Source organism: Achroia grisella, unplaced genomic scaffold (genome assembly GCF_030625045.1).
Source record: "Achroia grisella isolate CSIRO2021 unplaced genomic scaffold, CSIRO_AGI_Agris_v1 utg402, whole genome shotgun sequence".
Taxonomy (NCBI): domain Eukaryota; kingdom Metazoa; phylum Arthropoda; class Insecta; order Lepidoptera; family Pyralidae; genus Achroia; species Achroia grisella.
This window is the reverse complement of record NW_026712841.1, coordinates 2,741,312-3,894,744: the sequence shown is the minus strand read 5'-3', so window position 1 is coordinate 3,894,744 and position 1,153,433 is coordinate 2,741,312. Positions and strand designations below refer to the sequence as shown.

The following is a 1,153,433-nucleotide window of genomic DNA, read 5'->3' as shown; positions in this document are numbered from 1 at the left end:
TAATGATAGAAAACTTTCACGATCAGTACCATTTCTAGGAGTACGTTTCTGTAGTTGAATTTTACTGCTAAACATTGAATAAAATAATATGATACAAAATATCTAAATTAATTTAAAACTTCAGGACCTAAATAAATTAGGTGATGAAATATTATTCAAAGAGTATGTTTTAACAGATTTTATGTAATAGAATTATTTTTTGTACAAGTCAAATAACACAAATACACATTCCGAAGAAGCCATTTTGAATTGAATGAATGAATTCAACTATTATGAATGAATGGTAGGATGAACGTAAGTTACTGAACGTAAATGAATTTATCCCATTTCAGTGGATGATAATTCCTTATACGAATTCTCAAGTGTAACGGATTAAAATTGGTAGGTTAGGGATTTTCTATGAACTGCTTTAGAACTTCAGATGCTAGCTAAGCTATATAGCTCGCAATTCCAACTGTTAAATGATCTGTATATAAACGGTAAATATAAAAAAGTAAGTTGTAATATTTTATGTTTGTAAACCTGTCACAAATTTAGCATATAAGTATTTTATTGTATTATATACGACCCTGTGTGCCCATAAAGCTATCATGCTTTTTAGTACACAGTCACATAATTTTAATTGTAAGTCATTGTTGTTTTTAATAATAAGTAATTATAAATGTATTGCGTATTATTTCAAAAATATTACAAAACAAAATGTATTTGGTGGAGCGTCAGCTTGTTTGCTATTCCAATTACTTAAATAGAATGTAATTACAAACTCATATAACTAATTTAATTTGTATTGTAAACACTGGCACTACAATAAAATTACATTTTTGCATTATAGTATAGTAGCGCCACCATAATTAAAGTCTGCTTGATGTCGACTGTCAGCCGACAGTTTCATTCAATCATATTACACACATGAATTATAATTTATAATATTTATATCCGCATTCGAGCAGTCAGTCTCAGTCAGTCATTATATCAAATAAAACATTTGTAATCTGTGAAATAAAGATAATATAATTACAGTATAATTAAAGTAAACCAAATATTAAAATGTGCTAATCTTGAATATTGAGGAATATTATAGAATGAAAATTTTGTAGTTGTAATTCATAAAATATTATACTTAGAACTAAAATGAGTGCCACTCCACACATTGCCGGTATAGACAAAACTTATTTATTGTTATAAATTTGTGTGAAGAAAAGGTTATAAATTAATAAAATTTTGTTACAGGTTTGACCAACAAAAACATTTTCTTAGTTGAATTCAAAGAACCTTATGGAGAAAAAACGCTCAGGGATGAAACAACTCCAAACATACGTAGTATTATATACAGTCCTAAAGGCACATATCTTGCGTACAGAAGTGATAGAAAGTATGAATTTTTTAAAATTTTATATTTGGTATTATTGATATTAAATTATATTTTCTTTGCTATTATTAATGTGTGTCAGCGCTGTTGTGGCAGATTACAGTCGTCAAAGTCGTGACCACATAGACAATTTTATTATTTTGTTTTATTTTTTTTGTGGATGATAATGGAATGGTGCACCCACCTGCGCTAACGGTTTACGTTGGCGCTATGAGCTAACTGACCTGACCTCATGCTCATCCTATCATCCTCCACTGGTGCCCCACCTGCGCTAACGGTTTACGTTGGCGGGGCACCAGTGGAGGATGAGGTCAGGTCAGTTAGCTCATCGTGACAAATTCACCAGGAATTTAACACGATGGTTTCCAGGGGGAACCGCGTGGAGGTCGACCTGACATGGTACATTGCTAGCAATGGGGTTATCAATCCACATTACTAACAATCCCCTTCCCCTCTAACATGTATGAGTCTTAATGTATATATAATGTGGATGATGGATATTGCTAATATAGGTCCATATTTTAAATACCTGTCACCTGGAATAAGAATATAATATTATTTTATTTTTATGTAGGGTGAAAGGATTTAACATTACTTATTTAAACAAAAATATTTTTAAATTACAATTGTAACACTGTTGTTTTTATACAAAAATATGTTTATTTAAAAAATATGATTGAATTTAAACCATTGTAGATAAACAATAAACAGTTATATTATTATTCTATATAATTTTAGGGTTGAAATAATAAAATGTGCAGACTGGTCAACCACAGCAACCATAGATGGCAATGTGAAAGATATGTTTTTTTCACCATTAGATACTTATTTCATGGTTTGGGAGATGTTTGTTCTGACAAAGGAAACCCCTCAGGTATATTATTATGTATTATAGTGGTAGTTATTAGTATATTTCCGTAACCAGCCATTACATACATTTACAATACAATTTTAATAATGCAGACTTAATTACACACTTGGATTATTACTTGTCGCCAATTTGTACTGTATTTAAATATTAAAATAAATAAAATGCTAATTTGCGCTTCACATTTAATTAGGCCATTCCCACCATTTTTACAATACAGACTCTGTCAACTGCACAGAACATTATAAACAACAACATTAATTATGCCAAAGACTATATATACTACATATAGATAAATACTTTATTCTCTATTGCAAACACAAAGATAAGAATGTAGAAAAAAAACACTACAAGAAGCAACTATCTTTGTGTACTGCAATAGTAGGAATCAAATTGGCTCAATACATTTCCTTATAGAATTGAACAGATATTGTATTAACATTTGTTAATGCAGGATTTCACTTTGATGGCAGCACATTATTTGCTATTAGCAATTATCAACTTTATAAAAGATAAGTTATGTGAATTTATTTAATTTTTATAAATAGGCACTGAAAATTATTTTATATATATATATATATACTTATAGATACAAGATGTGTAGGTCAAGGAACACTGGGATAGTTAGTTATGAATGGAGCCTGTTTGGGCTCCATTCATAAATAACTATCAATTTCAATAAAACTAAATGTAATAATAATATACTAATAAATGACTTTTTAACAGGGTAAACCAAATCTCCATGTCTATAAATCTGCTACAGGTGAATGTATAGGATCATTTATGCAGAAAAATCAAGCCGGATGGTAAGTGCATTTAACATCCAAGGATATAAAATTACTCCTAGAATCTAGTATTATTTTAGGACTTATTAAATACTTGAATTAGAGAAATTAAAAAAAAGTGCATTTCCAATTAAATTACTTACCATTACCATTTATATTTCATTCATTATATATTATACTATTATATTTCTATTGTACTTCACAATATAATTAATAATATTTTGAGAAACTTGCAACATTAGAATATGTTGTTATAGAATGTGACCATAGTAGTAATTAATATAATAAAGTTTGTGCATTGACACTATGAATGAATGTAATAGAATAATTACATTATTTTCTGCTGTATGATAATGCTGTATAAAAGTAATAGCATGACAAAGGCTGTGGGTGGATTAACACTAAAAAACTATTTTCTATTATTTAAAATAATACTACTGGTTTTAAATATGTTCAAAACTATGGAAAATTGTGGAATTATTTTGTAAAATAATTTTTGAAGTAATAATTACAATACCAATATATTTTGTTTTAGTAATTTAATGGAATATCAGGAATGGCGTATTATATATGTGACAATGTATTTATTATTTTTAGTAATTTCTTTTGTTTTTATTCTATTATATTATTATGTTTACAAGTCATATTTAAAATAATTATATTATATATATATTTATTATAGTATATTATATATATATATATATATATATATATATATATATTATATATTATATATATATATTATATAATATAAAAGAATAATCTTGTATCAATCAATCACATATGTTTAATTTTGAAGTATTATTTTAGGGAACCACAATGGTCATCAGATGAGAAACTGTTTTGTGTTCAGATGACATCAAGGATACTCTTCTATGAGGATGGTGTATTCGATCGCTATGTGCAGCACCTACAGGCTGATAAGCTCAAATCTTTTAGTCTGTCGCCAAGTCCGGGGCCATCATATTATTTAGCTGTTTTCACATTAGGTAAAAAATATATGTCAAACTTTCAAAGTAACATGGTATGTAGGAGGAACTACAATAGATGGAATAAAACTATTAGAATGTACTAATAGACCGCTTTTAAAAATAAATATAATTTCATTTCTGTGAATTATTTTTCGCTATTTATGTATTAATACAAATTATATTATATGATATTTATTATTCTTGTAACAAAAGTCACATAAGTTTTATGTACAGTTATCGCCAAACTGCTTGATAGTTTGTGGGCGTTAAACAACTTCTACTTCCGTGGTCTAGATGTATAGCGCATCGCATTTGCTTCCTATAGTCGCGGGTTCATTTCCTCGTACGATACAAGCATTTGTATTCATGATTATGTGTATGATTCTTTGAATTGTTATCTATGTTTATTGTGTAGTATTTCCAAAATAATGTATCTAAGTATCATCGACTACCAATAACACATGCTTTGCTATGGTAGCATATTGCTGTGTGAATAGTGCATTAGTGAATTGTTATTATGATTTCATGTCCAGGAAAGCAAGGTCAGCCATCAGCATGGCGTGTATTAAAATACCCGCAGTTGGATATAACACAATCAGTCGTCAGCCGCTCTACCTTTCAGGCTGACAAAGCTACATTCTACTGGAATAGACGAGGCACCAACATATTTGCGATGACACAAACTGACGTAAATATTGTTATTTTACTCCCTAGATATTACACCTCTGTCTCACTTACTTTAGCGTCAAATATAGTTAGCATTTTATAATATGTTTCAATTAAGGGATAGATATGTTAGTGAAATTATAGTGTACAAAGCATGTCATCTTAGTCCTCCGAAATGGAAATGTATGAGTGGTCACGGGCGTCACATGATAACTTGATGTCCATAGTGCAGTTCATGAATATACACAACGGTTACCATTTACAATCAGGTGGGCCGTCAGCTTATTTTCAATTGTGTCGTCGGCACGAGTCGTCCGACTCTTATTGGAAATATACGGGGCATCTAAGCCAGTGTGTTACAATTATATAAGTACTTTTTATTTTTTTATTTATTTCTATTAGACTGTTCCAACAGAAAAGAACGCAACCTGCCCTTAAAACCTTTCCAATTGTGTATTCTCTGTCAACTGGGCTATGAGTTATAGCGTTACTGCTTGTAATAAATATTAAGCCAATATAAGTTACAATTCTACTTAAGATCAAATAAGATGCTTATAATTTGTTTACAGGTAGACAAAACTGGCGGGTCTTATTATGGGAAACAATCATTATCATACGGCGACGTGAAAGGAAACGCTGGGAATATGGCATTTAGTAAGTTTTAGGTACAATCTGCTTATAATTAAGCCACCCATTATATTTATTGTCAGTACACTTTTTAATTATTTAGTGAATGATAATGTTGTTCATTCGACTGCTCTATCCACATTCGCTGGCGATGCACCATTAAGATTATTTGAATGAAGTTAGGTCCGTTAGACCATTGTAACAAACCACAATGTTTTCAAGAATGTTTTTAATCTGGAGGTCGACCTGATTTTATGTTATTAAAAGAGACAAGAGAAATTATATTAATTTAAATAATTTTGCATTGAATTGCTTTAAGATGGCTAAACCGTTTTATATTGTAATTTCGAATGATTACTTGCTACCTTCCGATTCTCTTTAATTTTGATTCGTGAGGAACTAAAGAATAAATTATTTTCCTACAGGTAAAGAAGGCCCTATCCACGCATTATCTTGGAACCCCGGCAATTCGAACGAGTGGGTAGCTGTGTATGGCCATGCTCCAGCCAAAGCGACGCTGTTCAACGCAAAGTGTGATCCACTTTACGAGTTCGGGACTGGGTCTTGGAATGCTGTTTACATACCACCAGAAGGAAATTATATCCTTTTCATATTGAACATATTCAGCCATTAGTCTATAATTAGTCACACATGGCCTACTACCATACTAGTCAATGGTGTAGGTATATTTTTATATAAAACGGAAGTAGAATTAGTACAAAGTTGTCTGCATGGGTACCTCATTTTTTTATCGTGTAGAAATATGGAGCTATGATATATGTTTGCTGTAACTGGATACAAAATTGTTTATGTATTATTGCTCATGACTGTCTTTAAAAGATACGAATATCTTTTAAATATCTGTGGTAAAGTTGCATAAATGAGATATTTACCATGACAATGTTCGAGCTTTCGATATTATTCTACGTTTTATTATTTCGTAGTAGACGCCAGTCTTTCATGCCAGGAATAAATATTAGGATATACTTATATATTAATAGTATTTCGTTTTTACAGTATTGCTCAATTAACATTTCATATTTAATTAAATGTTCGTTGAGCACACTAATTTCAATATACTAATTTAATTAATGTTATAATGATTAATATTACATCATTTATATACAATTGCATCCTTAACTTGAACACACATGTTCTATTGGGCGGTTTTGGTAACATAGCCAGTGGACACATTGAGGTGTGGACCATGCAAGGCTACAAGAAGGTGGGCACGTGCTCCGCCCCGGATACCACCAGCCTGCAATGGGACCCGCGCGGAGAAACCTTCCTCACCGCCACCACATACCCCAGGCTTACGGTCGGCAACGGGTATGTATTCACTAAGGTATAATTTAGATCATTGGAGCTTTCCTAACAGTACGTGAGGAAATAAAACGTTCCTGTAAGGCAGAGGGGTCAAATATATATTAGAAATAGAAATAATCTATTCAAATAAACTTAATATAAGCACTTTTGAATAGTCAAGTTTTTTATTCTACCGCTATTAAATTTAGAATCTGTAGGTGGGCCAAATTCAAATAATAAATGCACTGAATTATTATTATTATTAATTTATGTAGTTCTTGATACAGTTTGTAGACCGAATGAGGCCCGCAGGCTTCGTGACATCACATTTTAAAACATAATATAAAACATGAAATTATTCTAATGTAATTTATGGATTATCTCTAGGCTATACAGGTAAATCAATTTAAAGATGTTTTTGCGTTTGCAATAATATATGGTCAGTAGATAAATTAATGCTCAAATATATATAACCAATATATATTTGCGCATTATTTATATATATTTGCATTTATTTATATATAATTTTAAATTGATTGTGAAGTTACCACGTAAATGTTGGTAAACTATAATGCGCTGTTTACTAACTTCTTAGTTTGCCTTATGGTTGACTGGTAGACAGAGACTAGGTGTTAAGTTTACAATATGTACATTTATATATTATATTTGTGCATTAAAGTTTCAATAAATATATTTCTTCAGTAGAACACTGCTAACAACAAATGAAAATAATGAACTTGTTAGAAAATATTAAAATCCAAAATGGCGTGACATGTTAACCGTACTTATAAGCGACTGACTGCGATTCATATCTTAGCTGATTTGTACAATTTCACGGTATCCCTAATACCAGTTAACTAATAGTTAGTTAAAACCATAAATTTGTTTCTATGTACTTTTTAATCCATCATCTAATTTTAGATACAAAATCTGGCACTACACCGGAGCCCTTCTGCATAAACATGTTTGCCAAGAGAAAGAAAATTTACTGGGCATCTACTGGCGGCCGGGACAGTATCCCAAGAGTGAGTTATCAAGAGCTGCCCCCAAAGGCATCGAGGACTCTACGCCGAAGCCTGTCGGTGCATATCGTCCGCCAGGCGCAAGAAATAAGCCCTCTAATTTCACGTTACACGAACATGAGAAACCGCATCGTCCTGGAGAAAATGCTAGTGGTATGTTGAAACTAATATTGCATGAATAGGTGTAATACTTAAATGTATAAGATTAAAAGATATTGGTGTCAACTGATCTGTATGCAAATAGCTGTTACCAGCAATTTAATTTGCTTTTTTGAAAATGATAGTCTCTGTTCATCATAAAGATAGAGTATAACTTCACGTAAGACTTTAAGATTCATTTTCCTTCATGTAGTCGTGAAAAGGTAATATACACAAAATGCGACACAATTTATAGTTATAACATTAGTACAGATATAATCTAAACTAAAAAATAATACTGAAAACTGAGTTACTTCAATTATTTTATTACAGCAACGCCGTCTAAGCAAGCTATCAAACAGAGAGAAAAGCGAGAAGCGCGAAAAGCTAAGAAAGCTGAAGAGCGAGCAACAGGCGACCCCCCGCCACCGCAGTCCCCCGTAGCGCCAAGGCCTGCCTTTGTCTCCACAGGGGACCCAGAAAAGGATAAGAAAATAAAGAATTTAAACAAAGTAAGTGTTAAGAACCATAGCTGTTGCTCTTTATAATATTAATAATAATATCTCAGGACAATTTACACAGCGCCATCTAGTCCCAAGTTAAGTTATAGCTCGTGTTATGGGTACTAGATGACTAATACAAATACATAGGTATATATGTTTTTTTGTAAATACATAAGTATGTTGGATGGATACATTGGATGTTGATGTAAAATATGTATTACACATAGATAGACATCCAAACTGATGCAAACGATCATGCTCATGAATACAAATGTTTGTACTTTGTGAGGAATCGAATCCGCGACCATCGGTAGTGCTAAACCGCTAGACCACCGAGGCTTTTATATTTAATTTTTTTTATCTAATATATATTGCAAACAAGCCGATTGTCTACCTGGTAGACAGTGGCAAAAGTCGCTTAACTTGTGCGATGTGACATCCATACTCTTCATATAATAATAATAATCTCAGGACAATTCACACAGCGCCATCTAGTCCCAAGTTAAACTATCCAAAGCTTGTGATACGGGTACTAGATAACTGATACAAGTACATAGATAATTTTTTTATCGTAATATTTATTTATTATTTATATTATACATAGAAAACACCCAGACCGATACAAACAATCATACTCATGAATACAAATGTTTGTGCCGTGCGATGAATCGAACCCGCCATCATCGGACGTAAAGCGGTGTGCTAGACCGCTAGACCACCGAGGCCGTCAATATATAACCTGATTATTAAATAGTCATGTCACTGTATTACTAATTTAACTTCCATACGTCTACAAACTGATTCCCAGTATACAAACCACCTAAGGTTTATTTCGAACATAGTGGGGTACTCTGTCTTACCCTAAAGCAAGCTGTGTATCAATTGGAGGGAGAGAATTTACAAGATATATGGGCGTAATATCCTTATAGCAACCTTAATACATATAACCATAAATATACCTTTAGCAACGCATAAGAAGCACAGAATGACGTGATATCCGTGCCGTACGTAGGCGACGGTTGCCATCAGGTCCATCGCTTGTACGCTATTCCGTTTACATAAAAAACAAAAAAAATTAAGCTGTATGGTGGCACTAATAGTAAAACAAAGACACCCAACCTTAGTAAGTAGGTCTTTGTAATTATACAAAGTAAAAGACACAGAACACGGTAAAAATAATATAATTAAATTATTGCAGAAACTGAGTGATATAGACAAGTTAAAACAACAGAGGGCAGCTGGGAAGCAGTTGGAATTGAACCAATTGGCCAAGATAGAAAGTGAACAAGTGTTGCAACAAGAACTAGATCTACTAAGATTATGATCTCGCACGCTTCAACACATTGTTACAAACCCACACATCATACATGTGATTAAGCATAATAATATTTTTTTTTATATTTCTACAGCTGTAACTTTTATTTATAAGTACCTCCATTTGTTGGTAAGAAATGTGTTTGCATTTAATTAGTTTTTTTTATTATTATTATTATTGCTTCAATAAATAATTGTTTTTTAATGCTGTGACGTTATTTGTGTGTAAAGATTGTTATAGAATATTTACTTTAATAAAGTGTGGGCTAGCTCGTTATCAAAGCTGTTGTACTGAGTCTAGATATCGGCAAACAATTTTAGCATGAATTTAATACATCTCTTGCGCAGTAAGTTTTATAAAAATCTACAACGCAAGCTTGGTTGTCTATGGCTCTTCTTGTTTGCCGCGAATTATATAATGAAATATATTTTTATACATGATCCCTAAAAATCCTAATTCATCATTTATTTTAGATGTAAAAAAGTAAAATCGCTATATTTAAACATATATATAAAGAATGTTTATATTTATTGCAATCTAGTGTGCCTGAAATACATATTAATAATGTTACGCCGTTACTAATAATAATAATTTGAAACGGATTGAAATCCACTGTTATGCTTTTTATACGCACCACTTCAGAATTGCAATTGCTACTGTACATGAAAATGTATAATATTTGTCACATGTGAGTGACTATTTTTCTTATACTGTCCAAGTTTATTATCAATGGTTTTAGTCAGTTTATTTGACAGTTATATTTACATTCTTGTAAGGAAATTACTATAATTCACTGATAATTAAACCGAAGAATATTCGGGCCAGTTAAAGGCCCGTTTAAGAATAAACGTAGTGTACGAGTCATACAATTAAAAAAAATCAATTTTTGTTTCGGCCATAATTTTTATGGACAGTATCCAATATTGAAATATATGAACTAAGTTTAATTTAATAGAATAAAGCTTAGTTTAATAAACTTGTCTTTTAATAGTTTTAATTTTCTAATGACAGTCCTGTTTTACTTGAAATAATATTATTTTAAATTAATTATTGAGTTGTAGACTACCGCGACAATAATTTCTTTGAAATTGAAACTTAAAATGTATGTAAATTTGTCTGTCTTGTTAATATGTCTGACTGAAAATGTTTATAAGTATATCATAAATATGTATAAATGTTATTACAAAACATTATTTGACTGAACAAATTTTCTTCAATTTTCACATACAGGCATTTTTACAGTGATTGTTAAATAATATCTGAAGTATAATATGTGTTAAATAAAGTATTAGGACAATTGTATTTTGTTTTATTTTATTGATAACTACGTTTTGTATCATATCTACTCAAATTATAAAGATCGAACATTAGGAGCGTTATTACTTTTTTGAGAAAAGTTAGGGACGGATGTCACTAAGGAATGAAATTCAAATATAATTAGAAAGAAAATGCATGAATTTGCTTATTTTGTTATGCTTCAATAGTTTGAGCATAATATAATGTATGAGTCTGGAAAGTATTATTGTTAAAAAACATTAAGTATTTATTAAAAATTGTGAATAGTACTCACAATCAGTACCGGATTAGTCTAGTAGCAAGAGTAGCAAATGCTACGGGTCACGTGCCCTCACGTCTATCTGAACATTCGTCAGAACATTTTTTTTTTAGTTTACAATAGATTTGTAATCCGAAAACATTCGAAATTTGTTTTTTTTAGGTCGTAGTGATTAGAGCAGACCAGTCCCTACAACTCCTAGTATACTCAATAAGTTGATTTTGTCTTGACAGTTACTGAACAGCTTGCACTTTATTTATAAAATGGCACCTATTTTGTTTGTGTAGCGGCGTGTACTGACCGAAATTGAAAATGAACACAACGTAGAATTATATAAATATAGTTACATAATTGAAAAGCTATAGCAAACAATATAGCCGGTAATGTACGACATTTTACCACTACCCCACAGCATAGTGATCTCATCATTATGTAATGACTGGAGCCACGTCCCTGGTTATATATAAGTATATACATATAATACACATGTCTATGATCTAACCGCAGGCAAATTTGAAAATTGAACAAATTGCATAACCTATAATATCAGTGTTCATACACTTTAATATTATTTTATCTTGTAGGTAGGTAAATAATAATTTAACAGGATGCTAGCTGCCATAGCCGATCGCCTTCCGTATAGTAGATACACTTAAACAAGTGCCCTCCATCTATGGAGGTTTATTTGCATCCGATAAGATATCGATAGGTATATTAAATTGATTGTGGTGTTCAGTTACAAGTAAGACAGTCGGTAATGTGGAGCTTGGTGTATTGACACGGCGATAGCGAGCCGATTTGTTTACGATCGGTTATTATTACACAGCGTACATACTCAAGTAAATTCTATATTCCGTGATTGACCTGCGTCGGTGCAACGTGTGTTCAATATGGAAGAATGCGATGATGCAGACGAGACTACTCCGTTATGCGCCGGGACTATAAGGACTAGTGGTTTGAACAGTGACAGTTCCGATGACTGTAATAGTGTTAGGAAAGAGTCCTTGGATATAGTGTTTGATAGTAGAATGATGAAGACATCGACTAAGGCGGGTGATCTGGCCGCCACGTGGGGAGGGAGGCGGTCGCTGGCGGATTCAGGCGGATTACGACGAGCGCAATCGTGGTCTGGTGGAGCCCCAGACGATGTTAGTTCTGAGATTAGAATTTTAAGGGAAAGGTAAGACTACTGAATTGGTATTGTACCTATTTCATACTTTGTGACGACTTCACATGTACCACAACTCGGTACTTTGTGATAGATCATTACATGGCAGTTTGTGGAGAAAATCTAATGAAGTCTGTCTATGAATGAAGTAATTTTACATTTATCAAGCAGTAAGTACTAAAAATCAAGGTAAAATGCAGTTAATAAGAAATGTAATGAGTACATAAGTACAATGCATTAAAACAATGGTTACAGTAAATAAATGTCATGTCAATATTTATACTATACAAATAGACACGCATACGTGATATTATAATTATATATTGGTGTACTTACTTAATATCATACATCGGATAGTAGGTACATAGTATATTAATAGGTACATTACTAACTTATTCTTTTGGAACAGATTCAGACAAAAAAAAATTAAATGTATCTATATATATCTACTTAATAGTAATTCAATAACAATATTAATTGTTATTTACTTTATATATCATTTGGCTGCCGGTGTGTTTATTACAATGTTTGGTATATTTCAAGTTATAATTTATCTATCTAGTGCAGATAAAGCGATAACAGGTAAATGTTTTGGTTAAAGTACCTATACCATATTTACTAACTGCAGGAAAGACATGTAAATACATGTAGGTTGTAATTGTGTGTGTAGGTTGTGCCTGTGTTCATAATTCACGTGCCACTCATTTTGCGGATTATTAAGAACACATAACTATTTATTAGTATCTTAGCTTACTACGAAATTTCACCAAGATTTTTCAAGGAGCTAAAGGATTATTTGGGCTATTGTATTGACTCATTGAACAGAAAATGTTAAGTATATTATGGATTATTATATATACATTAATTTAATAATCAATCGTTACCACTACCGTCCACCATGGGATGGACCGTCAAATAGTTTTCTATTCCATTTATAAAAAAAATATAATTATGGAACATGCGTTACAGTTATAAAAACTAGTGCATAGCTGCATAGCTGAATTCTGTTAAAATAGGACGTACCTATTTAAAGAGATGTATAGTTTATATAACATATAACTCACAATAATAATAATCCTATTGCTAACAATTTATCATGTTAATTCCTGGTGAATTCGTCACGATGGGCTAATGGCCTAACTTCATGATCATCCTATCATCCTTCACCGGGGTCTCACCAAAGTATACCGCAAGTGCAAGTGCAGGCGGGTGCACCATTCCGTTAAGATCCATAAAAAAATACTTTTTTTATTTTTATTTATAGACTAGTCCGTACACAGTCGCGACTACGACCAGCTGCGGTGCGTCTACTGTCAGGAAAGCAGCGGCTCACTCTCGTATCCCTTGCCCTAGTGGATTTTATGAGTTTCTGCTCTATGAGCATCATGGCGCCATTCTTCCCTCGTGAAGCCTCTATGAAAGGTCTCTCGGATATTATGTGCGGTGTAGTGTTCAGTTTCTACGCCGTAGTAATGTTCATCACATCTCCATTTTTTGGAAAATTTGTAAGTATTCAACAATGTTCAAAATTATCGTTATATATGTATATATCATATAGTAAAATAATAACATATCTGTATATTGTGTTGTAAGTAGTTGTCAGTTAGTATTTCTTTATATGGCCCATACTCGGCATAAACTGTCGCGATTTCTGGTCGCTTCTTTTTGGTGGGTGTATTTTTTTAGTTGAGTAATATATTTAGGTGGGCTCCTAACTAAATTTAGCCCAGGGCCCCGCAAATTCCCGGTCCGCCCCTGAGTGTAGCCATACTTGAGTAAGACCTTACTAATTTATCGTAGGAACTAGCAAAAGTTTGCTAGTTGCTACACTAGCAAACTTTACTAGTAACTAATACCTATAGTAGTAAGTATTTATCTCATTTCTATCGGTTTACATCTACATACTATATATAATGTATTATTATTTCGAATGTATCAACATATCCAGATCATATCTTACATTTAAAATTAGAAATTACTGTTTAAATAAAAACAAGGAAATTCTTTCCATTTTTCAGTTACCAAAAGTGGGAGCTAAGTTTTTGTTCACTACAGGCATGTTTGTAGCGGGGACCTGCAATGTAATTTTTGGGTAAGAAACTTATTTTATTTTAATTCGAATTATCCCTCGTCTGTTTTTAAGTACCTTAGTCCATAGTGAATACATATCGATTACTGATTTTTTACATCTACACCAATCTTTCTTAATTAGTTTTTTTTTATGGAACAAAATCTAAATAAGAAGTATAGGTACTTTGGCACAATACTTTCACTTTTTATCAACGGATAAGTAACCTAACCTGCCTGTAATTACATCTTGATCACTCACACGTCGACATATTAAGAGGCTTCTGTAAAACAGATTATGTCGACATTATATATATACATTTTAAACAAAACAAAACGTTTTGAAGTATAGGAATGATTATATAAAATTTGGTTGTAAAGTAAAAAACAGACTAAAAAAAAAATTATATTATAAAAAAATTAACTAAAAAAAGTTATACAGAATAAAAAAAAGTTTAGATACATAGGTGTATTTTAAAATGGATGTTTTTTATGATTACATAACGTCTATCAGATAAGCATATCTTTTTTATACCACGTAGGTGGTAAATATGCATACGGCGCATCTGATGGTTAACGGTTACCGTAGCCTATGGACGCCTGAAACACCGGTGTCACGTGCGCGTTGTCGATCCTTAAGAAACCTTAATATACCCTTCTTGAAAATTTATAAAGATAATCACCGAAATATATTTAAATAAAACATAGTTAAAAAAAAATCTATGTTTCTGTACAAAACAGAATCATTAGTCCTTTAAAAATAAATTTCTACAATTAACACAAAAAATACCTTTTTTAGTAACTCATAAAATAGTATGAGTTTTTAAATAAATTAGGTACATAGAACATTAATGAAAATACATGTCTTTGTATTATGGTGTGCACGCTCTTTAATACGAGTATGTGTAATATAATAAACACCATGCCTATGGACATGGGCTGCTTTGTGGTTGATAGTCTTATGCAATGTCAGGTTCACTAGTTACACATATTGATTTCACTATATTTTCGAACTCCTGACCTGAGAGTATAATTGTATATAAGTCTCTAGTGATATTTGTGAGTGCCCATAATTCGGTATATCAGATTGATTTGGTTTGTTAATGGTGTTTTCAGCACGGGAGATGCAGTCAGGAATATAAATTAACAGAATATACTTGGTTTCGGCTAAATTTTAAGTCATAATGTTCGAAGTTATGTTACTTGTTGCAGTTATCTCTCGACATTGTAGTCAACTATTAATCTACGAAGTTCTTATTTCTTATATAATTATATAATAACCTTGAACAATTCACACAGTGCCATCTAGTCCTAAGATAATCAGAGTTTGTTATGGGTAGGAAACCAATCTTTTTTGTAGATGCCTACGTACACTTACATAGACAACACCCAGGTCAACACAAACAATCATGAATACAAAATGATTGTATCGTACGTGGACTGGACCCTTGACCATTGGAAATAAGGCGGTATGCTAAACCGCTAGAGAGTTGCAGCAGTTGCAGTCAGTTAATTAAAATTAATTATAATGTAAAAATCATATCGGTTTCAGAACCCTAGCTTTAGTCCAAGATAAGACGACATTCCTAACACTATGTTTCGTGGTACGAGGCATGGAGGCGCTGGGTGCAAGCGCGTACTCTACGGCGAGTTACGTGTTCGTAGTAAACGAGTTTCCTGACAGCATCGGCTCCGTCCTCGGCATACTGGAGACATTCGTGGGTCTCGGCATGTCTGTGGGGCCAGCTATTGGCGGACTATTGTACTCGGTATGGACATTAACTACTTACATATAACAGTGCCAGACGAATTTAAAATAAAAACAACTCTCACAAAATGACAAATCTTATAGAGTAGCGTTTCCCAACGTGGGGCCCACGCACGCAGCCACAGGGCATCTCGAAAATGGACTCGACATGAGTTTGAAACCCTTTCGCTCCGGGCCATTAAATACAATGCTAGATTTCGGTGTCAAAAACGAATAAAGCAAATTCTTAAGTTATTATTCTAAAATTCTTGTCACTATATTAAAAAAATCATTATATTGTTAATTATATTAATAAAATATATAATTATAAACATGAGGCCCATCTCAAAACCATGCCAAATGTGTCACTTTGCCCAGGGGAGACCTAAAGCGGGCATCGACATAAGTGCAAACTGATTACAAAACAGTAAATCAAAATCATACAGCCAAGACGACGTTTTGGGTGTGCGAAATAATGCATCTGTGGCGCATTACGTATGCGCATAATGCGCGGTAAAAGAAAACAACTATAACTAGGATTTCTTCATCACATCAGTGGGTTAAAGTATTTTAAATACCTATATTAGATATTGTAATGTACTTAAGTATTCTTTGTTTGCTTAATAATTAACAGTTATGTTTTCTTCACTGTCTGTGTAAAAAAAGACCTATCCTTATTATCTAGGCTCATTATGTTAACACTACTTATTAATATAATACTACTAAATACTTTTCGGAACTCGTTGTCTATCAACTATGTATATATATGTATATATACTTGTAATTATAACTGTAATGATTTTTTGTACCAAAATAAATTAAAAAATATATATAATCTTTTTTCGTTTGATATATTTCATATATTATCATTAAATTGTATTAATGTTCCAGGTAGATCGGGGGCTTCAGTCTACCGTTTTACAGCCTTGGCATCGTAATGGTGTTTACTGTTCCCATCAACTACTTTTTGCTGACTGACTGCGAAGGTCTTTACACCTATAAAATTTTACTGCTTTTAACCAGTTATTCAGTGACTAGAACCTAAAATTATATCAAAAGAAGCATGACATCTTACATTTTACATGACGTGATGTCGGTAGTGCTGTTCATGTATATAGGGCACTGTTGCCGTTTACGTTTAGTGGCGAAAAATACAGAACTCAGCCTTATTTTGCCCAATTCACACAACGCCATCTTCTTCCAAGCCAAACAGAGCGTTTGTGTTATGGGTACTAAACAACTGATACAAATACTTTTTTTTCTGTATTTATTTATTATATTATACATAGAATATTATATTATACATAGAGTATTTCTATCCTGCAAGGAACGAGGATTCGAACCCGCGAGCAACGGAAGTAAGGCGGTGACTTAAACCACCGAGGGCTGGTCTAGCGGTGTAGCAATCAATATATTTTTAACAACATTTCTATCTGAGAATGTTATACATTATAGCAATCTTAACTTTCCTTATAGTCATAAAAATCACATATTTGTCCACAGAGGTCATATATGGGTCTAAAACTGCATCTATACTGCGCCTTTTCAAGATTCCTTCAATCATAATTACCGGCCTGGTCATTGTGGTCATGTCCAATACATGGGCATTCCTCGATCCCACTTTGGAACCACATTTAAGACAGTTCAATCTGTCTACGAAACAAATTGGATTGATATTCCTGCTGTTCTCCAGTTTGTACGGCATATTTAGTCCCATATGGGGATGGGTAGCAGATAGGTGAGCTAGTTTTACTTTTATTTTACATTATTATAGTATAAAATAATAAGGAATTATAATAGTAAAAATCACGGGAATTACTCTTAATTAATCACGGTTTTATTTTTTTTGAGTTCCCGATATTTAGGCAGTGTATCAATCGCCATGATCACAGTTAAACTGAAGATATGTACCTACATATATACGTCTAAATAAAATTGGAGTGTCTGTTTGTAATATTAAAATAATCGTTTTTTACTACAAGCGTATGAATATATATACGGTATATATACCAAAATAACATTTTTTATAAATTTTGTCTGTCTGTCTGTTTGTTCCGGCTAATCTCTGAAATGGCTGGACCCATTTTGACTGGACTTTTTTGGCAGGTAGCTGATGTTATAAGGAGTAACTAAAGCTACTTTTATTTTAAAATAAAGTTAAATTCCACGCGGACGAAGTCACGGGAACAGCTAGTGGTAAATAAAATCTTTTATGGGCTGACAAAATCAGCTACCTTCACACTTCTTCGTTTGTTGTTACTATCGATACTCGCTCGATATTCATCTTCCGTGATTTCTACTAATTATACGCATAAATAATGAGCGCATCAAATTTAAAACAGTAATGAGTTTTTGTCAATATATTTTTCCTAATATGATCCTAATTATACGCATAAATACTAACCGCGTTTTAAAATAGTACCTACTTACATTTTTTCTAAAATAACCCGAGATGAATGAATGAGAGTATAAATGAGTAAGGAAGTTGTTTTGTATATTTTTTACAACTAAATCCCTAAATCGTTTATTATAAATGTTAACATAGAAGGCATCCAGGAGACACTATGTACTTTCAACCCACTCATGAGGAAAGGGCAATATGAAACTTTTTATCGCGTTGTCCAATTTATTTCACGGTTTGCGAAAATATTGATTATTATTAATAAATCACATAATAAATATTAAAATTCGTATTTAATTAGTATTTAATATTATGTGTTTATTAAATATATTTCAGAGTACACAGTCATTGGTGTATGATGGTGTGGGGACTGTTCCTGTCAACTATTGGATTACTTCTACTCGGTCCGTGTCCCTTCATCCCAGGCCTTCCACAGTAAGACATTATTAATAATAAATAAAGATTATTTTATAATAATACTAACACAGGACAATTCACACAGCGCCAGCTAATCCCACTCTAGGCAGAGTTTGTGTTATAGGTAACTAGAAATACTTAAATACATTTTTGTAAATACATACATATTATACAGAGAAAACACCTAGGCCAATATTCCTATTGATATATAAATATTTATGGGGTTTAAAGAAAAGAATCGAACCTGCGACCATTGGAGTTAAGATGTAATGTCGCTTATATGATTATGTTTAAGTGATACAGCTAGCCGTCAAAATAAAACAGCCGTTGACTAAAATCTTTAATATTAATTGCATTTTAATTTTATTATAAATTGCATTGGTAATTTTGTTTCAGAGTGCTCTGGTTGGATTTGATCGCATTGTCTATTCTGGGCATTTCAGTAGCACTAACTCTATTACCGACATTTCAAGGAGTATTGACCAGTTCAATGTATGTTATCCATAAATATTCATTAAGTATTCTATAAAATAATTTACTTTAAAACATCTGGAAGCGTAATTTAATAATAATAACTCTATATTGCACGCAGAAAACAAATAAGGAAACAGTATATTTAAAAATAAGCAATCTTTTAGAACAGCCCAGTTTTTTTTTATACTACAGATAAAACCAGAAGTATCGACATTCAAATTTTGAAACAAGTTTCTTTTTTATATTCCATTACACGCTATCTGCCTCATTGTGTAGCTAGAAATATGGCCACACAGCTATACCTTTGAAAATAAGCAATCTTTTAGAAACAGCCATCTGTTGTTTTGTATACCTACTACAAATGAAAGCAGAAGATTCGATTCGATGAGAAGAGAAGATAAATTTTGTAACATTTTTTTTTAATGTTCAATCTCACGCGATATTCCTTATTGTATAGCTAGGAATATGGTCACACAGCTATATGGTCGTCACCCCGATTTTCATTAAAACGTTTGTGTCCATAATATACGTACGCCTTGGTCATGAATATCGGTTGACTTGAAGGTGTTTCACTAGTTTTTCAATAGGAAAATAGAAGACTAGCTATTGCTCTGGATTTCATCTTCTATTTTTGACTTAATTGATGACCTTTGTTCCTCCCTCGTTTTATTATCTCTATATTTATTTTCAGTAAGATCTCTTAACCGTTTCGCCATGATAAAGTAGTAAAAATGTGGGCACACTTTCAAGTTTGTAACATTAGTTGTAGTGTAGTTAAGTCATTCTTTCATATGAGGTGGTGCTTTAGTTGTATGTTATATAAGTACTCCACGACTACTTATCTCATAATAAATTAAAACCAAACATAACAGTTAATGTAATACATAATACACTTGTTAAATAATTCTAATAACTACTTATCATCGGTCTAACCTGTAAGGAAATGCAGTTCGTTAATTAAATGTATTATTGTATTTTGTTAACTTTTACTATGAAAAAATATTTATTTAATTATTGTTATATAAAGCTACGAAGGTGGTTGTCCTGAGGCATTGGCAACGTACAGTGCCGTAGCTGGTGTCTGGTCCTGTTGCTATTCGCTGGGCGAAGTGCTAGGTCCAGCACTTGGGGGTATACTCTCGCAGTATTACGGCTTCCCGCTGTCTTCTACTCTATGTGCTGCGGCTTGTTTCACCATGGTTTGTAAAATAAATTTAATAATATATAGTTAATTTGTCACGTTTTCTATAGCAAATAAGTTGACACGCCATTATATCTTATATATAAAATTCTCGTGTCACAGTTTTCGATCCCATACTCCTCCGAAACGGCTTGACCGATTCTCATGAAATTTTGTGAGCGCGTTGAGTAGGTCTGAGAATCAGCAAACATCTATTTTTCAACCCCCTACATGTTAGGGGTAGTCCACCCCTAATTTTTTTTTTATTTTAAGGCTAAACAACGTTTGCCGTGACAGCTAGTATATATATATATATATATATATATATATATACTAATAATAATATCTCAGGACAGTCACATCTAAATTGGTCCCAAACTAAGCAAAGCTTATGTTTTTGGTACATTTTCTGTAAATATATCCATAATATATACAGAAAACACTCAGACCGTATAAACAAATATATTTATAAATACAAATGTTTGTACAGTGCGAGGAATCAAACCCGCGACCATCAAAATTAAGACGGTGTACTAAACCGCTTACCGCTTTTATCTAAATTTGCTACGAACTTTAGAAATATTCCATCAGGTCCAGCGCTTTTGAATCTTTAAAGAATTTTTTTTAATTGGTGCACACACCACGTTCGCCAGTTGCCTTATTTAGTTGCGTTATTAAATTTTGACTGGTAACCCTTAGAAAATTATCTAAATATTGGGTGTTATTCCCGTAGTCCAAACTATAAACAGAAAAAAAAGAAATCTGCAAATAGTTCACATATTTCATGTCCAGTAGAAATTTTCACTGAGACATTGGACATGATAACTGGATACATGCTACATCCTCACCCATATTAATTTATTGTTATATCTTTTCCAAGGCGGTAGTCACGCTCACATTCTTTTCGCTGCGCGAGTCATCAAAGTGGGTGCAAGCCACGGAATCTATATGTGTTTCGATACCATACACGGACACCACGTGGAACAGCAACAACTTCTGTCACACACAGAGCGCGCCCAACACCAGGCTAGCGGAAAATTCACCGCTGCTTACACCCTGCTCGTGTGAAACCAAGAATGATACGTCATGTAATTCTTATTCTTTTCTTAAATATAAATGAACATTATAAATAATCCTAGACAGGGGGAAGGGGGTTGTTGGTAATGGGAACTAGTAACCTCTATTGTTACCAATGTACCATGTTAGGTCTACCTCCAGGTTCCCTGTGTTTCTTATCGAACTCCCTTCGAATGGAAGATTTTTATGAAATTGTTGATGTGTAACTGTTAGATCTAAAAACAGGTCTTTTGGCTATTTATTATACACCTAAATCATAAGGGAGGTGGTCCAGAGAAATAATTTGCCATGTATATTATAATAATGTACATATACATAATAATAACCCCTCTGGACAATTCACACAACGCCATCTAGTTCCAAGCTAAGCAGAGAAATACTGAATGACATTTTTTTTTAAATACATACCTAATATGTGACACCTAGAAACCACCCGACCAATACAATCAGATATATTATACTTCTAAATAAAAAAAATGTTTATAGTTAACATTTATTAGCTAATTAATTTAAGATCTACTTACATTTACCTACCTATGACATTAGCTGATATGATTACTATTTTTGTTTCCAGACATAACGTGCGGCATTTCCCCGCCCCGTCACATTTGCCTGTTACGCAATAAAAGCAACAAGAGTGGTTCGGCGAGTGTTACCGATGCGCTCGCATATTTCCTCAAATTTCAATACTTGACCAACATTTATATTAAAGTGCTGAGATCTCGCAAGAAGTCTCACCGGGACGCCACTCGCAACGATGAACTTTACCAAAATTACCTCGCAGAAGCAGATATGAAGGAAACGACTAACCAAAGAAACATCTCAAATTTAAACAATAACATTCTAAAATGTAGAAATAAAGATGAGAATACATATTGTACCTATTTAGAGAAAGCCATATTTGGTAGTGCAGTTGTAATGGAGAATATCGATCACTTGATGATTAAAAGGCACAACAAGGGCTTAATACCGAAACTGCTGGCGTGCGAGCATGAAAGGAAACCATCCAATGAGATCATAAAACACAATATTGAGAAAGTACAATTTTACGAACAAAATCAAGCATGCGCGTCGACAGATGATATATTTGTAAGGGAATTAATATTTATAATTTTTAACACTTTTAATCCGAATATTTTGTTTCGTAGTTGCTAATATTTTATATATTTGGATGGCAAGTAAGCTAATGGTTCAATTGATGCTAAGTGGTAGCTATCGCCTATTGTACACATAATCAGCACTACATACCTCACGGTTTCATATGAAGTCCGTGTCCATATGCAGTGCTATTCCGGAGGACTAATATATCACGCCTCTTATCCTGTAATTTCACTGCCTTATCTCATCCTTCAAATAAAACAGCTAACGAAGCAAGCTGCATAGTGACTGAAATGGTTGAGACTAAGGTGACCTTCTATAAAGTTCGTTCTTCTCGTGATGAGTCAGTGTTCCGATTGAGTGGTAGAATAAAAAATATGACTTTGGATTAAGTGCTTATATGAAGTTTATTTGAATAAAGATTATTTCTATTTCCATTAAAGTGACAAGTAATTCTAAAAAGGGCAACAAAAATCTTCGTTATTAGTGTATACTTAATAACGAATTATTTTGTTTTTGTTTTCGTTAGTTCAGATTAAAATTATTAAAATTATTAATAATAGGCAGGAATTTATGTATGATTATTTTATAATGTATCTTTCAGGATGGTTGTGAATGCAGAGACGGCGCAACATACGTTCGAGGCACGGTCACAATGTCTTCTACAGGCGCCTGTGAAGTATGATTTCAATAATATATAGTAATCTAATAATATTCCTCAACTTTTTAATGTTAGTTACACATTTTTAATATACTCAATTTGCCAATAAAAATACTTAATCAGAAAATTTACATTTACTTTTTGAAGTCCTCATGAATAAAGTTCCTAACGTTTATTCCTATACAGCGGCCGCCCCTGGGAATTTGAGAATAGCAAAAATATTTCACGAATCGCGCATTGTACTAGGATCGCAGAAGCGGGGAGAGTAACCGTATCATTTTATCACCCCATCCCCGTTCCTTTCGTTGTACAATGGAATGGGGCTGACCCCCGCCAACGCGCAACGTACAGCTCTCTTATTAATCCTGCTACCCTAGTCAAATCGACCTCTGCTGACGATTTTGCGACGTTGTTATGATAGGAATTTTGCAAACTTCATTCACTGACCACTGTCCACTTTGCAATTTGTTCTTTCTAATTTTTTTTCCATTTTCCATTATATCGACAAGCTCGCCGTTTTCTTTGGCCAATCATGGATACTTCGATACTAGGAGAATATGATAGTGAAGATGTCGATGTTTCACGATTTGCCATTTTTAAATAGACGTAGCCAGTTATCTTTTGTGTCTTTATATGAGTTACCTCTGTACAAAGATATTTGTTTTACGATATTGGAGGTGAATTTAAAATTTAATCAAAATATTAAACATCGCTATATAATCTTAAGTTAAAAATACTTATACTGAAGTATAACATAAATATCAGAAAATTGAAAATAAATGACATCTACTTACATTGATTACGTGCCACTTTAGTCTTTTCTTATACAATAGAAATATTTTCTTAAACAATAGAAATATTATAAAGAAGGCGACAATCTTGTGAGTTTACCTATACATATGAGGGGATAGTCTACGAAAGCATTGCAAATAAATACCTAAATATGAAAAAATATTTTCTATATAAGTTTTAAAATAATTATACCCACACAATTTTTTTTACCAGAAAATAACAAATTAGAAAATACTCTACAAGTATCTGCAGAAGTAACAATTAATAGATTTAATGGGTTCGTTTATTTAAAGGATTTTCTGGCGCCACGACATTTTAATGTTATTTTGGATATGCCCGACATTGCCTCTGGTTCCAATGTTCCTGACCTACCAGTTGCTTTATTGTGATTTGGATTTCCTGTGAATTCTAATTCGAATGTATGCATTATTTTCTTTACAAAGGGGATGTGGCAATGAAGAAAGATACCAATATATTTTCCATTGAGTACAAACATTTTTTTTTTTTTTTATATCATAATTTGAGCGCGTTTGACCGCAATCTCACCTGATGTTAAGTGATGATGTGGTCTAAGCTGTTACACGCAAGCTCAAATAATACCTATTCACTCTTGACTTAAAAGACCCAATGTTGTAAGAGGCAGGAAAAATAGACGCTGGTAGAGAGTTCCACTCCTTAGCTGCTCGCATAAGGAAAGATGATGCAAAACGGTTAGTTCGAGCAGCTGGGATGTCAATAGTGTAGGGGTGGAGCCGCTCTCTACGTCTTGTTGTACGTTGATGGAACGGTGCTGGAGGAATGAGGTTGTGCAGTTCTTGAGCACATTCGCCAAAATGGAGCCTATAGAACACCGATAGACAAGCTACTTTACGTCGGTGATTAAGACTTTGAAGCCTCTTAGCTACAAGTGATACGTCCCCGATAAGTCTCCTTGCTCGTCTGTCGATTGAGTCTAGAGCGTCAAGTTGGTACTGAGCGGATCCATCCCATAAGTGGGAACAATACTCCATGCAAGATCGGACCTGTGCTTGGTATAGCCTTAAAAGCTGTCTAAGCGTGAAGTATCTCCTAACCCTTGAGAGGACGCCCAGTTTTTTTGATGCCGTTTTAGCTCTAGATTCAATATATGCCCCGAAATTTAGGTTGGATGATATTGTTAAACATATACTATAGTAATAATATAACAATACATTTTTGTAATTGATAATAATATAATAGTGCATCCGGTCGCGCTCACGGTCGTTGTTGGAGAATCAGGGGAGAACTATACGAAGGGTGAAGTCAGATTACTTAGTGGAATCGTAAAAGTGGCAAATTCACCACGAATTTAATGATTGCTAGGAGAAACCACGTGGAGGTCAACCTGATAAAGTATATTGCATTTCGCCATAACTCTAATAATTGTAATTACTAACAATTTCTTCCCCCCTATAATAGTTAATTTTCTCCATAATAAAGTATTTAACATAATATGCTTAATAATTAAAATTATTCAGCGGCAAAAAATACTTTGCTAAAAGTTTAGAGATAAGTCCATAAATTTGCTCAAGACTGAAGTTTATATAGTTTCTTGATTAACTAGGCGATCAAAAAACTTTAACAGTACATTTGCAAAAAATACTTTGCTAAAAGTTTAGAGATAAGTCCATAAATTTGCTCAAGACTGAAGTTTATATAGTTTCTTGATTAACTAGGCGATCAAAAAACTTTAACAGTACATTTGCAAATAAAATGGCAGCAATATTGAATAGATACAGCGTTCTGAATACCAGGATTGCATAAATACCAACTGGTGAAATGATACATTATTTTACTCTTACAATATTATTACATTTAAAGTTTACTTCCAAAAAAAAGTCTTCCTGAAACTCTACTTTTACAACAAACATATGTGGAATTAACGTGAATCAAAATATTATCTATGTACTTATCAAGCAATATTTTTATTATCTGTTGTATAATATAATAGCAACGTTGTACACAATTCTGATTACATATGCACTTAATAGTACGAGGGATCAAATTAGGGAGGGTGCGCACCCTCTATGATAGAAAAAGACAAAATTGCCTCCTTTTCTAACCAGCGAATTTTATCTTGGAATCCATGATAGCCTAGTGAACTCTACTGTTATGCAGAGTAAGAATAATCATTTGAATACGGTTTTTATGATGATATTTTAAATTGTTTAAATTTATGTTTAGTTAATTGTACAAAAAAGTACAATTAACTAAACATAAATACTTTAATACTTTAACGTTAATTCGAATTAGTTAGAATAATAACTAATTCAAATCAAGTTTAATAACCCTCATTTATCCTATATCTGTTAGGTAAAAAATATTTTAGTTACTTTCTTTTAAAGGCAATTTCCAAATACAGCTTAGACTATAAGTAGATTAGTATTAGTAGATTATAAGTCACTGGCACAGCTAGACTTTTAATATATTTCTAATATTATTATATAAATCGATTTTAATTATCTACCATCGGGTTTACCCTATGAGTATGAGCACTTCATGCTTTTATGAAGTTACAGAATATATATTCTATCAAAAAAATACTGTAAGTACCAGTTGGTTACAATCACTTTGTATACCTAACACTTTATAACGAGAAAGAATAGCATCTTTATTATTATTTTTTTAATTTGATTGTACATAAATTTGATCGGCACGTGGTTCGCCATGAAAATCATCTCAACTCACAATTAACCATTAATTGTGAGTAACTAAACTAACCACCACATTACCCACAATAGACTAACCTGACTACATGCCTATCCTTATTTCTGATATTATTATCCATTTAAAGGTCCTATACCTATTATATGTATAATATATTATATATTTTCAACCTCACATGATATTATCAGGAAATATGATACTGCGACACATGGCTTCCTTGAATGTTTTGTTAGTTGAAAACTCAAAGCATTCAGTGGCAAACATGAAACTGGTTATAATTCTGAGTGCAATTATTATTGTTCTTGTTAAATATAACGAAACAAAGCAAGCAAGTAAAACAAAATGTGAAACCATTCTTGTAAATGGTAAAAATCATAAAAGAGTTGTAATGAGTAATGGAATTAACCGCCCCTATCAACTATCGGTTTCTAAGCGGAACCATACGATTTATTTCAGTTACAATACTGGATTTGATAATACAAGTACGTTCGAAATTGGTTATATTAAAAAGGAACACAGAGTAGCTATACCAATTTCAGGTGTTAAAAACGGATTTGCAACCGCTATAGATGAAAAAAACAACATCGTATACTTTGGAGGTAGTGATGGAATTTATATGGATGATATATCTAAGTCAGGTAATATAACTCATTTAATTAATAATCATAATATTTGGGATTTATTTTACAAAGATGATTTATATTTCATTACCTACCCTTCCCGAAAGTTGTATAAATATTTGGGCGAAAATAAGTCCGAAATACAAAAGAGTATTTACGAGAAAATATACCAGTTCGCAATAGATGGAGACGAAGACACGTTTATAACCAATAAGACGGGACTGTATATAATAAAAAATGGTACAAACGATCGTATTTTATATGAAGGGGCCAAAGTGTTTCGTACTATCGAGATCAACAACAAAGGAGTAGCACATTTCTGTGGCCAGAACGAAATTTTCGTAGCAAACAAACATAAACATACATTACACAAAATTGCTGATGTAAAAGATATATTTGGTTTAGGGTTTGATCACGAGGATAACATTATTTATTCTAATCCTCATGAAATTGTAAAATTACTCCCAGAAAATTGCAAATAAGTAAATTAAAATATTTTATTCGTCATTATTCTCATATTTTTTCCCACACAACATTAAAAGAATTTTCGGAATTAAAGAAAAGATATAGTAAATAGGTAAATATGTAGTAGTATATTCCTAGAAAATATATTTTATTAGTTTTTTTTTTATAATACCTATTTGTTGAGAAAACAAGTGAACAGAACAGTTCTAAATATTTATTGTTCAATAGGTAATAGATAAATAGATACTAAGTTTTTCATAATCTTTACATAGTTTCTCTCTGTTTACCTGTAATTATAATTAGATAAGACAATACATAATGTTAAATGAGAAGCAATAATCAATTTAGCTCTAATATAGTTAAGTGAATGAAATTTTTGCTTATATATGTATAGTGTGTATAGTAAATCATAACATAACAAAGTTACAAACTACATCAATTTACGTATTAGGTACGTTACTCGAGAGAAGCCATATCTATTAAGTTCTGAAAGATATCAATGAAAACAATGTTAACTCAGTAAAACTTATATTATTTCATAAATTATATTATCTTTATTTAGTACCCTAATAACTAAGTAATTAAATAATATAATTATTGTACAATAAACAAAATCTTTGGCACTTTAATAAATATGTAACACAAATACATTTATTTGTGTTCTTTTATTAATAAATAATTGTACCACGCTACGTTGGATTAAAAAAATATTCAAACAAAAATCAGCATGATAAGTATTACTTTCAAAAGATACATACATGATAGTGTCTACTAATAAGTATACTATATTTTACAGTGTACAGAATTTGTGACATCTGTTCACTGAATACTGGAACTGAAAATATATAGATAATCGTGATCGATCGTGATTTTTTTTATTACCAATGGTAAACCATTTTTATTATTTCATATCGAATCTCTAACATATTTCATAAAAAGCTGATAGGTATAAAATTGAAGAGCCTCCTGTAGACAAATGGTAACAATGATTATTGAATACAAATTGTAACAATCATGTAATCTATCGGACAAAGAGTCTTAAAATACCTATGTTACTTTCTGTAGTACGTAAATAGCTATATAAATTATAAATGTATAACAACATAATTATGTATTTTCATTCATTCAAACGTGAATGTAATTCTTGACATTGTATTTTAAATACAATAACGTACGAGTACAGACAACATTATCTTCTAAACCAAATTATAGGGACGGACATCAAAGTAGTAAATAATAATAGCTGTGATGTTTTATACCTCTTTTACAAACTCACAAAAAAATGGTTATATATCGAGTTAGTCATGAAATGACATCAAATTTAAAAACTAGTTTCGCATTTCGCAATAAGTGAGATCATCACTAAAGAGAATTAGTGGCTGTTGTGTAGTGCCAATATTCCTCAGCTGAGGTCTATGATGAACAGAAGATATAGGGAAATATCATCAACGTTAGAGAGAGAACAATGCTGTAGACTGGTTTGACCGCACTGTTCCCACAAACCATTCGCCTGGAAGCAACGGAGAGCTTCTTATTTTGTAGCAAAGTGTGCACCGAATCCAATTCCCATCGAGCCATGATGCCGGGGTCTCGGGAGAAAAGTACAGAGTATAATTGCGCAGTTCTGCCATTTTTAGGTTCTTGACAAAAGTTAAGAACTAAGTGATCGTTGACCGCCTTGAGAACTTGCACGGTGCCACTGAACTGCTGATAGCGGGGATTGTTAGCCATTGTTCCTGGAAAAGAAATTGCAAGATAATCAGTAATATTAACTGGTTTGTAATCGTCTTAACCTTAACATTATTTTTATATACATATATATTATTGTTTGCTCTAATTGAATTCTTTTGTTACTTAGCTTATCTATTTATTACAAAGTGCTTATGATAATAATATAATTTTTATTTTTCCTTTTATAATATTTTGAAAAGTACGGTTTGCAGCGAAATTAATTCTTGTTATCAAGTTTAAATAGGTTATTAGTACTTATTGTTAAATAATTTTTTCTAACTGGCAAAATATTTTCCAGTATTCTTTATTTTACAAATCTGTATTTTCCATATAGTAGTTTTTTTGTTAAATTTTAAATTGAATCAACAAAAAATCACTATTTTAATACAGACACGCAACATATATAGTTGAATTCATTTTCTATTAAACAACTTAGTAGGTACATCGAAAATTAAATAAAAAATTTTACCATTTTGCCCATCGAACACCTGCCAGTATCCCGCAGACTCATTCCGGAAGTAAAGCGAGTACTCCGTGGTCTGCCCGGCTTCGTCCCACAGCAGTCGCAGATGACGGAATTGCTGCCTGAACTTTGCGTTGATATGCTGCACGTGGAACAGCTGATTTTCTGTTGACGGCTGAAAAGTATATGTTTTGCTTATTAATATTGGTATAATAATAGTAATAAAACACGACGAAATAATATTTCATTGTCAATAGTTAATATTTTTTATGAATACTGAAATAAAAAATATAATAACTAAATAAGTTACACACGTAAACGACGTTATTTTAGTTATTTTCACAAAATTTTGGTTATATTCCTTTAGTCTGAAGGCACTGCTAGTTTAAAGTAGGCTCAGTTCATTGTAATTTCGTTCCCTGTTGGAATGGTATGCGGGACGTATCGCTGGGAGTCGACATGTCATGATGAAAATAACATTTGATGTAACACATTTCGTTAGGTATATTGGTATCCAACATACTAGGGACCAGCCTACGGAAATCTTTCGGATTAATTTGGCTTGTTATCACCTTTTCATACGTAGGTAACACTTTCTACTGCTACCCATTATTGACTCACAAAAATTCACTCTTTGCGGGCCACCATATTCTCCAGAAATAAGATGTAAAACCCCTACAAATATTTTGACATTTTATAATTATCATTATATTCTACTCCCAACGTACTATGCTCGCCCTTACATGGATCATTGAAAAAAACATAAAGAAAAAAATAAAATATTTATTGGCTACACAAAGCATATAGACCACATATGTATATGTGAGTACATCGGATATGCTAAATGCGATAATATTGAAAATAAAACATTGAAATAAATCATAAAGTTATGAGATCAGTACACTATCGCCTGCTAAATATAGGCCAACCCAATGATATCAAAAGGATGATGTTAAGGTTTTTATACGTGCATTATATGTGCTCTCATTTTTAATTACTTGTAAGAAAATAGGTAAACAAAACCGAGTACACACTGATACTTACGTATCCGTATCTCAAGGCGTATAATTAACTGTAGCATTGGAATGGGGATGGATAAACGTTATTGAACTAGAAACCGTGCTCATAACAGTTGTATAGTTCTATTTAGATTAAGATCAAATCATTTGTCCGATGACCACCGATATAGACGAATTACGTCAACTAGACATTGTAGTTGGTTGCATCTAGAATCCTCTTAAAACCATCAAGATTAAACAGGTCAGACAATTTGACCTCTAAAATGTTCACTCACTAGATGAGTCAATGCAGGGTACACGAGGTGAGATGGCAACACGGGGTCAAGAAAGACAATTAATGAATACCTCGACACAGGATTGGTAGGATGGTATTTAATGGGGGCGTTCGTAATTTGTCACCTGAAATGTGATCTAATCTCTTTTAGACAGTGAAAAGACATTTTCTGATTGACTGATCTGATCAATGAATGACTGTTTTATTTACAGTAATTGAAAATACCAGAATACTAGTCTTCCTTTGTAATGATATATGTGGTTACCGAAGAAGACTTAGTAAAAACATCAAACATCTAGACTGAGGTACCCACTTACCTCAGTCTCATCTATATCATAGTCGACGACGGTCACCACTTACCATTAGGTGGGTCGTCAACCTGTTTACCATTCCATTTAAATACAAAAGTAATTTTTAGTCGAATGACTTCATATAAAATTAGTTATTAATCAAATGACTAACAATTACATAGATATAAAAATCTGAATATAATATCTGAAAAGTTAAAATGAGAACAGTTATCATTCCATAGATAATGCTCAATATGTTATCATTTTAATTACTACAAACGGCAATTAATTATTATAATGTAAAACAATGTATTACAGTTATTGAATTTTATGCTGTTATTTAGGAAAATTATCAGTAGTTTTGTAATAGATTTCATCCAATCGATCACATTATTTATCATTATGTAATTATAAGTTCGTTTTTATTTCAATGTATCATATTGTTGTTATACCTAATTTAGTATATGTATCAACCTCAACGTAGTCCTTTTTATGAATATTGAACATATTTTATTCATTTTATTACATTTAAATATATTCCCACAACAATAGATATGAAAAAATAGTTATGTCAGTCCTTTTTACATTAAATACTTATGTTTTTGCTTTCTTTTGAATACTTGTATTAGTAAATCTATAACACTATTTCTTATTATAGTTCCTTCAATATACAAATTACCCTAAATACGATTATATTTTATTATGTTCTTTTTACTTGTAATTAATTAAACAAACTCATCTAAAATACACAGACAAAACTGCTAACTAATTAAAAGACTGACTGACTGTTAACTGACTTCTTCCTCGCCCTAATGTATTATCCTACGGTGATCGGCCGCTGGCGTATTCTGGTAGCGCAGGCGGATGCACCATTTCATGATCATCCATTAAAAAAACTACTCCAAGTCTGCAATCCTAAACAACGAGGAAGTAAGGGAAGGATGCTGGTTCAATCACACCGGATAATAAAATTGGAACATAGCGAATTAGCTGTCGAGGGACTTCCCCGCCTGTATTAGCGTTTATTTGTGTCCGAATTTAATATGTATAAATATCTATAAATATTAATGACATACGCACAAAACATGTCATGTATGATAAAACAATGACATAGTATACAGTTAATATGCGTACGATTAGTTTTTACCTACCACTGAAACCGAGACTTCTAAATTCTAAAGTATGCATTCTGAATATATACCGAACAGCTTCGTCTATAAAAAATATTTAATGTTGTTTGGCGTTAATTAAGAATTCGATTGGATCAAAAGAAAAGTCTGTAGTTACGAAAGTTTCTATACCTATGTATAGTTGAAAACGTCTAACCTTCGGCTAGAATATAGTTTATGATTCAGTAAATATTTGTTCCATAAATTTCTAAAATTAGAATATTCAATAACATTATCTAAATCAGTTCTAATAAGCGAGTTTGTTATTATACAACTTACCAACTTTGTATAGAAAAATATCTTTTTCCTGATATCAATCTTACTAATATATATCATCCTTACTAATATCATAAATGCGTAAGTAACTCTGTCTGTCTGACTGTCACGCTTTCACGCCAAAACTATTGCACCGATTTAAATAAAATTTGGTATACAGATAGTCTAGACCCTGAGACTTTACAGTAACATAGCTTATGTATAAGAATAACACATAAGTTATAATTTAAAATATTATGTAAATTGGGCGATATATGTATATGTAAGTGTGATGTAGAAGAAGTCGCGCGGGTCAGCTAGTTATAATTAAAACGATTACGCCGATATTTCCATAATTATCATATTAATTTACATGTGTTACAGTATATTACTAATTTACATATGTTGATCACATGTAAATTAATAATAAATTACAGTAATTACATCAAATAAAATAATCTATTTAGTTCTGCAGAGGACCACACAGATAATAATATAATGTTAGACCAAAAATATAATATAGTATTATATTTTTGGGGTAATATTTTAATATAATTATAATTTTGTTTTATAAAAAGTCTGACATCAACTGCGATGCAATCAGATATAAACCTATAAACCCCAACGGGCTATAAGTGTATTCATCAGAATCTGTTCAGAATAAGAGAAGGTATTGCGTAACACTGTTACGCAGACATAATAATATACTCGATTTGACCTTATTGAAGTTGATTGAAAAATAAAACATCTAATTTTATTAACTGCAAAGACAAGACGTAAAAATATAAAATTAACATGTCAATGTTAAAGAAACATTCTCAAGTTCGTATGTACATATTAGTGTAAGTATTAATACCTGTCGTTATATACTCGTACATAGACGTTCTAGTGAGTTAATATTTTTGAACCTATTTCTGTTTTATTTATGGTATTAGAAAAATATTACTTGTAATATATTCCAGAATACATAATAGGTACATGACAATTTACGAAAAATCTAAGAGTTATTTTTTATTACATTATATGCTTTCTATAATATAGCAGTGTATGTAGTTAAGTATAATAGTTTTAAAATATAAATATGTTGAAAATTAGCCGTAAGTTTATATTGTTTTAATGGAATAATAAATAAATGATGTATTATTAACTAAGTCATTTATTAATACGAATTATACAATGGTAAATAAAGTGTTTATTTTATTATATACGGGATTAAAAAGAATAGTGTGTAATCGCGGAATGGCTCTACATTTCCGCGAGGTTACTATTCGTTTTAATCCCGATAAATACAATTTCATATAAGTAAAGAATTGGTCACGTGTTCAGAATGTTTTAAATATTTTTCTTCTTTATTATGGTGATGTAATAAATACACAAATTACTGCCTTCAATCACTTTGTTAACAGTTAACTCTCATCCAATCTCTCTTATTATAGAGCAATACCTAACAATACAATACATACAAGAAATCACACATAACGTGGTGTAATTCATGTCTAATTAGAGTAACTACTATTTTAGGTACATCAAATTGTATTTCTCAATAATCTTAATGTATCTATGTCTTCATGCAAAACTAAAATATATTCGTGCTAACTGAGCATTATATCTAAGCATATAAATTGTAATATCTGTTTTTGAAAATATGTAATATACTAATAATAACTCTATACCTATTGCGCACAGATAAATAAGAACAAAGGAAGTATAGTAGAAGTATCGTAACTCCAGTACTGCGTCCTGTTTTTAAACTGAATAGCACTGATTTTTTTCCAATTCCAAATCCTATTTTTTATATGAGTTTTGAAAACCTATGATAAAAAATCTATACTGATATTATAAACGAGAAAGTGTTCCTGTATATGTGTTACCTTTTCACAACTATACTACGGATGGATGTAGGCTATTTTTATCTAACTAACAATACTAAGTCGTGGGTAAGTGCTAGTTAATATCGTAATAAACCGAAATATAAATTTACGTACAATGAATAAATACGTGTCTTCAAGATGGTCTACGTATTCTGGTATCTACTAGAGCACGCGTAAATACAATCAAATACATAATTTGCTTCAATTGGAAGAACTCACACAATACAATATACCTACTTCACTTTTATTAGTCGGATTTCTGAGTTGTAACTGGTAATTATTGTGACTAGCATATGTCTTATAATTTCGGCAATCTTAGATGACCGTAAAAGTAAATGATAAAATTAATTGCAGTTGTCCATATATTCGTAAGGTGATGGAGTAAGAATTTTGTTGCCCCTATTTTTCATCCACAGGATGTTGTAAGAGGCAACAAGGGAGAGAAAACAAGTAGGTATATACATCGATACGGGAGAAGAAAACCTTGATATAAAATCTATATTAACCACTCTCGCCAGTGTGACAGAAGAAGTTTATATTTATTATTAATATTAATATTATTCGACCAAAAATCAAACTCTTTATTTATCCTGTACATATAGATGAAAAAAAAAATAGAACGGTATTAATATTAGATGAACATTAAAATAATTTCCAATTAAAATGACCTAATAAATCTTAATCGTAAAACATACCCCGAAAGTGGATGTAGGAATTTGGTCGGACTCCCATATGGTTACAATTGGACAGCTGTTATAATTGTGGACCCCTTCTTTACTTAGATGTAAGTATAGTTCCACAGCTTTCCATTTGCCTGTCACATTCTTAATATCAATGTCGGGCAAATCATTTTCAGTTAAACATTTAATTGTTTCGTTATGATCAGTCGAATTGGAGCCCTGAGTATCGTCTGGATCCGCATATACACACGTTACTATGCTGATAAGAACAATCCAAATTCTCAATTCCATATTTAATTTCATTTTAATTCACATTTTATTAGTCACTTGATAGATGTAAAACAAATATGAGAAAAGTAGTGCGCGAATAAAGTGTTCGCTGCCGACTGACAGTCGCCAGCGGCGGCGCGTGCGCCTGACTCAGTCGACTTGACGTTATCACTTGACCCCGACTTATGGACGAGCAGAACTTCCATACTATGGTCGTCACAGAATCCGATGCTTTAAGCTACTGATCATATTTCTTAAAAATAATTATATGTATGGTGAATATATAAATTGGAGACATTTTTATAAAAAAAATATCAATGAATACATACCCTCGAGATAGGAGTAATATAGACAGTTGGTTTGGGAGTTCTTGTAGCAGAAAAACCTTGGAAATCTAAAATATTATTTAAATTTTTTTCAATTGCAACTTGATTATTAGATAAAATCAGTTTTGAAAGTAATTAAAATTGTATATTAATTATACAATTTTTATAGGGGTAAAAGTTTTCCGCATATAGAATTATTAGATTGATGTAGGTTATCTACTTACTATGTCTATTTTATTTTTAATCATTTTCCGAACAAATAATGTTCAGAGTATAGGAATATATTGTGTTCTTTTTAGTATATAAAAAAAATGTCGGGAATATGCGATATTTCAAGAACTTGTCGAGATTTCCCGTTCCTGTACAACATTGTAAACAGTAAATGGATTTGTCTAATAATTATTCTTATGTTTCCAGGGCGTCAGTCATACAATGTTTGATTGTAGTCATAAAATGGTTGTTGTAGTGAACTATAAATTTGTGTAACATAATAAGTTATGGTGCTTTATTTTTTATTTTCATATATTTTGATTGCTGACTGTATTCTTGCCTTTGTTTGCTGACCAATAATTACATGTACATACTTGTAAAATTGTTTATGATAGGCAACGTTTTCTCATATCCTTTGATCCAATGACACCATATGTATCATAATATCAGTCGTTCCTACGTCACAATAGATGTAAGTTGGGCCGATTTTTACATTCTTATATATTTTGTTAAATAAAAGACTACTGAAGTACCATTATGATGTAAGTAATTCTTCAGTACGCTCTATCTCTATTTAGAGACCTTGCGGGTTGTAGGCCCCTTTTTTGGTGAAAATCGAATTTTTCAATTACGTCTAATTCTAAATCATTATTTTTTGCCTTGCCTTACCATATGGACATAATTTCATCGAGTTTAATTAGTTATTTTAGAAAATTCTGACAAATTCACCAGGAAATTTCCACGACCACATCATGATAATTTCCTGGTGAATTTATACCCAAAGGTAGAATGAAAGAGATTGATAAGAACTCTATAGTACTATTTTTTGTACTGTAATTGGTGCAATAAAAAGTATAAATAAAATAAATAGTTTCTCAGGGGAACAACATGGATGTCAACCTGGTACATTGCTAGAAATGAGATCCTAATGATCTACATTACTAACAATCCCCTTCCGCCCTCAGATGACAGCGAAAGAAACATAAGCTGGAAGAGTTACTTAATTGTCATATTGGAAAAAACATATGTCTTCGTTCATCATTTAAAATTTAATAATATTAATTACATTATTAATTATACTTTCTACGTTATTTTTATAGGGCCGAAAGATACTTTTTCGAATCTGTTTAAAAAGATCTTGCATTTCATAACCCCCGGAATAGTTTGCAATATATGACACTTGAACAAAAAGAGTTACAACTGTAGTACCTATGTAGAAGTCCTTTCTTATTTTTTATATCAACTGTTACGTGTAGCAAATCTGTATGTAGATAATTACTACATAATGTATTCTTTTCAGTTAATCGCTCCTATCTTTAGAGCCATTATTATCATTATTATTCTCTGCATGCAGGAAGATAGAGAAAGTTAGGTAGGTCTCAGTTATGTAGTACTATAACTGAGACGTTATAGTACTATGTAGTGGACTTAATCAATGGAATATTTAGTAAAGATAGTAAAGCTGTACTATGCTATTAATAATAGGTGGATACTTTGTGCAGTCATTTGAATTCAAAGTGCAGTGACACTGTCTGGACAATTGATAGGTCATTTGCTGGCCATTCAATTCGTTATGAATGAATTGAGACCATTTCACACACGCAACACTCAAATTGTGTCAGAAAAATAAACACAATGAAAAACTTATTTCTTTTCAATGTATCTGTAATACACCTACAGTTATTTCAGAACGGAACTTACCTACTTACTTACTTATTATAAAACGAAAATGGGGTGAGGGGGTTTATTAAAACAATTATGAAAATATAAATTACAGGTTCTACACAACAGAATAAAAATTACAAAAACTTTGTTGACGTAGTGTTTCTTTTATAATTTAGTAATATCTATTTTAAGTTTAAGTTTAACAAAATATCAATAAAGTATTCAAAAATATCCAGTACTCACCCGATCCATCGGTTCTGAAATGTGAATAACAATGCAAGTCCTGGTACTATCCACTCTTGCATCACCAGCCAAGTGTTGTATGTACTCTACTCCATACCACATACCCATCAAACCAGTGTCAAGAATGCCAGTCTGTGGCGACCTGTTCACGCAATAGTCCCTGATACCCTTCATAAACGGTTCCTCATAAGAGCTGTAACCTCCATTGTACTCCTCGCCATATCTTTGCCCATAATCCATTCCGTACCTTGGGGTAGTATACAAGGGTTTATTGTAATATCCACCTGAGTTTGAATATGCATTGTAACTATTCGTAGTATATGTAGGGCTATAATTTGGATATCTTGTAGCCTCCGGAAAGTTGGCAATATCACTATTATAGTTTGATTTATACGACGGATACTGGTTGTACAAATTCGATATAGTAGTATAGCTTGGATATCTGCTCGTAGTTTCACCGTAACGTTGGTAATTCGCACAATTAACTACTGCATACAAATTGACAAACAATGCAACTATTCGATACATTTCTTTAAAATTTTCACCGTGCTAGGAGCGTCGCGTGACAGTTAGGTGGTGAATAGTAGTGTGTGACTGTGCGGGGAACACTATGAGAGTGGGAAGTAAACTAATTAAGCTTAATATTCCTGGCGACTCATACAGACAAATGAGCGTTGTTCACATCTCTTGTGTAATTTAAACCTCGTGTTGTTTAATGAAGAGTAATTTGTACATAAACGTGTATTAGTATTTAGAATATCAACAATTATGAGCTGTCAATTGAGAAATAGGAGTATAATTGGTACATATATTTAGTGTGTTCTATGTAATGATAATGGGAAACAAGCTGACCGCCTTTCTGATGTAAGAGATAACTGTCGTCTGTATACATGAACATTATATAACATTCGTGATATCACTTATGCGTTTTTATTTCCTAGGATTAAGATGTCATGGCTATTATCCTGTACTTTGACTGCTTTTTCTCATCTTTCAACCGAAACAGCTTACAAAGCAAGTTTATTGTCGTCTGAAATATGTGAGAGTTTACCCTTTATCAAGTCAAGCCCGGTATACAGGTTACGTACCTTTTTTAACTTTTTATTATACAATTTTTAGTCTAAAACGCAACATTAACAGTAGAATATTCTATGGCTATAAATAAACGCGCAGTTTTACTGCGCGTTTATTTACTTACTCGATTACATTGATACGTAGGTACATATATTTAAAAATATATAGGTATGACATCTAGTGTGTAGGTACTATAGAAAGCATTGACCTGACAACTATCTAATCATTAAATAAACATCATAAAGAACACAGATTTCAATATTTAATATACTAATGTACATACTTGAATGTATTAGGTATAAGTTTATATATAATAGTAACAATTCCAAAGAAGAGGGTTTTTAATTAAAATTCTGGTTTCCAATTCAACATATTTATGTATGTCATGAGGCAATTCTATAATGACTTCGATGATAAGCCTGTTTAATTAGAAATCTTTTCCCGTAATGGTCAAAATAGAAGTGGATTTTCATTGTAAAACAAAACCTTATAATTATTATTGTTTTAATTGAAAGAGCTTCCGAGTATTACGGTTGGGATTTTTTCCAAATAATTATTTAGGTAACAAAAATAGCTGTCTGTGATGAAGGTAATTGGAATGGAATGTAAAATCAAAAGGAAAATTTTGTTAGGATGAGAATCGGCGTCACGCCTACGCGCTTAAGACGGAAATTAAAGGGAAAATATTGTTGAGCTTTAGTTATATTTTACTTCAAATTCATTCTACGCAGCTTTCACGATGTAAGCATCAATACAGTCTTGAAAACATTCCCCATATTTATTTTGTTATAGAATTTGCTTTGTGACTCACAACTCCAGAGCAACAAATACCTGCTTACTTAATTAATTAAACATTGTTATAATATATCCGTTCACTTACTTTTATACTACACTTGATACTTCATCTGGTAGAAAGTGCGTTTTATATTATACTTGTAGCATTGAAATTACGGGAAATACAATGAAGAGATGTAGTGAAGGCATGTGCCTTCAGCATTTTGTGATTTTTCCAATAACAACAAAAGTAGTCTTCCCCGTTAAAATTTCTGTATTTTTCTATCGCCTCCCGCAAGAACGTAGTTTAATAGCATTACTATTAATCACCGGAGTGCCTTTAGACATATCATAACTTCATAACTTCAATATTATAAGCACCATAATTTTTCATTAATCACTATTACGGCATAAGTTGAACTCAATACATAATTACAATGAAGTATAGTATCCTAATGTTAAATGGTTTAACACGTGTAATTGGAATAATTCGCTTAAAGTAGTGTTCCTGTCTATCTCACTTCAGACGTGACCCCGCCTCCTGTCCACGAGGTTCGAGGGCGGAGGTCACTGGTACATCCTTCACAAACAATACTGTTAATACTCATCTACTACATGTAATCAAACGAGGTTGTTAAATTGTTATTAAAAAGCTTGCGACAAAGGTTTATACTTTTTTTAAATGCAATATGCAGACTGACCTGATAGAAAGCAGCCTCACCTATATACATAAACAGCACTGCGGACATCATCATGTGTCATTCATGACAACCACACATGCGTTGCCATTCCAGAAACTAAGATGGTACCTATTCCTCTTATATGTCACTCCTTAATCTACACGCCACAAAAGAAACACACTCAATAACATGGGAAACTGCTGGGCGGCTGAAATATTGTATGAGGACCCACATAAACGAATTTTACAGTCTGGTGAAGTACCTCAGGTTTTTCTGTAACTGTTAACATACAAACTGATAGTTTAGGTGTTATTAGTCACTGTTACTGTCATTTTACGACTATGTATGATAATTTAATATGTCACCCATTTGGAATGACAGTAGAGTATACTGGCATTCCAAAAGCGGGTCACCAGTAGAGGGTGATACAACAAGAATGAAGTTAAGCCAATTAGCCCATCGTGGTCAATTCAACAGGAATCAACACGATGATTTTCGGTGGGAACTGAATGGAGAACGACATAATGTAGTATTTTACTAGCAATATCCCCTACTTAGAATTAATTCCCACCAAGAAGGTAAGGTAGAAGGTACCTATTCTATGATCGTTTCGTACACCACTTTCAGTATTATATAAATCGTCTTGATAATTAAAATTCGTACTTCCTTACTTGCATCATAAATTTAGAAATGGGTTTCTAATTTCTAGTTCTATAACGAATCGATGAATTTAATCGAAATAATAACTATCATTTATATTTAAGTGTTTTTCGAAAAGGACATATGCTACTTTTATTCCTGGCTATATATGACGAGAATAAGGCTGTAAGATAAATTTAACTACAAAACATTACGAAATAACATATTTTTATAGAATTTCTATAAATTAATATTTCTGTATCTGTAACTGGTGCAAAGAAGTGTAAAAATAAATCAATTCAGATGCCGCCATTAGAACGAATCGTAATAGAATAATGTTGAAATAAGTAACTATTTATGTTGATTTAATAGCTTGCAAAAATAGCTGTACAGCTATCTGTTACCGTACATCGACTGCTGACCTCTTTAGTTATACTGTGCGGGTTTCCCCCGTTAATGTGGAAAAGCTTATTCCAATTACATTCCGACCGGTAGATTTAATTTTCTAAAGTTCGTAAATAATCAATTTAATACAGATTAGATGATGTCCGTACCTTCCTGGGCTTAGAATTAGTTTGAGTGGAAAGTATTAGTCTATTTTTAATTTTTCCGATATATTTTTTATCGTTTATATCGGAAATGATTAATTACGATCACTTCACTTCAGTTTTTCGGTCCAGGCAGGCAATTTTTAGATAGAATGCCTACATCCACCCACTATCCATCTTCATGTCAAATTTGACTAAGATCCATCCAACTATTTAGTCTTGTAAAAGTATCAAACAAACAAACAGATAGACAAACAGTAACTTATAACAATGATATGAGGTAAGTAAGGTTTAAGTGACGAATAAAAAAATATAAAAGTGTATAAAGAACTTTATTATCTACTTATAACAAAATAGATTTTTATATACTTCAACTTTGTGAATATTTTTATAATTTAACTCAAACATATTTTATACTTAATTTAAATATTGTATTTCTATGATAAAATTATATTAATATTAACACAGCTATAGAGAATATAATATAAAATAAAGAACTCATTTGAACACAAGCAGCACATATTGCTGAATATCTGTACATGTTCGGTAATTCGAATCTGAAGAATTGCCGTTGTAAATCGTACCATTCCCATCTCTCCATTTTATACGGTGACCGGCGAAGTATCAATGAGAATATACCACCACCACCTTTATCTGAGCAATGGTTTATTATCATCATATGCGGATTTACTTTTAGCACTCGTATCACTTCAGGATGTCTCGGAGTTTCCTCTGGAAACCAAACGTCTGTAAATAATACATACATACAGTCAGTTTGTCAGAACATTAATCATACAGACATTTTGATATGATATATTTAATACGGAGACAGTATAGTGATAACAGTAGACATTTTTCTGCAAAAGAAAAATGTCTACTGTTAAAAGAATCTGATAAGAGAGTCTTTTATAAGATGAGTCTTATAGTGGACTCTCTTATCAGACTCATACCTAATAGAAAAATATTGATGTCATTTTAGCGATGAGTAATGAATGACTTTCGTGTCATTTCAGGTGATTTTTATGTACAAATAATATAAAGCAAAGATTGATTGTCGTCTTATTTATGTATCTTATGTATAGAATACATTGCACACCTGTTTTTTTTATACCACGTAGGTGGCAAACAAGCATACGGCCCATCTGATGGTAAACGGTTACCGGCCTATGGACGCCTGAAACACTACAGGTGTACGAAACCAGCCACTAACGTAATATTAAAACATACCCTTTAAATCTTTCAAACAATATTATCTGTACTCTTTGAATGATACAGAGGTAGACCATAAAAATTCGTCTGCCTGGGTACCTCAGTCCAAATATTAGATGTCATGCAACAGTTTAAACTTTACATTTTATAACAAAAAAATAAAATATAGATACTGACTGCCTCTTAAATGCAATATCAATAATAATATTCTCCACATTGATTGTATGGAAAAACCAGAATATTTTATCATATTGCAAACAAAAATGTGATGAATAATTGAATAATGCGTGCGATGAATAATTGTGATTTTATTTAAGAGAAACTTAGGTGATAAACATGTGGTTGTTTTGCTCTAATCGAGACTATAATTTAATAATGAAACTTATTACTGTAACTTGAAATACTATAATCTAAAGGCTGGCACGGGTAGCGCGGACCACACCTGACAATTTGAGACATGTTAAAATATTTATAATAAGAATAATATGTAATTTCACATAGATACGCGTACTATAAATTTACGAATAATTCAAGACATTTTTTATATAATCCTAATGGCAAACAAGCTAAAGACCCACTTGATATTAAACTTTTTTTGTGGATGATTATGGAAGAATTCACTCTCCTGCGCTGACGGTTTACGCTGATGGAGCACCAGTGAAGGATGACAAGATGACCGTGAGGTCAGGTAAGTTGGCCCATGGTGACAAATTCATCAGGAATTTATCACGACATTTTCCAGGGACAACCGCGTAGAGGTTTCCCTAACTTAGTACTGTTAGCAATGGAGTAATTAGTGCATTCCCCTTGATATTAAGCGGTTACCGTCGTTTCTACACACGACCTCGTCGCGTTATCATATGACACCAGTGGCGAAACACTGATATGTTGACATCACAAATGACATCATCACAATCATGTCTCTTATTCTGTAATTTCACTGATTGATCTGCATACTATAACCGAAAGCATATAAAGCATAATGCTAGACGACTGGCACTATCGACGCAGGCGACTTTTTACTGTCTACGTCTAATAAAAATGCAATATTACAGGGTGAGTCCCAAAAAACTCTGACTGGTCATCATCATCCCCTTAGTAGGGGGAGTGAAAGTCTGGGGCCTCGGGGCGAACCTCTTTGCATCAACCCCCGTGACAATAACCGGCGGGTTAAGTAAGTCGCTAAATAAGTCGGCTTGTAAGCCTCTTAGGGCGGGAATTGACTTTTAAAAATATATAATTAAAACTCAACCTAACTTAAGAATTAGTGCCATATCTGGGCACTAATTTATTGTTCTATATATATTATTTATTTTTGAACTTTACCCCCAATAAAATTTTGGTACCTAGTAAAAACATACACACCTACACCTCTGGATTGTAATAATGTTTCTAAAGGTTGTTTCTGCTCAACAACCCAAAGCCCAGGTGATTCAGGTGAGTACACGTATACCTGAAATTAAAATACAGTATAATGAAATACCTTTATCTCTAAACCTATAATAAGTATACTTGTCCAGACTAATCTATAAACGCATAGACTGCTGAATCTTGAAATTTTCAATAGGTATAGAATATCCGGATATTTCCACGGCTCTAATAGATAAGAACTTAGCCACTGTTTATTTTATTTAGAAAAACGGTACCACACACCATAAAACAAAATACATATTGATAATTTAAATAGAATAAATCTTATTAAAGAAGCGAGGCAAGTCCTAAGAACTAAAAAGTATAAATGTAAAATATATTATAAAATATTAACACAAGAGACGTAGATTGTAATAACACTAATATACATACAGTTAAGATTACTAAATATACAATGGCATTATACCTGTTCCATAGTTTGTCCATCTTCATCCCAAATGATCCGTAAACGACGCTCGTTATAGATATCCCTTTTGACATTTCTCTTGAGACGAACATCCAACCAAGATCCGGCCATTCGGGTTTCCGACCACGGATTATTTTTATGCGATCGCCAGTTTTCGTTTGAATAATTTCTTTTCATTATCTGAATTTGAGAAATATTTTTTAACCTATTAAAATGAGAACAGTGTATGTACGAGTACATGAACATTACAAAACTTTTTGTTATGACTGTGATACTGCCCATGCGTCTGAACCCTTACATATGTACTCTACGCATGAGAACTATATAGAAATATAAATAACCTTTATTCAAATAAACTCATTACAAGCACTTTTGAATAGTCATATTTTGATTCTACCACTCATTCGGAATGCAGATTCATCACAAAAAGAATGAACAAGAAACTTGTGAGTTACTCTTTTTAATAGATGTTTTTTATATATTATAAATAATTACAGTATAACAAGTAAGAGGCATGCGATAATCAACATAGTAATCGCTACGCACTCATTATTACTGTAATCAGATAATATTGTCAGTGCTATAGATTTAAAGTTTTTCTATAAAAACATTATTATCGTTAACGAATTCTTCAATTTTATAGTAAGCTTTTTTGCAAAGGAACTGTTTTATTTGACATTTAAATCTTTTTTCTGGCAAATTTATAACAGATTCTGGTATTTTATTGTAAAACCTTACGCAATTGCCATAAAATGATAGCCAAACGACATTTAGGTAAAATTAGTTTGTTATGCTTCCTGTAACTTTACTGCCAATTACTCTTCATAATGTAACTCAATCCAATTCCAAAAAACTTGCTCTGTAAGCAAACCACGCTTTTTAGCGGCAGAATTTGATAAGAAATATCCACATATGTAGAGAAGTTTGTCTTAAATCGTTCGTAAAATACATATATCTAGGTATAAACAAGATGTAGACTAGCTTAATTAACTAACATTACGTCGCACAACTCATAGAGGTTACTTGTAACCCTAACGCTGGCTTAGAAAGTTAGTACTTTTCTCAGAAGTTAAGTATGACTATTCAAAGAGGTAACGCTGCCAGTATCTTGAGTATACTTCCTCGATATGCCGCGTTAGATAACAATGATTGCTTTTTTTGTATAAATGAAATGTTATTGTTTGTGACTAACATGTAATGTAATATGAAAATAACAAAATGAATACATACCGACCAGTCGAGCCAATCATCTTGACCTTCAACACTAGCATCCGATATGTACAGTGTGACGCAGCCTACTTCATTAGGCTTGTTAGTCATATCTGGGGTATGTTGTGCATAACCTACTCCGTACCATATTCCATACGCGTCTTCTATGTTCAACTGATGTGCCCAACGGATGCTAGAGCCGCAGAAACCTTGGGCTGTTGAAGCGAATGCAATTATAATTAGAGACTGTGCCGGAGTGAGCATGGCGCGCTCTAGACAGAGAATGCTTATTAGTGGTACAAGGCGTCCATCTTCGCTGTAGTACACTCAATTAGCGAATTAGTACAGGTAGTTAATGCATGTCGCAATAGCTGCAGTTCATGTGATGATATGATAGTACGTGGACAATGTTTGAAGACGCAACCAGAAGTTTTACTTGTATTTTTCTAAATTCTGATATATACCGAATACCTATTCTCAGTATTATCGTTATAGGTATTCCTAGCGAGCGTGTATTCTTACGATTATTGAAAAAAAGAAACTAAACTCTACTACTACTAATCATAACGACCTCGGCGATTTATGGATTAGAGAAGTAAATAATAAGATAGATTAATATACTACAAGACTATATTATTATTCATGGGATCAATCTCCACAAAACTCATTTCTTAATTTTTACAAGTATTTGTTTGCATTGTCTGGGTATTTTTTATAATTCAATCCATATTTATATAACGTACAGAATATTTATAAATAAAATACCCAAAAGGTACATACAACACTGCTATTACCAATCTCTGCATGCATCACACAATAATTAATTAATAACGTGAATTTATGTTATATTACTGTTTAAAAATATGATCTAAATATTAAAAATAATTCTACAAACACATTTTAACTATTATAGGGTTTTGTCACTTGCATGAAAATGAAGAAAAAAGATTATTAATATACCTAATCGGAACCTACTACTAATAATTTAAGGGTAAAATTACATATTTTACCCTTAAATTATTAGTACTTTCGCGTTTGATACAGATTAATAATCTGTATCAAACGCGAAAGTTTAAAAATAAGTAAAAAAGAGAAAGCCTGCGACTTCGTCTGCGTTTCCATCGTATTTCGTAAAATAAGTAGCCTATATCCTTCACGGTTCAGTGGTTTTGATGTGTTTTCCTAACATTTCCCTTCACTGCTCTGCTCCTATAGATCGTAGCGTGATGAAATGTATACTATAACCTGCCCAGGAGTATGAAGAATAATTCTACCATGTTTCGTTAAAATCCGTTGAGTAGTTTTTGTTTCTATAACGAACATACAGACAAAAATTTTAATGATTGAATTTTTGGCATCAGTATCGATAACTAATCACCCGCTGATAGTTATTTTGGAAATATATTTCATGTACAGAATTGACCTCTCTACAGAGTTATTATAAGTAAGTAAAGACGAAGAAGATAGAAGAAGATAAGTTTACCTAATTGATATTTTGCATTTTCGTAAAGCATGGGTATATACTTATTGTAACGATGGGTTAGCAATGCAGCGGTTTACCCTTGAAGGTCGTGAGTTGATCCTTGTACAATGCAAACATTCTTGAGTATATCTCATTGCATTGGCCTGAGTTTTTTTCCATGATATGGACCTACAGATTGCACAAAAATATCTAAGCATGTATGCATTGTAGTACCAATAGTAAGTTAGGTAGAAGCAACTATGCAGACATAGTTTAAGTCTAGATGATAAAATAAAACTCGAATATCTGCATATTTAGGACTTTTCAGCCTGTTATGCACGTCTTTTTGTTATCACTATACATATATCCCTACCGTCCAGTTCGCCTAACAACTTTCAGTTGAGAAGAGTAGGCAAGAAATACAACTAGTACTTTTTAATAATTTTACTGGTACTTTTTAACTTTTTTTAATTATTTCGTGTAATATTATAATTACAGTAGAAACCTTTTTATTTATTACTTATTTATAACAAAGTAATATTGAAATAATGAATTTACGTATATATGGTACATATATTTCATATTATTTTAAATTCTTATTCTTAATTTGAATCTAAAAAGAAACAGTCTATGTAGATTAAGGGATTAATTGGTCGTGATTCGATTTCTTATAAAAATACAGCATTTTAAGGTCTCAATGTTAAATTTTAAGATAACTATCTCGTTATCGGAGATTTTACATTGTACAAAATGAAGTCACCGACACTGTCTGTTCCCTTATATCTTTTAAATTACGCAACGGATTTTAATGCAATTTTCAGCTATAGATAGAGTGTTTCAAGAGGAAAGTTTATATATAGGTATAATACATGCGTATTATATATAGAATAAACTGCAAAATTCAAATATTTGTAATGTATACGTGCTAAGCCGGGGCAGGTCACTAGTTACATAGGAAATAAAATTAAAAATTATTCATCCACAGTTTACTAATCATTGAAAATTCGTACAAAAATATTAGGCACACAATATATTAATATTATATAACACACACATAACATTATGTACATGTACCTACAATACATAGTAATACTTATGATATTTCAATACTATCATACAGACATTAACTTTAAAAGAAAGATCTCCAGTACGAAAATAAAATAAATATAAAAAGGAAACTGGAAATTTTAATATTTGTTGCTGAGTTTTCACAGACTCTCTTCAAAGCCGACGTCGACAAGTGTTTCATAGTGAACACGTTATGGATACTGGCCAGGTCCTCCTGCGTGAGCTGGTTCTCGTTCCTCGACAGCACCACACTATACAGCTGGGAGTGAGGTAGCCTCATACAGAAATTCAGTACTAAGTGATTATTCGCCACTTTTAATACTTGGATAACACCGCCGAAGAAGCGATACTGTTTCTCGACCGCTGAAAATTATATAAAATTAAATGTTACTAATATTATAAACACGAATGTTTGTAAGTGTAGCGAATTGGGCTGAATATTTGTTACTCTTTCACGCAAACAAAAACTACTAAACTTTAGAGTAGGTAATATACATGACTATAATAATGACGCATGGACATAATTTAAAGAGATATTATGAAAATTGGACAAAAACTTATTAAAAATGTCAAGTAAGTGTGATGCAGACAGGGTTGCGCGAATAAGCTATAAATTTTAGTTTTATATGAATCTAGAGGTCACACAGATATTATTGTTATCCGCCAAAGGTACAATTGCTTTTTGTACTGCGTGCATTAGAGTTATTAATATATACCTAAAGAGATTTTGTATACAGTTCAGTTTGTTATTATCGGTCAGAATTTATCGTAGAGGTCCAGTTTGGCTATATTTTTGTATGTAACTGTTGATAGCAGACTGGTGGCCATGAACGACGGAAAAAAAGTCTCCTTCATTTAGATTGTTTAAATTGCGCAAATAGAGTTTAATGCAGTTTACAGCAATATCTAAAGTGATTTAAGAAGACGATTTGAATTTCAAAGATCCCAGATGATGAACCCGTGCGATGCCTAGACGGGTCGCTAGTTCTTTATATGTATATTATTATCAATATAAATATGTATATATTCTATTGAATTATGTTGCTTTTTGGTTGTTATAACGTACATATATTTTATGATATTATACACACACATTACACATACATAAAAATGATAAATTGAGTCAATAATTTTATTTCTAAAAGGATTAAGCAGAAGACACGTGCTGAACCCATTGCATTTCAAAATTATGGAATTGATAGATATTATGCTACGCAATATGTTCAAAACAAAATATACACTATATTTTGTTGGGAATAAATGGTGACATGTATGATGCATATCTTATGTAGACTTACTTCCACTTGGCACGTCAGTAGGCCAGAATCCTTTGTGAGATGTATTAACCTTGATGTGATAGTCGTCTTGCCAAAGTCCCTCATGCCATTCAAGGACAAAATGCCTAATGCGGTACTGCTCCTGTAGTCCATACTGATGATTCACGTACGGCATATTCGTCAATGTTGGGTACGGTGTCGGCGGTGTAGGCTAGAATATAAATAAATATAATAAAATAAATCAATGTTTGAGTATGTAGAATGGGTACATTTTGTAATGCACGAAGTGCACTTGTAATGCTGCAACAGTGGAAAATAACAGGGTTATGAATTATGTATAAATGCTTTCATATATTTTAGTTAATTGTAAAACAAATTAAACATGATATTACATAATAAATAAATTATATAATTCCAAATATATTTTATTGTTTACACTTGTGTAAATTGAAAACTTTACAGAAATCTAGCGAATGTCAAAATCAATTTACCACTAACAAATCACTCACTAAATTTCTATTCAGCAGCCCTCCATTTACATAATCTTCAAATTTCCGTATTTGAATAGTGGGACAGTACGGATTGTACTCGGTTTTCGTAACGTTCTCCTTATGAAATATGTATTCTCTTATATACCACATTCCCAACAAGCCTTCTTCGTCGAAGTCGTGAACCGCATTTAAGTTAGGACAAAAATTTACATTGTACGCACATGTCAATGAAATATAAAACCCAAAAATTAAGGTCAATGAACTCATGATTTTATTTAATAAGTTCACTTGATCATTTGTATCTACTCAGTGGAGTAAAGACTAATGCATAATTGGGTTCACTATGCCTCCCCTACCACTAGTTTTAACACAATTAACCTTAATTAACACAGTGACTCTATATCCTGTATGGGTCTGTAAAGATATGTCTATTCTATTGTCTATGAGTCACATTAATTCAGATCTTCAAATATTGCCGTTGAGAAAATTTTGTACAACATTTGGATAACCAAAATTCATTCTGTTCATTCGGAAAGACCATCCATCTTGAGACAACCCTTAACTAATTAAGGTTTCTATTTAACAATAAGACATGAGCAGGTATGCTGGTATCAAGGAGAGTCTATCTGAGATCTATTATTATCAGATCAAAGGTGAATTATGTAGAGAATTAAAAATTATAAAACAGAACCAATAGTAGAACTGCATAAGGACTTATGGACTAATAAGGACTTATGGAACAATATCAATTTTTTTTCAGTTTGGTACTCAAACACATTAAAATGATATTTGCTTATTGTTTTTGTTTGTTCGTATCTGTAGAGATAGTTATATAGTGTAATATAATCTGATTATGATATCTTATATAACTCTAATTTACGGATAGACTAAAATATCATTTATTTTAGTCGTATTAACTAAGCAAATCTATTTATAGCCCGAATTAATTCAAAAAATATTTAGTACAGTTATAAGAAACTAATTGTAAACGGAATTATATATAAATTACATTATATTATATTACGACTTTTAGTGTAGGCACAGATAAGAGAATTATAGATAATGACGGAGGCATTGTATTGCATATCACATAGACATGCATATTTTGTATTTTTTACAATTATAATATTAAACTACCTATAAGTATTAATTACATATTCATAACATAAAAGTTTTCAGTATCAAAATATTTATTACTGATTAATTTACTAAAATAATTTATCGGTCTTCTCATATTTTATTTTTGACTGTCATAACTTAACGGTTTTTTAAATAAACGGATTAAATATATTTATAAATGTACATAATGATAACAAACCTGTATATAAAGTTCCTTAATATCAATATAGAAGCACTCCTGTGTATGCTCTATTTTATATTCTCCTTTTGAATGTGGAATTTTTTCTACACCGTACCATACACCGGATATCTGATCTAAATTAATATCACCGTAATACGGCGATAGGTCGTCACAATATTTGTGATTTTCATAATAATAGCTATTCTGATTATAATTATAACACTGTACAAAGCCCACGCAAAGCGAAATCGTTAGTAGATCGTAGTAACTCATTATGGATTAACCGACCGAGATAACCCGGATATAATCGGATAAACGTTTCGGATAAACTCAACCGGCAGTACCAGGCGACTATACTTTGGAGGAGGTATCGTGCAGATTAACCGGCGGATACAATGGAGGCGCACTCTGTGGGACACGTGGGCGAGCTCCCAAATAATCCACAGTCAACTGACGATGTCTCACGGATGCCACAGTGCTGGTAATTTACTCGTTATGCGGGAATGCTTCCGTGACAAATATTACCGACGCGACGCAACTGTGTGGGGGGCTACGTGCAATTGCACTCTAATACAGACTACCGATACTATAATGTAACTTAGGTACTGATAAAGAAAACCATTTATCTAAATCTTACTTTAAACAAATTTTCTTTCAATATTTTCTTGTTGCAGTGCACAGAAATGTCTTTGGAATTTTCCAGTGGCTTCTCAAGTTTTCCTCTTCTGACAAACGCTTTCCTTAGCATACTTAGATGCCAGGATAACAGAAATAACAGGACGTAGGGTGCAAAAAATCAATACAAAGCAATGACGTCACTAGGGGTTACATATCGACCGATAGCGCTAGACACACGCTGTGTTAGTTAAACTTATTGATTTTTCCGATAGGACTGTATAGTGCATTGTACTTTTACATATGTTTCTATTCTCTGTTTTGTGTTATTATACGATGGGATTGCCATTTTAAGACTCAATGCAATAAATCCAATTATGGTAATCTGTTATAAGCAATAGTAATTTTATTTTAAATAATTTAACGCGTATTCTTTCTAATATGCAATGTGGATTTATTTTCCCAATAAATAAAGGACAGAAAGTCTTAGAAACAAAAAAAAAAACAAATTACAAGATCGATTTAAAATACTTTAAATAACGTCCTTGTTATGCAAGTTATACACGTTTATTTCTAACACATATTTCTGTTTTTAAATATGCCTAGGTATATAATCATATATGACGTTATATAGTATATTATATATAACTGTAGACTAAACCGGACAGTAGGGACGAAAATATTAATACAATAAACTTGACGTTTATTTAACTTGTATAAAACTGTTACTATACGTATCTCTCTAATTAATTAATTACACATTAGCATGTACGAAATTGAAAACGTATAGTAACTTCCTTCACACACATAAAAAAAACAGAATTAACTACTAATCTTTACTGTGTCATATCGTAGATATACTTAATATCTACTAATAATATAATTAGAATTACCGAGGATAATTCACACAGCCTTATTTTTTTTATTTCATATTAAGCTGTACTTTTACTATGGGTACCTACTAGACAATTGTTAGAAATACACACATATGTACAGTTCTTATAAATATATAGAGATATATAATATACAGAAATACCTACATATCTATTGATAAATAATAATACACATGAAAAAATAATAATTTCATGATTCGGAAAGCGTATGCCTTTGTCCCTTTGTCGTAGCATTTTGCATTGCTACAAAAGTCATAGCGCGGCAGCGCGTTACGCAACCATAGCCTACGTACAATATTATAAAAGTTACTAAACTCTTCCAATATATTGAAACTAATAGAACTATGATAAAGTGTAAACGTTCTACTCTGTAGTTCCACATTATTTATTGAATACCTACCGTAGAATAGAGATTAATATATGGCAATTATATGTAGTAATATAAGTTGATAATAGATGTACAGATGTGTATGTATTTTACCTACATAGGTCTATTGAACTTATTATAAAGTTCAGATAATTTGTATTCATTGTATATATTTTATTTATGCAAAAATAATATTATTCATACATATGCATTCTTCCATAACTAAACTATTGTCTATCTATTCTATTTTAAATTGTAAGATATTCTTCAGTAATATAATGTACATCTAAAAAAACAAAAGATAATTTTAGAAAAAGCTCGGTGAAGATTATAGACCGAAATATTAAATTTAATTTGCACAATATAGAACATTTTTCAGTATTTTTGATAATGCAGACATTGCCAGTCATAAACAATGAACGCTTTTAATACAATTATTGGTTCGACCTGAACTAAAACGCATTTACTAGCAAGAGAAAGTACTAGGTATGTTTATCAAGGTTTCAATTTTATTGGGTTAGTATTTTATGTACTTAAATACTGGGATATCATATAACAACTGTTATATGAAATAGTAAAGTCTAGATTTGGTCGTGCCTTACATATCTCTAATAATGTATGAGAGCTTGGTGTTTACGTATCGTAAAATCACAGAAACGTAAATCTAAGAAACATTTCTACAAATAATTATAATTATAGACCGAGGTAGACTTGATGGTCCACCTCTCGAGCGTACCTGTTTCAACACCTGATTTTGTAAGATCTGTTTCGGTTGAAGATTTGAAGATTGAGGGTACAGAAGCGATGCACAATATGTACCATAGAATATATATATACTCTATGGTAATATATTTAAAATGTTATTTATATGTTAATACTGAAATGAAATTCGAAGTATAAGTCAAATAGTATAAAAAATATTATTTATAGTAGAATGTAAAATGCTTCAAGAGAGAACATATAATGATTATATATTCTCTCTACAAGCAACATATTATTCTATATATAATATTGGATTATTATAGTGTAAATCATCATAAAAAATTAAATTTAAACTTCATGAGCAAATATTCGTTTAAATTCTCTTTTAATTTACTAGTGGCAACTAGACAGACATGTAATGTGACTTTCTTTAGAAAATTCCGATGGCGACTGCCCCGCAGGCTTTGTGGTTTTCTGTACCAGGATTACAGACAATAGACGAAGTTAACATTACTTTTAAGACTGTGTAGATAAAATACCAACACACTATTACCATTTGCATTTACTCATACCTATGCTACAGCTGAAGAAGTTGCTCGTTTGAATGTGCTGATTACATTACCTGGCGAATTTGAGATATACATATTTTTGCATATGATAGCTCCAATTCTTAAGGAACTTTCAAGACTATTTAACAATAAGCTCCCATCCAAAGGAGTCCAGAAAAAGATCAGAGTAAAAACGAACAATATTCAGAAACAAATTAAAAGCGGGCGGACGACATGTATGTTATTAGGCAAGTACTGTATTATTACAAGGTACTAATAATTATTAGAACATGTAATTTCTTTGCTAACATATATACATTGTTGTTGTTGTTACCTTAATAAGTAAGTTTAACAAGAGATATGTATATTTACAAACATGAAGTCGCGTCGTAACAGTTCTGTGTCTTATCAATCTATTAATAAAAATGAAGAAATTGAGACTTAATTATTTGTAATACTCCACAAACCCACTTTAACTTTATTTAGTACTGTATTTTGTTTACCTGTTAAAAGGAAAATGACAAAACCTTTAAATATTTGAATTAAGGTTGGTAGACGATTAAAGATATGTTTTAAGTATTAGAGGCAGTCGTAAAAAAAACATTGCATCTATATATGTCAGATATAGTCAGATGTAGTAAAAATTTATTTCATTTATTCTAAAAACATGAAAATTCGTTTGCCACTAGTTTGTTTGTTTATCAGCATTTTTTTAAACCACATACCTAGTTAAAAGCCTGCGCTTATTTTTAATAAGTAACAAAACAACAATAAAATTCTTCAAAACATAAGTTTTCAAAACTTGTCATTTGTATTCAAAACTGAATTATATAATTCTTGCATCAAAAAACACAACTGGTCCACGTCCACGCCTGTCTAAAATAATAATGTAACAAAGTATGCTACTACGAATCTCTCAGTTAGTCGCTACGAAACCTTACCCCGGCTACGAACCGTTAAATTTCCATGGTGACGTAACGCCCAGACTACGAAGATACCAGGACTCCATATTGTAACAAGAGTCGTTGCGTTTAACACGCTGCCGTGGTAACCATAGTCGGTGCCACGTGAATACTAGTTGCAACCAACAGGGAGGCATGACACACAGTAGGTGTGAATAGTTTTCCGTAACTATCGGTTACGAACTTGTGTGAAGGGTGTGTAGTAGCGCAGTGACGTCACTCGCGAAATAGTAGGGAGGGTTATTATTGTATGTGGGATAACACGATCCATGAGAATTTATTACCTTTAAACGGAAAGTGAATACGTCGCGACATTTGAATATGTAAATATGTTTATATTCCATTTGTCTGCTCAAAGCAAAATAATTTCATATAATCTACGCGCGAATAATTTACGAAGAAGGAAAATTTTAATAAACAAATATACCTTTTCGAGAACCATTATGACTACAAAATTAGGATTATTCTAAAAATATCATGAAACGGTTATTAAATATCAAGAATACGATGCAAAAATATAAGCTAGACTATAATGCGCAAAATTTGCTCATTTTGCTACTAGTAAGCTCTTATTTTTTTTTTTGTTTATATCTTAAGTTATGAAATAAAATAATAAATTAGATCGTTTTGACATTTTAGTTATGATTGATAGTTTACATGTTCAGTTAATCTAACTAAATTATTAATACAAGTAAGTAATTGAAGAAATCTATAATTTATTAAAAAATTTCTCATAAAGCAATGACTTTACTGTAAACTAAGAACGTACGTAGCCTCCAAATATTCGTAGCATCGAGGTCTACGGAGTTAAGTGTGTAGCACCAAATGGAAAAAGCAACCTCCACTCGACTTAGTATTCCTAGTAAAAGTTAAGGCAAGCAATTCCATGGACGCCATTTTGTTGGAAACTTGTAAAGAAACGGTTTCTATAAATAATATTTTCTATCGACTTATAAAAGAAATTGTGTAAATATATTTACGTTAACCTACATCTTGATGATTTTGAATTTTTTTTGCAACAAATAGGTTGCTTCAATTGCTAATCAGTGATAATAGTAATGTCTTTTATGAAACTTAGATTATGGTGAATTTTACACCTATTCCAAATATCATATTTTTTTTTAATTTTTCAAAAAACAGCGCTTAACTGGGGAGAAACTGAATATGTATTTTAATTATTTAAGAATAAGATAGCAAAAGTAATGTTTGTATAAAAATTTATTATAAACTAGCAATTCATAGCAAAAAAACTAAAACTTTAGAAAATCTTTATTTAGAAAGTTCTTAACAATTTTAATGGCTATTTTAATTTCACGCCTAAACTCAAGCAAAATATTCTAAATTCAAATAGTGTATGTACATATTATATGACAATATTGTTCACATATCTATTTCATTTGTATTGGTCAATAAACCCACACTAAGACAGTGATCACATACTCAGTATTATACACTGTAAGTCTCGCTCACTCTCACTCCACTGAGGGTGACGCCCTCAGTAATATTTTACTGTTGAGCTGCGCAAGGGGTGGTTTAGACTCCATTTTTTTTATAATGTCCTGGTAGCAAGGGTCACATGCAAACGCTGACGTGTCACAAATGAACTCTAGGCACAGCTACAGTAGAACTACCACGAGTGTGCTTGGAAAGCGTATATTTATTCACACAAATGTGAATTCTATTTATTATAGCCTTAAAAGTGATCTTTATATGTAGGCTTATTCGACGTTACCCTAGAGTGTCATTGTATGCTTAACAAAGCAAAACTTCTTAATGTAAGTAGGTGCTTAAAAACAAATATCAGAATGGATCTGTTAAAGAATATATTATATAGAAAAAGACTCAGACTAATACGTGTATGTGTGAATCTTCACACAACCGCGAAAATAGAAAATGAGGAAGTGTGCTGAACCGCTGCACAGTTGTGTTACATATAGTCATTTTCGTAGAGTCGTAGGGTCGTTTCAATAAACTTTCCATAGGATCATCTTTATCATGAAAATAGAATATACAAGTCTCAGAAAACAGTAAAAGTCTTATGTATTCAAATGAATCATAGTTTACTCTTAGTTTACACTTGACTTTAATCTCCAATTATAGAGTTCTAGGTAACTTGTTCTAATAAAAAACTATTTTAATATAGAATTATAGAACAGACAATCTATTATTCTACATTTAAATTTTTTTGTGCGTATCACGATAACTCATTATCATGTAAAGACAACGCAATGAAGTTTACATTACTAGACGCATGAGAGCTCATTGGCCCCTAACAATTTTATAAATATTAAAGATCAATTTTCATAATTAAACAAAAGTCTATTTCGGTATAAACACGAAAATTAAGCCAATATTTTATCATTTCTCGCACTAATCCAAGTAGAATCCAGGCAAGCACATCTGTGACATTGACGTAATAACAATTTATTACAATAAGCAAGAGGATAAAAATGTCCTAATAAATTATTCATTATTCTTCTTAGCGTTACAACCAATAATGTATAAAAGTTTCATCTACATATACCTACTAATAAAATTTTGATACTAGGTACCCATAATTAGTCATTACAAAAATATTGTACCTACTGCACACAATTATTTTCTTTAACTTTATCACAGCAGTAAGTTAAAGTAAGAGTTATTCTATATTAAATGTTTGTCTTGACATCTAAAAAATATACTTTTTAATTACTTGAAGCGAAATATTGCACAACAATGATTATAAAACCAAGTACGTAAATCTTTATGAATAACTAACATAGGTATAACTTTCTAATACTACTTCGAAAATCTCTACATATCTGATATACCACAATATTAAAAAATAACTTTTTCAAACCGCTATAATCGTGGTATAAAAACACTTGATACTATTAAAATAGTAAAAAAAATTGGATGGAGGATACCTTTGACATTTAACGTGACCTTTAAACTCAAGGATTCATCTGGTGTCCGCATCAGAGGTCGATTTTACCAGGGTAGCAGGATAGTATAGGATGCAATGTAGAATAATTGTTACTGATACTTACCAAGTACCTACATACCAATAACAACTATATAAAGATAACCAAACATATAGATAATAAAAAGACGAACTAGACTTGCAAAAGTATTTTACTGTCCTTAAAACAATTTATAATTAGATTTATAAATATGCACAAGCACACACACCTCGCCGGAATTCAATAAATTGAAAATATAAACGAGAATCATAGTTGCAGTAACTTTAAAAAAAAAGTTGAAGAAGCTTTATGACTACGTAAATAAATATCTCCCCCTATTAAAATATTAAAATCAAGTCTATATATTAAAATAGATTTCGAGTATAGACACAAACACACGCAAAGTTTATTCTAATATTAAACACAGACTGACTTTTCTATTTATTCTTATATGGAGGGTTAGCGCCGACGACTATTTGAAAAAATATTCGTCGTGACAGGTACTATACTCCAGGTGGACGGTGGATATTTTATGTTATCAAGTCCATCTAAAAAGGGTCGTTAGTTTGTTTCCATAAGAGTGGTGATAGCTTATCAATTTATCCTGAAGTAGGTAGTAGTAGGATTACACTCCGCCCCGGGGCGGGAATACAGTTTTGGGGCCGGCACTGACTCGACATCACGTTGCAGAGTCACCAGGTTTCCATAAACTACGAAATAGTTAAAATTTCATACAGAGTAGCTTCTACTAGATTCAAAATAATACAAAAATAATCACAATTAAAAGCATTCTATTTATGTGTCTATACACTTACTGAAATTAGAAGGTTACACATTAATTACCAGTCCGTTCTTAGATAAAATTAATATACTAAATATCAATTCATTAATTAAAATGTTTGAAGAAATAAACTTAAAAGATCTACAATACCGACCTATTTCGGTCGGTATTGTAGATCTAAATATAGAATTGAAGCTTCTTAGCTCAATAATTCGAAATACAATTTGAACTAGACATACCTACATACTTTATATTCAAACGACTTATCTACCCTTTGATTTGTTACGCGATTTAATTATACTTTAGTAAAATAATTTAAAAAGCTCTAGTGTTTTTTCTATTCCTAGAATTTTAATTAAATGTTAAAGAAACTAATTAAGACAAAGTAAGCCACCTAATTTAAAATATACACACGATTACACATTATACCCGTAAGTGTATATATGGTTGTATCAATATTTTTTACCACACAAAGTCCTGTGTATAATGACTGCAAGTAGTAAATTAATAAATTATGGTTTAAAGCACGAAGTATAATTATACACATAACAAGGATTTTGAACACGATCAGACATCCAAAAAGGAAATTTTATCTGTGTAACACGCATGTATTTATCTGTTTTGTTACTCGATGTCTGTACCAATCCTGAACTGATTTTGAAGACTCTTACCATTATAGTACTTTGTAAGAACTTCAAATAGCTATTTAATAAAATTTGTGGTATAGAACCTTTTTATCAAAATATTTACAAAATTTAAAAGAAAGTAACAAACGACTCCAATAGTTAAAATGTATTTTTAGAACGCTTTACGTTTTATGAATAAGGTGTACTTAAGGTATTTGCCAGTGTTTTCCCATACTATTTTTTCAATATGATACAAGCGTATTGAAATGACATTGATATGTATTTTAACGTACAAATCTGTGAAATCTTATCTCAGCTTCTTATAACTTAAGTAATCACAAAGACTTGGTAAGGCGCTCCGCCCTAAACCGCCCTATATTGCTTTGTAGGGCGGCAACAATTTTCCACGGGCGTCGCTGCTACTAGGACATCAGTTCTAGAAAGAGCTTCAATATTATTATTATGTGGAAAAGCTTTTATCCCATATTAGAAAGAGATAACCAAATATACGACAAATACGCATGCGCGCCGACATTATCGTGGATGTAAGCGTACTGCTACTATAGACACCTATAATAATATAGAGTCCTGGCGCGTTTGACGTCATAACTTGATGAAATAGATAGAGAGACAATAATACAGATAAATATAATCATTGCAGCTTTATATAAAGGTTATTACAATCGTATATCATATTTTAGAGATCTAATAAATGTGCTTAAATTAAGATAAAATTGTCACTGTGTCAATTAGACATCTAAGATTATAATTAAATACGTTTCGTGACATGTTTCTGTCTTTCTATTAGCAACAAGAATATAATATATTTTTGAAATCAGCATACAGTAATAGAAAATAGGGACTGAGGTAGGTTTACTAAATTTTATGTTTAACGTGTCACTTGATTCCACGGATATCGGTCGCTATCAGCAGATTAAATATTAATACATATAATATTTATTCTATGAAATCAGTATATCCATATATCAAATGCAATTATTATTATCCGTTTGCTGATGAAATGAGAATAAAGTTTCTTTTATGTAAGAAAGTCTACATGTACCTATTTAATATTGTAAAAGTTTGTTGGTATGAGAAAGAGATGCAAAATATAACAGATGGTTTAAAAACAATCTTAAATTAAATGCACATTTAAAAGTTGATTACTTACATATTTTTTCAAAATGTATATTTTTTAATTTTTTTTAAAGAAACACCAATACCAGTTTTTTATTATTAATACAAATAATTTTATTATTAAGGCGAGTATTTAATTAAATCTAAAATATATTGTTCTAAGTTTAGACAGCTTTTCATTCTACAAGTGACGGTTGTACAAGTTGGTCCGAGCTGTTATTTAACTTAAAATATAGAGATCGGATTTTTGTAAATACCTTAAACAAACTTCGATATAGTCTGTTTGTCTTATTGATAGTTTCTAGTCAGTCGACAAACATTTAAGTATTATTCTTCTCTTTATGAATACTACTATTATAATTCGGATATTGGTAGGTACTACCGTTCAAAAGGTTATGGACAAACATATGTACTCTAAGAGACCTCCAAAAGGTAGACAGTAGAACCTTAACCGTATGGAAATGACGTCGTGTGCTGACGCAAACTATTGGTAGGTACCATATTTCACTTTACGTAACACGCTGGGAGTAACCCCAGCGACATTTCACGACTTGTTATTAGGGAGTGGGTATCGAGCCTTGGGCGGCGGCGTCGCGTTGTACGGCGTCGTAGGTCGTGACGCGACGCGCGAGTGACGTCACTCGCTAGGGTGGAGGGTGCACAGCCGATAGGGCAAGGGTAGATGCCCCCCAGTGAAAGTCGGCTGTACGGCGTCAGTCAGTATCGCCTGGCGCGCCAGCCGGTACGCGCGCTTCACTTCTCGTCCACCATTCGATAGTTAACCTCAAACCCTATACACCAACCACTATCCTCGCTGAATTTACGACAACCTCGGCTTCTAAACTTGACGAGACTCTCAGGCTCTAAACTGAGATAGTCGTAAAGTTGTTAAAAGTTTCCGTCGTGTAGTACCTTACGTGCGGTTATATTTTGAATGTTCCGAAACAAATGTGTCGATTCAACTCAATATATTAACATATTGATAAGTTATAGTGGATAAAACTAGTGGACCGGAAGAAATGGCAGCCGCTCACGATTAGGTATAAATTATTAAATGAATTCAAATTTGCTACATAATTTTCCTTGGTGACAGACATTTGAAAATGATAATGCAGAAAGTATGTACAAATATGAGTCAATATACGAGCTGTATAAATAGATATAACCCAGTTACAGCGACCATGAAATTGTAGCTGTTGTTATATTTTGTTAAATTAATAACGAATCATAAACATATATTGGGAAAAGTTGATACGATCCGCATGGTAAAGTTTACAAATAGAGTATATTCTGATATTAGGGAATGACCTACAAGTTAGGTTATGGGGCCTACGACTCTTGTTAAACTTTTTATTTACAATCTAATTTCAGCGGCGATACACGAACACAGCTAAAAATAACTGGGGTTCGCGCGCTCGCGTCTCGCCCGCAGCCGGTGCGCCTTTTCACTCAATACACTATTTCTGTCCGTAGGAAAGCTATAAGATATCTACATGAAAACTAAGATTTGTGGACGATTTCTGTGTGGACAATGAGAAAAGTGCGTAAAAAGAAGCCCATTGTCGCAACGCGACACTGACTCTCATGTCGTTCTAAATAGTGTTTTAAATTTGTGCTTCCTACATTACAGCGCAACATTCGGAAAAGTGAGTATTCGTATGTTTTTGTTACCTTAATTCAGTACATATTACTTCTATAGGTATCACAGTGTATACAGAATAACAATAAATATATTGTGTGTTTGAACATTTTGTTTTCTTCAGCTTTATATTTTAGTTAAATAAAATTTCCCTCAGACATCTCTGAATATTATTTGATACCAACAAGAGCTGTGCGGTACTTAACAAAAGTTGTAATTTCCAGGGCAGATTAAAATAAGTTATCTAATTACAGTAATTAGATAAACATAACATGAACGTGAACATGTAAAAAGCCAGTATATATTGTCGTTTACTCTACGTAAACGACTAACGATCATAATAAAGTAAAGCGGTGTGCGAAACCGCTAGACCACCGACAATAGTCAGACAGCGTTTCGTACAACAAAATAATATTTCTAAAAGCAACCAACATGCCAAAAATAATATATAAAATTTATTTAATAATACAGTAAAAAGATAAAATTATAATACAGAAAAATTTCTTTCTGTCCCATCTAAGATAATATTTCTGCATTACGGGTAGCGCTAGCGATTTTGAAGAAAAAGATTTCAGATACTTTATAATAAAATTAGAGTCTATTTAACATTCACCACAGTCCTTTTCTCACTAAAATCCACTGTATTGTGCCATATACATAGATGAAGTTCAGCCGTAAAGATTTACGTGATGCTGAATATCTTCTATTGGGTACAGACCTTACCTACTTTTTATTGAATACCTACTACAATTTTTTAATTAAATCGTATGCGGTTAATTCAGTTGGTTACTTTACATTCAATACTGAAACTGTAAAATCTTTGTTTACTTTCTGGCTGTTTACTTGTTTCACGTAAAAACTAGTAGCTTTAATCAAAATTTATAGCATATTTGTACTCTTAAATTAAGCTGCATATGGGTCAATAATTAGGCTATTTTTTGTGTCAAGTTAGAATTGAGTTATAATTTCTTCCAAATCCAGAAAAAAACAATTGATGTTCTTTTGGTCGATATTTTTTTATGTGAATTTTCATGAGTTATTGTGTGTCTATATTTCAATTTTTCGGTAAATTTCGGTAAATGGATGTCATTGATAATTTTGCCAAATTGAAGAAAAATATATTTCAGTAATAAGAAGTATTCCTGCCCTATATCCCTGTGACACGCTGCCGACTGATTTCTAAGAAAATTCTAGTGGGCATTAGAGATACCGGATTTGGCGGGAAACCGCGAGCGTTCCTGCGACTCTAATAATATAATGTAGATTTTTTTTTAAATCAGGTCACAAAAAAGTGAAAATGAGGTTTGATATGATTACCGTAATAAATATGACAGAATGTTTTTGAATCGCGAGTCACCGGTCATTCACATGACACGCTTGTACACTTGTATGTGAACGACTTGGCAGCATTACACGCAAGTGTATAAACTTACAAAACTTTTACATTTTAAGTAGGAATAGTTAATATATAGCATAAAACAAAGAGAACCTTGTATACGTTTTAATACTACTTTTTTATAATAACACAAAACTTTCCTAGTTTATAATAAAATATAACAAATAAAATAATTCTGTTAATCTATGCATTTTAAGATCTTTTTTAATTTATTTAAAGTCGATAACTGTTAATTTAAAACAAACATTCGATAATACGAAATGTATCTATAAGATTTATATTGGATTCAGTACATTGCCTTGTTAAATTAAAATACTTAAATTACGCTACGATGCGAGTGTTTCGTTTAGCAACTTGTGGATAGTTGACAATACCACACCTAGGAGTATAGCTGTAAGGACATTTATGGTATCACTTATGCCTCTAGCTAATCTCATTACCGATTGATATATAAATATTATGACAACTTTATTATGTTTGGCCGCTCCATCGCGAAACGTGATACTTTTAAGTTATTGTAATGTAATTAAATAGTTGTAAAGTGAAAACTAAGCATAAGCTAGATATACATAAAAAAAAAACTTGAAACTATTGTCGCCAAGAAATAAAATCGTAATTTAAAAATAAATTGGAAATTTCTGTAGTTTACCACGTGAGCGAAAGTTGGTATACCTTTATACAAACTCTCATTTCAAATATATTTTCAATTTTTTAGTTTACGTCTTGGAGAAATTAGATTCCTGTCATAAATAGTAGGTACTGTCTATCCGTATACCCTTTACGAAAATTGCCGTATTGGTTCACTACAAGATGTAATTAATAAACTGCGTATATACCTTAAAAAAGAATCGCGTTTGAACCTAGTATTGGTATAAGGTGGTGTAGCGCTTCAGCGCACCACCTTACTTCCCATAATCCCGGGTTCGATACCTACCACGCACGACACAAACATTTATACATATTCATAAGTATGATTGTTTGTATTGGTCTGATTAGAAAATCTTACGTATGTATTTTAGAAAAATAATACATTAATATTTCTTGCAATGGTTTAGTAACCATTGTACATGCTCTGCTTACTACTGCTGGAGCGCTGTGTGAATTATCCTGGGTAATATATTACTATTTCTGAGGACATAAAAGTTATGCTAAGCGAATAAATATTTGGCATACACGTGAGTAGAGTATGTGACTGACACGTGAGTACGGAAGATACGGTAGTAGTGAGGTGGTATTTGGCAAACATGCAGTATTTGGAATGGAGGGCAGGCGCGCTCACGCGGCCGAACCTGTTGTACTGTTTCGTAACGCAGATAATCCATTGAATAACTAAATTTAAAAAAGTACTAAGTAACTATGCAGAGGCAAACGCCGTATGAATTAATAGACAATCAGATGACTAACTAAATAAAAGCTAAAATACGGTGATAAATAATGTCAATACGTTACTTCAAAAGACAACATTATAACACTTTATAAAAAAAACAAAAAATGTTAAATTAATATAACATTAATCACTGTATAAAAGTTACATTCATTTATTAATTAAAAAGATTGGAGGGGAAGGAATAATTTGTAATATATTTGCCATCATAATCTGAACGAAAGTGTGAAAGAGGGCTCCCCTCTTATTCGAACAAATTCTATAATACTTTAAATAAGTTCCTGTGATTTACATTAAAGAATTTATTTCATTTCAGTCCACAATTTAAATCTAGTTTTTTTCGTGTTTATAAAAAAGGTTTGGTAGTTGTAGTTAATTAATTAAATCAAACTACATATAACAATAATGATAATTTATTATAGCATACAAAATCATAAAATCTATTAAGGATATATAAAACTATTATATAACATTTAATATGGTAATATAAAATCATTTGAGCTTAGCAACAGAACAATACTTCACTTAATTTATTAACTTCATATATTTTTTTAAATCTAAATTACCTACATGACTACATGGCTATCTAATAATATTGTAGCCATACAAAGGCACTAAATATTACTAATGTTTAATATATTGTGCTTCTGTTGACTATATTGGAAAATTACCAATAATGGTGAAACATCAATATGAAATTTAAATCATAATTTTTACTTCTTTATAAACCTGTTGGTGCTAATTTCTGTTATACAATCTAAAAACTACTTATAACATTTGATGCTTTTAAATATTTTTCTAAACTAATAAATATATTAGATAAACTTAGTTTGGGATGAACACAAAATAAAATCGATTAATAAAAATCCCTGTAAATGAAATAATTACTACATTAGATTCAGATATCACATAATAATCAATGATAGAAATAAATTTAACCTCCTTTCAAAACTGAATAAAAAATTTAAAATTTGCTAATTTAAAACAGATAGAAAAGTAAATTTCCAGATGTATTCACATTCAAATAAAAAAAACATAATGCAAATTTAAATATTTAAGGGTTACTATAGGTTTAAAAACATTACAAATATACAACATACTTCCAACAATGTATATCATATAAAATCATTTCAAATACATAACAAGTTTCTAAAAATGTATATAATATAAAAATTCAAAATATATTTTATAAAATGTATTATACTTTACTTAGGTACTAGGTAAGGAGTACTTATTAATTAAGAATTATCAGCAGCACCAATCCTAGTCTTTACAAAGATAAAACTATTATCTCAAAATGAATGATTCACTTAATTAGTATGGGATCTAAATAAGCTGTTACCTTTGGCCATATTTCATCAGAAGTGCGCCCTTCAAACTCTTTGAGAATATTTTTATCTTTATAATATGCTATCACAGGCCTCGTTGCACTTTCATATATTTCCAGTCTCTTTCTAACAGCTTCTGGCTTATCATCAGGTCTTTGAACTAAGTCTTCACCAGTCACATCATCTTTTCCATCAACTTTTGGTGTATTGAAACCAATATTATAAACTCTACCAGAAGGCAAGTGCACCCAGCGATTCTTCACCCGATCAATTATCACTTCAAAGGGCACAACTAAATTTAGCACTACATCTACTGGTTGTACTTTCCACAGTGCATCTGCTTGGGCCACTGTCCTTGGGAAACCATCTAGCAACCAAGCTTTATCCTTAACCATATTTAATTCCGTAATCATAAACTTTATCATAACATCATCTGGCACCAGTTTCCCTTCGTTCAAGTATTTCTTTACTTCTTTGCCTAAATCAGTTTGTTTTTCTATATGGTCCCTCAGCTTATCTCCACTCGATACATGTGCGACATTGTACTTCTTCACTATACGTGACGATATTGTGCCTTTTCCCGATGCTGGAGCTCCAAGTATTAATAATTTCAATAATTTCTTAGTTACAGTCATGATGAACAATATGGACAATCCGATTGAACTTTGATCGCTACTCACATACGTCTAAAGTTTGTGTTTATAAATATACCCACTTCACTTCGGTCGTGCTTGCCTATTTTATCGATGAGTGGAGGTCATTCGAGATTATTTTATTATCAACATAATTGATAAAATGTATTGTTAAATAAAACAATATCCTATCAAATAGCGTAAGATAAGTTACCTTAATTTGTGGACACACGCGTAGTTTATAGAAACTACTACTGGCATGCTATAAATATATGTTTACAGTTCTAATTATAGTATAATAAAATACATAAACATTAAGAAGAAAACAATATTAATAGCAAATTGTGCATTTAAATATCAAAACAAAAATACAAATAACAGTTCCAAGTTCACCATGTGACACCGGGTCGAAATGTCAATGTCAAAATGTCACTGTATGTATGTAACTATCTGTCACTGTTGTCCAACAAAACTTAAATGAACGATCCACAAAAGGGTATTACATTATCAATATTTGATTTATATCTATTTAAATAAAATGTAGATATTATCTAATACTGAGATTTACACTGCCAGCTCAGCTGAGTTCATGAATCTGACTACATAATATAGGCTAACTGCTGTAGATCTAAAAGTATCTCGCGGTTATATTGATCGCGCACTGCTTTCATACAAACTATACGTCTGAGTTTATTACATAAAGGACTTCTCTAATGTTATACTACATAATAACGATATAGGTTGTTAGGATCCCCGTGGATGCACCAGTTGTTAGCCACTATGGTTTCCAAAGAGGACCGCGTGGAGGTCTACCTGATACTTTGATAGCATTAGCTACACAAGTATCCATTTTTAAGATACACTCCCTACACTATCTACTATAAATTAAATAAAATCGTTATTCTATGTCACAACAATGCATTGTAATACATATTAAGGTAAACTAACAAATATTGCATGTTTACGTTTGTTAGGATCAAAACTTGCAACGGTTATCCTCAACCGCTGGATATTTTGCTAAACAATTCATACACCTAGGAACACAGCGAAAAATCGTCTACAGAAATAAATCGTAATAAATAATTTTATTTTTGCATTATTTTATATTTCCATAACACGATATTTTGAATCTACATGAAGCAAATACTCAGAGATTTTTTTTTCTGAAAGCAATATGTAGGTAAATAAACGAAATTACTGTTATAACGTCATCATGTGACTATCTAGTTAACCTCATGTTTTGCCATTCCGGAGGACTAAAAAGTGTTCTCCACATACCCTGTAATTTATTCGTAGTCATATCTATCTGCCCCTCCAACCGAAATATAGCTTACAAAGTAAGCTGCTTGGCGGCTGAAATTAGTGAATGCAGATAACTTAGTACAGAGTCTAAGTAAAAATCGTAGATGTAACAATTTAATTAACTTCGTTTAAAATATTTCAGGATGGCGCTGGTAATGCTACCATGTGATCTGCCCTGGTGGACTTCAGTTCAAAGACATCTGAAACATTTACTTTTGGCATCATCGCCATCCAAACTCACTGCAAACATGCTAAAAATACACGATATGTGCAAGTAAGTACACTATATAAGTACAATGATATAGCGACTAGCGGTGCCCGCGGTTTCATACGCGTTAAATTTAAATATATAAATTTCAACATAAAATATAGCCTGTGTTATTCTGATGCATAAGCTATATTACTGTAAAATATCCACAAAATCCGTTCAGCAGTTTTTGCGTGAAAGAGTAACATACATTCATACTCACAAACTTTCGTTTACAATATTAAGATTAAGATTATTTCCATTCCAATTACGATGCACAGTAACAGTGTCCCATTGCCTCCAATGTACCATATTTTTGTTTATTGCGTAATAGTGGTTGGACTCACCTGCGGTAACGGTATACGATAGTTCATCGTGGCGAATTCACAAGGAATTATCAATGACGGTTCCCGGGGTTCGCGACGAGGTAGATCTGACATGGTACATTGCTAGCAATAAAGTCAATAGTCCCCATTACTAACACACCCCCCCCCTCCCTCCCCCAATGTATATTAGTGGTGTAACGATTATTTAAAATAATGCCGCCAAGGAATCCCTAGAATAGAATAGTGAGAAGCTGGCCTCATGAAGAATCTAACATTTAGAAGATAATTTACTATTAAAATATGTGAATACTACAATTTGAAGCTTATTACATAAAGCGAGGGCCCTATCCGGTTATGTTGCCTTGATCGTTTCGTGCCTTGTGTTTTGTCAGTGCTGGTGTATCAGTAGCGCAGGAGGGACTAAAATTAAATATCGAAACTATACCAACCCATACAATGTTCTCAATTGCTAGAGAAGAGGGAGTAAAATGAAATCCTTTAATAATCAGAAAATAGCTCGGATAGAAATAGCTGGATAGATATTCCTACCTAATTACTACTTAATAGATATAATCATCAACCAAGCTGTCTAATGTTTCATCGCTGTAATATTAAAACTAAATATGAAATTTGCGTTACATCCAACAGCATAGGAATAGATCCAGACGACGATGTAAGAGACCCTGATCTCATGAAAGGCTTGGAGAAATTCTTAGAGGAAGAGCTGACTGAGAGTGAACGGAGCCACTTTCTGGACAATACGATAAGGATCATGGTCAACCGGGCGTTGCATTTGAAGAGGTGGCGGCCACCGAAGGGACTCGTTTTTAGTTTACAACAACAAAGTAATTATCATTCATTTTTTACTTACCAATTGGAGTGACAAACAAGCTGACAGCTCACCTGCTGTTAAGTGTTAACCGTCGATTATACCTATATATGACAAATCGTTATCATGTTTTACCTTTCTGGAGGAAGATGTATATCTCCAACTTTCTAATAAATTAGCATATTCAGTGCAAATAAAATAATTAATCAAATCAAAATAATTTCATAAGACGTTATTTGTGCCTTCCGTTTAACTCGCTTTTCAATCTAAATACATACGTATTGAGCTAACAATGTCAATATTTGTGATGCGTTGTCTTAAGCCACTTGGCGGTTGTACCTAATAGAAATAACAGAAGTGACGCAGACGACTATCTACTTACATCGTCTACCTTGTTTATCTCTAATAACTTTCAGAACAAAATGTAATTTAAATGAATAATTTCTATCGTTGAGGTTGTCCCGATTGCTATTAGAGTTTCTTTTAAAATATATCTATACTTTTATACACCTGTACATATAAGTATATTATGAGTTATCAGTGATTTCACATTGTGTTGCGTGCTTTGTGTATGTTACCTAAATTCATTTTATTGAATTTCCTCACGCAAAACTAAATACCTAGTACACAAATGAAGCGAAAGACGACAATAATGCCAATTTTAACTTACTCTAAAATGTCGGTTGCTTCATGAGAAGTTCGCGACTTCTCTTGAAGCAACCGACATTTTAGAATATTGTTTTCGACAATACATTAAATTACATTAATTGTGTCGTTCTAAACTGATTGTCACGATTATTTTTGCATAAAATAGTTAAACTTTTAGAGACAAAAAAATGCTTAACGGCAGATAAAATATCTCTAGTTCCATGTAGGTATACTGGTATGAGCGTCTTTAAAGAAGAATATAAATATAGTTATTTGTATTGTTACAGGTGATGTTACAGAACTGGACCACAATTTCGTATCGTCCCTAATTGCTCATGCTTTTTTTTCTACTTTTCCAAAGAGAACGCTCAAAACACATCCGACGCTACAAGACTTCAATTTTACGCATTTTTTTAAGAATTTACACAGGTAACTTTTTTATTTGTGTATTATATATATATTTAATTATGTTGCATGTTATAACAAAAAGAACCAGCAAAATGACTGCTCAGATGTATCGTGTCATGGGCGACACAGTAAACAATGTATTTTATACTCTAATCTCCGCTTTTCATAAAGTAGGAAATCTGCTTATTTGCTGTATCGAGTGTTATCCATTAAAAATTATAAGAAATATCTCATATAATCCGATATCTACCTACATACAAATACCAAAATACCTACTAATTAAATGCAACTAATTTTATTAATATGACAAATAATAAAATATTTGCACAAATTACAGAAAATCGCAAAGAAATAAATTAAAAAGTTTGCTACATTATTTTGAATGGCTAGACAAAAACAGCAGCGAAGGAACGATAAAGTTAAGCCGACAGGTAATTCAATGTCCTTTTCATTTTACAAATGCAAAGTTGTGAGGCAAATTGGCATTTCAAGATAATTGTATATTACATAGGTGATGACGTCGAAACAATGGCTTACGATAGAAGACTGGCTAGAATGTACGCTACCGTTATGCAAACTGTTGGTGAGGCACGAGGGGCGACCGGAGCGATGTGAAAATGATGAAGCCATTAGAGTCTGTTTTGCATCCAGTAGAGTAGGTGGAGATATCCTCATTGACGGAGACTCACAGGTAAACCATTCATATAAATTAATTTCCCTAAACAATATAGATAATGTTAATCCTAATAATGTTTGGAATGGTGGCAGTTGAATAAAGAACATTCTTCTTTTCGGAATCAGTTGCTAACAACCAAACCGAATATTACAATATTTCCTCTGTACACAAAGGTACACAAAGTTTTATTGAATTTAAAAAATGTATTACTTCGACTTTCGTTCAATGTGGAAATAAGTAATTTGTGAAATGCTGCTCATTATACCCGACTTTACCAGCTTTCACTAAAGAGATTCAAAATTTGATAAATATAATAGAATAATAATTATTAACAACGTTCTGCCAAAATCGAACTTTGAAATATTTTTGAGTGGGAGAAGCAATAAACGCTATTATATTATACCATAGGATAATTTGATTCCTTTCTACATTTTATTATTTGTGTAAATTTGACGTAAATATATGTATATTACATATTTATGTTTTCAGGAATCGTTGTCAATGTTCATGATGCCAGAATTATTGCCAGCAATGTTATCCGTTGAAGCTCTAGAAGATAATGAAGTGTTGAAAGTAGAAGGTGTTAGATTGTTCAGCAGAATTTGTGACAAAAAACATAAGACTAATATAGAATTACTAAGTGAACCCAAAACGGTAAGAAGACTTATCATCAAGAAATCTTTTTATTATAAATAAATTTATTTAAGTTTAACTACTGTGAAATTAATTCTAAGAATTGTTATTTTTTAATAGGCTTACAAAAGCCCGAGTAACAAACATATATTAATACTAATAACAAACGTACATGCTTTAATAATTTACCGTACAACCGTAGTTGGATTATAGATAAGGTGCAAATCATGATATAATAAAAGTTTGATTTTTCTGTCCACGAGTAGTCTTTTGTGTCTTAATAGCAAATTAAAGGATCGACGTAACAGACCGACTGTTGGAGGCGTCTCCACGTTGTATGCTAGATTGAAAAAAATACTGTGTGGTGAGGCGTTACCATATGCAAATGACTCTCTGCCTACTTTATGCATATTATCTGCACCTATATAAATAAAATATGAGTGATTCCGAGGTTTCATATCGGCTGTGCGTCTCCGGCCTAAATTTTTTTACTACTACCTACATATTTTTTCATTGAAGGTAAACGTGTGTTTAATGGATGCAGAAGATTACAGCAGCCTTCCCCTTGGTCAATGGGAAGAGGATAATGTATTACGAGAGCTTAATAAATGTCTACTGGCGTTCCAACAGACTCCTATGAAAAGTCGGGACAACCCACGCCACGAACGTCGACTGTCACCTATAGGTATAAGTATATCTATTGTCATAATGCAATGTAATTTTACTCCTGACTATTTAATCGATGTTAAATAGCAAAATTTTTGGTATCTATGTTGTCTAAAGTCTAGAAGTTTGAACGAAGATCCTTCAAATGATTTTACAAATATGAAATATTAAAATAAAAACTACAGAACTACAAATTAACTATATATCTGCTATGTAAGTACAGCGAATATAAAATTTATTTATTCAATATAAATTTAATATGAACTCACTTAAAAAATTTACTTGTTTAACAATTTCTTACTAAACCTAGATTGGAAGGACCCTAGATTGTATCCTTGTAACACAAACATGAAAGAACTAATATTTACAGCGCATGAATATAGTTAATTTGTATTATACAGGAGAGTCCTTCAGCCACACTCCGCCAGAAGTGGAAGCCACAGTGGTTATAAAACAAGCATCATCATGCAGCACCATCAACAGCTACAGCAGTAGAAGTCCGTCCCCGCAGAACTACTGCGCAGCCACTCTCAATTTGAACGATCCAAGTAAATAAAGCTCTTTTCAATCATACAATTGAATATAATGGGGTCTAATTATCTAACGATGTTATAAACTATTCTCAATTGTTTGATTTCATTTAGAGGATAAATGCTCGTATGTAATATACATATATGGATAGTATACATATACCTATCCGTTTTTTCCATGAACCGTGTGAGTGTTGCAATTATTAAATAGTAGTAGTACATAATTGCAAAATTATAGATATGTGAATTGTAAATCCGTTACAATTGACAAAACCTAAATATACATACATCTAGATCCAATGGGTCCTCCGTTTCTGTAAATCTATACATCATAAAAATCCAGAAGCTGTAATGTATAACCTCGTATTAAACATAAAAAAATAATGAGAGAGCAAACACTATGCAAACACGAATTGCATTTTAAATTGAAATAGTCGTCCTCAGTGGATTTTTCATTACGTTGCATGTTTTGTATTTGTAAGTATCTGCATATTAGCCTTTATCACTCTGGAAGTGTACCTATAAACAAATAAAAAAATCTGAAATCAGTTAAAAGGCTCTGGAATTTACTTTCTTTCAATATGAATGTCGATATAGGTGTCGAGCTAACAAAAAGGAAATGCTGGTTGTCACCTGACGGCAGCACTTTAAATAACCGACGAGGAAGATTCATAGTTCTCGGATCGTCCGGCGAATGTCTCCCAGTCACAAGGTCTCCTGGCAACCCAAACTTAGAAACCCAGGAGGACAGTCTCTACTCTAGTTGTAACTCGAGCGATGATGAATACCACAGCGCCAATGATAGCTTCGATTACGGTAAGTTGATACTTGATATATAATATAAACTGATCACCATAATTCTATTTATATATAACAATAAATAGTTAATAACTAACACCAACTTTTTAAATTATGTATACGTACTTCTTATATCTCTATCTAATATCTAACTATTATGTGTAGGTAAAACATATCATACGCCAATAAATATTCAATAAAAGTAAAAAATATCCATCTCACGAAATGAATTCATTATGATATTAATTAATGACTGGTATATCACAGGTATCAGCCACAAGATTATTATTTTGTTTTCTTAAATAACTAACCTATGTATATTTAGTGTTCTTTATTACTACCTATGTGATCCGCTTGTGTATCTCTGGAATTTCACACCTATCTAACAGTGATAGTGTTTTTCAATAGGGTCCGGAGTTTACTTTCTTCGTAAAACATCAGCTATCCTTCTCTCCTTCTTTTATTAGTGTATATATATATAATATTTCTTAGTGCGTTTAGAATTATTTATAATAACTACGAAAATATTCCACAGCAGGTAGCGAAGATGAAGGGAGAGGGGAAAGCGCACGTCCTAATTCATTCCAATATTCTAAAGAGTTGTCAACTGAGGAGAGACGGATAAGCTTCGCAGACAGACTGCGAGAAGCGCTACGAAGGGAAGCCGAGAATTCGTGCACCACGAGTTCCACTGGCGATTGGTCTACTGACAGCTCGAGCTATGCGGTCGGAATAAGTATATCAGGGGCTGAAGTAAACGATAATGATATTAGGTAAATTAACACAAACAAATCCCATTCATCTGTACGTCCATAATACATCCATGTCATGACCATCCTTTTCCACTAGACATTGTACGAAATTGTCTGCATTGCTATAATTGTCCCATCTATTTCTGCCATCAAAAGCTTGTGCTTCACCGAGTGTTTAAATTATTTCAATTAAAAGCTATGAAAAGCTAAATTTTAAACTCGGGAGTTATTTTTTGTCGACATTGAATTGTACTGTACTGCTATGTGTTATCTGTGTACTGCTATGTTACCTACAGAAAAAAGCACATGACGCACAGGCTTCATTGGTGCAATTCAGCATACATATATGTATGATTAATTAGGACCTGTATACAAAATACCTACATCTTGTTCATTACAAGATCACAAATAAAAGTACGCCCGTGTAATTACAAAAAAAATGTGCACAATACTAATTAATTGATAACATGCATTGTATTGCTTAAATGCCATATTGACTGTACATTAATCTACAACACATACTTGCTTTTTATATAATTTCAGAGTTAAAAGAGGCGGATCGGTAGGTTTCGTATTAACAGAAAAAGAAACAACAAGTATCAGTGAACCGTCGCCCAGGCATCGGATGTTGGGCAGAAAAGAAACTGGAAACAGCTCTAAATACAGCTTCAGTACAGAATACACGTAAGTATGTTAAATTATTTTTTAATTCGCCGCGCTATTCACTTAGTAAAGTAATTTTATTGCGCATTGTCAAAGACATTTAAAAAAAATAAATAGCATTCTGATTGAAGTTTGACTACGTTTACCTTTTCCTCTCTCGACGTTTCGACAAAATTGCACTAGCCATTGTCAGGATCTGTGATAGGTACCTTTATACAGCATAAAATTAATCGTGTTAAACCTGTTTAAGTATATTAAGAAAGTGTACTAAACGCAAAACTTAAAAAATAAAGAAAACCTCTTCAAAAATAAGTAACATTACAGTTTAATGGAAGCTATTTTTTTTTATTTACGGGATAAATACTTTCAGGTCTGAATTAGAAGAAGTATATGAGCAGTTCAATCAGTGGCTCAACGATCCTATTGTGGACGCTGAATCCGGGGAACATAAAACGCGGGAGCTAGACTCTCGGGACTTGGCTGTGATAAGGTAAGGTGTCACGAGCAACCTAGTATTACGCATTTGCATAAATTGAAATAACTATATGATGCCTACCATGATATACACCTAATAATAAGAAACTACTAATTTGCATTACAAAACTAGATTTATGCAATTTAATGAAACTCAGTTATTTAGTTATTAGTCGGTTTACGCTTACCATCAGGTGGACCCTCAGCTTGTTTTCCATACCAAAAACATAAAAAAAAAATTTACACACTGCGACTTGCATAGACCTATTGTCGGGCGTCTAAGAACGTCGCAGTGCTACAGATTCACCTATTATTAGCCATCACAACTTAACAACAAAATTGGAAATTAAACTGAGAAGAACGCCGGATTTTTCCTCCATTCTTGTCACTGTTGGTCATATTTGTGAGATTCGGTCTCCCCACGCCAGAATTATCATTTATTACAAAAATATATAAAAAAATACTTTTTAACATTATGTAGATTCGCGGGTTCGCTTCTAAAGCGTACGCTGAGCGAGTCGATGGCTTGCGGCGGAAGCGGCGTGGGTGACGGTGGTGCTGAGGCGGCCGAGTTGTACGGACGGGATTCGAGGGACCGCGCCGGGCCGCGCCGCCTTGCTCTCGCCGCTAGATCTCTCTCTCTGGAACTGGCTCGACACAGGCACCGCCTTGCTGCACAGTTGGTGAGCTACTCCTATAATCTATGTAGGCAATAAACAACAACAAAATATTAACATTGTTCAAGATCACATACGTAACAAGATAATATCCGTCTATAACAGAACCAGAATATAGATTTAGCAATGACGAATTCTGTGATGTGGATTAATTAATATAGTTGTATATGAGATATTGGATAAGAATCTCACATATAAAAGGATCAAAGCATATACACAAATATATATAAAGGCTGTAAAATCTGTTACTATTTTAGAGCAATTCCATTCTAGCTTCTCTCTATTCTCCCTAGCTTCACCATAGCCGGGGTATAGATAAAACGGCAAATAATGATTACCTACAATTTGACCGTGCACGAGTCGATCCAGAAAGCAACCTAACAGTCTCCCCAGACCCTACCGCTGTTCCAATATTGTCACCGATTTTAGAGCAGTGTGTAGACGATGTAGATACCTTCTGCAACATTATCCAAACGACTATGTATAAGCAGATACTACTTAAAATATATAGCTTTATATAACTTCTCTTTCATTTCATTTCACTGGTGTGTTGTGCTCTACTTAATCATGATTTTCTGGCAAATAAATAACTAATTGGCTCGACGAAACTAGTACGTTCTTAGTAGTAATAATAATTATTAGAAGTATACACTAAATACTAATGCAACTAAGTTCATAATTCACTAAAATATAACAATAACTAATTATGATGGAGAAATCCTAAACATTAGTAAACAAGCAAGGGGATGCCTATAGATACCTATATAGGTACAGAAAGATCATTTACTCAATTTTTTATATTACTTTGTAAGGATGTATGTTAATACCTATTTGTACGAAATTGCAATAACTTATTATATAGGTATTTTTAGCTAAATTTCGGGAGTAAAGGAACTCTATCCGAGACTATAATAAATCGTTAGTAACAATTATCAAGTAGATACTTACTAATACTACTAACTTACTAATATAATGCTGGTGGATAATTAAGACCAAGATAAACTAAAAATACTATTGTATTAGAACAGCTTGTAAATTTACTACCTACTTTATACTTAAGATTACTATTTGTATATGAATAAAATAATTTATTTGTCATCTTTTCTTAATTATTTTCAGCTGCTTAACAATTTTTAATTATTCTTGAGTAAACTATTATAGGTAATAAGTAATAGATATATCAGTGCGGAAACAGATGACTGACGTAAATGTTACTATGAGTACCTAAAGTAACCAGCCTGCAATTCACAATGCTATATGTTTTGACAGAAACGTAAAGTAAAAGACTCTATACCGGAGGAGATTGTAGAAAAAACAAGAACAGACAACAAACGTGACAGCGCCGAGAGGAGCCTCAGCTCATACAGTACTTCGACTGACACGGGTTCCACGGAAGTACTTAATGTTAGGAAGAAAAAGTTGAACTGGGTCATAAACATGATTGTACAAACTATAGAAGAAACAATAGAATGTGAACCAGTCACTGTAAAACTAAAAAAGCCTAAGGTCAGACGAACGCCTGTCTGTCGCTAATATCAAGTTCAAATTGCACATTCATATTGAAAATACTAACATACGTAACATTATAATATACCTACAAATAATGTTACGAAATCTTTGCTTTCTGTCGAAACATATACTCGTGATTTTTGCATGATCTGTAACTGAAATACTTAATTTATTGTTACCTTCTTTTGTTATTGGCACTTTGTATTTCTTTACACACTTAAATTTATTATTTTATATAACATCTCACATATTTCTTGTAATCAATTGTAGCTGCTGATAACGGTGAACTGATTGTGCTCTTCACAATATAGGTTTCATCCTGGCTTCGGATCAAATACATAAATATTCAATACTAGCTGATTTCGTCAATTTCGTCTGTGTCACATTTTCCTCGTCTTTCAACATTTTGTATTGCAATTCTTCATTTTTGCATAGCTTGGCTGTTATAATTCGATCAAAACGGTTTTCAGCACGTAATTTTTATATCTTATGAATTACAAAAGTTGATAATGTAGACTCGAAGTGTTAGCTTATTCATGAATTATCTCCTTGATCTATTTGTGAAGCTCCTTAAAGTTTGGGCAAAACGCCCATTATATTTATATATTATTAATTATATATATTTATTAATTAAATACACGCTATGTATAATAAATAATGTAAAACAATTGTATGTTATAAATAGGTAGGTACTATGCAAACATCGAGTCTTATGGCAAAGATCACACATCTCTAATTTGTAATAGAGTTTGATAATAAGATAATGTTGTGAAGCGAATAAATATTTTCTTTTTATTGATATAATATCTAATAAATACTTTTGTTTGTTTTGATTGAAAAAAATATACTCAATTAGAATATGGATTATTTTCTAATCATAGGTTTCATTCCTGTATTGAATTCTCAATCATTTTAAATGTTAAAAATATTTCTTTTAATTGTACACAGCTAAATCAGCTAGCACACAAGATAGTGACGGGTGGTTCGTGCCGAGCTGTCGCTACCGGCAACTGGGGATGCGGCAAGAGACAACGAGGCCACCCCCAACTCAAGCTTCTGCTGCAGTGGCTCGGTGCCAGCGTTGCCGGTGTTCCTGCACTTTTATACTATACATTTGGCAATGAGAAGCTGTTCAAGGTGCAGTATATACGTTCCTTCCTTCATTAAAATGTGGTTAAACTACTAAGGAAATAATATAATATCTTTTGCTATTTTTATTTGTCTAAAGTAAAGTCAAATAAAAATAGCAAAAGCTCAGTTTTATTCGGGATAGACAGTGAACTAGACTTAACGTGGTATTCAAATTAAGTTTCTCTTACAGCTTGATACCCTCGTTAGGGTCATAGTGGACCGAAAGTGGACTGTCGGCCAGCTAGCACGGGCGGTGTTAAAATTTGCGCGGCAAATTCTACACGAGCCACATGTGATACCTGATAATCACTCGCTCTTCGACGAACTGATCGGGATCGAGAAAATACCAGACGACACATAGCGGCGATACTTCAAACTTTATGCTGAAAGGCATAGGGTTTAGTTTATATTTAAAACCAACTGATATCATATTGGCTGCGATTTTTTATGTAGATCAAGTGTAAGTCTTTGCGAGAATGCACTTTAAATTGAGATTTAAACTATGATCTTTTGGGTTTTAAATTAAAGTCATAGTGATAGATCTATGTACTGTACGCCGATGACGACGCACCTTTGTGCAAATATTCTTCACATATTTAACTTGCTTCTGTTACTCGAAAACAAATGCATTTAAAACATGTCGAATAAAATTTCTACCATTAGATATATTTTATATCACTTAATAGAAAAGACAAGTGTCTTCAATTTACACAATAGGTACTTCTTATATAGTGCAATTTGAGATACAGTTTATGGCGTAGTTATGATGAAGCAATATTAGTAGTGGAAGTTCGATTTAAATAGTACCTATATTAACTTAAAATATTTTTATACAAAACTATCTATCTATTATAGTACAAGTATAAAATTATATAACATTTTTCAATTGGTTATTAAAGAATATTATATTAAATGTGATTTATAATAACGGTTTTATAATGTATATGTTTGTACGGCCGTAGTACTTACACGACCGGCACATTTTAATTTACAATATTTTTTGCATACTGAAAATCAACTTTTTATATAATTATGATTTGATATCAATATCGACACCTGCAACAGAATAATACATGGCAAGTGTCTTTACGTTTTTTTTTGTTCACATCATCTCGTTGCAACGGTTTAAACTTCATTTGACAAAGTCTTCCACAGCAAGAATCTCTATGTGTCCAAAGTTTGTTAATTTTATGTGTAATGAAGATAATACTCAAGCTGGATGATGGGAAATAAATTATTATGCTACTGATGTTTCCATTTATTTTCATTATACTCTGCAGGGCGTATATCTAATCGACAGTCATATGAAACACACACTATACAACGAGAAAATATATTATGAAAAATTATGAAGATATTAAATTAACAAATATGACTTATATGGCTTACCTTATCTTTGAAAATGAAACTCGGAACATAGCTCCGCCCGCTGTACGATTTTAATTTGCGAACAAGACCCACGGTTAGCGTACATGTTTCTGCACCGTAAATCTTTACAAGAAAAATGTACTTATTAAATCTTCTGTATTCAAACATTAAGGGATTTGTGCCGTAAAAACTGCACGGCGTGTGTATAATCGACGGTCATATGGAATGCACACTGCATTCAACGAAAACATTTACTGTTGAAAAATGACAGAGGTATTAGATTAACAAAAGGTTCTCATTATCTTTGAAAAATCTCAATAAATATAGTTTTTACAAAACCTGTTATCTTCGCTGCAACGCGCACCATTTCTACACCATATTGTTATTATAGTGTACTGGTAAATAGAGTACCTTACGCAGCATATGACACAGTACAAATATCGGATTAATTCTTTCCGCAAAATAGTTACATGCTCTAGATAGCATTTAGTGAATTACATGCTGCAACATTACAAGTTGTTCCAAAGATTAGAAATTAAACAACAGAAACAATAGAGTTCATAGAATATTTTATTACAATGCCTATAGTTAACTATAGTCAGTCATGACGACAGTCTCCCATACAACGGACAGTTCACTTAACAGGGGAAAATCTCAGTAGTTTTACTACATATTACTATGGTACGTTTTAGATAAAACACAGAACAGTACTGTACCGTTGAGTTTAAATATATATTACTTAACAGAACGGTCAATAGCATATTGACAAAGCTTCATTTTAATTTTAATTATGAGTGTGCCATCGTAATTCAGCTTTATATATTATATATACAATAATTTGCGGTATGTGATCGCAGTATAACAATATGATTACTCTGATACATAGGTAGGTCATGTTTCAGGTTTTACTAAGAATATTACCACCATCCTAAAGCTAGTCACTGTGTTCTGTTTGGAATTATTAGCACATATTGAATTAAATTATTAAACCACTAAAACATCCCATAGAAGAACTATTTGATTTTTTTTTTATTTTTAATATGTATGTCTGTTTATGAGTATCGTTCACAATTAAAAACTGCCAAATGTTTAACTAGAACGAAACGAAGAAAGCATTCTTATTCAAACTGTACAAATTAATATTACAGGATTACAATTTTGATTTTATGCGAGTAACGAAATGACATAAATAGGTTTCTTTATTATACATTGATACTTGTGCGGTTTTAATGATAGTACATTTTTTTCACATACAAGTTAGAAATTTACTTGCCTTACGATCTTGTTTACTCATTTAAATGATTTAATTCTTAAAACTGAAGTATAGAGTAAATGGAAAATATTAACAAATCACCCTGATTAAGTAGGTATATGGTGAGGATAAACCAATTTTCCAATTATTCTACACAGTTCCTGAACATATTGTAGTATAACATTAATCAACACACTAAAAGAAAAGTCCTCGCATTCGACGGCCCATGCCCTGTCTGTCATAGAGGACATTGAATCTATTGACTAGTTGATTGATAGCGTTGCAGCCTTTCGTGATGGTACCCAGGTAAGTCATGAGCGCCACGTCATTGCATTGCTGAAAACAAACAGATTTTTAATCACTTAAACACTTCTAAATGCTAATTTTATTAGTTACACTTCATTGCTGACAATAGAGCTCCTCTATGAACTGCACATGATATGTTCACGCAGCTCGAAGTGAACAAGTCATAACAAGTGGTCTATAGAAGCAGTCTTAATGGACAATATACTCGTGAAAAGGTGACGCTTGTAGAGATTAGTCTGCTTTGATAACTAAAATCTATTTTGCTACTCAATAACTATTTATGTATTTATATCAACTTTGCTATTCGGCAGTTAGTATCCACACAAAATTCTTAAAACTGTAATCCTGAACAACATTTATTTAAAAGAGGAACACGCAAGTTCCTTCATGTACTGTGTCTGCGTTCTGAATGAGTGATAGAATTAAAAAAAAATTAACTTCAATGCACACTATACAAAAACTAGTACAGTTCATTTGGAGGACTTAACACCATTCGGTACTAAATATGATTATTCAAAAGTGCTTATATCAAGTTTATTTGAATTAAGATTATTTCTATTTCTATAGTGGTACTTACATTATAGAAATGTGTTCGGAATTGGTGTGAGGTGAGTAAAGGGAGACGATGTGCGAGGGCGCGCGCCTCGCGCAGCAGCGCCGGCCGCGGCGGCAGCGTGCCCGCCCGCACGGCCCGCACTGTCGCCAGCACGGCGCGCACGCGGGACACCAACATCTTGATGGCCGACCTTTGCGCCGTCAAATGCTCCGCCACTATATCGATATAGTATATCATGATATAAATGCGTTATGATGGTTATAACACACGAAACGTAATAGAGCAGAGTGTGTGGAATCGCCGTTGATTTTAAATGAACTCAACCACAAAACTGTAATGCAAACTGTTGATTTCCCATCGTTTCAACGCACTACCCGGCTGGCGCCGCACGGCGCGGCGGTCAGTTCAAACTTGAATAAAAAAAATAGTAAATAGTGCGGTTACGGAATATAACTTCACTAGTTGCGTTTATAACGCACGCCTGTTTTGTGAGCTGCTTTATATCGAAAACCATACAAATATATCCACTTTATAATATATAAGATTGTATAAGGCAGTTTGCATTTCTTGTAAAGTAACACTATGTTTTGCATACTTTTGTTTCGAAGCTACATTCAGTCTATTATATTATATACCTGTTATTAACCCTACTATGTTTACTTACTTGTTTTTTTACTTTTTAGTACTAATCATATGGAAAGTTAAAAATAGTCATACCTAAACTATTCAGTGCAGCTTCTCCAGAAGAAACTCTGGCTACATGATCTACACCAATTCTCTCCGCTTCTTCAGCAGCGAGTGTGTATGTTAATGGTGCCAGCAGCATTGTAGCGCGTCCATTTACTACATCTATTACAGATTCATACAGCACTACTGGTAATTGCTGCAAATAAGATTAAATAGTTTTATTGTAGAAATTAATCATTTTTATCTTCATTTTTTCTTCTTCTTTCTTTCTTTCTTCTTCTTTCTTCTAAATATTCTCTTCTAGACTATACAAGTCTATCTGAACAGAATACAGAATAAATCAACCTATAGTAACCCTGTATTTTTACATCATTACATCTTTAATTTCTTTATACATAGTTTATTATACAGGAGTAGTCTAAATTTGACACAATTATTGTTAAAATTCATCCAATCTCTTGGAGTATCATCTAAGCCTCCTTCCTTTAATTTTAACTAGGTATATCATCATATTATAAAATAAGCAGTTGTCCATTTACTTACATCTCCATTTCTTCCTGCAGGATTTAGCATAAGCATAACTGGACATTCATTTATATCACATATCTGTCTATGAACAGCAATGTCACGTTCTGTTGGTGTTTCACCTGTAGTATACCACCCTAGGAAGTCCATATCTGAGAATACTTGCTTGACTGAAATATATTTTAAATTACATTGTAATGAAGTCATACCATACCTAATATGTGTTATTTTCTTATTAAAATAATACATCTTCCTATTTCTAATCATATAAATGCCAGGAAGAATATAGACAGTTTCAAAAGAGTTAGTGATTGCACTAATAAAAGCTTAGGCAACAATAACAAACTGATTTTACCTAAATGTTGTTTGGCTAAAGTTAGTAATTCGTTTTATGGCAATTGCATAAGGTTTTAATAAAACACCAGAGTCTGTTATAAATCTGCCAGAAAAAAGATTTAAATGTCAAATACAACACTTCCTTTGCAAAAAAGCTTACTATAAAGTTGAAGAATTCTTAACGATAATAATGTTTTTATAGAAAAACTTTAAATCCATAGCACTGACAATAGTGTAGCGATTTCTATGTTGATTGTCGCATGCATCAATACTTGTTATACTGTAAGTATTTATATAAAAAAACATCTATTAAAAAGAGCAAGACACAAGTTTCTTGCTCATTCTTCTTGTGATGAATCTGCATTCCGGTGAGTGGTAGAATCAAAATATGACTATTCAAATAGTCATATTTTGATTCTACCAGTGTGTGAGTGCTTGTAATGAGTTTATTTGAATAAAGATTATTTCTATTTCTATTTCTAATCCCATTATGTAACACTATACCCATGAACATTTGTTATCTGCTCCATTAGTGTACTCTATCATTTTTAACTGTACTTGGTGAACTATCAAATCAAATCAAAAATTCATATAGGATATTTTAGCTGCTTATGAAAGTCAAGTTTTTGTAGTAACATTTTTTTCCTACTGTTTTATGGACAAGACTATAAATACAAGATTGTTGACTGCATAAATACAGATGACTATGTAGAAAGTCCCCATAACTCGGCTTCTTTTCTATAGTTCCTATTTCGAAACCCCAGAAATTTGCCTTGTTAGTTGTCTCAATTGGTAATTTAGTAGGGACATTACAGGATATGAAGGCAGGACACCTTTGTCAATAGGAATGTCTAAGACATCCACCATAACCCTAAGAGAATGATAATGTGAGGTTCATGGTGCTGATTATCCATATGGATGAGTATTGTCACTTCCATGAAGCTGGCCATCAGCTTGTTTGCTATTCAAAATATAAACAAGAACTAAATATACTTACATTGCTCTTCTTTCAAATTATAATAATCTCTATCTATGATGATGTCTCCTTCAATAACACTGAACACCAATTCAAAAGAGTTCATAACTTCTATATTGCGACCTTTTTGTTTACCAATAAGTGCCCCAATTACTGAAAAAAAGATTATTAAACATAAGAATGGTTTTTAAGAATCAATGGCAATTATTGTATTCTAATTGATTACTGTGATAATTTAGTATACAGTGTTAAACAGAAAATTTGCCTTTATAGATAATTATTACAAATATTTTTTTTATATAAACAGTTGAACATCAATTTCTAAATAATAAAGTATAGGTGTATATTGTGTATATGATACATGTCTTATATAGTGTAATATATCTACTACTACTCCATTGCCTACTGCCAAACTGTATATTAGAGCAATAACCTCAAATATTCCCAATACCTGGGACCTTGATCATTAATAATAATAATAATATAATCCCTAAACGATTCACACGGCACCATCTAGTCCCAAGTTAAGTAGAGCTTGTGTTATGGGTACTTAGACAACTGATATAAATACAGATACTTTTTTTTTGTAAATACACACATAATAATATACATTAAAAATAAATACATGTAACTTAGATTTGTCATTTATATCCATGTATACATCCATTTACTTAGAAATAGCTGAGGCTACTATGATAAAATGGGCTATAATAAAAAAGCTCAAACAAACTAAGTTTTATCTAAGTAGACTGAGTTATGTCGGGGGTTTCAAACTTGCTTATAAGAATGTGGCATTTCTACCTTCCTATTTCAACTGCATTGAATTTTATTGTCATCATAACAATAAAATCTAATTATAATCTTATAGAGTTTATAGTTACTCTACCTGTTTGTGGAGAGCCTTCCTGTGCTCGTAAACGAGTCCAATGTTCAGAAACGTTCATGATCACCAGCGGGTGAAGGGATACTGTTACTGAACCTGAAGTGGCCGTGGTAACCACTACACTTTTATTACCTCCCGGAGTCGGGGGTGCCGGCGATGTAGGATTAGCAGTCTCCACTGCAGGTCCTGAGGAAGCACTCTCAACCTCCACCTCCATTTCGAAATCGATTCGGTCAGCACTTGTCATAATGAAAATAATTTGGAAAGCAACTGTTTTTAGTAAGTAATGAAAGAGTAGTACACAATCTCAACAATTATAAACACAGTAAAATAAATAATTATGATAAATCACTTGTATTTATTTTGTTTGCCTACAAAGCACAGAGTAAGACAGTTACCGAATGAGGAAGAAGATTTTTTTAATAAGTACTCTGTACTAATGGACCTTGTACTATTGTAACTGTCACTAACACAATCTGTCGAATCTATGGTAACTGTACGTTCCATAGATAAGAGAAACGAAGAGCATCCTATTTGTATAATCAATCTGTGATTTACTATTATTTTGGCGTAATTTTGTCCTCATAATCGTTTATCAATTATGAGTATTTTTTCCTGAAATAAGTGTTATTTCACAGATATATCTTAAAATAGAGATTTTCATAATAACTACAGTATCCAAAAAATATCATACAAGAAATTACTATAGCATAAAGTACGTATGGCAGAACGTTATTTATATTATAACCAAGTAACCAATTTCGAAGTTACAAAATTGATCAAAATTCCCAGGTCAGCAGTTCAACTATTTACATAATCGGTACTCCTTAGACTAATATCATGGCATCAACAGCAGTTAAAGCAATGGGCGTAGCCAAAGATGTGTCCCCATTGTACTATAGAATATTATCAAAATTTCCACAAAACTTTACATTCTGCTTCGCGTACGGCTCCGCTGTGAAACCACAAATCACTAACCAGAAGAAACAGAACATGATCGACCTTATATATTGCGTTGAAAACTCTTATAGATGGCATGGAGCCAACATTGAACAAAACCCTTCACATTATTCTGCACTACGTTTTCTAGGCAAAGGATTTGTTGCAAGATACCAAGACAATTGGGGCGCTAAAGTTTATTTCAATACTCTTGTAGACCTTAAAGAAGAAAATATTACAATAAAATATGGTATAGTTTCGCAAAAGAGTTTGATTGCAGACTTGCTGGATTGGAATGACCTATACCTTGCTGGGCGTCTCCATAAGCCAGTAGAAATCATAAAGCAAACAAACAGTTCACAATTACAGAATGCTCTGCAGTCTAATTTGAGATCTGCTGTGCACACAGCTCTTCTCATTTTACCAGAATCATTTTCAGAGTATGACTTTTATTTTGCCATTTCTAATTTAAGCTATGCTGGAGACTTTCGAATGACTTTTGGAGAGAATAAAAACAAAGTTAGGAATATTGTCCAACCTCAATTATTGAGTTTTCGTGAATTGTACCGTCCAATCTTGAAGCAATTCCATGCATATGTTGATTTTTCTGATGGAGATGCTCAATGTCACCAAGACTCACATCCAGAGACCAAATTCCACCACCTTATGCAATTACCAATGGTTCCTCAACAAAGAATAGACAAATTTTGGAATCATGGTGGTCCTCACCAGGACATGGAAGATGTGCTCCGTGCTGTTGCATATGATATTGACTGTGCTGTTATATTGAGACAAATACTAAAAGATATAGTCTGGCAATCTAGTGTGAGACAATCCTTAAAGGGAATCTTAACAGCAGGAATCTTAAAATCCATTCGCTACAGTGCAAAAAAAATAGCAAAAATGTTTTAGTTGTATAAATTTTTATCAGTTTTATGTATATAATTTTAGTATTATAGAAAATTATCCTATGTAAGATAGATATAAATATATTTAGATTGAAAATAAAGTTAGCATTATATTAACTGACTAATTTTTATTAAAAACATCCTTTTTTTCTAGGTTACACTATGCTTTCTGATGAATCCAGTAGTGATTCAGAAACTGGTAGATTCAAATGTCGATCAAGTAATCAAGATCAACAAAAGAAAAGCACAAATCAGAATGAAGATAGCAGTAAACACTCTGGGAGGAATCATCATTCTCTAAATGAAAGACATAGAAGAGACCTTGATAAAAAAAGAAATCAAAGGGACAATTTTGACAGGCATGTACGTGAAAGGCATAGGTATTCTAGGTATTCTCCTGCAAGTAGGAGAAGAAGTTCAAGAGATAGAAGCCAAGATAGGAGATCTCGTGAAAGACATAGAGATAGATACCGAGATTCCCGAGGAACATCAAAACCTAGAGACCATAGAAGTAGCAGTAAAGATAAACATAGAAACAGTGGATCTCAATTTAAAAAATCTCCCGACCAGTTAAGAGATTTTAAGGATGAAATTCGACGTAATATTAGAACAAGAGATGAAAGAAAAGTCATACCCTCAGATCAATTGGAGAAGAGAAAAAGAGAAGAACCTAGGTCGAGTTTAAATTTGTCTCCAGATCAGAAAGGAAAAAAATCAGAAGTGTATAGACCTCCTGTGCAATCAAGTAAAAATAAAACTAGCAGTCCAATTATTGTAGAACATAGCGAAGACTCTAGTGAAGAAGTTCAACCTGGATCATACTACAGTATGATACCTGCTATTGTTAAAGAGAAATCAGAAGAGTCAAGTGAAATTGATTCATCAGATGATGAGAAACTTAGAGCAAAACTTTTAAACTTAGAAAATGAGCTTCAGAAAACAAGAAAGAAAAAACATAAAAAGAAACACAAAAGAAAAGTTTCTAAATGTAGCAAAGATAGAGAACAAGAGTCAACTACATCCGTCGAAGTGAGCAGTACTACTGATATTCAAAACAAAATTGAAGTTGAAGAGCCCAACAATAATCCTGAAATTGCAGAAGTTACTTCGACACAGAAAAGTAATCAGAAAGAAAGCTGTGAAGAAGGAGAAATATCAAGTGATGAAGAACCAGATGACAATTTTAAAATTGATCCTAATGACTTAAGACATAAACTAAAAAGATCTGTTACTAAATGTGCAATTAGTGGAGAGAAGTCTGCTTCTGATGTTTGTGGACCTGCATTACCACCACATTTAAAAAAACAGTTTGCATCCTCATCTGATATGGAAGGACCAGCTCTACCGCCGCACCTTAATAAGAGGTCTAGAAACATAGGTAATATATTATATATGTATTTTATATATATTATTAATGAGCTACTTCTTTATAATTATCCATTGTATATTCTCACCACTCAATGTTTAGGTAAAAGTTATCCTATGAATTAATGTTATCTCGCTTTATATGAAATGTCATTGAATTCAAATACAGCATTGAAACTGAGATAGTAAGTTTAATTTCTATATAATAACAAAAACATATTATATAGAAATTAAAAACTATACAAAGTATATAAAATTTTCACACTTGTAAAATTACTACTTGTGCTACTAATTCTATGGTTTTTTTACAGGACCATCTATCCCAGATGATATGCGTAAAGTGCTAGAATCTGAATGTGAAATAATTAAAGGGGATACTTCCGATGAAGAAGAAGGTATTGGTCCATTGCCTATAGGTGCTGAAGAAAAATGGACAGATGCTCATAAACGACTTGAAGAACGAGCATTGGACATGAAAATAAAGCATTTGGATGGGCATTCTTTACAAAGTAATAAAGTGAAATCAAGAGAGCAATGGATGTTGGAACTGCCTGAAGCTAAAGCAAAATATCTGGGTTTAGAGGCACGTAGTTTCAGGAGCAAAGAAGGTCCGGATATGTCAGATAGGTAGGATTAAAATTTGTCACCACTATATTCCTATGGCGCCACTTCTTATGGTCATCTGCAAATAATATCAGTTTGATATTTATCATATTTTTTTACACAAGATTTCCCTTTCATATACAGGATTCCTCTTGTTATGGTGTATTTATTTATTTAAAATAACCTTTGTTCAAAAGAGCAAGACACAAATTTCTTGTTCAAGCTTCCTTTGATAAGTCTACATACCGAATGAGTGGTAGAATAAAAAATGTTTGACTATTCAAAAGTGCTTGTATCAAGTTTTTTTTTAAGTTTATTTCTATTTCTTTTTTTACTAATTGTAATATCAATAGATCCACTTGGACTGACACTCCTGAAGAAAAAGCCCGTAAAGAATCTGGAATAGTGAAAGAAGAGGATGCAGACATTTTGCTACAAAAGGAAGCAAAGGTTCGACAAATAGCTAATAGAGATGAGGAACAAGAAACAGCTGTCAGGTAAATATCCATTGTAACTTTTTGAAGTTTGTTGAATTTAAAATATCAGACTACATAACTAGAATTCACTAAGGTCTTACATTCTGATACTTAGTTATATGTGAGAACCCATGAGTTACCATGGAAATTATTGGAAAATTAAATCAATTCTAGTTATGTAGTCCGATTTTTTAAGTCTAATCACATTACAGACTCTTACATCTATTAGACTTAACAACTTTTTCATATCTACCGTTACCATACAAGAGTTGGTTTATATATCATTATATGTAAATATTCATATTGAAGAAAAAAATAACCATAACATGTTTGTTACATAGCAACTTTTCATTTCAGAAAACATAAAAAGAAACACAAGAGAGAAGAAAGTTTGCTAGATATGCATCAAAAGAAATTGAAAAAGAAAAAAAAGGTATGTTTATTTAATATTTCTTGTCACTGTATCATTCACAAAGCAAATAGAATATAATACATTATATTATTATTATATATTAATTTAATTTTAGATCGTAGTCAAACAATTAGTACTCTACAAATACGCCTACAATTTACAATATTATTTCTAGTATGGATATTGTTAATAATGTTTCTTTTATGTAACTGTAACTTATTTACTAAAATCAGGCTACTAATGGCCAATATAATATATAAATATATAATAATATTAAAATACCTTATATAACATAAGTATACCTATATACCATACATAATATATAACATAACATACATATGAAATAATAATAATAAAATATAAATTATGTCTGTGGTCACTGCAATATGTACAACAATAATTAAGCTACAGTACAGTGATTAAGCTGTCATGCCCGTAGTACAGAATCCAACATACTATACTAGCAATCGCTTGATGGCTGAAATAGGTTAGAATTATCCCATGCAGAAAAACTTGTACAAATTCCACCACAATTGAATACAAAGTGTATTCAATTGTGGTGTATACACTTTGTATTCAATTGTGGTGAATGTAAATTTTTTGTGATGTTATGTCTGAAGGAGCCAGAACAAAAACTTTAATTAGTCTATGGTATTAGATTGACCTACACACACACATGCATAGTACATATTTCTCAAATTATAAATTACAGAAAGACGAAAGAGAGGATGGTAAAAAGGAGCGTCGACCTTTTAGCCGCGACGTTGATCTGCAAGTAAATCGCTTCGACGAAGCTCAGAAAAAATCCATTATAAAGAAAGCACAGAATTTAAACACTCGGTTTTCTCGGGGAGAGGCGAAGTATCTATGATAATGCAATGCTGTAAATAACTTAAGCCATGAATTTTTGTCTTATATATTGTATTTGGAAATATATTTCTTGTGAGAATTAAATATTACTATTTACTATTCAGAAATTAAGTGATATATTTAAATTCTAATAAAAGAAAATACTTCGCATATCGCAGTTTCACATGGCATTACGGAGTTTTTTTTTTATCATTAAAAATCTAAAATTATAACTTTCTTTTTATATATTTAGAGAAATTGTGTCCTCTGTAAACAGAACAACTATATGTTATATATAACTACCTAATGGAGATTTATCCATACTTATATGAATTAAAAAAATATATACCTAGAATACTATAGTAGTTAATTGTGATTACGTATATAGCGTTCAGTCCAGTGGGTTACTTATTACTTTTGTATTATAAATTGCAATAGATACTACTTGGACACAAATCGAGTAAGTAGGTAATTACTATATCTTTTATACATTAAAGGCAACATATGAAGCCTTGGCAAAATATGAAGTTTTACATCACCTATGTAATAATGTAAAAGTTGTTAATGTTTTAGTTTGTGTAAATACATTTTAGTTCACATAATATTTTATGATTTTATTTTCAATTAATGAAGTTTAATAAAAAAAATCTGCTATGCCTTTACACATATAAATTTATTAATCATACATTTATTCGCCTGGTTAACATGTCAATGATAAACGAAAAAATTGATATAAGATAATATACATCTTAACATTGTCTGTCTTCATCTCGGTAATTACATTACCGTCTTAACATTAATAATGTCCGTAGCATTGGTTTTTTCGGCGGACGCGCAAATCTTTACCACGCCACTTTCACAGCAAATAGGTTCTTCGGCTGTTATGTCTGCATATATCCAAGGTTTGTCGCATACTTTATAGAACGCCGACAGCTGTCAAAGTTGAAGACGAGTTAATGAATGGCAACACCAGGATTATTAAAAAAAATAGTATCACGAACATTACATGATGACGTCATGTCCGTGATTCTATTTGTATACATATATATATGATAGTCGCCACTTTCTGTTAGGTGGCCAGTCAGATTTCTTCCTATTTTAGTTATGTTCATGACAACATTGTTAATTTCATAATTAAAAATTAATGGCCCGACGCTACATCTATTGTGATCAAACATGTATAGTATAATACTGGCTGCAAAAATAGATTTCGTATACTTTCTCTTGATAATATTCTCGTATTTTCTCATAAGACAAACTGCTAATCGTGACAAAACAAACACCAACCCTATTAAACCCCTACGAATATCAAAAGATTTATCGAAATCCGTCGTTTGGCAGAGATATCGTGTAAAAAATATATCACAGTTACATAAACGTTTTGTTTTAATAAAGAATTTAGCTTTAATATTTAAAATACACAGTAAATCTCACAACCAGCTTCTAGGTTGTGAGATTTACTGTGTATTTTAAAATCTTAGTACTAATACAATACAGGATGAATATACCTTTAATTCGTTCACATCTTTCAGCTTATTGCATAGAATCTCAGGTCCCTTAGCCTTGGTGGCAATAGCAAGAGCATTACACATACGCTTACATGTGAGCTGCCCTTCCTCAGCACAATTCACTGCCAGTCCAGATGATTGCGACAGCAATGGTTCACTGCCTACTTCTGGCTCACTATTTGGAAATCCTCCACACGAGCAGTTCCCTTTAAAAAACTCTGCGAGTTGTAGTGCTGGTCTGGAAAAATAGAACAGTAATTTAAGAACATTCCGAATCTACTTTTATCATTTATCTCCTCAATGCAACAAGTACCTACATTCTACTATGCATAACCAATTGCAATTTTTAGTTGTTTAATCATCAGAAATTGCAGGCTATGCATACGATACGATAATATTAAACCAACCTAACCAGGAGCGATGATTGCACGAAATCACTGCACCTTTTAATTATTTTAATTAACTCTTATTACAAAGGTTCTAAGTTAATATTAATAAAATCAACGTAAGATATTTTTTGACACTAGAATAGAATACAAGCTGACTATCTCCATGATGGAAAATGCTAATATTATATTGTCTATTTCTATTATATTAGTAATATAATAGATACGTACTACAAATCACACTGCGACACCCGTAATTATACGACGCGTACTCTTGCGTATTAAGGACTAAGGTGTAATGCCTTTGTACCCCGTTATTTCACTGCCTTATCGCACTCCTTATACCAGAGCATAGGACCTATCCTAGATAGCAGCTTGCTTGGCGTCTTGTGACTTAACTAAGTCACAGGAGTGTCACATGGGCATGTGACAATTTTATACAATCTCTCCCTCTTGTGAACTGTAATAAGAAAAGTGCAAATAATATTGTTTTAAGTCTTTCTAAATTTAAATTAATGTATAGTATAGGGACCATGTTGTACGTTAATAATAACATTGATTTCAAACAAGATCACTGTTAGGAATAGGTATTCATGTTATATACATGTCATACTAACACCATATACCTTAATTCCCATTTAAGATAAAACATGTTCAGACTTACTTCGTATTAATTTCTTCTGCTAAAACTGTCACACCAAACAGTAAAATGACACAAAGATCACAAAATAAAGTCCTGGAGGTAGACATGTCGGTAAAATTTTTACGTCGCTATTGCTGTTTGTACTTTATAAACTCTACCTTTATACATATTTGCGGAAATCCGAGACTTCAGTGGTTCCACTCGCATAAGAGGACCAAACGATCTGCATTTTGTGGGACAAATGAAAACAGTTAATGTTTTTTTTAATGAATGGCACCTAATGGAATACTGCGGATGCCTTCGCTAATGGTTCACGTTGGCGAGGCACCAGTGGAAATATGATAAGATGAGCGTGAGGTCAGTTAGAGCATCGTGGCCAATTCCCCAGAAATTTATCATGGCGGTTTCCAAGGGGACTGCGTGGAGGTCAACTTGATATGGTCCATTGCTAGCAATGAAGTTAATTTTCATAACGGGGCTTAATGTTTGTGATTGTCATTGTTTTGGTTTTCTTTATATTAATTTGAAGTCCATGTTTAATTTTTAGTTCCATTCATAGAATTACAATTTACGAGCTTTACTAACTGTAAACCTGAAAGTGTGTATCTTATTGCTTGAAATATTATATCATATTTTTTATCTTTCAGTATACTAATTTTAGTGTCTCAGAAAAAACACACATTTTGGATACATTATTTGTGACGTAAGTGTATATGGGGATACCAATGTTATCATTATAGTTATGGTATATTACAATAAGCAATTTCCGCCTCGAATGTAATTGTTTAAGCGAAAGTGATCATCTGACACTAACTGCCACAAGCAGAGTCATTGCAAGACAAGTCATCTGATTACAGGTTTTTGCATAGTATTACTTTCGTATGGTACCACATCTTTGAGTTCAGTAATACTACCTGTGTATAAATAAGTTGTAATTTTTTTATATATATATCTATTGAGAAGAACTCTCTGAAGCAATGTAATTGACAAAAATGTAGTAGTAGCCGAAATAAGTGTAGAAAGTACCTGGATTTTGTAAAAAGAATTAAGTAATGTATCTTATACATTAGACATCTGGAAAATTATTTCAATGTTAATGTCATGGAAAGCATAGCAAAGGAAAAGGTGGTCTAGCAGTGACTAGACTTATACTTAGCACACCACAATATTTCCATTGAAAATCACAGGTATTGGTCTTCAAATAATGTACACATTTGTATATATGAATATAATTATATTGGTCTGGCTATTCACTATCTATAAGGAAAAATGAATTTTAATAAAAAAAAAGTAAGTTTTTAAGAAAGAAAACAAATATTACTGTTCAATTTTATTGATATTAATAAAATAGCATTTACCAGTCTTTTAAAAAGTAAAAGTTAGTCAATGTAAGTTTACACCTAGCCTAAATAGCCTAAGAGTAACAGGAACTGAGGTGGTTTCTGTCACTAATATATCACAAAATGTGACAAAATATGGAACAATAGTGAATTAGTACTATTACAAAGTCATTTATCACTTCATTCATTCATCAATGTTGTAAACACTAATAGAAAAGTTCTATAAAATAGAGAAATCAATTCTAATGATATTGTTACTCCACACATATTGTTCATTTTCTATCTTTGAGGTGCTGGCTTGGGTTTAGGCATTTTAGCCAAAAGCTGCTGTATTTCTTTCTTCTCATCATAACTCTTCCACATTTCATACAAGTTAATAATGGATCGAACAATCTCTTGTATCTGGAACAAAGTTATTGAAAATTAGTTTGAGTACAGTATATTTTTAGTAAATTTATTAAGTATTATTATTATTTAGAAAAAAAAAACATGACAGAGAAAAATACTAATAATAATTGCAATAAGATCAAAAAATTTTATTTAATGAATTAAAATTAAAAAATTACAAAACAGCATAAGTCCTTACCTTGTCCATGTCAACATTAAGTTCTGCAAACCATGGTTTGAGATTTTCCTTTCCCAACATCACACAGGCTATATGCAATGCTGCTATTGCAATCTGCAAATATTTTGAAACAAACATAAATAAAACTTGGAATTTAATATGGTTCAAAAATTTTGTCTGTTTTATTTTTACCTGATATGGTGGATACAGCAAGCTTACATCAGTTCTTAATGAATCATTAACAATTCTCCAAGCATAAGTAAGTAGCTGGTCATCTTGACCTATATCTTGTACAAACAGTAATAATGGCCGGTATGGTTGGTAAACTATTAAACAGCAGTCTAAATTTTCCAGTAAGTAAAATTCACATTCTAATATATGGGTAGTTCTGTATGGAAATTCTTGCTGTCCATAAGCATAGCTGAATTTATTCTTAATGACAGTTTGACAAGTTGTTATCAATCTTGAGTTTGATATTACACCAAACTCTTCAACTTTTGATGCGAGGAACACACAGGTGGGTGCTAATAACAATGGGTCTATACACATAAGAGAATTCCTGGCATAAAATCTCTTGAAGTAAACTGTAGCTGTGGCAATCACTTGCTGGCGTAGTTTCAGCTGCTCACCGAGAACTTGTATAATACTTGCAAAGAAATTAAATATTTTTTGATATTCTTCCTCTGACAGTATATTGAGATCATGTTGACGATCTCTAATGAGATCTTGTTTGTCTAACATCCATTGCTGATGATGAGAACTTTGCCAAAAATTGCCAGCCATTGTTATCTGTCAAAAAACACAGATTAAAGAATCTCAAACAATTACCGACTTTTATATAAATTTTAGTACAATAATTATGCAGGACTCATTGAAGCAACTATAATAATAATATTTTATGCTACACTTCTAAACAAACTATATAAATGTAGATTCTGATATCCTCCAGAGAAAATTAATAAGGAAGCACGGTCACTATAGTACGAAGAAAATTCTAAAACGAGAACGTACTAATTATCTTTTCTCTGAACAAAAATTTAAACTGCATTTATTTTAAATTAACCAGAAAAACAATTAAAATGCTCTTAAAATCGTCAACTGACACGATGTGTCAATGTCAAACATCTAATAAAAGAAATGTATTTTTTTTTTTATTTAATATTTTACGGCTCTGGATCAAGTCCTTTTTAGCCCAACATAAAATACAAAAACATAAAAAAAAATTATAATTTCTTCCCAGTGTTGGAAATAAATTCTAACGTATATGTTGCCACAAAAATAAATGGAAATGAACAGTAGAAAACAAAAACAGAAAATTAACAGAAATAAATCCAAATGATAATTTTCATCCAAAATATATAAAAAATGTTGTTGTTTGAAAAGTAATCTCTCATTATAATGAATAATGTAATAATGTTTTATTCATGATATTGCCCATATTTACATACAAACATTTGAATAAAGTTGCAACAACCAAACCAATTTATAGTAGGTAGGTACATATGTAATTAATTGCTTAGGTGACTAATAGAAACATAGTCATGGATTAATATTATTTAATAATAGAAGAACCGAAACTAGAACATTATTAGTTAAGATGTTTCATGTCTTCATAATGAAAGTAGATACTGTCGGTATTGTAGGGTACAATAATAGTACCTACGCATTACGTTATACCTATAGATACAATGTACCATAATGCATAATGCATATTAGGATGCAATTAAAGTTAGACCAAATACTCGGCATGTCTTTGGTCTTTAATTACTGTATTCATTTCCCTTGTAAGACATGAATAAAGCGCAGGCAATAGGATTGTATATAAATAACCAAATAAAATGAAAAATCGACGCAGACCCAACCGCCCCTTTAGTATAAATTTAGTATGATTCCCGTAATTTTGTAAGCGGACAGCAATCAAAAATATAAAGTGTCTTGTTACTATCTTTACCTATATTGCGTATAACCACTTTATAATTTATCAATTAATGTGTTTTTATATTATTTATTTTGGTCAATAATTATATTATGTTTATTAGTTATTGTGTTATTTACTCGTATCCTACCACTGTTAATTTGCTAACGTGAGAAGTTCTGAGGTAACTTCTCTCACACACTCATACATTTATTTTTCCATAGTATGTTCTTATAATTCTAATTTATGTATCGTTGTAAAATTTCATGTTGTTAATATTATATTAATGAATAATAATCATGAAGTATACAAATACAAAATATTAGTAATTAATTCGTTTATTCATATTTCCAAAAATATTAAGTATGTCCACTTATGGCAAGATATCGTTGATTGTGTAGTCTTGGAGGATGTCGTTGATTACGTCGAAGAGGACTACGCTCAAGAAGTCTCCTAAACTGTCAATGTGTTTCTGTACAATATCCTGTGAGATGCTCTGCACCAGATTGCTGATAAATCTGTTGATGAGCTTGGAGCCAGTCATGCCATCGATGTGCACCTAAAACATAACACGCGATATGTTGAAGTCATTTCCAAAATAATATAAGTAAAACATTTACTTACAAGCCAATATTTGGGAGCAACAAGGGTTAATCTTTAATTACATAAATATATATACTGTGTATATAATATACACAGTATTGTTAAAATGTTACAGTAACAAACACTGTAGACAGCATGTGAATATAAAAATACGACCACTTCCTTTTTGAAGTTATTTTAATATTTTGATATAGCCTAGAGGTATCACTGTAAAGTCACTGTCACATTAATATATAGTATTGATATGATCCTATTAAAATATATTTAATTATATTTGTATCATAAGAGTATTACGCATTTTTAATAAAATCAAATCAAGTGCCAAGTATTATACGTACAAGAGTATCATGGACATCGATCTTGATCTCCAATTCTCTTAAAGTCAGGTAGCCACCAACAAGATTTGTTCCCATGCGTAGATCGACTCCAACTTCAATGCGGTGGATGAACAGTCTGCAAATAACATTTCAAATTAATACAATAATAATATCAAAAGATCGTTCAAGTTTAGACACAAAACAACAAACGGTACCACGGACGTAGCATCAAGGACGTAACGTCTGTAATGCTTTCCAACAAGTGGATCGTCAAATTAATTGCCATTCAAGTGACATAAACAAATATATTTTATCATCATGTCTTCAACAATTAGGATAGGCAGATATTATACCGGTTTTATTTTAATAGTGTATATTACAAACATTAACATTTGATCTTAAATTACCTGAAATTGCCAGCAGCTCTGTGTCTTACGAGCAAGATTCGGGTCTCGACGTCGTAACGGCCTATAGAAAAAAAAAATCAATTATAATATAACTAAATAAGATAATTTTAGTGTAGTGCGAGCAACTAACAATTTTACTGCGTTATTTTAAATACACATTATAATACATAATAAATATTATCCTAATAAGATCCCATACTTTAGAAAACATCTATAATAAATCAATTGTTTGCCAACGTCGTAGTATAAAAAATAATGAGATAAACTTACAAGCCACGCTGAACCAAGGGAGTGTAACGTGGACGCCCACGGTAAGACGGATGGGGTTGAAGCTGACGGTGTCAATGACGTACCAACGCAGACCCTCAGAACGCAGGTCACGGATATTAGCTGTTACACGGAGGCTGTAAAAATATATAAACTAAATATAGTTACAGTAGCCTTAAGTAGTGTAAGTACCTACAATTCATATACATAAATACGAAACAGAAGAATTGAAATACGATACGGAAGAAGGTCAATAGTTATGCAGTAGTTTAATTAGATAATACATCTGTATAGCAATACCATTAAATGACAAAGTACCTATATCCCGCGAGCAGATTGTGTGAATCCAAAGTAGATGCACCTATATGGTCTATGAGACTGTTAAATTTTATTTGTATAGCCGTTCAAGAGTATTTCTAGTAACAAATAATTCAAACTATTACATGTGGGTATATCGTCAATACAGTAAGTTAACTAATCTGTAATTTGTAGTCTATATACTCTCTCTCTCTCTGGTATTAACTACGAACAATGTAAATCCTAAAATAATTATAAAGTGTTTAAATATAATAATATGTAAAGTTAAAACGTATTTAATATAAATCAATCAAACAATTGAAAAACTAACAATTGACTTAAACAGAATAATTTAGAACCTTCTATTAAACCGAATCACCAAATACGGTTCAGTATTGATGAACATATCACATAAGTAAATATAAAATAATAATAAGTATATGGACATACTTGTATCAAAATATCAGAACCTACTTCATCTTACTATGATGGAATAATTAATACCTTTATGTAGATACTAATTGAAGGAGTCGATATGCTAAGTACTCTTAAATAGTTCGCCTATTTAAGTGTACTTAGCATATCAGTCCACCTTTATAAAGTTCCCGATCCCAAACAAGTGATTACAAACATTAACTAACTTATAATAATATTAAAGTTATATTAATTCTTACCCAGTCACGGAGAATTGGAAAGGTCCGATGTGTTCAATTTCTAGGGGGTCCAAAGGAGGAATGTAATCATTTCCATTGATAACAATATCCCTGAAGACTTCCAAGATGTTGATGATCAAATCTTCTAGTATTCTGTTTGATGCCTTGTTTTCTACATCGAACAGCTGACCGGCCAAACCTTCATATTCCGCTACTGATGATTCCAAATGCAGTTGGAATTTGCTCGGGCCCAATTGGCCTTGTGCACTTTCTGTGTAATAAAAAATGTTTTCTTTATACTCGTGTGTAAATAGGTACCTGTATAAAATATGAACAAACATTGTATTTCGAGTCTAAATACATTCGCGTAGGTTCATCAATTTTTTTTTTAATAAACAAGATTTATTCTTTCTGTTAATTATGTTTTTTTTTAATTATTGTACTGGTATTGTTTGTAGTAAAATATAATTTCTATAAACAAAAGGGTTAGCGATTTCCCGTTTTTATTGTAACCAGTGTTTGGGCTCCTTAGCTGTTAATCACCGTCGTTAGTTATAAGGTACGTAACTCTTTTAAAGATTATCTAACTTTTAATAAAAAAAAAATCAAATTAGCACTTACCAACAGCAACGTTCGGAATTGCAGCGCCTGCATAGGCGCTGGCAATCAGCAGTACCAAAGCAATACTCTTCATTTCGTCTGAAAACAAATGGATATTATAGTTATTTTATTTACAATCTTAAAATTTTATTTCATTATTTCTGTACAACTAGTATTTCTAGGTATTGATGACCTGAATAACATTCGAAAAAATCACAAAAAATTAAAGTATATTATATAAACTTTGAATATTGTATACACGACTATTTATCTATTCATCGTGTTCACTAAGTTAGTGAAGAAAGTTATTAAAGTTCACGAATACTATCGCTGAAATTTGTATTATTAACTAACGTTTATGTATTTATTGACAAGTTATGCAATTTAAATATTTATTACAATGAAATACAGTATAATAATCGGCAATATAAAACTAGTGCAACCACTAACCTTGTCTTTCAATACTATAATTGTTCTATGTTAATTGTTCTTTTATATAACAATAATTATCATCAATCACTGTTATCTGCATTTATCCGAATTAATTTTATCATATTTGTCTGATTATTTATTAAAAATATGTGTTGTGCAGCTAAATAATGTTATTTAGATATATCAAACTAATCAAACTACGTATATGATAATGAGGTAAATAGGGTGAGAGTGGGAGAATCGACGCCATATAAAAAAATACCAGTTTATACTATAAAAATGTTTCACTTTGTTATAAGCTATTTAGTACTATGATGTATAATAATTTATTATATTAATGATTGCTAATAAACCAAATTGTTCTTGTCATCGCCATGCGCATAAGGATGCCATTACCGATGACTGTCTCAAAGGTCATCGCTGATCACGTGATGTAACCCAGTGGTCTCTATTGCTAGCAATGTGCCATGCCTGGTTGACATCCACACGTTTTACGTGGAAACTGTCGTGATAAATTTGCTACGATAGGTAAACTGACCTGACCTCATGACTTCATCCTCCACTGGTGTCACGCCAGGATAAACCGTTAGCGCAGGCGGGAGCATCATTCCGTTAAAAACCCCAGTGTTATCGATACTGTTCTTATCATATACAATCAACTTGTTCTTTCCTGAGTTTGTAAGTAAATATGTAATAATAACTCACGTTACCCACTAGCTCCCTTTACCCTACTCTCTCCTAATAATTAGTTAGACTTTATAATAAACAAATCAAAGCTAGCTATCTTTAGTTTGCTATCTGACGATTACACCCTATGAATTTTCGTCACAGTTGACGTCTATTTCTATCATTGTGCATATTAAAAACATACCTATTGTATTCACAATATCAGAAGCATTTCATCTTAAACGTAAACATACACCGTTTTTTAAATCTTCAGTGGCGGTATTAAGTATCTAAGTATTTTCTGGCTGCAAATAAAGGCAGTCTTTATATATTATTTAGGTATTTAATGAACTTACCTACTATGTTTTCATTCTTCAAGATAGTTGTAAACTTCACCGGACTTCATCCGGAAGTTTTCTTCAGGGTGATTACTGCGAGTCCGGTCAGCATTACGTCTCGTACCGTATCCGTTCCGTAGAGTTTATACAATATTAGTGCAAAATGAAATACTAATATATAATATAATATTTTCATTCTAGACACATATCTTTGCTTTTTTACGTATGTCCGTTATAGTTATATAATTAATCTTCAGCCTAATTTAATTATAAACTGTTTAACTATTTTTAATAACATACTCGTTGGTTTGTACAATGTTCACCCATTTAGTCGTGAAAAAGTAACAAAGAGACAGACATTCGAATTTATAATATTAGTAGGTATAGTCGAGTAGTTAGATAGCATGGATTGAAGTGATGACCCTCTATCCAAGAAAGTAAGTATAATAGTAACACTATCAGTCCGCTTTGTTTCAGATCTTTGTGCTTTTAATTAGGTACTAATTATTGAAGGATATAAAAACTTTTATACAGATGTACCTACACAACGTTTATTAATCAATATACATTTATCAATACAGTTTAGAAACATAAACATTTTTTAATTTTCAGTTTAGTATCATTCTTTTCAAATGCAAATACGAGAAAACTGTATATAATTATAATAATAATAATATTATCCTAGGAGAATTCAGAGCACCATCTAGTCTCAAGCTAAGCAGAGATTATGTTATGGTTACTAGACAACTAATATAAATACATTAATACATTTTTTTATAAACACATGCATAATATACACAGAATAACCAAAACAATCATACTCCTGAATAGAAAATGTTTGAGCTGTGCGAGGAATTGAACCCGCGGCCATCGGATGTAAGACACTATCCTAAACCGTTAGAGCACCGAGGTCGTCAAGTAGGTATCATATTTCGTGCGTTTACTGAATTAACTATATAACTATTGTACAATGTAAGATGAACGCACTAAATGTGATACTTACTTATATGTATTTCACTAGAATAAGTACCTACAATTCAAAATGATTAAAGAATCAATACGGAAAGGTGCAAAACAACAATGCATTCCAATGTTGATTGATGAGAATTCGTTTTAAGCTTATAAGTGTTGACCAGCTGTTCCTGCATTAACTGAATGAATGTTATCAGAGTAGATATAAATAGAAACAATAGGTGTTATTATCGACATAAACAACAAGCAGATAATTAATTTGTTGTAAATTTACTTGTCCATTAAAAATTATGCTGATAATTGATTAATAAAAATATTTTTATTTATATAACTCTTTGCACTTTTAAAAAAATACAAAACATAAATATATTTACATAATATATACATACATTATATGTATGTATAATTTATATAAATAAAAATATAATAATAATAAGAATATAAAAAAATGATGTCAGTAGTAAACTAGGTAGGTACGCTGCATTCTGCTTCACTGCAACGCATCTGGACATCACATATTAGGCTCTCATAACGTGACAACTATAAGAGCTGCCCAATAAACGCAAAACTATTCCGCTGTTGCAATGTCGTACCCCACTAGCACCAACTAGAGGGTGCAGATTGGCTATTTAATTTATACTTTCAACTGCTTTCATACTTACTATTATACCGCATTTGTAACCCTCTTCACAAATAAAGAGGTGTTATAAGTCGTGACGTATCTGTGTGTTGTCTCTGGCATCATAGCTCCCATATGAATGGACCAATTATAAATGTGATCTTGGTCGAGATGTTTCTTAGCACGTTCTTAGCTACTATTTATAATTATCTGTTCAGGCTATGAGAGCTTTGTGGTTTACTAAGCTGAATCACGTCAAGTTCAAATCTAGCCGACACCAAAATGCTAAACTGTTATGTGTCTAATTATATTTCTAACTCATTATCTGATGAAGCAAACTGATATCAAACCAAAAATTAATGCGTAAGACGGCAGTGTGCTCTCAATCACGATGGATTTAAAACATACTGAGCAAAACGAATTTATACAATAAATTTATTTTTATATTTATTGAATATTTATAGTTCATTTTCTACATTCATTTATCTTCTCGGGTGTAACTTTATACACATTTTCGTGGTGTGATATCATAAAAGAACAGTCATAGATTACAACTTAGGTCGTTACAAAGCTGAATCGTTAACTATATACTTATCTGACTACATATTGTTTAGATACTATAAAAAATACGCTGATGCTGGGCCATAAGGACTAGGAGCAGAGGAGAGAAGTAACTTAACAGCAGCCAGGGTACAGCCACCGGTGTAGGAGTGAGATTTTGTAAGTAATTAAATTTAATACATTTCTATCGCAAAAATGTAATTTGCAAACACATATAGTGTTTTTTTTAATGTTATTGGAATGGCAAGTAAACTGACGGACCACCTAATAGCACGCGGTCACCTTCGCATATACACACGAATATAACGCTATAAGCTATAATCTTCATCATATTCATGTGTTGCCATTTGAGAAAACTGGGCTGTCATGCATCTTATTCTATGGCAGTGAAACTTCACTGCCTAATTTGCACCCTGCCCTAAAAACATAGCTTATATAACAAGCTCCTTGGCAGCTGAAATACACCAGACTTAGGGGAAGGGAATTTTTAGTAATGTGGACTAATGATCCCATTGCTAGCAATGTATTGTGACAGGTCGGCTTCCACGCAGTTCTCCTTGGAAACTTCCGAATGAATGGTATAATCAAAACTATGACTATTTAAAAGTGCTTGTATTGAGTTTATTTGCATAAAAGCTATTTCTATTTCTGCCGTGATCATCCTGGTGAATTTGACCTGACCTCTAGCTTATCCTATCATCCTCCACTTGTGCCCGGGTAGCATAAACCGTTAGTGCAGGCGGGACCATTATTCCATTAACAGATACCTGATATTGAGGTATGGGTACCCCAATATCAGGTGACTATTTACAATCTGCCTCTGATCACACATCTGATGGCAGATGCGTATTTTGGCAGTTGTATGTATAATCTGAGTACATGACGGTTTCTAATAATGTCAAGGCGCAGCACGAAGGAGTTAACAGAAAGACGTTTTAATTGAGACTCTTTAATAAAGGAACATGCAATACAGTACCCACATAATATTCATAATACAATACAACCCACATCCCCCTTATCAAAATAAAATGAAGTACCTATGTATGTATGAATGTATAAAAAATTACACAATCTATATTTATATATATACAACTTTTACCTTTTACTTTACTTATATCTTATATTAATATCAAACAATTGTTTCAACATAATAAAATTAAGACATTAAGTTAGCATAATAGAATAGTTCATAAACAACACATCTACTATCGTAAACTCCCAAATTATATTTTTAGCAATCTCGAAAAAATGTTTTTTTTTTATTTAGTTTTATTTATTTATTATTATATACATTTGTTAATGACATTGTTATAGTATTCAAAGCATATAATGACACATACAGATAGGTACTTACAGTATTTTATTATTTAGCGATAAACCAATGTGATAAAAATATAATCAATACGTATTTAGATTGCAAATAGTTATAATGACTTATGATTAGATTTGTATTACTTTGCCAATAATTTTACACAGCTGATTAGCTGTGCCCGTGACTTTGTCCGCTTAACAGTTGTTTACACCTACCAATTTAAAAAAAAAATCTTGGTCCTTTATTGTTATCCGTCCATCATTATACTTATCTTCTAATATTACAAAGCCCTCTTTATAATATTATAATACTAGGTATAATAGATGTGTAGGAACGATGAATTTCGTTATGAGAAAAGTAAATACCAGAATCACTATATATATATTTAAGAAAATTTAACATTGTTTGATATAATACATCATTCCAGAGCAACAGTTCAGTAAGCATCACGGACATAATTTCATCCTGAGGCTTTTAGGCGAGAGAACGATATCTAGAGCCGAATTACAATCAACTTTAATTTAAAAAAGTTTATATCTATAAAACATATCTAGCAATATACTTTACAACCTCTCAGATGTAGGTATTGCATAAACGATACCATAAACTAATGTCGTGTCGTGTTGGGACGGCGACAATTGTTCGTTCATTTATATTTTTGACCAACTCTCTGGTGAAAGAAAATCCATTGACTAGATTTTGCTAAAAAAATTCCTTTTAAAAATTTTATTTGTAGGGAAATGTGTAATTTAAAAAAAATTATAATTTACACATTTCCCTAGAGACATATTTTATACAATTCCTCTGAGTAATTTACCACTACGTTTTAAAGATTCAATTAGCAGCTACTTGTGTGGGTAGGTAGGTATATCAGATCTTATTTACTAATCTCATCACAATCGGATGGCAAACGTTAATTATATACCTATTCAATATCAATAATCTATCATTAATTAGATTTATTTTATTTATATTTTTATCTAATTAATTTATCAATGTTGTTATTATTTTTCTGATAAATTGATAATATACTGATAGCCGCAGCTTATGGCTCCAGTGTGTGGTAGGACAATTAAAAAGTATTATGCCGAACATCATTATAATTCATAATCTATAGGTACGTAGTAGTAGGTGCAGAATATTCTGAATACTAACAGTCTAATTGAACAATATATATGCATTCTAATATTTTCTATCTACCAGTTATTATTACGTAGTAGACAGATAGTTGAATTTACAATGGATAGCTTAGATCATGAAACTGAATTCATCTTCGTCTTTCGTAATTCGGGACTAATACCTGCCGTCTCAGGTATAATATATAATAAATTATAAACTTGGTCGGTGTGACCAGTAACAGTAACAGTAAATTTAAATACCTACGGAATTATCTCGAGGACGTGAAAAGAAAAAAAAGTAATTATAATAATGTTATTATTGACACAGGACTTTACACAACGTCATCTAGCCCCAAGTTAAGCAGAGCTTGTATTATGGATATTAAACACCTTATGAACATTAAATACCTACACAATGTAGGTAGGTAAAAACTCAAGTAAGGAGCTTAGATGCTTTGGAATCACTATATGTATATTTTGTTGCCGTCGAAATTAGAACTAAAACACTATTTCATGAACTGCGAGTTAGGGTTGGACACCAATAATTCCTAAGAAATAATGGAAATGGTGCACTATTACTAATATAAGTATGTTGTGGTGGCTGTAACGAGTAATTATTTATTACACGCAACTCCATCTTGCTCGTTCTTCTTGGGATGAGTCTGCTTTTAGAATGAGCGGTAGAATAAAAAATTAAATAGGTATTCAAAAGTTTATTTAAATAAAGATTATTTCTATTTAATTGCTTAATATTTCATAATTATTGTATGACAGATTATTTTAGTCTGATTTTTTCTATGGATGATGCACCCGCCTGCGCTAACGATCAACGCTGGCGGGGTACCAGTGGAGGACTTCGTGCTCATCTTGAGCAAGAGATCACGCCAGTAAGCTCATTGATATAATTATTACTGATAAATTTAAATACATTGCATGGCAACATGCACGTTTGGATGGGATTGTTAGCAATATGGGACTTGTCTTCGCGAGGAGATCGATATATACACCTACATATATAGGTAGTATATCAGCCTGATATACTACCTATACATATGTGATAATAATATGACGATGATAAATATCATCTTGATTTGTCCCAAATTAAAAATAATACAATTGCTGCTTATAATAAACTCGCCGTAATTTATAACCTAGGTACCTATGTGTTGTTCTAATGTAAAAGCTACATTATTGTAAAATTTCATTAAAATCCATTGAGTAGTTTTTGCGTGAAAGAGTAACATAACAAACGTCCACCCATTCATCTATTCATCCACAATCCTCATTTATAATATTAGTAATTTATTTCAAATCGTTCTTCTCGCGGTTAATTCCTGCCTGACCTGGCTTCGTAGCCATTAGTACCCCACTAGCGTTTACCGTATTAATGACAAGTGTAGATAGATACTATTTACATTATCACCCATTAAAAAAAACATACACATTCTGTGATTGATTCGCAACAATCAATCGTAATATCTAATATTAGATAATATAATATTCAAGATTGTCTAATTGTTTTGGAACGAACGTTATTATTCTGAGACATCATTATTGTATCTAATAAATAAGTATTATTAAAACATCGATGGCGGATTGTCCACCTCGCGATTTATAACTAGCCACAGTGAGCTTCCTCTACCAGATTATTCTGTTTGACTATAGGTACGTCACAAGAAACAAAATAATTTTAGTATGAATCTGTGCAGACTTAAATCTGCATATTTGTTAATCAACTATTGTTTGCATAGTGCAACTGTGTAGGTATTGTGCATATATGCAAGTTTGCTTCAATAAAACATTATTTGTGAAACTGTGCAAACTTTTCTTTTTAAATGGATTAAAGGTTTGTTCATATATTCAGACGATAGAAACAAATGGCGCTTGGATCTCTGTCTACCACGTTAGAGACCTACCGTAAACATTATATATGTGCCATAGACCGTACCATATTCTGGTTAGAATACAAACCATGACCCTAACTTCGCTTTTGTTATCACATTTCGCCTAAAATTTTTGTTTTATAACTGTTAATCTCAAATATAATAATACATAAGTATAATTTACATACCTACATACATTTTAAAATTACTTACGTTCCTTCGAACGGATTTTAAAACGATCTATTCCATACTTCGCCTTCTCATAGGGTTGAGGGTTGTCACTTTCGATTACCTGACGGCAACTAAATAATTAAAAACAAATTAATTTGAAAACATTTTAATAGTAATTATAACTGTCCCGTCAATAATTATTATTTTAACAATTACTTAAAAAATGTTATTTACATCTACATATCTATAACTACATATTTTTTGATAATTATTTAACCCAACTGATATTGCATGTTGCATATAAACAAGTATGTAAATTAATAAACCACGTATAAAAATATATTTTTCCTTTAAGATCTAATGACCAGATGCTTCTATAAAACTTTGTCTATTTGAATGACCTATTTATTGTTTAAGGTAAAATAAAGTAAAAGTGTAAAAAATTAAGTAAAGGCTGTAAAAAAATATTTATAGACAATAAGCATCACAGGAACAGTCCCTTAAATTCCTTGTTTTAAGTGCCAATCATTTTATAGCAAAAAATTATATAAGTACACATAGAAAGCTTACATCTCAAATTATTTTTCAATTTGGTTTGGCGAAAATTTTCAAAAATGTGATGAATTAAAGCATAAAGTATGCGAATATCGATCGTAGTACGTTAAATAAATTAAATTTTAATCTATGCTGATGATCCGTCACTGTCATTGTCACATAGTCTTTCTAATCTGTGCTGTCGCTTCCTTTTCCCCAGCTATTTTAATTTTTCATGGCACCGGTGCTTGCAGCGAAGTCTTAAAATAGAATAATTAATGCCAGGTGCTCAATATATTTAGATAGATAGTAGTGACGGTGATAAAAACCAATATTGAACGACAGTTATAACATATCTATTTTTCTTATCATTTCTCTTTGGAATGGGCAATCGAAATAAATTCTCCGAAATGTTTCAAGAACTCAAAAAGATGTTTACCTGGTCCTATGCAGTAGGTCTAGTCATGAATCCAGCTCAGCTACCGATTACTGCAGTCCTCATTATCATTGCCGAACTTGTCATCAACGTACTGGTAGTTGAAAGAGTACCATATACTGAAATTGACTGGAATGCGTATATGCAGGAATGCGAAGGATTTCTGAATGGTACCTTCGATTACAGCAAGCTTCGTGGTGACACTGGACCGTTAGTATATCCAGCTGGCTTCGTTTACATTTACTCCGCCCTTTACTTCCTCACAAATTATGGTGACAATGTTAGACTTGCTCAATATGTGTTCATTGGAATCTACCTGTTACAATTGATACTAGTGTTAAGAATTTATATAAAAACAAAAAAAGTACCACCATATGTTCTTATAATTACTATTTTAACATCATACAGAATTCACTCTATATATGTACTGCGGTTGTTTAATGACCCTATAGCAGTGCTTCTGTTGTACACTTCACTTAATTTCTTTATAGATGAAAGGTGGTCTCTTGGTAGCATTTTCTATAGTTTAGGAGTGTCTGTAAAAATGAATATCCTCTTGTATGCACCAGCTTTGTTTTTCTTTTATTTAATTAATTTAGGTCTAGCAGGCACTTTGAAGCAACTGTTTATTTGTGGGATCATACAGTTTGTGCTAGGGTTACCTTTTCTAATAGGCAATCCTGTAACATATCTAAAAGGCAGTTTTGATGTGGGGCGTGTGTTCAATCACACATGGACAGTCAACTACAGGTTCTTAGATATAGACACATTTGAGAATAAATGTTTTCATCTATCTTTACTGGCTCTACATGTTGTATTGCTTATTATATTTCTGCCCATGTGTACTCAATATTTTAAGAGTTATTGTAGACTGAAGTATGTGCAAAAGCAAGTTCAACCACAGATTGATGCCAAAAATATAGAAAACAAGAGAAGAACAAAATTAAATAAAATTAAAAAGAAAGTTGATGTGAAAGCTGAGGAAAAAATTACCAAAGAGCAAGAAAATTTTCTAAGTTCATTTGAAGCAATGCTACAGAAATCATCACAGAAGAATGAGAAAAAAGTTGCAAAAAGACCTATTAGCCATGAAGAAAAAGAGAATACACATTACAATATAAATTTTGATATATTAAGTCAGCTGTTTATTCTTCCAATGTTTGTAGTAAACTTCATAGGAATTGTTTGTGCAAGGAGTCTACATTATCAATTTTACTCTTGGTATTTTCACAGTTTACCATACTTGTTGTGGTCTTGCAATTTTCGTGTTATTATTAGATTTTTAATTTTAGCTGTTATTGAACTTTGTTGGAATACTTATCCAAGCACAAGCCTAACAAGTGCATTGTTGCATGTGTGTCATTTCACTATTCTTTATGGTGTGTACAAAAAAATATCATCAGAATTAAATGCAGCTTCTAAAGTCCAGTAGTAAAGAATAGTATAAGAATAAAGTTTTCAATCTTATAAGTATTTGAAATAGCTTAAGTAAAATTTTAAAAAGTTGTTATATTTTCTATTTGTTAAATTGTTATAGACATATATTTTTGTAATTAAAAGTATTCTAATATTACTTATTTTTATTTCTGGCTGTCTTTTTCTGGTCATTCTAACTAGGGTGGGAGAGGATGGAAGGAGTAATATGAGTAATGTGTAATATTGACACAGATGCTTGCTAACATGTTTATTAGTCAGGTTGACCTCCATTTAAAATTATTCCAGATTAGTTCATCAGTTAGGTAGTATATATTAATTCGTACCATCAGCTAATTTCTAAATTTGTCACAATGCACTGGCCTAATTTCATCTTCATCAACTCTTCTATTTTTAGTACTAACATAGTCCATTTTATCATATATAATAGATGTTAACAACTTTATAAATTTTATATATTCAACGAGTATAGGTCTGAAATGGTAATAAACATAGAAGGAAACACTTTGGCATTTAAAATATCAGTATGCTTTAGTACAGAATGTCTGAACTGGGGTTAATTCACAAGGTAATACAGTAATTTTACAAGCTACCTATCAAATATAAATACCACAACCAATAGATTGTTATTATATTATCACGACAGTAAACCTGTAAGTTGTTATTAAAGACATTGTAATTTGCCCACAAATAAAAAAACCATACCTTATCACATCAATATTTGTTTTGGTTATGCAGCTACTGCAATCAATGTTCGTGACTACATGTTCTTGTGATAATTGCACTGACAAATCAGCAAGTGCTATAATGATCTCGACAAAAACTTCTCAAGAGATATTCTGCTAAGGTGGCTGCAGTAACAACAATGTCACATGGCCTCATTTATACCTACTACTTATTTAAGTATAAACTTATTACAGACCATGATATTTTGGGTGAGTTGCAAGAAAACAACAATATAAGCATTTTGAGAGTTGTTTATTATGAACCATATCAATACAACTAATCAAAAGAAATCTAATTATAATCTTATTTTTAGAAATTGAGGCGCATAAATACTTCCTCTGATATCACAAAACCCACAATGCTCGGACGCTACGCCTCTTTATCCAAGCTCTCAAACGTTACTGTAGTTACGTTATACCCCAGTTTATTCTAATCTTATATAATTTTAACTATATAACAAAGCTATATAAACAGTTAAAAATATTCTTGAATATTTCAAATCACGCTGCCTTTATCTCCTGTCAACCAAAGATTTACATAAATAAACAAGGAAAGTAATCAAATGCACTATTAAATTAGGCCCTTATTACTTTCAAAATATCAATACAAAATTTTTATAAATTAGCATTTAAACAAATTTTAAATATGCTGTACAGTAGCAATGCCGGGATTAGTTTTTGAAATAATATAATATATATATGGGCTTCAATGTTAATAGTTCAACTATTACTATGCGCTTTTGCAAGTGGAGTTGTTAAGATAGAATTAAAATTACTGCATATTTGAATATTATCTATTCAGTCAAACATACCCCAGCCATGTTTAGTCAATAATTTATAGTCATATTTGTTTTTTTTACAAAACATACCTTTCTATAATTGTACTATAAGTACTTCAAATTAATTACAAAAACAAGATGTTAAATATTTTTTTGCATGAATATGACTCACGATACTATAAAATCAACAAGATTTAAGAGCAGTCTTACTTGAATGGGTTTAAAACCAAATAATATACAATGGCAGCGAGTATTTAAACAAAGCCGAAGTTCTTGGTTTTTATAGCAAGCAGTAATTTGTGCTTGAGCACATGCCGTGACGAGTACAATGGTATGTAGAGTCTCGAAATGCATGTGTTAGCGGTGGGTAGGTGAGCATCATCTGCGGGGCGAATTGTCACCGACGGCATCGGCTGGAAACCTTCTTCGGATGCAGGTAGCGCAGGAGATCCAGTCCAAAAGTACACCTAAAATTATTATTTTTGTTTAACCATTGTCCCTATAATTAAATTATTACAATCCTAGCGATTATCAAAATAGCACAATTTTCTGGTGTCATCCAGATTTAACCTACTACTACTACTTGTTGGATTGTAAACTACTGGTCACCGGCGCTAATATATATAATAACATAATAGGGCTATAATTTGAAAATATGGTGAGTTATATTACTTTGACCTCAGGTTATAATATTGATGAGGTTTATATGTATACACATGTAAGGTAAAAAATATATCTCGTAGAGAAAATTGTGCTATAAAGTTTAAATTAAAGTAAAATATTAGGACAACTTACTAAGTCTTGTCTTTCGAGATGAGTCATCTTATCTACTATGGCCCAGAGCCAGCGCTTAAACCGCGCGAGGCGTTCCGGGGGCTCGCCACTTTCATCGTTGAAGCTCGTGTAGGAAACTAGCGCCGCCACGTTTATGTCACCCACTCCATTTAAAAGAAGCCGAAGATCCTCTGCAGTCAAGCCTTCCAATGCCGACTCCGGTAATACGTCGAGAACACCTACACGCATTGCCTATAACAGAAAAAGTTCTTTCAATTTTATTTACTACAATGCATAACACTGTCATAGAAACAAAAAAAAAAAGAAAGTTATTTATTATGTTCTTATAAAGAATTAATTAACATACCTACTAAAATTTAACAAATATTGTTCCTTCAAAAATGTATGTAGTAGAGAATGTCTAGATTTAAGTATAGAATTTTGTATCATATTTTCATTTAGTGAATAAAGATATTTTCTGACTACTGTACCTCGAGGGCTTTCTCTTGCGAGATCAGCATCCGATGTTGCGCATACTTGCGGACATAGTCATACACATTAAGCGCTGTCACTTCAAGTTCTCGTCCTCCAGGCACCAATTCCACGCAACCACCCCCTTCCTCTTCGCACATTTCCAAGCTGAAAAGAAATTAGAATTGACTTCATAACTATTTTAATTACAAGAATATATGTACATTGCTAATACTCGTAATTTAACTGTATTTATGAAAGACCGATTTATCGTAATTTTGTACCAAAATGGCTTCTTTAAAAGTATAAGATTGTGGTGAAATATTTTATACAACACACTAATAAAAATAAACTGTTATACATTGTGAGGAGATATGGTAGAAAAATATTTGATATCACTTGAAATTATTTTATACAGAGAAAAGATCTGATGTGATTCAATTGATGAAAAGTATTAAAGAAACTAAACAAATACTTACCTAAAGTTGAGATCAAGAGCTGCAAAGAGTGAATGGGAGTCGCCAGTCTCAGCGTCCACCACGAGCTGTCGGAGACTTTCGTAGACGACGGGATCAAAAAATGCCAAGTCATGGAATCGCACCGGTCGGCCTAGGACGTATTTGAGTACGTGTCGGTTCAAGAACATCGGACACAACTCATTCTGAAGTAAGCATAGTCCAATAATCCTAGAAAAAATGACGAGTAGTTTAAAATAAAATGGGAGTCAAAATTATTTTTAAAACTTTCGTGTTTAATATACGTTATTTATATTATTAAACGGATCTTAACATGAATAATTTTATGGCAATTAGTAAGATAGTTTCGTGACCAAATACTTATAACATTCGAAAGACTGTAAGCAATAAGCACGCACCTGCCGACGTTCCTGAAGGCGTTGATCCGCTCGGGCGTGGCGCGGCCCTGCCGAGGGGAGTAGTACCCGCGCTTGCCGGGCGAGTAGAACAGCGGCGCTGCGTCGTCGGCGGCCGCCGCCGGAGCCGAGGGTCCCGCCCCCGAAGCGCCCCCGCCCGAGCCGCCGGCGCCGCTGCCGCTGCCGCCGCTGCCGCCGCCCGCGCCTCCACGCTCCGACAGCGAAAATACGTCCAAATCTGTGTTAAATTTAAATAAGTATTGAAATTGTTTTGTTTTGGAATATCTTATATATAAAATTCTTGCCACAATGATACTTACCATACTCCTCCAAAATAGCTAGACCGATTTTTATGAAATTTTACATGCATATTCAATAGGTCCGAGAATAATTAATTATAATTTTCATACCCCTAAGTCATAAGTGGTGACCCCTAATTTTTTTTTTATTATGAAACAATGTTTTCCGGGCAGCTAGTAGACTATAAATAAAAGGAATGTTCACATTGGTGTGCATTCATTAAATTGATATAAGAAAATTATAAAGTAATTCATCAAGAGTTTCTTGTACATAAGTATAGTATTAAAAACCCAAAATATAATCACAACTCACCGAGTATTGCCTCTGAAGGATGCATGACAATGAGATCCATTGCTTCACGAACTTTTTGCCTTAGCGCGTCTTCACTGGCGAGCAGCACCAACAACTGCGCCGGCGTCAATTCCAGCAGCATGCCAGTTATTTTGCCCGCGAACGTTGGATGAAGGGAATGAACCTATAATAATAATTATAATAACTATTATCTATCACACTACTTGTGCATTTTACTATACATATTATGATTGTTATATAATGATGAAAATTATATAATAACAATATACTAAAAAAAAACTACGTATTAAATTATTTAAGGTTAGCATCCAAAAAAATGGTTGTTGGAAAAATGAATTATTGCAAACAAAAAAAAAAGAAAGAAATAGATTGATGCATAGCCCCTTCGAGCCATATAATTGTTACAGAATAGATAATAAGTAGTAATCTCTTTACCTTAGGATATAATCGTTCACCGAGTTGAGCTTGATGAAGTGTGAGATGTTCGTTGTGTCCTCCTGGGCGGTCTCCGCTGTAGCCGGCGCCCTCAGTACCAGGGGCGGCCTGTATACGAAAAAGAGGCTAAAATTTGTGTAAATTTCACTTATAAACCTTAACACAAATTAATCTGCTTTTCTTTTGAGATAACAGATACCAATATTATTATTCATCCTCGTGATACAGTCTATATTTATAATAAATTTAATTAAGATTGGTTCAGTCATTAAACCATGAAATATTTATTCTATAAACTGCAATTAAAACGATTTTATCTTTTCAGTAAGAAGAAATCTATACATTTACATGTAATTATACAGTCAGTGTTTCAGAGATTCGCGTGAATAAATATTATTATTTTATATTTTCGTATATTAGGTAAAAAATATTCATATTTGTATGTATACAATGAACGTATGTCTACCAGCTGCATTTTAATGAGCAACCCAATAAATACTCTATTCCTTTCAAAAATGTAGCTGTCTGGAATACATTATCTTATTAAATCGCTGTCTTTTCACGTTATATTCTTTCACACGCGATTAGGACCACGCGCGGTAAAATTAGCGCGCACAAACTAAAATTACGTTTTACTAACTCAGATGTCACCCATTTTACAATGATTATTAATTTTTACAATCACGATGATGAACGCGGGAATGCGCGAGCTGCCGGCTGCTTTTTCTCGTTCTCTTTGTCTACATTTATAATACATACTTTCCTGCGTGAGTCTTATTTAAAAAAGGCACAAAATCATTTACGATTGAAGAACGTGGGAATTCGCATACTGTCGCGCATTGTTTCATTGTTCGTTCAGTTTGCGTACATTTACATACACATTATTTTCTCGGTCGAATCCCGCGTCGTACAACAGAAACAGTTAATGATGAACATTTGACGGGTGGTTGTGCTAGATATTTGGCACGTATGGTGGTGCGGTGTGGTGCGGTGTGGTGCGGTGTGGTGCGGTGTGGTGTGGTACCTGTGGTGAGTAGGGCCTGGCGTCGACGCTGAGCAGCCGGCGCGGCTCGCGCGCGGCGGGCGGGCGGGGCGCGGGGCGGCCGGGCGCTCGCCGGGCCGCCTCCTTGGACCGCGCGCGTCCCCCGGCACCGCTCCTGTACGACGACACCACTATGTCAACACTGTACGCTAACCGACCATGATGACATATCTGCCTTATATCGTCGGCGCTGATTATTTATTGTATTAATCGTTGTAACATTAACCATACCGTGTGCCATTATTGCTGCTAGCCGCGCCGGCATTGGCTCCCGATGCAGCCGAGCCGGAAGTACCGTTCGTGCTGCTACTGTTGCTACCGCTGCCCGTCGCAGGCTCTAGAGGTGGCAGCTTTTCATTGGCGAGTAAAGCCTGTAAATAATATATTTCGTAAAAAAAATCACACTTGACACACAGTAACAAAAAAGGTTTTTTAAAGTAAGTATATATAAGATGACATATGTGAACATAAACCACTGAATGGATTTAATGCAACTTTACAGTAATATAACTTACATCAGAATAACACTTAGCAATAATTGTAAAAGATAAGTAAATTAGGCTAATTGTCAAGTATGTGTGATATAGATGAAGTTGCGGCAGCTAGTATGCTCATAATGAGAATGGTACTGTAAAATTAAAAAAACGAATATTGGAGAATAAAGCGTCATAGAATATGAACCTCGGCTACGCTGGTGTAGAAGGAGCGCGCGACGCCGCTGCCCTCCCCGGGCTCGTCGCGGAAGGTGACCTTGACGCGGTTGACGGCCAGCGGCGGGTGGCCGCTGTGCGCGCGCCGGTTTTGTCCCGCGAATGCGCTGTTCAGCTCCGCGAACGTTTGCTGCAGCAACTTGGCGCGGTCGCGTTCCATCTGTCCAACAATTTCATATTAATAACACTATTAAATCATTGCAGTGTTGCATTGAGACACAAACAGCTAATTATACTATATTTCATATGGTTACTAGATACATAATAGAAATATTTTTTTTAATGCACTGACTGAGAGAAAATGCCTCAATATTTCTCTTTAATTATATCATTAATTTAATAACTATTGGCCGTGGTATTGCAGGCGTTGTGTAATTAGGTGGAAATTTCAATTTCAAAGCAGATAATTAGGTAAATTATAAAACTTTGTTCGATGTTTCAAGTTTTCTACACATAACAATAATAGGTGACAGTAGATCAACTAATATGACAATATAAAAAAAGAAATAATCAAGCACCCTCTTCTTTCTCCACATTACCTTGTGCAAAGTTAAGTCTCGCTGCTGCGCATTCCTCAACTTCTCCATATCTCGGCGGAACTTGACCTCTTTCACTGGAAAGCCACCCAGCTCGGCAACGACGGAGCCCGGCTCGAGGCCGACGTCTTCCGTGAACACGCGACCGAATAGATCCAGGGACAGTCGCCAGCGGCCCAGGAGTAAGTCGTGTGAAACTGACGCACCCAATGACGGACACACGGGACTGTGTGCATATTTTATTTAGTATTCATATTACTGGAGTAAATATTAATTACTTTACTGATACTGATATATTTAGAAATTAAAATTAGATACAAAAGTAAAATAAATTCAATCATATTATTATTTTATTCAGTCTATTATTAGAGTAATATTATAATATATATGTACACAACTTCGAGAAACAGCTTCGGAAGGTACAGTCAATGAAATAGAAAATTAAATAAATCAACTCACGGTTGCACTGATACATTTAACGGCGGCAGAAGCGGCGGGGGAGGTAGGCCAGTAGTCTCAACAGTAACATGTGCCGAAATCTCTTGAGATTCCAATGGATCAGCCGCGCTCAATAATTCACCCTGTTGACCAATTTTAAATCAACTCACTTCGTAAATATACCATTAATTAAAAAGATATGATAAATTCCGCTCTTTCTATAACATATTATGATAAATTCAAAAGAAAATCATCATAAGATAAAATTTTGACAAATAAAACATCCCTCCATTTATTTGTTAATTGTTTCCCATCGAAATATAATTGAACCAATGAAGTGGGGTACTAATTATTATAATAAAAAGTCCCCCAAATAAGTGGAGTGACTTACAGCACGTACAATAACGGTCTTGCCGGGACTGCGCGAGGTAGAAGCACGGGACTCCGCCGTAGTACTGTTACTGGGACCTGCAAGAACTTACACATAATTATCATATTTCAACACAGTTTCTAAAAACAGTTTTCAAGTTTTAGCGAAAAATCTTTAAACATAGCCTGTGAATTTTAATAATAAATAAGCAAAATATGTTTATACTTCAAAAATTACTTATGGTGGATATGAAGTCATGCCTAGATTATTTACTAAACATATCAGAAGTATAACAAAACAGATTCTAAATTGTATGATACATAGATTACACAAATGTAGATTCAATAGCGGTAGGATTGAATTACTAATTGAGGTCTTTTCCGTTCGTTACATTAAACAAATATAAAAAATATATAAATACATTAAGTATGTTTAGCCTTACCTGGTGAAGGCGTAGCTAACACCTGTTGGTGAGGTGCTTCAATAATGGAACAGGCTGTATCAACTAGCGTGTGGAACTCTGAGGGCTGTGTGTTCAAATCCTGTAGAGAACTAGTGCCGGCTGACACTGAATGTGGGTGCCTATAAATAAATAAGCACAATATATAAGATAATAACCTCTCAATATCATTGATAGTTAAACTCTGAATATATCCGTTTGTACCTGTGGTGCTTCTTCCGTGATATCTGCCTCGCATCGTTTGAATCTGAATCAGATAAGTATTCTCCGTCTGTGTCTACGTCCATTTTCGTTGTCGTATCCTTTGTGCATGAAAGATCCTAAAATAAAAGATAAATTACACAATGTTCATTGCACTTATGCATACATAAGTAACACAGTATTTTATTTGAATGCAAAGGGCAATACAAACCCTCGGATGAACTTATGGTGCAGCTAAGAATCTGTCTGACAGATACGATTTTAGTCTGAGGGCACTGCCATGTTTCGTACATCGGCCCTGACCGTTTCTATTCCTATTGGAATGAGACAGGGAACTAATCGGGAAAAACTATTGGATGTGAGCGGAAGAGATGATTGAGTGTGCAAATGTCACGATCTCAGTACCTGTGGCTCGTCCCTGGCGATCGAGTGCGTGTGTGCGGGCGGCGCGGACGCGGCCCTCGCGGGCGGAGACCAGCCTCGCTCCGTGCTGCGCGTCGACAGGCCCAGCCGCCGTGGGACCACTGAGCAAACGATACCAATTATAACACCCTATAATGTAACTTGGAATCTAATATCCACATGTAACCTTTTATCTGGGCGTTTGTGTGTTATAACATGGTGATTATACTACGTAAAGTCTGACATTCTGGAATAATATACCTTTCAATCAGTGATATATGATTATATTTTCTAACTACTCTGACTACCTCATCTGGGATAACAGTTTTTTTTTATTCTTACATTTATTTAGGGACTGTGACGGTATTTATTGACATGTTTATTTAGAAACAAACAGCATACACAATATGAAAAATATTGTGTATGCTGTTGGTATCTAACTAAATATGAACATTATGTTTCTACCATAAGACAGTATAATGATACAATCTCTAACATAGCATAACAAAGCATATTAGCTATGCTGAATAATTTTAAGATCCAACAATTTCATTAGATAGAATTATATCTTGAATTTTACCTTAAGTATTAGCAATAATAATTTATGAAATGTTGTGATGTCTGTAGATTTATTCACATATATGTATAAGATAGTCATCTAAGTGACTTATGTCATTTGAATATGTGAAAAAATGTGGACGGTAGTTTTTCATGTGTATACCTTCGAGCGGGTTGTTGACGCCTGGCGGCGCATCGCCGGTAGCAGGCACAGTTACGGGCTGCCGCGGCATCCCGAACAGTTCCTCGCGCCGAGCATTCGGCTGCAACAACTGAGGTTGGTCCGCCAACGGCAGCGCTTCTTGCATCGTCACTGAATAATTCAATGTCATAATGATTACAAATTATAAATATAAGATTTAGTTTAAAAAAAGATTCTCCCTTTTAAACAAATTTACAATTGAAATAAACAATTGAGTGCTGGAAACTATTTTATATATAATATACTAGCTACCCCGGCTTCGCACGGGTGTACATGTATTATACATATAATCCTTCCTCTTGAATCACTCGAACTATTTAAAAAAAACCTCTTCAAAATCCTTTGCGTAGTTTTAAAGATTAAGTATACATAGGGACGGACAGACACCGAAAGCGACTTTGTTTTATATATGGTTATGTGCCTACACTTGTAATATTTCTGTTAACGCTCACACTGTGCACTCTTCCATTTCTTTACATTTCTATGTACCTTAGATTTAAGTTCAGTGTAAAGTCAGTCCACGTTACGACTCCGCGTTGATTGTGCGCGTTATTAATAAGTCATGTAGCATGCTATCTAATAAACTTACTAATACCGCTCAATCATTAAACCTGTATACTCACTACCTAGACACTACAAAAAAACAAATTAAGTAGAGACACCTCATCACATCATACATAATGCTACAGTGGTGAGGTGATACCATGGCGCAAGTCCTTTTTTATAAATAATTGCAATAATAACAGTGCATTCTTCGCGTTACATTCGTCACTGATCTCCCTCCACTACAGGGATATCATTTATAAATTAGTGACTTCCTTGTGGAACTGAATACTTAATACTATATCTTTCTACAACATAAAAAATATATAATACTAACTGTTGAACGGATCTGGTGGTGGGCATCCTAAACACAGTGTAGAGTCAGATCTTTGGAAGAATGCATGTGCTCGACCGCGGGCGCTGTCTGTTTCGTTGTCCGATTCTACAGCGGCTCCTCCGCCTACTACCATTTCTTCATCGCCCTCTTCATTTTCGTTCTCATCCTAATACAAATATTAATAATGTCAATTTCTAAAAAATATAAATTTATATGAATAATAAGCAATAATATTTAAAGATATTTACAGCATATTAAAGTGTATACAAAGCAAAACATAAAATAATTTAGTAAAGATCAGTGATCGAATAAAAACTAAATTTGACATGTAGACATTTATAAAACTGTATACAAATGAATGTTTACGGTAAGAAAATGCAACACCCAACTAGAGTCCATATAATGTGAATGTACATAATTGAAAAATATTAATGAACCCATGTTTAATATATTTTTTCCTATATTAATGTAATAAATAAGGTTTTTAATTTTATTTACATATTAGAGATATCTGCACTGTACATACATAGATTACTATGACGTACCTATTATATGTGCAATAATAAATAACAAAACTGAAAACCAATCACAAAAAGAACAAAATAAGACGTCTCCTACAGAAGATAACCATCGGCGTGTATAGTTACCGAAGGCCAGAGGTGGTGGTGATGGTGGTGCGGCTGCGGCTGCGCTGCTCGCATGTAGTAGACGAGCGCGTCGAGCACGTAGGCCACGTGCTTGAGCGCGGCCACGTCCAGCACGGGCAGCTGCTCCGCGTGCTCGGCGCTGTGCGCGCGCAGCAGCGACAGGCAGTACGCCAGGAACTCGCGCCGCGCGCTGCCGGCCTCCACGCCTAAACGATAAAATAATAAACAAAACCCTGGACAATCAACACAGAGATATCTAGTCATATTAGATGACTATAGCAATAGAGTAATATAAAGTAATCTTTATTGAAATAATTTTTATTTTAATATATACATAAATCTTTATTGCTTATAATATGTATAATATATAAGCTCTTTTGAATAGTCATATTTTCCATCACTCATTTGGAACGCAGAGTCGTCACAAGATGAATGAACAAGAAACTTGCGTATTGCTCTTTTGATAAACGTTGTTTTAAATGAATATTAACAAGGGTGAGGAATGCAAAAATAAACAGAGTATCCCTACAACTTAATTCTTTAAATTATATACAAATAGTTACAGAGTACTAAATAGTTATAATTAACAATCTTTTACTTTTATCATTACTTAATAAATAGGTAGGTGTGCTATGCACACACACATACAGTAATAATACAAGAGATTAAATTACATCGCGTTGCATACCGCACCTACTACACGTCCCTCCCCAGTCAGATATACGATGTAGTCCCGTATTGTCGTATTACAATCGTGATAAAATATCCTGTGTTATTATTTTGTAAAGCTCATGACACCACACCCGAACACGCAATATATGAATAGGGGGACCTTATATTCATAGTACATTAAGTGATATCATAGATCTGCGCAAAATAGTTCAATGGATGATCCCAACTACTATGAATATGTGACACTTACCCTGCTCGCGATCCCTTGACCTAGGTCCTTCTGAAAATCCAATTATACGAGTTGCTGGAGAAGTGAATGAAGTAGTACGCCTCACAGCTGGCACACTGGTGCGGTTACTTTCCGTGCCTGTGTTAACTGCATTGTTTGATGTCAGAGAAGCACCAAATCTGTATAAATATAAAACAAAGTAATAAATAGTATGTAGAAAACATATAATATGCATGAAACTTAAGCTTGACACACACATAGTGAATACTTTGGAGAAAATATTGTGAACATTTATATACAAAATAATGCATTTATGTTTTTACAGCATATATAAATCTTAAATTTAGAAAATAAAGTGTCTGATAATTTAACAATATTAATAAAAGAGATTTTTTTAATTATATATATATATATATATATATTTTTTTTTTTTTCAAATTACCTTAGTTGTGCTTCTGTTGCATCCATAACAGTAACCAGCCAGTCCCAGGTAGCTTTTAGTTGCCTCTCGAGATAGCACTGAAGACGAAGTGCCTCTCGGTAGGAGAGTCTCTCAGCACGCGGTAGCGGCACCGTCAAGCGCTCATACTCCCATATGAGATCGGCTATTTGACGAATCACAATACCTAAACGAAACGACAATTGATAATTATTATATTACTGTTACAAGTACATAATTGAAATACGTATTATTAGATAATAGAATTGTACAAATAGAATAGACGTCCTCCAAATCCAATAGAATCCAATAGAATTGGACGTTTCTACCTGGAATAAATTTATTCTATCTGGCGTTTGGTCTTCCTCCACACCATCAGAAATGAATTATAAAACGATGGTTAATATAGCAGTGACACGTTAATTATATCTCTCTCTTCGGGCTGAACCGAATGTTCAAAAATGTTAGTAGGCATTCTTGTGTACCTGTTTCCCTACTATGACAGTTACTCACGCAATTCTCTATATAACGACTACAAAGTCGGTGTTAGGGAAAAATGTGGAAGCGTGAGGTTAAGAGCGTTACGAGTCGATGACATTCCAGACGCACAACACTACTCGAGCACACATAACGACGAGTTTACTTCAACCGTTCCTTTTAAAGAGTTCAAGTGTAAAGGTAGCATATATCTTGGACTCACCAAAAGCTCTAGCAAGGCATGAGGCGGTGGTGGAGGTGGAGTGCGGGTCGTGAGCGCCGGCGGCGGCGGCGGCGGCCGAGCGGCGCAGCGTGGCGGGGTCGATGAACACCAGCGACGACCCGCCCGACAGACGCACGCCGCTCGCGCTGCTGCTGGCCGCGCGGTTCGGCTCGCGGTTGCTGCAATGTACACCCATATATAGCTTAGACGGAGCATTGTAAAGAAATGGGGGCAAGGAATATTCCGCTTAGATGGTAGTGTAAAGAAATAGGTACAAGGTATAGTAAGTATAGACAAATTAAATGTTCTTCTAGATGGAGGATTGTAAAGGAATAGAGCAAAAACAATAGTTGCTGATAACACCGACGTGCAAGCTCCAAACGAATCTACCATTTTGAATAAACTTATAATGACGCCGTTTTTAATATTTATTAAGATCTACTTTTTGTTTAAGGCAGTATGGCAGATGTAGAAATATCAAATTCAATTGAAACTAATAAATTTTAGACGCGACTGACTTCTGCCACTAGTCTCGTGTTGGTCAATTGTATGAAAATGTTACACAGTTCCAGGTTTTGACACTTCTCCGTCTTCTCATTTCTGGGACAGGCCCTTAAATAGTGGCAGTAGGTTTTTTGTAAGTTCTTATAAGTGGTAAATTAGTAGTAAAATTTCCTAACAGTTGATGTATTCTTAACAGTTAATCTCAACTATTAGGAAATTGCGTATGTGGTAAATGTTTTCGCACGGAAAGCCAGCGCGCACAATCCTGAGGGATTGCATTTAAAAACTTATTTTCTACATTCCTTCATGCGTATTTCCGTGTATGATTCATGTTATTTCACTTTACTTTAATTTTTTTTATTTCATAGAAAGAAAGAACGACAACACGTTTGATAAATTATCAAAACTCTTATGAAACGAAGACACGTTTGATAAATTATCAAAACTCTATAATTATGTTCTCGTTCCATAGTCAGATGTCCGCCATTTTGCAATGATAATTAATTATTAAAAATGGCGCTAAAGCTTGCACGATTGGAGAACGCTGAATTCCGCGAGCTGGCGCGCGGTCTATCTCGTTCTCTTTGTATGTATTTCGATGCACATTCTCTCACGCGTGAAGGAGTGCACGGTAAAGACAGTTAATAGTGTAGTTAGTACCGTATGGCCCACTGCATGGAGTGCGGCGCGAGGTTGGGCCTGGCCGGGGGCGCGGCGCGTCTCTCGAGCGGCTCGCCGTCGTGCAGCGGCGGCTCGGGCTCTCCGTCCTGCTCGTCCGTCTCGCCGGCCTCGGAGTCCTCGTCCTCGGGCTGCGTCGAGTCGCCGCTCTCGTCCTCGGGATACAACAGCAGCGACGCTATGCCTGTCGCGTTGCATCGGATAATTCAAGTAATGATGCGTCCAGTCTTACACGCCTATGCTTTGTTATAACCTCTGCGTATTAAATGCGTAGCTACCTCTATATCATGCGTAAGCTATAAAGTATAGATCCTGTCCTGCCAAATGTTAAAGTATATGTATCAGTGATATACGTAACTTGAATAAAAAACAAATCCACCTGAAGAATATTATATATAATATTATCAACCATCTTCTATATAAATGAACAGAACTACAGACATCATGTGACGTCTGCCCTCCCAGAGAACTAAATTGTAATGCCTTCATACCTTTTAATTTCATTGTAATATGTTCATAGCCTTTAACCAACATACTGAAAATCGGCTAAAATAAATAAGACAAGAGGTAACTATGCAGACGACTTTGCATGAAATATACTTCGGTACCACTTTAAAAAAAAACATAATACACTAGTCACGCAGCCGCAATACTTAGTTAGCATTGGACGTTTTACAATTGGGTTACACTATGTGCAAAAAACATTCAAAAATCATCAGACCTGACTGACATTCAAACTCATTGGATTAATGACTTCTATATTTCAATTTCACAATCTATAAATTAGAATATTAAAGAAGTATTATTTGATAGACGAACTATCAGATTTTTACCCATTCAAATATGTAAAAGACTGAAATTTATTACACCTACCAGCATCAGAACCTTGAGTAGCGCCAGTTTGTACGCTACGCTGTGCAGACTCAGCATTATCTTGGTCATCTGAATCACTTTCTGTCTCAACTTCAGCCAATAAATCGAGTTCACTTTCACTCTCACCGCCTTCTGCACGTTCTGTGCCATTTTCTACTACCACATGCTGTTCTTGAGCTCTATAAAAGAAAGTTATAATCACATTTATTAACAATAATATAACACAATCAAAATGTTCCCTTTTGGTCACAAACTTTCTATTCAATTATTCAAATACACATTGATATCTATTAATATTTCTTTTTCCTTAATCTTTTTGTTCTAAAGGTACTGCAACTTTGCGATAACAATAATAAGCTTCTTTCTATTTAAAACTTTTACCTATCATTTATAACATCTTCATGATGCTGAGCGTCAGAGGGTGGTACAGGCGCTGGAACATTTGGCTCATCAGTCTCAGAAGCATCGTCATCTCCACCTAGCGCTTCGCCAGCGACGTCATCAGCGTATTCAGTTGCTACAGGGGTAGACGACCTATCAGGAACTAATGTTGAACTGCCCATTGACGTACCGCCTGCGGCAGTACCACGTCCACCGGTTGTGTTTGATTCTCTGAAATATATAACCTGTTTAGCAATCATAATTAAAAAAATAATATAATTCTTAGATATTTTTTATAACTGTACCATATGTATCCCTAGCATTGCTACAAGGGATCTTTGTATAATGAGATTAATGGGTACATACCTTCTCGTATGACTATGACGTGAATGTCCAGTAGAAAGCGGTTCAACTCCAAACAAGTCTTCGCTACCGTTGACGAGTTCCACATAAGTAGTGGCCAGTGGGAAAGGAGCAGTGGGACGAACCACACCAAGCCGTACCGGCGCCAACAGAGCATCGGCGGCCTCCACCAGCTCCTCGACTGCGAGGGTCACAAGAGCAGCAAACACGCGCCGACAGCGGACCAACGATGAGGTTATAGTCAAGGGGCTATGGTGACAAAATAATACTATTGTAACATAACGTTATACAATATGTAAATTAAAAATAATATGAAAGTCACATTTATGTATAACAGTATGCATAAGTAATTTTAGGGTTTATACACAATATGTTATTTACTAATAATATAAACACATCATGAAACCATATCATAGTGCAAAAATATATTTAATAATGGTATATACTAACTTCTGTAGTACAATCAATTAACAAATAAGTTCAAAGATACATTGATAGAAGTAATAAATAATAATAATAATAAAATTTAACAATAATAACAAAACCATTACTGGTTTAAATGCTATTCACCTGTCCTGTAAATACAACACCCTAAACAGTATTTTATTTTCTTATTATTCTTTACACATTCAAAAATGAACCCTCGTAATTTAAATTTATAATACCTTATGTCATGTGAACAGAATACTCACCCTTTTTTCTTAGCAGCGCCCGGCGCCATTTCCACGCTGAATATTACAAATATTCGGACGACAGATCGCACGAACCGACGCGCCACTTCGCGCGCACGTTCCGCACGTCCCGGTATCGAGTCGTTCTGCTGCTCATGATTCAGCGTGTTCAGTAATGTATCTAACGTCTGTTACAAATTAAAACATACACTTTAAAATAAATTCAATGTGGTTTTAATTATGTATTCTTGTATTAATTTCAAAATATATATACACGCTTCTTTACACATGGACGGCGCAGTTATTACGGCTAAATATTAGTTCCAGGATTATGGCAAGGGAACAAGACACATTACTCCATATATTTCACAAGAATTACACGGCATAATTCAGTAAAAATAATCGTGCCGAATTAACGAGAATCCTATGTATAGAGGTGGGTTTGTTAGTAAAGTGCTGTATGTATGGATATATAGTCAGGTCTCTCATGAATCTTATCAGGTGGTCTTTCATGCAATTCCCTAAAATCCATTGTATTTAATTCGTAACCAATTTATCACGATGATCGAATCGACTTGAACTAATGCTCAACATATTGATAGTCCGCTCGCGTATACTGTCAGTACCTACAATGAGATTTAAGATTCCACTAATTTAAATTAAAAACTATGCAGGTATACGAACCTCATTGGTGCATTTGACGATAAGTGCGTGCGTAAACTTGTCGAGCAGCGTGGTGCCGGACTGGTGCGGAGGCGGAGTCCCCGCCCGCGTATCCGCGTCGGTGCCCCCGCCGCTCGCGCCGCACATCACTGCCGCCTCCACCGCGGGCCAGTCGCCTGCACATACACATATCAATATATTCTAGTATTAGACTATACTGCTTTCGTTACTTTACTTTTTACGGTATACAATTACAACGCAGTAATATTTTCAAAATACTAATAATAATGAGTATATTTATGATTAAACAATGAGTTTGGCTGTGAAATTGTAGGGTACGACAAGATGTGACAGGCATGGGTGTCACGCAATAACATGATGTACATAGTGTTGTTCATATATATAGACGAAGTTTACTGCTTACTTCAAATGGGCGTCAGTTAATTTGTGATTCCAATTTTACACAAAAAAATGGAAGTACCTTTTCTATAATTGGCGCATTTCAAGCACACTAACACTAGCCAAGTTCTGTCATATTTCTGAAATATGGCTTCCTAAAAAACTGTTTCTAACAAATTAAATTATTTGAACAAAGGTAATTAATTTTAGTAATCAAAAAGTATATAGCGCGCTCATATATAAGGTGCTAAGCCAAGATGTAATAGTACCTACTAGTGTAAGAGGTGCCATATGCTAAGATACAACAGTACCTAGTAGGTGTAGGAGCGCACGTCGCGCGAACCGCGGGGGCTCGAGGTCGTGGTCGGGCGCGTCCACCTCCGCGTCGGAGCCTGGCTGCTTGCGCTGCCCGCGCGCACGGCTACCGCCCGCGCGGAACTGACGCTGCTCCACAGCCTGCCGCCCCACAGTCTGTACCAGGAACAGCAGGATCGACTCCCCCCTGCACGCACACGTACATTTTGTACATATTAAATCAAATTATTTAAAACTATAACTCTACACTCTCTGTCCTACATGAATGAATAATGTTGCTTTAATTTCATTTCATTTGTTTTTTATTCATGCACACAAAATCTTTTAGATAGATTTAGTAACTAATTTGAGACACAGTTAAATCACATACGAGATTAACACATTATACGTTTTAGCTAAATTCACGCGTTATAGCGAGTTTATAGTTGACCTAATGCTCCTATACCATGTGCGCTGTAGCATGGTGCGTGAAAGTTACGTTTTGTTTCATTCTTGAAAGTTACAGCGATTTACAAATTATGACTTCGTATTTCTGTTGTACCACATTCGTAATATGTTAAATCATTAATGACTGTAGTAACTTCAATTTAACCTTGCCAGAATGTTCTTGTAGACTAGAACATTCTGGCTAGGTTAAATACAGGTAATTGTCACCCGCAACAGACTAAGCGCACATAGTATAAGTAGGCTAATATTTTTAATGCCACGCCGGTTTTAACTAAAACTTCAATATGATGTGTATATTTGCAATTGCAAATCTACTTCTGATCTATTAAATATGATGAGTTCATTGTCTGATTGACTGATGAATGGATGGGATAAAACATATCATTAAATAAAAAAAAAATACCTTGAATTGAAATGCGTCGCAAGTTCAGTATCTCTGGCGAGTCTAGCGAGTAGGTCGAACCGTGCTGCACCGTTACCGCCAACCAGTGCCTTACAACGACACTTTTCCCAACAATCGCAATATGCGGTGGGCGAAGTTTGCTTCTGTTTGCAATCATGTCCTTTGTGACATACCTATAACAGTATGTTTTGTTAGATATATATAAAGTATAGTTTAATTTAATAATTTTATAAATTGTTATATATATATATATATAGTTTTACCTTCGCGCATTCAGTGCAGCAACATAGTGATCCAGTAAGCCCGCAAGTCTTACATTCAAAGATATCCTATAATATTATATTAAAATTAGTACTTTATAATAACAAAAAATACTATTCTTATGAGGACATTTCATTACAATATATTGTTACTGTTTAGTGGAAATCCAACACAAAATTTTAAAAACAGCTTTAAAAGTAAGCTTTAAAAACAGTCCTGTGCCTTATGTCTTGGGCAATATCAATTTTATCTAAGTACAAAGTTATTTGCCACTAAATCTATTTTGAAATAAAATAAATATAAGATTTTTACAGCAAACCTAAAATAGACAGAAGCATTACATCGTCATCTTTCTTCAGATCGATAATTTAAGAACAATATGGCATGTGGCAATGTCTTATTTTACAGAATGTATTCATATTTTTAGACAATATACAATATTTACCTGGTTAATGTGCTCTTGTCCTGTCCATGTAAAGCTGCAGGTGTCATTACAGCACAACACAAGCAACGGCGAGTGGTCTGGGTGCGCATTGGGCGGGAAGATGGCCGCAGATCGTTGGCTTTCGTCGACGTCAGGGCAGCCGCGCACCGCATCAAGAAGAACCAATGCGGCGCGGTATGCACGCTCCGACACCGCTGCCATTAAAGGCGTTTGCCCCATACCATCCCTGATAAAAACATATTGTTAATTGTTGTTAAATAACAATTGAATAAATACATAAATATTAGTATCACATCTAATATCTGACAACCGACTAATTACCATTCTACCAAAATACAGCTTATAAAGTAAACAGCTCAGCGGCTGAAATAAATACCCTATGACTTTTTAGTCTTTCTCTGGTAATCTTGGGTGTTTATTATTGTGTATTAAAAATACATTATATAATCTTGATGGGTTATCTTTAAATAAAATATACTCTACTGTAAGTACCCAAATAAAAATCTAATCCTTCAAGATTATTTGTTTTTTTAGATGTTTTATTTTTTATTGTTTAGTCGCAAACGTGTATTACTTACTTAGAAGTGAGGAGTTGTATCATGTAGGGCTGCAGCACGGCACTCTCGCAGAGCGCGCGCAGTGCTGCGAGCGCGTTGCCTCGCCGCTCCGCAGGGTCGGCGCTCACTGCACCGCTACCATTGTTGCCACCACTCGTTTTGCTATTAATATAAAAATACTATTTACCACCATATATAGAAATATATATACTAATATATTTAAATTTAATTTTAATCAATTTTAGTGGCTGTGTGGTGAATTTGTAAACCGAGTGTGTTTACAAATTCGAGTTGTCTCATTGACTCGCAGATAATGTCGCTAGATGTCAATAATGATAACGGTACTAATTTAAATCTAACATAATTATATTTCTACTATCAATATTGACTAGAATTTGAATTAAATTAATAATTTGGTATATATATATCAATTTAAAAAAATTATACAAATTATTTTAATTAATTTTGGTAAAATTATTTACTATGATTAAAATACATAACATTTACCCATTATTGGTGAGTCCCATCAAACTATCTTCGTCCCCGGACGCCTCGAAGGACTCGGGCGGCCACGCCAACGCGGGCACAGTCTCCTCTGAGCTGGCGCCGGTGCCGCCCGTACTGCCTGCTAAATTCGGCATTGAAGGATTTTCCACTAAACATGAGAAATATGTACTCATATCAATTAATTCAAGGAACTGAACACAGTGAAGCCGGGCCCCAATATTGACAACACAGCGGTTTTACATACATAAAATAGTTCCAAATCAGCGTGTTATAATAAACTTACGGTAGTTACTAGTAGTTGCTACGATTTAATATATTTTACACACAAATACCTTAACGTTATTTGTGTTCGTTACCAAGTCACAAAACCTAAAAATATTAGTAGTGCTGATGGCATGGTAGTTATTTTTCATGAATTTCCATAACTGAGGCCCAGGTACTGGTAATTTATTTATTATACATACCTATATCAGGTTCTTTGTTGGAAGTCGGTGCACACATGTGTACACATGCATGTAAAATATTCCTATTTCCATCACAACGCTCCTGGAGTATTGATAAAATCTGTTGTTCTGTAAAAAATAAATTGAAATAACAATAAATAAAATAAAATATTTTTTAAAAGTGAAACAATATGAAATTATGACCGAAAGAGTGACCACAAAAAATGGCTAAATTGTAAATCACGATTGCACGCGCTGGCTTTTTCGTCCTGATCTGATGTGAAAGAAAGTATCGTGTACAGATGGCTAATAAATTTGCAAATTCCATCAAATGGAATTTCATAACTTTTTCATTTGACGACATAGTTCTCAAAGACCTTGGTAGAGTAAGAGTCTTGGTATTTATTATGGGTAAATAATGTACGACAATATTTGTTGACAACGACGACAAAAGGTTAATACAAAGCAACAGAATATTCAAAATAAAACTTACTGCTGGTATCGGATTCCAACTGGTGCAGAAGTTGACGCACGCCTTCAAGGTCGCAGCGCAGTACTCGAGGCATCATAAGCTGAGGTTCCGGAACTAATATAATGAGGGCCACCTAGTGATGATATTAAACATAATAATAATAAAAAAATATTTATTTGAAATAGCTGTAGAAGGCATATGCAATTGAGCAGATCATTATCGATTCATTGTATAAAATAATTATATAATTGCTTCTTCCCGTCGATTATTGAAATTTGGTGCATATTTTGAAAAAAAAGGTACAGCAAAATGTAAAGTAACTGCTTTAGTTTATGTAAATCTTCATTAGAAGCATAATGTATACTCAAAGAATGTCGAGATTAACGATAATTAAATATAACTCAGGTTTAAATTGAAAACATACTTCAGCAAGCAAACAGATTTATATGTATACAAAACTGAGAGCATTACAGATTTATATGTATACAAAACTGAGAGGTAAATGCTCTCAGTTTTGTATACATATAAATCTGTTTGCTTGCTGAAGTATGTTTTCAATTTAGGTAGAGTTGTCTATTAAATCTTGTCATGGTCATGTATTTAAAGATATTTTTGGGAGCAATGGTTTTCTTCTCCAGTGGATATATTTTATAAAAGAGACAATTATATTGTGGGTTGGTAGTTACAGACATATAAGAGTAACTGTGGTAACGGTGTGATGTCATGGTCATGAATTTAAAGATATATTTGAGAGTGATGGTTTTTATCTTCTATGGATATCTTCAAAAGGAGATATTTCTCTTGTGCCAGTGTAGTTAGCTATACTAGATGTCTTTGTAATATTATAATGTACTAGCTGTACCATTGATTCATCCGTGTGGAATTTATTTTTATAAAATAAAATCATTTTTCTAAAATAAAAGTAGCCTAAGTCAACTCCTTATTACATCAGCTACCTGCCTACCTACCTAATAAAAGTATCGTCAAAATCGGTCCAGCCATTTCAGAGATTAGCCGGAACAAACAGGCAGACAGACAGACAAAAATTGTAAAAAATGTTATTTCGGTGTAAGCGCCGTCATATGCATGTAGTAAAAAACGGTTACTGCAATATTGCAAAGAGACACTGCAATTTTATTTATATGTATAGATTAGGTACCTGCGACTTGAGCGCGTTGTGGTGTGAGTGCGCGGCGTGCGCGGAGTGCGAGTGCGGGTGGAGCGGCAGCGCGTGTGCGGCGAGCGCGCGCGCGGGCGGCAGGTTGAGCGGCGGCGGCTCGCGGACCATGCCCACGCAGTCGCGCGACACCGGGTACAGCGCGCCGTTGCCGTCCAGCATCACCACCACGGGCTCGCTACCCTGTATTTTTAAATTTCAATTCAATATACTCCTTCATTTTTGAGCACTACAGATCTATGTAGGCCGCAGTGCTACAGGTCGACGCACCTGACTATTGCCCGAACCCCCTGAATACTCCTCCATTAACATGTCCATTACGAGTTGACTAGACACTTAATCAGTTTCATATTAACATGCTATGTATGCATGAACAGCTACGAGTGACAACCTAATACTTGTCGATATGAAATCTAACTGTTTTATATCCACAGGTACACATTAAATGACGGGTCTCCGCACATTTATGTCAGTTGTCTAGTACCTATAAAACTGCTTAGCTTGGGACTAGATGGCCCTGTTTGAATTGTTCCGAGACATTTTTATTAATATCTCAGAACAAAAGAAGAACGACGCTCTGAAGGGATAACACTGAAGCTTTGAGGATTGGCCTAATCTAATATTCAATAATTTCATAAGTGTCAGTATAAACTGACACTTGTTTTGCAGAAAAAATGGCTCTAATACTATTTCATATTATATAAATATATTGGATATACTGGATACCTAAATATACAAGAAATATTGTATTGCTATATGTTAAAAATTAACCTCAGCAGCAGTGGCCAACTGTATCGCCTGTCCATTTGAGTATCCCAGCATGGCATTGTTATCAGTCGGGAATGTGCTGTCTGTTAAAGCTCTAGTAGTTCCCACAGCATACACGGCGTAAGCGAGTGCACCTCCCGGACGCCTAACCACGGCGTGCACGCCGCGACTATCCACCTACAATGAAAGACGCAGGTTACTTTTCTTATCAATCATAGACACGCGCGCGTAAATTTCCCATTAAATTATAAAACTGTAATATATTTCATCCTCTATGACATTCCATATATAAGAACTATAATTACAGCTGTAATATAAATAAATAAAGAATAAATGGCTTGAAGACCATAATTTAAAATTTTACAAATTCGTAATAATACTTAGACTTACAGCAATTGTGATGACTTGCACATCAGGCGGCAGTGAAATTTTCCTTGGTGAGCGTTGCAAGCAATCCGGTCCTCGAGTACCTGCTGCGCCGCCCGCTCCCCACTTGACAGCAATTAAGTCGTCTTTTCGCACAAGACGACAATCCTGCAATAACGTAGTCCAATCGTCCGGCGTTGATGGAACTATTTCTTTACCATCTTTCCCGATGGTAGGGAACCGAACAGCTGCGTATGCGCCGTCAACTTTCAACACACGACCTAGTGGCACACTTTTAACATCCTCCAGGAAAACTACTTCTTTAAGAGGCCACTCCTCTTCATCACGTTTGGAGCCATCGTTCGATGATCCTTCCTCGCCACGAACAGTCACACGTTTTGCACGTTCTGTTAAATTAAAAACGATATTTATTATCCTCATATGAATAGAAAAACTTATTGGAATAGAACATTCACAAAAAATATAATAAATATCCATGTTAGAATATTAATATACTACTAAGCTTACTATAAAATTGAAGAATTCATTAACGATAATAATGTTTTTATAGAAAAACTTAAAATCCATAGCACTGACAATATTATCCAATTACACTAATAATGAGTGTGTAGCGATTTCTATGTTTATTATCGCATGCCTCTTACTTGTTATACTGTAATTATTTATATTAAAAAAACATCTACTCAAAAGAACAACACACAAGTTTCTTGCTCATTCTTCTTGTGATGAATCTGCATTCCGAATGAGTGGTAGAATCAAAATTTGACTATTCAAAAGTGCTTGTAATGAGTTTATTTGAATAAAGATTTCTATTTCAAACTACACCAATATGTAGCAAGAAAATAATAGTTAAAGAATAATGTCCTCATTATTGATAACCCTGCTTGGTTATCAATAATGAGGACATTATTTTTTCAATCTTTATTTTAGTCCAATCTAGTCCAAATTAATTTTGCATAAAAATATATTGGAATTTATGTAAATTTTAATTATATATTTACAAGTTAAAGTATACAGGTGTAGTAATAATCAAAGGATAACTCACTATGCGAGGTGCTAGTATCGCTACACGTGGACGAGGCCGGGCTGGGCGGTGGGGGCATATCTAGTCTATCTGCCATGTCTTTGTTGCTGTCTTTTCCAGCATCTTTGCCACTGCTGCTAGATGAAGATGCCTTCACTGATGACACAGTTAACGGCGACTGGTTCTAGGGAAAACAAATTTTATACTTAATAAAAATCTTGTTGGTCCCTTGTGTTCATGCTATCATAATTAACTGGCACTCTATAATTGGTTCTATATTAGCAGTCCAACTTTTCTACTCTTGTCTGTAGGAATAAAATTGGCAGAATGTTAGTAACAAATTTTGCATGTTAATTTTTACCACATCTGAGTAGTTTACCTATAATCTAGATAATAATGAAGTTCTTTATAATTTTTAATAATTTAGATAGGATACCTATCTGTGATCCTATCTATATTTTAAAAATAAAATACAAAGAAAAGATATATGTGGATATCTCAATTATATGTATATTGCACCTGAATAATTTTGCCTATGATAGATAGTCTAAAAGGTCTAATAATAAGTATTATTATGTAATATTATGCAATTATAAGTTAAACATTATTAGTTGGTGGGAAGGAAGGAAGATGTATAATAGCTTTTCAAAATTATTAATTATAATACTTGTAATATAATAAAAGCCACCTGACAAAGAACATCCTTGGCATCAAATATATTTTAATAACTGTTTTATTAAAAAAAAATTTGATGCCAAGGATGTTCTTTGTCAGGTGGCTGGCAATATACATATGCCAAATTAACTACTTTTCTTTCTAACAATCTCACCTGTAGATCTCTTTTATCCTTGTCAGAAACAGACCGATCGGGCTGCGGTGGTGGCACAAGTTTAAAACGGCACGTGTCCGACAAGTTCCATGCTGCATTCTGCAACACGCCTACTTTTGGTACGCCGGTAGACATGTTGAAACCTATGCCAACCAAAATAAAAGTGAATAAAGGACAATGCCACAAATTAACATTTAAAACCGTAGTTTGCTTTGTAGCTTAATCTTTTTAGCTTAATAAGGCTTATGACATTTTGTTGAAGTTGAAAAGCGAAACAAGGCAGTACAATTACAGGATATCCTATAATTGCAACGCATGAATGCTATCACGGACGTGGCATGATAACGAGATAGCCATAATATGTCGTAGCTCATCGGATTGAGATTTTATGTTCAAATGTATATCAATTTTAAACTTAAAATCTCAATCCATCAGCAGATTATCCCCATGGATCGATCCCCTGTCCCATTCAAACGGGGATTAAAATTACGGCGGCTTGAGGTATCGTCTTTTTTGTAATAAGAAAAAACAATATTTATTATTGGAAGATCTTACCAATGGCGCCCGGTTGGTACATGGGTGCATTTTTCATAGTAACACTCTGCCCAGCCTGCAGATCCTGTGGCGTTGCAGATGAGTGACCGCGCTGTTGCTTGCGAGAGCGGGCCCGGTGTTTGTCCCAAAGGCGGGCGCGTTGACCCAATGGTAGAACGCCCCTAATTAAATTATTTATTATATTTATTGCATCAATATTTTCAATACTAATATCACTTATTGCCATTTGGTGTGTGTTATTATAAATATATTTGTGTCTATATAAATATCTCAATATAAAAAAAATGTCTAAAAATGTTAATATTGCTGTTTTTGTGTCTAGTTCTCAGCTTACTTCTTCTAAGAGATTACTATTATGATGTTTAATGTAGCAGAGTGCAGTGATAGGAGATATAATAGCAAAAGTAAAAAGAAAATTCTATTTCAATTTACATAAAGGGATGTTTCAAACTGTCAGGGAATCTCATTGTAGGTCTTCTAAAGCATGCTATGGATTATAATACAGTTTTCATTATCACTTTGAAAATGAATTCCGAAGGTTTATATGTACAATACACGCAAATGTTGTATACACTGTACACTCGTACAAACCTTGAATATGATTAAAAAATACCTAAGTATGTACAGGTTTAAAAAAATATATATTCATTTATGACAACTCAACATGTCAACTGAATATACAAATCATGTATGTCTTTTGTATATATTATAAAATAATATTGTATGTTAGTCGATCTGGCCCGTTGTGTTTATATAATAATTAAGATTAAATGAAAACTCACCACCAATACAGCGCTCCGGAGTCCAGTCTAGCAACAGTATACAATGAGCATACATGAAGCGATATAGGCTTTTCAGATCCAAATTCCGTGAAAGTTTGTAGTGGATGTTCAAGTCGAGACGCTCCAGGAGCATGAGCTAAAACCATTAATTCAAAAGAGTGTAGATTGCTATAAGTGCAAATATGACGTTGAGAACAATGTGCAGAATGTAAAACTGGCAGATCTCTAAAGAGATTTTTATTATTGATAACTAAATTAATTTAATTAAATTTTCGCGTTTACAATATCAATAACATTGGCTGTTACTGCGACTTCGTTCGCGTGTACATAATACTGATAATTACCTATTTCCTGTTCCTATTACACTGTCCCAAAAGTCCTTACGTCTAGGGTCTGAATCCAAGAAAAATTATAATGGTGAAATACCAAAAGGATGACTTATGATGAATTAGAAACCCAACTCACCTATGGACTCGTCGAGGAAAGTAGCCGCTCTGCCTGCGTCTGTGAGGACTGAGACTCTTATTCCGGCTGCGCTGATGTTTATGATACGCTCACCAGGCAGTAGCCCGAGCCAGCTGGCGCGCGGGTGAAATGCGCTAATTGTACCACCCTAAAAGATAAATTAAAATTAAATTTATATTAGTTAAACCGACAATACCCCATATGTATGTGTAATATAGTTCTATCCTAGCATAAACACTTTTAGTCTCAGAAACAGTTTGTGTTAATTATAATATACTCCAGAGTTTATTGTCAACAATACTTGTCGTAATGAATCCACAAATAGATTGGAGTTAAAATATCATATGTAATTTATATTTTAAAGACATCCAGAATGTAAGACATTTTTATACCAATCAGTGGGGACTGTTACTGTACCAGTGACACTGATACAGAAACAACTTACAAGCTATTCAGTAATATTTAGTGATAGTTTAAATTGAGCATGCATACTGACCATATTAAGATCTTACTATGCAAATAGATACATACATCATTGCGCTGATAAGGATGAGCGTCGGCCCAACGCCATTGGTGCAGTTGACCGTGTGTGGACACAGCAACAAGCTCACTGTAAGTAGCCGCAATATGTGTGAAGCGTATGTTGCTTTCCCAGTACTCGAGTTCCTCAGAAACCCAAAGCGGCGATGCAGCCATTGCTGAATCCTTTTTCTTATTTTCGCCTAAAATAAAGGTATTTATGTAATATACATATATGACCATGATTAATAAATAACATATTGACAAATCTCCATTTCATTAGTCTTTTTATAAAATCACCTCCATCTTTATCCCAGGAAGTATCACGCAGTGCCGATTCAAGCCACCTGCGAGGCCCGAAATACTGCCGTTCACGCCACCTGCTAAATTCCGAGGGTCGCTCCTGGGTTGAGCTGCTACTCTCGCGGTTAGCACCCCCGCGGCCACCGCTACTACCGCCACCGCCTCCACTGCGACTGTACATACATGACACACATGTTTGTTACTGTTTTATAAATACAATAGTATAAAAAGACCATTCACTTCCGTATTTACAAATATAACATACAATACAAATACAATATGGACTTTTATAGGAAGATTTCTTTTTATACGAAAGGTCTTTTTATACCTAATATAAAAATCAAAATAAAAAAAAACTAAACTTTTCTAAATAAAAATAAAAACACCCAATCACAACAAAAACGGAAACTGCGTAAGCTTCAGCGTGCTAGAGATTGGGTTGAGGGCTATATTTACTACGGATAGGATAGTCGGCAAAGGAGCATAGCTTGACAGGTATACCTTCTGATAGCCGCGTACCCGAAGATGTCCTCGGAGAACATGTCCGCGTCGATGATAACGGATTGGTCCTGCTGTGCCGCGTGGAACCCACCGTCCAGCAGCGAGATGAGATCCTCAGGTACGTAGCCGTCTCCCCCCTCGCCGCCCTCAGGCTCCTCGCCTTCCTCGTCATCCCGTGACAGCAAGTTGTTTACCGCCAAGTTTACGTCCAGATTTGTGCGCTATATTACGTATCAAATTACTCATTTAAAAATTTGACATATATAATTTAACATTGTATATAAATACACTAATATAAAAATATGTAAATGTGTAAATTATACTGAAATACGAGTATGCTGCACTTCATCCACGCGAACCAGTTACCTCATGTTATTGAAATGAAATTTCAAGACAATCCTTTCTCAGTTCATGTAGGTACCTGTACAGGGAACTTGAGTATTTAAAAATTCTAATTTCTAAAAACCTTTCAAATTCATAATTTTAGTATGGATTATAATAGTAAAATAGCAGTAATACAATAGTCATTTCATTTGAAAAGTTTATGACAAAGATAATTTATCTTTAATCTAAGGAGCTAAGTTATTAGGTAGCTAGTCAAATTCACCCTTTTCAATAAAGCATTTATTCTCGAAAGTCTCTTTTTAAACACTAGTAACAACATATATTCTGGACCACTATTGATGCCGAAAGACAATACTATTATTTACTTTTGTAAAATACAGGTTGTAATCAAACTTGTGTACTAAAACTTCAGTAGAAATAAAATCCATGAACTCAAAATCAATGTTATCTACATATAACTATAGACATATTTTACCTGTAGTTCTCTGATAATGAGGCTCCTGCTTTTCCCCTGCAAGACCACTTGAGCTTGTGTGACAAGATCCTCCGGAACAAATGGTGCTGGCACAGATACCACACGCCCAGAACTCGATGCTCCAATTATAACACCAGTCGCACGGCTAGTAGATCCTGTCACAATAAAAAAAATTACATATCTTTCGACTATACTAGGAAGGTAGGGGAAACATATTATATTAATACAAAAAACTTGACATTTATAAGGGGCTGATATGTCCTAATAGAAGATACTTTTTATTTGAGCTGTTTCCCAAATAATCTGTCATCATCAATATAAATTTCAACTTCAGCAGTTTAGGAGTAAAAATATTATAAACAGATTTAAGTTAAATCTCATGCCTGATATAGCCATCCTCATTGACTGCTTCGGTGGTCTAGCGGTTTAGCGCAGTACCATACTTCCGATGGTCGCGAGTTCAATTCTGTATTGATGGGTATAATTGTTTGTTAGTCTGTCTGTTTTCAAGGTATATTATGAATCAGGGATGTTATGGATATGAAATTTCGGATACGGATAGGTTTCGGATATAGGAGTGATTATTATACCGGATACAGTTACGGATGCGGATATGAAATTATTTCGGATTATCCGTTAGTTTCGGATAATTTCAGTTACGGATATTAATTTTTTAAGAAATTTTACTTTTATAAAATACATATAGCTAATAAAATGGTCACATAACGTGTCCCAATTAGACCCGCCCCTATCCGATATTATCCGTAACTTTTATTTTGGATTCGGTTACGGTTACGAATATTTTTTTATATCGGATATCCGATAGTTTCGATTGCGGAGCTCCCTAATATCCCTGTTATGAATGTAAGTATTTACAAAATAATATGTGTCAAGTATTTCTTTCAATCGCCTAGTAATCCTTAACACAAGCTGTTTGGCACTGAAAATTACAGCTTGTACTCATATTTCCAGTCTTTATTAATTATGGATATTTAATGTTTTGAATCTGTCCTCTTAATTAAACTTAAAATTGTTATTCATATTTATTATATGCAAGTTACTCATTTAACCATGCAAATCAACCGTTTTTTCTACATTGTTCTTATATTATTATAGTTACCTGTATACAGAATATGTGCTTTTTAATAACAGAATTTATGTTTTTTATCAATTATAATCTATAAATTTCTCTGTAGCTCTAAGCTCCTATTTCTAAAGTAGGTAAAAACATTACTATGTAGTTTTAGATGGTACTGGGTATTTTTTTAATGTAGAAATATTTAAGTTAATATTTCTTTACAATAATAAGTTGTATATAAATAAATAAATATTTTATTTCTTTACAAGTATGTTACAAGTTTTCTTGTACATAAAAAAATAATAAAAATTGGATTCTCGTTACGAGAAGTCTCAAGAATTCTTTGCAAGTTTTAACTTTAAATTTCAAGTCCCAAACTAGAAATTTGTAAATAGTTATACTTGCTTAAGTAGTGTATAATGCTTTTAATATTCTTATCTCGGAAATTTCTGAAGCAACAAATCTAAAAATTATTAGTAATTATAGATGATAAGGGCATATATTAACATTTCAGGAAACAGTATAATAGTTTTTGATATATTATCAAGACTTTCCTTCATTGTCATCAGTCATGCTATAGAAATTTGCATATGGAATGCTAAAAAAGTACCTTGAGAACTAGGTGCAGCACGAATTGAATTCCTCATGATGCGGGCCCTCGTCCGGGGTTGTTGTCTAGATCCACAACCTCCTCCGCTGCCCCCCTGCTTTCCACCTCCCGTTCCACCGCCGCCACTTCCACCTCCGCCATTTCCTCCATTCTTACTCGCGTCAGCTTTACTCAAATCCAATCGGTCAGGAATAATAGAAAATGCAGCTCGACATATTGTGCCATCGTCTAGCAGACAAGCTATATGCGCTGGACCTGCAGCTACAGCACGCACTCCTCTCAAAGAACTGAGTGCTGAAGATCCGGGTCCAGTACCATATCTATTCCACCGTTCCGCTACCTCCTTGAGCCTGCCAAAGAACAACAATTATTAAATTTTTGAAAAATATATATATTTACACAGGGAACCTTAAGATAACTATCATTGTATGCAATAAAAACATAAGAGGCATAATTATTTGAAGGAATTGTGACAAGCATTTTTATAACTACCAGAATAGAAGAGGTTATCCTCTTGTGTTAAAGTTATGCAAAAAATATGTATGACAACATTATTCTCCTATAAAAGTTCTAAAAAAGTCTGAAACAACATATTTCTATCTGTTAATTCACTATCACCTTTTTTATCAAGTTTCTTCTAAAATAATTCATTATTTGCAAGGATGTTTTTATAAACATGATTTCAATAGGTGAATGTGTTATCTATTGTATTTTGTTTTGAATAAAATTGTCCTTTACATAATTTGGTTTAAACAAACACTTAAAACTAAGATATCTCCTAGATATCTTAGTTTTAATAAAAGAAAATCCTTTAATATTAAGCCTGTGCGAGGCTGGGGGGACTTGATTTTAATATGCTTCAGCAGTATATATACTAATATGAGGAACATTAGAAAAAATGGTATCATATATTTCTTAATAAAAGATACCTTGGTTGAGATTGAAAGTAAAAATTATTAACTACCCTCATACAATATGATAAAGTACCCATCCTTTATTTTGAAACCTATGCCATATCCCATTTAATTTGAGCACTTTCATACACTGGATAGTCATTTGTATTACACAGAATTTTTCTCTACAAGTAATATCTGTTGATTGATGGACTGTTGAGACTGATGTATGAGACAGCCTTTGTTACTTCAATCATGTTTTTGAAAATCCCACCACACTAAAAACTGTCTAGTCATTTCACATAGCATATAATTTTCTTTATGAATAATTAGTTTAAAACTTATTCTGATTGTGAAATCAATGTTCAAATAATACATATTTAAAATAAACTGGAATTAAAATATTCACAAAATTGGTATGCTAAATAATTAAAAAAATCTTCTATTTAGAATTTTTCTTTGAAGGCACAGTTAAGCTGTTTCATACAATGTCTAACTTGATTCCCATAGAAATAATTACAAACACTGGTTAAGGATGTTACTATTACAAGTTTTAATTACTATTACTGATATTATTAAGAAATTCAATATGTACTTAAGTATTACTATAAATTATTTGGCACACAAATTGCCTATTTTAAATATACAGTGATCACAGTTTTGGTTTTTGCTATGTAGGGAATGAAAACAATATTTGTATTAGATTGTATACAACTTAAAACATCTTTTTTAAAGAAAAGCATTTTAGTTTAATTAAATATAAGTTTCAAAAGGAAAATAAACATTACACAACATGGTAAGATATTATCATATATTTTTATGTTGATTAACATTCTTTTACTACATATCAAAGCTATAACATACTCATACACATGAAGTACATAGCTGAATATCAGTGTTTGCACTCAGGGCAAAATCACATTAAGCTATGGCCTTTTCACACTGCTTATTAGCACAGAAGTCAGTAATATGCATACATTATATGGCACATGTGGTATATATTTGTTTAGTTATTATTGTTTACTGTTTTTATTGTATGTTTTTTGTATTGCATGTGCTAAAGATTATAATTGCCTTATTTATTTTGTGAATTTATGTGAGATAAAGTCAAATCGATTTCTAATCATTATAATAACATTCTTGTTTTTGATTTCTTTTTAAAAAGTTGTTATAGTATTCGATAACGTAAATTGTGAACTTGTGCTAATATTATTGTTAGTTTTGAGTTTTTGTCAGCAGTTGGCCGGCGGTTTGTGCATTGCAACATTGTCGGTGTAACGGTTACGTTTTATTTATTTTTTAGATATATATATACATATTGTAGGATATATATATTTTTTTTTTATTTATTAATATAATTATTATTTTTATTTAGTTTATTCTGAAATGTCTGATAATGATTCATTTTATACAGCCCATAGTTCTAATAATTCATTTGAATCTCTTGATGAGTCACTATCCGAGCGTTCTCTCTCCGCGCATCTCAGTAATGAATTAGTGAACTCGCGGCGTAATTTGAATATTTGCCATATTAATGCTCAGAGTTTACCACAACACCATGGAGAAATCATGAATACCTTCATTTCTAATACTGTGGATATAATCCTGGTGTCTGAAAGCTGGCTAAAACCCAGCATACCTTCAACCTATATAAGTTTACCTGGCTATATTCTGTTACGAAACGATCGGACTGATAGACGGGGAGGTGGTGTAGCTATGTACCTACGAAGTGATTTCGCTTATAGAACTTTGTTTAGTTCATCCCTCTCCGGTAGTGCTGAATATTTATTCGTGGCGGTTGATGTTAGGGGAACAAAGGTCATTCTCGGTGTCGTTTATTGTCCTCCTTCCGTTGATACTTTCAAGACGTTGAATCTGTTTTTGAGGTAGTTATGGCGGAGCACACACATCACATTATTATGGGTGATTTTAATACTGACTTGCTCCGTAACACACACAGATCGCTTAAGCTGCGCAATATAGTAAAGTCAGCAGGGCTTTCGGTATTACCCCTTGGTCCTACTCATACTAATATAGATTCTCCTGACACTTGGCTCGATCACGTTTTTGTAACATCACCAGAATCTGTACTGAAACATGGCCAATTTTCTGCACCAGAATTCTCAAGACATGACCTTATTTATGTTTCGTACAATATTAAAAGTTTAAAGCCAAAACCAGCCGTAGTGCGCCTCCGCAATTTCTCAAGAATTAATACGACGAAATTAGGCCAGGATATGAATATTGTTGATTGGTCATGTGTACTATCTGCCTCTTGTATAAATGACATGGTGTCCGCGTTTAATCTGTCTGTACTTGAAATCATGGATAAACATGCACCGGCCCACCTTGTCAGGGTTAAAAGACGCCCAGCTCCCTGGATAACAGAGGCAGTACGCATGGCCATGAGAAAGCGTGATCGTGCTTTTAGGGTCTTCAAAAGGGATCGTTGTGAGGAGAACTGGAAGAATTTTAAATTAACACGTAACCGCTGCAACTATATGGTAAGAGCTGCTAAACGCCGTTTCATCCATTCTAATATACAAAATTCCTCATCGGCTGATATCTGGAAGTTTCTCAAATCGCTTGGGCTGTGCAATCAGCCTAATGATTTTACCTCACAATTTTCATTAAATGACCTGAACAGGCACTTTTCCACAGTTCCCACTTTGAGTGATTCTCAGAAATCCACTACTTTAGCTGAGATAACTTCATGGCCCAGACTATCTGTAGAATTTTTATTTTCACCAGTTACTGACGATGAAGTCTACAAGATAATATCTTCTATAAAGTCTAATTGTATTGGCTCGGACGATGTGAGTAGGATTATGGTTACTCTCTCACTTAAACATTTAGTTCCTATCATTACTCACATCATTAATTTTTCGTTACTTTCTTCCGAGTTTCCTGCAGCATGGCTAAATGCTTTCGTTCTTCCACTACCTAAAGTATCATCCCCACAACATCTTAAAGACTTTAGACCTATCTCAATCCTGCCTTTCCTCTCCAAAATACTAGAAGCTGTGGTCCATAGTCAGCTATCTGACTTTGTTTTTAAAAACAATTTAGTAAGCCCTTTCCAGTCTGGATTTCGCCCTGGACACAGCACCACTACGGCTTTACTGAAAATTACTGAGGATGTGAGGAAAGGCATGGAACATTCTAAATTAACAGTTCTCATTTTAATCGACTTCTCCAATGCTTTCAATACCGTTGACCATGATGTCTTACTCGCTATTCTTTCACATCTTGGGCTTTCATCGTCGGTTGTTAAATGGTTTAGCTCCTATCTTCGTGGACGTCAGCAGGCAGTTCGTGCCAATCAGGCATTGTCGGATTGGTGCGATCTTGTTGCTGGTGTACCTCAAGGCGGTATTTTATCTCCATTACTTTTCTCTATCTTTATAGATTTTATTACTAAATGTCTCAAATGCTCTTACCATTTGTACGCGGATGGTCTCCAGATCTACTCCCAGGCTGTTGCATCTGAGCTCAATGATATCATCGGCCAATTGAATATTGATCTTGATCATATACTCAATTGGTCCAAAAAATTTGGCCTATCTGTTAATCCCTCCAAATGTCAGGCAATAGTCTTTGGAAGCAGTCAACAACTAAGTAAAATTAACTTCGACACTTTACCCCCTGTTTTATTCAATAAGCAACCAATCGCGTTCAGTTCTCAAGTGAAAAATTTGGGTTTATTGATGGACAATACGCTAAACTGGAACAACTATGTTGGTGACATTAGCCGTAAAATCACTATTACTCTGCGTAGCTTATATAGATTGAAAAACTTTCTCCCTATTAGTACTAAAATTATCCTTGTTCAATCTTTAGTTCTCCCCACTCTTGATTATGCTGATGTCTGTTGTTCTGACATGAACGTAGACCTTCTAAACAAATTGGATCGTCTTCTCAACAACTCTATTCGCTTCATTTTTAATTTGCGCAAATTCGATCATATCTCTTCTTTTCGTTCACAGCTTAAATGGCTACCTATCCGTTATCGTAGAAATATTCGTATGCTATGTACACTCTATTCTATTTTACATGATCCTAATTCTCCTGATTACATTAAAAATAAATTTCATTTCCATGGGGACAACACCATTCGCTCTATTCGCACGACCAGAAAATGTCTGCTTCATATCACGGCTCATTTGTCCGGTTTCGTCCACTATTCTTTCGCCGTTCAGGCTATCAAACTTTGGAACAACTTACCCCTTGATATCAGAACCGCCACGAGTAGATTTTCTTTAAAACGTAAATTGTGAGAATATTATTCCAATATGTAACCTTTCTATTATATATATAATGGAATGTATATTATCTTATATATTGCTCTTTAGTGTGTACATTTTCTAAGTTATAATTGATCTTTTTTTTTTTCTTTCTTTCGTATCTATTTCCTATCTTTTGTTATGTTCACTCCCTGTTTTCACTTTTTCATTGTCAGACTATGTTATATGATATATATATGGTATATTTGATTTATATATTTTATTTTATATTTATTTATAGATTGATATATGTTATATGTATATATATATATATATGTATTTGTGTATGTATGTGCATGTGTTTACATGTATTTGCTTTTAGTATATGTATAATTTTTTTTTTTTGACCTATTGTTTTTATTAATTATATTTGCACCGCCTACAGTTTTTCTCTGCACAGCCTATGGTTGACTGCTAGAAAATGCCTTAAGGCGTTAAGTCCGCCATATATACTTTTACCTTGGTATTTTGTGCATTAAAGTTATATAAATAAATAAAGATCCAAACAATATATTTATCTATCTACTGTAAAAATATACTCTATAAAGTATGAAACAAATATGTTTGTTGTTGTCAATTATAGCTCATTTATCTAATTATGTTTGTAGTTTAGAAGTTATGAGGGTACATATAAACATACAACAGACCACAGATATGTTAAATCATAACTCCTTTTAACTTTAATACTTAATAAATAATAACAAAACTGGTAAATAACAACAAACATAACTATTTTCAATTCAATAAAAAAATATATATTGCTGAAGATTACACTCAAAAAAAAGTATTTAATGGTAGTCTAAAAGAATTCCATCTGCAGTAAATATATATGTAATAAAATGTACAACAATATAAAATCCAGGTAGTAAAATACCTACTCTATACAAATATGTGATGCTTAGGTTATAAATGATTACAATAATTTTTTACTTTGTCATTTATAAGAATTCGCGTCACTGACAATGTTGACAATATCCTAAATAAAAAATAGGATTTAGTTGTATGTACCTATCGGCTAAGCGATCTATAGATTTGGGATATAATAAAATTAACATAATTAAAAGAGGAAAACGCAAATAGATCGAAAGATATAAGGAGAAAACGTAATGGAAACAAAGGCGTGCAAATTATTTCTAACAATTTGAATTAATAATTGATACATGTTAGGTCTCTGATTATTACTATTGGCTGGATAACGTTAACTATTCATTACAGTATAAAATTACTCTAGAAACGTGGCCATATGCGATATATTGGCAATCAAAGCTGTCCATTAATTTTTAGCAACAAGTTAGGCTTACAACAATCATAAAATATTGTGAAATATTGATTCCTACTAAGAAAAATGGAGATCAAATAGAATTGAACATGTTACCTATCTATCAATTGATCCTCTGTTCCAGGCAAGGGTTGAACCACAAAATGCATTGAAGACATTTCCAAGGAATCGTCTTGAATTTGCAATAATACAATTAGAGACAAGAACACTTCAACATTTGTTCAAATGAATATCATGAACAAAAGAACAACCATCTAAAGTCCTCTTGTAACCACCATATTTCTCATGGTTTTCGTGATCGTTTCTCGTTCTCAAATACATGTGAGTCGGTATACGACGAAAAAAGAAGGAAAATATCAACATGGCTTCTAATAATTATTATGTTGGTACAACTGAAATTTTCTTTTAATAACATAAAAGCGTGCAATGGCACACTGATCATTATGTTATATTATAATTAATAATAATTTATTTCGTTTATTAATATATATTAATATATTCATTAATTAATAACATTTCATCTAAATTGCGATTTATAATCAATTTTAGTATATTACGTAGGTAATTATTGTTGTATGAGTATTAGGTGTGTACATTTATATATCCTAAAATTTTTGATAATTTTTAGGATTTTTAATTATTTATGGTTTGGCAGAAATTTACTGTAGGCCGTGTCTCCGGAGGTTTCCCGGGTCACAGACCTAAGCGAGCAGGAAAACCTTCACTTTGGCTGTGGCCCTTGTCGGTGGATTGTTAAAGTGAATAGCTTCTGTGGTTCTAGTTAGGTAAGTTAAAATATAAATTTTAGGAAAAACAATAAAATATGATTTATGCAGTTTATTAATATATCATAAATGTCTATTAAATGAATTATGTATATACTTTCGGCATCTGTCATATTGGTAGTATTGAGAATTTAGTGTTTACAAATTAAAATAAAAATTTGAATTAAATTAGAAGAAATATTCCATGACAAGTAACCATAATAATACTAAATACTAGAATGTGTTGCATGCACGAAATATTATGACCTAAATTTTTCCCCAATAAAACCCATTCAACGTGTTCAACAAATTATAAATAATAAACATCCAAACATCTACTTTAACAATAAAAAAATTACAATGTATTAACGAAAAATAGACACAAAATCGATATTACATATAATTTTTATTCGGCTTATTCGATGGTTTCTCAAAGTTGCAGTATTTTGTGCAAGTAACTTGGTAACATTACGGTGCACTATTCAAAGCCGAGGCAGAATTTATTAATATATGTTATCTGTGTTAATATTCAGTGGGCAGAAAGGCTTTCAGTTAAAGCCTGCCAGAAAAAAAGAATAAAAAAAATGTTTTTTTTAAAATGGCGACCAAGTTAAAGAAACGACTTTTTAAAATTGAAAATAAATTAATGAAATTAGAAAAATTAGAGTTGAAAGATTTATTTTGTTCTATTTGTCATTCTATCCTTATAGAACCTGTAACTTTACCGTGTTACCACGATTTTTGCAAACACTGCTTTAATGGTAGTATAGAAAATAATGCACTATGTTGTCCTCTATGTCGCTTGCGAATTGGATCTTGGCTGCGAGCATCAACAAAAAGAAAAAGTTTAGTTAATGTTGAACTCTGGAATTTCATTAAATCAAAGTTTTCAAGAGAAATCGACATTAAGACGAAAGGAGAAGATTTATGTTTCCCAGAAGGTACGTAAACAATTCTATTTGTAGAATAACATATGATTTTTGTTGACGAAAGTAAATAAACTTGGAATTATCAAAATTAATGCATTAACGCAAATATTTGTTGGGATATTAAAAGAATTGGATCCTATTGTGGCAAGTTAGTATCAATGCAAAAGAGTTGACCTTACAGATATTGGCATTTGCTGTCTCAGCATAGGGTTTGTAATGAAATATATATATAGTTATATCCGGAGGTGCTCTGCTTATTATTTTATAAGCAGAGGAAGTTATGGAAAATTGGTGTTATTGTAAGCATGTGCCAATGTAATTGAACACTTTATGGTACAGTAAAATTGTGTTCAGAACAATTGTAATATACTGAAATAGTCTTATTCAATTAGACAAAGATGAAATGAAATTTAATTTTGTTTTAACTGAATCTAGTCCTGAATTTTTTTTGATTGAAATAAATCTGCAGTTTTTACTAGGTAGTAGAGTGGTTATTACATTATAATTCTGAGCCACACCTGATTACAATTTGCTTATCCAAATGTCTTTAATTAATGTTTATATATATTAATTATTTTGAAGAAAAACCTATGATGCGATTAAGTGCTCCTGGTGAAATAAGATTGGAATATGAGGCTGAACTAAAGAGGTTAAGGACTGAACGTTTACGACTTGAGCAAAAACAAATTCAAGAGACTGAATTTTTAATTCGGTATGTCTATTATTTTATCAATATCTTTTATTGAATTTTAATAACTTTTTTTGCTGGATATTTAAATATATTAATTCAGTAAAAATATCATTATTAAAATTAAAAACTGTGACATATATTTTTAACATTTCATTACTTTTAAGTATATTTACTAACTTTAAAATTATATAAGAAAGCAGAAAATATTGTGATGTGTAGTAATGTGTCTTATAAGAATGGAAGGAATGTGTCTTACAGTCTTTGTTGTTGTTGTAGTCTTTGTTTAACTGTTGACTTAATTTTAGTCTGTGCTGAATTACTTCTTTAAAAATTATATTCTTTAGTATATTACAGTCTTTAACAAATAGAATAGACTAGGAATAATCTTTATTCAAATAAAATAAATATAAGTTCTTCAGAATAGTAATATTTAACAAAAAGGTAATTAAAATTTCTTATTACTAGATTCCTAAATAATCAAGTTTTGTTTTATCAAATCATATAATTAAAAAATAATAACAAGCAAGTAATGTACTAAAGATTAACAATGTTTACTGTTTCTAACTTTAGTATACACAAGGATTCTATAGACATTGCAACTGAAAACAATACTTAAGTTTATAATTTTATTTTTGTAGAAAAATCCAAGAAGAAGAAGCTGAAGCACATAAAAAATATTTGAAGGGTTTAAAGCAAGATGAGACATTAGCACAAGAAATACAAAATGATAGTCTTAAAAGTTCAGCTCTTGAAGACATGTCCAGAAAGAAAAGTCTGAGGGGTGCCATTAACTATACTAAATATAAGACAACAAAAATTGATGGTTATTTGACAAAGTTGCAAGCACCTGTTACTGTCAAAAAGTAAGTAACATATATTTATAGACCAGAACAGATCACAGGACATCTTCTAGCCTGAAGTTATATATGTATTATGGGTACAAGCTCTATATAACTTCAGGTTCAATTGTTAGATAATACTTCAATACATTTTTTTTGTAACTATACATGTATTAATTTTTGTTGTAATAATTTTATTTTTAAGATTCATTACAATTAGGTTGTAGTAGTAGTAGCAGTAGGTAGGTTGATATAATGGGGTTGACATGATTGGAAACAAAAACCCCAAAATAAATGTAGATAATAAAAAACTAAAATTGTTAAGACCTAAAGCAAAAACCTTATACTCCTTATTACAAAAATAGTTTGGATGAGGAGTATGAAATTTCACACACTTTATAGTTTGTCTAGAGAAGGAGTGCAGAATGTTTTTGTATATAATAATGTATATAAATGACTGTTTATAGAAGTCTCAACTGGAAAACTCTGTAATGTAAAACTTAGTCAGAAAATCTGAAATACTCAGAATTTTGAATATTATATATAAGAAGATTGAAGACCATGTTGATCTACAATCTTCTTACATGTATGATATTAGTCATTAGAACTGGAATTGCCACTATCGATAAATAAAAAACATTAATATTTTTTTGCAGTAGTCCATTGTTAACAGATGACAATACAAGCACAGATAGTTCTACCCCTAAAGTATCTTCAGTCAAGCTGAGTGATAAGGGATCTCCTGAAATATTAGCAAGTTATGGTAAATTATTGAAAAGTAGCATAGACAAGAAAGTTAAAGATAACACTGGGGTATGGAATAAAGAGAATGGTGACACTGTCAAAGATAAGGTACACATAAATGATAGAATACTTATTGTGCAGTACAAATGAAAAATATCTATGCTAATTGAATGGCAAATAAGTTGATGGTGTGCTTGTTATTGAAAAAGGTATCTATCGCCAAATAATTATCCACATGATCAAACAGCACCATGGGCATATTCTCTTACCATTGTAGTTTCTTTGTTGCCATTTCTGGAAACTAGTTTCTTTTGTTCTCAGTAGTAGAGAATAGGGCCTATATAAATTATGTGGTATATACAATTATATCTTGTGTGTATACTTTTATTATTAAAAGTATTAGTAAAATGATATTGAACTAAAATTGTGGTCCTAATTGGCATTTTTTTAAATATTATTGTCTTAGGTTTTTCAGTACAGATTACAGTTTATTATATATTTTACAGGAAGTAGAAATAGAAACTAATTGCTTTAAAGATGATGGAAAAGATGATAAATATCCAAAATCGAAAAAAGTGGTTCAATCATTATTAGTATCACTACCATTGCCACATTCTGGAGTACTTCGACACAAAACCAATAAATCTCAAATTACAAGATTGGGGAGAGGCAGTGTTGACTCTATGCATCAAGAATTATGCTATTTCAAACCTATTGAAGGAACTGACCCTACTAGGTAAGATACATTGTCTATGTAGCATTTGAAAAGGGCCATGAATATAACAGCCATACAAAAACTAGTGTACATTTTCAGACTATACCTAATTATTAATATATACAATATAATTATCAAATTTCATTCATAATTTATTGCATTGGAACATGGATTTCATAGTAATTATTTTTCAAATTAATATATTCATTGAAATGATTATACATATCATTTGAATGATATTATATCTATGACTATTGTGACGTGAATGTAATAATTCTAAAAGGTTTGGCAATTCGTCTACCCTTCTTCATTCTCAATTCCATGCATCTTAAATGTATCCTGAGTGCCAATTTGGCTTGTGGCTTGATGCTAGAACTGTATAAGTATTGCATTTAACAATTTTTTTGTTGTATTATTTGATAGTTAATGTAGGACTACTCTATATCAAATGTAGGACTAATTTATAGTAATATATAGTATATATATAAAGTTTATTTAAAGAAATTGACACCTATATAAAATATATTTTTTTATTTCTGATTTTGTGATTTATATTGTTTAACAGTTGAATATTTATTGATTCTTTATTGCATTATGAAGAATATGTAACATTGGCAAGATTAATGCAATATGACATTATCAACCAGTTAACAACTAACTGGGAAAAATAACACTTGCATTTAACTACCCAAAGTATTAAATAGTATGTATTTATTTTTAGTATTAATTCTAGTAAGGAGTTACCACTTCGTGTGCCAGGAGTGCATGCAAAACATAAACAAATCACTGTAAAACAAGAAGTAGCACCAAGCAGGGTGCAGTATATTGAAGGTCTCTGTCATCTGCGGAATTTATCCTTGTCAAAAAACTTACCCTCAGCATTTGTCATAGCACTTGATATACTTAGGGCAAAAGTAAGTATACAATTACCCTGTTATTTCTTTGCTGTTTGCAGGAAATTATGCATAGTTAATCTATAATTAAATTAAATTATATGTGATTTGAATTTTCTCTGATGATTTAAATTTAATTAATTATGTTACATATGCTCTATTCACATGTACTTAACAAGCGTGTTTATCGTAAATAGCGATCATAACATATGGGAAATAATATTTTCTTAGTTCTCCACAAGTATAGTGTACAATTGATATTTCTTAGCAAAAGGTGATTTGAAGAACTTTTGAAATAATATAGTTTTTGTGGAATGAATAAAGTAACGAACTTAATCTAATCGCCGTTGTATTATGTCACATATTTTTCGCACGGTAAACTCAATGATCTGATACATGATACAAGTAACATATTAATACACTCATGCATGTATGTGAAAATATAAAATGTATGTAAGTTTATATATTAGTTGATTAGTAACCGCAGTACATGTTCTGCTTAGATTTGAACTAGATGCCACTATGTATATTGTTCTGGATTAGATTATTATTGCTTCTTTATAACTTATTAAAATATTTTTACAGGATACTGCAAAGTGTGAAACAAACGTTAGATCATGTGATAAGAAGACTATTCCTTCAACAGGGCCTCCCTTTGTGTATACACTCCCAGCAACAAGAAATGCTTCTAATAGAAATAAACAAATATGCCAAATAGATGAAATTGCTAAGGGTAACACTTATATGAGTACTACTATACGACGTACTCGGTCAATGGGATGTATATCAAAAGATGACAATGAAACAACTCCAAAAAAGGCGAAGTTAAAAGACAGAAAGGTGTCATCTGAGAAGAAGTCTTGTTTAAGAAGTAACTCCAAAAAGTCGACTTTTAAAAAAGATTTAGACATTTCTGATTCTGTAAATAATAATAAGGTTAATTTAGCTGTAAAAAATCTATCTAGTCCATTAAAAAATTGTGATCTTAAAAATATTTTACATGAGCAATTAAGGATCGAAAAGTTAATTGAACAAGAGAAGAGTGATTTTGAATTAGCGCGTAAAATTGAAGCAGAGTGGAACGGACGAAGGCCTCGACGCTCGGCTGTCAAGAGGCAAGTTACCCTAAATTATACTCTCAGGCCTGCAAAAAAATTAAAACTATAATATACAAAAGTATGTATGATGATTATGAAATTCCAGTATTAATTCCATTATTCATATGCCGCTCGATATTTTCTTTTGACTACTCAATTCAGTTTACAATTATATAAGACGTAAATACATTGTATGGTCAGCTTTTATTTTATGTTAAACCATATCGTAAATTTTATTTGGCAATTTTCTGATTTTAAAGCATGATAATACTAGTTTACACATTTGAAATTTACTACAAGCGCCCACTAGTACAAATGTACCAAATATGTCTTTTCCTGTCTAAGGCTGCAATTGTTAGTCGTAGGCATTTGTCGGCCTACATACAAAAAATAAAGATATAAAGTTTAAGTTTTTGGTGACTTTTGTGGTAACTTGGTGCATGTAAACCTAGTGTCCTGAATATTATTTGGAATTATTATCTTCATACTTTTTTTTAATATTTTAATCCATAAAATGTAATAATTACATAAATAAAATTCATTAAATTTTATTGTTGGAGATGGGTCTGTTTTTGGATGTTATTCAATATTAAAATTTTGTAATTCTATCATAGATCTGACTAATAAAGTTTAAATGTTACACTAAAAAGAGTAGCTAACAATGCACAGCAGTCAATCTGAAATAAATACATTGTTTCCATAGCAATGTGGACTCTGTTTTTACATACAAAATTGGTCTTTTTTTTTTTTAAATAAATCATGTATGAATCTGTGAACACCAATTAAAACGAAACATGTTATGCCCAATTTACACTCAGCCCGAGTTGGCAGGGCAGTGAGCAGCGTGAGAGTGTAAATACGATACTTCCCATGTCAATGGCGCTGCCCGGTGCTCCCTCGATTGTCGGTTTTTCGTGCGCGAGTCAAAGGACTGGCAGCGTGTGTTTACATTCAGCCCTCTCGCTCAATTGTCGCCCGGCAATATTTCCGGCAGCGCGAGTGGCAGGGGAAGCGGCTGAATGTAAACGTAGCATTTGATATTTCTAACAGTGAAGACCAACAAGATTAATATTATTCATGAATCTCGAAAATATGATTAGATATTTTACTTAAAGGGCTTACCCGTGTTAGCGTTATGGTGTTAGACAAAACTTTGTTGACTCGGATCTGATTCTAATTTCTGAACCAAATGAATCTCGTGATATATTAGCCACTTATTGGTCTGTTTACATAATAAAATGGTTCTGGTGCGACCAACAAACAACCAAAGCCTGGAGTCCTAAGTTTCAGTGGAATCGAATTGGAACGTAATCGTAATCATAAATCGTAGACGATATAATATATTCGATGACGCCCTTTAATGGCAGTATCGAAGGTATTTGTTCGCAGAAGCAGATTTTGGGTTTACTATAAGTAAACGTTGAAGCTGTAACTGTAATAGAAATTCGGCTGAAGATAGTGAAAAGCTGTGCCCATCTGAGTTTACAATAATTTCAAGGAGCACATGATTTCTTTTTAACTAAGTAATTATATAATCAACTAAAAGTTGAAAATTAATACTGATATATTTACATAGTACATATAGTACTGTTTGTATTAGGTATATCTAGAAATGATAAATTCGAGAACGTGTTCATATTAGAATCTAAATGATACGACTGATTCTGAACTGAAAGATGGATATTGTAACAACATGTATACGCAATATGTAATCTTGATTGGAAATATGTATAATGTAGAACATATTTAGAAACTGAAATTAATGTTGTATAAAAGTTTATTTTATTGTCATTGGTATGACGATCCAGAGAGCCTACTTTAAAATTCCGAATTCGAAGTCGTAATTCTAGTAATACTCGACTGAAATTTAAATTGTTTTGTGTAGCTGATATTTGTAAGTCGTATTCACGTTTCACAACAGTCAAATAAATGTAAAACCACAGGCCGAATGAAAATTCTTACTAAAAGATGTAACTTTTGGTCGAGAATTTAGAGTTGTGATTTCGTAATGACCCCTTTATAATTAGGCGTAGAAAATTGTGCTTACGCTTGCTCTTTAAACAAGCAATTTCATTCGCTCTTTATTTTTGTGTGCGAGACTTAATCTTAACACATAACTAAACCTAACTAGCTTTGTTAATTGAAGTGTAATCTTTGAAAAAGAAACGAAATAGATTGGTCTCTTGTTTGCAGCTACTGGAAAGAATAATTTTAATATTAAATGTTGTTATAATCATTAACGAAATTTGACTGACATAATTATGTAACGGGCGTGGCGGGACTTTGCAATAGATACTTGGCAGTCGTCGAATTATGTTATATTTCTAGTATTAAAGTTACAACTTTATTATTTGGGTATCACTCATTACCTTCCAAAACTTCAGTTTTCTGTAAGAAGTACAACGTTTTCATTTTCTGTTCATTTTATGCCACGGTCCTTATTAGGCTATATTTCGCTTTTAAATATTGGATTACATGTTGTTTCATCTAAATATTAAAATTAATCTTTGCAACTTTATAATAAAAATCATAAAGAAATATATCCAATAATGTATCTTACTATAATCCACTATATATAATTATGAATCAAGTCTTTATAGAAATGACGTCTTCATAGATCTCAATACAATGTGATTAATTAGTGATATAAGATTTTCAAATGTATCTCTTCAACTGGATTAAAGATGTACCACACTTATAGGTAGTGCTCTTAAATACAGTCTATTTTTACTCGTTAAAAACCGTGCAAGTATGTAATTTGTATATTCGTCAATTAATAAATGAATGTTATACTTGACTTTTAATTTATAAGTATTTTTTTAAGTTGCAAGGTATAAAGAATTAGTATGCCATAGAAACATCAGAAGAAAATACATCACTAATTCGCCTTTCATTTACCTCTGATCTAAATCTGATTTCTAGTCAGGGGAAATTATCCGTAGATGCTATTAATGTTACGCTTCCTGAATAACGTTTTTAGTAGTCCTATCCTACTCCTAAGATTGTCAGGTAATAAAGATATCACATATGATAGCCCTGGTCTAGCGCCTTAGCACATCGGTTGGTGAGTGTCGGAAAGTATATCGCATGTTCTCTTCCAAAATCATAGCCCAAGAGCCCACGACTGCCAGACATACGTCATTTTAGTAAACGTGAAAGTTCTTGTATGTGTGTCCCCAACACAGGTAAGAACGATCCCCAAACATGAAACCTGGATCGTGGTTCCTTTGGCAGGTACCAGGTAACAAAGGTGTAAAAAAAATCATATAAAATTCGTTATTTTAAGAAACTCCATATTTTCATATATTGTTCATAGCATTATTATAACTTGCGCTGCTCATTGCCAGACACTTAGTGTGGTTCCAACCCCCCGCCGGACCCCCCTAAACTATACTATTTTATAAATAAACTTACGTCATTTTAATAAAGCTGAAATTTATATATATTATTGAGAGTTCTCTCAAACTGAGTTTCCTAAATTGCCAGACAGTTTTCTTGGTTCCTTCTCCTACCAGACTCATTGAAACCGTATATTGGGTAACAATGGTGTATACAATTTCATATCAAATTCGTTATTTTAAGATGCTCCATTTTTTCACATATTGCTCGTAACAGTATTATAACTTGCTCTGCTCGTTGCCAGACCCTTAGTGTGGTTCCAACCCCCCGCCGGACCCCCCTAAACTATATTATTTTATAAATAAACTTACGTCATTTTAATAAAGCTGAAATTTATATATATTATTGAGAGTCCTCTCAAACTGAGTTTCCTAAATTGCCAGACAGTTTTCTTGGTTCCTTATCCTACCAGACTAATTTAAACCGTATATTGGGTAACAACGGTGTATACAATTTCATATCAAATTCGTTATTTTAAGATGCTCCATTTTTTCACATATTGCTCGTAACAGTATTATAACTTGCTCTGCTCGTTGCCAGACCCTTAGTGTAGTTCCAACCCCCCGCCGGACCCCCCTAAACTATACTATTTTATAAATAAACTTACGTCATTTTAATAAAGCTGAAATTTATATATATTATTGAGAGTTCTCTCAAACTGAGTTTCCTAAATTGCCAGACAGTTTTCTTGGTTCCTTCTCCTACCAGACTCATTGAAACCGTATATTGGGTAACAACGGTGTATACAATTTCATATCAAATTCGTTATTTTAAGATGCTCCATTTTTTCACATATTGCTCGGAACAGTATTATAACTTGCTCTGCTCGTTGCCAGACCCTTAGTGCGGTTCCAACCCCCCGCCGAACCCCCCTAAACTATACTATTTTATAAATAAACTTACGTCATATTAATAAAGCTGAAATTTATATATATTATTGAGAGTCCTCTCAAACTGAGTTTCCTAAATTGCCAGACAGTTTTCTTGGTTCCTTATCCTACCAGACTCATTGAAACCGTATATTGGGTAACAATGGTGTATACAATTTCATATCAAATTCGTTATTTTAAGATGCTCCAATTCTTCACATATTGCTCGTAACAGTATTATAACTTGCTCTGCTCGTTGCCAGACCCTTAGTGTGGTTCCAACCCCCCGCCGGATCCCCCTAAACTATACTATTTTATAAATAAACTTACGTCATTTTAATAAAGCTGAACTTTATATATACCCAATTTATGTTACCCAATATACGGTTTCAATGAGTCTGGTAGGATAAGGAACCAAGAAAACTGTCTGGCAATTTAGGAAACTCAGTTTAATAGTTCTCTCAATAATATATATAAAGTTCAGCTTTATTAAAATGACGTAAGTTTATTTATAAAATAGTATAGTTTAGGGGGATCCGGCGGGGGGTTGGAACCACACTAAGGGTCTGGCAACGAGCAGAGCAAGTTATAATACTGTTACGAGCAATATGTGAAGAATTGGAGCATCTTAAAATAACGAATTTGATATGAAATTGTATACACCGTTGTTACCCAATATACGGTTTCAATGAGTCTGGTAGGATAAGGAACCAAGAAAACTGTCTGGCAATTTAGGAAACTCAGTTTGAGAGGACTCTCAATAATATATATAAATTTCAGCTTTATTAATATGACGTAAGTTTATTTATAAAATAGTATAGTTTAGGGGGATCCGGCGGGGGGTTGGAACCACACTAAGGGTCTGGCAACGAGCAGAACAAGTTATAATACTGTTACGAGCAATATGTGAAGAATTGGAGCATCTTAAAATAACGAATTTGATATGAAATTGTAAACACCGTTGTTACCCAATATACGGTTTCAATGAGTCTGGTAGGATAAGGAACCAAGAAAACTGTCTGGCAATTTAGGAAACTCAGTTTGAGAGGACTCACAATAATATATATAAATTTCAGCTTTATTAATATGACGTAAGTTTATTTATAAAATAGTATAGTTTAGGGGGGTCCGGCGGGGGGTTGGAACCACACTAAGGGTCTGGCAACGAGCAGAGCAAGTTATAATACTGTTACGAGCAATATGTGAAAAAATGGAGCATCTTAAAATAACGAATTTGATATGAAATTGTATACACCATTGTTACCCAATATACGGTTTCAATGAGTCTGGTAGGATAAGGAACCAAGAAAACTGTCTGGCAATTTAGGAAACTCAGTTTAATAGTTCTCTCAATAATATATATAAAGTTCAGCTTTATTAAAATGACGTAAGTTTATTTCTAAAATAGTATAGTTTAGGGGGGTTCGGCGGGGGGTTGGAACCACACTAAGGGTCTGGCAACGAGCAGAGCAAGTTATAATACTGTTACGAGCAATATGTGAAAAAATGGAGCATCTTAAAATAACGAATTTGATATGAAATTGTATACACCGTTGTTACTCAATATACGGTTTCAATGAGTCTGGTAGGAGAAGGAACCAAGAAAACTGTCTGGCAATTTAGGAAACTCAGTTTGAGAGAACTCTCAATAATATATATAAATTTCAGCTTTATTAAAATGACGTAAGTTTATTTATAAAATAGTATAGTTTAGGGGGGTCCGGCGGGGGGTTGGAACCACACTAAGTGTCTGGCAATGAGCAGCGCAAGTTATAGTAATGCTATGAACAATATATGAAAATATGGAGTTTCTTAAAATAACGAATTTTATATGATTTTTTTTACACCTTTGTTACCTGGTACCTGCCAAAGGAACCACGATCCAGGTTTCATGTTTGGGGATCGTTCTTACCTGTGTTGGGGACACACATACAAGAACTTTCACGTTTACTAAAATGACGTATGTCTGGCCGTCGTGGGCTCTTGCTCTATCACGTATTGATACCGATGAGACTATACTGCTATGTCAACTGAAACTTGACTTATTCCACGAATAATCACAAGAGCTGTCTGTAATTTTGGTGCGTGATATAAGAAAGATTTGTTAAGTTAGAACATGAAATAGGTCATATAATATCATCCTTGGATAATTCACACAACTCCATGTAAGCAAGTCCAAGCTAAGCAGAGTTGGTGTTATGGGTATTAGACAACTATAGTACATATATATTTAAATACATATTATACTTAACAACCACTACAAACAATCATATTCATAAATATAAATGTTTGTACCGTACGACGAATCAAACCCGTGTACTAAACCGCTTTACTACCGAGACCGTCCAATATATGCAGCGTCATATAACACGAAGAATTAATAAATTAATGGGAAAATTTTATCAATTTGCAAGTCTTTAGGCGCAATATTGCAAAGTTTAACACTATCCTTTTAGGTCTTATATATATTAAATGAATAGCTGAAAATCGACTAATGTTTCCTTAAACATTCTAGGGGTAAATAATTATTAAAGGAATAAATATCGAACTAAGGTATATTTGATTTTTTTTATAATAAATAAAAACTATTGATTGCAAAAGGAAACAATTTTGGAAACTTGAAAATCCATTTATTGGCAATCGGATATTGCTATAGGACTGACCCACGTTACGCCGTTGATAAAACTATAATTTTCTTATCTTGGTTGGGGTTTCTTTTATTTGTTGCAGAATGGATTTGTTGTTACATATTACTATTTTTCCACAGTATAGTCAGCGTCAAATAGATAGTGGCTCCTTGCCACTATCTATTTGACGCTGACTATAATTAATTATTTAATTGAATTTAAAAATTTTGAAATTAATTGAATTTGACTCATGCTGAGTCAAATTCAATTAAATTGAACACTGCCTGGCTGGGCTTGCACAATATCAATTTCAAATGAACACACTATAGTTTTCTTTTAATTGATATATTTTGGTGACAGTATGAGAAATCATTTCTTTTTTTTTTGTAATTTCTTACTGATAATCTTAAAAGAAAAATATGTATTTACTAATTTTCTTAGGTAAACTTTACTACATCAAAATACATGGATCTGTAAGTGTACTTTTTCAAATGAGAGATAGAAGAGAGAGAGATAGAAGTTTTTATTCAAATCAGTTCAGAGTTATGAATTAATGAACATTAATAAAACAGCCCCATTTGAAACTCCTCTTCCTTTTTTGGAGACGGTTAAAAATAAACTACTATAAAAATTTCCCAATAATAGATAACAAAATTTCACTTTAGTTTCAATATTCTTATTTTATCTTTAAGTTTGTGATGTTACATTAAATCTTCTTTCTCTTGTGAGGTTAACCTGAAATGAAACAAGAATGAGATTTTTATAAAGGGAACATAACCAAATTATTATAAAATTTTCAAAAAGGCATATATTATTTAACCACCTTTAAATGGAAGGCAGCTAATCTTCAGATACTGCCTAATCCAACTATTTCAAGTTCATTTTCACCAACAGTATTCAATATGTAAAATGATGCTTCAGAATACCTGTAAGAATAGTTGGGAGAGATTAAACAGAAGTATAAGACTTATAATAGTAATAACAAAGTTTTATTTTAGATACATAATTTGTAGAATGGTAAGTAAAAAACAAGAGAACAAATTACTTTTTTATCTATGTATATATACATTTGTCATTATTGATGTTTTAATATTCATATATAGATGTAATAATTATATATTTAAAGCAAATTAATGATTAAACATAAATTAATTATTATTACCACTTTACATATTCACACTGCCACATAACAGCACTCTTGATTGTCATCCATGAAATTGCTACTGACTGTACAAAAAGAACAAAAGATACATATTTCATTCATTATACACTAACACAATGTACATCATACAGGCCATACCGCTGACCAACACACTCACCCCAGAATGCAGCTAGCATCAGGTATCATCCACTTGCACAGGCAGCCAGGCACCAGGCAGGTTACACTTTACCTCATTTAGGTTGTCTGAATGTAGCAGTCACATCTTGCATGACACTCATACAGGGCGACACACTTTTATATTTTCTTGAATTAAACATTGAGTAAGAATTCACAATCAAAGATATATGCATTCACAACCTTTTGCAACATGGAAAGAAAAACTACAGCAAAATGTAGTCCATATTCTTGTATGACATAATTACTACTTATACTTAATTTTAGTAATTATCTATATTGAAAAATTAAAACATCCATCTCAGAAGACATTCTTATTTATTTCTCTAAGAACCTTCATACCACATCACAAATATACACACAATACTAGTCATCTTACAATAATTAAAACAATGTGGGTTTACACTTTCAAATACATTACTCACTATGATCAACTTTATGCATAGTATAGTACTAATGACAAACTTACAACAATTATAAATTCATATACACTCATTACCCTAGTTTCCATACAAACATCCCAATTATGACTGGTTGAAGTAACAGCTCACCTCATGTCTGTGGTTTATTATTCCATCCACTGCTGGAGCCAGAGCCCCCTCCACCTCCACCAGCACCACTACCGTTACCATTCCAATTGCCTTGACCGCTTGGCCAATTTCCTTGGTTCCAGTTTCCATTTTTACCGCCATTCCAACCTTGACCACTGCTTCCGCCTTGATTCCATGATGGAGGTGGGCCATTCTGATTCCAATTTTGGCTGCTATTCCAGTTTTTTCCAGAATTATTCCCTTGTGGTGGACCGCCTTGCCAATTATTGGGTCCAGAATTACCTGGACCACCAAGAAAACCACCCCAACCAGCTTGGTTTAGTGCTGCAGCAACAAGACTTATAGGCAAATTAAAATTATTTGGTGGCCCTCCATTTGGATTTATTCCCAGATTTTGCATATTAAGTGTATCAATATTATTACTGTTTCCACTACTGCTATTTGGTCCCCCAGAAGAAGTCGACCTATTTCCATCCCAATTGTTGGACCCATAAGAATCATCTTTCCAATTTTGGTTAGACTTACTTTTTATCTTTGGTGCAGCACTGGATACCGATACAGATGCTCCCTTGATGACGTGATCCTCTCCGCATAAACTCTGTGCAACCTCGGGATCCAGGAAAGTGACAAACCCAAAAGCTCTGAATGGACGTGGAACAAATACATCAGTGACTTCACCAAATTTTGAAAAATATTCACGGAGGTCATCTGCTGTCATATCTTCAGTACATCTTCCTACAAAAACTTTACATGGCATTTGAGGTACAACACCTTCTTTAGAGTTTGGAATTCGGACATCCACCCAACGACCATCTATATTGTGTCTTTGTGCAAGAGCTCTCATCTGTGAAGTATATGTGGCAAAGCGGATAAAGCCAAAGCCTTTAAATGAACCATTTTTATCTTTCTTTAATTGAACCATAACAACTTCACCAAACTGTTCAAAATATTGTTTGATGGACTCCTCTGTGGACTTCCAGGGTAAACCTAGACATATCAAATCTGAACAAGTAAGCTTCTTTTCTAATCGCTTTGTCTTTGCTGCTGAATTTTCGGGGGATACATCCTCCATTTTACGTTTATTTTCTTTAGGAAAAACGCAAATATATAGATGTTTTCCCCAACCGACTTCACTAGGTGGGTGAAGCTTTCCATCACTTAAGCGAATACCTCGAACAGATTTACTATCAGGGTGCCGATATTTTAAACCACATGCTCCAGGGAACTGGGCTACAAGCGTTGACAAAAGTAATGTGCCGTCCATTTCACAGGGTATTTCCACGGCATTCGTATCATCTTCATCTTCACTTACTCTGATGTAATCAAATAAATCTTCATTATAATTTTCAGATTTACAACACATGATGCATATACTAATGATTATCAAAATGGAATACAACAAAGGTAATTTTGAATAATAAATTATAGCTTGTCAAATGTATTCTCGTCTTGGACAAACTAGAACAAAGAATATACTACTCAAGAGAACTAGAATTTGACAATTAGTAAAAATCATGAAACAAGATGGCTACTGCCACAGAGTACTTTTTGACACAGCTGCTGAGCAATGGGCCAATGTGAGTTAGTATTTTTTCTTAAGTATAATAATGGAAAGATGTACTCGCCTACGCAACGGTATACACTAGCAGGGTACCAGTGGAGTGTGGTAGAATGAAAATGAAGTCAGGACAGTGAGCCGATCTTGGCAAATGGCGATTTACCACGATGGTTTCCAGGGAGAACCGCGTGGAGGTCAACTGGTACATTGCTACCAGTATGTTAATTAGTCCACATTACCAACAATTCCCATCTCCCCTATAGAGTTAGTATACTCCCTTGCATTTGATCAAATTTAAATTTGCGTGTGTTCACCATTATTATATAGTTTGTATGTTAGAAAAATAGGTTGATTTATATTTAAGATTCTAATATTATATATTTTACTAGTATTCAATAGTAGGATTAATATTATTAGTTAATTTAATTTTCCAATATGTTTGATAATGTAATAACTTCTTAAATTAGAGAGGTGTGCTAACTACGATGGTTGTTGACTTATGTTATATTCTAATGGCGCCCTCTAGCGAGATACACTATCAGTAGTCATCCATTGCGCCCTCCTAGAAGAGTACCGATGACTGTCTGTCCAAATTGTTTTCATTCCTATTGTTTTCCACTTTAAAGGCTTGGTTGGTCTGGTCGCGGTTTTGATTCTCGCACGGTGCAAATATTAATGAGTATGATATATTTATAATATATTTTTAAATATTTCTATTATATGTCTACCCATAACACAAGGTCCTTTTCGCGTGGGTCCAAATGGCACTGTGGTAATTGTTCTGTGTTATTAACAATATATTACCTGCTTGTCTGTCACTGCCGGTGTTCAAAAGCACCTTCTAATTTGTGTTCTGGCTACTCACTAGTATAACGGATGAGCCAGCCATCACTGCGCCTTGACCATATTTTAGGGAGTCCTATGACCCGGCCCAACACCCAGCCACATGTCTGGGCATTTAATGAGCACGTTTACTGAAGACACTCGACCACATTGTGCCTACAGATGTGCCTACACTTGTAAAATTTCGGTAAGCACTTGAGACTCTTCCATTAGTTTATATCTCTACAAACATAGATTTAAGTTAAGTGTAAAACAGTCCGCATTACGACTCCGCGTTGAGTATTTGTGTTTCTTATAAGTATTGTCGCACATTACCAATACCAATAAATACTAACTACAATAAATAGTACAATTATTTACCGGTATACTCACTATAGCACACATATAACGCTACAGTGATGAGTATTACCAATTTACATAGCTACTTAAATATAAGAAATACATTAGAACGTTGTAATAAATCTATTTTTTTTACTAGATATTGTTGTCATTTATGAATACGTCTGCCCTATAATGAAATGAAATGATTTTAATGATATGAAATGATTTATTTTGCGAGAAATGTGGTGTGCACAGATGTTATAAAGTACATATGGTTCCATACAATCCGTCTTATATGAAGACATGCAAAATTTTATATTAGTTATGCTTCTGTAAATAATTACACAATTCTGTCTTTCAGATAGCATATTACATTATTATATTATACAATTTTAAGAAATTATTATATCTATATTATTATTTAGTCATTATATGTCAATATTATTACTGTTATGTCATTACTATTATATTAATATTATCCAATTCTTAACTCATTTTACCATCAAAATTTAAAAATTCTTTTACTGTATAAAAACATCTCTCAATTAACCAATTGCGTAATCTATTTTGAAAAATTTCAAAAGTCATTTCTCTAATAGTTTGAGGTATTTTGTTGTAAATTTTTATACACATTATTCTACAATTTTGATGAAATAGCGCACTATTTACTGCAGGTATTCTCAATTTTGTAGGATCTCTTTGAGTAATTTTATTACATTCTTCAATTTTTTTAAATAATTCAGGATGTTTCTTTACAAACAGTCCGATTTCCAAAATATATAAAGAAGAAACTGTTAAGATCTTCAATTTCTTAAAATACTGTCTACATGAGTCAATGGGACCCAGACCGCAAATTGCGCGAATGCATTTTTTTTGAACGATTAGAACTTTGTTGATGTAAGTTGAGTTACCCCATAGTAATATCGCATACCTTAAAACAGAACCAACATAGCCATGATATGCTGTAATAGCTGCTTTCTCACTTGCTGTATTCCGTAAGCGTCTGAGAGCATACACGAATTTATTAAGTTTAGAGCATGTGTTATTAACATGTTCTTTCCAGTTACAGTTATGATCTAAAGTAATACCTAAAAATTTGACCGCATTTTCTTTAGCGATTAGCTCGTCACGATATTTTATTGTAAGTAATTTATTTGTCATTTTATAATTAGCAAATTGCACATAATTAGTCTTTTGTATATTAATTCGTAGCTGATTACAATCAAGCCAGTCTCCAATGTCAAGAAGCGCTTTATTAATCCTGTCATTGTAATTGATTGAAGTCTTATTGTGTGGTATTATCACAGAAACATCATCTGCAAATAGGATACAATGTTCCGTTGTTGCTTCAGGTAGGTCATTAATACTTATTAGAAAAAGAAGGGGTCCTAATACACTGCCCTGAGGGACTCCTGTTCTGTTGCATAAATAGTGAGACCTAAAATTTGAAGAAAGCAATTTATTGTTTATACAGTTAATTTCTACACACTGATACCGGTCACATAGATAACTTTCAATCCATTTCAAGGCCTGTCCCCTGATACCATATGTTTCACATTTTGATTTTAATATGTCATGATTTATTACATCAAAAGCCTTGCTCATATCCAAAAATATTACTGTAACAGGTATCTTTTTATCTATGTTGTCGGTAATTGTGCTGATTAAGGTGAAGGCTGCTAAAGTTGTCGACTTATTTTTTTGAAAACCATTTTGTTCCTTTTTAATAACTTGAAACCTATCCAGAAAGCTAGATATACGTTTATACATTGCTTTTTCAAATACCTTGGATAGATTAGAATTTAATGCTATAGGGCGGTAATTACCCAATTCCAATTTACTATCCTTTTTATGTATTGGCTTAATAATTGCAGTTTTTAGTCTGCTTGGAAATTTGCCTTGGATAAATGAATTATTTACAATATGCGATAATATTGGAGCAATAATATCAGCACAACCTTTTAAAATAGTGGCTGATATATTATCAAAACCGACAGAGTTTGTATTTTTTAGCGAAAGAATATGTTTCAGGATTTCATTGTCAGTGCACGGTTCTAGAAATATTGTTTTATCTATTTTATTTGTAATTATTTGTTTATTTACGATATTGGAATAATATTTGGGATTGTCATTTGATATAGAAATAAAAAAGTCATTAAATATGTCAGCTATCTTTTTTGGATCCCTTAATGTTTCTCCATGATAGTTTATGGCGTCAATTTGCTGATATGTTTTTACACTATCATTTTTATCTTTGATGATATCCCAGGTTGCTCTACACTTATTTTTAGCTTTAAGTATATAATTGTTATGTTCTTGCTTTTTCGAAATATTAATACATTTTTTTAATAATTTGTCGTATTGAATAAAATTTAATTTATTTTTGACACATTTTTTTGTATATGCAATGTATCTTAGTCTTCTTTTTTTATTGCAAGACACTCGTATTCCTTTAGTAAACCACTTTGGAGAAGATGTGTTTGCATTAATCTTTACTTTTATTAATGGAAAACATAGATTATAGAACAAAACAAAGGTATCGTGAAAACTATCAAATGACTTGTTAGTATCATTGTCACATAGAACATCAGACCACGAAAGATTCGATAAACATTCACGAAATTTTAATAAATTGTCTTTACAGTAGTCTCTCTTTTCCACGTACCAATAGTGATTTCGCCTATTTTTTTTACTGGGGAAAGTTAACGTTTGTCCTGTATTGTGGTCAGATAACTGAAGTTGGTGTATATTACCTATTCCATCCTTTATATTACTAAAAATGTTGTCAATGCAAGTATTTTTCCTCGTCGGCTTAGTTATGTGAATATTAAAATTATTACTAAGGAGTATGTCATTCAATGTCAATGTCAAATTATTATTTTTTAAAATATCAATATTTATGTCACCAGCAATTATTATACGTTTATGTTTCTTTGTCAATGTGTGTATGAGTAAATCGAGTTTAGTTAGAAAATTGAGTGAGTTCGAGTTCGGAGTCCTATATATACAAACAATAATGCAGTCCAATAAAGGAACGCTAATACCACAACATTCAAAATTTTTTTCCTCGGAGATTTCTTTGCAGAATTTAATTATTTTACCTTGTAATGGGTTTCGTAATAAAATGCACACACCACCACGCTTTTCAGTTTCTCTAGAGAAATAACATGCAACATTGAAATCTTTTATTTTTATATTGTAGTCGTCACCTGTTCTGACGAATGTTTCTGAAAGACAAATTATGTCTATATGCATCCTATTCTGTCTGAATTCATTCAAGCTCAATTCCAAATAACTACATTTATTAATTAAGCCACATATATTTTGATGTAACAGGTTTATCATATAGGTATTATAATTATTCTTGTTATCGAAAAAAACTAGTAGTTGAGTGAAGCGTTTTATTTCCATTACGTTCTTTCATCGCGTCATGGGTAGATGATTGTTTTGGTAAAATAGAAAAATAATAAGGAATGGTTCCCCTTATTGGTAATCCAGCAGTTAAAGTCTGTGACGGGGGTACTGGTTTTTGAGAGGTGTTTCTATTTTTAATCTGTTCAAAATAGTAGGGTATGGTGCCTTTTTTAAGTATTTTCCTTTGTACAATTACCGGACGATGGTTTTTTTTACGAGTTAAGAATTGTTTATCGTAGTCATTACAGTCTATAGCGAAGTTTATTTTATAACATATCCTTGTCATGTTTGTATAGTGATCTGATAAGTCCAAAAAAGAACAATTTTTGAAAGATTGACTTGTGTGTTTTATCATATAATTCAATCTATTTTCGTTAAGATACATATTACTATTAATACTTAATAATAAAATGTTAATGTACTTAAATTTAGTTAATATAGTTGTTAAGTATAGTTTTAGTTTAGTGGGGTCATTATCATTTTCACCCAATGACAGTATAAGATAATTGTTTGAAGAATCGCAGATATCATTACAACATTCGATGATTTTTTTTGAAGGGGCATATGGTTGTGTCACTGATGTTATATTGTATTTTTTATATTGAGTATTCTGTCTTGAATAACATAATTGTGATGCCAGATTAACACACTGTTGTGCTCCAAATATATATATTTTATTATTGATTTGTTTTTTAACGCCATCTTTTGGAGGAATGTTTAGCTTTTCATCAGTTTGGTGTCGTTCCATCGATGCAGGGCGTTGTATATTGTTTTTAGTCGGTTCTTGGGTATTATCATATTGAGAAAATAGTTTTTTTTTTGAAGAGTTCAATTTTATGTTTATAACATTCAAACGTTTCCTTGTTTTCGGTGTAATATAAGATTTAGGATTGTTCAATGGCGATCCAATACATATCTTTTTAAGATTCAGAATAGTGTTTTGTTGTTCTTCACTAAGTTTTTTTAATTGACGATTTTCTAAATTTAAGTTTTCGATTTCATTGTGGGCACATTCGAGTATATAATAGACATTCTTACACAAAAATGGTTTAATATAAGATTTGAATTGCCTCTCTGTCAGATTTAGAGCACATTCTGACAGTTTACTATAAAATCTTAGGAAATTACCAGAGAATGAATTACTGACTTTATGTATACAGTATTTAGGTAAATTAGTCTATTTTTATTGCGTAAGTTTTTACATGTACAGTCTTTTAACAATATATTTTCATAAATGTACTGCGAAAAAACGGTGAAGATATTTGATTCTTTAAAGCATTGTTGTAATGATTCTCTTGAACCCTCCTGAACCTTCCTTTCCCCCTATGTAGTATGTATTTTATTATTGAACGATTTAATTTATAACATACTAGCTGTACCCGCGACTTCGCGTAAAATAGTGACCTTGACCATATAATGAAAAAAATATTTAATGACCTAACCCAATAAAATCCAAATGAAAAAGTTTCATCGTTTTAGCTTCATAAATGATGACACTGCCATACAATCTTCCATAACTCTTTCAACCCCTTATAACTGTCTTTATACGACACGTCAATAGCTGCCTTTATACGATACGTCAACAGCTAACTATATACACGTCAATAGTTGTCTTTATACGACACGTCAATAACTGTCTTTATACGACGCGTCAATAGCTGCCTTAATGCGACACGTCAATAGCTACCTATATACACGTCAATAGCTCCCTTTATACCACACGTCAATAGCTGTCTTTATACCACACGCCAATAGCTGTCTTTATACGACACGTCAATAACTGCCTTTATACGACACGTCAACAGCTACCTATATATGACACGTCAATAGCTGTCTTTATACGACACCTCAATAGCTGTCTTTATACGACACGTCAATAGCTGCCTTTCTATGACACGTCAACAGCTACCTATATACGACACGTCAATGGCTGCCTTTATACGATACGTCAATAGCTGTCTTTACACGACACGTCAATAGCTGTCTATATACGACACGTCAATAGCTGTCTTTATACGACACGTCAATAGCTACATTTATACGACACTTCAATAGTTGCCTACAAAAAAAAGGTTGTATAACAACCTTTTTTTTTTACGTCAGGAAAATCCATCATGGAGAACCATCCGCTTAGGGACGAATGGATACTGCCGGACTCCTACCTGCTAAAAACCTGACGACTGTTCCTCCTCGACATAATCGCCGTGGCCATGGGATTCGCAAGCATTCACCAAGACCACCGGCATGGTTCCTATCGAAGGGACCTTTCCATCTAGGCGTGCAGGGAACTGTGTCTGCACGCCACCTCCAGACCCTAATGCCTCCCCGGTGAGCTTCGGATTGCCCTACCAATCCTCCACCCTCAAATATGGAGTCGATGCCCACCTGATTTTACTCAGGTGTCCATCGACTCCCCCCCCCCACCTGTAGCCTGCGCCGGGGCGCGGGCCTTAGGCGGGCGACGCTGCTTCGTGACGCCCACTCTATGATCGGACTTGCGACCCGCCGCGGCACAGTACCGACAGTTCGGTGATGGCGCGGCGCACCGTGCGGCCTTGTGGCCGGACTCGCTGCAGCGGAAACATATTCCGCTGCATGCGGAATGATGCTATCTTGCTCGGCGGTGCATCGCAGGCCCACATGCCCTCTGAGCAAGCAGCGATAGCACCGCTGCGGCCTCGGGTCCTAGGACTGCACCCGCGCCACCATCCACCCTATCCTCAGTCGGCCGGCCTCGACCAACTTCTTCGCGGCGGCCACTGGACACCGCACCTAGATAGAGCCCGTACTCTGCGCGTTGCGCCTAATCTCGCCGGTTTTCACTGCGGATTCCCGGCACTCCCCTTCGCGCATTACAGCGACGACGACATCGGCTATCGACACCGAGTCGTCCAGGTCAACGATACGCAGCTCAGCCGACTTGACTGGTCTCGTGACCCGGAGGTCCTCGTATAGGACCTCCTCAATTTTGGCAGCTAATGCGTCCGCTGTCTCGCCTGTATTGGTGCCGGGAATCTCTATCCTCGGTCCGTCCGACTCTGACCCTCAGGTCGGTGATACCGAGCGGCGCCAAAGATATTTTGGCCTTCACCTCGGTGAGCACCGCCCTGTAGGTGACTCCCATCTCCTCGGCTCCCGGCGTCATGGTCAAGACCACTGTCGATGACTGAGGGGGGCGTACTTTCACCTTTCTCCTCCGTTTGGACCTCTGGGGTTCCTCCGTTTGGCCGCCGCGTGGCCCCTTCGCTGGCTGCGTCTTGGCGGGAGCTGCCTGGCCTACGCCAGCGCCTTTCCGCTTCCCGCGTCTCACGACCGTCGACCAGCCCTCCATGTTCGCTGCCGAAGTTGACGGTTGCCTTTATACAACCTTGCAGCTACCATTTCAACCTCCTTACAACCCTTTTTCCGCATTCAAAAGTATCCTATGTGCTTCCTCAGGATCTAGACTAATTGTGTACCAAATTTCACCCAAATCTGTTCAGTAGTTGTGACCTGTAAGTGAGACAGATAGACAGACAGAGTTACTTTCACAGTTAGAATATTAGTAAGGTATTTAATAAACGAACTCAAATAGCCAATGAAAAAAGTTTCATCATTCTAACTTCAATATTGACGAATTTACATAAAAACTTTCATCCCCTATTTTATTTAACCCATTTAAGGGTAACATTTCAATTATAATTCAATTATATTTAATCAACAGCCTCAAAAATAAGTTTCATGCTTCTAGCTTCAAAAATAATGAATTTACATAAAAACTTTCATCCCCTGTTTTATTTTACCCTCTTGGATAACATTTTTACAAACTTTGATGGTCTATTTATTTATATTTAAACAACAGCCTCAAAAATCAGTTTCTAGCTTCAAAAAAGACGAATTTACATTAAATCTTTCATCCCCTAATTTATTTTACCCGCCTAAGGGTAAAATTATTACAAACTTAGAACGTCATATTTATTTATATTTAATCAACAGGCCCAAAAATAAGTTTCAAGCTGCTATCTTCAACAACGACGAATTTACATAAAAAAAATTATCCCCTAATTTATTTAACCCCCTTAAGGGTAAAATTTTTAAAAACTTTGTATATCATGTCTATTTATATTTAATTAGTAGCCTCACAAATAAGTTTCAAGCTTCTAGTTTCAAAAATGACGATTCTTCCATACAATCTTTCATCCCCAATTTCAACCCCTTACAACTTTTTTCGCATTAAAAAGTAACCTATGTCCTTTCTCAGGGTCTAGACTATATGTGTACCAAATTTTATTTAAATCGGTTCAGTCGTTTTGGCTTAAAAGCGAGACAGACAGACAGACAGAGTGACTTTCGCATTTATAATATTAGTAAGGATTTTGAATTAATATAGGTAATAGGTTTATTTAATCAAATTCTAATTTTAATCCGGACACAAAGAGTTGATAACCTTGACTTTTGCCTTAGACTTTTTTAACTTTTGGTAAATAATTTTAAGTGTGGATAAGGAATAGGTATCTATACCTACTTGTAATTTATAATAATAATTGTATGTTGTTCTTTTTACATTTACTAAACATTTTATTTCTGTATTTTATTGTAATATTACTAATTACACTATTACAAAATGTGACTGACTGCTGTCTGTAAAACTATATGATAAAAACTTTACTGGGAAATGCTGTCAACAAAATACAATCTAACAATACAATCTAACATAAAAACAAAAGTTTTTACAGATTTTGTAGGTGTAATATTATTAAACTTTTGTTTAAAATATCCATTGTAATTAGTGTTTTCAATCATTTGAGAGTTAGAATTCTTTAATTTTTGTAATATTTTTTTTTGTCAGCGTTCTATTACGAATGTATATTGGTATACGACATTACTTGATTATACATAATACGAAACCCACTAAAGTACTTACCTAAGTGGGTTCATATTTTTAACTTTTTATTTATTCTTTTAAGTTTGGTCAAGGGGATACAAAAATGTCAAAAGGTGAACTTTACTAAACCGGTTGGTGCTTCAAACAACTTTTATGCAATGATGGTAGCACAACCAGTCAGACATATATTAAAAATATTATACAACACAGGTGAATTGGCGGTCACAAAAGATACTTTGGTTTATAACTTAAACTTTATAATTTATGTTACGAATCAAAGAATTTCTACCAAATTATAGCGACTTCATATTGACTAATAAAATATAGCGGACTCATTGTACGCTTTTCTTGATGCACTCTGCCTTGTGTGGGTGTAATAGGGGTGAATAAACGACTCTCTTCTACTCTTCCAGTTAGCAAAAGAGCAAATAAATCTCAATAGAGGAAATATGGCCAACGTAGTGACCCCACAAAGATTACCTACATGCCCTCCACCAGACTAAGACTCCACGACGAAACAAATGATGATTTTAATTGATAGTCTCGAAAAGTATATTTTTATCATAAGTCGGTCGCGAGTCAGACTCACATACAACGCCGAAAGTTTGAATAAGTAATGTACCTACTTATCAGAAGCAAATACTATATTTAATGTTATTAGAGTTTCCTTTGTTTCTTTCTTTTCAATAAAAGAAAATAATATATTAAAAAATAGCATTAGAAACTAGGTTCGTTTCTCAAATACAATGTGACAGACAAATACGCACCATATGGATTCCGTTTTTAGCTAAGAACGTGCTTGAAGTTGACGTTTCGTACCTATATTATAATTGCTGGATAACCTAAGTAAGTATTATAGAAAGCTTCAATAAAATAATTTATACATATTTTACTTGCATGCCTATATTAATATTAAAGTTTGTGTGATTGTTTGCTCGGAATAATATCCCGTTCTACTAATCCGATTTTAAAAATTCTTTTACTATAGCTCAAATTCAAATTCAAATTCAAATTCAAAAATCATTTATTCATGTAGGACATTTTAGCCGCTTATGAACGTCAAATTTTTACATTATAATTTTATTTTTTTCCCTACCGTCCAGTTCGGTATATAGATCCAATTGAGAAGAACTGGCAAGAAACTCAATTGAATTACTTTTTTTTTTTAAAGCCAATTTATTTACAATGTATATTTATATAGGTGTCTATGTCTAACATTAAATGAAAATTCAGTGCATGAACAACTATTGCCATGCACACTCGTCATTCAAGTAATCGTTTAGTGAGTAATAGGCTTTGCTCAGTAAATATGATTTAACGGATGTTTTGAATTTATTTAAGGGTAATTCCAACATATCCTTTGGTATCTTATTGTAAATTTTTATACCTATTCCCATAAAAGACCTATTAACTTTTTCTAAACGATACTTGGGGACAGCAAGTTTGTCTTTAAATCTTGTATTAATATTATGAATATTGCTGTTTTTTGGAAATAAGTCAAGATTTTTATGAACATATAGGATATTTGAATATATAAATTGAGAAGCAACGGTGAGAATATTTGCCTCTTTGAATTTCTCTCTTAATGAGTCACGACTCTTCATACAGTAGATCGCTCGAACGGCACGTTTTTGTAATATGAATATATTTTTAATATCTGCCGCTTTTCCCCATAGTAATATTCCATAAGAAAGTAAACTATGAAAATAACTAAAACAGACTAATCTAGCAGTATCAGTATCGGTGTACTGTCTAACCTTACGCACGGCAAAAGCTGCTGAACTTAATTTCGCTGCAAGGCTTTGAATTTGTGCACCCCATTGTGTTTTATTATCTAGTGTGATTCCTAGAAAGACAGTAGATTCTATAAATTCGAGAGATTCGTCATTTAATTTAATATTGCAATTAGTATTAAAACTTTTAGACAGAGAGAAATTAACACATTTTGTTTTTTTAGCGTTTAACATAAGATTGTTAGTTGTAAACCAGTGCAGGAGACGCCGCAAAGCACTATTTACATCGTCATAATTATTAGTCATTCTATTAACTTTAAAAATCAATGAAGTATCGTCTGCAAATAATACTATGCCGCATCTATCCTGCATGGTATATGGGAGATCATTAATGTAAACTAGGAATAAAAATGGACCGAGAATAGATCCTTGAGGTACACCCATTTGCACAAGTGACCCGTCAGACGTAGCGTTGCTAACCTTCACTTTCTGTATTCTATCAGATAGATAAGATTTTATTAAATTTAAAGCATTGTCTTTGACGCCATAAAAAGCAAGTTTTTTTAGCAATGTATTATGATCAACGCAATCAAAAGCCTTAGAAAGGTCACAAAAAACACCTATCGCATCCATTTTAGTTTCCCATGCAGCAAATACGTGTCTAAGCAACTCTGCACCTGCGTCTGTAGTTGAACGACCTTTGGAAAAACCGAATTGACTATTGTGGATTAAATTATTTAAATTGAAATAACTGACAAGCTGCATAAGGATTATTTTTTCAAAAATTTTACTGAGTGCTGGGAGTATAGATATAGGTCTATAATTTATTGGGTCACTCCTATCTCCAGATTTAAAAAGCGGTATGATTTTACTAATTTTCATTATGTTAGGAAATTTACCTTCATCTATACATTTATTGAAAATAAAAGCAAGAGAGGGCGCAATAATTTCCATTATACTATCCAGTATTTTAACAGATATACCCCATAGATCCTCTGTTTTTTTATTATTAAGCTGTTTGAATATTTTCATTATTTCTACTGATGATGTATGTCTAAAGTTAAATACAGCTGATGACTTGCTAACATTGTCTGTTAGTAAAGTTTCAGCAGCAGACGGGGAAGATTTTAGAGCCTGTGTCGTAATTAATGGAATATTAGTGAAATAAGATTCGAATGTATCCGCGACCTCTGTGTCGGAATTTACCAATTTGTTATTAATATTTAAAGCTATTTTGCTATTTTGAAAATTAACTTTTCCAGTTTCGCTATTTATTACTTTCCAAGTGGCTTTTATTTTATCTTTAGATTTAGTTATTATTTTACCTAAATAGAGAGACTTAGCTGTATGACAAACCTTTTTAAATATTTTCGAATAAGATTTTACATGTTCATGAAATAAGGGATCGGATATATAGCTTCGTTTTTCGTAAAGTTCGTAAAGATTAGCCCTAGACTTATAAATACCAAACGTGGCCCAGTCACAAAACTTTGATTTAACACTAGTTGAAAAGGTTTTTGTTTTAAATTCACTGCTAGCTTCATGTTCAATTAAATTAAAAATATGTTCACATACAATGTCCGGGTCATATTGAGGTACTATGACACTAGATATTTTATGTTCAATTTTATTTTTAAAACGTGCCAAATTCTTTTGTGTTATTTGTCTGCATGTAATTGTTTGAGTCCCTTTGGATCCCTTAGTTTCAATTATAACTTTTTGTCCATAATGATCAGATCCAAGACAGTCGAAATTCATTTTCACCTTTACTTCACAATTACAAAAAACATTATCTATACAAGTGGCAGAATTGCCTGCGACCCTAGTGGGTTCTAAAAAAAGATTGTGCAAATTAAATGATTTAAATAAGTTAATCAATCTTAAGCTTATTGAGCATTCCGATAATAAATCAACATTAAAATCGCCACATACAAATAATGTTTTATTCCTCCGTGCGACTCGTCTCAATGCTTCCTCCATAGCCAGTTCAAAAGAATCAAAACAAGCCGATGGCGGACGATAAACGCAAATTATTATACAAGTAACTAATTCTACGCAAGATAGTTCAATTGTTTGCTCAATAGAAATATTTACAATGTCTTGACGGTTTTTATATTCTACATCATTTTTTTAAATAATAATTGACCCGCCATGAATGGCATTGTTCCTAGCAAAAAAACTAGCTATATTATAATGTTCAAAAGGACAAATTATTTCATATTGTTTAAGCCAATGTTCTGTCAGACATAACACCCGTACATTGTTAGATTCTAAGAAAAGACTTAATTCTAATTCTTTGCTGGAGAAGCCACGAATATTTTGATGAATAATGACCATATCCTGTGGCTTAACCAATGTCGTAGATGTTAGTTTAAATTAACACATGTCACATTATTAGTATAATTACTAATATTACTAATTAAATCCGTTATACTACTTATAATGGGATCATAAATGTTATACGCTAGTAAACTAGCAATAGTCTTTTTTTGTTTTTTAGGAAGATAAAAATTACCTCCCGTCATATAATAATTTGTAACAAATTTGTTACTTTCAAAATAAAATATATCATTACAATGATATGTCATCGAATAAATTAAATTATTTATACTATAAATGAACTTATTCTGTTCATTAGTCAGGGATTGAGAGTAGGGAAATGCGCATAATAATATTTTACCTATACCAAGCTCCACTATATTATATAATGATTTTATTAAATTAACTATATCAGATTTACGTATATGCAAACAATTCCCTAACGCTATTACTAGGGTCGTGTGAATATCATATTTTTCATTTACTATATTTCTTATAATCTTATATATACCTGCTAGAAAGGTATACGGAAAAATTATAATGAAAAACGTGATATAATAATTTTGAGTGGAAGTTACGTTAAAAAAATGTATATGTTGGATTTGATCTTTAAATGTTAACTCCTTATAACCACAGATAACATAATATTACATATTATGACGTTTTTTAGGTCAATTTTTAACAAAATTGTCCTTCAATTAATTTGATTTCAACAAATACTTTAGGAGAATACTTAAGTTTTAAAAAAGGAGAATCTTACTTACTGATTGACATATCAACATAGTATACAAATTCTTATAAAAATAAATAACTAAATCAAAATGGAATGCTGAGCCTGCGCGAAGCCAGGGCGGGTGCTAGTTTATTATACATTCAATAAACTAGTTAGTCAAGGTCACCTTTTTCCTTGTATAGTAAATATGTAATTGCTGCATTTGGAACGTAAAAGGTCAAAGACCAGTTTTGCAACATTTCGCCGTCGGAACAAAGGCTTGCAGGCGAGTCCCCTTCACTGTGACGCGACGATGTGGTTGTCGGCGGGAAGCCAGACTATAGTCGCATACTGTATAAACCACTCCGATGCAGTAATAGGAAATGCGCCCAAGTCAATAATGCACCGTTTATAGATAGCTAAAATTTTTGTTTACCGTAAAGGCACATGGCACAGAAATAAAAAAGTTGATAGAATACATGTAAAAAAAAAAAACGGTGTGAGTAACGTAGCGTGTGTGCATACCCATACGCAAAAAGACAGCATCTTAGTGTATTGTTTACAGTATACAAGCAGCAAAGCCCTTATTTTCAGGCGCTGCCCAGAGAAATACGCGAGGACGTATGTAACAAGACAATCGCATCTAACCAGCCCTATTACATTATTATTAATAGTAATAATAAAAACCAGGGATAATAACAGAAATAGTAAAGGTATAATATAAAATACCTACATAGAAAATTATTAACGATTGATATAATAAAATAAACAAGAAAGATAAAAGAAAAGATAATAAACTTATTTATATGTATCCGTAACTATTAAATAAATAGAGAGTTGTAGGAGTACCTACATATTTACTTTATTGTAGGTATATATAATTTCCACAAATATGGTGTCCATATCATTCACGAGTAGGATCCTAATTGTAGGCAACGTGCCTACAATTAGGATCGTACGATTACAAATAAGCTAGGTCTCCAATATAGTTTTATACTAATAGGTTATAAGGTTACATATTATTAGAGTAGGTGACGACGATGCTTTGAATGCCTCGCCCCACAATAAGGTTGTAGCCAACTTAATAATTTAAAAACCACATTTATTAGTACATAATCTGCTATATGTTGGTTCCCTAACTTGTGAATTTTTAAGTTACACGTTGACATTACCTTCCTTTAAAATATTATTATTATTATACTTACCTCCGTATCTGCATGTACATATGCATTAGGCATATTTACTTTTTTACTTATTATTCAGAATGCGTTCGGAGAACGTGGAATTTCGCCGCAGGCTCACCGTCTGCAGGCCACTGACACTTTGACTGCTTTTAAAGTGTTTTCATTTAAGAATTACGAACTACGATATTTTTTGTAGATGACGATAGAACTATCATCTCATTTGCAATAATTTACCATCAGCGTGTGCTATATACGCTGATGGCGCACCAGTGCAGGATGAAATTAAACCCATATGGGAGAATGAGGTAATTGGTATAAAATGTTAAATTATGTGCTATTTTAAATAATTACGTCTTGTTATAAATTACATTAGTGATTACTATGAACCCATTATAAAATACTAAACTTCATTGATACATACCCCTATCAGTTTGTAAGGAAATAAACAAATCAATGTTTTATCTACTACGGAATCTATGTTTCAATAGAAATATCTGTACCTACATGTATACAGTCAAATCGATCAATATTTATCACTAATATCGGTGTTTATCACTAACAAATCTGTTAGAGGACACGAAAAAGCACAGATTACAGATTGCATTTGTCTTCACTATCTCTGTTAATATTTTTTAGCAGTTATATAAATTACTAGTGGCCCACTCCGGCTTCTCATGGGTATTTAACAATATTTTAAAAAATATAAATTTCAACACGCACATACTATCGAAGGTATATTGAAGTTGTTACCCCTATAAAACTATAATGTACACGATATAGGGATTTATTTTGGTATTTTTTGTAATACTTTGAGATGCATTATCTGTTCCGGACCACCGCCTAATTATTGTAAATAGTTTATAGTTTGTATAAAAATAGGTTCAAGTATATTGATAAATGGAATGTTGTTACCCAGTAACAGATTAAGCATGGTCACTTTAATAGGAACAAATTTGTAGAATACGAAATTTAATTACTTTTTATAATAGTTTGGTCATTGTTTGTATGTTTAATTAACAAGAAACATAACACTATAGGATAAGATGGAAAAATAAACAATTCTCATTACTGTAGTTGTTGGAAACTATTTTTATACCTTTTTTATTATCTATGTTTTTTTATAGTATTATATTTTTTCTATATGTCGTGAAGCCATTAAATATAAGAAGAAGATTTTAGTTACATTTTATCTGTCAAATAGTCGTGTACAATTTTTAGTTTATTAAAGCCTAATAATGGGTAAATCTAGTTTTAATTAATAATTCAATACTATATTCATATCACTATATGACATAAGTCAATTTAATACAAAAATATTCTACATACTACAACGGTGCCGTTTTACTTTTTGCTCGTCATCTTGATCTCCATCCTTCACATTTGGTCTTCGAGCCGACCTTCACATTTTGGTCTTCAAGCCGACCTTCACAGTTTGGTCCTCTATCGCCGAAGTATTTACGAGGACAATCATGCAAACGGGATTGAAGACACAAAAATATACGCAAGCGAAGGATACTAGCGAAGTATGTTCGGAGTCTGATATGCTCGTCGCGGGTGGGTTCGGTCGGTCACCAGAAATTGACCACGTTTTAGCCGAACCCACGTTGATGCTCGCGGCAAGCCACCCTGAACTTATTACGCCTATTCAGAGTCCTACGTTAAGCACCGAACGCAAGAAATATGGCTCCAGTTCTAAAGTGCATTTGTCGGGGTCGCTACAGTCATCGTCCACAGTTAGGGCACGTAGGTTGACTGTAGAGGCACAGTTAGCTCGACGATGCATGGAACGGGAACGTGAGCAGTTTGAATGTGAGCAAGAGTTCGCCATGCAGCTGGCCCAGAAAAGGTTTGAACATGAACGTAAGCTCATTCAACAGGCTAAACAAGTAGAAGAACTGGAGATGGAAGCAAACCTAGCGGCTCAGGAATCAGAGCGCCGCTCCACTCGTTTGGTTAGTCCATCACATTCTCGTACTGCGTCGTGGGTAAACGACGCACATAATACTTTTACCTGTCCAAATATAGACATCAGTGAGCCCGTAATGAATCCTAAACAAAAAGATAACGCTCATTTTTTACCAGGTTCAATTCCGGAGCCTAACTATGTCGATCAGAATTATGTGAGTAATTCATCTCATCATATTTCGGAACCTATCAACCGTAATATTCCGACTATATTTTCTTCTGATAATGCTAAAAAACATGAATATTTGCAATATGTTGACAATGAGCAACCTTTGACATGTCAAATTACATCAAAATCGACTAATAATTATTTATTTCGGTCAACGTCAAATAATGTTCGTTTCTCTAGACAACCTACATTGAACGATAACAAAGAGTTTTCAAATACATTGCCTAAGAACTTAGAAAATAAAATGGATGTTTCAAAGACGGTGTCACACAGAATGTCACATTTTCGTTTATTCATGTGCATGAAGACCTATGAAACATCTCTACAAATCGTCGAAAATTCTTCAACTGATTGCAGAATAAAAAAGTTTACGAGGCTTTATATTAGACAGAAGCATACCAAAATTGAGACAGTTCGATAGTGAAAGCCTGAAGTTAGCCGTGTTCCATTACCAGTTCGTGAGAGATTTCGCTGATGCAATGCACTATGACTGGAAATTTGTACCACCCGATTTACTGCTTGACATATGGCCTATGCCCTCATAGATACGTAGAAATACATTGTTTTTCCCGGGCAACGATGGACTTGTGCGAGTAGCTGATGTGGCCTCCAAAGGGGGCACGCTGAGGAAACCCGTGCTGGACAAAAAGGCCCTACTCCATGAGGACATAATTGTGTAGCAAAATGCTACACGGGTGGAACTATGTTGGAAACTATTTTTATACCTTTTTTATTATCTATGTTTTTTTATAATATTATATTTTTTCTATATGACATAAGTCAATTTAATACAAAAATATTCTACATACTACAACGGTGCCGTTTTACTTTTTGCTCGTCATCTTGATCTCCATCCTTCACAGTAGATTTACTTCTCCGAAATTACAGTAAAAATAAATAGGTCGGGCAATAAATTAGATACAGAATAGTAAATAGCATAGGAAATAGGTCCCAAAATCGGGACATAAATCCCTTTGGACGGGAAATAAGACATAGATAGGACATAAGTAAACCATGGAAGGTCCATGGAAGATGGAATTATTTTATATATTTATGTGCCGGGATAATAGTAAACATTGTAATGTGCGTTGCGCGGCAGCCTCCGAACGACTAACGCGCGACCTTTTTTTTTATATCGGACTACTCTAATGCTGTTGGCCGTAGCTGGCCTTTACAGCTTTACCGGATGTTAGGGGCGAGAGCAGATGGCACTCCAAACCCGCGGAAGGACTTATGTAGAGGCTGAAGGCCAACTCCTGCCTGACGGATACGACTTTAGTCTGAGGGCACCACTAGGGGTTCGAACCTCGGCTCAAGCCGTCGTAATTTCGATCCCCGTTTGAATTGGACGGGGGATCGATCGGAGGGGCGCCCGGGGGCGTCGGTGTGGAGCGCCCGGGCGCGCGCAGGCGCCCGGTTGGATGCGCGATATTGTGTGTTTGAGGTCGTCGTCTTCGCCGGCGAGGACGATGTCGTGTGTGTGTGTGTAAAAGTGTGGTCGGGGTGGAACGGGTGGACCCGTGGGGAGGTTACCTGCCGTTATGGGGTCGTCGGGGTCAATGAAAACGTGCCTCGGGCGACGTTGTCGCGTATGTCGGATATTACTCCTCGGTGCGTAGTCGACCGCACTGACTATAAGCGGGTTAGGGTGGGATTGGGCAGAGTCGAAGTAGCGTCGAGACGCTTCCTTCATAAACTGCTTGATGGAGGGCAGATTAAGATCGCGGTGGAGATCTACGCTGCGAACGAACCACGGCGCACCGGTGGCTCGACGCAGAAACCTATTCTGTATGATCTATAGTCGGTTGATTAAATAGTAGGGTATGTGGGCGAACACGGGACTAGCGTAAGTCATGATGGGACGGATGCAAGCCTTATATAATGTCAGCTTGTTGCGAAGCGACATTTTACTGTGCTTGTTAATAAAAGGATAGAGTCGCCCTAGTATAAAGGCGGCTCGGTCGCGGACACGCTTGATGTGAGGACGAAACGTTAGTTTCCTATCTAGGGTGACGCCGAGATATTTCGTTTTCGAAACCCACGGGATGTTTTGGCCGAATAGTTCGATCGGGTGAGTCGAATTCCCTGCTAAAGTACACTGCTGCACTTTTTTCAGGATTGACTTCTATGCGCCACCGACGGAACCATTCGCTCAGTATCGTTACGGCTTTCTGAAGCCGTCTGGCTATTGTCACACGGGACTTGGCGGATGTAAAGAGAGCCGTGTCATCGGCAAACAGCGATATTTCAACTTTTAAGTCGGAGAATTTAGGGATGTCGTTGGTGTACAACGAGTAGAGCATCGGAGAGAGTACGGCGCCCTGAGGAACGCCGGCTCGTATGGGGTGCGGGTCGGAAAACGCTCCGTTTATACGGTAGCGATAAGAGCGATTCGACAGGAAATCTCGTACAATGAGTACTAGCCTGTCGAGGACACCTAACTGATGAAGCTTGTAAATCAAGCCGTTGTGCCTGACTTTATCGAAAGCCTTAGCCACATCGAAAAATAGAACGCCTGTACCGCCTTTGGGGGACTTGGTGGCGAAGTACAGGGTGTTTTTGTGAATGTGCTCCGTGATGCGGTGCACTTGATGGACACATGAGCGTTTGGCTCAGAAGCCAAACTGCTCATTGATGAGCAGGCCTTTGGAGTATATAAATTCCTTTAGGCGGGCGAGGAGGAGTCGCTCGTACAGCTTGCCTATAGCCTTGAGGAGGCTAATAGGACGATTACTGGAAGGGTCGGATTTATTTTTGCCGGGCTTGGGGATGCCAATGACCACGGCTTCTTTCCAGATATCTGGAAATATGGCGTTGGACAGCGCCGCGTTAAAGATAGCGACGAGTAATACTAAAAGTTGGGAGGGCAGACTTTTGACTAGCCTATTGGATATGCCTTCTGAGCCGGGTGATTTTTTGACAGGTAGCTGTTTAACTAGCGTTTTGACCTCACCAAGCGTGACTAGTGAGAGCGATTCGGTGGGCGGGGTGGACGCGATGCGTTCGACTTCGGTGTCTATCTTCTCGAGATGACCTGCCTCGACTGGGAGCGTGCTGGTGGAGCATTGGGCTTCTAAGTTGGACGCTAGACACTCAGCCTTATCTTCGTCGAAGAAGGCTATAGTATTGTCGGGTCGGACTAGCGGGGGCATGTCGTTTGTCTGTTGGTCGGTTATGAGAGATTTCGGTATGCGCCAGTACGCGGTGTGGCATGGCGTTATCTCTTCTAGGAGCTTACCCCACCGACCGTCCCGGATCTGCGCGATGCGCTCCTTAACGCTACGCTGTAAGGCTCGCAGGCGCACCCGGTTCGGTTCGGAGGGGTAGCGATCGTACGCTCTAGTGGCTGCGTTCTTATCGCTTATTAACCTCCTTACGTCATCAGGGAGCTGCCAGCGACGGTCGTCCGTCGCCGGTACCTCCCTGGAGCAGTCCTTGTCTGCCGACTGCAGGTGGTTAGTAAGCGAATCAATCGCAATAAGAGTGTCCTCGGTGGACTATGACGTCGGGAATACGGTTAAGTATCGGTGTGTCGGTCGATTCGAGAGATTTCTCGAGTCGTTGCCAGTCTGTTATTGTTTTGGTTGGTAGTAGCGTGTCGGGCGGAGGGCCCAAAAGAAGGGTTACCGGTCGATGGTCCGAGTTAAGCTCGGCATGGACTTCTGGGGAGCTCACCCGTAGGGTTACGTTACTCAGCAGTGCCATGTCCAGTATGTCGGGTCGGTGGTTCACGTTATGACGCGCGACCTCGCCTTTCCGCGCTATATATATACATATACGAGGGGGAAGGGAAGCGAGGTCATATAAAAGACGCGATCCGCGAAATCGCGAATTATTCACAAACCGCACGCCGCGCAGCGCACACATCATGATAAAAATTTAAATTAAGATTAATGCTACCACTTAATGTACAAATTGTAATCATAACATGTAAGATTGTTAAACTGTAATAAAGATTGCACAGAGGGGGTGAGGAGAATAGTTAGCCGAGGGTCCGTTGGCCAGCGGCCTAGAAAACATATATAAGTAGCGTCCGACGGAGCTACGATCATAGCGCAATCAACCTCCGGATAGCGATACTAATCTCAGAAGAGCAACAAGAAGAAAAAATTCTCCTCGCCCTGCATCCTAAAAATCAAGAATTTACCATCGTTTTATTCATAACCCGTCCACAATCGCCGTCTTCATACATCGTGTCACCATCGCATCGTCGCGTCGCCGTTCATCGTTTCACCGAACGTCCTTCTCAGGACGACTCATCGTGGTGCCTGTATAAGGCACTTGGTCCTTCACCCCGCAACGCGCCCGCGGTGTTGATTGAGGCCCTTCAGGTAGGAAGTGCTTTGCAAAGGGCACTCTCTCACCTCGAGGAGGATAGATTGACGTCCGGGCATACCAGCGACTCGGTGCCTGCCGACGCGCCTTCCGACTCCCGGGGGCAGCGGCCAGCACATTATCAAAGTTTTCATATGGATCCCCAAAATTTATGAAAATATATTCTATTGTCTATGTTTTTCACAGATAATGTGTGAGGGTTTTTGGGTAAAACAGCATCTAAGTTGAATATAATTTTTATTTGATATAAAATCAATCATCAAAAAAAGAAATCTGATAGGAATATTAGAAGACAGGAAACAAAGCAATATCGTTGACACATAACTTTCCATCGAGTGTACAGTGCCAGTCATGACACTCCTCTTCACGGTGCATGTCATGGTTAAGTTAACCCCAAACTTCTTCTCAATGTCTCCAGTCGCGGTCCAACTAAAGCCTTTGTTAACATATCTGCTTCCATTTCATCAGTAGGTAGATACTTGACTACAATTGTACCGTCTTCTATACAGTCTCTGATAAAATGTAGCTTTAAATCAATGTGCTTTGACTTTGTAGTCACCATAGCATTTTGGCTAAGTTTGAGGGCGGCTTGATTGTCGTTCAAAATTGTTATGTTATTATATGTAGTTTGTGCCGAGATCTTTATATGAACCCTTTAGATGCATAGCTTCCTTCGCAGCTTCGGTCAGGGCTGTATATTCCGCCTCTGCTGTAGACAAAGCGACACTCCTCTGCTTCTTAGACATCCAGCTTATGGCTGTCCCAGCATACTTGAAACAGTAACCTGAAAAAGATTTTCTATCAATCACATGCGCCCCAATCTGCGTCCGCCATACCATATAAATCTTCTCCAGTTTTTCTAAAAGTTAGGCCGACGTTTTTTGTCTTTTTCAAATAACGCATTACTCTTTTAGCGCTCTTGAAATGCTCCTCTCCATAACAATAATTGAATTAGGATAAGTAGCTAATGGCAAACATGATATCGGGACGAGTAGCTACCGCCAAGTACATAAGAGAACCTATTAAATTTTTATATGGGATATTTTTCTTTTCATATTCTTCTCCCTTTTGTAGTATAAAGCCTGGATCTATGGGTGTCGATACAGGCTTACAATCTTCCATTTTGTATGTTCTGAGAACATCTTCAATAAATCTTTCTTGGTTTAATTTTATTGTATTATTTTCATAAGTTATATCTATACCAATCAGTCGTTTCGGTTGACCTAAATCTTTGAGTTCGAATTTTAAATTTAAAAGGTCTTTAACTTCTTTTAGAATAACGGGACTTGAGTAAGCGATTAATAAATCATCGACATAGGGGGGAAGGGGATTGTTAGTAATGTGGACTCATGACTCCATTACTAGCAATGTACCATGTCAGGTTGTCCTCCACGTGGTTCCCCCTGGAAACCATCGTGATAAATTTCTGGTAAATATGTTACGATGGGCTAACTGACTTGACCTCATGTTCATCTGATCATCCTCCACTGGTGTTGATATGGATGATAATGGTATGGTGCACCCGCCTGTGCAACACAGGCGGGTGCACCATATCATTATCATCCATAAAAAAAAATCGACATAAATAGCAATGTTTATTTTTCTCCTCTTTTCTCCTGCATGCATAGACAGGGATCGGCATTTGATGATTTAAACCCTACATTTTTCAATTCCATGTCGAGTTTTTTATGCCATTGCTTCCCCGCTTGCTTAAGTCCATATAGAGCTTTAATAAGACGACAAACTTTCCCTTTTGGTATGTTTTTTATGTCCATTAACATATTCATTGTTTTATTGTATAAAGTCAGATCATCTTTTTCACTCTCATCAACCAGTATTTCTGGAAAGTACTCTTCTAAATAGTCAGGATATTTCATTATAATATATTCTTCTAGTTCACCATTTAGGTACGCTGTGGTTACGTCCATTTGGTTTAACTTTAAACCTTGTTCCATAGCTATTCCGATAACCGATCTGATTGAACTTAATTTTGCGACGGGTACATATGTTTCGTTGTAATTAACGCCTAGTCGTTGAGTGAAGCCCCGTGCTACAGGTCTAGTTTTTCTAGTAATTTTATTATATGGCCCAATTTTATTTCTTAAAATCATTTTGTAATCTACTTCATTCATGTTCTCTTTCTTTTCCTCTATTTTCCAGGTTTCATTCTTAACATGTGCTCTAATTTCAGCTTTTATCGCATCATGCCAGTATTCATCAGTTTCACTTCCATCAGTCAAATAACAAAATTCAGAGAATAGTATACTTTCATTCGTTTCATTTAATGTGTAATCCTTGGTCCTCTCCGGGGGCCGGCGGTCTCTTTGTGGCATCCCATTCACAGGTCTTTCTACAGTTCCTGTTGTTTCATCGTGACTACATCTTCTGTTAAATCGGTGTGATCCGGATTATTTGAACTTTGTAAATAATTTTTATTCTCTGTAAATTCAATTTCTATTTGTTGTGTACTTAAATTATTATTTTTCTTATATATGTTGTCTCTTATTTGACATTCTGTTATAGGAGTTTGTGAAATTTGTTCGTCATCGTTCAAAAGGTTATTATAATTTTCAACATTTTCTTCATAATACAATTTATTTATTATTTTTACATCTCTGCTAGTTACAACATCATTATCTTTAGGTATATATACTCTATAGGCTTTGCTGGTCAAGGAGTACCCTACGAACACACCCTCTTTGGTATTTTGAGTCAATTTTCCTCGTCTATTCTTTTTTAAGACGAAGATCTTCGTGCCAAAGATGTCAAGATGAGTGCCAGAAGGTGTCTTACCCAACCATTTCCTAAATGGTATATTACTTTTTAATGATTTAGAGGGGCTACGATTAATCAGGTAATTTTGCAGTAGATATAGCCTCTGCCCAAAGTTTCATAGGTACTTTTGATTCAAACATTAGGCACCTAGCTTTGTCCAATAACGATCTATTTTTTCTCTCGCTAATTCCATTTTGTTGTGGGGTATAAACAGTTGTTAGCCTCCTTTGGATACCATGCGATTTAAGGAAATCGTCAAACTCTTTGTTGCGATATTCAGTACCGTTGTCTGACTGTAAATATTTTTTTTTCCTTTTATTATGAAATGTTTCAACTTCATTTTTATATTGTTTGAAAATTTGTAATACGTCACTTTTCCTTTTTATAAAATAGACGTGACAGTATCGAGTATTGTCGTCTATGAAAGTGACATAATATTTCGAGCCTGCCAATGTTTCGTGTTCGAATGGTCCACAAACATCGCTATGAATTATTTCTAGTGGTTTCGTTGTATATAATTCGTCATATCGATTGAATGGTTGTCTCGTCAATTTTCCTTTTATGCAGGTCTCACATGTTTCTAACTTTTGGTCAGATAAATTCAAACCATACATTAGGTGATTTTTAGCCATTGTATTTAAATCTTTTTCGTTTATATGGCCGAGTTTGCGATGCCATTCCATGACCTCTGTGCTTATTTTTGGTGTGTAATGCGCAACTCATTTCTTCTTTGCACTGTAATTGCCACCTCGCCGCTTTTCTCAATGACGTAGGCTTTGTCTTTTTCAAAAACGACTTTATTTCCTCTGTCAGTTATCTTACTTACTGACAATAGATTTATTGATACATCATACATCCGGAACATATTTCAAATTATAACCTTGATTATTTGAATTTACGGTTACTATTCCTTTACCTTGAATTCCACTGCTGTGCTTACTTGACGCTAATCTTAATGTGCCGTTGTCTGGGGTCAATTTAGTAAAAAATGATTTATTATTGCAAATATGAGATGAACAGCCGCTGTCCAGGCACCATGTATTTTCACTAGTGTCTTGTTCTACGGTACTAAGGCAAACATTGAAATTTTTGTGTTGTTTGTCGTTGTCTCTCTCTTTGCCACCTTTCTTCTTTCCCCAACATGCTTCGGTGGTGTGGCCCTTTTTCTTGCAATTCTTGCAGTACTTTTGTTTCTTATTTTTAAGATGATATGCTTCAGAGCTTTGGCCTTGTTCATTACCGCCCCTGGCCTGATATTCTTCCAATATTTTTACCTTCAGGTCTTCGGGGTTTGGTAATGAATCCCGTGACTCTATGGCTATTCTGAAGTTATCAAATGTTGCTGGTATAGCACATACAGTATAGACTATACAGTAACATAATGCTGAGTAACTCTGGAGGTATTTTGATCTCCATGTCAGCGAGTTTATCCACGATGTCCATGAAGTTATTTATGTAATCGCGAATATCTTCTCCAACATTCATACGCTTTAGAACCAGTTGTTTCAGCAAGGTCGCTTTTATTGCTGGTCCGGCGCTCTGATATATTGATTTTAATTTGTCCCAAACAGCTTTGGATGTCATGCAGACTTTGATTTGTTTTAATTCCGACGGTGATAATAAAAGTAGAATTTCAGCTCTTGCCTTTAAGTCCTCTCTATTAAATTCATTCGTTACCGCTGCATCAGTACTGGGTGACAATGTTTTTGCGCCACTTACGGTATCCCAGTAATCATTTTTGATCAATACGGCCTGCGCTTGTAGGCTCCAAGTATCGTAATTTTCTTTGTTTAATTCCGTAATAAAGGTTCTGTATTGCGGAAACTCGACGCAGATGCCATTTTATTGTAAACCACGCTCTGCTACCAATTTGTGAGGGTTTTTGGGTAAAACAGCGTCTAAGTTGAATAAAATTTTTATTTGTTATATATCTACAAAAGCAATTTGATAGGAAGATTAGAAGACAGGAAACAAAGCAATATCGTTGACACATAACTTTCCATCGAGTGTACCGTGCCAGTACTGACATAATGTAGGATTCTTGTGCTAAAAGAATTGTTCTAATTAGTTCCGCAGTTTTGGAGCTTATTCATTACCAATAAACAAACAATCAAATGTTGCTTCTTTATAATATTAGTATAGATATAGATAATAACTACGTACGTAAATAACTATACCTATATATACATATATGCAGCGGTAGCTACGGTGGCAGTGACATTGATAAATTTATAAGTACCAACTGAAACTAACATAATACGTAACTATTGTAATCCATGACATTCCGTGATAACAGTAAGTCTTATCAAATTCGTAAAACCTAGTGTTTTTATTGAAACAATGATCCCTTCTGCGCGTGTAGACTACGGGGCACTAGTCCATTGTTTTCTTGAAAAAAAAAAAGGTTTAATTCGATCACATTGGTAGGCCGTATAATAAAACTAATAAACTATAATTGAATTTTAATTATGCAGTCTTGGGTTAACTTATTATTTCAATTCACAAACTTAAATCATGAATGCGCCGCGGCCGTGAGCCATACGAGGCCCGCGGGCCGCCTGCGGCCTGTTAAACATATTTGCGCGCCCCGCCAAACATTTCTAAAATAGAATTTATTTTTTCACTTTTAAAATTATATTTTTATTTTACCATATATGATTGCTTTATGCTTCAACATATCTGATGACAAGGAATTAGACCGACTCCCTGCCAGTACCGGCCCACGTAGTAGCAACGGACCTCCCTCACTTTTAAAATTATATAAAAAGAAAAAAGTTTTTAAAATATATCTTTATATGATATTAGTTATGATCTAATCAGTGATTGAAGAATACATTACATTATTAAAACTATCATTAACAATTTGTAAGTAGGAACTTGCAAATTGTTAATGATAGTTGTATTCTTCAATTTATGTATTTTTTTGCAGAATAGGAGTTCTGCAACAGGCGCAACTTTATAGCTGCGGCTGTTGCGTTATCGAAATGTCATCAAAACCACTTATTTATAAGCGTGCTCTATGCTATTGATGTTGGTCGATGCTTATAAATATAAATACAAAATATAAAATATACATGATTATAAATGCAATCTGTATATTCGTAACGTTTTCACGACTAAACAGTTGAACGGATCTTAATGAAACTTGACATGAAGATAGATTATATCACGAGAAAAGGCAGGCTATCTTATGCAAACATTAGTAATCATAATGATATGAGGTTTTAGTAGGCAGGTATAACGACTAACTATATTTGGCTAAATATTTTATATGATACCATTTTTAATGAAATAGTGCACAGCTCATGGAATTCTATATTCCGTAAGGTGGCTGCTTTTTTAAGCGATTTGTAGAGGAAGATGATGACAGAAAAAAAGATGATGACATACTGCTTCGACCTAAATAGTAGGATGAAGGAAATGCAATTTAACGAAGACTCAATTGTAGAGATAACCGTCTGTCATAATCTGTACAGAGATGCATTACACAAGTACAATACGTCATTGCACCTACTGTATCGTAGTATGAGTAGATATTAAGTACATAGTAGGTACCAAATACTGCACTGCCAGACAGGTACTTAGCTGTCAGACTACCTATTTATTTTCTCATTATTTAATTACGTGGAGCAGGTCACGGAAGCGATCGTGTGGAATGCGGCAGACAAACTGGATTTTCGCCATCTATTTTAAGTATTTTTAAGTGAATGTAGGAACTGACCAGTATTTACCTACTGTTTAAATCTAAATTTAAGTCTATTATTATTATCGGTGTCACTTGTCTGACAGTAAAATAGCCTATACCTAAAAACAAAATTAAATATATTTAAACATGTAATTGATAACGAAAGACATTTAAACATATTATTTCTTGCATTAGGGTTCCGATACAGATATCCACATTTATATTGTAGGAATACATATATATATATATATCAGAAAAGCAGCCACATACCTATGTATTTCAGCTACTCAATATTTGAATACATTTTCTTATGTAGGTACTCGGAATGTGCAAATCTTTCATGTAAACTAAATGAACATTCAATAGTAGTACATAAGTTTCTTTAATAAATTTTTATACCTACAGAAATAACGCAATTAGATATATTTACATCTAAATACTTACATATCTACGTAATTTCAATAAGTGTATCAATTGAATACCTTAAATCTAACATCTATAAGAACACCTTCTATCACCAATTCTAAAACATGGATATACCTAGTTAGCAAAAATAATTGAACATAAATTTTATTTAATTATAAGATAATATATATGAAGATAAAACATAAGTAGGTATACGTAATAAAATATTTGTACGGTACTCATGGTGTGAGATTGCAACTCGCCATTTACCGATTTTATTTGATTTAATTCTCATCTATTTTATAATGATTCTGATAAGTATAATAAAATATCAATTATTGAGACAATGTAAGTAGTATTATATTTGATTTAGTATTCTAGATGTCTACTTGATAAGATACAATACAAGAGTACTATATAATATAACTGCCTACGCACGTAGGTAGGTACGTAATCAACATTTACTATCTTAATTAGCTACATGTACTTATTTCCACTATATCTTATCAAATAACAAACTAAAATGGTTGTTTTTAAATCGGATGTTGGTGCCTAAATCCACATCCGTTACAATCACATCATAAGTTTAAACCGAAGTATCTATATATAATAATAAATATTATTCTCACTCTTGCGTAATTGAAACATAGGCTACCTATCCCATGCGCGCTGTAGCATAGTGCGGATAATAGTTTCATTCATATTTCGTTTTACTCATAAAAGTTGCCGCAATTTACAAATTATGACTTAGTATTGTAGCTATACCACATTCGTAATACATATATAAAATCATTAATAACTGTATTAACTTAAATGTAAAATTAGTACCTAACTGTCACCCACACCATGTTACAGCGCACACAGTATAATAACATGAAGATGACATATTAGGGAAAAAAGGGAAAGTCACGGAAAAGGTGGAAATAATAGTAGACAATATTGTGGCCAGCAAATAATAAAAGAAAATACTCTTTTACTCTTCTACTCTCTTCTACAAATTATTAACATTGGTTGAAAGTTACATTAAAACAGAGTAACGCAGGCCGTATGTTAAATTATTATATGAAAACAAACTTAGAAAGTTCTTATTAAGGAAGTAGAGGCCACTAATGTTTTTAAAATAAATAAACTGGAAATTTATATAAAATAAATACAAATGTTTGTACAGTGCGAGGAATCGAACCCGCTACTATCGGAAGAAAGGCGGTGTGCTAAATCGCTAAACCACTCAGGACTTCAAACTCAAAGGTGTTCTGAACCAAAAACCATAATAAAAGGAATCTTCATGTGCGATTATACAGAGCTATAGAAATTAAAAAACACTAGTTTTATTGATTCGTTAGTAGTAGTCCTCAGTGCTAATAGTTTAGTTTTTAATAGGTTAGCACTTACCACAGATAAGAAGTGACTAATACTATAGTCAATTTTACTAGAACAATCTGACAAAATATTTATACTTCATTTACAAATTTTGTATCGTGCAATAATAAAATCGGCAACCATCTGAACTTCATTCGGTATCGGTAAAGTTCAGACGGTATGTGCTATACTGAGAGATCACTCAGGTGCAGGCGTTCATATAATTTAAGTCACATAATGTCTAACGAGTGAGAAAATAATAAATATTACAACGATGGAGCAAGAGAAATGCACAGAAGAAGCAAAGCGTGTATCGCATACGATATTGCGCAGACCAACCAGACAACATCAGCACACACCTCTCTCTGTTTCACAACTCGACCCACTTGGTGGCTGAGCGTCGGCGTCGGCGTTTGCTTCGTTTAAGTAGCGACTCTGCATTAGAGATGTGAAAAAATAATATTAGACTATTATTAATTAAAAATAGAGTTATTCTATCAATCGATATTCTTTACACAGACACTTTTTGACATGATTATGGCACAAAGAATACGGTATAAAGAAAGACTAATTGTTGACCTATAAAAAAATTATATTCACAAGCTAAAAAATCCTATAACCTATAAAATATATTTATAAGAAAGTTGTGGATTCTAACGATTATTCGTTAACATAAACAATGGATTAATTATTACTCTATTTTTTATATATCAGTAAACATCCCTACTCCAAGCCGGTACCTATGTGCGCGGGCGCTAGGCGGGCCGTTTCATGCAACTGTCGCAAGAACTGCCCTATCACGAGTTTGAGAACAACGACGCTGGATTGTACATAAGTGCATAGCACATAGGCCAGAATTAAATAAAAGCGTGAAGAATGTACCACGATAGTTCGAATAGATAGTCTAAAATAGTTTAAACTAAACCAACTTCATGCTTCACTCGAACTTTGTTTCCCACAAAATAATCCCACAAAGTTTCTGAATCTTCGCTCAAGTTTAGTTGAAGATAACTTTCCTTTTTTATTTAGACAGACGAAATGTAAACTAAATTCTTTTACAGCAATTATACATAGGTAACAAATAAATAGACACGACACCGTCCTCGCCGGCGAAGACGACGACCTCAAACACACAATATCGCGCATTCAACCGGGCGCCTGCGCGCGGCCGGGCGCTCTACGCCAGCGCCTCCGGGCGCCCCTCCGATCGATCCTCCGTCCAATTCAAACGGGGATCGAAATTACGACGGCCTAAGCCGAGGTTCGAACACCTAGTGGTGCCCTCAGACTAAAGTCGTATCCGTCAGGCAGGAGTTGGCCTTCCGCCGCTCCATAAGTCCTTCCGCGGGTTTGGAGTGCCATCTGCTCTCACCTCCTAACGTCCGGTAAACCTGTAAAGGCCAGCTGCGGCCAACAGCATTAGAGTAGTCCGAAAAAAAAAACAAAGATATTACAAAACAAATATAATGCAACTAGCATTATATTTGTTTTGTAATATCTTTGTTTTTTAGACTAGATTTTAATACTGATATCTTCTAGTATAAATAAAAGGCTCGATTGGAAACATTTAAACAGGAATTTATGTACATAATCAATCTTCATTATGAAACTTCTTATATGAATGTCATCATCTTACAATTCTACCCAAGTCTTGATTTACTAATTTAAATTAAAAACTTGACTCAACTATATACTAAAATACTATAATGTTTACTAGATTTTTGAAAATAAAATACGGGACGGGATATATTAATCGCTGATAATATATCTTTCTATAAGTATCTACTTATTATAATTCGTTAAATGTATTTTTGTGTAAATAAATAATATTTATAATATCACTTTAGATTATTAGTACCTACCTAGGCATTAGCGGAAATTACGTTACCTCTCACATAAAAACTGGAAACTACTCGTATATTGAGCAATCTGCAACAACAATCCCTCAATATGTCTATCAGACAGAGTCCTTGCAACATAACTTTCAAAATTATTACTGGTATGTTAGGAAATCGCATTGACAGTATACAATACAGTTAGGTGGGTACAAGTAGTTACATACAATATTTGAATCGGTCTATAATTATGTCTATTGTTAATTTCTAGTTTGTGACTTTCGTAAAATATAATAATATTCCTATAGAGTTATAGAGATACATTTCTCAGCATTCACCATACGGAAGACGGGTCCATAACATGACGGACCAAGATCCAAGCAGATCCCGACACTTATGATAGTATATTTGTAGATATAGGTTTTAGGTACACCTTTTCGATACACATCAATGCTTACTATTTACTCGCATTTAAGCACCAAATAAATAAATATTTTGTTTATAAATATTACATCAAAATACTTCAGTTAGTGATTTTTTTACAATGCTCTGTAAATGCAATTTCAAAAGTACAACAAATGCAGTATGGTTGTACTTTTGAAAACCTATTCTACTTTAATTTTTTTGCCAGTCATGATCTAATTTTTGTTTTAGGCCATGCAATATGCTTCGTGCATATAGTGACATTTTGCATTTTTCATAATAAGTATATATTTATATCCTTATCATTTTTACATCAATCTTATATCGACAAATGGAGCGGATTGCTTTTGCTAACAATTGCTTTGATCGCAGGATTTATTGATAAGAAAGATTAAAATAATTTTATGTAGGTACTTAAATTCTGCATGATCAAAGACAAATCTTTCCACCATTGATAGTACCTAACAGGAAAAATTCGTCGTGTAATTTATTTTGTCCATAAAGTGATTATTCATTAGATATAATACTTATAAAATATGTCATAAATCTGTTTCTGCATAAGTACATAGATATATTTTCCTTATCCAGATTATAGGCAGCCTCAGTGTTATTGCAGTCGGTTCGATTCCCGCATGATACAAACATTTGTATTCAAAATTATGTTTTGTTCGTATTCATGAATAATATACGCAAAATGTGTAATGTGTATATATGTGGCAGAAGTTGCGTTAGGTATTGATCAAACATGATGAATTAACCACAAATTTTTCAAAAAGACTAAAACGTATATGTATACATATATCCAATACTAGATGTTACCCGGTCCTATGTGCTTATACGTGTACGTACTTTTTTCATAATAAAATATTGTCTATGCCCGTCCACGTAATTACGTATAAAATTCATCGAGTTTCGATCAGCTGTTTAGTCGTAAGAAGGTAACAAACAGACAAAGACGGCCTCGGTGGTCTAGCGGTTGAGTACACCGCTTTACTTCCGATGGTCCCGGGTTCGATTCCTCGTACAATGCAAACATTTGTATTCATGAATTATTGTGTGTATCGGTCGGGGTGTTTTCTATGTATATTACGTATGTATTTACGAAAAAAAATCTAAGTATTTACATATATCAATTGTCTACTATACATAACTAGCTCTGCTTACCGTGGGACTAGACGGCGTTGTGTTAATTGTCGAGTGTTATTTCTTGTCGGTTATTTATTGTTTAGAGATTTCTTAACAATTTATTATAGTAGATAATTTAGACACTTAGTAAAAAATGAAGAGCAATTTTCCTATACGTACACGAGTACGTGGTATGGTATGACCTTGTTACATTTTTTTGGTTTTTAGATATAATTTGGGTAAGGTATGAAAAAAAGACAAAAAAAATTGTGTAAAACTTACAATATAATTAATTTCATATAAGATACTATATTTATAAACAATATTGTGCATTTTGTCGCACTTAGATGTGATTATACACAAATTACAATTATAAATCAGTAACGACTAACTTTTTATGTGGCAACGAACATAAATGTAAATTTATATATTTTATTATAATATTTATTTAGAACAAAAAAAAATATCAAATACTATGTATACAACTATAACATAATCAATGATTTGTATATATTTATATATAAGTATAAACAAGCGGATAACATAAATATAGATTCAAATATCAAAATCACGATAGAAATATTCCAAAAAATCTAAGCTAATAATTTTGTTTGACTAGCGATTAGCTTATAAATAATCTATAAAAATAATATTTATTGCACATACTTATGATTTCACAGAAATAATACATTTGAATAAATGTACATATTGATCATCTTTAAAAAATAAATATTTTGTTTTATGTAATAATGATTACAATTTTATACATCGGCTCATGATAACTTTATTAGTTATCATATTTAACGAGGCACTTACCAATCATGTTTCCTTGTTTTGTGACTACTTCGATAGACAAATTTTAAAATGTTTACATATTTAATAAAAATATTTAAAATATCTTTTATATTTACCCATATTCATCTATCAAAAAATAATAACAATATAACAAAACATTCTTATTTGCTTTTTTTTCAAGTATATAAAATAAATGTTAAATTTTACTTAAACGTACGTATATAATTATGTGACAGTTGGATACAAATTGAGTATCTAGGATTTTAGCAAGTATCTATAGTTAACGAAAATATTGCAGAAATTAACAATAATTATTATTAATTATATAACTAGAAGTTAACTCTAAATATCTATGTATTATACATATGTATTCCTATTGTTATATACAGTTTGTATAAAAATATTACGGAATCTCCATTGTGCATAATTTCACATTATGTGTATATCAAATACAATGTCTTAAATTTCTATTTCAATTAAAAATATACTTTGTAAAATGAGATTTTTAGTATCTAGAAGTTTCAATAATAAAATAGAGAATGTTGTACGCTTTTGCATATCATTTATTAGAAGATAAATAAATTAAAAAGGCAATGCACAACTTTAAAAATAGATTAGTGAATATATTTCTTAAAATGGAATGTTGCACAGACACATGTAGGAGGAATATAATAGTTGAATTAGAATTTAAAATTAATAGGAATGTATAGAAGAGATAACAAATATTTCGGAATGCAACACAGGTTTGTCAAAATAATAGAGGTTTAGATAGAATAATTTTACAATATCATCAATTTCATAAAATCAATCAAAACTATATACCTGTTCAAAAAAAAATACATTGCGCACATTTGGAGGCCTAATATTTATATATTTATGTACATTATGCATTGGCAGGTGACAGTTGCCGGTACATATAGAGTCTATTTCTGCGTCCTTCCGTACCATAAAAGCGTAAGGGGAAGTTTATTGTATTTTTTACATTGCACTGAATAAAAATATTTTTCTTATTTCTTTACTTTTTTTTTTAACAAATCATATAACTATATGCGTTCTTTTAGTTGCCATTAATAATCTCTACTAATTAGATGCCTAATTGTAGGCATTAAAACTACTACATTAGTATTGAATTTGTTTATACACGTACCGACCTACAAGCGTAGGTATAATTACTGAAATATTTAATAACAAATTCAAATCATGGGTAGTTAATTATAGTATTGAACATACCACACAGAATGTGAACTCAACATTGTTAACAAGTAGCACATACCGGGTATAAAACAAAAATTAGTAGAATTATATAATTCAACATAAAATTATACATCAGGCTTATCATTAAGACTTGTCAAGCTATTGTATTGAGAGGGACTCTAAAGATATATACATAGCGTATATATCTTTAGAGTCCCTCTCAATACAATAGCTTGACAAATAATAAGAATTATTTAAAAGTAATAACTAAAACATGTATTCATGTTATGTAAAATAAAATAATGATTTTGTATTAAAATTCATGAAATGGGTTATTCTTTTAACAAGATATTACTCAATGCACAATTTTATTCTGCATGCCAGTTGGGTGCGATATAAAACTTGATTTATATTTATTCGACAGTAACAGATTTGGCGAGATTACGCGGACAATCAACATTGCAGCCACGCAAAACTGCGATATGGTAGGCAAGTAGTTGCATAGGTATTACTGTGAGAATTCCCTGTAAACAATCTACTGTTTTCGGTACTTGGAGAACGCGAGACGCAAGAGCCATAGTGTCCGTGTCGCCCTCTTCGCACACCACGATCGGGCGGCCTTGGCGGGCTGTTACCTGTTGCAATGCATTCATGCATTTTGTGTAAACGGGGTCGCGCATCATTATCATTATAACTGGCATAGAGTCGTCAATAAGGGCGAGTGGTCCGTGTTTCAATTCTCCAGCCATAATACCCTCACTATGCATATATGTCAATTCCTTTACTTTCAGTGCACCCTCTAGGCATGTTGCGAAATTATATCCACGACCCATAATAAGTAGCGACCTCTGACGGAATAAATCTTCAGCAAGGGCCTGGACCTGGGCGTCAAGAGCTAATACTTGACGGATTTTGCTTTCTAACTCATGAAGTCCGGCAATGATATCGGCACGTCGTTTTTGGAAAGATATGCGGTCCTCACTGATAACCAACGCAAACATAACAAGGGATACAAACTGTGATGTGTAGGCCTTTGTTGATGCAACACCAATTTCAGGTCCAGCATTAATATGAACACCACAATGGGATTCACGACAAATTGAACTACCTACAGTATTGGTAATACCAACAATAAGAGCACCATGACGTTTACAGTACCGCAGAGCCATCAGTGTGTCAGCCGTTTCTCCTGATTGTGAGATAAAAAAACATACATCATCACGGAACACCGGTGTATTCCTATCCAAGAAATCGGAAGCCAATTCCACCATTACTGGAAGCTCAGTTAACTCTTCCAAAAGTTGACGAGTTGCAACTGCACTGTGGTAGCTTGTGCCACATGCAATGAGCATCAATCTTCTACATCTCTTGATCTCAGGTATGTAATCTTTAATACCACCAAGGTTGACAGTACCATTTGCAAAATTGAGGCGTCCTCTCATGGTATTTACTATAGATTCAGGTTGTTCAAAAATTTCCTTTTGCATGAAGTATTTATAATTACCTTTCATGATTTGTTGTAATTCTAGTTTCAGAGTGAATATTTCACGTTCATGAGGATCACTGCTGCTGCCAGAGAGGCGATGGATACTCAAAACACCATCCTTAACATGGGCAACATCATCATCTTCAAAATACAATACTCTGTTAGTATGTTCAATTACAGCAGAAGCATCAGAGGCAAAGAAATATTCAACATCTCTTTCTTCTTCAGGTTGGAAATGGGCATGGCTGTTCACCCTGGGTACGGGGGGTACAACTCCACGTGTGGCCTTGTTATTAGTGTACATAATAGGGATATGATCACTGGATAAACGACGCCGTGTTTTAATACCCACTAGCAAAGGACTACCACGACGTGTTGCAACACATTCATTTGGAAAGTGACGAGATTTGAAACATAAAGCAAAAGCACCTTCCAGTTGCTGAATTACCTGCTCAACTAATTCTTGAAAACTGTAATCCTTGTGCTGGTTGTAGATGTGGTGGATCAACTTTGCAATAGCTTCAGTGTCTGTTTGGGATTCAAAAGTATATCCTTTATTTTCCAAAAATGTTTTAACTTCCTTAAAGTTTGTAATGATGCCATTATGTATCACTACAAAAGAATTGTCTTCTCCAGAACGCTGCGGATGCGAGTTCGTAGAACTTGGCTCTCCGTGAGTAGCCCAACGCGTGTGGGCGATACCGCAATGGGAGTCCACACATTCCTCAAGAGATAGCTCGACGCTGCGCTCCTGGAGCAGTTCTTCTAGGGCAGCTACTTTACCGCTACGTTTCAATACAGCTATATCTTTCTGATCAGGAGCATCGATGGCGACGCCCGCAGAATCGTAGCCGCGGTATTCCAACCGTTTCAAACCATTGACGAGCAGTTCTAAAATTTCGCGCCGGGTCTTAGGCGACAAGTGATTAATATAAGCAAAAATTCCGCACATTTTTACTACGGTTGAATGTAATAAATACCGGAGCGAACTTAAACACTACTCGCGACCGACTGCGACACTTAGCAGAATGTATTATCGATATTGAAGGTCTACACGTATTTCTCCTACCACTAAATTACTTTCACTTACGGCAATGCACACGTCATCGTGTTCGATATCAACAACGCGTAGTTGTTGTGTGGTAAAATATGTTTTAAACTTTTACGAATACTATCTAAAATACGGACTTATGGAAAATTAAGACAGATATAATACAGAGTACAATAGAGTACAGAAATGAGTAAAATACAACCTGCTTCGGTGTAACCATTCTAAAAATATCGATCTTGCTAAGATTGCTTAAAAAAATAAGCGATCACTAAAATATAGATAGTCGTACGGAAATAAAATAAAAATACAATACTATTTTTTATGTTCTTAATTATTCAAGTATCTAGATAAATTCCTAGGTTATTTGCATTATTTGAGACTAGTATATTAAAAAGTTAGTTTTAGACACAATTTGTGAAATAAATATTTATAAATAAAATTGCCTAAAATTTCAAAACCAATAAAATAGTAAAAGTAATAAATTAAATTTTACAATGATTAGTAGAAGTCTATAATTCTGAATATTTAATTTAGGGGTTGTAAGTTTATTTTTGATTAATCACAAGAATAAATATCATTGAAAAAAATGTTATCCAATAACAAAGGTACGCAGTTTTATATTAAAAGTAATAATACAGTATGGTTTTAAATTGGGTTTGTAAATTATTCTTTTCAAAATCAGAATCTTTATGAAGTTAGCGAGTACAAGAATATGTATAAATATACGGAACTGTTAATCCTTACTTAATATTACAAATGCGAAAGTAAATCTGTCTGTCTGTCTCGCTTTTACGCCAAAACTACTGAACCTATTTAAATGAAATTTAGTACACTTGTAGTCTAGATCCTGAGAAACGACATAGGCTACTTTTGAATGCGATTAAAGGGGTGTAAGGGGTTGATTTTTTAAAGCTAGTGGGTTGTAACTTATTTTTAGGTTATTGAATGAGTGCAAATAAAGAAAACGGATTGTAAGGGATTGAAAGTGGAGATGAAAGGTTGTATAAAAGTATCTTCATTTTTAAAGCTAGAAGCTTGAAACTTATTTTTTAGGCTGAGTACTAATATAAATAAATATGACATTCAAAATTTGTAAAAATGTCAACCTTAAGGGGGTAAATAAAATAGGCGATGAATATTGGGATTTTATTTATGCAGAGGGCAAATAAGGAAATACCATTTTATTTGCATTCGTATTTTTTATTAATATGTTTTTTCTTTTTTTTTATATACAATAACATATGTCGATAATACAAAGAAGTTGCATATCCAACAATGAAAGCTGGGTTTGATGTAATAAAATTTGACAAAAAATATTCAATATATTTTTTGTCAAATTTTATTACAGATTATTAGACTTGTCACATGACAGTCTCAAGAGCTCTGTTTTTAGTTGAATAATATGCTAATTATGATAAAAAGGCACGAAATGAAACTATACAATATGGTTACATTGCTAGCCACCGTTTATATGATCAGACTGAGTACTCTGTACTGTCAGATTTGACAATAAGTGTAATACAACCACAGAACACCAATATCCTAACGGAAATACAACCCCAAACTAAACTAGATCCGATTTTAGAACAATTGGAGTACCAGTTGGTTTAATAACTAGTACGTACGGGACGTACTAGTTATTAAACCAACTGGTACTCGTTACTACGTATAGTATATTATCTATGCTAGTTACCACGGTATCGTTACGTTATTTACAATATTGACAGCGCGCCATTTATTGCCTTTTAGTTCAAAATATTTATTCGTTTTATTATTTTCAAATGCAGCTATAAGGGTCTATATACAGCAGCAGTAGTATATATTAGACCTATAAATAAATTGTGTTAATATTAATAATTAAGTATTAATGATGACTAGGTAAATACAATAACCAGATGCCTCCAGTAAAAAGGTCACTACAGTTCTAAGTCAACTACAGTAACAAAAAGTAACCATTATTGCAATATTTATGTGAATACTGCAGTATTCTATTTTCGAACTATTCTATATTAGCCGCAGCTGATCTTTACCGACTTCGCCGAACGATATGGTTCCGAGCGTGGAAGGCACCCCAAACACGCAGTACGACTATGACTTATGGAGCGACTGAAGGCAGCAAGCAACTTTTGCCTGACGGATATGATTTTAGCCAAGTATAATGCCGCCTTATTATCGATGGTCACGAGTTCGATTCTCTCCAGTATGAAAACACTCAGATGGGAAAAATGTATTAAAATAAAGCATCATTACATAAAATATGCTTATATTGGAACTTGATGGCTTTGTGTAAATTGTCCAGGGTTATTATTATTATTAATTTTATTAAATACTTACATAAGCATCTCTCCCAGATACCCATAGTCATCTCTCCCTTACATAACTAGGTGACCCGCGTACGTCTGGGTCAGATTTTCCCCGTTTATGCAATATTTTTCACAGCAGATATCTATTGATTGTAGCGATGTTATATGGCGAATAGATTTCAGTGTCTAGTAAGTAACGGAGGTTACTCTGAACGTCCAAACTCACAACTTTACTACAGATATGGCAGAGAAGCTTAAAACATTCATTTAAAATAAAAAAGTATAATTCCTGCGAATAAAACCGATTCATCGCTTTCTTAAATATCAATACAGTTTATTGATCTTAGGGTTTTTCGTATCTCTTTGTTTACTATTATTTTATTTTTTCTCAAACTATAGACATCGCGGATAGGTTTATTCGCTATAAACTTAGTACTTTAACTTAATTTATATAGATATTAAAATATATTCTAGTTCAAGTATGTAATTTTCAAATCGAGATCGCAACTTATTAGGTAAACATTTTTATGTTTTAGCTTGTGTTCTATTTAGAAGTAGTACAATTTGATTCACTGCAACTGAAATGTAGATTTTGCAGTTAATAACGAGCTAGGTCGCTCTATTAAAACTTACGGTTTAAAATCTTGACATCACTACTCAGACCCGGATTTGACATGTTAGCCGTATTGTTGTTAGATAGCGAATAAAAAACTTTTGTTTAAAAGTAAAATCAATTGAATTATCCCAACAAGTTTACCGATTGAACCAAGCACCCTGATGTCAGCCCAAGAGAGAGGTGGGCGAGTCTGAGTGAATCTTGTGTTTTAATGAACAAATAAATAATTAAAAAAAAAAGTTAAATTACGAATTATTTGACACATTAGGCACAGGATTTGAACCGGCTACCCAACTGCGATTTCTAAATCTACATATTAGCTATTACAATATAAAGTTCTACTAAGACATACAATGGCTGTCGGGTTAGTACCGCTATTATGCTATGTTGAATTTGTAATCATAGCGATAGTACCCGCACGACCTACTCTCCACCGGGTGATCGCGGCGGGTGGCGGCGTTAAGCCGACTCGGCGAGCGACATACCGAATCCCGTCACACAATGCCCACAGCCGGCTGCTAGAATGCAGCTGGCCTCCGGCTGGTCGGTAAATAAACGACGCTGGTGTGGTTCATTCGAGCAGAATGCCCGGGTAAGGAGCGCAACACGGACCAGCGGACGACCCGGTATGTATATATGTAGCGATAGTAGCTCGCTTACACGAGTAAGTGGGTCCAAATAAATTACAAATACCAGTAGCTTCTTTATTGGTTTTATCAGGATAAGGATTTTACAAAATTATTGAAAAATTACAGTTATATTTAGCTTAAAATGAGTCTTGAGTTCAGTTTTCTGTACTTCATAATTTAAAGTGTTACTGTCATGGTTACATTTAAGTTAAAAATCAAAACTTACACTTTAGTATATATATATATTTAATAAAACTGATCAACTAAATTCCAACTGTAATTAATGTACACCGCAACAGAAATATGCTATCTACGTCATATAAAGTTCAAATTTCTATCAAAACGTTTTAAACGCTTTCGACATACTGCTAAATTCAACTACAAGGCGTTAGTTTTCAACCAACTACCCTCATTTTCTACACTCTGATGTTTTCCTTATATTAATAACTTTGACCACATAAAAATACTGAACTTTTTATTGAAAAAGATATCTTTAACACTATTATTTTTATAGTTTAAAACCGGTGAACATCAGTAGTTAGAAAATATCAATATATCAGTCACGGTCAAGTTATAGGGAAAACAATATTAAGAAATTCTAAAGTCCTAATATTCGAACTTGTGTTACAAATATTACGAAATACATTACTGCACTTAGTATGAAACCAAGTTATAAAATATAAACAATTGGAAAAGACATACATTACGTTTATAATATCTAAATCAAATTTGTACAGAGCAACATTGAGTAAGTCGTGTGCATTAGAAATGTTGACATGATCAACAAATTTCTTTTTATTTTTCCTCCTAAACTCCTTGCGATGGAAAAATAAAACATAACGTGCTTTTAAATACGGAAACTCAAACTTGTCAAGTAACTTATTACTAAAATAATCACAAATACATAAACTTAACACGTAAGCGTAACTGAAACGAACTAACATTAAAAATAATGTGTAATGATAAATGCATAATATAACGTCGAGGATGAGCGTGATGTTACCAGTGAAGAAGCTCCGATTGTGGGGGGCTAGGGGGGGCGGTCCGCGGCTACGACTCAACAGCGACAATGGGTACAAGTTTGTAAAGTTTAATGCAGAGCAACCATCGTCTGCCAGTTGTCTTCTTAGCTGTGCCACTGTTACCTGTATTTCATTTATACAGGCGAAGCAACAGAGACTTATGCATGGGGGGATACGTTGTGGGAGATGGGAAAAAGGTGACGTGGGTAACTGGGACAGTGGTAGAGAAAACGGCGCAACTAAGCAAATGATGGTTGCCGACTGCAAAACTTTGTTTAATGTGCCCCATAGTTATTTCTTCTTTTGGGCCTTCTCAGCGGCCTTGGTAATTTTTCCCGTAGTAACCTCTTTGAATGTTACGCTCTGTAACAAAAAACACATTCGTAGCTATTTAATCGAATAGAATTACAACAGGTAAACTGATATTTGGTCCTATAAATGTTAGTTCATGTTTGGTAATGTTACGTTGCAGACTATAGTTTTAGGCAGGCATCCAAAATTCGAATTGGCATTTGTAAATAACGTAATGTAATAAATAAGGTCAGAAACTTTTGCTAAAATTCTTGTCTATTTGAAATAAAATGTAATCGTTCTTGTCAAGATATGTAATGTGTTACCTTAATGACACCGACGGCGACAGTCTGGCGCATGTCACGCACGGCGAAGCGGCCGAGCGGCGGAAACTCTTGGAACGACTCCACGCAGAGGGCTTTCGTCGGTACCAGCATCACAATCGCTGCGTCACCAGACTTTATCGACTTCGGGTCCACTTCCGTTGTTTTACCTGACAATATATAATTTAATATAATGAACTGTGATTTAAAACGAAAATTTAATATTAATATTACTGTTTAAATAATAGTTAATGAAAAAATATTGTTATAGGTACTGAATGTTTTTAAAACAAATAAGAAGTCAATCATTTGCTATTTTAAAATATTAAGTTATTATTACTTATTTTCGACTGACCCAAAATTATTTGTTCTATGTAGATCATGAAAATAACCGGCACAGCCATTTGTAATATAGGTAACCATACAAATAAAATTATGTGACACAGTAATATATCAATGATATACGGATCCAATTTTAAAACCTTGATAATTCAATTCTCTGTAATTTCAATTAATACCAGAAATAACAATCATCATGTGTATTTAATTTATTATCTACAAGCTTGTCAGTAATCACAGAGGATTAGCTTACTATGCGGTCTGGATATCTTAGTCTAATTAGATTTTTTTACCCACCACTGTATTAATTCAAATAAGATGATAATCACATATCAGTAGTAGAAGTGTTTACTTATTTATAAAACTCTCAAAATCTCTACATTTTTTCATTTTATGGCATGAAATGTTGTTCCCGCTAACGAAACCAGTAATATTCTAGGAGAGTAATAAAAGACGATTATATGCTAATAAAGTAAGGTCCAATAAGCACACTGAAGACAGTTCTACAATTTGATGGTGGTTTTCATGGATATCGCGTGGAAAGTCAACCTGACATGGTACATTAAGCAATAGACTCGCATAACCCCATTACTAACGTCATTTTGTACTCAATATATACCTACAATTAGTCATGATGATAATATAAAAAAACTAATCTAAATTGCATTTACCTACGCCTTTCATAGTAAAACATACATACTCTTATTGCATTGTTTACACATTTTAAAGACATTTAATAGAGTACTGTGCGGTGCGGAAAAAATCTAGAAACGATTCACCTCAGCTTTCATGTTATATAAGTAGATTAGAAGACACCCTATTTAAATTTCGGGTATTAATTAGGGTTCTGTGATCATCCTTTTTGCTTGAGTAATCCGACCCTCTTCTCATGGGAAATCACAAACGAGTATGTATTGACAGTAATGCTACTTAACATTTAAAAAGTTTGGCATTTTCACAAGGTGCGAGCTTCTCGGTACCAATAGGCCTTAGTCACAGAAAGGGAGAGGATTGTCTGCCTCTCTGTGACCCAGACCATGACTTCTCAAGGAATGTGCTGAGATAATTCAGGTAAAACCGAAGTGAACTTAAAATATCACTCTGAAATATTCGTCTTTTAATATAGTCTAGTTTAATTAAAAGTGACCGTGGCTGTCGTTTCCGCTGTTTTATATCTAATGTTCATCGACCGATGCGCTATGCATCCGGAGACAAAATAGCTCCCGCTTTCTGTTCGCTTAGATCTTTTAAACTACGCAACGAATTTTAATGCTGTTTTCAGCGATAGATAGAGTAATTATAGAGGAAGGTTTACATGTACATGTACGACGGCCGTGGAAGCCTGGACGGGCGGCTAGTTAATATTATAAAACACATATGCGTGTTTGTGTGTACATACCGGTACGACGATCGCACTTCTCCTTGATCTCGGCAAACTTGCATGCAATGTGAGCGGTGTGACAGTCCAGGACGGGCGTGTATCCGTTACTAATCTGCCCCGGGTGGTTCAGTACAATCACCTGCACACATTGTTCAAATATTATATTAATTTATATTACAGATTAATTAACTACATGTATATAGTGCATCATGACAGGTTAAAAAACATTAAATCTATGTCGTGACAGGTTAAAAATTAATAACCGATTACGAATCACTAAATGTTACGCATGCTGAAATTCAGCAGTGCTTAACGAATTCAAATCGGATGATAGATATTTGTTACTCTTTCATACAAAGAGTACTGGATGGATTTTGATGAAATTTTACAGTAATATAGCATCAGTTTAGCATGCACGCAGTACGCGTGTTAGCTACTATAAAATAAATACAATATTTCATATTTGAGATAACCTCAACCACAACAGGACAATTAGACAAATCTATTAAAATTACTAATATTAAATACAAATAGGCACCCCTTATTTATACTTCATTAAGGTAAATACAACGTACCTGTAACTACATACTTGTACTAAGATACAAAAAAGAATCTTATCATCTATCTACCTGCCAAACAGGCAGATTATTTGATAATGAATGGACAGGTTTGGCTCTTAATTTTACATTTTACATAATACCGTACTAGACACGTCCCTATATTTGAAGGTCTCGGTGGTGTAGTGGTTTAGCACACAGCTTTACTTCTGATGGTCGCGGATACGATTCCTCGCAGGGTGCAAACATTTGTATTCACGAATAAGGTTGTTTGTATCGGACAGGGTGTTTTCTATGTATGTTAAGTATGTATTTAAAAAATATATATTTTAAAAAGTATTTATATGCGTTGTCTAGTACCCACAACACAAGCTCTGCTTACCGTGGAACTAGACGGTACTGTGTTAATTGTCCAGGGTTATTTATTTATATACACAAAAGACTTTTCGAATTCGAAAAATTCATTGTACAGAGAAAACTGCCTAGTCAATAAAAATAGCTTGTTCGTACAAGAAGCTGACCATCAATATATTTATAGTGTGTAGTCACGTACACTATTTTTACGAGTACATTTTAAAGGCTTTGTAACCACGAATATCCATTAATAACATTCAGTGATAGATTATTGTTATTAAATCCAGTAAGTTACCATACAAGATTATTTTCCTCGTTGAGAAACAGTTCTCTAATCTGATTGTCCACGAGAAATATTCTGACAATTTTTGTAGAAATATGACATCCCTATACACAACGGTTTAAAGTTAGTAAAACGCTTTATTTCCGATAGTCAAAGATTCAAATCTCAATATATTTTTCAATGTTGGTGGATAAAGCATTATGAAAAAAATGTATGGGCAATATTTTTTATATAGGACTGGGTGATTTCTATACATGCCGGACAGTACCCATAATATCTAGAAACTAAACTGTTTGGGTTGGGGAACAAGGTAGGTATATGGCGCTATAGCTGGGGAACTAGATGTCCTGAGTTATTATTATATATTGGTGTCATGTAGTAATATGCCATACCATAATGATAATCGGGGGGTCACTATCTTAGTTACAATTGCAGGATAGGATTGAGAAATGATAACCTATCAGCTATTATCCAATCAAATATCAACAGAAACTACGAAATTATAAGTATACTTAAACGATTTCAATTAATATCAATATTATTATTATCTACATTTCGCTGCGTATATTTGAATTAAACGAGACAAGTAGCGAGTCTACTGCTGTCACTGAGATTAATTAAGTTTGTTATTAGTGGTTTCCATCACCAGAGAGACAGAAATATATTAATATATAAATTTTTCGGCCAACAGATGTTTCATAAGTATGGATTTTATATATTTTTTGACATCTTCGTTTCTCGTTAAGTTATTATATTTAAATATACATAATGCACATTAAATTTAATTAATAAATTATTATTTATTTTTTAAGAAATGAAATGAACGATATCATTCAATAGATAACAAAACGGTTTCTTAAATTTCTAAAATGTAAATTTAGATCATAAATTACAGTAGACAGGAAATTAAGAATACCTACCACATATGTATATTAATACAATGATGAAATCATTGTTAAAACACTAATATAATTTTAATGTTCATCTATTTAAAAGCAATAAAAGATAGAATTGCACAATAAAACAAATTATCAAGGTTATGTAGATACCATTTAATTGATATGAATCTACAAAGTAGGTATTTTTAATTAAATTTACCGGATTTACTAATTAATAATAATTAATAAGCAACGATTTAAATATCTAATATATAGTACCACCAACTGGTGTATGATGGTGATGTAGAATTAAGACTCACTGTGATGAGATTAATATCTTTAATAATAATTTTCAATTAACAAGTCAAATACTGATATATATATTATGATTACAGGTGGTTCTATATGCAGATGTAAAGATGCAAATAGAAAACTTAAAAAAATTAATTTAATTTTTCCAGCATCACACATTTATACTATTATACACTACCATTACTATTAAATAAAAAACTTAACAGTTAGATGCGTTATAAATTATCGACCACGTGGTAATAGTAACAACTGATACCCTGGGTATAGTCCATTCCAAAGAGTCTATCGAGTCTAACGAGTATGGTCATTTTGGTTCGTTATGATTGTTCTCATCAGCGAGTGAACAATCAAAAAAATTTCGGACTACTCTAATACTGTTGGCCGCAGCTGACCTTTACAGCTTCATCGGAAGATAGGAGGCAAGTGCAGATGGCAGTCCAAGTTCTCAGAAGGACTTATGGAGCGGCTGAAGGCCAACTCCTGCCTGACGGATACGACTTTAGTCTGAGGACACTGCTAGTTACTGAAGTTTTCATTAACCCAGCTAAATTTAATACGAGTGTCTCAATTATAAGCATGTTTAATATAATGTTTACCTGAGCGGTGAAGTCTGAGGCACCTTTGGGCGGAGCGTTCTTAGAGTCACCGGCCACATACCCGCGTCGCAACTCCTTGACGGATACGTTCTGCAAACCCAATGATATCATTTGTATTTTATTTTTATTTTATAAAAATAATATATTAACTAAACTGACTTCAATTCTGCCGCGAAATACTTTTATATTAATAATCACGTAAGGTTTTAATAAAACTCAAGTCGACTATGTATCTCTGTCTCGCGTATTTCTGCCATCGAGCAGGTTGCTTTTAAGCTATGGTTCGATTATAGAGTGAGAGGCAATTATAGATTACGGAGGCATGACATCTTAGTTCTCTGGAATAGCAACATATAAGGGATACAATAGGCTTTAGATGAAGATGTAGTGTCTGTGGTGCTGTACCACTTACCATAGGAAGGTAATAGTCATTTCTATTTCAAATTAATGAAATATAATTAAAACGGAAGCCAAACTGTTACGCGGCTAGCAAATCTGTAATCAGCAAAAGCATAAGTTAGATGCTGGTTTATATCATGTGTACCTTGACGTTGAAGCCGACATTGTCGCCGGGCATTGCTTCTTGCAGTGCCTCGTGGTGCATCTCTACAGACTTCACCTCAGTGGTGATGGCCGCCGGAGCGAACACCACCACCATACCTGCACGGACAAAGCATTTATGAGTATTACAAATTATTAAAGCTCTTTCACGTCTACAACGTTGTGTTCAATTGTAACGTTACAAATAATTGTGCAGTTCTCGCTGTATGCGACGTAACATGGTGACTTGTGCAAATCTTTACTGTAGTAAGTAATGCTACTTTATATCTAAGAGTAAGTATAAAGTAGAACGGTTGTAGTATCTTATATATCACCTTCCGGACATTAACATACGCAATATCTAGTATTAGAAAAAATATCCCTAATAAAATTTCGTGTAAACAAATTTGTAAAAAGATGTCTACCCTTGAGACGCGACGCGGCGACGCCGGGACAGGCCGTTATTGGCTCATTTATATGAATAATAATAAAATTATAGACTTTTTCGTACAGACGAAATCACGTGACAAATTCATAATTGTTAGTGATAAGAAATTAAAACAACTTTGCTCATGTCTTTTGTTATACTGCGACGTTGGCAAACAAGCATACTGCCCATGCGATAGTAAACTGTTTCTGTAACCTATGAAACACCAGGGCTTTCGAGAAAACATAGGCAGGTGGTCCACTCCAATCCGGAATACGCAGGAGGAAGCTCCTCTGAAACCGCACTGTTCGAGACCACTTAGGTTCCAGAGTGTGAAGATGAATTCCCTGTCGAGAGCGAGCGTGCGACAGTAAAATGTAGCTATTGTTGTTCCACGCAAACACTTACCAGGCTTCAGTATGCCGGTCTCGACGCGGCCCACAGGCACGGTGCCGATGCCGCCGATCTTGTACACGTCCTGCAGCGGGAGCCGTAATGGTTTCTCCGTGGGACGCGACGGGGGCTGGATTGCATCCAGCGCCTATTGTACATGACACATGTACATATACATATATCTTTTCCATTATTCAATTCTTTATTCAAATAACCTCAAATTGAAGCACTTTTTTATTCTACCACTCATTTGTAGATCGATCCAACACAACAAAAAATTAGCACAAAACTGCTGGTTCTTGGACAAATGTTGCATTCTACATCGTTAAGTTAACATATCAGTTTGTTATTTACATTTTATATACAAAAGAGATTTGAGAATTTAAATTACAGAAATAAGTGTAGATAACATGAATTTAAGCTTATGATACCAGCTCGAAACTAAGTGACATTACATGAATTTTAATAATTTTCCCCAACAAACATTTAAAATCAATTGATACTAATTTGGTCACGTCTCCATGCTGTTTATTCTCGAATGTATCGAGAATTATATTTTTATTTCGATGTATTATTATCCCGATTCAGTATCCCAACTGAATCGGGATAGATAATAAAATGTTAATAGCGTACATTTTAATGTTTTGTAATAATGTATCAATATCTAGAGTACGTTACTACTCGGATGTATACTCGGATCAAGAGTTGTACCAACCTCCACAAAGAATTATGTATTGGATTACGAAAATTTGGGTCGCAATGTTGCTCAGTTGTTAACTTACGTAATATTATCTTATCTGTGCTTTTATTTAAATTAGTGGTAGACATCATAATTTTCTTATATAAGTACCTCAATGAGCGTTTTCCCTTCGACCTTGCCCTCCTTCCGGTCAATGGTCCAGCCCTTGAACCAGGGCATTTTGTCGGAGGGCTCCAGCATGTTGTCACCGTGCCAGCCTGAGATTGGCACGAATGCCACCGTTGCCGGATTGTAGCCTGTATTTTCCGTCGATTTTAATGGAATATACGATATCATAATCAAACTACCTAGTTGTTAAATATACTCACAGGTACACAATAAGTATAGCATAGCATTAATTTTAAACACGAACGAGAACAGCACTGACAGCAGTAATTAGAAATTTATTGTATTTTGTCAGTACATTTCAATTTTAAAATAATATTTTGTTCCATGCTTACCAATTTTCTTGATGTAGGAAGACACCTCTTTCTTAATCTCTTCATATCGCGCCTCATGGTATGGCGGTTCAGTGGAGTCCATTTTGTTCACGCCAACAATTAGCTGTTTTACGCCGAGCGTGAACGCCAGCAGTGCGTGTTCACGCGTTTGCCCATTCTTGCTGATACCGGCTTCAAACTCACCAGTACCAGCAGCTACGATCAGCACTGCACAGTCGGCCTGATAACAACCATTCATCCAATTTCTTAGCGGTTCATATTTTTAATTTTAAGTAGCAAAGGTTGTAGACTTTGTAGCCTCATTGCTTCAATAAGGTATATATTATTATGACTTTGTGTAGAGTTTACTATACCTACATATACACAAAGCTCTCGCTGTGAGCAACTCAATAATATGTACATATTATTGAGTTGCTCAGAGCTTGAAGTTTGAAGGCATAACCTACGTACATTGCGTGTAGGGTGCTGATGGGACTGTATCCTAAACCCCTAATTGGTGAAATTGAAATTGGCGTTTAGTCAATTGAAAATTGATACGTGCAAATTGATCCTGGATGATCGTATACTTTAGCGAACGTAAATATCCCCAACAGCAAATTAGGATAAATTCCGAAAATCAATGAAAATTAAATGTAGGATATTTGTAACAATATAGATAATATTACCAAACAATACTAGTCCAGTATATAGAATGTAATAATGTAAAATGTTATTTAAACCACAAAATTTGACAGAACAAAAGCTTGGCTATTTAATATATATTGGCTACCTCAATTATAAGTAATTTTCTTGTTCAACTAACATACTCAATTAAAGTACTTATTAAAGTAAAATGGAAACCAGATACCTTAACTAAATTGAGTTCTTGTTCAAGATCTATGACCCCGAAACTCTATTACTACGTATTACTACTACCACTTGCAATATTTTTCGGTTTTCGGTAGAGCTAGACCTCCGATATATTGAATACGATACTATCACTATAATACAGTAACTGAAGTTTTGGAAATTTGTAATCTTTTTATGGATCATATTTTACTGGCGGTTTGTGCACGTTTCTGATATTTTGTTACCATACACATTTAAGCACTGTCTATTACGTATAACAATCCCCTGTACTGATATGTACTCAAAGTATTATGTACAATATATCCTACTAATGTTGTTATTATTAGCCGACTTTGTAATTTATAAAAATATATTTAAACGCAGGCAGCCATAACGTCGCATTTATACTTAAATTGTGTATGAATTGAATGCTCTTTATAAGTATATTCGGTGACAACACATACCTGGGATGTGCCGGTGATCATGTTCTTGATGAAGTCCCTATGTCCCGGCGCATCGATGATGGTCACGTAATACTTGGCCGTCTCAAACTTCCATAGTGCGATGTCGATGGTAATGCCACGTTCACGCTCTGCTTTCAGTTTGTCCAATACCTACATGTGAGAATCAATTTAAAAGACACATCAAAAGTAGATACAGGTTAAATCCATCCATCTTTAAATGTTTAAGTCCATACTTAAATTAGAAATAGAAGTAGGTACCCACTTACTAAGGATCACGAATTATACATTAAATATATTTTTTATCAAAATAAAATATTACCGTTATTGTCACAGTAGATATTGTTTGTGTTGGGAATAAAATTAATTATCTATGTGTTATCTATGGTTTATAAAATTATTACATTGATATGTAGCAGAGTAGCCTCATATATCTTCTTATTTTATTAAATTAAAAACGGTAATCTTCATAAAAAATACTACCTACAACAGGATAACAAAATTTACATCTATGGCTGAAGACAATGTTAAAATGACATACCCAAGCGTACTTAAAGGATCCTTTACCCATTTCTTGGGCCTCTTTCTCGAATTTTTCGATAGTTCTCTTATCGATGCCACCGCATTTATAGATGAGATGGCCAGTGGTAGTGGACTTGCCAGAGTCCACATGGCCGATCACCACGATATTGATATGAGTCTTCTCCTTACCCATGCTGACCTTTGAGGTATCAAGAACACGATTTTATCCGTGCAATCCTAAACAATAGAATATCGAATTAATGAGATAATTTATTTATTTATTAAATTTAGAAGAGGTGTTAAAATTAAAGAATTGGAATTGTGGTTGGTTATTCAGTTTTATATAATCTATATGTACATATTTAACATTATATTATATAAAAAAAAAAATATTGTAATTCCTACATATCTATATTTTTGCGTAAAACCTTAACACAAAGATTTCGCCACGTCACTATTTAACAAATTTATAATATGTAAAGATAAATAAATATAATACGACGTTTGTTTTTCATAGTGCGTATACATAAAAGACAGAATTCCATGTATACATAATTCACTTTTAAACTAATTCATTGTAGGTCCCTTACTTTACCGTTGAATCTTTTGTAGTCAAGGGTCGCAGACAAACAAGCGGCAAATAGAGGTACAGGCGTTCATAATATTGATTATAGGTGTTTAAAATAGGTATCATAAATGATAAAAATGAAGCCTGTGATTGTTTTATAAAACAGTCGCGGTCGCGTACTGTTTACCGCTGTCACAAAGGTTGAGAAAAGTTGATAGTAGTTTTTCGTAGCACTGATTTCATAACGTAAGTAGCTGTTTCTATCCACTAATCAGATATTATCAGAAAGTAGGTATGTAGGTATTTTTTACTGAACTAAATCCGTAAATAACTAAACCTATCTAAAATTTAGGATAACAGATCATGTTGATCATTCAAATGTCGTCCCAGTAGGTTTAATATCGTCAGTTCATCATCAGTTTTTGAAGATTATAAAGTACACTCATGAAGTTACTCTCCTACAACACAATGGTACTAGACCTATTGTTAGATAGATCGGGCCTATCTATATGTATGTATGTCACTCGTAAACTATACATAAGTAATGGCTACAATTTTCATGATGTCACTGTAGGATCTAGTTTAGAAACGTTACTTTATAACCTAGGTTTACACCGCGTGTATGTAATTACAACAAATTGTTAAAATTGTAATGTTTAATTGCAACTTTATTTTATTTGCGGGCATTTTTATTTTATTTCAAACCAATGGCGATACACATTGTAGTTACAATAATGTATGTGCAAAATTATACGTATAACTTACCATATGGTATACATTATATTGACTTGCACGAAAAGAAAGAACTAAATGAAATAAGAAATGAATGTGGGAGCAAAACATTTTGTAATAAAGTTACTCGATTAAAAATTGTTATCTACAGTAATAAGACACCAGGAAATTGTAATAAACCGATTAGAATGGAACTAAATGTTACGGGAACCTTACTACGTTACACCAACGTAAACTGCATTTAAATCGGTTAAGTCGTTTCTAAGATTAGCAACTATATACTATATATGCAGGCAGGGAAATACACAAAAAATGTAAAAACTATTTTAATAAACTCGGTAAAGCTGGAACACGCACTTTTGTTAGTTTTTATTTATGTTTACATTATTTTCTTGTGCTAATATATTAAGATATATGGAGGCTCATATTTACCTATCTGTTATTATTATATCTATACAAATAAATAAATTGAAGTGTATGTTTGTAATTTAAAATTAACAGCTTTTCTCAAAATGTATATCAAAATAAATAAGGTACCTACCTACATAAGTAAGTACTTATTTACTTAAAATAATTTAAATATATTTTTGTGTGTCTGTCTAGCAGTGAGTTCTTGCTAATTTCTAATATGGGTGGACCAATTATAACGGGTCTATCACTCGCATATAGCTAATGCATTGAGGACTTTGACTTAGAAATTTTATTTCTATTTATTTAAAAAAAGTTAGGTACATTCCACGCGGACGAAATCGCAGGTAAGAGGTAGTACCGAATATTCTTTAGTACTAAGTACGTGGGTACTATAGATTATATGTTTATTGGATAACCACGAAAAAACGAATACGTTATAAAACAACTACGATTTATACTTACTTTTTTAAAATAAATATGGCTATCAGTATAACTGTAATTTTCACTCAAATCCATTGCGGAATCAAACCTATCTATTGATCAAAATATACAAATTAGCTCCTAATAGACTGGAAATAAATAATTTTAATTTAAATTATAATTCCAAACCTATTTATATAGTCTTCTGTACGATTGAGATTACGAAATACCTGTAGATAATTTCTACTTGGTTGTTAGAACAAAAATAATATTGCAACAGTCGACGTCGTAAAGCAATTAAATGCAATATTCCGGGAAAATCATAGAAGCTCTAAATGCCGAGTGTGCGCACAGGACGTCCGGGACATCAATACAGGCGCCCAGCCTTCCAAATATAGACAATTCTTACGCTCGCCTGGCTATATTAAATTATTCACGAAAAATAATATCTACGTATATTATAACAATACTTTATGTACGTAAGTACGGCTGTTTATACTTTTACCCACTACATTTTACATAACTACTAGGAGCGTAGATATGGTACTCGATGTAGACATTATACAATTAAAATTACCAATGAATGAACATTAAACTATGCAACGGTAATTATTACTTGCAAGCTGTTTTACATATTCCGTAGGTAGGTATACGATCTATTCAAGTTCTATTGAATTCGATATGTATCTATAGATATTAATAAGAACCATAATTATAGGCACTCGATACAGACTAATATATAACCACAAAGAGTTTTGCATTTAATTCATAATTAGAAATAGTTGGAAGCCATAGATCAAAAACAGAATCAGTAGCAATTAACGACTATTTTAATCAAAATTAGAATAATCATATGGCGCAATATTGCGACGTGGCTATTGTATGTAGTCTATGTATTATACCGGCGCCACATGGGTCTCATACATCCCGTTCGCGTCCATCTTGTGCACGTTTCTGCATTTTTTTCATTGAATTACTTAGAAAATCTTACATGCCTCTACGCAAAATAAAAATATCTGTGTAATTATAGTTATAATGGATAGTAGTACCTATATAGTGACAAATTCCAAATTGGAAGACAATAATTTTCTCAACTAGTAATTGAAAATGGTCATAAAGATAATGTTTTTCTATATATGGAAATTGACAGATAGTATTTTCAGTAAAATAAATAGCACTTAATTTTGATTTAATGAAAATAAGAACATCACATGTAGGTATTATTATGAATTTTATACACAATAATTGAAATTTAGGCAAATAAAATTATAATTATGATGATTCATAAAACAGATCATATTATTTTGTATTTAATAAAAAAATATCTTATTTCGTAAAACAGTAGGCAGGTCTACCGGCAGAACAACAGCAATGTGATCGAATATATAAAATTGTATAATTTTATTTTGCATCATTATTTACCATTAATGTGACATAGGTGTTTTGATTTATAAGTACCTTAAATACAGTATATAAATCAGAATAAAAGCAATAATAGTAATAAAACAAGAATCCTTACTTACCCCTGGCAGCCGCAGTCAAGAATTTTCCGAGCGATTTTCTTGCGAGCATGCGCCCTAGAAACTTCACCCGGGAAACACAATCAATAAAATCGAATACCTTCTTATTCGTCGATATTAAAGTAAAATTATATATTAAATAAGTTTCTCATTATAAAAAAAAACATTTAGAATTTTTATAATTAATTTGTTGGGCCAAACTGTAAAATATTACTATTACACAGTAAAAATGGCGCAGAAAACCGGATGCCGATATTTTCTTTTTTTGGATGAAGTTCCTAACATAGACGTAGTTTTGTGTTGTATTTCTTTAGATTGTCATATATATTTTGCTCGTATAAATTGCAGTAGTATCAGTCATCAGTCTCTTGTCTATGTTATCGATAGGTAACTATATATAGGTATAATAAAGGTATGGTTGTATGTTAAAGGATTAAAAAATAAAAACGTGCGAGCAGGACTTCATCCCTAAAGTTCTGAATAAATAAGTATAAAGATATTATATAAGTATAAAGGTACTAGTAATTTACCTCAGTATGAGGTAATTTTTACCATAATGCTGTATTGTTACCATATAATAAACATGTTTCCACGATTCGGTTTCGCCTAGTGGGAGGCCCAGCGTAGGTATAACTGTTATATATTGTACAACTATGTAATATATTAAATAAATAATTTCGTTATTTGATTACTTTTATTTTTCATGTTATTTCGAGTATTTTGTAATTTTGAGCCTCTTTCGGTGAAGGTAATAAAAATATGTTTTATTGTTTACCCGAGTTTTTTACATTTTACACAAGTACCTTTTTCCATTATAGTTGAAATATTGGGTTCTATTTAAGGTTATTCGAACCTGATGGCATTAACAATTTCTGTATATGTAATAACGCATGGGTTGATGACGATGGGAGGGATAAAAGGAAAAATATTATAAAACCTCGCCTAGACCTTGATGATTAAACGGTTTAGCATATAGAATTTTTCATGAATAGGTCTTGTATTGGCTCGGTTGCGTTTTATATAGGCAGAAATTAGCTATATCCCACGGCGTTGCTATTTGCTGACAATGATTTTCTATTCTAATCTCCGAAAGTTCTTTCAGTCATAATAATCTTTTTTTTTAAATACAACAAAAAAGTTCTCTCTTTATATTATTAAGGTAGTACAAGTCCAATACTGGCGTTAAGGTTCTGTGAGGAATTTATATTCCGAAATAAAACGGGAGTACGATTGTTCCGCTCCTCAAATTCGCTACTGAGGAGTCCGACCTACAGGTAGAGGCGTGTCTAACTTCGCCTCCTTTATATCCATCACTAGGGCCGGGGTACTAGACTTGAGGGAGGCAGCATCCTAGAAGGAACCAGGTAGTATGTGTGTGCACCCTCTCGCATCCTAGAATGAGTAGGGCGAAGAAGTGATCTTAACAGAGATTAAGTCTACATTACAACACATACAGGGCGGACGAATGCCGCTGGAGGCGCGGTAAAATAATAATGCAACCTCTCAGATAGTTTTAAAAACTGTATTTACGAAACAGTGTTGGTAGAGTGTCTCCCTTCAGCCGCTTCATAATTATTCCTTCCGCGGGTTTGAAGTGCCATCTGCACTCGCTCTATTGTTCCATGAATCTATAAAAAAGGCTAGCTGCGGCCAACTGTGTTTGAATAGTTCAAAAACGTAACAGAAAAGAAGTAGTCCGACCTTGACCAAAATAGAAAGTTCAACTTTATACTTGCGAAAATGGGAGCCGATAGGTGATACAAAACAAACTGATGTTATTTGTATTGTATGGTGTTATGTATAGGTAGGTAAAAATTTACTTTTCCACTTTTAGTCAACTCTGCCAATTCAACATAATCAGTTCAGTAACTTTTTGGAAATATTCTATATTACTAAAAAAACAAATAGATGTTATACCTGGACTATAAATTTAAGAAGTTTCACGAACCTTTGGATAAAATAACATGTGCCAAAAGCTTGGCAATGCCGTTCAAAGCATTCGTAATATCCAGAACGTCTATTTAAATATTTTGAAAGGGACAATAATTGCTTACTTATTAATAGAACCCACATTAAAATAAAACACGTTATTGCACCGTAATTATTTATTATATTTATATCACCTCATTTACATTAATCATGTAGTTTATTAATAATTTAATAATCTGTTGCAAATTAACTAAACATAATTATAATAGTATGCATATTTTTTACTTAGTCATTTAAACGGCTACCTATTATTTACTTAAAGTACGTAATATAAATCTTGCGACATCTTTAATACACCAATCAGTTTTATACTTGTCTTGGACAAAATGCTATAGTTCACAGAGAAACGATTATACTAGAATCCCTAATATTTTCATTGTGAAATGTACGACATAATTATTTTATATAAGCCAAAAGGATATGATTTATTTTCTTAATTACTCTATGATTATAATAAACCTTGTAGCTGAAAAGAAATGTATACTGCCGAAGTTGTTCTAGTTGCCCTATTAATTAATTTATGCGCTCAGTTTCACAATCGAAAATAGTGAATTAATTATGGATTATGGTACAAGTGCTGTTTTGACTTGTCACTTTCACTGGTAGGTATACAGTATAGAACCAGATAACATTAAAATTGTATATGGGATTGATATTATTCAAGGAACCAAAGTCGCTATCTAGATACTGATATAATTTCCGTTGATATAAATCAATTGAAATGAGTAACAAAATATATTTTCTTGATAATATATACTACGCTATTCACTATATACATTTATTAAAAAATACAGTAATAGGTCATATTATTTTTTTGCAGTTATACTGTTAAATGTTGAATCACTACACTTATAGGATGTAATCCTAAATAAGACCCTCACAGCATTTTCTACTATAAATTTGTTTTCTACATATTGTTCTATTCGTGTATCTATCAGTACAACAATTACAACAAATCTACCATATTCCCAAACAGCTACATTAAATAAAATATTAAAATCTTAATTAATTAACTTTTTAAAAGAACTATATTAAAAATCCTGGTACATAAAAGTGCAGCTTTAAAACTATAGTGTTAACTAGACAGACGTGTGCATAAAATTTATACAAATGGAAAAAATATTCTTATAACAAATAATAATACAAGACCTACAGATATCGGCACATAATTTGAATTTTGTAACCAAGTGACTTGTGCAGTTACCATTTCATGTACAAAATCATCTGCCGAGTTTTCAACAAAATTTTGTTGAAAACTACCTATTAATTACTATTAAAATACATTTGTATTTCTCATTAACATTTTTATATTAAAATTTATGATTACAGAATATAAATTCAATATATAACAGAAATGCTCTAACAGTGTAACATAATTATGTCAACATGGATCACAGTCGATGATTTGTATTTGACAATACGCAATACTTACGGCTTATACTTTATTTCCCTCCTGGCCATGGGAGGTAGCTTCCCCAACCTTTTGAATTTGGATCTTGACCTGAAAAAAAAAGTTGTTACAGCAGTCCTGAGATTTTATATTAATTACACGTTTTCCTTTTCTAATTCGCTTCATGACATGATTTCATTTCATTTGGCACATTTGATTTCATTTTGGTATTCTCATTTATTTTATTTTTAAATAACTGGATAGACAACCAAGCAATTAAGAACACCACAGACTTCAAAATTCAAAACACTACAAGCGATACATTGAAATAAATAATTTCATTCAAACACGACTATAACAAAGCTAAAATGGTGACTTTAACGGATTCTTATAATAAAAAAAATATTTTCCTTTATGTTTTGATCTCTTGAAAACTTGAAGAAACTATAAACGAACAAACTGAATTATATAATAGACACTGAACAGGTATTAGAAACACACAAGGCAAGTATTTCAGTTGAAGTAATACTGTTATATCAGCAAATTCTAGAACTAACATAGCGACATCTATACAATATGCATATTCAATAATAGAAATTATTAATAAATTAATAAATAATAAATATAAATTAAAACGCATATTAATATAAAAAAATGTGCAAACTTTTTTATCTAATTGGAATGGCAGACTAGCTGAAGGCCCATCTGTTGGTAAGGGTTAGTTAGATGTCACTTATTAGGATACCCTTACCATACATAATCCGAGAGTTTAAAAATGTATAAACAATACAATTCCCGAGTCTCAATTTACCTTTAGCAATAGATTGTATCTTCTGAGTCTCATCAGGTGTGAGCGTTAGAATTTTCTGCAGAACGGGCACTAGGCGGCTGCGTTCGTCACCAGGCGCCAACGTCAGGAACTATATATAAACAAAATATAATTTCGTAACTTATCAATAGTCACCTCACAGAAGTACAGATCGGAGTATGACAATAATTATCTTTTACAAAATACGTTTTGGCTTAAACAGGTAATAAAACACTTTCTAACATCAGGCGACAGTAAAATAATTTTTAAAGTGTATGGAATAGGACATTTGTGGTCATCGCGGCGGGTACGTTAACGCGCCTGATGGTCTCACGGGGAGACCAGTTCCACGAGGGTTGTTAATGGGACGTGCCCTAATGGGACATTACAAACAACACTCCCTGCGTCTTTTAATAGGTACATGTTAAAAATATTGCTTATTATTTATTGACGAATCTAATACTTATTATCAACAATTGAGACTATAACGTTAGTCAGTCCTTCATTAAAAGTCAATGATCTAAGTTCGATCGAAGGTCAAATTACCGACATATCGTATTTGCAACGATAACATGGATCGGACGTTAAATTACATATTTTATACATAAAAAAAATATAAATTCTATTATGATTAAACTATAAGATATTAACTGATATACAATTTTTATTTTGTATACATATACATTAAAAAAAAAGTACCTATACAATGTTCCAATAATAATCACTACCAATATTGACCAACTATCGTCTTAATGCAATGGTATTAAATACAAAAATCATTCAATTTCATTGAAAGTATAACGTAATATACGACACAAAAGAATCCTTCGAATTGATAATTGTATACTCAAAACAGTTGTTTGAAATATACATTTAAGTATACATACCAATCGTTAGTTTAGAGTCAAACATGTGGTTTTACTTACACCTAAACTCAAAACATTACAGTTTTTTATTTATGTAATATATTTTTACATAATTATCTTGTGCCGTCGACTAACACCTTTGTTTTTGTTTCTTTTAAACTTGTTTCCTTATTGTTTACTACCGAGTATAATGCAAATTCTTATGATAAAAGTAATAATCACAATATTAGCAGTTCGTGGTATCGATAACTCATTTGATAAAAAAAATTGATATAATAAAACACACAAATTATACATTAATAATATGTGACCTTAACATAGTTTACATTACTATTGCAGGACTCACTTCTATTATTCCATTTTTGGTTATCTAGAACTAGAGTAGCATATTTTATGTGACGAATAGATACTTATGAATGTTCTTACAAACGTTAACAACATTAACAAAACTTACTATGTCAACGATGATAACCAAGCAGATGCAGCCATACCTAATTTATTATCCATTAATGTGAACTAATGGTTCATATCTCATTGTATATAGATCATTGTGCTATGAAAATTCGTTTATTTATTTATTCAGTAATAATTTACATTGTGTTTGTAATTATACATTTTTTGCTGCTAATAAATTCATCTACACTATCAAAAGACTATTCTAACAGAAAACAATGTCTTTTAAAAGTTTCCAATTATGTATTATCTTCAAAGAGTTAAAACTGACTGCTTGGACACTGTCACTGTGCTTCACAATAAATTCTTTAATTTCTGTTTAATGCGGCACTATGTAAACTGATGAACTCACATTATGGACTATGTAAACTGATTTCATCCTTATACCTTCGGTCATATTACATATTTATTTTTGAAAATTTAAGTCACGGTTTAAAATTACGAAATTTGTTAGTTTTCCGACCCTTGTTATACAATATCGACACACTTTGTCGACGCCTTCACTTATACCCTTCGATTAATCCCCTATCCAATACAAACAGGGATTGAAATTACGACGGCCAGAGTCGAGGTACGAACACCTACCGGTGCCCTCAGATTTAAGTCGTATCCGTCAAGCGGGAGTTAGCCTTCAACCGCTCCATAAGTCCTTCCGCGGGTTTGTAGTGTCATCTGCACTCCCTCCCTATCCGGTGAAGCTGTAAAGGCCAGCTTTAGAGTACAGGCGACAGCATTAGAGTAGTCCTAAAAAAGCTTATGTCTATGTAATGTCCTTTCACTTACCTTGAGGGTGACGTTCTTCATATATTCAGTGTTGTGTTGGTGCGGTGACGAACGCACGCGCCGCAGTTCGCTCTTAAGCAGATCACTCAGCTGCGACAGCCGGGCGCATTCACGCTCCGATTCCGACAGCAACATGGTCACGTGCTTTACCCTGCCAAATAACAAACAGGCCTAATTAAAAACTTAAGACTTTTAAAGGTTTCACACTTATGTATATAGCCATGTAATACCCATCCGTTGGGTGAAAAGGGGGTTTATAGTAATGCGGTCAGATGATCTTATTGCAAGCAATGTACCATATGCGGACAGATGATCTTATTGCAAGCAATGTACCATGTCAAGTTGACCTCCACGCGGGCCCTCCTGGAAATAATCGTGAGAAATTCTTGGTGAATTTGTATTCATCGTTTCAGCCCCTACTGGTGCCCCGCCAGCGTAAACAGTTAGCGCAGGCGGGTGTACCATTCCATTATCATCAATAAAAAAATACCCATCGTTTTTTTCTGCTTGCGTTCTCGTGATAATGGTATCATGCTATCGTGATACCATCTACTCCCACATCAAATTTCATTAGCATTCCGTTCGTAAGAACTGAATAGGTAACAAACAGACAGATGCACTTTCCCATTACATTTATTAGTATAAATTAATTTCTGGTAAATTCACCACAAACTTTACTTTGTAATAAAACGATATACTAATGTTAAAATAATATCTACACAAAGTTCTATTGATTCCTCTAGTGCTTATTTTTGTCAATAAATAGCTTGTTTATAAAATGAAATATATATATACATATGAATTTTTCATCATTATCAAACTACTACGTTATTACGTATTATTTCTACCTTTATAAAAGTACATCGAACTTTAGTTGAATTTAAACCTTTGCTGTTGAGCTTGGAGCCGACGTCTCAAGTCGACAATTTCTTGATCAGACGTGAGTGCCAGCGAGGCAGAGTCGAGGGCTTCATCGTCTGGTACGCCTTCCTCTAACAACCTCTCCAGCGGCACCGGTGACCGTCCACTGCCGGCGCCAAGGTACGCCTTCGACGGCGGAGGGGACGGCGCTGACTCTGAACCCTAAGGGGATAACCAACAATTGAAATTGTGGCATGTAACAAATTTATTTTTATGGGTGATATTCTGTTACATAGTTGGGAGACAGCTAGGGAGATAGACACACTTGTTATTTTAGTTTAAGATAAATTGTTTTGATTTTTTTTAAGACATGTGAGGGGCATGTATAGTGATATTATGGACGAAAGACTTTGGTCATAATAATACGAGTATATTCCTGGATATTATATCGTAATGCGTTGTAACATTCAGGGGTATAATTGCTATTTTTATATTACATCTTCGAATTGCAATCATTATACCATCTGTAGAGGGTTTGTAACAGTGCTATTTATATAAATCAGGGGCTTTTTAAACAAGTTTCCTAAAAATTCTTTAATTACGAAAATATTTTCATGTATTAAAATAGAATATTGATTATAATTACGGTTTGAAATCCTAACTCAAATGTTTTAATTTGAAACTACGTTATACATTATAAAGAAACTATTGTTTTTCATTTCAATTTTCTTTAAAAAAAATATACAAGCAGTACATACATCAATGAATATTACCTTGGTATATACATTAATTACCGTGTACAACAATTTCCGTTATAAAAACAAAAGTTATTTTTAAGTTATACAAAACGAAAACTGTATATGTTATATTTACTTATACCTCTAACTTTAATATACTAATCTGAGTCTCTATAAATATGTTATAATATTACTTAAGTTTAAGTCAAGCAAAAATATCTGAATAGTAATGAAAGAAATTTGGTAGATATATAGTGCAATAAGCCTAAATTGAAACTACTGCATGTATGTTTGTTATATTACTATATATGTTTTCTTTATAGTGTTGCATATATATAGTATATTGCACGCAATAGGTCCACACGTTATAGGTTACTTTAAAATTTAGAATTTTAAAAAGTACAAATACAAACCTCGCCTTCTTCCCTTGGTATCATGGAGACATTAATATCCATTTCCCCGTCACTGGTCTCTTCTTTTGGTATAACTGGCAGTAAGTATTGATCTTGATTCTCTTTAGATGTACCCACTTGGCTAGTCTTAGTGCTCTCTTCGGCGATGAGCAATTGTTTTCTCAGCGCTTCCGTATCTCTTTCAAATTTAGCTTCCAGTTCGTTAATTTGAGTTTTGTAGCATTGGGTGAGTGTAGACGTCTGAAAAACAACTTCATTATATGTCACAACTAAGTTGAAGGATGAATGTTGACCCCAAATAAACGGGATAAGAAAGAATCAGATAATGATGAAGTTACAGCTGATTTGTCGCATTACTTAAAGGCGAGCAATAAAACAAGTTTAGTTTAGTATAATAATAACATACCGATCTTTGTATGTATATCGATATATATCAATTTATTTATGTAATTATGAAGTAATCATTTATATACAAAAATTGAGTATTTATTTAATAAAAAATATGCTAGACATAAATACGATTACAATAATAATACAATTTTAATAAAATTTTAAAAGGAACTGAAATGACGTGTGAATGAAATGAATGAAATACGCACGTATTTTATTATTTTTTAAATAGCATTTTACTTTTTTTATTTTTTTGTAACCAATCTTTTGGCACAAAAAATAGTAAAATGCATTCACAGATGATTTCGCGCGCGCTCCTGACTTCGCGTAAAGGCAAATTATGTACGAGGCCCGAGTACCAACCCTCCTTATTATATTCAATTGTTCCTCGAAAAATGTCCTATCTATATTACATTTGTCGATGAAAATATTTCAAGGTTGGCAACTATGGCCGTGTAAAGTAACGGCTAGTGCTAGAGTACCTGCAGCTTGTGGTGGTCGCGTTCGGCGTCGAGCTGGTGTCCGAGACGCGTAAGGTCCGCGTGCAGGCGCGCGGAACGCTGATTCGTACGCGCGGCCTCCGCCGCCGCCTCCGACGCGCGCCGAGAAGACGCTTCTGCCGCCGCGCGCTCCGTCGCGCATTGCTCTCTGCCGACAACGTACCCACGTGTTACACTTCCTACCGTCGTCAAAGTGTATCTTGCCAAAGTTATATTATAATACGTTACGACAGCCTCAGTGGTCTAGCGGTTTAGCACACCGCCTAGCATCCGATGGTCGATTCGATTTCTCGCACGATACAAACATTTTTATTCATATATGTTTGTATCGGTCTGGATATTTTCTGAATAAAACAAACTGTATCTATGTACTCATATTAGTTGTCCAATAGCTTGTATTATGACACAAACTCTGCTAAACTTGACGCTGTGTGAATTGTCCTGAGATATTACATATTATATTAATAGTCGTATTTTTAATTAGACGAAGTCAACTGACGTTTACTGTGTTGTCAGTATTTGATGAAATAAAAATAGTGTTGTGACAAAGTGAATAATTGAAAAAACTCCTGAATTCATGGAATTGCCTCGATTGTTTAGTCTAGTGAATAGTTAGTGTTACGAACTGCCGATATCGGGTACGGGGTTCGAATTTTAGCCGTGCTTTATACATACCTATACTGAATACAGAGTATTTGAAACATGAAGAAAAAAATTGCGAGGAAACTTTTAAGACTGCCCAATTTACAATACATCACGTAGTTAAAACTACAGATGTATAAAATATAACAATATATAACATAATATAGTTAGGTAATAAAAATAGAAAACTTGGCTTATTACAAAATTTGTTTTTATTCATCGTCAGATAAAAAAATCATTGTTGCTTTCAGTGACATTAATTATAAATCTGTCGGAAAAATTGATAATAATTTATCTTTGAAACAGTGTTTCGGTCCACGTTTCTCCAGAGACTTAAATTGTTCATTTTCTTTGTATTCTTTTAATACATTGTAGACAGGTCACACCAATTCCCAAAATGTCAGCTGTTTTCGAAATGCATTCTTTTATTTCGGGAGCTTCAGCAGCAGCTTTCTCCTCAAATACGTGTTTGTATCATAAGTTTTTCGGTAACGCTTAAGCGTTACCACTACGGATTGCTTTAAAGCAATCCGTAAAAATCTTCTTTCTTGGAGACAAGCTTTGGCTTGACATGCTTGGTTGAGGATCAGGACATTTCCATCCATCCATGAGGAGGATACATTGGTACGAAACAATATAGCAAATATACAATATACCCAACTATTACCACAAACACAACAGAAGGAAAAACTTATCAAAAACAATAACAAAACAGTGTGAGCGTAAAAAAAAAACATTCGTGCTCTCAGACCAGAGGTTAGAAACCGAATTACGAACAAAATGGCGACCGAAGCTCGCGACGTTGATCGGTGTTGGCACTAGTGGCTACTAGTGCCAACAGCGCGCTTTGTAATAAGCCGTCAAATAACTGATTGTAGTTACATAACACTAGTAACTTACATCAGAGCACTTTCATACAATTTTATTGTAAAATAGAAATAATATTATTTTGTAGTTTGAAATGATTAACTATTCACACTCATTGTTCATTCATCTGAACGAGAACTGAACGCATCACTATTACTTTAAATATGGCAACATTATTTTACAACGTGACATTAGCTAGTGTCAGTTAGCTTCGTCTAATTAAAAATACGACTATAGTGTACCTATGATATATTATTAGTATGTATATGTATATATTTAAGTATTTTTATAACAATATACCGTACCGGTTATCAATTTTAAACGTTATGGTGAACTCAACAGTTGATGTGCCCATATTTCGATGGGTAGGTATATTATATTTTAATGAGACGTGGCAGAGGGTACGTGGCAACGCGACGTTCAAGTCTATAGTCATATTTATGTACAAAATAGACTATTCGTTGAAAAACTAAATCAGCCTAAGTCACATTATTAGGTTTCGACGAACCATTGGATTGGCATTTCCATTAAGCGCGGACAACACAGTGTCGCGAGTTTTATAAAATAAGGATATGATAATTAATTGCTTACAAGGCAGTTGTCAATTTGGCAGTTACGGTTTCTAGCTGAGTCTTTAGAGCTGCAGTCTCCTCTTTTAACTGTTCCTCTTGACTGTGGTCTACAGTTTGATTTTGGCGCAGCACAGACTTGGCTCTCACCTATACAACATCAAAGTAATATATTAATAATGACAATAGTAGTTTGCTACCTGTTGCTCTATTTGGATATTTATCACCTAACAAGAACTATCAGGGAAAATGTACTAATAAGTTATTTTTTGTGTTTACCCCTATGTAAATATAAAAAAAAATTCAGTTACCATATCATCTTAGATCTTTCTATAAGTACTACAGTATTATAACGGTTAGTTGGGTTATTTTGGTACAATTCGATAATAAAATTTTCTATTACTATACAGTTAGTGGCGTAACAATAGAAACAAACTGGGCAAAATACCGGCTTCAGGTCGAAGGATCTCCTCCTTGAAGAACATAACAAGGAAAAAATATTAAATTTATTTAAAAACAATAATGTACAAATATAAAATAAAATATATAGATATTGATAATTTCGAAAAAATTTAATGGAAATGTCAGTATGTGAAAAATACACATACTATAATATATATACATAATTACCTTGTAACTAGTGTACTCTGTTTTCAAATCTGCCAATTCAATATTTGTAATTTTATATTTTTCCTGTATTTCTCCACACTTGAACTCTAGCATCTTGACTTTGTTATTCAAGTCCGCTTTATCTTCACTCAAATTCATAATAATCTTTTCCTTTTCACTGATCAATGATGTCATTTCTAAATCGGATTCTTCATTCTTTCTTTTTTCATCTTCAAGATCTAGTTCTAGTTTTGAAATTATGCCATTTTTCACTTGAATTATATTATCTTTTTCTCTCCCTTCATCAATCGCATGTTGTAGCTCCTCTCTTATAAGTCTATTTTGTGTTTCTTCTGTTTTTATCTGTTCTTCCAATAACTTTATTTGAGTCTTCATTGAGGTGATAGTTCCTTCCTGTGTGTCTATTGTGGACTCCATCTAAAATTGTAATATTTATCACTTTGTGATTTATGTATACTAATTGTATAATGTTGTGGTTTTTAGTAGGTAGTTGTGGATTAATTCCCTAACTTAAAGACATTAAAGGATTACGATACAATTTCACCACAACATCAATTTGTCATTATCCTAATTATTTGCTTTCAAATAAGAATTGTCATAAATAATACCCTGTTTTATTAATCATCTGTAATTTCAATTGTATTGTATGTTGGGTTATATTTTACGCATTTAACTCAGTATACCTAGATTTATATTCATAGTTAAAATTATCATTCAAAGTACATAGTAGTTTACTATGACGAGGACTAACCTGAACCATTTTTTTTTTCTTTTCATCCATTTTAGCTGTAAGTTCTTTCATAGATCTCTCATAGTCCTCCATCTCAAGACTTAATACATTCTTCTTTTTTGCATCGCGTCGAGCCTTCTCCAAGTTATCCTTAGTGACTTTATGAGACTCAATCTCAACTAACAATAGCTTACACTTATTATCTAATTCAACTGGAAAACAAAAGCTAGGCTTACAATTCTAGATTTAAATGTATCATCATAATATATAGTTTCGTGAGTAATAACTGACTAATTCAATTAAAACATTCAGACCAGGAATATACATGTCACCCTAACCTTATTTTAAAAAATACCTTTCAATTTCTCCAATTCAGCATTCGTTTCTTGTGATTCAACTGTTAAAGTCTTCACTTTACATTGAAGGTTTAATATGTCATCTTCTACTTTTTTACAGCTATTGTCAACTACATCAATGCCCATTGCAGATATAGATTTAGTATCTTTGGAATTAGTCTCATGAAGCAATTTTTCTATTCTTACTTTATCCTGTTCAGTCTGTTGTAACTGTGCTGTTGTTTCATTCAATTTCTTTTTAAGTTTTAATGCAAATATCCTTAATTTTGTGTATCTGTAAATATTACAAACAGTAAAAATAACAAACAGTTTGTTATTGTTAACCTAATGTATATGTTAACCATAAGTAATATTTTATACTTGTCTTCAAATGTTTCATCTAAATCTTTCATTCGTGAATGGTCCTCAGCTCTCGATATTGTGGATGTAGACATATCATCGTGGGGCAAATCTGCTACAAATAAAAAAAATATACATGTTAATATTTTTTAAATAAATCATGCAAGTAAAAAATGGAACAAATCTAATACTCAAAAATAATATATTTCACGGGTTCGGTGGTCTAGCAGTTTAACATATTACTTTACTTCTGATAGTCGCGGATTTGATTTCTTGCATAGTACAAACAGCAGCCTTCATTAGTATGATCGTTTGAATTGATCTATGTGTTTTCTATTTGTTTCATGTATGTATTTAAAAAAAAGTATCTAAGGAATTCTACTGGTTGTCTCATACCCATAACACAAGCTCTGTTTAGCTTAAGACTAGATGACACTGTGACCAGGGATATTACTATTATATACCATATACATCCTTAACATACCAGAAGATGACTGCTGTTGTTTAAATTTATCTATATCTTCTTTTAATGACGTTATAAGTGCTTCTTTTTCCAATAATAACTTCTTAGCATTATCTCTCTCATTACAGACTTGCTCTATCATTGCTATATTTGTGTCAGTATTTAACTCAGCATTCTTTAAGGCTTCCTGCAGATTTCCAATACTTGTGCTCAAATCATCCTTTTCTTGTTTCACATTATCTCTATCTTTTTCTAATGTTTCTATTAGTCTTTCCATCTCAGCAATAGCTTTTTGAAGTTTTGATATAGTCTCTCCACGTTCTTTCAGCACTTGATTAATTTCTTTCATTTCATTTAATAATTCTGTATTTTCAGTTTTATAACCTGACAATTTAGATTTAGCATCAACATATTCAGTAAGTAAATTATCAAAGTCTTTGACTTTTACTCTTGATTCCTTAAGTTCTGATAAAAGTGACGTATTTTCCTGTTTATAAGCAGCTAACTTTGTTTCTAATTTTACAATATCCGCTTGTAAAGAAACATTCAAATCTGTTAAGTTATCACCATCTTCTTTAGGTTGTTCTAAGGACAGCTTCAGAGTTTCCACTTCTTCTTTTAAAAGCCCATTCAAATCTTGTAACTCTTCATGTTCTTTTTTAAGTATATCATATTGCTCTTGCAATAAATTCATTTTACATTTTAAGTTATTAACTTCACTCTCTTTTTCAATTTTACTGTTATTTGCAATCATAAGTTTCTCCTGTGACAATGTCTCAACTTCAGATTTCATTTTCAAAATATCTGAATTCATTGAATCTAACTGACTAGTCAGGGCTTTATTTTTATTTTCTAATTCTAAGACATTGTCCCTAGCACAAAGTTTTTCTTTAACTAATATTGCCTTTTCACTTTCTAAAGCTTTTAGCTGTAAAATCATGCTTTCTACTGTACTATCATCTTTAATTTGAATTTGTTTTGAGGAAATTAAGTTTTGATTTTCAGATTTTAGATTATCCACTAAAATATGAAGTTCAACATTTTCTTTAGAAGTATCTTCAAAGCGTTTTCTCACATCACGTAAAAGATGTTTTAAACTTTCAATTTCATTTACATGAGTTGGTAATTGAGTGTCATGTAAATCCCGATACTTTGACTTAATTTTTACTAAATCCTCATTTAATATTAATTTACTTTTCGAGCACTCATCAAGATTTTCTTTTGTAGCAGATAATTCAGATTTGAGGTTTTCAACTAAGAGTTGAAGTTCACTATTTGTTTGTATCATACATTGAACTTTTTGAGTACTTTCATTCAACTGATCTTTCAAGTCTTTCTTATCATTTGAATATTGTGTTATTTCAAATTCATTCAATTTCTTATAATCAAGTTTCAATTTCTCTAATTCTTCTTCTAGACTATTTTTAATCTTTAAAGTATCATTTAAATGTTGCTGTAATTCAGTTATTTTATTTTGTAGTTCAGTATTATCTGGTTTTTTAGACATTAGCTCTTCTGAGAGTCTTTTTTCCACCAACTGGAGTTTCTCTTTCAGTGACGCATTTTCATTATTTAATTCATTTATTTGCTCATCTAAAATTTTTGATGCCTTCATTATATCATTTTGCCATTTCGGAATACTCTCTGAATATTCTTTTACTGTTTTTGATAAAATAAATCGGGAATTTTTGAGTTGACTAATACATGCTGCACATTTTAGTATTTTATCCTTATAACTTCTCAGTTTAATATTTGCTTTCTCTTTTTTATTTCTTTCAGACTCATATAACTGTGTAAGTTCTTTAAATTTATTTTCATAGTCCATTTTTTTATTTTCTGAGCCATCATTCTTTAATTCAAGTTTATTCTTCAATTCCAAGATTTCATTATTTAGTACTTGTATTTCTTTTTTATAGGAATCATCTGAAATAAATGAAACATGAATTTTTGTATTATATTGAAATTTATATAAATAAAAGAAATTTGTGGCCTTATGTTCATATTCATAATTAATAATATAATATAATATAATAGATATAATAACAGAAACTACATAGATCATAACTGAAATAATTAAATGGGTACTATAAAATTTTATTTATAAAAGATGATATACCTGTTTGGACTTTTCCTTCTAATATTTTCAGTTGTTCTCTTTGCTGTAAACCAATATGATTAAACTCAGTAGCCTGTGATTCTAAATCAGTAAGCTGGTTAATAAATTGCTCATTTTCATCCAACAGTCGTTTATTTTGCCTTTTAAGAGAAACAATTTCATTATCTAGATCAGACAATTTTTGTGTGGTATCTGCTACATGCTTGTTCCTTACAATCAGATCTGCTTTATACTGATTTATTTCTTCTTCAAATTTCGAACATTTTTCGTTGAGTGATTTTATTTGACAATGAGCTGAATCTACTTCAGTTATATAATTAAGCTTCTGTTCAGTGAGAGAATCTACAAGTTCTTGTAATGTTTGTAAATTTTCCAAATTAGATTTTTTCTCTGACTGACACTTATTAAGCTCTGTTTTATAATTTTCTATTTCTTCTTGTAAATCTGTAATTATAAATATAATTATTTGTTTTTTTTAATGTAAATATTATAAAGAATAGACATTTTTTGAAAAATACAATGTTTCCATTTAATATTAAAATATATAGACTAAATAAAGGGAAAAAGAATCCATAACAAAAATCTAATATCTTACAGGTAACATTCCCAATGTTTGATGACACATTACATATCTGTAGTCATGCTCAGTTAGTGATGAGCCAAGCACACTAAACAACCAGTTTATAATATTAATGCAAATGTTAAAAACAAGTTTGTTTCTATTGGCAAATTATATTTTATTAACTGCTAGCTGACCCGTGCAAGTTCGTCTGCATCACATTTATTTGACATTTATCATATTTCATATAATGTACATAATATCTTTTTAAATTATAACCTGTTATTCTTATTTATATACTATATTACTGTAAAGTTTCAAAATCAATTCAGCACTTTTTGCGTGAAAGAGTCCATACTCACAAGATTTTACATTTATAATATTACTAAGATACTGATGGCATTGAAAAAGACACCAAATACTTTCAGCTGTTATTCTGAAAATATAATTATATACTGATGTTTAATACTAATAAATGTTGCTTTCCCTAAAACTGATTGGTGCATAGTAATTAAATGCAGAGTAGAAATAGTTTTTAGACAAGACAACTGCGACTTAATAAAATATGCATTTTATTATCATTTAAATTTTAATGTTTAATTTATAGAATAACATTTTGTAAATTAACCTTGTTTTTGCTTTAATAACTCATAAGAAATACATACCTGTTTCCATACACATAAATTTTATAATTGAATAACATAGTCTATTCTTTGTAAATATTAATAGATAAATTAAATGAATAATAATTAATATATTTTACCAGATTTTGCCTGCTTGGCTTTTTGAGCTATTGCAAGGAATCCTTTACATTTTTGAATTAGCTCATCTTTATTTAAATCTTCAAAAGGACTCTTCTTCGACATAGTAACTTTGTTCTAAAATGTAGATTAGTATATAAATAAAACATTACGGTAGTAAAACAATATAAGTAGTATACAAAGAATATTGATTAATGATAGGATATTGTACCGTAGTTTCCGAATGTTTATCCATTACAACAAGACATTAGAATTGAGGAATGACTTCATTTTATAACACTATATATATATATATTTATAGCGCCGTATCACGTATGATACCATAGAATACAAACATTAATCATATAAAAACTGACAGAAACAATAATTATAATGAATTAACTTCATAAAAAAATGTGTTCTAAAAGTAAGAAATGAATAGTTCTGAAAGTTAATATTATAAAATATATACGACGATGACACAATTGACACAGGCCAAAATTATTGTCTACGATGTGACAGTTTTGACAACTAATCAAACCACAGAATACAAAACATCACAAAAATTCAGAAAGATGAATAAGTAAAAGAAATTATTATAAAACATATTTTAAACAAAATATCAAATTTCCATCAACAAACAATAACAAATAACCGAAATAGCTAGATTGAATATACATAACTTGATTTTATAATCTTACCCTATTTGAGCGAAGCATAAAGTACTCGTACATAATAACATACAGTGTATTTGATCTGTGCAAGCTTCAAAACTGGCCTGGCTGTATTAAAAAATAAAAAAAATGTAATGGCGGCTTTAGTCATTACTTCCGTCTTTTTGTGTCTCTGAATAGTTTTTCATGATTAATTTCATACTTTTGTGTTTTGTAAGTGTTAAATGTAGTTGAAATGTGATATAGATTTCATACTTCATTATTGCTTAAAAACATACTGATCCCCAAGTGAACAGGTAAATCAGCAATGCCTTCATTCATTCTGTAATTTTTGTTGCAAATCTTTACGGGGCGCGTCCATGAGTAATTTTCAAGATTGTGGTAGGTTTCGCTACTTTTAAAATAAGTCCTAATTTTTGCCTTTATTTTTATGATTTATTATTATGTACAGTAATTCTTACAATAATTATTAGTTTCCGATAGATCACTCGACCAGTCTCCATATTTATAACTTCGTAGCTTAGTATAATTTTGGCATATTGTTATAGGTGTTGAATTTAGAGTTTAAAATGATATATTATTAGTTGACTCAGAGTACCATAATGAAAACTATATAATCATAACGGGACGAGAGTGAAGAGACAAAATGTCGAGTGATGAAGACAAACCACCTGCGCCGCCGGTGCGCTTAACCAGCAACCGGGCGACTGATCGAGGAGATTCAGTAGCCTCTGTGGATATGAGACCTCTACCAAAAGGTACCAGTAAAAATATTGTAATATGACTCCTATTTACAATTAATTTTGAATTTATTTGGATTATAATGGAATGATATAGTATTGTATATATTATTATTATATTACAGAGCCAGATGATGGGGGTGATAGAAAAAAGAAAACATTGAAAGCTAAAATAAAAGGCTCTAAGAGCACTGCACATAATGACAACAAGCCAAATATTAGTTATCCAACCAACTTTGAGCATACAGTCCATGTTGGATTTGATGCTGTCACTGGAGAATTCACAGTAAGTGCCTTTTGCATTGAAATAAATAACTATAGTATAAAATAAAAAATAGTTTTGACATGAACATAACCTCTTTTGATAACAAAACTGCATTCATGGAAAAACCCATGACACACCTGTCAACCTAGTGCCCAAAATTATTCCTATTTTATATTTGTTAATGAAACCATTATGATAATAATTAGCCTATACTTTCTTTATTCTTCCTAACTCCATTTAAATTCCTTTTAAATATAACTGTATCAACATTTCATTAATATTATGAAGTATTAGTTTGATTTAATAATATTTGTTTCAAAACTGACTACTGACATGGGTGATGGTTGGGTGACAGTGTAAATGTGACAATTCTTTATGAACACCAAATCTTTTAAAAGTCTCTTAACCTTTCCGCATCAGTTACTGACCTGTCACATCACCTCATCACTAACTCTGTCCCTAACCTTCAATTAACATATTTCTCCTCTCTTGTATCTTTTTATCACTTATTTAATTTATATAAGTGTAAAAAAGGAGATACTGTTTATACAATGGTTTGTTAGGTGTTTTTATGGATTACACTACAAATGCAGTATTTACATATTATTCCTTTTCCTCACCTGTGACTTTTCTACATTGAAATTGGTGTAACATACCATACTAATTTCTAGCAAAATGTAAGTTTCACACACAACATACTTTATACTTTGTGTCGAATGATTCATCTAATAAATCTTTGTATAACTTTGTTTATACTATATAAAGTCTTATCTTAAATGACTATGTAGGTATATTGTATTCTAAAGTTAGACTATACCTACAAAATATGGGAAAATAAAAATAGCTTTTTGCTTTATTGCTTGGCTTCAATTAAGAAATGGTATACTTTATATTTTTCTTTTATTATGTTTACTTCTTTATTTTTAGTAATGGGGATTACATATTTATGTATAATAATTTATTTGATGATAACTGATGGTTTAAATTTTATTTTTACTGTAAAATATATGTTGATTATATTTAGAATACCTAAAAGAGCAAAAGCATGTCCAAAATTAGATATTATTAAAGATATTACTACCAGTTCTCCATAATTTATGTTGATGTAATTGGTACCAATACCTTGTCAAACATTGCCTTGTAAAGCGCCATGACAATACTTAGTTTTAGCAGTATATTGTACTAAATGTAATATAAAAGTAATATGGTGTTATGGTAATGAATATATTGTGAAGTCATGTAATTGAGTTCCATGTACTACCGCTTTTGTTTCAAGCTGCCTATGACAGTAAGTAATAGCTTGTATTATTACAACATTATGCTCCTTCATTTTATAGACAATGTGAAAGACTAGGAGACATGAATGTGATCATGAGCATTGTTTAATTTTATGGCTTATTATTACCTCAGAAATATATTGTTGCAATGTCCCAAATAATACTGCATTTTTGTGTGGCATGCTCTCTTGTATATAATATAATATTTAGCTATGAAGCTAATTTAAAATTTTAATTTGTGTACCTTTATTAATAGTTTGAATAGTACTTTTTTTTTTTTGTTAATATTTTGTCATAATATTATATTTAAAATACAGTATATGTAATATATTATTTACAATACTCATATATAGCACAATAGAATATTGTTAGTGAAATTATAGTACATATATTAATTATATATTTGTATAATTATTTCAATATTCAGATATACTTTGAAAATATAAACATTAAAAATTAATTTAAATATTGTTATTTTTATTTATTTTTGTTACACAATGAACACAGTTTATGATGTTGAATATTTTTAACAAGGTTTAGCATGACTTAAAACTTTTATTACTATGATATAATTATTTGGTTAGTATTTGTTTTTCAAAATTATATATGTGGAAAGATAACTTATATAATTGGTAATGTGGTATAATTTAAATTATATACTATACAATAAAAACTTGATCATAATGATATATACTTTGTCCACCACAGGGCATGCCTGAAGCATGGGCGCGACTGTTGATGGCATCAAATATCAGCAAACAAGAACAAAAGAGCAATCCACAAGCTGTTCTAGATGTATTGAAGTGGTATGATGCATCTGCGACGCAACCGCCGCCTTCCAAATACATGACCTCAGCACAGATGCATACAACTCATTCAGGTATAATTGTCGATACAAATTAATATTATAAGGATTTTCTTGGTTTTATGTTAGCTTCGTTTGTTCTTTCAACATTTCTCAAAGAAATATAAATATGTTATATTGTAATGTAATTTCTATAAGCAATTATTCATAGTAATTATTGTATATTTTATGTTTCATTGGTTGCTGTAATAGTGATCACAAATAAGAAAAATATTTTTATCACACTGCGCATTGGCTTGAGATATATGACACGGTTGAGGGAGTTATGTGATGTGAAGGCGGGTTATATCCCACCTATTTTAAAATTATCATCAACTAAATAATTCTTAACATAGGATCTTTATAATTGCTGTTGGTAAATTGTCCAATAATTTATTTCTAATTTAATTGTTTTAAATTTGATAAGTTTTCTTATAATTCAACATTTAGTTCCACAAATTTAATAAGAGAATAATAACCCTGACTATATTGTATGAACTGCGACAATCAGAGAGTAATGCAGTGTTTTGATGCTATTGTGAATATTATCGATGTTGTCATTAAAATTCACTATTTTGTGCTTTGGGGACAGGTTCCTCTGTATCGCGAGTGTCTTCAAGTAGTCCATCATCATCTACACCCACCGACACGGAGCATCCTGAGCCGCCTCCACCGCCTCCTTCGAGACCGGATCGCACCAAAAGTATTGTATGTATATGCTATTCTATCCTTTTGAGCAAATGATTTATTTATCTATATATTATTAATAATAAATGTCCAAACTTAAAACTGTTTATGCAATGTCTTGCAATATATGTGATAGCAATCTGAACAATTAATAAACATCTAAAAATGTTCATAATATTATAATTATTTTTGATAATTGACCGATAATGTGAGATTTCCATATTATTGGGCTTTTTAAATAAATGAGTACTATAATACATCTCAACATGATGCATGGAACTGAGACATTGTAAGTATATAAAACACAATTTGTAGTATAAATTTTTAATGATTACATAGACCATTAAACTTGCATAATTTCTAGACGAATGGTAAGATGAATGGAGAATAGATATATGCAAGTTTTGTGTGTGACAATATAATCTAATATAATAAAGAAATTAAATGAAATTACTGAATAATATTTATTGTCATAATCTAATTAACAAATGTATAAAATTTATATAAACCAAATCTATGTTTATTTACTATTATTTAAGTAAATTTAGTGCAGCGGCTTCACTGGATATTTTTAATTACCCAGGTTAGAGATCTCCCTAATCTGTGTGGACAGTAATCCCTAGATGTATTATATTGATCTTTTGGATTAAACAGTATGGTAAAAGGTCTTTGGTAAAAACTTTACTATTCTGTTGTTAGTATACAAAACCTATAGAAGAGGAGGAGCCCCCACCCCGGCCTGTGCAAGCGTCCGCTTCGCCTCCACATGTGCCACATCCGACGCTCACAACACACTCGGTTCGTAAATATTAATTCCCTTTATACTTGTAAATATAATCTCCTAAAAACGTAATTTGAATGTTACCATGCCATAATGTAGGTTTAACTCAGTTTTAATTTATTTTAATATACAAATAATGCGCGCGCGTCATGGCCGCCGTACGGTCTGTTCTGTCATAGGTAGGGTGGAGGGGGGAAGGGCGGGAACAAAAACTAACGGACTCTAATGTAATAATATGTGCTTACGATGGTACAGGGTATATTTTAAACACACAGTTTTGTTTTTCAAAATTAACATATTAGACTACATTAGAATTAGATCAAAAATCATTTACTTATGTACAACATTTTAGCTGCTTATGTATGAGCTCAAGTTTTTTGTACTAATATTGTTTCTCTACTGTCTAGTCAGTACACAGATTCAATTGAGAAACTCGCCTGAATTTATTTTTATAAAGGGCAGTTTATTTACATTGTATATGTATACAATGTAAATAAACTGAAGAATTTATGTGTAACATTAAATGAAAATCCTGTGCTTGTATCTAAGCAGGAGTGTGTTTTAAATTTATTTTAATTAAATTTCTTATTCTTGTTTATGTTATTCTATGTGAACTCACATAGAATTAACGTAAACTACGACTTAAATAAAAGGCGAAGTAAGTATACCAAGGTATCCTGTTTGAAATTACTTATTAAATTAGTTTTAGTGCAGGCGACACTCATCTTCTGGGTATTGTTATTTATTGTTATGCATATTAGATATGCAGCAGAGCAGAAGTGGGCAGTGTTCCACTGCCGCTGGACCGCAACAAGAACCCCGCTTCGCTGGCGCCGTCGACGCCGCCCGCACCTCTCGCGCCGCTCGCGCCCGTCGCACCACCAGCCAATGGCGCGCAGACCACCACCGAGACGGGGTATCTGTCCAAACTTTCTGTACACATTTTCTTTGAGTTATATGAATTTAGATCAATAAATTCCTATTTTGTTACAGAAGAGCAACGGGGCAACAACAAAGGAAAAAGAAAATGTCAGATGAAGAAATTTTAGAAAAACTAAGGACCATAGTCAGTGTTGGTGATCCAAATAGGAAATATACCAAAATGGAAAAGATTGGACAAGGGTAAGAGTAATTATAACTCTACTACTGATATACACTTCCATCTTCCACACATGAAGTTCTTTGTGAAAACGATTTTTCGGAGAAATATAATCTAACCTTTTATTACAGTGCATCAGGTACAGTGTACACGGCAATCGAGACATCTACCGGTATGGAGGTGGCGATCAAACAGATGAATCTTAGTCAGCAACCAAAGAAGGAGTTGATCATCAATGAAATCCTTGTCATGCGGGAGAATAAACACAACAATGTGGTTAACTATCTTGATAGCTATCTTGTAAATGAGGTATGTCTATTTATATATATTAATATAAAAACTTTGGAACAAAGTCGAAAAGGGGTCTAAATACATAATACAGATTTTTATGATCGTAAAATACTTAAGCGAGCTGTATAAGCTTTATAATGTCAGTTGCAGTTCGATGGTTAGTTTGAAGAGCAAAATCTTTTCAAATAACAGCATAGTTAGAAAAAATTTACATAATACAAAATATACATAATTTTCTTACTTGATAATTGATTTTGTGACTGTTTAACTCATTCTAAAAAGACATAAAAAATGAATAAGTTTCTTGTAAAATACAGAGAAAATTATTTTATATTTATGTATAAAATTTATTAGGAAATTTTATTTTCGGTATTTTTTTTCCATTCATTTGTTTTTACCTTTCTGTTACTGGTAGCTTGTGTTTCTTTTTATAAACTTTGTATTTTTTATTGTCAGTTTTGACTTCTTCACTGTGAGCCTTTTTGGTAAATATACACATTTTTTACTGTTATTTTGATTTTTAATAAAATAGTCATTGTGATCCCACTCTAGTAACACCTTTCCATGGCGAAACGGCTTAGCAGATCTTAATGAAATATGTGTTGTTAGATTGTATCCCGAAGATGGACAGATAGCAGACGCGGTTTACTAATGAAAATGTTTCTGTTCAAATATGTAATTTGTTTGTCAGGAATTATGGGTGGTGATGGAATACCTAGCGGGTGGTTCCCTAACAGACGTGGTAACGGAGACGTGTATGGACGAGGGGCAGATTGCGGCCGTGTGCCGCGAGGTGCTTCAAGCGCTGCATTTTCTGCACACCAACCATGTTATACATCGAGACATCAAGTCAGATAACATCTTGCTTGGACTTGATGGACAAGTTAAACTCAGTATGTAGATTTTTATGATTAAACATTTCAGTAAGACATTATAAGGAAAAGAAATTAATTATCGCCTTTAAATGCAATAGTAAAATTATAATTAATGTTTAGATATTTCCATTTCTTATAAAACTGTATTAGTAGTTCATTAACGTAATTGGTACTGCAACCAAGCTGATAGTAAGTGGCAATTATTACCTATGTTGCCAAATTATTAGCCTTCAGAAATAAAATAATCTGTAAACACAGATATGAATAAATATAGAAAAGAAAGAAAAAAAGAAAAAAGATCTCTTGAAAGGATCTTAAAAAATCAACATTTATAACAATTTCATACATAATATTAATATAATATTGTGTTATACTTATATTAACTATGTGCAGAGCGTTTGTTGTTCCTGCACATATATTTTCAACTGCTTAATATTGTACATTTCTATATACAACAATGCTTAACAATTTTTACAGTATAGCAGTTCGCCATTTTTTAAACTTGTATGATATTTCGGTTTGAAGGGTGAGATTTGGCAGTGAAAATATAGAGCATGTTATCTGGCAAAACATGCGGGCTATCACGGGCGTTACACCACGTGAGCCAATATCTGTGGTGCTATTGTATTATAGGCAACTGATGTATATCAATTTGATTACAGCTGATTTTGGGTTCTGCGCTCAAATATCTCCTGAGCAAAATAAAAGAACAACAATGGTCGGAACGCCTTATTGGATGGCGCCGGAGGTTGTTACAAGAAAGCAATATGGTCCAAAAGTAAGCATGATACATTTATGTTTTTTAAATATAGTACAAACCAATTTTTATTTATCTAATGTTTATGCGTTAAGCAACACTAGAATAGTATTACATTGTAAAGAGATAATATGAAGTGGTGTTCAGCTCAATTGGGCCGCTCGAACCGGGAAATACCACACCTCGGCAGAAAACCGGCGTTAGGCGTTATCGCGTTTCGCATGGTGAGCTGTAGGTTCCGGATGCCCCTCCCCTCCCCCTATCCCTTTCCTACTTCCTCCTACCCACCCCTTTCTTACATACCATGGCAGCGGAATATAAGAGATTTTTACCCCAGAGTGGTACCAGTAACCGTGTTACTGGAGAATCCACCCCTGAGATATCACACTCAGGCTGCCCTGCGTATTCTGGGGTGGGCAATACTCCGCTCAATTTGGCCAACAGGAAACCGAGCATATCTCCATCGGCATTTCCCTTGCTCAGAGTCAGTTTTTGCAACATCAGGGGAATTCATTCCAATCTCAACGCCGTCCACCATCACCTAGAGACGGCGAGGCCGGTTTTGCTCTTCCTTACGGAGACGCAAATATCCTGTCCCGACGAAATTTCGTACCTGACCTACCCTGGATATTAATTGGAACACCATTTTATTCCACGGGCCGGTGTGTGCGCTTATGTCAGAGGATATTTGCTGTCGCCGTCTTGGTACACTTGAAGGTACTGACCTGTCCATTTTATGGTTGCGTGTAGATTGCGATGACCACCCCCGCATCTATGCATGCTTATACAGGTCCCATAGCGGTAACACCGAAACTGACCGACTCATTGAACACGTCCAAATGGCTACAGATTTTTTGCTCCAACAGATTCCCTCCGCTGAGGTCGTGATTCTATGTGACTTTAACGCCCATCACGCTGAATGGCTCGGTTCACGTACCACCGACTATGCGGAGAGATCTGTTCATGGCTTTGCATTGGCATATGGTTTGACGCAACTGGTATCCTCGCCTACGCGAATTCCTGATGTTGTTGACCATATACCTTCACTGTGGGACTGTTCTGCTGACTTCTCATCCGGACGGATATCAGATCTCTGTGGAAGCCCCACTGATCTTTGTTTGATACGGAGCGAAGTGCCTCTCACGCGTCCTTCTTTGCCGCGATCGCGACCGCGATCTACTGGTCGACGTCGTGTTTGGCATTTTAAGTCGGCAGATTGGAATGAGATGCGAAGTTTTTTTGCATCTTACCCGTGGGGGCGAGTTTGCTTCGCATTGGACGATCCTGATGTAATAGCTGAATCTGTCACCGATACTACATCGGTGACAGATTCAGCTATTACATCAGGATCGTCCAATTTGGAATAAACATCTCCATTCCCTGAAGTACTAACTTCAGGGAATGGAGATGTTTATTCCAAATTCCCAGGAACCTGTCGGTGGTAGATCTCAGTCCTGGTATGGCGGATCCTGTAGATCGGCGTCTCGCCATAAGCAGGAATGCTTCCGTGCCTGGGTTGCAGCTGTGAAGTCGAGTGATCCAGATACCAGTGCCCATAAAAGGAAGTATAACTCCGCTTCCAGGTCCTTCAAAAGAGTTATTGTCACAGCAAAGTCGGAGCACATCAGCAGAATTAGTAAGAGACTAAACAGTCTTCCATCTGGATCCTGGGCTTTTTGGTCTCTTGCCAAAGCTGCTCAGGGATATTTCTGTCAGCCATCTTTTCCACCACTGCGCAGAGAGGATAACTCGTTGGCCCAACATGCTAAAGAGAAGGCCGATCTCCTTGGTCTCTTTTTGCATCCAACTCGACACTGGACGATAGGGAGCACCGCCGGTCATCTCGCGGTGTGAGACTTTTATGCCAGAGGTAAAATTTACTCAAAAGCTGGTACGTAAGTCTCTTTTCTCCCTTGATATCCACAAGTCGAGTGGGCCTGACGATATTCCTGCTATTGTGCTCAGGACGTGTGCACCTGAGTTGGCTCCGGTACTAACGCGTCTTTTCCGGTACTGCTACTCTACAGGTGTAGTCCCGAAACTTTGGAAGACGGCTTTGGTTCATCCGATCCCTAAGAAGGGAGATCGCTCAGATTGTTGATGTTAGTCTGGATATTGCGAAGGCCTTTGATCGGGTTTGGCACAAAGCTCTTCTTTCAAAGCTACCATCCTTCGGGTTGCCTGCGAAGTTATGCAAATGGATCGCCAGCTTTCTCGCTGATCGGAGCATCAAGATCATTGTCGATGGTGCTTGCTCCGACCCACACTCTGTGTGAATGCTGGTGTTCCACAAGGCTGTGTGCTGTCTTCGACTCTGTTCCTTCTGCATAACAATGACATGTTACAAATCAACATCATTCATTGCTATGCGGATGACAGTACCGGAGATATCTTGTACAGCGGCCATGCTAATATGTCGCAGGCAAAAGTTATAGAGTACCGGAACAAACTTGTGTCCGAAATCGAAACTTCACTGCAAATCAAGTTTCGGTTTGGGCTCAGGAAAATTGTGTTCAATTCAACCCCAAGAAGACACTAGTTTGCGCGTTTACCGCTAAAAAGAATCCATTTATCGTATCTCCTCAGTTTCAAGACACTCTCCTTGATGTGAAGCCAAATCTCGAGGTCCTTGGCGTTGATATATCCATCTGCACATGGAATACTGTTCTCACCTCTGGGCGGGAGCACCACAATACCAGCTACTTCTATTTGACCGCATTCAGAACCGAGCAGCCAGAATCATTGGTAATCAACGTCTATGTGACAGACTCGGCCCATTGGCTTTGCGGCGTGATATTGCATCTCTGTGTATTTTCTACCGCATATATCACGGGGAGTGTTCTGAGGAATTGTTCGGATTAATACCAGCTGCTGAGTTTCACTACCGTACCACCCGCCAGAAACTGAAATACCATCCTGATCATCTGGATGAATGGCGGTCTTCCACAGTGCGGTTTTCTAGAAACTTTTTGCCTCGCACAACCACATTGTGGAATCACCTTCCAGCAATGGTATTTCTGAACCGATACGATATTGAAACCTTCAAGAAAAGAGCATATTCCTTTTTAAAAGGCCGACAACGTACTTGCAATTCCCCTGGTGTTGCGGGTGCTCATGGGCGGCGGCGGCACTTACCATCAGGTGAGCCACATGCTCGTTTGTTCCGTGTTATAAAAAATAAAATGAAGAATTGTATCGAAAATATACCGTATTAAAAGTCCAACTATTACCAATTTTAAATATAATATTTGAATTATGATTTATCTAATTAAGAATCTAAGTGTTCTAAGTTTTTTATTTTTAGTGAACATAGAATCATAATTGTAAGCATTTGTGATTTTATAAATTCCAGGTTGACGTATGGTCGTTGGGTATAATGGCGATAGAGATGATAGAAGGTGAACCACCATATTTAAACGAAAATCCTCTCCGTGCTCTATACTTAATAGCCACTAATGGCAAACCAGACATCAAAGACAAAGAGAAACTAAGTCCGGTTTTCCAGGATTTTCTTGACCAGTGCCTCGAGGTAGACGTCGACCGACGCGCCACTGCGCTCGACTTACTCAAGGTATGTGATCTTCGTGGCTCTTTATGCTACTAAATCACTAGCAATATATGAATGTAACAGGATGTAAGATGTCTACATGCCATATAAAGCTAATAAGCAACTATGCAATGTATTACCTTCACGCCAACTAACAAGAATATGTTATAGTTCATATGATAGGGATGTATTATTGTAAATTAATTTCTTTTGCTTCAGCACCCATTCCTGAAATTAGCGCGACCACTGGCGTCTCTGACGCCGCTGATAATGGCGGCGAAAGAAGCAGCCAAGGGACATTAGCATCGGCCGCCGGCGCCCCCCGCCGCGCCGCGCCGCTAGCGCCCCCGCGCCCCCCGCGCACCCGCGCCCTCTAGTGCCTACAACACATGTGTACTTCGTGTGCGTACATACACTCCATTATATTAGACATACTGATGCTCCGGTACGGTACATACTGAAACTATCATCGTGTCGTCGATTAGCAACGTGTATATCTATCGATGGAGCCATCGTGTCTCATAAATTGTAATGAGCATAAATCGATTACAGAGCAATATTTTATCCGTATAAAATGGCTGCCGATGAATATAATAGAATTATAATATTTTTACAAGAAAGAGATTAGAAATGCAGTCCAGTAATATAAAAACTGTAGTGTCGTTTAGTAGTGTTATTTATTCTAATTAGCGACGTAATCTCTTATTGACGTATTTCATTCGACTGTTTATTCTATAAGGAACAAGGAGTCGAATAGAGTTATAGATAATACTAGAGACTAGATACGAATTTGTAAACGATTCAGCTGCGAACGAAGACTGGCAGTTAATGTTTAGGTAACCTTGTAAAGTATAAATAGTAGAATATGTTAGGTCCATTATTTTAGTACCGACTCAGCTTGTTCACTGTGATGGTAGGATGTTAGCTGATGTTAGGTAGGAACACATATAAATAAGAGTCGAGTGGTTCGCGCGTATCGCGCTCTACCGAGTTCCTTCGAGGTTGGCGTGATATCGATTATTATGTATTACTATGACTGGCAAATTGATTTTTTTATTTGCATTCATTAAATTATTGCATATTTGACTATTACTGAATTGAGCATTCAAGTTTTACAATATTTTTATGTTACTGATTTAAATAATATGAGAACTGATTTTATAATTATTATAATTAATGAGTGAATATTTTAAATAAATGTTAAATTAACATGACTCTAGAAACTGTTAGCTTGGTTTGCTTACATGCTTACAATAGTTACTAGTTAGGTTTATATGTAATTGTTAATTTATTGAAATTGCTTATTGCTTCTAATCAATATATTGTAATTTGAGATTATTATTATTGATGTGGTTTACTTTATTTTCAAAATCTAGTTATCTTTTATGATATGAGATATATTTCGTGATGTCCTTTACCGTCAAAGTTTTACTGTAAACACCACTACATAGCTAGCTTGTTTGGTGAAACTGTATGAGTGATGGTATCATTTGTTGTTAGTCATGGAAGTGGAGCATTTACATAGTATTAAGTTTATAAAGTTTATGGGAGTGATGATGCATAGAAAAATAATTTTCCTTTATGGCACAAACAATAGCATTTAAGTTTCATTGAGTTTTTTATTTTCGTTAGCTAAAGACATGGAATATAAATAAGATATATTTTTACCATCACCAATAACCATGACAATTTTTCAAACAAAATTAGTATTTGTGGGCAGATAAAGATGAATAAAATGTTGACTGTCTCATGAAAATTTGTATTGCCAAGCAGCTTGCTTGTGTGCCCTTATATTCCAGTTTCAAAGCATAGGCTGGATATGTGGAGAACCAGGTCAGTCTATTTGTTAATTGGTGATATGAAAAATATACTATATTTTTTTTTACTCCTATAATTTGGCAAACAATATCGTTTTATAAATAAGTTTGCTCTGCCGCACTCTTGAGATCAATAGCAACATATTTAGAAATTATATTGTTTGCTGCTCTTAAAAATATTGCGGACTTCTCAATATAACCGAGTGATATAAATTGAGATTTATATCATTTTATATTATATATAGGTTCAATCTTCAACTCGTGCAAATTTGAATGAAGTTTCACAATAAAAAGCTGCGGTGCTTCTTTTCAAATTAACTTTAATTGTATAATACATAAATGCGTAATAACAACGCGTAAAAACCGATTAAATATTGAATAAGTATTAAACTATTTTGTATCCATCAGTAGTATTTAATAAAAATTATTAAGTAATATAATATTTAGCTAGATGATTGAACCTCTTTGAACAACACTTTATTTATGACAATAGTAGCCCACTAAGTATTTAACAATATCGATTTATTCATATTATACATACAAAAGTATTTTAAATTTGTGGACCTCAGACCACATGCTTTTATTATTTAGGTTGTGCCAACAGATGCTGTTAATTGTCTTTTTAATTTGCATTAGTGTGATTGTGGTGTGAATGTGACGCGTGCTACGAGACGAAGAAGTGCAAGCTCCTGCTGAACTGTATATTGTACAGACACAAATTAGAGAAATGTAGATTACTTGTTGACAATATGAAACGACCAATTAACGCTATGTAGACAGACTCCATTCAGATATTCCAGGTTGGTGCAATAGAATTATATTATTTACTGTGTTATGTTATATATATTGTATTATAGGGTGTTTAGAAATGAACTGCAAATATTCAAAGTCCATGTTACAACGGTATCTGTAACTGAACTTATTTTTCGATAGATTCGATTTTGAAGAATTAATTTTTGGATTCATAAAAATACAATTTATTATTTTTGACATTTTAGACAAAGCACCACGCGTCCATTTTTGTTTATTATAATATAATTAGCCGTTTTCCGGCAATTGCTAACTACCAACATGAAATAGTTATATAAGTTGATCAGTTGAACGTAATGTAATTAGAGAAAAACCGTATCATTTTTCTGACGAAGGAATAAATTGTCTGTTAAATATTTTTTGTGCATGAGTGAACAACATTGGATTGTTTGCAGTACATTTTTTTTACACAACTTACAAAATGATATATTGGTTAGCAAAAAACGAACAAAAGTTATAAATTATGTGTGAGATGACAGACAATGTCTGAAAAATGGTACGTTGATTGTGTTCTGTTGAAAAAGCGGCCTAAAATGTAATTTTCTTTTACTGTAAATTGTCAATATATATAATTTTATTATGGCCTATCAAATGCACAGAGCAACAGGCACCGACCCTAAAAAAATACTTGTGCAATATTGTAGAAATGTAAAAACTATAGCCAAATCTTTAAGAGAGCTTGAAAAAAAGTTTTTCAGTATCGAAACTAAATATTGTAAGAAGTGTATTAAACTATGTGATCATGAAAATGAATTTGAGTATGCATTAGAATATGTTAAGAGGAGAATAATTGTAATTATGATCATAGTCCTAAGTTGAAAATGTATTAATAACAAGTAATAGGATATTATACAAGAAATATAAAGCGGTTAGAACATTTTTCATGAATTTTGTCAGTTGTAAAACACCAGTGCCATGTACGAGCAACTTGTGCATATAAATTACAACCATACTATAATAAAAGACTCACCACGAAACCTTAGTTTTATTTGACCTTTGGTTATACAGCTAATGTTAATACGTTTAATGGACATGAATAGGTGACAAACTGCTACATAGTAATAGTATCACAGTAACAACATACAATAAACATTCTTTTTCTGGGGCAATCGGGTAGTGACAAACAAAATGCAAATAAATCCTTTATTTTCTGTAAGATACATGGACGTAACATAGCATTATGAAGTTCTGTATGAAAAAATAAACTCGTACGTTTCCTATTTTATCTGTAACTAACTGCAGCCGCAACTTCGTACGCGTGGAATATAACTTTATTTTTCTAAAATAAAAGTAGCCTAAGCTACTACTTATTATAACAACTACCTGCCAATAAAGCTCTGGTAAAACAAACTGTTATTTCAATATTACAAACAGACACTCCAATTTTATTTATATGTATGGATTGAAATAGCTAAACAAACAGACGACCCATCTGATGGCAAGTGATAAACATACATATATTATATCAACCAGGACATCATTAACCATTATTAGATGCCTTTTTGAAGGACAGAGATGTCAATCGTATTCACTATAATTTGACTGCCTTATCTCTTCAAACCAAACATACTGTACAGAGCAAGCGACGACTGCTTAGACTACTTTGTACAAAGTCTAGTACTAGTTTTCTTTCAGAGACATTTTCATAGGGCCAGCTACGAGTATTTATGCCTGAGATACATAATACCAAAAATTTCTTTCCCTTATTTGTTCTATTACTAAATATGTAGTCATATTTTTTTTATGATAATATTTACAGTAGAAGGAATATACATAAATAAAATTGCTGACATTACAGAAAATAATCTATTTATTTTGATAATATTCTTACAAGAATAAAATTGCTTAACACAGCAGCATTGTTTTGTACATATTTAGTTTATAGTTAAACAATTCAAATAATATTAAACAACAAATAAATAAAAACGACTTAGTTCGGTAACTAAAAATTAATGTAAGTCCTTATTAGATGCCCTGTTGATGGAACAAATATCAATTCTGTACGAATAATGTAACCATGTATAGAAATCTACAATGTAAAAAAAATTCTGTCAAAGAATAATTCATATGTTAGTTACAGAGTCACATAGTACCAGTTTTTTTTTCTGTAAAAACCAAATGGATTTTACTCACAAATGCGAGCTTTCTTGGATTACTAAACGCGCCGAAGCATATAAACTAAGAAAAGATTAGGGAAGTAATGATAAGTACGTTTTATAATGAATTTACTATTCATTGTACTGTAATGTTCTTGAGAACAGAAAAGAATCTGGTAATACGTATGGTCCATAAGGCCTTTTACGTAGAGGCGGAGTTTGGCGTTATATACCAACAGAAAATCGCGCTATTTTCTGATTTTACGGGAAACTAGCTAATCGAAATTTCGATCTCTCTTCACTGTACTGTAGAATGTTGATTGTCTTGGATATTATTTTATTAATCCATCGAGCGATATTTAGTATCTCTGTCTTATTAGCTCGCCGCCAAGCCAAGCAGTCGAATAAAATATTATAAATATTGGTAATTTGTTATTGTCTGTACGTACTTATATCATTTAGGCATTATACATATATACCTATACTACGCTAAATATACTGCTCATTATGTTAGATGCGCGTTCCGAACTCCAGATCTTCGTAAAAGTCTTAATACGTTTACACAACACAACACGATAGTTTATCGATAAGCTAAGTCAGTTTCAGCATTAAAAGCTTACTTGTACGGTTTTAATTAATCAAATCATAATAAAGTGCCCAGGTATTTTGCAAAATCCATATCAATAGCTAATCTGTCCGGTAGTTAGGCACAATAACATAAATATTAGTCATTCCTTTCTTCAGCTGGTATGAAGTCCATGGATGCGGAATTAATGCAAAATCGTTTCTTGGTGGGCGCTGGCCCATCATCGAACACATGTCCCAGGTGAGCAGAGCACTTGGAGCATCGCACCTCAGTTCGCACCACACCTGGTCGTGTTAATACCAGTAATAGATTTGCTCCGACTATTATTTCAGCACACATAGTCAATCACCAATACCATTTATTTACATAGATATCACAAGAAACCAATGATGAGAGTATAAGCGTCCCGTATGATATTCATAATTTTGCGTGACGTCACAATGTCGTCCAAGTGTCGAGGTGGTCGTTGTCCAGCCGGCAGCCATCCAAGGAACCAGACGGGAAGGGAAAAGACGAGTAGGCAGAGGAAAAAGGACAATGCGTATTATTGTCATGCACATTCCAGAACATTACAGTGGTAATGAGAAAACATGAACATAGTGATCATTAGAGTTAGTGAGTCAAATCAAAATCCAGAACATATAAAATGTGTCCATTGAAATCATCGGTGTATTGTTTGTGATCATTGAACCGATATACGAGTTGAGAATACAATATTTTATGTAAAATAACGCAAGTAAGTACATAAATTATTATTAGCGGTGCATAACGTAATGAACAGTGATTTGTCACACATTTTTATAACAACGTTGTCATATGAAATAAAGCGTAAGAATAGATACATATAGTTTACCAATTGATGCCGACTTACGTTTGATGTTGAGTCAGGATTGTATCGGAGGATGATCAAGGGTACGGGAAAGATAGACAGAAAAAAAAGATAAATATGCATTAGCACCAATATCCTCTTTCCCGGCACCATATACATTATATACATAAGCAATATATGTTTGCATGTAAAATAAACGTAAAACAAACACAAAGCTACCAAAATTACATTAACGTCTAGTAATCTCAATTATCAAATAATAAAGAAACTTAAATAATTATAATCTGTAAATTAAATATTTAAAAAAATCTATTAAAATGATTGGGCAATATTTTCATTAATATATTGGGATATTGGCTTAGATTTGGAAATATAAATATTAAGTTAATTAGTATTATTCATTACATAATTTAAGTTACACCGTTTATCAATCAATTTAAACGTAACATGCCAATCATGCATCATAGTTATTTTTAATTAGACTGGTTAATTATATTTATCTTTTAATGCCTACTATAAATAAATCATTTATATAATAGTGCACTTAACGAAGCGTGATAATATCTATCAATATATAATATTAATTATATATATGTTCGCGATCTCAAACATTTTTTGGCTAATATTAATGTGTTTTTCATCCATCAACTGTAATTTCTAAGGAGAGTTTAGGTGTGAAATAGCTTATGGTTCTGTGTAAACTGAGTGAATCTAAATAAACCCATAAATAGTCCAAAGAAACGTCTAATAGGTTAGGTAATAATACATGGGTCGTATAAATGATGTTATCTACAGCGATAACATTGACACTCGCAGTAAGATCGCTCGTATTTACATTAGACAATTTCACGTGCTATCTACTCTTATTTTTCCAGTGTTTCGCACATAATTTTTTCTAATTAACCGGAGCATTTCTAGGATATTTAAGCATCAAGAAATTCGCATTAGATTACATTATTGCAATAGTTTAACTGTGTATACTAACTATAATGTTAAATATACTCTACAAATAAATAATACCAGTTTTGAAACTAGTTATTTAGACTGCCTGCATACGATGTAGGTAGGCACTTAAACATTTCATATTTTAAGTAACTATGTAAATACACATTATATAATTACAAAATAAGCCTTTATGGATTAAAAAATATAGATTAACATATACAGGAACAGCGGAATAAATAAATAATTATTCTGACAAAGAGATAATCAAAATAATATAATGATCATGAGATATCGTTGCTATGCGTTTTATTATTTCAGTCTTAACTAACTCTTAATAACATAAAAGAAAGTTTATTTTCATGTATATCCGCTATACTAGGCAACAAATTGTTATGAAGATAATAATGAGAGAACTGCGTAGGTCAGACAAATGATTCGGACTGAGTCGGACGGATAGTTAAGTATAGTGATGTGATCGATCACTATAAATACAAAAAAATGTAATTAAGATTATTAATTTTAATAAGAATTTCTCTGTTTTTAAGACAATGTTCTATAACAGAAATAAATATCTTATCTTGCTGACATATATATCTGAATAAAATTTCGTTTAGATAGCCAGATGTCTAGGTATAGTCACATGATGTTATTATCTAAGTTGACAACCAAATATTATACAAAATTTCGTCAACTCATAATAAATAGGTAGGTTTATAAATATGTGTATAATATCCGTACAGATCAACAATAAATTTAAATTATTATAACTTCTACATTTAAGCTAAATAAAGACCAAGCATGGAGTACGATGCAGTCTTGACAACACTATATAAGAACTGAGTTCAAAATATGTATGATCGCGCTAATAGCTATGTGCTAATAAGGAAAGGTCATCACGTGAATTGCCATTGTATCCACGCTTATATGAAAGTAAAGGTCACATGAAATATGGATGAATGAGCTACACTGACCTAGCAATTCTACACATACATAAATAATAGGCAGGAAGAGAGGTGTCAGGGATTTATTTTATAACCGAACTGTGATCGAGATTTCGTAAGTTCGTTATAACTGTAAACCTATTAAAATAAAACTAACTTTTCTAACATTACTCAAGAAAAACAATTTTGTAGCATCGATAATAAAAATGCAACGTGTACATTTTTTATTTAACAACAATTAAGACGATAAGTTATTCAAAAATAAGCTAAAACAATAAGGAGTCTACAAAATATACTGTAATAAATTTTCGTAAACGCACCTTGTAGAGAACTAAAGAAAAATCTAAAATTATTGCAAATGATGCAAAAATGCCATCTATTTTTTGCTATATGACAAGTTTCTGTATCCAGCGAGTGCATACCTAAATAACTTAACACATTAAGTAAACGTGTTTAAAATATCGATTCTTAACTTTCGGCGTGTGAATCCTACGCGCACAATACCAGTTTTTTTAAATTCACATCAACAATCTTGATCTTATAACATATCGACAACAAAACTAAACGGCTACCAAGAGAAACTGTGTACCTACAAGTCAATGATATATCTGTTTATTTAGTTAGTCACAAATATTGCATTGTAGTGTATGGTCTATTATTCAATGACATTGAATTTATGTTTCGCATGGATTCATCCGATAGACGCCTATAAAGGCTAAAGATCTACTACTATACAATATTAGCATGTATATAGTTTTCAAATAGCCTCATAAATTAATTTCGAATTCTGTTAAAAAAATAAATAACATAATACTTATTATATTATTTAGCATTAATAATAATTTTATAATAAACAAATACAATGCTCAAAAATATACAGCAATAAATATTTCTTGATGTCATTCAAGACCTTAGATTATGACCTGATATACAAGATGTAAAAAGCAGCTTGTTCTACTAAAATAGTAATTATTTAGTAGCGCTATATATCTGATAACTTACTTACTACATGTAAAATATTCGACGTCACACTCTTCCCTACGTGACGTTAAGAATTTTGTCTAATGTGACCACCAACAACAAGTACGAAGGAGGAAGAAAAAAATAAAAACGTGACTTACTTTATGGAAAGATGATTAATATAATTAATGTTTAATTAATGTTACTAATAATATATTAATTAAACATTCAATAAAAAGGTTTAACATTGTTTAGCGATATTTTTGTACATCGCGAAAAATGTGACAGTACACATTGTAGAACCTACAAAAAGCTCGTTATTTTTATTGTTTTTGCTGTATTATAAGATACTATTATTCTATATCATTTAAAAAATTGCTATATATTTTTGAACAACATTTATACTAGCCTAAAAACTATTATCAGCCAGCAGCCATGCTTGCAAAGACATTGCATACAGTTATATAAGTAATAGGTTCTAATAATACAATTATATATTTTATTTACAGTATATAGAACTATTTAGTCAACAATTACATACCTGCACTTGTGTCTTGATGCAGAGTAACCTTGTCCTTAGCTAAAACATCATTGAATGCGGGCCAACCACAACCAGAGTCGAATTTTGTATTGGAAGTGAATAGCTCTTGTCTGCATACTATACAAACATACACACCCTCATCATAGAATTTGTTGTAGCAACCTTAAACAAGTAGACACATAATATAGACTACTTTGAAATGTTTAATAATATATTTCATATATTTTACTATAGCAAATGTCATTATTATATTATTCTTTGATATCTAAATTAAAAAGATACCATGATAACAGATCTGATAAATGTGTTATAAAAAGTTAATAGTTGTATGTTAAAGATCATACATTTGAGGTATTCTATGACGAGTCATTGTCACACAGGACAATGTATATGATGAACTTAGAATGTATTAATCTCTTATACATTGTATTGCCCCAATAATAAATTAAAATAAAATCTGGTATAATAACAATATTCTCACTAAGTAATGTCTGGAGGCCAGACAACCTTAAAACTATAAATATTGAAATTAAAGAATATTGATTCAAATACAGTAGAAACCGGCCATAAATGGCTTTATTTACAACAGTAATAATCAATTGACAAAAAAATATATTCTCATTTTCTTTTTTATTTGGTGTATATCTATAAGAATATTAATTGTTAACTTGCTAATTTTAGAGTACAATATTTGTTAACAATTAACCAAAAAAGCAAAAATCCTTTAGCATAGCATAGCATATAGTACAAAAATATAAAAGCACTTTGTAGATATTTATATATGTAAGCACCATGTAGATAGATATGATTGCAGTGCTATAAAGAATTTGGAATATTTTACTGCTGATATTATTAAACTTTTACTGACTTATTAGTAAATAATAATAGTTTGAATTATTAAAATTAGAACTACTATGTTTTAAGAATATGCTTAATTTTTCTGTGACTGCAAAAAAATTCACCCAGTATAACATTATATAAAAATGCAGTATTTATTACTTACATTTAATACACATGTACATAATTATGTTATAGGGTTCATATTTTAACATCCTTAAATGTTGTTAGGTCCAGTTTCTACTATATAACTAACTTAATCATTCTATTACAAGGCAGTATGTTTCTACATATTATATAAACAGGATATTCACCAATTTTATAATAGTTAGGATCAAGATTATTGCAGAATTATAAATAAGGTTCATATTAAATTCTGTACTATGCCCTACATGGGCATAGAAACAAGTTATTTCTAAATTATCACCAACACAGATGTATGTTCAGGACAACTCCTACTGGGTATACATTAATTGCTCTCTTTCTCATGGCATATAGTTCAGTTTGAAGGTTTTACAAATTGTATAATTGTAACAAAGTTAATAAAAAAGTGTGTCATCATAATCATATTATCAAAAGAGAAATATATAAACAATTGTTAAATGTTAATACTAATTTTGAACATCAGTTTCTTATCATATGATCTATATTTTACCACATTCAAACTATAATTTTTATTTCAAAACACTCAATTTTTGATTTATATTTAATTTAGAATATAAAAATGACACACATTTTTATTTTTTAATTAACTCAAAGTTAGTAGACATCCTTAACAGCTTTAATATGGTAGTGACAACTTTTTAGACTAGATAAAACAAAAAAAAAGCAGTTTTCAATCACTTGTATTTAATCATATCAATTATGTAAAACGTTCAAATTTATCTACAGTGTTTATGTTATATATTTTAAAATAACTATCAATGTCATTACAGTCTATTAATAGATAAGTTTCAGCATACCTGTAAAAGGCCTCTCAGTGCCGGCCTCCTGTGTCACATGATACTGTAAGGGCGTTAAACGTTTCTTCAACGCTTCCTTATCTTCCATGGCTCGCCAAATTAGTGCTAGTGTAAACAAAAATATTGTGATGAAATGTGTCTATAGGCTGTTGGCATCTATCCAACATGAAACGCAAACGACGTGTTTCCGTGTTTATATACTGATACACAGACGCACACATGGAGTGTGAAGAAACGAAAAGAGCATAGATTATTGATAGGTAGGTGTATATATAGTGGAAAAGAGTTTAGAACTATCGTACTGTTGACAGCGGTACCTGTTGTAAATGGATGTTGCAGCTGCAACCGGATATTTCTGTTTGGTAGCACTGGCTTCCTAAATGCTAATATAGATCTGACTAGAAAACGCATAACTTACATTGTCTATTTAAAAAAAAATACAATTAAAAATGGTTAAAATTAATTTAATAAATTATGCACAAAATTGGACCGAAAAGTCACGATATGTCAGAAATTGGCAAGCTGGGTTAACAGATTAAGGTAACAGATTGTGCTAGTTTGAACAAAATTATGCTAAAATGTAGAGGGGTTTTTTAAATGCTTAAATGTGGAGTATACATTCAAATAAGATGCTATTTATCTGTAATACTAATACTAATTGAATGCTGGGATTATTTGATGATATTAACTGGAACACTACCTATTCAGTGGGTGGACTAAGGCTAAAGTGGGTCCTAAGGAACATTGTAATTCCGGACCCGGAATTATCAATCAACGATATAATTTAAAAAAATATGTATAATTAAATAAATTTATTCGAAAATCAGAAAATTTAGTGAAAAGTCATAAAAAGTGTTTAAATCAATTATTAATAGGAAGCAAAAATTGACTTATCAATAGAATTAAATAATTGTAAAGAAAAAATATATAACAAAGATTTAGAAATAGATGAATAATCACAAAAAATTAAACTATTAGAGAACTCGTTGTCCAATTTATCTTTGAAATACGAATCAGCTAAGAATGAAATACATGAATATTCTGATCAGTTGGATAATTTAATAAAATTAGGTAACTACAACATGGAGCGGTTTGTTTCTCTTACGGATAGATGTCACTGTAATTCACCAGAGTCTGATAACTATATCCAACCGTCCCACCATAATCAGTTGAACATTGATATCTCATCCGTCACGGAACCAGACGTTTCATGTTTACCCACACGAAACAGTACAAAAGTAAATAAATGCAGCACTGTACATGAAACCATCAGGAGAACAATTATTTATTCAGATGAATTTGGCAAGGATTTAGGTAGTTTATTATCGAACTGCCTCTCGCAACAAGTAATAAATAATTGTTTTCCGGGATCAGGTATATATAAGATTATAAAAAATATAGTAAATGAAAAATATGATGTTCACACGATCCTAGTAATAGCGTTAGGGAATTGTTTGCATATGCGTAAATCTGATATAGTTAATTTAATAAAATCATTATATAATATAGTGGAGCTTGGTATAGGTAAAATATTATTATGCGTATTTCCCTACTCTCAATCCCTGACTAATGAACAGAATAAGTTCATTTATAGTATAAATAATTTAATTTATTCGATGACATATCATTGTAATGATATATTTTATTTTGAAAGTAACAAATTTGTTACAAATTGTTATATGACGGGAGGTAATTTTTATCTTCCTAAAAAACAAAAAAAGACTATTGCTAGTTTACTAGCGTATAACATTTATGATCCCATTATAAGTAGTATAACGGATTTAATTAGTAATATTAGTAATTATACTAATAATGTGACATGTGTTAATTTAAACTAACATCTACGACATTGGTTAAGCCACAGGATATGGTCATTATTCATCAAAATATTCGTGGCTTCTCCAGCAAAGAATTAGAATCAAGTCTTTTCTTAGAATCTAATAATGTACGGGTGTTATGTCTGACAGAACATTGGCTTAAACAGTATGAAATAATTTGTCCTTTTGAACATTATAATATAGCTAGTTTTTTTGCTAGGAACAATGCCATTCATGGCGGTTCAATTATTATTTTAAAAAATGATGTAGAATATAAAAACCGTCAAGACATTGTAAATATTTCTATTGAGCAAACAATTGAACTATCTTGCCTAGAATTAGTTACTTGTATAATAATTTGCGTTTATCGTCCGCCATCGGCTTGTTTTGATTCTTTTGAACTGGCTATGGAGGAAGCATTGAGACGAGTCGCACGGAGGAATAAAACATTATTTGTATGTGGCGATTTTAATGTTGATTTATTATCGGAATGCTCAATAAGCTTAAGATTGATTAACTTATTTAAATCATTTAATTTGCACAATCTTTTTTTAGAACCCACTAGGGTCGCAGGAAATTCTGCCACTTGTATAGATAATGTTTTTTGTAATTGTGAAGTAAAGGTGAAAATGAATTTCGACTGTCTTGGATCTGATCATTATGGCCAAAAAGTTATAATTGAAACTAAGGGATCCAAAGGGACTCAAACAATTCCATGCAGAGAAATAACACAAAAGAATTTGGCACGTTTTAAAAATAAAATTGAACATAAAATATCTTGTGCCGTATTACCTCAATATGACCCGGATATTGTATGTGAACATATTTTTAATTTAATTGAACATGAAGCTAGCAGTGAATTTAAAACAAAAACATTTTTAACTAGTGTAAAATCAAAGTTTTGTGACTGGGCCACGTTTGGTATTTATAAGTCTAGGGCTAATCTTTACGAACTTTACAAAAAACGAAGCTATATATCCGATCCCTTATTTCATGAACATGTAAAATCTTATTCGAAAATATTTAAAAAGGTTTGTCATACAGCTAAGTCTCTCTATTTAGGTAAAATAATAACTAAATCTAAAGATAAAATAAAAGCCACTTGGAAAGTAATAAATAGCGAAACTGGATAAGTTAATTTTCAAAATAGCAAAATAGCTTTAAATATTAATAACAAATTGGTAAATTCCGACACAGAGGTCGCGGATACATTCAAATCTTATTTTACTAATATTCCATTAATTACGACACAGGCTCTAAAATCTTCCCCGTCTGCTGCTGAAACTTTACTAACAGACAATGTTAGCAAGTCATCAGCTGTATTTAACTTTAGACATACATCATCAGTAGAAATAATGAAAATATTCAAACAGCTTAATAATAAAAAAACAGAGGATCTATGGGGTATATCTGTTAAAATACTGGATAGTACAATGGAAATTATTGCGCCCTCTCTTGCTTTTATTTTCAATAAATGTATAGATGAAGGTAAATTTCCTAACATAATGAAAATTAGTAAAATCATACCGCTTTTTAAATCTGGAGATAGGAGTGACCCAATAAATTATAGACCTATATCTATACTCCCAGCACTCAGTAAAATTTTTGAAAAAATAATCCTTATGCAACTTGTCAGTTATTTCAATTTAAATAATTTAATCCACAATAATCAATTCGGTTTTTCCAAAGATCGTTCAACTACAGACGCAGGTGCAGAGTTGCTTAGACACGTATTTGCTGCATGGGAAACTAAAATGGATGCGACAGGTGTTTTTTGTGACCTTTCTAAGGCTTTTGATTGCGTTGATCATAATACATTGCTAAAAAACTTGCTTTTTATGGTGTCAAAGACAATGCTTTAAATTTAATAAAATGTTATCTATCTGATAGAATACAGAAAGTGAAGGTTAGCAACGCTACGTCTGACGGGTCACTTGTGCAAATGAGTGTACCTCAAGGATCTATTCTCGGTCCATTTTTATTCCTAGTTTACATTAATGATCTCCCATATGCCAAGCAGGATAGATGCGGCATAGTATTATTTGCAGACGATACTTCATTGATTTTTAAAGTTAATATAATGACTAATAATTATGACTATGTAAATAGTGCTTTGCGGCGTCTCCTGCACTGGTTTACAACTAACAATCTTATGTTAAACGCTAAAAAAACAAAATGTGTTAATTTCTCTCTGTCTAAAAGTTTTAATACTAATTGCAACATTAAATTAAATGACGAATCTCTCGAATTTATAGAATCTACTGTCTTTCTAGGAATCACACTAGATAATAAAACACAATGGAGTGCACAAATTCAAAGCCTTGCAGCGAAACTAAGTTCAGCAGCTTTTGCCGTGCGTAAGGTTAGACAGTACGCTGATACTGATACTGCTAGATTAGTCTATTTTAGTTATTTTCATAGTTTACTCTCTTATGGAATATTACTATGGGGAAAAGCGGCAGATATTAAAAATATATTCATATTACAAAAACGTGCCGTTCGAGCGATCTACTGTATGAAGAGCCGTGACTCATTAAGAGAGAAATTCAAAGAGGCAAATATTCTCACTGTTGCTTCTCAATTTATATATTCAAATATCCTATATGTTCATAAAAATCTTGACTTATTTCCAAAAAACAGCAATATTCATAATATTAATACTAGATTTAAAGACAAACTTGCTGTCCCCAAGTATCGTTTAGAAAAAGTTAATAGGTCTTTTATGGGAATAGGTATAAAAATTTACAATAAGATACCTGATAAAGGATATGTTGGAATTACCCTTAAATAAATTCAAAACATCTGTTAAATCATATTTACTGAGCAAAGCCTATTACTCACTAAACGATTACTTGAATGACGAGTGTGCATGGCAATAGTTGTTCATGTACTGAATTTTCATTTAATGTTAGACATAGACACCTATATAAAAATACATTGTAAATAAACTGGCTTTAAAAAAAAAAGTAATTCAATTGAGTTTCTTGCCAGTTCTTCTCAATTGGATCTATATACCGAACTGGACGGTAGGGAAAAAAAAATTATAATGTAAAAATTTGACGTTCATAAGCGGCTAAAATGTCCTACATGAATAAATGATTTTTGAATTTTGAATTTTGAATTTTGAATATAATTATAATATATAAATATATAATATATTATGTAATATAATTTATTGGGCAGAGCATTTGCCAGTGGATAATGTAAAATAAACTTGTGTTTAACTGCAATTGTTTTATTATTTTTATAATACTAAATATACAAATTATGGAGAAGGTAAAAAACGCGGGATACATTTACGAGGACATTTAACAGAGAGAGAGAGAGTGTGACGTTTGACATATTTTAGACAAGACGGTACTGACATTGACAGATACATGAGATTGAGTAATAGAGCGTGATTACATTATATATTTAACATAATTATATAATAAAAAGTATATTAAAATTGGAAAATAACTTATAATGACAATTAGGACTACAAATTTTCTTATTATGGTAATTAATATAACCAGTAGAAGATGCAGATTCACAATATACTAGATATGTTTTCGTCGATAGTTTATAAACCTATTTATAAGAAAAAGTCCACGGTAAGATAACTCTTAGTTTGAGAAAATATTGTTGTTCACCAGTTTCTGTTGGAAAGAGTAGCAAACATCTGTACAAACAAACTTTTGTGTTTATAATATTAAGCAGTGTTAAAACGAGGTTTGCAATCGATGTCTAGACTGGCTGGTATGGCAGATGAAGTATGTTTAAATATTTGAAAAGAGAGTGCGTTTTGTCATCTTGTCTGTCGTCGCGTCGTATTGATGTATCCGTATAACTCATCTATATTATTGTATATTGTATTAAATGTGTTTTTATATTAATTTATCTTGATTAGAAATATATTTTGTTTATCTTATTCTACGTTGTTTACTTGGACACCACTATAGTTACTCTGTTAAAGTGAGAAGTTCAGAGGTAACTTCCCTCACAAGCAGAATACAAGATGAATTTAGTTTACTTATTTTCTTTTGTGATTGTTCATTAAAACAGGCTTAATCCGGCTACAATCGCTAATTTCTACTAGATCTGGTAACCCTGGTTACAGATCACAAAACCTACCACAGAGATACTGATACAGAAATAGTGGTACCATAATGCTTATAACTCTATGCTATCGATGTGAAAAAAATTTCGAATAATGTATAAACTGTAAAACCTATTAGAATAATAATTTCTTTGCATATTATTCCAACCTACCTTAGGTTGGAATTATTGATGCAACGAACACACAAAATATCAAAAAGTAGCTCTTAGGTGATTTATCGATGTATAAGTAGATATTTATTTCCGTTATTATAAAATTAAATACGACAATATAGATAAAGTGCTTTTAATAAAAAAATTTAAACACTACAAATAAACAATAATAATTAAACAAATTAGACAGTAACAAACTATAAAATAAGGTAACAGTCGGTTTCATCAGTTGTTACTACAATGGACTTCGTTTTGTTTTCGAGTCGACATAGATTTAACATTTGAGTTCGATTGAATTCTCTGTAAATTAATGGTTGGTGAAAAAGAATTGTGCTTAATAATAATAATAAGGAAGTAAATATCAAATAACGAATAATTAAATACAATATTGTATATTCTTTTTGTCGCTGTATCATAAAACTTTTAGTGCGGTATAGGAATTTGCACTGAAATTTATATCTTTGGTTGACTATGGAATATATTATGTAGTAGTAGTAGTTAGTATGTTGGTCAAAATTTTATTCAAGTTGCTTTTTTTATTTAATTGAATGTGCAAAGTAGGCATATGCCGACCCCAAATAAATGGGATAAGGAAGAAGCAGATGATAATGAATTGGCAAACTAGCTAACGACCCTCTTAATAGTAGGTTGGCATACATATTCATGTGTGAATACACATCGTGCACTACAGCATCAAGTTAGCACGTGACGCCCTTGATATTATTACGAGGCCTCTTCTGTAATTTCACTTTCTGATCTTACCCTACAACCGAAGTGCGAAATATAGATTAAACGCAAACTGTCGCTGCAGGTAGGTGAGATAAAGGCATCCACGCAGACGACTTTTTACTAAGTTTACCTCATTTTATTTGAAGCGATCGAGGTGGAAATGATTTATTAGTTGGAATGCTACACTTGCAACTCTAAGTAGGTACATTATTTGTAGAGGCAAATTGATACCATTCTCGTTTATAACGTTACGCAAAGAAATATAAACTGACTGCGAGAGATTCTCGACTCTTTTGCATTTGCATGAGTACATATTCAGTGTCATCTTGCTCAGAGTCCACACAAGAAGAGTGCGTGTCATCTGGTCTAGTTTGGTTCTCTTGGCGAAGTAACGGCCGCATCTATTGTAGATAAGTAGAAATAAAATATATTAATAATTTTACCTGGAGATTTGATTTTTAAAATGCGGTAACACCATATTATAATGCGGACATACGTAAAACAAAAAAATAGTAATAATAATAATAATCTCAGGACAATTCACACAGCGCTATTTAGACCCAAGTTAAGCTAGCTAAAGCTTGTATTATGGGTACTAGATAACTGATACATATAGGGGAGGGTGGGGCAAGACGTGGTAGCGAGGTAAGACGGGGTACCCCCCTTACAGAGAAAACCAAATGAACCTCAGTCAAAACAATAATACCAGTAATAAGCTATTACTTGACCCCCTCGGTCGCCTAAGAACCACCGCAGTGAGACGTCGCGTTTAGATGTTTGAGCGAAAAAACTAGTTTTGACCAGTTTACTTATTATTTTCAATTGTTATTAACTACATGAAAAATATATTAAATTGATCAGTGGTTGCTGTTATTGCCATTTTTTTGGAAGAGTAAAAAACCATAATGTAAAGTGAGAATATTTCAACCGCTTAAATTTATTATTCCTATTTTTTATTATTTTTTTATAAAATGAATACCCGAAGGGGCACGATGGTATATGGGATACCCCATCTTGCCCCGTCCGAGTCTAATTTTGTATTTTTGAAGAATGGTACGGACCAACGTGCGGAAAACCAGTAGGGTGAGACAGTTAGGACTGGGGTATCCATCGTTCCTAAAAGTAAATATAAAATTATCGCCAGAACAGGGAGTAAGCAAGTTGGATCTTTATCTTCAGCTAAAAGAGGAGCTACTATCTATCACTGTAGTGTTTAATTTCAGTGCATTTGGGTACTACATGCTACCAATGATTCTATTTCCTCATAAAACGATGAAACCAGAACTGATGATAAATTCTCCCCAAGGTACGTGGGGTGTTTGCAGTGAGGCAGGCTGGATCACAACAGAGCTATCCATGCAGTTCATCCCCGTAGTAGTTTAGTCTATTATTTATAATCGTATTAAACTTGAGACTGTTTTGTTATATTTTAAAACCATTTGTTTTTAGTTTCTAACTGTATTTACCGTAGCAGTTATTGTTATTTTACGTACACCGTCGTGCCCTATAGGGTACCCCGTCTTACCCCAGGTATGGGGTAAGATGGGGCAAAGTGACCTTTTCGCTTTAACTATTGATTGTGAGATAAATAATAAGCTAATTTGAGTCTATTGTTATTTAAACAATAAACCGATTACCAAAGTTTGTAAAACTAAAGAAAATATGGTTGTCCCTATTTAAATGTGAGTTTTATTCAGTGTCAAACCTTAACTATCCCGTCTTGCCCCACCCTCCCCTACATAGAATTTTTTTTTAATTACATATATATTATGCATCGCAAACACCCAGACCGACACAAACAATCATACTCATGAATACAAATGTTTGTGCCGTGCGAGGAATCGAACCCGCGACCATCGGTCGTAAAGCGGTGTACAAGACCGCTAGACCACCGAAATTGTCATCAGTAGTAAATAAGTACATATTATTGAAATAGAACCAATTCTCCAGTACAACTTGGCTATATAATATATTTGTGGAAGCATTAAGACTACCTATGAAGATCATAGCCATGCCGGTGGTTTAGATATGGCTACCTACTTCATTCGATTATGTTAACATTTGGAATAAAAGATCTTACAAACTCGATACCGTTGACCGTTCTTTGTGAAGTTAATCCTTTACACCATATATCAGTTGAGAGGTCTTCAGCTTGTGGTGTCATCCATCGTCGTAGACCTCCACGTCGATATCGCCATCTCCGCTCTAAACCCTATAAGTAGCAAGGAATTGCACTTAAGTAATGAAACTAAATTTCATTTTAATACTGAGTACAAGTATAGTTCAAGTAATAAATTTATTAAGTGCAATTCCTAGCTTATGGAGAACATAACATTGCCTGCCTTCAGGCTAATAAACAGGTGACCATTTAAATTACTGTACACTTATAACTTATAAAATACCTGTAAATCTTGTGTACTAAAACATTTTTTGGTGTTCATATTCTGTGACTTAGATCCAGTATTTTTCTGTAATTTGTGCCACTGAGACGCTATATGCTTCAGGGTATCCCAGACTATCAGACAGGGAGCCACGATGAATATTATCATGTTCAATATGAACTCTACCCATCTGTCAAAATCATCATAATTATAACAGTTAGGTACGTACAGTATGTTCATTAGATTCGACTATTTTTGGTTGATTACCGGATAAATTATATAGGACGTCCAACTCACTTGTTTATAAGTCTTACAGTACGTAACTTCGTATCTGGATGGACAGGCCAGCCCTGCTCATCATAAACAACGGGTCGGTCACGCAAGGAGTTTTCGTAATAATGTTCGAGCTTCCGTGGCATTAATAGCAGGCGATCCAAGCCCCAGGCGCCCACTGATCGAAACACCAGGCCTACAGATGCCTTCAGAAAACCTACAAAAGTTATTTAATAATATTTTACGATTCGAAGTAAAGAAAATCATTTATGCTAATATGCTTACATGCGTTGTCACACGAAACACTAAAAAAAATCATTGATGTGAGTATTTTGTTTCTTATCTAGCAAAATGATGGAATGAGATGTTTATAATTGAAATAATAGGCACGAAGATTTTACGCTGAACCACGGCACAGACAGGAAGACTATAGAAGTAATAGCATTGAAGAGTATTTGATTGAGGAGTATTGAGTAAGCCATCACAGGGACTTTTTTAATGTTAGAGATAGTACGTTAATTATAATATATTAATTTAATGAGATTGATTGCCAGTAGTAGCATCAGCATAGCATCTAGATGAGCCGCCAAATAGTTTACTTATAAAAAGTTGTGTATTTAAGTACTCCTACAGGCAACGCATGAGTGGGTGACGTGCGAGACGTGCAAGAGACGATGCCGACGACCAATTACAATCAAATGGGCCGCTAGATAGCTTAGCTTGTTTCCAATTACAAAAAAAATAAGTATATTTACAAACCAAGAAACCATAGTGCTATAAGTACACCGACTGTAATAACACATAGGTTCAAGTAAACGACATCGGGATAGCAGACAGAGCGGACTTGACGAGATTTAATGCTGGCTAAAATTCCCGCTGCTACACGTTTAGAGTCCGACATCTCTCTACACAGCAATCTGGGATCTTCGCCTAATAAATTTAATGATAACAATTTTTATTGTGTTCGATATTCATCAGACAAGAAGACTATTGAAATTGATGATTAATATAGTCAAACCTAATTAAGATGGGATAATGCTGGACGAAAGTCGATATTAATTTCTTATTGCCACAAAACATCGCCATCGACTTATTATATTACCTACTAACATCACACAAATGGAAGGTATTGTTTTCAATTCACGTGGGCAGAATTAAAATTGCCATTTCCGTAAAAAAAGTCAGTATATATGTAGGTATATACATTATAATAATTTATTATTTAGTCACTATGTTGAATAATATTTTCATAAGCATAATATGTTAATTCTGAAACGTTATGCTGTTGTTTGGTTTTTGTTACAATATCGTATATTCATATACCTATATAATGTGCATAATAATACAGTATCTATATATAGATAGTGTAAATTATGTTTAAAATAATAAGTAATATACTCACTCATACAAACGCAATCACAGTACCAAACGCAAAAACAACGGTCACCTTTCTTTATAGTGACATCTCTTATAGCTACTGTTTCCTCATCATCGTTCATTAAGGCCACTGTAATTATTTAATATATAACGAATGTGGTACAGAATAATTTACAAATTTAAGTACGAAACGAAACATTAATGAAACTGTCACCTGCACCATGCTACAGCGCACATGGTATAGGTACCTAGGTGTAGTTATAGTATCTAATATTTTCTTAAGATAATGTTGTTACTTTGCAGATGCAGCTTTATGCACGTCGCTACAAAATTATGAAATATATTTACATCGCTGATACAGGCTTTTAAAACTCACCTTTCATTATTCTACCACCGCCAATTTTGCCTATGATCCATAATTGCCTATATTGTTATAGATTTTTTATTTAGTTGTTCACGGTACATATACAAATACTGCAAATTCTGAGACATAATCATGTCATTAGGTGGGGTCTATGTGCGTATAATTATAACTTACTAGCATGCATATTAATTTGTTTTTTTATCATAGAATTTTATTAAGTTGCGTTCAGGCATGGTATATCGTATATTGTAAGTTTAATTTTTAATAAAATAAAAAGTAAGAAACCTGAGCAATGAGTGACATCCACAGGAATATCAATGGGTAGTTCAAGACGAAACTGTTTGGTGTACATCGGAGCAAGCACCACATAATATTCATTATAGCCATCTCTATCTCTATCAACGTCTTTTAATAAGTTCTCCAAATCTGGATCGCAGTTCCGTGTCTTGACTCTGAATTAACACAAATACTTAAGGTTTTAACTTGACAAGTAACTGCCAAACATTTACATATTTTATTTTTATATATACATATAAATAAAATTTGAGTGTCTGTTTATAATATTGAAATAACCGTTTTTTCCTACACGCATATGTATATAGATACACATACACCAAAATTTTTTTTTTTAATTTTTGAGTCTATCTTTTTATTCCGGCTAATCTCTGAAATGGCTGGACCGATTTTGACGGGACTCTATTTAGCAGGTAGCTGATGTAATAAGGAGTAACTTAGGCTATTTTTATTTTAGAAAAATATAGTTAAATTCCACGCGATTCGGACGAAGTCGCGGGAACAGCTAGTAGTACATATAATTGTAGGTTCGGGTACATCGGTCGTTTAGATGATGAATCATCTAACTATACATACCTGAAACGTGCTGCTGCTAAACCTGTATTAGTCGCTTGAATCGTTAGTATAGTTCGTGTGAGTCTGCTGCTATCAGCTACCACAGTTGTAATGCGACCAGAACAACTGAATGCAATTAAACCATTATAAATAAAATACGTTTTAATTCTATTATATTCTTGATTTCTTCATATAAATTCTAATCTATTCTTGTGTAAATTACTAATTTATACTCTTACTTTTTCTTGCAGCAAAAAGGAAAATATTCTCAATTAGTTTAGCGAACACTTATTGTATTTCTTTAATAAAATATAAGTATGTGATACGCGACGTCCTATTCATCATACTGTCTTAGCATCATATTACATATACTGGTTAGAATACATTGAAAATGAAATAGAATACACTGTTTGTTACATTTTAGATAACAACCAGTAGATTCTATAGCGATAGAATTGCATGAAATAGGTAGATACCCACACAGATGACTTTGTATAAAATCTCTGCTAAACTTGCTGCAGTGGTGAAGCAGAATAATATCAGTGGTGAATCATAATATTCTGCGCTTACATATTTGTGTTTTGTTTGCAGATGGATACCCTTTAGGTTATCCATCTGTAAAAACACGTGTGGCAAAAATTAGGTCCCTAGTTTAATAATAACTCCCTCTAAAACCACTTCCAGCAAATCAAAATTGCAAATTAATTTATGATCCTGTTTGCAAGCTTTCTCCATAATGTTAACTAATAAAAATAATTTAGACAAATATTGCAACTTTGTTTTAAAATCAGCTTCTTATTTTATAACAAAATTAATTCTATGTAGAAATAGTTACTTACCCCACGAGAATTAATTGATTTTCGTCAGCTTTTGCTTCTAAATCTATTTGTGCTTGATGTGGTTTTCGATATGGTAGAGTAAGATAAAGTTCAGATGTTTTGTCTAAAATGTTCACACTGTCTTTTGTAACATTCAATAACTGTCTCGATACATGTACTAATACTCTCCGCTTTCGCTATAGATAAGTACAATAAAATATAAAATGTTATTAAAATAGTCTTGCTAGCCCAAGTGATGTACATACTTTAAAACCGATTTTTAATTATTTTTATGCCACCATTTAGTAAATTAATCATTAACTACAATGTCCCATTGAAGTTTTAGATTAATTTTCTATCCGCGACGATTTTGTCTCCCCTAATATAAGTAGGAATTGCCATATAACAAATAGTATACTGAGATGCCTATCGTGTACCTCAGTATGTGATCCCAAATTTAGGAACTTATTACGTACGATTTTGGCGACAAATTTTAATACAGATTATTAAGACAGTCCTTACTTACAACTTAAATACTTACAAGCTACAACTTAGTTGCTAGAAACTTCGATTCTGAATACCTAATATATAATTATATTAAATATGTAAATAATTATTAAGATAACTTCGACGTAGATATAAGTATAAGTGAGGATATCTTCGGGGTAGCTTTTAATGAATCGATTTAACTTTCGATTTATTTTATAGGATGTGCCCACTGTGCTCAATTATACCAAGAAAGGAGTAACTACTAAGTAGTTGATGGCAAACTCCACAGATTGTGCAATCTAGTTACCGGTTTTATAAATTAACTACCGGTTTATATTGCAGAAGGAGTGTGGTCAATAGGTTCAGAGGTGTTGAACAGATTGCTCTTTTTAAAAGACTATCAAATGTAAATAACACACCTTTTTATTTTGGGTATTAGATATTGCAAAATCAGACATATTTTCATAAGGGTTGATTGAAAAATGTTCATCCTCATCACTACTCAAAACATCTTCCATAGGTATAATTATATATTCTCTATCATTATCTATAAAACAGAAATATAGTTTATAAACAATATACGTAAAGTAAAAGTAATCAAACTATATCACATTATCAATTAAACTTGATGTACATATAAACTTACCAGATAATGGTACAAAAAGGCGTAAAGACGAAGTAGAAGGCAAGCTAAAGTCTTCTCTTGGTATCCACTTGGCCAGGCGATACTGTACGTGCATATGCTTATTTGTCCACTGAGATGATAGCGAACCGATACTGCAAGTTAATTCTATAACTTTAAAAAAAAGGATAAGACTTAAGATATCCACTGTCTACTGCAAATTTGCAACATGCAAGAGAAGAGGAACTCCTGGATAATCAAATACCTAAATCTTCTTTGAAGTAGGTATTTTATTATTGTAATAAGTAGGTACAACGCATTTAACTTTATATGTTACAATGTTCATATATTATTATGTAATCTGAAATGCCATAGAATAAATATTACTACAATATTTATTTTATGGTAATAGAAAGGTGTACTATTATGATGAACTATCTCATTATCTGCTTTCGATACCGCCATCAGATAGTAGGTACATCTTCCATCTCATTAATTGATTAATGTGTCATCAATCATTTCATTCATCTAACGGTGTTGGTGGTATAGCGGTTTAACACATCACGTTACCTACGATTGTCCCGTGTTCGATTCATAGTACAAGTTCTCTCTGCCTATCACATAATTAAAAAAATAAAATATCTGTGCGAGTTTGACGAAATGTTATGAATAGTGTATTTACCTCACGGGTTCTCCCTTTGTTATATCATTCCAAACAGTTTTACCTTCAGGTGTACTCCGTTTCTCAAGTAGTTGTACGTGAATTGTATTCCATAAGTCTGGATTATCAATTTCGAATAATGCAAACTCTTTTTCGTTAGCTTTCAAATTATTATAATTTGCACATTTTTCTATTATTGTAACCCTATCTGATTGCGTACTACCTTCAATTTCATGAAATTTCAAATTATTTGATGCTGGTCTTGTCATTTTAAGATTACTATCTAAATATATTTTATTTGTTACATATTCCTGCGACATTGGTAGATCACTACTGTATAATTCAGAAAGATAATTTTCACCAACTGCGTTCCTCTTATTTTCAAAATACCTGTTAGTATACGGTACAGAACTATTGTTAAATTTATAATCTTTTTCAGATATTATACTTTTATATGAATCAATATCTGAGCCCCATGAACTATCATCTTCACTGTGTTCAACTAAAATATTATGTTCTTGACGTTTATCTCGTTTCAAAGTGGCACTTTTATCACCCACTTCATGAGCATTTACTAAAAAATTTAAATTGAACAATAAATATGCATATGTCAAAATTTAGTATATAATATGTAAGAACTAAACAGTCGTCATAATTATGGGCAAACAATTCTTTTAAGCAAGCATAGAATTAGATAAAAATGTACGTGATTTATAATATACTTTTTCTTAGAATCTGACTATATATTACATCTATATAGTATATATGTAATATATACTGACCGCTTTTGGATGAAATTTTGGGTGTACTTGAATAGGTTCCTAGTTCCAGTAGGAGTGGACAGTTTAGATATATTAATACGATACGATTATAACTAAATATTATATATTTATATAGATAGACGTTCTCTGTGGTTTGCAAGTTTAGCACACCGCCTTACTTCCGATGGTTACGAGTTCGATGCTCGCTCAGTACAAACATTTGTACCTTTCTATTCATGAGTATCATTGTTACTATTGGTTTCGGTGTTTTCTATGTATATTAAATATGTACGTATTTAGAAAAAATGTAGATATGAAAGTATTTTTATCAGTAGTCTAGTACACAAAAGTTCTGCTTAGCTTGGGCCTATTGTAGATGGTGTTGTGTGAATTATACAAGATTAGTATTATTAATATTATACATATCTATAAAACTATATATAAAAACAGATAATATAGATGCAGTAGGTATAACTTGTTCAAAAACATTGAACAATCTGTTTTCGGTTAAGTAATAACTATACATACATATGAAAAAGTGGCAACTCTTTTAAAAATTTATAAAATTCGATCCAAGAGTCATACCAACAAGTACGACATAGTAAAGCGGTATGTGTACGTTCCGTAACAGTTGTATAAACCGGTTTCATTGTAATGGAAGGACCAAGTCGCGCGGGGAGAGAACGCGAGCTATCGCCGGAGTCCGAGGCCGGCAACCGCCGACCAGTGCTGTGGCGATTCCAGTCCGGTTACAAGTTACAACAGCACGCATGGAAGCATTTATAAAAGGTGTGCGATCCCAACCCTGCCTATGGAACCCACTGCATCCTGATTACCGGGAGATGCAAGTCCGAGACAACGCATGGCAGAATGTCGTAAATATCAGCAAGAACAATTCTATACCGAATAGTATGTATTTTTTCATTTATACTTATCTAAACAGGTAGAATAAGAGTTCTACACTCTGCAGGTAAAAGAGTATTGTCTATCACTCTTGTATGGGCTTGATTTTTATTATTTTAGATATAACTACAATTTGGAATGGCAAGTGACGCCTCTATCTGATAGAAAATGCTAACCGTCGTATAGACATGAACACTACTCATAATATTAATGTCAGTGAGTAAGAACAGTTTATATAAGTACATGCATTTTGTGTGTAATTTGAAATAAATATATTACTATTAAATACATAAGTATAATACACTAAAATACCTAATTAGGTAAATATATTGGCAATTAAAAAACAACCAGGGGACTTTCTTGCCAGTTCTTCTCAATTGAATCTGTATACTGAACTGGATGATAGGAAAAAATATTACACACATGAATAAATGATTTTTGATTAGATTTGAAATGTATTGAATTGAAAATATAATTAGTACAGTACGAACACAAGAAGTATTAACTACTACAGAAAGAATCATCAATATTGGTTCCACTTTTTTTCTTTTCTTTAATTTCATGTTTTTATTGAATAACTAATGTGAATAAGCAGGTACGGTAGTCGGTATCTGCTTATTCTTCAATATTTGATTTTGCCGATTTATCGCTTGTTGATACGTAATATTGGATACACATACCTATGTGTTTATATCATGTAGGTATATATACTTGTACCAACCAACTAAAGAATTAAACATCTAAATTGAAAAAATTTAAGTCAAATTCGAATCTCTTTCTTACTCGTATCTGCACCTCCAAAGGTTGGCTGGTAAATAATGCTAATAAAATTAAGTCCTCTTTTTACCTAATTTAAAAAACTAAGACATGAGTAGGTCGTTTTGTTAATCATCTTATCATTAACACTAAATAAAAATATTTAATAATGTTAAATTATTAATCTGACATTAAATGCATCCCTTTCAGTAAAGGCAGCAAGAAATGAATGGAAAAAACTTCGTGATAACCATCGAGAGGCTCTAAAACGAGCTAAATTAGGACAAAACAAATTATTACCAGCTCAAATAACAACTTGGAAGTACGCTAAAGCCATGCAATTCTTAGAACCTCATATGAAATATCGAATTACAGAGAACATTGAAATGGATCCTCCCGATGGAACGCCCTCCAAGTACGTTGAACAAGATGTGTCCACGACAGAAAACGCCGAATTAGAAACCAGAGATAGTCCAAAAAATAAAAGACGTTACATTGATTGTTACACAGACAAATCAAGTCAGCACAATAATACAGACGCATTGGGCTCATTTTTTAATTGCATGCTAAAAAGTACACGAGTAATGCCACTATGGATGCAAACGCAAGTGAAAAAGAAGATATTCGCTGTAATAATAGAAGCAGAAGAACATCTGTCTAGTGATCAAATTGATACTAAAGCCGAAAATAATTATTTTACGATAAATAAAATCAAATCAGAAGTTTTTTCAGAGGATAGTTATGATTAATTCCGAATCAGTATAAATATTGTAATTATAATAAGTATACAACAAAATCTTTATAATTTCAGTAGTTTTCTTGTACATTATTTGAAATAGTACAATCACCATTGTAATTTATAAACATCATTTGTATGAAATTTTAAAATAATTACGGCCTTAAGCAGTGAAGGGATTATATATTTTTTGTTCTGTATATAAACATATATTATACTTAATACATATCTCACTCATATGGTGTTACAACAAATCACAATGTTTTGTTTAGAAATGTCTACTATAGATAAATAGAATAGTGTATAAGGAAGATACCTATATACCTACATCTTATTATAAAAAAATACCTGCTTATTTTTATAAAAAAATGGACATTTACCATCCTTATGTATTTTTTGTAGAATATCTATTGCAGATGCAGTAGAATAAAATTGCCAATCTTCAAGCTCAACAGAATTTGAACGAATGCGTAATTGGCAATCTAATCCCATACTTTCAGATTGTTTATCAGTTATTAAGGAATTATTATTACGTCGTACACGGTGGCGAATCTGTAATGTATTTTGTCTTGATAAACTGAGTGATGTAGAGGTATGGTACGCTGACTTACTTCCGGATTGTCACGAGTTCGTTCTAGTGCATTACAAAGAGGTTTGTTGTTTAGTGTCTGTTTGTATTGATCTAGTATAATAGTATTTTCTATTAAGTATATTCCTTTACAAACTATAGAATTGTATCAGTTGTCTGGTACAACGGAACTAGATGACTTTGTGTGGTTTGATAAGACTCCGTTATTTATTATGAAAAAAAAATATATAACCGAAAATAAATGTTTGTATGGATGATGAAAGCCGTTAACCCTATAAACATAATTCAAGTATCCGTATCAGTAGATCATTTACATAGATAATATCATACAGACGCCAGAGGAATGCTAGCGTGACTACTAGTCATTGATATAATTATAGGTAACTACGGCCCAGATCTGAAATTTTACATCTACTTAACCTTATGGAGGTTCTAAATATGTACAAATTTAATAATATGACTTACTTTATTTTTTGCGTTTTCTTTATCAGAATTAATTATAATACCACTAACAGTCTGAAAGTAAAAGAAATTTCTAGTAATTGAAAATGATCAAGCATTTATTCATGTGTAAAGCCGTTATCCAATTAAATCAATGATGTGATTTGTTTAACTGCGATACTAAACTGCATATCAGGCCAGAAGATATAGTTATATATTAAATGTCGGTAGATTTAATATATCATAAGAGTCTGTAACAATCCTACATCACATGAATAAAGATATTTTGATTTTGAAATTTCAATTGTAGTTAAGGAATAAAAACAAATTACTTATTTTTAAACTTTTAGATTTATATATATTCTATAGAATTAGATGTTCTTTTATCAATTTCATCTAAAAATTCCATTGCTTAATTCCGCTATCAGTAGACTGGAGAGAGGTAAATACCTTATTCTAATATTTTTTTATCAGATAAAGTATTTTTCCAAATGTTAAAAATAGGCTTACTAGCCGAAGTGTGTTATCATATGAAGGTGTAGGTACAGGTCTAAAATTGGTTTCAATTTTCTTTATACCGCTTAATTCCAATTATTGGTGGAAAGAAATAAGTACAGTGAATAATACAACGCAACAGAATTGATAAGAAATATGACAAAATGATAAACATACATCAAGTCGTCTTATTTTGTATGCTTGGAGTGGTTTTTCACGACGCAGCCGCAACACGTATGGATTGAGGAGTCGTACTCGTTTCTTATTGGATCCATCGAAAACGTGTTCAATAGGAATGTACTCGTCATCAATGCCGAAATTTTGCTAAAAACGTATTTTTTATTAGATAAAATATTAAATTGTTTTTTCTCTTTATATCTAAACTATGTCTTATCTGTGTGTAAACTAACATTAAATTAAGCATTCAATTTTTTATTTGTAATAGTTAAATGAGAAAAATACTTTTCTCGAAAGCACCGCATAGAATGGGGTATACTTATTATAATTAAGAAAAATAAAATAGAGATCTCTGCAATAAAGAACAACCCTCGCGCTGAAGTGGTGTAGGTCTCTACATACTAAACCACGCAAACTTAAAAGAACAATCTGGTTAATAATTCTATATATATTTCTATTCTATTATTCGACTCCGTATGAGATTAAATATAAAAAAATATTAGTAAAGTATATTCACGAATCTGTTATAAATATTTTAATAATTACATATAATAACAAATTTTTTGTTTGGGGAATAGTATCGACTGACGACTATTGTTTGGAAGAGTAGTTCGAAGTCAGCCGTAGCTGAAATGTTATAACGGCTACTCAAAACAAACATGACATTGATAGTTACAGAAGGATCACTAGATAATTTGACAGTAAGTGCTAATTTCTTCTCACAATCACTCAAGACATTGTATTTGAACAATTGCTCTAGTTGAAATCGCTTGACTCCATCGCCAGTGTCACCTTGACTCTCCTACAAATTGAGTTTTATATCATTAGTAAGTACCTGTACTATATCCACAGATATGAAAGTTCAATTAGTTACATGAAATTGAATAAAAATAAAATATATCCTTAGGCCTATAGAGCCTGAGCTAACAGCGGCGATAGTTACTGCCTCGTTAAATTAGAATAGCGTTATAACTATTTTTTTATACATAAATGAAACTGACGACCCACTCGATGGTAAGAGCTATATGAACCTACATGAACAGCACTGTTGAAATTATGTTATGATATGACGCCCGTGATACCCACTGATGCATTACCATACCGGAGAACCAAGATATCATGCCTCTTATACTGTATTCTAACTACCTTATCTTGCCCTACATCTGCGATACATCAAAGCAAGATGCTTGTCCGCTGAAATAGGTAAGACTGAGATACACATGCAAACTTTTAACAAAATATACCTCGGACTGGTTGGATTTTCTTGATTTTTTTGGTAATTTTCAAGACATACCAAAAATAGCCTGCAGCAGCATACTACTTGTAAGTAGTAGTTGTAAATTATAGTTTTTTATGTATAAAAAAACTATAATTTACAACTACCTTATTATGGGTAGGTATGTAAAATAATTAGATAAGTACAGTTTACACAAAATAGCTTTAATTTGGACAACATTAGTAAAAATGTAACGAAAATATAGTAAATAAGTAGATATAACATTCCGATCACAAAATAATGACGGAAAACGCGACGTAATTAATAAACGTAATAATTGAGAATCTACTTCTGTTAAAATCGGTCGAAAAGCAAGCACAACATATAATAAGATAAAAAATGTTCAGAAATATTTGTTTGTCACATACATCAAGTCGGCAGTTGATAAACACAGCCCTCACTTCTATGTGAGAATTTCCGTTTGCAATAGAACTTCTATAGTCCTTTTCATCTATTATACCAATAATCTCATTCATTGACAAGACAAAAATTACAAACGTCGACTCTAAAACCACGAAAAATCTATTATTTAACTAACTTAGGTTAGTAGATGCAATAGCATAAGGTACCGATTAAAAAACGAGAAAGCACCAAATTTCTAAGAGCCAGCAAACTCAGAAAAAAATCAGTAATCTGTAGTTATGATATACAGACATGCGCAGACACATCTACATATAGATTGTAGTATGTATCGGATTGCCTTTATATACCAAATTCTTATAACTACAACAATAATTTGGAAGGAAAAACAGTAAAATGTATAAAGATAAAAATATTCCGAAAAAAATTTTTTTGGCCGTAAACTTTGATGATGTACAGCTACTTACTGGAAAGAGATAGCAAATTTAGTAAGTTTCTAATCATTTAAAAGAAGAGTAATACTTAAGTACAATAAATTGTTCACTTTATAGCTATAATCTCTGCACTTTCTCAACAGTGAGAGAATATTGGTTTTCAGTTAAATATTCACACTACCTACTGACAACTTTGACAATGAAGACTGCTTTTCTATCTGCCAATTGTCTATACTGTAGTAATAGACAATTGGCTCAAAGACCAATGAAATTGGCAGGAAAGTTTTCTAAACCTATTTAACCTCCTAGTAACTACCAAATCGATATATAGAAAGATGTAGATAATTAGGCGTTGCGTTTGTATATGAGAAGGTTGACAATTACTATAACAATTATATCAAACAAAAAAAAAAAGAAACGCTCTTATAATGTGCATTTTCTTGTCATTGTGGATACATTTAAGAATTTTTTTTTTTTTTATATTCTTGCTTCAATAAATGTATCATAATCACAGATAATATAATATTACATACAGATACCCCATCCCATACAAGAAAATGGTTCCTTCCTAACTCGGGCTATTCTTCGGGCTATTTTATTTCGCCGCCGTAGGCGCTAGATGTCGCTATATCTGAAGCAGTTCGGATTACTAGTGGGTGATTAGTAATAAAGCATGAAAATAGATGGCAGAGAATTCGGTCTACATGACATCTGTTTTGCAAAGATACGTACATAATAGATATATAACTGTATCGAACTCCTGATTGGGTACAATCGAAAATTCAATGTAGGTATAATATTGTTCGCTGACAGTCTCCAGACACGGCTAATGTACCTATGTATCTATGTACTATGTTACAGTTACTTTTTTACATGCCTACTTTTTTTCTCCCGACGAAGGTATGTCGTAACGCGTCTGCACTAAAATCGGGCTATCGGTTAAGGAGCAATAGCTCCTTAACGAATAGCCCGATTTTAATACGGTTTTTTTTATTTAAATTGTTATGTGATAGTGATAGATTTTAGCTATAATCAATTGATGTGCATATGGGTACCTCATATAATTTTCAGTGTATAATTATTTCTCAATATATAGTTAATTATGGTAAACTGGCAATTTGTAAAACTGAAAATAATATCTGCAAACCATCAATCTGTTATATGTATAGGTATGACATGTAGGTACTTATTTTGATGTTATACCTATTTGTAGAACCTTCGATATCTACAAACTACGCCTTTACTGCTAGTTTTTTTGGTATTTATGTAAGTTGTTATTCAGTTGAAATTAAGCTGCGAAATTACAGGATATTTGGACATAACATCTATGTTCTCCGGAATGATAACGTATGCGGGATATAGCGGGCACGACATGATGACGTAATGCTGTTTAATAATATATGTGTATGTATGTACGTCGGATAGCGTCGTGGTTGGATGGATCGTCAGCTTATTTACCATTTCAGTTAATAATAGTAGGTAGTAACTTTTGACAATATGGATGAGGGAGGGTAACGTTGATGATGATGAGATCAATAATGACTGTTGACGATAGTGACGATGGTATTTATTTATGACCACCATAAAATTCATCATTGGCAGTATTCTCAACATTATCATCATTGTTCATCATGATGATTGAGATCAAATTAATTAATTGATTAAAAAAGTAGCAAGTATTAGGTAGGTACTAAGTCCTTATATGACTTAAATACAAGGTTCTGGGATGCTGTGATATACTACAGTCTCTAGATTTAGTTTCTTATTAGTATTCCACGACCAGTTGTCTATAGACAGAGAAATATAGATTTACACAAAGTTTTTTGATGTAAATGGGAATTATTATACACATTGCATTAAAAAATATATATGATTACCATCTAATACAAAATCATTATGTAGTAAATAATTCCTGACATTTTAAATCGAATGAGGTGAAACTAACATTGCATGAACACAACACTTGAAGATCATAAAATTTTTATTTCAGGTAACAAAACACTTTTAAATAATTTATTAATCACAGAATAAACAATTGTTAATAATTTACAATAATATTTCTTTCACTGCTTGTCTGTTATACCACTAAAACTTCAAACACTTCTGTTATTTTTATATTATATTCCAAATAAATCAAATTCAAGACATAATATTTCATCAAAATCATTTCATAATTAATTCCTGGTACACAAAATATTCCTGGATTTGTTGATGAAGCAATATAATAATAATCATGTGTTTAAATCATAAACTTATTTGCAGTCGGTTACACATAATATAATTACTTGGAATTTCTTCTCATCACTAGTCCATTGCTTTCTTACTTATTTAATTATATTATTAATTGCATTGTGATTAATAATTTACAGATTTTTCTTCTGATTTTTTCTCTTATTTTTACTTGCATTATTATTTTATACAGTAAAATGTTCATATGTATATACATATATTCATTTCTTATTCTTTTGAACTCCTGTTCTTCACAGTAAAAATGTTACTTATCTTCATCTGAATGACTAGGAGATTTAGAATATCATCTCTTATTTGTTTAAACTTTGTTCAGTATTAAGTTGTTGATGTCAGGAAAATCTGAAAACAATATCATATACCTATGTTACATTTTCATGAACTTACATGAATGAATTTACATGAAAGTAACTAAACTGTAACCTTATTAGCACAATAAACATATTATTCATACATCATATTCATTCAGTTCTAATAAAATATAAAAATAATACTACTGTTTAGTACTTTATTTTGATTAATAATTTTCAGTATTTTCTCAATCAATCAATAATTATAAAATCAGTGTTAGTTTTTTGAAGTTACATTCATAACAATAATAAAAACATAATAATACCACATTAAAGCGGTCACCAAGTACCTATGTTTATTATATTTTAATATGAAAGATACACACGCTACATATGCAAGTTTTTAACAACTTATAGTTATACCTGGTATAAGATAATCCTCAAAGACACGATAGTTTACTAAATATTTGTAGTATTTCTTAGACACATTTAAATTATTGAGTTTGACAAAAAAATAAGAAGTTCAATGAACTCTGAACAGGAACAATTTAAAAGTTGAAGTACCTACTTAACTTAAATGATGAAAAAAGAGAAAAAATCCAATGCTAGTGAAAGTATGTTTTAAGCATTTGACTTAAAGTCGTTTATCCTATTCTTTTATTCCTATATTTTATATTTTTAACATTTCATTTATGTTGCCAGTACTCGTTGTCATTTCGATATAATAAAAAAATATGGACCAACCTACGATTTTAAATCGATATTTTTATTTGTGATGAAATCTAATAATATAAATTATGAATAACCTACCCTCGAATGGAGATATTAAAAAACTAATTATCATGAATAGTAGGTACTAGGATCAGTAATATATCATAGTATTATGAATGATTATCGTTTCAAAACCTTGTACAATTTAGTAAGGTTGAAAATATCCTTCTACAAAAGCAAAATTCGAGTATTTGTAAAGTTTCTTATGAGTATTTTAAAAAATTCGAGGATCCTCATATTTAGCTATCAATGTCAGTAATTTAGATACCATATAACACTTGTTTATTGAGGTTTCATAAAGGTATAGCTGACCTTATATACTCTATACCACATTCAATTCTCATTCGGATGGGAGGAGTCCCACCCTGCTTATGGGCGACCTAAACGCGAAGCACACGGCTTGGGGTTCCCGTCTGTGCTCGCCGATAGGTCGAAGACTCCTCCAGGATTCGCAGATCCACGGGTACGAGGTGTTGGGCCCAGCGCACCCAACCCACGTACCCTCAAATCCCACACATAGCCCAGACGTTCTGGACATTGCCCTAGTGCAGGCTGTGCCTTGCCCGGTCTTACTGGAGGTGCTGTACGACCTTGACACGCAGCACCTCCCAGTTCTAGCCACGCTTGACCTCTCCACCACCACCACACCGACGAGACCGTCGAGGCGGCGGATGGATTGGCGTGTTTTTCGCGCAGAATTGGAGCATCTACACCTCGACGGCGAACTATCATCGCCAGCGGGTGTCGAAGCCGCCTCCACACTCATAACGGAGCGAATTCGCACCGCAGTGGAGGCGGCAACTACCACAATAAACGTGGCTTCTCGCCGTCGAGAGGAATTGCCACACCATCTGCGCGAAAAACTCGCCCGGAAAAAGAACCTCCGTCGCCTATGGGCCCGAACCCGCTGCCCGCGGGTCAAGCGTGAGCTCAACTGCCTGGCTGCAGAGCTGTCGGAGGGAGTGCGGGATTGGCGTGGAGCCGCCTGGGAGGGTGTCATATCCCGGGCCGGCGAACACGATACCGACCTGCACAAACTCAATCGACAGCTCACCAATGCACGACCCCCGTCTGCCCGTTGCTTGACGAGACGGGCAGACGTCGTTACGCAGCCCAAGACCGGGCAGAAATCCTGGCACAGCACTTGGAGGGGCAATTCACGGCCAATCCAATCGCCGCCGACGCACCCAGCACTGTCGTCGAGCACCACGAGCGAGTCGTACGTCGCGTAGGTGAATTCCGTACCGCTCCGTCGCCGGACGTTACCGAGGTGAGCTTCGTCTCGCCCGGCGAGGTAAGGCGGCTCGTCAGCCGCCTACCGAAGCGCAAAGCGCCCGGAGCGGACGGGATCAGCACCGCAGCGCTCGCACAGCTGCCCCGTAGAGCCCTAGCGTGTCTAGCGAGGCTCTACAACGGCATACTCCGGACCGGCCACTTCCCTACCAACTGGAAGTTGGGTAGAGTCATAGTCCTCCCGAAACCCGGCAAGGACAAGCGCCTGCCGGCAAGCTACCGGTCCATCACTCTGCTCTCGCACGTAGCAAAGTCGTTCGAGCGCCTCCTGCTCCGCCGCCTGAGACCGACTCTGTCGCCTCGCGACGAGCAGTTCGGTTTCAGAGGCGGACACTCGACGACTTTGCAGCTGACGCGCGTGCTCCACCATATGGCTGTCGAGCACAACCGCGGCCACTACACGGTCGGCGTATTTCTCGATATAGAGAAGGCGTTCGACCGTGTGTGGCACGACGGTTTGGTGTCGAAGTTGCTCGACACCAACACGCCGTCAGCATACGTGCGAGTAGTGGACTCGTTCCTCTCGGGCCGGAGCTTCTATGTTTCGGTCGAGAACTGTGACTCTACCACACGCCCAATTGCCGCCGGAGTCCCGCAGGGCAGCTGCATTTCGCCAGCGCTCTACGCGACGTACACAGACGACATCCCCACCTTGAGGGATGAGCTCCGAGAGGGAGAGAGGGATGTCGTCCTCGCTCTTTTCGCCGACGACAGTGCCTTTCTTACGTCGTCTCGCCGAGCCTACGCAGCCGCTCGCAAAATGCAGCGGCTGTTGGACCTGCTCCCCGAGTGGCTGGATAAGTGGCGTACCACCGTTAACGTGGGTAAAACGGTGGCGCTGCTTACCCGCCCCGGGTGCAAATGCCCGCCGCCCCTCTTACTGAGAGGCCAGCCCATCCAGTGGGAGCGCACAGTGCGTTACCTAGGGGTGGAAATCGACCGGTCGCTGCGTATGACGCCGCAGGTGGACCGGGCTGTTACCCAAGCCAAGGCTGCGCGCGCTATGCTGCGACCGGTCTTGCAATCCAGGCTGCAGCTGCGGACGAAAGTAGGCATTTATAAGACCTACATTCGTTCGCGGCTCACATATGCCGCCCCCGCATGGTACGCACTGTGCTCGGCCTCACAGCGGCGGAGACTGCAGGTCCAACAGAACGCCGCCCTCCGTCTGTGCACAAATGCCGGACGGTACGTCCGTAATGACGTGATCGCCCGCGACCTCAAGGTCCCATCGGTGGAGCAGTTCGTCGTCCGGTTGACGCGCGCGATGTTCTCGCGTGCGGACAGCGGGCGCGAAGCGCACCTGCGCGACCTCGCCCCTCTCCACGCGCGCCCACCGGACGCCACTCGCGCGCTCCCGCGCGACTTACTCTCCACCGAGTGATCACGTCATTTACGTGACGTGGCGGCGTTAAGCCGGCTCGGCGAGCGACTTATAGAGTCCCACCCACTCGACCCCCTCAGCCGGGTGCTGGAAAGCAGCCGGCCGGCAGGCCGGCCGGTAAACGAACGACGCTGGGGTGGTATACCCCAGCAGTATGCCCGGGTAAAGAGCGTAAGCTCGGGGCCCGTACCCAGCGGTCCATATAAAGGATCAGCGGACGACCCGATAATAATAAATTCTCATTCATTAAATTATAATAAGTAGGTATTTATTTTTTTAATAGAAAAACAATGTCACTAATGTCATTAATTGCTATAATTACCAGGGTGACCGCGTGGAGGTTGATATAATAGAGTACACTTGTATCAGATCAATCTAATTAATATTTCCCTCTTCAAGTTTTGAAGTTATGAGCGAACAGATAAATATATAGTACTTGCATACCTGTCAAAATCTCTCTATTTTGCCGTCGTCGAGTAAAAATTATGCATTGCAATTCGTTCCAAATAAGAGTATAATACAAAATGATGAAATTTTACTGTTTGCAAAGACTAATTAAAAGCACCATCGAATAATGCGTTGTAATATCCTGTTATCGATTATTCGAAAAAATCGGTAATCTATGCATTTATTTTTGATATGGCAACGCTTTCTAAATAAGTATTACTGGCATAATATGGTTTTCTTGTTTAGCTGTTTTATATTTACTTAAACTTTTTTTATGTTTAATTTATCATAATAATATAGTAAGTACTTATTATTTGAAAATATAAAATAAACATTTAAAATACGGTGATACAAATGAAAACAGCGCCATCTATGAAAGTCTTTTGGAAACAATAAGCCCCAATTAGCAATGATTAAATTGTAAACAAATACAGGGCAACAACAAAATGATTCATTTTAACATCTATATATGACTTTTTAAAAATAGATTAAACCTTTTTAAAAACATAGTTTTGGGTTTTAAACGATTACAAAACAATGTTGAATTCCATTCGATACCAATGACGCCATCTAAATCCGTTTTTCGAACTAAAAATGGCTACTATGCCATTGTTCCCCACTGATCATAATAAAAGGGCTCGCATAGAATATGTGAAGAGTTACACTTATTCCAAAATAAATAGATATTGGATTTAATTTTTAATTTATTTTGCACGATTATTCAGATAATAAGTTTTCACAGTATCATAATTCAAATGAGAAAAGGAAATACTTCCGAGTCAAATAATTATTTTCACCTAATACACATTAATAAATTAAACATTTCAACAATACTATTCTAAAGGTAACAAACTTCCTTTCTCATTTCAATTCATTTGCAGTTAATGTCATAATAATTAGCCCTTAGGTACTCATTATGACTTCAATAAAATCCATAAATATCCAGATTTATTGATTTTCTAATATAACCCAGAAAATGTCACTGGTACACAACTACTTTCTTTTGATATTTATGAATTTAATAAGCAATATAGGACATAGACATAAAAAAATAAAGCTATGAGAGAGTAATCTCTTCTACCCTACCCGCACAACACATCGAAATCACCATAAGTCATAGCTTCATGTTTATAATTTACTGTCCATATAAAAAGATCTAATCAATTAGGAACACTTCTATGTTAAAAATAAATTTATTAAATAGGATTTAAAAGGTTCTTAAATGAATACGTAATTAAAATATTGATTAGATCTTTTTTAAATCTTATGTTATAAGTTTTTTACATACTTACCTAATCTGCTATAACAAGTATTTTAAAAAATTCAATTTGACATTAATAACTAACATAGTGACGTATAAACAGTGACAGAAACCAAATAACAACATACAATTCGTTACATTTTATTATTACAACATAATTCTTGATTCTAGCAAAAAGTTTGTTTGTCTTTTATATATTTTAGAAATAAAATAACATATTCACAACACAAAAATTGATAATTAAAAAAATAATAATACCCACAACAAATATGCAACTATTAATCAATATAAAAAAATTAATACACTTTTGTTCACGAGATCTAAACAAACTAGGTAACACGACTGGAGTTTATTTTTAATTTAAAGATTTATACTAGATCTTAAAATCTAATCAAAATTATATAGCGAATAAAATTAACTACACACTTATAAACTAAACCCAGTTAAGATAATAAAGTTAACCCAAAATTACTATAAACTTTTGCTCAGAGCATTCAAGACTTTATGTGTGACACATTAAATTCACAGAATCTCTACTGGGGTTTAACTAAAGCACATCATCGCATCGCTAAAGCGGGGGATTAGTCTCAGTTATAATGGATAATAAATAATTAATTATATTTAGAGCTTAAAGCCTTTCGGCTGTAGGATAATATTCGAATTGCATTCAAATGCAAACTTGTGTGGCACAAACATGATTTTTAAGCGGGAATTGGTGGGATGTGGGTAGTTTTCCTATAACATGAGTTGGAGTTACAAATACAAATATTAGAGAATTAGAATCACAATTCAAATAATCATAGATAGCAGACTCATGATTCACTAAAAATTACGGCATGTTTTATTAAATAAGGTATATGTTATGTTCCAAGTTATATTATATCTGTGAGATTTACGATTCCGGATCTGTTGAAGTGTATGTGGCCGCTTTACTTGTCTGAAAATAAATAATGAATGGTTATCATATTTTAACAAACTCAGGTAGCGATAGACATCATAAGTATCTCAATTTATAAAAATAAAAAAAGCAAACTATTAAACTTTTACTCGAAATAAAATGGTCCTGTATGATAATAGGAGACCAACATCCAACAGTTATCTGTATATAGCATTCCTTACCCGCGTTAGTAAGAATAGATAAGAATAAGAATAACTTTTATTTTGAACATAAGTAACATTTTAGACTTTATTGTAGATGTGTGGAAAGAGATTTTTTTTATATACCGTTGGGCAAATTACTTTTTAGACTCATACACAGGAACTGTATAATTCCTTCTTCCATATATGTGTGTTGGAAAGGTTCTTGCACATTTACGTATGTATACAGACATACGCATTACAAACAATTGCGCACGCTCAGTAAATTGTTATGATAGGTAATGTTTAATAATATGCATGCTTATTATTAAGTCATATTTAATAATAGGCACATAATCTGCACTTCATACAGATGTCAAAGACATCTGACGACGGCAAAATATAAAAACTATAGAAAACTTACTTCGCAACTATCATAGAACAGCATTGCAGTCTCATTATCGTGAAAATTTACGGTAACGGTTTTGAAGACGGGGTCGTTGCTTGTGTAGTCCGTACCCGACCATATGCACGAGTCACCAGACATCTGACAATAGAAAATAATTATTATATATAAGTTTCTTGTCATTTCTCTTGCTCGGCTGGCATACAGATGTATTTAGATTATACAACGAAATAATAGGGCAAGGTTCGTCAGCTTGTATTAAGACATAGGCTTCCTATAATAGTAGGCTATCCTATTCAAGTCAGCCAGCTCACTGCCCATATATCATCTTCTCACCTCTTTTTCCGTCACCCTGTTTCCTTTTTTGATCTCTTGGATACATATCTAAATTGCTAAATAAAATATATTTGTACAAAAAATAAACTACCAAAAGACTTTAATAATTAATTACAGAATATTTTTTTTTAGTATATACTTATATCAATTACCTGGAATTCTGTATCCGTGTGTATTAGCATGTCCGCGAGTATTTCACCAGTGGCTGAATCAGTGATGAGGATCTTAGGCGAATAGATATCTTGATCATACAGTACTTGTATATGTCCATGCTCACATGCGGTCTCTGTGTCGCCTTGTCGCACAACCACTTCGCCGTCACATGAGTAGTACGATGATGACTCATCTTCATCCTACCAAATAAGAAAATAACATCACTCATGTACATACATACACACAGTCTTTCTAATTCAGGTACAATATTCGTAATCCCATTATTATGTAAATAAATAAATGGATTGAATGAATAAATGAATAAATAGATAAGTAATTTTTAATTTGTCACTTTGTAACTACAAATATCTTCTGCATCCCCATCATTGCGTCAATTTCCGAATATATATTGTACTTTCTTTATCTATATTAGTGAAATGTCAGTAAAATTACATAGCAATTGCAATTGCACTTAATACATGTTCCATATAAAAAAAATCTCAAACATTTTTCAATTTCAACAAATAGGACATTACTTTTCTTACTGCCAAAGCTATCACAGACGATAACAACTTATTGCATCCATTCCAGGGGCGGATCGTAAATTTGTGGGGCCCTGGGCTGTCTACTTAGGGTCCTACCTAATTATATAACTTAACTAAAAAAATACACCGACCAAAAACAAACGACCAGAAATTCCCCGTTCCTTTCTATAGACTCGCATGGGTCAATTGATCTCAGGGTTGCCAACCTTATGATAGGTTTTTTAACATTCTAAATGTAGTTTCGGTGGAGACTGGGTGCCCTTTGTATCCTCGGGCCCTGTGCTGCAACCCAAAAAGCTCTGAGGTAGAAACGCCCCTGATCCATTCAATTGATAAAAACTGATAATACTCATTATAGTAAAACAAAATAATACTATACCTCATTATAATACCCATCATAGTCTTCATTATGATCATACTCATGTTCATAATCTTCTTCATCTTCCTCATCCTCCTGATTCTCCTCTTCAGGGTCTTGGAAATGTACTTGTTTGAATATCTCAGTAACTGAAGATCCTTTATTGGCGTCGCCGTTGGGTTTACTACCCGTAGTTACTTCAGTTGGTGTTTGCTCTGTAGTAGCCGACGCACCTGACTGCGTGTGTTCAATCACTTTCGTTAACATTGAGTTGTCAGCGCGGACACTATCTACCAAATGCTTTGGTAGTCTTAACGGTGCAACTGTGCTGAAAACATTATCCTTGTTCTCCTTTTCTTCTCTTATAGCTTGTGCAGCTTGAGCTTGCAGTTTCTAAATAAAAAATTATGATAGATATGATACATATATATCACTGAACGGAATTTGCTCGAGTCAGTTGGTATATATAAATTAGTAATTTAAATTACAAATTTATTAATTAAGACATTATTAATAAATCATTTAATGCCTTGTAAATATTTATATATGTAACCTACAGCGCCCGAGATTTCACGCGTGAAATTTATGTAATTCCAACATAAAAAAATAATAAACACAAAATAATTAATCATTGCTACCATATTACAAAATAGAAATCAACTTCATAGAGAAAAATGAACTTACTCGTACACATTGGACAATTTTGTCGTGGAAAGACGTGGCTAATTCTGAGGACTTGAACCTCACAGCGAGGGTTTCCTGTTCGCCGACAGCTGTTTCCGCGTAATTCCGACCTGCCCACGTCCACGCACGATCAGAGTTCTTCATTGGTAAAAGTTCTAAATCCATGAATAACAGCATATTCAGCACAGCTTTATGAACCTGAACATATAAAACAATATTTTACTATCAGAAACATTTACAGTTGACTGTTTGACAAAATACTTCTTTGAATGCCTCACCATGGGTACACTAGCCCTTATTTATTTGATCAATTGTATAAGAATATTTGTAGTCATTTATAACTTAATAAAAATTGTGTAGCTAAGGATGAACTAAAGGTATGTATAATAATAATAATAATAAACTCAGGACAATAAGAATGAAATGAAAATGAATGAAATGTAATGTATATACTGTGCTAACAATATTTGGTATCAACATGTATAGTGCATCACACTAACAGAATAGAGAAAGCATAATCTTATATAACTGATTATTATTTATTGTTTTGGGTGATATAATTTTAATTACGGAGTAAGTAGCCAAAGAGCTTAAAAGGAATTTACCAATGGCGACCCTTTTCATATTAATTGTATAATGAAGACAATATGTTCAACAATTGATCTAAATTTAGAATTTTCAAATACTAGGAAATATTGTTGTTGAAGTATGTCATAAAGTTAAGGAAGTGTTTTAATATACCTGTTCTCGCCGGAGCAATAATCTGTAGCTTTTCTTTTCAGGATGATATAAAATCTTCATTTCACCTACACCGCGTTCCTTCCATTCTCGGGTTTTGTCGTCATAGCGATACAGTTTGCAACGTTCACCAAATATTTTTTCCTATAACAAGAATTACATGTACATACAAATAATAAGCGAACTTAAATATGGAGACAGCAGTAAGTTAAATGCTACGTAAAACTTTCATAGGACCGTCTATGATAGATAATATCGACTACCAATAGTAGTGATAATAATCAATGTTTGTAGAAACTACGTGGTTAAATAGAATTAAAAGTAATCTGAGAATGAACAAATTAACCTCTTACATATATGAACCACATTTAAGCTAGTAGAACTGTTAAAATTACGAAACACCGTAAGCCTTTATATGGAAAGTAAAATTTTCTAATTTTTTATTTCTATTATGATTGCGTCGACAAACAATAGCAATTCAATAGCATTTGTACACTCAGAAATAATTTATTATAGGTTCTAGAGTTATTCCTATATATGTATATAACAAAATTTATTTTCAAGATGTAAATCTTGGACTAACTTAACTTTTAGTATGATTTACCTAAATATGCTGGTAACATAAATGTTATTTTTATTTTAAAAAAATATTTAAATGTCTACCTTTCCGGTTTCCCTAATTAGTGAAAGAGATAGAAGTTAAATTATATGCACTGCAAAGCAAATGTGTTGATTATAATTAGTATTAGCTATTTTATTTAAATGCAGTAATTAACACTCAATACTATTTTTAGTATGTTGTTAAATTTACCTCATCTTCTTCCCCAGTAGTAACAACAATTTTCTCAGGCAATGGTACAATTGGTTCATAATGAGGATCATATTCTTCATCACCGCCATTATTTCCACCAACCTCATCACCAGCACCACTATCGTTTTTAGATGTATCAGCACCTATTCCAGATTTAGTTCCAAACAATTGTTGTCCAGCACCTTCCCATTGAAAATTAGTTTTTTCTGAAATATTTAATAAACCACATATTAAAACATTCCCTAAATGCATATAACATCAAATACCAGTTAAAAATTATTACTTTGAAATCCAGGTGCGCTAGAAGACAGTGCAGCAAATGATAACTGATTATCAACTTTAAATGGCGTCTCTTGTTTAATATCAGCAGAGTTTGTATTGTTGGTAACATCTACTTCTTTATCTCCACAGTTTTTTGATGATCCAGTATTGACAGTCCATTGATTATTTGGATTTGGATCAGCCGCAACTCCAAATATTGATTTTCCTGTACCCAAACTTTGATTTTGGGTTACATTTGCACCAAATATAGAATTTCCGCTCAAACCAAATATACCTGCACTAGGTTTATTTTGAGTATTAGTTAATCCACTCATTCCAAATATATTACCTTTACCAAACCCAACTGGTTTGTGATCATCTGTTGCAAATATTGATTTTGCGCCTGGTTTTTCATTTTCATCCTTTTTTTCAGAAGATATAGCGAAAATTGATTGACTTATTGATGTCCCTGAATTTCCACCACCAAATATTTTACTTCCAAATAAGGGATTAGCTTGAGAAAATACAGATTTAGACTCCACATTTCCAGTTTGTGTAGCATCTAATATGGATTTGGTTTCAATGGCCACCTTTTCATCTCCCGAGGTATTTAAGTTACTCAACTTAGGAGCTGCTAATATTGAACTTTTAGATGTTGTTTGACTCTGTTGTTTTTCATCACTTTTTTGTTCTACTAATGTATCATGATGCAAAGAATTTTCATCAAAAGAATTTTCTTTGTTTGTAGAATTAAGTCCAATCGTGGAGGTGTTATTGCTTGTAAGGATTGTAGATTTGGTGTTTGTACCAATAGCGCCTAATGGCGTTCGGAACATAGAATTATCAAATGATTTGTCGACATTGGTAGGAGTTCCATACAGTGATTGAGCTGGACTTTGAAAAACGAGTATTGAAGTTCTAGTTGGTGTAGATACAGAAGTAAATGGAGAAAATACTGAAGCTACAATTCCTGTTGATGTAGATTTAAGATTATCATCATCATTGCAGCCACGACAACCAGAACAAGGCTTTTGATTTTTATATGTAAAGAAGTTTTCAGGCAACATTAATTCCTTAGCTATTTTCTTTTCCTCGACAGATGCTTGTATTTCACTAACAAAAATAACATCGTCAGAATCATCAGTTTTCTTTTGACTTGATTTATTAATATCGACTTCATTTTTATTTATCAATTTTCCTTCTCTCGCCTCATCAATGGCTGCCTTAAATTCTATAGCAATTTCATTTGTTTTAAATCTCAGACAAAATTGTTGAAGACTCAACTCTCCTTCACTAAAATCATTAGCAGCAAATAACCAAGTCTTATCATCCTTAGGTGTATATGTAATATCTGGCGATAAAACATGATTCAAACAGATCTTCAAAACTTGTTCCCGGCGCATAACAACTCTGAAAAAAAAAAGTTATAGCATTAAATTAGTATTAGTCAGGGATGTAACATTATAGTAACTTATCCGGTCTTGGGAGCACTACTAGTATTCTTCTATTACTGCAGTGTCCCCTCTTCCCTCATCTTCCCCACCACATACAAACTTTATTTACTTCCAAAATACAATATCAATCAACCGTTTATCTCTATTTGTTCTTTGTTTTGGGCATGGTTAGATACAACAAATTGGCTCTCGTATAATATATCGTGCGTGTATTATGCGTCAATCAATCACCCAGAAATATTAGAATGAATGTAGCTGTGGGTACCAAACGATAACGGAATGGGATTACGGCACACACCCCGTAATCCCATTTTGTTCAGTATTATGTTAGCCAGGACTAATTTACTTCAATATTTCTCTTTATCCCGCGTTTTAGTAATAATTAACAATATCAGAAGTGATATTGATGTATAACGTTATATAAGTATTAACCTATCCAAAAGGAATAAGTGTAAGAAGACATGTATTATCTCTGACAACAAAATATAGAAACAATATTAAATAAGAACAGCGAATCATTCGAAGACCTGGCTATGCAGAGGTTTCATATACTCGCGTTGTCATTCGCCTTTAATGGCGCCATTAAAGGTACTACAACAACTATACAATATGAACACACTTATTTATAATAATTATAGCTTACCTTACTTTGTCAGTATAATTGTGTCTCAATATTTTGACTATACCAATACCCCTTTCTTTCCATTCACCAGACATGAATCTGAATAACTTGGCCCTGTGACCATAAAGCTCTGTCTCGTTTTCCTCCCCAGTAACTACTTCAACCTAAAAAATAAACATATTACAATTTAACTTTTTTTTTATAAGAAACGCATAAATTTATGTAAAAAAAAATATTACTTTATCAGGCATTGGTATGACTGGACTGAAGTGGATATGATGCCCTTCGTCTTCCGAAGCATATTCATTGTCATCGCTATCTTCACCTTTTTGACTATTAGGTGACTTTATTGGACTTTTTCCTTTGGTTGGTGTTTTGGGTTTAAAAACAAAACCGAATGTACCTCCTTCTTTACCGGGAGGAGTATTTTCATTATTAGGAGTTGGCGTTGGCAATAGTCCTGGTTTCATTGTTGCAACATTTTTAATTTCTTCACTCTTATTTGTAGTAAAATCAACTGGTTCTTTCTCATCACTCATTTTTAGAGATCCAAAACTGGAAGTCGCTGCCTTATCTCCAAAAGATACATTCGTTCCTTCATCTTGTTGATTTGAAGGAATTCCGAAAGTAAATTTGTGGGCTCCAGTGCCATCAAAAATTGAAGTAGACTGAACTTCTGTTGAAGACCCTCCAGTTGGTTGGTCAGATATTGGTATACCAAATGTAAATTTAGAACCGGAACTACCAAGACCAAATATAGATTTTGGTTCTTGTTTAGTAATAGATTCTGGATTTTTCGGATTATTACATGCAATGCAGTTTTCATTACTAGCTTCATTTCTGATAAAACATCCTTTACACTCCCAAGTGCCTTCTTTTGGTTTAAATTTATCTCCCCAACCTGAAGAAACTGGCGTAGTTGATTCTGGAATAACAGTTTCTGCTTGTGCAGTGGCATTTGTTTGTGTAAATATACCAAACTTAAATTTTGGCGCATTATCAGAACTAAGTTTTACTCCAGTTTGTTTTGTTGTTGGATCTTTTGGGGTATTGCATGCATTACAACATTCAGAGTTAGCCTCATTACGAATTAAGCATAGTTTACATTCCCATGTTCCTGGCTTAGGCTTGAAAGTTTCTCCCCAGGTTGAGTTAATAGGTGGAATTGAATTATTTTCAGAAGTAGAGCCTTTGGGGTTAGGTTTTTCGCAACAAGCACATTTATCAAAACTTTCTAAATTATTTGTGTAACATGACTCACAATACCAAGAACCTGCTTTTGGTTTAAATTTATCCCCGAAACCAGTTTGACTTATCTGTTTTGCAGCATTTTGTTCTTCTTTTGCAGCCTTGGATCCATCTTTCATTTTTAATTGCGCTGTTTTTATGGCGTCGATGAAACTATCACAAGTTTGGGCAGTTTTAAATCGTAGACAGAATGTTTCAGCAACTAATTCACCGTCCGAAAAATCGTTCGCTCCCCATGTTACCGCCTTATCCATATTTGGCATTTTCTGGAAAATCATTTCTTTCGTGACTGCATGATTACAGCACACCTTCATAATTTGTTCTCTCCTCATTAGTAACCTAACTTTTTGTATATTATCTTTATGCACAAGCACTTTTATATTGCCAAGTCCTCGCTCTTTCCATTCTTTAGTAGAAGCATCAAATCGCAATATTTTAGCCCGATGTTCGAACATAATATTCTCCTCCTCTTCGCCAGTTTTCTGTTCTATCAAAGCAGGTAATGGTACAACAGGTTTAAATTCCACTGTAGGTTCAAATTCCTCTACACTATCAGAATTATTAAAAATTTTTGATTCTGTAGTCGACTCTATATTAGTGGTATCTGTGGGTACTTGGTTTGTAGATGGCTTAAATAAGCTATTAAAGGGTGAATTTGTTGAAGTTTTAAGAGTCAAACCACTGAAAATATTTGATTTTGTTGTTGCTGGCTCCAATAACTTAGTATCAGATTTAATATTAACCTCAACAGGCTTAAAAGTCGGCGTACTACTGAAAGTAAAGCCTCCAATAACTGTTTTTGATATCTGAGTTTGTTCTGCAGTTATTTTTACAGGAGTTGTAAATAGTGGAGTAGAGGATTCAAACTTTTCTTTATTTTCAGATTTAGGAGTGCTTACTACATTAAGTGAAGATTCCTGACGAGCCTTTTCAAACGCCTCATAAAATTGCAGTGCTATATCAGCAGTTTTAAAACGTATACAGAACTTTTCTAAGACAACAGTTTCATCTGCATAATCATTCGCAACCCAAAAGTAAGCTTTTGTTTCATTTTTCATGGGTTTTATTTCCATTTCAGGTGTAATAATATGATTGGCACAAATTTTATGAATTTGTTCTCGTCTCATTAAAACCCTTACCTTACCCGTGGTTTTATGTTTAAGCAATTTTACATCGCCAAGTCCTCTCTCCTTCCACTGTTTATCAACGAAACGAAACAGTTTAGCTCTTGAACTAAATATTGATACTTCATCTTCTTCACCAGTTGTCACTTTTACTTCAGCTGGCAATGGTATGATAGGTTTGAAATCTGGACAAGGATCATAATTCTCCACTGACGTATTACTTCTCTCAGATAAAGTCCTAGATTTGTTGAGAGTAATATTTGGTGAATTTCCTGTAAATACTCCATCCACAACATTTTTGGAGTTATCTAGTGAATCATTAACATTTGTTGAGTTTGATAAGGTGTCCGTGGAGATATCTCCCGCATTAGAGACGCTTAAAGCCTGAGTTTTAAACACTGTTGATTGGTTCCAATTCGTGAAAGGGCTTGATGTTGTATTTACAGTTTTATTTCCGGATGGGAAACTAAATATTGGAGGATTTATTACTTTAGTATCATTAGTAGAAGGCATTGGTATTTGATAGTTATGAGCAGTTCCTTTGATATGTTTAGAAGGAATTGTCACGCTAAGTATTGGCGCTGGGGTTGTTGTGCAGGTAGGCAGTGGGTCTGACGAAGTAATTACAACGTTTACAGGTAATGGACGCGATATTTCTTTTGAATCTGTTGTTTGAACTGACTTAGAAGGTATCATTGAACATGTATTAGTAGAAACAACTGATGCTGCTATAGTCGCAGCCGTAGAGGCCGTTGAAATCGTTGGTAAAATAGGAATAGTTGGTACTGCAGATACCGATGAAACTACTGGAGCAGGAATATTTGATGATACTAGCTGAGATACATCTAAATACATTTGATCCGGAGTTGTATATATTCCGGGATAATTCAATGGAGCTCTATTTGGATCAAATATTGGTGGAGCTCCCGGCATTTGAGCCGCCTGTGCAAATTGTGGATACTGGCTATAGAAGTTATACAAATTTTGACCGTACAGTTGATAAGGATTTGGTGGTACAGCAAACGGAGGCACAAGACGTTGATTAAATGAAGGAATGACATGTGGCGGTGTAAAGGGTAGCTGTGCAGCAAAAGTGGTATTGTCACTAGTTCTATAGTCATCATCTAAATTGTACAAATCACTTTCGTCTATTGCCTGTTCTGATGAAGCTTTTTTAAGTTTATTGACTTCTTTCTTTAATTCCGCTATTTGTTTCTTCAAGTCTCCTACATCCTTACATTCATTCCTACATTCATCAATTTGATCTGTAACATGGTCTACTGAAATCTTTAGGAGTTTAAATTGATCTGTAGTATTCTGAATATTAGTATGAATAGTACTAATAATTTGATTACTTAAGTTCCTGTTTTCTTCAAACCAAGTTTTACTCTGTTCCATAAAATCACTAATAGTATTATCTCTTTTTTGCAAATTCTTTATTTCACTCTCAATTCTTTCTAAAAATTGTCGATCAGCCCTTGTGTTATCTGTGTGTAAAATATGCGAGTCCATAGCAGTACGGTATTTAGTGACGTTTGAACTGAATTGTTTTGGTGTGGAGCTTATATTGCGGTAAATGTGAGAACCTGGTTGTCTTGAATTACATTCACTTCCAATAAATGATACATAATCATCTGAAGAATATTTATCAGTTGCATCATTAATAGCTGTAATTGAAAGGTCTGGATCTATTTTATTTAAATGTGTTTCTATATCTTCAATCATGATTTGTGTATCAGAATATAATGAATTGTCCTTATGTATACCTGAATTTTTGAGACTATCTAGTGCTTTGTAAGAAAAATTTCTAGCCCTAGTAAGCAATGACGCGCATTTGGTTTTTGTATCAATTGAATTTACATCTTTAGATGAATTGTTCTCTTCAATAGCAATTTTTTTGTATGTAAGTCCAAGATAATAATATGCTTGTGGAGATTTCAAATTAGATAAAATTTCAATAACTTTATCATAATCACAGTCATTGAGGTAATTTATAGCCACAAACAATTTACTTTCTTCTATTAATAACATCAAATCCTTTGTTCCGATTTCTTTATGCGTGTAATCAAACAAACGTTTTTCAGGCATTTTCATTACTATCTTGCTCTTTAATCTTTCTAGTAAAGGTATAGCAGAAGAATAGTAAAGACCAGCTCTTATTTCTAAACTATTCTTTTCATTAACAACTGTTGTTAGCTTAGCTTTTTCACTAAATATTCGGCCTAAAGTACATAGTAGTTCAGGATCTAACCCATGGCTATCAACACACCTTACTACTTCTATACCTCGACTGAGAGTTGCTCGTATATCTGTTAATTCTGTACCCAACTCATTTTGATTAAACTTATAAGCGCAGTCCCACCATTTCATTTGAGGTAGAGTACATAATAAGTCAGTAATAATAGCTGGTAAAACAGTTGGTTTATCAGGAATAGCATAAATTCCTTGATTATGCTTTTGCTGTTTTGCTGTTAACGCAGCACAATAAAGGAATGCCTGAATATCAAATTTATTTAATGTTTCAGGACCACAGTCTGATGTTGTTGGTGTTAGCATATCGAAGAGAGTGCACTTAAAGTGTGAATAGTTTTTGTAGTTCAACAATATCCAGACAAAATGATGGAGTGAGTTAGGGTATTCTCTTTGAGCGTTAATGTCATGTGTTTCTACTTCTATTTTTCTGGGCAACCTAAGAACTGGTGCACTAAAAGAATTAGAAATGATGTGCGAAGATTTTATCTTGGTCAAATGTTCTCTACTAATAAATATCTTTTCATATAATTTGTCTTTCCAATGAGTATCAGAACAACATTGGGAAATGCGGTCTAGCAAGAGCTGACTTTGATCTTGTATGTTTGAAAGTAGGTAGTGGCCAGATTGAGAACATCTGTATGCACCTTCTGTAGACCAGCGGCGAGCAGCTTGTTGTTGTTTCTCTGTAGCATGCATTAACCAATTCACTTTAAGGTCCTGAGGATCTGTATGCCATGCTATTAACATTAGGGGAGCTGCGAATTTTACAGTGTCACGCCAGCATAGCTGATCCTTTTTAGCTTTTTTTAACAGAAATGTAGCGACAATGAATGATAATTGACCTCTATGATGTTGTAATAAACATGTGTGAAATTCAGCATGCCCTGGGGTTGCACCAGCTCTAGCCACAGTCTCTATAGCTTGATCATAGGCATGAAGAAGTTCATTTGTTTCTACTAAACTTTTTGAGGATCCACTAGGTGTTTCTGTAATACTCAATACACAAATCCGTTCTCGAATAGTCAATAAAATTAGCTGGAAAACCCAATCATTCTGGCTGTCAGAATAATGTTTAAGAAGATCAATTAGGGTCTCATACCAAATATAATTATTTGAGAAAGTTTTCACACCAAACTCTAAATTACAGGCATGGTCAATTGCCTTTTTGATATCATTTGTTTGCATATAATGTTTAAGTAGACGAATATGAAGCAGTGCATCTTTTGGTCTTGCTGCCAATTCAGCTGTTAGCAAATTAACAATTGCTTCTGGGTCAGAATTAGACACTGTTACCAATCTTTCACGGATTTTAAATGTCACAGGATGTCTTGGGAATGTTGCCTCTGCTTTCTCACACCAGAATTTTGCACGTCCCAGATCAATGCTGACATCATCATCTGCAAGTAGCTCGCAAACTGAAACAAAGACATAATAAACATATTATTATACATATAACCTTATTAATGATACCAGCAGTCAGTGGCACATGAATTATATGTAGTTGTACCCTAACCAAACCAAAAAAATAAGTTTAGCCTCGCCCACCCTTATCTTATTATGTTACTATGCTATATATATATATATATAAGTATAAGACTCTAAATGACAACCAACAGCAACTATTTTTAACATTCACATAGTACTAAAGAGAAAGTGAAATTATAGGATGGTGGTGGGATCTGTAGTGTTTTTAATGTGTCTAACACATGGTGTGTTAGACACATTAACTTACCATTATGTGGCCAGTCAGGTTATTTACTATTCCATTGACATTGAAAAGAAGTAGTTTCATTTTGAACACACATACCTTTTGCGGGCATTGTTAAATGTCAATAATTGTACATACAGAACAATTTTTACAACCTAATACATGAGTTGCAGTGAAAATACCAGGTTGTTACATATTAGCCAATAAATATAATATTAATATGTATTGTCTATTACATAAAATGGATAACATAGATATCTTTAAATTCTTTATTAGCTGGGTAATGCTAATCACATGAGAGCACTTGAAAGACATGGGAGTCCTTGAAGCGGTTGCCGTAGCCAGAATGGCTAAGACAGTATCAAGGATAATTGAGACTATTTTTATTTTAGACTACTTTTATTTTAGAAAAATTAAGTTAAATTCCATTCGGATGAAGATGCGGGTACAGCTTGTTGTCAATATGATTGTAAACTTGCGGCAGGGGCAAGCCTACCACTGTTTCTCTTATTAAGTTTTAGTCTTTTTATTATAGGATAATAATGAGTCTTAATAATAAGACAATGGAACACTATAGTCAGTTTGTATATTTATCTTTACATACTAGGAAGCCTATATGCATCCGTTCATTGACACTGTATAAAGCAAGAGTGATAATCTTACAGCAGTTATAAAGAAAAATATGTCAACCATAATATAAATATATATAGGTAGGTCTATTTCGTCATTCAATCAGTTTGGAGGTTAATTTGTGCATTTCAATACAATTAAAATCGACAGTTATGTATGTTTTCCTTCACTTGAGAATCCATCAGAAATATATATATTTCAACACACTTTTTTCTTTTGGGTAGATTTAACTCATAACACTTTCATGCATCCAATGTCATTGAAGTATGGTGATATTAAATGCAAATGTGTACAGTATTAACAAAAGTATTAGTAGGAGCAAGAGCTAGTGTTCATTTCACATAAAATTTACATCTGAACAATGGTGTTACGAAATAATATAAAAAATTAAGTAGCCAAAATGTATTATATCAATAAATATTTTGAAGATATGAATTTAAATATTATCAATTTTTGCTTTTCACAGCAGGAGGTATCGCGGTGTCACCATCTAACAACTACCATCCGTAAAATGGTAAACACGTCACTAAGGCAATAAAGAAATACTGCTAAATACTTACTGTCCAAAATAGTGCTGGTTTGTGTTGGGTCTATATCCAATGATGTTTTATACTGCTCAAGAGCTTTTTCTTTCTGTCCTAGTTTTTGTAAAGCTTGTCCAAGCAGCTTGTACGCCGCGGCATTATTATCTTTTTGAGTAAGATATTGCTCCACATATAATTTGCAACTAGCGTAATCCCCCACTTCAAAATAGAGACGACCAATTGAATATGCTCGTGTTTTAAACTGAAAACATACATTAAGGAATTAGAAATACAATAAGAAATAATCATGATAATCCCAGAAAATATGTCAGATTTTGTAAACTCACCTCTTTTACAGATAACTTCGCTATCAAATTTTCCACGTGTTTATCCACATCCTTTTTATTTCTATACATTCTTACAACTTATCTCCAAAACTATACTATGCTATAATGCCGCTAATAATAAAATTACAGGAAATAAAATAGCGTGGACAGTAAAAAGATAGACATTCGGTGATAGTCATTCTCTTTTTTTTTTAAGGGTGGCAGTTACAAAATATGTTTACCCTAAAATGTTGCTTAATAATTCCATTTTATTTGTTGTCTATTATTTGGTTTAAACGAAACAAAAGTAAATTCTTTAGTAGAAATTTAAAATAAAAGACTAAAGCATAGTAAATTTTATATTAAATAAAGAGTACTTATCTCCAAAGAAAACATACAGATTAAATGAATTTAATATTTGAAAATAGTCAACATCCGAATTAACTTGATGATGATTTAATGAAAATAATTCGATATTATTACCACTATTTTGAATAATTAGTATTAAAGGTCTTTTAATTGTAGCGCGGTGGTTAACCTCACCACTGTAGCGTTGTGATGAAGTGGCGCTACATAATATATTATTTATTTTAGTGTGTATGTAGTGAGTATAGCGGTGAAAAGATTGCACGTTTTATTGTATATTATTAAGTTTATTGGTAGTGTGCTACATGCTTTATTAATAATGCGTACAGTCGACGCGGAGTAGGGACGTAGTGAGTCTACACTTAACTTAAATCAATTTTAGTGGAGACGTAAACTAATGGAAGGATCTCAAGTGTCGATAGAAATATTACAATTGTAGGCACATATTTATCTATTTAAAAACTAGAAAGTACTACTACTACGTCCATGTGATTATTATTATTTGTTTAGTATTTGTGTTTCTATACATTCAAACGTATTTTATTATAAGAAATTCCAGTATTTAAATTGATAGAAATGTAACTATTTCTATCAATTTAAATACTGATACAAAAATTTTAATAGAGATTTGTAATATTAAATTAAAATATATAAAAATCAACAGCAACAAATAAGTCTTTAGCTAAGGATTAAAAGTTTGAAATTATTTTAGACATAGCTGATAATTTTTCAGTCCATAGGATATTTATTTACAAAATATCCAATGTTCCCTTATTTTGCAATTTTAATGGGTACTATTTGACTTTATGGCAACATTCTCACTGATTTCATAATGTTGGCCAATAGGGCTTCCTCAAAAGGATTTTTCAAAAAGGAAAACGTTGACATCTCGTTCTGAATAAACTAATTTTTGGGTCGCTTTCCAATTTGTTGCTTGCTGAGTTTACCGTTGGTCGTGTGATCCTCTGTGAGATTCCGGTTCGCCGTCGAGTCTCCAGAGTGAGCCCCGCAACTGGTGCCCACTTGCGCAAATTGTTGAGAGCGATACAGTGCGTAATCCAACTACACAGAGTGTACTTTGTTTAGCGAGAGAACGCGCTAGGATTGCAGACCGAATTTGTTGACGCAAATTCGTTGCTGCAATCCACTTGCGACTGTCTTACAGTGCGACCACCTGCCCTTTCAGGGCGGAATTCCCTACCTTTCGGTAGGTTCGTCGTGGGGTTCCAGCCCCCACACCACCCTCTTCCACCCCTCCAGTCCCCTTTCCTAGTACATCACCCTTTCGTGTCGTGATGTCGCAAAGGGGCAAAGCCCCCAGGAAACCTCCTGACAGGGGAGCTCCCCGAACTGTTGTGCGTCGGGATTTAAGGAACCCGACCAAGCTGGTCCCCGCCACTGAGCTGGGGACCTTCCACGCTCGCCCGGCATCCAAGGGCACCCCCTCTGCCCTCGCGGGAAGCGGCAATGATGCCGCCGACCGGGAACCAGGCAGAGGGGAAAGATGCGCGCAACCTGGCCCATCTAAAAGACGCGCACCGCCGTCGCCGACCTCGCCCGCTAGAGGCGACAAACGGAGGGACGTAGAGGAGTCCCCCCCCCGCGACCTTGACCTAGTGAAGGTGCCGCCGACGCCGAGAATCCGGCTTGTGGACAAGGGCTACCAACCCCTACCGTCCCAGTCGGGTACCGTGCGGCGAAAGCCTTCACCCCCTCCGCGCTCACCCTCCCCCCGCCAGATAGCGGGAGCGAGGAGGGAGGGGAAGACAGGCGATTTTACGGTGACGCATGCTCGTCGCCGTCACCAGCGTCGTCGCCCGAGACATCGCGAGCACCCTCGCCACTACCCCGTTCCTACACATTAGATAGGGGTGGATATGACGCCACTTCTTATGTGGCACTCGAGGCGGTTTCACAATCGCCCGAGCCGATGCTCCCCCCCGTCCCCTCGCCGCGACGACGAACCCCGCCGTCATTCGCGGCAGTAGCGGCGGGTCCCGCCACCGCGGCCCCCGCCACCCCAGCCCCTGCCACCTCAATTGCCCCGGCCCTCGCTCCGCCCCTCCCCTCTCAGACGAGGAACGCCGACGCAGGCGCTGAACCCGCCACAGGGCGAGGAAAATACCCCCCCATAGTGGCAGAACGCCTCCCTAACTGGACGCGCCACTTCGACCAGCTCAGGCGCGTACTGGGGGAGGCACCCAACGCAAGACCCTACGGCACGGGGGTCAGATTCCTACCTAGGACGGACGAAGAATTCCGTGCCGTCCAAAGGTATTTGGTAGAGGCCAGCGAAAAGGACCCAACAATAAGTTGGTACTTTTATAGTCTGGCCTCCGAACTGCCCACTAAGGTGGCGATAAGAGGACTCCCAGCCGACACGCCCAATGACAAGATTGCGGAGGCACTGCAGGAGAAGGGGTTCGGAGTGCGGCTAGTGCGGGGCATACCCGCGCGTCGCGGCCGCCCCGGCTGCATTTTCCACGCCCAACTCGACCCCATGGACAGGGACGAGCTCACACGCTTGTACGCGACTGATGAGCTCCTGTACATGCGGGGCGTCGTCGTTCAGGCGTGGAAGCCGGCATCGGTGCTGCCACAATGCCACAGATGCCAGGCATTCGGCCATGCATCGGCCAATTGTCACCGGCCTGTGAAATGCGTTCGCTGCGGTGGGGAGCACCCGGCGGCGAACTGCGACAGGCCGAGGGACCAAAAACCGACATGCGCCAACTGCGCCAAGGCACATACGGCCAACGACAGAAAATGCCCGGTGTATAAGAGGGAGGCACGGCAGAGGGGCATCAAACCCCGCCCCCCCGTCCCTACCGCGACGACAAAAACGCCCGTGGCGCAAACACAGCGTCGTAATAAACCCACCGCGGCGCCGCGTACCTACGTCGCCCAGGCCCCTCCTCCCGTAATAACGGTCGAGGAAACAGCCGGCGCCAACCTAATGGCGCCGGCCAACGAGCCGACGCATCGCGGCACCGACACCGGTGAAAATAAAAGACGCCGCCGCCGAAGACGCGGCAAGAAGAGGCGCGGTGATGGGCCAGTTACGGCCTCAACTCCAATCCCCTTCTTACCGGATCCCACCCCTACAAGCTATGCGTACATCGCACCGGAAGGGTGGGGCCTTCCCACGCATGCCGTCCCAACACAGGGTCCACGAGTTGCGCCACGTCGCCGCCGGGCGGCGCCACCGGCACATAGCGTGCCGAGAGTGGCATTCGAGCCGCCACAGGCGGACGCAAGACGCGCACCTCCCGCGCCCCCCACACGGACCGCACACCCAGAGGCGCGAACGATATACACCGCACCCGCCCCCTTCACACAAGCGCCCGTCGACAGAGCACTGAACATGCTTATTAGCCTGTTGACGGAGCTGCTTACTACGCTCGCGGCCGGCGCAGATACTAAGTCGGCGGCATTAAATGGATTGGCCAAAATCCAACAGTACACAAATGGCGGGTACTAGCCTGCGCATTGTGTACTGGAACCCCGGGGGAATAAAGGATAAAGTCCAGGACCTCCGTCTCCTAGCTCGCACCCAGGATGTGCACATCATACTCCTGGGTGAAACGAAGCTCACAGAAAAGGAGACGTTGAGGGTGCCTAACTACCACGTGTATAGGCGCGACGAAACGTCACCGGCGGGCATTGCGTACCGCGGTACGGCGGTACTAGTCCGTCGGGACGTAGTCCACGTGGAGTTAGAGCACCCCGAGTTCCGCGTCATGCGCTCCATAGGAGTCAGCATCAACGTAGACGGCGCGGAACTGAAGGTCCTGGCAGCTTACCGTCCCCCGGGACTGGATTTCAGCCCCTCCGATGTCCGGAACGTTCTGGATGGGAGGAGTCCCACCCTGCTTATGGGCGACCTAAACGCGAAGCACACGGCTTGGGGTTCCCGTCTGTGCTCGCCGATAGGTCGAAGACTCCTCCAGGATTCGCAGATCCACGGGTACGAGGTGTTGGGCCCAGCGCACCCAACCCACGTACCCACAAATCCCACACATAGCCCAGACGTTCTGGACATTGCCCTAGTGCAGGCTGTGCCTTGCCCGGTCTTACTGGAGGTGCTGTACGACCTTGACACGCAGCACCTCCCAGTTCTAGCCACGCTTGACCTCTCCACCACCACCACACCGACGAGACCGTCGAGGCGGCGGATGGATTGGCGTGTTTTTCGCGCAGAATTGGAGCATCTACACCTCGACGGCGAACCATCATCGCCAGCGGGTGTCGAAGCCGCCTCCACACTCATAACGGAGCGAATTCGCACCGCAGTGGAGGCGGCAACTACCACAATAAACGTGGCTTCTCGCCGTCGAGAGGAATTGCCACACCATCTGCGCGAAAAACTCGCCCGGAAAAAGAACCTCCGTCGCCTATGGGCCCGAACCCGCTGCCCGCGGGTCAAGCGTGAGCTCAACTGCCTGGCTGCAGAGCTGTCGGAGGGAGTGCGGGATTGGCGTGGAGCCGCCTGGGAGGGTGTCATATCCCGGGCCGGCGAACACGATACCGACCTGCACAAACTCAATCGACAGCTCACCAATGCACGACCCCCCGTCTGCCCGTTGCTTGACGAGACGGGCAGACGTCGTTACGCAGCCCAAGACCGGGCAGAAATCCTGGCACAGCACTTGGAGGGGCAATTCACGGCCAATCCAATCGCCGCCGACGCACCCAGCACTGTCGTCGAGCACCACGAGCGAGTCGTACGTCGCGTATGCGATTTCCGTACCGCTCCGTCGCCGGACGTAAACGAAGTGAGCTTCGTTTCGCCCGGCGAGGTAAGGCGGCTCGTCAGCCGCCTGCCGAAGCGCAAAGCGCCCGGAGCGGACGGGATCAGCACCGCAGCGCTCGCACAGCTGCCCCGTAGAGCCCTAGCGTGTCTAGCGAGGCTCTACAACGGCATACTCCGGACCGGCCACTTCCCTACCAACTGGAAGTTGGGTAGAGTCATAGTCCTCCCGAAACCCGGCAAGGACAAGCGCCTGCCGGGAAGCTACCGGCCCATCACTCTGCTCTCGCACGTAGCAAAGTCGTTCGAGCGCCTCCTGCTCCGCCGCCTGAGACCGACTCTGTCGCCTCGCGACGAGCAGTTCGGTTTCAGAGGCGGACACTCGACGACTTTGCAGCTGACGCGCGTGCTCCACCACATGGCTGTCGAGCACAACCGCGGCCACTACACGGTCGGCGTATTTCTCGACATAGAGAAGGCGTTCGACCGTGTGTGGCACGACGGTTTGGTGTCGAAGTTGCTCGACACCAACACGCCGTCAGCATACGTGCGAGTAGTGGACTCGTTCCTCTCGGGCCGGAGCTTCTATGTTTCGGTCGAGAACTGTGACTCTACCACACGCCCAATCGCCGCCGGAGTCCCGCAGGGCAGCTGCATTTCGCCAGCGCTCTACGCGACGTACACAGACGACATCCCCACCTTGAGGGATGAGCTCCGAGAGGGAGAGAGGGATGTCGTCCTCGCTCTTTTCGCCGACGACAGTGCCTTCCTTACGTCGTCTCGCCGAGCCTACGCAGCCGCTCGCAAAATGCAGCGGCTGTTGGACCTGCTCCCCGAGTGGCTGGATAAGTGGCGTACCACCGTTAACGTGGGTAAAACGGTGGCGCTGCTTACCCGCCCCGGGTGCAAATGCCCGCCGCCCCTCTTACTGAGAGGCCAGCCCATCCAGTGGGAGCGCACAGTGCGTTACCTAGGGGTGGAAATCGACCGGTCGCTGCGTATGACGCCGCAGGTGGACCGGGCTGTCACCCAAGCCAAGGCCGCGCGCGCTATGCTGCGACCGGTCTTACAATCCAGGCTGCAGCTGCGGACGAAAGTAGGCATTTATAAGACCTACATTCGTTCGCGGCTCACATATGCCGCCCCCGCATGGTACGCACTGTGCTCGGCCTCACAGCGGCGGAGACTGCAGGTCCAACAGAACGCCGCCCTCCGTCTGTGCACAAATGCCGGACGGTACGTCCGTAATGACGTGATCGCCCGCGACCTCAAGGTCCCATCGGTGGAGCAGTTCGTCGTCCGGTTGACGCGCGCGATGTTCTCGCGCGCGGACAGCGGGCGCGAAGCGCACCTGCGCGACCTCGCCCCTCTCCACGCGCGCCCACCGGACGCCACTCGCGCGCTCCCGCGCGACTTACTCTCCACCGAGTGATCACGTCATTTACGTGACGTGGCGGCGTTAAGCCGGCTCGGCGAGCGACTTATAGAGTCCCACTCACACGACTCCCTCAGCCGGCTGCTGGGAAGCAGCCGGCTTCCGGCCGGCCGGCAGGCCGGCCGGTAAACGAACGACGCTGGGGTGGTATACCCCAGCAGTATGCTCGGGTAAAGAGCGTAAGCTCGGGGCCCGTACCCAGCGGTCCATATAAAGGATCAGCGGACGACCCGATAATAATAATGAATAAACTAATCTCCTACTATTATATATTTTTGAAATAGTACGGGCTTGAACCACATTAGTTTTAACGCGGCCCCTCTGGGAGTCGACCTGAATCTACAAAAGATTATTAATAATATATCTAGTCACTAGTCTGTCCATAAAAGTGTCTTCTATAATATGTATATTTTAATTTTAAAATATCATCAAATACTGAAACAATAGCATCTACTCGGGGTCATATAGAGGAATATTATTGTGCTAGTGTACAATAATATTAACCAGTAACAATAATAGTAACCAGCTAGTGGCTAGCATATCTTTTGACTAATTCTTTGTTAATCACATAAGACGTACCTACCGGTTAACCTCAACATCTTAGCATGGTGTGACATATTGATATTTATTGTTAAGTTTTATAATATTTTTTTAATGCTTTAATATAATAACTAAACACTTATTATAAAATAAAATAAAGTCATCCCTAGCTATTTTAATTTTTCTAGTACTAAAAAAAATTATCCTCCAATCAGAATGACATCCAAAGACTTAATGATTAAAAAAAAACTTGTTAACAGATCTGTGGTCCGACTGTTCTGTGTTCTGTTATAAATTCAGCATTTCTCTTATGTCTGTATTCTCATGTTTTGTAAATAGTAAATAATAACGCTATTGAACTCCGCTTATAAATAATATCATAGTTTGATTTTTGTAATGTAAATGCCACAGTAAAACAATTAAAATGGGTGATTCCGATTTTGCATATGGATCGTCTTTATCTATTGATTCTATGAAAGTTATCGCAGAAAGTATTGGGATTGGAAGTCTCGGAGACGACGCTGCAAAAGAATTAGCTGATGACGTTACCTACCGCCTCAAATTTATTTTACAAGATGCTATGAAGTTTATGCACCATTCTAAACGGCAGAAATTGTCTATTACCGATATAGATCATACATTGAAATCCAAGAATATTGAGGTATTTTAAGAGAAACAACTTTATTTCAGTTCTAGTTATTAAATGCGTAACCTAAATTTATAACCTATCGTTACTTGTTAAAAACCAAATCAATATCCGGTGTATGTGTATCCAAACAAATATGCCTTTTGATAACTGTGAATTTAATAAGTAGTAATGGTAATAACTATTCTAACAATAATTGATTCAGTGTAAAGGTGTCTTTATATTCTTATCTACAGTGTTATAAAGGGGATTACTGTATTTTGGGACATTATAAACCATCAATATTATGGTGAACCCAATACTTGACATATATCCAATTTACTGAGAATAAATTGTGACTTTAATGCATATTATTAAAAAATTGTTCTAAATGTTGATACTAACCATAAATAATATGACTTTCACTTAAGAGCAAAATGTACCTGTAATTTATACATTTTCTTGGAATAATTTATTAACTAAAAAGTGTAAAAGAATTGCATGTTTATACTCTAACTATATCTAAATATTAATTGATCTGTTTTAGCCACAATATGGGTTCTTACAACCAGATTCACTACCATTTAGATTTGCATGTGGTGGTGGCAGAGAGTTACATTTTATTGATGAGAAGGAAATTGATCTAACAGAAATATTATCAGCTCCTCCACCAAAGGTGCCATTGGATGTATCAGTGAGAACACACTGGTTAAGTGTAGATGGAGTACAGCCCACAGTACCAGAAAATCCACCACCATTGACAAAGGAAATACAGAAACTTGAATCAGTTGATCCTATTAGTAAACTTAATAAACCCACAAATAAAGATGCTGCAGGTATTTTCACATTATTATTGTCATCATGAAATTGTTGTATTTTCAATATTGATAAAATGGTATCCTTTATTGGCGCGTTTATACTATGAATATAGAATTAAAAGATAATATACTCTAGTAACCTATGAAGAGAGGCCTTTGATCATGAATTTTCAAAACTGACCTTATATTTTTATGCAGGTAAGCCAATGTGTGGCAAGGCAGCCCGATTGAAAGCTTCAGAATCAGTTCATGTAAAACAGCTGGCTACCCATGAACTTAGTGTGGAGCAACAGTTGTACTATAAGGAGATAACAGAGGCTTGTGTAGGCAGCGACGAGGGCCGTAGAGCGGTATTTATTCTATTATATTCTGCTGAAATTTAATGTTTAGCATTCACCAAGGTAAAGTTTAGTTCCTCAATGTTACAGTTTCTTTTCTACTGCCGTACTACTCAATTTATAAGCTGTGAGAGTACTTTGTAGGAGTGAGATTCAACAGTGAAATTACAGGCTATAGAGGCGTGATATCTTGGAATGCCAAGGCATGAGAAGAACAATGCAGATGTATTGTAGCATGTTAGGTCCTCATATTTATATTGAGTAGCATTATTCTCTAAGGATATTTAACATATTTTATATACATGCTATATAATAAAAACATATTTTAAGTTTGTGTAAAATGAAACACATGTCCATAGGTCTTGCATCACACATTAATTTTGATGAAAACAGAATGGATACATGGCGGACATAAGCACTAAAAGCACAAAACATACAAACTTGAGTGAAAAACAACAGCATATAATTATATATATTATTATGTGACAGGAAGCACTACAATCCTTGGCATGTGACCCTGGACTTCATGAGATGTTGCCAAGGATGTGTACCTTTATTTCGGAAGGTGTGAAAGTGAATGTTGTGCAAAATAATCTGGCCTTGCTGATCTACCTAATGAGAATGGTGAAAGCGTTGCTCGATAATCAGTCTCTTTTCCTGGAGAAATATGTAAGTAAACTCATTATTTAGCTAAAAGAAAAATAACTGATATTACTATCACTCATCATCTTAAGCCTTATTCTACAATTTTTCTTTATTTATAATCATTTTTAATATTTCCCTTTTTATTCTGGGTTAAGCAATTGATATCCAGTTCTGGAATTAATACCCTTTAAATGTTATTAATATTATGTGAGAGTGTGTGTGTCAGAAAATTGAAGGAGGCGAGAAACACAAGTATGTTGTTTAAAATTATACACTGATATTAGATTGTGCCCATCCTTGTGATACAATTGATATGCTATAGATATATCTGTACATATGTATGCTTAGTGCAGATACCGGTGTAAATGTACACTAATGTTTTTCTGTCTTATGGAAATTGTTTCTCCTTTGAAATAAATATTATTATATATTCGATGATCTCGGTGGTCTAACTGGTTTAGCTCACCAACTTACATCCAATGGTCGGGGGTTCGATGCCTTACTCGATACAAACATTTGTATTCATGAGTATGATTCTTTGTATCGATCTGGGTGGTTAGTATGTGTTTACAAAAAAAATCGAAGTATACATAAGTTGTCTAGTATCCGTAACACAAACTTTGCTTAGTTTGGGACTAGATGGCGCTGTGTGAATAGTCCAAGGTTTTTTTGTTATTATCATTAATTAATAAATTAAGTCGATGTTGATTTAATTGATTAAATCGTCGCGCTCTGCTTTGTTTATTATGATTACTTCACAATTTTGCAAAATGGACACTAACTCGGTTTTGTAACGCGTTTGGGTAACGCATTTATTACAACTCAAAAAAAAAAAAATTTTTATACAGTTGCATGAACTGATCCCGTCAGTATCTACGTGTATTGTGTCGCGGCAACTCTGCTTGCGTCCTGAAATGGACAACCATTGGGCGCTGCGGGACTTCGCATCACGCCTCATGGCTCAAATTTGCAAAACTTTCAACACCTCTACTAATAACTTGCAGACGCGAGTGACTAGGTATGTAGCAGCCTACAGCTTGATATTTTATTTCTAACTTTATTGTAAAAGTGTTTCGGTTACTATCATTAGTCTTGTTGTTTTGACCTGACTAATTTATTTAGGTCTTCACCTAACTTAGACTTAATGAGTCAATAAATTAAAATAAAACATTCGCCTACACGCTCTTGATAATGCTAATTTAAACTTTTTTTTTAAATAGTATAGGTTATCAGTTATGTTATATGTACATGTTAGTATACGGGATTTCTACCATAATAATATTGTTTATGAGTTCCCGATATTTCTAATAATACAAAATCTAACACTTTATAATTCGGAATAGTTATAGATCCTCTTGACTCTTAGCTATTAAGCCAACCTGTATACAATAACACATTATCAATCATACTAGTGGATTCCGAGACTGGTTCAAAATTTTAAAATGGTTATAGTTGTTTAAGTGTTTATATGTTTAATATGTGCAATCCAGAACAACTTTTTTTATTATTTTTATACAACATAACTTTGTGCTTCTGTTAGCGATTAGAGTCATATTGTGTTTTCTACATAGACTCTTCGCCAAAGCCTTACAATGTCCATCACAAACAAATAATGAGAATGGAGTGGGACCGTCTATGGTGACTAGTATGAAAGAATCAGAGAAAACACCATTGGCATCACTTTATGGTGCTGTTCAAGGATTAGCAGAACTCGGCCCGGAGGTTGTTAAGGTAATTATGCTATTTTATTAGTGTTTATGTAGAATGAAATGTTTGTTCAATTATCGAAATCATTACGTAGCTACTTAATATATAGTTTAATCTTAAAATGTTTAATTAATAATATGTTTTTTATACGTAACTATAATTTGAATGTAACGACATTAAAAGTTACACTTTTTAAGTTCTACCATGAAGTAACGACTTCATGGTAGAACTTAAAAAGTGTACTAAATTTTAATTACGTACAGTCAATTAGGAAATATCACGGGATCATACGAGTTTTCTTTATTACTAGCTGCACCCGCGACTTCGTCCGCGTGGAATTTAACTTTATTTTTCTAAAATAAAAGTTACTCATTACATCTGCCACCTGCAAATAAAAGTCCCGTCAAAATCGGTCTCGCCATTTCAGAGATTAGCCAGCACAAACAGACCGGATTACAAGTATACTGTTTTAAAGGTCGTTTAGACCTTTAAAACAGTATACTTGTAAACAAGTTGAATGATTGTAAAAATAGTTAATGTGGTTAAGGTTAATCATGTAATCATCTGTGTGTAGGTGTTTATTTTGCCGCGCGTCCGGTGGCTTGGTGAGCGTGTGGAGGGCGCGCTGAGCGGTCTGGGCGGCGCCGACCGGCAGGCGGCCGGGAACCTTAAGCAGCAGCTGCTCAAGGTGCTGGCGCCTGTCATCCGCCAGCTTCGGCAGCCACCTGACGTCGTCGACGACTACAAGTAACACTTATCATTAAAAAATTCCCCAGCAGCAACTGACATGTATTATTTCCTGCTTGCGTCGGCAAGGAAGCTATAGATGTATACAATATATAAATAAATACATGTATGACGAAACAAAACATCATAGAAAGATTTTTATGGGGAAACAAATGGGGTTTTACTAGTTTTTTGAAAAATGGTATTGGATTGAGCAGATCTAATAGAAAGTGGCAAAGCGTTCCAAAGACGAATAACCTGGACAGTGAAGGATTGAGAAAAGAATTTAGTAGAATGAGGAGGGGTTACCAAACAAAGACGTCTTATTCTGCGCACCTTTCGGTCTTGCGAATCGTTATGAAGGTAATGCATGGTTTATTGTATTTGTACGTGCAGGCGTGACTACGGGTACCTGGGGCCGAGCCTGGTGCAGCTGGTGGCCAAGCAGCGGTCGTCGCCGGCGGCGGGCAGCGCGGGCGGCGCGGTGGCGGTGGTCACGTGCACGCCGCCCCTCGTGCCCTCCGCACCCTCCGCACCCTCCGCACCCTCCGCACCCTCCGCACCCTCCACACCCTCGCCCTCGCCCACTCCCTCGCAGTCACACGCCTTTCCCACCAAGACTGTTGGTTAGTCTCCTGTTGTTTTTTATCGCTTCGTTGACGGCCTCGGTGGTCTATCGGTTTAGTCACCACTTTACTTTGGAATGTGCTGGTTCGATTCCTCGCACGATACAAACATTTGTAATAATGAGTATGATTGTTTGTATCACACTGGGTGTTTTCTATGTATATTATGTATTTACAAAAAATAAATGGATTTATGTCAGATGTCAACTACCCATAACACAAGGTAAGCATACCTTGAGATTAGATGGCATTGTGTAAAGATCAGGGGCATTATTATTATTTTATTTTTAGCCAATATGCTTCTTATCATTATATTATTATACAAAAAGTGCCTACCCCTTTTTACAAATAACTATTAATATCTATATTCAATGTATAAAGATCGCTCTAGTTAAATAAACATACATTTAATGTACCTGTCTGAACTATGTACAGTTTAAAATTTAAAAGATTTTTTTCAAATAGTCGTTCCGGTGATTATCCTCCTCATACAAAGAAAATTCACACTTTATTTTTGTAATGACTTAGAATTAATTAAATAATCTAAACATTAGTATTAACCTTGCCATACATACCTTATTGTTACTAAACATTATATTATTTTATATAAAATTTAGTTTCAATCTTAGGATAAATAAAATAATACCTATATATACATATATATTTGTAAATTGTGTATACAGAAAGCGTAGCGACTCGCAACGTGGTAATTAGTGCGTCGCCCACCCCGCAGTCGCCGGCGCCTGCCACGCCGCCACCGCAAAAGTTCGTCATCGTCGCGTCGCAGCAAAAGCCTCCACAGGTTTGAGAATAACGCGCACTATTACTCTTTGTAAAAAATATATTAAAAAAAAACCAGGTTGTTTATTGATCAAATAGTTTATTACAGTCTGTCTTTCTTTAGCATGTTTAATAAACAATTTCGGCATGTCATTAACAAATATCTCAATTTAAACCTTACAGTTTAGTTTAATTAACATTCTACATTTCAATTAAGAGGTCAATTGGTGTGGCAACAATTTGAAAAACAACAACTAACTTTTAAAGTTATGCTTAGTAATTATTTAGCCGTGCGAAGCCAGGGCGGTTGAGCTAATTATTTGTATAATTGACTTTATTGTCTATGTGCGAATAATATTGAAAATGTTTTTAAAACAGCCTCAACCCGCATGTGGTACCGGTCACATCATAGTGCATTCGCAGCCAACTATAGTCCGCCAAAACGTTCAAGTAAGCAAGCACACGATATTTTTGTATACTACGAGCGTGCGGTGCATGGTGCATGTACTTGTTGGTGCAATATTATTGTCTGTGGTGCGGGTATTGGGTATAAAAATCAATAAAATAAAACATAGTAGTATATTGTAGTTATAAAGATTTACTGGATTCAAGAAAATTGTGGATAATTTACAATATGATCAATACGGTTATAATAACGGCTTATTCCGTGTGTTGACAGTAGCACACATTTTATCACTCTTTAATGATACTAAGTTGGAAGATACCAAATTACAGCGCAAAAGATGAAAAAATAAATTATACTAAGCAGATTATCCGGCAGCGTATGATTCGATTTTAATATAACTTAGTATAGTCTGCAGTGGAACATATTTGTGGTGCATAATGAATATATTCATCATGACCTTATGGTCATAAGTTAGAGCTGTGTATCTACTATGCGTGTTTGTTGTCGCAGTCTGTGGTGGTGACGAGTGGCCCAGCGGGCGCAGCGCCGCCACAGAAGGTGGTGGTGGTAGGAATGCAGCCACAAGCCGCCCCTCCTGCCGTGCCCGCTCCGCACCCGCCCGCCGTCGCCACCACACCCAGTCACGTTAGTCAGGTTTGTATTATCCCTAGAGAAAATTGCCCTATTTTACCATGCAGTAAATTGTAATGGATATCGTTATCAATTACATATGCCGTGCTGATTCTGCAATGTTGTACCACATGAATACTATAATTATGAATAATACTTTACATATCACCAATCAAGTCCTTGAAGTGAATCACACAATATGACATAGAATTTCGTCATTTTGACGAATACTTACTACTTTTCTCTTTTCATTAACTGCCTTTACTCGTACGTTCTTACTCGCCCGACTATGATGACAAAGACAACGAGATGACCACGCGCGCCTCTAGCTCGCGCATTCCCGCCTCACACAATCGTGCATTCTTTAACGCCTTTTTATATAATAAGTATATATATATAAATATTGCAAAATGGCTATCTTCTTTGGACCAAATGATTGCCCGGGCTGTAGATTGTGTCGCGTAAAGGCAGCTATTATTTCAGAGCAAGCTTACAGTTATGTATATAAATAGTGAGTGTTGTGTGTTGCACAGGCGCCGGTGTCGGTGGTAGCGAAGCCGGTGTTCACTCGCGGCGGCGGCGGCGGCACCCCGCAGCCTCCGCCTGAGCTCGATGACCTGTCACATCTCGCCTGACAGCCACGCCCCCTCAACGTCACCATTATAAAACAATACACTAGGAAAAAGCCACAGTGAATATTCAATTTTTCCTACTTACATTTATACACATGTGTGTATTATCAGTTTATATTAACTTGTAATTAAATGTTATAATTTTACAATTAAATCTCATTTAAAAATAGACGTTTGACTAAAATCACGTGTCCGTGAATTTCCGTTTTTCTTCATTAGTGCTTTAGCTTCGACTGTTATTAAGTGTACACATAGATATTGCGACAAGTGTTTCGCTTCTGAACGAGGCATGATCAGAAAATTAATTGTTCGGACTTTGGCAGGCTTGTTTGACCATTCGGAGTCCTAACTGGTGCCTCATCTGAACTTAAATACTAAATAAGTAGTAACGTAAAATTTATATATATAGAGATCCATTAAAACAATTGCAAGAAATATTAAAATATATATTTATAGTTTGTAAATAAGATTATATTTTGTTTGTTATGATAAGACACTATCTCTTTTCCTTTTACTGAGTAACGCATTTTCCTGACACACAGAGTTTTGGGGGCTATTCATAAATTACGTCACAGTTAAGGATTCCATAGTGTGACGAGGTATACGAAGAGACCAAATTAAAAAAAAATATAGCAGTAACAAAAAATTATCAAAACACAGAAATTGAACTGTTGACGAAAAACTAAGAATATTTGAACAAAAGGTAAAATAATTTTGAATTGCCCTTTTCTTTCAACTTAATAAATTTCTTCATACAAGGTTGTCGGTTATGAATATTAAATATGTTTTTTTATAATATTATTAAATATTTTAGTGCAATTATTCATAATTAATGTTGTATTATACTGATATATTCCAAATGGCTGATATAAGAGGGTGAACACGAAACTTCCATGCGTGCCTAGTTTTCAATAATTGCAGTAAATTATCAAGAATAATAAAGAAAAATTAATTATGTAAGATTATCTGTTATTGTCTATTAAAAAATTAATACATTACGTTTAATTAAAATATGGCGTTTTATTTTGATTCTTGTTTCCAACTAAAGTATATATATATACCCAATTAATAGATGCATGGAAGAGGTTCAATGTATTTTTTAAATTTATTCGATGTAAGGCTGTTTCATTATTGAAATAGTTGTTATAATTAGCGTCTATTTGTTTTTATGTTTATGGAATGGCCTAATATTTAGGTATCTTCTAAAGCAATGTGATTAGTAAAAATCTAAAGAACAGAACTAATATCGAATAAAACTAATAATACGAATGGATTACTCAGCATAAGTATTTTTTCAGTAGCGAAAAACTTGATTTTTACCACTTCCCTTCAACTTGCAGAGCTAACGATCTTCAAACAACTGAATAGCTTTTTTAAACATGTAAGTGTAAAATATCTTCGAACGATATTTTAATCCTTTTTCAAACATTAAAAGGAGGAGAGGAGAGGTCCCGTCATTGTAAATCCGGCCCTGTTTAATCCGAATGGGATAAAGAAATACTTATCAATGTATAAGTAGGCAATTTCATATGCAAAATTTGTGGTGCGGAGGTAATGTGATATCGAAATACTTAAGTTATTAATACTTTTTTATGATAAGTAAATAAATAGATAATTAATAACCCTGGACAAGTCACACAACGCCATCTAGTCCCACGGTAAGTAGAGTTTGTATTATGTGTACTAGACAATTCATATAAGTACTTAGGTATATATTTTTTGTAAATACATACATAATATACATAGAAAACATCCAGACTGATACAAACAATGATACTCATGAATGAATGTTTGCACCGCAAGACTACCGAGGCAGTCTCTTTATTTGTTGTTATTAACAACGAATAGAGTGACATTTAAATTTTAAATTTAACTTATATTGAAACTAAGGATTGTTAAGAGACGAAGTAAAATTTGTGCATAAGGATGTATGTGAAAAAGATATGAGTATTGGTATATAGACTCACTCCACATATACACTATAATGTATATGTGTACCTATATTGTTTGTGTGTGTGTTAATTTAACAGATCTTGTGTTAGGCATAAGTGTAAGTATTCGTTTCGTCATAATTTAGTTTCATCAGCCAGTCTGTGATAACTTTAGTTAATTTGATGTATTTTGTAATTGTGCATTTCTTGTATACGTACCTATATATATATATATATATATGTACGGATGAGAAAAATATTTGGCAAAATATTTATCTGTAAATAATCTATAACTGTGTTATATATTCTGCTACCTGGTCGCGTGTTTAAGTATATGTTGTGCCAAGTTTTACATGTAGAGATATTACACTTAAATTATAGGGCTCAGCAGCGTAACACCTGTCCTCAAGAATAACAATGTATGAGAGGGGAATCGATACGAAAGGCCTCTGTTTATTTTTTACATTTCACATTATAAGTAGAAAATTACTATACGAATAGGTATAAATTGTTTTTGAATTATACAAGAAAACCCTTTTCACGTAAGATCTCACTTTAACTAGTAATGACAATAATAATAACGGACAATTCTCGCGACGCTATCTAGTCCCAAGCTATGCAGAGCTTGTGTTATGGGTACTAAACGCAATATATGAAATAGGTTTTTTTACATATATACATAACTAGCTGTACCCGCGTAAATTAGTGACCTTGACAAAATAATGAAAAAAATATTTAATGACCTAACCCAATAAAAGCAATGAAAAAGTTTCATCCTTTTTGCTTCAAAAATGTCGACACTTCTATACATAACTCTTTCAACCCCTTATAACTCTTTTTCTAAATAAATATTGAATAAATAGGCTAAAAATTAAAATTCAAGCTTCTACCTTTAAAAATGACAATATTTCCATATAAACATTTAACTCTCCTTTAAATTCTTTACAAACCAATTTTCTTTATTTATATTTAATCAACAGCCTCAAAAATAAGTTTCAAGCTTCTGACTTAAAAAATGACGATCTTTCAATCCCTATTTTATTTTACCCTCATAATGGTAGAATTTTAAAAACTTTGAATATGATATTTATTCATATTTAATCACCAACCTAAAATATAAGTTTCAAGCTTCTACCTTTAAAGCTTTTACCTTTTTGATGATTCTTACGTACAACCTTGCATCTACCATTTCAACCCCCTTACAACCCTTTCAAAAGTATCCTATGTGCTTTCTCAAGATCTAGATTAATTGTGTACCAAATTTCACTTAAATCTGTTAAGTAGTTTTAGCGTGTTAGTGAGATTGACAGACAGACAGAGTTACTTTCACAGTTATAATATTAGAAAGGTATTTAATAAACTAACTCAAAATGCCAATAAAATGGTTTCATCGTTCTAATTTCAATAATGACGAATTTACATAAAAACCTTCATCCTCTATTTTATTTTAACCCCTACCTAAAGGGTAATTTTTACAAACTTTGAATGTCATATTCATTTATATTTAATCAACAGCCTAAAAAATAAGTTTCAAGCTTCTGGCTTCAAAAATGACGAATTTACATAAAAACTTTCATCCCCTATTTTATTCTACCCCCGTAAGGGTAACATTTTTATAAACTTTGATGGCCTATTAATTTATATTTAATCAACAGCCTCAAAAATCAGTTTCTATCTTCAAAAATGACGTATTTACATAAAACTTTCTTCCCCTATTTTATTTTACTCCTTTGAGGGTATTTTTTTACAAACTTTGAATGTCAACAAGGACGAATTTACATTAAATAAATTATCCCCTAATTTATTTAACCTCCTTAAGTGTAAAATTTTTAAAAACTTTGTATATCATATTTATTTATATTTCATTAGCAGCCTCAAAAATAAGTTTCAAGCTTCTAGCTTCAAAATGACGAATTTACATAAAAACTTTCATCCCCTATATTATTTTACCCCCTTAAGGGTAACATTTTTACAAACTTTGATGGTCTATATATTTATATTTAATCAACAGCCTCAAAATAAGTTTCAAGCTTCTGGCATCAAAAACGACGAATTTACATAAAAACTTTCATCGCCTATTTTATTTTACCCCTTAAGAAAGAATAAAAATGTTACCCATTTTTATAAACTTTGATGGCCTATTTATTTATATTTAGTCAACAGCATAAAACATCAGTTTCTGGCTTCAAAAATAACGAAGATACATAAAAACTTTCACCTCCTATTTTATTTAACCCCCCCAAAGTTTTTAAAAATGTTACCCTTAACATTTTTAAAAACTTTGTATGACATATTTATTTATATTTAATTAGCAGCCTCACAAATAAGTTTCAATCTTCTAGCTTCAAAAATGACGATTCTTCCATACAATCTTTCATCCCCAATTTCAACCCCTTATAACCCTATTTTCGCATTAAAAAGTAGCCTATGTCCTTTCTCAGGGTTTATCAGGGACTATCTGTGTACCAAATTTCATTTAAATCGGTTCAGTAGTTTTGGCGTGAAAGCGAGACAGACAGACAGACGGACAGAGTTACTTTCGCATTTAAAATATTAGTAAGGAATAAGGATTTACATTAAAAATACCCAGGCTGGTACAATCATACTCATGAATACAGTGTACCTTGCGAGGAATCAGAAGTAAGACTAGTGAGACCATCATTATCACTCTTTTCTGAAACACACAGACGGACAGTATGATAAAAGTTGCATGATAACGTGTGGGTTCGTTTGGTATCCCGAAAATCAATCACAATATTTCTAATTAAAAAAACTATGAAATAAAGACATCTAAATTAATATTTTTGGAATGTTAGAAAAAACTGCAAAGGTCTAGAACAAACTTTGCTTCGACAATAAATGTCTTTAACATATTTTCTTATATTTTAGAGATGCATTTAGTATTATACCAATAAAAATTATTTTAAAATAATAACTTCCTATATTTCAATGATGAATAGTATCAGATATTAAGCCGATGTTACCAAGTCTTAAAAATACATTATATATTCATATGATAATGTGTAGGTATTTGTATCTATTGTCTAGACATCTTGCTATGAAATGCTACGGATATGCCGTATTATTATTTGAAGAGTTCGATTATTGCCGGTAAGTACTGTGGCATGTGAACCAGTAAAGAAGCACCGAATCCGCATATAATGGACACAATACTTCACAATGAATGAATACCCACTCGACTGAATTGATAAGTGGGTTGTAGCGTTTGCGTGGGGAGATAGTGTCCGCCCGCCCGCCCGTCTCGTTTGCTACGCCTTACTAAAGGGGAAAGTATAGAATCAGTTTTCAATGCATTACACTTTTTGCCTATCATGATTGAATATCTCTGAGACAATTTATTATTATTAGTTATTAAAAAAATATTCGATTACGTATTTTCTAAAACAATAAAATAATATTATTATAAATTCAAGCAACTTGAAAATTATCTAATAGAATTATTTTATTTATTTAACTATTTTCCCGTTATTTGTATGGCAACAAAAGTAAGCAATAAAACACTGTAAATAAATAAAACAAGTTAAAGTAATTATATTTGTAAATATGATTATTCTTTTTTATCATAATAAGTAAATAAATTATGGTTTATTTTATACACTATATAAAATCAAGAAAGTCACCTAAATAAATACACTTTTGTCTGCAATGTTATAGAATTATATGACTTCCAAGTTCTATAGACTCGCTTAATCTTTGGTGGGTCACTCCAGTCCCGATGGCATCGGCGGCGGCGCGTTCTGTCTGCCTGACCACTGGCCACGAGTGGATCCCAAACGGCGATCGCTTAGGCGACATTCTGTTACAGACGCAGCTAGAGCGCGCTCAATCCTCGTACGCTCTCTACTGAAATATTCCGAACTTCACTTTTTCGCGCCAAATTGTTCGGGAGCTCTTCAGCCTAGAAATTAGGGTTCTTTATTTTTTTTTTTTCATACAAAGAACTTTTTATAAATGGACGAAAGCATTTTGTGATGCGCGGTTATATTGTGTTTTTATTGGTTTGTTTCTTTGTGTTTTTACCAGAATCTACAGAGGCGATTCGCTGGTTGTAAGTATTAAAAAAATATTTTATATTCATTTATGTTTTTACTAAGTTACTTTATAGTAGTTAAATTGAATTGTTTATTATTACTTTAAGAAAGTTCTAAATTAATTGTGCTCGCCTCGTTATTAAAATAAATTATTTTATTATTGTGCAAAAGATTTCATTTGTATGTTCAGTCATGTAAATATATATTCTGTATAATAGAAAAATTCGTTATTATAACATTCCTATGCTTTGGTGATCTGGCAGTACTTTCTTTATGTCGGCAAGTATCTATAGCTACATATGTATGTACTATATATGTACACATACCTATATGTAAAAAATACAGAAGGCATATATATTTGTTCCTAATGTATTTTTTAATTAAATAATTATGGTATTTATATTTAATTTATTTCGCCATATTTTTCACATAATTGATTGTCTTATGTCTATAATAATCATAACCATACAAAGACTCTCAAGTTCTAAGTATATATATATGTATATTATGCTTCAAGAGTTGTTAATATATATACATTTAAAATTTCATTCAAAATAGTCATTTTTTTGCTGATGTTTTGATTAAAGGAATATTCCGTTTATAGAATCTTTGAAATGTGTTTTTGTTCATTGAATGTTAAATAAATATTTGGTGAGGAGGTATTACTATCTATTATAAATTCTTAAACGTGTATAGAGCATACTTAATAATAATACATATTAATATTTCTTGTACTTATATTTTTTTAAATACCTACACTTTTTCCAAACTCTATCTACTGCAAATGGACAAACAACACAATTACGTGAGAATGTTTTATAGCCTGATTATTAACTTTACCCATATTCTATATTACATATTTAAATACTTCACTAGCCATGCCCGCGACTTCGTGCTTGTTCTATTCGGAATAACAATAGATTCAGCTAAATCGAACGCGGATCGAGCGTTCGTTTGACCTTTTCTAGAACAGCGCATTAAAGTGAAAGATACATGAATTGTTATCACGCTTACTATAATACAATACATCATTGACAAACGAAAGAAAATCTATTAAACTATTTCTGAAATTAACGTGCATAAACAAGAAAATATGTTAAGCTATTTCTGAAATTAACATGCATAAACGCACAAACAGATAACAATTATAAAAACGTCAAATTTGATATTTTTTTAATTAATGTAAACATTAAAAGAATTTACGGTAAAATCTAAGATTACGATTCTATAATATTATATGTTTGATGTAATGATAAAGATATATTCTTAATTAATTTTATACACAGAGGTAGTCCCTATATAATTTGTATATTCAATTTGAGTTTAAGCTAAACTTCTATCTCGAAATCTTCAAAGATTCCTGAAACGCAATGAGTTCTTTAAGATTTATTATTATTATATTTCTCTTATAGAGGACAATATTCTATAAAATAAAAGAATGATATCATATGAAATTAAAATATTTAATACAATAATCTATGCGGGAAGTTTTTCATAATATAATACAAACTTTTAATAAAGGTCGTAGTATAATTTAATGTAATTTGAAACATGTAGTAAGAATTAATGGAGTTAAAGAAAAAAATGTGTATATATGTATAACCAAAAAATATTCAAATAATTTCGCCTGGTTGCAACCGCTGCCTAAGAAAAATTTCTGGAATCCCTATTATTTCATTTCGTAATAAGTGTTTTTTTTAGTATTTTTTAAAACTGCCGCCATTTAGACAACTAACAACTGAATAAGTTGTTAGTTGTCTAAATGGCGGCAGGATGTTTTAATTTTTTGTTGCTTGTTAGCGGTATACCTGTAGCAAAGTAACCATCGCGACAAATCAAATAATCCCAAAATCTATTAATAGCTTTGTATTTATCACACAGTTGTTAGCAACCACTTTTCAGCTCCATGACGACCAATTCATTGATACCATAACATTACATTGGCCATACAGAAATGTGTCCAATATCTTAATATACGACGTCAACAAACAGTAAAAACATTCAAAATATATTATTAAAAAATTAGTTCTATTAAAAACACTAACGATAAGTCATAACCATCAGTGTTTAGAACTTTTGTCATCTTTACTGCTTTCTAACAGTATATTATTTATTCAAAATGTCTTTCATAAAATAGGAACAACTAGTAATATAGTCTGTCCCTCTCAGATTTTCGATACGGGATATCAAGCATAACACCACAATTCGCCCCTGAATGCGTCCATCGGCGTTCCCTAATTGAACATTGCACTAATGAGCGGCGTTGTTCGGTTGCAATCCGCAATTATTCGCTCCGAGATTACACCCGGAAATGTACCGGGAATTGGGTTTCTCGCTCGGTATCAGCTTCGACAATGGTAATTTCATATTACTACCGGATCATAAACTGATTATTGTTGTTGTTATATACACGTACTTATTTAATAATAATTTATATGTCTAATTACTAATTATATTTATATATAAGTATATTTTATTTGACGTAAATAAGATACCAAACTACCTACTGTGCCATGTATGGGCGCTATTTGTTGAGAATGTTTTTACAGTGTTATTTTGTATTTTTTTAATGTGCTATACAATTGCATTATTATTATACGAGTAACTATAAACATGTTAATTTTTTATTCATATGTATACAATATACAGAGTAGGTAAATTGTAGCTTCGTTGTATTTAGAATACAGCAGGTAAGTGACCCGCTTGCCAACTTTGACGTGAGAAACACACAGCTGTTACCAGTGGTTCCACATTTCACTTCCTGTACGCAATCTTTCTGCTCAGTCCTGAGTCAAGTTTGATTTCTTTTCAAATTATTTAATACTGCTCTCTCTCAAGAAGATTTTATAAAAAAGTTAGAATAGTCGTTTTTAAAAGAGATATTATTAGATACTTCTAAATTTTGCAACAAAAAAATGTCCACTTACCATCATACCTAAATTATTGCTTTTCTTCCAATGAAATTTTCTGACCCATTGCAGGTAATGATTATAGCTACGTAATAGAAACTTGAGTATACTATATAGTCTTCCCCGTTACAGTTAAAATATTATTATTATTCAACCTGCGTGTACCAATAACTGATTGTCTTCCCAAACGTCCCGGGCATGGGACTAAGAGTAAAATGTCCTCGTATAGTGATTCTTGTGAGGAGCGCTTTCAGTTTTCGCTGAGTTAGCAAGGGCCGTGTGTGGCAGACCGAAAAAATAATTTGCTTCGCTCGAGTTCCCACTGTGACTTTTCCAGGCGGCCGTCCCGTGCATCTGGCGGGACCTATTATTAGGGGACGGCTCTTAATGCTTTCTTAGGTATTTTTATATGGCTGGCGTCTTAGTTTTTACGATTGTGATTTTTATTGAATTCCCCCTTCCGCGCTATGTGGGTGCTCGTGATATGCCTGCGGGCGAAGGTGAAATACGAGGCACTTTGCCAGATTTATTTTATAGCACTGTGTTGAACACACTTCTTCAGGTTTTATACATTTCTGCAAAACAAAAGTTACATTTATATTATCCGTTTTACGGTGTTCAGTTCATACCTTTTTCGTATCATTCATATGGCGCATGTTTTATTAATTTCGATCATTATTTTAATAAATCAGTTCGTGTATACACTAATTGCTAAAAACTTAATTTTCTGCAAGTTATATTTATTCTAATCCCACACGCTGCAAAAAGGCAAAATAATTATAAAACCGGAAACTTTTGTGAAAGCTTACAAGCACGGCTTAGTATAACAACCGTGCAGGGTTTCTTCGGTGAAACTTTGCGGTGTACACTTTACAGAGAGTTCGTAACTTGCTAGGTAAGTGGATAAGATTACCTACACGTGTAATTGGTATACTTACATATATCACTTTTCAATGCTTGAAGGCAAAGTAAAATTATCGCTTATTATCGATTATAAAGTACCTGTAAGACACCTGTTTTCCTGTTTACATGATCATTGCAGCATGTACAATTGCATAATTTTCGTGGTCCTATTTATACGGCGGTTATCACATACCAAAAATCATTTTTTTTATCAGCAAAATTAAGACATAAAAAAGCTGTTTGAGATCACAGCCTAATCAATACGAAATCAATAATGTGAAAAAAGTGTTAGAGAAAGATACAACAATTTAAGCAATTTAAAAATAAACTACATGTATTAAAATAAAACATCAATAGTGGATAAAAGAACGAAATAGCTTCAGATATTGTAGATATCAATATTCAAGACGAATTTAATTTGATTTCAATTCTAAACTGCCAAAAGTTAAGACTGTAGATATAGATTTTAGTCTATAAAATATGGCTTGTCTACTTTTGCGTACTGTTTAAAACACCAACATATAAAACCGTCTCTACATTATATCAAAAAATTATAATTGTATTATTAAATTATTGATTTTTACTGATATTAGTAAATCACAAAATATCATAAAAAAATCAATACAACTATTATATAATTATTCAAATAAAGAAGAGTCTACCAATGACCACTAATGACTGCGACCTATTATAATAATTCTTCTAGATTAGAACTATAACTACATGCTGTACCTAATGAGATTAGGTACAGCTTGTACGGAAATATATACATTATAGTATAGATTTTCTACCTCGCAGCAAACCTGTCCAACCTTCATTACATAGTCTGGCAGGAACTTCTAATAAACGGACGTCAAAAGCTCTAAGAGGCTTTTCAAACTTGTAAGTAAATTTGAGTAGGCAAAAACTAAATAACTTACTTTAATAATTTAATACATGTTAGAGGTAGATTATAGCATAATACACATTTATTTCAAACTAATTACTAAAAAGACTATCCTGAAAAGACTTAAATAAATCTAAGAATCTAATAGTATTTATGTTGGCATGAATTATAATTTGTAATAATAAGCCAAACTTACCTACCTTAACTAATTATTGGAATCTCCAGTAATCCAACGTCGAAAATACTACAATAATCATAAGTATTGGTACTTAATATGTTGATACTGACAGTTAGAACTGATATTTCTTGGTACTTGGTGGAAATCAGGAAATGTGATGTGAATTTATACGTGCACATATGTATTTTACTCCGCCTGGGCAATTTCGATCATTATCTAATGTTTACTTAGGTAATTTTTATTTTATGAATACATATGTATCAACATCCAAAAAATATTACGTATATTTGATAATGCATAAATGATACGGTAGATAAGGTAAAAGAGAATCTCTGTAGAAAAAATTGGTATCTAGTCTAAACATACACATAATACATGAAAGTCTGAATGTTATAGTAGGTAAATTACTAACTAGCTTTTCTAGCGTTTTTGACTCGTTTTTTTAGATAGGTATAAGTCTATGTCCGGTCTTGTGATACAAACTACTCTCAAGTTAGATTTCATTGTTAGTTATTTAGCTGTTTAGTTTTAAAAAAATACGGAATTACGGACACGCTTTTGTATTTATAATATTAGTACGGATGGATATATTTTACGTAAGCTATGATAAACATTCCAACAATATACTTTGTTTTGTCGATTCATAAGACTGTTTGCCATTATCATTCTTTAGAATTCGTAATCCTCAACGGGCGGATAATCCTCGTTTCAGTGACAAAAGAGGGCGGCGACCAGCGCGCACGCAATAAATGCAACAAACTACGCGCACGATTCATTTGATCTGACACAAATTTATCCGCACTGTACTGCTCTTTATTTACGCGGACGCGATGTTCAGTTCGCCCTGACAAATTCATAAATTACCGACATCCTCACTGCACGAATTCGTTTTGGCTTTTATTTTCGTCATGGATTTCTTGTTCAACCGTATCGACGGCACCTTTGAAGTATGGCTCATTAGTCAAGTTTGTCCAGTAACCGACTATTATTAAATAGTTAGGCATTCTTAAAATTAAGTGAATAATGACCAACTATCTACTTGTTATTAATAGAAGGTTTAGCTAACAATGACAAAGTGGAGGTTATACAAGTGATTATGTATAGTATACTTACTTATGGGGTTACAAACGTTTTAAATATTTGTAACACTATGACTGAGTTAAGATTTATGTTCTTGAAGCGTATTTAATAAAAGAGCAATATCGAAACTAGTCTTTTAAAAATAAAACAGTTAAATAGTATAAATAGACACATACAACAATATGTATAAATAATAAAAATCTTTTATTATAAAATTGAAGAATTTGTAAATAATAATATTATTGTAGAAAAAATCTAACTTAAAATTCATAGCGCTGACAATATCATCTGGTTAATGGTAATAAAAATGCAGTGCGTAGCGGTTTCTATGTTGTTTGTCGTATGCCTAATCCTTGTTAATGTAAATCTACTTAAAACAACATTTATTCAAAAGAGCAACACATAAGTTTCTTGCTCTTCTTCTTGTGATGAGTCTGCGTTCCTAATGAATGGTAGAATAAAAAATGTGATTGTTCCAAAGTGTTTAGGTATATTAAGTTTATCTGAATAAATATTATTTCTATTTCTTTTATTTTAGAACCGTAGCGGACCGTAGGTGGACCAATATTAGGTTATTATGATAATGATGTTGACATTCAGGGGCACACGGGTAAAAAAGAAGAACGAACACTCTTTGGGATTAATATCTCAGATACAAATCTAAAAATCCTATTACGTTCTCCGCCGACCTAAGTTCCGCATTAGCACTCTACCGTCTGTAACATTATAATAGGGATAGATAAATGGCCTTTCCAATACCCCTGTTTATTTATGTAGTTATTGTATTTAACAAAGCTATGTTTGTTATCGGGATCATAGCAGACTAGTTTTGCATACCATGTTCTATACGCGACATACTTACTACCATCGTAGAATAACTACATAATATTTATTGTATGCTACTAACGATAAAGTGGCTGCCTACTACATTTTCTATGTATGTTACTTTCGTCAGAAATAGAAGTTTAATGCTCAGTCTAGTCTAGAGTTTATATTTATTGTAGAGTTTAGTTTATTTAAATCTAGAAATGGTAATTTGTATTCACACAAACTTTTAAATTTTACACATTTTCAAAATAGTCATTACAGTGCTTTTCTACTTATTTTTCATTGTCAAGACTATATTTAACGGTAGATTAAAAATGACTGTTCAAAAGTACTTCGCTACTATTTACTATTTGTAGTATCTGTATAATTATAGTTCTGTACTATCTGTATAATTTATAAATATTAGAAATCCCAATACCTATTGAATAGTAACGTAAATGATCAGAGACTGGATTGACAAGTAGTGTGTGCAGGCGGCGTGCTGTCTGGTGGACGAAGATAGATACGAGTATGTTAGTTACATATTCCATGATTCACGCGCGACTTTTAGTCCGCCGCTGCACTGCCGCTGCACCGCCGCTGCACCGCCGCCGCCCTCGTTGTCACGCCCGCCCTCCGTCGTTTCTTTACGTACTTATGATTATATAATTGAACGTTCCTGCAATAATTTACAAAAATACTTAAATAAAAATATCATTTATTAAATTAATTCAAAACGATTATTAAAAAAAGAAAGCATAGCCACTATACCTACATAGTTTTGATGTACAGTTATTCGTCGGTGACTATAATATAGAATACATTTTCATCGCTGTATTTGTAAATGTACATATTACGGTGCAGTCTTTTATGTATTTAAATAAATAACAAAATCAAATACCTATAAATTGTACAAAAAAATACGAAAGGCTTTACAATTTTAAAGCTAGTTAAATCAGAAAATATATATAGTAATTAAACTCTATTTAATTTAACGCCGTTTTAACACCGTTACAAGCACACGCCAATGTAGAGATAAGGCACGAACGCCCTCGCAGACTCCTGCCCCTCGCAGTTTACAAGAAAAAAACTTAGAGTAATAAATGCAAATCTGCAACGCTTCCATTTACATTGGATTAATTTGGACTGATTTATCGACGCGTGTGTCTTTTCAGTCAACAAGTGAACTTTGAAAATTAAAAACAAATTAAAAGCAACTTCAAAATGCATTCTCAACACATTGCTAAAAATAGTTACAGAATTCAGTATAAAATAATTCGATCAATCATTATAGAAATAGAAATAATTTTTATACAAATAAATTTAATATAAGCACATTTGAATATTCAAGTTTTTTTATTTTACCGCTCTTCAACAAGGGGAATAGCGCTCAACGGGTAATGCGTGACGCTCGCGTCATGTTATCGTGAAGTGCCGATTTTCGTATGCGGTCATACTGATCTAATTTTTGCATAAGTATTTTATGGGGTAAGTCTAAAATGCTTATTTAATCATTAAGTATATTTTTTGATAATAAAACTATTCTATTTTATGGTAATGCAATCAATTTTTAACAATTGCGCATGTTTTTTTTTCATTTCTAATTAATTACAAAACGACCGGTTGGGGGTTATACCGCTTACCTGAGCGCCATTTGTGACTAATTTTTTTTATATTTGTAGATATGCTAAGAAAACGTCAAAGGATCGCCGTTAAAGTTGTTAGACCGAAAAAGACCTTCAATCTGCTAAAACTAAGTTTGTCCAAAAGAAAGAAAAACAGGATACAAAAATCTTAAAAGAAAAATTTACATGAAAATCTTCAGATAGTGAAGATAAAGAGCACTTTTCCAACGATGACAGTGACGACAAAATGAATGTGGATGATAGAAATTACAACAAATGTATTATTTAATAGGAATTTGGAAAAAAATATGAATTCTGGTATCACTGCACCATCTGCGGACTGTGGGCTCATGCTACATGTTCAGGCTGGGATTCGCAGATAGATACATAATTGATTTATGTATCCAAGGATAAAATATTTTCATTTGTAATTTGTCTTACCTCTAATAATTATTATTATTTTATATTATATTACAATTATTGAAGTTGTTTTGACATCTAAGCCTGTACTATATTTATTCAATTGAAAGAGGCTAATTTTACGTACAAATGGGGATAATTGGGGATTGTTGATTTTACTTTTATTATATAAGATTGGTCTTATGAATATTTCTTTAATTAATATATTATACTGGTTATTAGACATTACCCCGTATCCTGAGCGGCATTACCCATAGTCAGAGGCAATGCTGCTCAAACATGTTTTTAAAAAATATCTTCCTACTACTAGTAGAATAAAGTTATATGATTTTGTTGTTAAATTGTTGGTTACTCGATACTTTACTTGTTACTTTTTTAAACTTTGATTTGCAATAAATAATTTATAATATACACCATGTTTTCCTTAAGTGAACGCCATTCACCCTTCTTCCCCTATAAGCAAGAAACTTGTGTGTTGCTCTTTTAAGTTAACCTCGATTTAATTAAATCCTAAATAATTATGTCCTGGCTTCTCCTGATTACGATTACTAATCGCTGTCATACTTCATATACAATATTAGGTAGAATAACATAATATCGATAAAACTATCTGAGTCCTTATCGTCTACTACGAGTATAAACGTGACAACGCACTTAACTGCTTCAATATCAAATTAATAACAATAAAGTTACAATTGTTGTACATTTCAACGCCACGACTTAGACAAATCACCGTTGTATTGAACAATTTGTTGAATAATCCCTACATTTGTTTCAATTATTCCAGCTTCCTTTGATAGCCGTTTACCTACATTAAAGCGAGAAAGGGATTTGTTGACGCGTGTTCAGAATGTATATTGAAATTATGTGTGTAATTATACTAATAGATATTCACGCGTTGTACTCGCTTCGTGTCCAAATAACAATCCCTGGCTCACATTTCATTTTAATTATTATTGTAGACATTTAACTTAAAATAGCTTTCGTATTATTCAGAACACAACGTGTATCTATTTTATAAATCATATTTAGGTTACCTATTGTCATCCTTTTTTTATTCTAAAATAAATGACTAAACTAAAAATGTAAATATAACTAAATAAATAACTCTAGTATCCTATTACTTATAGTTGATGTCACCACCCTCTAAAGTTCATTTGTAGTACTTATTAACCTTAAAATTATTTTTTATCCTAATATAACTTGTTCATTCTATAAAAAAAAGGGTTAGCTGGTCCTCTGAGCTATATAGTAACCGTGAACAATTATATTAAATACCATATACATAATTTACAGCCAGTTACTGAAGTAGGTAAATTCTAGCATCATCTCTAATAGATATGTAATGCTTGTGTATGTTTTAATTAATACCTGAATAAAGTCACGGTCTCATGGAACTTGATTAATAATAGTCCTTAGTTATGCATTGTATGCGCCTGTGTCGAATGGTTCATAATAGGGTATCATTGTCCCGTGTGTAATGAAGCGCGATGGCTTGCTGCGACGCGGCGGGGTCTGCCCCTTGTGCCTGATTGTTACAAATTGAGATTTCTTTCGGTAATATACGCAATTATACAGCGAACTTGCTACAGTTGCACAATGAAAGGATGTGGGCTCGGAAATGATTCGTCATTTTGTTCACGGCTCGACAATAATTGAGGCTGTATTTATTATGTCAATCGGAGCATATATTTAATATTGGTAATCCCAAAGGCAAAAGGAAGAAAGATGAATATTAGATGAAAAACTGGTAATTTACTTAACTAAATTCATTCAATAGTCATTGTTGTTCTTTTAAAAATAAACGGATTACTCATATGCTACAGTCACCCCTAAACGATACTTATATTTCTATTGCATCTAAGCCGCCACACAAAGTCACGTATTGTTGGAAGTTGCCTTTAAAGTCCCCTTGTTGTGGTGGTGTAGACTAGGTGGCGGGTACGGGGCGGAACACGCACGGCGGTGGTGCGACAATCATACTGCATTTAATCATCATTAAAGCGAAATCAGTGGCGTGCCGCTGCAGCAGCGCGCAGCGTCAGCTGGAATGCTCCCGTAACGTTTTTGCAACCTCCGAGGGCTTACTCAGGCTTTTTAAAATAAATTTTCACGGATTATTGAACAATACAATGTAACACCCTTTTATAAATCGCTTTACTACATTTTTCATTGCAGAATGTTATAAGCAGGTAGTTAGTAGTTTAGACACTTTCATTTTAAATAATATTACAATATTGTTGCTGTTCTATTCTATAAATAAAATAACCACAATTCTCTTTCTTTTATGCGTCCACAGGGTATATTTTTAAAGACAGTTGTGGTACAGCGTAAAAATATAAATTGTATTGAAATTAGAGTTGATGATGATAATAATAATATTCTTTTAAAAAAACATTATATTGTATCGTCGTGGGCTTTTTAAATTTTCTGCATGCTATGCATACATAAAACACAAAGCAAACTATGCCAAAAAGCTCGGTGATCTTTTGTGTGTCGCGACCAGTTATGACAAAGCGAATTCTCTACCCCTCGGCACGGCTCTTTGTCTACTAGATCGAGATAGATGCGTAAAATTTGATACGGGAATTATTTTATTAGATCCAACGTACACGTGCGCGGCGTGACGAATGCGATAATGCCATCGGCACCGGGTACAACAACGGAACAATTGCATTCCACATGAATTAACCATAATAGCGTCGCGGCTACGGAAGCTTTGTGCTCGAACCACCGTGACTCGATGTCCGGACTAGTCCGCAGTCAATTGCCGTTACGTAGTAGCCTATATCGCGTTGTCATTTAATTCCAGATCATTCCCAGCCTATGTAAACGTGTTATGCAATAAAGGGTATCATTAAGTATTTATAATTTAATTTGGTCAGTCAGTAGTTACAGGTACTTTAGAAATATTCAAAATTGTATACATACCATGTTATTTTATTAGTAAGCTATACTATAAAATATAGTTTAAAAAATTGGTTATTTAAAAGTTATGAACTTATATTATAATATATTCATGAATTTATATATAAACTACCTACTCGCCCCGGCTTCGCCCGGGTGTACTTGTATCGTATAAACCTTGAATCACTCTATCTATTAAAAAAAAAACGTTTCAAAATCCGTTGCTTAGTTTTAATGATTTAAGCATTCATAGGGACGGACAGACACAGAAAGTGACTTTGTTTTATACTATATAATGATAATGCCTTGTACTTGATAATGTAATAAACTATTAAAAGCAGTCATAATTGACTGTGCACATCGTTGCGTATTTGACATTGTGCGCCGTAACATCGTTCGCGTGTCTAACGTCCCCATAATGTAACGCGAATGTTGGATTTCTAAGCGAAACTAAGTCTCTTGATTAATGTGAGCTATATCCTACTGAAACACGATACCGTGACAAATAAATATTATCTTAAAAATAGTTTAAGGACATTTTTTGATCGTAATGAGCATTTTATATACCGGGCAGTATAATATCCCTATTCTTTTTTAGTCTGTTCTAGTCGGATATTTACCTAAACTGATTTTATTGGACTTATCTAACTCACTCTAATAATCCCATAATAACTACATCTTTATCAGCTCAATTCTGTTACGCTTGTGGTTACTAAAGTGCAGAATACGAACGCTATGGTATTCGTATATCACAAGTGCTATTAGCAACTTGCAGAGAATCGTGAATTATAAAAAAATCTGAGGTCACATTCATCAATTACTATACTACGAACTGGAATACAAGTAGACTATTAACCAGTAGCAGTGCAGTTTCAGAGGAGCTTCCTCCCGCGTACACTTAGATTGTGAAATTAACTACCTGCCGAGGTTTTATCGAGTGAATACAGTATGGGATTTTTCATGTGTGTCACATTAAGGTTTCTTAAGGGTCGGCAATGCGCACGTGACATCCGTGGTGTCTCAGCCGCCCATAGGCCACGGTAACCATCAGATGGGCTTTGACCTTTTATGCCAACGTCGTAATATAAAAAAAAAGTAATCATTAAGAGGGTAAAAAGTAATTTACGCCATACTTTACATGTACAGAAAGTTCTAATAGATTCATCAACACACGGTCATAATTACATTTGAAAAGGTAAAGCTCTGAAATTATCATTTTAGTTAGGTATAAGTATAAACAATATACTTACGCTGTAAAAAATCATAAAAATGTGCCATGCACTAAAGAATTATTAAAAATTCCCACGAGATATTGGGGAAGACTTGATTAACATAGATTATATTTAATTTGTTCTGCAGTCAGTACAGCACGACGTCTCCAATGGTATGAATTTGCACAAAGAGCGGTCCCCTATCAAAATTGGAAACGGTGCCATCGGTAACGCGTGTCCTTGGCAGGCACAACGAAACGTCAATGAAATTTAATATTCCGACTACGATAACCCAGTTATCGTAAATGTAAGCTATATAAAAAGCGGCAAGTACACGGCATCCCTCGGTGGAGCTGGTAGTACCGATTGCCTGCCCGCCGTTGCCGCACGTAAGCGTTCTTGTAAACTTGCTACACACGCACCTGCACTTTGATTCTGATGAATGATGACACATTAATACACTACGACGTCTATAAAATAATGCACTACATTTTCTAAAAACTATCACTGTATTTAAATTTTAATAAATGTGACAACTCTATCTAATGGTGCATTGAATTTCAATAAACACATTGCATGATTATTCACCACACCACACTATGCTTTACTTCGAATCCACCACATTTTTATAAATGAAAGCATTGTTAATATCCATAAAAAAAATAGACAGCAAAACTTGCTAAAATACTTAGTATACGTCTAAACAATAAGTCATTTGTGAAAGAATCCTAGAATATATGTATGAAAAAAACTTAAATCCCTCTTGTCATAGAAATCCTTAGACGGACATCAACATTGAGACTTGTTGTCTCAAATATAGTTGTATATATACATTAAGCTCTACATTATTTGCACATTACTCTAACATATTTAGTGAAGCGTGGCTTCTACTTTTGTGCTTATTATTTTTATTAATTACAATAAAAATACTGACGTAGATTATTTATTGTAAACGAAAGTAAATAACAGTGAAAGGATGAGACAATTAATGAATATATTCTTCTTTTAAATTAACAAGACTAGTAATATTTATCAAGAACTGTATCGAATAAAATACAGTTAGAATGTTTTTGAATGCTTCTAGTAATTTTGCAAATTTATGTTTTGTTGACGTTAAGCGGTTGTATTTTCAAATTTACTGGCTTCTGCTTGCGTTAAAAGGAATGTTTCTGCTTATAGGACTCATATTCTATTAGAGTATTCTTTTTGTATAGGTAGAAGAACGTAACAGACATATCTCATAATTTAAAAAAATAGCATACAACCATTGAAACTGTCATAACGTACACCATGAACGCATTACATAAAGTAAAATATTGGCAAAGACTATGTGTGTGTGTGAACACTTAGTTACCTACTATATATAATCGGACAAATAAGTGGGGGTTACGACTATATATTCATATTATATCAATAATCCGAACTATTCGATCGACTTGTGCCGGAATTGGTAATGTAATATATTTTTGGGTTTCAAATAAAATACAGTTTTAAAGTCATAACATATACACACGCCTTCTACAATGTACGATACTTCTTGTCCTTTTCTTTGGGAAATTCTTGGTAATAAATCATCTTCATCATATGGAGATTTTGAAAGTATTTTTATAGTTTTTGTCACTATTGGGTAAATGTGGACTACAATAACGAGAGCTAGCGATCACTTTGTAGTTTCATAGTACACTTGTACTGCGACTACTTGCCCGAGTTACAGCAGTGTAAGTTGTAACATTTAAAAGTCCATTTGGATTATATAAAGTCATAAATATTTAATCAACTATGAAACTATTTAATTCTATTAATACTAATATTATATGATATTGTAATCCGATTTGGACGACTAATTTGAACAAAGAATGGTCATTATTAATAAATATTTTCATCAAGATAGACTTGGTTTGCGTAACAAGTTTAGCTCTGTCACACCATTTCTACCTTCTTGTGGATAGTGATGATGAATATGTGATAATTTATTTTGTGTATTATGAATAGTTTTCGCACGCTAATTACATTTATTTTTATCTAGTTTTACATTTTTAAGATTTTCATTTATCATTTTTATATACAAATAATAATTAAATATCACTTGAATGCAGTTTTGAACTCCTAGAATATCATTGTACACTGCAGAATCAGAGGTTGTTTGTAAAGCTAAACTTGTTATTATTTTGTTACAGTAATAACCTTACAAAACGATAGGAAATATGTTACTAAAGAAATCGTCGAACAAGTGCTAATAAACAATATGAGTTTGTTCGTTGACTTGCGACAAATCAAGTCATCTGTAACAAATCTTTCAGATATGGTTGATAAAATATCTTCTTCTACACGCCCAAGGGAGACACTAAGAGAAGAACTCCCAAAAAAAGAACACTCCATGTCGTACGGTAGTTCAATGTATAAACCAACAACTTTAGGGTTTGGAGTTCGATTCTCTAGTCAAGAGGATATTTACAAAGACATGCCGTCGTCGAGGTTACGGAGCCATATGTCCCTACCCAACTTAGGGAAAACAGATTCGAGTTACGATAGACCTGGCACATCTAGGCAAAGTGATCGTCCTAAAATTGTGGAAGTAGACGAAAAATTTGATAACAATGGCAAGTCAACCATACATTTGTCTTCGGAAAGCCTCAGTGATTTAATAGTTGCCTCGATAAATAGACGTCCTCATTTTGATGATAAGGGAGACACCCATCCGAGGGATTTCATCGAAAGTGTACAGTATTTTATTTCAGAGCTAAAAATAGCCCCAGAGAAACAATTACCTTTTATAATATCCTGTTTGGAAGGAGTACCGCTTATGTGGGCCCGTTGCTTTAGAAGCGAATTTAAAGATGTAAATAGTTTTTATGAAACGTTCGAACAAGAATTTTGGGGTGCTGATAGACAAAAGTCAGTGTTATACGACATGAAGCTTGGAAAATACGACGAGACTTGTTCCCATATGAGTATGTCAGAGTATTTCTTACACAAAGTTTCTAATTATAGACATTTGAACCCTCCGCCGTCAGATTTAGAAATAGTATACTCATTGGCGGCTCATTTCCCGTCTGCCGTAGAGTTGGAGCTCCGATTGGCACCAAAGCCTTCCCTGCGGGAAGCGTATCGTATGCTTCGCCGGAGAGAAGGCGAGAATGCTGACTTCCTTCCCAATTACTTATACGAAATGTGTGAAGCATTTCAACGTGGCTCGAGACCAACATCTGCGCGACGTCCTGAATCGTTGCCATCGGTATCCAAAAACTAATAAAGGAGCAATACATATCTATAATAAAATTAAATTAAAATTAGTTATATAATTACCAATAGTATGGCTAGAAAATTGTTATAATCTTAAAACTAGTCGTAATTGAATAGCTACAATTACTGGCTAAAAATGGGTCTCTTGGTGGAGATTTAATAAGTCGTTGTGGAAATTTACAAATAAAAATGTAATAATAATATTTATTTTATAAACTGCCAGTCAAGTTAGACTTTGTATAAAATCTATTTCTAATCTATTGCTGCCGCCAAAAGGTTTGTATAGTAAATTGTGTTAGATTTGAGTGAAATCAGGCAGAAAAATTACCTGTTCTTCTCATCTTGACATGTTATTTTAGTCCTCAGGAGTGGTAATGCATGAGAGCGTGATGGTGTTCATATACTACTTACATATAAGAGACTGTTAATAGTTAACACCAGTTTGTTGTATTTATATAATTGAAAACAAGGAAAAGCATAACCACTTTTCCTTGTTTTCAATTACATAAATAAAAATGTTCCGTATTCAATTATAACTCAATAGTTTATCAATTAACATTAATTTTAAGATACTCTTTTATCTCTTACTAAAGTTATACGTAAAATTTTATAATATATACATTTGATAAAATACAGCAATCATCTTTCAACACTGCCATTTTAAGTAGATGGTTTTATTGTTCTTACATATAATAAGTCTAGGTTGTAGATACTAAAATAGATGGATAACAAACAACTATATTGAACAGTGTACCTAATATACATTCAATAGAACCGACATCCTAATATTACATAATAAAACTTAGAAAGTTACTACAGTTGTTTTCTTATTAGTGTCCTGTCGCTTTGGTGAGCAACCAAATATCCCCAATAATCTTTAGGTACCTACGTAACAATTACACAGTGTAAAGTCTAAGTTCATCGTGGTAAATATTGAAGACAAAATCCTGTCGTTATAACAAGTGAATACCAGTACAATTACATAACAACATAACCATTTCAAATAAATTCCTTCCATTATGAAATTGATTTAAAAATGACTACTACATCTCAATCATCTAGTTTTTAAAGATAATTTCATTTTTAACAAAATGCTATGAGATATAAAGTACTTTTGCTACGGTACGTGACGTATCTATAGTGCTACGCGGTTCTAGTGGTCTAGTGCTACGGATGCCGTGTGTCGTCTCCGGTCGTTACTACTCCTATTTTTTATAAACTAGCTGTTATACGCGACTTCGTCTACAAGGAATTTAAATTGTTTTTACAATTAAAATAAATAAAAGTAGCCTAAGTTACTTCTTATAACATTAGCAAGTGAAAGTCTCATTAAAATCAGTATAACTGTTTTAAAGAATAGCAAAAACAAACATCTTTTTATAATCTAGCTATATCCGTAATTTTGTTAATAATTTATAAAATAAATAACTCATTAAACTATGCAATAAAGTACATAACATAAAAATCCGTGAACACACGAATTATGTTTAGACTTTGTTATAACTTTTAAAGAATATGATTGAAGATCGTGGAAAGTGGCGGTTAAATAAATTATGAATGAGAGTTTGTACATAAAAAAATATTATTATTATAATGTACTGGTGTAATTCTTCTAGTTCTTCTTCTTGTTATTGGTTATTTTCATCTGTACTTTTACATTGTACTATTTTCTACAGAAATACTTTATGGTTATGTCATATACATATTTACATTTAGTAAACAGTAATCCAATATAACAAGTTTAAATGAGATTAATTCCAAAAGCATATTGACATCATCGTGTCAGTTAATTAGTGGAGGATAAACAGAAAGCCAGTCGAGTTCACTAAGCTTCAACGTAATTCATTTTAGTATTATGTACAGTTACCCACGTAGTTTCATTGAAAAATGTAAAATGTATGATGGTACGAAAGCTTCAAATCTCCATTTCAAATATTTTCGATCTTTAACTATACACGTATATAGGTACTAACCTTACTAAAAAAAGGAGTACCTAATACACTTTTTGAGTATAGTGTTTCTACGTGCATATTAAATCTTATGAATACAAACCCCATTTTTGTTAAGATATAATGAATTATACAAAATGTTTAGTGTTATAAACACTAATTCCGAACCGCGGAGATACGGTAATACTAATAAGATGGTCTAATACTGAATTATTGTTTCAGAGCCTTATACGAAAAAGAAGGTAATTGGACAGAGAGTGACTGTAGCGAGGCGCGTCGTAGCGGTGCGTTATGGGGTGGGCAGACTCGCGTGTGTCGCCGCCAGATTTCGGCGATGCCGCACGTAGCGGCTGCGGCGAGGCTGGCTCGTGCGGCCTGCCTCAATGCACACGCTGGCGACAGGTGGAACTGCTCCTCCATTGAGTTTGCACCAAAGTTCACGCCCGATTTGCTGACAGGTATTTTTTCTTATAAATACAAACAATTGCATTGAACGAGGTTAGCACCGCTACACCACTAACATTATGGTTAACACTTATAAGCCCATGGTCCTGCTACTTACAAATTTATGTCACGCAAAGAACATATATTTACCCGAAGTTTGTTGTAGTAATGGGTTCCGTTCTGTCTAGAGCGACTAGGACTTCCGACAGTAATGAAAGATAAGGGAAGGTAAGTTTGTCGTCGTTTTAAATCAAAGTGAAGGCATTATGTGGAAGCGGGCAGCGTGACGGTAGCGCGTAGCGCCCTTTCTTCAGCGTCAGCGGGCGGAGCGGACAGAGCGACGCGTTCCGCACCAACCGTTCTTTTTATTTACACGTCACATAGAATATTTATTGCTTCACGGACAATTAATTTTTAAATTACTCCATTGTTTTGTATATTTAAGTCTCAAGTTAATTAAATGCTCGTCTCCAATATGTTATATAAAGGTAGCACGTTATACTTAATATGTAATCCTGTTTTTAAGTATGACCGCATAATTATTTTAAATTATGTATTAAAATATTTATTTTTGTACAATGAAAAGTGAATAGAGTTCATATAACGAATTACAAATCCTGATTCCGAGTATAGCAAATTCAATGTTATTTATCTTTAATAATTTCAAACTCAACAATACTTATATTAGTAAATTTAATACATTTTTTCTGTAACAAACCTTTTCATAAACCTATTTTAATAAGCAGCAGCATTTTTAGCATTGTTACGTTTTTAACATTAAATCATAACAAACTTTACATATTTTGATGGTGACGATATTTTCAAGGAGTAATTATTTACTAAAATACTACGTACGTAACACCACAAATTAAATTATAAATATTACAGACAGGTTGGTTAACATGGCTTTACATATCTAAAATTACATTTACTATAATAACTTGATGCAATCTTATCATAGCATCTAACTTCCGACAATATGGAAATACAGCAAAAAGGCCATGTTCCATAATGACAACATTATCGATGCGTAAGGAAGAAAACGTTTAAATAACTAAAGTGGTCACGCGATCTTCGGAGCTGGTACGGAGAGGAAGCACGACCGACATGTCGTGAGCACTCACCACCGTGACGTGACCACCTGTGCGGCGCGCCAACTATTGATCGATTGATGATTGAAAAATTAACTACTGAAAATGCTACGGCGTAAGAAATGGCATGCAAATTATCCATTAGAAAATTTAACTACGCGATGTTTATATAGCTACCTGGGTATTTGTAATTCCTTTGATCAACTTCATCAGTGGCTATAAAGAATTCCGTGTTTTGAGAAAAAGTTTTGGCTACACCTCCATATTCATAGCTATGTATTCATAATTCTTTTGATAAAGTTCAACCGAGGCACTGCTATAAACAATTTATTGAATGTTCGCGAACCGCATTGCTGAAACTAAATGTTAATAAAATATTCGGGATTATATTGCTAGTTTATTGTTAGTTAGTACCATAATGGAAGGTTAAGCTAGGTTAAACAAAATCTAGTAGGTACTATGTCTAATGGGTCATTGTACTGCGCATTCTATCTTAACTTATATGTCTAGTTGACGGCGGTATATTAGACATATAATAATATAGTCGTTGTCATCGTTATTAGGTACCAAGCTGGTTAGGTAGTTTGGCATAGAATTTATTTTGAAATTTTCCTTCTTTGTACCGTTTCTTCCTTTAGTCATAGCTTGCGATAACCTTAGGATGAACTAAAATCCTGTGTATCTTCGTCCAATCTTGATATTGTGTCGACGCTATATTTATAAAAACTACTATTGCTACAGATACGAAATTTAGTACAATAAAGAAGTGAAACTACGAGATATGTTTTTATTATAATAAAACGTCCTAAATTTGAACGTCAATTATTTTAGGATTGCTATGATTCGAATACTCATAATTAAACATTTGTCTAAGTACTATAACAAAGCACCCCGTATGATTAATATAAAAAAATGTAATTTCTACTTTATGGATAAGTCCATACATTCATCCAATATCCATCTTATAGGTATTTCTATAAGTAAATCCTAAAGTTCAACACAAAGACGTCCTTGTTAGTGATCGGTTCACTAACGATGGTCCTTTGTAGATACAAATAATACTGAAATTCTATAATAAATGTAAGTATCTTCTCCACATTCAGACGTTCACTGTAAAAACTACTTATCTATCTAGGTACTCTAAAAGTTAGGAATAGAAACGAAGACAATGGTAAAGCTTTTTTTTATTGTAGTTTTAGTATCTATACTTAGCGTCATTGTGTGGCAATATATACTTGGCAACGAGTGGTGGGTGGCGGACGGCGTCGACTGGCAGCCGGATACGCGGCACAAAATACGGTGCATTGTTTTTGGTCACCACGTCGGCGAACGTCTACCCACTTTAGAAAATTAATTGACACGGAACGTTGTCGGCTACAAACAAAACCGTTAGGAATCTTCGAAGTGCTCCCGGCTTGATACATTTTAATTAAAAGTTTACGAAGCGGCGAATAACGTCTGCGGCTGTTGTGGTAATGAACGGAGAATAACTTTTCATTAAGACTCTGAAGTAGTCTAATTTTTACAAAGCACCACCCTTGTCTATAGACGATGTTATAAAACTTAATAGCTTCAATTACAGACTACTTCTGTAGTACCTGTTAGACAGGAAATTGTTTAATTGGTATTAAAAATGTACATACAATGCACATTTGACGAAACCTCTATAACAAGGCTCTATTTTTAACGATGTCATGACGCTTGTCCTGTAATTTCAGTGCATTATGTCATACATTATCGGAAAAACAGTGTACAAAGTGAACTGTTTGGTGTTGAAATAGGTGAGTTTTAACTAAAGTCTACCTCTGATCTTATTTAAATAAAGATATTTTTTTATGTATGTTACTAGTCATTAATCATGTAATTACTAAACAATAAATTACTTAAATATGTAATTATTGCAACAACATGTACCTATTATTAACAGGTTTTATTAAATAGATAGATACAGAGGTAGCGTTTGGTATTCGTACTATTTTTACATGAGGTATGTAGAATCATCATCATCATCTGCTTCTTCCTTATCCCATTTATTTGGGGTCGGCGTAATATGCTTTTCTCTTCCTTTCATCCCTGTTCGCAGTCATCTCTTATTTACTCCCTTTCTTGCCATATCTTTTACAGAGTACGTATATAACACCTTCCTTGAAATATATTTTCAATCCTAAGCATTACATGCTCATACTGTTCTTCCTCTCCGACACCGGCCCCACTTTCATACTTTTAATTTTAATGTTTTCATTCCTTATCTTATCCATTTTTGTTATACTACACATCCATCTTGTTAACTATCGTGTGACGCACCATTAATTAAAAATGGTAAAGTCAATAATCATGTAACCTGAAACGGAACGTCAGAGGCCAGAGCCAAAGTAATCTATGTGACATTGACAAGTGGATGACGGACGACTGAACGGAGGCAGCGGGAGTTTTGGAGCGAAAGTGTTGATATTATCATAAAAACAAATAAGAGATAGATAATTGTGAATATTGTAGGCATTGAGGTGTTTCTCTCCCTGACTAACCGGCATTACGCCTAAGTCGTCAGGATACTAGTGATTTTAAAAGTTCAGAAGCGGTACCAATCCCGCCTACAAATTCGACTGTAAGGTAATTCTGACTAGAAGTTGTGGTAAGTGAATTTACGTTAATAACACGCATACCATTAAACGCAGTTTCTCACTTGTTTTATTGAACTTTTGGATGAATTGCTTTCTACATATTAAATAGATTTAGTATGTACGATAACTTGCGAGAGTAATGACATGACATGTAGCACGATATTGAGGTATACAATATACCTAAGAAAGAAGTATTATGAATACATTAAGTATAGAACAACATGGCTATCTAATTAGTTTAAAATACAGAGTAACTATTGTTGTTATTAATGCCTATGATAGAGTATGATAGGATATCAACAGTTACATTAACTATGTTGACATACAGGTTGAACATGAGAACACATACCATGTTATACATACAAACAGTGTAATGGTATTGCTGAGTTGTTGCTAATTCACAGTAAATTAGTCAAACTTACTGTTCAGTTTTGTGTGTTTGTTCTACGTGAATTGAATTGAAGAATTGTTATTATTTCTTTACATAGGTACACATATATGTTTGATGATCCCATTTCAGATAAATGACAATCACAGGCATAGTCCAGGTATATGTCTTGATCACCATCAATATATTCTAGTTATATTCCCAAATTGAGACACTGTCATATGTATATATATTATATTGGTTGATACTTTGATATGTGTTTATTAATGAATTAATAAAGCATATTAATATAGATAGACACAGTATATTGTTGACATAAACTGATACCAGCAACATAACATGTTATATTTCATAATATTAGATATTAAAGACATTTTAGATGCTATCTCATGATTAGCTGTGAAGCTCTCAGTGAAAATAGTACTTAACTCTGATAGTACAATTATTATATTTATTTCTTGCTGTGTTTTGAATTTTATATATATAGCAATGGCTAACAATTGGTAGTAAACTCCAATGTTAAAAAACCGAATAACTGTAAACTATTATTATTAATAGTTCCTTATTTAATCATTATTTAGTATAAAATCCAATTGAGATCTATTAGGATCCTCAAGGTTATCATAATCATATGATATTGATTATTAATGTGTTGAAAAAGCACCTAGAAATGATATCCAATTCCTCAAAGGTGTCATATTATGCTGGAATTATATATTATATGTATGCTCAGATTGAATGTATTATATGTTTGAGCAATTGGTTCACTTCTTTGATGCTTCTCTTGAAATTCATTAGAATGGCCCTTAGCAGCCATTGTTGATCAATAAAGGTACTTAAAGGTCCTGTGCAGGTACCTGTAGCTATGTACATTTGTCATTTGAGACAATGTTTAGTAAGTGAGTGTTGGAATTTATAAGCACCACATTAATATGTGACATGTTAGAAAGTGATAGATTACAGGTAAGACTATTCTTACATGGTTCAGTTTTATAATTTATGAAGTTGTCTTTTAACCTAAAGAAAAGCTTTTGGTAACTCCAGAAATGAATGTTGTTGGCTCTTGATTGTATTATTGATTGTACAAGAAACCTGTTGAATTTTCTAAACAATACTTGAGCAACAAGCTTGTCTTTAAATTTACTATTAGTGTTATGAATATGAATAAAAGTTTTTGGAAATAAGTTAATATTTGTGTACATACAGAATGTTTGGATATATATATTGAGTCGCAACAGTGAGAGTATTTGCCTTTTGATGAGTTATAACTCTCCATACAGTAAATTGCACAAAATGTCATGATTTTATAATATGAATATGTACAACATACGACAATTGTTATCACAATAATGAAAATAGACTATTGTAATATATTGCAATGTATTGCTATATTGTCCAATCTTGTGTAGTGCATAAGCTAACGAACTGAAGATTTGCTGCAAGGATCTGAGCTTAAGTTATCCATTGAGTTTTATTATTTAGTGTCATTTGTAGAATGACAGTACTAAGAAACTATAAAGTGGACAGATTCATTGTTAAATCTGTATTGGAATTGAAATGTGAACCAAGGAGGAAATCATTGTTTAAATTCAAATTGTATTATATATTTGTGAAGTACAGATAATAAAAAAAAAAAAAACAAGTAGAATATATTATTGAATATTAATATAAATAAATGTATATCAGAAGATAATAACTGATTTAAAGCATTCATGAGTTAATAATGAACTCATCTTGAAGTTAGCACATGGATTGTGTCAAACAGTGTGGTCTAGAATTGTGAAATTTGGATAATAAACTTTATAATTCAGATATTATGGCAGGAAAATGGAAATAAATGAGTGCATAGCACTCTTTTGTTGTATATAGGTATGGACAGATGGGAGAGAATTAAGTGAATACATGTAAACTGTGATATGGTGAAATAGAGGAGAAAGGAAAATTGGATACTATTTTTAAATGGTTTATGTAACTTACCTTTTATGTATTTGTATACAACAGGATTATAAAATATTTTATGATTTGACTAATGAAGTTTCTGTATATTAATTAGTTATTATTAAATAGTCTCTGTGGGAGGCAATGTTAAGATATTCAAAGTACATAAGCTTTAAAATTATTATAGAGGAAAATTATGAGACACAGACAGACAAGATTGTTAGGAAAGTAAAGAGATATGGATATTCTAGAAAACTTTGCTGATGACCTTGGTAATGTGGTTATTAATAGGCTGCATAATTGTCCATGCATGGAAATTCGTTCCCATTCTATACAACCGTTATATATTTATGAGAATTCCTGATTGTTGGTGTTTTATGCTATGCCTTTATAAGCATGTGGTTTGTTTTATGTAATATAACTTTGTTACCAAAGAGGATGAGACTGAAGTTAGTCGATTTTATGAAGATAGCACTTCTATACTGTGGCAAGCTTCCAATTATCTTCTGTGAATCTACTGTACTGTAGAGGACAGTGCATGGTGATTTCGGTATAGCTATGACAGGAATATATAAGTAAAAAAAAAAAAATAGGAAAAATCCTCAATATCTTGTGAACACAAGTTAATCACTGCAAATGTAACTTAGATTGAAAGTGAGATGTTGGTATCCGTTGGGATGAACAGTGATTCACAAGCACAGTATCAGTATAATTTATAGAAGAAAAAAAAATATAAATAGTAATGATTCAAAAGAAAATTGTATCATATGTACAGGTATAAATACATATAGTAATGCCTATTTAACATTTAAATAGTATTGTGATTGATTGGATTGTAGGACGCCATATAATGAATTGAAAAATTTATAAGCCATATATATATATATAAGAAAATGGCAGAGACGACAGACAAAAGAAACGTAGGACAGCAGAAAAAAGATAAGCAGATGACATAAGAAAAAAAAAGGAAACAGCAGGAGAAGACTGGATGCAAACTTCCATAGAGAGAGACATGGATAGTCAGTATGGACGAGCTGGTTTATGAATATGGATACTGGCGTAATTTATGAGATTTTTATATAGTTTACTAATGGATAATAAACTACTTTATGAATAGCATATATGTAGAATAAAAAATAAATACTGCATGGTCTAAGTTGTAAGTTTTACATGTTATAGAGAATTATTTGTTGAGAAGATGTTTGCGAGCTGAGCCATTGTTCTTTAATTATAATGGTATTATAGTGAATACAAATTTAAGAAGCACAGGTAGTTAAAAGAAAAACAAAAACAAAAGGACAATTGATTGTTGTTAAATGTATGAGCATTAAAGTTTTGAAAAGTGTACATGGGTATACTAGATTTAAGTTGAAAGGATCCTATTGAACCTATAACTGTTTTAAGAGACCTTTATATCCAATGCAAATAAAATGAGAGACAATATAAGTTGTGGAAGTAAGGCTATATCTGTCAATTTAATCCCAGGAATATATAAGAAAAGTTACTAGAGGATATAAATGAAAGTTAAGATATAAGAAAGTTAAATATTGTTAACAATAGATTACAGTTTACAGTTATAAATTACTGTTGTAGATGGTTTTGCCAATTTTATTAATTTCTAGTTAACCTTTGTTAAATCTTGAGATATTGTATCTATTAAGATTTTAATTGGTTGAAAAAAAAAAAGAGTATAATTGAACTGTATAATGCTAAATTAACGAGCATGTAAGAATTGTTGGTACATGTTGACTCAATTGACTGGAATATGAGATTGGATGTGTTGTATTTAGACCATTGTCACTTTTGACATAACTGTTGAGTTGAAGTAAAATAAAAGTGTTAACTAAGGCTTTTAATAGTAAACTCATCAACATATAAGAATTGATGTTGTCACTTGCATAGCATACGAGAACGGATGTATTAAATAAGTGAGGGTGTTTTAATGTTGAATTGTACAAAATTACAGGTGTAGAGATATTGGAAGTTTATAATAATAACGGTGATGTTGTTTTCAAATATTTGGTTGATATTGATCAGATAAATAAGATTGAATTAAATTTAAAGCGTTGTCTTTGACGACGACGGAAGTTAAAATTTTTATAAGTAATGATCAACGCAATCAAATGCTGGGCATTTGATTCCATAGATTAGTCTGAGCACCTATATGCACTTGTATGTGTGGCTGAACGCCCTTTGGAGAAATCGGATTGACTATTGTACTAACTAAATAGTTTAAATTGAAATTAATCCTTTCAGAATTGATTTTATGTGTCTGTTGTAATTAATGGGAAATTAGAAGAGGTGCTAATTTATAGAACCCAGACACTTTAGAAATATTATGAATAAAGCGCTCGAGGTGTACAAGATAGTTACACTGCAAGATTGTAGTAAGGACGATCACAAGGTAAAATTTGATACACCTCTATGGAAAATAGTCGGTAAATATACGCGGTGAAGAGTTGCACATGAACGAATAGATCTGAAAGATTAAGGAATGCTAGTGATACAATGATGAGTTACAATCGATGACAAGCTGAATTATGAGCAAAATGGCTAATAGAACGGGCGGTTGATATGACAATGAAAAATGATTTGCAATACTTTTATGAAATTATGAGATTCATATAATAATCATATGACTATGAATACGATTTATGGATTTTAAGGTAAATGATGGTGATTTAGATTTGATGATATACTGATGAGATGATTGCGCTGAGATCGCGGCTGATGGTTCCGTATACGTTAGTTCACGGAGAAAATGGGGATCCGCGTGTGCTCAATGCGACGTACAACGAACGACTCGCTTTTTGTTGATGCTACTCAAGATTTGGTAGATAATAATAGGAGTAGGGTATGTGGTAGTAATATATTGCATGTTCGTTCAGAAATTGGTAGATACTAGATATATATCAACCAGATATATAATTCGAATTTGGTACATAATTAAATTGAATTAACTTATGATTAAATGTTATAAAGTCCTTTAAAGCGTTGCAGAAATAGTAAAATGGAACCAGGAAATCCAGTTCTTAAAGATATGTAATAGAATAAAAAGTAATAGTAAATTTTGATGGGAGTGCATATAACCCATAGTTGAGTTGCAATGTAGAGCACTTGAGGCTGAAGTAATAATAGCATAGTACCATAAAGAATATGACTAGTTGGAGGCCGTAACTCCTTGCGTGCGCAAGCGGTGAATGCCTCATTGAGAAAATGACCAGTTGTTAAATATTTGATGTGTTTCAGTTGGAGGCCGTAGTCCCTTGTGGCGGCAAGCAGTGACTGAGTCTAATGAGAATCTGACCAGTTTGAGGCCGTAGCTCCTTGTGTGGGCAAGCGGTGGCTGAGTCTAATGAGAATTTGACCAGTTTGAGGCCGTAGCTCCTTGTGCGGGCAAGCGGTGGCTGAGTCTAATAAAATCCAGATCTGTTGAGACCGTAGTCATAGTGGGCAAGCGGTGGCATTTTTTTAATGTTTTGTTTTACAGGTATTTCACTAATTAGCTAGGCAGCCGTGTTTGCAGAGATGCTGACTAGTACCTGTGAAAAATTAAGTGATACAACTTAAGGCGGAAAAATATAACAAAGACTGAATTCATGATGTTGAAATGTAATGTGTAGTTGTCAGTGGCAACTTTCATATTTTAAGTATGTAAAGTATCTCAAACTAAATTTTATATGATTTTAATTTTATTATATTACCCGATGTTAACTGTTATGATAATATCGAATGAGGCCCTTCGATAACGTTGGATGGCCGAAGTGGCTACGAATACCATCGATAAAATATAAAGTGAATAGTAGGCTTACTAAACTCACGTTCGTTTGACGAAAGTTAGTAATTCGTTTTATGGAAATTGCGCAAGGTTTTACAACAAACTCCCAGAGTCTGTACTCAATTTGCCCGAAAAAGAAATCAAATGTGTCATAAAATATTTTCTTTGTAAAAACAAAAAAGCTTATTATAAAATTGAAAAATTTATAAATGTCATCATTTATAAATCAGTGTTTTTTTTAGAAAATATCTAACTTGAAATTCATAGCGCTGTCAATGTTGTCTGATTGAACGGAGATTAAGTGCGTAGCGGTTTTTATGTTGATTGCCGCACGCCTAATCCTTGTTGTTAATTAAATATAAGTAAATCAATATTTGTTTAAAAGAGCAACACGCAAGTTTTCGTTTATTCTTCTTGTGATGAATCTGCGTTCCGAATAAGCGATAGATTCAAAAATCTTGACTACTCAAAAGTGCTTATATTAAGTTTGTTTGAATAAAGATTATTTCTATTTCACATTAATCTGGAACAGTGGGTTTTGGTTTATGTTAAACTGGTGTTGTAAAGAAAATTGAGATCAGTATCTACAATCATTTATAGTTCCCTAAATGTACAGGGTTCAAAGGGTGCAATAGATTACTTGACCAGTGAGCTGATGGTATTGTTAAGTAAATCATAACTGAAATTCAATGAATTATGTTATATTAAAATAATTCTCTGGTAAATCAAGAGTATCGTCGAAGTAAAATAGTAGTAGTAGCATTGAGGGTATTAGAACCACTTGAATAATATTGACCTGTTATTTTCTATTGGTGAGGTGAAGGCAGGCAGCGATTTTGTTCTAATTTTATGTCACGAGAATATTACTTTCTCTTTATATTTTTTTCTCTATATATGTAGGTAATTAAGTTTTACCTTCTGTAATGTGATATGTTAAATTTATCCGTTAAAATATTCATGATGAGAAATGTCAAGTTCTATTTTGGAGGTATAAAAAAAAAAAAAATGCAATGTTCATAAGATCGGAAACTTACATTGTGATGGTGATATGTTACAGTCTGACTCATAGAAGTCAATCACCGCCAAATAATTGTATGTTACTCTAAAAGGTTGTTCATGTTTTTGGGTGATTTGGATTATGTAAATTAATATATGTTATGTTATATTTTGTGCATTCTGAATGCATGCCGAAACTTAGCTCTGTTAGTATTGATTTTAGATTGTAAACCTTTGACAGTATACTAAGATAGTCAATGTTATGAAAGTAATGTGTATCTTTAGTTTATTTAGTTAAGTATTTGTTATATGATCCTGTAGACACTATATCCTTTGATAAGCATGACTACGCTCATCAGTTACCTATGTGTCTGGGCCAGACACTATTGCAGGATGGCCGACTGTTAACTATCGTGTGACGCACCATTAATTAAAAATGGTAAAGTCAATAATCATGTAACCTGAAACGGAACGTCAGAGGCCAGAGCCAAAGTAATCTATGTGACATTGACAAGTGGATGACGGACGACTGAACGGAGGCAGCGGGAGTTTTGGAGCGAAAGTGTTGATATTATCATAAAAACAAATAAGAGATAGATAATTGTGAATATTGTAGGCATTGAGGTGTTTCTCTCCCTGACTAACCGGCATTACGCCTAAGTCGTCAGGATACTAGTGATTTTAAAAATCTCAACATTCGCATTTCAGTTGCATGCAGTCGTCTTTCATCCCTTTACGGGCCAGCACTCTGATCCAACTGATCAAACTCTGATACAACATAGCAGGCCGGAAAAATATAAATAAAACCTAATAATAACGTTACATTTAACAATTATTCTGTCCCACAAGTCTGTGTTTTTCAAATTGATTTTGTTTTCTCGTAGGTTCTAGCAAAACGTAAAGACAATAATTCGTTGATTCTATACAATAAAAGAAACCACAAATTTAGTAAATGTTAGTTTTTCTCTGAAATCACCGATATATATTTTGAGTGACTTACGGTGTTGGCTTTTTAACTTACAAAAATATCTCGTTGTCCAAAAGTTTGAGAAACACTAGTACAGATAAATGGAATTATTCCGTGTCTCAATCAAAGACTGTTCAGATAGCTGAAATCATAAATCAATCTGTAAATCCTTCTTGATGAAACGACTTTTTTCTTAGAAAACTTATCTTTGGTCTGTTAAATTACTAAAGCTTTCGAAAGACCACCTTACAATGCGATCAACGGCAAGGGTCGAGCTACAGCGTAACGGACAAAAGATTTAATTATACGCATGAATCAAGCGCAAGGGTGCGGGGTGGTGAAGGCGACGTCCGGGGGAGTACGAGAGCGATAACCATGAGTGGTGCACTCACGCGCGATTCTCGCTGCCGATGTGCTGTGTGATAAGCCGGCTCGATGGTATTGTTTAGCCTGACTAAGGGCGCCCGTGCGGGCTCTATCACGATCGGACGATTAGATAGCATGAGGTCTGCTAAATTGATGAATTTCGTTTTGGATTAGGCACTCGAGAGCAAGCTTATGTGTACGCGATATCTGCGGCGGCGCTGGCGTGGTCCGTAGCGAGGGCGTGCGCGGCGGGCGCGCTGCCGGCGTGCTCGTGTGCCGCGCCGCCCCGAGCGCCGCCGCGCCCGCCCAGGCAGGCTCAGATCACGCCGGCTGAGCCTCATACCAGGTTCAAGTGGGGAGGGTGCGGTGACAATTTCCAATGGGCTCAGAGGTAATTAATAGAGATTTAAAAAAGATTATAAATCTTAATAGATTTATTGATGAAAACGCAAAGGTGTTGTGTTCTTAATGAACTTGATGTGCTGTTTTTATCTTTTTATTAACAAACTAGCTGACTCAGGCAATTTCGTCTGCATCACACTTACTTGATGATCGCGTATGCCCCTTGCCCTAATTATTCTTCATTCAATTGGTAGCAACTGGAATAAGTCCATCTGCGGTTACTACTGTGTATTACTTTAACTTTTTTATTATTTTATCATCATTATTTTTATTTTATTTATATATTCCTCACAATATCATTACCCACATAATGTGCGTTAAAGAATTTGAAATAGACCAGGCCAGATTTCATATACACCACCATTTGAAAGACGACTGAAAATGTTGATACCTACCCACAATATAACTATTTTAGATTGATGATTATATTGATGTGAGGTGATGATATTTTTTACTCTCGTCAGAAAAGTTAATGATAAATAAAAATTAAAACACTTATTATTTCAGATTTGCTAAACAATTCTTAGACGCACATGAATTAGATGTCCGAGATGGAAGAATAGAGGATTTTTTTGAAGAGGAGATAACAACTACAGATCTAGTTACAACCGTTACTATGGAACCAACAACGGTGCCGCCAGTAGTTATTTTGGTGGACGATCAACCAGCGCCCACGAACACTAGCGCACCTCCAAAGACTGGGAAGAAAGGACGGCGTGGCCGCAAGCGGCTGCCGAGGTCGCCCCGACGCGGCAGACCTACAAGGAAACGTTTCAGATCACGGTAAGATATTATCTGGAACGTATCTTTCTATCTGCATTTATATAAATATCAGTATTAATATCATTTATATAAGTGAACTTTATCTAATACTAGATGAACCGCGCAATTTCACCTGCATCACATTTAGGTACTTGACATTTATCATTATATATTTCGCCCAATTTACATAATCTTTTTAAATTATTTCCTATATGTTATTCTGCTATACAAGTTATATTACTATAATGTTTCATCAAAATCCGTTCAACAGATTTTATGGCCTACCTAATATTAGTAAGTTATTTATGTAATAAAAGAGTGACTATACGTAAAATGTTTGTTTGTCTTTTTGTTTATATATTACTGTTTGTAGTAAAAATGGGTTGAAATTGAATTCAATATTTCACAGAATATTTTGTAATTTATGAGACATAGGTCAAATAAAGTTGGGAAAATTAACCACAAAACGAGCTAATAATTGATTTTCTGAATATGTTCCATACGGCATCTACAATTTTATTAAGTAATTCATTAATGAAATAATAACTGACGTCATATATTATTTATTATCCTTTGATCACCACGTTCACGACGTCACACGTGTATATGTATATGAATCGATATGCAGATACGAGTATGAGAACAGAGGTTCACGATACCGCAACATAGAATACCGCATGGCTGCCGACGACCCACGTTTTGATCCTCAAGTGGACCTCCGCACACGTCTCGAGCGGCTACGACCATTGATAGCTTCCGCCAATCTTCTCAACTACCGATTCGGGCGAAACGTAAGTAAACCCATAATATTGTTTCATACCTTACCAGCGCATGCGGTGTCGCTGTAAGAATAACATAACCCCCTCTCTTCCCGTGGATGTCGTAAAAGGCGACTAAGGGATTCATCGACCAGTGGACGGACAGCAGCGTTCTACTGAGTAACTACCATCATACTGCGATCGCCAACCCGCATGCCAAGCGTGGCGATTATGGCAATATGCCCCCCAAATGGATTTACACCCAAGGCCCCGGCCCCCAATCCCCGGCGGCCCCGCTAGTCTTGACCATGGTAGCGGTCATGGAAACGGCGGGGCAGGGGGTGCGAAGAATCTCCGGGTAAGACCAGGCTATCACAAACGACGACCACTGGCCCTGGCAACATACAACGTTCAAACACTGCGGACCGACGAAAAGTTAACTGAATTGGAGGACGAGTTGAGCAGATTGCACTGGCATGTCGTGGGATCGGTGATCGGAACTTCCGAGGTTAAATGCTGACCGACTTCATGGAGAAGGAGAGCCTCTTTATGATGAACTCCTTCTTCAGGAAACCGGAACACCGGAAATGGACGTGGATTAGTCCCGATGGTGCCACAAAAAACGAGATAGATTTCATCTTGTCAACGAGAAAACAGATTTTCAATGATGTCTCTGTGATCAATGCCGTCAAAATTGGAAGTGATCACCGGATTGTAAGAGGCACATTGAATCTGAATCTAAAACTCGAACGATCCCGACTGATGAAATCTACGCTCCGACCTACACCTATACAGATCCAAAACCCCGAAAGCTTTCAGCTAGAATTGCAAAATCGTTTCGAATGCCTTGGTAACTGCGTTGACGTGGACGATTACAACAACAGGTTCGTAGAAACTGTCCGTGCGGCTGGGTCTAAGCACTTCAAAACCCGCCGCGCAGAAAGAACCGGAAAAATATCCATCTATACCCTCAAACTGATGGATGAAAGGCGAAATATGGTCCTGCAGTCTCCGACTGACGCTTCCCAGTATCGGCAACTTAGCAGGCAGATCTCTAAGTCCTTGACTCGTAACTTACGCCACTTTAACACAAATTGTGTAAAGGAGGCTATTGAGAGAAACAAGGGCTCAAAAGTCTTTAACAGGGATCTGGTTGCCGGACAGAGCCAGCTGACGCGACTTAAGACGGATGACGGCAGGATCGATCGTCTAAACCCGAACTTTTGAGGGAAATTGAGAAGTTCTATGGACAGTTATACACGGCAACACGGGCACCTGTTAACAACACGGCAAAAGACCCTAGAGCCAAATTAACTCTATACCGAAGATATCCCGGACGTCAGCCTGTACGAGATTGGTATGGTTCTTAAACAACTTAAAAACAACAAGGCGCCAGGCGATGATGGAGTTACAGCTGAGCATCTGAGGGCTGGAGGTAGACCTGTTTAACGAATCCTGCAGAGGCTATTCAACTCCGTCATCCTTGAGGGCAGTACGTCTCAAGCATGGCAAAGGGGTGTGGTGGTTCTGTTCTTCAAGAAGGGAGACAAATCGCTTCTGAAGAATTTCAGACCCGTAACACTGCTGAGCCATGTTTATAAGTTGTTTTCGAGAGTCATCACGAATCGTCTCGCGCGCAGGTTTGACGACTTCCAGCCTCCCGAACAAGCCGGGTTCCGAAAAGGCTTCAGTACCATAGACCACATTCATACGCTGCGGCAGGTAATTCAGAAGACCGAAGAATACAACCTGGCACTTTGCTTGGCGTTTGTGGACTATGAAAAAGCCTTTGATTCGATCGAGACGTGGGCTGTGCTACAGTCTCTCCAGCGGTGCCAAATGGACTATCGATATATCGAAGCGTTGAAATGTTTGTATGAAAACACCACTATGTCAGTTCGCCTCCACGACCAGAATTCGAAGCCTATCCAACTGCAGCGAGGTGTCAGACAAGGCGATGTCATATCGACAAAGCTGTTTACTGCTACGTTGGAAGATGTCTTCAAGCTTTTGGACTAGAGCGGGCTGGGCATCAACATTAACGGCGAGTACATCAATCACCTTCGATTTGCCGACGATATCGTGGTCATGGCTGAGACCCTGGAAGACCTTAGCAAAATGCTCGAAGACTTCAGTAGAGTCTCACAAGGAGTAGGTCTTAAAATGAACATGGACAAGACGAAAATTATGTCAAACGTCCATGTCGTACCTGCTCCCGTAAAAATCGGAGATTCTACACTCAAAATTGTCGATCACTACGTATACTTAGGGCAAACTATCCAGCTAGGTAGATCCAATTTCGAGAAAGAGGTCAATCGTCGAATCCAACTCGGATGGGCAGCGTTCGGGAAGCTCCGATATATCTTTTTGTCCAAATTTCCGCAGTGTCTCAAGACAAAGGTTTACGACCAATGTGTGTTGCCAGTGATGACTTACGGAACAGAGACGTGGTCGCTAACTATGGGCCCCATCAATAAGCTCAGAGTCACTCAGAGGGCAATGGAGAGGGCTATGCTCGGAATTACTCTGCGTGATCGAATCAGAAATGAGGAGATCCGCAGAAGAACCCGAGTGACCGACATAGCCCGAAGAATTGCGACTCTGAAGTGACAATGGGCAGGCCACATAGCTCGTAGGACAGATGGTAAAGTCCTCGAGTGGCGACCACGGACCGGAAGACGCAGCGTGGGAAGGCCTCCAGCAAGGTGGACCGACGATCTGGTCGAGATCGCTGGAAGGCATTGGAAGCGAGCAGCGCAGGACCGATCGTCGTGGAGATCTTTGGGGGAGGCCTATGTCATACCATAGAAAAGAAGACCAGGACCGTCTTTCACTTATTAGGATAATGGGGCCTCCATGACCATAGTAATAAAGCACTATTTTGTTAGAATAAACAGTCATTTTTAACTTGACTCTTTAGAGATGTATATGGAGATAGATGCCCTACCTTCAAAACAAACTAGGCGAAAATAATTTTAAAAAGTCATTGTGAGATAAAGAGTTCAGGTTCTTGCTGGACATTTAGAAAAAAAAAATAACAAAAACGAACAAATTGACCATAGACGATAAGCATTTGTTAATACTGATTTTCAGGCGAACTCTCGCCTAGAGTAGCTATCGGTTATCGTTTGGTAATGGAGTAGGGACTAGACTACATAGACTAGGAGTCCCAAACCATCGCGGGGCCCTGGGCACGTACCCGGTGTGCCCAGTGGGGAAGAGGGGCCTGAAGAAGTGCCAAAGAGCTAAAAGACCAAATCTGTGATTACCACTTTACAAGTATGTATCAATAAACACTAGAGAGCGTCGCTTAAGAATCTCGAAGCTGTAAAGTCGCCAATAAGAGTTCCGTGGCAACGTGAATAGTGTTACGAAAAAAAAGGAAGGAACGTTGTATATGCCACAGCAATCCAATCCCAAATTAATTTTCTTACATTGCCATTGTGTTAGGTGGTGTCTGGCGGTATGCGGACCAAGTGTACGTGCCACGGCGTGTCGGGTTCGTGTTCGGTGCGTACGTGCTGGCGCGCTTTGACGCCGCTCTCACGAGCGGCGGCCGCGCTCGCAACCGAAGCGTCACGCGCGGGCCCGCTACGTCCGCGTCGCCGTGCCGCCCGTCGCGCGCGTCCTCGCCTGCGCTACGTCACGCCCAGCCCCGACTACTGCGAGCCCGATCCCGCAGCTGGCTCGCTCGGAACCCACGGCAGGTAATAATAATAATTTATTGTCAGATAACATAGTCCATTTTGTCAGTAACATTTACTTAACCTACGTTACTAAAAAATGTGTGACGTCTTAACGTCCTTAACCTGACGTTATCCGTTGCTCCCGTATGGCATAGAAGTCATCATTGCGTTCTTGGGCAAACATGAGTGTAGCACCTGCCATGAAAGTGACGGCGAAAAAGTATACTCTTATTTTTTTTACAAACGAAAATGTTCCGAAATCCTCCCGTCCAGGGTTATGTTGCTCGAGTAAGTACTGGCAATGCGTAATTAGGAAATTATTTTTTAATGGACATCTGCACAACATACATATTTCTTTGTATCATTTTGTGCATTTTATTAGGATATCCGAATCTTAACTGCGTAATTAGGAAAATATTATTTTATAGAACATCTGCACAACATACATATTTATTTGTATCATTTTATGCACTTTTATTAGGATATCCGAATCTTACAAAATACGTCACTACCTACAACTAAATAAAGTAGGAAAGCTTATAAACATGTAACATTTCAAACGTGTATTGTTGTATAGGAAATGTAACGCATCGGTGGGCAGCGGGCGCGGCGGGTGCGGTCGTCTGTGCTGCGGGCGCGGGCGGCGCGCGGTGCGCTCGAGCCGCCTCGAACGATGCCACTGTCGGTACCACTGGTGCTGCCGCGTCGACTGCCAGCTGTGTCGCCTCACTACAGAGGAACACTACTGCAACTGAACACGCACCGCATGACCGTCGCTCGACTATTCATTACGTAGCTCTTTATAGCTTCTTTTGTATGTTTAGATTGAAATGAAAAGTAGCAACGTCTTAAGAAAAATATTGACTCATTTGACGGTTTTCACTAATTTCTGAATAAGTTTAAGTACGAAAAAGCAACTGCTGCATCTAATATTTATTGTCTATGGTTTTGTTACTTGTTTGGCGCCAAATAAAAGCCAAAGAATGTTTCCTGCCTATTTAAAACATACCAATATTTCATACATTTTAACATCAAATTAATTAATACCTTAATAACTACTAGTCATTCATAATTGATAAAGTATTTCGATGTAAAAATCATTTATTGTTTAAAATATTAGTAGCTAGTATACCTACGCATAGTAATACTGGTATATAAGTAGATTAGAAAGTAAGGTTGCCATTCAATTATGAACATCCGGTCAGAAAACATCACAGTACTTAGAATACTGTTATACCTATTTATTTGTAGACTTGTATTGAAACATATCGAAATATTAATATAATAATAAGTTTATAATGTATAGAGTATCTTGACAATAATGTGTTGTAATAGAAATAGGCGTCATCTTTATTTGACGCTATGCATAGCTTTGCACAAACTATTTTAGTAATAGTCGATGTTTTAGTATTTTGTATATAGCTTTAAAAAATATAGTGGAAGAATATTATTATTAATATTATAAAATAGACTGCATCTTACACTACAGTGTCCGATAATTGGAATATATGATAACTGTTTTTTCGATATTTCTAGGACAGTGTCTTTATAGTAGGTACTAATTACAACTAATGAGCTACTACATCTAGTTGATTCGCAGAAAATCAATTCCTATAATGGCAAATTTCGTTACTCCTTGGTTTCTTGCTCTGCTCAATATCAATCTATAGTTGGTTTTGTATGAGTTATTGAAGACCTATTAAATTATCATTTAGATGATTATTAAATAACAGAAACTTATACTTGCATAATATATGCATCTTACTAATACTATAAACGTAAAACTTTGTGAGTATGGATGGACGAATGTTTCTTACACTTTCACGCAAAAACTACTGAATGGATTTTAATGAAACTTTACAATAATATATAATAGCTTTATAGATCAGAATATAAATTTTACGTGGGTGAAACGAGGGTGTAAGTAATGTAGATAAATCTAAAAAAACCAATATAGAAATAATAAATAAATGCAATAGACTGTTTTAGATCGTATTTATTTATGATGTTCACAAATTTGACTATTTTTAATGTCTTAAGAATTACCCAATAATGTGAGACATTTAAAAACTTGAGCACAATTAGTTATTTTAAAATCAGCGATTTAGAGAATTAGTTCTATGGGAGATGGCAACAAAAGTTGTAATTTTGGGAATTAGGCATGGAATTTACCTTTTTAGCAGCCAAGTAGCCTGGCATCATGGTCGGTTTTAATATACTTAACATTATATGTAGTTTAACGTAAGTGTTTTCTCACAGTTATAAATTATCTTGTTTTTGTAGAAAATAACTTTCGACATACTATGGTAGATAGTTTTTCCGAAATGTAGTTTGTAAACAGGAATTGTAAATAAACTTACTGGTACTTAGAAAATATTCAAACTTTTTATTTTCCTTGTGTAATCCAACCCATCCTAAATCGTTGACAATGTGTAGATAATACGACCAGGTAATAAGAACTTTACACTTATAATAATGCAAATTGGCAACATATGAATGCTGGTCACTTTATTTAGGTAGTACTTTCCAATAATAACAACAACTTTATTTGACATATTTTTATTTACAGGATATTTTGGTATTGGATTTATGAACATCGTAGTACAAAATTCATATGTGGATAATTATATAGTGGAAATAAAAAAAACGTAGTAAACCCACACTGCAAGGCGAATAATTTTCATTAACTAATATTGAGATCGCATAAGAGCGTTCATTGCTAACATCTCGCAATCAGCGTCATCTGCCAAATGTCAAATACAATTTTCAATATTTTCGGACAATTACTAAGTGCACTTGCAGCAAACCAAAACATCAATCTTAAAACACGTTGTAATATAAATCAATCAATATCGCTTCATTTTTTATTTAGAAATTTCCAAGTACTCTTAACATCAATGTAAATTTTGGTGAGTGTGAGACTGATATATATATATATATAATATAATACGAGTCTTATAGTCTGATTGAACGCTCTTAGTTTATACGTAATTCATACAAAATTTCACAAGTATTGGTAATCATTAGCGGGGAAAAAAATATAAAATAAATCTCTAGTCGACCATAAAAAAAAATAACTTATTATCTAAAATCACATCACTTTTTCTTAACATTACTGATGCTTTGGAATAACACTGGAAAAAATAATGAACAAAGTTTAACAAACATATATTTTACATTTACTACGTTTTAATACGTAATATTTTAGTGAATTCACAGAATAATATTTTTTGTATAAGACAAAAGGCCGCATTGATTAATACGTTTACAGTTCGCCTTTTAAGAGTGCACAACGGTATGAAATTAAAATAATAGGCACACTTAACACAAAATAACAACCATCGGGGTTTGGAAACTTATTCATTGCAGTATGCAGAAGTATTATTTGCAATAAAAGTAATCTTATTATTATTGTTCACTAGACAGGTTTCCATTTTACCACAGTACCACGTTACCATGTTTTTTAAATCCACTTGAGTTTTGAGGAAAATTATTTTTATCAATTCTACTCATAAACTTTCCTATTAGTAGAAGGTAATTATTGGGAAGGAAAATTTTACGAAATCAATCGCTCTTCTTCTAAACTCTGACTTATACTAAACAACATAGCGGGGGTATGGACACATTTATTCAGTTTAAATCCACTTTAGAAATATCGTTGTTACTAAGAATCGAGCCCTGGGCCCTATTTACGGAATGCATCAAACGTTATTTAATTATTTATATTATTATAACATAAACCCCTGTATTTTTTTTCTAATGCCACTGGTGAACTATTGAAATATATATTTTTTTTCTTGAGTAGAAAGTACCATTTGTTAAGAAAAATTTTAAGAAATAAGTACTTTTTTACTCTGTAAATATAAGTAAAAAAAACTGTTATAAATCGGTTTACCCGGTTCATAATAAAATACAAATTCATACATATATACACATTAGGCAGTAATCTGTACCCATATTTCAATTTAATGAACAATATATATTATATCCAATCCAGTCATTACATTTAAAATTATTATTATATTTTACGAACACTGCTAATATGTCAAAACGTATCCTAGAAAACAATTTTACTAACAACATGAAAGCAAAATGGCAATACAGAATAGTGCGATAGCTATATATTGAGCTATTATTACATAGAACACCGTCCGATAATCGAAACTTTTAGGAATACTGTGATTTTAGTGGAGGTTATTATACGATGAAGACAGCTTGTCGAACATTATTAAACTACTAGTATTTTCTATTAACTAGTATTTTCTGTCATTTTACTATATTACCAAACGGCATTACTGCAAATTTATTATAATTTTTGGTTGAAGACATTTGTAATAGATTCAACAAAAAAAATTGGTTATGGAATAATTATCACTAACTATCAATATCAGCGCTTTATTCCATCATAACTCGGTATGTTGCTCAGTTTCCTTTTCTGTAAAGAAAAACAAATAATGATTATACTTTTCTAGTAAGTTCTATTGGAAAGGAGTATAGGCACAAATTTCACAAATTATAATAAAACTAATTTGATGACAACGGTTAACAAATTCATACATAACAAACTTTTTTATTTTAACCTGTTTAAAATAAGAAATTACTGCAACAACTTTACTTAATCAATCCCTTAGTTGGAATATCACTGGAATAAATCTAAATCTCGAGGATAATAAAGGATATATAAAATTCAGTTTTATTCTATTTTTAATGTAACATCATACATAAACATTTGATATTTCATAATATACTTACTTATATGGTTTTCGATTGGAACATTCTCTTCATGGTGAACATTTTCAATTTCCTGCAAAATAAAAAAAATATATAATTTTTTATACAAAAAGCTTTATATTATACTTAACTTAATATGTTAGGCACTCAAGATCCCATAGATATATACATAGTTCGTAAGGAGGTATATTGACAAAAAGGATAAACTTAAAAAATACCTAATTGACTAAACTAAAAATACATAGATTGTATTATAGAATATAGAACAGACATAGCCTACCTCTTAAAAAAACAAATTTGCGGGTAACAGCTAATTTTGTATAAATTAAGTTAAACATTTACGAGGCAATATCAAACAGACGACAGGTAAACACATTCAGCTAATTAATATACACAAACGTATTAATATACACACAATAACTGTGGCAATCATGGACATTAGTACATTAGGTTATCATGGGCAGTTAATACAACCAATAGAATACATTGGTCACTTACAATATTTCGCCACAACCACATAAATTAACTAGGACAGCGACATGAAGCAGTAACGCTGACCAAGGAAAACTTGGCTAACAACATCTTCGTGTTAGTAATTTACATCGGTTTCAAGTTCAACAGTAAGATAATTAGTTATAGAAATTGAATTGTAACATTATTTCTTTTATATTAAATTAGAATAAAATATTTTTTTTAATTCCTCCGGCCATGGCCTATGTAATTAGTGCTATAAGAAACAACCTGTTCGTTGTCGGCGGCCTGGTACAGTCCGCGGCGCACACGTGCCTGCAGTGCCTTGATCTCCTGGTCGTACTCGCGCCACTCCGGCACGATGCGCATTGCGGCCGACAGCTTTGCTTCTTTTGTCATTGGATTGTTGCACTGAACGGAACGCATTATACAATTACCAATATATATAGAAAGTACGTAGTTGCCAAAGCGATCACTTAACAGACTTCTACTTAATTGATTAAAACTCGACAAATTGCTTAACAAAGCTAAAATATTTCGGAAAAAGTCTATTCCTATTATTATAAATACGAAAGTAGATCTGTCTGTTTAAAACCTTGGACGTGAAAACATATTGTCTCACGAAGAGCGATATCTTGTATTTCAAAAAAAGACAGACAAAGCAGTTTTCTATAATATCAATAAACTTAAGAAAGAGTATTTTTGTGCTAAAGACTACATTCACACCTTACGGTAAATTGGACTTTTCAACTGTGTGTGACTGTGACAAATAAATTGGGTAAATTGATCGATTGTTTTCATTTATAAAAGCAAATTATAATTTTTAAGAGTTCAAATATCTTACTATACATGTATATTATGACTTTACAAATTTATTAATATTCTTTGGATCTCACCAAATCAATAGTTTTGGCACTCTTCTTTGATCTCTCGTCACACCACGTTTCGCACCATAACCACTCCTGAGGCAACGATTTTATAGCCACCTGATGTATCATGTTGTTTGGCAGGTCTTGATCTATAAACAGTAATTCAAACTTTAATCATGTTTTAATGTCAGCAATTACCAATTAGGTTTTAAAGTTTCATTTTAATTATAATTTAACTTTTCATAAGGCAGTATGTAACACATACTGCGTGGCTTTGCATTGAGCACTTGAATTTAATGGAAAGAAGTTTTCTCTATATCTATCTATATCCCCTGTTATCGCTATTTCATACATTGTAATATTTTAATTGTCCCATGCGATGTAGCTATGAGTATCAATAAACGTAGCCCAATATTTACTGATATCTAAAGATATAAAAATAATAAACACAGTGTAACCTAAGTTAGAGAGACTGTTGGGGTCTTGACTGAGGGCTTGGTACTGTCCTCGTAGGCGGTCGCCGGCGGCAATTCGTCGGAATCGTTTCAAGTCAACCACGTACAACGCACTAATGTGATAGCTGCGACCCTGCAAGTGGTTGCGCCAATAACCCTGCTTCCAGAACCTGTTGTCATATATTTTTTTATTATAATTATGAATATAGAATATATAAAATAACTTGAGCGTGGTCAAATTATCCACTTAGATTTGTCAAGTTAGAATTCAATTCGCAAATGTGAGGTATACCTAACTAGGTCAATAAAACTATTATGGTACATTAATATTACTTATACTTACTTTATTATTACTTCCTAAGAAACAAGTGTTAAAAGAACGAGAAAAATTAATATCGTTGACTACACTATCTGCAATTGTAGTCATTAGGACTAATGTAATGTCAAAATTAAAAAAAAAACGTAATCTTAAAAATAGATTATTTTCATACAATTTATTGTCAGATCGTAATAAAGTAATTACCTGAATCCTTCCATCTCCTTTCTACTGTCACAGAACGGCGTATAACCGTAAGGTGCGCCACCCAAATCCAAATTAACTAACTCCTTCAAATCCGCTCGTACAATCTGCAATCGATAAATTGATTTTATAAGAATAACATTATTTATTGGAAAAGGTAACGTTTATCTATGACTCCACAATACTTTAAACCTGTATCGTGGAAGACAAAGCAAAAGATGCATTTGAAATTAAGCCTAATTATGAAGAAGAAAAAATAAAATTTAACCTGGTCAGCGTCGACAAAGATAATTTTCTTCACATGTAGAGGGAACAACACGTCAAGGAAGAGTATTTTATAGCCCCAAATAGTGCGTTGGCGATCACGTTGCCTTTGCAGCCAGCGTGGCCATTGGTATTGCACCAACTCATATTCGAAGCCGTATTCTTGTGCCATATATGGGAGGCTGTCCTGGTGTCAAATATCATCAAGTATTAATAAATTGTCATGTACATACTAATAATAATGAGACTTGCTGTAGATTTATTTTTCTGAACAAGTAGACTAAACTTTTTCATTTATTCTTATTGTTTCACTTTTATTATTTTAACCATTAAATATGGATACTAGAAACTGAGCTAACACAACAGGAAAACAGAATTCTCAAACTTAAAATTTTTGGCATTTAGAAGCTAAAGACTAGACTATAAAAGACTTAAAAAGAAGATTTAAAATTAAAATTATATTATATTAGAACCCCTAAAAGAGTAACCGTAATCTATCAAAAGTAGAATAGTATCAAATCTATCAAAAGTATAAAAAGTAGAATCATCTATAAATACGTAATTGGTAAAACATTGCGCGTCAATAAATACAGAATTAGAGAAAATATTGCATATCAGATATGCAAAATAAAAAGGGATTTTTTTAAGGTTCTTATAAATAAACTTATCTTCTTATATATCATCTTACCTTTAGTGAAGGACTAAGATAATTCTTGAGGAACCAGAACTTAACCGGTGATTTGGTGTTTTTGAGGACTGACAACATCATAATGCGCAGGAATCGTTCATAAAGATGGCCTGATGCCACCGAAAACACGTTTATAGTTTCATCCTGCACTTCCTGCTCTTCGCCACCTCCGAATGAACTATATTAGATACAAATATACGCTATTAATACTAATTTTCGGCTGATTTCAATAACTCAGTCAACTACTACTCCACCATCCGAGAGGGGGTAGTAGTAGAAGTTAAAATACCTAATGACTACTTACACGACTAAATAAGATCCCCTTGTTATTCAAGCATACACATTCAGAAAAAATAGGTTCTTAAATCAAATGTAACAAACGTATTGTTATATTTTCATGTAACATAAAAAAATAGTTATATACCCGTACCTACAGGATTATTACATATATTATATTATTATTGAATTCAATTAAAGAAAAAAATGGCACAGTGAAAAAGTTTCCACATAATTTTTTTTACCTACATAAGAAATTATTGACAAATTACACTCTGGCCTCTGTTTAGACAATCACCTTACTTCCGATGGTCGGGGGTTCGAATCGTGCGAATTATTTTTATTGATCTGAGTTTTTCTATGTATGTATATTACTATGTATTAAAACCTATTTTACTATTTCTATCAGTCGTCTAATACTCATACCACAAACTCAGCTTAGCTTGGAACTAGATGGCGCTGTGTAAATTTTCATAAGTTATTATTATTTTTTACCTGGCGATAGAGTTCCATATGCCGCCAGAGTTGTTGTCGTCGTTCTCAACGAGTAGGTCGAGGTGTTGTCGATCTGGCTTCTTGTTAACGCGGAGTTTTATTACGTGACTGCGGAACGAACTCATCAGCACTTGAATGTCTGAGCTGCCGGCCGGCGTGTCTGTGTTCTCGTGCCTGATATACACACAAATAATAATATGAAGCAATATTACACAGATATTCTAGTTACCCAGTTGGTCAACCAGTCATCAGGACTGAACCGACTATTATTAAAATGCTTTATAGAGACAAAAGACGAAGAAAGATTTAAAAAAAAAATACAGCCTCCAACAGAGTAAAAATAAGACAGGATGTTTATTATTAATTTTATACTTAGTAATTAAAAAAAAATGGTTGTTATATACGGATTATTATCTTTAATTTTTTAGATTAACTGAGGTAGATTTTAACGATTTTAGGAAAATCACCTCCTAGGAAGGGAATGTTAATTTCTAATTTAAGTAAATGTAGATTACTTCAAGATTTTATAACAATAACATATTCTACGAAAATGGCTGAGTTAACTATTACTACAAATATGCAATGATCATACCCGACTATTTCATAAATGTCATCCGATCGGCCGGGTCGCAAGCGGAGAGTCCAAGCACCAGGGGTGGCTTTTAGCTGGAAGTATCCCAAGTTAGCCATCACGATGGTGTCGACTGTTTCAGGGCGGTCTTGAGTGCCTAGAACTAACTGTAGGCCTCTTGGCGGCGTGCCCACGCCCACGTCCCACGCGTGGCCCTCCAGTAACAAATACTCCAGCTCGAACTCGCTATGCATAAATTCATTAATTAATATACTATATTACTATTTTGTAATTTCACTAATCCACTTTCTATTCTACTAAATACGAAACGTCCAATAATACTTGCAAATGACTTTTGGGAATTGAATTCCTTTGAATTGCCATTCAATTACTTTGATATACGCTGTCTATGAGTGGAAGTTATGAATATTATTGTAAAACGAGAATTTCCAAAAGGCGAGTAAGATATGAATGTGATACTAGAGAGGCGAGCGAGTTAATGCGTAATGCGTTCATCGTTAGAGAAAAATTACCCGCAGTTATCGTCGATGATAAGCATTACAATTAAAAATAGAAAACAAAACCTTTAGGCACATACTTTTCCTTAACTTATGTATATAATTCGAAGCTCGGCTCGGCCGTCATAATGTCTTTCCCCGTTTGAATTGGACGACGAATCGATCAGAGGTCAAAATACACATAGGGGTGTACCTGTGTACGAGCGTGTCGACGTCCGCGAGGCGTATGTTGTCGAGGTCGTAGACGGACTTGACGCACTCGACGAGCCAGTTGGGCGGCGTGCGCAGCTCCAGCGACAGCAGCGGCGCGTGCGGCAGCCGCCCGAACCGCGCGCCCGCGCCGCCCGCAGCTGCGCCGCTGCTCGTGAACTGCAGCTCGGGCTCCAGCACGTAACGGTAGAAGCTATACAGTGTACGCGATTGAGTTATATCGCCTTTTTATAGCACAGGGGACAAACCAGCCTGCGCTTAACCTAATGGTAAGTGATTACCGACGCCCATGGGCACCCGAAATATCAGGGAAATTGCAAGTGGGTTGCCGGCCATTTAAGAAGGAATAAGCTTTTCTAGGTTTTATTATCGTATCGGTTCGAAAATACCATTGCTGGAAGGTGATTTCGAAATGTTATTGTGCGTCGCCTTCTAAGAGAATCCTCTGGAAAAACAACGCGTATCACAGCCGTTACATGATAACGCGATGTCTGTAGTGTTGTTAATGTATATAGACAGTATGTATATTTTTAAATGAGTCTGGCTTGTGCATGCGTATAAACCATTTACCGCTTTTGTGATTGCGTACATAACGCATCTAGCTAATATAAGAACAACTTAAAAATTTGTCAATAGAATGCTATTAATAATAACATCATCACACACAGGTTTGATTACGTGGTTATCGGCATATAATAAGTTATTTATTTTATTATTTAACTGGCTTTATGTCTTTTTATTATTTCCTTTTTTTTTATCAAATATGTAGTGTTATGTTAAGTAGTATGTATGTTTTTGTGTTGTGTAAAAGTAAATCCCAACAAACATTTTCGTCGCTTAATTGAGATTTATACGGCCCAAAATGCTATAAACATCATATTGAAGTAATTTTTACATATAATACGACTTTGAGCCCCTTATGCTTATACAACTCGTAATCGTATAAAAACGTCGTATGCACTTCTATACGACTGCTTTACACGACCATTACACAAATTTCAGTGGTATAACGGCGAGTCGTCCTAAGAACGTTTTTACGACTTTTACACTGTCATCAATTGTATTAGAGTCACATAAACTACTTTTACATGACTACATTTTACATGTAAACTAACACAGCATGAATGTTATCCGTCATAGTTTATTCACTACACTTTTTCAATCAGTTTCAAATAAAAAAAAAATCCCGTATAAAGATCGTGATAGAACTGTCAATTCACAAAATGCCGTATAACTGACACAAAACGTGGATATACTACATCTTTGCAACCACTACACGACTGTTATACCACTTAGATTATGATTATGCGACTTTATCACGTCACTAAGTAATCTAAAATGGGCCTATTTTCGGTCGTTTCGACGTAATAACGACGTAACGACGACTAGCTTGTGGTACCAAAAGTTACATTTGGCACGTTGTGGCGACTACAAAAATGTTTGTTGGGATGTTAATAAATGAAATAATATGCACCCTGGGAAGGTATGTGACATCTGAGATACAGTATAATTTTATACTAGTTCAGATGGCACATATACACTTGTATTTTTTTTTTAATTTTTTTTTATAATAATAACATCATTTGAGTACAACATCAATGATCTCAACACTTGTAAAAAATATTGTGATTTCTTGAAATATTTAATAACTAAATATGAACCGAAAAGCCGAAATTTACCGCATAAAAAGCAACTCGGAATATCAAAAAACAGGAGACCCTGATAGTGATTAAATAAGAAATACAAATGGCTAATAATAAATAATAATAGAATTTAATGTTAGAGGTTTGTGTAGACTTACCTCTTGAGCGGCATATCGGAGTTCTTATCCTGAGGATTAAGGAACAGCTTGATTCGACAGTTGATGACGCGCCGCAGCACCAGCAGCAGGGGCGCCACGTGCTGCGCCGCCACCGACGCCGGATCTAGTACAGCCACGATCTGCGCATGCCCAACAATGTTTATCTACTAGAATATGCTTAACACTTATTTAAAGGACGAGGTGTTAAACGAGACATAAATTGATATTCCTGGTGCGAATAGAGCGGACTCGATAAATTAAGCCACATATTAATAGGGAGATGTCGACCAGTGTGACATTGTTTAACAGAGTTTTAGGACACAACTTCGTGTAAAACAAATCTGAAATCTAGTAAAAGTTAAAGTAGTAACTTTACATTTTTGACATGAAACGTGTGAATATAAACCAACCAACCGACTAACACTAATTCATTACGAGTCAAATAGGATTAAATCAGTCGTAGTGATTAGAGCAGACCGGTGCCCACAAGCGCACGTTTACGAGTAACATAGGCCATTAGGACCTCGTCGTAAGCCGGTGTGGTGAGGTGAACAGTGAGAGAGAAGAGCATAGTGTACCTCGACTGCGGCCTCGTGGTGTATGAGCGGGGGCAGTTCTACGAGCGAGTGCTGCGTGCGCAGGCCGGCCGGCACGGGCGTGCGCACGCGCGGGCTGCGCGCCGCCAGCACGCTCGCCGCGCGCACGCGCTCGTCAGCAGACAGCGACACGCTCTCCTCTGTATCCCACATATAAATCGTTTATTCATACCAGTGATCGAAATTAAATTATAGAATCAATCACTGTTAGCTTCTTCCTAATCCCATTCGTTTTGAATCGGCGTAGTAAGTTTTTCTTTTCCATTTATGCTTGTTCGCAGTCATCTCGTTCTCTACTACTACTTTTCAAGCCATATCATAATTTTTACAGTCCAGAGTTCACCTTGGGGAAACAGAGAGCAAACCCGGAAATGTTGACTGACGGATTCCTGCGATAATTCAATTGCGAAAGTGGGCTACAAATATTGTAATAAAAAGTACTGGTAGGAGACAATTGACACTCGGTTGTGATATCCATCTTTTTTGGCATTCCTCTGCCCTTATATTCTCGTAATATAAAATTATGAGTTCGATCACATTAAATTAATTCTATTTCACTTTTATTATAGACCTACTTCAAACTTTACATTTAAAAGGTAATATAAATACTATATTACCTGTATCTTCATCATCTACGTCATCGTTCTTCGTAGATTTCTTCTTATCTAACACCTCGGATATCTTGTCAGCGTAAACTCTATTACTAAACCTGTATAGATTACAAATAATTGTTAGTAACGAGCTAAATTATAACTGGTATATTAAACAATGTAATTTACAATTATGGCATTAAAAGTTTCAGTGCAAATTAAGTACGATTGAAGAGTAAAAAATGTTTTAGCTAACCTCTCGAGCAGCAAGAAATCTTCAAGTGTGAATTGTTCGTCGTCGGCGAAAGGTCCAATAAGACGGGCGTTGTGTACGAGGGCGCGGCCGCCGGCGCGCAGCCGCAGCGCGCGCGCGCTCAGCACGCGCGTCGCCCGCAGCATCCACGCGTGCTGTTGCAGCGCCGCCACCAGTTCCGGCTGTCAAACGAAAAACATACCAGACACTACAAAAACTAGTTTCATTAATTATGAATGAATTATAAAAAACGAACAGTTTCTTTAAATCATATTACCGTTCCACACGTGTATATATTACTACTAGGAGACTGTTATTTATAACTATGCACTTACCAATATATCGCAGTTTTGTTTCTCATGGCAACCTTCGTCCTCTAACAGCTGTGTCACATATTTAGTGGCTTTCACAGGTTCTAATGTGATGAGAGCCGCTAACACCACCTTATTGAGAGACTGGTCGAGACTTGACGATCCATCTACATTAGGTATGAACGCGACTCGAACGCCGCCACTCTCAGTCTGTTACACAGGAATAATTTATTAAATTTTAATTTACAATATATGGTACTGTTTATATAAATAGAGAACTAAACCCTGACTGACATTGCATTACTAATTTATCACTTTACTCAACAGTGCAGATCGCATCAATACGTGTAATAATATGTTAAGAAAAAATAATAGTATAGAATTTATTTGTGTATTAAATTTAATTCTGTTCAGCCGCTAAAGAGGCCATGATTCATTTAGTAAAAAATGTTTCGCAATTACAATGGTAGTAAAATAATAAAAGATGTTAGGATCTATTTTGATGATTGCATTTTTTCTTACCATGAACGTCAAAGCATTCTTGAGAAGTTGTCGACAAAGTTTGTCATTCAAATCGCCGGCAACCCAAATAGTTTGTGTTATCTTATCAGTTTTTCCCGATTTCGTAAAATATTTCAATAATGGAAGAGCAGTAGCCAAGGCATCACGACCTAAAACAAATAAAGGAACCAAATTATTTATAAATTAGCTACAAGATTTCAAAAGAAACATTTGTGCAAAAGCACAGCAAAGTTAATTTCAGTTGCAAAATCTATGTAGAGCAAATTAACTGTGCGATAGGATGAAGCTACTGAAGTGATATAATAATTATTGAATGTATACTAGTACCGGTCAAATGCATAAGGCGATGAATTTTGTCTTCTGTAAATAATTCACTAGACGACGGCACACCTGAGAGGTCCAAATATTGGCTCGAATCTGTTCCAAGAACTCGTCGATTAAGTCTGCAATACACATATAATTTTTATTATTAATGCTATCCTCCAATGCAATACTGTAGCGGGATTCATCACTAGCATAGAGTCTTTTTATTTAATATAACTAATAAATTTTATATAAAAGACAGACATGAACAGAACATTGAATATCAAAGAATAGACGAGTATATGATTATTTAAAACCCTTGAGTGCTCTAAACTCTAAATTATATTATATCATTGAAGATGCAATCGAAGGAATATAACGAATAAAATTTTATGACATAGTAAAGGCCTGATGTCCTAAACAAACATTTTCAGGAGTCATGCGAGATTCGTAAAGGGTACCTACCTATTACAAAAATATTATGATTAATAAATGTGTATTACATCATCAATGACAGAAATAAAAGTACCTGGGCATCACATGCGGCTGCTTCATCAAGTAGTCAAGTGAGTCGTCGGAGTCAGCGAGGTCGCCGCGGAACACGGCGCGCTGTAACCGTGCGGTGTGTCGCGACAGTGACGTCACTAGAGCCTCCTCCAAAACCTCCACTGAGGAACTGGTCACGCCACCCTCCTCTGACAGTGGCACACCGTTGATCAATACCTAGCAATATAAAATTGTATGTCACACTGACTACTAGTACCTGGGTGTATTCCAGCAGAGGTAAAATTTATTTCTAAGATAAATCATAGCGTAACTTACAAAATTGACTGGAAGAGACGTGATTTAGTCCACCAATGTATTAATTTTAATATGAAAGAAAAAGTGGATACATTTTATATTCATATGTAATGGATAATAATGTATTTTTAAAGAAACAATCGACTCAACATAGTGATAGATTTAGTAAGAAATTTATTCTTTACTGAACGATATTTAACTTGAAATATATTTTCTATTACATCGATAAATTTATTTTAAAACTTAAATATATTTTATACTAATAAGAAAATGTACCTGAGGATACTTATTAGTTCCAAGTTTAGAAACAAATTCTTCTGCCAGCTGCCTGCCAAAGTTGTAGTCGTCTTCAAAAATTATTTCATCAATATTTGTACCAGAACTGACATACTTGCTAAGTTGCTTTTTCACTAACTCTATACTCAGACTTTCCTCTTGGTTATTTAGCAACTGCAATTACACAAAAAATTTTGAAATACAAATAATCTTTATTCAAATAAACTCAGTACAAGAACTTTTAAATAGTCATATTTTTTATTTTACCACTCATTCAGAACGCAGATTCATCACAAAAAGAATGAACAAGAAACTTGTGTGTGGCTCTTTGGAATAAATGCTTTTTTAAAATAAATAATGACACAATAACAAGTTACTAATTAAAATAATACTATATAAGTTACTGCGCATGTATAGAGTAACATATACATATAACTATGCATTATTATCTGTCTGACAAAAATAATCGTGTTCCTTTCTGACTGACTCTCCAGTGAAGGAAACACTGATAAGTAAATAAAATTAGTCTAAGAAAAGTCATTAGGAACGCTGATGGATTCAAAATATACCCAGCAAAATTTGGGATGTCAAATGTACTATTCCATCCAAGACAGTAGTCTTGATTATATGTTTTTTTGTTGTTTTTATGTTGTCATTTTATTTATTATAAAATAAATATGAAATTAATTGATTATTAACTAACCTGAGATAAGAAGAAGAAGGCTTCCTTATTGGAATTTTTCTCCTGCGCGATATAGTTGAAGGCAGAGCGAACAGCACTTTCAAATTGTCCGCCAGACGGCGCGAGAACTAGACCTACACGCACCGGAGTCGCATGTCTCAGTAACGTCTCGCCTAGCTTCAGCGGTGGGCCAGAAGCATAACTCGTCGGGTCTATTACGATCACCTGGTGGTAAGTAAGAAGTTACTAAACACACTGAGATTCATCCGTAATAGTGAAGGTATAAAAATACAATGTGTATGTGCAAATTTCTTATGATCTCCAGGATGTTGTAATAAGAAACCTAGGTAAATACTATATACCAAGCTTCCTAGCTAATGTGCAATATAGAAAATAGTTGATTATACGATTAAAAAGACGTTTCTAACTAGCTAGTTCTAGTCCGTCATACGGCATGTCACATAAATTATCTTATACAAACCACCTCTTTTTTAAATCTGTCTCAGAATTAACTGTTTTTTTTAATGGAAATCCATTATTTTGGAATTCAATTATATTATTGAACTTCTTAATTGTACACAAATAAAATAACATCCAATAACAACAGCAACAACTTTCCGCAGGAAACTACCCATACTAAGAAAATACTGGCATCACACAATTCAAATTGTTTTTTTTTTATGTGGGCAATACAATTTTAACTTAATTATAACTAGTTATAATGTAATACTCACATAATTATAAATATTCCTTCTTAGATTCCTAAGCATGCCAGGGTAAGTTGGTCTAAGCAGCTCCATATACGAAGCCGGCCAGCGTCGGTACCGTTCATCAGTCTCCAAATCGTTGAGCCAAGTGATAGCAGTATCACGGATATCAAGTCCATACTCTTCCCAAGTATATGACTCGCCCAGTTCCAAAGACATTAGCGTGTTTATTGTTTTCTTTGACAGTCCTGTAATCCAATAAGTACATGTACTGTGTATACACCAAGACACATATGGACACCTGAAGGTCAATTTCAAAGCTGGCAATAAAAAAGGTCTATTGTTACTAAAAAACAATTGTGGTGATGACCAGATTTATTGTATCTCGTTTCAAATATAGAACACCAGCATTGGCGAATATTTTGCGAATATAGACACAGGAAAAAAAAGTCCAATTGATATATTACAAATCAACTCATGTTTTGAATACAAACATACCCAAAGCATGTAATGTATTCATAGGGCCTATATCTTCCCGCAGCGCGGCCAAGAGTCCCATTAGATCAACATCCTCAGCGTCGTATTGCGCACCAGATACAAGCAATAGCGGCTCTGCGGCACGAAGTCCTAGTGAAGAGGCCCATATATCTTGATTATATAATACCTCGTCACGAAATGAACGCGGTACATTCACGTGTATCAAGGATTTGGTCTAAAAAGGAAATAAAATTTGCTTATATTTCATATTATTAATGATATTCATTAAAAAGCAGTGTAAATAATTAAAATTATACCCCAGAGATGTAATTTATAATAACGTTAAAAATTGCTAAAGACATGGGCATTAAAAACATTACTTTCTGTAGAAATGTTTTTCATTTCAGTGACTATATTTTTCTGGTACATGTATATAAAATAGTATATAACATATACAGCAAAGCACAGCTTTGCATCTGCTATGTGTCTCCCCTAGCAGCTTGCATTGTAAGATATTTGAAGTTTTAAAGACTAAGAGCTAAGCAATTCAGCGGTTTCAAGGCTATGATAGGGCAACGAAAATCCTGTAAAAATTATGTAATTCTAAATTAATCACTTCCGTTTTACATGTATAAACACTGCTTACCTGCATTGGAAAGTTTTGTGCAATAGAGGCTAATACTTTGAGTGCCTCATCCCCACTAGAGTCATGGGCATCGACTACAGCGGCCGCAGCCTGCATGCTCAACGCCTGCATCTGCCACACCTTGAGAGGAGCCAGTTCCTCATTGGACTCTGACAAATGCCGTCGGAATCTTTCCAATGGTGAGCGAAGCGCTGGAAACAAGTTCCTAATTGCAAACAAAGAGAATTATTAACCTTAAAAGAAATTAACATAAAATTAAAGAAGAATTTTTACACCAGTATTAACACAAGTTTTCTTATATTTATAACGTAAGTACACACAAAATAACATTAAAGTATAGGTAATATTAAATGAAGCTGATTCAATTGATTGTCATAAGGACCTAATTTTAAAAGGCTAGTATTTTCATCAGTATTTCTATAAAATGAAATGTAATACATTTCATGCAAAATGCAGGCACAAGTTATGCAAAATGGTTTAATAGAAAAAGTTAAATTTTATAATAACTTAGTTTTAAGAGAGACACTTTCTTATATTTACTTGGATATGTTTGAGTGCTAAATGTTCTTCATCTAGTTTCTCATAATACACAGTGTTAGGGTAAATAACTGCTATAATGGTATAATAATACTTACTTAAGTCTACCAAAATTAAATCCATCAATTTGGTTTTGTGGATCATTCTCGTCTTCCTCTTCAGATGGTGTGGGTGCTTCTCCACCTTCAGATTCCTTGGGTGTTGAGTCATCTTGACTCTTATACTCTGTGCTCTTTAACTGCAACTCTACTCCATAACCCGATAGCCTTACTTTAGGTTTTCCTCGATGCTAATTAAAACAAAATGTTTGCTACATAAAAAATACTATTCAATTCTAGGTGCAGCGGAAGCATAATTATAAAACACAATACTAAAACTCATTTGAAACAGATGGAATTGAAAATTAACTGCTTACCCATATCCACCATAAACTAAGTTACATTTTAATTTTATTTGAACCTTACCTTTTAATACAAAATTATTCATTTTATCCTTTTGAAAGTTATTGCGATAATAAACTCATATTGAATTTATGTCACATTCATATATGAACATGTATATATAGAATATATAAAATATGTATATATAGAAATTGAATATTAATAATAAAAGTTATATACCAACCTTCACATTCCACCTAATAACATAATTTATCGCCCCTTTATCTGCATATGTGGACAATATTTTATGTTTAGTTGCAAATTCAGTCATACCAAGTTCTCCATAAAGAATAGCTGTGAGAGTTTTATTATCACTGCCTGGATATGAATGATCTAACAGATATGTTTCTAGTTTATGTTCATTCTGAAAAAAAAAATATAAAATATGGATAGATACTCTTTATTTGTAACATACAGTAAAGAAAAGACAAAAACAATATATTGAAGGTGTCCTTTAATATATTGTTTATGTATTGTTACAAAAAGGTGACATAATATTTTTTTTTTTATTAATGAATAAATATACCAATCTAGTCCTTCTTCAAATCAGTTTTATATATTATTCATTAAAGCTATGACAGCTAGATAAAAGGTCCTGTTTGTAAGCTTACAGGTAATTACTATGGAAATAAATTTCTAGACAACAAAAACATAATAAAATTATAACTTACAACATTGTATTGATCCAGCGACTTGAGTATATCACGCAATACATCATTATCACATACTTTTTTTGATGCTAAAGAAACAAATGTATCACATGGTACATCCTTAGCTCCATTCTGTGTGGCAATTTGGTCAAACATACGCACTGTTGGTGATGTCATATGCATTGACAGTGCCAGCTTAGCCATGCGCAGCTGTGCAGGCGCAAGCAATGTACCAGCTACACCAATACATACATCATACACTTGCTTATCAGTATCTAAAAGTATTAAAATAAATTTTAAAATATAATCTATTTTTATTAAAATTGGTTAATATGTTATATATCCTTAGGATTAGAATGTGAAAATAAAATATAATATTGTTTATCCCAAACATACTATGATTGACATTTGATAAAATCTATTTGTGGTTTAGTACTTCCTATTTCAACCACATCTATTTCTGAACCTAACAAGTTACTCTAAAGAAAAATAAACAATATAAAGACTAAAATATACAATTAAAATTGGTTAATCCATGAAATGTAGATAAAATGTATTGCAGTATGTTGAAGTTATAAGAAACATAATTTCATATGTTGAACCAATATCATTCCCTACATTATATCTAGATTGCCTTAGTTTTCCCAGTCTTACTTGTCAAGTTAATGCGGCAATGATTAATAGGTTCAAGAATACAGACATATATTTTAAAAAAACTTACCCAATGTCTCTAGACTAGATTTTAAAGCATTTATGCCGTCAACAAATGACCAAAATAAGTCTGTACTCTCACTAGAAAAATATTCAGCCAACTCCAGGACAATAGGAGTGACCTCCCATTTTGCACTAACAAATGTTGTTACTGATTTGGACTTCTTCTCATCTCTATTTGTCTGAGCTGTACTCGAGGTCAGAGAAACGAAAACTATGGCCCAAATAAAAAATAATATTCTAAAGCCGGTGACTTCCATGGCATAAAATTAAACCTACAAATGTGAGCAACAATTAATTTAAATTGAACTATCTATAATAAACACATTTTCAAAACACATTTATTGTTTCGTGTTCATTATTTCCAAATTACAATTACAAATTTTAGGACTTAAAACAAAACTGATATATCTTAAAATTAAGATATATATAAATTCACAGATCAGACAACACTATATTGAGGAAAAAGTAGACAATTTGATTAATCTACGAACTGCCAGCTGGCAGGGTTGCCAACTTCCTTAAAAGAATTTGCCTCACACAAGGAAATTCAAAATTAAATATCTTGGATATAGACTCTGCAACGTACGAAATTCCCTTATACGGGGTGTAATGCATGCCAAATAACGGTAGAAATAATTTGTCAAAGTCAATATTTTGATGCTATCACTGTCAAATATATTGTCATATTTGCAGTCTGGTTCTGGTACTGAAATTACTGAATGACATTAATTTGATAATTTCAACTATCTATGTAATAGTAGTGCTTAGGTTTAAGTATTCTTCTATAAAATATTACGTTCTTATAGCCAAATGAAATGAATTAATATCGTAATATTTTAATTTGTAAGTATGATACCTGAGTAATACCTATGCGATGTATATTATTTCTTTTGGTCCATCTCATACCCACCAGCATGAAAATATATCCATTTCACTGAAGATTATTATTATTATACCAAACCGCCTACCAGTTCTTGAAATTTATAATTTATCTGTTTATTAATTATGTTCGTAATTATCCGTACAGGTATATAAACTCAATACGATGCAGTATACATCAGACGAAGCTTACGCTCGCCTCATCAGTCACAACATGACAGTACCACAAAGGATTAAGGTAACTTAATCTTAACATTTTGCTGTATATTACATAAAGCTGTATTACTCATATACAAAAATATATAATAATACACTCTTAGAAGTAGAGTTAATTTAAGTATATACTATAACAAATGCTGATATTATTATTTAATGTTGAATAATCAACAGTTGATTAGAACGGTATGTGCTAAAAAACTAAAGGTGGAAATATATACAACAAAAGTAAAGCCACTGTAATATAAATGTATGCAGTATGTAGTGTTACTTTATTTCAATATGAATTGTGGGTCAAAATATTCCACATGTGGGGTAGTTAGATTTTTTAAACACTCATTTTGTTTTTATTTAAGTGAATATTCCTAAAATTGATTCTTAGTGAATTTACCTTTACAATATAAGCTATACTGGTAAACAACATTGAATGCAATACTAAAATTGTCCATATTTTAATATATAGAAGAGAAGAATGTTATCCATATTTCACTTATTTCAAATAACAACATACTAAAAAGCAGGTGCGACTGGTACTCCCAAGTTTAAGATTTAAAATGCCTGAAAGAATATCCTATACCCAATCCTGGTATATTGTCTGTAACCTTAAGAGTACCATAATGAACTTAAATTTGATTCATTTACTACCAGGTAGGGCTTTTTTGAGGTAAAGAATTTACCTGAAAACTAAAGTATATTGTTTTTAACTACAATAATTAGCTTTTTTATTTTTCTTCAAGTTTTAAGTCATTCAACAAGAAAATATTTTTAAAGTTTCATCATTTTTATTTGAATAAGCATTTATGCTATGATCAATCACAAAGTTCTAGATGTATAGTATGTATATATAGTTATTATAATTAAAGTGTTTATAATTTGGCCTATTTGTAGCTTGATATATATATAAAAATTACATACCATTACTAACTCTTAAGTTGTGATTATCTTCAATAACTAGTCATGGATCATACATGACTAGCCGACTAATTTACCATTCTGAAGAAAATAGGGCTTAGCTACTATATACAGTATTACATAATCAAACTACAATGACGATCAGAACTGAGTGGTATGAACTTCTCTAAAATATAGTCGAAATTTCCAGGAAGTGTATGATCTTGCGAAAACTAGATTTAATCTTGTCATTCTGTATTTGTAACAGCCAATGTACCTACAGGGTATAATTCGCTTTTTAATAGTTTTGTTAGTTAGTCACTATGTCTTGAAGACATACAGGAAAAATAAAGCCTATTACATTAAGGAAATAAATATACAAATATATTTTTTTATACAAATCCATTCATTAATTTTGTTCTCAGGCTACAGGTGACATAGTTGATGATGAAGGTGCACCCAATGGACTAGTAACAGGGTGGGATTATTCGAAGGAAAAATTTGACATGAAAGTTCCAGAAAGGATTCTGGTTGTCGGGCAAGATCAGCATATTGGTAATAAGGAGACTTAATATTTAATTATTTTATTAAAGCTTACTTCAATTAAGTCATTAAAAGTTCTATGAGTTCAAACACTCCATGGTCCCAGCTAGCGAGTCTATGCTCAGATGCATTGAAAATACGCTGGGTAAAACAGTAATGTGTCATTTATATCGACATAGAATACATACATACATTGGAACAGATATTCATGTTCTGCATTCTGGTTCCGTCAATAATTTACATCACTCATTATAGCATGTCATTTTATAAACAAAGGGCTGAAGGAGTTAGATAATTGTAAAAAGTCAAGTCTTATATTTCGTGACGAAATTATAACTAAATGTTGTGTGTGTGTGACAAACTAAATGTTGTGTCAGCTGTGACAGGGAAAGGTGTGAAAATGACTGAAATTGGTAATTTATGGATGCACTCTTAATTAGTAATTATATTTACTTATGGGGTATCCTCCTATATATAATCCAGTATACATTACAACTGTTTTCTCTTCTTTAATTTGAATATCTGCCACAAATCAAAGTTGGTGCCTCTGCTAGAAGGTGGTAGAGATAAAAATTAAAAATAGGGCAGCAGTGGCCGCCGTTAAAATGTATTGGCATGGCCCTTCCTTATAAAGGTCACACATCCTTTGTTGCTAAATCACACCTATTTCAGATCAGAAAATATTTAAATAAAGTCAGTTACACCTTATTTATTTGAACATTCCAAAACTTGAAAAGGGCATACAAATAGCACAATAGCAATAATAATCTAGGACAATATATACAGCGCCATCTCAAATCCAAAGCTAAGCTGAGCTTGTGTTATGGGTACTAGGCAACTGATAGGTATACTTAAATACATTTTGAATGTATTTAAGTATATCTAACCAATTTTCCATGTGATAAGGTAGTGATATTACCTCCAGCAGTGCATATGGGAAACAAACTATTGCCAGTAAACCGACACTTACATGATGCATAACTTTACAATATATTACTCAAATTACCACAAGTAATAATCTTATGTTTATGTTTTTCTTGTAGGTACAAAAGCTCCACCTAGAGAAATTCAGTTGGACAATGCAGTGCTCCCTACTGATCCTGGCATGATACGTGTGAGCACGCCACCACGTGTTATCACTCTTGATCAACATTATTTTCCATCAGCTGACGACTTCCCACAGGGCATACCAAATTCTCCTCCCAGGAATGTAAGGCCATATAGGTCACAAGGGGATGGAGCCCGCTCTACTACACCCAGAACTGATCTTTTTAACGAATCCACTATGAGCGAGTCCCGTTTAATACTGAATAGGTAAATATTCTTTTTGACTATTATTTGACTCGTTTTCGTTTTGACTATTTTTGTGTCTACCAAAAAATTCAAACAGGACCTGTCTGTGACTTTATATGGTTGTCTGTGTAGATATGTACACAGATCTATATTTCAGTCATTCACTACTAAAGTTGTGTTAAAATTTGTAAATTCGAATATTTTTGTTACCGTTAGCTACATTTTTAAAATTTCATACTGTCTTGGTCTGACCTTTCCAAACTTACGAGCTAAGCGTGGGGGTAATGTAAAAGCTTAATGAATTAATATAATACTAAATACCTCATAAATTATCCTCACTTTAGTTTATTTGTACATTCCAAACTACTATTTTTTTTTTAACCCTTTAAACTTAGTTACCTTCATAGTCTAAAACAATGTCAGATAATTTGAAAAAAAAAGTATGTTATATCTAATTATAAGTTTTTTTAGAAATCACTAAAAGCCATTAAAAACTAATTTCAGTTATGCAACCTGGTTTTATCGCTATTATTAGTATAGTTAAAGGAAATCCTAATCTTTACAGTATACTTTAATCTTAACCTATGTTTGCTGTCCTGTAGTCGTTGTATCGACCCGCCGTTGTATCGAAATAAATGGAAACTCGTGTGAGTTACTGATTTTATTTTTTGTGTACTTTTAAGCAAGATTTATTTTCAGAGATCCTACACCACCTATGGGCAACGGTGAAGGTTTGTCTGCTGCCGAAGAACTGGTGCATTTACGAAGACAGATTGTTAAATTGAACAGACGGGTAATGTCGATAGAAGCTGAACAGTTACAACGCCAACAGAAAGAGAAGATAGCTTATGCTATTGGAATTGCTTACTTGTTGTTCAAAGTTATGGCATGGTTAAATAGATCCTAATTTTTATTAGACACAATGTCATTAAAATGTAAGATGAAATATATTAATGTATTTTTGACTTCGTGAAATGTAACTGATATGTTCACATTGTAAATGATACATGAAAACTCTGTCCCAGTTTATCAATCACTTGAAGTATAAAATATTAATGCATTATCATCGTTTAGCTTAATTTAGATTTTTTTTATACCATTATGTATATTTCTGTAATTTGTAATTGTACAGTGTATGCATTTGCATAAACGTTTTTATAACACACATATATTTACGTTTCATCTACTTTTAATGAGTTGTTAAAGTGAAGTGACCTCTCTTTTTAGTATAGATGAAAGGGTCTTTTTTTATTTAAATAAATAGAGTTCACCTATAGTTCTTGTTATTCTTTTATTGTTCCTCCGTCCATAGTTGCGCTATATTTCAAATACTACTAATGGTATCTGAATTTTGAAGCTATAAGATTTGTGATTTGCTAATCTAAGAATCTTACACAGATTTATTGTAAGGCTCTTCATGATATGAACAGTTTTACGATTTCTTCACGACCTAAATAACAAACGCACATTATGAAATAAAAGTTATTAATTAAGGTAACACTCAATATAATCCAAAATCACTAAAAGAAATAAATTAACATTCTAAAATACGAATGCCTCAGGGACATAATAGGTCTGACCACCGATTTTTGGATTAAATAAATCCTAAAACAATCGCAATTATGTCTTCGATACCACCACTGTCACTTTATTTCGATTTAAGAAAAAAGTATAACAAAGGAATAGTTACAGTTCTAAAATCAGTTACTTGAATTTTTGACCCTTTAATCTTAGTATTCGTCGAGGATGACGAGCAAACATGGAAATAAACTTTTTATTTTCTTTATATAACAAAATTATTGAAATAATATATACGTACAAGACAGTCGCTTTATAATTTAATGTGCTTAGGATTACACATTTATACGGTCAGGATTAGGTTACACGGTCGACGAAGTGTCTGTGTGTGTGTGTGTGACAAGAGATTGGATGTGAAAATCTAAATATATCTAAGTAGTATAATCTCTTGTTACACTAGGGGAAAGACTGTCACAGATGTAATTATGATAAGGAAGGGCCAAAAATAACTTTATTTATGGAGGATGGCGCTTTTAAATGAAATAGGTTACAGGACTGGACTGTATAATTTTGTGGGTTTAAGATATTTTCTTACTTATTAAGAAAATATCTTAAACCCACCATTAAAAAAAATCGTTAATTTGCATGGCTATTGCAATTATCAACGGTAATTATTTGGTATTAATACTTCTAAAACTTTTGAAAATAGTCTTACTTAAAAACTATTAAAAAGCATTTTAAGAACTACAATTTTAAATGTACAATTAAGCCCCTTTCATATAGTACCTAGCCCAAGCTTTGACTATTAAAAAACCGACCGTCTTAGAAAAAAGGTAAAAGTATTATAAAAATAATTACCATTATAATTGCTGTTGGCTCAATTAATGGCTTCAGTATTAGTCATATATCAAATCAATATGACATGATGTCCGTGGAGGTGTTCATGTAAGTAGTGGACGGTTACGGTTGTGATGGTATATGGGACGTCAGCTTGTTTTCAATTCCAACTACTTAAAAAATGCGTTAGTATCCAGAAGCATATCACTTTCACATATAGATGAAGAAATTCGCATCATGTTGATTCCGCTTTCCCTTTCCTTTTAGGTAATTAAAAAAAATAAGTTGCTCCTGAGTGTTAAAATTTAATGGAAACACTAAATAATCTGTTTTTATTTATAATTTATTAATACTAGTTAATTGATAACAGAATCACTTTGTGAAAGGGCCCGTAATATCCCGTCATACATATGTATACATATATTTTAATGTCACCTATAGGTCAGACCCACTATGTATTTTTACAAACGATGACTTATTCTATATGAATACAGAGATAATCATATTTTGTTTATTAAAAAAAATATACATGTATATATAATGTAAATGTGATTTTGTTATGTTTCGGTGGGTTTATCTTCATAAATAAAAATAACAGAAAATAACGGGCCACCAAGACGCTGAGCTAACCAAGCATTCTTCACTACCGCCAATTTCAATGAATCCACTGCTAGACGGGCGTTTAAGTTTGTATGTAATGCTCTTCCCATACCTTCCAATATTATAAGATCCACACCACGGACTTTCATTTCAGTACAGAGACCTGGAAATATATTAAAAACAACATTAGGCTTTACGTCGTGGCTTAAATCAAACTAACAAAATAAATATTCAAATAGCTAAACATATTCATTACCAAACATATTCAATTACCTACCATCAAACCAGTTACCTAAGTTTTCATAGTCAACAATGATTGGTCATTTCGATATTGTCATTGTACCTACTTATTTCCGTTTATATTTACATTTTTAATAATCACGCTATTTTCAGTGCAATTAAAAAAAATTACTCGCCTTACGATGGCACACTTTATCACATTTTTTACAATCGATATAAAATTTATGTTTCCTGACGAGAAAAAAATGGCTTAAGGCACCGACCATTATTTACATTTTAATAGGTGCTATAATAGCGAAATATAAAATAATAGGTTCGGCAATATTTAATACGTATCAAGACTCGTATGGAGAGGTACTAGACCCTAGAATAGCAAAGCACTGGTGGTTTGATGGTGGTCAATGGTGACGATCAGCCTAACATAGTACATTGTTGTCAATAGATTTTCTATACACTAAATGCTAAAAATCCTATCCCGGTTAGTACTAGATATCAGTAATAAGCGCTGCGTAATTTATTCAGAGTTATTTAAATATTTTCTAAAATATGCTATATACATCCTCAACGTTCAACTTTATTATAATATATTATGGCTTACCAACACCAATAGTTCTAAGGTCCAGGCATGGTCCTCTTTGCCCACTAGACCTAACAACTAAGTCGCCCGTGGACAATGCAGCAGCCAAAACAGGGCATAATAAGGAAGCGCGTTGTAATATCTCCTCCAACTCAATATATGTGACATCATTTAGAGCTGGCCACTCATTGGCACATAACATTACAGATGTTCCTCTAAGTAATAAAGCTCTCACAAAAGGCAAAATGCCTAATACTATATCAACACCACTATTATCCACAAATACTGCTGCACAATGGTGTACAGTTTTCTGTAAAAAAAAAGTAAAGTTGCTTTCTTTACTGAAATCGTCAAATGATGAGTGATACCATTATAAAATAAGCATATTACCTCCAATTTATCTAGCCATTTATCTAAGCCATCATATAGCCAAGGTCGTTTCTGAATTTTCTGTAGTGCTTCATAGAGTCCACAATCTAAAATATCAGTTACGGCCTGAGCTCCCCAATCAAACATGTTCCCTGTTAAAAAAAACATCTTATTTATTGATTACTTTAAAGTCGTATGATTCGGAAGCAGTTGGATTATATTGTAGAATAGGTAGCTACTTAATTACCACGATCCATAAAATCGATAATAAATTCCTAAAAAACCCCGCGTAGAGAACGCACTCATAGGAAATATTGGTATTTGTAGTCAATGTGGTAGAAGGCGTCGCTACGCTACGCTATCTATCGGAAAATGTTATCGATACTTCCATCACAGGGGAGTCAGTTACAAATATAAACTGACACAGCTTTTAGTCTCAGAATAAAACTTTCGGCGTAAGTAGGAGTAGCAACCTCGACGCTATTTAAAATTTAAAATAATGGCATTTCAATATGTAGACGTATGTAAAAAAAATATACTACTATAATATTATAAAGAGAAAGAGGGAGAGTGGATTGTTATGCATATAATGTTCGGAATCACTGCATCGATTCGGAAAATTTATTGACTCGTTTTTTTTTATGGATGTTTATAAAATTTTGCACCCGCCAGCGCTAGCGGTACACCAGTGAAGGAGGATAAGTTGACCACGAAGTCAAATCAATTAGTCGAACTTGACAGATTTTCCAGGAATTAGCCACGATGATTTCCAGGGGGGGATTTCCACATGGAAATAGCCTAGACATGGTAGGTACTTTACTAGCAATGGAGTCACTAGTCCATATTACTAACAATTCCCTTCCTCCTCTTTCTTCAGCTGTTTGAAGAGTACATTATTGCAGAATGATTGAGTGGCTATAAATTATTTTGTTATGTAGGTACATAAATAGAAAACTCACAAACTTATGAGCACCCGAACGAAACTGGGGCGGGCTATTACTTGATATAATTATAGGACAAAAATAACAAAAGTGATATGTTATAAATAATAATCGTATTATGGTATCACCTGCTAAGACACCTTTGCCAAGTTCAATCCATCTTTGTCTATTGTCAGGCAAAGCATCAATTTCGGCCAAACGTGAACTGAGTGCAGCAAGGGCTCCTTCATTTTCGTATTTCTTCTGTTGTTTCCACAAATCAAAGAATCCCTGAGAACGAAGGCATGTTTCGTTGATGTCAAGAAGTAATCGTATTGTCAGCTGTCCATGAGCACTAAAATCATACATATAATAAAATCGTAAACGAGCCGTGTCTGTGCATTATATAAAGAAAAATAACTATTTGTACATGATGTACCAACTGATGTTACAAAATGTTATATTCGAACTTATACTGAACTAACGACCGCCCCGGCTTTGCACGTGTGTAGCAGTTAATTTACACAAAACCCTAATGAATTATACACCTAAGCATTCCTCAGAAATAACTATGTTGATGTATAGAACCAAAGGAAAATCTGTTCAGTAGTTTATGAGATTATCGCGAACAAACAGTCACATGCAGCAGGGGTTTTGGTTTTATATGTATAGATGAGACTTTTACATTTATTCTAATAATAGCAGGAAATAAATTTATACCCGTATTTACATTAGGGCGAAGGTCATTTTATCATTTATTATTATGCCATCTGTTCAAATAAATTATATATTATTTTACTTTTTTTAATGTAATTGGAATGACAAACAAACTTACCTGATGATTATCGATAACCGTTGCCCATATACATGAACAAAACTATGGAATTTATATTATCACTTGCCACCAGTGACACCAATCATGCCATTACGGATAACTAAGATATCATGCCTCCTAACCTTTAATTTTACTGCCTTATACCCTTCAATAAACAACCAACTTACAAAGGTAGGAAATAGGTGAGACTAAAGTACCCATGCAATCAATTTTTACAAAGTCATCCTCAATAATCTCATACTTAACTTTAATGAAGTGTACTGAAAATAAAGACATGATAAACACCTTTTATGCTATAAAATGTGCAATACAAAGTTTATTCATCTATTTTCTTTGTACAATAAACTGTAAATTAACACTTTCATGTACTCATTTCCATCCATATCTATAGAAATAATTAAAAATATTTTCATTATATAAGGAACCCTTCTAGATAATAAATATTTCTAGACAAAGAAATTATGTACCTATCTTATCCTTATCAATGTAAACTGTATTAACACTTGTTTATTATACCTTAGGTGATATGTTGTCCTTATTTTTAGCACACTATTCTCATCCAAACTGAAGTTCTGAAATGATTACTGTACAAATTAAATTAAATCATAGATATAAGTAATATAATTAGTTAGGAAGACCTAACCATTTGTAAAATCGCTGATCAAAATTGGTAGCAGCAGTTTAAAGACAAAAAACTTATTTGGTATTTGCTAAATACTTTTTTAAGATTGATATAAACCTAAAACAGATATAATATTTAAGATTAGTTAATTCTGTACGAAACTGACTCCAAACGTAATTATAGTTATGCTTCCATCAAGAAAGGGAATGCATGTAAAGTACTACAGACATAAGAAATAAATTTTGAGATGTCCACAATTTAGATTTATAGTCCATGGTACCCATGTACCATCAGGCAGAGGTGCCAGATAGATAGCTGTATTTGTCAGACGTAACAGTCAGTTAGTGCAACGTCATTATTATAGCTGCAAGAGTGGCGTGACTTCCACTTATGATCGTCGTAACATTATAAAAATGTCACAACAGCTACACTACGTCTTTACGAGGCATCTATAGGCGCCGCGTCATGTCTGAAATTCGTGACGCCATTATGAAGCCCCATAACCACGGAGAAGGCTTTACAAGCGCCGTAAAACTTACAAAAGCCCCGTCACACTTTTATAATCTTTTTACCAGACGATATACCAGAAATAACCACATCGACTTTATAAGTGTTGTGGTGCCTTATAATAACCGTATCATCATTTTAATCGCCGTGACGCCATTATAAGAGAAGCAAACACATTATAAGAGACGCAACCCCATTATAAGAGACGCAACACCTTTATAAGAGCCGCAATATCTTTATAAGAGCTGCACCGTTTTTTGTTGGTTATTGCTTAGTCAGCTAATTTACATTACATTACATTTGTAAGGCAATCAACTATCGATCCATATTACGAAATTTTATTTTAATTAGTGTTTTATTATATGACTATACAGTTGCAATCAGAGCTAGTATGTATAAATGAGTTTAATTATTATTACCTGGAATTTAATCTTAAATAGTTCACTTTAGGCACAGGCTGGCATGCAACAAGTAATTGCATTTTCTATTTAAATACAATAGCCCATATTCTTTCAAATATTAAAGAATCCATAGGGTACATTAGCACAAAAAATACATAACACAATAGTTTATATAAATAAAAATTGTGTTGTATATTGAAGTTTTTAACAGAGTCTTCAATGAGCAAAATAGAATTACAGTGGACCCGCGGTAATCTGGCCCCCCTTGTAATCCGATATGGTCTATTATTTATTATTTTTTTCAAAATCTTCCCTAATGCATGATTACGCATCAACACTGGTGTACTTGACTCCTAGGGTATTGTTTTGATTATTATTGCTTAGTTTGAATTTGACTCCTTACATGTGATAGATAGCTGTGCAGTATAGCATATATTCATTCATTGTGTATTATGTATCAGCTCAGAAAGCATAAAACTGACAATTAAAGAAAAATGTGATATTTTAGACTGCTAAAATCGTAACAAATCGTTTAGTAGTTAACATACATAATGAAGTAAGATTTGTACTTCAGAGTACATATACACACATACATATATAACATAGAATCTTATCACTGAATCTGTAATTTGTCGGATTACAAGGTACCCTTTTGTTAAAAATTCCGGATTATGGGGGCCCTCATAAACTGACACTGCCCTGCAAAACGTTTGTCGGATAACCAGGGGTCCACTGTATATATGGTGCACATCATACATTCTCACTTTTAGAAGTATGATTAATGTTAGAGTGATGACAATATAAAAGATATCTATTTTAATTTGGTGACTATTAAAATTCAATAAATGAACATTACAGATATTTTTAGTGAGATAAAAATAGAAGATGAGTGCCCTCCTCTTCAGGTTAAAATGTCATGGCTCCATAGCACATAATCAATGCAATATGTCTAAACATAGCTTACAAAGCTTCTTTATACCAGGCTAAAATGGTAAGATAGAGGAACCCACACAGACAACTTTGTACAATGCCTATCATTTTATTTAATAAGACACTACTGAAGTGAGTTGAAATTAAAAGTGAATTGGGGTTTGTACATAAAAAATATTATATTACTGTGTACCCGAACCGAACAACAAAGCCGCAAAGGATATCAAATACATATATCATCAAAATGTTAAAATCCCAAAAAGAGCCAGACAATAGTCCAGTGCCAGCGTTGCCAGCAGTATGGTCACTCTAAGAACTATTGTATGAGGCCATACCGTTGTGTCAAATGTGGTCAATCGCACAAGACAAAAGAATGTCGGAAAACTGATCGAACTACGCCAGCGACTTGCGCACTATGCCTCGGACCACATCCAGCAAATTATAAAGGATGTGAAGCCTACAAAGAAATATCAATACGCAGGAACCATAGACATTCTAAACTGCGACCCAATTCAACTGCAAACCCTTTGCAAACAAGTAAGTCCAAAAGTGATGGGAATTCACAGACTACAAGCACAAAGCTAGACACAAATATACAGAAGACTTACAGTTACGCAGACATAGTAAAATTTAATACCAGAGATCAACTACAACCGACCCAACTAAACCTCGATAACTCATCAACAATCCAAAAACTTGAAAACATGTTCATAAAACAATCGGAAAAAATAGATTTAATGTTACAACAAATGAGCACCCTTCTGGGTCTCATAACAACCCTATTGAAAAATACTGCTTTACGTCCTTAAAACTAGCGACCTGGAACGTCAACGGGTTGTCTCCCAACAAAAGTGAAGTGGAAACACTATTTAACTTGCACCATCTGGATATATTACTCATATCTGAATCACATTTCACCAGCAATAGTTTAATTAGAATAAGAAATTACAATATTTATAATACTAACCACCCAGATGGCACTGCGCATGGGAGCACAGCTATAATCATCAGATCCTCAATAAAGCATAATGAATCAATCGTATATAGGACTGATGCAATTCAGGCGACAACTGTCACTGTTCATGATAAACAGGGTGATATCAATATCTCTTCTGTTTACTGCCCTACAAGACATAAGATGACTGAAACCCAGTTTACTACATATTTAAAGTCTCTGGGCTACCGATTTATAACTGGTGCGGACTGGAACGCTAAGCATGAACAATGGGAATCAAGACTGATTACAACTAGAGGTAGGGAGCTCAAGAAAAGCATTGATATGAATCATCTTAGCACTATGTCTACCTCTGATCCTACATATTGGCCAACTGACCAAAATAGGCTTCCAGACGTGCTGGACTTCTTATTACATTTCAAAATAGAGTCTTGCCTGGATGGATCATCGGATCATATTCCTGTGATCTTAACAGTTAGTGCTAGTGTCATCAAATTCAAGAAAAAGCCAACACTCTATAACGGATTTACGGACTGGAATCTATTTCGAGAAATTATAGAAGATCAACTGGATTTAAAAATCCCTCTCAAATCCCCAGACGATATTGAAGATGGTACCACAAAATTTACGCAATTACTACAAGAAGCCTGCTGGAACAGTATCCCGCAGCTATAAGAAAATTCTCATAGGCCTATCAACGTTTCAACTGATATACGCAAGAAAATTCTTGAAAAAAGGAGGCTTCGGCGCGTTTGGTACGCCAATAGACATCCAACGGACAAAAGTGCTTATAACAGGGCTGCGAAATATTTAAAGGATGCGATTCGAGATGAGGAAGATGCAGCTGTGGAAGCTCAAATTGAGTCTCTCACTGCAACCAGCTCAACGAATTACTCTCTCAGGAAAGCGTGCAGAGTGCATCAAACTCCAACTGGATTCAAACCTCCAATTCATTTGTCAAATAATAAATGGGCTAAAACTCCACAAGAAAAAGCAAATGCATTTGCCAACCATCTTGCGTCAGTATTTAAACCTGTTGAAGACGAAAACCTCGTCGAAGAAGGAATAGTAGTAAATGAGACTGTACATCAGGAACAGCAAACGGACCTTCTGCTTAAACTAACGACACCACGAGAAATAAGAATGTTAATTCAGAAAATGGAAGATAAAAAGGCACCAGGCTTTGACCTTATTGACAAGTACGTACTTAAAGGACTACCACGCAAAGGAGTTGTATACCTTACCACACTATTCAACAGCATTACGAGAATTGGACACTACCCGGCTCTATGGAAAGTCTCTCAAATTATTTTTTATTTTTATTTAAAGCTTTATTGTCCATATATTACAATAATAACTAATATTTTAAGTTAGGATTAATTTATTTTCTTTATATATATGGTCCCATGTGGGTAAAAGCCTCCTCCAACTTGTTCCATTTTCCTCTATTCACAGCCACGCTCATCCAGTTTTCCCCGGCCACTTCTTTAATGTCATCAGACCATCTCTTTCTCTGTCGACCTACTCGCCTTTTTCCTGTCGGTCCCTGCCACTTTGTTAGTTGGTAAGTCCACCTTTTGTCTTTGTACCTAGCTACGTGACCTGCCCATTTCCACTTCTGTCTTAGGCCATATTGAAGTGCATCTTTTATTTTTGTCTTCTCGCGAATGACTGTGTTCCTTATTTTATGTATTCTGGGTAGCTTTAGTACACTTCTCTCCATTGCGTGCTGACAGGACAGGACTTTGTTTTTTAATTTTTCCGTATATACCCATGTTTGGCTTGCATAAGTTAAGCTTGGCAGAATCCATTATTATCTTTTTCATTTTCAAGTTGTAGTTCCCTTTTAGAATTTCTTTCTGTGCCCAGTATTTCTTCCATGTTACATTTATCCTTCTGTCAATTTCATTTTCGTTACTATTGGGGTCAAAGGAAACCATTTTACCCAAATACACATAGTCATCTACATATTCTATTTCTATTCCATCTATTTTGATTGTTTGTTTGTAACTGTTAGTCATAATTTTTGTTTTTGAAGAATTCATATGAAGACCTATCCTTCTACTCTCTGCATCTAAATTATTTAGAATTTTGTTTAAGTCTGTGGCCGTTTCACTAAAAAGAGCTATATTGTCTGCGAACCTTAAATGGGTTAGCCTTTTATTCAGTATTGGTATTCCTTTGTTTTCCCAATTAATATATATAAAAATTTGCTCAAGTACCGCTATGAACAATTTAGGAGAGAGAGGATCTCCTTGTTTCACACCTTTTTCAATTGGGAATTCTTTACCCAATTTTTCTAATTTGACTCTACTTGTACTTTTGGAGTAAATGTTCTTTATAATGTTTATGTATTTTTCGCTTATGTTATTACTTCTTAATGCTTTCCATATAGATGAATGTATTAAGCTGTCAAATGCTTTGGTATAATCCACAAATGCTATGTATATTGGTTTGTTAAACTCCTTGTATTTTTCGATTATTTGTTCCATAGTATGTATATGATCAATTGTCAAGTAATTTGCCCGAAATCCTGCTTGTTCTATGGATTGATTTTTACCAATTTCTGGTGCTATTCTGCTAAGAATAATTGACGTGATGAGTTTGTAAGTTGTTGTTAATAAACTAATGGGCCTGTAATTACCAATGTCAAGTGGATTCCCTTTTTTGTAGAGTAGTATTATAGTGGATTTGCACCACTGTGTTGGTACTTGTTCCTGTTTTAAGATTAGGTTAAACAGATTGAGTATAAATTGTACTAGCCATTGTGCTCCGATTTTTAAAGCTTCATTGGAGATTCCATCTGGACCTGGACTTTTTTCAGGTTTTAGTTTCTTAAAGTGACGTAATAGTTCACTTTCTGTTATTGGATCCCAAGTTATTGTAGTTTGGTCATCATAGAACCCAAAATTACTTTTGCTCGTCATAGTTTTTGCTTGTGAAAGTCCTTTGTATATAGCCCAAGAGCCCACGACGGCCAGACATACGTCATATTAGTAAACGTGAAAGTTCTTGTATGTGTGTCCCCAACACAGGTAAGAACGATCCCCAAACATGAAAGCTAGATCGTGGTTCCTTTGGCAGGTAGCAGGTAATATATATTAAGTTTAGCTTTATTAAAATAACGTAAGTTTATTTATAAAATAGTATAGTTTAGGGGGGTCCGGCGGGGGGTTGGAACCACACTAAGGGTCTGGCAATGAGCAGAGCAAGTTATAACACTGTTACGAGCAATAGGTAAAAAAATGGAGCATCTTAAAATAACGAATTTGATATGAAATTGTATACACCGTTGGTACCCAATATACGGTATATATGAGTCTGGTAGGATGAAGAACCAAGAAAACTGTCTGGCAATTTAGGAAACTCAGTTTAATGGTTCTCTCAATAATATATATATAAAGTTCAGCTTTATTAAAATGACGTAAGTTTATTTATAAAATAGTATAGTTTAGGGGGGTCCGGCGGGGGGTTGGAACCACACTAAGGGTCTGGCAATGAGCGGAGCAAGTTATAATACTGTTACGAGCAATATGTGAAAAAATGGAGCATCTTAAAATAACGAATTTGATATGAAATTGTATACACCGTTGTTACCCAATATATGGTTTCAATGAGTCTGGTAGGATAAGGAACCAAGAAAACTGTCTGGCAATTTAGGAAACTCAGTTTAATAGTTCTCTCAATAATATATATAAAGTTCAGCTTTATTAAAATGACGTAAGTTTATTTATAAAATAGTATAGTTTAGGGGGGTCCGGCGGGGGGTTGGAACCACACTAAGTGTCTGGCAATGAGCAGCGCAAGTTATAATAATACTACGAACAATATATGAAAATATGGAGTTTCTTAAAATAACGAATTTGATATGAAATTTTTTACACCTTTGTTACCTGTTACCTGCCAAAGGAACCACGATCCAGGTTTTATGTTTGGGGATCGTTCTTACCTGTGTTGGGGACACACATATAATAACTTTCACGTTTACTAATATGACGTATGTCTGGCCGTCGTGGGCTCTTGCTCTAATAGGTTGGTATAGAATTCCGTTGCCCTTTTCATTATTTCTGACCCGTCTCTAACTTCTTTAGTGCCATCTTCTAGACATTCAATCCAGGTTTTATGAGTTGCCAATTCTTTAAAAGCTCTTTTGAAGCTCTTTTTCTTGACTATGGACTCTCAAATTATTATGATACCTAAATTGGGCAAATCTCCATATGACATCACATACTATCGACCAATTAGCCTTTTGCCAGTGGTGTCAAAGCGAGAGAAAGTACTCCTTGAACATTTGACACGAAGTCTCTCTAAAAAATTGGTAATTCCAGACCACCAATTTGGTTTCAGAATGGAACACTCAACAATAGAGCAAGTTCATAGAGTGTGTAAGGTTGTTCGAGATGTGTTTGAGCGTAAAGAGTATTGCTCCGCAGCATTTACAGATGTACAGCAAGCATTCAATAAAGTTTGGCATTAAGACTTACTCTATAAAATCAAGAAACTCCCCCCATATAATCTATATAGGCTAATAGAGTCTTATCTTAGAGAAAGGATCTTCCAAGTAAAGGAGAATGAGTACACCTCGGCATTTTACGAAGTTCTGGCTGGGGTGCCACAAGGCCCCGTACTTGGCCCACTACTATATAGCATCTTCACAGCAGATATTCCAGAAACACAGGGAACAACCGTAGCCACCTTTGCAGATGATACAGCCATCTTAGCTTGTAGTAAAAATCAAGTAGAAGCTACAGATCTGTTACAAAATGCTCTCACAAAGATTAGTCTGTGGTTAAAGCAATGGAAAATTAAATTCAGCACTTTAAAATCAGTTCATATAACTTTCACCCTTAGAAAAGGCAACTGTCCATCCGTGATGATGGATTTGACCATACTTCCCACTAGTGAAACTGTGAAATACCTGGGTATGCATCTTGATCTTCGTCTCACTTGGTCTAAGCACATCCAAGCTAAAAGAGATGAGATTAATATCAAATACCGAGAAATGTAATGGCTGCTTGGAAGAAACTCAAAGCTGTGTACTAACAATAAGCTGCTCATATACAAGACAATCCTCAAGCCAATCTGGACGTATGGGCTCCAGCTGTGGGGTTCTGCAAGTGTTACCAACATCACCAAAATACAAAGAGCTCAAAACTGCATATTGAAGCAAACCTGTAACGCACCCTGGTTTATTCGTAACTCGGAGGTTCATCACCACAATCAAATGACCACCAAAGAATCACCAAATCAAAATGGGGATCAACTCTGTCAAGGAGGAAACCTCTCAAACAATAAAAAAAAAACAAACTGGACAGACATCCAAATAAACTTGCTGTTCAACTGACATTGCCTGATTATATGGCACATCTTAAGAGACGTAAAATACCAGACTTCAACAACCTGGCATAAGCTGGAATATCTGAAGCTGGATTCTCAATGGAGGATCACCTCTCACGATATAAGATAATCAACAGATCTGCTTATAGTCTGGAAGACTGCTTGCATGATAAAAACTAAAAAAAAAAAATTCTTTGTACCCACTGTTTCGGTAACATGGTGGGTAACATAATAGGGATTTTATTAGTACGTAATCTTCCAGAAAATCTTTCAGTATTAGACGTTATAATAAAAAAATAGAAGACTGTCATCATTTCATAATTCTATTGAGATATTATAACTAGTAAACATAAAAAAAGACAACTTACAGAGGATTTATTCTAAGCTCTTTAAGAGCTTCCACATAGCATGTTTTAAATTTTAAAGCTCTTATTTCTACAGTAGGATCTTCGTTATTAGTAAGCGCAAAATTCACATATTTCTCGACGAGTTTTTCACAAGTATTTAGCCAATATTCTCTAGCTTCTTCATCAATAATCAAGTTTAAAGTATCAGGAGTATATTTATCTGGTTCATATAAAATGTGAGATAAACCAAAATGTTCCATTTTGCCAAAAAATCAAACTAGCAATAAAAATAACTTGAATAGATCGCTGTGTTACGCCATTGTAATGCTTTATCGGGGCACAAATATTCTTAACAACTTTATCTTATCAATAGTTCTATTTACACTGTTCAATTCAATAAACAGATGAAGATTCACAAGTAAAATAATTATTCTACGAAAGAAAATATAAATAGGTATAATAACGTATATATGACATGAAGTGACATTAAATTTAAAATAATGAAAACAAAAATTCAGGAATGTCATCATGGGCTGTCATTTACACAGATCATTAGCACAAATCAGTGGAACAGATATACCAACTTATCTGTGAATTGATTGGGTGTCGCCAGCGTCGTTTTAGTGTTGCTAATTAATTCCAATGTGCACAAAAGTTGGGAAAGACGACAAATTTTATTCATATCGTTTAGTTTGTATTTATGATAAATTATAACACCACATTCATAGGGAAAAAACTGCTGTGTGACATAGGGATTCTATCTATAATATATATCTATATATATATATATATATATATATATATATATATATATATATATATATATATATATATATATATATATATATATATATATAGTTATATACATCTATCTACTGCGATAGCCTTTTAACAAGGAGGTTTAAGAGTTTCAATTGTTTAGATTGAAACCTTCTAGTTAAAAGACCCATCTAGATATCAATGGCATGCGTAGTTAGGAGATGTAAGTAAAAGAAAAAAAAAAAAGATTTTGCGATTTATTGAAAACCACATTTGCAATAATTATGGTCTAACACAGTTTTTGAAGAATGTGCAACATCATCCTGGTTGATAAGCCATACTCCTTCCAATTCTCGAAATTAGCCCTTGACTTACACCTGTAACAAATATTTTGTGATTAAACATGTGAGGTAGAAATAAATTCATTGTATTCGTATATTTGTAAGAGCCGAGTGGTGACTGTGGATAGAGCGTTCTTATCAATAATTTAAATGATAACAGAGTGACTATTTTAAAATACTAAAAATTAATTTTTATTGATATCCTGCTTTTGGATTTGACGGAATTTGAGGGAATTTTACCCTTCATAAAACAGGTCTAAAATAACAAATCGGCCAGAAGGTTGCTACATCCCTCTTGTACAAGAATGTTTTATATTATTATATATGTAAAAAATGTTCAATATATCTCATATTTGTCTCTATCCCTATCATCATTTTGGGTAATTTATATAGTATAAATTGACAACACTAACCTGTTGCAGCCGAAATCCGGTTGTATATTAATTCACACAATTAAAAACTATAAATAAATCAATATAAAATAAGTAGAACAATATAAAACAAGTTAAACTCAATATATTTGTGTCATTTTTAATTGTATAGCAATAAGAAATATACATATATTTGTTTACCTTCTCAGAAGAATAGTATAGCCTTATTACATAAAAAATAAAAAAAGTGTTTATGGTCGGTCTAGTCAATTTTTTTATAGCAATTCTCTAGTTAGTCTGTGGCAGTCTGTGGTCGATTTGCTTGAATTTCTTTTTTGTAATTTTAGTACCAATTAATTTTCAGAAATGTGTTTGAAATGGATAAAGCTTACAATATTCGAAAAAGACTAATACATAAATAAAGTGATGAAAAAGTAGACGTGTTGAAAGTTTTAGTGTAGTTTGTGACCGAGATTTTATGATTGATGTAACGAACCAGTGTACGGCAAGATGGACGAATTGTCTAAGGGCATAACACAAACAGGAAATACCGCCGCTATTGAAAAAAATAATGATAATGCTGGTAAATATTTTGTTATTCAATATTTTGGTACGATAATTTTGGTAGAATACCAATGAATCAACAATGAACGAATGAACGAAACGATGAATGTTCATCTTTATTTCGCCAATAAATCAGCTTGTTGCTTTTGAATCTCATTATCAAGCATATACAATATTTTGTTCCGTATTGCCAAAGTTGTCCGGGAGTTGTCGAGGAATAAGTATTGGAACGAATATAGACAACAATTAAAGGGCGTCATGAAGATTTGCGATTATACGTAAATCCACAACAATCATAATTTTTTAAATTCCTGGACTAATCAGACAGGTTATTTCTCTTATTTGCCGACTTATAAATATTTCCAATAATATTAAATAGGTAAACTAATTAAATAAAAAAATTCATCAAAATAGCCATTTTTAGGTATTTAAACCTTGATAACGATTATTCTCCATACTCCTTCAGTTAGTGTTCAATATCAGCTAATCTTTATATTTTATTAAGTGTTAGTTTTGTAACTCTATTATATAATATATTTAGAAAACATCAAATTAATTTTTCTCATTAATTGTTTACCTAAATAGTTATTTAGTCACCCTGTTCTTATTTTTACAATGTCAGTTCATTATTCACTTGTCATAGGCAGAATTTTGAAGAGAGATGAGCATTTCTGTTGTCATATCAGATCATTCAGACTTGAAACAAAGGGTTGTGGTATAACTCTAAAAAATAGCATGTTATCTATCTATAATAAGCAAAATATATGATGCATGAAATGGGCATGAGTTTATATTAAGTTCTTAAAACAACTAAGAATAATTATTCTAGCTTTTAGGTGGTACTGTACTCTCATGCATACCAGTAATATGTCTTCAATATCAGAATAATAAAAATAAAAAGCAATAGACATCATTTAGATATATTAAATCCAAATTTATATATATCTAAATGATATCCATTTCTTTTATATTTAGGTCTCATAATGCATAATACAGTAAATATATTTTAGAAGACAATAATAAAAATATGACATAGGATATCTATGGAAATCCCACATAATAGCAGACACTATTGTTTTTATTTAATATTTGTCACAAATATGTGACTTTGTAAATGTACAATACAGGCATATTACACTTTGGATATTGCATATTTATCCTGATTTATTTTCTATGTCCATAATATAGTAGTTTAAAAGTTTTATAATTCCAAAATTAAACCGTTCATTGTATGATCCAACTTTGTATAGTTTTAAGTTAAAATGGTTGTATGAAATCAACATATTGATTTCTGTTCCTACACTATCTAAATTTTATAATTGTAGCAATTATATTGGTTCAATTTTGGAATTATAAATCTTTTTAAAATTACATTTATTTAATTAAAATTATAAAACAGGCTGTCTAAAAAATTGGAACTTATATTCATAATTTGCTGTAATATTCATAGATAATCTCTATTATACAGTTTTCAGTTCATGTAGGTGACTGTATGCATGATGTATGAATGCTTAGTTGATAACTTAACTGCTAAAATATATGCAGTATGCCAGAACATAATTTAAACAATCAACTCATTTTAACAATTTCAACAGACTACAATAAGACAATTTACATGCTTTTTTAACATTGTGCCATTGATAAATCTATTATTAAACTATTCTTCATATTGAATAACAAAAATGAACTATGTCTATAAACCAGTGCCACCAAGGCAATATTAAAGCCACTTAGTGTTTATTATAGTGTAATCTAACTAATCAAAAAGAAATATTGATGATTATTCTTCAATGATATCATCTGTCCTATTCCCATTCTTCGCAGGCATGTTTTCTTCTTATATAATAAATATATTTCTATATTTATTTAAATTACAGTTTTTTGTATTACATTGTAAATACATAAAACTCCTTTTATTCCCAACTTAAAATTTGTATCTTTACACTTTCATCTTGATCATGACAGGGAGTTGATCTATATGTATCATTAACTCCATAAGTCATGTTATAGTTTTTTTAATACAATGCTAAATAGATTGTATTAAAAAAATCTATAATATATATTTTTTCCAAGTAGGAGCAACATAAACAAGGATTACCATTTACATATTTTAGTAACCTTGTATATGTATACAATATTAGATATGTTACTTATTAATGGTATAGATTTGAAATTGCATATTTCAATATGTTTTGGATATTGTATTTAATAGTCATAAAAAATATAATTTTATCCAATAATTAAAAAAAAAACAACAATCTCATCAAATATTTGGCTTTTCCTTGGTTAACTTATGTTCAGGAGATAAATTATTAAGTATTACTATTAAGTAGTAATTTATCTCTAAAACTTAAAAGTAATGTTTATTGTATTTTTCAAGTAACAGTTATCTTTTTAATCTCTTAGAAATGTTTTTGTTATTGTGTATAATATTTACTTACAAGTTTTTACGTCTTTGTGAAATGGATTTTAATATGAAAAAAAAGTATTAATATATTGGGATAAGTATTAACATATCAGGGGTGATATTTGATATCCCATCTATATGAGACTTTCCCTATATAGTTTTCATAAATCCCTAATTCAAATATGTCTAAGTCCCATAGTTTCCCAAATATAACAAAAAATATATTACTGTGTCACACATATTGGTCAATGGTAGTGACTTACCACATTATAAAAATATTTTGGTTTTATGACTATTTTTAAAAAGTTTGTTTTTATGCCTTAAGTGATATATTGTGAATGTTAGATTGCCTTTGCACTCAGGAAATCAATGTTGGTAATATAATGCTTACTTTAGACACAAAGCATACTGGTTGTTGATGCGGTTGATGGTCACCGGCTGCATTTGCAGATGGCGTAGAGTGTGGTTCGCGGCACGTACGCCAACTATGCTAGCGTTGGTTGAGCAACTTCGGTCTTACCTCGGTGGAGGAAGTGAGTGCGCATGCTTTGGTGCCATGAAAGTGTGCTCTGCTCCATTGCTATCACTTGACCATTATTGAAATATTATTCATTTGTTACTTAAAGACCCATTAAACCATTTCAGTTTTACGACAATAGATGTATATTAACAATATGTGTTTTGTTTTATATTTTATTACATGAATGGAAATAGGTGTGAAATTTTTGAATTAGTATTGTTTCATTTAGATAGAGATTCTGAAATATTTAATTTATATACATAAACATCCTAATTCTAACTCGTTTTCCCCATATAAACAGAATGAAAAGTGTATGTCTATATATACCTACATTTTTTAACAACAAAAAAACGAACATTAACAATTGACTGTTTTGGAACATTGAAATTTCATTTCATTTAATGAGATGATGTTTTATAAAACATTATCCTCATTGAATAATATATATAAGTATATATATGTATTAGCATTGTATGATTCTGAAATTATTATAGAAGATGCTTGGTATATCGTCTTTAGGAAGATCCAGTTATCTTGTATAACAATGTATGTTTAAAATAAAATACTGTATGTTTAAATTACCTAAATTTTTATATTTATGATTGTATTTTACGTCTAACGCCCTCCCTCGGTATGTGAAATATATAGTTCATTGATTTATTTTATGAATGGTTATGACAAACAATGAAGCAAAGAAATAACATAATCTAGAGGATATGAATAAGAGATAACTAACTTATAACGATATATTTAATCATGCCTGTACATTTTGTCATGATTAAAAGCTTGCTTATAAATATTCACAATAAAAACTATTTTAGTTCGATTCCATGTTCTATTATTATCCGATTGTATTATTGTAGTATAAAAACTACATAATAATCAGATTTTGAAAGTATTCCTTTGCTATGACACCCAAATCATGCCAATAGATACTATCTTGAAATTACCAACTACATCTTCACACAACGAATTGAATCATATTTGTCATTTCCTTTATAATTGAAAATAATAATAAAAGCTTCGGACAATGACAAAGGTCTGTTTTGGCGTTCAATTCGAAATCCTGAAAAGAGAAATCTATATAATTAGTAGTGTTTCCCTTTTTTAATTATAGTTCTTTTATTTACTAGGTACTACATCGCGTGCAATTAATAATAGAATGCTAAAAATCAAACGTGATAGGTGAGAAAGAATTCAACGTTCAATAGCGTGCAGTGGTTTGTTGGATGGGTTATTTTAATTTTAACCTCCTTCAATTTGACACGTTGAAATAAAACACCATTAGCTGCATTTGTTAATGTTCCAGTGGTGTTACATGCCAAAAGTGCCGGGTGTCCCTTGTGTCGCAACCATGACTCAGTAGCCCTGAATAATTAAATATAGGAACATATCCTTTAAGGTCAAGATACTCCTTTAGCATTCATTGACATTTTCTGCTATGGAACATTTCCTTTATTAATAAAGCAGTTACGTAATCAAGATATCATGAAGTAATTATATCCTAGTTTGTTTTATATGAATACATTGATTTGCCGTTCCACATACATCTCATACGAAACTGAGAATTTAACAAGTATTGCAGAGGATTTACTTAATTGGTTTGTTATTTTAATACATTTCTTATAAACGAGTGGTTTATCAAATGTAACGACTTCAAATTTGACTAAGTAATCAATGGTTGGAAAACATCCGTTTGCTTATGCAGCTAAAGTTCTAAGGGGATCAAAGAAACGCTCCATGTATCTTTTCCTCAGATCAAGCATATCGTTTTTGCTTTGCATTATTTCATTGCGCAAATAATTAAGCATTCGTAAGAACTCGCTATATTCAGGCTATTTATTTTCCAGTTTCATAAATAAATTATTTTTTAAACCTATATTATTTTGTTTTGGACGATTCTTTAGATATATACAACTGACTGATTTACAGTTTATTAAAATATATGCAAAGATTTGAAGAAAAATAATAGAAAGTGTTTTCTATTATTTATCTTCTAATCTTTGCATATATTTTAATAAACTGTATTATTCATTTTAGAAACTTGGAAGATGTTTTTCACATATTTGTATTTCGAACGCACACCTCGAACTATTTAGCAAAGAAAAGAAATATTTAAATCTAAAAAAATGGTTAATATCAATAGTTTCTGAGATATTAGTATATAATAAATATGATAGGACTGCCGGACACAGACACGCTATAAAGTGCATGTCCTGTTTTACGATTTTTCTACAACATCCTATTAATGTAGTTTGTATTGTACATACTTTCACAACGTATTTTAGTCACTCAGTGGTAGATTAGAAAAATTCATTTTAGGCGTTTTTTTTAATAATAATTTGAATACAAAATGATTTATAATTAATCAAAATTTCTTACTATCACTATATAATTTTTCTAAACATTGCGGAGTATGTAACTAAACATCTTGTTTTTTTTTAATATAAATATATTGTAGTAGTAACTAGTAGAGTATTATAAATATTTGTTTTTTATATAATTAATATATATATTTTTATGTGCAATATCGTTCATCCCTTTCCGATAAAACTTTTTAAATTTTGTTACTCATACATATATCATATAGTATATGATACATGTATGAGTAATATACTTATATGTTACCTACGTATGTATGTAGCGCTCGCGTCGTACTAGAATATGTATCAATTTGAAAATCCATTTGTAATTGTCCAACATTTTCATAAATTTTAGTATTATTTATCAATTATCAATTTATATATATATATAAGCATAATAGAACAGTCGCAGTTTATAACAAATTAAACTATAATTATCATAACTATTTCTTCTGCGGCAGCAATACGGGCATAAGTTAATTATTCTTCTTTGAACTGTCTTCATTCCCTACAAAATATTAATTTAATATACTTTATTTCTATTAATATATCTGCAATGTTAACGTTTTAACAGGCCTAAAATTACTATAGGTATAGTATATGTCTATAGTAACATAAATATAATATCTAATCTGATCACCAGGTACATCGACTCCGGTAGTATATTTAAATGATTCGTGTATGGAATGGGAGAGGGTACGAGCGGCGAGCGAACGGCTGGGCCCGGTGGCGGCGGCGCCGAGCCCGGACACGCTGCCGCCGTCACAACCACCACCGGCGCCGACGTCCTATCTCATTACTTCAATGTTTGATGGCGAATTGTTCGACGCTGCACACAGAGCAAAATACAGGTGAGATGTGATATACAGTGGTGGACGCATAATTAGAAACACTACCAACGGTTCTTGACATTATGTAAGATACTTCACCGCAATCATTTTTATTTTGTAATAAAACAATAAATAGGACAATAATATGTTCAACGATTCATCATTTATTAGAAAAACAATATAAATCCTATTACACTAGAGCAGTTTCAATTTTACATTACGAACAAACATTTAAATCAGTTTTTAAGTACGAGCAATAGTGGTCAACTAATTAGAAACAACAACAAAAACGTATAAAAACTATTTTTTTTACGAAATAGCTACTATCCACAGCCTACCAATAGTTACAATTAATATTTAGTGGCGTATTCCTTATTTTCAATAACAGCACTGCAACGACATGGCATTGATACAATCAATTTCATATATTTTTATAGGGGGATTGAATTCCATGCATCAACAAATGCTTCATGTAGTTCGTTTTGACTGGTGTTACGTTAATTTAACACTTTATTTTTAACAATATATCAAAGATTTTTTATCTGGTTTAAATCCTGACCATTTGCTGGCCAGTCTAAAACGGATATACGCTGCGCTAAGGAAACATTTGACGCTATTAGCCGTGTGTTTAGAGTCATTCTCATGCTGAAAGATCCAGGTTACAGGCAAATGATCGTCCGAGTAGAGAATCATTGTGTACTTTAACATATTTTTATGTTGACATTGATTATTATACCTTCAATCTTCCGAACGAGTCCAAAACCATATTCGGAAAAACATCCTCAAACTTTAATATTATCGCCACCGTGCTTGGCTATACTTCTTGTGTATTTATAATTAAAAGCATTGTTTACAGGATATCTAACATAGCACTTTCCATCGGAATTTACCATATTTTTTAGCGAATAATAATCTCTTCTCTCGGTATTGCTTGGTAAGAAGCGGACCTTTCGATAGGTTCTTTCAAACAATGTAGCTTCAACTAATCTTCGGTGTATCAGTCTTGACGAGATATTTCTCGGGTCATCAGGCAAAAAAACTTCATTTTTAATCTGGTTGGAATCTTTTAATCGATCTTTTTGAGTAACACGGACGATTAGCATAGCTTCTATGGGAGAGGATTTTTTTGGCTGAGCCTCTCTAAGAACATTTTCAATAGTATCATGACAGCCATGTGTTTTATAATAATTAATTGCATTAAAAACTTTCTTAATAGAACAATTTAAATGCTCAGTTATTCTTCTGTACGCCCATTTATGATCTACATGTATATTTACAATTATTTGCCTAGTTGACGCGTCACAGCTTTTATTTTTGCCCATTTAGAATAAAATACAGTTCACATTAAATTTTGAATTGCCGCCAAAATAATAGAAAAAGGCAAGAAAGAAATGTTATTCTCCGATTCCAAACAAAGAACGATATATTGATGCTTTTTTTAAAATGTTTCTAATTAGGTGTCCAAGTAGTAAGTTTCGGCAAGTAACAGAAAATAAACTTCTACATGTGTAAGACTGATTTTGTAATTGAAAGTAAAATATGTTTTAAATTTTATCTATTTAATGAGTTTTTAATTTGAGTGGCTATATTATTGCATGATTATGAATTATTGAATGTATATATTTTTTCCGATAATTTGTACGTTTAAGTTTTACTTTCTTTATTCATAAGAAGTGTTTCTAATTATATGACCACCACTGTATATAGAAATGGTTGTATCACCAAACACATCCTATGTGGTTATATAGACCACTCATGCATAAACCTAATATCTTCTTTGGAAAGTTTACAGTCTATCTTGAGGAGATATAAAACCGTCGTTCCTTAGAATATCCTTCAATTCTTATTCCTGACGGGTCTAGGTAGCGAACTCTGTAAAAGGGCGAGCACAATAGATCTATGTAGGTCACAATACTACAGCTCCAAGCAACTGACGATAACCCAAAATACCTAAATAAAAAAAAAATCCAAATATAGACGATACACATGGTACCTAATAACTGTGTCACTATTAAACCGCTTGCGTTTAGAAAACTATTTACTGAAATTAAGATGGTATTATCGAGAAGGAGCGCACCATAATACTTCGTGTATACAGTTCTTATCAACTCTACAAACGTTATCGTTATAATTTTTGTCAATAGTTCTCAATAAAATATAGTGAGTGTCAGTTAGTAATTGCAGTGTCTAATTTAGGGTCAAAAACAGTCGCACATATAAACATAAAAATTTATACAAAAATTTATTAAATAACAGCACATAAAAATTCTGTCTTTTTAAACTTTAAGACATTAATGATAATTATATAGTTTTAAAATGTGTCTCATAGCACGCACCTTAGCTTAAGGGTACAATGCGTTTCGTGTACGTAAATGACATCATCACTGTGAAATATTATATCTAAGATAATTAATTGAAATAGTAAAGTGTCAATTGTGCGTAGTGAGTGTACTGGTAACGACACGGATCGTTATTGCCATTTATTTTGGCTCTGTACGCGACCGTTTGCGAGAGTGCTAACGAGCGTGACGGATACTTTGTTACGCGTTTAAATTGACGCCTTTTTGTCTTGCGTTGCCTTCATCTACAGCGATATACACAAGTAGTAACTATAGCACACCATTTGTGACGTCCAGCCATTCAAAAATAGTACAACTCATTAAGATTAAAGATTCTGATAAATCTCGTTTTAAGGTTAACAGAAGTATCCCTATGGCCTCGTCCTCGTCTGTTCTAACAAAAACGTGAATACACAGCTGTTTAATACAGAATCTCAGTGTTACGTTTCTTTATAATGATTATATTTGTTAATCTATATTGATTAATTCACGTCAATTTGTAAGTTAACCTGTCAGTATACAATTTTCAGAAGTAAAGATTTAGCTGATATAATACTCTTGTGCGTTGGGTGAAAATCATATTTGAAATGCGTTCACAAGACGTGACTCACTTAGTTGAGCAGTGGTGATCGCAGTCACAGCATGACACTGGGCGAAGCGTCAGTGCGTCGTTGAGTTGCGGAATGCCAAAAACAGTGCTGGATGCTAGCCGGCTTATTGCAGATTTACGAGCTCTATAAACAACGCCGCCTCCATCCTCAGTACCGCTACAATTTTCGTATTTAAAATTCTCATTATCATTCGTTTATGCCTTCTTTGAGAGTCTTCAACATTGCCAATTCATATTTTTTCATTGTATTTTTAATATTTCTGCAAAGTTCAACAACCTGTCATGTGACAAGTTTCTTTTATTAATAATATATATATATATATATAATATGGTTTAACTTCTGAACTACCTACTATCGTGTTTCTGTATGGTTACTGAGTGCCAATTTGGCAAAATACTATACTATAATATACCTTATCGTTGACTTGTTAATTTGAGTTCATTTGATGTGTTCTAATATAATTCAGTATTATATTATTTTAACGTATCAGAATTCAGCAAGGAACTGGAAAGGGAGAAGTTATACTACAATAATAGTATTCTGTTTGAAGTGGTAAGTCGACACTAAAGTATGCTGATAAGACGTAATTATATGTTTTGTTTATGCCATGTTTGATTTTTTGTTAGATATAAATTCAATCAAATTGACCGAGGTAGAGTTTGTAAAAATCGTCTGCGTGAGTAGAGCACCTCTGTCTCACCTATTTCAGTCCACAAACAGTTTGCTTGTATGCTGTGTTTTGATTGAACGATGACAGAAGTCAAGTGATATTTTATGGAATAAAAGGCAGCGGCAAATGATAACGTGATATTCGTGTATACAACGTGATATGAGTGCTGTTCGTGTATACAAGTATCGGTACCATTTATCATCAGTCCAGTTGTCAGCCTTTTAGCCATACCTATTAAATAAAAAAACTGCCTGTATCCCATACCAAAATATCAATAGTAGCGCGGGACTGCTATAAGTATAGCTTGATATGGGATAGTGGCATCTGAAATTTAGACCCATGTAACTTTACTGACATCCAGCCTTATTTACTGAATTCAGAAGTGGAGGAGGATGTCCGATCCCTATGTATATTCATCGATATATTCTAAATGAATATCTCGTTGAATTTTTATTTAGTTAGTCGCCAGTATTAAACTTCCTGGAAAAGTTCTTTGTCAAATATTACTTATTTCTGACAAGTGAGCTAATAATAATGTTGTCCAATAAAAAATCTTTCTAGAAATCGTTTTTTTATGGAATAAAACCACCAGACTCGTTAGTTCTAAACATGAACTGGACGTTGTTTACACACCTTCCACTCATAAAACGGTTACATGATGGGTGACTGTATTTCATGGAAGGATGTAAATAAAGGTGTGCGTACGTATGCAGAGGGAGCGCTTGGACATTGGGAGTACGCCGCGCGACGCTCAACGCTCTACTACGAGGGTCGCCCTTGTGGCCACGCGACGCTCCTTGCTATTTTCGGCCTCACATTCCTCACGACTGTTTTTCAATCTAACGTGAAACGCATAACGCGCGTGCCGCTCGCCTTTGTTTGTGCGGCAACCGCAATATACGAATAGGATCAACTGTTTCTCGATTTAGTCGCGTTCCTCTCGGTTAAACTAATGTTTCCATCTACGAATAAACGAAAATGTGGACGGATATTGCATATGCGATTCTTGGATGCTAGAGAACGGAGTGTACTTTTATAATGTTGTTAAGTGGTAGCGGAGTTGGTGTATAACGCAGACAGTGCGCGTGTGACTAGTCTGATTGATAGTGAATGTGTCGACGATGGGTCCTACACGGTTGCCACCTACTCCGGAGGAAGAGGAACCCCCTCAAGACCTAGTGGCTACTTTAGAAGTCAAAACACCTGAATTAGTTTCTTTAAATTGCAACACGTAAGATGTTTCTTTGTTATTATGATTACGAGAATTCACTCACTTTCCTGCATAAGATGTCTTACAAATAGTCAATGCTTTTATTTATAATACAATTTAATGTAACACATTTGCAGCGTATTATGCATTTACCTAGATGTTGAGTGTAATTACAAATTGTATTTTCAATTCCGAGCTTGAAGAAGAAGTGACGAGTATTTGCAAATAATTGTATTTTAATTACTATTAGTACTAATTTGAACTTTAATAGCATTATTTCAAAATTATTGTTAATATAAAAAACTACATACCGTCACACCACGGCATTATCAACTGTCGATGTTATCTCGATAGAGTGTTTGCTTTTAATAATAAAATTTAAAGTTATATACAAAGTTTGTCTTAATTTTGTATATAGCTTTGTTTTTAATACACATGGTTCAGTTAATTTAATTTCTCGCATGTTTTATATGTTGTTGTGGATGGATCCATGTCAAAACATTTTCAATAAAAACAAATTAATCTTCGTATGAATATATCTAGGGTGAAGTATCACATTTTCGCTGTGCCATTAGCCTATTGAATGAAGATTTTTCTCACATTCTTAATTGGTCCTGGTTCGATGTCACTGTGAACGTCTTCAAATTCAGTAATAGTAATCGGGAATACACACCAACTCTGTAAAAATAAATTTAAAACATTATCTTGAGTTCATTGCAAAATTAAAAGAATTGTAGGAAACAACCCAAGTGCATAGCCATGTTTAGATGAGGATCCTCCGTTAGGAGGAACGTTACAAAATTTGTAAAAAAAAATATTTTGGTGTATGTACCGTATTTATATTCATACGCATGTAGTAAAAAACTGTTATTTCAATATTACAAACTGACACTCCAATTTTATATATGTATAGATTAAAATTGATTACTTAAAAATGTACCTACATCGTGCTTTACATTCTTATCTATTAAAGTAACTGAAGCGAAAATTATCAAATAATTACAGTTTATAAAAAAAAACATGTAAACATCAGTGAATTTATACATAACAGTACTACTTATAGTAGTTGTTGTTGATATGATAATATATCAAACATTGTTTATACTAAAACTTGCAAAATTTTGCAAGTGCAATCGCACTAGCTCTGCATCTCCTTTAGGATCCATATTTACGATACGTATTTTATCTATGCAGAAGCACTAACATACAACTCTGATAATAGTTTATATTTGTACGAGTTCAAAAATGAGATATAATTGAAATTTTAAATTGAAAATACCCTTAAGACAAATCTTTAGCAGAGGAACTGATCTGAAATCTATTATATAATTAGTCGAGATCTGCAATAAAATAAATTAATTTCCTGTGCTGTATCTCTCGAGACTGACCCCAACCTTGCACACACACTGTGTTATCTAGATGACCTATAAGAGCAAAACTATATTACAGTTTGGGTAATTGTTACTTATCAGTTAGTACGACCTTAACTCGATGCCTCCTGGATACCATCGTATGGTGCTCACTGAAGTACTACTGACTAAGAGTAATCATATTAAAATAAATTTTCGCCAAATTTTGTTGTTACTAATTGTTTATAAGTGTAATGTAACTCATCAACTATTTCTATAGCGACACGTAAACCGGCGGTGTATGCGGTATTCTATGATGTCAGGCAAATAGTACCGGGATCGCTCCCGCCGCCCACCGCATTCATGGACACTTTAATTCATGTCTCTGGGGACAAATTGTATCCTATAAATAAAATCTTGCCATGTATATTTATCGTAGAGACGGAAACCAGAATAATCAAGTACTATATATATATATACATATATATATATATATATATATATATATATATATATGTATATGTGTGTGTGTCTACCATGATTGTATGGTTTTAACAGGTCATGGTTTTACAGTTTTATTTTGATTTAAATTATATCTGTATCTAGAAGCATGTCATGATTATGAAATTTCTGAAGAAATAAATCTGCAATAATTACGGTTGATAAAAGGCATATTATTAGTGGAAAAATAGCATTATATTTCTATTTCAATTTTCACGCAGGCAAACTAATTTGTGCGCACCGATGTAATAAACAAACCAAGGAACTTGTAATTACTTAGTGTCTGGGTTCTTTTTTTTTATGGGTATAAACCATACCGTTGTATCCACAATTACCTCATACTTAGACAAATAATTATCATATAAATTAAAATAAAGACCTGTTTGCATTATTTGTTCGGAAACCTTGATGTGCGACATTGACTTGCATTTCATTTTACTTGAGAATTAGGCATAGGTAAAAAATCGACGATATGTTGACATCATTTTCCTACATTTAAGCATATGCCGTCTGTATGTATGTCTCATATTAAAAAAAGAAGAATTTTCTCCATTTTCGCAACACAACAAATTTTTGTCAACCTTCAATTGTTTTTATTGCGCAGGGTGTTGGGTCCAACAGCCGTACTGCAAATGGCAGAGCGCGACGAGCCACAACCAACGAACACTCGTCCACTCTATTCAATGGCAATGCGCGGCGCTGTAATCTGCTTCTCTGGATTCCGAAAAAAAGATGAACTTGTTAGTATGATTTTTTTTTTATTCTCCTTATAAATCATATTACATATTTTCTTTAGTATTTCTTCTCTTTATAATGCACTATTTGCAAAAATACATTTTCTCAGCTATCAAATATTGTTTATAAAATATAAGATCTTATATTTCTTAATCGTACCTATTAGTAAATGATTGGTAAATAGCTATAAAAATATGGAATAAAACATTTACTCAATTTAGGGGTAACACTAACTTGGGTGAATGTTAGAAATGATTGTAATCAGTGTAACGTATGTATATAAGCCTATATAAATATATAGTGTATTTTTTCAAGAGAGCGCAACCTTAATACCATACATTTTTCAAACTGAAAGCATTTTAAAACTTGAAATACAAACATTGAATTTTATACAGTTTTGCCAATGGCACCCCTCATCTAAGATTTATACACGGTTTTGTGGCAAATATTTAGGGTAAAGCTAAATATTTGTCACAAAAAAATATTTGTTGCAACACAGATAGTAACATGAAGTAGGGAAATATTAATTTTGTTAAATATAAGTAAATAAATTTATAAATATTCTCAACAGACGTACCTGATAACACTAATACACTATATGGGAGGCTCGATACGCAAAGATACGTGCGTTAAAATGACGCACCTAATAGCGACGGCAGCCACCGGTCGTAAGTACCGCTACGCATCGGGCTTTGGGTTGCCCATACTGGCGAGATCATGGGTGGAAGCCTGCTGGGATCGCCGCGATGACCCCACCTTCTCCGCCACTGATGATGCTATAATTGTGAGTTTCCTACGTATTTTGCACCACATTTTATTGCATAAAATATAATTTCTTCCACCTGACTACCGATGGTAGTGGGTTCGATTCTTCGCATGATGCAAATATTTGTATTTTTGAGTATGATTGTTTCTAATGGTTTCTATACTCCTGTGAACTTGGCACACGATATTCAAAAATCAACTTTTTTTTTTAGAGTTCTGACATCCTTTTGAATAGTTCTAGAGTTCTTTATAATCATTTTAAATAGTTCCGATGTTTAAATTAAAAAAAAAACAAATTTTAAAAAATCGTGCGCTAAGTTCACGCAGCGCACGAAATCACGAAAATCACAAATTTCTTCGGAGTTCTAGCTTGCTTTACAATAGTTCTACAGTTCTCTATCAGTTATATCAATAGTTCTAGCGATTAAAACGAAAAAATCGATTTTTGAAGTTTCGCCGCGTCCAAATTATAATTCATATAAGAAAAGATCAATTTCCGACGCGAGTTCTAGCCGATCTGATAATAGTTCTGGGCAGCATTCTCCGAGTTCTAGAGAAAAGCTTCATAACTTTTTCCTGGAAAATAATTATTTTGCAAGTTATTGCAAAAAATATAAATCTACAAAAAAAAAATTACGAGTTCCAGCTGATCTGATCGGAGTTCTGGGTAGCGCTACCTGAGTTCTATCGAAAAGTCTAATAACTTTTTCCTGTGAAATAATTATTTTCCAAATTATCGCCATTTTTAACTTTTCATGACTGACTTATAGGAGAATTTTTTTTACGAGTTCTAGTCGATCTGATCGGAGTTCTGGGTAGCGCTACCTGAGTTCTATCGAAAAGTCTAGTAACTTTTTCCTGTAAAATAATTATTTTCTAAATTATCGCCATTTTTAACTTTTCAAGATATTTGGAATATTGCGATAATTTGGAAAATAATTATTTCACAGGAAAAAGTTACTAGACTTTTCGATAGAACTCAGGTAACGCTACCCAGAACTCCGATCAGATCGGCTAGAACTCGTCAAAAGAAAAATTCTCCTACAAGTCAGTCTCGAAAAGTAAAAAATGGCGATAATTTGGAAAATAATTATTTTACAGAAAAAAGTTACTAGACTTTTCGATAGAACTCAGGTAGCGCTACCCAGAACTCCGATCAGATCGACTAGAACTCGTAAAAAAAAATTCTCCTATAAGTCAGTCATGAAAAGTTAAAAATGGCGATAATTTGAAAAATAATTATTTCACAGGAAAATGTTAGTAGACTTTTCGATAGAACTCAGGTAGCGCTACCCAGAACTCCGATGAGATCAACTAGAACTCGTAAAAAAAATTCTCCCTTGAAGTCAGTCATGAAAAGTTAAAAATGGCGATAATTTGGAAAATAATTATTTCACAGGAAAATGTTAGTAGACATTTCGATAGAACTCAGGTAGCGCTACCCAGAACTCCGATCAGATCGACTAGAACTCGTAAAAAAATTCTCCTATAAGTCAGTCATGAAAAGTTAAAAATGGCGATAATTTGAAAAATAATTATTTCACAGGAAAATGTTAGTAGACTTTTCGATAGAACTCAGGTAGCGCTACCCAGAACTCCGATCAGATCGACTAGAACTCGTAAAAAAAATTCTCCCTTGAAGTCAGTCATGAAAAGTTAAAAATGGCGATAATTTGGAAAATAATTATTTCACAGGAAAATGTTAGTAGACATTTCGATAGAACTCAGGTAGCGCTACCCAGAACTCCGATCAGATCGACTAGAACTCGTAAAAAAAATTCTCCTTGAAGTCAGTCATGAAAAGTTAAAAATGGCGATAATTTGGAAAATAATTATGTCACAGGAAAAAGTTACTAGAGTTTTCGATAGAACTCAGGTAGCGCTACCCAGAACTACGATCAGATCAGCTAGAACTCGTAAAAAAAAAATTCCTATAAGTCAGCTTTAAAAAGTTAAAAATGGCGATAATTTGGAAAATAATGATTTTACAGGAAAAAGTTACTAGACTTTTCGATAGAACTCAGGTAGCGCTACCCAGAACTCCGATCAGATCGACTAGAACTCGTAAAAAAAATTCTCCCTTGAAGTCAGTCATGAAAAGTTAAAAATGGCGATAATTTGGAAAATAATTATTTCACAGGAAAATGTTAGTAGACATTTCGATAGAACTCAGGTAGCGCTACCCAGAACTCCGATCAGATCAGCTAGAACTCGTAAAAAAAAAATCTCCTATAAGTCAGCCTTAAAAAGTTAAAAATGGCGATAATTTGGAAAATAATGATTTTACAGGAAAAAGTTACTAGACTTTTCGATAGAACTCAGGTAGCGCTACCCAGAACTCCGATGAGATCGACTAGAACTCGTAAAAAAATTCTCCTATAAGTCAGTCATGAAAAGTTAAAAATGGCGATAATTTGGAAAATAATTATTTCACAGGAAAAAGTTATTAGACTTTTCGATAGAACTCAGGTAGCGCTACCCAGAACTCCGATCAGATCAGCTGGAACTCGTAATTTTTTTTTTTGTAGATTTATATTTTTTGCAATAACTTGCAAAATAATTATTTTCCAGGAAAAAGTTATGAAGCTTTTCTCTAGAACTCGGAGAATGCTGCCCAGAACTATTATCAGATCGGCTAGAACTCGCGTCGGAAATTGATCTTTTCTTATATGAATTATAATTTGGACGCGGCGAAACTTCAAAAATCGATTTTTTCGTTTTAATCGCTAGAACTATTGATATAACTGATAGAGAACTGTAGAACTATTGTAAAGCAAGCTAGAACTCCGAAGAAATTTGTGATTTTCGTGATTTCGTGCGCTGCGTGAACTTAGCGCACGATTTTTTAAAATTTGTTTTTTTTTAATTTAAACATCGGAACTATTTAAAATGATTATAAAGAACTCTAGAACTATTCAAAAGGATGTCAGAACTCTAAAAAAAAAAGTCGATTTTTTAATATCGTGTGCCAAGTTCACAGGACCGGTTTCTATGTATATCGTTTAAATATTAAAAAAAAAAATTATCTAAGTTTATCTGGCAGATGTCTAGTATCGCCTTAGCATGTGTTATTATTGTTATTATTAAATAAATAAATAAATATGCCCGTATGAGAAATTCTACATCCGTAAGATTAACTTTCCAGTAACACAAAAACCTACAAACTCTAGTATACAATGAACATTAAGTATAGTCAAATGTACAATTAAGAGTGTAAATATTATATTAAGTCATCAATAGTCATCATTGTAATATTTACACTCCAGTAAAAATATGTTAAAGGCTGAATTTCATCGATAATCATTACAGACAATGTTACTTTTACGTTTATAAAATTACTTTAGATATTTAAACATATTAATTAAATTATGTAATAATTACAGAAAGAGCACAAACTCAAATTGTTCGCGGGCGCCCGCATATGTTTTGTGGGTTTCCCCGAGGATGAGACGGAACATATGGCTGAGGTGCTCGCCAACAACGGCGGTTCCACCTGCACTATTGACGACCCTGAGTGCACGCACGTCGTGAGTATATCTCCATATATTTTATAACCACCTATACATGATTTTAATATTACTTCATTACAGTTTTAGTTGTCTTTTATTTAATGTAGAAGGTAAACCAGACTATTATTTCTACTAGATATTTCACATAGTAATACCCTCAAATATTTTACACCAATGTATACTATATTGCTATATTTGCTTCTAATTTTAAGGATGGTATAGGAAGTCAGCATGCACTTAGTTACATATGGCAACACAAATCACTTTTAGTTTAGTAATATTGTAGACACTGTATATGGTATATTGATTTAGTTATGACATACCTTCCCCCTCTTATTTCATTTGACGAATTACATTCGATAATATTCCAATGTCAGTCACTGTTTAGTTAACAATTTGCGTGCAAACATTTATTATCGTTCATTCGGCAATGTCAATAATATAGCGTTATGTTTTGATACAAGATTTCTTCCACATTTCTTTGATAATCACGTTGATTCCGTTTTTCAAATGTCGTATATTTTTTAATATTTTCGTTATGTTATGTTAATTTGTGAGAAGAGTCTTTCCACCTTTATTTTAATAATTTAAAATACACGTTTTGTTTTGTTACGGAGCGTAACAGAGCATCCCTCCATTCCATTCCACACGGCGTAAAGTCGACCCATTGATTTTTCATTGTTTTTTTATTTTCATTTATCATTTGTTATGACGTCACATTCATTCCTCGGTTCACTATTGTGTCATTTGTTTGCATAATTATCTCATTCATCATAAGTATAATAATATGTGAATATTCATTATGTATATAGTCATTTGTATGTTTACATTAGCTGTCATTGTACAAAAAAGGCATAATATACCTACATATGTTGTGTGCTTACTGTCAAATTGCACCCGTGCACTAGTCAAAGGGATAATAACTAATAGGTACCTACATAATTTTCTACTATTTTCTTCTGTGTGTATTTATATCTGCATCGACAAATAACCAAAAAGGCTGACTATGTTCCTCATAATCTCATAAATGTTACATAAAAATGGATATATTGATAGCTTGTTGTGTTTAACTGCCTATGTTACGATAATAACTATCGTCATGCATGTTTATATTGGAATGGCTTCATTACATCATTGCGTGGTGTGTTTCACACATGTTTCAGGTAATGGCCAATGGGGAGACTTACGGTCGTTCGCTTATCCTATCACCTCACCCCAGTACCCCCTCCTCGGCGAAACCATCCCGTGCCACTTCCAGTCGCTCGCAATCTACACCCAAAAGTTCTTTGTACCGTAGACTATCAGCCAGGCTCTCAGGCCGCCGCGGTAGCCCCAAACAAACGGATGATTCTAAAGAACTTTCTGGAAGTCAGAGCGAGGCTCGTGTTCAACTTGCAAGGAACAGTATTAGAATACAACAAGCAATATCCAAAGATCAAACTGATATCAGTATTCCTAGTTTTGTAGGGAAAGCATTTACAGACGACATATCGCCATGTAATGACAATAATAAAAGTATATTGAATTCAGATCCTGTAGATATTCGGAAATATGGGACCTATGACAAAGAAAACATGTTTGTATCTAGCCTACTACGTAGCCATGCAGGATTCAATTCAAAAGATAAAAGAGAAGTTTTTAGAAATAAGTCTATGAATGTTTTTAATTTAGTTGACTGTTTAACGGAGACTAGTTCTCTACATTCATCATTCACAAAAAGTTTATGTGATTTAGATTCCAAAGATGAAGCCGCTTTTTTACTACCAAGTTCGACTGGTGGTAAGGAATTGCAACACTCAAATACTACCATTTCTTCTGGCAAAAAGAGAAGTCGCAATTCTACAGATTCAAATTTTCAAATTAGCAACATAGATGCCAACGTTTCTCCCGATAAAAGTGAGGATAACAATTGGAAATCGATAAAGAGATTAAAAATCAAGGATTCATTTAAATTTAAAAACAGACCAACAATATTTAAGAGAACAAAAAAAGATTCAGTTTCAAAAATTACAGGAGACATTACAGTGGAACCTGTAAGCCCGGACAGCGTAAAACCTACCGATCCCGCGGGAGAATACGTTGCCTCCACATCATCCCCTATCAGGGAAGACGATAACACATCCATTTGCTCGATAAATACAAGCAAACAGTCCGGTTTCTTTGACATTTCATTCGCATCCATACGCAGTTCTAAAAAAGTAATGTCGGCTTCGAAACTTCGCAGAAGCGTCAAATCGTTTACGGCCTCATTTCGCAGCGAACGCAAAAAGAAATACGAGAAGAGAGCTGAACGCAACACGGTGGAAGTCGATGCATGTCACCTTCCTGCTGACTTGAGGAATGTTTCCACGCCGAAGAGAGATCTCGACGAAATGAACTTTGATATTTCTCCTGTGCAAGTAGATACCGTGGACAGTACGGAACCGAGAACACCGACAACACCAACAACAGAGTTTTCCGTAGATGAATTGGACGACTCGATATTATTTAAAACACCACAGAGCGTCTGGCTCCGCGGCGGCCCCCTCCCTGGGGCGACTGGTCCCCGCGCGCGACACGCCGCGTTCTGCCTCGCCCCCTCCCTCAGCCCCGGCCCCGCCCCCTCCCTCATCCCCGGCCCCGCCCCCGCCCCGCCGCCCCCCTCCCCCGCCGGCGCGCGCCCCCTGCCGCCGCCCGCCGCCGCGCCCCCGCCCCGCGACGCCCGCGCCATATCGCAATGCCATGGAATATCGCTGCCGGTACTAACACAATTTAATTCAATACCAAATATTAAGCTTGTCGCGCAAATCACCGGTGTTCGTCACCGTACTTCATTTAGAGATAGCGCTCGATCAGAGTCGAGTCAGTAGGAGGTATATGCATGTATCTTCGAATGACCTGCCGCTATTCTATACAATAGGTGCTTCGTAGGTCGTGCACTTCTAGGTCTGCTACTTATTATTATATATATAAATTAAACGAGGACTAGTCGAGCAGGGCCGTTTAGAATTTCGGTGGTGGCCGACGACGCGTCCAATTCATGTTATGACCTGAAACTCACGTGCAGGTGGTGGACGAGCACAACACCATCGTGTTGCCGGAGTGCGCGGAGCAAGTGCACATCGTCAAGGCGGAGTGGTTTTGGGCCTCCGTTCAAAACGAGGAGGCGCAGGACGAAAAGGACTACCTATTCAAAGATGTAAGTAATGCCTATTTCTTAATCTGCATATTAAATTTCTGGTCATAGGAACTATTTAACGAGTGATGCTCGATGCGCAGTACCTGGAGGAGGTGTCGCGACGGTCGTCCGTGGGCGGCGCGGCGGCGGGCGCGGGCGCGGGCGGCGAGGAGGTGGCGGGCGGCGCGGGCGGCGCGGCGGGCGCGGGGGGCGCGGCCGGCACGCCGTCGCAGCTGCAGCGACTCCGCAAGCGCAAGCTGCGCGGCGGCGACGCGGCGCTGCACAAGCGGCGCTCCTCCGTCGGAGACACCGTGCTGCTCAACCTCTCAGAAAACCTACTCGACATCAGCACTCCCTCGCCAGTCGGGAAACAACTACTCGAAGGTAGCCGCTGTTTTAATATGCACACTTGTTAACTTTTTGAGGGTTTTACGAACCTATCGGGACGCTGATCCTATGATTATTATTATTATTAAAATTATGAAAACTGTTTTGTAAATAAATGTACACATTGTCATGTCTCATTGTCAGTTGCAGAGTCAGAAGTACCCGACAATGTAGTGCGTAAGTTGATGTCTCCCCGCCAACAAGTATTTATGGAGTTACTACAAACGGAATCGAATTATGTAGGAATACTCCACACTATAGTCACGGTAAGTTAATATTTTATTTTTTCAAAATTTCTTAAACTTACCAAAGATATATAGTATTAGAATTGTATTGCATATAAAAATTTATTTTATTTTATTTACTTATTTTTATATCACCAAAATAGTTCAGTAACGGGGACTGTGTTATGCGAATTCGAGTTAATTCAAAATCTTAACTGGAGAGTAAACAATAGTACGAATATAAATTTAAAATAATTAATATATTAATTTATATATCAATCTTCTTTAAAAAAATAATATTAATACGCCTGATCGTGATATGCATAAAGAGCATTTCTAATCAAATAACCACATCAATTAAAAAGTGCTACAACTATAAAGTGAATTTTAAATCATGATAAGTAATCTATTGCGTTATTATCTTTGAAGATGTTCAAACAACCGTTAGAAGAAATGGTGGAGGAAGACAACAGTAATGGGAAATATCAAGCATTGCTCAACAATACAGAATTAAGAAATATATTTGGAAATTTACCGCCTATATATGAATTGCATCAGTGAGTATAATGGATTGTGGTATTGTTTTTTTTAATAGATGCATATATAATGGTGTACCTGCCTATGTATTAATTATGTACACGCTAGCGGAGCATCAGTAGAGGATGATAGTATGAGGATGAGGTCAACTCATTTCATGTATCCAGACACATTCACCAGGAATTAACTACAATGGTTTCCAGATGGAACCGCTTGTTGGTAGATCTATTAGATTTGAGGAACTACACTGGTAGCAACGTGACCTTTTTATTCACAAAAGTATAGCTTAATTCAAATGACCATGGCCCATTTAAATTCATAATTTCTAGTTTATTATTATTACAAAATAATGTTTATATATATAGGCGCATGTTGGAGGAACTAAGATACACGCAGGCACACTGGAGCGAGGAAGCAAACATCGGCCGCATCGTGCTTAAATATACAACCGATATGCTCAAAGCTTATCCGCCCTTCATTAACTTTTTTGAAAACACCAAGGAGATGCTACAACAATGCGATCGTGAGAACCCAAGGTACAATATATTCAGCTGCGAATATACTGTTTTATAGAATATTCGTCACTATCTAATTATCTAAAACTATCACACTATACACGTGGAAATAGGAAGTAACTACAAATTTAATTACAGATTTCATGCATTCCTGAAGATCTGTCAGACTAAACCAGAGTGCGGAAGGCAAAGCCTACAGGAGCTCTTAATAAGGCCAGTGCAACGGTTACCAAGTATAAGTTTATTACTGGATGGTAGGTATTTTCTATATTATTTAATAAACTTTAGAAATTATAAATACAATTTAATTACATATTTTACTGTGCCTTGCAGATATACTTAAACATACGCACAAAAATAACCCGGATCACTCAGCATTAGTGTCAGCTCTGGCAGGCCTCCGTGAAGTTATGTCGCATATCAACGAAGATAAACGAAAAACCGAAGGACAACTACAAATGTTCGACATTTATCATGATATAGAACAATGTCCGGTAAACACTTCTTACCTTATGTTATCTATATAGTACATTTAATTTTAATCAGGGTCTTTGTTAGAATGATCGGGAAAAATTAACTGACCACGATTAAAAAGAACCGGTCACTTTGCAGTAACGAACGCATGCAATATGCGGCAATACGCCTTACACGCGAGCCTTCTTTCCCGTATGAAGGCAGATTAGCACGCAATGAGCGTACGTGTAACAGTAGCTGTTGTCTCTGTCCCTAAGATTGTTTTTGTTTATTTCTTGCCCAAAATGTATTGTCACTAGTTATGTTATATGTCAAAATATCCCCATGTAGATAAAATGTTATTTATCTCTATGATTTATAGTCACATTAACATTTTGTATGTTTTCTTAAATCAACAGCCCCATCTAGTATCTTCTCATCGCTCATTTGTCGCGCGCTGTGAAGTTGTGGAATTATCTAAAGAATTATCCGGCAGAGGGGATCATCTTGTATTGTTTCTCTTCACGGACACAATGGAAGTGTGCAAAAAACGATCCAAAGTAAGTGATGTACTTTTATTCCACTTATTATATAACTAATAAATTATGTGCATGTCTATATTTAATTGTATATTTTTTTTGCAGGCATTCAATAGTAAGAGTCCTACTAATGGAACAAGTACGATGCGGTCGAGTAAACCGTACCGGCACATATCACTGATGCCATTGAGTACTGTCAAGCGCGTGGTCGATATAAGAGAAGCAGAAGGTATGGAAATGTTGTTCAATATAGTGCTTGTTTATTCTATTATATGAAACTAAAGATTTTAATATTAAAATTGATCAAAATCTTAAATATCTGTCATTTAGTTTAATCAACCATTTTTTTTATATTGTACTGATTCAAAAAATCTACACTAAAATTTTTGTTATTTCATAGTCTTTAAATAAACACATTACAATTGAACAATTCTGATTTAAAGTTCTTTAATGGTGACTCATTACTGTAATATGCATAAATATTTATATATAATTTTCAGATTGTCACAATGTGTTCGCGCTAATGTGCCGCAGTAACCAAGAATTAAAGGAGAAGTTGTATTCGTTCATGATCACTGATGAGACGGTCGATAAGTCACATTTTCTCCGTCAGCTCTGTCGACAGATGGCTAACACTGTCTGCAAAGCCGATGCGGTACGTACTTAAAATATTTAATTAAATTTAAATGCACGATAATAATATACAAATTATGTACTTATAATACTGATTACATTGTAGGTTCTTTTAATTAAGAAGTTCGTATCTATACACTAGTCACAGCGATTGGCTAAGACGTGTCGATAATGAAAGAATGAATATAGTTTTTGTCAATTGCGTAAAAGGATTTTTATGGGAATTGGAAAAGCGGAGTCGATAGCACTATTTAGAATATTGTGAGACAATAATAATAGCTTGGATCTTTGTACGTGCAATATGATATTCATGGAAAAGGTGAATTCATTGTAATATGTGTCTATGATTGTTTCCAGGACAAATTCCTAGCGTGCCTAGAGTCGCATCAACTAGATATCGACACCAGTGACCTCGCACTTAGTACGTTGTCTAAAGTTTCCAAATTCGCCGCGCGTACAAGAATTAAGGTATGTTATCACTACATTGTTTTAATATTATTGATATATTGTTTATATTAGTAATTAAATGGAATGAATTAGTAAACGTTACAATTTTATATCTCAAGAATTGAAACGGCTGTTTTGTACACTTTCAAAATAAATATAAATTAATACAAATAGATAATTCCAGATTAATTGAGCATGAATTCGTAAGATGTATGTAGTGTAGCTTGTATAATATATAACAGATTAATAACAGAAATTTATAGGTAAGTAATATAAAAATATATAAAATCATTGTGAATATTCACAAACATTCAGTATTGTCATATATGTGTAACTAAGGCATGAAAGTGTACTTCTCAAATTGTTCGTGTCATCGACGTCTTACTACTAGATATTAATAAAGGACAAATTCTGGTAACACGTTTGTGATGAGTAGATCAATATGTCTACTTAATTAATTTATCAGTTAATATCCAATCCAATTTGCCATTCTTTGAAATTTGTATTAGTTTATAATATAGACGTTACATCAAATGGGGAGCATTTGATGTAACGTCTGTATGCACTTTGAATGATTTATCTATTCTTTTAGAAGTCTTTTAGAAGCGATGTTGCTACCTATTCTTTTATATGAACAATATTAAAGAAATCTTATAATCGAGCTGGTCATTTTATATGTCGTGTATATAACAAACACAATATAATTTTTCGTTCCGCTAGATTATCGATTTAAAGAATAAGTTAAGGGGTTAGATGGGTTTCCTCGGGCAAAAAACGGCCTTTTTTCAATAATTTTTTTTACATATAAATAATGAAATATTTTAATGTATTTTTTTTTTATTTAAAAGATACATATTTAATAAACATTTTGTAAAATTGTCAAAAAAAATATCAAAATGGCGGTCATTACGACGCCATTTCCGGCAGTCCCTCGGAAAAAAGGTGCCTCCGCGTTGTCAGCAGAACTTCTTTTAGGATCATCTGAAATAAAAATAAAAAATACGTGTTTTAGTAAAGACAATAAACCAGTGGGCTAATTATGTAACACGATAAATTGTTTCTGTTGAAGTTGTGATGCAATATAAAATCATTTCAATTTAAAAAATGCGATCAAGTAAGGTTGAATGACCGCAACATAAATCATTTCTATCGATAAAACACTACTATGAAGTTGCAGCGGAATATTGTTAATCCGACCAATTTAAAAAGTCAGTACATGTTCTTTTATTTTAATTTTATTAATAGACATTTAATAAAATAAAATAAACAAAGTCTATTCTATTCTAATGAAAAAATAAGGTTAATAATTTTTTAATATAAAAGCATATTTTATACAAACTATTTATAATCATTAATAATATTAATCTAACCTACAAATTAAATTTTCTTTTCTGCTATAGATACCTAGGTAAGTACGTAGGTATCCATATAAATTTAAAATGATATGGGCACATCTTTTTAAATTTGTACATAATTGTAAAAACTTTAAACAAATAAATTTATTTACTTTAAACAAATCACAGAGCAAATCATAAACGTTATATTCCGTTCACAGAGCACCGTATTCATTGAAATAGTTTTTTAATTATATTAATATCATAATCAACCCTAATTTTATATTAAACGTTTACTCTAGTTAATACAACATTTTTTATTCTATGTGATTTGGGACGAAAATAAAATATCGAATTGGCAACACTGATGTCATGTTGTGAGTCGTGACAATTTTCCCATTTTAATAAATTTAAAACCTTTTCACGACTTTCTACGTAATATTTAATATAATAAAAATATATGTAATACTGAAAATTACCAAAACAAGATAAATAATGCTGCTAATGCTGATATTTTAAAGATTGTAACCAAAAGAAACACCTTCTAAATTGTTTCTCATAATGTAAAAACCGTTTCAATTCCACGCTGTCATTTCGGCAAAATAGCGATTACGTGACGTTGCAACGAAGTTACTAAATCGACATTCGATAGAAATAATTTTTATCGATATGTAAAGTTGCGTTTACGTTGCAATGCTAGTTGACAGCGTCAAATGGCGTCAATATAATCGCATTATTGACAGATGACGTCATTTTCACTACGTTACATACGAAAATCGTTGCGAACGAAGTTAGATAATTAGCCCACAGGTATTGGACGAAGGAAAAAAAAAATGAAAATTGGATTTTTGCCAGAAGTTTTTATAAAAAAATGCAAATTTCAATGAAAATTTCTCGACATTTTTTTCTTAAAATAGTTGTAATTAAAAAAAAATCCTTCGTTCAAGACCTTGTAAATGATATCTCGAAGACCTGTGTAAAATTTCATCAAGATCGGTTGAGTAGTTCGCGAGAAATCTTGACAACCGTCTTTGAAAACTTAGTTTTGAGAAAAACGCGTTTAAAGTTATAAGAGACATTAAAAGTGGTAATTTTTTTTTTTTAATTTACATTGAATCGTCGATTCCTGGGCCATAAAGTAGAGAAACTGCTGCAGCTGCAATGTCCAGGGCATCCTTTTGCTCCAATCTATGAAGAATCCTGGCTTCACGAGTCTTGCTGGTAGATTTCTTTTCGGCTGCGGTCACCCGGTTTTCATCCATGTTTCGGGCATATTCATGGGAATTTGGACCAAGTTTTAGGTCCATACCGTGCATAATTAATAATAACTGATATCCTTGTTTCCTCTTCTTAGGTCTATCTTTTCTACGAACACCTTCCGTTATCTGGGTTCTAGACACGTTAAACGGCATTTTTTATCGAATAAATTCACAACAAACACTTATAACCTCAAAATGAACTTCGTAGTTTAACGAGAAATCACCAAAATAGAATAGAATAGAATATTATACCTGACCTCGAGCGTCCACCTTTTCAAGGCCGTATCTCCGAAACTATTAGTCGGATCAACTTGAAAATTTAGGACAATATTCTAGAGATGTTATAGAATTTAATAAGACAAAAAAAAATCAATTTTTTGAAACCGTGAAACTCATGTAACCCCTTAAGTAAGTATTCAGATAGATTCAATGTAGCAAAGATGACTGTACCAAAAAGTTACTACGTCAATAAAAAACTTTCTCTTGAGTCAACTCTAATTGATTCGTTACAATACATCTAATATTAGGCCTATTAGTACGTTTTCGATAGATTTTATCGATCGTAACTTTAAACAGTATCGCGTAACTTTATGTGTATTCTTTGATTAAAAGTTCGTTTATGTAAATATTAGCATAAGTAATAATATTGATTGTAACTACTGCACATATTTCCAAGTAGTCAATCACTGTACGTATAAAGTAGAATAGAATCCCGTAGGAAGCTTGTGCAGTCTGTAGGAGTGAGTAGAGTGAGTATGTAGAGGAGTAGCGGCGAGCGATGATGTTGTGTTGTAGTTGGAGGCGCTGGCGGGCCTGGGCGGCTGGCTGCGCCCCGAGCCGGCCACCGGGCTGCTCGAAACATGGGTATTGCGCGCTCACTTACTCGCACAGGTCTGACGCGCCTCTGCCACGCTCCTCTCGCAAACTTCCGTCCCCGAACATACTAATTGTACATATCGTGCTGCTTCCTGTGCTCGAAATTTTCGCTTCATCATACAAACCATTCACGGTGTATTGTCAGTATGGGAACGCATATGGAACTCACATTATTTTACACCATCGAGACAGGAATCAGCGAATATGTAATTGTGAAATTGGTCATTGTCTTTTCAGGGCCTCATTACTGGCTTCATTGATACCTAACCGACGCGTCTTTGTGGCCAATTTTGTCTGGGATGGATGTCGTGTGTCCGAGTAAACTTTAAAACTCGAATCTCGTCTATTACATACAATTACGACGGGATAGAGGAGTGAATGATGAATGTAACGCTTCGCTTTTACACTTGTTAACCATTTTCGTGAGCGTGCCATACCGTTCGGTTGATGGAATCGTTTTCACCTTTGTCTTATTTTAGTCCCACACATTTATCTCACATGTACTCACTGTCCGTAACTTTCACCGTATAATCTGTTTTTTGCACTCTAACAACTCGGGATCATTGTATTACTAACGTAGCACAACGTAAACAATAAAACAAGTTAACAGTACAGTTTCTCAGTTGATTGTAAATTGTAATTTTGTTTAAAAGTAATATCAGTAATAATGGCATGGAAACAATATGGTAGAATCTTCATGTACATAATATCAATTTTGTGAAGGCATGTCGGTTGTAGACATGGTTAGTAAATAATCATTGCACTCTAGTTTTTATTATATTACGTATTAAATTAAATGCAATGGATGAAATAGTGCATTAATATTGAATGTAATAGGCGAACACTAACGGAATGTAACATGTGCAGGTGGGGCGGGCACTCTCCTTTAACAAGACCCCGTCGAAACTCAAGCGCGCCATGTCCTCGATGATCTCGCCCTTCGGTTCTCAAGCGAACCTGACGCCCGCTTCGCAACTCGCTCAGATGAAGCTCGCCAGTTGCAATAATATCAACGTAAGTATATTCTTCAAGAGTGTACAGTTGATCGTAATTGACACACGAATATATAATACATACAACGGGAATTACCGGAAAATGGGGATGAATTCGCGTGTGATTTGTAGGAAATGGGCACCAGCGGCGGTGGAGAGGGCGCGGAGGTGCTGGTGGCGCCGCTGTCGGTGCAGCCCACGCGCAAGGCTGCGGGCGCGGCGGCCGCACTGCGGCGTTTCTGACGGCGCCGCTCGCGCCGCGCTTGATGCCGCCCGCAGTAACGTCCGCAACCGAACGCCGCATTTCGGAACGGGCGACACACCATCGCAAGAAAAAGTCAAGAAAGAATATTATATGCAACAAAATTGAAGCCATTCTTCTATAAATGTGTTTGTTATGTGAAAGTAATACGTTAAATGGTGTAAAGAAACTGTCGTAGAGACAAAGGAATATTAAGTTATAGTACATCTTAGTAAGATGATGAATAAAAAACATTCTCAGTAATTTAGGGTAATTTTGAAATCAATTTTCACGCAACTCATTTTAAGAAATTGACGAATTTGAGTATTTGACAAATGTTGATAATCGTTTGCCAAATGGACATAGTTCCTGGTGTAATTGTGTGCGTGAATGAGTGTTTGTTTTAGGACATGGCTTTCCTTCACATTAATTGCACCTAATGTTTCTTTTTAACTTTTTTTTGCTTTGGCCAACACTCTTCAGCCAAAGTAACTTTCCCACGAATTTTTCTCCTCGAATATGTCGCGGTATGTGGTATTGAGTGAAACAATTAACTAATTTCACTTGACTGATACACTCGGAACTTTATTATTACGCATCCCGTCTCGGTGGGTTATGGTATACATAACCAATCATATTTAGTAACGTTCAGTGAACCAGTGTTAATTAAACGTTCTGCTTAGGGAACAGGGATGTGGCAATTAAATGTAATTTATTTGTTTATAAAATGAATATAATGGACGAGGCGATATGTATTGTATGCGTGCTAGGAGTGCCTTTGTGTGAGCCAGATTGAAATTAAACCGCAGGAATATAGTAAATTATTTGATAGTATTATTATGAATAATTAAACGGCCTATAATATCGAATATTATTTTACGTTTATATAAATAAAAGATTATACAATCGAATATAAAATGTTGTCTATATTTTATAAAAATAACACATAACTGAGGTCTAAAGTTTTAAATAGAAGATTTTGAATTGGCTAAATCATAACAATTATGATATTTCCTAATTGCAAGTTGGTATGTTCGTAAAATAGGTTTAAGTTTTATCGATTTCAATAATTATCTCTACTTACAATGTTTGCTCTGAGGTGGACATTTTTGGGATCAAAGTAGGGTTTGAAATGTAAATAGAATAGTTTTACAAAGCTTGTGTCACACAGTAATTGTTATTGATATTATGATACTCCTGATAATATGTACATATTGTGATATTTTAATTTAAACGTGAAATAGGCATCGTAGGTTAGTGTTATATTCTATACCTACCTTAATTGTTTGCTATTGATTGAAAGTGTTCCTAAATATTTACCTTGTCATAGAGAAGGCAGTTACCCGAGTATTGAATATGTATAGCATTAAACAGTCCATGGCGACTGCACTTTACATATCGTTCGGTGCTCGAGCGACACACGTCCTTAATCAATATACATAGTGTTGTCTCTTTCTCGAAAGTGCTCGAGTCTCACAATATTATTTGTATCAGCAATCATCATGTGTACGTATGTTCAAACCATGTACAAAGATTTATATTTATAAATATTTTAAATGATTGATACAATAAACATTTATTGTCAACCATTGGTGTTTTTTTATAATTTCCTTTATTATTATTTTATATAAGTGCAAGTGCCAGAAAAGTACCGCACATGCCGAGAAGTAAATACTGGTCTGGTTATTTGTAATTATTATTTTATTCCTTGTTCTATAAATGCTATGGTCATCACAAACAGATATTCCACCATCTATAGCATTCCACAAACGTATAAGAATATTGGTCGAGGAGGTCAACCTGACATGGTACATTGTGAGCAGTTTTATTAGTCCACATAACTAAAAATCCTCTTCCCAATCTATGTACCTATATTATGTATCACTTCTAGTACCCATAACACAAGATCTGCTTAGTTTGGGTCCTAGGTGAGTGAATGTACCGAGATTTTATAATATTTGAAATAAAAGTAGCCTAAGTTACTCCTGCTATCTGCTACTGAAAGTCCCGTCATAATCTGTTCAGCCGTTTCAAAGAGCAGGAACAAACCGACAGACAGACAAAATATAAATTAATTTATTGATGTATTTAATGATATGCTTTCATATGGATTTTGTGAAATATTTGTTATTTGAAATTAGAAACAGCCACTTCAATATTATTTATTTGTATAAATTTATTCCAACGTAGCGTTAAAAATATCTGCAGGTATACATAAGAGACTGTATATCTAATTGCTATTTGGCGTTGAAGCGAGGAAAAAGTAGGCGTTGTAGCAGGCACGCAGTGGTACCGCTACCACTAGAACGCAGAGCGGCGCCAGCGCCATGTATATGAATTTAGCGGGCAATTCGGAGCTCACTAGGACTGATATTTTAATTACAATCGTGACCTGAAACATGTAACAATAGATTTTAACTTTTACTTCAATTAAAACGGTTATTATTAATTTACATGTAGATGTTTGTTTTTTACTTACATACATTTACATTTCTACATTTACTTTTATTCACGCGATTACATTAAATGAATATCTACTTACAACAGTAATAAATGGGATCATTCGCCATTGAGTGCCAATACGAGAAGAACATGCGTTTTCCTCTGTAGCGATGTTCATATCGGAAATAAAATCGTGACTTTCGTACACATACAGCAGTGCCACCAACTCTAGCAGACAAACAAACGGCATCGCCAACCCTGTCATTACAGCGTCTACACTCTCCAATAAAACTATTCCGCCCTGCCATACAATAAATTTAGTGAAATTTAATAGGCTTATAACAAAGTTATTCATTATACAAAAGTTACGTTATAAGAATAGAATTACATACATTAGTGGCAAATGGTAAACTCAGTCCCATGCATATCAATATAAGACCACCAACGACGATTTGTTCTATGAAGCTAAAACAAAAGCATAGGAAATTGTCAGCAGACATTATTTAAAAGCATTATGTCATCATAACTGAAATTAATCTTATGAAATCTTATATATAAAATTCTCGTGTCACAGTTTTCGTTCCCATACTCCTCCGAAACGGCTTGACCGATTCTCATGAAATTTTGTGAGCGTATTGAGTAGGTCTGAGAATCGGCCACCATCTATTTTTCATCCCCCTAAATGTTAGGGGTAGTCTAACCCTAAGTTTTTTTTTTTATGTTAAGGCAAAACAACGTTTGCCGGGACAGCTAATATCTACATAATATTATTTATTTTAGACGACTTAAGAATATGGAAATTTCAGTTCTACTGTATATATTTTCCTTTTTAAGTCTCCTATGTATAAAGCTACAATATACTTTAAAAATTTATTATTTTTAGAAATTTAGATGAACCAAAAATGGGGCAAAATATACTAAAATTCTAACGGACTTGGCATTTTGGCAGACGTCGCCCTGCCCAGAAAAGCAAAGCCACCTGCCGGATATACATATATCATTGAAATATAAACACAAAATTTTATTAATATAAAAAGTAAACTTACATTAATTTCACTTTAATCTCGAATATGGTGTGCAATGCAGTTTTGAGCAACATGAATGCCGCAGTCATGTACGAAAGACAGAGTCCTCCAAATATAAGGGTCGATCTAAATAGAATTTAGTAATTTTTATTTGTTGTAGGTCAGTAATAAACTACATTATTTATGAGCTATTAACTTACATAAAATGCGAATAGTTACCAAATGAAGTACACTTAGAATACATGGGTATTATCCACATAGTGCCTGAAATGTATAGGAATTTTAGTTTTCTAGAAAAAATCACATATTTTCAAATTCATAATTAAAACAATTATGTTTATAACAACAATTTTTAGTATTCGTTTTTATAAACATCAGTTTTTATATTTGATTTTATAGTAGGTGAGCAGAATTTTATTTGAGAGCATTATGGCCTAGTGCTTTACTAACTAGTCGTGACGTCGTCGTGAGGCCAAACAGAAAAAAAATAGAAACTGGTTCAATAATACAATGTTATATTATCTGTGATAATACTTAGACAATTAATACATGTGTGCGTGTGTTGATATTAAAAAATACGAGTAATTTGTCACTTACTTTCATGCATGTCGTAGGTGGTTTGTGTATCAGGCTGCATGTAATCAACCAGCGCACAGCCAGCGGCTCCCCCTGATTGTATCGCGATCAATAGCAAAAGCATACCAGAGTGCCATACATTTTCATTATTAAGTTGTGGATCGATATGCCCAGATGCTATTAAAAAAGGATAATTATAGAAAAATACTGATGCATACCTAATAGTATACCTATAAATAATTGTGATGATATTATTTACCGTAGTGATTTAGGCCTTTCCCCAGGATAATTTCAGTCCCAACGCTTGCAGAATGTATATATAGTGCTATCTGTAAAGCATCCGATATGCCCTGTGGAATTTATATAATTTAATAAATATATAAAAAACGATTAATATGTATATATATTTATATGTTATAGACTACTATACCTACAGCTAACACTTCCTTAGCACTAATGCGAAAGACTTTATGTATCGTAGTTTCCATCGTAAGAAGGCTTGTGAATGCTGCAATTATTAATAACACCGCCCAACACCACGGCACCAACACAAACCATGCATATATGTTGTTCCAGATTAACTATAAATTAAATTGAATTCTATACTACACTAGATGTTAATGATTAGAAAGGTCAATTTATTTTTGGTATTTCGCATTACTCACTCTCCCGTGTGATAAGTGTTCGCTAATCATTAACATCCATATTATGATCCAAGTTAAGATTATACTCAAAACAAGTGGCATATTAAACTGTCCCAAATTATAGTCCTTCCGCAGTTGCAAAACTTCCACGCTGCAAATAGAAGCAATGTAGGAGAGAGGATTACCTACTTATCAAAAGAAATCAAAAGTCATTTATTCAAGTAGGACCTTCTAGTAACTTATGAACGTCAAATTTTGTATTAGTAGTTTTTCCCTACTATCGATGATAAGGGTAGAGGGCATTAATGACAGCTAGCAATGTATAAACGAATTACACGTGATCGAACCCACAAACCATCGTAGCTTAGCGGTTTAGCACACCGCCTTACTTGCGATGGTCGTGCATTCGATTTCTCGAACGTATAAACATTTAGTTATAAGTGTGATTGACTGTATTGGTTTGAGTTGTTCTATGTATATTATGTATTTACAAATATATATATATGTTTCTATCAGCTGTTTAGTATAACACACAGCCATAACACACAATCTGCTTAGCTTGGGACTAGATGGCTGTGTCATTGTTAGATTTATTATTATTATAACTTTACACTGTAATACGCCGCCGTCGCCGAAGTATATCGATAATGTGGCAGGGGTTCTATATCATTCACAACAAAAAAACTCATGGCAATTCGTCATAATGTAGGTAATTCGAGCATACGATTATTGTGGGTATATATTATATCAGTATACAGATTGCTTTATTTTGCATATGTCGATTTTTTTAAGATGAAGTACCTAGTATATATGTAGAGGTTCAAAATTGGAACTTACTAGAAAAAATTATATGCAGGCGTGCTATATAAAGGAGGATAAGTGCCAGAATACATCTCATTACACACTTCTATTGAACGTACATTCCGTTTACTGAAATTATAATTTCCATGTGAAAATACTTTTCTTTTTATATTGTCACAGAAATGCACACATACAAAGTAAACCTGTTGTTGGACATATTTCGCCATGCTCGATAGTAAAGTCCTACGGTGGATGGTGATGAATTAATAACTTCCGCATCATCCTTAACTACACCAGTCTTTAGAGAGAATCTTGACTGCAAATATATTATTAAATTACACATAGGAATAATTAGATAATTAAATAGGTAGTGTAATAGGTAATTAAGTCTAATAATATAAACATGCCTCTCGCAACATCACACTTTTTATATCCTTTATAATAGGATCATATGCTTTTAGGTCAAAGTCTCTGAAAAGAAAAGTTAGATAGTTTTTATTGAAACAAATATTTTTTTTTTTACATATACAACATATATTAAACTTATATTAACATAAAGTGTAGTTTTACCTGCAATGTGTGAAGGGTAACTTATTATCTGCCACGGAATGCACAACATAAATTGCCGATATTGCAGCAATAGTACAACAAATGATAGCTCGCACTATTGCATTTATACAAATAGCTATGCCAATTCCTGAAATGTTTTTATTAATGTAATGGACTTAATCAGTTGCGTGTGAACAAACGTAACATTATTATGATAAATACAAGTACCATCGAGCGGGGGGACGGGATTGTTAGTAATGTGGACTCATGACCCCATTACTAGCAATGTACCATGTCAGGTTGACCTCCACGCGGTTCCCCCTGGAAACCATTGTGATAACTTCCGGGTGAATTTGTCACGATGGGCTAACTGATCTGACCTCTTGTTTATCTTATCATCCTCCACTGGTGCCCCGCCAGCGTAAACCGTTAGCGCAGGCGGGTGCACCATTCCATTATCATCTATAATAAAAAAAAAAGTACCATCGAGCATAGGAATAATCCTGAAGGCGCGTCCCGGTCCACTGATACTCCACTGTCCGAGGTATACTTCAAAGTGGCGCAAAGGATTTGCCAACAATACCACCGATAATATTAGGAACAGCATAAAGACAACTAAAATGAATAAGGCATAATAGAGCCTAGAGTATTATCTACGCGTAGATAACATTTTCGTATATCAAGTACAATTAAATAAAATATTTAATACCAAAGATTTTTATGTCGGACATTAAAATTGGTGAAATCCCTTCATTTCTGAAGATAATAAATAGTCTTCAAAAACGCCGTAATGAATCATAAATTATAGCTAAAGTCTCGTTCACGTCAACTTCCAAACAAAAATACCGGATTAAAATGGATTCATTTTTATTAACTAAGTATAGGTACTGTATATAAGTACATAAAGCAAATAAAGTCAACTATAAACAATGTTAGAACGAGTGTGGTATATATACATATATATATGTATATGACTAGTTTCATATAACAATAATATGGAAATGCTTACAAAAACCACCAGTGAGTGCAGAAGCTGTAACACGACAGTGCATGGTAAGGAACGCGCCAAGTGCGAGGGTGCCGGTGCGCAGTTTCAGACGACCGGCTACGCGCCGGTGTGATCCACCGCCAGTAGCGTTATCCATGCCAGGAATGTTATTTGTGGACCACACCATTGACCATTGACTCTTCACAAGAATAACAAGAGATTTTAAACAATAGTAGCATTTTTTCTTTAAAATTTATATATTGCCGCTACATTTAGAACATACATCTATATATTGCCGACAAGCGTTGCCTGAACATCGAACATTGACTACCTACTAACACACCTATTGTGAATGTTTTAATATATTTATATTACTGATAAGATAATATTATATATATTTATATATAACCTAGCTATTTAACTCGACAAGGATAGTTTTACTCAATTTTTACGATTAAAAATAAATAAATAATTTTAACAGTGGGACATTAAACACAGATCGAAGAATTTTATAAAAATTAATTTCAGAGTTTATTCCGGATAAGTATCACAATGCGAAATTTGTATATTTATAATATAATGGTAATGTTATATCTAATCATATTTATCAGCTATTTATTTTTGTGCTGAAATCAAATATTACCATAAATAATAATAAAAAAATTATATAACATGTACAATTCGGAGGGTTACATAAGCAGATGATTAAAATTCGGGATGTTTTAGTTACATTTTCTGGATACAGCGTATAAGACTTGAAATAAATATTATTTCCAAACGCACCTTATAATATAATTAGCAGTAATTGATATGGAGCTGTAGAGAATAGCATTGTCGCCTCATGCGTCATCACTAAAGGAACTAAAAACGCACGTATCGAAATCCATAGATAGGATAGAAGAGCGTAACAATAAAAATATATCGTTCATAGTTCTCTTGAATATTATACTTACAATATCTCTGTTTTCAAATGTGAGAATGGTTTCCATAGAATTACGATTCGCATTTCGCTCTCGATTAGTGTTTGCCATATTGCCAATTATAAAGGTTATTTTATAATTTAGTTACGGATGTTATAATAGAAATATCAATAAATAATAAAATAAATTTAATGCCATTTTGTCACAATATTCAAACATGTCATTTTTTTGTATTCTTCTTCTCTTAGGAGAAAGGCAAAAGCGGATGCCACTACAGCCAGACATTTACTCGATTATAAAATTGATAATAAGTATTGACAATATACGAGTATTTTTTACTTGAATATCATTCAAGTCAAATTCATTAATAGATGAGGTTAAGAAAGTAGAATCCCATTAAAGATTAAGTAATAAAAACAGGTTAAATATAAAAAGCTTTTATTAAATACATACGTAAACTTACTCCTAGATAATAAATTCACTATAAAAAAGATTTTTATTACATAACATAACCTACGAATAATTCACCTCGTATTAACCGTTAGATATTTTATCTAAATTACTGATGTTTTATTCCAATACAAATTCATATCATACATTTATTTACACATGATGTTTTAGCAACACTAGTCAAAGTCCAGTCTATAGGGACAAGGAAGTATATTCCTTCTATACGCAGTGAGATTACGTGTGCAACGCGGGTATCGGAACTACGATGTGACTACACATACAAACGATCTCTAAAACTAAATCTTAAAGAATTCATAATATTTTATGTACATGTAATAATCCACTGTTACGATATAATAACACGTATCGTTAGAGTTCAGTATGAGCGATGTTCAATCGATGAATGGTGTCCGTGTGCAGGTCTAGTGCGCTCGGTGCGCGAGTCGCGCGAGCTAGGGCGGCGGCGGCGCGGGCGGCTGCGGCGCCTCCTGCGGCAGCGTGAAGTTGGTCAGCAGGTCGCGCACCGCCGGCCACAGCGTGCACTCAGAGTGCGACTGGTTGAACTCGCTGAAACTGAACCACAACAACAGACCAACCAATTAATTTCATACACGTTTTGTTTTAATTTTTCCTCCAAATTATAAAGCTATTTTAATGTTATGAAAGGTCTGCTAGAATGTCAGTATCATACATTTTATTTTTAAAAAATATCACAGAATTTTTATATATTAAAAATATTGTGCTATTTTTTTATTATCAAACATCTACTATAATTACGCATTAGCTTAGTGGTAACGCGAGTAGGCAACGCTGGGGGTCCTACACAATCACAAGTGCCTGAACATAATAAAAAAAATATAACAATAATATAATATAACATAATTAAGATTTTTTTTTAAATCAATAGTCTATAAGATTTCTTATTTGTTATTGTTTTTACACCCAAAAAATCTAAACTTAACCATGGGCCTCTGGAAAAATTTCTTACATGCCCGCGCTACTTTAATCCGACACTGATGTATCCCGGAGGAAGAATGACAGAAGCTGATTAACTAAACTTTTATCTGAGGCCACCGTTACGAGCCGATATTCGGCTTAGGCCCTCGTAATTTCGATCTCCGTTTAAATAGGAGGGGAATATCATCATGGTAATTTCTCGTTTAATGCAAATAATAGACAAGCAGTGAGTCAGTCACCGTAATGCAGCTTTATATATTGTATTAATAAACATAAATAATTCAAGTGCTTACCGTTTAAGATGCAAGCTGACAGCGATCAGATGCGGTTGAGAGTCCCGTTTGTCAGCGAGCTGTGTCACGTTCAGTTGCATGTCGTATACGAGCGGCAGTACCAACTGCGTGTCGCCTCGTGTTAAACAAATCTGTATACAAAATGCTTATTATGATACACGAGTACAATAATTATAAAATATTTTGTTTGTGTACACCTGAATAAAAAACACTATAAAATTGCAGCATATTACAATCCAGAATTCTAGATCATGTCAGTTTTTAAACAAAAAATCCACTTCAAACTCTGTGGGAGCTGGTGTGACTGCTACAGACATATACACACATATTAAATTTATAGCCCTTAATTTTGGGGCTTAATATATGAAAAAAAAATTGCACTTATATACAAATTGGTGTATGTATATAGCAAGAAAGAAAAGAAGTAACCGCATGGGTATGTATGGTACTGACAAAGAACAACATCTTGTGTTTGGCGAGCTGCACGCCAGCTATCGGACAGGTATAATCTACGGCGCGGCGGGCGGGAAGCATAGCGCCCAGAGGGTTTATTGCGCTTACAAGTATAACATAACAAGAATGAAAGTATGAGGTAACCGCGAGACGGTGCGTGGTACTGACAAAGAACAATATCTTGTGCTTGGCGAGCAGCACGGCGGGCTGTCCGGCGGGCACGATCTGCGGCGCGGCGGGCGGGATGCGCAGCGCCCACTGCAGCGCCCACAGCGCGGGCGCGGGCGGCGCCAGCTCGGCGCGCATCAGGGCCACCAGCGACGGCAGCGCCGCGCCCGGCGCGCCCCACGCCCGCGCCCACCCCTGCAGCGCCGTCGCGCGGTACGGCGCTATCGCCACGCGCTGCTCGAAGAACTTCTCGATCACCTGCCCGACACACGACCCCAATTGTACCACACATTCACTTTTCTTCATATAGACGGGTGCACCGTTCCATAATAATCTATTCAAAAAAGTCTATAAAGATGAAAGCGTAACGTTACATGGACATTAACTACTTTTACACGTTTAAAAACGTATTTTCATGTGCTATCATGAGCGCGTTTCCCGCGCTCCTGATAGCACATGATAGTACGTTTTAAAATTATATTTTTACTCCACAGATTTTATTTTCCATAAAGACGTTTAAGATTTATAAATTAATTAACACCTCTATAATTATGTCTTTGTTCCATAGTTAGATTGTTAGCTATTTTGTAATGATGATTAATTATTACAAAAAGGCGCTAAAGAATGCACGATCGTAGGATGCGGAAATTGTAGATAGCAGCGCGCGCGCGGCCTATCTCGTTCTCTTTGCCTACATTTACATGCACATTCTTTCCTGCGAGAAAGTAAATTCACACGTAAAAGAGCGTACGTGTAAAGGCATAAACAATACACGTGATATACGATATCACCGCCTATCACCGTGTATAAACCTTGGCCTTAATACTTATCATTATGTATGTATACTATACAATGTTCACCTGCAGATCATCAGTAGTCCATTGCTCTTTGAGATCGGGTAGTGGCGTGAGCTGTAAATGTAAGGACTGCATGTGCTGCGGGTTGAGAAACACGCGCGCAGACAGCGCCGCGCTGTCGCAACGGAAGGCGAGGCTCGTCGCGTCCGCTGAGACCATCGTCAGCTGTTAATAACACAAAAAGTTTTATTACATTCGGTTACTTGGAAGGACCAATTTGTAACTCCAGTTCCCAAAGAGGGATACGTCACAAAAGTGGCCAATGCGCCAAAAATCAATTGAACCAAATTCAATGGGATTCAGGCCGGAAAATTATGATTACATAATAGTTGAAAACACGCATTATTCATTATTTTGAAATTCGTTTAGAGATCTTAGATAAACATAATATGAAACTGTTAAAAGTATGTAAAGTGGACAGTAATGGTGAAAATGCTGACAACTGAGTAAGACGTTTTATTCACCACTGACATCAACTCGTCACGTGACGCTCACAAATCCACTCGATGTCATTCCGGAGCATTAAAATCATCTCTTATCCTATAATTTCACTGCCTTATCTTAGCTCTTAATCGCTCCTAGTTGTTGGTTTAACATTTAAAAACTGATGTACACTTACATAGTCCTCCTGCTGCACGAATCGCTGCAGCGTGCGCTTCATGTAGACGCAGGCGAGGAACCGCTGCAGCGGCGCGAGCGGCGGGCCGGGCGGCGCGGCGGGCGGCGGGTCGCCGGGCGTGCACAGCGCCTCCAGCTTGCTGACGGCCAGCGGCGTCGCGCTCGCGCCCGCCCACGCGCGCCCGCCGCGCCCGCCCGCCGCGCACCCCGCGCCTCCCGCGCCGCCCGCCTGGCTCGCGCCGCCTACATCAGTTAAATACCATTCATTCATTTGTACCACCAGATATATCGATATATTATAAAGTAGAGTATAACAATAGCGGTCGCTTTCGTTGGTACATTGACGTTAATTAACAAAATAGCGGTTGTCATCTATCAGTAGAGTAGCTTTTGAGGAAGATTTAGTTAGATTGATTGTTGAAAACGGTAAACATTTACCGATTTCAACAATTAATCTAACTAAATCTTCCTCAAAAGCTACGCTATTGTAGCCGTCTGTAAGCCGTCTGGGTCCTTTCTTTCATCGATTATGCTGCTTTGAACAAAGCAATGTTTTGTTATATCTTTCGTATGTCTCTGCAATATAGTAGTAGAACACGTAATAGATAGATAAGTCACTTTATGTAACGAACATAATTCACGTAGGGTTTGGTAAGTATAAGTTACAGTAGCATCGTGTCAGACTCAAAATACATAAGTTACAACCCTACTGTGTGTGTTTTTTTTATAACACGGGACAAACGAGCATTCGGCTCACGTGATGGTAAGTGATTACCGCCGCCCATGAGCACCCGCAACACCAGGGAATTGCAAGTACGTTGTCGGCCTTTTAAAAAGGAATAAGCTCTTTTCTTGAAGGTTTCAATATCGTATCGGTTCGGAAATACCATTGCTGGAAGGTGATTCCACAATGTGGTTGTGCGAGGCAAAAAGTTTCTAGAAAACCGCACTGTGGAAGACGCCATTCATCCAGATGATCAGGATGGATTTCAGTTTCTGACGGGTGGTACGGTGGTGAAACTCAGCAGCTGGTATTAATCCGAACAATTCCTCAGAACACTCCCCGTGATATATGCGGTAGAAAATGCACAGAGATGCAATATCACGCCGCAAAGCCAATGGGTCGAGTCTGTCACATAGACGTTGATTATCAATGATTCTGGCTGCTCGGTTCTGAATGCGGTCAAATGGAAGTAGCTGGTATTGTGGTGCTCCCGCCCAGAGATGAGAACAGTATTCCATGTACGGCCGGATCTGCGCCTTGTATAATTGCAAGCCGCCGTGAAATACCGTCTCACTCTACTGAGCACACCAAGCTTTTTTGAGGCTATTTTAGCCTTGTTCTCCAAATGACCGCAAAACTGAACGTCACTGGATATATCAACGCCAAGGACCTCGAGATTTGGCTTCACATCAAGGACAGTGTCTTGAAACTGAGGAGATACGATAAATGGATTCTTTTTAGCGGTAACTAATTCGGTGTTTACTCTAACCGACGATCTTGTCATCACAACTCTTTTATAAGTGGGCGACGCACACGTAGACGCGACACCCCTGTAATCGTTTATAATCAGATGAGCCGTTAGCTTGTTTGGCACCATCATAAAGTATAAAAAAATAGGTCTGGAAAAGTCCAAGATGCATTATAAAATAAATATGTTTACCTTTGTGATCGAGATGATGCCTTGGTGAAGGGTGGTGACCTGGCGAGGGGCGTGGCAGAGAGGGCGAGGCGGGCCACGTGGTGAAGGGCGAGGTGGGGGGCGGGTGCGGGGACGCCGCGGGCGCGGCCAGCGGCGACGGCGCCATCGGAGACGCGGGCGACGCAGACACCCCCGCGCCCGCGCCCCCCGCCCCGCCCACGCCCACGCCCGCGCCGCCGCTCGCACCCGGGGGCGACGTCAGGTTGAACGACCCGGCGCCCATCTGTAAACCCTAATTTACATTATGAAAATAGTTGTATAATGTACTCTATAATGTAGTTTGGCATAGTATGCAAATAAAAGTATATGTAAAACCCGTCATTGATTATAGCGCGAGCGTTACATAGTCTAGTGTGACGACACAATCTCATTCAATACCCATGAAATAAATTGCTCAACTTAAAAGAAGTTTTACTCCAACAGATAGCAAACAAGTATATAATGTCTTAGGATGAAAATAAAAAATTGATTCACATGATCAACAGTTTTTAGAGAACTTCATCATCTGCTTCTTCCTTATCCCATTCATTTGGGGTCGGCGTAATATGTTTTTCTCTTCCATTCATCTCTGTTCGCAGTCATTCCGTTATTTACTCCCTTTCTCACCATATCATCTTTCACACAGTCCATCCATCTCTTTTTCGGTCTTCCTCTACCCTTATAACCATCCACATTCATATGTAACACCGTCCTTAGGATATGATCTTCATTCCTACGCATTACATACCCATACCACGATAGACGATTACTCTTTAACCTCTTTGACATCGGTGCCACTTTCATACTTCCTCTGATGTATTCATTCTTTATCTTGTCTATCCTCGTCACACCACACATCCATCTCAACATTCGCATTTCAGTTGCATGCAGTCGTCTCTCATCCGTCGCCTTTATGGACCAGCACTCTGATCCATACAAAATAGCAGGCCGGATCATGGTCTTGTAAATTTTGGCTTTAAGTTTAAGGGGAACTCGTGAGTCGCACGTCGTCGCCGTAACCTGCCGCCACTTCATCCAACCTGAGTTAATCCTGTGCTTTATGGTTCGGTCTAATTCGCCATTGCTTTGGAGGAGTGAACCTAAATACCGGAGCAGATCGGCAATGGAGCTCCATTTAGTGATATGGCTGCAGAGCCAGAAAGACCGCCAAAGTCGCAAAACATATATTCCGTTTTGGAATTACTAATCTTTAAGCCACCACTTTCCAGCTTTTGCTGCCACATCGCCAATCTACTCTGTATCTCAGCTCCCTCCTCACCAACGAGCACAATGTCATCTGCAAATAGCATGCACCAGGGTGCCTCTTCTTGTATCTCCGACGTCAAGGCATCCATTATCAACAAAAAGAAGTACGGACTTAAAGCCGATCCCTGATGCAAGCCTACAGCTACACTGAAGTCGCTGGTATTTCCCGCGGCCGACCGAACGTATGTACGAGGTTGACTGTACATAGCACGAATCAACTCCACATACTTCACTGGCACTCCTCTATCTTTCAGGGCCCACCACAAAACCGGTCTGGGTACTTTATCGTACGCCTTTTCCAGGTCCACAAACACCATGTGCAAGTTCTTGTGAGCACGTCTGTATTTTTCACACAGCTGGCGCAGTGCAAATATGGCATCTGTGGTACTTCGGCCTGGCATAAATCCAAACTGGTTTTGGGTGATACTAGTCTCATCACGCAATCGCTTCTCTATCACTTTCTCCCATACTTTCATACTGTGAGACATGAGCTTTATTCCTCGATAATTATTACATTCCTTAGGGATCGCCACTTTCTGCAATAATTTATTAAAGAATAAAGCTAACCACTTGCATCCATCTTCTCCTAATAATTTCCAGACTTCTGCTGGTATGCCATCTGGCCCAACAGCTTTCCCATTCTTCATACTTTTCACTGCTTTCCTTACTTCATCCATACCAATCTCATTTACTACACCGATGTTTACCGAGACATCTTTTGTAGGATCATCCCACAGATTCTCTTCATTCATAAGTTTTTCAAAATATACCTTCCAACGTGTTTTTATGTCTTCGTCTTTTAACAAAAGGTTTTAGAGAACTTATGTCATAATAATTAAGAAATATCTAAAAGCCGGACCATAATGTTAGATAGAAAATATGCATTCTGGTGTGTGTTGTGGGACTAAATTAATCTAGGCATTTGTCTGATCAAATTGACTAAAAGGATGCTAAAATCGCATTTTAAAAATATAAAATATAAGAATAAATTTGACGACCTCGGTGGTGTAGCATTTTAGTAAACAGCTTTACAAGTCGCGAGTTAGGTTCCTTGTACGGTACAAACATTTGTAGTCATGTGCATGATTGTTTAGAAACAACCAAACAGGTAGACCTATCTGGTTGTTTTCTATGTATATTATTTATGTATACATAAAAAAACATGTATTTAAATCAGTCGTGTAGTACCCATAATAAAAGCTTTGCTTAGCTTGAGACTAAGTGGCGTTTTGTGGATTGTCCAGAATTATTACAATAGTTTAATATTAACAGAATTGAAATCAACGTTGACTGCGTGGTCTGTATTGATTTTCATATTAATAATAAAGACTATAATAATAATGTAAATTGAACTTTGTATATTTCACATTTTGGGATGATGTGCGTAATAAGTAATATTAGAATGAAATATAGTGTTGTGGACCTGGTGCTGCGCGGGCGAGGCGGGGTGCGGCGTGAGCGGCGCCGAGTGCGGCGTGTGCGGCTGCGGCGGCGTCATCGGCGCGGGGAACCGCAGCCCACCTGTACAACACGCATACACATACTACGTTATAAAACAACAACAATGGAACAAAACAACTTGAAGAAATAGCTATTTAGTGGATAATGCCTTCTATTAATACGGATAATGTTACCTCTAAATCGTAATTATGTTGTTTTTTTTATATTAGGTATACATGTCAATTTATATAATTGTAATTTTCTCTCTGTGGGAGGAACAATAGAGAGTTTTTTATTCATTCATTTAATTATCTTAACTTACGAATATTATAAACACGACGCTTTATGACTATAGATGGATATTTGTTACTCTTTCAGGCATAAACTACTGAACGGATTTTAATGAAAAGTAAAATTGCTTCTACATCAGAAAAAGACATAGGCCATATTTAAAAAAATAATAGGCATAATATAATGATAATTGTCAAGTAAGTGTGATGCAGACCAAGTTGCGCAGTCAGTACTAGTACATCATAAACTGAACACTACACATACCTTCAAAGGTTTAAATATATGTATTTAGGTTAGCATATTGGTTATAGGAGGGAAAGAGATAAAATATGTATACAAAAACGAAGTATAAATATCACAATAAGAAATAAAATTTAAATGATATAATTTTCAAGTACAAAAATTAGTAAGCGAATGATTGTATTGTTTAATTATTTAATTTAAATATTACCTGGTGGCATTGGTGACATCGGCGATGGAGGATTATCATCTTCGGCTAATAATCTTGTACTTAAGGTCTCCTCGACATATCTTGACAAAAATGTCTGAAATAAAACATAAATGAAATTCAGTAGTGTAAAAAGGAAAGATCTAAGATAAAATATAAAACATATTACTATTCAAATATTACGTTACCTTAAGACCTTGCGCAGGAGCGAATTCGTCAACGACAGTGTTACGATCAAACTTCGAGTAGGAGCCGTCTCGTATGGTGACCACACCGCCGCCGCGGATACCAACTTCCAGGGAATATGCGCCGGCATAGATTATTCGAATCTGAAATATAAACGCTCATATCAGTACATTACCCTAGATAAAATATATTTATTATATACAATCTCTATTGTAAAAAATCTGTTAGTTCCTAAAAAACTACTCAATGGAACAATCCCAAATACACTTTTACTTAATATAGGGAAAAGATACAACTACGCAAATTTAGGCTTTTAATTTAGTCTAGTCAATTCTATTCTATATATAAGAAAATGATCAATTACCTTCCGCCATGAGTGCGCAAGCAACGTGAAGGTGGGCGTGGGCATGAGCGTGCGCACGTGATGGAGGCCAAGCTGCGGCAGCGCCGGCAACCGACTCAGAGCCAGCAGCGGTGCGTACGTCTCGCGCAGCACCACGCCCAACGACATCAGATCCTTGTGCCTACGCAGACAACGATACCACAAGTTTCGTATTCGGCCAAGAAGAGACAGTCAACGTAATTTCAAGTTCTCAAGTTTAAAATTCGATCCAGGACAGACTTTTATATAAAAATATGTTCAGTTGCGATATAATACAAGCGCATTACTAGCAAAAGACCTTTATACTGCTACATAGTACATAATAAAAGTACATGCAGCACCCCATAGGGGAATAGATTGCATTATATATGTATTAACAAAAAAAAATAAGTATATACATCAGTTATACCCATAATATAAGCACTGCATAGCTTGGGGCTAGATAGTGTAGTATGAGCTGTGTCGAGTTATTATTACTGTACGTTCTTAATAAAATTTACTGGTCTACGGTGTAGTGGTCTAAGGGAAGATGCAGTTGGAATTGTGAAACGCCTTCACAATGTTAGGGCTCATTCACACGATACGGAGTAGTGGTTGCAGTCTGACTATTTGATGTGATTGAGGCAAAGGTGCAGTTGCTTCGAATCAATGCGGAACCGATCTCTAACGACAGTGTATCCGTCGCGTGTATCTAAGCCATAACACTGTGGAGGCGATTCACAATGGTACGGCTCATTCACACGATACGAAGATAGTAGTGGTGGCAGTCCTACCAGTTGATGTAGTGGTCGAGGTGGTGGTGCAGGAGGTGGTGCGCGTTGGCGGCGGGCTGGTGTGCGGGCGTGGCGAGCGTGTACCGCTGGGCGGCCGCGCTCCACTGCAGCACGGCGGTGGCGCGCTGCGACGGACCGAACCCCAGCACCAGCGAGCGGTACGTATACGACCGGATGCACACGCCCTGCCACAGCGTCTCGCGCTCTGTAAGTACACACACAAAATATAGTACTGGGGGTACTGGGGTTTGCCAGTAATGTTGACTATTGAACCAATTACTAGCAATGTCTAAACGCGATTCAGTTTGCCTTACACACAGTTACCCCTGGAAACCACCGTGATTAATTCCTGGTAAAACTGACCTGAGCTCATGTTTCCCTTATCATCATCAATGATCTACCAAAAGCCAATTTAGTATATATAAGTATACATGAAAGTGACCAAAATTCCCCAAGTGAAATAAAATTTCAATTTAAACAAACCGTGCAATCACTTTGTACATAACTATGTCTACTTTTGAGGCGAAATTTGGCACTATAACGCGTTCAAAAATTTTGTGTGTCAATAACAATAGCATTACTAAAGAATTTTTAGTGCAAATTTACCTAAATTGCGAAATTTGGTTTGTCTATTTCTATGTCTATTTGGATTGTCTTGTCAATTCTATTCGTCGAAAGGTGTGAATCTCAACCACTGTGCCGCGGCAATTTTGTGTGCCACGATATTCTAAAAGTCTGTTGTCCGCCAAGTTTTAGGTCTATAACTTGTAATTAATCTCTTAATTTTTATTATTGTATTACAAATAAATAATAATTACAAGGCTGAGAATCACCAGTATAATCTAAGGTATGGTACGTACCTTGTGCTGGTCGCTGCATGAAATCATGCAGTAACGTGTGCAGGTGCACGATGGCGGCCCAGTCGGCCAGGAACGCGTCGGCGGTGCGGCCAGCATCCGTGCCCAGCTCGTACTGCAGGTATACGCAGCGGCGTTCGCCTACCAAGTCACATATAATATATTGTATATACCGGATTATGATTCCGACGATCCTCATCGTGCAGATCTAATATATAATATAGAAAATAGAAACATATTATACTAGATATATATTAAATTACATAACATAAAGAGAGATCCATATTTAATAGAGTCCATATTACATTACATTAGCTCGCTAGTGTTACCTTGCTCCTTGGGGTTGGGCGTGCGCACCGGCGAGCCGTGGAAAACGATCTCTGCGGTCCAGACGCGCGCCTGGTTCTTGGTGGTGAGGCGCACGGTGGCGGCGAGCAGCCTCGCGCGCAGCGCGGCGTGCGCGGCGGGCGCGGCGCCGGCCGGCCGCGGCAGCGCCACCGCGCGCATGCCCAGCGCCGCGCCGCTCCACTCCGGCTGCACGCCGCCGTGCGTCACGCCGCGCGCCGCCAGCTACCACACACATCACACAGATATCACTACCGAAACAACGATACGGGTTGTTCCTATGCTTGTTGATGATAAATTGATGATGCTTCTGATTTTACACTGGTTTAATATTTGAAGGACCAAAAAAATGCACACGCTCTTTCACGCGCTAATAATAATACACGTACGCTCATGCGAGAATAATAGTATAAGCGCCGCTACACTTTGACTGCACGCCGCCGTGCGACACGCCGCGCGCCGCAAGCTGCCACCCACACATCACACCGATAACATTATTGTTACTAGTAGGGAATAGCCCACCCATTGGACACAGTCCCGGTCTAGCAGAATAGCTCAACACATTACTTTCAGTGGTCGCGGGATAGATTCCTCGAACGATGTGAACATTTGCATTCATAACTATGATTATATCTATTGGTATATTATATTATACATATATATTATGTACTTCTAAAAAAATTTAAGCATTTCGATCATTTGTTTAATACACATAGTACAAGTTCTGCTTAGTGTGGACTAGATACCAATTAGCAAATATAGGATTCCTCAAAATACTTTAGAATTTAGTTATTTGTATACGCTTGGTGTGTTTATACAATTTTAAAACATATATAATTGTAAAATTTTAAGTAAATTTTGCTTTTTGTTCACTATATTTACTGTTATTTCAAATCGAAATATCAGTACATACTATAAAAAAATATAATAAGAAATCTCTATTTTGTATATATATATATATACAAATTATATAATAAAGTCATGTAGGAAGGTAGCAAAATAATACAAAAACTCAAATATCATACCTCTTGAGCGAGATTGACGAAGGGAACGCGCTCGTCAGCAGCGGCGACCACGTGGGCAAGCTCGGGCAGGAAGTACGCCGGCTGACGCACGCGAACCGCGCGCGCACTCGACGAACTTCCACACAACTTGCGCTTACCCGGCTGCATGCCTACCGAAACCAACCGATACAATATGAATAGCTGAATGAGCTTCGCCCAAAACGGGAGCTGGAACGCGTGCAATACATGTTCAAGCAATGTTTGACGCAAGGCTTTAAAATACCTACCAGGTGTATCCAGGGGAGTGAAGGGTCCGTGCGTGAGAGTGAACGTATCCAGTTCAACGAGAGAATGCAACTTGAGGAACGCTCGCGCAGTACTCGGAGTGCCAGCTGCAGCCACTGCCGCTGCCGCCGTTGCAGATGACTGGAATGTTATTTTATTAATTTAATATTTTTAGAATTCAATGTCAATTAGTAATCATTCATAAATCATCTATTGTGTCCATTAGTCATAGATCACATTGTACTATTTATTAATGATTATCAGTATTGCACAAGTGTAATGTACGATTAGTGCGACTGAAACATAATTAGTACATTGTGCCTGCTTTGTTCTTGTACAACCCTAAAATCTGGACTACCACAGCATGCTTTGGTGTTAATTAATAAAACAACCAGTGATGTTGGATTGTTGAACCAAAAAAGTATTTATTTACAGAAAACTAAAAGTTACAAAACGAAATAATATCGCTGTCTACTTTCAGCACAGCAACGTCTAGTATGTAGATCATGTACGTCTATACATAAAATAGGAGTGTCTGTTTGTAATATTGAAATAATCGTTTTTTACTACATGCATATGAATATAAATACGGTATATACACCAAAATAACATTATTTACAATTTTTGTCTGTCTGTCTGTTTGTTCCAGCTAATCTCTGAAATGGCGGGACCAATTTTGACGGGAGCTTTATTAGCAGGTTTCTGATGTCATAAGGAATAAGTTAGGCTACTTTTATTTTAGAAAAATAAAGTTAATTCCACGCAGGCGAAGTCGCGGGAACAGCTATTTCTTTATAAAAATTCTATGTAAAATAACTAACTTATACTGTTCTAGATTCATCATAACAATCTCTTATTGTTTATACTAAAGAGGTAAGTGCTGTGACTAAACATTTTTCATCGGGTGGACCATATACGAAATGATGTCCATCTTTCTTTTTCTCATATTGTATAAAGAGAAGGCCGATCTCCTTGGGTCTCTTTTTGCATCCAACTCGACACTGGACGATAGGGAGCAATCACCGCCGGTCATCTCGCGGTGTGAGACTTTTATGCCATAGGTAAAATTTACCCAAAAGCTAGTATGTAAGTCTCTTTTCTCCCTTGATATCCACAAGTCGAGTGGGCCTGACGGTATTCCTGCTATTGTGCTCAGGACGTGTGCACCTGAATTGGCTCCGGTACTAACGCGTCTTTTCCGGTACTGCTACTCTACAGGTGTAGTCCCGAAACTTTGGAAGACGGTTTTGGTTCATCCGATCCCTAAGAAGGGAGATCGCTCAGATCCAGCTAACTATAGGCCCATAGCCATCACCTCACCAGCTTTCTCGCTGATCGGAGCATCAAGATCGTTGTCGATGGTGCTTGCTCCGAGCCACACTCTGTGAATGCTGGTGTTCCACAAGGCTGTGTGCTGTCTCCGACTCTGTTCCTTCTGCATATCAATGACATGTTATAAATCAACAATATTCATTGCTATGCGGATGACAGTACCGGAGATGCCTTGTACAGCGGCCATGCTAATATGTAGCAGTATATATCCAGTGACGTTCAGTTTTGCGGTCATTTGGAGGACAAGGCTAAAGCCTAAAAAATAATAGCCTCAAAAAAGCTTGGTGTGCTCAGTAGAGTGGGACGGTATTTCACGGCGGCCCATCCTTGCAATTATACAAGGCGCAGATCCGGCCGCACATGGAATACTGTTCTCACCTCTGGGCGGGAGCATCACAATACCAGCTACTTCCATTTGACCGCATTCAGAACCGAGCAGCCAGAATCATTGGTAATCAACGTCTATGTGACAGACTCGACCCATGGGCTTTGCGGCCTGATATTGCATCTCTGTGCATTTTCTACCGCATATATCACGAGGAGTGTTCTGAGGAATTGTTCGGATTAATACCAGCTGCTGAGTTTCACCACCGTACCACCCGCCAGAAACTGAAATACCATCCTGATCATCTGGATGAATGGCGGTCTTCCACAGTGCGGTTTTCTAGAAACTTTTTCTCGCACAACCACTTTATGGAATCACCTTCCAGCAATGGTATTTCCGAACCGATACGATATTGAAACCTTCAAGAAAAGAGCTTATTCCTTTTTAAAAGGCCGACAACGTACTTGCAATTCCCCTGGTGCTGCGGGTGCTCATGGGCGGCGGTAATCACTTACCATCAGGTGAGCCGCATGCTCGTTTGTCCCCTGTGTTATAAAAAAAAAAAATATTGCATACCTCGTCTTCACACTCATCGGGCGTACAGCGGCGCGCACCAGCTAGGTGGAACGAGAGTGCCACCGAGCACGCACTGCCACTGTTGGCGCTGTTGCTCGTTGTAGCAGTGCTACCCGCAGCCACTTCCTTCATCTCCACAATCTGTTATGTGAAAGAAATTTTGAACACAACAACAAAACAAGGACAAAATGGGAGTCGTGTCGTATCAAGAATTAAAGAGCATGATGGAAGATCGCGGAAAGTGGCAAGAGCTCCACCGACAAGAGCATAGCTCTTAAATTATGAATGAATGAACACAACAGAAACAGAGAAGTGGATGGACAGGACTATGAAAAAATAGACAATGCCATTTGTACAAGTAGAAACTTACGCAATAAAAATAAGTTAATTTTACCTAAATGCCGTCTATACAAAGTTAGTAATTCATTTTATGGTAATTGCGTAAGATTCTATAATAAACTGCCAGAGTCTACGCTAAATCTTACAGAGAGGTAATTCAATTTTATATTAAACAAATGTTATATAAAAAAGACTATTATAAGATACATGAATTTATAGATGATAGCAATATTTAGCAGGAATAAGTTTATTTGCGGACAACGTTATAATTTGTTTTTCATACTGCTTTCTTGATATATGATAGCGTAGCGGCTTTTGTATTGATTGCCGCATGCATTCTCCTGTAAAGTGCGAATACTGTAACTACCATATAGTAATTTTTGTAGCTGTGACGAGGTCGTGTGGAATGAGTAGTCATGCTCACTAAAATGTCCAGACATGTGGCGGCGTGGTGGGCCGGGTCATTGGGCTCCCTAAAATATGGTCGAGCGCAGTGATGGCTGGCTCATCCGTCATACTCGTGAACGAGTGCTGCTTGTAGGGTAGGGTACTGGTCTGCTCTTATCACTACGACTGATTTAATCTTATTGCATATTTATATTTGACCCAAAAAATTAGTGCTTGTTGGTAGTTTGTATTCACACGTTTCGACTTGTAAATGTAAACTTACAAGGATTATTTAAAAGAGCAACACACAAGTTTCTTGCTCGTTCTTCTTGTGATGAGACAGCTTTCCGAACGAGTGGTAGATAAAAAACAAATTGTTATGACTATTCAAAAGTGCTTAAATTAAGTTTATTTGAATAAATGATTTTCTATTCTATTCTTTTCTCAAGGATGCTCGGTTGTACAGCCTTTTGCAGGGTACAGCGTGGCGTACCAAATAAATTAAAATAGATGGTATATAGTCACTTACTTAATAGTATAATATATAAATGTTATAAGTGTGATGAAGTACATATACAAATATACATCTTTATGTACTTCCTCACACTTATACCTAACATTAATTAAGGATCATTTGTAAAAATGTGACAAAGATCATTATTTGAGAATTCATTTTTTGCTTTTAATAGCCATTAGTAGACGACAATGGGAAATACAACATATATCTTTATAAATCTACGTTATAGAAAGAGTAGCAATTATCTTTAAATACAAGTGGAGTATTTTTTTGTAACTTACAAGTATATGATCAGTGTGTCGATGCAAGGTCACATAGAGCCGGTCAGGAGACAGTTTGTTCAGTGGATGCTCAGGACCATGTAGAAACGGAAGGTGCTCACATGCACTAGCAGGGAGATGCTGCAACGTTTTTTCGCATCGCCGCGCCACCAACCAAAATCTGTTAACAGTCAATATTTTCCTAACTATATTTATAATTTCCTAAATATGTATTTGTGAATTTTGTAATTAAAACAATTTGTTTGCTTGTTATTAAAAAAATAAATATGTCTAGGTACAAAATGACATTGACTATACAATGAGAAAAATATGAACTACACCATTCCATTAATAATAAATTTATTATTCCATTAACTTATATCTCTATCCCCTGTATTTGTAAAAACTAATACACCAATAACAATTGGAGTTTTAGCATTTTCTTTCAAATTAAAAAAATACGTCAGGGTTAAACAGTTAAGTAGCACAAATAAGTAAATTTAAATATTTAATGTTTCAATTGATATGTAGGACAGCCTTATATTTGAGACGAGGCGGTGGTGAGGAGCGCGCACCTGAGCTGCGTGAGCAGCGCCTTGATCTGCGGCACGTTGGAGAGCGCGAGCGCGGCGGCCAGGTCCTGCATGCGCGGCGCGTGCGGGTAGGCGGGCACGCGCGCGCGCAGCCGGCCCGCGTGCGCGCCCGCCGACACCAGCAGCTGCTCCGCGCGCAGGCACGGCCACAGCGCCGAGCACGCCAGCACGCACGGCCACCCGCCCACGCTGCACTCCACCTGCGCGCCGCCACCAACACTTACACCATCACTTTTACGACATCAGTAGCCGACGTTACCCAATGGCAACGCGCACGTGACACCCCAGCTGTTTCAGACGTTCATAGGCTATGGGTAACCGTTTATTTTCAGATGGGAGTTATGCTTGTTTGCAACCATCGTAGCATAAAAAACGGTTAATGTATTGATGTACTCTTGTTGTGGCATGCCATAACAGTAAAAAATAGACCATAGATATTGTTAGAATAATTTCAATTAGAGCTATAAATATAAATGTAGTTATATTTTACGAGAGTATGTTCGAGACTACAAATACTTAGGAAATGGTATAATACACTGATTTTTGGTGTACCGGAAATACATGTAGTGGAATAATTGTTTATTTTGGTGGAAATGTGTTATAAAAATATCACGTGCATATACTCACCCCGAGATCGGTGAGTAGCACCTTGAGGTCGTTGAGCCTCTGACGCGAGCGCACGTGCACGGTGTGCGCGAGCAGCCGCTCCATGGAGGGCGCGTGCGGCGTGAGAGCGGTAGCAACACGTTCGCCGCCAGCCAGCGCGGGCACGTGCCACACGCACAGCGACTCGCCTTCCGCGCCGATGATCAGACGATACCCAAGTTCGCAACCCAACTCTCTACCATACATAAAATATTATTTTACTTTTACAAAACTGACAAAGTGGTTACCAGCGACTTAGCCCGCGTGACATTTTTAAAATAATGTTCCTAAGCTATTTTTCAGTGAAAATCTGTCCAGCCGTTTCAGATATTAGCAACAACAAATAGACAGACAGACAATTTTTTTAATGAAAGTACCGAATATATAATAATAATATAATTTAAATTAAAAACATACATACTTCATATTTATTTATTGGTATAGATCAATATAGTATAGATATATTCTTATTTTATTACCACTTGGTATGTCACTACTATTTTCAAGCTACTTGATAAGCGTAACACTAATGGGCTAATGAATAAATCCTCTTGTAGAGAGTAACGGTACTAGCATATTAATAGTGGAATTAGTCTCAACAATAAACATAGATTAGAGGAACAGTCACTTGGGAGTCATTATTTTATTCTTACCTCCAATAAGAAACTTGCAGTTTATGTCCAGGTATATATTTGTCGACTTGTAAATGCCGCGACAGGCGGTCTCGACATAATCTAAGTGTTTGCGTGTACAGCAATTCCAGTGAAAGAGATCGACAAAAATATCTCAAAGCTGTAAGCGCTCCACCGAGACCTGCGGCTGCGAGTCGAGCTTGAGCCACACCACGTAACCACGCCAGTTGTGAAGTGTGCACCAATGGTTTGCCCTCTGAAAACATATATAAGTTACAATTTATTTCACAATTAATTAATATTAACACTTATTAAAGGTTACAGTTACTTAATATTACTACCAAGACACAAGCCTGCGCGTTCTCCGCTAAGAAAACCCCTTTTGCTGTGGCTCCGCAATTCCAGAACACGTCCATTTCCATCTCTAAGAGTATTAGGATTCTCGGTGTCGACATCTCTAGCACAGTTGAGTTCCGTAGTCACCTCGAAGAAAAGGTCAAGCTCGGTGTGCTAAATAGAGCGAGGCGGTACTTCACTGCGGATCAGAGACTTCTCTTGTACAAGTCGCAGGTTCGGCCGCACATGGAGTACTGCTCTCATCTTTGGGCAGGAGCACCTGGATACCAGCTCGGTCCTTTTGACTCGGTTCAGAGACGTCCTATGAGAATTGTCGATGATCCCCATCTCTCAAACAGTATCAAACCACTTAGCTTGAGGCGAGACTTCGCATCGCTTTGTGTGTTCTACCGTATATACAATGGACTGTGTTCTGATGAATTATTTGACATGATGCCTGCGGCTACCTTTTACCATCGCACCGTTCGCCATCGACAGGGAATTCATCCCCACACGCTGGAACCTAAGTGGTCTCGGACAGTGCGGTTTCAGAGGAGCTTCCTCCCGCGTACACTTAGATTGTGGAATGAACCTGTACAGGTTTTCTCGAGAGACTATAGCATGGGGTTTTTCAAGAAGGGTATATTAACATTTCTTAAGGGTCGGCAACGCGTATGTGACCCTGGTGTTTCAGGCGTCCATAGGCTGCGGTAACCGTTTACCATCAGATGGGCCGTATACTTGCTTGCCACCTACGTGGTATAAAAAAAAAAAAAATTTTACCTCCAGTTTCATTATCCTGAATGAGAATCGCAATATCAAGGAGACGCCAAGGTAAGTTTGGTGCATCTCCCATTACTGTTAAAGAAACACTGAATTCTTGTCCAACTGTAAAAGTCGCACGGCCATTTTCTACCTACAAAAAAAATGTAGATGATACATTATAGTGTGTATAAGTATACTTAACCGAAATATTCATTTCAAGAAATTTCAAGTAGGTTTTAGTTCTAATATAATTTTTATAAGGTACTTAACAAAATAAATAGTTATTTTTAGTGTGATTCAGATTGTGAATATAATAGACAGATAGATAACAGAAGAATAAAACTCTGAGGAGAGTTGCTTATAAAATACTCAATTACTTTTCGAGATATATAAGTTGGGATAGTAAATAACTAAGTCACAAGATGCTTGAAGATTTTATTTTGTTACCTTCAAATTTCTAACATCACTTGGTAGAGAAGCAGTGGTGAGGCGTTGTCGTACGATATGCGCCAGCGCACGTAACGTAGACCGCCGTTCGCCCGGTGTTAACGGCGGAGGTGGCACTAGTCGCTCGCGAATCACAGCGGGCAGTCTGCTGTAGGTGCCTAAGGTAAGGACCTCCACAGCAGCTGCCATGTGGAATGTAGGCAACCTGTTGAACATTTCTACTTTAAACAACAGATCACTTTTATTATTTTGGTGTATAACCATTGAATTGTAAAAATGTTTACTAATAGGGATGTAATCAACCATGCTTGAGAAAGATTAAAGCTTTAGTGAAAAATACTAGACTTTTTTTGAATACATTACAAAGGTTTATAATATGAAAGTAATATTTTAAATCATTTGTTATAAAATTTAAATCAAAAATAATAAATTAAATTTTATAACAAAATAACTTAAAACAATCAAACTTAATAAAACACAGAATATAAACTTTTATTTAGAATGACAAATATGATGGTATTTATAGGCATCAAAAAATAAGTTAGTGTATAGGTCCTGAATAAACAATAGGTATTCTTAAGAAAAATCAAATGTTTTATCCTTCCTTCTTGTATGATAGGTTTATGTAAGAAAAAATGCACTTTAACTATTGCGATTAATTACCTGGCATGTACAAGTGTTTCTCTAGCTACACGGGCTAAGACATCTGCTGTTTCTACAAATAGCAAAGCTTGTTTGTCTAAAAAAGCCATAATATGAGCAGAGCGATCCACTTTAGTAGCACTGCTGGCCCATTTAACAAGAGCCAACAAACGTACAAACAATTGTCGTGTACGAGCACTGAATTTATATATCTCAATTTTACGCTCCATGTCCGTTTTGCGGGGTAATCTGTAAAAGAGGAATAAGTTTATTACTAAATTATTATTCAATTAAAACACTTTTACAACTGTCATAACAGATTGGATAGTTGGAAGCTTCAACTATGGACATTATGCTGAATGTAACACTTGGCATTTCAATATAATTTAATATGATATGGCAGGTGGACATTACCAGAGTCCATCAGAAGTATAATATGACATATATATCTAAATATATATAACTCAAAGGTGACTGACATAGTGATCTATCAATGCACAGCCCAAACCACTGGATGGATCAGGCTGAAATTTGGCATGCAGGTAGATGTTATGATGTAGGCATCCGCTAAGAAAGGAATTTGATAAATTCCACCCCTAAGGGGATAAAATAGGTAATGAAAGTTTGTATGAAACTACTGTAAAGCCGCAAAAACTATATCTAATAATAATACTTCTTAACGCGAGCGCAGCCGCGGGCAAAAGCTAGTAAGTATATATTACTGTTTTGTGTAGGCCATATTACAATTCAAGACTGTTGCAAATTAGTCGGGATAGTAAACTAGGTATTAACGTTCTCAAAATATTGTATTATCACAATATAAAAAAAAAACAAATAAAAGCAAATATACTTACAGTTCTGCCAGTACAGTTAGTTCATCGTAAGTTCTTTGCACAATAAAATCTATCAACAAAGCCAAAGAAATTGAACCACCACGAGCACCACCTCCTTCAGCACCCTGGGTGCAGCCTTCAATAGCAACTGGCACCATGATAGATGAGAATTATTTATGTAGACGATTTATAAAAATTGAATAAAGTACAGTATTAAACAATACTAATGCTAATGAAAAATATGGTTCACATTTTAAATGGATAACTGAAAAAATTAATTCTCATATGTTAAATTTCGTGTATTCTTGTTATACATGATTATTTCTTATGTAAAAATTAATTTAATTGGTTATTTCAAGATACATAGTAAAAAATAATACACTATTCAAGAGCACAGTCACAGTACAATCACAGATCAGACAAATAGAATACGATAAAGAATGTAATGTGACGATGACAGTATAGACGCTTGACTACTATAATCTTAAGTCTGTCTGCTAGGATATTGGTGTTCTGTGGTCTGATCTGTGCAAGTTATTTGTTATCTCGTACCTTTGCATATCAATTTGTGGATAAAATATACTACTGCTACTGCTACTGTTATTCCTCTGTAATGAACTACTTGCTACAACAATCATTTAAGTTTTTATTTATTTAAGATTTTGGGTATTCAATTTAAAGCGAAATTTAACTTAACTTTAAATTAGGTGCCTTTACTTTACAAAAAAAGATCAAAATAAAGTAACTCAAATAAAGTTTGGGAAAATTGTTATAAACGAGCAAGTAATCACTATGCACCTTATAAAGTTCGAATTGACACTTATATATTAGTTTATATGAGACAAATGTATATATGTAAATAAATGTATATATATATATGTTACAAAAATAATCATAATGTAGTTTTTCAAATGTCAGGATGACATTTTATCAAATATGTCATTGTCCCTGATTTATCTTTCCCTTTCCTATCCTTACTTCATTTTTGATACCTATCATATAGTATATATATAGTAGATTTTCAAACGAGTGTTCTTATCAATCCTTATTTTCTATCATTTTCTTCAGACGGTAGTCATATATTCTACAGTTGTATTTTATTTAAAAAACGATAATAATTTTCTAATAATCATTTCTGTGTTAAAAATTGTCTTTAATAATCAGTGTAACTGAAATAAAAATATATGCAATTTAACATATTTGTTTTACCCGTGAAAACAGTTTATTCCAGTGCAAAACTTGGAAAATCTGTGTTGAAATCTATTATTGGAGATATCGTATAGCTACTATGGGTTTGTTATCAGAGGGTAGTCCGTTGTCGTGGGAAGAAACGAAGGCTTTGGCGGAGCATGTACGACAGCACGGAATCGAGCAATTCATAAATTTATATAGCAAGTTGAGAGAACGTACCGGTGATGTACTGAAATGGGGTGATGAGGTACAAGTATAATATATGTATACAATGAAAAGACAATCAATCTATTCCTTAAAAAAAATATTAATTTAGTACTTCAATTACATGCAATTTTTGATAAGTATATTTTTGTACTAGTCTGAAGTTGTGACAATTTGTTGTGACGAAGTAATAAAAATTATAGCATTTTATTTAAACTGTATAAAATTAAAAAATAAAATTATTTTATTTATTATTTTATATGTTAGCTAATGATATGTACATAATTTCAGGTGGAATATATAATTGTTAAATTTGATGATGAAAATAAACGAGCTACTGTTAGCCTTCGAGCTGATGAACTTCTCCCCAAGTTGCAGGAAAAGGAACTTGCTGATCCACAAAGTAATTATAATTATCAAGTATTCATTTATTGTTGTAGAGTACAATAACACTATCTCAATGCCATGTTTAGATTTTATACAAACTAAATATGTGACTGTATTACTAATCTATTTGTCTTGATTCTACAAAAACTAATCGCATTTATTCTGGTTTGCACTAAAATAACATCACTATAACTTTTTTTATGAATCCTGTGTAATATCTTTAGATCAGTAATAGGTAATGAAACTACATTATTTTTTCCATGATAGACATTTAATTTAAAACACACAATGCGAAATGTTTAATTCTTTAAACATTTTGCACACAACAGTTTACAGTCACTTGTATAATTAAAAAAATATATTGCAATTTAAAAAAAAGCAGCTTAGTTTTCCTCATTATGAAGTATTACATTAATATTATGAACATAACCTAATTTATATGTACCCATTTGTCTAAGTTGTTTTAATGATAAATATATTTCTCGAGTCATAGTCTTTTAGAGATGAACATGCTTAAAAAGGCTGTGTTATGAAAATCAGTGAATTTTTGAAATTGCTATGAGTGTGCTTTTCATCAACCCATACTTGGAATTGCTGAATGAAAGCTTCATAATACAACTTTCTTAAGCAACTTAGAAGTTATGGACTGGGATGAAATTGCAAAATTGGTCACCTTGAACTGGAAACCTTGGAATAACACAATATAATAAATTTTATAATTTATATGCTATGTGCGGTCTTATACATTATTCACATGTGCCAACTCATTAAATGTTAATATATGATCTTGATGTGTGACAAGTTAAGCCATGGACTTTGGTAAGAAAATAAATTAATGTCTAGGGGAATCCCCAGATCGCCAGAGCCATGGATTAACAAAAAAATGAAACAACACACGCTGAATAAATGCCAGATGCTATTCCCCACACTTCATGAGCGTGTACGCATAGAACGTATGATGTGTGCTTATAATATAATGTGCTATATAATTTGTAGTTGAATGGTGAATTTTTTGATAACTTTTAAACACAGTTCATTACCATTACCTTTGGTGCCTCCCTAAATTCTGAAAATAATTTAATCTGATACTATCTACACACGGACTGTTGCAGTTTTAATTATAAAATAGCGCCATCGTTTGTTGATATAATAAACCTACCATACAAATATAAATAAAAAATAAAATTGTAAATAATTAATAATATTTAACTATGACTTTTAAAGAAAGTATGCTGCTTGGCTACTAAAAGAAATAGCGTGATGATTCAAAATTAAAATGCACTACTTTTTACGTGTTCCGAATACATGACTAAGATAACAGTTCGCCTCCTAAAAGGAAAAGTGTGATTACATGTATCTAAGAAACTTCTCCGGTCCCTAAGTGAAAACCACATCAAAATCGTCTAAATCAATAAAAAAAATATTATTTATAGAATAGATAGATATATATATATATACAAGCGATGCATATAACCTACCTACTACATTTATTTTGTGGATCTTCATAGTATGATGCGCTGACGGTATACTCTGTCGGACCAACGGAGATTAAAGAGATGAATTCAGTTAATGCATCGTGGAGAATTCACCAGAAATTAACTACGATAAATTTTTGAGGGACGGTGCACATTTTTTATTAGCCAGTACAAGAAAACTGTGATAGTTTCCAAGTATGTACAGCACCTAAATTGACAATTCGCTATAATAATTCTTTGTACTAGCACCTAAATTGACAATTCGCAATAATAATTCTTTTGGTTTCACTACCCTTTATAGTTTCATCATTAATATAAGGTACTAAGGTGACCTACTAATATGACATTTATATTTTTTAAAAACTGATGGTCATGTCTAAATGATAGGCTAAATGTAAATTATTGTTATTAATATCTCAGAAATTCGATTGACATTGGTAGAATATAGAGTAACTACGTATATTTACATTATTCAGTTGACTCATGGCCTTGACGGCAAACCATGACTTGCATTTAACACTATAAATATACTTTTTGATATAAATCAACCGCTGTGTTAGGTATCCGAAGCTAATGACGCATACAACATTAGAAACCTCATGTAGGCGGTGCTGAACCAAAAAGAACTTTTAACCGCCTTTTTATTCTATGCTGCGGTTTTTTTCAACAAGACAGCGGTATTGAAATACTAGTATCTATTTGAAATGAATCTAGATACAATTGACCCGAATTAAAGATTACCTAAACAATATTTTCGAATTTGCTGTAAGGACAGATCTGGACCACAAGATTTCTTAATAATATCAATTGCCAAATATAATGGAAGAAAATGGAATGATGCACCGCCCCTACTCACGATGTACGACCGCCGGCAGCGGTGAATGATGATAGCATAAGCATGCAATAGCGTAATGTAGACCTCACATGCCATAGTCATTATTGCCGTAATTCAGCCACTACTCTCCATTATTAACAACGAAGTTGGAGAAAAATTGCATATATCTTATTATTGCGTATACTTATACTTCACATCTTACTTATTTTTGTCTTGCGATAGATAGATACAATCCCATCCCGAATGCTCTAGATGAAACGGACGTCTTTCTTATTCAATACATAACACCACCACAGTTACGACATAATAGTCAACGTAGGTGCGCACGTCGTTTTATAAGTACTAGTAACCTGGAGGCAGGTAACTTGGCTTGCATTGCTGACAGTGGAACTAAAATCTTTTTCCTATTCCAAATGTTATTTTTTTTAGATTGTTATGAGACAAAAGGTGATCGTTATTAGGTATAAGTGCTCAGCACTTTCAATATTATTTTAACGATCGACAATGTTATTATTAAACGATTTAAATGAATCATGTGGCTATGTTGAACAAACGTAAGACAAAGTGTACAATGGACAAAGTGTAAGAAATTTAAGTAACTGGCAACTCTGTTACACGAATAACGGGGAATAACAGAGAGCGACGCCACCTTTTTTTATGGACGTGTCTAAAAGTATTCTTGATCTTGAAATAGAACAATTGATTTCAGGGCTGTCTTTTGTTAATATTGTATTTTTATATAGAAATAGAAATAATCTTTATTCAAATAAACTTAATATAAGTACTTTTGAATAGTCAAGTTTTTTTATTCTACCGCTTATTCGGAATGCAGATTCATCACAAGAAAAATAAGCAAGAAACTTGTGTGTTGCTCTTTTAAATAAATATTGATTTACTTATATTTAATTAACAACAAGGTTTAGGCATGCGACAATCAACATAGAAACCGCTACGCACTTAATCTCTGTTCAATCAGATAACATTGTCAGCGCTATGAATTTTAAGTTATTTTCTACAAAAACATTATTATCTTTTATAAATTCTTCAATTTTATAATAAGCTTTTTTTACAAAGAAAATATTTTATGACACATTTGATTTTTTTTCTGGCAACTTGACTACAGACTCTGGGAGTTTGTTGTAAAACCTTACGCAATTTCCATAAAACGAATTACTGACTTTCGTCAAATGGCACTTAGGTAAAACTAGTTTGTTGACATTACGTAAGCTTTTATTAGTGTAATCACCTACTTTTTTAAAACTGTTAATGTTTTTCCTGGCATACATAATATTTTCGTAGATGTATTGAGAAGAACGGTGAGGATATTTGATTCTTTAAAACATTCACATAAAGACTCCCTAGAACCCATACCGTAAATGGAGCGGATGGCCCTCTTTGGCAAAATAAATACTGTATTTATATCAGCTGCTTTGCCCCATAATAAAATACCGTATGACATAATGCTATGAAAATAGCTAAAATACACGAGTTTAGCCGTTGCCACGTCTGTTAATTGTCTAATTCTTACCGCATAAGGGGCAGAACTAAGTCTATTTGCCAATTTAGAAATATGAGCACCCCATTGCAGTTTGGAGTCTAATGTGATACCAAGAAAAACAGTATCATCAACAAAGTTAATAAGTTTATTGTTCAGTAGGTACGATTTTTGAATCAACCTTCCTTACATTGGGGAGCGTAAATTTAATACACTTTATTTTATCTCCATTTAATAGCATATATGACATTGGTATCAGGGAAACTTGTAGAACAAAAGTTGTTTGTTCGCATGTGTATGTTTTTGCAACTTAGAATATACCTAACCTTTCCGATTAACCCTGTATATATAGTTATTTCCACTCGATGTATTTCTTATTTTAGCCATATTGTCCAAATGAAAAATCAAATACCTAACAGCCTTATACATATCCACAGTTACTTTAATTTGTGTTATAGATCTAATTGATTTGTGTTCAAAGTTTTTAATATAATTTTCGCAATTATTCTTAAATACCTATGTTTGTTTCACATTTCGTGACTATTGATTATTTTATGTTTAACAATTATCATATTGTATTGTATATGACATCATTTGTATTTTTATTAACTATGAAGTTAAGCTTCACAGATAAAAAATATACTTAGCTATATAGTAATCAATACGAAAAATATACTGAAATTTCACTTTTTTTTTTTAAATAAAATTACACTTCGCTTTTTTTCTTAATTATCACATTATTTAGCCTTCAAGAGAAGATAACTGGTAGGTACTTTCTACTTCCGCTTTCGCGGAGCGTTAATATGAATGTAAATAAAATGAGATAGCGCAGAATAAAATAAAAAATATTTCACATAAAACATTGTTTTATAATATTTGACCATCTTATGAAATAGTCGAATATTTAGTTGTTTATAACATCAAATGAGGGCCCAAGCTATATCTATCGAATAATTAAAAAAACCTGAAATACTTATTTAAATAAATTCTATTCCACCAGATTAGAACAAGTAAGATAGCTTTACGGAAATCTCAACTTACATGTTGTATAAACATGCGGTTGTATGTGAAAAATTTAAATTGATACCTTTATTTCCTTCGATTGTTTCGTAACAACTGCAGAACTGTAATTTATTTAATGAAACTCTTATATTTAAGTTATAAAAAAAACATGAATTAATAAGTATCTCATGTACGTTATGTGTCTGTAATTGTAAATAAAGAATTTATCTATCTGTCTATTTAATTTACGTGTCAGACTTGCATACCGAGAATTCTTGTTTTTGTTCAGGTTTTGTTTGGTTACAATGTTATTATAATTATTAAATTGTTTAATACTTTTTTCCTTAGCGCGCTATGGTAATAGTATGGTACCTACTCTTTTTAAGATTGTAAGACTATTATGAAAATTTCTAATTTTCATATATATTCTCCCCTTGACAAAGTAGGCGAAAATGTATTTATGCATTTCTCTGTTTGGCTTTTAACTCATTTGCCTGATCAATTTATATATTTTATGGTAGAGTCATATGCCAATGATCGGCATGGGTGGGTGACATTTTTTGTATTTTAAAGTAGCTGAATCGTAATGACTTGCTTCACGATCTGAATTAGTATAAAACTGGATCGACGCCAGTTACATTTTATTGTTATTCATAGAAATTTCCCTTTCCAGTGCAGCCCTCGGGCAGTTTTACTAGCTGATACTCGCGATAACATCAGGTTTCATCCACTATTACATCCTTTAATGTATTATTTTCGCGACAAAAGTACGATCCAGAACTTGCACTACTTCCAGTGCACATATAACTAAAATAAAAAATTTTTTTAGCTTGCTTTTATACCCACTAGGTTAACATAAAAAAATTATATAAATAGGCCACGATTTCCGGGAGGTACATTCGTTTGAATACGAACCGTCGCAGGGGTAACATGAAAATGGAGCAAAACGAAATAAGAGCTGTCCTCAACTACCTCTGACAAAAATGTCTACCAAAGACATACACCCCGACTTTGTGGAAACACTGGGGGACTCTGCTCCTCCATATTTCACAGTTGCACGCTGGGCCAAGGAGTTTAAGCTGGGCAGAACATCCACGGAAGATGAACATCGCGAAGAACGCCCAACCACGTCCCTCACTGAAGAAAACGTGAAAAAAGTCGTTTAAGTAATGTTGGCAGATCCAATAGTGACCATCAGGAATGTAGTTGAGGTCACAGGGATCTCATATGGCAGTGTTCAAAAAATTCTCACTAATGCATTGCATATGAAAAAGGTCTTTGCGCGGGTGGTGCCGAGAATGTTAACCGACGAGCAAATGAAAAAACGAATCGACATTTCGAGAGTCAATCTCGAAAAGTTTCAAGCAGATTAGAATTTTTTTTGTCACGTTTGGTGACCATGGATGAGGCCTGGGTACATCATTTCGATCCTGAATCCAAACAACAATCAATAACCTGGAAGCGAGCCTCCTCACCGGCACCGGAGAAGTTCAAAGTGTCAGCGTCGGCGGGAAAGGTTATGGCGCCCGTTTTTTGAGATGCTGAAGGGTAATTTTGGTGGAATATTTAAAAAAGGGAGCCACTATTACGGGCTCTTACTACGCAGACCATATACGAAGATTGGGGGAGGCCATCAAGGAAAAAAGACGCGGCATACTGCGGGCTGGAGTGCTGTTTTACCAAGACAACGCACAAGCACACAAAGCCGCTGTTGCGATGGCTGCCATTGAAGAATCGGTATTCGAATTGCTCGAACACCCGCCCTATTCGCTAGATATAGCTCCCAGTGACTTCTATCTCTTTCGTCAGCTCAAGGAACACCTCCGAGGCAAGAAATTTGAAGACGACGGTGAAGTGATGGCCACTGTTGAGGGATTTTTGGAGAGTCAAGATTTTTATTCTAAGGGAATTATGGGTTTAGAAAGAAGATGGACTAAATGTATTGACTTGTTAGGAGACTACGTAGAGAAATAAATTTAATAAATTTTTTTAACTTTAATCACCGTGTATAATATTGATTATCATTACTTTTGGATCGCCCCTCGTATATACCCTTCGCTAAATTTAAGTTTATCTCTATTCTTAAATTTATCTGAATTGCTTCAGTAACTTAGGCGTGAAAATGTAACAAATAGACAGACCATACAAAATGTACATAGTTTACTCGCGATTTCTGTTTCTTTAGATAAGCTGGAGTTTCACATTTATAATATTAGTATGGATTTATAAATAAATTTAAATACTTTGTTCTAGATGTAAAATCCTTGTGGCGGCCTGAGTATGGTGCTTATATGGTTGAAGGAACGCCAGGAAAACCATACGGAGGACTCCTAGCCCACTTTAACATCGTGGAAGCTAATATGCAATACCGTCGAGCCGAGGCTAGCACTTTATTGAAAGATGGTGAAGTAATCATGAGCATAACTAACTTTCCGAGGTATGAGAAGTTTTATGTATCAATTGACTTTGTTTACAGCGTGGAAAACATGTTGCATAATACGTACACGAAGCTAATTCGATTTGTATAATGCTAGCTTATGGCCATCCTCATCGTTTACATATCAAATTTCGTTAGAATGCCTTCAGCCGTTTAGTCAGGAAGAGGTAACAAACAGATAGACAGACATACAAACAGTCACACAGTCAGATTTATAATTAGTATGGATTAAAATAAAATACTAACATTGTACAATAAATATTGGAATATAAACAATATTGGAATTAATATAAAATTAATTCCAATATTGTTTATATTCCAAATTTATTAAAAAAAGTATATTTATAGACTATTATACTTTTTAACAATTTACCTATAATATCAAATGTTTTCAGTTGTCTTTAATCCAAAGTTGTCCACCTTGTGTATATAAATCTATGTATCTATGTATTAATAATTATACACAAGGTGAAGGGTGGAACGTCGTAATGTATTTTTAGAGAACATCCAAATCACTTAATATGGTTTGTAATTAGTTTGAAAACATTTCTTCTATTTATGGCATAAAGATCCAAATTTACTAACGGTAGTGGCACTTCTTGCGAAGAAAGTCATTATTATTGCTAAAAATTGCATATAGATGGCGTGATTGGTATCGATGGTATTCTCCATAGATTTGCAAACGTTTTAAAAAACAAACTGTGTTTTCAAAAATGTTTAATCTATTTTTAAAAAGTTATATATACATGTTATAATGAAATAATGCGTTTAGAAAAGTAATTTTTATATATTTACTCATTTTGTTATTTTGCAGTACTTAATTACACTTTAATCAGTGCTAATACGGAGTTTAATGTTTCAAAATGCTTTCATATATGGCATTGTTTTCATTTGTATCGCCCTAATTAAATGTCTCTTTTATATTTTCCAATAATAAGCACTTAATATATTATTATTATTAATTAAACATATAAAAAAAAATAAGTATATTAAAAACAGCCAAACAAGCAAGCAATATTATTTCCAATAATACCTATGTAGGAAATGTTGCCATATTAAAAATAAATACATGTATTTATCGATATTTTCAAATAATCGATAACAGGATTTTATTACAGCGCATTATTTGATGATGTTTTTAATGAGTCTTTGCAAACAGTAAAATTTCATTATTTTGTATTATACTCTTATTTGTGGAACATATTGCAATGTATAATTTTTACTGGACGACGCAAAGCAAAATGAGGAGGAAACAAATAAATATACTAGCATATCTGTCAAAATCATATTTGACAGGTATGCAAGTATATTTACTTGTTCGCTCATAACTTCGAAAGTTAGAAGAGGGAAATATTAATTAGATTAATTTCATACAAGTGTACTCTATTATGTTGAACTCTACGCGGTCTGCCTGGTAATTATTGCAGTTAATTATATTAGTGACATTGTACGTCTTTTAAGAAATTAAATACCTACTTATTGTAATTTAATATATGAGAATTGAATGTGGTAAAGGTATAACTGACCTTATGGTCAGTTATATTTTACAAATACTCGAATTTTGCTTTTGTAGAAGGATATTTTCAACCATACAAATTTGTACAAAGTTTAGAAACAAAAATCATACACAATACTATTATATATTACTATTATGATCATTACTTTTTTAATTTCTCCATTGGAGGGTAGGTTATTTATAATTTATATTATTAGATTTCATCACAAATATAAATATCATTTAAAATCGAAGGTTGGTCCATATTTTTTTATTATATCGAAACGACAACGAGTACTGGCAACATATATGAAAGGTTAAAAATATAAAATATAGGAATAAAAGAATAGGATAATCTACAAGCAGAGTTTCAAGTAAACTGGCAAGCAGCACCGTGTGTATATTTACACGAACCATTTGGAGCCACTTTTGACCCCCTCATAACTCAAAAACTCTTTCACACAAACCTGTCAAATTTGGTTCATATATTGAGACTTGCGAGATAAATATGTGTTCCAAATTTCATAAACATATCTCAAACGGTTATTTAGATATTAATGTCCAAAAATCGTCATTTTTATCACTGATCAACTATAGATCAAAATTATAACCCACTTCCAGATGACCTAGGAAGTTCAAATTTGGCATGCAGATAGGTAATTAGGTGAATATAAAGGAAAAAATCTGAAACTGGTAAATTGTTATCATTTTACTACAATTTTTCACTTTAATTGATTCTATTTCAACTTATACTGGACGAATACTAAAATTCTATGAAAACGTCGATAGCCACCAATTGACATTGATCCCTGGCGAAATATCTCATCTTGTACTGGACGGAAAGTAATATTGTATGAAAACGTCGATCATTACCAATTTACGTTGACCCCTTCACATCAGTGTCGATAACTAGCAAACTTCAAATATTGCATTGAACGGTAAACACTAGTTGCTATAATTTAGATTCTGTCTAAAATATACTCGTACTTATAACTAGGAGTATAGTCGAATTTCGTATTTATTATGTTATTAACTGAGATTTGGTATTAATTGTATAAACTATCGTGTCTTTGAGGATTATCTCATAACAGGTATAACTATAAGCTGTTAAAATTGCATATGTATGCGTGTGTATCTTTCATATTAAAATATAATAAACATAGGTACTTGGTGACCGCTTTAATGTGGTTTTTATTATTGTTATGAATGTAAGTTCAAAAAACTAACATTGATTTTATAATTTTTGATTGATTGAGAAAATACTGAAAATTATGAATTAATATAAAGTGCTGAACAGTAGTATTATTTTTATATTTTATTAGAACTGAATGAATATGATGTATGAATATTATGTTTATTGTGCTAATAAGGTTACAGGTTAGTTAATTTCATGTAAATTCATTCAAGGTCATGAAAATGTAACATATATAATATTGTTTTCAGATTTTGCTGACAACAACTTAATACTGTACAAAGTTTAAGTTAGATGAAGATAAAGAACATTTTTACTGTAAAGAACAGGAGTTCAAAAGAGTAAGAAATATATATATATGTGTAAACATTTTACTGCATAAAATAATAATGCAAGTAAAAATAAGAGAAAAAAGCAGAAGAAAAATCTGTGAATTATTAATCACAATGCAATTAATAATATAATTAGACAAGTAAGAAAGCAATGGACTGGTGATGAGAAGAAATTCCAAGTTATTATATTATGTGTAACCGACTGCAAATAAGTTTATGATTTAAGCACATGATTATTATATTGATTCATCAACAAGTCCAGGAATATTTTGTGTACCAGGAATTTATTATGAAATGATTTTAATGCAATAATTGTATTGTGATATTGATTTATTTGGAATATAATATAAAAATAACAGAAGTGTTTGAAGTTTTAGTGGTATAACAGACAAGCAGTGAAAAATTTTTTATTGTATATTATTAACAATTGTTTATTCTGTGATTAATAAATTATTTAAAAGTTAAAGTTAAATATTTTGTTACCTGAATTAAATTTTTATGATCTTCAAGAGTTGTGTTAATGCAATGTTAGTTTCACCTCATTCGATTTAAAATGTCAGGAATAATTTACTACATAATGATTTTGTATTAGATGGTAATCATATATATTTTTTAATGCAATATGTATAATAATTCCCATTTTCATCAATAAACTTTGTGTTAATCTATATTTCTCTGTCTATAGACTTTGGTCGTGGAATACTAATAAGAAACAAAATCTAGAGACTGTAGTATATCACAGCATCCCAGAACCTTGTATTTAAGTCATATAAGGACTTAGTACCTACCTAATACTTGCTACTTTTTTAATCAATTAATTAATTTGTTCTCAATCATCATAATGATGATTATGTTGAGAATGCCGCCAATGATAAATTTTATAGTGGTCATAAATAAATACCACCGTCACCATCGTCAACAGTCATTATTGATCTCATCATCACCACCAGAATGGTGGTCTCATCATCATCACCGTTACCGTCCCTCATCCATATTGTCAAAAGTTACTACCTACTATTATTAAATGAAATGGTAAATAAGCTGACGATCCATCCAACTACGACGCTATCCGACGTACATACATACACATAAATTATTAAACAGCATTACAAATATTACGTCATCATGTCGTGCCCGCTATATCCCTCATATGTTGTCATTCTGGAGAGAATAGATGTTTTGTCCAAATACCCTGTAATTTCGCAGCTTAATTTCAACTGCATAACTTACATAAATACCAAAAAAACAATTGAAGGTTCTACAAATAGGTATAACTCAAAATAAGTACCTACATGTCATTAGCACCGATGTAGTATCCCTGAAAGAACCTATATAACAGATTGATGGTTTGCAGATATTATTTTCGATTTTACAAATTGCCAGTTTACCATAATTAACTATATATTGAGAAATAATTATACACTGAAAATTAAATGAGATACCCACATGTACATCAATTGATTAAGCTAAAATCAATCTCTATCACATAACAATTTAAATAAAAAAAACCGTATTAAAATCGGGCTATTCGTTAAAGAGCTATTGCTCCTTAACCGATAGCCCGATTTTAGTGCAGACGCGTTACGACATATCTACGTCGGGAGAAAAAAAGTAGGCATGGAAAAAAGTAACTATAACATAGTACATAGATACATAGGTACATTAGCCGTGTCTGTAGAGCGTCAGCGAACGACATTATACCTACATTGAATTTTCGATTGTACCCAATCAGGAGTTCGACACAGTTAAATATCTATTATGTATGTATCTTTGCAAAACAGATGTCATGTAGACCGAATTACCTGCCATCTATTTTCATGCTTTATTACTAATCACCCACTAGTAATCCGAACTGCCGAAGAATAGCCCGAGTTAGGAAGGAACCATTTTCTTGTATGGGATGGGGTATCTGTATGTAATATTATATTATCTGTGCTAACGGTAATAAAATTTATCCAGTATATACCACACCACATTGGCAATCCTATATATTTTGTATACATACAATGTACACAAAATGTATAGTTTTGCTTTGTTTATGACAAGTACAGAAAGTGTAATTAATGAATCTTTTTAAAACCTTGCAGACTCGGATGCCCAAATTTTACCAGCCCGCCATATCCATCAACACCTAACGATGGTGTTACAAAGTCTCTGTACTTTCCTGACGAAGGCATATTTCCTGGACACCCACGTTTCAAGACATTATCAGCAAATATACGAAACAGAAGAGGAGAAAAGGTTGCTATTAATTTGCCAAGTACGTAACTTGATTATTATACTAACAGTATTCAGTAGTTTGTTAAATTCATATAAACAGCGGTAATTCATTATGAGTCAGACTTGCACACCCAGGGTACCTGACAAATAATCTTAAATAGTATTTATTTTCTTTTTTTTTATAAGATGATAAATATTTATCTAAGTACCAGGCGATTTGTTTAAATACAACAGTATTTTTCCGATATAAGTGCTAGGTAGGCATTAATGTTATTAGTATTTCCTTCTTAAAATGAAATATCGCTAAGAGGGCTATAAACTAAGTTAATGTTGTGTCAATTTCTCAAATACTTTGCCAATTAAAAACATTTTATTATTTATATTAAAAGGTTTTACTAGATAGTCTTTTATGAAATATTATTATATATTCTGTGATATAATATATACCTGTCCTGGATTTAATCCAGGATTTACCCCCCACCCCATGTGCATTTTATAAATCTATACATATGAATAAAGTCGGAGTGTATGTTTGTAATATTGACATAACTGTTTTTTACTGCATGCATATGAATATAAATAGGTACACTAAAATATCATTTTTTACTATTTTTGTCTGTCTGTCTGTTTTTTCCAGTTAATCTCTGAAATTGCTGGACCGATTTTGACGGGACTTTTTTTGGCAGGTATCTGATGTAATAAGGTGTAACGTAGGCTACCTTTATTATAGAAAAATAAAGTTAAATTCCACGCGGACGAAGTCGCGTGTACAGCTAGTCTAACATATAAACTTTCGCGTTATTGAATAACAGATGAAAGGTAGATATTTCTTAAAACGTATCTTATCTCTGTCGCGTCCTACAAGTCGCGCACATAGCGTTTTACAATTCTGTTTTCCCTCCTATTCCTATTCTTGCCCCGCTGAGTGCCTTTTTTAAGTTTACAGTATTATCTTGTAGTCTATCGGCATTGAACTTTAAGGTGACTGTTCGCATAGATGTTATTAGAATATAAATAAAATGGCAGAGATTATTTAGTTACTATGTATATAGTAATAAAGATCATTTTCTTTTACTGGGAGTATCTGTAATGTTTGATATCTATAGCAACATGCTATTTTTCTACATTCGGTAATAAACCCACTCGTATACTACAGAACAGGTTAAACAACAAGTTGTTGTGATGGGGGAATACCCGGAAATTAAGTATTTTAAGCAAACTTACCTGTGCTTAAGTATGAATTGGATTATTCCGGTTTTATATCTTTATATATTATTATATAATACTACAATAAATATAAAGATATGTTACATCTATTCCTAGTAGTTATTTATATATATCTACTAATCTTATAAAGCTTAAGATATTTTTATTTATTAAAACGCGCTATTCTCGGAAACTACTGAATTGAAAAATTATTTTAGTGTTCGATAATCCAATTATCGAGAAAGGCTATTAAAGCCTTTACAACATCACGCTACGACTAACATGAGAGGAGCAATAATAAAAAAAAATTAATAAAAAGATGAAATATTCTTCGCGGGTCATGTAATTGCTTCTAACTGCTCATTTATTCAATATGCTTCAGCGATTTAGGTCCTATGTGATATTATAATGTAAAAACAAACAAACATCCAGAAGATTCGATTTTATAACCACATTAGATCTAAACCACGGAAACGCTAATTACATTAATGGCCAGCATCTATTTCTTACTGCTATAAACATTTTATAAAGGCAAGGTAGGTTATATTGCTATTTGTTAAAGTCTAACACTGGCTTAGTTTGTTTTACAAATTTTATGAATTTATATGTAGTATTCATATATGGTATGGCTGTCCTATAATAAACAAAAAAAAATGTCGACGCTAAAATCATAATACAATTGAGAAAATGTGTCTGTATATTACGTCATACTGACTACACAGATCCTACTAAAAATTTACGTGAAAATGTATCAGGAGGACGGCTATATGACTGATATGCTGACGGATGTATCAAGGCCATATTTAGTATAAAAAGGAATCAGACTAATTTACGGAAATAAAAATATAATGCATTTGATATGCAAAACTAATACAAATTTTGCTGGTTTTATGATTAGAATTTATTTAAATTAACTCATATGATTTGATCGATCAAAAAAGTGATATTTGTATTTTTGTAATAAAACTTTTTTTAATCTGGTTATTATCTAAATCCTTGATTATCCTGTTATCGTATTTTTATTCTTCATGTCACTGTTATTTTTTTAAAGCTTATAATTATAAAGTTTTCAGAAAGGATAGGATAGGGAAGATATGTTGAAAATATTATTTTATAACAATTAATCATTAATTGAAGATTACTATATGTAGGTACATATGTTTATTTTCAATATAATCTTTAAGCATATATTAGTTGTATAATTACACAAACAATGTTTGTATCTAGGTATAATATATATATATATATATCTCCATTTATAGCATGGGTTCCAGGGAGTCTTTGCGTGAGTGCTTTAAGGAATCAAATATTCTCACCGTTGCTTCTCAATATATTTATGAAAACATCATGTATGCCAGGAAGAATATAGACAGTTTCAAAAGAGTTAGTGATTGCACTAATAAAAGCTTACGTAACAATAACAAACTGATTTTACCTAAATGTCGTTTGGCTAAAGTTAGTAATTCGTTTTATGGCAATTGCGTAAGGTTTTACAATAAAATACCAGAGTCTGTTATAAATCTGCCAGAAAAAAGATTTAAATGTCAAATAAAACACTTCCTTTGCAAAAAAGCTTACTATAAAATTGAAGAATTCGTTAACGATAATAATGTTTTTGTAGAAAAATTTTAAATACATAGCACTGACAATATTATCTGATTACACTAATAATGAGTGTGTAGCGATTTCTATGTTGATTGTCGCATGCCTCTTACTTGTTACACTGTAATTATTTATATAAAAAAAACATCTATCAAAAAGAGCAACACACAAGTTTCTTGCTCATTCTTCTTGTGATGAATCTGCATTCCGAATGAGTGGTAGAATCAAAATATGACTATTCAAAAGTGCTTGTAATGAGTTTATTTGAATAAAGATTATTTCTATTTCTATTTCTATTTCATATAATTAGTCCTTTTCCCTCGTACTCCTATTTACCTTATCCTTCCATCTATTAATAAATTCTATCCGCCTTATACTCTCTGTTCAGTATCGGTTGACTCGTAGAGAATACAATTAAGCATTAAGTCCACCATGTATACATTTTTTTGTGCAGAAGAATAAATAAATAGAATTGAATTAAAACGGAGTTCCCATATACTCATCCTCATTTATAAGGCGTCAATTAGTCATCAGTCGATATCTTTCAGTATACCGCGATGTGAATACAAAGATCCCAGTGGACGACTCACATAAGTTGGAACCAAATGCAGCGAAACCGGACTGCGTTTATATGGATGCTATGGGTTTCGGTATGGGCTGCTGTTGTCTCCAACTCACGTTCCAGGCTTGCTGTATTGATGAGGCACGAACACTGTACGATCAACTGGCGACGTTATGTCCTATAATGGTATATAGCCTTTTTCCTGTTAATGTAATACATACTTGTATATGTATGATTTTCTTTGCATACCGTTAAAGCTTCGTTTTTTCGCCCAAATAATTGCCGAAATTGAAAGTTCTGGCGAAAAGTAAAATGGTTATGTTGTAATATGTCAAATATACACTCTTTATCTTTCAACAATTATGAAACCTGATTGTTAGTAGTGGTCATCGATTATTTGTTATAAACAAATTTAAATAAATACAGTGTCTGAACTGATAATCGTAAAACAGTGTATTTATATTTACTGTTCAATGTCGACGTCGCGATGATTTAGAGGTCATTGTGAATGAATAGAATGGTCAGAATTTAGTTTCAGCCCCTTAAGTTCGTACTTGTAAATGTGTGTAGCTGGCGCTCTCCGCAGCGTCGCCCGTCTACCGCGGTTTCTTGACCGATGTGGACTGCCGCTGGAACGTAATATCGGCGTCGGTGGACTGCCGCACGCCAGAGGAGCGGGGCCTTGAACCGCTACAGAACAATAAGTTCCGCATACACAAATCTCGTTACGACTCCATTGATTCATACCTCTCGCCAGAGCATGAAAAGTAAGTAATTACATTTTATAAGTATGTAGGCACGGAAATTTAACGAACGTACAATATTTTCGATTTAGTAATTTCATTAAACTCTCCTATATAATTATAAAAAATACTACCTAAATATTCTTGAGCATTATGTACTTATATTTATATATACATACATTTTTTTAAATATGTTATACATATTGGAAACTCAATTGGACCCGATAGGTAGCGCTATTTTTCTCGGCAGGAAGTCTGTTGGATTCGCTAGTTTAACTTAATATCGCCAGATTTGTTGTTAATTATATTGTTCCAAATACGCATGTTGCGTACATACAATATTAATACTTGTATATTGTGCAGATACAACGACATTCAAATTGTACACGACCCGGAGATCTATCGGCGGCTGCGCGAGGGGGGCATCGACCACCCGCTTGCAATGCATGTGGCACATCTCTTCATTCGCGACACAGTCTCATTGTTCTCGGAAAAAGTACACCAAGACGATAAGAACGACACTGATCACTTTGAGGTTTGATGTTTTTCGACCAACTTTCAACTTGTTTCTTAGTACTTCTTCGCCTACTAATACTACTTCTAAAATTACGTAATTGATTTTGTTACGGTTTCTAATGTAGTGACAAAATTTTGTCTGAAAGCTATGTATAATATTTTCATATAGTAATACGACCACATGAACTATACCCTCGTACGAAGCGTAGGGGCACTAGTGTATGTAGTGTAAAAATAAATATTTGTTGTACTATTTTTTTTATTTTGTGCTGTCACTTTATGTTTTAACGTTGTTTCAACAGAACATACAATCAACCAACTGGCAAACAATGCGTTTCAAGCCCCCGCCGCCTAACTCCCCGATCGGGTGGCGTGTGGAGTTCCGTCCGTGCGAAGCGCAACTCACCGACTTTGAGAATGCCGCTTACGTGTGTTTCGTCGTATTGCTGACCAGAGTTATATTGTCTTATCACCTCAACTTTGTCATGCCCATCAGTAAGGTAGTCGCATTTTAAATTTTTTTTTAATGGTAATTGTTGTGCGTCATTTGTGCGCTGTAGTCTTTAACCCGATTCTGTTCATGTAAAATAAAATCTATTCTATATATTGATAAAGTATATAGTATAATACATTCATTTAGAAAAAAAATATAATGTAAAAACTTGACGTTCATAAGCTGCTAAAATGTCCTACATTAATAAATAATTTTTTAATTTGAATTTAACAAATGTCAATAAAATCCAGATAGGCAGGCATAAACGTATGGCCAACATTTCAATTGTCACATTTATAAATTTATTAGGTTGTAAATTAATTTATGTAATTAAAATAAATCATATGCATACAATGTTTTGTATGATATAATAATTAGGTGGATGAGAACATGCAGCGTGCGCAGCGTCGAGACGCGTGCTTGACGCAGAAGTTCTGGTGGCGGCGTGACGTGCGCGCGGCCAACCTCGCCGCGCACGCAGACCAGTACGCAGAGATGACCATACACGAAATTGTCAACGGGAAAGTATGAATATTTACTCATATATACAGCAATTTACTGACAATACCATCGGGCATGTACACATAGCATATATTCTGCATTCAATCTATCCGTTTACACTTGCATAATATAAAATGTAGTTTTCAAATTAGGAATCGAGTCGGTTTAAATAATTTATTTTATAAATAATAATAAGAACCCAGGCCAATTCAGACAGCGCCATCCAGTCCCAAAATAACCAGAGCCTATATTATGACTGCTAGACAACTCATTGGAGTTCTATTTTTTTTTAATTACTTATATAATATTCATTGGCCTTGGCCGAAGTCAACAATCATACACATGAACACAAATGTTACAACCGTGCGACCATTCAAGTAAAGTTGTGTGCTAAACCGCTAGATCATCTTAGTCATCAATTTGTAGAAATTTGCCATTGGATATCACTGTAACATGACAATTGTGTTTTAGATTAAATAAAATTAGATTTAGATAAAACCATTCGTACTTTCATTACACACAGGACGGCATATTCCCTGGCCTGGTGCCCCTGATTGAGTCCTATCTTTCGGGCATGGACGTAGACGCGGATACGCACTGTTCGATTCAGCAGTACCTCAAACTCATACAGCGCCGCGCATCGGGCGAGATTTCCACTATGGCCACCTGGATGCGCCAGTTTATTACTTCGCATCCAGAGTACAAGTAAGTTTACTCTTGACGTAATTCATGAGATGTATACAGCAGTGCTTATTACATAATGATACGTTTGCGGAATCGGCTAACATAGAGATTATAAAAATAACCAGATTCACGTGTAAATATCGCAAAACATGTTGAAGTACTTGAATGTCTTATAGAATTTTATTTGTTTCAATCAATTGTAAAGTGCATTTGCTGACAAGTTATCTATTTGCCATTGTATTTTTTCATATTCTTGTCATGGCTTTCTCCTCGTTATAGTTATAGTTATTTAGCCAATTATTACTACAGACAGACTGTACCACAGTATAGGATTTGTTTTATGAAGGTTATATTTCGCGATCCTTCTGTCAGACTAATGTGTGCTTTATTCCCTTAGTCGCCTCGTCATTTTTGAGAATGAAAGTGTTTATATAATGAAATAAGAATGCATCATTGTATTCTTACTTCGTACATACGGTTGTGTATGAATGCTCCTAAATAAAAAAATTACCTTTTCACAGCAAAGACTCAGTAGTTACTGAAAAGATAAACTACGATTTACTGAAGACCGCTTATGGTATACAAACGGGCACGATCCCAGCACCGACGTTACTCGGCTCTAGCAATATATCCAAAACAAATGAAGACATTCCCAAAGCATTCAGCAAGATGATGAGCAAGGATTGCCCATAGCCGAAGTGCCCACTGTTTACAAGTGTGATTGTGCCTTCAATTTCAAGTGCACTCGATTCTATTTAAGTATTTGTTATCGTAGTTACAGTTGCCTTATATAGTTTAATTTAATATATCAATATTCGTATAAAAAATATCACCAGGGTCACTTTTCACAGAATCGATTCGGAAGCAAATCGAATTTAATGCATTTGACAGTATTTGTATGATGTACATTTCTGGTTCATTTCACTTCACAGAGATAAGGTTTATTTACAGTTTTCTTAATATTCTTGTGAGACTTGAGTTTGAATAATCCATATTCAACAATACCATCTGAATTCTCTGTCTCGATTTGATTACGATTTTGATTGCATTCTGAAGTCAGCTTGCCAGTTGTTGTTGGATTTGCACATTATGTTTATGTACACTATAACGCTATTAGTTGTAACGATTTTATGATGTATAAAATTAGCTAAAAGTAATTAGAATGTAATGTATTCTATCTAATACATGGTAAATTCACAAACAATGAATGCAACAAACATGTGCTCAAAAATATAATTTTTAGTTTGTACTTAATAACCATGTCATATGTAAAAAAATTAAGGAAATTAATTAAGATACTCAGATCCCTTTGTATATGAAAGTACTACCGTATATTATTTGCTGCTTATGAGAACTACAAGTGCTATAGCTATTATCATGTAAATATACATATATACATACAGTATTATTTTTCAACATTCACAAAATAGTTAACCGGAGATAATTTGGTTGTGATATACATACATATAAGTATAGTCCGTCGGTACATTTGTAGATAGACATTATCCCATTCCGTACTTATTTTATAATTCTATGCTAATAAAAATATTGTTCATTTCCTTCCTACGGTATATTTGATATAACGTGGGGTATAAAGTTTGTAAACGGCATACGGCAAAATATCTGTTGAGCTAAGTAGAACAAATATAATTGTATTCTGTGATAAAAACATAACTAATTGAGGCAAGTATCATTATGTACTTATTATTTAACTTTTATATTTTCAAATACTTACTACTTAGTTTGATTATGAACGTTCAATTGCAACTAGCAATTTTGGAGATATCATTAAAAATCCTTTACATACTTGACTATCCTATATAAGTGATTATTAATAGTAAACCCCTTACCTTACCTTGCTATCAGCTGAAACTAACAAATATATACACGTATTAATCAATCGTTAATTTTGTGTATAAAAAAAAATATGTTGCAGAATCCATGTAATTTTTTTCTTAGGGTAACAATGGTGATGACACATGTAGTTGCGGCATTTATTTAAATATTTTGTCTGTGATGTTAGTGTTTGTTGTCACACATGTGGATGACTGTATTTAGGTGTATGAAAATAATACAGTAAAATACTGTGGCGCCTAAACTGTACACCTATTTACTAAGCACAAACTATTAAAATAATATTGCGTGGGTATCAATTTGTGTTTACATCTCGAGTTACTTTTTCATAATTTGTTGCATTTAGGTTATATTGTTTTCTTTTTTTATTATTTTAATGCAGAAATTGTATTGTATCCAATAAAGTTATTTCAAATCGTTTACTAATGTTTCATATTTCTTAAAAAAACTTATTGTAATGAAGTGAGGCCATATTAAAATATACCGCAATTTAATAGTTCTATTAGTGATTTATTAACACATATTACATACTAAAACTTATCTACAAGTTGAAGTATATGTTGCTGTTCTTGTTGACGCCATTCCTCGCTGCCCTCATCGCCGAGGTTGCCCGCATATTCTGTCAAATACATGCATCCAATTAGAAAATGAATACATGAATGAGGGGGAGAAGTGGTTTTACTAACTTGTAAAGCCGAACAATTAACACCATATACCATCGTGTACTCTAGTGGTGGTTTATTTTTCTTATGTCATAACATACCGAAAATATTGAATACACTAATCACTAAAACACAGCTGAGGCAATATGTTATACCAACATCTCATCATGGTATGGATAAACAGATTTTCTAAAATATTACCTCTCATAACGTGACGAATAATCTTCAAAGAGCCACCCCGGAGTGACAAGACACGCTGCACTCTTTGCTTCACTGTCGTAGAGCCCGCAGTGCATACCTACAATATTAAAATATACATATTGTTATTTCTAATTATACATAAATTGAATATCAAACTCGAACTCCAAATCGTTCAATAATTTACGACCGCTCCGCCTGCTATGTACGTCATATTTTTTATCACTATCCCTATCAACCGTATTCGTCGCAAATACAATACAAAGATGTATAGCGCAACACGATTTAGGTGTACTACTACTCTATTCTGACGTCTAATTTCAAGCATGGAAGCTTTAAGAAATTATATACAAATACCAACACCTCAGATCACTTCAAGTCATACTCAATTATATGCTTTCAATTTTGGCTAGATAATTGGGTTACTAAGGTGCTACCAAATTATCCTGCTTCCTATGAAATGAAGGTTTAACTGTGAAAGTACAGAGTTTTCACGGTTAAACTGAGCAAAATTGCTTATGACATTTAATTTATTATATCAGTTAATGTATTACTATAATATTTCAGTATTTTATGATAAATTGTTACATATGTATTGAAATAGATTTGGAAAAAAAAGTCGTACAGAGTTTGAGACTGATTATTACTACTTTCTTCATTAAACCAATAACCATATAAAATATCACCTCCAAAATTATCCTGTCTATTAATTGCAATGTGAATAGACCTCCAGACAAGCGTTTCAAATATTGCGCGTCATCGTCCAAGTCTTCTGCTTCTTGCTGCAAAAAAAAAATCATACCTATTTAACAGGAGAGAGTAAGTCATTTCATATTTAGTTAAAATGTAGAATTTTTGCTAAGAAGTAAAAATTCTATAACGTCTAGGCATATCAGTGTCAGTTGATAATTGATTAGAAACTGCACCATTGTACTGCATTTGGCCATGTATCATACTAAAATTGAACACATAAAAATACTTGAATATTTTTATGATTTTGAAGTCTTTAAAAATATGTGCATCACTATACAAAACCGTTTGTATCTAAATCTAAAAAATATTACCTCCATATCTTTTTCGGTGCGATCAACTTTATCCATATATTTAAAATGTAACTCCAACAGTCTGTCGACTTTTTCAAGATCATTTTCAGTAAACTTTGCTAATAGTCTTTGCCTCTGGCTACCTTGACAGTTGCGTAACATTGAAGCTATTATAGACACCACATGCTCTACAACAATGGACAACATCTGTATTACCATAATAAAAATAAATCAAAGTCAGCAAATAGTAGAAATAACATATATTCCATCTAGAAGTTGTATTTTTTAAAAGCCGTAATAGAAATATTCCAAAATATATGTTATTTTAGGACAAGACGCAAATAACAGACTTGTATCAAACAATATGGTATTAACTACATCAATAGGATTTCATTTCAAGATTCATATTTATATTTATTACAAAAATCATAAAAATAAATTGAAGAATTTAGATGAAAATTAGCTGAAACTATAAACTAAAATTAGTGAATTAGGTAAACATTGTTTTACGATATAAATCGAAGTAAAGTAATTCATAATATCACTTTTAAAAAATACAGGTTGAAATGGTAAAACTTTAGGGTATACAAGTTTTCATAACAATAGGTCATGCCGTTTCGGAGCAGCTTTGTTACAAACACTGACACGAGAAATTTATATATTAAGATAGAATGGTATTAAGTACAAATCATATTTAGCTTGTAATTACTGCTGGCACATATGTGATAAATAAACATTATATAAACCAACCTTCGTGTTGATCAACAGTTAATAATCTTTTTCTTTTTGGTGTTTTCATGAACAAAGGAAATACTGTGCGTAGACCTAGAATGTCTACGAATTTATTGCAGTTGTCACGTCCATCAGGACCTGCTAAGGCATGATCAAGTACTTTTAAAGAGCCATTTCGTGACATTTTCTTTTCCCTGCAAAAATTACCATATAATTAATAATGTAACAAAATAATTACAAAAGATTTCCTCTACGATGGATACTAGTTACCGAAGCATTAAGTTCATTAGTTGTAAACCCTCTCCTCGGAGAAAGCGGTCGCGGTTTGCGGGCTCCATCAAAGCGCAGCACAAGGAATCGAACATATTTTCCATAGCTTCTTGTTCCTCAGCACCGCTAGGATCATGTCTTTTGTAAAACTGTATATCATAAAATAAAAACTATATTAGTATCTACAAGAAAAGAAAATTGTGCTTCGAAATTAAAATAACTATAATTGACAGTTTTAAAAAAGATTAATCACCGCTAACTGTTGCAGAAGCACATCGATACCATCCAGTTCACCAAGCAGTTTTCTATTTTCAAGTGTATGTTGGAGAAGTATAGATAAAATTTCTGTGGCATACAACTTATTCCCATCAAAAGGAACTTTTAACTGGAACAATGAAATGTCAATAATTAGCTTATCAAGTTCAAAGTTACTAAAATATTTATTTTTAAGCTTGTTTAACAACTTTGCATATATTACGTATAGATGTTGCTCCTCCATCAAGACATCGTGGTTTCAGGTTTGTTCACATCCTCAATGTTTACAGAAATATTAACCATTTACATTACGAAATGCATAGTAAAATTTTTTAGATCGATATCAATTACATTTCTTACTTGACTGACTTGCAACTTCATGTACTTTTTTAGATAAAATTCTTTATTTTTTTGTTTTATAGTCTGCGCTCACATCATACTGTATCTTCATACTAAATTACATAAAGATGTTCTCAGCCGTGAAAAGGTAACAGACACACACAGCTTCAAATTTATAATATTTATATAGATTTACATGAGCAGGAATGGATCGTGAATTTGTGGGGCCCTGGGGTAAATCTATTTAGGGGCCTACCTAATTATATAATTCAACTAAAAAAATACACCGTCCTAAAAGCAACCAGAAATTTCCTGTTTCTTTCTCTATAGAAAGAAATGGGCCGTCTATACGCGCACTTGCAGGGGTTGATTGATCTCAGGGTTGCTAACCTTAGGTTAGCAACCCTGAGATAGGTTTTTTAACATTCTACATATTTTTTATATTCTAAATATTGTTTCAGTGGGGATTGGGTACCCTGGGCTGCAGCCCAAAAAGCCCTTAGGTAGATCCGCCCCTGTACATGAGACTGCTAAAGATGTAATACATCCGTATGTATGACCAAATGCTTACATCACAATTTTTTAAATAAAATATCAACTAATTACATGTTTTGTGTACATGTGACTAGTTACTAGTTCATATATTTAAAAAATTGTTATTAACTAGTGTGGGAAAAATTCATTTAAATAAATTTGGCTGTTACATACTTTCAATCTTTTAAGAATCCACTGTAAAAATCCTTGTTTTGCTACCTCTGGACACAGCTCTGGCCTGAATTCTGTGATGTTCTCTATTATACCTATAAACAATTACATTTTTTATAACAAATTCTCATTACTTGTTCTCACCCATAAAATATAAAATTGGATTCACCAAGTGATATAAATGTTAATAAAACAATAAACAATAATACTAAAATTTTATATGTATAGGTAACATTTTATCCAATGTACTATATTACCTAATGTATTATGTACAGCATCCCTTTCATCAGGAACCTGCTCATCAAGACGAGCTAGGTTATGTAACAGAAGAGCTGGACATTCAGCTTCAGCTAATGCATTAATCAATTCTTCAGCACCTTCCTCACTCTCATGTAAAATGTCTACATCAGTTAATTCCTGTAATAAAAAGTTGTAAATATTATTGAAAGAGTTTTATGGTACCTACTAACATTTGTATAAAGTAGCCATTTTTTTCTATCACAGATTTAAATGCTTTAAAATCTGTACATAATTTAATAATAATATTACTGCCATACAAAATAGGGCACAGATAAAGATTATTATTTAAGTAATATAGCACTACTGTAAATACTCACTTGTAGAAGATTTACAACTTTAGTTGAAATGTCTGTATTATCATGTGACAGTAATTCTAACAAGGAATTAATGCATTTCAATTCCACTAATAGTGGATATTGGTCTGGAACTGTGGCCACTGCACTTAAATCCTGTTCCAAAATTAGCATGATTGTAATAAACAATTTAGTTACAAAATAATTTGATATGTAACATGGCAATTTCATGATAATTCAATAAAATTGTAGCATAACAAAATGTTCTCAATCAATAAGATTGAGAATAAATTTTTAAACTTAAATATGTGACACACATTTGTACAATACCTGACTTATTACATGATAAACTAGAGGCCCACCAGGGTTTCTGAAGCGAAGTAAAGTCTACTATTAAGACAGGGAAGCCAATTCTATAATAGATAGATTATTATTGATAGATTCAAAAATTCATTTCTACTAGAATGATTTCTATTTATTATAAAATCTAAATCTTTCAAGATAAATTAGTAAATTACAAATATGTAATGTCCAGATAGACTAGGCATATGGTTATGTGCACATAGCATTTCCATAATCCTTGTAACTGCTAAATGAGAGGTTACAATTCTAATTGAATGAGGATTTTGTATACATATTATAAAAATATGAATATCATCTTTGGATGATTGATTTTTAATGTCTACACATGATTTTTATTAAATAATAAGAACAAAAATCAATTTTGTGGTTAACAAGATTTGTTATGTATATAGCCTTGCAGACTTTATTGTAGGTAAAAATAAAGATTATTATGTATTTTCTTCGAAAACAGCTAATTGAAGTTCATGTCATAACCATTACTATATTCTTGAATTTATAAATGATACCTGTAATGCTTCATGTAAATCAATTTCACTGTCCATAAATTTCTCTGGTTGATCTGGAAATTTTATCCTCATTTCTCTATTCTTTAAAGCTTTCTTCTCAAAGTTTAATACCAGTTTCTTTACAGCAGTATCATCAAGAATTTCTCCCTAAAAAAATTCTTATAATATTAATTCTTCAGTATTTTGTTAATACATGTATAACATTATCATTAATATAATTCTTATGTCATTAAAAAAAAATTAATTATAAATAAATTTCTTAAATATTATCAAATCTTAAAATTCACAATTCCTTAGCTTCAATAATGTTTCTTTAATTCTTCTTTACAATAAAAAAAGATGTTAGAATAATACCTCAGTTGCTTCCGTTTCTACAAATCGAAGTATGTCTTCTCTTTCCTTATCAGTTAATGTTGGTTCTTTTGGTAATGTTCTAGTCAGTTGGTGTGCTATAGAATCTGATTTAGATTTGGCTAAGCGTCTTATTTTTATTGACCGTGGTTGATCATCGTCAGAATCACCACTGTCGTCTTCATTTGGTCTTTTTGGTGTCGGAGTGGGCTATTGGACATAATTCAAATTACAGTTATTAAAATTATATTTATACAAAATCATGACTACATATTTCCGTGAACTGCATATTTATACTAAGTAGAAGTATCGAATTCGGATTTCGATTATATGTTATTCCAAGATATTTTCAATCTGTGTAACAAAGTTAAGTAAAATTTATGCTGTTATTACTATAAAGTTGGGACCGCCGTTTTGAATGAGTAACATACATTCAACATATTACAAAAATATATTTAAACATACCTTAAAAGACAACAGCTCGCCAACATCCATTACTAAATCTAAATTAAAATGTAAGTAATTTAAAATAATTTGAGGAATATAAAAATAAAAAAATATAATAATAGAAAAATATTATTAATTTTACATTACTCGTATCAACGATTTACTTGAATAGAAATTATTGACTGATTATAAAGTAATTTATCAAACAAAACACATTTCAACACAACAGTTTTCCAGAATAGAATATTATCTATGCAGACAACAGAGAACACTAATATAGCACAGAGCTCATAATTCCAGAAATACAAATTTCAGAATGACACATGTGACATGTCAAGTTCAGACAACGATTAGCTGAATTATGAATTTGGCGGTAGAATTTAAAATTACTTGCAAAACGGTCAAACAAGTAGTCAATATTTCCTTAACTTTAAAAATAAGTTATACAGATTCTATTCTTTTTATAGTGAGAATCAATATTGAACACATATTAACATAAGGTATAAATTCGTTATTGTATATATTCATTAGGAGCTTATATAAAAAATTATACTACAGATCATACTTTAATTAACGGCGCGAAAAAAAGTTTCTTTTATTTATTGTTTTGTTTTTAGATTACTTGTCTACTATAGTCCAAATCTCTGGTACAATAAATATAAGTGCTGCAATGGTATTCAATATTTTCATAATTTTCTTTATTAAATAGTATCATTTCGAATGCTCGATCATATCGGCTAAAAAGTTTAAATTAAATAAATGATTATACACTATAATTAGTTACATATTACACTTATAGTATTCTCTAATTTTAAACAAAATAATGTTTTGTGATAAAATATGAATTGTTTAATTTGATAGGTTTGACGAACGGCAACAGAACAGCTAAGTTTGTACCTATTTTCCGTTATAAAATGGTTAGTAATATCATAAATTTTAGATTTATAAAATAAATCAATTAGAAACAAATCCTTAAATTAATGGTGTCTGTTACTTTATTTTGTAGGATCCTGAAATTTCAGTACAACATGCTACAATTGAGGATATTAAAAGGTTTTTAGAGATCATAAACAATAGTGACGACATTGAAACTCAAGTAAAATTATTTTCAGTTATCGCATATCATTTGGTTTCACAGGTATTAAATTAGTTTTATATTTATAAAACATAGATACTTGCATAATGTTGTGTTTTCCTTAGACCACGACAGTGACAATCAAGCATACAGCCCATCTGATGGTAAATTGTTACCGTAGCCTATGGACATCTTAAACACTCGAGCAGCAGAGAGCGAGTTGCCGACCCCCCTTTCATAAAATATCTTTACGACTTTTTTACAGACCACAGTATACTGTATAGCTGTAGTCTGTAAAAAACTCGGCATGTAGATACACTGTAGGAGACCACTAGGTACTAATCTATATTGACGGCAACCATTGTGATGTAACGGTATAACTCAGTCGCAGGTAGTAGACTCGATTTTAAAAAGATTTTGATTTGTCAAGTGTTTTGTAAAAAACTTAGATAGGTACCTATGTGGCGACGTGACTTGTGTGCGATGCATAGACATACTCGTACATTTAATTTAGATTCTTTCAATTGTTTAGTCGTGTAGGGCAATAAACTTACATATTTTGTATATATTTAAAAGCTGTTACTTTTATGTGTCTAATATATTTCCAGGGTACCCATAGAGAAGTAATTACCACAAGCAACATTATATATGACAAAATATACCACGTTCTTAGTAGGTGTCTGCCTAGAATTACGACCATCATTTTAAACTTCGTGTCAGCTTTGGTATACGACGATGCTGGTTTAACCACAAGGCAGAGTTTGGTGCAGTATGCACGAAATATGATTAGAATCAGCGGCTCTTTGTCGCTCATATGTAATCTATTTATTAGTTGTATGATGGTAAGAAGTATATGTTATTTATATATAAATAGGTATACTAGTCTTTATCTTATTGTACCCAATCGGCATACTAAACCGTACTAATATTGCTATGGACCAGTCGTCTTTCTGTCAGTCCGTATTTCTTTCCTACTTAAAAAAATGTAGTTGGCTTGATGATAGTATCTACTATTAATATTTAAATGGTATGAGGTTATGGTTTAAATGTTATGCCGGCAGTGTATGGTGTAGGTTCTCCACGCGGTCCCCTTGGTAATCGTCATGAACAATTCCTGGTGAATTCGACCAGTTGCAGCTTATACTAATCTGACGTTAGTTGTTGGTGCCATACTCTACTGGTGCTCCGGTAGTACATGCAACAGTGCAGGCGTGGCATTTGAAAAAAGAGATAAACGGATCGATTCTTTACAGCATCAAGATACTTGGAGAGCTCTATGTCGATGTCTCGCTGAAGTTTGTCGAAATTCACATGAAAATCAAATTTATTGCTCGCACCTTATTCCAACGGTAAGGTCAAATTCAAATTAAATATTTACTGTTTAAACATTATTAACAAATATATTTATTAGTTAATTTCTCTAGGGTGTACGAAGATGTTGTAATGGCGACACGGATGCTGCGTTGGTTCTACAAAGTTTGTTGCATAATCAGGACCGCAATGTCCAACTATTTATTGGGTGTAATGGATTATTAATTTTTAACAGGTTGGTGATAAAAATAATTTATAATAATAGCCAGCTAATACTAGATTAGCTATATCTGTCGCCAAACAGAAATAGAATATGCAAGTTATGGTGGTAGTGAAATATTAGGGTACGGAGTGTTTGAATCAAACTTTCTATTTTAGCAACAAACTGACTTACTGTCTTTTTCGTTTAAAGATATGCATCTTTGAAATAGTAATAGTACATTGTCTTTATCTACAAAGTATAAATGTGCAATATTAAAACATTCGCTTACATTTTTAAGCAGGCTGTTATTGTTTCATATGGCTAAATTCGTAAACTTCAATGACGATAGTTAATAAACTAAATTTCAGTACTTATTTATTTTAGATGTTTATAAAACGTAATGTACTCTTTATAATTTTAGGCAGGTATTACAAACAAGCGCCTATCTTCATCTATTGTATACAGTTACACAAAACTCGAAAGGGGTAAATATGCTTATAAACAATATTGATCTCCTAAATATTATACGCGACTTTATAAAGCTATACGGAATGGGTTCTTGCGTAAGTATCTATATTTAGGTATTATAATACATGTTTGTTTTATATTTTCATAATTGCTATTCAATGCTGATTATTCACGATACTCTCTATCTTACAGGTTGGGCAATGGTCGATTATAATTCTCCACAATGTAAACACACATACTACCGGTTAGTGTATTTAAGTCAATCATCCTCCTCCCTCCCAGCCCTTTCCTAATTCTTTCTCCTACCCGTCCCTTTTTGAAAGGCCTGATGTTGCAGATGCTAATCTATGCAATAAAAAATAATATAAACTATAATTATTTATCTTTAAACAATTAAACATTTTTAGGCTTAGAAATAAATATAGAAAAGGATGACAATAACGACGACCTAGAACTACATAATGGTAAAAAGCATAATGATAAACCCAATCAGAAATCTAATATGATAGACTCTAACGATAGTAATACAACTGGGTTACTATTCAATATTCATAGGGAATTTTTTGAATGTAAACCAAATAAAAATAACAATATAGCTTTTAAAAACAGCGATAGAAAAGACGACACTATTGGAATATACACTAAAAATAATGATAATCTAATTAGGAAACTCACTAATTCACAGAATATGAATTCTGTACATAGAAGTTACGTCAATGACATGCCATTTTCATATCTGTTAAAACAAAGTTTTTATGATTCTACCAGAGAATCTGAAGAAAAAATATATAACAATGATAACACGTTTAGTTATGAAGGAGAGTTTGGTCATACAAAAACTAACAATGTAAATATGCACAAGGAATATATAGATAAGACTAACTATAAGTCCCGAAGTAATTTATATAAATATAATAATATTGTAAATGAAGATCTGAGCATATTAGAATTCAAACCAACTATTGTATCGACACCAAAAATAAGTTTTAGAGTTAAAACAAATGCATCCCATTTACTTATGACTGAATTAAAAAGAATGAAAGATAGTCACAAACAGAATAGAAGACGTCGGAGGAATATCAAACCAAAAAATATAGAAAATGATATTAAGCACAGAACTATTAGTGGCAGGCTGTTTAGTGTTATTAATGATTCATGTACAACATTTGTAAAAACAGTAAAAAATATATTTAAATCTAAAAAGTATCCTGATGTCGTAAAGCATAAAGAGGATAAACCATCTGGTAATCATTTTTGTACTGAAAAAGAAGCATGCAGCTACAGTTTTACTAATTATATGCGCCTCAGAGATGCTATCTTAGACAATAAAACAGATAGCAATAACAATACTGTACGCAGTATCAATTCAGATAATACAAGTAACAAGTCATGTGAAACATGTAACGATACATTTGTTTTAAAAGATAAGTTGGTTAATGATCAAAATTTAAGGCATACTTTAAAAAAGCTCAAGTTAGGTATTAATTTATACGGATGCGATTTTAGGGTAAGTAAATGAAGGGTCGGTAAAACTATATATTCAATAATAAAAATATATGTATACTACGATGGTGACAAACAAGCATACGGCGTATCTGATGGTAAATGGTTACCGTTACCTACGGACCTTTATCCAATACTACATGCCATACTGTTAGAAAATTTAAACATTTCTCTTAAAGCTGTATGTTCCCGACCACGCTCTATTCAAAACGTGCTACTATGAAAATTTTCTAACAATAACCAATTAATCTACGAAACTTTATCCATAGGATTAGGCAATTAATATTGTCAACGTTCACACTAGTCAGATTTTCTTTAACCGTTATACTGCTGAGTATTTTTTCACATACTGTGCAGAAATCATTTAAACATTTTTGAAAAATAAGTCCCTCCTAATTAAGTGTACGTAATTTGAAAGCATGTGCAGCCATTGGATTGTTTTCAGAATAATGAATAAAATACATTTTTATACTGTAATAATAGATTAAAGCGCAACATAAAAATTTCGATTGAAAGTAATGTTATCCCTCATAGAGACTTTTAAACTCCTCTCATCCAAATTAGAGGAGACACAAGGTCTGTGAATAGATATAGAACGAACACCGATGAATATCTACATGGTAGTTTTACTGCGCGGTTTTTTAAGTTTTACTCTCCTCTTAACAATATCCCGGAAAACATTGTTAAATTGCCACGTTAATAATTCTTGCCCAGTTTTTTAAAATATTTATATTATCTAGTATACATAATAATATATATAATTAGGTAAATGTTTATAAATGTAGTAAACAAAAATATATAGATATTATTACACTTTCAGAAAATCTCTACTGCTCTGTGGCCACGAGAAAGATATATGACGCCTGAAGTGCTTTATAATCTTTATCGAAAATTAATATTGAAATAAATATTTACGCCACAACTTCAAGTTCAACTTCTATTGTTTAATAAATACATTTGTAATTAAAAATTTATGACATATTTACATCACTATAAATTAATTTATTATTGGTTTAAGTGGGTAAATTTAAATCTTCACAGCTTGCAATAAGCTGATTCATGCCGAACCATATCTTTTGTTATATCAGCAACTGTAGGTGTTCCTGAAAGGGAAAATATTTAACTTAGACCATAATATTTTGAACTTTGTATAAACCTGCTAAAATTTTCCTATATCTTATTATTATCATTTTAATTATTTCTATTACTGCACAAATATTTTTAATTAGTCATGTAAAATTTATTTAATTCCTTATAAACTCATATTTTTAACTATTCTTATGCCTACCTACTTTTGCCCGCGGATTACCTTTACAGTTTCACAGGTGAGTTCTGTGGGGTTAAAGAATGGATTACATTTAGTTTCCGGTCAAAATATACTACTACGAAGTAAGGATGAGGGCATCACTATCGGTTTAAACAACGTCTTATGCCATCGTACTTTGACCACATCATGAAACAGGAAACTGGGGGCGATCGAGGTGTACTAGAAGCGCCCGCATACACTGCGATACCTGGTATAGGCTGAATACGGGTGTGAAGAGCACCAGGTCCGGTGACTGGCGCTGTTTGACGGGGGCTAGATCTTGTATTCGTAGTATAGTGGGAGCAATATTATTAATAGGTTTTGGTGAGATTTTACAGAATTTAAGTGAATTGTGATGTTTCCTTTTGATTTATAACGAGCAATTTGATATCTAGGTGCATAATAGGTGCTGCGAAGCGTAGCTACAACGCGGCAACTTTAATACTGTGATATGTTTTAGAAAACACACTGTTAGATTTTTACCCGCACTAAGCTCTAATCGAAATAATTTTTATATTATCTTTAATAGGATTCGAGGTTCTGATTAACTAACCTGCTATTTGGAACGTATGTTCAAGTTCATTGCGGAATATGCTTAACATCCTTTGCACTCCTGCCTGACCACCTACTGCTAAGCCCCAAAGTGCCGGACGCCCCACGAAAACCTTAAGAGATAAGAATATTTTAATGTAAATTTAAAGTAACTGAAGAAATTAGACTTTTTTTTATTTAGAATAGCAGACTTGCTCTCAACTTCTTGATTGTTCGACTTTTTAAATTGTGCTACTCAATTAAAAATATACTATACCATTTTTGCTCCAAGTGCTAACGCTTTATAAACGTCTGTACCCGTCATAACGCCACCGTCTAAATATACTTCAACGTTGTAATTTGTAACAGCTTCAATAATCTCAGGTAAAACTTCAATCTGAAAGCAAAGTAGAGTCAATTCAATAACTCTTATGAAAGCTTAGTTCTAGGATCGAAAAATATTTGTACACAATCATTTTATTTAGAAACTGGAAATGTCACCGTTGCTGGCACTCCATCTAATTGTCTGGCGCCGTGATTTGAAACCAAAATGGCAGAGCATCCCGCGTCAATAGCTTTCACAGCATCATCACCTCGCAGAATACCTTTAGCTATTATAGGTAATTTAGTTATACTGAAAAGAAAAAAAAATAGTATTGACAACATCAATCGAAGGGTATAAAACACTAGGAATTAAAAAAAAATATGATGTATGTTTTTATCTTTTCTTATTTAATAATCCAGATTGATCCCGATCAGCATTTGTCTATAAATATTATGAATATCTTTATTAACCCATTAATGGCCAAACAAAAATTACAAGGTTTTTTTCAGATTTCGCTTTATTACAATCATAACTATAAAGTATATAAGGACATAAAATAAGAGAAAAAAAGTTGTTCTAACTTTCAGCAATTTACAGGGGTGTACTCAAATGAGTACTACACTGGACACTTAAAGGTGAAATTTTTCAAAATATAGCGCTATGCTATGTTATGCGACATTTCTTGTACTCCCATCTAACTCTTGATTTTCAAGTTATACAGCGTAATTATTTTTCAAGTTTTTTAGGGAAATATCCCACGCCATCTTCAATCGGATCAATATCGGGACTTCTATATCTTCATCTAGCGATCAATACAAAGCTTCACGAGGCTGTTTGTGGTTGCCAGTTAATATAAATATCCTTGAAAACTTAATCAAATTCAAATAGTCAAGTTGAAATGTATGCTTATTATTTTGATTTACATAGAATCTACTATTAGAAATAATGTTTTCAATGACCTCCTCATCAAATAGTTTTTCAAATATATGTACTGGATTTAGATCTCTGAGTTCATCTTTTATTGTGGTCTGACTGACAATCATATACTTCAGACCTACAGTTAGGTCTTGAAAAGTATATCGGTGAACACTTTCGCCAAGCCGGCGCAGGCGTTTTCTGCTGGTCTGTACGACGAGTTCGTTTTGCAACTAATGGTTCGGCATCACTGCTGTTATTGTCATCAGAGAGTGTTTCGTGAGTACGTTCAAAAACAGAACCAGATACATCTTGCAGTTGATTAATGCACTATAAATGATATCATCATGAGGGCCCTCTTCTTTATCAGTTATTGCACTAGAATCTGGTGGAATCATGGATAAATCAAACTGTGCTTCTAAAATGGCTTGGATGATACCTCAAGGCCTGCATAGCGATTAGCAGTTCTAAACTCACCGCAACTCATTGTAAACTATCTCAAAAAAAGTAATTTACATTGACTTGAGTACTACTTTTCTAACATGCATTTGGCCATTGTACTCAATTGAGTACAGTGACATAAATATTATACACTGTACTCAATTGAGTACAGTGACGTAAATTTTGAAATAACTTAGAGTGGCTTACCAAATATTGTAAGCGGTGGAGACGGAAGCAGATACTGGTATTACACACTAGAAGGGATCGGGCGAGTAGGTACACGACACGACACGAACACTAACACTATTATTTACAATTTGCAGAACGCATACATGACACACACTTTTTTCAGTTTTTTTTGAGAGTGACAATAAACAAGGAGGGTAGCCCTAGTAACCACTCTAGTCATAGACTTTATACTAGCGCTATTCAACCTTAACACTTATTAGTTAGTACCAATAGACAAATACTCTTGTATTCAAAGGAATAAATCATATTTATTTACTTAGAATTATAACCGAAAAATTAAAAAATATACCTAAATATAATAACGAAAACTTACCTGTAGTGACTTAAAACTCATAACTTTGACAACTCGTAATCTTAACTTTTCCGAAAGTACCTCCAGTTTACTTTATTTTACTTATTAAATGATGGACTGTCTTTAAAAAAATAATAACCTACAATTAAAATAAATAAGAAAAAAAAATATTTTTGCCTGTACTCAATTGGGTACAGCGACCGGTAATGGGTTAAGAAAACATGTAAACGTATTTATTTGGGTACTGTGTTTGGTATCCAATTTAGTCTATAAATATGAATCAGGGTTGGTAAACCACTATTAGACCGTGTTACTCTCATTTTATGAAGTTTAATTATTAATATTTCTTTTGGCGACGTACCTCTTTAACCATTTTATGTCATCCCATGTCAACGACTTGTCAAACAAATTTTTAACATACTCCGTTAAACCGCTACCACTTTCGGATTTGTTAATTTTATTTGCTAGTTCACCTTCAAAATTTGCAAGCCTGTGAAGTATTATGTAATATAAAATTTATATACCGTAACATTATTATGATGTTTTAAAATGCTGTAATAAATAATTACTGACTTTAAATGTGGTGGCAATGTAAATCGATTTCGAACATCTGCTCTTCGAATCCCAAATAGTGGTGTGTCCACAGTTAGGGCAATTGCGCTGTAACCGGCATTTTCTGCTCTTAACACCAATTTTTTGGTAACATTCCTGGAAACAAGTTATTAATGGTAATCTTTTAAGACATCAAAAATATAAAAAAGAATACAATCATATATAGTTAGCTTGAATACATTAGAATGATAAAGCGATGATGCCTCGGTAAATGGTGTGGTATAGGTATATAGTATTGGCAAGTGGCAATTTTCGCTATACCATGTCATGTGATTATATAATTTGACAGCTGTGGTTCCTTTTGTTACGTCGCCATTCCGAAAGTCTTATACCTCCGTACCCTGTAATTTCACTCACGCTATACCTCATCCTCCAAATGCAATACGGCCAGGTAACGGGATCCTTATATAAAGATGAATAGTAAGGGCATTATTACCAATGTACCATGTTAAGTCGACCTCCACGCGGTCTTCCGTGGTTAATTCTTTTTAATTTCGCTACGATGGGTTAACTAATTTGTTTTCATACTCATCCTATATACGGCTGGTGCCCCGCCAATTTACCGATAGCGCAGGCAAATGCAGTATTTCATCATGCATATAAAATAAAACGCAAAAACTAAGAGAGTTCCTTTCAGGGCGTAGGCGAAAAATGCCTCGCAGACGACTTTGCAGAAAGTCTATATCGGTAATAAATAATATAAGCATATAAAAACCAACCTATCACTATAAATGTATAGCTGAAACCATTTGATTCCATGAGGCGCAGCTTCTGCAACTTCCTCTATGGAACTTGTTGCTATAGTGCTGAGTGTATAGATTGTTTTCTCAGCTTGTGCAGCTGAAAAATTCAAAACACCGATGAATAATTTTATTATATCTAATGAGGTCTCTTTACAAAAAGATGATGAGACCATACCTTTAACATTAGCAAGTTCTCCATCAGGATGGGCCATTCGTTGCATAGCTGTGGGAGATATACCGATAGGCATTGAAACTTCATGTCCTAATACAGTGGTGCGTAGATCGGTACTATCAACTCCTATTAAACATTTTGGTCGAATACGTAACCTGTAATACAATTACAATTGTTTCTTCATTTTTATACCTACTTAGAAATCATTTATATTAAAAATAAGTTTACCTTTGAAAGCCTTTTCTGTTCTCGTTCAATGTCTGTTCCTCAGTTGCACCACTCCTATAATAATCTCTTGCTGCTTTAGGCAACAATTCAATAGCTGCATTTTCTAAATCTTTTACGGATAAATATTTTTCCATGGTTATAATACAAGTTAAAGAGAAACGTAGCTGGCAGTGTATTTAAAGATACTGTGGTTTATCAATGTATATATAATGTGGATATCGTGTATATATTATAGATACTTATAGTAACGGGTTATAGGTCAAATTATATTATCTATTATAGCAATCATAATTTAACAAAGATTCAAAACAATTGTAATAACCAAACGATAAAATATGCAAGTAAATTAATTAAACTGATTAATAGATGTTTATATGAATTACTACTCGATGGATTTATATTATTTTTTTTAATTCCGCTACAATTAACATGTGTGAGACTACGAATATTCGGTGTGGAAACCTGACCAGCGCTACGACCTTCTCCAGTGGTGATCAAATTCCGACCGTTGTTGAGTCTACACCAATATCGCGACAAGTGTTTCGCCTCTAAACGAGGCATCATCAGGCGTTAATTAGAGTTCGGGTACAGCTCGGAAGCCTATTGTTGACCAAACCGCGTTTGGTCGCCGATGAGTCAACACTAGGCTTCCGAGCTGTACCCCCGAGGGTGTAGACTAATGTAGATGTAGACTAATAACGGTCGGAATTTGATCACCACTGGAGAAGGTCGTAGCGCTGGTCAGGTTTCCACACCGAATATTCGTAGTCTCACACATGTTAATTGTAGCGGAATTAAAAAAAATAATATAAATCCACCGAGTAGTAATTCATATAAACATCTATTAATCAGTTTAATTAATTTACTTGCATATTTTATCGTTTGGATATTACAATTGTTTTGAATCTTTGTTAAATTATGATTGTTATAATAGATAATATAATTGTATAATAGATAAAATAATATAAATCCATCGAGTAGTGAAATGGACTTCCGCAAAATAACACCTAATTCGATTAAATTTATATGAATTAGTGTAAAGTCTCAGTATTTATATTTTTTTGGGATGGAGAGATTTAAGAGCTAACAATGCTAACATGGAGTGCAAGATTTTGGACGATATTGGTCCCCTACTAAAACAGTACCATTTTCAACTCGGTAAAACATTTAGAATTATTTAATAAATAGAAAATAGTTGTTCACCAAATAATAAATATTTCAGGATTTAATGAAACAGATTGCTATTACATGTGCAGAGCATTACAGGTGAACATTCATTTTCGCAACGTTTTGTACAGCCTACGACGAGCGTTTCCATTATTACATTGGTTACGAGTTTAAAACAACGCAAATAATCTATACATATACATATATAAAATTGGAGCGTGTTTGTAATATTGAAATAATCGTTTTTTACTACATGCATATGTATATCAATACGGTCCATATACTAAATTACATTTTCTACAATTTTTGTGTCTGTCTGTTTGTTCAGGCTAATCCCTGAAATGGCTGGACTGATTTTGACGGGACTTTTTTGGGAGGTAGCTGATGGAATAAGGAGTAACTTAGGCTACCTTTATTTTAGAAAAATTCTTTTATTTTAGAAAAATAAAGTTAAATTCCACGCGGACGAAGTCGCGGTTGCAGGTAGTAAATAAATAAAACACAAAACATATATTTCCAATTTATTTTTTGATTTTAATATTATAATATCTGTATGAATGCTACTCCATGAGCATTTCTGTATAATGTCAAATGCTATTCAACATTATATTTGCCATAGAAATGTTAGGTACACAAATCTTAACTGATCTAATAATTACCCAATGAGACCTCTTACACATTTTGCAAATGTTTATATTGTGATATATTTCATCATAATTATCGAGGTATTCTCAAGCGAACTTAACTATTTATTATCAAAACAAATTTTCACATGTCACTTTTACTTTGTTCTGATATTACAATTAAATGTAGAGTAGAGACTTTTTGTATACACGTGAATTTGCGAGTTTCGAATTAATATTACAATCACAATTTCATTATCTGATACTCGCGAATACTAAGCCGGTATAAATTTCATTTTTGTGTGTGGCGATTGATTTTATATTAATTAGCCTGATCATTTTTCTTCTCTATGACTTAATACAATATAATTAATCACATTTTCTTCATTCAACAAAATATTTTTAATTTATGCATTTTATAAAAGATACAAAACATTTCAATTACTAAGCTATAAGAAAAAGGGCGACCATTATTCCCTCATCTTTAACTCCATCTTTGGTAATAACTTTAACAACGACGACAGCGGTTACTCAATTCGACTTCTAATTTAGTAATTAAATCTGGTTTTTTTTTTTCACGACTTTGTCCATGAATTACATCGAATATTTGAAAGGCGAACTACAAAATTTATAATAGCCTTAGTTAAAATTAAGGTTGAATAATAAATCAATATGCAGACTATCAGGTTCAAGCAAATTGAGCAAATAAAAGTAAAATAAGGCACAAGGTCTATGCGACCAAAATTTGAAGAATTACCTTATTATATTTAATGCTACATAACAAATAAGAAGTCACAAATATTACGGTGGTTACATTTGAAAGACATTCGCGTAACAAACAATATTATAGATAAATAAATTGCATAGTTATATTCTACAGAAAGTTTTGTACCTAGAGTGGCGGTCAGTGTCGCCCCCTGCGTATATATCTTACATGTCATGTGCGCTGCCTGATAGCCTGGATGTTATTAACATTTAACCACTATATAAAAGGAAAATATTATACAACCGTTATGAAATATAAAAATAAATATTAACATATATTACAAAGCAGAACGTTGAAATAGTGGCAACATTTTCCTGTTAGACTAGTCATTAATACCTATATCTACACCTTCCGTTGAATTAAAAACTATATTTGTATCATATTATAACAATATTTCTATTAAATTATAAACTGACGACTGAATGTTGTTAATATAACCTGTTTAGGCCAGTTTGTCCTGCGGCTTAATGTGATAAGTCATTTTTATGTACATACCATTTGTTGAGACAATTCATACTGACCTAAGATTTGACCACTGCTACTTGTCAAATATACACCGTTTGATGAAATCGACACAATTTAATGCATTGTATTTATATTTAGCGTTTAACACAATAGCAACTGTTAGAGATTAAAACTAGAATAAAAAATATTTTATGTATGACAAAAATTAAAACAATTAACTAGATAAATAAATGCATACATACATTTTATAATTTATCACACATACTGACATACTCAACGTTATATATGAATAAAAGGAAAGATTAATAAGGAAAGGTTATGTGAACTGTCACAACAACAAAGGGTTAATATACCCTAAATTCTTTAAACGCCTGCGCAGATACGGTAGAAACATTGGTGTATTTTTTCTGCACTAAAATACAAACAATGTAATCGCATATTACAATACATCCATATCCGTGTAAGTACATTACAAATAATTATTTTCGCCCACGGACAAATCGACCAAAATTTAATAGTTGTCGTCACGATAAGTAAGAAAATTAATTTTAGTATTATTCTGATTCTCTTTAATTTTTATTGCAAGGTCGATATTAAGTGGACAGATCCGATTCAAGATTAGAAAACAATGACATTATAACTACGTATCACATCACTTGTAGGTTCGGCGAAGTATCCGTATAATCGTATTTATAACAAAAAAAAACGTGTTTAAATCACCTCAAATATGTCCATTGAAGTTTTTCTTTTATCTAAATAATAATGATTTTCGTTATCTTTATTATATTAAGAGTCAAAACTACATAAGATCTGCATCGTTGTCTAATTTACATCAGAGTGGAAAAAATAGGAAAGAATATTAAAATTGAATTGATACACTGTATATACACAAACTATTGGTAAGCAGCATTGCATTTTGTTCAAGACCTGTAGTTTATTATAATGTCATTGTTGATGAAGCAACAAAAGTATGTAGTCTGCATAGGACTATTTAACAACGTCCAATTGTTACAATATTCTAAACGAACAAGCTCAACATAAATTAGTATCTAAATGACCTTATCCTATACATAGTTAATTTAGCTCATCAAAGTGGCAATCGTTAGATAGCACCCACACTGCATTATCAACTAACATCTATAATACCAATTGTCCTGTGTATCGACATTATGGAATAGAATACATGCAAATTACAGTTATATAAAAGACGACGAACCTTTAGTGCCATAAACGCATTGAGTGATGTGAATAAATAATACTCTCTAACTAAATTAATAAAAACTATGCACTCATGTTGGCAGCACAGAAAACAAACACTGGCAAACTCTCTCAATTCTCTGCCGTACTATGCCAAAAATTTAATTTTAATGTATAATTATAATAATCAAATTACAGATATATATTTCTTAATACATGCAATATTAAATGAGTAGTTAATCCAAAATTGTTACTGTGAAGATCTGTGTAACATATTTTATTTAATGATAACAATGTCCACAAATTTAGAATTATGCAATTAGCCAGGTTATTTCAATAATACATACATATAATAAAAAAATGCAACAGGTAACATTGTGACGTTATTTAAGGTGATTTTCTAGACCCAAAACAATTTTGTCAACAAAATATAAAATTTTTCGGCAAAAATAATAACAAAGAGAAATAAAAAAACCGAGTAGTTCTAAATGAAAATCTTAATTTTATAATAGTTTAATTTTGCCTAAAACTCTCCATATTTCGTCAAATTCATTGCCTAACGTTTCTTTTTACATACATTTAAGTGTGAATTTATTTAAAGTTAGTTCTAATAAATACGTTAGGCTCGAGTCCGTTCTTCCAACTACTCAATTTTTGTGTGAAATATATAAAATATGTCCGGAAAATATAGCTGTATAACAACAACTGTAATAGCATGTGACAACGAGACAAAACAGTTTCACTAAGTTAATACACAGATAATTGCAATAGAAAAACAGGCCCAAGCCAACACAATTAAGTTAAGATTATATAAAATTAATATATATTTTATTCTAAAATCTCACTTTTATACAATGTAAAATAACATAATTATATGAATAGCAATTTGTGAGATCGCAGGTAAACATCGCGTTCTAAAAGTGGATTAGGTTCGCACGATTTCATAATAATATTCTGTATAAAATAAATCCTATTTTTAAATGTTGCAATGACGTGGATTATCCTTAATTAAAAAAAAATAAATACTATGGTAATTTAAAGCCGAGCTTAATTTACACGTATATAACTAAAATGTATGCATAAATTAAGTCGCGCAACACACACGCACGTCACAGTGACGCGGCGCGGACGGCGCGACGTGCGACGACCTCCACACGAACTCGCCTATTCTTAACATCACAGAACAAAACTACGGCTAAGCGTCGGCTCGGCGATTCCCACGAACGCACCTTAAACTTAATTTTTATTACGAAACTAGTTTTATGCGATATGCAGGAAACTAGTTGCGCAAAGTAATCAAATTACACGAGATTACTATCAATGACCGCGAAATCAGCATATATCAGCAGCATATAAGCTGTCGCGACACTAGTACCTCACACGTCGGAATCTCATCCAATATTTAATAAAAAAAAAACAAGATTTACATCCACAACCATCGACGATATTAAAGTCGTGAAACTGTTTCGTAATGAAAATTAGGCTTTCAATTCTAAGAACGACGCGGGCGGGAGAGGTAGTTTCCGACACTACACAGAGAGAGTGCGACAAAATAAAAAAGGGGAGTGGAGCCGCGACGACGACGGCTGCGGTGACAGACTAGAGGCACGGCGGGAGGCGGCGGCGGCTCAGGGCTCGCGCGGCGCGTGCGGCGCGGGGGGCGCGGCTTGTACGGGCGGCGAGGGGGGCGCGGGCGCGGGGGCGGGGGCGGGGGCGGGGGCGGAGACGTCGGGCGCGGGCGCGGCGGCGGGCGCCGCCAGCTGTAGGCGTCGCACGGGCGGCTCGTCCTCGTCGACGGCGTCGTCGTCGTCGCCGCTGTCGTCGCCGGCTTCACCCGACGCCGAGCCTTCCGTCGTCTCTCGAGCGTCCTCCTCGTCGTCCTCTTCCTCCGGACATAGCTGATAAGCTCTGAATATTACGTAGACATGATATCAATGGAAATATTATTTAACAACCAAAGAATTCATCTGTTAATATATCACTGCGTATGCGTAATATGAATTACAATTACGAGGTAATTCACATATTTGTAAATGAGGGTTTTGTTTTAGATACTTACTTTTCTAGAGTTTTACGAGCAGAGTTGCTACGTTCGAGAAAGTAGCCGCTAGACGTTTCGTTGGAAGTGCCGGGCGGTGACCATGTACCGTATGACCCATAACCACCGGGCCCGTACTTCTAGAAGCATGCAACAATAATATCAGCAAAACTATAATAAAATAAGTAACAATAAAATTATATTTTCTAATGACCGGAAAGATGTTTTGTAAATGTATTGGGTTATTCTCGGTTGTTATTCCACAGATTTTATTTTCCAAAAACATATTTAAAATTTATAAATTACCAATGCATCTTTAATTAGGTCTTCCCTCCATAGTCAGATGTGCGTCATTTTGCAGTGATAATTATTTATCACATAATGGGCGAATAAAGTACTATGTATTAGTCGGGAAAAATACGAGTCGACATACGGAGCATCCATAAATGACGTTACACCCCTGTACTAAAATTGAAATGTGTTATCAGAAAAACTAAGATCTCTCTCCCTGAAGAGTCCTCGCTGTCATATTTTTTACACGAAGTTAGTGACTTCTCCAATCCCTCGTTAGACAATATCATACTTTGTCTAACGTCACAGGTCACCCTCTAGGTCACGTGTGACGTAATTTATAGACGGCCCTAAAGACAGAGTGCAGGACTCACGCGGTCGAGCTCCTCTTGCAGCCAGAGCAGCAGCTGACGCCATCGTCGGCGCGCGTCGGGCTGCGAGCGCACCGCACGCACGGCGACGGGCGCGCGCGCCATCACGCTCACCACGAGCTTGACGCACGAGTACGCGCGCTTCTGGTAGTGAACGCGTGCGCGCGACGCCGTCTCCAGCAGACCCGGCCGCTCCTCCGACACGCCCTATGCATACCAAACTCAATCACCGACATATCCTACTATGTAGAACCTAGTTTGTGTTGATAGTCTTATACAACAGATATAGATAAATGTAATAGTTTGTTCATATAGATTCGTTGACCAAGGGAGAATTTGTATGTATGTATTATTGTATTATATTTATATTCCTTGTATAAAGCAGTGACTTTTCTAAAATCTTACCTATATACCAATATTATAAAGAGGTAAAGTTAGTGAAGTTGTAGCGGGCATTATCTGGATTTATGGAACCGATTTTGACTTTTCTTTTATCACTGGAAAGCCACGTTATTTATGAGTGTCATAGGCTATATACATCTCGCTATGACCAAATGGGGCGGAGTTGCAACGAAAAATGTTGCAAAAACAGGTTCATTTTATAGGTATTAGGTTAAGGTATGGAAAATCATAAAAAAGGTAAATAAATAAAATAAAAATTAAACCATTTATCTCTTAATTTTTGTTACTTTACATTCCGACCAACAAAGCGGGTACACACAACATATAGGTACCTTAATAACGTTGTGTATACGATGATGCTGCCAGCTATCCTCCATGAGCAGTAGGGCAGCCAGGGCGTCAGCGTGCCGGCGCAACTCGTGGCAATACGCGTATGCCATCTGCCACAGCAGCTCGGCCAGCGCTATACGCGACCAGCCGGCGTGCTCCCAGCACAGGAATTGAAGCAACCGTATACCCTCCTCGCAACCGCAGCAGTCTTCTGTCAGCTTTTTCATGTAAGCCCTAGATAAAAATATGTGCACTTTTAATAATTAACATACCTCAAGTAAAAAGACAAAGGAGATTTCAACCAAGATTATGAATTCTTAGATGGCAGACGAAGAAGTACTAATCAGTCGCGGAAATCGTGTGTATAAAAGTGATGTGAGAGTATATGAACGTTAGTTACCCTGTCTTGTTGTAGAATATGTCTGCGGCGACGGGCGAGAGCGGAGGCCGCGTGGGCGCGGAAGCAGAGGCGGGGGCGGAAACGGAGGCGGCGGCGGCGGCGGCGGGCGGTTCAGCTTGCGGGTTGGGCAGCGGCACGCCGCCGTCGGCCGCGCCCGCCGAGTGGCAGCGCGCGCCCACGTCGCAGCACCGCGCCAGCACAGACACCACCTACGCACACCCACTACTGTACTCATCTCACTCACTACTGTGCTCATCTCACTCACTACTGTAACCATCTCACTCACTCCTGTACCCATCTCACTCGCTCATATTGCATCACCACTACATGCTATCCGAATCTATACCTTACCACGTGTAGCAAAAACTTTTTATCTCTTTTTACGAAAATACGCGGAGGAAGCAGTATGACATTTCGCACACATATAATTTATATACAAAAAGAGTGCAGATATTTTTTTTTTACAAAAATACATTAAATCAATAAAAAACATTATACACACTACCATGTATTTGACACACAAACATTTACTCATTTGCTTATTGTTAAAATCTGTAGTCAAATTGACAATAAATTAATATTTAATATTATTTGTCTATAGCCTTACTAAACGTTAAATTTAATTATAGCCCAATTTCGACCAATAGGCGATCACTAGTATGTCACAATACGCAGTCAGCAATAAATATTCAAATGATAAGTACTACTCGTACTATTTTGCACAAATAGCGCAGTTATAGAACGTTCACAAAGTCCTGTGTCAGTACGCACTACATGCATGCATGTTACTGAAAACGTGGAAGTAATATACACTAGTACCGACATTGCACTGGGCAGACATAGAAAATTATTGTCACAATGTAATTAATGAATATTAATTAACATTTAACAATAAAACAATTGGAATAAGGTTTATTTACTTACTTGATGTATTTTAGCAGATTCTGGATACTGGTATTTTCCCAGTGAAGATGCTGCATCGTCCATGCACAGTGTTAATACTACGTCCAATATTTTTAACTGAAATAAAACAATTTCTATAAAAAATAATACCAAAACAATGTTGTTTAAACGGTGATCGAACAGAAGTGGAAGTGAGGGGAGATTATACAGTGGTACGGGCGTCACATCATAATGTGATGTCTGTTCCTAGCGCTATCATTAGGTGGACGTAAATTTATTTGGCACTACACTTACATAAAGAAACGACGTAGAACAACATACCCTGAGTAGCTGGTGCTTCTCTGCGAGGCCGAGCATGGAGTAGGTGTGGAAGAGGTTGAACAGCAGCGGCAGGTGGCGGTGGTGGTGCGCGTCGGGCGTGACCAGCGCGCGCACGCTGCACAGCACCTGGTCCGACAGCGACGTCGCCTCCTCGCGCGAGCACCACGCGCCGTACCCGCTGCTCACTGCGCACGGACATTCGACTTATACGACACGTTCTTTCACTGGCCATTTAAGCACAGGAAAGCACGCGCGGGTAATACGCAACACAAACCATAAGATAAAGAGATACCGTGTGATGAAGTGCAAGACCACGTTTTAAGTGATATATAAGTCATATATCCAATGCTTTTGTAAAAAGTTCCTGATATTCTTTGATATAATTACAAACTTCCAATATATACGCTGACGGCAAAGTTGTTAGTTTGATAAAGAAGGGGTTATAAGTAATATGGACTGGTGCCACATATTAGCCGAAGACACTTTTTTGAACAGTAAAAACCCAAAACAATAATACTATACCTTGAAACTGATACTACACTACAAAAGCCTGATAAATTATTAAATTATTTGTTGTAAGTGGTTAAATTATTTGTAAACCAAAAACAAGCACACCAGATTTAAATGGGTTTCACGAAAAATGGCGTTACTCTAGTGACATAGAAGTTGAAACAGAGTCAAAAGGTTTTTCCCAGGATGACCTGGAAGTTAGTTATTTGTAGTAAAAAAGAAAAATATTGAACAATTGACTACCTGGCGGGTCTTGAACTGAGAAGTCAGCCAAGAACACTATTATCTTCATGAAAACTAACCGTACTTCAGCAGAAGGGCATGTAAGTAGGTAATCACATAGTCTGAAATAAAAAATGAAGTGCAAACATGTAATTTAATCTGAAATAAGAAAGTTTACCAAAGCAGAAAGTTAACCACAATAAATATGTATTTAAAAAGCATCGAAAGAACGTACGAAACTTGTTTTGAAGATAATGGATTCTACTTACCTATGAGAATGTCTAAACAGATCAGTTGCAAACCACGCCCTCACAGACTGCGAACATCTAAGATGTTGGCACAAAATGTCATGCCTGAAATGAAAATGCATATAATATAATATAATTCTGCCATTGTAATATTTCGTGCTAAAAAGTTTATTTCTTATTCAAATTTTTATACACGCTATAAACAAAATTGAATAAAATGTGACAAGTATGACCTTTTAATGAATTGATAGGGTTTATGAATTACAATTATTTTAAAACAATACATAATGTATTATTTGTGTGTCATATTTACCAATCCGCCGCAGGTCCTCGTAATGCTTTTTTCGAGTGTAAACCAACTTGAAATAAAAATTTGCTTGCCAATTGCACTGCTAACATTGACATTTCTTCTTGTTCTGGACTCTGTAACATTGTGTATATCATATATACTTCTCAGTTGTACAAGTATCAAATTGGTAAGTTATCAAGATGTCACAGATATTCGTTAGTCTCTAATACTTAAATATTATATATACGGATTCTAATGATTTTTTAATCACATATGTATAATATTGCAAATTAAAATATAGCATATTTGCAAACCACTTCACATAGGAAATTAGAAAACATGTTAAAAAATTAAAACTATGTAAACATATAGAATAAGTCAGTCAGTTCATTAAATTAATATTGGAAATTGGTAGTGATAACACCAAATAGAAGGAAAGCCGTCAAAACCAAAATATAAACTAATACAATTACTAGCAAATATCAATCAATCAATTGATAGTATATATTAAAGTACTAGAATTTAAGACGAAACGGTTAAAACTTACCCAAACTGCGCTCTGTGAACCTGGCACCATTTGCAAACGCATGTAACACAGTTTTTTCATAAAATTGAAATGCTCAAGACTAAATTGGTCCTGATTATGTGAGAATGCTATATTACTTCGATGAACTGAAAGCCAGATTGGTCGAGGTATTTCACTTTCCCTAAAAAAAGCATATGTAAATATGAGTTCTAATTATATTAAATGACATTATGATAATTAAAATTATTTCACTGCAATAACATTAACACCAATGTATCCCATATATACAACTTACTTCAAATTCAAATTCTTCATGGATTGTTCAAGACTTGGTGTCTCTATTGTATCTATTCTTGTATAAAACAACATATAAGCATTCCACCACCTTTTCTGACGTTTGTATACTCTCTTGAGCATTTGATCAAATACCTGAAGAATGTTAGAAAATAGTACAGTTAAGAAATGAATTTATGTAGTTAGCTTCACATAATTAGACAATGAAAAGCAGTATTAGCAAAAACAATTGGCAAGGAACGTGTCAAACTGGCTTTATTTATACGCATACCTTATCCATAGTATAAGGCTCATCAGTGGGTCTGCCACGGCCTTAATTAAAAAAATATGAATACTACTAATATGAAATACATTTTGCCTGTTGTCTGCCCAAACATGTAAATATAAAATGGGTATTGAGCATATACTTAAACAGCAAACCAAATTCCAAGTGTATCAGGCAGTATGTATTAGTAATCAGTAGTAATAAAATTATTTCAAATTAATAGCAATATTAATAATAATATCAATTTGTTGCGACAGATGTATGGTACAAAGATGCACCATACCGTATATCTATTTTTAGATCGCAAACCTATACGCTATTACCACCTTAGACCTCAGGAGTGTTAATGCAGTCGGTACTGTTCATATCTATAGATGATGGTTAACACTTTCTATCAGATATTAGCCATAAATAGATTGTCACTTTAGATATATGTATATACAATACAGACCAAGCTAAGTTCAATTACGCCGTTATTGGCTAACTCAACATAAAAAAAGCATAGGACATATACAAGCATAAGATAACATATACTATTTCATTTTAGACTAGTTTAATAATTTCTCTTTTGCAGGATCGTATTTAAAATTTTGACAAAAAGAGATTTTTATATATGCTACTTGCGCATATCGTCAGCGAAATGGACAGTACAATAATTCGTTATATAACTTAATATAATTAAACAAACATCTATATCTCGGTTAAAATTATATTTTATATAATGGGGCTTAAATTATTCAAAAATTTAAAATAAATCTACTTTCAAGTGCAAGCATTCTAACATCTCATTGCATATCACCATGTGCAATTCACCTCGCCCATATACTCCCCGCCAAAACATTGCGCTTTCATTTCTTCATCGTCGTGCATCGCGCACTCTGACACGTCACCGTCGTCCAGTTTCACCCAGCGGCCTGTTTCGCTACCATTGTCCCTAAAAAGACGGATACAGTAAGTAAATAAAACACAAAATGCATGTATAAAAGATTGACACTAGAGAAAAGTCATTCATATCCATAAGCAACTATTAGTATTTTTATTGTTTGACACTAGCTTGTTACAATAGATACTCATATATATGTACCAATCCATACTATAGAAATAATCCTACTTAGTTATCCATAATAACGACACTCGTGTACTATAATTATAATAAAATTATTAAAATCATCTAACAGGTCTTTTATTTATAATATATAGTATAATTTTATGCTTCAAGATTAAAGGGAATTCTAAACAATTAAGTCTTTATTACAAGCTTAAATATTGAGGTGGAATTCTTTGAGTTTGTAGTATCAGTATTCAGTTGGCTAACTTTGAGTTGTATAATTTCGCTAGATAGAAATCAACAGCATTGGTTTGCAAACGACCATGACGATGTTTAAAAATGTGTTCATTTTTTTTTATACTAAGTGAATGATAAATGTACCTTTAACATAATACCGTAAACTTATTGCTATAACAATATATATATCACCGTTTCAATATATCGAGGAGCGACATTAGTGTACAAGATGTCATTGAAATGTAAAAACAATATAAGTAAGTGTAATGTTCTGTACGAGTGGTCGATCTAACCTGAGTAACACGTAGGAATAGTAGTGTCCGCCGGAGGCCTGGCCCGAGTGTACGACGATGCCGCTGAGACGGTAGTGTGTCTCGGGCGCGGCGCCCGTGCCGTCCCACAGAGACACGTCACCCTCGGCCCGCGCAAGGCCCCACGCTGCAGACATAATCGTACTTACACATCAGTCTAACTATACAACCACTTAAACTACGGCCTTAATATTATAGTACAAACATTTGTATTCATGATTATGATTGTTTGTATCTATCTGGTCTTTTCGAGATTATTCTTTAAATTATAAAAATATGCGATGTTTCTAGTGAAAAGTTAATACTAACAATCAAGGTTTGATTTTTTTATCAACAATTACATTAACATATGTAACCCTCAAACAGTTGATGGTCCATAGTGTAACAGCAATTTTGACAAATGATCCCTCATTACTGAAACTTTAAGAACCACGGGTCTATAAAAAGATATTCAGGAAAGATTAGCTGGTAGAAAATGCCATATGGCATTAAGCTTGCCTCTTGTACACTCTTTAAAGTGCAATAAAAAAAAAAAGATATAAGATACGACTGATTAATATTCAGATACAGATACAATACAGTATATCTGCATTACGAAAAGCAGTAACTAGTTTCTTTTTTTATAACTAGACAATATCCCTTATTTTATTATTGTCAGTACAATATCAAGCTCTTACCTGTATACGGCTCGACGTCCAATTCTCGTGGAAATTCAAAGTAATCATTGAACTTAATTGCACATACTTTTTCAAAATCATACTCAAATCTTTTGAGTTGTATAACTAATACTGGAGGTAATTTGTTTAAACATAGTCGTTTTACAGTCACCACCTGCAATACAAAATAATTTTAATGAAAACAAAGTACTATAAGAAATGAATTCATAATATTCATCAGACATATGTATAGTATATAACAATGAACCCCCTACATAATATAATAATTATGTAGGGTTCATAAAAATCGTGTTTAATTAATTTCGTTTCAATCATTCATTTTATATTTCATACAAAATCTCTTGACTGCATATAAACTGCTCTTAATTTATTCATGATCCTTATAATATCTACCAAATCATATTGTGACTGATACAGCAAAAGATACAAGGCACTTATACAAGCTCACATATCACATCCCATGTATAATAAATATGCATAGCATATATTTTATTATACATATATATGTTTAAGTACATACATTACGGTTCCTTCTTACATAATTAGACAAAAATTAAATAGTATACCTTTTTGTTGCACTTATCACAATGATATGCGTCGGCTCCTTCTAATAACTCTCCACGAACATATGCTTCCAAGGATTCCTGCAGTCGTGACATGTTTCTGATGTCGAGTGATACAACACTAAATGGTTCTTCCTTACAGTACCTAATAATAAAAAAAAAAAAATAGGAAGCATACATTTTATAATTGCGTTTTTAGATAGGCATCAATGTGAATAAAATTTCATTATATAATACTCCTCAAATTATTGTCTACCGTCTATTTCATGCAGAAATAATAGATTTATGTAAATTTATAATAAGCATTTTGTTTAAATTGGCTCAGTCTGAGTTATCGTATGTGCTGAAACGTTTATATCGTTTTCGATTTTGTATATATAACAATTATTAATTAATTAATAACAACATAAACAATTAGTAGTCGTTAATTAATTGTGGCAGTACTATAATCCTATGAGATTTTCGAATCCAACAGCTATACTTTACCTATGAGGACAGCCTTTACAGATTTTTTGATCTGAGTATGTGCCTCCCATTGTTTTGGCCATAAGCTGTTCTTGGCCCAATGATTTCAATGCTTCATCTAAAGACTCGACGAGCGACATAAAAAATTCTACTGCGTCCTGCTGCTCGCGCAAGTTAACTGGCTCACCCTGAAGCCTAAAATATAATTTATACTATTTTACACATTAATTATAAAGAATTTGTTATATATTTTGTTGTAACTATGAACAAATCCCGATTAAAAAAAGAACAATGTTGTACTGTTTATTACGCTTATCATAGCTCTTCTGTGAAATGGTGTTGAATAGGTGCAAGTCCAATTTTTAGTTTATTTGGACGCTGTTAAAAGTACAACGACAGCTAAGAAAATATGAAGTGTTTAACTTACTTAAAATGGGCCCATAAACCTCTGGGAACATAGTACTGCAGCTTACTATAGTGTAAATGTGCAAATATAGCTTGAACTTGTTTTAAAATGGTGATGTTGTAATCGCTATTATTCTGAAATACAAATACGAAGAATAAAATAATGCAAAACACAATAATAATGTTTATTTCAATACCGAATGTTTAACTAAGTTGTAAATAAATACCTACCTCAATGTTATTTTCTACAATATTGTGATATTGACTTTCGCCGGAAAAATCCTCATTGGGATCTGTAGCGGCTCCTGTAAGTAAATAAAAAAAAAACAAATAATTATAAAACTTAAAAAGTCAAACTAAGTACTTTAAATAGAGCAAAAAAATTAAGTTTACAAATAACTACAAGAATGCTTTGCGCTATATTGTCATGAATTAGATATTGAAATAAATCTATAATTAATTAACAAAACAGACTGATCAAAAGTATTGATATTAATTCTGTCGCATAATGTAAAGTTTTGACTTCAAACAAGTGATTTCCTCAAAATTATCTCTCGCGACTTTATATATTACGAATATACATATATTGTTCCATAAAAAACAAATTATTCTACTGGCGATTAATAAAGACTAACAACATTACGAAAACAATAATAAGTAAAAAACATTGATTGTAAAAATAATTATAAATTAATAAAATAAGATGTAGAAAATGTGCACATCAATAAGTAGATTTTTATTTTATTTTTAATTTCACAATGTTTTGTAGTAGTTGAGGTTGCTGTGTGGTTGTACATATTTTCTTATTCCTGTTTTAATTGCATTGTGATTACAGTACAGAAAAATCACTATGCATGAGACGATTTGGCATCCGAGCGACCGAACCTATTCATTGAATCCTGACACGACTCACCTCTTTATATACCAGATTGGTATATAAAGAGGTGAGTCGTGTCGTCCGTAGATGGTTTTTAGATGTAATAATGCTACAGCACATACCTTGTACAGCGAGTAAGGAGTCTCGTACGGCCCGCACGCAATACAGCTGTTGTAGCACGGAGTTCATGTAGCAGGTGGCTCCGGCATTCTTGAGCCCCACAAGCCCGGCCGGCGGACGCGGACCCACGCACGGCATGTATTCCCACTCCGATAGCGGTATGCTCTTCTCTGCAAACAACAATCTACCATTCACTTGCGTATATCATAATTATTATATAATATATTACGTAGCATTTTAACGCTATTATTCTTTTTACTTATATAGTATAGTATATTACTCGCTCAAAACGCATACAGATACAACGCCAGCGACATTGTCTTTCGTTTCGATCAAATTGTTTCAAGCGAAGTGTTAAATACACTTCGCTTGAAACAATTTGATTTGAATTTAACTTGATTGACTTTTTTCTTAAGCACAAAACTTGGTATCAGAGTAGGTAAATTTAATGGTTTTGTTGAGTATTAACATATTGCAGTATATATAGACCCAAATATAGTTAAACTTGCACAAGAGACTCGCAATGAAAATTCATATAATCAAAAATAGAATATGAATTAAATAAAAAATAAATGAACAGAGTCTACAATATTATTTTCATTTACTTAATCTATTTAATTTCCTTATATTTCATGTAATTAGAGCATGAAAATCTATTGAAATATTAAAACTATTCGGTGATGTGTGGTAAAAATCGTACGATACCATTCGGTTTCGATTTAAATTATAAATACAACCATTAGAACCGTAATGCATTCGCGAGCACGTCTCGTGCCGTATAAACAGATTGAAAATCATATGTCTAGCGAAACCGCAATTTTCGCTAAGCTGGTTCGGAATGTTCATACAAAATGTGTTCGTTAGCATTAGAGCGTGTGAGGTGTCTGACCGCTATAGAACACGTCGTCAGCATTAGAGTGTACTAGTAGTATGCTTGGGGTGACTGACCGCCGTAGAACATCTGTCCGAGCAGGGCTGCGAGCGCGGCCATGTTGGGCACGCAGCCGTGCACGAGCGCGAGCAGCAGGTCGGCGGCGGCGGCGGCGGCGCCCGCGGTGCGGCACAGCGGCGCGGCCGGCTCCGCGCGCCCCGCCGCGCCCTCCTCCGCGCCCTCCCCCGCGCCCTCCCCCGCGCCCTCGCCGCCCGGCCCGGCCTCGCCCGCGCGGCTCCACGCCCACGAGTACGGCCACAGGAACTCGGTCGTCACCTCCTGCGACCCCACACAATATTAGCATATCAATTTGGACGATACCGCCGGGATATGTTTTGCAAATGTTTAATGTTTGTGGTGGTATAGTATTCTCGTGCTGTTACGTCTTAGTATTTATTATTCTTTTTACAATTTTCAGTTAAATTGTAGGACAAGATAGATTCGTATCAAAAACATATTTATTTATCGAGATCTATTATCGACAATCTATTATAGAAATCTATGTTGTTATTCTTTTTAAATGAGTTGTACATAATGATAATAAATAATAATTAATACCTACTTCGTTTACAATTCAACACGCTAACAATTAGACATAATTGGTATTCATAATTTTTTTGCGTGAATACAGTATGTGTACTGTATTCACGCAAAAAAATTATTGTATTGCCGCCACTCATCCAATATTGTTTACTACTTCGTGGCGACACTATCTAAAAGTCCACTATTCAATTAACATATCGCATAGTACGCAAGGATGATATAACTCTTTAAAAATATACATAATATATAACCGGATATATTACCGTAGTTAATTAAATATACCTTTATCAAGCCAGAATCCTTATGGTCAGGGTGCGCTCCGTATTGGTACTTGATCTGCGCTGGCACGTGGTTGAACAATTCTTTGGTAAGATTAAGATGACCTTCAAGAAGAGTATCATCAAGAGTCTCCGGTTTAACACGGACAGCTCGTAACCATGAAACCTGCATATAACAACATGGTAATAACTACGTCAGTAAGTTGTGGCAATGGGTGAACCTTGCAAAACATGGATACGATAACCGATTAAAGGGACTTTAAAGGTAAACGCAATATAACAAAGTCTGTAGTGAGATGAAGTGATGCCTTTATGATATTTAAATTAATTGACAGGTCATTATTGCATTTTATGGGGTATGACTGAAATGACTCTTTACCGATCTAAAATACAGCTATAATCTGGTATCTAATCTACTACCAACTATAAAAAAAATTAAGGATGCTACATCCATAGGTGTACCGCCAACGAATACTCTTATATAGCCCTGACGGGTGCACCATTCCATAATTATCAATTCAAAAAAGGCTATAAAGAGAAAAACGTTATTTGTGTGAGATTGTATTATACCCAAGTAAGTGCTAAGTATCAATGTATTAATATCAGTAGTCTAGTATCCATAACACAAACTGCTTAGTTTGGGATTAGATGGCGCTGTGTGAATTGTCCTGAGACATTATTAAATACCGATGTTGGATCACGGTCCTCTTATTGTGTTTAATTTAGCTTGGGGCCACATAGCCCTGTGTGAATTTTTCTGAGACATTATTAAATATCAGTTTTGGGTTATGGGCCTCATAATGTGTTTTAACTCTGCTTAGCTTAGGACTAGAATAGCGCTGTGTCCTGAGAAATTAAATACCAATATTATAGAACAGAAAGACACAAAAGTTTGTACCTCGAAGACGAGGTCGTCTAGTGTGCGCGCGGTGGGCCCTGCGAGCGCGACGAGCCGGCACAGCAGCTGCAGGAACTGCGCGGCGTGCGCGGCGTGCCGCTGCAGCCGCGGGGCCGCCGCCAGCGCCGCCAGCGCGCCCAGCGCCGCGCGCGCCCCGCCGCCGCCGCCCCACGCGCACGCCGCCAGCAGCTGCTCCGCGCACGACACGCGCACCTGCTCGTGTGGGGGGACACCACACACCACACACCACACACCACACACACCGCTCGCATCAATCGATCTTTGAATAAACAATATTGATGTCTATGCACCCCTACACACATACACCGCTCATTTCTCAGCAAATCAGAAGATAATTGAATAAAGAACATTAGAAAATCCCCACACACATCACCCATATCGAATCTAATCAAAAGCTATTTGAATATTCTATAATAGATCTATATGAATATGTATGTCAACTTCAGACCGTCAGTTCGGAGTACTTTCGAACCGAGAAGAGCTACCAAGAAACTCAGCTTTTATTCTTTTCAAATGAGCTTGTACATGATTAGAGAAACACATTCATTTTAAATTCAGTTAGCGAGAAATTTGTGGCCATCAGATCATCATCGATTGTATTTTTGTCAGAACGAAAGAATCTAATCAGTGACCTTAACCCGAACAAGCCAGTCCAAGAAGACCCTACAAGCAGCATTCATTCACGAGTATGACGGATGAGAACTCATACCGGCTTCGTTCTTTATTACGTCTCGTATTTATACATCACTGTACTCATGTACACAAGAGAGTACTTACAAACTCACTACACATTCCTGATCTGTAAATATAAAATAAAACGAAACTTACTTGTGGATTAGGACAATCAATCATCAAATAAAGTGCGGTATCTTGCCACCAACTTTCATGGAGTAGTGTCTCCAACTGAAGTCCACCGAGGGCCATGCAAATGGTGACTACTTCCATACATTCTCGAACCACTATAAGAAAATAAGAAATGTATAAAGTGCAATAGACATTTACACTAATAAATTTGGCTACTATAAAAGAAATTAGCTTCTGCAATAGTCAAACTTAGTATATTGCTCAGTTTCTTAGAGGTCGATTACTAACACAGAAAATAATACATTAAATTATTGCGTTAAGAATTACAATCATAGAAGGTATAAGTAAAAAAGTATCCACATCAAAATATGATGGTAAACTAAAATGTTGATCAGTCACATTGCATTACCGTTTCATTTTATTGTGGTTATAAAGTTTTAATGATATTGATAGTTAATATTTCTTTTTAATTTTTCACAAATAAAATATTAAAATTTAACAAGTAATGCAGATAATATTAAATAATACAGACATTACGAAACTTGTATTTATGTAATTGGAATGGTAAAATAGCAGACGATGAGTGATAACCGTCGCTTACATACGTGAACAGCAAATATCATGTCATCATGGACACTCGTGATCCATACGTTGCCATTCCAGAAGACTACGACGTCAAGACTCCTATTCTGTAATTTCACTATCTGCCTTGTACGGAACACAGCTTAGAAGGACGAAAAAAGACGTAAAAAGTTTACCCGTGTTATTAAAAAGTATATAATTATATACTTTAATATTAATTATGACATTGCACCGCCTTATTATTTCCGATCAGAGCGACTTAACTGGTACAGAATGCCATCAGGCATGTATACGATTGTGTGTGTAAAAGAATGAATAAATAAAAAGTAATAGTAAGTATACAGCCATAACTAAACACATGTACTGACGTGTGACATCGTCGGGATGCACCATGAGGTCCGGGTGTGCGGGATGGGCGGGGTGCGCGGGGTGTGCGGGGTGCGCGACGGTGTAGGCGAGTGCGTACAGCGCCCGCACCGTGGCCGCGGTGGGGATGCGCCACCACACCAGCGACGACACAGACTCGCCCTCCTCGCCGCTCGCCACCACCTCACACAAACGTGCCACTATCATTACGCAGTCCACCGCAACATAGCATTAAAAAAAGTAGCCCTCGCAACCGTTATACCAGGTCAGTCTGTTAGTTCAGTCAGTCAGTCCGTTCTGTAGAGTATCTGATTGCACAAAGTTTGAGGCCTGTCTAATCTTTAATATGTATTTACTTAGAACGACATTTATTTACACGCACGCAACACGCGAGTTTCTGATACGTTCTTCTTGTGAGGACTCTGCATTCCGAATGAGTGGTAGAATAAAAAAATATGTCTATTCAAAAGTGCTTGTGTTGAGTGTATTTGAATAAAGATTTATTCCATTTCAGAAGCAATGTCAACTTACAATATACTGGTGAACGCAACATTTGATATGTCTACATTTCGTTGAATATATTTAAATACAACAGAAATATAAATTGACACAATTTTTGATAAAAACTTACTTGTTCGCCCAGTGTGCTTGCCAACTTCTCGGCTAGTGCTTTTACTATTAATTCACAGCTATGATTAGGAACAGTCTGTAATGCCTCTCTCAAAATACTAACATCCATCCTGAAAGAGTAAATAGTAATAATGACTTCTAAACAAAATTATGTCAAATATTAATAATAAACTACAATCAATTGTAGCAACATAATAACTAAATATTTTAAGTATATGAGATTATATGAAGTATGTAAATAGACACAGTTTATATAGTTTTACAAATTCATGTAATATGTAGATGATGTCCTGCCAAATACAGAGATACTCATGAAGATAAATACTTGCATTGTGCACTCGATTACGCCATCATCGGAGAGGCAATGTGTTATGTGTTGTTGTCGAAAGATAATAAAAATATAATTTAATGGATAATATTGATATACTTAATACAAATAAAAATATAATTACATTAAAATAGTTTACAAAGCATAAAAATAAAGAATAATAAAAAGATTTAGCCAACAATACTCGGTCTTACCTAAAGTCTTTGTCGACAGTTGTGTCTGTACCATCTGGAGCTAATATTTCAAATAAATGTCCTAATGTATACAAAGTCAGTTTAGCCAATCTCACTAAAGCCAAATAACCAACTCTGAAACCATTAAAATGTTTATAAATTTCCTTAATCAAAATTGCATTAAAAAACAAAACATTATACGTAGAGTAAATCCGTTAAACAATTATTCATGGATGCCAACTCGTCAAAATCTAGTATTTGTATGAGGATCGACGTAGAAATACTAGATTTTTTTTACTTTTGTACGGGGACATTTTCAACCTCAAAAGTTAGTACGAATTTTAACTTACGAAAATTGTTTAAAGTACTATGTCGTGCGAGTTAGTTAGTAGTAGTAGTCAGTACAAATTTAGTAAATGTAGGAGATTTTGTTAAATTTTTATTTCTTTGTTCGAAACTAAGTGTGCTGTAAGATTGGCGGCAATCCTGTCGTAAAAATTCTTAGTACCTTCTGGTATGAGGTGCTGCATCTTGGAGAAATTCATTGTCAGATAAACATTGGACCAGAAGTGGAGCCTTTTTTACACAAGCTAGCTGATAACTGCGACTACGATCCAGTTTTGTGTCGTTTGATGACATTATCATACTATATAATACCTAAAACGAAACAAATTATTAATTTGCTTAATCCTTATAAATTAAAACAGTCCACACACTATTATGCTTTGGACCTTTGTAATATAGACACATCATCATAGAAATTTTGTATAGGATATTTTATAAAAATAAAACATTAAATATTTTTTATAAATCATACCTGTATATTATATGCAACAGTCGGTGGAGACGGACCATACAGCATGTCCCTCAGTTTTGATTCGTCACGACATAGTAAAGCTTCTGTCAATTTTTCTACCTACACATTATAAAACAAAACTTATAAAAGTTAATAATTATGCATTAATATAATCAGTGGTGAAATATATACATACGGTTTGTTTATGTGCTGGACAAATTTGAGACAGTAAATGCGCGGCCTCTGTCAACGGTATGTGTCCTTTCGTTATACCAATATGTTCCAGTTCTAAAATGAATGATAAATACCATGACCCTTGTGCAAAAAGCTGAAAAAAAATACTAAAAATTAGTAAAATCTGTAAAATTTTAAAAATAGAAGTCAGTACATATGGTATAATAAAAATTTAATAATATATATAGTACGCGCCAGTTTAATTATTTTAAAAAGTATGCTATACGTAGTTTAAATAGTGTTATTTAATAGAAAATGTTATAGTAAGCCAGAATGAAATATTTTCTTTCTAAACTTTAATTAAATTAATGTATAAGAAAATAAAAACAATATAGTAAGATATTATGTAAAAAAAATCTAAACCTAAAGTAAACAGCAAAATCTATGTAATATACTCACTACACCAGGTAGTGCGTGTTCTGGAGTCGATGGCAGAGGTGGTGACGACGTACTAGAGTCACTGCTCGACTCATTTGAAGACCCACACCCTCCACTTCCACAGACTGGGCCATCATATACCTAAATTATGACATTATTTATTATTACCGCGAACAAAAACATATTGTCTTCCTCATAATAATCGGCTAATTTTTGACTGGAAAATTTAAGACCCTTTTTGCTAACAGTTTGGTAATAACCAAAGCTATTTGACAGAAATATGTTATTTTTAGTATATTGATTAATTACCTTAGCAACGATTACAGTTTTATCCCGTAGAGGTATTTGCGATAGAATTTTACGATCATGACTTGAATCTAACAACTCTCCGTTTATATATAATTCTAACTTATTTACATATAATTTTATGTTACTATCCGGTGAACATTTAAGTCTGTAATAAAAAACAATTAATATAAATTAATAGGATATTCAAATTCATTGAGACCATTGTATTAGAAATTCAAAAACAGTTTCAACTATACCTTCTTTGAATCCCTGAACGTAAGGAATGCAGTGTCTCATTTGAGTGTGAAATCAGTTCAATATCATCAATTTGTCTTTGGCCCGTTTGGAAATTAAATCTGACTATAATGGTACACTGCCGTCCCCGCCCCGACCTGTACATAGGCAGTATCTGTCTATCAGCTGAAAACCTTCTATCACATTCGTTTACGTATTCCTGTATGGCACGAATCACTCTACACATTCTTGTACAACTCTCTGTGGGATCTGAAAGAATATCACTAAATGATATTGCACATTTAAGTATGAAATATTACGTATTATTAACAAAATAGGACTTAATCATAATACTGAAAAGGTTGCGTATACTCACAATCACTAGCAACAGATTCATGTTACGCATATTTAAAAAGGAAGAAATTTCTCTGGTTCTTTCTATTTTTATAAAGTATTTATACTTAAACCCTGTAACATACCTACGTCACTATGTAATATCGACAATCATAAATAATTAAATCTATACAGATATTTTTATTCAATATTTTTTGCGATGTTAATGATAAAAAAAGATAAAAATGGAGTAGAGCACATTCACAAACGGGAGTGACTGAGTGGGGGGGAGTAGTAGTACCTGCAAGAAGGTCCATGTCCTTCTGCATGCGCTGCAGGCGCGCGCAGCAGTGCGTGAGGAAGGCCTCGTGGTGCAGCGCAGCAGACAGCGCCGGTCCCACGCACGTGCACACCTCGCGCAGCAACTCTATGCCGCGAGCCGATATATCGTCCGAGCAGTCCGTTATCACCTGCCGAGTGATTAAACATTACCTGACTTTACACGATACATTTTTTTCAGGAGCGCGGGAAACAACGCGCGCAAGGCAAAGCAATTGCACTATATTTTGTGTTCCCTCTTTTGGCCATGATAGCGGGTATGATTTTATGTCATTATACTTTATTTTAAAAATTTAAGATTTTATTTTCCAAAGATACTGTAGTCCTTGATACTGTACTAAAATCATTCAACAGTTAAGACATAAAAAGGTAATAACAGACAGACAAGCAGATATATATTAAATTATAATTGAAAAACAAGTTGTGCAATGACTCTCATTTTTCACACAACTCATTTCTCCGTTACCTTTTAGAAAGAAAGTTAAAGAACTCACCCTCCATAAATAATCTAAACCTATGAGATCAGCGTCATTAATTAAAAAACTTCTTCGTTTAATTTTAAGCTTGCCTTCTTTGGAGTTAACAGCTTTGAAGAACCTGTAATGACGAAAACGTTTAGACACTATTCCTTTTCACATAAACTTGGAATATACTGCTACAAAATTACCTTTCAAAGCACTTGATTCCCGCATGAGTTAATAAATTTGGAGCTAATGTCATGATATTGCGTCGAAAAAAATTTAGATTGATATTGGGATCTAAGTCTGGTTCATCACCCATTAACTTGCTGAACCAACGAAAGCAAGCCTCCCGGTCTCCCAGGTGCGCCGGCATCTCTGCTAGACATACCCATATTTGTTTTGCCTGTATACAGAAAAAATATAAAGAAAAGTTATCTTACTACAAGAGATTGCTCGACAATAAAATCGCATTTGTTTAGTATAAATGCGATTACATATACACATCAATATACGAAAACTAATTAAAGTAAAAAATAGTGTAGTTAAAATAAAAATTTATACATAGGTGTAAAAAATACTGCTTAAACATAAGCAGACCTACTCCTAGAGGATTTTTTCTTAACATCCAAATGATCTGGCGTGGTCTTCAATATCTACATATATATAGGTATCCCAGAAATCGACATCAAGGCGAAACCGAGTCATAATATAATACTTATAAAAAAAAATAAAAAAAATCTATATTACTTATTTTACAAATCATAGAAAATGTACAGCCTGTAATGGCCTTTTCATTCCAGTTGCTGATATGTACTTTTTTTTGTTTTGTAATACTAAATTCTTATTTAAACGCAGAGTCGCACGTCTTTAAATTTTGTGTTTTACATATTTTTGATTACTATTACTACTTAGCCTTTTCTTCGGTTCCGGCTTGTCGTTGACTCCAGGAGCATTCTGTCTATAAATATATGTTCGGAATATAAAAATTAACATAGTAATACAATTGAAAATATTAAAAAATATACTCACTTGTTCCGCACAGAGCCACAGTTGTCCGTCTTTTAACAGAAATCTAAGAAAGCTTAGTCTTTCATGAACTTGAGCTGAATGTGGATACCTGCCATCCGGTAACCAGTTTTCCCAATCTATTTCTTTCTCATCTGCAAGCAAATTAAATCGCAAATATCATCACAAAACTACAATTTACTAACACAAGTTTAGGGCTCCCTTTCTGAATTTAGGAATTGAGTACGTAACCAATGATTAAAAAAGAGCTTTCTAAAAATGTAAATATATATTTTTACTAGCTCTGCCCGCGATTTCACCAGCGTTAAATTTCAATAAAAAAATATCCTATGTGTTATTTTAATTCATAAGCCATACTTATTTTACAATACTGTAAAGTTTCATCAAAATGCGTTCATTAATTTTTGCGTGAAAGAGTAACAAACATCCATACTCACAAACTTTCGCGCTTATTACTTATTAAGATTCATTGCATTTTAAGTTCATAATGCTTAAGCTATTACATGTTAAAATAATAGGAACTCCCAATGAACACTACAAATGTTATTTTGTATATTATAAAATGCATTAGTCCTTGCGAGGTTTTAATACAGGTGGTCGTTTAATAAGAAAAATAAAAGTCAAACTTTGGCCACTACTAACGGCCAATGACTAACCGGCTAATTTGTTTCGAACACCGTCCATGTAGTGTGTAAGGGAATCGGTGACAAGTATGACGAGTGAGTGTTGCGTCTGCAGACGGTCTATGAGCTCCTGGCGGGTGACGTGAGGTCGTACGCCTGTACCGCCGCCCGCCTCGTACAGGCAACAAATGTCACGCATCACCTTCAATGCTGGCAACACCCACTTTTCGTTTGTTTTTAATTCTTCTACACACCTGCAGAAATACATGTTTACTACAATATTTACTACGACACGAGGCACTGCCTGCGTAAATTGGGGTAAATTATAGTCTATCATATGACAAATAAAATTTAAATACTTTAAATCGTGTAAACGAAGTAACAAGTAATCCTGATAAAATCTTAGAAAATTAAACTACTGAATATGAGCAGTGAATATTTGTTTCAAAGCGATTCTGTACAATAACAAATTGCAGTCTCTGGCGACTAAATTAGCTTTTAGTGTTAAAATCGCTAGAAAAACTTACTTGTCTAACCACAGAGTCTTTTGAGCATCACGATCTTGACTACAGCTATAGTCTAATATTTTGATAAGGTTAGCTACGGCAACATCCATAATCTCGGTGCAGACTTCATCTGAATGTGCTAAATTCCAAAAAAGAATCAGTACCTAAAATTATAAAATTTATATGTTACGCATACAATAGTTTACTTTACAATTTGTTGGACTGTGTAGTTGTCCTTGTGTCGATCCAGTCAACAATAGTAGTAATTAAAAGACGTGACTAAGAAATTATACAATACTAGCTTTTGCCCGCGGCTTCGCTCGCGAATTCGCTCGGCTTATTCCCTTAGGGGTGGATTTTATCAAAATCCTTTCTTAGGGGATGCCTACGTCATAGTAGTTTTATGCATGCAAAGTCTCAGCCCGATCGGTTTAATATTGACAAAGTTTCATACAAACTTTCATCCCCTATTTTATCCTCTTGAAAGCAGAATTAATCAAAATCCTTTCTTAGCGGATGCCTACGTCATAATATCTACCTGCATGCCAAATTTCCGCCCGATCCGTCCAGTGGTTTGGGTTGTGCGTTGATAGATGTCTATGTCAGTCGCCTTTGAGTTATATATATTTAGATTAGATCAAAACGCTGAACATTTCGTTAATCGAAAATTATATTTAAAAGTAAAATTATTTTAAATATATAATTAATAATTTAATATATTTATTAAAAGAACCGAATATGAAAATATTAATATTAAAAATTTGCGGCCTTCCCCGGATTCTAAAAGGTACATTATGAATTACAGAAATTATAAATTTTAGTAGTTATTGTAGACTTTTCGATGTTGATGTTCTTTATAAAAACATCACTTTGCTTTATTGTCAACAATTTCCGCAGCGTACGCGATATAAAGTTATCCCAAAGTATGATTTCATACGGATACCTAATTTTTAAAAATATCCTATCAACTACGTTCATCAGAGAAAATGTAGGATTGTAATGGAAAATAATTTTTCAAATAGGGCCAATAGTTTCGGAGGCAATTCAGTGCAAACAAGCAATGAAATCTTTCCTCTTTTATAATATTAGTACAGATGTACAAACCAATGCTGTATTCAATAACCTAAAATTGAAAGATACATATCTGTATACAAATATGTAACATTACAAAAGAAATCGCTGGACTGTGTTATCCTGGTGTTGTTCAAGCTGGTCGTCCATGACTAACTTTTCGTTTCACAGGTATTTGCCCTACCTTATTTGCCATTACACCATCTTTGTCATCTTCTGCCAATCGTCTTATGACTTCTAACAATTTGTCACTTTGTTTCTTACTAGATGTAGCCCAACTGGCCTGCAAATCACACACGTAGTTGTATTATTATGTAAAGGCTTTAACAGGGTCAAGAGATTATTATGATTAAATACCTTGAAACAATCAAAAAGATGGTCAAGTTGATCAGGAGTGAAGTCCCATGCAAGTTTAGCCAGCAAGTCATGCAGATTTTTCACAATGGCCTCATGTTTCCCATGTTGGGCTTTCCATATTGCATCCAAGTCATCCCTAGTGAGCGAGTTTTCTTTTATCATAAACCTAAGCATTTTCTCCAACCTGTCCACATACTGAGGCTGATGTAGAGAGTCTCGTAAAACAATGTCAACAACTTTATTATCACGAATCCAATTCTAAAATTAACAATAATATTCTTAGATTCATGTTTAATTCAGTACATATAATAAACAATAAATTATTCCAAGCTAATATTACACATTTGCTTACAGTCATAACTGCTGGTGTAAGCCACTCTGGTTTCGGCTGTTGAGAGATCGTACTGATAAGTTGATTTATCTCATTCAATGCGGACATTTTGCCGTTAAATGACGACATTTGTAGCAGTCGTAAAATCATTTTTAGTCGAAACATTTCAAGTGCTGGAAAACAAAGTTACATATGAATCTACTTCCTGCCAAAATTCTATCAAATATATCAATTTATAAACAACAACAATATTAACTGGAAATATTAACATATAAAAATTATTAACAATCATGCAAATGAACACACAATGTGACATCACAGTGACGGTGTATCGATGAAATGCGTATGCGGGTTGTGATCACATACAGTGTAGCAGCGTAGGGGAGGAATATGTACTGCGCCCCTAAGCAGCTACAGGGTGTGCGACCGCCCCCTTGTGCGCCGGCCGCTGTTTGCACATGTTTAGTAACAAATAAATACACATATAAATTTACACACAAAGTACAATTTTTTAAAACATTTAATATTACTCATTTTGTAGATCTCTGCATTGAAGGGTAGTTATAACACACAATAAAAATAAACACAATCAAAATTTATTCACCAACAGATATTCGACTGTAAAAAACTTACTTGTGATCATAAGTATACAAGCCATTTCAATAACTTATTTAAAACCAAACATTAAATTTACACACATAATAACTTATTAACATATCCACAGCAGTTGACAACACTAATAACGAACACAAGGGTACTAAACCATTGATATAAACATAATAGTGATGTAATAACATTACATCCAGCCTTTTTTATTTAACTTACATTTAAGAAGACTATGAGGTTGTGGTGTTTTAGCTGAAACATATTTACAGGCACGTATCAAACAAGAGACAGTGTCTGTCTTATTTTCACTGCCACGAGCTTCCCTCTTCAGCTCCTCATCAGTTAAACTTTCTAGTAGAGTTGGTATACATTCCTGTAAACCAATATGTTATTATGTATATTAATAAAATATTACTTTTAAGCCAACACATTGAAAGACTCATTATTGCTTGACATAATTGTGTATGTCTGTATGGAGATGCGATAACAATTGTAGTTAACTCTCACAGATTCAGAAACTTTAATTATATGTGAATACAGAAGGATCTTTGATGTTCTTTTTTTATTATCCGACTACACTAATGCTGTTGGCCGCAGCTGGCCGTTACATCTTCACTGGACGATAGGGAGCGAGTGCAGATGGCACTTCAAACCCGCAGACGTACTTATGGAGCGGCTGAAGACGGATACAACTTTTGAGTTGGACGGGTGATCGATCGGAGGGGAGAATTTATGTATTTGTTACTGATTGTAATGGTACACACTAGTACTGGCAGTAGATATGTGGTAACGGTGTGCGGAGTCAACAGATCGTGACATAGGCCTAGAGGTCTCAATAATTGCCACACAGAAGCCACTCTAGTCTCCCCATTTATAGACTGTTCTAATGACGATGGCTGTTCATTATGTGATGATGGTGTTGAAATCTGAAACAGAGTTAAAAAATTGTAATTTATTTTAATAAAATGATACATAATTTTAGCTATACATAAGTAAAGACATTCATTTTTAAAATGTGTTTATTATGCTGTAATGCTACCCAACAAGCTTGCGGTCTATTTGATGGTTTATTTATTACCTGCACGCCATAACTTAAACAATGCACGCGTTATAGATTTCTAAGAAAAAAAATATTATTATGTCCTTTTCAACACACTTGCTCCTAAAGTAGATCTAATTTCACCAGGTTTCTATATATAAAACGGCTCATAAAACACGTGTGCGTTATAACCGTGAAGTTATACGCCATAACTGCTATATTTACATATATAAGTATATAGGTTTAAAAAAGCAAAACGCCGGAAAAGCAACAGTGTGCATTTCAGTTTTATGGTTAAGTATATTTAAAATCAAGTGTGTGGAAAAACGTCGTATGAAATACGTGAGTATTTAACATGTTCGGTTCTGTTACGCCCTCGTCTTCGACTCGGGTTGAAATTCTATATTATATGTTATAACCATCATAACGCGCTTATATCGTAATAATATACTACTTTGGAAATCCATGTTGTAGTCGTAAAACCTCAACTGGAAATACCGAAAAATAAAAATGCAAATAGTTCCATTGCATTAGCATTGCACACATTCTGAGTTTTGATGATAGATGGTGATATCATGTCAAATTTTTCCTTGAGACTAATATTATAAATATAATGATATAATAAATAAAATAAAATTAGGGATACATACGTCACTACTTTCAGAAATCATTGCTGGTACTTCAGTGTTGTCTGTTTTGTTAACTTTTGTTTCATCTATTTCTTTTTCTGTAATCTCTGTTGATATTTTTTCTTCTGAATTAATAGATAATGTTAAATCAGGCTTTTGAAAACCCATTATGATTTCAAATCGCTCCCTTAGCCTTATGAAACCACCATTTTGTCCAAATCTGTATTAATAGAAAATACACATACACATTACATAAATATTTCATTTATATTTTACTGATAGTTTGAACTAAATATTACAGCTACTCCACATACAGGGCACATCATTCATATAATGTAACTGAATTGATAGACCGCAATTAGTTGCAGCGCACGGACATCTAAGTAGTCCAATATATACCTAACTTCACAAAACGTTGAGTTTTGAATTTTGAATGGTTGATGAAACGACAGGCCGTTAATATAAACATCGACAACAGACAGATTTTTAATGTAGAAATTATATAAAATTCTATTTTTTTTTACAACCTGACTAAATTTGATCTAAATAGGATCTAGAGTAGTAGAGGCGAACTAACTTTGTCTCTCGTATTAATTAATTAGGTTTGTTATTAGTGTAGCTATCATAGGAGTCAGTCATTAAAAAACAAAGTGAAAAATAAATTATTAACATACACATTAATTAGATGGACCAGCCATCCTTTGGGTGTCCTGTGATCCTGTGATTTAGCAAACATTTCAAGTTCTTGAGTGGACCCTTGACTAATAGACGTTGAAGAATTACTTGTTACTGATAGACCCTCACAAGTCCGGGATGCATTGAAAGTATGAAATCTAAAATTACAAGAATTTTTAATATTAATTCACTGATTTCTGTAATTGATCATGTACAGTATTAGGAATAATCGCTATACATACTTATTATTAGGATTGAAAGCCATAGATAATAAATGCAAAAATCTTGGATCATCCAATTTCATTGCACACAGTTTCACGAGTTTCTCGCAGTTGGACCTCACACATTGCTGGATGTTGTTCTTCCATGATGACACAGCATCATCAGTTAGGATCTTAGTAAATGATACTGCGAGAGCATTATTATAGAATCGTTGGCAGATTATGTGGTTTACATCTTCGCCTGAAATATGGTAAATAAATAAATAAAAAAGATTAATCATTACTCAAACATGTATACTGTGGTAGCATGCTGTGGGATAAAAGAGATATTTTAACTACATTTAGCAATCAATTTTGTTATGTAATTAATTATATCACATCAGATTGTGATGTTAATAGAAAGGCTATTCAGGTCAGTAATATACTAGAAAATCTCTTTGGGACTAGATGGTCTAGCACACCGCTTTTCTGCTTCCTATGACCGCGAGTTTTCTTTGTATATGACGTATGCTTTTACAAAAATAATGTATCTAAATATATTCACTAGTTCATCTTACGTCACACTAGTAAAAGCTACTGAAATTCTAGTAGTATTCTAGTGGACTCACAAAGTAAGGTTTCGATACGTATTTCCTATAGGATTTACTATTTTTTATCATCTTTGCATTATTCATTTTCATGAATAATAAACGAGGGAAGACAATAAAATAAAACACAAAATTAAAATATATGCACTTTACCACCCTTGGACTAGGAATTAGTCTGCCAACACAAGTGTGATTTATTTATCTACATATCATATAATATTTAACGTTGTCATTATGAAATAACAGATTAGGGTAGGTGTTCCTTTCTAGTAGACGTATCTTAGACCAAATGCAGTGTCTCACAAGTATTCCTCAATAGTTTATACTAATTAGAAGATGGTAAGTATTAACTGTCTCTCAAATACATCATTCATACCGCTTATATACTTATATAATTTTGTTTTAATATAACGCTAGTGGTACTCCTCATGTATTTCCTACCATACCTCAGACCTAAAGTATCATGCCTCCATACCTTTAAATTTCACTACCTAATCTCACACTTCAAGCAACAGGCTTATTGGTAGAAATAACAGAGACCGAGGAACCTCGACGGCGACTCAAAATATTCCTCAAAATCTGTGATTTCACATTTTATGTAAATTAAGACATAAACTCACATATTACTAATAACACTAAGTTCTACCGGTGATGAGAATTTGCCTATATTATCATTATTTAAAATTAAATGTTCATTAGCAGGAACAGGATGGATTTTTAGGTTTGATAATTAACTGGTAACTTGTAATATGTAACAGCTTACCTTTAGTTGCTAGATCCGTAGCAGCAATAAGAAGGGCTTCCAATTCTTGTTCTGGCAATACTGGTACCACCCATCGAGAATGTGATATTTTCTCCTCTAACGCTTTCAATTTAGCCTCAGGGAATACCATCTGAATACAATAGAATAAATTAAGATTAAATACTTTTAGGAATTATGGACATGGAAGAATTGACGGGTCGTTTATAAAGGCCAGTGTTATAAAAATGGTTGCTGTCAGATTAACCTTGCTCTTTTAACACTATCGATTGCAATTTAAACACTACCAAGTGTTTAAATCGCAATCGGCCTCGGCGCTCTAATGCTGAAGAACAGCATTATATTTTATGGTGACGGGTTAAATTTCTCGCACAGAACAAACATTTGTATTATTAAATATCATTAAAATATATATAACTATAATATTTATATCAGTTATCTAGTAGTACCTACAACATAAGCTCGGCTTATGTATTGAAAATATGATGGCGCTGTGTAAATTGCCCTGAAGTCATTATTATTATAATTCCCTGTGTATTCTACAGAACTCGGGAAACCTCCAGCACAGCCAAACTGCGACGGCCTCACTACGCAGAGTGCTGGAAAAAAACACCCAGACCATAGCCCTAATCCAAGAGCCGTGGATCAGGAACAACAAAATCTGTGGTCTCGGCAACATCGGAGGAAAACTGCTACTGGATACCTCCGTAAGTAAACCTAGGACCTGTATTTTCCTACCAAAACATGTTCCAACATTACTAATAAACGAATTCTGTTCAAGGGATTTAACAACAGTCAGAATAACCAGTGAAGAACAGAATCTCCCGGACGTCGTTCTCGCCTCAGCGTACCTGCCGAGCGACGGGGAGGTGCCACCTCCAGAACTCAGCCAGCTGGTCGAGTACTGCGAGAGGGAGAAGCTGGAACTGGTCGTCGCCGCTGACTCCAACGCGCACCACACGCTATGGGGAAACAGTAAGACCAACAACAGAGGTGAGGAATTAGCTCTTTTTATCTTTAGCAACAACCTCACACTGCTCAATAGAGGTTCCGAACCTACATTCATAAACGCTCGTTCACAAACCATCATAGACATAACACTGACATCGACAGGCATCTCGGAGCATGTTCGTGACTGGCACGTGTCCAACGAACTATCATGCTCTGATCATATATGGACCCGCTTTACAATCGACATGCAGTTACCAAAACCACAGCCGAGACGGATTCCTCGTAACACTGACAAATTCAAATTCCTTGAATTGGTCAAAACGTACGTAGCTAAACAATCCGGACTCTCAATAAAACTAGACAAAACGGAAATAGACAACCACGCAAAGAACATTACGTCCATATTAACCACGTGCTACGAACAGTCTTGCCCTCTCACCGTACCCAAAATCAGAGGTAGGCAACACTGGTGGTGTCTCGAACTAGAGAAACACCGCCGGAAGTTGAGGAGAACTTTCAACGTAGCTATGAATAGTAGATCACAAAGTGACTGGGACAAATACACTACTTCGAGAAAATAATATAAAAAACTAATTCGCCAAAGACGACAGGAATGTTGGAGGCGATTCTGCACAAACATAGAAAACAGCAACCAAGCAGTCAAGGTAAAAGCGTGTCTCTCCAAGGAGAAAGACCACACAATAGGCTGTCTAAAAAAAACCGGATAACAGCTACACAACAAATGACACAGAAACTTGCGAAATACTACTGTCAACTCACTTCCCAGGATTTCTTGTGGACAATAACCACTCATGGAATTCACAGGAAGACAGGACAACCAGCAGCTCGGACTGGGAGGTAGCTAGCAAAATAATAGACAAAGAAAAACTAATCAACACATTCCTGTCTTTCAAAGCAGCGGGACTAGATGGTGTCTTTCCGGCCCTCCTAAGATGGAGCGGAGACATAATAGCCGAACAACTCGTTCAGCTATTTCCAGCATGTCTGGCACACCGATACATACCTTTGAAATGGCGCGAAATGAAAATAATCTTCATCCCAAAACCAGGCAGAGGTGATTATACACAGGCCAAATCTTTTCGACCAATTAGTCTCACATCGTTTTTACTAAAAACTTTGGAGACTTTGCGACAAAGAAATCAGAGACCTTGTGTCCACAAACAAACCACTCCACCCTAACCAACATGCCTACAGCGAAGGCAAATCAACGGAGTCAGCACTCCACAGCGTAGTAACCAGAATTGGTAACTCGTTATACTCAAAGCAGCCAACACTAGGTGCCTTTATAGACATCGAAGGGGCCTTTGATAAAACAAATTTTACCAGCCGATAAGCCGGGCACTTGCCATACATGGAGTACCTTTAACTATTATAGAATGGATAAGCAACATGCTAAAGAATCGTGCAATTCAGTTTACCGTAAACACTACCACACGAGGTATCGTGAGCAAAGGATGTCCACAAGGAGGGGTCCTATCACCTCTTCTTTGGAACCTAGTTGTTAACGAACTCATTGAGGAGCTCAACGACAACGACCTCTACACGGTAGGATATGCTGACGATATTGCTATACTTATAACAGGAAACTTTGAGGGAACTTTATGCGGCCGCATGAGAGAAGCCTTCAGAACTGTAGAGAGATGGTGTAAAAACCACGAACTCTCGGTAAATCCTTCCAAAACAGAAATAATCATGTTTACTAACAAAAGAGCTCCTGGTACCTTCAGGACACCGAAACTCTTTAACATAGACCTTAATCTAAAAGAAGACGTCAAGTACCTGGGAGTTATACTGGACAGTAAACTCCTATGGCACAAACATCTTGACCACAAAATTAACAAAAGTACCATAGCATTTTATCAATGTCGAAAGACGCTAGGAAACAAGTGGGGTATTACACCAAAAATAACACTCTGGCTATACACAGCAGCGATAAGACCAATGCTCGTGTACGGGGCTTTGGTTTGGTGGACAAGGTCGAAACTCACGACCACAGTCAACAAACTAAGGTCCTTTCAAAGACTTGCATGCTCTTCAATCACGGGATGTATGAAAACTACCCCAACAACAGCAATGGAAATAGCCCTCAATATAACACCCCTCGATTTGTACATACAACAGGAGGCAGCCATAGCTGCCATAAGACTATACCATCTTGGTCTATGGGGCAAAAACCATAATAGTTCTCACACTCACATCCTGAACCAAGCAATCAAACACGAACCTTTGATTGCCGCTCCGTGTGACAGAACTCAAACATATCACTCATTTAACAGAAAATACCAGATACAAATGAATCAGGAGAAACAAGACCAATCTGCAGTAAATGAACTACGCATATACACAGATGGCTCCAAAACACATAACGGTTCAGGAGCAGGAGCACACTCCCTTGACCTCAATATGAATTTATACATATCACTCGGCCCACACAGTTCGATTTTCCAATGTGAACGCGTTGCCCTGACTGAGGCAGCAGTGCAAAAGTTAGGTGTCAACAACTTCAACTTAAAATTTATATCGGACAGTGCAGCCGTGCTAAAAGCACTACAGAACAGGAAATCAAACAACAGATTAATAATCGAATGTCACAATATCATGGATAAGGTGGCAGAGCACAACGGTGTAACCATCCAGTGGATAAAAGGGCACAGTGGATCATATGGAAATGATGCCGCGGACGAATTGGCGAGAAGAGGATCAGGCATGACGGTAGCAGGCCCCCTCCCGCTTCTGCCAATACCATTCTCACAATTTCGATCCTGGATTCGCCAAAGATCCACTGAGATACAAAACCAAAGATGGAAACAAACCACCGATTGCAAACAATCAAAATTGGCAATACAAACTAACAAACAAAACGGCAGAACAAATCCACAAATGACAAAACGCCTAATAAATCTGGACAGGCATAACATAAAAATAATGATAGGGATAATGACGGGCCACTGTCACTTAAACAAACATTTGTACACAATAGGTGCTACAGACAGTCCCCTATGCCGGGGCTGCTTTGTAGCCGAGGAAACGGCCGCTCACGTAATCCTGGAGTGCGAAGCGGTGACCACACGAAATCAAATCCTCGGAACGGTGAGGTCGCTCCGAGAAGCCTGCGAAGACACCAGGAGACTTCTGCGCTTCTGGGAGGAGCTTGGCTGGCTACGTTAGTAGCCTGGCTCTACACGCACAACGGCCCGAATGAGAGGCCAATTGCGGAAAATGGAGTCCAACCTACACCTACCTACCTCTACATCATCTCATACAAATTCATTAATTTCATTGGTGACACAGTAAGGTACAATATTAGTGTAAAGATCACCATTTCACAATCCAACAAAAAATCATTGATCATCACATAAGCTAATAATCAATCACAGCACAGTATGTGAGTGGTCTGGATATGCAGCCAACCATATATACTGTTCTAGAATATTATATAAAAATAGTCATCTATTGTTCTATGTATTTCAGTAGACTTCATAATACAATAATCATCGCCCTTTTAGAAGTTTTTGGTCCAGGGGAAATAATTGACAAAATATCACCTCGACTTGGGAACTTTAAGTGATATATTTAATATATATTTTTCAATAATATGAATTTCTCTGTTAAAAATATAGTAAAATATTCCACTCTCTAGATCTCTATATAGTTATCTACGCCTATCTACGCCACACTAAGGGAATTAGAGGAAGCCTTTGCCACAAGGCACTCTGCACTGAAAGATATAATATAATTAAAAATAATAATAATAGGAAAACTCAACATATGTAAAAAAAGTATTGATAAGTGTAGAATAAAGGCTTCTTTATCTTTAACTTACCTACACTGCACTCAGTGGCGTAGCTACCTAGGAGCTAGGCGGGACAGTGCCCCGGGACCCTTAAGCTCAGGGGGCCCTCAAACCCTTACCAGAAAACCTTGATTGAACTGAATTTTTGAACATTTCTCCCATTTTCAAAACTAATAGGATAGGTTGCAACCCAACTTTAATGATGGCAACTCAGTTGAGAACCATCAAAATTCCCCTAAATTCTTTCTGTGGGTTGGCAGTGTAGTCAATTTGATGGATAGTGACATATGCTTTTTAATAAAACTGTAATATTTTTTTATTTACCCCAGGGCCCTTGGTTACCTAACTATGCCACTGACTGCATTATACACATATACTTAGAAAAGTGGTTTTGTTTGTGGCAACAAAGGCATAATTATAATATTTCATTATTTAAATTACTTATTAGAATTAGCTTGGTTAAAAGTATTATACATGTAGACTAGTAACAACCTTTGACAATTAAACACAAAATATGATATGGTTCCCTATGTCTTTAATATAGGACTTGCTCACAATAACAAAATCACTAAAAAGGTTTTATGTGCAAGTGGGCATGCAACGACACAAATTCTGAAATCAAACCAAGTTAAATAAGTTTCAATCAGTGCATATGTTCTACATGGAGGGTGAAAGATCCAAGTACAAAATATAACAACTAGTTAGATATAGTAAGTTTAAAGAAATTGTTTGTAATGCTGATTTGACCATGTTTAGTTATTAAATATATGTCTCAAAATTGCCTGAACAGTATATGTATAAAGTGGACCAAACCACAAAATTTGTCCATTTTTAATAAACAAATTCAGTTACAAGCATCATTGTTTTTGCTATGAAGTAACACTTTATTGTAATTTGTATTTGTAATTATAATAAAGCTTTTACTTCAAATACAATAATCATACTCATCAATGAAAATGTTTGTAATATGCAAGAGTTGAACCTATAACCATTGGAGGTGTGGTAGTGTGCTAATCTGACAAATCACAGAAACCATCATGTTTTGTTTCAGGAACTCCAGAAATATGGAGACCTATGATAAATAAATATGTATTTAGAGAAAAATATGTCATTAATAAAATAAACATAGTGATAAGCAGATTTGTAAGTTATGATGGAATATTAAATTATATATTTTGGTGAATAAATCTCACCTCCCCAGGTATTTGTTCTTGTTCCTTCACTGATATTGTCATTATGTTAACATAAAGTTATTCATTGCCTGTCCTGAAATAGACATCATGATATTAATATGATATATATATACTAATTGTATGCATTAACAAACACTAATATTCATTTATTAATTAAATGTACAATAACTAAGGTACTAGAATCATAGACCTGGAGAACTATTTACATTCATAATATTTACATAGCTACTAGCAAAATACCCAAGTGTAAAATTCTTATTATAATAACTCAGAGTCATTATTATCCAAAAGAAAAACAGTAAATGCTGAAACACTGTTTTATATAAGCATTAATAAAAAAAATATTAAAAAATTCCAAGAAGAATAAAATCAATAGGCAACATATTATTTAATATTCACTCTGATAACTACCCTGTTAAGTGTATTTTCTTCGCCAATTTTGGGTGTCTCATATTCAAGCTGTTTTTCTATGATCAATAGCTTGTAATATTATAGGACTCGTTTCAGATAAGATATCAAAAATTGATGATAAATGAAACTGCCAAATTTTTATAATCGAAGTGCTACGACATTAAAAAATAATAATTGATAGAATCAGCCGGCGGTACAAAATGGCGTCATTAGCCTAAACAAGACAAAGCAAAAAAGAAAATGGTAATGATATTACAAGTTTTTATTGTGACTGTGAAGTGTGAAAATAAATATTGCGTAGTAATTTACCTTTAACGTCAACATATATTGAAATTACAGAAAAAAACGTCGAACTAAATCACAAATAGAATTCAATACACTTTTTTGACGTAAAGAACGAAAATAGATGAAAAATAACTAGTGTTGCCAAATGCCAATAATGACTGAGGAAACCCTTAGTTTAACTTCCGAATGGAAAATCTGTTAAAATCACCGGAAAACCATAAAGTTAAACATAGATTTTATGCTACATTACAATTTAAACACAGAAAACTTTCTATTAATCTGGTACCAAATATTTGGGAGTGTTAAATATCAAAATTTTGGGTAATTTAAATTTACTTCTATCAAATTATTGATAACATTTTATTTTTAGTAACGTACTTTCTATATTTGTTTATAATTTTTGATACTTAATAAGGTGTGTACACTTAACGATTATACCTGTACATATAATGTCGATTTATTTTTAATAAGTTATTATATATTTTAATATGTAATTTCACTCATTAGATCCTGTTCTTTATATATCAAGGTTTAAGGTTGTTAAATATCTTAATAGTTACAGAATATTCGCCTATGAACATATATCAATTACAGTCTGTATGTATATATACTTTAAAAGTTGCTAAAGGGTCATCTTGAAATGTCAAATCAGCTGACCGCCGATTTTAATTTTTGATGTCGATGCTATGGTAGACATGACACGGATGTTTTTCATCTATAATCCTGTTCCTTTATCTCGCTAACAAATGTGAAATTATGTTGCCACCGATTTCTGAATATTGTTGTAGCACTATCGAAAATTAATATTACATACCGATTTCTATAGGTTACTGAGAAATATGTGTGATTGTTTATTTAAAACATGTTAACACAAAGTGAATAAATTATAGTTATTATATATAAATATGGGTTTATATAAAAAAAGTTTCTTTTATAAAACAAATTATCTCCGTATTTATAGTTCATAAAATATAAATTTATTTATTATAATTAGCTGTTTAGAAGAAAATGTAGTTTAATACCGTAAAAATTATTGTAAGTACAGAAACAACAAACATATATTTTGTGCTGTTTAATTATACAATGACAATTAAATAAAAACGCCCTTAATAAAAAGTATGTTGTGGAAATTAAAAAAAATTACGTTCAAGAAATTGGTATGGTAGTTTTAAAGCAAGCATTAGAGTGCTAGAGCTGGCAACATTAATAGAAAACTTGACATTTAAGGCCGTAAAATACTTAATAAAAAAAAAACTTGACATTTGTCATTTACAATTGTCAATTAGTGGCCTTTACCTTTAGTTTCTTAGTTCCGAATCAGAGTAAAAATATTGCTACAGATTTTTCCTATATTAAGTTGTTAATTATAAAACGTACTATTAATTACTCAGTGTTGTTAACATCACATTGTTATATTTTATATAAATCATGTATTGAAATTAAACATGTTATTCACATAAATTAAGAATAAAATTACTTTGCTAAAAATCTGTTCGTAATGAACCCAAAGAGTTTAGAAGCTAGAAACTGCGACGACACGCCGTTTGAAGGAATGCATATTGATCATTTCGAACATCTTAATAATTTAAAAAATCGAAGCCCTTGTCCACGTTGTGGAAAATCCCGCATGTATTTTTGTTATACTTGTTACGTTCCAGTTTCTAAACTCGCAGATAGAATTCCCATTTGCAAAGTTCGTATGTTTTTATTATTCTTCTTAAAAGTACTGAATTAGGTTGTAAAGTATTTTATTAATATTAATATTGTTTAAATGTTTCAGTTACCGATTAAAGTTGACATCATCAAACACAAACGAGAAATTGATGGTAAAAGTACAGCTGCACATGCAGCTGTTTTAGCTCCTCAAGATGTAAATGTTTATATCTATCCAGAAGTGCCTAATTACAACCTTGATAAAACTGTATTATTATACCCAGGAGCTGATGCTAGAACTGTACAAGAATTATTTACAGGTCAAAAAAATACTGTAACCTATAAAGAACACTTACTTGCTGAATTACCTCATGGTTATAATGTAGGCACACTTAGAACCAAAATTGTAGATATTGATAATAATTTTAACATATATCATACAGATAAGTTCCCTATAGACCGTGTGGTATTAATAGACAGCACTTGGAATCAAAGTCGTGGTATTTATGCAGATGAAAGATTACAGCAAATTCCAAAAGTAGTGTTACAAAATAGAGTATCACAGTTCTGGCGACATCAGAAAGGCAGCCCACGTTGGTACCTTTCTACTGTTGAAGCCTTACATCAATTGTTATTGGAATTACATTTATGTGCATGGGGACGTAGTGTACATTACAGGTCCCAACTTTCCTTCCAGTACCCCATACATAGTTTTGATGATCATCCACAATGTAATCCTTACACTGGACAATATGATAATTTACTATATTTTTTTAAGTTTATGTATGAAAAGCTACATACATTGTACAAACATGAAGATATGTTGTCATATAAAAGACCTATGTCATAAATAAATTAGTTTCACAGTTACTGTTTTTTTCTTATATATATATTACAGTACAAAAATCCTAGTAACTTTGGAACTTGAATAATTTATATATTATATTATATTATACTGATATTTGTTGCTACAGTATGACAAAATATTGAATATTATTTAATTGATATGTTGCCAAACCTTGTAATACCACTGCTATATTATATCTTTAAAAATGGACAAAAAGGTAAATTTTATAAAATGAAAAGCAATCTCTCAACATCATTAATTTAATGTTATCTTATAATTAAATATTTTATTTTATTACATCTGTCTATAATAATTATCAACCACTATTACACAGATGGCGGGTCCAAATACTTTTCATTTTAATAATTGATATAATTTTTTAAAGTCTTCCTTTTTACATAGGTTATTTACTATTTCTCTAATATTTTACTACCATTTGTTGTTGATTAATTGTAAGTAAAAGAGCACTCTAATAAGTACATACACATATTCTTTGCATAAGGATTATTACTACTATATGAATAATTTTCTTCTATGCTACTGATGACTATCAACAACCAACAAAATTTTGTAGATAACACTACTAACCTGTTTTTATTTTCAAATGCAATAGTTCATTCTTATCGTAACTGTATATAAAAAAAAATCTGAATTACCTTACAAAAAATGCAGTTAGTTTATACATCCACATTTTTCTCTTTTTCAGGGTAGCACAATGCCTGGTCTATAGTTCATTATTACATAGCTTGCAATATTATTTACCACTAAAATAGGTGAACAGTATTCATAATATATTAATGATAATGCAAAGCATGATGTGTAAATTGTAACCATACATTATTAGAAACATATAATTACCTATAATAAAAAATATAATGAATACATTATTTAAAACTGTAATCTTGGTATGGAGCATCTTATAAAAAAAAATCACAATTTAGAAATCCCCAAAGAAGATTCTACAAAAATGGACATCTTGTTAGATGTTATATATAAGTTATTATAAATAAATGTTTCTAGAATAACATTTATTTGATTCTCATACAATGCTATAGAAGTACTAACAATAATAACATCGAACAAATCCTTATGAATATGGTTGTTATAGATTCTAAAACTAGACAAACAGTACATAACCGAAGTCTTTTTTATATTATTATATATATAATGCCTAACAAACTGACTGACCAGCTGAAGATGACTGCTAACAGTCGCTTTTATACCTGACCAGTATCATGGGTATCACCTCATTATCTAATGCTCGTGGTAACCCTTATTCATTGCAATTCTGAAGGATTATGATTTCATGTATTCCTACTAATAATTTCATTGCCATATCCCACCTTCAACCAAAACTGCATACAAAGCAACCTACTAGCTAAAGTGGGTGAGACAGATGCCCACGCAGACGATGTTATACAATCTCTATGTCGATTTAGACATGATTAGGAATTGATTTAAATGAGTAAATTCAATATATTATTAAATACCTTAAAGAATTTTTAGATACTCATTATTCCAAAACATAATTGTCTTACTATATCTCTACTATGTAGTAAGGATATAGTAAGACAATAAGAAATGAACATATTGACATAATTATTTTTAAATTATTGAAATCCAGACTACACACTTCACTTTATAAATAGTACATACTGATACGTTTACGTCACCATAATGATTTTAATCACGACATCCGTCCTATACTAATACAATAAAGTGGCACCTATTAGACCGTTGATATCATACTGTTTTTTTACACACAGAACATAAAAATTTGTCATATGTTCTGTGTATGAAAATTATATACAAATAAGACAAATTTTTAGCCAGTATTATTACACCGGTTGATTATTTAATCGTTCGATGAAAATTATACACTAATTAAAGAAGACAAACTCTATAATCAATCAATACTAAGCGATCGATTTGAATTTTAATATCAATTGAATCGCATGTAAATTTTTCATATTTTTTCTACATAATAGGCTTAGATGTACATTTTCTATGGTCGTATTATCTATAAGCAGCATATGAGGAATCTTAATGAAATTAATTAGTGAAGGAATCCACCCGAACGCATACTATGTGTATTTTATCTATTCCCTTTCATATGCATTTTATTATTTTATTTATAAAATATACTCCATAATACATAATTCTACTAGCGAAACACATTTTTTTTTGGGATTTAGTATTAATTTCATTACCGCATTTAAAGCTCTTTGAACTCCATTAATTATAATTTGGTATTACAATTGTGACTTTGAAACAATGTATTTATGTAATTTCTATGTACAATCTATTAAATTAATGTTGTTCAATAATAAAAATAATTAAACATGTGACTAAATTAACATTTTAATATAAATAGATATTAAAAGGGGACAGACTTAGCGCTAAAATAGCGCAACAGCAAGAACACCAACTATGTATACAAAATTATTTATTAATCGACTTATAAACCAAAAATATATACTTAGCATTTTTATACTAAAAATAAATTGAGAGGAATAGTTTAAGAACGGAACTTCGTGTATTTAATTCCCGCTTTATAGAAGCCCGCCACGTGTTATTAACTCTGATTGCTTTGCTTATCGACCAATAAAAATGCGCACCTAAAGATATTTAAATCTACATTTCGTATTAATATTATATTAATAAGATGTCCTTAGATGTTGTACAATTAAAATCTCAAGCCTTGATTTTTTATGAAGCCTTATATATATATATATATATAATGCTTCATAAATATATATATATATATATATATATATATATATATATTTCTATGTAACAAATTAGGATTAAACATCATTTATCTTATTTTTACTATATGTACACACCTAAAAATGGATACAAACTAAAAAAAAACACTTCTATCAAAATTATTTGCATAATAATATGTTGCTTGCAGTTCTGCTTGATTTTATAAAGTACTTGAAATATATGTGTCTACATATAACATTTACAGTCATCTCATTGTCTACATGTGTACACCTGGGTCACTGAAATCAGCCTTGCTGTATATTATCAAAATGTACAGTTTGATGTATATTTTGATGAGCGTAATATTATAATTTACGTAAATCCAAAACAAATACACTACCATCACTAGCACTAGCACCAACTTTGGTGCCACGAGAATTCCAGCATACTTCAAAAATACCACCCGTCCCTTTGTAGGAATGTACTAGTCCACCAGTCTGTGTTGACCATATGTGTACACATTTGTCAAAAGAACCGCTAGCAAGAAATTTACCATCTGGAGAAAAGGCAACACTATAAACAGGCTCTGTATGTTTTGTCAATGTGTGTATACAAACACCTCTTTCAACATCCCATAAACGCACAGTGGAATCAAAAGAAGCACTTGCCAGAATCAAGTTCATATTAGGATTTTGTGTTCCTGGTCCTGTTGGAGACCACTTAATGGTATAAATTTCCTTTGAATGAGCTTGCAAGTCATGAACACAAGTATCTTGTTTCATTGACCAAATTTTTAGTGTCATGTCATCTGAACATGAGGCAAGTAATTGCCCCTGTGGATCCCACTTGATAGCATTGACTTCATTCTGCAATAATAATAATAATCTTAGACTTACCATATCATGCCATCTAGCCCCGAAATAAGAATGTGTGAGCTTAACTAAATAAACAATACATTTGTAAGAACATATTCGGAAAACACTCAGACCAAGACAAATTGTTAATCCCCGCAATACAAATATTATTGGAACTGAACCATCTGTATATGAAACAAAACATAAAAATATAGATCACAGACATTATCGTTATTTAATGATCATTTTTTTTCATTTAAAGTCACAATTAATACCACCCACAATAAAAAGAAAAAAATAAAATATCGACCTCATAGCTATCACATCTGAGGTATATAGCTATCTATATATAGGGGCATTATATTAAATTAATAACTTCTGTTTAATTTCTTTAGGTGCTAAAGATTATGCTCATAATGATTTCTTAGACTACTTTCCACTAGGCTAAGAAATTTTTATGAGCATAATCTTTAACACCTAAAGAAATTAAACAGCACACAACACTTAAAAAAATCTTCTATACATAAAAATACCTAACAGTACTTACAACCTCTTACAATTAGTGCAATTTAACATTTTTTTGTTATTAAAATTATGTGGCAAATGCAGAGAAATAAATTATCAGTCCAACAGTGAACATATTGTTTAAGAATTTGATCAGTTTTCAAAGTTAATAATTCAATAAACTGGATAAATATTTCATTATGTGTATGATACAGATTGTGTAAATATACGCCACTTTAGCAAAATATATTATATAATGTAGGTTCATATTTTTTTGAGATTTATTTCTAGTGTGTCAATATTGCTATTCGTTTTTCATTTAACCCTGCACATATATTTTCGTTTATTCTTATTTTATATTGAAATCCACACACTATTACTATTACTAATTTCAAATTACTTACAGTATGCCCCTGGAAGCTCTTAATAGGTTTATCGGCATTGAGCTTGCACACATGTATACATTGATCAGTAGAGCAAGAAGCAAAGGATGTATTTGTCTGCCAATCAACATCCAGTGCGGGTGCCAAATGAAATGAAAATTGTTGTGTGCATTGCCCAGTTGCAGCATCCCATATAATAGTTGTTTTATCAACCTGCAATTTGTTTAATAAACCAGTAAATTATGGAATTACTTTAATTATTTATTAAATTACGATTATATTTATAAACTAATCAAATATTTATATAGTGAAAGCTTACCCCAGCACTTAAAATATAATTTCCACGTTTATTCCATTTCAAAGCAAATATAGGTCCTTTGTGTTGGCCTAATGTAGATGCTAAGGTTCCGTCTGTGGTCCAAATGCGTGCGTAGCCATCATATGATCCTGTGGCTAAGAGGTTCCCATCACACTGAAAGATATTTAATTATATATATCAAAACTATTTCTCCACAATTTAGTAATCATGCAACACATACAAAAACGATTTCTTTTCATTGACAAAGATCACATTAATTTTGATATAATTTCGGTATTTAGAAGTACACAAATTTCATCCCTGTTTGTCACTTTATGGTCAGTTGAAAATAATCTCTTCTATTAAAATGCTATAGCGAATTTATATCAAATACCAAGCAGTTGATATACATGCTTTATAAAATATAAATGCACCACGACTGTAATTGTATCTCTGAAACACTATTCAAACAGCACCGCTGTGCGTAACTATCCCGTGACGTCCTGTATAGGACGACAAGGAAGAAGAGTACAAAGTAGTACTTCTATAGGAGGTAATCTAAGTGAAACATATGGCTAATCAAGTGAGTTTTCTATATATATTGTATAAGATTACGTAACATTACGAAACCACACATGTTGTACTAAAAGTCGACCAGCATAGCCAAACAAAGACCACCACATCCATGCGCTCCAGTCCAGTTCGTTAATCACATCTTAATATCTTTCTCTTATACAGAGAGAACAGTGCACTGATTCATGTACATTGTGACATCAAAAGTTGTAAATAATTGTTTTGCTATACAGTATATTTTAATTTTTAACTACTAACACTTACATTCCAATCTAACGATGTAACATCTTTGTTACTAGGCACTTCAGTACCTCCTTTTTGTATACAATGCCGAAGCACTAATTGATTTGGAGTAGTCGCTGGATTGTCAGACATATCCCATATCCTGCAATAAGGATTAAATTAAACCAACTTTAAAACTTATCACAATGTAAATAAAAAAAATTATCATAATTAAAATTACAATCAATATACTACAATCTTTCATACATACAAATGTTGCCAAGGTATACTTATGGTATTTTTACTAAAACATTCACAATATTGGTATTGGATGAAATGAACTGTCTTTATTTGGGTTCCAAATCAAACTAAAAGGAATCATTATGGCAGGACTTTGTTCCTCCATCTCTAATATGTAATAGGTAATTTTATGACCAATCAGAGTACCCAATGTCACATAACGAAAATTTGTTTCAATAAATTATTACACACATACACTATTGCATCCCTTCTTATTTATTATTATCCCATCATCATGGAATAGATGGATGTTAAATATTAAATTATTATTACAAAATGGATTACAGGTTGTTATGTACTAAAGTGGGTACTTTGTAAAAAAGAGTCAATAGATGTCATTCTGGCCAGTGTGATGTGTGCTTCGAAAAATACGTGTTTTAGTGAGTATATAATAGTGGCGACGAGAGAAAATAGTGGAAAAGTGCAATAAAGTGATTATTATCTTACTAATTACATAAATAACAATAATGGGCATAAAATTTAACGAGTTTGATATAGCACATGGGTGTTGGTAAAATTATATAGAAAGGTTATGTTTTTGCTTCCAAGCTAGTGAAATTGAAGAAGATACAAAGAAAAAAGCGAATTTATTGGCGGTCTGTGGCCCTGAATTATATGATTTAATCATTTCTTTGACATCTCCAAGTAAAATAAGTGATGTGACTTTCTCTTTTATTGTGGGCATTTTGAATAATCATTTCCATCCGAAACCTAATGAAATTGTAGAATCGTATAAATTTCACACAAGAAATCAAGAGGAAGGTGAAATGATAAAAAATTATATTGCTCAATTACGTAAATTAAGTATAGGTTGTAATTTCACTGATTTAGATCGTACTCTGAGAGATAGATTGGTGTGTGGAATATTAGATAAAGATATTCGGAGGAAACTGCTTCAACAAAGGCAATTAACATTTGAACAAGCTTGTGACATAGTATTATCACAGGAAACTGCAAATTTTGATGCAAATATTATCACACCGTGTAGTACAAATACTCCAGTTCTCGATACAATAGTGCCAATGGATATTAACAAAGTACGGGTGAGTCAGAGAATGTCTTCTCAAAGCACAAATAAGAATAATGAGAATATGTCAACTTGTTTTCGTTGTGGGAAACCACATAGGGGTGAATGTAGGTTCCGCTGGACTAAATGCCATCATTGTGGGAAAATTGGTCATATAGAGGCAGCCTGTTTATTGAAGTCCAGCCAAGGTAAGAAGTATAATTCAGAATGTAATGTGGCTATATGAAGTGGGAATCAACTGCATTAGACAAGACAAAGTGGATCCTTTTGTGATTAGAGTATTCCTTAATAGAATGGAATTACTGATGGAAGTAGATTCAGGCTGCCCATATACAATTATAAATGAGATAACAGCCAAACAAATATGGAAGGGTAAATTACCTAAACTAGAATTAACAGATGTTGCATTAAAATCTTACACAGAAGGTAAATTAGTATTATTAGGTTAGACGAAAGTCCATGTAAAATATAATCAAATAAGTAAAATTATGAATATATTAATTACAAAAGGTAGTGGTTCAAGCCTAATTGGCAGGAATTGGTTTGCACAATTGGGTATAAGTATAGAAGGATTAAATAATGTTAAATCAATGGATTTTAATAAGGGACAGACAACACAATTGTTATATAGATACAAACAGATTTTTGAGCCTGGTTTAGGCAAATACACTGGACCAGTAGTGAATATTACACCAAAAGAGGGTTCTGAACCAAAGTTCCTTAAAAGTAGACCCATTCCATTTGCAATTAGAGAAAGAGTATTTAAAGAAATAGACAGACTGGTTCAAGAGGAGGTACTAGAACCTACTACACATTCTGAATGGGCTACTCCGATAGTCCCAGTATTAAAAGCAAATGGTCAGGTACGTTTGTGTGGAGATTATCGGTCCACAGTGAATGCAGCTACTAATACAGATACATACCCTTTACCTACACTTAATGAAGCTTTTGTGCAGCTTCAGGGGGAGTAATATTCTCAAAAATTGATTTGGAGCAAGCATACACACAGGTGGCTGTTGATAATAACACAGCCAGCTTGCTTACAGTAAATACACCTAGAGGATTATACAAAGTAAAGCGGTTGGCCTTCGGTGTTAAAGCTTGTCCTGGTATTTTTCAAAGGCTGATGACTTCATTACTGGCAGGAATAACAGGAATAGCTGTTCTGTTAGACGATATCGTTATTTCTGGTAAGGATATCAACATACACAATGCAAGACTGGAGATGGTGTTACAGAGGTTACAAAAAGCTGGTCTAAGAGTGAATAAAGAACAATGTTTGTTTGCAGTACCTAAGGTCAAGTTTTTAGGTTATTTAATAGATGAGTCAGGAATACATCCATCTAAAGAGAAAATTGATTGCATTGAGAAGACACCTGCACCAAAAAATATAAAGGAATTACAGGCATTTCTAGGACTTCTTAATTTTTATGATCAGCAATGGTTGCCTTATGAGGTAAAAACCTATTTTACCTCATAAGGCAACCATTGCTGAACCCTTATATAGATTATTAGAGAAAGGCTCCAAATGGAAATGGAACAAAGAACAACACACTGCTTTTACAAAATTGAAAACAACGTTATCCAACGAAGATACGCTGCTTCACTATGATGGCACCAAGAAATTGATTATGTCGTGTGATGCTTCTCAGTATGGACTTGGTGCTGTTCTAGAACAGGAAATGTACAATGGTATGGTGAAACCAGTTGTGTTTGCATCACGTACTATGAATAGCCATGAGCGAAACTATGCTCAGATTGATAAAGAAGCAGCTGCTATTGTTTTTGGTTTGAAGAAATTCCATCAATACATAAGTGGACGGAAAGTGATAATTAAAACAGATCATAGACCACTGTTAGGCATTTTTGGACCAGGAAAACCAATTCCTACAATTATATCACCCAGAATGCTGAGGTGGGCACTTTTATTGAACTCATATGATTACAAGATTCAATATGTAGAAGGCAGGAAGTTAGGAAATGCTGATGCATTAAGTCGGTGGCCAGCAGAAGAATCAACTATAGAAAAGGAATATTTAGGAGTTTTATTAATTGAAGAGACATCAATGGAACTAGAATTTACAGCTAAAGATGTAGCAAAACTTACGAGAAAAGATAAAGTTTTAAGTAAAATATTATATTGGATAAGAAATGGATGGCCTTCTAAGGTACATACAGACTATAAAATGTTTATGAAAATTAGAGAGGAATTATCTGTACATAGTGACTGTATACTGTGGGGAAATAGAGTGGTGGTGCCAGAGAAAATGCGCTCTTATATATTGGAAGAATTACACCGGAACCATGATGGTATAGTTATTAGTAAAGCTTTAGATAGAAGTTATTTTTGGTGGCCATGTATGGATAAACAAATTGAAGAGATGATAAAAAACTGTAATATTTGCTCAGAAAATAGGAACATGCCTGGTCCAGTTACTCATCAGTGGTTGAAACCAGATAAGGCCTGGTCAAGAGTACACGTTGATTACGCTGGACCTTTTCAGGGTAAATCTTTTTTAATACTCATAGATGCATACTCTAAGTGGCCAGAAGTTAAAATAGTAAATGATCTTAGCAGTGCTACATTGATTCGAGAATTAAGATATATTTTTGCTGAACAAGGTTTACCTAATTCTATTGTAAGTGACAATGGTCGAAGTTTCATTTCAGAAGAATTTCAGAAATATCTTAAGAGCTGTGGAATTAGACAGATATTAGTACCTCCTTATCATCCATCATCGAATGGGCAAGCTGAATGTACAGTGCAGACAGTAAAAAATAAACTTAGGAAAAGAACATCAGAACCCTGGCATGTCCGATTGCCGAACTTATTATATGGATTGCGAGCCACACCTAACAGTGTTAATGAAAAAACACCTGCGGAACTTCTGAACAACCGTTGGTTCAGAACACAGTTCGACTATTTAAATCCATTATCGTATAAAACAGATAGAAAATTAAGTGCATATGAAAACAAGGAAAAACTTAAAGTACGGTCATTTGAAATTGGTGAGTCTGTGTATGTTCGCAATTATAGCAAAGGACCTCGATGGTGACGAGGAATGGTGGAGAAGAGAGTAGGGGTATGTAGATACTTGGTACGATGGAATGGAAGGTTGTTGTTGAGACACATTAACCAGATGCATAAAGGAGGGATAACAATTAATGGAGACAGTTTAAAAAATACTTCAAGGCCTGATGCAACCCAATATAATAGTGATGATGAAAGTCATGTGGTTATACCATCTCCAGAGAAATGGGCTGACATCATTGGAGTATCAGGGCCACAAGACATTGTAATGCCAGGAAGTTCAGGTGAAATATTAAGGACAAAGAGAGCTTTATCATTATCCCCACCTACACTATCTTCCAAGAGAGTAAGATCGCGGGTAGAGTGTAGCTTGGAGGACAAAGAGTCTGAGGTTGAAACAGAGGAATCATTTGAAGTAGAATAACTCACCGACCATTTTAATAAAAAAAAAAAAATAGCCTAGTAATTAGTTATTTAAGTGTTAACAAAATGTGCATGGACAATGAAATTTAAAAGTGAATGTAAATTGTGTTGTGTAAATGTTTAACAATCTCGGGGGAAAGATATGTTATGTACTAAAGTGGGTACTTTGTAAAAAAGAGTCAATAGATGTCATTCTGGCCAGTGTGATGTGTGCTTCGAAAAATACGTGTTTTAGTGAGTATATAATACAGGTGAAATCATAAAAATCAATAAATGTGTTTACCTTGCTGTACTATCCCCAGAACCACTAGCCAACAAATCTGTACTCGGGTTCCAAGCACATATAAATACTTCTGATTCATGTCCTCTGAGCACCGTAGCCTTGCTTGCGGGTATCTCAATAGACTGATCAACATCCATGGTCTCTGGAGCACTAGGTGTTGCTGCACCTCCTGTGATTGCACCTGTTGTGCAGGGTGTGCCCTAAAATAAATTAATAATGCAGATCTATAGGAGACACTTATGTATACATAAACTAAAAATAATAACCTAGGAGAATTCACACAATGGCATCTAGTCCCAAGCTAGGGGGGGAAATGGGATTGTTAGTAATGTGGACTAATGAACCCATTTCTAGCAATGTACCATGTCAGGTTGACATCCATGCGGTTCCCCTTGGAAACCATCATGATAAATTCTTGGTGAATTTGTCACGATGGGCTAACTGACCTGACTTCATGCTCATCTTATCATCCTCCGCTAGTGCCCCGCCAGCGTAAACCGTTAGCGCAGGTGAGTGCACCAGTCTATTATCATCCACAAAAAAAAAAGTCCCAAGCTAAGCAGAACTTGTGTAATTGACAACTGATATAAATATTGAAATACAGTTTTTTTCTTTAATGCATACATAATATGTCGAAAATACCCAGTCAAATACAAAGAATAATACTCATAAATAAAAATGCAAGTGCAGGTGCAAGGAATGAAACCAACAACCATCAGAAGTAGTTCAATTTAAAAAATATGAGATAATATTAAAAATACTATACTGAATTTTTTGCATGTTATAAATTATAAAATAATTTACTTATTTCCTATCTAGTAAAAAGGTTTAATAGATGTATAGTAGCATATAACCATTATGTGTCTAGTACCTATGCCTAGCAATAGGCTAATATTAGCCTGATATAAAGAATAAGACTGAATAAAACCTTGTAAGTTTAATGTAAAACAAATAATAATATACAATATATATTAATTTTCCTATAATACATACATCGACACCATTCTGTTCCCCACCAGAGCCTGGTTCAGTTTTAGTAGCTTGCTTCTGGGCATTGTGTGCATTTTGACGAGCTGCCACAATATCTGGTGTCACAGCATCTATTAAACTGAGGCTCTCAGTGAGACGTGTTTCAGTGCCTGAAATAGAGTTAAATAAATTTATAGATACACAGTAGGAGTGAGTAATTAAGTAAGAATACATATTATAAAAATCCTTTACATAATCATTTAATATGTACAATACATTTAACACATAAAAAAAACATTTTATAGATACTTATGTTATGGTTGTCAAAAAAATTGTTTTTAACATTTTATACTATAACTAAACTGGTTACTCTAAAAAATCTCAATTGTTTACAATATAGACACAGAGCAGTCGGATCACAGTGGATAAGGTTGTAAAAATTTGGTTTAGTAGCTACTATCATACTATCATAAGTGGCACTATAATTCATGTATATTGGAAAAATACAATGTATTCAATTATATTAATATTTTGCCACTTACCATCTTCACCGATGGTAATTTCAGCTTCAGTATATTGTAAACCTTTTTGGAGTATGTTTAAAAGCGCGGCCGGCGGCACTAGGGCACCATTTATATTACTTTGAGATATATGAGACTCTATTCCAAATGTATAAGCGGAGTGGTGGAATCCTGTAAATACAAAAATACGTAATACAAAAAATAAGATATACTAAAAAAAGAAATAAAAGTTGTATAAAAATTGAACCCATCAGAGTCAGCGTCTCCCAGTTCAATGAACCATACCAGATTCCTGTAAATATCGATATACTAGAAAATTCACTTCGTCGCTGGAAAAACTCATTTTGTAGAATTTCTACAAATAATTTATTACAAAGAAAGTTCTATATATAATGCATTGAGAATTTTAATTAATTTTAAACGGCACATAAGAAAATTTGTAATAAACAAGGTATTATGTCTAAAGTAGCAATAAGTCCTATACGTTTGTCACTTTTTGACATTCGAATGTACTAATAAGTTAGAAGATACCGCATATACAAATGTCACGTCGAATTTTGGTTACAAAGCTCCATTTTGGTTACTTCCACAGAGTACTTTTGAACACTGAAAGAAAAGTTATTTCTAGGTTGAACGCGGCTTACATTACAAATAATTTCTTCTATTCTAACTCATTGACTAGTAACTCAAACTCAAAACTGTAACAATTCTATAGACTGTTGATGAGATTATTTTTTTTAATACAATAGTTATTAATTCAAGATTGACAAAATATTTTTTTTGACATTACACATACAGCTAACCCATAATTAGTCTGTGCTGCTTGCACTTGCACAGATCAGAAAAACAGAAAGACTGCTTGGTTCAAAAACATCAAATACAATTTTGATTTTCAATTTTACAAATTAACGTCGTCTAGCTATTCATTTGAGTTGTAAACTTTCCGAATATTATTACAGTACAACTCCACAGTGATAATGAAAAACATTTGAAATAAAATGCTATGAATTGTGAATAATGAAATACAAATCTGAAAAATAGCCAATGAATATTGTGATAATGTACTGAAATCACTATATGTATTCCAATTTTATATTGTCAATAAAATTTTTGTAACACATAATATTAGAACTGCATTCTGTTTGAAAGCAATATTTTGTTGAATTGGTCGGACTATCTGACATTATATTATGGATCCAAATTCATCTAGTCTGGCTACTCAACTTCATAGATTGTGTTTGAGTCTGTCATCTGACCCTGGTAAGATTACAATTTTAACATGGCCATGGCCAACCCATGTTTATTTTTCATATAAATCACAAGCGTCCCATCCTGGCTTCGCATGGATGCATTACAAATGTTTGAGTTTCTCGGCTTGTTCTATACTATAACATGCCTGTATTACAAATATAAACCTTCATCTTGAAACTATCTATCTATTGCTGAAAATGCATTAGAATATGTTGTGCATATTAAAAGATATAAATTAGTAGACAGTGGCGGCAACTTTGTTTTATATTATGTAAAGATTATTGAATAAAAGATAAGTATAAGAATGTATAATACTTTTACTATTTATTTATTTATTTATTTATTAAAACTTTAATGCACATATACACAATAAATTTGCACATGGTGGACTTAACACCTAGAGGCATTTTTTCCCACTCAACTATAAGGCAAACAGAGATTCATGTGGGCAGTGCATTATGATTAACATATAATACATAAAACTTACATAACTTAATAATATATATACATACATATAATACATATACAAATCAACAATGAAAGTTAGTTTCCTGAAGGAGGAGGGGTAGAGTAAAATTAAATATTTACATGGTATTTTTAATTTTAGAGTTAATTTGCACTCCATATGTATTGGGCATTAGTTCCCCATTACTGTCTTGACAATTTAATTTCATTGGTGGTGTCTGGAGATCAAATGTTCAGGATGTCATAGGATTTGATCAACAGAGAAGCACAGTACTTTAAATATTTTTATATTAGGGAAATGGTTTCAAGCATTTATCAGTATTTATTTTAATGATTATTTTATAAAATCCAATCCTTTTGAAAATTGTAGTAACCTATGATCTTAACTAAGGGCTCTCTTTCTGATACTCAACTTATGGCCTATAACCATAGTAAGGCCCAATTGAAAGAAATGTAACATAATTTGGCACATAATTATACTCTAGTAGCGGCAAGACACATTTTTGTCAAGTATATTGAAACTGCCTTACCAGCAACTCTATAATATTAATGCTACTGATAGTTCTATCCTGGCTGGTAAAACACTGAGAACTTTTAGGAGTCAGCTGTCAATTGTCTAATGTCTTTCACCTAATTTTGACACTAAGTTTTATATGATTGTTTTTAAAATGTTTTCATTACTCCTGTTTATTTAGACTACTAATTTTCATGAATATTATTCAAGACTACTTCAAAGACTTAATATCAAGGTTTAAAAAAGGTGTATACATAATTCCAATATCTTTCTTATGCTTGAAATTATTGAGGAATAGGAAAAGTGGATTTAACTACAAATTACTTAAATGAAATGAAACCATCAATTAAACATTAACTCACCCAAAATTATGTTGTACAAGCTATAATTTAACTTTGTCAAGTTTATATCTGTAGTAGATTTTGTGAGAAGTAGGATCTTACTTTTTTACCTACTTGTATTCATACAGTATATTTTTTTTAGATGGTGCATATGAGTTGGCAGTGTCATATCTATCTTCTACTGCAGAAAAGACTAGGACTCTGCAAGATGAGAGATTGCTCTATCAAAAAATTGTTGCACGACTCAGTCATTCAAGCAGAGATGTGGACAAATTTAATGAATGCTATGCAAAGTTAAAGAATTCCGTTAGTGATCTTATTTTGCTATTTATCTTATGGTTTTGAAAAAATATGCTACAAAACCTTATCCTATTTATTAATACTGCTAGCGATATAGCTATAAAAAACATTGGAATAGTAGTATAGCCATTTTGAGAATACTGTTAATAGTGTTGTATTGCTTTCTCTATATATTTCGCACAATGTATTATTTTCAAATTGTCTTACTACCATAGCTATTCTCCAACCCCCAAAGATCTTATGAAGTCTCATGACGATACTGATGTATATGACTTTAGTCTAAAGGCACCACTACAGGCCGGAACTTTAGCTCGGTCATCGTAATTTCGATCCCTGTTTGAATGGGACTGGGTATTGAAATGGGGCAGGGACTGGGACTGGTGAATGAGATGATAAATTCTTGAAATTATTCATATTGTTACAGTTTATATTAAAGCAGCGAGTGTCAGTATTGTCATTACTATTAGCACTATCAGAGACTGTACATCAAAGTGAATCAACTCACCAGCTGTTTCCTATACCACAGCTTGCAAATACTGTGAGTATTTAAGTTTATTTTAATTTTCCCATTTAATAAAATTCAAAATGAATATTGCCTTAGGCTTTATATTAAAGTATACTAATTTCTCCATAAATGTGGATATCTTACAATACAAATGTTTATGAATTCCTAAAAAATGCTTTTAATTATATCTATTATTATTATTAATGTAATTGGAAAGGTAAATAAGCTTAAGACCCACCTGTTGGTAAGTGGTAACCGTTACCTATGTACATGAACAAGCACCACACATATATAACACTTGTGATTCCACGCATGCATTGCTGTTCTGGTGGACTAAGATGTCATGTCTCTTATCTTGTATTTTTAATACTTAATTTCAATGTAACTAACAATGTTATTAGGTAAATCAACGGCAGAAATAAGGCGACCTGAGGTGTCCACTAATTATAAAGTCTACCTCAGTAACTACAAGATCCACTTAGTTTACGATATATCCAGGGCGAATTACTAATCTTTTTATTTTATATGTTTTCTTTAATATTGATATAGAAATCAACAATTGGTCTGTCTGGCGGACCATCTAGTTCCAGTAAAAGCACAATAGGGTCAATGAGCTGGGGTAGTAACCAACCTAAGCAGCAACTCTCCAATCAAAGTCTCCAATCCAATAATAGTAATCTGCCTCTTGCTTTGCAGTCAACTGGTAAGTTTTTGGATTTTGTTTGTAATCAATGTAAACTTTGTATTAGGAATAATAAGGGCATTATAGTAGAGGAACATATTCACTTGTTGCCAACATTATATTATATTATACAACATCTTTGATTTTATTATTTTCTAACTTCCAAATATTAAAGATAAAAATATTACAATTATAATTTAAAAAAACAAATTACATACATAATTATGTTTTAGTACTACAAATAACTGTATATTCGATTAGTTAGGCCATCGACCAATAGCCTAACTAGTCCAATATACAGTTAGTTATCATAATATTACCATTATTTGTTATCAGATCTCTCCACCGAACGGACGTGCGTCAGAGATGTGGTGCTGGCAGTCACTGGAGTAAAAGTCAGTGGTGCGGGTGGTGGGTCGCGACCTCAGCAGATGTTATACTCACGAATAGCACATCTCGGCTTCCTGCATGACCGATTGAAGGAATTTATTGATCCTGCATCAGGATTGATGCCACAAGGTACACATTAAATGAAGCTAACGTAACAAGTATTAGTACTGTCAAATGGCTGTAATAATATGTATCACGTCTTATATTTACTGGAGATTTTGTTTTACAAGTTTGTGTAAAAGTGTCATTCCCGAAAGCACGAAACATACATTTTATTAACACCATAAATTGTTGTAGCAAATGTACTCGAGCTTTGAAAGAAGCTGATATGAGTTTCTTATTTCAATTGGAAATAGTATATTTCCAATTGAAATAACGTAAAGCTCGTCTGTCTCATTGATATGGTTCGAAGGTTCAAAGGCAATTTTTAAGTACAGGTTGAGTATAAAAATGTATTTAATTTTGTGCAGGTTTAATGGGCGAAGGATTGGTTGCATCAATAAGAGATGAACTCACTGAATATTATCGGAGTGTTGCTCTTCTTCAGTCCCAGGTATCTCAACATTATATCATAATACCATGACGGATATTTATTTTATAAAAAGCTTTTCCTTACACTACAAATTTAATATTGAAAATAATACTGTACAAAATTTCCTATTCCAGTAAGTAGTAAAAAAACGTGGATGCAATAAAATATATATTTTAATTAGACTTGCGAGGGCGACGGCGGCGGCGGTACGTTACGCCGCGTCTGCGTGTGGGCTCAAGAACCCTTACATCGCCTCACCTGGCTGGCTAGTATAGCTCACACGGCCCACCACAAAAAAGGTTTGTGACTATTATTTACTGGTCTATCAATTATCATCAAGAATCATTAATTATGTACTAAAAGTATGCTCATGACATAACAGAAGAATTTTAGGTCGGTGCTGTACGTTTTTGTTCACAATTGAATATTTATAATTTAATCAATATTTTTCACTAACGATTACTCTCACCCTCTATCGCATTCACGTTATGAATATACATTTTCTATCTATAATAATAGTTTTAGTTTACCCGCATAACTTTGTCTGCTTCACACTTGCTTGACATTTATCATTATATTGTGCCCAATTAAGTTATTGCCCATGTGTTATTCTGATGCTAAGCTATATTATTGTAAAGTTTCGTTAAAATCCATTTATTACTTTTTACACGAAAGAGTAACATCCATCCATCCACACTTATAAACTTCGCACTATAATATTAGAAAGACTATTATAAGATAAATACATAAAAAAGTTCGGTCATAACTGAAAGAGATTTCGATATCCAGTTTCAGTTGAACACTAAACGAAATGTTGCTTGTTTAGGAGGGGAGTTGGCGTCGTGCGTACACAGGTTCGTGAGTCACGGCGACGATCGCGTGTCCGCACTCGCGCGCCGCTTGCTGACCGCGCTCACTTACCCGCTGCTGCTCATGCTCACGAGATGGCTGCTGCATGGTTACTATTTATTTTATTACTATTTTACGATGACCGTATAATTGACAGCCTCAATGGTCACCAGATCATTTAGCTTACCGCTTTACTATCAGATGGTTGCGGGTTCAATTCCTCACACGATGCAGACATTTATGAGTTTGATTATTGGCAATAGAATGTATTTAAGTATTTCTATCAGTTGTCTAGTACTTATGACGCTAGATCTGCTTAACTTGGCGCTGTCTGTGTTTTTTTTTTGTACAATAAACGTTCAGTTCTTAACATCAAATAATATCTATTTATGGATTAGGTTATCTTATACCATGACATGTATAAAACGGTGTAATATCGTATACATAATTTTGAATAAGTATAATAACATATACTTAATATCTTTCAACAGGGGAAATAGACGACCCTTTCAATGAGTTTTTCATTGAGAGCAGAAGTGGCGTGCCGATAGACAGAATGTGGCACGATAAATATCGCGTAAGGTAATTAAATTAAATTAAATTATACCCACCGTACATATATTCAAAATTTTTTTTTACATAGTACAGACTAAACTGAACCATTTTTGTGACTAGTTACTTGTCGGCGTATTGTTTAAACACGCAATACGAACGTTTGCATTAATGGTTATATAGGAAATCTTTACTTTATTAAATTTTATATTCTAATGTTTATTATAAATAAAGTTTTATACTTTATTAATAGATATTACTTTATGTGCGGCCTAACAAACAATTTAAATGGACCCATTTATTGAAAGGGTAATTATTTTTTTGTTAGGGAATGGATGGTGCCATCATTTATGTCTCGTGAACAAGCGGCTCAGATTCTAGCGACGGGGAAGAGCGTAGTGTTTATGCGAGAGGCGTGCGCCGACGAGCCGGGCCCCAGTGACCACGCCCATCACCTGGAGGCACTTCTCAAATCACATAGTGGTATGATATATCAGTTGCTATTTGTATATACAATGATCTTATTCCAGAAATTGCTATTAACATATCATAATCTCTATAGTTTACGATGTGTGAATTGTGAACCTCAATATTAGTCGTGACAGTATCAAAGAACATGGGAAATATTGTTTTAAAATGCTAGTTATAAACATTACAATAATAATAATAATATATCAATAACAATAATATTTGATGTTTTATTAGGTATTATATTTACGTGTCCTTTTTTAAGATAAATATAGTCCGTAAATAAACTAATATCCTTTTAGTATAAACTAATATCCTTTTCATAAGAATTTAACTACTGTTTTAAAATTAGACAAAATCTATTTAAAGAACTTCGTGAGACTCGTATGTGTTCAAGCATAATTTTTGTTTTTAACTTGGTGGGGTTATAAAAAGTCGTCTACGTGGGCACTCTCGGAATCTCAGTGGGTATTTTACCAGCCGAGCAATTTGTTTTATAAACTGTGTTTCAATTGTTAGTCTTCTGGTATGTCAACATATGAGTGTTATTACGAGCGATACATGAGAACATGAACATGATTCGTGGTGTATAGAACTGGTATTTACCACTTAGCTTCGATCCTCCGACAGCGTGATTACCGTTTCAATTACTTTAAAACGTCGTTGTAGTCACGCGAATTTCACACAATAGGCAGAAATTGTCACGTAAGGAAAACCTGTAAGTTTTTCTACAGTCACCGTTTGAGTGACGGGACGTGTGGTCAGACCTCGCGGGGAGAGACTAAAGTTGTAGTGCGACGATAATTTAATTTATTATTGAGTTAGTTACAGCGACAGAATCGATGTTAATTTTGCATTCCACGAGTTGATATACAAAAGTTATTAAATAAAAATCCGACACGGGCGTGACATTGCGCACATACATATATACATAGTGGGGGCTACGAACATGACCATGTTGATCGCGCCAATCATAGTTCGCACACGGTCGTTCATCTTCACTCCGCACAATAGCGGATTTGACTTTAGCGTATGCATGTATCATAACTTTGTCCTATGACTTTATTTGATGTCGAAGTTAAAATGCGGTTGAGAAACTGTAAGTTTGTGAGTATGCTACATGTGTGTGCGTGGTACGGTGTGGTCAGGCGGCGCGGCGTGGTGGGAGGCGGCGGGCGTGTGCGCGGGCGTGGCGGGCGCGCACGAGGCGGCGGCGCGGCGGCTGGTGGCGGCGCTCACCACGCACCACCACCTGCTCGACCACCTCGCCGCGCACCGCCGTTACCTGCTACTCGCGCAAGGCGACTTCGTGCACCATCTCATGACGCTGCTGCGGTACGACACCTCTCATCATAATTGTATCCCTGCACCTGACCATGCAGCTCCATATCGTCACAAGTTAAGCAGAGCTTGTGTTATGGATACTATATTTAGTTTGTTACGTACACACTAGACGTAGATACTCTCCTTTATTATACGTAGCAAACAGTAAAATGAAATATAGACATTATAGTTTTTATTATACGAGCTAGTATACATTTTTATAGCTATGATTTCGACCTACTTTGCAGATCCATTGGTCCTATGAGACACATTCAGTGTAATTATTTCTTTAAATGCACACTAAATGTTAAATAGTGTATTCCTAATCATGCGAAGCATGCATCATTCTACACATGCTGTACAAAGTATGTATTTACGAAAAAATTTAGTACGTACATAATTTACTTTGAAATCGCCCAGACCTATACAAACAATCATAATATGTAATGACTAAGTGTAAAACAAAGTCGCTGTCGCTGTCTGTCCGTTCCTATGTATGCTTAAATTTTTAAAACTAGGCAACGGATTTTTAAACGGTTTTTTAATAGATAGAGTGATTCTAGAGGAAGATTTATGTAAATAATACATATACATTTTACACCCAGGCGAAGCCGGGGCGAGTAACTAGTAATGAATAATTCGTTTTGTTTGTATCATGCGAAGAATCGAACCCACGACCATCGGTACATCTGATGCAGTGTGGTGCATCTCTAGACTAAAGACTCCGTCAAATATCGAATCAAATTTATTATCAATACACACTTTGTGGGCAGAATGTTATTTTTTGGAGACCCTGAAATCTTCAAGTGACTAGGTAGTCTAGTATCTATTTCAAATGTTTTTTGAAAATAAGTATTTTTTTCTAATATTAATAGACTTTTTATGTTAGGGATGAATTGAACAAGCCAGCGTCATCCCTATATGTACACAACCTCACATGCACGCTAGAAGCCGCCGTGCGGGCGACCAATGCGCAGTTTGAGCCGTCGCACGTACTGGCACGACTCCACGTCAACCTTTATCCAAACTGTAAGATTTTTTATTGTAATTTACATTTTATAATTGTCAAATACATGTATATAGTAATAAGCGCGAGTCCGCTAGTTATTCGTAAATTACGTGGGGGAGACGAAAAATTGTGACATCGTAACAAGGATGTTCAATGTTTATCAATTGAAGGTGTAGGGCCCCTCCACATCTGGGAACGGTCTTAGATTTTGTAATATTATTAATGGATGGAGGAGGGGTTGGAATTCACTGAAATTGGCGTAACGTGATCTTCTATAAATATGTATATGATGCCATCCGCCTCTTACTAATAGACTATCTCTTTCATGCAACCCCTACTTTTTAAGTACATGGGGTTAACATATTTTCTTGTTTCAATCGCGCTGCTTAGGTGATGGGCGTGACGACTGCGGATGGGACGTGTTCGCTTTGCAGTACCGTGTTGATGGCCCGTTGGGCACTCTGTTCCCGGCGACGTGCGCCGCGAGGTACCGCGCGCTGTTCACGCAACTCTGGCGAGTCAAACGCATCGAGTACAGCCTGCACGACGCCTGGCGCGAACACACTATACTACAGAAGCGTTTGAAGTACATGCCAGGTTATTATACATAAAAAATGTATATGCAATATTTGATTTTAATATATTTAGAAAACAAAATAATTAAAAGATTTCTCATTTGTTAGATGTTTCACGTTACATTGTACTGCATTGTCTTTCACTAGATACACTTTCAGTGATTTTTTAGTATATGTTGGTATCTGGTTATGTAAATGATAAAGACATCGCACTGACTCTTTCTTTGTGGCGAGTTAACCATCTCGCTTTTCTTCACCCCTCTCAAACTAAAACGTACTTAAACGACTACCACTGACTATAATGGTAATATTCCATATTAGGATTTATTTAATTTCTAAGAATAGTTTTACCACATATTGTGATATATCCACATATTGTCTTAAAATAAATAATGTTACAATTTCTTACAATTTATCTGTCTAGCTCACAAAATAATGTAAGTTTACTAATGCCCAAGCTGGTGGTTTAACGGTTTAGCACATCGCCTTATTTCTGATGACCTCGCATGGTAGAAAAATGTGTATTCATGAGTATGATTGTTTGTTTCGGTTTGGGTGTTTTCTATGCATATTATGTATACAAAAACATTTTTATATACACTTGGGACTAGATGGCTGGGATGGATTGGGATGGATGGCTGTGTTATTTGTCCTGAACTTTGGTCTATTTATTTATTATCTGAGAGAAGTAAACCCACGCCACATGTGGAGTCGGTTATGGTGTTGCAGAAGTGTGGGGCCTGATGCGGCGCGTGTCGTGCCTGCGCGCGGAGGCGCTGCGGCTGTGCGGCGCGCTGCAGGAGGCGAGCTGTGCGGGCGCGGAGCCGGCCTGGGCCGAGCTGCTGGCCGCCGCCGCCGCGCGCGACGACCTCGACCGCCTCCTGCGGCTCCACCACGCCGCGCTCGAGCGCCACTCCATACACGCCATGATACACCACACCACACAGGTACCGCTAACCACCACTAAGTCACGTTGGTGGTGTAGCGGTTCAGCACACCGCTTTACTTCCGATGGTCGCGGGTTCGATTCCTGGCACGGTGCAAACATTCACAATACTCACAAACTTTCGCATTTATAATATTATTAAGATAAGATATAAACTTGGTCATAGAAGCCACAATACAACATTTTTCTTTTGTTCTTTTCAGGAACTGCAATCATATTTAGGCAATGTATTAAATGAAACCTTAGCACTGCGCAGTTTCGAAACTACTCTGCACACAGGGATCATCGCGGAGCTTGAACGTCGAGAAGGTATTGAACAGATGAAAGCGGAACGCGTGTCAAGAGGTAATTAAAGATCCCATCAAAAACATAAATGTGAAATGATAGCCGAGTTTAATATTATGATATATGCCTTGATTGTTGACTTCTACGACAAAAGAGGTGAGATCTAAATGGGTGCCAAGTTCAATGGTCTGTCCTGAAATGTATTTATAACAATATAAAATATCATTTCTTCTTATAACTTAGGATAATATACTGTAGCCTAAGTTCTAACTTGGCCAGTTGTCATATACCAATTATTACTTTCGATTGCTAGTTACTACTAATATTAAAATAGGAACCGACAAGTAACATGTTTAGAACTTGCGAAGGCTACAGTATATTTCGTATATGAAAACTAGCCAAGTTAGACCTTAGGCTACAGTATATTATCCTAAGTTATAAGAAGAAATGATATTTTATATTGTTATAAATACATTTCAGGACAGACCATTGAACTTGGCACCCATTTAGATCTCATCTCTTTTGTCGTAGAAGTCAACAATCAAAGCATATATCATAATATTAAACTCGGCTATCATTTCACATTTATGTTTTTGATGGGATATCATTACTTTTTGTACATAAATTATACGAGGTACTTATTTATAACTAAATTAATTTTGATAAATTACTGTATTTTCGTATATTTACGGGGTATAATTGTCTTTTTTTTTGTGTTATTTTCTATATTTTCTTGTAACTTTTAAATGTTCAAGTGCAATGCCAATTCAGTATCAGGAATTTTTGGGCAAATCGGGGCGGTATAACGTCCACAGATGGTTGTACTCTACAATAGAGCTCTCGTGACTTGGATCTAAATTGTTAAGACGTACTCCATCTAAGGTTTTAACTCTGGAGAGTCCAACGTAAACCTGCCCTTTATTAAATATAGAGGAGCCTATGTTGAGAAGAGGACTGCCAAAACTAAGGCCTTGTGATTTGTGGATAGTAATAGCACAGATAATATAATATTACATACAGATACCCCATCCCATACAAGAAAATGGTTCCTTCCTAACTCGGGCTATTCTTCGGGCTATTTTATTTCGCCGCCGTAGGCGCTAGATGTCGCTATATCTGAAGCAGTTCGGATTACTAGTGGGTGATTAGTAATAAAGCATGAAAATAGATGGCAGAGAATTCGGTCTACATGACATCTGTTTTGCAAAGATACGTACATAATAGATATATAACTGTATCGAACTCCTGATTGGGTACAATCGAAAATTCAATGTAGGTATAATATTGTTCGCTGACAGTCTACAGACACGGCTAATGTACCTATGTATCTATGTACTATGTTACAGTTACTTTTTTACATGCCTACTTTTTTTTCTCCCGACGAAGATATGTCGTAACGCGTCTGCACTAAAATCGGGCTATCGGTTAAGGAGCAATAGCTCCTTAACGAATAGCCCGATTTTAATACGGTTTTTTTTATTTAAATTGTTATGTGATAGTGATAGATTTTAGCTATAATCAATTGATGTGCATATGGGTACCTCATATAATTTTCAGTGTATAATTATTTCTCATTATGTAGTTAATTATGGTAAACTGGCAATTTGTAAAACTGAAAATAATATCTGCAAACCATCAATCTGTTATATGTAGGTTCTTTCAGGGATACTACATCGGTGCTAATGACATGTAGGTACTTATTTTGATGTTATACCTATTTGTAGAACCTTCGATATCTACAAACTACGCCTTTACTGCTAGTTTTTTGGTATTTATGTAAGTTGTTATTCAGTTGAAATTAAGCTGCGAAATTACAGGATATTTGGACATAACATCTATGTTCTCCGGAATGATAACGTATGCGGGATATAGCGGGCACGACATGATGACGTAATGCTGCTTAATAATATATGTGTATGTATGTACGTCGGATAGCGTCGTGGTTGGATGGATCGTCAGCTTATTTACCATTTCAGTTCATAATAGTAGGTAGTAACTTTTGACAATATGGATGAAGGAGGGTAACGGTGATGATGATGAGATCAATAATGACTGTTGACGATAGTGACGGTGGTATTTATTTATGACCACCATAAAATTCATCATTGGCAGTATTCTCAACATTATCATCATTGTTCATCATGATGATTGAGATCAAATTAATTAATTGATTAAAAAAGTAGCAAGTATTAGGTAGGTACTAAGTCCTTATATGACTTAAATACAAGGTTCTGGGATGCTGTGATATACTACAGTCTCTAGATTTTGTTTCTTATTAGTATTCCGCAACCAAAGTCTATAGACAGAGAAATATAGATTTACACAAAGTTTTTTGATGTAAATGGGAACTATTATACACATTGCATTAAAAAATATATATGATTACCATCTAATGCAAAATCATTATGTAGTAAATAATTCCTGACATTTTAAATCGAATGAGGTGAAACTAACATTGCATGAACACAACACTTGAAGATCATAAAATTTTTATTTCAGGTAATAAAACACTTTTAAATAATTTATTAATCACAGAATAAACAATTGTTAATAATTTACAATAATATTTCTTTCACTGCTTGTCTGTTATACCACTAAAACTTCAAACACTTCTGTTATTTTTATATTATATTCCAAATAAATCAATATCAAGACATAATATTTCACCAAAATCATTTCATAGTTAATTCCTGGTACACAAAATATTCCTGGATTTGTTGATGAAGCAATATAATAATAATCATGAGCTTAAATCATAAACTTATTTGCAGTCGGTTACACATAATATAATTACTTGGAATTTCTTCTCATCACTAGTCCGTTGCTTTCTTACTTATTTAATTATATTATTAATTGCATTGTGATTAATAATTTACAGATTTTTCTTCTGCTTTTTTCTCTTATTTTTACTTGCATTATTATTTTATACAGTAAAATGTTCATATATATATATATATATATTTCTTATTCTTTTGAACTCCTGTTCTTTACAGTAAAAATGTTATTTATCTTCATCTGAATGACTAGGAGGTTTAGAATATCATCTCTTATTTGTTTAAACTTTGTTCAGTATTAAGTTGTTGATGTCAGGAAAATCTGAAAACAATATCATATACCATGTTACATTTTCATGAACATACATGAATGAATTTACATGAAAGTAACTAAACTGTAACCTTATTAGCACAATAAACATATTATTCATACATCATATTCATTCAGTTCTAATAAAATATAAAAATAATACTACTGTTTAGTACTTTATTTTGATTAATATTTTCAGTATTTCCTCAATCAATCAAAAATTATAAAATCAGTGTTAGTTTTCTTGAAGTTACATTCATAACAATAATAAAAACATAATAATACCACATTAAAGCGGTCACCAAGTACCTATGTTTATTATATTTTAATATGAAAGATACACACGCATACATATGCAAGTTTTTAACAACTTATAGTTATACCTGGAATGAGATAATCCTCAAAGACACGATAGTTTACTAAATATTTGTAGTAGTCCTTAGACACATTTAAATTATTGAGTTTGACAAAAAATAAGAAGTTCAATGAACTCTGAACAGGAACAATTCAAAAGTTGAAGTACCTACTTAACTTAAATGATGAAAAAAGAGAAAAAATCCAATGCTAGTGAAAATATGTTTTAAGCATTTGACTTAAAGTCGTTTATCCTATTCTTTTATTCCTATATTTTATATTTTTAACATTTCATTTATGTTGCCAGTACTCGTTGTCATTTCGATATAATAAAAAAATATGGACCAACCTACGATTTTAAATCGATATTTTTATTTGTGATGAAATCTAATAATATAAATTATGAATAACCTACCCTCGAATGGAGATATTAAAAAACTAATTATCATGAATAGTAGGTACTAGGATCAGTAATATATCATAGTATTATGAATGATTATCGTTTCAAAACCTTGTACAATTTAGTATGGTTGAAAATATCCTTCTACAAAAGCAAAATTCGAGTATTTGTAAAGTTTCTTATGAGTATTTTTAAAAATTCGAGGATCCTCATATTTAGCTACCAATGTCAGTAATTTAGATACCATATAACACTTGTTTATTGAGGTTTCATAAAGGTATAGCTGACCTTATATACTCTATACCACATTCAATTCTCATTCATTAAATTACAATAAGTAGGTATTTATTTTTTTTAATAGAAGAACTATGTCACTAATGTCATTAATTGCTATAATTACCAGGGTGACCGCGTGGAGGTTGATATAATAGAGTACACTTGTATCAGATCAATCTAATTAATATTTCCCTCTTCAAGTTTCGAAGTTATGAGCGAACAGATAAATATATAGTACTTGCATACCTGTCAAAATCTCTCTATTTTGCCGTCGTCGAGTAAAAATTATGCATTGCAATTCGTTCCAAATAAGAGTATAATACAAAATGATGAAATTTTACTGTTTGCAAAGACTAATTAAAAGCACCATCGAATAATGCGTTGTAATATCTTGTTATCGATTATTCGAAAAAATCGATAAATCTATGCATTTATTTTTAATATGGCAACACTTTCTAAATAAGTATTACTGGAATAATATGGTTTTCTTGTTTAGCTGTTTTATATTTACTTAAACTTTTTTTATGTTTAATTTATCATAATAATATAGTAAGTACTTATTATTTGAAAATATAAAATAAACATTTAAAATACGGTGATACAAATGAAAACAGCGCCATCTATGAAAGTATTTTGGAAACAATAAGCCCCAATTAGCAATGATTAAATTGTAAACAAATACAGGGCAACAACAAAATGAGTAAATATATGAAAATTACTTTTCAAAACGCATTATTTCATTTTAACATCTATATATGACTTTTTAAAAATAGATTAAACCTTTTTAAAAACATAGTTTTGGGTTTTAAACGATTACAAAACAATGTTGAATTCCATTCGATACCAATGACGCCATCTAAATCCGTTTTTCGAACTAAAAATGGCTACTATGCCATTGATCCCCACTGGTAATAGCATATGTTAAGCAAATACGGAATTGTTCTCTTTCAACATATACATTATTTAATATCTGAAACTTCGTATTGACACGTTATAGTTCGTAAAGACGATTATATAACAAATTGACTGTTATCTATTGAATTCTCAAGAAAACAATTTGTTACCAATGAGTTCTCATTCTCGAGTTAACTATACATTCCTACTTATAACTATACTAAAATTGTTATTAATTTTTGGTTTAAACTATTGTCTATACCATACGTATTTACTGAAATAATGTAATAATAATATAACCACAAATAATATAAGTATAATTTAAGAAAGCTATGAATTTCGTAGCATAAATCGCAACCTTATAGGTTAGATATCGAGAAACAAAACATTGAGACATATGAGGGCGGCTGCCATTCGCTCGGACAGGTTCGCGTCAACGTTTTATCGCACCGCTCCCACATGGCGCCGCCGCGGCGCCCTATACCGAAATGCCTATTATTTAATAATTATTTATAAAAATAATGATTTTACACTATCGATGTGCTCTAAATATTGAAACAATAATTAATACCAAATCTCAGTTAATAACATAATAAATACGAAATTCGACTATACTCCTAGTTATAAGTACGAGTATATTTTAGACTGAATCTAAATTATAGCAACTAGTGTTTACCGCTCAATGCAATATTTGAAGTTTGCTAGTTATCGACACTGATGTGAAGGGGTCAACGTAAATTGGTAATGATCGACGTTTTCATACAATATTACTTTCCGTCCAGTACAAGATGAGATATTTTCGCCAGGGATCAATGTTAATTGGTGGCCATCGACGTTTTCATAGAATTTTAGTATTCGTCCAGTATAAGTTGAAATAGAATCAATTAAAGTGAAAAATTGTATTAAAATGATAACAATTTACCAGTTTCAGATTTTTTCCTTTATATTCACCTAATTACCTATCTGCATGCCAAATTTGAACTTCCTAGGTCATCTGGAAATGGGTTATAATTTTGATCTATAGTTGATCAGTGACAAAAATGACGATTTTTGGACATTAATATCTAAATAACCGTTTGAGATATGTTTATGAAATTTGGAACACATATTTATCTCGCAAGTCTTAATATGTGAACCAAATTTGACAGGTTTGTGTGAAAGAGTTTTTTGAGTTATGAGGCGGTCAAAAGTGGCTCCAAATGGTTCGTGTAAATATACACACGGTGCTGCTCGCTAGTTTACTTGAAACTCGGCTTGACACGCTACCGCGTGTCTAGATAATTGTATCTGGTCATGATACCCAACGTCATCGTTGGCGATATGTATGTACGACCAGTATTATACGTTGGTTCACTGCTAACTGTAACCCTTTTTTCAGGTGAATATGCATTTACTGCGGCAGATGAGGCTCAAGATAAGGAAAAACGAAAAATTTTTCACCAATTCTTAGGCAGTAGAAAAGCTGATTTGAATGTTTGGGCTCGTAGTTATAGGTAATTTTTATTTTATTTTAGGATGTTTTCTAATGAATATACTTGACATAAGTAAAGATCCTATAATATTATGAAGCTATTTAGGATATGCCGAATTTTTTGTCGTACAGTACAATTTAAAAAGCATTTCTAATTTCGATAGATTTTCTATCATTCAACGTGAAATTTATTTATTTAAGTATATATGTCTGTTATTTAATATAATATATTTAGAACCCACATAGTTTCTCTTTCTTAGTTATTGATCGACGCCTTTTATTGACAATAATTTTAATTTAAATAATTGGTCAGAGTAACAGGTCAATCAATTGTTAAATAATAATGTATTTGCGCAGGGGTCACGTGACGACACTAATATTGAAGCTTGCATTGCACACCGAGGTGTCTCTCCAAACTCTTGCGTTTCGTCTTGACTATAGCGATTTCTATAAGCGCGGTGATGCCAAACTACATGAACCCCTCACCTATCAACATAAGCGACTCAGTGAGATCGGGCTCAATTTAGCAAAGGTAACACATTTTTTTTTAACTTGCGGAAAGTCTTCTGAAATACTATGGGAATTGTCGGAGTCTTATCGCATTAATAACCATCATACGGCGTGACTACTCCAATGCCGGAGTCACGGGGTCGTCTTAGCAATCTACCGCGACTCAGGTGGTGAGCAAACGTAACTCTTAAATCAAGTAACAATTTTTGTTAGTTATATTACAATGCATATTTAATATGAATTTAATTTAATTGTCTTCATTTAATATAGAGTATAGATTTTGCGTGCTTTTTCTCTCGATCAAAAACCCAGTACAATTTTATTTCTACTCTCGTATTGTCATTAAGACTGTTTTGTTGAATTTCTGTATTTTGTCTAACAGAATAAATTGATTAATCGTTCAAGAAAGAAGTGACAATATTGTTGTGAGGAGCCTGTTAACTGCACACCGTGCTTGGGCTTCGTTTGCATCCACGTCAAATAATCTCTATTTAAAAATTCTGCACATTACTGATCAATATCAGTTTGAAGTTTCACATTTAAGATTAAAAGAATTGATTTAATTCGAAATCACGCGTATAATTAGTTGTTTTTAAGTTACTGTAACTAACTAAGGGTTATATAGATTAATAAGTTATATAATATTATACCAACTAAATAACAGCTCTCTTTTAGTGCCATGGAATACGTCATGCAACTTCCTAACGTTAATAAATAATATTTAATTTATCAAAGTGTTTTATTTATATTTTTAAGTCTGCATTGTTATTAATGTTTAATTTCAGATTTAAAAAAGACTAAGTGTATGTAATTTCAGATTTAAAAATTTAAAAAGTAAGTTTTATTTATAATTAAATTTAACACTGTTTCCTCTGAATCACGTAAGACTTTAGGAATATCACAGAACGATACTATTTTTTATATGCATTTGTTCGAGTCAAAATAGTTTTATACTAGTACAACTAGATGGCGCTGTATTTTTGCATACATATTTCTAAAACACGCTAATAAGATATTTTTGTTGTTCCTTATGTAGATATGTAATTTTTTATTTAGGCACTTAGATCAATATATACGGTTGTAACCTCATAACTGTATTTCATTCAATAAGTACAACGCTCCTGATCTCCAGAACCTCGATTTTATACATGGTTCTTCGTAGCCGGATTGATACGGCTTGGTCAGGTTTTTGGTTTATTCGTACTCGACGGGCAGTGGACCGCTGTTCAAGGGGTACCATAGGTCATCGGCGGGAAGTGTTTCCCCCTGCCGACTATTGCAGCGAAGCCCGCCCCGCAGCCCCCGCACCACACCGAGGACATCACTGAGGAAGTACAGCGGATGTACGAGCTGGTCGTACATGACGTCATCAGGGCATCATCTTCAGTGAAACATCAGTCAAGTATACATGTGTGTGTTGGTGAAGTGCAATTGTGAGTACATTTGTTGTTATTTATTTGCCAAGCAAAATTGAACTATATTAATTAGAAATCAAAAACATAGAAAAATTTCAAGCAGTTTTGGACATAGAATAATTTGCATGTAATTTAGTAGACACTTAGAATAATTTAAGAAAAAACGACGGAACGAGGAATCTATGCCCGATTTCAGCCAGGTTGAAAATTGTCAAAACACTTGTAAAATTTTTAGGATTTTTCATGGACTTAGAATAATTTTGATAATTTTTGTATGGAATATTAACTTGTAAAATTTTAGGATTTGTCTTGAACTTAGAATATTTTCCATAACTTCTGTATGAAATATTAACTTGTAAAATTTTAGGATTTGTCTTGAACTTAGAATATTTTCGATAACTTCTGTATGGAATATTAACTTTTACTTTACGAGTTCTCTTACATGTGGTACATATATTGTTCTTAATTTTAAACAAGATATTAACTAAGAAAGTTTTATGTTTTCATTTTGATAATATCTACAACTTTTTAAAAAAAGTTTAAACAATTTAGATACAATCTTTAATTGATTATTTTGGAAGTAACCTTGATATATTATAGTTTTTTTTTATTGTTTATTTCGGTTTGAGTTTACTTAATTTAAACTGATTATTGTAACCAATTGATACTTTATAGTAAGAATAATTTGTATAAAACATGGAAGCTTTAATAAATGTTCAGTTAGATTTACAACGTTCTATTGAAAGAGCTTTAGTTAATTTTAAAAAGTCCCCTAAGGACAGAATTACAAAAGAATATATAGAAACTAGATCAGAGAATGTAGACAAAGATTGGGTGCTCTTTCGTAAAAATAATACAAAATTGATTGAGACTTCAGATTCCGATAAATTAGAAAATTCAGTGTATGTAAAAAATGATATTTATTATAATACGGAAGAAACATATATGGAATGTAAAACACTTATGAAAACTGTGAATAATAAATTAGTAACCTTAACCCGTCCAGCTTGTAATGATGATGGCAATGTCGCTGGTTCATTAGTGAAATTACCCAAAATTTCGATTCCGTTATTCTCAGGCAAATATTCTGAGTGGGTAACCTTCCGCGATTTATTCATTTCTTTAGTACATCAAAATAATGCTTTAGATAACGTGCAGAAAATGCATTACTTAAAGGGCCATCTCACTGGTGAAGCCGAACAGCTTGTAAGACATGTGCCAATTAGTGATGTAAACTATCAACAATGTTGGGACACATTAGAAAATAGATATAATAATAAAAAATATCTAGCCAATTGTATTCTAAAACGGTTTTTCGGTCAAAAACGCATTATAACAGAATCAGCATCGGCTCTGAAAGAAATGTTAGATACAACTTCTGAGTGTCTGGGTGCATTAAACAATTTGAATATTGATGTGAGTACTTGGGATTTGATCATCATTCATATCGTATCTTTTAAGCTCGATCAGGAAACTAGGAAACAGTGGGAGTTTAAGATTTCTAGTGACAACTCCATGGAATTGCCAACCTTTTCACAATTTAAAGAATTTATTGAAGGCAGATTTCGAGCATTGGAATGTATCGAACCAAAAAGAGCATTGGCACAGCATAGTAGTTTACATACACTAGGTCATCCTAAGGTTTTGTTGGCAACACAAAAATTTAGCAGTGCCAGATTAAGTTGTGAGTTTTGTTCAGAAGCTCACAAATTATGTTTTTGTAGAAAATTTAGTAAACAAGAGTCAGATCAAAGGCGTCAATTCGTTTTAAATAATAATATTTGTTTTAATTGTCTAGGGGGAAATCATTCGGTTAAGTATTGTCAAAAACCAACCAATTGTCGTATCTGTAAAAAACGACACCACACGCTTTTGCATCCAAAGGATGATTCAAATAATAGTTCACAAGGTCAGGAAGCGCAACAGAGCACATCCTCTGAAGGTGTTAATTCTTCAGAAGACAATGCTCCAATAGTGTCATGTCTATCGACAAATAAAATCATCAAAAACTAGGCAAGTTTTATTAGCCACTGCGCTAATAAAAGCTCAGTCTGAATCAGGAGATTTGCAGGTAGTTCGGGCCTTGCTTGATCAAGGCTCCCAAGCGTTATTTGTAACGGAGGCCACAGTACAACATTTACGTTTAAAAAGGAGTACAGTTAGGGGAACAGTATCGGGATTGAGTGCAGACAGGACAATAATTTCAAAGCATATGGTTACTCTTATTTTGCACTCATTAACTGATAGTAACTTTAAAATAAAGGTCAAAGCATACGTATTAAAGAACATAACTTCTTACTTACCAGAGAAGAGACTAGAAGCAATGGAATGGAGCGATCTCCAAAATATAAAATTGGCAGATCCGCAGTTCAACCGCCCCAATAAAATTGATATTTTATTAGGGGCAGATGTCTATAGTCAGATAATAAAGGAAGGTGTGAAAAGAGCACCGATGGGAACTCTTGTCGCTCAGTGCACCACTTTCGGGTGGATCCTATCTGGCATAGTTAATTCGGAAAGTTCAAGTCAGGATATTAGTTCAAATACAATTTCAGTAATGCATGCACAGGTAAATGAAAATGATTTACTGAAAAAATTCTGGGAAATAGAAGATCAAACTACGAGCACACAAAGAATATTAAGCGAAGAAGAACAAAAATGTGAAGAGTATTATACACTAACGACAACTAGAGCACAGGGTGGTCGCTATACAGTAAACTTACCTTTTCGGGATTCACATCCACTCTGCGTAGGCGGCAACTCTCGAACGATTGCTGTGAACAGACTTAAAGCGTTAGAACGAAGATTATCAAAAGACGAAAAGCTGAAAGAAAAGTATACACAGGTGATAAAGGAGTACATACAATTAGGACACATGAGACCTGTAAAAAAAGAAGAAAAAGAAAATGAATCTGTTTACTTACCACACCACGCTGTTATTAGAGAAGATAAGTTGACATCAAAGGTGCGTGTCGTCTTCGATTCGTCCTGCAAAAATGAGAATGGAGTGTCGCTTAACGATTCATTGATGGTGGGACCCACACTGCAGTCAGACTTACGGCATATAATAATACGTTGGAGAATGCACTACATAGGTTTAATAGCAGACATAATAAAAATGTACCGCCAGGTGAGAGTAACGGATGATGATGCTGCGTATCAACGTATAGTATGGAGAAATAAACCTGAAAATGAAATTATAGATTATGAATTAGTAACAGTAACATTCGGAACAGCATCTGCTCCATATTTAGCAGTAAAAACATTACATCAAGTTGCCCTAGATGAGGAAAAGAAGTACAAAATTGCAGCTAATATAGTCAGGAATTCATTCTATATGGACGATCTTATGACGGGATGTTCAACAGTGAAAGATGGAGTGGAGTTATACAAGGAAATGAATAATTTATTAAAAAGCGGAGGATTTATACTACAAAAGTGGAATAGTAATAATAAGGCATTATTAGAGCAAATAGAAGTTTATGAAGGACAAAAAGAAAGGAAGGACAGCGAGGATCAAGAGGAAGATATCAGAGAGAATAAAATAGAAAAGGACATAATGATAGATACAACAAAAATATTAGGACTTACCTGGAGCCGCAGTGATGATAAATTTAAGTACTCTGTAAAACTGCCGCCGGGAGAACAGGATACTGGATCTGTAACAAAAAGATCTATCATATCAGACATTGCTAGGTTGTTTGATCCACTAGGTTGGGTAGCACCCAGTGTGATCTTAGCTAAGATATTTATACAAAAATTGTGGCTTTCGGGTATAGATTGGGATGATGTAGTCCCGGATATATTATTACAAGAATGGGAGACTTACCGTGGTGAGTTGTCACAACTTACCAATGTGCGTATTCCAAGGTGGCTCGGTATGAAGCCTGGTGATCACGTCGAACTTCACGGTTTCTGTGATGCATCAAAGGCAGCGTATGCTGCAGTTGTATATACAAGAACAATTAGTCAGACCGGAGACATTTCTGTATCATTATTGGCAGCTAAAACGAAGGTGTCGCCAATAAAGCAAGTAAGTATTCCACGGTTGGAGCTTTGTGGCGCAGTTTTGCTAGCTCGACTCTTGGTGGAAGTAGCAGAGGCTATGAATGTCGAGAAATCCAATTTACGAGCGTGGACTGATTCCACTGTCGTACTGGCATGGTTGAACAGTCACCCTAGTCGATGGAAGACATTTGTAGGTAACCGTGTATCGGAAATTTTAACTACACTGGATTCATCTCATTGGGCTCATATATCATCGAAGAATAACCCCGCTGATTGTGCCTCGAGAGGTATTCAACCAAGTGCACTTGCAGAAAATAAGCTTTGGTTGACTGGTCCAGAGTTTTTACGGGAAAAGGAAATATTGTACAATAGATCAAAGGCTTTCGAAACAAAAATTGAAGAAACAATTAAGTCATATGTAACAATAATAGAGGATTCTCCATGGACAAGATTTTCAAACCTTAAGAAACTTTTGAGAGCAGTTTCTTATTGTAGACGTTTTTTAATAGTGAAAAGGGATAAGAAAAGTGAAAAATTTATGTATTTACAAAAGGAAGAAATAGAAGAAGCTTTAAAATGTTTAATAAGGGATAGTCAAAGTAAGTGGTTTCAAGAAGAGTATATACAATTGAAGAGCAATGGTAGTAAAAAAGTAAAGGGAAGTAAAATTAATACATTATGTCCGTACATTGATGAATATGGTATAATGAGAGTTGATGGACGACTACATAAGTCTTCATTGGATGAACATGCAAAACATCCAATAATTTTACCTCATGCATCGCATCTTACTAAACTTATAATAAAGGATTCACATGAGAGAACTCTGCATGGAGGTATCCAAATGATGATAAACTATTTAAGATCTGCCTATTGGATTGTAGGTGTTAAGAGTCTTGTAAAACAACATATCAAGAAATGTATCGCTTGTGTAAAACATAAAAACAAGGTGGCAAACCAACTAATGGGATCACTCCCATCTGAACGTTGTACTCCTACAAGACCTTTTCTTCATACTGGTATTGATTACGCAGGACCCATAAATATTAGGACATCGAAGGGTAGGGGTCATCATTCATACAAGGGGTACATTTGTTTGTTTGTCTGTATGGCAACTCGAGCGATACATCTAGAAGTCGTCAGTGACATGAGTACAAAAGGTTTTATAGCGGCCTTCAGGCGCTTCACATCCAGACGTGGACACTGTGCACAAGTATGGAGCGATAATGGCACCAATTTTGTTGGTGCTGCTCGAGAATTACAAGAGTTACTTGTTTTACAACAAAAGGTTGCAGAAAATATAGCATGTGAAGGTACTAAATGGCATTTTATACCCCCTCATGCGCCTAATTTTGGTGGATTATGGGAAGCAGCGGTGCGCTCCACTAAATTTCACTTAAAAAGAGTTATAGGAGAGTCAACGTTGACGTATGAAGAGATGAGTACACTGCTCAGTCAAATTGAGGCGTGTCTAAATTCTAGGCCAATGACTATTATAAATGGCAATGATCCTGAAGAACCTATGCCATTAACTCCAGGTCATTTTCTGGTAGGTGAACCACTAGTAGCTGTGCCAGATGTTAATTTTGAGAACTCACCTATTTCTTCATTGACTCGATGGCAGACTATACAAAAAATGTTGCAAAATTTTTGGCGGAGATGGTCCCAGGAATATTTGACTACACTGTTGCATAGATATAAATGGGCTTCTCAAGTTCCTGAACCTAAATTAGGAGACATAGTTCTTGTCAAGGAAAGCGATATGCCTCCTAGTCGATGGTTACTTGGTCGCATTATTCAAAAACATCCTGGCGATGACAACATAACCCGAGTAGTCACATTAAAGACAAAAAGTTCAATTATAAAAAGACCAACATCTAAATTGTGTGTACTACCAGTTGTTGATTAGTATGTTAAAGAATGTTTTATTTATCATTTATTTAGTGTTTAAGTTTAATAGTTCAACAATTTTATACTCTGTATTATTAAGTAGTTAATTACAAACATGTAACTTCAACCCATTTTGTCATGGTGGGCGGATATTTAATACTGTAAAGGACATTGTTTCATTATGTCCTTGGTGGGCGGTATGTTCGAGTCAAAATAGTTTTATACTAGTACAACTAGATGGCGCTGTATTTTTGCATACATATTTCTAAAACACGCTAATAAGATATTTTTGTTGTTCCTTATATAGATATGTAATTTTTTATTTAGGCACTTAGATCAATATATACGGTTGTAACCTCATAACTGTATTTCATTCAATAAGTACAACGCTCCTGATCTCCAGAACCTCGATTTTATACACATTTCTAACTAGAAAGTATCCTATGCTTATGCTGAGTATTGAATCTAGTGACAACCAGTTTTTACAAGTACAGAGGGTACTCACGCGCGGCGAAGAGAGTGCATATAAAATTGTAAAGGTATAAAAGAGTGCGCCTTCATGCGCTAGTCGTGCGTTTTTTACTATTTTAATATACGGTCCTAGATGAGGTAATCATAGGTATTGTGAACTGTCGAAGTTGATTCGATGTTCACTGTACACATGTTCCATGTAATAAAAATCCAATGTTATAGATTATAGAGCTTATTGTTCAACCATATATACATATTTATAAAAATTAATACACATTTCGGCGGGATTATGTAGCATGCATTTTCTGCGTTGGTGTATACATTTAAGTGAAGTGGAGCGTGGAGACCTCCACGCGGACTACATTGAAAACAAAGTAGTAGGTAACCTGTTCTTATTACTAACAGATCCCCCGACGATAGTTCTCGCTATCCCGTCTAAATCTTTTGGCTTGCTATGCAATATTATTTTATCTGTGGTAATACTAAGAATAATAACAATTTAATGTTATATTTCTGTGTGTACGACATGTAGTAAATATTATATTTGAATACGGCTATGAATAACTACTGGACTAGTAACAGGAAATATTCATTAATAAAGCAGTACACAATTCTTGAGGCTTCTTTCTTTATTAGGGAATATTTCTTGAGAACCTACTTTGGGGAGAAAGAAAACGGTCATCAGATCTGGCAAGTCCAGTCACTAGAAATATTGTTACGTTGGGCTAAAAAGTACTTGTATCTAGAGCCGTAAAATATATTAATAAAAATAAAGTTGAAATGTTGTTGTTGCAAAAGTACCTGCACCCAGAGCAGTAAAGCATATTAATAAAAAAAATTGTCAGTGACCGTTGACATTGTCTTATTGCAAGTTATATTTAATTTGTTTTGATCTAGGTACCTACCAAAATTAAATTTATTATTTTATATTGCAATCTGTATCTGTAAGATATATATAAATTTTCTTATTCAAATTCTTGTCTTTTTTTAAATGTATTTATCAATAAAGTGTTATTAAATTGTGCTTTGTATATGATTTTAATTTTGTAGGTTTTCATCAAAGAATTATACTGCGATAGGTCCTACTTTTCAGAACTTTATATCACAATGAGTGAGTTCGAATGTTTGGACGAGGAAGTAAAGGAGCTTCTACAAAATTACAAACATAAAAAGGCAACAGTTTATGAGCCATGTACTCAGAATAATATTAAGGAGTGTTTAATCGGATTAAGTGAGGTATTTAATTTTTTTCACGACCTTAGTTGTCCAGCGATTTAATTCGCAGTCTTCTGTCTTATATGCCTTATCCCGTGTAACACAAATACTTATATACTAGTACGTGACGACACAATTACATTAAACAGGGTTTTTGTTTACTTGCATTAGAAATTTCGCAATAATCTCAAAAACTACATTATGAATTATTAGACATCAACATCGAAATTTTCTAAAAAGGGTTAAGTGTATAATTTGTTACAGTTTTGTGTAATATCTGTGTGAAACCAGGGCTGGTTTCTGGTAACGGAAAAAAAATAATGTTCTTATTTGCCTAGTACCTATACTGCAAATTATCACAGTATATGGCACTGAATGATGTGGTGTAATTATTAGGGTTTATTTGTTTTATCAAAAATTGTTTACAGGAATTAGGACTCTACAATTTAAATTACACTTTCAACCCTTATATTGATGTGGAAAATGGCACATTGGAACCAAAAGCTCTTATAAAGCTTATTAATGTAATATGGATGTTACTACATTTCTATAAAAATGCAATGGAGAAAAATACTCAATTGAAAGAACAAATGCATATCCTTGAAAACAACAACAAACAGCTAACTGTGTGTATTTTAATATTTTATTTTTGTTTCATTCATTATATCTTATAACTATATTGTAATTTCGTACAACTCCTATTATATGGAATACTTGTTGGTTTCCTTTATTTTAGATAGTATTGAACAATTTGTTTTCTAATTTTCTCTATACAATAAAATGTTATATTAGAATAAAAGTATATCAAAAATATTGTTACCTATGCCTCTTAACTTACATTAGAACAAGCAAAAAAATGGAAAGCTAAAAGATTTGAACATAACTCCAAATATGAATGCCCAAGGGAAAATGATTTACACCTGAATGGCAATAAATGCCAATTGGTATATTGTTGTTATTAAATAATTTTCCTTATATAAATTTAGCAGCTGTATATGTGTTGTGTCTTTAGGGAAGTAATGGCAGGCTCAAAAACAAGCTAAATGTGGAGATGAATGAATCTAGAGCTTGTGTTGCAACAGCACAAAGAGTGTCTGATCGTTCAGATGAGCTGGTACAGTCACTTTTGGAGACAAAGTCAAAATTACAAAGACTTACAAAACAGAAAGAAGCCAGTGAAAAAACCTTTCGCAATGAAATAACTAAACTAAAGAAAGAGAACGAGAAGCTGATGGATAGAATAAGAAATAAATCAAGTGAGTACTTATTAATATTCTTCTTTAAAAGAAGCTATTTATCTATTCATTATAATATAATGAATAGATAAATAGCTTCTTTTAAATTTTAATTAAATAGAAATATTATTTCTTCTTGGAAAATATTAAAGGTTGTGTTTCTTAGCCATACTTCTCTTTTTTGTAGTGGGTGGATGGATAGCAATTAGTGTTCCTGCTGCAATAGTAATATATTTAGTTGCATATTAGTACAACTTATTGTATACTTGACATAAAATCAAGTATGGAGTAGTTGAACTTAATATGCAACTAAATATTTTAAGGTATATAGTTGTTTACAAGAGCACAGATATGGGACAATGCATATGTCTATATGTATAATTAGTAAAAATCAAGGGATCTCGAGTGTTTCGGTTGAAACACTGCAGTAATATTGAGAACTCAATAAATAAATATATATCATGTTAAGATCCTGTGACTTTTACTAATTATATATATAAATAATGACTGCATTAAATTTAAAACAGTATAATGCATATGTCGTTAGACTGCAGTGGTGTACACTCTAGTATCAGAATTATTTATACAACTATATACACTTTAATATCGAAATGTTTAATAGGTACTCCCACATCATGTAGTGAAGTGTGTCACTCATCTCTATTGCACCTGAAGGAGCGCGAGAGAAAGCAACAGGCAGTTATAGCACAATTACAAGCCAACAATCAAGAACTACTACAAGAAGTATTAACTTTAAAAGAAGAAATTCTCCTAGGAGGATTTGAAAGTCTTGAAATAGAAAATATAAATAAGAAATAATTAGTATATCAATTAATTGTTGATTTTTAATATTTTTAATTAATAAGTATTAACCTATTAACAATGTTTGAAAGTGATATGTTTATTTGCATATATGTATATATATATATGTTTATTTGCATATATATATATATATATATATATATACTATATTATCACTATACTACTTGTTACCTTTAGAAACTGTGAAAATATGCTAAGTAATTTTAGTGCCTTATCTTTTACGTGTGACATTATTGTATTGATTAACATCTAAGTACAAATTTAACTTTATTGATAAAAATAGTCACATTGTATTTGTTATGCTGTGGCTGTGGGTATTGTAATTTTATATCAATAGATGAATAGATAGGTGCTCTTACATATTATGAATAGATTGATAAAGTTTTGAAAAGAGGTTTTAATCTGGCTGTTTGTTATGTCATTAGCTCTGACAGCGTAATTTTAATAATATGTAAATGAATGAAAATGTAATCTGTGTACATAACAGACTACTGGAGGTACTAATAGCTGACGTAACTTACTAATCTTGATAAACAATTGAGACTGTGAAAGTGACTAACTGATCTCAATACCTAAAAAATATTGTTAATTGTTGACTGTGATGCTGCAAGCGTAGTTATAAGTATTGATTTTGAAATTCACATGCCATAAAGTTTATAAATACCATTTACATTTTTATACTGACTGGTGAATACATTCTTCCTCAACTGCTTTTGTATTTTATCTTGTTTGTATTTGATGTTGTTACTGACCTTCCATGAAATATAGAGAGCCTCGTGGCTTAGTAATTTACTACCTAGACTTACGCTCAAAAGGTTGTGACTTGTGTGTTGTGAAAAGTATTCATTTATATTTCTGACTAAATCTCGTTGAAGGATTGGATTTTTTTTGTTTGATACTCATGTTGAGTATCAAACAAACAATATCCAAGAGACGGCAATAGGCTCGCCCAGCAGGGGACAGATTTTGAATTCAAATATACCGAAGCTAATGGGGGTATATTTACTATTGGCTTCACCACGAGATCCACAGCTGACAATGGCTCTGACTTGAAAAATAAGACAACGGCACTAATTTTTGTGGGGCTGTCTGTATTAAACTACTTAACTATTTTTATTTTCAATCTTCAATTAGTCCCGACTTTGTGAACCCTCCCGAGTTTTCCTGTGTATGGAACAGAGGAAAACTCGGAAGGGTTAAAAGTATAATATTTTTTTCTATTCTATGTAGGCAAGCAATAGCCTGCACGTGATATAAGAAATAACCTTTGCCTTGAATAACTTAAAGTTTATTTCTTAAACGTCCGCTCGGTGTTTAATGCTGTTCAAAATGTAAGCTATTCATTTTTCTCGACTATGGAGAAGAAAATAGGTATCTTATATATTTGTCTAATATAATGTTTGTTAATATCCATGGTGTAGTATGCCGTGGTCGTATAATTTTTTGTAGACGAAGTTTAGAACTTTTAAACTTTGACCCTTATTTAATCATCTAGGTATACATTATTAAATATAAGTAGTTAATGGAATTTTTAGAGAAAGACAATTCGAACTTTATTTAACAAAATTAATTATAATATTATTCATTATGATACTGTGCCTGGGCAAATTCATATAGCGCCATCTAGACCCAAGCTAAGCAGAGTTTGTGTTATGGGTAACTGATAACGTATAAAGATATGTATTTTATTTATAAATAGTTACAGACCCAGAAAACATCCGGAGCAGATGTTTGTACCATGCGAGGAATCGAACCTCTTAATACCGGAAGTAAAGAGGTGTGGTAAATCACTAGACTATAGGTTAGTGGTACATATTTTACTACGTATTTCTCTTGTGTTTTGTAACTATGTGAATTGCATTATCAGTGATTAATAATAAAATGCTAAATATAACTGTAGTAAATTGAGAAAATACTGTAGAATTAAGATCGCCGCGAGTAGCTAGGTTATAACCCAAGAGCCCACGATGGCCAGAGAAATTGTATACACCGTTGTTACCCAAATATACGGTTTCAATGAGTCTGGTAGGATAAGGAACCAAGAAATCTGTTTGGCAATTTAGGAAACTCAGTTTAATAGTTCTCTCAATAATATATATAAAGTTCAGCTTTATTAAAATGACGTAAGTTTATTTATAAAATAGTATAGATTAGGGGGGGCCGGCGGGGGTTTGGAACTACACTAAGGGTCTGGCAATGAGCAGAGCAAGTTATAATACTGTTACGAGCAATATATGAAAAAATGGAGCATCTTAAAATAACGAATTTGATATGAAATTGTATACAACGTTGTTACCCAATATACGGTTTCAATTATTCTGGTAGGATAAGGAACCAAGAAAACTGTCTGGCAATTTAGGAAACTCAGTTTAATGGTTCTCTCAATAATATATATAAAGTTCAGCTTTATTAAAATGACGTAAGTTTATTTATAAAATAGTATACTTTAGGGGGGTCCGGCGGGGGGTTGGAACCACACTAAGTGTCTGGAAATGAGCAGCGCAAGTTATAATAATGCTACGAACAATATATGAAAATATTGAGTTTCTTAAAATAACGAATTTGATATGAAATTTTTTACACCTTTGTTACCTGTTACCTGCCAAAGGAACCACGATCCAGGTTTTATGTTTGGGGATCGTTCTTACCTGTGTTGGGGACACACATACAAGAACTTTCACGTTTACTAATATGACGTATGTCTGGCCGTCGTGGGCTCTTGCTCTATTAATTTCGATAAGAGCTGCATGACAACGGACATTACGCGAAATTGTGCGGGTTCTAATAGACACTAGTTACGCTCATGAATAGCTGCAAGTGAAGGCAGGGTAATAGTTTCATAAATATTTAAATTTAAGTACTTTAAAATTTTGTGGTATAGACCTAGTACAGATATCTACTTCGTGGTATATCACTGTAATAATATTTAATAGTAATATACTATTAAATTAACCCATTATGTTCAAATGCAAATTAGATTAATGATATCTATACACAAATTGAAATTTAACGACTGTTGTCCCTTTGAATTACAAAAGAGGTATATAATTTTACTTATAATTAGTACTTGACTGTGTCGAATAGTAAATACGGTCGTGTGACGTCGCCCGTTTGTTGTCGAGGCTGACTGGCATACGTCTCTAGAATTAATTACGACCGACACTCAGTTGCCGAACTGAGTGACTATAATTTTATGACGCTACGAAAACCGCAACCACAACATTTGGCGTAACAAATGTAACCAATCGACGCCTCCCTTGATTGAATCATTCAGCATTCGGCCGTTATACTGTACGCTCGCGCTTTTCCTTTCGATATAAACGTTGCTCTATCGCGAGTGTTTCTACAAGACTGATAAGATTATTACATCACAGTGATAAGAATCTACAGGGAATATTTTTCCTTGCTCAAATATTAGTGTATAAAATGCATCCACAGTAATAATAGGTTTTGTAAACACAGTGTTATAGTGAATTGTTTGTGGTCGTTTGTCGGATGTCGGATGTGCACTATGGCTACGAAGAGAACACTGAAGATAACAGTGGTCGGAGACGGTATGGTAGGCAAGACTTGCCTGCTGTACGTGTACACTAAAAATGAATTTCCTAAAGAATACGTGCCTACAGTGTAAGTAGTTTTCTAAGTCTTTGTCAGCGGCAACTAGGATAGACGGACGATGTTCGTTAGCCGCTACGTGAGGCCGAGCCACTAAATTAGCGGATAGATGTTGAAATGTTGTTATCATTACGTGGTTATAGTGACGTCACAATATAACATTCCATAAATTTATACGGACATTATTGTGCGCAATGAGTAGTATACTCACTGGTTTTCTCAGTTTACCTTTTATGAAGTCACTATAGCAATATAGGTAGGTACAATATAATTTTGTGAGTCATATATGTATAATACAAACAGTTAACTATATGATGGAATTAAATTACCTACATACAATCTTAATATATCTAAGCAATAGATTTTTATCGAAATATGAAATATCTTGTGCTGCCTCTTTTGTATCTTGTATCTAATCAAATGTCAGCTTGATATCATAATGCCTACTTACCTACATATATTCAAAAATACGGCTGTCTTGGTTAAGCGCGTGATTTCATTTCCTTTGCTTCAATTGAACTATTACGTACAAGGCTACATGAGTTTATGACTTATATAGTTGTCTTATTTATGATAGAAATCCAGACGGTGATATTCGTAAGTGATTTCTAGTCAAGTCATTGATACTACTTTTCATAAATTACAGGTATAACCTTATCGGCATATTTTTTTTATTGGATTGTTTGGGCTATTGTCAGATGTGTAGCACCTGTAGCACTGCGACCTACATAGATCTATTGTGCTCGCCCTTTTCAGAGTTCGCTACCTAGACCCGTCAGAGACAAGAATTGAAGGATATTCTTAGGAGCGATCGTTTTTATCTCCTCGGGAAAGAGTGTAAACTTTCCAAAGGAGATATTTCGTTTATGCATGAGTGGGCTCCAACCACATAGGATGTGAAGCGGCGTTTCCTCTTCAGTTTGGCAGAATCTGCAGATACTTGTCGTGCATAGGACTAGTTTAGCCATATGCTTGTTTAATTTGCAGTATCCTGTGAGGGCCCTAGTCATCATGCATATGTTGTTTTTACTCAATAGCAGTAGTCTATTGGAGTATTTGTTCGAGAAGCCCGATATTAGGTCTTTTGAATGTGTTAATCCTGGCATTTCTTGCCAGTGATTCAGTGCTTTTCGTTTGGTTATTAATTTGAGATGTCCCAGTTTTAGGCAACGAGGCACACCACAGAAGGGTTCGGGGCCCAGTTGGACGGTTTTTGCCCCTAACTTTGCCAGATGGTCGGCATTCTCATTGCCTTCAATATTTGAATGCCCGGGGACCCATCTCAGTATAATATTATTTCTGCTTCCTACTTCATTTAGTAGCAGGATACAGTTTCTAATAAGTTTAGAACGGATTTCGTACGAGTTAAGTGCTAGTAGAGCAGCTTGACTGTCCGAATAAATGTATATGTTCTGATTGATGTAGTTGAGGCTTAGGATTACTTCCAGACATCTAATTAAGGCGTAAGTCTCTGCCTGAAAAATTGAGGCGTATTTTCCTAAGCCTATATAGTTGCAGATTTTGGGTTTTACACCGCATATTCCACATCCTACATCATCTCCTATTTTGGACCCGTCTGTTAACCAGACTAGGTCATATCGGCATATACCTACGTATAGCATTTATCGACTCTTTTCCGTATTTAATTTTTGTGTAAATATTTGACAGCCTGAGAATATAAATTATTTTATGTTTAAATTAATAAGCATATGAATATAATAGTGTGATTACATTGATTTGCTTTATCGGTCTTTCGTAACCGTCATCGAAACCTTATATTATGTTATATTTTGAACCTATGGTGTTCGGAAACATGGGCATATCCTATGTTTCCGAACACCATAGGTTCAAAACAGTGTTTGTTTATTCGTATAATTATCCTTACGATACGATCACTGTATTACAGTATCATCTATAATACTACGTACCATCTAATAAATAAATATATTGTAGTATTCATTTTAAAACTCTTAACCACGATTTTTCAAATGTATATATCCTCACAATTTTGATGAAATCATTTGTTATGTTTACATGATGCCGAGCTAATAGGTATAATACGGATAAAAATAAAAATAAATTTATTATCGGAAAACAGTATATTGTTAGTACGTATACCTATGTAATATAGTACACAACTACACACTTAGGTGCTACCATCGTATAGAACAAAATAACATTATTCGGAAATATATATATTTCCAAAAGAATTTTTTTACAACTTAGAACATTATTTCTAGAACTTCTGAGAGTTCTAAGAGACTTCTGATAGAATGAAAAATTATTTTCCCCCGCAAAATTTATGATTTTTGCGAAGCTATTGTGGAAATATTATTTTTTGCAATAATACCTCTAATCTTGCGTCGTGTTTTTTAAAAAAAAAAATATCACAAACTTCATGTTTAAAACCTTCTAATTTCTTGATTTCTACTTGCAGATAGCCGTATCAAATCATACATAGGTATATGATACTTTCATAGTGTAGCAGTATTAAAAAAAACAATCTCTTCAAATAAATTTGTTACCGAGGGCAAAATATTAGTTTTCCTATTTTTGTTTTTGTTTTGTCTTTATGTTTCTGTTCAAAGATTATGATCTGAAGGAATGGAAAGTACCTATAAATATATTTTATGGTTAGTGTAGAAAAGTGGACAAAATCTACTAGGTATTATATCTTAGTCAAAATATGATATTTTTTATATCATATTTTGTATTATTTTATTTATATCATGATACAACAAATGCAATCAGTCACTTATAATATACATAAATTATAAAGAGGTTTAAGGTATGACGTATTAAATTATTTATATTTACTATTAAACAGAAGTGGACACATACAATGACTAATATTTCAATGGTGGTATGAGTAATTTGAGCGTCTATACATACCGAAATCATAAGTATAAGTATTTATGTACCTACCTAAATACTTCATTGGTGCGTAGCATCTCGGTCATGACTTGAAAACCGGACGATATCATGACCGAAACACAAATAGACCTACCTGTTTGGTTTGTTCGTAGTAATATTTATTCAGATGATAAGAGCAACTACCTATAAGGTCAAGGCTATATATTAGGTACGTACACACCCATTCTAAGTCAACGTGTGCGTGTGCGTGGAGCCCATATCTATGCTAAATACTACTTACTATCGTATAGTTATAAGATAATAGATGTAAACTAATTGAAATAACATTATGTAACCTATATTATACCTTCTACAACACCTATAACACCTTCAAACTACATTATAATTAAATTTACGACTATGGTGTTGTGGTGGCCCGTGTGATTGTATTCTCTAAATTTCTAATAAGCTTGAATTCAATGACAGCTTCTTCCTCTATCACACTTGTGAACTACTACTGTCTGTGGGTTTGCTCAGGTTATAGTTAGACACAAACACTGTTAAATTATTACAACTTATTCCCTAAAAATACCTACCTGAGGCATTTTTAGGAAGTAATATTTTTGGTATATTAAAAAACTTACAGTTTAATTCGGATAACTGAGCCCACGTTGGTCTTAACAGAACCAGTCTTTGATTCCTATTATTACAATAAAATACGGAATGATACAAAATGAATACGACGATGTTTGCAGCTAATGGCAGAATCTAATATTGGACAGGTACCCGCTGGGCATTGCGAGCAGCACTCCCTATTTATAAAGTCAAATATGTCGCTGTACTGTCATATTGTTCACTCGTGAACAGCACCATACAGCCGTCGTCACCGTTTCCTTCATGAAACTAGACACACACCTATAGCTAGTCCAACTTCCTTGCTATTCTAAGCAAATATACTCGTATATACTTAATATGTGACGCAGACAATAACTATATAGAGACTAATATATACATAGAACTTTAATACTCAACTTAATTGTTTAACATTGTTTAATGGTAGAGGATTAACCATGATGGTTTCTAGAGTGGTATGGCACGTGTCGGTCGGCCTGACAAGTTTACTTGGTTAACAATGAGCCATTTATCAACAATTCCCCTGTCTCCACTGATTGCTATTTGGTACACGTTTCTAATTAAGTACCTATATCATACGATCTTCTAATAGGATTGGTACTAAATATCAACATATAGTATATATGTGTATTTTCGAAGTAACTATCACCGACAATATATATATGTTGATATTTAGGCCCGATCCAGTAGTACCTACCTATTTATTGATGTTGTTGAGTCTCTAACACACTACTTATGTGCCAAATTTCATTAGAATCCGTCCCGTATGTTTTGCGTGAATAAGTGACAAATAATATAATCGTCCATCAAACCTCGTAAACTTTCGCATTTATAATATTAATATAGGATGTTTTTAATAGGTTCGATAATTATACTGGTAACGTGACGGTGGACGGAGAAGAAGTAGAATTATCATTATGGGACACAGCTGGACAAGAAGACTACGAAAGATTGAGGCCTCTCTCATATAACAACGTAAGTTTGAAGACGTTCCTCTTCTTGAAATATTAAACGTATTGAAAAATAATTTATTAAGGCAGTGGACTGATTGTACGAACATCGAATATATATTTTCCCTTTGTTACAGTCACAATTATGAATTCCATTTTGATACACAATAAAGAATATCAAGGAACAGCCCCTCGTCCGTTCGGGTCTAATTAAGCCAATTAAATTAATTACCTCAAGTGATAGGTTACCACATTCAGTAGATATCGTAGCTTTTAGTAGGTACTAGTGGCTTTTCATATCAAAAAAAAACTTTTAGTTGGCAGAATTATATTGGACCTAGACAGACATACAGACTTTACCCTGGCACTTGCACCATTTCTAAAGTTTATAACATAGTGTGTGTATGATTGGCTCCATATTATTATTTCAATTGATCTGAAATGTTGTTAGGTGACAAACGCATCTACGGAAGAATTATATAATATTTATAGTATACTTATTTGAATTATGATCAAAAATATACAAATAATGTAGCGCTTGTAAACAAACTACATAGGTACCTACTCAGAATAGATCAGAAGTTATGGAAAGTGTCTGTATGGAGACAGGATTGTGTGTGATTTAAGAAACGGCAATTTCTTGCATTAAAGACTAAACATTGCCCCAGCCTATATAGTGTCTTATGATACATAGTGTCAATTTAAAAGATATAGATTAACACTGTCCGTACTTACAGTTATATATTAATATATCTTTTTTCTAAAAAGTCAAACGAAAGTTCAAACCCTAACGAAATTTTATTTAATTGAAATATTATCGCATAATATATTTATATAGATACAATATATAATGACGAACTCGGTGGTCTAGCGATTTAGCACACCGCTTTACTTCAAATGGTGGGTTCGATTCCTCGCAGAATGCAAAGATTTGTGAATATAATTGTTTGTATTGGTCTGGGTATTTTTTATATATACATACATTATGTATAAAATATTTTCCTAAGTATTTCTATGAGGTGTATAGCACTCATAACACAAACTCTGCTTAACTTGATTTTTATGATAGTTAAAAAATAATCCTCGTACAAATCGCATGCTGAATCCATTCAATCGTCTTCATTAATTTATATAAATACCTATTGTTATTAAGGTGACAATAATGCATTGATCATACATTAATTATGTATTGCAGACAAGTTGCTTCCTAGTATGTTACTCGATCGACAATCGCTCCTCATACGACAACGTCGTGCATAAGTGGTATCCGGAGTTAAAGCATTTTAGTTCTGCGGTTCCCATTGTATTAGTAGGTGAGTATAGTTTGATTCTAATTGCGTACTGAAGCTTCCTATTGCGTACTAACTAAATATTTTGTTTCATACACTAGACCTATCTCGTAATAACGATAGTTAGAAAAGCTTTTAATTATGAATTATAATAGGAATAATTTAATTAGTTAATTGATTTGAATTAGTGCACAGATGGGTAGCGATAAGTCATCACAATTGTACAGCTGTTTAATTATTAATCGGTTAATTGAAAAAAAATAAGCTTATTCCTTACTTTAGACTGTGTAATATAGTGTATAAAGTTTTCTCCATTTAGTTTGATTTGAGTCAGTTAATATTGCAGTATTCACCGCTATGCAATCAAAAAGCTATACTGGTCCGTATTCATGAGACTAATTTCCGTTGTCACATGTTTCACGAAATGTCGATGCACAGTTGTGTACGTTCGTCAACAAACTAAATAAGTATTTTCCTTATGTAGTAGGTAGGTAACTACTAAATTCAATTAATATTATCGTATAATTATTAATTTACCATACCGTTTATTTATAATTCTTATTTGTCCGTTTCAGCTACAAAACTCGATTTACGGTCGAGCAATAAAGTAGTTATAACAAACCAGGAAGGAAAGAAATTAAAAAAGAAAATACGGTAAGTGGTGGAGAGGAGCTGTCTACCTCATTTATTTTATACTAGCTTTCCGGCCGCGCTTTCGCCCGCGTGGACTATAGGTTATCTATCGCGCGATTAAAGATAAATGCTCAGTAGAGGGATGTTATATAGCTTAAACCTTCATCTTGAGTGAATCTATATATTCTGTCTATTAAAAAAAACGCATCAAAATCCGCGTAATTTATCATTGTGTATTTGTATGCTTTTGTTTAAGATGAGCCACGCATTTGTGATCTATTGGTGCATGTTAAGTAGTTAGTACACATAGATAGGTATTGAGGTATAAAGGAAATGTAGGAATTAATTGTAGATATCAAAGTGTGTTGGTCCTTTTATTACCCTTTCAAGATTGAATAACTTAATGAAAGTAGACGTGAAAATAAATTGTGATACGACGAACATAAGCTATCTTCTGATATATAAAAAAAAACATATAAAATAACGGTAACCAGCTACAATGTTTTAAATGTTATAAATATTTAATTTTGTGACATTCATCATTAGCGCTGTATCGCCTGCGATAAGAGTTGATAATAATTGCCGGCGTTCGCACATGATAAATCTCGCTGCCTCACAAATTTTCACTTTTAACGAAAAATGTAGCTAAATTACATTTTTTTATTCTTCCCTTATCCTGCGCGATAACGCCGTACACTTCTGATATAATGTTAAACAATAAAATTGTTAAAACTGTTTAAAATAGATATATTACATATGTATATACCTACTTATACATCAATCGGTGGGGTGACAGGCACTTACCTGTAAACGTATATTTTATATCAATAAAATGTATGTGAAAAAAAGTGTGTAAAATGTATCCTCTATATGCCTATATATTCCTAAACCCTTAATCCCTTTGGTGAGTTATTTTATATATCGGGACGGTTCCTGGTTAAAAAATATATGATAGTCGTATACATATTAATTATATGACGGCCTGGGTGGTTTAGCGGTTAATCACACCCGCTTACTTCCAAAGGTCGTGAATTCGATTCTTCGCACAGCATAAAAAATTGTATTTGGTTATAGGCATGATTATTTGTATTTATATTGATCTGGGTGTTTCCTAAGTATATTTAGAAAAAATATTTATATCAGTTGTCCAATACTCATAACAGTCATGAACAGTCCTGGGATTATTATTAGATATTTATAGGTTACCCACTATAATATGAATTTTATTGTTTCAGTGCCGTCAAATTGATGGAGTGTTCAGCCTTAGAACGTGTTAATATGGATGAGGTGTTTGAGGAGGCCGTCCGCGCCGCCCGCCGCAAGAAACCCATCACCAAACGTACCTGTCAGTTCCTATAACGTATACAACTTGGAACTATGGAATGAACTCCGAATGGAAGGAGGTCCTCTACAAAAAATATGATGATTCCAAATGAAGATGATTATGACATCCGCATGAATCACCAATATTGTACCTATGGATACATGATTAAGCTCCACGAGGTACACGTCATACAACTACTTTACTGCCCTCACGAACAAGGTGTTGACTGCCAACAGATTATATACCTAATATGTTGTTATTTTGTATCTATTTCCAATAATACTTAAGTATCTATGTTAAAGATTATTAGATAATAATGAGCTTTTCGAAGTTATAATATATATTGAAATTTGTAAATAATTATAGAGCAAGAATTAGTAAATAGATATCTGAATAAATTGACATGTTAGAAATGGTGAAGTCCAGGAAATGGCTTATCCTTTGATTTCTTATAGTTATAAAATTATTATTTATAACATTATATAAATGTTAATTAAGATAATAGAGTTTTATTTCTAAAATTATATAACTACAAGTGTAAGAGTATACGCTAAAATAATAATAAATATACATTCGATTAATAAACAGAGGCATTGTCAACCGTCGAGATTGTGGTGAACGCAATACTAATTGAAACATGTTATTATAGTAAGTATTATTTATTTCATTAAAATAAAAAAAATCAGAAATGATTTCGATCAACATGAAAAATAACAAATGGAGTGGTGTAACTGCCTAAGATAACGCTGGCGCAGGAGTATATAAGGATGATGTCAGTTAGCTAATCCATATACTACATTTCATATCACTTAGCTAATCCATGTAGTAGGTATACATTTTGGCCACAGGGGTGGTTACGGCCTTGTGATAACTCTCGGGAGGTTCGCGAGTGTTCTATGTGCCTCCCATTTGTAGCAACACAATAATGAGAAGAGGTATGCATAGGCGGACCAGCGCCATCAGAGTTACAAAAGATTGCTCGCGCATTCGCTGTTTAAGGTCTATTGATATTAAACGTCATATTGCGATTTTGCCATTATTCCAGTAACTTAAAAATCATGGTGTTGTTGGTTTAGCGCTTCATTAGTCGATGAATAAAAAATGAATGAATTATCGAAATACTGGGAAAAGAAGTCAAAACTTTATCGTTTAAAATCAAGTACGATGTTTCAAAACATTTTCAATATATCACTATTATATTGTTTTTTTCTGTAGGTACCATTATACTATTAAAAAAAAATACCTAAATGTTAGCAATATTAACTTTAGACATTTCTTGATTGTGATAGATATTTATAATACTTATACCACTTTACTAATTATTTTATAGTATCACAGAGAAAGCGATTAGCCATTCACTATTCCCGGGCTGTTCACTATGCCCGGACTTCTCCTTCATTACATAGTATAAAAGAAAGTCGCTGTCGCTGTCTGTCCTTATGTATGTTTAAATCTTTAAAACTACGCAACGGATGTGGAAGCTGTTTTTTATATAAATAGAATAATGCAAGAAGAAGGTTTATATATGTATCTAATACATGTACACAAAATAAAAGTAGCCTAAGTTACTCCTTATTAGGTATATCAGCTACCTGTCAAAACAAGTCCCGTCAAAATCGGTCCAGCCATTTCAGAGATTAGCCGGAACAAATAGACAGATAAAAATTGTAAAAAAAAAATGGTGTCTGTACCGTATTTATATTTTTATGCCCGGTTATTTCAATGTTACAAACAGACATTCCAATTTTATTTATATGTATAGATGATGCTAGTAAGAGAGAAAACTGCATATGCAGTAAAAGTAGATAAGAGAGAGAGAGAAAATGTAAGAAATTGGTTCAAGACTAATTTCTTACATCAATATACTTACATAGTAGCGGCCAATAATTACGTGGGTACGGTATGGTGGTATGGTATGAATGTCTCATGGAAAAGAAGTTAGCAAACAGACTTTTTTAAATATACACGACGTCAGTGTACTATCATTTTAGCAGTCCGCCTTATCCCAGTAGCCGTAGGTTCGATTACACGCACTAATCGCACAATCGTATCTATTCATGGATTGGATGGTTTGTATTCATAGCTGGGCATTAACTCGTTAATCCATTGATCGTTAATTAACGAAGTTAACATTTTGATTAACGGATTAATTTTTAAGTTAACTTTTAAAAATGTTAACGGACACGTTAATTTCCGTTAATATGCAGAAGTCCGTTAATCGTTAATCCAATGCCTACTATTTACCGTATGGAACCGCGGCGCTGTGTAAAAATCAGGTTCAATAACAAAAAAGCTCCAAGCTTCTCTTTAAAGAATAAAACGAAAAATCTCAATAAAATGTGGCTGGACATAAAATCAAATGACTCAACAAATTGATATAAATCTGTTTATTAAATATAATACTGTTTTACCCTCAAGAGATTTTAACACCATAACGAGCCTTGTTTTCAGACGAGAACTGCAACATGTTAATGTTCATAAAGGAGAATATGCATCTTATGCCCCGACGATTAAATTACTCATTTGAATTATTATTATTAGTATTTTGTTTTGTTCCTAACTTTTTAACTTCCAGGACCTAAACCAGCAGGTTTTATAAATTCACTAACGCAGCGATATAAAAATGCAATTTTACACATATTAACGGATTAACGATTAAGGTTAACTTGCGTTAATTCTTCTGAAATGTAACGCTTTAACGTTTAACGAAGCTAACTTTTTTGTAGCGGATTAACGATTAACGAAGTTAACTATTTGATTAACAGTGCCCAGCTATGTATGCGTGTGCCTGGGTATGATGTTTTGTATGAAATTTGGTACAAAACATATATGGATCTAAGTATTACTCTTAGTTGTATAGACTTATTTAATGCTTGAAACAAGATCTGCTTAGCTTGGGACTAGATAGCGGAGTGTTTGGCTTATTATAGAGCCACTTATAATAACAGTCACAAAAATATGTAATCTTAAAGTAAATAGAGATATTAAGATATTTTGACGAATTAATTGCGAAGTTATACAGTATGTACCTACATGGAAACATTCTTTGTATAATAACTTCGTAGCATCCGGACTACCAGGAAATAATAACAGTTCCTTGTATCTCATTTTCTTGTTTTGGAAAATATGTACTTGTTTGCTACCAATGTTTTGTTCTGACGACAAAGAAATATTGTAAGGGTATATTTGTATAAACAAGGGAATACTAAAATCGTTGAGATTGTGGTTTGTCTATTTTTTTTTTGTGTATAACTATTAAATTTTAGTAGTAATGGTGACGTAAAATAAGTTTATACGGTGAGTACGTATCAAATTTATAATTGTTTACATTCATATATTATTTATGATCCCTTAATATCACGGTAAATCCGTTTAAATAATGTGACACTATGCTAAAAAGACTTAATATCGAGTACTTGAACGAGAAAAAAATCCGAGTAGGTCATAATTCACTTGTAATCTGAATGACTTACCGACTTAGTAATCGTAGTTATTATGTTTATTTTAAAATTACATTCACAACATATAATAACACTCACTAATTTAATAATTTAAAGCAAAGGGTTCCTTTTTGGTTTCTGCAAGTTTCTATTTACCAACTTATCGAATCTACTGTCAATTACAAGTTGCTCATTTAAGGAATCGGATAACATGAACTTTGGATTTGCTTGTATAAGTATGTCCTATAAATATTAATTGCCTTATAAAATTAAGTTATGTACCTATATATAATTTGTAAATATATAAAATTAATAAGTGTTAGTTTATGTGCGGCCTGGCAAAAATACATTTAATTTAAATTGGGTTGTCGCAACATCAATCGGTTTCAACCGAATTTAGTACAGATGTTTTCTAAAGTCCGGAACAATGATATAGGGAAGCAGGGAACAGATTGTCACCAAAATAACAATCTGTTTCGTTACCATACCATCAGATTCGTTTCACTTTCGTTTGTATATCGAATAAGTATCGCAAGATTGATTCGATGTTATTAAGTATCAAAACAAAAGTAGTACTAACTTGTATGGCAATATCTTTAGATAGAATCATTCTGCCACCGAACGCTACTAAGTGCGCTCGCGCTTTGTTTTATAATATACATGTTCTATCGTAAGCGTTCCTACAAGGCTGATAAGATTATACGTCACAGTGATAAGAATCTACAAGGAATATTTTTCCTTATTTAATAATTTATTTATATAACGCACCGACAATAATAATCGGTTTGTAAAGAGTGCAATGTTATAGTGAATTATTTGTGATATTTTGTCGGATGTGTCGTGCAGTATGGGTACGAAGAGGTCGGTGAAGATAACAGTGGTCGGAGACGGTACGGTCGGCAAGACTTGCCTGCTATACGTGTACACTAAAAATGAATTTCCCGAAGAATACGTGCCTACAGTGTAAGTAGTTTTATGGTAGTATTTTAGTAGCAACTGTGGTAGACGGTATTCGTTAATCGCTAAGTAAAGCCACTGAATAGCGGAAAGTTGTTGAAATGTTGTTGGGATTGCCATAATACTAACAATATTTTATAATGACGTTACGATATAACATTCCATGAAGTGTAACTCACTGGATTTTACTGTTTACATTTTATAAAGTCACTACATGATTTTAGTGGCTTATAGTAAAAACTAGTGTTTGTTTAATTTTTGATATTTTTACCGAGATAGACTTTGTAATAAACTAACTAGGGAGGTACCTGATCTCACCTATTGCAGCCGCCAGGCACGTTGTTTTGTAAGCTGTGTTTTAAGAAGGGTTCGAGGGTAGTGAAACCACAGAATACATGGCATGATTTTTTAGTTTCTTAGGCAAAGTATGAGAAATATCGCGAGCGTCACATTATTTTTAGTTCGCGGCGCTCTTTGTTAGGTATAAGCAGTGGTTACCACTTACCATCAGGTGGGCAGCTTGTTTGCCATTATAATTACATAACAAAGCGATCGATTCTAAAATAAAAAGTACCATTACAACGAAATTCACGCCTATGACTACTCCAAAGTTGCGACTGCAGTCTTCCTGAATGGTATCGTTGTGGTGGGCAATGTGAGTAACTCAACTCAAAACATAGAAGTAATAGCTACGTAAAGGGGTGATTATCTTTTTATTAGATTAGGTACGGCTCGAGTGGACATTCTTTTTTTCAATAGTTCATTAATGAATTAAACAGTTATAATTTCCTTGGGGACACGTATGTACAATATAATTTTATATTTTGTAGTGGTAAATAAAATATTAAGGTTGTATTTCGAAATTCGGTGGCAAGTCCAAAATCATCCTTGTATTGCAACTTTCCTATGTCCTTTATATATTGCTTCGTTTAATTTATATTTAAGAATAACCCTATTTTGGTTATTTCCTGATAAACTATTATTGAGGTTTTCCCGCACTTAAGATTATTATTATTTCTACATAATATATTTTTTCAAGAGTAATAATATGATGTACTTGGTCGATGGAAAAACGACTTGTTTAGTATAAATAGTTTATTTTGTTAATATAATATTACGAATGTACAATATAGTTTTTTTTTATTTTTTTGACAATATATATTTTTCATCTTAAAGCGGCGATCGAGTGAGTAGTGATGTGCCAGTGTCACCAACAAACTCCTCCTCACAACACTATTACTAGATTGTGATGCCCAGACAACTTCTCAGTTGTGATAGTCTTGGTCCTGGTAGTCCTTTAGTGAGTAAGTCAGCTTCCATCGTTTTTGTGTCCATATATTTTACTTGGATCACTCCCTCTTTAACACTATCACGAATAAAGTGTAGTTTTAAATCGATATGTTTCGACTTCGATGTGATTATCGGATTCTCACTCAACTTTAGTGCAGCTTGGTTGTCATTAAATATTACTACAGTTTGTTGCGAAATGCCCAAGTCTTCAAATAGTCTTTTTAAGTAGATTGCCTCTTTTGCAGCTTCAGACAATGAGACGTATTCAGCTTCGGCTGTTGAAAGTGCTACACACTTTTGTTTTCTTGATGACCAACTAATACATGAGCCAGCATATTTAAAGCAATATCCAGAAAATGATTTTCTGTCCATTTTATCTGCACCCCAGTCAGCATCTGCCAGTCCATATAAATTATTTGGGCCTTTCTTTTCAAATTTTAAACCAATAGTTTTTGTACCTTTCAAATATCTGAGAATTCTTTTTGTGCATTTAAAATGTTCTTCATCATAGCTATCATTGAATTGAGATATATAGATAAAATATAAAATATAAAAAAATAAAATATAAACCTAAGAAGTCCCCTTGTCAGGACATACCGGATACTATCATATGTCATGTTTATTGGTTAATTGTCTAAAAATATAGTAACATATTTAATAATATATAGTAATATACAAAAAAAAATACTAAGAGCGTATGTTAAATACATATTAGTAGGTATGTTATGTACATTGAATAAAAATTATTATTATTATATATATGCTGCGATATGATGTATGTGTGTCAAATTTCATTCAAATTTAAATTTAAGTTTTCGTGTTAACAAATTAATATAGAATTTTGTATTCGAACAGGTTCGATAACTATACTTGTGACGTAACGGTAGACGGTGAAGAAGTAGAATTATCATTATGGGACACAGCTGGACAAGAAGGCTACGAAAGATTGAGGCCCCTCTCATATAATAAGGTAATTTTTGTTTTAAATAATCAGAAGAGGCAAGCAATCCTCTTCTTATCATCTTGGTATATATTAAATGAAACGAAAAATGTTTTAATGAGGCAGTGGTCAGGTAAACAAATGATTAGTTTGAATGAACGAATGATTTTTATTATGATGAGTTTTATCATTATTTATTTGTTTATTATGATAAATATATTTATGTATTATATGATATGTATGTTTATTCCTATATATTTGTATTACTATTTATGTATTTTACTTTTGTTTTAGATTATACAATTTGTTATTAGAATTTTATTTAGTATCTAGCCTTTGACATTTTTTTGTTTGCACCAGTTATTAACCACTCAGAACCACATATCCCACTGTTTTAGATTGACTGGAAGAGATTTCTTCTGCGGATAAGTCCATCTTTACTCACATTGTCTCTAAATTATAATATCTTTGTATTATCTGTGCAATAAAGAATATATTAACAAAACCATGCTTTTTTTGGACGTGAAACTTTGCCATCTACAACTTTCCCACAGCTGCGATTAATGCTATCATGGATCGGGTCGGATCAAAATGTGTTAATTTCTATTTCTGACTGATGAAATCTCCGATTCATCGGTGATTTCATCACTCCGATAACAAATCAAAATTTAATCTATAAGACAGCGGTGTGCTCGCCAATTTTCACGTTCGATTTAATTATACCCAGCAAAATGTAGTCAGAGCCTAATTTCGTTAATCATTCCCTCTCGTTTAATGTCCTGCCATTATCATTTTGACCTGCTTCATATTAAATTCAATACTTTGATAAAACGTAGTTATATATTTGGTTCTGTTTATTTAATAAGCAGACGGTGAAAGTAGTGGTAACCGTTAACAATTTAAAGGCAATCTTAATCAAAATCACCAAGGATATCAAATCACCTTGTGATGCCCGTGGTACAACTGATACGTTGCCATTCCGGAGTGCTAAGATGTGTTGTGTGCTCACATGCCACCCTACCCTATACCTAATTTCATTCTCTTATATCTTTCTTCAACTGAAACATTACAACATCTTAGTAGAAATAGGTGAGACAGAATTACCCAAGAAGCCCAAGGATTGTTTTTTTTTTCCTTTTTTTACAACAGTTAAAGTCTTGCAGTCTTGCTCATTGCGAACCGAACCTATTTAATAAATTTCCATAAATAACTGATGTTATTGATATAACAATATAGCATGAACATACAATCGTGATTAATATTAAATTATAATTTTGTATAATCACGAGACTAAATTGTAAATTTAATAAGGTAAGTACTGTTGTGTATTGCAGACAAATTGTTTCCTACTATGTTACTCAATTGACAAGCCCGCTTCATACAACAACGTTGTGCATAAGTGGTATCCGGAGTTAAAGCATTTCGGTCCTTCGGTTCCCATTGTATTAGTTGGTGAGTATACTGTATACTAAGTAAAAACTTACCTACTGCGGGAAACCAGCTAGCAATAAGTATCAATATATGAGTATTGATCGAATGATGCAGCAACTTACGCTAATGATATGGGCTAATAGGGCACCAATAGAGAATAATAGAGATGAGACTTGATACCAGATTAGTTCTCATCTATTACTTCTATTATATTCTCGACTATTCATAACAATGACGTTTAGCGATCTATATAAATTGCTTTTCTTGCCTCTATTACTAACAATCCTTTCGGCAATAAGTATAATAATATATTTTTAAGGGAAGAATATAGAATGGTGCACTAGCCTGCTCTAACGCTATTGTGGTCCTCCAGGATTAATCATGATGGTTTCCAGAGTGGCAGTGGACCAGACATGGCACATTTCTAGAAATAAAGAAGGTTCTAGGAGTTATCTTCACTCGCAAGTTAGAATGTTTTGCCTAGAAGGCCAGATCTCTTTTCTGTCACAAACAGAGGAGGTTTCATTATACCTATCAACCCCTGAACACAAACATTCGACTAAAACCGAGCAGATGAAGAGTTTCAGAAATTGTATTACACAAAGGATGTATGGTGCCAACTGCATACATAGGTACTTTGTGTAATGCGATCATAGCGATATCATATTTTGTGATATGGAGACCGACTCCATATCACAAAATATGTCGTAAACACAATGAACGTTTAAAGAAATAAGAACATGTTCAAAATTAAATGCAATACTTTGTTTATTTTTAATTGTAACAGTATTTGAGGCCATACTACCTATATAGTATATGCATTTCTATGTCGTCCAAAAACTACTAGTTAGAACTCCGTGGCCGTGAATATGATTTCCATTTTTAATGTCACTAATTTAAATATTTCCTTATTGTGTAGTTATACATTCAACTTATTGTCAAATGATTAGTAATTTACCGGTACGGTAATACTTAGGTACTTAATAATTATTATTTGTCTGTTTCAGCTACAAAACTTGATTTACGGTCGAAAAATGAATCAGTTATTACACGCCAGGAAGGAAAGAAATTAAAAAAGAAAATAAGGTAAATAATAATGTCTAGTGTATTTTTTGCATATTAGTAGGTAATAATAGCTTCATTGTTAATTGGTTTTTGTTGTTCTGTGGGTATACTATTTTGCAATTCTATTCTGAGGATACAGAAATTCAAATCCCAAGTAAAAAATATTTGTAAAGACTTGTTTTCGAATATGTGACCGTCGCCTATAAATACGAATCACGGACACAAAATTTATTTGTGACGATGGATGGAGTTGGTATCTTACTGGAATATGTAGGTATTTTATATTTCAAACAGATATAGTATCTATTTGAAATATAAAATACCTATTTAAAAAAAGTGACTTAAAGTTTATAAGTGCAAAAGTAACGATAAGAAGGTAGGGGAGCGTGGGATACGGTGGATCGCGGGTCATAGTGGATAGATCATTGTAGCTTTGCATATAGTGAACGCAAACACTTGCGACTCCGTGACCTTGTCGTTCTTACATTTCTTCCGCGTCCTATCTGGTCGCTATCATAATTTCAGAGATAGGATTTGCGTCGCAGAACACTAGTCGACAAGTGAGATAAAAATATTTTTTTACACGTTTTTGTAAAACCTTATTACTATTCTGTGTGCAAAGATTTTGCAAGATTTAATTATTTGTTGTGGTCTATTAGTAGAAGTTAAATAGCCATTATCCATTGTGCCCTATAAATGGATCACTGTGGATACTTTGCCATTTAATAAAAAAACTTGATTATCTAATTACTAAGTATTTGTAAGGCTATTTTTATATATCTTCTGAGTTTTGATTAAACCAATGATCAATCTGGAGCAGAAAAGGTGAAGTTATTAACCACTGTACCCCACACTCCCCTACCTACTTATTTACACGCGAACACTCCTTGGCTCCGGCAATAAACGGTAGAGATACACCTTGGGATTTTAGCGCGTAAGAGTTAGGCAGAACCTACCCGTTCGTTACCCCTATAGCGGGCGGGTCTTCATTATGGGGAAATCAGTCCCCAAGTAAAAAGTACCATCTGTTTTTATGTCTTAACACAAAAACAGATGGTACTTATGGACGTACAGTAATGTACAGAAACACATGATTGAGTGTACGAGTTTTTTTATTTTATACTTATCGAATATATTAATAAAATTGAGCCTAAAAATATTATTTTAGTTACTCTACTATAAAAAATATGTACTTAAATAATATCTAATTATGCTAAATTAACATTAATTATCTTTAATTCTATCATTTGTCATATTCATCATCACTACCGTTGTTATCATACGTGATAATGGTAATTGCCAAATTTCGCGCTTGATATATCTGGCTTCCTTACTTCAATTTTAACAAAAAATATAGTTAAGAATAGCTAATTTACATTGTTTAATATTCCCTTATCACTAGCGATAACGCCGGACTCTTTGATGAATTAAAAATACCTAGAATTTGTTAAAACAGTTTCAAAACAGGTACTCGTATGTTATAAAAATAGTAGGTATATTGTCATATTAAACAGTGAACAGATGACGACCACTTACTTTAAAAATAAAAATGACTGTATGTTTATCCTATAATCATTCCTAAAATATTAAACCAATTTTGATAAGTCTTTTAGAGATATTTTACATACCTACTTCATGGTTGGATCCTGATAAAAAAACATAAATTAGTTTTTTATATACTGTTATAAAGTTAGGAATGCCTGCGTATAGTATTTAGGATGAAGAGAAATATATTATTCAGTAGGAACATCTGATAGAAATCCTTAAATACATATTTTATAAACAATCATTTTCAGTACATAAATGAAAATAATTAATACTTACATTAAAAGATTGTACAGTGAGAGAAATCGAATCCGCGACCATCGGAAGTAAGGCGGTGGTGGTGGTAAAGAAATTTACTCTATAAAGTAATATGAATTTTATTGCTTCAGTGCCGTCAAATTGGTGGAGTGTTCAGCCTTAGAACGTGTTAATATTAATGAGGTGTTTGAAGAGGCTGTCCGCGCCGCCCTTCGCAAGAAGCCCGTCACCAAACGTACCTGTCAGTACCTATAACGTATACAACTTGAAATGAACTCCGGGTACAAGGAGGTCCCATACAAAAAATATATGATGATGATTTCCAATGAAGATGATCATGACATCTGCATAAATCAGGGTAGAGGTACACAAGCGCAACTATTTTATAGTCTTCACGAAGAAGACGTTAACTTTCGAAAATGAAACGAAAACTCTGCCGATGGATATTATGTATTGTTACTTTATCTCTATTTCCAATAATAAATATGTTAATCATTATTGGACAATTTAATTAGCTATTCGAGATTGGTAATTTGTTATATGAAAACTAATGATATGTTACAAATGGGGAAGTTGAGGAAACGGCTTATCCTTTTATTGCATACAGTAATAAAATAATTATTTATAGCATGTATGTAAACATTATTTATGATAATAGAGTTTCACTTTTAAATATAACTTCAATGTGTGTGATGAGGATAAGAACACTCTAAAATAAATAATATGTATTATTATTTATATGATCATGGTTTAAATACCTACTATATTTTTTTAATTTTAATTCGAAGTGGCTAAGTTTAGGCATAGCTAGGCATTAGACGCAGTTACCCTACGGCGGCTAGTTAAAATGATAACTAACTTCAATAAACAAATTACAAATAATACAGTTCAAAAAGTATTATAGTATTTTAGTTTAATTAGTATTTTTATAAACCCCTTTTTGTTCTCCCGTGCCATCTTTATTTCGGGACGGAACATATTTCAAACTTCGCGCACCAATGTATGTATATATGCGATATACTTACATTGGAGCGCGAAATTTTAATTTAATAGCAATTTTTTGTATATAGAAATATTTATATTTAATTTGAACATTGCCTCACGCCTCAGCAACAGTATACGCCGAGCATTAAAAGGAAGTGGATATCTAATTGGCGCCATCTTCAATATCAGAGGTTTGGCGCATTCCTTACACTATAATTGTGTTATATTTAATTTTAAAAAATCACACTATGCTATAGACCACTTTAATAAGATGCACTCTGGCATGTTCTATTAAAAATACTGAATTCAAAATAGGGACCATATATGTACGTATTCACTATTTTTAATAAAATATGAAAATCTATTTTATTATTTAAAATTAAAACTACAGTTTTTTTTTTACTTAAATTTAAAAGCAGAATAAAAACTAACGTAGTGATTACTTACTCAGTGTAAATTTGTACATACTCTATGCAATATTATCTTATCTGTGTTTAAACTGACTCTACTAAACAAAGAGTAAAGCAAGGTAATAACAAGAGTGGATGTTCCAAACGTATTGTAGAGATGTGTTAATTCATAATAAGCACGACTCGAGTTAAAATTCAGGTAACTGAAGTTAACTCGACTTCGAGTACCTACTAAGGCACGAACCCTACGACTGAATCACGCTCCCGCTCGGTCACTTAATTCGTTTATTTACCGATTTAGAATTCTCCCAATTCTAGTTTGGAGAATTCAACTCGAGTTCAGCATAACTCGAGTTCAGCACAACTCGAATTCAGCACAACTCGAGTTTCTAACTCGAACTGACACATCTACTGAATGACTACATATTGTTAAGTGCTCTGTGATTGCAATTCTATTATAGGTTAGAAGTAGAGACGTGAAGTAATAAAAATAATTTCAGCTTATTTATGTTCACTTTAAATTACACCAACACATATTTTAAAATTCGTTTTATTAAATATTTGTAATTTAAATCACAATATTCTGAAAAATAAACAAGATGAAACGAGGTTACGATTCAATGAATAATTCTTCAATTGAGATTAGTTCCTATCGTGATCAACATTTTAAGGTAACTTGTCACAATATTGATAGTAATATATATGAAAACACTGCTTGGTTTTATAAATCTTCCTTTTCAGGGTTCTAGAAATGACCAAGAACGGTTACTACGTCTATCGTCCACTTTATACATCGGAAATTTATCTTTTTATACAACAGAAGAGCAAATATATGAACTATTTTCCAAATGTGGTGATATTAGACGAGTTATTATGGGATTGGATAAATACAAAAAAACACCTTGCGGTTTCTGCTTTGTGGAGTATTATACGAGATTAGATTCAGAGAACTGTATGAGGTATGTAAACTCAAAACTCTTCTAGTTTGTTTATAGGGTGTAAATAATTTTGGTAACTTAAGTTCTAGCCTGGTATACTTACTGCCAGCATGCAAAAATATGCCTTATGTGCAGTTGTGCAGTGTGAGGTACATGTAGTACTATTTCAACAATATGGCATCTATAATGATGCCCAATATTATTTGAAAGCACTAGGAAAATAGCAACAGCAAGGTAATAAAAACAAGTTAACATACATTGAGGTAATGCAAAGGTATGGTAGGTATCCTGTTACTGTTATGCTATAACATTGCTAAAGTTACAAAATTGATACTTACTATTTTGGAAACTCATGAACAAAACCTCATAGACTGATGTAGACTTCCCTTCTTTATATATTTGAAATAAGATACAAATAAGAATATGAATTTCAGCAAGTTCTCCATCACATCTTTTACCCTGGCAACATTATCATTAATTCATTATTTACCATCAACTGTTCCTGTGTAAACAATTTACCTGACATGGTGTATTATTAGAAAAAGGAATATTCAACCTTATTACCAATCCCCTTCCCCACAATGCAATCATATTTTAACATTTTAATATTACACTATTTGTATTTTAGGTATATAAATGGTACAAGACTAGATGACAGGATAATTCGATGTGATTGGGATGCTGGTTTTGTTGAAGGTCGTCAGTATGGGCGGGGTAAAACCGGTGGCCAGGTAAATATTTCTCTATAAAATTTTCAAATGTATTGTTTATTATTATAAAATGTCATTAGTAAAAATTATTTGGATCTTACCACATTTTATATTTATTTATGGAGTTCCCAATATTTCGGCAGTGTTGCAACCACCATGATCATGGGTAAAGATAATATCGGGAACTCAGTAAATAAATATAAAACATGGTCATGATTTTTACTAATTATATGTATAAATAATGACCCCATCAAATTTAAAACAGTATATATAAAATATAAGTTTCAAGTATATATAACATGGCATGCATCAAGTTTAAATTCAACCTGTTGATAGTCTGTGAAAATTTTAATATCAAATGTATAGTTGTGTATCTCAGCAACACTATTTACCATTTATTTTCTTAAAGAGATTTATCAGATGCTGATCAATTACGATGCTAAAAGAATTTGTAGTAGGTCAGATTTCATATACACAGAAATTGGGACCTACCTTACGCCAACCAATGTGTCAGAGATTTGTTTAGGCTGAAAACATTTATTGTATCTCTCTTTTCTAGGTTAGAGATGAATACAGAACCGATTATGATGGAGGCCGTGGAGGTTATGGAAAAATAATTGCACAGAAATTTACTCCTAATACTTTAGAACGCTGATCTTGATTATTATTTTATGTGGATTATTCGAATAATTTTCACTATACCTTGTGAAAGACTGTAATATAGATAATAAGATATTATAACATTCAATCTGAAATTCTGGATGTTGCATCTGTATTAAACCTTTTTATACCAATTTAATTTATTTTCATAATAACCTACAAAAAGAAAACTAAATGCAGTTATTTTTTTTAATATATTTATTAATATTCACATAAAGATTACATTTAAAGCAATGCCAGATTAATAGAACACCTGTATTAAAAGATAGTCTTAATCAAGATATTTTTAGTTTTAATAATTATGTGACAACAGAGAATGCTACTAAAACAATAGTACCGTGAATACACATTAATTATCTAATTATGAAGAATATTTTAAATTCAACTATTGCACCTTGCCTTTGTTTACCCCACAGGAGTCTAAGGGATGTTTCTGGTATCACTAACGATAATCATGTTATATGTGTTTATATAACAAATGCAATGTAAAACTTGTATTCAATAAAACAAAACATAACATATGTAGAAATAAGTGGATATATAAAATTCATTTATCATTGTACATGCCACAGTACTTACGTACGTACTAGTTAAAGAAACAAAGAAAATGATACCACTTGGTCATACCTAACTGATTGTAAAAATTACAGCAATGCATACTAAAATATTCTATGCATACTAAAATATTCTAGCTTTATTATTTTTTGTAATTTATATATACAATATAAATATAACAATTACTGTTTGTTAATCACACTACAACAAAAAAAATCTCGACGAAAAAAAGTTTTCATGTAGCAGTCATATAAATGGTGACCATGTTCAATTATATTATTAATTGTTATAAGAGCTTGCAATTATAATTAATTATATATATAAATAAGGAGACTGCAATCCTTATGTTTATCACCACAAACATAAGGATTTAAAAAATCACAAGAAGCATAAAAATGCGAGTTCTCGTATATTTGTAACTTTCGCATACAATGTGGACAATGGGATATCTGTAGACCTGCTAGTCGCAATTAGTAAGCTTGTTAGGTCAGAATTTATTTGACCAGGTTGATATATACCGCGCTTAAAAAATTAAAGCAAATGAAAATCATAAGGATTAATAAATATAAAAAGGAATCTAAATCGTAATACAAGTTGATTTTTTAAATGTATATATGCATTCATATACAAATAATATCTATAAAGTAAGAGTTGTGCTTTAAGCGGAATCCGTTACATTCGTACATATTATGCTGGATTCTGAATAGTTTAATCCCTTGGGGCTGTTTCCGGCATAAGATCGAACCATACGGTCTTTGCTTCTCGAAGGTCATATTGGTTAAGATGTACTAGAACCTGTAACAAATATTTTTATATTAATACAATATCAGTGTTTTGATATACCCAAAAATTTTTTATTATTATTGTTATCCGATTAATCAACTATAAAAAAACTTGGGACCTATGAGTTTTTTGAGCTCGCACTGAGCCTTTGTATTTTTACTTCTGTTTTATAAGACGACTCAGAAACAGCTAATTGATTTAATTAAAAATATCCGTTTGCTATAGCTTCATAGTTCCAGAACATGTCGCTAATAATTTTAATATACCTACACAAAAACTTTGTACTCCTTTCTACAAAAATTGCGCGGACAGAGGAGCATGTTTTGTAGTTTATATAAAGAACGTGGACAGTTTTTTTTTAATATGTATAAAAATAAATTAAATCAATAAAAAAGGCTTTACACACACTACCGTGTATTTGACACGTACACTTATATAATTTATTTTGTGTAATTGTTATTGCTGATTCAAAATTTTTTTGTATATATGGTCGAATTATAACCACTGGGCGATCACTAGTAGACATAATTAGTGACAAAGTGATCATTGCGATAACAGTTTTGTATCCTTGACGTCAACGTTGTTAGAGAACAACCGGCATATCGTAATCATTCACAATCACAATCATTCTCAATCATTTCACCGATGAGGTTTAAGCTGACATCCAAGAAACTCGTTTCAATAATAATTCACAAATAAGAAGAGGTATGTTATGATCTTTAACTTATGATGTAGTTTTTCTTGGTTTGTAATCTATACATATAAATAAAATTGGAGAGTCTGTTAAAACCATATTGAAATAACCGTTTTTTACTACATGCATATGAATAGAAATACGGTACATACAGTAAAATAACATTTTTTACAATTTTTGTCTGTCTATCTGTTTGTTCCGGCTAATCTGTGAAATGGCTGGACCGATTTTGACGGGACTTTTTTGGCAGGTAGCTGTTGTAATAAGGCGTAACCTAGGCTACTTTTATTTTATAAAAATAATGTTAATTTCCACGCGGATATAATGGCGGGAACAGATAGTATCTTAATAAAATTACAAACCTGTCCGATAACAGGACTGCCACCGAGAAAGCCTTTGTGCGTTGCAACTGTCACTTCAATTTGCCTGGAGTGCAACTCAGCGAGTGGAATCGCCCATTCAAACTGCTCATCATATTCCGGCATACAATTATCTTTGACCACCTGAAATATGACACGTCAGTTAATATCTGGCTAACCTTATTTATCTTGATGTCAAATATTTTAATGTACTTTACCACTGTTTTCCGTTTTGAGTCTTTGGATCGTCCAGGCAATAAGTACAATTTTACATACGGATCAGGCACGTTGGTTGGGTCCTTTAACGGTATGTGCCTGTGAAGAATAAAAAAGTAAAGAAATGGAATACATTTATTCAAATGAATGCAAAAGTTTGAACGTAGTTGAGTGGGATTTTGGCGTATTTCTCGAAACAACCAAACAGTTCTTCAATTGACATATCTTCATCTCGCTGAAAATATATATGTAGCAAGTAGCTAGCATTTTTTTTGGTAAAACTAAATATTAATGATATATGACCACTAGGGTGGATGATATATCACAGGATGACATTTTGAAGTATCAACTATAATATAGGTACTTTTAAGGTACTGTCTTCACTAATTTACATAATAGTGATACAAATATCTCTTAATAATAATACTCACATTATTTTATGAACTACCATATACAAAATTTGATTTTGCATGCTATAACGAAGGGAGAGTAATATTCGGCCCAATCCAGCTTCACCGGCGGACCTGAATACGAAAAAGATACATAGATTGTTAATGAAAATCATAATAACTACAGTTTTAATTTAGACAAGATTTAGCTTCAGGTTTAAATAATAATAAAAAAAAAGAACAATGTAGAACTAAAATATACACTGCATGATCTTTAAGTAAAAGTTAAGTACTGTTATTTAATTATAAAGCATTAATAAGGCACTTCTCTAGATTTTTACTGCCCAATTGTAAGTCTTATCCATGATTCAGAATTATGCCCGTTATTTTGCTTCACTGTCTCAGCTTTTGTTGATTTGTTACTCGTTACTTAATGGTTGGTACTCTCGTTCTAATCTTAATAATACGAAGTAGAAATAGAGCGTCTACAGTTCATTTATATAATTACCTTATTGCTTATACTATGATCAAGTCTAGAATTTAATTTTCGGTTGACCTGATTTGATAACTTCAAAACAAGGATTGTCATATACCTGTATCTTTTTTTTTACATTAAAAAATCGCACACGTCATGATAACCGTAGTATACGGACAGCTACTTGTTATATTGATATACATCATAATTACATAAAGTACTCACGTTGTCAATGAAGATATTCTATGTACCAATTTTGAGGGTGGCGATTGACGACCAGATGACGGCGTTTGATAGTCTTGATTTACATCTATAAACAGTGAACAAGATTTATAAATATTGGAAGAAGTAGCTATGTATACTGTTTTAAGGGATCTAGCGTGTTAAGAATATGAAAACTGCACTCGCATCTGATGAAGAGTTCTTAATCAGCTAGATCCTTTTACGTGGTCACGTATAAATACGTATAATTAGTATAGTAAATCACGAGAGCTATATAATTCAAAATAAATTAAGCATTTAGAAAGATTTCATCACAATTCACACAACATTTTATAAAATGACATATAGTATTAAAACTAAATAGCTTCATATTATCAAATGCATTTAATAATATTAAAATACCAATAACTCACTAATGTCTTTCACAATCTGCTCAACTGGAATTGAACTTTGTGATGCAGTATCAAGTGGATTATCTTCAATGTCTTGCAGATCGTTCGCATTCGCGTTTGGTACTGTAGAGAGAAATAAAAATGACAGATTGTACTTTTTATCCAATGACTAACTGCATCTGGCAGCTTTGCCTACATGATATATAACAAAAAATAATCGCTGTTAATATAGAACCATTTAGCCGCTTAAAAACCATTGAGTAAGAAACATTCATACAAATTTTTGTAAATGTACATATGTTGCAAAAAAGGAAAATAATAGCCGTGGACATTTCACACAGCGCCATCTAGTCACAAGCTAAACAGAGCTTGTTATGGGTACTATACAACTTGAGCTTGTACTTACTAAGTATAATATACATAGAAAACACCCAGACCAATACAATCTGTAATGAATAGGAATTTAACAATTTCTCTAAGTCGTTTCTCCTTAAGATAGAGATACATATATATATATATATATATATATATACTTATTTATATAATGTAGTTTAAAATATATAATGTATATTTCTAAGGAGACATTTCATGGCAGTGTTGTTTCCCCGTCATTGTGGCGACTTAAATTTATTTCTAAAAAGTAAACCTTAGTTGGATGTATGCTTATTATTACTTATTTGATTCAATGGTGATGTAGGTACAACTCCATCCGTTGCCTCTGCTAAAGACACAGGTGGTGTAGGTGTTATTGGAGACGGCTCGCTTACTGTATCCAGAGTAGCCTCGTCATCTAGATCTTCTTCTTTAACGGCTTCCTTCAAAATCTAGAAATCACAAACCACATGCTGTATAAGCTTGATGGCAGTAACATAATACAATGTTTCATACTCTGGATGTTTTAAGTGAAGTCTTCTCTGTATCAATGTATATAAGTACATTGATGCAAAGGAAGTAACTCGAAAATAAAAGCGATCTCCAAAAAGATGTATAGCCAACGAGATAAGGTTCTGTTCATGTATGCAGGCCACGATTCCCTCTTACCATCGGGTGGGCCGTCAGCTTGTTAGCCATTCCAATTAGGTAGGTACTAAAAAGAGGCAATTTCTCTTCCAAATTCCGTAATGTCATTATTTAATCTACGCCTACAGCAGTTTGATTTGTTTATTTTACAGTGAAACACAGTATTCATAACTAATTAAAGATAATAATAATAATCTCAGGATAATTCACACAGCGCCATCTAGACCCAAGTTAAGCTAGCTAAAGCTTGTGTTATGGGTCCTAGACAACTGATACAAATACATAGATATTTTTTTTTTCGTAAATACATACATATTATACATAGAAAATACCCAGACCGATACAAACAATCATACTCATGAATACAAATGTTTGTGCCGTGCGAGGAATCGAACCCGCGACCATCGGTCGTAAAGCGGTGTGCTAGACCGCTAGACCACCGAGGTCGTCATATAATACAAAACTGTCATATATTCTGACAATACTAACTCTGAGTTGCAATGACAAAATGATCTTCGATTCAGGTCCAGACTTTTGTAGCATTATTGGTTGCGTCAGCATGCTCAAGTCTTGTTGCTTCAGCAGCGAAGATATTGAATACACAAGCTGGCCGAGCTGATTTCCAGTCTTCTGATCAATGGCCTGGTATAACAATTATTGAGATAATAACGTGGCAAAAACAATATCCACAAGGATTTTTTGTTTTGATGAGGAATTTAAAAAGAAATTGGTAATAAAGAAAATGATAATAACACGTAGAACAAAACTAAAATATGATGATTAACAATAGCGGTAAAGACTAAATAGACCTATCAGTGTTCAGATGAATGTCAAGTATACTCATTAGTATATCTAAATTACGAGTAAACTATGTCTCTATTCTTATAAGATCATTTACAAGTATGAAAACGCAAGAAGCAAATTCCATACCCTTCTAGTCGCCAATTTACAATCCTAGGAATAAAGGCTAAGGATGCATGTGGAGATACATATATGGAACCTTGACACGTCTGTCACTCTATAAGAAGTCAGGCATAAAGATAGATTTATTGTTTGGTATTGCTGAATTACCAACTATTTTAATTAAACAATAACATTGACAAATCACAGCGAATGACTAACCATATATTTTTTAATTACATTCCATCTAAAAAAGTTGTAAGTTATTACATTATTAATTAATTTTTCAAATTCAATTTAGCAAATGATTTGACGTTCATGGCATTGTCCCACGATCCACGGTTGCGTATTTCGCTTGTGTATATGTAATTGATAAAGACAATTTAATACTTAGTAGTTTCCTTACCTTAATTTCTAGCAAATCGATTTCAGGGTTCTGTACTAAGAACGAATGGCCTATCTCGTAGACGGGGTCATCGGTCCTCATCTGCACAGCGGTGTTCTCCGTCTTCTTGCCAACGGTCACTGTCAGGTATGGATCAGGCTTTGATTGTGGCCGTGCATTCTAAAAATATAACATAAAATAATGTAATAGTTACTAAATTCATAAAAAAGGTAATTATATCCGTTAGAGTGGCGAGGAGCGCGATCGCGCCTCTGCGCGTTGTACCAAAATTGCAAGGAGCACGACAGCGCTCCCAAAATCAGTTGCTGTCTAGCGCTGCGCAGGGAAGATATGATTAGAATTGGACAATTTTTTGAAGATATACAGATTTTTCCGCAGGAATATAATGTGTAAATATACCCTATATAACATAAAAAATACCGATATAACGATTTTTCTTGTCTGTTGTAGGCATATATGAGTTACCTATGGCACTCAAACGATCAAGTTAAATTAGCCGTGCACCACGATTTTTTAATTCTGATATAGCAATATCAACAAATGATAATATAATAAGTAAGAAACCCAATGAGAAGGTAATTGCAAGTATATAGCTTCTAAAGACGAATTATACTAACAGGTAATTTCTTGCACGAGTCGATGTAAACAGATAATACAGCTGAGCTCAACTCTCCAGTCTTGATTACTTGAACCTCAGTTAGTGCCTACAATACAACAATAAAGACAGGTTACATAAATTTCACATCGAAAATAATATTATAGTACATATAGCACAATATATACATAAAAAGTAGTCGAATAACAAATATTTTACACTTGCTTTTTATTGTTAAAGCAAAAAAAAACTAAACTTACATGACTCAAATCTAGCAGGTCGCTGGAGAGGCGGTGCCATGAGAGGCGTAAGTGAACTTTTCCATGTTTAGCTTGTTGAAGGGTTTGCCACTGTAAATAATATTTTATTGGTACTCTATGTTATTGAATAATTTAAAAAGTATAATATATTGCATGAAATATAGGTATTGAATGTCTACAAGAATTAACCCAATTTCTTAAAGAAGATTGTCCAAAATGAAGTACAGACTTCACTGAATTAAAATTTTTACAATAACTATGACCATGGCTGTTAAAATAAGTAGAATTAATAAAAACATATATCATTTTGTGTTATAGGATTTTTTACCGTTATGCGCCTATGTAGAGCTTAAACACAGAGAAAATAATAGTTTTCTCTCACAAAAAAGTGGCAATAATTACTATTAAGAAATATAGTTTGGTTCTACTAAAATTATAGTTGTATATTAAAAAAATAATAAATAGTTTTATAAAATAAAATCATAAAGAAAATATGTTAATGGAAGTATATAAGGGATTGCGTTAATTCTGTTTCATATTTTAATTATATTCTAATAAATACCGTATCTAAGCGGCCGGAACGGACAACTTGTGAAATATCCATAGAACATCTGCAAATGAAATAATAATAATAAAGTTGATACAGTATTGTCTAGATATATTAACATAAAGTATTTACTTTGTAGCCCTTTAGTAATCGTTAGTAACAAAAAACGTACCATTAAACATCTTATTAAAGTTTAGTTACATGTAGTGCAATTAGTACTGGACACATCACGGGGTTATAAATATCATTTAGTGCCATTAGTATTCAAGCAAAGCTATGAAGTATTATTTTAATCGATTTCGTATGCAGTTCTAATATAGTAATTTGTAGTAAGATATCAATTTTAATGTGTATATATTTTGTCAAGCATTGTAATGATGTAATATATTACAGAGATATGTGCTAAATATACATATTGCATATAAACAAAAATACTTAAAATAGAATAATTTTCATTTTTATAATGAGAATTAAAAATATAGTGACGGTCCACCTGAAAATGGTACCACCATGTTATTTATGAATCAGGAATATCACAAACTCTACTGCGGATTATGGACAATACAAACTCTACTGTGATATTTCAGACAATTTTCATGTTGCAGCAAATATGAGATAATATAATATAAATATTATACAATATATTTACTAGTGAGTGTGTCATAATTTATGTGAATTTGAGAAGTATTTGCTTACAAATAAATTATATATATATTAGAGCAACCCGAGTTATCTGTGAATTGGCAAAATTAGAACTACGGCCGCCATTTTGCTACTTCTATTGAATTCCAAATCATCGTCGTCGTTTCCTTGCCTGTAACCCATTAATTATTTGGGATAGGCGCAGTGTCATCTAATAAAATTCCAAATATATTATTTTAAAATAGTTTTCCTTATGCTAAGATTATTTATTATTATATATATACATTCAGTTATACGATAAATGAATTATTTTTTATAACGAAAATATTTTAATTTAAAAAAGAATACGAAATTCTATCTTGAGTTTACGAGAATAGATAAGATATAACACGTAATAATTGTGTATTTTTAAGCTAAATTCTTTAATGTGATTGCATATATACGATATATATAAGTATTTATAATTATTATCAATAGGCATGCAAAATTACATTATGTACTGTCTTTATATAAACTAGAAGCTTAGATCGACAATAGCGTCTCTCTTCTTTTCAGTTCACAGACAAATTAAGTCGCATAATAGATGCATGTGTATTATACATAATGTTATTACAGTGATTTTGCATGTGTGCTGCAGTGACAGTCAATTCAATGTTGTGCAAATTGTATGCGCTTCTACGCTCAGACCTGTTAGTATAGAGTGAGCACATATAATACATGTACATTTGTCTCATTTACAATATCGTAGTAAGTGTAGTCCGTACACGTTGGAACTGAGTAAAAGTAGGCAATAACATTATGTACTCATTATTGTTACTGGTTGAACAGAAAAATAATAAATACAATATAGAATAGAACATAAATATATAAGTAATAGTGTCACAGAAACACCACTACGTATGCCTGGTTTATATTTGGAAAATCCTTTATATACTGTGTTAAGGGATTATATATCATAATCACCTATGAGCACAGGGTAGAAAATTCTATATAATACGGAATAGTTAATTTCCTAGTGACCCGACCGCGGATTGAAGCGAGACTCCAACACGGCTAGTACTGCGCCATATCTACTGGATGGAGAGATCGGATGATGAATAATTTACAATATGCACTTTGACTCAATTCATTCGTGACGAACTGTTCGTTGGTACGGTGTTATGGCAGCAACCGACCTGCCGAGTTTTTCGTCCCTGCCCGCGCGGTCCCAGTCGTAAAGCTTGATCACTGCACTCGTCTCCGTGCGTCGCAGTATTGACTGTCACAACCCACCACACATAATTTACACACATAATTATAAAGCTTTTACACCTACCACCACAGTTGTAAGATAATTTATACCAGGTTTTTCGGATAGGATAAGCCAACTCGAATTCTAATCATATCTTGACTTCGTGGAAGTTAAACTATACAACATACTGCAAATGTCTTTTACTTTACATTACTAATGTCTAATGTGCAAGTTTGTAAACATATTTAGATATTTGTTACTCAATTATGATTCAATAACAAATATCAGACTGCCTGATAACCGTAAAAAAATATATTACAGATTTAGTAGAACATATCTTAGTAATAACCATATACAGGATTATAGGGCGGGCGTGATACGACTGTTATTAAAATAAACTCTAACAACTCGTCACAAATTTAGCAACAGCAGTTTATTATGTAAATATCAAGAAGTGATGATTTGTTGTATGTTTCTTATAATTCAGTTTCACAAATATCACCGCTGAGTTTCTGGGTTGGTGTACCCTTTCAGACTAACCTGTATTAATTATTACTATTTTAGTAGTTGACCATATAAATAATAGCGTTATTAGCTGCATGTGGATTTACTGTTTAGAGTATATTCTCAGTATTCAGTGAGGACTCCTGGTTTGTGGTAGGTATGTTTCTTTTGGTATTGTATACACAACGCAATTAAAAATAATCGACCTGTATGAAATGTTTAGTGTTCCAATTAGTTATATTAGTATTCTGTATATACCTAGTATAATGTCAAAAATGTAACACACATAATTAAATTGTGAGCAACGTAAAATTTAAAACTCTTATTGGTTAATGAATTACAAAATCTTAATAAATAATATAAATAATACTATGCGAAAATAGATATAATAAATAAACAAACACAAATTTAAAAAATCCCATTAATAGTATAAAATGTATGAAAAGAACACGGAAATACGTCGCTAGCTTGACGTGGCACGAGTGGAGTTTACACGGACCTGCCGAGAAAATCATCGTTCTGAATGCCCATCCCCGGGTCCCAGTCCCACACCTCGCACTGCAACACTTGGCTCTTCCTTGAGCTTATTATTGCCTTGGGACAAACCACAACATCCACATATTAGTTTCGCTGCTCACTGCTCCTCGCAACAAACTATGACATAACACATCCCTCATATGACACCAACGCTTATGTATTTATAGAAAATATAGTAGTAACTTTGATCAATTGTACTATGGTCAATATAGAGCACACACCGTTTCACTTGTAGATAAGGTTCTTATTTTTACTGTTTGTTTGTTTAATTTTTATTGTTTTACTAAGAGAGAATGAGAATATTTTCACAAATAACAACAACAATAATTTTCAGTATATTTCTAGAGAAAGTACCAAAGTAAAGAACTATCGCTATCCAATTTGCCAAAATACCTGGTAAATATTAAAAATTGTTTTATTTTCTTTAGCATATGTTATTGGTATTATTGATCGAAGTTATTAACGAAGTAGTATGATTATTTCATTTATGTTGCCGATTTCAATCATATGGTTTTGTATATTTGTTTTTATTAAGTAAACCTTTACCCACAAATGAATAAACGTAATTCGTGAAAAAGCATTTTATAATAAATGTATAAGAACACTTACCCTCACCTTTATATTTATGTAGTTACTCAGTCTGATAAATGTAGTAGGTATGATGTGATATAAAGCTCTGAATATAAGCCGGATGAAATGCTAGGGTTTATTTTATCTTATACCTTAACGAGTACTTTAGAAAATATTACAGAGTGGTAAAGCTAATACGGAATTTCGAAGTAAATGATAAAATAACTCTAGCATTTATTCATCAAGAAATTAATCACTACAATAATACTTACGTTGGCATTCAAAATACACATTGTATATAATTTTTACATAATATTTTTTTAATGCAGCTAAATGGGCCGTATAATAAAAATAGTAAAAACTCTTGTGCAAACAGACTCAAAAAATGCTTTTGATTTTGAGTATGTTAAAAATTGTTATATATATTTTTAGAGGATTTTCATTTATACAAAAGCGTGTTAAATTATCAATTGAAAAATATATACAACGTGACTTGGCCAGAACAGCTTCGGCATATAAACAAGCCCGGTTAGCATGCATGAAGCGCTACCTGCCACTAACACCGTCTACCTTCCACGGGGACGACTCGCGGCGCCCTCACTAACCTGCCGAGGTGGTCGTCGTTGTTGCCCTCATCCTTGTCGAACACCTCAATTTCCAGTGCTTGACCCAGCGATTGCATAACGCGCGCCTTTAAGCCGAACGCGCAAAGGCCGACGTAAACATAAGTAGGGAAAACAAAATCATATTCACGAACACTAACTTAGTGGTCAGTCAATAAACGAAAGGTTTGGCACATTAAGCAGACTAGTTAGGAAAAGCCAAAGAAAATATTAATTAGAAACAAAATAAATAAAAACATATTAATAGACAGTTATTAGAAGAAAGCTTAATATAAATATATAGGCAATGTAAATTTATAATTAAAGAGGCAAATTATTTAATAAAAGACTAAACTGAGTCATCTGATAATGAATATTAATTATAATTAAAAACGCAGTTAATTAATAAAAGAATAACTAAAACACGTCATATATATTAGCATAGTGTAACTACTACTAAGGTAAGAAATACGCAAATTATGTATTGCAATCAAGTCCGCAAAGTCGGCTGATGGTATGATTAAAAAAATTCTAACATGCTCAATACCGATCTTAACCTATCTTCTATAGTTTGAAACAGTAATAACAGATAGATTAAATTACATTTCTGCTTGTACAACATTTTCTTGTCATCTTTTCAAACTACAGATAGAATGCACAAATAAATATACTTAAATTATCCATTACACACCTGTATGTCTTTCAACCATATGTCATCAAAGTGAAGCACAGTTTGTAGGTTCATGCACATATTTTTAAGTATGCAAAATCATTCAATAGCTACTAATATATCAAACTATTCTGTGACTATACGTGGTATCTTGCATTCCTCGTCTTAAAGAGGTTTGTAACCACGACCAGTTTAGGCTAAAATGGCACTTCTATATTTATAGAAAAGACATTAAATCGATTATTATATTACCCATCCCAACTCCGTCGAATATTCATAACCAGATTAGAATATACCCTTTAAAAGATTAAAAAATATATAAATGTTATTTACATTTAGAATTTTTTTATGAAGCAACCATTTCTCAAGAATATCTACAAAACTAATAGTATTTTCCCCCCTCAATTTCGTGCACGGCATAAATTCCCTAGAAGGCGGATAAGTAAAACGTCTACCCATAGACAATACAACCCTGTAAGTATATCCCTCAGCCGCGCACGATGCTGACGGGTTGAAAACAATGACAGAATTACATATCTATACATGCCCATTACTATAAAAAAATATATAAAAAGGAAGTTTAAAAATATATATTTGTATTCTCACCTCGCACCAAAACTCCCAGCGAGGGTTGATATTGTTGTCGATATGTTTCGTCTTCCATTGTTGTGCGCCGACAGTTATGATTGCATATGGGTCCGATTTACCTTTACCTATTATTTTAATAGAAAAATGTTTCTCTATATTAGCAACATGTTGGTGTCAATGTTATCAATTCGAAGCTAATGAAAGACTTATCTATAGATCTTAGCCTAGAATTCTAAGCAAGCATTGAAAATATATCTCACCGAGCATAGACACATCTTTCTTCATGAGATTTTGAGCTTGAACTAGATGAATACGAAGTACCCCCTAAAACACGTTTAAAGTTTTTAATTAATAATATTTTTCTAATAATATTTCAATATTGTACATATGTTGTCAATGTTAACAGACACACCTCTGGCTCGGGCATACGCAAATCTACTGTCGGTATTTCGTCACTCAATTTGATTGGTAATTTGTTAGGCAACACCATCATTCTGGCAATTTGTTCTACAATACATCGCCGCAAAATGTCACTGAAATATTAATTTTATTGGGTAAAACATTATCGCACAATTATATTTTGTTAAATAAATTTCAAATTACCTGAAACCAGGCATATCAAAAACATCAGCAGCCCCAACTAGATTGAAGTCGATAGACGGGTTGTTGAGGAAGAATATTTGTAGACCTCCCACCAAGGGCATCTTTGAAATTAGGGGCTTCATTATTACACGTAACATGCCGTGAATCTAAACCAATAAGAACAAAATATTGTAAAGTTCGAATTAATAGCTATCCAATAATTATAGTCATATGATTTAAGACGCTTATTTCTCATAAGATTTACATAAATTACAAACAATGAATACAGGTCCATAATATTTAGTCTTACCGAGTGCAATTTGTTTAACATTATTTAAAATCAAAACTGCCTTCATTCTATAAAATTATACAGTGTAATGCTATGAGCACAGATAACATAATATTACATACAGATACCCCATCCCATACAAGAAAATGGTTCCTTCCTAACTCGGGCTATTCTTCGGGCTATTTTATTTCGCCACCGTAGCCGCTAGATGTCGCTAGATCTGAGGCAGTTCGGATTACTAGTGGGTGCTTAGTAACAAAGCATGAAAATAGATGGCAGTCAATTCAGTCTACATGACATCTGTTTTGCAAAGATATGTATATAATAGATATGTAGGTAACTGTATCGTGTACCTCATTAGGGACGATTCAAGATTCAATGTAAATGTGTATGTATAATATCGTTAGCCGACACTCTGCAGATATGGCTTATGTGCCAATGTATATACCTATTATGTTATGGTTTATTTTACATTCCATGCCTATTTTTTTTTGATATGTTGTAACGCGTCTGCGCTATACGTATAGCCTGATTTTGATACGTTTATACTCGTACGTATCAAAATCGGGCTATACGATTTTTTATTTCAATCGTTATATGTATGAGACTGATTTTAGCTACAATTAATTTACTGGTATATACCTCATGTATTCTACGATGTACCCCTCTTTTACCTAATGAGAATTCCGCTATATCTTATATATAAATTTTGTATCACAGTGTTAGTTGCCATATTTCTCCCACATTTTGATGAAATTTGATATGTATACTTGCCAGGTCTGAGGTAGGGTTGTTATCTATTTTTTATACCCCTAAGTCATAGGGGTGGCCTACCCCGAAAAAATATTTTTTTGTATTATGGACAATTTTTTATTTATTTATAATGTTACATTGAAAATACATACACGCCTAAATTTTCACCCGTCTTTCACCAACCCCTATTTTTAATAGCGATATTCTTACAAATATTATAAATGCTAAAGTAACTCAGTCTGTCTGTTTGTCTCGCTTTCACGCCAAAACTACTGAACTGATTTAATTGAAATTTGGTAGACAGATAATGTAGACCCTGAGAAAGGCTACTTTTTAATGCGAAAAAGTATTGAAAGGGGAAATGAAAGGCTATATGAGGATATCGTAATTTTTAAAGTCAGATCTTGTAAGATTAAGTGAACAGGGTCGGTCTAGGTTTTTCATTATTAGAAATGTGTAACTGGGTAACACGTTATTTAGTGCGAAATTGTGTATATTACAATAAAATTTAACGAGAAAATATTATAATGATGTCACTGGGACACTCATTGCCTTACTACTATATCGTCCGTTAGTCGCGAACTTTCTGGAAACACGAGAGGCGCGCTCCTATTGGTCGGTCGGCGCGGTTACCGCGCGTAGATGAGGTAGACGAGTCTCACGGCGCCGCAGCGTAAGTACTTACTATACATACGTAGTATACATATAGGTGTTACAAATGTTTTTATTACGAGTAATGTTACTCTGTTATCTAAGCAAGTAATGTGTGCTTATTTTGAACTTGATAACATTCTGAATTACTCGTATATCTTTCAATATCTTTAGCGGTATAAACCAGGTTATGTACTACTACTAGTATTGTTAGTGAGGGATAAAGTTGATGAACAAAAATAAAACAATATTCGTATTAAAAATATATTCATCTAATATTTTTGGCATTATTTTTAAGTTTCTTCCAAATACAAGGGGTCTGACATGGGGTGTTATGTACCTACATTAAAAGATACTTTTTGAAATGTATGAAAGAAATGTATGTACCTACATTAAAAGATAATTTTTGAAATGTATGAAAGAAACGTATTGTATGAAATTTTTGAAATGTGTGAAATGTATGTACCTACATTAAAAGATAATTTTTGAAATGTATGAAAGAAATGTATTGTATGAAATTTTTGAAATGTATGAAATGTAAGGACCTACATTAAAAGGTAATTTTTGAAATGTATGAAATTTTTGGAATGTATGAAATGTATGAAAGAAATGTATGTACCTACATTAAAAGATAATTTTTGACATGTATGAAATGTATGTACCTACATACTAAAAAAAGTTCATTTTTGAAATGTATGAAAGAAATGTATGTATGTACCTACATTAGAAGATAATTTTTGACATGTATGAAATGTATGTACCTACATTAAAAGATAATTTTTGACACGTATGAAATGTATGAAAGAAATGTATGTACCTACATTAAAAGATAATTTTTGACATGTATGAAATGTATGAAAGAAATGTATGTACCTACATTAAAATATAATTTTTGAAATGTATGAAAGTAATGTATGTACTTTTAAAATCACTAGTATCCTGACGACTTAGGCGTAATGCCGGTTAGTTAGGGAGAGAAACACCTCAATGCCTACAATATTCACAATTACCTATCTCTTATTTGTTTTTATAATAATATATACACTTTCGCTCCAAAACTCCCGCTGCCTCTGTTCAATTATCCGTCATCCACTTGTCAATGTCACATAGATTACTTTGGCTCTGGCCTCTGACGTTCCGTTTCAGGTTACATGATTATTGACTTTACCATTTTTAATTAATGGTGCGTCACACGATAGTTAACAGTACCTACATTAAAAGATAATTTTTGACATGTATGAAATGTATGTACCTACATTAAAATATAATTTTTGAAATGTATGAAAGAAATGTATGTATGTACCTACATTAAAATATAATTTTTGAAATGTATGAGATGTATGAAAGAAATGTATGTACCTACATTAAAAGATAATTTTTGACATGTATGAAATGTATGAAAGAAATGTATGTACCTACATTAAAATATAATTTTTGAAATGTATGAAAGTAATGTATGTACTTTTAAAATCACTAGTATCCTGACGACTTAGGCGTAATGCCGGTTTAGGGAGAGAAACACCTCAATGCCTACAATATTCACAATTACCTATCTCTTATTTGTTTTTATAATAATATATACACTTTCGCTCCAAAACTCCCGCTGCCTCTGTTCAATTATCCGTCATCCACTTGTCAATGTCACATAGATTACTTTGGCTCTGGCCTCTGACGTTCCGTTTCAGGCTACATGATTATTGACTTTACCATTTTTAATTAATGGTGCGTCACACGATAGTTAACAGTACCTACATTAAAAGATAATTTTTGACATGTATGAAATGTATGTACCTACATAAAAAGTTCATTTTTGAAATGTATGAAAGAAATGTATGTATGTACCTACATTAGAAGATAATTTTTGACATGTATGAAATGTATGTACCTACATTAAAATATAATTTTTGAAATGTATGAGATGTATGAAAGAAATGTATGTACCTACATAAAAAGTTCATTTTTGAAATGTATGAAATGTATGAAAGAAATGTATGTACCTACATTAAAAGATAATTTTTGACATGTATGAAATGTATGAAAGAAATGTGTGTACCTACATTAAAAGATAATTTTTGACATGTATGAAATGTATGAAAGAAATGTATGTACCTACATTAAAATATAATTTTTGAAATGTATGCACCGTACAATAACAATACACGTTAAACATCATACCACAGAGTCATACGCAAGTTAAAAACAAACTGCTATGATATTAATGAGAAAGGAAAATCAACTTTATGTTATTCGAGTTAGGGTCGATTTCTCTCTTTTTTTTAAATACTATTTTAATCTTACCAGTTGCCAGTATTCGAAGACAGCTACGTTTCGTACTCGATATTTTAAATTATTATGTAATCGATTTTTCAGTACAAATGTAAATAACCAACGACACTAATAATGTACTACTATATTCCGTTCTTTGAAACGGAACACTGCTATAATACAAAATAATGAAAATTTACTGTTCACAACGACTCATTAAAAGCATCATCGAATAATGCGCTCTAATAAAATCCTGTTATCGATTATTCAAAAAAATCGATAATACATGTATTTATTTTTAATATGACAACACTTCATACATAAGTATTATTGGAAATAGTATTACTTGCTTGTTCGGCTATTTTTAATTTACTTAAAAATTTTTTATATGTTTAATTTACAATAATAATATATTAAGTGCTTATTGGAAAATATAAAAAAGACATTTAATTAGGCCGATACAAATGACGACAATGCCATCTATGAAAGCATTTTGAAAACATTGAGCCCCATATTAGCACTGATTAAAGTGTAATTAAGTACTGGAAAATAACAAAATGAGTAAATATATGAAAATTACTTTTCTAAACGCATTATTTCATTTTAACATGTATATATAACTTTTTAAAAATTGATTAAACATTTTTGAAAACACAGTTTTGTTTTTTAAAACGTTTGCAAAACTATGAAGAATTCCATCGATACCAATCACGCCATCTATATGCAACTTTTAGCAATAATAATGGCTACTTCCTCATTGAGTGCCACTGCTATGAGTAAGAATGATGTTTACAAACTTTTGTTAAGCGGCGGTTAACATAAGTGTAGTAAGTGCACTGACATAATATTACCTAATACCTTACAACACACAGCGTTGGTTTATACGGTATCTGTGGATCAATCATTACTATTGTTTGTAATACTTTACTCCCTATTACAGAATATTTTTTATTATCCTTTACTGACTATTGTTCAGTATATGTTGGAAAAAACTTTCGAGAAAAAGGTTTTCCTACATCAGATGCAAGAAAAACATAGAAAATTTTTAATGTCTAATTTTAACGAAAACTTGACAGCTTCAGTCCTTGGGAAAAACTGTGGTATCTTCAAGGCAACGCATGAATGATACCACGAACGATACACCAATGATAATGTGAAGCTGTTTATGTGAATAGAATTATTGACTACTTTCCATCAAATTTAATTGATTCTTGCAGTAAAAGATCGTATTAGAGTTAGGTAGTGAAGAATAAATTACCTGAAGATCTTTGATGCCTCCTCTTACGTGTTGAAGGACAAATGATATGTCGCAGTCGCCGGCATAGCTGAAAATGTAAAATTATTAGATGGGGTCATCAGCAAACGTTGCTTTGCTATATAAATTAAAATATCTATTCAAAAATTTTATATGTTTTTAAACGCCACATTATAAAAAAATTTAAAAATTTATGTTCAAAAAGTTAAACAACCACCAACCAAACAACTGAGGAGAATTAAAAATAGATAGTACTGCGTTCCTTGATTTAGAAGTCGGAAACTTTGATAAACATAATCCAACAATCTATTTACCTATAACAGATATTCTATATATTATATATAACAGTACACCTGTGATCATGGCAGTAATACTGCCAAATATTGGTAATTCAAAATATTGTAATCATAAATATTTAATTACAATATAAAAACCTTCCGATATTGCCAAGTTTAATTGACTTGAACATTAGCCGTATGTATTTATTGTTGTCAAATGTGTCAATGTGTCAATTAATACTTACAACAAATCAACATCCATAATGATTTCATTCCTGGAGAGATTCTTATCGTAGACTTTGACGCCGCCAACACGAGGCGCCTGTAAATATTACGTTAGTAAGCTATTATTTTTAAAACCATTTCCTACTTTATAGTGTCAATAAAACAATAACGCTAATTGTTTTTCCATATCTATATCTTCTATGTATACGTATATATATTCTATTACAGAGTAGATTGGTGATGTGACAGAAAAAGCTGGAAAGCGGTGGCTTAAAAATTAGTGATTCCAAACGGAATACATGTTTGGTGATTTTGGCAGTCTTTGCTCTGCTCTGCAGCCATATCACTAAATAGAGCTTCATTACCGATCTGCTCCGATTTCCGTTATCTAGGTTCTCTCCTCCAAAACAATGGTGAATTAGACAGGACCATAAAGCACAGAATTAACGCAGGACGGACGAAGTGGCGGTAGGTTACGGCAACGACGTGTGACTCGCGTGTGGGGAACACAGGAAGCTTAAGGGAAAAATTTACAAGACCATGATCCGGCCTACTGTCTTGTATGGATCAGAGATCATGACTGGCCCGTAAAGGCGATGGATGAAAGACGACTGCATGCAACTGAAATGCAAATGTTGAGGTGGATGTGTGGTGTGACAAGAATAGATAAGATAAAGAATGAATACATTAGAGGAAGTATGAAATTGGCGCCTGTGTCGGAGAGGTTGAAGAGTAATCGTCTATCGTGGTATGGACATGTAATGCGTAGAAATGAAGATAATATTTTAAGGAAGGTGTTACATAAGAATGTGGATATATGGGCAGAGGAAGGAAAAAGAGATGGATGGACTGTTTTTCCAAAATTAATAGATCCAAAAAATAAAGAGAATTCAGATTTGTATATTGCCATAGTATTTTTAATAACTATTCACTAGACAGTATTTGGTATTTTACGAGAAAAATTGTTTACATGAATAAATGTGTTTGTTGCTTGTAGGCGATAGAGGACACCAGGGAATTGACGTAATGTGCATATATATAATATATTACACAAAGAAACATTACTAAGGCCAGGAAGGAAAACCAAAAGGAACAATAGCAAGAAGTGACAATTTAAAATAGAATATGGTATTTGAAATATAAAGCTTATAAAATAGATCATAGACTAAAAAACTGGTATGTATTCCATATTGCTCATTCACGAAATAACACTAAACTTCTGAAAAAATTATGACGAGACTTTACCGTATTATAGGTTAACGGCTTATTATGAGAGTGCTTAGCTTTATATGAGAATATCATCTAGGGTATAATTTAAAAATATATTGTGTAGATTGGGCGAAATATATTATAAGGGTCAATTAAATCCAGAAAACTTCTTCAATCTGAGAACTACCAATGTTAGGCCCATATCCATTTTTAATAACTTTCCTTGGTAAATAAAGTTGCACATATAGTACTGTCAGCGGATGATATTTCGTTAGTGTTTAAAATTTGTTGTCAAAATAATAATTATACGATATAAATTTTCCTATCTCTGCTATATTAAATTTGTTAACATGTAAAACCCTTTTATTAAATTCCAACAAAACAAAGTGTACTAAATTTACACTTCCTAATGTAAGGCCTATAAATACACAGCTATTGCTTAATGATGTAATAGTAAATTTTGTTAATAATACAGTTGTTTTAGGTATAACAGTGGACTCGAAAATTAGCCAATATACTCAGTTCTGCTGCCTATGCAATTAGAATAATAAGGCAATTAACAAATGTGGCGACGGCTAAATTTATACATTTTAGTTATTTCCATAACATTATGTCATATGGCATACTGCTGTGGGGTAAACAAGCCGATGTAAATACTTTATTTATTCTACAAAAGAGAGCCATACGTTCTATTTATGATATGGGTTCAAGAGACTCATTACCTACGTAGATATATTTGCTAATAAACTTACAACTTAAACTTAAACATTACAGTCATTAGAAGATGAATATTACAAACATTATGGTCTCGTGTTAAAAATCGACGCCCCAAGTATGCCTTTTTACATTCTTTATCAGATTATTATTATTATTATTATCAGCTTTTACTAGGAACCCATACAATCATAAAATAGTTATCACCATCACCTCCTACGTCGTGAGATAAAAAATGAATATTTTTACAACAGGTTGACATCCTAAAGGAAGACCGAAGTATTTAAGTATTACTGTTAAAATACGGGATTAGTTATCTCAGATAGTGTATTAAATTTGTTATCAAATCTGGGATAAACCTTATGATAAACAAATCCGTTCTGTACCTAATATTATGTAAATATATATAGTAAATAAGAGAATACGACATACTATTATATAAAATGAGCAATCCTTATATTTTATGTGCTGCCTAATAAATAGATCAACCAAGTGACAAAAACCTGCATTTACAGTTAAGTTTTGAATTTTTCTTAATAAGTTTAACTTAGATGCAAAACGGCTTTCCCAAAAATGCGATTATACACAAAAGCACATTTATAAAAACTTGGTTCTATGTTCTTCTTTTAAAAATCCAAGTACTATTTTCTGAACAATCTTTATTTTTTTGTAGGTTAGTTGACTCTACTTGATAATATATGACGTAAATATCTAATAATTTTAGAACTTAGGAAGGAGTATAAGGCTCCAAAATAAAACGAACATTGGTGCCACTATAATCCAGCTTTACCTCCATATGTATACTATCAGAAACTACTAATGCTATTAATTTTAGATTTGGACTCCCCATGCCCTGTCGTTACTAAATTTTGTGTTTAGTAGGAAGAATATCGGATACGGATGCGGGACTGCGAACCCAGGCATCGATAGAATATAGTGAAGAGGATATTGTTGACTAAGAAGAGGAACATAGTAACTACTAGTGAGTAGTTGGAGTGGCAATTCGACGATAAATAAACGTATCATTCAAGAAAAATATTACGATAGGAATAAATAAGTAAAAAAATTCGATCGTTGAGTTTAAATCCAACCTAACAATATTACTAATTACCAAGTATTTGCGAAATAGTAATTAAATGCCAATTATTTCAAATCAGCAGATCTATTAGAACCTTGCTAAATAGGATCTAAAATTCGCGTATTTCAGCTATTTGACTGTATCTATAACTAGATGTTTTAAATTTAGATACCTTTAAAAATATGGTCAAATTAGTACTCACAAACTATATAGAGATGCTATGTATGTTAGTACTATTTCAGCTCTTTTGACAATAAACATTATCATCAGTACATCTGCTGTATAGAAATACAGAAATACAAATATTCTAGCTAGATAGTCAGGTAGGTATATGTATACATACCGATAGCTCTCAACCGCTTTATAAATAAAGAATTCATAAAACCAATATTAACTAAAATATAATAATATATAAAATTACAAATAAATATACACAAGAACAATCACGGTCACAGCTATGCAAACATTTTATTACTTAATCCTAGTGACGTTATAAACATTTGCATGTACTATCGCAAGATGTATAAGTAAGTAATAAGTATGTCTTAATACAAGTGACTAATATCAGGTAAATTAATAAAAAATGTATTACTTACAATGGTCCCAAGAATCATTCGTTCAAATTTAAATCCATTTAGTTTGAAATTCGACAAGCTTTCAGCCACAGCAGGTTCGATAGATTCCTTCAATAAAGTTCGTGCGAAATGATTTACATTTGGCCAAACTTGCAGAAGTATCTGGAATAATACAATACAAAGATAAAAAGTAGTTTTTTTTATTTCACATTTTTTCTATACGAATCATTATATTGAAGATGACTTACCCTGTTCAACCATTCCGCACGTTCAATATCAGGGAAGAAAACCTGGAGAAAGTAAATAAATCCTAAAATTACAAATAAATGTGAAAGTTTATACAAATGTTTGGATATTCCTTATACCACTGGTATATGGTGTTTGATTTTAGTGAAAATAATGATACCTACAGAACTTTAAAACTCTGTGCCCAATATCTCACCTCATACAATTCTCAAGTATACTGAGATATACTTTGGTATACACTTCCGGATTTAGGACACCTGCATTGGTTTCTACAATATGTAGATCACCGCATCTCGAGTAACTACACTTAGTCTTGCGAAGTGTAGTTACACGAAAATAGGTTGAATATTAGAGGCGAAGTATTCTCGTCCTTTTGTTTGGGACGAGAATATTGACAATTTTAGTAAATTGTGCTCAAAGTAATTGTCATTTTATTTTATTGCATGATCATTACTATACACGGAACAACTTCATAAGGTTTGATGTACATTTATAGTAACAACTGGATATTGCGAAGGCCGGTATCAGTATTGATCGGGAAGATAATATCATTAAAAGCTTTTCTGATGTAACCAGAAACCCAACATAAGGATTAAAGAAAACAATTAATTGTAAGACATCAGCCTCAACATACCCAAGCCGGCAAATCATCAAGTCTGGCCAAAACAACATCTTTCTCAGAGGAGAGTGCCGCGGCCTTGGCCAGGTTACGCCGGTACTCGCTTTCTCTGCGCCACTGATCACGAACCACCGATAGTATAACGGGCCCGATAAGCCACGCCACACTCCATTGCATATAACCCACTAAATAAACAGCTCCCACTATTGATACCTGAGAAATATTGATTAAAGTATAGACTAAAAATAATTTGCATCATAATACGAAAAGGAAAGAAGTATGTATTCCTACAAGGGATAGTTAGATAAAGGCTAATGTTTGGGTGGCTACTTAAACCTTCAATTAGAATGGAATAGAATATAACAATAACATTCTCTATAAAATAAAGAGATAGTTAAAAAATTAAATTAATTATTTCCCAGTGTTGACTGGATTCAAAATGGTTTACTAAGATAGAGGTTCTAAAAAGTAATCTGCCTGGCTCTGCTCAGTCTCGCCTATTTCCGCTGCCAAGCAGCACGCTCGATTATGTTTATGATGTGTTCTGGTAAAAGAGTGAGTTAAGGCAGTGAAAATACAGGATAAGATGCTGTGGACAGGAGATGATACAATGATGTCCGTAGTGCCGTTCACGTTACCACTTCCCGTCAGGTAAGTCTAAAGCTTTTTTTATAATTCCAACATCATAAAAAAATATTTGAAGTCTGTAAGTTAGAGAAGTAAATAGGGTCACACTCCTAATTTTTATTAAATGTTGAATCTAAGTATAAACTAATAATTAAGACTATTTAATCAAAGGGATGTTTCTAAGGATGACTCTAAATAATATGATTAGCATTAAGGTAGAAAGCAATGCCAAAATAATTACATAGATAGTATGAATGTGTGCATCTTCACAAAATAATTTATGTACAAATGTGACAGGTCCTGACTATTAAACAGTAGTAATATAATGAACATTAACATTTCCTGTGCCGCAGGAGGAATATTATCATTCCATATGATGTCATTGTTGTTATAGGTTTCTATAGTATGCAATGTTACCTAACCAAATACTTATGTGTTTGCTAGTGTATAGTGCCTACTTCCGATAAGGGATGACTCACTTAAAACATACCTATATAAAATTAAATTAACATTTTGAACTGTTAAAATTAAATTTTGCTTAATTTAAAAATAAGTTACTTGTTGTGTCCTGACTTCATTTCCATTGCTGGAATCTTAAATTCAAAGAATATTAAAAGAATGTCTTCCACTTTAAATTAATTATTTAAATAAATTCATTATAAATATTGTTAGCAAAGGACTTGTCTCTAAAAGAGATCTCTTCTAGTCAACACAATAGAAGAAGTGTTGAGTGGTATTTTAAAAAGTCATGTTTTTCTTGTAGAGGATAAGAATTACAATGTCAATATTTCTACTAATCACTAGAATGACTAGGCACTAGTACTGTACTGCGGTAGATAAAGATTTTGTTTAGAACTATCTATGAAGTTATGGACATATTTTATTCCAGTCTGTTTTATTATAAGTATGTGTTATGTGTAGTGATATTATTAATTTTTTAAGTCAATAATTATTTAAGTACATCAATAAAGCTTTTGATTAAATCATGAATATTTACAATAATATTCATATTATTGTAAATATATTACAATTTAATCTCAATTGTTTTAACCAAATCTTATGAAAAAAAGAAATTGTTTTCACAAGTACATTTTTCTGTGTTGTATCTGGCAAAACTGAATAGGTTTAGAATTTTTGACTGATATTTTTGCAATTGAAAGTTTTATAATGATGTTAGATTTTATTTGTGTGGAAACCCTTGGTGGTCTAGCAGTTTCCCACACCGTCTTACTTCCAATGCTTGCACAGCAGTACAAACATTTATTAATATTATTGTTTGTATTCCATGGATAGTATGTATATATTTACTAAAATAGGTGTACCTACACATTTATATCAGTTGTCTAGAAGCCATAACACAAGCTTTGCTTAGCTTGGAACTACCTGGTTGTGAATTGTTGTGAGTTTGTAGATACTGCAATAGTAGTTTATGTAAAATACAGACATACAAACAAAATCATGTTATAAAGGTTTCTTTCCAATTTTTTTGTTTTGGAAATCTAAAATAAACACAAATAATATGGAGGCCGAAGTTAATAAGTTAGTTTTAATACCGTAATTTCAAGGTCATGGTGATTCATACAAAATAACTGTTTTGTATGAGGAAACAACAGTGCAATCATACCTGCTTATAAGGATACATGAAACAGATACTGAATTGGAATTAGTGGACAATGTTAAAAAAATATTATTGTGTGTACTGATGTAACATTCCTTACAAAATAAAATATTACAAAAACAAATCTGCATTTATATATTTTTATAAATATAGTTTCCATAGATACAATACAAGATGTTATGTACACTAATAAAGAGGAAAGATTGAATTTTTGTATGTTTATGTAAAATGTAAGTGTTAAGAAATAGAAAATATTATAGTATTACCTTTTTAAAGAATCTGTATATCAAGGAGAAGATAGTGGCACTCTCGTCGCTGGTGGCTGGTGGCAGTGCCACCTTGCTTGGTGCCACCATTTTATTATTCGCCTACAAGTCACAATGCTATTTAGATTTTTTCATTACAACATGTCCAATCTTATCTTTAATTAATGACACTAAGTATTAGTGGCATATATATATATATATATATTAATAACTACATACATAGCTAGTATCATAAAGAAATTGTAAATAAATAAGTTTACTATAAATTACCATTACGAATGTTCACTTGGAAAAAAAATTGGTATACTAAAATTAATTGAATAAAAAATTGAAAATTTAAATACATCATTATAGACAACCATCCAGTAATTGAATGTATTAAGAGTAATATAAGATAAAGATAAGATCTATCTGTCTCTGTTAAAAATTCGATTATCGTGAGTCACTTGTATTAATAGATTTATATTATATGCGAAATTATAATAACACTTGCATATTAGCGAATAAATTTTAAATAAAAAAACGTACCATGATTAGTGCTCAAGTGTAGTGGATGCACCCGAGTTAATAATAACAAGAACTACATACATACGACCACATAAAACTAACCAATTCAAACGACTGATTTATGTAAAATTGTAGCGTGCACTAGCGATGAAGTCATAGCAATAAGAAGCTGGAATACCTACTGAACGAACTATATGTAAGACGAATACAAAAACAACTTGATTCAAGGTAATAAATCCAGGTATTAGGTGACAGTAGTTACTTAATTACGACAATTTTGAGTTGCGTAAAAATATTTTCATTTATCAATAAGAAGTGGATATTAATATAGTTAAATATAACAAATTAAGAGAAATATATAAAATTTTAAATTGAAAATTGAATACATCAGAAGAGTGACATTGTGACACATGTCTACTTGACATTGACAATCAGATATAATCGTAATTTACATGTGTACATATATTTATTACTAGTATTTACATAATCTAATTGTACAACTAAGAACCTATAATTAAAAAGCTTAAATAAATATAATATGATGATATATAATTATATAATATGAACTCCCAAGTCTGTGCCGTTTGAGCGCTGTTCACGATCTTATATAATATGATATAATTGACAATTATATTTTTTTTTTGTAGATTTATGGCTCAGTCACAGGACCCTTAAGCCTTTCATATATATAATAAATACTCTGTGCTTAAGCCAAATCATAAATGACAACTAGACATAGGGGGGTCCTACAAAATATTCATTTATAAAAAAAATACCATTATAGCCCAAGAGCCCACGACTGCCAGACATACGTCATTTTAGTAAACGTGAAAGTTCTTGTATGTGTGTCCCCAACACAGGTAAGAACGATCCCCAAACATGAAACCTGGATCGTGGTTCCTTTGGCAGTTACCAGGTAACAAAGGTGTAAAAAAAATCATATCAAATTCGTTATTTTAAGAAACTCCATATTTTCATATATTGTTCGTAGCATTATTATAACTTGCGCTGCTCATTGCCAGACACTTAGCGTGGTTCCAACCCCCTGCCGGACCCCCCTAAACTATACTATTTTAGAAATAAACTTACGTCATTTTAATAAAGCTGAACTTTATATATATTATTGAGAGAACTATTAAACTGAGTTTCCTAAATTGCCAGACAGTTTTCTTGGTTCCTTATCCTACCAGACTCATTGAAACCGTATATTGGGTAACAACGGTGTATACAATTTCATAACAAATTCGTTATTTTAAGATGGTCCATTTTTTCACATATTGCTCGTAACAGTATTATAACTTGCTCTGCTCGTTGCCAGACCCTTAATGTGGTTCCAACCCCCCGCCGGACCCCCCTAAACTATACTATTTTAGAAATAAACTTACGTCATTTTAATAAAGCTGAAATTTATATATATTATTGAGAGTTCTCTCAAACTAAGTTTCCTAAATTGCCAGACAGTTTTCTTGGTTCCTTATCCTACCAGACTCATTGAAACCGTATATTGGGTAACAACGGTGTATACAATTTCATATCAAATTCGTTATTTTAAGATGCTCTATTTCTTCACACATTGCTCGTAACAGTATTATAACTTGCTCTGCTCGTTGCCAGACCCTTAGTGTGGTTCCAACCCCCCGCCGGACCCCCCTAAACTATACTATTTTAGAAATAAAGTTACGTCATTTTAATAAAGCTGAACTTTATATATATTATTGAAAGAACTATTAAACTGAGTTTCCTAAATTGCCAGACAGTTTTCTTGGTTCCTTATCCTACCAGACTCATTGAAACCGTATATTGGGTAACAACGGTGTATACAATTTCATATCAAATTCGTTATTTTAAGATGGTCCATTTTTTCACATATTGCTCGTAACAGTATTGTAACTTGCTCTGCTCGTTGCCAGACCCTTAGTGTGGTTCCAACCCCCCGCCGGACCCCCCTAAACTATACTATTTTATAAACTTACGTCATTTTAATAAAGCTGAAATTTATATATATTATTGAGAGTTCTCTCAAACTGAGTCTCCTAAATTGCCAGACAGTTTTCTTGATTCCTTATCCTACCAGACTCATTGAAACCGTATATTGGGTAACAACGGTGTATACAATTTCATATCAAATTCGTTATTTTAAGATACTCCATATTTTCATATATTGTTCGTAGCATTATTATAACTTGCGCTGCTCATTGCCAGACACTTAGTGTGGTTCCAACCCCCCGCCGGACCCCCCTAAACTATATTATTTTATAAATAAACTTACGTCATTTTAATAAAGCTGAAATTTATATATATAATTGGGAGTTCTCTCAAACTGAGTTTCCTAAATTGCCAGACAGTTTTCTTGGTTCCGTTGTTACCCTATATACGGTTTCAATGAGTCTGGTAGGATAAGGAACCAAGAAAACTGTCTGGCAATTTAGGAAACTCAGTTTGAGAGAACTCCCAATTATATATATAAATTTCAGCTTTATTAAAATGACGTAAGTTTATTTCTAATTAAAAATTAGGAATTGGTGGTAGAACGGAAAAAAATTAATGCTTTAAATTTTATTTTTTAATGCCATAATAAAAAAATAGAAACAATTTTGTCGAAAAAATGAAAAAAAATTTTGGGGCGAGCCACCCGCAACACTTAGGGGTATAAACATTAGATATAAACCTATTCTCAGACCTACTGAATATGCATAAAATCGGTCAAGCCGTTTCGGAGGAGTACAAACATGAAACCTGTGACACGAGATTTTATATATTAGAAGATTTCCTCTTTATTTTGCCAAGAAACAGTCGTACAAAATATATACATATATGTATTCTTTATGATATATATATATATATATATATATATATTCTTTATAAACTAAATTTGTACAATTTTTTTTTGTGTCAGGAGTAAGTTTACTATAAAACCCATAAACCCATGTATTTTATGGTTCACTAAAAGTTCTCTTGGAATTATTTGTTATATTTACGCCCCAATGAAATAATTATTGATAAATATATGAAGATGCCACACAAATCTTTTGAATACAGATTTATAAGAAATAAACGAGTTGTTTATATTAATCTTATATTTATTTTTAAAATGATACAATAGTTTAATTCCATTGAAAATTATAGAAATGATATGTAAAATACAAAATTGTTGAATTTTAAACAATTATTTTAATTAATATACAATCATCCACAAATTACTATTGAACTAAATATGTTTCTGTAACATGAACGATTGAGAATTTCGCGAATTCATATTATATTTACTATATTTTTATTTTACTCAAATTTAATTAAATGATTTCTTTAATTGTCACTGTGCAATATTTCATTGATATACGATTACCTGTTGGACTAATCTAGAATATTAACAAACTAAGTTAAGTATTTTGAGCTGGATACAAAATACACAGCTCAAAAATTACATCAAATAAATTAAGTACTTAATTTCGGGGATATGAATCGACAGTGATGATATTATAAATATCTTTTGATTCTGCAAAAAAAAATACAATTTACCGTAAACAACTTGAAAACAATGAACGAAAGAGAAAGAATAATGCGCGGCGAGAATTTTTTTATATAAATAATTGGCTTGTATTAATAATATATATATATATATATATATATATATATATATATATATACAAATAAAGTGTAACATATATAACAAATGGAATGTCAAGGGAAGTATAAAAATTATATATATGCCACATAAATGACATAATCATTAAACTGGACATAATGTATAAATTCAATTTCATTAAAATCACTGTTAATTAATAAATTGACATTTAAATAAAATACAAATTATAAATTTATTTTCTTACAACCTAGTTATAATTAAACAGACTAGTTGTCAAAAGTCTCAAGATGTATCACTTATTCAGTGTTGAAAGGCACAAATTATCACATTAATTAGTACAATATAAATAAATCAGTAAATCATCAAGCACCCCCATTTCCTTCACTAATAGATGATAGATTTCATGTATGATGACTAATCTCTATTCAATTTTGGCTTGAAAAATGTATTGACATTTTTAGATATTGTGTTTTTAATAAATGCCTGACATTATACTAATTATATATAAAATCCAAGATAAGTAGCCTATTAGAACTATTCATTAACTTCATGCAATAAAAAACTGGGAAGACATGTAGCGCGATTAGCACCGACAGATATACACATAGTCTATTTACGCAGTGCCTGAAATATGCCTATTTCAGTGCATTGAGAATGACTTAAATACTATTAAGATATAAAAATAAATGTCTAAAAATCTTATATGGCTATACCAGCAGGCGCAGTTAGTTTGCTTACTTTACTTACTATGATGCCTCGCATATAAACAGCAATAATATTAGGCATATTACGCATTAGAGATCTAAGTAAAAGTTTAATAAATTGCACAATATAAATCACCTAGCAACACGCTTCTCAATGTTTTATTTTAACAACACATGAGACAGTGGAGACAGGTAGTCAGTCAAGTGCATTGTGATATCTATTCAGACTTATTCTAGTTACATATCATAATGTACTGTCATTCTTTCAGAGATCCACATTCAACAATTACAATTTAACCCTTTTTCTGCTTGAAACTGTCTTTTATGTATAAAATGTGAAATGGCTGAGTAAAACTATGCACTTGAGTTGAGAAATTTATGTATGTTTATGTTAAAATATATATTTTTTTAAACGACGTTGACTAGATACTACGAAGATTACTTAACTACACTTACTTAGAATAATGTTACAAATTTAATCGCGCCATTCATCAAAATGAAATGGATTATAATTTTTCCTTTAATTTATGGCATAAATTACCGTTATCAATGCAAAAATATTACCCCCTTTTGATACTTATAGGTATATTTTAAGTGTATATTAGTATATTAATTCATAAAACATTGCATGTACTCATAGAAATTAAAGCTCTCTTAATTCATCAGTAACAGTTATAAACAGATAGTTATGATAAATATTACAGTGTAGCATTAAAAGGGTTAAATACCTCAATATGATTAAAAGTCAAAAGACTTGTAGACTAGACCTTGTTCAATATGGATCTGGTATAAATAACTGATAATCTCAATTAAATTAAAGTACATTGCAAAAAACCTCGGAATATGGTAACTGTTTGGAATAGCGCTTCCAGTGGACCGTGTCGTATGCTGTTTCCATATTGATTCACATGAATTAATCGGATTATAAATGTATTAGCTTAATTATGCAGATAGTTGTTTGACGCGGTCAAGCAGAGCATCGCACGTCTTTTTAGCGTCGCCGAGCAACATGGCCGTGTTCGGATTATAGAAAATAGGATTGTCAACAGCGGCATATCCAACGCCCATGGAACGCTTCATCACCACAACCTAAAATCACAAATATTAAATAATTCACTTATATAGGAAATATATAATCTAAAATCGATACGTTAAGCAACAATGTACTTCATTCGTTTTTAAAATATTTTGTTAGCTCAGGTTCTGCATATTCGTGGATAGGATGTTACTAAAACGTTTATTCATATAGATCTCTATTACATATATGTATTGTAAACATTTTTCGTTCTCGAATTACAATTTAGTATTTTATAAGTTCCGTTTAGCCGTTCATTCGTGAAAAGATAACAAACAAACAGATAGCCAAGCACCTACTTTCGTATTTACGAGATTAGCATGAAAGTATGGATTCCATTAATATTACAATACCAAACCTAAACAGCTTAATTTTTTCCAAGAGAAAAAGGAAACAATATTATAGTACCTGATTTGCCTTCCACACTTTAAGTACAGGCATTCCGGCAATAGGTGAGTTAGGATCATCCTCAGCAGCACTGTTCACTGTATCATTAGCACCTGTAGATTATATGGACATATTAATTTACAAATTCCATACACGTATCCTCTGTAACCGTAACTAAAATAGCAAGTGGAATATACGCAATGTACTCCGTTCCAATAGAATTTACATAACAAATATACAACCATTTCATCGTCAAAATATCACCTAAACATTAACTAAATGGAAATAGTAACAGGTTTATCGAAATCTTGAGAATTTTATATATATATATATATGTATAAATATCTCACCACTTTTACTAACAGTATTTATTTATTTTTACTTTCTAGAAACTTATATAACATTCTCGAACGGGATGACGTCGTACTATTTCTACAATAAAATAGAAATATATACACAGTATGTAGTATGTAGACAATTTCAAATTTCTGTAGAAGATATATGTTGCTACGATAAATTATAAGAGTGATGTACGTACATAGTTTCATAAAATTATATTCATCTTTAAAACTTACCAATAACAAGCACAAGATCAGATTCAGGGAAGTCATCATTTATTTCTTCCATTTCGAATACATCGTCATAAGGAACGCCAGCTTCGGCAAGCAACACATTCAATTGACCTGGCATACGACCTACAAGCAGAGAACGTATATAATTAAAGCAAGTATCTAAAAAATATAAGTATCTACTTGCGTGTGAGAGAATAGAATAGAATAGAATAGAAAATCATTTATTCAAATAAACTTAATTTAAGCACTTTTGAATAGTCATAACAATTTGTTTTTTATCTACCACTCGTTCGGAAAGCTGTCTCATCACAAGAAGAACGAGCAAGAAACTTGTGTGTTGCTCTTTTAAATAATCCTTGTAAGTTTACATTTACAAGTCGAAACGTGTGAATACAAACTACCAACAAGCACTAATTTTTTGGTCAAATATAATCATGCAATAAGATTAAATCAGTCGTAGTGATAAGAGCAGACCAGTCCCTACAAGCAGCACTCGTTCACGAGTATGACGGATGAGCCAGCCATCACTGCGCTCGACCATATTTTAGGGAGCCCATTGACCCGGCCCACCACGCCGCCACATATCTGGACATTTTAGTGAGCATGACTACTCATTCCTCACGACCACGTCAAACGAAAAAACTAAAAAATGGGGAAATATGAAAACAGTGTTCATATATGTAAAATATTTAATATTTGTTTACTCCAATGAAAGACACGTGATATAATATTAATTAATTCATGGCAACGTCACTTTCAATAGAGAGCCTTCTTTTATTATAACTGTAAAAATATAATAACTACTAAAATACTCACCCGCAACAGGATGGATCGCAAACCGCACTTTCTTGCCAATTCCCTTAAGAAGATCTACTAATTCAGCTATTGGATACTGAGCTTTAGCAACACATAAACCATAACCTGGGCAAAATAGAAAATACAATTATAGCATGATAGCACACGAAACATAGAAATAAATTAGTTTTTCAAAAATGTATTATAACTTTATGAAGAAGTATAGTATCAAAAATTGCAGTCAATAAAGTTGAATCAACATACCAGGCGTAATTATGATGTTTGAGGCGCGATAGATAAGATCGGCGACAGAATCGATGTTGAGTTCTGTGTGTGTGGCACCTGCGGGCCGTGCAGAGCCACTCGAAGTTACGCCGTATCCGCCTAGAATTACGTTGGGTAGGGATCTGTTCATTGCCTGAAATACAAAACAATATCATTCAAGGGGAAGAGCATGTGAGAAAATTAAATATATTTTCATAACTAATGTAACAGTACTGTTGCAAAATTATAGAGATAGCTATAAAGGCTTCTTCTTATGGAATAAAAACTTAAATGAGTGAACAAAAATAATGTAAATGTATATTGAAAAATTGAACAAATGTATAAAATAGAACAAAATAAGAATCAGTGCAATGTTTTTTTAACTTATGAATAAATAAAATTACACTGAACTATTTAAATAAATAGTGTCATGCAAAAATTGTTCAGACATCAAATCAATAACATAAATATTATATTTTATAACAGGAGACGTAAATCATTTGAATCATTGTGAGACTACCATGCCAGTGCTTATAATTTTAATTTATTAGGCAAACTTATAATTTAGTACCTTGCACATGATATACGACAGAATAGCACCAGAGCTGCCGATTAGTGCTCCGACGATGGTCATCAAAGAGTTGTTCAACATGAACCCTTCAGCGCATAGCGCCCAACCGGAGTAGCTATTTAGTACAGTTATGACCACAGGCATGTCAGCACCTTAAACAAATATTTTACTACATAATTATACAAAATGTGTTACAAGATTACTAAGACATCCATGGCTATTTAATAATCATAAAATAAGTATTTTTCGATAATTAGTTACTCCTACGTGAACTACGTAAGAATACCCAATTTTTTTTTTCAGACAGTAAAAAGGGATCGTTGCTACTGCTTGCCAGATGCTTTATTAAACCGGTGTTACATAAAAACACAGATTTTAATACCTCCAATAGCAGCGGTAAGCGTGAGCCCTTGTATACCACTAAGGATCGCAGCCGCAGACAGCAATGGTAGTCCTGGAGCGTCGGGGAAAGCCAACAGTGCACCTCCGCAGCCCAATGCTCCGGTCAGTAAGCCTGCGTTGATGGCATGACGGCCCGGTAGCATTAGTGGCGCTGAAGATAGCGTGCCTTGCAGCTTCCCATATGCCACCAACGATCCACTGAATAAATTTTGTATTGTTATGAACTTTACTCATTATCTGAGTTCTTTCGAAACTGTTAGTATTATATTCTTCAGGTAACATCCAAAATATCGTTCTATTTCAAACAAATTCTAGTAGTATGTTTAGTATCTGTAGTTTAGTCTCCTGTTGGATGTTCCTCCTTAATCACTCCGAAGTAGTATAGTATAGTAAAAACTATAATAACTCACAACGAAGAAGAGAATAAAGAACCTTAATTTCTTTGGACCAATACTTTCTCAGCTGTTGGGTAAAATAAGAGTTTGTTCTTATTGCAAATTCTACTAGGGTATTAAAATAACAACAATTACTTACGTAAATGTGATGCCTCCAATATAAGTACCGAGGAAGAGTGAAGTTTTAAGAGTAGCGGCGGTAGGATCCAGCGCCATTGCGGGAAAATCGTGCATGTATGTTGCAATGCATGTCAGAACTGCCGCCATACCCACCAAGCTAAAACAAATATATGAACTACTAGAACATTTAAATAGAAAAATCACATCCATAAAATGTGTCAACACTCAGACAATGACTATATTATTTAAACAACACTCACCTGTGGAAACCAGCCACAAGCTGCGGTAAGTCCGTAATCTCAATCTTCTTAGCAATAACAGCACCAAGTGCACCACCAATTCCTGCCACACCCAACATCTGAGCTAATACTTCGGCACTGGGCGTTAATATACCCAAAGTTGCAGCTATACCACCAGTAACACCGATCTGTAAAGAATTTAAATTTAATTCATATTAAAAAAAATTATGAATAATTTAATATTAAGGTCATATCAATTTTGCAACCTCATATTACTAAAGAATCATCAATATTGACGTGACGAGCTAAAACCCAAGTTGCCACGTTAAAACTGCATGTACAAACATAAATTTCATTTTAGCCTTAAAAAATGAAATAATATACTCAAATTTATTGCTGACTTTAAACAAAACTACTACATCTCGACATTACAAAAATATTTAAGAAAGTTAAATTAATAAATTTACAAAGTAATAGTACAATTATTAAGTACAACAAGAACATTAATATACAGATTTAGTAGATTAATGAATGATGTAGTAGTTTCGTTTGTTTAGTCATTGCTGTCTCAATGTCTTTACAATGGTCAATAGAATGAGACTATAGCCATCAAGATTACAATGAGCGGGTCTTGGGTCGAGTCTTAAGCTACGTTCACTGAATGATGTATTATGAATGCCTTTTTTAATCATCGATTGCAAACACATTTTTACAATAAATATAGTGGAAAAAATAGTCGACTATATTATAATTGATATCAGAAATAATTATTTACCATTCCAAGGTAGTTTCCTTTACGTGCAGTTGTCTGCGAGCTGAGCCCTGCCAAAGCGCCTACACAGCACAGCGAAGAAGCTAAATACGCTATCTGATGGACTTCAGGATAACCCTAATAAAATAAAAACAAAGTTTTACATACAAATTATATTAAAAATATGAATTACTATGTAACTCAAAAATGTTTACCTACCTGCATTGCTGTAGTGATATATCCGCCTAAAAGTGCAGCTGCAGGTATGCCATATAAGTATCCATATTCTGGCGGGTCTCCAGGTCTGCAGTAAATACAATTATTACAAAAAATATTATCACTAATACATATTACTAGATTGAAAACTGTGTCAAGTATGTCAAAACGCATATACTTAAAACTTCATTCAATTATGGTCACAATTGAAAACATTAAGAAAATATAAGCATTAACCTTTTGAACATGTCAAGCATCCGCTGCGTTACCAGAAAACCGCCGAATACATTCACAAACGAGATGAGGGCTGCGGTACTTGCTAACCACTGAAAAAATAATACGCGGGAGTGGCACTTAAGTAATAGGTTTGTTAAATATAAAAAAAATTAAGTAATATATTTCAATGTGACAATTGTTCTACTATATTTTATCATAAATACATATAAAAAAATCGGAGATTCAAAATTTATTTAATAGTAGCGATCCATCCATAGGCTTCGTACAGGTGGACATTTTTTTACACCTTCAGTTATATTATTAAGTGAGGGATTCTTAATTTTTCTAGTAATATATATAGCCTATTTTACTCAGACATAATGTAGCATTGTAATGGTGAAAGATTTTTTAAAATCAGTTTCTTCATTTTTATTTTAATACTTACAACAATACAAATTTCTTATTTTTATAATTACATATTAGTTATTTAATATGAGATCTGTAATATTTTGGTTAATGAAACATACTTGTACAGGTGTCTCCGGGACATAGCCACCACCCATTAGGAGCAGTCCCCCAACGGCGGTGATACCAGACACGGCGTTGGTGACCGACATCAGTGGCGAGTGTAGTGCGGGGACCACGCCCCACACAGTATGGTAGCCTACCACACCTATAAGGATCAACAAATTTGTAGAGATTGAATAATGCGGGTTTTGAGTACAGCTGTATTAAGAATTATTTTTTTAGAATAACATATATATTCATTATATTATAGATTTTTATCTAGACACGCCTACCGCGTCAAGCCGAGTTTCAAGTAACTGGCGAGCAGCGCCGTGTGTATATTTACACGACCATTTGGAGCCACTTTTGACCCCCTCATAACTCAAAAACTCTTTCACATAAACCTGTCAAATTTGCTTCATATATTGAGACTTGCGAGATAAATATGTGTTCCAAATTTCATAAACATATCTCAAACGGTTATTTAGATATTAACGTCCAAATATCGTCATTTTTATCACTGATCAACTATAGATCAAAATTATAACCCACTTCCAGATGACCTAGGAAGTTGAAATTTGGCATGCAGATAGGTAATTAGGTGAATATAAAGGAAAAAATATACTGTAGCCTTCGCAAGTTCTAAACATTTACAACAGTTACTTGTCGGTTCCTATTTTATTGTTAGTAGTAGTTGCTAGTTAGCAATCGAAAGTAATAATTGGTATATGAGAACTGGACAAGTTAGATCTTAGGCTACATACCATTGAACTTGGCACCCATTTAGATCTCACCTCTTTTGTTGTAGAAGTCAACAATCAAGGCATATATCATAATATTAAACTCGGCTATCATTTCACATTTATGTTTTTGATGGGATTAAATTAACTAAAACCACTTTCGAGTATCTCTACATTCCCTAAGGTTGGCTGGTAGAGAATGCTAATAGCATTAAGTTCGCCTATTGTACAATTAAAAAAATTTTAAATAAATAGTATAATATACCCTCGTGATTATTATCACACAGGCATTGTCGACTGTTGGTGTCGTGGTGAATTCGACACTTGACATGCCCATATTTCGCTAGGTATATTTTTTGGTTCTATCTCTGCAATATGAGGAATAAGAATTCTATAAATTAAATTATAAATTACTTATTGAACTGATCCAACTCTACTTATTCAGAGTTTTATTCTTTAATAATTAGTATTAATAACTTGATGGTTCTAAAATTACCTGCTAAAGCCAATGTGGTCGTCATTGTGGTGAAAGCAGGATTAGGTGACGCCATACCCAACCCTATTAAGCTAGCCATACCTAGAGACAAATAATATATTATTAAAAATACTATGTTTATTTTAACAATACATTTCTGTAAATTACAACATTAGGGTAGCATATTCAATTTCCTATGACTCATTCGAATAATCTTTAATAATTAATTAAGTTAACATAAACAAATACATAAAAATACATAAATATCATGACTATTTTTTTGTGTAACTAAAAAAATCATTTGGTAGTTTTACCTGGAAAGTTTTCCGGGAGTTTTGAAAATTGGTAATCTTATAGATTTCGATGTGCTCTTTGCGAATTTCAACTTTGCCACCTCGTATCTTTGCCGCACCGCCATATTGGAAAAATGGCGTCCACAAACAGTTGTGTGACAATATCTCCTTTCCGACTCATTTTACGATCAAAATAGCTATATAATAATTTAAACTAGGGAAAATTTCCCTTAATTTATGTAATAACTTTTTTTGTTGTAAAATTAATGACGGTACTATAAGTATCAGCAATATTTTATACACTCTCCTATATCCACTATGTCTCAGTCTTCCTTCATCCACATCTTCAGGCTAATAATATGGTAACTTAATTTCTTCATCACAAATTATAATACAAGTATATATTTACCAGTGGAATATAAAAAGGTATCCTTCAGAGTTTCGTTGAAAGGATTTGGCGGTTCTACTTTAACTGCAGCGGTGGGTTTAGTTATGGTTGTTGCAGGCGCCATGCTTGGCGGGGGCGGCGGTGGCCAGAGAAGTTCGCCGGCTTTGAGTACTATAGAGCCGCGGGTCACCTCGTCCTCAAGGTTGATGTTGAAATGGTCGTTTGTGCCTAATGCAGAACAACTTAACTGAATTTATAGCTACTGATATATTTTTAATATGACATTTGTATAGCAAATATTTATATTAATATGCATTTGCATGCAAGAATTAATATGTGATGCATAAACTTATTTACCTTTTTAAGATATTTGACACAGTAAAGGAGATTTATATGGAGAAGATATGCAAAAAGTTAAAACTTTTTAAAATAATATACATATAATACATTAAAGGAATCTAAACAACTATAACACACTACTACGCATCTACTTTATATTTTTATATACTCTTTTGTTTCATAATGAAAATACAATGCAAATTGAAATTAATTGAAGTAGAATTTCAATCACAGGGTTAACATTAGTATGAATGCCGAAAAAAAAACTGTCACTTACCTAAGCTAAACAGAAATCCAGATATATTATTGGCGTATAAAGTGGAGGCATGCGCGGGCATGCGGCTGGGCAGATCAGTGAGGCCAATGTGTGTAACACCGTACACTTTCGCGACCTCTCCCTTCTGCGTTGTCTGGACGTTGCCCCCCATCTCCGCCGCCAGGTCTACTATAACACTCCCTGGAGCCATATCTTGTACTGCATCCTGACAACATAGGCACCTACATTAATGATTCTGATTATAAAACTTATTTTTTGTTTTGGTTTAATAAGCTTTAACGACGCGACAGAAGGTAAGTGTTAACCGCCTATTTAGATGATCAACACTACGTTAGCACGTTACAATTTACTCCTGCATTGCTATTTTAAAAACCTTAAATCTATACCAATTAACCTGATTTTTGTTAAAAAGTTTCATTGGCTGTTGTACACCCTACAAACAAAACACTGCATACCAAGCAAGCTGCTTAGCGACTGAACAAAGTGAGACTGAGGTTGAGTATCTTAGTAGATGCAGATGACTTTTTACAGTCTACCTCTCATATATACATATATATAATTAATGTTGAAGTTCTTGTTGCCTTAAATAATGCACTTTCTTTTAGCAGGTACATTTAACCCGCACGAAGCATTTCAAATTTTCTATATAAGATACCATACAATCCAAACTAATGGTTATTTTTTTTACTAGTTTATTACCTTTAAAATTAGTAGGTTAGGTTACATTATTATTGGTACCTCTTCCCTTCTTAGTTGAAATTCGTACAATAAAAATATAATTACATAAATTTAATCATATATCATAAAACGTAATTTCTAATTTTAATTTAATAGAATGTTTATCCATTTTTACGTGACTGTTTAAAACAATGCAGTACAAAAAAAGTTACAGTAATCACCTCTAATATGAGAACCGGTGCCGGCTTCCCCGGGATAAGCGCCGTACTGATGACAACGTCCGACGTTCTCGCTTCCTTACCGAGAAGAGCACGCTCAGCGTTTAGGAATTCTTCGCTCATCTGCTTGGCATATCCGCCTTCGCCAGCACCCTCCTCCTACGATTATGACATATAACATTGAATGTCAAATACTTAAAGAAGACGAATTTGACGGCCTCGGTCATCTAGCGGTTTAGCACACCGTCTTACTTCCGATGGTCGCGAGTTTGAATTTCTTGCACACTACAAATATTTGTATTCATGAGAATAATTGTTTGTATCGGTCTGGGTGTTTTCTATGTATAATATTTATGTATTCATGAAAAAAAAAGAAATGTATTTCTAATTTTTATATACTTGTATCAGTTATCTACAGGGGCGGATCTATGTACGGGCTTTTTGGGCTGCAGCCCAGGGCCCCGTAGAAACAAAGGGCCCCCAAACTCGACTGAAAACAATAAACAATAATCAGATTTTTAATAAACTCTAACATATTAACACATAAAATATTATGGTTTACAACCCTGGGATCAATTAACCCATGTGCGCGTCTATCGAACGGAACGGGAAATTAGCTGCCGCTTGTTTTTGGTCCGTGTATTTTTTGTTGAGTATTATATTTAGATTGTTGTTATTATAATTAGGGTGTTGCGGCTGAGCTGTAGGCTACCAACGGGCTCACAGGTGGCGGATAGTGAATGGCCATCAGATATGGTGGTCAGCTGCGAATATGTGGAATAAGCAGTCCCCGACCTTAAATAGGTCTTCCCCTAGCGTTGAAAGTGGCGACGCTAGTACTGGCAAAGGACCGAAGAAATAATTTCAGGAAGGGCTTTGGACCAGATATCAACGGGCGAACTCCTTCGGCCGGTGAACCACCGTGTGGGAGGCAAATGGGGAAACCACCTAGAGTAACGTTCTTGACAACGGGCTTCCATGATGTAATATGCCGTGGCGGTCCGAGTCCGGCAGGGGCAGAAGCAAGGCTGAACCGGTCGTCATCATACGAAATCCTTGCCAAATAAGTACTTGGAATGTAAAGGACGTGGTTGAGTCCAGGAAAACTGGACAAAGTAATAATGAATAGAATAAAGATAGACATTTTGGGACTATGTGAGGTTAGATGGGAAGGTAGTGGAGATTACTGGAAGGAGAATAATAGAATAATATATATGGGAGGAGAAAAACAAGGTACAAATGGGACCGCCATAATCTTAAATAAAAAATGGGGCAAATTGGTGGAAAATACTATACATTATAGCGACAGGCTAGCATTAACATAGCTCTTAAATTATGAATGAATGAATTATAATTAGGTAGGCCATAAGTAGTTTTAGCACAGGGCCCCACAAATTCACGATCCGACCTGGGTTATCTACAAGTTTTAGCTAACTTAACTTGGGACTACATGGCGCTGTGTGAATTGTGATATTATTACTATTAAATACTCAGATGAATATACATAAGTATAATGTAAATAACCGTGATTTAAATCGTATGCTACAGATATGAAAAAATTATAAAATACTAGTACTAATGAATCGATATGTTTACAGCTATCAACAGAATTTCCTATTACAACAAATGACCGCACATCAAGCAATAATTTAATAACGTAAATTAGTATCTATATTAGCATTCAAAAAGGAATTGAAGAACTTGCCTAATAAAAGTTCTTCCATGACCTAATGAAAGCCCAGTCTACTATGGCGTCTACTGCTATCAAAAGAAATTCCTACTATGACCACAAATCAATTAATAATTGAACAACATAAATTGGCTTTTATAATGTTTATATAATGGCCTTTGCGTCTATTATAGAAGATTTATAGCGTAATGGTCCGTGAACAGCTTTTTTCGTGGCTGTATAAACCGATACGAGAACGGCATGGCCTACCACAGGCCCGACAAGGGAAACTATTGGCAGTAGTCTATACTGAGCCGCCTAGGTGGCGCTTCCGTTGACCAATAGGGTATCCATCTGCATACAAGGACCGACGGAAATATGTTCGACATCTCTCTCCTCAAAGCTAAGAGAAACCGCGAGGACCTTTTCGTCGATAGTCTTCTCTTTGCCGATGACGCCGCCTTTGTAGCCAATTCTGCAGCTGAGCTTCAGTCTATGTTGGACAAATTTTCTCAGGCCTGCTCCCTGTACGCCATGTCTGTTAACACCAAGAAGACAGTTGTGCTAACACAAGGCATTCAAGAAGTCCCTTTAATTTCTTTGAATGGCACGCTGTGAGAGGTAGTTGACAGGTTTTGCTACTTAGGGTTGACCGTGTCAAACAATCTCTCGCTTGAAGCGGAGATTGACTCAAGTATTGGCAAAGCGGCAACTATGTATGGGAGGCAACTATGGTACAACAAATACCTGACTACCAAGACCAAGATGGTAGTCTTTTAGGCTTCCATACTAAGCATTCTCCTATATGGAGCCGAGACCTGGACAACATATGCAAAACAAGAGAGTCGATTAAACACCTTTTACATGCGTTGTCTACGCAAAATTTTGAGCATTTCATGGCGTGACAGGGTAACCAACGAGATTCTAGAAATCGCATAGCTGCCTAGCTTGACCGCACTTCTTAAACAGAAGCGTTTACGTTGGCTAGGGCACGTGCACAGAATGGAACACTCTCGTTTACCACGACGCGTTCTGCTCGGTGCAATAGCGAATTATAATGTTTCTATAAAAGAAATTGAAGAACTTTCCTAATAAAAGTTCTTCTTTCATGACCATGACAGCCCAGGTAGCTATGGCGTCTACAGCTATCAAAAGAAATTTCTACTACATAATATGACCACAAATCAATAATTTAATGACCTAAATTCATCTGTATAATGTATAATGTCATTCAAAAAGAAATTGAATAATTTGCCTAATAAAAGTTCTTCTTCCGTAAAGTAATGAAAACCCAATTACCTAACTACGGCGTCCACATTGAGTAAGAATTTAATGATTTGACATCAATATTCTATATCTATTTGTTTAATCGCTACCTGTTCCGACATAAACCTAAATAATAGGGTATCTTTATATTTCGCACGAGTGATAAAATTAAATCAAGGCACCGAAGTTTATTTTGTAATCTCAAGAGCAAAGGTAAGTAGGTATTTATATTGTTCATATTAAAGTGTCTCTCATAGACTATAATTTTACCGAGTTAAACGTAATAATATTATAGTGGACCGAAACGGTCATACTAAAACAATTATAATAAGTTAATTGTTTCAGTATGAACGTTTCGGTCTCTATTACTTTAGTTATACATTTAATTTTAGTTCATATAATTGCAACAGTCACATACAGTAAATTTTTAGGTAGATTTATATGCAACTTGTTCTATGAATAGCGTTTTAGTATTTCAAGAGAACGTTTTAAATTAATTAAATTTTAATTTATTAATCATTAAATTATTAACTATGTCTAATTTATTTTTAATAATTTACACTGCGCGTCTGCAGTGCAAAATTTTTAATATAGATGAAAATTAAATTAATTTCTATACCTATACATGTACTCAAATAATGTTCAGTCAATTCTAAATAAACAACTACGCCTTCTAACATTTTGTATAAATGTTTCAATAAGCTTACATATTTATAATTTATATACACATGTTACATGTTTTCAGATAACTATATGTTTATTCAGTTGTAAGTACACACAACTCTACAAACAAAACAACTGGCATAATAAACAAAATAAACGACTTAACTAAAAGTAAACACGTCATGGCCGCAATTTTATCAAGGAGTGGTTTTTATTGTTGTGTAGATAAAACAGTGCATTACATAACTAGAGTATGTAAAAAAATACTATGATCTAATTATAGATATATCACAAAAATATAACATAATTATCTATTAATTGGGTTTGTATATCAATTTATCAGTCGTGAAAGGAGTCAGGAGCTGCTTTCACTACTGGTAAATATCGTAGTGGTTGTTGAACCCCAAGTACCAACATTACATTGATTATAAATTATAATACATCCATCTCAAAGAAAGACCACATAGTAATAGTAAACTTTTGGCACTAACAAAAAGAATAAATGAAATACGCTCAGAATTGATGAAGACAAACATAATATAAAAATAAAGTGAATTGAGAACCTACATCATATGAAGTCATTTGATAACATACACCAATGTCATTTCAATAACAATTAGTGTATATTGTAATCGTGCAGATGATTTATTACTCAAATAGGTCGCCGTTAAACGCGAATGTTGAACATATAATTAAGTATGTACTATTGTGTGGACCCTAAATGCAAATTCACGATTAAGACCACAGTTCATATAGAAAATCATCAATAAACATATCCCTTTCATTATTTTGTAACAGCATGTTGTTACTTGCTTTCAAGTTATTTCAAGAGAAAAAAGGCAAAATACTTAAATATAGAAACAACGATAATTTAGGTTTATTAAATGTCTGGTTTTTTTTTTGACAAATAAGAAAGTAGTTGTAAATTATTTAAAAACAAATTCTTTAAAAAAGTAGAATTAGTAATTGGATATTTGGTAATTGTATTATAAGATAATAAGTTCATACTGATATCACATTTAAATTGTTTGTTTATCAAATATAAAAACATTAACTACAGATAACGTATCACTAAGAACATACAACATAGCCTCAAAACAAAATTATTTGGATAGCCGTGTGTATAGCTATCCAAATAATTTTGTTTTATCTATCCAAATATAATAAAAATGTGCCTGATGGGCACTGATCGCTGTCTGTACATGGTAGATATATGAGAAAAACTATTATTGGTAGATTTTATAATACACAGTATAATATTTTTTTAGATTTTTTGGATGTAATATGCATGCTAATCTCATAAGCAAATATTGTATTGTGAGAATATTTAATTAAAATTAAGTGTTTGATTTATTCCAACCGGTTCACAAAAAAAAACGTTAGTTAACGAGCTAATCTAAATTACCGTATTCATCGTACTTAAATATTTATTCATTAATATTAGGAGGTGCATACAGTGAAACAATAAAAAATACGCTCAATTGCGTTTGAATGTCTTTGATAAATAGTTTTGTTCTCAGTGCCATTTTAATAAAGTATTAAAATGTCAATGATGTGGCCGCACCTACTACTTTAACATGACCTGAGCAAAATAATAACTAGTTCCATTATGTAAGATTACGGTTCAGTACAATTACATAATTATAAAAAAAAATTGACCTTCATATCCATAGTAATGAACTGTGCACCGAGGCTTTCGATCTGCTCCCGCACGGCGGGACGGGTATCAAACGCGCGTACTGCGGCACCCATACAACGTGCCTGGGCTGCGGCCGCTAGTCCAGCCACGCCACCACCAACAACCAAGACCCGGCAGGGTGGTACCCGCCCTGCGGCTGTCATCTGACCTACATAAATACAGCCAAGATACTTTATGATACAGATGGTATGAAAGATAGTTTGACAAATTCAAATGTGAAGTCCATTAATAAGTACAAACCGGGGGGATTGGGGTTGTTAGTAATGTGGACTAATCAACCCATTGCTAACAATGTTCCATGTCAGGTTGACCTCCACGCGGTGCACCCTGGAAGACATCGTGATAAGTTCCTGGTCAACTTATCATGATGGGCTAACTGATTTGACCGCATGCACATATTATTATCCTCCAAGGGGCCACCAGTGGAAAACGTTAAAGATGGAAAACCATACCAATATCATCAATAAAAAAAATAGGTACAAATAATTTGTATGATTTCATAAGTAACGTTTAATTGGTTCTCATTATATTTTGATCAGATGTTCTTACATATTTATGTCGAGAAACGTTTCAGGGTTACCATAGTTGATAAAAACAAGATTACAGAACTTCGAAAAGAAAATTTTAGTGTTGGACGGACTTTGTTATAATATATCATTAGTTAAAGAGATAGTTTTTGCCTAACTGAATTAAATTATATTAAACTTGACATATCATTTCATTCATATGCTGGTGTGTAATCCAGTTTTGTGGTGCATATATATATATTCTAAGTCGCGAGACTTTATAATGAAATAATATTCGCACAAATAATTCATCCTTAAATGTAATGAAACTAGTATTCAGTGATCTTTGCTGTGTCGTGAACATGACAACAGCGATTTGCGGATACTACTTTATAACTAAAATTCTCTAACTACATATTGACCTAATAAAACTCGATAAAACATTTAAATTAAATAATATCAATCTATCGGTATCTTAGTAGGGATTAAGGGGTTATTATCATAAAATCTAGATATCGAAATATACAAGTTAATACAAAGTCCATAGTAGCGGAAGTGGTTGTACAAAGTCTAAAGAAAAATAATTAGGAATGTCTAATTACGATACAATTCGAACCTAAGCCCTCTTTGTGAGAGGTGAACCTTACCGCCATTAGGATATATAAGGTTCTCCTGCTTACAGAAGCGTAACTAATATTTAAGACAGGTATTATTATTCTTTATATTATTAAAGATTTTGTCGCACATAAAACTTCAAGCCGTCCGCAACTACTCATACTTGGGAATGTAGCAGATCTAGGTACTAACTACATATGTAGTGAGATATTGAAATAAAATATCGTAATTTAAAAAAATATTTCACGAAATAATAGTAATAACTGTGACTAAACCTGTATTGCCTATTGAGTAAACTCCGTCGATAAAAATAATCATGACTATCAGTTCTATATATAATTAGGTAAACATCAAGTAACATACACAAATAGTATAGTTGACTACATCTTCCTTTTCCAGGATATGAGGATAGATAGGAAATAATTTTTTCCAATAGTATTAAAATCATTGTTCAAAGTACCTACAAAGAAAGAAGTAAAAATCTATTTAAAACAAATTGAAGCATTACCTGAAAAAAAACGAGGGAAGTGCGCAGCTGCCTCTATAACAGCACGATACCCCGACACATTGGCCATCGAGCTGAGAACATCGAACGCTTGCGCTCTGCTGATACGCGGAATGCAATCCATTGCTAAAACAATTTCAAATACACAAATCTTACAACATGTATCTATAATTAAAATTATAGTATTAATAATTGCTGAAAACTTACCAAAAGCATTTACTTTCTTAGCTCCAAGTTTCTTTATCAAATCTTGATTTTGTGCGGGATACAACAATGAGATGAGAGTGCTTTCATCTTGCACATTTTGAATTTCAGTATCGACAAGTGGACGAACTTTTAGTATAATATCTGAAATGTAAATGAAGCATTAATGATATACAAATATATTACGATGTACAGTAAACAGCAAATAAATATAAAATTAAATAAATATTCATACTGGATTGGAATGTATCTTTGAGAGTGGAAACTTTAGCTCCAGCCTCTTCATAAGCTTTGTTGGGAAAATTTGCAAATGCTCCAGCATCTTCCTCTACATTAACATTAAAACCCTTTTTAACTAGTTTGTTAACTACCGCTGGTACAACAGCAACTCTGAAATTTAATGTAGAAATCTCAGTACACTGAAAGAAGTACCATATGCATTTACAAAAACTTAAACGTAATTCTATATAACATTTATAATAATAAATTTAAAAGCCAATATCACAAAATGCATCTTTCTATCAATTCTGGTGTTATACTGTGAATTATGTTCAGCAGTAAACAAATGGACAAACTCAATACTCTACATATAATAATGAAGTAAACTCATAATGAGGCAATAAACATCCGTTTGTCCATTTATGTGTTAAATTTTCATAATGTAAAATTAAAATAAATGTGAATAAAAATAAAATTTTCAGAGATAATGTTATTAAGTAAGGGTCAACAAAGCAAAAGTTCAAAGGAATAAAATAATAAATTAATTAGTTTACTATATAATAAAATAATTGTTATCCCATATATGTGTTTTATTTATCATATATAGTAACCAGTAGTAAATAATATTGATGACCATTCAGCATAATTTCAATAATTTTCAATTGCAATTGTAATAATTAATTAGAGATTTATCATTTGTTATATATTCTATTAATTACATTTAACAAAAAACATCAATAAACTTACATCCTGATTAAATAAACTTACCTTCGTTCACCCTGCCAAATTTCTTTTGGTATGCCAATACTCAATTTTGTATATGGTATTCCTGGTGTAATAACTGTTGATGAAGACCCAGAGTGTCTGCATTGCCATACATGTGGTTTGTATGTGCGGAGTACTCTTAAGTACCCACACATGCTGTTTTACCTATGATATGAAAGTAATCAAAATATATTAGAACATAATACATACATATTATTTTATGTTTAACAATTTACAACTTTAGTGTCCCATCAATGCTACCTACAAAATTTTAGGTCCTCCCAGAATTAAACAAATATACTCAACAAGTCATTTAGAATATAAAAATTATTTACATGACAACAACCCTAAACGCATACACAGCAATGTGGTTGTAAATATGACATGCTAGCAAAGAGAATATTGGTAACAATTACCTTCCCTCTGATAATATCTCAGGGCAAATCACGCGTTATGTAGTCTCAAGCTACTCAGGGCTTGTGTTATTGGTATTATATAACATATTAATACATAGATACATTTTTTTTTTGGAATTGCATTCATAACATACAATAAACACCCAGACCATTACAATCATCATATACATAAATACTAATTTCTGTGCCGTCCAACCTGCGAGTGTGCTAAACCGTCAAGTCAGTATATGACCTGCAACATATCATATCTTGTTTTGTATAGCAGTATAAAAAATAAGTTGTTCAACACGAGTAGAAGCAACTTTTTTGTAAAAAAATAAAAGACCACGATAGCAGGATTATTTTCTGAAGGTATAGTATAATTTAAATTAAAATCTTACCTGATAGTTAGTCGCACTATTTTATTCAGTTTCGTAAAAATTGTAAAAATAGAAAATGCACGGTATTTATTCAGTATATTAAGAAATTGAATTGATTGTCAGCGACAAATGCTACTGTTAGAATGCTTACGCTAATAAATCGGTTTTTACACTGTATTAAATCAATCTTGTACCATAATATATGACAAAATAAAATATATACGAAAAAAATAATTTTATACAACTTAAAATTAACTTGGTAATTTAATAGAGATAAAAGAAAAGCGCAGGATTGTGAATGCACAACCCAACCGGCCGGTAGTTAAATAAAGCCATAAAATAAATAGAATAGAACGAGCACATATAACAAAAAAAAAAGTTGGACAGACTATAGACCAGACAAGTACAACTTATTACCACAGACTTTTGTTAATATCGGAGTTAGAAATCGAGATAGAAAAACGCTGTAAACCTTAAAATAATATATTTTTAGTACATGTAATATTAACTAAAGTGTCTAGTTCTACAATGGTCATAAAAATGTTTACTGGGGAATTTTTATATTATAAGGGGAAACCGAATTTTATTCTCTTGATCGTCTTTATTTTACTTAATTTAAAAATAATGTTCTCTTTAATTTTTTTTAAGTTGAGATGTAATTCAACTTGAAATTGTCGTAAGAAAAGTAAAACAGTAAAGAAAAATATGTTATAATATTCTTTTAAATGTCGATATACTTTTATTTCTTAATGACAGAAAAACAGCTGCAATTCCTTCCATGTCTTCTCAAATTACAAAATTGTCTCAAAAAATATATATGCCTAATAATGCATTGGTCTTTAACGTCCTACCTTATTAGTGATATCTATTGTCTGCACTGCGAGGTGCAGATCGCCATGCATGCATGATAATATAATAAAAAAAAATAGTTTGGATTTCATACTGATTACCAGAATATATCATTAAAAAACCAATGTAGCAAGTTCTTTATTTTAAATTGGTCACACTGACTTATTCCGTACTTTTTTATTATAATTATGTCGAGTACCAACATGCGAATAATTACCAATAGTTTATTATATCCTGTAGTAGTACCAACTTATTCCAGTTTTGACTGTATTTTGTTCACCTGCTGTGTCTACTCTACTTGTTTGCCGTGTTGTATTTATATATTTATATCGCATTGTAGTCTTTAAAACTTTTTCGTATCTTTACGTAATTTTGTTTTGGTCTTAATTGAATTTATTTTGTCTTTATTGTGCTGTCACTGTACAGCACATAATCGAAAATTACATTTATTGATCAAAATTAAAAACAATATAATTGATTACGGTGAAAACTGAATAAGCGGGAATAAGACAAGTATAATAAAAAATACAGTAAAAATGGCCTGCAACCATTCTAGACAATTACTTAGATATGTAACCGAATTTACAATCAAACCAGCAAGACATTGTAAGTTTCTTTTTCACTGTTTTCTTTTCGTATTATTTTCTTTATATAATAATAATTACGAAGTTATTTTTTAAAACAGAAATTAAATAGATATTATTTATTAAAAAAACTGTGCTACATATAAAAGGGTAATGGGTCAAGTATGTAAGACAAATTATAAGCAGCTACCTGCTTTATTTTTATAAGATACCATGTGTTCTTAATAACCATTTTTTTATACTGAGAATATTATATTGAGAATGTATTTATATGATATTTATCACATATATTTTAAAGCAACTTTGGAATCAGACATCCTGCATTGTCATTATATGACATGATGTCTGGTGGATGAGTTTGGGTCAGTGATGTACTAGTATAAACCTTATGTCACAAGAGTTACAGTTGTTCAAAGAGTATTTAGCAACTTCTTTATATTGAGGTCTACTTTGTATTTTTAGTGTTATATTGAAGTTTAATATATCTAATGTCAGTTATGAAATACAACCAAATAGGTATCAAAATATAAAAATTTGGGATTGGGAAATACTACTATTCACATGTAACTGTATGTAACTTTTTTTGGGGCATAAAATATGTATAAATTCATATATGTAAAGATAAAATCATAAATCTCAAAACAGATCTTCAGATCAGTCATCCCGATATTTAAAAAAATAACTGTTGCATTTATTTAAAAGTTACAATTCAGTTGTTTCAAAAGATACTCATAAATTGTCCTTGTTATATACTAAGCAACAGTAAAGACTAAACTGCTACTGCTGAGTTTACTCATAAGTACCATACATATGAGTGATATTAGTTATTATTGGATTTTATTTAAGAAATATAATCACTTCTAATTTTTGATTTTAGATGGAACTACTAAGAGGGTTGTGGCAGTTAATCCTGTTGTAGATATGGATGGAGATGAAATGACTCGCATTATTTGGGAAAAAATAAAGGAAAAACTAATTTTCCCATATGTCAAGGTAAATAGAAATAGTAATATTTTTTATTCAAATAAGCTCTTTTGCATAGTCATATTTGTTAATCTACCACTCATTCAGAATGCAGAATCATCACAAGAAGAATTAACAAGAAAATTGCATGTTGCTCTTTCGAATAGATTTTTTTTTATATAATTAATTACACATAAATATTAATTACTTTTAATGGAAAATTTTCCAGTCTAAATAGATAATTTGTAGTATAGTTAATGTTCTACTGAATATAAGTATAGGGAAAATGGTACTAATAGATAAAACCACAGTGATTGTATAATATTGCATATAAATATGAAACATTATGGTTTAAATTAAAAATATATATTTTTTAACTAAAAGATTACATGGACGTTTCCAATAGAGTATAGCAATTTTGTAGATATATTTTAAAGAAATTGTGTTGTTATGTTTGTGTTGTTGTGTTTTAAAATCACATTCTCATTGGTTGCCTATGATGTTTATTCCACTATCATAAAAATATTTATTTTGATGACAGGAATGGCATACAAGTTGATGTCTTTATGCATTTCGAATTAAGGTGTCATGACTCTTAAGTTTTTATATTTTACACCCACAGTCACTTATAAACCATAACATACAAAGTAAGCTGCTTAGCTAGAAATAGGTGGGACAGAGGTACTCATGTAGACATCATCCTATAGGCTTGACACAACAGTAAAATTCAAACCAAGGAAATAGATGTGTATATTTCTATTTATTTTCGAAATATGAAAGTTTGTAAAATAATAATAAAATTAATCTATCTTAGTAACAGATTATTGAAGCTCCCGAAAAATAGGGCGACATGTAGACAGCTTTGCTGCTTTTCCCTATAAGTTATTCCTCATTTTAATTTTAGTATTGTTTTTCAATAGATAATGGACTGGTTGTCTATTGCAAGTATACACTGGTGGGCACTATCATTTCTTTCAGCCAATAAAAAACCTTACAGAGTTGGGTCATAGATATCTCATGACCTCCAAGAGGCTCAATAACACAAGGGAAGTGGCATAATGAAGTAAAATTCTGCTGTAATATTTACATGTTTATATTTTTTTTTACCGTTGTCATCATAATGAGTTACATTGTGTTTAATCTGTATATATTTAGATATTTGCCCCTAGAACGATAACTAAAAAATACGCACGTAATGTAATTATAAAATGTATGCTGAGTAAACTCAATTATCACTGCAGGTTATCATCACCAATTAACAGTGTCACTTGTTTATCACTACTTTATGAGGCCAATGTTAGTTGAATTAAATGTCTGTCGTATGTTATGTAGCGTATTTGTAAGTGCCTATAACTATTGAATAATAATGAATACGCTGTGTAAATCGAGAAGAGACTATAAATATGTGCGAATGGGTATCTCAGTCTCAACAAATTCTACTATTAGTCTGTTACAAATTCCAACTCTATTCGGAATACTCCATCAGCTTGTTGAATGTTTCAATCTAACAAAAACTCATATTTTTTCTAAGCTTTCTAAAAAATGTGTGGTTGTTTAGCGGTGATGCAGTGTTATAGATAAAGAGCGCTATACGGCAGTAAAGTTTGGGGTATGGCACTAGTTCTCTACAATGGCATGTGATGGAGTAGGCGTGGTTTTTATATAGAGGCGATACTTTAGGCCATCAGCTTACTTGCCATTTTCCGTCTCACATAAAAATCATCTAGGAATCTTTGTAAATACAAAGTTACAAGTGAATACTGCAATATATATCTAATTATGTTATGTTATGTATTATTTCTAGTGATCAGCTCATTCTTGCTTACTGAAATAATATACTTATACATATACACATTTACTATCTTCGCTAGGGACTTTAATCTTACATGGAGAATGATGGACGTACATAATTATGAATAACTAGCTGTACCCGCGACATTGTCCGCGTAAAATAGTCACCTTGACCATATAATGAAAAAAAAAAATGTTATGACCTAACCCAATAAAAGCCAAATGAAAAAGTTTTGTCTTTTTTGCTTCAAAAATGACGACACTTCCATACATAGCTCTTTCAACCCCTTATAACTCTTTTTCTAAATATATATTGAATAAATAGGCTAAACATTAAACTTCAAGCTTCTAGCTTTAAAAATGACAATATTTCTATATAAACATCTAACTCTCCTTTAAATTCTTTACAACCCATTTTTCTTTATATATATTTAATCAACAGCCTCAAAAATAAGTTTCAAGCTTCTGACTTAAAAAATGAAGAATTTACCTAAAATCTTTCATTCCCTATTTTATTTTACCCTCTTAGGGGTAAAATTTTAAAAACTTTGAATATTATATTTATTCATATTTAATCACCAACCTAAAATATAAGTATCATACTTTAAAAAATGATGATTTTTACGTACAACCTTGCATCTACCATTTCAACTCCCTTACAACCGTTTTTTCGCATCCAAAAGTATCCTATGTGCTTTCTCAAGATCTAGACTAATTGTGTACCAAATTTCACTTAAATCTGTTAAGTAATTTTAGCGTGTAAGTGAGACTGGCAGACAAACAGAGTTACTTTCACAGTTATAATATTAGTAAAGTATTTAATAAACTAACTCAAAAAGCCAATAAAAAGGTTTCTTCATTCTAGCTTCAAGAATGACAAATTTACATAAAAAAAAAATATGCCCTAATTTATTTAACCCCCTTAAGGATAAAATTTTTAAAAACTTTGTATGTCATATTTATTTATATTTAATTAGCAGCCTCAAAAATAAGTTTCAGTCTTCTAGCTTCAAAATTGACGATTCTCCCAAACAATCTTTCATCCCCAATTTCAAACCCTTACAACCCTTTTTTCGCATTAAAAAGTAGCCTATGTCCTTTCTTAGGGTCTAGACTATCTGTGTACCAAATTTCATTTAAATCGGTTCAGTAATTTTGGCGTGAAAGCGAGACAGACAGACAGACAGTGTTACTTTCGCATTTATAATATTAGTAAGGATTAATCTGCAAAAACGGGCATGGCCTGCGGCAAAGGCCAAAGCCACTCGTACAAAATGTCATCGTCCATTTTCTAAAAAAAATCCTGCCACATTCAGGTCCCGCTTAACCGGTTTATGTAATTATTATTCTGCTCGTTGTTCCAGTAGATGTCGGAGCTTCTTTCAATTAATTTACACTTTACTGAATCCTGTCGTATTATGTCTATTATATACAAGCACATAAACATTCGTAACGTCAATCATCATAGGTATTTCTCCTATTGCTATATCATGTACTTCATGGAATACTAAATACTTCGAACACCTATATTGCATAAATAAATTGATATTTAACTATACAATGACGAATTTTAATTATATCAACGATTTTTTATATGTTATCTGCCTTATGTTATTGTCAGAAAGAAGCTTATTATATAGTTACCGTTGAATAGTTTTGCAACTATTCCATCTGGTTTGCCTTAATGGCTTACCTCAGTCCATTATTCTTTGTCATATTTGCCTAAAATGGCAACGCCTTAAGAACTTCACCATCAATCACTTTTTTATCTATCGGTCTCTTCATAGCGAGTTTCGGGTTCCGTTATCCCATCATCATTAATTAACTTAATTAATCATCAAATTCAGCATACACGTAGTATTTGGAACGGAATAGGTTCCCTTTTTCCCCATTTGTGAATGAACCATGATGCGAACAAAACTTACTATTTACTTTACATAGTATGAAACAAAGTCGCCGTAGCTGTCTGTTCGCTTAATCTTTTAAATTATGCAACGTATATATATACATGCACGTTTCAGCAGTAGATATTGAGTGATTCAGGATGGTTTATATGTATAATAATACATGCGTGTTATACCTACTATAGAATAATATGAGAAATTCGAAGATTTATTATGGGTCGCTAGTTACAAATAAAGTAATAAATCTATTTACAAGACAAGTCACATCTTCACGTTTTGTTAGAACAATTCTAGCTACATATAAGTGCACTAGCTGCTTCATTAGTTTATTTATAAAATTTGTAAAACATGTAAAGCAGCAAAAGTGCCTATGTTATTTTGTTGCCCATCAGATATAGGCTAATTTTATGGAGCTATTTGCTGACCCGGATCTTTGACATGTACTAAGATAATGTTTATTTACAATGGATGTACATTTATTATAAATAAATACTTATTATCTTAGTTGTTACCCAAATTATTATTCGCAAAACTAATGGCATATGTCTTTTTCTTTAAATTTCAATATCTCCTTTACTTTACTATTTTTTCTCGTAAGTAATGCACCTTTTGAAGGTTCAATTAATTTACATCTCTCTCTCTCTCTCCCTGGCTATATATCCCACATGGTGGTGGGGTCAGCCTTCCCTATTTTTGTCCGCCACTTAATCCTGTCCCGGACATCGTCTTCAGAGACCTCACACTCTATCATGTCCCTAGCAACAACATCTTCCCATCCCTTCCTTGGTCTGCCTCTGCCCCTTCGACCAGGAACAGAAAGTTGCAGTGCCAGGTTTCCGACGTAATCAGGCGGCTTTCTCTTCACGTGTCCATACCATCGCAGCCTACTTTCCTGCATTTTTTCAGCAATGTCGCGAACAGCCAGACTTCCTCGTACGTACTCGTTGCGGATTTTATCGTGCCTGGTTATACCGCACATCCACCTCAGCATCTTCATTTCAGTAACTTGGATGGCATGCACGTTCTTTTGGGTTACGGGCCATATTTCACTGCCATACATAAGAACGGGTCTTATAATTGTTTTATAAATTAACCCTTTGAGTTTAACAGGCATTCTCTTGTCGCATGTAACACCAGTCACTTCTCGCCATTTAAGCCACGCTGCAGCTATTCGGTGTTGAATATTGCATTCTATATTCCCGGAGTTCATTATACTTCCCAGATACTTATATTGATCACACATGGTGATCATTTGCCCTTCAATGCAAATTGGACTGTTATCAGAGGTATCTGGCACATTCATAGCCATGTACTGGGTTTTCGCAATATTCAACACTAGTCCACCCATTTGTAACTGATGCTTCCAATACAGAAGCTACTCCTGCAACTCAATGCGACTTTCTGTACAAATCGCTACATCATCTGCGTATATGAAGGTCCAGCATGCTGATTCCTGCGCAACCTCTGTGAGTGAGTCCAGAACCAGGCAAACAAGAAGGGGCTTAGTACTGAGCCCTGAGGTACACACCTTCTGTTACTGCTATTGGTTTTGTTTGACCCACTACCGTTCGTACCATAGATCTGGAGTCTCTATACATGTCAGCAAGAATATTAATGTATAGCTCGGGCACGTTTTTCTTGCGAAGGCTCCACCAGATCGTATTTCTAGGGATACGATCAAATGCCTTCTCCATATCCAGGAACGCTACATACAATGACCTGTGTTTAACGCGATATTTCTCAGCCATTGTGCTGAGAGCAAACATCGGATCGGTGGTCGATAAGCCAGGTACAAAGCCAAAGTGATATTTAGACAGTGTGTACTCAGATCTTATACGACTGTCAATCACTCTTTTGTAAAGCTTCATAGTGTAGCCACACATAGTGTAGCCACACTTAGGCTTAGTAGCTTGATTCCGCGGTAGTTATTACATTCGAACCTACTACCCCTTCCCTTATAAATCGGAACTATTCTACTCAATCTCCATGCCTCTGGCATTTTAGAAGAGAGCATCACCTGATTAAAAAGGTCAGTCAGCAGCTCGATTCCTTGGTCGCGTAGACATTTCCACGCTTCCACTGGCATTCCATCAGGGCCTATGGCTTTCTTGTTCGACATTTTTAATAATGCTACCTTAACCTCACTCTGATGTATTGGAGGTATGAGTCCTACACTCTTGGGCATATCTGAAAGTTGTGTAGTGGCTGCATTGGTATTCAATAGGTATTCATAGTATTGATGCCAAGCCTCTATCACATCTTTATTCCTATACAACAACTTTGACCTTTGATGGTTTTACATCTAGCGGGATCCTTCGCGCTCCGACACCGTTGCTTTGCAAGTTTATAGATATATTTCTGACCATCTTTACTATCTAATTGTCTGTAAAGTTTTTGCTGAGCATTGGCTCGTTCTGTAGCAATTACCTTCTTGGTTTCTTTTTTAATTTTTTTGTAAGAGTCCAGATCCGCATGTGTTTTAGTGGACTATCAGGCGACTGTGATAAGGGATAAGAACTTTAAATCTTGTAAATATATTTTATAATGTAGGTATAATAGAAGAACTATTATGTATGTAATGGATAATGTTGTTGGTATTATAGCTAGACAGCCTTTACTTCGACTTGGGCCTGCCCCACCGTGATGCGACTAATGACCAGGTGACCATCGACGCAGCTAACGCCATCCTCAAACACAATGTGGGAATTAAGTGTGCCACTATTACACCCGATGAACAGAGGGTTGAAGGTACGTATCTTAGCGTTCTTCGTCCGCGTGGAATTTAACTTTATTTTTATAAAATAGCCTGAATTACTCCTTATTACATCAGCTACTTGCTAATAAAAGTCCCGTCAAAATCGGACCAGCCATTTCAGAGATTAGCCGGAACAAACAGACAGACAGAGAAAAATTGTAAAATGTTAGTTTGGTCTGTGTACCGTATTTATATTCATATGCATGTAGTAAAAAACGGTTATTTCAATATTACAAACAGACACTCCAATTTTATTTATATGTATAGATATAAAAAAACAAACACGTTGTTTTTGTGGTATTAACTCACCTAGATGGTTTGAAATAATAATTACTAGGGATCCCGACCCGCCTTCGCGCGGGTGTATTACAAATCTTTGAATTTCTCGTCTTTTTTGTACTATAATTTATGGTTTTATATTATATTTATATATTTATATTTATATATTACATTACATATCTAAAACTTTCTCTCTTCTTGAATCACTCTATCTATTGCTGATAACCCCATTAAAATCCGTTATGTAATTAAAAAAAAAACAAGTATATACATAGATAGCGGCGGAGACGCTATTTTATAATATGCACAGATTATCTACAAGATCAGTACTACTTTTACCGTTACCAGTATATTTATTGTAGTTTAAATTTATACTTATTATTCTTAAATTGTCAAATTAATTTCGAAAAACAAACTGTGATATGTAATCTATCTTTAATAGACTTATATACATTATAGAAAAGACCATTGCCATAACAATGAGACAACTTTTATTATTTAACTTTCGGATAACCTATAGATAATAAAAGTTATTAAACGATCAGGTCATTCGTTATAATTGTTATATAATAAACATTATAAAATTTGAGATAATCTCTGTTTCGTGTCACTTCTAAATTAATGAACACGTACACGTAGTATATACTATTATAATCTATATACTCGTACTACATAATGCATGTATTAGTGGAAGTTACTAATTATTTTAATTAACTCAATTGTTTGTTGTTCTACAGCTTATTTGAAGTGGTTGGATCGCTGTCCGCTTATTTACTTTTTTTATTTAGCTTATGAGCTCACTAGACATTAGACAATACATATATTACGATCGCACACGTTAAGCATTTTATAAAAAAAATAAAAATCTGTGTTGTCGTCACACGCGCAAGCGTCTACAAACTATATCTCTGTCTCTCGGTATTTCATCTAAAATGATAGACTAAAAAAATTAATGGATTAATTTTAATTATCAATAATTTATATTCCTAACGTTATGGGCTTGTTTGCGGAGGAATGAGGACCATGTCTTAAAGAAAGTATGGTAAAGTGGATGGATAGAAAAGGAGAAGTCGAAAGAACGTTAAATGGATTATGTAAAACATGGTATAAAAGGAGAATATGCTTAGATATGATAGCTGATAGGGATCTGTGGAAGCGGATGACATACTGCTACGACCCCAAATAATGGAATAAAGCCAAGGCAAGGATGATGAACATTTATTAAAAAAATCAGTCAGAAAGTGCATTTTATTCTCAATATCATTCATTAATGCGGCACGGCTGTAATCGTTTATTGGTTTGTTTGCTATGTTATACTATTATAGTAACTCATTACTGCAAATAACTAGTTTTTTCTTGTTTAAAACGTATAATATGTATATTTTAGAGTTCAAGTTGAAGAAGATGTGGTTGAGCCCAAATGGGACGATCCGTAACATTCTCGGCGGGACCGTGTTTCGAGAACCTATCTTGTGTAAAAGCATTCCACGTGTGGTGCCTGGCTGGACCAAGTCTATAGTTATAGGCCGTCATGCTCATGGAGATCAATACAAGGCACAGGACTTCGTAGTACCTAAACCAGGAAAGGTATGTTAGCAAAAGTAGTTGAGAAATCTAATAAAGCAATACTTAATATGATTTAATTTGGTAATTATTTAGAATACTTCAAAATTAAAAATATAAAACTTTGTAATTAAAATATATATGTATATATATATATCCATAATGCATCCAACTAGTTAAGAGTGATAACAAATATCAGTGTACATAGTTAACTATATTCACAATACAGACATGGAAAAATGATAAAAGGGTGTAGCCATTTTGGCACAATAATGTTTTCGTAATAATAATAATAAAAATTATTATATTATTTTTATCAATACTCTATTGTTGTATTTGTTGTCTCTCCAAAGTTGTCTGGAAGAGATTATGTTAGTGATAAGACCGTCTTCTGTACCTTCTTCTTTCTTTAATATATTGTTATAGTTTTGAATGTATCTGCTTTTAAAGTTGGTGCAATAAATGTTTAATACAATAAAAAAAACTATTTGAGAATAAAACAATTTTTGATTTAATTTAATTTAATCAGGTGGAACTAGTCTACACAGCGGCAGATGGAACGACACAGAAATATTTATTGTTCGACTTCAAATCGCCCGGTATCGCTCAAGGCATGTACAATACCGACGAATCTATACGCGCCTTCGCACACTCCAGTTTTCAGGTATAAATATTTTATGACTATGTAGCTATGTACACTATTATTAAAGTGCATTACGGTTATGTGAACTATTCACAAACGAGTAGTATTGTTTGCAATTTGTAAAACACTTTGTTTATTCAGGTGGCACTACAAAAGAAAATACCTCTGTATTTGTCTACAAAGAATACGATCCTCAAGCGTTACGACGGCAGATTCAAAGATATTTTCGAAGAAATTTATCAAAGGTAGAATTTTATATATATTTTTAGTTATCAACGATAACAATGCCAAATACTTAGTTCTCTGACAAAAATATTTACTTACTTGTGAAAATAAAGCGTCTTCATATTGTGAATATAAGTATAGTACCTACCTATTTGTATGTATTCTAAATTTCTAACTGCTAATAAAGTTATATCAACACAATGACTGAAGACACATCGCTCATAGTTAAAGCTGAAGGTTCTTCACTATTACTGAACAAACTTCGATAACGACGGCATTGGTGTATCGACCTTTTATTAGGTCACTAGATAACGCGGACAATTTTATGATTTACATCTTCCCATAGTAATACAAAAATAAGTAGGGTGCTTTTTAGTTTACTGTTTTACAGTGCTATTTCATACTGTTTTACTCTTCCAATAATAATATATGTATTATATATAGCTGATACATATATAATATAGCTGAAAACGCTTATAATTTAACGGCAATTACTACAATATCATACGGTGAATTACAAGCTCATTAAATAGCAGTTTATTGAATGGATTATAAGAAATCGTGAATCACTTATTCCCATTATTAACGTACTTCCCTCTCTCTATCAATTAGAAATAGTACAAAGTTGTGTTTAGGTACTCAATGACCTGCACGACGGCTTCTGGCCCCAACATAATCTGTTATCCAGCAGTGCATGGAACATAACATGTTCCACAAGAAATTATAGTTAACCAACAAGAAATTATACTTGCCAGTATAATTTCTTGTTGGTACTATTAATTTATCCCGAGATCTAATCGCAGTCACAAGGATATCTCATATAAGTTCTTTTCAGCAACTACAAAAAGCAATTTGAAGATGCGAAGATTTGGTACGAACACCGCTTGATTGATGACATGGTGGCGCAGGCGATCAAAGGATCTGGTGGATTCGTGTGGGCCTGCAAGAACTACGATGGCGATGTCCAGTCAGATGTTGTAGCTCAGGTATAAAAATATAATCGATAACATTTTTTTTATTCAACTTTAAATATATATACATAGTTGTAGCTCAGGTATAAAAATATAATCAATAACATTTTTTTATTCAACTTTATTTATATATACATATGTACTAAGTTAAGGATATGCTTATTTTATATTTTTGTAGTGCAGTGCAGGGTACATTGTATTTAGAGTTTGAGACCAATTATACCCTATGAAATAATTTTATCAGTCAATAACAACGATGTACTACTACATATTTACGTGTCAATTTCAACGCATTCACTGTGAACCTATCGCATATTGTAGGAAATTCCCTATCCGTCATAATTCTGATTATTTTTATTGCAATGTAGACAGGTAATCGTAGCGATATCTCTTAATCTATCGATTTATCACAATAATGTGTCTGAGTACTTTTATAACTTTATTATATTAAACATTTAGTTTGTCGTACATTTCTACGACAATTTTATGATACTGTTAATTGTGTACTAATATTATTTAGATATATTACAAATTACAATACAGGCTATAGACACAGTACAACTACAACAAGACAAATTATAATAAAGTATATAGAAGAATATCAGAATATGAATGTTTCATTAGTATTTGTAGTATTACATAAATTATTGTAGATACTGTTTTAAAATTGTAAATTATAAAAATACTGCAAATTATCGTGATTTGACCAGTTGTACGTTGGTAGTGTAATTAGTACTATAATTGGTGTCCCATATACCGTATCAATTACACCAACTAAGTATATGCGTACTAGATCCTAAAGTAATATCCGGTATATTACTTTAGGATTTATTACACAGTTGTATTGTTCTATGTTAAATCCTTCCAGGTACTAATCTTTTCCCTTCCAAATTCATTTTCCTATATACAATGTGTGACAATATAATAGTAAAGACAAATACAATGGTTTAAGACACAAAAATAGCATTAATTGCAAAGATGTCTTACAGGCGGCCCGTTCTAAAACTATAACCCGAAATCCACTATAATAGTAATGTAAAAAGGAATTACGCTGATCCTGTGGCCGACCGACTCGCCTTTTAAAGATACTATTATTATTTTTTTATTTTATCTGGAAATTACGACTTTATCTAAATAAATGTCTCATTTATATCATTATTTATTAGAGGATGTTCCGTATATTGCAGTCTAACTACTTTTCCAGGTTTTCCCAGTGCCGTGCATTTCTTTTGTTACTGCTTATGTACTTTAGCTATGTATTTCTATATAACAATCAGTTATGAAAAACACTTATATGAAACTTCATGTTACCAGATACACAAGTTTTATTTGTGTGTTATCAATAAGACACTGTACTGTATATAACAGATTAAATAAAGTTATAATATTATATATTCTCATATACACATATCTACCTTTATGCCAGGTTATATTCAGAAAATAAGTTCTTACCTGTTTAAATAAATATACGTCATAAAATTTTCTTGACAGGGCTACGGATCGCTGGGTATGATGACATCAGTGTTAATGTGCCCAGATGGTAAAACGGTCGAGTCAGAGGCTGCTCACGGCACCGTTACGCGTCACTACCGTATGCATCAGCAAGGCAAGCCAACGTCAACGAATCCTGTTGCATCTATCTATGCATGGACTAGAGGCCTCATCCACCGTGCCAAGCTAGACAATACGCCTGAATTGGAAAGATTCGCCATTGCTCTGGAGGAGGTATGCATTGTACTCTATACAATATTCTACCTGAATACTAAACAATTCAACATTCATTATCTAAAATGGTGTTATTTATTTATATCTAAACATGGGTGCTTTAATTTTTTAAACTGTTATATTAAAAGTAGCTAACAGATATTGTATTTCTCATCTGGCTCCTGAGGACTAAGGTTATTGTGTACTTTAACTATACGCTTATTGTGTTCGATCAGAAACAATTTTATCTTTCCGTTTGACTCACAAAACGCATCCTATAATTAGATAAGTGCATAGTAGAGAAGATACATAAACTCAATTGTTCTATTATACTATACAATTGTCAGTATACATACTTGAGAACCTAGGTTAGATTTGATACCTTTATTCTTAAGTGCTTCTTGTGTCAGATGTTGCCACTGTCCTAACGTTGAAACCGTAACACAATAACAGACACATGCACTTCATACATGATCTTACTTTATCACAGAAGAAAAAAGATCAACTTCCGAGTTTTGCCTAAATAAAAATAAAAAAAGCCTACCTACCTTGCTACTATCCTACATTATTAGTTCAGTTACATTATTTCTTCCACTTGTAAATTATATAACGAATAATTCACCGTTGGCATTTATCTTATATATAGATAGAAGACAATAATTATAATAAAAACAGTAAATACTAACAACAATAAATAACCAACTGAACGTCACAAGTGTCACATAATGCATGCATGTTATTGAAGTCTGCTACAGCAGTGTAAAGAGGGCGTAGCTCAGTATAATTGCCCAGGGAGCAAACACTAATTTTCAGCTACAATCTACAGTAGGTATGAGTGTGCAATAACTTTAAGAGAAATAGGAGAAAGTTATTTTAATAAGGTGCAAAAATAATAAAAATGTAAATAAATATTTGGTATTATGTTACCAAAGTAAATTTAAACAGAATCATTCCACGAGAGATATGTTAGGCTTTAGTGTATAATTAAAATTATTAGTAGTTACATAGTAGTGGCACATTGTAATAATGTTTTATGGGTTTCCGACCGGCACGGATGGACTTGTTATTAGTTAGCTAACTAATGTGGTGAGAAATTGGGATGGTTCTAGTTGTGGCATGCTGCTCCGTGTGAGCCTTTATCATTACTTTTACAATAGTAGTGTAATTATTATAAATATTTCGACATGAAAATACAATTAATAATTTCTTATCATATTAAATCCTGTTGTTAACAAAATCTTGATGCCTTTCAAAACAATTTTTGTTTTTGAAGATTATCATGTCAAAGATATGTAGACAGTTGTTGATAAAAATTGCATTGTATTACTAATACTTTATGGGCGTGTATTGTTATGTAACAGGCTTGCGTGGAATGCATCGACAGCGGTAAGATGACTAAGGACCTTGTAATTTGCATCCATGGACTGGAAAATACTAAGGAAGGCATGTATTTACACACCGAAGATTTCCTTTTAGCAATTGCTGACCAACTGGAGCACAAACTTTCGAAGTGAAGGATACTTACTAGTTAAAAATTAATTAATTAGCAAATAGATATTTTCTGATTTCTTTATGCATGATTAATGAAATTATAGATGTTTTATACATCACCATTCCTATAAAATATTTAGTATTAGCAAAATAATATTTTCCATAGAATAACTGGAAATGATATGATAACTGATAACTAGTGTTGTATGAAAATATAAGTAAATTAATGTATATACATTGTGAGTAACCTCACAGAACTGAGCGTACAATGAAATTAAAAAAAACTAAGGGTTAATATAATACTCAATGCGAATTATATTCCCGCGAATTATTTTCGCACGCTTTTTTAGCGTATAACTTTGTAATATTTTAGTTAATCAGTGGTGGAAAAACTGGAGAGCCACGGTAATGGTTGAGTATATAAAATTACCACTAATTGAATTATTTTTTGACTCTTATTCTTATTAACTTTTTGTTTACTAAGAAAACAAAATTAAACCATTTCTTTATACTATGATAATTTTGATAAAGTAGCTACCATGGTGATACATTAAATTCTAAATAGTTTACTGTAGTTGTATAAAATCACCTCGTAATAGTTTAAACTCAAGATCTTATTAGTAGGATATCAAATTCTATTGCATCTGACTTTATAAATTATCGTTTTGAAATCAATAACCTGTTATTCATAATAAACATTTCACTAGAAATTATTACATTAATCACGCCGGTTATATGATTATTTTATAGATAAATGTGTTTATGTCGAAACAAGGATCAAACATGAGATAATGAGTATAGTTAATGCACTAAATAACTCAGATTAGTGATAATTACAATCACCTTGAGTGCCTTAGTACTGTTTCTACGATTACCTATCTAAATTAACTTAAAAAGTCATTTGAACACATACTCTTTCACTTATAATGCAGTTGTTTTTTGCTTGTTTGTTTGGTATGATGTAGAAGATATTAATCTGAGTAAAAGAATTTTTAAAAACCACGGATTGCTTAGCACTATCAATAAGAGTATTTTATTAGCCAGGATTCTGAACCAAATATACACAAGTAGTATTAACTTTTTAATAGACTAATTCAATTTTAAGTGTTTTTGATTGAATAAAGACAATTTTATTTAATATCCATAACTTTATGTAACGTACAAGTATGGACCTGTAATATTGTGTATGGTTACATTTGTATAAAGTTTATGGTAGTGGTGAATATTAAGAATAAATTGTAATTTAATTAATCATTTCTATGTTTTTTATATATAAGAAGATCATGAGGAAAATATAAACAATGTATGCATGTAAGCAAAATAGATTCCCTATATTTTTCTAAAGTTTGTTTTATTTTATGAACTTGCTTTCCTGTTTGTCTGTTTATGACCACAAAATAGGCCAAGTCATTTTTAAAATCGGTTTGGTAATATCAATTAGAATGCAGCTTAGTTTCAAGTTCAGTTTTAAAACTAATATATAGATATAACTGCATATAATATATAATTAAATATTGATGGTACAGTCGTACATAAACATTTTTTAATAATCTTTTATTCTACCGTTCATTTAGACGTTAAGATAGACATAGATATACACACATTAATGTAGGTGATTACTGAACGTACTGTGATTTACCTACATTTATAATCTATAATATATAATTATTTTGTTAGTAGTATGAAGAGTATTACTTCATAATTATGTGTATAATATTTGCGGATTGTGCAAAATTATAGATTAAGTTACAATGTTACAATTAAATTACAATACATATTAGGAAAATACGTCCAGTTCCAAACTAACCGCTTGTCCAATATAACACAAATGTTTAATATTCATACAAAACTTGTTTTGAACGATCCCTACCTACAAAAACATTTTTTAAACAACTTGACAAAATATATCTTATCTTATCAAGTCGTATAAGCCTGTTAGGACAGTTAGATTTTTTAAATTTCCCTCCAAAATTGGCGTTTTAACAGAGCTCGTGGCCATTTTTATATTACATTGCTGGCAACATTTTATCGATACTGTCATGTTAAGCATGCTTTTTATAATTTAAAGGACGTTTATACAATTAAATTTTAAGCTGTTTTGCTTTTTTACCCCTAATTTTTCTGTTCTGTGGCGACAAATCTTAGTGTTATTATTGTTTACATATTTTTTTGCGATTTCATTAAAATTTGATTTATAATAAAATTATAATTGGAACTATAATGGTATATTTTTCGGGTGAGGTATTTCAGTGCAAATTCGTGTCACCTAAATATTCATAAAACTAAGTGTTTTAAAATATATTTGTGTATAACTTTAAATTTTACAGAATCTCAACTTTTATATATACTTTTAATATAACGGTAGTACGTGGGCTTAACAGTTTTCATAAATGTATGCATTCAAATGTTTCATATTATTTTTATATATTGTAATATCAAATCAGTTGAATCAAAATGAAGAGACTTGTGCCGGTGAGAATGTTTGTACTGAAAACCACAATAAGTATAGTAAGGGTATGTGATGTAAATAATTTATTAAGTTCGATGTATTTAATTTTAGTCACTCCTTAAAATTAATAAAAAAAAATTATATTTTATCAATTTTTTTATTGTAGATATCAATGAGTGGGGTTCTAAGATAAATAAGAAGATACAGGTGGCAATGAAGCAATATACACCTTGTGAAAGAACGAATTGCAGCTGCCACAAGGCAGTTATTGGACAAGATCTTAGGCCATACCAAGATGGAATAACAAAAGAACTTTTTGCTGTAGCTCGTTCCAAGGGAACAAAATATCAGGTATGTGTGGTCTTATTTGTGACATAAAGAATAAATTGCCATAAGTATAGTATTATTTCTCAATTATTATGTTTCTGTGGTATTTATTAATGATATAGTGTACAGAGTAATAAATAGCTCATATAATAATATATATATATTTATCTGTGTAGGTGGAAAAATAATATAAAGATATAAGAGTAATAATAGTGACTGCACTTGGCTACATTACATGATCAATAATTCAATTTGCAGATAATAGAAGGCAAATTATATAGAGAAAGAGAATGTCATTTCCCAGCTAGATGTTCTGGAGTGGAACATTATCTAAGGGCACTGGCTTCAAAATTACCCAACCTGGAGCTTGCACTGAACACTAGGGATTGGCCCCAAGTTAATCATGTTTGGGGCCATCAGAAAGCTCCAGTATTTTCTTTTAGTAAGGTAAGATATGTAGGTCTCATGTACACTGGCAGGAAACAAAAGCTGTTAAGTATATTATATGCTGCAAATGTGTTGGTGTGTTGTTGCTATGACATTCCCATTATCTGGGAAAGTAGTTATTAAAAGAAAGTAATATTTTTCAGACAAAAGATTATTATGATATCATGTACCCAGCATGGAGCTTTTGGGAAGGAGGACCAGCTATATCATTGTATCCAACAGGTATTGGTCGTTGGGATAAGCACAGGATATCAATTTCATCTGCTGCAGAAAAGTAAGGAATTAGTTTTATTATTCTAACCAAAACTTTAAATGTAATGTAACAAAACTATTATTATTATACATGGTGTCTATAATTTCACTCCGTACTTTTGCATAGCTCATAACTTTAATACTTAACATTTTAATTGTCTGTTTTAGGTTTTAATATCATAATAATATTATAAATGTGAAAGTTTGTGAGTGTTTGTTACTCTTTCATGCAAAAACTACTGAACAGATTTTGAAACATTACAGTAATAACTTATGGATCAGAATAACATACAGGGTATATTATTTATTGAAATTGAATGCGGGTGAAACCGCAGGCACAGCTAGTACATACATTGTATGTTGATTATTTTTTCTACAATATTTTATTAAAAACTACATACAGAGATAAATTTCTTTCGGTTTAAACAGGATTAAACGGATTGCCTAATTATACTGTGAAATACACTTCCTGATAAATTATGTTTATCTATTCTTTTGTTAGAAACAAAATAACTTACATCTCTATTTAAATTATTCAATATTGTTAAGTTTATATACATACTCTATTATTGAATAATAATATTGTTAAAATTCTGATATCCTTACTTTGAAGTCACATGTCACTATAGTATCACAGAAAAGATTTATTTTATTATTACTGTTACTAGATTTGCTTGTAACAGTAATAATATCTCTTATTTACAAATAGTAACTTATTAATTGAAGCCATGGTCTACCCAATAAATAACTAAATATCATTTTTGTCTATTAGGTGGCCCTGGGACAAGAAGGAGGGATATGCTTTTTTTCGAGGTTCTAGAACAAATGAAGAAAGAGATGCTTTGATACTACTCTCACGTTCATACCCTGATCTTGTAGATGCAAAATATACAAAAAATCAAGCTTGGAAGTCAGATGCGGTAATTTTTCTTTTCATATTCAGTTCTATATCATAGTATCTGTACTAGTGGGATGCATTTAGTCATATTGCACAAATTTTATTTCAGGACACACTATATGCCCCCCCAGCATCAGAAGTGTCATTTGAAGAGCATTGTAAATACAAATATTTATTCAACTATAGAGGAATTGCTGCTAGCTTTCGATTCAAACATTTGTTTTTATGCAAGTCCCTTGTGTTCCATGTTGGTGATTCATGGCTTGAATTTTTTTATCCTTCATTAAAACCTTGGGTTCATTATGTCCCGATTAGTCCTACAGCCAATGAAGAAGAGTTAAAAAAATACATTGAGTATTTTAAAGAAAATGATTTCTTGGCTAAAGAAATTGCCGAAAGAGGTTTTCAACATATATGGGACAACTTAACTGATAAAGATGTCAAATGTTATTGGAGAAAACTATTAAAGAAATATGCATTACTTTTAAAATATGCTGTGATCAAAGATAAGGATCTGATAAGAATAGACAATTAAAAATTAACTAATCCAGTGTATTAATTGTTTTTATTTATGATTCCATATTTTCAGTTTTGTGTATGTATATACAACAGAACTTTTGAACTTGATATCATCCTCTCATCCTTAACTGTAGCCTGCCAGTACTTGTAATACTAAAAATAATAAAAGTACTAAAAGTACTAGTAGCACAGAGGAGTATGCAATACATCAACAGTAACAAAAAATAGGATAGAGATAGATAGGATACAGTGGTGCCCTTAATTTTTTATAAATGAATTTAGACGTCAATCTACAACATTTCTTATATTACTATAAAAGTATATTGTATTTTTTATTATTATTGAAATGCTGTCGAATAAATAACATTACATAATAATAAAATCGTAAAAGGTTACTGTAGAAATGAGAAAGTTCTGGTTGATTGGTAGATATTTATTGATTATAATTGAAGTGTTTAAGTAAAGATGAAAGTTTTTAGTAAATTATACAAGAATAATAATGCTAACACGCTCCCTGTCCACTGAGTGATTTTCATATTTACAAGTAAAAATTCTGTCTTAAGTTTAATAAAAAAATAATTTCATAAGAAAAAACTTGTGATCGATTCATTATGGCTGAAAATGGCTATTAAATTAAAACGGCGGAATAAAGTTGTGTACAGGAAACCTGTTAATATCTAGGACATCTAATTATTTTATACACAATTAATTTATATTAAGACTTAATTATTACTACATTATGCTGGGTAGAATAGTATAACAGATATTACTGAAAATATGTGGATATATTTGAAACTAGTTAATTTAAGTCAAGTATAAAAAATTATGTTCAAGTGTTAATGACGCATTTTTTAAAATTTGTATAGCTGTATGGGACAACAGCAAATAATGAGTGCATGATTTGATGAATACCCATTTCTAAGCACATATATAAAGTAAAAAACCTTATTATGAAATGAGTTATAATGTACTGTATTGTTATGTTGCATGTTCTATTCTACCCTGTATCTTTACAAATATTAAAAAATACATTACAGTTATTAGAATCATATTTACTTAGCAAAATTATAAAAAATAATGCCTAAATGATGAAACTAGTGGGTTGTGTGAATGAGTATGAGAATAAATAACGGGATTATGCAACGCCGTTGCTAATAATTCTTGTCTAGAATACTTAGGAACATTCATGCGACTAATGTATTATATATTATTGTATAAGACTATTGAGCCGTAACCGAAATTCAAGTAATACATATACTGTTGTAATATAGTAATACATTAATACATATCGCTTGAACTGGAACTTCTGCATTAGGAAGACGCAATGAGGCGGGGAGTCTGGAGGGGAGGCAGGCTACAGAGCAGAGCTTACGCGTCGTCTTTTTTTAGTCAACTGCATATTGCGTTCAGTGTAATCGTATTGCTTATCCATTACACATTTTATCAAATCGCTGTATTTTTATTTTGCATTCCATATGAAATTAACATATACAATTGCAACATCGGATAAATTGGTTGCAAGGAGAATAGCAATTGAATTACATAATCCAGCCCTTTGCTAATTTTATCAATGATTGATTGATGCCATGAGATCTATTTCAATAATCGCATATCGCACTACAATAAGTTGTTAAAAAAACCTAATTGAATTCGCGGTTGGGGAAGATCGCAGGCGCTACTAAGGTCCAGATGTAAAGACCCACGCAGAGCCACGAAGAGGTAATCTTTACCCACATTGATGCCATATTCTCCTTCGACAGTTCCGAGCGTGGACTGTGGAAAAGTTTAATTATTTTTATAATTCTCATATCGTGTAATTAGGATTTGAAATTTTACTATAAAATAATTATTACATAGTAGAATAGATAGAGTGATTCAAGAGGAAGGTTTATATATATAATAATACATGTACACCCGTGCGAAACCGGGGCGAGTAGCTAGTCATTAAATAAAATTATCAAATTTTATCCAAGTAGACTAAAGTCGTTTGTGTTTGCTCAGTGGTACCTAATTCAGCCGCCAAAATGCTTTGTAAACTGTGTTTCGGAGAATAATACAGTTTTCTATTAACTTGTTTGTACATGACATGTAAATGGCAAAATAAAACTATATATACTCACTTGTACCAATTGGTGAGCGTCATCATAATGTAAAGGGTGGCCAACGCGAACACCACGTGGAAGAAAGTCCAAGAGTATGCGACGCCTTCGCCTTCGTTGTCGAAAACTTTCAGCTCGTCGCCCCCGCGTCCTGCTTCGCCACCGTCGGCTCCTTCTACAGAACCATACCCTGTGCTCAGTGAGCATGCCATACATGCTAATTAGCTACACTGCATCAATAATGTTTCTAATTGAATTTTATAATATATTTGGAAACTACTTGTACTGTTTATAAATATTATTAATTTAAGTGTCTAATAAAAAGCTTTACTTGTGCTGTTTTTAAAATTCGTTAAATATTTTAATAACTAAAATAGGTTTATTATTATGTTTGATCTCTTTATGAATATACAGTGAAAGCCATGTTACTTCTTGAAATGTTAAAATAATTTCAATTTAAAATGAAGTTTCTAGGAATTAATATACAGAGCATTAAGTATAAGAGAACCTAATATAAACCTTTTTCACTCCTGTGAACTTGGCACACGATATTCAAAAATCGACTTTTTTTTTTAGAGTTCTGACATCCTTTTGAATAGTTCTAGAGTTCTTTATAATCATTTTAAATAGTTCCGATGTTTAAATTAAAAAAAAACAAATTTTAAAAAATCGTGCGCTAAGTTCACGCAGCGCACGAAATCACAAAAATCACAAATTTCTTCGGAGTTCTAGCTTGCTTTACAATAGTTCTACAGTTCTCTATCAGTTATATCAATAGTTCTAGCGATTAAAACGAAAAAATCGATTTTTGAAGTTTCGCCGCGTCCAAATTATAAGTCATATAAGAAAAGATCAATTTCCGACGCGAGTTCTAGCCGATCTGATAATAGTTCTGGGCAGCATTCTCCGAGTTCTACAGAAAAGCTTCATAACTTTTTCCTGGAAAATAATTATTTTGCAAGGTATTGCAAAAAATATAAATCTACAAAAAAAAATTACGAGTTCCAGCTGATCTGATCGGAGTTCTGGGTAGCGCTACCTGAGTTCTATCGAAAAGTCTAGTAACTTTTTCCTGTGAAATAATTATTTTCCAAATTATCGCCATTTTTAACTTTTCATGACTGACTTATAGGAGAATTTTTTTACGAGTTCTAGTCGATCTCATCGGAGTTCTGGGTAGCGCTACCTGAGTTCTATCAAAAAGTCTAGTAACTTTTTCCTGTAAATTCATTATTTTCCAAATTATCGCCATTTTTAACTTTTTAAGGCTGACTTATAGGAGATTTTTTTTTACGAGTTCTAGCTGATCTGATCGGAGTTCTGGGTAGCGCTACCTGAGTTCTATCGAAAAGTCTAGTAACTTTTTCCTGTAAAGTCATTATTTTCCAAATTATCGCCATTTTTAATTTTTTAAGGCTGACTTATAGGAGATTTTTATTTTTACGAGTTCTAGCTGATCTGCTCGGAGTTCTAGGTAGCGCTACCTGAGTTCTATCGAAAAGTCTAGTAACTTTTTCCTGTGAAATAATTATTTTCCATATTATCGTCATTTTTAACTTTTCAAGGCTGACGTATAGACTTTTTTTTTACGAGTTCTAGCCGATCTGATCGGAGTTCTGAGTAGCGCTACCTGAGTTCTATCGAAAAGTCTACTAACATTTTCCTGTGAAATAATTATTTTCCAAATTATCGCCATTTTTAACTTTTCATGACTGAGTTATAGGAGAATTTTTTTTACGAGTTCTAGTCGATCTGATCGGAGTTCTGGGTAGCGCTACCTGAGTTCTATCGAAAAGTCTAGTAACTTTTTCCTGTAAAATAATTATTTTCTAAATTATCGCCATTTTTAACTTTTTATGACTGACTTATAGGAGAATTTTTTTTTACGAGTTCTAGTCGATCTGATCGGAGATCTGGGTAGCGCTACCTGAGTTCTATCGAAAAGTCTAGTAACTTTTTCCTGTAAAATAGTTAAGTTAAAAATGGCGATAATTTGGAAAATAATTACTTCACAGGAAAATGTTACTAGACTTTTCGATAGAACTCAGGTAGCGCTACTCAGAACTCCGATCAGATCAGCTGGAACTCGTAATTTTTTTTTTGTAGATTTATATTTTTTGCAATAACTTGCAAAATAATTATTTTCCAGGAAAAAGTTATGAAGCTTTTCTGTAGAACTCGGAGAATGCTGCCCAGAACTATTATCAGATCGGCTAGAACTCGCGTCGGAAATTGATCTTTTCTTATATGACTTATAATTTGGACGCGGCGAAACTTCAAAAATCGATTTTTTCGTTTTAATTGCTAGAACTATTGATATAACTGATAGAGAACTGTAGAACTATTGTAAAGCAAGCTAGAACTCCGAAGAAATTTGTGATTTTCGTGATTTCGTGCGCTGCGTGAACTTAGCGCACGATTTTTTAAAATTTGTTTTTTTTTAATTTAAACATCGGAACTATTTAAAATGATTATAAAGAACTCTAGAACTATTCAAAAGGATGTCAGAACTCTAAAAAAAAAAGTCGATTTTTGAATATCGTGTGCCAAGTTCACAGGACCCCTTTTTCTCAATATATGATCTATGATCGCCTCTGTAATGGTAAGACACACAGTTCTAAGCTTCAATCAAGATATGCTTATGGAATAAACCACACCAGACTATTAGTTGGCAAATTAGTTTAATTTACATGTCATTAATCCTGTCGAAGGCGAAGAGAATTTACTGTGTTATATATGTTACACTATATGGCTGATGAATGATGACGTTAATTACTTAAATTATATAGTTTCAGCGTATATATTTTAGGATATATTTATAATGTAATCTATGGAAAAAAGCTATTATGAATGGAATTATGCAAGTGTTATACGGTCATATTTTAAGCTCAAGTTACAAGATAAAATTTGTGGCATGAAACTAGCTTTTAACATATTGATGCAAGCATTTCAATCAAAATATGTCAAATATATGGTTGACAGAAACAAATGATAACGTGCCATTTTTATACGATAATTTCTAACAAATGTTGCTAGTTACAGCGCAGTTTCTTTTTGCGAGATAAAATTATAAACCTAATGTCACCACTACAAAATTAATCATGCAAACATTTGGGATTGATTCATGGTCGTTAGTAACTTTCAGGAACAATACATTTGATGCTACTATTTTTTCAATTAAAACTAATTTCAATTAAATTAGTTTGCAAATGCAAATGTAGCTATAACAATAGGTGTTCGGGAGGTTGTTATTACCTTCGTTAGCTATAAGCCCTCCTTGACCTTACGCCCCGTCGCAGCCACGCGTTTCGTCCGCAAGGAATGCACAATATTGCGTTAGTAAATCATTTAAGGGTTAAGCGATTAACGTTATTATAGTATCACAAAGTTTAACGTGAAAGAATAAATAGATATTAGTGCTTTCCTTGTGTTATATTGTTATTATGCTGTGATATAATAACTACATCACTACACTAACTACAATAGACACTGTTATTAATATAAAAATATTTTACTGAAATTTGACATAAATTTTGTTCTCTTTCCACCCACATGCATGAATACTTGTTATACATGAACTATGTCATGTATACATGTAGTGGATGAGGTTTGTTTTATACATGTAAATACTAACAAAAATGTTTGTGTGACAAGTAATAGTAATAAACATAATAATCACCTGTGCTGCCTTCTTTGGCGAGAATGTGCTCGGACATAGTGATCTTAGATGAGGAAGATGCGGTGCGGATGCTGGAGTAGAGAACACTGCATGCCCAGATGACCAATCCGATGATTGACTGCTTATCGAATGATGACTGCTTCGAAAAGTATAAATATATTATATATTAATTTGAAACTCATGCGATGGACTAAAAGGAAATAAGGGTTTTAGTCCTTTTTTAAAAATTCCTCAAGACTTTTAAGCCACAGCATAGAATGAAAAAAGGTTTGAGTGTAAGTGGGTTAAATCTACGAGACATTTGAAAATTCTGCCTTAGACAATTTTAAAGGTACTTTATTGACGGACTTGGGAGAAATTAGGACGATTCACTAATATGGCAGATGGGTTATTTTTGTATAGTTCAGACATTATTTTAAGATCAGTATGATCTACTGATCAGATAGAGTAAATAAGAATATGAATAATTTTATATGAAAAGCCCAATCGCTAAACGTAACATACGTTTGGCTTAGCTCAAGAATTCTACATTTCATATGTTACATAAGATTTAATTTAATAGAATTGTTAATAATGATATGAGAAAACAATGGTCTAGATATCAATATAATCATGACTCCAGTTCTCTTAAGAGGCAGGGAGATCCTTATGTGTGATGCAGATTTTTCACTGGATCCCTTTCCATTAAAATGTTAAGTATATCCTGTAGTATAGTCGCCTGCAATAACCTTTAAGCGTCGTGTACTTCGTCACAAAATATACTAATACGATACCACTTAAATTCAATCACCGCCACAAACTTTTGTTTCGACGGCACTAGTGATCTAGCGGTTTAGCGACTCGCGACCATCGGAATTAAAGCGCTGTGCTTTAATTCCGATGGTCGCGGGTTTGATTCCATGTACAAAACATTTTGTATTCATGAGTAACATTGTTGGTATCGGTTTGGGTGTTTTCTAAGTATAATGAGTATGTATTTACATCAGTTGTCTAATACCAATAACAGAAGCTCTGCTTAGCTTGGGTCTAGATAGCGTCGTGTGAATAATCCCGGGATATTATTATTATATTTATGTATATCATAAGCACTTCGATTAATTAAAATGAACTACATAAAACACATAGAATGATAGCACATGAAAATAATCGTGGCATGTACAATATGATTAATAAATAATAAATAGTATGGTAAATTATTTAAATACAATAATAAATAACATAATAAATGTGAATTATTAGATTCGAGTATAAATAAATAGTGCAATGAATTGGAATGTCACAACAGTCTGAACAAATTGAGAAAGGATGAAGAGATCTAAAATTACTTGGACCCAATGTACGTACCCAATATGTAGGTTCTTTCTCCTGGATATGCATATATAAAAATGTTCGTATATAATAAAATATGTGTAAATTATATAATAGGATAGCTTCATGTGAATTTGCCGTGTACAAATTGTTAACAAACCCAACCCACCTAGTGATTCAAATAATACCAATCTTACGCCAAATATATCTTAACTTCAAAACAAAGGGGAGTTTCATCTAGATGGCATGAACAAATTCTGAGACTTAGTTTCACATACAATATTAAAATTATATCTATTATAAAACATAAGTCCTCTAAATTAAATTATCTTTATAGAATGGTATTTTTTTTCATAAACAGAAGAAACCTAAATAGATATAATATGTGCACTTTTCAGAGATCCCCATGTAGCGTTAATGTAATTGTTCATTCTATATTTTATTACATAAATATTACTTTTGATAAATAAGTGTTATTAGTACTTCCAGTTTAAGCTATTTGAGCTGTTGCAAAAACAGTATCCAAGTAGGTATTCGTGTTTTTAATATACATATATACATTGTAATATACCTAGTCGTAAAGGGGACTGAATTTTATTTTAATTAAAATAGCCCTATTCTTTTGTGTTATTTTAAGAAAACATTTAATTAATTCATAAATAAATATCCTAAGGTATTGTATATAAGGGGTTTGTCTCCTAAGTACTCCAATACGACTAAATTGATTTGATGATATTTTGTGTGTATATTTATTCCAATGGGCTTTTGTAAACGCAACTGAACATGATAGATGGTGTTGCTTTTTCTTGCAGGACGTATATTATTTTTGGTACTATTATAATTATGTAAAATATATTAATCCATAATTCTAAATATTTTGCTGTAGTATATGTTTATACCTGATTTCCAGTGACACTATTGCAGGCTGCGGACGCATTTGTTAAAGCAGACCAAGTCAGATATATCACGTAAAGGCCAACAACAGAAGACTGCAGTAGACCTGACCGAGGCTGATGCTCTTGCACTGACGGAAGGATGGAGATCCCGCTGGCTACCACCACCAAAATCAGGTTAACCGAGATAAAGAACTTCGATAGACTGCAGTCATTAGACTGAAACAAACACATTCCTTGTATGATTTATCTATTTGAAGACCACAGTGGAGTAACATTGTCCAGGCATGATAGTCTGGTATGAAATATCCAGCCGCCATTTTAATTTCATCTTTGCCGCGGCGCCAATCGGCCTAGTGTGTTTTGAAAAAGCGTGGCTTTAATGTGTATCCACCGGACAACCAGCACAAAAACGTAAGTATTTGATATATCGTAGTAAATGAAAGTGAAATATATTCTATTTAATCTATACTTTTCACTGCGCGTAAGACTTAATCCAAAATATCATTATTTATTAACAGGGAACGCAAAGATCGTTAAATGTCACTTTGGTTGTCCATATGTTCACTGGACAACCATTTTGTCCTTGTGTCCTAAAGACACATTATCGTCATAATTACTTTAAATCAATACAAAATTACTTTTAATCATCAGTAAGGTTTACAAAATTTTCAAATAGGCATGTAACAATTAAAAGTGAATTCATAAACTTTTGAATATCACCTATTAATTATTATTATACAAATTAAATGAAAAGTTTGTGGGTGTCCAGGAGAAAATATTATTAGGAATAATTTATAAATTAAAAGTCGCGTCATTTTTTTATGGAATATAAATTGAAATCTAACCTATAGTCAGAATAGAGTGACGGTTTAGAATTTTAAATGGTTCAGAAGCCTCATTAGTTAGTTGCCAAGGGATTATCTTAACTAGAGGCACGTTGATTTCGGAATCAAATTTACTATTTTATTTCAATAAAACTGTCTGCTCTATGTGAATTCTTAAAATATATATAATTATAATTATCTACTGCAAATATATCTTATTTTTCGTAGATGTACACTTAAAATTTGATTGACCCAATTATTTCTATTAGTTGACTAGTACCAATTAGTAGCACGAGTTGTTTATCTTGGGACTAGATAGTACTGTGTGAATTTCCAGTGTTACATTTATTATTATTATTATTGATTGTTACGATTTATTAATAAATTTAATAAACTCTTCAACATTATTAAGATACTAAATCTTAATAATATTGAAGTTTCTTAAATATTTAATCAATTTGTATTCATAATATAAGATACATGACATTGGCATATTATATAAGTTTGATACATTATAATTTCTTACTTTAGTGTAGAAGACGTACAACAGCACGACGCCAGTGAGTGCAAGTGCGAAACATGCGAGCATTGCGGTGAGCAGAGCTGCGTACCAGCCGCGCGATTCGCTCTCCTCGTAGTTTGCTGCAATTATTATTAAAATGTTTATAAGATCACTTGATCATATAATCAATAAGTTGAATGAAAAAAGAATTAATGGATTTTACATAATTTTCTCCTTTAGTTCAAATTATTCTAATACTGTTGCCCGTATCTTACTTTTACACCTTCACCAACCGATATGGGAGTGCAGAGGGTACTCTAAACGTAAAGAAAGGACGTATGGAGTATCTAAAGGACAACTCCTGCTTTATGAATACAACTTTAGCCTGACAAGACAAGAATAGATAAGATTTTTTTTTATATTAAATATTACATAAAAATCATAAAAGATTGGTTAAGTCATAAAGTCAGTTAGATGTAACAACTAAATAAGTAAATTTCCTTACATATTATAAAATTAGGTTTTTAGTAAAATTAGAATAACCCTTATAATTTTGTACTTACAGACCCATCTTTCCGCCCAAGTGTGGGCAAAGTCTATAATCAAAACAAGTTGAATAACAATAAAACAGAAGCCACCAATCATTCCAAACACCATCCAAGTTGGACCAAATTGCCCCTCAGGTATAAAAAAGGCGCCAATTATGCCACCGATCACCAATAGGTACTTAATGCCCCAAAATCTATAAAGGATAAACAAAATTTTGTGTACTGTTGAAAATACAATGTAAATTTTGGGTAACTGATACCAAAGTTGTTAAGACATCACATCAGATTAAAAATAATCATGCTATACAATTGAAAAAAAGTGTTTAGTACTACTATTCAGTTTTTTAATAAATAAGGAAGAATTTTCTACTGTCATAATATAAACTATAACTGTAATACAATGATATTATTACAGTTATAGTTTTCATTAATTATAGCTGACCCAAATATTTATTTTCCACATGGACCATTACTGGATAGAACTACACATATCACCTAGGGGCATAAAACCTGCTTATCAAATATATAATAAAAATAAATAAAGAATATTTTTATATACATATTAGATTAACAAGACACTGCTTTAAAGTTTAGTACTTTTCTTTAAAGGTCACTTCTATATTTTAAATATTATTGTTGTTCTTTAATGCAATAAATATATTAGTATTATTAAGGTAATGTATAAATGAAAATTAACATACCCATTTTGTATTCCAGCTCGCGGATCTTTGGAAGATTTTACGCCAATTGTAATTAATGCCATAAGTACGAAAAATAGACATGCGGCAAAGCAAATTCTGAAACCAGAATTAACACACATTATATTATGTAATTTAATAATAATATTAGTGCGTAATAGGAAACGTCGTGTCAGCACCAACGACAACAGTGCCTTCACTGTGCTGGTGGTATATATTGATTTTGTAAGCATTAACTAGGTTCGAACTTGTTGCGGCTTCCTTGACAGGACTGCTTGTTGGCCGGTTATAAGACGTGACTAGGACAGATGGAACAATTGACAAGACAGATACGACAGGGAAAAAGACGGATAACTAGATAGAAATTTTACATTATAAAAACAAGCTCTCTTTTCATTAATGACGACATTTCTTAACGGTCGGCCGACCAGCAGACCGTTCAAATGGTCCTTCGAGCCGCCGCGCCGCCGTCGAGAGTTGTCCGTTTTTTTCCCTATCGTATCTGTCTTGTCAATTGTTCCGTCTGTCCTAGTCACGTCTTATAACCGGTCAGCAAGCAGTCCTGTCAAGGAGCCCGCAACAGAACTGTTAAAGGAATCCTATCAAAAACATAAATGTGAAATGATAGCCGAGTTTAATATTATGATATATGCCTTGATTGTTCACTTCTACAACAAAAGAGGTGAGATCTAATGGGTGCCAAGTTCAATGGTCTGTCCTGAAATGTATTTATAACAATATAAAATATCATTTCTTATAACTTAGGATAATATACTGTAGCCTAAGGCTATCGACGTTTTCATAGAATTTTAGTAATCGTCCAGTATAAGTTGAAATAGAATCAATTAAACTGAAAAATTATAATAAAATGATAACAATTTACCAGTTTCAGATTTTTCCCTTTATATTCACCTAATTACCTATCTGCATGCCAAATTTGAACTTCCTAGGTCATCTGGAAGTGGGTTATAATTTTGATCTATAGTTGATCAGTGATAAAAATTACGATATTTGGACGTTAATATCTAAATAACCGTTTGAGATATGTTTATGAAATTTGGAACAAATATTTATCTCGCAAGTCTCAATATATGAACCAAATTTGACAGGTTTATGTGAAAGAGTTTTTGAGTTATGAGGGGGTCAAAAGTGGCTCCAAATGATTCGTGTAAATATACACACGGTGCTGCTCGCCAGTACTTGAAACTCGGCTTGACACGCTACCGCGTGTCTAGATAAATATTGTTTGCTATTAATAAAGAAGTTTAATATTTCATTAAAGTATATATATTTTTATTTAAAGTGATTATTTAAGTAATATTTGTGACCATTAATTGAATGATCCATATGTTTACTTGACATATTAGTAGTTTTAAAGAAAATACCTTACCTATACACAGCAAGATATCCAACAGCATTATTACAATCCACAGTTAGATCTCCCGGTACTGGTACACTTGTAGAATTTTTACAAAATGGTACCTACAATATGTAAATTAGTAAATACATAATTATATCACTATGCATTTATATTATGAGTATTACTTTAGGTATAATGTCAAAATGACATTAGTTAATATGTTGCTCATATTAATGTTTAAGTCCACTAAAGTAGCAAAGATGGCTATGTCAATGATAGGGACTAGGGGCCTCTTGTTACCAATGTAGAATGTCAGTACAATAAATAAAACCATAACAAAGTGTGGATGGGTTTTTAGATATGTATGAAAATTGTGAGGTCAAAAAGTCTGCACTTAATATTTATTTATGACATTTATTATTATTACAGTTTACTATTTTTAGGTTGACTATAATTATTAATTAATTAATTTATTTATTTATTTTCGGAAAATCAAAGCTATTTACAAACATAGTTATAAACATAATTAAATGAGAACGGCCACTTATAGGTTTTCACGGATAGAAACGTAATATAAAATGAATTACAGTACTAACACGAGAGGCGTGTTTGTGTCATAAATACTCATAAAATCATATATCAAAAAATAACAATCCACTAAATTAAAACATATGCTGAAATTAACAAACAAACATTTTTGAATAATGGAAATGCATATAAGTAACATTAAATTCAATACTTATAACTCAAAGAATTGCCACACACAATCACAGCCCTCGCTAAAGATATTCTATCGGAAAACAAATCAATATCTAATACCCTACTTAATCTATTGAAGTTATTACTTGCTCGCCACATATAACTGTTTTGCCTATAGTTAGATGATACAGAAGGTATAGAAATAGAAGGAGTAAATCTGGTAGGTTTAGCTGGTACATTAAAATTAAATTTTGAGATAACTAATAGACATAAACGGTTCACAACTTGAAAATATAAAAGAATCTTCAGTCTGTGCCTTGTTAATATACATACTTTTTTCAGTTCATTTTCCAAGCCAGGTGCCAGGGTGACACAGGCTGCTATCATCACTAGCATCAACATAACAGCATACATAAGTCGGGTAGAAGTAGAGTTGGCACATGAAGGACATGCTGAACAGCATAAGGAGCATGCTGCACTGCCACAACAGCATGCTAGCTATAAAAAAACATATATTTGTTCCTATTACTATTTTTGAACTAAACTAAGATATAAGTGATATACACCCTAATTTATTAAAAAAAAACTTGTCAGCAGCATCCCACACTTGCCATCATTAAATTACAATTTTCAATGTATTTCAGCACTGCAGATGCTTAATATCAATTTTTTATCAACATCATCCTTATTATCAACTAGCTATACCTACGACTTCGTTGAATGCGTCAAATTTAAGTTTCTTTTTCTCAAATAAAAGAATTTTTCTAATAATAATTCTATAAGTAGTCTAAGTTACTCCTTATTACATCAGCTACCTGCCAATAAAAGTCCGTCAAAATCAGTCTAACTATTTCAGAGATTAGCCGGAACAAGAATCGAAAAAATGTTATTTTGGTGTATATACCATATTTATATTCATATGCATATAAAATGGTTATTTCCATATTACAAATAGACACTCCAATTTTATTTATATGTATAGATTAAAATGTGATTTATTTACTTATTATACAACACACACAACAGTAATATTGTTGCTGTTATGAAAGTGAGATATGGATGACTATAAAAAAATCAATATAATTTGTTTATACAACAATTTTCAGTTAACTAGACCTTATAGGTTTGGCTATGTATTTGATAGTCAGTCAGACAGAACAGTGTTTTAATCATCACACTACTCAAGTTGAGGTATGCTATAGATTATATACACTCAATTAAATTGTGTTTATAACTTTATATTAATAAAATAAAACTAAGCAGTTTAGTAAACAAAACAAGTTTACTATATGTTTTATGATTTCATGAATAAGAGGGTTAAGTCATTATGTAATTATTTAAAGTGTGTCTACTTAATTGTCTAAATACCTATCTAAGCTATTGTATGATATAATTTGATATAACAATATATTAAAAGGCAAAATATATAAACAATCCACAAGACTTGAGGCAACACTTGTGATATCATAGTTTAGTGCGTCACCAATATTTTGCCTTCTGTGAAATATATTTTTCTTCAGAAACTACAACCAATTCAGGAGAATATGATTACTCATCCTGAGTTAGGTGTCGCCATTATTAAGCTTTTACTAAAGAATATTGATCCCATATAGTTAAATCTATTGAAGAACTTAGTCTTAAGTGAAAGGGTACTAGTTTGTTTCATGAATACCATAAATATATATGTTTATTATGATAAAAATATGCAGTAATACGACACACTAACCTGAGCTGCAGAACAAAGGCCCAAAACGGCACCCATAATCGTGCAATTATTTATTTACTTCACGCTAATGATAATTAGATAACCATACAATGTAGAAGAAATTTTAGTATTTAACAAATCAAATAAGAATGAATAGAATAGAAGAATAAGACGAGAAAAATAAAATCAATACACTTATAAAACGATAATATAACAATAGATGTCAGACAGAAGACAGGACTGAACTGACTGACAGATTGACGGAGAACTGACTTATTTCAAAATTGAATGTTTTTTGCTGGTTGTATGTTGCATGAGTAGGCACAGTTTCCTTTGCCTTTCCTAAAGGATAAATAAAACAAAAATAAATATTATTTTTTAGTAGGTACGTTCTTCTAAAAAATCGTTGTTTTTCTTTTGCGGAAAGAAAAAACTGAAGATATATGTTTTTTTTCTTTAACCCAGTATGTAGTATTTCTCTTAGCACTCTTCTTTCTCATAGTTCTCAGGCTCTTCGCACTTCACACTTCTTTCCCACTGGGTACACTGGGCATGTGCCCAGGACCCCGCGATGAATTGGGGCCGCCTGGGGGGAAGGGAATCGTTAGTAATGTGGACTAATGACCCCATTACTAGCAATGCACCGTCCTCCATGCGATTCCCCCTGGAAACCATCGTGAGAAATTCTTGGTGAATTTGTAACGATGGGTTAGCTGACCCGACCTCATATCTATCTTATCATCCTTCACTGGTGCCCCGCCAGCGTAAACCGTTAGCGCATGCACCATTCAATTATCAAGTTATGGAAGGGAGGGCCCAGCAAGATGTATTTCGATACATCTTGCTCGCTTTGGGGCGGCCCGAACTGGTGTAGTACCTCCACCAAGCAGAAATCTCAGCCAAACAGTGCTGTACTGCACTACACAACAGCACTGTGTTCCTGTGTTGTGTAAGGTGACCAGAGCCCCATGGGGATTGGTTGTGCTGGTATTGGTGGACCTGCGTGTCCAACAGTGCCTCGGGATTGCATAGGCGCGACGTGATGGCATGGCGTTCAGGGAGACCCGGTGAAACGGCTAACCGCTATCCGCCCGCAGGTTGTTGGGTTTAGTGATACTTGGAGACTTCAATGCTCATCACACCGAGTGGCTTCGTTCTCGGCTCACTGACCACGCGGGGAAAACTGCTCACGAGTTTGCTCTGGCCTATGGATTCTCGCAACTGGTTCATTCTCCAACGAGAATACCTGATATTGAGACCCATACGAGCTTCTTACTTGACCTCTTGCTGACTACACGTCCGGACGGATATTCTGTGACCGTGGAAGCACCACTTGGTTCTTCAGATTACTGCTTTATCCGATCCCAGATACCATGCACAAGTCCTGCCACATCCCGACCTCCTTGTCAATGTCGCATGTGGCATTATAAGTCTGCAGATTGGGACAGATTGCGATAATTTTACGCATCGTACCCATGGAAGCAGTACTGCTTTGCATCAGAAGACGTCGATACCTGTACAGCCACCGTTACTGAAGTCATACTTGAGGGTATGGAATGTTTTATTCCAAATCTGCTTGTTGCTTCAGGGGCGAAAAAGCGTGGTTTAATTGGTCATGCAGAGAAGCCAGACAGGCTAAACAAACTGTTTATCAGGCTTGGACCACGGCTCTTTCCAACAGTAATGTTGGCGTATCCGATGCAAGGCGAAATTTAAATGCTGCATCCAGGTTTAGTAAGAGGGTAATTGCTAGAGCCAAATTCTACTTCGTCAGTAAAATTGGAGAGCGACTAGCACGATATCCTTCTGGAAGTCGCTTGCCAAAGCTGCCGAAGGTAACTTTAGTCAGTCGTCCTTACCATTACTACGGAAGCCGGATGATAACTTGGCACTTAGCGCAAAAGAGAAGGCTGATTTGTAGTGCGCTCTTTTTGCCTCAAATTCGCCTTTGGACGCCGGAGCCATAGGTGAAAGATAGCCCTGCTTTACACTTTGGTGCATTTGCCATAGACAAATTTAAGAAAATTTGTTTCCAAATTAAATAAATTTAGTAAAGGGATACATATATGTGTTATTTTATTACACTCAGGATTGTTGTCTGAATTTATCCAATAATTGCTCCGATGCAAAGCAAAAAATACAGAAGAAACATATACAATGAAAAACGCTCCGATTTTTCTAAAAATCGGGCGTAAAGCGTATCAGATATGTGTCAACTTGACTTACTGACTCGAGTAAGGGCGAGTTGTGCTCAGTTCACGTTTTGTCGAAGCTGAGGATTGCCAGGTGGACACAATATGGGTAGGTAATATCGGCCACAACTCTTATGGGATGGGGACCCGGTGGGTTCGCGGCCCGATGCTGGCCATAAAGAAGGCCACCACAGCATCGGGTGGGTGTGGGTTACGTACAGTGGGTAACCGCCCGTCAGAGTCGCGGTGGATTACCATTTCGATCCTGTAGCTCTGGCATATGACGTTGATTGAGAGATATCTTGGAATTTTTAGTAAGTAGGAGTTTCACAGTAGAATATTAACTTCATTGAATGATAAGGAGCAAGTGCAGGCGATACTCCAAATACTCAGGACTCACGGAGGGACTTATGGGCAGCTGTTGCCTGACAGATACGACTTTAGCTGACGCTACTAGGGGTTTGCACCTTGGCTCAGGCCGTTGTAATATCGATTCCCATTTGTATTGGACGGAGTGTCCATCGTAGAGGCGACCGGGGGCGCTAGTGTAGAGCACCCGGACGCGCGTAGGCACTCGAATTGATTTCGTTAGATGATATGTTTTAGTTCATCGTTTTTTCTGATGGGTTACGGTGTCGTGATTGTGTGATAGCGTGGCAGGGTCGGAACGGACGGAGCCGTATAGAGGTTAGCTGCCGTTGTGGTGTCATCAGAGTCAATTTTATCACTATTAGACCAAATTATCACTATTAGGTATACCTAATTAAATACATTCAATTGACTAATATCCCACTACATTACAGTCAGTTGACTATTTTATTTGATCAAAATAGTATATACTTGAACTAATAAATATTGGAGTGAAATCAGGAATTTTTTACATGTCCGTACTGAAAAGTTGCGCTACTGAGCTGACTGATAGTAGAGTTCACCTCGCTCCAGCCAGCAGACTATTCCAGTCAGTCCCGAGCGTTTCGAGAACGAGATTTTCGTCAATTATTTCCTTCTAAAATAGTTAAGATTGTTGCATTTACGAAGTCTAATGAAAGTCAGATGCCGTACCGAGCGTGGGTTGAGGAGCAGAATCCTTGCGAACTTTAATTTTTGTTATTTTTAATAAAAGTACACCATATCCTTATTCCTTTAAAGTTCACACCCATTCTTATTTAGGAAATTTTATTAAACAGTTTGACTGCCACGGTCTTTTGAGATTTTTCCAGACGATAATAAAAGCCACCATTCCAATATCATGAAATTAGCCATTAAAAAAAGATATTGTTATGTAGGTTGGAATTGTGGACATATTAAAACAAGTTTTAATAAAATCTAAAGTTTATATTTGTAAATATATATCAATTAATAACACGATCTGAAATAAATTATCTTTAGGTCTAGAGTTGTTCCATTATAACACTTCTCATTCCTGTTTACAGAGTTTCATGGTTTATTGTACTATTTATAATATTATGCAACATTGCTCAACTGTTGGCATTTATAGGTAATTAACAATATTAGACAGAAAGTTATCTTTATTTAGGTTACAATTTTTGCAAGACAATATTTATTGGCGTTAGATGAATAATTTGAGAAGGTATGGAAAAATAATGCTACTGTGATTCTAATAAATCGAAATATATTTTTAAGACACAAAATCCATACTAAACTTACTGAGGTATAATATATCAGGCAAAGAGTGTACTTGACGTAGCACATAGTCAAATAATAACATTTTCTCATATAGATTACATACGGTAAGTATATAAAATTTAGCTATTTAATGAAAGGTACTTCAGGTTTCACAGTCAAATTTCGTTCGCTATGAAATGTATTACATATAATGTATTATTATATATCGTAGAATATTATAGAGAGCTCAAGATTTCGATTACACTATAAGGCTGTTTAATTTTGTGATGTTAATAATAATATCTGCTTCGTTGAATTGTAATAACTGCTTTTATTACACTTCTTGAACGTTTTCAAAATTCAACATATTAACATAAACATTTCATTTTAATTATAATAGATAAAATATTTGTAATATCTATCTTCATAAAATCAATAATTTGGAACACATTCTGGACCTACACTTTAGGTACAATATAAAATAACATTTCCTAATCTAACACGATATCAGTAAAATATAACACACGCGCACATTCAACTTTAATTTTATAAATAATAATAAGTATATGAAAGATAATAAATAGAATTATTAATATCACAGTAGAATAACTGCCAGCTAGTTCCTACAATATATCTCATGTTATATATAAATATATATAATTCGGAATTAATTTTGCAAAGCCTTGGGCCAATTGAAGAAAATTGTGCACACACGAGCTGACAGTTGCGATGAAAACTGCTGTGATATTGACAACTAAATAAGGAAATGTCCAAACATAGAGTCAACACATGCCCGACAACATCTTTTGATTCATGTTGTCGGAGATAGCAAGCTTACAACTACTGGTAACCATTAACAACGCATCGACGCGCTTGGGGTATAGAGTACGCTTATGACACGTTTTATTCAAATTATATTTGAAAATTTACACTTTTAATTTCGTAGAATAACACACATATAAGATACGTACATATTTGTGATATAAATGTCCATCTCTTAAGGCTACTGTTGGTGGTGAAAATGCCGTATATGTATGTAATTATACAGAGGTTTAACGGAAAAATATAAAGTTATAACAATCCTAGATCCAGGAGAGAATGTTATTAAATTTCATAAATACCACATTCATGAAATTAAAAACATTCCTTGATTTTATGATCGATAAATTGATCACTGTACGGTATATGTAACATAATGAATTTCTACTTTGGTACTTTCCTAAAGAAAACGTGTATTTTGATACACGTTTTTCTTTAGGAAAAGGTTTTCATTATATATTTTAAAATTATAGATTTCGTGGACTATGGATTGCTATATCGTTTCAACACCATGATTTAACCGAAATAAGTGTAAGAAATTATAATATGAACAAAAACAAGCTTAATCTTAGTTTTCTTTTACTTTCCGAACATTTTAGATAGTTCATTATATTCATATATATTATTTGGAAAACATTAGGTGTAAAATAAACGAAGTAGGTACCTAATTTATAATTTATAACAATTATTCAAAAGTTTTTTCTAATTATTGGTTAAGTAGGTATTATACAATTACCTACTCTTACACATGTTACTCTCAAAATACAACATAATATGCTCAATGGCAATGTGAGAATAAGAGACCTTATTTATTATTACAGGCAGGAGACATATTTTCATAAAGTATGATTGCCCACATAAGTTAACGGTACCTATATTCAGAATTGCTAGTATTTATCTACGTAATACATAAATATTAAAATAATAACAACAAATAGGTATATAGTACGGGACTGAATTAGAACTTAACTTTAAAATAAGATATATAACATTTCTCGAGAAATTATTAGAAATTTGTCATAAATCTATATATATAAGTAACATAATATAGAGAAAGTATATGCTAGGTTTATGTAACTACTAACCGTAACTTCGAAATTATTTTTAACGTAGATATAATTAATATTGAAGTGGGTTTAGAAGTGCACAAAATAATAATAAAGGTCGATTTGAATAGGAAGGTAGGTATATTAAGCAAATAGATATTCTACGCAACATACAACCTGCTTTATAATCTATTATTCAATTCTTAAAATCTTTATATTCTGTTAATATAAAGTTACAACATATCTAGTACATATATAAAGTGAAACAGGCGGTTTGAATGTCTAGCTTTGAAAACACCTTAATATCGGAGTCTGAATTTACATATTTACATTGTTGTTCATACATTTAAAAATTATGGATAGAAATAGGCACAATTTACATACATACACAACAACTCAGAGATACCTATAAGATGGTACAAATAATAGCACGCATAACCTATATCTCTATAGAGCATTTAGTGAATTATAAGACTACATTCTGTCAATTTGGTCCATCCATCACTCAGTGACAGTGAACTTTGTCAATCAAAATATTGCCAAAATCAGGGAATCGATTGATAACACTTATTTTAAGAGGAAAAGAAAAATTAAAAGTGATGTCTGAAGTTAAAAATATTTCTAGAAAAGAAATAAAAACTTTATTTCATTATTTATTCTAAGTACAAAACGAGGCTTTTATGCCTTTAAATACTTACATTGATTAATGTGTACAGTCGATCGCAAATGGGGGTATACCAAATGACAAATTAATTATATTTTATTTGCCTATCATTATATAGACTCCATTGGCAGCCATATTTATCTGGCAAATGGTATACAGATGACTGCAATCGACTGTACATGTCTAATAGATAATAAATTACGAGCTGTGATCTTAACGTAAAATACTTTATATTAATTATCGTAACAATGGTTAATGGTTACGTATTGACGTATACCAGCAGCGACAATTGAAATATTAAGAAATAAGACTTAGAGCTCGACTAGCGCCCAATATCAGATCGCCCCAGCTCCTAGCCTCGAATTCTTAAATCAAGTAAGACACTGGAGGGGACATTGTACAGAGACGTATGTCGATTATGTTATGATTTGAGAAGTATAAATGAGAAAAAGTAATGTAATTAGTTTTGTGGAAATAATTGAAAATTATTCATGGGTTAAAATACATTTCTAGTGTTGTCAGAATTATGCTCGTTTGTACTGATATGTTTATAAATTTTGTTAAATATATTATGACTTTGGTGTTGAGTGCATACAAAATTGAGCAAAATTTTGGCTAAATGAATTAATACGTAAATAATATTTACAAATGGCTTATTAAAAATAAAATGTCTTTATATTAAAATAATAAAAAAATTTAACTATGTCCTAATATAAATTACATAAAATAAGACACCGTCTATGCAATAATAATATCTATAGAAAAATCTAATAGCTTCGAATATAAATTGAGATCGGTATTTATGAAACTAGCATGCCACTTTGCGACGCAGTAGCTTACATTTTCTATTTAGCTGATGTCTACGACGATATTTAAATGAAATTAACTATTTTGTTGAATTACGGTGATCTCGGCACATGGTTTTTAGTAACACAGTAAGTAGAGACTTAGAAAGAAGTTATAAAAACAATGTAACATTGTTCAGTATTACCGTATTTGGTATTCATTAATGTTTTTTCATTAACAAAATTTGTTGGACCGAAGTTTCGATCCCCTATAAAATAATTGAAATGGATTCTTCATTTGATGTTTTAAAGACTAAATTATATATATTACTGTAGCTAATTTGGAAAATATATTAAATCATACAGATTTCTGAAAATATTATATATATATAATGTTATATAATAATATATTTGAAAATGTCAATATGAATAAACCGTTCTATTAATCCACTCTCAAAAATAGTTTTCGTATATATATTTTTTCTATCTGAAGAAACAGCAACATGTGACTACAGATATAAACGAGTTTAATATATTACGAACAATTTATTATTCGTAGACTGTGTATATACCTAATATTTAAATACTATTATTATGACTTCAACTTAAAATAAATCTAATACTACTTTTTTAATTATTATAACTTAAGCCGCAGTTACACCTACATCCTTATAGTATGGCAGTTGTCGAAACGCTAGCTGAGTTGTTTTTGCCTATATCTAAGGTGATCATTTGGTTTAGGCAGCGCGATGTTTCGTTGCTTTGAACAAAAAAATATTTTGTTTCGTTAAAATAAAAACGCCATGATGTATATCACAACCATTATTGCAATGAACATGTATATTTGGTAATAATCGCAGGTACGTCACGTAAAAATTAAATTGTTTCAGCACGTCTTGTCGCCATTGCCAATAAAATCGAACTGAAAATATACCTACACCTCACCCTGTAATTATTTATTAAATGTTTGGCAAGAAGATTTACTAATGTTTAATGATTGTAATTTACATTTATTTGTAAATAAAACATGGAATTCAAAATTGATAATTCAGATCTAGAAGTCATACCGAACAATAAACTATAATACATACCGAAAGAGTGAGATCTATATTCAGATAATAGTTTATTTTGTTACTCAAACCGTTTGAAAATTAAAATTGTACCACGTTTTATCGCCAATGTCGACTCAATAAATTCAGGTAGCAATTAATTTATAACGCATAAGCTTTAATCATACTTTATAACTATAATGGGAATCGTGGTTTTCTTCGCATAACTTTATATCAGTTGTAACGATTTTCCTGACAAAAATGTTCACCTTTATTAAATAGCATTTAAAAAAATGCAATATTATAATTGATATACCTAGTTAATAAATTTTTGACAGTATTAACAAGTTTCTAAATATAATTTCGGCGAATAACAAAGCACACATTGATGTACAGGCGTTTAAATGTGCGTTAATTATATTATATTATACTTTGTCTAGTGTAAATACCGTAGCATATAACAATAATATCGTAATATGTAACTTCAATATTATATTTTATGGTACTGTTTTGGTTGATCGGGTGTTCTGCAATTGGCACAACTTTTAAACTTATTTGATAAATAGCTTCAGGTACCTATATACCTGTAGGTTATATAAGTGTTAGACATTTATTACCCAGCGGGTCATTCATCAAGTGATTCATATAATTCTTTAGATATAAGCAACGATTCTTGGTAACTAGTTGATCATAAATACCGCGCCATGAAAAATAACTCGCGGATCTTATTGCAAGTACAGTACCTAATTAGAAACTCGTCACTATGTTACCGTACAAAAATGTTCGATTTGAAACGATCACATCAATTAAGTAACAATATTAATAATATTTATGTACACATCCAAAGATTGCTTTCAATTTTTGAATACATTAAATAGAATATTACTCGTAACAGTATAATTAATATTTACAAACTTCATAATATAATAATAATAATACTTAAAAAATAATATTGCAGCTCGCCTCCACTCGTTTTTCCCGCATATGACTTCCTTTTGTTTCTATCACATTTTTCATGTCATCAGGGTCATCAAGACTGCCTTGTATTCGTAACAAAGTGCGTTATTATTTTTTTGATATTACAAATGCTGCTGTGTAATATCTAAATACGCAATCATTACCCTCCATATCTTCAATAAGCTGGATATTTTTATATCGCAGCATCTCTTGTCCATGTTGTTTACACGCCATGTTGTTTACACCACACTAACCCCCATAACTTATTTACTCTATCTACACGCTTAGTTACAATACTGTATTAACCTAAAAACTACAATTTTGTAATTAGACATTAAAATGATATCATAAGAGTCGATTTTTCAAAATGTTCAATTATTGTGTTAATACAGTATTGTACGAAGCGTGCGATATATGTGTTTATTTGGTCTATTAATTAATATTTAAGCCATTTTCATGAATTTGTCTTTCAATAATTTACGATATTGTATTAGTTAATTAGATATTGTTAACCGCTATAAAACAACAAATAAAGCATTTATTGGTTATAGTTTTTAAAGTTACGAGTTTATAAGTATGAGGGTTATTCTTGAGTGTTATCTCATCCTCAGTGAATGCGTTCTGCCTCAGTCTCACATTAGCAGTACATTGTAGTAAGTATTTGCGCAGTTAGTGTGGTGTGGTGACCAGTTGCCGACTGACATCCACAAGCACGTGTGAGGCGTCCATCATAAGTTAGGTTTTGCTGTCTCTTTGATCATAATTGAAATTGAAAACATGAATAATGAGACACTCTATGTATATGTTAAAGATAATTATTGACATCTTATATATTGGTACTGCAATCATTGTTAATTTATGACCGAGGTAAAACCTAATTTGTGATGAGCATAGTGTATACTGTACCTAGGATTACCAGGTGGTTGGAACGTCTTGTTAATCACCGTGTTCTAAATTTCCAAGATTATACTTAAAATGTAAACAGTGAAGCTGATGTGTGAAAATAGCATTATTTTAGTACTAATTAACAATGAAATTAGTTGCCAATGATTTGTTTTTATTATAAAACAGTAAGATATTGATTTAAAATGTAAATTTGTCCGGTTAACACTATGATTTCATTATTTTTTCATAGATATTTCCATTCCTGGCAACCCATTTGAACCAATCTGGCAACTCTGACCGCACCACTGCGCCAAGGCACGCTGCGCGAGCGACGCTGAGTATTGTCTCCTTGTTCTGGTAGGACCACCTTTGTATACGAAACAGATATGTTCATAAAAATTTAAATCTAAACATATTTTGTAGTCTTTTCGTCGAATCTGAGATAACTTACGAAACTAATTTCATAGTATCATCATTTAGTTATTCTTTCGTAATTATTATTATCTAAGAATTCAGTCAATGTACATATAATCCGTGATGAACATCATCGAATTTTCACCGACTGGAAATTGCACCAAGTCGAAATTAGTACAGTATGCTCGAGCATACTCCTTCGTTAGTAAACAGTGTGAAAACATTGTTACTTGAGACTTTATAGATATTCAATTAAAACACATTCGAAAATGTGGACGGAATTCACTGACGCCCTACAATTTAATTTTGTCTACATATTATATTGAACGAAGCGAGCGAACTACATATATTTCATTCATTCCTAATGTAATAAAGACTTAGATGGATTTGATTTTAGTGTGCAGTTACAAAAAATATAAACTATTGTATGTATAAAAATATAATTTCTCTATTTTAAATCAACATTATTGTGTTAACGAAAGTATAAAGTATTTAAAGGTCAAACCTTGTTTTTTTTAAATTGTGAGTCATGTAGGTACACCTGCACAAGACAAGATTAACTTTCGTGTCAATAGTTTAAATAAGTTTTATTAAGACTGTACAATAATGTACAAAACATGTAGAAAGATTAAAAGAATAGGGCAAATGATTGCAAAATCAAATTTGAATGTATTATGTAACTCTGGTTTCGACGAGCAGAATCATATAACAATAGTTATCACACTGCGTCCACAGGTCAGTCAATCTTAAAACTATTCTTAGGGCTAATATCCGCAGTCTGCGACTGACAGCGACACGCCAACTATACATGCATGTCGCAGTAAAGGAGAATTCACTGTTCTACAAAAATACGTGGGCAATGTCAATATGCAGTTAAAACACGAGCCACATTTAGAGGAAAAAATATGTCTCCTATAATTTATCCATATCCAATATATTAATAATTTCATTCTCTGCTTAAATAAAACCTTAATTCATATTATTTATATTATTTGTCTTATACTACTAATCACGACCCGCACACGGAATAGTTCTTCACTGCAAATTCTTTTAAAAACTCAATATCAGTGTAGGTTGAGTAAATTTCATTATACCTATGTAAATGTTCATTTGAGATACATAATAGCACGGCCGCCGGCGCTGGCGCTCGCTACACCCGCGAATATCGTGAGCGATCGTCGCGTCCGCTAGTCGCTGAAGCGCGTGCACGCTTTCTTCCACTTGCATTGAGTGCACCAGAGATCACGTTGGTCCATGCCGTAGACCTTACGACACTTCTTGTTGTCGGAGCGCGGCCGCCGCCCAGGGCTTCCTGGTGAGCCGCTGGCTGCTGACAGCCTCATGTGTTTCTGTACAATAAATAAACACATCCCTATAGTATTCTTAAACTTTACATTCGTGTATTTTTATGTGTGTAATTGACTACGTACCGGTGAATGTGAGCTAGACCAGGAATGCGTTACGGGAATGCTTATAGGTCTTGCCGTCCCATGTTGTATGGTTGATAGGAGACCTTGTCTGGAAATATACAGAGAGTTTCTTAATATAGTAATAGTTATTACGAGTAAGTAGATTACGAAAGATACGTGCTAATACAATAATACCGTCTCTATAATGTCTGATATCGGCGATATCTTATATGTTATTTCTCGTTCGGACTTTGACAATCTTAAAATAGCGCTGTAAAGGTAGGTACTACTGTCGCGAAGTCAGTCGGTAGACCAGCCAGTTATGTAACAGTCACATAATATATCGTATTTTAGTATATTAACAAGCATGAATACCGATTTTTAATATCTACATTATTTTGCATGTACCTGTACGATCCTACAATCTGTCGTTGATACTCAGGGTCTTCGTGCGGCGGACGGCACATGTCCCGGTGGGATAAGGTGGGCGGTGGTGCAGGGGTCGCCACCTCTCGCTCTGTGTAGTAGAATTCCTCTTCATGATCGTTATCACCTTCTTTCTTTGGTCTGTAAAGTGATCAGAAAATAATTTACAGTATACTGTTTACACCAAAGTGAGTTTAAATACATTTATTAATAAAATTCAGGCCAGTTAATGAGCAGTGGGTAAGGTTACATAAGAAGATTGTAGCGGGTGGCGCGGTCGGCGGGGCGGCGGGCGTATTCCAATGACCTTGCTACTCTGCACGGGTGGGACTAGCGTTGCAACCTTGTTGCGAAGCGTCGAAGCTTCCGGGTCATAAGGGCTAACCTTTCAGTATATAATTGAATTAATGGCGTATACCTAAGAATTGAAGGTCACTATAGGGTTCTTCTAGTTTTTGTTGACTATTACTTTAGGATTGTGGTCATGCATGCCATGATACTGATCTTACAGGAATTTAAATGTAAGTATATCGAAGGGCATCCCGACAATTGATTACAACGTGGGTGAAGAGACGTGAGTAACGAGTTGACTGAGCAGTAAAATCAGCATGTTAGTGCAGGAAATGTAGTTGTTTGCACCGGACTGCAACTTGCCAGCTGGCATATTGCGCAATTATTAAGTGCCTACCTCCTACGCACGTGCCGTATGTGACTACACGTGATCTGAGAACATATTATGCTAACTGCACTCCGATAATTGTCTTTCGCCAGAATTTAATGATCTCACAGATATCAATTTGCACAATGTAAAATCGTAAATGGTATTGGATTATTATTGATCTTTTATCTAGCTCGGTTCCATCGATTTAATGATGTAATACCTCTAAGGTGCGTGATGAAGATGTGATATAGAGTTGCCAATGATAGTCGAAGTTATTTAATTATGATGATGGAAAATTTCGTTCAACATACCAAACGGACTTCGATCTTAACAAAAAATACAATAAAGTAAATGAACTAAATATTTTGACTTTCTGCATTTTTGGCAATTACTAGGAAGATATTGCGTAACGAATAAAAATATATCATTGAATTGAATTGAGAATTATACATAAATGAGCTGAAAAGGTAGGAGATATATCTGTAATGCATAAATATAACTCAGTTGTTAATAATTGTCGTTATAACAGAAACACTCAAAGTAGATACTATTTAATGTATCTACTTGCAAACTATCACTTTCAATTAGTTTTAAACAAGAATTGTTAGTAATGAATTACATAGTTCAGCTACTGGAGTACAAGATATTATTGAAATAAAACACTAACCCCAGATGTGTATGTCTAATGTGAGCCTCGATTGAAGGACAGCTATTGGTGTGGTAGCCGCATCCCCGCCACGTGCACTCGTATACAACACTATTAATCTGTAACAATGACATTTTATAATTTATTAATAATAGTTTTTTAGTTCATACATATGTACAAAAATTGTTTTAATAAATAGTATCTACAGAATTATTTATTTAAATCTTCTAATTCACTGTACAGTACTGCTTATACTGTGTACCAATTTTTTTTAAGAAGTTGATTCATTTTTTCAATCCAAAAGTATCTACGTTACCTACGTAGATACTTCTTAAGGAAAATAAGGAAATCTCTCTAAGTACTTTATACTGTACGTTCATTTAGCATCAAGTTTTAATCTAGTACTTGTTAATCCAAATAAAAAAAACAGACCTTATTTTATTTTTCTAACATAAAATAATTTGAGAAATGGAGGCTGTAAATGGAGCGGATACGTGATTGTATAGATTCAACAATGTGCATTATGTAGTTTTTTCAAGCGTTAAACAATGTATTGATAATTCAAGGTTCCGAAGAGTATTGTAGCTGGGCAGTGCTGAATAAACTCGCGTAAAGATATAACAGAGACGGAAGCAACTCTAGGTCGCGGCCTTGCCGATACCGCAGCGTAGCGCACGCCATCCGTGCTCTCCTGCGCTGTGCCGCTATGCGCCGCCACCTCCACCTCCTATATCGTGGCCTATCTACCTATTTCTAGCTATATGTATGTACTATGCACAGCAATCAAGCGTTACAACATATAACAGACTGAATTCAGATCAGATTTGAGCCCGATAGACAGTTTTGGTGGCTTAAAAGTTGGGGCGTTTATCGCCCTATATATGATCCCGATTTTTAACATAACATGATATTGTTTTATTAGAATTAACTTTCACTTGTTGTATTTTTATAGATATTATTTAAAAAATATACAGAAGTTGAAGATATGCCTTATTTAATTTTAATTGTTCTTACAATTGAAGTCAGATTATATTATAAAATTTCTATGAAATATATATTATTATAATTATAATGAGTACGTAACTGTATTCAACAAAAGAATAGATAAGTAATTAACCACACCCGAGCTCAGTGCTGTACACTTGCCAAAGATTCTTTTACATCGACCTTCTGTCCAATGTCATATTGTTTTGGCAAGTATTAACACCTAACTTGCCATCGACATTTGCAGCCATTTTCTCGCAAATAGCTCTCATGATGTGACTTGTGTTTGGTTTATCCCATTTGTACGTTAAGTTTTATCAAAAATGTAGGTACGCATTTAAATCATATCTTTTGACGTCTTCGCAAAATAAAACTTCAAGGTTAATTAAAACAATTATGAATTAAGTATAACACAATTAATTAATTATAATTTAATTCAAAGTGTGATGGAAAGTTATAAGCAATCCGCAAATAGATGAAGTTTGACTGTATATAATGAACTGAGCTGTGCCAGGGTCTATAAGCGAATTAGGTTGCGCGCGCTGAATATCTGGTCCTAGTTGCAGCCTGGAAACTGAGGCTACATCAAGTGCATACAAAAATAGGTCAGGTCACGGGGAAACGGGGCTGGCTGGTGGGGGGATATGGAGGAGGAGCAAGGCTAACATCTAGGTCGCAGTACCACGGCCAAGGGTGGTCTGCGAAGGTTGCTATTCTCTATATTGCAAGTCATTACAACTTAGATATTTTATGCTAATGCAACTATCTCTCAAAGAGTTTTCTTTGCAATAATAATTAGTTGTAAAAAAGGTCTTGCAATAGGAAGGGAGTAGAAAGTTAAAGTTTAGAATGTTCTGTAAATTTTAAATCAGAGAGAATGTAAATTTGTACAAGGTTATAGTAAACTTCCAATATAAAGAAATACAGTTAAAATAATTTGCGTCTAATCGATATCTGTAGTCTTACAGTCTTTACGAAACATTAAAAAGCATTAACATTAAAGTATTGAAATAAAAATACTGGGAAATAAACTGAAATGCATTTAGTTTTGCGATATATCACCATCAAAGGAATGATATTTTATGACACAACGAATCATTTCGGCGTAATCTACATATACGTGACATAACAAATACTCTCTTTATATTACATAAAATATTCCGAAATAAATTATCGACAGTACTTTCTTTAAAAAAAACCTAATGGAACCTTGGATCTCTACTCAAATATTAAACATATTTCGTTACTAACAATTAAAAACAAAGCTTTGACTACCTGTTACTTTGTTAGTATATCGATTAATTTAATTTTAGCAAATTACATCTAATCTGTTGGTTTTCATGGGGCTAAGCAGCGTGTCCTTCAAATATCCCACCGATATGGATCGATACCGCGCAAGCCCATCATAGCCCATACCCGTTGCTCAGTGTCATTCTGGACATTTTCAGTGTTCAGCTACAAGATTTTATTTAAAAATTGTTATGAAAAATCCTTTTAAATTCTATGTTTTTTTAATTTTCAATGATATTAATTCTGTTTATCATTCCTTTATATTAAGCAGGGTATGTAAAATTATGATTGCTAATTTTATATATTATTGTGTTACTTAGGTATAGTTACTATATAAGTGATTTACAAATTAATTATTGAATTATTGATTTCATAATTTTATACGTGGCAGCTTAGATTGTCTAGCGGTTTAGAACACCGCCTTAATGCCGAAGTTTGCGGATTCTACTCCACGCATGCTACAAACATTTGTATTCATGAGTGATTGTTTGTAATGATCTGGGTGTTTTCTATGTGTAACATGTATGTATTTAAAAAAAGAGTACCTAGTAGAGTATATCTATTATCTAATACCCCGTATAATTGTCCAGGGATATTATTATTGTTATTATTATTACTTATATACACATAAATATAAAAATAATACGATAGCATAAAGAAGTATTTATATGTTTGCAGTAATAGTAATAAGCAATAAAATACTTCAACTATAACTGCGATTTAAACTTATAATCATTCTTTTTCCGTCCTTTTATGCGGAGCGGGTGGCGCTGCTCTACACGACAAGAGGGAGGCCTCCCTTCGCTGCACCACTGACCTAGTTTGAATATTCTCTATCATTTTACATACTTTTTGTATTTATGCATGGTTTAAAATATTTTATTAGCTTTGTGTATACATAATTAAATCACATTAGATAGTGAGGCCGTTTCACACAGACTCTTAATTTTCGTGAAAATATAAATATTTCAATGTACTTTGATTTTACTCTAAGGCCCTATTCTAGTAATATAAGTATGTCGTGTACCGGTTGGGTCATTGTTATTATATAATATTAAAATGAACTTGGTATAGACTGCAAGTATAAAATATTAGGTCTATTTCTATTTCTAATTTTCTATATAAGGGGGAATGGACTGTTGGTTGGTTTGGATTCATCGTTAACAATTAAGTATATTATTCGATCGATTTCCTGCCAAGCACTTGATATTACATTCACAATGATAACTGAGTTGATTTCAACATACCAAGTACATCTAGTACTTGGTATGCCAGTATTGACGGTAAAATGTCATTAATATCAGCTTTAATGTATTTTTGAATTACGAAAGAATACTTTTCCTAGTTTCTATGCTTTCAGTCAGGACTATTGCGACGATGCTATTGCGTGGAAAGTATCTACACACACACACACTCCTCTGTAAGTATAGGAAGTTGTAGTAAAGTTGAAAAACGAGGTCAAAAGAGGGGAAGCTTAAATGTTAACATTAATTTCATTTGCATTAAGAATTGTTACTACGGGCTGGATTAAATAAATGTACTCGTGAAGTAGTGTGAGTGTGTAACTGTGTATGTCTTGTGAATTATAATGTGTTATTCTAAAACAAAGATGTAGAGTAATCGTCTATCATGGTATGGACATGTAATGCGTAGGAACGAGGATAATATTTTAAGAAAGGTGTTACATATGAATGTGGATGGTTATAAGGGCAGAGGAAGGCCGAAAAAGAGATGGATGGACTGTGTGAAAGATGATATGGTAAGAAAGGAAGTAAATAACGCGATGACTGCGAGCAGGGATGAATCGAAGCGAAAAACATATTACGCCGACCCCAAATAAATGGGATAAGGAAGAAGCAGATGATGATTCTAAAACAAAGATGGTTTGTCTGTGTATAACTTTTGTGCAATCACACTGCCACTGCCATGTTGTCTTGTCAACTATGTATATTTTGGTATGAATGGCAGTGGTATTAAAGGGCAAAGAGACATAAAATTTTGTCCTTAGAAATGGCAACATACAAGAATTACGATAAGTTTCATTATGTACCCTCATTTATATAATGTATTTTCACAAAGTCAATTTTCATGAATCGGCATTTTACCAATAGCATATGGGTAAAAAACTAAAAAGCTGATTCCAGAATTTTTATATAGACTAATGACAACATTAATTGTCAAATTAAACTTTGATTACTGTGTAGCGATTTCAACAAGTAAGATGAAATCATACTTTTAGTGAACAAATTCATTTGAATTTAGAATAATCTGCTGCAAGCAGAAAATTATGCCTATAACATTGGTTGAACGTAGATTTCACAACGGGACCATCAAGCAAGAATGATTACGTTCTTGTTCTATACCTGTAAACAAGACGCTGTAATGTCGAAGTGTATTCTAGTACGATGCAGTAAGATATAAATTGGCCAGCACTAACTCTATGAATAACGAACGGCCGGCAGGCATAAAATGCCGGTTTGTTGTTGCGCCGTCTCTTTCTACTGCGAAACACGGAGATGATATTGATTTGTTTTCATTGCGTCTCTTTTTCACTTATGGCAACACATAAGTCGGTTTCATCCTCGTGACCTTCCTTATTTGTACTTCAATACGCGGTCAGATAAGTTGTTTTCGTGTCATCTCGTTCTAACATTAGGAGTAAATGAGGAAGACGCCATTAAGGAACGATGTGTTGGTGCGTGGTGCCGCCGGCTGGTATCTTAATATGTGTGTGTCAAGTTTATATGTGTGGATGGATGAAATGGATAATGGAGCTTCGTAAGCATGTATTCATAACTGTAACCGAAACTATGTTGTCAAATCTATAGAATACTATTCTTTTACGATAGTGGAGTGGACACTTAATACTATTAGCAAGTAGATACAATTAGTTGGCTTCAATGAATACAGCTATTATTTTAATCGGTTCCTATTACATAAGATGTCGATGAACAGACATGTGAAGGATCCTTTTTTTAATGCATACATTATGGTTACTATAGTTTAGAATCCTGTTTTACTAATACGTGTGATGTCGCAGTTACTTAGTTAATTGTACATAATCTAGTACCTACTGTTTGTTTTATTTCTATGAAATATAATATGAATCTAAACTTCAAGGACTTTTGTAATGTTCCATAGAGATAACCTATTCATTGAATAATGACAGACTAACAAGGAAGGATTGATTTGAAGGTATGAACTTAGAAATTGAATGTATGTAGGTATTATAGAGCGTTTATTTTTATATTTACCTTTAAAAAGTAATGTTATATAAAAATCAATGCTTCGAATCCGGAAACACGTCGTCTTAAGTTGTGATATTCAAATGCCAATGTCACCGGAATGTCAATGTTTTTATATTTATCACTACAAAATATATACAGCATTTTTTTTCAGTAATAATAGGCAGGAATATGATATGAATAATTCTATAAGTCTACGCGGATGGAGTTACAAGAAAAAGCTACAGTTATTATATCTGCGAAATAATTATCTATTACTTTCAAAGATGCTTGTTTTAAAATGGCATTCCATTCCAACGGCGTGGTTAACTAGAAAAAAAGATCCGGCGTTATCATTCACCAGTCAAAAAGAAGCATTATTGATGTTAATTTACAACTCTATTTCTCTATAATATGAAATTTTATTAAATAGCCCTACATTTAAACACAAAGTTCGGCAAACTTGTCTTCCAAATAGGCGAAATGCAATAGCTTTATATAGTAGAAAGAGATGGCATGCGCAAATTGTGCTGTGCCATACTCTGGCACCCCATAGGCAAGGGACTAAAAGCATTGCAGGTCAGTGAACTGACGATAGCTTCATCCCTACCTTTTCTCATTCTTAATTCAGACCCCCAGTTGAGCCTAGATAAAGTTTAGCATTAAATTGATATTTATAAAACACTTTCTTTGGTATTTTATCTAGGTAGAGTACCGATATGAAAATAAAATATATTCGAATTAATGTAAAAGAATATATATTAATAACATAAAATTATCTTCATAAAAAAAAGTTATTACTTAGTTATCGTAATTTATAAATAAATTAAGAACCGACTGACCGCAATTTTAGTAAATATCAATCAAGATTGTAACCGATTTTACATATTGACCGCTACATATGTATTTTTTTCGAAGAACGTTCTACAGGTGGCATCATGGATGCATTGAACTCGGGTTGAAACATGCCCTCACTGGCACCCTCGCATACGCAGGGGCGGTAGGCGCGCCCTCGTCACTTGGTGTTTTAACTTCGCTTCGTAGTAGCTACGTTGCGTCGACACTCCACACACAAAGAGCACATGAAAAACGCCTGGCCCAGTAGCAAGAAACTACGCAGCGTTCGTTTGCCTCATCTCAATGTGAGATGACCTGTAATGCGGTATTTAATTGTTTGACGAGATTGATATTATAAATAGTAGAGTAACGTAACGTTACCAAAAAGAACCGTCGTGTCATTAATTTAGATATTTTAATTTGAGTACAAACAGTTGAATGTTACAACTGAATAAATCCAATTAACATATTTGTAAAGAAAACAAATGTGTCAAAGGCCAAATGACGTTTGAATGTATGCGTAAGTACCTACTTCTGCGTGAATGTGCGTCATTATTGTTAAAAGTGGGTCGAAACGAACAACATATAGAGCGAAATAATTGTAATTTTTGGATTTCCGATTTGAATTTATTTTTTTCTTAATATTAATATACATAATTTAGTGAATTGTGGGTCAAATAAAAATATGCGCATGCATCTCAGATAAAACCAATAAAAAGACGGTTAAGTATCGATTTTGCACTAGATTTATTTATCGGATTATTTCTTTACGAAAATTCATTTGAATCTGAAAGTATATCGTATAGATATAAAATTAGGTTACGATTTAATTTGCTTATAACGTATTAAGACTAGTGATCTAATGTAGACTAGTTTTAATCAGTCAGTTACTGTCATAGAGACAGGTGTTCATTAGATAGTGGCATCGGCTGGGCTTAATCACTCAAGGTGGTGGTAAGCAGAATAATGATGATGAATCAGCGAATTGAAGGAGTCGCCAATCGACATGAAGCACCGGTTCCCTGGTCATTGAACCCAACTAGTTCTGACCTGTTACTGTTTCACTTTTCCTTTCAATATAAAATATAGTTTAATAAACCCGTATTTAAACATTAAAACTATGTAAAAATGTCAATAATAAATTATGTAAATTAATACATTACTTAAAAATAAACTCAACAATTGGATATGAAAATGGCGCGACCCATTTTTGTAATTTGTGTGGTGTTTAAATGTGATATTATAGTGCTATCTGGCAGTCACTCAAGCGGCTAAAACAAAACGTCCTCGTGTAAGTAGGCACTTACATATATATTCTCGAAAAATTTGTGTTACAGATTTGACGTCGCAATAAACACGATTTTACTTGTAAAATGGGAAGTTTATTGAACCCGCGGGACTACTCATTATCGCGTTTGATGAACTCGTGCCCGCCATTGTTCTACCCGGCGATGCTCGCTCACTCGACACATACCTATCGATATAATTTTGGTCATTACGCACCCACTTACTGTTGCATAGTTCTGACTCTTTAGAAACTCGGATAGATACCTACGTTAAAAGAATTAATGGTGTATGTAACATTTTTGTTAATTTTACATAAGTTATTTAAATAGACGCCGGGAATCAGTGTAGTGAATCGTGTGATGTCATTTCACTGTTATGCATTAATGCTTGGTATTGTATTGTGGTGATAGTTTTCTATTTTCGATAAGAATTAAGCATAGTGATCCTGAGACATAAATTTGTAAACATTTGAATTGTCAAGAACGGGCAGTGCCCCGGCCTCGGTGTCATTGCCCTGCCGATGCCGGTTAAAAAAACGCATTGCTACCATCATTCTATCCACCGACGCAGTTGCGAGGCGCACATTTTATATCAAGAAAGTAGCTGAAATTATCTTCGTAATACGTGTACTTTAAATAAATTCTTTAACATTATTATATATAGATGTACACCATTACGTGTCTATTTTAGAATAGGATTGCACCATTACAGAGATTGATTGCTAAACATCGATCTACCATTTTGTGAATTTGAAATTAGATTAACGGCTAATTAATTAAAAACTGCCACACATTGTAGTATGTCATGTGACACGCAATCAGTAATTTTAGCCGCCCTTTCTTTGTTCGTATTCATTGTCCAAGGTAGCAGAAGTAATTACCCAATGTGGTTACACATCCAAAATGGTCGTAACCGCAGCTGGTGTACCCGGCTGGCGGATACTGGTCAATGTCTCTAGAAGAGGTTTTTGACCGTACCAAGGTCGCCAGGATAAGGTGCGTGAACTTTATGGCGCCCACTTGCGAAATTAAGGCATATCGATATTAATAACCGAAAAATTGGCACGGGTTTAACGATGACCGTATTGACAAGACACAAAAAAGATAATTTATATACCTACTGCCGATATGCGCAGGGTTATTAGAACGAAGGAGTCGTATATTGTGGGGCGATGACCCCCAGAGCGAGATGGAGCGACAACAACTCTGAAGTTCGCGCAGTCCCGAACCCCTGCTAGCCGCGCAAGCAAGTCTTATGGTAACTTTTTAAATTTAGAATACAAATTATTTTAAAGAAATAAAATAAAAAGTTTAATTACAATTTCACAAAGTATGCCAAAACTGTTGTAACCGGCATGCGGTACTAAAAATTTAGGAATAAAATTTATGCATACTAGTCAAAGACACTCTAGACAATTTATTGTTTTAACAATGTACCTATTCACTATTTACACATCAAAGGTCAATGGGATGTAATAAGTTAAAACGAAAATAATAAAGAAAAGTGAGAATTTTGTAAGTATGTGCCTCTAGCCGTTTGTTATCTGCGGAACCCTGCACCTATTTAAAAATAGCATTTATTTTATACATACATTTTATATTATTAATACAAAATGTGTTATTGTACATTTTCATAACCAAGATGTCATAGAAAGCGGGGTACGAAAGTAAAATATAAGTAAATTCTGATAGAAAGTAACTTAAAGCAAATATCCTGGCCAGCGTGACAACGGCAATTTACCTTAGGCTAAACCTCTACTTACCTAAAAGCCCATGTCTATCACTAGGACCTTCATGATTGTCTATAGTGATAAATTAATAATGAAATTAAAATCACACCAAGTTTTTCTTGTTATTAACTACTAATAAACATACTAAACCTGATCGCTATTAGGTAATATACACAAAATAACTGTTACAGGTAAGTACTTTATCACATTATACTAACAGAAAGGAACTGAATAGTTGATCCCTAATGTAATCGTTACAAGTAGGTCGCTTGTGGATAGGTGTGACCTATTTCGCTGTTGCACAACACGATGTCTAGGTATCTACTCGTACTTGTGAGCTGGTAGGTATCGTTCTAATGTTCCAATTGCTCATTCAATGCATGGTTTATTAGTGGACGATACAAAATTTTTCTTCTGGATTAGTGTTGCCAGAAATTATAAGGTTACAGTTAACAGTTACAGTATCGACATGTAAAACACACCTGCTTTTATTTGGTATTGGTTAGTACAAATGTATTACATCAAGAGTTCCAAATAAAGCTTGCACACTGCCTATACCTACAGTAGTTTGTTTGTCTCAGTTTCTAGCCATCTGCTTGAAATTTTGTTTAGATGATAGAAGTCTTTATAATGAGGACTCTAATAGTTATGTCAATGTGAAAGAAGTCGAGATATTAAAACTCTCTTCACATAATTTCATATCAGTTTTTTGTCATTTTCGTGTCATTGTTTGTTCATTAAGTATCCCCATATAGTAAACGGGAAACAGTTTTTATAATCACACAATTAATAAGTAAAGGACGACTTTCGTACAATAGAGGCATTCACCCGCAGTTCATTTAGTTATTTTAAAATGCTTGTAAGTAGAGAATGCGTAATTTTAATACAGAGCACCCGATAGAATTTGATCACAAATGAGCCTGCATCAAGTGTCAAGTTAAAGCAAAAAACGGCTTAAATGATAATACTTAAAAATTAAACTAGTATGTATCTATATTTTAGCATATACGAGTATCCTTACGATATTATTTATTATTAGTATTATTTCACATATATATGTTCAATAATTAATAATACATTATAATTATCTCAGCTTGATTACTTTATATAATATAGATACGGAATCTAAATATTACGTACCAATTAAGAAGAAAACTATATTGAAGTATCTACTACTAATTATTTTCTCCCGTAAAATTATGATATCGAAAACATTGACATTGGATGAAGTCATAACAACCGTATATTTCGTAAGAAGTAATTCTAAAAATAAATATTCTTATTGATGTAAGTCTTGACTTACATATTTATATTGAGAATACTTTTATTATACGTTCAAGTTCCTCGTATACGTCGTTACGAAGGTTACGTTAGATTTATTATAATATGAACGTCGAATTTGGAACAGTTGAATGCAAGTGTGTGTTTGCTCTACATTAGCGAGTAGCGACCTAGTTTGATACTGTAATCGCAGACTGTGCACCACACGCGTCCCATTTGTGCTCATTTCATTGTCAGATCTGTTAGTGTATACTTTACTGCTATAAACGTTTTATCATGAATAAATGCGGTAATAGACGTCATACTGAGAACTAGAGCGTCCTCACCTAGCGGTTGACTACCCTGACTTACGAGTACACCTATAAGGGTACGAGTTGAAATGTCACAAATACCAAATTTAAAACTTTTTGTGTCGATTTATATTTGGGACTGACTCTCCGGTGTCTCATAATAGAATTAAAAATTAATCTGAAATGCTGTGGGAGTCACGTCAAATATTGCATTCACCATAACTTCGATAATTGATAATGCCTCTGACTACCCCATCACGTCATGACGGTATGTTTTTTTGTGGACAATATATATCATTATCTTTAGTTTTTACTTTCGTCTTTTCATAAACGAGTTCACTGTTACAATGTATTGTATACAACGCCGCGCCGGTAGGAAATAATGTCAATGAGCATGACTGTTATCGGATATTATAAAAGTGATTATGTAATGCGTTCTAAATTGAACAGTAATTGGTTGACAAAGCGGCGTGACGTATGGTGCGTGATGTGGTCGTGTGGTGGGGTCGACTACGCCGGTTGCGGCTCATGCCCCAGAATGCCGGATGCCCACTGCTATGAATATGGCGTACTTATTAGAATATATTTTACCGCCAGTTACGCTACTATTGTATTTAATTGTACCGGTGATTATTCGTCTATTGTTACGAAACGATGAACTATTGTTTTTTCTTTATTTGAGCCTATATGACCGTTAACTTACAATTTAATTCGACTTACAATAATCCACTATTTTTAATATTTCTGTAAAGTATTCGCACAGACTGCATAATGTTACAGTATTATGCATGTCAGATATTTTAAAATAATAAAATAATGTTACATTAATTTAATATTAACTAACTGCCTATATATAAACGCTAATTAATGTGTAGCGTTCATTTTACTATACGTGTTTAACATTAGATATCAAAGTAATTATTGATTATTATAAGTAACATCTATATGTTAGGGGCAAGTAAATATCCTTATTAACGGCAATTTGTAAATGATTCGAAATAAGTATTAGGAATGCCAAGAACACGATCAATAGGAAACAGCTATTAGTAATAATAAAAAAAAGTATAATATGAGTTAAAAAGGAAATATTTTAAGACAGTCTGTCTTAAAATATTTCAAAATGCGCAAAAAACTGTTTTTGGTACAGAGATTAGAATTTTTAATGAATAATATAGAAATAGAGGTCATAGCACAACACGTAATCACTCATAAAGTAAATGATCATGCGTGTGATACGTGGGACAATTAGGGTTACTCTTACACAAATAAAAATTTTTGTAACTTGTTAAAAAATGAAGAAGTATAAATGGGATGATCCATAGCACGAAAGTAGTCTACCATTCATTATTCGGTTTTTAATATTTAAATTATAATAAGATTAGCTAGTTAAAATAGGCCTTTGCCAGCTCATGGGTGTAATATATGTATAATAATAAATTGTTTATAACTGCGGTTTGACTTGTTCTACCATATCAATAAGTGTTATATATGGCAACCCTACTCGCGAATGTCGCTACCGCGTGCCAGTGATAGGTTGACTTGGCGACCAGTTGCCAGACCAGAATTGCCGGCCGGCATCTACTTATCTATATAGCTAGTACAATATCAACTAGCCGTATAAAATAATATAACTGTTAGTGTTAGCGAGCGGCAGTGATCTGCGCGCTAAGTGCCGCTGTCTTCCGCATTATATATATAGATCGTGAAGGCCGCGACTTTATATTCGGTCGTAGCAATAACTGCTTACAACATAAACCTTGAATATTTGCGTCAAAACTAGTACCTATTTATCTGTTGTGTACACTGATTGTTGACAGTACCTATTCGCCGCGGAATACAATGTTTTTATGCGAATAATTCAGTTCAAATGGACGCTCGTGCCAAATTAATTATCAAGATATTAACGGTGTACTATAACTCCAGGAAGTCAATATAATAATATGAGTCTTGTGTGAACTGCGAATATAGAAGAAATAGTAAAAAATAATCGGCTGTGTACGGTAGAAAACAACACTATGAGGTGTCTTATCAACTATGCCAATTATGAAGCAGCATTTTCTGTTGGTTAGAAATTTTAAGTGAAAGCCAGTGCAATATCACGTACACATGTAACATAATCCTATGTCCTTAGCGACGGCAACGTATGTGTGTCATGGACGGCATAGTATTTATTCTGTTGTTTATATTTATATTGCTAAATAGGTATGGAATACATATATATCAGAAATAAAGAAAATAGTTATTTATTTGGATATTTTTATAGAACACTTCGAAATTGTGTGACCTCGGTACAAATTGCCACTGATTTAAAAGAATTGAATTGATTAACGTGTTCAAGCAGGTTCTTATACTGTCATATATTTTGTATACTACTGATTGTGTAATCTTTGACGTCAAGAGTATTACCTAATATTCTGATGTAGTTGATATTATGCATTAAATGATTGGAAAATCGATAGGTAATTTGAATTACTTTCAGTTTCGTTTGCTTTTTAAATCGTTGGTTCATATGTTATCAAATGCGAGTATCGAAACTTTCGCAACATGTTCGATTTCCGTGAACATTTATGAGGTATCACAAAAAATGTGTTCTGATGACCTCAGTGTTTGTGGAAAATACAGTTAACAATTTTTTTATACAAATCAAATCATAAAATAATATACCAGTACCAGTAAATAATAGTCCAATGCTAGCGGTCTTGACAGTGATGAGTCTACATAATAAGACTTAATTTCTAGAACTATTTTAATTAATACCGTAAAAAACAAATTAGACAATAAATTTATTGTTCAAAAAAGGGCAGTTAAGGATTAAGGTTTGTTACATGCTCGTACAATTTACACAAAATATTTATTAAATTAAAACGGGTCAGAAACATTTAAAAAATATGGGCAATAAAAATGACGAAGTTTTATACAGAGTAAATTTCCATTTATTATAAGTCTATAGTAAACACGTACTTAATTAGTTGCCAAGGTCTGTTAAAGGCTAAACAAACTATTTGTGTAGCGGTCACGTTGTGCACGCGCCACCCTCCCCGATCTCGTGAGGTAATAGTTCCATACGTTAACAAAATCTGTTGCCTATCGATGTCAGACATTATCACTTATGTATATTGCATATTTTTCAGATAAAACACGTAATAGTACGTTTAATCATATGAAATAACGGAACTCTATCAGTTTTAATACATCTAGAATATTATCACAGATAGCTTGTTATATTTCCATACATTTTATGTATAGGTAACTGGTAGGATATTAATAATATAATTATTAATATCCTACCCCTTATATCCTGGACATTTCTTACAGAGGCAACTAGTTCCAAGCTAAGTAGATAACTGTTAGAAATATAATCTGTTTTGTAAATTCATACATAATACACATAACAACATTAAATAAAACCAACGCAAACAATCATACAATACTAATGAAATCGGAAGTAAAACTGAGTGCTAAGCAGGAGGTCGTAAAATTTTTGTTATTCAGATATGTTTAGTTATTAACTTACTACTTTATTATGTATTTTTATATTCGTTAAAACTGCTGGATTACATATATTCTTACAGAGATTTGTTTCACTCCGTGTTCTTTTTCAAATAAATTGACACAATATGTAAGTATACTAGTGTCAGTACCATAATTTAAATATATAGAATAGAGTTAGAAGTATATTTGACTAATAGATATTATGATTCGACTTAGTGTTCAGGCAATGTCTCTGACCATGTACCAAGTCGTCTGTAAAATGTTCTTCCTGTAAAAAATAAAGACGAGAGATGGCATTATACAATTTTTCCTGTTGCTACCACATGTGACGTCTGCAATTAAGTAAGTAATTATACATCAGTTAGAGTACAGCGGCCGTGAGTACGCGGAAGTCACCTCGCCGCCTCTGTAGATAACAATTGGCGTATTTTATCAACGGCAAGCGATAAAGTGGCCTTCGCTATCGTGTCTCTGAGTACGTTGTATTTAGAGGTTGTAAAGTCACGTGTAATCACGTTACTAGCAATAGGTTGGTGTACGGAAATATTACCAGATACAAATTGTATAGTATATTACCGCTAACGTGGAATTTAAGATTTTTAGGCTTTTAATCTATACATATATAACTCAAAAGTGACTGACATAGTGATCTATCAACGCACAGCCCAAACCACTGGACGGATCGGGCTGAAATTTGGCATGCAGGTAGATGTTATGACGTAGGCATCCGTTAAGAAAGGATTTTGATTAATTCTACCCCCAAGGGGATAAAATAGAGGATGAAAGTTTGCATGAAACTTCGTCAATTCTAAACCGATCGGACTGAGACTTTGCATGCATAAATCTACTATGACGTAATCAACCTCTAAGAATGGATTTTGATAAATTCCACCTCTAAGGGGATAAATTAACGCGAGCGAAGCCGCGGGCTAAAGCTAGTAATTAATATGTGTAGAAGTGAAAGCAGTGTTCTTTTCTTATTCGAAATGCATGTAACGTAAAAATACAAGATTTCAGAAAGACAATCAAATCTGTATGCAATGAATAAGTTATTGAAAGTACACACACAGATAGGTCACGGAACAAAAAAAGAGCACTCACACAATAAGTATACTCAGTGAAGTACGTAATTTAATACGGTATATACACATCATTATATATTATGGGCATGTGATTTAATTGTATCAGTGCCTAACTAACTCTGTATGAGTACTTTCACTGTATGAGTTTTAGTATTTTTGCTGCAAAAATCAATGATAATCATTTTCACAAAAGGATTTCGTTCCGAATTAGGTAAATAATTTTGTTTGTTTGTTTAATTATTGTAATTGTACATGGATATAATACAATTTTAAAAGTCTGCTACACTACTGATTATATATCATGATTTTTATGTAATAGTTATAATTTTAAAGTATTGAAAATAATTAAATTAGGGTATTATTTAAAAATATACTCTTGACTTATCTCTTTAGATATCCCATAACCAAATAAAGAGATGCCCACACGACTGCTTATAAATCGTGAATTAAAAAAAAAATATTACGTTGTCCCATTAAAAAAGCAAAAGAAAGGTAAAAAAATTCAATCTGTCATTTTTTAAGTTAAAAATAAAATTAGTACTTATGCCACTGTTTAAAAATTAAAATAACGTGTTTAATAGCTTCTGTTATCAAAATTAATCTCTAAGGAGACAAATATAATAATACCGGACACCAAATGACAATCATAGAATACGCGACACACGATGAAGAATGTTTGCCTCAACTAGATAGATACTCTTAAAATGCCAAATGAGGAATTGGTGCACGTTGCCTTATTCGCATTTAAATAAATATTTTTAATTCACGGAATGACGTCGAGTTGTTTATTATGTATTATCAAATAAAGGTAGCTTTCTGCTTTACTTGTATCGTTATGGCGATTTACAGCCGGTCCGAGGTTACACGTGCGCTCACCGATAAATACGTAACTCGTGCCGATTCAACGTCAATACGGTAAGTCATACTCAACCAATGTCGGTTTCCTTATCATCGATTGTTTTAAACATTCATTTAATGGCAACCCTACTCGATACTAGTATAAGTCACTCGGAATCTATTCAACAAATGATATAAGTCGTGGACGTTAAGTTGTTAGACATATTCTATATTACTAGCTGTTCATCGCGAGTTTTATCTATTTTTCCCTATTTTGGCTGGTATATTTCCAAGAGCCCATGTTAATTGGATATATACCAGATATTTTTCCAACCTTCTACGAAATCGCTGCCGTGGTTACTATTTTGGTTAGTTTGATACTTAGTGTAAGCTATTTTCATCTGTAAAGCTTGAGATATGGCATATTGCAGGATTCAAAAGCGTAACACTATAATCCTCATGCAATGCAAGAGAGGTGGATACTAGAAGAATTACAATGTATTTACCATGTAAGAGTCCAGCGATTACCCAGTGTTTAGTTTCTGTGTCCTTTGGAATTTCGTAAGTGAAATAGTTTTCGACATTTTATATATTGATAGTCAATGGAATGATATTTCGATTTTATGACCACATAATATTTATATTTGGCTTCTTGCAGTCGTTAAAATTATGTATTTTTAATGCCAGTTGAAAATCTTGCGAAGAATATTTTTTTGTTTTACTTTTATCATTAACTATTGTATCTGCAGATATGAAGTGTAGATAAGTTGTTTATTCTATACATCTGGTTCCTTCAATAAAAAATAAAGAGTTCCGTAGCTCTCGCATAACTTTCGATCCGTTCACCGCACGCCGCCGCGCCGGCCTAATTTGGTAGATTTATATTTAACATATTACAATCTGATTGTCTTAGGTGTTATTGTATGTATTCTCTCTATGGGTTCTTATATGATATAATATCTTATCTGTCTGGACTATCTGACCCTAAATTATTTATTACGTAAGTGTTTTTGATGCAACTATGAAATGTAGTGTGACAACAAGACTAGTAGTATAGGTAATGTGTATGTTTATAATCCATGGATATTTCATTATACAAATTAGACTTGATTATAAACAAGCATCATACCTTTTAAGGATTAAAATATATGGTGAAAATTGTTATAATTTATAATGTATAATTACAATTCTTGGATAAATCTAGAATCATATTTCACAAGCGTCTTTCTCTGTAAGAATCATTAGAAAAAATGTAAGAACTGGCACAGTCAGTGGTAATAAAATACGTTTATCTATCCTACATTGCTTTACCATGTGGCATTATGTTTATGACTTTACGGTAGTTTCTAATGTATATTGATGTCCTACTGTAACAGCTACTCTGACCACATAGATACGTTTCCTAGAAATTTCATATACCTACATGTTTACCTATCAGTTGTTTATTTATTACTTAACTTACTGCAAGTTAAACATTATTTCTGTTGCCGTGTATTTAAACAAGTCTAATGCAAGTGTGTAATTAGTTGATAGAGTAATAATAGGAACTCAGTTGCGTACACATTGTTGCATTTATTATACCTGAATATTTGTACAATTTTAAGGTAGCTAAATTACCTAAATAAGGTCATCAACGGAAGTGAATTTAATAATTTTGTGTTCTATCCCTTTTTATGGACAGAAGTTTGTAATAGAAAAACCACATTTAACCCAGTTATGCCAGATGTTTATATTTATTGTAATAATTAATTCAATAATTATTCATAACTATTATATTACTTGAACTATGATACGATGAACTATACATACATAATTAAAGAAGATAAAATGGTAAACAATAACGCAGCGGAAGGTCAGCAAAGTAAGACTAAAATATTTGTTACCTGCACTGTTTAGCTATGAGAGAATGGTCTATGGTCACTAATGACAGTTGCAACTTGCGAAGTTCCTCAGCAAGTTATTTTCGGAAAAGAATAATGAAGCAAGCAACTCACACCGCTGCAGCGGGATAAGTAGCCGGCTCACATCACGACAAACAGGCCGGCATTACTACTGCGCACTTTTCCGTAGAACAAAGATACCCATGGGAATTATTAGACCCAACGTACTCTACCTACTATTGTCTTAATTAATTATACAAACATGCAACACGTACGCTACTCCAATATTGAATATTAACACTGCTCTAAAATAGGTGGATATACAACGCGGGGTTTAAACATAATAATGATTGAATTGCATGCAGAAAGCTGGCAAGACCTTGCTTCGCTCTAATAGCTGTGTCCTTGCTCAAGGTTTGTGCGCTGACGTCACGCTCCTACACTCAGTAACAAGAGATTTTGCATTCTAGTTAGTGTGTACCTACTTGTTGCTAACGAACATGTATTATGTATGTATATGGACATAAATAATATGCTGTTACTCCATCCGTTGCATTTTAGTAGATATGAATTTAGTAGTAGAAGTTAATTAAATTAATAAACCGAGTTCGTTCATAGTTTTATAGATTACGCACATGCTTTGTTTGCGTGTCGGTGAATATCTAGAAACCCGATAACAGGATCTGAATTATCTTTTCAACAATGTACCTTACAGATAGTTTTAATATAGATTATAGTAGGACAACGATATACGAGTGCTTTGTTTATTATTAAACTAATTAGTTCGTGATTTTTATAATTTAAAATATAATTAACACACCTACACTGTTAGAGATTGGAATTAATTTTGCTTTTTTCCGGTCACATTCATGGCACCGGTGAACAAGTGGTTGACGTATACATGGTGTGCAGGAACAGGTTCCGTACGGATCACATGTGGCTAGGTCGCTGACCTCAGGGGACCATTGGACGAGTTCCCGATCCTATCGACCGGAGTACCCAGTTCGCATTATTAGCAATAGTTTAGTCATACCACAAAGTTGATAAAGCAACAAATATATAAGCCATGACTGACACTGACATCGCGTATTGCTATTAACTGAGCGTTTAATTAATGCACGAGAATGTAATTCAATGATTAATGACGTAACAAATGACAAATAACTCAGTTTCCTCTACACTGTTGCGATTATAGTACATATCAGATTAGGACTCGTTATCTAGCCAAGAAATGAAACCTTTATGTTTACGTCAGAAGAAATTATCGTAATATTTTTGCAGTAAGTAGCATTCAATAATAACCGATAATAGAACAGTTGGCAACTTTATGTGATAATTTAGTACGGCGACACCGCGTCTGGGGCATGCCATTGTGTTGTGTCGTGTTGCATCAATAATAGACGGCTAGTGTTAGCCAACGTTTGCGTAGGACATGACCTGTATGCAATGCAATTCCCAGGAATAGGTTTAGAGGTAATCCAATTAAAATAACTACTGTTATAAACAGAATACCGTATACTAAGTTTCTATTTTAGTTTTTGCTAAAAGAAATGCTACAGTTTTCTTTCGTTTTGTGGCCGTAATCATTCGTATGCGTTGCCATTTCTGAAGGATTTCGATCTCCAGTAATTTCACCATGGACAACTTTTTGCGTTTTGCTTTTCTTTGAAATTATACCGGCAATAGTAATATTAATTATTTGGCAAATATGTAACTGTGAATCTAAAGATTTCTAATCTATTTTTTAATATCCAATTTGGGTTAAAAGTATATTAGTATGTTTTAAGTTTTCTAATTACTGTTATGACTTTATTTGGAGGTTTGTAGGAACAATGCTCATATATCGTTAATATACTACTGAACGAATTCTTTAGTAATATCTCCTAAAGTGAATAACTGTATTGTTAGTAAAGAAATTTGTATAAAAAAACAGAAACGTAACAATGAAATTTTCAATGATTTTACAGCAGAGTGTAAATACATATTGCGTAACCAAAGTACCTATTGTAATAGTGACACGAGCGCACTAAGCTAGTTCGCCCACGAGGATCGCTTGGCCGCCAACAATTGTACAAGGTTACATGGAAGCGTGGGCCTGAAACGTATTGCATGCACGCCAATGTAACACACGATCATTGTATACATTGTAAATAAGTACGCCATACAGTTGCGAATTGCGACATCTGTGTCCTCGACTACGCATTATATGCAATTTCCGCATCCACGGAACGTAAGTTTCTAAAAGAAAATCAAAATAAACGCCTAGTTCGAAGCTTGTAAAACGTAATTGTGTGACATTGAAATTAATACTAAGAGCACAAATGTCATGACGAAAAAGTGATATAAGTAAGTACGTAATATTCCTATAACAGATACATAAGCATATTGGAGACCTTCGTTAATTATCATGTTTATCAACTATATTTAATTACGTAATTTAAATATTCACAGTAAATATTGTAAAGTTACTGTTTAAAAATTAAATCTAGGTTGCAATATAAAATTGTTAAAACATTATTTTAGTACTACAAAATATATTTTGTAACTTTAAGATTATAAATAAATGTGTTTGATCTCATATTTAATACTGCAATGACCCTGAAAGAAACAATAAATCCATTATATTTGAAATATGTTATTGTTAGAAATAAATAGTCAATTTTATATGTGCATATGTATATTTGTAAGTTCAATAACTTATATTTTCTTTGACTATATAGTACAGTGGGAATGGTCATAACAATTATCTCATTACAAGGGCAATAAAATAATGATTGTGGAGGTTTATAGATAGTACTGTTAAATTAACATCAAGGCATCAATTGTTTCTGCGCGTAGCGCGCGGTCCGCGCCGTGCGGCGTAGGCGGTTAGACGAACCACCCAACAACTCAGTCAACACGTGCGGACTTTTCCACTGCGTAGTCAATTCACTATAAATATAATTTTCTGTAAACATGAATCGTTGTAGGTACTTACATATTAGAACTTTACAACAAATTGCTTACATTGTTCTAATTGAAATGATTGTCAATCTTTATATACATACATCTCTTGTATCTATGATATTAGTAACATTATAAATGGCACGGTGTTCTACATAAAATAATTTAAAAGTGTATTAAATGGTTAACACTAATATTTTTGTGTGACCGCTTTTGTATATCTGTTATGATATTACACAAAAGGGACTGCATTTAATTCCGGTAAAACCAAAAATTTATAAACTTTGTTAAATTTGTATCAGTACCATAATTGTGATACCGGTTTACAAGCAGTAAACTTCTTACACATACATGGTAGTATTTAGTATTGAATCCCGTATGAACGAGGTCGCGGGTGAAGGTTGTTCTCGAACAAAAATATTTTATGACAATGGTATAGCAATCAGGTCAGTAAATTATTTATTAAATACGTAGATCTATTAGAACATACAATAAGCCACTAGTAGTTCACATAGTCATAAAATGTGTTTATGACAATTTTACGTTACAAAGTTGCATAACTAGCGACCACAGTGCTACGCCTTGACATTGCACGACGCACTCAACCGCGCACGTGGATCGTAAATCACACATAAATACATGCAACCTATATACAAAGTATATGCATCTAAACTCAAAAATATTAAGTTCCATAACAGGAAAAACTAATGCGCGTACTTGATATAAAAGTGTAATTTTTTATATTATGTGATCATGAGTATTCATGAGAAATAGACAAACACGGATAAAACTAAACTTTGTACTTTATCACAAAAGTGCGATAAGAACGACAAATGTATAACAGAGATGCCAGAATCGACTTCGCGGTGTAGAAGGTCACCCGCTTACAAGTCGTTTTTAACTATTTCAGTCAGGTAGGTAGGTACTTAAAAATCACAGATTGCTTTATTAAAATGCAGTTAAAGGTTATACGACATTAGTATTAAAATGCAAAACAATATTTTTATCTTGTAGCTGTGATTTTTTGTCTTATGAACAATTTATAGTTAATATAGTTGTATAAGAAGTACTTTTATACTTTCGAATTTTGTAATAATGTTTTCGTTTGTACTGTTTTGTACTAATGTATGTTTTGTTTTTCGTCTACTTTATATTAGTATAGCCGAGATCTTAATAAAGTTGTTCGTATAATATTTTTAATTTTACAAACACAGGATAATGATCATAATTACGTATCTATAATACTACACGTTTCACAAATAATATCTGTACTTATGTACACAAGTATCTGCACATGCATTGTTGAAAGATAATTAAAATGAAAACAGCATTATGTGTCACTGCTTCTTTGTCTACATTATTGATATAAACATACATGCATGCATACTAATACATATATCACTACATCGAATAAATAACCTTTTAAAAATAAATTGATTAAATTTTTTTTAGTAATAAAATTAAATATTTTTTACAAAAATAGAATTGATGCTTTAAAACGAGTTACTAAGGTTCGCAATACTACAACCATGTCTTTAAGTTACGAAACTAGGAATAGAAATACATAGTTCCCTGCAGCCGTGATTTATAGTCATTATGGTATTTAATGACGGGCAACAGGTGGTATTGGTAGGTGAAAGTAGATTCGCACTAACATGAACAACGAGGTTTCTTTAGGCAACACAGTGACAAAGGAAACGACATGTAGTATGATGCATACAGGATATGAACAAACACAACGTCACACATTGATATCCATAGTGTATCATAAGGATCACAAAGCATTTTATCAGATAATGTTTTTATCAAATTTTTTCGTTCAATAAAATATAAATACCATAATTTTATAAATTTAACCAGGTAGGTGGTATACTATAATGGTAAATGTATTGGTTGTTTGGGTAATAATAATAACTATTGTTTGTTATTCTTATTCTAAATCGTTTATAAGTACAAATAAATGAATGGGAATGTAAAAATATGCGATGTAGTAACGGGATGTAATTGTGAAGCGAATGTGTAACGGACCGAAGGCGGACTTCCGTCAACTCAACTCTTGAGCTTGTTCTCTGTCCTCTTCGATACGCAACACAACGCAATAACATCTAGCAGTAAGCGCCCGTTTACCTCCTGGCTTCGTACATGAAAGCGACCACAGAATCAAAGCATGTATGTCACGGTCTAATTGAAGCTCGCACCGGTGACTGAGCACGTTCCACACGACAAATATGTAATTTTGAAGGCGCGTGGCATGGACTAGACCGTTAGTGCTTGAGGAACGATTTTAAAACTATACGGCTGGGACCATGTTGTAAAACTTACCCTTTTCTTGCGAGGATGCAGGTCATAGTCTAAAGCGATGCCTTCGTCGCTGAAGGAAGACGAAGCTGGCGGCGGGGATGGCGTGCCAGAGCGCCACGACGATCCCGAGCTGCTGCTGGCACCTGGTGATACTGAAGAGCGACCGCCCCATGCGCCTAAACAAAAATATTTCATACAATATGGAACATTATCACGAGTATTTAAGTAAGAAAATCTAACAACGCTGTAGAAGACAATTAAGAGAACAACCGTCATTTTAAAGTTTTATCACACGGAATACCCACGTTTCGTTACTGGTATTTACGGCGTCAATGCGACAGATGCATTCCTATCGCTTTTCTTCTAATAGCAATAACGCCTCAGCAGAGATTATTTTGGATCGAAAGATCGGAGTAATTGTATGACAGGCATTTCAACCTGCAGCACCTGGAATGGAAGTCGAAGTCATTTCATCTAACCTATCTAAGTACGTATTGTGTCCAATGGCAGCGTAATGTAAAAAATGTTAAATAATTAAGTTAAAATTACTTTATGGTTAACGCTATTATTAATAACTATATTAGGCTGGCCTAACTGTATAAATGTATACTAAAATACGATAAATTACGAAACGGAATTATGGCTAGCCACTTTCACTGACAAGAACAGCTATCTGCTAGTGGCACACACGCGTACATGCATTTGAACAGCTCTGAAGATGAATCGTAAAGTTTTATGAGTAGTGTGCCGGCATGCGGTGCGAAGATTGCATAATGCAGCTTGTATATAATTTCCTTATTATTAACGGCTAAAACTTAACAAATAAATGTGAATACCTAATAAAACTAGTTTTATTGTAGACTTTATAATAACTATAAGAAGGATACATTGATATCGTTTACACTAATTTATTATTTGAATTCTGACTATTTTTGAATGAAATGCAAAAATTTCTCAAGTATGAAGCTCTATAGCCAATTAGCTATTAATAATTTAGTTCAACTGTATGTAGCGCAGTCCAACATGATGAAACCATTTGGTTGGAACTCATCAGACAACCAGCATTACACCAAATACCTGTCTAGACGAAGTCTAGACAGCTGTCTAGACGTTAGCCACGATTCATATATTTTATACTCTAAACATAAGTGATTTTCTATTAATTATTTATCCAGGCACACATAAATAAGAGGTGATAATTGTTTAAATACGAAAAAAATGAAGACAGAAAGAATTGCCAGTACAAACCTATAAATTTATTAAATTACTATACAGCTTATGTAGAGTTATTATAGTGTTTGGTTTAGAATATTTACCATTAGAGTTAATAACCATGACTTAAAAGGAAAATTGAAATCGGAAATAAGCGTTACATTTTTTTTTAATTTTTCAGTTCCGTTACTCTTCTTTGTCTCTAACTGGCCATACAGAATATTGTATAAACATTACTGCGACTGGTCGATCCAATTGTTACTTTTACATAGGAGAAAGTATATAAATTGTGCCACCCGTGTTAAGTACTATAAGATGTGTGTTATGTAATAGATAGCTTACAGTTGAAAGTAATTCAACCGGCAGTGTTGCTCTGTTGGATCAGGTGGGTGTGACGTGGCGGTCTGCGCCATGGTGAATGTTTCATATCATTTTCGTGACGTTGTAGCGGTGTCATGGTGGTCGTGTGTGACTTACTGGGACGCGGCGAGTTGGGTGAACAGCTGAGCGACATGAGCACCAGGGCTGCGTTGCATTCGTTCATCTGGTCGTCGCGCTCACCATAGCCCAAGTCGCATGAACTGCTGGGGCCTCGTTTGCGTGACCTGCCATATAAATGTACAATCAGTCAACAGGTCTTATTGTAGAAATTCTTTGTAAACTAAACACTGTTTACAAAGCAAGCTGATAGGATGCTGAAATAGATGAAACTGAGGTATCCATGCAGACAACATTTTACAGTCTACCTACCTACAGAGATAAATATGTTTTTCGATAAAACATTAAATAAATACTTAATAGCGATCTCTACATGTAAGGGCAATGCACTCAATCGTAATTTATGGCACAGTTTACAGTCATGGTTGTCATTATTTACGTATGTCCCTCTTTACAAAAAATCGATATCTCAGCGAAGGTTTTAGCTTTCCACGAAAAATCAATAACCTGGCTCAGACGTATGTATGAGTAAATATTAATATATGTTAAAGGTATGTGCATACTATGTCTGAGAATTTGATCAGGTATTAGGTTAGAAATCTACTGTATACTAGTTCATGGACCTTTGTTTCTGTTAAGTTTGTTTGATGAAATTTATAGGAGGCTCTGAATTTACAGAGAGAGGTACATAAGTGTTACGTGAGAGCAGAATAGCCATACGCAAGAGATCGACGAAGTTCGACTATTTTGTGCAGACAAGGCAATGATCCCAAACAGGCTGATTACCCCTAACAACTTGTGAAAGTAAGACATTCAACTCCGACCCGACACAACCATCCATTGAAATAAGATTATTTTGTGAGAATGATCCTCGGGAGGAATTTCGCTTAAGAAAAATACAATTAAATAGAAATATAACATTGGTAAGTACTTTGAACCCGAGAATTATATAACAGTATTTTAAGCGGTTTGAATAGCAGCTTACAATGACGTACTTACATTCAAAATTAAATAATGCGAATGAATGAAAAGTCACAATATGAACGTCATTTCAACTGTACGCATGTACGTAATTTATTATTACAGATTAGCCGATGACGTTAACGAGTTTTAGTAATATGACGACGAAGAAGGATAAAACAAATATCGTGGTTGTTTATCAGAGGATTGTTTAATAAATTAGAATACTTGACTTGAAGATCTTTGAGACAATTACCACCTAATTTAGGTAGATTTCAATTTGGGTGACGTGAAAGGCCAGGAGCCGGGAGGCTGGCGGCGCCGGTACCCTGGGCTCGATGTCCTTGCCGCAGGGTGGCGCGTCGCCCTGATGTCGAGCATTGACTTCGCGCAGGATCGCCGACCGGGCGCAAAGGTTGCCGACACCTTGTTTTTTATCAGCCTTTTTAGATCATGTAACTTTATTATTTTCTACATATTATGTTTATGGCAAGAGTGATTTGTATGATCTTATTGAATTGGATCTTGATCGATTTCGACTTGCTTTAGTATTATATAATCTATTTTCATTGAGATCTATTCAATTTGGTACACCTGTTTTACTCATATTACAGTATAAAAATAATGAAATAATTATACCTATACAAATATTGTAACGACTTATACAAGGTTGGCGTGCGGACATACTCTTCATACACAGTATATTCACCCCGTGTCGTTCCAACCTTTCAGTAAGATATACAAATTAATATAGCCATTGAATAAGAATAGTAGATTACTTGCATCATAACTGGAGTTTCCTGAGTTAAAAAGATCTCCAGTTGATCTCACTCAAATTTCTAGGGTTTTTTATGTAACTGGAATGATTGACATGTCGATGGATGAATGGAAACCAGAAGGAAAACCGTCGCCGTAGGTACATGAACAATTCCATAAAACAAGAATACCAAGTTAACAAACTTTGTCACAGTGATACAATAGTCACCAAAATAAATTCACTACGTAATACATACAAATTTCATTCATTCAATCAATACTATAACATTATATATATAGGTAAATTTGTATGCGAAGGCTACGTCTAGGACGAGGGCTGAGCCAGTGACAGTGATGAGGTCGTTATCGGCGCGAGCGACGACCGCGGCCGCGAGGTGACATTGCTTGTTCGGCTGCGATAATGGGGATGGATGCTTGCCGGTGCCGCTACACTACAGCGTCACATAAATAGCGGTCTGACGTAATTTCCTACATCGCGATGACGTAATGCGACACAAACTTCGTTAGTTACTCGTGTTGATATACACATTCAAAAAGAAGAATTTGATATTCTCATACTATGCGACTTACGTCAACTAATGAACGATACCAATGCCAATATTCTAATATTGGTGAGACAGTTCTAACGTTGTTGGATTCTGAAATGATATTCAAGAGCCGGCCGGCGTGCGACAGCTGTGCACACTCACACAGTCACCATGCTGACGAACAAACTACAGAAGGAGTAACATTGAAAACGACCTCGACGCATGTTGACGATTAAGCGGTAACCGCGCAATACAAAGTAGAATGCCCAAGTGATTGGTGCGGAATAGAATCGGTATAAAACCTATCACATAACTGTGTAGCGTTGACTCTACAGTGTATTTAAATGATTTTCAATACAATTAACTATTTTATAATAATTGGTTCCGAAGGTAACCCTCCAAATTAGTTGAAACAAAATTTAGAAACACTTTCTCTTGTGTTATTTATTAAACGTTTTTAATTAAATACGCCTAATAAATTTCTTAATATGACATTATTTTATTAGGAAATTCATTAGGTATGTTTGTCGCTTATATTGTTTTTGTATTTAACACAAGAGATTATAACCTGTTTGGAACTGGAGAAACCTTATTTATTCTAAGGAGCTTATAGCTAAAATTAGGAGCAACTTAGATAATTTTAAACTTAGGTTTTAATTGATATCAAATCCTATATATAGGTTGAGATTCGTTATTTCTTTCAACAGCCAAAACGGTCATTTTAACTGTATTATTTTGTGGGGAAAAGGATACACGATGTATAGTAAATTTTAATAGTTCTATATATAACAACAAAATTATTAGTCTTTACTCTCGTGTTTGTCGCATAAAAATTATGTCCTGATTAAGTTTTTGTTTGTGTAATGACTACATCTATAGGTATATTTGTCGTAAGATTTTTTTGCAAGCATTGTGTAGGTCGGGGACCATTATTTCAGGTTGTTAAAAAGAGGTTCGTTTAGATTTACAATATTAACGTATTGGGTCCGCCTGCGCTGCAGGTACCCGTTAACGGTGATGAGGTCATCAAAGAACTTGATTTCAACTTTGGAGTAATAAAATGTTAAAAGTTTAAAGTGTAAAAGTTTAGAATATTATGAAGTTAAGAATTCAATTTTAAGATATTTTTTCTATGTATATGGTTATCGAGTGCCTGTGTACTCCGTTAATAAAGTGAATTAACGTAAAAAAAACGTAAAAATAAGTAATAAACGAACTGCACTGTGTTGTCGTTTCGTTATGTATTCATCTGCAGTATAGGAATTAGAATTGTTACCAATTTGGTGTTTACATGGTTGACGTAAGAACATAACAATCAATACTGACAATCACAGGCATGTCCACACACTTAACACATTCGTAACAAAATAGTGCGCAACATTGAACTTGAATAACGTTGTGAAACAATGTAGGTTCTTAAATTCATCTACTATATCATCTTGCAATCACTTTGTGGTATTAACCCATGAGCATACATATAAGGTGACCGACAAGCTTACAACGAACATAATTTGTTTGTGATGACGTGACACTTGGCTAAACTACAATCAAACAGTCATTAGCGAAAATCACGAATGCCATTATTCTGTGCATTTCGGAGAATAATGTTCATTATTTTGAAAAGTGGAATAACCTGCTTGTATAAAAGGCGGATGAAAGTCAATGCCGCGATAAATAACTTTTGATGAGTAATCAACAAAACCATATACTGAAACTGAGATATCCTGTTTGAGAAAAAAATGTTTTAAACTATATTCTGAAGACATATCAGGCTTAAGAAACTTGTTTAAAATGAATTTATAATTTATTATCAAGTTTGGGTACAAAATTATTAAATGTTTGCATAATACAGAATACAATTACTGTTGTAACACTTTCTCTATACGATGGCGGCATACCTACACCTGCCAAATGAGATAACGGTCCTCCACAACACCAACGAAAGCAAAGACATAGTCACGAGAAAGTGCAGGCAGCCCCACCACAAGCTCTACACGCCTTCTCTTTGCATGTTGCGCAAACGAACGCGGAATGTAAACCAATGTAGTTTTTAATGTATCCTGGGGAAACTAGATCATAATTGAAAAGCAGCAATTTACAGGTATAATTCACTGTAGGGACTAATATTATAGAGTAGGTTCTTGATACTGGAATATAACAAAATATAAAAATAATCGTTTATAGATAATAATTTACTAGTTATATAATTACGAATAGTAACTGTCTAAGAAAAGAAATTTTAATAAGTTTTACATGTGTTATGCAGTAAGATAATCATCGTTCTTTTAAAAATTGAATGGACCTACATAGTCATACCTGAAGAGAAGCTATTAAGAACCAAAATTTCATATCTTCATCTTATACATTTTATATTTAAGTAATATAAGGTGGTTTCTATTAAGCATTTCATATTAATTTAATTTTGTGAGTTGAACAGATATTACACCTAACATTGAGTTGGCACTAGCTGACACTGACAAAGCAACACGTCTCGTCAGCGCGGCGACATATCGAGGTTTTGCGTGTTACCATTGCGACATCACAAATTCAGAATGCGGGTCGTGTTGCCGCCCTACTGTCCGATAGGATGCTGCCTACCAGGTCGCAAAGGCACGCCGATTTCTACGAGATATTAGTGTCATTGGGACTACATTGGGACTTTTACAGTTGAATTCATTATGAATTCTATTTCATTAAAATGTTTCAAGTTCATGGTTCAAGGTTCATGTTAATTTTTGCTATCAATTAATGTATACTTTTTTTTCAATCAAGTGTATACCTATACCTATACTATAAAACAACACATAATGGGAATTTGTGGTAAGAAAGAACTTGAATATAACATACTAACTAAAAATGATGCTTGTATATATAGACACAATTATAAAATTGTATTACAATCATTTGCTATTTTAGTAAAATCGTATTATCCATAGCAAATTTATAGCAAGTGCGCTTTATTGCTTATTTCATTACCGCAAATGGCGCGGTCGCGGACATCGTCATATGCGGACATGGCGTCGGTTTGTATTTCTCTAGTGTGCGTGGCGTTCCATTTTGAAACTAGGTCACCGTGTCACGTGGCGCCCGCGCCAGCCCAGTGCCAATCGAATGCGAAGCCATCTTTGAATTCAATGACTTGTTTCATAAGCGTAAGTTTATCTCCATCCTCCCCACGCATTTGATTCTTCGTGCATACCTAAGAGGTGCCCCTTTACGGTGAGAATTGGTCGTTCGTCTTTTGGCGTTTACGATTAAACTGACATTAAAAATACACAAAAAGGAAAATGTTACGTCTATGTAGCGCCCGTCAAATCAAAAGAAAACGAACGTTGGCAAACTTTCACTTTGTCAGGCCGCATTCGTGTTGCGAAATTTGTTTCAATCACGATATCTAAAACAAATATCCAGTGTACGACAGTACTACAATTTATTTTTATTAATTATAATTATTTGGTTAGTGTAAAATGTGGGCCTCTCAAACGGTATTTTAATAAAATACCGTTTGGGAGGCCAATATTTATAGTATTCAGATATAAGTACGTACCTTGTTGAAAACAATTCTTAAAACAATATTGATACTAGTTCCCTTTTTCCGTAGAAAGATTTCAATGCTTCTGTGCTGTTATAATTTAATAGTAAGAAATGCCTTTCTGTGACTGTTAATTTTAGTTTCAGCAGAAGGAACATTGCCAAAATTTTACCAGGGGCAAGGGCTGTTTTAGAGCTGCATTCATAGGGAACTCTTGTCATCTATGTGTAAAGTGAACCTACAGAACATAGCTATGCAGTATTCATTATTCGTACACTTATTACTTGTACAGAATAAATAAATACTACAGAATTTAATGATATTCCATACTAGTACACCTAATGTTAGTACAGTTGGTAATGTGTGAACAGATTGTGAATCAAGTGTATATATCATATACTACATTAGATAGTACAGTATTTCAAAGTAACGGAATGTATAATTGTAAGCAAGTCATTTACAATAATTGAGAGCAGATTTATCCCTCGTGAGTCGGTTTCGGCGCTTATTGTGAAATTTTGACGGCGTTCTGAGGTCTCGCCTCTCACTGCGATCATGATGAAAAGTGAAACTGCGGTGCCGGCGAATGTCACGTCGCACCAGCCGCTTGATGCTATTTGTTCCGGTTCCATTGCAATACATTATGTTGGCTTATTGACCGCCACATTGTATTTTTAAGAAAAAATATTTTCCCTTTTGTAATATAATATAAACGCGCCTTTAATAACCACGGGGATTCTAAAGCTTTGACATCATTTTTACAAAACGCAAGAAGTTGTATTGTGTTTGTCAAATTGCCTCAACTGTATTGGATTGTAACGGCAATGGTATTTATGTAATCTACTAGTTTTTTAGATCTCTCTCACAATGTTGCATTGTTTGTCCTGGTATGAGGCGAGGTGGGGCCCGGAGCGCGGGCGGTGGGATCCGGCCGTAGAATGTAGGCAAGTGTGACAAGGACACGCCTGTACTCTGCACTAACACTTCCATCCAGTTTATAACGTGCCCGGTGCCGCGCATTTCGCAACGAATGCCCGCGCTCACGCCCGGCCCCACTTCGCCGATGCACGCTCGTGAGCGATTACCTATCTACAAGGTAACCTATTACAATACATCGCCGCGGCCGCCTGATCTAACTTGCCTAATATAAGCTCTTGAATAGAAATCATTACATACAGTACTTATACAAGACAAATTCCTTTCACCATATTAATTAGTGTTTGCTGTATATTTTTATATTCGAAACTTATAATGAATGAATCAATATTATGTTTTAACTCCCTTATTAGACTGTGTCTAATAAGGGAGAGTGATGACTGAACCTGACCTTGTCTTTATACCTGGCGATGATGAAAATAGTTATACTTTAAATAATGAATTCCTAACACTTTTTTCTTTCCTGTAATTGCCTATTATTATATCCTGAAGACAAAATTGGAGAAAACACACAGAGACACGGTGAACTTATATTATTACGACGAAATTGCAAAATCCTGTTACAAACAAGTATGCACATGGATTAGAAATAAGGTGGCCTTCCTCATCGCTCACTCACGTCGAGGTCAGCCAGTATCTCAAGGCGAAATGCCATCGATATTTGATAATTAAACACCCTATGATTCTCAATATCCACTTATCCAGATTTCACGAGCATGATCGACAAACTAGTAATTGGTTTGTTTAGAAGACTATATGTGAAATATGTGCATATATCTGCTCTACGATAAAGTCGACTTGGACTTGAAATAGCAGCATTTTAATGAATGTCATATTTATCAATTGTCATCTAGAATAATATATTTATTTACTTACTGATAATTCAAATGTCAAAACCGAATCTACTGCTGTGACATTCATTTGATTTTCGATTATGGAATTGCAATTGAATTAATATAAATATTGTAGATATAATAAGTACTTATAGAAAATCATATAAACTTGAGTACAACTTTTAAATTAACTTGTTCTGTAATACGTACTGCCTTCCGTTCGGCTCTACGTAACGTAACGTTTCTTTAAGATAGTTTTGGGAAAAACAGACTTTTATCATCTCGTTTTTGGACGTATTTTCAATGTAACTCACCCCTGCATATGATGAGCTGGCACTTCGATAGTAGCTGAGGCACGGCGGCGGTCACCTGCCATATCTGCAAGCCTGGCAAAATCTGTGTCCACATCAGCCAGCCTTGCTGATTTCCGCGACTCCAACAGTCTTATTTCATCTAGTCTTTTCTTCAGTTCCAGACGTGCCTATTAACAAAAAAAAAATACAATTTAATATATGTATATAGAATATTGCCAGTCATTAATTTATTTTAATAATTATATGAAACTTCTATTCAAGACGTCGACACTGATTTTATTGATATTTCATGTTTAACATTATTCGACAAATTACTGTAATAAATAGTATACGTAATACAATGTTGCTTGCATGCAATAAGTGGGTGTGAACACGAGATCAATACGGCGACCTTCGTACAGTCCGTGGTTGGGTGGACATGACGTCATGACCGGCTTGATGCAACTAGAGCGAGATGAAGTAACACCAGGCACAATGATATCAGCTCCTGTGCGTCGCCATTTATAATGTATAATACTATAATGATATTCTGATTAATTGGAACACCAATAAGATTAAATTACTTTTGGTGTAGTTTTTTTGTTTTTTAAAATATGACCTAGATTGGTCACATAAATTTTGAGTATCGTAGAGTATAGTCATTTCTTTAAAATAACCTAAATTCGTGAGATTAATTTAGGTTTGATACAACTGATATCTACTTACTGTAAATCCAAATTTTAAATTTCTCTAAAATGAGATCAAATTGTTCCATGTTCTTCATTTTGATAAGTAAAGTTAATTTTTCTGATGTGAAAATTATTCGGTAACAATATAATGCTGGAAGTTGGCCAAAGGTATTTTTTGTAATAAAATACCTTAGGCCAACGAAATGATGACCGAGTTGTCTCTAGGTCAAGAATTATTTCAAAAAATGTTTTTAAATACACACAAATACAATGATTGATTAATATTTACCTGCGTAATAGTCATAGTAATCATTTACTAGTTTAAATAACTAATATGAAGTACACAAAGATAAACAAGTTCATAATATTATGTATAGTGCTAATGTCTGTCGCATTGCTTGCATAATTGCCTTCATCATCTAGCTCTCCCTCTCTCAATGATATTGACATTGCTTTTCCGCAGTGTTCATTGTTTGTTGTAAATATTATGTATTTTTCACACTTGTATCTACGTAGTACTAATTTTAACATACCGTAGAAACTTATGTATTAATAGAATTTTATTATGAACGAATTCATCTAATTGCATTATTAAATAAATAATTCAATTAGATGAAATAGAAAATATTTATTTTCTTTATATAATTGGAATTGCATGGATTGTATTGCATTGCAATAACAACCATTTCCTATATATACATACATAAGCATTACCATGGCCATCACGTTATCATGTAACGCCCGTGAATCCACTCATGCGTTGCTATTCCGGAGGACTGAAATGACATGTCTCTGTAATTTTACTGCCCTTTTTGCCATGTGACCAACAAGCTATTTAGTGGCTTAAATAAGTGAGTCTGCGGGTAGGTCCCTCAGTCTCATTTAGACATTTGTACAAAGTCTACCTCGGTGAAAGTACTTTATAAATGTTTTATAATATTATTATACGGTAGTTGCTTAGCTGAATTAATAAATCGGGGTCATTCTGATATCGGTATGTGTCATGAACAGTCGACTGGTTGACATTGATTCCGATTCGGGCTTCTTCCTGCGCACGCGCACTCGCTTGATTGACACGGCTTGAACGTGCGCGCCACAACCGCTACTGGTATTGTAAATGTTACGTACGTCATTTTGACGTGTATAACCTTGTTGTTATGACACCAAACATTTTTTCGCGCCGCACAATGGGCCTCGTGCTGCGCTGTTCTATATTAGAGTATATTCTTGAACAATAACTTTTAACCCTACTATTTTGTTCTAAGTTTCTACAAAATAACTTGTAGGAACAAATACCTCAAGTTGCAATTAGAAACTGCTATTAGTTAATGGATAACTCATTTAACCTCGATAGGCAATCGTATCCGATGACCTATTCTAAAAATCATTAACCCTAATTTTGTGTGCGAACACACTTTACTTTATAAAAAATCATTTTTAGTATAGATATTTGTATAGAATTTTTCAAGCATTGATACTAAGGTTCAGTCATTGTTGCTTCATAAAAGAATGCTTTAAGTAAATGGGGTCCTGTTACTACAACCTGTACCACTTTCTATCAGTTTATTTGCTTTTCCGCTAGTATATAATCAATTATTTATTCCTATTTCTTAGAATGTACTCGGTGTTTTCCGCCCCGTTATACCCTACCTGTAATAATGTCGTGATGATGGATGGATGTCAGTTTCTTGTGGATTAAAGTGGACAAACTTAACAAAATTAACCGGTTTTCTAATACCAAATTATAATTATGTCTTATATTTATTCAAAGTTTCGCAGTTGTGTAAAATACAAGTAGGCGTTTGTAGACAAACCAACAAGAACCGAGTAGCGCTACGTAGAGTGCTTAATAGCATCATACTTTCACTTTTAAGCGATTTCGTGCGAGTGTGGTCGTACCGTGAGACGGCAACATGGCGAGACGTAAGTACGTACCGTACACAGCACCGGAACAATGAAAGTTATTTTAATTAATCTTTAAGAACGGGCGAATCATGACCTAAATGAGAAATTTCAATATTCCATGATTATTATGTGAAAATGCTATCCTGGATTTAAAAACTTGCAGATGAAATACTTTGATGGTAAAAATATAGTTGGAAACATCAATAGAAAAATATGAACAGAACATTTTGTAAAACATTTCTGTAACTTTATTTATCATTAGTTTTTTATTTGTTTTCTACTTTTTATATATACATGAAATAGTATTTAACTATTTTAAAACACTTTGAATACTTGCCTCGATGTCTATTGAAAAAAAACACACGTGATATAACCATAAAACGAATTGGTACAAATTTTTGAGTAATTATAACAAAAGCAGTGCAGTGGTTACAATTGTTGTTATGTAAATTATTTTGTGAAAATAAAGAAAATTAGAACTATTGTTCCGTTGTTATTATTATATATAAAATATGTAAGCCGAAAATGTGGAACAACATATTCCGACATTTATTGTATCACATGGATTCGTAAATTTTACAAAGTTGTAATATTGATTAGCTGAGGTTCTACTCCCGATACATATCAAATGTCAGTTTGCACGAGTGCGTTATATAAAAAGTTTAATAACTCTTGCACAATAACTACTCGATGGCGAAAGACGCTTTTAAAATGCCAGTGAAAGTCACCCAGTGACTTTGACATGGTAACGCCGCATAATTATTATGAATTAGATGTATTATTGATATGTTCTTCTTCTTCTTCTACCATGCGAGTATTTTTAGAATTTATTTAAGATAATCATCTTATTCATCACCATCATCATCATCAAATAATTATTTATTGGCAATATGAAGTCGCCAGAAATCTTCCAACTTTACTGTTGCTGATTTTTATAATTCAAAATATTCAAAACCTAATATATAATTAACATTCGTAGCAAGTATAGAAGTAATATACAGATTTCACTCCCTTTAATTTTATGTATGCCTTGCTGTAGTTAGTTGACACATTGTTGCAATAAATAAGGTACTACACAGCATTACAAAATAATACAATATTCGTAAGTAGAGTAATACTGGTAAGCCGAAATCACATTATAATTCTCATTGAACTATATCTTAATATTGAATCTGGATAACAGAGAATTTTTAGGGCATTTTAATTCTTACACGTTTTTACTTTTTCAGTTACAAGAAGACTGCATATTGATACACCCTAAAATAATGACGACCACTAATCCTGTATAACTGGCCATTTTCGTCGCCTACTAAATCGCAGGTAGGTGGTTACGAAAGCTCGGCCCGCTCTACTGCGCATCGATGTTGTTGCTGCGCGAAACTGATTATCTATGCTCGTAACAGACGTGTTGAAATATACACTGCATTTGAAACAACGGAAAGAAAACTTCAACTTATACCTGGATTACATTATAAACGAGAAATACCTTCACGACTTATCCCCGATGGGGTAATCAGAGTCATTTTCAACTGTTGACCTCAAGGTGAACACAACTTGCCTTTCGCTTGGTATTATTTGAATTCTACATGTTAATGGGAGAGGCTATCCTTTAGGTAATTTTTGGTTTATTATATTATCAGTATTTTCATTAGTAAATGGTTAGTCAGAAATGTAAATAAATACAGTTTTTGGTGTCGCATTAAACCAGGCCTTGATGACTCTCATGACAGTCCGAATTGCAATCGCTGAATTAAAGCAACAGTAATGAAATGATTAAAAATGTAGATTGCATACTTATATAGTGATTAATGCTCTATTGATTTCAAAGAAGCGAAAGTTAATGTACTCTGATCAAGCAAGGTGGCATTGACTGCGTCAACATCGAGTCAATGGCTGAGGAGGCCGGTTGCCGGCTCCGCGATACGAGCGTGCGTCGCGCATCGCACCAGCCACCGCCGGCCGGCATGACGAGTTCCTTTTTACTACGAAAAACGTACTCGACAAATAATTGAATTACGCGCTAATTCATTGTTGGCGATAAAACATTTTCTACACTAGAGTCATGCAACATTCTTGTATTCTTTACCCGTACATTCGTTATTTAAAATATCTACGCACGACACGATTTTGCACTTGATCGGTTGTGCGGATTTGTATTTTCTTTCGATCCAAATTGTCATTTATTGTTAGGTCTCTAGTTGGGTTTTTTGGGTCGACATGTGTCAGCCTACCACATATTAGCATGCTCGAAGATGCCTATAGACAAACCATACAAAATTAGATATTTGAACAATTTATCGCATTCCTCATTGTAATCATACTACTTTGTACTTTACATATTTAGAGGCTAGCTTAATATAACAGTGAAAACCAATTAGCATGTCACTGCGTGACGTTTGGGCTCTTTAAAAGAGTCACATGACCTCTGTCTATATTGGGGTGGAATGAAGCAATAAAAAAAGTGTCTCGTTTCAATGTGGCAGACACGTTGTTGCTATGTGATTGTATGGTGTATGTATTATACAAGATACCTACGTATGAAAGGGACAACGCACCTTTAATTATGTCCCGTTTGGTAAAACAATGGACCGCTCTGAACGTTGGTGGCGTTGCCGATATATTGTGAATGACCTTTGGACGTTATCATTAGATACTATTAGTTGCTCAATAATATTTATTATGATTTCAAACTGAATCATCGTCACGGAGCTAAAGGAACTGATCCAAAAAATGCTTATCTCTATTTTAATATTGTACATTAATAAAACAATATTACTATATTTTATATAAGTATATGTATATAGAAATATGTATGGGGTTCGTATATAAAAATTGATCATTTTAATAGAGACTGATATACATGTAGCTTCATTATTAAAATAGGCCAGTAGCTATCAAACTACGAACCGTCTTTAAGAATACAATTAGGCCAGTAATAAAATGTAAACCAATTATATATACAATAGATACATTGACGTATTTAGTTTTGCATGATACGTTATCCATATTTTGTTTATCTTCTGTATATAAAAAAATATACCGTCTAAAGCTACACAAAATAATAATTTTTACTTCCAGTAACAGAAAATTAAAAGTAAAAGTGAAAAACAAAGTAAAAGCTAAAGTAATACAATCTTGAATATAACTAGTATAGTAGGTACAATAGTGGTGTACAATGAACATTTGAGAAATAGCTGGTAAAACTGAACATTGAACAGCCTGGGCGCGTGGGCTGCCAGATTCTGCACGTGTTTGCGACAAATATAACTACTAACTATATAGATCAGGGTTGGCGAACCCCACCTTTAGTCACCATTAAGATATTTGATACTAGGCGTTACTCACGACTTCATCTGCTTTGTTTTTGAAACAAAAGATTGCCTATGCTCGTCCTCGTGATACATTCTATCTTTATATTAAAATTCTATTTTACATTATAAAATAAAATTTTAGTATATAAGAATGAACGTCTTATATGTTTAGCAGACCGATAGAGAGATAAATAGATCAAAGCTCAAGCTCAAGTTTAATTTTTAATACCCTTTACTTCTTATACAGCAAGCGTTTATTTTATATCGTATGCAATTAAAATTAAATATACGATAGTGCATGACGCGAGACTTGCCAGAATCCATACTTAATGTTCGCTTCGCAGTTAGAAGAGCTAAAGATGATCTATGACGTAATAATTATATTTCAATATGCTAACCACGTTCAATTTTAATAATTTAGTACTCTGTGTTTGAATTGGATATAATTATGTACAGTTTTACTGGGCAATCAATTGGCACAGCGGCCTTGTGGAATTAGCAAATTCGAACAACAGTTTACAAGCGGATATAAGTTGGAAGCAGGGCACGCAACGCCGGCCGGCCAAGCGCCGCCGCCGCGCCGCGCCGTGCTGCAAGTCAACCTTGCCCCAAAACTCCGTGACCCACATTTCAAACGTCAAAATGCAGGCAGCGTTTTTATTACATCCATTTTCCTTGAAGTTAACAATTTCATTTGAAGCGTTTAATTTGAGTCGATAAAACACCATTACAATAGCATATTTTCTTAATCATATTGGTTTTGATTTGACCAATTTAAGTGTAAAGCTACAATTAATGTTAATTAAGGAAAAAGGGACTCACATTTGCAGACTGTCTGCAAATGTGAGTCCCTTTGACTCATAACCATTGTAGTGAGTCATTAATGTTTAATTACAGTATAAAATAATATTGCATTTACTAGAAATTCGCTGTGAAATAAATTCGGTAGGTCCGCATAGCAGCGTCATCGATTGAACAGGAATATGTAGGCGGCCTAGTTGGCGCTCGGAGGCCAGCCGACAACGACGCGGTGTGGTGCGGCGGCGGTCCGACGCGAGGTAGGTACGGGGGACGCAGTCCTAATATCTATCTAGCCGGAGCGCGGCCTGGCCTGCATTCAGCCCAGCTAACCTCACCGTGCTCTATTTCTGGATATTTGTACGATCGCTGGTTGTTCTATTTATGTCACAATTATATGACACACCTATCTCAGTTAAGTTCATATTACCGATATAATTAATATTCTGTTTATTTGTGTATGGGCGTGTAGCATGCAAAGTATTTGAAACCAGTATAGATTAGATGGATGTTTATTCTAAGTATGAATACTTCACGCCCAGATGTAAGTACCTATACCTAATGTGTGAAGAAATTAGTTAACCGTTGTTAAGTTGCTGCCTTTTGTTTTGGCAATGACTTTCATGTTGAAACATAAGTTATGCAGTCAGGCATGTATGTAGGTCACCGTCAATAAAATCGTTGTCAGTAAATTAGTATAGCGTAACGCCGGCTACAAAGTACGCACGTAAAGAATATACGAATATTTTTCCTATCGTTGATAATAGTGGGCGTTTGGAGGTTTCAATTTTATGGAGGTGACGTCACGAATTAGTAAGCGTTATTATTCTGAAAACGACGTCATAGTGTTGGCGAGAGAAGCCCACGGTCGCTCGCGTAGGTGCTACGGAGCGGTGACGTCACGGGTAAAATGCCAATCTCCCGCCCTCCCTATGCTCGGCGCGGGCGGCATGTGGGCGGCGCGTAACAAACAGTACACTTGCACGTAAATAAAACCGCGAGCCGGCGTTCGTCTTACGTAATTGAACGTGAAATCTGCACAAGGACGAGAGCTAGCAGTTTCGACACACCATCAACCGTGATGCCATTATCGCATCGTTTACGTGCGACGCTTAGAAAAGTGAGCGTTTCACCTTGAGGTGCTTGCGAGCATAGTTGCCTCTCTATTCTTAGATATCGAAATAGCAGTTAATATGTTTGAGGGGGCGCGCGCGAAGTACGCACGCGTCGTGACCCAGCCTGACCCAAAAACAGTCCGACCCGCCGCGCCCCGTGATACCAGTTGATAACGGATACGGGAACCTGTTCGTCTCACACAGACACAACGTGCGACATACGCGTGACACCGGCACCGTTACTGAGCTGACCTGCGGACGGTACAGGCCACCACTCGCTTGAAATACTAATTTCATGACATAAACTATAACAGAGGCAGCTACTTTTTTTGTTCAAGAAACCTTTAAAATTATGGAAATACTATGCCATTAACCTTTCATTCAGAATCCTTTAAAACTAAAGAGAGGCTTTATGTACATATTACATTTATACTTGAATTTAAAAGAATAATTTGATTTTTCTTATACTCCAACCGTTACATTACGCATAACTGTTATCAATTGGATTCGGTTCAATGAAATTTCGTCTGGAACGAAAATAAAAGGTTTATAGTTTAGGTGTCATAAAGAAAACACAAGGAAAATGTAAGTAGAGGTAGAGTTTCGAATGCGGGCAATGCGTCGTTGCTGGTTCAATATCAGCGATTCTAGGTCAGTGGGTCACGGGGCCGAACAGCCCGCGCCCCGCTACGCTTGCAATTAAACAACTCGCTCTTCACTTATATAAAAATCTCAACACTTTATGCATCCTATGCTATATTAAGTTATTAATTATTATAGATTTGACACACAATGACACAGGGCTGTTGTATTACGTATACTGAATTTTACGAGTAATTTTCGACTAAATGACTTTATTTAAATGTTATATTTAAAAAAAAATATATTTATTATCTCCGTCATCTCGCCATGTATTACTTAAGTTAACGATGACAAAACTGAATAATGAATGACCTTCACTTTTGCGAACTTAGTTATACGTAACTAGCATTATTTCGTAGCATCAATGTTTTCATCTTTTATTTCAATGGAAGGATGTTCAGTTTTCGTAATCGCTGTTGTAATTTGCGATAATCGCCCACGTGGTAACGGTCGCCATGTGTTACTGTTAACTCAAATGAAAATGAATAATTTAGTGTCTGTGACCTAATTCAACTGAAGATTGCGTCTCTGAAATAATTACTAATGAACATGTATTTGGTTTCTAAAAAATAAATATTATTAAACAGTTAAAGAAAGTGAATAAAGGTCGTTGTGTGTATTACATACTTTACAGAACTCGGTCCTTTCTGCCTACCTCACCGTGGGACGGTTCCCTTGAAGACAGACGGTTTCATTACATTTTGTCAGTATAAGTTAGTTAAGGACACACTTACTTTTTAATGTCTCCTCAAAACAGTAAATTATAATAATAGCGGATGAAATATGTAAGTAAAGCAGAAGAATAGATAATATGTAATAACAGCTATGAAATGTACAAAGAATCCGATGCACATATTGTTCTTGCCGGGTGTTTAGATAAAAGTAGGTATTAACTATTCCAAGGCGAGACCAATGAGGTCACCTACAAAGGTTCGACCTTGCCTTCGCTGATGGCTTGTAGGAGGACTAAACTGCATTCACCAATAAAATATATCAAATTCTTAACTAGATTCTAATTTATAAATGTATTATAAAAATGAAAGAATTACATATTATATATAATATAATATAAGTACGCATACGTATGTTATAAATAATTTAAGCATCAAACTAAGTCACAATAACCATTACCAGTTCTCTTATTTGTATCGATTTCAAAATTAATTTTACCAAAAATTATAGTAAAAGTATACACTACTATTTTGAAGCAAATATAATATAAGATTTTACTAATATCAGTTTACTTCAAGTACCTAACGTTGTAACCTAAAGTTGGGATGGGATGGGATGCAAGTTACATGCATACGGAGTGTTCAGGCTTCAATATGAAATATGGTACATATTATTCAATTTTTTTCAGTGAAGTTGGGTTAGTTTAACTACATATTAAAAAGTAACAAACAGTCAGCAACTCTACAAGGATTTATATATGTAGATGCTTTATGTGAGGTTGATAAATTAAAATTGGTGAACAGCGACAGAACTACGCTGCTTACAACGGTTTTTTGACATCATTAAATGGTCAATCATCTCGCGCTTCGCAGTTGAATTTAGGTCGAATACATTAACTGAACTATTTTTAGTGGTAGGTACGCGGCGAACTTAGCAAAACGGAACACTTGTAGTTATGTTACAGCATTGTCTACCTATATATCCTTGTGTTTATTTAAACTTCACTGATATAATTCGGGGAACCTCTTCTGCTGAATAAAACATAAAATAAAACTCATGACAGTTGAAAATATTATTTTCAACTGTCTAAATATAATTCAAGACTATCCAAGTTATCAAAATGGAGAAATTATTTTATACAACTAGAATTTAGCATATCAATTTGTTATTAATTTTACTACCTCCGGCGTTGTCACAATAGAATTATAAAATAATAGTAATGATTTTAAATCTGTGGTATTAACACCTATTAAAAATAAATATAATATTCCAAGTATACTGCAAATTCTATTGTTTCTTTTTGTTTTGCAATTCTAATACCGTTAATAGGTACAATTATAACAAACCTGAATTTTTGCAACGAGAACAAATTTAAATTTTAAATATATATTTAATTAGTAGCTGTCATATTTTACTTATTCAATTCTTTCACTTGATAATATTTTGACTGACGGTCAGCTAATGAGTGTTCAAATGTAAGAGTGGGTATGTTACTCTAATACACACCACAACCAAGATAATTGCATTTCATTGTGAGTCTAATAATGCAGCCTTGATTGCCTGCATGCGATACTTGGCTAGTCCGCGAATACTTAGACTACTTTATAACTTTTAATTAGACCAGTTTAATATTTAGCCTGCAGTCGATGTTAATAGGCTTGTTTCAACGAATTATTAAGTATTTCATGGCAAATTGTGTCGATAATCATATTTATTGAGACTTCGCATGAGCCTTATGCGGTCCTGTCTCATTTATCTTATCAACCTTGATTTAGAATTCGTATCACTAGGCGACGATTTACACTTGTCACAAAAATGTGTATCATTGTGTGTTATCGTATCTATTTGTTACTAAGAATACAATTGATTTTAGTTTGTAATTCTGGAACTTAGTGTTGGTTAAAGATCCGTTATTCTTGTCATCGCAAATATATAAACTTGTATCTACGGCCTTAGAATAGAAAAAAATAGATAAGTATAATACTTTAGTTTTATATTAACATTTTGGTCGTATTGAAGACTATAAGTATTTACTAAACATATTTTGTTTAGTAAAGCAATACAAACAATTAGACAATGTTAATATTTAGCTATGAAATATGACAAGAAATCTCAGAGGAAACAACTCAAAACGATGGTACTACGGTATTACGGTATTAGTATTCTGTGATAGTTTATACAACTAAATCGTATAGTTGTTAGGTATGTATGTATTTAGCATCGAGTACATGCGCGATCTAAAGTAGTTACATGCGTTTTCTCTTCCCATGAGTCTCTTAGCAATGGTCGACGCTTGTCGACACGTTCACAAAAAAAAAAACACGTACACCTAGAAATAATTGGAGGAGAAATTTGTAATATTGATTCTAGCATAGTTTAACGTAATAAGGTTACCACTGGTAATAATTACAAAACTAATTTGAAGTGTTATTAATTCGAATGGCAATCATGAACGACTGGAAAACAAAACTCTTTTGTAATGCATATTGCATAGTTCAATTAATCGTATACAATGGTAACTCTCGGGGTTTGATGCAGAAACGGTACTATTGCATTCATATATGTTTTGGGAGAGTGATCATTGTACTTTCCTCCGCGAATTTTCATAATAATGGAACTTAATACACAATGACATGATACTGATCGTAATCTATTTATAGATATCACATATTAATGTCTCTTTCGTTATTGAACCATATAAATAATATCATAGCTTTTCATAGGTAACGGCAAGGCATATTATACAATCTAGAATTTATTTGATGATTTTAATAGGAAGTAACTTGGATTAACGGTGAAGTAATAACACGTTTTACATAAAATACTACAATTACAAAATTTACTTATCTGACAATAACATAAGCTCAGTAACAGAAGAGTACAAATAAGTGAAATTTGATTTGTGCGTATCACGCGATCGCTCCACGCAACGCTAAGCGCCAGGCCATGAGCGTAAGTGTCTTCATATACATTCCATTGAAAAAAATACTAACTGGACTGGAAAATCTGGAAAACACATTTGTAATTTTCTTATGAGTCGTAACTGCTTTCGCCTGTAATTTAAGATTGCAATACTAAATCAGCACGTTGGTAAGTTATGTGCTTACGAGTGTATTATCCGTCAGCCGCTGTACCTACTAAGTTGCTTAATATTAATAATTGTAATAGCTATGGCATTATTATATCTGTGTCACTATTGTTTTTATCAAGTAAACAAAAATAGTAAATTATTTCATATATTCTCACTATGAATTTTTTTAGTTCACTTAAACTTCGATACACATCGTTTTTTAATTATGCAATAATCATGACTATCTTGCCTTTATTTTACGCAATGTTGTTTAAACAATATTGCACAGGTGTAACAAATATTGTATCGTGGTGTAAGTGAATCTGTAATTGTTACTGTAAATTGGACAATACAGGTGTGAGTGGCACTTTCACACTCGGTGCAGCATGTGGCATTCTCTGTCGTAGCCGCGACGAATTGAGCCATTCTGTTTACGATCTTAAACGAAAGGTGCGGATTACTGCTCTACGAGAAATTACTAGTCTATTGCGTAACACTCAATAATAATAAGAACTTTAACGAATAGCCAATCACTGAGAATAATTCCCTTCTAAAAAGAATTTCATTCAATGTTTAATTTAACACCGTGGAAATGGAAACAAATGCCAATATCGTCACGGATATTGTCGCAGTCTCGATGTTCTACTTTCCAGCTTATGAGTCGAAGAGCGGTGCCAGTGAGGTTAGGCTGTGTTAGCCATCGCAGCTAACGGTCCTCACTTCGTCGACTCGCGCACGTGAAAATAATTCTTGACGCGATTTTGTAACGAATGCCGTTAGTCGGTTCCGGGCCTGCCGGTGACCTTATTTCTCGGCAGAACTGAGCACTCTTTATTTTTATATATTATGGCCTGACATACTACTAAAGCAGTTGATTTATTCAACAGTTATTTATTCTGAGTACTATTATAAGAGATATATAAATAGAAAGCTTTTAAGTCCAAGGATTCTGTACCTTGAACATTTGTGTGTATCCATTTATTAAAATCGCAGGTACTATAAGTAGCTTGATTAACGGATATTGTTGAGTTGTTTAATACTACTGCGCTGTATTATGAGTTTTTTTTTGTGGCTTACGTAATTTCTGTGTTAGTGTTGATTGGAGTGCCAGTAAAAATGCGAGGTTGTTTTTGAACGCCGCGCCGCGCCGGCCGGCCGGCTATGAGTCAGCACCAACGCGTTTCTGATTGAGCTGATTCTGTGTAGCGTGCAAGCGGATTTGCCGGATTCATCAGAGTAAATAACACATGACGCTTAATGCTACGCATTGTATAGGGTAATACCGCGTCACACCGAGATAAAGTCGACTTCCATCCGCTGTTTGTACTTTCCAGTAGAATTACAGGTGGGTTTACCGCATGCAGCGTGGGTATGTCCTACTATGACGCCACTGAAATAATTGTTCATACATTGTCAATAATAGCAGCAACTTTTAACACTTGGTATAACATATTTTCCTTTCATTGAACGCGCAATGTTTTTGTTTGCTATCTTTGAACTTGTTTTGATGAGCGACGAATTATCTAGCCATGACGCAAACACATACCTAGGAAACACAATAATAATGGTGAAGCACATCTAGCCTAACAGATATTGTAAACAATGTGGGTTGTATAGTGTCACCAATTTAAATTAAAGAATATTGAACTATAATTTAAAAACCTACTAAATATAGAGACGTACGAAGTACATACATTAGTTAGTTTGAGGTACCCAATTAAGGGCATATTATAGATAAAAATGTTTGTATTAAGAAGAATAATAGATATCATAGTGGCAGCGAGAATACACGTCATGTTAATATCGCGTGTAACGTCACAATCTACGCAAGCGCGGGCGATGTAGCGCGCGCGTCGGACTCTGCTTTCCTCGTTCAGTTGTGTCATTGAGCAAATAATACTTTTACGTTACAAATTCTAATAAATACGCATCATTACTAGTTTCATTTTCAAAATTAAGATTAAAAATCAAGTTTTGTCGTTGAGATAACAATTTTTAATGTTATAAAGAAGTAGGCATTTATATTTATTTTAAGAAGTTATCATAAACTTAGGCAAACATATTGAAGGTCAGATTGGACGAGTTTTTTTTAAACTAGTTATCTGTCTGCAGATAAATATTGCATATAATATGTTAGAGTGAAATAAGATAAAGGCATTGTGTAAGACGACGATACCGGCTCGCCTGCGGGTGAGCGGAGACCGGTATCGGTGCGCGGGCTCCGGCCGGCCGGCAAGTATTATTATAGAAGTACTATAGACTCTTCGCTCTACTTCTTGAGGCGGATGAAAAACAAAATATTTTATTGTTTTTATTCACTAAGTAGTTTATTGAAATATTAATTATTGATATATGAAACGTTTAAACTATTTCATTCGTTCGTGTAGGTACAATAGAATATATGTAGGCATATAAACAAAGTTCAAAATTATATATGTGCATAGTACAAAAGTAACAAAAACAAGTTGCTTCTCTTAAGCAGGAAGGTAAATAGTGAATGGATTATAGCAATTCTAGTGACTAATGATCTCAGCCAATTTGAATCTGTTATTTTCCTCAGTGGCGTCTTGTGCGTAGCGATAGGGATATAACGGTACCGGATTTTTAAATTTAGCGCAGTGTGTTGCTGTTAGAACGGTAGTTGTATACTTAAGGACTTGTAGGTATCACATACATGAAGTAAACTAACAAACCGGTATTTACTCATTTTCGTCTCCTAATTTGGATAATTCTCTTTATAAAACACACGATAGTATGAAATGTAAAGGAAGTAGATAAATCAATATTTATGTATTATATTTTCAAAATTTGTTTTGAGGACAAAGAAAAGAATATATTTTATAAAATGAATACGCCAAAGATTATTATTTCTGTCGGTGAATCTACCACTTGAATGCCCATTGCCCACATTTCCTCAAGCATATTTGCATTCCCTCGTACCTACGATTACGTTTTAATTGTGCAGCAGAACAGGGGCGTAGCCTATAGCTTACCTACGACCATATATAACAGAAAAATTCGGATTTTCATTTCCCAATAATATTTTGTTTACATAAAACATATTTTATATTACTGTCTACTTCCTTAATAATATTATAAAGGTATCTTAGTAACTCTACCAATCATCATTAAATTTGTTATACACACAGAATGTATCAGTTGACACCTTGGACATGGGCTACTTTCTATCCCGATCAATTAATCATTCTGACGGGTAGCGATTTTTTTTTTATATAAAAAACGGCAATTAACTATTAGATGCTACTGACTCTGTTCTAAAAGTGTACTTGACAAGACAAATTATAATATATTAATTTAATGCAGAGAGTATGTAATTTATTCTACAGAAGCTATGAGTTTAGCGACAATAGTTTTATTACATTTACACGCACATTGCAAAATTATTTGAATTGTGATTAGGCACAATTGATTTCCATATGGTTACGTGAATAGAATAGTAATACTTAATAGTTTATATTTATAGAGACTAGGGATGTGATGAGTAATAATGATTCTGGAAAAAAATATTAGTCAATAAAAAAATCTATTTTTCAAGTCGATTTAAAATCGATTGATTACCTCAAAGAGAAGATGGTTAATGAATTTTTTTTTTCGGCGGTAAATGGTGACCTATAGGGAAAGAGAAGAGGTCTACAGGTCATCATCATCTGCTTCTTCCTTATCCCATTTATTTGGGGTCGGCGTAATATGTTTTTCGCTTCCATTCATCCCCGTTCGCAGTCATCGCGTTATTTACTTCCTTTCTTACCATATCATCTTTCACACAGTCCATCCATCTCTTTTTCGGCCTTCCTCTGCCCTTATAACCATCCACATTCATATGTAACACCTTTCTTAAAATATTATCCTCGTTCCTACGCATTACATGTCCATACCATGATAGACGATTACTCTTCAACCTCTCTGACACCGGTGCCACTGTCATACTTCCTCTAATGTATTCATTCTTTATCTTATCCATTCTTGTCACACCACACATCCACCTCAACATTCTCATTTGAGTTGCATGCAGTCGTCATTCATCTGTCGCCTTTACGGGCCAGCACTTTGATCCATACAAGAGGTCTACAGGTCATGGGGTAAAAAATTGGGTTGTTGTGCAATAAAATAATTAATTATGGAAATATCTATTTTTATTGAAACGATTTTTATAGTCCCTCCCCATGCATATCACATCCCTAGTAGAGACTATAAGTATATCAGACACCGTCACATTGATGGTATCGCCCATCACATTACCATGTATTATGACATGTTTAGTGTCATAATATAATTAAAACTGTGATTTGATTAGGCACTATATGTTTACAAAGATATGTATCGTATAGCGATTTGTTTTTATTTTAATATTTTTCTGTTTATCGTTTGGCTTAGAATATATACATACCTATCAAACGGTAATTACAACGATAAGTGTTATCTTATCTAAAAATACCAGTAACTCTATATTGTCAGATAACATACAAGTCAAATAGTGTAATTATTAAAAATACTGATTGAATGGCACCTACATAACAAAGAATAATGATGTTATTTATCAGTTTCATTGTATTGTGTTTGTTGAACAATGATGACGTAATAAAACGAAATCCCCAACTATTTACGCGGAAGTATTTTTCATATTACGGGTATGTAAACACTAGTAGATTTTTTTTTATATTCCAACGACTTCCAAGTAGGATACTTTTTATTCTGTTTTTTTAAATAATTTGTATATGATGCTTTTGTGTATATAATATATATAATTGATTTCTATATAATTTACTTCTTTATCTACGGATGCGATAGTCGAGATGATGCGAATCGGTGTTTTATATTTGATATGATGGTCTCGATTAATGCGGCGAGAGGGCGCCGGTGCACGCTGCACGTGGAGCCGGGGTCAATAGCTCGCTGCACGCGCACCGCCCGCGCCCCCGCACTCGGCCGCTTTGCTCGTGCACCACAAACCTTTGTTTAGTGCAGGGTTCATGCTATACGTTACATATGCCACCGCTGTCAATGTCCATTCTACGCTTATGTGAACTAACTGCTTACCTGTACCTTTGTAACTTACTTTTTATTTCGGTCTACCGGGTCGAATTTGACCATTTGAAATCGTTGAAGTCTTTTATAAGGGCCGACGTTTGAAAATATTTATTTGGAATATCGGAACTTATAGACATGTTAAAATTATCAATTTTAATTGTTCCATTTTATATTTAGGGAAATTGAGTCACTGAATTTGCAATTAAAATTATATTTTCCTGCAATTGTAATATCTGGTAAATAAGTATTCTTAATTGAATTAGTAATTATTTTTTAAGAGTAGTATCCTATGTACATATATGGTAATATGTAAACTAACCTCGGCTGTGGGTGCGTGCACTTGCACGCGCAGCTCGTCCGTGTCATGGTCGTGGTGCAGGACGTCGGCGCGCACCTCGCGGCCGTTGTACGTGAGGTAGACGCGCTGGCTGGGCCGCAGCTTCACCCCCGTCATGCCACGGAAGCCGGGTCCGATCAGCTCCGCGTCGCGGTACTCGCGGGCACCCTTCGCACCGTCAAACCGCACTGTGTATCTAGTATTCGGTGTCAGGTTTATGCAGTTGTTGTTCTCGGGGAACGGTGTTGGCGTCTTCACCTCCTGGATCATGCCTGAGTAGTACAGTCCGTCTTCGCCGAGCGCTGCGACGCGAGTTCCTATGATGGACCGCTTCGCCAGCCTCTTGCCGGTCGACATAATGCTCTCAGTTCTCACACCCTTTAACGACACTAATATAGGATACAACCGTGTTCGGTGGTCCGATTCACAACTCACACGTTCACAAAAAAATTTCAAATCGCCCGGCGTACGCGTTTCGCGGGATAACCGTCACAAAATTTCGGAAAACTACGAAAATTTCGACGCGATTGGGCGCGCTGCACACGGTCCGGCTCCTCAGTAGGCCGGGGTTGTTCGCGGCTCTTGCGCGGAAACATAATACGAGGGCAGGGTCCTCGAGGATCGGGACAAAGGAAAATCCTTTCGCGATTGTAAACTTCGCACGCGAGCTCGCAACGTACAACCTTTATGACTGCGATTCCGAAGAGAACTGGCGTGCGTGCGGCGCAACCGGCGACACCGGCCGGCCGGCGAGCGGGAGCGGCGACCGCCCGTCTCACTTCTTTGTTTTGATATACTCAGCTGTTTGCGCGAGTGAAATGGTAATTTGCGATGGCGCGGGTGCGAGCGAGAGGGTGTGTTCGGTCACCTTCGGGTTTCCTTCAAGAGTTCGGTGGAGTTCGCTATTTTGAGCGGGCGGTGTAGTGAGTAGCAGCAGGCCGGCAGCATAGCATAGCGGGTATGATGGAAGCCGTGGCAGAGGCGCGGTGCGCGGGGCGGTGCGGTGCGGCGGTGATGATTGCATGCAGCGGTGCCGGTGCCGGTGGCGGACGCCCACGAGCGACATTGAGGTGCGGCGATAGCCGGTCGCACGTGGAGCGCTAACGGGATTGCACAACGCAACTCTACATCGCGATGCTGTACGAAGCTGCTGCCGTACTCGCTCGCTAATTCGTGACACAGTTTCTATTCGGATTCGGGGTCGATTCAAATGTCAAGCAGATGCATCTCTACTTATGCAAGACTTGCCTGACCCCGCTACTGCAATTACGCACAAATTAAATTAAATATTTAGGACGATTCCTCTATTATCAGAGAGGAATCATAACAATGGTTCGCATTATTACAGTTATCATATCTATGAAACATCTGGCTCTATTACATTATAAGTAGTCAGTAGGATGGGTATAGTATATTATATACACATCACAGCCTCTCCATTGTCCAGTACTGTAGGGTTCTTCTATGTTACGATACGTAATAAAGAATATACCAAACAAAGATAAAGATAAATTCTATTATATGTTTAATATATATCTACGAATTCTCTTCATGCAAATAGCTACGTAACAGAAATCTGTGCCACTAGGTCTAGGATATATACGTATGTAGTCTCACTCGATTTTGCATATGGACCTGGATTTTATTAATGAGGAACATTTTTAAGTATTATGAAAAATGTTCAAATGAAAATTAGTAACAAATGGTGTTATAGGTAAATTGTTTGATACCCAAGTACTCCTAGATTGTAACATTCAAGTTATTATGGGATATTTTTCTCATATTAAAATTGTTATTAATAATACACAACATGTTTACAAACGATAATATTATAGGTACCTATTACGCTAAGAAAACAAGTTTAATACTATCGATGTTGAGTATATACATACAAAATACAATCAAAATATAACGTGACTTGAATATGAACAATTTCTTAAGAGAGGTCAGGTTTTTTAATGAAGTAATTGTTTATTTATTTATTTAACTTCATGAATAAATAGAACGTACGCTTATTAATTTATATATGTAGAGACACAGTCACAAAATACAACATATTAACCAAAATCTCATGTCAAAGAATATTTAATGGTTACTTTACATATAACTTATACTTATGTTAAAGCGACATTTTCCTTTAATCCTGGAAATATCCGTTGCGCAATTAGTTCAATATTAAAGTTTTTCTAAGAGATTATTATAATGTAGAGTTTATTTTATACGACTGAAATGTCATCCTGGGGATGAGTAGGTGAATATCGTCAATAGTGATGTGATGTGACCCTTGACACTCATGTGGGTGTACGGTAATATTGATAGATAATAGTAATAGTGTATTATCAAGGTAAAGGATGTTATACCTTACGGTTCGCACATAAAAAAACGAGTATAACGTGGCGTGCGTTTAACTATCTATATCGTAACCGATTCGATTTCCATTCCCTTTCATATAAACCTTTCTCATATACCCTACCTGAGTTCTTACGTCACTAAATGGATCTGCATACAAAATTGAAAGCTTATACGGCTCTGGAAAATTGCGATTAATTAGTGACAATCTAATTTAGGTAGAATTATATAATTTTACAGTGATAACCATACTACCAAGTATGTATCTATGTATGTTATCTGTGCTACAAAGTAATGTTACAGTACAAATATCTTATACAGAACCAAATGGCTATGCCCAAGGTAAGCAGAGCTTATGTTATAAATACTAGACAACTGATATGAATACTTCTTTTATTTTTGTAAATACGTACATTAATTACGTATGTATATATAAAAACAATACATAGAAACATCCAGCCCGATACGAAGAATCATACAAATAAATAATGTTTGCATCATGCGAGGATTCGAACCCGCCACTTTGGAAGTTTACCACCGAAACCACCGAGTTCACCATATACTATACGCTTCTACGTAATAGTTAGCAATCATATCTTTATTTCAAACTCAAGAAAACAGGTCAACCGCTACTTAACAAGTTTGTGAGAGTAAGCACCCAGCTCACTAACATCAAGAGATTATAACTGAACAGATATAAGTGTGAAATTGTGAATTAAGTGCCTCGTCGCAAACTTAACTCATTGTATTGTACTACAGATATATAAAATTATCTGCACACTTTTATTAATGCCCTAATAATCAGGGATATATATTTCAAATTACTTTTTTTTAGTGGCAATTATGCATTTCGGTCATCTAAAGGTTACCGTTTTGTGGACCCCAGAAACATTTGGGGTATGATGTAATCACAGACGACCAGTAAAAGCTATACACTTCTTGAAAATCCTTAGCTATAGTGTCTAGAAAAATCCTCGTCAGGTAGTTCAGTCCGACACAATCTGAGTGTGCGCCGGTGGTGAGTGTAAATATAGAACTTACAAAATCTACACTACAGGATTATTCATAAAGAAATGAATAATAAATATTTATAATAAAATTTTGTCGTTGTTATAAAAACTTATAAATAGTCGTGTCGGCGAACTGTATTTACTGGTTAAAAGTGAGACAGGTTCCTTGGTATGGTAAATGTATGTATGTATTGAGCTCAAAGGAGTAGAACATAGTACAAAACCATTATACAATAAAAAAAATCGCTAAAACAGATCGTCAAAATAATACAATATAAAAAAAACTTCTTTGGCAACACTCATAATCTTTTTATACATTTGATTACAATTATATGTGTATATACATTTTGTGTCATTTGTGAATAGAGAGCTAAAATTATAACCGAATTGGATGAAAGGTACATAATGATTGTAACTACAAGTTTATCTAACGCGGTACGGAGGAACGATGTTAGGTAAGTTCAGGACAACCTTCAAAGTGACAGTATTGATAAAGTGTTTGCAATCAGAAATATCTCTGACGCAATTAACAATTTCATACCTACATGGACTCACTTATCGAAAAATGAAGTTTTATTGTTTTAATGTAATGTTTTACGCCTTTGTAATGTGTAAAACATTACATTATCTATTATTATAATCGGAATAATAAATATTTATTAGACTTATTAGTAGTTATTACAGATGCAAATAATAGTTTTGTTAAGAATAATAAATATGATTGCAACAACAACTTACCACACAAAAAAATATTTTCTCAATGGTAACAGTTTTCGTAATTAAAATAAAATCCATATTACTTAATATTATGAATTCGAAACTATATCTGTCTGTTCATTACCTTTTCACGATAAAACAGCTGAACGTACTTTAATGATATTAGATATAGAACTTTGATCTCATAAAAACAGATAAATTCGCGCATAATAGTTAAAGAGGCTATAATTAATATTTACAATAAAATTATATTTAAATATACAAGAAAATTAAAATACTGAAAATATTGATAGGTAGGTAAATAGGTTATCAATATTTATTATTGCTATTCAGGTTTAGGTTTAGGTATTAAGTCCAGTTATGTCGTTATTTGCAGTTTTATGTACAGCAGAAGGACGCAGTCAGGATTCGAAAACATAATAAAAATGCGAACAAATATACTTATACTCATAAGTATTAAAAAGACAATTAGCAAAACTAATTCAGAATAACTAATCTCATTAACTTTTTTAGGTGTTTTGTTAGTGTGCTTGTAATAGCAAACTTATATTATACTAATATTGTAATGACTGATGTTAGAGTAGCATTTTGGAGGTAAATAGACTGAGATTTTAATTTTGTTTTATTTCTAGAATCATCAGTAGTTAGTTTAATTTTATTTATAAGTTGTGTCTTGGTAGGTACATGGCGTAATTACACATGGTTCTTATACATAAAAAAAGATGCGTTTAATTTTAAACATATAATTTCGACCAATTATCCAAGTAAATTAATCTACTATGAGAGGTAACTAAGGCAAACGCAGATGATGTAATAGTAAGGATATTCTTTTTTTCATATCTATTTCATACAATCATGAATTTAATAAAAACTTGTATATAAGTATGATTTCGACGTTCTAGTTAGTATAATAATACAATTAAATTTAAGAGTATTAATATGTGCATGTTCAAGTATTATGGTATATAATACAGATATTATGCAGACTGGCAGAGTAACAGCGTCGACTATTGCATCTGTGATTAATGATTACAATTGCATGCTGTAGGTACTGTACTATATCGAATGTAGCTCAAATGCATAGTTCAACTATTGTCACAGAAACTGTAATCTGTAATTGAACAGTTAAATCAATTATTTAAGCGAACGAAGTTTGTTAGAAGGTTAAAAAATATTCTTATATTTCGACCCAATTTGTACAGTATCCTGAACGTAGCTGAATTTATTACTGTTATAACCATTTCTTTACATTTTATGAACGAAAGCAAAAACTAGTATTGTAGCATAAATAAAAAAATATTTCAGTTCTTATTTAGTTAAAGGCTCTACCTCTGCCTTAAATGGAATAATAAATAAATACTTCCAACATTTTTTTTATTATCCTGATATAAACTATAACTTTACATAGATATTGAAGAATTCCATAACCGATAAGCAAGGAAAGAAATATCCTAAGTAACAAAACTAAGGTAATTAAACAATAAAAAATAAATCTACTATATCGAATTTGTAAAGTATTGGTTAAATGAACATTACAACAATGGTTACGTTTGTTAAAAATGTATTTAAACAAACGTAACCTACTTAATTGAAAGTAATATAAAAATTCTAGAGGCAAAATGTATCGCTACATTTGATGTGTGTTCAATGCATTGAAAAATGAAACGAAACTAAGTGTGTGTAAACAATCACAGGAATTATTCAATTGAAATTGCAAAGAAATTTAAACTCCACGTGAAAAAAGATTATGTATATATACAATTATATAATTTCCCTCACGTGTTAAGTGTCATTTGTAAGATGTCACAGTAATTTCATTGTCATAACATTTTAAACTTCAAACCGCAACATAACAGCGAAGCCAGCTGCTTGTCTTTAGAGAATAACTGAAGCAAAACTTTAGTCATTCATTTTAGTGCTTGCCGATACAAATAAGAGTAGGTAGTAGATAAATATTTCCTTTTTTTTATTTAAGCTTACTTTGTACAAAGTCTTCTAATCTCTGGTTTATGTAAGTTTGTATACATAAGACTGAGACGTGGTTCAATTAGGAATTCTATCTAATAACAATGTATCTAATATCTAGGTACAATAAATGTTAGGGATAATTTATGCAGCGTATCAAAAGTTACTGTTGCTGTTAATGATAAAGTAAATCAAATAATTATTATACATGAATTACAATTACTTTTTTGGCAGTAAATACTTATTTTTAAATAAACATCACATTTTCACGAAAATTTATTCATGCTTGAAAAGGTAATCAATAGTCTTTGTATTAATAAAAGTCTTAGATGTATTATTAATAATAAGATGCGTTAATACACATATCTTAAAACTAAACGCTAAACCATTTATATGAATAAATTCTATTATTGCAACCTATGAGTATTTAATAAGGTCATGGGTGGTTTATCGGAGGTGTTCATTCCTTACGTACGAGTAAATAATCTATCACGTGCCGCCTCCGACTCGCTTCAGACAATTACGGATGCTGTGATATTATCAAAGGAACTGAATTTATTCATTGTAACATTTAAAGATTCTAAATGTAGGTGTAAATGTCATAAGCGTGTTACCTGTTTTTTTAACCTACTTTTGAATGGCAAGCAAATTGACTGCTCACCATAATATTATGAAAAAAGTTCGACTATACCCGGCTCTTACCGCTGGAACCAGTCGATAATTTGTTGATTATTCCTCTTATATTTCCAGTATATGTTTTGTTATGCAAATGGTCAGTCGTAACCGTCGCCTATATACATGACAGCACCGCGGATATCATAACATCATGTAATGCCGGTGATACCACTCATGTACTGCCTTATAACTGGGATATCATGCTTCATATCCTGTAATTTCAATTGATTTGTAAAAGTTATGTTTGTAAATGAGAATAAGATTTAACATTTTCTATTATTTAACGCCGGCTGGGCTTTATCAATCATCATAAATTTTTTCATACCCACCTCCACTATTTGAGAAGCAAAAGGTTATATATATATAATATATATATATATAATATATAATTATATATATGCCACACTGCATCTCGGTCAATCAATAAATCCGGGTCACGTGAACGAATAGCAGGCAAAAACTAGGTACCAACAAAATTTAATAAAAGTACTCTTAAATATTTTGTATTTACTTTATTCATACACTAAATTAAATAGTGGAATACAAAGCAAATCAATAGAAAACCATTTTATTGTAGCTAGCAGTAAAAAGCTTTTGTATTAATTTGCTTTTTTCCTAACCTAACCTATTAACCTACCGGTAATTGGCACCCAACATTGTAAGATGGTAACAAAAAGCAATATACTTAAACACTGATTACAGCTCGATTTCAATACTATTAAGATGTACCTGTTAATACTCTTGAAATCGAACTATAAATAAATGCTTATAAAAAGGCGAACATTGTTCAGACATATGCCACATTAAAAAATATATTAATTTAGTAACACCATTTATGTATGGACATCATAAAATATATGGCGTTCTTTAAGAAAGCCTTCATTATCGATTCGTCACAGACAATGTGTACTGTGTAGGTTTCGCACAGATTAGGGGAATTGTATGAACTTTTATCCGTGGACGACAATTTTTGTGTTAGCCACACTCTTGTACATGTTTGCATTTAAGAATTTGTATTTCTTAGGATAAACTATACTCGCCTACTAGTCGCGAGTAACGGCTAGAACTTATTGAATTCATTTATTTACATATTTACTAGCTGTTACTAGCTCGCTTCGTTCACGTCGAATTTAACTTTTTATATAAAAAAAATAAGTAGAGAGAGTAGATTTCTCTTTTATCATTAGCTGTCTACGATTTAAAGTTCCGTAAACATCGGTCCAGTCGTTTTAGAGATTAACAAGAACAAACAGAGAGACAGACACTTGGTTAAGAAAAATACAATCCAAAAAAGTAAGTCCTCTTACAATAATATAAACTTATAAATTCAATCAGTCAATAATATAAATATAAATATGATTTCATACATTTACTGAATGGATGGTGTTGATAAACATGATAGCAATAGCTTTTGTTTCAACTCAAACAAGGGAATTATACCTATATGTATTATAGATGTATAGGTATTACTAGATAAAATCCTTTGTAATAATACGTATTACATTATGTAGGCGAAGTACTCAGTACGATAATACCAACAAAGTTGAAAGTATTTTCGTGTCTCACTAGGCGTCGAATTGGCTTAGATATTATTAAATTACAAAGGCAAGGATTAGTCATAATTAAATGGAAAGGTAAAGTCGACAAAATTTTAGAATCAAGTAACTTCAATAGAAAAACAATCTTGTATAATGGTCTCTAAAAAACAGAGTTTTCTTACAGATATATTATTGTAATTCAAATACACCAATATATATATTTATTTCGGGCAAAGGATAGGGGTATGGGAGGGATTGTTAGCATTATGGACTAATATACCATATTTGTCTAGTCTATAGTTTTTACTAACTATGCTGGAAACCATGCCGTGATATATTTCTGGTCAATTTGCTACGATTGGTAAACTGACCTGGCCTCAAACATCCTCCACTGGGGCCCCGCCGGCAACCAAAAGTGGGGGCAGATGTACCATTCTAAATAAAAAAAAAAACATAAATTGGATGAAAGGTACCTAATGATGATAATGCAGGGAGAGATAGGTTATGTTTATGGATTACACAATAGTCAGATTCGATTAAAAAGGATATATGATGACATTGACGTCTATCATGAATTGTATTCCAAAATGTAGAATCGGACATTATGTTACCTGATGATCAGATGTCTATATTTGTCTATGTATTTTAATAGGCGATGGTTTGGAACCATTTTTTCAGTTTCTTTGTCATTCCAGTCGTTGCCGCAATCGGCCGGGATTACATCACTACACAAAATAATCATTCTTATCATTTTTTTAATTTAAAAGACCAATTCGGATGCATTGTTAAATGACATTCTTCTATTTCTCCTGAAAATTACATACATTATGTATGTACACTTTAGACCAAAACTCAATAATTTCAATCTGCATGATTTTAAATAACAATAACTATAAAGATGCTTCTAATAATAAAATTAATAATTTTAATCATTCAATTAAATGAATATATATATCAGTTTATTCCGATATATATAGGTACATTTTACCAATCGCTCTTTATCAATAGTCTTATCTAGAAAGGATTCTTTAATACTTATTTTATAGTTCAGCAATTACAATAACTTTCCAATACACAATAATAAATTCAAAGATGAAATTAGGTTGTAAAATTGTTATTTCCGCTGCTAAGTGCATTGGAAATAAGATGTAGAGACGAAAACATTAAAAATAAGTTTGTAATAAATGACGTCCCACCTGCACTCTTTTCATGGAACCACTGACTCGTTTACATAGCTACATACATATGTATATCAAATAAGTCTGATATTTAAATTCACTTTCAAAAGTATTTTATGTCGTGTGTCATTTTCAGTAATATTTACTTCAATAATGCTCTTTGTAATCAATAATTTTATATATTGGAAGTACTTTAAAATACAATGAATTCGTTGGTATAAAACTTCGTAATATTGAACTCTCTTACATGTTTTCGCACAGTTTATAAAATTTACTGAATTAAGTATTCGATGGCACTCCAATGTTTTTCTGAAGTATTTAGCACAATTCTTTATAATTTCTGAAATTGTACACATAGGTGTAAAATCTATTAAACTTCCCATACAGGCATGTAGAACACTAGAAATATTGCAGAATATATTGTACATCTGCTATATGTATGTATCTATCTTTTGAATGTATTTACACTTTTTAGGACAAAGAACTTATAACTTATTTTGTATAAATTTCTTTCCGAAATATAACTCTCCAGGAATGGTATTTCTCAAGCGACATGATATTGAAACCTTCAAGAAGAAACTTATTCCTTCTTAATAGACCCACGAGGCACTTGCGTTTCCCCTGGTGTTGTGGGTGTTTTATGGGCGGCAGTAATCACTTACCATCAGGGGAGTTGCCGTTTGTCCGCTATGCTATAAAAAAATGCAACATTATACATTCTCATTGCTTCTACACTTCACTTTTTCATATATATAGTGACAACGATGTGTAGTAGCCAATAAAAATGATATTATTGGGTCGTATGTAAGAATACATTGAGTCACTTCTTTTCATTTTCATGATATAGTATGAGATGTCTATGAAATAAAACCCTCAGTAAAGTCAACGCTTATTACCTCGCAAGTACTACATCATACTAGGTTATATCTTTCTCTTATTAGGATATGCCCAGCACTGGAAATAGTCTATTTATGATGATGATGATTATTAATATTATTATTAAGTATATCAACAGGTGAAATTAATTACAATGATATTTAAAATCGATTAAAAGCAAAACCTTGTATCAGTGAATGTCTGATAAGAGCTAAATATATGTATGTAAGGGTAGTCATTAACATTGCGTATTTTGTAATAATATATGTACCTAAGTATAATATTTTTATAATTAACAGACAATTATTATAATAATATAAGAAATAAAGTTATAACATACATATTAGATAGAATATTATTGCATACAAAATGTCATAATTTCTAGGAAATGTATAATACTTCAATGCAAATTTTTAATGGATGAATGGTAGACCATCCTGTGCTAACGGAGCTGGCGAGGTAGGTACAAAGAAGCAGAAGTATACAATCAAGTCAGTTTTCCTAGTCATCAACTACGATGGTTACACGGTAATAGTATATTGCTAAAATAGAAACAGGCTCATTTCTATTTTAGTAATGTATTATTTATATTGGTCGTTATATACAATCCCATTTCTATAAAGCATTGCACCCTACAGGTTATTAAAAGTTTTGGATAGGTCTATTCTTTAAGAAGGCCGTCCACATGGAAACATGCCGATAACGAAGATTGGAATCTAAGTGGATTTAAAAACAATTTCCATCATTATATTAAAAATCAAGGATTTTTTCAAGTCCATAAAAATAAACATGTGTCTATATTTATTTTTCCTATATTTATAAAATATTGTAATTGAATAATTGCAAAATATATGATACGAAGAATATCAAAGCGACAACATAGGACCATTTTTAAAGAATTTGTCGTGGTGAACGCCTGATAAGTGTTGGCCTTGTGCTATCACTTCAATATCGATTTTTGGCAGGTATATGATAGGTATTTAACATGATCATTTCATATTATTATGTTAATACAAGGATATTAATGCGTCAACGAAAAAGTACTTTCGATGACACCTACGCATTTAATTTAAATGTTAGGTATTCTAGATTTGAAACACTGATTATGTGCTCTTTTTGTTTCTGAAAATGTATTGCGTAATGTATGCGTATTGTTATCAGATTTCATTTGTTTTTAGATAGTTCGCATATTAATTCTTTGGTATGTATTAGTATTATTTAGCGAGATAGATTTTGTACTAAGTGATATTCTCGATTACCTCTCACACTGTGATGGTGCCACTATGAGTAATTGAAGAGTTGCAGTCTTTGCATGCTCGGAAGGGTACCTAAGGATATTGAAACAAAAACAAACTACTTATCAGAATTCAGCAAATAAGGTATCTATTTATTATATTCGTATCATCATTAGAAGCGCTTTGATCGTCCGCTGGTGACATCATATGTATAACATGAAAGGGTCAAATAAGCGCATTTCTAAAGATTTTTCATTTTGTCTCCCAGTTTGCTTGCAAGTATCTGAAAATTGGTAATAACTTCTAAAATCACGTTATATATAAATGAAACAATTATCTCTACATATTTATTAAAAATAGAAATTATAACCGCAGAATAATTTAAAGAACAAATAATATTAACATAACAATAATGTAACATAAATATTGAAAATATAAAAAGTGTAAAATTCTAGCCCTAAATTTCTAGCCCAGTGTAAATGACGAAATATTCTCATCTAAAAGTGCCACCCGTTCTTATGCCGTTATTGCCTTCAACACTAATAAAACACAAACGAACAGTAAAAAGCTCGCTAATCAAGTTTTGGCTTTTGTACTTATTTTTTACATCGCAATAAATATGGAATCAGACTTAGGTTATTCCCCTAGTTTACGATTTAATTACGGGGAAATTACGATAAAGGATAATTATATCAGTGATAGAGTTAATTTATTTTATTTCGCCTATCTTTGAAACCTATTCTGCATGCACGATGTAATAGAGCCTAAACAATATTTCTTTACATGTGAAATATATTACTCATTGAGAATTTATAATGGTCGAATTAATATATCGATTAAATTTGATGGGATTGGAGGTATATTCCGGAGGCATTTGTAGAATCCCCAATTAATATAATGCCTACATGATATAGATATTCTAAAATACAAAGGCAACAGACTACCGTGTTGGTTTATTTGCAATATTTGGTTAGTCCGAACAAAATAATATCGAATAGATACTCTATAAAATAGTAGTAGAACAATAATAATAAAATTTTCCTAAAGCAAAGCAAATTGATTTTAAAGAATAAAATTGGTATTAAACAGGTCTTTAATTTTATATGTAAACTAGCTTTTGCCCGCGGCTTCGCTCGCGTTAATTTATCCCCTTAGTCCCAAAGTCTCAGCCCGATCGGTTTGAAATTGACAAAGTTCCATACAAACTTTCATCCCCTATTTTATCCCTTTGGGGATAGAATGAATCAAAATCCTTTCTTAGCGGATGCCTACGTCATAACATCTACCTGCATGCCAAATTTCAACCCGATCCGTCCAGTGGTTTGGGCTGTGCGTTGATAGATCACTATATAAGTCACCTTTGATTTATATATATTTAGATTAGTAAAATTAATTTAATTTCTATGTAAAATAGCCCAAATGAGAGTAAGTTCTATTTATATAGTTACCTTGCATGTAGAGTTTTAAATTTATTTTAATTTATAAACATACATACATAAACCCATTATGTTTTTGTTTTAACAATTATCTTATTGCCGCGAGTCATTTATTGTTTTCCTCTCATTCTAAATAACTGCTCTGTCATGTGAAGTATTCATTAGTATTAAATCAATAAAGGGTCCATTATTCGATTTCCATAGAAAGTAAAAATAATTGATCGTTTAAAAAAATAGAAGCCGGACATCCGGTGCCGTCACAGCTATGGGTAGTACATGGATTAAAGGTTGATTGCAGATGACGTGTGTTCTTATCGGTATACCTATAGCCAAAAAATATACTGACGTGCGACACCCTCGTGATAAGGACTATACTGTACAGTAGAAATAAAGATAAGGCCGTACCTGCCCAGGTGAGTCATGCAAAATTCATTGGGTATTAAAAACAAATATGTGTAATATCTAATACTCATCATATGATGATTCCGAAATCATCAGTAAGTAAGTATAACACCGTCATTAATTAAAACTACCGTCTAGTAGCTAACTACTACTAGAATACTAATATTCTATCATGGTATGGTCTCGTTCAAGTGATCAGCATGCATGCATGTCTTATTTTCAATATAATTACTGACTAAAAGATGGCGGAGCACGTCTTAGTTCATAAACCATGAAGCTGTAAGTACCTGTAAAGGAGCAATGTCTATATAGAAGACATTGCTCCTGGGTTGTCAACCCCATTAAACGAACCTAAGAGATGTGTCGTCTTCTTAACTGTTATTTTAAGTCTTATAAAAATGCATATAAACTTAAATAAAGTATTTACTATTACCTAATTGGAATGAAAGGCCTTACCGTCACCTATATACATTCTGAAGACAGAATATATCATATCACATCTCTGTACCTTGTTATTTTTCCTTTATCTCACTTACCAACTAAAACACATCTTAGAGAGTAAACTGCATAAACTGTACAAAGCACACTTCACAATTATATTATTAGGCTCACAGAACAAAAGATTGCTTGTTCTGTGATTAGGCTCATAGTAAAATAAATAAATAGGCGCAGTATTGATGGTTAGATATCGACGGTGCTTGGTTTCCGAATTCGTTAGTATAATGTAGAGATGATCGATATTGATTGATATTTTGTAAGACAATATCACAGTTTTGACATAGATATTTAAGTCTTTGACGGTGATAATATATTAATGTTAAAAATAAAAGACCAAATGATAGCAGTAAAAAAGTGGAACATCTCAGAATGAAACTTTTGCTTTCTAAAAACTAAACAGGCCAGAGAATAACATCGTTGTTTTCTGATATTTATCATACATTGATAGTAATTGATACTTATGGATCGATGACGACATTAATGTCAACATCCATGTTTTCTTATATCGGATCGGTCATCCCTAGTGTAACGTAACAGATAAAGTCATTTCTCAATTTCTTGTCAATACCTGTAAACATCACGTGTGACAGTTGTTTATCACGATAGAAAGTAATCAATGCACGTATTTATTTTAGCAATGAATAAGTATACCTAACTACCTACTTATGCTATGATAGTTGATGCAATAGATAATTTTTTTTTTTATACAAGCATGATTCACTAAAGTCCTGCTGCCCAGAGTTTGCGTTTCTGACAGGTCGGGATCGAATGGGCGATGTAACTTTGAACTGACGTACAATTTACGGCAAAATTTAAAATATTTTTATTTGTCTTATTAACGAGTGATACCATTAAAAATTTAATAATTATTCCAACTTACTGAAAAAGTTATTAATTTTAGACTACAAAATCATTAATTATTAACTACTTAACAAATATAAAAACAATACTGTTTAAAAGTCAAATAACATCAAACTGCTCTGCTTCAAGTTTACGTCAACTGTTTGTTTTTGTAGTGATCAACCGACTTGTTAGAAACGCAAACTCTGGAAGGCCGGACTGTAAAGACATGTTTCACAAGCCTTAAATTAGACATGAGACATTATGATGTACCATAAATAAAATTTATTTACATTAAAATTATATTATTGTCAGCTCCTATTCACTTACTGTTTCCTGTAAGATCTGTCTATGTCTATCTATTTGGTACCAATTCATGATTAAACGGCTAAAGGTACATATAATAATAAAATTTTACATGAAATGAAGAATGTATCTCAAGGCCAGAAATTTTGTTTATAAAATGGTATACAATATCTCAGGTAACAGATTCTATAACGTTAAAACTGTAAGCTAATGGCAATTATAGAAGTGCTACAATAAAATACAAGCACCTTTCAGAAATTCTATAGAAATTTCTAGTTGAGTTGTGTCCATATCGCCTGACTAGACAACGTCCTATTTCTGTCCTGAAGCAGCAACACGTGCGCTTTGTTTCCACTTCAAGGTTAATGGCTGCAAGTGTGCTTGTTTTTCCTGTCTTTATGTTAAAACGGTGCAATGGATCAACGTGACTTTTCGCTATTTTTATATCATGTAAATATTATTATGTCATAATAACTTCGACAAAATTAAAAAGAAGCTGGTAAATAAATATGCCAATGATTCAAATCCAATAGAGTTATCCTAGACATTTGTTGTAATTGTAATGGTAAACCAGCTGACAATTCATTGCTGGTAAGTGATAACAATCGTCTATATACATGAATTATGCGGAGGAGTGAGACGTCATGGCTCTTATCCTGTAATTTCATTGTCTATTCTTAAATGTAGCTTATAAATCAAGCTGCTTGATAGCTGACATAATGGAGGTCGAGTTATACACACAGACCGAGAATTTATAGGGAACTGAGGCATAACAATATAGTCCTTAGGAATTAGATAGATAGATAAATATGTTATTCATCCATTACATACACATAGCATAATTAATATATCTGTGGTTGCAGTAAGAAAGACCATTAAAGTTAATAAATGAACTGAAATACTAGAATAGATTACTTTTGTATGTTGTAAAGTGACTATAAAGTTTTATAAGTAGATGTGCTGTAGTTAGTTTTTTAAGACACATAAATATCCATACCCACCCATACCCATTGTAATATAATAATGAACTAAAACTTTCCAGAGAATCCAAAGAGGTCAACGGCAGTGAAAGTAATTCGTAGATAATATCAGTAATTTCAACTGATTGTGAACAGCCTGCGAGATACAACATGTAATCACAGTAGGTATATCTAATATACTTATACTATATAGGTACATATACTTATGAAATAAAAATAAGCAACAAAGAGTTTGATTGTTACTCTGAGATTAGGGCATATTTTACAAGATTTCTTAAATTATGTTTGTACTTTTATTTAAAAAAATATTGTATAATTGGAATCCAAACCAAGCTGACGGTCCACCTGATGGTAAGTGGAAATCACCAAATCAAATCACCAATATATACCGTAAACACTACGGACATCATGTTATCAAGCGACGCCCGTGATACCACTCTCGCGCTCACATACCGGAGTATTAAGCTTTCATGCCTCTTATGCTGTAACTTCACTGCTTTATTTCAACCCTTCAACAGTAACAAAGAAAATTGGTTGGCAGGTAAAATAGGTGAGACTGATAGAAAGCTTTAACAAAGTCTACCTCGTTATTGTTTAAAAATACTCATTTTGTACTACAACATATCAACTATAGGTAGATAGACCTTATCATTAGTACAAAAATAATAATTAAAACTGTAAGAATTGCGTGGTACGTACATGTGTATGTACACGTGTTATAGGTACATATCTTTTTTATTATATATTATATTATAACTATTATGCGATGGAAAACTTTTGTCTGTTGTCTATTTTAAATTAAGATGGATAGAACGTTATTTGCAATGTGCAATAAAAAAAGAAATAAATAATATAGTAAGTTACACAGGCATCATTACAATAAAGTAGTCTTAATGGTAAAAGCAATTTCTTGAAGGCAACCTCAGGGAAATGGATTTAAATAGCGAAAGAAGAAAACATAGATCATAATAACAAACATAAGGATATAGAAAATTTTATTAGGTTATAATAAGAAATTGAAATCTATTAAATGATTCTAAATTATGTATGTATACACCACAATTATTATAATTATAAAAACAATATTGCATTTCTATGATTATATATTTTTATATCTTATAGTAATGGTTTAAGTTAATTCTAATGAAGTTTGCTAGACGTATGTTAAACCCACGAATGAATATCATATCACAAAGGCAGTCATTGTCATTTCAGCCACCTTCACCATAAGTGGCACAAAGACAAATAAAAGTAAACATTTACTGCGATATTGTCAAATGTTAATGTATGCTAAACGTAATGTATATTGTTGATATGTCTGTATTTTATGTGAGAGCATTTACATGTTTTGTTGTTTTGATTATAATGTGGCGATCATTTCCATTCGCGGCTTGCGTCCGATTAATACATAGTGACACCGTTTAATTGTGAAATATCCTATAGGAACATACTGGCGATATTCATTACAATATATCTGTTTAGATGGAGAGGCTGGCCCCGATCGCGATGAGCCGATATCCTAAGAGTTCGATGTGGCGCTCGACCAAGAAAAATGGAGACTATTGGGGGAGACATATGGCCAACAGTGACACTACTTACTCGTATGTCAATAATAAGATAATGTTTCTCGATTGAGAGGATATTTAATTTAAAAGTACATTTCATCTATTGGCTTCATACTCGTATTTATCTTCCATTGCGATGTACAGTAATATTCTGCAATGGGTGGTTATATTAGAAAAGGCTGTGTGGTAGGCATATATTGTATATTAAAGTAGGTACTTGTACATGACCGAGTGCTTTAGCCTTTTTTAACTTAAAACTAAATGTAGCAGTAGTTGTATTTACTTTTTAGATGTATTTAATTTGTGATTGAAAATAATGAGGACAGTTTGTTTTTAGTTCGTCTGGACTCCAACTACTTTTAAAACTGACAGTAGATTCGACTTATCGTAAGTGTCTGTAATTAGACTTACATTAATAAAGAAAAAAACACTTTATCATAAGGAACAAGTCGTTATAGCCGAATACTTATTATTAAAAGAAAAATATCAATGGTGAAAAATTAACGCAATGAGAGTTATAGACAAATCTGCATTTCTGTTGTATTTTAAACTAGTACCTATAAATAAATATTCTACTGTTTACTGATAAAAGAAACAAATGTATTTGAGAAAATTATTCAGGAATCATTAAATGTGTTATCTTATGGTGGTTATTTCATTGAAAAAATAACAACCCATAGAGACCCCGCCATCTCAGAGCCCTACAACCCCACCCCAGGTGTTCGGGTTTCGGTGCATTCAACTTTTTGTGACGTATACGAACCTGTCCCGTAAACTCTTAATGGACCTTTTACACTACATTTATTTTATATTTTAATACTTCTAACGTATGTAACTTCTTGTGAACATTTCTCAATTTATTCTTGACGGAAATTAAACTCATGTTTCTTGTCATTCTCTTTAAATAACAACCCTGTAGTCTCAAAACGGGTCTTTAAAGTAATAGGTATGCTAAAGGAAATGTGCATGTCAAATTTATATGCAATAGCTTACAGAGAAAGTTAATAAAATAGGTATATAAATAATGATTATATGTCGCAATAGATTATGATTTGTTCCTGTTTCATCTAGAATCCAAGGGCGAGCCTATTAATATCTTTGGGATTCATTATAATTGTTTACCTTATTTACCATGACTGATAAACTAGCATTTCATTTAAAGGTATATGTTCATGACTATATATGATATAAGTTTATAGCAGTTGATAAATGTTATTTAGATGATCTCGCTACGGATGCATGTTTCTATGTTTGCTTCAATAATTAGCTTTAGCTTAGTATGAAAAAAGTAAATATTGCATCTTATGAGCATCAAGGTTAATATGTAACTATGACAATCGCAAACTGTTATTGCAAGTTTTTTTTACATAGTTCATTCTCAATCAATATAGCGACGGCTGTAGCTTGTCCCTTGTCAAGACAGATTCAAATATATCCACCGAAATGTGGACCGTAACTGCGAGTAAAATGGTGCATTCACTACAACATCGACAGTAGGCAGCCTCTGACTATCCCATCTGGCATAACAGTAGCGATGATATGTGTTCTTTTTTTTAATAGTAACGATCAATTTTTTAAAAATAAATCGCCTTCTTCGTATTATTAATTTATGCGACTAATAAGTTCACGCATGCACTATGGCAGAATTCCACTGCTGAATGTAAGTCTCTCCGCATTCACTGCCATAAAGAACTGTCCTGCGACAATCCACCCTCCTTCCTTAACCCCGTGCAACACATTTGAGGTCGTTGCCCCATCCAGTGGGGGATCGCGTAGTGTTTACATTAGTACCCTGTCATCCGAAAATCTTTCATCTGCTGCGAGTGTTGGTTCTTTGAACTATGAAACCTGCTTATTGCCAAATAACGATGCCGATTCTTCTGGCTACATCGGTCACTCTTTATAAACAGTTGATAACTTGCCATTCTCCTTGCTCATAAACTTTGTGAAAATTACTATGCTATCAGTTTGTTATCAAATGTAGCGTTGTAAGTAATTGTAGAGTTGGTAGCAATACAAATTTTCGCCAATCATTTTCAGAAATGTATATAATTAATAGTTGTATCCACGTGAAATAGTGACCTTGACCAAATAAAGATAAAAATATTTAGTAATCCAACTCATAAAAGACAAAGAAAAATCATCGTTCTAGTTTCAAAAATGCCATTCTCATTTCTGATTTTATGAATATACCACAATTTGAAATTATTAATTGTAATATATCCCTATAATTCTAGTGTATGGTAATTAAGTACTTAAATATGGAGAAGCACAAGTTAAGTGATACTTAGACATTAATAATCACCTACCTACTTAATGAACGTAGGCTGTGTTTACACAAATTAATTAGCATTCGTGAGTATTTTACAACGTAATTTGCTAATGGGTAAGTTTACCTAGAATCAATTGCGTCTCTACTATATACTTAATATTTCGGCTACGTTAGATTTTTAAAACTGTAATGTGCATCCATAATCATATAATAAATGCGAAACTGTCACCGTCTGTTTGTTATCGAAATCCAGCTGAACAAATATTTATTAAATTTCATATGAAGATGCATTATGTAAGGACCACATAGACTATTTTAAAAAAACCTAAATATAGTGAAATACGAGTTGAAAGTTTGTGAAGACGACGCCGTACTTGACGAGTAACTCAAGTATTTTATTAATATTAAAGTAAGTACCTACAGTGGTCTTACACCTATGTTCCAAATAATTATCATTCTTACTCCGAATTATGTATTCGTAATTAGGTATTAGTGTTTAATTAGCGCTGATAATATAATTTGCTAATTCCGGTATAAAGTAACTACTTGTCAGACTATATTCAGGCCAAATAGGCACGGAGCCAATTTAAAGGAAATACATTTTCTTAAAAAAATCTTAAATAAAGTTCTATAAAATATTAATAAGGAATCAATCGTACGTATAACACAGTCACAACAAATACAAGTCACACGTGTGAAGGGGTCGTAACTCCACTTAAATTACTTTGGGGTGAATTTGAACCAATAGAAATGCAGTATGGTCGGTCACCGAGTTTGTTGTGGCAATCAGCTGTTGCCGGTTGCTGGAATGTACACAAAAAACGTCAACAAACCATTGCCGGCTTGTTGGAGGATTTCAGGGATGCCAACCATGTGACGATCGTACAGGTACGATCTTTCTTATGATTGTATTATTTTGTATGAGATTTTGACTTTTGAAAATTTTCATATAAATTTTTCAGTGCAGTGAAAACTGTGTGATACTTATACATACAAGTGATATTTAATATTCACTGTAAAACACAACCCCAATCTTCTTCCCTCTTAATCATCCCATCGCCATCAAAATATGGCCATGTACGAAATTATTATTAATATTATAATAGTTATGATTTTGTATTTATTCCTGTTAGGCGAAAAAAATGTTGACAACCATGAGCAACTGCAGTGCAGTGCGGTTCAATCTTTGGGTTCAGGGGAAATGACGCCACGCCGATACCCTTGCAGGTAAAACTCAATAACAGACTACAATTCGGTGTAGTTAAATATACAAGAAGACAAGAAGTATTATAATACTTTTTGACTTTATAATACTTATGTTTAACCCTTAACAATGTTTTAAAAAGATTACGTTACCTACATAAGCACACAAAGTGTACACTAAAATTGAATTACATTTCGGTGATGAGAATTTTAGAAGCTGTTTCTCGGTAGGAGCGTGTCTCAGGTGCAGGTAGGGTTTCACAAGTAACAATGATGAAAATGTTATAATTCCGATAACGTATATTGTTTGTCAGATTTTTTACGCGCAACGTCAGTTTAGAGCGATAATGGACTTTGGGAGAGAATCCATAAAAAATATTAAAACAATAACAAACTACTTGAAAAACACATTAAAGTTATTCAATAACAACTATTAATCTAATAACCATACTAGTATATATAGTGAATAAGATTTTCCTATTCTTTCTGTTTTATTGGGTTTTAGACATTATAGTTTAATTTTTAAAGATTCAACTCAAACGCTGTGGTATATGATTTTAAGAGATACGATGCATAGATATATTAGTAGACTCTTATACATATAAAGGATCAGACAGACATGGTTAAATTATATAGTTTGCTTATACCAATTGCGGTACCCTAATATCCAAAGGTTTGGAATGGAATTTGATATTGGGATCCACGAACGGACAACAGTCAAGCGTTACACCAACGGAGCGTCAATACTCTACCCGTTTCTAATATTTTGTGGTGAAAATTTGTCTTACAAAAGATTTATCACGGTCATACCTAATACCAATAAAAACAAATGGACATGCCAATGTAATAAAGTCCATCTAATATTATTTTAAATGGTAATACCATAATAATTTTATATTACGCAATCTCATAATTAGTACGAATCTATCAATATATTTACTTCTACCTATATATTCACTAAAATGTATCAAACCGATCAAGCTCATAGACAATAGCACAATAAGCATTGATGATTTTAATGCATTGCATTTTATCGGAATAAAGGCATACCTAATCATGCGTGTTATTTTATCTAATAAAATTTTAACGAGCCATATCTCTACATTTTAGTTTTAAAACATAATTATGAGTACCTTTCGTATATTTGTTTGCGAGGGAAATGAAAATATTTTAGGTTATCACTGATGTATTGTAACTTCCGGTATCTTCTACAATTTCTTAAATTTTAATTATTTCTAATAAAAATACTTACTGTTATTCGAACTAAATCGAGTACGAACCCGCGGGCACAGCGACTGTATTATAAAAATCTGTTCTTTGTGTTGTGGCTTTAATAGGTTATTATCTACTTGTTGACAACTATTGTTAATTACTAATTTTGAAAACAGGAAACTTTAATGGCGTAATAACCAAAACAATAATGATGTCATAATTTGTTAGTATATCTAGTGGTAATATGAGTATGCTTTTCTACGTTTAATCGATTACAATTATTATTAACTTTTCAATAAATTTTTTAGTAATGATTATTATGCATTCTCGTCCTTTTATTATAGGTATCATTTACTATTATAAAGTCAACTAAAATATGTATATAATAATATATCAACGATGAATAACAATCTAACGGGTATATAATTATAGGTAATAGCAAGCTACTTTATTGTATTGTTGATTTTTATTTTATTGATAGTATTTGTGTGACTACAAATACTTGAACTATCTTTTTTCAGTTCCACATAGGTACCTACTTTTACTTATCAGACGCATATGTCTGTCTGAAAAGTAAGTCAACCAATTTATTATCTATAGCAAGAACTATGTGATGTTGCCCTTAACCTGTCTGCAATTTTTTTTACTATATGTAACCCACAGTGCTGACCGGTTGAATTCGTACGCAGAAAGTATGCAACGTCTTAATCTAACATATAATTTATTTGTGTACTTCATATTCGTTTAGTACTTAGTTGTTGTGTGAAAGAGTAACAAACATAATATGCCGTTATGACTATTATGGCAGATGAGGTAGTAAGAAGCATTGACATCTGTCGATGTTGTGGTGTAGGTACACAACTTTTAATATGCCTACATTTCGCTTGTTATATGTGTAAGTTAAATATGGAAGTTAGACAAAGAAGTATTTTTTGGTGTCAGCAAGATTTGAACTCGCAACTTTTTCGATGTGATTCAGGGAAGTATAGAGCAAGAGCCCACGACGGCCAGACATACGTCATATTAGTAAACGTGAAACTTCTTGTATGTGTGTCCCCAACAGAGGTAAAAACGATCCCCAAACATGAAACCTGGATCGTGGTTCCTTTGGCAGGTAACAGGTAACAAAGGTGTAAAAAATTTCATATCAAATTCGTTATTTTAAGAAACTCCATATTTTCATATATTGTTCGTAGCATTATTATAACTTGCGCTGCTCATTGCCAGACACTTAGTGTGGTTCCAACCCCCCGCCGGACCCCCCTAAACTATACTATTTTATAAATAAACTTACGGCATTTTAATAAAGCTGAACTTTATATATATTATTGAGAGAACTATTAAACTGAGTTTTCTAAATTGCCAGACAGTTTTCTTGGTTCCTTATCCTACCAGACTCATTGAAACCGTATATTGGGTAACAACGGTGTATACAATTTCATATCAAATTCGTTATTTTAAGATGCTCCATTATATAGTACTTGCAAATAGTATTGTTAGTAACATATAAATAAATACATGCGTAAGTACTTTCAAATTAGGTGAAACGAATCTGGCATACCTAAGTGAATAACAAAGAAGTACCGTTTGGCCTTAGCTTTGGACCCCAAAACATACTTGATTGGCAATTTTCCACAGCGAAACGACGCGACGGTGTGTAGAAACAAAGAACCTTGATACACATAGCGGTATGAGAAGTTCGTATCTATCAAAACCGCACTAGATAAGAACGCTCAGACAAACCGCGATTATTATTGATAACAGTAAAGTAGGCCTCCCATTTCCAACATGAGAAGTGCAATAAAATGTGTGAATACTTTATTTGTATCTATTTTTTAAATGTGTAATAAGCACCTTCTTTTTTGCGAGCGGATCACCTGTGGAAGATAGAGAAGGAAAGGTCGCGCTAGAGAGCCCATCGTGGAGAAATTTACCACGAATTAGTCAGGATGGTTCCCGGAAGGGACTTCAGTTTTTTTTATTACAAAATTCGAGCGATGTTGAGTGATGATGCGGTCTTCCTAGCAATCGGGTAATGCTTCCCATTATTAAGAATTTCTTCTCCATATTTGTACCTATTTGAAAGTATAAATTATTGTTAATGTTACTACTAACACATCAACAACACCACGAAAATCACAGATAAGACTGGAATGATTGCGAAACCTCCATCTTGTTCTGTTTCCTTTTGCAATATACCAATTACTTATACATCTGTACACAGTAATTTCACTGTCACACATTATTCTTTCAATCGGAACACCGTTTCGGGATAACTCATTGGTGGTAGAAATAAATATAGAATTCTCTCGGCATTTACAATTTACAAATCTACATAGGTACATAATAATTCTATTTATTCTGTACCAATTCTATGAAATCCTATTAATTTATAAATGTGAAAGTTTGAAGTACTGTAGTAAGAGTACTGTACAAAGTTAGAGAATTAGTAGTGACACGATTAAGACCTTAGAATAAATAATTAATCACACTATTAGGTATGTACCTAATAGTGTGATTAATCAAATTATTCCTATCACTTCTTGTATTAAATAGAATATCATTGTTACAAAAACAGATACACACCTACAAACATACAATATGTTTAGGAAATATGTACAGATACCTACTTGTAACAAAAATGGACAAACACTTTATTAATGAATACAAAAATAATTGTATCTATGTACACGTATCTAACCTACTTTTTATTTGCTATTTTATGACATATTTAAATAGGTAGGTAAGTATCTAATTATAATTTCGTTACTGGCTTGACCACCGCTCTGGTCAGTGGTAATACAATTATGGTTATACTGGTAATCATAATGGTTATACAATTAAACTTAATTACTTGATATGCGTTATAAAAATTCATGTGTAGTCATACAGCTATTATTAATATATAAATCCAACGAGAAAATAGAGACAACAGAAGAAAAACAAATATAATAAAAAAGGGCATAGAGCTATCTAAAGAAATATAACGATAGTTCTTTTCACCTGTTATATGTAAGTAGTCATATACCTACTGTTAGGTGTGTAAAATTCTGTTTGTCTATTAGTTCAACTTCGGCATGGAGGAAATTCTCAATTTTATTGTACTTTTTACGCATGTTTTGCAATATTTTCCCCCAATTCTGAGCGTGTATCTATTGGAGATTATTTCAATCGATATAATTATATTATACCTACTATAAATATCTATATAAGATCTAAACTATAAATTCATTAATAGAAATAGTTAAGTATTTTCTTACGTAATAAATATTGGTAGACATTACTACAAATCGTTAAAGTACTCGGTGACGGAAACACATCATATATATACATATCTATAGATACTTACGTTATACTTGCCGAACTCTTAGCAAGGTATATATATTCCTAAAAGTTCAGTAACATATCTCCAGTTCCTCTGGTATTGAAATATTCATGATCGGCCACATAATTCCTAATCATGAACTGAGTCGCATATTATTCGTCTACATCTAATTGTAGGCTATAAAAAATATAAGTAAAATTTATTTTAATTTTCACTCAATATAAAATATCAACATATTTATATTTATTTATATAATGTTTAAATAGACAAAAAAAATTGGAGGCGCCGGGTATCGATCCCGGTACCTCTCGCATGCTAAGCGAGCGCTCTACCATCTGAGCTACGCCCCCCGACAAAGTAGTCATTGAAATTATGGACTACTTCTGACAACATATAAGCAGATTTATGACGCACAATATTAAGACAGCTGTGTATACGGCACGCGTTGTAGAATAGTGTAAGTATTTTAGAAGTTTTTGCTGAAAAACCAATATAATACCTATAATACAAATTCACACAAAAATAAAATTAAGCGAAGATTTATGTTGTATAAAATGAAGTAGTTCATAACTACTTAATTTTATACAACATAAATCTTGTGTCTGCTGCATCATGCTATAAAGCGCGTTGTATAATGTAATATGCACTAATGCACTTTCGCATTAATTCGTATACCTACGCTTCGAGGCTTTTATTTCGTGTCTCACGAAATAAAAAGGTGTATTACCTATTAATATCTACATTAGTAAATTATCATGAAGTAACTATGTATTCAGTAGTTGTATATTAAAGGTATTACTGTACTGTACTTGTAGTATTTAGATGCGTATCTACTTAGATATCGTTCCACAGAAAAATAGATTTAATAAATAGAAGACAAATAGGTAAAATATTCGTAGATCTATATATATCTCTATATATAGGTATATATTAAATGAAGAAATCTAACATAACCAGTTTTTTTAAAACCGCTATAGCCCCATTTAGTGTGATAAGAAAGCCATAGTTGCGATAGTGGGTCCGAAATATGAATATTGTAACTACAATTAATATTTTATATACCTACCTAATAATGAATTTTGTTATCAAATTGCAGTAATATTTTTTTATTCATATCCATTTGATAAAAAATATTAATGGTTAATATTCTACAATTATTACTCTGTAATACTCATGCAATCAGTCGAAGAATAAAAGAGGAATTCTTAGTAGAATATTGGCTTGTTAATTATGCTCTAATTTGTAATCCGAATCCAGTATTGGCATTTATAGACGCCGAACTTACCATACCGTACTCTCATTTTCCTTTTTTTTCTCTTCTCGTACATGTATGTACTTATACCAAATTATCCTATAACATTTTTTAGGTTTGCTGGAAGAAATCTGTTTTTAAAGATAAGCTCGCCCTTGTATATTACTTTTACCTTATTACTGTTATACCGTTTTTTTCCTATGTGTGTGTACAATAAAGAATACGAACCATAAGCAATTCTTCAGGGAAGGATATATATACGTTACATCTACTTTAAAAAAGAAATTATACAAATGTATTTTCTCTTGAAAGCTTTACCGTCAAACCGGTTTTTGAACTATGGGTGTAACAATGACGATATTAGGTATAAATATTATTGTTGGATTACGAATCCTATAAAGTAATAAATAAAATAGAGATTGGACTGTATTTATTGAAAAGAAAATAATTAAAGGAAAGGGCAGGAAGAATATGCCACATGTATTAATTTGTGGCCAGTATTTGAGCTTGCGTGTAACAGCTTAGATCACATCATCACTTAACATCAGGTGAGATTGCGGTCAAACGCGTTTAAATTTTAATATAAAAAAAAAAAGTATGACCAAACGCCCTTTGCTTCAGTAAGCAAGCCGGTGATACAACCTGCTTAGACTAAGGGGGTTCGGAATACGAAACAATTAGAATATGTATCTGATAGGCAAACCTACAAAACCTTGCGAAATTTAGTCGGGTTCCCTGACTTTGTCACATATAAAAAAAACTTCCACACGCACGCAACAACTCTTCTACGAAATCTTGGACGACATGTCACTAAGGATATAATTACTGTATGCTTAACAAAGTGTTTGGAAATATGCACTTTCCTTCTTTATCTGCAGGCGTTTTGCCAAATTTAGATTCATTTTGTTTATCTTGGATATGATTTTTTTCAAAGATCATTTCCAGGAAAAGGTCATTTTTCTTTGTTATCTTGCAATGTATAGTAACAAATAAAGTTAGAACTGGGATATATAATAAAACTTGTTATTGTAACGATATAAAACATTTATTTTTTGTTATGTCATAATTTTTATATAATGAAAACAATAAAAATAAGACTATGGAATGTACAATAAAGTATAAAATTGTATACAATTTGTTTTCTAAAAAAACAACAATTAATATTTATAGAAAGTAAACACGAGAACATAACCAAATTATAAATTTAATTAAATAGTTTAATGTAATAACAGACATTACAATTATAGTAACCTCAACTGTTTCAATGGTACAGCCCGTATTCCTAAGACCATATATATCCATACAAATTACATCTGACACAGAAGTAATTTGTATGGATATAGAAATAATATAATATTATGTCAAAGATTTTGTATGCAGAGGCAAGCGTTCACTTCCGCATTTCATATATTTACCGGTCATTTATATATTAAAAAATGAAATATACAAAATATGGAAAATCAGTCATTAATTGAATGAAAATTCGTAACACATAACTATGACAAAATAATATAGTGAGATAATGATACGTAATACGTGGGTAGTAAACGTTAAAATTATCAGATGAAATCAGATTTCATCAAGGCAAGAACAATCTGTCAAGATTAGAAGATAACAAACCCAGTGGAACTACCGTAAGACATTATATTCAGTTTTAATAGAAATATTATATAATAAACCATTGATGTGATTTTTTAAACAAGACTTATGTTGGAACAAGCACAACATATATCATAGAGCATATTACATTCTAGTGAACTATTTTGTACAAGTATAATTAATTATGTTAGATCTAACTTTATTTATACTAAACCCTGTTTTTAATTAAAGTTAAACAGTAAACCTAAATAATAGTTATTATATACTATTGCATATCCTGTAAAATCTTCCCGCACAAGAGGAGAATCAGTGCTCAATACAGGAGTCACCATAGTACCAAGAATGATACAAAATTTGGTAAAATAAAATATTGTAATGTACCAAAATTGCAATGCTATATTTTATATACATTACTTTGGTCATTTATAGATAACTAAATATGTAAAAGTTAATAAACAAAAATTGCTCATACGAAAAAAAATTGTCAAGTCCAATGAATGTACATATGCATCTAATCTTAATTTGCAAAAAAGTGACAAAACACAATTATTGTCATCACATCACATATTTACTGAAGGCTTAATCATTTTATGAATAATGCAGTTTTATATATTCAACTATCCGCTTCGAGCAGTACTATTTGAGCGCCCTTCCCCACCGCGTCACCTTGCTTCACGGTTGCTATTTCTGCTATAACTCCATCTCTCGGAGAGCGGACTACGTATTCCATCTTCATAGCTATTACAACGAACAGGGGTTGGCCTTTTACAACCTACAAAATATAAACACACATTTTAAAGCAAAATATAATTAGGTGGTACTTATTATTCTTAATCTTAACTTAGCGTTTCAAATGTCATTTTTACAGCCTTGATTAATTTACTACGTTAATTATTTTAAATACAAATATAGAGTACAGTTATGAGTTTATGCTGTTTTGACTCTGATGAATGTAAATGGTGCTGTATAATTTCTGAATTAAAAAAAAAACACTAAACTTTGCAAGTCAAGAATATTTTTATATGGGAATAAATATTTCTTTAATTTACAGAAAGATGGCGTTACTAATACTTCTGATATCTATAACAGTTCATGTTTTTTACAAGTGACTCGACTTTGCTTCGTATAGAATACAATATTTCCTTGGGCTAAAATTATATAGTGTTAATTTAAGCCCTTTGTATTCTAACAATAATTCAGTGATAACTTCATTCTATTACAAGCTTAGCTAGTTTTTGTATGATGCATGTATAAACTAACAGCAAGACAAAGCACTAAAAACTGTTATCAATATCTATAATATACATCAATCTCATTTTATAATATGAAATCCTTTTTAATATTTTGATGGTCCCTTTTATGGGTACATTTTTAAAATAGTAGAGGTAATGAATGAATGCTTTCCATTAAACAGTGCTGTACAGTATAAGTTCTGTTGCATTTTTTAAATGGTAGAAAAAAATAGCATTAGTTTACGTTTTTTTTTATGTTTTTAATATAGCTTGCAAATTTTAATTTCTTGAGCAAAAATATTTGGCTAGAGGAATGTAATTTTGTACCTTATCTCCTTTAGCTACTAAAATCCTCTCCATAACGCCAGGAGTTGGAGAGCAGGCGCTGTTCTGTGAGCTAGACACATCCTCGTCACTTCCTGTCTGGTACTTAGGTCGCGGTATTCGGTGAACACTTTGGCCATTCTATAACATATGTAGTTAATAAAACAAATACTATATCAGTATTTACCATCTGAAGGTGAGACTAATTAAATATATAGTATTATTAGATATTGAAAATTATATTTTTTTGATGTATTCTTTATTGCACTTTTAAAAGCAGACATATCTCTAAAAGAGATCTCTACCAGTCAACCTAACAGTGAGGCATAGTTGTTAATATTGAAAATATTATTTGATTTATTGATCTATTCTATTATTAAAATTTATACTTATACTTTTTCTATAATTTCATTCATACATTTTCTCGCAGTTTTCAGGTCATATTTTAAAATACAATTTTGAAAGTGAATACTAAAACATGGTGTGGCAAAAAGTGGTGATATATTTAATTAAAACCCTCAAGATTCTGATAAATGTTAATATTGCCATTTAGTGAGTGTTTATATGATAAATTTTAAAGAAAAAGCCTTCTTTACATTTTTGAAAACAGGGAATAGTTAGCATCATGGCGATTTCACCAGGGATTAATAATTTCATTATGGTTTCCAGGACCGCACAAAGATTGGTATGATATACATTTAAATCAATAGGCTTCCCATTATCCCTAAATAAGAATTCCCTCCCACCTCAAAGTTATATTAAGATATTTTTATAATTAATATATACCTCATCATAAACATGCAGTTCATCTGCGTAAGTTAACAGACCAACATTGCTGGTCACGTCGCCTATTCGTGTGGTGAGCTGAAGTCCTAACTCTGTATTTCTTAAGAGCGCCTCAACTTGCTGCCATTGCCCATCGTTTACTTGCACTTTGTATGAATTTGGCGCACTATCGTATTCCACTGTTATTTTTATGTCTGTAATATATGAAGATTTTTGTAGATTATGCTAAAAAAAAAGTTAAAGATAAATGTCAGATGTATCATGGTCATAATAATAACCCATCTCGTCATCTAGTCCCAAGACAAACCAATTTTTCTAAATATACAATAAAATATATATTATAAAGATCTCTTATATAGAGAGCTAAATTATTTCAGTAGCGTTTAAAAAGCAATAAACAACTTCAAATGCACTTAATATAAAATAATATATTTTCCAGTTCGTAAAATTAAATTTAAAAGTATTTTACATTACAATCAATTGTGTTTGTTTAAAAATATAAATAAATACCTTTGTCATTAAATTTCAGCAGTATAGTTTTCTTTAGCTGATAATTGGGTCGCCATGACGCTGATTCTACTGAGATTCCTTTCCAGTTCTTTGTAACAGAGTCATTTCGTTGAGAATTAAGTAACTGAAAAGTATCGAACATAATATATTTATACTACATTTTATAACAATCTATTCCGTGATATCTATCAATATCATACTTAATAATCATAAGATAGCATTTAGTCTGTTTCTTTAGTTACACATTTCAACTTTTACCTACATAATTTTCCATACAACAGGTGAAATCAACTATATCAAGTACTGATTTTGTCGTTTACAATGTTATACAGAGAACAATTCGGTTTAAAAATAAGACGCAGTAGCTATATTTAAATGTAGTGGAAATAGGTGAAATGAAATTCAAGTAATTTTAATAATCGTATTTTTTTTAAATAAAAATATTTGATTTAAATTATGCTTCATAACTATTCAGGACGCCCCAGGACGTACCAAAACTAGGACATGTCTTGGGAAAACTGGTTGGTTGGCAAGTCTATCCTAGTAACACATATATATACTGTCATATAATGCTGTATACTACTATAAATATTTGTGTAAACTTACCAATCCAAGGGCAGCATGAATAGATCGTAGATTTGCTAAGTGTTCATCGGGATCTGCGAATAGTTCGGCCTCGTGTTGCGGAATAAAAGCAGTGTGCACGTCGCCGAAAACGAATGCGGACGCAGCGCTGAGTCGCAGCAAGAAGTTTACGTTCGTCTCTAAACCTGCCACCTGCATAAGTATTGTTTTAGAATTATCAAATTCCAAAAATTTGATATATAAAATATTAGTAGATCGCGTAAATTTGTCTGCGTCACATTTTTCCTGTTATGTGACGCAGACAAATTTACGCGATCGTGAATGGGCTATCAAAAACTAAAAGAATTTTCGTAATCGTATATGTAATAACGGAGATCCCAATTTAAAATCCTTGCCTATCTACAATATTAGTATAAATATCATCACGAGTACTATCCCAGATGAGATAGGGATATCAACCGTCGACGTCGTATTGAATGCAGGACTTGACATGCTTCTATTTTGCTGGATATAGTTAAATCCTATAAGACCGACGCCACCTCAGTCTTTATCATAAGTCGATTAAATATTGCAGTTTCTAATAACCAGAGTCACATGATACATTGATATAAAGGTTTTTGGTGTTTGCAGTTTCCAACTTCATTACGCTCTTAGTCGGGAGTAGTAAACTAGGCAACAATCCTTAGATGGGATTGTTGCGTAGTTTACTTAGCAGTAAATAAAATTTGTAATTATGAAGTAATATAAAAATGTACAAACCTGATATTCAGAAAGCTTAGCTCTGGTTTTAGCTAAAGCTTCGTTGCGATCCCGGCCCCATACGACCAACTTGGCAATCATTGGATCATAATGTACCGATACCTCTTGTCCTTCACGCACGCCCGTTTCTATCTAGAACATAATATTTGCTATTAGTAATAAGACAAAGGGATCACATTAAGAGTTGAAATTTTCTTTCTGTACTGTTCTGGGCCTGTAGCACATGACTTATATAGATCTATTGTGATCGCCCTTCTACAGATGTCGCTCCCTAGACCCATCAAGGACAAGAAATGAAGGATATTTAGGAGCGATAGTTTTTATCTACTACTAAGACATCAAGTTACAAGACATACGTTGCCATTCTGGAGGACTATCGGTAGGCCTTCATACCACCCTGTAATTCCACTGTCTCTCATAATCTCCTGTAATCTCCTGTTTCAAATCGAAAGACTTTAGACAGCATGCTGCCTTGACTTGATTGACATGACTTTGAACAAGCTTGATCTCGGCAAACCAAAGAGTATTAAACCACAGAAACAATATTCTTTACAGAAATAATTTTAATATTTAGAGAAAAAATGATGATACTGACCCGCACATTGTCCTCAGGAGTGGGTTGTCTGAGTCGGTGAAGCGTGCCCGCTCGCGGTAAGAATCCTGCGCCGGGCTCCTCAGCGTAGATCCTGCATTCTACAGCATGCCCGCGACGCACCATCTCTTGTTGTGACAACGGTAGTGGTTCGCCGCTAGCAACGCGGAGTTGCCACTCCACTAGATCGGTTCCTGGTAGGTAGGATAAGCAATAGAACAGAATAGAAATACCTTAATAAAAATGAATTCTAGAATTATAAAATTTCCTTTAGATAAAGTCATACTTATTTATTTTAGTCTACAGCTTCTTTCTCATTAGAAGAAGAACGAGCAAGAAACTTGTATGGTACTCTTTTATATAATTGTTGTAAGTTTGCATTTCTAAGTAGAAATGAGTGAAAACAAACTACTAACTAGTAACAGTAGTCTACTAATTCATTAGAATAAAACCAATTACAGAGTAAAAAATTCCTTACCAGTGATCATCTCAGTGATAGGATGCTCAACTTGCAAACGTGTGTTCATCTCCATAAAGTGGAACTCATGTGTTATTCTGTGCAATATAAACTCTACGGTACCAGCTCCGACGTAACCCACAGCGCGAGCAGCTCTCACTGCCGCCTCACCTATTGCCTTGCGCGTATCTTCTGAAAGGCCTGGCTAAAAATATAATAATGATAACCCTGCATAAATCACATAGCACCATCTAGTCCAAACGCAAGCCAAGCTTATGTTATGGGTGGAAAATAGATAAAATACCTATTTTTTTCTAAATACATATACCTACATTGAAAATAGTCCAAACAAATACAATCATACTCATAAATACAAAGATTACCTAACTAGACCATTGATGTTGCTAATGCTGTGGTACTACTTATGCGTTGCCATTTCAGAGGGTAAATATGCCATGTCTCCCTTAGCCTATATCACATCACTGCCATATCTCAGCTGATTATTCAAATCGAAATATATTTAACAAAATATGTTGTTTGGCGGCAGAAATAGTAAATGGTAAGAGGTTCTCAAAACACAATAGCTGAAAATCGAAATTTAAGTTTCGTGGGAATTTCTGCGAATGTAGTTCAATATCTACTGTATATATATATATATATATATATATATATATATATATATATATATATATATATATATATATATCAAATTACATGTATCGCCGACTGTAACAAGGCTTTAAGTTTGCAAGGATATCATTATTAATTTTGATACATAGAGATGATAGATGAAGATGATGTACAATAAACACAATTTATTTTATACATTATACTTACTTTTATTTTTTTATGTTTTTAATTTTGTTCATGTCCTTTATATGTCCGTGCAATAAAGTGTTATAAATAAAAAAAAAAACTTACAGCAGGTGCTTCTTCTATGATTTTTTGATGTCTTCGTTGTACAGAGCAGTCCCTTTCGAACAGGTGCACCACATTACCGTGCATGTCAGCAAATACCTGAATAATCGTAAAAAGAATGACTTTTAGTGTTGGGTGCAGAAATAGCAGAAATAAAATAGTTTTCTGTATATTATTTTTTTCATAACACAATGCTTCTATTTATTTTTCAATATTTCTGATTTTTGCCGTGAAACAAAGTTTCTCACCTGTACTTCAACATGACGTGGATCTGTAATATATTGCTCTAAAAGCATATTGTCATCTCCAAACGATTTTAATGATTCTCTTTTAGCAGACTCTAATTGCGGTAGAAATTCTTCTTCTGTCATTGCAATTCTCATACCCTGAAAATTATAATTACACAAGTTGTTATTGTTACACTGAAAAAGGCTACGCTTATCAACCTATCATTAAAAGGTAAGAAAGAAAAACATATAAATTCGTATTTATAATATTACTAAGTATAAAGTTATCACATTTAGAATATCTGGATAAAAGACATGAAAAAGTAATATAAATGCCATAATTATATACAAACATATTACATCTTTGTATAATAGTCTTATTATTATTAGGAGAGGATTAAGTAGATTAAAAAGGTTCTAGCATGACTGTTATACCAAGAGTATATATATAAAATAAGAAGCCTTAAAATAGCCACTTATTTTTTGTTTGAGAATTATTTAACTTCAAATATTTAACCAATTATTCAGGAAAGAAGATGAACATGATAGAGATATAAAAAAGTTATATACTCACTTTACCACCTCCGCCTCGTACAGCTTTGATCATAAGTGGAAATCCAACTTTCTGAGCTTCTGCTTGCAGTCTCTCAATACTTTGATCCTCACCATGATAGCCCCTTACTATTGGTACTCCTGCACTTGACATTATGGCTTTTGATGTGCTGGAAAGTATTTAATAATAAAATAATATGTATTTAATTACATAGTTATAGTATTATAGCTAACCCCACAAATATAGTAACCAATCCCAAGTTATATAAATATAAATACATGAAACTTATATTGTATGAATATAAATTTAATAAAAAATAGTTTCCCATTTTATATTGCAATGAGTTTATTTATTTAGACAGATCTTTGTTTGTAGGTATTTAATGATAACATTTCATTATTATGCAAATAATAAACAAAAATTACCATTACTTGATTGTGTAGCTCACTTAATATCTCAGGCATGCAATACATAACTACTACAAACTAACCTTTTTATACCCATGTCTCTAATAGCTGAAGGTGGAGGTCCAATAAATATGACTCCTTCATTTGTGCACTTTTCACAGAACTCTACATTTTCTGAGAGGAAACCATAGCCAGGATGTATGGCTTGACTATTGGATTTCTTAGCCACATCCAGTATTTTAGCAGCATTTAGGTAGCTCTGTGCAGATGGTGGGGGACCTATATGATATGCTTCATCAGCCTAAAAACAAAAATAAACAAATGATTAAAATCAAAAACTCATCAAATACTTATTTTAAGTAATTCACTTATAAGATGGTGTATTTTGTATTATAAAATTCTTATACTTTATCAATTTTATTAGGTATAATTTACAAAAACTCCTAATTACACATTATTAAAATATAGTTGAAAACTCAAGTCAATTTTATTTCAAAACACTATAAATATGCCCATATAACATTTGGTGTAGATTTATTCAAATCCATAAAACCTGATATTTAAAATTGCAAGCTACTAATTGATATTTAGACTGAAAGTGCATTTCAGGTTTGAAATTAGAAAGACTAATGAATTAGAATAATGAGTCTTTAACAGAATATTATTGAAGATAATGGCTGTATGGACTGAGTCCTTTTACGTTCAGGTGTAGTAAATGTGGGACAAAGAAAATAACTTAATTTAAATGAGATAATTTACCATTTCAACATGCATTGCATTTTTATCCGCATCAGAATATACAGCAACAGTCCTAATACCCAACTTTTTAGCTGTCCGCATCACTCTACATGCTATCTCACCGCGATTAGCAATGAGCACCTTACTAATTTGCTGTCTCTTAATATTTTCTTTCAAGTGAACATGATTGTATCTTACTGACAACTTGAGGTTGAGAGATAGCCTGAAATAGTACATGACAAAGTTTTTTGAATTTATAGTATATAATAAATATACATAGATTGCAATGTAAGTCCAATTACAAATAAACTTTTTCTTTATTAAATGCTAATTATTATTTTCTGTTACAAGTTCAGATTTAGACTAGTTTTTAAAATATTACATTAAAGTAACAATGAGAGAATACTTAAGTTTCTATAATACATTCACAGTTTTATAATGGTCTAATTTTTGAGGTATTGAGAATTTATTGATATGAATAGAAGAGAAAAATATATTATGCCAACCCCAAATAAATGAGATAAGGAAGAAACAGTTGATGATGAGAATTTATTTGATAATAACTTTCAGAAGATGGCTGAACACCAAAATTATTCAGTTATCATCACTTAGATTTTGAATACTTTCAGGAAATACTTACCGTACTTTATTTACATGTCTTAAATACCACATTGTGAGATATGATGCTTCCAAATTCAGACATGTAATTATGGGCGACTATTTAACGTTATTTTGTTGTTATCTAAATTGTTTGTAGATTATTCGTACGTACATACGGGCCGACCTCTCTGACTCTCAGCAACAACTGCTAGTTAATTCGGAATGATAGTGAGTGATAATGTACGTACACAAATATCTAACGCAATGATAATGAGTATGACATTACATTACCGCTTTTCATTAGCATATCATTTAATATACATAGCAGTAAATGTAGTGTTTCACGTTCTTGTTTTGTTATAATAAAATTGTTGTCTTCGAAATCTTCATATGTTTCCCCAGACATATTGTTCATTACAAATTTCTTAGAAAAATATTATTTATTAGTTAAATTCGATTATCTATGTACATATAGTAAATAATCAATGTGATATTGCGAATAAAATTTATTACGTATAAATATTCACATAATAATAATAATCAATTCATATAAACATTATAAATTACTGAACACTATGCATTAAAAAAATTGTGTTCACAAATAAAATGTAAATCTCTTTTCTACATAAGATTTACATTTTTTTGTAAAAATCAAGAATAATATGCATACAAGATTTTGTATATCTATTTATTACAGATACAAGTCTCGCAACTCCTGCATTATCTGTCAGTTTTTGAACAAATAAACAAATAATGCATTCCGCGACCATAGATATTATAGTGATCTAACAGATCGTGTTAATCGATTTATTTCTAATAATTCGAATTATCGAAAATCGATTTCATTTTTTTCTTACACACTTGAATCTAAAGTAAACATTCTCTGTGACTGATTTATTTAAGAGAAGTAGAAAGAAGAAGTGCTGATACCTATTTTAAAATATGCTTGACTATCTCTACTGTGGTATGATAAAATATAGTATAGCTGACACATTAAAACACATATAGGCATCAATAAAGCTATTACTAGCATTTATTGTTAGATTTTTTTATTTTCCGACATTTGATTTGGAAGTTACTGGGCAATCGTTTATAATTCAGAAAATATAATAAACAAATCTGCAAATACTACATACCTATTTGCTTTTACTACTAGCCACTTGAATTATAATGCATAATTTCTCTAAGTATCGTATGTATATTTAAAATTGATCATCACATTTTCTGATATTGATTCCAACTACATTCCATATTATGATTGGTAACTTTTGTATCATTACTTGACCATAAACAAGAAATATTTGTTTCTTTTGAGTTTTGACAAGTTACGGTACAGCTTTTTCCGGTACCCTGCATTTTTTAAATTTAATTGGCGTAAACTATACTATCTCAACGAAACAACAGAAATTGTAAAAAATCTACCTCACTAGACCTACATTTAAATATACGAGATATGAATTAATGTGTTTTATTAATAAAATTCTATAAAATGGTATGTTTACATTGTCTTCAAAGTTTTTTTTAAAAGAGTAGGAACTAGTCTCATCTTTTGCCAATTACTACTGGTATCAGGCAGGAAATAGCAACTATAAGTAAATTGACAATTAATTGATATTTTACAGCTATAATTTCTGTGATCAATTGACAGAAGTGCCAAGTAAGTACTTCAGTAAATATGGGCGTAAAAGGTCTATGGGCTGTCTTGACGCCATACAGTGAAAAGAAGGCCCTTCATGAAGTAAGTGCATTTATGATAGTAAAGTTTCATCTAATCATTCACCTTAATAACCTAAGTTAGAATATTATTTAAATCCCATTGAAAAAGTCATACATAAAAAGCAATGTTCTCAAGTTTAAATGAACTCTTACTACTCAGAAATGAGCCCTATGAGAATTAAACCCTTCCGAAACCGCATTCCTACTGGAAGTCATTATAAACAGTCTGTCAATCAGTTCTGTTACAATTGTTTTTGTTTTTTAAATAATTGGTTTAATGCTACTATGAATTCAAATTAAATTGCTAATAACAATACAACCAATTTCGCTGGTTGGAGGTCTTTTTATGTGAATATGTATTTAGGGACTACTATTATCAGTGAAACATCTAAATTGTCACAATGTGAATAACTTCTATATTGTTTTAACTTCAATGCAGATTTGTGGTGAAACTGTTGCTATAGACTTATCTGGATGGGTGTGTGACAGCCAAAATGTTACTGATTATCATGTTCAGCCAAAATTATATTTAAGGTTTGTATAGTTTCATATATAACTTGTAGAGAGAAGGAAGGATTAGACTTTACTGTATACCTTCTGAATGATTTTCTTGATATTTACACTTTGAACTTTATATTAACATAAGAAGTATATGTATATAAATTAATTAAAAAATATATTAATTTTAGGAATTTGTTCTTCAGAACCATTTACCTCTTACTCGCAGATATCAATCCCATATTTGTGTTGGAGGGTGATGCACCTGAGCTTAAAAGGGATGTCATGGCAGCTCGTAATGCTATGCAATTCCGTGGTGCTGCTCCTAAGAGCGACAATGTATCCAATAAACGTCCAGATGTTAGTAGAAAAAGATTTAAAAATGTTTTAAAGGAGGTATGAATGTGTTTTATTATTGTTTTTACATTTTGTAATAAGCTTTTTATTTTTCAGTTTTATTACTAATTTGGGTATATTGGTATTTAGCTAAATTATGAGAAGTGTCACTCTCTTTTTTATTTTAATATCTGTAACATTTTGAATATTTCTCCCTTATGGAATCTATAAAAGAATATTTTGCATTAAAAAAATAAAATATATAGCTTCTATAATTGAATACTACTAGTATATTTTGGGCCTATAGTTTTAATAAATATTTCCTTTCAGTGTGAAGCTTTGCTGAGCTGCATGGGGGTGCAATGTATTAAGGGACGAGGAGAGGCAGAAGCAACATGCGCACAATTAAATGCTCAAGGTGCTTGTATATTATTCATATAGTGTGTCACATTTATTCCTTATTAGATATTATATTCAAAGACATATATGCCTCTCTTATATAGAAAACACTATATTTTATTATTATTTTATATAATAACTAGTAAAAAGTATGTATTATATATTTAAAAAGACAATGTTTTAATTAATAAGTCACTATAAAAATGCAAAATGATCTGGCCGGCTACAAATTTATTACATGAATTGTATTATCACAATTTGAATAGCAATAAAATATTTAATAATCTAATCCAAAACCACCAAAGAAAAATGTTTCATTATTCTATCTTCAAAAATGACGAATTTCATATTAAAACAACAGCCTTAAAAATAAGTTTCAGGCTTCTAGCTTTAAAATCGATACAATCTTTCATCTTCCCTTTTAACACCTTACAATTCTTTTTTCATTAAAAACTAGGCTGTCTCAGGATTTAGACAATGAGTGTTTCATTTAAATCGGTACAGTTTTGGCGCGAATCAAACAGTTTCTTTCGCATTCTTTCACAATTATAATATTAGAAGGGATTGTATATTTTGTTATAACAAGAAGAAAATCTTACCAGTGTGAATTATATCTCAGTTGGTAGATGCTGTTGTGTCCCAGGATTCTGATTGTTTTGCGTATGGTGCTCGCTGTGTTTACCGCAACTTCAGCGTGTCCAGCGCGGCTGGCGGTGGTTCATTGCAGGGCTCCGTCGATTGTTACGATGCCGACAAAATGTTTCAAAGTAATGGTGAGTATTTACAAAGTGTGATATCAAAGTTAAAGTGTAAATCATGTATACATATCGGTTATTGTTACCTCTGATGTGTGAAGGGATGTTAATGAAATTGTAAGTGAGATTGTATTATGAAAATTACCCTTAAATAAATTCAAAACATCTGTTAAATCATATTTACTGAGCAAAGCCTATTACTCACTAAACGATTACTTGAATGACGAGTGTGCATGGCAATAGTTGTTCATGCACTGAATTTTCATTTAATGTTAGACATAGACACCTATATAAATATACATTGTAAATAAACTGGCTTTAAAAAAAAAAAGTAATTCAATTGAGTTTCTTGCCAGTTCTTCTCAATTGGATCTATATACCGAACTGGACGGTAGGGAAAAAAATAAAATTATAATGTAAAAATTTGACGTTCATAAGCGGCTAAAATGTCCTACATGAATAAATGATTTTTGAATTTGAATTTCTAAAAAGTGTATACGGACTTTCTAGCGGTTATTAGTCTCAGTAAAAAAAAATATGTAATTACTTTTGATTTTTGTTCCTAAGTACTTAGCATTCTGTTATGGGTATTACTGTTGCTTGGGAAGCCTTATTATATTAACAAAGATAATTCTACCGTGTAGTGACGGCATTTCTTTTTGTATGTACCCATGTTTCAATTAATAGACATATATAATTTCGTATTATTTATTATTTTTAGGATTCGGACGTAACAAGATGGTTGCTTTGGCTCTATTGTGTGGTTGCGATTATGTATTGGGTGCATGTGGATCGTCGATAAATACAGCTGTCTCCTTCTTACACACTGTTCCTGAAAGTGACATTATTCCCAGGTTACAACCAATTTGTAATAAACTGCATCATCAACGTTTTTTAACATTGCCTTCTTTTAAGGAATTGTTTGTAGGCAGAGTAAAATTTTGAAATAGTTGTACTTTAGTTGTATTGTAAGCAAGCCCTTGTCCGTAATGTAACTGGAGCAGTAGCACTCTATAACTATTCAATAAAAACTGGAATAATTAACATCTATATGTATATTTCCCAAGAGAAGGAACAAGGCAGGCAAAAGTTACATGTAAAAGAGAGGTATCAAAATAATATAAATGATAAATATAATCAATTTTTATATGCAATTACATAACCGTTTTTTCTTTATAAATTTCAATATTGTATTAATTAAAGAAAAGTTCAGGTTAATAAGAATCTACCGCCCCCTTTCACATGGACAGATTTCCTATGTAGGTATGTGTAGCTTTAACTCAACACGAATAATTTTGTGCTAAATAAGAGATTTACTTCTTTCCACGATTACAAAACGTCACAAGTATTCAATATATTAAGGTCAATAATTTAAATAAAAAGAAATACCAGCTACCAGTGGAGAGTGAATGGATGAGCGTGACATCAGGTCAGTTGGCCCATCTTGACAAAATTACTAGACACGGATCACGATGGCTTCAAGGGGGAACCGCATGAAGTACAACCTGACTTGGTACATTTCTAGCTATGGAATATTAAAATTTCCATGTCCCCACGTTATATGGACAGATTGTTGTCCTGGGTGACGGACACGACGGAGTACGAGGAGCGCGCGCGCTGGGCATCTGCGACGGGTTACTGCGATCGCTGCGGTCACGTGGGACGTACGCATTCACGCAACGGCTGCCCCGTCTGCGTCACACATAAAGGCTGCAACGACAATGGACACAAGTGATTATCATTATATATAAAACTAGTTGACACCGCTAACGTACTTTTGCCATAAAATCGCTATTAAAAAATTGGGATTTCATACTTGCAAAGAGTCTTCTAAGATTTGTAGCAAAATTAAATGATTGCAGGTCTAAAGTGTCTGAAGTCAAACGAGAACTCTCCTTAAGATCACGCGCGTTGACTTGCGGAATGCCGTTCCCCGAGCCTAAAGTAATGCAGGAGTTTTTGAACACAAGCCCGGAGAATATAGATATTGATCGTTTGAAAAATCCCACACCAAGTCTGATTAAGTTTGTGGTAATTAAATAATTTTATACTTGGTATTGTTTGTACCTGATCATCATTATCACATAGTATAAAATAAAGTCGCTGTGTGTCCCTATGTATGCTTAAATCTTTAGAACTACGTAACGGATTTTGAAGCGGTTTTTTTATAGTTAGAGTGATTCTAGGTTATATAATACATACAATATAATATAATACGGGTGTACCGTGCAAAGCCGGGTCGAGTAGCTAGATTTAAGTATATTTTGAACTGGATTGTAGGGAAAACAATGTAACAAAGTTGACTTTTATAAGCGACTAAAATATCCTGCATGACTAAATGATTTTTGATTTGATAATTTATATTTGTTGACATTTTTGTTTATTAAAAGAAATTCTCAGGAATTAAAAAAAAAAACAGATATTGTTTACTTTTGCTGTAATATCGAATTATAAGACATAAAGAAAAAAGCTTTTTCTTTATTCCTAGTAATAAAATAGCTTCACAACTATTATCTTTGTTTCAGAAATTGATGTCTACTAAATTAGATTGGTCAGAAAGGTACTGCGTTGAAAAGTTTTTGCCTTTGCTGACCAAGTGGCATTTTCAGGATTATGTCCCTTGCAGAACCATCAAACCAATAGAAATAAAGAAAAAAAGGAATCCTAGAGGCGAGTTTTGAGTGATAATACTATATAGTATAGATGGTGGGATGTACTATATTAATATAGAGAATATGATATATGAATATTATTTATTAAGATTTCTTAGGGGTCGGCATTGCGTACGTGACAACTATGATGTTTCAAGGGGCCATAGGCAATGGTAGCCATTTATCATTAGATGAGCCGTATGCTTGTTTGCCACCATTATATAGTATATAAAAAAAGTAGTAAAATATGAATAAATATATCTTTAACATAATTATAAAATATTAGGCCCTGATTTATTTTGTACGAGTAATACGGCTAAATAAATGCTGGTTAAAAATTTAAATAGTTCACAGCAAACGCCTCGAAATCTTCAACTATAGACAAAGTAGAGCGCGTTATAGAGAATAGGGTACGCTAAATGTTTGGTTATTACTGAATGGACCTTACATCGGTAGCATTAGAGCAGATCTCCCCTACATCATGAAAACATTATCAAAGAGGTTGAGCTCTGTGATAATGTTTTCATACCTACCCTTTTCATCATCGCAGCCCGGAAGGCGTCCACTGCTGGACATAGGCCTTTTAACCCAGTAAAATTTTAAATTAAACATGTCGCGTGACGTGGGTTGGCGCAATATATAAAAAATATGTACTGCAAATGTGTGATTTTTTTTTATTTTTGGGTTAAACAACAGCAGATAATGAAAAAATTAAAAGGACTTGTTTTGTGCAGATTTCTTACCGTTATCTAGTTATTAAAAAAAAAACATTTTCCGACCCTTTATTTAATATCTTCATCCCTTTCCCTTGAACTTAAATAAAAATTTCTTTCTGAATATTATTATTTGCATTTGCTTATATTTATATTTTGCGCCAAAACTGGTCACATCATGTTTAATTTAAAATTTAAGTGGACTATTTACGGTTACAAAAAAAGAAAAACATTTTTTAAAGTTATTTGATGAATCTGTTTAAATTATTATATTATTTACAGGTGTACCTAGTTACGTGGTGCTGTGGGGTGATACTGATGGCCAATATGAGGCATTGATACCAGATGACCAATTTGAAGGTAACACATTCATAATTTAATAAATTTCAGTAATAGTAAATGCTCTAATATATTAGATTCAGATGTAGTCGAAAAAATTGTCGCTAAAGACGAAAACATAGTAGGTTAATAAATATCTCTAATATGTAGGTACATAAGACTTTATCAACCAGTACAGCGATTTACTTATTACCAAGAAATAGGCTTCACCTGATTTTTTTTCAATCATAATGAAAACTAGTTAGTTACTGTTAAATCAGGATTATAGTCAAATTATTGTTGTGTTCATATTACAAATTGAGTATGACACACTGACAGACACAGACGGACGTGACGAAATTAACTCTACTGTCACCAAATTGTCTATAAAAACTTAAAAACTAAGGCACAAAATTTCCTTTGTTATAGAGGACGAAGACCCGTTATTACCATGGACATCGACAGAACGGCAAGATCTGATGCGACAATATTACTCGGAGGTGGTGGAATCCTATGAGGATTCCATTAAAAAACCACCAAAAGTTAAAAAGGCTAGAGCCAAAAAGAAAGACAAAGACGACAATGAAAAACCAAAACGCAAATACAATAAAAAGGTGAAAAAACTTATAGATACAGACATCATAAATCTTAGCGATGCAATGAAAAGTCTGAATGTTTCCACTAAGGTTCCTGAACTTAATTCTAGTAAGACTAATGTTAGCGTGAGCGTAAATAAGCTGAAAAGGAAATTAAAAACAAACACAAAGAAAGGTCAAAAAACTATTGATAGTTTTATAACCACCAAGAAACGCAAGTCTATCAAAAAGGCAATGCACTCCTTGAGACGTAGCCTTGATAATATGTCTTTAATAACCAAACCCAATGAATTTGAATGTCATGAAAATATAAACGAAAAAGAAAATAGAAACGAAACGAAGAATTTGTTAAATTTATCGAATTTGAGCACAGATAATATACAGGAGAGTGATCTCTCTGATTTAATAGATAACATTGTTACACGATCACCCATAACTAAGACTGCTACTGTGGATAATAATCTAGTAAAACTAATATTCAATACTAAATATTCAACACCCAAAAAGCCCATTAGAAAGAGTATGTTAAAAGAGATTCATAATAACTGCTCGACGCCTAAAGATAGCCCTATAAGAAGAAGCAGTATTACACGCAATCCAAATAATTTTAATATTGTTATACATTCAGATATAAACACTAGTTACTTCTTTGATAAATTTACTGACGAACGTGACGCGTTCGAAATATCAATGGAATATAAACATAAAAGTGCTATTATGTGTCTAGACTGTGATCAGACTATCGACTACAGTTTACCTGATGTATGTTTGTAAAGATTTCATAAAATAAAGCGAGTATTTATCAAACTAAGATAGTGTTTTTGTTTATTCAGTTGTTTAACATTTGAAACTTACCTAATATTTCTTCCAATAATAGATATAACAATTAAGATTGTTCAGTGGTAGCTTTATTATTCCCAATATTAATGTTACTAGGACTGCAAGAAAGTAAGCATACCGTCCGTTTTACGGTATGGCCGGTTTGCAATACAAATTTTTGACCAGAATAGTTCTGGGCGTATTAAATTGGTATGTATAGTATACAGACCAATTTAAACCGATTTTTATTAAGTACTTAAATATCTACAAAATTTCTTATTTCCCTTTTTAGCGCGGGTCGCATATTGTAAGAGTAAACATTACTAAACCTACGCATGTGGCCAGTTGGTTTGGTATAGAGTTTTATTTCAAGTTTTCATTCAGCTAGTATTGTGGGTAGTAATATAAATAAATAGAAATATTTTATTTTAAATACATTTAATAAAAACACAACAACGATAATATTAACTAAATCTGTTGTGACAGTATTTTGAAGTAGGTAGGTATCTCCATACGAACTTATCTCTTCTTTACAACCCTTTTTTTGCATCAAAAAGTAGCCTACGGCCTTTCTCAGCGTCTAGACTATCAGTGTACCTAATTTCATTTAAATCGGTTTTGGCGTGAAAGAGAGATAGACAGACAAACAGACAGACTTTCGCATTTATAATATTAGTAAGGATTCTAGCGGTCCGTCCTGACTTGTCACTGCTCTATTGTCACTAATTTCAGCAGAAGTATTTTTTCACCTGGGGTTACATTACATAATCGTTTTCATGTGGATCCCTTAAGTTCTTAAAAATATTCTATCACCTATGTTTATCAGTAATGGGAAAGAATATTTAAAGTATCTACTTTTCCTATTTATAATGTTAGAAAAGATGGATTAATGAATCCAAGGTAACACTGCTGCTAGCTACCCGTACCTACTTATATATATATATATATATATATATATACTAAAATAATAATGATATATATACCAGTATATATTTGGATGTATTAAACAGAATAGTGTAGGCAAGAAATACATGAATTTCCATATGATGTATCACACTCTTACGTGATATTTATTTTTATGCACTTACTACACGAGAGTGATGGATGATAGTTCGATAACAAGAGGCCTCGAGACCTATTTACGGAAGCCACCCCATTTCCACGCCTAGTTCATTGTGATTTATTTTAAAACTGTAATATATTTATGTTTCGTTTTCGATAGAGATACAATCTGTCTTTATAATTATCAACGATTTTAATAACTGGTCGCAGTGATCAGTTGTTTTAAAGATCAAGAATGAATGAAATCAGATTACTAATTCCATCAGAGATGCGTCATAATAGTAAAAGATTAAAGAAATTCTAAATTCATCGCAAACCATCAACATTGCCTATTTATGTAATGTATGCAATTAAAATTCGAAATAAAAAGTATTCAGTCTGTTGAAATATATTAAAGTAACAAAAAAACTGAATCTATTTTAATTTAAAACCAACTTACCTGTAAACGTTGCTTCTCGAACTTACATAATTAAACTCACAAACCGCAGTAAACTTGCACTTTGTTTAGTTAGACTCCACTTCAATACAGGTTTATTTAATGCATGCTAATGGAATGGTGCTTCCGCTTGTGTTAAAAGTATTCGTTAGCGGTATGCGATAGGATAACCGTAAAGTTAAGTCAGTTAGCCCATCGTGACGACTTCAGGAGGATTTAACAAGGAATCAGTTCGTGGAAGTCGACCCGACATGGTAAATTCTAAGTCAAAGAGTTCCTTATTATCTTTCCTCAAAATCCCCTCCGTCCAATCCTATACAGGTGAGACCAGCGAAAATTTACTAGTCAACTGAGACTGTGTAACAAGAAAATCTTCCTGATTATCACATTTAATATCCCAATTGTAGCATATTTTAATATGAATGAACATTGCACATATAGATATTAATATAGTATTGACAAATGTGTCAATTTGTCAATACTATATTAATATCTATATAAAATATTTATATGTCAATTTAAATTTTGAACTAACACTTCAAAGACAAAAAGCCGATAATAAACAAAGTCATTGCGCTGCCACGTAGTATTTGAATATCTTCAGCGAAATATGTGTATGTTAGATATTGCGTTTTTGTGAACAATGTCGACAGTTGACTGTTCTGGGAGTCATAACAGCTATGAAGATACTTTTGAAGGTATTGTAGTAAAAATATAATTATTGCTCACCATCTATTTCAAATACAGACAATACCGTTGAACCTAACCCAGCTATAAGTTCAACGAGACCAACACCTGCCTTTTTGTTTGAAAGAGCGGAATGTTTCCCACGGGAAATCGGAAAACCATGTCCTATATTACAAATTGTTGCTCCATTTAATACTGTTTTCTACAAAATTGTTGTTATTGAAAGTAAAAAGGAAAACGGCAAGCTATAAATTTTGTTAATGCCTTTTCACACAGTTTTCTTAGGTATTACCGTTAATCACTTCAAGTACTTAGATATATCTACCTAAACAGAGAAATAGTAGATACATACTGATATAATATATGTAGTATGTTTTAATATTATGTTCAGATATCGCTTTAGCCCACCGCCTTTCGATGGTTGTGGGTTTGATTCCTCGCACAAACATTTGTATTAGTAAATAGTTAGTATATTCTTTGTATTGGTCTGTTTATTATAATTATTTACAAAAATTGTAATTAATATAAGTATTTAGTTTAGTAGTCACATAACACAACTCTGATCAGGTTGCGACTGGATGGCGCTGTGTGAATTATTAATACTATTATTTTTAAAAACATTGTATATTAATATTAAGATTGGGCCACTTCCAGCAGTGGACTGCAGAGATCTGATGATGAGGAACATAGGATAGGGATACCTTTAATAAGTCTTGTTTAAGATGCTTGATGTGACTTATTGTCACGGCATGATAGACGGCATTTGAATGTAAATCTCATAAAAGAAAATTACACATGATTATAGTTAGTTTAGAACTTTTGTTCTAACAAGCCGATCCGCGCTACTTAGTCTGCATCACACATTTGCAGTTTCTGTTACATTTTTCATTGTGGCTTCGCTTCTATTAGTTGTGGCGTGGTGTTATATAGCTTATAGATATCCTCGTCAAATAGGCTGTCACACAACACGAAATATAATAATAATTTTCATACAATATTTGTAATACTGGAGATTACCCCGAATATCTAAACTCATAAATTCTAGTTATAATAGTACTTATTACTAGCCGCAGAAGAGAATAACATACTGTGCCGACCCCAAATAATGGGATAAAGGCAAGGCAATGTTAAATAGTACCTATTAGTATAGATATGTTTATTACTGATAAAAAATACTTTACAACTTGTTCTGAAAGATATTGTCATAAATTGGTCTCAGTTTATTAATTTTAAAATAATTTTGTAAATGACATTAATTTTGAAATACAAATATTGTACTTACAAAGATTTGTCGTCCAAAAATAACATTAACGAACCACTAACAAAAGGGACTGTTTTATTTAGAATTCTCATACAATTATGCAAAACAATTTTGCAGGGCGAAAGGGATTAGAAATTGTTTACTATTTAAGCAAAGTGCTACATATTCGTAACTTCTAGATGCTACGTAGTTCGTAGCATCTAGTAGCTACGAATTTGTAGCATTTAGGTACGAATACGTAGCGAGTGAGCGTTCGTACTACACTATAGTTTTAGTGAACAGTGACGCAGTTGCTTTAATTAGTCCACGAGCAATTATATGTTAACGATGTGGTTTAATTTTAATTAATGTCAAATGTTTGTGTCCGTTATTGTTGTTTCAGTTCATTTGTACTGCTTGTGGGGAACGGCATGTTGGACCGCTTTGAACGTTGCCAATTGAGTTACGCGACCCTAGTGGAGTAGCGGTTAAACATGCTACTCGTTCTCCGTTCGACGTTTGCGGGATCGATACTATCGATATATATATCGATAATAATACAAACTTTGGTACATACGAATTTAATTGTATTAAGCTTGTGCATAAAAATGAATTTAGATATATTTATTACTTGTCTAGTACCTAAATCAAATTAATCAAATCAAAAAATATTAGTTCGTAAACAACCTTTTTGGGTCTCATATATGTCATCATTTTTTATAACTATTCCTACTGTTCACTTCGGCGAGGTACTTCGGTTGAGAAAAACGGACAAATAACTCAATTGGTACATTTTTTGATGTTAAAATTATTCTTTTTTAGTCAGTTTCAATCTTTATATGTTACATAGTATTTAAGTAATGTATCCACGGCAACTATAAGTTCTGCTTATTTTGGGATTAGATGATAATGATCAAAATCTTTAATACATACCTTGTCTAGAAAATACTATACAATTATTCATATTTCTAGTGCTAATATTATTACTATATTATAGACTATACATTTAATTTCCATTGTTACTTTAATATAGTAGTTACATTTATAAATTGAAATCTATTAGACGTTAGATGAATAGCGAGACGAGAGCTCCGCAGAGACTAGTTGGTGCGTACACAATGGTTTCTCCGCGAACCCGTTCACCTGCAAGGTTCCCAGGGATAAATCAATTTCCATCATTTCAATCGCTTTCGATAAATCTCGGAAAGTTACAATAAATTTAAATCTTTTAAAACAACAATTCATTGAATACGAATAGCTCTTCTTAATGTGTTTATTGATTGTAAATAGCACTTAGGTACTGTTCAAATATTCGTTTTAAATAATAAATAGAAAACAAAAGAATAAATGGGTAAAAATGACGAGTGCAGACAAGCTTTTTACAATTCACAATTTATTTAGGGAACGGAATAGCAAACTTGTATTCATTACACTACCCTACTTTGTAAAATATTATTGTTGATACCTCAATAAAGATCATTATCATTACTATATTATCTGTTAGAGGTTAAGTATAAGTATGAAAGTAAGAATTGTTGAAAGATCGATCGAATGAAGATATTTTATTTACGTCAGCATGATCATATTGGGTTCTTTTTTAAAATCACAGAAACATTATTTTTATAAATAAAACAATGATGTTTGTATGTTCATCCTTTATGTATCCCTAAACCATTGATTCACCCAGTATCGTTGAGACATTGATGATATATAATTTAATGAAATATTACACAAATTCTTTGTTAATTTACAATTACTGTAATCATACTCTATGTTTTGTATCTTCAAATAGAGCATGCAAGGAACAAAGCAATTTCGTAGTTACAGTAAGTTCATATTCCCATGTGTGCTATTTAGTGGTCGTTATAGAAAGTAGTTTAATCTCCGCAGGTGACGTGTTGCTGGTGGTATGCGTTTGACGTCATTTGTGACGTAGAATAGACCTAGATAACTGCATTCACGCTTACGGTCCTGCCCAGATTAACACACACGCTTGAGCACAAAACCATGTCTAGATTATTTAAGTGCTCCTCGTGCCTATAGTGCGATCGAATCGTAAAATGCTATGAGAAAGTCTAAATCCTTCTTAACCTCATCACTGCGTTAGAAGGAGAAGCGTGGCGGGTTTGTTCACCCCTATATCGTGATATCTCGAGGACGGTCGGGGAGCGTCGGGAGGCTGCGCCGCAGGGCGCGCGCGCGTGCCCGGCCGCTTCGTCATTGCGACGGAGGCTGTCGTGTGTCGGCGCTAGCCCGTGCGAGCGCTCGTCCCGCACCGCACCGCACCGTGCTGTGACCGTGCGTCGCCGGAGCCGCGTCCGCCGTGAACACGCCCTCGTGCTGAGCTAAAGCGTGCTGTGTCCTTCGGTTGCCGCCAACCACCTGACGGCCGCCGGTACCGTGTTACCGCGCTGTGCATGTGCCTCTAGTCCGTAGCTCAGTGACCACGTTCCCGGGGACCGGCGATTGTGGCGCGATGTAAAGAAGCCGCGACCGTGAATCTATGTGTAAGTGGGTGCGTTGCGTATGTCACTTCCCCGCAGGCCGATTGACGTTCGCCGGTAACGATTTTCCGCAAGCTAACAGCTCTGGCGAGCAGCATTTCGAATAAAAATGAATGAATTACGAAGTAGCCCGCACTAGGGGAGCGACGTTGTATTTTCATCTCTGCGTGGAGGAGATAAGGACGCACACGTGCGCTCTTGTCTCCGATCAAAAAGAATACAATTCAACTGATTCTTTTTTTGCCAGCTCAAGCTGCACTATGCTGGCAATGAGACAGGAACTAATTAGTGCAAATCTTGAAGTTGTTATGAGGCTATCGTAGGTACAACGAACGTAACAGGTGTTGTTGAAATTGAGAGCTGTGAAATATGACATTGAAGTGTCGAGGATTGATTTAAAAATCAATATTATTTTATTCAAACACTAGTCAGTGATCTGGAAATTTATACACTATTACAGTTGGGAGTTTAGGAATTGAAGCATTTATAGCTTTTATTATACCCAGATAATTACATACCTAACTATATTTCTCTGTATCTTTTGTTTGTGGCTTCTCAATTTATAGACTGCGACTAAATCCATGCGTAACAAAATGAAGTACATAAAAGCATAACGGTTTGACATATATTTAAATTTATAAATAGCAATATAATCTTTATTTTAGTACTGTATTGTACACTTTAATTAAAGATAATTTATATATTTATTGTGTATGTAATGACCTACTTCCAAGGATTTACAGATAATGATGATAATTGAAACCCGGCTAAACTTGGGTGTATCCATTTCGTATACTATTTCATCATTTACCATACCACCATATATGTTCTATTTAACTTTATTAAATAATAATATTATTTAACTTATTCTAACTATTTAACTTTACGACTGATCTCTTGGTACAGGGTCTCTGACAAGATGTGCCTGATAGAATTCATTTGCTCCATTGTTATCCTTGTATTCTTTTATCAATTGTTATGACTGCAGATTTTCGGACATTCTTGTCATTCTTTCTCCCGGACATTATAACAAGAGCAGTACCGATATCTTCTGTCATTTTCTTATTCCTTCTTGCTTCCTTACACCTACGTACAGTTGTATTATAATATCTTCTAGTTGTATTACCAACTGTGCTACATTTACTGCAATCTAAAGAAGATTGCAGTAAATGTAGCCTGTTACTAAGTTCCCTCAGGTCTCTGCACTGGCAGTATATTTGAATATTCCAGAGATACACAGTTAAAATTTGAGTGCATGAGAAGCTCCAGTATTTCATTCATCACGGATGTAGTTTTATCGTATGATGGTCGAGAATTCGATTCCTCGAACGTTTCCAACGTTGGAAATATTTGTATTCATAGGTATGATTGTTTTTATCAGCCTGGGTGTTTTATTATTCAAATTCAAATTCTTTATTTGTGAAGTACAGGTTACAAAGACATGTTTAATAAAAAAAGTATTTATATTAGTTGTCTAGCACCTATAATATAAGCTCTACATAGTATGGGACTATATGGTACTGTATGATATGTTCTGGGCTATTGTTTATTTATTTAACTTTAATGCACAAAAACAATGTGTACATATGGCGTATTAACACCATGCGGCGTTATCTACCAGTCAACCATGAGTGGTGCAGAGAATGATTGTTGGCGGTGCACTAATATAAATGAGAAATGTAAAAAAAGATATATATAAATATAAAGCAAAATATTTTAAATATAAATTTCAATAAAAAATAATAACAATAATAAGCATAATATTGTTATTATTATCTTACGTATAATTTAGTATTGAAACCAAACTGAATTTATTCAGGTAAATATAATTATCCCTCATGACAAGTAGGTACATTCGTGCAAATTGCAGACTAGCTTCAAAGAGACAGATTGGACTGCATTATCTGCTACAAAGCAGACAGTTTATCTCCCATGCGTTGTCACATCCATGTCGCAATTGAATGAATCTGCTCAGATAGGGAAATAGACTGCCTTGTTAACAATAATTAATAAATAATTACATTTACTTAGGTGAACAATTGTTAAAAAGAGAATTATTTAATTAATATTACAAGCATGCTCGTGTAACAATGGCTCATGTGATAAATAATTACTTTACATTCGTTTGTTTGAGCGACGGGCGAAGTTCCATACTCGTTGTATTTACACTCATTACTGTGTGCTCACCTACCCGAGTTGACTTTTGTTTAACATTTCAAATATTAATAGCGATTTAGAAACCAACACTAGTCAAACAATAGATTTATAAATGAGTTTATAATACACCATGCCCACCTGATATTCAATATGTTGTTAACGTGTAACTTTTGTATAATAACTTAAAACTTTATAACGTGTAATTTCACTCTCTTATCTCACGTAAAGTGAAATTACATGTTATAAAGCAGAACATCTTAGTACTCCGAATGAGAAAAAGAAATGCATGTATTAGGCGTCATATAGAAGCTTTATAACCTGATATCGTATAATCAGTTACAATAGAACTTACATAAAGATAAATAAACATAAGGACTCACTAAATGTGAACCACCCGAATCTTGAGGGTTTTAAATATATCTACATACCTATATTTCACCACTTTTAGTACCAGTATTTATTTATTTAATTTCTACATGTACAAGTATGTTTTAAATATCATTCGAAAATTGAGTAGAAAATAAAGCTTAATTCGTCTACAAGAGATGTACGATAAAAAAGTCATTCAAGCAATCATAACTAAACAATAATAATTGAATTATATTAGTCGCAGTATATTCTATTTAAATTACATTTATAAGCAACAATAATATATACCACTGTGGTTGGCCACTAGACAATCAATGGTGGATTTAGTGATTAGTAGATTCTGCGTTTACATTTATCATAAGTTCTATTGGAATAGAGTACAGTGTTGTTAGGCGACAATCACAGCTTACTAACAGGTGGACTGTCACCTTGTATGTCATTTCAAAAACATAAAAAAAATCGTTCCATTATTGAGCAAGGTTATGCTTATAAGAGGAGAATTTGACTTTTTAATATCTCTGCAGCCAGGTGGTTTGGGTTTAAGATTAAATTTCTATGTCTTCTTGCATGGGTGTTTAGCTATTGTATTTGTTTTTCTAGTTAGCTGTTACAACTAATTGGCGATACGAGTAAATGGTATCAATATTTGATGGAGATAATGGTATTTATTTCGATAGATTTAAAAGTCTTCGTTTTTATTGACTGCTTCTAAATTACATCGTGGAGCCACGTTGTAGTTTAGAAGCAGTTACAATTTACCCTAAGCATAATACAATGAAAGCGAACATGTAACGAAAGAGAACACGACAATTTGATTTAATGAGGAAGAATACAATGCGGGGAAAACTCGGTAGCGCAGCTACCTATCCGACCAGACTATAAACACAACATTTACGTTTATTTCAGAAACCACATGATGTCCGATTCCTGATTTTTTTCCTTTCGATAGATATTATTTTCTTTATATAATATAATGCAGATTTGGAATGAATTTGGCTCATGATATGGCTACATTTCCCTTGATATATAATATTTAAATGCAAAGTGGCTCACCATCTTCTCTCAGATCGATTTGTTCCGATAACGGTATCTTCATCAGTGGAAAGTTAGTCGGAAATATAAATTGATATAATAACTTTTTGGTGACGCACAGATTTAAACTTGGAACTTTGGGGTCTAAGTTCTAGATGTAAACCATTAGGCCACTCCGTTCATATTCATTTATAAAAAAAATAAATTACAGTAAAATTAGGCTCTAAAGATAACAAATACAATACCCGTATGTATCTACGAATGTTGTTGTACCTAGTTGTTACTGCAGTAATGTTACGTTAGTAGTTACTTTGGTTAAATTGCCAGCGTACTATTTTTTTGCGGTACCTATGTGTTTTCTTTTAAAAAAGTACTCGTTATGATTTTTACATATTATCATAATTATTATAACTGTTTGTTTGTTTGTAATAAAGGCACATAACTGACTAATAAAATAAATACTCACAATGATGGATGATAACGTTCTCTATGTAATTTAGCATTTTTGATATGCCTTAGAGGGATATTAATGCCTTCCACGAATGAATGATTTTGACTTTTGATTGATTAATTACATTAACTTGGTAACTAGAGAAACAAAGTAACTGCAGTAACTAAGAGTAACCACCATCATAATGTAACTACAGTACCTAAGCTAAGCAATTAGAGTTCGTAGATAACTACAGTAAGTAACAGCAACTAGTAGCTAACTACAAGAATTTCAGAGTAACAACACCGTACTTCGATACAGGTGCCGTGCTAGTTAGGGAGTAGACGGTACATTTACGGATCATATTAATACCTGAAAACCGATAGAAAACGTAATTTTGTTATCACTATAAAAAAATTTATAAACATTTATTCGCTGGAAAAATATATGTATCCGTTGACATTCTACTTTACAAGGTACATAAAATAATTCTGCATTTGTTTCTGCAAAACATTTATTTTACATTTCAAGTGACCGTTATTATTTGGATATCGTTTAAAATAGAACTAAATTGTCATTTTCTCACTGTCGATAGGTTTGTACTATATTTTTGTCGTAAGTCGTCTAAAAGTCTATTTATTTTTAGATCAGGAGATAGTTATTAATTATGTAGTCATACAGCCTCCAGGTTACCGACTGACCAACCGAAAAAAAAAACATTTTACTGCTAGCAACGTTCATGTTTATAACGATGAATGTTTCCTTAAAAGTTTGTCGGATTAAAATTAATGTTACAGTGATAGTGAAATGAAGAGAAAAAAATATGTTTGCATGTATTGTGTATACATTAAAACTTCATAATGATATTGAAGTTATGGAATAATCTTCAAATAAGTATTATGGAAGCAGCATATATAGCTTAATGTACAATTTTTCTGCGCAATTAATTAAACACACATTTCACACAAATTCAATATTAAAGTTAATATGAAGTTAACTGTACTAGCTACTGAATTGAACCTGTACTTGCTAGTAATTTATATTAAATATTTTAAAAAGTTTAGTGGAGTAAACTGTATTGTACTTTACAAACCTGTGATGTACGAAAATGCTGCAAACAATGATTAACATTGATATTCAAATTAGTGATTCTCGTTGAATAAGTCTATAGTATAGTATCTAGTATAAAAATAATATTATTTACAAATGTACATAATAGAAGAATGCACAGAATTTAAAATATGTAGAGTAAATAAAAATATAAATTATAGAGATCAAGTATACTCCGTGAGGTAAAAAAATGTTGATTATAATGTAGCTACACTTTATAGTTTCTCAGAAATTTTTTTGTATGTGTGTTTCACTTTGACGCAATTCATTAAAATTTACTTAAGTATCGCCAATTCAAAAATAAAACGAAACTGTACCGGGACGTAAATTCCACTCATAAAATTTCTCCTCAGGGAGAAAAGTTACACGTAGCTACGAGCACCTACGTGCCTAACATGACATTTTGACAGTCGTATTCATTTTTATGAATTAATCTTAGTGGCGGTATGTACATATGTAATATTTGTACAACTTATTCTTCAAGAGTAGTGAATAAGTAGTAGGTACCTACCTGTTTGTTTTAAGACTAACTAGTTACTGTAGTTGATCCGTGTATTATTAATTTGATATCTCATGTGGATGGGAATTTCAGAATATCATTTGACAATGCATGCCTATTCAAAAGTTTTGATTGTGCGTTAATAAATCAGTCATAGAGACAAATCTGTATATAACGAAACAATTCATATATAGAAAGAATACCAATGTAATGTAGAGAAAAAGAAAGACGTTGAATATAATTCTGTCTGAATATTAGATATATAAAAATCTAACAATTAATAATATTTTTCTACTTGCAGCCCATTGTGTAATCAATAAAAAAACATAACATAACTGAAAGTAAGTGCTTCACTAATATTTAATTTGAAATAGTATAAGAGTAAACGATTGTCATTTCCTGAATGTATGTAGACGTGATGTAAGAAGAGAAATGCCTTCCACTCTGGACTACAATAATATCAGGACAGCTTGGTAGATACCAGTAGCAACGTTTTTGGGGCACGTAAGAGCCCGAAGCTTTTGAAAAAGTGCGGTAAATTGCCGAGTAATGTAGAAATGGAATGCGACGCATATCAGAGCATCTCTCGTTTCAGGGGCTCGCTTGAACAACGAAAACATTTGGGGAATGAGCGTATGTCACAAGCAGCCCAAGTACGAATAAATTTTCTGTGTAGCATACGTGACAGTCGTCGAAATGGGGGCATGTCGCAAATTTTAAATGTGTGTTCAATTTCTCACAGTTGTGTTTGTATTGCTGTATTGTGCAGTCAAGAATGTATTAATAACTTGTATCAGTTAGTAGTAAAAGAATAAAGATTTTTGAAATAATTGGCTTGATTCCTATTGTCACTTGTATACTAATTTAGTGGCCTCAAGATGATTTTCATAGGTCTTAGGCAATGTTGCCGTGAGCAAAGAAATAATACCACGATAACCACAGGCCGCCTTAAACATTTATTAGCAACGTTGAGTAGTATTACAAAACAAGACACAAAAAAGAAATAAATTATTTATTACAAAAGCCACAAAATACGTTGATAATTAAAAATGCTAATGAGAATTACCTACCTAATTTTTAATTACAGTACCTATTAAAAATTGACGTATACTTCTTAACAGTTAACTTGATTTTGTGTTGATACCACAAACTGTTATGGGATAACGCTAAAAATAAAATATACATCTTTATTTTTCTTCTTATTCTTAAAAATAACATTTACAATTTAATTTCTAATAAAATGTTATGTGAAACCACAATGTGTGAGATTGATAGGTTGTTAACACATCTTGTTATAATTCTATCAAATGTCTATTGATTTTCCCAATGCATTACATTAGCCGTAATTACTGGCAATTTGAAGTCAATGTTGGTAGATGTCAGCAATTTGATAAACGAAAAAACAAAATTTCTCAATATGGTACAAAGTCATTACAAATGTGTCAGTAATATTTCTATGACAGAAATTAAAACAGGCACTTCATAACACTTATCTATAGTAAAAATAATTCTTCATTACTTAAATGATATTTTATAGAAGTTGCAAAGGTTCATAAAAAATATCTCGACTCGGTTGTAAACAGTAAGGAGACATAAACAGTAAGCTAGCTGTAGGGAGACCGTAATAAAAGTTAGTACAAGTAACTGCGTTATATTACACAGCTATTTTTAAACTCGATAATGAAATTTTTCTTCCGCGACTTTTTCTTGAGGGAGTTTTCACTTACACATATATAAATATGGTAGCTTAGGCAAGATTAGCATAAGACCTAGTCATAATCTTTCACAAGATTTCCTCTCGCTCTCACCCGCCTCATTTACAAAAGTGCGGTAAAGATTTATACAATTTTGTTATATCAACTAAAAGGAAAGTATTCGTAGCAATGTGATGCTAATATCAGTCTTTGTTAAATGAGATGTAGAGGAATGTCAGTTCGTATTTACTGACTTCAGTATTAAATTCTTCTTTTTCCAATAAAATTTCAATGGCTTTTTTCAACATTTTAATACTTACCTAAGTATCACAGATTTCATTACAGTAGTGACACTAAATGTTGTTTTTATAGAATTTTTATATTTTTCTATAATATTGTTCCGAAAAATTGCTTTACTATTAACAGTCAAGTATATTTAAAAATATTAGAATAATAACTTATACTAGACACTTCTTGATGACGGCCTTGCTAGTATAGCGGTTTAATACACTGCCATACATTCAGACAGCCATGAGTTCGATTCTCGCATAATACAAACATTTGTATTCACGAACACGGCTGTATTCGTCTGGGTGTTTTCTCTATACAATATGTACGTAGTTCAAATAATAATATTAAAATATTTTTCTTTTTTATAAATATATATTTTTTATCACTGGTTGCTTCATTGTTCACTGACATTATTATTTAAATATTAGGTAACTTCAGTCGCAATAAGTTGAGAAAGCGAAAATTTTCATAGAGGTAATTGTGTCACACTTACTTCAGATGTCAGTCAGTCAGTATTTTAGTCCCGTAGTACCTACTAGGCGCTGTGTGTAAACGAGTATTAGGACTACAGTACTGAAATACTGATTGATATTAAACCTTATTTATTTAACTTTAACTTGATATACAGTGTGTTGTAAAACGTATACACAGTTCTAATTAGATACAATCTAATATAATTAAACGAGCGCTGTTTATATACGTACATATATGAGTGTACGAGGTTTATTTATAATATGGTTTACGAAGGTTGTGAGGATGAAACGTCTATTTATAGATAGTCACTTCAGAGAATATTCGATTTACCATGCGAGCGTTGTGACCTAGTAATGTATTAACTGATGTGTATTATTACTATTTTTCTAATTACAGCCTAATTAAAAACATTTTATTATCATCACTATTGAACTGGACGGCACGGTTAGTGATAGAGAATTATGGCATGCATAAGAGGTCAAAATTGATTGCTTCTAAATGTTATTGTGGTAAATTACATTCTTAATATAATAATAACCCTAGAAGAGCGTGATCTCCTATCACAAGTACCTATTTAATTATGATTACAAGGAGATCCCAGCCCCGGCTTAAGAAAATATATAAATAAGAATATGTGATTGTTGATATGTAAAAATTTTGTAAAACATATTGGTTAAAATTTTCGGTTTCAGAGAAAAATGGAAAAAACCTGAATTTTTGCAGAAGTAGGATCGAAGGGGATTTTTGACATTTCATTTGTAATGGTTTATTGAACGTTTATACCAATTTTGAGCTTTATGCGAATTTTGGTTAACCTAAATGTCTATTTTGACTGGACCATTAAAGGTGTAATGAGAACTTACTGTTTTTTTTAGTATGGATGAGATAGAATCTCTCGGTATACGCTTCCAAGGTACTAGGGAAAAATGACAGGATGAGCATGAACCAAATTCAGTTTTCTCAGCATCTCTATTTCATCAGGAATTAACCGCGATTCCATGGAGAACCGCGTGGAGGTCCCTTTGATATAGTACATTGCTAGTAGGCTCTCTAATCGCCATTATTAATAATATTATCCTTCCAACTTTCTCTGTTGTTAAAAATCAAAAACAATTTAATCATGTAGGACATTTTAGCCCCTTATGAATATAAATTTTTTTCACTATATTTTTGTTCTAACCATCTAGTTCAGTATACAGATTTAATTGAGAAGAATTGGCAAGAATCTCAACTGAATTTCTTTTTTTTTAAAGCCAGTTTATGTAAATTTTGTAGTTAGCCAGTTAGAATTCGGGTAAAAAACTGGCGAACTACCTTTGAAGTAGCAAAAGTTATATTTGCTATACACGAAACGTCGGCTTTCCGGCAGGTTACTTACATGTCAGTAAACGTATATCTTTATAAACCTCCCTACGTGACACCTGACAGGTGGCTCTTCCAGTAACGTATTTTAGTACAATATATTATATAATACTATAATATTTTTATATGCTCTAAAACACAGTATAATAGATGACAATATAAGCATAAGATCATGTGTTTTGTCATAACAATGGCATGTAAAATAATATTGTTTAAAAATTATACACAATTAATCCTCGAAGAAAGAAAATAATAATAATAACAATGGTAAATAAGCATCTCTCCAGTAGATACTTATAAATACGAGTCTGATATTATTATCAAAAAAATCGTTCAGATTGTAAAATTCTTTAACCATTCTCGTAATGTTTTTTAAATAATATTTTGTTATTCACTTTCAGTGTCTCTGAAATACAATCATAAATATACACATATATTCAGAGTTTTTTGTGTACAGTATATATACTGTACCTACATATTGAGTATTGCCCAGCTTACTGACTGCCTGACACGTAGTGCATGTTAGTTTAATAAGCGATATGTTGTTATGATTTATTTGAATTAAATTTTGAAGCGCTAGAGCACTCTGTATGACCACGTTGTGCAACATGAATGTACCTGTCGAATAGGGTAATACCATACCTTTTCTGAATACCAGCGCTAAGTGTTATCGCCTTTAGCACTGTGAGTCAAGGTTCTTGCGCCCATCTTCCTCCTATCTATGTCTGTCTTAATTCATTCGCTCATTCCTTTCTTCTTAAAAGGCCAGGAACTCACCTGCAATTCCCTGGGTGTTAAAGGACGGCGGTAATCACTTACATTACATCAGGGGTAGCACAAGTTTTTCTTCCCTTATATGTATATATATACATTATTTTATCATTTTACTATAAAAAATATTATTTTCATAATTCGAATAAAGAATTAAGCAATACAAGCAGTGGATATATAACGCTATTCTCAGTGGTGGCTGTATGTGTTTTATAATTAAAATTGATGAATTGATTACATATTGCGCATTCCTTAAATTAACTGAATGATATTGAAAACGGAAATTCGTATACTCTTAACGATATTTCCAGGGTATAAAACAGTATTGATTGAAAATCGATAGTAGAGTACGAATAGAACCTATTATTATGTATTCTGTGGCTGAAATTAGCTTCGAGAGTAGCTCTTCAGATTGGTTGTTGGCTCGTTTGCTGTTTCGAGTAGTAGGTATAAAATAATGTACATAATTAATATATGTTGTCATATTATGTACGACTATTAAGAGATTAAAGCTACATAGAATGTATTATGCAATGTTACGTTTGTATTACTGATTAAATATACTAATATGAAACCTTTTCTACTTTCATTATTCAGTTATATTAGATGATACACGCGATTTTGTTTACTTTTTTTAAATAAATGATTGCTTATACACTGTCCTCGTCGTACTGTTTATCTTTATATCACATTTCACTGTGACTCAGGCCTTTAGTATAGAAAAGGGAATTGATAAATACAGACAAGACTTCCGAAATTTGTTGTATTACCATGATATACTATAGATATTATTGTATTTATTGACTTAAAAGTAAAGATCAAAAAGAAAAAATATACTTTTTAAATATATTCTCTAAAGGGTCTGTAGTTAAATACAGAGAGTAATTAGTGAGTTGTCTCAGTTGGTAATAACAACATACGTAAGTATAACTGCCATTTCTGTCTACGTACCGGCGCTAGTTGCGGGTTTGTGTTTGTAAATTTTTGATTACGTCACAACTGCGCTTAAGTCGTACAAAGGAAACTCGCTTTTCGAATCATGAAACAACGTAGGCGTTCAAAATTAATTTGTTTTATTTAACTAGTAACAGTTCAAAGGTCTACTTGTATTTCGTTTATTATTACTAGTCTTTAGATATATATTTCGTTCATATGACCGGGATGTTTTGAATAACCTAGAAATAGTTTGCCTTTTTTCTAATAAATAATTATGTTATTATAAAAATCAAATTTAGAATAAATGTATTTTCTTTTATTTACAGTAAATTTAAATAGACGTGTAATAAAGAGCGTTATTGTTTCCCAACGTATAACCTATACCTGCCCATTTTATAAACAAAAGCATGGTATTATAACAGCTAGCAAGTTCATTTGCAAGAGATCCTTATAAGCCTCTCTGAGCTTACCAGATTACCAGGCTTCGTTAAGGAGTCCCTTATATCGCACGTGATTGTTTGACGATATTTTGATATATGTAATTATTAAATTATTTACAGTTTATGTTACAATAATAATACTTAATAACATGTTTATAAAAACTAATTAAAATAATTCTTTAATATATTTGTATGATATTATTGCCTTTAGTCCGAATTCGAACCTGTGTCATCAATCTGAGTATTAATGAGTGTCCAATAGATTATTCCGTGACAATCATATACATACATACGTAGATAGCCATCTACAATCTGGTACTCCGCAGCGCCGTAGGCTTCATGAATGCGTAGCAAGCACAAGCATACCAATCATTTCACCTAAAGTGCATACAGATTTTTATTATTTGAGGCTCCATAAAATATATTGCAAAGGCATTTGAATGAAGGAAAATTAATAAAAGTTATAAACATAGAAAAACAGCCAAATTGTAGAAATGCCGTTACAACAATGTTAGGTAAATATAAAATTAAGAATTTTTTTAATGTACATTATTTCGATAGTAACAATATGGAAACTGGTAATGAACTGAGAGTCCGTAAAACATTTTTTGTGAATTGTCTCTCTAAAATGGAAAATAATTTCTCTGCGAATTCTACGAGTCTGACAACTTTGTTTTTCAGTTGTAAGAATTTATTTTATAATATTTATATGAGCTTATTATCATGTCTAGGTGCAGGTCGGTGAGCAGAGGCGCGCGCGGGCGAGATGGCCGCGCCGGCCAGCTGATAGCATGCGGGCGGCGGCGCGCCTGCCCGCCCCAACCTAGCCGATCGCACCACATTCACGGGTGAGTATAAATCATATTACATTCGAACAAGTAAAGGTGTAGCATTCGAACAGTCATACAACAATTATTCTTTCTTTTTACAACAACCGTGTTACTGTTGAATGCACAAGCAACAGTTTCTCTGTTTGTTGCTTACTAATTTTCGACATGTACAATATTTTCTGACATTTACAAAATATTTATTATCTATTTAGTTTTAAGAAGCGCATTTAATCAGTAAAGCACATTTTCAAAATAAATTTAGCTTTCAATTATTTCAGTTTTCGAGTATGCTATTGAATTAATATCTCATATTATGTAGAAGTGTAGAAGGGCTTGTGAGGTAGATAATATAGAGTAGTGTATATATTGTGAATGTTAAACTCAGTCTGCCGAACGATGTATCTTTTGTGTGTGGTATGCAGTACGGTCACTCATTCAATTAAATGTGTGATCTGCACTATAGTAGAGAAAGTAGCATGCTTTTACGCAGGAATATGTTACGCTGACATCGGTTTTCGTCTATATATCGTACAAGTACTATCGTAAGCATGCGCTTTGCGCAGGTATAAAGCGGCAGTCTCTGAGGATGGTAGACCCGGTCGGTTGCAGGGGTGACACCATATCAATGAGTAAGTATTATGATCAGGTAAGCATAGATGTTATATAAATAAACTATTGACTATTTTTTGTATTGTAAACCCTTTTAATATCCCTATATAATCGAATACAATTACATACTTGACTGATGTATTATTTTATAAATATATATGTATATGGTAATTTAATTTGGATGTCACGATATATAATTATTTATAGTATATATAACATATTGACACGATTGAAAGTAATGATTAACATACTACAAAAATTAAATTAATTACAATGTATTTGACCTATAAAATATATGTTTAAATATAGTCCCACTGTAAAATCTCAACCATATAACAAATCAATCTATATGATTTCTATAATATTTCAGTAATTTTATTTTATCATGTCATGTCATATTTCATCCATACAGATTTGTATTCCTATTCAATGTTGATTTATGTCGAGTCCTACAAATATACTTTGAGTACCTAATAATAGTAAAGTATCAATGTCAGAATGTATCGAAATAATTATATCTAACTATCAATTAAAATCTGTAATATCAAAGAAGACAGAAATGAAACTTTACCTTCTGTATAGGAACACGACTGGCAATACCAGTAATAGATGTCAATCTGGTATTATTTGCAGAACTAATATAGGAAAATTGTAGTAGCAATTTAGTAATTCCTCCAATTAATTAAATTTGGTTGCAAGAATCACGAATTCGTCGATATTCGATTTTATTCATAAAACTTATAGGCGGTTCGAATTGCAGACCTTTATCAAACCTATAACTTACTTCTTACAATAAAGTCACTTTATCTTGCTAATCAATTCAAAAAAGTTTTCGTATTACTTTGAGTTGCGTACAATGAATAAAAAAATCTCATTTTTAAGTGCTTAGATGAGTTTAAAGTAGTAGCTGTAGTAAATGGAATTATTCAGGATAAAGGAATATGTAATTTTTTCGATGTACTAATTATTTTGAGCTATAAATTTGAGCTTAGCTTTGTAATAAATGTTTCAAATTGGATATTGTTGTGTAACTTATTATAAATCTTATTATATATATATATATAAAAGTCTATAACGAAAATAAATATGTAAAAGACCGTTTTTTAAAGGGTAAATATTATCAAATTCGGATTCTGTTTTCTTTGCCGGTAAAGTTTCCTTAACCTTATTAATTAAGATGGATGAAAACTTTCTTTATTTTTACATTCTCTGTCTTGGTGCATGTGCACCAGATACATTACGTACACGGGAATAACATTACACCAGTAATTAAGTAAGTACAAAAGACAACTTTACCACTTATGCAATCCCTTATTTTATCATAATTGGTTTATTATTATCAACTCACATTTTAATTAGAATATATTTATATATTAGCAGTATTTATATACTATCTAATTCTTGAGAATTTTTTATATATTTGTTTAGTGCACCACCAAAACAATATCTATTATATATAAAAAAAGTATTGATTTTAAATAATAAGAAACAAAAAACATGAACTACTATATATTTCTTTAGCAGTCACTTGTAAAGAATATCCAGTCAAGACAACTGAGCTAAAAGCTTGTAATTATGTTTAGATATTCTGAGATAATGGAGGTGCCTGTAAAAAGGTTTCTGTTTATTACTAGGGCAACTAGAAATAAAGAGATCTGCAAAGGCGATTTAGGAAGAAGTAGACAGGGATATGCAAATTTAAAACTTAAATAATATTTAATATTAAATCATATTTGTATAATTTGAAAATTTATTTTATTACATACATTATTGTTCTCATACTCGTATGTAAGATTTTATCCTACGAGAATATAAGGAATCCTAGAATACCTAACCCTACAAGTAAATCCGGGCGGCAGGTACTAGATTAGAATTGGAAACCCCCATAAAATATTTTCTTTTGTACAATTTATATAGGTGCAAATACGTAGCTATTATAGTGTTATTCAAGCCATGGAATAATGCAACAGATAAATCTGTGGCATGTATTTGATTGGAACAAAGCCCCTATAAGGGAATCCGCTTTCCAATTATATATTTTGTGTCGATGCACATTGTCAGTACTAGACAGCAGTGTCAATTCATTAGAATAATTACAATTGTGCAGGAAACTACAAACTACATTTACCACTGATATGTCATCTCTAGCATAAATATTGACATTGAAAAACTTTTTGTAACAATAAAATGATATGAGTACATACACACACATACACACACACACACGACATACACACATACAAAAACAATATATAAAATTTTATATACATCTCTTAAGAAGAATAACTGTAACTACGTAAATTGGTGTCAATTAAATATATTATTCATATTATTTGATTTTAATGACTCCTGTAAATATTGCTGACGACTTTACTTTAAATGAACTTACACAATAATTTACTAATGCAAATATTAATGTGTCATTTTTTAGTATACCAATTTATAAGATATTAATTAAATATATAAATCTTATAATGTTTATTTAGGGTAACATATGGCATACTCCATTTACCAGGTCGGTTTCGTATAAATATAATAATACTAGAGATAGGAATCATAAACTCTTGGGAAATTCTTGTCGATCTCATTTTCCGTTTGTACGCTCATATCCTTAAAATTTATTTTCTTCTCTATACATTTATACGTTCCTAATATAAAGGGTCTCCGTTATTTAGAAATGGGCCATTAACACATCCCGTTAATAATTTCTCTTTAATAGGTTTTTGTTATCCTTGCGTTATGGATCCACCGGAAAGATCTCGCGTTATATTTGTAGGATTATTGTAAAAATAATATTCCGATATGATTTGTTTAACTGGTGTCTATTAATTAGACAATGTATAGCCTTTTACATATTATGTATTTTTTATAAATGTTGAGATCTATAATGAAGACAAAATACAATTTAACGAATTTTAATTTTAGTCTATATTTATAGCGAATGTAAAATCGTATATTGGTTATATACTAATATACGATTTTATAGTCCCTATAAAATAATACATAGTAGTGGTCGAAATTCGACCATAATTAAATAAACAAAACAGTATATATGTATATGTTTGTGTGTCATATACAAGGTAGTGTGTAATATATTTTTTTATTGATTTAATGTATTTTTAATGCCTAATTTAAAGAATATTAGTATTTTGCAGTCGAGAGGGACGTTATATAAACTATAAGAATGCGAAATTTCATATTCCTCTGACGGCGCAATTTTCGTGAAAAGTTTTTGCTTCATGTATATAGTTAAATTTACTTCATAATATATAGATAAATTTAGACATTTCAGTCAGGATGTATGGTCATTCGTCTTCTCATTATACAGGAAATGACGACGTTAGTGTTTTGGTAAACATTAATACCTATTTAGTAATTTACGATATTACAAAAAAAATTACCTGTACCCAATAAAATGTCCAGCGCAATTATGCAGTATTCCAATTTTGAAAACAATTAGACAATCAATTAGGATTTTAAAGAAGAAATTTTAATAGTAGTAAATTTTATGCTAATATTGAATGTTTTGTGTGATTCATAGTATACAGAATCAATATAGATATAATATACTTACCTATATATACATAAAAACTGTGCTGTTAAGAAAATAGTGTACCGGTTAATTAAAATAATTCGTAAGTTTACTGTTACTGATTGTACATATCGACTTCGCTATTGACATAACACGACGTTAATGGCGACAATACATGATTCAACAAATCACAGTCCCTGTTAATCAATGTTAACAGTAGTACTGTGCAAACCGGGACACCCTGATTATGACGAGTCAGAAATTAATAAGGCCGTCCGGAGATTTGATTAATTCTATCACATATGTACAGTCATATCGTAATGTGTTTCTTTTTTCTAAATATGTAGTAAGAGAAAACTTGTTATTTATTATTTATAAATGAAGGGTACAATTGTTGTTGTTAAACACGGCTGTTATGTTTTCTTAGTCGACTGATATTATACTTGAAGGCAACTAATTGTCTGTCTCGATTGTCTGGAGGTTTAGTACACCGCCATACTTCTGACGGTCGTGGGTTCGATCCCTCGCACGGTACTAATATTTGTATAATTATTTGTGTCGTTCTGCGTGTTTATTAACTATATTATGTACGTATTTGTAAAAAAAATGTATATTTATTCAGTCGTCTAGTACCCATAGAACAAGTTGTGCTTAGCTTGGAACTAGGGACTAGATGATGCTCTGTGAGTTGTCCTGAGATTTTATATCTATGTCTTCATGTAATGTCAAATAATTTACAGGAGTATCTTATATGTAATAGTGGAGAGACAGACGGAATAAGGTACCAAATTAATATTAACGAGTAACCGATGTAAACTTTGTACATAGCGTCTGCGTGGGTATTTAGTTCTCACCTTTTCAGCTCCAGGAAGCTTGTTGGTGATACGCCAGTGAAACTGTGTTAACCTAAATGAAAAGGCAACGTGTGAGGTCCATGGTGCTGTTCATATAGTTAGTATACGGTGAATCCTTATACTATCCATATGAATATCACCTTCCGCATTTAGGACATTCTAGTTAGGTAATAAAAATATATAAAAATTAAACGGGCTTAAAAAACCAACATACTCATTTTGGTACAAAAAATAGTAAAATAACTGATTCATGTACATAATTTGAAAGATACTAAAAAAGTATATACGTGGTGAATACTGAATTGTTTGAAATCGGTTAAATAAAGACAACAGTTTTATATAACGTGATTAATATTTTATGTTTATATTCATCTTGTTATATGGTCATAAACATAAAATATTCATCACTTTATAAAGTTATACCTAACCAGATATCCAGATATACATAAATACTTAATTACGTCATATACTAGTTCAATCCCATTCAACTACCGATGATAGTAAGACAAAGTTTCTTATGAAAGAACAGTCGTTACATTTGATTTCTCAATTGAATCTAAAAGTTCATGGTACGTATCTTGCTTGATATTCTTAAGTTAAGTAGCAAGTCTGCTTGTATAATATGAAAATTCAATATAAAACTGAGTTTTTTACCACCGCAGTATGTTTATTTTATTTTGTAATAGAATATTAATTTTCATTTGTGAAGACATTTTTTATATTCGATCTCTTACTGAACTATACTTGTAGGTATGAAGTAATCGAAACATGAGATTAGATGATAGGGAAGAAAAGTTATGGAATATAGTTTTTCTTTAGTTAATCTCGAGGTTGGGTGATATCCCCGTCTACATTGATTCAAAAGCTAGCGTGGAATAGAACCTATGTATATGGAAATCTATGTTCAGTATGATCTATGAAGAGTACGAAAAATAATGATAAAGGTAAACATAAAATAAAACTATGATGCATTCAATTAATTACTTACTCTTACATTTTAGTCACAAATTCAATTTAACATATCTGGCTCCTAAATAAAATATCTAAAAATTAGACTCGCAATTGAAGTGTATTCAATTACAACGTGCTGTAAAACTGGGTTTTCTTTTCTTACCTTATTCGAAGATTCTCATTAATGTTCATCGTTACTTGGGTCGGGCGTGATGCTTATTAATTTTTGTAATGAAACTGCCTACAGTCTAATTAGGCATGGGCTCGAGCGGCCTGTAAAACTGCCTCCCTCTAAAGTTTGGAACGCTCCCACGACGGCCAGGGCAGCTGTGTAAGCACAACTTAAAGGGAGACCCGTAATACAAAAAGTTAGTGGCCGACTCTCGTGAGACGATAAAATTTTTGCGGAACACTATTTCAATTGAAAATGACTCGATTAGTTAAACGAACTTTGAAGTATTTATAAATATCTGCATTGTGTGCAGATTGATATCTAATGATTGTACAGTTGAGATAAATGTAGGTATTATTTTTATGTTTGTCTAATCTGATGCATATTATATGAAAAATTGCATAATGCACAAACGGTTTGAAATATTTGAATGAAATACAAATAGATATCAGACCGTCCGTAGAAACCGTAAACCTACTCGGTCAATCAAACAGATAGAAATATCGACTACTTATAGTCATATAAATATCGATGTTGTTCAGTACGATATTGAAAAGAGCACATATCTCCTACAAGGACTAAATGTGCAAGAGGGCAGTGATAATCACTTACCATCAGGTGGTGGGAGCAGCAGTTTCATTAAAGTGTCAGCAATACAAAAAAATTATTACATAAAAAAGTGAGAAGCAGGTAATATTTTTAAGGTGCCTAAGCTTGATTATCCCAGCAATCAGCATAGACAGAAAACGTGACCAAGGTAATGTTAGTAAAAGTTGTTTTACAGTAGTTTCGATTTGTAGTTAGTAGCAAAAGCATGACTACCGGTCGAAGTGAGGGAAGAATAATAATAAGGAAATTAAATTACATGATAAGTGATGAGACATCTTAGTTACTTACATTATAGTTCTTCGGAATGAGTGGTATCATGGACGTCACATGATAACGTGATGCCTGTGTGATCTTCATGTATGTAGGCGACGTTTATTATTTATTATGGGGTGGGCCGTCAGCCTGCGATATATAATAAATTTAACAGAAAGTTACGTCATGTTTATATTTTGATATACTCGCTGACTATAACACCATACCACGTAGGTACGTATAGCAATATACAAATTCGAACCTTCAGTCAAGTCCGCACTCCAAAGCTTTTGTAACTTCTCGAAGTGGGTTCTCGGTATGCATGAATGAAAATTTGTTCCTTTGGCAACCGGCAACTTTTCGTTAGGACATGCATGAATAAGTAAAGGCATTTGTTGAAGAAAATGAGAGATTTGCCGGTTGTTAAGTTAGGAGGAGCACACGGTGGCTGTATGTTTGTGTGGGGGGCGGACCCCCTGCTGTCCTTGGGTCTATATACAATTATGATAGAGTGATACATTATTTGGGATTTATATAAAAGGTATAATATATACTCGTATTCTTTATATTTATCACTTATATTTTTCCTTACTTTTTTTTCTTCTACATGCGCCGAGAAGTTGAAGTTGATAAAGTTGTTATTTTAATATCGACTTCATTTTTTGTAGCTGATAACTAATACACTAACATAATTTTAACCGATTTTCTTATTAAGCTACTCAGGATTATGTCAACGTCGATAATGAATATCCCAAGTACAACCTAGTAAATGTAGTTTCCTAAATTGGAGAACTGAACGTATGCGTGTCCTATTTATGCAGAGTACCGTACCTCCTACAGTTTGCTAGAGGTAATTTATGAATTGTAATACAAATAGGTATTTAATTAGGATTATACGGATTCTACATAAATTCCTTTTTATACTACTACCAAAGATTTTAGATGATCTGATGTGACATATAAATTATATAATAATTTAAGTCACTACAGTATATAATGTAATTTTGCACAGTACATATAAATTGTAAAAGTTATAATTCCTTTATGCAATCACTATATTTTGTTATTACACTTAATTGAGAAAATGTATACAGTGACGTTTTCGCCGAAAGATCTTGATAGTAGTAAAATTTGGAATCTTTCTTAGCTACTTCTTTTGAATAAGCATCTAAAAATAACAATTTCAAAGAATATATAAGTAGGTAACATTCAACCTGCACCGCTGGGCATATTTTCTAGTTTAAATTTAATGGGCAGCGAAACAGGCGGATATAATTAAAGCCATGTTGTTCCCGTGTTTGCACAGGACTTGAGACGGTATTGCAAGGGTAAATATTTTTAGCCCCCTTTACTCTTTGCTTAATACGTGTTAAACACCTGATTTAAGACCTGGTGTAGGTTGTCGTGTTCACTTTTATCCCAGATTTAATCTTAATGTGCAGCTTAATTAATGAGGATGGTAATTTAATTGGCTTTTGTTCTCAACGCCGCGTAAACAGTTAGGATTAGTTTTAAAAACATGTAGATCGATTAGTTTTTTTTATCTGTGACTTAATAATGTGTTATTATATTAATCGAAATGAATTAGTAATAAAATATTTTACATATAATATAAAGCTTACGCAACATGGACAAACATGCCCCTAAAGAAAATACCAGGATTGGAATGGATATAATATTTTTCAGCAAATTGTCACATTGAATATACTTTCAATATCAACTATGGATTCTCTGTGTATGTTTGAATTACTGTGTACGGCGCAGTATGTAAGATTCTAAGCTCAGCTAGATTAGAATGTTATATACTGCCTACCTATACCTGATTTTGTCATAATACAGCATAAATTGAATGTTGGTGGTAACATTATTTCTCAATAACCTCACAGTACTCGTATTAGGTACTTTTTGTTGTATTTGTTCTCTTGTTCTCTTTTGTCACTGATTTGTTCAGAAAAAGTTTGATTTTCCTGTTTATTGTGTGCTACCCGCGGCTATCGCATCCTGAATATTCATATTTACCTACACGTACCTAATTTATGAACATTTTAGCTACATTTCGGTGCCTTTATTTTTGTTATGTAAAAGAAAAACGCGAAAGAATAGAAATGGCTTCGCTAGTGACTGAATGTTCTAGAATTTGTGTCTGATGTCATGATTATAGTTTTATGTGACTAACATATGCTACAGTTATAATTATGAAATTTCATGCGGTTTCACCCGCAACTAGCTGTGCGGGTGAAACCGCCTGAAATTTATAGCCTACGTGTTATTTTGATGTAAGAGTCCTATATTACTGTGAAGTTTCATCAAAATCCGTTCAGTAGTTTTTGTGTTACAAATATTCATGCATCCATACTTAAACACTTTCGCGATTATAATATTAGTAAGATTTTTTTAACGTTACATTAGCCATTAAGACGTAATAAACACAATATACAATATGTTGATAAAGAAATATAAATAATATAGTACATATATACATATAAAATAAATTTATGTAATATATACCTAGATATTATATTAGCAATAAACCTAATTCGTTACTGAATTACGTAGTTGAAATTAATATATAGGTATACATAATATGTATAATTATATTATACAATACAAGACATTCACCAGACGCTACATTCCTAGTTGTGAAATGGCCGACACTCAACATATTCTATGACAGTTTACTGTTGTAATGCTGATATTCTCCCTAATAATATATATTTAGTGCCTATATATATATTATTTATTCAATATTATCTTTCGCAATATATTATACTTGCAAACTAAAGTCCTTTGCTGGGTTAATATTTACATACATAACATTAAACACGTTCATATTTTGTTAAAATTTGCGGACTTTAATAACCAGTGAAAGTAGGGGTCGATGGGTCCGCCTATTATTTTCATTATGGTATGTACTCTACGTTCTATGTCGGAATCTTTGTTACTTCTAAGTAGGTACTGAAAATTACTCTTAGTCCTTAATTTTTACGTGAACCGTATACATGCATATGTAAATAATTGCGGACATACATACACTAGTCATAATCAGTATTACTGTTAGGTATTAACATTTATTTAGTTATGTCTATTTGGACAACCATAATTGTAGTAATAATAAATAAATAAAGATTACTAATAATAATAAGAGTATTTCCGATATAGTAGTGGTAGCAATATTTTTTGTAAATATATATCCATTGAATCAAATTACGCCTTTATAATATCAGTAGATTACAAAGGATATAAGGTAAGGATATATTGCTTACAGGTCACTTTTTGATCGTCCCATGGGCATACAAGGGATCTCGGTACCGGCTTGGGACTTTATTTGAAAGCAAATGGATTGACTCTTTGTTGAAAACATTACTCACATTTTCATTTATTTTTCACAAATACTGCGAAGTTGTTACTGATAATATGATTTAATATATAGAATATTCAATAAACCGAAATACTACGATAAGTTCTCTTCCCATCACGTTGGATATGCTTGGTAAGCTTTGGCCGTGTTAAGTCGAAATCAAAGTCATTTACTGGATTTTCTAGAGATCACATGTGAACGCTAAGTATAATATCTAAACATATTATTACAAAACAAAATCCTCCGCCTTGTCTGTATGTTCGAAATAATGTTAAAAGCCACTTAACAATTCTATATGGTTTGAATAAAGTTTTGTATAAATTGGTTAAACTATCCATCCTGAAGCCGGGGCGCAAATTCACAACGATTATTTATTAGTGTTATATTCACTATAACTATTATTGATAATTGAATTAAATTTATTCCAGTAACAAATAATCAGTGTTTTGTTAGTAAGATTATTTAAAAACTAGGTTACCATTACATTTTTTAAATTATTACCTAATAAAGTATTTGGGATTGGTATCATACCCTGAATCATTTCGGCACCATTTCACCAGTATCAATACTTCTAACTGTATACTCTACTTAAGACTCAGATTATTTGTATTTATGATTCAGATTATAAATGAGTTCCTGTTTGAATATTTTATTACTGAATCTTTCTGATTTAATATTACCGTAATGTAATATTTATTTAAAAGTTCTATTCTATCCGCCCCTACTATCACTGAGACCTCTCCTATATTCATTTCTGATTCTTATGAAAATATTGTTCGACTTGTGCTCCAATGTATCGTAAAGTAAATAAACTTTCCTAGTATGCTATCGCGGAAACAGAAAAATACGCGCTGTTGCGCTTACGGTTAATATAATGTAATGTACTTTGGTATGTACTATACAATATTAATATTGCCCAGGAGAAAAGTTTATCTATACACACACTCATAATAGAATACTAGTAGTAAGTCCTATTTATTATTAACTTATATATTTTTGTATTTCTTTTCATTCAAACTGAATCTTGAGGTTAGTAGTATTATTAAGTTCATAATGTCAATAGAAAATAAAGTAACTGATAACACGTTAGTGTAAGGCCATTCGTATCAGACTGTATAAGGTTTAATTACAAAACATATATATCTTCATCATATACTTTTGCCAGCTATTTTCCGTCCTGAAAAAGACATTGAAAATTTTGATTATAAAGCAATAATGTAATCAAATCCAAAATCATTTATTCATGTAGGACATTTAAGGCGCTTATAAACGTCAAGTTTTTTATATTAATATTTTTTCCCCGCCGTCATAGCAGAACATTGTAAATATATATAATAGAAATATGTAGGTAATACTCTCTAACCGACTGTTACCATTTTCTATAAGATACGCCATAGCTTATTTGCCATTCTTGTCACATAAATAATGAAAAAAAATCAGGCCAAAAAGAGAGAAACCAGATATTTTGCAGAGATTTCTTATATGTGATAGGTATTTAATAAGAAAAGGCTTTTAGAAATCCGCAAGGGAAAACGATATACAGATTCTGCGTGGGTGATGTCGAAGGGTTTCCTTTTAATTACCTGACTGCCGAATGATAATGTTTTACGGGTGCTGTTAGATTTCTCCTACTTGTGGAAGTATTTAATAGGCAGAATATAAATAGACTCCATTATTACACGTTGCTGGACTATTTTTGGGAATTAATGGCTATAACAAAATTTCGATTTATTATTTGACGTCCTCGGTGGTCTAGCGGTATAGCACACCGCTCTAGTTCTGATGATCGCGGGTTCGATTCCTCGCACGGCACAAACATTTGTATTCATGAGTATGATTGTTTGTATCAGTCTGCGTGTTTTCTAAATATAATATGTATGTATTTACGAAAAAATGTATATCTACTTATTTATCAGTTAACTAGTACCTATACCACAAGCTTTAGGTACCTTAACTTGGGACTAGATGGCGCTGTGTGTATTGTTGTATATTGATTAGTGTTTGTTTTAATTCGACCAGTTTACAAACTAATAGTTTATACGAGTAAGAGTAGTGGGTTGAGCTAGTGAGTGATTAAAAACAGCCATATTAGTAATCTTATGTACAATATGCCACTGAGACTACATAATGTAATAAATAATCAAATAGTGAAATGGTAACTTGTAAATGTTCATGTAAATGAGGTTTAGGTAGAAACCAATATGGCTTATTTGCAAACACGAATGTGTATCTAACTAAAACAATATTGTCTATCATACTATGTTATGTAGGTATATAAGATTACCGTACATACATTTGATATAATTGTCTAATTTCATATTCAGATCATTAACATTTATGTTATTACATATGACTTTAGAAGTTCTCATTCATAAATGGAATTTGGTTAAAATTAATGAAGTAGTATTTACGTATATTAATCGCAATTAAATACACGTGTAACATTTGTTAAATAGATATTTCGTAGGCGAATATCAGTTAGTAACACTCAATAACATATATATTTAATTAATGTATTTGCAATATATATATATATATATATATATTATTTTTCTGTGTTAGTATATTTTATATTTCAATATTACTTATTAAATTGCACAGCCTTACTATCGCTGATCAACATTTCTATGTGCTGCTAATGCGTCTAATAATAATTACATGCGTTGCCATACCGAAGGAATAAGTTATCTTTCCTCTTATCCTGTAATTTCACCCTAGGTAGGTACCTCAGTCTGACATGTTTCAGCCTAGGTTGAAAGGTGATAAGGCAATGAAATTACAGTTATGCGACATCTTGGCGTTACTTTATAACGTGATGTCCATACTTTTCTTCATGTATATGCGAAGTTTTCTATATATATTCCACTAAATAACATAATCTATGCCTGCTAATATTTAAGTTTTATAATATATTCGACAATCGAAAATCTATGCATGAGGTTCCGCGCAAGCGCACATTTCTTGCCGTCCTAAGATGTATCTTCATGCCATTCAACATAAAAGGAAAAGGGAATTATCCAATTTGTTAGCAAATATTTTGCGATGTATTCCTTGTTTCTTTTACGAGCAAACAAAGGGTAAGAAGTAAGAGGAGCATTTATTTCAATAGAAATAGCTAATACGGTCTGTCTAAGGGACAAAGGGCGCATTCCTAGTCAGTCTGTAATATGTGTATTTTAGCCAGATTACACATACCTACATGTATAGTATCATATCTATATATGTATATTTAAGAATACAATAGTAAATTATGTACTCGTGTGAACACATCTAATTAACAAACATTCTAAAATATGTTAAAATGTCACATTATACCTCGGACCTAAATTTTGAATAACATTTCAATTATTAAATTAATTTCAGTTCATTTTTGCACTTAAAAATATTGTTCTTAAGTTGTCGTGCTACCGAGGTAATGTAAAACTGTCTTCCTGCCTGTCACGTCAGAAGCCTTCGTATACAAAGCAGTCGGCCTAGATACGTGACACCAAAGAGAACCATCCACACACGATTGTGACATCTAGATCCGTCCGCCAGAATGCACTCTATTTATAAGTTGTTCGAATTGTTTATAAGTTGTTGAATTCAAATTGTTCGAATATGACCATCTAGGTGTTTAATAGGTATGAATATACATATATGCTATATACGAAGTTGCATAATGCATATATAGTCCGAATTAATCCCAGAAAATTTCTATCTATGACATGTCATCGACATACATTTTGTTACGAATTTTGGGAATTAAATATAAACATCTATAGCCATAAGTTACCTAATTCCAAAGAACAGATAATCTAGATTTTAAACTAAGTGAAAAGAGTACACATAATATTATTATATTGCTCACAAAGAGAACTACGAATATAATGCATAGTGTATTTATAGTCCGAATTAATTCCAGAAAATTTCTACATATGACATGTCGTGGACATATATATTGTTATGATTTTTGTGAATTAAATAACAAAATAGATTTAAATGATCTAGTTCTAAACAACAGATAAACTTAGAGTTTAAAATAAGCAAAACTTGTACTCGTACTTGGACTTACGTATTGGAGGAGGATTTGCGTGCATGTATCTTAATTTTACCCCTCTACTAGCATATTAGAGAAACAAGCTACTTGGTGTAAATAAGTAATATTTTATTAATAATAATTTCTATATATGACATTATAAACCTTCACGAAAAACACCCAAACATGCATAATTGTGTATTAAAGAACACAAATATATTGTTCAGGGCCCATTGCCATTCGAAAGTGAGTCAGTTAAAATACAACACCATCAAAATCGAACAAAGAAACAATCGAATCGAAAATCTATACTTTGTTGGATAAATTTGTGACATTTTCACAAATATGAGTAATGAGTCATGTTATATGTACATGACTAATGCTGTGAAATGTTCTAAACATCCATACTAATATTGTAGATGGGAAAGTACCTATATCAGTATGTCTTTTTGTTACCTTTTTACAAAACAACAGTAGAAATGATAATTACAGTTGACGAGAAGATAGATTGTACTGTTAAAAAAAACAAGCTAATTCACGAATAACTGCTATATATAGGTATATAATTTATATACTTAATGCACAAAATGTACATTAATAAATTGTCAACACGTAGCTATATATTTCTAGTAGGTACAATATTCAGAAATACTTAAATATCCATACTACTTACATAAACCTTTCTACTTTATAGCTATGCTTAGTGGATTTTAGCGTTTAGATACCCGGAAAACTGCTGTTATTACTCCTTTGTACTAAGATTTCTTACTAAAAGGTACTTACAGAACTAATTAGTAAGTTTAACATCGTTTGGATAACTATTATATTATATAGAATATTCCATAGATAGGTATTCAGTGAAGTATGATTTTACCTGAAACTTGTAATATGAAAATTTTGTTCCACACAAATACATTTCAGTTGTAAATAAGGTAAGATGTACAAGACAACAGATAATAAACAATGTCTTTTTTAAATTGGTTAAAAACAGTATGTCGTACCTTTAGTTTTTCATTTATGATAATAATATCGACATATCTCAAATTTAAAATTGGAACACACCAAGTATGGGAATTGAAATAAATACATCTTACGACACTCCTAACTTCATCGAACCTTAAGAAGCAGCTTTGCTAATTTCGAAGTCATTTTACTAGAGACTATTGTTTAATTTTTGCATGTTTATAAGACAGAATTCCAGTTAGCTAGGGCCACCTTGTTTACATAAAAGCAAAAGGCAAGTGCTATTTGATGTCTGCGGCTAAAATACCTGGTAAATGAACGGGCCCAACGTTGGAATAAATATTTGTGCGAATTACAAGCATTCTATTTTGGTAATGGACGGGCAGCTGACAGTTTATGTTTCACTGTGGGTTCCAAGGGTTCTCTTTAGAGCGTTTCTACACTACTCGATACGATATCGGTGTCAGAAGCGGATCCGATATTGTGACAAGTAATAGGTATGAAATATGTTGGTACTTTCACATTGTCCGCTTCCATGTTGACTATCGGATTCGACACCAAAATGTTGATGGCCCCATCGAGTCTCATAGCCGGTTGGTAACATTTTGTACCAATGTCGTTAATATCAGTACAGCTATTTAATGTCTATTACTTTACAGATTGCCATAAAATATATGTAACTCTGAGCATCTAAATGTAGTAAGTTTGTAGTGTCCGAAATTATGTTTACTAGTACGAGTTCTTTGTATGAAATTTACCTTTGTTATATGGTCGGCACCGTGAATTTGATTCTGGAAGTAATAACTGATAAGATATGATATAGTGGTGATATCTTAAAAACGTTATGGGGTATGTTTTCTAAACTATATTGGATTCAATTTCACTTTTTTGTTGAAATAGGATTTCTTTACCCATTTTAAAACATTTTTCCAGGTGCCTATAGGTTTGTGTATGACAATAATTTCAACGTAGTATTCTCCACCACAATCTAAATGGGACAGATAAATTTTTTATGAGATTTATGGTAATGATATGCTGATAATAATATTTCTAGAAGTTACCGCGAAAACCAGAGATAACATGTCAAATAGAGCAGACGATGTTAATAATATGTATATAAAAACTCTATCTGTATGTTGGTCATTATTACACAACTACGGCTGGATGGAATTTTATAAAAATTGTTATTAAGACAGCATATCTAAAAAAGGGGACGAAGTCACGGGTTATAGCAAGTAGAATCTAAAGAAAAATAATATTTCAATATAAATTCCCGCACCATGAATGGTAGGAAAGGAAACACAATATATTGTAAACAGGTTTATATTAGAAAATCAAGTAGATGTACAACTACTGGTTGTGAGTCACGTGCCGGCGATAGCTCGAGATTCGTGTTCGGCCAATTTGCTTATATAGTACGGCTAGAAAATCTACTTAGGCTTGTTTGTAGATCTTACCTTCACATGATTCTACGTGAGAAAAGGGTAGAAATATGTCAGCTTTTGTTACTTTTTCTTCCTGACAAGGAAATAAGGTTTTTTATTGCATTTTACAGAATACGTAGTTACCGTAAAATATTACTTTCTACCCAATTCTGGTAAAGTAAGGAAATCTCACAGAACATGCGATATTTATAAGATAAATACTTTATTCCACTTTCTCATGTTAAAGTATTTTTGTATATATTGCATTAATAACAATTAGTAATTAGTGCAATATACCGATACCACTAATAATAAAAATATATTGTCTTCCAAAAGCATCTGTTTGGATAATTCTAAATATATAAATTGCAGTAAATATAATATCTATTCTTTAAATTTTCTAGTCATTATCGACTATCGTATTAGGTTTATATGTTAGATTTTGTTATTTTACCCATACAGACCTTTACAAGGACATTTTTTTTTCTGAAATACTAAGGTATATACTTAAGATATATTTGTTCGTAGTTTGTGAGTTCTAACTGGGAAATGTAAATAGCATGAAATATGAAATTTATAATAATTTTCCGCAGTTAGCACCAAATGGCTTAAAAAAGGATCAAATTGAAAAAAGGGAATTGGAATCAGATTGAATATAAATCAGTTTTGGCTCCGGTGAAATAAAGCTATCAACGATTTTGGTTCGTGGTTTTATCGACTTTATGCGGTAGCAGGCAAAATTAAATAACGTAATATAATATGTAGATAAGCATCCTCATTTAATTAAACGGTTAATTATTAAATTAATAGCGGGTTTTAAATACCAGAATGTAAAAAATCTGTAAAAAAAGAAATATTGTATTTTCTGTTAAGTAGTTCATAACAGTTCATCCATAATATACTTATTGGTTCAGAGTTTTGGAATCCTGTTGATATGCACTGTACAGACTTTTGTACCTTATTGCTTGTTGTCATCTCTTTTAATAGCGTGACATTACTTTCGAAGTTTGTTTCTTTAAAATTTATGGTCAAAGAAACCGTAACGAAATTATTATTTATTACTATTTTCGTCCTTCTGTGTAACACCACATCTTTATTTTAGCTGTATGTAATATAATCATTATTGAAATTATATATTAAATTGCATGGAATTAGAATTTTTCTTTAGATGTCAATGTTTTAGATTCGATAGATTTTACATTTTAGTATTAAAAATAACTTATAGTATAGTATTGAAAAAAGACGTTCAGAGGACAATGAATCTATTCAATAATATATAGAGGCACTCCACAACATTGAAATTCGACGTTCCTGTCAGTTATTGGATATTGGCCAGAATTTTCACAAATATTGAACAATTGTTTTATACTTATACTACAAATACAATTGTTTTATAAAAGAGTTCTTTAAAAATGACACAGAAACAAGAATAATTGTATTATTAAACTTATTTATATATACTATTAGATTAGTAGTTAATACATAATGTAAACGTACGTTGAATAAATTCAGATCTTCAAAAGCTACAAAATGTATGTGAATTATTTAGATTCAATTTGATATTATATTCTACTCTCTGTTCCGTTTTGATTTACCTTCTATAATACAAGTAGTAATGTGTGAGTTGTGTTTAATTCTGAAGGGTAATAAAACCATCGTTATTACAGATACGAGAGGCATAAACCCAAGAAAGTGACAATGCTTTTGCCATAGGCATCACAGTAATCTATGAGTACATTATGCTATAATATTTATTGTAGACAACGGTAAACATATTATTTGCCATTAATAATATTACAAATATAGATATATAATAGGGAAATATATAATAGAGAGTTGGGGCTACAACTACTCAATGATTTGTCATTGTTTTCTTTCCATGAGCTAGACAACAATGAAAGAGTTCTTGAAAAAGTACTAGTATTAAGAGCTAGATACTTTTTCAACAACTCAACAACTTTCATGTTATCATTAGGTAAAAATAACAAATGTACCTAATAAATATATATTGTTTTGGTTAAAAGTATTAGCTAAATAAATAGACAAACTAGTTTATCCGAACTTTTTTTACAAAAAACAAATTCGTAATTTTGACAAAAATTTTGTAGTCACAACAAATAAAAGTATCAAATAACTTTTTTTTTACAGTAACAAAAATAGATTTTTTTAGATTCATCATATTTTTGTATAAATTTATCAACTGGACGAACCTCCAAAGAATAAAAATTATACATTTTTACCGCTGTACATGCGTATTTAAGTGGTAAAATAAATTTAAAACATAGTTATTGCTATACTGCCTATTGGAGAGTTGATTAAATACACCTAGCAAACGTTCAGATAGTGTGACATGGGCGGAAGTAAGGGAAGGCGAGGCGTTGCTACTGGTCGTAATTTATATTTTAATCAACGGTCCACGGTCGCCGGGCGCTCCGGATATGACTGACGTCCGCTTCTAATGCGCGACGTTCTATTTATCCTTATAAATATTCCAGAGACGATTGGCTCCCGGAGGATCACGATACAGAACTCAACTCCTATACACATTGAGATCATTCTTCACTGGATTATATTGTTTTATTGCAGACCGCATGTACTTATGGTGTATTAAGTTACTTCCTCTAACAGCTTTTGGCGCGCTTCCAAAGCAAGGAGCACAAGATAAAATTTTGCAGTCACTAATCAACCACTTTCTACTTATTTTTATGTACAATCTTTAATATTGTCCTTAATGGCTTAAACCAAAGTTGAAAATTGCTATTTGTTTGAAAATGGTCAAGGTATCTAATATTTTTTATATCATATATAATTTTTTAGCTAATTATAACATCGGTAGTTGTTTCACACTTTTGGATAAGAGTTAAGATAAGTTGCGTTAGTTAAGGAATGGCAGGGTCGCATTTAGACAATTAAGTGGAAGATACCGTGCAATTGGCGCCGGAGTAGTGAACGGAGGCCATTCCCGGCCCACGTCTATCGCTATTAACTCATAAATTTGTCGAACCGCATTACTGAACGTTTTGGAATCCGCTTCTGGAAACGTCAGCGGTAATTCCTGATAAGTGTTCAATTTTCTTCGTGTTTAATTTGTAGATTTAGGAATGAATAAATAAATGAATTACTTATTTTGCAGGTGTACACGGTAAATAGTCGCATTTTAAATAGCATGGTGGCAGGTGATGCGCCAAAATAATCCTTAATGATATAATAATAATAATAAATTCAGTATGTATGTAGATCAGAACATTCCGAACTAGCATATTATATAACTTACTACCAGTGCCCGCGATTTCACCCGCGTTAGAATTCAATATAAAATTTAGCCTATGTGTTATTCTGATGTATAGGCTATATTATTGTAAAGTTTTATCAAACTCCGTTCCTTAGTTTTTACGTGAAATAGTAACAAATCTCCATACTTACAAACTTTCGCGTTTATACTATAATTAAGAGAATTATAATTTTTAAATTAAGAATTTATTATAGTACTAGCTGTCCGGGCAAACGTTGTTTTGCCCTAAAATAAAAATAAAATTTAGGGGTGGACTACCCCTAACATTTAGGGTGATGAAAAATAGATGTTGGCCGATTCTCAGACCTACTCAATACGCTCACAAAATTTCATGAGAATCGGTCAAGCCGTTTCGGAGGAGTATGGGAACGAAAACTGTGACACGGGAATTTTATATATAGATAAGATAAGAAATCTACCTACAAAAAGTAATTTTTATTTAATTTATATTAACACAGATAACATAATATGGTATTAGCAGTGGCACTCAATGAGGAATTAGCCATTATTATTGCTAAAAGTTGCATATAGATGGCGTGATTGGTATCGATGAAATTCTTCATAGTTTTGCAAACGTTTTAAAAAACAAAACTGTGTTTTCAAAAATGTTTAATCAATTTTTAAAAAGTTATATATACATGTTAAAATGAAATAATGCGTTTAGAAAAGTAATTTTCATATATTTACTCATTTTGTTATTTTCCAGTACTTAATTACACTTTAATCAGTGCTAATATGGGGCTCAATGTTTTCAAAATGCTTTCATAGATGGCATTGTCGTCATTTGTATCGGCCTAATTAAATGTCTTTTTTATATTTTCCAATAATAAGCACTTAATATATTATTATTGTAAATTAAACATATAAAAATTTTTTAAGTAAATTAAAAATAGCCGAACAAGCAAGTAATACTATTTCCAATAATACTTATGTATGAAGTGTTGTCATATTAAAAATAAATACATGTATTATCGATTTTTTTGAATAATCGATAACAGGATTTTATTACAACGCATTATTCGATGATGCTTTTAATGAGTCGTTGTGAACAGTAAATTTTCACGTATAATTAGTAAAAATCACGGGATCTTACCACGTTTTATATTTATTTACTGATCCCGTGATTTTTACTAATTATACGTATAAATAATGACCGCGTCAAGTTTAAAACAGTATAGTAAATTTTCATTATTTTATATTATAGCAGTGTTCCGTTTCAAAGAACGGAATATAGTAGTACATTATTAGTGTCGTTGGTTATTTACATTTGTACTGAAAAATCGATTACATAATAATTTAAAATATCGAGTACGAATCGTAGCTGTCTTCGAATACTGGCAACTGGTAAGATTAAAATAGTATTTAAAAAAAAGAGAGAAATCGACCCTAACTCGAATACCATAAAGTTGATTTTCCTTTCTCATTAATATCATAGCAGTTTGTTTGTAACTTGCGTATGACTCTGTGGTATGATGTTTAACGTGTATTGTTATTGTACGGTGCATACATTTCAAAAATTATATTTTAATGTAGGTACATACATTTCTTTCATACATTTCATACATGTCAAAAAATATCTTTTAATGTAGGTACACACATTTCTTTCATACATTTCATACATGTCAAAAATTATCTTTTAATGTAGGTACATACATTTCTTTCATACATTTCATACATTTCAAAAATGGACTTTTTATGTAGGTACATACATTTCTTTCATACATCTCATACATGTCAAAAATTATCTTCTAATGTAGGTACATACATACTATTACATACATTTCTTTCATACATTTCATACATTTCAAAAATTATATTTTAATGTAGGTACATACATTTCTTTCATACATTTCATACATGTCAAAAATTATCTTTTAATGTAGGTACATACATTTCATACATTTCAAAAATGGACATTTTATGTAGGTACATACATTTCTTTCATACATCTCATACATTTCAAAAATTATCTTTTAATGTAGGTACATACATTTCAAAATATAATACATTTAAAAAATTTCATACATTTCAAAAATTATCTTTTAGAATAGAATAGAATAGAAAATCATTTATTCAAATAAACTTAATTTAAGCACTTTTGAATAGTCATAACAATTTGTTTTTTATCTACCACTCGTTCGGAAAGCTGTCTCATCACAAGAAGAACGAGCAAGAAACTTGTGTGTTGCTCTTTTAAATAATCCTTGTAAGTTTACATTTACAAGTCGAAACGTGTGAATACAAACTACCAACAAGCACTATTTTTTTGGGTCAAATATAATCATGCAATAAGATTAAATCAGTCGTAGTGATAAGAGCAGACCAGTCCCTACAAGCAGCACTCGTTCACGAGTATGACGGATGAGCCAGCCATCACTGCGCTCGACCATATTTTAGGGAGCCCATTGACCCGGCCCACCACGCCGCCACATGTCTGGACATTTTAGTGAGCATGACTACTCATTCCACACGACCACGTCACAGCTACAAAAATTACTATATGGTAGTTACAGTATTCGCACTTTACATAAGGATGCATGCGGCAATCAATACAAAAGCCGCTACGCTATCATATATCAAGAAAGCAGTATGAAAATTAAAATTATAACGTTGTCCGCAAATAAACTTATTCTTGCTATATATTGATATCATCTATAAATTCATCTATCTATAGCCTTTCATTTCCCCTTTCAATACTTTTTCGCATTAAAAAGTAGCCTTTCTCAGGGTCTACATTATCTATCTACCAAATTTCAATTAAATCAGTTCAGTAGTTTTGGCGTGAAAGCGAGACAAACAGACAGACTGAGTTACTTTAGCATTTATAATATTTGTAAGAATATCGCTATTAAAAATAGGGGTTGGTGAAAGACGGGTGAAAATTTAGCTGGCAAGTATACATATCAAATTTCATCAAAATGTGGGAGAAATATGGCAACTAACACTGTGATACAAAATTTATATATAAGATATAGCGGAATTCTCATTAGGTAAAAGAGGGGTACATCGTAGAATACATGAGGTATATACCAGTAAATTAATTGTAGCTAAAATCAGTCTCATACATATAACGATTCAAATAAAAAATCGTATAGCCCGATTTTGATACGTACGAGTATAAACGTATCAAAATCGGGCTATACGTATAGTGCAGACGCGTTACAACATATCAAAAAAATAGGCATGGAATGTAAAATAAACCATAACATAATAGGTATATACATTGGCACATAAGCCATATCTGCAGAGTGTCGGCTAACGATATTATACCTACACATTTACATTGAATCTTGAATCGTCCCTAATGAGGTACACGATACAGTTACCTACATATCTATTATATACATATCTTTGCAAAACAGATGTCATGTAGACTGAATTGAATGCCATCTATTTTCATGCTTTGTTACTAAGCACCCACTAGTAATCCGAACTGCTTCAGATCTAGCGACATCTAGCGGCTACGGTGGCGAAATAAAATAGCCCGAAGAATAGCCCGAGTTAGGAAGGAACCATTTTCTTGTATGGGATGGGGTATCTGTATGTAATATTATGTTATCTGTGGTATTAGTATCCTTTTTCATTAAAGAAATATGTACAATCACACCTCTATAAATACTATCTTATCTGTACTATACACTCTACTGAAGAATATTATGTTTTATGTTACGCAAAAATTTTAATAAATTATGCTCAAAGCGACAAACATTGAATATGTAAATATGAATGAATGTTTCTACTACATTCACTTTGCATTACCATTGAGCCCTTCATTATGGAGTCATGGAGCTCAAATATCGTAAAAATAATTCGCTTTACGATAATTATAAGTGAGTGAACAATAATAGTGTACCTATGTCTGTAAGTATTAATCTACAATAACAGTCTAGTTAAATGATCGACAGAACTGTCCGAACCTGCAGTGATTTGAGATATAAATTAATTCGATTAAAGATATTAATGCGTTTGAACTAATCACATACCGATTTATGAATTATTATTAAAGTCATAGAGAAAATTGGAAAAGAAAGCTTGTGTTCTGTAGAGTAGGTACACGATAAAAAAATACGTTAATCAAAATACTTAACACTAAACTGTACCTAGTAACGGTCAATTGGAGCCTGACTCAGCTTAAGTTGTTGTAGCACAACTGTAACATTGCTGGTATTCTGCCAGGTGAATGGAATTGCTTCAGAAAATAATTGAATAAGCTAACTAACTGTATTATATATTTATTTTTATCAGCACTATTCACTCTATTTATAATGTATGAAAATAATTTTCATTGAACTTGAAAAGTTATTTTGATATTTTGTTTTATTTTAAGCTTTGATAAATTAATAATACTGAAAAAAATAATTACATATATATATGAACACACTTGGTCACGGCTGGCATCTAAAAGTAATCTACATCGAGCTTGTAATGTGGATGCTAAATCAGTTATTTAATAAAAAACATACAGAAATATTTGTATCGTGTAGGGATGAAAATAGCGCGCGAACATCACCAAAGGTCGTGAATTGTCCATCCATACAACAGTTGATTATAATAATGCGTGAAACACTTGTATAAAACCATGCAGACACTTAAACAATGTGAATACATTCATTGGTTGTGTAACTTGGTCATGTAAACACGGAAATGAATTCATAAAACGAAATTATATCAACATATGGTGCCGAACTGGGTATAACAATGTTCATAAAAATATTACCAAGCACACAGCTGAAACGATGTGTATAGAAAATGTGGAAAAAACAGCAATAAATTTACTTTACATGGTCCATAAAAGCGAAGGACTGGACTTGGGGAAATAAGCTGGGAAATTTTGGTCGCCACCATTGCTCCCTTCATATTTACTACAAGACGTACCAGGAATGTTTCTGTTTATAAAAATAATGAGTTCGCATAAACCACCTTAAGTTTTAGTGGCTATCTATTTTGAAGTAAATAAAGATAGAATGGAGGCATCGTGACTACCATGTTATGAGCCATTTGGATGTCGTTTAATCTTTTATCTATATAGTACGGCACACACGGCATGGTTATTATATTTAGTTTACTAGTTTTTGATCACTGAGTTCACATGACAATGTGAATAACCAATATTGTTTGTTGAATTAAACAAAATGAAATACTATATTCAAGCTTAATTTATGCTTATTGTGACAAATAACAAACACTTTCCTAATTCTTTAACTCCCACATTTAGTACAGAAATAGGAAAATTTGATGTTTTTTGTCTCAATAATATAGATTTTATTAAGTTTCATTATTTGCTCTATACAAAGACAATATAGTATATTGTTAGGATATAATCAAAATTAAATACATGCCGCAATTACAAAGCGTTTAGTAGAGGCAAGGTAAGAAATTTTAGCAGTCTTTTTATCTGCATTAAATTTTAATTTGACATTATGTCTCCAAGATCAAAACCAAACTAACTAAGAACTAAACATTTAGTAAAGTATACATGTTTATCATGATAATTTATTATTATTTCCTGTTTGCAATAGTTTGGCTAGATAAACATGTTCGTGTCAAGCGTAATCTATTTGAATTTGTAAGAAAAACGTAATAAGTATACTCGGGATGGCCACATTAGAGAGGTATAAACTAACGCGACACGTCCCTAGAGTCTAGTTCCTGAAAATTTCAGCTGACTGGCTATATCTAAAGCCCTTATCACTCGCTTTATTGGAAACGAAAGGACCTATCAATTTCATGTCCTATTTTATCGCAATTTGACCTCCTTGGTGCTCCTTGCGCTTTATAAAGATGATATTGCACCTTTACATAGTAAAATACGAAGTCACTTACGCTGTCTGTTCGCTAAGATCTTTTAAATTAGGCATCATATTTTATTGAAGTTTTTAGCAATATATAGAGTGATTCAAGAGGAAGGTTTATATATGTAATAATACACACTCGTATGAAACCGAAACGGGTAGCTATGTATGAACTTATACTATCGAAATTTATTAATTTATACTAATTAATAGTAATATAGTAATTAATTTATGGTTAATGCAATCAATTAGTATAAGTTTAATAGTATAAAAGTTATAAAATTATTGTTTTTTGGGATTAAACTACATGGGTATCTGTGATATTATATTTTGTTTTAGCTTGGTGACATCTAGAAATAGAGACGAAATATTCTCATGATTTTATTTGAAGGACTTTCCTTTGCTTTTCCGCGTGAAGAAATGTCACTTTACGCACCGTTGAATTTTATTGAAAGGGTTGATATGTTAGGGTTGAATTGTTTAAAACCTTTCATCTTCTAAAACAATGTCACAACTTGGGAAGTTAACAATGCATTTCTTCTAGTTAATTATAATTGAACAAAGAATTTTATAAAAATAGAACAGTCCATTATTTTTATAATTTTGTAAAATCTAAAATAAGGTCTTTAATAAGCATTTGCTGGTCACTAAACTATAGTGTAGAAGCTGAATTATTGTCGAATTTATCGTATTATTTTTAGGTATAGGTATAGATATTTTTTCTCTTTATCTCTGTTAATCCATTTCTTATTTATTCTCTTATCATAGTGTAATTATATAACAATGCCCATATTCATGCGTAATGAGAGTATAATTAATTATAGATATCTTTTGATAGTCGTTAAATAATATAAATATTATAAAGAAATTGCAACTAGATCATCTGTTTTCTAAATACCCGAAGCAACACTAGATAACTATAAATATAAGGGTTGTTCCCGCGGTTTCACCCACGTGAAATTTATAGCCTATGTATTATTCAGATGTATAACATAAGGTATATTATTGTAGAGTTTCATAAAAATCCGTTCAGTAGTTTTGTGTGAAAAAATAACATCCATCCATCCATACCCACAAACTTTCAACGTTTTAATATTAGTAAAATGTGTATGGTATATATTAAGTAATTTTCTATTTAAGCATGTCGATATATCTTTTTATTTTTTACATGTTTGTAGAAATCTCCTTATATTTAACCATTTTCATATCCATTTTTATGTCTATTGTTACTTTTACTTTGGTATCTTTTCATTTACTTTTATATTTGCTGTACACATAACGTGTTGGATATTTCTTATGATATGTTGAATATGTATGTTTATTTAAAGAAGAAATGAACCAAATACTTTTTTATTGTAAATAGACTAAAGCACTATAACTTTGCCAATTTGTTGATATAGTCTATAATTTTGTTCACATCAGAATTAATTGATTTTAATTTAGGCAAATGTACTTGTTTGTATAATATAGCGTAGCTTAGATGACGCTGACGACTCGTTAACGTTGCAGGCGCGCTGGAAGGCGGCGCGCTGGGCGGCGGCGGCGGCGGTGGCGCGTTCGGCGCGCTGCGAGCGGCCGGCTCGCCGCCCGCGCCCAGCCTCGGCGCCAGCCGGCACAGTCTAATCGGTTAGTCTTTATTACTTAACTAGCTGATCCCCGAAACTTCGTCTGCATCACAGTTACTTGACATTTATCATTATATTTCGCGCAATAGACATAATATATTTAGAAATTGTAGCCTATATGTTATTCTCTGTGTATAAGCTATAATACTGTAAAGATTCACCAAAATCCGTTCAATAGTTTTTGCCTGAAAGAGTAACAAACATCCATCAATACTCACAAACATTCACCTTTATAATATTAATAAGAATTTATTACTACTTATGTCACATCTATCTGCTTGTAGGGACTGGTCTGCTCTTTTCGCTACGACTGATTTAATCTTAGTCACTTAACCAGCTGATTGTGTATTTAATATTTTGATTCTAATAAATTAGTGCTAGTTGGTAGTTTGTATACATTTAAACTCAAAAATATAAACTTACAAGAATTATTTACAAGAGAAATACGCAAAGTTGCTCGTTCTTGTGATGAGGCAGCTTTTCGAATAAGCGGTAGATTAAAAAAGTGCCTAATTTTACGTTTGTTTGAATAAAGAATGTTCTATTTAGGGTGTTATCAAATTATCTGAAATTCCTTCTACGGATATATACTAATAATTAAATTGTGACGTTAATTTTATATAAATTTTAATAACGTAATTTTTATCAAACAGGATTTATTCGGTCAGTAATATAAATTAACAAACAATGCTTTTTAGTGGATTGATTCAAACTTTTTGGGCTTAAGATGTGGTAGTAAATAAGAGGATCTATAGTAGACGTTATTCAATTATTTTTTTATATGTATACAGGAAGATTAAAATAACTTGTATAAAATACCGTAAGAACGTGAAAGCAATTATCTACCTTTCACAAAGTTCATAAATGTTCTTATTTTATAAACAAAATTTAAACGTTTTCTTCTATTAAAATCTAAATATAGCTTCTTTGTATGAGGAATCTCAATATAATCTCCATTTCACGTGCCCGACATAATAATTTGCGTTTGCATGCTTTTGGCTTGGTTCCTCGTTGTTACTTCCTTATATGATAATTTAACGTGCTTCCCAGTAAATCGTACGTGACTGCGTCAAAACGTGGTGATTCCTTTGTAATTTACAGTTTTAAATTAACTTCAAGGGTCAAAGCTGGTTATGCTCATACTTAGAGACATGACCCTCAATTGTGCCAGTTTAATTTGGCGGCATAGTTTAATTAACAGAATTCCAAGTAGTATGTCCTGGGTTCTAAGAAAATTGATGAGTTGTGTAGTGAGATGAGGCGGCGGCGCGGGCGGGATTGAGGTTACTCGTAAATTTACGCTACGTGGGCTACCCTACCGCTTGATTAATTTATTCCAGGGAATTCGTGTAACTCATCTAAAAAGCGTTATTTGTGGGTCCGTTACTTTTGCCGTCTCGCCTGAATTTCTTATGTTGTCTTTTGAAATGTACGCAAATATTAGCAGGGTGGAATAATAATAAATAAGAAAATATTCTGAATTTGCAATATACTATATATTTTATACTATCCAAATAGTCATATTTGTTATATTACATACTAGCTACTCGCCCCGACTTCGCACGGGTCTGTATGTATTATATATGTATAAACCTACCTCTTGAATCACTCTATCTATTAAAAATAAATCGCTACAAAATCCGTTGTGTAATATTTATATATAAGTAAACGTCATATAGTAAAAGTAGAAAGAAAGAGATAAAATCACAGTTCTTAATTCAAGTTAGTTCGTTCAATAATTTTAAATTTCGTTTATAATGCATTCATTATTTATTATAATATACATATACATATATATACATACTGATTTATACATGAATTATTTTAAAAATTATTTGCCTTATAGAAAACTATACGTTGACGGACAATTGCGGCTATAGCCGTCAAAGCGAAGTTCACAATGTGGCATGACTGCTATAGCCGTCCAAAACGAAACGGTCGTTTTTAGACACTACGGCTATAGCAGCACAAATGTGCACTTACTGGCGTATACGTAGAAGCATAGTGTCGTGTTTTGAAAACATCTTTTTAGGTTGAAGTTCATATTTCACCTGTTATACGAGTTGCAGATTCAGTATGCACGTGGTTGTGAAGGGAGTAGTGCGATCGATTTATTATTATTTATATAACTATACTGGTATGTATTTGTTTATTATTCATTTTATACTTTAAACAGAAATAAAAAAACAAAATTTAGCATTTTAGGTTAGGTTAACGATACTATAGGTTATACTGTTTACTTTTTTTTTTTTTGGTTTTACATTTGAAATATAAATAAATAATGATAATGTAAATGATAAATATATATTATATATAAGTTTATTTAAGCAGAAAGAGTAAAACTATACTTCTAACATTCTAAAAATCACAAAAACATATAGTGTCAATTTTCGAACTTCGCTTGTTCCTACTGTCCGTCAACGTGTTAACAGCGAGTAACAGTTGGACTATTCAATTAGCGCTACGAGATTTGTAGTTTTAAACAATTTTAATCATGAATGTATTCGAAATGATGCGAATGTATTAAATTCTATAGTCTATAGACAACAAGATATTTCCTGGAAACTGTAAATTATTTTCCGTGGCACAGTTAAATGTGGATCGTAAAATTTAATATACGGTGAACTATACTATTTGCGACGAAAATCAATTTCCGTAGTTGTGCTTTGACGGTGCACAATTTATACTTCAATGTTGTTCAATGTCCGGCGGTAAATACTTTCAATACTATGTAAGTGCTCTACAATTTGACTACATTTTCATTACGGTAGAGGATATACTTATGCCGTTAAGAATGAATATTAAATAATGTACTATAAAATATAGAATTAGATGTAAAGTATTATTTTGTGTGGAGATCAACATGCCCTGGTCATCAACAGCAATGGGATCACTATTCGCTATTACAATTAACAGTCTACAGATGGTGGTTATTATTTACCATCAGAAGTCAAAATCGAATCGACATATCTCCTTTGTGTAACCAAAAGTTCTATGTCGAGGAGATAAAAACCATTGCTTCTAAAAATATCCTTGTCCATGACCAGCCTAGGTAGCGAATTCTGAAAAAAGGGCGAGCACAATGGATCTCTACAGATCGCAGTGCTACAAGTCATGACACATTGTAATCGCCCCAACCCCTCAATAAATATTAGAATGCCCATCGGCTGGGAAAATATTCCAGTTATATAAAATAGACTTAATATTATATGGTTATTGATATGAAGTAATGAGAGGTTATTTTAAAATGGCTATTTTCGTGTAGTTTTGAAATTATTTACTTGATATAATACATAAGAATATTATGAAAGAATTCAGTACTTGTACGTTGATATTACGCCCTTAGCGCTACATGCATGTTATTGCACTCAGATAGAAAATGAATAATAACATGACGTACATAATGTGGATATTATCCTTCAAGTTTATTAAATTACAGTGAAATGTTTTTATTATATTATAGGTACAGAGATTTTATTAAAAATGTTAAATCATATATTTTTATACTAAATAAGTGTTCTCGGTAGACGTAGTCTTAAAAAATAGCTGGCGGGTATAATTATGATTTTAAAACACCTAGGATCACGTTAAAATACTAATACACATTCTATGTGGTTGTACCCTACTCACGAATAGACAAAATATCTCCTTTGCAAAGCACACACTTCATCCTGACAAAAACACATATAGCCGATAGGAATATTTTTCAATGTTATTCCCTGACAGGCCTAGGCAGAGAACTCTAAAATAGGGCGAGCACAATAGATCTCTACAAGTCACAGTTCAGTGGTCTAAGCACTGAGCAATAGCCCAAATCCCTAAATAATAAAAATAACTTGAAGTATATACACAACATTTCATAAATTTTGATCCTGTCCTCTAGGTGACAAATATTCATAGAGAAATATTATACTATTATGGTAATCTAATTTAAAACTCTACATAGCGCATCAATTTGGTTGAAGACTTTTATTAATAAAAAATATGATCTGTACATAAAGATGTATTAATTTAAATTTGATTTCCAAATCTGTAAAATTAGAAAATTTAATTTCCTGTCTATTATTACGTCACATTTCTTGGCTCGCAACATTTTGAAGTAATGTGATATATTATAAACTAGTGCTACACAGATAAAAGCACACAGTGACTATGTTTTATGCAATTTACAAATTGACATAGTTTTTTCCTTGTGACTTAATTGCGTAAACGCCATTCTTGTTTTCCACTTATTGTATAAATATATTAGCTGCTGCAGTATTGTCATTAAAGTTCTATAATCGAAAATTTTTGAAAATGAAATTGGCCATTCTTAATGTAAAGTAAGCCTCTATAGCCACGTGAACACGCAAGTTTTGCAAGTTAAACAATATAATTTATTTATTTAAATTATAATTTAATTATAATTTAGTTAAATATTTATTGATTTAACTTCCAACTGACAGGATTTGTGTGCAAAAATTTATTTGTATATTACAAAACTAAGAGAAAATTATATGGCACAATGACAAATTTATAGCCAAAAGGAAGAAGAGATCCCTTCTTCTTTTTAACCTTTGAACGACTTGTACCTTTGAATTTGTGTACGATACCATATAAATGAAGTGTAGTTCAAAACCTCTGCTTTTTCAATACGTATTTTGCATCTGCAAAATACGTTAAATATTTATAAACAATATTAAACGAACAAGGGTTGGTTTATGTTACTGTCGTGAATTATACATTAAAGGCAACCCTATCAATTTCGGTGAATTATTATATTCTTGTTGTTATCGTAGGGGGCGTCGTGAACCCTATTACATATAATAGATAACATGGAATTATTCATGTAGAACATTGTTACGAGCTCTTCGAACCATTGCGAATTGCTTACCTGTTGCGAGGGATTAAGATGAATTGATTACCTGACATACACCTCACATAGAATTTAATACATAAACATTTAATTCAAACTTATGTAATGTCTAAAGCAAATGTTTCTAATTGTTCATTAACGATATGTTTGGCAAGCTTTCTACCATTTCTTAATTAATATGTAGCTTCAAAGGCTGAACAATTCGATATTTAAATGCCTCGTTGTTCGTCGGTGGTCGGAAATCTCGTTTGTATTATACTGCAAACGTTTTCTTCGTCCCAAAGCAATCATAAAGCTTTTATGTAAAATTGTGTTACTGTAACGTGATTACAGCAGTCATTTCCTGACGTCACTGTGTAATTCGACAAATCGAGATAATATCATGACCGCGGTAATGTAACGTGAGCATTTATTTTAAATGCCCCAGTACGAATCAGTAACTGCTTGCGGCTAACAATACGATAATTATTGTCAATATGGATAGTTTCGTGAAACCAATATTGTTACATCACATTTGTTGGTTTCGATAAGCGTGCACAGAAAATGTTATGTGTTTTATCGCAACTGTATGAATTAAATGAGAACTGCATTTATACTAACATAATTAATCTGATAATGTTTTCGTCTGTTTAACATACATATTTGCACAGTTATGAGTCAAAATTATAAAGTAGACTGAAGATTGGCACAGTTATAGGCTGCTTTTTGCCTTAAAACAACAGAATAATAGCAAAGTATCAGCCAATAATTTTATAATCTTTAATTTATTTCACATTTACAAAATATGAAACAGAGTTCTGATATACTATAATCCCAAGCTTACTAATTAATACTCATATATTTAATTTTGTAAACACCTACATATATACATAAAACACCAAGACTAATACAAATAAGCATACTCATGAATGTTCGCACCGTGCGAGGATACCAACCCGCGACTATTGAAAGTGAAGTGTGCTAAACAGCTAGACCACCGAGGCTGTCTTAAATATATAAGGATAAAATGATATAGTAGTAGTCATTACATTTAAAATAGGGACAAATGTTTTAAGTAACATTTAAATCCGTTTAGCCATTAAAGCGTGATATACGCTATCAGATACACAAACACCAAACACATGCTAATTCAGGCTTTTCATCCAAGTTACATGTTAATATGCACTCAATGAAATAAAGTACAAACTGTATGTTCTGTGTTTTTGTAAACTCAAAATGCAGCCATATTGCATTTCATGAAAATCGCTTGAAACATTGTAACGTCGAATACAGTATGTAACAAAAGGCACTAAGTACTTGCACTTTTATTAGGTTATATTATGTTAGTAGATGGGTGGAAATTTAAGGTTACATGAATTTATTGATGCTTAATTATAAAATAATTGAAATATTAAAATTTGTCCAAAATTAAAAATAAAAGTTTGGCCTTATCGCTTAGGGGAATAAAAAATTGTTTACGTCCTATTTTCCGATCTATTATATATACACACAAAATTTTATAAGAATCCTTCAAGCCCATTGTTTTGTTACAATATACAATAAGTAGAAATAAGAAATCGTTAAGTTTGCAATGGTTCTAAAATAATTTTATTGTAGATTTTGTAGATTTATTTATTTCCAAATAATATAACAAAATGTTCAAATATTGTAACACGATAAGAGTCGAATCTTGTTTGAGTTGAGTGGCGTGCTAGAGCTGTGCAACGTTAGCGTCGTAGTACGAATCAGCATAATGTAGGCAGATCGGCGACGCGACGTACGTGAGAAAGTCAGTATCTCAATATGCTCCCGTTTATCGGCTATGCATCGTGATTCAGATGTATGTAAAGGTCTGCGCTGAATGGTAACCGTCTACGAAGTTTTCTACAACTTTCGTGGAATGTGAAATAGACGGTGTTTTTACCAGACTATTGAGAAAGGCTCTTGTTTGGCATATATGTATGTATCTATATAGAAACACCTGAACAATATTAGCTATACTTATAATATGATCAGATGCATGTGTGGATGATTCTGATTTATGTAAGTTTGTACCTCTAGATATTTTGCATGATATGAACTTGATTGAGCTCACAGTAATAAATAACACATTCCGATTATTATTTCGTACAATAATTATCATGTTAAATTGTAACATTTGGAATATTAATCTAAAAAAGGTTTTGCAAGCAATCTTCTTGGAAACTATCCATGTCTCTTGTGAATATGCTACGACAGGGTAATTAACCTGACTTCATGTCCATTTTATCATTCCTCAATAGTGTTCAGCACCATTAAAAAATCTTGACATATTCAAATCATCCAAATAATCTGGCAACGCTTGTAATTACGCATATCATATTTATACTTAATTGCTATCCTATTTGTGTTTCGTCGTGTTATTTTGAATCCAGAAAAAGTCGGAAAAGCCCGGGATTATTCGCGGACGACACGATACGTGACAGCTTTAAAAATGAAAATAAATTACTCAAACGATTTATTAATTTTTGTTTGCCGAGCAGTAACTAAATGTTACTTTTATCATTTTTATTCAAAATTAATAACAGAACAGATAGGGATCAGATGATATGTCATATTAAGTAATATAGATCTATAAAATATACATAAGAGAATTTTATATCTACTCTTTATATGTGTGTTATATAAATACTATACTAAATATTATTACCAGAAGTAGACTGTGAAAGTCAGTTTCGGGAATATCTCACTCGGACAGATCGTATTGTAAGCTGTTTCGCCTGTAAAGTGAGAAAAGGGAGTTAAAATACAGTGTAAGATGAGGGTTGAAATCTTAGTCCTCCAGAATGAAAACGCTATACCAAAAGCATCGGATGATAACGTGGTGTGTGTAGTACTGTGCGTATATATACTGGTACAATGAGATGGAACGCCTTTTGTTTGGTATTGAAATTATATAATAAATATAGAATAAGATATAGAAACCTATACAGAAGCTAGACTACCATCGTGGGCTAGTGGCTTACTTCCCGTACTTAGATCAAAAGACCGTAACATCGAATATGGGCGCCACAATAGAAATAATGACTAGTACACCATGCTGCATGGCAGTGTACACTTTTATAATGCCATGAAATTAGTGATCAATAATCAATATGTCGGATAGATAAAAAATAAAAACAAATATTTTATCTGTAAACGACAATAACGAAAAAAAGTATATATTAATTATTTACTAGCTATCCAAAATATTAGCTGAGCCCGCGACTTCGTATACTTCGTAACTTTTTGTCTATAAACAGATTGGACCAATCGCATCCTAGATTAGTGCACACGAAAGTAGAGTAAAAAATAAAATAAAAACATTTACTTAGATTATAAAGTCCCAATAATAGTTTTTATTATATATGTATATTCAATCAATGTACTGATCAGTTTCATTTTTATTACATGTATAAATTAATTACTCTATTTTAGATGGAAGATAAAATATATTGTATAACTTGAATATAGCAACATTGATTGATCACGCTAGTGGGCCGTGTATTTCCTGCCGACCGCAAATGTGCTGTCACTCGGCATGTCAACTGTTGTCACCGCGGCCACTTGATCGTCTCCTTGTTACGATATTCGTCGCAACTAATGCACTGTTAGTTGTGACACGCGTTAGTTATATCACAGATAACATAATATTACATAGTTATATTAAATTAAATTTGTAATACTCTCATGCGGTGCTATCCCAGAAGACTAAGGTAGTGTGACTCTGTATCCAACAATGTCACTGCTATATGTCAAAGCTGAAACAAAGCATTGCAAATCAAGTTGCTTGTTGGCTGAAATAGGTTAAGTTTCAAATATATTTATACATTCAGCTACACATAGTATTCCATTTACAAACTTAGCAGTTATATAATAATATGAATGCTAATTTTGAAAATAGAATATTTCTGAATTGCAAAGAATTATTTTGGCTTTCTTATTCTTTTGAGAATAACTGGCAAGAAACTTTGTTACTGATAGACGGTATGACTATGACTGGTTTAAAGTTCTAAGAATATTTACAGTTACTAATTTTGATCCAACTGCCTGTCCTTGTATGATACCTACATATTTCTTTATAATTTGAGAAAGCGGAACATTCGACATTGAAACAAAACCAGAAATTTTTGCAAACAGGAAAATATTAGAACATATTTTAATTAGTGTGCTAATAATATAAATAGAAATAATCCTAATAATATGTCAGACATTTGTACCATATGCTTTGTTTAGTACAAACAAATTCGCTGCGATTTATCTTTGCAATCCTGTGTACCTACATTGTTCTTATCCGTCACTTCGACCGCCATTGTTTTTCCAATAAAGTTACTTAAATCAATAACTAAGTATAGCTAATAATTTAGAGAGAATAAAACATATATGTAATGAATAAATTGTAATTCTTAATCATAGAAGGGAATTGGCTCGACCGCATCCCATACTGTCACTAGCTGTCGCCCGTTGTCACCGGGGTTGTCCGCGTTCGCACTGGCCCCGGACAAATGGAATATCGATAGTACTGAAATAGATTAGACGGCTTCACACAAATACCCTTTTGTCTATAAATAAAAAGATTGTTTCGGGTCTTAAGCACTTGTTGAGGAATCAAGTCGTATGCTGGCGGATTATCTACACTCTGCACCTCAGACTGTTCGTTAATAGTTTGTTGGAATTAGATTTTGTAATTTGGATTGTATTATTTATTTGTGTTGCCTTTATTTAGTTTGGTAGTGTTATAAATATTTATATTATGTAACTTTGCTATAAAATATTAATTGATAAAAAAAACTTTTACACTCTGCGTTGTAAAGCCGTCACCCTATTTTTTGGAAAAATGGTTTTATTGTCATTTCATCGTTCAAATAAAGAACAGAATCTTTTCTAAAGCAAAGAACCAAGAACCAGACTGCCATCGCGACGAGTTTAGTTTCGAATTTGACAATAAACATTTACCTACTTAAGCCACGACGGCACAGCAGAGCCAATTTAGAAAAGTTCGTTTTTAAAATGGGGTTGACGGAAGTTGAAAGTCGGTATCGTAGTACCCGGCCAGAGTGGAACAAGAAGGAAGTTTACGATTTTAATGGATATAAAAATAATACTAACCATGGACAATTCACACTGCGCCATAGGCCTGATCTAAGCCTTTCAGAGTTTGTGTCAAATAATGCATTTCTATCAGTTGTCCTGTACCTGAAATTGATAGAAATGCATTTTTTTGTAAATTCATACATAAGATTGAACTTATACAATAATAACTCATCAAATCATACTAATGAATACAAATTGTTTGTATTTTTCGAGGAATTGGAACCTCGAAAGTTGACATCGTAGGCAGACTGCATAAAAATTAAGTAATACTCTTGGTATTTCCTATGGAAGTGTATATTGATTTACAATTTCGCTTTGGAAATATTTTTGGTCGCCGGTCGCTCGCCTCGCCAGAGCCGGTGACGCGATCGTGTAATTTGATATTTTCGCTCCATCCGCACGAATTCACCCAGGCGCCGTGTCACACCGTTTAATTGTATTTGGTCGGCTACTGGTGTTCACTACGTCCGCAAAGTGCTGTTTCTACACTTCCTAATAAATTTTTGTTAAAAAGTTATTTACCTACATTAAAATTTTTGATGAGTTCCTAATTTTATCACAGAACGTATATATCGACATGTTGCCGATGGCAATATGTGCAGCTTTAATACAGTCCTTACGTAACACTACAGCTTCATTATGTAATGTCACTCTGAATTGTAACAGATTTAAATCGATACATTTGCGATTCAAACTCAGATGTATCATTACCTGCGACTTGTTTGAAAATTGAAACTACTAAGTTATTTTTATGTAATAGAAATGGCAAACAAGCTAACAGTCCACCAATTCTAAGTGATACTGTCACGTGGCGTACTTGTATATACAGGAACAACACCATAGTCATCATGTCATCATATGACGCCTGCGATGCATTGCCATTCCAAAGATCTAAGTTGGTTTGTCCACGTCTCCTGAGATTTTACTGCCATATTTCACTTTTCAACTGATAATTTAATTAACCTGCTTAGCGTCTGAATATGCGATGTCCATATAAGCATTTTTATAAAGTATATTTCGGTAAAGTTAGGTAAATTAGTTAGTTTATAAAATAATTAAACTGTAGGCATTCATAATATTTGTATGGATCTGTTATAATTTGTTTACCTGCGTTTTAATTAATACTTAAACGTACCTATAGAGTCGCTTCGTCTGCAATTTAACAACATCGGGCGTGCTTAACATGCACTTTCTTGTCTGGCGTGTTTGTAGAGAACAGGGAGGTTAAAAACCCCGCTATACACGAGTCATGATATATCGAGTTATGATTTGTTTTTAATAAACCCGTCAATGAAAATGTAGTAGTTGATTAAAGTACTAATCTCAATGCGAGGCTTTTTTAACTCGGTTGGTTATACAAAGCAAATCCTAATAAAAAATTCGAACCTGTTGAAAGGTTATTAAATTAATGTTAATGATTTCTTTTCTGTTTTACATGTAGGTACATGTGACATGCAGATGAGCAAAAAAAACAAAAAACTAGCAATTCTACAGCAATATTTGTCACCATATAGGTGTCGTGAGCTGTAGTGAATTATATTATAATAAATAGTGATTATTGTATAATGGTTATTATAATTCTATAATGCTTATATTGATTTGATATGGTTAATTTATATTAATGTAAAAAATAATAAAAAAATACGTGTAGATATTTGTCTAAAGTATTATTTAAGTTTTGTTATTTATTTTACTCCTATCCGTAAATAAATATCCATTGACTTTTGTTTCTATAACCCATTTCCAAAATTGGAAATTTTCCATAGATTTCATAGATAAGTACATGACTCAGCGTAGCCTTTGGCGTTTTGGAATGAAAACATAAATTATGTTTATAAATCAAATGCCGGGTAGGGTTTACGAGGTGATGTGAATGTTCGGCGCGCCTTCAATAAAAAACCTCCAGCATCCTCACACGATGATATACGGGGTCCGGGTAATGGGGCCACGGATAAGAACGTAAAAGTTTCATGACATCCGGGCCCCGCAATATCCTGATCATGCATAATAGGCTGTTTTATTAACGGATGATAATGACAATGGTACACCTAGTGCAGAATGATAAGATGAACATGAGGTCAGGTCTGTTAGTCTATCATGACAAATTTACACGATGGTTTCCAGGGGCAACCGCGTGAGGATCAACCTGACATTGTAGATAGCTAGCAATAGGGTCATCAGTCCACATTTCTAACGACCCCCTTCCCCCTGCATACTAGACTGTTGACCACAGTTATCCGGACGTAGGTACAGTGTGTTATAGGTCACCTAAATTAGATACTGCCTGCATCGTCATCAATGATCAGTCTGGTGTATTAGTATTATTTACTGGTAAACGAACAATGGTAGATTTCCATAAATTAAATTAGTTAATTACATATTATTAAGATGATAAAATAATAAACACTGATAGCTCTTAGGCTGCAATATTAATTCTATTAGAGATGCTATTTTTTATACCTTCGTTGTTATTTTTCTTGACAAAAATTAACAGACATAGTCGTTAATAAAAACTTTATCTAATGACGTACTAGATAAAAAAAGGTAACATAAAATAAATGTATTTTTATTGGAGTGCATTTATATTTGAAATTAATTGACAATTACAAGTGTTAAGACAATTACAAAAGATCGACTTCTTATTTTACTAGAGTCACTCGTATAAATTCTTCAAGTGGGACTCGTAGACGAATATGACTCGAGTTATCGAGTCAACTCGGTGTAATAACGCTGTTTAAGAGACAAAGGTGTAATACATATATCTTCTAAATAGGAATTTTCCCTCTCAGAGATCGAATTAATATTTTACGTATTACGTATGAATTAAAAAAATAATCGAAAATATTATTACTCTTCCTACTACTTATAGAATTTAGCGAAAGAGACCTTACTAATGACCATTGAGACTTCTTCGTGTTGAGGCGAAATTATCAAAAGATATGACCACTATTTAAACTACTATGTATAACAGGAATATGTCTGCGGTTAAAATGAGCATCTAATGCTTCTAAAATAGCAGCAAACTCCTACATATGGCCACAATGAGAACAGACGCTAATATTCCGGCTGAATATCTACCGTTTGTTTTGACGGCACGTCCCGAAGGACGCTAGTGGAAAAATTATGTCAGTCCACATAGAAATTGGTGGGAATGTCAAAAGTTTTTCACGAAATATTCACTCGGAACAGCGAGTGGATGAAATATAGCAGTGTGTAACAGGTGTAAGTGTTATGGACTGACTAGTTCGACTTTTTATGTCCTTTCATTTATCATCGAAAGGTTGATTGGGTTCACAGAAGGTTGGGAGTCTGTTGAACTTGGGATGATAAAATTGTTTTTATTATCTTTGTTTAGCTCTGCTACTTGTTAAGATTAGTAGATATTTTGCTGACAAATAATATCTATTGTTTTAATAGACATTGGGTATTTGAATGTAATAAAATGTATAATTTTAATAATAAAATTGGGGTTATAAATTAATTATATTTTTTTTATTAGTAAGTTGTATTGATTTCAGATAGATATATATTTTACATGTAAAACATTTTTATGGTAATGTTCAAATATTTATTTCTCTACTATAATACTATTTATCGACATTAATATTATATAAGTATAGTGTGTCTACCTGTCCGTTACCTTGTCATAACAAAACAGCTGATCTGTTTTTTAAAAATAAACAATGAATGAAATAAATTAAGCAAACGAAGTCTCGAGTAATAACTAGTTGTTGTATAATTTCATATACAACGTCTAATCTAATATTTCTCTAGTTGAGAATTTGGCACTGGCTTTGCGGTAGCAAGTGGCTTACGGAGAACTTTAGTCATATGCGGACCCTTCATACAGAATTTATAAGGCCTGAAATTACTTTTATATTCGAATATATTTATGTTATGTGGGTTCATGTGAAAATATAATATCCTTATTATTTTTAGGTGTATTGTACATATTGAAGTTTGAATGTGATGTCACGTGATGGTAAGTGGTAACCGTCTCTTAATATATGTATAATATCCTAGAGATTACGTCATTGTGTGACGCACATGGTACCCCTCACTGTTGCAATTAAGGATTTTTTTAAGTTACGCCTTTATTTCCATAGACTGCATGTCCATACCCGTTTTTTTACAATTTAGGATTAAATGTCACTGCTTCGTACCCTGTAATTTCACCTTAAAACGGAAACCTATTTTATAAAGGAAAGTGCGACTGATATAAATGATACAAAATAAGCATTGATTTATGTTTTAATAAATATAATGTCTTTGGATAATTCACACAGCGCCATCTAGTCCGAAGCTAAGCAGAACTTATTGAAATGAATTTAAATATATATTTTTTAAATCATATATTATATACATAGAACACAGCTAAACCAATACAAAACAATTATACTCAGGAATACAAAAGTCTGTGCCGTTCGAGGAATCCAACCCGTTACCATATGAAGTAAAGCGAAACCGTCGATAGTGTATTAGTATTCAGAAAATCAAATTACTTTCATGATATGAATATAGTGCAAGTTGTTAACCCTCCGTTGTAGTAAGCTTAATAACCATAAAAATCTAATTTGTTCCGAATACTCTTGACTTAATTTCTGCTTATTACAAGAACTATATAATATTGCACTGTTCACTTTTTATAGTGAACATGCTTGTATAAAGCTTAGCGTACTTTAATTAACCTGGCTTTGTATAAAAACTTTCATAAGCTACTGAATAAAGTACATAGGTATATAAAGTTAACATACTGTACAAAGTTTTCATAAGTATTTTATATCGAGTCATGTATTCATTTTGTATGATATTAACATTTTAGTCTATACATAAAATATATGTATTGCGACTTGTTTTAATATTGTTTCAAATGTATTTTTGTTCACATACATATTTTTTCTTTTTATTCGACTAATTTTAAATTATATTTTACATTTATATTAAAACTTTCTATTATAGTATATTATATAATAATATATGAAACACATAACGTACCGGACTGGTAGTCGCCATTTTTATGGCTCTTTTTTTATTATCTTCTCGTATTCTCAAGTGGGTTGAAGCTGAAAATCAGTGTTTTGTTCTCAGAACAATCTTCCACTCTGAGGTTATGACCTTTTAGTGTCGGATCATACATAATGACACAAACTTATCACGTTAATCTTATGTCAAATATATTGTCCGTGTTTATAAAAATGTAATTTGTGTGTGTAATTGATAAGGATTGTATAAACGAATTATCTATGTATCTATCTATCTATAGTTCACGTCTTATCGTTGTGGATTTAAGATGGTTATAGACTAATAATCACCTATGTTACTTGTAAATAAATCTATTTATTTGAAAGTTTTTGTCGATTAGGCATTTTGATATAACAGATACACTGAACTATGTAGATAATATTATTTTACCTGTGACTAGACTAAACCATATAATTTCTGAATGTATACTTACAATATTCATTTTAGAATGTTTCTTATTATGTTAAAATGATTTATAATATCATATTACAGAAGGGGAGATACAGATTATAGTAATTTATGTAGAGAGAAACAACTACATAATGCTAACTATGATTGCAGAGGTTGAACGACAATTTCCAAACAAATTTTCTAGTAAAATTACAAACAGTTTCCATGAGCATAAAATAGCGGCCAACAAATAAATTGTAATTTAAAAAGTTGTACTAGAAACAAGTTCTCTTTTGTAATACGTATTTGTTTAGCATTGTTCGACATTGTCTAGGTATAAGTTCGTATTAAATAGGAAAAAAGAACAAAAAATATCGCAATTAGTTGCTTGTTCTATGTGATATGTATTATCATGTAATGTTTAAAAGGATAGTAAAGAAGAAAGAAATAAAGTGGAGCCCAAATCTAAATAGATTTTGAAGATTCCTTTTGTATTTCTTATCCTAGTGCATTTTGTTGTTCTATTTATATTAATATATATACTGTAGAAGTCAGTTTTTAGAAAATATACTACTACAAATACGATGTTGACAATTTATATTCTAAATCTATCACTATACAAATACAATACGGGTTTACTAAAGAAAAATTGCATGACTTGAAGAACTTAGGTACATAAAATTTATGAACAGACAGACATTCATTATTCAGGAGCCCACTGAAATAAGAATGTTTTGATATAGCTACGCACATAAACTTTCATTAAGGTAAGAAAGTCTCGGACCAGGCAAAACTTCTTACAACGGGGTTTATTCTTACATGGAGATTGGTTGGGCCTCATAAATTTAAATGCTCAGGCTGTTTCATCAGGTGAGCCTGAGTACGTTTCACTGCAATATCTTTAGATATAGCGAGCAATTGTAATAATATTCAGCGACGACAATCCGCTTTTACATAAAGACTTTCAACTATCTTTTACAAAGAGAATATTATGTTGAAATATAAAAAGTCATTAAAATGCAGACAAGGAAATACGGACTTTTATAATAATACAATACAAGAAAAGTAAAAAGCATTATTATAGATCTAATAGAATTGTTACTAACTTAATACGTATTAATATTCTAACGGAGGACATTATACATTAATTTCGATTAAAAAGTAGCTGCCTGCGTGAGCTTTACATGAATGAAGTTATGAATAGTAGCAGCCAAACCTTTTAATAAAACCTATCAAGAGAATTTGTTAATATATTTTAAAATGCAGACTTTTAACTAGTTTGTTTCCTTTAATTTTATGTTCTTTCAAACCTTGTTCCAATAGAAATGACTATAAAATTAAAATTAGATAATATGTTATGAACAGATTTGCTTACATACGTTTGGTTTTTTTATTGATATATATTTTTAAATTACGTACTAAGATAATTTATTTGACGAATTATTTGGAATATAGCCACGAGGAAGTGATGGAGGGATGGAACACACGTGACATTCCATTCGTTGATTATGAACTCGTGTATTATTACAAATGTGCCAAAAGGCGCATGTCATAAAGATAACCCTGAAGGTTATCCATACAACTGTAATATATTATATTATATATACAGTACACACCAGAGGAGCAATCAACAAAAGGACTGGAAACCTTATTCTTGTTATTGTATAGCTTTACATTTATATGTTGTAGGTTTCAATGGTAATGCATATTGTACTTGTAGTAAATATTTATGAATAGAGGTGAAAAATATAAACAGAACACTATTGATTTACTTCATTTGAATAGTATCATATTCTTTAGTAATATGAAGGTATGTTAAAAACTATGTCCATAAAATAGTAAATGTTACATGATTTTGAGTGAAATATGCATGGTATATGCATGGTTTTATAGAAAATATGTACGAGTACGAGTGGATGTGTACATTTTGAGCATAGATTTGTAATTTTACATATTTCTTGGTATGAAGTATCCATTCAAACAAGAAAAGGAAAGACTTTTGCGTCTTTAGAATTAGATGAAGTACTTTGTCTATTGTTACAGGTAATTACTTGTTACTAGATAGATCCTAGTCCTTGATACTATCCACAAAGAATTTGTGTTTCAATTATGAGACAGTTATAAACTGCGAAAGAATATTCATTAGATTTTTTAACTTTACCACATCCACTTGTTAAATAAATTGTTAAATGTGTCTGAAGAGAGCCAAGCCTCAGTGACATAAGTGTATCGCGTGCCAAGTATAACTCGTTGTGAATTTTGGTCGCCCGTAATCTTAATATTTTATTCAGATCTTTTTTTTATTCATAAATTGTTCTTACTCTTCTGAAATATCATTGTGAGAATTTCTCTTGTTAATATTAGAATTGGGCACGTTTTAATGGTGAAAGTTTTGTAGCCTTGTGACTCGTTTGGTCAATGAATGCTTGAAACTTTGTATAAACGGTTTGAAGGCTCAGACTCTAATTTTATAATTTTATTGTACCTACGCCATGCAGCGCAAAATATATTTCATCTGAGCTACCTACATTTATACATATAGAGTAGATAGACGGAGAGATTAATTAAAATAATATTCAGAATGATAATATATGTAACAGTAACTTAATAATCTTACTGTTACAGATATCGTCAGATATGGAGATGTGTGCTTACAAACCAAGCTGTTAGGCGACTGTAATAGATAAGTAACACAGATGTTCACGCAAACGGGCACAATTTTCTGAGAAACAAATCCAGATATTACTATTATGATACAGATATTACTGTGTAATTTAATAAAAATATATTCAGCAAGAGTTAATTCTATTTACACAAGTTGCTGTTTCAAAGGATCTATATGCTCTCGTGAGTTACTCTTGAATTTTGGTCTATCACAGAGTTAGTTGTTATTTGCAACTGTAGTTCCTTTGCAAGCAACTCGAACTTCCCAATTGCAATCTCATGAATTTTGTTGAAATCATCTAAATAATGTATACCTGCATATATGTATACGTCAGTTAGCTCTAGCGAATACATAATGAAATATTTAACTTGTGTATCCATTTAACTATTTAACTTGTGTGTAATATTTACTACGGATAGTGATTCTACAAAGATATTATTATAAGATTTTATATAGAACTTTTTACATTTTGTCATAATGTTAATTTTTATTTTGTCATAATAACCAAATTTGTAGATTTCTTAATATCATTGGCGAATCTCAACTAAAATGTAATTTTATTGTAACGGGCTAATAAAAAATTGAGTATAAAAATATGTATTGTGGAATATACTTAGGTAAATAATAATTAAATGGTAAATACACAAATTTACTATATAATTATCTTTATTAAAATACTACCTGCGATTCTATAAAAGACTAAAGCCAAAACAATTTAAAAAATAAATACTCTACCATGTCGACTATTTATTTCATTAGAATATAGACACTGAGTTAGTATTATTACAGATAACATAATATTACATAGTATTATGTAATTGTATTGTACATCTTTTCATTAATTAGTCTTATATAGTACACTAATCTTGAAATGATCTTGAGAGTCATATACATCAGATAGTAAATTTCAATTCATTTGTCAGCTTCTATAGTATCTTTATAAATATCGTTTGGTGGTTATAAAGTTAGTAACTTTAGCCCTTTGATATACAGTCGGTCATTTACAAGTTAGGTTCCTCCTCATATGTTAATTTGGTCATTACGAGGACTGATGATATAGCAACTTATTTGAGTTACTACTGGTACAAAAGTGTTATAATGCTATGCAGATAGATATACATTGGGATATTTGTGACATATAACAATTGCCGAGTAGTTACTAAGTACTTAAAAATAGCGTAGCAGTAGTCCAGTGCGCTATCAGCTCTGCAGGGTGGAGGGCGGTAACTGACGACGGCGCGTATCTGCTAATTGAATCTGATAACTTGCCCGCAACTTTCTCAAGTTGCGCGAATTTGATTAGCTCATCATCTTTCTGCGAGCTACGAGTTTTAATTTTTTAACTTTGGATTACCTATCGCTAGATTAATCACGATGCTGCCAGAATTATAAAAGATAAATATGTTGTTGTGAATTTAGATTATTTTTAACATGATTGAATACATACTTTATTTTTTAAATGATCATAATGGAAGGACGTTCTGGCTTGCACTAATGGTTTATTGTGAGGTACCAGTGAAAGCTGAAATGATGAGGTCAGTTATCCTATCGTGACAAAGTCATCAGGAATTCGTTGGGATGGTTTCAAGGAAGAATCTCAGGGATGCCTTTCAGCAATTGATGCAGAATAACATCCACAAGTTTCTTCCCAATGTAGTCTATCAATATTATTGACAATTCTACTAAACCTTCCCCCTTATACTTGACATTAAAGCATTACTTGTACCCGTATAATTAATGCGAAATTTTGTGCATATTCTTTTTAGACTAATTAGAATTAAACGTATAGACAAAGATTATGTAGCCAGTATTTTATCTGCTTTTTTAAATGTATGTAACCTATACGAGATAGCCTATTTTCAGTACTTGTGATGCATTTAAATATTATGACTCGTATCAATAAGCTAAACTAATTATTAATGTGATTACAGAGCTCTGCAGTGAATCACAAAATGGTTCGAATAATTACTATTTAATCAAACTGTCTGACACTTATGTCTTTATTCTTTATTCTTTTATCTGAAATAACAGAGAAGAGGATAGATATAATTAACAGAGAAGTTAAGCGGTGTGGTTTTGTCAGGTCAGGATTATTCTTCCTCACTGACTCGCAGATTTTCCGCCTTCTGTCTATAACTCTACTACGAGCATGAATTTATTTGACTATTATTCGCGATTACGTCTGCTTTTTTTTAGTTAAAAGATAGTTTATAGTCCTCGAGTTAGAGGATTTCTTTCGTCAATTATATCCTCCCGGTCGAAAAGTTATAAGATGTTAGAAAGTTGTGTTTATAGTTAATAAAAGTGATAGCTTAATAAAGGTGAATTGAGAAGTAGCACCCTCGTAAACATATGAAAAAAACAGTCATTTCCTTCCTGTTCAATTTGCTATCAAATTATATAATAGTTAAACCTAAATATAGAAGATAAAAAATAGTTAGTTGGCTGTAATGTGGTGGAATACATATCGGCTGAAGGTAGACAACTAAAGGTATAAAACATTTGAAGTAATTATGTATGAAATATTTAATGGAAAACGTCCATTAAACATTTATTTAATGATATTTATTGAGCATAGCAAGAGTAGATTTCATGCATGAGATATTTACTTAATGGTAGAATAGACATCTACATGTACATAAAGTAAATAAACAGGCCTTTTAAAAAAAAATAGAAATTTAATGGAGTTTTTTGTCAGTTCTTCTCGATTGAATCTGTATACTGAACTGGACGGTAGGAAAAAACTTAATAGAAAAATATTAATGTCCATAAGCGGCTAAAATATCCTACATGAATAAACGATTTTTGGTTTGTTTATGTAGTATATAAATTGTAAATACATATAAAGAAAGATAGAAAATTATTGAAGATGTTTTAATTTCATTAATTCAAAGGTTATTTGTTATCAGAATTTCTTACTTCTGATTGTAAGAAAATCAAAGCGCTTTCACTGGAATACTCAGCTAAGTGCTTTTCTTGTGAACAAATAATATAATAATTAATCATCCAGCCATCTATTGCACTAAGTGAGTAACGGAGAATTTAATTATTTAAGTGTAAAATACAACAAAAAAGAGTCGTGGCTTATTGGTTCATAGTGGTTCATTACCCCGACTTAGATTTAAAGATACTAAGTGTTTCTTTTTATTTATAAAAAAAAATATTAACTGTAATATTGGTGTTAATTTATATTTCTAATAGACACTCTGGTGATGGAAATATGGACAACCAACGCAATTATCGCATGTGACGGCGGTAGGCTCATTGTCGTGGATATGCCAAGTATTGTATCTACCACGATGTATACTGACGCCATTGACTATTCGATCTAGGATAAGAGGTATAAACATGTACCACTATTTAATGAAATAAAAAAATGAAGCCTATATATCTATCCAAAAAACTTTGTGAACATTTGGCAATGCCATATCCATAGATCTTTCCGGTCTACTTTCCATTTTTGTAGCAATTCTTTATCCTGGACCGTGCATAAATCTCGATGTGGCAGGCGCTCCACTGGCATCGGTGTCATTTGCCCAACATTCAATCTCAATGTCTACATTACTTACTGAACTAAGTGCTTGATTAATAAGTTCTTACATGTAGCAGCGTAAATATAACTTTAGCTTTACTCCGAATCTGAGTCGTTTAAATATTAAGTATGCATTTCTACTTACTAAAGCTTTGAAGTTTATCTGCTTTACTATTTACATAAAACATAGCAACTTGCCTGTCTTGAAATACATGTTTAAATTGGTATGCAATTTTGTTGATAACATTAACTGTCATAATATGATTATTATTGTAATACAAAGATATCGTTATATAAATGTCAATTAATTGGTCATTATATTTTAAGATACACTAATTCTTATTCTCTGAAATATTTTTTATAAATACGAAGATAAAAGGACACCATATAAAAATATCTATGAGATAACAATAGGTTATTCACAGCTTTCATGTTGAAGAGTTCCTTAATTACCTTTGTTCTTGTTAATAAGTGAGGTCGGTGAAACTCCACAATCCGATTCATATTCAGATTACTTTAAAAGCGAAATGAAATTAATTTTGCTCTTTTAAAGAGACCACTGGGTATCCGATTTTCAGTATACATATATTATTAAGCACTAGCTGTTCCGCGTGGAATTTATCTTTATTTTCCTAAAATAAAAGTAGCCTATGTTACTCCTTATTACATCAGCTACCTGCCAATAAATGTCCCGTTAAAATCGGTTCAACTATTTCAGAGATTAGCCGGAACAAACATACAGACAGACCGACAAAAATTGTAAAAAATGTTATTTTGATATATGTACCGTATTTATATTCATATGAATGCGGTAAAAAACGGTTATTTCAATATTACAAACAGACACTCCAATTTTATTTATATGTAGAGATATACATCCAGGTGGCTATAGACCTTTTTCTGTAGATATATCGTATTTGCATGTAAGCGATCTACGACTATATATATACAGAATTATTAGATTTCTCATTTTATTTTAAAATAAAATATAATCCACTTTAGACAGCTATGGCTGCCTTAAAGTTAAAAATTTATAAAAGTATTTTTGAATTGATCGATTAAAAGTAAATCATAATTTTCTTGTTATAATGTATATTTAAACTAGTTGCTTTTCCGCCTTTTAGAGAATGAATTGTAAAAAATAATAATTCATTTGTACAACTTATTCCAGGTTTAATTATAATGGATACAATTTGCGAAGATACCACGTAATATATAATCTGGAAGGCAACGACGTGGAATATTCTTCCAAAAGAATGACCTATTGCATACTAACATGTTTTTCCTTTAATTTTATAACGTGATCCAGGGCTTTCAGTATCAAACTGGAACACAGCCTAATTTACTAGGTCAACATTGTTCCATTTCCATAGAGAATAGGAATTATGTAGTCACCGTTTTAATAGCTACGATCTATTATATAATCGTAGCGAAATTCATATCTCAAGTTATAAAAAAGATTAAATAATACTTTCAAAGAACTTTTACGGCAATGGGATGAAACATAATATAATAGTTTGAGAGCTAAAGTTTCCATTACTTTAAAGATATCTAGAAAATCACAAAGTTACCATTGTCAAAGTAACTTTCCAATGTTTTATTAGTTAATAAGTAGGAAGGAGAGAGTTCACAAGATCTTGGAGTTTGCTGAAGAAAATTTTGTACATTAAAAGTAAGCAGATAACTTTTAATATACTATATTTAACGTTGAACGTTATTGCTAAATATAAAACAACCCCATATTATGACTTACATAAACAAACCAACTTTATTTGTTGAGGTTGTCATTTTAGTATAACAAGTAAAGAAGACAATTTTGGTTTTGTTTCTATTTCATGAGTATGTGAAAATTGTAAATTGTTCATAAATATTTAAGATAAGGAAGGTAAATTGTACATAACTAATTGTATATTTAAATAGGTCCATGAAGACGGGTACAGGATAGTTTCATCTATGCGATGTCTATCTGTAGCCGTCAGTTATTTTTCTGATGATAATAGTAGGTATACTTAGAATGATATATTTCCTTGGATTGTTTTTATAAATAAAAGTACATATAGCAGGTCGGAACTGGCAGTAAGAACAAAAACTCTATAAGGCAGAGGGAATATTTATGGGGTGCGGAAAACTAGTCATTACGTATACCGCATACAAATGGACATTAATAAGATTTTCTTTACTCTACCGACATGTTTGTTTTTTTATATTTAGACCATTGTTACGAGTACATAGAAAAAACTACTAGAATATTTTTATGTCATTAGTAATTAGTATTAGTAAAGTTTACCACAAGGTAAATATTTTACAAAATGTAATGTTTCACCCAACTCTTCTGCAACTATTGTTTGGCATCTAAATATTTAAATTAAACAAGTGAGTGAATTTTATTCTAAATAAATAACCTGTGTATGTATTAGATCTGGACGGGAAAATTACTTCACGCTTTTTTATTTCTGTACTAAGTTCTAAAGTCTACTCAATATTTTTTTACTACTATATACGGTTTTAATGTAATTTTATTATTAAGAAAGTAATAGATCTAACGAAAACACCATTTCCTAGAAAAATATTGGTCACGAATTTACCAGAATTTCTACTGCGAAGTACCCGAAAATATTTTGGTAGCCGATGAATTTTTTTTTTATTATTTATATTCATTGTTCATTCCAGAAACATGTGACTGGCTACTGAATTGATGCTAGCGTTTCCAATATATTCTCTGAAAAATATTTATTTTTGAATCGATATTCACAACGATTTATTTGTAAAACTATTTTACATTCCCTCTTCTTTCGATGTAGGTATTCCAATAGAGTTATTTTATTTGTTGTGCTAAAAACACAATAGTTTAAAGTTTTTAGTGACTTTAGTTATAACTTTGTTAATATTAATTTTATAGTACGAGGCAAGAAGTGTTTTGGATATCAATATTTATTGATTGAAGTAGTGCTTTAAATCACTATTACGCTGTATAGATGATAAATACTATGTTATTGATATTGATCTCTATGTGGCACTATGAATGAGAATAATTAATAGAACTGTTTGTAAATATACATCACATTATACCAGATATAAACCAGTGTCATCACACATACTTACTTAAATGTTCAGATGGGTCATTGGGGTCCTTAAAATATGGTTGAGCGCAATGATGGCTAGATCACGCGATATACTCGTGAGGCTGCTACTTGTAGAGATTGGTCTTCTCTGATTATGACTGATTAATTTTGTCACTCAAGTAACCATTTATTTCCTTATGCCAATATTATTATTTGGCGGTTTCTATTCACACTGAGATTTTGTGTGAATACATGTGACAGTTTTGTTTTTCATTCATCTTATTGAGCTTGCGTTCCCACTGAATAGTACAATAAAAAACATATGACGTTTTAAAAGTGTTCATTTTAAATTTATATGAATACAGATTATTCATATTTTTATTTCTTGAAACTGATTTGGATGAAGATGTCTATAGTTGTTTTTGATGGAACGAGAAAACACGTAATTGATAAAGAATAACATACCGAATAAAATGACACGCTCAAGTACTATAAGATTATGGATATTTCAAAACTGTTTCGTATATGTGAGTCTACGGAGATTTCTATATTGAATATCAAACGATGGATACAATTTCTATCGATATTGCACGCTGACTTCAGAAGTGAATCGAGTTGATATTTAATCGAAAGGATTATTTAAATGTTTGATGTAAACGTTTGACTTAAATATGTGATATCCTCAAATGTGAATTTGATTTTGATTTATATGTATATTAATTATTTATTAACCAAATACGCCGGTAATGAAATTAGAATATACATAACTAAATTAGGGCTAAAAATATTGTTTTGTTTTATTATGGAATTTTTATAACTTCATATTAGATATTCGATTAACTTAAATATGCTAAAAACAAAACAAAAATTTAGTAATTATGACGGTTGGTGACTGTTTTTTAAAAAACTAAGGAAGTTATATTTTTTATTCATTTAATTGTAATTGCAAATAAGAATCTCGATTGTTTCGATTTATAACTCTATTAACCTATTCGTGTTCGCGACTAATGTAGAGTGTCCGTCCACCGGCTATCCTGTATTTCGTACCTCTTATCCAAGCCGATTCTATAACTATAAGTAGGTTTAGGTTAGGGGGTGTGTACCGATAACAAGTTCGTTAATAAATATATTTTTAAAAACGATATGATAAAGCATTCAAATAATAATTAATATTTTTTGTGTAAATGTAATTTGATTTATAGAACTTTTTCTCGTAATATGCATATATTCTCACAAATATACAAAATATTTATATTATAAAGGATTGTTGAATCTGTAGGTAGCGATATAATAGTAGAGGCGGTGGCACCCTACCTATTTACGTAGGTACTCCGTATACTTCTGTGCTCATAAAACTTACCCTTTCAATACCGATATCATATCTGCCTCATGAACGACACAAATTAGCATAATAGTATGATTTATGTTACGTAGGCCTTGTATTCAACATTATCTACTTGTATCGTGAACTAGTAAAGATTATATATTTTTAGTTTAAATTTAAATTTTAGTCTACTACACGGAATAATGTACGAGTGTAAGAAAATTAAAATAATGTTAGTTTAAAATATAATTAAATTGATTAATTTCTTGATGCCCAGAGAATTTCGGAATGGAGGATTTATTAACGTTATATATGGAGTACATCTCTGCATGATTTTAGGAATCAAATTTAATTCAGCTAGCGAAATTATTTTGTAATATTATAATTAAATTACTCACTAGTTTCAGCTAACTAAATACGTAATAATAGTTGAGAGATTATTATATTCTGCCGGTAGTATGTAGGTAGGTGCTGTATGTACATTATTACACTTCGTGAACATTTCATAAATCAAATTATTGTACCTGATGGGTATACAAAGTAATTATAAATGATGAAATTATAAGCCATGTTACAATGTTACCGTAATTACCAAACCAACTCACAAGAAATGCTAATTACTAAAGCAGTGAAAAGTTCCTGAATCCAGGTGACTTAAACGTTCCGTTTCATTACTGTGCTTAAAATTATAAAATTGTTTTTGAGTTCAATAGCTCATTCTACATTATATCGAGTTATTATATCACTTTTAAAGTACTTTAAATATTGATTTTCAGTTGTAAAAAGACAGACATTCGTAATATGAAAAATGGAGTGTTAGGCTCCACTACGAAACTATTTGATTTTACAAACGCCATATATTTATTAACAATCCGTTTTCCGCTTTACTGACAAAAATAGTCTATTAAATTGGTTGAGTTATTCTAGAGATAACGAAACTTGAATAACATATCAACATATTTACAAAATTAAAATAAATATCCAAACTATTCTAGTTAGTTGTACAAATAATTTGGTTACAAGTTTTGAAACTGAGTGTAGAAACTTCAGTGTAGAAATAAAAAACTGAATTTACTTAACTAAAATACTAAATTTGTTTCATGGTATTTTTTCTGTCGGCAAATTTCGTAGAAAATCATTTGCGTTCGTACGAGGAGTTCTGTCTTATGTGTGCATATGTCTATGGCCAGCTCCAACTTACTTACTTGGTTGGCTTGAAGGCTTCGATGGTCTAGAGATTTACCACCCCGCCTTTCTTCCCATGGTCTCGGGTTTGATTCCTCGCATAGTACAAATCATTGTATTAATGAGTATGATTATTTCATTATGAATTACATTTTTTTTGTAAATACATAAATAATATACATAGGAGAGAGGTTTCCTATATATATTATTTATGTATTTACAAAAAAACTGTAATTCATTATTATTTCAGATGTCTAGTAGTACCCATAATCCAAGCTCAGCTTACCTTTAGACTAAATGGCGCTGTGTGAATTGTCCTTGATTATTATTATTTATAGTCGATCATCCGGTTTGAAGGGTGAGACATAGCAGTGAAATTATTGAGTATGGATGTAACACCTTAGCCTTACTTATGAGAACACAAATTAATTTTGTACTGTCTATGTTTCTGTTCATATCTATAGCGATGAATAGCATTTTCCGTCAGATGAACCTTGAGCTTGTTTGCAATTCTAATTACATAGAAACGTTAGCTACTTCCTAGTAACATATACTAGAAAGTAGCTAACGTTTCTATGTATGTGTAGCGAGTACTCTATACTCTACTGCATAAGACTGTAAACTTTCGCAACTTCTCCATCATGTACACTGTAGTTAGGAGATAAAAGTTTTTTCGTTCAGAAAGTCTTATTCTTTATCGTGCAGACAAAATGTCCATGAAAAATCAAGAAAACTGGCAGCGCAGCGATGCGAAAGTTCGAACTGGCTTGTGACCGATCGCGCGGAAGCGACAAGTGAAGGCAAAGCCGAACTGAAACACACCACGACGTTCAGGGGCGAAACCGCTATAATTCTATTTAGTTTTTGTGAACAGTATCTATATAGCATATTATATTAGTACCTATTGTTATTTTTACTACGCTGGGTACTAAAAATTTAAAGACATTTATGCAATAAATGATATAGAAGCTTAGTCGTAGTAGTAGGAGGTATTTTTGCAATATCATTATATATATATATATATATTACAATATTTGTGTGAATTGTTATCAGTACATTGACACTGATTATAAATAAATATGAAAAAATCACAAATAATGCATATAGAAGCATGCATGCACAATGCAAAATGCAAGTACTGTAACCGTATTTTTTACATACAAACATGATTGTAATTTTTTTTAAGGAATATAAAAGGCGGCACAGTATATTTTATGTTATTATTTCATGGAATGTCCGAATGTATCAGTGAATATCCTTATAAAAAGTTATACCGCATGGGCCAGTAAGTACTCAATCCTCCTATTTCATATTTAATCCCGAAAAACATTAATTACTTACAGTATTATCTCGGGTGTAATTAAATTCAGTTATTAATGGGGTAGCGAGTGTCAGGTGTTCCCTAATAAATGCATTAAGATATTATCAAAAATAGCTTAATACCAGAGACATTAATTAGTGGGATGCTGTGACACAAATCTTAACGATGTTGCGGCACGTCTAAGTAATTAGTGAAAACAGAACCGCCTTTAACAAATATACTAGTAACGGCCCGCGACAGCATTTTAAGCTTAATTTTTATTTAATTACTAAATGTTTGTTTTAGCTTTATTTATCAAAGTGAAATCATTAATTATAGTTCCCGCAATATTCTTTTGGAATGGTGGAAATTTCATAGTGCTATTATTGTATTAGTTTTATAAATTAGTCCATACCGGAGATAGATGAAGTACTTGTAAATGGCACAGGAATATCAATATTCAGATGGACGGGTGTGATTGCGAATAAAAATGATTAAATATTACAACAGTAACAAAGAAGTTGCTATGTGTCTGAATTTATAGACGTTGTTTTGTAGAAATTATAGTTTTTAATGACCAATAGAGTATCTAAAATTATGACATTAGAATATTGACGCATAGTTTTGGTTATTTTTTATTACTATCTAGATATGTATCAGATGAAATAAATAAGATATTTTTACGAAGACGTTTTCATGAGAAACTATTTGCTGCATACTCATAGGAATAACTTTTTTTTTTTGCAAAAAGGGACAGTGTATAATTCTTTATAGAGGTAAAGCCCCAGTATAATGTCTTTATATAGGTAGATATCTAATACAGTGGTTATCAGCTTAATCTTATTGATATTGTTATTATGAAAGTTTGTAAAGATGTTTGGAAGTTTGTTACTCAATCAAGCTTAAACGGCTAAACGGATTTCAGTCAAATTTGGTAAGCAAATGGACTAGATTCAAAATTAACAGGATACTTGTATTTTATTGAAGGACGACGAACAAAATCACGAAATACAACTATTAAAAATAACAGTCCAAAATATAAACAATTGGAGATTCAAATAATTAAATATCTAGAGTTTAATTCATGGCAATTGAATAATTCATTAGCTACCGCTATATTCGACGGTAGCCATCTTTCATTTTGACAGCTACTTAAAATTTTAACGGTTTTGGGAGAGTGATTACTGAAAGCTAGAGTCTCTGGAGCCCTATTCTTTTCTACTTTGGTATTTTTACGAAACATTTTCGTTTCAGTAGCTTGCCAGAGATATTCCATACAAAACGTGATAATTCGAAATGTTTGTAATGTTTCGTCCCAGAGGAGTCTCTTGCGCTTGTTTGATAACATATACATAAAATATACTTCTTCGTTGCCACCATTATTTGTATATATTTCACTAATAATAAAGATCAGTTCACTGATCGTGAATTGTTTATTCGTTTTGAGTGACATAACATGCTGGAAAATTATTAGTACTGTTTGTATTCAAAGTAGGATAATTAGACTACGTTTTATATCGCAGTTTATTTTGTGTATGAAGACAGATTCTTTGTCCAGATTTAGTCATTATATTATTATATTTTTTTATTTGCATAACGTAAGGGTTGTTTTTTACGTTTTGATAACCATTATGAATTCAAAAGAGATCATTTTTCGTTAATAGCAAAAAATAACTAGTTGACAACAGAAATAAAGTTACTTTACTTACACATTTTTGATGTTTGCTATGACTGAACTGTACTGAACATATTCTACTTTGTAAGGTTTAGAAGATAAATAAATTAACCACTATGCCGCAACGTTGTCAAGTGCAAATTATCATTGGAAAAAGCTTCTGGTACGTTTGAAATTCCATTAACATTTAATGATGTGTTGCGTCGCATTGCGGTGTGCTTCTCGACTTCGAATTATACGTATACCACACATTCCGTACTGTGTTCTGTAGCTAAACGCATCGCTCAGTAACTAAAATTCCTTCTATTATACGAGATTATTTTTAAGGTAAAGAGGCAGACCTCTTTGCATACAGTTTCGATTAAATACTGAAATAGATATTTGAAACAAATAGAATAGAAAATTCTTTATTCAAATAAACTTACTTTGAGGGCTTTGAATAGTCATTACTTATTTTTTTAATCTACCGCTCATTCAGAAAGCTGTCTCACTCAAGAAGAACGAGCAAGAAACTTGTGTGTTGCTCTTTTAAATAATTAAGTTGTAACCTTACATTTTCGAGTGGAAAAGTAAATTGATTATAGATAATATATAAATTTAATTAATTATGAAATATAGTTGGCATAACGATATACGCATCTTTATAGTGTTATAATTCCATAACTTATAAATTTACTACTATAGTTATCTTTCAAACACACCTTGAGAAGTAGGCTAGTGGCTGACTGAGATATGTATTTTTATTAATACCCACGCAGATAACTTTGTACAAAGTATGCCATCCAGATATTAAAAATTTATTAATTTCGTCAAGAATATGGTTAATATATTTCATTCAAATCCACGGAGCTGTTCCGCCGTATTTTTTTAATGAGTATTCGTATGTCTAAATATAGCCATCTAATTTAATTATCCATAAGGAACAAGCTATGATTACAGGTTTCATAATTTGTAATATATTTTTTTATGAAGGCGAAAATTAAAATCCATCCAAATTAAAGTTATTCATAATTATATATTGATAAATAACGTATTTCTATGTATATACAAGACGAACAGTTAAAGAATCTGAAACTTTGAAGTCTTTACGTTATGGTGCGGCGGTATGCGAGAAAAGCGATTATTGAAAAATATAGAAAGCTGAATTTCGCTTCGCCAATTCATTCGCAATCATCCGGATTTTTCTTTACTTCTCTTTCATCCCATAATTACAGTATTTGACGTTTATAAGCCCATTAAACTTTCTTTTATTATTTCTTATTACTGTTTAGAAATCAGATTCAAGTTTTTAGATTAGAATTTTGATAATAATTAATATTATTTTTCTAAATATACATGGTTAACAACTGTGCTAAACGTTAGTTAGAAATAACACAAAAACTTTTTCAAAACAATGTATTTTTTTATGTTTTTAATAAAGAAGTACATAAGTTGTTTGTATGTAGTTGTTATGTAGTGTTGTTGTGTATGTAGTTATTTGTATGTTTTTGCGTACTACGCAAAAACATACAAATAACTACATACACATGTACATATGTGTGTGTTTGAATATACATAATATGTACTCATTTCATTTTACAAATAAAGGAAGATTTTCAATTTATATTATTATAGTGTTTGATTTTTTTACATTTCCAGTAATGGAGGTGATATATATTAATAATTTAATTAAAAAGCATAGGACCGAGCATTATTTGAAATTTATTAATAAAATAATTTTTACTAGGTTTTTTTAGGTAAAAATCTTTTCTACTACATTAATTGCATGCTGTATTGAGTTTATAGATGTTGGGACAATATATGTCTATATATATTATTTTCTGATAATCTTAGAAACATCCGACTAATAATTAGCACATCGGTATTTGCATATACATAATTCTGCTCCACCCCAAGCAGTTGTCTGATCTTTTTATATTCCCCTAATCAGTATCTAAATATAAATTAAGAATAAATGTATGAACATAAAGTCAAAAAATTCAGCACGATATTGGAGAAAAGATAATCATACACATAAAGAGAAATACTTACGCCGTGAGAAAAATGTTATATTTACGGTAAAAGATTTAGGTGTGTAAATAGAAAAGACTAAATAAATGTATATAATGGGGCTAAAAGGATACGGATGTAAATAGAAAATCTTTTTACCCGGCACACCCAATTTCAAACAAGCTGTTGTTCAAACAAGCTTGTTGTTTTGCAGTTGCAAACGACAGGTTTCAATAGGGCATTTTGAAACTTAAACAGTAGAATATAAGCGCATAGAAAAGCTTTTTGCAAACAGAGTAACAGACGGATTATTGTTGAGGCGTGAGAATATCATGTAATCATAGGGCTCGTACTCGACATTATCTCGCGGTACAAAACAAGACCGTACCCTGGTTATTGAAACGCATCAAAGCACAGTTCAACACAAATTTTCGTATTTTTTCAGTTTTATTTGAAAATCTTCATCATCTTAATAATACTATATATATATTATAAACGCGAAAGTTTGCAAGTATGGTTGTTCGTTTCTCTTTCACGCAAAAACTACTGAACGGATTTTGATGAAACTTTACAGTAATATGGCTTATGCATCAGAATAACATATAGGCTACAAATTTCATACGAGTGAACTTGCAGGTTCTGCTAGTATATACATATTTGTTATATAAATGGAATGGCAAATAAGCTGATGACATACAATTATGTGACTCTCTGGATACATTTCATGCGTTGCCATTCTGGAGTAGTATGATGTCGTACCTATACTATAATTTAATTCATACCTTTTACTAAAGCGTAAGACACAACACTCTAGGTAACCTTAATTTTTTTTTAATAATTTCTTATGAAATAGCCTTCTGGAGTTATTGAGTAAAGTCCATAACTTTTGTATATAGTATGTATAAATAGACATATGATCAGAAGCAACAAGTAAGAAATAAAGAGCTATTATAGATTTATTAATTTTTTTTGTTAAATCAAAACTCAACTAAAGTGATGTATGTGAACACGTATTGCGTCATAGCTATCACTTTTCTCTATTATTCTGCCGTAATCTGACAAATAATGTCAACCGTTGAGTACATTATTACATCCTGTTATTCGCTCGATATACCTAGACTGTAATAGTGACGTCACAAGCAGACGCCATAACACCTGCACGCGTAGGAAATTTAAATTAGATACTTAAAATACGATTTTGCTATTAAATGATAGTTTAAGACAATAATATTGTTTATTATGTTCTTACTATATACATATATTTGCATTAGTTATTCAAAGAGTATTAATGACCTCATAGGTACTTATTTTGTCACAAATAAAGTATTATTTTAATAACAATTAAACAGTATACTCTATTCAACATAGTGATTAAATTTATACGAAATAAAACATTTAATTGATAATAGATATGTAAGAAATTATTATTTCGTATTTAATTGAACTACAAAGTCAATATACCGAAGAAATTCAATGAAGGAATATTGCATGTGCATCGTGAATTTTCATAGTTGAACTTATGAAGTTCACATTTCTGTTCAGTAGACTGTACGCTGTCGCGGAGAGTATTTTAGACAAAAAACAAGCACATTTTGGTCTGAAACTTTCGCATGCGGCCTGACACCGCTCTCTGTTACCAACTATATAAGTGAATAACTTCAGAACTTTGACTATGTTGAATATTATTATCTTTTAATAGTTCTATTATGCAAAGTGGAAAGAAAGCGATGGTAGTGCGCTGATAGATTAAAATGTTGAGACTCAATGAAGTCTATTGGTTATCTATATTATCCTAATAGCTACTTCCTAATTCATTTAGGAAGTAGCTATTAGGATGGAGGAGTAACTATTTAATATTTATACATCGAGAAAAATGTGCAGTTTATTATTTTTCCATCAATCTTAATGTTAGAATTTAAAAATGGCAGCACATTTTTGAATGTACAATACAGGTATCCTCGTCAATTACAAAACTGACTATGGTGATTCTTTTACGAATGAAGTAGAAAATATATCTAAGTATGTAATTTAAAATGTTATTAGACAATACAATGTTACTGTCTAATAACATTTAAAATTTTCTCGGCAGTTTACCGCAGTACAGAACTGAAGTTCGCATTTTTACGTCTTCTGTTTATTTGTTCCAAATGTGAAAACTGTATGTAATGTATTGTTTTTACTTAAAGGAAAATTCGTCCATTCCTGAAAATAAAAAAAAACTTATTTTATTCGAGCACAGTCAACATTCAAAGTATTCAAATTTAAAAAGTGTAATTTATTCCATTTTTAATTACAGACCCGTGTCATAAGGCCAAACACATAACAGAGGGCTTAAAATAATAAAGCTTTGTAATACTTATTTTTACCTTTTTACGTTTAGTAAACATTATTAATAAATTATTTCGTCTCGATATGAATAATTTTATGGTAAACAAGATATGGTCTTCCTCGTCGTTTCCGAAATGGTCAAAGAGCACATTATGTCACTATTACCCACGTTGCTATAAGAGGCAATAATAAAAAAATACACCCAATTTTTACCGGGAATATGATTTCAACCTATCTGCAGATAATAATCTGGTGGCATCCAGTCATAAATAAGTTTAAACAAAATTCAATCAATATATGTAAGGATGTATATTGTGAGTTCTGTGAGACGGTAGTTGAACAAAGTGCTAGTACCTACCGAAGTTGACATAGCTGTACTTCAGTCAGCTCGAAACATTGCACTAGCAATGTCAAACGTCGTGAGAGATAAATATCTCATTTATCATAAAATTATTCATTTTATGACCCGAATGATTACATTATTAAAGATTCGATTTGATTTTTGCTTACAACACTATAAATAATTATGGTTTTGCAATTTCTTAAACTGTTATAAAAGCATACCTATATTAGGTAGATGGCTATTTATGCAAAATAGTCGTAACATATGATAAACAGACAATATAGTTGCAAAGTCCCAGCTCTCCGCACTGCGTCGCAACATGTCATTAAAATTTACCAAAACCACTGCCTGCGAGTGAAACGATCCACGTACATTCCTATTTACATACTACAACCGGCTTATGTGACGTCACACCACAAATATCGTTTTATATGATACAGTACGGAATTGGATTTATTCAATTAATGTCACTACCTTTGTACTTCACCCGTGGGATACGAGATGAGATCTCTTGTCGCGTCGAGGTGCTTTTTATTTTATTTTTAGTTCATTAGGTAACTTCTCAACGGAGCACCGCGGAGTTTCTTTTCGAATCGTAATTTGGACCGGAACTTCCCGCGGGTGGGTGCTAAAATGAACAAAATTGTAGACTGCGGTTTATAAAAAGAATAGCGTCGTAACAATGGGCTCATTCGATTTGTGCCTTTATTCATTTTGTTCGGTTCACAAGATGGTTCGCTTTTATTGTCTTTATTGTTTCTCTTTTGTATAGTGATTGGCCCTTTGAGCAGCTATCAAAAGAAAAATCTATCCTACACTCTTGATCCATTATTATAGTATTGTATAATTTATTATTAATCTCACAACTTCTCTGTGTAATGTTGAATGATTTTTGTTAAAAATGTAACAGATTACAGAGCATACAGAGTCGATTTGGTGCACAAGGATTGAGACCAAGAAACCGCAGTCTTTTTATTTTATATAATTGGGGCCTAGAAAATAAGCTAATGGTAATAAAAAAATCACAGAATTTGAAAGTACATAGTGGTACATAGTCATATAATATAATATAATTTAATAGTATTAGTTGTCTTATCTAATAACACTCATTATAATTATTAAAAGTTTATACCACACGCGACCGATGTACTATCTGATCATTTTCATTGTTGACAAAATATTAACGCCGATGTCACACATATGTGACTTGTGATGTGTGAATTGTTAATATTTTTCAATAATGAAAAAACAATTTTAACAATACTGGGGTTTACTGTCTGTAGTTAAGCGTTCTCCGACTGAACTGTCGCTGCTTTCATTTTATAAAACCGACAAAAGCTCAGACAGAGTCGGGCTTATAGGGCTCTTTAGTTAAAATCTGAAATAATACTGGCACTATTGAACGTTTTCAATCCCCTGTATTTATAAATCTTCTCAAATACCACTCTATAAATGTCTGGCATAATGTTTGAGTAATTTATTTAAAAAATAATAATTGTAGGAATTCCGATTTACTGTTAGTTGGCAAAAGTTATTTTGTTATCATAATGGTAAAAGAGATTTCCAATTAATCTAAAGTTTAGTATACTAAGTAAGTAAGCATAACTATATTAAGTAGTTTAATATACTAGTCGTGCCGTAGTAGTTGTATTGTAGGTACTTTTTAATATATTCAGGACCTTTGACGGTCTGTCTGATGAAAAGGTATATGACTATCAGCACGAACACCATAAAAAGCGTTTGTGATACCCGCCCCTGTCTATCTTTTATATTTTGCCATTCCTGAGAACTAACGTGTCATGCCTCCGTACTCTGCATTTTTACTGCTTTATTTCGCTCTTTGATATAGAGAACTGCTTGCAAAAGTATATGCGTGTTGGTAGAAATAGGTGAGATAGAAAATTTATATAATATACCTAGGTATATATAAATTTGCGTATGTATTTTTTTTGCATTATTTGACTATAACTACGAGGGATGAAATATATAGTTGAAATAATAATAACTTTATTGTGCAAAAAAAACAAATACAAAAAGGACTTAACTAAGGTTATATATCTACATTAATTCATATATATACAATAGTTCTTAAAACTATTTAATATCAAGTCCAGTGCAGTAGTGTCTAAACCACGCCTAGCCTGTATCTCAGACACCATAATAGTTTCTCTATAGATATATAATGCAATTAAGAATCTATCTATTACGAATAATTCCACGAAATCGATGTATTTACTAATAAGTATAATAAATTATGTTTTTGCACTACTCTATTCTAAGTAACACTATATTTATTTATTTGTTAATTAAGATAAAATACAAAGAATGTGTCTGAAAATGATTTCATCTTGAGACCTCAATTTTCGAAAGTTTTTGTCATTAAACCGCCATATATGTTTATTATATTATAATTATGATAGCGATTATAAGTTACATCATTTAAATTATTGTAACCATACTCACTAAATCTACACCCCTATAAATACCATCCATTACCTTATTTAGTTTACGTATTAATCTAAAGGATTAGACAGTAAAAGTTCCAAGAAATATAATACTCGGTTTCTTGATTATTGAAGTATATATGATGTTGATTATATTTTTAATGATAATACGATTGTTTACAGAAATGATGACATGCCGGCTGGGCTCACGGCGGCTGGGTGGGTCCCGTGGCTCGCTCCAGGCGGGTACCTGCACCGCCGCTAGCGAGCTAGATCTGTCCTCGCGTTCACGACGGGCACACAAAGCTAGGTAACTCACTATTTATTCATATTAAATTATATTTTATTTTTATCCTTATCGCTTACCGTTAACTGGTCTTCCTACTGCTATTTTACTTAGATACTTTTGTTGTATACATGGGTACTAAATAACTTATATATATATTTACATAATATATTACACAGAAGACACTTAGATCAATACAACCAGTTATACTAAATACAAATGTTTGAACCTGTAACTAACGGAAGTAAGGTGGTAAGCTAAACCGCTAGAGCACTGTTCCTGAAATTGATTGCGTTCTTTGTATAAATGTCTTAAAAAATATTTAAATTAAAAAAAGAAGCTACGTGTTACTTCAGAAAGTTGTCTTATAAATAGGGCATCAATTTTAGTACCGCTAACTTAAAAGGTTTCATATATCTACATAAATTTTCTTAATCTCAATTCCATCACCTGTCAAATTATTGTAAATTCGATTTGCCGAATCATCCCGCCTATGTCGTTTAGTTTACTTTCATATTTTTACTTTCCAATATATCAAAATAAATATTTTCAGCGGTAGAATATAATATTAGATATAGCAGTTTGATGGATTGATATGATAATATAACTGAATACAATTTATCTTTGTCCGCGTCATCAAATCAATGTACGTTTTCCTATTTCTATTTCTTATTCTGATTAAATTCTAGCGACATTCACAAACAACCTTGAACTCAGTTACGTAGAAAAAATGACTTGTTTCTACATAACTGAGTTTCGGCACTTACTATATCATAGTAAGTTACTACAAATGTTGGCCTTTCAGTTATCCTAATGAGAAAAATAAGTGTGATGGTAATCTGCTTTTATTACATTGATGCTAAAATTATTCATATTTCCCAACCTTATTATAAAAGTAGCTTTTTATCTGTAATTCCTCTTCTTCTTCATCCTCGCCTCTTCCCGTTACTCGGGGTCGGCTTTTCTAATCCTGGGGCGCCATACATTTCGCTGGTAAGCATCGTCATTTGATAGGCCCAACTCCTTCATGTCCCTATGGACATTTGTCAACCAGGTAGTTGGTGGCCTGCCTCGTCCTCTTTTTGTTGTAGCCATGGAAAGGCACTTTCTCACCATGTGGTTTTCAGGTTTACGCAGAATATGTCCATACCACCTAAGTCTACATTCTTTAAGTTTTTCAGTAATAGGTACCACTCCGAAGCTGCCCCTTACATGCTCGTTTCGGACTTTATCTGTAAGCGTAACTCCACCCGCCCAACGAAGCATACGCATTTCAGTAGTGTGTAGCTTTTGCTCATGTACTTGCTTAGTAGCCCACGTTTCACTACCGTATAGTAGAACTGGTCTAACTGCTGTTTTATAAACCTTGCCTTTTGTTTTTATTGGCATTTTTGGGTCGCACAACACCCCCGTGAGTTCGCGCCATTTACTCCACCCAGACGTGGTTCTATGAGTAATGTCGGCTGTAATAGTGCCATCCTCAGCAATAACAGAACCCAGGTATTTGAACTTGCTTACTCTTGGTAGGATTTCTCCGTCCAGCTTCAGTTCAGTGTTTATTGTACCAGATTTGTCGGGGCCGAAGTTCAACACTATGTACTCCGTCTTAGTTCTACTAATGCGCAATCCACCAGACTCTAGAGCTTTTCTCCACATATCTAAACTGCCCTGTGTTTCCAGTTTGGTTTCCGATATCAAAACCACATCATCTGCATATAAGAGGTTATACGGTACTGGTTTCAGAATGTTCTCTGTGAGGTAGTTCATTACCATATTAAATAGTAAGAGGCTAAGAGCACTGCCCTGATGCACCTCCACTTCAACATTAAAACTCTTAGATACACCCGCTGGACTTCTGACACTGGTTTGTACGTTACAATACATATCTGTAATGAGCTTTATATACTGTTCAGGAATGTTCTGAGACCTTAAGGCCTGCCATATTAAAGTTCTCGGTACGCGGTCAAAAGCTTTTTCGAGATCTATGAAAGTCATCCACATGGCTTGTTTGTTTTCACGAGCTTTTTCAATTAATAGCCTTATAGCGTGTATTGGTTCAGTAGTTCCCTTCCCAGTAGTAAACCCAAATTGGTTTTCAGATAAATTTACTGAACTTCGAAGGCACTCGCTTATAACTCGCTCCCAGATCTTCAGGGTGTGTGATGTGAGTTATTAATACCACGGAAGTTCCCGCACTCTCTAACATCTCCCTTGTTTTTATAGAACGGGACCAACATACTTCTTCTCCAAGCATCAGGCATCTCCTCAGTGACCAAGATCCTGTTAAAAAGCTTCGAAAGCCAATCTTCTCCATCGGCCTTTAGAGATTTCCAAAGCTCGACGGGTATATCATCTGGACCCGTTGCTTTGTGGTTTTTCATTTTAGAGATTGCTCTTTTTACTTGCGCCGGAGTAATCTCATTAATCGGTCCTTTGGTTGCCGGAAGTTCCAGCACGTGTTCCCTAGGAAATTCCTCGTTTAATAAGTTTTGATAGTACTCATACCATCTTTCACAAATATCCTTGTCGTTCGTTAATAAAGTGCCTTCTTTATTTTTAATAAATTTTGTGGTTATGAAGTCTTTGCTATCATTATATCTACGTTTAGCTATTCTATAAACATCGTTGCCAGAAGATAATTCTAGCTGCTGATAAAAGTGGGAGTCGGCTTTCTCTCTCTCAATTGCCACTGTTCTTCTTGCAACTTTTTTGGCTCGCTTGTAATTTTCTTTGTCTTCATTGGAGCCAGTTTTCTGCCAGATTTTAAACAATCTTTTCTTATCAGCAACCCTCTCTTTAGTGTAGGTGTTCCACCATTTGGTATCTTTTGCATTATGCAGAGCTCCCTTGCTTATTCCTAATTCACGCTTAACTATAGCTAAGCAGAAGGATTCAAAGTGGTTCCATATTACCGAGGGGCTCTCATTCGTTGGAGGATTTTTGCACAGGTAGTCCGTCACTTTTATCTGTAATTCCAATACGAAATATTTATTCATATAATACTCTTATGACATTGTTTTTATAACAATACGCCATTGTTGTATTGGGGAATAATTCGGCTGAATAAACAATTGTTTGTTGCTGTTTGTAAATTAAAAAAAATAGAGTCGAATTCCGGGCAACATTTTTGATATTTTTTGAAGTTGGTTTGAAAATGTATCGAATACGTATCGTCAGCGACGCGTATTGATTTATGTGATTGAGTTATAAAGTTATCCGTATTTGCAGTGTATGTTCGAGCAATATTTTTAGGTACACGGTTCCGTTCACGGTACGAACGATGACATACTACTACTTTCGCCGAGGGCGTGGGACGCTTCGTGGAACCGATATTACTTGATATCCACCAAACTCGAATCTGTCAAGCCGCTACAAACGATAAAAGAGATATATCGACCTCATAATACTTATAACATCTATGGGTTACCGTTCCATTTTTCTAACAATTCATTGGCGTCATAGGACTATCAATTTAAAATATTTTATGAACACGTTAACACAGTAGTCTTTTGAATCAATTATGATTAAAAAAACATCTCTTTTTATAATTATGAAATTTTAATTCGTTTAATTTTATTTATTTAAATTCAGTTCTATATGCATATATATATATAGTATAAAAAATAAAAAGTAATAAATGGGATTTTAAATTATCAGAGCAGAGAATTATATAAAATCGCCATTAGATGTTAAAATATTAAAACAATACGTAGGTACATTTTTCGTTTAGCGGTGTGGTAACACGTGCAAAATCTCCATTAAGGTATGGCAAAGACGTTCAAGGGGGTTGTCTGTTGTTTTCTCAAGATGGAGAGGACCCTCACTTTGAGTGCCGCTTTAATCACGAGTGTCGACTCGATAAACCTGACTGAACACATGATTAGATGATATCAGTGATTTTGATATGAAATGCAGTTTATGAAAATTAATAATTACATAATAATATGTATTTTTAATATAAGAATTAATGCTAACAGTCTGTTACCAATTAATAGATCTAATAATTACATCCGCATCTGTACGCAGAAGACATAATTTTCCTTTGTTCCATGAAATTCGATATACTTACTGCTTTAAAAAATACACCGAGGATTCTTCCTTTTTTGCAGTGTGTGGGGCGCCAATCATCATTGATCACTTGATGATGATTGATGTTATAAAAAAACCGGTATACTTGATTGTAAGATATCACCTAGACTCAATAACAAACTCTGGTGGTGTGTGTGATAACTATTGGAACTATAGGTATCACTCATACATTGTTGACATGTGTGAGACAAAGCTTTTAAACACAATAACAAGAAACCTCACTGCTGTATCGCCTCACATTATATAGTGATATAGTTCCATTGAATGGCGCCGGTAGCAATCGATTGAAGCCTCTGACAATTGCATCTCGGAATGCAATAGTGAGAGTATTTATTTTATTTTACGGCCGATAGTATGTTTGTCATGGGTATTATTCAGTTATTCAATAACTGTTATTTATCCAAATAGGTATATTGTTTCTGTATCTTGTTTAGTTTTTATTCGAATAATTTTTAAACGATATGTTATATTTTTAGCCTTATTATATATTTTTATGTATACCAATTTTTTTACTAAATTCCTTGTTATTTCTTGTATCTATCGTTTTTTATAAATTGAAATGAATTCTGTGAACCCGTGATAAATTTGTTAAAATACAAACTAATTATTATTTTTGTAATAAATATATTGTATATTTTTTTGATAAATAATATGGTAGCAAAATTTCATTAAATCTTCAAGTGAGGGTATCAAAGTGGCACAATTGAGCCTGCGTTCACTCGAATTTGAGCTTATTACGTCGCCGTATACTTTCTTTTTGGCAATTTACATATTTATTCCCTTTTACTGCGCGTCAAAATAGCGCTAAAGAAAAAAGGAAGTATTTGGCCGTGTCTGTCAGCGCTTTAGTCTCTCCTCTGAATGCCACTAAACCTCGTGAGATATACGTTTCTCTCGGGGGATGTTAAGCCCGTATAGCACTCGGGTGTCTCGAAATATACAAACCTTGTCTGACCTGACAGTGGTCGTAAAGAGGCGAATTAATTGTTGCTTTCGGGGAGTAGAATTAGTTGAGCGTTAAGAAGGTATCTTTGCCTTAATTGGGTAATAATATTGTTCACAACGATTTGATTGTAGGTAAATAAGTTTGGGAAGAAATGAAGCGTAGTTTTTTGGGTTTCGAACCATAAAAGGTAAAATGAACCCTTGTTATGCGATTTTATTCGTGCGTCTATCAGCCACGTGTATTTCGGAAACAACTAATGATGTTCATTTGCTATTTCAAATACATAGTTTTAGATATATATCTATTGATTCCAACTTAATAACGATGAAAGTCGATATGAAGATGGTAGTTGATGTCGTGTACAAGGTCCTTCTATACCTCATCTTTTATATTCACTCGTTTGCTAAAATACTCTTAAGAGCTTCAAGTCAAGATTGCAACGTCATAATACCTATTAAAATTCAAACTATTTTGCATATTTCTCAACGATAATTTTAAAAGCTTGTAAATATTTATAACATTTCTATTAGTTTTCCTAACATTTTGGAATTTTCGTTTAAAATGAAGCATATAAAATCTTAATGTTTGTAATGTAGCTTTTCTTTTAATGCATTAAAAATAGAAAGATTTCAATTTTTACAAAAAATATTGAGCTTACATAGGACAAATATTCTTTCAAATAATACAATCATCAATTTGTTTAGTTTGAGTAAATATATAATAGTTGGGAGTGGATTGGTATTATTAGTGACTAGTGGTTCTATTTTTTATAATACGAGTATATCATATTAGTTTGTACTGTGAATAATTCTTGATAAATTCGTCACGACGGGCTAAGTTGCCACCATTGTGTAATAAAAAAAAACCGACCAAAATTCACCACCATCTTGATATCCTTCACTAGTGCCTCGTCTGCGTATACTGTTAGCGCAGACAGATGTACCAGATATCAGATGCACTACTGAACATTCCATGGATACACTGTGCGGATGCCGGGTCCATCGAGTGGCACATGGGCATGTGGCACACTGAGCAGTTGCCGGGATATATAATCCGGACATACGTCAACACTCGCTTCCACTGCTCGTGTTTTTTTCCTTATCCAGTCAAATTTGCCACAACTTACTGTAGCTCTAGATAGGCTAAGATCTTTGAAAGTGATCCATAAAATATGTAATCGTAGGGTAACATATACTCATAATATACAGCTAAATTTAGACGTAGGAAAATGTAATAAAATATAATATAAGTTTGTATACTTTTTTGTATCTTTAGGTAGCATGGTATATGCCACTAAAGTCTGTATAGTATATAGTATGAGCAAGCGATCGACCGGATCACGATGCGTTGCCGCAATACAACCGATCACATTTTTGAGCGGTTTATATCTCATTTCACGGTACGACAGTTCGAAGCAGGGTTGACAACCTAATTTTTTGCCTTGTATAAACAAATTAAAAATCTGGCGTAATATACGTTGCGACAATTAGCTAAAAGTTTATATTAGCTAAACTATAATAGCAGATATTGTTGCAGAGAAAAAAATGTGATAAGTTCCATAGGTATAGGTAGAAATCTCGAGTAATTCTTTTATGTATATATGGGAATTGTAAACAAGCAGACATTATACCGTATGTAAAGTGGTAACCTTCGATTTAGGTATATTAACATCTTTACGGAGATCACGTCATAATATGACGCCCGTGATATACAACTCAGGCATTGCCAGTCTGAAGGACCAAAATGTTATGCATCTTACCTGTAGTTCCACTGTTTTATCTCATTCTGATCCACATTGTTTGGCCGCTCACTTTAACTTGTAACTAATCCTGGTAACTTTTTATAAAATATATATCTCGATAAAAAATTCTATGATGATGAGAATGCACGTAGTATTATGTACGTATCAGTACGAGGATTCTCATATGGTTGACATCCCTGATTCGGAGGTGGCTCTTTAGCTGCGGTTCCGATGTCGTTCAGGGAAAACCAATTTTTACCGGCGGCCGCTCGTGTGCTACTAAGTCGATTCAACTTCAAACGAATTTTACGTTTCTGAAAGTTTCATATCTACATAACATTGGAGAATACTGTTTCATCTTTCGCCGTCCATTCTTTATTATTTACTTTTCAAATAACGAACAAATGAGGCAGTTGTCAATTCACCGGCTACCTATTGTATGTGTCCTTCTAATTTTTTGTAGGGCTATTTTTAAACGAATTTAAAAGGAAGGAATTTTTCAATGCGTCAGCCTATTTTTGTGAATTGTCTTAATTTAACTCTGCATATAGTTTGATAATTATATTTTTAATCGACATTATGTTGTCTCGTTTTGTTTTTAATTAAAGGTAGATATTATAGCCAAAAATACTTTGTACCTATAAGTATATTGTATAAGCTAGTAATATGTGTAAAGTCACACACTGTATGCCTCTTCTTACTAGCCCAGTGGTAGTATTAGTTATTAGATATTGGGCATGTGTCCAATATATAATTATGTATATATATATGTGTATTATGTATATGTATATAGCTTGCCATGAATATGTATATATTCTACGTTTGAGTAATGTGTGTATATGTATGTAAACATTAACCAGTACAATGGGAGAAAATGGGCACAAAACTAGCCCATCGAACTGTGCATAATATCAATTGTATTAAATAGAAACACAATGTAGGTAACATTGTTTCTGGTAGCGATTCGATTCAAGTGACTGAACAATATGCCCATGGATAATATTTTAATAACAAGGTTATGGCTGCGACTCTGTCTGTTCTATGTAATAATTTACATAGTCACAACAAGAGTCATAGAATACAATTTGAAATTAACCTGTTTAAAAAGTATATTTTACAAATATATAATATGAATGGAAAAAGTACAGCCTTATTCTTGTGACATGGTCTGAAATATTATTTTTGAATTATGAAGCATTATAAAGCCATCATATGAATCTATAACTTCTTCAACTGATAGAATCAATAAAATTTTATTGCATTGTCAATTTCAATTTTACCTTTAGCTAATACATATTCTATACGAGAGAGCGACTTGGCATTGTGCTTGACTATCCCTACTAATAGACTCTAAAGATCGTGAGTTCGAATCTAGCCGGAACGAAAAAGCTTTGTGTGTCAATTTATATTTCTTACTGAAACTACGGTGATGGAAATGTCGATAACAAATCAAATTATTCTTAGAGACGGCGATAAGATTGCCCACTGCTTCGTTGGATTTATATTTAAGTATCCAACGATATGTGGATATTTGATTTGTTGTCTTCACCCTGAGTGTCACAATTTTTTTCACAATATACAAACTTACACATACCTATATATATTTTACATTAATATTTTATATATATTTTACATTAATAGGTTATCGTGCAGTTGATAACTATCTTGCCACAGAGTAAGAATAGTGTGAGAAAGTAAGTCTGTAAGAACTGGTGCAGGTTTATTATTATTACCTACTGTTATTATTCCTATTAATTGCGGCACATCTTCATTCATTGATAGTGACTAAGTAATAGCAATAACTCATCTCTTCCTGCATACATACATTTGTCGCATGAATATCGAATATCGGCGCAGTTCAATTCAAAGTTGCTATCATATGGATTTCCACGGTAGGCTTACACTTTGCGATGGCTTATGATACCCGCAGATGTTACCATAAGTTATCTGGCCATAGCTGAATATACCTAAAAAGTTTTATTTTATGATTTCTATAAAAATATATTGATTCTAACCTTTTACGATGATATAAATTGTATATTGTCTGTGCTAAGGGTGTTGGAAATCAGCTTGCATACATTGTAACTGACAGAAAGAGCGTAAAGGAAGAGATATAATTAGGAATAATCGTTTGATTTTCTCTGTTTTCTCTATAATAACTAGACACGTTTTGGTTGGCATTAAGAACAATTTGATAACCAATGATATGAAACTATTTTCCTGTTTTCATCGTTAGTATGTTTACGCAACGCCTGAATGAATAATTTCCTATTAATTTTGTCTATATGTATTTCTTATGTAATATTAGAACCTTGTTCTGCATTATATAAGTTGTTACAGAGCTAGTACTTTAAGTGAAAATTATCACTATGTTATAATAATAATCAAATAAAAAAATATATACTGGAATCGTCAATCTGTCTCAACTAGCACTTATAATATTTGCGCATAATTTGATAGTATTTTATGTGTAATGTAGAGTCAGCTTTAGAGAGATATTATATTAGATGTCATAATTCAACAAATTTTTGACTATTTTGCATTGTAGGTTACAACGTAAGTATCCTGACCGTGAACCTATAAATGAATGTGTATCCTTTGATTATGATCGTCCCTCCCGTTATGATCTTACATAAAGCTGACTGTACCCCAAAACCAATTGTTCATGTGACCTTCTATTGTTGTTTAGATTAAAATTGCTGGGTACTAGCGGGGAAGCGCCGCTGCTGAGCGGGTGGCGTAGTACGCCGCACACGCCGCATGCCCCCGCCACCCCCGCGCCGCACCACTCACACAACCACCTCGCACCGCCCCACTGCAACGGCACAGATAGGTACCTTATAATCGAATGTTCTAGTATATCCTAACAGATCCATTAATGCCCCATAGCTGACCATCAGTCTTTCTTATTGGAAATGGTTCCTAGCAAATTGTTGCTGATCAGGTTGGTATGGTATTAAGTTGAGTTTTCGTTCTCTTTCTTATTTTAGGACCTCGTGGGAAGAATAATTATTAAGAAGATTTGGTGATATTTTTAATTCAAATTTGTGGTAAATAGGCAATACTTGTAATTGTTGGTTGGGGTATCACTGACTATGATCGTAACTTCGGGCAAATAAACTAGAACTTTCTCATTTTAAATTTTAGTTCCCTTAAGAAAAATGTTCACTGATTTTTACTATTTGCTGACACATGTTATTTGTCCCATTCTACCAAATTAAAAGCAGGTAAAGGAGAAGATTGTTCAATATGTAAAATACGTTTATTATAGGTAATAGTGTTTCGATGAATAAGAGGTTAGCGTTTATACAAAATGTTGATTCATGACACGAACTTACTGTAGGAAGGCGTCCAAAGACTATATATATTAATTTTGAGGACGTTTCTTCAAAAAAAAAATTTTATATGTTAATCTTACTCCTATCATCTTACTTATATATTCTATATTTAAGTATATATAGTATATTATATGTCATGTTTAATAAATAATATGTAAAAGCTTTGGCTAATATGAATAAGCTACCTAATTTCTTCAAAAATAAGAATATCTTATATGATTATATCTTTCAATAAGAGTGTATATAAAAGTTTAATATAATTATCCCAATTGGTATAATGGAATGTGCAACAGCCTACTATATTATTATAATAATATTTGTAAATCTAAACAACTAATTTTATTTCCATGATAAATAAAAACTTACGATGCATTTTTAAAAATGAAGCAGTTTATACCAAATAATAAGGGTTCCCATTTTTAATTACTATTCACTCTCCTGAAAAATTGCTATTTTGTTGTATATTGCTATTTACAAAGTAAATAGTGCTACTATTTACTTTGTACCCGTCGATGTAATGCTAAAGATGGTGAAGATGTGAATGTACATATAATAAAAATTAATTGGTCTTAGAATACAGAGATTCCGATACTGAACGCTACGGACAAGGTCTATGTACGAACGAACTTACGTAGAAAATACGATACATTCGTAATCTCTATGTTGTAAATATATTAACGTTTAAGTGAACTACTATTTAGTAGCCTTTTTCTCTTTATTAAAAATATTAAGCATGTTAAAGAAAAAAATGAATTATGTGCTTTTTTAACATTTTACTGATTTGCAGCAGGTTTATTATAGTTATTGTTTTGAGGATTTTAAAGTTTATCAGTTACAGGGGTTCATTATTAAATGTAATTGATTTCATTCTATATCCTCCAACCGTTTTTGCGAGAGGTCACTTGAACACACAGTCTGTTAAACAGACATGTTTTGCTTATTATGATATTATTATACGTAAAGACAAAAAACAGCTATAGATATTGATACATATAGGTACTTATTTATCTTTTATAATCTATACATATAAATAAAATTAGAGTGTCTTTTTGTAATATTGAAATAATCGTTTTTTACTACATTTATATGAATATAAAAACGGTACATACACCAAAATAATATTTTTTGCAATTTTTATTTGTCTGTCTTTTCCGGCTAATCACTGAAATGGCTGGACCGATTTTGACGGGACTTTTTTTGGTAGTTAGCTGATGTAATAAGGAGTAACTAAGACTACTTTATTTTAGAAAAATAAAGTTAAATTCCTCGCGGACAAACTCGCGAGTACAGCTAGTAATTTATATAAAGCCCGTCAATGTGATTTTAGCCTGTCAATTGTCAAGATACTGTATTGAAGGAGGGTAAATATCCGGGATAATCTTAGATAGTTTCTTGAGTCACTGTTACATGACTTGAATAACAAATAGATCATGATGTATGAATAGAAAAGGGAATAAACCTACCGTGTTAGGATACCAGTGCGATTTCCTTTGTAATATACGACTTTCAAGATGCATAGAGAATATTGTACATCCAATTCTACATAAATTAGAATTAGCGTTTTAATTACTCTGTTATCGGAATGTCCATATTCATACTTCTTTTATTAATAAGCGTCTGTGATTGGTTGTCTGTCTGTCTATTTTTTACCCTTTTACGACTAAACGATTCAGTGGTTTCTAATTAAATTTAACTTCATGCATTGTTTCAAGACCAAGGACATAGATATAGACAGACTTGTATGTACGTTGAGTCTTTATTTAGCATCATAATTGTTATCTGCTAATTCGCCTGCTTTCTTAGATATAGTGAAGCCAGTGACCACCTCCTTGATTTAACCTATATTACTATCAATTTTCATTAATATCCGTTCAATAATTTAGTCAAGAACACTGATTAGACAATAAATGTTATGATAGTATTGATAGATACCAATTGGTTATTTTCTTTGTAAGTTTTTTTATAAATATATAACGGAAAAAATAAACAGAAATGTTTATAGCTGTCATTACAAGACCAATCACAGTGATAATATTCATGAAAGTGACAACTTTGCTCAAGGAGCACAGTACAATGGAAATATTAATTGAACCTTTCATACTAAATCAATCATGTGACCGCTCGGTTTATTGTTTAGAAGTTTTAAGTTATAATAATAATAATTTTTATTCAGATTACTAAGATTCATATTAATTAGTAACGTAAGTCCATGTTAGAAATTACAAAATTATTTACGAGCCCCCGTAACAATATGGATGAAAAAATAATTATTAGTATGCCTTTTTTTATTACATAGCTATTTTAGATTATCTTTTTCTTATTCGATGTATATGAGAACTTGCCCCTTTAAAATATAGGCTATATACGTCGTCGGTATAAAATCTATTTTCAAATTAAAATTCATTAAATTAGTTCCGGTATTTAGTTTTGAAAAGTTAACAAACGAACAGAGCAACAACGAGAGAAAGCTAGACGAAATGTGTTTTTTCGAATTTATAATATTAGGAGTAGATAAGTGGCCTACTCCGGCTTTGCCCATATGTTTATGGTTTTATTTATGTTAACAAAATATGAAATAATTTGTGAAATGAGTGCAATAGTTTCGGAGCCTATTTTTTATATATTAGACTATTTAGTTTGTTTTTGTATTAGAGTAATTAGTTTTAAATATCATTTGATGATTGGCAACCAATACGCATTTCAAAATCAAATTAGATACGTCAACATACCAACCAGAGCTCAATTATCATATTAAATTAATGAACACCCGTAGTATTAATTTGAGTATACATTATCTTTACTACCGAATTAATTTTGAACAACGGGCACACGTTAATGCATTTTGTGATATAATTAAAAGGAGTTGACGGTATTGTTTAATGAAACGCAAAGTTCAAGCGGTAATGAGTTTTATGATTTGTCTACATTTATTATTATGCTTTCAGTAAATTTTCTGCAGGTTTTGCCAAGCTAAAGAGCAAAAGCTACTATACAATCTATGTGATTATAGCCCACTCATAAATGAAATATCTCCTTTGGAAAGTTTATACTCTATCCTGAGGGCATAAAAACAACTCTCCTAAACATATCCTTCAATTCTTGTCCATGTCGGGTCTAGCTCGTTCCGTACCTGCAAGTTCCGTACTTCAAAAAAGGGCGAGCACAATAGATCTATGTAGGTCGCAGTACTACAGGTTTAAGCTTTAGGTGCTTAGACAATAGCCCAAACTCTCCAATAAAAAATAAAAGGTAAGAAACAGTAGTCATGATATAAATATAATATATTATAAAGAGAGAAAATATTTAGAATTTTTCTATATATTAATTCAAGTACCTAATATAATATATATATTTTATATCTTATTGAATATCTTATTTTTATATGTGCTGTTTGTTACTCTGAATCTTTTATATAAAAGGTAGTGATGGGTAATAAGAAAAATAAAAATCATATTACAAAATTTGATGAAGGTAAAGTATTTTTGTACCTTTTTAATATGTGTTAAATAACATCTAAATTTTGTATTTCTATGTACAATGTTTCTTATTTTTGGTTCAGTATTGCTAGTATGTTAATTATTTAATTATGTCAGATTTTTATTATATAAATTGTAATAACAGTTTGAATAATATATGGTAAGTGCTTAGAAAAAGTGAATTAATATGAAAGTAATATGAATCTGTGCCTAAATGTTCTATTAAAATGTTGCTAGACAAACTTATATGATACTTTACAATAAGTACAAAATCTAGCAAGTAGTTAATATTCTAGACAAGAACTATATAAACAAACCTGCTGGAATAGATACGGACTATTTTCGGCTGACAACGTTAATGAATCTCGTATTATTGGTACCGCAAATCGTGGCTAGCCGTCTCTCTCTATTTACCGGTACTATTCAGTTTAATTGGATACACATCTCCCGATATCCTTGCGGCGTGCCCTCAGGTGGCAAACGTGATATTCAATTATTCCTTAGCCAGAATTACGTAGATTCCTACCTAAATCCTTAACCCGACTCAATCGGAGTTAACTCCAAACAATCAGCTAATGTAAACAATGGCGGCTATCTGATTTGAAGTTATGTATCGTTTATATGATATATGTTAGTGAATATTCATCGATCTATTTTACCCATTTATATAATTTAATGTAGCATCATATTAATTATAATACTGTACCAATATTTTGCAAATAAATTACTAAATTTCATTTCAAGAGACTTGTCCCGGCCAAGACATCTTCGCTGATTTAACAGTGACACTATATTTTGAGTATTACCTCTCAATGAAAATATAAAATTTTAAATAAGTATTTAATATTTTTTTAATAATCTGATATTAAACAGTAAAATAGGGAAAAAGATTCAAAAATATAATATATAACTATTAAATTTAGGTTTAGCATGAGATGATGCATGCATGTCGATAATCATTGTATGATTAGATGATATATAGATAGTTAATTATTAGGACTTTCTTAATTTTGAAGTCGTATAAAAAATGTACGTAAAATTTACATAAACATCTCACAAAAGTACGAATTAAATACACTAAAAACTACAGCCGTTAATTTTTTGTGAACTCGAGATAGCCACGACGGAGTACGTAAATTTCAAATGTAGATATTTTAAACACTCTCCTTTTATGTGAATATTATTTCACATTTCAGGTCAGGTCAGTTCAGTTTTATTTAGTAGTTCTACTGCCAGTTCATTGTGACAAATTAGAATTTGAAGATAATTTGTACGTAATACTATTATATTCAGAAAAATAAAACCTTTTTGTAATCTATAGTGAATAATTTTGTAAGCTAATCCAATGTTGATTTGATATTAATTTTATAACAATTTGGAAATTTTTTGGGTTATGTCAGGAACACAATGGTACATTATTTTTATCATTAAAGAGCGGATGAGACAGCGAATCGTATTCTATTTTCTCGAGAAATACTGGCAACATTAATTATCAGTAGAACTCATTACAAAGTGGCAGTATTTGTTTGCGGTCATTTGTACAATATAAGTTCTTTCCCAGATCTGTTACTTTAATTTCCGAGAGAGAATACTTGTATTCTCTATGTCTTTTGAATTCTACTGCAGCATTAAAATAATGAGAAGTCAATTTGATTTATTTTAAACTAATTACAACCTGCAATAACACTTGTGACGAGAATATTATTGAGTTTATCTAGAATATGCTTCATCTGTACAGTAAATTTTATAGAAAACTGTTAAAAAGTGACTGAAAATTAAGTGAAGAAAGTCTGAAAAATAAATATTAAATCATTGTTACTAATTGCCTAGTTTATATATATTTAGTGTAGTTTAGATTCCAAGGTAAGTGTATCGTACTAAGAAGTGAAAAAAAAGTAAGTGTAAAAGGGACCATTTCTCATCTGAATTAGAAATAATAATGGATGTTTTTCTGGAACATGGTCACCTTATATACGTCACCTAAGATTCTAGGTATGTTACTGGGTCGTCCAAAGAGGGAGGTATTAGTAATGGGGACTAGTGCCGTTATTTCACCTGAGTCGAACTCTATGTGGCCGCCACTGGATACCGCCGTAGTTAATTCTTGGTAAAGTCTCATGCGACCTTAGTGATATAACTCATCATATTATTCCTGGTGAATTTGTTACGACGGGCTAACTGACCTGACCTCATATTCATCTTATCATCCTCCACAATTCCATTATCATCTATAAAAAAAACTCATCATATTCCACGGGTATATCGCCAACGTAGACGGAAGCAACAGCCCATCATCGCTTGATCATATAAAAACTACTTCGACTGTATAGTGTTTGTAAGAATATGTTTTTACATGTAATATTAATAAGTGTTAATATTGTCCTTAGCGGTAGCAGAGGAGGTCTCCGGCGGCGTTCAACATACGCTAGTGGTCGACTACGCTCGGGACCGCACTGGTCGTTCGTGTTCGATCCGGCCGGCCGCTTGTGCTACTATTGGTCCATGGTTGTTTCCCTTGCCTTCTTATACAACCTTTGGGTCATCGTCTATAGGTTCGCCTTCCAGGAGATTAATGGTAAGTAACTGATTTGTGATAACACCGTACCTCGAACGTGACTTTGCTCAAATTATACTTTTACTTCTAATAGACACTGTATAAACAGCTATTTGTGTGTATAAAACTTGTTAAATACACTCTACAAATAGATAGAATAACGCGAAAATTCTCAAAAAATTATTACAAATAACTAAAACACGAATATTTGGCAACGTAATTAAAAAAATCGCTAAGGTTAGGCCAATTTACTGTGTTATTATGTATTTTAATTTTGTTCATGTTCTTGTAAGATAAAGCAGAATTTGTTTACTTATCTTTTCCGCAAACACGATAACGGGCGGTTAGTACTAATACCATCCTCTTCCTACCGAATTTTGAATAGAAATAATATATAAAGTCTAAGTATTTTACGTTTTCTAATTTAAAAATTCAGTAAATATCTAATAAAGATCAATTCCGAATATATAAATGTTCAATATTCTCGGCAATTTGATAATGTATTGACCTTTAATAGCTACGGGGAATATTGAAAACACTTGAGACGTCGAGGGTTTTTAGCCAAAGAGATACTTCAACGATCTACTTTACTTCCAACTAATTTGAATCATGGAGAGAACTTGAAGCTCCAGCGGATAAAAATGCAATTTTTAGTAGGTATTCAGATTATGTAAAGACGTTTCAATTTAAGATTATGCTAGAGATTAGTAGACGATCAGAGTTGCAGCGTCTTAGTGCACTTCGGGCATAGTTTGCCCAACTTGCTCCGTAGTGAATTAAATTACTCAACTAAATAGCTTTTCCGGGGTAAATGTGTCACGGTGAAGACAATGTAAAAGGTAACATTTAGACGTTTCCCCGGCTGAGTTCCTATTGTTTCATTACCTCGTAGTCGCGATGAGTTTCACTATCGCGTAATCTTATTCGCGATAAGTTTCAGGACTATCAAGTTTGGCGACTGTCAAGTTTCTGCTTTGTTTGGAAATCGATCGTAATGTTCAGTTAACTGAATAGGTTTGAATCAATGGAAGACATTTATTATTGTCTATGATAGTTTTTAATTATAAAATAGCGTATAATATGGAAAATGCTTTTTCAATAAATCAATATTTTGAAGAATCAACGAAAATATTTCGTTTAAGCTACTTAGCTAATTTATTTTGAGAATCTATCAATTTGTTACAATTTATGTTAAGTTAATGAATAATTTAATGTTTAAATGTCAATATTATTTTTTACCTCAAGAATTTACACATTTCAGAAAATTTGCCATCAAAAGCTTTTAAGATAAAAAAATAAAATACGTAGAAGAAAATAGCACGGATGGCATTCTCTGAGTGTCGTTGAATGAAAGTAATTTTCTTTTGTAGATCCCATTCAAGATCTCTTTTCATAGTGCTTATGAAATTTGCCATTTCGCTGAAGTTATATTATGTAAAAATTTATAAAGACATATATGTATACAGACATATATGCCGGGAACTTGTTATTACTCCATATTTTTGTATTTACAATTATTGTAAGTGAGAAAGTATATATTATATATGTATTATATGTATTATTTAATTTGAAGATCGAACTCTGATGAATTTATTTGTTTAATATAATAGTTAGCCTTATCTTTTATCTTAAAAAATAAACGGGAAATGGGTAGAAATAATACCGTAATTTCATCTGTTTTTTAGATAAAACATAGTCTGTCTGACCCTGTGATATAAACTGTTTATCAAGCCATGTTTTTTACATTCGGTCTCCCATTTAGTCTTGAAAAATAAACAGACAAGATTAACTTTCTTTAATAATAGAATGGATACTTATTACATGCTTACGTTTTTTATAATATGCTTTATTTGCTTTGTTACAGGGGAGACGCTAATAGTGTGGTTCTGTTTGGATTACTTCTCGGACTTCCTGTACTTGGCGGACATATTGTTTCACTTTCGAACGGGCTACTTAGAGGACGGCGTGCTACAAACAGACGCGGCGAAACTCAGAGCGCACTACATGAACTCTACAACGTTTTACATAGACTGCCTCTGTCTCTTGCCTTTGGACTTCCTCTACCTGTCTATTGGCTTCAACTCAATACTCCGATCGTTTCGCCTCGTTAAAATATATCGTTTCTGGGCATTCATGGACCGTACCGAGCGACACACGAACTATCCAAATTTATTTAGATCTACCAGTTTAATTCATTATTTATTAGTGATATTTCATTGGAACGGGTGCTTGTACCATATAATATATAAGAACAATGGGTTCGGTAGTAAAAACTGGGTGTATCATGACACAGAGACGGCGGACGTGGTGAAACAATACCTACAAAGTTATTATTGGTGTACGTTGGCGCTTACAACAATAGGTGAGTGTTTTATTTTTTTCTTAAACACATTTACATACGTCAATAAAATTGGGGCTATATTGGAGCTTTGGTAAATAATATCTTGGATCGTTTCCTTGATCGCCTCTTGTCGAGACTGATTTTACATAGTGTTTCTGTCGAGTCAATTTTATCACCACTACAACTGCCTCGATATTGTCCCTGATTTTACTATCGTGTCTAGACAGTTTTAATAATAATAATAAGAATGTTTTCTTATTGTGGTAAAAAGAATAAAAAGAGTACAGTGGGAAAGTGAAATTAATATCATCATTCATTTAATGAAGACTAAACCGAATAAATTATATCAGTTAGTTCTTTCACTGACAGGGATATATTGAATTTACTCGTTGGTAGTATACAATTTAAGAGTTTAAACGTATGAAATGGCCAATTTTAATGGTGTCGGATAGTAATTATTTTCTAGATTAGACCGGCAGGTATTACATTTTACAATTATGTAATTTTAGCTCAAATACATACCTACTTAGCGTTTTAAAAAATCAACTGAAAGTAATATGGTTCGAAGATTTATTATTACAACCTTGTAGAACAGGAAATATTTATAAAAATAATAATAAAGATATTATAAAACAAATATTTTATCTCTATTATTATTTATCACGATTATAGCGTAAAGGGTCTGATCGCCTATTCTACAAGGTTGTAATAATAACTCTTTGGACCACATTACCACGGACCCTCAGTGGGTTTCCTAATTTACCTTTGAAGATAGGAATATCGCTTACAGAAACTTTAGGGACCCCAACATAGAGTAGACAGTACTCCACATAACAGCGGGGCATCCAGAGTTGTAATTAAGTTAAAATTGCCTTATGTTGTGTTAATTGATCATGGCGGTAGTAGCGCCCTCTGATGGCAACATTAATCAGTGACATTATACACAGTAATCCTTCGTGACAGAGTAAGCCTTTCATCGATCCATCATATTTCAATGAAGACAGATTGAGGTCTTGTATTATTTTTTCAAATTTACAAAAAAATACATTTCGTTATAATCATATCGTCATAAATATTTTATAATAATGTTTTTACATATTTCGTACATATTGGATGTAATAACTCCAGATCTCAATTTAGATATCTAGCAGTCGTATATTTTAAATAAATATAGAAAAAGAACCATTAAATCAAATAGAGTAAATTTTTAAAAATAAATCATCTTTGGCAAATTTAAGTTCACTAAGATTAAAGTGGAATGCAATAGAGGCTTAAATCCGCTTAAGAGGTGCCGATTTACCGCTTCTACAAGTTATTTATATTTTATAGAATGACTAGCTACCAGTCCCAGGCTTCGCATGGGTGTATATATGTATGTATTATAGTATATATAAATGAATCTTCCTCGTGAATCACTTTATCTATTGCATTTACGGCTTTAAAATCCATCGTGTAGTTTAAAAGATCTAAACGAACAGACAGATGAAGCGAATATTTATATAATAAGTTTATAGTTACTATTTTTTAATGAATATTTAAAATGAAAATAAATATTATTTGTACTATTGTACAAAAATTACAAAAATTGTTTAAATTATATTAAATATGAAACTATCTTTACGTAATTCAATTGCACTTATTTGTGCAGTACATACTATATACTGTATTATACCGTGGTAACAGATGGACATGGTGGTTAATCGCACGATCATGGGTTTCTCTTTACCTGTCATACCTTTTATATATCGATTGCATAAAACATATACTACGAGACTGTTGCAGTCGTATAAAAAAATATTATTATAATATATGGCTGGAGGAATCGCGAGGTAAATAAAAGTAACTGACTTAAACACAATTTAACACAATTATTAGACGTGACTTTTGTGTATAAACATAACTATTATTCAACTCTTTTCAAACCCTTTTTGCAATAGATTTGCTTTCATGACATACATATATCTTACGAAAGGATTTCTTTTATGTTAAGGATGATTTGCCCCTTAGTTGTTTTGCCACTGTGGTGTGTAGTTCTTATGGTTCAATAGACATTACGCTTAGAGGACCATCTGATAGAAAGGACAGTTTGCTTTCAAAGCCAACTGAGCCGAAATAATCTATACATACTTATAGTAAAACTAGTTAAAAGGCGAGTCTGAGACATCTTTAGAAAATATTCTAAATATTATATTATGACAATTTTTTACGTTATATTACCAGAAAAACGTTATTTGTCATCATTGCTCTATTCAGCCAGTATCTTACTTTGCAAACTCTTCCAGTTTGAAGATATGGTAATGAAACAGGGTAATATCTTAGTATTTTCTTAAATTGTAAACATATACAATCTCGTCAAGTTGTTGTATCACATATTGGTAAGAGATAACCGTCACCTGTATATATGAGAAGCACTACGGATATCACGTAACGTGTTGACATTTAAGAGGGCTAAGATATCATACCTCTTTTACTGTTATTTCACTGTCTAATCGATCACAAATTACAACCGAAACGCAGCTTACAAAACAGGCTAAAAACAGAGAGGTGAGACTGAGGTACCCACGCAGACGCACGCAGAATTTTAACAGTCTATCTCTACTAAATACTCAAGAATGAAAATCCATGGTAGTACTAGGTATTTATGATATCCGTATTAATTTTTATCTATATAGGTAACGATTAACACCTTCTATCAGGTGGGTCACCAGTTTGTTTGCCATTCTATTATTTAAAAAAGTTCTCTGTCTGTTGTTTATCTGTACATTACGTACTGGAGCCGACTTTGACAAATAATGAATGAATAATATGAAGCTAAAGTTTATTTCGTATTAAATGTAAACGGCAGTTTGAAATTAAACACGTAAATAGAAAAATATCTTGGGATAAATTTCTAAATTAAAAATAATTTACTTAAATACTCACACATTTCATTTTGCTTTTCATTTTCTATTAAAGAGATCGTATTACCTGTATTTACCGTTTCTCTCTTCCTTAATAGGGTAAGTACCTTTATTAGGCGTAGGTTGTAGGAGTAGATAATATTACAGTTTATTTTCAACTCATGATTAAAATAATATAAAGATGATGTAATTTTATACATTTTATTTCTAGTGATAATAATAAAGAAATTATAACTGTTGGTATATTTTATATGTAGAAGATATAAATATATTAAAATCGTGTGAAGTTAGGGATGCTGATTTTACATGCTAACATCCTCGACTAATATTATATAATTATACATAAGAAACATGACAGGAAATCTGTTTGAATCAACCACTGTATTTAATAGCATGTTGTACTTTATGTTTCTAGTTCTACGCATTTTTGGTAGAATAATTACATTATTTCTGATAGCTACGAATATTATATTTTCAAAGATTGAATTATCGTTATATGTGTGGATAATATTTTTTCATTCTATAAGAAACGAACAATAATTATAACCGTGACTAAGTTAGTATGATTCCACAAAATTTTACGATAATCACGTTATCTACACGTTAAAATTTGTAGTTATTTTTCAATATAATTATATATATGATAACTTTTTGCAACACTATTACGTGTATTATTTTATAATGTTACGCACCCAAACAAAAATAATAATTATTTTAGAAAAGTAGACATTAAGAGTAAGTCTGTGACATAACATAACATAATATGATATGAAAGTGGATTAAGAATGTGAGTGAATGTTTAGTATCTTACTCGTTATTAAATATAGATAGTATGTAGTATTTTTAGATTTTTAATAAAGTTGACTACTAATTTTAAATTATAGATAAGTGCAAGATTAATTACTCATGCATATTTGTATGACAGAACGCTCACAGAGTTCAGACATTATATTACAAGGTACCATTGATGTGGGGGTTAAAAGTCGGCTTTGCATGAATCATAATACGGTTTAATTTCTATAACCCATCCAGTTAATAAGACCTCATATTCTAAGAGCATCATATTAACGGACTAGTACATTCTCATTTGCAGGCTATACAAAGAAAATCCTGTGAAATTCCAATTTGTATAAAATAGGGGTTTTAACCCTCAAGGTCCTTACTTTATAAGCCTATTAATTAGATTAACTTAAGTAACACCATTATTCTGAATTTGTATACGTAAAATTTGCTGGATTTAAACAAATTAGGTATATGATACGACAGGAGTATTCATTTCACTTATAAATATTATGATTCTTTAAAGACAAGTTAGATTTAGTTTTTGAACTAAGCATCTTACATGAGAGATTATATTTTTAGTATTTTTCGCATGATGATTGAATATTTACTGACAAGACCTATACTTAATAGTACCTGACGGAGTACCAGCTTAATACCAGCTTTTTTCATTAATGTTGTTTCATTAATGTAACAAATACAGTCCACTCATTCTATCTATCGCCCACAGACCTTGTAAAGGTTGATCTGACCTGCTATCAATCGGGTAGTAGTCTCAATTTGAAATTTTACTATTATGTTTGATATGTTTTCGTATGATTTGTTCTCTTCTTGTTACTCTTATATACTAATTATTATATTGTAAAGTTGTTCTTGTATACTTTAAAAATGGTTATATCATAAACCAGGAATGCCAAAATAGCCGCTGATTTAACTGCACTGTAAATATTAATTTCAAAGCGTAATGGCTATTAAACTCGACTGGTTATACAAAACAAATCATTATATAATGAATGTTAATGGAATATTATAATAGTACTACAATAAGACGTAACTGGGGGTAATCAGAATAATATCAGCGTAGGAGACATAAGTATGAATACTACCCTTTTATCAGTCTTTACAAGGAAATACGCCATTGTCACTGAGTCGCCTTTGAGCATCCTAGTCGTTCCTTTGTAGTATACCTAACTTAAGCAATATATACATTCGTTGAAAGTTGTTCAGTTGAATCATAAGGACTTGGTGAGAGGTTAATTAAGTTTCATCGGTATACGAACAAAGCCTTTGCTTGTCTGTGGTAGTTTCATAAAGTTACTAAGATGAGGACCTGTCTGATATCGCGGTCGCTCATTTTACTGTTTAAAATAGCTTTATTTTAAATATACAATGACAGCTTGTTTTGTTATAATAACGACACTTTCGACTCGCTGTCTAAAGAAGAATGGAAATATTAAGAAATAGGTATTGACGAGGTTTTTTTAGAGCGAAAATTAAATTTTAATTTTCCTATTTTATTCATTTATTTAATTCAGGCTACATGGGCCATATTATAAATACCTTATGGACTGATATACATAAGAAATAATAGTAAAATGTAAATGAATACCTATATTTGCGAATGGTAGATTTTGATTTATGTAATTGGACTTTACTTGTCAATTAAGTGTCAGTTCTCATTTTTCAGTTGAAATTAATTCAATGTTTAATACTGAGAAAGACTTATTTTCCATATAAACAATGGATTAAAGCTAAAAATGGTATTGAGAACAATATGGCTATTTTAGTCCTCATGAATACGGCGCTGAAACGAGAGCCGTTAAGTGGATGACGTAGATTACGTGATAATATTTCGTTATAATTTTAATATTGTATGCTCATAAAATGAATGAACATCATGACAGAGAACTGTTATAAATCAAAATAGAAATCGTATATACGGGTTCATCACCATCATAAAACCTCCCTTAATTATATAATTTTAAATGTAATAGTTCAATTTATGTGGGTTTTTCTGTATTATGTCTATTTTGCGTTTTTACACTTTTGTTTTACGGGATGAGTTAATGATTATTTGATTGAAAATGATTATAAGGTCAGACGCCGACCATTGCAGTTTAATAATAAATTAAATTTGAAGACCTTTTATAAAGAATTTTTAGTATCCTAATACGTGGTATTTACATATATTACTGTGACTATTTATTTAGAGAACTTTATTAGAATTTTTATACGTTGATCAAACTAATGGAAGACAGGTTAATAAAAATTATAAAATAATATTTATTTCTATATCACACATTTACTAGAAGTACTCAAACAATATCATTTGGACGGACTCTACCTTGTTTCAGGAGGCTAAGTAGTAGCTAAGTACTAGTGATTCATTAAATTTATTGAAGAGCATACATGCTTACAATCCTCAAAAGAAGGAGACATAAGCTCCTGCGAACGACGCAGTTTATATGTATGGGCTTTCTATTTTTTTTTATGACTGTAGAATACTATATACATTGTATTTATACATTATGCATTATTTACTATTGCCAATTGCATATACAATATACCTACAAAAATTACACGGGTAAAATTACTAATTAAAACAATGTAAAAGTATGAAGTATAATTCTCTGACAAATCGCAGTGGCCAAATATGAAAATATAAATAAAATATAAATTTATGTTAACAAATATATTTCCGAATATATTTACTTATATTTATTTATAAAATAATATATTCGATAAGTTCACATAGACAACTTTTTGATTGTGTTTACTCATTAGTGAGATTTATATTTTAAATCTACAGAACAGTATTATTTATTAATATCTCTATTAGGTTTTTACACTAAACTCCAAGCAAGATAATATAGTGCCGTTAAGCTTTCTCAAGTCAAGCGCTGTCGAGTGAAGTGTCTACGTAGCTGCTTGTTTATCGAAGCTCGCTATCGGAGCGTGTTCGAATATTCAATCAATCTGCTACTTTTGTTAGAAATATTTAAAGATGAAAAATCTTGTAAAACATACATTTAGTTGAAATGCTATACATAAAACAAAAATAGATTGTATGTCCAGAATCAAATGTCATGTATCCATTTGATAGTACTTTTGTATTTTATGGAGCAGGTACAATTAATTATATTAAACATATATTTTTTTAATATACGATATTGTAATAGTGCTTTCATAGCTTACTAGTGTTATATACTTATTTAAACAAAAAAGTTTCTATCTCTATAATTATCAGATGCAATAATAAAATGAACTGAGTTTCCATTCTCTACGTATACAAAAGCATCAATTTCCGGAGAGGTCGACATTTCCCTTCTATAAACGAGATAATTACAGGAAAGATAGCTTGTTTATACAGTTAATACTGAATAAATGGTGGTTATTGAAACTTCCAGGATAACAGTTTTACAATTAAAACAGATTGGTTTATACAAAATTACATTTATAGTACCAATAAGAAAGTAGACGAGTAAAATCATTGCGCGCGGAGTTTTGTCGAGTCGCTAGACGCTCATTCGGAAGTTGAGAAGTAGTTACTAGTTCCCTCCGGACGCGGGAAACTTTCCTCAGTAAACATTGTATAGTGTTTGAGTATACCAACATATTGTCATGGAATGTGTTGAACGGAAATACTTTACTATTACCATAATGTAACTCGCAATGTGATTTATCTAAGGTAAATGTTGTCTAGGTAACGGAGTATAGAATATTATACTGACAGCTCCGTCAAAGAAAGCGTAGTGAACTGTATGATTTTGGGATGTGATCAGATGGTTTGTCTCTTGAAGCTCTCTATTATCTCAAGAGAATTTGTACAATTGCTGTAGCCATCATTACATTTAAATTTCAGTAATTTTAGTAACTAGCTCGGACTGCATTGTCCCTATGACCATAATTGTGACATTTGTTGAACAGTTATAGAAGTTTAAACAATACTGAAAAAATATCTTAATCTAAAATAGTACGTTTAAAACTTATCTCCATCAAGTTATCCATTTACAATAGATATGAGAGAATAGGTAGGTACGTCTGAAGCCGTTTGATCTTGTCACCTGTCGGTAACAAATATAACAAGTTACTGTTCCCATTTCTGGAGTGGTAAGGTATTATATCTAAGATTAGTAACTAAACCGATTTCATTACCCATAAAAATAGGAAGAGAAAATAAATGCTATTTTCTCTTTTTAAAAGGAATAATGTTGTGTTAGACCTGACGCCTGGCTTTCGAATTGAAACACATCAACAACCCACGCATTATTGCTACGAGGCAAAAATAGGTAAGGTCACCTTACCAGTTCGAAGGTCAGTTGTCAGATCTAACGCAACATTATTCTTTTATGACTTTCAGTAAAGTTACCTATAAAATTTCTAGATTACATGAAATAAAAGTTCAACCCTGCTTATGAAATATATCTCCAGTATGACGAAGATACTGTATGTTCATTTTTTATAAATATAATATTTAAGCGATGCTATATTCCCTAAAAAACAACTATGGCTTTGTCTTTAATTCAACCACTAAATTACATAAAAAAATGTATAATATTCTTATTTGTCACAATTTCCTTCAATTGTAAGTGTTACTCTAAGGTTTTCTTAAAAATATGGCATTTAGGAACTATGTCGTCTTGTTGAATTTATACACGAATCTCGAATTACTTGCCTTATATATCTTGTAATGTACTGATCTTCTACCATTATTTAAAGCAAATAAAGTTTATTTTATCTATGTATACCACAATTTTAAAAAAGCTAGTGTCAAAGAAATTGTTTTTAAATGATACGCTAAAAATCAGAGAGAATATTTAAATGACTTAAAAATTTTAGAATATAAATTATTTTAACAATAGGCTTTGTATTCGACGTATTAGTAAAAAGAACCAAGAGGTGTTTCATTATGAAGTGCCATTTCATTGAATGACCATCATTCAAATTCAACTATTTAGACTGTGATCTCCCACTGTAAGTTTGTTAAGTCACGCCCCGAAAAAACTATTGCAAAATACAAATCAGGAAATTATTAATCAAATACAAAAACCATTTAAAGCCCTCATTTAGCGAAGAGCGTAAAAATAGGGTGAAAGGCGAACGTTCAATAGCTTTACAAAGCGTTCAAAAACCGTTCACAAGAGACTCGATCAGAAGATAGCGTGAAATATGATAAGAAGAGAGGCATAGCATAATATTAAAGACGTTTTATACAATCTTTGTAACGGCGTCTTTGTGCGCTAAGAAAAATTAATTTTATTTTGAAATAGCGCGTCTTAAATGGTGTAGTTACTTCATCTCAGTAACAGAAAGGACACTATTCCTTTCTATTTTATTAGTTTAATAATTTACCTTAATTGAATTATTATGGAAAAAGCTTTGCGTGTTTAAAATCCCTTAATTCAGGGTCCGATTTTAATAGTAGCTAATTGTTTATATGACTAAATTATAGTCGCTGTATAAGATAATTATTAGAATAATAATCGTTATATGCTTTTCAGTACCTTTTCGCAGGGCTGCGCAATGCAATAACGCCATAAAAAATACGGCCAATTTACCTAACAATAATTCATAAGCGGGTATACTGATTAAAGATTATGTCCACATTCCATATTACAATTCCATTTTTGTTCCAGATGCACTGTACTTAAGTATCGCCGTTATATTTTTCTCAGAAATTAATAAAACAAATCTATAAAAAGTGAATATTAATTTTCATATCAGTATTGAAGTATTTCAAAGTATATGTAACAAACAAAGGTGTTTAGAATGATAATTTTTATTGTATTCAGACGTTTTTGTTGGCGATCTACTTTATATTTATGTCAATATCTTTTTACAGAAAATGGAGGCAGCTAAGCTTTTGTTGTAAAAGTTAAGAAATACTAAGAAATAAGAAATAATAAGAAATACTTTGCTAACTTTACGTTGGTGTTTATTTTTTTAATCGATGAACTAGTTTTAAGTATAATATTTGTGGTTGTGGTGGTAGAAACGGGTGAAATTAAACAATATTTAACAAATTCATTCTTCTAACCTGTTGTTATATTGTCTTTTAGAGGCGAGGCGAGGCGACATTCACTAATTTAGTACTTAGGTACAAAATTAGTATTTCCTCGCCTCTGATAGACTTATCGGTAGCATTATGCAAAGAGTTAATATCGATGTTATGGACGATTTAAAAAAAGATATAGATGATAATTAATAAAAATATTAATAACTAAGTATAGGTTACCCGCGGTCTTTACAAACTTTCACTCTCTATTTCTCCTCTTCTTCATTATTTAGTAAGATCAAAAATATATGTTCGTCCTCGTAATACCATATATCTTCACATACAATTTCATTAAAGTCCGTTTAGTTGTTAAAATGTAGCAAAAAAACAGTCAGACACACTTTTGCATTTTTAATATTAGTACCTATAGATATATACAACAGTAAATTTAATAAGTAATTACAACTCTAAAATGAGTATAAACTTTACGCAGTAACAGGCTGTCACGAAGCGTAATTAGTGTCGAAATATAAAACTGTTTAATTAGTAAGCACTCCAAATAAAGTTCAGTGTAATTAGATTACCTGTATAACTAGTTCGTATATAATACAAGTACAATGCGATACAGTGGCCCTCACGATAATGGGAAAAGTTTAAATCAACAGCAAATCCTTTGTGCGCAACTTCGCCGGTTATAATATCGGTTTCAGATGATCTGTGGTGCTCGAGCTCGTTAATTATAGATCTAACGTATAATTATAACACTCCTAATTTAAGGGTTAATATGGAGTATTAGAATATAATTTTATATTTGATAAATATAGACTTGTGATATTATGAGTTATATTGTTTACATTTTATATTTACTTCTATACAATTTCCTTGACTACTATTACGTAGTATATACTAGTACGTATGTATTAGTGAGGTGGTTGTATTACTTGTAAGTATTTTATTAAGTTCAAGTAACGTAAAGAAAAAAAAACTATTATAGACACTAATATTACGAATTTATGCTAAATTCAAATACTCTAATTTCAAATAGTATATATAATATATATATGGAGAAAAAAACCACAAACCGAATGAATTCTTTAAACTATATTATGGTGGTTATGGTTATAGTTTTGTAAATATCATTAAATAGGTATATTTGATTTGAAATAAAATTTTAAACATATTAATTAGATTTAATCTAATTAAAATCCGTCGCTCCTATCTGTCTATATTATCTCAAAATTTCTAGCGATTTTCGTCATTCATAAGAGAATTTCTGAAAAAAATTTAGTTGTATAATTAGTTGAGGTATGTAATAGTATGTTATCTGTGGTTAGTAGTTTTGTGTAAATTGGTTGAAATTGCCGTGCAAAGCCGGGGAGGGTTCCTAGTATAACTTAACACTTGAATTGTTTACGAATATCCACTATTAATGTAGGAAGGTGTAGATCGTGTAGTGCATTCGAATAAACTCTGTGAACGAGTTGTCATAACCTCCTCATCTCAATGTTTGTGTCGGAAAGTAGAGGAATAAACCTTTTACATTAACCTATTTTAATACATGTTTATATTCAACATACTCAGAACATATATAATACGTAATCGTATTTAAAAATAGGTTTTGTTTACCTCCTATTAGGGTAGATAGTTACAATGGCACGTACGTTACAAATGCAATTAAAATAGATCTATTAATTTTTGAAAGACAATCTTTGAACATCCTAGAAATTTCATAATAATAAAGATGCAGGGGTGAGGTGGCCACTTACGGACAATCATCCATAAAACAAAAATAATTCTAGATTTACCAATGCTGAGTAAAACCAAATCGTGAAATAAATGTGAATTCGGAACTCCAACATAAAATTTGTGTCGTAAAAGTTTAGAAATTGATAAACGCAGCATTACATTTCCTATTTTAGTGCGGATAAGGGTGTTTATTATCAATAAATAGCTTTTGTAACATCAAAGTAAGTATAGTTTATTAGTGGCATACTTAGTTTTCAAATATATTGAGGTACGTGCGTCCTATATCGCGATCGATGTGTGTGGATAAACTACGAAATTCTAACAACCAGTAATGTTTTATAGGAAAATGATTTGGGTTGGTCCCGTAACCTCATTGCAGAATACGTGACTTTTAGTGGCTTGAGATGGGACCGAATAAAATATATTACATTCAGCATTGTTATTATAATTATAAAGGTAATTTAAACGGTCTTATATAATTATTACGGTATAATTGTGATCATTTAATATTAGTATCTACTTATCTCATAAGTAAGTACATGGAGGTACATTGTACTATTTAAAGTTTTTTTATTAGGTATTATAAATAATAGACAGCTATAAGAAAGATGTAAGAAATATAAATAAAGATTAACTTCATTGAATAGCAAAATATATATTTTACGGGCGTCATCAAGAAGAACAGAAGTAAAAGAAACTTTTTGTTTTAGCTATTTATTAATTTTATAGACTAGTTCAGTTTTGAGACTAAAATTAATTGAAACATTTTCATTAACTAACAATGACAATTTATATATATAAATATGTTTAAGCGAACTTTTTTAGGACATTTTAAGGGATAAAGATTCCATCATACTTATTTTTTTCGTAAGTTTAACCGTGTACGCAGCACATTTTTCATTGGAGATAATATAGCTTCCTAACAGTGACGAATATTTAAAATCGTATTTATAAAATCAGAACCAGAGATTATCCCGAATAAAAACACAAACCTACAAACTTTATAATATTAGTATTGATATCGCTTGTTGCAATAATTCGAACTATAGCAATAGGTACTATTATTAAATGAAAGGAATATTATACCTGAAACATTAGTATTGGACATTAAGGTTGAATGGTAAATAAAATATTTACTTTATCTCTCTGTTGCTATTGCGACCTGAGGTATCTAAAGGATGAATTATCTACGCCGAGGTATCTTTCGAGTAATGCCGTTACGGGAAATTGTATTATCTATTTCCTTTCAAGTTCCCAATATAATATTTATACTTCTTGTATAACATAAGTTTCCTGTCCCGATGGACTTTTACTATTCGGTTTAATAATGTTATCCATAAAAATGAATTCCCTGCTGCCTCCGTAGTTGCTGTCATCTCTTGAAAGGTGATCGGTCTTTTAGACAGGGTTATACGTATCTGTTTTTATGTATTGTATTAATAATATATGTAGTTTTGATATTAATTTCTTTATGAACTTTATCAATATTATTAACACGAAATTTTATGAGTATGGAGAAAACATTCATCCAGGACGTTTTCTCCATACTCATGTGGTGATGTAGACTCTTTCACGCAAAAACTACTGAAAGGGTTGTGATAAAACTCTACAGTAATATAGCTTATACATCAGAATAACACGTTATTATTCTTGTATATAAATACCCCTGCCTTGGTTTTTTAATACACAGAAGGTATGAAAAAAGCATTCAAATCAGCAGTAACTGAAGCTATATACCTATTATATTCAAATGTGACAGAGGCAACAAAACATTATTTAAATGAGCGTCACATTAAATGAAGTTGCAGTGACTCGTCACAAATACGATGTAAATTATTTTCCAGACGGAGACGTGTCAAGCGAGTAGGTACCAACAAAATATACGTTGTCTTTTAAAAACAAAATGTGCCTTTTCGCCTGTCCTTGTCGCAGGTGGCGGGATAAAGTACTTACACATGGACCTTAATCCGACATTGACTCGAACGCGACGAGTAAAAATGGGAGAGGTCGTATATTTTTATGTTAAAATTTGTTAAGGTCGTTTCTAACTGGATCAGCGTATAGCAAACCAAACTACCCTTTGTTGGCTGTGTTAACAACACGCACCCGTTCCTTTATTAGTTTATCATGTTTTTATCTGAGCACCAATTTACAAAGGTAGGCTTGAAATTGATGACGTGATATAGACACGTTATTTGAACCTCAAGCTTCGTTAGTCATTTCACTCTGATAATACGTCCATTTCACCGCCGCTTTATTTGTACCTACATTAATATTGTTTCATTTTGAGCGTACAGCGCCATAATAATTAATTTGTTTTATTTAAACGAAGGCTGAAAACCTATTTATTTTCATAGTAATATAATTTGTGATCACATATTGGTTAGCACAAGGTATTAGTATAAATAAAGATAAAATACGAAATTTTACTAGTGCCTTTATGTGAAAATGTTAACTAAAAATGTAACAGTTCAGAAAATAATATAAAATGTGTATTGTTTGCCATGTAAAATTTAAAAAGACAGCCTCGTCGGATTAGTGGTTAAACCACTGCCATAGGTATCTACTTTTGATGATCGCAAGTTGTATTCCTCACTCGATGCAAACATGTGTATTCATGAGAATGATTTCTATCTATAATATAAGCTTGTGAATTGTCAAGTAAAATCGTAATTTATAGTAATGTTTGACTAAATTCTTAATTAAACTAGAATTAATTTATAGCTATTTGGAATTTACGAAATTAATTAAAGAGAACTTTCTACAAATTTAATATTATCAACCTCTCCGTTTAATTCTCGTCGTATTCAGTTTATAGTCAAAACTAATAGAACGAACATAATAACGTACCACATGATTCTATATTGATTATCTCATACGAAATAATAGAAGTGAGTTAATACTTGAAACAACGTAATGAGAATATTACGAAACTTTTAAGCCTAACAAAGGAACTGATTTATTAACATTTGTAGTCTTATATGTTAGATTACAAAATCTGAACATTAAGTATTAACTAATTATTAGTAGAAGATTAAGTATTAACTAAGTATAACTTTAAAAAATGTCAAAAATTATTTCAGAGACGGCTTTAGGAGAAATGTAAACAATTATTGCGTTCAACATAATATGGTTACAATGCTTCTAACTACCCCGTATTGCTTAACAGTCGTGACAATGTTATGTTTACTTTGAAGACTGAATGACATTGATTTAATTCTTAATTATTAATATACAAGTTTTAGCAGTAGTCAGGTAACTTGAAGCAAGTCATTCTCACTTAATAATGTTCAAACGGATGGAGATGGTCTAGCGGGACGGGTTGTTCGGCTTCACAAAATGGCTGAAGCCAATGATGGCTGGCTCATCCGTCATACTACATCATATCATGAACGGGTGTTGATTGTAGGAACTTGTCGAGAATTAGATTTACTACTAATTAAAATTTTGGATGTTTCATAATTAATACCACATACATTTATATATAATAAAGTAATATTGCTTATATGATTAAGTTTAGGTTTTAATATACTGTTTGCATATTTAAATTATGAGTATATAATATAAAATAAATTTAGTAATACTGAAATCTGATTTCAATGTATGTAAGTACAATAATTGACATTGCCAGCTGATTTTACTAATATTGTTGATAGACATAAATGATAACAAAAGTTATTCTAAATTTAAAACAGATGCAGCTATCCTTGCCGAAACCAAAAAGGGAAAAAAATCCGCCTAGATTTTCTATCCTGGAAAAAAACACTAATTATTGTGAAATGAAGCACATATTTGACTATGGGTATATGATGAGCTCAGGTTCATCTTTTATTATTCTAGTCCGAGTAGTGTCAGCTTATCATAAAGGATTCATTATCGCAGTTATGTCCAGAACACATGGACGTCGACTGACATGATACTGTTCTAAAAATTCCTTTCCTCCGGTACATAAATGTTTTTTTGTGCGGGTATCAAAGCAATAGTCACAAAATAAGTGTGGTACACCATTGGAATCTTGTAGCCGTCAAATTAAGAAAATTGCAAGAATTTTCCACAGTCAGTGACTGCTAATCAACGACATTCTAAGCAAAATTGATATTATAATAATTTCATTTCGTGGGTTATATAATTGCGCTCACTTGATTATTATAATTTAATCTAGCCCGCGCGGTGGCCATGACAGGACTCTGCGGTAAATCTATTTCTGTTTAATTTCCAAATTGAGTCGGTAGCTGAGTGCCATCTGACTATAGACACATTTGGCTTTGGCTGAACAGGCAAACGCCGTTTGTGTATCTCGAAATTCTCCATTTAACTGATATGATTAATTAATTAGTAATCTAACATGAACAGTCAATAGTATATAGATATTTACTGTATCTGTATATAGTATGAAATGAAGTCGTTTACGCTGTCTGTTCTCCTAGACCATTTAAACTACGCGACGGATTTTATTGCATTTTTTAGTAATAGATAGAGATTTTTGGAGGAAAGGTTATATATGTTACGTTACACTACCCGTGTGAAGTCGGGGCGGGTTTATATATAAATGATTAACAAAAAGACAGGTTTCTGATTGAAATATTTGTTTCGTGTTATTTGATATTTGATAATAATTCGTTCGTTACATGCCGTAACGAACGAATTATTATAATTTATGTTTTGATGTCTCGTGAAATTAAAAAAATCTGATATTAGTTCATTCTATTTACATTAAAACTACATATAATATGTAATGTAAATAAGCCTAAAGGTAAAATACCCCACTTATAATAAATTAGTTTCTTTTTTGGGGTATATGTTTGCCCATACCCACAAGATAATCCTGAATAAAATATTAACTACATGCGCATATATATATACTACCTAGTATGTTAACAGAGAAATGGAGTATGATATCGAATTATGAGTAATTTTTTAAAGGAATTTCTAATAGCATGAAAGCTCTTATTACTTTGATAGACGTGAAGTCTGCTAATGGCGCTTCTCGCTACAAATACAGTAAAAGTACAGGCATTAGACGCTGAATTTGAAGAAATATTATTTCAACTGAAAGCATATGACTCATGAGTAGTATGTTATTATTAATAGTTATAATGTAAAATATACAATAACATTGTTCAATATTCTTTTCGATATTATTGCGGTTTCATAAACAGACTTGCATTATTGAATTAAGTAAGACCTAATTCAATATTGCAAGTCTGTTTATGAAAGAAGAACATAAGCTTTAATATTAGTAAATATCGATCGATCACGTATAATATAACGTTTCATAAATATGTATAATGTTTTATATACCTACAAAAATATAAGCGAGTATTGAGTTTCTATCTTTTACAAAAATTAATTGGGGAATCTGTTTAATATTAAAAAATTAAATTCGACACATTTTTGTGATTATTATATTATCAGTATCATTGCCCTAGCTTTGTCCTATTATTTGGGGTCGGCGCAGTATGTCATCCTCTTCCACTGATCGTCTGGCATCTGGCCGTCATATCTGAGCACACTCTACTGTTATTCATATCATCTTTCATACAAACCATCCATCTTTTTTTCGCCCTCTCCCTTTCCAACCATCCACGTTCATATATAGTACTTATATATGTAATTTCTTATATCGTCCAACATCATGCACAAATTCTAAATATCACATATCCGTTTAGTTGCTTATGATCTAATTTTATTAATAAATAAACCATTTCATTATATCATTACCATTATTACCATATCGATACCATTCACCGTTACGCCATAAATCAAATATGACAATAGCAACTACCATTATTATTATATAAACAGTGACAGAATTTATCCTAATTTTATCTGATTTTCTAGTAGATACTTTGTTACATATTGGATAAGGCTTTACCAAATAATTTATGCTACCAGTAGTTTGCTTTACAACCTGTGATCAGTAAAATATGGCAGTGAAATTACAAGGTACGGATGCGTAACTCCTTAGTCATCAGAAATAACACCGTACGAGACGTAGGTGCAACAGAAGTAATAAAGTGTTTTCTTGCGTCCGTTGCACAGTTAATATACTCGTATGTATGTAGGAGACGGTGTATAACACTTTTATTTGAATTACATAGAAAATAGCGACTATAATTGAATTTATACAATATCAATTTGTGGGGGTTTTAGCCCACAGTTCCTTCATAAAGATATGAGTTGATTGATTAATAAGGGGTTTTTGTTAAATTGATAGAATGTACTCGAACGCTGATATTATTGCTAAAAGAAATGTAATGACATGAAATTCTATGTGTCGGCATTTGTGTATTGCACAGTAAGCAGGCATGTGAGGTTGCCCATACAGAATTAATATTTTTAATGTTCTGATTCAATGCCTGCTATCATTTACATCACTATAAGAAAAAATGTTTTCAGGTGACCTACCACGGCCGCGAAGCAAGGGGGAGTATGTGTTTGTAATAGCGCAGCTTCTGTTCGGGTTGCTATTGTTTGCGACAGTACTGGGGCATGTTGCCAATATCGTCACTTCGGTCAGCACCGCCAGGAAAGAATTCCAGGGTAAGTGGGCACAAATTCTAAATATCAATTATTATAAGTACATAGTAGGGGTTATATTTAAACTGATACATCCAAAATCAAACCAATGTTATTCTCATTAATAACGGGAAGGTACGAAAATACCTCGGTATTTTACATTTAAAATTAAGTAAGGTCCACCTACGTAATACGAGTATTTATTACATGGTGCTGTTGTACATATATATTTATTATTACTAAAGATTAAAATGTCTTCTATCTTTAAAATTCTTCTGTCTTTTCTCTAAAAGATTAAAAAAACATTTGTCAGAAAAATTGCAGTCTTTTAAAAAATATAGTAATTATATTTATACTATTTTAATTAAATAACTACATTTTTCGAGTGTAATTACATTCTCAAAAAAAGACAGAAATAATTCTAAAAAGAGCAGACGAATGATAATACATCACAAAAATGAACAAGCATGTCAAGAATATGTTGTGAGAGTTTCATCGGGTTTCAATCTGTATGATACATTACATAGTTAACACAATAAATCATATGAGTATGCCAAGATCTCAGACGACGTAGCGTGAAGCACATACGGTGTACGGCGTATGGCGGCGCGGGGCGGCGCGCGGCGCGGCGTAGCGTGGCACGCCTGTCACATTAGCGTACTAAGCAGGTAGAGTAGACGACACGTGCTGGCACGTGCACAAGGGCGCCGCCGCCGCCGACTCGCCTGCCCCTGTATACGTGCGCTGTCCGAACTCACACAAATTCAACCCAATGAAATAATCTGCACAATTACTAAGCGTTTCTGTAACAACTTGTTAATATATCTCAAGCGGGTCTTGTAATGGTGTCGGCGTTGTTCCATACAAAAGGCAGAGCTTGTTAAAAAAGTAATTACCTACCTACGATGCGATAAGAAACATGAAACTTGGAACTTTTCAGTAACTTATTTCCGTCTTCTTTTTTATTAATATTTTGTTATACTTTCTATTTTTGGTTTGAATATAATATAATTAATTTTATTTACAGCCTCTCGAGTTTCTACGTTTATTTGATGGTTCATATTTCCCTAATTTTGCATTTGTTAATTAATTAGTTAAATACGATATTTCGCTGTCTATAGAGAACTGTTGAAAATAGTTTCATTGGCTTCTCATAATAATCAATTCGGAGTAAGGATTAAAGCAACTGTTTAAAACATAGAGCGAAGCAAAGTGTCAACAACTTTAATTAGTGCTGCAGCTCAGTTGAAAAGACAATGGCGCCGCGACGACAGAGAGCAGGCTGAATCCGTGACCTTCCTCCGCGTCGCTGCAGCGAAATAGGTCAGCGGCTTGAATTCTATAAATAGCTCGGCGAAAGTCGGGCGCCGTGCCTCATCCCAACGGGAGTTGGGAGTGCGCGCCCCGCATCCGTCCCTCCGACATCGATCTGGCGTCGCCACCGCGCGCCCCATGCTCCCACCGCCGAGCCTAACAATTCGACAATAAATTGATCTGTGTGTTGCCGAAGGCGCTGTCGCCGTCCGACCGGACTGAACTGTTTGCCGCATCATCATAACAAACACTGTCAACACTAGCATATCACATTGCGTTTGACACAGCGTATATTATGTACTGGTAGTGATATTTTATCACTTCAATTTATATTGAACCATATATTTTCCACATACTTTCTTGACATATTAATATACTTCTTTTTCCTTCAATTAGACCTAGTTACTCAATTATTATATTAACTTGTATTAGTCCTTTACCTTCGCTCACACCCAATAACTCCAATTCCTGTGATATATTAGTTTTTGTGACTGAATTGAAATAATAAACAAAATCTCAGGTTACTAGATGCTAAATCATAATCATTTGACGAGACTCTTATATCATCTATACGCCTATAGTTATGAGAATATTTTTCCGGATTAGACCATATTTTTAAACACAATGGTCTGCCAAACAGCTTGTTAAATCAACTGAGCTTCCGTTGCAGACAACTTAACCAAAATGGTTGAATTTACCCACTGAAATATAATACAGGCTTCGGAGGCATGACATCGTAGTGGTCCGAAATAGCAACACATTAATGTTACCATAAACATCTAATGTTGACATGAAGTCCACGCTATTGTATGCCACGTATATAGGCGACTGTTACCACTTACCGTCAAGTGGCCATCAGCATGTTTTGCCATTCCAGTTACGTAACAAATTATGGCGGAACGAAACATCAGTTAGACCAATAATGTCAATATTTATTTATACTCTTCATAGTAAATTTAAATGCAGTAATAATTATAATGAGAGCGAATTTGAGCAATGCTATTTAATCAATATCTTTTTTTTCTGTGTCCACCTTGCAATCAGCAGATGTATCCAAAGTTACGCCGCGAGTAGAGTGCGATTCTCAGTAGAATCATCGTCTCTTTACATGGTCCTAATTAGTCATCAGGTTTCAGTAACCTATGCCTTCTAAGGTGACGTATATTGTCGGGGTCTATCAGTTGGTTGGCCAGCACTTTGGGATGATTTACTAGCAGTGCCTTGTATTTGTAGTAGCAGTGTTCTCTTTGACTACTGTTTTTGTATAGAGATACTCATGCTCCTCATATGTTTTTGCATTATAAGCTGTTTCAAGATGTTATTTTGAGCCCTTTTGCTTATGCTTATGTTGGAGTATGCAGCTGAACCCCACAGTTGAATGTTGTAGGTACTAATTGATTTCAATATCTACAGTTTTAATTGATATCGTTAGGTGTCATATATTTTTATATTTACTGGTTACGATTTATTCCTCTTCATTTTGAAATATCATGATAAAGATTGTTTGTTTTCAAACTCAATTGTTGTTTTGTGGTCGAAAGTCGCTGAGAGAAGCGATGTTGAGAAAAAGTAAAATATTATTTTGTTAGATATGAAACTTTCTTTCTTTCGGACAAAAATGGAGGAGATTATATATTCAATGGATATGATTTTTTTTAGTTTTAATTGTCATGAATTATATGCAAAATACATAGATTTTGATCATAAATGTGCAGTTTTATTTGTGTTTCAAAATCAACATAATAGATTCTTAGCTAGAAAAATTACGTTTACGAAACTTTTCTGGGCATCCAATTGTTTAGAACTTCACTAGGAATCACCTATCTGCATGGAACAATTTATATATTATTATAACGTACTTTAATACAGTACGAGTATAATAAAAATATAGTAATCGCCAAAGTAATTTAAGTCAAGGTAGTAAAGGCACATAATTAGTAAAATTATATACCTCAAAAATGTAACACCTGAAAATCTTTTCATTCCGTCGGCAGTACTTGAAATAAATACTTACATTCATCCATCCTCCACTTTTACCAACTCTTCGTCATTAGTATACAAGCATCGGTGGATGGCATCTATGCAAACATGAGTAAGTGTATGACTGTGAAATGTGATTTCATGTTGCGTTTTTCTATCTTCCCTGGATCGTAGTGTAGTAGTTATTACGGTAATTATACTCATTAAACGATTAATTATATATATTCAGTAGTTTGAAATTAATAATATTCTTTCTACACTCGCAGTGAATTGTGTTGTTACCTTTTAACACATAAATGGTGCACAGTAATTAGGCTTGTAACACTGGGGTAGATTTATATGTATTTCGAAACAGGTACTAGCTTAAGTAATAATTGTGTTGTTCTAAAAGCTGAGTCGAATAGTTATAAAATAGTAAAGTCGTTTCCAGGCGATACCTGTTGATCTGTCTCTGTGTAAATAAATATATTAAATAGAAACAGCTGAACGTCTAAAAATTAAATTTTAATTTTAATTTCCATGTGTTGTAATTATTAATCAACATAGAGAAAGTTGAGAAAAATGTGCCACATTTATGTGGCGTAATTAATTAGTTTTATAAAAATATTTTGAGCACCTAAAATTTTTTTATATAAATGGCGTGTAATAAATGCTTTATTTATTATTGTTTTTTTCATCAATAAATGCCATTTCTATGTACATGTATGCAAAACCGTGAAAACCACTAGCATTTATCTTTTAGCAGGTAAATAATATGAAGTAATCGAAAATACAATATAGAACTAACTTCGTAAGCCCTCACATTTATAATGTGAGTAGGACTAATAGATCAAACACTCTATTAATAGGGCGCTATCTATTTTCATTACTATATCGACGAGTATACTTATAATTCTATTGTCTTGTACAAAAACAGGGGTAAACGTTTGTTGTATCCCAAACAACATCATTGGTTTATATGACACATAAAACGTTTATCAACAAAATGTTTGTTGTATATTTATTATTATAAACTGTAGTGTTTCGATTTAGGGCGACGCGAGATCAAAGAAAGTTATCGCTACTTAGATACTTGTAAAAACAAACATCTTTTGTCGGAAACTTTTTGGATTGATGTTAAAGAGAGCTTCACTTTTCTTTATAAAAAACAAAAAGAGCTACTGTACTTTTTCTCTTAACAGAAACTATATTTTATGACATTTTGGCTCTACGTATCATAATATACTCAAGCCATTTTTCCGGGTCTTTGAAGTTTTCACGCGATGAGATATAAAATGCCACAATTCTATTTTGGAACGAGTCGCTTGGGCTATTAGCAAAAATATCGTGCCGCAAATAAATACAAACTGTGAACGATTTACTCGGTGCAGCCATCCATATATGTGCATTGCGCCTATAGTTTTTATGTTGTAGTCGTATGCATATTTGTTGTTTTTATTTTAACTGATGCTAAACTATGTATGTACATATTATCTATACTAATAAGTATAGATAATATGATGCAAATATCAAGTTGCGACTTATGGATAGACTGTTTGAAAGCATAAATTAGAAATATATAATATAAAAATAGAAATGGCATAAACTTAAGGCAATGATTATGTTATTTACTTTAAACAATTAGTATGTTGGAGAACTTAAATAAGCATTTATTGAAGCGCCAAATACTAATAGGTATGCTAATGTTGTGTTCACCACAATATCAATTATGATTCTGACTATCCAATCTACAATAGAATAACAGGTATACGGGATAACAGTGCGTTATGTTGTGTATATTATTTTTAAATGGTAATTTTTTGTAAAAATAGCTCGTCAAATCCTTAGTGGCCGCATAGCCACAGCACTCTCGAAAACTGTACTCATTGGGCTCGTGTTTGGGAAAGATTAAATTACTCCAAACGTCAGCACTCCGATAATACAGCATGTTATGTATACAACAAAGCAAAGGATGAAGCCATATTGACTCATTTCGATGTAACCTCCCTCTAATGTAAGGTAAACAGTAGTCTTTATCCTTATTAATATCTAGTATTATAAATGTGTAAGTGCGTTTGTTATCCCTTAGTATCTTAACTAATGACGAAGCACATATGCTATTCTTATCAAGGTTAATCAATATGTTCTAGGTACACAAACGAAGAAGTAGATAAAAACTAGCAAACTATATGTAGTACTATAGGTACTATATGTCTAACTTATTATATTATTTAATAGAGATTTTTTACTTTTAAGTGATTTAAATCATATTTATACTCTAAATACAGTTCCACTCAATAAATATTATTTCCTATAAGTTTTCATTGCAACTACATTTAAATGCACTCTATTACTATTGATTCCTCGATTTTAATCTGGAGATTTTACTTTTTAAAAAAGCATTTTGTTACCCATATGTTTTAAGTTCTGTGTATAGATATTTCGTTACCATCAGATGGAGCTTCTGTGCCTTTTGTTTAGTTTTCGATTTCTCTGACAGACTATATTATGTATGTGTGTATGTATAGAACTTACTTCGAGTATCGGTATTGTGATATCACCATTGTGTTCGGAGAATGGCTAGATGTATCAACTGACTATTACTGTAAATATGAGTTTCGAGAGCTCCCTGTTCTTAATACTTGAAAACACTTCCTTGTAACTTTATGCACATCCTACACTATCTCATATATTACGATGAAAATATCTTATGTTTTCCTGTTTTGTTTTCCTAAAACAATTTACGACGCGTAATACTATGTAATGTTATATGAATATTCTTAAGTATGCCAGTTCTTTTGAAAGCTATGCTATATGTCGGCGGTCGCTGGAAAGCTATATAATCTGCACAGTATACATAGATGACTGACCTACATGTGGTTCCTACTCGGAAACACATTTGTTGGCTGTTTAATTCTATTTTAGGGGTTTCTAGCGTTTAATACATATGAGGGACGGGTTTTATGGCAGGCCCGATACTCAACTTATACACGAGAGAGACCTTCGATCAAACTTATAAATAGCTATTATAGATTATATTAATATAGGACGTAAGGTATATTTAATATTTTTTAACACAAAGAATGCTGACTTTACATAATTGTTTTTCTAAAAAGTAATCTGATATTAATGTTGTCAAAATAATATCAGTATTTCTGTAACAAAGAAACTGTATAAAAATATTTCTACTGTTTCTAATGGTAATATTTGTTATATTTTCAATGTATATATTGTCGGCAATTTTTATATATCGTGCATTCTATGCAATACCTGGGCAATGCACAGAAAGACAATACAATAGAAGAAGATAGGATATAGAAGGTTTGTTTATATACAAATGATAAAATTATTTAGATATTGTAAAGAAAACTTTCTCCTTTTTCAACTCACTTAAAAATAAATCCACCTTTTTGACATTTAGATGTAGGTAAGTTCCTAATTTAATGTAACAAATTTTGAGTGAATGCCAAACAAACAACCAACATTCCCGCAGGATCGACGATTGTGGGCCCGGCGAGTCCCGGGCGGTACTCGATAGGTAATTGTCGCGACGTGTCCCTGAATTCCGAAACTCGTCGTCAAATACTCGCTACAATATATTACTGTCGTCATCGGGTTTTATGTTGTGATAGCGTGATTTTGGGTGCTTGTTCACTAGGGGGAAAGTAATTTCTGCGTTAGCTAGAACCAAATGATGATAATGCTGTTAATAGAAACTGTTAGAATGTTATGTCGTTTTTAATAAGTTGATCGATTTATTGTCATTGTTAATCCTTATGGATTATTATAACAGAAATATTCAGTAGGTATTGGTTACTACCAATACTGAATATTTAGCCATAACCATTAAAAATATCACCAAAATTGATTCGGAATCGTTATATAAAAGTACATTATTATTGTACTCTGTACTTTTTTTATTCCTAAAATGTCATAAGAGTCGATTAAGGTACAAAAAAATAGAACTCTATGCCAGAAACTAACCCGAATAAACCCGAAGAAACTAAACCGAGAATAAGGTAAATTCTCTTCTGAAGAGTGCCCTATAGCGGGGTAATAATGAGGATATGATGGTGATGTAATATAGTCCGAATCATATAAACTTTCTTTAGTGTTTACACTAGAATAAATCGCTTTATCTAATTCTCCTACGTAACCTACTGACCTAACGTCAAATATGCACTTACATACGTGCAACTCCATATGATTTCGGTACAAGTTAATATTGCAGTTACCCGTGAAGCGATGCAAACTACCTAATTGGTTAGTTTAATAAATGTTATGGCAACATTAGTTTGTAGTGAACATTTATAAATTATCTACTACTATGGGTAATGTTTATTTTATTTTGTTGTTTTGTTGTACGACTTTTACATAATTTTACTTGTACGGTATTAAACAATCATATGGTTATTTAATACCGTCTATATAGACACATTGAGACAGATTATATAGAATATTTTAATTTTTTTATGTAATTTGATTGGCAATCAAGTTCTATAAACGTATGTATGTATATAAACAGTGCTATATTATATCAAGGGTGTCATATTGTTATTATGACACCCTTGGTATAAATACCATGTGATAGAAGACATGAATACTCTCTAACATTATAAGATATTTATGCATAGAATCTTCAAACGTCATATCATCACGTGATGTCCGTTGTACTGTTATGTACAAATGGCAATGTACAATAGGCGATAGTTGCCACTTACTAAAAGATCGCCAGCATATTTCTCACTGCAGTTATATAGAAATATACATATATTTTTATTAGTTATCTGTTATTAATATTAACTGAAATTTGCATTACTGTCATTTGAGATTATAGTCAGTTACTAAATTTAAATAAAGTATGAAACCTTACATAAGCCTAGTTATGAAAGAATTAGTCAACACAATTGATTTACTGGATATGTTTAATTTAAAGATATTAAGAATTGTGACTTTATGTAAAAAACTAAAACTTAAACTTCTATCTGTAGTATTTCTCAAACGACTTCCTGAAAGTTGGAGATTGTTGGTAATTATTTCTTACTAACACGAAGTTATTGGTTGACACACGAGTCGCTGAACTTAGCTCTAACTTAACTTCTGCCGACGACAGGTAACGTTAAATACGATTTGCAAAACAGTGTAATTTCATTTAGTTGTCTCTTGTGAAACTCTATGACGGGCAGATGAGTAACTTTATTATCTGGGGAGTTATAGAAATTACTTTGGGCAACCGTCGGGAAAATTAAGTCGCGTTCACACAACCGGAAAGAATTAATGCGATCGCGAATATACTTAGATAATATATGATAGGTTCACTTATACAAATATGGAGTATTTATATTCAATATCAACTGTAAATTTACCACCATTATTATTCTACATTTATAATCATTTACATGTTCCGTTACTAAAAATCTTATTTATAAATGTTAAAACGACGTTTACTTACATAAATCAAATTTGACTTACCATGGTTGACTGTGTGAATCATCTGAACATGGATTTAAGAGTTTGTGTAAGCATGAAATGAGTAGCTAAAATGCATAAGAAAATATAATTTTACGAACGTTAAGTTATTATTTAATTTTATCAATGTTTTTTAATAGTAAGTTCAAATAAAGTTGTAATTAGCCTCTATATTGACAAATAAACTGACGATCTGTCTAGTCAAATATAGTAACAATGGCGAAGTTATTATATAATGTATATAATGTAAAATATAATAACTAATATTATGTATTATACAAACTTGTAACTTGTAGTAACTTAACTGCCATATCTCATTTTAAAGTTTTTATTTAACGGAAAATAACTATTATCACGTTTATGAAAAGCAACAGACCTGCTCAAAGTTTGTCACTAGGTTTATATTAGATCTGTTTCACAATTCACAATGCATAATTCGCAAGGTGGAAGGCTCCGTTTGAATTAAGTAGGAACTGCGTATTATACAAAGTTCATAATATTAGAATTAATTTCGGAGAGTATTTGCATAACTCTGGCATAAATATGGACTAACATAATGGATTTAGATTGAATATTCCAAAAAGAAAGATACAATAAATTAATTATAGTCATTGAAAATCACAGTCCTTGCCAGTAGAAATAAATGTGTGCAGATGGCTTAAAGTGTATCAATGACAAAAATGCTTAAGATTTTAATGTCTTTCTCGTCAAAGTGTATCAAAGTGTAGTCTATCACCAAACGTGATAGACTACACTTTGATACACTTTGATAGTAGACGTATATTTTAGATATAAAGCATTACTTACTTTCTTTAAGTTCCTTTTTATACAGTCAGAACTCGAAATTATATTATATTTATATGTAATGAGTGAAATTGAGAAACCCGTAAGTCTGTAATGTTCTTTTTGATGAGTAATGGAAGCTGCCTGAAATCCAACGCTAATATAGGTTCACCTCATTGAGGTTGTGCTTATATCAGCAACAGCTGAAATAGCTACTCTATCTTATCTAATGTTGGTAATAAATATTTAATCAATCAATTAATCTACTTCTAAGAAATTGTAGGAATAGATACATAAAAACCTTCTACATTTTATTTATGGAACTATTATAGTAGAGTTATAAACAGTTGCTATTTGAAGCGTCTTGGTAGAAACCTATCATGGCGTGATTGGCATTTTCATCTTCGCAGTACATACATGACATTTAAAATGATGCCTATTTCCTGCCAGTAGTTATTTCTAAAAATAAATATATTTGGAACTATAAATATTAATATATTTATAAAGTATTATTTTCTCCTTTGGGAGGTATTATTCTCAGGTTTTATTAAGGTATATAACGATATTTGTACATGTACCAAAAATGTTTACAGAATGTTGGAGGGAACCGGCTTTCGTGGCACAGATTCATTTATATCGAAAGCAAGGGCTAACTATATTTAATTGTACCGTACATTTATGAATAAAGTTTATATTAGTATTATTATTTGATAACATATTATTTTAAAATTTTGTTCTAATTCTTCAAGGTTTATTTATGTAAAATCTTTAAACACAAACAGATAAACAAACGGTTTTCACCTTGTTATGGTTTTACGATATGTAAATATAAAAAAGGTAATAGTTTTTATCATCACGGCGCGGCGGTCAAGTAATTTCTGTACCAAGGTTTTATGTCTTATTTTATTTATTTATTGCAGTATCACTAAATATAAAGTACTTACATACACAGTGTGGTTAAGTTTTTATAACTATTTTGTTACGCCCTGAAAGGGCATGGCAATATACGACGAATACACTTGATGACGCGGCGTCGGTGGTCTAGCGGTTTAGCACACCGCTTTACTTGTAATGGTCGCGGGTTTGATTCCTCGCACGGTGCAAACATTTGTATTCATGAGTATGATGGTTACTATCGGTTTGGGTGTATTTACACAAAAATATCTGTGTATTTATATTAGTTGTGTAATGGGTACTACCATTACACAAGCTCTGCTTACTGTGGAACTAGATGGCACTGTGTTAATAGTTCAGGATTACTTATTTATTTAATATAAACACTCACAATATTATAATTATGTAAAACCTTAATGTTATTTTTTATATATCAATATAATGAATGACAATGTCCTATAATATAAATAATAAATATAGATTACAAAATAACACCTACTCATTCGAAGTAATATTATTACATTTCAATTCTATCATCACAGATGTATTGTTTTATTTCAAATGAATAAGTTTGCAATTGATTTAATCTTGTTACAGCGAAACTGGATGGAGTGAAGACGTATATGCGAATGCGCCGGGTGCCAACCCACTTGCAAGTAAAGGTGATTAAGTGGTTTGATTACCTGTGGCTCACGCAGAAGTGTTCCGACGAGGAGAAGGCGGTTTCTTGCTTACCAGATAAACTTAAGGCAGAGATTGCTATAAATGTCCACTTGGATACTTTAAAAAGGTACCTATTTTTTTTATTGGGGTTTTGGGGTATCACGTGCCTGTGGCATTTCCACCTACATATATCTATTGTCCTCGCTCTTTTTCAAAGTTGGCTGCCTAGACCCGTGAGGTATAAAAATTGAAGGAGTAGATGGAGTGGACTTAGGAGTGATGGTTTTTATCTCCTTAAATGTATACTTTTACAAGTGAGATATTTCGTTTATGCTAAAGATACCTAAAGTTGCATTACTAATATACATATTTACATGATGTAAATTAAAATGGAATGCTTGGTTGATATGGTGTCAAAACCAAACAACATCTAATAACACTAATGTTTTTAGACACTGAATAATAAGTAGATAGTCAAATTGCATATTTTAATAATTCTCAGAAGCAATCTCTTAAATATTTATAAATGCATGCGCTCGTAATGCATTGTTGAAAATTTCAACTTCGAATATACATACTTTGTTTTCATTAAAGTTTAAAATTACTGGCTAACCAGTTCGAATCCGCTATAATAAAACCCTGTATATCAATATACGTATCAATATATAAAAAGTTTGGACCTATTTTTATGAAAATTGAGCGGACAGAGTATGAAATTTCGCACACTTATAGTTATATGGAGAAGGAGTGCAGAATCTAAATCTAAATCATAAATCTAATCTAAAGTAATAAAAAAACAATTATACACACTGCCATTACATTACATGACTAATAACAAAACTTCAATGTCAAATATTGTTAATTGTTAAATCAGCGAATCGATGTTTGTCTCGGTCTGTTAACAAAGTAATCTTTATATTAATACCTTAACATGTTGATGCTTATAATTGAAATTAGTTATGGTCTATTTTCGATCACTAAGCGACCACTAGTTCTAATTATTCTACTTTTACAGTTATTTAATTAAAAAAATACAACTGCGTACCTATCTGAGAAATGCGAAAAAGTGCAGTATGAAATAATTGTGAAATTACTATATTTTAATATTTTTTCTTATAGTATACAACAATTTATTAAATAAGAATGTGATTACTTTTTAAACTAAATGAGAAGATACTCATTCGTGTATTCGAATTGCATTACCTATCTTTATTTAGAAATCGCATTAAAACAAAATATTTAAATATTACCTATATACAAAATTAGAGCTACTCATATATCTTGGTAATAAATGAAAGTAGTATTTATGCTCACACCAATGTTTTAGATAATAGCTTTGCAGAGGAAAATCTTATAATAACGTATAGAACATTCACACTACGTACATGTTGTAAAGTAGAGCAAAGGATTGTTTTACTTCTGGTGTAATTAAAATGTTACATTTATAGCGATACTAGATTTTACCCGCGAGTGTATGAGATTAATGATAGTCCATATTATTCTCCATCCAAAAAGCTACGTTTACCTAGGCACAATCACATGACTTTCTTCTCATTGGTAGGCAGGTAACGGTATAAACCATTACCATTTCATATTTATTTTAATAACTATGACGATTTGATGAAAGTAATAAACTATAAAAAATATGACGACGATATTACTATTTTTAAATGTATTACGTAATAATGAAAGAAAATATTATAAATAATCAGCATAAAATTAATTATAATGAATATAAATTGATATTTCTATCTATCTATCTACATTGAAGAATGCTAGTTAGTTTTGTTATTTAATGATATTGCACTTAATTTCCTTTGCCTAAGGAGAGTCAAAGCTTAGAGAGCTGAAGGTGTATATAAACTCCTAACGAATATATCAATGTTACTATCTAAACTTGCTTAAATGGCTACCGCACGAATGAGATAAAACGAGGAAGATCCGGTGTCCTTGTCACAAGTGAATGCAAGTGTAGGCACATTTGCTTGCACTAGGACGCCGGACCAGTTTTAGTTGAAAACATACTACACAATATAGGTATTGTGTAGTATGTTTTCAACTAAAACTGATAAACATTCCTCTTTTAGAAGACCCTTCCACCCCTTATTAAAAAAATGATTTTGTATGTTTTCTTCGATTAGTAAATATTTAACGGATTGATTGCGAGTTCCACTCTTCTAGGCTATCATGAACGAATATATAATCAAACGAATGTCGTTTGATATTCATGCATAGATACATTATGAAGAATCCTCATTGGATCTATTAGATGTACCAAAAGTGATCTCAAAAATGATGAAAAAAGATATGTACAAATAGCAGAACTTCAGCCAAAATCACATACAAAAAACCTCCATTCTTTATGATATTATGAAAAGATAACCTAAAACATCAAGACGGCGACTTTTGTGATAGTGTACACAATACAAGCCACATTAATGCAGCATGGCAGTTCGAGCTTAATATCCCGTGTTGTATAATTAAAAAGAGAAACATTCGCTTTTTACGTCCATGAATTATGCAAAAGTGTTCGTTTATACGATCCGTAAATTTCTGTCGCCAAATGGCTCTTCCGAGTTTTCTGTTTTTAGCTGAATCCTGTATACCTACTCAGTTTAGAATGTGTGTACACGTTATATTACGATTATCGAGGAACATTTTTGGCCACGTATGGGTGTCATCTTCGTTGAATATTCTATTAAGTATATTATAACATTATGCCCATTTGCAGGGTGGAAATCTTCCAAAATACGGAAGCGGGATTTCTGTGCGAGCTGGTGTTAAGACTTCGGCCTGTTCTATTTTCACCGGGAGATTATATCTGCAGGAAAGGTTTGTGATATTATTATAAAATCTCATTTTATATTCATATTTAACGTTCTATATTATGTATATATCTGTGGAATTCGAATACGTGTAATTATATGAAACTTATATAGGTAACCTGTAGTACATAATAGGAGGATTGATTGACCTGGTATAACTCCTGGTAGGAGCTGTTAATACTTGTTGTATAACAATATAGTAGTACCTAATACCTAGTACCTAGTCTCCAATAAAGCCATTTGAACTAAAAGTGTCGTCACATACACTGAAATTAAAGAAATAGCACGAAGGAAAGAGATAAAGTCACTTAAATAGGTTTATTACACAACTGTCGTTTTCATGAATAAGGGGGTTGTTTATGGGAGTGATATTTATAATACGAAATTATGATAATAAACGTATTGTCCTCAGGCGAAGTTGGCAAGGAAATGTATATAGTGAATCGAGGGAAACTGCAGGTGGTAGGCGATAACGGCAAGACGGTGCTAGCAACACTCAAGGCGGGTTCTTATTTTGGCGAAATTTCCATTCTGAACATGGGCACGGCAGGTAAACAACTTGGTAAATATCGCCACGGCCCGAGACGCCACGCCATTATTATTCTACTTTATTACTATCTTAAAAAGTTTCGATATAAGCAAACGTTTCGAGGAGACGCTGCAATCAGGCCGAGGGAGCGGCCACGACACTAACAACAGGTTTTGGGACATCATACTTGATCGCCGTCGTCACTGCTTTGTGATCATGTTGTTGACTATTTTACTATTCCTTATTCCTAACAGACAGTCTACAACAACATGGCCACCCACTCGCGGTAACGTCGCTTTGTTTAAAATTAATAGGGAATGCCTTTACATTTTAATTGATTTCATTACTATGATATTTCGCATTTGTGGCTATTGTTTTAATTATTTCAGTTTATATTTGTATTTTTTGGATGAAATTTTGACTAACATTACAACAAGAAGTAATCGTACCGACACGGTAAGCTGTAACATTGGTTTATTTGACTTTCGATTTTATTGGCTTCTTGTTAGATATCCTCTTCCAGGATTTTGTAGCGTCTAGTGTCTTGTGTTTCGTTCTCGTCTTATGTTCTCCTTTGGTTGTATTGAAGGCAGTGTCCCCGATCGCTTTGCATCCTCCCTGATTACCTCATTTTTGGCGTGACCTCTTGGTGCATGAAACCCTATTATTATTAAGTGTACTATTTACCTATTTAATTCGAAATCTGTCGCCATACTATCGGTTCAGTTCCAAAAAATTATTTTTATTTTAATCTAACTTAATATGCGCATTTGATCTTGTAGAACTGCTTCGTTCTTTACGAAATCAAAATAGTTTATACTTATACTAATTTTTGTGTCTACTTTAAACGCTTTGTCTTTGTAATGAAGCACATATTCGGAACTCAATAGAAATGGCTTCTTATGGTTATTTTGAAATCCATTATTATTTTTAAATTACGACGTGATTTGGCTCCGGACTGGTATACGTATTCCACCCTGCTCTCTAAATTAAGGTAGCATTAATTAAACTTTCTCCTAAATCAGCTTAATCTATATCTCCTACTAATCTTTAATATAAGTACCTCCCATATGTGTGCCCCGCCACCGGTGTTTTCGGTCTTCCTTTTAAATATGCTTATGATCTTTTCTGGTTTATTAAGAATACAAAAAATTCAGTAAAAATTTAAGTAACAGATAACAATTTCATGTTATATAATTAAAAGCCAGAAAAGTTCATAAGCGTAGTGGGCCGAACACCGGTTGGCACGGAGTGTGTGTATGACACGTCGACAGGAAACCGGCGGACAGCATCGGTGCGGTCCGTCGGGTATTCGGATCTGTTCGTGCTCAGCAAGAAGGACATGTGGGACGTGCTCAAGGAGTACCCCGCAGCGAGGGTTCGCCTAGAGGCTATCGCTGTCAAGAGACTTGAGAAGTATAAGAAAGCACCCTTAGAAAAAGGTACAACAGATATGATTCCAGTTTGCTTACCATTTGAAACTGGTGCAAATTATTAAAAATATATGTTCTCTAAAATACATACGTAACAATTAGGTCCTAACGATTAGTATTACTAACTATTTAGTGTAAGATTATATTTTAGTAATTAATCAGGATCTCAATCGAATCTGAATGATCAGATCCTGAATTCATCAACAATGGTTATTTGATTGAATGGAATATTCGCTAAAAGGGATTTTTGTCATCAATCTTGATATTTATGCTTTGATGTGTGGTAAAACTCACCAGTTATATTAGTTATATTATTATTTAGGTAGCAAAGAATGTTTATGTAGGTCACATAATATTATAAATAATACTAGTCAGTTTCTTTTTTAACAAAATTTACATTATACTTACTTGAGGTATTAAGCGAAGTTTGTGTTCTAGGAAATAAGAAAAATCTATGCTTATCCCTTACGGAATCGGGTGTGCAGATAGATACATGAAGCAAAAGAATTTTTTATAACTTTATGAGGTAACCTGTATTGAAACGGCTATACGATTGCAGTTGCAATGGGCCGCTGCCAATCTACGCCTGGGCTCGTCGAGACGAGCGGGCGAGTGCCTATTGAGGAGATGCAGCTCCCACCTGCACAGGCACCACTGCCGATGCACCCTTCACACCCGCCTTCCTACCGGGACCAGCTTTATAGGTACCGAGTTTCTTATACTATGAAAGAATAGGTAGGAAAGCATTCATACCAAAGTCTAGAAATGATTGCATTATTCGTTAATTTGTTGATTGTCATACACCGAAACAATTCCTATTTACCACTTTCAATTCTATGAAAATGTGACTTTGATTACCCTAATACGATGAATATACGACAAAGTTGTATATTTATATCATAAAATATAACTCTATTTTTTCCTAATGTTATTTTTATTAAATTAAAAAATTTTGGGAGTCAATTTAATAACAATTATATAGCTCGCCTGATGTAGTTTATTTTATTAATCGTTACTAAGTTTTATGTTCATCTGAATTAGCTATTAAAATTCAACTTACATAAGAAATTCTGAAGTTTACGTCATTTTAAAAATATTATTTATTCATATTTGCTTAAAATGTCATGACACAATTCAACCTGCTTTATCTCGCGGTTTGTTGCACTGCAGTGTCTGAACTAAATATTCTGATAAGCTGGGAGCTTCATAACAGAATAAACACGTCTAAAATGTCATGTTTAAACTGTAAACCGAAATTTATAGTAATTTTGCTGCACAATTTATGATATATCTACTATTTTCCTTTTTTATAAGGATGTTAATTTTGTAATATGTTACAAATTAGGAGATAAAAAGTATGTCATTGTAGTACTCTGGAAAAACAACGTAGGATTGTAGCACAGCTGTCACATGATGACGTGATATCCGTGGTACTATATATAAGCGACGGTTATCACATACTGTAAGATGGTCCGTCAGCATGTTCCTCATTCCAAATTCATATACAATAAATAAATATAACTCCATATAAAGGATATCCTTTATATGAAGTTTTGTTTCTTTGTGAAAGCGATTCATTTTCTTAAGTATTCTAAATGAATTTCGGCTTGTTTTCGACCCATCACAAACATAGTAGGTAGGTATATACATTTCTTACCTTAAACCCAATGATGAATTCCAAATTACATCAGGCAGTATACCGTCAGCATATACAGTCCGGTAGTACACTTCCGGTGTTGACAAAATATTCGATAATATATTTGCTTACAGTTCGTCAGTAAGTCCTCTTCGTGTAGCATCCCCTGTAGCGTCATGTGCATCTAGTGCCCGCAGCAGCGCCGCGGGTGGTGGTAGCGTGGCGGCGGTCAGCATGGCGCCACGAGTACTCCTCGACTCGCACGATGCTCTCGAGTGCGAGATTAAACGGTTGCGCGAGCGATTGTACACTGTCGAAACGGAAAACGCCGCGATGTCTGCTAAGCTCAGTCAACAACAATGGGAAGTTGACCAGAGGTATTTAGCTATTTATAAAAAAAAGTTAAACTACTACTATTATAGTAGGGTCTATTCATATATTAACTACGACGCTAGGTGATATGAGGTGGGAGGATTCCTAAATTTCGTAAACAACTATTCAACATATCTAAATATTTAAATACAGTTTTTTTTTATAAATGCGTACATAATATATGTACATAGAGATCACCCAGAATATTTTAGTATCATACTAATGAATACAAATATTTGCATGGTGCGAGGCATTGAACCCACCATAGAACCATAGACTTACCTAAAGTAAGGTAAACTAAGTCCAGTTAAGTGTAACAGTTTCAGTTGAAGGGTAAGATAAGGCAGTGAAATTACATATTGTCTATGATATGTAGACATTTTACCTCGTCTATATTAGTTCGTCTTAGCTGTCACTGTTTATAATAAGTTTTTTAAGGAAGTAAATGTACTTATTTGTAAACATTCTTTATATAGAGTTTGCTATATTTAACGAGGTGTTAAATTTGCACAGGCTGCAAGAAATTGAAATGCAGATCTGTGGTGGCAGTTCACTAAGCTCGCAGGAGGAGAATGAGCGGAACCGCGAGAGCATCATTTAACAGCGCGCCTCACCCGAGCCCTCGCGGCCGCTGCCCCCCTTGCCTGTGCTGCAGTCCTCCGCCGTGTGCTGAAATCCCCAGCATCTCCCTGTGACCCCCAGTGACCCCCTGTAGCCGCCGCCGTGCCCGCATGGGCCACTAGCCGTTATTCTACTCTAGTGACTTGTGTGAACTTCGAATGTACAATCAAGACGTAGTGTTTTTATGATGAATAATATTATTATGGAATATTTAAATACGAATTAACTTTATCAAATTTATATATACGTAGTATATACGACTCGCTAATATTTGACGAGTCTCGTGGAGTGAGATTTTGCCAAGACAATATTATCTTAAAATTAAATTGTTTAGATACATCGAGGAGTGTGGAGTGCGTGATGAGCGTGATCGCGCGGCGTGTCGGTGCTGATGCGCCTACCTTCGATAAATCACCGGTTGGATTATGTGATCATTAGCTGCAAAGATATTGAAAGTAACAGTTTTACCACAGTTTTCCAATGGTACTTACAAAACAGTCGGTATCAATCTGTTTCAATCTAGAGTTGTTAGCAAGTGAGGTACATAGTCCAGCCGCATTTGATATGTTCGTGCATATTTAGTCCTAAAGGGCGTCTGTTTGGTTAATACATTAGCGGCTGTATGTTGTGCATACCTCGTGTCTACATTATTTTACCTGCGTTTAGTTTATACAATGGCTGAGTTTACAACAGTTGCATTTATTTATAATTATATTAATAATACGTGACATTGTTTTTGTTTCAATATGTAGTAGCAATTTGTTCTCATTTATTGAAGTTTGTGTACAAAAGTTATCCTATATCGTATAATCACTAAATAAAACTATGTGCCAAATATGTGGCTAAAGTGAATGTGTTAAGGATAAGATTTTTGCGTTAACTCATGAATAGAGGAATGGATATGTTTCTATATCCATTCAATTTGAGCTTTAATTATAATAAAATCCAGGAAGACTTGATCAAGTTTTTTATAATTACATTTCAGTTGATCCTTTGTTATTATTAAAACAGTTTAGGATATAGTTCTTTCTTCGTCAATAAATTTGGTATAATCTAAGTATATTCGTGAAATATGACATTCTGATGCAGTTTTGCCCATTGTAATAACATAAATCGACCATAGTATGTTGTAACTTGTTATATATAAAAGTGAATTATTACCTTTGTATTAAGGAACGTAGCTTAAAACTGATACTTAAGTCAGTTTTGGTAATTTAAAAATCACTACTGCCAAATAAGATATAAGTAGATAAAACAAAACGTTTTAATGTAAAGATATTACCAAGTGACTAAAGAATGTTTTGTACTTAATATCCTTTCTATTCACCTAGTTTGTTTACGAGATCGTTACGTGACATTCATGTGTCTACATAAGTGAATTTTATTGTTAAAGCTTTGGAATTCATTTGATTGAGTAATTTATTGTGCTCTAATATTATTATAATATATGACAAAGTCAAAGTACCAAAATGTGAAGACATAAGTAAATTCAGCAGTAAGTAAATTGTAAATATTTATTCTGATATATACGATACGTGTTTATAAGCTGTTTTCATTGATATGATATTGATTTAAAAGCCACGAGTTAACCGATGTGAAGTGTTGACGGATATGGGAAAGTCGGCAAGAAAAGGATTTATATTTTGTTTTTATGGTAAACATGACACGTGTAGTTACTTTCTGTTGGTATGTAAATATATATACATATATATACAAACGGTGTCGATTTTAGAAGAACTTTTCTATATGAAACGATACAATAATCTAACTAAGAATAGGAAACTTGATGACTCTCTGTCTCTCTAATTGGCAGGTATTACTTCAAAAATACAAATTTCATTAATTTAATCTATTTCCATAATTTTATTAATAAAAAATTATGTTACATAATAACTGTGACCTGTCTTGCTTTACATAGAACACACATTCATAAAAGTATGGGACATTCAGTAATAAGGTTCAGTAGATAACTTATTACAGAATGCCCCATAGTTTTACGACTAATTATTTACTATTTATATGCAGAAACAACAACTAATATAGCTGTTATGAAATGGCAAATTCGAAGTTTGATTGTTTTCTAATAGGAACATTATTATTTTGATATTCTTGTTCCAGACTTTTATTCGACCCGTCCAAACAATACTACTTTAAGTTTGATGGGACTACTAATTTGAGTTTGATAAAGTAATGTAAAGTTTGGTGGATTATCGTTCAGATCGGAATATTTATATTGGCTACCAGGAACGTTATATTTGTGTTTATTCAAATTAATTAAGTAACACCTCAATTAGTTACAGTTTTAAATCGACACTGTACATATATATGCATTTTGAATAATATATTTTATATACTTAATACATAATTCTTCATCTGTCACCGTCTCTCAATCTGTTACTAGAAGTATATATTATATATATATAATAGTTATAATCTGTAAAGATTCAGTTCGTCCAACGACTCAGTTCTATCATACAAACGCCCGAAATGTAATAGATAGGCGATAAAATTTTTAACTGTAAATAAAATATTTATTTATTGTTATATATTCCAGAAAATTTTCTTCTAACATATTTCTCGATTATAAAATGGTAAGAGAGATGCATTATGCAATTGAATATAAAACGAAAATGCAAGTGCTTTTTATCATAGTAACTATGTAGGTATATTATTCTGTACACACTTTATTGGATCAGCAACATGACGAGATCTTGGTGAATGTATTTTAAAATACAGAAATTACAATATTTACAGATAAAGCGAGCGAGGAAGTAGGTATGTAGGAAATTCTACATATTAATTCCAGTCACAACAGTTTTTCCATTAACTTTATTTACAAACTAACTTGCTCGCGCATACATTGTAACTAAAAAGAATACACATTAAATCGTACACATTGCAGATAAGTAACTAAGTAAGTAAGTTTTATTAGAACAAACAATTAAGATCACTCATTTTGTTCATTACTACTGCAATGAACAAAAATTTATTTAATGCAATATAGTAATAGTATTAATGTATCTAAAAAAATTCAAACATTTACCAAATGAAGTAAAAATACCTACTAGTCAGTGTTGCTGGTCCATATAAGAGAAACTATAATTCGGTTCATAAGTATTATTACTTTACCTTCACAAGGATCAGACTTTTATTAAATGCGGTGAGCAAGTATCAGAGAGATTGGAACGTGGTTCGGTAGTTTTCTGCAGTAACCGGCTTGTGCATCTAAATTGGAAATTCAATTATGTATCGCACACGATTCATTTTATTGTTAATAAAAAGATTAATATAATACGAAGTTTGTTTTTTATTTTATACAACCCTAAGAGCGGTATATTGGATACAAAAAGTAAAAATAGTAACTTCAGAGTACCTGCGACTGACCACCGGTGACTTTTTTGGTATGGAACGAACAATCATAGAAAACAAATTATTATTTAAGTAAATACGCATATGCAGGAGATATAATATATGAGATAGGTACAACAAAAACACTCAATTTAATTAATAATCTTTCCTCTATTTCTTTTTGAAGTCGGTTAAAACGAAACGAATTTAAAAGTTTGGAATTGACGATTCTGTTATAGAACTTTTCTGACTAATTTAATTAACGAGTTAACTTTTTATATAAATAAATGTTCCACTTACTTGAAAAGGTGTATAACTAATTATCTGTCAATTTTTATTCAGTTTAATGATTCCTGATAATTGTATCTATTACGTTATTTTTTGAGGACAATTCTGAATATTACAAAACATTGTAAATATAGAAACAAAGTTTTGCAATGGTATCTGCAAAATTATTTGAGACATATTGCATAATCGGTTTACTTAGTAAATACACTTACAATTAATTTAACACCTAGTAATTAAATGAAACCCTGATATTTAGTTCAAATTTATAGGTCTTATCAGACCCACACTTTAAAAATTGCTTGCATGGGTACCTCTGTGTCGTCTATTTGAGTAGCCAAGTGCGTTGCAAGCCGTGTATAAAATAAGAAACATGATATAGTATTAGTCCTCAAGAATCACAACGCATGAGTATGTTGCAGGTGTCATATATGTGATGCATATAGATGACGGTTACCCTGTAACATCAGGTTATTTGCCATTTTAAAATATAATTCAAAGAAATACTTGAATTATCATATTATGTATACTACAACCATCCGTTTGTACCTCATCGCTACAAAGCTCCATTTTTCCTTGATTTTTAATTTATGGACTCCTCAGCCGATGGAGAATCTTTCATATATAAATATGTATTTTTCATAATATAAATAACGGAATTAAGTGCTATGTATATTACAATTGAAAGCGTCGTAGGCTAATGGTTTAATGTCCTGATATACCTACACCCAAAAGATTGTAAGTTAAAAACTTACCGCCACCAGACAAAAAACGATGTGTGTCAATTTATATTTCTAACTGTCCACTGAAAGATTCACTGACATAACAAAAAAAAAAATACAAGAGACGGCGTTAGGTTCGCCCCTGCCATGTTGTACTCAAATATATATAAGCGAAATATGGACATATTTTTCACCATGACATTATTCAATTTAAAATATCTCTGAATACAAACGGAAATAACAGTCGAGGCGGTATGCGTTTATAGACCATAATGGCATACATATAACGTAAACGTATACATGCAAGTAGATATCCAACTAACACAAAGGAAAATTATTTTCTCTATAATAAGTCTGCTTATTATTTGTAGGAGCAGACTTATTATTTGTATTTTGTGCTTTCGCGTACAAACTCGGATGTAATTCTCGCATGCATTGCTACTAATTTAAATGTTTGTACAAGACAAATTTGGATTTATTTATTTAATAGACGTTTCCTGGTTATTCATTATTATAATTTTAGAAGTTCATATTTACATCGGAACAGTAGCTTTCTACTTAAACAGACCTATACTAACTCGCCTGTATCCTTTGATCCTTACCAAACATATTTCTTCCCGTTCGGATAATAGACACTTAGGCTTAAATAGTTTGAAAATGTCTCGACGCGACAGGAGGTAAATTGGATGCGGCTAGGCCGATGTCGATGGCTAGGGTGCCCATTAACCTTCCAAAGTCGATTTTTTGTAAAAGGAAAATTGTGTGAGTGCAAAAAATATTGTAGCTTCCCAAATGCGAGAGTAATGAAACCTTTGGTCATTGGAGGGCGTCCCGGTCAACTCACGGCTAATTGAATTTTTATGGATCACTCTCGGAGAAATCACACGGCATACGACCCCTTTTGGATTAAAGATGGGTAGTATTTTTATTAAAGTAGGTATTCTATATCGTTCTTTCTTGTTTTTTTTAATAATGCCATAACATCAATTTTTGAAGAATAATCTGGTGGAAATTAAAATAATATACATACTGTAAAATTAATGTCAATATACATATACATATATATATATATTACACATGTTAGTTCAGTTATATGTATATTATTGCAGTTTACAATCTTAATCAATAACACTTCTCTTCCTTGTAAATTGTCTTATTTATTTATAGAAATCGAAATAGAACCGTCGATGCGGATGCGCAGGAAATTATTTTATTTTGGTGGCACCAAAAATGAAATCATACGACTCATCTCTAATAAAACAATATAATAACTACACAAAGAATTTGGTATCAACCTGAAAAATGGATATGAAATTATCTATTTTAAAGAGTGTGACTTGGGCGGCAAATTAGATTAAATATTGAGTTTTTTAAAAGGGTTAATTCATGAACTCTGTTAATGCAAGCAATCTTGGACTATACGTACGTGTTTAGCAATTGCGTTATATTTTGGCTTGTTGCTACCTTACTTGTATAAAAAATAAACTCGGCTAAAATATATACGAAAGATAGTAGCTGGATTTATAAAATAAGGGGGTTGTTGGTCCAGAGAAAATGCAAGAACTCAAAAAGAGTATGAATCATATTTACAAGACTAGACACAAGGCAAGTATTTATATATTAAATCCATATTATGTTATAGTATCTAAAATAATATACTTTATGCAATATTTAGGAAACTTATATAACGGAATTGTGTGTAATAAGAAAATAAATAATATAAATATGTAAAAGACTATCCTAAATCATATGTGAGTATTGATAAAAATACATAGATTAAGTGTTGAAGGGCCTATGGCGCAATTATTTTCATGATATTTGATTTATGGTACTATGCATATACCAAAATTATTCCAATAATAAAAAGAATAATTATGTTTAACCTCAAATCGGTTAGTCTTTATTAGTAATTATTATTAATAATCTACAGAAAAGACCTCTGATTTTATACAGCTTACAAAAAGAATTAAACTAATGAAATACTTAGATGTACTAGATAAAAAAGCAACCTACTGTTCTATAAATTCCCATCGCCATTGAGTCCCTTTTCATGATGGAGATAAAGTAGAAAATCAGTAAGGAAAAGTTATCTCGAGAACTCGGGGGACTCGTTCGGCATGTATCGAAAGTAAAAGTAACATTTTTGATGCAATACGAATAAGATATGTAGACTTGTAGACTAGTTTTTTCAAATTTCAGACAAGAGAGCTTAGTGGCCTAGTAGTTTACTACCTTCAAGTACAAGCTAGTGTTCTAATTTGACCGATACAAAAAAGAGAGAGACGGGGGTAGGCTTGCAATCTGCCACTTGAATCCAATTCAAAATAGACCGAGCGAATTATGGACATGTCCAATAGCTTTTACCGCAACAACGACAGTTAACAATGCTTCGGACTCATCAATGATAATAGTCGTAACTGTACAAGACAAAACATTAATTGGCTATATGCATATATATATATAAAATTTGACAACCTATGTATATCTATTAGGTTTTCGGTTTGTATTACAAATAGTAAATATTTATAAATAGTGTATTCGTATTCTTATTGTTTATTTATAGACCAATGTGTTTTATGTAAAACAGTAATGCCATGAATTATTAACCTACAATTGTTTGTTGCATATACCTACATTATTGATAATGCAATAATGTAGGTATTTGCAAAATAAGTATACGTATATATATATAAATATTACGGTATACTTAATTAATATATTAAATATTTTCCGACGTATTATGAATGTTTACTATAATACATTAAAAATACGTCGGAAAAGTTTTAGAACAATGAAAAGTATAGCATATATTTCATACAGTTAGAAGATATTAAATCTGTATATAACATGACTGCAATAGATGAGGTTTTTTTCTTCCGCTTTCTACTATTTTATATAATACAAGTAAATACTCCTACTCGGTGTTTAAAAATTTATTCTAAAATTAGGGCAACAATATGTATTCGATTTAGAATTCAATCATAAATATTATATCAAAAAAAGTTTACTGTAAAAGATTTATAAAATGAGATACAGTTAACGTAATCTAAACTAATATTATAAAGAGTAGAGATTTGATTTTGTATGTTTTATTTTGGTAATTTATTTTATTTGTTTTATGTAATTTGTGAAAGCTATTTACGGTATGAGTAAGTAAGTATGAACTGCATTTCCCGCGGGCAGTGTCCTGAAATACTACAAATTATTCACAAACCTTTGACATCCAAACAAGTACATAGTTTAGCAGTGGTTGGTTTAGTTTCTACGCAAATTGAGCTATGTGCATCGTCTACTCTACCTATCTATAACAATTTTTCATCGGTTGGATATTCATTTATAATATAATATAACTTTACTTCCAATGTCATAAAATATAAAAGTCACGTTCTAAATTCAATTTAAAAGTTTTTTACGAATCTCACAGCATTATTGGGTAAACAATAAAAAGTCCGTAACGCACCGTGGATGGACGTGGGTCAGATCCTCGGAGTCTACAACTTTAGATGATACAATCACATGACTATCAAACGTGATTACATTTCAATCTCTTTCTGTATCGAACAACATTCTAAGGAGTAAACTATTTACGAAAGTAAACGACCAACAACATAACTACAATATCATCATTTATTTTGTATCTTCCGAATAAACTTCTTTACTCGAGTATTCTAAAAACGATATTTTTATACCTTTTTATTCCCATAGGCTCAAGAGATGTACTGTTTGTTTTTGGAACTTACTCGTTATGTTTAAGTATTTTATGGTGTATGTTATTTATCTATCTATTGAGGTAAAAGTAGCAATAACTCTGATTTCTGTTTTCTTGTGTCAATTTAATTACAACTGATGACTGTTAATAACTTTTTTGGTTTAATAATAATCAATATACTGCTTTATTTTGTTGTTGCAGGTTTAATTTTCACACTAGAAACTATTGTATTCGCTAGTGGTTTTTTATGAATTGGTTATTTTACTATATTTTGAAAGTATGTACTAATATATAGTAAAGTAATAGGTACAGCTATTTATTAAAAAAAATATATGCATTATTTGTTAAGTATCCATAAGCTCCGCTTGGTTTGGTCTACAGTACAGTTTAGTATACACAACGTACTCGTATATAGTGTACGTAATGCTGTTTATGTATAAAGGCGACGGTTACTGTTTGCCATCAGGAGACCGCTAGATGGTTTGATATTCCAATTACATAAAAAAATGAGACCTTATCTTATCTACTTCTCTGATATAGATCATTGTGATTTAATTGAATCTATCTATCTTCACGTCCAATTTCATTACGAACCATTTCCAGTTTCAGTCGCGAAAAGGTAAGATATATACATATACACATACACACTTTAGAATTTAGGTGTATTTCATCAACCGCAAATATCACTTAATTTCTGTTTTCGGTAAATGATCCATTTATTACGGACAATATAAAACAATAAAGTAAAAGAGAGCAATTTAGAAAGTGCTTTACTGCATGAGAAATACTCTATGTATAAAGACGTAGGGATTCATTTAATTAGTTCAGACCTCACTTCTAGTTCTTTGTCTCCGGACGTAGTTTTATTGCTCTATCCACCATTGAGAACCCATTAAAAATTTAATTTCCCCATGCGCAATCTTTAGCGAGCAAGTCGTAATAAGACTAAGCACAGTTGTAAACTCAGAAAACAATGTAAAATATCAAACCATTGCGTTTATTAAATTAAAAAGAGCACTTTTTTTATTCCATAAAGATTCTTGTCAATGTTCTCACAATAATAGTTATTCTTAAGGTTCGGATCGTTTTGAAATATGGAAATTGGTACACCATAGAAGTCGAGCGGTGTCTAGTTCATTATTAACCGTTGCTCCTAAGTAGGAACCACCATTTTTTGTTACATGAACATCAGTAGATACTGTCGAAACTTTAGCCAAATATTTCTTGTGATGTACGCAACAGTTAACATGTTTACATTTTCCTCGGTATCTTTGGAATCCACCGTCACTCGATTTATTTATCTTTTGGTTTTATATCGGCGTTTCGTCACTGAACAGTCAGTTAGAAATATAAATTGATTTTCTTGCCAGCCAGATTTGAACTCACAACCTCGTAATTCAGGGTAGCAAACTACTACGCTAAATGTTGTTTTCTACACAATTTAGTAGGCATGTAAAAAGCCCATAGATATGACACTAATAAGTACTTAATACTTCGTACATAATACCGTACCCTATGGTACATTTATTAAACAAAAGGTGACATACTTTTGCATTGATAATATTATTATAGATTAAATAGTCGTTGTTTCATCAACATATTTAGTAGATAGTCAATAACATTTTTTATTTTTATGAAATTTTATATGCATATTCAATAGGTCTGAGAATAAGGTACTATCTATTTTTCATACCCCTAAGTGATAAGGGTTGTCCACCCCTAACATTTATATTTTGTCAATATATTTTTTTATAACGTATGAGGATTTAAAAAATACTTACTAGCCCAAATTTTCACTCTTCTACCATCAACCCCTATTTTTTATTAGCGATTTTAATTTAGCTATCAGCTAGAATATATAGTTATACTATGTAATATTATGTTATCTGTGGTTATACCATATATATACCTAATACATGGATACATTATTTGACCTTTTTTCGGTGCTGTTATGATATTTTGAAAATAATGGAACAAGATAATATTCAAACATATGAACTCCACGTAAATCCTATCAGATCGTGATAAGGCATATCTCGCACCTATAATTCGAGTTAGAAATGTGTTCGCTTCATGAATTATATTGTCTCGTTATGAATACGCTTTATTTATTGCCCGCATGACAGTATTAATTGGAAACAATATATTTTCGTATGATAGATACAATATTTTATGGGGACCAGATCTTATTTTATTTGTATCTATGAACAAAATGTGACTTGAATATCATTTCTAGATTAAACTCCTTTTTAGATTTACATATTTTTTATTATTCAATTTAAAATTAGGGGTCCATACGCAACAATGTAAATATAACTATGTACAACACTGTTTTAAGTTTGATGCAGTCATTTTTATAAGTACAATTAGTAAAATTCACGGGATTTTACCACGTTTTGTTTTTATTGAGTTTCCAATATTTTGGCAGTATTTCAACCGCCATGATCACGGCTAAAATGAAGAGAAGAGAAGTAGATGGTGAATAAAATCTTTTATGGCAAATATATTCGTCTACATTCACATGTCTTCATTTGTTGCTACGGAATAATATCGGGAACTCAATAAAAATAAAACGTGGTAAGATTTTTACTAATTACACGTATAAGTACAGTACATTTTTAGAATTATATGTACGAGTGTATAGTGAGTACCATTCCCCTCAATAATCTATATTTAATGTTCTATTCCCTAATAATGTTAGTTACTGAGTTAGTGATCGAACAATGATACTACTGTTTTGTACTTTCACAAACATGTCTCTCGCATTACTTGCAACAAGATTTCAGCGTCATTTAAGTATGAAGTCATGTTAGGTTATAATATTATGTTATATTGCACTTTTACTAACAAGTATTCCATTTTATTAATTAGTGTTTGGAATATAGAAATGCAGTTATATAAAAATAAGGTTATAATGTCTATTTATACAGTAAAATATGAAATGGTTCAAATCTAGCGATAGCGTATTTTTTTTTACACAACTTCATTTAAACCCTTTATCAGTTGTTTACAATTTTATTATATAAATGAGATATTCACTAAGATAATATTTGTTTATGATAATGCTATTATAATATTTTACAGGAGATCCGCGAGCAAGACCCGTTTGTAAACTGCGAAATATCGGGACCTTATGTAATATGACGGTAAATATCCCGTTTATACAATGTGTACACCATTCTTTAAGAAAGATCACAAACTAAACAAATTCTCAAAGTATACTTTTGTAATATCAGAACAGATTTTAATAATTAATAAATAAAATAAATAAATAACCGTGGACAATTAACACACCGCCATCTTGTCCCACGGTAAGCAGCGCTTGTGTTATGAATACCAGACAACTGATATAAATACTTTGATATTTTTTTGTAAATAGATACATAATATACATAGGAAACACCCATATCGATACAAACAATCATACTCATGAATACCAAATGTTTGCACAGTGCGGGAAATCGAACTCGCAACTAATCGGAAGGAAAGCGGTGGGCTAAACCGCTAGGTCAGCTCGTCGAATTATTTTTTTGTATTAACGATAATAATATACAATCATATTAGTGTTTATCAATTTATAATGGACTTTTGTTACGGAATAAAATATACTCGTCTACCTATTCTCTGAAACCTTTGTTCTTTCGAGCAGAATTGAAACCATAGAATTACGTAGTCCTCTGTGAATGTAACCGAGATTGTTGGAACTTCTCGATCCGAATCAGCAATAACGGCAATTTCAACTTGGTCAGCAAACTGAGGATGCTCGCCTCCAGGTGTAGGTGACGTTCTGTCCAATTATCTCCAATTTATAGCAATGTAAAAGAACCGGGTAATATGTGACTAATGCAATTAAATATATAATATTCTAACATATTCTTTAACGGAAGATTTTATCAGGACATTACGCTTTACTTATACAGAAGTATATTATTATAATATTCTCAATCCACTATAGGTACTATATATATTTCTAATGTACATGTGCTTTGTAATATAAAACAAAATAAAAAAGGACTTTTATCGGAGGGTTAAATTTCATTTAAATATATTCGTCCGGTTAAGGATGACTAAACCTATTCATAATTGTTTAATGTTTAAATTTCGGTGCAATTTTATGATTGAAGTAGTATATCAGGAGTTACTTCACATCTCAGACTCACATCACAAGTCTTCAAAAGTAAGTAGCAGTTGTATATTTATAGTAATCGATATGTAGTAATCGTAGCTTGTTTCTTATTTTTATTTTGAATCATATAATTCAGTAACAAATATTGAAACTTACATTACTGGATTTTAAAATTTACAGGTAATACAAACATTGCGAAACTTTACTACGTGCGCTTTTAATATACAGCAAATGCTTTCACGTTTATCTGTGAATTAGATTGTTTTATTAGTGCACGTATTCAACTACTACGTAAGCTCACAGCTTAATAGCTGTAGAAGCGACCGGCAAAAGATAAATCGGCTACATTCAGGTAGCGATCGATTACCAAGTAAAGCTTAGTTCACATTGAAAATACTCCATGTTATAGGGATCAATATTTAGTCCACAAATGACAATGTCAATTGGACAAATAATTCATTTAACTGTGATCTAATAATAAACTTTAAAAATACCAGCCAATATTAAAACTTATTTAATGTTGAATTATCATCGCCTATGTGTGGGACATAGGCGATGATAATAACACCGGTACCCGGTAACCCGGGTAAACAGTATTGCTACTGCATACAGCTAATTTTACAATGAAAATGAGAACACTACATATTTAACTATATTGATTGCACTATACTAAGAAATATCTAATATATCATGCACTCAGAATTAAAACGTATACTTATTAAAACCTTTTCAAAATTAACCTATTATATTTATTTACATAACTTTAATACACACAGTAAAAAAAATAACAGTACCTACATTTGGCGTACTAAATACCATACGGTATTTTTTACTAGTCAACTATAAATTGTACAGAAACTGTTGGTGGTGCAAATATAATAATAACAAAAAAATCAAGGCATAAAAAGTGATATACTATATATGTATATAACGTAAAACCTACAACAAGATTACGTCTCGATTCCTGAATAAAGACTGTTACAAATTACCTTTCAATAATAATAAATTAATAATTTCAATTCAACATTGTAGACTTTATTCCTGATTACTGTTGATACATTAAGTTTTTTTTAGCGAATATCTTCTATGAACAAAATTTACAGTTTTTTTTTTCACTTAATCGATACTACCCTTATAACGAACGAGCTAATGTACTGGACTTATAACAAATCCGTAGTGTGGACGGAAGCAAATACGGTTTAACCGTGTCCAATTTCCGCAATTAAACTATTAGGTTTATCTTTGTTGGTGTTAATGTGATTGTATACCGTAATACTTGTTGTTCTACCACTTCTGCCTATATACTGTTTCTATATATATACAGAAAACTAGAGCGTAGGTAATCCAGGTTAAGTTGTTAGCAGTGCAAATAAGGTTTTTATGTATAAATCTGTCAATCAGTTTATTTCTGTTGTATAATTTAAGATTCTACTCCGTAAATAAACTGATTGTTATTTTCTCTCAATTAGTTTAGGAGCGTAAATGTAAAGTTATTTGATTAAATAAAATTATTATCACAGTTAGCTCAGACAGATATCGAGTAACTCAGTAACTTGACTTTATACTCTCTATCATTAAAATTGATCTATATCAATAATAGTAATAGTAGTAACTAACATTAGTTTTGCTTTTGGTAACATAATCGAATGGCAAACAAGCTGCCGAACCACCTGACGGCAAGAGTCAACTGTCGCCTACATACAGGAAGAGCACCACGACATCACGTTATCATGTAATGACTAAGATGTAGCCTATAACTTTATTATCATATCTCATTACATAATATTACAAGTCATTAAAGGTCTAGCGGTTTAGGAGACCGCTTTACTTCGGATGGTCACGGGTTCGATTACTTACATGATATAAACATTTGTTTTTATTTATAAGTATAATAGTTTACATCGGTCTGGATATTTTCTGTGTATATTATGTAGATACATATATATGTATCTATGTATTTATATCAGCTTTCTAGTACTCATAAAGTTAGCTTGGGGCTAGATGGCGTTATGTTAATTGTCCAGGGATATCATTATTATTGTACTGTTATGTCGTGATTATTTATCTATTCTAAGTGTGAAATTCATATTTCTTTCTCATTTCTACTAAGTCCTGAAGGCTTGGATGAAATAAATGAGAAAGATAAGGAAAACCATTTTTAATATAATTTCATTTTAAAAGGAAATCTCGGAATCAAATTTCTAGCAAAAGATTACATTTAAATATTTAATATACCTATTTTCATATTGAATTTTTTACAGGGTCTCCACCCCCCACCCCAGAGAGGAGAACATCCTAGGTACCTAGCTCTTTACATTGTTTACTGTTATCACTCCTTTCATATATACACCGATGCTAAAATACTCAAATATAGTTATAATATGCACGAGTATATTTGGGTTAATGACATCCACTTTAGGGATCATATATCAAAAATATAGCGGCTGATTTAAATTATAAGGTTGGGTCTGTCTTCCGTAAATTATCATACGCACGATTACCCTTGAAGTGATAAATATCTAACCCTCGGAAATTATATTTGAATTTCATAGAACGCCGCTGTCGACAATACTTATATTTTAGATACTAGCGCCATGAGATTGTAGTCTTTGTAAATAAATAAATATTTGTATATTTTCCTTTATATGTTTTTAAACTATTCCACCTATTTTAATTGATTTATGGTGCTTTCCATGTTTTTTGTATGCTTGTACTTCATGTTAATGGCTAGAATTATATATATTTTTACTTACCTGATCTATCGGTGCGGTTTTTTTTTTAATATTTATTTATACGATATAGGTATACAATAAACTATAATTTGGAGATTTAAAATAGTAAACAAAGCAAACTAAACAACAATAAGCTTACTTTGCCGCGTTTGATTTTAAGCTCAGATAGTAATTTTAAGGAAAACGTAAATGTTAAAATAATGAACCAACGAAATTGTGTACTCGTTTATATAATTACTAAGGCGGTGGGTTACGAGTATGAATATTCTTAACATATTAGACTGTAATTATTTTTGAAACTGCAGCTGTCAAGAAAAACAAGAAACTTTAAACTGTAATCGGATACTCGCTTAGTCTGCGACTTCGTAATCATATCTATTGGAAAATTATTTAAATAAAAGATGCAATATATTTTAAGTGATTGTAATTATGTCAGTATGAATTAGTAATAATATTGTTTTTAATACAATAATGCCAGAGGCAGTCACAGTGAACATAATACTCGACCATTTAGTTTTTTCTCTCATTTAGTTTTAACCATAGATAACATAATATTACATTTAACACAGCGGACAGAGAGTTTGCTGCTGTCTTTCGAATAACGATGGATCTTCTTATTACGGATGATTAGAATTCACGAATTTTGGCGTCATTCAGAATAGTAAGCAACTAGGTCACGACGCCCTTTCTACTACATCTCCTCCTAAGTATATTTGTATCCTCGATTTCAATACACTTAGCCTTTTATTTACACATTTATTTCATTCCACAGAAACCGATAAGTGTATTTGAAATTATAGTGAAGAGCACACTCTGCTTCTATTAAACTTTTATCTTAGTTCCAGAGATCGGTACCGGTAAAATTGTTAATGACCTGTATTGCTTGTTTTTATTTCATAATTTTGGATTTAACAATATGTCAATTAAAAATTTTACATTCAATAGTCAACTGCTTCATATTGATTGGCACTTAATCGTCTTTCTAGCCGTCTGTTACGTAACTATGACGACGAAATAACACTTGACTTTCATTATCATTAATCCCAAGCACGTCATAAGAAATATTTGGAGGAAGAACAAAAGCTCGAAATAAAATCCTATGCTAATCGTTTGGTCAGTATGTATCGCGTACAGTGGTCCATTAGTCAATTATTATGGCCATACTAACTACACGGGAAATTTTTCTTCTTGCGAAGTATAAAAAATATTGCATAAGATAAATCTTAAATATAAATTTATTTAATTCTTTTCCTGTTTATTATCTTATTTATACAATAAAATTATAAAATCGTGATGAGGTTCGTTTGTCTATTTGTTTGTGTGTGGCATGACGAAGCGAAAACTATTTGTCAGTTTGTGTACTAATATTTCAAGTAAAAGTAGCTGTAGGAATTAGGATGATAATATCACAGATATGTCGTTATAAATTAAACTATAAGGTAAAAAAAAACTGTGTAATAAAACATTGAGAATAAAAGAGTGTGTAAAAATGCTTAATAATTTAATAAGTATTTTTTTAAAGTACTCCATCTTAATTTTCCTTGTTAATTAACTAATTAAAAGATGGCACTGTATGCATTTTTGTTTTTTGGTGTCGTTTGATAACAACCTATATTTCACTTTTTCATTTATTAAATTCATTTACAATATACATTGTGTTAAAAGTAATATAATTTAAAAATAATGAACAAATAGACAGCAGTCTACAAATGTATACTTGGAGGAAGTTGCTAGCCACTAGTTTAAAAATATACTTATAACATTTGTATCTTCCGACCTCTGTGCTAGCTTAGCTTAGTTCCATTTTCGTACCAGTGTGCATTGTGTAATTTTTCAAAGATTTCGACGGATGATTTTTAATTTGGAACAATTCCAGAAAATACTCGTTTCCCACACTGCACATGGAATTATATTTTCTTCTTCGTAATAACCTTCTTAATGTTCATGACACTTATTTTAATGAAACACGCGCCAAAATGTTACGCTAAATAATATTCGGCTGACGTTCTTATATCTTGTACCTATATCTATCGAAATTTTCGCGATTTGGTTAGGAATGTGATTCTCTGGCTCATTAGTGCCAAAGGTAACCGCGAGCACAACGAATGGTCGCCATTTGTAACTGCTACACCACAATCCACCATGTTTATTACTTGATCCCGGCACGAGAGAATTGTTATATGAGTAGGAAGTATTTTCAAACGGAATTTATTTACTTGACTTAATTACTTTATTTGAAGTATTTACGTAAATTTAATAAGGTATTTCTTAAAAAACATCAGTTACTAAGAATTCTATTCCGATGAATATAAGCTACAGATTTAGAACATTTATTTTAACTGATTAATTAGTCAGTCAGGGTGAATGAATAGTCTTTTCATACTTCCTTTTTCATGTATTTTCATAATACAGTCTTTTTATGCTTCTTTTTTTTTAAGTAATATGGCTCAAAGAAGATAAAATAATAACAAACATATAATGATGAAGATTAATACTATTAAGTATAATAGGAAATTAAAATGTACGTAAAAAATTAACAATAATATTTAGGCTACTTACATAAGTATTTAGGTAAGATAAAAGACATTAAATTTTAATTTTAATTCTAGAATTATTTATATAAATTTTAATAACTGGGAAAGGATTTTTGAAATTCCCACGAGATAACGGGTTCTGCGTGGGCATTGCCTCGGTATACAACCAATTATCATAAAAATATTTCTTATCTTACTAACTAGGCTTTATAGAAATGTAAGGGATATTCTTATAATATACTAAGATTAAAACATTATGTTAAATTTTACGTCGAAAAGTATTTTATTATTCTATGTTTATATTTTAATCCAATTAAAAACTAAATCAATCGATCTTGCAAAATCATTTGACGGATAGGATGCCTATGCCGATAAAAAAGTACCCTTTCATAAAATAAGCTTGAGTTAAGTGCACAAAATTTTCCCTCCACACACTTTTATCAAATTTGATATACGTTTTGAGGGCGCCAAATAAATAGCTGTATCACTTCCCCGATAACCACGTATCTAAATTGAGTTGTCGTCAAGTGAAACAAAACATGCAAAACAGTAAACATTTCATGTGGCATACATACACAGACTCCATACTAATGGACGCGAATAAAATCCTTATTGTTACTTTATTTGTTCCTTCAATAGAAACACCTGCCCCCGGCTGGGGGCTGCTTCGTTTGAACACGTCAATGCTATTTATATATAACTATTTTCAGGTTGCTCAGTCAGCCCGAGAAAATCTAGCTATTTCAGGAAGGAAGTATGGTGTGCTTTTTTTAGATCAGATGTGATTAGATTTGAATAGGAGATGGCTTGATTTTAATGACTGTAAACGTCAATTGAAAATAAAAGAAGATTTAGGTACATATTAAGTTTAACAACATTAGGGAAATGTTTTATTTAATTCATATCTATGTGTCATTACCTTTTACAGCTGAATTAGAAAACAAGGAACACATCCTGCATTATGTAGACAAACCCTGAAGAAACTGCATAAAATTTAAAACTTAAAAGGTTGGCTGAGACCATAACTTAATGAAATTCTTTTGGCAACCTTTGACATTGAAAATACGTATTAAAAGAGAAAACCTGTCTGCGTGATATATCCCATAGTGCAATCCATTGTATACATACTACTATATAAATCGAAAAATATATCTGTCTATCTATTTGTTACCCTTTACTAAACGGCTGAAAATATTAATGAAGTTTGACTTAATAATAGATTGTTTTACATAGAGCAATTTGAAAATGTAAATAAAATGAAATAGATTTCCAAGAGTGATATTCTAAAAATAGATCTGCAGCATATGAAATTTGCCAGTTTATTTATTGCCGTCGATACACTACACACAAATATAGGTTGGTTTACGACGTACGGCGAGGAGGCTGGGGTAACGGGGCTGACCGCACTGCGGCCTTCCACGATCGCTCTCACAATCGACTCGGATAGATATAGTCTACGCTCGTTCCTCAATTTATACTTTATATTTATTCTATTTATTTATATTAAACACTTTCCTTCTCTAAAACACCTAGTACATATATTTAACAATTTTCATTTTTATTGTTGTTATGTTAACCCAGGAATCGAAAAGAAATTTAGTAAGTCATGTAGGCGCTATAGTACTTAAATTATTGCGGTATGAGGTTGTTAGTAATGGGAGAACTCACTAGTGAAACTCTCATGTGAACTCATTGCTAGTCATATAGCACCGAGGTTCATTCCTGTGGAATTGACCACTGATATCTGACCTGACTTCGCGGTCATCCTATTTTTCTCCATTGCCAGTGTAGCATTAGCCCAGGTGGGTGCAACATTCTATTATCATTGATTAAGAAAGTATTTAATTTATTTATACATTGAGATTTATTTATGATAATGTAAATAATCTCGTCATCATTCATTTACAGAATATTGTATGTGAACTGAATTGATCTTCATATCAAACTTCTCTAAAATTACGACGATTTATTTGGTGGGACTATGGTAACGAGCAATAAATATTAAACTATTTATTCTATAATATAATGCCACAAAAATGCAATGCTCTTAATTGGCGCGTGATCAAGGCGATTCCGATTAGATTCTTCCAAAATTGATTTAGCTGAATGGCTTGCTATATTAATTTCAAATAGTTATGCCAATACATTGTTGAAGATACTAAGATACGAAGATTACGCCTAAGCTAATTCGTGAGCCAAGGCACTTTGTTATGTAGATAGTCTTGATCTTGATTGTGTAATCTGACACGTCAATATATACCTGTATATACATATATATCATTTATATATAACATTATAATATTTGACCATTTCCTCGCAAATATGATTATGCGCCCAGTATCGGCATACTATTCTTAGTAATATTATGTATTGACGTAATGAATGGTGAATTCTTTTCTCAAATTATTTAAAAATGGCCTTTAATTGTAGCTGCTAAATATTATTTCTTTCGATTCGATTTCGATTAAAAGATAAGTAAATGTGTGCAATGACTTCTAAAATTTCATTTGTGCTTAAATTACATTATAAGAGAACAAAGGTTGCAGTAACATTTATTATGAAATAGTTTGTCTCGGTATAAAATATGAAACGAACAGATTAAAGCGAACGAGAGAACAATTCTAAGTAAATCCATAGCTGTTTCTAAGATCTCGTTCCTAGAGCCCAGTTTGGATGATTTATAGTTCGTAGCGACAGTAGCACGACCCACCTACCACTCCTGCTTGATTAATTACAGTCTCCGTGAGAAAACTATCGCCCTGTCTCTGCCACTTCATTTGTACAGCTTATCGAACCTACATAAATCATTGTTTTAGACATTAGAGATATGCCGGTTGATATTATAGCTGGACATTATCCGCTTCTCGATACAGAGGTGAGAGTTTCATGTATTATTCAAATGGTTCGATGATCGCGAGTCGGGCGGCGGAGGCGCGAGGGTAAGAGAGTCGTTACGAGTGGTAAGCTGCTACGCATCTGCCTAATAGCACCATTTGCTGAGATTGTCTGGAAGCCTCTAAGGCGCCACGCGACTGCGCTGATTGGGAATCTAAAATGGTCCGTGGATTACCCACTTAAACAAAAAAAAACACTCGATTACGCAACCGATTTTCGATTAGATAAATTCGCCTTTGTATTATTTTAAACGTTTTTCAAATTCAAGCCAGGTATAAAATAGCTGTGAGACTATTTTTCTGGGAGTAGTATTGTGTATAAGCATACATGTATCTCCAACAGATTATAAAAAGTGTTTTCCAATTAGACTGTATTTATTTTTTGTGCATGTGACTCAACATTTTCGTAAACTCTGAGAGTTTGCAATCAATAACATTCTGACCTCATTTTGTGTTGCAATTATCGTACTATGTAGTAGATATAAAATACTTCACAAGAATATTATCTTTAAAAATTGGGAATTTGAATAAAATAAAATTAAACTTAAGTTCGCAAGAAGCTCTTTGCAATTAATGTATGAAAACAATCTTTTTACATATTGAAATAAGTTAAAAATATAGATACGTTTAACATACTTTTTATCGCATTTACTTTTTGCTCGTAATTGTCAATATGGGAAAATTCCATGGAATGGTAGTCTGGCAGAAAATCTAAAACATGTTAATCTCGTACTCCTGGGAAATCGCACCACATTAACCTTTCCATATTAACAAAACTTTAATCTAGTTGGTGCGGCTCGGTGGGCGGGCACCGCCGGTAGCGCGACAAAATTTTTGTGGCCAGTAAATTTACTTTAAGTCCTTATGGCAAACAGCCAACGCTACCATATGCCCCTAAAATCTCATTTTATCCGTATAACGGCTACTTTGTTAAAAACACGTAAATATGCCCCTTTATTCGCAATGCCTATATCTAAGTCGCATCGACAGCAGCTTCTCCCTTCTATTTAGAAAATAAATGAATATTCGTGAAATAACTCATGCGAATTTATATGTACAATACATCTTCTGCTAACAACGTACTCCGTTCCAGTTGCAGACAATATAACGTAGCATATTTCAGACACTATCAATAACACTCGTTACTTATCTATCGTTCGGTTCGCTCATTTTTCATTTTGATCAAAATTTTGCTTTTCCTTTGAGTAGATAACAAACTTGCAATAAGGGCGCAGTAAACTTGACAGATTAGGCGACGTGGTGACTGGATTAACTCTCGCATCTCTTGTCACAGCTCGTATGACTATACGAACTGTGATAATACTGGTAGTACTAGTATTGTTTAAAATGAAGATGTCTTTGTATGTTTACATTTTAGCTACCTTGAACTCTATTTATAAAGTATACTTTGCGAAGTTCTCTCCCTGGGAATCGAGATTGATTTTATAACAGGTAATTAGAAAATTCTCAAAAGCAAAAGTGAAACTGTTTTATAGTGAATGTATTTAAAATGAAGAGGAAAATATACACAAGCTGACATAGTTCGTCGCAGTTAATTAAAATTTATAATAAATATATTATAGAGCATGCGATGTTCGGTTAACTTTCACATGGGTTATATATTATAAATGTGTAATGATATTTATATTGATTTATATAGATATTTATATTCGTACGAAATCAATACGTAGACGACGAAGTAACAATTGTATTGGAAAACAAAACAAAGACTTGAAATAGACCTGTCGTAGTTATTGTATTTCGAATAGACCTGCCTCGCTCGGTATCGAGTAGTGAAATAGATAACTGCCAATTATTATGCATAAGTAAAGTCAATTTCAAATATGAGTAGATCGATACAAAAAGATGAATAATGGAAAAATAATTACTTGACTCTTCAATTCATAAATTTTTACATAAACATAAATAACAACTTTTTTATTTCTTTTTAGTTTCATATTAATATTATTGAAATTCTAATTAATATTTAGTTGCTCTAAAGCCTAAAATAGTTTAGAATGAATTTTGGTGTTCGCAATTCAATCAGACCAAGCGATGTGAAATCAATGCAATACATTCATGATACTCTCATGTAATTTAGAAATATTACTCCAACTAGCATTGGGTCGTAGCATACTGCAGTTTAAAATGTATTTCTAAATTTCTACATTATTTTATGTTCAACGTGATCATATACTCTACCTGGATTTCGGAATTAAATACTCTTTTCGACTAACCTAGTAGAATAAAAACATCAATTTGATATATACAATAATATTCTTCACAAAGTGACTCGTGCGCCGATTTGATGCCAGTAATTCTCTGCAAATGTGCGGCTATGAGTAATGATGGACACAATCGAGCCATCGACTTGCCGGTCCCTTTATGCACGCTTCCGCCTTTTATCCCTGTTAATGACGGTCGACCTTTATACTTCGCTTTCTATGTTGAAGTTCTGCTCGTTACACTGTTTATTATAAGAACGTTAGCTGCGCCCAGGCTCCCGGACTCAACAAATATCCGATTTGTTTGTCGCTCGCCCCGATAACGCTGCGGCTTTCTGCCCGTTTGAAGGCAATTATTCTTATTTTTCTTTGATCTCTTGCACCCTAGTCGAGAGACTGGCTCGGAGGTTTATTACCCAGGTCCGATTTCATTTCCGCCTGATCTTGACTATACAAGAGATAAAAATATTTAAGTAGAAAATACAGCTATTATTTGTCATCGCTATAATTTAGAATTTAAATATCAAATAAAAGATAACATACGGACGACAGACATTTTATTTATGGTTAATACAAGCAGTTTCGATATAAACGAAACGAAATATTTTGTGCTTGTATGTAGGTATAGACGTACGACGTTCCTTTATTACAACGCTCTTGAAAATATTTATTACATCAAATACACAGTTTTACTTCCCATAGTCGCAGGTTCGATTCCTCGCACGTGCAAACATTTGTATTCATGAGTATGTTTGTTTGTATCGGCCTAGGTGTTTTTAATATATATTATGTATGTATTTACAAAAAAAAATATTTAAGCAGCTTCAATCGTCTTGTGCCCATAACACAAACTCTGCTTAATATGGGACTAGAGGCGTTGTGTTAATTATCCAGGGTTTTTATATTTATATAAATAGGGTTAGAACTTATGTACATTTAAAGATAAATCGCTATTTCATATTGTGTTAAATTCTGCAAAGAGTTTATTATAAAAATAACTTCACCTATATGCCGTTGGTTTAAATGTAAGTCATTTTGGCAAAGAAGCAGCATAGGGAAATTTCGCAAAATACATTTCAAGTTCGCTAAATGATGTGCAAATTTTCCTCATCATATGACTCATTTCCATAACACTGGTGACATAGGTTGCGGCATAAGAAAGGGCGAATGAGCTAAATGTATTAGCTTTTTGTTAAACCCCAAATAAATAACTAATTATATTAAACTGACTATCTGATTATTATACTATCCTGATTCATCAACTACAAGTCTTATATCGAGAAAAACTCCGCTTATTGTAATTTTTGTTGCGAATTAAAATTTTTGTCTTACATTCGAGTCTTGATAATTTCTATATCGAACGAATAGGTATAAACGATAGACGACCTTAGCAATATCTTGTACGTTACATTTAAAGATGTTAAACGAAACATGCACATTACATTGCTACCTGTCGTCTATGTGATCTACATAGACGACTGGTAGCAATGTAATGTAAAATATAAATGTTCATCAATGTATATAGTAAGAAACTACATTTTTACTTTATCAGGATAGACTTTACAATAATTTTGTAGAAGTTTCATCTGCATATGTACCTTTGTCTCAGCCGCGTAAGGTTTCTTTTGCTTGAATACAGTGAAATTACAAGTTATGACATTTTGGATTAAGGCAATGGTTATTCATTTATTTATTTAAAACTTTATTGATTTTACAATAGGCGGGCTTAATGCTAATAACATTCTCTCCCAGCCAACCTTAGGAAGTACAGAGATGCTCGAAGGCGGTTTGGTTTTAATAAATTACCTAAATATAATTATATTAAATAGACATAAGATTATACATATACTTAATAATATATGATATCATTTTAATAGAAAATTCCAATCGACGTACCACTATCTTAGAAAATGCAAAATATATATAAAATCTCATAGATTTTAACTATATTAAACTATAATATAAGATAAAGCAGCTACCGTGTTGTGTTCAAGTAATGTCTGTTGCGAAACTATTGATAGTAGTAGACGTGCAGGCACCTTTCAAAATGTAAATTCTTGTATATTACATTATAGTACATTGTGTACATTAACTCATTCAGGTAAGAGCGGAGTTTTGTTAATGAGTAACTCAATATGTGCAGTACCACGGCAGGCGTTCATAATATTATCGGAATTTTTAATTTAAAATGTAGATAGCAAGCTGATATTTGACAGCGAATGAATCGAAGTTAAATCGGGTGTGTAGTTTTAACTACACATCCGATTTGATCCGATTACATTTCTGTACTTTTGAAATGTAAATACCTACATATAAATTAACTATTCATCTATTTGTGAAATAAGGGCTCAACAATGCTATAAAAAGACAAATCATCAGATAATTCAAATAGTATTTTCCTAGAAACGTGCAATTAAATTGCTTTTCTATTATCAATAAAATACTGTTATTTATCAGGCTTCAAAAGTTAAAGTGGTATGGAATAGTAGATATAAAATACTTTTTTTTTAAGTCTAATGACATGCGTGTAAAGAATAATGATGATAATATTGTAATATACATATGTACTACTTAAATCATTCAGTAGGAATAACGTAATGTTACTTAAATTAACTAATTAATTATTTTGATATCTTTTCGGTTCGGTAGAAAAACGCAACTAAACAATGGATTACGATTTTGATACCAAAAATAGAATATATCAATTAAAAAAAATCTTGAAAAATAAATATATTTACTGTAGCAGATACTGTAGAAATATAAAAGATAAAATTCGAATTTTATCGATTTTTATATTACCCCTGACTAATTAAAGATGACATGACAACATTAATAAGCTCTGTGTGAGTAATTACATTGAATTGTATTATTGTCTGTAGCATACAATATTGTAAGTAAGTTCACAATAATACAAACTTTATCTTGCAATTTTCTGGCAACTGCACAGACTACATCAGACAAACACGTTATTTTCAGAATGGACTCTTCAAGAAGAAGTTCTTGTACCGCTAAATAATTCTGTAATTAGTTTTGTAATGGTGCAGTCGGTGAATAGTACTTGTATAAGAACAATACTTGGCTTTTGGAAAATGGATATACTATAACAAATTTACTGGAATTGTTTATTTAACATTTTTGGATAAGTTTTGTATGTGTGAATTTTTTGCATTGTAATTTTTAATAATTAATAGCTAATTATTATTTTATTATTCTATTTGAATACAATGGCACTACATGTATCTTGAACTAAAAAATTATAGTAATCATATTTTATTTGGATTTAATAAAGGTAATTATCACATTGTTTTGTTAGGGATAAATATCTCAAGAAAAAGTTGGTGAAACTTTATTTCACAACATAAGACGAAAATAGGAAGAGGGATATATTTTATATAAAATATTATAGCACAGCATTTCAGAGGTCCGTAATTGTTATTAATTAAACAAAAAATAACAAAAACTTCAAAGAAATACCCTATATGTAATATTACTATTTCTTTAAAGGAATTCTGATCTATCATTAACTGAAGCCAACTCATGCAAAAGCGGCCTTTTATATGGAGCAAAAAGAAATAATTTCGCTCGCACAAACACATTCTTGGCAGATAGATCTTTCTGGAAGAAAAACGCATAGATCTCTTTCATCCCTTATTCTTGAGTTTCATGCCGAATAAGGGACAATAATTCCGATAACGCGATGAAGCGTAAAGTTTCCCTTAGCGCTGTCTAATGACTGACAAGGTTTCATGCCGTTTGCTGTTGGACCATAAAAATGTTAATTCAACGGTGCTTGTGAACGAAAAGGGTCGTAAATGCTAACGTATTATTTTGACATTGGAGCGTGTATATATAAAATTATAGCTCGAGAATGTAATTTAAAAGTAAATTACACACACACTCTCTCTCTCTATGAATATAGTTTATGAATAATAATAAAATGGAATTACTTTAACAAAGTCACATTGGAAAAAAATAACGTATTTTTATTTGTTAAATATTTAGAGAGATACCAGAAATTGATTTTTTGACTAAATTTAGAAAGGTATAACATAACTACATAAAAAAGTGTGTCTTGAAAATACACATTAAATGTATAAGTATATTGAAATATTGAAATCGTAAAGGAATTCCATTTAAAAGTATATATTCCATTTAAATGCAAAGTATGAGAAACAAACAGATACTGTTTAATTCCGTTGCGGACTGTAATTGTATAATAGAAACATCATAGTTATCCTATATAGCAGACATTGCTATTTTGTGATTTTCAATATCCTGTGTTAAATCAATATGAATGAATAAAAGAATTGATCAATCAAAGGGCTTAAAATGTATTTGAATAAAGATTATTTCCATTTCTATTTCCAATTTCGAAACTCATTCCAAGGCACGAACACCACGATTTTTGGGACTTAGATTACTCGCAGGTAGTAAATACCTCATGTTAAAAAAGAATATATATATTTATCTAATATTTAATAATAATAATCAAGGAAAGAACATACGTAGCTTACTGGTCTCATTAATTAGCGCTGCAGCTGAGCAGATCTTGTGGTACATCTGAAAAATTTACTCATAATAGTATATATTATTTTCTTGTATACTTTAATGATATACATTGAAAACACATACACCAATACACGATTGTTGAATCACACTCATGAATTTAAATGACTGTACCGTGCGAGGATGCGAACCCGCGAATGTGGTGTGCTCAAACGTGGTCTACACATTCACTGATTCCGTTTAAACTTATTAATTCTGTTAAACTTCTAAAACTGAACGCAATAGTAATAATGTAAAACTAATTCATATAATATGTATCCATATTGTAACTAGTAGGCAAGCTGAATAGAAAAATTAAAAATCAAATTATTTACCAGTGTTTATATGCTTGCAGTGAAACAGTTTACTGGACACTTTCTTAAGCGTCTCACGTAGCAACCAGTGGACGGACAAGATGTCACTAGAATGTCTAAGAAGTCAAGGAACGGATTATATACGACGTGAGTTACGTTTTTCAGGAGAAAATACATTGGATCCTAGCTCCTGGATAAGTATAAAAACCAACACACATAAAAGTTCTCCACTCTAGGGAATTTCTATTTCAAAAGGAAACCGCAAATGGTAACAACGTTCTATTTTAAAAATTAAAACGTAGTTTTCAAACTACTCTCGGGAATAAAATAAAACTATTTTACACAGATTTTTTTTCTAAATATAAATTTAACTGAATAAATTATGTAAAATAGCAGCGTGAGTAGCTCAGTTTCAGCCATTTGAGCCGTCAAGCAACTTATTTTGTAATTTGTTCTGTATTTCAGTTGAAGCATAAAATAATATAAGGCAGTGACATTATTGAATATGAGGCATTTTAATCCTACGGAATAAAAACATACCAACGGTATCATGGGCGTCACATGATAACTAGGTGGATATCAACTTATTTGTCATTCTTATTCCATACAAAACAAGATATTTAACTAATAAAATATTTATAATACATTGCATCAATTATTTTTGTATAGGTGTCCAAATAAATAAATTATATCACGCTTTTTATCTTTCGCTAGTTATTTTTATCACTAGTTGTTTTAGTTATATGATAGATTACAAGATAAAATAACTAAAATTGAGTATATAGTAAAATCAATTAGTAATAAAAACATTTCACTTGTGATTAAGACATTAGTTAGTTTTTACTGCTGCAATAAATCAAGCTTATTTGAAATTTATAAAGGGCTAGCGACGGCGCGCTCCACTCCTCTAATCTTATAAATTATGAAAAACAACGAGAAAGCTATAAATTGCATTTCAGTTACCCGACACGGCCACTGTAACGAGCACTAACTTGCTTTCCACGACCCTATTGTCTCACTTAGTATCCATGCGGCGTCGCTTTTCATCGTTAATTGACCATACATATAAGCATATCTACCATGACAACGTAATAAAGGTAACGCAATGTATTTCATTTTTTATTTTCCTGATATAATGTCCATGACAGTATTCTCAAATGTATCATAAAGTTTTATTAAATAAAAGCAAATGAATTACTCAATATAATTGCTAAAACATACATAATTTTATATAGGTACTGGTATAGAAGAATTCCTAATATTCATTTCCTTCAATTTTACAAAATAGATTTAATAATACATTTGCATACAGCACATACTTTGTAATTCTACTCTTTATATCTCAACGCATCTAAAGTGTTGTAATAACAACTAACAACATAAATACAAGATAAATTGTATAAATCGTATTTTGAAAATTGAATCGTATCGTGTTTTTCATTACTTTTCATCATGGTAATGGCTCTTTATTTTTCTGATGTCCTATGTATACGTAGGTCAATAGAGCAATAGTTATTATTACTATTACATTTATATGCTGTGGGTATGTTAATATCTATATAATACATAGAACGATATTCTGAAAACAACTTTTATATAATCAATAATTTATTTAAACTATAAGAAAAGTTTTCTTTAACAACCAATTACTTCACAACCATCTGCGACAAACAAAAACAGCTTATTCACCACCAGAGATTTAAACGGTATTTTTTGCTAGCACAAACTTGCGCTGCGAAATATCAAAAGGCGATTTGAGCGGGGTAAATTTTTAAACTGACTAAATATCCAAATTGTAATAAAACAAGACGGCGCGGCGGCGGCGCGCGTATTAAAATTAATGTGAATCTGAAGAAATGATTAATGCGCTTAGAGTGCCCCTAAAAACAAAACTTGAAAAATTTCTCAGATTTTTCCTTATGTTTTAGTGCAAAGGATTTTATGGAAACGTAGAGTTGGCAGCACCTGTGGCCTGTAGGCCAAATGTCGTCGCGCCCTCTGCTCATCCATTCTAATTTATTCACGAGTTAGGAGTCGGGATGCCACCGCTCGCCGCCCGCTCGACAGTTTTCCGCATCTGTGCAATTTTCGTCTCAATCATCTGTAAAAAATATTTTATAAGATTATCTATACAGCTTTGGCATAAAATGCAAATTTTTACATACAACGCATAACTAACTTGGTAAAATTAATGCAGGTATTTAAGAGTCGAGAATTATTGTAAAGTATTCAAAATCAACAAATTCCTTTTAACATAAAGGGCCTCGCTCGAGCAAACCCGCATCAAATTAAACCTTCCGCGACCCTTGAATCCAATTTAACTCTTCCACAGATAGATGCACGCGTATATGGAAGGCTGTATATTAATAATTTATGCCCACATAAATTACCAAAACATTTTGCTTTCCTTCAGGATACACAATAAACATTAATAAATAAATTGTACATCCAAGGATATATTTTATTTTATTAACGAGTTAATAGAGTATGAATAAAAATAACTTTTACTTACTAGTAGATTTAGTATTAATAGTAACAAAGGTATTATTATTTAGATGAATAATCATTCATCAATGCATTAACATAATCGTGACTGCTGAACGGGCTTAATTGAAATTATCTTACTAACCAACAACTAAACTATATTATATGTACGTGTTAAAATAATATATGCACCAATGTCAATAATTATTTATTTAAATACCATACTAATTATTGTTTTCTACTAAAAAAATATATCAAGTCAAGTATAATTGGACAGTATAATTTAAGTTAATACTAGTTTGTTAACATCGAAGTAGGTGTAAAACAGTTTTCTTTAAATTGCAACAGCAGCAGTTTCACTGTTTATTGCCTTTTAAGTTTTACGATCTATGTTACATCAAACGTACTTGCTGTCAATGTTTAGAGTCTACAATAAAATTTGATCCGATTGTAACGGCTACAAAGCATAGTCGTGATTTCCCACACTTAGAAGCAATTCATGACTATTATAGAATTCCATTGAAAAAACTTAATCACGCCGAGTGCAAGACACCATATGGCATATGTGACCGTCGACCATGTCCAAAGACTTAAATGGGCACGTTGTCGTCACAGTTGGAATGCCACAAAGTGCCGTCCGTCGGCGGAGCAGCCTTGCCGTGCGACGTGAGGGGGGAACCTCCCGCGCAACCTGCTGCCTCCATCAATTCACTGTTCTCGGTTAGTACCTCGCCTGCGCGTGCGCAGTGCCCATACGCGCTTTTTGTAAAACAAAATACGAATACCTGTGTACAAAAATAGTTGGAAACAAGTGAAAATTGACGTGACAACATCGAGTTATGTGCTCATAGGGATAGATAAATAAGGTAAATGAAACGCATAAATATTATGATATATGGTGTGATATGAACAATAATATAGATATTTTGCAACAAGGGCATATAAGAGCCAGTGTTGGCGGAGTCAAATATGCAAGTTTCATTCTTACTGATAACAACAATAATCAAAATAATGACTGAGAGTTGCATACTACACGTGAACGTATTTTGCAAACAGGTGTATCTGTTTTTGTGAATGAATAGGATAGGAGTGCGGGCAACCGGTTTGATGCTTGCATAATATAACTTAAAGAGTTAAGTTAGTATGTCATTGGTTTGTTATGAGTTTATTTTCCAAGTACAGAATGTGACAAAGATTACGATGTAATGAGGTACCAATGACATCATGCAGTGTTGTTAGCACTCCACCCACTACACACGTGTCTGTAGGTTATACTTAAGTGAAGTAATAATTATTTCACAGTTAAAGGCACAATCATCATTTGCATATAAAAAATGAAGTCACATGATTTTTATTTAATATTTTCTAAAGACGGCAGAGCAGCATCTAATTAATTAATTAAAGACAGGTAAAACTCAGAAACATATAAATATGTATGTAATATATTTAATTTAATAATTACGTTTTGCATATTATAAATATTTTACGTAGGAATTCAATATTCCCATTTATCTAAGTGGGGCAGATGCGGTAGTATTGTTTCAAGATGATACTTATGATAATTTGAATCTAAACAAAGTTACGGCATTGCTGCATTGATTTGTAATTACTACATTTTGTAAAAGTAAAAAGAAACATTCACTTTCCAAAGAATCCTAATTACATTTAAAATTGTATGATACATATTCATATTCATGTTTTTAAAAGGTATAAATATATAATACCTTTTAAAAACATGAATAATTACTATACTGGAAGTAATTAGTGACTTATTAAGAGATAAACTTATAAAAACAAATGTTTATATTATCTATGTATGCGTAACACATAATTTCTTTCTATAAATCGGTGAAGTAATAAACATAAAAACAAACCGTTCTCCAATATATTAAGTAAATAAACAAAAATACAATACGACTCAGCCAAGATCAATTTAGAAATAATTTTACAAATAATGTTGTAAAATTTAATATACATTTCCATATGCTGGTGGTGAATATTCCGGTGAATTTCAATCTTTTAAGAAAAACAAAGCTTTCATTAAGACACAATTGATGAGCGAGTAATAAGAGAGTACTCTGAAATGACAAGATAATTCCATTTTAAAGGAATTGTGAACGTATTTATCGTAATTCGATACGGACTAACGATATATACCTTGGGAATTAACAAAGACGTCGAATCTACGTACAAAACTTTTTAATTAGACTGACACTCAAATGAACACATATAACAAAAGTTATATCTTGAAATTGGGACAATTAAATACTGAATATTGAAAATAGTAAAAAAGGTTCTCCTTTAAAATTAAACGTAATACGTATAATATGTTAAACAAAAACTTTTATCCCTTTTAACATTAAATTATATAGAGAGGAACTGTAATTTTATAATCATATTCAACAACATTTAGATAATAAATAAAATAGGTCATACACTATTACACGTTTAACACATATATACACAAATTATTGTTAATACTCTTTAATAATGGATCTGTTTTAATTCATCGTCGTCGAATTTCGACCATTGGGCGTCTACAAGTAAGTATTGTTGTAATAATACATATAGGTACATACATACAATGATATGTATACACATACATAATAATATATTGACACAAGATCTATATACAAGAGACCGTAATTTTCCAATACCATAGAGACTTTCAGGTAACCTGGTTGTGGTCTTTATTATCAATATTTCATCGTCATTATTCATGGGAATTTCAAACCGTGGTCAGCCCATTGTCAGTTTTAGTTAACTGATCCTACAGGCTTTGACCCATGAATTTTATGTCAACATTCTAAGGTTTACTTTGACCCCAATCAAGTCAATTTATTTACAATACCTGCATTATTGTCATTTATACAGTTAGGTTGTTGTAGTAGTTTACAAATGTATAAAAATCGTATTGTCTCATTGTAGGCTTTGAAGCTCTTTCTTTACCTTATACATCAAACGACACTTGGAAGGTGGTATACCTACCGTACGATGATGCACAGATTTCCACTCTTAAACAAATTTGTACAAGATTTTGATAATCTGTCAAAAACTAAAAATACGTAATATAAAGTATGAGTTTTAGTGTTTTGAACCTTAGCAACCTCGCTTAAAAGAGTAAAATCGAGCGTTATAGAGGGCTTAGAATTTAGCCCTCTATAACAACAAGCCAGGCTGGTAATAATAATGTTAATTCTCCTGTTAGGTACTTATAAAATACGGTAACGGTGAAATTCATACCGTGGTTTATTGTGATAATAGTTAGTATTATTAACAATGCATATTCATACAACATTTCATTTGGAATAAGCTATTGTATTTTAGATTCATTTATAAATCATTAAAATCCTTGCCACGATGCGTAATCTATTTCTGTATATAACATGACTCTAATAAGTTCTACTCGGTGCAGCACCATAAATTCTTCATTAATGCCATCAGTCCTCTCTTATACGGAAAATAATTTTAAAATGTTAGTGGCTGAAAAAGTTTGACCGATATAAAATGCTGGTTGTCTTACTCTGCAAATAAAAAGAATGCAACCTTTAGTTAGCTATACCTGTAGTAGTTATATGACGTCATAGCAACAAAATTTATAAATATTATATTATAGCATAAATACTTGTAGTTCTGTTTTGGATTGTTTTTGGAGTTAAGCCTATTTCGTACCACAGGCATGCTCCATGCGTCACATTGTTTCATAAATTATTTCAGTATCCTGTGCGTTTCCCAGACGCGGGATGCGTGAGGCTTTGCGTAAGTAACCGGAGAATTTCCAAGCACACAGGTTAGAGTTAAATACTCATAGCTGTAAAAACTCTCTCATTCTCTTTCTGTTATATATTACATATATCACAGTATCTCTTCATGACAACTCTTAATATTTATTTTCATTTGTATAGGCCGCTTTTAATACATTATACAGTGTAATATTAATATATAATACATTATTTTAATACATTATACAGTGGCTAGTTACAGACGTCAAAACAGCACAAATAATAACAGTGAATTTAATGGATCTTTTAATAGAACTATAAAATGTTTCCGACGAATCGCAATAAACAAATAGGGTGTTTTATTTTCAGTTAAGCGCGCACCGAGCTCCAATGTTGCAGTATTTGAAATAAATTCTAAATAGAGGAGGCTGACACAAAAGGAAGCTCGAGGGGTGCTAAAATTGTATAATTTTATTTTTAACAAGCGAATGCCTAACGATGTTCTTCGTGCTCCGTTGCGTCCAATAATGTGTGACGCGTCCACGTAGAAACATGTATCTATGTTGTAGGGAAATAGTTAATATTTGTGATATTTGTTCATAAACAAGCTAGCTAGCTAGCTGATTATTTCTAAACCATGACAAATTAATGTTGTATAGCAAAAATTATGATAATATGTATTTGATACAATAAATTTAAAAGTATAAAACGAGTAAAGTCATTAGGAAAAATTGGAGCGAAACATAATTTCCAACACTATTTTCATTATAATAATTTACATGACGAGGATGTCTCACAAAAATAATGTTAGAAGTTTCACCTCTGGCAAGCGTGTTTTAGCTCTAGCTTTCAAATAAGTAAAATCAAAATATAGCTTTATTATTAATTAATTTGGTTTATTATTTATTTTATAATATAACAAAGGTATATTATAAACTAAATAATAAAGGTATATATTGCTTTTAATTACTTGAAAGCTAGAGCTAGTTACCTTATGGAAAACCGCAGCCAATTTAACGCTACACTAAAGCCTTGAAATTCTGTAATAAGTAAAGTTACCTAAGCACTAATCTAGGGTCAGTAAAGTTCCGGGATGGTAACGTGGTAAAAAGAATATTATGTGTTAGTTCAAGTAATCTTACTCGAATATTTAATACAGCTTCTGTTTTAATTAAACACGGTATTTTGATTAAAATAAAAATCGCAAATTGTGTTACTTTTTATTAATAATGACAAGTCTGTTACATGTCAATATTTATGCAAAGATAGATTTCCGTATTTATAGTTGCAGTAAAATTAGTAAACATTGAAAGTTTAAAATTGTACGTGTCTACCGTGATCTAAATATAACGGAACTAAGTAAAATTATGTACTTTTCTCTCTTTGAAGAATTAAAAAAAATAATGAATCAATCTATAATTACCAGTCATAGTTAGTGTAGAAATTATCAACTAGAATATGCTCAACGGAATGTCGAAATGGAAAGTCTAAACTGTGTATATATGTATATGACATTTCCTTCAATAATTACCAAATATCTATTAAAATTACGCAAACAAAGTAATATTTCTTTATTTTATATTTTTTACGATTGTAGTAAATAAGTTAGCGGCTACCTGATGGAAAATGGTAACCGTCGCCAATAAAAATGAACAGCACAAGGGACATCACAAAATACACTGACGCCCCTCTCAATTACTATTTTATCGACAGTTTCGTCAAGTTTGATTGTAAAAATGTAAGGAGACAGCCCTAGTTTTATTTATTCTGGACAAATAAATATATCAGCCCTTCGATAGTATGCTTCAATAGATATGGTAATTCTTGCAAATGAGTACGTAGGTAAGATGCATCACACGATACTACTAGTAATAAATAGGTACGAATAATGATTATGTTGTTCACAATAAGGAAACATACATTATGTTCAAAATAAGTACATTATCTATACTGGTAATACTCCGTAGTACACATAATGTAGTTATTTTCTATTAATACTAACGGTTTTATATACGAGAATTGTTCCATATAAGTTCTCGTAGTGCATTATTAATACACATACGTAGACGTTCGAATCGCGTGCATTGCACCCATCAGTTTTGCTTGATTTAATATTAATAGTGCTTAAATGAAAACGTATTGAACCAAAACAGAATCACTCCTTTTTGGTTGTATAAAGAATCTTCAGTTTTAGTTAAAATATATGTATTAATTTAAATTGTAATAATAACTTACTATATAACTTAACATACCACTGGTATATTTAAAAAAAATTCCCGAAAATATTGTATATCAGACACTGTTAATTGATAATTATCTAAAATCTATATGTATGCTAGTCTATAAAGCATTTATGATATGGGCCTTTAGTAGTTTAGTAGCCTGAAGTAAATAAATAAAATAAAAAATAAGTCCCATAATATGCTCTCTTCTTTAAAATATCAATAAGCAATTAAATAAGACACACTTCTACAAATTGCCTAACATCAACTATATACTTAGTAGAAAATTCATTATCGTAGTTGTGAAAAGCATTACTGGATTGTGTTATGCAAAGACAAATACATGGCAGTATCGACACTAAACTAATTTCCAACTAGATAATGACTTGTCGCGGCGATCCAAGTTTGGACAGCTTTAGCTGTGCTCTTCCCAATGATAAACGACGTAAAAATATTACACGTAAATATATTTTACTCGCATTGATAGATGGTTATAAACATATGTAGTTTATTTTGTACTTGTTTTATTTGGAAACTTTTAGTTTTATTTTCATAACAGGATTACCTGAATCGTTTGTCTCGTTTTTATTTTAGTTTTCTGATATTAGGTTAAATATGGCTTTGAGAGGTTTAATGACATAATCCCAAAATAAATATATATATTTTTTTTATTTATAATTACATTTTTTTAGTTAGTAGTTACATTATATTTACATTTAGCAAACGCTATAATTTCGATAGTCGTATATTTGATTCCAGCGACAATACAAACATTTATATAGAGACTAAATACGGAAATTGAGAGATATTAGACATTGATATAATATTTTTTATTGATATTGATACAATAGAAGATATCCGAAGTCAATTTAATAACATGCATTATAAAGAAACTGCTTTGCGCTAAGAACATTGCGCATAGTTATTTATGCACTTGATAGAACTGCAGCGGAAACGGCATCGATGCATAACCTTTACAACAAGGATTGCGAGTGTTATAAAAAAACTATTTATAGGCTAGAAAACGAGCAATTTCTGTAAATTGATCGAAAATATTATAGTTATAAAAACGAAACGGTGGTATGTTGCAGATTAATAAGTTGGGACGAATTCTGGAATGGGAAATTTATTTATAAGCATGAATATCATGACCGAACACAATAAACGTAATGACAGATTGATATACCCAAAATAAAATAATAATGAACAGTATTATTTGCACACGTGTACCTATATTTTACCTATCTATTTAGATAGCATATTATTAAACTTGTTTGTAAATAGTTGTAGTATCAAAAACAACAATAAAACATTCAATAAACATTAAACATTAATCAATCCAAATAAAACAAAAAATAGGAAATATCTCTTTACGACAGTTCTCTTTTCAGTGCGACTAGCTCTCTAGCCACATAGAGATCTCTTGCTTCGTGAGATTCGTGTACTTTTCCATGTTTATTTAATCCTACAAGTTATTTTAGTCATATCTACCTACTATTCCTACTATATATTTCTACTAAGAGACAACGAATTTGTGAGCATGTGAAGACGTAAACTAGTTATATTCTAGCAAATTCTAAGAAAAGTTTACTTATAATGATAATATGTTGTTAAACAGTATTATATTTAAGGATAACGATACGAGTTACATTATTTTGACTAAAGGCATACTTGCCATATTGTAATTTAAATATCAAAGTGGGTGGCGATTTTGTCAGTACCTGATAAAAACTACAATATACACATACATACATACTATAAATTAGGGCTATCGAGACTTGATAGTTTTTATAATGGTATAATAATAAAAAAATATTATCAGAAGACTCCATTATAATGACAACATCTATGTTTCTATAATACAATCTTTTGTTTTATTTATATTTCCGACTGTTTATTTATCTATCAGGTATTCAATATATGAATACAATTTCCACTTCTATTTATTTATATTTACAAATTGAAAATTTTGTTACTTGATCATTTATTCCACCATTAGCAGTTTCTCTACACTACAGTATATTTTTAAAACAAAAAGAAATAAATTTCATTATACAGTCAACATTTTTAATGCACATCATGTTATTAATAATGCGCGGAGTGGAATTTTGACTTAAAACAACAATAAAAAATAAGATAAATTTCATCGCTCACATGGATACCATAATCTCACCTATTTCAAATGCCATACTGTACTTCGGTTGAGAGATGATAGGAGGCTAAGACAGCGAAATCATACGGTAGAAGCATGACATTTTGGTTCTTAGGAATGGCAATGATGTGGTGTCTGTAGTGCTGTGCATGTATATAAACTACTTTTACCATTTACAATTAGGTGGCACGTCAGATTTTTTGCCACTTTAATGACACAAAAAAAAGAAGCCGCTATCCAATTATTAGCGAACCCTGATCTAAACTTTTTATACTAAGCATTATCGGATACCTGGTTATATTTCATGTAATTGAATATAATTAGACGCATTGTGTGGGTGTGATATTGAATCGTCATCTATATATATATAAATTATAATTAATATGTTGATTAATTTATATTAACTTCAAACTAATTTTTTATAGTATTCTTAATAGTTCTATATCATATTTTATTATAGGTCTAATAATCATATATAAGATTTTATAAAGTTAAAAGAGATATTTTGCACTCTTAAAATGATATGTACATAATTTATTCCCATGAAATGACAATCCTCTTGATTGCACACTATGCGCGTTAGATGAACAGGGAAGCAATTTCTCGAAAATCAATGGATCTAGTCGGTCACAAAAATGTTAATTAATTATATTTGCATTTAAATAAAGTGATAGTCTACGAATACTTTTATTACTATAAAGAAATCAGGAATCTGTTCATATCATATTCGCCTTCGACTGCTAAGTGGACAGTTCTATTTTTTTCTTAATATTATTGATATTTATGTTTCGCAAAATTAAGATGAAATCTATGCAAATTTTCATTGCAATACACTATTACACACTGTCGAAATCAAACTAGTTTTTTTTTAATGAAACGAAAAAGTTTAAAGCGTTTTTATATAAGTAGCCATGCTTAGTCGTATCGCGTTAGCATAATTGATAATGATGACATTGTTTTTTTCTATGTAATTAAAGATTAATTATTTATCATATATATTATATTACTATAACAAATGATTAATCATTCGCAATTCCAGCAACCTATAATAAAATAAGTAAAATTCTAATTCTAACATTAAAAATAATAATCAAGGTCATCTCAGAATAGGCTTAACATAGTATTAGGTACACAGACTAGGTCTTTTTTTAAACAAATTCGAAAATTAAGATATAACACAGTATTTCATAACTTATACATTGTGTGTAACATTAGTTGCAGAAATTTTGATATTTCTGTGTGTGTGCAATCAAGAGGATTGTCATTTCGTGGGAATTAATTATATACATATCATTTTAAGAGTGCAAAATATCTCTTTTAACTTTATAAAATCTTATATATGATTATTAGACATATAATAAAATATGATATAGGATATCATGGAGAGTATTCTTAGGAATTATTCAGAGCACAAGCGAACAACAGCTAATATCCACCTAATGCTACATGCTAACTCCCGTCTATATACTTGAAAAGCACGACGGACATCACATCATCATGCTATCTACTCTAATTAGTTGTAATTAGCTTCACTGCCTTATCTCACTGTCTTATCTCAACCTATGTAATGCCTTTAACGTTTCATGCAAAGCAACATATAAAATTGGTATAAGTTTGTAAAGCATACCTCGGCTAAGTAGTACGACATTAATTGACTAACTAATTTTTTAACGCAATTAGGCTGTATATTGTCATAACATAACTTAAAATAGATGTGACGCTGTCATCATCAAGGAATGTCACATCACAACCATCCCACGTGCTCTATATAATAGAATATTATACGTAATATTATTACATAAATATGAATCGCACTAATTTAAACGTGGGCACCCACTCGTCTACATAATATAGTTTTTTTTTTGTTGAATATTGATAGAATACGGAATTCGCCTTTGCTAACGGTACTGGTGAGAAAACGGTGGAATACAAGATGAGGATAAAATCAGATCAATTAGCGTATCGTTGCAAATTCATCAGGAATAATCCATGAAGGTTTTTATGGCGAACTGCGTTGTTTTTCAGAGACAAATTGTTAGCAATGGGCTAATAGTAAACCATTACCAGATATCCTCTTCTACATAATGAAATAGACTAGTAGCCCGCCCCTGCCTCGCCCGAGTGGCTATTGCTTTCAGATTTTTGTTTGTATTAACAGAGGTAATATTATCTACGAGTACATATTGAAATCTGAAATAACAGTAACTTAGATATCAATAAAAAATTCAAATCTGTACAGTAGTGTCTTATAACAAACTCTATAAAATATGTTCAAGTTTCACATGGAGTAGACGGTAGTGTAATCTTAGGGGACAAGTACAGTAAGTACTTTACATAGAGTAATAATAAATACTACAAATACGAAATTCTGTCAAGATATTTCATACAATATCATTATAGTTAGTACATTAAAAAATTAGTAAACTTTCTAATCAGCATAATCAAGAAATGGGAAAGAGGGAAACAATTTTCGAAGTAATTAGAAAAAAGCATCGTTCTTAATGTCTTCCCGAGGCGCCTCCACGCGGGGATTACATGTGGGATTTATTGGCCCTTCTCTCATTTATAGCTGTTTTGTTGCCTACCAGAGCACTAAGAATGGAACAGAAAATTTAATGCCATCTAAATATCGTGAAATATTTACGTCTTTTTTATGTCACTGCACAAACGAGCTTCTTAACGTTTCTAACGTGTCTACTATCTGTATAGTAAGGACTAGTTACAAAAGATTTATGTTCAACAAATTTAAGATAGATTATAATAAAAACACAAATTACAAAAATGTACGTTTGTTTCTTTTGCTCATTTCTAGCCATTATAGCTAATGTTAGAGAATACAAATATATCGTGCAGTATTTTTAACCCTTACTATTTCATTTTTATTTAGTTATTTTACTTCTTGACATTTCCAATAATTATTATTTGCACTTCTGTGATCCACTCATCACTTTCTATGGCATACTGTTTTGGATTGGCTAGAAGGAATCCCTTCTTTTGTGAACAATGTTTCTAATTAATATACTTAATAACAATTATAATCCAGGACAAATCAGGCGGACTATAATAATATATTTAAAAATACTATAAATGTCATATAGGATATATCTTATTAGTAAAATTTTCCAATATAAGTCTAAACTATCTCATTGCTATTTAGATGCTGCTAACTCTACTAGTCAGCCTTTTGTATGAGCTTACAGCGACGGGCTAACAAATAACGTTAGAGACGATCATCAATCAAAGCTCCAGCGACAATACGTCATCAATCTGTTCTAAAGTTTAAGATTCGAGCTCCATTGACGTGTCACAAGAATATTAAATACAGGTCACCCAAGTGAGAATTGTGCCACGAAACTAATCTCTTTAGTAAATAGTATAATTTATGTCTTACGTATAGTCAGTGTTAAACCTTTTTTTACGTTTCTTCACAAAGAAATACATTATATAAACGTATATTTACTATGATAATGTTATGGGTCGACTGAAAATGGCGGCTTTAAATAGTTTCTTTTAGTATATCAGTTTAAACTATTAGAATACTGTGTACGGAAACAGTTACATTTTTTTAATACCTAAATCCTAACCAAATATTTATACTATTGAAAAAATAATAGATAATCATTAATGCAATTTTGATAGCTCTATAAATAAATTCGTTATAATATTTATATTATAACTTATACAGTGAGTCTGTCGATATTAGATAGAAAAAATAATATTAGTGTTTAATGTGAAATCATAGCCGGAATTAAATGGATTTCTATGAAACGTACATTAGATTAACACGTAAACTATAACTTTAAAAGATATTATGTAAATTTGGCGAAATATATTGATAAATGTCAAGTAAATATGATGCACACGATATTGCGAAGATCAGATGGAACATCATAAAGATTTCTCACAATTTTCGCAGTTAGTAGAAAGGACATTCGCATCTATATTCTACCAATATCACCAAAACCCCTATACACATCTGCTTGTCTCTTTAATTTCCCGAGCTCTCATAAATAAGTAAATATGTGCTTTATAATATCCTTGCATATTAATAAAAAAACTTCTCTTTGTTTTCAGATGACAACGATATGTAGTGCCAAATCCCAAATGAGAAGACTTAGTGACTGTGATAAGTGAGTGTAGTAATCAACGCCAACATGGAAGGCGTTAGAGTGACGCACCAAGGTGTTCGGGCCCATTCAGCCGAGGGTTCAGCCGGCCGCATCACCCAGGCCGGTCTGGCCGCGCGGAGTCCTGAGGGAACTGCTGCTAAAGGAATGGCCATTAAAGGGCATGAAGATTTATGGGTCGAAATCCAAGCCAATACTTTTAGGAACTGGGTAAATGAAACGCTGAAACCGATGGATATAAAGGTAGGTATTAACTATTTCGTAAAATAACATGCATAAATATATAGAAATAATTTCAATTATTCGTTAAAAGGTTAGTGTACGTATTTATATATTATTTAGAATATATTATATTATTTCATATACATTTATATGGTTATCATGGTTCGACATGCTCCGATCGAGAAGTAGAAATTCCGCAATTTTGTTCTTTATAATCAACTTTTTTGTATAACTATATCTAATGTATTAAGCATAGTTGGAATTATGGTTAATTGTTAACTGTCTGTACATAGTTTCTCGCTAATGTATTGACATAGATATTTTTTTTTACTATTTCATATTTATTTAGTCCAGCACTCTTGGTATAAGACAATGGTGTAAATGTTTCGTACTTGCACTATACTCTTATATATTATGAACCAGATTTAAAGTTATTGTTAAAACTATTTTAAAGCCATTTATAATCCATATAAATAAAATAAAATCAAATGCATTAGTTCACAAAGAATGCACACATTTGTGCTAATTATTTTGCTTATGCTTGTAATTGTCACGAGTATTTATGAATATTTTTGAATACCCATTTTTACAGATTGTAAAATATTTATATTTTTGAATTATTATGAAGATAAAAATGACATAACCATTTCCAACTGCTAAAGATTGATGTTGCCTGCTCCAGTCTTTATGACAATGAGATGTTCAATAAACAAATTATATTTAAATTTAAATAGACTTCTATTTCTTCTGTGTAGTAAATAGTTGCGGACTCGACACTAGTAGTCTACGACGTCAAAGTTTTTCAATCTTAATTTTAAATGAGTAGTTAAATATTAGAGTTAGACTTGATAGTTATCTATTTTTTTTCTTTTTTTATATAAGTATAGTGGCAATGAAGCTAAGGCCCATCTGATAGTAAGTGGCAACCATTGCCTATATATACATATGTATTACGTTATACGTTGACGTTACATCATAATATGACGCCCGTGACTTGTCATTCTTGCGTGACAATCCCGAAGACTTAGGTCTCATACCTCAACACAAATAGAAACATCTATTATTTTTTTAGGTCGTGGACTTAGTGGAAGATTTAAGAGATGGCACTGTGTTGTGTTCACTTGTAGAGGCGTTGCAAGGCCGTAGATTGAAAGGTTGGAGCACCAATCCCAACAACCAACACCACAAGTTAGAAAATGTCACCACAGCACTCCAGGCCATTGAAGACGACGGCGTAAAACTAGTTAATATTGGTAAGTTTTCTTTTCTATATGCTATTAATATTTTAATTATATATAGAATATGTATATCTATGTATACATATATATAACTATGTATATCTTAAAGTCTCAGTAATTCTTAGTTATTGTGTCATATTCATAGATGTTATAGTGTACCGTTTTTACCACATTAAAATTAGTGAAATTAGTGACTACACAGGGGTGCGTTAATTGTAGCAATCTGTAACTTATTTTATATTATTCATAACAAAATATAACCAATTGTTGATGATTAATGATGTAGTCGCATTTTGATTTTATTCAAGAACATTTCTCTTAAATGTCAATGGTACAATGACGTACGGAAATCCATGTTTTACAAAATGCGTTAGATGTTTATTGAGTCGATTCATTACAAACAACAAAATCAAAACTTTGCAATTTATAATATACATTTGGTAAAGCAACAAACAATGCTTGTGTTGTTGTATTTCGATATGATGCAAATAGCTAGTGATTTATCTTATGAGGGATAACATAAAAGACATAGATGGAGATATACAACGCAAGTACTTCAATTTATATGAAAATAAACCTCTTACTACTAAACTACACTATTGCCTCGATAGTACATTGTTACAAAAGCTATTTTTGATAACCAACTCTCTCGTGCACTGAAATACGAGCTGAATTGCTGTTTTTATTAGTCCTATAAACTTTTTTCGACATAAATCTCATGTAGTAACTCGAGAATCGAAATTTAATCGGAATAAATTAGACATTACTGTTGTTTCTTAGAGTAAAAAAATGAGTGTGTACGTGTCTACGTGTATTTAAACGCGTATGTACAAGAACACAGAATCTTGATCCTTATGTTGTTAATATTAACCACGAAACTATGGTAAAGTAAATGCAATAAAAATGTATTAGCATTGTAGTACTGTAGGCTATGATCTTTCACAACAGTACTGTTTGCATTAGGTTATTGTAGACCTCCTATGTTTAAAGCTTTCCTTAGGACGGTTTAGAAACATATCAGACTTTCTTATTGCAACATCTTCTAGATAACCTTTCATAACAATTCCTTAATCGTTGAATCATTAAAAAATAAACGAATTAGAAAACAGATCGCCTTATTGATACACTGAAATGGTAGTACGAAGGCGTCGGTGAAGAAGTTTGTTCTACTTTCTCTCTTGGCCCTTGATTTAGTGTAAATTATTATAATACGGTATAACTATGCAACTGTTATAAATCATTCTCAATTTTTATCGGAAAAAGAAAAGTTTTAGAATGCATCAAGTCAAATTATTAGTCACTATTGCTACTTATATAAATAAATATGCAGTGTTATTTCTATACTGGAATAGTTGTCGAAATTCCGTATAAAAAGCATAATCATACTATTCTTTACTTCTTGTTATGGCCTGCAAAATAAATTGCCTTTTAAACAGTAACAGTAATTAGAATAAATTACCATAATGTAAATTATCACTAACGCTCTGACAAATGATTGATAACATTGAAACAAATTTCACGAAATAAATTAGATTTGTTCCTATTTACACTACCAACCAGTAAGTACCAAGGAGTATCACGGAGAAAAAGTTTTTAATTGAATCCATTATACAGATACTAGCGACCCGTCCCGACTTTGCACAAATCTTTGAATTTCTCGTCGGATTTTCTGTTCTATAATCTGACTGTATTATACATAAATACCTTCCACTTGAGCCACTCTACCCATTGCTGAAAACTGCATTAAAATACCTTGCATAGTTTAAAAAACTAGCCCACTTAGTCACTTTGTTTTATACTCTGTATACATAATATAAGATATCTATATTATTACTACATTATCTATATTGTATAATAATACTACCAGTATAGTACGTATGCATAATTCGTAATGAGAAAATGTTAAGTATTTAACGGAAATCTTAATCGAGCTTCTGGTAGTTACTGCCCTAAGGCAGTAACTACCAGTTTTCTCCACATATAGACAGATAATAACTATCCAATTAACCACAAGAACATTTAGGTAAGTGTCAAATCAATCTATCAATAACTATTTAATTATAACCGTAAGCGTAAAAAGTCCAATATCGCGAAGGCTATCTCATTTTATCTCGTGTTTGATAGTGAGTTTATTGTTAAAACTCACTATCAAATACCCTATACATCTAAATTTATTTTTTTGCAACCAATATATCAAATATTGGATATAAAAATCAAATTGTATTAAAAACGTAGTTTTATAAATATAAGTTAATTATGTTTAACCATCAATCTAAAACCACATTTAAGCAATAAATTTCATTTCATTTCATATGACTCTCAACTAAGAAATAATCTGAAAGATTTAACAAAACGACACCACATATGCGGGTAATACATATTTCGTATTTAAGTGCTTTACACTACTAAACTAAAAGGAAAATCCTCTTGATTCTTTAATCGTAATTAATCTTACATATCAAAATTTACATATGAACGTATGTACTAATTATTTATTTTTTACCTTATAAAGATTGACTGCGTGGTAATGTCAGTCCCACCTATTTCAGCCGCCAATTAGCTTTCTTTGTAAACTTATACGGTTGAAGGGCGATATAAAGACACTACCTTACCTAACATTTTAGGGTACAGCAACGCATGTTGTCTATGTTGTATATAGACGACGATTACCACTTACCGGTAGCTTATTTCACATTCCATAATATATATACAAATGTATATTTATTTGCTATATTTTTGTCAATATGGCTTATATTTTAGCTTGTTAACAATTCTCAATTTATTACAGGTAACGTGGACATCGTGAACGGCAACCTTAAACTCATATTAGGATTAATTTGGTCGCTAATCGTTCGATACCAAATCGGTAGAAGTAAATTCCCTCCGAGGTGAGTATAAACATTAAATTTTATGTTAAGGAAATAGAAGACGGAATTAAATAAAATAACTTGATGCCTATAAATAAACGTAGGTGAACTAAGAACAAAGTGCCATATTCTTTAACAAACCATTAGAAATGATAATTAATATGCTAGAAAGACAATATATTCAGTTCGTGATCATGATCACATAAAAGATTAAGTTAATCAAACAAAAGAATTAGTATTAAAAATATTAAAAACTAATTAGTCTTTAGATCTTTATAAACATGAAATCCAATATTTTATTAGCAGTCAGAAGTTATTATAAACCTAATTTATTTTTATAATGAAATTACAACCTTATTACTCTAATTTGAGTAGTTAATTGGATTCCTAATAACCAGATATCAAGTTCTGCATCCCTACTATGAGGTTAACGTCGAATAATTGTCATAGAAAAAAATATAGTTTGTATAGTCTTACCTTAAACATTGTGACCATATGTTAAGATCCGTGGATTGTTTTCTTTCATTTATATATTTATTCGGAACTATTCTTTGTGAAAATATTTATATTGGATAATTTATATAAGCGAAAATGTGATTACTTATATTGGAAGCAAAAATATGATTACTTTGTCGAATTATATTTAACCATAATTTTGCCAAAGTATTATAATATGCCGAGTGAAATTTCCAATTAGTCAGCCTAATATGGGAAAAGATACATAGTAAATCATTTAAATAATATCATTTATCGTTCCCAACAGGCAATATTGTAGTTACTATTGTGATAGTAACATAAAATATAAAGTATCAGGTACCGGCCGTATATCGAATACCATAAACATTATACCTATTTCGTGACTTAAGCAAGCTGTTTATTTAAAACATGATCAGAATTTATCTATGCTTATTTGATCACGATAACAAGTCACTAGGTATATCGTATTTAACATATTTTTTATTTAGTATAAACATTTCAATATGAGACTCGCAAGTAGCTACTGCGTTGAAAACTGATTTTTTTTTACAGTAATGACAAACAAGTTGCGGCCCACCTAATGAAAATTAGCATTGGTCGTCTATATAAATGAACACAATCCAAACGACATCATCTTGTTACATCCGTGATAGTATGAGATTAGTAATACATAGTACTATTGCTAATCTTGATAATTAAGGTGTCATGCCCTTGAATCCTGTAATTACTCTGGTATATGTCATCAACAAGGTACTGTCGCAGACGACTTTTTAGAAAATGTACCTTGGTAAAATATATCTTACGAGTGGCACATTTCGTATTAGACCAATTAGCGATACACGCTTGCGCGGGTGCAGCCGTTCTCGCGGTTAAATTTGCACCTAACATTACCTAGACAAAAGTGTCTGCAACTTATGTAATGATCTTATAAGTATCTGCGAATATATTTTTTAGGAAAATAAATTACGGCTATTTAAGCTAGTAAAATTGATATTCTGTAGTTCATAAACAGTGAACATTGAACAAATTCGGCATGTCATGGAACTTTGATACGTGATTATACCGTAAAACGTGGGTTTCATTTCATTCAGTATCAAACTATGTTTCTCACAGTAATATTACACTAGCTGTGTCCGCGGTTTCACCCATATGAAATTTATTGTGTTATTCTGATGTATAAACTGTATTATTGTAAAGGTTCATTAAAATCCATTTAGTAGTTTTTGCGTGAAAAAGTATCAATCCTTCCGTACATACAAACTTTCGCGTTTATAATATTAGTAATATTAATTATTTTCCAAAAAGTATTGACAGCAAAAATAGATGTTTCTGTAATTGAAATAAACTTATTTCAATTACAGAAACATCTATTTTTGTGAGTGACGATGGACTCTTATCTGATCTGAGTAAAACTAGTGTGCCACTCAGCACATATTTTTCCTATTTAATGCTACATCACTTTCAGTACCTATATATATGAACTTGCTGATAGACAAACACACATTTTCATCCTGCCGATAGAATTAATTCCAAGACAATTATAAAGTATATTGTAGTATAAGTATATCAATTAGTATGTATATTATAGAAGCATTGATTGCTTTATATTATAATTAGATGTGTTTATAAGACGAGGAAAGGTCGATCAGAAAATATGCAAAGGACAACATTACAGACGACTTCACACCGATATGTCAATATACACCTAAATGATAGCCTCAATAGTCAAGTGGTTTAGCAGAACGCCTTACTTCCGATCGTTGCGGATTCTTCGTACTATATAAATATTGGTATTCATGAGTAAGATTGTTTCTATTAGTTTTGGCTACTTCCTAAGTATTTTAAGTATTTACAAAAAAAAAAGTATTTCTATCAATGGCTTTGCATCTTTATATATGAGTGCTAGTATAAATGTACGAGTTTATTACTAATTAAAATAATGTTTAATAAAAACAGCAAGAAGTCTTACAATCATATAATAAATGCTAGATGAATTCAATGCTATTTGACTACATTTGTTAGGTTTGCAGATAAATGAAAACACCTCGATAAGTGCAAAGGTAAACAAAATAACGTAGATAACTTCTTGCGTAGGCCTGTGTATACACCGTCGACCACTAGAAACTACAAATATGTATACAAACTAATTTGAACCTTATTCTTCGTATATAAATGATGCATATAAATAGATAATGACCTAATACGTTTATGATTAGTAAATAAATTTTTGTCAATCCTTTTTGTCTTTCCTGTACTCGTATATGGATTTAAAGCACATATTGTTTTCTGTATCGGATCGAATATCGATATTTCTGTCATCCTACATATCAACTTAATTACATAGTGCGTGAATTATCATATTTTTCAGAACGGTGTCATATAATTTATACTAAAAAATACAAAGGAATTTAAACAACAGCTTTTTAAAAATATTGTCTTACTCAGTTATTATTGAATTGAACAGTGCCCGTAAATAGTTAGAACAAAGAATGACCCTAAACAAACATTCTTTGTAAAACAAACACGTGAAGGATATTCGGCCATTGACACAATATTATTAAATACTCATTTCCAAATTAAAAAAAAAGTTTGGTAAGAAGACAATTTAGTGTTTAGAAAGAACAAGACTTGGGATATTGATGGATTCGTTCTGTCCGTGTTACCATTTTCCATCTAGTGGGCCATTTGCTTATAATGGCAAGTTACAGTAAAAAATAATATATCTTTTTTGTTATTATTACACTTTCAATAGGAATTACAATGATATTTTCGCAGAATATGTTATTAAATGATTGTGAACATATAGATTGAAAAAATACCCACCAAAAGTTATAATAATAAATTTTGTGAACATCTCTAATAAGGTGTATTAATCTAAAATTAAATTAATTTATTGCATTATTGGCATTGGCATTACATTCTCAGTATTGTCATTTGAGCACCATTAATAGCTGGCGATTTTCAAATGTACATGCGTAGAAAGACGTAGACACCACTAGTCTGTTATAAAATACATAATATTTATGACATACATATTACTTTGTGATAGTGACCGGTGATTGTAACTTATTAGTGTGGAAATGGAATGGCTTAACTTTAGCCGTTTTCATACACGTCTATTCACCTAGCCGCAAATGTAGCTTAACTAAGTCTGAGTATACGTCATTCTACACTACACCAACCGTTTCCCACGGCTATGTTCACGGGAACCTCTTTTGTACTAGTTCCGTGGAAATTTCCAGAAATCCTGTATATACCTAGATACCGGCTTAGGTAGAAAATAGAAGGTATATCATGGAACTCACACGATTATAGACGCAGATGTATGGCTGTGCCTTAATTAAGCAGTTAGTGTCAGGAATTATTCTTTATTTATCAATTTGATCTTGTCTTTAACTCATAACTTCAAATAGCCTTCTATCTATCTAATTATGACACTTTACCAGAGGTAGGTCTCACCTATTTCAGTCGCGTAACAGCGTCGTTTAACCTGTGTTTAGGTTCTATATAAGGTTAATCAGTGAAATTACAGAATAAAAGGTATGACATCCTAGTCCTGTGTAATGGCAACACATGAGTAATATCACAGGTGATAACGTGATGTCCGTAGGTCTGTTCATGCATGTAAGCGATGGTTTTTTTTTTATGGATGATAATGGGATGGTAGTCCCACCTGCGCTAACGGTTTACGCTGGCGGGGCACCAGTGGAGGTTGATAAGATGAGCATGAGGTCAGGTCAGCTATGACAAATTCACCAGGAATTTATCATGATGGTTTCCAGGGGGAACCGCGTGGAGGTCAACCTGACATGTTACATTACTAGTAATGGGTTCATGAGTCCACATTACTAACAATCCCCTTCCCCCCTGTAAGCGATGGTTACTACTTACCATCAGATGGACCGTCAGTTTGTTTGCCATTCTAATTACATAATATAACCTAAACTGTTTAGTTGGCTCTCGGATGAATCTGCTATCATTTAGTGCCTTTATTTTGTTACTACATGCAACATTTTTATATTTATGGTTTTGGTACGAACAGTTTGGTACCTAAATCATAAAAATATAAGGTAATAATATAAATGTAAAAGTTTCTCAATATCTTTGGATGTTTAGGTATTAAACTGTTTGGGTGTCTGTTACACAGTATTGCTTAAACGATTTAATGGATTTAAATAAAATTTGATACAGTTATTAGATTACCACATAGGATATCTTTAAACAAATTTTGTAAATTACGCAACAGTAAGTGAGGTTAGACAAATTACGATAACTACGTAAATCATGACCACAACTTACCTCCATGAAACACTTTATTACAATTCATTATAGCTATATAAATATCTTACGTAAAGTCCTTACTTATGAGTATGTATCTGTCTTAAATGATCTCATCAAGTTCTCACAAAGCAAGGATGCACTTCAGTGAATACGTTGAAAACAATTAAAGTCATATAAATAATACCTTTAATTAAAAGATTATTTTATTCTTTTTAGAATGCTTCATCCTAAGACAGTATATCGTTTAATCTTAATCATTATTTTGCAAAGCTGCATATAATTCAAGATTTTGTTTCGCAATACCCCACCTTTAATAATTAATTAGTTTTATATAGTGTACCGTTTATCATTTCCAACGAGAATAATCAAAATTTGTTTATAACTGGAGAAGATAATCATATCATATAATGTATATTTTTGGTCTGCATTGTTTGTTATATTATAGGTGTGTTAAGGCCACGAAAAAACCTACTTCAATTGTTATTAATGTATACATATACATTGACAAGTAATATATCTATACAATTGAACTATTAGAAAGCTCAAACACATAATACGTTCCTATAATATACGATGATTTACCTCAATTATTCTGGAATTACATGAACAGATCATGATTTGTTGATAGGAAATCACCTCAAGAGGACGTTACGAAGCAAAATCTATTTTGAATATCAGTCCACAATTGACAGAGATATCGATCAACATAAATAGCGATCAAACACAGAATCGTCTCTTTTTTAAGTGGGTTAAATAATATTTCAGTAATAATTTCGCGTATGGACTACTTACATCTACCGAAGTAAAACAGGGCACGAGTAATGTGCGGGGGCTGGCCCACGCGCGACCCTATGCACTTACGTCATTTTCCTCGTGTTACCTTGATCATTAGTACCGATGAGAGTATTTATAGCGCGACATTTATCATAATTAAAATAATGTGGGAATGACAAACAAAAATGTTGAAGGATGAAAGAGAAGACCACAAAAGAAATAGACACGAATGAACTACACTTTGTTCATATATTTAGTATATTTTTAATACTGCAAAATTATTTATATTTCATATTCATTGTTACAAGTCTTAAATAGAAATAATGATAAAGAATTAGTTACTGTAATCTAAAGACATTACGATGTTTATAAACTATAATACTGTTACTTTGGACTGAATTCGTCAATTAGTCTTGAGTAAAAATTGTTTAGTGCTGGAACGACCTCATTAAATTTAAACATTTTTTTATGTATTATGTATTTTTGCAAAAAATCTGGAATTTATGTTTTATATTGAGGTGGAGCAGTGGACTATTCGTCTTTAACAATGATTTGTACAAAATGTCATGTTTCTTCGCATAAACATGTACCTACCTAAAACAGTGCATTTGGTTTGAACAAAGTTTTAGTCTTGGCCTTCTTTGTATGTAGGTATTGTGTTTCTTCTTGACAATCTTCTTCCTCTTTATTATCAATTAACTTATTAATTTGCGAATCTTTTTTGCAGAAAACTAATGTTGTCATGGCTACAATCTGCTCTGCCAGAATGCCGTGTCAACAATCTAACCACCGATTGGAACAGTGGTGTACTGCTGTCAGCACTACTGGACTATTGTAAGCCTGGTGTGTTCCCTCACTGGCGGGAGCTGAGTAAGTATCATTCTCCGATTCTTATGTATGTACCAGTTGTGCCCGTGGTTTCACCCACGTGAAATTTATAGCCATGTCATTTTGATGTACAAGCTATGTTACTATAAAGTTTTATCAAAATCCGTTCAGTAGTTTTTGCGTGAAAGAGTAACAAACATCCATTCATATTCACAAACTTTTGGGTTTATAATATTAATAATAATAAGACAACAATGGCCTGACAGCTTCTGATAAATGCGGATGCGATTCCTCGCACGATGCAAATGTATTGTATTGTTCTCAATATTTTCTATGTAGGCATTTATGTATTTACAAAAATATATATTTAAGTATGGACAACTGACAGAAGTTGTCTAGTACACATAAAAAAGTAGTACTTAGCTTGGGACTTGGTGACGCAGTGTGAATTGTCCAGGGTTATTGTTATTATTATTGAGTATTCTAGTTATTAGATATCCTTGAGATACTCAGCGTGTGAATATAAATTGAATATGAATTGTCATAAGATATTATTAAACAAATAGTAAGACTATTAAAATAAAAATGAGTCTTATTACTTTAGTACATTCTGCTAAAATATATGTAAACTTAGAATAATTATAATAAAAAAATAATCTTAGAAATTACTTAATTATACCTTTCTCATATTACTCAAAAAACTTAACTCAATGAGTCGACATTACATAGTTTTAAGAAATATAAGTTCGAGATCATATAGTTATGGTACTAAATACAATAAAGAAATGCTGTTATACCTGAATAAAAATCTAGGTTTCAGCACATAAAACAAAATTTTACTAATAATAAAGCTGTAATTATGCGAGTAATTATCTTAATTTCGAAAGTAGTAACGAGATGAAACGCCGAGATACTCGTAGTTTATTCATTATCCCGTAAGATGTCAAGCCGCGTGATAGATAGTTCCATTATATCAATTTCCTCGTTGTTTTTATTGATACACTAGCGTCTATAAGAAAAACGCTAAACTGGCACACTACTCGTATGTCCATATACTTGTTTAGCACTTTTACTTTCTGTTTTGTTTCGTAAAGACATACATATTAGCCATAAATAAAGTTATGACAGATTAGGTATATGTGATTCATCACACGCTATTGGAATTGGTTTTTAGATATTAATAACAATTATGTAAATCTGTATACAAATAAAAAAATTATTGAGCGATTTGTCATGCAGTAGCTTAAATGATTTTAATTAAGAAAAGGAGTAGGCCTCTTTAATTATATAGATATAGGAATCGACATCGCATAAATTTCTGAAAATTCCTACGAAAATAATCAATACAAGTGTAATAAAAATCGCCTTAATCAGTACGTTACTAATGATATATAAAGGTATATATTATTTTATAACGTTATAGTTAACGTTATAACGTTATAATTTTAATTTTCATACTGCTTTCTTGATATATGATAGCGTAGCGGCTTTTGTATTGATTGCCGCATGCATCCTTATGTAAAGTGCGAATACTGTAACTACCATATAGTGATTTTTGTAGCTGTGACGTGGTCGTGTGGAATGAGTAGTCATGCTCACTAAAATGTCCAGACATGTGGCGGCGTGGTGGGCCGGGTCATTGGGCTCCCTAAAATATGGTCGAGCGCAGTGATGGCTGGCTCATCCGTCATACTCGTGAAACGAGTGCTGCTTGTAGGGACTGGTCTGCTCTTATCACTACGACTGATTTAATCTTATTGCATATTTATATTTGACCCAAAAATTAGTGCTTGTTGTTAGTTTGTATTCACACGTTTCGACTTGTAAATGTAAACTTACAAGGATTATTTAAAAGAGCAACACATAAGTTTCTTGCTCGTTCTTCTTGTGATGAGACAGCTTTCCGAACGAGTGGTAGATAAAAAACAAATTGTTATGACTATTCAAAAGTGCTTAAATTAAGTTTATTTGAATAAATGATTTTCTATTCTATTCTATTCTATCTACCCATTTTCAATCTCTTGTGATAAAAATAAAGTTTTAACTAACACTGGACTAAATTTGATAATTATATTTCTTATTAAATTAGTTATATGTAATATTTCCATATAACATATACTATATTTAAATATAGAAAGAAGAGGAAGACATTTTTTCTTATTTTACCTAACTTATATTTTAGATCTGAATCTGTACTAGGTACAATTGAACGTGAATTGCAATTACCATCACGTGACGGATTAACACCCCATTACATCTTTTAAAGTGGGAGTAATTCTTCAACAATGTAACAATATTGCTACTTTATGTTCATACCAGAAGAAGACACAAAGTAGCCAGCTTCGGCACTCTTGTGACACATATTTCTGCCTACAAACAGCTTACTTTGCAAGCTACGTCCAAATGGCCACGAGGACATAATACCTTTGCTCTTAGGAATAGCGATGGACGAGCTAGTATGACCTCACAGTGTATTTTGCGATGTTTGTTCATTCTGTTCATTTATTGAAAAAACGCGATAGTATAAATATACATTTTTAGTTTGTAGCTTAATAGTATAGTATAAATTTTTAGTTTGTAGCTTAATACGGTAAAAACTACTAGGTATACATATTTACGAAAACTACAAAAATGATTTTTTCTGTTTAATACAAAGACAGTTACAAAAACACTAGTGTACTACGTACATACATTTATAAAATGTCGTTGCAACTACTAGAAAGCTTTAAAACTAAGCCTAAATAAAAAAATACAATTCAACAAATCGATATCGTAGGTACAGCACAATCGAGCTACAGGTGGTAACATTATTTGAAAAATTGATATTTACACTTTAGTTAAATTTAAACGCGATTAAAAAACATACAATCATACCCGTGAATGTACAGAAATGTTTGCAACGTGCGAGGCATCGAACCCACGCCCATTTGAAAGTAAGACGGTGTGCTCAAGTGCAAAACCACCGAGAAAGTCCAAGGCATATTTTATAACTAATAATTTCTAACCATTCAGATCGTCATGAAGCCGTAGAGAATTGCCGCCGAGCTATGAAATTGGCTCACCGAGAATTTGATGTCCCGATGGTATTGGAACCGGAATACCTTGCCTCGCCATGGCTGGATGAGCTTTCTGGCATGACTTATCTTTCATACTTCATGAAACCTGGTTCTGCTGGCTATCGAACCACCTTAGACTTCGTCAACTCGCGGATTGAAAGGGGTATAACGAACTTCACGGTGAGTATAAAATATGTTATTTACAATAATTATATATACGTTGTTCTTGCCCTTATCTGCGTTCGTGTAATAAGAATATTAATTAAATTAATAAACAAATAATGATTGAGATACAGTGATCTGAACACTATATTTCATGAAAAACCATTTCTTCATATATATAACATTATCGATCCTTATATAACGTTTCTTAAACATTTCTTAAATAAATTTAGTAAAATATGATAATCATTAAATTTTGTATCTTTTACTTTTGAAAATCTCCCACCAAATTTCGCCCATCACTACAAAAATCTCCAAAGAGTTTTCTTCCAATTAGGCATCAACATAAATCATCTACGTGATGAGAGAAATTCATACCTACCTGTAGGATGATAACAAGTTGTCATGATAACGGAAATACATTAAACTTTGTAATTTATTCTCATGATATGACTATTGATATACCCACTAACATGTAATAGGCTCACATGTAACGTATGTAAATTAATAATAATGTCGCAAACTTAATTAATGTGCAATTAATTCGATATTAGGGTATTGCAAGAGCACTAATCCATATCACAAGTTAATTCGTAATTTAAGAGTCAGAGAATATACCTACGATATCAGTAGATACAACGATATTAGCAATTATGTAATAACTCAAATATGTTAGTAGAAATAGAAAGAATAGTCTATTACAGAGTATTACTCACATTACTCGGCGTATGTAGGGTTATTATTATAATTTCTTCCTTCTCGGTTAAATTTATTATACACTAGCGAATCGTAATTACTTCACATGTAATATTTTTTCAAGTAATATCTTAAATCTTTTTGTGTATCCTTACTTAAATACATATTCTGTACAAAAAATATAGTTGGGCTTCTGTTACTCCTTTTTTTTAATATCTGTAATGTACAGAAACCAGTATCTGTATATTACAGATATTGATATTACTGCAATACTTTCAAAATATGTATGGATTATAAGTTTTCTGACGAGGTCCATCTTTGACATTCTGGGAATAAAAACGGAGTGTTACCATTTATTACGTACTCGAATTTTTATTTTATTTATTTATTTTATTTATTTATTCATTTCAATATTACAACACCATTACAGTATAACCAAATCGGTGTCGCAACTTAGTACAGTATACATTTATATATACATCAATTTATAACATAACATATTTTATTACATAATATAAACATTATAAAAATTCTAGATACTTTTGAATGGCTTCTGTGATCTTCGGCAGACTACAATCAAAAATATCAATATCATTTCTGATATTGTTCAGTATCTCTAAAGCACGGGTTACAGGTGAATATTTTAGTAAATTGGTCCTGGCTACCGGAATACTGAATAAAACGGGATGACGGCGCGCGCCCACGTAACCATTGGGTACCCATAGCTGAATTTGCTCTAATATTTCTGGGTGATGCACCCACCCTCGCAGCACACTCACAACATATTTTACGAGAGAGACATCTCTTCTCACCGCTAATTTATTATACCCAACCATGCCCATTACAAACAAACTCGGATACATCATGGGGTAGTAAGGATAAATACCGTATTCCTTAAAGTATAAAAATCGAGTGAATTTATTTTGTAGTTTTTCGATCATATGGCTATATTTAGTCTCATGTGGATTCCATATTATAGCGTTCGTTTCGAGATGACATCGTACGAGCGAATTGTATAGTATTTTGACAACTAATGTATTATTAAAATCCTTACACTGTCTCAACAAAAAACCTAAATTACGGTAAGACTTTCCACATATATCCGTAACATGTTTACTAAATGATAGATCAGACACCATTACAAGGCCCAGGTCCCGGACTTGACTCAAGCGTATTAATGGATTATCATCTACCATGTATTGATGCTGAAGTGGAGACCTTACTTTACTGTATGTCATTAAACTACATTTAGCTATATTGAAACGCAGTCCGTTTGTCTTACTCCACTGAACTACCCTATCAATATCTTGTTGCAACCGTACGCAATCAGAAATATCCGCAATCGACAAATACAACTTAAGGTCGTCAGCGAAAAGTAAACACTTTGCCTCTTGCACAACACTTGGGAGATCATTAATCATTATGATGAACTCTAATGGACCCAAATTACTACCTTGCCCTATGACTGAAAACGTATAATATGGACTAGAGTCATACCCCGCATAATTTACGTACTGCATGCGTTCACCCAGGTAGCTCGCAAAAAAATTTAGCAAATGGGGTGTGAATCCCATTGCAGCAAACTTGGTCATCAACACGTCATTATCGACGGTGTCGAAGGCCTTCTGGAAATCAAAGTATGCAGCATCTACTTGTCCACCAGAATCGATAACTGGTGCCAGATATGATACCATTGACAACAAATTACTCCCCGTACCTCGACCTTCCCGGAAACCATGCTGGATATCCGTCAACTGCGATCGTACTTGTGAATAAATACTTTTATATAGCACCGATTCAAATACCTTCGCAAAAGCAGACAGCACCGCCACTGGCCGGTATCCACTTACTTCCGTACTGGTATTTCCTTTAGGGACTGGTGTTACTTTAGTAATTTTCCACTCATTTGGATAATATTCTTCCTGTAAACACAAATTAAATATGTGCAGTAAAGGGCTCTCCATTGATATTCTACAGTCTTTAACGATAAATGGTGGAATACCATCAGGGCCCATGGACTGCTTGGGCTTTAGGCGCCGCAGAGCTGTTCGCACTTCGCATAATGTCAGTCGGCTGATATGAACTCGGTGCGAGCTCATGTCGGCGCCCGCTGCTGCCGCTGCACGTTCAGCTTGCTGAGGATCCAATCTCGGCCGGTTGGGGCTGTATACCGACTTAAAATAGGATGCAAAACACTCCGCGGTGTCCACGTCACTTACAATTTGACCATCTTTTATTATTTTAGTACAATTATGATTTGAGTGTTTGGATTTTATAAAGCCCCAAAAGGATTTGGGATCATTTTTAAAATTTAATTGTAGCTTCTGTTGGTAAAATTCATATGCTAACTCTATTTTATCTTTTATTTGCGATCGATATCGAGAAAACACCAGGTAGTCACAATGTAAACCTGATTTTTTATATAATTTATGATATTTCCATTTTAGTTTAATATCACTTATAATTTCGTGAGTATACCACTCCGGATAATAAAATCTCGTTTCATTTTTACCAAATTTTTTAGTTTTTCTAGGAACAGAGTAGTCTATAATTTTTGATATTTCATTGTAAAAATAAGATACTGCTATTTGTGGGTTCCGAATTTGATACAATGTTGTCCAATCCATCGAACACAAATTATTATACAACTCAAAGAAATTAGCTTTATAGAAATTCCATTTTAAATATTTCTTTGTCGAATCATCCCTAAGCTGATGGACTCGCGGTACGTCCTGATCAACCCCAATAGGCCCAAACACGCGCCGCCATTTTACGTTGCATATTAACGGCGGATGGTGAGTGTCAATATCAACTACTGGCTCACTGGACAATTGTACATCTAAATCATTTTCTAACAGCGTCGTTAGCACTAAATCTAAAGTACGACCATTAATATTATATATATTATTTACCTGCCGAAATCCACAGAAGGCATTCATGTATTCAAAATAACTCTGTACTTCCACTGTAGTAGAAGGCATATTAAAATCACCTATAACTAAAACATTACTATACTTGACACAAATATTTTCAATAATAAAGAATAAACGTATATATTCGCGTACATCACATTTTGGGGGTATATAAACCACACAAACCAATAACATACAGTTATTACGAGAGTGTACGGTTGCACAAATTATTTCAAATAAGGAGGAGTCCACATTGTCGATTGTAATGCGATTTAATTCTAAGCGAGACGAAGCCGCTAACAAAACACCTCCTTGCTTACGCCCGTCCACTCGATCACAGCGCAATATGGTAAACACAGGTGGTACTATTTCTCCATCATGTATCGAATTATTAAGACCCGTTTCAGTAATAGCAAATAGATCACAAGTTGAAGTTGATATATTATTGTAAAATGTATTCAATTTCGTCCGAAGGCCACGTACATTCTGGTAAAAAATCGAGAATATCTCATCAGTTTTAACTAAGGGTTTTACCTGGTTTACGGTAGTTTCGAAACCACACCCATTCATTAAATTGAGTGTTTAGTGGCCAACTCTTCTCATTATTTAGTTTTCCAAAGAGTGATTCTGGAACACCAATCATAAATGACGCATAGTCTCTTTTAGTTTTGGGAACAATTTTTTCAATCTTTAGATCCTTTGTGCCACATATTTCGGAAACATGTTCTGTAATGGCGTCGGCCGATGTATCAGGATGAAGTGACCATACATGTAGAAATTTCTTCTTTTCTATTGCCTGGAATTTAGAGATATTGGTATTTCCTCCTCTCTGGATTGCCTTCAAGTGAACAGACCTGCCATCATTAGAACTGCTATTACAATTATATTTCGGACCCTCATTTTCATTAGATTTATGGGTCTCATTATCGTTCAATTTTTCTTCAAAAATTATATTCGAGTTCACATGAGCATTTACACGCTGCCGCCTATGCAATGTAGTTCCACGCTTAGATGATCGCTCAGCCGCCCGTATTGCGCGTTCCGTCACAGTAGTGTTGGATACGGTAGTAACTTCGCCAACTATAGGCTTCTCTGTTGCACTCTCCAAAGAAACTATCTCGACGGGATTATCTGTCTTGCTCTTTCCGATACTCACAGATTTTTCTAAGTTATCAATCTTTGCATATAATTTTCGTATTACCTCCGTTTGTTCACTAATTGTATCAAAACAATTATTTAAAATCTGTTGTTGATCTTCAATTTTCTTGTTTTGGGTTTCAATTTGCGTAGTTTGAAAAGTAATTTTAGTTGTCAATGCTGACACTTTCTTTAATAAATCGCCAACGGCCGATTCGATATTAAATTTCGACATATTTACTGATAAACAGAATAAAATCACAGAGACAATGTATCCGTGTCAACTCGTAAGTTCTCGTCGTATAGTAATATTTAGATTTTCGCTTACTCATATTTCTATTCATAAAATAAATTATGTTTATAATTTAATCAAATATACATGAATATTTATTATTATTATTGCTTCATTTATTCATTAGACTGATTGGAATGATGGGCGAGTGGCGAATGAACTGGTTAGATCTATGGGTGGACCTGCGCTGCCGCCGAACAGATTGAGACGTGATCCCGCTCGGTGGGAAGAAAACAACCAGCAAGCTATTGATGCAGCTAAGAAAATAGGTTAGTAATATTTAGATTTTATTTTAACTAACAAATTAAACTTTTTACCAACGTGGACTTTATACAAGATGTCTGCGTGAATACTTTAGTTCCCCTATTTCAGCTGTTCATTTGCTGTAAAACAGGAGTCGAATGCTTGAAATAAACTAATTCTGACTTTGATATTGTTTTAGGAGTACAACCAGTATTATCTGCTAAGGATATGAGTCAGAATGAAACCGAACACTTGGGAGTAATGACGTGGGCTACTCAATTCCGAAATGTATCACCAAGACCACCGGTGCATGATATGCTACGAGTTGCTCTCGATTCTACATCTGGGAGAGTTGGAGAAGAGGTAAGTTTTAATCTGATTGTATCGTATAGTAGAGAATTCTAATATATAAATACTTTATACTACTGTGTATGTTATGTTAATATTATTAAGAATTACGGACATTTAAGTGCTTTACATATTGCATCTATAAAAAATAAAATTAAAACCAATTAAAAATATTATTAAAAACTACTATATATAGACTATTAAAACTATATTTATATTACACATACATAATATTTAAACAAAAACGGTTAAATATCTCTTAACAATATTGTTACAAGGCACAAAAGTTGATACTTATGTGCTTTGTAACCAATTTGTGAGAGATTGTACTATGGTGATCCATAGCATAATCCCTTACAAATTAACCTACCACTTAGAATGTTAAACAAGATGGCGTATCACCTCGATAACTTCTGAAAAGTGGTCGTAGTCGCTTATATAAATCATACCATTAAAATCACCACATATTCTAAGCCGCTAACACACATATTCACATAGCGCACATATTCTAATACATATATATGCCATTCTTTCGCTATCAGAGCACTATCCTGATTCTCTAAAGTTGAATACAACAACACACTCATTGTTACTTCACAAAAGTATAATAAAAGGATATTACTTTTATAAGTATATAGAAACTCCAACCTCATGCAATATTACTGCAAAATACTACACACTAGTTCTGTACAATTCCAGGGCAAACAACAACGATAAGTTAACGTATTTTTATTTATTTCACTCTGCTATTTCCACTTGTCTGTCGTTAAACAGTTTAATTCCCAACCTATGTTTCGGTGGAAGGGTAAGGTATGGCAGCTAAATTACAGGATACGTAGGCATGACATCTAAATCCTCCGGAAAGACAATGTGTAGGGAGTATCACCGATGTTACATAATGTCATAATGTTACGGACATTATTTTTTGAATTTAGGCGACGATTGCTGTGTACCATTAGGTAAATCAACAGCTTGTTTATTTATTTATTTATATTAATTGATTGTCATTTCAATAAAAAAGAATCGGATAAATTATAGTGGGCGAGTGCATAGGGTACTCCAAATACGCGGAAAGACTTTTATGAAGGGATTGAAGGCGTTGGCCTTAGCTGTTGAGCTATCAGTCCTCTTTGACGAAAACGACTTTCGTCTGTATTCTCTGCAATGTAGGGGAATTTCTCATTGTCAGACAAAAACACACATACACATATGTGTATATATGTGAGTTGCCAGTAATTTTATTTTTACAGACATACATAAGGGTCGAGTCCATATCGAACGAGCTCTCAATAACGGACGTAAAAGTGTCGATCGTTAACCCGTTAGAACAAGAGTCTCGATTGAAATTGAACCCCCGAGGGGCTGGAGAGTTCGTGCCGGAGCACGCCGGCATGCACGAGATAGTACTCACTGTTGATGACATTAGGTGAGTTTCACTATTCTCTTTGTTGGTCTGTTTCACGCCTATTTCCCAGTAGAATCAGATATTAAACTATTCTGTATGAACGTAATTCTGCAGACACACTGATGCAGACTAAAAAATAATCTACTATCTACGATAGCGTATATTTCGTAATATAATATTATAACACATGCGAAGCCAGTCCAGATATTTTCCGTTCTCATGGCTAGATATTTACAAGCAACTTTCTATAAACTTAAGTCATATAAGGGACCATTGCAGAATTACAAATGTCTAGACTCTAGTTTTTGTTGTGTGTTTAGGTAACTGAATATTTGTGTTTATTAGAAATAAAGTTAAAATAACAACAAATATAAAGATTTCCTATGAAGTTATAGATATTTTAATAAATATGATCATACTAAAAGCAAGAATTGCGAAGAGATCTAAGTGCAATATTTATATAAATAATTATGTTCACTGCTAGCAAATGGAATATTGAACGTAACACTCGATTTCTCTGTTTATACTATTGTAAGCCTATTCGATTCGAATCCAGTGCGAAAGGGACGACCTTACCGTCCCACGCATTTATCTTTGTTAGCGGTATTTATCACCGGAAAGTTGTCCGGAAATTTAAATTGAGCCAAAGATTTAGATGTCGACCAGAATTTAACCCAGGATATGTGATTACAGATTGTGTTCTTATTGTTATTGTTTTCATTGTAGAGTGGATGGTAGATATTTCTTTAGAGTGCTACCAAGGCTGGTCATGGTTCCACCGCCGGGTATGGCGCCCTGTGCCGCTGGGAGCATCGTGGAAGTTCTAGTCAGTGCTACTGGTAATTATAATTTTTTTTAATTAATAAATATATCTAAACAAAGATCTTGATAATATACAGATGTTACAGAATATAATATTTCATTATAAGAATTTTCTAATACTAGGTTTTGCCCGCGGCTTCGCTCGCTTTAATTTATCCTCTTAGGGGTGGAATTTATCAAAATCCTTTCTTAGGGGATGCCTACGTCATAGTAGATTTATGCATGTAAAGTCTCAGCCCGATTGGTTTAAAATTGACAAAGTTCCATACAAAATTTCATCCCCTATTTTATCCCCTTGGGATTATTCAAGAATTAATCAAAATCCTTTCTCAGCGGATGCCTACGTCATAACATCTACCTGCATGCCAAATTTCAGTCCCTCGGTCCGTCCAGTGGTTTGGGCTGTGCGTTGATAGATCACTATGTCAGTCACCTTTGAGTTATACATATATATATAAATAATAACCCCCTATACTATATAGTACAATATTTATGTGATCCTAACGTAAAGATATATATATTAATATAATAATATTATAATATATTAATAATAATATTATATAATATATTAGATAATAATGACCAATATCAAAAAAATAGAAAGTTACAGAAGCATCCAAAAGTAAGGTACTTTTTATAATGTTTATATTGTGTAATGAAATATGTTACCATCGAGTAGGTGTCAATTTAACAAATATATACATGATGGTTGTTTTAAAGCTCTAAGTTGTATATATAACGGTTATGCTAATTACTAGCACTGGTCTTTATTAATATAACAGTAATTTAAATATAGGAGCACCAAGGAGGGAGGACATTGATGTAACAGCCCACTCCCCGAGTGGCCGCGCTGTACCACTGCAGGCCAGACATCCACCGCCTTCAGCACCAGGCACCACCGCCTCCAGTGCCACCTTCCAACCTGACGAAGCTGGAGTATGGACGATAGCGATCACTTACAAAGGCGAGCATATACAGGTACACAAAAGAGGTTTATAAGAAGTTTATTTATTTATTATAAATCGGCATATTTTGCCCTAGCAAATAAAAATATTTTGACTATATACTCGTATTTATGACTATTTTTTACAGACTCATATATGATGTTATACTATATTTACCTTCATAAATACACTTCACAAACAACACTATTTACATAGTAATTGAATCGGATCTTCTAAAATACAAATAAAGAATTCCTGTAGTATTGAGTACTACGTAATAATATACATTCAATATTCATGTTTTTGCGACAGTCATTTAGAATATTTTTTATGATACATTAGTCAATATGTCAGGACAAATCCAGTCTATAAGAGAAATTTTATTTTTACTAATTCTTCAATCCATAAACTCTCCTTTACTGTACTCTATAGATATCTTTTGTAATAAAATTAACTGCTATTGTATATTATTCTCCAAGAAAAAACTTTATAGAATACTTTAATAAAAGTTGATTCAAATTCTAGGGTGGTCCATTCACCTGCGAAGTATTCGATCCAGCTGGAGTCCGTCTCAGTTCTGGTGCGTTAGAAGGCGCTGAACCACTCAAACCCCACTCGTTTGAGCTGGACACCAGTGGATGTGGTGTGAAGGGCGATCTGCAGTTAGATATAGTCCACGACAAATACAGTGTCATGTGTGCTCTTGAGAAACTCTCAGCAACAAAATACCGTGCTACCTTCATGCCGAAAGCAGCTGGAAAACATAGAGTGAGTATATTAGGATATATACATAATAAATATCATTAAGGTGAAAAAAAATATTAATATATCTCTCAAGAGAATATCCAAGCACAGTGATTAAATAGATTATTTTAGACAGAAGAACTATAACTACTATTTCATAAATATTCAATAAAATTCATAGCTACTCTTTATGTCACATTGTTTAATCCTGACTATTATCTTTATATTTTACTAAAATTGCTCACCTGCAATAGAATACAACCAAATAATATAGGGTAAATAAGGTACGTTGATACGAGAATGCCAAATTCTTTTCTAAAATTGGCCTCGAATCTTATATATAATATGAGCAATTGCTTGCAGATTATTAATAAATTTAATAATTACTATAATGTTGTTACTTTATCTCTATATTTACGAGAGTTTCTTTATGGGGTAAGGAGAAATAACCGAGTGGGAATGTTGACGCTTTTGATGGTGTAATAGCTAGCATATTAATAACACACATCCATTCCTTTTGATGCTCGTCTGTTCAATCCTACTTATGGCCTATAGGATTGGGTGAAAGCTATACAAGAAATCATATAATAAAATATACCATACCATAATTATCTACACGGCCTACAGTATGTGGCTATCTCTCCATAAAAATAAGATTCAGCTTACAGTTAAACGTTATGCTATTTATTATAAATTATTATTTTTCTGCTTCACTATTATAGTGTAAGATGCTTCATTTTAGTCGATTCTTATGATATCTCAAATAGTATAAAAGAAGTGGTGACATATGTATATTGAAAAATAATTATCACGCGCAGAGTTAAACCATATAATTTATGTCCGCTTGTTTTTATAAATAGGTATATTTCCTTTCCCTTAATACGCTGTACTGTTTCTATAATGGGAATTGGAAATCCATCAATAACCAATGTTGCGGATCGGTCCGTGCACGAAAATCTATGCAAGTGGGACATGCGAGATTCCGCTTTGAGTACGAATTGAAGCTAAATTCAGAACTAACATAAAATAGACTGTATTCATATTTATTTTGCAGCTGTATATTTACTTTAATGGATATGATGTACACGGATCGCCTCATATGTTCCGTGTTGGTTCACGCTCAAAGAAACCCCGTGATAGTTCTAGTCCTTCCCCTGCTTACGCGAGGATATCTAGTCCAGGTATTTATCTTAAATCCTATATTATAACCTAATAATGATCATGGAATACTATATCGACTTAGAACCAAAAGTTATACGCTACTATTTATATGTATTTCTGATTGACGGTGATAAAAGCGGCGACAACAAACCAAATTATTCCGAGAAAGAGTCGTAAGTTTGCTTCATGTCACGTTGGATTCAAATTTGGCTAACGAAATTTGGGTATGTTATGTGTTGGATTTTCTACGACGGCATATGCCAACGCTTTAACAACCTTATGTACATAGTACAATACAAGATTGTAGGTATATTTTTATTTTATACTAACTGAGCACGCAATATCGTACCTATAAATGTATTTTATTGGAAAATCGATTGGACTAAAATCAATACTAAATTTTAAATTTATTTATATATTAAGTGAAGTACCATAATACATTAGTAAAAATCCTACGCAAAGCGATGAAACCGTTATGATATAGCGCTCACAAAAATTCTAAAAATCATTGATTTTGGTGTTGTTACTTTGTTAATCCTGCAATATTTTTTTTATTATGTGTCTTATATTTTCAGTTACAATTTGACAATAAATATACAATAGATATATAATAGAATCGCGGTATCTATTAAGTACATTCAGACAGTCATTAATATAGAATATAAAATTTTATACTCTGTAATCCGCGCATCGAACCAGAGCGAACTTAACCCAGAATATCTGACCCGGAACTGATTTTGCAAGTTCATTTTATATATGTATATATCCTCCAAAATAGACTTGAGCATAAAGCTAAGCCCGTTAATCGTTTACTTGAAAGTGTTATGATTCATTAACTTCCTTAGATTTTAATAGACGATGTTATACGGTATACACGCGGCATTCATTTTATTATTTTTAACAGTTTTTTAGAATGTAAATACTAAAACATGTTTTTTTAATTTACAGTCACGATTATTATTGTAGATTTGGTAGTCAAAAGCATTCTCAATTATCGACATGGTGAATTTAATACTAGTAATACTAATGGTATGGCCACATTTCGCTGGGTATATTTGAATCCAACATGCTAGGGGCTGAACTTACCACCATCTCCCCAATATTTCGTTTTATATCGGTGGTTGGCAGTCGAGACTCAGTCAAAAATATAAATAGACATACACGAGCTCTTGTTCTTCTTGTCATGATGTAAACTACTAGGCTACAATCCTCTTCTTATATTTTACATGTAAAATATTACCTATATTTTAATTTATATGATAAACGTTAAGTATGGGATTACTGAAGCACATACTATATTAAGAACAATTTTATACTTGCAGTCACTCGATTGAGATCGGAAAGTCCAATGAACCATTACAATTTATATGACGCAAATGCGACGAAGCACAATACCAGCTCGATAGAACGTCGTGAGGAGCGACGTGACTCTACCGATTATTACAAATCTTCGTTTAGCTCAGATACCAAAGAGAAGAGCTATGACGTCACTGATTCTGCATACTCCACATCTAGAGCTAATAAAATAGATAACTTTACATCTAGATACGGTTCTGAAAGTCCTAGAAATAGAACAGCAAGTCCAATAACGACGAAACACCTAGGAAATGGATCCAGGCTTGATTTGAATAGATCTACAAGCCCTTACAGAGCCGGCAGTCCGTATAGAGCGACAAGTCCCATTGGACGAACAACGAGCCCATTAGCAAGAAGGGACAGTCCTTTAAGTCCACTGAATCGGACTGCAAGTCCAATTAACAGGTATGTGTGATAATAATTATGTTATACCATTTATATTCACCAAAAATATTATTGCGTACTAAGAATCTGCAATGTAATTTTATAATATTAATCTATCAAAGTTATAACTAGTTACATAAGATACAAATTATATTATCTATGGTTGTCTTCGTGAATTCAACTAAAAATACGCTATGCGTTTTTCTAAGATATGGATTATCTGTATAACTAGATTTCTTAGAAATTCACGCTTTCATTTAACCATAATTGAGGACGAAATATCTTGACTAACTGTTCGTATAATTTGTTATAAATTATTAAAGCTTTATATAAAATTCATTTTCGGATAAAGAATTAACTTTTAAACATCCCACTCGAATTATATTAAAATTTGCACAAGAGAACTATTAAAATTTATTTTGTTACTCAAAATATTTACAAATATACAATGTTTAAATAATTGTTATGTACATTTAATTTATTTTTAAATTTCGTTCATTACTATCTTTATTTTCTCATTTTTAAAGACTGATTACTGTTTTTAATTACAAGCGTATTAATTTCATTCAATTGGTACTCGGACAAAATTACATGAATTGAGAGTTTCGTCTACCGTTATTTTGTAACTCAATTTTTAATATCATTTTTTACATTTTAAATAACACTTATTGCGTTCATTGAAACTACATACATACCAATTTTATCACATCACATAGATACTATAGAGACTATTAAACATTCTACAATAGTGCAAATGGATTGTATTTAGGTACTGGTATTTGCTCAGGACACTGCCACATTGTGTTCGTACCTATTATCTGCATCTAGATTGTTATCACGAGTTGATAGCTATCAACAATTAATTGCCATGTTAATTTCATAGCTGAACGCATCACTTCTGCCGCACAAGAAACTGTTATACCTGTTAAATTAATATAATATAATCTATATTATATCTACTATATCATGGTATATACCAGATTACGTTTTATTATTTTCATTCAATGAAGCATTCATTTTATTAGGAAATATTTTTAATATGATAGATATATTTATTTTTTATATTCTACACTTCGATACATTTTCTTAGATATATATGATAGATATAAATCCTGATATGTATGTTAGATTATATTTTATATAATAATGTCATATATTTCTTAATATTGCATTAGGAAGCAATTAGTTTAGAGTCCGTCGAAAAAGATATAATAGCGAAAGTAAAGATCATTTACATTTTAAACATTAATATCATAAAAAATATGTTTACATTCTTTCTACAAATAATCAAACTCCATCTATAATGAAAGATTTTTCAAGCATGTTCCTATTCGTTGGATATATTATATTCGTTCTTATTCACTTCTGATTAAGTTTAAAATTACTACCTAGAATTTTACATTACTTAATATTATTTTTTGTTAAATGTAATCAAAATATTATATATTTTAGTTATATATATCATACGACCATCGATATAGCATTTTATCTATCTATTTGTCCATAGGGTGAACAGTCCTACGGGTGTGATCAGTAACGAGCCTCTCTACAGCCCAGTGACGACGACTAAGCGAGTTGTTGAAAAGCGTTCCAATTATAAGATGTACAGCTCTTACAGTGGATCCCAAGATAATCTAGATCAAGGGAGTCCATATTCATCATTGGAAACTGATTATGTGAGAAGACTTGGCAGCCCTAGTAAGTCTTTTTTTTTTAGAAACAGATTCAATTATTATTATGTGACGATGATTCACTATTTTTATTATTACCAAGCATCAGACTACTCAAAAACAATAAAACGGAACTAAAAAAGAATATATTACCTACATTAGGAGAATGAGAGAAAATTGACTAGAACAGATATTAAGGTACAACAAAAACTTAAATAGATCTTTCATACAAATAATGTAATTTAAGTACATATATAAATCTGATATCATTCTAAATCTTAAATAAAGATTATGATCTTTATTTAAGACTTGGGTGACAAATTATATGGGTGACAACATTGGCAAATTTCTGTCTACAGTGTAAACACTGTATGTTATATTAAAAATAGACATCAGTAATGCAGTCATGGCCGGAATTTAAGATAAAATATTCAAATAAATATAGATATATATGTATAAGATTGGAAATTACTATTATACTCGTATAATACATGTAATTTATTTCAGATTCGTGAACTTGTAGTTTATTACCCCGACTTACACCAAAAGATCGTTGCTTTCAAAACTTTGTATGTCAATTTATATCTGATTAATCAGTGAAGAAAACACCAATCGTGAAGTTGTGTGTTTTAAAATTAATTTGAAATTTCGGCCACTTAGTTCGCGACATTATATTTAGTGCAGAATAGAATTCCAAGAGCCAATATTGCATGTATAGTTCATATTGTGTGTATAAAAGTAGGTATTACATAATATTTTGACAAAAGAATTAACAAAGAAAAACAAACAATCGTCACTTTAATTATTATTATTAATAATGATTAAATTATTCAACGAAGACCATAATACGATACGATAAATTGTTGGCGTATTGCATAGTCAGCTATCCTTACATAAGACGATCTTGCAATATAAAGTTGTGCAATTCGATAAGCAATCATTACTTACAAAAGTCATTACTTACTAAAGATCGAATTAGACATATTTTGATATAGACATTACAATGGTATTGTTTTTCAGATACGGGGGACCCTGGAGGAAAACCTTATATCAATAGAAAGGACTCCTGGGATTCTGTTGAGAAGACAAGACAAATGATGAGTGCCAATAGGTAATTGAAAAGATAGTATTTTAGAAAGCTAATTATTTTTTTATTAGTTGACCTTTATCAAGGAGGGGTATAAAAAACCTACGGTCGCTTTTGGGACCAACGAAATATAATAATAACTAATAATATAAAATAATACTTAAAATCTGGTCATGCCATTTTGGAAAATAACAGTTATACAATAGATATTTAAATAATACTTAGGTATATTTGGTTTGAATACAGTAATAAAAAGACTCAAAATTTAATTATTCTGATATAAATCTAATTAGTGTATAAAATGGAATGAAATTTTATTAAAATTGCAATATAAATGCTTTAATATCAATCTCCGCATACGTTCAATGAATTTAATTAAACCTAACCAATGCATTGGATACAACGTAAATTATTATATGAAATATGAAATTATTGTAATAGTCATTTATAAATTTAAGAAAATATTTGTAAAACTTATATTGAAACAGTTTATGTATTATTAACTTTAAATGTTTTAAAAATCCTTTTTTAGCATTTAATTTTATGAGTTGATAAAATATCTCTGAACGGATTTTTAATAAAAAGTGTAATGAAGTTTGCAGTTATTCAATATTTAATATACTTTTTTTACTTTTTATATCCATCTATTTGGTAGGTATTTACGTATACTGTAAAACCCAAACTATAATATTGATAATTGTGACTTGCCTTTAAGTTGACCGATGATAATTTTTTGCAATTTCTAATACATATCTTACGTATTTATACGCCACCTTGTTTGCCGTTTCCAATATCTACTGTAATTGTATGAATTTTCCGCAGCTTGGAACCCAGTAATCCGGACCGCTATGGACAGAGCACGCTGGATCGGGAGACGAAACGCAACACACAACTAAATAAATTCAGTGATTTTTCACGCGATTCTTTCAACCGACAACTGGACCGACTGGCGGACGACCGGGACTCTGAAACGTACTCTAGCCGTGTGAGTTAATAGACTTTTTAACATATAAAACAAAAATAATTTACCTCGCATTTTTATGTCTATTAATGATTCTCTTTTATCTATCTATCTTCACTAATTTACCTGGCATAATGATATCTATTTCTAATTCACTCTCTCTCTCTCTCCCTTCTCTATAATAATAGTAATATTTCATAATTGACACACCGCAATCTACTTCCAATCCAAGCAGAGTTTGTGCTTTGGTTACTAAACAACTGATATAAATACATACATATATATATTTTAAAATACATACATAATATATGTACACGGAAAACTCCCAGACCTACAAACAATCATGCTGATGAATACCGTGCGAGGAATCGACCCGGCAACCTTCGAAAGTAAGGGGTGTGCAATGTATCCATTAGACCAATGAGGGCGTCAATAAACAGTTGGACAAACAGTTATTCTTTATTCATTAAAAAACAAATTTTATATCACCAAAATTACTGATAATTCTGTTAATACTTCTTTAAGCAAACTGACTGATTAATTAAAGAACCAATGGAGTTTAAAACTTAGAATTAAATATACTTAATCATCATTTATCACTAAGAAAGGATTTCTCTAGAACTACAAACTTCCACTCCTCAGTGACAAGAGATAATGGATTTACAAACAATAATAGTTAAGAACTGGTTTTAAAATTCCATGATAGTGTCTTTAGACATGTATTTATATATGTGCAAATGAAACTAAAAAAGCTTACATTGAATGTAATTAATCCAATTTAATGGTAATTGTTTGTCCACGCAGCAAGAGTTCAAACGTGAAGTACGGGAGAGCTCATCATACGTTGTACGTGACTCGTCGTATAGCAGCGTCGAGGACCGTCAACAACAACAACCACAGCAGTCTTTTTTATCCAATAGGCCCCCCCGCGACCCGAACGGGGGGGCCCGAACTGAAACGGACGCCGCTCACGCACGTTTCAGGTAGATATTTGGTGCCTTCTACAACAATACTTTCTTCTATAATGTTATAAATGCGAAAGTTTGAATGGATGGATGTTTGTATGGATGTTCGTTGCCCTTTCACACAATATAACATAACGGATTTTGATGAATTTTTATAGTGATATGCTTCTACATTAGAAAAGCACACAAGCTATAACTTAAAAAGGTAGTGTCGTCTAATAGGTTGAAAAAAATCTTCAAACTGAAAGCTATGTTGAAATCCGTTACAGTTACACTAAAATCTAGCTCTAAAAATCTTTTATACAGAAGTTATTATAGTCAACATTGTGAACTGTAAATATATTAATTTAAACACTAATGTAATATCAACGTAGATTTTACAGTACTGAATTAATTCATAATAAAATAAGTACCTTTATCGGTTTTGTTATTTAGAGTAGATAAATTTTGTCCTCTAAACTAAATAATAAAACATCTACATGCGTCATGTGTCCTTTTTGCAAATCATCAGAAGTAGTGTAACAAGAATTTCTTTAAATTATGATGACTAAAATTCACAATAATTTAAAGAAATTATTATGACTTTTACTTTTTTAGATGATCTGAAGTTCATATGTATGTAAGTTACGTATCAGAATATCACTTATAAAATTAAATACGTAGGTTAAATCGCAGGCGGTCACTAGTTTTATTCTAATTATAAATTGAAAAGTAAAATAAAGTATATGTATTTACGTTAACTATGTCTATATTTACGTTAACTATATTACGTTAACTGTCTTCTTTGTAGAAGACAAAGCGACCGTCATGCACCACGAACGCTTGTAGACCCTTTCTGTTTCTATGCAGTGGTTCGTTTGTAATTAGCTTTTAGTATAAATATTGCCAAGCAGAGAAAATTAATACATAAAACTATTTATCCTTTCTCTTTGGTTTCGACTGCAACATTAAGCTGTACTTTATTTTCACTCGCTATAACATTTTTTTACTATTATTTATCTTTACTCGTGTAATTAACTGTTGAAGTAGAGATGTGCTGCTTCTTTATTTCTCATATGTTTTATTTCAGTATTTTTAATTAAAATCTTTAAAAATAATAAGTAATTATAAATGTAATCTAAATATATAGTTTTCATGATACTTAAAGCTTTTAACAACATATTTATAATAAATAAATTAAACTAAACAAAGAAAATATAGGACATAAATATATATAATTCATACTAATATTGGTATTGCTGAAGTCAATCTGTGTGCATGTTTGTTGTTACCTTTTCATGCATTGATGTTTATGAAATATATAGTAGTGATAGGTACTTGATCAAATATAGGCTTCTTTTATCTAAATAAGTAGTCGATATCGCGTGTAACAGATATATTAATCTATAACAAAAATTTGCGGAAATTAGATACTTTGTTTTTCTTATGTAATTGGAATGATAAACTATTTTACGGACCACCCGATAGTTAGCCGTAATCGTCGCCTATATATAATACATGAACAACGTTATAGACATCACGTCATCATGTTACAACCGCGATACCACTTTCGCATTGCCATTTCAGAAAGATTTCATGCCTCTTCCTGTCCAGATACTCTATTGCGCTCAGTTTTTAATAATTGCCATTTTGTATTCATGCCCTTTCTGCCGAGTTCCATCTTTGAGTGAAACAAATTACAAGAACGCAATAACTCCAGTCTCGGGCGAAAATATGAATCTGTTGAACGTAGCAGACGTTTTCACGACGCTGTAAATTTTACACCCTCCCCTTCACTATCGGGACTATTTTTATTATAAATAAAATACTCTCTTCGCAAAATGAACGTTATAACATTGGAAAAGCTGTAGCACGAGTCCTTTTACATTATATTTCAGACACAATCGAAATTAATTTACCTCCCTTTCATGTTCAGTATTCGCAGAAAATAGTAAATATATTTTAAACTACTTTCTACTATAATGGAAACATAGACTATCGTCGAATTTATATTATAATAAATACCCCAACTAACCGATTTGCAATGGTTGCGAGTTTTATACTCTGTTAAATAATGAGTATTTCTATTAATTTGCTTTTATTTTGTTAAGTCTGAACGTGAAATTAGATATACGGCATGTCTTATGAACAGATTTAATTAAATACTTTTAGAAATTTAATACTTCTAATATAGAAGTATTAATAATTTATACTAAATTTACTGCATCAAATTTTAAGGTTCTTTGTTATATATGTATATGATGATCATTTAAAACTAATAAACATAAAAACTATATGTATAACAGACTATTCACTAGAAGAACCAATAAGATTTTTGTTAGTTGTTCTTTTAAATAAATATTAGGACCCTAAGTCCATAAATTAGTTTTATTCTAAGATAATTTAAAAATGAAGCTAATAAAAGATATTTTTTATGACCATATTTGATTATATCCTATGTATGTCCGATGCATAGTATTATGTTAAATAAACTATTACCATATTACTAATAATTGTCTAGTATCCATAATACAAATATTGCTTATTTTGTGACTTGGCATTTTAAGTATTGACCAGTTTACTTATTTATTTATTTATTCAATATATTATTAGTTCATTCTAGTTGTTTACTTTTTCACACAGTCAATAAATGAGCTAGAAAAGGTAACAAAAGCTATACGAAATCACTGGTGTCCCTTTGCGTACTGTACTAATGCATTATTTGTTGCAGATCAATTCAAAGGGATAACAATAGAGGTGCCAAAGGAGTAGTCGTAAAACCGAGTTACGGAGGTGTGGTGGGACAACCTGTTGAATTTATAGGTAAAGAAAACTTTATTTCTCTCCGAAATAACCAATCGCGCTGTAATCTCGTCTACTGCTGTAAATATTATAGAAAAAGAAGCTTTAATCCTGGTAATACAGCTTGTGAGGATGAATATACCTCATATTTGGATGTTTGACACTCTTTAACGCTACGACTTTTGATAAGATTTTATTACAATTCTTGCCCTTAGATTCAGGTAAAATGTTAACAGAGTTTTCGTAGGTGTTCAACAGTACTTTTAGTTTTAGCTGGAATCACGCGGGCGATGCTGCAATATACAGCTATATGCTGTTAGGATTACTGTATTAATTAGGTTTTACCAGGACGTGTAGTGTGTAGGCCTTATTCTTTCTGTATAAACAATATTGTAGTAATTAATAAAAGGATGTCTTTGTGTGTTTTGCTATAACATTGTGTATATTTAGTGCTAGTAGAACTGATGAATCTTACAATGAAAATACAATATCAACGATTATTTCTCCTACAGTGGACTGCAGTAGTGCAGGCCCAGGACATTTAGAGCTGGAGGTATCAGGCGGCAACGGTACACTGGTTGCGAGTTCCGTCCGTCCTTTGGGAGGAAATAGATACGCAGCATCATTCACGCCCAAATTACAACGTCCACACGCCGTCCGCGTCACATTCAATGAAGAACATGTATCTGGTGAGTAAATGTTATTACTTACCAGATATATCTCTATTTTATATCCATTTTTTATACAATTAGAATAGTAAAACAACTGACGGCCTACCTCATAAAAACTTCACCAATATAGATGAAAGGATCATCATGATATTATGTGACCCTGACCCCGCTCAATTATTTACCATTTCGGAAGACTAAGATGTATCACGTGTCACTTTTCTCAACCTACAACCGAAACAACAACAGTAAAAAAAAATATAAATTAAAATATAAAGTAACATCGTGATGCCTAATAACTTAAACGATAACTTATAAGCCAAGCGTATAGGATGTTAGTGGTCCATCCATGGGAGTTTAATACAGGCAGAAATTGAACATAATATACCCAAATAAATACTAAATATTAAATTTTCAAATAGAATATTAATTTTTAAGACAAGATTTCTATCATTATCAAAACTTCTATCATTTACATCTTACTACGAACATTATCATTTATCTTAATATGAATTCATTGGCATAATTTCTTGTTAGGCGTACATTTGTAGCCACGTTACTCCTTGTTAGATTTTCTGTGTATTGTATGTAAAATACAAGAACAAACATACTAATATTTACAATAATTGACAATTATGTCTCTAATGCATAACTATATAATTTCAATAGTCTCCTCGTAATATTGATAACACCTATTATAATAACATCTGTTTATAATAAAATTATTTTACCCATTTTACTTCAGACCTAAAGTTAGTAATGTTTATTTATAAAGACAATTGACTCAGTAACACCTATAGCGAGATGTAGCTAAAATAGTCTCAAATCCCCACAAATATCTCGTGTTCTACTGAATTACCTATAACAAATCACGTTAGTAAGCGCCTTCGCATGTGGTTCCATTGAAGAGGTGCCCGATCCAGGGCATTATCCACGCCCGCCACTCCCAACTCGCTACATATTGTATGTGATTCCCGAAACAAAGAGAATAGCTCGCGCCTGACGAGAATACACCACATATACTCGTATGTATATGTATCTATAAGCGTTTCACTTCTAACATACTGGTTCGTAGTTACGCAGGAAATACAACATTTGTGTCAACTTTGTGAATTTATTTAAACAATGGAATATGTATATAAATTTGCCTAAATATTTGCAAACTGAAACAATGAACGAATGACCAGCATTGTCACATAAACTAGTTTTTAATATGATGCTATAAATCTGTTAAACTCAAAATTAAATTTAGAACTTTACTAGCATTAGCATACTACATAATCTTGGAACAATTTAACTGATGAACGCATAGATTAATACGAGGTAATTAAAATTTCAGTAACCAAAACAACAGGAAAGTATATTCGGAAATCAACATCTAATTAATGTAATAACCGCCTCGGTGGTCCAGCGGTTTTCCACACCGCCTTACTTCCGATGGTCGCGGGTTCGATTCCTCACACAGCAAAAACATATACATACAAATGTTTTTGCTGTGTGAGGAATCGAACCCATCGAATGAGTATGATTGTTTGTATCGATCTAGATGTTTTATATTATATACAGAATTAAAATAAACATACCTACAACCATGATACCATAATTTAAAGTACAAGCATGTTATCTGTTTTCAGGTTCATAAAATTTTAACACGATATATTGTATCTTAAAACGGGTTTCATAAAATATACATAGGTACATCTATTTATTTTTAAACGAAGTGTAAAGATTGTAGGCGTTTATTACGTATTTGGATGTGATACAAAATAGGAACTTCATAGCAAAGTAGACCTGAAATATATCTCTTAGTAGCATTTGTCACACTTATTAGGGACCAGCACTCAATGTCACACTACGACAATTATTCGTAGACGACATATCGGAAATCAAGTTAGTTAGCCAGTTTAACCGGGCGGTTCAGCACTTAGCTTCGTAAGTGGGCCATTGTATTAGATATTATATTCAGGTCATTCCCGTTTTAAAGTGAAATAGACTAATGCATATTAAGTGAGATATTAATAGTAGGTATATCCGGGAGTTTATTACTATAATAGTTCAATCAATCTTAATAAATTTATATGCCGTGTATTTGGGATGGCCAAGGTCATAATTTACATTTCCGGCATATCTATATCCAGTTTTCTCAAACAAACAGTGTGTAATACATAAACAGCCTCGGCCTTTAGCAATTTAAGACTACCTTACTAAAGATAGTCGCGGTTTCGATTCCGAGGAATTGACTCAAACCTTTATATTGGGTTGGTTATTTTCTATATACATATATATTGTACATGTATTTTCAAAAAGTAAAACTAGTTTTAGTATTTTGTATACTAAAATATGTTTTACTTTTTGAAAATTTATAAACAGTGGTTTAGTACTCACATGCTCTGCTTCGCTTGGTACTAGATGGCGTTGTGTGAATTCTCCAAGCTTATTATTAATATGCATTAATAATAAGCTTGCATTATAATACAAATGCTGGTTCTGATATGTAAAATACTAATTAATTTCGCCTGACAGTTGTGAGAAGTATTTCTATTTACATATTGTTAAATAGATAGGTAAGTATTATTACCTGTCATAGAACTGTATAGTTAATTGTGATCTAATTACTATTTGTTAATCAAACCCCCGCATCCTCATCACAGCACAACTTAAGTAGTTTGACAGAAGCTTGCCACTAAATATGCAATGAATAAATCGCTCAAGAGCCTGACAGGGTATGGCTTGGGTAGTTACTGCCATTATGTTGTAATAGGATTAGATGAGTACATTCATATAGTTAATATTTTAACGCTATAATGTCTTATCGTTATACTTAGGTACTTTATTATTAAGTTCATATAATATAAGGAACATATTATAGCACCAAAATATAATACAGATAGATATCCTCATAAGCCTTTAGGTTTTAATCGAAGTAAAATAGAAACTTGTAATTCTATATCTATGGACACTTAGAACAGATTGATCTATTATATATTAATAATATAAAGAGGTAGTTTTTCTCAAAGAAACGAAATTGTTTGCGTCAGCTAATTAACTATACCTATATCATAATATGAGTATGTACTAAATTACAGTTATATTTTAAATAATATAGTTTAGTTTTTGATGGTTTTTGTTTAGTTTTATAAATACTTCCGCGAGTAGAATAATTATAGTCGTCGCACAGCGCCGTTATAAATGGCCAGTATTTTCCCAAATATTTCATACTCGTGTCAAGTACAGTCTTATTAACGAACTCTTGCAGTGATATCTGATATATTATTGTTATATATATATTCCCATTGTACTTTTACGTTTTTATACTTGTTTTAGCAGATTTTACTTTATTATTAGTATTTTATTTAATTAATTCAAATGACTCAATAGGAGCAATGACACCAGGAATTAGATGATATGTTATAGGTATCTAAAATTTCTAATATCACTGTAAGTTTTATTCTATTAACCACACTAGAGCAGCGTAGTGTAACAGAACATTGGACTGTCTAAAACATGGTTCAATGCAGTTATTACCTACGACCAGGGCAGCTTTCAATACGATATATCAGTACCTACTACTACTGCTATATATTTGATACTACAATTTTAAATAATATATTGCAATGATAAATGACATTATATATTCGTCCGTTATATTCATTAAAAAAAGCTATCCGACATTGACAGTTGTTGTTAATACAGTGAAAACTAACCTAACCTAACCGAACAATGTTCTAAATTTAATTACAACAAAACTAGACTTTTATAAAACATTTAATAGAAAGTGGTTAACGGCGTTCCCTTGACGCGTGTAATCATTGCGATTAATCTGCCGTCGTCACTAGAAGAAACCGTGACGTTTTCATGTACCGTGTCATATTGTTAAGGCCATGGCATACTGGTATATATAGCGCTCAGCGTACCATACGACATATTAGACAGACTTTTGTATGTAGTAGATTTTTACTAGTGAACTCGGAAAATACGACATTTATTTTCTTATTACATTACTTTGGCAATACTATTGTTTTACAAGGGAAATAAATTTGTTGATGGTTCGAGTATAGAAGAACAGAATGTCACTAATAGGACTTGTAAATAGAACTGTGAGGGACATTTATTTATAATGCAAGAATTATTCAATGAGAGAGCTGTATTATTTTTTCTAAAATCAATTTCCTTAATCAATTTAGCCAGAGATATTAGCTATTAAGTTAGGAAGTAGTTGTAATAAATTTTATCATCGTCTTAATAATTACAAATATTAGGTATAATCAGGATGTGAGATCCATTTTCTCTATTTAGAACATTTTCTGATCTTGATAGTTTGATAATTCAAGAAATTACTATGAAGCAGAGTGATTATAAATGGAAATTCTAAAAATATACTTGGTGAGAATTCCAAGAACATAATTATAAATAATAAAAATATTCAATAAATCCTAAACAATAATATATATAAAATAAGTTACATTTTCATTTCTAACTCTTTGTTTCTCTATTTGCTGAATAGACGCCTATGAAATAGTAGCGCCTATTAACTGAAATCTATGGTGTTTGACTACGGGCTCACAGGTCAACCATGGCATATATGAAAGTGTAAGCACTGTAATAGTTTTGCGTCAGTTTCTAATTACTCACGTAATTACCGGTAGTAGCGCAGTGAAACTTGCTAATTGTCTTTCTCTATATGTAGGTCCTATACTCGGGTAGATGAACTATTTTATAGTTTCGCTAAGTTATTGTAGTTGCTCAAAAAATAACAATAATAATATAATACATGTATTTTGCTTTTTATCAAAATAAAAGATAAAACTCATATTTAAATAGATTTGGAACGGTCAGTATTGTTTGATTGCAAATAAATCCGATGAAAATATGAATATTTCATATTTATATTGTCATAGAGGAAGAAGCAGTACATTTAAGTTCATTAAAAATTTGTGCATATAAATCTATATATGTACCATTATTATAATATTTTGTAATATATCAATAAACAAACCGATTTTTAAGTTATAAAAGCTTTATTATTAAAACTAGTTAATACTAAGATTTCGATTGATCATTAGTCTTCTGTTTTAGTAATATTACAATTATTTCATGGGACTTTATCCTAACGCTAAGTTGTTCTGGTAGTTCTAACTGCGACTGCCGGAAGTGAAATAGATATTGATTTATGACAAACTGTATATTTAAACCATCTAATTATACGCCATGATAAACCCAGCTATCTATCGACAAACAAAAGGGCTTGAAATTTAGCACTTACAACGCAAGTGCTAAATTTCGATAGCTAATAGACATTTCAATTTCAACACGTAATGCAAATTATGTATTTTATAATGTCCTAAAATGTCCCATTTTAGGACATTATAAAACATACACATACATAGGTAGACATAATAAATATGTTTTGATTTAATATTAAAATAATTGTAGTTTTATTTTACTTGTAGACTTTATACCATATTTATTTCGTATATTTACATACGCCCGATTTCGTTACATCATCGTTAAGTATACTTCGGTATTTATTATTTAGCTGCCTATTTAAAAAAAAAATAAAGGGGGACGTTGTTTGTTGAAAATGCGAGCTAGAGGCTCCATTGCTAGCAATATGCTAGGGCAGATTAACCCCAGCCCAATTTCCCTATACAAGTCGTGGTTAATTCCTAGAGAATTCACCACGAAGCATGACCTAATTAACCCGATTTATACTCATCCTATTATATTCCACTGGTTATACGTCAGTGTATGCCGTTGGCGCAAGCAAATGAACCTTTCCATATTCAATCTTACAAAAATATATTTCATAATATTAGAAGTAGTCCACTTACTACGTAGGTACTATCAAGAAATTAGTAAAAAGACTACATTACAAGAAAGTAATTAATTTATGGTGATTTGCACCATCGATTACTGGACAAGTTTCATTAATAAAATGAACAAATGGAAACGTCATACTGGGATGCCGCGCCGTTGTGCTGCAAGTACCTATGTATAACATACGGCAGGTAGGCTCTCGGCTCTCGAATTCCACGCCGCCATTTTGAATACCACAGTGACGTCACGCGGCTGGGAGCGGGTGGCGCTGCGCTTGCGCACAGCTTGACATTTGAGTCGCGTTCGTTTACGAATGAGGCGATGCCTCTAAAACAAAATGCAATTTCGTCGCATATTTTTTCGTATACGTGCTAAAATTTATTAAACAATACAGTGTCTCTCTGCTCTTTTCACAACTTAAGAACAGTTGAGCAGTATTGAACAGGAATCTGTTAACTAGTGGTGTAGTGAATGTTCTCCATAAAAGTGTTATTGTTGTGATTTCTTTTTGACATCGGTCAGCACAGTGTCCTAGATCGCTGTCACCGAGGGAGTCTCCAGAGGACTTCTTGCCCTCGATAAGTGAGTGTATTAGCATACACTGTATTCTCACATCCGTTTTGTGTTCATGTAAATGGTGTAAATGTGGGCGCGACACGTCATATTCTATGCTCTGCCTTATTTAGTATTGTCTTGGTTGAAATTATAATATGTAGGCTTGGGTATAATTTAAGAAGTTGTTAGAGGTGTTGAATTGTTAAGTTTTTGTCTTATAAGAGGTGCTCAATTTAGTAACTTCACACAGAATTTATCACAGATGTTTTATTTACCATTACATTTAACAGACGAGTAATATCACGAGCTATGCATTGTTTTAGTGCATGATCTGTAAATGTGTAAAATAAAAACGACCCGCAATATTAATCACCTTAAAAAACTTAGCACTGTTTTTCAAACCATTAAAGATTATGAATTATATAGTTATATATCCATTGAATATCTCCGACAATCCACATCACTAGCTATGTGATATGCATGACCTGTAATTGTGTAAAGAACGAACGGAACCGTTGCGGACATCCTCAACTTGTCCGATAGATTCGCACCAATGAATCCCAACAAAGCTGTGACGTGCGTTGAACTCTTTTTTAAGGAACGCTTCACACGCTCACCCTTGCAACTAAAAAGTACTATACAACTACTTATGTAGGTTGACTTTATTATTGGAGGCTATAAACGAATAATAATCTACTTGCATTCATTGGTTAACGGATGTGTAGTTTTTATAGGTAGCACTTATCATCGACGATCGCAGACCGATTGTTGCGTGACTAGTGAGGTGAGGAGGCACGAAATGATAATAATCGTGTTTCGGATAATTATCTGTGTTTAATTTAAACATGCATATATTGTTTAGAATGTCTCCTTAAATAGAGCATTTCGAAAAGAATGTTATTTTCCTCTAATTCGACATATATATATATACCATTTAGAAATTCCTCTATTGATATGTAGAATTTTAATATCAGATTGTTACATTCTGCAAGAAAATAAACATAAATTGCTGCAATTTTGCAATATGACTGAATATATATAAAAAAGTAATATCTGATGTAATTTTGTGTTTGCGAACTAATTCAAATTCTAAGTAATTTGCATATCGCTAGATAAGCACAGAGTATTCAGCGAAAGAGTTTTACGAAACAGACGTAGTGAAAGCACTAAACTGCGCGTGGCAAATGGAAACGGCTCACAGCGCTTATTTACTTGCATAAGCTAAATATTCAAACATAACATTTTATGTAGGTACTATCGCTTTCTTCTTATGCAAGACATTATATAGTGTAACATTAATAACCTGGTGACGGTCCACATGTTACTGAATATGAAGCACTTTAACTTATTTAATTTTATTATACTTATTTACTTAATGTTACAGATATTTAAAAAATATATATATAAACCTATTTTACTAATATTATAATGGAAAGTTGTACTAATAATTGGTAATTTGTTTCTTAATCGCGCATTAAAACGCGCTTAAAGCGCGAATCGCTCATTTAAAATTAAACCATTGCTTTAAAAAAAACTATACTGAAGTTAATTCTGTTTAGTAAATAGTGCTCTGTATAATAGATGGCGATAACCATAGTTTAAAAACATAGACCTAACTTACAGTCTCTTTATTTTTTTTACATTGTCTTCAATTTATAAAGTTTCATGTGTAAATAAATATATTCTGAAATACCAAATTGTAAACTAAGTTCTAGAAACGTTAAAATTTGGGTCCACGGAACAAAAATAATGTCAGTAATATTGAAAATCAAAAGAAAAATGTTTAAACGAAAATATTAAAGGCAACAATTACTTACATATTTAAAAATAAATACCAAATGAGGCTTCGTGTATTTAAAATAATTGTCGTGGTAAGGTGCAGTGTGGGAACAATCCTGTCAGGTCTCAGGTTTCGTGTTCCCTCACACGTATCTGATTGCAACCGCCACCGTTCCCAGGAAGCCTTCGGTTACATTTTAATAGCAAATCGTAATTTACTTAAATATTTATTTCTTCTTATGTACATTTCATGTACGAAAATACTATTTAGTAGTGAAATTGTGTCATCATGAAATATTGCTTTATCTACGTAAATAACGAATGAGAAGCCCTAGCTTCGGAATGTCTGCATTTATTATTAATTCCCAGATATAAATTAAATCTACATCTGGATAATATTGCATCTGTTCACATAAATAAAATATGTTATACATTTAATTTCTGTTTTATTTTTAATTACACTAAAATTTGACTTCACCTTTGGTATTTTCTTACATTTAATTAAGGAAGTTTATATACGGTAACTATGGAATGTCGGTATTGTGTAATTGTACACATCTAAAATTTATAAAATACAGTACATACATAAAACACACATATATATATACATATACTGCATATTATAAGTCTTTATTTATATCAGTAGTAGATATGAAATGATGAATTTTGTTACTGTATATACTATCAACCTATATATATTGATATCTATCTAGGTATTATATTGACAAAAATAATTGATGTACAAGTAATCGAATAAATTGAATTGATTGATACTCTAATAGTTATGATAATTTATCAGATGACAAACAACAAATGAGAAGGTAAAAAATTACTCGTATAAAATTATACTGGCCTCATTAAGTTTCTTTATTAGAATATTTATAATTCTTAACTATTAGTATATTTAGACGGTGTTACTGACTCACTATTTTTAGATTAACATCACCTTCCAACCAATAATCTGCAACAAATAAATTTGCATATTTTATATCACCATGACAGAGGTTGAATGAATTTTTAAATCGTAGCCATTTTGAATCTCTCTACCGATTTTGTCCATTAACGAATTTAACCCAGATTTTCTTGGCCCGTTTCGTGTTCGTCAATTTCAGTTTAATTACTTAAATATTTATACGTATTGTATTTATGGATGCTTCGTTATTAGGGTCTATTATCGCAAATATGCACAAAAATTACCGAAAAATACAAAACTTCATAATTTACAATAATAATTCATTCAAAAGAGCCAATGCACAAAAATATAATTCCATCTACAAGTAGATAATTCTTTTTTAAATATATCTAATAATTAATATTATATATTTTTTATAATATGTTTATAGTAGCCTAATATACTAATGAAATATTTTTGTATCACAAAATATTGATATTCACCGTAATATAATTTTACGTTCTCATGATAAAAATAAGAATTCAAATTAGTTTTTTAGTTTTTTAAAATTTTTATATTATAATTCAGTTCTCTCCTTAGTAATATTGAATTCTATTAATCGATGCATAAATAATATAACTTCGATTAAAGGTCTACCAATACGGTACTTATGAATAGATAATGATACCTGTATAAGTTAAATTGCCACCTGCGAGAATCAGGTTAAAAACCACACTCGGCTTTCGAAAGAACGGTGAAAAACAAGTTTTTGAGCAGACATATTTCCCGTGCTGGTAATTTCGTCATATCCATTCAAAGAAAATGTATAGGCATTACTGCGTGTGTAGAGAAAACTTGGTATAGCACATATCATCTCGGATACTCGATATTTTAATATCATGATAATATATTCAAGAAACGAGAATCAAATACTTCAGTCATACTCACAAATCAATGCAACCAAGGCTAGTATTATGTACCAATACTTAATTATGAATTAGTGGATTAAGTATAAAATTTAAGTTATTAAAGTGGAATGCTTACTCTTACATAAAAATATGTATGTTAAAAAGAATAGAAAGTGTTTACACTGGGAGATTTGTTAATTGGTCTGTAACATATTTGTTAATTTCATAAATTATCACTTACTGTTATGTAGATTTGTTCAAAGTTAACATTATAACTTTATTATACTTTAAAATATTGTTAAAAAAAACGTATATTTAATTATTATTCAGCAGCTTACTGAGTACGATACTACAAACACGCAGTGTGTTACTTATTTATATCCGTCCATTAATTTTATAAAAAAATGTATTTAAATAAATTTAATTTTAAATACTGTTAGTAACAGTGGACTTATCGCTAGAAGAAATCTTCTCCAGTCAATTTAATTCAGTGCCATATGGAGTGAATGAACAACGGCAGTACAGAATACGTATTAGCACTCACTTCGACACTACTGAAAGAGAGAGTTCGTAAAATGTATATACGTACAATTCACAAAAACTACAATTATGGCATTATACAATTTCGTAAAGCAGTAAGTAATATTCAATGACGAATGTATGTGTAAAACGGCAATAAAACCTACTACTACTACTACTACTTATCCTAATAAATAAAAAAAATACATTGGTTCTATGAAATATTTTATGCAAATATACAAATCGTAACCAGTGTTTACGATGAAATTTCACAAATTATTATACATTCCTATTTCCGAAGTATAAATAGAAAATATTAACATAGGTTAATTTTATATTTTAGTGTTACTTTTAAAGTATTTTTTCTCAGCATTAGTCATTCTGATGCAAATCCTATACCGGTTATTTAGTCATCCAACAGTTGATTAAATATCCGCCGACGCTACATCGATTCATTAGGTGTAACAGTATTCGTACAATGAAAGCGGATACAGCGTCTGAATCGCAGCAAGTACGAGTAAGGTCAGGCTTCGGCATCCAGTCAAACTTATCTGTACGGAGGTCGCCTGGACCACTCACGAGGACAACTGGATTGTTAGGGCTGCTAACATTGAATAAAATATGAATTCCTATTTGTAATTTTATAAAATATATATATGATTTAATCAACTTTTAAAATAACTAGTAGACTAATCTTCGTCTGCGTCAAATTTTCCTCGCTTTTACAATACAACTCTGCTCCTATTGGTCATATCTTGATGTTTATCAGCCTTCCTCGATAAATGGGCTATCGAACACTACTCAAATCGGATCAGTAGAAGCGGCGATTAACCTGAACGTCTACAGTCACAAACTTCCTCTTTATTATAGTATTATATAGTGTTGACTACTTTTGACATAAAATGAAAATGTTTAAAAATTTTGTCACTCATTTATTCGTATGGATACACAATATAAATCAATCAAATTAATTAAACTAGGATAATTATTTTCGCACGGTTAAAGCACCGGAAAACTTAATATGTACATGGAAACGTCTCTCATCTATTTATTCATACCAGCAATTGTACTGCGTTTTGAACCATGAAATATAACAATAAAATATTACAGCATAATAAATATTTTACTGGTGAACTATTTACTATAGACTAATTTGTACTTATAACTGGAGAATTCTCGTAACATCTTTTGCGTAAATGTAAATTGTAAATTATGAAACTTTTTCGCATTTCCAGAATATAAAATGTATTCAAGTTTTAATAATAAAAACTTTTAATTTATATATCATCATCAACTCTCTTTGTACAATATTAGTTTATCAATTCAAAATAATCATCAAATTCAATTTATTATTGTCATGTAGCTGGAAACCCTAATATAGGTTCATATTATCTGTCTACACTATCAGTCGATTTTCGATTGCTACACGAGAGATACCTTTCGTTCACTTCAACAATAGGAACCCTTTGTACGCCCACATTCTATCGAAAATATTATATTCCTGGTATATTGGTGACATCATAGACACATTCTTGAGCTACGAACGATCTCCCACGTGTGATTTATTACGCATTAAAGACTTTAATGTGTTGCCCACAGTTATGGTAGAAGTTAAGTAGATATCACAACTACATGTACTTGTGCCTATTTTGTACTGTTGTATATGTTTTGGCCCTGTAGTAGTTATTTTTATGTAATTTGAATAGCAAACAAGCCTCCTCAAGCTGACTCCCGCCTGATAGTAAGCAGTTAACATCGCCTATATACACGAACAGCACTACAGACGCGTTATCATGTGACCCCCGTGATATAATCATGCGTCGCCATTTTAAAGGACTAAGGTGTCATACTATCTTATCCTGTAATTTGCACCCTACAATCGGAACAGAATATACAAAAGCAAGCTCCTTGGCGATTCAAATAGGTAAGACTGAGGCACACACGCAGACTTTTCACAGTCCATCTCTGGTATGGATTCTGTGCTTTTGAACCTAATTGATTTTCAGATTAGGTATTAGGAAAAACAGCATACAGGTCGTTGATTATTGTTCTGAATTTGTTTGGCTTTTAATAAATAGGTGTGTCATTTAATATCTTGTAGTTTGGTAATTATACGTTTTATGAATCAAAAGAAATAACATTGAATAGGTATTGACTATCATACTTATCCATTACCTAAATTAATAAGGTCCCTGTAATTAATGAAATTACGTATGAACATAATGTTTTATTTATCCTAGTTCTTGCAAGTCCACTCATTTCTAGGGAATTGGAAATATAAGATGATAAGCAATGTAGAAAGAACAAAGGCTAGTAGAACTCACTTTCTTACGTTTCCAGGAAAATGTAAATTAAGTGAAACGACTAGATTGTCATAGCCATGGTTATTTTATATTATTTTTCTATGTGCCTTATAATTTTATATTTGCACTATTTGAATTTACTTCAAGAAAAAAATTGTTATTATATTCAACCATTTTAAGTAATGGTGTAGTAACTAGTAAACTTACGTAGATAGTTTGATGTAGACTATAACGTGATAGTTATTAAACATTTAATAATTGTTATTTAAGCAGAAGAAATATATGACCAGAGAATTAATGACTCCTACGACATTCATCCTTTATGACAGAGCATCTGTATCTACTTAATACAAAAAGTACAATTATCGCAAACGATCTATGACTTTCTGTTTCTGTCGTTACCTAAGTAAAACTCAAATAAGAAATCTTGTGTAATTTGGCAATTGTGAGCAGAAATTGAATAGTCAATTATTTACTAACAGGTACAATTTATTTTGCTATTTTCCTGGAATAAGCCTGTGTTACACCGGCTTCTAGGGATTTGCTTAAGTAACTTTCAGTTCATCAAGCATTTATTTCTCAATCTCACATATAATATTGATTGCAGGTGTTGTTTCTAATTAATGAATGTAATAAGATTCTTGTACCCAATTATTAATCAATTATCATACTTTTATACAAGCAATTACAATTGTAATCGAATTTGATACTTTTTAAAAAAAAGATAGATAAATTTATACTTTTACGTTAGATAGTAAGATAGTTAAGTAGCTTATGCCCACATTCTAATCACGTATTGTTATAAAAAATATCTCATTTTAAAATATTGAAAATTGGTTACTTAAAAAAGATTCGTTGGAACCTCGTGTCGATCAAATGAAACCAATGGATTATGGCACAATTTAACCACCCTTTTAAAGGGTGGTTAAATTATGCCATAATCCATTCAAGCATTGCCAATCCTAAGGAACACTAAAGATCATTGCTTCCTTTTCTATCAAGAATGTGAGAAAATTTTACGTAATATTTACCTCGTTCATTACCTACACTTTTACATTTAGACAAAACTGACACGTTGCTTATTCTCTTACAAAATTATTATCTCTCACCTGTCACTGATTTATTCTAGTCCTGACATTGTAAAAATATTTTCTATTTTCCTTTTCGCAGTCTTTCCTGTCTTTTGTATTAGAAAATGATGTAGGTACCTTCTTTTCTAATACAGACAAAAACTTGATGTGTGTCTATATTTTTTTAATAATACAAATAATTTATTTGTCTTTTAAAGACAAACATATTTGTTTAGCAAGTATCTTCACCATTTGATGGTTACAGATTCGACTTCGACTCGCACAATACAACCATTTATATTCACTTTAATGACTATTTGGAATGGTATGTATTTTTTCTACGTATGTATAATATCTATAACACGTTTATTATGGTAATCGACCCACTAATAGATATTCATTTGCATATTTATCGACATGTCACCATGAATACTTCATGTTGTGATACATAAATTACAAACCTTATCAAAGTCATTCCACCAACTAAATAGTTTGAAATTTGAGGCTACGTTTGTTAATGGAGAGTTAATAGTAATTGCCCTGTAGAAATTTATAAAATAAAAATAAATATTGAAATTTGGGTTATGTACGAAATTACAATAAATAAAATCAATCGTAATTTTAAATTACTGCTAAATATAGGTATTACATACCTACATTTTATTTTTATTATTATATCTACCTATATATTACAACAATACAATAATTTGTATATTAAAACATCATTAATTATTAAAGTAAATTATAATAAAGTGAAGTTGTTATGGAAGTTTCTGGATTCTTGCACTCACAGCTGTGATACTATAATTGTGTTCCAACTTTCACAGAACATTTGCATTAGTTTCTTTAAACTCGGACTTGTCGAATTGTTCAGTTACTTCAAATCCATTTAATATTTATGTAGGTATTTGTTTAAAATTTATTTAAAAAGCACGGCTTATAAATAAACTATGAATTAAAGATTTACTAACAAAAAATATTATAAAGCTTAAATAAATAGTTAATAAGCAAACATTTTATATATAGATCCTTTTTAAATGTAAAATATAGGTTATGTACTTAAACGTGCAAACAACTAATCAAAATGTATTACAAAACGGTCTGTAGCTATTTCATAATGTCAATAGGTACGGTACTGCGGATGTCACGAGTATTCTATTGTTTGGTCTACTTCGGACACTGCCCCGCTCCCCGTTTCCTTTGATACACCAAGGTAACTATTTCACTATAAACACTATTATGTCGGCAGCGTGTTTTGTAGCACAAGTGAACATGATAAAGTCACAAAAACCCAATTGTAAAGTGTCTGAACTGAAATAACCTAAGTCTGAGATTCCAGGGTCGCCAGACGTCTCTTTATTTATTTTCTCAGATTGAAATTTGTAAGATTGGATGGTGTGAGTTTGTACTAGTATTGTATGGCTAACTTGGCCAGATAGACATTATCCAGATACGTAAAAACGGAGCAGCGTGTACATATTTTAAATTCGAATGCCTCAGTTTTAGAGAATGTTCTGTGTACATATTTAAATCTTGTAAATTTACAGTAACCTTTTGTCAAATTTCTAACATATAAGCCAACTACGATCTCTTAAAATAAGTAATGTAAGAAAAATGTACAATTCCAAATAGATAAAAAGAAGTAACAGTCCAGATAACCTTAGTTCTCCCGTTAGACACCCTAGAGTAGAGTACTAGATATACTAAATCCCGGGTGTCACGTAGTGTCCAAATTATTGTTCATATTTAAAGGAAGGTGAGCGTCAGTTACTTTACTATTCCATTGATGCAATAGTAGATACTTAAGTATGGATTCTTATAGCCACTTTTCGTCTTGCTTTCTCCATAAACTTTGCTCAATAATTCACATTTTGAAGTAAACTTACTCTTAATAAATAATATGGTACGGACTGTAAGTACACATTAATCGTGACCATTTAAAAAAATCAATTTACTGTCTTTGTTTTATTTAATTTATAATTTCTCCTCCTTATGGTTATACGTGGAAAGGACCGCGACTTTGTATTTTTTCAGTATATCTACATCGTATTCTTTGTTGTGTTTATTTGTCTTTTAAGTCATTCTATAAAATGCCTTCAGAATTAAGCATAAAAAAAATATGGCATCACTGATAAAGGTACTGACTAACACTTGCGCTTTCAAGCGTGAGAACAACACGGTTTCCTCTAATCATAGTGTTTGTATGTCAATAGTACATCGTGTATTTATGATAATTACAGATTCACGAGCTTTATTACATATTAGATGAACAGCTCTCACTTATTGAATGCTAGATGTTTCTATTTAAAATTATATATGTATACAATAATATTTTATATATTAATAATATTATAATATATTAATATGATGATATTATAACAATTTCAGATTATATTATAACTCAATTATTTTAATTTCAAATCAATCTATTTAGATTTTTATGGAAAAAATGTTCTATAAGCTATAGGTATAAATTAAATTGCGATTTTTTTGGTCTTAGTTTCGTATTACTACAGATAACATAATATTATGCAATATTGGTACACATTCTATTAAACAAAATGTTTGATAAATCAATGAAATATTGTAACAATATACAATGTTGTGATAGGATATCATCACACTGTCTATATTTCTATATGTAACTATTGTAATTGACACTTTTACAATAGTTACATATTGAAATATAGACAGTGTTAATAATAAAATTCAATAACATATTATTGTATTTATACACCATATGTAGTAGAAGAATAATAATGTACCCATGATATTTAAATTGTTTTTGTAAATACGCACCTTGTATTATATAAATAGAAACCACCCAAACCAATATAAACACTTATGATTGCCTACACAAGGTGAGGCAGTATGCTGAACCGCTATACCACCATACCAGTTAGTAAAGATAAGGTGACGGCATCCAAAAAAAAACAGGCCAAATCCAATTAAAAAAGAAAATTACTAAGACTATACTACTCGATGCGTCCCACAATCGAAATTAACCGTTATCAATTTGGATAATAACATTATTCAGGCACTGTTAGCATACATTTTGTTTTGTAGTCTATATTAGAAATCTCACTATTACTTCTTTATGCGTTCTTCGTATGGCTACTGACAAACTAGCTGATAGCCACATCTGGTACAGTGGTAACTGGCACCTATATACATGAACAGCACTACGGATATTACGTTATTCTGTAATAAGATATCATGCGTCTTATCCTGTAATTTCTCTGCCAAATCTCATACACCCATCATAACAATCACGTACCTGACTTTTTAAAAAATGAATGTCACTGTCTGGTCTACTGCAAACGAAATAGAAGAACGACATTTTAAATAACTGTGGTTCAGCGTTACACACTTAGAATTTTGTGTAATACTATATGTAAATAGAATTTTGTATAAAAATATGCAAAAATAATCTTTATCTAATAAACTTAATTGAAGCCTTTTTGAATAGTCATTAGTTTAATTTCGTTACTACACACGGACATATATTAATATCTACATAACTAAAATAATTTGTTCTGTTTCTACGTACAGACAGGTTTCTGATGTTTTTCTGTCATCTCCTTACGCTCACTCTTGTTTCAGAGCGCTAGACTAGATAAACTGATGCGATACATCTTGCGGAATGTTTCAGACAGGACCACGGTCTTGCTTCCGTTGAAAATAAAAGAAAATCATGCTCACATTGTATTTTAGTACTCCGTGAACATTTTTTGAAATTATTTATCATTTATATAAAATCTCTATTAATGTGAGTGATTTGATTTACATTACCACAATATATTTTACATTTTTACAATATATTTTTGAATCCCTATTGCTTTGGAAATAGGTACATAATATACTTACTCATAAGTATATTATGTATCATAAATATCATGAAACATAAAAACCATTCTATTTATTAAAGCAAATTACTCAACTATCAAAATATGAATAAAAACATAACATATAATAAATACAATATTCTGGTCTCTAGGTCACCAATTATATAGAAATTAAATTTACAATTTCATTATCGATTCTATGAAAAAATAAAATTCTATTGCGATTAGTCTCACCGTAGACGATAATTAAAGCGATTGCTGAAATACCGGATGTCCGACTCGTTTCCGGTGACGGTCTATTAGTTCTGCATTTGAATGATGTTATCCCCAAAATAAAGTGCATCGATTTTTAGTTAATTTGGTTACAAATTCACTACTGTTTTAAAAACGCATGTAAGTCTGTAATAACACCTACATCAATTTTAAAACTTAATTAGAATAATAATAGATTAAAATATACCTAGTTACAATAATAGAGAAGCCCTTTTATAGCATTGTAGGAATGTAGTATTTTTGGATCCATAATTTTTATTTATCCATCATTTACTATTACTACTTCCTCTGTTCATTAGTTTCAATTACAGTAACGCTGCTGTTGTTACATCTCACTAATATAAACTGCACAATCAAAGTGCGTAACCTTAATACAGCTACGTTATATTCTGTTACCTGTGATACAGCGAGCCTCACAATATGCAGTTTTATTTAGTGGTGCGTTACATCAATTATGTATTGAGTGTTCATTATTTACACTATGTAGCGGCTAGTCGTGCGGTCCACTGGTCACGCCTATGCCCCGGTAGATATAGTTAGAACCCAGTAATTAATATACACATGATCAACTCAATAAGTCGATTAATGAAGCGATAAAATTAAGAATCCAAACTTCACAGCTAGTGCCAGTGGAAACATTATGTGAGTCAGTTACTTTAGTCGTCTTAACATATACCTAATAACTTGAGAAATTTGTCAACTGCTTGAGTAACTCTAACATTGTTGCTTACTGTGTTGCTTTCCCTCAAATTTACACTAAAATTCAGATACTGAGGAAAGATAAAGAAGTCTGCTATGATATAAAGAACATTGGTCACTTCCTCATCTTCTATTTTCTTCTCATAATAGTATAGAATTTAATTTAGTTTTTCCCTTGCCAGGTGATGCCTTTAATTGATGGCATTTATCTTAAGACTTATTGATAATGTGTATCTACTAAGCAAGTACTTAAAAATATGTTACTATTTACCCTGTAGGTACTTAAATTTTGCCTAGGCAAAGTTTAAGTTTACTTAGGAGATACACATTATCAATAAGGCTTAAGATAACTGCCATCAATTAAAAGCATCACCACATATTTAATTTAGTATAAATATACTAGAGATCGTGTATCTATAATATGATGGCAACCATCTACGGCGGTCAGAGGTATTAATTAATTGTTGTGTCCGTAACTCGATATAGGACTATTTGATACCAAATTCCAAAGTGACAGCATAATTTAGTTCGATAACGGTGTAATCGGTCGTTGTATTAAACTACTAGGCTGCGATGTCTCTAACCTGTTTTGATACAAAAAAGTTACTTTGTATGGGTACTAACAAAGCAGTAATCCGAACGACATTATTATGCTTTACTTATTTTTTGCTGGTCATAATTCATGTTCCACAAAAAAGTGATTTCAACCGTGACACTATATACTATTATTACGAGGCCCACTGAGGAGTAAACCGGGGGAGTATCGATTACAAAAAGAATCATCAGTAAACATATCGCTGAGTACAGTATTTCATTATCTGTGATAGCATCTAACATACACGCAAAAAGTAGAGTCGATTTCGAAGGCTCCTTTTTTTTAGAAACGATCGATTTTAAAAATGTATTTCAAATATAAAATAGGACAACGGAATGTAAATATATAATTATGAATCATTCGAATTATGCATTACTTTGTAATGGTTATATTAATAGAATTGAAAATTAAAAGTTCTAAACTGGACACAAGCCATTTAAATAATTACTCATTTGCATTGAAAATCAATTGAAGTGACACTCCGCTAAATGCTTGTTTAACGTATCTTATAACATGCATATTGATTACAGTAGTAATACTAAATATTATGTAATGATCATCTAAAGAAACATCTGTCAAACGGGTTTTTTAAAGCTAACAGTAAATTAAGTAAAGCATCGTTATATTTTCGTGAACCAAATTCATTGTGAATTATGGTGATAGTTCATCTTATATGACTGAACTATATATCACATATTTTATTCAGTTTGTTGCAGAACAAATAATTACTTACACGGCAGAGTACCGTTAAGTTATCGAGGCTAACTGGGTGCCTCCTAGCCATATGAAGTAACACATCTGGTCAGATGTACTTACATTCATACAGACAGGTGTGGTTGTATAAATGGACACACCTTAGCCCGCCATTTTGTCGTACCAGACATAACATAGCTAAATGTGTAAAACGATCATCCTCAGTAGGAAGTTGCGTTAGCATATATACATACTATTTATGTACGTTCTACTTTGTAGAATATTGCTTTACAAAGTGAATTTAGCGTTGCATCTTTTATATAAGACTAGCTGTGCCCACAGTTGAAATTTATAAGCTATGTGTTATTCTAATGTATAAGCTATATTACTCTAAAGTTTCAACGAAATACGTTCAGCAGTTTTCGCGTGAAAGAGTAAACATCCATCTATCAGTCCATCCATCAATACTTAGAAACTTTCGCGTTTATAATATCAGTAAGATAGTAAGATTCGGAATGTAAGGTATATAGATATATATAATAATAATAGGTATATATATACGACTGTTATCCCAGAGTAGTTATGTACGTTAGATTGACAACTGTCGACGTCGTGGTGAACGCATCACTTAATAATCCCATTTCATCGATATGTTTGAATTCAATATTACAAGTGCGAGTATGTCTCGCCGTCGTATATTAGTGTAATTTGGTATCTATGCTTCCATCACTAAAGAGTCAGTCAGAAATATATATTAAACACAAATACTAAAATTTTTATGTTGTTTTTATTCAAATTAAACACATAACTAAGTATTTCGAATTAGTCTAGCTTAACTGTTGCTTTTTTTAATCTACTTTTTTAAAGATAAAATATAGTCAGTCAGTCAGTCCTCGTCGTAGAATCTATATTAATTTATTTTCATTAATAGTAAATTTCGGTAACAGACACAAAAATTAAACATTTGATGAATCATATGTACTTTCGCATTTTTTATATTAGTCTGGAGATTCATTTTTAAGTAGCAGTCACATATTTTATTTTTAACTACCAAATTACGAGGACACGAATTTTTTTGTTATTTAATAAAACAAGACCTATTTATTCATTTAGCAGGCTTTTTAAAATATAGGTACTTTATTTGCTGCCGCATTTGTCGATTAGCATTTCACAACAGCTGGACTAGCGGTAATGGACATTTAATGAAAATTAAACACGTTTTTACGTAAACAGCGTTATCCTGTCATTATAATTGCTCTGTGTTTAATCAAATTAAAAGACAGCGAATGCATCGATTTTAGATTACGATAAACTCTTATATATTATGTGTACTTTGTTGAAAAAGTTCAGCTATTTTCGGCAAATATTTACCTATCGTCTGGCACCATTTACCTATCCTAACGGTATTTTCAGATGTCTTAACATTTTGATTTTAAACAGTTTTCTCAAAATTAGCATTTGTAGGCCTAGTTCAACAAATAAAAATAAACCAGTTGACTTTAATAGACAATTTATTCAAAAAATCCACTCGAAACGATTTATCGGACATGAAAAATGTTATTTATTAGGTATCTGCCTAATACCCACTGTATGTAAATGAAACGGCAACGCACTGCGGCATTCCATTTGTAATAGAGTTCTCAATCCTCATATTTGCTCTAAAATTTACCTTTTGAATGTAAATATCTTGACCATATGATTTTATTTAAATGCAGATCACAATGACGTGTTACATTACAAGTGATAGAAACGACCTTGGTGGTCTAGCGGTCAAGCACACCGCTTTACGTCCGATGGTCGGGTTCGATTCCTCGCACGGCACACACATTTGTTTTCATGGGTATGATTGTTTGTATCGGTCTGGGTGTTTTCTATGTATAATATGTATGTATTTACAAAAAAAAATATCTATATACTTGTATCAGTTATCTAGTACCCGTATCTAGTAACACAAGCTTTAGATAGCTTAACTTGGGACTAGATGGCGCTGTGTGAATTGTCCTGAGTTTATTATTATTAAGTGATAGAGAACAGACGAGTGAATGCTGCATATGTTTTTTACATTCCCATAAACATTTTCTACCAAGTAATAGTAATTACAATACTTATTGTTGTATGAAGTTATCACAGTAATAATGATCTTAGACATTCCATTCCAATAGCGAGACATTTTAATTACCTATTCTTTAATATCTGGTTTGGTGTTATTACATTTCAACGGTGCGCATGCGTGCTCTTATTTACATAAACGCGCAATTTTCCAACTGGTGGATGGTCATTAGGAGCGATTTGACGACGTGATTGATTACTATACATGCTTCAGCATAGCCTAGTTTACGTAATCAATTAATATTTACGTAAGAAACACTTTCATACTTACCTGGATATTACCCACATTATTATTTATAAGCAATAATAACACATATGTAAATAGCATTTTTTGCGTCTTATACACACGGTTTTACCCACATACCTACTACTCAATACAAAATTTTAATTTACAATGAAGATATAATAGGCTCTTTACTGTACCTATTCAAAATAGCTATAGTAACAATAGGAATTCATTTTAATGATTTCTAAGAGGATATGTTTGTTTAATGGTATTACTCTTTATTTGGTACTATAATAAATTATAATTCTACGAATACCTGCTTGAATAATGACTTGCACTACGAATAGTAATGTTTAGAAATGTAAATCAAGGTTTATGAACAGTACCACGCAAATATGTCTTGGCGGGTGTTGCCTAAAATTTACCACGCACAGTCGGTGTCACTTTTACATTATGTGGTTACACCACGAGAAGTTTTAATTCGTATTTCGGATTATATTTCAGCGTTATTTAATACTGCAAATATGCTGCCATGTGTCGTAAAGCGTGTAGAAGGAAGTGTTATGGCTATTTAAAATTTTGTACGTATTACTTTTCATAATTGTATGAATAACTAAAGTAAACATTTCGTGGCCTAGTGGTTTACTATCTCAATTGGTACCAGGTCGTGAGTTCTAATATAGCGGCTACCAAAAAACATTCATGTGTCAATTTATATTTTCTTCGGTATATTATATTTGACTTCGGTGAAGTGAAAACCAATATTAAAACTAAAAATTATACCGGAAGCCGACAGTGGTCTTGCCTTTGCCCACGTTGGATTCAAATATACCCAGTGAAATATGAGCATGTCAAATGCTGTGTTCACCACTACACCCATAATTGACATTGCCTCTGACTAGGTACACCAGATATTATAGTAGTCATAGTGATATTCTACTATTCATATAATTAAACATTTTTTAAGATGAAACTTATTGACTCGGAAGTGTTAGTGTACTGAATAATCATCGCGTCTCTGCATTAGTAACATGAGAATAATCACGTGCCAGCATATTCGAATGTGCTATGATAGATACATAGCTAAAACGTTTATTTGATTGTTATCATTTATGTACAATTGCAGTTTTATAACTATAAACAATACAGACGTTTGTACGATTGACGTTGGAAGAATATGTGCTTCTCTATACTTTGTTGTTAGCTGGTATATGCTAATGAGACCAAATTGAAGTGATTCTGTAAAAGAGTTACACATCTAGATGTATCTATTATTATTCATGGTACTTACAAGTTACATCAGTAAGTATATGAAGCCAAAAAGGAACTTAATTGAAACTGTAACTGCTTCGTTATAGAAACCAGCCCATAGATAAATTCCGTAGTTTTCTGCATGGGGCAATAATCTTAATACCAACGGCATTCGTAATACATATAAGTATGAAAATACTCTTTGATTCTTCTATGTAGGCTATTAGTTATGATGACTGTAGCGATCACGACAATGCTTTAGAAAAAGTGTGTACGAATTATCTTAATCTTTACATAGTATAAAGCAGTCGTAGATATTTAAAACTATATAACGAATTTTACAGTTTCAGCAATAGATAGAGTGATTATAGGGGAATGAACAGTGCGAAGCTCGGGCGGACAGTTAGTTTCTATATAAAACATCAATTACTTATTTATTTTCAATCGTTACTTAGAGGTTATCGTAATACAACCTATAGTAGTAATCCTAATTATATTAAATTGACTATAATTCATTCTTTTTTAGCCGTGAGTTTTTAGCAATAAGTGGCAAAGGAATAAGACTTCCTGAAAACTGTATTCCGTTCTTAATATCATCTTACCGAAACATAATAATAATTAACTCTAATATTAATATTTCATTAATGCATTTTAGAACTATCATCATATATATATATATATATATATATTAGTTGTGACATTATAATTTCAGAAATAATAAGAGCATTGACATTTCAGGATCCCCGTGGAAGGTCGAGGTAATGGCAGGGCCGGCGGGCGGTGGCGGTGGGGAGCCCACGAAATTAATCCCCGCCCGAGTGCCAGCCGTCTTCGAAATCTGTACCTCCCCGGGAACAGCTACGTTTAACAAAAATGAGGTATGCGTCAAATGAACACTAATTAATAAATCATATCTTCATAAATTAAAGAAAAATATTTAATTTATTTAGTACATCTTACAGATTCTTTTGGTGTAAAAGATTGATTAAATACGTAGAAGAAGATATGTGAAACCTAACATTTATTCAACTGCTAAATTCTACATATATAGCTAATAACACATATCTAGTGTTTAATACCATGCTTTGCGAATGGATCAATCGACTTTGTTTATACTGAATTCTTTATAGTAAACAATATTTTTTTATAATAATATTTACAATATATTTTTTATGCAACTGCAATGCCAAATAAACTGACGACCCCTCTGATGTTAAGTGTGAAACATCGGAAGCTGCCCATAGACATTATAAACTAACGTGAGACCCGTGATACACCTCATGCGTCGCCTTTCCGGAGGACGAAGGCTTTATGCCTCCGTACCTTGCAGTTTCGTTAGTTTATTTTTCCCTTCCCACTTCAAACCAAAACACAGTTTAGAGAGCAAGCTACTTGGCGACTAAAATAGATGTGACAGATGGAATTAATCAAACGACCTTGTCTAGAGTCTAATCGGTAAAGTATAACACACAATGTAATTTTAAATCAAACATCCCCGTATTAAAAGGTTCAGCACCGATAAAACTGAAATAAATTCAAGAGACGACTATTGGTTCAACCCTGCTACGTTGAATTCTAATATGCTCGGCAAAATGTTAAGTTCACCACAACGGCGACACTTTACAATGCTCTGATAATACCTTTGGCTATCCTGGGTTGGAATAGATTACAGTTATTATACATAACTGTAACAGCAAACAAAGTAAGATAACTGTCTTCTCTAAATTTGAACGGCATCACTTTACACCAATGCCTTTTGCATTATACCCATTACCACTCGTGCATTACGTTTACTTTTCTGAATACTACATCTATTATTGTGTCATGTCTTATATTCTAGTAGTCTGATACATCCATATTTTGTACTTTTATTATATCATTCTAAAAAAAGCGAGCTGTTTAGCACCAGAAATTAGTGATTCAGAATATCAAAAGAATTTGGTAGAAAGACATCGTTGCGTAAAATCATGTTTTATTTTTATTTGGATAATATGCATATCTGCAGGTTAGTGTCACCGTGACAGCACCGTCTCGGCGGCCTGTGACGGCTCGAGTTCTGGACGTGGCTGAACGACCTGGAGTCTACCGCATTGAGTTCACACCCGAAGAAGTCGGTACACATCTTATCGATGTAAGTAATAGCCATAAAATCATTATATTCTACTGCAGCTGGTCTGCTCTTGAGTTTTATGTAATCTTAATGATTAATGATTTAAGTAGTGATTTTAATCCAATACATTTGTATAAATTTTTTTAAACGTAAACAGGAGCAAACTTAATGATCACAACGCCATATACTATAGTTCTATGATTCCATACGAAAGATGCTATTAATAAGCTGCCAATGTAGAATTCAAGACTAAAAAATGTGAGAAACGACGCGATTCAGTGTCATTGGATCGCAATTGTTTTCAAAGTAGACCGGAAGATCGCAGATTTATTCTATATGAGAACCTTTCTTGCTAAATACTTTAAATATTAAATATGCAAGTACATTTTTATACCACACTCCGTAATGATAAGACACATAGGTCAGTGAATTTTACTACCCTATTTTTATAAGACATTCAGCAACCTGCACATTTATGTCAAAACTTTATGCTTCATAAAGGACAAAGTTTGAGTCATAAAATGACTAGCTATTTCGAAATAGAAGAATAGTACACTACATATGTATGGACATATACATGAACACAAACTATAAAATATATCTAAGAAGCATAAATTAAATATGTAGTTAACAATATTTATTTTTCTAATATATAGACAAAGATTTGTGTGATATATACATACTGATGTATTTATTATCTCAGTAGCTCCTAAATTATTCGGCATAGATAGCTATTGGATACTGACTTATATTACTTCTTCTTTCTTACATTGAGACTACTCTTCCCATTTATTGATGTTCGAGTGGCAATATTAACAAACCCTTTCTCAAATATCAGTGTCTCGTCATCCAGATGAAATAAAGAGAACGAGACACCTAAATAACTGTACTTACAACTTTAAAAAATTATAGATATGTATGTGTATTTAGTTCACTACTAAAATACTGTAAATCAAAAGCAATCGCTAAATAGCTACATATGTAATAATATATTAGTGTTTATTTATACAGACAACCGACTGTACTTGTCGACAACTTACCCCCAGACCTATTGTTATGCTAATTCAACATTCCAGCGACGCAATAACAAACGACATCCACGCTTTAGTTACCTAGTGTTGGTATTAAAATACTTGTTCTGGAATTGTTCTTCTATTTATTATCCTTACTTTTATTTTCACATTTATATTTAAAACTAACTTTAAGTTTACTACTTTATCATTACTGCCAACTGTCCTTTGTTAACTTCACTTAGGTTAAAGAAAAGATATATAACATAGATATATCTAATAACATAGCAATATAACAAAAAGTGGAACTAATTTCTTAAGTTTATCTTCGCACTCTCTAATTGATTAGATAGACTGGATCTCGTAACACATGGATAACAGAGATATAATTAAGCCTACTGATTGATGATAATGACGACTTCTGTATCGTGAGTAGATCGAGAAACTGAATAACGAATAATAGTTGATTACTTCATATTCATATTATTATTCTTCAGATATTATCCCTTTATTAGGGATCTTCTTGATTTCCATTCAGATCTGGATTCTACAATCACAACAGAACGTGTATTTATTCCATAATATAATGTGATTTCTGTCTCTCTTTTTAATGTCTATTTGCGTCTCCGTTGGCCTTTTTTTCTAAGGACACTTTTAAAAATCTGGTTTATATTTTTATATTTATCATCATATAATTATGTTATTTGAACGCATATATAAATATGGTTGAATTTGGTAATATTCTCAACTAGTACTAATTATTGTAATTAAGCCATATTAAATATGCATTTACAAAACCTAGTGTAATTATTAATGATATTTGTCTATTTATCGCAATAATACACCATTTAATATTACATACACTTATATCAATTCTAAGATTTGGTCACGACATATCCGTTACATTTGGAGAGGGTCGCTGCTGAACCAAAACGACTGGCGCGCCGCGTGCACGGTACATTGAGGACTTACAAAAATACAATATGTTACAGTCCAAAAATGCCGAAAATTAACAGCTTTACCAACTTACCACAGATATGGAAAAATATTTTTACAAATTCTTTATTAAAAAATGCAAATTACCACAGCCCATAATATCTTATATGCTGAAGTAATAAAAGGGTCGTAACATTGTATTACAAGAGAGTGGAAGGAATCCTAAATGTATAAATAAACGAAAGTAGTTAATATTTCTACATATATGGTATACTATAGAGAGGGGAGTCTCATACATATGACCAACTGTGACAAGGATGGAGGGAGGGGTCAAATGTATTTAAGGTCAAATGTGTCAAGGCTATTTAAATAAACTCAATTAAATAAAATAGCTTTAGGAATTATGTTTCTATATCTCGCTTTGATTTCGCTACTAATTATTTTCTAAATACCTAATGACTATGTATATCTTCTATAGAATGTTGCATTTCCAAATGTTGAAGGCGCGCCCTTAATTTTTTTCTTCAGTGTAACAGTACGCGCACACTTCCTTCTGAATAATGAAAATCCAGTATAAGCTCCACTCATGCTCTCACACAACATAGGTTTAAGAAAAAGATTTACCTGCGCGCATGGAAATAATACAGATAATCTTCTAACATACCTATAAAATCCTCGTGTCACAGAGTTTGTTATCGAACTTATCTGACAATTATTTATGAAATTTTTGGAGTTTGTTAAGATAGGCCTGAAAATAAGTCGGACGCAATTTTTATAGCCCTATGTGATTTTTTTTATACTACTATGGTGGCAAACAACCAAACGGTCCATCTGATGGTAAATGGTTACCGTATCCTATGGAGGCCTGATAAACCTGGGGTGTTACGTGCGCGTTGCCAACCCTTAAGAATTGATAAAAGTTGCTCTAGCCAGAAATTATTTATGTGACAAAAGTACGTTTGCGTGATTGACATAATTTTTCTGCACATAGTTATGTAAACATCTCGAACGATTTGGGTGTAGGTATATTTCAATGGGTTTCTACAGAGTTTGTAAATACAATTAGATTCTGTAGTTAGAGCTGCTGTCGGTATGTGACCAAATTTGATTTGCTGAACAATTGACATATTTTTAAGCGGTACTTTTTGTGATGATGTTTGCCGGGTCCGCTAGTCTAGTATATAGACATAAATAATAATAACATGTATTTCGACAGGTTTCAATTGCTGATGACAAAGTAGCTGTGGGTCCACTGGTAGCGAAAGTGTACGATGCCAGTCTCATCAAAGTGACAGATGTCGGTAACGCTATAGTCGGGCAGCAGTGCCAATTTAAAGGTAAAAAACCAAGTACTACTTGGTTTTGTATATAAATGATATAATAACTGAGTAACGTTAGTAACAATAGTTACTTAAGCCACGAACTCCATTATACGAATATCGCCCTAAGTCTACTCGCTCGTCGCAATTGCAATATCGCGAGTCTCGTAAAATACATAAAGAAAATCATGCTAAGAACTAGAACAATTTCCACGTCATGGGCCGCCGTCTCGTGAGTTTTATTAACATTTCCCTCAGTTACTAACCATTTCATGGTTTTTAGTCTTAACGAAATTGAAATGGATTCACATAATGTTCTATTAAACTTTCCTTCCAGTTGATGCAAGTGCGGCAGGAGAAGGACAATTGGAAATTTCTATAAACGAGGGTGAAGTTCCCAATCATGTACAGGTAACAATTTTCAATTTCAATTTTTTACTTATATTTATGCGTTATGGTTATGGTATGCATTTCTGAATTCGAATTAATGATTTTTACTGTTATAAAGATTACTTACACCTGTAATTGTATCTGAGTTAGCTCTAAAATCATTAATTGAAAATATTTATGCGTCCTATCTTTTTTATTAAACATGTATTTTTTTAATTTTACAGGTAGTAGGTGGTGGACGTTGTCTAGTATTTTGGAAGCCAGAAACACCAACGCCTCATAGAGTAGATATAAAATTTAATGGAGAGCCAGTTCCCTCGTCACCATTCGTATTTCATGTCACGGCAGCTCACAGAGTCACTATAGATACATCACAAATTGGTTAGTATCTACTATAGTAATCAAATCATCTGTTAGTCATCATTAAAGTTTTTATAATCTTTACATAGGTATCATATCAATTTATTGTTTAAAACACAGCCCCTATAAAAAATTCGCTACAAGTAAATTTTAGACGACAATAGAATTCTATCAAAATTTTATAGGATCGACCCAAGTGTATACTTTTAAATTATCATTCAGAATCAAACCATTCATTTAGAAACGCAACCTATAATCTGAAGTTTAGAAAACAAACACAGAAATTTAAGTATTTTTTTACGGCTGAAATTCCCACTAAATAAATACATATTATTACGTTTTACGTGAGCGAACTTCAATTGAAATACAGGGCATTATTCTATGGATATGGCAACTCTGCTAGAAATTATACTTACCTAAATAATTTGCGTGGTAGTATTTGCATGACAGCTGACATTTTAAATCTTTTGACGTTTCATATACAAAAAGTATTATGAATGATATATGAATGACAATACTGTAACTGTCATTAAGAATATTTTGATTTGACATGTTTACTTTATTTTAAACAGAACTCGGACTATTATACAATTACAATAATAAATATAATTTTAAATTCACAAATAAAAAAAATAACTTAAAAAGTTCTCGCAAATATTTATTTACACATGTTATGAGTACAATCGCATATGTAAGTGAAATATAGAGTAGATACATATATAAATATTCAGTAATATATATTAAAAATATCTTTTAATATAGGTTGTAATTTAGCTGAAGAAAATAATATTGTGATCACTTAATGGTAGACAACACTTATAGTTATTTATTTAATTACTTTATTTAATAACAAATATGTGTTATTAAATAAAGTAATTAACTCTCTTTTTAAAAATATTATCCAATTGTTTATTAATATTAAAGTTCAAATTAACACTGAATTATATGCAAACATACTCTACTATCTACAGAACTAATACCTGTTGGAGAGTCCGCATCATGCTCAGTGCGAGTGGAAGGCTCAACTGGTGGAGAGCTAACGGTGACAGTCCGTGGTCCCCGAGGCGAGGTTCCCGTGAGGCTGACCGGGGATGTAATCTCTGGACTTGTTGCCAACTTTGTACCCAGGGCTGTTGGGCCACATACACTCACAGCACATTATAATAGTCAACCCATACCAGTGAGTGAATATTTTAATTTTTTACTTATTTCTGTAATTTAAATCTTTTAGTTCAATTTTAATTCCACTTGTTTTCCATAAATAAATATTGTTAATATTGAAGTTATGGTGTGAATGCTTGACATGCATTTGCAGTGTATATTTGAATAAGCTTACACATATTACTGTCTATTCCTTCCTTTCTATTAAATACTACCAAGAGCATGTACTTTTAATAGATTAGTATCATACACATTGAAAATAAACAACAACTGTACATTGGATATTTTCATTTACACCTAATAATGTGCAACATACTTTTTTTTAATTAATAATGACTGTATTTTACTTACATTTAATGTACATTTATTTTCAGGGCACACCATTTGTGTGCAAGGCATATGATGGAAAATTAGTCAGTGTGACGGGTGGCTCATCAGCCCGTGTGGGTGTCCCAGTACAACTTGCAGTGGATGCAGCTCAAGCTGGAGAGGGAAACCTTGAAATCACAGTCGCTGCTCATGGACTGAATATACCCACACAAGTACACCCACAGGTAAATAATTTAAATTAATTGAGAAATTGTATATTTTAAATTTATTGATGTCTGTTAAGTCAGTTTTAATTATATATTTATTTTTTTGAGCTTGTACTTGTAAGATAGTACATACAATCTCATGCTTTCAAGTATCTCTTGTTGTTTTGACTTAGCAAATGTTAATATGAGTACAATTTTTCATTCCATACTTCGAATATAATCATAATTGATATTAATATGTAATATTGTAAATAACTTTTTTGTATTTTGAATATTTTCAGGGCAATGCTAGATTTACAGTATCATTCACACCAACAGAAGCTTGCGACCATGTTGTCAATGTGTCTTTTAATAAGGTAAGATTATATTTATGTACCTACATGTATACTCCCTCACAAAGAGCATATGCTCAATAATAAACATTGACTCTGCTTTGCCCCAGCATTAAATCCGAGGGCAACCGCCAGGTAGCTGGGTTGTAAGCCTCTTAGGGTAGGGATGGACTTACAAAGAAAACTGGACTAAATAATTAAACTAAACCTTTAATCTAACTTAAGCATTACTGGCACTTACAGAATAACTTATAATTACGGTATGTCATTGATTAGACTGACTTTATTGCTTAACAGATGCGTGTACCGGGCTGCCCGCTCGTGATCGTGGTGTCAGAGGGTAGCGGTGGCGGAGCCCGCGTGACTTTACCCGGTCCCGCGCCACTACACCAACCCGCCGCGCTCACGCTTCATCACCCTACCGCCACACTCGATCAGATCGAAGTCAACGTCGAGGGTGAGTGCACTAACCTGTAAACTGCTAGAGTAGATATAAAGAGGAGATGGCATAGCATATCTTTATGGTACAGACTGTTGTCTTCTACCACTAAAAGGAATTTATGCAAAGTATTTTTCAATACGAAATATGGTGTACTAGTTTAGTTCTCAATAAAGCCTCATACAATAAAATTCAAATTCAATGCTACATACTCATACAAGCTACATAAAATTTTACATTTACTTTCCTCTTTTACTATAAATTAATATAGATTGGACATAAGTCATTAATTAGTGTGTCCTATGTCAGTTACATTTCTATTTAATTATTCTCTTCTGTATACATTGGGATTTGTTTTTTCTATTACAAATAAGAAACCTTCCACTGAAATTGATGGTGGGGTGATTTTTTATCTGTACAATTGTATTGTATATTTTTACATCCTCATAAAGTATGCCTGTAATGTGAAAATGATGATGTGTTTGATTGTTGTTATGTATATTATAAGTATTTAAGAGGTGGATGTATTTATATTGTAGCTTCTTGTTGCCACTTCATTAATAGATGAATAATAGATTCGTATTATGTTTAATTAGTACAATAAATTATTAAATTTAACTAAAATATTTAGGTAGGTATCAATATAATTAATTCTTTTTTACAGGGTGGTATAAATTTAAGAAAAAATGAAAATTTTCTTTGATTGAATGAAGAAAATATTGAAATTAAAATATAACAGAAAAAAATAAGGGAAGGGATTAGAACCTTTTAAAAATTAGTAGAAGAACAATCATAATTAAGCTTTGCTACTAACAATGATCCACCTCTTAACTCGCCTCTTCTGTTTGTTTATCACTAATAATAATTTAATTCATCTACATAATATTATTAATTATACACACTGTGTTTAGGGATAAGTTTCAATAGACAGGAAGGTTCCGGTTACGCTTAATTTTGTTGCATCAATGTATAAAGATTCAAATTTCAGATAAACAACTCGAATTCTAGGTATAACATTGACAATCTCATCGCTTCGCTCTAACTCCTAACATTCATTGGGGAAATTAAAAGCGGCGTTTTCTAATGCCGTTATAAAAAAAAATAAAAAAATAAAAATGAAGGGTTAGGAGTCTTAAAAGTGGGGCGTGGCGGTGAGTTGAGCATTGCTCGCTCGCAGGTCCGAACGGAGCGTCTGTGCCGGCCGCGGTGTCATCGGCGGGTGTCGGTGTATTCCGTGCAGAGTTCGTGCCACGAGCAGTTGGCGAACACCGCCTCAATGTGCTTGTCGATTCAGCACCTATACCTGCCAGTCCTTTCCATTTAAAAGTAAGTTAAATATTACATAAGCAAGTCACAAGTTCGATCCCCTTACATTTAAAATTTTTGTATTTAGAATACTGGTTGTCCTTATGTATTATGTATGTAAAAAATATTTCAAAAATTAAAATTCATAGCTCTTAGCTACAATAGTACAAATATCAACTTTAATTTAACGCTCTATTATTATATATTCTGAAATAAAACATAGTAATATGAACAACATCATATTTTCAGGTATACGATGTCAATGCAATAAGAGTTAAGGATGTTGCGCATGGGACTGTCGGAAAACCTGTAACCTTTTTAGGTATGTGAACTCATGTATATCAAACTTCAGAGAATAATCTTTATATATTTGTCCGGGATAATTCAAAAATTTTAACTAGTTTTTTGCTCACATGAAATAGTTTTTATCGATCCTATAACTAAAGAGTTGCAACAACACATAGCACGATCCACTAATAAATACTTCTACTCGTTACCTGTATTTATCAGAACTGCAAAGTCCATTCATATTTTTAAACGACAAGTAAAAGACTTCCTCCTCAATATTTAAATTTCTGTTAGTATGGCATTTTAATTTATATTTAGTTTATTCTATTTAACTTTAAAATTATGTATGTAGTTTATGTAAGTGTATCTAGTTTAATATATGAATATTATTGTGTACATAAATTTTAATTCATATAATATTTATTATTATTTTTCTTTATTATCATTATATATTTGTTACCTGTTAGTTTTCTCCTGTTTATGTCATTTTACCTACCTGTTCGATGTTTCGATCCGTTTCCCTAAGGTTGCCTTGAAAAGATTGCTTTTAGCAATAAGGCCGCCTTATTGTAACGATACATGTGTCCTTTGTTATATTGTTTGTGCTTCTTCTTTACTGTACGTTGCAAATAAAGTATATTCTATCTATCTATATTGACAATATACATTTGATAGAAACACAGTGTTAAACATTTTGCAATTATGTAGTGGAGACGATGGCAGCCGGTCCCGGCAATCTGGAGGTGACTGTAAACGGTGGTCGAGTACCAACAGCTGCGGCCGCGCAGGGCGCTCACACATATGCCATCAGCTTCACTCCAAAGGACCCTCGCCCACACACCGTCGAACTACGTTTCAACGGAGATCACGTACCAGGTATTATATTTAACTTAATTATGTTTTATTGATCTGTATACATCATCCGGGGCTATGTCAATCTAACATTACGCTTGACTTTACGACGTCTGTAGTCCGTTTAAATCTATAGAATATAAAAATAAAGTTCATTACGTATAATCTCTTAGACAGGGAAACAATAATAAAACATGGAATATGATTGTTACTGAATCTCAATTCGAATTTTCATAGAATTAAGTCCTAAATTTTACCATAACTAGTCTCGTATGTCTATATGTGTAAGGTATGCTATTTATCCTACTTTTATTTTTGGCAAGAAAATCCGAACAGTACTGTAACAATATAAAATACTTTTTGAATGCAGGTAGCCCGTTTATATGTCATGTATCGGCGCCGGCGCGTGTAATTGGCGCTGGCTCGGGCGAGTCTCCTGACAAGGTGTCAGTGGGCGATGCATATAAATTCAACGTCGATTCACCCACTTCGCCGCATGTCGAGGTGCTGGGTCCCGCCAGGCGACCAGTCCCTGTACAAGTGAGTAAACATGCTTATTTGTTTTTTTTTCTTTTACCGTGACAGACTTTGTATGAACCTAGTTAACGGTCAAGCTCTTTGCTTTGTAAGCAGTATTACGATTAGAAGACTGACGTATTATAGTGATGGACGATATCTTAGTCCTCACAAATAGCAAACATGCGTTGCTAGTTGTGACCACAGTTTTCACATGAATAGTATATATGAAAACCATACATATGATAACCATATATATGATACACAACAAACTAACGCCTTTATTGTTGGTTGTAAACGCCGTAGAGAGCTTCGCCAAAGTCGGTTGATTTATTATATATTATTATTATAACTGCTAATTCTTACATATGTATATCGAGATGTCTATTTTTAGGACATTAATTAATAAGGCAAGTACAGTGACGAATCAATCAAACATATTATTTCAGGTTTCCGCAGAAGAAACTATTGGTGAAAACGAAGCAAGCAAACGTTATACGATCTCATTTGTTCCGGTTGATGTGGGAGATCACAGTATAGAGGTTAAGACCATTCCATATCTATGTTATATAGTAAATACCATATAATGTTTACTACTGCAAATTGAATTAAATGTTATCTAAGTAGACTAAAATTTCTGCCTACTATATTTATATATATATCCTGTAATTATACTATATATCCTGTAATTTTGTTAAGCAAGCAACCTATTTGTCGATAGAAATAGGTAAGACTCGCTCTTACCTATTTCTATCGACAAATAGGTTGCTTGCTTAACAAAATTACTGGATGAAAGACGTGATATATTAGTTACCCAGAATAACAACGCTTAGGTGAAATCACAGGCATCACATAACAACCTGATGTCCGTATCACAATTAATATAATATTATACACTAATAGTACTACAACAACGGTTACCACTTACCATCAAAAATCCCGTCAGCTTATTTGCAATTCCAATTACATAAAAGGGAGTGGTGTACCGACGCTACTGTGGCACATTACCATGGTGAGTGTGGTGACCACAAAGACAATATTATTTTTATATATTAGTTCTTAAGATAATATATATATATATAATATGGGTCAATATTGTTATGTAAATAAGTTGCCTGAAACAAATTACTAAAGCGGCCTTTATTTTGTAATCCGGTAACAGGTTCGAGCGGGTACAACAGGTGGACACGTGGAAGGCAGCCCGTTCCTGGTGAAAGCGTACAGCGCGGCGCGTGTATCCGTCACCGATATATCTCCCGGGCTCGTCGGTCGTCCGGTGTCATTCACCATTAATGCCTCACATGCCGGTAACCGCACTGGGCTATATAGAACATCATTGTTGTTATTATAGATTATCTTATTGTATATATCTCTAAATTATTTTAGTTTCAATTCAAATATCTTTACTTCGTGTAGGTCTGTTATACAGATTAATTATCTGTCTGGTAATTCAAATTACCGCCAGTTCTGGAAGTACTAGTTTGTTTTTTTTATTGATACCACAATGTTAAGACCACATATAATAAGCTTATAAATTAATAGTCTGATTTATCACATATAAAGTTTTCCTATTTGTTGAACAAAAATGTTTTCAGTTAAGTTTTATTTCATACCATATTAGTGTGGAAGCATATTATTTATTGTTGTGTCTTTATTATAGGTGCCGGAAATTTAGAAATAATAGTAGCTGTGAATGGAAGAAATGTGCCAAATTATGTTCAAAGTGAAGGAAACGCCAGATTCAAGGTAATTTTATTATTTTAGTAAAATTTTAATTTAAGTTATATTTTAATTATAATAGAGCATTGAATAGATACATAAAACTTGTTTTAATTTAAGTTTTCAAACAGTAACTGAAATTTTCATTGATGCAATTTATTGTGAAGTTTAATTTAATAAACATGTAATCAAATTGGCTATGCGGTTTTAGTTTAGGACTAATTCTTTGACGACGATACTACCAAATGGAGTTTAATGTTTATAATAGTACTGCAGATAGCTTCTTAGAGCAACTTTTCTACAAACTGTAATATATAGTTCATTATTATATTATATCCACACCTATTGTAATTATGAAAGTGAATAGACAAAGAAATTATTATAGCGCATAATTATTATTATGTTATGATAATTATAACACACGAGGCGAAATTTTAACCCGAGCCTTAGGCGAATGGCAAATACTGGAGTTATAGAATATAATCACAAATTGCCTTTTTAACGCACTCGTGATTTATGAGCTACTTTTCATATCGAAAACCGGTGAAATTAGATCCATTTTGCGATCAAGTGTATTGAAAATATGAGCGTTGGTTGCGGCAGGTGAACTTCAAACCTGTGGAGGCGGCGCTGCACACGCTGTCGGTGCGGTTCAACGGGCACGCGGTGCCGGGCTCGCCCTTCACGTGCGCGGTGTCGGCGCCCGCGCACGCGGCCGATGCACGAGCTTCCGGCCCCGGCCTCACTTCTGCACCGCGCGCCTCTCCTGCAGACCTTCACCTTACGGGATTCCACAGTATGTTAATAATTTTTTGTGTGTAGAAAATCTTGAACACCCGTCGAGACAGCGGATATATTCATAGATTCGACCACCCGTCGTTGCAGCGGGTAGGATATGTGTATATCTTACTCACTAAAAAAAAAACGGTGTATCGGTGCGCCAAGGCAACAAGCCACGGGAAGTACGTTTACATTTTGACTGCTGTAGCTATCTCAGTAAAATGTTTAGAGATGTTAGGTAGATAGATACTTCTTACACCGACATTTAATCGAATTTATATTATAATTTCTGTTGGTATGAGCGATGTTTGTATATAAATAAATCCAATTACAATATATGTAACTGACGCTAATATGTTGCTGCATAGATCTTCGTTATGTAGTTAATGTTACATATTATTATACATTATTCATGTGTAGATATACATGCATTTGTAGTTTCTATACTTAATAGCTATACAACATGTATACATTTAGTATCTGTGTAGTATTGTAGTATATATTTTATATAGGGTCTAAATAAATGTTCTAATGTAGCGCAAATATATAACTACATTGTTCAACATATGATAACGTAGTGTTCGATGTATGACAGCGTCCACCATTATGCACTAAAGTAAATTTTAAAAGCGTTGATATGCGTTCAGAAACGGTATCAAACTTCGAATATAATACTGTCACCGTCCTTGTATGTATTTTTTTTATTTGAAACTGATTATTTACCGGCGTTGAATTCTACTCTAGCGGGCGAGCCAGCGGTATTTGTAACTGGTCCGGGCGGAAGCAGCGTGCGCAGTCGGCTGACGGCGCTAGGAGAGGGCCGCTTCACGGCCACATACACGCCGGAAGCTGTCGGACGACACACCGTGCAGGTCACCTGCGCCGGCCGCCACGTGCCCGGGTCACCCTTCACTTGCAACGTCTACGATGTAAAGAGGGTTAGGGTCACTGGATTGGGACCTGGAGGTATCGTTTTTGGTTTTTCTTCATACACAAACACTCACTACATCTGCATTGTAATTTACGACACATTTCTAAATTAATTTAAAAAATACTCCTCAAGCAAAAATATATGACAAACGAGCAATAAAATTCTTTTTACACTAACACTGAAAATTTTAATTGATTTGATAATAAAATAATTGAATTCTTTAAAATTAAATAATATCACATTACACACGTTTTTATGTACTTTATTCTATTAACATTTTAGAACGCACTTTTGAAATAGTCTTTCTGAAATATTGATATATAATACGAGAGTGATTTCAAAGTGATTGAAAATTGGCTTTTAGGTAAATAACACCTTTTATTGAGAAGAAATTACGCGTCATATAACGATACCTTTTTTCTAATTTCACTTTAGAGTTATTCGTTGGTTTACAGAACTAGAAGGCACATTGGAAGGACTTAGCTTAGATGATGGTGTAGATGAGGAGCGAGGAGTGGAAGTTGGCAAGCCTGTGACGTTCAGTGTGGACGCGGCCGGAGCCGGCGAGGGCACGCTCGAGCTGGTTGTCTCCACACCATCTACAACCGTTAAGGCTGAGGTACATACTCCTTATTAAATCATACAGTACTTAGTAAATACTAGATAATTATTCATACTTATTACTTTTCAAAAAGAAACAGTCAACTGTTATCCCAAATAGGGTGAACGCAATATGTACCATGCTCACATTTTGCTGGGTATATGGGTATCCAAAGTGACAGACGGCAAGCCTAGCGCCGTCTCTCAGATTAATTTTTTATTTCGTTTCGGCGCTTTCGTCACCGAAGAGTCTATCTCGACCAGAAATATGAATAGACACAAAGATTTTTTTTATTCAACCATTTTTTTTATTTGTGATGATGCAGCACTTACTCAATACGGGACATTCACTCACACTTAACCTTTGAACGCTTTTCTATGTGCTGAATACCGACTCTTACAGTAAACAGCAAATGTTTACACAAATTTTGAATACATAACCATTGCTTAAATGCTTGTGATGTACTTTGATAACTATATATCACCGGGTTTACCATATCTATTTAGTAATAGATCAATGTTTAAAGATATAAATATGTACGACCCAGGTAGTGGCGGTGGCTCGCGGTCTGTACGACGTGACGTTCGTGCCCGTGTCACGTGAACCGCACCGTGTCTCTGTCACGTTCAACGAGCAAGCGGTGCCCGGCAGCCCTTTCGTCTGCCGTGTTAGCGAGCCTCACACATATGTGCAGATTGGTTAGTACCTTCATATTTTCACCAGGCTTTTACCCGCCAATTCGTCTTTTTTTTTTGAGAAAAAAGACATGAGTAACGTGTTGCAATTAGTATAACAAACTAGCACTATAGTCTTTTTCAATCTTCGTAGTATGATTGTTATCTTCATTATATACTTAATTTATCTGTTCAGCTATTTTGCCGTGAAAAGGTAACGAACAGACAGACACAGTTTTACGTTTATAATATTGTGTGGATATAACTTTAATGCATACTATACACGCACATGTAAATGACTGTAATTAAATAGATAGTCGAGAAATATATACAAAATATAATGGTACATTTCGCGAACCTGTCTTTTTTACCTGTCAACTATAGCTAATGAATAATTGCAGTGAAAAATTGTGGGCGGTGGAGTGAATATGAAATGAAAAATAACTCGGCATTTTTATATATTACGTAAGAGTAAACTTGCTGAAATACTGATATGTTATATTCAGGTGGCGTAGCGACTGTAGAAATAGACGAGACTCTCCCCGACATTGAAGTACTATCACCAACCGGGACGCGAATAAACGAGGCCCGTATAGAAGACACCGGCCTGCTAACATTCCCTGCGAGTCGTGTCGGTAGATATGTAATCAGAAGCTCGAGAGGACCCATCGCAGAAGTGGAGGCGATAGACGCCGCTGCTGTTAAAGTGCTGTCAATCGGCGACGCTGTTGCACACCGTCCGGCGATATTGACTGGTAATATATATCTATATATATATGATATTTTTATTTTGAATATTGTTTTAATTGTTTACAGCTTGTCAGTTTATAAATTACTAGCTGCCCCGCGCAACTTCGTCTGCATTACACTTACTTAATATTTATCATTATATTTCGCCCAATTTATATCATATCATATTTTTAAATTATAGCTTATGTGTTATTCGGATGTATAACTTTTATTACTGCAAAATTTCATTAAAATCCGTTCGTCAGTTTTTGCATGAAAGAGGAATAAACATCCATCTATATTCACAAACTTTCTCGATTAGAATAGTAATAAGATAAATCTATTGAAGTTTCGCAGTGGAGCTCTTGTAGAAAAAAATGTAGTATGGACGCTTTTAATTATTATTGTTGAATTCAACTCTAGAACACGGCTCGACGAGTTAGCGTATGAAAAGTTGTTACCGTGTAGTGTGAAAGTGAGCTAAACTGAAGTTAGATGAACTATTGTATGCAAAATTTGTGTATGCGGAAAGAACGTCTATTAAAAAACTTCCTAAATGTCGATAAGGTGCCATGTGTGTCACTTCTACGGTTACTTTAAATTGATGTTATTGGCATGATTTTCTCGCTTGCGCTACAGTATACGTATTATTGTATACTGTAGCGCAATATAGTAGTATACGTATTATTGTATGAGCTTAAAGTCAGAGTTAGTTATCATGGCAAATTCACCAAAAAATAACCCTGCAATACCACCAAGCAAACTAACATGGTACAATGTACATGGTCACTCGCAATGGGGTTATTAGTCCACATTACAAACAATCCCAAAAGGCGGTTGTTAATAAGTTAGTGGTGTGCGTGCGCAGTGAGCAGCGCGGGCGCGGGCGCGGGCCGCGTGTCAGCGCGCGTGACGTGCGCGGGACAGAGCGTGCCGCACTCGGTGCGACGGCGCGGCGGCTCGCGGTGCGAGCTCGTGTGGCACCCCGCGCGCGCAGCCCCTCATCGCCTCTCGCTCTACTGGAGCGGAGTCCCGCTCGCACGACAACCGCTCCTCGTCGACGTGCTGCCCGCGCACCACGCGCAAGAGGTGCGTACAGTTATACCCGAGCCCAACATAGAGAAAATGCTGGAGCTACACAATTCCACGATTTTTATTATTGACATGATTCCTCATTAAAAACTGTTTGAGCAGTTAGTTAATTCAGTCATTCATGGGGTAAATTTGTTACCATTATAGTTTGTGAAACTTATTTTATAGTTAATTATTTGAACTGAGTGACTAAGTGTCGTATATTAGATTTTTTTTTAATAAAAGCTTTTAATCTATCGGCCATCTAACAGTACATACACTACATCGAAGGGTATTAGTACTAAGCCGCTAGCACTGTAACGTATTACTAATAAGTAATTGATCCAGCGTGTTATTATTATTCCTGAAAGTAATAATATCTTTTTTATAGAAAAATAGACATGTATTATTTATTACAAAGAATCGACATTCTTTTGTATATACTGTATTAGTAATAGAATAAAATGGTCTATATGTCATTATTTCAGGTATCAGCTTCAGGTCTAGGCCTTTACCAGGCCCAAGTAGGTCGTGTAGCGTCATTCAGTATCGACACGCTGGGCCGGCCGGCGCGAGAGTTCGACGTGGTGGTCTCAGGCCCTGGATCCAGAGCCCTACCTGTCCGCTGCTATCAGACTAAATCCGGCTTGTTGCAAGCAGAGTACACCATTACAGAAGTGGGACAAAGTACTATTGGTAAGTAGTATTCTCTTTTTGTATACGTGTATAGTGTAAAGTATAGAACTATAGACCTGTTTGATTTCTATAGTGTATCTCCAGTATTTTCAGAATACTCTCTAACTCTGTTTTCTACTTTTGCAGAAGTATTACATCTTTCGAAGCCCGTCTCTGGTAGCCCGTACACGTGCGAATCTTTTGATCCTCATAGAGTTATACTGTCTGGTTTGCCTTCTGGTAACATCATTGCACATACGCCTATAAATTTCACAGGTAAGATTTCAATAATGTTGTTTCTAAGATATATAACATATGTATAGTTTATTAAGATTGAGAATGGATCAATGGATATAAATATCAGACTTGTTATATTATTAGTATTGTGATGCTACATAGACGCGAATAGGCAAGTTATTGAATAGAGAATAAAATTATTATTATTAATAGTTCTTATAGAATTGAATGGATTTAAATTCAAGTTGTGTACTGTAATTTAACCAATATGAACACTGCTTTTCAAATTTCAATCTCATTTCTTTAGTGGAAACAAAAGACGCTGGTGTGGGCGAACTGGAAGTAGTATGCGAGGCGACAGGAGAACGTCGTATTCGCGTACCGGTGGACGTGCGCGAAGATGGCCGCACGCATCGCATCAGGCTTCGGCCGTATCTACCCGCACACTACCGCATCTATATCACGTATGGCGGTATGTTCAATCATAATATATAAATACAGAATTGCATACAGCACTTCTTATCTAAAAGCGTCATACGTCACATTATATTTATTTTTTTATATTATTATTTACTTTAAGAAATTTGTATTAATAATGAAATGGGAAATCGCCCAAAATAAATTTAATTATTACGTGTACATGTTTAGGCGTTCAGTATACTTTTAGCTGAAATAATAACATGTATGTGTTATAATAAAATTGTTATATATGAAATGCATTGAACAAAAGAAAAAACTTTACCAGAATTGCCATGATGATGTTCATATCAATATATAGAATATTACCACTCTGGTTGAACTATTCCTTGGTATTGAAGTCAAGCAAAAAAATGGACTCGATTACATTGCACTAGATGTCAAGTTCTATGCTTATTTTTGAAAACTTTGTACAATATACCATTGCGGTGTGTAGGTGCGAGCGTCCCGGGCAGCCCCGTGTCGCTGGGCGTGCTGGGGGCGGGCGCGGGGGGAGCGGCGGGCGCGCGCTGCGCCGGCACCGGGCTCGCACACGCACACGTCGGCAAGGAGGCCGCCTTCACCATACACTGCGCAGACGACACGCCGCCCACCGTACAGGTAAAAATAGCTACTTCTCTACTGCACGCGCTCGTGCACCTGCGCTAAGGCTAGGAGGCCTTTACCATTTACTGCGCAGACGACATGCCACCCACCTTGCAGGTAACGGCTCCTCACTACTGCATGGGCTAGGCAAGGAGGCCGCCATTTCTGTCTACTCAGTGGATGCTGATGGCCTTACATTTCTTACAGGAAACAACAACAATAGAATTGAAAATTATTTATGCATATAAACTTACATTGCAGCACTTTTGAATAGTCATCACATTTTTTTTAATCTACCGCTCATTCGGAACGCTTTCTCATTACAAGAAAAACTAGAAGAACACAAAGAAAGACTAGAAACGACGCAGATATCCCATCTTTGAGTTTTTAGTGAGGTATAAGTCTTGCTTTGCCTCTCACTAGGCAGGCAGTATATTTTAGCAGATAGATTTTTTTCAAGTAAATGAAATAGTGTTATATTATCAAATATAAATTTTGCGAATATAACCCAAATATTTTTTATTAGGTTGAAAGGTTAACGGAGGGCAATGAAGACAACACAGAGTCCGGACTATTAGAGTGTCGCGTGGTTAGCGGCGCGCCTCGCGAGTGGCTCTGCGCGTACATACCGCTCGTGGTGGGGCTGTACGAAGTACGAATATTCACCGCCTCAGGACCTCTCCCCGGAAGTCCGTTCTCCGTAAAAGTAAGTAATGATAACACTGTAATCAATAAATATGCGAAATTACTTTTAAGATGTACTGTTTATGTTTTTAATCTAGGAATCTTATTTGCCGTATCTTACTGACTATAAGAGGCACCGGACGAAAAACCAAACTGTATTATTTAGAGAAAGATTTTTCTTTTTTTTAATAAATATTCGCAATCAACACCAAAGACAAAGAGGTAGGGAGAGTCTCCCGCTTGCATTGAGATAAACCTTTTTTTTATATAGAAAGAAAGTCTTAAAGTCCTTAGAATACGGTATGCTTTGCTATACACAACCAATATGTTACACAGGAAATAATTTTACGAAAGGCGAGTATAACTCTTCTTGTTTTTAAAACTACGAACATTTTATCTTTTTACTTTCTAGTGTAAACCTCTGCCTCTCCTTTTAGCTCCTGTATATTTGTCGTACTATATATTTCTAATTTACAGAAAGTCCTCATTTGTTGCAAACCTGTTTTTAGGTAATAGACACCTCGGCCATAATGCCCGTTGGTGGGTGGGGTGCAGATAACTCTGGCCGCATCCGAGCGCCCTCCAAACTAATTTTGGATACTAGCAATGCTGGACCGGGCACACTGGAATGCTTACTTGGTGGTAGACATCAACGTAAGTTACTGTTGTCATGTAAATTTTTTTTTTAATAACTAAGTACTAAACATATACATTTGCACTTATTATAATGCTAAGACACTTCAATTAAATAAAGTTCAAAAAGTCCGGGAAGAACATATCCTATGTTCTTCGCGGATTTTTTAAACTTTAAGTTACTTTAAGACAGTAGGTAAATCGATAACTCACCATAGCCATTAATAATATTGTTACTACAAGATATAACGAATGAATGTGAATGGTTATAAGGGTAGAGGAAGGCTGAAAAAGAGATGGATGGACTGTGTGAAACATGTTAGGAAAAAGAAAGTATGTAACGAGATGGCTACAAACAGTAGTAAATGGATGAAAAAAACGTAGTACGACTGAACTGAACCAAATGAATAGGATAAGGAAGAAACAGATTAAATATAAAGTTCTTACCAATGAGACTGTACCAGGCGCGGAGTGGAGGATGGAAGTATAAGTTATGAATTGTATGCTGTCGTCCCAGGCGTGGAGACGGTATCTGGGCGCGCAGTGGTGACGCTAGCCGGCGCGGAGGGCGCGGGCGGCGAACAAGAGGTGGAGCTGACATACAACGGCGCGCTAGTGGGCGGGGCGCCGCGCCGGGCCCTGCTGGCTGCGGGCGGCGCCGCCGACCGCGTCACGCTCGCCGGCCGAGGCCTTGCGCACGCAGCACCCCACACGCCCGCAGTCTTCACCGTCGGTCAGTACGCTCGACTCTACTTATAGGATCATGTACTTCGTTTTATAAGTTCTTTTATGTAACTTCAATCTGGTGGTACGTGGGAACCGACTATATGCACAACGGATTTTATATCATATGACATAACAGATGCCCACGCGACAACTTTGTATAGAGTTACCATTATTTTCGCTGTTCTTATAACAAGTAAACCGAAATTGAATGTATGCAACCATCAGCAATATTTATAAGAAACGTTTGAACAGTTTCATTCAAGTTGTTTTATTCTAATTCTAATTTGAGACATAATAATACGAAATCAAATATTAAATCTTACAAAAAAAGAGTTGAACTACTTTAATTAATTTATTTTATTCTTCTTAATTAATTCCTATTTGTGACGTTCGAGCTTAGTTAAATGATTCTTAAATATAGTTATTTTCTTTATCTGATACAATGCAGAGCATAAATAAAATATAAAATATATTTATTTATAATTTCCACAATTAACTAATGTTACATGATATTATACATAGACGGCAGCGCAGCTGGTCCGGGAGCTCCCGAGGCATCGCTAACATCACCTGAGGGGGAGAACATACCGGTGGCACTAGCGGCGGCTGGCCCTGGATTGTGGAGAGCCACCTACACGCCACGCCGCGCTGGCGATCACCAGCTACGGGTGCTGTGGGCTGGTAGACTCGTCAAAGGTAAAGCCATCATGAAGATGGACACGCTTTCACAATCTCATTCAACTTGCTACCTCCTCGTTCGAGTTTTATTTTTGACTCGTTCTCTAGATTGTCTATGAAGTATAAGATACATTTAACATGCACCCGTCATGTAGGAAAACGCGTTTAAAAAGACACAGATAGCTTAATCTCTTATTGAATCTGTATTCGAATCGAAAAGGCAGCTAATGAACAAATTGTACGTATATACAGGTTGTCCGTTAAGCGTCAACGTATCAGCTGGGTCGGAGAGCGGAGACGCGGGGCGGGTGGTGTGCTCGGGCGCGGGGCTGGCGTCGGGCGTGGTGGGTCGCGAGATCCGTTCCTGGATCGACACGCGCCGCGCCGGCCCCGGGGAACTTACCGCGCACTGCACCGGGCCCAACAAGGTACGTATTTACGTGCCGTTACAGATTTTTTTATAAAGGGTATAATGAAATTAATTTTTCTTTCTCGTTCTTCTTGTTTCAAATGAGTGGTAGAATAAAAAAAACTGTGACTGTTCAAAAGTGCTTATATTCAGTTTATTTTAATGAATATTTTTATTTATTTCTATTTCTTATTATCTCTTCGGTTTTAGGTGGCATATTGCGAATTGTATGAACACGGCGACGGTACCTTCACACTGAACGTCAAGCCCGCAGAACCTGGTCGTCATATGCTCAGTATACAATTCGCGGGAGAGCATGTGCCCGGCTCGCCGTTCGTACTCAAAGTTGCTGGGGCACCTGACCCCTCAAAGGTAACTTTAGTTATAATATGTTTTCATATATCATCATGTATTTCTCCAATTATTGTTTACTCGTTTTTATTTGCGATTCTATTCGTTAAAATTGAGATTACACATTTTTGTTATTTAATTTTAAATCATCTTCCCGCCCAAACCCTTTGATTTGGTAGTTAGCATGATTCGTTAAGTTAAAGCTAATATCATTTATTGGTGATTCAACCATCGCAAACGATAAGAAAAGTTACGTGAAGTACAATATCTCCGAACCGCTCTTAGGTCGGTCTATAAATACCATGGCGATTAAATTATTAAGGTATAAAATTGGAAGTTTTCGATCGGAATGTCAGTCAAGGAAATTTGATGTGAAGCATATATGTATAAGATAATTTATAAGCGTAACGTGTATGGCATCAGGTGCGCGTGTGCGGGCCGGGCGTGGAGCCGGGCGTGCTGGCGACGTTCCAGTCGCGATTCTTCTGCGACACGCGCGGCGCCGGCGCCGGACAGCTCACAGTGCGCGTGCGCGGGCCCAAGGGAGCCTTCCGCGTTGAGATGCAGCGCGAGAACCAGAAGGACCGCACCATACTTTGCAAGGTAATAACTAATACGCCGCCTCGATATCGCATTCTAAAAGATTGGCTTTCGTACACTTTATAAAGTATTCGTTACTCGCTTACCTGCGCAACTTAGTCTACATCACACTTAATCATTATGTATATTTTGCCCAATATACATAATATCTTTTTAAATTATAGCCTATGTGTTGTTTTGATGTATAAACTGTAACGTTTCAAATCTAAATGCGTTAAGTAGTGTTTACGTGAAAGAGTAACAAATATCCATCCATTCATATAGACTGATAAACTTTCGCTTTTATAATATTAGTAAGAATGAAACGGCAAGCTGTCGCCGATAGACATGAACAGCACTATGGATATCACGTTATCGAGTAACGCTCGTGGCACCCCTCATGCGTTGTCATTCTAAAAACGGTCACCTTTTTTTTCTGAACGTAACTTATAAAGCACGCTGCTTGACGTTTGAAATAGATGAGATAGAGATGTAAATGCCTCAGTGTCTTGTAATTTGTAATGATAATGTGGAAACATAAAAAACAACCTTTCAGTTTTCGCCAACCGAGCCCGGCGATTACCGCGTAGAAGTTCGATGGGCGGGTCGCCATGTGCCAGGTTCACCGTTCCCGGTTATGATCTTCGACACTCAAGAAGAGCTCCGCCGATATCTACAAGCGACCGCTGCCTGACAATAATGTAACACTAGTACCAAGTCAAACTAGCCGGTGTATACTGTGAGATACAAGTATGCATGTAAGTAGTAGGTGTTGAAAATTAAATTTGTATGGTATGTATGGTACTTTAAGCATTAATATTCGTATGACCTTAAATATTCATTCCGTTATATAGATATGCTTTTATAATTTCAGATTGAATACTCACCTTAAAAATTGTATTTAATGATAATCTTAAATATTTATTGTAATAACCTACATGTATTTTGCTAAACTTCACTTCATGTACTTTAAAACTTTTAAAAATCATATTCTAAGGAGTTAAATTGTAGGACTAGCTGAATCTATTACTGTAGAAAAAGGTTTGGTTTGTTACTTAAAATACCGTTTTAATTAAACCTTCAATATATATACATATTTAATGTTATTTATGTATTGTAACAGAATTACATACCTAATTATCCCTATTCTGAATATACATACGTACGTTGCTAGGTTCAAAATAGCGCCGTTACTGTACAAAGTTTTCTATGGTTATTGAGACATCGTTTATGTATCATACCTGAGTTAAAATAGTAATGCTTAAAGTGTAACTGTACATTGATTGTAAGCATCGTATGCAATGATTTATAGAAATTAAGTTCTGTACAACGCGTTAATTTGTAAATAATTATATTGTTTATTGGCAAACGAGATTGTGTATGGAAGTTTGCAGAGAATATTTCTTACATCAAATTAAGAGTTCTATTTAATATAGCGTTTATTGGTCAAATTTATAGAAGTTGTGTTTTTATTAAACAGCAGCAGTCTTTGAGGTGTATCACATAAAATAATGACCAATAATTATTATTAACAGCTGTATCTCAAAGATATTTTAAAGATTAATTTTTATTTCAATATATTAAATAGGTAATTCAATAATAGAAGAAACCCATGTACTTAATATTAGCATAAAATGCTAGTTGATTTAATAAAACGTTCTTAACCAAGAGATATTAGTACCACTGATATTATTAATCAATAATATTAAGATGTATTTCCCTAAAATACTAAAATTTATTATTATAAAGCACATAATTTTAATAAATCAAATATTATCAGTTAATATTTGTAAAATACTTATGTTAATAAAATTTTCATTTGTTTCTCGCAAGCAAGTACACTCTAATGCAGTTTTAAGCATAATAATTTGTTTAATTGTTAAATTTAATTTATTACTAGCGACTTAACTTATACTCTCACCATCATTTAACTGAATTATAATTAACGACGTAATTATTTTGCTATTTATTACCGGCCATGTATACAATGGAAGTTATATTGTAACTCGGCCGAGAGTTATTACTTAGCTATATATTCAGTTATATACTAATAAAATTATTGTTAATAAATTCAACTTTATTTACTTGTTGCGTTTTATTTCATAAATTCTAAATATATACTATAAACACAATTATTACACAAATCGCTTAGTTTGTGTTCGATCGACATAACTTTGAATTATTTCAATGTGGATAACTTTATACAAAGAAACACAAACGTCTGCAAAGAAAATAATTGTCTCGCCTACATACAATTCCGCCAGAAATGGTTAGCCCTGATGGAGTTAACAAAGCATTGATGATATCATAAGGACATATACAATAGACATTGGGACAATTATTTATTTTTAATGGCGGAATTTAAAAGGAACCAACATTTTTGTAATATACATACAGGAACCACAGGGCTTGTGGAGTAAAATATATAAACACAGTAAATGGTTCCTGACTATAAAGTTTGTTTGGTAACAAGAGGCAACAATCATATGATGTACTGTGAATACAATGTATTATATAGTAAGGGGTAGTTTTAAGAATGAGTCCACCGACAAACATTTATTTATATGTATTCTATAAAAATAATTGGTACACTTGTAGGTAATTGTTTTACTAATGAAAATATCCTAAATTTCAGTTCGTAGATAATTTTTATTAGATACAAAAATTATAATATTAAAATAAGAAAAAGAACATTATTTAATAGGTATATAGCACACACGATACATTGCTCTTATTAGCTCGATATTTTATAGAAACTAATGTATACATTTTACTCCAAACATTGTACCGTACCCATAGAATTAGAATACTGCCTCTATGATCTTAGGTCCCTATGATCACAATGATCTATGGTACTATGTTTAATATCAAACTAAATAAAATAGTAATAAAGGCAGTGATTAGCTAATAGAGATTACCCGATGATTATGAGATTGATTTTTTTTATTATTATGTTAATATTCAAGCAGTAAAATCATTTAATTTAAATAAATATTGTACTCAATACTCCGAAACACTGATCCCAAAACAACAGATTTACTTTCATACCTATCTAGACATACTAAGAAAATAAATAGGTTATAAATATTCATCTATACACCTCTAAAGCCGTATAAATTGTTATTTGAAATTGGGTTTATATCTAAATGAAACAGTCCGCCTGTCCACCAGTGGCGCTTTTGTGTCACCTCCCAACTGCAACCGCAATGCGTCCAAACTCTGCCACAACTGTTGCATTTGACCGAATATTATGACTTCTAGCCGTTGGATAGACGAATGTAATTCTTCTGTAATGTAATTAAAATGAATTGTAATTAGGGATACTATAATAAAAGCTTAGATAGTAAATATTTTAATTTCTAATTTAAATTTTGACAGCGTCGCGTCGTAGTTCTAGTAGGTAATCTTTGTATTTTAATTTATATTTCTGACAGACTCTCTGGTGATAGTAACACAGATACCAAACGAAATGTGGGTATGTAAAGTATCGTATTCAATATTCAATACCTCTGAGATAATAGTTATTAAGGTATAATAATATATGGGCCGGGCCGTATGTTTGTTTGCCGCCACAGTAGTATAAAATAATACATAATTATAAATTCTGTGAAACAAAACAAATAATAGCATTACTTACCAATATGTAGGTATATATATGTATACTTCCGTAGCAATTTATTATTGTCACAAGTTCTCTAAAGTTGAATACGGCATTGTTAATAATAACCAACATGGATTAATTAAGATCAGTAACTCAAAATTTACTTTGTGTGGGTTGAATACCTACTTTCTGCTAAACTACGTCCAATTAAGTTTATATAGGTTAGCAAAATGTGAACTCTCGCTAGAATTCTGTTTTTCAAATACAGTAGATATCCATATTGAAAATTCCTTTACGTAGATGGATATAGACAGCTATTTTATATATTATCAGCCAGACAGTGCCATTGTCCTCTTGGTATGGCTATACACCAAGAGGACAGTGCCCGGAAAATAGACCTAGCAATTAATCAAATTATTTTAGAAACTCACTGGAAGTGACTACTCCGTGCAATCTCCTCGTGATTGTGGCATTGGCGGTAGCATTGACCTCGTGTGTCTTCACTGAACACATGGCCCGTGCCTCCTCGCGGGGCCCGTAGCCGTGGTAAGTGGAATTCCGCACCTCAATATATGGCGCCTTGTGGTTGTCTGGTGCATTACTCATAGTATAGCGAGGACCCCGCGCTGTAAATACATGTATGAAACATTTCAAGGCATTTTTTATATGTAGGCGGTATACCCAAATACGTAAAGTAGAACAAGCACATTGTTAGAGTAGATATTAACTTACTTACAGTATGTTATTTAAACAAGTAGAAAAGATGTTTTTTTTATATGCAATGGTAAAAAACTGAAAACAGTTATGTAACCAATTTTAAGAATCTATAATCTTTTTCCTATTATAATAAAATTAAAAAAAAATCCCACCAATTCTCCCATTACTATACTCACGATGCAGAGGCGTAAAATAAAAACACCTGCGTAAATTTGTAAATAGGTACACACATCTTTTCATTATTATGCTTGATAATTTATTGGCAAATTGATGAATGATTCATTTCATTGATACCGCGATTTTTTTATGAATGAATATGGAATAGTGCACACGTTTCAACTAACCGATGCCTGTCACAGATAAAATAATAGTACCAATACACTAGTTAGGCACTAATGAAGGATGATACCTCCAGGGTGAAGTTAGTTCAATTAGCCAATCATGGCTTATTTACTACACATTGACAGATTTCCAGGAGATTTTTAATAAATCCACCTTTTTTAGCGTTTAGTTACAAAGACACCGTTATTTTATTGCATATTACCAAGACCTTCTTATAGAATACGTACAAAGATAATAAATTCTAACACGTTCATAACTAAACTCAGTAGTGGCAATATGTATACTATATGTTCCTACTCTATGGTTATAGATACTATTCCATATGCACAATAACTGGTAGCTAACAAATTTGTATGTTGCTCTGCAATAAAAGTAAATAAAAAAATAATCAAAAGGGCAAAATTAAATTAATACAGCTTAACGAGGCATTGCATTATGGTTTACAACCATCACTGAACTATAATCCCCGTGTAAGTTTTTACAATTAAATAAATCCGACTCTACATGGTACCTATACCTACTGTTCATCTGTGGGCTGCAGCATCATAATACCTTCCATTTCATTTATCTGTATGGGGGCAGTAGTGGGCTTTACTAATTAAAACGATATTGAAAACTTCAAGCTAAGACTCTTCGTAATGGACCTGTAGCACATCTACTTTTGCGGGTGATCCTGACGGCAGAGCTATACGCTTACCATTTTTTTTTTCGGACTACTCTAATGCTGTCAGCCGTAGGTGACCTTTACAGCTTCACCGGACGTTAGGGGGCGAGTGAATATGGCACTTCAAACCCGCGGAAGGTCTTATGGAGCGGCTGAAGGCCAACTCCTGCCTGACGGATACGAATTCAGTCTGAGGGCACCACTAGGGGTTCGAACCTCGGCTCAGGCCGTCGTAATTTCGATCCCCGTTTGAATTGGACGGAGGATCGATCGGAGGGGACCGACGTTTGTTTGTAATTTGCCTTTAGGTGTTATATGTAATATATATGTCTAATTAAAATATCCATTATTCTAAGGACTACCCATGTCTTTCCTATTATATACCTACTGATTTTCTTACTTGTCTATACTTTGTTACAAGCAGGTCAATTAACAGTCAATTGTTAACGTTCTAAGTAGCAAAAACTCGTCATAAATCAACACCCAATCATTTTTTGGTAAGCAAGCCAAGGTTTTGAAGTATATACATGATTTAATACATATATATATTAACAGACATAATGTCAGATACCTATTTCTTGCTGTATTTTTACAAATTACGGAAATTTGTAAAACCCATCATCAATTATCGATTTAGTTAAAAAAATATATATTTTAATGTTAATATCCTATAGAATATTTTTAAGAAATAATTTAAATGAGAAGAAATATTAAGATAAGATAATGTTATTATAATTTACTATGAAAAATTCGAGGGCCTTTGTCTAGTTTGATATCTTCCTACAAATATTGTAACTTCCCCGGCCGAACCTAGACATTAAGTATATCCCCTACATCCCTCGAGAAAAATCGTATAAAGAACTCTGTATTAATGATGCTTTTTGTTGGTAAAAAGATTTTGAATTCCTTCCCGCATTAAGTTCCTCTGTTTTCGGAACAACAAATAAATATTGTTACTCTTTTTCTATTCGGTATTCATCAGATAAGTAGCCAACTACATGATAAAAAGTCAGAGAAGGTGACAATCATTTGACTTTCAAGCAATACTAGGTGCTATGACATCAGACAACGAATAAGTGTGGAACTCAGAAACAAATTAAAGCATCTGACACAGTATAAAAAACAACAATTAACAAAATACATAATTCGTTTCCCAAGTTTCATTGACCCAAAGTTGTATCTTTAATGCGAACAATATTACTGTTGGAAACTATTTTATATACCTTTTTTATTGTCTATATTTTTTATAATATTATATTGTTTTTATATGACATATCTAAGTCAATTTAATACAAAATATTCTACAACTACAACGGTGCCGTTTTACTTTTTGCTCGTCATCTTGGTCTCCATCCTTCACAATTACTTTATAAAAATATTAGATAGAATACTTAGCTGCCTAAAAGTGTTATAAAATTCTCATATCGCTAGTTTTACCTACTACTGCCTACGACATCATCTGCGTGAAATAGGAATGTAGAGTATAAAGCATCGTATGTTCAACTGCAGCCTAAGAGCTATGTATAGGATCTCAAAGACAAAATCATACATTTACGACTATATTAGTTATTTTGCCACTCATGCACATAATTTTTTTATAACTATATGAAACAATTTATTTGTACAATAAATATTAGTAGATAACAGTAGAACAGATTCCTAGACTGTAATTACGGGTCACCTTATACTTACCTAGGTATATATATGTCAATATATGGAATGAAAAATAATACTCAAAGAGTTTCTCATCATAATAATATGTTATAAAAACAGGCTAGGTAATTAAACTCAACTGAAACAAAATTTTAACTTAGTAAATACCTACTTAAACCTCATTATATATTATTAAACCGCTCTATGGTGCCAAGATATAACAACTGAAACGAATCCATTCCAATATTATAAATGTGAAACTATGTCTGTTTGTTACCATTTCCCTATGAACCGCTATGGACCGTTATAAAATTTTATATGAATGTAGATTGTGTCACATGAATAGATATAGATTATCTATATTTATAAAAAAGTATACAAAGTTTAATAATGTTGAATAATCCTTATAGGTACTTACAGTGATGATAAGCAGGTGCTGTCCTGACCCTAGACACTATCACAATCGTAAGCACTACGGAAACTACAAAAGTTCGAATCATTTTATAAAATCTTATCTGTACAGCAGAAGAACAATAAACATAATATTTATTTACTCATTTTCTTATTTGACTCCATTTATTGTCTATTATCTACTTGCTTTTATTTTTTTATTTTATAATAGTGATTAATTTATATCTCCTTAGGAGTTGACTAGAGTGCGGTATTGACTAAGAGCGTATAGTGTATGAATGGCAAAGGTTACGCCGGGAACTGTGCGTTATGAACTGCTTGATCAGAGATTATATAGTAGGAAGTGTACTATTATAGAATAGGTAAAAACTGAACACAGACAGATGTCATGACAGTATAATACGGGTACATATACATGTTTCATGAATTCGACATGCTACTAATAAAGGTACTCATAGATCCTATATACCTATATAGAGAATAGTAGATATAGAACCCCAAAAGTTGTAATATAATCATATAAAAAAGATTTTCAAATTAAAATCCTCATCCCTTTTCAGTTCTTGATATTCTCTAATTATCTGGAAAATACATTTCAATTTAACTCAATCTATTTTAATGAAAACCATGTAAATTAAACAGCTTTATAGGTAAAATATATACGATATTACTAACAATTGAATCAAAAATCTCTATTGTTTCTCTCGCAGAAAGAAAATAACAATTATATACAATAATATGTATACCAAATATAAAAAAAAACATATTCTTACTTGAAATAAGTATATTAAAACCTTCAATTTTAGAATTATGTATAGATCACTCTTAAAAATTGTTGCGCTACATAAAGCATTTTTATATATAAATAAATATAACGTTAAATATATAACGTGGTAGCTAACTAATACCTCTCTATCTCTATATCTATCAATATCTATAGAAATTATCATGATACTAAAAAACGTGTGAGTACATCGGTACATTATTTAAACAGTAACCAGGCATGTTTCTTTAACAGATTTGCGATAGAACTATTGAAATATTTAATTATTCGTAAATCACTATAAATTGTATACAAATTCGCATAAACCGTATACAAAAGTTATTGCTAAACTATTTCTGGCAACACTGACTGACTATTAGCTGAAATCCCTTAAGGCAACAAGTTCACGACCTTGATAGAAATAACTGAGTATTTCCAACCCAACATGAATTTCTTTCCGTACTACTACCGATCCGTACTACTACTACTTCTACCGTACTCTAAAAGTTTTGCACGGACCATTTGTTTTTCATCCTCAGCTTTACTATGTTTACATAATATAATAAAATCCCGAAGAGAAAGAAACTATTTGCTTGTGTGTTTGTGGGTTTAAAATATTTGGAGGATTTACGCAAAAATTATCACATAATATGTTGTTAAATATGGATACTCCCCAGAAGGCTAAAAATATATTCGCGATGTATTAAAAAAAATTTGAAATAAGATATTTGTACAGATATGGATAAGTAAGGTACCTTCAAAAATCAAGATGTGTGTGTGTGTGTGTGTGATGTGGTTACTATCATTACAAGAGTAGTCAATATAAGGTCTTTAACCATTTAGATGAAGGATGACATATGGTACCTATAACTGAATAAGCGTATCCAATGTCGCGTCATGGTAGATATATTAACATCTCATTTAATCGGCATTTCTGGTAATTGGACATGGTCCTATTATACGTAGAGAGGTGACCCATTTTGCGTAAATAGGTACCGACCGAAATTATCAATAGGCGTGTGATTAATTTAGAAATTTAAACGTTATAAAGCTATGGAATTCTCTTTATCTATATTTTCATTGCCAACACACTGACCGACTGATATTTAGTTTGAGATATGTATAACATCAGTAAAATCGTCACTAATTACATGTACAATAGAATATTTGTGGACAAACTAGCTGTGTCCGCTGTTTCACCAGTGTGAAATTTATAGCCTATGTGTTATTCTGATGTATAAGCTCTATTATTACAATAATAGAGCTTATACATCAGAATAACACATAGATCAGAATTCATTATATAGATCAGAATAACACATTCATTAAAATCCATTCAGTCACAAACTTCCGCGTTTATAATATTAATAAGATAGTAGATAAGATAAATTAAAATTATCATTAGTTAATTTCTAATAATAAAATATCTAAGTCAACCATCACAACGTACCCACCTAATTGACATCTATCATGCTAGGGGTCTGTCATTCACCTAACATCGTCTAATGAATGGCCTACATTGAAATCTGTTATAAATGGGATCTATATTTTATTAGAACGATTGCCCAATTAACAAATTAACTGACTTTTCTTCAACGGAATTTTAATTGATTTATAGACGCGACCGACTTTAGGATATCTACTCTTAAAATTGGTTGCTAAAAATTTGGTAAGCTGATACATATTATAACATAATACATGTAACATCTGTCCAGGTACTTTAACAAAGGGTTGTTAAGAAGTTTATAGTTAGTACCTATCGAACGGAATTGATCCTTTCAAATGAACTGTTAAGGATTAATTTAGCTGTTAAGGATATATCAGCTTTGCTTCTCAATGAAAGTGGTTCTGTTGCATAATGACTATCTTGTTGATGTAACTTTTAATAAAGAACCCTGTATTCCAAGGATAATTTTTATAGTCTAAATAAGATGACCTAACAAGGTATACTTATACCTAATCTACTAGATATAAAACTACGCTTTATAGTCATACAACATGTCAAGTGTGGATACAATGACATCACATTTATGTATTATATTTTTAGTGTGGATGCTACATTATCCAATGTCTTTAACAAGATCAAGGTAACACTTGCGGTGCATTGATTGTCATAATCTCCATAAAACATGATCTTATATCTATACATAGGTATACCAAAGGCCCCAACTGATCTCCAAAGTCTACTCTATAAAACAAATGACGGCAGGCGGCGTGCCTGTGTTAAAAGTAGGTACATCTCACAATTATTAGGTTTTGAACATTGTTACCGAATGCGTTCATTCGTAACTCCGCACTCAATACACGTCGTCAACAGTCATAAATCTCAGTCTAACTATCGATAAACCAATCCGAAAACATTTCGACAACTGGATATGAATCCATCATTAGTAACCTATTTAGGTTATTTATTTACGACACTTGAGCTGACGAAAGCATTATATTTTAGGTATCTAGGATTTATAAGTACACTATCTGACATTAGTTTAATGTTACTCTAAGATCTTAATTATAAAGAAGTTTGGTTAAGATGGTTATAATCACTACAATCAGTATTGTACATAACTATTTTTATACGGAAATACAAGAAGAAAAATGTAGTAGCGTTACGATTCAAAAATTGCTGTTACAGAAACATTTATAAATAAAAAAATCATAGACATTAACTGTGAAATAGATTATTACATAATGGTTATAATAGTACAATTACCTGCCACATTTGCCATTCATGAGATATTCAACAGATGCGTATCATATTCAAGGCTTTATGTTATAGCGATAGGCATATCATTATCAAAATGTATTTATTAAACACCTTTGAAACAAAACCATATTCAGTCACAATAGCTGAACTCTTAAAATAGTTCGTATATAGTTAAATGTCTGTGTGTCCATATGTAATCACTTAAACTAATATAGGAGCGGCGTGTCCTCAGATTTAATTCATTTATTCGTTGATATGTGTCAAGGTCCTAAAAACCATACGGTTTAAATCTCATTGATGTGTTTCCCTTTGTTGTGATGGGAAAATTAATTCAATTAAAATACGTATTATAATAGCTGACAGTAATAGATATTCAAGCATTTATTGAATGGTTATAGTATAGTATGGTCATCAATTAGATGAAATAGGTGCATTCTGTACATAGATTAAAGATAAATACAAATAGGTACATCAAATATAGATAATTCAATAAAATGTCCGCGGCATTAGCATGTTTATTACTAGAATGAATCCTTCCTTTATAAACTTGTAAAGTATTCATTGAATTTGGAGTTCTAGAAGTGTATTGGATTAGTCAGTTGTTTACAACAAGTTCATTGTAGTGTTGAAACCGTGCTTTCTGTGTAATCAGTTAATTTTGATATTAGAAGTAGATAGATATGTCTCTCTAATATTCGTTTGGTATTTACAATAATTTGATACCTTTATTAAGATATACCTACCTAGCGATTATGTAGTATCACTGCTCACATTTAAATGTGTTTGGTAAGATACCTACTATTGTACTACTGTAGCAAGAATAATTTTAGTATTTACAATGAAATTTGAAAATTAAAATTAAAAAGACAATAGCGTACAAATACATTATATTAATTGATAGCAAATTCCCTAAAATAATACTGACCAATATAGATCTGATTTATTTATCTCTCAGTACAAATCACTACAAAATTCAGCATGTAGAAGGTACTCACTTTCCTGTACCAATCTTGCAAAACGTAACGTATGAATGATACGAATTTAAAATGGAAAAAAGTAAGTGTTATAAGAGAGTTAGAAAGTTAAAAAGATTCTGACATTATTGGAGACAACACTCTTTTCCAGAGTGGTGGCTAAAAATATAATATCGTGCGTATACATAGATACATAGTATTGAGAGATCTTCCATTAAAAACTGAATGACGCAGTTGAAGATACTTCAGCTTCGTCATCCAGGCTTCAGAGAAGATTTCCTCTTGCTTAGACGTTATAGAGCAATGATGATAGTACTCGTAGGAGTCCACGAGCAAAGTTTACATCGATAGAGATTTTGCATGTGAAATAATAAAATTAACATTATTATTTAAAAAATTGCAATCTATATCTACTCACCAATTAATGATACACTGTATGACTAATTGCTACCTACGTTTAATAAAAAAAATAGTTTAGGTGGTGTACGTATCTCCAAATATCGACAACAAAATTATTATAACAATCAAATTGAGTAAACTATACTTTCATATATCTATTTACTTACCTATATTTTAAATTAGACGTTGCACAATATATAGAATTATGTTGATAATATCCAAGGCTATGTAAAATTTAATAATGACCAAGATTATCAACTCTTGCGAAACTGAAAAGATAAATGTAAGTTTTTTTATAAGTATTACTGTACTGCGGGCAGTGTGTATTGGGAAATTGGGAGTAAATTATTCCATATCAAGTAAATTATATATACAACGTCGATCTTAAAATTAATAAAATGAAATTAATATTTATGTTATTTTTGACACTGGTAGGAGTAATTACAGCATATTCAGACAAAGGTATGTCAATTTTATTAATGGATAATAATGGAATAATCTTTTTGGCTAACGATTGACATTATTGGAAGTAAGATGACGCTTGTGATAATTTCACCATAAATTGAACAGCCTGCAGCAGTGCAGTCAAGTAAAGTAAGGCGACCTGATATGGCTACATTACTAACAATAAGGTTACTATTGTTAGTAACCTTATTGTTAGTAGATATTATTTAAAATCATGGGTACTAAATTAAATTTATGTAATACCTAATAAAGAAAGACAGCGAATACCATGACATCTAAAATCATTTATTCAGGAAAGACTTTTAGTAGAGAATTGTAGTCGCTTATGAACGTCAATATTTTTCCCTACATAGTTCCCAGGCCATTACATTCAATTCTGAAAAAAAAACTGTAATAAAATAAACTGTTTTTTTAAATAGGTTGGTAATAGTATTTACTTATTAATATTACCAACCTTTCTGTCAGTATCGAATTAATTAATTAATTAAATACGTTTACCATTTGAATGGATTTGAAAGATGGACTGAATAAGCGTATCCAATGTCGCGTCATGGTAGATATATTAACATCTCATTTAATCGGCATTTCTGGTAATTCGACATGGTCCTATTATACGTAGAGAGGTGACCCATTTTGCGTAAATAGGTACCGACCGAAATTATCAATAGGAGTGTGATTAATTTAGAAATTTAAACGTTATAAGGCTATGGAATTCTCTTTATCTATATTTTCATTGCCAACACACTGACCGACTGATATTTAGTTTGAGATATGTATAACATCAGTAAAATCGTCACTAATTACATGTACAATAGAATATTTGTGGACAAACTAGCTGTGTCCGCTGTTTCACCAGTGTGAAATTTATAGCCTATGTGTTATTCTGATGTATAAGCTCTATTATTACAATAATAGAGCTTATACATCAGAATAACACATAGATCAGAATTCATTATATAGATCAGAATAACACATTCATTAAAATCCATTCAGTCACAAACTTCCGCGTTTATAATATTAATAAGATAGTAGATAAGATAAATTAAAATTATCATTAGTTAATTTCTAATAATAAAATATCTAAGTCAACCATCACAACGTACCCACCTAATTGACATCTATCATGCTAGGGGTCTGTCATTCACCTAACATCGTCTAATGAATGGCCTACATTGAAATCTGTTATAAATGGGATCTATATTTTATTAGAACGATTGCCCAATTAACAAATTAACTGACTTTTCTTCAACGGAATTTTAATTGATTTATAGACGCGACCGACTTTTGGATATCTACTCTTAAAATTGGTTGCTCAAAATTTGGTAAGCTAATACATATTATAACATAATATATATAACATCTGTCCAGGTACTTTATCAAAGGGTTGTTAAGAAGTTTATAGTTAGTACCTATCGAACGGAATTGATCCTTTCAAATGAACTGTTAAGGATTAATTTAGCTGTTAAGGATATATCAGCTTTGCTTCTCAATGAAAGTGGTTCTGTTGCATAATGACTATCTTGTTGATGTAACTTTTAATAAAGAACCCTGTATTCCAAGGATAATTTTTATAGTCTAAATAAGATGACCTAACAAGGTATACTTATACCTAATCTACTAGATATAAAACTACGCTTTATAGTCATACATTATATTAATTGATAGCAAATTCCCTAAAATAATACTGACCAATATAGATCTGATTTATTTATCTCTCAGTACAAATCACTACAAAATTCAGCATGTAGAAGGTACTCACTTTCCTGTACCAATCTTGCAAAACGTAACGTATGAATGATACGAATTTAAAATGGAAAAAAGTAAGTGTTATAAGAGAGTTAGAAAGTTAAAAAGATTCTGACATTATTGGAGACAACACTCTTTTCCAGAGTGGTGGCTAAAAATATAATATCGTGCGTATACATAGATACATAGTATTGAGAGATCTTCCATTAAAAACTGAATGACGCAGTTGAAGATACTTCAGCTTCGTCATCCAGGCTTCAGAGAAGATTTCCTCTTGCTTAGACGTTATAGAGCAATGATGATAGTACTCGTAGGAGTCCACGAGCAAAGTTTACATCGATAGAGATTTTGCATGTGAAATAATAAAATTAACATTATTATTTAAAAAATTGCAATCTATATCTACTCACCAATTAATGATACACTGTATGACAAATTGCTACCTACGTTTAAGAAAAAAAATAGTTTAGGTGGTGTACGTATCTCCAAATATCGACAACAAAATTATTATAACAATCAAATTGAGTAAACTATACTTTCATATATCTATTTACTTACCTATATTTTAAATTAGACGTTGCACAATATATAGAATTATGTTGATAATATCCAAGGCTATGTAAAATTTAATAATGACCAAGATTATCACATCTTGCGAAACTGAAAAGATAAATGTAAGTTTTATATAAGTATTACTGTACTGCGGGCAGTGTGTATTGGGAAATTGGGAGTAAATTATTCCATATCAAGTAAATTATATATACAACGTCGATCTTAAAATTAATAAAATGAAATTAATATTTATGTTATTTTTGACACTGGTAGGAGTAATTACAGCATATTCAGACAAAGGTATGTCAATTTTATTAATGGATAATAATGGAATAATCTTTTTGGCTAACGATTGACATTATTGGAAGTAAGATGACGCTTGTGATAATTTCACCATAAATTGAACAGCCTGCAGCAGTGCAGTCAAGTAAAGTAAGGCGACCTGATATGGCTACATTACTAACAATAAGGTTACTATTGTTAGTAACCTTATTGTTAGTAGATATTATTTAAAATCATGGGTACTAAATTAAATTTATGTAATACCTAATAAAGAAAGACAGCGAATACCATGACATCTAAAATCATTTATTCAGGAAAGACTTTTAGTAGAGAATTGTAGTCGCTTATGAACGTCAATATTTTTCCCTACATAGTTCCCAGACCATTACATTCAATTCTGAAAAAAAAACTGGTAATAAAATAAACTGTTTTTTTAAATAGGTTGGTAATAGTATTTACTTATTAATATTACCAACCTTTCTGTCAGTATCGAATTAATTAATTAATTAAATACGTTTACCATTTGAATGGATTTGAAAGATCATTGCAGGCTATGTGTGACTTACAAAATATAAAATGTTTTGTCTTTTTCCCTTATGCTGCTTTATAAAGTCTATTTTTTTCAGATCATAATATACGAATAGAAACCAAACAATTTTCAAATTATAGAATAGGTCACCATTTGTTTGAGCTGATGAGAGAGTTAATAAGGAACGGTAATATTACAAAAGGCATTCCTGTACTGGACCCATACGAATTTGATTATGAAACAGCTGAATTTAATGGAATGATATACAGGTAAATATTATAATTTAGTCTGATTTAATTAATGTCTGAATTATCATTTATGTTTTGGTGGATCGTTAACTTGATATGAAATATATTTTTAGTTAAATGATTTATCTAACAATTTTCAGTGCAACAGCGAATATCACAAGCGCAGTCATAAGTGGAGCAAGTAGTTTCTACTTAGAAAGATCTGACTTCAATAATAGTGATATGTCAATTGAAGTAAATATACTCTTTCCATTTTTAAATGTTTTAGCAGGTAAGAATTCGTACACGACATAATATACTTAAATATAAGTAACCTCTATTACTTTAATATCTCAAATTTTATAGTTACGTAAAAGACAAAAGACAAATTATTAATGGTACTAATAATACTACTTAATATATGTATATTATTTTGTTTAATTACACTACAATTACCCTGAAATTACAAATATTCAGTGCGGAAACTTGAATATTGAATATAATATAAGAAGGCCGTATCCTTCTTTAATGGTGATCAAATTCAGACTGTTATTGAGTCTAACCCCATATTATATATCACGTGCTCTCATCAGGCAATGAGTAGAGTTCGGATATAACTTGGTAGTCTAGTGTCGACTGGTCGGCGACCAAACCGCGACAATAAATAAATAACAGTTCTAGGCCTATCCAAAACGGACTATCTAAGTATTTTCAAAATAAGCAGAGCTTAAACGATGGATACCAGTATGGTATCACATGTATTATACATATATATGTGTCTGGTATTACCAGACACATATACATATATATATATATGTAATAATTTGTAAATACTATCAATTTTAAAAAAAGGTGTATATTTCGGTTTTGGAAAATGCATTATGGAATCTCAGGAGTCTGTCATCATCTCAGGAGTTGGACTAGCGAATTCTGCCGGAATCCTGCGGAGTTAATATCACCATGGCGCCAATTCTTTCTCTTCATCTTAGTGCTGGGTTAACGGAGTCGCTTGTCTATAAATAAAATACACTTAGGTACAGCAATACACACATAGACACTAGTATGAATTTTTGTTCTTATTGTTACAATTTAACATTTTCGATAACCTATACAAATAATATTCTGCAGGCCATGATCATACTAACAGTAATATTAATAAGATACAAATTTTTCTACAGTGAACTATGAATTGATTGGCAACATACTGGGGATATTGCCATTGACTGGAAGAGGGTTACTTGAGTAAGTTCTCAAATTAATTATAAATGCATACTTTAATTATTAGATTATAAAATGTGCCTGTCTAAAAATAATAATTAATATACGTATTTGAACAGTTCACACAAACACTAGACAACTGATAGTTAAGTATACTGACACATTTTTTTGTAAATATAAATAATATACATAGTAAACACCCAGACCAATACAAACAATCATACTCACGAATACAAATGATTGAATGTTGAGTTTATGAAAGGAGCTTCTTATTAGCGGCAGTAATAAGTGAAACCACAGATTACATAATGTAACTCATTCCAATGTCCCATCCAGGCGTCTTTATTGTAAATTACTATTCATCGTAAATTTAAATTTAATATTCTTCTTAATTACTTCTTTTTCATAATTAGCATAGAAGTACACAACACTACATTTTTGGGTAAAATCTATTTAAAGCAATCGAAGAACGACAAGTCGATACTAATAGAAAAAATTGAAGAACCGCTATTCTATGTTGGACATATTATTGTAAGTTTATTTACTCATTTATAATTACACTAATGTTTACTTACTTTTAAATATATCTAATAGGTAACGAAGAACACTTTATTCCAATATTACAGACATGCACATGTACATATATAGTCAGTCTGGTAGTAAGCGGCTAAAGCAACTACACAGAGATATCTTTTAACTGAAAGTTCTTTCTTAAATATGTACATAGATAAAAAACTTCCCTATCTAAAAATTTGACTATCAGAACCGATAAAAATGTGCTACGTAAATAAATTATTATTGATTTTGATCTGACCAACACGACATTTTAGTCACTTACGAATGTCAAGATTTTTGTATTATTATTTATTGCCTACCATTCAGTTCAGCTATAAATTCAATTGAAAAGAACTGGCAAGGCTCTCAACTGAATTACTTAATTTAAAGACAGTTCCTAACCTGGTTTATTATATTAGGTGTCTGTCTAACAATGAATGAATATACTGTGCTTGAATAACTATTGCTATGGATATGTTTCGTAAATAATAGGCTTTACTCAATAAATATAATATCTTTTAGAGTATTATTGTAAAGTTTCCATGCAATAGCTATAGACCTGTTCTAAAAGTCAATCGCAATACATACTTGCCGTAACTACCCAGAAAAGTTGGTATTTATTGGAGATTTTACATTTGCATATTGGTCCCTTAATATTCTTTCAATATCAAATTAAAAGAGCTATAAATCACTTTTATGGAATAAAAAAATATTGCTTTAGATTGCTTTAATTTATATAACAATCATTCATATTTCAGTCTCGCACAGAATTTGACAAGAACAGCGACGATATCATCAACGCCATCATCAATGACCTGGCAGCCGACTACCTTAACCGTTTCAATAGATATATTGCACTTACATATATTGAGACAATAGTTTATGCTCTTAACCATAATATCCTGGAGAAATTAGTAAGTTGGCATATTATCGATGATAGACTGTAAAAAGATATTCAAAATAAATTTATTATATTTGACGCAGTAAAATATTGTCCTTATAAAGGCACTTAATGATGATTTATTGAATGATGTTCAAATGAGTCGCTTTCAATTAGGTATATTCTTTTATTTTTGAAACCTTACCTACCTGTTCACAAAATTAACTCTTCGATTCTACATTATTAACCTGAACATATTAACCTATGCTACGACTGCAACAAATCAGTTCAAAATCAAAACCTAGAAAAATATAGGTATCGTCAACGCATCGTGAAAACTATCAAACCATCTATCCAATAATACATAAACACTAATAAATACATACATTAATAATAATGATACTTAGAGCCATTGTCGAGTGTCCGTGGGTACACATTCACCCTACCGACCCTTGGATAAATTTGGTTTATTATTGGTGTTTTCTTCGCCAAGGGGTTAGCCAGAAATATATTGAGACACGAAGTTGGCAAGATTTGAACTCACGAACTTTAAGGTCGAAGTCGGATGCCTAGTAAACCTTAGGCCACAACGCACATATTGTACGTGCATGTACATTGTACATGCATCACATGAATATGTGTCTGTTACGAGGGAATAATTAAGTAATGTATTTTTACTCAACTGAAAATTTAAGTTTAATAGAACCCTTCGTCTCTTTTATTTAGCTATCTAAAACGTCACACAATCGTAAATATTGTGTAAATTGTACACCTACTAACAACTGATAGGTACCTACAAAATATATAGTCGCATATGAACATCCTGATATCTTTGTGATATTTAGATTAATAATAAAGCGCCATTTCATAATAATATGATACCTAATCATATATTAAAATGAGTTAACACGGAATCATTGTTAATCTTAATCTTTATTAGAATAACAGACCAACAACTATAATAGATATGAATTTTATTATTTTTAAAAACACTTTAATCCATAATATAAATGCGACAATGTGTATAACTATTTGTCTGTTTGTATCTTTTCGACTAACGAAACTACTCGAACCCTACTAAAGGATTAGGCTATGTTTTAACTCGAAAAAGCAGAATAAGTCGCTGGTAAAAGCTTATATATTCATAACTTACAGACCTACACACATTGTGGATATTTCATAATATAAAAAGTAAGCAGGTACCAGAATCTATTTCGCTCCTTAAATTCGTCACATACGTACAGCTTAATAAAAATTGTTTGTTCGTTATTTTAACATTCAACTTTTTGTATTGCAATGGCATTGCTGGTGATGCATCTGTGTATATAGTCGAAGGATGCTATCCTTTATATACATATATATATATACATATACCTGAAAATCACCACTATGTGACGCACATGATATATTTGCACGCACTTCTTGTGTTGCCTTTCTGGAGGACTGCGCTGGCGGCATGAAATAAGTGAAGCAGATGTACTCACGCCGATGATAAGACGACCGATACATTGTGCCTCGATAAAAACTGCCTAAACCTACTTCATTCAATTTTGCATAGGTATTATATCCAGATAGGTATATCCAGAGTTTGTCATTTAGAATAACAAGTATAGTCAAGTCAATCAGATTTTCTAGTCATGTAGGCACACAAAGTCAGTTGTGATAGTTAATAAAAATTATCTAAAATATCTGTTATCCAAACTGATTATATATTATTTATTAATGAAACCGTGTAAACAATTAGAAATTTAAATACTACAATGATAATACATATACAATCTGATAGTAATTCGGTTATGATTAATTAGATTAAAAAATCTATTTGTTTGCCAAATTAATGTTATTTGTTTAATACTTACCTACCTATTTCCGATTTACAACGTTTTAATATCTGTAATGATTCAAACTTGTCACAGTAGCTGGTGAACAGTGAAAGAGCTGACAAGTAAGTGTCTCTTACATATAACCCACAGAATAGGAAATTAAAAAATCTTGCATTGTTAGTTTATAAAATTTATATTTCATAGCCGACTACTAAATATTATGTGTACTAGTAACTAAGGTTTCCTCCTAACTCCATAGCATAATTTAAAAAATATGAACGTAAAAATCAACCAACTAAATCTAGAAAATTAAGTTGCATAAGTTACGTAGTTATCGTTAATTAGGTACTATACCTATGTGACTCACTATAGCTAATTGTGACTTACTGGAATTCATTTATAATAGGAAAAATATTTTATGCAATAAGCTAAATGAAATAACCAAGTAGTTCAGTCATTTTCCGCTTTTTGTACCTTAATATTTACAGTGCGATATATTATAACGAAAATAGTAGTAGTAAGTTATTATCCTTTTCAATAAAAAAAAATATATACTGAATACCTGCTGAATATTTTCAATATACATATAGGTACCTACAGTTGTTATGCATCATGTTATTACATAGATTAAAGTTGAGAACTCAGCTCGTGTACTACCAACCTGAAAATAAAACATTTAGCAGCAATAATAATTTAAAGAACCGTCGCCTATATACACAAACGTCATGCCCTATTACGGGGGACTAACATATTATACCTCCATACTCTGTAATTTTACTGCAATATCTATCTTACGATTCAACCGATGCACAGAATTATGAACGAAAGCGACTTGGCGGTTGAAACACATCGGTAAAATGTAATAAATGTCAGATATTTACAATTTCAGCATGAAAATTATACTTGTATTCACTCTATTCTGCGCTTTCGTCGCCGCAGCCTCCACCGCGACAGTACCACATGTAGTAGAGGAAAATGCTTTAATACCAAGTAAGTATATTTATAACCTATATTAAGATTATTAGTTGCGTATTAACTAGGTAGTAACGAAATGTTGATTAATAAAACTGCACAATAATCAGCCGACAAAAAACGGGGAAATTCTCAAATCAATGGTTAATTCTGAATTTTATATGCGAGAATTGGTGGTCTATTGTTGTATTCAGGTACGTCGTGTTTTATTACACATGTGCAATTTATAAGTATCTTATACGTATAATTAGAAAATTTTACGTTAATATATTTTTATTGTCCATATCAGATGTACCTTTAGCTATCGACAAGGACAATGCTAGTCGAAATATACTGGTGAACATTCTTGTACGTCAACTATTTGAATATATCAGATATGTAATCAAGAATGGCTCTATTATCTTCGGGACTCCGCCATTGGACCCGCTCTATATAGAGGAATTGGCCCTGAAGGTTCCAGCTGGACTTCTCAAGTAAGTGTATTATTGAAAATCTCAAAATTACAATGCCTACCTACTGTGGCTTATCAGAAAAATGACTTTCATTTGTCAAATTGAACTGAGTGCTTTCGCCTTTTAAACGTATAAAGCTTCAAATATGTTACAAAACGATGCTTAGTAATGGGAACTACAGACCGATGTGCTTTATTTTAATTATCGATTATATCTGTGTACTTACCAGATTACTCGCGTTTATAGCAATGTAATCAGTACGATATCGACGTCCACCCTGGGGATCAATGTGACTAATTCCTAAATTAATTGGTGAATTCGGCTGAGATTTTATTACGCTGTGTAAATTCACCGTGTTGAGCTACTAACCTGATTCACGTTCTATCGGCCAACCGCTAAGACAGTCGAGAGCACCATTCATTCTAAAAATCTTACTCACTTTCACACCTCTCTTTATTACCTATGATTTGACTGAAACATATTTATTGAACATTAATTAAATTTATCTTCTATTTCTCAGTTTGGATTTGGAGCTTCAGAGAATCGCTGCTTCAGGCGTAGGAGACTTTGTAGTACACAAAAGTGACTTGTCTTTGCGACGACTTACTTTCGACTTGGACATATCCGTTCCTCGCTTAGAGATTAGCAGCGGTAAATAAATATTTGGATTAAACCAAAGTTAATATAACTTATTATACTAATTTTGATTTAATTACTTATTTATTATATAAATTTTGATTTGACTGAGATTTTGACACTTAAAATATTTACATAAGTTTAAAAATTGTTTCACCTGTAAAGGTATATTTTAAACAAATAGAAATCTCTCAATCTCACTTACTGTTTATTATCCATTCATCGTTATATTTTGAAAATATTAAATATGATTATTAGAACATTGTACTTAATTTGTTAATTACTAAATATAGTTAAATACTAAATTTGTTAATTTCTACTTGAAATATTCAAAGAAACCCTCACAGTATTTCTTAGGTAGGCTTAAATAAGTAGTTTCTTTATTATGTTATTTATTTTCAGATGTATATGACTTAGTTGGTGATATTTTGACTGCTATTCCATTATACGGAACAGGCAATGCCAGGTTGGTATTTTTTTTAAATACTACTGATAACGACCTAATTCCCGCCCTTACCAGTTTTACTTTCCACTAACTTCACATTTCTAACTCGTCTTCGGATCCGGAGACTATTAACCTCACGATTAGTCTCTCCTGGTAACTAAATCAATGTGATTTTTTTTACCAAATAATAAGTAATAAATACCTACTATGCAGATCTAATAAGTCAACAATAAAAATAGCATTTAAATATTAATTAGTATAATACCTAAACATTATGAAGTTTCATTACCTTCTTCCTACTGTCTGTTTTCTACAAATGAACTTCCGTACAGATTCGTAATGTGTCATCAAATGTGTTATTTTTTTGCTTTTAGATTTATAATTGAAGACTTCAGACTGCAATCTAAACTATACTTGAAACAATCTGACGATGGAAAATCTGTGCTAATTGACAGAATCGAGAATCCGGCTTTCCAATTGCCCAGCTTCCAGGTAATATTGAATTCTATACCTATCTACTTCAATATTACATACATTTTCTATGACTTTATGAAGCGTAGATAACTAATTTAAAAGACAAGAAGCGTGATGCTTATGTACCTACTTAGAATTTTAGTCCTTAGGATTTGACTATACATATTTATGACTACTTTGACTTACCTGATCATGTAGCTTTATATGTAGATATAAAGCTACATAATTAATAACTCAATAGCCGTAAACTCATTCACAGTCTCTTTATCTGATTTGTATTTTACTAGCTATCCCGGCAAACGTTGTTTTGCCTTATAATTTAATAACCCTATAAAAATAGGGGTTGGTTATAGAAGGGTGAAAATTTAGGGTTGTATGTATTTTTTAATGACACATAATAAAAAAATATAAATAAAAATTTTTGCCCAAAAAATTATGATAGGGTTGGATAACCCTTATCACTTAGGGGTATGAAAAATAGATAGTAACCGATTCTCACACCTGAATATGCATATAAAATTCGGTAAAGTGTGCATTCCAATCCAAACTACTTCCAACCTCTATTAATTGCCTAATAATGCCTCGTTTAGAAGATTAACTCATGTCGTATGGGTGTAGAACCGATAACATCAGCGTTTGATAACTATTAGCACTGATAAGATAGCATACATGCTATTAGGGAAGGTCATAACGATTCCAGTAATAGTAGTCGAATTTCCGCACCGAATCTTTGTAGTCTCACATATCCTTAGTGTTAGTGATATTAAACAAAATGATATACCTACATTGATCCATTAAGTAAACGCTTTCCAATTACAGTCCCAGCTGACCGGAGTGATTGGCGGCGGTGAAGATGTGGATGCAATTGTCAACGCAATAACAGAAGATGTAATCATTGGGTACGTGAACCGTTTCCAGGGTGCCATCTCAAAAATTGCTTCCCTCGCCATAATCGCAGTTGCAAACCCTATACTCGATCAACTGGACACCTGGAAGTTCCTCGCACCTCTCATGCCTTCATAAAATTAGAATCTAATTCGTTAAGTACTGTATAAAATAAAACCTCCTTAATACATATCTTGCTTGTTTATTTCAATATCCAATCACTTTAATGATCCTGGTGAGGAATTAGCGCACTGCCTCTTCTTCGAATAGGAAACGGGTTCGATCCCCGTACGGCTCAAACATTGGTATTCATCAGTAGGTTTAACCGTATAACTAATTGTTTTCTATGCATATATATATAGGATAGATAATGCATACAGCATTATCTAAATAATAGGTAGAGCTTGCATGGAGAAAGATTACAAGCTCTGATGATCTAAATGATATTGTCATAGAGTTGTATTTGTCCCCAAAATAACAATTTGGTACCATCCTATGCATATAAAAGTTATAAATTCGTATAAATACTCTATCTTGAAATATAGATCTTTAACCGATTTGAAAAAAGATGGAGGTTCTGTGTTTAATTCCGTGTATATTTTTTTTTCAATAGTTACCTATATCTTTTACACACAAGTCCCATAGCTATAAATACAAAGTGTAAACATGTAAAATGTACACAATAATAAGTCACTCCAGTCTCTACAATACAGGCGTGCGAGCCTAGTGTAGAACTACAGTAAATTAAAATGTAAATGTGTATCATGAATAAATATTATTATTATTATTATTATCTTCACGTAATTACGCAATTACATTTCTTTTTAAGTTAGAGGAACTAATCTAAGAAATAAGTTAAATAAAGACACTCTCGTAAATAACACAAATTTACTACTAATGCAATAAAAATAACAAATATAAGTGTCAATAACGTGTAATATATACATTTATAAAATCTGGGTATAAGTATGGTAACCTATTGCTATTATAATATAAGTAGGTACTTTCGTGGAAAAGTATGAATTACTTTAAAAACCATCATAAGTATCGTACCAGACTTCTCGGCAAACGCCCCTAATATCTTTCTTGTATCCCTCCGGGCATCCACCACCTTCGAACCATGCTGGAGAATCCTCAAAACCGATCTTTAACACAATCTCCTCTTCGACATCCTTTGGCATGTCTTCTAAACTTTGAAGTTTCGGCCCCGATAATGCAACTGTTATCAGCAACAACAGAAAAAAACAAATAATACGCAACATGATTCTCGTAGATTTGCTACGGACCGACTGAGATTAACATTGCTAAATTTATGGCGAACTTCCTTCGCCTACACAAAGGAAATCCGTGTAATTTACGCAAACAAGCAGATAATGGGACAGAATCACAGAATATAATGTTGTTCTTTTGTGATTAATCCATATTTTACCTATTCATATAAATTCCCGAATATCAGGTCCATTGTTAGGTAGGTATTTATCATCTATATTGTTTATTATATTCATACATTGGTTGCCACTTAACAAATGTGCCATTTCGTCAACTTACTATTAATAATTAACACAGCTATTAGGTAGATAATAATGGAATGGGCGGACAATAATAAGATTTCCAGGGAGAACCGCATGAATGTCAAGTCATTGTTAGCAATGGGACCACTGACCTCATTACTAATAATCGTATTTCCCCGCTATTCAGGAGAATTATGATAGTACAGCATGCTATAAAGACTACATAGTATATGTGCATTTCTACTTTAACGGATAGGTAACCATTTAAGCTGTGAACGAAAGAACGAAAAGAAAAATATGAACGAACTTTCGCAAATTAAAAATGAAGCGGATAAAGTTACCGAGAAGACGATCCAATTTGTTTAGAAGGTCTTCATGGTAGACATCACCATTATGAAAAGTGGGGAGCACTAAAGATAATATAGTTTCAATAAGTAGGTACATTTGTAGAACTAACCTGCAATGCAATATTTTTCGGGGTTCACAGGTAAAATAAAACAAAATTGTATATTAATAACAAAATATAAAATTAAAATATTGAAATAAACACTTATTGTGTTTTTATTTCTAATATAAACATAACAACGATGTCATCGACAAGATTTTAGTTTTGGAATAGATATACGTAGTTAGATCTAATATATTACAATAAACTTATATTGAACTTAGCAATAACATAGAAAAAAAGAATAGTCAGAATGTACCTTAAATAGACGAAGGCAGATTGTGGTATTCTCAAAAAATAAATTCTGTGTGACTCTGTCATAGAAAATTCCCGAATATCGGTAATTCAAAGACCCTACAAACGCTCCCTGTGGGTATTAATAGCTATAATATTAGCGCTATGTAGTCCTAGTTTTTGCAAATTAATAGAAATACACAGACTATAAACAATAAACATATTTACAAATAATTACAAAAAAGTATTAACGAGAATTGAACTCGCAACCATTGGAAACAAAGCTGTGTGCTAGACAGCTAAAGGCGTTAAAGCTGTCTTTTCATTAGTATATATATGTAATGTTCTCTTATCTGTATCTGTAGTTATACTACTATCTAGTAGTAGGATTTATATATATTTACTGAATGTTTTGTTATGAATTCCCCTATTCGGTTATTCCCCGAGCTGATTGTTGGGCCATATTTGCTAGATTTATTTATTGCAATGATTTGATTATGTATATGTATACCTACATACACGTTGCATATAAATATGGATAAGTTATTGTAAGATGATAAATGCACATAATACTAAAACCCAAGTATTTGTGATCTTATGAATAAAAAAAACGTTTAAATACGCTTTATACAATCAATTTGAATACAAATGTTTGTACAGTACGAAGAAACGAATCAGTGACCATCGGAAGTAAAACAGTATGCTAAGCGTTATTGTGCTAAACACCGAGGTTTGGTCGAATTTACCTATACCAAAGGAAAAGTCAAACATACGTACATGCAAATATTACTAAAATTATAAACGCGAAAGTTTGTGAATAATAAAGTATAAACGATACTTTTAAATATAAAACTTACAATTATTCTCTTTAACAGCCTATAATGTATTATTGGTGTATCACAAGATTATAATAAATGAGTTACGAAATAGTATAATTTTCGCATAATGCAGTCTACGGTATGGAAATTTAATTATTTGTTTGCAATTACGAAGCTTAGCTATTGGACGATTTTGGCGGCGGTGGCGGTTGTCGATCTCGAGGCTGAGGTGGTGGCTGACGCTCCCTTGGCTGTGGTGGTGGTTGAGCAGTAGCTCGGCGCGGGGGCGGAGGCGCCTGACGCGCACGGGGCTCCGGTGGTGGATGACGCTCGCGAGGCGACGGTGGGTTCATTCTATAACGAAGATATAAACGGTCTTACTAACATAAATGTGGATTGATGGATGTTTGTTATGATTATGATGTTTGCTCTTTCACGCAAAAACTACTGAATGCTATACATTTGAATGAAACATACGCTATAAATTTAACGCGGGTCAAACTGTGTTCACAGCTATTGGTTAATAAAAGATACTTAAAATTTTATTTAATAATTCCACTTACAAACAATTTTTTTGAATATATTGGTCTCAAGGCTTGATGAATAGGCATAAAATTTATGTTCCACTAAAAAAACTTGTAATTGAAAAATTGAGTCTGTTTAAGCAGCTGCCCTTTCTCCCAAAAAAACTTGTCTTGATTTCAGCTTTGCCGTGCCCCAATTATAAAGAACCAATTATTTTTTAAGGCTTTTACCTATCTTTAATATTTTATTGAAATTTCTGTTTAATTATTAGAACACAAATATATTATATATATTGAAGATAAACAATCATTCCTATGATCGAAACAAAAAATACGTTCATTTTATACGTACTTTCTCGAACAATGCCATATGGCATTCTCTACCAGTTAACCACTGTTAGTTTAGATCGCCAATTGTAGCAAAAAAAGGGTTGAAGGCAGAGACGAAAGTATTTACCCAAAATAATTGAAAATGCTGCTATAAAGTCACTACTCCTACTACCTACCTAGTAATATTAGAAATGACAAAGTTCGTCTGTCTGTTTGTTATCTTTTATGACTAACTGGCTAGGAATACTCCTACAACGCGTTTTCCTATATAACGCCGTGTTATAGGGGGATACTGTATTAAATACATAAAGCAAAACCTTTGTACCCTTTTTTTTACAAAAATTGCTCTGACGGAGAAATATAAAACGCGCATTTATAGTTTATATAGAAGAGTGTTTTAACATCAGGCACATAATTACAAAAACTATTAAATCAATAAAAAAAAACATTACAACATTGAATCACATGTAATAATCAATTATTGAACTCCAACAAAACTAAGTGCATTAAATTCATGCTTCCTAATGTAAAACAAGTAAATACGCAGCTATTGCTTAATGATGAAATAGTAAATTTTGTTAATGATACAGTTTTTTTAGGAATAACAGTGGACTCGAAGTTACAATGGGGGCCCCATATTTCAAAATTAGCCAGTAGACTTAGTTCTGCTGCTTATGCAATTAGAAGGATAAGGCAATTAACAGACGTGGCGACGGCAAAACTTGTATATTTTAGTTATTTCCATAGCATTATGTCATATGGCATACTGCTGTGGGGTAAAGCTGCCGATGTAAATACTATATTTATTTTACAAAAGAGAGCCATACGTTCTATTTATGGTGTGGGTTCTAGAGAGTCATTACGTCAATGCTTTAAACAATCAAATATCCTCACCGTTGCCTCACAGTACATTTATGAAAATATTATGTATACAAGGAAAAACTTAGATAGTTTCAAGAAACTTAAAGACTGTACAAGTAGAAACTTACGCAATAAAAATAAGCTAATTTTACCTAAATGCCGTCTACACAAAGTTAGTAATTCATTTTATGGTAATTGCGTAAGATTCTATAATAAACTGCCAGAGTCTACGCTAAATCTTACAGAGAGGCAATTCAAATCTTATATTAAACAAATGTTATGTAAAAAAGCCTATTATAAGATAGATGAATTTATAGATGATAGCAATATATAGCAAGAATAAGTTTATTTGCGGACAACGTTATAATTTTAATTTTCATACTGCTTTCTTGATATATGATAGATAGCGTAGCGGCTTTTGTATTGATTGCCGCATGCATCCTTATGTAAAGTGCGAATACTGTAACTACCATATAGTAATTTTTGTAGCTGTGACGTGGTCGTGTGGAATGAGTAGTCATGCTCACTAAAATGTCCAGACATGTGGCGGCGTGGTGGGCCGGGTCATTGGGCTCCCTAAAATATGGTCGAGCGCAGTGATCTCATCTCTCAGTGCTCATCCGTCATACTCGTGAGCGAGTGCTGCTTGTAGGGACTGGTCTGCTCTTATCACTACGACTGATTTAATCTTATTGCATATTTATATTTGACCCAAAAAATTAGTGCTTGTTGGTAGTTTGATTCACACGTTTCGACTTGTAAATGTAAACTTACAAGGATTATTTAAAAGAGCAACACACAAGTTTCTTGCTCGTTCTTCTTGTGATGAGACAGCTTTCCGAACGAGTGGTAGATAAAAAACAAATTGTTATGACTATTCAAAAGTGCTTAAATTAAGTTTATTTGAATAAATGATTTTCTATTTCTATTTCTATTTCTATTACACACATTACCACGTATTTTGACACAAACACGAAAATACCTCTCTTTTGATTCTTCCTAAAGTTCTTGGTCAAATTAATATGGTTTGTCTTTAATATTATTAGTTCATGAGTCATATAGTTAATGTTAAATTAATTATCGTCAAATTTGGACTAGTTACACGCTATCTTTGTCTTAATAAAAGCACAAGAAATTATTGGTAACAGCTAGTTGTCACATAGGGCCAAACTGCTGTAAAACGTATTGTAATATGCTTCACTCGATATTTTCTATTTGTTTTATCTCAGTTGAATTACAAATAACAAAATCAATAACAATTGTTGTACCATTCTTAACTGTGCGGCGAGTAAGAAGTTGTAAGCTCAGCCAGTAAAATATAATTTTAACTTACTTCATATTAATTAACAAAATTTCTTCGATCACGACCAGGGCAAATGATAGAAACTGAGAAGTACGAGAGTTGTACAAGAACTATAAACAGACTGCACAGATTACCATCCGTACAATTATTATATACCTATCTACTTGTTATTCACGTTATATTTACTTGGGAAACGACATTATAAGAAATCACCGACCATAGAGAAAAAGCGCAGATTTTACCACAAACTACATATACTAGAGTATAATAATAAATAGATCCTACAGAGACATTTATATACAGAATGAGTAGGGACATTACCTTGTATACACCTACTTTTTTTTTTTCAGACTACTCTAATGCTGTTGATCGCGGCTGGCCTTTACAGCTTCACCGGACGATAGGAGGCGACTGTAGATGGCACTCCAAACCTCGCGGAAGGACTTATAGAGCGGCTGAAGGTTAACTCCTGCCTGGCGGATACGACTTTAGTCTGAGGGCACCGCTTAAAGTTCGAACCTCGACTCAGGCCGTCGTCCCGTTTGAATTGGACGGGGAATCGATCGGAGGCGGTACATTTATATACTTAATACATTATTAGCCAGTCACTGAGAATAACCACCTTCGGATAATAAGAATAACTCTTGACACACAGCGCCATCTAGACCTAAGTTGAGCAGTTTGTGTTAGACTAGACAACTGATATAAATGTTTTTTGTAAATATACATAGAATACAAACGATCGGGACATGGGGATTGTTAGTAATGGGAATTAGTAATCCTCATTGCTAGCAATGTATGGTTACGTCGACCTCCACGTGGTTCCTCATGGAAATTATCGTAATAAATTCCTAGTGAATTTGTCACGATGGGTTAACTGGCCTGATCTCATATTCAACTTATCATCCTTTACAAAAAAAAATACTAAGGATCACACTCATGCGAGGAATCGAACCCACGACCATCGTGGGTTAGGCGGTGTACTAAACCGCTAGATAACAAAGCCATCGTTTGCCGTTAACAGTTTCAACATTTATACATTAGGTATTACTTCACAGTTCTTAACTAATAATAATCAACGGTCTGTCACTCCCCTGATAACATATTTCCCCTGGGGCGTACAAAAAGCAAAAAAAAAATCTGGTTCATACCTATCATAAGAGATATAAAAATGATATGCTTTTCTTGTGGGACACAAAAAAGTAAATACGCTTTTAATTAATATTGACCCATACAGGTAATAGAAATGGCAAACACACTGACGGCTCACCTAATATTTAACCTTAACAGTACATATTTGGTATTCGTAACTGTCGCCTACATGCGTGAACAGCATATGTACCTACATCACGCTGTCTCATGCAATCGCCTGAACCAACCCCTCACGCGAATTTTACTGTTAAGTCAACCTTACTAAGCTCGAATACGGCAACTGAACAAAGACCGATTTATTAAACATTTTGCCTTGTAATGGATTAAGACGGAAAATAATAGAACTTAGTCAAAATAAAATGGATGACAGTAAGAAAGTCACCTTAATGGTGCACCATTGTGTGAACTATTTCATATACATTATATTAACCGTAGATGGTTTTACGTAACCCTATGAATCCTATGACGAATATGACGATAATATCTATCTATACTATACTTGCGACTGATAGGGCGCACAAACCGAATACACAGTATTACTAAGATGATAAATTACTGATTCATGTCATAAATTGGTTATACAGAGTAAATACGTAAATAAATTGTGAAACGTTTGTTAAAAAAAAATGCTATTCATGCACGAATGTAAAGATTATTTGAAATAGTTGAACAACACTTATACATAGACAATCCTTGATCTATCTTAATGTAGGTATAAATATAACATACCTGTTGATTTTGGTATTACAAAACTTATAAGATTAATAAAGCTAATAACTGTAAATACGAAACAGTAAGTACAATAACCATTGTCACAAATAATTTTGTCAATGAAAAAAGACAGTTTTATATTACTTATTTTACTACTCTTTCGTGGAGAAGGTTATGTGTCTGTTTATCTTTATCAAAATTTACTGAATTAAAAAAAATGTTTATACTTTATGTTTCTTAAAAGATGTCATGACGTAAATACTAGTACCTATAAACAAATAGAATAAAGTTGAATTAATTTATATATTAATAGTAATTAGTATAAACCTGATTAAAATTGCGACTTAAACCTATATATTTATGTCTTTTCAACTTAAGGGTATTATTACTAATGAATGAATTAGCAGGGCTCGTATATACAATACAAGAAGTCCTATATTCTATAAATAAATATAATTCAATAGAAAAGCTAGGAATGTGAAAAAATGAACTACATATTATAGAAAATAATGATCAAAATGATTCTGTAATATAACAATTCTTTCATAATTGATTGTTTTATCTGATGATTTTTTTGTCCAGTTTTTTTTTATTTATAGTCTGTGTTTTACCTCTGAAGCAAATTTTTCATTATCTGTGTCGCCATCCTTCTTGTGATTATGGAATAGTGATGTGCATTATAGTACATTAAAAATAATTATCGATTTTTATAGGTTACCCTGAAATAATGTATGTATTAATAAAGTGTATGTATTGATAAATATAGGATTGTAGTATCAAAGTACATTTCTTTAAATTGTCTTAATGTAGTGCACTAAAACAAATATTAAATGCCTCTTATAAAACATACGCTTATTTCAAATATTGAGCTGTGTAAAAGATAAATAACAGTTTATTTGTAATTTAAACTACAAAACAACTTTTTTTTCTTTCTGCTAAATATTTTAATTTAGCGTATGTTTTATAAAATATAAGATGGTCATTTATTTTATATAACAGGTTGTCAGTATTTAAGCAACCGACACACAGCTTATAAAAGAAGTGGCTTGTAAGTATAGTAAATACAGTAAAATATAGTATGTTGTGGTATAGTAAGTACCCACGCAGACGACTTATACTAATCTACCTATGATGACACAAATATCAAACATATATTCATGTTTCTATATTTTAAAAACATTAATTAATTAAATTAAAGACAATAGTTTGCCGTTAATAAATTGTGATTAAACCAAAAATTTAAAATTATCTTGCATAATAAAATTTACAGTCCCTAAAAACATGTAATAATACAATATTGAAAGTCATGTACATATGTGATCTATTTCTAACTTAATATTATCTTCTTATATACAAATGTGACAAATATGTAATGCCAATTTAACTAGGGTTCTGTTCTAGTTCTTGTTCTTAGATCCCTGGCTTTGTATTAATCTGTAACATTGCCTACTTTGACAGATAAAGTGAATATCAGAATAGGCAGAGACCGAATGAATCATAGACAAGGTAAAAATCAATGAATGAGTGAAGTGAAGCTAGGAGCAAAAAGTCAAAACTACTTACGAATGAAAGAAAAGTGATTTCGGTGAGAAAAATTAAAGTCTTTTCATGTGATTTTTGTGAATTTGTGTTTGTGCAAAATTCATTGTAGACTGTGTTTGTTTAGTATTTTTGGAGAAAAGTTCCCAAAAAAACGTACCGCTTGGTAGTAATATGAGTAATGTTACCAACCAAAATGGAACAGGTCTAGAGCAGCAGGTCTGTACCTCATGTATCTACTAATCTTTTTATTGATTTTTAACACATTGAATGGAAATGTATGTGGAAAAGTATTGGGTTATTAATTTTATAGCTGTGTGAAAATTGTTCTAATTCATGAAAAGATCAGATTGCAATGTATACGAATCGTAGATAATCTTGATACTTTACGTGTCTTTATTTCGCCAACATGGCGACTGGATTCTCCATCTTTTGTTACCTGATTAGAGTTGAAGATTCCAAGTCCTCATCTGAGTCTCGCATAGGAATAACCCGGTAGTTTTCCGAAACCTAATAAAGGTTAGGTCATTGTCACGTATAATTGCGTGTCATGGCGGGAGGAAATTCACAAATTGCAATAAATGTGTTTCGGTAATCAAATAATAATTTTATTGAAATAAAACACACTAACCTTATCTAACATCTTGATTTAAATCTATTATACCATTTAAATCACACTGACTGTATAATTATTAATAGACATATTTGGTCATGCTTCCATGGTCATGCCATTATGTATACCACTACTAGTACATTTAATGAAGTTTGTTTTTGTTTCAATGTAAACACTTACATGATTATTTTATTTTAATAATCTAAGTATTTAATAATTTTAACACTTATAATCATAATTTTTTATGTCTGATTGACCAGATACATTTCTAATCACATTACAACCTTTACTGGTTCGTTGAATTGTTTGATTCTCTAAATATCTAATTTTAGTGAGAAGTTTTCTTGTTGCACCTGTCCCAAAAATGTTTAAGTATTTGCCTAGTTGTTCAATTTGATTGTATGCTTGTGTAATTATTACTATGTAAAAAAAATTGTTTAGTTACAGTCATAATATATCTAAGTATTTATAAAGTTTTATCATTTAATTTTGTGGTGTGATAGGATTTAACATATCTTCCAGCGTAACATTATTTCTATCTGTCTACTAAATTTTATTTAATCTTAGCAGTTGAGTGTTCATTATGCTAATCTAACAATGTCTACAATATAAATATATAATAACTAATTTCCTATATTTCAATATGATCACATAAAATGTGAACTTTAATGGAAGTAAAGGTTTTAGTATTTTCTAAGTATTTAGTATGATAAGACAAGTTTTTTTTAAGACCACTATTGAAGTAAACACATACATAATAGAAAAATAAGCTTTTTCTTTATGTTCTAATGTTTTTGTTGTTAAATTCTATTTATTGTAAAAGTTCTGAAATGAGGACTAATTGTATGATAGAGTAATGAATCATATACCAAAATATTTATCATTTATAATTTTAGCATGAAATAGTAATCAATAAAGAATACAAATATACTTTCTTTAGTAAACATTATTTTATAATTAAAGTACCTAGCTTTCATTATAATCCATAGAATTTCCAGTTATGTAATAATTTTATGGTCCATTCTCTATATCTTTAGTTTGGAGAAATTATCTGTGTTGCCACTAGATTGTGATTGCTATCAATCTTCTCCAGTCTAAGGTGTGACTGAACATGGCAAACTTAGGCCTGATTTCAACAAAAATCAGCAGATTTTGCCAAGCTAATGATAAACTGCCACTACACATCCTATGAGGTTGTAGCCCATTCATGCTTAAGTCAAATATCTTCTTTGCAAAGTATACACTCTATCCTGACTAGATAAAAACCATTACTCCTAAAAATGTCTTTCATTCTTGTCCTTTATGGGTCTAGGTAGTGGACTTTGGAAAACGGTGAGCAACATAGAACATCTGAGAATAACCCAAAACCTGCAATAAAAAAAAGTGTGACGCATCTAACTTATTATGAAATATCTTAATCATCCATTGTTGCAGCTTGCTGGTCTGGACTTGCAGCCTCAGGCTTCTAGGAGTGCTGGCCGCTACATCCCCCCGCATCTGCGTAGGCAGTTGCAGGCCAACAACTCTCAAGGTAAAAATTCTTCATATACTTGTACTCAAATACTAATTCTTCATATACTTGTACTACATATAATTGTACTCAAATGCAAAGAGTCGACAATATAAAATACCTTGATGTCATGGTAGATGAGCGACTGAAATGGGACGCACATATAATGTTAATTACTAAACGAATTAGAAAACTAATATACATATTTAAAAGTCTTAGAGATGGTGCACATGAAACTCTCATAATCCAGGTTTATAAAGCACTCTGTGAGTCTATAATTAACTACTGTATTTGTTCATGGGGTGGTGCAAGTAAATCCTATCTCATTATAGTAGAATGTGCACGAGTAGTATTGAAAGTTATGCTGCGTCAATCATTCCAATTTTCTACCTACAAACTGTATCAGGATGCCAAGGTTCTAAGCGTTAGAAAGTTGTATATCGTTAATTGTATAATGAAGTATCACAGAGAAACTATACCAAACTTAACTATAGTAGAAAACAAACGAATTGATTGTTGCCCAGTACCATTTACCAAAACAAGCTTTGCCCAGAGACACTATAACTTCCATGCACCTTACTTATATAATAAAGTAAACAAATTATACAGCATAAAAAAGATGAAAAAAACTGCGCTAAAAACATACTAAAAACCTGGTTAGAAAGTTTTGACTATGACCAAACAGAAAATGTATTAAAAATTTAACTCAGGTAATTACATACATATATAGTTAAAGAATGACTATATAAACTATATAAATAACACACACACACACACATACATATACACACATACATACACACACACACACACACACACACACACACTTACCCACATGCCCATACTCCTAATCAAACACATGGACACTATAATTTAATTTTTATTTTTTTCTTTTCCTCATTTTTCTTGTATACTTATTACTTTGATTTTTTTTTCTCTCTACACTATGTTAAATTAAGTACATTCTAGTATGTCAAAAAGAATAGCGTCCCTTTTATACATATTTTTTGTATTCAAAAGTATTAAAGTTTTTTTTTCTCATTTCTTTATGTATACAACTGCAGATGTACCAAAAATGTTTACAGAATGTTGGAGGGAACTGGCTTTCGTGGCACAGGTTCACCTAAATCGAAAGCCAGGGCTAACTATATTTAATTGTACCATGCATTTATGAATAAAGTTTATTATTATTATTATTATTATTATTATACAATTCACATAATTCATTTTGCCAATTTATACACCTAGTTCTCGAAGAATTATGTAAGATTGAAATTAATGGTCAAAAATATGATTCAATATAATTTATTAAATCTAAAAATTAAACTATTTAATTTATTTAATACTGTTATTTACTGCACTTATTATACTTTAATTATTTTTTATATGCTCATCCATTATGTATCTATATAACTTTTATTCATTCACTTGTACCTATTGTACATAGATTACAAAAAAATATTTAGATTGTGTAATGTTACCCATTGTTATTTTATCACAAAAAATCCTTTGTTCTAAAGTAGGTTAGAATGATTATAGAAATGTTACAATTACCTACTGTTTATCAATATTACCTTTTTATTTTTATGTATTTTTTATGCATAATAACTTATTTGTTTTTGCTTAAAATGTGAATTTTATATTTGATATATCCTTGATTCTTAGACACCTTGTTGTCCAATATCATAACTTATATTATGTAAGCACATATCTTCTCTCTGAATTATTACAATGTAATACTTTTTTTTATTTAACCCAATACAATTCACACATACTATTTAGTCTCAAGCTAAGCAGAGCTTGTGTCATGGGTACTAGATTACTGATATAAGTACATACTTTATCTACATAGAAAACATCCAGGCTAATATGAGCAATTATACTTATGAATACAATTTTTTACACTGTATGAGGAATCAAACCGGCGAGCTTAGGTAAAAAAGCGATGAGCAAAACAGCTAGATTACCGAGTGTATCTAATAAATGTAATAACAGTTTATAAACATTATTTTTTAATGTGATTTCCAGGAGAGGAGTCTAAGCGTCCAAGCTTAGACGCTCGTCCTAACGATACACGGGACAACCGTTCATCATTGGGAAACAACTCTAGAGGATACGACCGTGGTGGTCGGCGCGACGACCGCGACCGTGACCGCGAGCGTGACTACGATCGCGGCTACGACTCGCGATATCCGCGCAGGGACCGCGGTATGTAACACTACCATCCTTGTTTGTTTTTAAAGAATCACTTTTTGACTATTCACACAGCGTAATCTAGTCCCAAGTTAAGCAGAGCTTGTGATATGAGTACTAGACATCTGATATATATACATGATGTACATAGAAAACACCTAGACCGATACAAACAAATTATATTCATGAATACAAATGTTTGTACCGTGCGAGGTAACGAACCCGCGACCATCGGATTCAAGTGGTGTGCTAAACCATTAGACCACCGTCAATGATAATGGAATGGTCCACTCAATGGTGTGCCTGCGCGAACGGTTTACGCTGGCGGGGCACCATTGGGGCATGATGATATGAGCATGAGGTCAGGTCGGTTAGCCTATCGTGGTAAATTCACCATGAATTTATGACGATGGTTTCCAGGAGGAACCACATGGAAGTCAACCGACATGGTACATTCAATAGTTATGCTACCAATTTTTTTTTAAATATACAGTGGTGGACGCATAATTAGAAACAATACCAACGGTACCTGACATTATATAAGATACTTCACCGCAATCATTTTTATTTTGAAATTATTAAATTAATTTATTAAATTAAATTATTATTAATAAATAGGACAACAATATGTTCAAGAATTTATAATTTATTATAAAAACTATAAAAATTCCATTACATAAGTGTAGTTTCAATATTACATTACCGGCAACGATTTAAATCAGTTCTAAGGTATGAGCAATAATGGTCAACTAATTAGAAACAACAACAAAAAAGTATAAAAATCTATATTTTTTTAAGTATTAGTAATTTGTATTGTTATTTACGAAATAGCTACTACCTACAGCCTACCAATAGTTATAATTAATATTTAGTGGTATATCCCTTATTTTTAATAACAGCACTGCAAGGACATGGCATAGATTCAATGTATTTCATACATTTTTCTAGGGGAATGGAATTCCATGCTTCAACAAATGATTCATATAGTTCGTTTTGACTGATGTTGTTTGTTACTGATGTTTGTTTAAGACTGTATTTTTAACAATATACCAGAGATTTTCTAAGCGTTTAAATTCTGACTATTTTCTGGCCAGTCTAAAACGGATGTACGCGGTTCGGTAAGAAAATATTTGGCGCTATTGACCGTGTTTTAGGGTCATTGTCATGCTGAAAGATCTAGTTTACAGGCAAATGATCGTCCGAGTAGAGAATCATTGTGTGCTCTAACATATTTTTGTACTGACATTTATTCATTGTACCTTCAATCTTCCAAATGGGATCAACTCCACATCCAGTAAAACATACCCAAACTATAATGTTAGCGCCGCCGTGCTTGACTATACTCCTTGTGTATTTATAATTAAAAGTATTCTTTAAAGAACGTCTAACATAGCGCTTTCATCGGAATTTACCATATTTATTTTCGTTTTATTTAAAAATAACACTTTTTTTCATTCCTAGTTACTATATTCTTTAGCAAATAATAATTGCTTCTCTCGGTGTTGCTTAGTAAGAAGCGGTACCTTTCGAGAGGTTCATCCAAACAATTTAGCTTCCACTAATCTTTGGCGTATCAGTCTTGATGAGATGTTTCTCGGGTCATCAGACAAAAAAAACTTCATTTTTAATCTGGTTGGAGCCTTTAAATGAGTCTTTTTTAGCAACACGAACAATTAACTTATCCTCTCTCGGAGAGAATCTTCTTGGCCGAGCCTTTCTAAGACCATTTTCAACTGTTTCATCATTTCCATGTGTTTTCTAATGATCAATTGCATTAAAAACTTTCTTAATAGAACAATGTAAATGCTCATCTATTCTCTATTACAATTATTTGCCTAGTTGACGTGTCACAATTTTTATTTGTGTCCATTTTGAACAAAATAGAATTCAGATTAAATTTTGAATTACCGCCAAAATAATAGAAAAAGGCAAGAAAGAAATATTATTCTTCAATTTAAAAAAAAGAACGAGTTATGGATGCTTTTTTAAAATGTTTCTAATTAGGCGTCCAAGTGGCAAGTAACAGTAAATAAACTCCTACATGTTTAAGACTCATTTTATAATTGAAAGTAAAATATGTTTTATATTTTATCCATTTAATGAGTTTTTAATTTGAGTGGCTATATTATTAATTATTGAATATGTATATTTTATTATGATAATTTGTACGTGTAAGTTATACTGTCTTTATTCATAAGAAGTGTTTCTAATTATATGACAACCACTGTATATATATTTCTTTTTATAACACAGGTGACAAACGAGCATGCGGCTCACCTGATGGTAAGTGATTTCCGCCGCCCTTTGGTAAGTGAGTACCCGCAACACCAGGGGTATTGCAAGTACGTTGTCGGCCTTTTAAAAAGGAATAAGCTCTTTTCTTGAAGGTTTCAATATCGTATCGGTTCGGAAATACCATTCCTGGAAGGTGATTACACAATGTGGTTGTGTATAGCAAAAAGTTTCTAGAAAACCGCACTGTGGAGGACCGTCATTCATCCAGATGATCAGGATGGTGTTTTAGTTTCTGGCGGGTGGTACGGTGGTGAAACTGAGCAGCTAGTATTAATCCGAACAATTCCTCAGAATACTACTTATGGATGTCTAGAGAAAAGAGAATTACGTACCAGCTTTTGGGTAAATTTTACCTCAGGCATAACAGTCTCATACCGCGAGATGACCGGCGGTGATTGCTTCCTATCGTCAAGTGTCGAGTTGGATGCAAAAACAACCAAGGAGATCGGTCTTGAACTCGTTGGCCCAACATGTTAAGGAGAATCTTTAGCATGTTGGGTCAATGAGTTATGTTAACCTTTCTGCGCAGTGGTGGAAAAGATGGCTGACAGTAATTTCCCTGAGCAGCTTTGGCAAGACACCAAAAATCCGGGATCCAGATGAAAGACTGTTCAGTCTTACCAAATTTGCTGATGTATTCCGACTTTGTTGTGACTATAACTCATTTGAAGGACCTGGAAGCGGGGTTATACTTCCTTTGAAGGGCACCGGTTTCTGGATCACTCAACTTCACAGCTGCAATCCAGGCACGGAAGCATTCCTGCTTACGGCGAGATGCCGATCTAGAGGATCCGCCGTACCGGGACTGAGATTACCACCGATAGGTACCTGGGAATTCGGAATAAACATCTCCATTCCCTGAAGTACTACATCGGTGACAGATTCAGCTATTACATCAGGATCGTTCAGTGCGAAGCAAACTCGCTCCCATGGGTAAGATGCAAAAAAAAACTTCGCATCTCATCCCAATCTGCCGACTTAACAGTAGTTCGCGGCAAAAAAGGACGCATGCGTCCTTATTTATAATAGCTCCTTAAGGTTGTATCAGACTCCTCTCGATACAAAACATGTTCCTGTGCAAGACATGGGAATTATAATGAATTTTCAGAATAACGAAAAAGTGAAATTTTATATTTACTGTAACAGTAGAGTAAACCGAATATAACGTAAATATTTACGTTGAAAATATTGCTATCGCGCTTGGATAACGGGAGACGCATAGTCTCTGAATAAAGATATAACGAATTCTGAAGAATATCTACATGGTCATTTTATTGCGCGTACATTCCTAATTTTATGCGCATTGTGCACTGTTTTGCGGCATCACAAAGGTCTTAAACAAAAACTTAGTGAAGGAGTTTGTATATGCAAAAGGCGATAAGCGCACGCTATTACTAGCGCTCTCTTTCTTTTCCACGGCTACGTTATTTTATGTTACTGGAATTGTAAATCTCTGATGAATCTGACACCATTTTCATGGTAAGTGGCAAATATCCGTGTAACGTCTGTAATACGAGGGGTATTACAGACGTCACACGAATATTTGCCACTTGAGTAACCATTTCGAAATACTATGTGCCATACCTTCTAACACTTGAACCTGAACACAATTTATGGTATAATACAAACTACATGAACTTATTAGTACATATTCTAATTATTGGTCATATTTTAATTAATATTGTGCAATGCAAATAACGTCATTGTAAAATTACATTGATTAATTGGATCTACAAACTGATTCAGAATTTTTATGTGTCATGAGTACAATTGTATCACCTGTTGTATGACTAAGTTATTGAAATGAAGTAGAATATGATGATAACCAATAGATAATGTAAAGCAAAGTAGGTGTTTTCGTGTTTGATTTACCGTCTACTTCTCAACCACGGAATAGATTTTGAGACGGTTTATACTATAATTCCGAAATTTGTTACGAAAGATTCATATGTATAATATTTAAATGTCGGCCTTGGTTAGACCACCAAGTTAAAGCGGTATAGCATTCCGCTTTACTCCGATGATCAAGAGTTCGATTCCATGCACGTTACAGACATATGTACTTTTGAGTATAATTGTTTGTATTGGTCTGGGTGTTCTAGATATATATATATATACTATGTATGTATTTACATAAAAATGTAACTAAGAAGTTCTATCGATTATCTAGTACCAATAACAGACTCTGCTTTGCTTGGTACTAGATGCCGCTGTGAATTGTCCAGTTATACTATATTATTCTTATAATTATCTTTCTGAGCTCAGTCATATTCATTTTGCCCCTGCGAAGCCATACTAAATCTAATTTTACTTTTTCCTAGAGTTACATGGCTTGAAATGATATAAATAAATTATATGAACTGAAATTCTGTCATTGAACAAATTTAATATCTGTTCAAAAAGTAGCAGAGGTATCCTATAAATAAATATTATAATTTTTATTGAACTGTTAGACAAAATAAGAAACGATATTGCCTTATTTTTATGTTTATTGAACAGAAAATTAACACACATGACCTTTTAGTTTGGCACACCAATTTGGTGGTGTAGCACACTCGATTGTCGCTTGTTCGATTCTATTCGATTCATGATTATGATTCTATGTATGATTTTTAAGTGATGATGCGGCATCAGTATGTGTGCACCCGCCTGCGTTGACTCATTGCTAGCAATGAGGTCATTAGTCCATATTACTGAGAATTACTCTCTCTATATATGTATGTATGTTGTACTAGCTGTTACCCGCGTCTAGGTCTGCATGGAATTAAACTATTTTTTAAAATACATAATTTTTCTAATATATAACTTATTCCTTAGAACATTTTTATTGAGGAGTTTGAGCTATTGTCAGATATTTTAGACCTGTGGCACGGCAATCTACATACATCTATTTAAAAAATTTATCAGATATTCGCAGATAGCTAAAATAAATTTATTTTAGCTATCTGCGACTAAAAGACCCATCAAAATCGTTCCACCCGTTTCGAAGATTAGCGAGAACCTACAAACACACAGACAGACAAAATTGATAAAATTATATTTAATGTAAGTACTGTACAATATATACTTTCATATGTATTTAGTGAAACACTGTTAATTTAAAATTACTAACAGACACTTCAATATTATTTATTTAGAGGTATTTACAAAAAAATATATGTTTTAGTATTTTAATCACTATTCTTGTACCGATCTAAAAATCTGTATACTTATCATTCAAAACAGAGCGCCGTATTAGCCTTGTTTCGTTTATTGAAATATGACGTCATAGCTCGGAAATGTCACGTGACATCACGTGTTTTAGGGCGAATTTCAAACCAAGATAAATAAAATTCATGTTTTCTCTATCAAATAAAGTTTTTTTTTAATTAGATATTTGTAGGGGGTTTTAAATAAGTCTACAAAAATTATAAAATAAATTTCAGGAAATTGTCAAGTAGCATAAAAAATTTGCTATTCTGAAATGTCATCTCAGGTCGTGATTCGTCGTACCAAAATGGAGACTCGGAACGCTGGGCCGAGCCCGGCTGGACAGACCGCTCTAAAGGATCGGGCGGCCGCGAGCGGGAGTCGCGCGACGTTCGCCGCGATGAGGAAGCGGAGCCGCCACAGCCGCGCAACGACCGGTGGAAGGAGCTCGAGCCGCGCACAGAAGAGCGCAACTCGCGTTGGGCTTCCGATGATGTTCGCCGCACAAGCTCCCGCAGGGACGAGGTCAGATGCCAAACAAAGATACCGTTACTGTTATATCAGATGGATAGTCAATTATTAACGTTATGGTGAACGCAACATTTGACAAGTACACATTTCGCTGGGTATATCAAATTATTTTTTGGTTAGATATCAGTTTACTTACGCCGGTGGTTATAAATTTAGATTGTTAAAGTTCTTCTTTTGTTTTAAGTTTGTGTCAGCCATATCGTCACGATGCTCTTATGTATGGGGTTGTACCCCATATCTTTTTTATGTAGTCATGCTGAAGCCCGACCTGATGAAAAGTGGTAGCCATACATACATGAGCTGTTCGCGTAGACGATGCTTACGGCATCACATCATGTCATAATTTGACGTCTGTGGTGGAAGAGGATGTCAGAACGACGGCATATTGTAGTCTTAATTTTTTAAGCCATCTGTGGTTGTCGATAAACTACTGGTACCTAATAGAATAAATAAAAATAAAAAGCCTCACATGTTTAAGTTGCATAAAATTCAAAATATCTTTATTCATGTAGTGTGTCTATTACAGACTCTTATGATATGTGAAATCTATCGTCAGTTCGGAATGATTACGAGATGAGAAGAACTTAGAAGAAACTCAGCTCGTATTTTTTTTTTCAAATAAATGTTATACATGTTTCCAATAATACAGATTCATTTCAATTCAAATTTGGGAGAATAGAGTGACTACCAGCATATGCTATTGCAAAAGCAAAAAGTCTAATCAGTGTTCGTAACAAGAACAGACCAGTCTCCACAAGCAGCACCATATCCGCCATACCTGTGAACGGGTATGACGGATATGTACATAAATTAATAGAAATATAGATACATACAGAATTGGCAATGTAATTGTAATATGTTTCTTAGAACGACTGGACGGTCCCGCTACCTCGCGACGAGCGGCAGGAGTTGGAGTTGTTTGGCACTGGCAACACAGGCATTAATTTCTCCAAATACGAGGATATACCGGTTGAGGCCAGCGGCGACCGAGTACCGGACTACATTACAAGCGTATGTTTATTTTATTTACTATTTATTTATATAACATATTAATTAAATGACATATTGCTATGTATAATTAAACAGAAAACTAGGTGCTGTCACCAGTTATTGTAAAAAAAAGCTAAGAAATATATTTAAACCCATAAATTGACTTCATGACCATGATTAACATAACTGATGTAGTTCATGTAAATATATATGTTAGTGTTGAAGTGAAAGGCAGTTGTGGTTGAATAATATATTATTTATGTAATTGTGGTAATAACTATAGCGGAAACCGTGGTGTTGCCATTATACAAAAAAGTTGCCATATTTATTGTATAAAATATATCTAAAAATTGTAACATAAAAACCTAACCACCTAAAGTAACCTTTAAAATATTTAAATATATATGAATACAAAACTTAAAACTTAATTTTCATAAGTATAAAAAGTCTTACATAAATAATTTATTCTTTATTTTGATTATATGTAATGTTTCAGTTTGAGGATGTTAACCTGACGGAAATAATGCGTTCGAACATAGCCCTCGCACGTTATGACAAGCCGACGCCGGTGCAGAAGTATGCGATCCCGATAGTGCTGGGCAGGCGTGACGTGATGGCCTGCGCGCAGACTGGCTCCGGCAAGACGGCTGCTTTCCTAGTGCCCATACTCAATCAGATGTATGAGGCAGGGCCCGTGAAGCAAACTAGGTGAATAATTCTTTGTATTACATGATTATAACATAAGTTAAGCATAAACTGATGGAATGTCTATCTCTTAGGTTTTGTCATATAATATTCTAAACATATGTCGTAACGTTAAATACCTAGATATCCATATTTTATACATTTGTATTAATTTCAATAACTATAACTGTATCTAATTTGAACATAAAATTTTTATATGTTTATAACTAATTAGTACCCTGATAATTATTTATGAATTGGAACATTTATTTCTTTTTTGAATTCTGCAACCCAACATTTTACAGTTGTTAGAACAGCAAGTAGTGTATGTTCTGGGTACTCAAGCCTCATCACATTCGTAAGATAAGGACCTCACCATACATAAAGCACTATTTTCATCCAGTATCGTCAGCAACATTTGTACTAATATTTTATATTTTGATTTAATATTACATTTATAGATTTTTATAATTATGAAAAAAATCTTAGTTATTATACAGTATGGTGAAGATTAATTTGCTACAAATATAAAACCTGTCTGTTAACATGTGAAGTATTGTGAAAATATATGTACATATATTTATATCCTTTGATGTAATTGACAGGCCCTACCACAGACCTAAACAATACCCCCTGGGTTTGGTGCTAGCTCCGACGCGCGAGCTCGCCACTCAGATTTATGATGAAGCTAGAAAATTCGCCTACCGCTCCCGTGTACGTCCATGTGTTGTGTAAGTATCTGTATATCATAATGTTTTTTTTATCAGTTTTTAGCTCACAATTTTTAATTTCTAGGAGAGTACTCTGTAGCTGTTGGTTGTATTTTAATGACTATTTAAATTCTTATATTTTATAATTCAATAATTAATGGGTCGCAAACGATTTTGTTGTTGAGTGAGGTTTACCTACTTTAGTATATATAGATAGGGTCAAATTTAAATTCGTCAAGGTGTAAATACTAGGTATGTACTCTTATATATTGTATAGTGGTGCAACGGATTACTGCACCACCGAGAACGTCAAAAATAAGGGAATATAAAATTGAGTCGGTCTGTGTGTGTCACAGATACGGTGGATCCCCGATCCACGAGCAGTTCCGCGAGCTGGAGCGCGGCTGCCACCTGCTGGTGGCGACCCCGGGCCGCCTAGTGGACATGCTGGCGCGCGGCCGCGTCGGGCTCGACCACTGCCGCCACCTCGTGCTCGACGAGGCCGACCGCATGCTCGACATGGGCTTCGAGCCCCAGATTCGGAAGATCGTCGAGTGCCACACCATGCCCAAGACGGGCGAACGCCAGACACTCATGTTCTCTGCTACCTTCCCCAAGCAGATCCAAGTGCTGGCCCAAGATTTCTTGTTTAACTACGTGTTTCTTGCCGTTGGTCGTGTTGGCTCCACTTCAGAGAATATTACGCAGAAGGTAATCTAAGTTATACTGTCAGCTTTTATTAAAAATATAATAGAAGTCATTTATATTAATATTTTTTTCTTGGCCTTTATTTGGATTAATATATGTACAAAATATTGTGGAAGAATAGCAACAGTAGATAAATATGTTTTAGAGTGTATTGTTAAATATTTATCCTATTGTAAAAGATAATAATAATTTACATTTATTTTTTATTTATATAGGTGGTATGGGTTGAGGAATCTGATAAGCGCTCATTCCTATTGGATTTGCTGAATGCCTCTAACCTGCTACAGACTGCTCGTCCTGAAGAGGATCAGTTGATCCTTGTTTTCGTAGAAACTAAAAAAGGTGGGTTAATTTATGTAACAAATAAGTAATTGTTAAAAATCAACATGTGTCTGGGTGTTTGGACTGTGGGCGTAAAATGTAGTAAAATGTTTTGTAAACATGTAACAATCTTATTTGAAATTAATTAGAGCTGTCTTGTCAGTAGTTCTTTGCTGAAAGTTCTTCTAACTGACGGCAGATTTGAGATATCATAAGAGTCTGTAATAGACCTTCATGAATAAAGATATTTTGATTGATTTGAGTATAATTTGTAGGCGCGGATCAGTTGGAGGAGTACCTGGACATGCAAGGCTATCCGGTCACATCCATCCACGGCGACCGCACGCAGCGCGAGCGCGAGGAGGCGCTGAGACGATTCCGTACCGGACAGACGCCCATACTGGTCGCCACCGCTGTCGCCGCTAGAGGTAATCATCTTTCCTATCTACATTAACTTTACACTAGCATCTTTTTGTCTCTGTAATAAATTAATAACATTTTTTCCTATATAATTATCATTGTTATACCTTCCATCCTAAGGTTGCCTGGAAGAGATCGCTTTTTAGCAATAAAACTGTCCTTTATTTTATTTTTTGTTTTGTATAAACCACTTTGTGTTTTATCTTTTTATATACATACTTGTGTATGTAACTGTAATTCATGTAAGAGGAACAATAGTTTCATTTATTCATCCAAGCTGACAGCCTGCTGATGGTAAGAGATAATCATCGCAAATTTTGACCAAGTCATTTGTCAAATGACGTAATTTATGAATGGCCACAAAGAAGACTATATCTGGAACTCAATCATAGCATGTCTTTATTATTATTTATGTGTATTTATATATATTTATAATACAGGACTGGATATTCCTCATGTGCGTCATGTAATCAACTTCGACTTGCCCTCCGACGTGGAGGAGTACGTGCACCGTATCGGACGTACCGGCCGTATGGGCAACCTCGGGGTGGCTACTTCATTCTTCAATGACACCAATCGCGGCCTCGCTCGGGATCTGGTCGAGCTATTAGTGGAAGCTAAACAGGATGTTCCTAAGTAAGTACTTTATGAAATATACAAATAAATAATAATATATAATTAAATGAATCCATTTAGTTATATATTGTTACTGTATATTATTAGCATCAGTTGTCCAGTCATTTCATTTTCAATGTGTTACATTATGTTAAACTTATATAGCAACTGAACTCTATATTAAAAGACTAATTGAAAAAATCTACCACTTTAGTTTCTTGTCATTTCTTTTCAACTAAAGTAGCTAGTCAATAGTGATAAAAAAAAATATGTTTTGCACATAATTATTTTTCGTCCTATATGAATAAATGATTTTGCCTTATCTTACTAATAAAATATTAACTATTATGGGTAAATGTGTAGGATTCCAAAAGAAAATAATATTCATTCATTTGTTTTCATCGTACTTCTGACCTGCTCTGTAGACTTTGTAATGACAAAATTAATACGTAAAAGCATTAATGTAATTGATACAATCAAGACCGATGTTTCGATATTCATATATTACATACCAACATTAATCAATTAATCATTTTTTTATCATAAAAAAATTTAATCGTGATCGATCGTCACCCTACGGCTGTAATAATAATAATTAAGTACGAGATGTTAATGAAGACATTGCCCTTATAAAATATGCTTATATGAAGCGTATAAACATTTATTGAGTATTTTTTTTCTTATGTATGATAATGGATGGTGCACTCGCCTTCGCGAACGGTTTACGCTATCGGGGCACCACTGAAGGATGATAAGATGAGCAAGAAGAGCTCAGCTCAATTAGTTCTTCGTTATAAATTCATCGTGAAATTATATATATCACGATGGTTTCCATGTGGAGGTAAACCTGATATTTGACAGTACATTGCTAGCAATGTGATTATTATTTCATATTACTATCAATCCCCGTTCCCATCTTTTTTGAGAATGAAACTATTAGATTTTGTAATAAAATTTTAAGATATCGTTGTACTTTGACAGCTGGCTGACGAGCACAGCGGCAGATGGGCGACTGGGTGGCGGAGGACGGCGAGCCGGAAGTCGCTCGGGCGGCGGACGCTTCGGAGGCGGCGGCAGCGGCTTCGGAGCACGAGACTTCCGCACACAGCCCAGACAGCCGCCGCGCTCCGCCGGACCCTCATCTATGGGATCCGGTATGTATTTTTTGTTAAAACGATTTGGGAACTATTCCTCAGTGCTAAAGAGAACATGTAGCACTGTGTCCTGCGTAGATATATTGTGCTCATTTTTTGTTTGAGTTCGCTGCCTAGGTCAGGTACAAGAATTGAAGGATCGTCTTAGGAGCGATGGTTTTTATGGTTTCTCCTCAGAATAACTCTATTCTGATAAAGATAAAAACCAGTAATGGTAAGTAGGAGGTAAATTCTAAATTTCATTTCATGCATGAGTGGTTTATTTTATTTTTTTGAGAGTTTTAAATTATTGTCAGATGCTAAGACTAGTAGCACAATAAATTTATGCAGGTTGTACTGCATAAATTGAATTATATTCTTAGAGTGATGGTTGTTATCGCTTTAGGATACAGTGTTTCTAAAGGAGATATTTAGTTTATGCATGAGTAGGTTACAACCACATAGGATGTGTATGTTTCCTCTTCTATTTGGCAAAATCTGCAAATCGTTGTGAACTCAGGCTCAGGCACAGATAACTAGATTGTTTTTATTTTATACTCATTTATATATACGATTCCACTGCGAGACCATGTCTGGCCGGATTAACATATATGTGCAGTACGTAGACAAAGATATAACATAGTCTATGTTTTAAAATATACTTTTATCTGATTAAGTCAACTTTAATTTAATTATTTGTATAGGTACTGATATGAATGAGGTAGGAATAGATTACCTATTATTTCAAATTGCGCCCTAGAATGACATTAGACTAGATATAATCGTATCACAAATATGCACATAGATTTTCACAGTATTCAGTGTTATTCGGGACTGTAATCTAACATGCATTATACGTCCAAATTGTCCTTAAATCACTAGTTTCTTGTAAATATGAAAGTAATAAATTGAAAGTTTACACAGATTCTTCATTTATAAGTGAATACTTGTTATAGGATTTGGATATAGCGGCGGCGGCGGTTCATATGGCGGCAACTATGGCGGCTCGTACGGCGGCGGCGGCTCCAGCGGCGGCGGCGGCGGCCCCGACTGGTGGGACTCGTAAGCGCCCACATCGCACCGCCACCGCCCGACCGCTCCCATCCCGCACTAACTACCCACACCCCGATGTAGTGTCGACGCAGCTGACGACTATATATCTAGAAATACAAGCGGAAAACAAGTTTTCGCAACGTCTCAAAATTACAATATTTGAGTTATTTAGTTCTCTACCAATACTTACCATATATGTCGAGATCAAACCTTAGAGGTGATTGTCATGAAGTAGTCTGTCGTTTCGTGAAATGGTCGATTTATTTTCCATGAAATATTAACTACACTGTATTGACATTTTAGCAATATCTTGTCTCATAAAAACGTACAATTTCAATTAATATTTCGAAGTATCTATTATAGTTTAACTATCGGAATTATTTTTTTTTTGTCTCCGGAGCATACAGTACATGGTTACATGCTAATATGTTTTAAATTTTTATCAACAACAATATCTTATATGGCTTGGCCAAATCAATGAAACAACTAAAAAGTATAACTTTTTAATAATAAAGTCAAACACTTTCACTGTCCCTAACTAAATGCCTTTTTATTTGTTAGTGAATAATGCAATTATTGAGAAAGAAAATGCAGGAATTTTGCAATAAATGAATATTACTTTCCTAACAACTAGGATATTGTATTTTTATTATCTACACGTATCTTATTATTTATAAACATTTATATAGACTTATGACATAGTCAGTAATTTCTATTATATAAAGAAATTACTAAACATTGAACATAAAATAAAAGATCAGTAATGATCTACTATATGGGTAAATACACCCATTTCACAAAATGCTTGACTACTCTATGAAATTGTCAATTCTACGATTTTATCACAACATATTATTTTCTCGGTTCTAATTTAAAAGACTTAGCTCACTACAACCTATCTATCATATTACATGCATAAAATTTCTGTATCAGTTAACTAAGTGTTAAGTTCGTGAATATATTTTTTTAGTTAATATATATTAACTATATATATATATAGCCATGTGAATTTGTAGGGAGATATAAAAGGAATGCCTCTCCATGTAATCTATCATCGTAGAAATAGAGGGAATAGTTACCGTCCGTTACTAGTTAAAGCCATGAACGGATTGTCGGCACGGATACTACGCCGTCGAAACATATTGAAGAGGCGATACTCTCCGTGAGTGGTATGTGTGTGCTGAACCAGTGTCTTCAAACAGCCTGCAGTTTATAATATTAATATTTGCTGCACATTATTAATACAGGAATTCAATAGTGTTGATCACTTTCAATATACATTGAACTGCTCGGAACAGTTTTCAGGAATTAAAAATTATTATAGCTATGGTATGATATGTTATAGTGAGCAAAGCACAAGCTATGTCAAACCTTCGGGCCCTTAGCAGGTTACATCACAACACAGATGAACTATTATTGTATTATAAATATATTTAATACAAAGCGGCACTTCATTTACACGGCGATACTTTTTTTTTTTACTTTGGTAACGATGGCTGTGGGCGTCGACTGCCTGTTATACAGCGATACTTCCATATATATATATACTTACGATGTGGCCGATGTCGCATTAAACGATTATCGTTTGATTTATCTTATACGATAAACAAATGTAAATTGGTCAATGTAAATGCACTAGTATGACAAAAGCGACGTTGTGCAGTGTATGTTAGAGTTAAGTAGCCATAGCATATATTAGTTAATATGCCGTGTATTGTGGCGCAATCGGCGAAGGGTCTAGTTTAATTTTTCTTAATTCGTAACAGAATTGGACTGAAATTACCCCGTGATTATTTAATATGTAATGTTAATACGTTGAAGGAGAGCGGTGCGAATACGTACTACGTACTGAGGAAGGAGGACGACGAGCGAGGGCCGGCCGTGGGCTCAGAATCTCAAAACGACGCCCGTGCGGGCAGCCCTCTTGTTTCTTTATATTCACATATAGTTATATTCCAGATGATCACATATATACAAAATGAAAGCTGTCCAAGCCAGTGCTCATTCTGGAAACATGTAACCGTTGCATAGATACATAATTAAATATTAATAATATTATCGATATCACTACTTAATTAAGTCTGTCGTGTCTCTGTTTGATTTAACTACTTTCCATATTGAGTTAATGCTCAAGTTTAAACTCTGTATATGTGTAGTCCTCTGTAATTTTGTCATGGGCATGCTCTACAAATGCTCATGTCTATAAATTGTCAGCGAGAGTGATTGCTCGCCGTCTCTAGTGCAGTTGTCGTTTTTAGATTAACTTATATGAGAATCATCCGTTTCATTTACGTCACATCCGTCGTGACTCGCACGCGTTTTATCATTTTAGTACGATTATGTGAGTAGTCTATTAATATAGAAATATTTTTGATGTTCGATCTGTATTGTGAACTCGTAAATGAATGATGTAATGTGTATTTTCTATTTTCTGACAATCCCATAGCTGACTCGCTCCTGACACTGGAATTTTGAAGCATTTACGCACCCTAAAATCGATGTAGCTATTGAAGATGTAGTTTTAGAAATTGAAAAGTACCGATACAGTATAATAGTAAATAATTACTAAAATTCTCTGTAGAAATCCCATTATATAACACCTGTCATCGACGTGGTCTATAATTTGAATGTGAATTTACCAATAAAAACTATAAGAAACATTTTACTGTTGTTTTTATTTAATACCTCACTAATAAATTACTATTTTGTAAAGTTTTTGTAATCATCATAGACGTCGTGATCGTGGAGTTATATAGATCCTGAGTATCTATGTAATTGATTCCAGAAACTTCCACGACAATAAAAATATAGATATATTTACTGACGATGAATTTACATAAGGTTGTTTCCAATTGTAAATAAATCTGAATTCCACATGATTATGGTGGCAGACTCTCTTTAATATGGACTATATAGAGTCACGTGGGTAAGTATGCGCAGCGAATAAGTGTACGTACTCGAAGTATTTCGAAAACGGTTTATAGGTACGAACTGATAACCCCCCTCCTCATTAGCGCACAAAAGGCTACACTTGGTGCAAGTTTGTTACTGTCCTCCGGTGAACCATTTTGTTTTCATAAGTGAGTATTGTTTTTTTACTTGAATTATTGCGATTTTTGTTCTAAATCAGAGACTCATTCCTTTGTAACATATTTATATATTGAAATTATGCTTTATACCATCGAACAGTACATTTTATGAAATATAAGCCGTGTTTAATGTTTTGGTGATGACTATTACGTAATATTGCTCAGTTCTGGTTAAATTTTATTTTGATGGTTTGGGGCAAGTGTGCGCATACGAAAGTCGGGTAAGTTTACGCATGCGAATACTTACCTCGCTCCGCTTTGCTGATGCAATTTGTTATTTCAGAGTTTAATTATACATAAAAAATGCCTCGATTATAAAAGAAAGATGCCGGATAGAAGTGTTGTCACAGAGGAACAGCTAGAAGCTGTTAAAAGATTAATTTCGAAGGTTGCCAGCAAACGATAGGGTGGTAATAGTGTGGCACCCGCAATAATGAGTGTGCCTTCGACTAGGAATGAATATGTACCACTGTCATCCATCTAAGAAATGCCTAAGGCCAAGATTCAAAATCGACGAAAGAAAGGCAAAAAGTCAATCATTGAAAGTCCTTATAAAGTAGAATTGGAAAAAAGAAAAAAACAAGAGGAAGAATAAATTGCCAAAAAGAAGATACGACTAGATCTGAAAATAAAGAAAATGATGAGCAGGAATTCTTTTCCCCACTGTGTGGAGATAAATACATATTTCCACCGAATGAAGACTGGATCCAATGCAGCATCTGTAAGAGCTGATGGCATGAACAATGCAATAACTTTGAAAAGGAAATATTTGAACTGATGTATTATTAGGTTGAGTATGGGGCATTGTTGGCTCTATTGTCAGCAATGTCTCTTGTGAGGGCGACCTACACGCAGTTTCTCCTAAAAATCTCTAGTCAAGCCAACCTTGCTTAACTCCGTAAAAATCAAAGCAGTCTATTCATAATCAAAATCTTTTTGGTAATTAAATACAACGTACATATTTATTTGTAAATTTGAGGGGGAAGTTATTTATTTTAAGTATACGGTTGCTAGCTACCGAGTATTCATTATAGTAGGAATTTGGAGTTGTATGCTAATAGTATACTCTTTGGTCACTAGTGAAGTGCCTGAAAGTCCTATGGTTAATACTTTACAGCAACGTCATGTGAGACGTTTTATTTTTTTTTACTTGTAGGTATTATTAAACTTGTTTCCACCAACAATCTAATAAACAACCATGCAAACGATCACTTTTAGACTAATACGTCCATATGTGATTTTTTATATCAACAAATATATGTTGATATAAAAAATCACATATGGACGGGATATTACCACCATAATACTATGATCGCGATGCATTATGTTAATTATAATATATATTACTAGCTGTCTCGGTAAACGTTATTTTGCCATATAAATAAATATTGCTAATAAATAAGGGTTGGTGGTAGAAGGGTGAAAATTTAATGTCAAAGAAATAAAATAAAAAATATAAAAATTTTTTGGGGTGAGCCGCACTTAACACTAGTGGTATAAAAATTAGTTATAAAACGTATTCTCAGGCCTACTGAATATACATATAGGTACAATTTCATCAAAATCGGTTAAGTCGTTTCGGAAGAGTATAAATACGAAATCTGTGACACGAGAATTTTATATATTGGATTAAGTACGTGATCAATCTTATCATGTTATATAATTTAAAAAAGTTTTAGTTAATATTTTTTCAGTACCTACATTTCTCAAAAAGGGGTAAAATGGTATTTACGGTGGACGCTAAAGGAATTATAGTCTTTAATTGTATATATTAATATTTATCTATTAATAAATTTCATAATCACCTATGGGATTAAGGGTTAATAAAAGGTAATTTGACTACGATTGCACTAAAATCGAGGGATTGTGGTCACCTTTTGGGGTAATCAGAGTCACATCGTCGCAATACGGATAGATATCATTATTTTCATCGTCTTGAAATAACACTGTCTGATACGGAAGTATAGCCGTTTCTGATTTAAAATTGTTTATTGCTATTATATGCAAATAAAATAGTGTATTACGCACCCAATGTAAGGCAGGTAGACTCAAAATTCGCATTGGACAATAAACTTATTAATTTTATTGATGAGACTGTGCTTCTAGATTTCACATTAGACTCCAAATTGCAATGGGGTGCTCACATTTCTAAATTGGCCGGTAGACTTAGTTCTGCCACTTATGCGGTAAGAAGAATTGGACAATAAACAGACGTGGCGAAGGCTAAAATTGTCTACTAAATTATTATGTCATATAGTATGTTATTATGAAGTAAAGCAGCTGATATAAATACCTAAATAGAGTACCTGGATATTTATCTTGGCAAAAGAGTGCCATCCACTCCATTTATGATATGAGTTCCAGAGAGTCTGCGAGAGTGCTTTAAGGAATCAAATAACCTTATCTACATTTGCTTCTCCATTATATTTACGAAAATAGCATGTTTACTAGGAAAATATATACACTTTCAAAAAAGTTAGCGATTACTCTAATAAAGGCTTACGTAACAACAACAAATTGGTTTTACCTAAGCGACATTTGATGAAAATATAACTGCAAGTTTCTTGCTTGTTTTTCTTGTGACAAGTCTGCGTTTGGAATATGTGGTAAAATAAATGTGACTATTTAAAAGTGCTTATATTGAGTTTGTTGGAATAAAGTTTATTTCTATTTGTCTCCTGGAGAACATGCCTTTCACGTTTTTAGGTCCTAGTTAGTTACTTTTATCTCTTTCTGCAATTCCCTCTGTATCATTTCTAGTAGATTTTTTAAGACTGCCCTATAGCATGGTACCTACTTCCATCAACAGTTTCTTACTGAATACAGGAGTTTAATATTCTTATAATTGTCAATTTTATGAAGTCTTGTATAATAGATATCTTATCAGCGGTCTCGTCGGCTTGTGTCATTATATTTTGTGTGCACATCTCTGGTAGGATAGGTATACGACGAACGTATATTATCATTTATACAAAATATGTTTATTTTACTTACAGATTGAATCAAATTGGTCTTTGTAACTCTACTAGGTATCTAACGTTTAGATTCAGCCTAAACTGGTTCCTATTGACGCCGCATATCTAGCGCTTGTCAAATATCAGCGGGCGCCTATGTTCATCTCATGTCTTTCAGATTTCATTATTATTAATTTATTTCATCGATTACGGCCAGTAATGGCCAACGGCTTATTGAATGCGTCTTTTTGTGGCGCCTTTTTATTTGGAGATCGCGTCTAGAGCGGGTGGGACCCCGCCGCGATGGCATCTACGGAATGCCTAAAAGGTGACTCGTGGATAAATTACGGACATTTCTTCCATTTTAACGATTCCCTTTATTATTTAATTTATTTATATTGTATGTTACACATTTGGCTTGTAACAATGTTTGTTTTTGGGCCTCATTAGCATAAGGCTCACGCTGTGGTTGGTAAAAAATAGATGTGCAGCCATTTTGATCTCTCGATAGGTTTTATCTTATGACGGCTGGCATTTGTAGAAGAGCTTCACGTGTCTAATAAAGGAGATAGCGGGATGTCTCAATTCCGTGGTCATTTGTCGGTTTTTTATCGCGTCTCGCTTGTGACATAATAAAACAATTAATTTATTATCGGAGCGGAAGATGATTTTGATCAGTTTATCGGCGGCGCGCGCGGCTGGACGTTAATAGTTTTATGTAAGAGGTAATTTTTATTAATTGCTCGTTGATGGAGTTGATGGAAAGATCATTAAAATTATTATATATCTATTTTCATGCGGGCTTACTCGATAGATACAAGTAATATTGACAAATGGGGACATTATTTGGCTTCAGATTTTTTACGAGGTATTTCTTTTTATTGGATAAATATATTAATAGCCTATATGCATCTATCTATATCTCCAAGTAAAATTGGAGGAAACTCCTAATCGATGCCAAAGTATTCAAATGATCATAGTCACCACATAATACACAGTAAAGCTCGTATACACTAGATATATGCGTTGGTACACCTGTGTTCCAAGTTATTTTATATCCCTGTGATTTTACTGGCCTATTGATACGCATAACCGGAACAAAGACTAAAACGCAGCCTCACCACAGAAAAGATAACCGGCACAAAGAGTAAAAGTTATTTGACAGTACACGGGATATTAGTACGTATCATTGGGTAGGTACATAGGTACTTATTACAAGTCAGACTGTTTTCCTCGAGTTATTACCCAATGGATGATCCATTACTATTTTATTACTGGTACCTATATGCAAATAAACAGGATTAATTTATTATATAGGTAAAGTTTGTATACGTACCTACCTACCTTGTTTATATAGGCCTGATTAAAAATCTGATCAAAATTCCTCTTGAGACTATGGGCACACTTTCGCGTTATTCCAGGATGAGTACCTATCACAATAGAAATAGAAGATGACATTATTTGAGAACAGCAACAGATATTAATGAAATGCCAACAAGCTTTATTGTGTCTACTTAATAGTTATGAGTGGAGATAACATCAGTTATGTCCGTTTATAATGAATCAGTCTGAATGGCACACGTTCAGATGACGGCGTCGCCGTGGCGCACCCATACAAGTACAGATGTCTGTGAACAGACTACATGATAGATATGATTGCCTTTACCTTAAAACATTTAGCTACGAACAAGAACTATAAATCTCAATATATAATCACTCAACATGGCTGTATAAACTCATACATCATAATATTTTGATCTATTTCCATAGATTAAAATCGTTTTCTTTGTACGAGGTCAAGAATATCCTCGTAAGGTTGTCATTGTACATGTACGGAAATAAATTTCAAACTAATTATTTGGTAATATTGGGGAATTTTGAGGAGATCGGTCAACTACACCGTGAATATACAGTACCTACGTATATAGCTGGTATTACCGTATCTTGTAGGTAATACTTTCTCGCTTAAAATAATCAGCTTAAAACTAGATATACCTACGTGGGACAACTATAGCTAACTATGCTACCTTGTGCTATCTTGTATCACTTCCAAACGGGCCAATCTTATTCTTTAATATCTATACTAATTATTTATATACCTATAGTAAACTTATGGATTAATCGATTTTTAATACAGTCTTGTGGTTCTTCCAGAAACCATAAATATACCATAATGTTTATGGTATAGGTACTTATGGTTTCTAGTAAAAAACACATACATTTTCAATTTCAATTTAAATAATTATATTCTTCGAGTCAGTTCAGTTCAGAGTTCAGAGTTCAGTCGAGTTTAAAATGATAAAGCAGAAATCGGGACACTAACTCTATCATAAGGAATTTACCCAGAGAGTATCCAGGGATATACCTATATAATTAGGTATATAAATTCCATCTATTAGCCCAACAAATTGAATGTATGAGTTAAGCTGCTGTTATTTACCCTTAATAGCCATTAAAGGTTAGCTTTCGATTAAAAAATAATCATGATGGACACATAAATGTACTCAATAGACAAATTTTAAATTAATTATTATTTTATGAATAAAGTATTAAGTGACAAAAGTGGATTAGGTATTCATCGCTCAATATCTTAAACACAACCTTTAAGGTAGAGCATAATGACAGAAAGTGCGTAGGTAGCGTTTGAATAAAATAGTAAAAAATCTATCAAAGTATTACAAAACACATTAATAAGTTCATTTGAATATATGTGGAACCAAATAAAAGATATGGGAATAATCATGTATATAACCACATACAACATATATCTAAATTTAAAAAAACAACGTTACTATGTCCATGCATAATATCAAAACGTCCACCATTCTGATTAAAAACTTTTAGAAGAATTCCATAATTATTGGGTATATATTTTATTCTAATACTTAAAATAATGAGAAACGTTCCAGTGCCAATTCAGACAATAGTGTTTTACACCACATGCTATACAGCCCTTTGTAACAATCTATTCTTTGAGTATATATTTTTTCAACGTCTATGGAACAATGAATTTGCCCCGCTTTGTGCTAAATTACAAAATGAGGTAATAAATCAACTTGGGTCCATTGCGTAAAAGGTATAGGTATCATAAATTAAAACCATTTTTTATTTCTTCATTAAAAAATTAACAAAATGTATAAATTATAATTAGAAGAAATCATCTAAATATTGGCCAAATTTTATTTAATATGTGATCTTTGTTATTTTATCTTCATGTCATATGCAAATTTAATGGGGTAGGCATAGTGAATCAAGGGCTACCAGCTTCGATCCTTACACACAACTTTGTTCCAATAATATTTGTAATTCAAATCTTACATACTGCATACCTACCTGTTCCGGAGATTCCTGATTACTCCAACAGACAATACATGATCTATCAGATCATGCGTCATAGTCATCGTCATGTCATGCGTCGTAGGTCGACCCTGCACCGACATACCTACTTGCACTTCCGCGTTACATTACATTTAATAAATATTACCTATAAGTAGAAAGTAATTTAAGTTAGTTAGGATTAAGTTAGTTCGAATATTAAGTAATATTTTAAATAAGTTAGGTTTACGTATATCTATATATCTATCAATTTTCCATAAGTTCTACCAAGTCGAAAAATACCGAGTTGTCTAAACTTGTATCTAATAACAATAGTGGTCAAATTATTTATTTAAATAATAGGTAGGTAAGTTTGAACATTATTAAAATTTTATTTCTAAGGCTATACTGTTAATTAGCCTATTTTATTTTCAAACAAATCAGTAGTTTCAAATAATATTTTAGTAAAAGAATAAATAAATAATGAATTAAGGTATTCTTCAGTACCTAATTATATATTTTATTGAACGAGCAATATTTCCCAGATGAGTAATATAGGTAGGTACTCTTATTATTATAACAAATAAATTTAATATGATTATGTTTGACATTCAGTAAGACACAGACAAGACAAATACCTACATGATAGTGAGTGTTTCGTAAAAAGAGTTTCAAAGTTTTTGCTTCACGTACCTACCTACTAATATAATGACAGTTACTTAGTTAATACATTTTCAATTTCAATTTAAATAATTATATTCTTGGCAATGGAAATGACAGTGTTATTCGATCTTCATTTGATACTTAGTAAAATAATTAAGATGCAAAATATATCCAATATTGTATTTTTCCTTTGTTTAGACTATGTATGTTAACTTGTGATTGTAAACTTTATAATTATGTGGAGATGTTACCACTGTGACGGCAATGGCCCCAAACATCGCTATTCCAAAAGTTTATTTATTGTTTATAGTCAGTTCAAATTTAATATCATACTTATATAAGACAGAGAATTTACTCATATAGACGAAATTGAAGGAAGGATGTATCTTCCTTTGACATTATTTAGTAGGTATCTATATTTTAAAGTAAGGTTTACATTTAGAACCAATAAATCTATAGACTTGACGTTTCTTTCAAATTTGTCTGGTCATCTAGCTGTTTAAACTGTTTACCTTTTGTTCATTTGTTTGTCATTCGAAAGTGATTTATGACTTCATTCCAATGTCCGATGCAAGTGTCCGGTCACGGTGGCCCCGTGATCCACCATTATTTCACATAAACTGTGTTTTCTAAACAAGATGTTGGGTGTAGACTTTGTTATGTTCCATATTGTGCATACTCACTCATTGTCAACTTCTATGTATTTGTAGACAATTGAATAATACATTTTAGAGCGTGACTCATTGTAAGTGACAGATCTTTTAAACTTCCTTTAATTGCAGCCATCTATGAATATATTTTTTATTTAGCACTAAATCAAGTTGTTTGTTTTGGAAGGACATCATTGTTTTTAGTCGGTTGATTTATGACACGCTAGTGTAACTTTATATTCGTACTAATTTTTATTGAATTTATTAGTACAGTTCAATTATAATTTATGAGAGTTAAAATATGTGATATAAAAATTATAAAGACATGATCAGTTAACATGTTATAACGTTATACATAGTATACTTTAGTCATCGCGCCGCGCCGGTTCAATTCCTCGTACGATAGGTGTTTTATATGTACTTTATATAAGTATTTACAAAAAATATTCTATCAGTTGTCTAGTACCTACCCATAACAGAAGCTTTGTTAGCTTGAGACTATATGTCATGTTGTGAATTGTATAAATAAATCCTTATCTATATCTGTTTGGTCGTGGCATAACCCGAGAATAACTTTGTTTATCTTTTGTTATTGTTTTTGTAATACTTTGTAGAAGATTCTCACGGATCGAAAATTAATTAATTAAGATACCTACACGGAAAAAACTTCGTATAGTTATAGTTAAGATAGTTTGCGCATTCTCCAAGACAGGAATAATAATATGTTCATTTACACATAAATACACTACTAAATAAGTCACTAATTACATAGACAGGTACACACATACATACTTACACAATATTAATATAATATGCCATAGACATAAGCATAGAATTATATGTTACCCACATATCGCCCATTACATAATTGGTAGCCGTTATCACTAATCAAGTCTGTGCAGCTGCCGGCCATAAACGCACTACAAAGGACATCAGAGGATCAATAAGTGACGATCACTCGAGTTTCCCGCTCTGCGGTGGGCCCACCACATAGTGCGACCGCCCGTCGCCGCACGCGCCGACATTTCTGCCAAATACGGGTTTAAGGGTATTACGTGAAACACCGTTGACACTAGAAGTGTGACCGATATAATCAACATCTAAGATACACAAATAATAGAGATTTAGGATTGAGATGTTTGTCATCAGAATTAAAAAAGTGACGGTTCTGAATTCTATTGTTTAACTATACTTAGGTATATGTTTGTTAGGTGATATGTTATCTATTAGGTACTTAAATTAAGTTGTATTAATATTCGACTATGTAATTGGGAATATGTGGGGCACGCAGTATATTATAGGAGTCTTTCCCATTCAAATATTTTGTTTATATGTCAAAGAAACCTTAATTCAGCATTTTTGTGTTTTTGTTATAATTATGATTGCATTTATTTACTACGTACATTGTTTTAATATTATACCCATAATTTAAGGTCGGTACATCAGCTTTTTCCACTGGTCCTCAAATCTAAGCTTAGATATCTATAGGTATATGACGGCTGATTAAGACTATCCGCTCCTTTTATGCACATGATATGACAGACACTTGCAGAAAGTTAATCCTCAAAATTGCGGAGTTGAAGGGGATAGGCTATCTATTTATATGGAATTAATTGTAAAAGAAAATTTTAGTACCTACACAGTGGAAGTTAAATTTGTGTATTACATATGTCCTATAATTTTTAGACACTGAGAATAAACAATTATAGTTACCTATGTATCTATTGTAAGTAACTATGAAGGTAGGTGTCTACCTACTTATTAATAACGTGTCAATCAATTTAGACCAGAGGTAGGTACTATAGTTACTTACCTATAGACAAATCATATTATTTGTGTTTTTCATGAATAATAAAATCGGAATAGAATATAGGCACATAGATAAAATATATTTTTAGACCTACTTTGAACTTTGTTTCTTGGACTAGCTGAACTTTGTGGAACTAAAATTACAGCTAAAACAAGCCTACGTTTTTTTAAATCTTTATTACTTAGGTAAACCTATATCTATCTTTGTTATAGGTGAGTACCTTCTATGTAAATATTATATAGGTATAGGCATACCTGTATTTCCCACACCTATCTATTTTTTAATTATAAGTGTTAATTATTTTTAAAAAGGTAGGTAGGTAGACATTAGATATTTTTGAGGTTCATTTTTGAAACATTATTTCTTGACTATAATTTTGTTGGTTTAGGCAGATGCCTAAACCAATAAAATTATAGAGAAATAATAGTATAATTATTTCTCTATAATTTTATAAAGAAATAATAGTATAATTTAGGCACATATTAATAGGTACCTACAAGTTGCCGCAGCGCATTAAATCATTATGAAGACGTTCAATAGTGTAATAAATAAGAGAGGCTGAGACACACATTAGGCGGTATAATAAATATATTATTATTAAAAAAAGGGTAAAGCATTAATGCTTTGGTACTATCACATTTCGTATGCCATCTCTTAACACACAAATTAGGCACGACTCTGGCATTAATCGATAAATTTCGTGGAATAACTTATTTAACATTCTTGCGGCATATGAATATATATTCTAGTATGTAATAAATGTAATTTAAAGTTATTTGAGTTATAATATAATGTAATTAGGAACCATTTTCGGTCCGTGAACGAATGGGCGGGACAGTCGGTCGCCACGCCCCACACGCCGCCTACCGAACCAATACATAAATTGATATGAATGTTATATGAAACCAATATATAGGTAAATACCTACATATTGATCTATGTACTGTATTGTAACTTCTTTCCTCAATTGTAGTCAATGTCTAAACAAAAAGGTATCTGAGATTGAATTTACTTTATTGTTTTAGGTATTTGTTGAGCTTATATTTTTTTGTAACTATAGCAATGGGGGAAAGGATATTCCTAGTAATGTGGATTAATAACCCCATTGACCTTCACGTGGTCACCCTGGAAATCATGTTAAATTCCTGGTGAATTTGCCATGATTGCCTAACTGATCTGACCTCATACTTGTCTTATCACTTATCCTTCTCCACTGGTGCATAGTCATAATCATTAATATCTAGTGTAGTCACTCAAAGAAAATGAAATGAATGTCATTCAAAATAAATGAAATAAAAAATATCATGTTCATATTCGTATATCAGTACTACCTACATATCTATAGTGTCATTTTGGATTGTAAATAATTGTCAGGCCTCTCCTGGAAATCATTAATTCCTGGTAAATACGACATCGCTGGAATATCTAACTTTTGTAGTGTGCATTTATTTAAATAACGTTAATGTACGTAAAACAGAAGTAAAAAATAGGGCGGACTTAACACCTAGTGGCATTTTCTACCAGTCAACCATGGGTTGTACAGAGATGAGTTGTTGGCAGGACAAAATAATAGATATTAGCCATAAATATATTTTTTATGAAATATACACATTACACATATTAGCGCAGGCCATTATCACCATTGCACTTTCTTCCATAACAATAGAACAGTGTCATCTCTTATTTCAATTTATTATATTAAACATATGATTCTTTCGATCATATCCTAGACATGTAGGTACCATAAACATAATGCTCCTATTCTCATTGTACAATATTTCACAGCCACAGTCGTGTTTGATATATAAACATCTAGTTGAAAACAGTATGACGACAGCTCGCTAATGGATGAGCCGTGGCGAGTTATAAATTGCGGAGGTGCAGTATTTATTATTGCAATTATATGCCTCCCATTGAGGCAACCTACAGCTATTTGATCTCAACTAAATACGGGAAATTTTCACCTGCAGTGTATCGTGTGTTATTGAATTAGACCATTAATCGTTATAGGTACCTATATAGGGTAGGATATATTTTAAGCTTAATTTTTAAGGCCATTTGATATTGGGTTGGTTATAAATAAATAAATGGTAGGTGTATATTAAGCCTAAGGTTGGGCATTTGATATTACATGGATTAGTTATATAAATAAAAAAAGATTAAAGTTACAATAAAAGCACACAGTACACAACAAAAGCATCATTTGGTATCAGTAAGGTTTATGATAAATTTCTGTAGTAGGTACTTATGTAGAGTCACGTGGGGCAAGTGTGCGCACTTAAGGTTTGAAGTATCATATAATAAAATATTTGAAGTTAACTGGAACAAAACAAGGTTTATTATATAAAATATTTAATAATCAACAACTTAAAGGCAAAATAAATAATTATCATTTACACAAATTCTTTGGAAATCAACAAAATCAAAACTGTTTAAATGCGCACACTTACCCAAGTATAGGGGTAAGTGTGCGCAGTAGTGCGGGTAAGTGTACGCAACATGTAACATACAGTAAATAGAGTCAGACTCATATGATAAACCAGAAAATAGACATCCTCAAACTAATAATACATCAGTTCAAATAATTCCTTTTCAAAGTTATTGCATTGTTCATGCCACCAGCTCTTACAGATGCTGTATTGGATCCAGTCTTCATTCGGTGGAAATATGTATTTTTCTCCACACAGTGGGCAAAATAATTCCTGCTCATTATTTTATTTATTTTCAGATCAAGTCGTATCTTCTTTTTTGGCAATTTATTCTTCCTCTTGTTTTTTGTTTTTCCAGTTCTACTTTATAAGGACTTACAGTATCAATGATTGACTTTTTGCCTTTCTTTCGCCGATTTTGAATCACAGTCATTCATCCAAGAAATGCCTAAGGCCAACTTCGGTATTTCTTGGATGGATGACACTCGTACATATTCATTCCAAGACGAAGGTACACTCATTATTGCGGGTGCCACACTGTCGTTTGCTACCAACCTCCGAAATTAATCTTTTAACAGCTTCTAGCTGTTCCTCTGTGACAACACTTCTATCCGGCATTTCTTTTATAATCGAGGCATTTTTTATGTATAATTAAACTCTGAAATAACAAATTGCATCATAAATACAAAGCCAAAGCGGAGCGGGGTAAGTATTCGCATGCGCACACTTACCCGACATTCGTATGCGCACACTTGCCCCAAACCATCAAAATAAAATTTAACCAGAACTGAGCAATATTACGTAATCGTCATCACCAAAAGATTAAACACGGCTTATATTACATAAAATGTACTGTTCGATGGTATAAAGCATGATTTCAAAATATAAATATATTACAAAGGAATGAGTCTCTCATTTAAGACAAAAATCGCAATATTTCAAGCAAAAAAACAATACTCACTTACGGAAACAAAATGGTTCACCGGTGGACAGTGAAAAAGTTGCACTAAGTATAGCCTTTTGTGCGCTAATGAGGAGGGGTGTTATCAGTTCGTACCTATAAACCGTTTTTGAAATACTTCGAGTGCGTACACTTACCCGCTGCGCACACTTGCCCCACGTGACTCTATGTTCAACCTTAAAACCTACTGGTATCTAACGCAGAATGTGTCTCCCTCTCAATATAGGTACCTACATAGGACTATATGTAGCAATATTTAGATAATATTCTTTGTTAAGATTAATTATCACTTACCGTCATTTCTAATTGTTTGAATAAGCATAGTTAAGTCCAAATATACCTAGTTAAAATATCTCAAAATAGATCCTGTAAAAGGTATCATCCATATAACTTAGATATACCTATACTTAATTGAAGATTATGTTGGATTTAATTATTTGATTTTGTTATAGAATGAACTGTGCAAGACAATTCGACAATAGAGACTGTAACTTACATAGATATTGTCTGTATATTAGTATTATCATTATATTAGTTAGTATATAATATAAACAAGTAAATTATTGGTGTTTAAGTAGCAATTAATAATTTGGTAAACGCTTCTGTAAAAGTATTGTTTTTAACTTTACTTCTTTTCACTGTTTCTTAGTAAATACAAAAACGTGATTATTTTATTTTTAGTTATAATGAAATAATATATATTCAAGAACAAATGGTAATAAATATTACGGCTAATTTTCAAAGAAACAATTTGAAGAGCGCTCTGTGTTAAGTATTGTGAATAAATTAATTAATTTTGGTAAATAACACATACGTATTCAAATGTATTCTATTATTTTTATAGTATTTATTCAGTGGGACCGGGACCGTTGGCCCCCCGCGGGCCCCGCTGCGTCTACGCATTTATCGGGCCTACTTTATATCTATGAAAAAAACTAAAATAATTTACTACCCGATGTGATACAGTTATAGACAATCGTAATAACAGATTAACATTTAAATTTGTCTATATAAAATGACATACACGGAAATCATTACGAATTGCAGAATTTATTACACACAGGACGTGGGTAAGTGTTTATATTATAAATGAGTGATTAAACGCGACAACGTCAAATACGAAGCTGGATGATACGAACTTATTCCATTACTATATACATAGATATATACAACTTTATATTACTTACCAAAAAAATATTTTTAAAACACTCTACGATCATGGAAACTCCGATAAGAAACGAAAAATTTGTCTGAGAAACGGTACGACGGCGACGGTAGACTTGCCGCCCTGTCATATTGGATTTAAATATACCAAGTGTAGAGGCATGTCAAGTGTTGTGTTTGCCACCACATAGACAGTTGAAATTGCCTCCAACTACTTCATCTGGGATAACGCTTGTAAAGACATATTATTTATAGTGTGTCCGGAATATTATTCACTGATATTGACACTACTTCGGCAATATCTGGTACGCTCACAGCTGGCTCTGCGGGCAACTTCAAAAAAAGCAGATCAAAATGGTCCCCGCGGTGACACGTCCGCTGTGATTTGTTCCGGCGGCGGATGAAAACACACGGCAATTTATTTTTAATTGTTCGTGATCAACGTTGTGTCGAGTTTTCTGGAATCGTAATAATGCACAGTGAAGGGGTCAACGCACTGTCACGAATAAAATGTGACTTTCATAAGGAAAACTTTACACCAGTCTGAAACTTTCTTTGGGAAAGTCACGCACAGGTAGTTATTTTTATAAACAATCGTTTTTATGTTATTCTAAAGATAATAGACAAATAAGTATCTATACAGTCATCGGTTCTATTTTAATTTAAGTACCTACATAGACAAAATAAAATAATAAATTTAAATACACACTGAAAAGTCATACCTATATTAAAGTATATTAAAGTTATGAAACTTTAATACACTAATAGTAAATATGTTTGTATTTTATCATACAAATATTATTATAGAGTTTGAATAGTTGAATAGTCGTTTGTTATTCAATTATAGCTAGACAGATTTAAATGTTATTTTATACTTAGTTTGTATTTAGATAGACCTGATCTGAATTTACACGTTTAATACTAGTCATCTATTTTAATACCAGGTATTAATTTTTGAATGTGCTAGTGAGAGCAATATTTATTTCTACCAATTTTTTATATTCATCGATCATAATACTTACATGTAATGTTATGTACTATTTTTGTAATAGGTATGACTAATAAATTCCTATGTAAAATTCAGTAATTTCTAATAGTATTTTTAATAAAGTTTACTGTAGGTATGCCTCAGTTGTGCGAACTGCCTTGTATATTGAATGATATTTTTATGACCGACATAACATTCAAAGCCCACCAATGAAAATGTTCAAAGGGCAAGAGTCCATTGAGCGCTGACAGTCTTAACAGCACATTTGGTGACTCCAAAATTAACATGGTGGGTCTTTAGCAGAACCCTGCGGGGAAAATGGCAGGGTTCCGTGGACACCCGCAAGCGTCAAACAATAGACCGCAAGCAACGCGACTCGCAGTATTAATACCGACGTACTGCTATTGACTCTTTACAAATCAAACAAATTATACTTGTGGAAAAAATCGACTTATAAACTCATTCAGTACAAATAGTACATAACTCGTTGCATTTTTTTTGTTGAATTTTAAGAAATAAACCAGCTGAAGTAGTACCTAACTGGGTACTTATTTAAGAAAATACTTTTTGATGTTCTTATCTATTCAGAATTATAATTAGATAACAATTTACACTACACATGGAATTTATTAGGATTATAGGTACCTACTACAGTGATTTTAACTATACCTATGTATTGTACACACCGTAAATAACAGCGAACAGACTCTTATGTTCATTTATGTATCAATAATTCCTTTAAACTAAATATAATACCTACCCATTCAACTGATCGTACAGTCTTTCACAAAATTTAATCTAGTGGGACAAAAATACCTACCAGAAACTACAATCTCTGTACCTACATCTCCCTAACTCTTCTTCCTGCCACCAAATAGCGTGCTTCGTAAGCTACCTACATATACTCATATTTTGGTATATTTTGTGGCCTGAAATATAGGAGCAGGTAAAAGGTTTAGGTATATTATTTGTTTTAAATATTTGGATGTAGAGGCATTGTACCTTGGTCCTCACTTAGAATCTAATCTATACATATAAATAAAATTGTGGTGTCTGTTTGTAATATTGAAATAATCGTTTTTTACTACATGCATATGAATATAGAAAATTTAGTATTTGGTATTCGGTACGTATACCAAATTTTTTTTTTATAATTTTTGTCTAACTGTTTGTCGGTCTTTTTGTTCCGGCTAATCTCTGTAATGTCTGGACCGATTTTGACGGGACTTTTTTGGCAGACAACTGATGTAATAAGGAGTAACTTAGGCTACTTTTATTTTGGTATTTATTTTATTTTAGTAAAAAACGTATAAAAATAAATTCCACGCGGACGAAGTCGCGGGAACAGCTAGTATCAAATAATATTGTAACAAGAACGTATTATATGATGATGACTATGGTGTTCATGTTATCAAGCGACCGACGGTTAATTATCATTTTCCATCTGACAAACCCAATATTGCAGATATAATCCTTTCGTTTCCTTAATCTTAGCATGGTAGCTGAGATACGAATAACAAAATTAAACTTTGGAATGTGCACTTAATTGAAATTTTAAGACAGTTTCTTTCAAATTAGACCTGTAACGGACACATTCTCTTCGTAGATTGCTAGCTTATTACCCTGCCGTAATATGCTCATTCATAATAGTCATACTAAAACTAAAGGACTATACTATGTTCAATGATCTGCATTAATGCACAAGCCCAATGATCATGTAAGAAGGTATTAACAGAACCCTCGCGCGCACGTGACCACTTGTAATGAAAGGGAGTGAAGTACTTTTAGGTTAAGATCGCAAAGAGCATACGGTGTAGGAACTTTGTTGACTTTCAAGTGCTTACCCTTTCAGTACCTACATAACACACTTGCACTAACACTTCGCACTACCAGTCGCTATTCAATCACGTACCTATATACATTTTATTAGAAAATAAATAAAATAATAAGTTTACATAAACTGATGCAAAAGGCAGTATGCAATCTCTTCCAAGATCCAGACTACTACTATGGGTAGAGAAAGTAAAGTTGTGAAAAATATCTATGGGTTAATTAATTAAATGAAAGTTTATCTTTCATATTAATTCTCTTCACGAGACACAAGATATTAATTTTATTATAGTTGATGTCAAAATGTGAATCACAATATTTTAAAATTACAATCTTATCAATAAAAAGACGAATGGGACTTTAATACAAAAGTTAATACCTACCGTTCGAGGAATTAAACCTGCTACCGTCGGAAGTAAGGCCGTGTATTAAACCGCTAAACCACCGAGATCGCTAAAACAAATATGAATGATAATAACTGTAGAATTTGTTTCAGTTATCATGTTTATGTGTCATTAAAACCTTCATTTATGAATACGCATATTGAATAATAAGAATTTTTCTAAATTATCAAAAACCTATTTTAATATCAAACTCAAAAACTCAATAGCTCGTGAGAAGATTTAACCGTCCTTCATTGAGTTTACGCAATACGCTTCGAGTCAAAAGTCAGGGGAAATAACATATTCTTCACGGGTAACAATAAAGGAATCGTGTAATTATGCTTTTGAACAATGCACGTCGCGAGTTGACTTCAATGGCCGCGGCACGCCGATAACAAAAATCGCACATTAGCCCTCTTTAGTGTTTTATATTGGAGAGCATGAGTGCAGTACAAGAAAATCGCCGCATCCCGGGGGTCCTTAGACTTCCGTTCGGTGTCGGATTCCAGCACTAGGCACCATTGTCTCCGCGTCAAGGGTGGTGCTGCATTATTTAGTATCGCGCACTCGCGCTGCTACTGCTTTTTGTAGCTACATCTCTTTGTTGCAATGTAACTTTATTGAATAATATTTTGACTGTAGATAATAATTAATTTTGCGAGTGTTATAAAACTCATCGAAAATACAAAGAAAATATTTTTCAAACATTAAAAAAAAGAGAAGTAACACGAATTTTGCACACGAAAATATTTGAAAAAGCCGAGGAACGGTAGAAATGGACATGCCGCTGTCTTGTTCCAGAAGTAATACAATCCTGAGCTGTTCAAGTCGATAGTAGGTAAAGTAGGTTTCACCCTATGTCTCGGCATCATTTTTTATCAAGTGCTCACATTGCAATAAAAAATAATATTATTTTGTCTGCAATAGCGAAATGAAATTAATTATTAATTGGCATGTTTCACTGAAATAAAATGTCTAAAAAATAAACTACTTATTGAATTTGAATATGAATTTAGCGCATAGATGCCAAATAAATCTTATCTAGTTATAATGAGGTTAGTGAAACGTGAAATAATGATTTAATCTTTCAATAAATCGCTACTTCAAACCGATACAATTAGAAGTTGGCAATAAATGTAATGACCTATTTCCATTTGTGTAAGAGCCCTTGTTCATCAGCCCTATTGTCGCGTAATAACAGTGATTTGGGGAATTCACCATTCTCTTAGCGAGGGTCAGACCGTTGAAAAGCGCATTGTACTACACGATACCTGTGAGAAAAGACGTTGACGAATGCTCAGGTGTTTGGCTGTAACGATGTTGTGATTGTTTAAGTCATTAATTTAGTTTAATACAGTAGCTCTTTAATTTTTTAAACAAAACAAAAGAAATAAGAAATAGAAATAGAAGAAATAGAATTTACACTATCACAGTCATTGACCATATTAGGTACAACGTGAGTTTTTTTTATAATATATTCTTTGTTTTTGTACATACATAGGTATGTACAAAGAAAAGACTACACTAAGATGCAGGTATAGACATTTGATTATTTATTGTAATAATTTACTGACAAAGGCTTTAACAAAACAGCAATAGCAAGATGGAATAACTGCCTTCTTTGAATTCTAGACAGTAGACTATACTTGTCTGTCTGAAAACAGCCACGACGACGTGCTAACTGATCTGACTAGTTTCATCTTCATACTCTATAAACACTTTCGAGTGGTACCGAACGGTCTTACGGGATTTCATTGATTTTCATAAAAACTACATGCCTTATAATTGGTCTATCTTCTATACTAATATTACAAAGAGGAAAGTTTTTTTTAGGAAAGATGGTTTTTATAGTGGTTGAACTCAAAAATTTCATAACTGATTATAAAAGTTCTTAAATTTGTACATAGGTACTTTATCAGCGAGTAACATAGGGCATTTGCACACAGGCAACGTTGTAGAAATCAGCTAGTTTAATATACCTAATAAATCAAGCTGTTATGTAGTCTACTCAGGGAGTCGCCTGTCGGGTACTTTCTTAGCGCCATTGTTTACAAAGGCGGATGAGTTTTATTAAATTACCGCTTTCACAAATTATGTAGAAATAATAATTCGGGCGGCAGGCGCGGAGGCGCCGCCGCGGGTGGCTGCACTTTTAATTAAACCCTAAATTATTGTTCACCTTCATTAATTCTCGTGCTCCTGGTCGGCCCTTACTAATGAGTTTGCTTTTTGTACTGGTAGCGTCTGGATCTGAATCTAATAAATGTTTGCAGAGGTTACAGTATTTAGGTTTTTTTGTTTAGATAAACAAAAAAAAAAGGTTATTCATACTTTTTTTTAATCGATAGATATGTAATATTTGCAAATTATTTTTATAATATTTTGTATTTCTATGTCGTGGTGAACTTGTCATGTCCACATTTCACGTAGTATCTATGTAAGTAGATATATATATAAGTAGGTAGGTATATTTGTAAACAATATGACAGTGGCCAATATGAGATCTGGCGTTGACTTGTTATCGATAAGACTTATTCAAACATATAAATTTATTGCCTGTTTTTTTATTGGCGTCATTAAGATTTTAATCATGACTTTTAGAGCTTATAATATCACACCATTTTTTCAGTTGACAATGCCATCAGACGGCTCAATGTAATGTTACAGTCCTCAAGGCATATCTCCAATACATTTGTCGTCGTACCAGGGGATTTAAAGAAAAAATATAGTGTTACAGTTGCGCGTGTAAAAATAGAAATCCTTGCACAACTCCTGTCTAATAATTGGCCTCGCGTTTTGTAGAAGTATCAACAAAATTAAATAAAATGCCCTACCGTTTTATTTATAAAGAAAAATGCGTTATTGATAAGCGTGGAACCGCTGACGTGGTAGCAATACCACGCCCCAGCACGCCCCTACACGCCCACGGACATGTGTTACTTATTGCTACTAAATTAGAATTTCAAATCGACGTATACATTTCATCTTTAAATATTAGTACAATGTGGTCATGTAAACATGACAGTTATTTGTAAACAAATATATATCAAGAACAATTTTATGTTCTAAGTAGCGCCTCGGCTTTGAACGGATGTATATGTATTATACATTCTCATATAAACCTCATCATCCTTGTCTATTGCCAAAATTGCATTAAAATCACACATGCAGAATACACTATACCTTTCATGTTCAGGACATTTTAAGAAGCAACAAAGCACAAAGATCTTTGTGAAATGTGTAGAGAAGGGAAATTGGGAATAATACGTCATACTAAAGTGCTTAAATTAACCTGGGATCAGTACCTCCTTAGATATATGACACAACATTACACTCAGGTGCTCTCAATGCTCAATGCTCTAATTTATACCGTTTCTGCTATCTTTACATTCATCAACCTTTCTTACAAATTGTAAAGATACACTTTCTATCATAGAAGCCAGCGACCAGTGGTCAAATATTCTTCAACATATAGGTAGGTATATGAGGACAAGTGGCTATTGCTGGGGATGATATTAAGTTTCTAGGATGATGGTGGGAAGAGGGTGATGATAAGAGTATTAAAATAATAAGTTTTTTATATTATTCCTAATAATAAATGTGGATAATTCACATAGTTCCAGTCCTAAGCTTAACAGAGCTTGTCTTATAACAATTTATATAAAATCGTATGTAGATACATTTTTCAAATATATATAGAAAACATTCAAACCAATACAAACAATCATACCCATTAATACAAATGTTTGCACCGTGGAATAGAATCCACCACTATCGGAAGTAAGGCGGTGAGCCAAATCGCTAGACCATCGAAGCCAATATTGGTATTGTATTGGTATTACCATTACGCTATGATGTTCTAAAATTAGTTATTATATTTCCCATTTGGTTAAATAAGTCCCAAAAACTAACCATTACCTGCGACTTTGTTTTAATAAACCTGCCCTTATTTCACCCTTTCTACCGTATTTACATAAAGTACATACGTAGTAGTATCACATAGATTGAAATAGGACCGTCTTCATTATACGATCTATCTTCTCGTCAAATTGAATTGACACCCATTCAGCCATTTAGTCTTGAAAAAGTAACAGACAACCTGAGGGGAGAGTATTATTAGTCATGTGATGAACTAATAATCCCATTGCTAGTAATCTATTATGTAAGGTTAACCTCCATCCTCTCTCTGGAAATCATAATGATAAATTTCTGATGAATTTGTCGCTGTGGGCTGACCTCATGCTCATATTATCATCCTCCACTGGTGCTCCGATACCGTGAATCGTCAGCACAGGAGCTTCCTTCTGTTCTGACGGTTCACCATTCTATTATCATCCATTAAAAAAGCAGACACCTAGACACTACATAAGATAAACAAGTATGAATTGTCCTCGTGTAAGGTTCTCAATGTTTGTAGATGTATTTATTATTATAATATTATCCCTTTTCTTCGACATGTTAAGCCTTATGCTGCGTCACTACCCTTACATGAGCAATATAGCCTTCTAGAAAGGCACTTATGGGCCGGGCGCGTTTTTCCTCGGGTTATGGGCGCCCCCGCGGAGCCCCGCGGGGCATCGCCGCCCCCACTTAACGTAATTTATTGTCAGACCCTTTAATAAATAAACAAGCGAAGAAAATTCGATGAAATACAACCGCCTCAAGTAGTTTCCCAGATAGACATGAGTTGTGAAAAATTGGTTTAATTTTGGAAAAGATGGCTGGTTCTTTATGGCTAATAGATTTTCTTTATTAACGCCGTAAAGTGTTTCTAAATATTTTGCAGTAGGTAGATACTATTACATTTAATAATAACAAAGTTATTCAGACGTGGGAATATAAAAACAATACATATCTGCGTGTTATACATGTGTCAAATGATTATTTTTTAATTATTGAATGATATGGGACAATTGTAAACTCATTTATGTCCGCTATGAAATAACAGTATGTAACCAATTTATATTCTTATATTTCGGCATGAAGGTTAGGATAGAGTAAAATATTTATAGAACTAGTCAGTAAGTACCTACCTACTATTCGTACATAAGTACCTACATTTGGTACGAAAAGAGGTCAAAAATGTATTTTTTAAAATATAGGTAACTTTAATTTTTTGAAAATTAAGGCATCTTTGGTATCGTCTCTATCTGTCATTTTCTTAAGTAATCAAGAGAACATGGTTGTAAAAAAATCAATTGTCATTCATTCATATTTTCTACTAAGACAGAGACAATTCTGTACACACCTATACAGACACACCTACTGTACAGTATATATTATAAGTAAGTATAACAAGATGTTATTCTTTCTGTTCAACTAATTGTACCTACCTAAATACGTATTTACCCCAGAATGTTGAGACGACTTTAGACATTTGATTTAATTTTTTAGATCTAGTATAACAAGATAATTTCAATATAATAATGAATCAAACCATCTATACTCTATTCATTTTATATTATTAATATTGGAAAGAAGTGCACACAATAGATATTCTAATAGCCAATTTAGAAATAAAAATATAGTATGTATTAACGTGGACAAAACGACAACTTTCAATATAAATTAACATCACTCGGAACAAGTCTTTTCCGAAATTACGAAAAATTTAGAATATTTTATTTTTCTTTTTTGTTATTTTATGTTTAGATACATTGAGCTATTATTGCCTTGCCAATGAACACAGATGCGAGATAACAAATCTAATTCATTATGCGGCTTTATTTAAATCCCTCAACAGTTCAATAGCACTGATTGGCAATATCTTGATAACGTTGATTGTCGTTTTGTATCTCCCCTTGGAAATAATACAACGTTATCAACAACTACCGTACCTTCATCCCTGATTGGCTTTCTTGTAATGCCATAAATACAGAAATCAACAATATCATTCAATTACACATAATTTTTCATACGTAGTCGTAATAGGCAAGTATTATATCTTATATTCAGTAAACTCTTGTCCAATTTTATAGTTTCAAGGGGAATGATAATTGGCGATAAATATTTTATACATTATTATTCCTAATTAAACTTTTACACCTCGTATAATCCAAGCTATGCAATTAAATATTTATATAAAATAAATAATCTTTTAATTAGTAAAGTTGCTAGATGCCTACTGAGTTAAATTAACTCACTGGCTATATGTCTACTCCAAAACATCTTCATCATCTTTTATTTAGTTACTCAATTAATGTTATTTTAGTTATGTATTACATTTAATAACGTAAAAAATAATTTTATGACTCAATTACAAATTATTCATCACAGTTCATGGAAGTATTTTTAGGATAGCTACTAATAACTACGCTGGTAAGATATATTGTGGAGCAAATTCAGTATTTTTGAACACTCTAATATAATTCGTATTTCCATACAAATCATTATAGGTATTTAAATGCGAAATTGCGTCTGTCTGTCAGTTTACTAGGTAAATGGCTGGGCACATCTTAATGATATTTTACTTGATTTATTAATTATATAATTTTATTATGAGGACGGACAAAGTAAAAAATACAGACGAAGGTATGGGCATTAGCTAGTATGATATATAACGGTTTAGGTATTATTATCTTAACGATTTTCCCAGCTATTCAGTTATCCAGGTACCTATGTCAAATGTTCAATTAGACGTGCTCGGCTTTCTCGTGAGCTGTGCACTCTAAAGTTCGTTTTTCAAACGATTGGTCTATTTTGAAAATGGAACCAATTTGTCGCGTTCGATTCGTGGCGGCGCGGTGACTTTGATCGGTTTTTGTGGGCGGCTGAGACCGCGCCGCGCGATTGGCCGCGGTTGCGGTCGTTCGCTAGTTGAATTAACCGCTTTTGTACTCGACCGGAGAATCAACCAACTGATCAGAAGATTCCAGGTTCTATTTAGAAGGTAGGTATAATCATTAAGTGCCTATTAGGTATATAATAATTGTGCAATGACTCAAACAGAAAACTACCAATCTATTAGGCATGTAAAAGAAAAGGATATAATTTTCTTTTTGCAGTATTGTCTGAATACAACCTCGTCCTTATAATAAAGCTCTTAGTTATCGATTAAAATCATTTCGTCCCGATTTGATTAGAATTTATTAATAACAATACAGTTCTAAACTTCCTTTCACCAAAGCAATTTTATTTTAGGACTTGATGAGTTGTATTTTGTCGGGCGTCCTTTTGTTTGTCGATGTCTCCTGTTCAGATACCGCAAATCATCTAAAATACGGGTTGAATTAGAGCAAAAAGGGCTGAGACGGCACAATCGTCATCGTTTTATATCGAGCCCGTTTCGAATCGGTCCATTTCCATTCGGTTTTTGCTGCGGCATGTGGCCGCGACGGCGTGCGGCTTGCTTTCGATTCTCGATCTGTTATTATTAATTACCTTCCTTTATATCTATACACTACGATTGATCGTCTTGATTAAAATATCTAAATAATAGGCTCACTCGTCTAATGTTATAAAAAAAAGTATTTGAAACCGTCGATGTTCAATTGCCCCTGACTCAGCGTTGGTAGGTGACTTAATGTCGGGGATTGCAAATCATCGGCTCATGTCTTTTATTTGGTTGAATTCAGGTAAAGTATTAATCCTATGTATTAAAATACAAGAAATACTGACTAATATTGATCTAGGTACACTCACTTCAAATGTCATAAAGATCAGTTTATTCGTTTAGTTGTGAAAAGGTAATAAACAGGAAGGTAACTAAACATGGACACACTGTCGCATTTATAAAATTAGTATGGATTTATGTTTATTTAATAACTAACACACTTTAATTTTATTTACATTTTATTAAAGAATATTATAATTTTTAATTAAAAGTTTATTAGAATTAAATTGTAGGAATATTTTTTTTATTTGTCTATTTTGTTTTATTTTAGTTTTTTACTGTAATAAACAGTATATATATCTATATTCACTGTCTCACTCTATACAATATTTTTTCATGAACAAATAATTAATATGCCTTACGAAAATGTCTCCAAATCAGTTAATAAAACCGTGATAAAATTAATATTCGTAATAAAGAGTTACTAACAGAAAAAACAGACTTATGTTATGTTTACAAAATTATGTGGCTTATTATTTTGTAAACTTAACATAAGTCTGCCAAGAATGTGGGTAGATCATAATAGTCTTCTAAATCATTAAACAATACTTTATTTTATATACGGTTTCAAATGTAGAAAAATATCGATATGAAATGTTTCTCTTTTTGAAGTCGGTTCGTATTAAATACCTATAAAACATTGACTCCTACTTGGTGAGACTTCAACTTAATGATTGATTTTTGCCGTCATTATCAACCACATACTGCAAGATTTCGCAATTCGAATCACAAGCAAACCTATGTTAGCATAACACATGCGAACAAAAACTGGAATTTCCTAAAGGAATGAACGATCTGCACATTACAGGAGTCTATCGCTAAGTAATGCTACTTTGTATCTGCAATGGCTGGGGTAAGTAAATAAAGCTTGAGTTATAAAAAGTAATTCAGTGCGAGAAAGTAAACATGATACTCTCGAATTATATTTTGCTGGTATGGTCATATTTATTCATATCTGCTTAGTTGCTTAAGGTTTATATTGAGTTTTCTGTTTTAGGACTTTACATTATTTATAATCTCCCTACCAAATTTATTACATTACAGCCGGTTAGTTATGAAGAAGTATCAAACCACGTATTCAATTATACTTATTAGTAGATATGAATGTTACTATGAAATTTTGAAAGACATAAATTTAAATATTAAGGCTTTTTATTGCCCGTATATTACAAGTACCTGTTTAGCAAAAAAAGTGAACGGGATATAAAATAAAATAAAAAAAAATATTACTGTCAATTTTGCTGTAGTAGATAATATGTACTAAAACATGTTATAAACTCCACATAAACCTAAAAAAATAACCTGTTCCTACAGTTGCACTTACATTTATCCACATCATAACAGATAAACTAATAACGATCTGGTTTTAATAACGTTAATTACTTGCCTACTACCTGGTGCACATAATAACCGTATATTAAACCGCACGCACACAGTGGGTCGCAGCGGAGTCGCAGCGGAGCCGCAGCGTATAATGCGCGGGCGCACGACGTGTATAAATTGCTCAATTTCGTCTCGAGCAATTGGCATATTAAATTACAATCGCTTATTGTAGCATATATAAGTGTATTTCGCTTCTTCGGTACGCCTTATAGTCGCAAACGACATGTAACGCAATGGCGTGCTAAGGGGTGTCTGTGTAGGTGTATTACATTGTACAATCTTATTGAACATTTGATTTGATAGAGGATTTTAGGTTTAAGACGCAGTGTAAGGGTATTTCCGCTTGTTTTAATACATGTTTATGACGGCCGCGGTGGTCTAGCGGTTTAGCACACCGCTTTACTTCCGATGGTCATGAATGGAAACATCTGTATTCATGAGTATAATTGTTTGTATCGCTCTGGGTGTCTTTTATGTATATTATGTATGTATTTACAAAAAAGATCTAAATATTTATATCAGTTGTCTAGAACTCATAACACAAGATCTGCTTACCATGGGACTGAATGGCGTTGTTTTAATTGTCCAGGGTTATTTATTTATGTTGACGGAGATCCAAGTGAAAATTATTTAATCTTTCTATATTTTTGTAGGCATCTCTAATTATTACGTACCCATGGGTAAAGAGGTAGACTGATTACCCTATTGCTAGCTATGTACTATGTCAGATTGACCTCCACATCGTTCCCCCTGAAAACCATCAGGATAAATTCCAGGTGATTTGTCACGTAGGGCTAACTGCCCTGACCTCATGCTCATCCCTATAATCCACAACTGGTGCCCCGCCAACCGTATACCGCAAGCGAAAGCACCATTCCATTGCGATGCGATGATCCTCCACTGGTCAGCCGACTACTATCAGTTTAAGGTAGGTGTTTCATTCCATTTTCACCCATTAAAAGTCACTATGTGGTTGCCTGTGTCACATATATTTTTATCACAATTGTTTGGGTCACCTCTGCTTCACCTATTTTAACCACCAAGCATCTCGATTATAAGATGTGTTTTGGTTCAAGGTAAGATAAGTCAGTAAAATTACTTGGAATAGAGGCATGACATCTTAGTTCTCCAGAGTTGTAACTCATATGTGTTATCACTGGCGTCACATGTTCATGGTGCTTTTTATGTAAATCTGATGATGATTGAACATAAGCTTCATTGCCGTACCAGCTGCTTAAACATACACTAATTATTTACATAACAATATATATTAGATGTATATAGATAGAAGTAGATACAGATGTCTGTGCAACGATTGCAGGTAGATTCGTACAAACGTAGCGTCACGCGGCCGAATCTAATCAGAGAGGAGGCAAAAACTTGATCACGATCAATTGTGTCGGCGAACTCATAGGGACCACGTTAATAGTCCGCCAGAGCCTTTCATACGTTGAATTAATTACATGCAGTACAGTTACAATTAGGACTCAATTGGTTAGTTAATATTACACCTACTATAGTGGTGAAGCGGCGTGGAAATAGCCACTGTAACAAAAACAACTACAAGAACTTAACCTAACCTACAGGCGTAAAGCGGAGTACAATGACTAATTCTCTGATATTTCTATTAACAAAAACA

The 1,153,433-nt window shown here is 33.1% G+C and overlaps 61 protein-coding genes, 1 long non-coding RNA gene and 2 other non-coding genes across 97 annotated transcripts in view; 31 read left to right on the top strand and 33 right to left on the bottom strand.

The window, feature by feature from the left end:
* LOC131844351 (armadillo repeat-containing protein 7-like) overlaps window positions 1–239 on the bottom strand; it is a 3,163-nt gene extending 2,924 nt beyond the window's left edge. The window contains exon 1 of the mRNA XM_059193210.1: window positions 1–239. This exon is cut by the window's left edge and continues 34 nt beyond it. Within this exon, the coding sequence (XP_059049193.1) occupies window positions 1–75 (75 nt within the window). The 5' untranslated portion in view covers window positions 76–239.
* Window positions 240–1,023: 784 nt separating this feature from the next.
* Window positions 1,024–10,855, top strand: LOC131844261 (eukaryotic translation initiation factor 2A). Its single transcript, XM_059193097.1, has 12 exons — window positions 1,024–1,156; window positions 1,231–1,372; window positions 2,108–2,243; window positions 2,964–3,043; window positions 3,833–4,011; window positions 4,527–4,681; window positions 5,229–5,313; window positions 5,712–5,887; window positions 6,440–6,615; window positions 7,513–7,766; window positions 8,085–8,263; window positions 9,453–10,855. The coding sequence occupies exons 1-12, from the start codon at window positions 1,132–1,134 to the stop codon at window positions 9,576–9,578; spliced, it is 1,713 nt and encodes a 570-aa protein (XP_059049080.1). The 5' UTR covers window positions 1,024–1,131; the 3' UTR covers window positions 9,579–10,855.
* A 1,025-nt stretch (window positions 10,856–11,880) lies between these two features.
* LOC131844333 (MFS-type transporter SLC18B1-like) lies at window positions 11,881–23,515 on the top strand. The gene is made up of 12 exons (XM_059193191.1): window positions 11,881–12,304; window positions 13,557–13,797; window positions 14,311–14,384; window positions 15,912–16,128; window positions 17,002–17,092; window positions 17,610–17,844; window positions 18,844–18,942; window positions 19,321–19,416; window positions 20,426–20,597; window positions 21,459–21,666; window positions 22,230–22,744; window positions 23,358–23,515. Exons 1-12 carry the CDS (start codon window positions 12,015–12,017, stop codon window positions 23,436–23,438), a joined length of 2,319 nt encoding a protein of 772 aa, XP_059049174.1. The 5' UTR covers window positions 11,881–12,014; the 3' UTR covers window positions 23,439–23,515.
* A 3,623-nt stretch (window positions 23,516–27,138) lies between these two features.
* On the top strand, window positions 27,139–28,627 carry LOC131844253 (ommochrome-binding protein-like). The gene has a single exon (XM_059193087.1). It carries the CDS (start codon window positions 27,154–27,156, stop codon window positions 27,991–27,993), a length of 840 nt encoding a protein of 279 aa, XP_059049070.1. The 5' UTR covers window positions 27,139–27,153; the 3' UTR covers window positions 27,994–28,627.
* Window positions 28,628–28,643: 16 nt separating this feature from the next.
* On the bottom strand, window positions 28,644–39,040 carry LOC131844252 (uncharacterized). Its single transcript, XM_059193086.1, has 3 exons — window positions 38,443–39,040; window positions 30,177–30,345; window positions 28,644–29,712 (listed from the first exon to the last, which is right to left on the bottom strand). Exons 1-3 carry the CDS (start codon window positions 38,968–38,970, stop codon window positions 29,390–29,392), a joined length of 1,020 nt encoding a protein of 339 aa, XP_059049069.1. The 5' UTR covers window positions 38,971–39,040; the 3' UTR covers window positions 28,644–29,389.
* Window positions 39,041–42,598: 3,558 nt separating this feature from the next.
* Window positions 42,599–46,676, bottom strand: LOC131844517 (uncharacterized). Its single transcript, XM_059193430.1, has 4 exons — window positions 46,434–46,676; window positions 45,204–45,383; window positions 44,732–44,819; window positions 42,599–42,904 (listed from the first exon to the last, which is right to left on the bottom strand). Exons 1-4 carry the CDS (start codon window positions 46,674–46,676, stop codon window positions 42,606–42,608), a joined length of 810 nt encoding a protein of 269 aa, XP_059049413.1. The 3' UTR covers window positions 42,599–42,605.
* A 2,183-nt stretch (window positions 46,677–48,859) lies between these two features.
* On the bottom strand, window positions 48,860–52,450 carry LOC131844486 (uncharacterized). The gene is made up of 3 exons (XM_059193390.1): window positions 52,029–52,450; window positions 50,241–50,430; window positions 48,860–49,305 (listed from the first exon to the last, which is right to left on the bottom strand). Exons 1-3 carry the CDS (start codon window positions 52,281–52,283, stop codon window positions 49,004–49,006), a joined length of 747 nt encoding a protein of 248 aa, XP_059049373.1. The 5' UTR covers window positions 52,284–52,450; the 3' UTR covers window positions 48,860–49,003.
* Window positions 52,451–62,274: 9,824 nt separating this feature from the next.
* LOC131844374 (uncharacterized) lies at window positions 62,275–80,848 on the top strand. The gene is made up of 18 exons (XM_059193242.1): window positions 62,275–62,623; window positions 63,057–63,229; window positions 69,407–69,538; window positions 70,486–70,682; window positions 71,602–71,743; window positions 72,060–72,153; window positions 72,234–72,413; window positions 72,888–73,052; window positions 73,551–73,716; window positions 74,099–74,245; window positions 74,825–75,043; window positions 75,561–75,798; window positions 76,321–76,461; window positions 76,811–76,930; window positions 77,396–77,597; window positions 78,861–79,097; window positions 80,049–80,237; window positions 80,422–80,848. Exons 3-18 carry the CDS (start codon window positions 69,408–69,410, stop codon window positions 80,590–80,592), a joined length of 2,739 nt encoding a protein of 912 aa, XP_059049225.1. The 5' UTR covers window positions 62,275–62,623; window positions 63,057–63,229; window position 69,407; the 3' UTR covers window positions 80,593–80,848.
* LOC131844373 (GTP:AMP phosphotransferase AK3, mitochondrial) lies at window positions 66,400–68,540 on the bottom strand. The gene has a single exon (XM_059193241.1). It carries the CDS (start codon window positions 67,963–67,965, stop codon window positions 67,309–67,311), a length of 657 nt encoding a protein of 218 aa, XP_059049224.1. The 5' UTR covers window positions 67,966–68,540; the 3' UTR covers window positions 66,400–67,308.
* A 2,137-nt stretch (window positions 80,849–82,985) lies between the features above and the next one.
* On the bottom strand, window positions 82,986–87,573 carry LOC131844368 (COP9 signalosome complex subunit 6). The gene is made up of 6 exons (XM_059193237.1): window positions 87,124–87,573; window positions 86,259–86,390; window positions 84,944–85,095; window positions 84,431–84,596; window positions 83,735–83,928; window positions 82,986–83,187 (listed from the first exon to the last, which is right to left on the bottom strand). The coding sequence occupies exons 1-6, from the start codon at window positions 87,365–87,367 to the stop codon at window positions 83,047–83,049; spliced, it is 1,029 nt and encodes a 342-aa protein (XP_059049220.1). The 5' UTR covers window positions 87,368–87,573; the 3' UTR covers window positions 82,986–83,046.
* Window positions 87,574–87,651: 78 nt separating this feature from the next.
* On the top strand, window positions 87,652–92,700 carry LOC131844282 (serine/threonine-protein kinase prpf4B). The gene is made up of 6 exons (XM_059193118.1): window positions 87,652–87,835; window positions 89,122–90,345; window positions 90,644–90,959; window positions 91,289–91,432; window positions 91,769–91,844; window positions 92,536–92,700. The coding sequence occupies exons 2-6, from the start codon at window positions 89,130–89,132 to the stop codon at window positions 92,692–92,694; spliced, it is 1,911 nt and encodes a 636-aa protein (XP_059049101.1). The 5' UTR covers window positions 87,652–87,835; window positions 89,122–89,129; the 3' UTR covers window positions 92,695–92,700.
* On the top strand, window positions 87,829–89,006 carry LOC131844281 (phosphatidate cytidylyltransferase, mitochondrial). Its single transcript, XM_059193117.1, has one exon. It carries the CDS (start codon window positions 87,961–87,963, stop codon window positions 88,969–88,971), a length of 1,011 nt encoding a protein of 336 aa, XP_059049100.1. The 5' UTR covers window positions 87,829–87,960; the 3' UTR covers window positions 88,972–89,006.
* A 626-nt stretch (window positions 92,701–93,326) lies between the features above and the next one.
* On the bottom strand, window positions 93,327–95,359 carry LOC131844492 (follicle cell protein 3C-1-like). Its single transcript, XM_059193398.1, has 3 exons — window positions 95,231–95,359; window positions 94,181–94,418; window positions 93,327–93,605 (listed from the first exon to the last, which is right to left on the bottom strand). The coding sequence occupies exons 1-3, from the start codon at window positions 95,314–95,316 to the stop codon at window positions 93,450–93,452; spliced, it is 480 nt and encodes a 159-aa protein (XP_059049381.1). The 5' UTR covers window positions 95,317–95,359; the 3' UTR covers window positions 93,327–93,449.
* Window positions 95,360–96,536: 1,177 nt separating this feature from the next.
* Window positions 96,537–98,136, bottom strand: LOC131844453 (cyclin-C). Its single transcript, XM_059193349.1, has 4 exons — window positions 98,130–98,136; window positions 97,307–97,905; window positions 97,136–97,228; window positions 96,537–96,951 (listed from the first exon to the last, which is right to left on the bottom strand). Exons 2-4 carry the CDS (start codon window positions 97,895–97,897, stop codon window positions 96,829–96,831), a joined length of 807 nt encoding a protein of 268 aa, XP_059049332.1. The 5' UTR covers window positions 97,898–97,905; window positions 98,130–98,136; the 3' UTR covers window positions 96,537–96,828.
* A 1,266-nt stretch (window positions 98,137–99,402) lies between these two features.
* On the bottom strand, window positions 99,403–102,267 carry LOC131844533 (uncharacterized). Its single transcript, XM_059193446.1, has 6 exons — window positions 102,195–102,267; window positions 101,595–101,844; window positions 100,627–100,760; window positions 100,357–100,417; window positions 99,971–100,085; window positions 99,403–99,588 (listed from the first exon to the last, which is right to left on the bottom strand). The coding sequence occupies exons 1-6, from the start codon at window positions 102,265–102,267 to the stop codon at window positions 99,403–99,405; spliced, it is 819 nt and encodes a 272-aa protein (XP_059049429.1).
* An 8,676-nt stretch (window positions 102,268–110,943) lies between these two features.
* Window positions 110,944–112,749, top strand: LOC131844255 (lethal(2)neighbour of tid protein 2). Its single transcript, XM_059193089.1, has one exon. The coding sequence runs from the start codon at window positions 111,163–111,165 to the stop codon at window positions 112,645–112,647; it is 1,485 nt and encodes a 494-aa protein (XP_059049072.1). The 5' UTR covers window positions 110,944–111,162; the 3' UTR covers window positions 112,648–112,749.
* Window positions 112,750–114,363: 1,614 nt separating this feature from the next.
* On the bottom strand, window positions 114,364–150,808 carry LOC131844613 (E3 ubiquitin-protein ligase UBR5). Of its 5 annotated transcripts, none has more exons than XM_059193549.1 (50): window positions 150,554–150,808; window positions 144,003–144,352; window positions 142,315–142,469; window positions 141,495–141,715; window positions 140,991–141,166; window positions 140,703–140,893; window positions 140,172–140,319; window positions 139,707–139,842; window positions 138,925–139,085; window positions 138,370–138,512; window positions 137,562–137,724; window positions 136,520–136,902; window positions 136,133–136,306; window positions 135,344–135,544; window positions 134,206–134,317; window positions 133,734–133,841; window positions 133,270–133,417; window positions 132,784–132,924; window positions 132,206–132,431; window positions 131,763–131,828; window positions 131,500–131,672; window positions 130,646–130,836; window positions 129,957–130,111; window positions 129,294–129,460; window positions 128,605–128,850; window positions 128,239–128,469; window positions 127,858–128,036; window positions 126,967–127,168; window positions 125,803–125,981; window positions 125,106–125,289; window positions 124,685–124,842; window positions 123,763–123,968; window positions 123,116–123,281; window positions 122,197–122,346; window positions 121,479–121,597; window positions 121,077–121,192; window positions 120,855–120,994; window positions 120,434–120,510; window positions 120,064–120,185; window positions 119,608–119,830; window positions 119,040–119,228; window positions 118,590–118,729; window positions 118,341–118,473; window positions 117,317–117,424; window positions 116,882–117,044; window positions 116,273–116,507; window positions 115,878–116,084; window positions 115,419–115,566; window positions 114,949–115,179; window positions 114,364–114,620 (listed from the first exon to the last, which is right to left on the bottom strand). In XM_059193549.1, the coding sequence occupies exons 1-50, from the start codon at window positions 150,613–150,615 to the stop codon at window positions 114,408–114,410; spliced, it is 8,616 nt and encodes a 2,871-aa protein (XP_059049532.1). In that variant the 5' UTR covers window positions 150,616–150,808; the 3' UTR covers window positions 114,364–114,407. The 5 variants fall into 5 exon arrangements, with proteins under 5 accessions (XP_059049532.1, XP_059049533.1, XP_059049535.1 ...); XM_059193550.1 differs by having other exon boundaries at window positions 120,443–120,510; XM_059193552.1 differs by having other exon boundaries at window positions 133,270–133,390.
* A 984-nt stretch (window positions 150,809–151,792) lies between these two features.
* LOC131844257 (uncharacterized) lies at window positions 151,793–159,926 on the top strand. Of its 2 annotated transcripts, none has more exons than XM_059193091.1 (7): window positions 151,793–152,162; window positions 152,733–152,862; window positions 153,480–153,704; window positions 154,337–154,532; window positions 154,931–155,160; window positions 155,873–156,053; window positions 156,618–159,926. In XM_059193091.1, exons 1-7 carry the CDS (start codon window positions 151,820–151,822, stop codon window positions 157,197–157,199), a joined length of 1,887 nt encoding a protein of 628 aa, XP_059049074.1. In that variant the 5' UTR covers window positions 151,793–151,819; the 3' UTR covers window positions 157,200–159,926. The 2 variants fall into 2 exon arrangements, with proteins under 2 accessions (XP_059049074.1, XP_059049073.1); XM_059193090.1 differs by having other exon boundaries at window positions 155,861–156,053.
* A 4,313-nt stretch (window positions 159,927–164,239) lies between these two features.
* Window positions 164,240–167,369, bottom strand: LOC131844286 (TAR DNA-binding protein 43-like). 4 transcript variants are annotated; one of them, XM_059193126.1, is made up of 5 exons: window positions 166,437–167,369; window positions 165,344–166,193; window positions 165,187–165,251; window positions 164,848–164,950; window positions 164,240–164,759 (listed from the first exon to the last, which is right to left on the bottom strand). In XM_059193126.1, exons 1-2 carry the CDS (start codon window positions 167,272–167,274, stop codon window positions 165,913–165,915), a joined length of 1,119 nt encoding a protein of 372 aa, XP_059049109.1. In that variant the 5' UTR covers window positions 167,275–167,369; the 3' UTR covers window positions 164,240–164,759; window positions 164,848–164,950; window positions 165,187–165,251; window positions 165,344–165,912. The 4 variants fall into 4 exon arrangements, with proteins under 4 accessions (XP_059049109.1, XP_059049106.1, XP_059049107.1 ...); XM_059193123.1 differs by having other exon boundaries at window positions 164,243–164,759; window positions 165,344–167,369; XM_059193124.1 differs by having other exon boundaries at window positions 164,245–164,759; window positions 165,912–167,369.
* A 35,759-nt stretch (window positions 167,370–203,128) lies between these two features.
* LOC131844178 (glutamine--fructose-6-phosphate aminotransferase [isomerizing] 1-like) lies at window positions 203,129–205,618 on the bottom strand. The gene has a single exon (XM_059192983.1). It carries the CDS (start codon window positions 205,360–205,362, stop codon window positions 203,338–203,340), a length of 2,025 nt encoding a protein of 674 aa, XP_059048966.1. The 5' UTR covers window positions 205,363–205,618; the 3' UTR covers window positions 203,129–203,337.
* Window positions 205,619–209,081: 3,463 nt separating this feature from the next.
* LOC131844612 (elongation factor 1-alpha 2-like) lies at window positions 209,082–223,471 on the bottom strand. The gene is made up of 11 exons (XM_059193548.1): window positions 223,371–223,471; window positions 219,736–219,953; window positions 219,198–219,347; window positions 217,906–218,125; window positions 217,556–217,701; window positions 216,721–216,853; window positions 215,890–216,005; window positions 215,346–215,435; window positions 212,384–212,504; window positions 210,649–210,815; window positions 209,082–210,394 (listed from the first exon to the last, which is right to left on the bottom strand). Exons 2-11 carry the CDS (start codon window positions 219,907–219,909, stop codon window positions 210,323–210,325), a joined length of 1,389 nt encoding a protein of 462 aa, XP_059049531.1. The 5' UTR covers window positions 219,910–219,953; window positions 223,371–223,471; the 3' UTR covers window positions 209,082–210,322.
* A 1,995-nt stretch (window positions 223,472–225,466) lies between these two features.
* LOC131844238 (GRIP and coiled-coil domain-containing protein 2-like) lies at window positions 225,467–241,004 on the bottom strand. Of its 2 annotated transcripts, none has more exons than XM_059193065.1 (15): window positions 240,801–241,004; window positions 240,592–240,706; window positions 239,270–239,713; window positions 237,175–239,076; window positions 236,712–236,802; window positions 236,351–236,625; window positions 236,017–236,207; window positions 235,266–235,682; window positions 234,658–234,785; window positions 232,540–232,705; window positions 231,668–231,907; window positions 230,543–230,739; window positions 229,657–229,807; window positions 227,558–227,666; window positions 225,467–226,857 (listed from the first exon to the last, which is right to left on the bottom strand). In XM_059193065.1, the coding sequence occupies exons 1-15, from the start codon at window positions 240,822–240,824 to the stop codon at window positions 226,799–226,801; spliced, it is 4,509 nt and encodes a 1,502-aa protein (XP_059049048.1). In that variant the 5' UTR covers window positions 240,825–241,004; the 3' UTR covers window positions 225,467–226,798. The 2 variants fall into 2 exon arrangements, with proteins under 2 accessions (XP_059049048.1, XP_059049047.1); XM_059193064.1 differs by having other exon boundaries at window positions 236,712–236,805; window positions 240,801–241,003.
* A 368-nt stretch (window positions 241,005–241,372) lies between these two features.
* On the top strand, window positions 241,373–254,013 carry LOC131844291 (serine/threonine-protein kinase Pak). Of its 4 annotated transcripts, none has more exons than XM_059193134.1 (13): window positions 241,373–241,538; window positions 241,836–242,000; window positions 242,108–242,268; window positions 244,233–244,404; window positions 244,961–245,076; window positions 245,755–245,853; window positions 246,598–246,752; window positions 246,830–246,958; window positions 247,067–247,244; window positions 247,918–248,119; window positions 248,764–248,879; window positions 252,211–252,429; window positions 252,625–254,013. In XM_059193134.1, exons 2-13 carry the CDS (start codon window positions 241,889–241,891, stop codon window positions 252,706–252,708), a joined length of 1,743 nt encoding a protein of 580 aa, XP_059049117.1. In that variant the 5' UTR covers window positions 241,373–241,538; window positions 241,836–241,888; the 3' UTR covers window positions 252,709–254,013. The 4 variants fall into 4 exon arrangements, with proteins under 4 accessions (XP_059049117.1, XP_059049115.1, XP_059049114.1 ...); XM_059193132.1 differs by having other exon boundaries at window positions 241,827–242,000; XM_059193131.1 differs by having other exon boundaries at window positions 241,791–242,000.
* Window positions 254,014–257,222: 3,209 nt separating this feature from the next.
* LOC131844428 (methionine-R-sulfoxide reductase B1) lies at window positions 257,223–264,248 on the bottom strand. 4 transcript variants are annotated; one of them, XM_059193313.1, is made up of 5 exons: window positions 264,047–264,248; window positions 263,730–263,834; window positions 261,931–262,092; window positions 258,568–258,580; window positions 257,894–257,998 (listed from the first exon to the last, which is right to left on the bottom strand). In XM_059193313.1, the coding sequence occupies exons 1-5, from the start codon at window positions 264,138–264,140 to the stop codon at window positions 257,983–257,985; spliced, it is 390 nt and encodes a 129-aa protein (XP_059049296.1). In that variant the 5' UTR covers window positions 264,141–264,248; the 3' UTR covers window positions 257,894–257,982. The 4 variants fall into 4 exon arrangements, with proteins under 4 accessions (XP_059049293.1, XP_059049294.1, XP_059049295.1 ...); XM_059193310.1 differs by lacking the exon at window positions 258,568–258,580 and having other exon boundaries at window positions 257,223–258,034; XM_059193311.1 differs by lacking the exon at window positions 258,568–258,580 and having other exon boundaries at window positions 257,223–257,998.
* Window positions 264,249–269,953: 5,705 nt separating this feature from the next.
* On the bottom strand, window positions 269,954–285,715 carry LOC131844532 (uncharacterized). The gene is made up of 19 exons (XM_059193445.1): window positions 285,322–285,715; window positions 284,863–284,999; window positions 283,895–284,020; window positions 283,219–283,365; window positions 282,571–282,621; window positions 281,897–282,122; window positions 278,382–278,934; window positions 277,724–277,854; window positions 277,497–277,624; window positions 276,610–276,785; window positions 275,792–275,896; window positions 275,207–275,373; window positions 274,583–274,687; window positions 273,940–274,110; window positions 273,205–273,397; window positions 272,929–273,097; window positions 272,607–272,738; window positions 270,799–270,927; window positions 269,954–270,097 (listed from the first exon to the last, which is right to left on the bottom strand). The coding sequence occupies exons 1-19, from the start codon at window positions 285,356–285,358 to the stop codon at window positions 270,023–270,025; spliced, it is 2,958 nt and encodes a 985-aa protein (XP_059049428.1). The 5' UTR covers window positions 285,359–285,715; the 3' UTR covers window positions 269,954–270,022.
* On the top strand, window positions 279,779–281,989 carry LOC131844475 (uncharacterized). Its single transcript, XM_059193382.1, has 2 exons — window positions 279,779–280,030; window positions 280,991–281,989. The coding sequence occupies exons 1-2, from the start codon at window positions 279,892–279,894 to the stop codon at window positions 281,527–281,529; spliced, it is 678 nt and encodes a 225-aa protein (XP_059049365.1). The 5' UTR covers window positions 279,779–279,891; the 3' UTR covers window positions 281,530–281,989.
* LOC131844630 (small nucleolar RNA snoR27) lies at window positions 282,692–282,784 on the top strand. The gene has a single exon (XR_009357598.1). It is a non-coding gene; the product is annotated as a small nucleolar RNA snoR27 (small nucleolar RNA).
* Window positions 285,716–293,679: 7,964 nt separating the features above from the next.
* LOC131844241 (E3 SUMO-protein ligase RanBP2) lies at window positions 293,680–308,350 on the bottom strand. Its single transcript, XM_059193067.1, has 12 exons — window positions 308,261–308,350; window positions 307,950–308,175; window positions 300,666–306,466; window positions 300,448–300,590; window positions 298,373–299,760; window positions 298,090–298,295; window positions 297,282–297,422; window positions 296,541–296,738; window positions 295,878–296,249; window positions 294,953–295,153; window positions 294,483–294,605; window positions 293,680–293,918 (listed from the first exon to the last, which is right to left on the bottom strand). Exons 1-12 carry the CDS (start codon window positions 308,327–308,329, stop codon window positions 293,874–293,876), a joined length of 8,913 nt encoding a protein of 2,970 aa, XP_059049050.1. The 5' UTR covers window positions 308,330–308,350; the 3' UTR covers window positions 293,680–293,873.
* Window positions 308,351–315,598: 7,248 nt separating this feature from the next.
* LOC131844389 (transcription initiation factor TFIID subunit 6-like) lies at window positions 315,599–324,256 on the top strand. 3 transcript variants are annotated; one of them, XM_059193269.1, is made up of 12 exons: window positions 315,599–315,991; window positions 316,503–316,791; window positions 316,972–317,123; window positions 317,601–317,780; window positions 318,605–318,774; window positions 319,328–319,487; window positions 320,038–320,210; window positions 320,586–320,815; window positions 321,499–321,617; window positions 321,974–322,045; window positions 322,512–322,646; window positions 323,165–324,256. In XM_059193269.1, the coding sequence occupies exons 1-12, from the start codon at window positions 315,755–315,757 to the stop codon at window positions 323,264–323,266; spliced, it is 2,019 nt and encodes a 672-aa protein (XP_059049252.1). In that variant the 5' UTR covers window positions 315,599–315,754; the 3' UTR covers window positions 323,267–324,256. The 3 variants fall into 3 exon arrangements, with proteins under 3 accessions (XP_059049252.1, XP_059049251.1, XP_059049253.1); XM_059193268.1 differs by having other exon boundaries at window positions 322,512–322,655; XM_059193270.1 differs by lacking the exon at window positions 321,974–322,045 and having other exon boundaries at window positions 322,512–322,655.
* A 4,775-nt stretch (window positions 324,257–329,031) lies between these two features.
* Window positions 329,032–336,607, bottom strand: LOC131844590 (uncharacterized). The gene is made up of 3 exons (XR_009357595.1): window positions 336,449–336,607; window positions 332,174–332,730; window positions 329,032–329,113 (listed from the first exon to the last, which is right to left on the bottom strand). It is a non-coding gene; the product is annotated as an uncharacterized LOC131844590 (long non-coding RNA).
* Window positions 329,108–369,648, top strand: LOC131844589 (protein Wnt-11b-like). The gene is made up of 7 exons (XM_059193508.1): window positions 329,108–329,263; window positions 347,587–347,822; window positions 360,128–360,344; window positions 360,863–361,138; window positions 361,746–361,908; window positions 365,326–365,582; window positions 366,139–369,648. The coding sequence occupies exons 1-7, from the start codon at window positions 329,187–329,189 to the stop codon at window positions 366,314–366,316; spliced, it is 1,404 nt and encodes a 467-aa protein (XP_059049491.1). The 5' UTR covers window positions 329,108–329,186; the 3' UTR covers window positions 366,317–369,648.
* On the bottom strand, window positions 368,089–386,382 carry LOC131844588 (UDP-glucose:glycoprotein glucosyltransferase). Its single transcript, XM_059193507.1, has 28 exons — window positions 385,943–386,382; window positions 385,243–385,496; window positions 384,756–384,935; window positions 384,230–384,420; window positions 383,595–383,799; window positions 382,970–383,183; window positions 382,499–382,719; window positions 381,786–381,989; window positions 381,083–381,256; window positions 380,535–380,728; window positions 380,030–380,145; window positions 379,703–379,851; window positions 379,205–379,390; window positions 378,873–379,051; window positions 378,644–378,735; window positions 378,009–378,166; window positions 377,431–377,570; window positions 375,613–375,822; window positions 374,923–375,147; window positions 374,331–374,504; window positions 373,560–373,737; window positions 372,876–373,058; window positions 372,611–372,714; window positions 372,091–372,257; window positions 371,660–371,781; window positions 371,034–371,174; window positions 370,314–370,365; window positions 368,089–369,996 (listed from the first exon to the last, which is right to left on the bottom strand). Exons 1-28 carry the CDS (start codon window positions 386,190–386,192, stop codon window positions 369,965–369,967), a joined length of 4,695 nt encoding a protein of 1,564 aa, XP_059049490.1. The 5' UTR covers window positions 386,193–386,382; the 3' UTR covers window positions 368,089–369,964.
* Window positions 386,383–386,621: 239 nt separating this feature from the next.
* On the top strand, window positions 386,622–391,033 carry LOC131844305 (transport and Golgi organization protein 11). The gene is made up of 5 exons (XM_059193153.1): window positions 386,622–386,778; window positions 386,963–387,052; window positions 388,347–388,476; window positions 389,508–389,778; window positions 390,457–391,033. Exons 2-5 carry the CDS (start codon window positions 386,981–386,983, stop codon window positions 390,662–390,664), a joined length of 681 nt encoding a protein of 226 aa, XP_059049136.1. The 5' UTR covers window positions 386,622–386,778; window positions 386,963–386,980; the 3' UTR covers window positions 390,665–391,033.
* A 1,219-nt stretch (window positions 391,034–392,252) lies between these two features.
* On the bottom strand, window positions 392,253–405,233 carry LOC131844387 (4'-phosphopantetheine phosphatase). The gene is made up of 5 exons (XM_059193266.1): window positions 404,774–405,233; window positions 394,968–395,173; window positions 393,920–394,050; window positions 393,551–393,839; window positions 392,253–392,875 (listed from the first exon to the last, which is right to left on the bottom strand). The coding sequence occupies exons 1-5, from the start codon at window positions 405,010–405,012 to the stop codon at window positions 392,670–392,672; spliced, it is 1,071 nt and encodes a 356-aa protein (XP_059049249.1). The 5' UTR covers window positions 405,013–405,233; the 3' UTR covers window positions 392,253–392,669.
* A 1,287-nt stretch (window positions 405,234–406,520) lies between these two features.
* On the top strand, window positions 406,521–437,132 carry LOC131844165 (protein ECT2). The gene is made up of 20 exons (XM_059192965.1): window positions 406,521–406,806; window positions 412,721–412,928; window positions 420,192–420,327; window positions 420,894–421,106; window positions 424,471–424,614; window positions 425,760–427,334; window positions 427,643–427,774; window positions 427,855–428,137; window positions 428,291–428,406; window positions 428,794–428,921; window positions 429,267–429,437; window positions 429,555–429,670; window positions 429,750–429,910; window positions 430,289–430,429; window positions 430,514–430,637; window positions 430,909–431,063; window positions 431,399–431,509; window positions 434,877–434,972; window positions 435,825–435,971; window positions 436,082–437,132. The coding sequence occupies exons 1-20, from the start codon at window positions 406,734–406,736 to the stop codon at window positions 436,190–436,192; spliced, it is 4,341 nt and encodes a 1,446-aa protein (XP_059048948.1). The 5' UTR covers window positions 406,521–406,733; the 3' UTR covers window positions 436,193–437,132.
* A 1,220-nt stretch (window positions 437,133–438,352) lies between these two features.
* On the bottom strand, window positions 438,353–444,335 carry LOC131844439 (uncharacterized). The gene is made up of 16 exons (XM_059193332.1): window positions 444,169–444,335; window positions 443,237–443,414; window positions 442,711–442,842; window positions 442,249–442,375; window positions 442,086–442,149; window positions 441,882–441,994; window positions 441,715–441,807; window positions 440,899–441,028; window positions 440,668–440,814; window positions 440,493–440,583; window positions 440,255–440,410; window positions 439,858–439,921; window positions 439,679–439,783; window positions 439,025–439,097; window positions 438,733–438,933; window positions 438,353–438,582 (listed from the first exon to the last, which is right to left on the bottom strand). The coding sequence occupies exons 1-16, from the start codon at window positions 444,244–444,246 to the stop codon at window positions 438,421–438,423; spliced, it is 1,914 nt and encodes a 637-aa protein (XP_059049315.1). The 5' UTR covers window positions 444,247–444,335; the 3' UTR covers window positions 438,353–438,420.
* Window positions 444,336–444,576: 241 nt separating this feature from the next.
* LOC131844321 (mediator of RNA polymerase II transcription subunit 14) lies at window positions 444,577–465,807 on the bottom strand. The gene is made up of 24 exons (XM_059193175.1): window positions 465,541–465,807; window positions 464,708–464,935; window positions 464,045–464,249; window positions 463,616–463,748; window positions 462,518–462,752; window positions 461,847–462,060; window positions 461,202–461,419; window positions 460,648–460,807; window positions 459,124–459,264; window positions 456,893–457,031; window positions 456,627–456,775; window positions 455,586–455,826; window positions 455,260–455,397; window positions 454,400–454,604; window positions 453,609–453,768; window positions 453,247–453,387; window positions 453,062–453,155; window positions 452,303–452,400; window positions 449,596–449,857; window positions 447,933–448,174; window positions 447,317–447,478; window positions 446,457–446,714; window positions 445,836–445,966; window positions 444,577–445,158 (listed from the first exon to the last, which is right to left on the bottom strand). The coding sequence occupies exons 1-24, from the start codon at window positions 465,675–465,677 to the stop codon at window positions 445,038–445,040; spliced, it is 4,212 nt and encodes a 1,403-aa protein (XP_059049158.1). The 5' UTR covers window positions 465,678–465,807; the 3' UTR covers window positions 444,577–445,037.
* Window positions 465,808–466,528: 721 nt separating this feature from the next.
* On the top strand, window positions 466,529–486,798 carry LOC131844527 (glutamate--cysteine ligase). Its single transcript, XM_059193440.1, has 11 exons — window positions 466,529–466,957; window positions 467,206–467,317; window positions 474,362–474,545; window positions 479,652–479,824; window positions 483,141–483,340; window positions 483,725–483,921; window positions 484,261–484,432; window positions 484,716–484,913; window positions 485,285–485,431; window positions 485,931–486,112; window positions 486,613–486,798. The coding sequence occupies exons 1-11, from the start codon at window positions 466,808–466,810 to the stop codon at window positions 486,782–486,784; spliced, it is 1,887 nt and encodes a 628-aa protein (XP_059049423.1). The 5' UTR covers window positions 466,529–466,807; the 3' UTR covers window positions 486,785–486,798.
* Window positions 486,799–487,565: 767 nt separating this feature from the next.
* LOC131844528 (beta-catenin-like protein 1) lies at window positions 487,566–494,726 on the bottom strand. Its single transcript, XM_059193441.1, has 13 exons — window positions 494,428–494,726; window positions 493,966–494,172; window positions 493,612–493,758; window positions 492,767–492,898; window positions 492,407–492,566; window positions 492,153–492,244; window positions 491,104–491,235; window positions 490,851–490,999; window positions 490,599–490,774; window positions 489,870–490,036; window positions 489,492–489,587; window positions 488,809–488,905; window positions 487,566–488,564 (listed from the first exon to the last, which is right to left on the bottom strand). Exons 1-13 carry the CDS (start codon window positions 494,455–494,457, stop codon window positions 488,476–488,478), a joined length of 1,674 nt encoding a protein of 557 aa, XP_059049424.1. The 5' UTR covers window positions 494,458–494,726; the 3' UTR covers window positions 487,566–488,475.
* A 25-nt stretch (window positions 494,727–494,751) lies between these two features.
* LOC131844525 (probable cyclin-dependent serine/threonine-protein kinase DDB_G0292550) lies at window positions 494,752–499,875 on the top strand. The gene is made up of 10 exons (XM_059193438.1): window positions 494,752–495,082; window positions 495,271–495,326; window positions 495,416–495,547; window positions 496,093–496,326; window positions 496,738–496,833; window positions 496,909–497,030; window positions 497,419–497,560; window positions 497,658–497,709; window positions 497,873–498,972; window positions 499,789–499,875. The coding sequence occupies exons 2-10, from the start codon at window positions 495,324–495,326 to the stop codon at window positions 499,873–499,875; spliced, it is 1,968 nt and encodes a 655-aa protein (XP_059049421.1). The 5' UTR covers window positions 494,752–495,082; window positions 495,271–495,323.
* A 16-nt stretch (window positions 499,876–499,891) lies between these two features.
* LOC131844526 (2-Hydroxyacid oxidase 1) lies at window positions 499,892–504,974 on the bottom strand. The gene is made up of 9 exons (XM_059193439.1): window positions 504,783–504,974; window positions 504,558–504,709; window positions 504,359–504,479; window positions 503,601–503,735; window positions 503,389–503,517; window positions 501,307–501,439; window positions 501,083–501,202; window positions 500,828–500,939; window positions 499,892–500,071 (listed from the first exon to the last, which is right to left on the bottom strand). The coding sequence occupies exons 1-9, from the start codon at window positions 504,914–504,916 to the stop codon at window positions 500,004–500,006; spliced, it is 1,104 nt and encodes a 367-aa protein (XP_059049422.1). The 5' UTR covers window positions 504,917–504,974; the 3' UTR covers window positions 499,892–500,003.
* Window positions 504,975–510,109: 5,135 nt separating this feature from the next.
* Window positions 510,110–544,910, bottom strand: LOC131844529 (probable ubiquitin carboxyl-terminal hydrolase FAF-X). The gene is made up of 51 exons (XM_059193442.1): window positions 544,840–544,910; window positions 544,120–544,192; window positions 538,165–538,294; window positions 536,836–537,055; window positions 536,593–536,751; window positions 535,940–536,138; window positions 535,015–535,176; window positions 534,470–534,623; window positions 533,666–533,817; window positions 533,314–533,571; window positions 533,141–533,239; window positions 531,907–532,049; window positions 531,413–531,633; window positions 530,760–530,890; window positions 529,937–530,133; window positions 529,764–529,866; window positions 529,232–529,400; window positions 528,621–528,867; window positions 528,385–528,529; window positions 528,097–528,216; window positions 527,660–527,791; window positions 527,485–527,583; window positions 527,176–527,324; window positions 526,689–526,802; window positions 526,168–526,276; window positions 525,539–525,719; window positions 524,613–524,743; window positions 523,764–523,976; window positions 522,870–523,031; window positions 522,062–522,323; window positions 521,116–521,283; window positions 520,348–520,421; window positions 520,139–520,251; window positions 519,733–519,906; window positions 519,250–519,391; window positions 518,684–518,837; window positions 517,989–518,133; window positions 517,224–517,344; window positions 516,147–516,280; window positions 515,873–516,032; window positions 515,350–515,459; window positions 515,058–515,141; window positions 514,810–514,910; window positions 514,057–514,241; window positions 513,757–513,852; window positions 512,833–513,041; window positions 512,435–512,666; window positions 511,704–511,907; window positions 511,060–511,178; window positions 510,737–510,908; window positions 510,110–510,229 (listed from the first exon to the last, which is right to left on the bottom strand). The coding sequence occupies exons 2-51, from the start codon at window positions 544,159–544,161 to the stop codon at window positions 510,110–510,112; spliced, it is 7,620 nt and encodes a 2,539-aa protein (XP_059049425.1). The 5' UTR covers window positions 544,162–544,192; window positions 544,840–544,910.
* A 1,277-nt stretch (window positions 544,911–546,187) lies between these two features.
* LOC131844477 (tRNA-uridine aminocarboxypropyltransferase 1) lies at window positions 546,188–547,329 on the top strand. The gene is made up of 2 exons (XM_059193384.1): window positions 546,188–546,508; window positions 546,596–547,329. Exons 1-2 carry the CDS (start codon window positions 546,314–546,316, stop codon window positions 547,316–547,318), a joined length of 918 nt encoding a protein of 305 aa, XP_059049367.1. The 5' UTR covers window positions 546,188–546,313; the 3' UTR covers window positions 547,319–547,329.
* Window positions 547,330–550,246: 2,917 nt separating this feature from the next.
* LOC131844200 (F-box-like/WD repeat-containing protein TBL1X) lies at window positions 550,247–559,828 on the bottom strand. The gene is made up of 8 exons (XM_059193013.1): window positions 559,698–559,828; window positions 559,434–559,583; window positions 558,916–559,061; window positions 557,923–558,122; window positions 552,901–553,021; window positions 552,085–552,237; window positions 551,787–551,978; window positions 550,247–550,890 (listed from the first exon to the last, which is right to left on the bottom strand). The coding sequence occupies exons 1-8, from the start codon at window positions 559,753–559,755 to the stop codon at window positions 550,390–550,392; spliced, it is 1,521 nt and encodes a 506-aa protein (XP_059048996.1). The 5' UTR covers window positions 559,756–559,828; the 3' UTR covers window positions 550,247–550,389.
* A 705-nt stretch (window positions 559,829–560,533) lies between these two features.
* LOC131844375 (gamma-tubulin complex component 3 homolog) lies at window positions 560,534–578,089 on the top strand. The gene is made up of 18 exons (XM_059193244.1): window positions 560,534–560,672; window positions 562,126–562,289; window positions 562,708–562,821; window positions 563,338–563,491; window positions 563,807–563,989; window positions 564,331–564,413; window positions 564,574–564,691; window positions 565,219–565,350; window positions 565,733–565,823; window positions 566,122–566,283; window positions 567,399–567,596; window positions 568,474–568,613; window positions 568,984–569,190; window positions 569,898–570,115; window positions 570,318–570,459; window positions 576,786–576,900; window positions 577,236–577,410; window positions 577,771–578,089. The coding sequence occupies exons 1-18, from the start codon at window positions 560,603–560,605 to the stop codon at window positions 577,801–577,803; spliced, it is 2,499 nt and encodes an 832-aa protein (XP_059049227.1). The 5' UTR covers window positions 560,534–560,602; the 3' UTR covers window positions 577,804–578,089.
* A 3,037-nt stretch (window positions 578,090–581,126) lies between these two features.
* Window positions 581,127–584,720, top strand: LOC131844524 (uncharacterized). Its single transcript, XM_059193437.1, has one exon. The coding sequence runs from the start codon at window positions 581,127–581,129 to the stop codon at window positions 584,718–584,720; it is 3,594 nt and encodes a 1,197-aa protein (XP_059049420.1).
* Window positions 584,721–586,012: 1,292 nt separating this feature from the next.
* Window positions 586,013–588,511, top strand: LOC131844456 (uncharacterized). 2 transcript variants are annotated; one of them, XM_059193352.1, is made up of 5 exons: window positions 586,013–586,069; window positions 586,223–586,408; window positions 586,816–587,013; window positions 587,400–587,643; window positions 588,245–588,511. In XM_059193352.1, the coding sequence occupies exons 2-5, from the start codon at window positions 586,280–586,282 to the stop codon at window positions 588,439–588,441; spliced, it is 768 nt and encodes a 255-aa protein (XP_059049335.1). In that variant the 5' UTR covers window positions 586,013–586,069; window positions 586,223–586,279; the 3' UTR covers window positions 588,442–588,511. The 2 variants fall into 2 exon arrangements, with proteins under 2 accessions (XP_059049335.1, XP_059049336.1); XM_059193353.1 differs by lacking the exon at window positions 586,013–586,069 and adding an exon at window positions 586,098–586,116.
* Window positions 588,512–591,706: 3,195 nt separating this feature from the next.
* On the top strand, window positions 591,707–600,190 carry LOC131844617 (ras-like GTP-binding protein RhoL). Its single transcript, XM_059193557.1, has 5 exons — window positions 591,707–592,071; window positions 596,406–596,520; window positions 597,691–597,808; window positions 598,360–598,438; window positions 599,653–600,190. Exons 1-5 carry the CDS (start codon window positions 591,947–591,949, stop codon window positions 599,774–599,776), a joined length of 561 nt encoding a protein of 186 aa, XP_059049540.1. The 5' UTR covers window positions 591,707–591,946; the 3' UTR covers window positions 599,777–600,190.
* Window positions 600,191–603,806: 3,616 nt separating this feature from the next.
* Window positions 603,807–611,155, top strand: LOC131844164 (ras-like GTP-binding protein RhoL). Its single transcript, XM_059192964.1, has 5 exons — window positions 603,807–604,144; window positions 606,284–606,398; window positions 607,703–607,820; window positions 608,807–608,885; window positions 610,799–611,155. The coding sequence occupies exons 1-5, from the start codon at window positions 604,029–604,031 to the stop codon at window positions 610,920–610,922; spliced, it is 552 nt and encodes a 183-aa protein (XP_059048947.1). The 5' UTR covers window positions 603,807–604,028; the 3' UTR covers window positions 610,923–611,155.
* A 1,289-nt stretch (window positions 611,156–612,444) lies between these two features.
* LOC131844378 (nuclear cap-binding protein subunit 2) lies at window positions 612,445–614,503 on the top strand. Its single transcript, XM_059193248.1, has 4 exons — window positions 612,445–612,732; window positions 612,803–613,020; window positions 613,628–613,730; window positions 614,269–614,503. Exons 1-4 carry the CDS (start codon window positions 612,661–612,663, stop codon window positions 614,362–614,364), a joined length of 489 nt encoding a protein of 162 aa, XP_059049231.1. The 5' UTR covers window positions 612,445–612,660; the 3' UTR covers window positions 614,365–614,503.
* Window positions 614,504–615,631: 1,128 nt separating this feature from the next.
* On the bottom strand, window positions 615,632–641,714 carry LOC131844190 (extended synaptotagmin-1). 4 transcript variants are annotated; one of them, XM_059192998.1, is made up of 24 exons: window positions 641,305–641,714; window positions 640,777–640,878; window positions 638,281–638,478; window positions 637,649–637,690; window positions 637,422–637,562; window positions 633,845–633,921; window positions 633,325–633,391; window positions 628,130–628,275; window positions 627,939–628,059; window positions 627,787–627,850; window positions 627,545–627,651; window positions 625,059–625,153; window positions 622,198–622,246; window positions 621,636–621,725; window positions 621,398–621,484; window positions 620,781–620,939; window positions 619,964–620,116; window positions 619,128–619,278; window positions 618,476–618,577; window positions 618,066–618,150; window positions 617,408–617,500; window positions 616,979–617,075; window positions 616,764–616,904; window positions 615,632–615,719 (listed from the first exon to the last, which is right to left on the bottom strand). In XM_059192998.1, the coding sequence occupies exons 1-24, from the start codon at window positions 641,305–641,307 to the stop codon at window positions 615,633–615,635; spliced, it is 2,457 nt and encodes an 818-aa protein (XP_059048981.1). In that variant the 5' UTR covers window positions 641,308–641,714; the 3' UTR covers window position 615,632. The 4 variants fall into 4 exon arrangements, with proteins under 4 accessions (XP_059048981.1, XP_059048983.1, XP_059048984.1 ...); XM_059193000.1 differs by having other exon boundaries at window positions 641,386–641,714; XM_059193001.1 differs by having other exon boundaries at window positions 641,466–641,714.
* Window positions 641,715–645,221: 3,507 nt separating this feature from the next.
* LOC131844441 (NAD(P) transhydrogenase, mitochondrial-like) lies at window positions 645,222–664,713 on the bottom strand. Its single transcript, XM_059193335.1, has 23 exons — window positions 664,399–664,713; window positions 663,606–663,767; window positions 662,854–663,008; window positions 662,622–662,762; window positions 662,418–662,540; window positions 660,749–660,936; window positions 655,495–655,650; window positions 654,596–654,800; window positions 654,001–654,207; window positions 653,320–653,400; window positions 652,104–652,249; window positions 651,598–651,686; window positions 651,364–651,448; window positions 651,169–651,282; window positions 650,415–650,581; window positions 650,174–650,311; window positions 649,620–649,837; window positions 649,238–649,389; window positions 648,667–648,820; window positions 648,424–648,528; window positions 647,611–647,730; window positions 647,057–647,148; window positions 645,222–646,662 (listed from the first exon to the last, which is right to left on the bottom strand). Exons 2-23 carry the CDS (start codon window positions 663,755–663,757, stop codon window positions 646,516–646,518), a joined length of 3,135 nt encoding a protein of 1,044 aa, XP_059049318.1. The 5' UTR covers window positions 663,758–663,767; window positions 664,399–664,713; the 3' UTR covers window positions 645,222–646,515.
* Window positions 664,714–665,470: 757 nt separating this feature from the next.
* LOC131844605 (isocitrate dehydrogenase [NADP] cytoplasmic-like) lies at window positions 665,471–680,946 on the top strand. The gene is made up of 9 exons (XM_059193536.1): window positions 665,471–665,832; window positions 666,688–666,803; window positions 673,072–673,216; window positions 674,890–675,089; window positions 675,595–675,729; window positions 675,850–675,953; window positions 676,769–676,919; window positions 678,396–678,629; window positions 679,970–680,946. The coding sequence occupies exons 1-9, from the start codon at window positions 665,763–665,765 to the stop codon at window positions 680,120–680,122; spliced, it is 1,308 nt and encodes a 435-aa protein (XP_059049519.1). The 5' UTR covers window positions 665,471–665,762; the 3' UTR covers window positions 680,123–680,946.
* Window positions 680,947–682,302: 1,356 nt separating this feature from the next.
* LOC131844169 (O-glucosyltransferase rumi homolog) lies at window positions 682,303–685,136 on the top strand. Its single transcript, XM_059192973.1, has 6 exons — window positions 682,303–682,613; window positions 682,715–682,899; window positions 683,134–683,322; window positions 683,466–683,596; window positions 684,347–684,494; window positions 684,582–685,136. The coding sequence occupies exons 1-6, from the start codon at window positions 682,490–682,492 to the stop codon at window positions 685,005–685,007; spliced, it is 1,203 nt and encodes a 400-aa protein (XP_059048956.1). The 5' UTR covers window positions 682,303–682,489; the 3' UTR covers window positions 685,008–685,136.
* A 255-nt stretch (window positions 685,137–685,391) lies between these two features.
* Window positions 685,392–699,543, bottom strand: LOC131844168 (probable serine incorporator). Of its 4 annotated transcripts, none has more exons than XM_059192969.1 (11): window positions 699,331–699,543; window positions 697,938–698,102; window positions 696,936–697,027; window positions 695,549–695,644; window positions 694,863–695,041; window positions 694,324–694,439; window positions 692,977–693,189; window positions 690,770–690,908; window positions 690,346–690,372; window positions 687,112–687,265; window positions 685,392–686,764 (listed from the first exon to the last, which is right to left on the bottom strand). In XM_059192969.1, the coding sequence occupies exons 1-11, from the start codon at window positions 699,364–699,366 to the stop codon at window positions 686,632–686,634; spliced, it is 1,350 nt and encodes a 449-aa protein (XP_059048952.1). In that variant the 5' UTR covers window positions 699,367–699,543; the 3' UTR covers window positions 685,392–686,631. The 4 variants fall into 4 exon arrangements, with proteins under 4 accessions (XP_059048952.1, XP_059048953.1, XP_059048954.1 ...); XM_059192970.1 differs by having other exon boundaries at window positions 690,770–690,905; XM_059192971.1 differs by lacking the exon at window positions 690,346–690,372 and having other exon boundaries at window positions 687,112–687,280.
* A 6,080-nt stretch (window positions 699,544–705,623) lies between these two features.
* LOC131844397 (zinc finger protein 395) lies at window positions 705,624–764,131 on the bottom strand. Of its 2 annotated transcripts, XR_009357585.1 has the most exons (9): window positions 763,424–764,131; window positions 745,875–746,041; window positions 738,035–738,162; window positions 736,367–736,521; window positions 712,910–713,007; window positions 711,564–711,722; window positions 711,177–711,264; window positions 710,841–711,095; window positions 705,624–709,699 (listed from the first exon to the last, which is right to left on the bottom strand). XR_009357585.1 is itself a non-coding variant. In XM_059193279.1 (8 exons), exons 1-8 carry the CDS (start codon window positions 763,796–763,798, stop codon window positions 710,934–710,936), a joined length of 1,332 nt encoding a protein of 443 aa, XP_059049262.1. In that variant the 5' UTR covers window positions 763,799–764,131; the 3' UTR covers window positions 705,624–710,933. The 2 variants fall into 2 exon arrangements, 1 of the variants encoding a protein (XP_059049262.1); XM_059193279.1 differs by having other exon boundaries at window positions 705,624–711,095.
* Window positions 764,132–789,300: 25,169 nt separating this feature from the next.
* Window positions 789,301–789,373, bottom strand: Trnaa-agc (transfer RNA alanine (anticodon AGC)). The gene has a single exon. It is a non-coding gene; the product is annotated as a tRNA-Ala (tRNA).
* Window positions 789,374–791,388: 2,015 nt separating this feature from the next.
* LOC131844421 (methylcrotonoyl-CoA carboxylase subunit alpha, mitochondrial) lies at window positions 791,389–801,266 on the bottom strand. The gene is made up of 14 exons (XM_059193302.1): window positions 800,603–801,266; window positions 799,984–800,185; window positions 799,308–799,525; window positions 798,839–798,986; window positions 798,286–798,423; window positions 798,041–798,136; window positions 797,141–797,324; window positions 796,666–796,856; window positions 796,071–796,202; window positions 795,333–795,503; window positions 794,727–794,850; window positions 794,217–794,410; window positions 793,434–793,571; window positions 791,389–792,646 (listed from the first exon to the last, which is right to left on the bottom strand). The coding sequence occupies exons 1-14, from the start codon at window positions 800,632–800,634 to the stop codon at window positions 792,488–792,490; spliced, it is 2,127 nt and encodes a 708-aa protein (XP_059049285.1). The 5' UTR covers window positions 800,635–801,266; the 3' UTR covers window positions 791,389–792,487.
* A 658-nt stretch (window positions 801,267–801,924) lies between these two features.
* Window positions 801,925–809,346, top strand: LOC131844242 (flap endonuclease GEN). Of its 6 annotated transcripts, none has more exons than XM_059193072.1 (12): window positions 801,925–802,054; window positions 802,185–802,300; window positions 802,718–802,812; window positions 802,968–803,136; window positions 803,443–803,532; window positions 804,131–804,284; window positions 804,988–805,120; window positions 805,836–805,997; window positions 806,129–806,297; window positions 806,792–806,936; window positions 807,913–807,990; window positions 808,378–809,346. In XM_059193072.1, exons 2-12 carry the CDS (start codon window positions 802,238–802,240, stop codon window positions 809,316–809,318), a joined length of 2,199 nt encoding a protein of 732 aa, XP_059049055.1. In that variant the 5' UTR covers window positions 801,925–802,054; window positions 802,185–802,237; the 3' UTR covers window positions 809,319–809,346. The 6 variants fall into 6 exon arrangements, with proteins under 6 accessions (XP_059049055.1, XP_059049054.1, XP_059049051.1 ...); XM_059193071.1 differs by having other exon boundaries at window positions 801,926–802,054; window positions 802,983–803,172; XM_059193068.1 differs by having other exon boundaries at window positions 801,926–802,054; window positions 802,968–803,172.
* Window positions 809,347–855,086: 45,740 nt separating this feature from the next.
* LOC131844437 (cyclic nucleotide-gated cation channel alpha-3) lies at window positions 855,087–949,303 on the top strand. Of its 3 annotated transcripts, none has more exons than XM_059193329.1 (13): window positions 855,087–855,139; window positions 892,527–892,653; window positions 902,095–902,238; window positions 908,607–908,794; window positions 910,638–911,135; window positions 928,935–929,078; window positions 940,071–940,263; window positions 942,868–942,968; window positions 943,374–943,523; window positions 944,765–944,932; window positions 945,483–945,627; window positions 946,694–946,936; window positions 947,445–949,303. In XM_059193329.1, the coding sequence occupies exons 2-13, from the start codon at window positions 892,529–892,531 to the stop codon at window positions 947,530–947,532; spliced, it is 2,187 nt and encodes a 728-aa protein (XP_059049312.1). In that variant the 5' UTR covers window positions 855,087–855,139; window positions 892,527–892,528; the 3' UTR covers window positions 947,533–949,303. The 3 variants fall into 3 exon arrangements, with proteins under 3 accessions (XP_059049312.1, XP_059049309.1, XP_059049310.1); XM_059193326.1 differs by having other exon boundaries at window positions 855,101–855,139; window positions 943,374–943,511; XM_059193327.1 differs by having other exon boundaries at window positions 855,101–855,139; window positions 944,780–944,932.
* A 28,912-nt stretch (window positions 949,304–978,215) lies between these two features.
* LOC131844602 (filamin-A) lies at window positions 978,216–1,072,590 on the top strand. Its single transcript, XM_059193532.1, has 54 exons — window positions 978,216–978,336; window positions 989,641–989,936; window positions 990,988–991,168; window positions 993,942–994,041; window positions 1,000,280–1,000,422; window positions 1,003,393–1,003,616; window positions 1,008,763–1,008,904; window positions 1,009,078–1,009,241; window positions 1,010,477–1,010,652; window positions 1,011,358–1,011,470; window positions 1,012,250–1,012,431; window positions 1,012,923–1,013,165; window positions 1,014,196–1,014,322; window positions 1,015,625–1,016,063; window positions 1,017,550–1,017,740; window positions 1,018,733–1,018,823; window positions 1,019,622–1,019,784; window positions 1,020,565–1,020,743; window positions 1,023,436–1,023,527; window positions 1,024,019–1,024,195; window positions 1,048,447–1,048,586; window positions 1,049,714–1,049,839; window positions 1,052,981–1,053,101; window positions 1,053,421–1,053,494; window positions 1,053,698–1,053,854; window positions 1,054,805–1,055,013; window positions 1,055,369–1,055,548; window positions 1,055,812–1,055,886; window positions 1,056,160–1,056,319; window positions 1,057,479–1,057,627; window positions 1,057,856–1,057,928; window positions 1,058,603–1,058,770; window positions 1,059,117–1,059,286; window positions 1,059,712–1,059,804; window positions 1,060,425–1,060,569; window positions 1,060,923–1,061,008; window positions 1,061,585–1,061,777; window positions 1,062,506–1,062,727; window positions 1,063,148–1,063,311; window positions 1,063,841–1,063,991; window positions 1,064,474–1,064,722; window positions 1,065,565–1,065,785; window positions 1,066,256–1,066,463; window positions 1,066,590–1,066,718; window positions 1,066,987–1,067,151; window positions 1,067,593–1,067,756; window positions 1,068,268–1,068,447; window positions 1,068,935–1,069,079; window positions 1,069,576–1,069,791; window positions 1,070,307–1,070,480; window positions 1,070,715–1,070,890; window positions 1,071,082–1,071,243; window positions 1,071,646–1,071,825; window positions 1,072,358–1,072,590. The coding sequence occupies exons 2-54, from the start codon at window positions 989,721–989,723 to the stop codon at window positions 1,072,493–1,072,495; spliced, it is 8,706 nt and encodes a 2,901-aa protein (XP_059049515.1). The 5' UTR covers window positions 978,216–978,336; window positions 989,641–989,720; the 3' UTR covers window positions 1,072,496–1,072,590.
* A 2,034-nt stretch (window positions 1,072,591–1,074,624) lies between these two features.
* LOC131844601 (uncharacterized) lies at window positions 1,074,625–1,079,284 on the bottom strand. Its single transcript, XM_059193531.1, has 3 exons — window positions 1,079,197–1,079,284; window positions 1,075,834–1,076,028; window positions 1,074,625–1,075,088 (listed from the first exon to the last, which is right to left on the bottom strand). The coding sequence occupies exons 1-3, from the start codon at window positions 1,079,276–1,079,278 to the stop codon at window positions 1,074,922–1,074,924; spliced, it is 444 nt and encodes a 147-aa protein (XP_059049514.1). The 5' UTR covers window positions 1,079,279–1,079,284; the 3' UTR covers window positions 1,074,625–1,074,921.
* Window positions 1,079,285–1,093,196: 13,912 nt separating this feature from the next.
* On the top strand, window positions 1,093,197–1,096,308 carry LOC131844523 (uncharacterized). Its single transcript, XM_059193436.1, has 6 exons — window positions 1,093,197–1,093,296; window positions 1,093,568–1,093,751; window positions 1,094,251–1,094,381; window positions 1,094,769–1,094,832; window positions 1,095,186–1,095,303; window positions 1,096,105–1,096,308. Exons 1-6 carry the CDS (start codon window positions 1,093,197–1,093,199, stop codon window positions 1,096,306–1,096,308), a joined length of 801 nt encoding a protein of 266 aa, XP_059049419.1.
* A 9,284-nt stretch (window positions 1,096,309–1,105,592) lies between these two features.
* LOC131844309 (putative ATP-dependent RNA helicase Pl10) lies at window positions 1,105,593–1,123,111 on the top strand. Of its 2 annotated transcripts, XM_059193161.1 has the most exons (14): window positions 1,105,593–1,105,817; window positions 1,107,646–1,107,742; window positions 1,109,750–1,109,929; window positions 1,112,168–1,112,197; window positions 1,115,685–1,115,923; window positions 1,116,797–1,116,940; window positions 1,117,416–1,117,627; window positions 1,118,209–1,118,334; window positions 1,118,670–1,119,024; window positions 1,119,237–1,119,363; window positions 1,119,618–1,119,770; window positions 1,120,203–1,120,398; window positions 1,121,359–1,121,531; window positions 1,122,467–1,123,111. In XM_059193161.1, exons 1-14 carry the CDS (start codon window positions 1,105,773–1,105,775, stop codon window positions 1,122,574–1,122,576), a joined length of 2,187 nt encoding a protein of 728 aa, XP_059049144.1. In that variant the 5' UTR covers window positions 1,105,593–1,105,772; the 3' UTR covers window positions 1,122,577–1,123,111. The 2 variants fall into 2 exon arrangements, with proteins under 2 accessions (XP_059049144.1, XP_059049145.1); XM_059193162.1 differs by lacking the exon at window positions 1,112,168–1,112,197.
* The last annotated feature ends 30,322 nt before the right edge of the window (window positions 1,123,112–1,153,433 follow it).

What these genes read in the sequence shown, in the direction of transcription:
- LOC131844368 (XM_059193237.1), bottom strand. Translation starts at nt 87,367, where the DNA reads ATGACAAGTGCTGACCGAATCGATTTCGAAATGGAGGTGGAGGTTGAG. An exon ending in GGAAGGCTCTCCACAAACAG is followed by an intron (nt 86,391 to 87,123) that starts GTAGAGTAACTA and finishes TCTTTTTTTCAG; the next exon opens with TAATTGGGGCACTTATTGGT. An exon ending in CTGCAGGAAGAAATGGAGAT is followed by an intron (nt 84,597 to 84,943) that starts GTAAGTAAATGG and finishes TCTTATTTGCAG; the next exon opens with CAATTACCAGTAGTGCTGTA.
- LOC131844378 (XM_059193248.1), top strand. Translation starts at nt 612,661, where the DNA reads ATGAAACGAGGTTACGATTCAATGAATAATTCTTCAATTGAGATTAGT. An exon ending in ATCGTGATCAACATTTTAAG is followed by an intron (nt 612,733 to 612,802) that starts GTAACTTGTCAC and finishes CTTCCTTTTCAG; the next exon opens with GGTTCTAGAAATGACCAAGA. An exon ending in GGGGTAAAACCGGTGGCCAG is followed by an intron (nt 613,731 to 614,268) that starts GTAAATATTTCT and finishes TCTCTTTTCTAG; the next exon opens with GTTAGAGATGAATACAGAAC.
- LOC131844612 (XM_059193548.1), bottom strand. Translation starts at nt 219,909, where the DNA reads ATGGGTAAGGAGAAGACTCATATCAATATCGTGGTGATCGGCCATGTG. An exon ending in GATCCTTTAAGTACGCTTGG is followed by an intron (nt 219,348 to 219,735) that starts GTATGTCATTTT and finishes TCTCACATGTAG; the next exon opens with GTATTGGACAAACTGAAAGC. An exon ending in CCTCAGACTTCACCGCTCAG is followed by an intron (nt 212,505 to 215,345) that starts GTAAACATTATA and finishes CAATGTGTGCAG; the next exon opens with GTGATTGTACTGAACCACCC.
- LOC131844527 (XM_059193440.1), top strand. Translation starts at nt 466,808, where the DNA reads ATGGGTTTGTTATCAGAGGGTAGTCCGTTGTCGTGGGAAGAAACGAAG. An exon ending in CGACGTTATGTCCTATAATG is followed by an intron (nt 483,341 to 483,724) that starts GTATATAGCCTT and finishes AAATGTGTGTAG; the next exon opens with CTGGCGCTCTCCGCAGCGTC. An exon ending in ACGACACTGATCACTTTGAG is followed by an intron (nt 484,433 to 484,715) that starts GTTTGATGTTTT and finishes TTGTTTCAACAG; the next exon opens with AACATACAATCAACCAACTG.
- LOC131844477 (XM_059193384.1), top strand. Translation starts at nt 546,314, where the DNA reads ATGAACCCAAAGAGTTTAGAAGCTAGAAACTGCGACGACACGCCGTTT. An exon ending in ATAGAATTCCCATTTGCAAA is followed by an intron (nt 546,509 to 546,595) that starts GTTCGTATGTTT and finishes TAAATGTTTCAG; the next exon opens with TTACCGATTAAAGTTGACAT.
- LOC131844238 (XM_059193064.1), bottom strand. Translation starts at nt 240,824, where the DNA reads ATGGATAAACATTCGGAAACTACG. An exon ending in TGAATTGGAGAAATTGAAAG is followed by an intron (nt 236,208 to 236,350) that starts GTATTTTTTAAA and finishes TTTGTTTTCCAG; the next exon opens with TTGAATTAGATAATAAGTGT. An exon ending in AGAAAAAAAAAATGGTTCAG is followed by an intron (nt 235,683 to 236,016) that starts GTTAGTCCTCGT and finishes TTACAATTTTAG; the next exon opens with ATGGAGTCCACAATAGACAC.
- LOC131844601 (XM_059193531.1), bottom strand. Translation starts at nt 1,079,278, where the DNA reads ATGATTCGAACTTTTGTAGTTTCCGTAGTGCTTACGATTGTGATAGTG. An exon ending in AGCACCTGCTTATCATCACT is followed by an intron (nt 1,076,029 to 1,079,196) that starts GTAAGTACCTAT and finishes ATGTATTTACAG; the next exon opens with CGCGGGGTCCTCGCTATACT. An exon ending in GCACGGAGTAGTCACTTCCA is followed by an intron (nt 1,075,089 to 1,075,833) that starts GTGAGTTTCTAA and finishes ATTACATTACAG; the next exon opens with AAGAATTACATTCGTCTATC.
- LOC131844397 (XM_059193279.1), bottom strand. Translation starts at nt 763,798, where the DNA reads ATGTCGACCGGCAAGAGGCTGGCGAAGCGGTCCATCATAGGAACTCGC. An exon ending in ACCCAACTCGCCGCGTCCCA is followed by an intron (nt 736,522 to 738,034) that starts GTAAGTCACACA and finishes ATTTTTGTTTAG; the next exon opens with GCGCATGGGGCGGTCGCTCT. An exon ending in GGTCTAGCTCACATTCACCG is followed by an intron (nt 711,096 to 711,176) that starts GTACGTAGTCAA and finishes TTTATTGTACAG; the next exon opens with AAACACATGAGGCTGTCAGC.
- LOC131844169 (XM_059192973.1), top strand. Translation starts at nt 682,490, where the DNA reads ATGTATGCATTCAAATGTTTCATATTATTTTTATATATTGTAATATCA. An exon ending in CAGTATTTTCTTTTAGTAAG is followed by an intron (nt 683,323 to 683,465) that starts GTAAGATATGTA and finishes AATATTTTTCAG; the next exon opens with ACAAAAGATTATTATGATAT. An exon ending in AAGCTTGGAAGTCAGATGCG is followed by an intron (nt 684,495 to 684,581) that starts GTAATTTTTCTT and finishes ATTTTATTTCAG; the next exon opens with GACACACTATATGCCCCCCC.
- LOC131844305 (XM_059193153.1), top strand. Translation starts at nt 386,981, where the DNA reads ATGCAGTATACATCAGACGAAGCTTACGCTCGCCTCATCAGTCACAAC. An exon ending in CAGTACCACAAAGGATTAAG is followed by an intron (nt 387,053 to 388,346) that starts GTAACTTAATCT and finishes TTTTGTTCTCAG; the next exon opens with GCTACAGGTGACATAGTTGA. An exon ending in TCCCGTTTAATACTGAATAG is followed by an intron (nt 389,779 to 390,456) that starts GTAAATATTCTT and finishes ATTTATTTTCAG; the next exon opens with AGATCCTACACCACCTATGG.
- LOC131844333 (XM_059193191.1), top strand. Translation starts at nt 12,015, where the DNA reads ATGGAAGAATGCGATGATGCAGACGAGACTACTCCGTTATGCGCCGGG. An exon ending in TTTGCTGACTGACTGCGAAG is followed by an intron (nt 17,093 to 17,609) that starts GTCTTTACACCT and finishes ATTTGTCCACAG; the next exon opens with AGGTCATATATGGGTCTAAA. An exon ending in GGAGTATTGACCAGTTCAAT is followed by an intron (nt 19,417 to 20,425) that starts GTATGTTATCCA and finishes TGTTATATAAAG; the next exon opens with CTACGAAGGTGGTTGTCCTG.
- LOC131844441 (XM_059193335.1), bottom strand. Translation starts at nt 663,757, where the DNA reads ATGTGTGGGTACTTAAGAGTACTCCGCACATACAAACCACATGTATGG. An exon ending in ATTTGGCAGGGTGAACGAAG is followed by an intron (nt 663,009 to 663,605) that starts GTAAGTTTATTT and finishes ATTAAATTTCAG; the next exon opens with AGTTGCTGTTGTACCAGCGG. An exon ending in TGGATTTCTGTTTAGCTTAG is followed by an intron (nt 654,208 to 654,595) that starts GTAAGTGACAGT and finishes GTTCTGCATTAG; the next exon opens with GCACAAACGACCATTTCAAC.
- LOC131844164 (XM_059192964.1), top strand. Translation starts at nt 604,029, where the DNA reads ATGGGTACGAAGAGGTCGGTGAAGATAACAGTGGTCGGAGACGGTACG. An exon ending in GAAGAATACGTGCCTACAGT is followed by an intron (nt 604,145 to 606,283) that starts GTAAGTAGTTTT and finishes GTATTCGAACAG; the next exon opens with GTTCGATAACTATACTTGTG. An exon ending in AAATTAAAAAAGAAAATAAG is followed by an intron (nt 608,886 to 610,798) that starts GTAAATAATAAT and finishes TTATTGCTTCAG; the next exon opens with TGCCGTCAAATTGGTGGAGT.
- LOC131844613 (XM_059193549.1), bottom strand. Translation starts at nt 150,615, where the DNA reads ATGTCTTCAATGCATTTTGTGGTTCAACCCTTGCCTGGAACAGAGGAT. An exon ending in GAAGATGTTATAAATGATAG is followed by an intron (nt 128,037 to 128,238) that starts GTAAAAGTTTTA and finishes TTTCTTTTATAG; the next exon opens with AGCTCAAGAACAGCATGTGG. An exon ending in GCTCTTGATCTCAACTTTAG is followed by an intron (nt 115,567 to 115,877) that starts GTAAGTATTTGT and finishes ATTTCTTTTCAG; the next exon opens with CTTGGAAATGTGCGAAGAGG.
- LOC131844253 (XM_059193087.1), top strand. Translation starts at nt 27,154, where the DNA reads ATGAAACTGGTTATAATTCTGAGTGCAATTATTATTGTTCTTGTTAAA.
- LOC131844428 (XM_059193310.1), bottom strand. Translation starts at nt 264,140, where the DNA reads ATGCGTTTTCTAGTCAGATCTATATTAGCATTTAGGAAGCCAGTGCTA. An exon ending in GCAACATCCATTTACAACAG is followed by an intron (nt 263,835 to 264,046) that starts GTACCGCTGTCA and finishes TGTTTACACTAG; the next exon opens with CACTAATTTGGCGAGCCATG. An exon ending in GCATCAAGACACAAGTGCAG is followed by an intron (nt 258,035 to 261,930) that starts GTATGTAATTGT and finishes CTGAAATAATAG; the next exon opens with TCGGAGCAAATCTATTACTG.
- LOC131844588 (XM_059193507.1), bottom strand. Translation starts at nt 386,192, where the DNA reads ATGGAAGTCACCGGCTTTAGAATATTATTTTTTATTTGGGCCATAGTT. An exon ending in TTATTAGGTGGAATGTGAAG is followed by an intron (nt 384,421 to 384,755) that starts GTTGGTATATAA and finishes TGTTTTAATTAG; the next exon opens with CATCGAGGAAAACCTAAAGT. An exon ending in AACAAAACTGCGATATATTG is followed by an intron (nt 379,052 to 379,204) that starts GTAAGTGCATAG and finishes TTCGTTTGACAG; the next exon opens with CCGGAACTGGTGGCGGCGCT.
- LOC131844526 (XM_059193439.1), bottom strand. Translation starts at nt 504,916, where the DNA reads ATGGAAAAATATTTATCCGTAAAAGATTTAGAAAATGCAGCTATTGAA. An exon ending in AGAACTTGCTAATGTTAAAG is followed by an intron (nt 504,480 to 504,557) that starts GTATGGTCTCAT and finishes TGAATTTTTCAG; the next exon opens with CTGCACAAGCTGAGAAAACA. An exon ending in TAGCACTTGGAGCAAAAATG is followed by an intron (nt 500,940 to 501,082) that starts GTATAGTATATT and finishes TTATCTCTTAAG; the next exon opens with GTTTTCGTGGGGCGTCCGGC.
- LOC131844437 (XM_059193329.1), top strand. Translation starts at nt 892,529, where the DNA reads ATGATGACATGCCGGCTGGGCTCACGGCGGCTGGGTGGGTCCCGTGGC. An exon ending in CGCCAGGAAAGAATTCCAGG is followed by an intron (nt 929,079 to 940,070) that starts GTAAGTGGGCAC and finishes ATCTTGTTACAG; the next exon opens with CGAAACTGGATGGAGTGAAG. An exon ending in CAATGGGAAGTTGACCAGAG is followed by an intron (nt 946,937 to 947,444) that starts GTATTTAGCTAT and finishes AAATTTGCACAG; the next exon opens with GCTGCAAGAAATTGAAATGC.
- LOC131844421 (XM_059193302.1), bottom strand. Translation starts at nt 800,634, where the DNA reads ATGTGGTATTTAAGACATGTAAATAAAGTACG. An exon ending in AGAGACATGGGTATAAAAAG is followed by an intron (nt 798,987 to 799,307) that starts GTTAGTTTGTAG and finishes AATACTTTCCAG; the next exon opens with CACATCAAAAGCCATAATGT. An exon ending in AACTGCATGTTTATGATGAG is followed by an intron (nt 793,572 to 794,216) that starts GTATATATTAAT and finishes CATATGTTATAG; the next exon opens with AATGGCCAAAGTGTTCACCG.
- LOC131844475 (XM_059193382.1), top strand. Translation starts at nt 279,892, where the DNA reads ATGGAAGCATTTATAAAAGGTGTGCGATCCCAACCCTGCCTATGGAAC. An exon ending in GAACAATTCTATACCGAATA is followed by an intron (nt 280,031 to 280,990) that starts GTATGTATTTTT and finishes CATCCCTTTCAG; the next exon opens with TAAAGGCAGCAAGAAATGAA.
- LOC131844439 (XM_059193332.1), bottom strand. Translation starts at nt 444,246, where the DNA reads ATGGCAAACACTAATCGAGAGCGAAATGCGAATCGTAATTCTATGGAA. An exon ending in CCTGCATATAATTTTTTCTA is followed by an intron (nt 441,029 to 441,714) that starts GTAAGTTCCAAT and finishes TTCTATTTGCAG; the next exon opens with CGTGGAAGTTTTGCAACTGC. An exon ending in GGTAACTATTCGCATTTTAT is followed by an intron (nt 439,784 to 439,857) that starts GTAAGTTAATAG and finishes AATTCTATTTAG; the next exon opens with ATCGACCCTTATATTTGGAG.
- LOC131844517 (XM_059193430.1), bottom strand. Translation starts at nt 46,676, where the DNA reads ATGCTCACTCCGGCACAGTCTCTAATTATAATTGCATTCGCTTCAACA. An exon ending in ATGATTGGCTCGACTGGTCG is followed by an intron (nt 45,384 to 46,433) that starts GTATGTATTCAT and finishes TCTCAAATTCAG; the next exon opens with ATAATGAAAAGAAATTATTC. An exon ending in ATGGACAAACTATGGAACAG is followed by an intron (nt 44,820 to 45,203) that starts GTATAATGCCAT and finishes TTTTAATTTCAG; the next exon opens with GTATACGTGTACTCACCTGA.
- LOC131844281 (XM_059193117.1), top strand. Translation starts at nt 87,961, where the DNA reads ATGGCATCAACAGCAGTTAAAGCAATGGGCGTAGCCAAAGATGTGTCC.
- LOC131844321 (XM_059193175.1), bottom strand. Translation starts at nt 465,677, where the DNA reads ATGGTGCCAGTTGCTATTGAAGGCTGCACCCAGGGTGCTGAAGGAGGT. An exon ending in GTGATGTTAGAAATTTGAAG is followed by an intron (nt 463,749 to 464,044) that starts GTAACAAAATAA and finishes TTTTTTTTGTAG; the next exon opens with GTAGAAAATGGCCGTGCGAC. An exon ending in TCGTGCAGCAGGAGGACTAT is followed by an intron (nt 447,479 to 447,932) that starts GTAAGTGTACAT and finishes TGTTATTAACAG; the next exon opens with CTGACGATGGTCTCAGCGGA.
- LOC131844282 (XM_059193118.1), top strand. Translation starts at nt 89,130, where the DNA reads ATGCTTTCTGATGAATCCAGTAGTGATTCAGAAACTGGTAGATTCAAA. An exon ending in TAAGAGGTCTAGAAACATAG is followed by an intron (nt 90,346 to 90,643) that starts GTAATATATTAT and finishes GTTTTTTTACAG; the next exon opens with GACCATCTATCCCAGATGAT. An exon ending in AATTGAAAAAGAAAAAAAAG is followed by an intron (nt 91,845 to 92,535) that starts GTATGTTTATTT and finishes TATAAATTACAG; the next exon opens with AAAGACGAAAGAGAGGATGG.
- LOC131844617 (XM_059193557.1), top strand. Translation starts at nt 591,947, where the DNA reads ATGTGCACTATGGCTACGAAGAGAACACTGAAGATAACAGTGGTCGGA. An exon ending in AAAGAATACGTGCCTACAGT is followed by an intron (nt 592,072 to 596,405) that starts GTAAGTAGTTTT and finishes TGTTTTTAATAG; the next exon opens with GTTCGATAATTATACTGGTA. An exon ending in GGTTCCCATTGTATTAGTAG is followed by an intron (nt 597,809 to 598,359) that starts GTGAGTATAGTT and finishes TGTCCGTTTCAG; the next exon opens with CTACAAAACTCGATTTACGG.
- LOC131844486 (XM_059193390.1), bottom strand. Translation starts at nt 52,283, where the DNA reads ATGAGTTACTACGATCTACTAACGATTTCGCTTTGCGTGGGCTTTGTA. An exon ending in TTAAGGAACTTTATATACAG is followed by an intron (nt 50,431 to 52,028) that starts GTTTGTTATCAT and finishes TTTATATTCTAG; the next exon opens with CCTACACCGCCGACACCGTA. An exon ending in TACTGACGTGCCAAGTGGAA is followed by an intron (nt 49,306 to 50,240) that starts GTAAGTCTACAT and finishes TATAATTTTCAG; the next exon opens with CGGTCGAGAAACAGTATCGC.
- LOC131844286 (XM_059193123.1), bottom strand. Translation starts at nt 167,274, where the DNA reads ATGTGTTGTAAATCTGAAAATTATAATGAAGATTTATTTGATTACATC.
- LOC131844241 (XM_059193067.1), bottom strand. Translation starts at nt 308,329, where the DNA reads ATGTATAGAAATAAAAAGGATGTGGATAAACACGTGGAAAATTTGATA. An exon ending in TCATACCAATGCCTGATAAA is followed by an intron (nt 300,591 to 300,665) that starts GTAATATTTTTT and finishes TTTATTTTTTAG; the next exon opens with GTTGAAGTAGTTACTGGGGA. An exon ending in AAATTGTCCAATGTGTACGA is followed by an intron (nt 296,250 to 296,540) that starts GTAAGTTCATTT and finishes TTTTTTATTTAG; the next exon opens with AAACTGCAAGCTCAAGCTGC.
- LOC131844373 (XM_059193241.1), bottom strand. Translation starts at nt 67,965, where the DNA reads ATGACTGTAACTAAGAAATTATTGAAATTATTAATACTTGGAGCTCCA.
- LOC131844602 (XM_059193532.1), top strand. Translation starts at nt 989,721, where the DNA reads ATGGAAGGCGTTAGAGTGACGCACCAAGGTGTTCGGGCCCATTCAGCC. An exon ending in AGAAGTAAATTCCCTCCGAG is followed by an intron (nt 994,042 to 1,000,279) that starts GTGAGTATAAAC and finishes TCTTTTTTGCAG; the next exon opens with AAAACTAATGTTGTCATGGC. An exon ending in ACAAAGGCGAGCATATACAG is followed by an intron (nt 1,012,432 to 1,012,922) that starts GTACACAAAAGA and finishes TTCAAATTCTAG; the next exon opens with GGTGGTCCATTCACCTGCGA.
- LOC131844528 (XM_059193441.1), bottom strand. Translation starts at nt 494,457, where the DNA reads ATGGATGTTGGCGAGCTGTTGTCTTTTAAG. An exon ending in ATTTACATGAAGCATTACAG is followed by an intron (nt 492,899 to 493,611) that starts GTATCATTTATA and finishes ATTTTGGAACAG; the next exon opens with GATTTAAGTGCAGTGGCCAC. An exon ending in TGCTGTACATAATACATTAG is followed by an intron (nt 492,245 to 492,406) that starts GTAATATAGTAC and finishes AATTGTTTATAG; the next exon opens with GTATAATAGAGAACATCACA.
- LOC131844387 (XM_059193266.1), bottom strand. Translation starts at nt 405,012, where the DNA reads ATGGAACATTTTGGTTTATCTCACATTTTATATGAACCAGATAAATAT. An exon ending in GAGCTTAGAATAAATCCTCT is followed by an intron (nt 395,174 to 404,773) that starts GTAAGTTGTCTT and finishes GTATGATTTTAG; the next exon opens with TGCTCATGGACAGCTGACAA. An exon ending in CCTTAGAACTATTGGTGTTG is followed by an intron (nt 392,876 to 393,550) that starts GTAAGCCATAAT and finishes ATATATTTCCAG; the next exon opens with GTCTCTGTACTGAAATGAAA.
- LOC131844252 (XM_059193086.1), bottom strand. Translation starts at nt 38,970, where the DNA reads ATGTATCGAATAGTTGCATTGTTTGTCAATTTGTATGCAGTAGTTAAT. An exon ending in TTTCAGAACCGATGGATCGG is followed by an intron (nt 30,346 to 38,442) that starts GTGAGTACTGGA and finishes TATACTTTTCAG; the next exon opens with CCGTCAACAGAAAATCAGCT. An exon ending in GGTGTTCGATGGGCAAAATG is followed by an intron (nt 29,713 to 30,176) that starts GTAAAATTTTTT and finishes TTTCTTTTCCAG; the next exon opens with GAACAATGGCTAACAATCCC.
- LOC131844525 (XM_059193438.1), top strand. An exon ending in TATTTATTAGTTGTATGATG is followed by an intron (nt 496,327 to 496,737) that starts GTAAGAAGTATA and finishes GATTCTTTACAG; the next exon opens with CATCAAGATACTTGGAGAGC. An exon ending in TATACGGATGCGATTTTAGG is followed by an intron (nt 498,973 to 499,788) that starts GTAAGTAAATGA and finishes TTACACTTTCAG; the next exon opens with AAAATCTCTACTGCTCTGTG.
- LOC131844524 (XM_059193437.1), top strand. Translation starts at nt 581,127, where the DNA reads ATGGAATGGAGCGATCTCCAAAATATAAAATTGGCAGATCCGCAGTTC.
- LOC131844309 (XM_059193161.1), top strand. Translation starts at nt 1,105,773, where the DNA reads ATGAGTAATGTTACCAACCAAAATGGAACAGGTCTAGAGCAGCAG. An exon ending in GCAGGCCAACAACTCTCAAG is followed by an intron (nt 1,107,743 to 1,109,749) that starts GTAAAAATTCTT and finishes TGTGATTTCCAG; the next exon opens with GAGAGGAGTCTAAGCGTCCA. An exon ending in CAAGCTCCCGCAGGGACGAG is followed by an intron (nt 1,115,924 to 1,116,796) that starts GTCAGATGCCAA and finishes TATGTTTCTTAG; the next exon opens with AACGACTGGACGGTCCCGCT.
- LOC131844190 (XM_059192998.1), bottom strand. An exon ending in ATCACCATTGAATCAAATAA is followed by an intron (nt 618,578 to 619,127) that starts GTAATAATAAGC and finishes TTCTCTCTACAG; the next exon opens with TACCAAACGCGAATGCGAAC. An exon ending in GCAGTCCTGTTATCGGACAG is followed by an intron (nt 615,720 to 616,763) that starts GTTTGTAATTTT and finishes TATTTGTTACAG; the next exon opens with GTTCTAGTACATCTTAACCA.
- LOC131844453 (XM_059193349.1), bottom strand. Translation starts at nt 97,897, where the DNA reads ATGGCTGGCAATTTTTGGCAAAGTTCTCATCATCAGCAATGGATGTTA. An exon ending in TGCTGTATCCACCATATCAG is followed by an intron (nt 97,229 to 97,306) that starts GTAAAAATAAAA and finishes AAATATTTGCAG; the next exon opens with ATTGCAATAGCAGCATTGCA. An exon ending in TTAATGTTGACATGGACAAG is followed by an intron (nt 96,952 to 97,135) that starts GTAAGGACTTAT and finishes ACTTTGTTCCAG; the next exon opens with ATACAAGAGATTGTTCGATC.
- LOC131844291 (XM_059193134.1), top strand. Translation starts at nt 241,889, where the DNA reads ATGTCGAGTGATGAAGACAAACCACCTGCGCCGCCGGTGCGCTTAACC. An exon ending in TATGAGACCTCTACCAAAAG is followed by an intron (nt 242,001 to 242,107) that starts GTACCAGTAAAA and finishes ATTATATTACAG; the next exon opens with AGCCAGATGATGGGGGTGAT. An exon ending in CTGTCACTGGAGAATTCACA is followed by an intron (nt 242,269 to 244,232) that starts GTAAGTGCCTTT and finishes TGTCCACCACAG; the next exon opens with GGCATGCCTGAAGCATGGGC.
- LOC131844257 (XM_059193090.1), top strand. Translation starts at nt 151,820, where the DNA reads ATGGCGACCAAGTTAAAGAAACGACTTTTTAAAATTGAAAATAAATTA. An exon ending in GTGACACTGTCAAAGATAAG is followed by an intron (nt 154,533 to 154,930) that starts GTACACATAAAT and finishes TATATTTTACAG; the next exon opens with GAAGTAGAAATAGAAACTAA. An exon ending in GAAGGAACTGACCCTACTAG is followed by an intron (nt 155,161 to 155,860) that starts GTAAGATACATT and finishes ATTTATTTTTAG; the next exon opens with TATTAATTCTAGTAAGGAGT.
- LOC131844178 (XM_059192983.1), bottom strand. Translation starts at nt 205,362, where the DNA reads ATGTGCGGAATTTTTGCTTATATTAATCACTTGTCGCCTAAGACCCGG.
- LOC131844165 (XM_059192965.1), top strand. Translation starts at nt 406,734, where the DNA reads ATGGACGAATTGTCTAAGGGCATAACACAAACAGGAAATACCGCCGCT. An exon ending in CCACTGATGATGCTATAATT is followed by an intron (nt 421,107 to 424,470) that starts GTGAGTTTCCTA and finishes TAATAATTACAG; the next exon opens with AAAGAGCACAAACTCAAATT. An exon ending in CCTATATATGAATTGCATCA is followed by an intron (nt 428,922 to 429,266) that starts GTGAGTATAATG and finishes TTATATATATAG; the next exon opens with GCGCATGTTGGAGGAACTAA.
- LOC131844389 (XM_059193268.1), top strand. Translation starts at nt 315,755, where the DNA reads ATGGGTGATTCCGATTTTGCATATGGATCGTCTTTATCTATTGATTCT. An exon ending in CACAAATAAAGATGCTGCAG is followed by an intron (nt 316,792 to 316,971) that starts GTATTTTCACAT and finishes ATTTTTATGCAG; the next exon opens with GTAAGCCAATGTGTGGCAAG. An exon ending in CTTTCCCACCAAGACTGTTG is followed by an intron (nt 320,816 to 321,498) that starts GTTAGTCTCCTG and finishes TTGTGTATACAG; the next exon opens with AAAGCGTAGCGACTCGCAAC.
- LOC131844589 (XM_059193508.1), top strand. Translation starts at nt 329,187, where the DNA reads ATGCGCGGTTATATTGTGTTTTTATTGGTTTGTTTCTTTGTGTTTTTA. An exon ending in AATTTCCAATGGGCTCAGAG is followed by an intron (nt 360,345 to 360,862) that starts GTAATTAATAGA and finishes TTATTATTTCAG; the next exon opens with ATTTGCTAAACAATTCTTAG. An exon ending in TCGCTCGGAACCCACGGCAG is followed by an intron (nt 365,583 to 366,138) that starts GTAATAATAATA and finishes ATTGTTGTATAG; the next exon opens with GAAATGTAACGCATCGGTGG.
- LOC131844200 (XM_059193013.1), bottom strand. Translation starts at nt 559,755, where the DNA reads ATGAGTTTTTCCAGCGACGAAGTGAATTTTCTAGTATATCGATATTTA. An exon ending in TCTGGGGATAGTACAGCAAG is followed by an intron (nt 553,022 to 557,922) that starts GTAAACACATTT and finishes TCCTTATTGCAG; the next exon opens with GATATGGGATATGTCTGACA. An exon ending in TTACATCGTTAGATTGGAAT is followed by an intron (nt 552,238 to 552,900) that starts GTAAGTGTTAGT and finishes AATATCTTTCAG; the next exon opens with TGTGATGGGAACCTCTTAGC.
- LOC131844532 (XM_059193445.1), bottom strand. Translation starts at nt 285,358, where the DNA reads ATGATTAGAAACTTACTAAATTTGCTATCTCTTTCCA. An exon ending in TTATCAACTGCCGACTTGAT is followed by an intron (nt 284,021 to 284,862) that starts GTATGTGACAAA and finishes CTCAATTTGTAG; the next exon opens with GAGAGTCAAGGTGACACTGG. An exon ending in TATAGCACTATGGTTTCTTG is followed by an intron (nt 273,398 to 273,939) that starts GTTTGTAAATAT and finishes TAACTTTTGTAG; the next exon opens with GTTTTCTGAAGGCATCTGTA.
- LOC131844375 (XM_059193244.1), top strand. Translation starts at nt 560,603, where the DNA reads ATGGATCCAAATTCATCTAGTCTGGCTACTCAACTTCATAGATTGTGT. An exon ending in CATCTCATGACGCTGCTGCG is followed by an intron (nt 567,597 to 568,473) that starts GTACGACACCTC and finishes TTTTTATGTTAG; the next exon opens with GGATGAATTGAACAAGCCAG. An exon ending in TGATACACCACACCACACAG is followed by an intron (nt 570,116 to 570,317) that starts GTACCGCTAACC and finishes TGTTCTTTTCAG; the next exon opens with GAACTGCAATCATATTTAGG.
- LOC131844261 (XM_059193097.1), top strand. Translation starts at nt 1,132, where the DNA reads ATGAGTGCCACTCCACACATTGCCG. An exon ending in TGCCACTCCACACATTGCCG is followed by an intron (nt 1,157 to 1,230) that starts GTATAGACAAAA and finishes ATTTTGTTACAG; the next exon opens with GTTTGACCAACAAAAACATT. An exon ending in AAATAAAGAATTTAAACAAA is followed by an intron (nt 8,264 to 9,452) that starts GTAAGTGTTAAG and finishes AAATTATTGCAG; the next exon opens with AAACTGAGTGATATAGACAA.
- LOC131844533 (XM_059193446.1), bottom strand. Translation starts at nt 102,267, where the DNA reads ATGAAGAGTATTGCTTTGGTACTGCTGATTGCCAGCGCCTATGCAGGC. An exon ending in TTCCAATTCTCCGTGACTGG is followed by an intron (nt 100,761 to 101,594) that starts GTAAGAATTAAT and finishes ATATTTTTACAG; the next exon opens with CCTCCGTGTAACAGCTAATA. An exon ending in CCCTTGGTTCAGCGTGGCTT is followed by an intron (nt 100,418 to 100,626) that starts GTAAGTTTATCT and finishes TTTTTTCTATAG; the next exon opens with GCCGTTACGACGTCGAGACC.
- LOC131844168 (XM_059192969.1), bottom strand. Translation starts at nt 699,366, where the DNA reads ATGGGTGCCGTTTTGGGCCTTTGTTCTGCAGCTCAG. An exon ending in CGCCAAAGAAGGCAGCACAG is followed by an intron (nt 690,373 to 690,769) that starts GTGATTATTATG and finishes ACGGGGCGTAAG; the next exon opens with GTCAAGGAGGGCTTATAGCT. An exon ending in ACGCTCACCAATTGGTACAA is followed by an intron (nt 686,765 to 687,111) that starts GTGAGTATATAT and finishes ACTTTTCCACAG; the next exon opens with TCCACGCTCGGAACTGTCGA.
- LOC131844492 (XM_059193398.1), bottom strand. Translation starts at nt 95,316, where the DNA reads ATGTCTACCTCCAGGACTTTATTTTGTGATCTTTGTGTCATTTTACTG. An exon ending in GCAGAAGAAATTAATACGAA is followed by an intron (nt 94,419 to 95,230) that starts GTAAGTCTGAAC and finishes CTATTTTTCCAG; the next exon opens with ACCAGCACTACAACTCGCAG. An exon ending in AAGATGTGAACGAATTAAAG is followed by an intron (nt 93,606 to 94,180) that starts GTATATTCATCC and finishes CAACTTTGACAG; the next exon opens with CTGTCGGCGTTCTATAAAGT.
- LOC131844456 (XM_059193352.1), top strand. Translation starts at nt 586,280, where the DNA reads ATGAGTGAGTTCGAATGTTTGGACGAGGAAGTAAAGGAGCTTCTACAA. An exon ending in GTTTAATCGGATTAAGTGAG is followed by an intron (nt 586,409 to 586,815) that starts GTATTTAATTTT and finishes AATTGTTTACAG; the next exon opens with GAATTAGGACTCTACAATTT. An exon ending in TAGAATAAGAAATAAATCAA is followed by an intron (nt 587,644 to 588,244) that starts GTGAGTACTTAT and finishes AATGTTTAATAG; the next exon opens with GTACTCCCACATCATGTAGT.
- LOC131844529 (XM_059193442.1), bottom strand. Translation starts at nt 544,161, where the DNA reads ATGACAATATCAGTGAAGGAACAAGAACAAATACCTGGGGAG. An exon ending in GCTTTCAATCCTAATAATAA is followed by an intron (nt 536,752 to 536,835) that starts GTATGTATAGCG and finishes TTGTAATTTTAG; the next exon opens with ATTTCATACTTTCAATGCAT. An exon ending in TAGACGACCTCGTCTTCGAG is followed by an intron (nt 523,032 to 523,763) that starts GTACAAACTTTT and finishes TGTTATATGCAG; the next exon opens with GTTTCATGGTTACGAGCTGT.
- LOC131844523 (XM_059193436.1), top strand. Translation starts at nt 1,093,197, where the DNA reads ATGAAAATTATACTTGTATTCACTCTATTCTGCGCTTTCGTCGCCGCA. An exon ending in GGAAAATGCTTTAATACCAA is followed by an intron (nt 1,093,297 to 1,093,567) that starts GTAAGTATATTT and finishes TGTCCATATCAG; the next exon opens with ATGTACCTTTAGCTATCGAC. An exon ending in TCCAATTGCCCAGCTTCCAG is followed by an intron (nt 1,095,304 to 1,096,104) that starts GTAATATTGAAT and finishes TTCCAATTACAG; the next exon opens with TCCCAGCTGACCGGAGTGAT.
- LOC131844374 (XM_059193242.1), top strand. Translation starts at nt 69,408, where the DNA reads ATGGCGCTGGTAATGCTACCATGTGATCTGCCCTGGTGGACTTCAGTT. An exon ending in AAAATACACGATATGTGCAA is followed by an intron (nt 69,539 to 70,485) that starts GTAAGTACACTA and finishes TACATCCAACAG; the next exon opens with CATAGGAATAGATCCAGACG. An exon ending in TCATTGACGGAGACTCACAG is followed by an intron (nt 72,414 to 72,887) that starts GTAAACCATTCA and finishes TTATGTTTTCAG; the next exon opens with GAATCGTTGTCAATGTTCAT.
- LOC131844242 (XM_059193068.1), top strand. Translation starts at nt 802,238, where the DNA reads ATGGGCGTAAAAGGTCTATGGGCTGTCTTGACGCCATACAGTGAAAAG. An exon ending in TTAAAAATGTTTTAAAGGAG is followed by an intron (nt 803,173 to 803,442) that starts GTATGAATGTGT and finishes ATTTCCTTTCAG; the next exon opens with TGTGAAGCTTTGCTGAGCTG. An exon ending in TGCAACGACAATGGACACAA is followed by an intron (nt 805,998 to 806,128) that starts GTGATTATCATT and finishes AAATGATTGCAG; the next exon opens with GTCTAAAGTGTCTGAAGTCA.
- LOC131844255 (XM_059193089.1), top strand. Translation starts at nt 111,163, where the DNA reads ATGGGCAATCGAAATAAATTCTCCGAAATGTTTCAAGAACTCAAAAAG.
- LOC131844605 (XM_059193536.1), top strand. Translation starts at nt 665,763, where the DNA reads ATGGCCTGCAACCATTCTAGACAATTACTTAGATATGTAACCGAATTT. An exon ending in TAATTTTCCCATATGTCAAG is followed by an intron (nt 666,804 to 673,071) that starts GTAAATAGAAAT and finishes TTGGTATTATAG; the next exon opens with CTAGACAGCCTTTACTTCGA. An exon ending in CGATGAACAGAGGGTTGAAG is followed by an intron (nt 673,217 to 674,889) that starts GTACGTATCTTA and finishes TGTATATTTTAG; the next exon opens with AGTTCAAGTTGAAGAAGATG.